Source organism: Emydura macquarii, unplaced genomic scaffold (assembly GCF_026122565.2).
Source record: "Emydura macquarii macquarii isolate MOO-44397 ecotype Brisbane River unplaced genomic scaffold, CSIRO-AGI_Emac_v2 contig_2207, whole genome shotgun sequence".
Taxonomy (NCBI): Eukaryota; Metazoa; Chordata; order Testudines; family Chelidae; genus Emydura; species Emydura macquarii.
In genome coordinates this window covers 1,196,517-2,349,949 of record NW_027132344.1, presented here as the reverse complement: position 1 = coordinate 2,349,949, position 1,153,433 = coordinate 1,196,517, and the positions used below count along the sequence as shown (strand labels likewise).

The following is a 1,153,433-nucleotide window of genomic DNA, read 5'->3' as shown; positions in this document are numbered from 1 at the left end:
AGTCTCTTATACCCCCCACTCATAGTAAACGCTTATTAGCAGCAACATAATCGGTGCCCTTTTGCTATGTTGCTTCTGAGCAGCTGTTGCTGTTATGGGAAGTGTCAACAAGTCACAGCAGGGAAAATGTAGGTTGTTCTTACAAGGTGTTGCTGCGAATAAGCATCTACTGTATTTGGTCCTGCTGGCAGAGCACTAAATGTCTCCTAACATGCTTTAATGCACTGAAGTTTGAAACAGTATTACGTTAAAGAGCACTATGAAACATTACAAAGAGATTATAGGTCTATGACCTATAGACTACTGTAATAGGTAATGTATATAATATTACAGTTTAATATAATATAAATTACACTTTATACCAAGAGAAAGCCTTGAAAAACCCCAATTTTTGGACATTGACATAAAACTCAATAATTGTTAAAAAAATAAAGTCCAAAAATGGAAATTAATAAACCCCTGAAAAACCGAAGCCCTATCTATAAATCCATTCCTCTCTCCACATATGTGGAGGCACTAACAGTAACACCAAACCTGTCACTGAAGAAGAAATGTCAACATCTGTCCTCCCATATACAGTCCAGAAACTGCACTGTCATATTTCTAACATCCTGATGTGACTTGCACCATAAAATAGGTGGATAGAAGTGGGGATACAGGGTCAAGAGTCAAGTTGTTTAATTTGTTATGTCCAAGTCCTTAACCATAAAACAATCCATTTCTCAACCATGGTGGCTCTTCTTTTCCCATATTATATATACCATTCAGCTGTACTTCAGTGTCCAAGTCATATCAAATACATACAGATGCACAACAATCTTGTGACATTTTCATTTTGTGTGAATAAAATATCAGCTTTGTGAATCATATAAAATACATTAAACCAATGTTAGCGGCATTGCTTTATGCGTTGCTGGAAGGCATTAAGATATTATGGTGTTAAGGACAGTATAAGAATAGAATACATCAGTTGTGGTAACAGACAACATAGTATTGTTCTTCTGGGAGATTGTTTGGTCTTTCTTCCTATAGCACTAAGCACATCACCATTGCTTCTGCTTCTGTCTTTATATGGAAATATACATTGTATCCCTTTCACGTTACAGACTATGGAGGATAGATGCTTATATTTTATTCCTGTTCCAGCCCAATTCCTATTCTATAACTGTTCATTTTTCTCTCATCCTTCAAGCAGTCAAGTCAGTGTACAGCATTAGCCACAGAGGTTTTTTTTTTTTTTTTAATTTATTTATGCAAAGCCATTCACAAGTTTCAAAGTTCTTTACAGAATGCTGCACATATGGAGGGAGCACTTCATTTACAACTAAACTACGTGGGTTGGAACATGACAGCCATGTAATGATGCCAGCAATGGTACTCGACAGCTTTAGAAGAGGGATTGAAGAAGAATGCCTTATCGATTTGAAGCAACAGAGAGTTTTATTATATAAAAGCCAGGTATTATTATTATTATTATTATTATTATTATTTCTTTTCTTACTGGCAGTTAGAGCTACATAGAGGTTGGACATGCCGTTTCAAAAAGGATTTGGGGATTTTGAAATACGTCTTCATTCTGAACAGGAATGAAAACTGAAAATTTCAAAACTTTCAAAATTCTCTATGAAGGAAAATTAAGAGGAAAAAATAGTTGGGGTCTATTGAAACATTTCATTTTGACATCATTTACACATTTTGTTTCACTTCTGACTTTTTAAATTTTGTGTTATAATATATTACAAAATTTAAAGAAAAATAAAAAAGAAAAGCCATTTCAAAACAAATTGAAAAGTTTAGCTCCAAAAATGTCACATTTCCCCCTGCTTTCTTCTGAAATGAAATTCTGGTGAAAATGACCTGATTTGTGAATTATTTCTATTTCACTGGAACTGCACATTCTGACAGAATATGGTTCCACTGAAGTTTCTCCAACCAGCTCTGCTGCTACTGGTACATGAGCCAGGAAAAAAAACCCTCAATCCAAAACACACAACTAGACTTTCAGAAATCCAGGCTGAGTTTGCACAGTTGGCAGGCAGTAAAGATCCTGTCGTTTTCATTTGTGAACTGAGCAAATTTGACTTGGAAGTCACTGAGACACAACAAACATGAAATCCCTTACAGAACTGATCTTACAGAACCACAATTTAACTCTATCAAAGAGAAATACTACACAATAATGATGGAATATTACCACTAGGAGTTTACTCTGTGTGTGCCTGGGTAGAGTGTACACTCACTGGCTACAGTGATTATTGTGATGCCTACTGCAAAATTACAGTCTTCTGTGAAATTCAACAACATGACACATGCCTTGTATAGGCCGTGTAGCTGACATCTTGAAATCTACTTTGCACCTCATCATGTCTCAGAAAGAATAGTGGAATGAGTATATTTCACTACCCATTTGGACTACCATATGTAATTAAAATACTCTTGGAAGGAGTGTCACGATTTGGTGTTATGATCCATGAGTACCACGCCAAGTTACTACATGGAATAACTGAAGGATCTGTGGTAGCTAACTCACAATGCCCTTGCTCTTTGGAGCGTGTCTCTTCACTTCTCCGTTAGTCATTGCATACTTTTTTCAATTAGATTGATCTGGTATTAAGAATTTATGATGAATATGTCTGTGCAAATGTATAGCACAAGGAAGAGTAAACTGAATCACGGCACATGATGTCTCTAAAACCTGAATTGTAGATATAATGGATAGGGACAAAAACTTACTGCAAATAACAGGGGTGGCCAAACTTACTGATCCACTGAAACCTCTCTCTCTGCATGGCAGAATCCTCTAAGTGCAGGGCAGAAGCTTGGAGCTTCCCACCCCAGTCTGGTAGACAGAGAATGGGGTGGAGGGGGGGCATAGGGGGCTCTGCTAGCCATACTTTAATTTTAAAAGGTCCTCATGTGGCTCACAAGCCACAGTTTGGCCACCCCTGGCATATAAGGTTAATGCTAAGAGGTTAATTTATATTATTCTGGATAGGTTTTGTTATACTTAAAATAGCATATAGTGCCAGAAATAGTTCACTCTGTGTTAAGACAAACCCCTAACTTACTGCAGAAAGGAAAAGGAAAAAGGGAAAAAAATTAACATGCCCACAAATACTGTGTGCACTCAGGGATGGGAGTGGATATCAACTACTTCTCTAAATTTTTAACAACGGATACAAAAATTGTATGTATCTAAGCCAATTCTGGACAGCTCAGTGTAACATCAGCTGCAGAAGTAAGGCCAGGAGAACACCAGATTCATTAGTGTTTCTAAAATTCAACATCTGTGGTAGACTTCCCCAGCTCTATATGAATCATTTACTTGAACTTTCCAGTGATAAAAAAATTAAAGTGGATAGGGCAATCCCATTTTTAAAGCTATTTACAGCACAACCCTCTCTAGTCTCCAGGGTATTATTTAGCGTTATCAAGTGCTGTAAGGCATAGGCATACTGGATCAGATTACACAGCCAGGAGGCAACATTCCAGCACCTTTTCTCTAAATGAGCTGGTGCCTCAAGCTAAGGACTCATCCTGCTAAGTGAATTAGTATAATACTGCCAGTCAGAGTCCCCAAGCTTCGGGTTTCTTTCAAAACATAAAATTGTTGTGCTTGGAAATTTTTGCAGGCAGGATATTCAGATGAACAAAAATAAGAATTTAAAGCAGCAATCACAATACAATCATACTTATGTGCCAACCACAGCATTCAAACTGGTTGGAACAGAATTCTTCCATTGACCTAGTGCTGCCTACATGGGAACTGAGGGCAAGTCTACACTTAAAACACTGCATGGGCGCAGCTGCATTGATGCAGTGGTGCTGCTGTAGTGTTTTAATGAAGACGCTCTAAGCCGACGGGAGAGAGCTCGTTGGTTGGCATAGTTAATCCACCTCCCTGAGGGGGCAACATAGCACTGTCCACATGGGAGATTAGGTTGGTATAAAAGCCACTCAGGGGTGTGGATTTTTCACACCTCTGACTGAGGTAGTTAAACCAACCTAATTTTCTAGTGGAGATCAGGCCTAAGTACCTTTCCCAGACCTGAAAAAGAGCTCTGTGAAACTCAAAAGCTTGTCTCTTTCACCAACAGAAGTTGGTCCAACAAAGATATTACTTCACCCGCCTTATCTCTCAAATATCCTGCGGCCCACACTGCTACACCAATACTGCATTCACTTGAACAATCATTTCCAGATTACTTTCTTTGAGATCCCCTCAGGTTCTTCTTGTCCCATGCAGTACAGTCTTCTCCTTTCCTCCCATCCATTTCTTTTTTCTCCAGTCTTCTGTTTTTACACACCGTTTTTTGTTTTCTATTTTTATTCCATTTTTTTTCTTTTTCTTTCTCCTCCCCACCACAACTGATTCCCTCACTTACCAGAAGACTATCAGAGGCAATTTCAGAAGAGCTCATGTGATTTAGGGGCACAAGTCCCTTTGAGAAACAGTGGCACTTGTGCTCCTAAGTCACTTAGGCCCTTCTGAACATTCCACCCTATATGATCTGGGTAAGTGTCGGAGGTGGGGATTCCACTGTTTGTTCTGCAGAGCAGTGCTACATGCACTCCAGCCCCTGTGCTAAATACCACATAAGCAGAACAGTGAAGCCTAGAATGTGGATTGTTATCTGCAGCCCTCTACACATGTGCTCTTCCTATGGCTTGCTACTTTAGACTGCCAGTGGAACAAAGAGGGAGAAAATCAGGAGACTGTTTAAGGAACCACCTGCAACTGTATGGGGTATGCCTGCAGTGGTGGGTGGGAGTAGAACTGGAGTCATAAGGCCAGATTTTTAAAGGTATTTAGATGCCTAAAGATGCAGTTAGGCACTTAATGGGATTTTTAATAGGAATCAGTGGGAATTAGACACCCATCTGCATCTTTAGGTGTCTAAATACCTTTAAAAATCTGGTCTATACATCTTTTATTTAACCCAGAGCTGTGCCCTTGTCCACCCTGTCCTTAACAGCAACTGCCTAATGAGAGCCCACTCACCAGTTAGTGGAATCTCCCCGCTAGCCAGATTTATTGCTCATATCTATTAACACGTGTTACTGCAACCAAGCCTTCAGCAAGGAATCTTCTAGTCGGCAGAGATGCATTACGCCCCTGGCTGAGCTACTGGAAGTTGTGCTAACACTATTGTCAAGAAAAGATGATGCTGGCAAACTTTACATTCCCCTCTCTCCTTTCAAGGAGATGTAAGAGGAAATTATGTTGTCACATTGAATGATTAACCACCAATTGAGCTGTCCACTGAACAATTAAGAATTGGAGCCAAGAATTCTGAAGGCACTTTCCTTTACCTCATACTGCCAGGAATACAGCCACAGGTTGCTGTAACTCTGCACTGCCAACTAATTATCCTCCATCTTAAAAACAAAATGAGCAGGAGTGGCTTGTATTTTGGGGGGTGGTAGGTGTGGTTAGTTTAACAATTAAACAGCACCATCTCTTGGCTAAATAACTCACATAAGAGTCTCCCCTCTCCATCAACTGAGTTATGAAACAAAGACATCCTGCAACAAATGCCATGGTCACTGCGGTACCTTGGTCCTGTAGAAACCTGAAGAGAGGATTTGCATGACAGTTAAATGGAAAGACATATTCATGTTTGGTACCTCTGACTCGGACAGGAGGAGAGAGTGATGAACATGCTGTTAGGGAAATTAAGTGACATTGGGCCATGTTAGAAATGAATATTATAGAGCCCAGTTCTCTGAAAACATGCATCAAAAATGGCCACCAAGAATGTAGTTTAGTGCTGGCAGCTCTTTAAAATATTCCCTGCTTCAGGTATTTTAGGATGTCAGACTTTATTTATTTATTTATTATTATTACTAACCACTTTCCAGCTTTAACATACATGCCAACTGGGGAGCCGAAGGGTCCACTCTCCACTGTAAGCGAGTATAAAATAATTTATATGGGTTCAAATCCTTAAGTCTTTGTCCCATTCTTCAGATAAAAATATCAAAAAAGTCAGAGTCAATTTTTGCTTGAAACAGACCACAAATATACAATTCATTTCACAGATTTAAGCTTCCTATATTAAAAGACAAATCCTTTTCCTGAACTACCATTATTTACCAATGAACATCAGAATTTGGCTTTATTTCAGGTTAGTCCAGCGGGAATTGTCATCCGTAGTCATGCCTTCCTATCAGGTAGGACTGTGAGACTTTCCTCTCCTCAAATAGTGTAGATAGGCATAGTCCTAAGAGCAGGAATTAAGCTTCTTCTTTAGTCTGTGAGGATGGTCTCTCTCTGGGACCCACTTCCTTCCTTGCCAGAAAAAACTTTTCACTTTCACTTCTGGTGTGCTCCACAGATAGATCATTCCTGAGGTCTTAACAATTAAGACTTTCTTCTCTGAATCACAAACTTATTACTTTAAAACTCTTCTGCTGCTAGCACATTAAAATGTCTGCTAAAAAACCCTTGACTACTCTTAAATCACAAGCACTGTGTTGTGAACATTTTCTGCTAAGACTTCTTATTTACTAATAATAGCTCTGCTGTCTTATACAGATCCTGCTAAAAGAATCCTGACTGATACGCATAGAGTTTTTTTAATGCTGATGGTCTGCTTGATGGTCTGATTGAATTCCCTGGCCTGCCACAGACTTCCTGTATGACTCCGGGCTAATCACTTAGCCTCTCTGTGTCTCAGCACCCCATCTGTAAAAGCACTGCCCTACTTCTCTAGGGTATTGTGATAACACCTTAAATGATTGTGAGGTGCTCGTATACTATGGTAATGGGGACTATATATATGCTTAAAAAAAATAGATAAGACAGGCTGTTGCTGCTGAATAACACTTTCATCACAATTCATGGAAATGATCTAGTTTGAAGACTGTGGCTCTCCTTGTTAAACCTTTGCTCAGTTTCTTCATATACATCCTGTCATGACTTGTTCATTATTAGTGGTGGTAACACAGTCATACCTATAGGGCACTATGCTCTGGCCATACATAGAGTAACAGATTGTCTGGACCCTTCATGGATAGGACTAAATCTAACCTAAAGAGATGAGGTGGACAAAAGGGGAAGAAATGAAGTATCATTATCTCCATTTTACAAATGGGAATGGAGGGATGGAAAGATTAAATGACTGCCCCAAACTCAGACAGGAAGCCTGAAACAGACTTGGGAATTGAATCAGGCTCATTCTTGTATATAGTAAAAATTTCCCAGCATAAACCCTGCTTTTTGTTTCCAATATCTTTCCTAAACAAAATCAAAATGAAGGCTTCCCATCATATGCTGAGTAATGGGCTGCATTTGAATGGTGACAGTCCAGATCCAGCATTGGCCAACATGTCATGAGAGGACTGTGACAAATGGTAGGCGTCTAACTAATGATCAGATTAAATATATCACTGAAGAACGCACACACCCCAGGAGCTGTTACTCCTTCTTATCTGAGAATAACTAGTTGATAGAATACAAATGCTTGAAAACTATCTCTATTTGTATATATATGCCCAGAAAATTTGTCCCATTCCTAAAAAATCACTTGCACTCCTACCAGGAGTATTTCCATTGAAAATACAGGAAAGCTGTGACAGTAACCTTTGTATCCATATACTTTGTACCTCTGTCACTCATTTTAAGCTACCAATTGTTTCCTATCGACAGTAATTCTAGCAAAGACTTTATGGTTATGCAAACATTCCCAACAGCTATAGTGGGGAAAGCTCCCTTGTATCTTAACAGACAGCATCTAGCCACCAGCCTGACTCATAATGGGATACGTTCCTCCCTGCCTTGGCGCTAGCAATAGGGCAGGGGCAGAGGAGAGGTGGCTTGTGCCTCTCTATTTCCATTACTACTGAGAGTCTGAGTGAATGCTAGGGCAGCCTTTATGATTGCCCTAGCTTGTGCATCTTGTTGCTATAGGCTCTGTGGAGTTTGCCACAGTGGGGAATTGCAAAGGCACAGCTCTGTCCCAGCCATGCTTCCTCACACAAGAAACAAATCCACTTGCTTTCTCTGTCCCGCCGCATGAATGCTCCCAGGAGCTGCTATGTAGGTGGTGCAGACTTGGCAGAGACAGCTCTGCACCTGAGGCAGGTGACACTGGCGTCTTAGGGTTTTATACTGTAACTGTGGGATCTGGATGCCTACTCCTCCAGAACTATTCACCCGGTGTGACACCCTGTATTCCATGTACACCCTTATAGTGTGATTTGTGTACCATCCATATTCACCCTTACAATGTAACTGTGTATTGTCTCATGCAAAGTATGTCATGCCAGGTATTTTTGGAATGCTCATGACATCCTGAACATTATTGTTATGGTAACATGTTTCCTGCAATGTCATATATCCCAACGTGTGTCTCACATGGCTTGAATAAATGCAGACAAACACAAAGCTGAAGATACATGCCCTGCAGAGGCATGCATACAGGAACAATGGACTGGCCTGAGCACCTGTGAGCACTTTGGCTCAAGTGGAAATAATCACGCCCATTGCCGGACATGGCTGATCACCTGACCCCAAGGGGTCGAGGAAACTTGTTAAAAGAGAGAGGCATCTTTGTCCCAGGATGCTCCCTTGGAATCCATCTTCTAAGCAACTTCAAGGACTGACAACTGCCCACAGGGGGAGGGCCTGGTTGCAAGAGGCATTGCAGCCAGCTGTGGGAAAGCTAACATTACAGACTGAAGAGCTACTGAAATATTAATTTTAGTTAGGATGAGAGTTACCTTTTAGTTGATTATGACCAACTCCTTGACTCATTATTAATCTATTGATTTATATTAATCTGACTTATATTCACTTAAAATCTTGCTGCAGTCAATAAACTTACTTGTTTGTTTTATCTAAAAGAGTGCATGTAGATTGAGTGTGTGTAAAGACTTCTCTTGGAGTAACAGAGCTGGTGCATATACATTTCTTTGATAAATTAACAGACAAATGTAGATGAGCTTGTAGGGTGCAGTGTACAGCACTGAACCCTGTAAAACGGCAGTTCCTGGGGTTGCATCTGGGGTTGGGGGTGTTTGCTGAGAGTCTATCCCATGAGTGGCTGTCCAGAAGCTCTCTTTCACTAAGTCAGGGACCGATTACTTGCAGGAGGCTGGGCGCGGGCTGACCCAGGAGTGGGTGGTTCACACAGCAAAGTGGAGTAAGTCAGGGCCCAAGAGTGAGGAATTGGGGTGACACAGCTACCCACCTATCCAGATTGCAGGGGGCGGGGGCGAAGAGGTCACACCCCGTACAACCCCTTTGTCTGACTATAGCTTCCCAAAGTGGCCATACAATAAGGCCGAATTCCCCCCACTATCCTGGCACTTATCCAGTTGATCTGGGAACTTCCAGCACATATCTAGGGGCCTTGTAATTAAGTGGACAGGTTATTATATGGGGTGTCAAGAGATGGGGGTTCTATCCTTGCTTCTACCACACATCCTCTACTCTCAGATAAATCACTTCTATATTCCCATCTATATACTGGAGATAATTTGTAAAGCACTTGGTGATCTATGGATAAAGTGTGCATGCTTGGTAAATGTGCTGAATATTATTTGAATTCTAGAGTTGAGTCTTTCAGACTGTAATAGACTCTCCTTTCCTTTCTAACTCTATTATAACCATTCACTCCTGGAACAATACTTGCTATAAAAAGGTCTCACTCTGAGCACAATTGTATTTGGTGAATTTGATTAACATTTCTAATGCGAGTTAGCAGAGTAAGGTTTTTTAAAATTCAAACAGCATTATGTAGTCTTCCTTTGCAGTCAGAGTTCTTCGCAATGTGTCTTAAATAGCTTAAAGGGAAAAGGGTGGAAGGGACGTTTCTTCCTGGATAAAGGGTATTTTATCTTTTGCGACCCCTTTAAATGTTGCTGCAGATGATTACTGCCCATTTTGAAGTATGAAACACCATCACAGTGTCTGTGTTAGAAATGGAAATAGCACCAAGTTACAGCAGCGTGAAATCAAGATTGGAGGATTTTCTAATATGCTGTTGCAGAAAGGATGTAAAGAAAGCAAACTTTGCTTTATTTCACTTCTTATAATCATCTTGCATGCCAGGGCTGAAGCAGAGATTCTCTAAAATGGATACACATTTATTCTGAGTAGTCAGAAGTCAGAACTAAGAAATTCATGCACCTACTAACTGCATAGTACCTCCAATAATGCTCAGTAGCAATTTCTTTTCCTTTTTGTAGTTTATGGACTGTGATGGTGCTTATAGACCTTGCCAAATATAATGTTACAGGAATGTAGAACTACATGTTCTATGACCTGAATGACCAAGAAGGCTGAAAATATTAGCATTTATGTCATTTAACACCTGAATTAGGACAAGTCACTGCATTCATGGGACTGGAACAGGAAGTGGGAGGGATACCAACCTCTAAGCCAAGTACAAGTTTTGGAAAAAACAAAAAGGACAAACCATTTCCGTGCTCCTCCTGGTTTGCTGTCTTTCAATATTTTCTTATGCACTAAATGCCATCTGGAGCTGTGAAAAGCCAGCAGGAGTAAAGCAGCAACAGAGTGAATTGTATTTCAAAAGGAAGTTGGCATGAGTGGGAGTTAGGTACTGAGAAAGTCAGGCATCTGAACTAGATTGAGGGGGAATAAAAGAAATCATCCCTGCTCTTCACTATGGTTATCTGGTATATTTGGATGTTGTTAGAACATCGCTTTGTCTCTTTTCTTACGGAGGAGAGAGACCAACAGAGCTGAATTGCTATGGGGATTCAGCTCAAGGAGAATGTAAGATAGAAAAAGATGTTAGTCATGTGTTGCTTAATGCATTACCGGAAGGCACTCAGATACTATGGTGATGAGGGTGGTGTCAGACCCCATGTAGAACAAAATGAACACAGCTACAGGTAAGTAAACAGATGTTAGCAGAAGCAGCTAAGGAGACAGGGCAAACCACAGCAGCAAATATTAAGAGAATTACAAAGAATATATTAGTAACGTGAAAGATTAATAATTAGAGAGGAAAAATAATCACTAAAGTAGCACCTGACGAATTCAGAGATATAAAAAGGAGGGTAGTCAACAAGTAAAGCTAAGGAACCCAATCTTAACATACCAGGACAGTGTACAATACAGAGAATGCATCATGTTCATATTGCAGCCTGAAGACAAAAAATATGTTCAGCACAGAATATCCAAGCCAGGAGCCCTGTTAAAGGGGAAAGCATACGGAGTTGAGTGCCTGCTGAAAACTCTTATACAAAGCTGGCATTCAGAAATAGTCATCTGTGGTGCAATTTTCAAAAGGGCTGCAAGAAGATCCTGTGTTCATGTGCAGCTTTGTGTATGCAGTTCACTTGCACTCACAGTTTTGGTACACAGGCAGCTTCACCTGCGTACACACATAAAAGAATTTACAATTGCAAGTGTGTTTATGCTCTGTGTACACAAATGGGTTTTACACGAATACTGTTATGTGTATGTGCAGACAACAGTGCACAAAAATGCACATGAACATGCGCACACACACAATTGTGCATGCAAAACTGTGCAAACACAAAAGCCCAGACTTTAAAGATGTGCTTGAAATAGCACTACAGCATGTGAAACAAGCACACACGACAGTGATATGATATTGTTGGAGATGGCAGCTGAAAATGACTAAAGGCGGCAATGCAAGGTGTGGGATTTTGGATTACTCCAAGGAAGAGAGACCTTGTTGACAGTCTTAGCAAAGAGGCCAAAGACTGAATGGGGATTCTGTATGAACTACCCTCTCACTCCTAGAGGTATCCTCCCAGGTCACGGTTGTGGCACACAGTTAGGATGAAGTTGGGAGCTTGGGAATTGCTGCTCTCTGTTCTGTCCATAAAAGATTTCAGCTGAGGTGCTGAAGATCTGCATGTTACAAGCAATAATTCTCTTCAACAAACATCGAAAGGGGAAGTCTGCTGTATATGAAGCAGAATTAAAAATGTCTTATGGAAAGGGCAGTGGAGAAACCAAATCACATACATTCATACCAGACAAAAACATCCAAGCCACAGCTTCTCTTTCCACAAATTCCTCCAAGTCCCATCTGTGCTGTTGGATCTATTGCCAGTGGTGGGCCGGATTACAAGACATGCCCTTATCCAGTTAATGTGATAAGGTCTTGGAGTGTAGACACAGTCTAAACATGTTTTCACTCATTTTCTGAACTGCGATATAGTCCTGATAAAGTCCAAGGCAGCAAAATGATTTGAGAACATAATTAGAACAGAGTTAGATCCCATTTACATAACACATCTGAGCTGTGTTTTCACTGTGATGGGGGCCTCTCACATTTAACCGTTTCCCTCAACACAGTAGTTATAGTGCAGACAGATCTTTTCATGAAGGTGAAGCTAAAGTGTGTGCACAACCACATCAGGACAGAGAATGAATATTCCATTTCAGGAGGATTTCAAGATTTTGAAATTTGGTTTCAATTCAATTTGGAACAAAACCCAAAAAGTTCAAAATTCTCTACAAAACAGAATCATCGTTCTCCAATCACATCGCCTGGGAGCCACATCTCTGAGATAGCCCACCTGGCAGGCTGCCCTTAAGCTGGGAACCCTGAGCTGCTGGGGAACTCTGAGCCTGGGAGCTTGGGAACTGGGACTTCTAGAGCTTCCAAGCTCCTGGTTCCCTTTCAGCCAGGCTGGCAAGCAGTGCTTGATTTACAAGGGACTTTGGGGCAGCCAGGCTCCCTTATAACTTTTAGGGGCTACCTCCTTTGTGTCTTATGACCCCTTTATTTCTCACTTCTATTTAAATGAAAGAAAGCCACTTAACATTCAGGGTCCCTACCCCACCCCGGCCCATAATATGAGCACTGCTGCTGAGAAGCTGGGATCATGGAAACCTGGGCTGCTGAGGAGCTGGGAGCCAGGAGTCCCGGGCTCTCTGTTCCCTCTCATCCCACCGTGTGGACAAACTGGCAGGAAACCCTGTAGGTTCCTGACCAAAAGCTACCTGGCAGGCAAGGTTCCATTAGAATTATGCCTAGTTTCCGGCAGAATCATAGTGCTGCAGAATGTTTCTATATTGAAAAATTGGCAGATTCCAATGAAATTCCAACCAAGTTCATTGAAATTTTCCCCACCAGCTCTAATTAAACTAAATGGTGACAAGACCGGAGGCCATGGCAGAGGACTCACCACTTCATTAAAAAAAAAAAATCAGATTCCTTCCTTTCTTTGGAATGGTAACTGTGCCATGGGGAGAGATGAAAATGGTGCCAACACTTATATATACATATACATATATATATATAATATAATCTGAGTGAAAGAGGACTTGCGACTCTTGCTTGTTTCTGTCAAATTATATGGTTCAAATATCATCCAGTATATTTTAGATAAGTGAATACTTTTGTCCATTTTTACAAGAATAATCCATTTGAGGAGGAATTTATTACAGATATGTTAATGCCATCATGTGAAATAATGATCTGGGAATGTATCAAGTAGAAAAATATTAGGGAGCAGTTCAGAGATTTCTGGAGAGAGCAACCTAAAAAGAAATCAGTCAATAGAAGATTGAATAGTCCTTGGTGGCCTTAAAATCTATTAACAGAAATATAAAGGCTGCTGTAGCAATAGTGTTGGAGTTAGTGAGTTGAGGAAGAAATAAAAAAGACAAAGCTAATATATTAATATATAACGCTTCAGAGAATCAACAGAGTTGGGATGGAGGACGTGTGTTCAGGAAAAGATGTGTGTGTTATTCCCAGTTTAAATCTTTGGGGCTTCAAAAATATTTACTTGCTTTTTCTGAATAGAAATGGACTTAAATATGTGCTTAAAGTCAAACAAATGCCTTAACTATTTTGCTGAACTGAAGTCTTAAATCCCTCCCCCCAAAACATTTCTTTTGCAAGGGCCAAAAACACGAAAAGCCATTGTGGTGTAGCCAGCAGTCCTTTCTTTGACTGTTTAGTTATCGCCAAAATGGAAGGAGACCCTAGGTGGTAATATATGGCTCCTCAGGCAGTGTTTAAGTCCTATGAGCCAGGGAGAAGGACAGAATTTGTCTTTGTCCTGTGGTCTCAAGAATCTCTTTATATTCATTACAACAGAGACTGGTCACATTCCTGCCACAAGGGACACTACATCCATGACCCCAGTTTTATACTTTAAAGCAGGATTGTAAGTTATCACTGTGCTCTAGGGCTGTAGGTCTCCCACTGAGTTTCATCTGTTCTTTGTCTTGTAGACTGTAAACTCCTGAGAACGGGGGCCTTGTCTGTCTTCTGTAAAGTGCCAAGCACACAGTTGGTACTTTATTTTTTTGTTTAACTCACTAATGTACAACTTCATTAGTGCTGACTGCTTCCCTTATAATGTTAAAACAGATATACTTCCTGGAGGGGCTGATCCTGCTCCCTTTGTAATCAAAGGCAAGGATCAAGCCCATAGACACTTGCTTGATTGGTTTTATGAATGCAAGACCCTCATTGCTCTGTCAGTGATGAGTAGCGTTATTTTGTCAAGAATGTCATTTCTAACACCATGGGCCACTTTGTAGCAAATATCTGTTTGGAAATCTCTAACAGAGGAGCAGACTGAGTCTATCTTTATCAGTGTTGGAATTCAAACTGCCAGAATTGATGGATGGGGAATATATCTATTTAGTCTGACCTCATGTTATGGGACATTTCCAGTGCGGTTACTGTAATTACTGAACCAGAATTATTCAGGATTTCACAATTACTCATTAAATACCTTGTGTCCTCACTGTATTGTCCTATAAATTTGGGTTTCAACCTTGGGTGAAGATTAGGCTGTTGAGGTTTCCTCTTTTGGATCGTATTTGCAGCCCCCCAAAATGTAATGAACAAAAATGTAAGATTCATACACAACATGGTATTGCAAATCCTAATTTGTACTAGGACCTTGTTAATTAAAACTTCCCATTCCCACCCTCACACAGTCTGCCAGGTCTTTTTTAATTTAATTCCATTTAATGGAACTGGTTCTAAATGCACTTCATCCCTGCTTCTCAGGCATGCATGGACAGCCTGATCCAAAACCCAACTAAATCAATGGAAAGATTCCTATTGACATCAGTGAGCTTTGAATTAGTCCCTGAAAGAAATAAGAGTTAGACAAGATTGATAATGATGGAAACCATCGCAAGTTATGCTGTAGTCTTCACCTTTTATTAGTTACTATTGAGATATGTCAAGTACAGTATTTTATGCTACAGCACTGAAATATCACATGATGAAATGTAGCAATGTTCATAAGCAAGACAAGAGCAGCAGAAGGCCCAGGACTAACTTGAAATATGAACTTAACTGGTGGTGGATGGGTTATCAAAATAGAGAAGAATCAGGTTTGTCTCTCAGTAGAAATCATGCTTTTAGTAAGTATTTGGCTCTGAAGGGTGTTTTCCTGAGGCTGCACTGAAAGAACTCATATCCTATTTATTTTCTATTATTTCATGACCATGATCATACTGTGTCAAGATTACTGTAGTGGACAAAATAGGTAGCTATAACAACTCAAAATTATGTACCAGACTAACAGAAATATTTAATTTGTTATCTCACACTGCATTATGTTTTATATTTCACATTCATCACCAGTTCACACATTTTCTTATCTTGGAGATTATATCTTAGTGCAGGCCTTTGTCTATGTTGAGTGGGACAGTAATTTTCATTATTGAATATGTCAGTGGACAAAAATCAGCAGATTTCTTTGCTTTCTGCAGGAATCCTGAGAGAGGAGAGATTTCTGATAGCAGCACACTATTTTCAGCCTGTAAGTTTACTTAAGGCCTTTTTAAGCCTCTGACAAACATAAATACTAAAATAACTTTGACAGATACTCATTTTCCCAGAATTTTTTTTCCCAGAAGGATTGATCTGACACGTCATCCCTTCTAAACAAAATGTGGCCTCTCTCTTCCTGTAAAAGGCTTCTGGGATTTCTCATCAAGGTAAAGAAAGTTATGTAATGGTAGCATATAAACCCTGCTATAGCAGGTAATTGGACCAGGTATTAAAGGAGTAGAATAAAAGCCAAGGCAAATTAAACCAGAAGTTAAAAAATAAAATCCTGGGGAAGGCTTTACACAGATACAAAGTGACTTGATCTCAAAAGTGTAAACCTGAGCACATCATATAGGCCAGGTCTACATTACACACTTACATCAGTATAACGACGTCTCAGGCGTGTGAAAAATCCACACCTGAGCAACGCTGTTATCCCAAACTAACCCCTGGTGCAGACAGGTTTATGTCGACAGGAGGGTCCCCCTTCAGCATAGTAGCATCTTCACTGAAGCATGACAGCGGTACAGCTGCATTAGTGCAGCTGCGCCAATGCAACGTTTTAAGTGTAGCTCTGCCCATAGGAATAATAATCTATTAAAAGAGATGCAGCTGAAATGTAGGTAGAGCAGCAATTGTGCCAGTGCCTTGGCCTGAGGATAAAGTCAATGCAGATGTGAAATCTGATGTGGGTGGGTGGGTGGATGGGATGGAGGGGAGAATGTAGGGGCCAAATTCTGCTCTCAGTTGTACCTGTGTAAAGCACACCAGAATAACTCCATTTAAAATCAACTAATTATTCTTTTGACTTCACTTAAAAGCAGCTATGGCAGATTTACACCAGTATGACTAAGAGTCACATTTGACTCAGCATGAACAGAAGTAGAAAGCACAGAGGCACGAGTTCATGCTTTTTTGACATGGGGTGAGCACAGGTGAAGCAGCACTGGCCTTTGATTTTCAATATGATTTGAGGCTGAGACCATCTGTTTACGTACATTTATAATGCTGCTTCTTGCTGTTTGGAGCCCAGGCGGCATGTTTAAATACTAGACAGTAATAGCCAAATGGATACTAATATAAAATGTCATGAACTCACCAGTCTCAGAATGCTGTGGGGCTGAGAGGCTGGCTTGGGATGGAACCAGAGCTGTGCTACATGGATGACATGGCATCAATCCCTGACTGGTAAATGGGAGTTTTGCCAAACTCAGGATTAACCTAACTGAACACATGAGATTTACTTCTGACCCAAGATGCCTGCAGCCTCAGACAACCCAACATAAAAGTCTGGGTGTAAATGCTCAAGTCTGTTCCCTGAAATTAACTTTATCTATGCTGCATGAGCAAACTGTGAATCACTGGTATAGCATTTTTATTGTGTTTATCCCATGGACAAAGTGGAGGCTAGATGGAGAACACTCAGGATGAAGGGCACTGGGTTGGAATTGGATGGTGACAGCTGGGTTGGAGAGACAACTATGGAGGGAGAGAAATTTTACTGTAATTTACAAGTTCCATAATTTTATCAAGTTGTTTTTCTATAACAATCTTGATTTTCAAAATGCAATCTTGTTGGGGTAGGTACTTTTGTCTATGCCTCACACAGTAGAACCTCAAACCTGCCTTTGAGTACGACTGGAATATGAATAATATTATCATTACCCTAGGATCAGAAAAGTTATTGGTGGCATTATATGACTAAAGTTGGGCAAAATTTTTTTGGACCAATAGTTTATTCACTGAAAAATGCAATTTGGAGTCGACTGAAATTTCTGAATTCAACATGAATTCACTGAATAACAAGTTCCTACTCTGCCTGATTTGGATCAGAGAATTAATCTTGAGTTGAAGCTTTTTGTACAGTTTGAAAGAACTTTTTCTTCAATTTTTCAGTTTGGATAAAAAAAATCAATTCCCATAGATCTAGATATAAATGCTCAACCCAGAATGAAAATGCTTTCCCAATCTCAGATAACATTTTACACAGTTATTGAACAAACAAGTCATTATTTTGCTCATAAACACACATTTTTATGTATTTATTTATAAAGTGAGAATAAATCCGTCTCAGAGGTCTTAGCGTATGCTGCAACTGCCATTTTTTGAAAGATTAGAAAATGTGCAGTAGTCTATTGCCTCTTTTTATGAACTGTTCTCATTTTCCATTTTAATTTTCTTCTACCTAATTCTATTTCTGCTGATCAGAACTAAAATACATAAATAAATAGAAATATTTAAATACAGCAGCAGCTCGCTAATTTGCGCTAATGAGTGGAGGCTCCTTTAAAATTATTGAATTTTGTAAATTAAATGACTGAACAAAATAAAAAGAAGCAGAGTGAATCACAATATGTACTTTGTGCATTTATGTGGTTAATTGTAGATTGTTATTTATGGCAATACTTTATAGTACACTAGTCAATGTACTGTGATACAGTTTGTAGAAATGAAGCTATTAATAGAAGACTGCAGAATCTTTCATTAAATCTTTAGTGAAAGGTGGTGAGAGACTGCCGATTTTTACTGCTGACTGTAAAGTATATTGTTTTGGAAAATGCATATTAATTAAGTCCTACCATAGATATATTGCTATCTCCACCAAACCCATTAAAATGTTGAATATTTTTCCATTCCTGCTGACATGCCGGAGAGATAAACAGGAGTCATTTTGTAAAGGGGCTCGCCACAGCAGCAGCAATGACTGTTATTTGCACTGGTTACACTGCAATCAATAGTAACAGTTTTCATAAAGCACTCCTGCTTGCATGCTTCCATTTTTGAGCCACACAAATTCTCTGAACGTGTTGGCTAACATTATAAATGAAGGCAGAGCATGACTAAAATTAGCTGGCTTGCAGAACTAAATTTCCTTTTGATCCAGTTAAACCCTACAGCAAAGGCCAGATCTTCAGCTGCAGATGAGTGAGGTGGGCATAAAAGTACCTTTTACTCTACCCTGTTTTGGGGGTGGTGAGGGTCATCTGAGTGCCAATCCAGTCCCAGGCATAAGTTAGAACACAGCCTTAGGGCTGCTCTACCTTATAGTAGCTGCCAATGGCCCCGAGACACTATTCCACAAGCTGAGGTTCTCCCAGGCACAGGGACAACCATTCCATCCATGCCTCCTTGTCTCTTGTCCACACTCTCTATGTTGACAGTTGGATGGCACTAACCTAATCAAAGATTCCTCTAGGCTTCAGAGACACAAAGCAGACCTAATACATTGGAAAATTGTGCCCTAAAACCCTCCCCCAAAAGACAGACATCTGCTGTAAATTATTTATTGCTAGCTTTTGTCTCAGATACCCCTGGGCCTATAACAGCTGGATGCTATACAAACACATCAAAATATACAAGTGGCTAAGCCAAAGAGTTTATAATCTTACAGCAGGATAAAAGAGGTCACTGTAAACAGAGGGTCAAATCATCTGTGTCCATAGTTTCTAATCAAGTTCTTTTTTCGGTGATTAAAATATTCACTTTGTATCTCACTATACATAAAGCATCTAGTGAGTTGGATTATGGGTTCATCCATTATCAGTGACCAAATGATTTGTTGTTTTTAATTAAATCCTCTAACAGTTATTACAACTTTGTTTTAATCTGATGGATTGTAGTGCTTCAGAAATGATTAATCTGACTTCATAAAACAACATGCAAAATTATTTTTTTTAAATATTAAAATTAAATTAGATGGAGAATTCAAATAAATTGCTAGTGGAAAGAAAAATGTAGAAGGATGTCAACCTAATGAATCTATTCCTGGGCACATGATGGAGATAGATACATTAATAGCTGGGCCATATACAACTTTTATGGTGGTGCCTTTTCAAACAATGAAATGCAACTTTGTAAAACACTGGAGTGGGAAATGGAACTGAATATATTTTTCCATTATTCAAATCTCTCTACTATGAATGGCTAATAAACCAATCAGCGTGCAGGGATCTGCATATGGCACAGCTATTGAGGAACAACCATAAAATATCTATGCAAATCAGACTCCTCTAGTCAGTCAGCATGTAGGGAACTGCCTAAATGAGAAAAGTATACAGTTCTGGTGAACAGGCAGGCTTGGTGGGTGGGCAGAGGGAACACTGTACCCATTCTCTCCCTGCTAGTGCGGGAGGCAGGCAAATGTAGCTGCTACTTTTGCACTCTGCTACTCCCATGCAGGTTCCAGTGATGCAGGTAGCCCACACACGGCTCTCTGTGCGTGCGGCAGGGATTCTGACTGCACCTCAGTCAGCGGTTCTTTTTTCCTAGTTGTTTTGGCCAAGCAAAGAGGGACCCCACATTCAGCTTGACGGCATTGTCTGTTTGTAATGTAGTCATTTAGGATGACACAACTGAACAATTCCATAATTTCTGGGAATGTTCTACCCACTAATGGGCAGAGCCCTTCTGATTTGGGGGGAAAACTGGAAAGGAGAAATGGGGGACATGCAGAGCCCCTTGCATCTGCTTACCACACACACATCAGCTTTAACCAGCTCTGATAATTGCCTGTAGATCAAATAGCAGGTTGACAGCAGCCTTTAACACCTTCTAGCATAACAACATCAGCTCCCATCTCAGCTCTGCTTTGTCTCAGACCTTGTCTACACTAGAACTTTCTTTGCTATAACTTAAGTTGCTCAGGAGTGTGAATAATCCACACCAAGGAGCGATGTAAGTTATACTGATTTAAGTGCCGGAGTACAGTGCGATGTCGGCAGGAGAGCTTCTCCTCCTTACATCGCTACCGCCTCTCAGGGAGGTGGGGGTAATTAAACTAATGGGAGCACTCTCCCCTGTAGGCTTAGACCATCTTCACCAGAAGTGCTACAGTGGCATGGCTGCACTACCGTAGCGCTTCTAGTGTAGATGTAGCCTCAGTAGAATTTAACATGCTGACACCCTGAATGACTCATCTCCTTCCTTTGTGTCTGGGCGAGAATAGCAGGGAAAGCCAGAAGGAGAGCAGGGAGAGGGAAGAGTCCGTTTAACATGTTGCATGGGGAAGATGGGGTAGCCAGGAGGCTAACAGATATAAGAGGCCTTAGACGAAGGGTTTTTAGAGGGGGTAAGAGTGAAGGTGGTATGAGTAGCAGGAACTGACAGATGGGGCAGTGGTGAAGGAAGAAGGGACCCAAAGTGCAGTGGGAGAGAAATAGCAGCGGATGGGGAGCATGGACTGTTTATAATGAACCCTGGAAGAAGAAAGGTGTGCACGCGCATGTGTGTGTGTGTAAGAGCGATTCCCGACCAAGGGCTGGGTGGCAGGGGTTAGAGTATTGTGGGGGAGCGGTGTGAACTTCTGCAGCCCAGTGGGAAGGGGATAAGGCAGGTTAGTGAGTAACTGAAGGGCAAAGGACACAGTTCTGAGTGTAGGGTTGGGGCTGTAACTCCCCATGATCCCCACCTCTGCTCTGTCATGGGCCACGTTACACCTCCACCACTCCCTACCTATCCTTTCCTCCTATCAAATGGCTGCAAGTAGAGGAATCTCTCTATGGCAGCCCCTGCGGCTTCCTACACATCACAGGCAGTGGCTTCATACGCTGCTCTCTCTCATGGGTATACAGCTCAGCCTGCAGGAGCAACACAGTGTGTGACCTTCTACTTTACTGCATTCAACATCTGAGTTGTCCTCTGTGGCTATATTTGTTCATCATGCTTATTTTTCACTATGATCCTGCAAAGTTGGAAAGCTAACAAAAATGCTATTACCCCCCCACAGTGTAGGAAGTTTGGTCCATCCATGTGATAAAATGCACTAGTGGCTCTTTTAAGGAGGAGAGGAATCTTCTATGCCTCTTGCTGTTTCTATTGGTATTGCAGTGTTGCTTAGTGCTGTTAATCAGCTGCTCCATTCCAGCTACACAGGGGTGATAAAAAACTGTCCATGTGCCTCACTTATTTAACAGAGGAGCTGCAAGGCTTAGTGTGATTAACAAACATGAACTGAGATCCTTTGACGAAAGGTGAAATGTGCAGGCACTCTGGTTCAGTGGTGACTAATATGAAACTCCTAATAAACTTTTCTTCTCTTTTGTCCCAAGGGCACAATTTCAACCCAGGTCTACAAAGATGAAAAGCAAATTTCCCAGTTTCAAACTGGCTTTATCTCACAAAACTGCTAATTGCAACAACATTTTTAACAACTGGTGATAACAATGAGTTGCTGGCCATGATCTCTTGCTGAAGTCAGTACAGTACCTAAACGTCAGTCCCCATGCAAAAGCTTGTTAGAGATACTCAGAGCTCTGCAATTTTAAAAGGTTAGTATTTTGCTGTTCACATATCCCTAATCTTCACATTCTGAAAAGGTTAATGGGATCTCTGCAAGATCAAGTGTTTATATGACAGTGGATTAACCTTTACAGTTAAATCAGTTTCTTGCAAATGTAAGCACGGATCTCTTATAATGATGCCATACCAATATGGTCAGCAGTTCAAGTCTTCATTAACTAAGTGCTAAATTACAGTAATAATCATGTAATTTTGTACCAAGCAGGAGCTCTCTTTTATTGCTCACCACAGCAGCAAACATTTTCAATGGAATATTAAAGCTTTAAAAAGCAACCTGGAAACAAACAATATATAAACCCACTATACAAAGTTCCATCTCAATATCATCTGACCCTGCTTTTGTGATAACTATAAGACCCTATCTAGGCAGAACTTGTCAGTTTCTTAAAAGACTTTGGATGTGGAGTCTCTTGATCCAAATTTGTACTAGCTGGTGCTTTAAAGTAATATTATGATATCAGCTGCCACCAGGTTGTCCCTGAAGTGCTTTTCCCACAGTACTCCTGGAAATATGAGGCCTGATTCTTGTGTGCAGTACACTTGCTTTGTGCTCAGCACTGCTGCCAACCACAAAAGCATCGCCCAAAGAACCTTCAATGGCGAAGAGACTGCAGATCTGCTCTTCCCTGCCCCTCTGCTGTTGGCACATCAGACAGCCAGAACAGATAGTATGGCCAAGCCTTCCCTACAGCTCACTGAACTCCAGTTGGTAGATTGTCCCCTGGTAAGTGTTGGCATCTAGTCACCTACAGAGCCTATTGTGTTCTGAACAAGGCTGAAGGTTGCTCTTAATTGTGCCAGGATCATGGGATGTGCAAAGACCACCCTCTCTGGGAACTGTTCTTTGTGCCCTTTGTTACCTAGCAGCCCTGTGTTCTTGGGGAACCAGTGCGCAAAACCCCAACTCTCTCTCTCTGGCTCACCTGAATTACCACCCCGCCCCAGACCATGCTTGAACCAGAAAGGAAAGGCTGCTTGAACCAGAAACCAAAGGCATTTCAATATGAAATGCCAGGAGACAAAACTGAAACCCTCCCATCAAGGGTGAGACAACTCCCCATGCCTCATAAGCATCTCAGTTAGCACATGAATGGAGAACAGAAACCTCATCTACATCGAAGATGGAACACGCACTGAACTCTGGGATTGGTAAAGATGGAGAACGCACTGAACTCTGGGATTGGTAAAGACGGAGAAGCACTCCATGTTGGGAAATCCCTGCTCTTGATGTAAATGAACTAACACCTGCACACATTATCAGACCATTCTAGTTACTGATATGCAAAACACTGAAACCTGGTTGCATTGTGAGCTCTCTCTCAAGAAAAGACGCCCTTCCAGGAAGGATCAGCTCCTTTTGTCCAGACAATGTTTATCCATAAACAAACCTGGCATCTACAAATCCCCTATCAAAGCTCAAACCTCTGTTCTGATGCTTGAATCCAAACTCTGCATCAGTTCCACTGTAACCTGTCTTCTCTTCTTAACTGATCGTGTTGGGGGCTCTGCCAGACTCAAAGCCCTCCAGACCCTGAACTGACAAGCCTGTTCCTGGGAACCTCTGAACTGCATGAAGTGGTGAGATCAACCCCCCCCCGCCTTCTTCCCCCAACACAACTTGTCTCTCTCTCTCTCTCTCTCTCTCAGTCCAGGTATAACTTTCTACTTTTGTAATCAAACCTGGGATAGCTTTCTCCAATACCCCCAACTGTAATTGTGTAGTACTACAAGTGTTTGATTGTTTTTCTCTCCTTGTATGGTATTACTATTAGTATCATAAGTTTTATATACCTAGCAATAAAATAACTCTTATAATCAAGCTGGTTGCCACTTTCTCTCTCTATCTCTCCAAACTGTATTTTATTCCTTTGTGCCCTTGGTCCCTACCTTGCTCTGTAGTAACACTTCTCTTACCTAAGCCAAAGATCTCTGGAGTGCCTAAAAATCCTATGGGGTTTGCTCATCAAGGGGGTTACTGCTAGAACAATTGTGGTGTAAAGGGGCATATGAAGGGGACAGCCAGGAAGTGCTACTCTGCCTAGCCTATGGGGTCCAGGGGCAAATGAGGGTGCAGCTCAAGTGCTGTTTGACCCAGCCTGATTGAGTCCAAGGGGCAATTAAGGGGAGTAGCCAAAAAGGTGCTGTTTGGACCCAGCTTGCTCTATTCTGGTGCATTGCAAAGGGGCATATAAGGGTAGCCACTGAGAGTGTGGTGTCACCCAGCCTGCTGAGTTCAGGGACATATAAGGGGTCAGCTGACAGTGCTGATAGCCCAGTCTGCTCAAACGCACTCAGTTAATCTAAAATGTGTGTGTGTATCTGTGGAGGGTTTATTTGAATCAGGTGCTGGAGGAACCCAGCCCTGAAAACCTTAGGTCCTGCAGGATAGCTCCATTGGGAGGGGGCTTGTAGCCCTATGAACACATAGGTAACACAAGCAGTACATTAGTAGAATCACACCCCTAGGATCCCACCCCTAGAATCACACCCCTCTTCCAGGAAGGTAACCCTAATAAATGAGCATACCCCAAGGTGAAGGGCAAATCTGGTAACAACTTCAGCTGTAGAAATGTGTCTAGCCCTCCATGCTTAACTACAGCCTTTAACACCAATTCATAGACTCATACTCCATCCATTCTTCCTAAGCATCAAAAGTCCCTGCATCATTTTTCACTAAGGGTGGAGTTGCTTTGGACTGAGTTAATGCAATTACTTCTCCATCATAAAAGTGACATTTCTCTATGTGCCAGTGGGGAAGAAGAATAGTGGGCAGTTCAGATAAGTATGAAGAAAGGGATGGGCTGTAGAAGGTCTTCATTGTACTTGGCATCTTTTCAATTTTTACCGCTGACAGTTGTACTGAGAAAGCTATCTCAAATGTTAGCTCTGAAAGAGACAATTATATTATCTCTGGAGAACAGATATTCCAGAAGATGTGGATGGAGCAAGAAACAATGTGTTTGGTTTTCTGGCTTTATTTTGAAAAGGAATTTTTGAATATGCAAAATTAAAACTCACTAATAATTAAACTGATTCCATACAACTTCATAGTTAATGGCCAAATAATGTCCTGGTGAGTAAAATCAACCCCCCCTCCCACCCTCAAACAAAACAGACATAAACTAGCCAATTTCTGCTGAAAGATATGCTTAAAAATTAGCAGCATTAGCTAGGCCATTTCAAATCATTATATGCACAGGAGAATCATTCTGTCTTAACCATCAATATATTTGGTTAAAGAGAGAGGAAGTGGGGAGAGAAGAATTACTCACATTAGAAAAATTGGTGTTGTTAGGGAAAGAACCAAAATGACTGATAATGCCACTCAAGAAAATGTTCATCCAGGTAAGACATACCATGTGTATAGACTCATTTAATTAAAATCAAGCAGAGGCACGTTAAATGTATATGGGAGAAGAGGGGGGGGAAACTACAACTTTTTCAGACCTCAAAAAATGTCTAGCTCATTTCAATGGATGGATGACATTTTGTGTAATTTCTGATGTTGTCCGAACTGTTTTACCTAAACTAAATTTGCTCATTCCTAAATGTTAGGCCATATCCTCAGCTGATGCAAATTGGCACAGCTACTTGGACTTCAATGGAGTGTCAGAGAATTTCACTCCCAGTTGATCTAGTATTTTGTGATAGTGGGACTAAATACCCCACTGAAGAACACTAAAAGTTTTTTAGGTTAGGCCTTTTGGACACCCAGTAGGCAACTCAGAACAAGGAAAACATTAGTTAAAGGTCTGATTGCCTATACAGATTTGGGGCAGTGGAGTGTGTATCTGCTTTTCTCTTTTTGCTTTAAGTAACATATCAGTGTGACACAGATCCATGACTCTGTGTCAGCAGCTCTTGTCAGGCCTGACATACTCACTACACCTAACACACTGTTACCATAATCTGTATCTAAAAAGGTGTCATGTAAAGTATCACATACAAACTGGTAACACACTGGTCCCGAATATCACTGCATGGTGGATATACAGGGTGTGTACAAGGAGTTATAAATAGGTGCTATAATTATGTTCTTAAAACATGTTTGGCAAGCAGTGCCTAAGCCCAGTCTGCCCTAGACAAAAGAATATGTATTTGCTTGTCTGACAAGCCTGGCCATCAAGGAGAGACAATGAAAATAAATTTGCATACAAGATAAACAAAGCTAGAAAAGAAGACACCATGGCATCTACACCCCAGCAAGAGAAAGAAACTTACTTTTCTGGGCTTACTTTTCAAAGAATACATTTCAAAGGTTTAATGGATTATAAACAGAAGGGGAGGGAACCCCATATTTATCCTTCACTTAAGAAGTCAATGAAGACCATTGCTTTTAGCTCTGCATAGTGGGTCCTGGTTAAAGGTCTATCCAGCCATGCTGGAAGAAATACTTTGGTGAGAAAGCTTCTTTGAACAAAAGACTCGGGTTTGTTGCGTTTTAGATTTGGAAGGATATTTTTACTTTTGTTTGTTTGTTTGTAACCATTTCTATACTTATTATACGTGGTGACACTTAAAACCTATGTGATTTGTTAATAAACTTGTTTTACTTTTATCATAAAACCAACTCAGTGATTTGATTGAAGTGAAGGATTTGTCAACCCCAGCTAAGTTAATAAGCTGCTTTGTGCTGTCTCTCTAAAGGAGCAGCAATATTGATGAGGTTTTGCGGATGCTACTGTAATAGGGACTGAGCACCGCAGAGATAGATGAGTCTGAGGAACTCAGGAAATGGGTTCCCTGATTGTTAACCTGCTAGGCATACTTTGGACAAGCAGAGCCCTGAAGTATTTGCTGGCAAGGGAGACAAGCTGGTGTGCCAGGGAGTTGACAGACAGCTTAGCAGCAGCAAACCTCTCACTTGCTGAGGCTGAGAAGGGTAACAGAGTGGCTCAAGGTTCTAAAAACCCCAGTAGAATGTCACAGTCAACTATCTCAGATTGGCTTATTTCTTACAGCTCTCAGAGTCTCTGGGGATATGAAGATTTCATATATGTGAAGGGAGTTTGTCTTAATAATTAACAACTTTCCATTTCTTTTCATCTTCCCTGGATCTGATAGAGCAGCTCTCCCCTTCTCAAAACATCAGCATAGAGACTACCAAGAATACACTGTAGCAGGAGGGCAAAAAGGAAGAAGCAACATATGTACTTTAAAGTATTTAAGATGCAGAACCAAAGAGGACTAATTAACTACAGTACTTGAAGATTTACCTTGACATACTAAGTGACCACATAAATCTGGGACTCCTCGTGGAGGAAGATACTGCTCGGTATGGGTGAGGGTTGGAGAATCAGGTCCTAAGTAAACTAGAATCAATCTTACCCTTGTATTTCATTAGATTTAGCCACGATTCCCTGTATACAAAGAGTACTGTGGATTAAAATCTCTATAGGCTGCAAGCATTAGCTACCAGTAATAATATCGCACACTTCGGTAGGCATGACATTCCACTGCAGAAGGCAGGGTTGTCCTGTAAGCAGTTCATTTCACGGTCAGAGTTCATATCCCACACTCCTTCCTGGAAACATAGGGCCTGACCATGCCTTCTAATTATAACCCAAGGAGGGCATTACTCACTACCTCCAGGAGACGTGGGTTAAAACACTATGAATCCCTTAAGTTCCGCTTGGATTTCAGAGAATCTGTCAGAAGCGCAGACTCTCTATATTGGCTCCTGTAGCCCTGTCCCATCACTCAGTCATGGAATTTTCAACCAGCCACTGAACCAGGTCCACCTCCAGTCTTTTAATTGGGGTGGTCCTCAGCACACAAGAGGCTTCACAAGAAAGCTTCTTGAGCATCTTTCATGGAGTTGGTGAGAGGATGATACATATCCCCCCATGGCTCTGACCCCTACCCTGCATCTCCCACCCTCCTTCCTGTACATTACCTGTCCTTCCTGCTCACACTTGTGGATTCCAGAGCAAGACTGGGGGAGATTGCCAGAGAGTATCTGATTTTCTCACCTGTCCAGAAGGGGTGTGAGATGATTGCCTCCCTCCTATTTTGTAGTCCTTTTAGTTCTTCCCTGTGACAGAAAAGGTGCCACTATTCTGCGAGAGGTAAGGGAGGATTCATACCCAACAGACTATCCTTCAGGTTGTGTTCTACTTTTTTCTTTGCAGAGATCATAATGTGAGTTTTTGCAAGGATTTAACTAAAATGTTCTTTCTCTAATATTGATTTTGAAAGGGCTCCCCTTTTAGGATTATATTAGATTTCTTTAAAATATTTTTGTGCTCCTATTGTATAAAGTTTTATATCTTAAACTTATTGTTCTTTTTCAAAGATTTGCTGTGAAAAATCGCCTTTAATTATTTTTTTCCTGAAAATTTAGGATTTCTACAGTGTTGACTCTAAACAGTCAGATTGTCGATGGTGTCTTATTCACTTGGGAAAAAGCCCTTTTTACTTTTAGGACTTATGCTAGGTTTTGGAATTAGGTTTAATGTCTGCTTTGAGATCATTTTCTGAAACTGTTGAATACTTTATTGCTTTTTCTTAAATGATATTTTCTTCTTTTTAATAGAGTCAGGGATATTATTAAGATTTCACTTCCCTCTTGGACTGGTATTTGCCTTTATTGCCACTTTAAAGAAGGTTGCTTGGGAGAAAGAAAAATGAAAAGTTAAAATCTATTTTCCAGCAAAAGAGTGTAAAATCTTAAAGGAAATATCAGTCCATGTCTTGGTCCTCATTACTTCCCTCCCCTACTCCCTCTGGAGAAATATCTCCTAAGAGATGTGCTAAAAAACAAAAAGAGAAGATGAAGACCTCTTATTTATGTTCTATCCTGTGGAATTACAAGACAAGATTCTTTCATATTCCTTGTTGCTGTTGCTACTACCACAATGGCTAGTTTTTAAACTGCTGAAAGGTGATCACCTTCATACCCAACATTCTTAAAAACATGAAAAACTGTTTCCATTGCCAGACGGGGCCTGCAGTCACAAGGTTTGATTCTGTTGCACATAAATTAGATTATTAATTTATTTGTAACACTCATTATTGGAAAAAATAAAGCCTGTCAATGATTGCACAAAGAAAAAAAGAAAGGGTAACATTTCTGAATTACAATGACAGAAGGATAATGCAAATATCAACAGAGCTGGTAGAAAGATATTTAACAAATAAAATTTCACTGAAATATGAAGTTTACATCAGGGGGTGGATGGAAAGAGAGCTTTTTTCTGATTTTATATTCTGGTGTTTAGGGATCTAGGCTGGGATATGGAAAACATATATTCAAATCCCTGATTCAGAGTGAACTGGAATGAAAAACTCTGATCTGAATTAAAAAAATGAGCGAGATCTTAAATCTGGGTCTCCCACATCCCAGCCCTCTCTATCACCTCCCTCCCCCTACCCACCACTATGCCTGAAAAGTTCTGGCTTTGATCTGTAAATGAACATTTCAATGCAATTATGTTTTCATAAAGAGGTATGAAAGGGTTCGTTTTGTTCTAATTTTCAATGAAAACAAGTTTTGAAAATTTCCTACGAAACAGAATTGTTGTCCTCTGCTCAGCATCATACTTTAACCCCTGTGCTCATTAACAACAAAGACAAATTCAAAGTCATGTATAAGTTAGACCCAGTGGGCCAAATTCTGAGGTTCAGTTAACTGTTCTCAGACTCCCTTAGAGCTATATACTCAAAGGACTGAGACCAAGGGAGCGTAAAGCTGGGATTTTAAAAAGGCAGAGGGAATTAGGCACCCAATCTCCATTGGTGGGATTTGAGTACCTAACACCTTGAGGCTGCTTTGAAAATTTCAGCATAAATTTGTATAGTTTGCATGTTGAGATGTTAGAAGGGAGCTTATGCTAAAATAGTGTAGGAGCTACGAAAAGAAAATGAACAAGATTTCTGGTTTATATACATAGATTTTCTTCACTGGATATTAATGCTTCAGTACTTTTTCTTACTGAATAATGTATAACTACTGAAATAAAATACACATACCTTTTTGGAATAGACTGATGCAATAATTTTTTAACTGAACAGTTTAAAAAAATAGAAAAGACATGACTGATGAAGACATAGCTGATTGCTTTCTAGATGGGAACAGCTCTCTCTCTCTCTCTCGTTGGGTGCATTTGTACTTGTTCACATAGTTGATTTGTGCTTCAATAGCAACATTTCTGACATTATCAACACATCATTTAAGTGTTTATTATTATGAAAGAATCCAAGACCTGGATGGATGCTAGCCTGCTGAGGTGGGGAGGGATCTTCTGTAGGTGGAATAAACACTACATGGTACTTGGCTAGGGGAAGACAGAGGAACAGTATCATTTGGCTGTAGCTAAGGGTGATAAGGGATGACCTCGGATAGGTCAGTTTCTAAACAACTGGGATGTCCTTGTCATGATGGACAATATGTCAACTTATTACATATATTACTAAGGAGAACAACTGCCTCCCTCGTTATATACAAGGAGCTAGTCTGCCTTTTGATTTGGGGTATGACTATACTGCAATCACAGGGTGGGACTGAAGCTTGAGTAGACATACCTGAGCTAGCTTTAATCTAGCTAACTTGGTTCCTGGAACAGTGAAACCGTGGCAGCATGTGCTTCAGTGGCAGCTGTACAAGCCTGTCCAGAACTCTGGGTAATTATTCATGGGGCTAGCGCGCACTGTCTTGGCTTCACCTCTCCAGTATCCAAGTTAGCTGTGTCTACTAGAGATGCTCCATCACACTCTGAGATGGCAGTGTAGACATATTTTGAACAGATATTTGAACATATATTTGTCAGCCTTACATGCATGCCACATAAAAGGGTAACTCGGTACCAAGGACTTCAGTGGGATTACTTGCCAGTTACTCATGTACACAGATGTTTACAGGATCAAGTCTAGAGTCTGTATCTGGGCTTAGAGGACTTGTGATTAACCAATGAATACTTAAAGGAAAGAAATTAGAATGAATTTGTCAAGGTAATATCTATGTATTCATATATTACTCATAAAATATGAATAAAATTAGTTAAACTGTGTCATTGCAAAACATCTCTCTTTTCTCATTATAGTTTCTTTTGCAAGCTCTCAGGATACATGTTTTACTCCCATTATATGTAAGAGATGCTAGTGATGAACAGCCCTCATTATTACTGGTGTATGTTGGTATCATAGTGCTTTGAAGATGAAAGATCTTTGCTTTTTATCAAAATAATTAATTGTAATCTGTCTACTTCAAAGTCCTTTATAAAAAGACCATTTTTAGTAATAAAGGAATTAAATGGTCTGCGAACAATACTGGATCATCTTTATCTTCATTGCTTCACCCCGCAATGCATAAGTTCTCAAATTTTTGCTTTTCATTCTGGTTTTCTGAATTTCTACCAAGTTCTCTACATATTTCACTTTTGTTAGTAGCTAATTAACCTCAATTACTGCATCTTTACAAGTGCCCAGCCAGTGTTCCAAGTGCTTAATATGCTGGGTCATCTTTTGTAAAACCCTTTTTGACTTTGATGATTTCTAGATTTATTACAGCAGAATCTGCTGACTGAGGGGGAGAACAGAGTAGGTAGAGAGGAATTTACGCAGGAAATCTTTTTTGCATTAGTAAAGAAGGATATGGCACCTGTTTTTTTGCCAGACAACTGCCTTTATCTGGAGCTCCCAAATTAACCAAAAAACTCTCAATTATCTGAATGTCAAATGTTCTCAAAAGTAGCTGACATATAAAAACACCTCCTCAGTTAACAAAATCTATGATTATCTGAAGGTTGCTGATGTTCTGAGGATTGTTTCAAGCTTATTCTTAAAATCCGGAGACTGACCTGATACTTCACTACTGCTTCTCTGAATCCAGAAGTGGTGAACACTTAAATGTGTCACCTTCTTCCCAGAAGCCCTCTGTCTAAATAGACATTTATAAGATTGCCATTCACTTGGTATCAGAGCATATTCCATCATAAAACTAAACTCAGCAAACAAAGGTCTTGAGCAAACTCTTCTGATTCAAGGTCTGCCCCCCAAACGTATGTGTCCCATCAACATTTTCACCAAGCCCCTTTAATTGACAAGAAAGCAGCCCCAACAATGCAGCCTTAAGCACTATAGCACAGCATATGAAGGCTAAAAAGCTCACTACAAGTACATGTACCTGATAAGCAGCACCATCTTTAACTTTCTTAGTTAGGCACTAAAGATCCTGTTAATTTCACTGCTCTTATTTTAGGCATTTCTATTATCTTTAGCTGCTGGAAACTAATTTACCTCCATGAGACAGAGGTCAGTTTTACATTTGCACCCCTTCTCCACAAAGAGCAGTTATAACTATACAGTAACTGCGGTTCTTCAAGATGTTGTAGTGAGTGTGGATCCCACCATAGGTGCTCATATGCTCAAGATCAATTTGTTTTAATAGTAATATCCATCAGGGCTGTGTATATGCCCCGAGACTCTTCATGCACCCATATAAGGGCATAAAGGGTAAAGCCACTGTGACCCTTCCCCAGTTTCCTTGCAAGTGAAAGCCCATGGTAAATGAGGAATCTGGAAGCAGGGATGGGGGGGGAAGGAGAGAAAGTGACCCTGGAGATCCCTTTCAGTCCTATGTTCCATGTTCCTACAACTGCACAGACTAATAGGGCAAGCCCAAATTGCCACAAGGGGCACCTGAGAAGAGCTGAAAGAAAGACTGGTTTGCTTAAAATGTAGAAAATAGCCAAAGATCTTTGGAACTGAGGCCTGGGCAGATCATGGTGGGCTGCCTATACAAAGAATCTTCTGTTCAGAAGAATATAATTTCTTGTTCTGAAACAGGATTTTCTAGACCTGTAAACAGCAATTCCTGCCTGTGGTATTCAGCCAGCCAACTGCCATGTACAGCGACTGTGTGTGAATGGAGTATCTAGACAGTGTTGTGAGATCGGGTCTGCCACGCTGGCTGGATTCGGGGGGACGGGGGTGCATTTATCATATTTGACATCAGTATGTCAAAATCATAATAATAATTCATATGAGACATGCCATGCCAGGTACTGTTAGAAAGGCTATAATGTGCTAAGTAAGATGATAATGTTTGTGTTCATGTGTTATGGAAGTTATGGATATATTTGATATATCTGTATTTCAAATTGTGCTGTGTCTGGGCGACACCCCAGACAGGATGGCTGCAGCACTAGCCTGCTTAATGGCCCATTAAGGAAATCCACAGGTACAATGGGCCCAGGGGGAGAATCCAGGGATGTACCTGATGAGTCACCAGGACTTACTCATGTGACTCTGGACTCCATCTTATTCCTGTAAAATTCCACAAGCAGCATGGTAAAGACCAAAGGACATAAAAGGCAGCTGCCTGAGATCCATTTTGTCTTTAGTCTGTCTTCATCGTCAGTCTTCACCTACCTCTGGATCAATTCATCTACAACTGAACTGAAGCTGTGAAACAAAGGACTGAGACCCATCCAGGTACTGGATGTATACCAGAGGGACTATTCAAGCCTGCAAACTCCACAATTCTTCTAGAAACCTGATATATATGGACTTTGAAATCAATTGTATGTATCTGATTCTCTCTTTTTTTAATAAACCTTTAGTTTTAATTACTAAAGGATTGGCTGGCAGCATTGTATTTTGGGTAAGATCCAAACTTATATTGATCTGGTACTGTGGCTGACCCTTTGGGGTCAGGAGAAACCTTTTTGGTAAAGAGCACAGAGTTTTAAATAACTGATCTCTTTACTGGATCTAGTGGCTGATTGGGAGCCAGAGACTGAAATGCAATAAAGGGGGCTATGTATATTTTTGTTTTGGCTTCTTGATAACCAATGTGGGGAATCAGAAGCACTGTTTGTGGTTGGATGGGAGAATCCAGTGTTGGGAGAATCTGCTGTTCTTTTACAGCCTGCCCTTACCTTGACATTTTCAGGTGGCTGCCCTAGGCACGGACGGGTCACAGGGTCCAGGCAGTCTGGTAGCTGGATCAGAGGTGAATGCAATCTGCCCATCAACCAAAACTGCATTGGCCAGAAGGAAGCCATGCAAATAATCTTAGCATTGTCCCTTTTTATGTTGGAAATCACCCTGGCAATCAGGAAAATCTGGGAAAAGGCATACAAGAAGCATTGGGACCACTGCAGAAGAAAGACATATGGCAATGATCCTGGACCCATGGTCCCTCTGAAACAAAAGTCCTAGCACTTGTCATTGACATTGGTTGTGAATAAGTCTATCACCCGGGTCCTCCAGCGATGAAATGGACCTCCACAGCAACCACTCCTAAGTAATGACTGACTGTTCAGCAGGTCCAACAGGTTGTTGCTGAGAGCCATCAGGATTGTCCTGTGCTGGTGGTACAAGGTCCAGAGTTTTAATTCTTCCATACAGAGGAGCAATGAAAAGGTGCCTGCTTGCTTGTTAATGCAGTGCATTGGGGAGGTGGGGTCTGCCAGGATCTGCACTGTGGAGTTTTGAAGAACAGGTAGGAAGGCCATGCAGGCTAGCCTGAGGATTCAGAGTTCCAAGACTTTGATATGGAGCCCCATGTCTTCTAGGCACCAGGTTCCCTGCATTTGTAGAGGGTCCCGGTGGCCTGTCCCTGAGGTAACCATCATTAAAGTCATGGTCAGGGAAGGAGCAGAGAACAGTATCCCTCCACACTCAGTTCTGGAATCCTTCCACCATCTCAGTTCTATGACAACATGAGGAGGGATCGCAACCTTCATCTGGTGTTTTGCTGCGGGACAGACAGACCAGAACCACAGCTGAAGAGGCTGCAAGTGAACTGTAGCAAGAGGTGTCATGCACATGTATGCCAGCGCATGGCCTTGCAGCTGTAGACACATCCGTACTATTGTAGTCAGGTTTGTTTCTAGCCTATGCACTAGAGATAGCATTGTTTTTGAGGAGGGATGCTGACCTGGAGTCAGTCAGGACTCCTATGAACTCCATCTGTGATGGGATCAGAGGCAGTTTTTCATAGCTCACTAGTCGTGCGTCTACAAAGCCCACAGCAGCGATCCTCCCAGCCTGGGTTAACAGACTTGTGCTAGTGGGTCTCACGCTTGTGCTCTAAAAATAGCCGAGTAGACAGTATTTTGATGTTGTAGCTCCAACTCTGAAGCCTAGGGAGGGGGATGGACTTCAGAGCCTGCTTTTCCCAACCCCTGCCCCTCTTCTAGGAGATCTTCTTCATCCACCATGCCCCCTGTTCCACTAACCTTTTGTCTCAGACAGGCTTGCAGCCCTTCCACTGTTCCCCTAGCTCCAGCTTTCCAGCATGGAGATGCCAGCAGGTACCTCCATCTGCTGCTGTCTAGCCTTCAGCCCACTGGTCCTTGCTCTCGGGTTTGAGAAGATTAGAATGACCGGACAGCAAGTGTGAAAAATCAGCACCTATACAAGACAAAGCCCCAAATATTAGGATTATCCCTATAAAATCGGGACATCTGGTCACTCTAGAGTAGCTCAGCCAGCAAATCCCTTTGCTGGTCTTCTTCCTTCCCCCAGGACCCACCTACAGCTTTCTGCAGGGACCTCCCCTTCTCTGGCAGCTCTCCCCTGCCAATCTCTCCTTTCTAGGACCCAGCTTTCTTTTGATCCCAGTTGGGATCAGCTGACTAATCACAGGTGCACTGGCCTCTTCCCTCTTACAAGGTACAGTGTCACCCTGTGCCAGAGTCATTCTCCAATGGCAGGGGGAAGGGTCTCTGCTTGACACCAGCAAGAAGGAATATGTTGATGATGGCAAGGAGGAGAATATCTGCTTTTCAAAGGCAACATTTAGGGGTGAAACCATGTGATGCCCAGGACTGACAGTCGCTCCCCTGCCTCCCGTTAGAGGGAGAATTGCCTGTGCTTAACTGGGTTTCAGATCCCTGACACCTCCAATCTGTTGGGGCTAGTCTACTCTAGAAAATTAGATCGACCCAGCTACATTGCTCAGGGGTGTGAAAAATCCACACCCAGGAGTGAGGTTGTTAAATTGACTTAAGTCACTATGTAGACAGCACAAGGTCAACAGAAAAATTCTAGCTACCACCTGGGAGGGGAGGAAGGGGGTTACCTACTGCCTCTCAGGGAGGTGGATTACTTATGCTGACAGGAGAACCTCTCCCATCTCTGTAGTGAGTGTCTGCACTGTAGTGCTGCATCAGTGTTGCTGTAGCATTTCAAGTGTTGGCATAGCCTTAGCTACCCAAACAAACAATCTCTGCAGTGCTGTGCCAGCCCTTACTTTGCCTTTTAGGTTAACAATAGGTGCACCCCACTCCTGGGCTCCTTTGAATAGTTCCCCTGTAGTGTCCAGCCCCTTAGCCACTGAACATTGACAGTTATGCCAGTTTTGCTGTCCCCAAAGGAACAATGCACATACCAGCTTGAATGATTCAAGATGGGTTCAGTTCTGTATAACGGAAGTTACGTTTATAGTGAAAACAATCATAAATTTGTTTGTCAGGGATTAAGATTCGAAATACTGAGTAAGGAAAATGGGAACAGAATGGTTACATAGACAACAAAATCATAACACACTTTCTAAAGATTAAACTTAAGTCAACAGCGAACCTTCTGTCTAAGGAAGTCTCTCTCACCCAAATGTTTTGTACAGTGCTTCCAGCCAGGGCAGGCTTGCATGACTAATCACACGGTCCAATCACTTTCTCCGGTGCAGGTCAAATGAATGTCTTTGCATTTTCCCCAAAGTTCGTTGCCTGTCCACAGAGACAGGGCCACACCCTGTGGTTCATTCTCTAGTATGCTCTTTTCCTGTTGACCTAGTATGTAAATGAGGCTCTCATTTGTGCTCGCTTACAATGCTTAATTTACATTCTGACAGACCTTACTTCCTGCCTAAAAGAAATCGATTTTTCCTCTTTGGTTGGTAACAGACTTTAAAACACATTTTCAGTGTGTATACACAACTCCTTAAATATCATCCCTACATAGATCTTACAATAATAATGAGGATCCATATGACATAAGCTTTTGTTATAGAACTCACAATATAATTTATGGATAAATACCATGAAAGCATAGTGATTTTGTCAGGTCTGTTAGGAGTTGTTGTTACACAACAGTGAATCTTTTGACGATGGGTAGTGAGGTGTTCTTAAGGTCACACATGGGGCCACTGCTGATCGCTTCTTCAGTACTGGGAACGTGTCTAGGGGTGATGATGTCGGGGACATATCTTGGAACCTTGCTTGGCTCTGTCATGGGTAATGGTACAGGGATAAGTGCTGGATCTTACCTCTTTCAATTGCTTAGGGGCTTTGTCCTTGGAGGCATGATATCTAGCGCCCTCCCTCTGGGACTTCCCTTCAATCCTAGAGCTCTGTTTAAGCTTTGTCTAGCTACACAAGTCAGTGTCCCCCTTTGAGTGGGCATAGGTGCTGGCTTTACTGCGTGAGGTGCCAGCTTCCAGGCAACTGTAACAGGCTAGTACCTGGGCTGATGGTGCCAAGGGCTTCACCACTATTAAGGCTGTCAACAGTGCTAATTCTGCCAGTGTCCCCTTCATCTTCTTTCCATTGCCTGATCCCAGGTGTGTTCGAGGGAGTGCTGGCTGGCCAATGCTGGTTTACTGGCCTCACCTCTTTTCATAACCTTTGAGCCTGAAGTAGCCTGCATAGACTACATTAACAGATGGTGCTTGAGCCAGGGGTCCCTGGACTTGTATGTTCCAGTACTTCTCCTCTGGGACATGGAGCCACTGTCTGGGATGTGGCTTTCCCGTAGGCAGATGAGACATCAGCTGTGTCCATCCTTGATTGCGATCAGCCCATTGCAGGATGACAGAGTTTAAACCCTGAGGGTTTGGATTCTACCATGAGGTGTAGTGGATGGCACAGAGTGCCTTGGTTTATGTTTAGTGGAGTTGCTGATTTGTTTTTCTTGTTCTTATTTTAAGGTATATCCTTAGATGAGAGTGTGAAGATAAGATTTGTTCAAGAAAAGAACCTGTTTAGGGTCTATCATATCAGACTCACGCTGAGTTCTGTCTCACTGCCATGGGAAGTATGAAGTAACTGAAGGAGGGCTGTTGCTGCTCCACCCTTTATGCCCTCACATGGGAGCACGAGGAGGCCCAGATAGACATGGGTATTTGGAAAAAATTCAGTCTCATGCATGCAAGGCCATGTGCACCTACAGTGGGATCTACGCTGACGCAATCAAAGAACCACCACAATATATATACATAATGGAAGGCATTGGGCAAGTGATCAGTGACTTCCTCAGGCCTTATTCACAGCTATAGTTCAGAGACAACTGTATATGCTAAAAATATATCAGCCAGTCCATAAGTCTAAAATGAATATTGCCTGTGGCAGACAGAGGGCCTGACCTTTTATAACTGGGCCTTTCATGATAGGTTGCCATGGTGACCGCTGAATAAGACAACACAAACTGTCTCCCACTATAAACTTGTGAAAATAAAAAATGATTAGAAGAAGATTAAAATACTGTATATATAATCAAGGCCCTTCAATTCTAAGGGGTTAGTAGGGAGAAAATAAAATCTATGTGGACTTTCACATGGGCATTTCTTCTATTTAAGAATTTTGTGCTCAGAGTGAAAAGCACAGACATTAAAATTTCATCATGCGCTTCCAAGAAAAGTGTTCTCTGCTTAGTAAAATAATTAAAAGACTGCATGGTCACTGCAGTAAGTGGCTGTGGAGCAATTAATGAGAGTGCGGCAGGAGAAAACGTGCTTGCTTTAATCAGCATTACATCAACCAAGAGGGATCCTTGCAAAAGAATCGCTAAAATCTACCATTCTGTAGAACTGCACAGCTTCCAGATCCATGGGGAAGGCTCAGCCCTGCTTTGCATTTCATATACACTGACTGGGTCAGATCAAAGCAAATCTAAAACATATCCCTCCCCAGCGTGCCCAGATCATTCTAAATAAATAAAAACATCCTGCAATATAGTGTAATATATCAAAAAACCCTCTGTTATGGTATTTCTGCCAACTACCATGCTATTTTAAGCTCCATCTGAGACTCAACTTAGTTCTGAATCCCAGTGATATGAATGCAGCATATCCCCAGTTCATTTTCAAATTCAAGAAAAAAAGGGAGCATATGGGAATTTGCCCTAGAATCCTTATGAGAATGAGGCCCTTCATGCACGGACCTCTCTCTTCCCTACATATAAAGGGCAGACGAAGGGGTTGGCCATCCTACTGGCCACGCTACTCTGAAAACGAACAAGACACACACACACATCCACCCACCCCGATGCAGTCATACAGAAGATCTGCAAACTCTTAAAAAAGTGGTTGTGATGAAAGGAATTGTAGGAGGAGTCAAATTTAAAGCACTATAGATAATTCCCTGGAAACAGAATTGTTTAAGAAACTGATCCAAATTGCCACTGTTAAGAGAAGCATTAACTTGCTATGAGCAAACATCTGCGCCTTTTTGTGCAAAATGTAAGTGTTTAATCAGTTGTCTATGCATACATAGGCTACCTGTAAATGAGATTGTGCCCTGCAAGGTCGGTCTTGAGCACTCTGGCCCTGATTCAGCAATGTACTTAAGTATGTGCTTAATGGAAACATATGAGCAGTCCCATAAAATGATTGGCAGTACTCATGTGCACAAAGTTAAACACATTTTGAAGTCCCTTCTTGGATTGGGGTCAAAATGCCCAGCACTTGCAGGATATAGCGTGTGGTTGGAAGGTGCATGATTCGTAACAGACTACATGAGGCCTGGAAAAGCTTTTGCTGTATATTTCCATATATGATGGCATCTTACTGCTGATTCTCTCGTGTGCTGAGTGGTGCTAAGTGCGGTATCTTCCTCAGCACAGTTTACAGTTAACTTTCGCAAGGATCTGTACTGGAAACAAGTTCTGTTTAACATACTCATAATGATCTGGAAAACAGGGTAAACAGTGAGGTGGCAATGTTTGCAGAGAATACAAAATTACTGATGATAGTTATATCCAAAGCAGACTGTGAAGAATTACAAAGGGATCTCACAAAACTGGGTGACTGGGCAACAAAATGGCAGATGAAATTCAATGTTGATAAATGGAAAGTAGTGAACATTGGAAAATATAATCTCAACTATACATGTAAACTGATGAGGTCTAAATTACCTGTTACCGCTCAAGAAAGATCTTGGAGTCACTGTGGATAGTTCTTTGAAAACATCTGCTCATTGTACAGCAGCAGTCAAAGAAACTAATAGAATGTTAGGAACCATTAGGAAAGGGATAGATTAATGTTTGTCAACTTATTTACCATTGTGGGCCGTATATGCAGATCTCTATGTGTTATGTGGGCTACATTCACACAATACATACACTGGCCCTGAGGATGTCATATGGGCCGCAGCTGTGTGCTGATTGGGCTACAAGTGGCCCGTCGGTTGAGAACCACTGGGTTAGATAAGACAGAAAATATCATAATGCTACCATATAAATCCATGGTAAGCCCATACCTTGAATACTGCATGTAGTTCTGGTCACCCCATCACAGAAAAGATATTAGCATTGAAAAAGATACAGAGAAGGACAACAAAAATGAATAGGGGTATGAAATAGCATCCATATCAGGAGACAGACTGAAAGACTGGGACTGTCCAGCTTGGAGAAGAAACGACTAAAGGGACCATATAAAATCTTGAATGGTGTGGAGAAAGTAAATAAGGAAGTATTATTTATGCCTTCACAATACACAAACCGGGGTCACCTAATGAAATTAATAGGCGGCAGGTTTAAAACAAACAAAAGAAAGTATTTCTTCACATAACGCACAGTCAACCTGTGGAACTCATTGCCAGGGGATGTTTGAAGGCCAAAACTATAACGGGGTTCAAAAAAGAACTAGACAAGTTCATAGGTCCATCAATGGATATTAGCAAAGATGATCAGGGATGCAACCTTATGTTTTGGGTATCCCTAGCCTCTGGCTGCCAGAAGCTGGGAGTGGATGAAGGGGGAATTGATCACTTGATGATCGCCTGTTTTGTTAATTTCCTCTGAAGCATCTGGTATTGGCCACTGTTGGAAGACAGAATACTGGGCGAGATGGACCACTGGCCTGACTCAGTAGGACTGTTCTTAAACAGTTAGATGAGTCTTTTCATATGAAATGTATAACTAAAGGAAATTTGTTCAAAAATGTTTTTCTTGTTGATGGGTAAGTTATTTATTACTTGCTTTAGGGAACCTTAAATAATGCAGCTTGTAACAGGGCCTCACTCACCACGCTGACAACTCCTGCTGGTCGTCTTGGGGATTAGTTCCGCAGGTCGGTACACCCTCTCCCGATGGTGTCTTGCCTGCTGTCACTTCTGCCCCTGCACCCACATCACTCCAAGGACCGCGGCATCCTCTCCATGTCACAGCCCTCTGGAAGAATCATGATCTGTGCTCCCTTCTTCCCAGGGCCCAATGTTGCAGTACAACTATCTCACTACTTCCCATTGGTGACGGGGGGCGAGTGGGAGGAAGACAAGGCCCATCCACTACTCTGAGTCCCAGCCCAGGGACCCTGTAGATGGCAGCCACATGCTGCATCCCCTCCAACTCCTCTATACCTTTCCCTGGTACCCTTCCCCACAGCCACAACACTTTCTTTGCCCTTGCCTGAGGGCCTCAGCCTACAAATCCCAGCAGTCCCTGCTAGCAGCACTGCTCTGTCCAGGATGCTAGCTGCTTCCTCCTACCTGCGAGGCAACCAGTCCTCCCTCTGAGCTCCAGGAGTAACTAACCCTGCTCCACCCTGCAGCCCTTTTTATATGGGCCTGCTGGGCCCTGATTGGCTGCCCCTCACAGCCACTCTTCTATTGGCTGTCTCTTAACCCCATGGAGGCCAGCGTGGGGCTAATGCCCAAACACACAGCTATTTTTCATGTTGTAGCAGGCTCTGCTTCCATTATCAGTAGAAGATATAACTGTAGTGCAATGCCACCTCTGTTATGCTTCAGGTACATAAAGCAAAGAAGAGTGTATACAGAAAAGAATTTCAATGTATTCTTGTTGGTAATCTTTTCCTGTACTTTTTCTATATAGTGCAACTTTTCATGGCTCCTTCAATTCTTTAAACAAATGAACCATTAGGGCTTATTTTTAATCTCAGAAACAGATTTTTTTCTAAAACTTAAAAATGTTAGATCAGAGACTCATGTTATGGCACAGGGCTAGCTGCACCTCTTTCTGGTCTCTGTGTGCATTCATCAGGCATCGTGTCTTTACATCTCCCACAATGGAATGCCACAGTTCTCCCACTTCTAGACCAGGCCCTGGGCTACAGTACCTGTGTATCAACCATTCTCACCAAGCAGGTCTGACTGAGTTTTGTCTCCTGTGGTCCTTCCCTGTGGAGTTCAGTAAGCAGTGATGAGACAGCCTTAGAGCAAAAATATTATTTAACATTAGGAAGAAAACATTAAGAGAGCCTGTTTTTAAAATTATTTTTTATCTGCATGTCTATTTTTCCCAAAGGCTTACTATTCCAGGATGACCACCTTGGCAGGCCTAACTTCTTCAGACCCCAGCAAACAGGTGTCTGTGTCTCAGTCAGGTTTCCCTGACTAACTCCCCTCTCTTGAGACCCTTTTTAAATAGTGATATTGCTCTTTTCCCCCTCCCCTAGTTTCTTTCTGTGTTCCTGAGCTTTGGCTTTCTAGACAAAACCAGATTTGCAGGTTGGCTGTGGAGGAGGTAAAATCTTCCATGTTAACAGGCTGGGCGTTGTCCCTTATCAATCCTCAAATGTTTGCTGAGGGGCAGTTTATCTTGTACCATTCTTTTTCCTGCTGCTTGTTTCTCCTGACAGCCCTCTTTTAAGCTAAACCAATGTAACCATACAGTAAACATCTCAATACCACGTCAACCCACAATATTAATAAATTATATAGAGCAGTTCCAATCCCATCACACCACATCTTTACTGTGCTTGGTCCATGATGCAGGCTACAGCTCTCAGAGAAATAGAAGGCTGTATCCTTCGTGTCAGGACTCTGGGTTATACTTAAACCAGCAATGTATAACTAGAAGATGTTACTCTGCATCTACATTAGGAAAAAGGTCAAGTTTAGATCAGGCTTTCCTAGCACATATCATCTAAACCCAACATAAACTCATCCACTATTCCTAGTCAAGACAAAGCCTGAAAGGACCTAACCAGTTGGAACTGGTCAAATAAAGCAAAAATCAATATTCATAAATATTTGTTTGAATTCCCAAGAGTTGTTGGATACCACTATATGTAATATTTGTTATTTGCCCAAATATGTGGGGAATGTTTTTTCTTAGTATGAATACCTCCTGTCAACCAGAGCATTCGTGCATGAACCAATATGTTCAATATTCATTATTAGTGATTTGGCTGACACTATTGATCATTTATAATTATTCTCTCTCTTTTATAAGAAGTTTCAGCTGTCCAACTGGGGAGGAAAATGTTTCAATATCTTTTAAGTCAGTTTTCACTATTTGCAGTGCATGATAAGTGAATAGTTGGACTGAACAGTTTGCAAATACCGGACAAGCCGATTTTATTTGAATAAATCATTGAATTAATATTTGTGAATTATAAATTAATTAGCTGAAATCAGCATTGATTTATCATAGATTCCTGGATGCAAAAAAGGGCTAAGTTTATTAAACAATTTATTCACAAGCAATTTACCACCAAAATTCCCTCTCTCTCATTCTAACTTATAACAGCTTTACATTTTGTAGGAAAAACTGCTGAAATATATTAATGAAATGGACAAGATTTAAATCCATCACATGTATAATACTTAGATTTATAACCCTCTCCACTCCATTCCCCCAATAAAATTACTTATCACTTACGTAGTGCTTTTTATCTGCAAAATGCTTTATAATCAAGAATGAATCTTAAAAACTAGAGCTGGCCAGAGAATGACAATTCAATTTCATGAGACTTACAAGGCTTTGAAGCTTGCCGTCATTCATTGGAATGAAAAAACAAAACTTTTTGGAAGTTTTTGCAAAATGGAATTGTGTCAAAACATCCATTTTCAGATTGAAAAATCCACACTGGACCTCAGAAATTGTCCTGTTGAAAACTTCAAAAATTGATACATTTCGGCAAAATGTTTCAGTTTCAATGAAACAGCGTAGATCATCCCGCCCAAAAAAACCCATTTAACTGAAAATGATCTGACCAGCTCTACTAAACAAATCTGTCTGAGAAAGGACAATATCCTCACTTTACAAATGGGGAAAGCGAGGCAGAGCAGTTGACTTATCCAAGGCTAGAAGGGGAATCCATGTTAAGGGCAGTATTAAAATGGATGAGTTCCTGGCTCCAGCTGTAGATTTAACGTAGTAAACACAAACAGCATTTTGGTTAATACAATGAATTTCTTCAAAGAAAATGTTACAGGCAGCTGTGAACATATCTATCTTGCCTTTAACTTTATATCAATCATCTCATTGTCTATTGTTACTATGCTTAATAATGTACAAAAAAATCTATAATAGCCACTAGCACTTAAACAAGGAGAACAGTTTGTGGGGAGGAACTACTTGGGCTACTGAAACTTAGACTATAAAGAAGCTTCTGTATGATTTTTATTCGTAGATAACTACTGACTAAAACAGATATCTAAAATTCTGCCCCTCCTCCACTCAGAATAGAGATCATGCTAAATTAAGCCATACTTAAAAAAATATGCCAAAATAAGACTGGTGCATGATGAGAGAAGCATCAGGTCACTGGACTTGACATTAAAACACCCTCCAAATCTATATGCAATAAACTCCATACTGTTTAGTTTGTGTAATTTTTAAACAAATCTATGGATTTTCAAATATTGGATAAAACATAGTTTCAATTGATTTGCACTAATGGCACTATTATATTAGTACGTCATTAATCAAGTGATAGGGAATTGTCAATCTGGATAACTATCGCCTGTCATTATTCATTCTTAGAACATGTCATTTCAGTGTTGTAATTAATGAAAATCTTGGTTCCAGGAAAGAAGAGCATAATTCTTATAAGTACACATTTTTAACTTTTATCTGTCACTTTCATTTTCAATTTTATTTTACTTCAGATAATCTTTATCTAATTTTATCACGAGGGCAATGAAGTAGGTGATTATATGGCTACACTATAACTGATAGAGCAAAAGAGAAACATCATTAAAAAAGAAACGCTTTCTCTTTGATCAGCAGCCCATAGAAACCTGCTGACTTCTCTCAGACATTATAGCACTATTTAATTAACTTACTACTGGCTTTGCTATTATACAGAATTAAACTACTAGAAGTATGTTAAAGTGATATTAAGCATCTCATTTAAATCCACTAAAGACAGAAAAAAATCACTTGAGGCAGGATCTTTACCCTTAGCTCACCCTATTGTGCCAAAAGGTATTGTAGCCCAATGAAGAGTAAACGTTCTTGCCTTGCTCGTGCAAGTAGCCCGAATGGGATGTGTCTACTCGTGTGAGGAAGGTGAGCAGCCATATTAGGACTCTGATATCTAGAATTACCTATTTGTCTAACACACTGTAATAGCTAAGCAATTTATACAGGTTAGCAACATGGTTTATAATAAATTTTGTATTCCCTTTCTTTAGTAAATTCAAGGCACAATTTTAGAATGTAGTTAACAGTTTTTGTAGCTTATTTGCCCAAACTTTCATCCCGGTCTGAATGCCCCATAATTTTTAACCTGTGGATCTTTTTAAACAAACCAACAACCACCCAATCACCCACCCACCCACCCATGAGACTGAACTGATTACCCTATGATTAAGGAAGTGGTAATAACCTGTTTTGGGGGAGACAATTATATGACCAATTCTAGTGTCTACACTTTTTAAAAGGAAGTTGAAAACTTGGAAAGAGTTCAGAAGGGAGCTACAAGAATGGTTTGAGGTATGGAAATTATGGTTTACAGTGAGAGACATAAGAAACAATCTATTTAATTTATGCAAGAGAAGAATAAGAGGAGACTTGATTGTAGTCTGTAAGTACCTACATGTGGAAAAGATTTCTGACAGTTGAGGGTGATTTAATTGAGAGGACAAAGGCATAATAGGCTGGAAGTTGAAACTAGACAAATTCAGACTGCAAATAAAGTACAATGTGTTAAGAATGATGGTAATTAACCATTAGGAGAGCTTATTTATGGATGGCTGTCCCTTGGTGTCTGTGCTTTGTCATGGTGGGACAACTTGCATGCGCTAACAATCCCCAGAGTCTGTCAGCATAGGCTTTTTTGCTCCTGGTAGGTTTAACCATACCCAATTGGTCTGTGGGGGAGGGAACAGACAAAAACAGACACCCTGATCCTCCAGGTTGGGGGTTAGGCACAGGGCTAACAAGCCTGTCCTGTAAAAAAACAAAATATGTTACGGAAATAGCGTGAAGGAAATCAACCATTACAGTGTGTGATGACCTTCAGAAGTCAATGACCCATATGAGTGCCGGTGGTGAAAGTCAAAAGGAAGCCATTGACATGAAGACTGAAGTGCTCAAAACCAAGACAAAACACAAACTTGGTTTTTGGAATGTACGGACAATGTATGAAACAGGGAAGCTAGATCAGGTTACAGCAGAGATGAGTCGCTACTGATTAACATGTTGGGTGTCAGTGAGAGCAAATGGATGGGATCAGGAAGATTAACAACCACCTGGGGAGAAACCTTGCTGTATTCTCAACGGTCTGATGAACATCATGAGGGCGTTGCCATCCTTTTGAAGAAGGGAGTGGTGCCGTCCCTGCTTGAGTGGAAGTCTATCAGCAGCAGATTTATGAGAGTCAGGCTATGTTTACATTGACGGCGGCAAAATTGCCGCCACCAGATCGATCTTTCAGGATCAATTGAGCGGTCAGTGAGACCCGCTCAATCGATCAGGAAGTTGACTGAGTAAGTCCACCCCCTCAATTAGCGTAGTGCTGTGTCGATGGGAACAGTGCAGTGTGAACAGTATGCAGAAGGGAAGCTGAGCAGTCGACGTCAGTTACGGAAACTACTCTGTGTAGTTTGCGTAACTCCCGTCGACTGCCGCCAAATCGCGGGGTCAGTGTGAACCAGCCCTCAGATGGAAAGGAAAACACAATAATAATTCTGATTCAGTGCTCTGCTCCAACAAATGACAGTGATAAAGAAGCAAAGTACAAATTCTACCTTCTATTACAGGCGGAGTTGGAAAGAATGCCATGCCATGACTTAACTATTGTGATAGGAGTCCTGAATGCTAAGATCACTAAGGATAACACAAAAATAACAGAGTAATGGGAAGAAATGGATGTGGCATTATGAATGAAAACAGAGAGGCTTGTTAATTTCTGCGATATGAATGACCTAGTCATTGGCACAATTCTATTTCAACATCCTGAAATTCACTAGCTGACATGGTGTTCTCTAAAGGGCAGAGATAAGAATCAGATCAATTATATAATAGTTAAAGCTGTTAACAAGCGGAGTGCCCCAGGGGTCAGTCCTGGGGCCAGTTTTGTTCAACATCTTAATTAATGATATGGAGGATGGAGTGGATTGCCCACTCCAAATTTGCAGATGACACTAAGCTAGGGGGAATGGTAGATATGCTGGAGAGTAGGGAGAAGATACAGAGTGACCTAGACAAATTGGAGGATTGGGCCAAAGTAAATCTGATGTGGTTCAACAAGAACAAATGCAGAGTTCTGCACTTAGGATGGAAGAATCCCAAGCACTGCTACAGACTGGGGACCGACGGGCAAGGCAACAGTTCTGTAGAAAAGGACCTGGGAGTTACAGTGGACAAGAAGTTGGATATGAGTCAACAGTGTTCCCTTGTTGCCAGGAAGGCTAATGGCATATTGGGTTGCATTAGTAGGAACATTGCTAGCAGATCGAGGGAAGTGATTATTCCCCTCTATTTGGCACTGGTAAGGCCTCGTTTGGAGTATTTTGTCCAGTTTTGGGCCCCCCACTACAGGAAAGATTTGAAGAAATTGGAGAGAGTCTAGTGGAGGACAATGAAAATGATTAGGGGGCTGGAGCACATGACTTATGAGGAGAGGCTGAGGGAACTAGGCTTATTTAGTCTGCAGAAGAGAAGCGTGAGTGGATTTGATAGTGGCCTTCAACTACCTGAAGGGGGGTTCCAGGGAGGATGGAGCTAGGCCTTCCTCAGTGGTGGCAGATGACAGAACAAGGAGCAATGGTGTCATGTTGCAGTGGGGGAGGTCTAGGTTGGATATTAGGAAAAACTTGTTCACTATGAGGGTGGTGAAGCACTGGAAGGGATTACCTAGAGAGGTGGTGGAATCTCCATCCTTAGAGGTTTTAAGGCCTGGATTGACAAAGCCCTGGCTGGGATGATTTAGTTAGGGTGGACCCTGCTTTGAGCAGGGGGTTGGACTAGATGACCTTCTGAGGTCCCTACCAACCCTAATATTCTATGATTCTAGTAAATGTGTCCATCAAACAAAAGATATAGACTTTATGACGTTGATAAGCAAAAGCCACCTGAAATACAGAAAAACTTTGTTCTGCAGTTAAAGAACAGGTTTCAGGCACTTGCAGATCGTGATGAAGAGGAGGGGTACTCAGATGAGGAGATCAACAAGAAGTGGGACAAAGTAACAACAATTTATAAACAGAGTATTGAAGTCTGTGTAGGCTATGGGAAGAAGAAAAGACAGGAGTGGATTACACCCAACACATGGAAAAATCAAAGAAACCAGATTAGCCCTGAAGAGAAATGTTTTAGACACCACATCTCAGAAGTTAGAGGACAAATACCACGAGCAGTATAGTAAGGCACACCGTGAAGTTAAACGCATTGTGAGAGTGGATAAATGACAATATATTGATAATCTGGCAATACAAGCAGGGGATGCATCCATCCGTGGTGGAGAAAGAACCATCTACAAAACGATTCAGCTTATTAGTGGTAAATGACAGACACCAACAAACACTTTCATCAGGGACAAACAAGGCCACCTATTGACAACAGAAAAAGAACAGGAAATGCATTTGGATAGAGCATTTCAAAGAATTGCTGAACAGGGAGCCACCTAAAGAGGAAGCAAACATTTGGGAGACGGAAGAAGATCTTGATATCAGTACAGATACCCCAAAAAAGGAAGAGATCATTCAAGCCATCAAATCCTTAAAAAATGGGAACTCTTCCGGGAAGGATAACTTGAATGCAGATTTATTCAAGGTTAATCGTAAGTTAGCAGCATATATCCTGGCCCCTCTATTTACATCAGTTGGGGGAAAAGAGAGAGTGCTAGATGTGTGGACTAATGGAGTTATAGTGAAGATACCAAAGAAAGAAACTCTCAGTGATTGTAATAACTGGCATAGTATTACACATTTGTCTGTGCCAAGTATTGTGTAAAATCATAATCCAGCATATCTCAGAGGCAGTTGATAACCTTCTGAGAAAAGAGCAAGCTGGTTTTCTGAAAGGGTGTGGATGTGCAGATCAGATCTTTACTCTACAAAATATAATAGAACAATGCCATGACAATAGAATGGCAATGACAACTTTACATAAATTTCATAGACTTTGAGAAGGCTTTTGAAAACATTCACAGGATCAGCCTATGGTGTATTCTGCAGTCTTATGGAAACACTCTCCATATAGTTAACATCATTAAAAGCTTCTATTCCAACTTTACATAGTGTTGATCACAGTGAGTTCAGTTTTGAAATCAAAACAAGAGTATGACATTGGTGTGTTATATCTGCAATCCTCTTTAACATTGCCATTGATTGGGTGATGTAGTGTACAACAGAAGACAATACAAAGGGGTATTAGATGAACACCCTTCTCATCATTTGAAGATGATCTTGCTGTCTTATTACATATCCATCACCATATACAGGATAAAACAACCCAACTCAACATATTCAGCCAGGAAATTGGACTGAAAATCAGTCGTAATACGATAGATATCATGACTTTTAAAATTGCCTCACCATCACCAGTATGGATAGAGGATTATGTTCTCACTAATGTAGAAACATTCACATAGCTGGGCAATACCATCAGCCAGGATGATGGAACAAGTCAGGATATTTGGAACAGAATCAGTAAAGCCAGGAACACCTTTAGGAGCTTAAATACAGTCTGGAAATCATCAAAATATAGCATCAAAACTAAACTCAAGATTTATCACAGTTGTGTACATTCAACACTAATTTATAGTGCATAATGCCAGGGAATGGCCAAGTATGACATGACCAAGCTGTTTTCATTTCATACAACGTGCCTCAGAAAAATACTATGTATATTTTGGCCCAGAACAATTTCAAATCAAGATCTATTCTGACAGTGTAGCCAAGAAGCTATGAGCACCATCATTACCAGAAGGCATTGGAAATGGATTGGCCATGTGTTTTGGATGGAAGTTGATTCCATCACCAGAATAGCAATAAGATGGACACCAGAAAGCAAGCAAACAGGCCGCTCAAAAACAATATGTCGAAGAGCTGTGGGAGCTGAACTGAAAAACCTGGGGCACAGCTGGGGAACCATTGAAAGATTTGCCAGAAACAGACAGTAGTGGAGGAGCTTTGTCACTGCCCTAAATGCCAGAGGTATATTGACCGACTGACCAACCAAGAGATGTGGTGGACTTGAAGTCTTTAAATCTAGACTGGATGTATTTCTAAGAGAGATGCTCTAAGTCAACCAGAATTAAGGCGTTTAATGCAGAAACTACTGGGTAAAACTAATTGGCCTTTGTTATGCAGGAGAACAAACTGGGGTAAAAAAAAAAATAAAATAAAGAGAAAAGCTCTGAAATCCCCTAACAAGTAGGCACACGGGCATTTAGATTAGGCACATGAAGTTCTGACTACACATTCTCAAGTAGGACAGTTCAATTACCTTTTTAACTGTAATATGACAAAATTAAATTTAAACTGTGCACTAGCCAGCAAGTGCTAGAGTGGTCTGAACTTTTCGAAAAAATGCTTTGAACAATACTTGTGTGGCTCAAACAGAAAAAAATCCTTCAAATGTTTTAAAGTTCCTTGTTTATCTGCTCATTTTCCTTTATGACTCAATGAAAAATTCAAAACCCCAGTGATTTCTGCAAGCCCTCCACCTGATTATGTTACGCTAATCCAATCACGTAACAGAAACAACATCATGTGATTTGTGACCAATCTCAGCTAACCAAGATAGCAAGAATACTCACAGTGAGTTGCTTATTATCAATCCAAAGAACTTTAAAAAGATTTGCAACAGAATGTGTCATTTAAATTCCAACAATGAATAAATTAGAGATAATTGTAAATTGCTCATGGACTTTCTGTGAGCAGGAAAAAGAAATTAATCCAGTACGTTATTCACTACAAATTATTTTTTCAGCTCTATCACAAACCATTCTGTAAAGAAGAACTGTCTACATTTCAACCTTTCCTTTTAGTTCTGAATGTAAATGATTTTTAAGGAATGGAAACTGATGTTCTTTATTCTTTCCTAGACCTATGGGTGGCCCAGTAATGGAAGATGTAGGCTTTGCCACACTGTCCTACCAATCTTAATTGATGAACCTAAAGACATCACATTAAGTGGCATTAATGTAATTCTTCCTCTATGAAACCTTACTGTAGTTCCTGACCACTGACTGCTTACTGAGGCAGCTATTGATCTGAGATATCCCAAACTCCAAGGTAAGATCCATGCCAGAGTCTTCTAGAACACGTATTTCACATCTGTTCTATTGACATTTGCTGTTGCTTCAGAAAAAGTACAATGATGATTATTATAGGTTCTTGTCTGCACAATATGTTTTCTTGTTCAAAATTTAACAGGAAAATTGCTGTTTTCAAAGTAAGACGGAGGGCACCATGATTATTTCACTCCAATGGCTTCATTCCATTGAAACAATGATGAAACTGTCAAAACATTGCCTTGGAGTCTCTCTTGCTCACATACATTCTCTGATATATGATATTCTCCCTTTGGCAGTACAACAGAGCTCAGTGCATAAAAGAACAAGGCAATGTGATGAATTGAACTTCTTTGCATGTCAATAACCATTTGCAATCATGGAACAATGAGATTCAATTTTATTACCTGCTTTGCAGGAGTTTGATATCACGTTGAAAGTCTCTCAGTGGCTTGAGCTCTAGATAGGGGGTTACACTTGGCATAGGCTTTAGGTCAGGGTGGAATTTGTACGTATAGTCTTATGACTTTGGACCAACAGGCCAGCTTTCAAATCGAAATAACTAACGGTACATTTGTACATACCGGTCTTCATACTCTATCACTGCAGACCTGTCGTTATGTCCTTCAGAGCAGTGGAATACCTAAGAAGCCATACCACTTGAACCTTCACAAAAGCTGGGCAGCTTTGAGTTTGACCAGAAACTACGTGGCTTCAGCAGTCATTTTGCCACTTTCTGAAACATTCTGGTGGTTATAAGGAGAAATACAGACTGAAAATGTCTGCTTCAAAAAAGCAACTAACAAGTGGTAGTTTTTAGTCAATCATGTCAAAAAATAGTTCAACATGACCAACATCTACACTACAGGTTAAGTCAGCATAATTTATATTGCTCAGTGGTGTGAATAAGCCACTGCCATGAGTGACGCAAGATACAGTGACCTAAGTGCTGGTGTGCAGTGTCAGTGGGAGACCTTCTCCTGCCTACATAGCTACCACCTCTCACAGAAGTGTTTTATAGAGTGTCTTCACCAGATGCGCTACATCAGCACAGCTTCATTGGTGCATCTGTGCTGCTGTAGCGCTTCCAATGTAGACTAGCCCTAAGTCAATTTCTGACAATAAATGAACACCGAACACCACTGAGTTCTCTATTTTCTTTTTTATGGAAATAAAAAGCAGATGGAAAAAAAAAAAAAAGCAAAAATGGAAGAGTGAATAATTATTAAGAATTCAGGAATCCAATAAAGGTGTGAAGCCCCAGCACAACTGAGATCATTCTCATGCACATCACTGTGATAGCTAAGTTCCAGAGGGGTAGCTGTGTTAGCAAAACAGGGAGAGTCCTGTGGCACCTTAAAGACTAAAATTTATTTAGGCATAAGATTTCCTGGGCAGAAACCCACTTCATCGGATGCATGTGATAGCTAAACTCATCTCTTCTCTTTAGCTGTGATGCTGAAAACATGCTGGAAGATAAGAGATTGAAGATAAAGATGGAGATTGAAAAGGGAAGGAGAGGGCTCCCAAGGTGTATCACTCTAGAATGTGCAGAGCCAATCAGAGAGAGAGGAAGACCGCAATTAGAACAAGAAAATATATTGCTTCACTGGGGTAAATTAATTCACAGATAGTGTAAATTGTCACCAAGGCATCTGATGCAATTTGGCTTCAGAGGAGCCATGATGATTTACACCACCTCACACTCTGCCCCTCTTGGGTGAAAGAAGAAGACAGTTGCGAAGTCAGGCAGAAGTTGAACAAGAGGGTGCTCAAGTTTTTTCCAGTTTTGAAATTTCAATAAAAATTTGCATTGTAATTTCATATTTTGTGGGGAAAAATTGCAATGTCTCTTCCCCCATTTCCACTAGCTCTATTAAACAAACTGGTAGATTTGAACCTTCTGTGCAGTTCTTATACAGTATTGAGATAGTGAAATTATAAGGCGTGGTAAAGATTAAAGTGATGAAGCTGTTGGGATGATAAGGAATGTTGAAGATCTCAATGACAAAAATAATGCACCACATACATTATTGTGTGTCAGATAAAAAAGGGCTTACTTTCACACCTATTGTCTAAGGTCCAAATCTTTGGATGTTCTAAATATGCTCAAAGGCCAGAAGCATCTTAAAAACTGCATGTTCAGATGGGCAACATCAGTGAATACCCCACACAGGGGGTGTTTGTTCCACCTCGTTGTTGCAGAGATTATAGCTTAGACTACACTAAAATTCATATTGGCATAGCTATGTCAGCCAGGGGTGGTGGTGGTGGTGGTGGTGGTGAGAAATCACACTCCTAGCAACAGAGCTAATCTAAGAACAGCCCCAGTGTAGACAAAGTTATGGTTCTGGCAGCATAGTTAACGTCATTCAGGGAGGTGGTGTTCCTAACCCAGCAGAAAAACTCCTTGTGTTGGTATATGCTGCATCTATGCTGGCATAGCCACACCTATAGCTATGCCAGCATAGGCAGAGTCAACACTGCAGAGCCTCTCTCTCTCCAACATGTGTCTGCAGCTCCTTAAGGTGGGGAGAAGGGGTGTCAGAGAGGTGCAGGGGAGGGGAGGAAGAGGTTGCATCCGAGGCCAGCCATACCACCCAGTGGCAATGCTCCACACTATGTTGCCCAGTGTCAAGTGTCTGTGGCCACCTTGCCTAGCAGCTAGAGTCAGTGGCTGGGGATAGGGGAACCCAGGCCCAGTCTGCTCCACCGGGCTCCAACCCAGGGAACTTCAAAATAATCGTCCAGCTGCATGGCCTAGGGGTGAACACCTTTACACCTCTTTCCTGGGTCACTTGTTACCTCAGCTTCTGTGCCTCTGTCTGAACCACAGGTCTGCCTTGAGGTTCCTCTTGGCATCCCCTCAGCTCACTCTCTGGTGTGTCTTCCCCTATCTGCAATAATTCTTCATCCTCAGCCCCCATGGTTGAAAGGCCTGCAGTGGCTTGATTGTGAGGCCTTGTCCTGACCGCTTGAAACTCCGGCAACTTCTCTGTACGATGCTGCCGCAGCCAACTGCTCTCCTGCTTGGTCAGCTCAATCCAAGCTGAGCCTCTTCTTTCTGAACTCTCCCAGGAGCATGCTCAGAAGGGGAGAGAGGGCATGGCTTCCTGTGTCCAGAGCAAATCCTTAACCTTTGTCTGACCCGTGTGAGGTTTGTACATCCCATCACAAGGGCCCAGATCCTTAAAGTTATTTAAGCAGCTAACTCCCATTGAAATGCACTTTGAGGGTCTGGGCCAAGGGTGCTCAGAGAGCCCAGTGTGTTGACAGCGGTTCCATTCATTGTGTGGGCTGAAGCCAGTGTGGAGAGGATGGAAGAGCAGTAGGCTGCATCTAGCCCATCTTCCATATTAGCAGCAATGACACAGCCACACAGGCAGGTGGGATAGCAGGATGTGTAGATTCAGCCCCCTAGTGTCATGCTATTTTCCTGCAAAGCAAAGCTTGATCTGGTCCACCAGATTCAGCCCAAAGTGCACAGATGCACACAAGTTCTACTTGCATTTCTGCTTGTTTTAATATGTTTATTGTGGGATATCAATCCATGCTGCTCTTGTAAGTTATGGAAATGCGGTTTCCACGCGTCATGTTCATGATGAGTTGCCACCCACTCTCCTTACTACAATTCCAGAGAAGGGTTTAACAGAGGGGGCGTACGCTTCAGAGAACTGTTCCTGTTTAGGGATTCTGAGGGCTATGAAAAAATACATATTGTGATAGCCAAGTGAAAAAAGGAGACAGGGAAGCCCTAATTGACTTAATGCAGCCTCAAACAAAGAATAGTTCTCTCTTCAATGCACCTTGTTATTTTAAGCTCCCTGTCCAACTGCTTCTGGGTGACTACAAAGTACATAATAAAATTAACAGCTCATTGCCACCAGCTGCTCATAAGCAACAGCTGCAGCTGTAGATCCACTTAGTCCTCTTTTTCTTCCAGGCCAGTTATACTCCATCCTGAGCAAGAGGCATTTGAAAAATGAAACATGGATTAGACTACAAAATGGGATGATGAAAAATCAAACCATTCTCTTTAACCTGCTTGCTGCCATAAGCAGTAGTTATAGCAGAGCACTGATTATTTAGGACCAACATGTTCATTAGGAAAATCCAACCTTGGTGCCATTCAACTAGGGGCATTTCCTCTCCATGACATCCACCCTTAGTAATTTGGCTAGATGCACAAGGAAGAGTCTTCATCCGCTCCAGCTTATGGAAAAAGACAGGGCTGCTCCATAACAGGGCTTAGATTCCAGAGCCCAGGAGCCCCAGGTCTGAAAGGGAGTAGCCCAGGAGGACTCACAGTCTTGGATCTGCTGGCCCCAATTGTGCCTTCCTGCCAGTCACCTCAGCACACAGGTAACCACACTACAGCTAGGCTTTGCCCCAGTAGGAGATGCTCCCCTGTTATGCACCCTTCCCAAATCCTCCCTCCTTCTCCTTGCAGAAATTTAATAGTTCCATCATATCTGGGATTCCTCCACACAGGAATCCCTCTTAAATTGTCTCTCTAAACATTGTTTTTATTCTCTGGAACTACATGTTTTACTTTATTTGAAATACTGTAGAGTCTAGTGGTTAGTGCTTGCTTAAGCAAAAAAACCACCCACATTACCTGCATTTTCTTTTTCATTTTAGTAGGAATAACCTCCATCACCAGGGAATTGTGCCAAGTAGAACAGAAGAGGTGGGAACCTCACAAACTATCTACATGTATCATCATTGTTCACTCTCCTCTTTGTACCTCTAGTGCACTGCCTGAGCAACACCCATTGTTTCCCCTATGTTCCAAATCCTGCTTGCCTTACTTACATCCTGCCCACTGAAGTCAGTGGGTCTATGCCTGTAAGTATACGCCTGTAAGAAAGCAAGCGGGAGTTGAACCTATAGATATTTTGACTAACCACGTGGCTGAACAATCTCCCTTCTTCTACACACAGTTTACTGACTTCTCCAGAAAGAAAGATTTGGAATATGCAGGTAAGATACTTTTGTCCACTTGTGAACCCTGTGGGGTTATGCACTCTTACTCCTACTTATAGTGTATGGCTTTTGGTGGGTGAATGGTGTTTTTCACTTAATAAGTTACTTCCAATCAGTTTTCTAACTGCCAAATTTTGCCCTCCATTTCACAAATCAATGGGAATTGCATGAACATAACCAAGGGATAACTGGAGCCCATAGAGATAAGTGAATGGGTCACAGAATTCCAAGTCAGTTTTGCTTCTGTCTCAGCCACTGACTTGCTGTATTATCCTGGGTAAATCATTTTGCTCCGCTTTCTTGTCCATTTTAGACTCAACTCTTCAGGACAGGGACTGCCACTTTGTACAGTGCTAGTACACTAGGGCCCCAATCTCATTTGGAACCTGTAGGCACCACTTTAGTATAAATGATGAGAAAGAGCTAAAAACTAGAGCTGGTCACAAGTTTTCTGACAACGTTTTTCCATCAGAAAATGCTGATTTGTCCAAACCAAATCATTCCACAGAAATGTGTCAGTTTGGAGAAAACCTCAATGAAAGCCACACAGGTTTCCTGCCCACCCAACCATGTGCCTGCCTGGCACCATGCCCTGTTGGCTGTGTGGGATTGAGGGCTTCCGGGGCTCTCAGAACTTGAGACCTGGGGTTCCTTGGCACCCAGGCTCCTCAGCAGCTCACTGGGGAGCATATTTCATTTTGGATACATAGCCATTCCCTCTGCAGAAACATTTTGGGGTTTTCTAAACATCATAAAATGGACCTCCAACTGTAGGAAATATTTCAAGTTTTTGGACTTTTGTTTCCCTGTACAGCATGTGAAATAATACAATATTACAGCAAGAAGTAATTTGGTAGACCTAATGGATCAGGAGTCTGAGTGAAGTCTTTTGCCTTAAATGACTACTTAAGGCTTCTTTCAAATGAAGGAAGTCAGTCAAACGGTTATTGGAAAAAGAAGATAGTGCTAGTTCCATATGGTATAGTTAATATTTATCCTTAGCCCTGAAAAATACAGCTACTCCGTGAAAGAACAACCATGCAAATTTCATGAGCTGGAAGACAACAGACCTGCATTTCACAGTGATACCAGCTTTACTGTTTACTTTCAGGTGAAAAATACCTGGGACAGACAGATAGAAAACCCAGATGCTGCATAAGGAAGAAATGGAAGATCTATCTATAAGGGAACCTGTCTTATTCAGATTGTTCTGAAGCAGAAATAAAGTCTTATCAGGGCAGAACATGGGCAGGCAATAGCATCTTCTTCAATTATACAAAACCGTTACCATATGGAGTATACTTACTCCCTTGAGAACTCCTAATTGTAATGCTGTATCCCCCCTGCATACTTTCTGAAGGCAATCCAATGCGGTAGCATGTCTGACTATCCAATTGTTCTTGTGACTATAGCAAGAAAATAGAAATGCAGGTGCATCGGTAAATGGGCAGTATAGGTTCACTGTTGACCTTATTAGACTTAGCCAAAGTTGTGGTGACCATAAGACAATCCATAGAAAAAGTAGATCTAGAAAAGAGAAAAGACAGTATATCTATGAGTTTATGCTGGCCTTGTATGGCAGCTTGTAGACACCTTCTAAAAAGATTGTACATAGACAATTATTTTCATAAAGATATAAATTAATACTAAATTATTATGACAAATTATAGGATAATATCTTAGTATTTTTATCTAGGTGCTTAAAAGGCCCCTATTACTGTAGGCAAAAATACTCTTATGAAGTATTCTAAATTCTATTGTACAGATGTTGAACACAGAGAGAGATTAGACAATTTGCCCATGGTCACACATCAGCTCTGTGGCAGCAAGAGAAATTAAACCCAGTTTACATGAGTCCTAATCCAGGCCACACAAGACTATCTTCCCTATATCCATGCTGCATTGATATCACAGATCTAAATCCAATCAAGGGCAGTATCCATTGAAAATATATTGTCAGTAGCTACATTACTGCACATCCCAGTAGCTAACAAAGGAAGTGAGAGACCTAGACAAAATCCCTTTTTCTTTCAGCATTTGTTGTTTATTAGAGGAGATTTTTTTTTTTTTTTAAAGTTTGCATGTTCCCGTTTGAACTAGTTTCTTCTGCTCTTTCTGCACCAGGTTACTCGCATGTCTCTGGTCCTTCATATGTGTTTCCATTCACTGATTTTTACTCTATTTTGCTTAAATACCCATCCATCCTTTGTCTTTGCGTGAGAAATCTCGAGAGTATTGAATCTCCAGGACTCAAATGGGTTACTAAGAAATAAATAGGGATCCATGTTTCACCTCAACTTTTAATAGTGTTTATGGTCAATCATGATATTTTGAGAAATACTGACATTTGAGAGCTTAGGCTGTAAATCTAACGTAAAATCAGAATGGAAATGGATAAGATTTTTTAAAATTCTTTGTCCTTCCATGCAGATCACAAAATCTGCTGCCAACAGGGGCTTCAGTCTAAGACTTGACTTTGTCCTTTTCTTTTTTTATTTCCTGATCGGTTAATATCATCTTAAACATTTTCTCCTGCATTTTTAATTTACAGGTTAGAATGGCTAGCGAGGCTATTCTTGAGATCGATGGGCGGTGTATAGGTGAAGCTAGGTGCAGAATATACATTTGTAAATTATGTCCATACTTTTCCATTATGCAGGCTCAGTCATCCCATAACTCCAATTAGGTGGGAAGATTATGTGCATCTCAAAAGGGATGAAAATAGTGGTGTTAAAGTTCCACCCTATCAAGTTGTCCACAGTGAGCGGTGACTACAGAAGTGGATCATATCCATTAAAGGAAGTCAAATTGTTAGGATGGCTCTATGAACATGAGCACAGATGGCTTGTCCTACTTTTGCCGTAATGTGTGATGTGCTCTACAATGTAGGATCCAAACTAGGAATCAGCAGAGGTAACTCCATCTGGCAATCTGTTGCTGTGAAGAAACATAGAAGAAGCCTTTTAGTGGCTCAGGACTGAGCTCAGCTGCCCCTATATTAGCACCAGCATGGTGCCCACAGTAACGTGGCTAGAAGGACACATATTCACCCATCACACTGGGTGTGGGGTCCTTTGGAGTTTGCACGGTGAAGTTATCCCAATCCAGTGGATCCTGGAGATCTGAATGGAAAAGCAAGCCTAGACCCCTAATGGCAGAAGCTGTCCGTATACATAGGTGCCCTCCATGCTGCTTTACTGCTCACCTGCCTCCCTCCTGACAGGATTTGTGCTACCTTTTCATTTGATAGTTCTCCCTGCAGCTGCTCAGTTACATCTATAGCAGGGACTGCTCCATAGTCCATACTGCTTTAGGCAGCATGGACTCCTGTTAGGACAATGGCCAGTCCTCTTTCCCTTCTCCTTCTGACATGGCACTAAAGCCCTCAGGACATCTGTTTGGTGTCCCAGTGGATGCTCCAACACAGGGCTTATAGGAGAAAATCCATAGAGATGTCCCATCTACACAAAGAGGAAAAATCTGCCTGTGGAAAGTTCCTTCAATACACATAAAACGAGTGGTTGCTTTAATGTTTTCAAGAAAAAAAAATACAGTGACAGACTCCTGAGATTTCATGTTCAATTTTTCAGTTAATTTTGATAGATCTAAATTGCTAAGTTTTCATTTTTTGAAGTAATTAATTTCTAGTCACAACATTAAATGTCAAGCAAGCATCAGAATTCAATCCAAACCATGTCAAAACTAGTTGATCCAGCAATGACGGACAGCTATCACACACACACATATGGAAAGAGTTACTTAACATGACCCTCAGGTGAGGGAAATATGACAGAATAAAATTCTCATTTTTCCAGGATGCATTGTGCATTAAAATAAATAAAATTCAAAGAAACAAAATTTTGATCAGATTTGTATATCTTCAGTACACCACTTCAAATAATTGCACATGCACACATAGGTATGCACAGAAACACACACATAAACCTTTCCCATTCTGCCTTGAAGTAAATAATTGCAAATTATTTATCTTTTTTGCAACAATATATTTACAAATAACCACAGATCTATTATGTTTGTTAGCTAGACATTTTACCCAAGATTCTTTTAACAGGATTTTTCTTTTATCCATATCCTTTGTCCAACCTGAAGATTGCTCATTCTTTTAAATTCTTCTCTCCCCCCTGCCCCCCAGTATCCATTTGAAGAAGATTATAAAGTATCTCTGCTGATGTTTTGCTTTTTTGCATGTCAAGTGTATTTTGTAATTTAAAATTATGTGTTTCTTTTGAAGAGATTTCTTTAAGTGGACTTCACTGTAATTAGGTTGAGAGAATGGGTGAATTTATTAGAAAGCAACCTGTGCTGTTTTTCAAACTGCAAAAATTAGCAAGATTTTTAGCTATTATAAAATGGTTTAAGTCTCAAACAAACCTTCCAGCAGGGGGATGTAGAATTCCAGTTTCATATGTGTTGCAGAATAGGTGGGACAATTATCTTTGTGTCATGAATGCTAAAATTGATCCATTTAAAAAAGGTGGGGGCGGGAGAGAATAATCTGAATTGTTACTTAAAAACGTAAGAATGGCTATACTGGGTCAGACCAATGGCCCATCTAGCCCAGTATCTGTCCTGACAGTGGCCAATGCCAGGTGCTTTAGAGGGAATGAAGAGAACAGGTAATCATCAAGTGATCCATCCTGTCGGCCATTCCTAGCCTCTGGCAAACAGCAATCCTGCCTTTCCTGGCTAATAGCCATTGATGGACCTATCCTCCTTGAACTTATCTAGTTCTTTTTTCAACCCCGTTATAGTCTTGGCCTTCACAACATCTTCTGCAGGTTGATTCAGCATTGTGTGAAGAAATACTTCCTTTTGTTGGTTTTAAACGTGCTGCTTATTAGTTTCATTTAGTGACCCCTATTTTTGTGTTATGAGCATGAGTAAACACTTACTTTTTCCACACCAGTCATGATTTTATAGACCTCTAGCATTTCCCTCCTTAGTCATCTCTTTTCCAACCTGAAAAGTCCCAGTTTTATTAATCTCTCCTCATATGGAAGCTTTTCCATGCTGTAAACTATGAAATTCAAGCCAGGCTGGACCTACTTATAAAATTAAGCTACCAATAAGATGCATGTTGCATGGTGGTGGCTGGAAATCCTTTTTGAAAAGAAGCGATTGCTTATTATTGTATCACACGTGTCCTGTTTTTCTTCTTTAAGCATTTCATCTGGGTAACTCCCTTTCCTATGATTAATGGCCCCTCTTGACTTGGTTATGCCTTGAGCCCTATGAATTGGGGTAAGGGTTGGGTGCCCTACTATGCGGGTAACAGTATTGGTGAAGATGTCAGGCAACCTAAAGCCATTTGGACCAAACCGATGGAGTCTAATACAGTAAATTATAGCAGAATATCTGTGCCTTCTGTCAGAAAGGATCACTACCTACCTGAAGAATGACCACCCCAGAGCAACAAAAATAAAGAGAATGAAAAAAGAAGGGACCAGGAGGGATGGGGGCTAGTTGAGGAACCCCCCTTCCTTGCTAATGGGTAGTGGAACAAAAGTGCTGTGTCCATGGGAAGGACCAGTTCTGTGAGGAAAGCAGCAGGACCAGGCCAAGACAAGCAGTAACCATGTAGTAAAGAGATTGAGAAAACATCCTGGGATCCCAGAGGAGCATGGTGGCAGGAGCAAGGGGAGGAGTAAACAAAGACATGGGGAATTCAGATCCCTAAGCAATACCTGGAGTAGTGATATCTGGGCTGATGGAGGTGTCATTATGGAAGCTAAGCAAGTGATTTAAGAAAAGAGTGAGAAGTTAACACTACAGGGGCTGAGGGAATTAAACAGTTGAAAGTTGTGAAAAGTGTTACAAGAAGAGAACTCTTGCGGGGAAGTGAGGGGGTTTGCAGCCATTCTGAAGGGAAAAAATGGGCCCTTTTCCCAAATGAATGGTCTGTAAATCAATTGTAAATAACTGCTGAAGGAAGAGAGACAATCTGATTTAAATTATTTGAATATAGACAATTTAGTTAAAAAAATCACTAAAAGAACTTAGGGGACAACAGTTTCCATTGGAACTTAACTGCCTCCAAATGTGTAAAAGGAAATGTAATTTGTGTTAGGCTATGTCAAAATTAAAGCTGTGCAAGGGATATTAAGAGAAAGAATGTGTGTGTGTGTCAGACAGACTATATTGTGAAAATATGTAAGGTTTTAAGAAGCTAAACCCAGCAGTCCTGGTTTGTAAAATTTTGTAGGTTTAAGATGAATTGGTTTGGGTTGTTTTTTTTTTTTTTTAAACTAATGCCACTAAAAATCCATTTTAATCTTTCATTCAAAATTGCAAAACTGATAAACACTGTGCCACACACAGGTAAGTTTAGTGTTGTTGTTTGGCTTTGTTATTCAGCATTTAACCCCTGAGGTACCTCAATGCTCTATAAATTTAATATATTTTAAATAAGGACCAAAGAATGTGGCCATGGCTGTGGCAGGGGAAACCAGAACCCATAGAAAGAGAAAATGTTCTGGATTATTTATTTTTTTTTTTTGTAAAAAAATAGGAAACCAGAGCTTCAGTAAAAGAATAAGAAATTATAAAGAAAGTGTCACCCTGGAGCAACAGCAGGGGGTAAGATGCACAAAGAAGCAGTGGTAAAAGCACTAAGCCTCAAAGTAGCTCTGGGTAATCAGACTGTCAATTTGATAAGAGTACATGAAAACTCTGTAAGCACAAAATAGTTACACTTTGTTAAAATTGATAAGTTATAGAAGTTAAACTATGAAAGAAATGTGTATTTTTCCTTGACATATGCAGTGTCTATTATAGAAGGGGTAAAAGAAATGTAAACCAAACTTGCTACTTAATTAAAATCCTGCAAGGGCGCCAAGAAGGAGCCACTATAGGTTGTGTTTTCTTTTTCAGGTCACTGTGTGCTTTAACAACCTCCAAACAGAGAAAGAGAAAACAAGGCAAAGACCGTACTTCACATTTTTAAATGATCCCAGTGAACATTGAGGGAAAAGGCCACCCAGAACCCCAAGGATATAATTAAAGCCCATGCAAAGATTCCAAAAAGGATGTTGAACACACTGAGCTCAGAGACAAATTGTCTAAATAAAAGGCCTGGTATAACAATATACTTTAAAATGCCCACTTGTAACAGATTTGTTGCTAATGTTATTGTTAATATTAAACCTTCAAACAAATGTAATGTTAATGAGTACCCCTTCCTAGCAATGTATAATGTGAATAATTTTTGGAAAAAACTTAAGTATGCTAGAAATGGTAATTAAAAACATACCTCATGTTGAAAAAGCCTTATGGTAATAATGCTTCTTAGCTATTACCTGTAGATAAACTTAAAACTTGGCAAAGCAGAGGAAACATTACAAACCTGGATTGCTGTATAAAAAAGGAAACTGAGGTACACCACCTCATGAATTAACAGTGGAATATTTACCCGAACACCTTAAAAGGTAGAAGCCATTAGAACCTGACCTACCTATAAAACAAAAACACAGGAAAGTATGGGAGGGTAATTCCTCTGTTTTGCCTGCACTCGTCAAGGAGTTTTGTAAAAGAAAGGCAGTATGTAACACATTTCAACTCACTGCCTTGGCACCTCTTTCTGGCAATCTGGGGAATCTGCTCTCAGCTGGGCAGATGCCCCTCTCTGTGGTGGCTCATCCTTGACTTTTCCTTTTGTGACTGAGCCCTCCAGCTCCCTTTTATACTGGCCTCCTGGGCCCTGATTGGTTGTCACGCAGCCTCTTCCTATTGGCTTCCTTTTGCGCAGCCTCCCCAAGGGCCCTCTTAACCCTTTCCTGGCCAGTGAGGGGCAGTGACCCGCCACAGGGTATTTTAAATAATAATCTGCCACCCCCTAAAGGGAGGATAACAATTTGTCTTTCAGAACTTCAGGAAAAACTGGCACCAGTTAAAGAGCAACTCAAAATACCATGAATTTACTGTCACAACGAAGATTGTGTTTTGTGTTTTATGTCATGTGTTTTGTTGCTAGCATTGCTGTGTATTATATTAAAAAGGGGGATACTGCATTGGGCAGAAAAGAATTAATAAGCACTTCAACTGTATTTACAGAAACAAATGTTGCAGAAGGACGAAGACCAAGGAATGCCAGTCTGTTAACAGGAAAACATCCACAGGTGGAAAAGAAACATTTAAAGGCAAAATATGCATGGGACGCAAGGTTTATCTGTTGGTGGAAATAAAAAAATAAACATAAACTTCTAACATGTAAACCTAGCCAGAAATATGTAACCAGCCCTTGGGCAGGTTAATCACCTTGTCACTTAATACCACCACACGAATATTAAGCCATGCCATTCTTGAATATCAGCCACAGAAAGTCTGGATAGCCATTACTATTAATCAAACTGTCCTCATGCCTATCATATTGTCCTAATGGGCAGTTAAAATACAAGGTCATTGAAAATAAATTAATTTTCAAGTCTGTGAAAAAAAATTAATAAACATGCATATGTGTGTCCTGGTTATGTTTTGTGTTACAAAGATGCATGCTTAAATAACGATCAAGGAGAATGTCAGTATTCTATGTATAAGGAGTATTCTAACCAAAGTGTTATCATTGATGTTGGGAAAGAGGGGTGTATGTCTTTGAACTGTATGTAATGTATTAATAAACTACTCACAAAATATTGTTTTAAATGAAAATTCTAATTGCTTCTGTAATGTTGTAGAAATTTTAGGATGTGATCTTAGGAGACCAAATGTCTTTCAACAATCTTTCACTTCAATCTTTCATATTTTTAATAAGACTGATTTAAATGATGTCCAGTTAGGAATGTCCTCAGATGAGCTGCAAAAATTAATTCACCACCCAAATTTATATAAAAAGGTTCAAGAAGTTCAAACTTCAGCACAACGTGTGAGCAAATCCATTATCTATTTATTAGATGAAGCAAAAGATACCACGCAGCACCATATGTGGGAAACTCTTTTCGGATGGTCTCCAACAGCTACTAGCATTCTAAATGTGGCTTTACACCCATTGTGGTAGTTTTAAGCATTGGCATAGTATTAATGATAATTTAATGTATTCTGAGAAGTAGGACCCGGCAGCTGTTCTTAAGAATCTAGTCCCATGCCCATGAAGAGCTGCGTGCTCTCTTAACTCGAATATAAATGCAGGCACACCAGCAAGTCCAATGAGAAGATGTGGCCTCAGAGGTAGTGGCCCTACCTGTCTTGATGGTAATGCTGGAATGTCTAGATGATGCCACATAAATGTTTTATGGGCACCAAGTGGGGGACTGTAGACTATGAAATTCAAGCTAGGCCGGGACTACTTATAAAATTAAGCTACCAAATATTACTAATAAGGTGCATATTGCAGAAGCATAGTGGTGGCTGGAAATCCTTTTTGAAAAAAAGTGATTGCTTATTATTGCATCACACTGTGCTGTTTTCTTCTTTAAGCATGTCTGGTATTTTATCAGGGTAACTGCCATTCCTATAATTAATGGCCCCCCTTGACTGACCAGTCTCCCTAATGACATTATCTTCTGTAATTTATTCATCAATACCTTAGTGGCTCCATATTTTTCAAGGATACCTTATGATCCTATCTTCTGATAGATGCTACCTCAGGTATTATTCAATTTTCATCTCAGCAAACCTCAATGCCTTTTTGTTAGGAAAGGGTGGAACTTTGTGACAAACAAGTGCTGGATTGTTGACTAAACAAAATCCAGGCGGCTAACACCTTTTGAACTGAGCAACTACATGTAGGTCTTTCCCCTGTTGTTTTTGTTTGGATTTCTTTTATTCTCCCATGTAATTACCAAAAATGCTTTGAAAACACTACATTTAAGAGTATAAAGATGGAAGCAATCTTACTAGCAAATGTGCTTCAAGATTGAGAAATCATTCCAGCCACAGAACTGCCATCTCACTCAGCTTTCTTCTGAGACTACGGTCTCAAGCTCTCGGAGACGCTGTCAAAAATTGAAACCACTGCCTATTGCCTGCATTGGTGAGGAAAATTGCTTTTGCAGCTAATATACACTGAACTTTTGGTTTGGGGGGCTCATTTTTAAGTGTAGTAATTAAAGCCTTTCTGGCATTATCAAACAAGTGTCCTGTCAATTCCTGAATGCACAAATATCAGATCCCAGTTGATCAGGTAACAATACCCTAGTCATTTTAGTTGTCCTTTTCTGTACCTTTTCCAACTCCAATATATCTTTTTTTGAGATGGGATGACCAGATCTGCGCACAGTATTCAAGATGTGGGCATACCGTGAATTTATAAAGAGGCAATGTGATACTTTCTGTCTTATTATCTGTCCCTTTCCTAATGATTCCCAAGATTCTGTTAGCTTTTTTGTTTGCCGCTGCACATTCAGTGGATATTTTTAGAGAACTATCCACAATGACTCCAAGATTTTTCTTGAGTGGTAACAGCTGCTTAGATCCCCTCATTTTATATGTATAGTTGGGCTTATGTTTTCCAATGTGCATTACTTTGCATTTATCAACATTGAATTTCATCTGCCATTTTGTTGCCCAGTTAACCATTTTTGTGAGACACTTTGCAGTCTGCTTTGGACTTAACTATCTTGAGTAGATTTGTATCATCTGCAAATTTTGCCACCTCACTGTTTACCTCTTTCTCCAGATCATTTATGAATATGTTGAACAATACTGGTCCCAGTACAGATCCCTAGAGGACACCACTATTTACCTCTCTCCATTCTGAAAACTGACCATTTATTCCTGCCCTTTGTTTCCTATGTTTTAACCAGTTACTGATCCTGGAGAAGACCTTCCTTCTTATCCCATGGCTGCTTACTTTGCTTAAGAGCCTTTGGTGAGAGACCGTGTCAAAGGCTTTCTGAAAATCTCAGTACACTATAGCCACTGGATCACCTTTGTCCATATGCTTGTTGACCCCCTCAAAGAATTTTAGTAGATTAATGAGGCATGATTTCCTTTTATAAAACCCATGTTGACTCTTCCCCAACAAATCATATTCATCTATGTCTCTGATAATTCTGTTTTTTACTATCGTTTCATCCAATTTGCCTGGTACTGAAGTTAGGCTTACCAGCCTGTAATTGCCAGATTGCCTCTAAAGCCTCTTTTAAATTTGGCATCATATTAGCTATCCTCCAGTCATCTGGTACAGAAGCTGATTTAAAAGATTTAAAAAAGATAGTTTACATACCACAGTTAGCAGTCCTGCAATTTCACATTTGAGTTCCTTCAGAATACCAGGATACCATCTGCTCCTCGTGACTTATTACTATTTAATTTATCAATGTGTTCCAAGAACTCCTCAATTGATGCCTCAATCAGGGACAGTTCCTCAGATTTGTCAACCAAAAAACAATGGATCATGTTTAGGAATCTCCCTCACATCCTCAGCTGTGAAGACCGATGCAAAGAATTAATTTAGTTTCTCTTCAATAACTTTATCTTCCTTGAGTGCTCCTTTAACATCTCAATCAGTCAGTATCCCGAATGGTTGTTTAGAAGGCTTTCAACTTCTGATGTACTTAAAAAATTTTTTGCTGTTACCTTTTGAGTCTTTGGCTAGCTGTTCTTTAAATTCTTTTTTGCCTTCCTAATTATATTTTTAAACTTCACTTGCCAGAGTTTATGCTCCTTTCTATTTTCCTCAGTAGGATTTAACTTCCACTTTTTAAAGGATGCCTTTTTACCTCTAACTGCTTCTTTTACATTGTTGTTAAGCTACGGTGGCACTTTTTTGGTCCTCTTACTATGTTTTTTAAAATTTTGGTTATACATTTAGATTGAGTCTGTATTATGGTGTCTTTAAAAAGTTTCCATGCAGCTTGCAGAGATTTCACTTTTGGCACTGTACCTTTTAATTTCTGTTTAACTAACTTCCTCATTTTTGTGTAGTTCCCCATTCTGAAATTAAATGCTACCCTTATGGGCTGCTTTGGTGTCCCCTACCCCACAGGGATATTAAATTTTATTACATTATGGTCACTATTCCCAAGCGATTCAGCTATAATCACCTCTTGGACCAGATCCTGTGCTCCATTTAGGACTAAATCATAAATTGCCTCTCCTCTTGTGAGTTCCAGGACTAGCTGCTCCAAGAAGCAGTCATTTAAGGCGTCAAGAAACTTTATCTCTGCATCTCATCCTGAGATGATATGTTACAGAGTTTGGCTAACTACTAACTTGTTTCCCTGTTTGTAATCTGAATAAATTATAACAGCAAACTGTTGAATTACATGCCTGATGACTGTCCAGCAAATGCTAAGCACAAGTACTGTCTGAATAAGTTCAGGCTGAACAATGAAGTGTGGAAATGGAACAACATATATATACACACAATTTGGAAACTATAGGGCAATGATGTGCGGCTTGAAACACTGCAAACTGGAACTGTAGAGTTTCACATTGCTCTGGCATGTAGTTTTCACTACTGTGTAGTACAACTCTAATAATATTTTAAGACAAGGTAAATGAACATAATACATAGGAAAAAAAATACTGACCTGATCTCAAGTAAAGTTACAGATCTGAGCCCAGGTCCTCCACGAAAGGACTTAGGTGTCGTGATGCTGAACATCATGGCGCCTAAATTTTCAGCATCTAGAAAAATCATTGGAACAACACTGTGATCCACAAATCCTGAGTTAGGTGCCCAGGCTCCCTATACAATGAATGGGGAGAGGTTGGCATTGTACAACATAATCCACAGAGCCAGCAAATGAGGCAGGGAGCTGCCTAAGCTAGCCAATGGAGGATGGTGATCAGAGGCGTGTCCGCTAACCTTGTCCCTCTCACAGAGAGTTCAGCATCTAAATCCAGGCTGCAGGGAGGTGCCCATTTCTGCTAGTGATTCATGAACTGAGTATTCATGAAGATGGGTATTCATCTGCCTAAGCTGTGTGTGTGGCCCAAAACAAAATGGCATGGGGAAAAGGAGGAGAATGCCCTCCCTTATAGTCTTTAACCTAGTGGATGGGGTAGTCATCCAAGATGTGAGAGACGCCTGGTCCCCCCTCCACCTGAAGAACGATCCACCAACTCTCAGGTGAATGGCCTAGCCATAGGTCTATAGAGCCATTCTAACTCTTTCACTGGCCCAATTCATATTTAATTACAGTGTACTCCCATTTATCTGAATCCCCCATTATCCAAACCTCCACATTATCAGAATCCCTTCCTTTGTCCCCCATGTATCCCATGCTGGGGGTTCAACCAGCAGTGCAGAAGGAGGAGGGCCACTGGGGAGGCTGCTGTTGAATTGCTCCTGCCCTCTTGATTATCCGAACTCCCAATTATCTGACTAAAATCCATGCTCTCCCCTATGATAATCAGGAACAGACTGCATTCAGTTATATAGAACAACTTCAGCAGAAGAGATTGAAAGACACCCACATCGGAATATTGCATAGCCCAGTGGCTTCCCCACCCCCCGCCTTCCCAGCTGAGAGGCCTGATCCAGTTGGTGGTCTCTGAGCATGCCTACCGGCTCAAGCCTGCATGTGATGTAGGCAAAGGAATGGCTTGTGAGTTGCTCTGGGAGACAGGCGCATGGACACCTAGAGGAGGAAGCGGCGCTCATGCTCAGAGCCTGGAGCCTGGGCACTTAGGGAAGGGTTACTGCAGAAACTTAAGCACTGGCTGAGTTTAGGCACCAACAGGGTTAGGTGGCAGCTGAGCTGGAGTTTTGTGCTTAAAAACAGGACTTAGGTGACTAAAAAGGGACTTAGGTGCCTAAGTACCTTTGTGAATCACACACTTGGTGCGATAGACCCTCTTGACCTACTGGTACAGCTTGCCTATTAAACGGGAAGCATTTCAGCCCTGCTCACTGGGGGGAACTTGAGATAACAATTCAAAGAAAAATTGAAAATCAGAGCCTGCTGTTAGCTTTAATTAGGCTGTTTGGGGCACTGTTCCAGCTCAGCCAGTTTGGCACCTCTCTCGTTGAGAGAGCCATTACCTTTCTCCCAGCTCAGGATATTGCAGCACTATTTTAAGGAAACTCCCCCTATAGGCTTATCTGCACTGAAGTGAGCCCTACTGATATATTTCAGCGGCACTATATCAACAGGTCTGGCTGTTGTTTGTTTTTTGGCAAAGCTTTGTATAGACTGACTTGATAGTGAACAGATTAATTGAATACAGTAAAATGGAAGTGGCAGTCACTGTTGCCATGAGTGATGAGAGAGTGTCTCCTAAGCCTCCGAAGCACTAGGATGCTTCTCTGAAGCACTTTCTGTTGATGGCATTGTGCCACAGACCTAGGATCCAGATCCAAACTTTCCCTCACTTAGGAGCTGTTAATTCTGTGGGTCAAAAATAGGCCCAGTGGATTCCCCAGACCTGGAGAGGAAGAGGAATAGCCTTGGGGTTAAGTCACTGGTTTTGGACTGAGGGGTCTAATTCTGATCACACACAGGTGTAAATCCGGAGTAACTCCACTGGAGTTAATAGTGGTGCAATGATGTAACATCAGTGTAAGTGAGATCAGAACCAGACTCTTGGGTTCTATTCCCCAACTTTGCCTCAGACTTCCTTTGTGAACTTTGGCAAGACATGTCTTAGCTTCAGTGCCTCAGTTTCCCCATGTGCCTCACAGTTGTGTTGTAAAGCTAAATTAATTAATTTGTGAGGTGTTTACCATTGAAAAGCATACTAGGGAAAAGACTATAAATGAACGAATCTGTGTGTGAAAGCCTGACTGTTTAGACAATTAACATTTCGAAAGAACTGCTGAACCCAGGGTATCACAGGTGCGGATCTGTACCTTGTGCCCCCCTCCCAAGTTCTGAGTGCTACAATAAATTCATATTGCCTGGGAATATGTAAATAAGAAAAATATTTACAGCCCAGACCCTCAGCTGGTGTAAATTGGCATAATTCCATTGAAGTCAATGGAATTGCCCCAGTTTATCCCTGCAGAGGATCTGCCACATATATGTAAGGACAATGAGGGATTTTGGGCAAGGGGCTTGAATCTCTTTTATCTACTTACCCTGCCTCAAAGGCCACAATCCCTGGAACAGACGTGCCCTGGGTTCAGTTTTTTTCAGCCACCGTTCCCCTCGCTGAGTTTCCTTCCACCCACAAAAGTTTCCTCAAACCAGTCGCTCACTCACCTTCCCAGATTCACCTTGAGATTTCTTATCCCAAAAAATCAATGCCCTCTAGAGCACATAAGTTGGAATTTGGACTGGAGCATCTGAGTGGTTCAAAAGCTGCATTACTATCCTTAGCATATGTCATCTGAGGAAGGAAATGTTTCTAACTTAATTTATAAAAATTGCATTCAGGGAAATATAACAGAATAATCACTGAAACAAAATGCCAGGAAAGCCAATTAAGAGATTCTAAATTAAAGAAGAAACCAAGCTGTTGTTAATGTACCAATGCCAGCGCTCACCAGGGCTTACTGTTATCCAATAACTAGGTTAATTCATGGGGCTTACTCCTACCCCATTTGATCGGTGGCAAAACTCCCAACGATTGCAGTGGGAGCACAATCCAGTTAACAATCTGCAAGCTTCCAGGTCAATGGGATTCATTATAATTGTGCATTTGGCCATGTAAAAATGTTCAGTTAAAAGTCATATTTTGTAAAAACAAATCTAGAGCAGAAATTCCATTGTAATAGACAATTATTGATGACTCACATTTTATACATACAGAAGACTATAAGTCATTTGATATTATCAAAGCTGAATGACAGAATGTAATACAAATTGATATAGATGGCCATGAAGAACAGGTTAGTGTAAAACTGTACCTACATTTATGTCCTAAGATGAAATCTTATGGGTTTTATTTCAAGATGAGATTTATATATATGAGGGAGATCCCAATGATTTCAGGAGGGTTGTATGGAGTGTAAATCAGTGTACAATTAACCCATTTGAAATGTGAGTCCCTTGGTACCAAGGCTAGATTCATTCTCATTGACTCAGGGAGGTGCATGAAAAACCTCAGTGAAAAGGGGTGCTCATTGTTCCTTAGGACAGATTCACAGAGTTTTAGAACTGAAGGAACATTTGGTCTGATCTCCTGTATAGCACAGGCCATTAAATTTCACCAAATTACCCGTTGGTGGGTTCAGTAACTTGTAACAGCTTTGACTAAAGCATAACTTTCCAGAAAAGCAACCAGTTTTGATTGAGAAATGCAGAATTCACCACTTCCTTTAGTAGTGTTCTCCAACGGTTAACTTACCCTCCATGTTAACTAGTTATGCATAATTTCTAATTTGAATTTGTCTGACTTCAACTTCCCTCCCATTTGTTCTTGTTTTGCCTCTTCTCTAGATCGAAGAGCTCTTCCACTATTTTCTCTCCATGCAGGTACTTATACACCATAATCAAGTCAGCTCAATTTTTTTTAAACTAAACAGACTGAACTCTGTAAATCTCATGCTGTAAAGTATTTCTCCAGCCCTCAAATAACTTTTGTGTCTCTTTTCTGCACCTTCTCCAATGTATTTTTCCAACACATTTCCGTGAGAAGGCAGGTGGTATTTCCACTGTCCTCTCTCAAGAATTCTAGTTTAGGCTTTGTTTTTACCATGGTCTTCTCAGGAGACCCTCCAGTGAATGCTGTGGTGATAATGAGCTGAATGAGCATACCTCCACTCACTGCCAGTCATATTCCCTCCCCAGACATCAGTCTTCTGGTAAAATTAACCAGTTGAGACACCCAGGCAGAAGTGAAGTTGCAGTGGGGCATTGTGCCACCATATAGCCCTATCCTCCTCTCCCCCTGCCAAAAGCGGAATTTCTGCTGCCAAGGGCTTTTTGCCTGAGTTTTTGGCAGCATGCCATCTGCCTTGTGTCTAGGCTTTTCCTTAAATATATTTAATTGTGTATTTTTTAGGGTTGTCACAGAATAGCTGGCCGCCTCAGAGGATCAGGCACCAACTTTCCTGTGACAGGCTCCACAAAAGAGAACAAACCAAGATGGATACACGTGGGACTGGTAGGTGACTGGTTAGCAGCTAATCAGCTAAGGAACACCTGGGCCTAACAAAGGATTATGAAGGCCCAGTCAGGGAGACCCAAATCACATAAATGAAGCCCTGAGGAAAGGTATTTCTCCAGGGAGCTGGTGGGGAGGGAATCTAGTGTGACCTTAAGAGCCCCATTGCTCCCTGGCCTGTAGCAGTGAGTCTCATCGGAGTGCATCCCATACACTCTTGTCATGATATTTACTTAAAAAGTGTCTTGTAATAAGTCATTAAAAAACTAGTAACTTACTGATCATTAATATTATTGAATGTTAACCACACATATCTCACACAAAGAACAATGTAGATGTGCTGGAAATATAGGACTCAAATGTGTTTAAACCAGGCCCGTCAAGAAACAGGTTTTTATTAGACAAAGGGCTGTGAATTCCCCCTCCTCCCCTCTACACTGTGACCCATGGACAATAGGGATACATCAGCAGTTAATGAAAACCCATCAGCTTTCAGGCAGGGGAAGACTTCATTTGCATTGTAAAATGGCAGGAGGAAACATTACAAGGGAACTCACCAGAAGAGGACACAGATCAAGATGTCATCACCCCCTCCCCCCATAGGAGACAAACTGAATCCCCCAGGAGACCTTCTTGGCTTTTGGCACTAGGACAATGAACTTTGGGAGAATACCTGGAACTGGAAAAGGACTTTAGGTTATCCTCCATCCGAGGCAATAAAGAAACCAAGCACTTTGGGCTCTGTGTTGTATCTTGGCTAAAAACTAGTCAGCCATGTTGGAAGAACTACTGTGGTGAGAAATCTACTTTGAACAGAAGACTCTAGTTTGTTAAGTCAGATTTTAGTTTTAGACCCTACTGGTACTTTTGTTTGTTGGTAACTATTTCTATCCCAAATCCTTCAACTTGGTACCACTTATATCTAAATTCTATTGCTAATAAACTGGTTTTACTTTTACAGAGCCATCTCAGTGCTATATATTTAGCTGAGGATTTTACCCTGGAGTTTATGTAGCAGGCCAGTGTGTGCTTTGTCTCTTTGGAGGCAGTGAACTTGATAACTTCTCCTGCAGTGTCCAGTCTCTCCACCTGGACCCTCAGACAGATGGTTTTGGGGAGACTAGGGACTGCCAGGGCAATTGGGGTCACCCCTGCAAGGAGTAAACAGGCTGGTGGCAGCCAGGGTGAGGCCACTATTCTGTGGATGTATGCTTGCATCAGGGCTCTGAGCCAGGCTGCACAGCAGAGCAGCACCCAGAGTTACAGGGCAGGAGGTGACACAATCCCTTACTGGTGTGGGTGAACCCTCAAAGAGTCACACTAGGAAAGGTGTTTCTATAAGGAAGAGTTCTGGAAAGGGAAAACGACAAGCCCCTGGGGAGACCTGGTCCCAACCAAAGGATCTTACCAGACAGTTAGGCAATCCAGATCACAGAGGAAGTACACACTACTCTGGTGAAGAGTAGGAGTGGTTTAATCTCTAAGAGGGCCCTGAGTCCGGAGACTGAACACTCCTTAGGTGATGACAAGAGACCCAACTCCAGAGGGGGAACTCAGATCAAGAAGGCCTTACTGTTAAAGAGCCTGGATGGATGAAATTGATAGACTAAGATTAACTTTGCCCCCTTCCTCCCCCCCCAGGTAGGACACTAGGCCAAGGCTTGCTTGCGTTGCAGGTTTTGGTCTTTGACTTTCTAAATTAGACCCCTGAAAGGACACTATTCACTACCTAAATACCTCCTGGAACTCTTTGAAGGCCCATTAGGGGAAACTGAGGCAGAGAAACAACCGTGGTTCTGCCCCAGGCTTCCAGGGGGAGCTCCAGGGTGAGTACCCACCCGAATACATGTTACGAGAAGTAGCGTCTGAGACCTACTCCCATCGTGGAGGGATGACAGTGTGGAGCAATGCACACACAGTTCTCAAGTGTGAGCTGACTGTTTTCCCAGATTTGCAATTGGAACCATGACAACCCCAGGTGCATCTATCCCAGGTTTGGTGTGGGGGTCCAGCAACCATGGCAGGGACCAAATAGGCTTTGCCATTGTAAACATTAAAAAAAAAGGAGTCAGATTCTCTTGCCAATTGGGGGCAGGTACTATGGATAAGAGGGATATGTAAGTTGGATCTGCCCCTAGAGGAGCAGAGATCATTGGGATTACTGGTTGGGGCAGGTGCTGAGGCAACTGGTGAGGTCCAGTTTACAAAGGACACCATCTCAGATGTCAGAGCTCCTGATGGCTGCTAAAGCTGAACTATAGACTGATGAAACACAGACCAGGGCCAAGAAGATTGACATCCCAGGGATAATGTACTTCAAGGGTGGGGAGCCTGGGCACATGAAAAGATGTTACCCTGCAGGAAGTTCAAGCCTGAAACAGATGGGATATCACTAGGGGAGTGAAAGAGGCTGTATAAGTGGGCAAACTTAGGGTAGGGTGTTCAGGGAAAGAGCACTTTTCCCCCCAATTAACAGGGATGCTTTGACACCTCTCCCCCACCCCCTTTAATCTCAGGGCATGAGAGCTTGGGAATTTTGAAGGGTGTACTACAAGCAACCAAAACCAATAATCCTTGAGAGCCGCTTTATATAATTTAATTATTTCCCAGATGTAGAATTCTGTAGAATGACTAAAATGTAGACCCCACAGAAAAGGTTCCCATGTTTTATTAAATTCTATGCGCCTGCTTTTTTACTTGGTTACATCAATTTAATGCAGGTGCAACTCCAGTGTAAAATTGGCATAACAGAGTAAAGATTCAGACCTGATACTTTTAGAGTAGTACCCTATTGGTTTAATCCTGACTAAGTTGCACAGAACTTTCCCAAAAGGATTTCTCTCTTTGCTATGTGTATTTAATCTCACCTCTTATTTGGCTGGCATTCTGAAAAATGCCACAGTTCTTTTGCATTTACAGATCAAGCCAAACAAAGAAGATTTTTGGTTTTGATTTGGACTCTGGTTTTTTCGAACACACTGGCTTGTGTACTGACATTGCTCTGTGTATGTATTTCCACTGATTTCAATGGAGGTACTACATAAGGGTTAAGCACATTATATGGTCAGCTCTAACTTTGTACATGAAAATAAGCTTTATGTGCCTTCCTGGAGCCTCATTGAAGTTAATGGGGCACAGATTCTGATTGCAAGATTGAATCCTATGCCCTAGCCAAAGATTTTGAATTTGTACTCAGTTGCATGTGTCTGTTTATTCTGATGGATATGAATTATATTATATCATTTAGATGTAGCCTTATAATGAATTGATGGTAGGAATAAATTCTGATTTGCTCCTTCCGGAGTATTTTTAAATAGGACCAGTTAATATACAAATTTACAGCTTTAAGTTAATGTCATATAAGATGTAACATTCCTTTGTGTTTAACCTGCCATTAAGTCTGATTATTCTACTATGTTATGAGCTCACTCAGAGCAGAAGAGAAAAACATCTTGTCTTCCTGAGGTGGGGCGTGTGAGGAGGAAGAGAGAGATTATATAAAACAGATAGCAGGCCTAGTTACTCTGGATTTGCATCAGTGTCATTCCATGCACTTGAGCGAGATAGTCTGAATTTACATCTGAATAACCAAGGCAGAATTTGGCCCACTTTGTATAAAAGCTGCATCCTGTTGTTATGGTAACCAAAGTTCTAAGAATTATAGAGGGAAAATAACACCAGGTTGTTGTGATAAATGATATCTCAAAAATGACTGGTTTCTCATAGTGCCTTCCTTTTAATTGATATGGTTTTGTTTGGAATTGCACTGTATTGATGAATGCAGTTAATCGGGACCCTACTATACCTAGGACTACTTTAAAATTCCTGTGGCTGGATCTCCAGGGAGAGAACAGATATGACCTGGTTCTATTATGTAACCAGATAAATGAGCTTAAAAATGACAAATTTGTGCTCTGTGCACCTCATTGATTTTTTAAAAACCTGTCTGCTGGCAGCAGCAATCAACATAATGCTAAAGCCATAACAGTGACAATAAAAAAGCTGTATTTTTAACTTCTCAAATTTCCTAGAATTTGGAATGGGTTCCTTAAAAAGAAAATGTTTCACTACCCTTTCAGACTGATTTAGTTTGCTTATATTTACAATGGCAATATCATACAGTTATAGCATATATACATGTCTATGATCCAGACAGAACCAACCCTTAGCTGCCTACAAATCTGCACCTCTAAGCCTCCCACGAAGCATAAAAGACAACATCAGAGTGAGTTTGTTCAATAAAGTCCCTATCTCCTGGCCTGAAAAATGTACAGCGTCTAAGGCTCTGATCCTGCAATTGCATCCTAATGGCAGACCCTGCACTCATGAGAAGACCCAGCAGGCACAGGAACCACTGAACAGCTGCAGTTGCCATATAAGAGCCTATTAAAATATGACATACTGGGAAACTGAGGAGAGGCAGTTAGCTTGGAATGTCTTTAAGTTTTAATGATACCACATATAAATTATAGATGTAAACATTATTAGTATTTGAGAACCAGGAGCTCAGTGCTGAAGAAAACACAGAGGAAGATATGGTCTTGAATTTACTGTCTCAAGACATGACCCTATTCGCATTGAAGCCAGTCACAAAACTTCTGACTGAAGTCTTTGCCTGCTGCCTGCTCTCTGCCAGAGCCCCTCACTGACACATGTAGGAACAAACCACACTATGGACACAGTGTGCTTTTCACTGTGTGTTACATGTACACTACATGGCACTACCAGTTGCTAAAATGCTGCCCTTCTCTCAGAGATAGGTGCCTAAATCTGGACTGCGGGTAGCAATCTACAAACAGGAACCAGCTGCCTTCAGTCAGGTAGCTTCGGCACCTAACGTGTTTCTTTCAGGAATAAGTTAGGCACCAGCCTCGTACCACAGAAAATGGCCAGAGGAAGATTTTATGGTGATGAATAAATAATGTAAAAGAGATTGGGGCAGGGGGACTACACCTGGGTCTCCTTTTCTCACCCCAGTATCTAGTCTTTGGGCCAGAGAGAAAGAGAGAATGACTCTGTATCCCAGTCGTTAGGGCACCCACCTAGAAGGTCCTAGTCCCTCTGTTCCAAAATCACTTGCATTACTTATCCACAGTGGAACAGCTTCACCAGGAGAGACTGAGGGGCCCACATCAAAATGTCCCTTAGCTCAGTGGTTAAAGCATCCTCCTGAGAGGGGGGAATTGAATGTGGGTCTCCTGCATCCCAGATGAGTGTTCTAATTACTGGGTTGAAAGCTCTAAGGAGGGCACCACTATGACCACCTTCTCTGGCTGGATATTGAAGGGGCTCTGATATGGTGAGTGTGCTCAGAGGCCACCTACTGGCTCAGCCCCATGTAAGATTTAGGCAGCTAAATGGCTGTCTTCTCCAGTTCATGAATCACTCTGTGTCTTAGGCAGGCAATAAGCACCACGCCATCTACAGTGGGGCAGCATTCACATGCCCCAGGGTCTAAAATGCAGACGCCCAGGAATTTTTACAGCACAACATTAGGCACCAAGTGAGTTTAGGCACTACAGGTTTAGGGGCAGCCAAGCAGGAGTTTTGTGGCTTGAAGTGGTGCTGTGCAGGGGGATTTAGGCATCTAAGTCTGGAAATCAGGAACCTAAATTGCTTTGTGGATCACACTTTAAGCACCAAATTCAGCAAGATACTTAAGCATGTGCTTAATTTTAAGCATGTGAATAAACCCTCAATGCGATTATTCATGTGTTTACAGTTAGGCAATTACTTAAGTATCTTGCTGAATCTGGGCCAAGAATCCTATAAATTGTAATTTGTAACAGCATATAGTGCCTATCCTCACTTTTCTTTTGTGCTGTTTTTCTCACTCACTTTGTAGTAAAACTTGGCTAAGGTAACAGAATTAACTACAATATGGTTTTTTTAGCATCTGTCTGAAGATGTTATCAAGTGCCAATGCTCTTTGGAAGAAAGCGTATTCCACAGTTATCTTTCCTCATAAAGCCTGATAATCAGGTTTTACACATCACACTAAGACCAGAAAGGATTTGGCAGAAAGGATATCATTTTATTAAAGTGTGATTCTTCACATCTAAAAGCACTAACTTCGAGACTTCATCAGCCACTTAAGGGCTGAAATAAAGAACATGGATGTCTAGCAGGTTAATTTTATTGCAGAATGGTTTCTCTTTGAAAAACAAGTGCATTCATATTGCTGAAATGGTTGGCAGCTCTGCATTCGCTCATGATTGCTGAAGACTTAACTTATTCATGAGAAATTATCTCCTTTCACAATTGTTCTGTTATATAGAATGTGTGTGCAAAACCTTGTTCACAATGAAGAGCTAATCAGTATGTCAGAAGACGGCAAAAACAAATACATGCATCACAAAGCGAGAAAATAGCAGTGGGTGGGTGCTGCTCTTTGGCTGCTGATTTTCCTCTCTTTAAGTGAAGGTGCTGTCTACATCATAGAATGGATTAGGGCTAAATGTAGGCTCCTCCCAGAAAGCTGCTGCTGTGGGGAACAAAATCCATGAACAGGGATGTTGCTCCAGGAGAAAAGTCATGAGTTTTAAAGATTTTTTTTTGAGTGTTGGGAGCCCTGGTCAGAGTATAGAAGGTGGATCAGAGGATATGTTAAATCATACTTTAATCTGCTACTGGCCAGTATTACACTTCCTTATAGCTGTTTTTGGGTTCTGAGGTTGTGTAGCAGGAAAAGTCTTGTTACCGCTTAGCTTGCTATTGTGGCAAGGAGCACCAGATTGTGATGAACAGGAAAAAACCCCAACAGAACAAATACCCACTTCTTTTCTCTCACTCGCCTCAAAAACATAAATGTTGTCATAGGACTTAAGTGGCTTGTCAAATTCAGACTTGAACGGTGCCAGAGGATTTGGTATGTGTCAATAATTCATATTTAAAGGTAGAATAATTAAGGGAAATCTATCCACTGGGACAGAGTGGAGAGGGAATGCCCCTGGAGTTGTCTGACCCAGAGGGTCAGAGAGGAAAAATGGATTTCTAGAACTAATGGTAGTCTAGCTAATTTGAACTTTACACAGTTTCAAGTTAGCTATGACATTAATTGGTTCTTTCGTTACATTATGGATTTCCTCTCTCTATTCTTAATAAATCTAGTTTTAATTAAGCCAATTATGGCCTAGGACTGTTTGGGGAATTTTCACACAGACTATATCAGACCCTTAAGGCAAGATGTCCAAAACCTAATTCTGACTCAGCGGTCTCAGTCAGAAGGTCACAGACCAAGGGTTTCTGTCCCTAAGGAGCGTTGTGTACAGGGCCATAGTCAGATGAACACTTGAGAAATCCCAGGAACCACAGAGAAGATCCAAGTTTAAGAGGGTCTAGATGATGAGAACTTCAGCTACATTCCCTCTGCAAGTTCTGTTAGACATGGTATACTTCTTCAATTCCTGTCCTGAGTTTCAATGGTGGATGCAGCGATTCTATATTTCTCTTAGCCACTTTACAAGGATGATTTGAGATTTAATGAATGTTTGGAAAATACTTCAAGATCATTGTATGGACTGCACTAGTGCAAGTTGTAATTATTTATTAATGAGATTATGATTGTGACAGGCTACAAAGACAGCTAAGGAAACTTTGAAGTAGAAAATATGGACAGTGGAACAAATCGTCATTTCTCAGTTTTGGTGTATGGAGGACAAAAGGTGCACAAAGTGGAAAGTAGGCACATAAGGGCCGGGAACAAAAACAGCATTGTGCTTGTGGGGGACTCTCATGGGCTCTTGGGAGACCCATACAAATTCTGGCACTTCTAAATGGGAGGTAGGTAGGATTCTGGTTGTCCCTTGCTCTCCTCTCGTCCATCTCTCTCTCTCTCTCTATATATATATATAGACACTAAACCCCAGCCAGAGAGGACTTACTCCTGAGGATCTGTCACAGAGCCTTCTACTCACTGCTTGGCGGCATTTCCTTGTGGCTCTTCTAAGTGATTAGCTAGAGACTATCCACTCCCTGTCCGGCAGTTGTTCAGCCCATTGCCCCAGGCACTTGCTGTGCAGCCGCTCTCCCGCTAGTCCAGAGCTGCAGCACCTCTCCTTCAAGGCTTAGCCCTCCAGCCAAGTCACCATCATCCTCCCTTTCTGGGGTATTATCAGCATCTCCTTCTTCAATGTCTCAGGTAGTCTCCCTCTCCTCTGTGCTGACTGCACCACTCCTGCAGTGGTGGGTAGGGGGACGTGGGTCTGCCTTGTGCATCAGGTTCCAATCCAGGGACATGCAAGCCAACAGTTCAGGTATATCCCTCTGACTTTACTGCTCCTTCCCTGGACTACTTCCTATCCTGCCTTTCTCAGGCTCCAACTTGCACCCTTCAATCAAGGCATGTAACTAGAGGCTCATCTCACTGAAGCCCCATTCTAGCCTCAGCTCCTAGGCTTTATAGAAGCCGCCTCCCCCCACTTGTTTCTGCCCAGGTGAGCTTCATTCTCAATCAGTGTCATTGCCCTTTAGCTCACCTAGCAGGTGCAGCTTAAGGCTGATTGGCCTCTCTTGCAATCTTAACTTCATCCATGCTCATGTGAGGTGAATGTCTCTGGAGTGGCTCATGATTTTGAATGCCTACGTCTGGGCAGACTGTCAAAATCAGGGCAGACAAACCAAATTGGTGGTGTGTTGTGTAATTAGACTGCACCAACCCAGTAACAAATGTGAACTCGTAGACCAATATAACAGCCTTACCATGGGGTCACAAACCATCCCCTTAGGCTCTCCAGTCTATCTTGCCACGCAAATAAACTGGACTTAGTGATAAATGGTCACTTATACCAAAAATCACAAAATATTCAAGTTGCTTCTAGTACCAAGAGACCAGTCACTTATCCCAGATAAATTGGCACCCTAGATATTACACCAAAGATAATGACAGTAGTCAATCCTGTAATAAACTATCTAAAGGTTTATTAACTATGAAAAAGAAATGAGAGTTATTTGCCGGTTAAAGCAAGCAAATATATACACACAAATGAGTTACCATCTATGATTCTTAAAGATGACAGAGAAATAGTAATCTGTCCATTCCATATGTCTTTCAGGGTAGATCCAGGTTGACCCTGGGAATCTCTGCTTTAGTTTAGTGCCTCTGGCCCTCTGAGAGTTCAAACAGCCGAGAGATTAAAAATTTTCTTGTGACCCTGTTTTAAGTTTTACATTTGGCTTCCAGTCCATGAGATGAGCTCCCTTGCACATAGCATTTCCAAGGTGTGATAGGGCCCGTCACCATTCCTTTGTATTGTAATGTTCCTTAGATGCTTGTTTATTCTTGAGAAGCCTCCTGAATGGCTAATGGGGAGAATTCTCAAGTCTGGGTTCACAAGTTCAGAGAAACAGATTCAAGTTATAAAGCAAAACTTACATATTTCCTTATAACATGGGATGCAGACATTGCAAGTGAGATTAGTGCATGCAACAATTTACAAGCATTTCACAGAGTCTAAACACTAAATATATTCTTATAGGACTTATGCCTATTTTGAACAAATGTAACATACAGGTGAGCCTCTTTGGTTTCCAGCTACGAGTTTGTCAGTTCTTAGCTAAGCCCCATGGCCTTTGTACTTGGACAGAGCTGGTACTTGGTTCACCAGCATCACAGCCCCATCACAGACTCAAAAATATTTCTCAAGAGTTAGCTTTGTGTCTTTGGAATGGGCTACATTTAAAAAAAATTTACTTGATATTTGGTGTAAAGTCTCCTTTGCGAGGATGATCCCCATGTCCCCTCTATAAAGGATCCACCCCATCCCACAGTATTCAAGCTGTTACTTGCTGTGCCATATTGTGCTTTATGCAAGGAGGAGGAAGGGAAAAGCATAATATATCCTGCTACTTATATAGTTACTGACTAGAAATATGATTTGCACCCATCTGATGTCTTAGTGGATAACAATTCAATACATGGGGCGCTGAATGTGCATTTCAAGAGAGGATGCAAAGAAAAATGAACCTGTCTGGATGACCCACAAAAGAAGCATTGATTATATCAGCTAAAAAAGCACTCCTTCTGCACCCCATCAGAAGCAGTTCTGCTGAAGTTTTATTTTTTTAAAGATCTTTGCTCAAAGATAATTATGAACCAAAGTAGTTTGCAGAAGTAGGATGTTTTTTTTCATGGAATTGGAAGTGGGAGCATGACCCTAACAGCATCCTAATGCCAGAGGGCAACAGGCTTTGTGGTATCTAGCAATGAGTCTTATCTGAGTGCACCCCAACTCACTGTTGTCATAATCTGTATCTAAAAAGGTGTCACAGAATCATAGAATTGTAGGACTGGAAGGGATCTCCAAAAGTCATCCAGTCCAGTCTTCTGCAGTTTGGCAGAACTAATTATCTAGACCATCTCTGACAGGTGTTTGTCTAACCTGTTCTTAAAATCCTCCAGTGATGGAGATTCCACAATCTCTGTAGCACTGTTCTGGTGCTTAACTACCCCACCCTGACAGTTAGGAAAAATTTCACAATGCCTAACCCAAATCTCCCTTCCTGCAATTTAAGCCAATTACTTCTTGTCCTGCCCATAGCAGATCAGAAGAACAATGTATCACCCTTCTCTTGATAAGAACCTTTTACTTGAAGACTGTTATGTCACGCCCTCAGCCTTCCCTTCTCTTGTCATGTAAGGTATCATATGCAAACTGGTAACCCGCTGGTCATTAATATTATTGCATGGTCTATGCATGGATGATATCTGAAAAATTATAAATATGTACTGGAAATATATTCTTACAATGTGTTTGGCAGATAGAGATTAAGTCACTCTGCTCTAGACAAATGAATGTGGTTCCGCATGCTTGAATTTGTCTCCAATATAAATTGAACAGGGAGAGACAATGGAAGTACATTTACATGAAAGGTAAAGAAAGCCATCAAAGTAGCGAGTGGGGATATAGTCATTTAACTATCATGAAGTAAGGAGGAGACTGCAAAAATAAACATGGCACCAGCTACTTGGTAGACACAGCAAGCTAAGCCCCTAGGAGTGTTTCCTGACTTTGAAAACAAAAACAAACATTGAGGATGTACGCAGAGAGAGAAAGCCATTTTGTCGCCTCCAGACATGCCAATTCTCATGAATTGGTCACGAGAGTTGCAATTTCTGAGTAAAATGAAGCCTCACTCATGATATTGCAATAGAACTCTGCTGAAACCGGAAAAAAAAAATCCTGACATTTGAGAGTTCTAAAATTGAGGCTTAATTTTACTTAGAAATCCTGTCAGCGGCCCCGGAGTGGCAGGGGCTCCTGCTGTCAAGCCCTGAGTGCTGAGCAGGGGGGTCAGGCTCTGGCTGTCAAGCCCCAGGAGCAGGAAGCAGGGCCAGGATCCCACTGTCAAGCCCTGGGTGTGGGGTGGCAGGGCCAGGCTCCCACTGACAAGCCTCAGGTGTGGTGAAGCCAGGCTCTCACTGTCAAGCCAGGGCGCAAGTCGTCAGGACCAGCCTCCAGCTGTCAGTCTTTGGGCGTTTGGGGCTCCCACTGTCAGTCCCGGGCAGCTGCTCCTCTGTCAGACTGGGAAGTGGGAGAGGGGACCCCCATTGCAGCCCCCCAGGCCTAAGGAGCAGAGGTGAGGCTGGAAGGGGTGAACTATAGCCTGGGGGTTGTAGGGGGGCTGAAGTGAAGAGGGTGGGGGGGTGATGGGGTGAGGGGCTGTATTGATGGTGGGTTCTGGACAAATGGGGTGAGTGCTGGGAGGGTGAACTGAGGGCAGTGGAGGTCGATGCGGTAGGGGACCGAACTGAGGGGGAAATGAATTGAGGGTTATTGGGTGGGGAGAGAACTGATGGGGCACTGGGAGACAGGATTAATTGCTGGGCAGGAAATGGGCAGATGTGAGGGTCAGAACTTCTGCACCAGGGGCCAAAATTACCTTATCCAGTACATGGGGAGAGTGGGCAAGACTAATCATCACATGCACACACCCTGGGGATGGACAGAGGAATTCAAAAAATCAAGAGACGGATCTAAAAACACAATATAATCTTTCTTTAAAAAATCTCATGATTTTGGCTGGGAGGGCGGTCTGACTCAGGATTTTTGATCTCTTGAAGTTGGCAGTACCCTGTCCTTCACCTGAGGAGACAAAGAAACCAAATGCTTTGAACTCTGCGCTGGATCCTGGCCAAGAACAGGCCAGTCATGCTGGAAGAATGGCTGTGTTGAGAAAACCAGTTGAACAAAAGACTCTAGTTTGTTAAGGTAGGTTTTAATCTTGGAAATGTATATTTACTTTTGTTTGTTTGTAACCATTTCTATCCAATTCCTTCTAGTTGGTATCACTTAAATATCTGTTTTGGTTTTTTTTGGTTAATAAACTTAGTCTTGTTTTATTACACTACCACCTCAGTGCAGTGTTTCAAATTGAAGACTAAAATCCTCAGCCAAACTAGCAGGTTGGTGCTGTGTACTGTCTCTTTAAAGGAGCAGCAGACTTGTTAAGTTTTGAGAGTGCTACAGTGAGAGGGGCTGAGCACTGCAGAGGAGAACTTTTAGCAGAGACTCAGCACTGGCAGTGCTGTTAGTGCTGCCCTGCAAGGAGTAAACAAGCTGGCGGCAGCCAGGGTGAGTTATTGTGCTACAAACAGGCGACTGGTGGCAGGGCTCTGAGCCAAAGTGCACAGCACAGAAGCACCCAGGGCTACAGGGCAGGTAGTGACACAACCGATGAGTGGCCTGGATGAACCTGCAAAGGAAAGTTTTCATGGGGGGGAAAATGAATAGAGTCAAGAACATACCCTCAATGTTTCTTCTGTCCTCTGTATAATGGAAGATGTAAATCAAGGTAACAGTGAGAAATATTCCCTTGGCCCAGCATTTCCTTTGAGATGGTGAAGATACCTTGGTGAGCACAGGGACAACTTCATTTGTCAAACTGGGTAGAAAAAAATATTATTTACTTTTATGTTTGCAGAGCTGTTAAAATATTAACAGCCCAGTGTTCCAAGAAATGTATCAGACACGAACAAATGCAAAGATGGATTTTATGTTTCATATGCATATTTGGAGGAGGATTAGAGAATAGTAGTAACTCATGAATTAAAACAGGAGGATGTGAATGTGATTGGCATAGATTTGAGGGGAAGGATATGTGGAGATTAAGTACAGGTTATTTCTGAGATTTATGCTCAGAGAATCTTTGAAAGGGCTCAGTCAGGATTTGATGGATGTTGTCCATAAATAGCAAAATTTGTTTGCCCTGATTTTTTTTCTGTTAGATTTGGTAGAGCTGGAGATTCGGTTTTTTTTAAAAGCCTCATTCCCCTTCCTCACCTATTACCCATTAACTTGAATCCAAGTGCTTGGAAGAAAAATAATTAAATATGGGATGTTCAAAAGTGCCTAAAGGTGATAGGCATTGACTTCCCTTTTGAAAAACAACATCCTGAAGTTCTTAAAAATATTGAAAACATTAGAAGAGTCCTAGAATCATAGATGATCAGGGTTGGAAGGGACCTCAGGAGGTCATCTAGTCCAAGCCCCTGCTCAAAGCAGGATCAACACGAACTAAGTCATTAAGGATACTTCAGTTTCTGATGTGAGATTTACCTTCCTCTTCTTCGCCTCACATACTGTATTGTAATGAATTCCCTTTCATAAATTAGTTTAGTACGATTTCTCATAGGAGCTTTATCTCATGATATTCAGAAGCATTAACCAAGAGAGCTGGTCACAATATCCAAAACTAGGTTCGGAAAAAAATTAAAGTTTCAAACTTGCTTTTGCTTTGGAACCATTTTTTGGGTGATTTAAATGTTTATCAAAAATGTTTTCGAAATGGATGAACAGTCCTTCATTTACTCAAAATCGGGCATATTGTCTGCTCAGCTGTCTCAGCATGGACCTTGCCCACCCACCAGCTGGGAGCTGATTTCTCTGTGGCCTGCCCTCTGTCTGCCCTCTCTCTGTCTGTCCCTGGGGAGGCGGGGAGAGGTTGCTATCCTTCAAACTTGCCTCCGAAAACAAAAAGGAATTTCTTTTTCAGTTCAGAGATTTTAGGAGAAAAACTTCAAAGCCACAAAGAAACCGAGACACATTTACATGATCTTAAAATCCTGTGAAAACTCACTTGAAAACGGAATCCTGGAGTCTGCTGTGTGTGCTGCCTGGAGGCAGAGAATTGTGGGGAGTTCTTCCTGAGGGATGGTCCTTGTGGAATATTGAAAACTTGTAATTTTAACACAATTATCACTTTAAATTTGTATCCTAGTTCTGCTTGCAGGCTCTGTAGGGCAATGTGCGATTTGGCCCTTGAGCAAGCAGTCTGCAGAAAGCCAGCCTAGAGTTAGATGGACTGACTTCTACTTCTCTGCTGTAGTGAACAGCCAGCTTTGTGATTTTCTTTCTTTTGTATTAGCATTCTGAATTGTAAGAAATAAGGACTGTTACGTTGCAACCTTCGAGAAAGAGTATTTCATATTTTGTATCCACCTTCTCTGTGTGTATGCCATGAAGACAACAATCATGAGGCCAGGCTCAGAGCACAGATCTGGTCTGGAGGCAGTATCTGAGTTCCCACTATGATGATTATGACATGGAGGGACTGAGAAAGAGCTGATTGAGGAAGCTTCTCTTTTACAAACGAAGCACGTCTGCCTTTAGAAAAGGAATGATCCAATTTTTATTTCACGTATTTTTTAAATTTCAGACGAAGATATACTGATGGCTGTATGTTTCCCTTTTTGGAGAGCCATCTTGCTAAGTAATCAATCCTAAGACTGCTGGTGGGAAGATGATTTATGGCACATGCGTGGTATCAGAGTTACAATGCTCTGAAGGTGTTTACATGTGATACATCATGGAGGCAACATCCCATGATGATGCATTGATTCAAAACTTGGCTGCATCCAGTAGCAATATATGGAAGAGCCTTGCCGACTTGTAATTTGAGATCTGCTGGATGTAAACATTCCAGGTGTGTTGGCAGTAGGGTACTTGCCATTCTTCAAGCTACCAGCCTATTGTAAACTATCCTACAAAGCGAGAGTGAGCACAGGAGTTCAAGTATGTTTGTTATTCTCTACTTGAAGCGAGACGTGGTGCTTATTTCAAAGTGTTTTTGTTTTTATGACATTTAAATTGTAACGCAGTTGCTGGCACGCACAGCCTAGCACTGGAGGAAAATGAGGAGTAACACAAAACCAAGGGGAGCACCACCCCCTTATAGGGTGTAGCACACTCACTTCCCTGTAGGCTATGTCTGTAGGTTTTTCTATGGTGCTCATCCCAATAGGATCTGAATACACCACATCTATTAATAGATTCATCTTCACAGCAACCCTGTGAAGTAAGGAGGTATTACCATCCGAATTTCACAGAAGGGGAAACTGAGGTACAGGGATTGTGATTTGCTCAGGAAAGGAAGTTTGTAGCAGAGCCAATACTTGAACTTTGATCTCACAATTCAGTGCCTTAATCAAAAGGCTACTCTCGCTCCCCCAATACCACTCTGCAGGCTAGTGGACATAGGGCAGGAGCAATTCCCCTGCCTTCTCCATGCCTCCCTTCCTCTAGAGCACTGGATGCACAGAAAGTCCATGAAGGAAACAGTGCATTTGTTCCCTGGAGCTCAGAGACGGCAAATCTGAGGCCTTTGAGGTGGGATGCACAAGTGAAGGAAAGTCCTCATGTGTTCTTCACTCCCAGGTACTCACATGAAGGTCTGTGAGAATCCAGCCCTCACTGATTGTGGATCTTCCAGTGTCTTCAGCATCCCTTGACCAATTCTTCCCATGACCAGATGAAGGGTAAAGCTTCCAGGAGAAGCATTAACTGTCTGAACGAATTCTAACAGCAACAGTGTTCTGGCTCTGGCCATTACCATAATAAACACAAATGTACATGAAGCTGGGAGTCTTGGGAGTCAGGTAGGTTCAGCAGAGTTTTGGCTTATTGTGCTTGAGACAAGAATTGATAGTATTTGACAAGCTGCCTGGGAACTAACTTACAAAAAACAAAAGAAGAGTTTTTTCCTCCCCTATAAACTAAAGGTGAACCTAGCAAATCAATGCAACAGCCCAGGGCAGTAAAAAGCCACAGCAGGAGAATGGATTGTTAGGGAACTGTGGAAAGCAGAGCAAGGCAGTTGAGTGAAATATTAGGAAGTGTCTGACTGAAGAGAATTTCAGAGGTTATTAAGCATTGAGCACCATAATTACAAGACAGGAAGCCAATGAAGCTGCAAATCAGTTTGAAAATTGTCAGTGTAGTTCAGAAATTGAGAGCCAGGATTCATTGTTGATTTGTATTCCTGACTCTACCGCTGTCTGACAAACTCACAGCTCAGTTTTCCCATCTGTAAAATGGAGATAACAATACAGTGTTTACTTCCACCAGAGGGCTGTGATTTTTGCTTAGTTATTGCTTATAAAGCATTTTCATTGTAGGAGCTTTAAGTACTATTATTAAATGTTAGTATTGTCCTTTTTCATGCTTTCCAGTGTCCTTTCAAGTGGTTGATCCGGAACTCCACTTTGGGGTGGGATCCCACGATCCACCCACTCTCCAACTGGATTACAACTCTGAAAGAAACTGTGTGTTTGGCACCTGCAAGAGTCTTCCTTCAGAAGCTTGTGAACGGTAACAGTGTACAGAGACAGAGAAGCCGTGCCTCCAAAACAAAATCTGATTTATTTTGCCCAAAAGGTACACAGAGCGTAGACAGCAGCTTTAAAATATCAAACAGACCTACAAGCATCTTGTCTTACATATGCCAAGCCCCAGGTAGACATGACTTAGGCCTGGTCTACACTAGAGAGTGAGTCGACCTTACGTCGACCTAACTCTGTCAGTGTCTACATTAAAATGTAGCTCCCACTGCTATAACTCGCCCACTACACCGATTTAATAACTACCTCTGCTGAGAAGCATAGCACTTAAGTCGATGTAGTCAGGTGGGCAAAGTGTCATTGTAGACACTGTGTTGCTTACATGGACTGTTGCGGCCTTTCAGAAGCCAGCCCACAGTGCCCCACACTGGCAGTTAAATCAGGGCAAGCGCCCCGGGTGAGAATGCATGCCACCGACATAAGGAGCGTAATGTGGAAGTGTAAAACCAAACCAATTATTGTTGTGGCTGTACATCAATGTAACTTAGGTTGACTTAATTTTGTGGTGTAGACTTGCCGTTTAGGTCAGTTTTGTAGTGTAGACTTGCCGTTAGTCTTGGTGTCCCATATTTTCTCTGGGTATCAAGTTATAGTTTGCTTGCCACAGACTCTGGCTCTCCATCAGTCTCTGTGTGTCATCCTTGCTGTATGCTGAGCACTTCCCCCTGCCTTTCTATATGGTAGCTTTTAAGAGCTCAGTGTCTTTTGATCTCACTCTTTTCAGCCTTGGCCAAACAGCTTTCTCACCAGGGCTGAGGATAAGAAATCCCTTTTCATTGCTGTAAATCTGGTTATTGTGTTTGAAGAGATGTTCCTTCTCTAGGCCATTGTTTTACCTTTCCTGCCTGGTTTCTTTTAACAATTCCTTTTGAGCTAACTCTGTGACAGGCAGGGTAATATCAAACAGGCATATATTGGTATTGATGAAAAAAATAATACCAATATTTCTGGTTCTCCACAAGCATCATCTTATCAAATTAAAGCTTTAAAACAAGAAACTACTGTGTGATTTGAATTTGATTCTATCATCTCTGTGGACTGACAGAACCTGACATGATATTACACTTCCTTTGCAATGTGTATATCTGAAAGGTTTACTTTGATTGGTCAGCTGGGCTGCTGGCCCATATTCTGTGCAAAGCCATGAGACAGAACATATATCTTGCAACAAAGTCTTAAAAACCAACAGCAGAGACATGGACGTTCTGGTGGGCTGGAAGAACTTGAGTGGCTGTAGTTTTTCTCCAGTTTCTGAAAGAAGGAAGAAGGAAAGAGAGGAAGCAAATAGCAGGAAGATAGCTCCAAGTTAATCTTCCAATAAGTTTGGTGTTTGGAGATTTCCAAATTGATTTTAGGGAGGATCAGTACTTGTACGTTTCCATTCTAGTGAATAATCAGTAACAGTGGACCTGGGGCAGGGTATTTTACTGGCAATTTGTACTGAAAATAATTTTCTAATAAAGTCATTGGATGGTTTTCTTTTTGTACAAGGAAATGTCAGAGTTATTACTTCCCTAGCAAAGCGAAGGCTTGTCCAAGTCTTTGTTAGAGAGAGATTTGTTTGTACACTTTATTTACTCTTTAGAGAGTTGTAGCTCTTTGGAGCCTAAGTGAGGCACTATGTTTTCCTCTGTTAATCCTACTAATCAGTGGTTTAAGGACCCAAATCTTCAGTCACAACTAAGTTAAAGTGTCTACAGTCAAAACTTGCCTTAGCAACCACCTCTGAAGAGAAACTACCTGTCAGGAGCGACTACTTTCAGAGGCCATGGAGCTTTTTCCCCTATAATTTAACTGTGAAGAAACTGTAAAGAGTGACCACCTGTCCTCTGCGAACAGCGACCGCATTTTCTTACTCTGTTTGCAGCTGGGAGCCTGGCCAGCAGCCACCGCTTTCTGCTCTGCCTTCAGATTTGGACATCCGGATAGCAGCAGCTGCTGGCCAGGCGCCCAGCACTGAAGGCAGCACCGCCCACAGCAGGAGCAAAGAAGTAAGGGTGGAAGTACCATACCAGACCCTTTGAAGAGAGACCACCTCTTACAAGTCACCACTTTTGCTAAGTCCCAGGAGCAGTCACTTTTGGCAGGTTTTACTGTATTATGTTTACTGGGAGCTTTTCCTTGTACAAAGACTTAAGGATTGGGTTCTACAAATTCAGGCTATGTAGCTAGAACATTGATAGGATCGATGTGTCCCTGAAATGAATCCATGAGCATCTTTAAAGAGAAATAAGTTGTATGCAGAAGGACATTAGCATCAAACTGCTGTGCTTTTCTGCACTAGTGAAAACCTGTAAATATAGTTGGGTTGCACGGCCAGGAATAATGCAGCTGCCTCTTTAACTCTGTCATCCCTTGTTGAAAAGCCGTTTGTGCCTGGGGTGGTTTACCACTTCTCACAACTCAGCTCTGCGGCAGGTTGCTTATAGTCCCAGTCCTTTCCGGGGTAGTGAAGAATCCCCAAAACAAAGTCGAATTACCTTATCCCACATCTTCCACGCCACCCTGAGCTCAATAGTCCTTGCCCCATTGGATCAGAAGTACTTTTATGTCCTCTTTTCCTTGTGTCATTAAGGGGAACCCAGCCCCACTCCCCACTCTGGGTTACAGTCCAATGGCCTTGCATTAAGCCTCTAGAGTCTGCTTATCAGACGCACTGCTGTTTCCCTCGACCACTTCCTAACTTCATTTGCCCCCACGCCCCTTTCACAAAGAAACTCCTTCCAGTGCTTTCTCAGTGGAGGTTCGAGCACCTTGAGCCACATCCTGCCAGTTTGTGGCTGAAGCGGAGTCCCTCAGAGCCTCTGGCAGACTCCTTTCTGCTTAGTCTGCAGGCATTTATCTCAGCATTAGATGGTCTGCCAGTTAGCCACATCTAGGACAGATCTCTGCTGTCTCTTAATCCCTTAGTGGCTGTGGAAGAATAGGGTGTATTCACCCCATCATCGGAAGCCTTAACGGCTGCTGCAACATTAGTCCCAGGGAGGTTGTGGCTGCAGGGAATTGCCAGGCCACTGGCCTAACTTAGTCAGACTTTCTTCCACTTCCAAGCATCCCCTGCATAATGGGCTTCAATGAGGGAGGCACAGTTCACTAGGGAGGCCATACATCTGTACTATGGTAGCTTGTACTAGCATAGCCAGAAAAGAGGGGCCACGGGACAGCTCTGAATCTAAGACATAATAGCTGCCAGCTCTTGAGCAGTTTGCCCATGTCACTGTCAGAACTGAAAAAATTACAATAGATGTAGCTACTGTTATGTATGTAACTGACAGACGACGCTGTCATTCTGTTTTGTGTGTACTGCTCATTGAGTGGTCTGTCCTGGGGCATCAAGGGGCTTCTCTCTTCTTCAGCAGGGACTACCCTGTACAAGCTGCTGCCTCCTTCGTCCTTCTGGAGGTGGAGGATGTGGCAGGGTATGCCACATAAAGTAGAGCAAGAATGGGGAATGCCTTCCACTCCCATTCAGCTTTCTTGAACTGGGATTAAGAAATACCCCTTTTCACAGACTGAGAATATCCTGAACACACCTTATGGAATTAAATGAACATTTATTGAATTAGAGTTAATACCTTTGGGGTCCAGTATATTAAAAATGTAATTGTGTCTGTGTCATGGCATTGTATGTACCTTCTCTAGTAGGGCGGGGATGCTAAGGTAGTTCCTCCATTATCAGCCTTTAAAGCCACTTCCTAGCGAGGTCTTCATATGCTAGTTCAAATTGAATTTTCCAGGGACCAACAGACAAAAAAAGGGTTTTTAGATAAATAGTCTGGCTTTAAATAGGCTCAGGGTCTTCTTCCTGATCCAGCAAATGGACCGAACCCCCTAGTCCATGGAAGGTAGGGTTGGCAGGACTGGGGCTACTGAGGTCCCATAAGACTAGATGCTTGTTCTGAGCTGAAGTGATGATGAACTTGTAGCCACAATGAATCCTCTATGGGTGGGCTATTGAAGAATTGCTCCTCTCAGAGCACATTAGGGTTGGGGTTACCGCTTGTAAGCATGCAGGTAGGCTCTTTTATTGTTTTAATATATTTTCTCTGTAATGTTCTTTATCTTAAGAATAAAATAGGCTTGTATAGGAAGGGCTGTGTGGTACCTTATAACTGTAGCAATTACACCTGTTAACTGTCTCTGAAGAGAAAGCAAGATGGTGTCCTTGGGCAACCTGTTTGTGCTGGGAAATACACAGTGAAGGCAGGGAACTGTGCAACCTGGAAATACCCTGGTCTGAAGGAAGGGACTACCAAGGCAACAGCTGGGGAGCTGGAAGCCTGAGACTGGCTCTTGCTGGACCACTAAGTGGAAATACAGGTGCAATTGTCCTGGACTGTGACACCCACTAACCTTGGGTGTAATAGCTTGAGAATCTCTGGGATTTCTCTGGTAACTGCTAGGAGAGACTCTCCATATTATCTAGCAGAGATATTAGCCCACAGTAATCAATGAATGACAATAAGTTTGACCAAAGTCATCTCTACATAACCTGTGGCTTTAGGAAAGCTTTGACATTTGTGTGACTGTCCTGCAAGTTATCTCACTGCTACTCTCTTTCCCTCTAAGCTACTACACTGGGCTTTTTATTCCTACTATTTTGATTTTCTGCTTTCTTCACCCCATTTAAATTGCTGTCATAAGAGGAATCAATTACTTCCTCCTTCTCAAGTCTAAGAGTCTCTTCTCCCTCTCATTTTCCTTGTTCCCTCTACTGATATTCAGACCATTGAACATCAACTTCTCTTCCATACCCCTTCTTACTTGGCTCTTTGTTGTTTCTGTTGGCCTTCCTTGTTGATTACTCCTCAAGATATCCTCTTTTGTTCCCTCCCTCTCTCTTTTAGTATTTCCCAGATGTCTGTCCTTCATCTTCTCCCTCCCCCGCCCCCATAAACTAAATTTATATGTGAATTCATTTGCTTCTCTGGTCTTATTACTTTCTCACTAGTGATGTTGAAATCCACTTCTCCCCTTCTGATCTAATACTTTACTCAGGCTTGCATTTCTTATGTTAGGAGATCTTCTCACATGTGTCCCATTACTTCCTTATACTAAGGAGATCTTCTTACATGTGTCCCATTACTTCCTTATACTAAATATGTGTAAGCCCCTTCCCCATCCATCTTTCTCCATTGCCATTGACAACCATTTCTTCCTGGTCACTTAAGCTCACAGCCTTGGAGTAATCTTTGATTCTTCCCTTTACTGCTCTTACCACATCTTCTTGTCCAGCCATGACATCCCTCTCTCTCTTGGACTACTGCAATTTCTTTTCATAAAGGACCCAAGTGATCCTTTGGAAGACACTCAGGGTATGTCTGCACAGCAAAGAAAAAACCCGTGGCTGGCCTTGCCATCTGACTTGGGCTTATGGGGCTGCTTCTTTGCTGTGTAGACATCTGGGCTCAGGCTGGAGCCCAATCTCTGGGATCCTCCCACCTCTCCGGGTCCTAGAACCTGGGCTCCAGCCTGAGCCCAGACATCTACACAGCAATGAAACAGCCCTGCAAACTGAGTCCTGAGAGCCAGAGTTAGTTGGCAGAGACCAGCCATGGGTGTCTAGTTGCTATGTAAACATGCCCTAAGAGGCAACTTGATCACATTCTAGAGGTACCTGTACAGAAAGATGATAGCTGATGTTACAGGGCTCTTTAGCCTAACAGACAAATGTATAACAAGATCCAGTGGCTTGAAGTTGAAGCTAATAAAATTCAAAACAGGAAATATACTATTTAAAAAAACCTGAGAGGGTAATTAACCATTTGAACAGAGTTTACCAAAGGATGCCGTGGATTCTCCATCTCTTGGAATAATCATATCATGACTGAATGTCTTTCTAAAAGCTTTGCATCTAGTTCAAGCAGATGTTACTGGGCTCAATGTAGGAATCATGGGGTGAAATTCTATGGCTTGTTCTGTGAAGGGAGTCATAGCAGATAACCATACTGGCCCTTTCCATGAGTCCCACTGTTGGAGTACCTGGCTGTCCTCCTTGTCAGTCTGTGAAGGAAGCCTCAAAGCAGGGAATTAGCTATCTCTGGTGCCCAGGCCCGCGGGCAGGGCAGGGCAACTAAGCAGACTAGGGCTCACAGGTAGGGGTAAGCACCAAACACAGTCTAGGGCTCACAAGCAGGGGGTGAGTACCATCCTGGCTTATGACGAGGTACCTGCCCCCCAAGACTGGGGTCAGCAGCATGGGAGGGAGTAGGGAGACCAGGCCCCATCCTACTCTACCAGGTCCCAGCCCAGGGCCTTCACAGTGGTGGATTGTTCCGCTACTGGGTCAGTGGGACTCCAGCCAAAATGCATCAATATGGTATCAGGTCACTGCACAATCGGACTATTATCTGGTTCCCCTGGGCTACTTCCTACCTCCCCTCCCTGGTATACCTGGGCCTTGGGGTCATTGTCCATCTCCCAGGGTAAACAGCAAGCGGTAACCCCAACAGCTCGTCAGTGTCCCAGGCGGCCAGCAGTTCTGACAGCTTCTCTGTGTCCTATCTGGCAGGCAGCTCTGATGGCTTCTCCGGGTCCCCAACACTGCAGTGGTTGGGTGTGGGCAGCAATGGTGGGGGACATATGTCTTTCTCCTCTGGCAGCTTCCCCACAACTGAGCTAGAGGGCTCACCCTTTATACTTCCCGTTCCTGTCCTGCCCTTCTGCTTCCAGTGTGGTGGGAATGGCCTTTCCCTCTCTGCCCACCAGGGGATGGATGGCAGTCCCTCCTTGTCAGTCTCGGAGGGAGGCCATGCTCCCTCACTACGCACATCTTAATCCATTATCCCTGACTCTCCTCTACTGGTCTTCATCATCCCTGACTCTCCTCAACTGGTCCACTTTTTAAAAGCAAAAATAACTAAATCCAGAATTCTGAAGTAGGAGGCCACATGGGTAATATACATCCTAACTTCACTGGAGAGGAGAGATCTCAGTGAATGGTCCCCTATACACTGACAGTCACAGGGGTCAATAGAGAACAAGGTGCAAAAACCTTCTTGCTTGACAGAAACAATTTTCCCTAATTATCAGTTTGAGCGAGGAGCTGATTATGAAGAACTGCACGAGATGCATATGTTTTCTTCACATTTCTTATATTCCTAGTCATGAATCTGGTCTGTCAGTGTGTATGTACGACATGATATTATGGCACCAAACAATAAAGCTAGTTAACAACTGCAAGCTCTATATGTAGTTTCCTATTGATTCCAGTGTAATCAAAATGTTTTCCAAGATTATTTCAATATAATTTCCTTTGGTGGCATTAAATGGCATTGCCAGTGCGGTGTGTACTAGACCAAACCATACCAATGAGACCATTCTAGAAATCTCCATACAAGTCATTTAGTCCTTACAGCACATCTCTAAAGTTTAGCCCCCTTCCCAAATCCCTCACACTGTGTTAGTAGGTTGCTGTGTTTAATTAGGAACATTAATAAATTTCTCAGTGTGAAGTGTGCTTGTAACTTGTACCTAAGACACTAATAAATTGAGTTCAATAGTGAAAACAACCTTGACATCATTAAGGTTAATAACCCAGTAGTTTACCAGAGAAGCCCCACATCTTAATTTGAATTGATCATCTGAATAGGATTAAAGGATGTAAGTGCATCAAACCCATTGTTTCACAATGACCTAGAGCAATGACATTGCTGTTCCATTAGGAAAGGTAAAATGTCCATATGCTTTGAAACTTGTTTGTGACCCCTGTCACTTTGGTAATGTAATATGTAGTGGGAAAATGGTTACAGTTATGTTTAATATGATGTTGAAGTAGAGATAAATTAAAACTATACTAACTGTTTAACATTAGGATGGTGGACCAGAATATTAGCAATGCTAACTGTAAGAAAGAACCTCAGGGCACAGGTGAAGATCAGAGAAAAGGAGAGCTTGCAGGACAGTTGATTGATTTAAATGCACTCAATTTAAGTATAAACACTCCCTATTCTTACTTATGGAGTTCCTGCAATATTCTTGAACTCCTGAAATCAACTGTAGAATACATTTTGCATTTGCATGTAAAACTCGGTACATCTGCAAACCTTTTAGATCAGAAAATAAAATGAAGAGTTAAAATAATTGATTTTTAAAATGTCCTTATAGCTTCTTCCACAGTAAAACATGTGAAGATGTCTCAGTGTTTGGTGAAGAGTCTGCTCTGGGAGGAGAGTAAAATCTGTCAGTGAAGACTGCCCATATAATGCTCTCTTTGATACTTTAAAGTCATAGAAAAGCTGCAGTGAAGGGGATACCATGAGATATCTGGACAGAGTGGTCACCCAAAGGGGTTCCTCTACATCCACTGTGTACTGTGGAGGGAGTTAAGTGCTACCAGCGTTTGGATCCATCAGTATTCACATTGAGCAGCACTGGTAACTTTGAACATTAACGTATTTAAAAGCCGAAGGGAGTAAGAAAGTAGGGGGTAGGAAGTGGGAATATGAGAGGGTTATGTCAAAAAGCAGAGTCATGAGGATGGCTTGGGGGGAGATCAGGGTTGTGCATGGGAGCTGGAGTTATAAAGGCAGAGGAAAAGGGGGTGTTGTGGGAAAGATCAGGGCTCTGCAGAGGATACCTATCAGCGCTGATCACTACTCAGGGGAATAAACTATCAACACTGAGACATACATATTAAAAAAGCTTGGAAAACTCCTACACAAGAAGACAAATGTGGGCTGTGAAGAGAGGGAGTTGAAGCTGGGAAGGGGAACATGTGAGTGGAATGTAAAATGGATTATTAATTGACTAAACTAGGGATTCTAGCTGAAGTTTAGTGCAAGCATATTTTAATGGTAAACATATTTTTTGTTCCAGAAAGAAAAAACACTATAAAATCATATTTCAACCTTTCTTCTTCTGCTTCTTGTGACAATGGAAGTGATGAATGGTAACTTGAAATTCTATTTTCTTGTCACAGTGGGTTGTGCCTGCCTCAAAAACCCATCATCAAGTGGCTTTTAAAGATTGGCTTGAGCATCCGCATCTCTAAAAATACAAAGCTACTTGTGTTAAATTCTGGAGTTGATGAAGGAAAACAATTATTAGGAAAGCACTAGCCTCTTTGTTCACAGTCACTAAAATAAATACCTTGTCCTTATTGCTAAAACTGTAGCCAACTGATTTTGACTACACTTGTGGCTCGATATTAAAAATGTTCAAGGGACCAAATAACCAAATTTAGCTAGTTTATTGTCTAAAGACAAAGTAGTACAATGTAAAAAAACGAGGTTACTTGTCACTTCCTCTGGGAAGCTTTCTTGCAGCATGCAGTTCACCTTACAGTGGTGTGCTCTGAAATATGCATCAAACCCACCTCAGTTTATATTAGACTTGTTTACAAGTTAGAAGGTTTTCTGCATGTCACTGAGTTCTAACCTGCCAGTTCAGGCCAGTCCTGTATCTTTCCTTATCTTTGTTTTTTTTCCAGGTACCAAGCCGGAACATTCATGTCTTTGACAGGTTTTGTATTTTCCAGTGCCAAAGATGACTTCAGCTTTGCAGTATTGTGGGATATATATTGACATAAGTGAATAGAATTATGGGAAAAGCACAGTACCATTCAGTTAGCATAACTTCCCAACACCTATGTATATAATATGAATACCATGCACATAATACCTATTAATGTGGTGTGTACTACTCTTAAAATATATGTATTGGCTAACAGGGTATTGTAAAAAACATGTGTACTGTGTACTCCACTCATTAGATTTTAACATGGACTCCTCCCATGGAAGTTCTTTGGGACTCCTGAGCTTCATTCTATTTATGATAATTACACTGAAGATGGTGCATATGAAAATAACAGGCATAGGATGGGGAAACACTGACATCCAAAAACTCAGCCCATATTTTTTTTTTTTTGCTTTATGTCAGACCACACAGTGCTCTGATAAATGTCAATCTCCTTTCTAGTTACATCGGGAATATGACAGGCTGATGAGAGACATACTTTTTCTGCAAATTTTGCTTTGCTTTTAATTATAGCAATTATAGTGCCCAGACCACTGGCAAAGTCCTCAGGATGTTGATTCTTTTCTTTGTGTTATTGTTCTATAGATTACCATTTCTTTGCCAGCATGATGCCCCCTAATTACCCAGCTGTTGACTGTGTCACAGACATGTAGGAGGGCTTTGTTTGTGGGATCTTTGAAAATTACTTAGGAGCCTGCCACTCAGCAATGATCACACAAAGTCAAGGGATAAGATTACATGTTGTGCTGAATGGGATCTTCTCTTCTGCCCCTTTTGGAATGGCATTCCTGCAGTGTTTTGTAACCTAGTTTGTCCGATCCAATATAATTACACACATGACCTTTAGAAAAGGATACAGATAACATGCTTTTATGGTTTTCTTTGTTTGCTTTAATATAATTTAGTTATTTTTTAGAAGAACACCAGGAAATTAAAATAGTTTGTTCACTGTAACATTTATTTATGCCAATGATTAATTGGCAAAACTGTGCAGCCTAAGTGAAGGGAATCTTCTATCACCTTTATTCACTGTGAGTAGTACCTTATGCTACAGGCGGTTCCATTGAAATAAGTGGGAATACTCAAGAAGTAAGCTACTAGTCATCATGAATAACAGGAACAAACTCTGTCCTTACATTTTTAAATATTCAAATTAATGTGACCTCCTTCATAGCCTAGTTCTTCTCCCAAGCAAATATCTTAAGAGAATGTAATGGCATCTGAATCCCATTTTAAAATTTGTTGTGAATCATCACTATGGCTCACTTCTGCAGCAGTGAAGTCAGTGGGAGTTCAGCTACTAACTTCATCTGGAGTTGAATCAGGTCTTGTGTCTATTAGAGCTTGTTTTGTCAGAAGAGAAATACTATCTATCAGAGATCTTGGCTCATTTTAGTAGTATGTCTCTTCTAGTAATGAGATGGCTGAATTACACAGGAGTGAAGCCACAAGTGAATTACAAGGGTCATCCTAAATCAGTACCAATTAAAATCCTTACACTGCACCACAACATCATGTATTCTACATATGCCATATTTTACAGGAAAACTGTGTTAGAGTGTTAAAGTATTTTGACTGGTATTATTTTGTGTCCCTTTACCACAAATCCAACTGTAGAGATCTCAGAAGTAAACCTAACCAGTTTTTTTTGTTGGTTTTTTTTTCAATTGATGAGATTTTTAAAAAAGTCATTATTTCTCAGCCAGCTCTACTAATAACTTCACGTCTCTAAAAATTAAGTAAAATGCTTCTCTATATGGATATCACAACTTTGAAGTCTGATCACCTAGGACCTTTCAGAGCAAGAGGTTTCATATTGGAAAGCTGGCAATCTATTTTACAGTGGTATGAATATTCAATTGTTTAGCTTTGCAAAGTCACAAAATGCATTACCTTAAACCTGCCACTGGTTCAGGACTGACTATTGCCCATCCTGAACCTCATTCTGGTGTCATTTCTCTCAAAAAAGAACACATTTGGGGAAAGGAGAAACAGGCCATGATTTTCCTTTGATCTCCCTTTTTCCTCATTGATTTCCTTTTTCCACAGATGAGTAAACTGATGAACAAAGCTTGTCATGAATCCTATGTTACAAGAGACAGTCATTCTTAATTTTACTTAAACTGAAGACTTTTAGTTTATTATCTGACAATGTGTTAGTAATGATAGAAGGAATGTGCTATATTTCTCCACACAGAGACTGTAGACAATGGAGGGTGGCAAAAGGAGAAACCAACATAAAATATTCAAAAGAGAGAAAGTACAAAGTGGCTTTCAGCCACTCCATTTTGAAACTCCTCATCGCCCTGCCCCTTTATCAGATAGACCTATTATGTTTTTAAAGGTACAGTACACAGAAATTAACTGATATGTACACATCATAAAATAATGTCTTAAATATGTTTAGTTTTACTAAAACTACCTTGCATTTTCTTATAAACTAATTAAGTCTGAAGTGTTAAACTAAATCCATGGCATCATAAGTATGGTCATACTGGGTCCGACCAATGGTTCATCTAGCCCAGTATTCTGTCTTCTGACAGTGGTCTGTGCCAGGTGCTTCAGAGGGAATGAAAAAAGCTGGGCAATTATTGAGTGATCCATTCCCTGACATCCAGGCTCCAACTTCAGGCAGTCAGAATATGGGGATGCTTCCCTGACCATCTAGTTTAAGAGCCATTGATGGACCTATCCTCCATGAATGTATCTAGTTCTTTTTAGAACCCAGTTATACTTTGATCTTCACAACATCCCCTGGCAAGGAGTTCCACTGATTGACTGTGCATTGGATGAAGAAGTAATGTTTTAAATCTGCTGCCTATTACTTTCATTGGGTGACCCCTGGTTCTTGTGTTATATGAAGGGGTAAATAACACTTCCCTATTCACTTTATCCATACCATTCATGATTTTATAGACCTCTATCATATCCCCGCTTAGTTATCTCTTTTCTAAGCTGAACAGTCCCATTCTTTTTAATCTCTCCTCATATGGAAGCTGTTCCATACCTCTAATCATTTTCGTGGCTGTTCTCTGTACCTTTTCCAGTTTTAACATATCTTTTTTGAGATGGGTTGACCAGAACTGCCTGTAGTATTCAAGGTATGGGTACCAGGGATTTACATCATGATTCAACATGACAGCAACCTGAAGCCCAGATGAAGTGGTCAGCAGGGTGAACTAGATTGGGATGGGAGTCAAGCAAAATACATAACCAGAAGAAACTGTTCCTGTCTGGTAATGCTTGGGTTAAGTCAATGGCCTGAAAATCTTAGGCTTTGGAAAAGTTACCAAAAGACTGGTAGCTAAAGACAGATTAGAAAAAAATAATTCCTGAATTACTGGAGCACAGATACTGCACCACAGATGTGGTAACTTGATTGGTCTATGGGAATCCAAATCCAGAATATGCTAGTAGCTCTCCTATTGCAAAGAAGACCTTCTTCTTGCCAACTCAATGGATATTTGTTACTAAATACTAACACACTTGATTGCAAAAGACTATAATCCTTGAGACTTTTCTACTCCATTACATTACTGAGTAATAAAGTATTAATTAAGGATATATTATTTTCCCAACAACTAATAGACAGAAAGATGTAGATGATGTCATGCTGTCTGGAGTGGCTCACGACCATTCAAGCTAACCTCAGGGCAGACTGTCGAAAACAGGGCAGAAACTCCAAATTGGTTGTATGTTCTATAAATAGATTTCACTAACCCAAAAACAAATGTGAACTCCTGGATCACTGTAACAGTCTTACTGTGGAGTCACAGACAGTCCTCGTGGGTGATTTAGTCTATCTAGCCACCCAGGTAAGCTGGACTGAATGATAAATGCTCACTTACACCAAAATCACAAAATATTCAGGTTGCCCCCAGTCCCAAGAGCCCAGTAGTCATTTATCCCCAATCAATTTGTACCTTAGATATCACACCAAAGACAATGCTGGTAGCCAATCCTATAGTAAACTAACTAAGGATTTATTAAGTAGGAAAAAGAAATGAAAAAGTTATTACAAGTTAAAGCAAGCAAGCATATATACACAAATGGGTTTGTCTGTGATTCAAAAAGTGACACAATTGTAGTCATTTGTCAGTTCAAAACATCTTTCAGGGATAATCCATGACAAATAGCACAGGGGTCTCTTTCTTTATGTTTAGGAATCTTTGCCCATCAGAGTCTAGACAGCATGAAAGAGATTCAGTTTCTCCTTGCCAGGGATTTTTATCCCTTCCATTCCAGAGTCCAAAACTGATGGGATGGGTTCATCCATAGGTCCTCCCTTCCTGGAGGGAATTAGGAATGCAATCAACAGGACCTCTGTCCTTTGGTGCTACACAATACCTTATTTACCTGCCGTGGGCCGTCTTGCGCACTTTACCTTAATTAATGCTGATTTTCCTGTTTGAGTTACATAACTACAGAGGTTTACAGTGCACACACTCAATATAACTTTATACCATTGGCTATAGAGGTTATAAGTGAGATCAATGCATGCAATACCCTACAGGCATTTTATAAAGTTTAAACACTAAACACATTCTTATCAATTTAACATCTAATATCTATTTTGATAATGCTAACACACAGGTAAGCATAACCGGCTTCAGCTATGCATTTGTAAGTGTCCAGTGAGGCCCAGGGCCATGGCATGAGCTAGCACCTGGTCTACCAGTGTCACAGATTTATGGCTTGGTGGGGAATTTTAGACAGCTTGCTTCAGTAGCATTACATTTCTATACAACACAGAGTCTGTGAGTCTGAGAACATAGGCCCCACGTTGGTGGTTTCCAGTCATGCTGTTGCCCCTGCACCACTTATAAATCTTATGCATCATGAGGACCCCCTGCATGTGCGAAACCTTCTTCATATTCGTTCCCCTCCCCACTCACAAGATTAGACCCCCCAGAGCTTGACCCCACCCCAGAACACCCTCTATGTTGCTAAAGAGTGTAGGCTGCACAGCTGGTTACTCACAGCTGGTTGCTCAACATCTGCTAACAGGACTTCTCAGCAGCTGCCTTAAGGAAACTTTAAGTCCTCTTTGCATCACTGCACTGATGCAAAGGGGCTTATGAGGGCCTAAGGAGCTGGTCACTGTCATCAGAGTAGAATAAAAAGGAAAATGGGGAAAATGTTGATCAGTCTGAAGTGTTATCTTATTAAGTCATGTTCATGGTGTCTTCCCCTCCCCTGTCTTCCTTCCATATCTGAGACTTCTGTTTCAACTCATAAGCAGAACAACAAAACAAGTCCCTCAGCGTGTGAGCAGTGGTGTCATATAATTCAAAATCTATGAAAGTGACAGGAGCTTCCTGACAGTTATAGCTCTGCTCCACAGTCTGCAACGTTCTTATTGTGTTCAGTCTGTGGGGAAAAGAGAATTGTTTATATTTTTTTAAGCTGAAAAGACATTTTTGGTTGATTTTACCCTTTCTAAAAAGAATGCAAAAAGGTATATTCCTTGAGGCCCTCGGAATGGCTGACCAGCCATGCAGACTAAAAGAGGGCTTTGGGGATTTAGCGGAAGTTTTCTGCAGAATATCTTTTGAAATACCACACAATGCACTAGTTAGCTCCCTAGGGAAGTTCAGGCACAATGTCATGCCACTATTTCATGACAAGTGGTAATAATTTACATTTACATTACAATCCTTCCAAAAGGATTGGAAAGTGCTTGTATATTTAGGTCCCATGCCTGGAGAGCTACAAGTATACATGTGCTAATTTTAAACATATAAGTGTACCATGGATGTAAGGAGTCATTTTCCATAGTGGTCTCATACTTAAAACTTATAAGTTTAATACCTTGTCTACACACAAATTTGCACTGCTTTAGTTAAGCTGGTTCAAACCCCTGAATGGATACTTATTTCATATTAAAAGTGACTTGTTTTCTTTTCCCTTAAATTTGTTCTTAACCTATTTAAGATTAAGTGAAATAAGTCACTCTCAAACCGTGGAACCTCCTTATTTCAGTTAAACTAAATCAATTTAAATTCACATCTTTAGTTAAACTACTGCAATTCTTTGTCTAGACAAACCCTAAGTGTCTGGAGGCTCAGGGACTTCATGTCTGGATGTCACTTCATCCACCTCTGAAGTGCAGTAGCTTTTGGACAGGAACTCAGTAGCCAGTAATATATAATAATGATTCTTTTAAAAGAGATGAAATTGCAGAAAGTCTTATCTAATAAAAGCCAAAAGAAGAGTTCTCACAAGCTGTGATTTAGACCATTTTGGAGCAGGTTGTGCTACCTTCACCAATATCTGGGTTAAACCATGGCAGATATGATCCCAGGCAAGATAAAGGAGAAGCTGATATCAGACTCGATTGATAAAGAATTAAAGGATGGTAATGTAATTAATGAAAATCAACATGGATTTATGGAAAATAGATCCTTGATATGTTTTTTGATGAGATTACAAGTTTGGTTGATAAAGATAAGAGTGTGATGTAATATACTTAGACTCTGTAAGGCATTTGATTTGGTAGGGCTTAACATTTTGAGTTAAAAATAGAACAATATTAACATGGCATGTCTTTAATGGATTAAAAATTGGCTAACTGATAGGCCTCAAAATGTAACTGTAAATTGGGAATTGTCATCAATTCGGTATGTTTCTAGTGGATCCTACAGGGGTTTGATCTTGATCTATGTTTAACATTTTATTCCATGACTTGGAAAAATGCCCCCATAAAATCATCACTGATAAAGTTTGCAGATGACACACAAATTGAGGGAGTGGTAAATAATGAAGAGGACAGGTCACTGATTCAGATGGTTAAATGTAAATGTATACTCACTGGAGAGTCTTTAATTTTTCATTTGTGTAGCAAGTATCCGCATGTGCCATGGTTTGTGCGGCTGTGGTTTAGAGGTGCCCATGAGCTTTGTGGGAGATCAAAGCCAGGGACCTTCTGCATTGAGTCTTTAATGAGATGTTTATTTGTAACTCCTTGTAAACTCATTTGGCTTTCCAAGCTTCATCAGGGTTAAAGTTGCTTAGCTGAAGGTTAAACACATGGGTCCAAAAGGGCTTATGAGACTTCAGGCAGTGGTGAGGGATGTTGTTAAGGTCCTGGTGGATGGGAAGACATTTGTTTTCCATGATTTTTCTGGAATTCCCGAAGGGTTCCAGCATTACAGCGAATAGGTGAAGAAGCAATGTGAACAGCAGTGGCAGACAGGGCATTGGGGTCAACTTGAGGGTTCCAGTGATGCACCACATTGCAGTGTTCAGTTGGACATCAACAAGTCGAATATGTTACTTCTGGTCCATACCGGTGCACAGTACTCAGCTACAGAGTACACAAGGGCCATCACTGATGTCCGTAACACTGATGCTGCTCCCAAGCTTGTGCTTGCCAGTTTCTGGACCAGGTTGACCCTTGTCTTCATCTTGGCAGCTACCTTCTTCAGATAGTCATGGAAGATTAGTGTGCAATCCAGCTTCACTCTGAGGTAGGTCGGACTGGGGTCATGTTGCACAGTGTTGCTACAGAAACTCACTTTCAGGATGCACTTTGCATTTCTCTTATCAAGATGGACTGCAGTTGTTTTGTGAGGATTTGGCTTGAGCCTCCATTTCTGGAAATATTCCTCCATTGTTTTTAGGTCTCCGTTCAAGGTGGACTCAATGTTGCTGAAGGTGGTTGCTTGCATTGCCAGGGAAAGATCATCTGCATATGCAAATTTGCGCAACCTTGTTGGAGGCATGTCGCTTGTGTAAACATTGAAAAGAGTCAGCACAAGTACTGGGCCTTGTGGTAGTCCATTGTTGAGGAACCAGGGTGAACTGATTTTGTTGCTCAAATGGACATGGCAGTCACCTATTACTCAGCATTGTCCATAGCAGACATAGTGTTTTGCAGCAGGGGATGACCCTTGCAAGTTTCAGCAACAAGCCTTTAATCTAGACTGTGTCATAGACCAATGACTCAGGTCTACAAAAAAAGTACCAGTCTTAGATTTTCTCTGGAATCTGGCCTCAATGTGCATTACAAGGGCCAGAACTTGGTCACAGCAACTGTGTTTAGGCCAGAATTCTGCTCGTTCTGGGACGCAATGACTGAAAAAAAAATGGGGGTCATGGTGGATAACCACTGAATGTAAACTCCCCGTGTTAGGCTGTGGCCAAAAGAGCTAATGCAATCCTTGGATGAACAGACAGGGGAACCTCCAATAGGAGCAGAGAGGTTATTTTACCTCTCTATTTGTTACCGGTGTGACCGCTGCCAGAATACAGAATACAGTTTGGTGTCCACAATTTAGGAAGGATAACTAATTGGAGAGAGTTCAGAGAATAGTCATGAGAATTAGAGGATTAAAAAACATACCTCAAAGTAATAGACTCAAGGATCTCAACCTATTTAGCTTAACAAATATAAGGATAAGGGGTGACTTATTACAGTCTATAAAGTACCTACATGGGGAACAAATTCAATAATGCACAAACTTGAAGAGAAGGGTATAACATGATCCAATGGCTGGAAGCTGAAGCGAGACAAATTCAGACTGGAAATAAGGCATACATTTTTGACAGTGAGAATAATTAATCATTGGAACAACTTATCAAGAGTCATGGTGGATTCTTCATCACTGACAAGTTTTAAATTGAGATTGGATGTTTTTCTAACGATACGCTCTAGGAATCATTTTGGGGAAGTTTTATGGCCTGTGTCCTATAGGATGTCAGACTAGATGGCCATAACAGTCCCTTCTGGCCTTGGAATCTATGAATACCTCTTCCATTGATTCTTTAAAGACCCTTAGTATTCTCTGATGGTACCTTATTTTTGTCATTGTTTTGTTTCTTGCTTGTCATCCCCCTGCAAACAGCCTCCATTGATTTATGCATGAGATAAATCTATGCAGACAGGCATGCTAATACCAAGCAGGTAAACTGAGGAAGATATGATATTAATAAAAATACAAATGTCTCCCTCATTCTATGCAAGAGTTCTGGAAGAAAAACCCAGAATGATCAGATTTAGAATGTAGTCCAGAATACTAGAGTTTACAACTCTCCCATATTCTTCCAATTTTTTGATTGACACCAGTGCAAAACTGGAGGGAGACACTGAAAGTCAGAATTTAGGCCAGGAGGTGGAATTGTTCCTGTGTGAGCAGGAATAGAATCCAGGCCATGCACCCATAACAGCATTGATTCTACAACACTACTAGGGTTACAGGTTACTTTTTTCACTGAAGGCTTTAGCTGACTCAATACACATCACAGGTCAGATTCACTGGTGTGCTCTTGTTGCTTTTGTGCTGTGTGAAGCAAAATGGCTACAAACTGAACTTAATTAGCCAATTAAACCAGGTTTAAGTCTGCACCAGAGTGGTACAAAGCAGCCAGAGCATACTGGTGAATCTGGCTCAAGGCCTGAGTCTCTACTACCTTGCACCTTGTGTGGTGATTTACACCTCTGCACAGTGGGGGTAAAGTGCTACTATCTTGATCTGGCAGCATTTTACACCCACTTTGGCCTGGTGTAAGTGACTACCCAAGGTGCAAGGCAACAGAGAATCAGGCCCATTGCTGCTGCTTCTGTAGCATCCTTTCCAGGAGTAGTACAGGAAGGCTATTTTATTCCATATAACATCCAAAATACTTATGTGCCCCCATCACCATAGTATCTGAGTACCTCACAATCTTTAGTGTATGTATTGGAGCTGAGCAGAGAAAGGTATTCCATTTCCTGGAGGATTTTGATATTTCAAAATTTGATTTTGTTCCAATGTGGAATGAAACCAAAAAAAATTAGAAATTCTCCATGAAATGGGATGGATCCCCAGCTCCAGCACAGCCCCCTGGCAGGATGCCCTTCAGCCATGAAGCTGAAAGGCCAGGCTGTTGATAAGCTGGGCTGCTGAGCCAGCAGGTTTCCGACGGACACCTGGCTGGCAGGCAAGGTTTCATTGGAACTTTGTTGAAATCGAACGCTCTCCACAAAATGTTTTGATTTTGACAAATTGATGAATTCAGATGAAATCAGGAAGAGGTCCAAGAGTAGGAAGGTACAGAGCTGCCTCAATACTCTCTGTACTGACTTCTTTGAGACAGCATCTAGTGGCAAGATATTGCTCTTTGGAACACAAGTTTTAGAAGCCCACTTTTCTTAAAATCTGTTTTGGCGGATGATTTGAAGCAAAACAGTTATAAATAGCACGAAACTATAAATGATGGTATAAGTTGCTATACAAAATTATTATAAATTTGGGAGAATCACTGGTCGTAAGTAGTGACCTTAGTGCATTTTAGATATGTAGCAATCAAACTTTTACAGCACCCCACAACAGTACATAGTTTATCTGTTCTTCAGTTTGTTTTTTTTAAGTATTAAAACCAAGAGCAGGTTTTGTCATTCTTTCAGCTGCTTTCTTCTTGGTAATACATTAGTTGCTGTGGAAGCAATGGTGCAAATCCTCTACTAGCCAATTTTATGGATATCCACAAGTGTCGTATATTATAATTTTCAGTAATGGTGGGGGAAATCAACATGATTTGGGAAATAAGGTGTTTGAGAAGCATTACTTGAGAATATATACTTTTATGTAAATAGAACTTTCCTGAAAACATTAGCCTCTTTCCCTTCATGCAAGGTCAGAGTTTGAAATAACTGATGTACTGTTCACATTTGTATTTGTGACCTTCTTCCTTCAGTGCAAAGTTAACAGTAATTTTTTTTTGACATAGGTCAATATTTGAAATTCCAGGAACATCCCAGTGACATATCACGGTAGAAGGAGGAAGAACATAGCTAGTTAGAGGTCACTTTAACAACTTAATCCAATGTGGGCTTGTAAGAGGACACTTCTCTCTGGCACACTGATAAATAACTTGATTAGATTCAGAGGACAGGCTCCTGCAGCCCACAATACAGGACTCAATTTGCTGAAATCACTGACAGTTTATAAATGAGGAAGTGACACACCCAGTATTAAGCTGTGTAGAGGTCAGTGCTGTGGGTCTGGTTGGTGATATTGTTGTTTATTTATAGCGTTTACTATCTTGACTGTTATAGGGACCAATGGCACATGCATTAGCAGCAAAGAGAATTGATTGTCATGTTATAAAAATTGGGTTTTACACTACCTTACCTGCAATGGATTGCTCAGTAGCACAGGAGGAATGCTCTTTAAATTCTCCATGTATGTCCCTGACTATGAGACATAACATACTGACTGAGATGGACCAGGGGTCTGATGTGATATGATAATTCCTATGTTTTCCCTACCTATTTAATACCTACCCTTCTAATAGAAGCTAACTGGAGTACCACCAGGTTCTAGCTCTATTTTTGTTAATGAAATTGTAATGCACATCCAAAAAAAAAAAAAAAAAAAAAAAAAAAGTCCATTGCTAATGTAACACCACATAGCCTTTTTGGAGCAGTTCCTTGCAAATTCCTTAGTGGCACACTAAAAGCTCCCATTAGAATACTGAGCAAGTCTCATCACAGTACATTAATAGTTCACATATCAGCACTAAATCTGTCCTGTTAGTTTAATAAGGATCTTTCCAGTCCCTGAAGAGTGTGCATCTGATCTGTGTCATGGAATCCACAGTACTAACTTGTTTACTTTAAGTAACACAAACTTAATTGATATCTTCTTTCCTGGATACAAGGTACTTGGGTAAAACATGCTAAAGCTGAGTAGCTCAATTTCAATATACTAGACCCTCTGAGAAGACCTTTTTCAACACTATTTAGAATGGAATAATTCACTGTGACACGACGACAGACCCCAGACTAGAAAGGGTCACATTTTATTGTAGATATTTCATTGGCAACATCATTTGGCAGGTTACAGCTTGACACATGAATCCTGCAGGGGTGGTTTTGTTAGTGATATATTGCTGTGGATATTTTGTCATTATTATTATATTTTGCAGGGGTTTTATTTGGCTTTTGGTATTATTATATTTGCAGGGGTTTTATTTGACTTTTCACTTACACTGGTGTAATGTCGTTCAAGTCAGTAGGGTTACTTATGTTTTACACTTACGTGAAAAAAAAAAAAGGTCCATGTTTCCTAATGCCAGATTTTTCATGTAATAATGGGTATATGTCTAGAAGAGGTGCATGGCAAAATTTCCTTGACACGACATCACTCACAAAACCTCACAATCCAAATACACCAAATGAGCTTTACTGAACAGATGATGTTACCAGTATTTTGTTAACACATTTGAAAGTAAGCCTCCTGGAAATCCCAGGATTGCTTTTGCAGCAGTTGTGTAATATGTTATTAGAAAGGAGTCAGTTTCCATTTCTTCAGCAATCCCTTTATAGTGCAGGGCTTAATTACAGCAGGCTAGAGGTAGTGCTTCTATCACACTAGAGAGTAATAATTATTTTAATTAGTAGAAACCTATTGTAGCTGCAGAGAATAAAATCTGAAAGCTTAATTTCACTGATAAACTATGTCATTATTTCTGAAGCCATCACTTTTGGTTTATGTTTGATGAGCTATTTGGTTTTTCATATTTGATTGCCATAGCCCATTCTAAATTTTAAATCACATCAATTTTATAGGGAAAATGTAAACAGTGGATTTGTTCGCAGAATGGCAAAGGTCAATTGGAGGATTTCATGCTCTCTAATTGGTCATATAATTGTAGGAATCTAGAGACACTGTGTCGCTTTCAAAGAGAATTGAAATGGGGCAAATTTAAATAAACATACCCTGACAGGAGACTTACAGCCTTTCTTGAGATAATTGATGCATTGAACATTTTACCTGAGACATTAAATAGGCTTTGGGAAAAGTAGAGTTCTGTTGATAAAGTGGAGGCAATGTATGCCTTTCATAGTCCATAATTAGTTATTTACTTAAGGATACTTTGAATTTAAATCAAAGACTGGTTAAAAAAAAAGTGTTCATTCTTACATATCTTAGGCCTGGGCTACACTGACCGGCAAATTCAGTGGCAGTCTACGGGAGTTATGCAAGCTACATAGGGTAGCTTGCGTAACTTACGTCGACTTCCTAACTTCTGTTCTATACACCATCTCCACCACATTGCACTGACAGGAAATACGTACCCATCAATGCAGCGCTATGCTTTTTCTGGAGATGGTTTTAATTCACTGCTGCTCAATCGAACCGGATAAATTGATCTGACGGCGAATTTTCTGCTGTCACTGTAGACATAGCCTCAAACTTTACAAAGAAGAGCTACTATATAGTTATGGCACAAGATGCCTCTAGCTAGATTAACATGTAGTCTGAATAACCCTTGAATCTAGAAAAAGTTTTCTCCAGGCCATAAGGACAGTGCAGGAAGGTTTATCCACCACCATCAATCTTAATGAGGCTTCATTCTCTGTTCTCAGTTTGCTCTTGCATTTCATGACTATAGAGTTCTCAAGAGAGGCTGCATCTGAAAAATCTATGGAACTGCAGATAAGCATTTAGACAATGCAAACAAGGAGGGAATGAAATTGTTTAGAGTGGTACATGGAGAAATTGAATGACATTAAGCAAATGAAAATGAAAAAATGTTCTAGCAGTGAAAACTGTGAAATCTGAAAGACTACAGAATTGTCTGCCAAGGAAATTGGAGAATGATGCATTATTTGTAATATTCACAGCTGGTATGGGCCATGCACAAGGAAACCATACCTTCCCAACATTAGCTGACTAAGTAATATATGTATTTCTGTTCTGCTATTTCAGAACTATTACAGATTCAAAAGAGTGGTGATGAAATTGGTCAAGGGCACAGAAAACTCATATGAAGAGATTGAAAAGGTTTGGATTTTTTTTACCTTAGAGAGGAGATAAACAAGATGAGAGAAATGATAAAAGTATACAACAAATGGGCTAGAAAAGGTAAATCAGGATCTTCTGTTCTCCCTCTCTCATTACAAAAAAATAAGGACAATAAATTAAATCAAAAGATGGCAAGTTCAAACTTGGTAAAAGGAGATATTTTTTCACATAATGCATAATTAGACTGTAGAACTCACTGCCCAACGATGTCACTGAAGCAAAAATTTAGCAAGATTTGGATATATATGTGTAACAAGAATATCCACAGTTATAATAGTCAATATAAACAAAAAGTATTGGAAGGGAGATAAAACTTTACGTTTCAGGGTTTAAGCCAATTTCTATCCATTCGGAATTAACATGAGACCTTCCCGGGGGTAAATTGTACTACACCTACCTGCTGTGGGGTTTCTTGCATCTTCAAGTTCTGAAGCAGCTGGCACTAGATGGACCATAGAAATTGCCATACTGGATCAGACGTATGTTCCTAAGTATTTCTTATGAAAATCAGGGCTTCGCCATGAATATATGCATGTAGCAGATAGTGTTTAGCATCAATTGCTTATTATCCAGGTCCTATTTCCCCCCGACACACACACACACACACAGAATGTAGTTACAGTGTAGATTATTATTAATGATTTGTATTATTGTAGTATCTAAAAGGACAAGTCATATGCACATGCTTTATTTTACATTCCACTTGATTCAGAGTTGCATATAAAATTACATTGCTCTTGTATTTTTAGAAGTGAACTAAAAATTATAAAAAAGATTAGGGTGATTTTCACTTGGGTAGATAGCACCTGCACAAAGCATTCCTCGAGCTGCTGGACCACCGTACTGCCCCTTCCTTGTGTGGAAAGGCCTGGATGGAGCACGGGATTGGAGTTTCTCTGTGCACCTTGTGTTCCATAGAAGGAGGGCTATACACCAGCCACACCCTAAACTGTTACAGAAACCGGAATTGTGGTGCACTCAAACATCCTGCTTCCAGACTTAGAGATCCAGTTGTCCGAAGTCTCCACTTAAGGGATCACAGCTACTATACCAATTTATAGACTGAAAACCTGATTGAAAACCCACTGAATGAATTATAGTCCCATTATCTGCTTGCAGAGAGGTGGGATGAAGTCCATTCCACCCCAATCCCTGCAGAGTTCCCTGTATATAGGTCAATTTCTTTGGGTTTGAGGTTTGATCCTACTTCCCAATCAGGGCAGTGGAAATACTGTTCTGAATAGCATAGGATCAAGCCCTTCCTGGTGGAAGGAGAAGAAGATGAAATACAGATTGACATACCCACAAATTTAGAATTAGAAGTAAATACATCTTGAAACAATAGTAAAAATAGTTTCTTCTTCTTCAAATTACGTTCATGTAAAGGGGTAGTTATCTACTTACTAGTCAGGTGCTATGTGCTAAATATAACTGTCCAGAACTGAACTACTGACACTTGTTTGCTTTGTTATAATGATTTGGGACTACTACAAGAAAGAAAGAAGAAAATTGAAACCCACAGTCAAATAACCTGACATAAAAATGCAGTACACAGTTGACATAAAGTAGTGTCATTAATAACTGGTCTGCAAGACAATGCATGTTTAACTGAAAAGTGCCTGAGAATTTTTTCAAAAAGGCCATTAGATACTATCATATTTGCATTTTTACTGCCCTGTGTTAAATGAATATCTGTGGTTTCCTGCTTTTGCCATGGATCATTTTTTAAAATGAAACGGTAAGCAGCAGAGAATGGCCAAAGTGCCATGAAAACAAGGACATTTACTATTATCAGGAATAGTATGGTAAACTACTTTCAACATTTGTTATGGGGTGAAATGTCTAAAATGTTATATATGAAATACCTAAATTAAAAATGATTATCACCCAATAATTTGGTCTTCATTTGATGCTTTTTTTAAAAAAGCAAAATGATAGAATCCAGAATGTCTAGAAACTCATAGTAATATTCCACTCAGTGGCACAAATTCAAATTTCATTTAAGATATATATAAAAATGCAGTATCCAACATACAGATGAAAACAGAAAGTTTCACATAAAACAAAAGCAAAGTGAACCTGTTATTCCCTTCCCCCTCCTCCCAACTAATAATTTTATGTTCAATTTTATTGTCTCCTTGGAACCACTACTCTGATTAACACCTAATAATTTGTTTTACCAAACTAACAAATCTTTTCATAACAGTTACCACCTGATCAAGCATGTTTCCAAAAGCATACTGTTTTGTAAATCTATATTTTGAGAAAAAGCTATGGCACTACTTAAAGAGGTAAGAATTTGGTTTAATATTTATTTTCCCTCCAGTGTTCATAGTTTTGCTGAAGAACAGCAACTATGACCCTATATTAACAATGTTTGTTTTGTTGTATGACAATACATGGATTAATTTTATATTAATATTCTTACTTGGTTTTTCTGTGTAATTTTCCCACTATTAATTTCTCTCTCCAACCAGTCCTGTAAACTAACATATATTCCTGTTTTCTCCCATCCTCCTTTAACTTTTACCAGTATGATTTTATCATTCACTTTTCATTCTCATTGGCTTACAAGACTTCTGATCAGCTGCAAGGTACTGAAAGACCTCAGTTTCCACTGAAGATGCTTTTACTTTTTAAGTAGCTGTCCTTGTAGAGAGCATTCCCTCGAGAGAGATCTTTCAGACTTTAAGTTAGGACATGTAAATGTTTAAATTATGGCTTACAGATCAATGACAAGAAATAGGACATCTATTTCTGGTTACATTGCAGATTTATTGTTATGAGTCAAGGCTAATGCAAGGTGAACTCCTCCCTTTATGATCATCACCACAAACACATTAGCTCATCCATGAATTTAAAAATCGACCTCCAGACAGTTAGTTGGCAATTTGGCACCTTGCTTTGATTGTATACAATTTAACAAAAGAACATTTAGCACTAATTCAACAGTAATATCATTTCTGTCTTTCAGGAATGATTTATTCCTTTAGATATGGTGTCCAAATCACATTTTCTTGGGGGGTGTAGATTTGTAGTTTGCAGTTTATTATATTGTTTTTCAAGGGCGTAAAGAAAGTGAAGACACATAGTTACATAACCTATCATATTGTACATATAAGCTCTAGACCCGATTGTTTTTCTGCACAGAACATCCCATGTAGGGGGACAGGAAGTTATACTGGGCTCCTCTTATAGACTTTACACTACATTTTTTTAGGGGATCGGCCCCTCTGCCATCCCCCTTACAGAGGGGGTGTGGTGCTTACTTCCCAGAACCCATAAGTCCCACATGATCTGCTTAGTCTCTGAGCCTCACCAAACCTGCAGCTCTCACCAAAGGCATAACAGCACTTCTCCAGTGAAGCCAAACTGATAGAGCTTGCATAGCCAGTGCCTGAACTTCTCCTCGTTAATATAATCGGATGCTTTATTGACTTTCTAGAATATTTCCAGTTGGCTGCTTTGGGAAGGGGAAGAGGGGGACAGTGCACGTTATGCACCCATCATCACTCCTTCTCACTGACAGTAAGTTCCCTTCCATTCAGCATACAGACCTACAGTTCACAGTGGGCTTTTGTGGCCCAAGGAGGGGATAGCGTGTTATGGAGAGATCTATGCATGGAGCATCCTATCGATGCTCTGTTCCTAACGGAACAGTCTGGCCTCTCTCTACAACCAATTGCAGGTACAGACGTTGCAGATGACCTGTAATAAAGTGTAGAGTTTTTCACTGTCTAGTCATAACAAATAATTTAGGCAATGGGTCATTACATTTATCCAGTCTCTAAACTGAAATGCGACTTATTTTTTGGTTTAACAGTAAAACCGATCCCACATAATATGCCAGTTTAAAATGTCAACAGACATTTCACATTATTACCCTTTTGAAAGAATCCTTAGTTCTTAGGCTTGTCTTCATCATACAGTTTCTCGCTCGGGTTTTCAAAGGGGCTTTCCACTTAGATTCCCAACAGTTTAGATGTCTTGGAAAATTCCCGCCTCTATGGATACAGCATTACTCAGCATTTACCCAGATCCAGGCACCTGGGTCTGGGAACACTATGACAATGTTGTGAACACTGTTAAGCCACACTCAATTCAGACCCATTTGGCTGTACCTACATTAGTGCTGCACTAATCCGTGTGAGTTGCTTGGACTAATGGGGGCATATCCCAAGGCTCCTAGTGCTTCACTCAGTTGTGCCAGTCTATGAATTGTTTTGCAGTGTATGGTGGAAAAATTTCTCTGTCCTTCCTGATATTGCACTTGGGGTTTAATCCAGACTAGTGAGGGGTTGTGTCACCACCTGCCCTGTAATCTGGGGTGCCTCACAATGCTTTGCTGCTGTAGCAAACAACCTAGGCTGCTCACAAACACATCATGCAGATCACACCCGCAGTGTATGTGCTTAGCTTCAACCCTGGTCCAGCAACTCTGACCCCAGCAGCTGCTCAGCAACACACCAGCCAAGCTCTGGCTTCCAGCAACCTTGGTTATATCTTGCAGGGTGACCCCAACACATTCTCAGTTCTTAATTTTCCGAAAAATGTGTGTTCTGCATGGTCCAACCCTCTTCTGGGCAGTTGAGATATTATAGGCCCATTGCCCCTATAAGGGGTCAATATCCAACTCTCTGTTACTTTAACTGAAGTAACCCAAACAGTTCAGTTTAAACACTACACTGGATTAGTTTTGATTAAAGAATAAAACAAGTTTATTTAATTATAAAGAGATAGATTTTGAGTGAGTAGAAGTATAAGGTATTAAAATGAGAAATGGTTACAAGAGGAATAAAGAGAAAACGCATCCTAAGAGACAAGCCTTAGATTCAATTCAAGGTAAAATCCTTACCACATTTTCCCAGTAACATAGCTGATCAAATTCTCAAGTCAAGATATGCCCCCAAAGTCCAAAGGACTGGTTCCTTTGTCTTCTCAGGTGAAAGAATGAGTGAGAGAGATAGACAGACTTGTGTTTTTGCCTCTCACTTTTATTCCCCCTTTGAAGTGGATTCTTCTGAAGATTACCCCCTGAGAGCAAAGTGTATTCAAACAGTAAAGAAGGCAACGTGTAATCTGAAGGTGAAGGTGGCCCCATGCTCTTTCTTACCCCATATGTATGCTGAAATGCCAATTTGCCTTGTCTCCTTGCTATCTCAAGGCCACTGTTTACTACTTATGTGTAAATTAAAGTAAACCCATGTTCCCTTGTTTAGGCTAGACCTGTTTAACCACTCTTGTCTAGTCAGATCTGTATGGGTTTGAACATATGCTACCAACATTGGACAGGGGGAATTCATAACTTTACCTATACTGTTGCTACAGACATTTCACTATGATATTAGTGACCAGTGAGTTATGAATTTTCAAATGATACCTCACAAGGCATATTTTGTACAAAGATTATTACAATAATGGGTAGGGTGTGAAAACAGGATGCATTCGGTAACAACTGGACCCTGTGCAGAAGCATCCTTAGCCCACCAATTCAGAAAACTGAAGCACTTCCAGCTCAGCATGCTCCATGCCACTGCCTGTGGCCTCTGTTCCAACCGGTAGCAGGGTCTGGTTCCAGCTTAGGGTGACAACTTCTTCCAGCTGTTGGCATTAATGCAACTCATGTAGCCAACAGCATAAGAACACAGGGAATGAGACACAGTGGAAGGCATTTCATCAGCAGCTAAGTCAAAGGTGGCACTATATCTTACTACGGAGTTCGTGGAGGCATGGACCTCTGTAGACAGCCAATACAGCTTTCAATAACTGTGGAGTCCCCCTTTCCTGACTGCCCGTTCTCGTGCAAGACCACAAGAACAGAGTGGTTGAACTACATAGTTACGTCCACCTGGCATGACCAGTAGTGGACCCAGAAATTCCACATGATGAAGGCTACCTGTACAGAGCTATGTGAGTCCCAGCCCTTCAGCACCAGGCCACACAGATGAGAGAGGCCCTACCAGTCCAGAAGTAGGATTGCTATTACCACCCTGACTGTTCCAGGTCTGTGACTACTGCGTTTGGTGTTGTCAAGTCAACTGTCAGTGCTGTGGTGATGGAGAGTTGCAAGGCAATTATTGATGTGGTTTACCTAAGGGTGATTACATTTGTGGACCCAAAATTACAGCTACCTTTGAACAAATTGGATTTTTTTTAACTATGCTGGGGCCACAGATGGCACACATGTATTCCTAATGTCGCCCTCCCATGCCCTCCTACCCAGGTGCACACAAATGCTTTAACCACAAATCATACTACTTGCTCATTATGTAGGCCTTGAAGGACCATAGAGAAAGATTCAAGGACACCAATGTGGGATGCACATAGCCTATAGGTATTTGCTAAGTATGGCATAGGTATAATTTAAGGCAGTAATGCAATGACCCTACAAGCCTCAAGGTCCGTAAGACAATGTCTTAGTTAAACTATTCATGGCATTAGGCCCAAAAAGCCTTAGCATAAACAGCTGGATCCCTATATCATAAAATATTGCCAGGTAACCACAAGAAGCCATTTTATACCAGCTTGAGATATTTTAAGTTATGAACATCAGCAGATGTCCATCCACAAGAATGCCATAGGAACTAATTGACATATATTCCAATAAATGTGAGATAAAAGGCCTAGTGACTTATGGCACGTAGGGTGAGGAAATACAAATAAGGAAAAGGGGATGAAACCAAATGTGCATTATGCAGAGAGGCATCAGATTAACACATTATAAGAGCTGTATCTAGGCCTGTGTGCTTTGGGAGATGCCAGAATGACAACCACTGGTGATGGTGACAAGGAAGATGATGGCTAACACTTCAGGTTGTTCTGTTGTGTGAATACATGGATGTTCATTCTGTCCCTGCCTACCTTGCTGGATTGGAGTGTTTGTAGCTTTGCTAACTGTTGTTAAAACTATTACAAATACAGAAGGTTTTTCCTAAGCCTGAGTGTTGCAACTGTGCACCTCAGGGTTCCTAACTCAACAGTAATTCTAATGATACTGGGCCTGATCTTGGGATGAGAACCTCCCAACCTTAGAATGTTAACTGGGAATCTCACGTGATTGATATAATTAATACACTCTCAACAGAGCATGCAGCATGTACCAGCAGGGTGCATGTTGTCAGGGGTATTCAAATTTAGATAAGAAAAGACTTTATTCTCTCCCAGTAATGTGGATCCTTGGGATGTCTGTACCCATTGTTATTTTGGGAGACCCAGTCTATCTTCTACTGCCCTGGCTTATGAAACTCCCCCCTGATGTGAGTGTATCTGGCAAAAGAAGGTTGAATTACAGACTGAGTAGTGGTAGGATAGCGGTGGAATGTGTGGTTGGTTAAATGAAGCCAGATGGCATCCAAATAGTTTTGTAGACAGTGCCAAGTGTACCCAATTTCATTAATGTTTTGGAGCATCTTGTGCATTGCACAACAACATGTGAGGACATGTGTTTATCAGCAGTGAGTCAGAGACAGTGCTGATTTATAGGCAACCAGAAAGCATGCCTCTTGCAATTGGGGGTCGGGCCAGCAAAGCAAGGGAAGTAAAAGATGCTAACCTTGTGTGCTCACGCCATTGCTTTGCACAGGGCAGTGAGATAATGTGGAGTTAGGGAATTCACCTGCAGTAATATTTATAGATACTCTCCATCCACTTGTCTATTAATCTGCAACTCTTTTAAAAAGCTTTGGTTTGAACTTCTTATGTCTATTATTTCCCCAAACACTCCTCCACTTCCCCAATGGATTTTACAGCCAGATAGTTTATTAAAATCACAGGCAGCACAGCTGCTACTATGTGAAGAATGAACATTTCAAGAAAAGTGCAAAAAAGACCATCAATAAAGCCGGTCAGTGCCAAGTCACACGTAATGGAATTGCACATTCTCGATGTACCTTTTCTCCTTCCCACATGACTGCCTGGGGACAGAGTGAACAGGGAGACTTCTGCCCATGAATACTTCTATAGCAGAAGTACATTGATTGACTCATCCCTCATCTAGAACCGTGCAGGAGATGCTGCAGGATATGGTAGCGTGAAGGGAAGTCCACTGAAGTGTGCTGAACTGGGGCAGGTGCTGCAGTCTGGCTTGGTATGTTCCTGCTGCCTATCATGACAGTCAGCCTCTTGAACAGTACGCTGCTGCTGTTGGTCCTGCTCATTCATCTCACAATGTGCCCAGTGTAATCAGCTGCCATCTCCTCCATCATCCATCCTCAGTTTCAGACTTGTTCTGTATCTCTTTCTTGAGCATTTCCCTCTATATTTATAGGAGCTGGTCCAACCTGCTAGCAGAGTCCTGCTGCAGATCCTGCAGCATTTCATCCCTGACTCTTCTCTCCTGGTGATTCAGGGGCTTCACTGTCAGAGGCCTGAATGGGCGTCTCACACCAGCCCTGCAAAAATAGTGTAATAGCTTTCTCCTGTTCAGGAAAAAAAAATTCTCCCCTTTAACTTTCCTGCATTACACCAAGGTTCCACAAGTTCCAGCATTATCTCCTTGGTATTCCTTCTTCTCCAGCTCCCTGCACTTCTTCTCTCAAAGGCAGCTGTACCCCAGGTTGTCACCACAGCAAGATAATGGTAAATATTTTAATGACAGAGCTTCTGTCCTCAGTTCAAGTAGAACCCACCCTACAGCACATAACACCCATCATTTCAGTAAATGAGATTGGTCATAACCTGGCAAAACCTGCCCCCTTATGTTGCAATAACTTCCATAATAACAGAGATGGCAGCTGCATCTTACTCCCTTACTCCAATGCTGCTTTGTCCCTGGTCCATTCTCTGTCTTCTTCTTAAACATGCCTTGGGACTCTGAGCTGGGGCCATACTGGCCATCTCCTGAACCAAGTGGTGTCCCTTCCTACTCCTCCAATCTCTCTGCCCCCCAGTCAAACAACATCTGGTCTGAAAAAGCGTTTTCTAGCATGAGTGTGAGCTCTATACTCTGAGGACTGCTGAGCACTTGGTCAGATGCCTTGGGGTTTGCCAAGGGGGAGGCTGTTGATTCCAATGGCGAGTCTGGCAACTTGCCATTGGAATCATTTCCCTGGTAGCATGTGGTCTTCAGGTTTCTGATTCTTTCCCTGCACTGTAGTCCTGTCAATGAAAGATCTCCTCCTTTGCCAGCTTCTTGGAGAGGTTCTTGTTCCTCCTCAACTCATGGTACTTATTGGCCTCACACCAGAGGTCAATCAGATCTTGGTTTGAGCCTCTGGCCAGCTGGCAGGAGAGTTTTCCAAATGGCATTCTTGAATCAAGTGCAGTGTGGAAACATAGTGGACTGTGTGACATGTGGGGTTTAAATGCTGATCAAATGTATAAAAACTGGTACGTGACTTCCAATACAGAACAAGGGACTAGGTAGAAGGGCAGCCCCAAGGGAATTGTGGGAAGACACTGGAGGACTCTCAGCACACAAGTTAAGTTGCCTGCACGTATACTTTGAAGCAGGTGAGTCGGAGCTTGAGTTAAAGCAGAACCTGCGCTCTAACCTATACCACCAGCTGGGACAGCTAGCCCAGTTATAAAGCACCTCCGGACCTGGCTTAGAAGGGTGTGTGGGTAGAGGGGTGTGTAGGCAGGTGGTAAAGGTAAAACCCCGGTAAGAGGCCACGTTAACTCTGCAGTGAGGACATAGTCTATGTGCTGTATTTAAACTTGCTAATGAGTCTAGATTTCCTAAAGACGATTTAGTTAAGAACTTATCATGAGCCTCAAGCCATTTCCTCCCCACAAGACGTAGTCCATTTAGAACTTCATGACATGTATACTAGCTCTCCAGTTTCCACGCTATAGCATTTATTTGGTGGTCATCAGTCTACTTTAATCTGAAAGCACTAGACAGGGAATTTAAGGTTTCTGAGAAAATGTGTACTGTTTCTCTAAAACTGAAGCAGGAAGCCAGGCAGGTGGGAGCCTGGGAAGCTTTTGGGCAGAAAGCTAGATCATTATCTTGTGTAAATTGTGCTGTTCCATTAACTTCTGTGGAAGTACTCGGATTTACACCACAATCTCTACAGTAAAAGCAGAGAGAGAACAGGGTAGCCATATAGCTAGTTCTGTTTTTCTTATTCTAGTAGTTCCTTTGACTGGTAGAGGAAAGTAATTTTCTATGATTTTTTACCATAATCTCATGAGTTTCAGAAGGGGACTCATTTTAAGTAGCATAAAGTTATGGAAAAGAAAGTGCCAATGTTCAAAGCTCCTAGATTATTCAGTGTGATCAATTGAGGGAATGTCTTTAGTGGAGGGAATGCTTCATCAAATTTCAAAACAAAAAACTAAAGGAGAGCACCTTAGTACAAGTCTGCCCATGCATGTATGCAAAAAAGTGAAGGTGAAAATATTTCTCTATTTGTCATCCCTGAGGAAAGAATAACTGACTTTGTTCTCAAGAACTGAAGATTTGATTGCAAAAAGTGGTGTAATACAGTTAAGACATTTTAATATTCCGTTTAAGGGTTCTTTATATAGAGACTACATTGTGAGGCTGAAATAAGCACAACTGCGAGCCACTGACTTGGAAGAATAATGCTGAGAGAGAAGGGAATAATGGCACCAGAATCAAACAAGAAATGGTTGTTGTACAACTTAGGGGGAAGAGACATAGGTTTTGTTAAAGCTAGGAATCAGGAGGCAGGTTTTGATAATCTTTTAGTATTGATTAGTCAGTTACCATGTTCATTTGAAATAAAATCCAGGGCTTGTTTAGGAAATGGCATCACTACAACTCAGCAGTGTCCAAAATGGGATATCACTGTCAAGGTTAATTTAACACCGGTAAGATCAATAGGATTGCCAGGGCTAGTAATAGATGTGAGACGTGGCTCATTACATGGTGCTTTAGTTCTCTGTAGTAAAAGGGAGGGGGAGAAATGCAGTAGAGTGAAAGAAGAGAGAGAGGGACCTGGAGGTCAGGCACATATTTTCTACTTGGTTGAGTGAATCACCATCCCTTTTTCTGAGGAATCTGGTGCAATTTTTATTCTTGGAAATCTATCCAGGCAAAGTTGCCATGAGACTGTCCGCATCCCTCCAGGTTTTATTTTTACATGCCACTAGATTTGAGTTACCTTTCAGGCTATTCAGTTAATTTGCCCCCACCCAACCCCTCCAAAGTTAGAAAAATGTTTACTTTTTTAAAATACACAGAATGGCCAAATGTTCCCTAAAAGGGTAGGTGGTCACATGAGATTCCATATTTTATCCAGTGGTTCCAACTTAAGCAGCATTTTATGTCCGGCTGCTTCTGGTCACTGTCCATTAACCCTTCCCTCCTGGTACAGAATCCTAGTATGGAAGACTGGGGCTCCCTGACCTGAGCCCTACATAGACAGTATTCTAAATCTAAATCTAAATTCTAAGTCTTCCCTTCTGTGTTACTGGTGTCTATTCAGCCCATCGCTGCAGTAATGAAGAGATAATATTGGGTGGCTGCACAATGGCTTATGAGGAATTTGTTTATTTATACATTCCTATTTAATACATGTACCATAGACAGATCTAGTTAATGAAGCGGTGCAAGACTGTATCTAATTACTGATTTTATGAGCCAGCCAGTCACTTCCTCCTTTTAAAGAGAATGTACTTTTGGACAGATTTGAAGGCAGGAGCATAGTAGCATCTCGGGTCCTGTACAGCATCATCCCTTTTGTGCTGTGAAACATGGTAACATAATAGTTTAGTCCATTCTTAATTTTACATGAGGAATTTCAGCAATGTTTTGCCTGAAGATGCTAAATGTATAATGCACTGGGACTGTGAGTTGTTCTCACTGTCAAATTCTCCCATACAGAGTAGTACCTTACTCTGCAAGTTGCTGCATTAATTCCAGGGTTTGCAAGTGTGGAGGAAGAACTGAACCTTACAAAACAAGTTGTTTGTTAGGGCCCCCCAAAGTATTTTTATTTTCCTAAATGGAAGTGCCTCTGTGTTATAACCAAAACAGACTCATCTCTCTGAAGAGATTGCTCTTACAGAGGAGACCCTTTAGCTACCGCTCGATAATGGCCACTTGTGAGCTTTTCAGATACAAACAAGTTGTCTAAATTGTAATTATTGTATAAGAATAAGCATGTTGAGTTATAAGGTATAATTAGAGTCTAAAGATAAAGATTTCAGAGCTGCATGCACTGTTTAATGATTTTACTACCTATTGAATATCAATAGCAGTAAATCTGCCAAGCCTGCCCTGTGAAACTAATGAGGGTCTCATTTTCCAAAGTCAGAGATCAAGCCAGTTGTTCTTGCATTTGGTTCATTGGTAGTACTTCTTGAAATAAAGATGCAACTTTAGGCTTCAAAGAGAAGCACACACAGTTATAGAAGAACTCGGCAGGTGTTAATACTACAATACAATCTTATTAAGAGAGTTAGTTCCTTCTTGGTAGCCCTTCCTATGTGAATTATAGACAACTATGCCTTCACTCAACCTACTTATAATAGGGTTTTATAAACACACCGGTCACTCTAGTATCTATCACGTAAACTGACTAGCATGAAGAGGTCTCTAGTGGATTTCAGAGAGTCTTCTCTCTACTCTTTTTATAACAGACACTGTTTAGGATCCTTAGAACATTTGTTACTATTCCAAATTACGATGGCAAAGCTTTACTAGAGAGATGGTTCCCACAGCATGTCTGAGAGATGGACTAACTCTGGATTGCACTTGAACACTATAAGGAAACAGGTCCAACTCTGGCTTTCATATACCTCATCCCAGAATTTGCAAACTTCTTCTCATAGGCATGTTGGCAGCTGACTGCATTAATGTTGAGGTAGTTCTCAGACTGCTCCTCCTCTGCCCCTCTCCTGAGTTGAGCTGTGTAGGCCCTGCAGAGAAACTGGTCATAGACAGTATCTACGATTTGAAAAAGAAGTAAAACCCTGCTGTTGCACAGTTACTGTAATTGGATAAGGTATAAGTATTTAAACAATTAGGTCTACCTGACAAATAGATTCTGAAGAAGGCAATACCCTATTTTATGAATTCCTTAAATATTTGACAGCATTAGCTCACAAGGTGGAAGAAAGAAAGATTAGCAAAAAGGGAAATGAAAAACTTCTAGACCAGCATTAATTCTTTCATACTGGAGGATGCCATCAACATGACATTAGGAGTAGGCTACAGTCACATTTGCCTTTAAGCCTTCCTTTTCGAGAAAGATACCCAGGAATTGAAAGTTCTCCTTACTTTATCAGCAATTTGCAGTTGCCTACAACAATTTTATTCAGCATGCTGGAAGACCATTATTACATGGTTAAACTCTGCTATTTACGTGCCAGAGGTCATCCCTAAAACTGCATTTTTATGCTGCTGTTTCCTCCTGAAGCTTGAGTTTAATTATCCAAGATAGCTGAGGATTTAAGTCTTGATAAGACTTGCATACATCTTTAACTTTGCAATTAAGCACAGGTGAACTTGGAGAACTGGGGCCCTAGAAATGTCCCAGGCAGAAATGTCCCTTCTCAATGCTGAAAACATCCTGTAGCTATCCTGAAAAGGAAAAATGTCCTGCAAAAATGGAAGTCAAACTGAATTCAGAGATGTGGTCAGTAAAATAAGTCCATTATAAACTTACTACTATCTATGGGAACCAAATCTCAGCAATGTAATGGAGTCAAGGTTCAAATCCAGAGAAAGTGAGCTCAAATTACAAACCAGAGCTCAGTTAAAACTAAAAATCAGTAGAGTAGCAAACTGAAAGGCCTGATCAACTCAGTAACATGAAACTGAACTCAAGTGTATCTGAGCAGAGAGGAAGCTGGCTCATCATTTGTTAATAAATATTTAAGTTTCTATAGCAAGGCAATGGAAGTTTTCACTTAAATGCATCATGTGCATTAGTTATTATTAGTAGGCTCCCATTTCAACATTATTCTGAGCAAGACAATGCTAGCCATCCATTATATTCCAGCCACATAAAGAAATACAGGTTGCATATGTAATGGCAAAGTGTATGCAACAGAAGAACAGATGTAAGAACAAAAAAGCATGAGAGAACTTAGTTCAGTGATAATGTGGTTGAGGGATTACCAGACCTCAGCTTGGTAGAGGTTGGCAAAAAATAGCACAGCAATAACATATCCACTCACTAAAGCAGCTAGCTCAAGTTACTCTTGAATCCCTAATTGTCATTAGCCTCAGAAATAGTATAACAGACTGTGTACTCCTTGAGATAGGGACCATCTTTTTATTCTGGGTTGTCCAGTGCTGTCAGAGGGTGGCTGCCCCCTTTAAGGGGAGTTGTGCCTAACCACCTGTATCTAATCAGCTGCCTCTCAGCTGATGCTGTGAGGCCAGGGGTCAGGTGATAGCTTGAAGATCACCTGGGCCCAGATCCACAAAGGGACTTAGGAATTGCAACTCCTTATTTGGAGGCACCTTGGGGAAAAAAAGTCACTGGGGTCCACAAATCCTGAGATAGGCACCTAGGATTCCTACACAATAGATTTGGAGAGATAGGTAACTGAGAATGGGATTCACAAAAGACAGCCAGCATGCTAGGCTGGAAGCTGCCTAAGCCACCCTGTAGAAGATGCTGATGAGAAGGCTGTGTCCTAAGCATTGTCCCTCTCAAGGAGTTAGATACCGAGGTCTGGGCAGGAGGGAGGTGCCTATCTCTGCTTGGGATCCACAGCCAAGAACCCCTGTACTACAGTCAGGCTCCTGAGCCGTTCTTACAAGAACAATTTATGCACTTGCCTAATTCCACAAAATAGCCAGGTGGAAAGGCGCTTTCCTTTATAATCTTTAGGCCCATGGTTACAGCACTCAACTAGGGTGTGGGAGAACTCAGTTCAATTCCCCCCTCTGCCTGATGTGGAAAAGGGACTTAAACAGGTGTTCACCGTATCTCAGATGAGTTTTCTAACCACGGGACTATGGACTATTCTGATGTGGGTCCCTCTTGTTGAAGCTGTTCCACTTTGTATAAATAAATATGAATTAGGTTAGAGAAAGACTAAGAATGACTCTAGAGAAGTGGTATTTAACTACATTTTCTGGGGGGCCATATAAGGCAAAGGGCTCTTCAGGTGTCTGCTCTCTAGTGAAAATTCATCAACTCCTCGCTTAACTGGCAGAGATTGGCAACCTATGGCAAATGTGCCAAAGATGGCATGTTGGATGGTTTTTGAACGGCACACAGATAGCTAGTGTAGTCAGGGGCATGCTTTGGGATGCACTGAAGTTCCTTTTCCCTCTCATTGCCATAATGCCATGTACTGGTAATGTCCTTTTATCCAAATTTCAATTAAGTGAGAATCCTGATGATCTGAATGAGCAGGGTGTCCCTCATGCTCATTTGGGTACTCAGGATTTTTGGCCCCCGGGATGGAGAAAGGGAGGGAGAGTAGTTGCAGGAGACTGGAGCCTCTTTAATATTGCTTGAATGGAGGAGCTGGGAGAGGCCCAGAGGGGTAAGGGGTGACTCACCCCAGAGCCTATCCCATCCTTGCTTCCGCCCAGCTTCTTTCAGCTGGGGATTCTGCTTTTAGGATGGCCCTACTACCTAGCTCCACCTCTGACTCAGGACTGCCCTCCTACTCAGCTCTGGCTCCAACCCAGACTCCAAGCAGCTCCGGCCCCTGCATTCCCCTGTGTGGTCCCAGCTGCGGCAACCCCATGCTCTGACCCACCTTTATGTGTGTATCCCCCACTCCAGCTTGCCCTGGGCTCCCAGGGCTCTGGACCCTGTGGAAGTGGTTCGGCAGGTGGGTCAACATGGGGATGCTGCAGCTGGGAAGTGCAGAGTGACCTGGAGATGGGTAATGGGACGGTCTGCACAGCAGAGCCACCAGTGGGAAGCAAGACGAACAGCTGATGCCCCAGGAGGCCAAAAGGAAGACCCTCACAGGTCAGATGGAGCCTGCAGGCAGCTAATGGAAGAACACTGCTCTATGGTCTAGCACTCTCACCTGAGAGGTGGGAAACCCTGTTCAAGTCCCTTTCCCCTCATCAGGCAGAGAAGGGAATTGAACAGGGTTTCCTGCTTCTGAGGGGAATACCTGTACCACTGGGTTAAAGGGAGCCCTCCACTCCCCACTGTTGTATGTAGAGTTAGATGAGCTTAAAGCATGACTTCCAAATCAGGCCCCCCAGGTGAAATAGGTGGGGGCAATGCCTTATATCCACCTAGTTTGTGACTGCGCTGGGGCTTAGGCAGGAGGTAAGCATCCATACACCTGGACACACCCAGCAGTGCTCATATCCAGAGGCAGAAACATAGGTGCCTAGAGAACTTGACCAGCAAAAATGTAGGCTCTGAGTAACTTCAGGTGCCTGCATGTTAGGTAGCAGCCAAGTGGGGGCTTTACGGATCACAGCAGCATTTAAATCTGTGTTTAGAGGCTTCAGTCCCTTTGAGGATGTGGGCAGTGGTCCTCATAAAAAATCAGCAAGTAGCGCAGTTGTGGAGAATAGTTGTAGGGAATGATGAGGCACTGGTGTGGGGAAGGGCTGGCTAAAGATAACTGCTGTGTAGAAAGCAGCAGAAGTCTCCTTAGACAGAGGCCATAGGAGAGACCAGGAGTAGGACCTGTTTTACTTGTTTTTATTGAGGATGAGCTGAGTTTGTGTTTGAACATTAAGTGCATCCATCAGAAAAGGGAAGACTGGCTCTGGGAGCTTCATTGGTTGGTGAGTTAACCTACTGGCTTACAGGAGGGTGAGAAAACTGTTCTCCATTTTATGTGCTGAACTCTTACTGAAGTCAACACCAGTGGGGCATTCTAAGCCACTTGTATCCGCAGCCATTTAAAACTGGAGAGAAAAGGGGGTCCAGTCATCACAGCAGTCAGACAGGGGAAAGTGAAGTTTATGGTCTCATCTCAGTCCTAACTGGAGCTGAGTGAAATTTTTGGTTGAATAGTAAATTTGTATAAAAAGGCTGTTTCAGGGCAACCAAAACAATTTATGGATTCTGGTCTAATTTGGTGAAAAGTTTCAGCCAAATAAAAATGAGGACATTTTTTTTAAAGGTGAAACAGCTTGTTTTGACATTTTCTAAATGAATTGTATCAACATTTTATTTTGAAAATCTTGATTTGAAATGATGCTGGAAACATCTTGTTTCGTGCAAAAGAAATTTTTTCAATTTTTTTGTTTCAGCAACAAAAACCAAAAATTCAATTTTGGTTCAAAACAGATTTGTTTGGTCACTGAACTGAAAAAAAAACCCCAATTATTCTTTCAGCTCTAATCCTGATTTCATTCAGGTTTGCATTTCAGAAACAGAGGGGCCTGTCTTTCATTTCATGTCTTTTCCGCTAATGAAAAGTACTGGTTTTCCTTCTTGAACTTCCAGGATTGTGGGCCCCAGAATAATTCTCACACTGACACAAAGCAGCTAATATCCTGAATCATTAGTATATCTTTCAATCATTATTTACCTTGCTTTAAAATGTTTTAACTATGGAGACAAAATATTTAACAGAAGAGATGCTTAATGTGAGTGTGATCCAAAGCCCTTTGAAGTCAGTGGGAGTTGATTGACTTGAATTAATTTTGTACGAAATCTGTTACAGTACAAATAACCATGTAATCTGCCAACAAATATATGTAATTACCATGCAGCTATATGCCCTGTAAATCAATTAGTGCATGTAACACTCAGTAATTGTGCAGGTTAAATGAAATCATTTGTATTTACCAGTCTACTAATATTTTAGTACATGGTGTTTAAAGAACTTACTATGCCATTATTGTAAAGGTTAGCAAAATAAAATACTATGTTGTAGAGAGATCTGAATCAAGTATTGTACCCACCAAACAGAGGTTTTCCTTGTTTAGTTAACAATCAACAGTGAAATTAACTAAGGAATAATGTATGCTGTACATATGAATAAGTAGAGAACAAAGAAAAGCAAGAAAGATTTCAGCTGAATTCTCAAGCAAACCTACAAGACTGTTTATAATTCTGGGTTGGTTTTTTTCTTTTTTTTTAAAACTGATAAAATCTTAAGTTTCCTTTTTGTTTTTCCCCTTTGCCAGGAAGGTAACATTGGAGCATTGTACGAGGGGAAGGGTTATGCAAACTGCTTCTATGCAAATGCCCTGTATTGCAATTTTATTTATTATCTTAAAGCTTAAGCCAAAAGCCACTGAAGTCAATAAAAGTATTTCCTATGATTCTGAAAGAGCCTGTTTCTTTTTTTGGTTTGGGTCAACTCCTTCCTCTTTTGGTGTTCTTGGTATTCTGTTTTAGTCACCCCATCTGAAAACTGAAAAATTCACTTTATAGTAAAACTAGGTTTTAATGCCAAATCGTTATCACTGAGTGGGTCTTCCTTGTCCCTTTTGGAAGAGCAACCCAAGATTTATAGGGGTCATAGCATTTTCATTACACCCTAGCACCTTAGCATATATACAGCACTGCTTCGCTCTTGTATTCAGTTTTTCAAGAAATCTTTCTCTGCTTGTCATATAAATTAAATACAAGTCAAAGTTAATGAAGCAGAAACCTGATAACCTGGGCTCCTTAAAATTGCTGTTTTATTAACAGCTGTATTCCTATGCCTTTCCTATGAAATTCAGTGTATTGAAGGCTGGTTCACACAAAACTTATTTATTTAACAGGTCTTTTCTTATCAAGTCAGTTTTATATTACCTTTTACCTTCTGGCATACTTGTGAAGCATTTATTGCTCCATTGGGTATTCATTTGAGAAGACTTCATTATATTTCTGTGTATATTCTGATTTCAGGCATTACATGTTTAAATCATTTTCCCTGTGTTGGTTGATTCTACAATATTTATTTTAATTGTCTGGACCATATCTTAGAGAGACTGTTCCCCCATCCAGCCCAGCTCTTCTGTGTGATCCCGGTTACCATGACACAATCCCTATAGTAACTGTAGCAACTGGAAAAGTAATACTGAGAAGGACTTATGTACTGTTATAGCCTTTAATGTGGTAAGTGAGGTGTTCTACTTCTCTCAGCTGCTTGCTCCTGGTTCCCCACTCCCCTCCCTCCGCTCTCTTGAACATTCATCTTCTACTGGTAGTGCTTGCCAGATTGTAACCCTGTCCTTTCATTGATGAGCTGTTCCTCACATGAGCAGTTCCACTGGCTTCAGTGAAAGTATTTGCTGCTCATCGTGAATAAGGGCATCATAGTCTGGCATTCTAGGTGAAATCAAGACTTCACTCTGTATTTACAACACACCCAGTGGCATGAGAAGAGTGCCTGACAAATTTTATTTGGAGGATATTGTAAATAGAATAAATAAAACCTCTCCTGGGCCTAATCTCTCTCTGGTGGCTCGTGATGGTCTCTGGCTGCTTTCCTGGCTCAGGTCCCCGAGGAAGAGTTTCTCCTCTTCAGTAGCCACTAAGCTGGCTGCTTGTTTCTAGCTAGGGCTGGACAAAACCCAAGAATTCCATTTTGTTAAAGATTTTGAGATTTCATGACCAAAGGCATATTGTCTATTGCTTTTCATCCATTATTAATTGTACTAATCCTCAGCTGTGTTTGTTTAATAGGGACGTGTTAAGTGTTGTTGAATAAAAAGAATGTATACCAAATTGGAACCTCATGATAGAATCAATTCACAATACATAGCTTTCAGATGACTAAAAATGACCCATTCCACTTAACAAGTTGAAGGATCAAAAGGGGGATAATGTAGGCCCAAAGCTTGATTTGGTTATATTGATTCTATGTGAAATACCCTTATTCTTTTGCTACGTGACAAACCACCACAGCAGTTTCTGTGAGGCTTTGCATTTGGGTATGTAGGGTAATCTGTTCACCATTAATAAGTTGTCCAAAACTAATATCTGGTCATTGATTATTCTGTTTGTAAGTTACCAAAGATCATCCTGTGAAATTGTTGCTATTGTTGAAGTGAGCATGTTTTAAGATCACTGTTTAAAGTAACATCAGCAAAAGGTCTGAAACAGAAAGATTCAGTGTTAAAGAATGGTGTTTTGTAATGATAGTGAATGTTTGAAATAAAAAGAAATGTTATTGTTTCTGAATGACACTTGTGTCTTCCAGTTACAAGTTTTAAGTAAATGTTAAGAAATTAGTGTTCAAATAGATAACTGGGTGATGTGTGTATGTGAGACCAGAGAGTGATGGAGAAAAGCTCCAGCCTCAGATGTTCAAGGGAGTGAAGATAACAATTTTTACGACCCAGATGACCGAAGAATGCCCACCCTGATGACCTTGGTATCCACCTCAAAGGACACAAACAAGATAAACTGTAGTAAATAACAATGGTCATGCTTGCAAAATATGGGTGGTTGATAATCATACCAAAATGCAAATGCCGCATGATGAAGCAGAACCCATAGGATGGCATAAGAGCATACCCTTATAAAAGGGAACAAAAATATGAGTACTTTGGGTTTGGTTCTACAATCATCCTCCAGGAACATTGGTGCACACTGAGAGACCCTGCTCCCTCCCTTGTGCTTAGCCATCTGGCCAGTGGACTAACATGAGCAACTGAGGTTGGTAATTATACTTCATCTTTGTAGAACTTTGTGTGTGTGTGTAGGCAATTGCTTTTTGAAATTTTTGTATTCACAATAAACGTGGCATATTGCCTTGTCCCTCTGAATAAGATCCTGTTCTTTATTTTACAACACAATGACTGAGTTATTGAAGTCCCCAAATCATGATTTAAAGACTTCAAGGTACAGAGAATCCACCAGCAAGTGACCCAGGCCCTATGCTGCAGAGGAAGGGGAACCGCTCCCGGGGCCTCTCCCAATGTGCCCTGGGGGAAAATTCCTTCCTGACCCCAAATATGGTGATCAGCTAAACCCTGAGCATGTGGGCAAGACTCACCAGCCAGACACTGGGAAAAAATTCTCTGTAGTAACTCAGAACCCACCCCACCTAACATCCCTTCACAGGCAATTGGGCATATTTACCGCTAGTAGTCAAAGATCAGTTAATTGCCAAATTAGGCTGTCCCATCAAACCATCCCCTCCATAAATTTATCAAGCTCAGTCTTGAAGCCAGCTAAGTTTTTTGCCTCCACTGCTCCCCTTGGAAGGCTGTTCCAGAACTTCACTCCTCTGATGGTTAGAAACCTTCATCTAATTTCAAATCTAAAGTTCCTGATGGTCAGTTTATATCCATTAGTTCTTGTGTCCACATTGACACTGAACTTATTGTTTCATTAAAAAGCATGACACCCACCCCTACAATAAGCAGTATATTGATAATTAGAGTACTTACCTGGGATGGGAGAGCTAGGTTCAAGTCCCTGCTCTTTCTGATTCAGGGTAGGGACTTAAACATGGGTATTTACATCTCAGGCAATTGTGAGAGCCGCCAGGACACAGAGTCACACTCTCTTGTCTATTGGACCAGTTCCACTTTATGTTAATATTCATCAGGCCAGAGAGAGAGTGGAGACACAGGTCCATCCTGGTCCTAAGAAACTTTCCTGATGAACGTTTCATTGAAACAGATACATTATGTGAAGAATTTAGATTTCAACAGGCTGGCATTTTCTGACAGAAAAACATTAGTCGAAAAATTCCCAACCAGCTTTTACACAAGGTACTTCTGACACCTGCAGAAGCAGCTGGAAATGAGCAAGAGCCAAGAAGAACTTTCTGGTTTGTCATCTCTCCACTGACAACTATGTAATTGATCTAGCTATTTCTGCCGTGCTCATCTATATAGCATCCAAGCACTTTACCACTGGTGTGTGCTCCATGGACCACACAGCCCAAAAGGCACATGGTTTGCAAAATACCGTTTTAGATAAATAGGGACAATTTGCAGCCTCTAACACCCTGTCAGAACCTATATCTATAATTGCTTTATTAAAATCAGCAATTGTATTGGCTTGGTAGACTAAAAACATCTGTAACAGGTGCCAGAAATATCAATATTTTATAATAATTTTATTGGCTTCGTGCCAAGATTTAATATAGTAAAATGAGATTTTTGATAGAGAAAAAAGTGTCTTGCTAAACTGCCAAAGTCCATCAGCTACTTGTGTCATCAGGAGGGGTCAACGTAAAACTGACTGAGTCAGCATAAGACGGATTGTGAAAAGGCTGATTTCAGGAAACACTCAGTCCACTAGACCAGAAAAACTTCCAGCGTCCCTTCGGCTTTTGAGGCATCCCTTCTGATCTCTGCAGGTTTGTCTAGAGAAGATGAGGCAGATTAAACATCTCTCTGGATAGGGACCTTTTTTTCTGACATGAAATCCTGGCCTCTTTGAAGTTATAGGTGAGAGATTTCCCCCAATAGCCTGGAGGTTAGGACTATTATCGAGATGTAGAGGACTCAAGATCCCTGCTGTGCTTGATTTGGAGCAGGGACTCCAACGGTGAATGCCCTCATCACAGGGGTTTTGCCTATTGTGTATGCCTGTGGGGGTGTCTCTCCCTTCCCATCAAAACACATTTCTGCAAAAAGTGTAGGTTTTCATGAGTCAGCATTTCCCAACAATAAAACATTTAATTGAAAAATTCCTGATAATCTAAACTAGTGGTTTTCAAGTTTTTTTCATTTGCAGACCCCCTAAAAAATTTTGAATTGAGGTGTGGACCTCTTTGGAAATTTTAGACATAGTCTGTGGACCTCCAGCGGTCTGTGGACAATAGGTTGAAAACCACTGTTCTGTGGTAATAAAAACCTTTCACAGACCCCTTAGACATAGTCGGTGGACTCTCAGGCATCCGTGGACCACAGTTAAAACTCACAAAACTACAGGCATGGAAAAAAAGTGTTTTGAATGAAAAATTGACTATGTACAAAAATAGCCTCAAAGGATCAAGGAAAACATCCACAGTGGAATAAAGAAAATGCTGAGGATGCAGATGCCCTGGTTCAGCAGTACAGCAAGTCACTTAAACATGTGTGTAATTTTATGCAAAGGGACTTAAAAATATGCTTACGTGCTTGCTGAATTGGGCCTGAGTGAGCTTCAAGCTGAAATGTGAAATGAATTTGAAAAAAATGTTTTAAAATCTTGCACGTAGCTGCCGATCCTGCACTGGGTCTCTGTGGGCACAAGGTTCCATCCACATGGATTCAATTACAGAAATAGTCTAAATCCCTGTGCTTCAGTTTCCTCTTTTGTAAAAATGTGATAAATGCTTCTTATTGACTGAAATTTTAGGGCCAAGTCTTATTTACACCGTTTCTTTACACTGCCAGAGGGGTGTAGAGAGGCTTAGTGTAAATGAGATTCAAGCTCCAAGACTTTTGTCCTGAGCAAAATGGGTGGAATTTTTCTTTAAACTTTCCATTTCTTTGCTCTTTATCAAAACAAACAGGGAAAGCATTATGTAGATTCAAATATCAAGACATAAGCTCCTTGGAGCAGGGACTGTTATTTTTTGTTTTGTGTTTGTACAGCACCTAACACAATGAGGTCCTGGTTCATGACTAGGGCTATTAGTTGCTGCAATAATAGATAAATAAGATGGAAAGTAGTCTAAAACAGGGCTAAGTTTAAAAACTTGTATTTTCCCATAATGCACAAGCAAATATTTTTATACAGTTCACTTCCATAGGCATAACAGTATCTGGCACTCTTGTCAGCAAGAGAAAAGAGATTTGCATGAAGCACTTTGATGTATTTGTTAACTGACCCCATTTCCCCTTTCTTTAATTAGAAATTCAGTTCTGGTAAAGTGTATCATTTGTTTCTGTTTGTTACTTACAAAAAGAGGAAAATATGATTCTTTAAGCAGGCTGTCACACACAATTTATACACAGATAAATGCTGAACATTAATTTCATAGCTACCTTGGCGCTCTAATTTAAAGACACCATGATAAATTGCTGCAGCACCTTAGACTTTCAAAATAGCTTAAACCTGTTTCAAGGGTAGATTAGAGATTGGGGAGGAAATGTGGGTCCCGTTTGTTTCTCGTTAAGTTTTCCTTCACACATTGTTACACTAAAGACTTCTTGTCATCTTCATGCCATTAAGAAAATAATCAGTGAGTCAGGATGCAGCTGTATTTCTTCATCATCAAGATACAGTTACAGTATATAAAAGGAGTGAATAATGACAAGAATGGAATGGACTTCACAGCATTGTTGTCAATGTTACTGTTGTTGAAATTGGGGATAGAATGCTGTGCTGTGCTAGGATGTGCTCTCCATCTGTGCCATGGCATAATGTTAATTTGGAACTACATTGTTCCAGTCGCATAAAGCTTGCTGTGTGGCTAGAGTGCAGCTGCCTCTCTCTTGAGGGAACACCAGGAGGATGTGGCTGAGGTCTACTCTCTCCAAGATTTGCTCAGTGCACTAAATCACTCACTGTTCTGGACCACTTACTGATGTCTATACTCATGAATAGACTGGGCAAAAATCTTTTCAATGACTTGTAATTTCATTGAAAAATGCATTTGGGGAGCATTTAGATCTGGCTGAATTTTTTTTTTTTTTTTAAAAGGGTCAAAATATTTCATTTCAACTTTGATTCAAAATAGCCTTTGAATTTCAAATTTGTCCTCTCACACACGCACACACACCACTTGAAATGGCCAAATCTAAATAAAAAGTAGGGGGAAATGATTTTTTCAAGTTGACCAAAAGAATCAGTCAAATTTGAAACAAAATTTGATGACAAAAATTTAAAAAATGCTTTGGTTCCAATCAAACTGGATTTTCTTTTTGAATTTTGCTGTTTGGCCCCCCAAGACCAAAAGAATCATAACAGAAATTTGCTCAGCTCTACTCATGAGCTATTTCCAAATGCGATTAACAACGTACTTGGTTATTCTTCCTAAATGAGTTCTGCTTCTCTCTCCCATTGTTCCCCATCATTGGGTTGCCAGCGGTGACAGCTGAAGCCAAGACCTCATGGAAGAGAGATACCTCAGGATGCTTCATTATGGTCCATATAAAGCCCTAATCTCAATCCTCTCTGTCATGCTTAGACATCCAGCAGAGTGGGACTACTGGGAACCCAGGGCCAATGGGACAGCTGCTAATACTAGACTCAGGGGTGGGTGGATAAGTTTCAGGAACAGCATTGTTAAAGCAGCCAAGCACTCAGGGGAAAAGCAGAGACACATGCTGTAGGGAGCTACAGCCAGAAAGTGGCAGTGAGACTAGAAACAGAAAGGATTTACCATCTGCTGCCCGGAATAGGGTTTGCTACTCAGGACTTTGCAGAAGCTATGAAGGAAGCAAGAAACCTTTTTGAGCTTCCTGCACAGCCATCGTGAGGTTGTTTTTGTTTTTTTTTTAAACTCTTTATCGTTCAGTTGTCACCGTCCACCAAGACATTTACCCTGTGACAGGGTAAAATAGCCATTAAAGGGCTACCTACATATCACGTGAACTAGTAGGAAGAAAACTATCCTTCCAGGAGTGTAAGAGGTCAGGGGAGAAGCCTTTGTAGACTGAAGCCCTTGTTGTTCAGGGGAATTGCTGTGTTTTCAACAAAAAGTTATGCCCTGAGGCAAGGGCCAGACGTGGACATGGGCCTGGTGGTGGTTCTGTCCTGGGCTGGTGAGTAGCCCATCAGCTTACTCCTCTCCTTCATCTGTCGTGGGCCAGCTGTATAACATACAGGATAAAGGTGAGGAACAGGGTGCTTGGGAGTGTGTTTATTGACAGTAGCAGACAGAAGATCATTGCAATACCCCAGCTGGCCAAAAATAGGGACTTCTATTGCCTGTGGTTTTCTTTAGACGACTCCCCTGGTCCTACCTGATTAGTATACTTAGCTTTCTGGCACCAACTCTCTCCTATCAGCACTTAGGTGCTGGAGGGAATTCTTGGAGATGACTTGGTTGAAATTGAGCTACCCAACTGAAGAGAAGTGATTTTCTTGCCTCTCCCTCAATATGCTTAAATCACCCCTGCCAGAAACCTAAGGCTCATAAAAATGCTTCCAAAGCGAGATATATTTATCTTTTGGAATAAAACTAAGCTGCATCAAGTGTCAATTATTTCCATAATGTTTTCTAGGAAAGATAGTTCGGATCCCTACAGGGCTTTTCCCCATCCACTTAACTTCAAAGAAGAGAGGCTGAACATTGTATAACAACATACCATCATTTCCTGCAAATATTTCCTTATAAGTTTGTCTAATGTTGCTTTCCTCTTTGATTTGGAAGAAGCATCTATGTAAACAAAACAAAACTCCAGTACTTTACCATTCTTTGAGCACAAGGGCCCCTGGGATCTGGGTTTTATTACAGGTTGATTGGAGGGATGGCTGGGGAAAATTATGTGAGGCTCTTGTTAAAATTTCAGCAGCCCAGCATTGTGTTTTTGGAATTGAAATGTTAGAGTGAATGGATGGAGTCCACCCTTGAAGAATTAGAATTCTTCAAAAAAGAGGGACAAAGTGGGTGTGATAATATCTTTTATTGGACCAATTATTCAAATGTGAGTTGGCTATTACTCAAATTTGGCACTGCTGCATTGAGTTGGGCAACATTTTTGGGACACAATATTTTTCATCAAAAGCTATAGATTTAGGTTGTTGTATTGTTTGCAAATTCATGCTGATTTTGGCTAATTGTTGTGGCCGAAGTGAAAGAAAATGTTTTGGAAATGTCAAAACGAACCATTTTTATTTTTCAGGCACCATTCACAGTGGAGGAACCCCCTAAAAATACCCTTTAAACCAGTAGTTAGGGCACTCACCTCTGGGGAAGACCTGGGTTCAAGTTCCTGCTTTCACTACTTGCCCTCACTAGCAGACTACAGAGCCATTCTCACTCTCTCTGACCCAGTAACTATTTAAGTATTTTATACAAAGTGCATAGCTTCAGTGGAGAGACTGATATACCCCACCTCATAATACCCTACAGGCCAGTTTTTAGGGCATTACTTCAGAGGAGAGAGTGAGCTCAGTTCAAGTCCCTGTCCCATGGAAGGATTTGAACCTTTATCTCCCACTTACCTAGTGCGTGGCCTTGCCACAGCGCTCAGGGTTATAACAAGACACTTCTACTTCCTTCTCCTCCATTTTTTGAAGATAACCCTTCATTCCCTTTGCTCTGAATAGAAGATACCAGAATGTTTCATTTGACTGTCCCACCCCCCCAATTTCTTTTTATTTTTCAGATCTGCCAGAGAAAAGTCATGTATTTGCACAGCTCTACTACCTCCCTACCACTTTCATTCCTTCCTCCCCCCCCCCCCCACTTAAATGCATACGTCCTAAGTGAAATGCCCAATTTTCATAAAGCATGATTCTACAAAATCTGGATAGGTTTCCTGATCCTAGGATTCACCAAACCCCTAATTCAAAGATTAAAAATTTTCTTGTTTTGGCTGCTCATTTTCTGAACACCTACAGTTATAAAACATTCAGAGTGAGAATCCACTATTTTAATAATAAGTGATTGATTTGGAAATTTTGCTAAATTGAATCCAAACAAATGTAGATAGCTGCAATCTAAAAATAATTTTTTCTGGATCTATAGTTCTGCAAGCACATATTGAACATTTGCAATGACAGATATCTATATTACAGCAATGTTATGGGCATACATTCTCAAAGATATCCTTTCATTGTTTTTTTTTGTTTGTTTCCATTAGAAAACAGTTGTACGGACTGTTTTCTCTTCTCACAAAAGTTTTCTGTAAGATTTTTTTTTTTTAATTTCAGTTTTACAAAACTTCTTGCTGCATATTCATGACCACTTGTGTCATGATGCCAACTGCTGAATCAATTATTCAGTGAATATTTAGCATGACACTTCAAGGCATGTGATGAAAGTGCTGGAGATATTTTAAGATCTTTCACTAATGATTGCTAGAAGTACATCAAGGAACATTGCACCTCCAGAGAAAGTATGGTACAGCCAAATAAGCTTCAGTAGGAAAAAAACCTATTTCAAAGGGTGCTAACAACAACTGTGAATGAAGATGCAGAAATTAAATCACATCTGCAGTCTCTTTCACTATTCTTTTAGAAATGCTAGTGTGTCAAGAACAGTGACCTTCTTTCCTTGACTGGAGGTGAGTTTTGAAGACTGAAAATTTACACTGATCAAAAAACCAAAACAGTCTACATATCAGTTGATGGCCTACTGATATTTTAGCAAACAATTCCCATAATTCTTGCTCCATCCACACCCTTAGCCTCTTGCTGCTCCAAAATAGGAAACAGTCAGAGGCTTTTTGCTAAGTTTCACATTCCATCATGTTTTACTGTGTATTTACATTCAGGATTAAAAATGCTATCAGTAAATATGCCTGGTAGCCCAAGAATTGTGTTCTCCACTGTTATATGTAAAATGTTAAATGCTTGGGGTAAAATCCTGACCTCACTGACATCAGTGGCAACAAAACTCCAGTGAAGCCAAGATTTCACACTGATCTTTACCTTTTGCACCCATGTTTGTGTGAGTTGGAAGTGCTATAGAGGAAGATCATGTATTCCCAGGGAGAAGGATTTCAAAGGCCATTACAGACAGGCAAATAGTAGTGTTGGTGGATCCTGAAAAGAGTTTGGTACAAACCTCTTCATGGTTCTGATCCAAAGCTGACTGTAGTCAGTAGAAAGCCTCCCATTGACTCTAATGGGCATTAGATCAGGCCTGTATGCAAAGCATCAAGGTAGGGAAATGTGAGAGCTATGCTAATTAGAGTACATGTATGTGGAGGGAATTCAAGAGAGTCGAAGTAAACAATACAACTATGGGTTGTAGTGAGGAGGTGTGGCCTCCCTCCAAAACTGACGGGGAGCAACAGGCTGGGCCTGTGGGGGCGGAGCCAGACACTGCCTGTCTGCCAGCCCGGAAGCAAGGGGGCGGGACAGGAAGTACAAAGGAGAGGCCCAGGAGCTCAGGTGGCAGCCAGCTCCCGGAAGGGAAGGATGTCCCTTCTGCTCTGCTTGCGGCCTGGCACCCAGGCGACGCGACTGGGTACCCGGGGAAGCAGACCAGGACCGGCATCTGGGTGCCAGCGAAGGAGCAGCGTGAGACCTGGGGCCCAGCGGTACCCCCGGATCCACCCACCCTGTTGGACCCGGTGATCCTGAGAGGTGAGGACCTGGAGGAGTTGCCCAATGCAGATGCGGAGGATGTGGCCCTACTGAGGCCAGACCTGGAAGAACTGCTCCTGGAATTGCAAGAGAACGATGGTGAGGTGTGGGCCCTGACCAGGCCAGACCTGAAGGAACTGTCCTCTGCTGATGGCCCTGAAGAGCTGCCTGACCTGCCACCCCCTGACGAGATCGAGGGGTTCTAAAACCTGCCCCTTGACACCTACCCTGACAAGGGCAACTGGACAGCAGAACACCAGATACCCGAGGGACAGGGGGAAGGAAGTAGCTCAGGGGAGTGGCCACACGCTCTGGGGACCGGGGAGCCGGACGGTGACTCAGCATGTTGTGGTTGGGACCCTGCTGACTCCGTGGCATACCCCATGGCATACCCCTTGGTCACAGCTAGGGACCTGGGCTGGGACGCAGTGGAGGTGGGTGGGCCTGCATCCCCCTCCCCCTTCCCTGATCACCCTGGGGGCCTTTGAACCAGTTTGCTAGCCCGGCCCGGGGCCTTTGAACTATTTATAGCTCGGAGACTATTCCCCCAGCCCAGAGCTGGGACTACCCCTGCCAAAGCAGGGTAGTGAGGAGGTGGGGTTTCCCTCCAAGACTGACTGGGAGGGACGGCCAACCATTCTACATGGGTAAAGAGCAAACTTGTCATCAGCACTACGTGTAGTTCAGTAGTATTCCCTTTATCTTCCTACAGTTCATAGATTATACCCCATCATGGAATACTGACTACTCATTTCTAATACACCTTTACTTCTAAATGCTCTTACTGCTGGGCCTTTTTGATTTCCATGACTTGTCAAGATGGATATATTAAATAGCAGGTTAACTACTTCAATGATATTATCCATAAAAGAAAGGGAATTGGATAAAAAAATAATTTCCCAGAAAGCTTGACAAGGATGGTGTTATTAGCGCCACATAATTATACATGATCATTACTTAATGTTTTGTGACTGCAGTACTTGATATTTAATGAAGCAGGGACAAATATTAGCAACTATAGTGATTGGACTGTGCTACTTTTCTTGCTTGCAGTAAGGAGCAACAGGCCACTGATTGGCTATGTAATAGAATTACATACCAGCGGAGAAAAAGTGGCACTAGCTGTTAACAGGTTAGCACAGATAGAGATGAGATAATTACTACCAAGTGAGTACCAGAATAATAAATATTCACCAGGGAGACAACTCTGAGACCATGACAGGCTGCAATGCAGAACTAACGAGCAAATCCAAGCTAAAATTCAGCAATATTTAGCTGCAAAATGGAGATTAATTTGCTTTCTTGTAGGGCAGCAGCTATTAAAAACCTCACAAAAGATATATAGTGATGCAGAGAGTGTAGAAAGGGAACTGTTTATCACACTGTATATCATTACAGTAATGGCTAAGACCTTTATGCAGCAATTGAAAGAGGTTATTAATGATTAAAAATCATTTATAAAGCATTTACATTTACACTGTGCTTTACAAAAAGCAGATTAAGATGTGCTGTCTCTCCCCTGAAGCACTGACAGTCAATGGAACGAAAACGGCTCATTTTACTCTCAGGAGCCGCATCAGAGAGTTTTTGGTTACTTGTCTGAAGCAAATCAAAGTGAAACTGACAACCATTTGAGGTCCACCCTATCACAAGACCAGTTTTCATATCTGCTGTTACCAGGACTCTAAAAGCCTTCTCAAAATCTTGAACTTTCCTTGTGGCTGATGGTTCAAACACCCAGGATCCCCAAAATTAAAAATAATTAAATCTTAAAATCACAAATTTCTCCATTCCCCAGTTTTTACTTTGTGTGTAGTTCCATCTTTTCTAGCTGGCCTCAATAGCAGCCCACGAAAGTTAGTTACAAGATGTATCAGGACAGGCTTCAGGTAAGTTGCACTTTAAGACAGCCTTACTGGCTGCTTCAGAAATGTAGTAAGTGCTCTCCCTGGCTAGACTTTGGCCTAAGGTAGAAAGATGGGCCTAAGGTAGAAATGTCACCTCACTATCCATTATAAATTCTGACATTCCCTAGTGCAATCTGGACTGCTGTACTGCTGTGTCACCCCAATCCCTCACTCTTGGAGCCTTACTCTGCTCTATTGTGAGAGCCACTCCTAGGTTGTTCATGCACAGCCCCAAGCAAGCAAGCTGCTCTCAACTCAGTGAGCGAGTGCTTCTAGCCAGCCTCTCTTTGGATTATGCAACAGAAGGACCCCAGTCACTACTCTCAGTCCCAGATTCAACCCTAGGAACTGCCATCTTACAATAGTCAGTGCTGCCCACTGAACACTACAAGATCATATAGTTTGTCAATTTAACAAAGAAATTGATATGCACCAGCCTTGTTACTTCGAATGGAGTCTCCAATGCACCTTAAACTAAATGCACTGCTTCAGGTAAAATAAACACACATTTATTAACTACAGAAGAATTAAGTGATTATATGTCAGAGGAAAATAAGTCAGATTTGGTCAAAATAAGCAAGAGCAAAATGCATTCTAAACTAAACTTAACACTTTTTGCAACCTTACAAGCTCTGGTGAGTCTCACCACAGGCTGACTGGTTTCCTTTCAGCCAGGGTCTCCCCTTTGGTCAGCACTCAGTTGCTTGGTAGTGTCTGTAGATGGAGGTGGAAGAGAGAGAGCATGGCAAAATGTCTGACCTTTTAAAAATGTTCCTTCTCCCCGCTGGGGTTTTGCTATCCCCATTCAGGGTCAGGTGACAATCAATGCCCTTGTATGGTTTCATTGATGTCCTGAATCAATGAGCATCACCTTATTGTGGTTCCTTTGCTGATGTCTAGGCCAGTCCTTTGTCCCTGGAATGCTGAGCTGTGTTTGTTCTAAACATGCCTTAATGAGGTACGAACTGCCCCTCTTCTCCTAGAGAGTTTTGCCTGGATATGTTTCCAACTGTGAGGACACATCTTTGGGAGTATTACATAGTGACATCTCATAACCAAACACATGACATTGCAACAAACCTATTACTGTAACAATAATGCTCACTGCATCATAAGCATTCCAAAAACATCTCATAATATGTACTTTGTATTAAACACTACACAATTACACTATCAGGGTGAACATGGAGGTGCAGATTGTCACATAAGTAAAGAATACAGAAACACTGCTCCCTGTCAAAGGATGGTGCAGCAGTTGGGCTTCCTCTGTATCTGATCACCTATCAGCCCCTACTCTTCACTCTGTCCATTCTTCTTGCTTTGTTGGCTCCCTTTGTCTCCTTCTCTCCTCTCCAACTTTATACTCCTTCCTGAGCTTGGGCTAATATACCACTTTCTGCGCATCATACATCACACATTTCTTTTCCCAGCTTTCTATTGATTACTTCTGGTTATCTGCTTCCTATTCCTGTCTGACTTCAGTCTGTATTTAGAAATATCAGCATCTATAAGAATTGCTCACTATTTAATGTGACTTATTTTATTATTCTGGGAAAATACTAGTGGATGGTGACTGCATAGCTTTGCAGCTACCTTCCCCATCTCGTAAAATCCACAGCCATCAGCAACTGAATCAATTTTCCCATCCAATTTTCATCAGATACTCTTCTACAATGTTTTTCTTTCAATTTAGTACCATTATGGATGCTGCTCCATCTCCAGACTTTCTACGCAGCGGAAGCTGTCGGACAGCCCTCTTGCAGCCAAGATGGCTGCTTAGGAAGAGGCTGCCCCTTTGACACTTAGTGAAATTATGGACTGGCTAAAAAAAAAAAAATCTCAAGTGAACAGATTATTTTGGGAAAAAATATCTGACATTATAATTGAGATTGAAAATACCCCTAGGACACATCAAGCTAATTTTCAAGGCTTGGCACCAAGACTAGAGGAAGCTGAGACCAGAAACTCCTAACTAGAGGACACAGGTGAGTTCAATGAATATAACTGCAGAGCAACAGGAAAGGACTATTAAAGCACTGTAGGTTAATGATATTGAGGGAAGATCAAGGAAAAGCAATCTGTATTTGTGGGTCTCCCACAAGAGCTGGAAAAAGGGAGGTCAGTGGAATTTCTATCCACCCATGTTGTTTTTATCTCTGCCTTCTGGTCAGAACTTAGATATTGGGAGAGCCCATCACTCCCTTCCACCAAAACCCCCTCAAAAAGCAAAGCCCCAGACCATAATTATAAGATTTTAAAAATACAATATTAAGAAACTCATTCTTAAAAAAGCCTGTGAACTTAAAACCCTCACATGGAAAGGACACAGGTTGGTGATTTTCACAGATTTCACTAAGGATGTGACAGAAAAGAAGGCTACATTCAGTAGAGCAAAAGCCCTAGCCAAAAATCTTTATTTCCTTCTCTACTACCTTAAAAGATGCTTAGTTTTAGGTAGCATAAGGGGCTGAAATGTGTCTCACTACAGCAACTAACCCCCCACAGAAGATAAAGGTGGGATGCATTAAAACAACTTTACCACCAGATCAGTCACTGCAGTGTGGGAATTTGGAACCATACAGGGAAAATCCACCATTTTGTCTTCTCCTTTCCATAGTCTTACATCTTTTCACTTCCCTGCCTGCACCAGCAGAGCAGCCAGCTGGAGACTAAGTGAATGGGGAGAAAGATCTCCTCTGAGTGAATTTTGATCTTCCTGACCCTCCATCCAGACTCAGGAAGCAGCTGTGGATGCTGCTATTAGCAGGTTGGAGTGTTACAATATGGACACACCTGCTTTGACTGAATCTATCCTCCCTTCCTGTCATACCAGTGCACTGAAAGCAGGGCGGAAGCATAATTTTTTGTGGGCTGTAAGCGTTTTGGCTCCGGGGGAGGCCACAGCGGCTTCCTACAAACGGGGAAAATAGCTCACGCTGGGCGAGTGAGCAGTTTTAGCAATTCGTCCTTAAGTAGGGTGAGCACCCAGTCTATTGCTCAGGCCCTCAGGCAGGGTGAGTGAGCAAGGAGTCAGTCACTCCAACCCTCAGGCAGGGTGAGCAGCAGTTAAACACCGGCTTCCGGAGCGGTCAGGAGAGCAATTCTCCTGGGGTGGCTAGGGAAAAGGGGAAGGGAAGGGGGACGCAGGCCCACCCGTCTCCACTGCATCCCAGCCCAGGGCCCTAGTAGTGGCAGAAGTGGCTGCCACTGTGTCGGCGGGGCTCCCGCCGCAACACACCAACTATATGGCGGCTTCAGCCACAGGCAGTGGCTGTCCCTGGGCTACTTCCTCCCCACTGACCCCAGTACCTGCCTCCTCCATGCTGGGAAGATAGTTTGCCTGGGGTAGCACCGTCAGTCCCTCTTCGTCGACCAGGGGTAAGGCGGGGAGCTCCTCTTCAGGGGGTAGCTCCTCAAGGACGTTGTAGGTCGGGAGAGGCTCAGCCTCTGGCAGTTCCTCCAGGTCCGGCCCAGCCTCCGGTGGTGCCCGCCACTCGGGCTGCTCCGGGATCTCAGCCCAGTCCGGGGGTTCTGGAGCACGGGCCCGGGGTCGGGGTCGCTCGGCCCAGTCGTCCTGGCCGAGTTACCTGGTCCAACTCCGTGAAGGCCCTATCCAGTCCCCAGGCCCAGGTGGGGCCGGGGTTCGTCGGCGGCTCGGTTCTGGCTTAGACCTCTGCGGGCAGGGCCGCACGTCTGTCTCTGGCAGCAGTCTGGGGCCTACAGAGCTCAGGGGCCTGGCCTTTATACTTCCCCTTCCTGTCGGGGCTCTGCCCCGCTGCCACTGATTGGACTGGCTGAGTGGTTCTATCACAGCTCGGGTCCCTTGTTGCCGGGCAGACTCCGTGGCAGGACGTGAGGTGGTCCAATCAGGGCGCTCGCGCCCTTCCTCGGGCTCTTGCTCCGGGGGAGGCCACAGTGGCTTCCTACATGGGCCCAGTACAAACTTGTAACATGGGCCCCCTTCCACACACATACCACAATCCCTCATCCCATACATACATGAGACATGTATGAGACATGAGAAAAGTTTGAATTCTGAAGTTACTGTTCCATATTCTACATTTCTGAAAAATGCCCCCCTTTGCTATTTTTGTTTAACATAACGCCCAGTCTGAGAGTCCTACAAGTTTGCTGACTATTGTGTAACTTTTTGGTCATTATAAAAGGTACTATATCCTGCCAATTGATTTTTTTATTCTAATGGACCAATGTGACTGCAAACATTTTATAATTAGGCCAATTTGAAAAGACAAGAATCAGATAGTGTAGCACTACTCTCTCTCCTGCTTCTTGTAAACCTTCTGAATGTAGTGGTGCTAATGGTGATACTACCTGACTATGTTCAAGCATTTGATCGGCATCACATGATGTATGTTCTGGCAGCTTTTCTTTGTCATCAATTGCCAGTGCGACAGATACAGGCTCTATATTGAAATCATTTTCATCTTGATTTTATTCATCTGCTTTTCTAGTTAGTATATTGCCTGACTGCAGAAAGGCCTTGTCTGATTTGAAAAACTGGAGGATAGGTGGTGTCCTTTACCTTCTTTTAGTTCCCTTTCTTTTATCTCCTTACGTTTCTGGCTGCCTGATTTATATTTATAGCCACCACCAGACATGGCAGTATGAGTGTGTGTGTGACTGAGTGAATTAGACACATATATTTAAATATATATATATATATATTGGGCCTGCATATCCTACCAGAAGAAGCAGCAGCGCTAGCTCCCACTGTCTTATGGTGCTTTGCTTTGCCCCTCCCACCAGCTGTCCCTCCCTCCTGCCTATGCACAAGGAACTCTGGGACTGGTAGTTCTTGATCTTGATATGATAGACCATGTTACAGAGAGGAGCACAAATCTCTGTCTCTCAGTCTCAAACTACAAGTCCTAGTTTAACTGCAGAAGCACACACTCTCTATTCTAGAAAAGGGCCTGGGCTGGGCCAGCAGGCCCAGCAACTCACTGTTCAGAATGTTGCTTGAGACTGCTCGAACACTGCTTCTGATTGACTCCAGAAAAACTCACAAGATCTGGATAATAGATACATAGATACCGGGAAATATGTTTCTATAAATATCCTCAGGCATCATCACAGTTTAGCCTCAATTTTTTCCTCATGGTAATGGGGATTGCAGCCTGGGCCAGGGCCTCCAGGCCCTGGTAAAATGTACCCTTTTCCCCCCCCATGTGGGGGCCCTGACCGAAAGCATATCCACCTTCAAGATCCTGACTCCAAGCAAATTGCCTCACCTTACCTGGGGACCTTTTACTTCCATGGATTGGCAAGGCTCAACAGAGAAGTGTGATTTTGTTTTCTATCTGAGGCACTGTTCCTCCTGCCCCTCTCCCTTTTAAAAAATCTTCCTGGTCCCCACCCACGATGATTTTACTTTGTTTTGTCCCCATCTAATTTCTTAGATTCAATGTTTACAGAAAATCTGGAAATATTAAATCCATTTGCCATAAAATGTACACATATGAGATACCAGATCTAAACTATGTAATGAAGATTTCAATTTAATTAATCTTTTCAGTTCCCCAACTGTAAAGAAAACTGATCTCCTGAAATCCTATCCATGAATAATCATTATTGCTGGTTATGATTCACCAAACTATTGAGAATGTGTTAATATGAGACCGTCAGTTGTTTTTTCAATAATATTAGTTCAGGTCCTTTTCTTTAGTTTTAATTTTTGTTAAATGAGTTGAAAAATGTTATGTTGATTTACATTGCTGATGTAACTATTGGGCTACGATATTTGCACTATAATCAAGCATGGACAAGGCTCTAGGGGACAAAGTTTTGGCAGAATTGTTCTGCCAATGAACCCTTATCTGCAAATGATCCAGTTATGTTAGAATAAGGTTATTTAAACAATTTGTATAACCTTTTTATATATAATACACTATAGACTTGTTAATTTTATAGAATCATAAACCATCTAGTTTAATCTTCTGCCAAGATGCAGGATTTTTTGTGTCTAAACCATCCAAGACAGATGGCTATCCAGCATCCTTTTGAAAACTTCCAATGAAGGCGCTTCCATAGGCAGTCTATTCCATTGTCCTACTGCTCTTACAATAAAGAAGTTTTTTCCTGAGATTTAATCTAAATCTGCTATGCTGTAGTTTGAACCCATTACCTCTTGTCCTGTTCTCTGTGGCAAGGGAGAAAAATTTTCTCTATCTTTTTCATGGCAGCCTTTCAAGTTTTGGAAGACCTGTCATGTCCTCCCCTTAATCTCCTCTTTTCCAAACTAAACATACCCAGTTCCTTCAGCTTTTGCTCATATGGCTTATATTCCATCCCTTTGATCATCTGTGTCACTTGCCTCGGGATCCTTTCCAGTTTCTCTTCATCCTTTCTACACTGTGGTGACCAAAACTGGACACAATACTCCAGCTGAGACCTAACCAGCCCCATGTAGATCAGTACTATCACCTCCCATGACTTGCATGCTATGCCTCTGTTAATGCAACCTAAAGTTGTATTTGCTTTTTTTGCAAGAGCACTGTTTAGATGCTAGACTTCTTCCCTTTTTATTGTTGCTATTGTGAATAGTGCATAAACCCTCCCTTAATATTAGTCTATTTGTTCTTTACAAAGTTAGAGGGAATTCAGTAATACCCCAAATGTGTTGCTTGGAGGGTGAGGGTAGTAAGTGACAAGGACACCCCTGGTTACACTCCTGCACTGAGGTCTTATTTCCATATGGATAAGAGTTATGTATTTAAGTCATCCTTGGTCACTTTTGACCACTTCATTTCTTTTTCTCAGTTTTTGTCTTTCCCACATTATCCCTATCTTTTACCTATTGTTGTCTGCCTTAACCTCTCCTACTCAACCGCCCTGGTGCTGAGGCAGAACCCAGAGAGATAGTTCTAGACCTAAGAATGAACAATGGTCCAAGCAATGATGCTATTCGGACACCTGATAAATAGACATTTGACTTATGGCTAATATTATAAATTGTATTTCCTGGAACATTAAAGGGGTGAATCACCCGATAAAAAGAAAAAGTATTAGCACCCATCTAAAAACAATGAAAGCAGATATTATCTTCCTACAGGAAACCCACCTTAACAAATTTGAGGCACAGAAATTTAGGAGGGGGTGGATGGGGGGAAGGGATGTTTAACAATTTCTCCTTTGCAGCCACAGATGTCTCATTATTGTTTCACAAAAGGCTCAATTTACAAATTCTAGATGTAACTAAAATGAAGGTATATTTTTGCTGGTGAAAGCTAGGATCTCTGACTCTATATATTCTTATATATAGACCCATAAAGATGATCCAAGATTTTTTTAAACAATTTTTTTCTAAATTCATTAATATCCCACAAGAATCAATCATCATAGCATGAGATTTTAATGTGATATAGGACCCTTTGTTAGACAAGTCAGGCTGGCCCCAGCATACACAATCACATGCTAGAATATTATAAAAGATTATATGAAAGAATTAGGGTTAAAAATGACAGTTGCAGAACCCTAAAATGAAGAATTTTTTTCCTCCCCGTATTCCACATATTCACAAATACTTTTTTTCTGATTTCTACGAATCTGATGAACTAAATGCTTAATGATGAAATCAAGTCTACCATGATTTCTGATTATGTATCAGTGATACTACTATTTTCCTCTCCTGAGACAAAGATGGAGAGTGAACTGCTCTCTTTTGACAGATAAACATTTTCAGAACTATGTCATAGAAGAAATTTGGTTTTTCTTTGAAAACAAATGACACACCAAAGAGATCTCAGTCCAGCCTATGGGATACTCTAAAAGCTTTTATTAAGGGCAGGATCATTTCCTATTCAGTGGACAGAAAGAGGAGTGTCCAGACTCGGCTCCTAGAATTAATCAAAAAAATTAAATCTATGGATTTAGAAAGAGCAAACTACCTTTTCCAAGAAAATCCTAAAAAAAAATAGAGTGACTTCATCACAAGTCAAGTTTGTTCTTTTTAGACTCAGACAAACATATTGGGAATCGGAGGAGACAGCAAGGAAAACTTGTGCATACAGATTAAAAGTGAGAGGTCAGAGGTATCAAATAACATCACTCCAAACAGAACAAGGGCAGATTATTACTAATAAAATGTTCAATTTTATTAGTGTTCAATGATCAATTTTTGAAATTCTACCAAGCTCTTTACAGTAACAATTCACCAACTGACCCAGAAGAACTGAATAATTTTGTTAAAATTCTTAACCTCCCACAAGTCTCAGAAGAGCAGCAGGCCAAGATGGCCTCTTTGCAATCAGAGGAAATAATCTAGGCCATGGAGGAAATGAGTTCAGGCAAGACCCACTGCAGTGATAGAATTCTATTGGCAGGCTATCAGAGTCCCAAAGAAATTCTGGCTCCTAAGCTATTATACAGTTACAAAGATGCCTTAAAGAAAGGTAGATTACCTCCTACTATGAGGGAAGCACTAATTACTGTACTACTTAAGCCAGGTAAGGATATGCAAAAGTATAAGAGATATAGACCCATCTCTTTAATCAATACTTATATAAAAATACTTTCAAAAATATTGGCTGACTTGAAAAAGTAATGAGTGATATGGCTCACCCCAATCAAGTGGGATTTATTTAAAAAAGGCATTGTTCAGATAACACAAGTCAGTTGATTAATGTTATGGCATTCCACCAACATTCTTGAAATTCCCATGCAATCATTCCACTAGGTGCAGAGAGAGCCTTTGACAAAGTGACCTGGCAATATTTGTTTCTTACTCTGAATAAATTTGGAATAGGGAAATCCTTTATTTCATGGATAAAGCTGTTATGTTCCAATCCCAATGCTTGCATCCTAACAAAGAGCAGCAATATCCCCTCCCACAATGATCTGTTTTGGGGAACTAGACAGGGATGCCCCCTCTCCATGCTCCTGTTCAATTTAGCATTAGAATTACTTGCAATACTACTTAGGGGCCACTAAGGGGGTATTCAAGGGATCAAATCAGGGTCTTAGGAGACTAAAATCCTTCCTATATGCAGATGACATCCTCCTATTTATTAAAAATCCAGATCAATCTCTTCCAAATATCTCACAAAATAGATAACTTTGGAAAATTCTCTGGCTACAAGATAAATTGGAATAAGTCAGAAGCAAGGAGAATCTCATTAGATGTAGTTGGAAATGGCTCTCCTACAGGGACATTTAGATAGCAACAGACAAACCTCAGATACCTTGGCATCCTGTTCCCTAAGGAAATTAAAAACATAAACAAGGGTAACCTAGAACTATAATCATGCAGTTAGTAAATGATTGAAAAAGATAGCAGGCCCTCTTTCTCCTTCTGGGGAAAAACAAACAAAATGAATGACCTGCCCAGGATTCTTTTTATTGTGAATTCCCTCCCTATCCATATTATTTCCTTTTATTTTTACCAAAATTGACAGCCTGTTCAGGTCCTTCTTGCAGGGTGCTGGTAACAAACCCAGAACCTCCTTACAAAGATTACATCTCCCTGTCAAAACAGGTGTTTTCAAGTGTCCCAACGTTAAACTTAACCATCAGGCAGTAATTCTTAGCCAAACAGCACAGTAGCTCATTCCCTTCTGCTATAGAGGCTGGCATGGCTCCAGCTGGAAGCACATTTGGTTGCTCCTTTATCTCTTTCCAATGCATTACACTCAGATTACTACTGATTTTCTAAAGGACAAATTATCAGCTATTGGGGCAGCTGGGAACACTTGATGGACAATGTCTACTACATTTAAAAATCATTCCCTTCTACATAACAAAGCCTTTAACTGGGGTTACTCAAAACTCTGTATAGCTGGCAACCCCATCATTTGGCCAAATTGGACTAGCATAGGGATTTTGATCAGCAGGCAATTTGTTGAAAATTAGACCTTTCTCCCTTTTGCAATGGTAAAAGAAAGTTTCAGTCTAGAGGCTAAGAAAGAGTGGCAATATATCCCATTTAAAAATGCCACCACCCGCCCCACCATCTATTTTCCTGATGCCTGCACCACCCCAACCCACCTTAATTGCTTTAATTTCTCCAAATATTGCCAGATTGCCAAGACCTCTGGCAACACTATATATGCACACTTGGCCAGCAAATTTGAAATAAACATAGATTCTAAAAAAAGAAATGGGACAATTATTCTCTGATAAACAATGAAAACACAGTTTGGTCAGTGCCCTGAGCTTTTCCTGGGACCTCCATTTAAGATTGATCCAGCAGAAAATCAGAGGGTGGATGCACTGGACTCCACCCCCCGCTGTTCAAAATAGGTGCTGCTAAGTCATACAGATGTTGGTGCTGTGATTCCACAGGTGCTAACTTAACCCATATGCTCTGGGAATGTGTCTATAACCATTTGTGTACGGTACTTAATTGACCTCTTCAATTTATGTAATTAATTGACATATATAAATTCATGTCAATTAACACATTGTATTCATGAGGAGAGTACCCTGCTTTGCACCTGTGAAACTTAATTTTTCAAGAATTCCACTTTTGAAGATCCAGAAAAAGGAGCGTGTGTGTTTCAATTTATAGCCAACAGCATGACATTTCAAGCTGATGAGGCTCTTTTGTATTTTCACATATTTATGTAACCAATCTGCAAATAAATTAAGTTATGCAGAAGTTACATGAAATGGCAACATTTATCAATTTTTTTAAAACCAGTTTCACACTGCTACAGTGCTGGTGAACACTACCTCTACAACAACTTACAGCAATGTCTTGCTAATGCCTGAATGTAGCAGTGTTAGCTTAATAAGAGTTGTCCACTGTTTTGGGGCTTATCCATTTTGTCTGAGAAGGTTTTTTTAATTCACCATTATTTACAAACACACTGGAATTTTGTGGAAAATAGCTTCAGTGTCATTCAGGAAACTGGTTAATTTGTTGGGGGCTTTTTTTTACAGGTACATATATTCCATCAACGGATTGCTGTGCTTTTTTTTTTTTTTTTTTTTTTGTTCAGTCAGTTCTCTGAAGCTTCTAAAATATGTGCTTTTAACATATGAATAGAGCTGGTTTGGAAATTTTCAAAAATGCAAGTTCATCAAAGCTGAAATTTCTTGTGAAAGTGAGTTGAGTTTGATGAAGTTACACTGAATTATAAGCTGGGTTCTGTTGAAACCCTGCCTGCCAGAACCCTGCCTGGTTCCCTCAGCCTGGTGAGATGCTGGGAGCTCTACCATGTAGACTGCTCCAGGAAAAGAGACCCTGGGCTTCCAGGATATGTGGCTCTGGGACAGCCCATCCCAACCATCCCAGGGTGTTCAGACTCTGAGTTACAGAGCCTAGAAGAGTCCCAGAAGCCACAGGAGACTCAGCTCTAGCTAGGGGAACTGTGAATCTCTGGGTGCTCTCAGAGCCTTCAGGCTCACTGCCATGGAGTTGGTAGCCTGGAGGTCCTGGGATGAATTTCCAAGGTCCGGCAATCCCTGGCACCCTTGCTGTGTGGATTGCCCTGGAGTAGGGGACCCAGGGCTTCCATACTCCCAGGCCAGCTGGTTTCCCCAGGCTGTTCAACTCCCAAGCTGGTAGCCTACCATGAACTAGAGATCCTGAGTTTTGGTCAGCTGTGCACAGGAATATATTTAGAGGAAATGTCTCTTTAGTTTCACTGGTTCAACTTCACTGAAGTCCATGGTCTCACATCTGTGTATTTGAAAGGAAAATTTAGTTCATACTGTGTATATGGTTTAAAATGTAACAGCAAGATTGATTATTTTCCACCTCCATCAGCTGACAGTCTTCAAACCATCATAGACCTTGATACCAAAAACACTTAGCTATGGCTGCAAATTTTTTTTTTAGTACAAAATCATTTTAAAGGGCTAAGTGAAATTCTGTTTATAACATATGCCTAATAATTAAGCATTCATGAATGTACAAAATACAGTGCAAGTACTTCAAAAATATATGAGTAACAGCTACTCTAACAGATGAAAGCAGCTTTTGCTGTATTCACATTTCTGATCAAGCATAAAGTACCTATATTATGTAAGACACATTTTCATTCTTTTTTCTGTGAATAGAGACAGGAGCATTTCATTACACAGCTGAGTGAAGCCAGACGAGGCTATTCACTTCTGTTAAACAAGCCACAGTTTGATAATTTTTTTCTTGTTTGCAAATATATATTTATACACATTATCAGGGATGGCTCTTGCAAACAGAAATGCTCATCCTGCTACACATCACAAAGATTAGAGCTGGATTAGCAATTTATAGTGAACCATCTACTCAACAATTTTGGAAGTCTCCCCAGTTAGTGAATTGCTCATGAATAGTGTTTGGATTTGTACAAATGTGCTCAACAATTGTTACATGTGAATGTGTTTTTAGAGGTCAGATTAGATGAGCTAATGAACCCTTCTGGCCTTAAACTCTATGAATGCAGTTTAGCTTCTGCATTGCTCATGAGCTCGTGCTATTCTTTATTAATTCCGTTGTGTGACTGGCCGCCTTTAATGAAATGGGGCCTAATCCTCTGGGGTGCTGAATACTCTCAATGCAAGTGAGAAGTCACTAGGGATGCATGGCACTCAATGCGGGAGATAAGTCCTGAGCAACTTAGAACATTATAGGTCTATGGGCATGAGATAAAATTTAATATGATCTATACAATCAATGGATCTGTATGAATTCAGTTTCCTTTCTGACAGTACCAGGCTCCTTAGGTAAGAAATTTTGCTCAGCTCATAGAATTTGGTTAGGGGTCCATTCCTTTGTATTAATATAACTGGTTTTTAAATTGGTCCCCCAGTTTTTTTTAAAGCAAGACTTATTTCATTTATTTCCAGACACCAGACCCCCTAAGCACTTCCTAAGGTAAAAAAAAAATGTAAATGTGGCTTTCAATCAAAACCTTCTGTCTGCTGGGAGCCAGCAATCATAAAGGTATCTCTTTCGCTCTCTCTCATATGTAACTGGTCACAAACTAGTGTACATTAGTGACAAATAGAATGACCACTAAATGGGATTACCTAACTCTTTCCCTACTCCATCCTTCTCAGACACCCCACTCCAGCTTGACAGAAAAAAAAGATGTATAGAGGTTTTAATCTTGCAATAATACTGCTGTGAGACTTGGTCCAGTAGCACATTTACACTCTGGGGTGCAATCCAGAAAGATGAAGAGTTGTCTCACCTCTTATCCTGTAACCCTTAAGGGCCTTAAAGTTTTGCTACTGTAGCTCTCTGCCTGGGATGCCCACAGTCAGCATTAATATGTACTCTATGCCCTGGTCTACCCTTACCCAGCGATTCGGTGGCAGTCAACGAGAGTTACGCAAGCTATGCAGCGTAGCTTGTGTAACTCCCATCGACTGCTGTGCTTCCCTTCTGCACAGTGTCTTCACTGCACTGCGCCGACGGGAACCGCGTTCCCGTTGATGCAACGCTACGCTACTTGAAGGGGTGGATTTACTCAGTCGACTTCCTGATCAATTGAGCGGGTCTACACTGACCACTCAATCAATTCAGAAAGATCAATGTGGCGGTGGCGACTTTGCCACCGTCAGTATAGATATACCCTATGTCTATGTATTGGGCAGCCCTGGTCCAATGCTTTGGATCCAGGAGCCTTCCTGCAATAGCACATACTTCGGTTTAGTTAACAACTGGTGAGGTGCCTCCACATTCTCCCCAGTCCTGAATTTCCCCAAAAATGTGTTCTGAAATGTCCAGTCCAGTCCTGGAAGAATCAGATGAATGTTAAGGTTTGTTGCTTCTTTAAAAAGTCACTATTCAACTGTTTGTTACTTTAACTAGAGTTACCAAACCGTTCAGTTCAAACACAGCACTGGATTTGTATAGATTAAACATAAAACTTAACAAGCTAAACTTGATTCAAGTAAAATCCTCACCACATATTCTCATCAAGATGGCTGAGCAAACTCCTGGGTCAGGATCTATCCCCCAAAGTGAAAGGGCTGGTACCTTTGTATTCTTAGGAGAAAGATAGCTAACTTGAGATTCTGTACCCCTCTTTTTTGTTATCCATTGAATCTATGAAATGGATTATTCTGAGGGATACCTCCAGATAACAGTCTGTTTCCAGCTGTGAGGTAGGGAACTGGAATATGTCTTGAAGAAAGTGTCCTGCTGCTTCTTCTCCCACTGGGTTGTCTGCTAAAATGCAACTTATTTCTTTCATGCGCCCTCTGCTGCAATTGAAGGAACATTAAACATATCCTTATCAGTCTCCTCCCCTGGGGCGTTAGTGTGAGGTTTGCCTCCACCCCTTGTTAGCTTGATGGATCTGTTTACATGATGTATAAACACATTCTTATAGTCTTTCAAAGTAATTTGGAAGTGACTCCCAGGGCCACATTCCTGTCTCTAGAATGGGTTAGTTCCTTCTTGGTTGGCAAACACATTTTAAGAATTGTAATTTAAGTTTATGCCCATAACTTTGCATCAGTTGCTTGCATTACATTACACAATGAGACTAATAACCAATGAGTTAGGCACTTTTTGTTGACACCTTGCATGACACTTACCAGATACATTTCAGACATTAAAGAATGGGGTACATGTGAACTGGTTACACTAGCTGAAATTCAGCCCCTGGCCCTCTGCTCCTGTCACGCATACCCATTGGTGAACTTGCTAGTGGAACCTTATGTTAATTTTGATATGGCAGAAGAGTTCTGGCCACTCCCTGTCTCCAATGGTAGCATCCAGAAGGTAGGGTGGGGTAGGAGCCGCTACAATAACCCTCTGCCACCTGAAGATCTAGCTGCACAAGGGAGATATTCTGGGGGCTGAATCTATTGGGTCTAGGGTTGCTTTGTGTCAGTAGAATGGCACAAAGCAACCAGGATCAGAACCAGTGTCCTAGTTTAATACTGCTGTCTAAAAATGATGTGATTTAGAGCCAGATTGTGAACCCCTTATTAATCTAGTGAGGAGCAGTTACTCCCAGGAATAGTCCTGTGACAGATCAGAAATGGCAATAAGTAGTACATCATCTGGCCCTTTCAGAGAAATATAGTCCTGCAGTTTAATTTTAGCCACTGCTTTCCAGTGCTATGTTATACAGCAATTACTGCTGTTTACAACATTGCTTTTTTTAAATATAAAATTTAGCATTTTTGTATATTTTCCCTAAAATAAACTGACATTCCAATCAAAGGAATAATAATCCTCCAACTTAACTCCACTTATTCATGCTCACAAGTCAAAACCAACATTTCTACCTCACAACTAAACTGGAAGCTAGTTAAAGAGGAGCCTTAATTTCACATTTTGTCATTAAATAGAGAGCTCCTTTGGTTGAGTAGACCTGGGTATGAACTCAAATCCCTGTGTTAAACTTGATCATACATGTGGCATCTAAAGTCTTATGTGAATTCTACATCAAGGAAAGATTTGACCTCTTATCTGTTAAGTCATAACACTTTTTAGGATCCGGTGCTTTTATGTAATGGAGTGTGTTAAACAACTGCAGTCAATGTAGACTATTCTGCATTTTGTGGTGTTGTTTACAAAAGCTCTTTGGGAAGTTGTCTCATGCTCTAATAGAAGGAGCAGCTTTACACCGTAAACAACTAGCTAGCACAGTGCTAAGCCTTTAAATATGTATTCATTATGAATTATGTTTCAGTACAGTGTCTTATATTGCTTCCACAGTGCACAAAATAATTTATTAGCTCCAGACGTTCTGCTCAAATCTGATCTGCAGTATTTTCAATTAATTTACAGCTAATTCACAACCAGTTAATGGGTTTTTTCCCCTACTGGACAAGCACCATTTATCTAGGAAAGGGATGGTGTCGCGGGTTAAGCCCTCCCCGTCACCGCCCGTGGGGAAGTTCAAGGGGGTAATGAGGGGAATGCGGTGTCCCCTGCGAGTGCAATTGACAAGACTGTGTCTCTTCAGCCCTGCATCCTGCAAATCCAAGGCCTATTGGCTGACTTCTGCAATGGGTAACACAGCCTAGTGGTCAGAGTTAATAACCGCTTTTGGCTCAGGGCAGTACTGCTTAGCGGCCAGGGTCAATAGCTGCCCTCAAGTCAAGCTGGTACAGCCTATTGGCCAGAGTCAATAGTTAACCTCAGATCAGGGCGGTACGGCCTAGCAGCCAGAGTCAATAGTCACCCTAAGATCAGGGCGGTACAGCCTAATGGCCAGTCCATTGGGGGGTAATGGGGTGCACCCTTGGGGGGAGGGGCTGGCACCCAGGTAGAGGGGCTGAGGCCCTCCCTGCTCTTCTGAGCCCCAGCCCAGGGCCCTATTGGTGTAAGGGTAGTCCACCAGCAGGTCAGTGGGGATTCTCCCAAAACATGCTGACCAGTGCCTCTCTACACTCTCGGTTACACCATGCCAGCCCCCTGGGCTATTTCCTACCTGGTCATCGATGGGGTCGTCCCTCGGGCCTCCAGGTTCCCCTTCCTCTTCAACTGATGCCCGCATCTCCCCTGGGTTTTGGAGCCTCCTGGTGAAGGCGTCTCCTTGGGTATCTGGCTCCGGGCAGCCAACGAAGGGTAGCCGGTATTTGGCAAGATCTCCTGGGTTCTTGGCTCCCGCCAGCAGGGTTGAAGTGACTCCTGGCTCAGCACCTCCTGCACACCTCCTCCCTCCTCAGTGGTCAGCCTAGAATGAGCTGGGCTGCTCCTTTTCATGCTAGGGCAGCAGTTGGAGCATGCCCAGCAGGGTCTGTGGGGACGGGACTTCCACCGCCCATACAGTCAGGTTAACTCATTCAGGGCAGGGTAAGTCTACCCCGTGACAGGTGGGTACACTCCAAATGCACTGGGAAGGTTCCTCCTCTTATACAGAAGAACATTGGGGAATTGAAGAATGGCACAGGGACACTTGCTCTGGCCAATAATGATACCATATTTTTGTTCTCACCCCTTGTCCTTAAATTGCCTGTAATAAATGAGCAGTATGATTTTATACACTTGTACTCAGTAATCCTATGTTATGGATTGTGTTGTGCTCATAATTGAAAGACCAGAACTTCATGAGATTTACTACATAGTTTACCAGTTCATGGGTCACAAGTCAAGCTGTGTGAATGCCTCAAAAATTATCCACAATTACTTGCTGAAATAACCCAAATAATACCCCAAAGCCTGATTGTGTTTTATCTGTTTGTGCCCTTTTTGAAATATTTTATTGAATGAGTTACATGACAAAAGTATTTGTAGAAAATAGAATTTTAGGCCAATAGAGTATGTATGGAAAATGAGTTTTGAACTTGTAAATTTGAGTACTCCTTAATGAAAACTGATCCTATGAGTTACACATCTCCAATGAGGGAATAAAAAACACCAACTATTGTCCAGATTCTTTGGTCTGTTAGGGTAGCCTGTCTCTCTCTTGTTACCCATTGCTCTGGCTACATCAGCCCTCCCCACGTTGAATCCCTCTGTCAGGATCTTCTTTTTCTACTGAATCACATTCCAGGTTTGTCCTCACCTTCAAAGCGCTTCACAGCCCTGCCTGCTCTTGATGATTAGTGTGTCAGAAGGGGGTACAGTGAATGATGAAGGATTATTCACCAGTGGGGAACTTGCTGGTTCCTTTAACTGTTCATTTCCAAACATTTAGGTTTCTTAAAAGGAGAATTTTTGTAAATGAAGTGCAATATTGGTTTGGGGTATCAGCTGCACTCCCCTGAATTACACTTTGAACCTCAATTCTAACAAAGGTTTAGTTTGTGAAATTTATGGTCCCAATGTTGAATTCTAAAGTTTTAAGAATGTTTATAAGGAAGCAAAACACCATTTTGCTTAGAGTGTCAGCACCTCTATCTTGGTTCCCATTCTTTTTGGGCATTTTTCCCACCTTTTCAGAGTGGGAGCGGAAAAACTGAATTGATACATAAAAATCTGCCTAGAGACAGAACTGGATATAGGGCAGAAGAAAGCCAGAAAACTGCAAAGTCTTCATGGATCATCGAGAGGAAAGGAGCTGAAGAAGAAGAGAGAGAGAGAGCTGAGGAGCACTCAAGCTAAGCTGAAATCACTTGCTGAAATCACTTTTGAGCTGATAAATCACTTGGACATTCCTGCCCTGTTCGGGCTACGCCACCTCCGGTCATTTGAAGAAGACTCACCCACTTGAGACCCATTGTCTGTTAGCTGCCACCTACCTTCTGTCATTCACCAGTCCTGGCTGATCCACCTATCTTCCATCGCTGTCATCCTCCAGGTTCCGAGATCCTTACCTGATCCTGATCCACGCTCCCTGGTCTGGTTGTAGCCAACACCCCATGTAGGGGAGAAGGTGCAATGGTGATGTAAAACTCTCATCCCTAATCCTTGGCTTATGCTTTGGTATGGGATCTAGGTTTAATACCTTCCAGTGTTGTTAACCCTGAGCAATCCTTTTCCTTAATGATAGTTTCCCCTCAATAAATGTTCTAATGTTTTAATAACCAGCCTATCTCTGATGATTAGATGTGGGGAAGGGGTCCGAATCCCAGAATTAGAGTTAGTTTTGAGTTTCTTTAGTAACACCAATTCTGCAAAGATGTAAGCAAGTGTGTAACTTGCACCCAGGAGTAGTCCCAATGATGGGACTAAACACTTGTTTAAGTCATTGCAGGATCTCAGACGGGCTGGATTTATCACTTTATAGTGATATACTCAGTGAGCTCAATTTATTTAATTTAAGAAAGAGAAGGCTAATACGTGACTTGATCACAATTTATAAGTATCTACACAGGGAACATATATTTGATAATGGGCTGTTCAACATAGCAGACAGAAGTAGAACAAGATCCAATGGCTGGACGATTGGAAGGTTGGAAATAAGGTGTATATTTTTAACCGTGAGGGTAATTAACCATTTACCAAAGGTCTTGGTGGATTCTCCATCACTGACCATTTTTAAGTCAAAATTTAACTAAAACATATCTTTTCAAAAAAGATCAAAACAGGAATTATTTTGGGGAACTTCTATGGCCTGTGTTATGCAAAAGGTCAGACTAAATGATCACAGTGGTCCCTTCTGGCCTTAAAATTAGGCTATGAATCTAGATTTGCACATGCATTTAATCTTTTTTTTCTGTAGTAAAATAAAAGATTCAGTCCTGATATTCTTTGTAAATCAGTATTCCCTCAATTGAGTTACACCAATTTAAGACAGGTGTAAGAAAGACCAGAATCAGGCTCAGTGCATATCAATTCAATGTTCTTCCATCTCTGAGGTATTTTTCCACTTCATTAAGGATTTCATAGTCTTCAGAACTGAAGGGACCTCCTACTTTCAGTTTCTCAAAGATCTTTCTATTATGAATGGTTAGTCAAAGTCCCAAGAAAGTTTCTGATTAGATTTTACAAGAGCTCATGAATCATTGGGGCATCTGATGTTTATTTGCTTTTTGCTGTGCTGTATCTTCATGCGACTTTAAAGTATTTCCTTTCAAACTGGAAATGCGCTTGTAAGTGAAAAATCCGGTAATGGAAGAGTCACTTTTACAAGATTGTCAAAGCAGCTGCATTTTTTAAAAGTAATGTATCCATGAAGTGTACCAAAAGGAATGGTTTCTTGGCAGGCAAGAGGTACGGTCTTATTCAGATAGGGCATCTTGACAATAAAGCATATTAGTCAGTTGGCCAGAGCTCTGTCTCACTGAATTCCACTAGCAGAACTGCAACGGAATCTCATTTAACAGGACACAATATCAACCAGAAACCTTTAGATCATCCAACTGAGTTTGATGTCCTCTCTCACATTGCTCCCTTCTCATAAACACAGGTTTCCCAGGGCAACGACATTAAGATGTCAAACAGTGGCAAAAAGTCATCTCCTCTCCCAGACATAGTAAAAACTGGGATTCTGAATTTGTAATTTATGGGATTAATTCAGTTGAAAGAAACCCAGAAAATACCATAACCATTTGTACATTTCTGATTTTAAAGCATATTTTAAAAAAAAGTAACCACATTTTGCTATCAATACTCCCTGTTAGTTAGTGGTGGGGCCACTATAGGTTTCTTATAACATACTGTAATAGGGCTTGATTCTCATTTACATAAAGCCACTTTATGATGCTCTGGCAGTGAAAAGTAACCTTAAAGTGTGGGTGTATATTATATTGTAAGAACCTGTTCACACTGCCAGAAGAGTCTTACTGTAAATAAGAATCTGGCTCTTAGAGTCAAGGAATGTTACTCTGTTTTTGGAGTAGATAAATAATAAAGGAGACGCCAGCTATTGTACTTTATTTTTAATTTTTGGTAAATTAACTGGAAGGGATATATAAAAGGAAAGTTGTGTAGCTTATGTGTATACAGATGACAAATGTTTACCTTCCATTTCTCTCCTGGTGCCATCTGGATGATCCCCTTACGAATGTTATGACTAATGACATCGTTTGAGGGATTGCAAAGCAAAATAGACAAATACTGAAAAATTGAAAGCATCTGCAAATAATTTTGTGACTCTCTGGCAGAGGCATGCACTGTAAAATTACCTCTTCCCCTCCTCCAACATCTGTAAAGAATAAAAATGAATATACAGCGTAAAGTTTAAAGGAGACTAGTCTGTTCATCTTGTAATAACATTGCTATAAGAGGAAAGGAATACCGGAAAAATTGCCCTCAAGACTGAATGCCATGAAGTATGAAAAGCTGACAATTTTATCAGAAAGTATATTTCATATTTCCAGGGCCTGATCCTACAGATCTTACTCTTTGGACTCCCTGGGACAAAGGCAGTGAGGTTTGTCAATAGCTTAGATTTCAAAGGAAAAGAGAAATTGATAAGAGGGAATTAGAAATCAGCAATTCCATGCTACTTTTGTGGTCATCTGAGACGAAGTGAATACATTCAGCCTGTGGACGTGATCTAACATCTTACACTAAAAAAACGAGTCATCTTGATTGTTGTATTTAAGGAAGGAAGTGGAGATCAACATAGTCTTTGGCATGCTAGATTTAGGATTTGTCTATACTTGGAAATATCCAGAAATATAAGCTCTCAGAGACAGGAAGGTGGGGGAATCTGTTAGAGATAATATGGGAACAGCAGTCCTTTATGAGGGGCAAAGACTGGCATTTCCTCCGTGTACTACTCCTGATTAAACATTCCTTTGTGGAATTAGTGATAGCCATTTCCTGATATGATAGTGAACTCTAGCAGCTGGGACTATGTAAGCAGGTCAGGTAAGGGATAGGGAGAGACTTATCTGGACACAGTCAGGGCTGAGTGGGGAAGTGACCAGAGTACTGATTCCAAGAAATGTAAAATCATATTTTTTCTGCAACTAAGCTATGGAAACCTACCTCCTTGAACATTCCAGAGTATTCAAATGAGGTATGTCATGCAAGCCATTTCTCTGGTTTTAAGACCTTTTCCCTCTCTTTTTAATTTTTTTTAATGTAGAAGGGTCATCACTGAGACCCCACTGGTGTACTCCTTCATGCTGAGCTTGGCATAGCAGACTCTATCCTCTCTAGTGCCCCCTGCCAATGGTCACCCTGGTCTGGAAGTGGGGTGCCTTTTCTTTTGACTTGGTCCTGCAGTCAGGTCACTCCTAAACCCCCATCCTTTGAGAAGAAACAAATAGTCCAATAAATTAAACATATCTCTTCACTACTCAGGCTTACTCCTCTACAGACTCTTCATTCCTTCCTAGGCTCCGCATGGTTGTTCTCCCACTCTTGTGTGGAGCAACACCTCCTAGGTCTTTTTCCCTGGAGGCCCAGTTCCAAACTCAATAGTCCTTTTCCCCCTTTTGTCAGGGTATTTATGTCTCACCTTTTTCAGTGACCAGTAAGGAAACCCAGAGACCCTGTGATGACCAGCTAAGGTCTGCTCTCCCATCTCCTTGGACTTCTTCCTGTCTTGGCTTTCCTTCAGATCCTCTCTGACTTGCTGTATCTCTCTCTCTCTCTCTCTAGGCCCTTCACTCTCTAGCAACCACCGAGTGACAGCAGAGTTCTCCTCCTCTCTCCCTGCAGCCCGCTTCTTGTCTTGGTTTGTTTTTTGGCACAGCAGCCTCACCATCTGAGGCTATGAACTCCACTTTCTTCATTCATTTTTAGCCAAGTTTTTTAAAATTGTTTTATTTCCTTTCTCTCAGCCTAGAATCCTCAAGGAAACACGGGAAAGCTTTTTTTTTTTCCTCGCATTATTCTATTTCCCTGATTTTCTCACTAATCCTGTTTGGAAAAATCTTTGATACCAAGCTGACACAATTTCTCATAAAGAATCTTTCTTTCGGTAGAATATTGCCCACAGTTCCATAGAACATGATCAACAGTTTCTTTGGCTTTGCACACATTACACAGCCCATCTTTGTGTCTTTTTAATAAGTTTTAACTTATCATTTAAGACCCAATGACCCATTAACACTCTAAAAATGACTACTTCATTTTTCCTGTCATGACCATGGAATATAGTATTATCTTTGATTTTTGAGCATACATCATAGATCCTTCATCCTTTTGTTTCCTTAGACCATAGTTCTTGCCATTCCTCTACAAGCTCCATTGTGCCCACACTTTTAAATTGTTGTCTACTTAAGGGTATCTTAATAGCCATCTCCTCATTTTTTAGAACAAGTTTTGTTGCTTTGTCAGCCATCTCATAGCCCCCATCTCCTCTAGGCTTCCTTCCTTTATGTTCACCACAGCTGATCCCCCCACTGGGCTTCATCTTCAATCAGGTACACTAATTGAGATCTCCAGCTCCAGTTAACCCTTTTAGTGCCAGTGTGGGTTATGTACTCAGTCACAGAAGACTACTGTTGTATGGGTAACTTCAAGTAGACAGTCCCAAAGAGACAAGAAATCCACAGTCTTTAGAGAGGTACTGAAGGATGAGATGTTTCTGGAGCCTAACCTCATACATTCATGAACTCTGTCAGATGGGCATGGATAGATATGATATCTTCCAGTGAAAAGTATTGTAAAGAGCTGCAGAAGGTAAATGCAGAGAAGCCTTAAGACAAAAGAGAAGTAATAAATTGGAGGCGGTACAGGTGACGGGACTCCCACTGACTTATTGTACAATTCTATATTTGCATTGGCTTCCTAAAATTAAAGAAACATTAAATGGAAATAATAGCATGGCACAAATGCTTTATAATTATAAAGCAATACTACTTTTGTAATCAATACTTGAATATTCTACAGGAATGGTCCTAAACACTAATACTTATAGGCTTGCTGCAGTGTTTTAGGTTACTAGCATAGAATACTATAGCAATTTTATGAGGAGAGTCAAAGAAAATATATTTTTTAAAAATGAATCAATTTCAGTAGTAAGGCATAGCAAAAGCATAAAAATAGGATTCACTGACTTCTGTTTTGATGCAATATTAATTATACTAGGGTATGTCCCTGTTGTAAAAGATTGTCACATGCAAAGGATGTATATTATTTCATATAGATTCCAAAGGGTCTGATTCTGTCCTCCATTTTGACTTCCTGTAGGCTGGTGGCACGGTCCAGCAGGGCGTTGTGACCTTTTCTCGGGCCCAGGCTGGGGAATAAACTGGGTCGATTATGAGCCTTTAGCCCTGGCCCCTGGTGGGGTGGGCTTCCCTTGTAGTCAGTAGCCCCCTGGCCCTCATGTAGGGCAGGGCTGATAAGGATTCCACCTTCCAACCGGTGGGGCGGACAAGCAGTTTATTGCCCCCAGCCCCTCAGGCGGGGTGGGGCAGGCAAAGGAGTCTGTAGACCCCAGCCTTCCAATAGGTGGGGCTAGCAAGCAGTCTGGTGTCCCTGGCCCTCAGGCAGGGTGGGGCAGTCAAAGCAATCGTTAGCCCCTGGCTCTCAAACAGGGCAGGGATGGTAAGCAGTCTGTTGCACTCGACCCTCAAGCGGGCAGGCAAGGTACACAGTTTACAGGCCCCAGCCCTCAAGCTGGGTGGGGCAGATATGCAGTCTGTTGCCCCCGGCCCCCAAGCAGGAGGGGCTGACGAAGTAGTCTAGAGTCCACGGCCTTCCAAAAGGGGCTAGTACAGCTCGGTACCCTCGTGTAATGCTCAGAGGACACTAAGCACTCCCAGGGTGGTTAGGGAAGGGGGAGAGGGGGACGCAGGCCCACCCGACTCCACTGCATCCCAGCCCAGGGCCCTATCAGTGGCAAACCACTGAGTCAGCAGAGATCCAGCCGCAACATGCTAACTGGTCCATTCCCAAACTCAGCCACTCTAGCATCATCTGTCCCTGGGCTACTTCCTCCCACCCTGTCCCCAGGTACCTGTGGCCAGTCGCCTCCCTCTGGGTCACTGGGGTAGACGGCAAGCGGGAGTCCCACGAGTCCCTTGCTGTCAACCAGTGGCAGGGCCAGAAACTCCTCAGTGTCATCAGTGAAGGGCAACTCCTCCGGGTCCCAGGGGTTCTTCCGGTACCCCCGGCTCAGTCCGCTTTTGTGTGTCCCCGACATCGGGCAGCTCCTCCAGATCAGGTCCGGCCTCAGGGGGATTTTCCCAATCAGTGATCTCTGGTGGCTCATTCTAGATACTAGGGCCCGGCAGCCCTACCCATTCACTAGGGCTTGGTGGCCCTTTGCAGTCACTCAGGCCCAGCAGCCTGGGCAGGCTTTGGAGGCTCTGGTTGGTGGGTCGGTTACTTCGCACCACCGCAGGGCCTGGGTCAGGCCTAGACCGCAGCCTCTGGGAAGACACATCTGCCTCCAGCAGCAGCTTCCCCCTGACTGAGCTGCTGGGCTGGCCTTTTATACTTCCCTTCCCTGTCTTGGCTCCGCCGCCCTGCTTCTGGGCTGTTTGACCTGCAGGGCCTGGGTCTGTCCAGCAGGGGCGTTGCAAACCTTCCTCAGGCCCAGGCGCCAAGGAAGGCCACAGCACCTTGCTACACTTCCACTCAATAGTACTGAACCCTACAGATACTGACAATTGAAATCAATGTGCTAGCAGCGGAGCATTCTGTGAAGGACCCACAGTTGTGCAACAGTTTCCCACATTTAGTCTAGAACATGTGAACTTCCCGGCAAATTGCAAAACTTATCTTCTGGCCTTTGGAAGAGAGGGTGGGACATGAGGGGGGCTACTCTTTATGGTAGGCAGGAGGTTTAGGAGAGCCTCTTGTTCGGTTTTGTTGGAGCTGGAGTTTTTAAATGGGGAGGAGTTGCTTTATTTTTAAGAGGTACTGTTTCATTAGGATGCCCATAGTAATATATAAGTTGGGGTTGGAAGCTTTGGGTGGGGTTAAGGTGATTTAAAAAAGCTAATAAATAAGAGATACAATGATGCCTTAAGAAGAGAGAGAGGAAAATAGAAATCTAATTTTGATTTGGAGTCAATATGTTGTGGGAAGAACCCTTGTCCAGATAGCTGGATTTGCAACTGCACTATGGTACATTGCACAAAGAGTATTCTAAGTTTCATTCAAAACTTGGATCTTCTTTTAACTAATATAAATCATATATATAATGGCTGACAACCAAATAAGGTCCTTAGATCTCAGTCCTCCATTGAATTGCAAGAAGCTTTCATTTATGGGGATATGGGGTAGGGCCGGGGGGAACAAAGATTGAGCATCTGGTAAAAGGCAATGGCATGATCCATCAGTTTCAGCCCATTCTGCTTGTTGGGCACAACCTGCTGCTCTATTTCTGTTCTTCCTACAATAGAAATCCATTTAATGATTAACAGCTCCATTGTGAACCTTTATATTCAGTCCAGATACACCCTACCCCATCCTCCAAATGAAAATAAGATTAGAGCCGACACTTTATTCTTAAAGTGTTAGAATGTGCAAACAGACTAAGGTCAGTGAGAGACAAAGAAAACTACTGCAAGAAAGAGAGCATTAAAAGGAGGAAGTGAAGTGAATGTGTCCATACTACAAAAAGGTCATGATATGTGGAGAAGCAGGAAAAAAGAGTCAGAAGGCACTAAAAAGCCAATTAATTGATCCAGCTTCTGAATGTTAGTTTCACTCAGATAGGGACAAGATTATAAGAGGGAAGAGACATCCTGCAGTTCGAAATAGAAAGGGGTTCTATTTAAAAAATAAATGAGAGTAAGGAAGGAATAGAACTGTAGTAGCATTGAGTCATAGAAGAGGGAAAAATGAAAGGAGACTTGAAAAAGTAGTCTGAGTCTGTCTTTTCCATAACTAGGAGAAGATCCCACAGAGGGAATGTGAGTGAACTATACTTCAAAAAACCTTTGATCACTAAGGAAAAAATCTGAAAAACTATTTTAGACCAAACTCTGTCTTTTCTACTTTAGAATTTGATTTAGAGACAGCTCTGTCTGTATTTTGTATATTTCCAGAGGCTATTTTTATTAGAAGGGCATTCATATAGATCTTTGCTTTATCAGAGTTCATCCCTTCCAGCTGCTTTCTCTACACCTGAAAGGGTAGTCACACAATCTGAAAGCCTAAATAGATAGAAAAAAAGCCCATTTCCAAACATTACCCCCACTATATTCCTCATGTACTTCTCATTTATGGTGGCAGGTTTACAGGAGTGAGACCCAGGAGCCTGCCATCCTTTAAGTACTGGTATCTTTCCTCTCAGGGCTGACCACCACGTGACTCCCTTCTTCGTTCATATGTTGGAAATCTAAGGTCAGACTACTGTTTTGGTCTTTCAAGATGATTACCCTTTATTAAGTTGCCTGTTCAAACTAGCAGTCCTGTCTCCTATGGCTAGTATGCAAGCCTCATGCTATGACCCATGATTGTTAAAGGCACTTTGAACAGCACAATACTGCAGGAAAATTAATTTCCCCTCCCCACCCTGACTCCGACACTATAAAATATAACTATCAAATATAAGGAACAGTATAACCATATAGAGATACAGATTAAATGAGAGCGAGAATGGGAGAGAGAGAGAACTGGAGATGGGAATGCTGAAAAATCCAAAGGTGACTGGACTGAAGCTTATATCCAAGACTGCAATGTAATATAGATGGGGTAAAAGGCCAATGTAATGTTTTGAGATAGATAAACAGTGCTGTCATGAAGAAGGAAGATACAACCCTTTATTTTGCTCTGCTGCAATGACATCTTGTACATTGTTTTGTATCTAATTGTCAGAAAGATATTGACACCTGGAGGGATCTCAGAGCACAGCAAGAACGTTTAGCAAGGTTAAAAAAGTTAACTATATCTTGGTGAAGGAATTTCAGGGAAGACAAGGTAACAGTCTAAGGGAAAAGAGTGTGGTAAGCTGTAGGATTAAGCCAACTGGCTCAGTATCAGGAGTCCCATGAAGCATGTTTTTCTTCAGGGCCTTATTACTGAACTGTAGTGTGCACAGGTTATAAGGGAAAGAAACAAAGGTTTTTATATAAATGGAAAAACAAAAAAACCATTGCTGGGGCTATAACCTAGCCCTCTAGGATTCGACCTCCTCAGAAGCCTTCTTTCTGTTAATTAAAAGCTGTCTTCATGATTGTCCTTTTTCCCTCCAGTGGACTGATTTGGGTCTTCTCTCCAGACCCTTGCTTTTTTTAATCCAACCTCTGAGATGTGGCATAAGCAGATAATAAACTCCTGGCTTGCTAGTTCTCATCAGGTGGGGCCTCTCCATCTTTTTATACCCTTCTCCCCTAAGAGCTACATATGGCTGGAGCCATTCTCAGCCTGAACTGTCTCTTAGTCGAGTTACGATAGACATAGTTACTAAATTCATCTCCATGTGAGGCACAAAAATATCTAGACATTTGAGACTCATTATTATTTAAAGCCATTACAGTCACCATATCAGAACTAATTTGGATCTGCCCTCTCTGATGAAACGGTAGTTAAAACAGTACCTGATGTCCTATTACATGTTAACCTCCAGGGAGGATTCTGTAGAAGATGCCACTTTTTTTTAAGAAGAGTCTGTTAGCTAAGAAGTGACAGATTATAATTACTTAGTCAGGACTTAAAGTACTGAAAGCTAATATTTTCTTGCTACTTCTAGGGATAATTAAGGTTAAAAACAAGTCTCCCCCCACATATCTAAACAAATAAGAGAAAATATCTGTTGACATGAGTAAGAATTTTGATTCAATATTCCTTTCATTAAAAGTTATTAGAGAGGAAGAATATTAGTTGTGATTCCACTATCCGCTATTCTTACACCCGGGGCACTCCCTACTCCACTGATGCAAAACATAACTGGGGAGAGGGAGGAATTGAGACAAAGAATGGTCCAGTGGCCAGAGCACTAGGCCGTGTCCAGATCCTTGTTGTACCACAGACTTTGTGTGACTTGAGTAAGTCACTTAGACCTGGATGCACAAATGAAGTTAGGTGCTATGACATTGAGCACCACAACATCTAATTCTTAGTCTTCTAGAAAATCATCAATGTGATTCACAAAGACTAAATTAGGCACCTAAGATCCTATACAATGTATGGGGAGAGATTAGGCGCCTTAGGGCTTGTCTTCACTTACCTTGGAGATTCGGCACAGTCAACCGGAGTTACGCAAGCTATGCAAAAAACTTGTGTAACTCCCGTCGACTTCTCTGCTTGTGTTCTGCGTGCCGTCTTCACGGCACTGCGCCAACGGGAACTGTGTTCCCATCAACGCAGAGCTACGCCATTTGAGAAGGTGGTCTTAATACGTCGATTTCTGGATCGACTGAGCGGGTCTTCACTGACCGCTCAGTCGATCCAGAGAAGTCAATCTGACGGTGGTGAATTTGCCAACGTCAGTGAAGACATAGCCTCTGACTACAATTCACACAAGCCACCACAATAGGCAGGGAGCTGCCTAAACTAAGTCAATGGGAAATACCAGTTAGAGGGGTGTGTGCTGATTCCCCTCCCCACCCTTCCCTCTCACAGAGGTAGGCACCTAAATCCAGGCTGTGGGGAAGCACCAAACTATCTCAGCTAGTGATTCACAGCCAGGAACCATCTTTGGAGTTAGGTACCTATATCATTTTTGCAAGCAGCTGCAAGGAAGGAGAAGGAGGTGGCCTTTCTTCATAATTTTTAGCCCAGTGATTAGGGTCCTCACCTCGGAGATGGGAGATTCCTGGTTCAAGTCCTCCTTCCTCCGAGAGGAAGAAATGATTTGCCACCTCTCAGGTGAGTGAATGCCCTAAACACTGGGCTATGGGATATTCTGATGTGGAGCTCCCTCAGTCTTCCCTGTTGAAGCTGTTTCAGTCTGGATACTTAAAGAGTTATTAGAGGAGGCGGACTGGATCTTGGGTCGCCCACATCCATCTAACCACCAGACTATAGATTCATTCAGATGCACATGCTTGTGCTCTATTGCTCTCTCTCTCCCAAGCCCAAATGTCTCTTCAACTATTTATCCTCTTTGAAATGGAAATATATTAAAGCATACTGGGGAATATTTAGTGCACAACAACAAGGTCAACACAGATACTTAGTTCACAGCAGGCTAGTGAGGGATAGAGTCACACTTCAGCTTACCGCTAGACAAGCCCTGAGCTGGAATATTTCGTTTTGGTCTGCTGCAGTCTTATGATTCCCATGATGCACTTTGTCACTTGACCCGGGAGTGAGACTGGTGCATCGTTGGAGATGGAGCCTGGCTCATAGAGGAGAATGGGGACATGAGACATCCAAACTACAACAGCTAGGAGGCACTGCAGCAGCTCAAACAGACAGGTTCATGTCAAACTGGCCCAAAACATTTCAATTTGATTTAAAAAACCACTAGAAATGTTTGGATTGACCTGATCCCAGACAAAATTTTGTTTCAATTTTCTTGATGGCAAAATTGAAAAAAACAACAGCAAATCATAATTTTCCACACATAAAATTTTGAGGAAATTGCATTTTCCATCAAAACATATTGACTCAATATTCTTGACCAACTCAAATTTATGGCAGATGAAGTCACTTCCTTGAAAAAAAGCTGACTAATCCTATCAGGAACCGTAAGTACACCATCTGGATTTAGATGCCCATTGAAACAGTTTGAATAACTCACCTACAAACTAGTGAGCAAGAATTATACCCAGAAAATTTTTTACAGATACTTTCAAATAATGAAGACATTCAAGAAAGCTGCTACCTGTTTATGGATAGTATGCCAATAGAAAGCAAGTTGAAATTTCTTGAATTGTTATGAATTACGTCCTCAGCTCTGATTATAAGCCTAAAAATCCAGGCATACTATGAAATATCAATACATAAATCCATTTTCTTTAAGTTTGCAGTAAGGTGCATTTTTTTTTTTTTTTAAAGAGGAACATGCCCTTCATAGGAGACCAAAATATACAAACTTTACTATACTAATTTGCAAGGCCATCACTGGTTTTGATTTTTCTAGACAGCTACCATTCAGAAACCCATGCACTTGAACTGCAGATTGTGTCAACATGAAACTCATAATCAATGACTGCTTTAGCTGGGGTCCATGGTACAACAGAAACCAGGTCCGGGTTAACCAACCTGCACTGGATGCATTTGTACAGGGCTCCCATCTCCATTTTGGCTTGGCCACCCCTCCATCATGATGGAGGGGTGGCTGGACCAAATTTCAGTGAGCGATGGTGTGACCATGGGCAGCCAGGCCAAATTTGACATGGCATATGGGGTCGCAGAAACACTTAGGGTATGTCTATACTGATGGCGGCAAAGTTGCTGCTGCCAGATCGATCTTTCTGGATCGATTGAGCAGTCAGTGTAGACCCATTCAATTGATCAGGAAGTCGACTGAGTAAAACCACCCCTTCAAGTAGCATAACGCTGCATCGGCGCAGCACAGTGAAAACACCGTGCAGAAGAGAAGCAGAGCAGTCGATGTGAGTTACGCAAGTTACTCTGCGTAGTTTGCGTAACTCCTGTCGACTACCGCTGAATCTCCAGGTAAGTGTAGACCAGGGCTTAGATTTTGTGCCCAATGTCGATAGGGTGGGGAGTGACTTGCTTACCCCAGCTGGGCCCAGATCTCACTGTCACCACTGCAAGCATCATTGCACTGGGCCTGAGACAACCCACCAGGCCAAGAGCCTGGAGGTCGGAGCAGAGTTGGGGATACAGCTCCCAGCTGGCCAGAGCTCAGGGAGAAGATCCAGGAGTGCTCCCCTCCTCATGCTGGTCAGAGCTCCCCCATCTCCACGCGGAGGGTAATGACCCCCACAGGCCTAGGCCCTTTCTGATCCCTGCAGGCCCTCCCTGTCCCCCATCCCTGAAAATTCATTGAATCAGGAGGCTACATCAGCCCCTGCTCATAATTCATACCACAACAGCACGTGACAGCTCATTTGGAAAATGATGGACCCGAGGCAGAGATTCATTTTGGCAACACTCCATCCTTTATAATTTGTATAGCAACAGCTTTAGTTTGATAAAGCTGCAGACCCACCTATGTACATTCATTTATTACAGTACATGGGGTTTTTTTGCCCTTTCATCGCAAGCCATCCATTTAATTTTTGTCAGGTATCCTTATGCTTGATGTACAACTTCTGCCGTTTGAGTCACTTTGACTGTGGGATTAATGAGAAGTCTAAGCATCAGCAACCTTAGATCTTGAAAAGATAATTTGGGCTTCATTTGGATGAGTAATGAGGGCATCGGATACACAATTGTATGTGACCAAACCCCATACCATATCATCAAAGACTGTAACCAGCATGAAGTGACTGAAAATTTGCATAAATCTTCCAAGACTGGGGCTTGCATAACCCAGACAATCATTTCTTTTCTGCCTAGCTTATGTGAGACTCTTCAAAAATTTCTAACAGGCGGCTTCAGTCACTCTTCCTCAGAGCTTTTGATTCACCAACTCCATCTTTAAAGGTTGTTACCACATCTAATAAATGCTTTCCATTGTGTTTTAAAGAGTATTTAAGAAAATAACCCAGATAAATATGAAACTAGTAAATAATATAATATCATGAACATATCCCTAATGGTTTGCTGAAGCACCATTATGGTACCAGTATGAAGAGAATCTATTTGCAAGTGGTTAGCTTGGAATGTGCCATTATTATTCGTTATTTCTATTAACAAAGTGTCCAGAGGCTCCAGACAGGGCCAGGACCTCACGGTTCTGGGCACTTTACAGACTTAACATGCAAGGTACTACATGCCCTAATGGTTTTGCAATCTAAATTTTGGGAGGAATTTTGACTGTTATTAAGCCAAATGTGGATATGTGTAGTGTACAGATTATGAACTGTAGCAAAAGGTAGCATTTAAGTTTCAGCAGATTCACACTAGCGTGCTAAAGAACTTTTGGGATGGTTTTAGAGTAAGAAGCTGGTCATGCTCGCTGGGAAGCAAAGCAAGTCATGACTGGTGAGTAGAGTGTGTCACAGCTCCTTTCTGCTGCTGAATTGCCTATCATTCCACTACCTTCCATCCTGACTTGACATGTCTTCCTGGTTTCCACTTTGACTCAAGTGTGGGGCAGGGAACCAACATGGGAAATACAGATCATTAAAGAAGTTCTGGATAAGAGCAAAGAAAAGAAGTGGCATACAGCACAAGGCAGGCCAGCAACGGAGGAAGCTGGCCTGCTTAGCAGAGGTCAGGTTGAAGTTTATCCTTGATTGGCTCAAGAGACTTCTAGTCTAATTTCTACATCTAATTCTGTATCAGTGAGTAACAGATAATGTACAATTGCACAGGTACACTCTACCTCAGAAGGGCTTTTTCCTCCCTTGTGGTCAAGAAGAAGCTATAATAGTGGCAGCAAATGGCTTTGTTTGATGGAAAGAATGCACTGATTGTTTTTTTTTTTTGTAAGAAAAAGAACACCTATACATTTAAAAGCATTTAGTTTTCACATCCAGGTATTTCCATTACACATAAAAACATTTTAAGCAAGATGTAAGTTGTACCAGCCTCTATGGAACTTGGAGGGACATGGGTTGGTTGCGGAAGAAGAATTTGGAGGAGACAGCAGGAAGTTAGGCCTCATGCACAAGGCTTGAATGCTGGGAACAATTGCAGCACCTCTGTAAATAGCTCTCCTAATAAAGAGCCAGTTCATTTTGACAAGCCTGGAGTCCTTTCATTTTATTACCCAGCATGAAGTTTATGAAATAGACAGAATGTTATTCTACTGCTTTAAAGGGACATTGGTAAGTCATGTTTGCAATATTAAAAGGTATTTTTAGAATCTCTCTCTCACTCACACACACACACAATTTCTTCAAGTAAGTGGCCCCAGCCTGCTGTTTGTAACTGACCTAAAATACCAGCATGGGAGAATTGCAGACAGGAACACTGCGCAGAGGCTTCAGGCCTGTGCAGGAAAGAGAGGCTCTGTTGCTGTTACCCCTACCACCACCTGCTGATCTTCCCTGGGAGAATCAGAGGACCTCCTGCTGGGAAAGCCACAGAGAATGAAGCAGAGTCTGGCCTGGAGTACCTATCATAGAGGAGTGCAGAGGAGATATGACATACCAAACCACATACCATCCCCACACATTATTATGAGTGGTGGATGTGTAACAGGAAGAGCACTTGGTGTATGGCATCAAGTCAAGGGTGTCACCAGCAGCATGTGCCATTTGTGTGTGGCCAAAAATCATGTGTGTCTTGTGAGCACATGTACATCATTGTGGAAGATCACTGGAGTATTGGGGTGCTGGACATTTTTTGCAAGTGATTTGGTTTCAGGAGAGTGATTAGTCAGGCTGGAGCAGGAGATCTGACTGGTGTCTTGTTTATAAAAGGAGGTAGTAAGGGTTTGCTGGTGGTGTGAAGTTGGGTTTGACTGTAATGTAGTGCAAATTGTAAGAAAGGTCTATTGGTTAGGAGAATAGCTTTGGACTCAAGACAACTAGGTCAAGTATCTGCCCTTCCTCAGACTCCCTTTGTGTAACTTTGTATCTCTAGGTTTGTCTACACTGCTACTGGGAGCGAACTTCCCACCCCAGGTAGACAGACTCGCACTAGCAGGGCTTCAGCTAGTGTGCTAAAAATATCAGCATAGATGTTGCAGATTGGGCAGTAGCCTGGGCTCTCAAGTCCACCTGACTCTCTAGTTCTCTAGCCCGAGTCTCTGCCAGAGCTGCAACATCCACACTACTATTTTTAGAGTGCTCACAGAAGCATGCTGGTTGAATCTCTTTCTCAGATATTTTTAAGCATCTATCATCCAGGCATTTCAGCACCAGTGGAAGGCTAATGAGTCAGGCCGGTATCAGAAATTCTGATTTACCTCATACCCCCTTTCAAAATCCAGAGGGTTTTTTTGTTTTCTTTTCTTTTTTATGAGGTTTTTGCCCTGTTAGTTGTGTTTTTCTTCAGTAACATGCCACTTATCTTCAGTATAGACTGGCCCAACTTGTACTAGTGTCACTACAGCAGTGCAAATTGTCCTTACAGATACATTGCACTAGTCTAATGTGGTGCTTACATTCCCCCCGCTTTCCCCGCTTCCTTACTACTAAACAGAAAGTTTGTTTGCTTTGCTACCCTGAAGTAGTAATATGGGAATCTAATTTCACTCATATAAATGTAACAAAGTTTGGAATGAAAGTTGTGTGTGTGACATCAAAACCTATAACACAATCTCAAGTGTTGTTTAGGTTTTTATCTTCAAACAGGCATTTTTGAAAGGAAGTTTTCACAAGGGTTTCCAGCTTTGCTAACTTGTTAACCACTAGCTCTTATGATTAGTTTCATAATTGCACTGGCTGGTGTACTCTGATTTTAAAATGATTAAGCCTGTGTTTCCTAACAAGCACATCTTTCAAGTTTGAAATTACTATTTGAGAAACTTCTAGAGTTTAATCCTTAATGGGTATTCCACACATGGGGTAGCTAGAGAAACAGGTCCCTAATCACAGGTCAAATCATCAAGTTCCCAGTAAAGGTCAATCTTGCTCTTTTTTAGAGAAAGTTTTGCCATTACTTTCAATGGAATCAAGATCAGGGCCCACTCCTATTCAGTCAAATTCCCACTGAGAAAAGGTTCCCCACAATATCTGATGACCAGTTTGTCAGTCAAAAAAAATAGACCTCTATAGAAAGACTTAAATTTTCATTTTCAAAACATGATACAAATCTGAACCAATTAACTTTGATGTTTTCACTTGCTCCATTGACAAATCATGACAACTTCAGTATATAGCTCAAGTTATAACTCTTGGTAACCCAGTCTCTATGCCTTAGAGTTAGGCCTATACATAATTTTTAGTAGAATCAAAGTGCTAGAGACCTGGTCAATAAATGTATGAATCATTTATACAAAGAAATAATGAATGAATTATGCTTGGGACTGATATATGTACTATTCTGTCAAACTATCAACTGGATATTGGAACATGCTGTTCCACACATCTGAGTCTACGTTTGTCAAGAAGGATTTATTGACCAAAATATGCCAATGGTTCTGCCTTTCTTGTTGGAAGGTTGGAGAATTTCAGGCTTGCCCTCCACGGTCTCCAAGATGCTGCCTGCAGTATGAGGTTGAATGTAACATGGCAGAAGACCAAGGTCCAGAACCTATGAGCTGGGCCATCAGAATCCCAGTGCAGGTGGAGTCAAGTACCATGGAGAGTGTTGAAGAGTTCATCTACCTAAACTGGAAGCAGAGTTCAAACAGTTGCATCCAACCAGACATTCTTTGATGAATAGTTCTCTCTGGCTCCTGAATGAAGTCCATGTCTTGCTTATGGATGCAGAAATGTCTTTGGAGTGAGACAAAGCTTTAGGATCTATCAAACCTGTGTACTACTTGTATTGCTAGATGAGTCAGAAATCTGGACTCTCTTACAGGCAGTCCTGTAGACTGCCTCTAGCAGTCTACATGTGCTGTCAGAGCCAAAGAATGAGCATCAAATGGTTTGTCCTTTTGCAAATGTCACAAACTTACAAAGATCTGGCCTTTCTTCAATCATTCATTTTATTCAAAAGCAGCATTGCCTGATCTTCGGCCATGTTCCCAGGATGGATAAAAACACCCCAGTACACCATAACCTCAAACCCTCCATCAAAGGTGCTCTCCCTGGTGCCTCCCTCAGGGCTGCCTCAGAGATTTGTGGATTGGCAGGACTGAAACAGATCTGGGAAGTTCTCTACACAATGTCTGGGCAATGCCATTAACCATGGTCACTGTGGCTGGCTATGCATGTTTGACTGACTAATATTTGCAAAAATGCTTTTGTTTCTTTGTGCTAGAAAATCAGAAAGTGATTAAGAAAAGGTAAAGGAAATAGTTTATTTCCTAAGAAACAGTCATATTTTATTTTTTTTTTAGACTGGTTGCCAGAAATTTTGTCTGAATTTTTGCAAAGATAAAAATGGAAAGAACCTATTCTTTTCCACAAATTATAGTTATAACTCTTTGATTTTTAAACCAAGCTTGCCTCCTAAAAGAAATATGCAACCTCACCCTCTGCTTTTTAAGGCTGGATCTTAACAGCGGATTTAAATATATCAATACAAGATGTGGAATGAAGGCTCTTGTGGCCACTGCCCCCCACCACCCTTCAGTTGCATTCCTAAAACTTTTGGAAATGAGATATTAGCAAGAAGCGCTTCCATTAAATTAATAAATAAAGTTTAAAGTGCTAGCAAAACCACAGGTAACTTGGAAACAAGATTTTCAAAAGCAAGTGCCTAAAGTTTTAGGCTCCTAAATCCACATTTAAGCATCTATTGCAGAGGCCTCATTTTCAGAAGTGCTAAGGATCCAGCATATCTCTGTTTTGAAAATCTTGGTCCTTACTTTTACAGAAGAGTTCATTGTGAAGAGCTGAATTGGTCATACGAGATGGGAGGGGATTTTGGAGTTTGCACACTTTAAATGCAGCAAGTGACATGTTTATTTCAAGCTCCCCAGAAGACTTTCACATCACGAGGGAAACAAAAAGGAAAGCATAATATAGATGAAGGGCCTGATCCTGCAGGCATTATTCATGCAAGACTTCTTTGAAACAAAGGGGAGTGTGACTAAAGTCTCTGGGTTCAGCCCTGAAATGAGAAGCCAAAACTAAGAAAACTTTTGTATTAACAAGATGTTTGCTTAAGGTACACAAAGTTTCTGATGTTATTAAACAGACAGAACATTTTGGAAGATATCCCTAGCAGCTGTGATGCAAACCGGAGCTGGAACACACTGAGAACACTTGGCTTCTGTTCATTGGGCAGAATTCCTAGGTTTCTGAATACCACATTCAAAAAAGCACATGAATTGTATACGTAGTGAAATCAGAGAGCTGTTCATAGTTGGAAGAGTCATTACTGGCTATGGACAAAATGATGTCAACAGCTGAAGGGCAATGAACTGAAGACAAAATGAAGACAACGTCACAAATAATGAGCTGCTTCACATTTGTTCCCCTGCAGTAAGCAGAATGCAGTATTGATAGTACTTACATCGGAGTGAGACTTTAAAAAGAATATACCTCTGAAATGCTTCCTCGGCATGATGCTTTTCCTGAAAAATGTATTGGTTTCTGTTATCTGCCGCAAACCAAGTTTGATTTTGGACGGAGGCCTTTTCCTGCCTCATGTGACAAATTCAGCTCTTCCCTAGTGTTGGCAGTTCTTCTCTATTTTTATCAAAACACAGTCCTTCAGTGCACACAGAGATGTTTGTAAATGCTGAAAGTGGGTTGGAATGTTTCCTCACCTCTAGAACTAGTTTTGGCTCTTTACAAAATGGACATTTTGTTCTGCTAATTTCACGGCATACGCTCATTTTTGCATTTAAATGGAAATTAATACAAGTTCCCAAGTTGCAGCATTTCAATTTTAGCACACCCCTCCGCCCAATCTCAACCCAAATCAGTTGCAAGGTGAGTAATGGACCTGACAAAGTCTTACAAGTAATGATATAATGCAAATAACAAGAAGTGCAAGTATTGTTATATGACAGGTTCTGAATGGCACCTGGTAATGTTAGCTGACAAGCACAGAGGGCTGTTTTTCCCAAAAAAAGAATGATAATTTTGTACTGAAGAGCAGAACAATCTGGAAAACTTAGGCTTCTTTAACTTTTCATTTCAATAATATTTTAAAAAGTCACACAAAACCCAGAGCCTTTTTTGTTCCTTAAATTATAGCTTGTTCAGTCATTACTATGAATATATTAATCTTTCTAAATAACCATTGTCTTCTTAATATTCACTTGCATAATACCCCATGAAGATTCAAATGCAAGAGCAAATTTTTATCTGTGAGCTGCTTTCCTGACGGGATCCATGATCTGTCACAGTTGCTGGGTAGGCTATCACTTCTTAGACCCTTTCTATTCCCTTGAGCGCATCACTTGCAAGTGGCAGGCCCATGCCTCCCCTTCTTTTTAGGGTGGGATCCTGTGATCCAACTGTTCTCTGACCAAGTTTCTGGATTATACTCCTTCTTGTTGCCAACCGCGTTACTTAGCAGGTCCATCTGGGCTTTGGACCCTGCCAGAGTTGTCCTTCTGGGACCTATGGAGAGGAAGAGTATTCAGTGACAGAGAAGCAGGTTCTCCAAAATAAAGTATGATTTGTTTTGCTCAAATAATACATAGAACTTAGAGAAGTAGGTTTAAAATAATCAGGAGACCTATACGCATACTGTCTGACCTATGCTTGGCATTCCTCTCAAGACCATAGGTAGACATGTTATTGCCTTAGTAGCCCTACCCCCATTCTCTCTGGGCACCAGTTACAGCTTTTCCCCCTGCCCTCTGTGCCAGTGGCACCTTTTAACAGCTCAGTGTCTTTTGATCTCTCTCTTCTCAGCCTTGGTCAAATGGCCTTGTTGCCAGAGTTGAGGCTGAGGGAATCCTCTTCATATCTATAAACCCAGCTATTATGTTTCAGGAGATGTTCTTTATCTGTACCTTGTTTTATCCTTCCTGTTTCCCTTTTACAGCCTCATACTTAGCATTAATAATAAATAATACAGACATTTTCCCAATTTGTTACACACTCCACAAACACAATGTTTCTTGCCTCCTTTTCTTTACAGTTGTGTGGATACCTTGTGCCAGTTTTCACTTTGCAAATAGTGAGTTTTTCCACTTGCAATAATTGCCTTGCTCTTTTTTTTTCCCTACAGAAGTTTCCAGGTGAAACTGAAAAAAGGTTTATTTGTCAACCTACCAAATCTGAAAGTTCATGGCTTTATTTTACCTCTATGGGTGATTCACAGCATTTAAGGCCAGAAGGCACCATTAGATTAGATCATCTAGTCTGACCTTCTGCATATCACAGCAGATATATTTCATCCAGTTACCTCTTTATTGAGTCCAAAAACTTGTGTGTGGCCGAAGGATAACTTCCAGTAAGGCATTGAATCTCAGTTTGAAGACATCAAGATTCATAGAGTCTAAGACCAAGAATCTTTTAATCTTGATGTCTTCAAACTAAGATGGAGATAAAAACTCCACCACTTCCCTTGCTAGTTTGTTCCAGTAGTTAATCACCATCACTATTTAAAAATGTGTGCCTTATTTCTAATTTGAATTTGTCTGGCTTCAGCTTCCAGCCATTGGTATTTGTTATGCCTTTCTCTGCTAGATTACAGAACTGTTTAATGCCTGCTATTTTCTCCCCATGAATAAACTTATATTTTGTAATCAAGTCACCTCTCAATCTTCTTTTTGATAAAATAAACAGATTGAGCTCTTTAAGGATTTTCCCCAGCCCATCAAGTATGTCCCCTGTATCTTTCTTCTTCATTCTCCCAGAGACAGGTTCTTTGGTAGTTGACTCACTGATCATCTGATAACATTTTGATACATTCTAGTTGAATGACTCCTGGGTCTCTTGGTCACAATTTGGTCACAGTTTGACACTCCACTAATTTGGTTTCTATTCTCTCCAGTTCCCTACAACTCATCCTACCACTTGTGGAGCCTATGGCAACAATTTTGGAACCTGGTTATCCAAGAAGTCTTAGTTTTCTTGGATGCTGCATACAACTGAAACTTATATGGCCTGGAAGAACATTTCCTCCTCCAGTATGGTCACCAGCTTGCACTAGAAATCTTTTCTGTCTTCCGGCAGAAAGGAAAATAGTGCATCCAAGGAAGGTCATAGCAGTTGTTCCCTTACTTTCCATATTCACTACATGGTGAAGAGCCATACCTAACAGAAGGAACTTAAACCAAACACATCCTTAGTCATTGTGATGTGTTCATGAGTGGTTCAAAAGAAATTTACATTTAACATTGTAGTAATTTAAAAAATATGGGGAAAAGAATCAAACACATTAGCCCTATAATAGATATTATACACACAGAGTGAGACTGGAGGCACAAGTATAAGCAAGAGGGAGTCACGGAGAGAATGTTAAAGTGGCTTTAAGCCGCCTTTGTATCCTTGTGCTTCTCCGGTATTTGGAGGCCAGTGCGGCCACCAGTGCAACTTAGTGCAGCCCAGAATCTCTATGGCAGCATGTGCTATGATGACTCCCCTCCCACTCATGGCCTCAGCCCTGCCTCTTTCCACCCATGTCTCTGTCTCCAGCAAATCCTATACATCAAAACCTGTGAAGGGGTCTGCATTTTGCCACTTATGGCAGCACTATCCAATACCTGTGCTGGGAAAATTCTTCCCAGGCCATTCACGGAGCATTTCCGGTCCCTTGATGCTGCTGCAGCTTTATACAGGGGCTGGGGCAAGGTTAGGGAGAAATCCTCCCATGCTTAGTAGATCAGTTTGAACAGTTAGTTGCTGATTCAAGGCATTATTCCTTACTTTCTATATTTTTCTTCATTTTTGTCCTGCGCTTGTAATTTATTTTGATGTGAACGTAAAAGTGAAAGGGGCCAATCTGGCCTCCCTGGAGACTGAATTAATCTAACTATGCACACAAGTAGCTCAGCGTGAAGATTATCAACTCACATATCTCAATGCCTCATAAAAGTCCTCAGCTTTTGTGAGTAAGAGATATCCATTGATACACTATCATATCAATAATTAAACTGACTCATCAGTGGAATTACTTGCTACTGTGTAGGAATTATGGAAAATCCTTATATGCTTTTTAGTATTTTGTTTTCAATGCTGGGCTTAAGTACTGTATGCTAAAAAGAGTTTATCTTTGGGAATAGTGGGCAAAATGCTTTATTTCCATTTCCTTTTTTAGAAACATACTATCCACAATGAACTTCTTGCCTGAATGCAGTTTTGAATTTTATAACACTTTTATAAAAGAGGTAAACTGACATAGAGACTGTATGTAAATAATTTTTCACTAGAAGAGTGGTGAAGCACTGGAATGGGTTACCTAGGGAGGTGGTGGAATCTCCATCCTTAGAGGATTTTAAAGTGCAGCTTGACAAAGCCCTGGCTGGGATGATTTAGTTGGGGTTGGTCCTGCTTTGAGCAGGGGGTTGGACTCGATGACTTCCTGAGGTCCCTTCCAACTCTAATCTTCTATGATTCTATGAATAAATGTTATACAACTAACAGTTGATTGGTAACCAAGTCCTGCACCCAGACAGCCAGTGGCCTATTTTTTTATCATTGCGTTAAGCTCTATCATATCTGCCTCCTCCTTATAGGCACTTCCATGGAGAATGTGTAGCCTGCTCTAATGCACCAGCAGTGCTTCTCTAGTTTTTCCTATAAAACCTTTTGTGGGAACAAGGCCATTTGTATCACATTCCATATACCAAGCACATCACCTTCACAATAGCCTCATTCCTGGGAATTCACAAGGCTGTTCTGAAACCATTTGTACAATCGATTAGTGTTGTTGCCTCAACACAATGTAGAGGTATGACAACTATATTGATCAATTACTCTGGAAAATATTAATAAGCTTGATTATAATTATTCTTCTCATTGAAAGAGTAAGTGTACAACATATTTTCTGTTCAAGGTGGAGAACATATGAAGAGAGCATACTTAATGAAATACCAAGGAATAGAAGCTGCATAAATACAATGGGCTGCTTCCTGAACTGATATCAATCATCATAATGCCACCAAAGTCAATGGTGTTGGTGTAAATTGACTTCAGTGGAGCTGCAGTGTTTTACACCAGTCCAGGAAATGGCCCAATAATATTTTGCTCTAGTGCATATTCTGAATGATGAAAGATTTATCCCCTGTTTTATGAAGAACTTAAGGATGGAGAAATTCTGATTCTCAACTCACATGGTGTAAACAGAGAACAACTCCAGTGAAGTGAATGGAATTACAGCTTTTACATAAGTGAGAGTGTGGAATCAGGGCCAGAAAGTATCATAGACATGAAGCATTAGCGTAAACTGCACTCCAGATGCAGCTGATTAACATACAGCCCACTGTTCCTGTTTGCGAGATAAAATTTAGTATGCAGACTAAAGATGCTAAACTCATCAGCAGAGATTAAGATGTCAAAACCTGAGGATGTAGACAATTAAAACCTTACAGTAGCAGAGTTTGTCTAGTAGAAAAAAATTAAGTGATTTAATGGCTGCTCTAGGGAACTGAATTTCAATAATCTCCAGTTGTATTGTTGCCAGTTTCTGGTTGACAAATTTATGTAGAAAAATCAGGACTTTTAATAAAGTATTTATGACCAATATTTTTGGATAATGCTAGTGGTACTAAACTCGCTTGCTCTCCCCTAAATTCAGTCCATTAACAACTTGCATACCCACAAAGTAAAATAGCAGGGTTTAGAGCGTGTGAAAAGTGATGCCTAACATGCACCAGAATAACTGGCACTGCTTAGAAATGTGGCTCTTACGGAAGTTCTCTAACAAAACCATAACAGAGGTGTTCTATTTTAGCCACGTATCTGTTACAATCCCCAGACAGACCTGAGTGCCTGATACATTGAGCTTTGTGATGGTGTGGTTGGTGCTGATGCTCTTTCATCCTATCAGGTATCCAGCAGACTCATGGCCTATTTGAGGTTCCAGTGCTTATTTAAATGCAGAAGGCATACTGCCGAAGTACCTCCACACATCAGACCTTGCTGCTCTGCAACACTCCAGGAACACAGCACAACCAAGCCTAGGTTGTAACAATAATGGAACCAGATGGGCCATATAGTTCCTTGCAGCACTAAGGCTCCACCCCTTGCTATATTAACTTTCCATGTCCAAAGGAAATGGATGGGGGGAGAGGGGGTTGTGTTTCTGCATTTTAATTTTAACCCAGCTATCCCATCCATCCCATTATGAAAACTTCAAAGAAAAATGCCAGTGGACCCAGAGAGTATGTATGTTTCTGTGCCAAGTTTTGCCCCAAAGAGACTATTAAATTTAGAGATACCTCTGTGCAGATGATAGCCAGGTCACTAATGTTTTGCAGAAAAAATAAGTTGTGTGGGTGTAAGTAGGCTCAGATAAAAGAGTGCATAAAATTCTGATTTTGGGGGGCCACTTTGGCACATCACTAGTCTAGAACAATGTCTGACATTTCCCTCTTCTGACAAAGGTGGTGTAATCAAGGCTAAGGGGTTCATTACCGTAAATCATTTGATTTGCAGCAGTGCCTAAAGGGCTTGAACAGGTTGGGGTCCCACTGCACTAGGCACTGCACAAATATATAGCAAGAGAAGAGTCCCTACCACAAAGAACGTACAAGATGAAAGACAATCCATAAAAGGTAGGTGAGACAAACCGGTGAGATTGGAGAGGGAACATGAGGTCACAGTAACAGGATATCTTCATGCAGACCAACTGTGTACACAGCAGATAGCTTTAGTAAGGAAAAGGGCAGCAGGAAATAGCAATTCAATTGAGAATTCTGCAACTGAATGTGAATGATTTTTATGACTGCAACTATTTTAAAAATATTAAAAATTCAAGTTTAAGTCAGCATCCCGTCTGTACACATATACTTTGAATTAAATGTGTGCTATCAAGAATTAAATCCTGAAATTCAAAGGAAAATAGTTTACATCACTTTAGTGCACTGCTTCCTCTCCCAAAATATTAGCACATTGTACCAAGTAGAAATAAGAATTTCTTTGCTTTACAAGTCACAACCCTGTAATAGGTCTAGGTATACTAGTGTCCTTCAATGTCAAAACTGTGTATGTAACATATTTTGATTTTCACAATCTGTACTGAGCTCCAGATGCAAAGTAAGAACCCTCAATGCATCAGCTAGCAAAAAAGCAGGGAAACAGAGGGCAGGATGTAACTGGAAATGCTGGTGGATCAGTTGCCAGCACCAACAAACAAGTCAGAGCCCTTAAATAGTCCCCAGGGCTCTTGAGCAGCAGTGGAGAGGGAGAAATATGGATTGCAGAAAAGATCTGTTATTAAAAAGTTTTGTCAGTGGAATGACAGGGTGAAGAGCTGACTTCATAAAATCAGCAGTTACCCATTGGTACAAAATCAGAATAATGTAGAGGAGACATTGTACTGCCTCATTTCTAAAGAAATAAGTATTACTCCAGAAGTAAGACTAAGGGTATGTACACACTGCTGGCAGCAAATTCACTGCTGTCAGATCATTCTATCCAGATCGATTGAGTGGCACTGAAGACCCGCTCAATCGATCTGGAAGTCGATTCAATTAAACCACCTCCCTAAAAGGTGTAGTGCTGCGTCAACGGGAATGCATTTCCCATCGGCACAACACAGTGGAGATGGCACGCTAAAGGGAAGTTAGGAAGTCGACGGGAGTTACGCAGGCTACTCTGCGTAACTCCCGTCGACTGCTGCCAAATTTCCCGGTAAGTTGTATTAAGCCAGAGAGAAGATAGAGAATGGTGTTTTCAAGAGCTGGTCAAACAGATCTGATTTGTAAGTATTTTCAGGGCTACAAGTGCAAAGTTTGGGTCAATAATATGTGGTCATTCATTATTTGTGAGTTCAGATAACTGCAAGGTATTTGTAAAAATATTCACATGTAAGTGTTTCTTTATTGCATAAGTTCATACAAGAGTGTTCTTCGCTATTTCATTTCCTCCCGTATGAATGTTTCAGACCGGGAATCAGGGAGCAGAAGTAATATCATGTGCTTGGTTGATCAACCACAGAACATTTTGAATAGTTAGTAGTTGGAGCAGAAAAGTCTGTGAATAACCAGTAAGTTAAAAAATAGTCCGCTTATTTAAATTAATTAGAAGACAATCAGTATTGGTTCAGAATCAATTTGATAATCAAGTGGCTACATCTGAAATAAGTATTATTGATAATGAACAGATAGCTCAGTTCTACTACTACAAGGTTGTGTGATTGTTCTCACCTCGTTAACCAGCATCATCTATCTTATCCGAGACGACTCATAGACCCTCGTTCAGAAGGGACTAATATAATAATCTAGTCTGACCTGCATAATGCAGGCCACAGAACCTCACACACCCACTCCTGTAATAAATCTCTAACCTATGACTGAGTTATTAAAGTCCTCAAATCATGGTTTAAAGACTTTAAGGTACAGAGAATATACAAGCAAGTGAGCATGCCCCAGACTACAGAGGAAGGCGAAAACCCCCCAGAGCCTTTGCCAAGGTGTCATGGGGGAAAATTCCTTCCTGACCCCAGATATGGCAACCAGTTAAACACTGATCATGTGGGCAAGACTCACCAGCCAGACACCCAAGAAAGAATTCTCTGTTATAACTCAGAACCCACCCCATCTAACAACCCCTTCACAGGCCATTCGCATATCTACCACCAGTAGTCAAAGATCAGTCAATTGCTAAACTAGGCAGTCCCATCATACCATCCCCTCCATAAATTTATCAATTTCAGTTATGAAGCCAGATAGGTTTTTGGCCCCCACTGCTCCTCTTAGAAGGCTGTTCTAGAACTTCACTCCTCTGATAGTTAGAAACCTGCATCTAATTTCAAGTCTAAACTTCCTGATGACCAGTTTATATCCATTAGTTCTTGTGTCCACATTGGCGCTGAACTTAAATAATTCCTCTCCCTCCCTGGTATTTATCTCTCTGATGTATTTATAGAGAGCAATCACATCTCCCTTCAGCCTTCTTTGGTTAGGTTAAACAAACTGAGCTCTTTGAGTCTCATCTCATAAGGCAGGTTTTCCATTCCGCAGATCATCCTAGTAGCCCTTCTCTGCACCTGTCCCAGTTTGAATTCATCTCTCAAACTGGGGGACCAGAACTGCATATAATATTCCAGATGAGGTCTCACCAGTGTCTTGTATAACAGTGCTAATATCTCATCTCTACTGGAAATACTTTGTCTGATGCATCCAAGGACCGCATTAGCTTTTTTCATGGCCACATCATACTGGCGGCTCATAGTCATCCTGTGATCAACCAATATGCCCAGGTCTTCTCCTCCTCTGTCACTTCCAACTAATTCATCCCCAGCTTATAGCACAAATTCTTGTTATTAGTCCCTAAATGAATAACCTTGCCTTTCCACTGTTAAATTTCATCCTATTTCTATTACTCCAGTTTACAAGGTCATCCAGATCTTCCTGTATAATATCCCGATCCTTCTCTGTATTCGCAATACCTCCCAACTTTCTGTCATCTGCAAACTTTATTAGCACATTCCCACTTTTTGTGCCAAGGTCAGTAATAAAAAGGTAAAATAAGATTGGTCCCAAGATCGATCCATGAGGAACTCCACTAGTAACCTCTCTCCAGCCTGATAGTTCACCTTACAGTATGACCCATTGTAGTCTCCCCTTTAACCAGTTCTTTATCCACCTTTCAAATTTCATATTAATCCCAATCTTTTCCAATTTGACTAATAATTCCCCATGTGGAACTGTATCAAATGCCTTACTGAAATCTTGGTAAATTAGATCCACTGCATTCTCTTTGTCTAAAAGATCTGTTATCTTCTCAAAAAAGGAGGTCAGGTTAGTCTGGCACGATCTACCTTTTGTAAAGCCGAGTTATATTTTATCCCAATTACTGTTAACTTCAAAGTCCTTAACTTCTTTCGTTTTCAAAAATTTTTCCAAGACCTTGCATACTACTGAGGTCAAACTAACAGACCTGTGAATTCTTGGATCACCTTTTTTCCCCTTTCTTAAAAATAAGAACTATGTTAGCAATTCTCCAGTCAGACAGTACAACCCCTGAGTTTACAGATTCTTTAAAAATCCTTGCCAATGTGCTTGCAATTTCATGTGCTAGTTCCTTTAATATTCTTGGATGGAGATTATCTGCTCCCCCCCGACTTAATCCCATCAAGCTCTTCAAGTCTGGCTTCTACCTCAGATATAGTAATTTCTACCTCCATATCCTCATTCCCATTAGCCACCCTACCACCATCCCCAAGATCATCATTAGCCTCATGGAAAAGGGAGGCAAAGTATTTGTTGAGATATTGGGTCATGCCTATATTATCCTTAACCTCCACCCCATCCTCAGTGCTTAGTGGTCTCCCTTCTTCTTTCTTGGTTTTCTTCCTATTTATATGGCTATAAAACCTTTTACTATTGGTTTTAATTCCCTTTGCAAGGTCCAACTGTACTTGGCTTTTGGCCTTTCTCACTTTATCTGTATATGTTCTGACCTCCAAGATCCTTGCTGATCCCTCCTGTCTTGCACTCCTTGTAGGCTTTCTGCTTTCTCTTAATCACCTATCTGAGATGCTTACTGATCCAGCTTGGTCCTCAACTTTTGCCAATGAATTTTTTCCCCTTCCTTGGGATGCAGGTTTCAGATAGTTCCTGCAACTTTGACTTGAAGTTATTCCAAGACTCCTCCACCTTTAGATGAATAATCCATTATTCCAGTCCATTTCCCCAACTAATTCCCTTAATTTTTTAAAGTTAGCCCTTTTGAAGTCAAAGACCCTAGTCACAGATCTATTTTTGTTTATCCTTCCATTTAGTTTGAACTGAATATATCATGGTCGCTCAAAACAAGGTTGTCCCCTATAACCAATTCTTCTCTGAGGTCCTCACTACTCACCACTATCCAATCTAAAATGGCATCCCCCCTTGTTGGTTCAGTAACTATTTGGTGAAGGAATCTGTCAGCTATCACATCCAGGAAAATCTGGGCCCTATTATTACTACTAGCACTTGTCCTCCAGTCTATATCTGGGAAGTTAAAGTCTCCCATAATTTCACAGTTCCCAGTAGTATTTACTTTATTCAAAACCTTAAAGAGGTTTCTCTCCATGTCCAAATCATATCCTGGTGATCTATAGCACACCCCAAGCATTATTCCAGGGGAAACTCTAGTAGTTTTCTTCCCCAATGTGATTTTTACCCAGACAGACTTATCAAGTCTTATCAATTCCATCACTTCTAATTTCTACCTCATCATTGATATACAATGCTACTCCACCACTTTTGCCTTTATATCTGTCTTTCCTAAACAGCACATACCCTTCAAAACTTGTATATCAGTCATGACTACTATTCCACCATGTTTCTGTTATTCCTATAATATCTGGTTTCACTTCCTCTATCAGTAGCTCTATTTTGTTACCCAGGCTCCTCGCATTGGTATACAAACATCTTAATTTTTGCTGTTTGGCTTTGCTCATGTTCCTTACCTGATTTGGCACAGTCATTCTACTGCCAATATCGCCTGTTAGATTGGTATCTATACTACCCTTCCTCTTGATGTCCATTCTGCTCCCCACTGCTGTGTCCTTTGTTACTTCATTTTCCTCCCTCTCAATGCTAAAATCAGGCGTGGAGATTACCTGGGCATCTCCCAACCATCTCCCCCAACTCTCTACTTTAAAGGTCTCTTAAACAATTGTGCCAGCCTCCATCCTAGAAGTGCATTTCCCTCCCTACTCAGGTGAAGTCCATCCCAAGAGAACAGTCCTCTGTCCATGAATGCCTCCCATTGACCACACATCCCAAAGCCCTCCTTATAGTACCATTGCCTGAGCCATCTGTTGATCATCAGAATCTTGTCACACCTTTGTTGTTCTCCTCTAGGGACAGGCAGAATCCCACTGAAGATCACCTGAGCCTCCATTTCCTTAAGAGTCTTCCGCAGCCTGGCATAGTCTCCGTTGATATGTTCCAGCGAGAATCTAGCTATATCATTTGTACCCACATGAAGGACAATTAGTGAATTCTTTCCCGCTCCTGTTAGGATCCTCTTCAGCGTCAGGTCCATATCCTGTATCTTAGCACCTGGCAGACAGCACACCCTTCTGTTCTCTGGATCAGCTCTGGTTACAGGCCTGTCTGTTCTTCTCGGCAGGGAGTCCCCAGTCATGTAGACTTGCCTTTTCCTGGTGATGGTGTGATTCTCCAGCCTATCCCCTGTTCTTTCTGGCTGTAAGTCATCTCATCTTCCGTTCTCCTTTGCAATCCTCTGCAACCTTTCCTGTATCCTCCTGGGGCTCTTATTTTGTGGTATCTCCATTGGCTCATCCACTTTTTGTATAGGACTAGCTGCTCTTCTCTTCTTCCTTGCCCACCTGCCTTCAGTAACCACCTGCTGTGCCCTTCTTCATTTTCCAACTCCGCAAACCTGTTTCTGAGCCCTATTTCTCCTTCACTAGCCCGTATTTTCCTCTGCTGGGTTTTCACAGTCATATGCTTCCACTGGCCACTTTCCTCACCCAGCATTCTCCCCTCAGAGTTCATTGGTCCTACTTCCATCTGTTTTTCCCTTCAGCCTACTCATTCCTTTGCTCCATCATCTGCTCGGACCCCCTTCTAAACTCAACCAGAGTTTCCACCTGCATCTCCAACCCTTGAATCTTCTCTTCCATCAGCTCTATGAGGCGGAACTTCATACAAATGAAGCTTTTTTGAGGTACCCCCTCCAAGATCATGTACATCCCACAGCTTCCAGATCCAGTCATCTTCATTGTCTCTTCCACTGCTTGAGTGACTACCACTACTGACTCTGTATCTGTCATAGCCTTTCCCCCTACTTCCTGTCAATGAGACACAAAAACAAAGAAAACCCCACCAAAACAACCCCCAATGAGCACCCCAACAATACGAGAATGCCACACTCTTCCTCCCCAAACTCCCATTCAGACTCCCCAGTTTTCAGCTCTGTTGGCTGGCTCCTGTGCCACTGCAGCTGTGCCGCTGCCTGATTGAGTGGCTGCCTTTATAGGCCCCATAATTAGGAAAGCCATGCCCCCTAATTAGGGTCAGCTGGTCTCAGCATACCACCCAGTACCAGCTCCTGCAAAATGAAAGGGAAAAAAACTGAAACAAAACAAAACAAAGACACACAACTCCACAAAACTCACCCCTTGCCTGTAAGACCCATTCAAACTCCCTTGTTTTCAGCTCTGTTTGCTGGCTTCTGTGCCACTGGTATCAGTATCCAATATCAAATGGACTGGAAGCCCTTCAATCTTGCTTGCTTCTGGACAAAAACAAAACTCACCACCAAGGACATCCATGACCTTCAGTTTGCGGACGACTGCTGCGTGATGGCTCACTCTGCACAGGACTTGCAAGGAATGCTAGATCTCTTCAACACTTCATTTAAGAGTCTTGGCCTGTCCTTGAACATCACCATGATGAAGGTCCTCCACCAACCTCCCCCAGGCCAGCTAAACATCCCTTGCGCCATGTACGTAAACGGGAATGCTTTGAAGTACATGGAGCACTTCCCGTATCTTGGCAGCCATCTCTCCCAATGGGCTACCATTGATGAAGAAGTCCAGCACCGGCTCAGCTGTGCCAGTGCCACCTTCTTCAAGCTGCGACATATCTTCGAAAACAGAGACCTTCGGAAGTCAAAGCAAAGCAGCTACCTGGGCATCTGCACATCCCTTTGCTGAGCTCTAGGCCATCCTGGGGGGACTCTGCAGCAGATGCCAGATTCAGTGCCATGGTGCTATCATCCATAACAGACTCGACTCCAAAGCCCCAGCCTCCAGTGTGGGGGGTACTGCTCAGGAGTCACCTACAGTGGAGCACCATTGGGAAACTACTCAAAGAAGAAGTTGTTACTCACCTTGTGCAGTAATGATGGTTCTTTGATATGTGTGTCTCTGTGGGTGCTCCACAACCCACCCTCCTCCCTTCTACTTTGGAGTTCTTATCAATGACTCTGCAGTAGAGAAGGAACTGAGGAGGGTTCACCCACGCATGCTAGCTCGGGGCATGAGGGGCATTGCATGCATGGGCTGAATGGACACTGCTACAAAAGTTCTCCGATCAGTAGTGCAGGGACTCACACACCTACAGTGGAGAGGTACACCAATAGGGACACACATCTCGAAGAACCATCATTACTGCACAAGATGAGTAACTTCTTTTTCTCTTTAACCTCTGAGGATGGGACAAGAAGCAAGGGGTTTAAATTGCACCAGGGCAGTTTAGGTTGGATATTAGGAAAAACTTCCTCTCAGAATAGTTAAGCACTGGAATAAATTGCCTAGAGAGGTTTTGGAATCTCTGTCACTGGGGATTTTTAAGAGTAGGTTAGACAAACACCTGGCAGGGATGGTCTAGATAATACTTAGTCCTGCCTGGAATGCAGGGGACTGCACTAGAAGACCTCTCAAGGTCCCTTCTAGTCCTATGATTCTATGATTTTTCTTAAAATTTCTGTCCACTCCACTCCCATTAATGCAGCATCACCTGAGGTCATAGCATGCCTTTTGATGGGAGTTGGATGCCTAACTGACCTCATTGCCTTTAAAATTCTCTACCTAAATTTTCTATTAAGGAAAGAATGGCATTGCAACATCTGCTGACAGTGATTTTTGAGGCAATGTGGGTTATGTTATTTTTGGTAAGGAAGGTCTGTAAATCAGACAGATGATGATGATTGCTTCTAGCTGTTCAGGTTGGAATTGTGTGTTTGTGATATGCCAGGCCTTTGAAGCACCTATTATGAGGCCTTTTTATGGCAAAGAACCAGCACATATTAATCTATCAGCAAGAAAGCAAAGCCTTGTTCAAAAATTCTCACAGAAATGAGCTCCTAAAGCAAACCTAACCTGGCACCTTTCCCTTCGCTAAGGACTATATAGCTAGTCCTAGCTCTGTTCTCATTTTAAAATTTCAATCAGTGTTTTGCGTCAATGAACAGGGATTAATTTTACTGAAAAAAAGTATTAATAGTATTTAGATGTCCCAAGGGAGCAGTTATGTACCATTCTTGGCAGGATTCCTTCATCATCCAGTTAATAGCTTTAGTTTCATAAACTCTTCACCCAGAGATATCTTTGAGGGGAGGTAGATGATGAAATTATTTTTCCTTCTAAATTTTGATTAAACAGGACAATACTTTACTTGGATTGCTACTTGAGTTATAATATCTGTTTCACGGTGACAGGGAAATGGAAGGAACAGAATATCTTTCAGGTCACACAATTATTTTTATATATTTTTGGTGCTGTGAACATCTCACTGTAGGATGTTGATGCGAGATATCTGAAGCTCTTGTTCGAAATCAAACATTAACTTTAGCACTCAATTGTACCTATATCTTTTGTTTATGATGAAGTGAATTCAGTTAATACTGTTAAGCAAATTTTAGTAGTGTCCCAGAGATTAACACAATCTAGTTAAAGAAATGTCATGAAATTCTTTAAGATAATCATTATGGTCTTCTACATATGCTGTATGGTCAGTAGACAGGTTTTTATTGCCAGGTTTTGAATTTGAAATTGGAGGATAGAGAGTGAGGGACATTTGGCTCTGAAAGAAGTATGAGCAAAAATAATTCTAACTGAGATGATCTAAATGATATTAGTCTAGTCCTAGAGAAGATCTAGGAAGAGAATTTTCTTCTTGGGAGTTTTGGCCAATGATTCTTCTTTTTTTTTATGAAAGATTTAACTTCTTAAGAAGCCTTCCCCCATCAGTCTCTTTGAAATGTGGAAGAGAATTGAAAAGCTCAATAAAATATAATCCCTTTATGATTTATTATATTTGGGAACTGGGAAGTCTAGCTTAGTTTGAAAATTCTCATACTAAACTTCTGAGAACCTGACCCTGCAAATATGGATTACTGATCAGAATGCTTGTTAGCACATGTACTCCCGTCCAAAAAAATGTAAGCATGAGCATTAGGGATCTTTTAGGACTTTAGTGGATATTTATGAAACTTGACATTCTCTCTGCTTAGCCTAAAAGGCACAGGAGCCATTGCTCTCAGGCTAATGCTATGACAATCTGCATGAGAAACTACCGTAAATGTGCCGTTGAAAAACACACAGCTGTGTTTCATTAGCAAAGAGTGAAGCTGAATGTGGGTTAAATTGAACAAGTAGAAATGTAATAAACTCTGTGCACTGCTCTGTCTATGGGGCTGTGCTGCTGTCAGTCCAACTCCTCAGATTTCCCGTTTTCCTGCTGTATTTTCAGTAAAAATCCCTCCAGGGAATGTGAGCTCTCTGACTTCAATTCCACTGATTATGGTACATCTTTCCTATTTTACAAATGGTTGAATATACACATTTAAAATATTGATGCCCTGATCCCCACCCCATGTCCCTTTGGCCACTGGTTGCTAGTGCATAGAAGAGTTGGAATCCTGTCTTTACCATAGACTCAGCTATCTACATGCTCTTTGAGAAAGTTGGGTCTCCTCAACAAGTGACTATACTAGGAGCAACCTCTCTCTGTCTCCCTCTCACCTCTGTCAAATTCTAGCAAACTTTCTCTCCATGGATTCTGGTTTTCTGTGATATCTTGGTAGGCTCTTTCTGGGTGTTGTCTACTGGCTCTTCAGTGTCTCCTGTTCCATCAGATCACTTGTCCCTCTTGAGTAGTCACTTTGTATGACCTGGGTGTCACTGCACTCCTCATGACTAAAGTGGCTACTCACACTTTCCTGCAGTACTGGACATTCCAGTACTTCTGGGAATGGTGTGGACCTGTCCCACCAGCATGACCCCACCTCCACCAGTGTGACTTTGCACACATGGTGCATGTGAGGTCATGCTGCAAGGGGGAGTCCCACCCCCACTGGGATGACTTCATACGCATGCTGCATGTGAGGTCACGCTGCATGCCATTTTTAAGATTTGTGCTGCCCTGCCCTCCCCAGCATGACCTTGCACACATCGGGCATGCGAAGTCATGCCAGAAGGGGTGGAACGGTATGTTCTTAAAATGCCATCCTCCGTCTGATGCTGGACAAACACGTCTGGTTTTGTCTCAGTACTGGATGGAGGCCAAACCTCTCAAAAAGAGGACTCTCCGGTTTAATACCAGATGCGTATCCTCCCTACTCACAATTCCATTAGTCCACTCCTTCTGGTGTCTCTCTAGTAGCTGGATGCTCACAGGAGTGCCTGTCTCCAGGGCTCATAGGTCCTTTCCAGACCTATTGTACTCTATTGCCTGCTTTCTCTGGTTGTTGCTTATCTTCTTTTGGTAGTATTTCCATCCTTCCGGCTTCAACGGGTCTCCCCTCACTGGTAGCAGGATTTTGGTCCATCAGTGCCTGTGCCAGACCGTTTTGGCACCCCTGTGATAGGGTATTCTTGTGTGTCAAAATGTTACCAAGGGACCACAAAAGACAGTCTTGTGTAACAGCCTCAGACCTGTTTTCACAGCTTACCATTACTCTAAGGGCATATGGGGAAGTGGTGTAGTCATCAAACTCCTATTTGGATGCAAATTCCCTGAATTCTTCCAAGGCAAAACTGGGATCTGTTGGTGGTGAATACAGTGTCCAGAGTGCCGAATCTGATAAAGTGGGCCTTCAGTTTGCCAATCACTGACTTTCTTCTTGTATCAGGCAGGGCATTGACTTTCCAGAACTGAATAGTAATCCACTGTAATAAAGTACTGCTTTGTATTACAGCTAAATAAGTCTGCTCCCCCCTTTTCCCATGGTTAGGCAGACAGCCCATGAAATAACAGTCTTTTTCTGCTGGCTGTTATCACACACACATAGAGGAGTCACACCCTTCTATCATGAAGTGGAGTTGTATATTCATTCCTGGCCAGTAAACATTCTCTCAAACCTGCCTAAGACAACAGTCAATGCCCAGGTGTGAGGCATGTAATTTTTGCATGAAATCCTTACATAACGAGTGAGGGACAACAGCTCTCTGTACTCAAAATATGATTCCATCCTGCACAATTCAGCTCATCTAAACCTGAAAATACAGTTCTGTCCCTATCGATACTTGGCTTTTGTCTTGTGGCCACCCTGTTTGGAGTGCTCTCTTTACTGTCTGTAGTTAGATGTCCTTTTTTGCAGCCTCTGATTTCCATCGCTTCACTGTTGAAACTGGATGACTGAATCCATTAACATGCTGCACTATGTCCTGATCTCCTTCCCCCAACTTGCAGATGCTAGGTACCTATGCCCTGCTCAGGGTGTCAGCTAACACCAGTAGTTGTCCTACCTGATTTCAAATGCTGGTATCACATCACCATGAGCTGCAATCTCTTTGGAGCAGTAAGAAGGGGCTTTGCCAGGATTGTCTCTAGGGGTTTGTGATCTGCAGAACCAGGGGCTTCAGGCCAAGTTCCATAGCTCATGCTGCCAGATGCTGCATTTCAGAGAACTCAGGGCTCTGACATTGCCACCATGATTCATTCACAACGAATGAAGCTGAATGCACCTTGAAACGAACAAGTGGAATTTTATTAAGCCCCATGAACTGCTCTGTCCACATGGCTGTGTTGTTGCCAGCCCAACTCCCAACATTACCTGTTTTCCTGGTGTCTCCTCAATAACAGTCCCTCCGGGGAACACTGGCCCTCTGATTCCAGTTCCACTGATCACAATACAAGCTGAATCCTTCCAAAATGCCCTTACTTGGTAACAGGGACAGGGAAAAAACTATATTTCTTTTTCTGTTGCTGGTCCCCTCATCTGTTGCTTTTTCAGGTATGCTGCTGCTCTAATGCATCCTAGAAGAAGCAGCAAGAATGTGAATGCTTCCCTCTCCCACCTTATTCACCTGGCTATGGGGTGACCCTTTCCCCAAAGATCAAAGGCAGGGCATCAGGAAGAGGTCACTGGACCACTAAAGGCCAGCAAAACCCAACTTTTAGTTTACAGTGAAGGACTCTCTCAATACAGAGCTTTAATATGACTCAACAACAGTTTCATGGATGTCTATTTTCTTAATGACTCCTCTCTGCACAAGGAGAAGGTGGCAAGTGGATAATCTGTTTGGCTTTTTTAAAGCAATGTACTCTTACCCTTACTTTGTATTAGAGCTCTGAGGGAACTAGAATTTCTATTTAGAAGTAAATTCTTCATTTTCAAAATGCATTTTCATTCTGAATCAGAACAAAAAAAATTGAAATTTCCCATAAAGAGATGTCTGAAAAAAAATGTCATTTCAGGTCACTCACATTGTTTCATTTTGATTTTGATTTTTTTATTTGGATAATATGCGATAAATTTCAAACTGAAAACGATTAAAGTGCATTGTTCTAAAAATACAAAAAAAAAGTTTTGACCTTATCAAAATGAATGGTCAGTGCTTTTATTTGTGAAAATATTCAAGCATTAATTTTTCTAGCATGCAACCAGCTCTAACAGAAAGCAGGCAATAACCTTTCCAGGTCTGCAGAAGGAACACATGCAATGATAGATACATCATACAGGCCCACAAACAGAGCCCACCAACTCAATACATAGCAGCCTATGTGATTCCAACTGCTACATTTCATTTATTTTCCATGGAGTTAATTTTATTCTCCATTGCTGTTGATAGGACACCAGCCATGAACATGAAATACACTTAAAAATTAGTACTTGTTGTATCTTCCAACTGCACAGAGAATATCTTTTATTGTTGTGAAAGTGTTAAGGGAATATGTGTGTACTTCAAAATCAATGCATTTCACTGCACTTTCAGATTTCTACATTTTTCACTTGCTTTCCTTCATTCATGCAAAGTAATTATAACTTTTCTGATGTCACCTGAAGAATGTTGCCAATGTGAAAGCAAACAACGATAATTTTCTTATCTGATAATTACTGGCTCTCACATATCCTGCTGTGTGTTCTTCTTAAATTGAGCACCATTGACATCAGCACTTACCATTACACGTCTCTCATTTGCACACAACACTAAACAGAGCTTGTAAGAAAATGTTCCCAATAACTAAGAGGCTATTCATTGTCAACTAACCACATACTTTCTGTCACTTAATGGGTGTCTTAGCAACATCATTTACTTTAAATGTACTTCCTTCAGATTCCTTAGGGATACATATCCTTAGGGACACATTGTCTGTAGTCAGACAAGCTGCAAATGCACACAGTTATTGATCACTGCTGTGCTGATTGTTTAACTGCAAAATATAAGAAAAACTACATTAAATGATGTCTGGAGTCTGACTTAAACTGTCTAAAACAAGATGTTTCAACTAAGGAAGATTTTGTCCTTCACTTACCTCAATAGGACTCAGTATTACAGAGCCCAAACTGTATATGACTCTACAGAGATTTCAATCATTAAATGCCACAAGTGAGTTAAGGATGGAGCTAGATTCTTCACTCTTGTGAAAATCTGGTGTAGCTCTAATGACCAGTGGAGTGCAGAATCGTGACCCATGTGCACACCCAATTCAGCAGGGCACATGTCTAACTTTAAACACATCCCTGTAAAGCAAAGAACTTAAACATATTTACGTGTTGCTGCTGTTTTGAATCAGGGCCTTAACTCTGACATTTCCTCTTTTGATTGGTTACATCAAAGTCATTAGTATATTTTCAAAAACATTAATTTTGTTTCTTATTAGTTGTAATAATAAAGCAGGAAAGCACACATTTTCTATTTTAAGAACGCATTGGCTGTTTTTGTTTGTTTGTTTGTTTGCATATAGATTAACAAAGGATCTAAATTTAAGGGCAAATTCTGTCCTCTGAATGAGTACATGCCATGGCTACTGATGGCAATGGTATTGGTGCATACATATGAAAACAGAATTTGACACAAACTTAAAATTTCAGGAACAGTCACTGTATGAGAGATGCAAAAGCTGGGTCTCTTAATTCTGAAGTAATAATTAACATATGGGTTTCACACACAGGCCTGGGTAATGCAAGCAACTCCATGTGGGCAAGCCCTATTTCCATGCTGAGCCCATTGATTTCAAATAGGATTCTGCCTGTGAGACAACTTGCAGCATCAGAGCCCAACGTGGTAGCCCAAACTGTTACGAACTTCCAGGAACAGACCAAGATAGAACACACAGCATCTGGGGGACCAATTTTTTAGTACAGTTATTTAGTACCAATACCTCTCAGCATTAAACAGTCTCTCAAGGTGAATAACGTAGTCTGTTCTGTTAGTTTTATTAGATGTATTTGTGACAATTCTCAAAACCATGTTATTCACTTAAGGGACTCTGCTGACCCTAGCTGCCTGCTAGATCTGCAAGGAGTTCCAGATTTAATTAGTGCTGAAATTGCTGATCCTCATTAAGCTTTTCAAATATTGCCATAGTCAACATTAGTTGCTTTGATGCTATTTTGTTAAATTTTAATTATTTTCCCATTAACGCCAAAGAGAACCACTAGACCATAACAGTACGGCAATTGCAAGATATATGGCTCAGATAACTGTCAATACTACGGAGATTAAAATACAGTAATCATGTACAGGCATCTTGAGTGCCAAGATGTGGCCATTTTTGAAAAATAAAAAACTATTTGTTGACAAATCTCTTCTATAACTACATTTATCACGTAGGGGTCTGATCCTGCTTTCCCTGCAGTCAAGTAAGAGTTTTACTCTGGACTTCTGCACTAGTTTAAGCTAAAATTAGAAAATAAGTATGAAAACAGCCTCCGGTCAGTGCCCTCCTCGCCTTCCTCATCCCCCAGGTTCTCTGTAAATGGACTAGGTCACTGGGAAGCAACATTGGTATCACCTGGTATGTAGTTGACTTTAGGCTTGGGAATTGTTCAGTTTGTTTGATTTTCTTCTCCTAATAGTGGAAGGCTGCTGACAGATTTAATACCATTGACCAGGAAGGTTTGTTGTCTAGATAACTGCTATTGAGCTATTTCACACTCCTCTTTCCAAAAGATGCTAGAGCAGTATTAGCCATTGTCTACCTCTTCTTAGAGGCTCTATGTTGTGGGAGTTGGGGGTTGAAGTGGTTTGAATCTGGTGCTTTTATCATAGATAACTGCCCTTCAAATCCGAGGTGGTGCTGGAACCGGTACCTTCCTTTTACATCTGTATCAAGCTAGATACCATTAGGCATCTAGGATCTGTTCCTCCATATTGGAACCTCCCTAAAGTAATCCATGCCTTTGTGACTTCTAGCTTTAGTTATTTTACAGCACCCTACTTGGGGCTACCCTTGAAGGACATTCAGAATCTGCAGCTGGCACAGTGTACAGCTGCTGAAGAGATTCTCAAGAATACAAAGTTCTCCAGGGGATTTTCTGTTGACAGCAGGGCTTCCCCCTGACCTTACTTCTGATTCTGTCTACTTGATGGGCCTTCTGGCTAACTGTTTCAGTCAGCTCCTATTTTGGCTCCTCAGCTCAGATTCCTGGGACCACTCTCACAGTTTCTCAATTTCTTTGAGTGTAGAGTAGAATCTCAGGGTTGCAAACACATCCAGAACAGAGGTTGTTCGTAACTCTGAAATGTTCATAACTCTGACCAAAACGTTATGGTTGTTCTTTCAAAAGTTTACAATTTAACTTTGACTTAATGCAGCTTTGAAACTTTACTATGCAGAAGAAAAATGTTGCTTTTACTTTTTCTTTAATACTGTACTATACTGTACTTTCTTTTTCCTTTATTGACTCTGTTGCTGCCTGATTGTCTACTTCTGGTTCCAAATGAGGTATGTGGTTGACCGGTTGGGTCATAATTCTGGCGTTCCTAACTCTGAGGTTCTACTTTACTGGTCCCTCTTTCCCCCAAGCCCGGCTTGCTCTGATGATTTGTTTCCTTGGATGGGCCTCAATTTCTCAGTGCCTTTGGTCTGCTGCTCCAACTAGTTTCCCAGTTTGACCTCTTGAATTGGTCTGCATGTGCACGTGCACTGTCTCTTCCCTTTCTCTACCTTGTCCGGGTAAATTCAGTTGGCTCAGGTAACTCCCCCCAACATGAACTGGTTCTTCTTGTATCCTTCTTTGCAGCTACATTCCATCAACCTTCTTTTTATGTAAGTTAGTTCCCTGCATGCTAAAAAAGAAATGGGGAAGTGGTAGAATTTTGAAGTGACAGCTTGAAAGGTTTTCTTGTATAACACGAACAAGGAGAATTATTTGGGGGGGAAGTAAGAGGAGGATATTTCCTGAGTCAAACTCATTTCTCCCATCTCCTGTTACGCTCGCTTGATATATTAATAAGGCTGTAGTTTATGCAAACTTTTAGCATAAAATGGTATTAAATGTCTTCAGGGGGAAAAAATCAATTACAAAACCAGTTGAAGGCTACAGTGGGTTAAATTGTGATTTATTGAGCCAATGCACAATTATTTTATTTTCTTTGACAATTCCTGTATTTTAGTCATGGCACCTTGATGAAGGGCTATGATAGCATCTCAAAAACTGCTGTTCAGTAATGGACCAATTTTTATGGTAAGTGACAGCAGGAGAATCAACAGGATGTTTTGTGCAGTGTTTGATAATCTTTCAAGTTTATTAATGTAAATGTTGGCCCATTTAGTCTTTATTTCAGTCATTTTTCTTCAGGTTGTTGGGAGCACATGAAATGAAGAAGTTCAGCTTTATCCAGGTAAAAGCACTTGGCAGGAGACCTTTCAAAATATGTTCTCAGGGGATAAAAATAACAAAACATTATGAAGTTTTATGTGGTTATTTTTCTTTGTTCACAATTTGAGAATTCATGTTTGTAAGGCCCTGAGATGAAAAATGCTATGGAAGTGCTAAGTATTATTTTTATTTTTCCAATCTTTAGGGTTCTTTTCAAGATTTGGGCAGCCGTTTTGGAGAAAGAAAAAGATTTTTAATGTAATCTGGTACTGCAAATCATTAATCTGTCATTTTTGTCTAGATGTGATCAACCATTTTAATTGTTTTTTTTTTAACAGAATAAAGTGTTTAGAAAGTTTAAGAGTAGTAAGATAAAGAGGGCAGTCATTATCAGATCATTCCTGACATGTTCACTCAGGTTCCTCATGGCCTGCAATACAAATAGATCTGGGTAACTGAAGATTTTACTTAATGAACTTGGTTCTTTTTCTGTACAGAGGCTTTACATTTACTTTTGTTACTAGAAATTGTTCAGCAAACACTGGATGCAAATACATTTCGGTCTATATGCTATTTACCAGCCATTCAGTTAATCTCCATCCTCCTTCAAGGCCCTTCATAATCACATCCTCATTATTCGCTTCACTTCACCAGTATCAACCTGAACACCCCCACTTGTATGCCTTCTATAGTAGAGAAGCTGGTGACTCTGGTTATGGTTTTATATTTCTGGCTATTTGACTCTTATCACTTTGATGCACCTAACCCCATAACTTATGCTAAGACCCGGTGTATCAGCTGCTGTCTGACATTCTTTTGTGTCCTCTCTCATAGTATTATAGCAATTATTGTGTGTGAAATGTTCCACAGAACGTAGAAAAGAAACAGCGCTTGTTTATTTTCTTTTCTTAACCTTCTCAGTATTTTCCCCTAGTCTACTATATTTTTGCTCTTCATCCCAAATTTTGTTCCACTTCGCCTCCTCCTGCAGTGACAACTCCATGTCCCATTCTTCTATATTCTCTCATTTCTCCCCCGCCTCAGCTCTAGTTATTCCTCCTCTCCCCAGCTTATTCTTCTCTTCTCGGCTCCAGTTCTCCCTCCCTCCAACTTCCTTCTCCGTCCTCAGTTCTCCCCTCTCTGCTAGGTCATATCTCTCCCTCTCCCTGCTTCTTCTGTTTCCCCACAAACTATCATGTGACATCATGCTTCACCCTCCAGGCTGATCCTTACCATAGAGACTGCATGCAGTAAAAGGAGGCGAAATGTCAGGTACCACTCCCTGGGAAGTTGAGCACATATGCAACCACACCACTGGCCACATGGTTGTTATGATATTTCTGAGGTTTGCCTGCACCCTCCAGATAAGCCTGGTATGCTCCTGCCTCTGTTGTGGTCTACAGGTTGGGAATCCCTGAAATGAGATTTATATTATGTTTTGTTAAACATTGTTTAGATTATGTTAAACCCATCTTACTTTTCCATGTTCTGTTCCTTCCATCATAGGCATTAATGCTATTAATGAAAATGCCACCTGTGAAACAGGGAGCAGCCAAGAAGCAGAACCAGAAAACATTTTAGTTGGAAAAGGGTAATACATTAAAAAAAAATCTGTAGTAAACAAAATGGCTACTTCACTAAGTATGAACTAGTTATCTGAAATCTGAGTAAGGAGGAGTGATAGAAGAATGCTCTGTCTTTATATATATTAATAGGTAGTGCTCAAGAATATGCAGAATTGTTCCTACAAGATTTGCAACCAATACAATGTCTTGCTGCTGATTACTTCAAATGGCTTCTTTCAAGGCTCTTAACAAGGAAGGGAAGAGCAGTATGAACAGCCTACACATTATGGAGAGATGGAAGCTGCTGCATATTTAAAATTTGTAACTAGATGCCATTATATAGAGCTATTTTAGCCCACCCTATAAGTGTGTCTTAAAAATATCAGGAGTTACACAGAAGGGAAAGGTGAATGTTTCCAGCGTTTGAAGCAAATTAGTTGAATCTTTTTGAGTTACAAGTCATTTAAAATGTACTCATTTTTGAAATTTTGACTTTCAGCCTTTGTCTTGTACTATCTCAACAGTGAGTCTATACACTCCATTCATTCAATAATCTGGAAATCCCTCTATCATAGGGATAAGATATTTTAGAAACCTTGAGATAGATCCCTAACTGGTACAAGTTTGGCTGGTTCCAGTGAAGTCAAACTTATGAAGATTTATACCAGCTGAGAATCTATCCCTTTATCTTCATTTACCTACACAAGAGAAAGAGCAAATAATTTTTAAAAAACTAAACAATAAATTAAAAAGTAGGTTAATTAGAAATATCCTTTCCTGTCACATTATAAGTGCTTGAGGGTTTGTGAAAGTAAGGAAATAACTACTGGAGGACATCAGAAATCTTACATGACCTACAGTACCCCAACTCCACCAAATAAATAAGTATGGGTTGGATGAATGGACTATAAAACAGATAGAGAGTTGGCTAGATCATCGGGCTCAATGGGTACCGATCAATGGTTCGATGTCTAGCTGGCAGCCGGTAACAAGCAGAGTGCCCCAGGGGTTGGTCTTGGGGCTGGTTTTGTTCAACATCTTCATTAATGATCTGGAATATGGGATAGATTGCACCCTCAGCAAGTTGACACAAAGCTAGGGGGAGTGGTAGATACCCTGGAAGGTGTAGGATACAGAATGACCTAGACAAATTGGAGGATTGGGCCAAAAGAAATCTGATGAGGTTCAAAAAGGACAAGTGCAGAGTCCTCCACTTAGGATAGAAGAATCCCATGCACAGCTACCGACTGGGGACCAACAGGCTAGGCAGCAGTTCTGCAGAAAAAGACCTGGGGGTTACAATGGATAAGAAGCTGGATATGAGTCAGCAGTGTGCCCTGGCTGCCAAGAAGGCTAATAGCATATTGGGCTGCATTAGTAAGAGCATTGCCAGCAGATCGACAGAAGTGATTATTCCCCTCTATTCGGCATTGGTGAGGCCGCATTTGGAGTATTGTGTCCAGTTTCAGCCTCCCACTACAAAAAGGATGTGCACAAGTTGGAGAGAGTCCAGCGGAGGGCAACAAAAATGATTAGGGGGCTAGAGCACAAGACTTATGAGGATAGGCTGAGGGAACTAGGCTTGTTTAGTCTGCAAAAGTGAAGAATGAGGGTGGATTTGACAGCAGCCTTTCACTACCTGAAAGGGGGTTCCAGGGAGGATGGAGCTAGGCTGTTCTCAGTGGCAGTAGATGACAGAACAAGGAAGAACGGTCTCAAGTTGCAGTGGGGGAGGTCTAGGTTGGATATTATGAAAAACTTTTTCACTAGGAGGGAGGGTGGTGAAGCACTGGAATGGATTACTTAGTGAGGTGGTGGAATCTCCATCTTTAGAGGTTTTTAAACTGCAGCTTGACAAAGCTCTGGCTGGGATGATTTAGCTGAGGTTAGTCCTGCTTTGAGCAGGGGGTTGGACTAGATGACCTCCTGAAGTCCCTTCCAACTCTAATTTTCTATGATTCTATGATTCTATTAAATAAAAAGTTGTCTAGTTATTTTGGGTCTTAATTTTTGGGTGCCCAGTTGAAACCTCTTAAAGAGTCCCAATGTAAATAATAAAATCATCTTCATGGCTGAAGACCCACCCTCAAAGTCATGCCCCTGAAAGGTATTTCAAGGGGACCCAAGAAATTCTAGAATCAATAGTTGCAGTTGAAAATCTTGATAATTCTACTTTGTTTTCTGGTGTGTGTTTCTCCTCTCCTTCTTTTTTGTCAGTTCCAGCCTTTTTGTACCTTTGAGGCTAAGAATTACATTTTCATTGGGGCAACTTCTATCTATTTACACTTGCCCATTACACTCAGTTTTATGACTGTACCCTATCCCTTTTGAAATATCTTTGGCTCTTTTGTCTAGATATTTCTCAAGAAGAGAATGCCATACTAGCTAAGAGAGGAAGCCAAGTTGCATGGCTTTCTTGCTGTGCACTGAAGTGGCTTTGTGCAATTTGCATGTGAGTGAACAAAAGAGCCTAAAGAGGAACATGAATTATGCCCCCCAAAAGCACTTTTAAATAATTTTACTGCCTAAAAAATGGACTTGAAGATGAAGAAGGAAGGAGAAAAGTGGTAAAGTGAAGGATTAGAGTATTTCATGGTTTTAACAAGCAGCCAAGGGACAGTATGAATAGGCCACAAAACAATACTTTCACTTTGAAGTGCTTTTTCCTTTTCAAGAATTTCTCCACAAGACAGAAGGAAAAAATGTTGGGGACATTGTATGTGGATTTTAACAGCCTATGCCAGTCAAAAACAATCAGAGAGAGTTAGAAACAGAGCAAGAGGGTGTGTGGACCAACCAATACAGAATTCAAATTGATTTTTTTATATTCTGACATATTAGAGTTTGAGCCCAAGAACCACACAGCAGTTCTTATTTTGCCTCCCACTTCTTGTCACTGACTTTGAAGTTATCTTTGTCTCCACAACCTCCTCCCTACAAACAAACCAGAAACCAAGCCTATTGAGTTAGAAAGTCTTTTCTAAAGAAGTGACTTCTCAATATGGTCTCCCCCGCATCCGTATGGCACGGAATTTAAATTGAAATAGATGTCTACAAACTCTTACGTTTTTGTAGACTGTAATGGGGCTGGTTTTAATGTATTTCACATTGCTGTACAATGTGTTTATTTTAAACTAGTTTCAGTTGTTATATACAGTAAGATATTTCAGGACCCGATATCCCCCTCAGCTTACATCTACATTGGCAACTGGAAATGGGTATAGGGCCGTGTGTATGCTCAACAATGTATTCCGTACCTGTGCCAGGTGTCCACATACACTGTACTGGACAGTGGTATACCAGTGTCTATACTGCCTTTTTTTGGTACACAGGAGATTAGTGCTAGCATTTCAAGGGCAATATCCCACAGTTATGTGTATCATAGGAGACATTCTAGGGATCTGCGATGCTGTGTGTTGTAAATACTGTAGGGGCCTTCACACATTTGGTGATGGCAGCTCTCACACATGTCTCTCTCCTATCCAACTTGGTGGAAGACCACGGATTATGTGACTGACAATGTGATTCGGCTCCTGTGCCTTCTTGTGAGATAAATGTGTGTGCATTGTAGTGTGAGAGACCAGTGAGCATTTCAGGTAAATGGGCTCAGACCTTTCTCACAAGCCAGAGACGGGTGACCAGGACAGTGACTGACTCATGACACAGAAGCAGGATCCTGCCAATGTTGTGACACTATGTCCATTGGTTCTGGACCAGGAGAACAAGTCCACCATGGTGGGATCACATCGTCTTGGAAACCTGGGATGAGACCAGTGGCTGCAGCATTTCAGAATGAGGAAGCAGACTTTCATGGAACTCTGATGAGCTGGTCCCCAGCCCTACAGAAGCAGAACACACTTTTCTGGAGACCCATACACGTGCAGATGCGGGTGGCTATTGCCCTCTGGAAACTGGCAGTGCTGGCAGCTACCAGTCAGTTGTAAACCACTTTGGAATAGGGAAGTCCAACGTTGGAGTTTTGGCAGTCCAGGTTTGCAAAGCTATCAACACTCATCTACCCACAGGTGGTCACCAGCACCAACATTCTGGAAATTGCAGCTTGATTCCTGGGACTGGCATTTCTGAACTGTGCTGAGGCCATCAATGGCCCCCTCAGCCCCATACTTTGCCCACCAACAGGTGCAAATAAGTACGTCATTCAAAAAGTTACCACTCTTGTTCTTCAAGGCTCAGTGAACCACAAAGGCAGGTTTATGGACAATAACATCAGAAGCACAGGAAAGGTTTGTGAGGCCAGGGTACTGAGGAGATCAAAGTAGGAGAAAAACTGTACTCTTTTACCACACTCCCTCAAAGTCAAACTGCTCCTTGCTCTTCCATCAACCCCAATGAGCGGGTCCTCCAAAGTCTTTCTCCATTTCCCCCTACTGTCCCTGGGCTGCTGTTCACTGAGTGGAATGGGTTTACTCTCCTCAGTCAAAGGTCCTATCAATTCAATTATAAGAGCAGCATTATATTTGTTTTCTTTACCTTGGAAAGCAGGTAAGAAATCCCCCCACCAAACATAACTGTGTGGAAGGCCACTATATTGATATTTTTCAGGCTTCATTGTTTCAATATCCTTTGCTCTCAAACAACTACTGCAGCCCCTGAGAAGGGAGCACCTTCTGGAAATAGTAGCAAGCATAGATTTGAATTTGAATATCTTGACTTGTGTGACAAGGCTGGTGGGAGCATTTATTTCTGAGGCAATGTTAACAGTTCTCAGTTTCTTCTTTTAAGGCTGGCCATAATTTAGCGATCACAGCAGTTCTGAAAGAATCACACTGGAAGAGGGAGGTGGCTTTCCAGTCCTGTGGTGAGGATCTGGCAGTCTATGGCAGAGAGAGATGTTTGTGCTACTTGTCATCCCTCCCCATAATTGCCAAATGGAGGAGTTTGGTGAGCTATGAGGATGGACCAAGCAAATTTGTGCTGCAGTTGAACCTTAAGAACCAGCTGGCCTTTCTGCTGCACCAGAAATTTGCTGACACATGCTTACAGGAGGCAATCTGAATGGAAATAAAATATAGGCTAAGATAACAGATGAATGAAGGGGGAGAAAGGAACCACTGCAAATGCGCACTTGTACCACATCACCTGGTTTGCAGTAATTCAATAAATGTTGAATTTACAGTTGTGCCTTTGTCAGGGGCCATGGGAGGAGAGAAATGAGGGGGACAGCCTTCCTGTTCTGCATGCAGCCCTGGAGAGAAGGGGAGGGGATGTTGGTGGGTTTTAAGCTTACCAGCCTTGCATTCAGTCCTGCTGAGTCTCTGGGGACTCCTCTGGCTTCACAGGAGGGGCTTGCTGAACCCGTTCCTGTGGGTAGAGGTAAAGCATATTGTGCTCTTCTTCTTCCAGGGCCTCCTCCTCTGCAATCCCCGTTGACTCCACACCATGGACTTCCTTGGCATCCTGTCAGACAGTGAGGCCAGCAGGGTTGAGGAAGGGGTTGTTCATCACCTCAGGCTCGGAACTGGGAGCTCTGGAGAGCATCCAGTCCAGCTCCTTGAAGAATGGACATATTGAAGGATTCCTCGTGGAGCAACAACTGGAGTCTTTTGCCTTCCAGTACCAGCGCCTCAGGTCTTTGTCCTTCCCAGCACTGGGCCAGGTGCAGTGAATGCCTACCTGTGTCAGCCTCTTGCAAACCCAGTACGGGTGGAAGTTCCTGGTGCTGCAGGAGAAATTGTGAAGGACAATGAACTCTGACCACACACTGGCTTGGTTGCCAGGTAGCTGTTCTCGGAGCATGTTCCACATTCACATGTACTGGTGAAAACTGTTGTGAAGCAGTCAGTGCAGCTCCTTACCTCCAGTCAGAATGGGATAGACAGGGACCTTTATATATCTGGGTAACAGTCAGGCAGGAAAGGATTACACACATTGTGGGAACAGAGTTGGAGGACCACTGAATTCAGGACACACCCTTTACTCCCTATCCCCCTTACAAACTGGCATGGGTACAGGGCCGGGCCACAGTTCAAGGCAGGTTCATACCCATGCCCCTCAGGAGCATTAGTGTTCTGTCCCATACACTCCTTGAAACCCCATGTTTTGGGGGGTTAGATGTGGAGACCAGAGAGGTTCTGGCACAACTCGGACCAATGTCCAGTCACCAGTGTCGATGTAGCTGCAGTTGTGTTCCATGCAGTAGATGAAAATGGCATCAGCTGCACCCTGGGTTGTGTATCATGCACCAAGACAGGGCTGTTATAATGCGGGCCCTGAGAACACCGGGGTGTACATGTTCTTCAATGGCAGCAGCAGGAGGAAAGTAGGGATGGCCACACGCAAAAAGAGATTGAACCGAATGCGCAAAGACAGACTTGTGTTTCCTCCTGTTTCTCCCCCCAACCCTCTGCCCCAAACACATGCTAATAAGAAATACAAGGTAGCACACAAAAGCTGAGGAGACCATTTCAAATGAGAGCACTCAGCACAGGGCAACAGCAGACGGTGCAATGGAAAAGCTGAGATCCACCATGCTGCAGCCCTACACAACAGGTTTAATGGATCGGGTGTGGTAAACATGCACCCATCAAACACTGCATGGAGAGGACATTAGAGAGGACATCTACGAAAAAACCTCAGTGAGCAGAGGCAGCTGGTGTGTTGTGCCCACTGTGTTCTGACAGAGAGGAGAAGCAGGAGGAAACTGACTTTCTGTCGGATGCGCCTGCAGCCTTTCATCTTATACTTCAGTGTTAAGCTATCAGGGTAGGGACCATCTATCCACTGTGCATAGTGCAATAGGCCTTGGCACTCTAGGCACTTCCACAATACAAGTCATTAGGCTGGAGCTGAGTGTGACAACATAGCTGATGGTTGTAGGAGACTTCACTTGGGGATCAGCAGGCGCAATGGACAGGCTGCAGTTCCGTCTCCCAGAGTCTTGCAATGGCTTTGCTGGGCAATCTGAGGACCTGATGGGCAAGTTAATCTGCTGCCCCTTCTCCTCCGCAGCCCACAGTCTGCTGCCCCCTCTCCCCGCAGCGCACCCTGGATTCTCTCAGTCAGCTGGGGTTGGGACAGGGGGATGTGTAGGGAGACTTGGGCCCTCTCTCTCCACTGTGTCCAGCTCAAGGTCCAAGGCGGAAGAGGAGAGTCTCAGTCTAACTGGTACAACACACCAGCCTCTCTGGCGCTACTTCCTCCTCCTCTGTTCTCTCTTCAGTCCGAAAACACTCAGCTTCCCTCTTGTCAAAGGCCTCCTCCCACAGTCGCAATTATTCAGACAGTCAGTTGGGGCTTCCCAGATCCCTTTTCAGTGAGCAATTGAAGTTCCTTCACTCGCCCCCTGCTGGACTGTCAGAGTCCCCGATTAAGCAAGTCCTCTATTTGGATCATGCTCTGCTGAGGGGCAGGGCCTTGCTGGCCCAATACTGCCCCAAAACTCCCTTAGCCTTAGTGTGGGGTCTGTAACCCCATCACAGTGGTGGTACATGAGGAAGTGTCTGCTGTACCTGTTCTGTGGACAGGTAGAATTGTTTAGTGTCCAAGGCTGTCATTCTCTCCTGAATACAGCACCACATTCACTTAACTCTCCCTCTTACATAACCGATGACACATGCCAACTGAGTAGCTAATGTGCAGTGAATATCTAATATGAAATGAATCACTTTGCCTTGGGTTAAAATCTAATTCGCAACATAAACCTCAGGGCTAGTTTAGTAAGAAGATGTGTGCCCTATTGTATTACAAATATAGAAATATTCTTTTCTTTGATTTCAGCAGTAGAGAGAGTTGTTGTGCATTTGTAAAAGCTCAGTAGTGTCTATTCACTATTACTGGTAGGACTGTGGTGTCAACCTCCCTATAGCTCTCTTCCAGATATTGATACATGCATGCTGGCTTTTGCTTCCAGGTGGTCCTTTGAGCTCTACCAGCTCTTACACTTCATTTGAATGGAGGAGTACCCAGCCACCCTCAAATTTAAGTTGCTGACTAAAGGTGTATGATGCTTCAGGGGGATGCCGAGGTCACTTGAATTTTAGTGTTACTGCAAATACTTAGTCATACAGTGAACCAAAGTGTAAGTTTGAAGTCCTGCTCTAGTACAAGAGGCTCACTATGCTACATTCACTGTGTGACCTGAAGTTATTGATGATTGTACTAGTTTCCTTTTACTAGTTGCAAAGTTTGAGTTGTGGGATGTTCCAGCAGCTTGCTGCAGGGTGAAATTGTGTCCCACCATACTACAAGGACCAGCATCCCTACCACACCACAGCACAGTGAACTTGTAGCAAAGTATCTGTTTCCTCCTGGCCCCCGCATAGGAAATTCGACTTCATTGGGCTCAGCTAGTATAAACAGGCTTATGAAGGCTGAGGATCTGGCTTTAAATGATGAACAAGAGTAGAAAAAGAGATGATTAAGTCATGGGTTCTTCATCAAAGGTTATTAGCACTCTTAGACAATTAGTGTCACATCCACCTTGTTTTATAGAAAAATGTTGCTGTGTTTTACAGCTAGAATTTTTTAAATTTTTTTGAAAGGCGACTCATCTTGGCAAGTGTTTTTCGCGCTCTAAAATCGTCAAACACATTAAACAAGGCACTAGCTAACCTGTATCTACTGGCCTCAATAAGAATTGCAATATTCTAAACTAGAAGGTGGTAATAGTGCCTGCTCTACACTGACAATGTACGTCGAAGTAATGCGGCTTACGATGACCACATAAAATATGCATCTCCACGGGCATGTCAGTTCCACTGACCTAAATCTTAGTAAAATTCAACTTAATAAAACCATCTCCGCAAGTGGAGTAGTGCTGAAGTTGAATTCTGTAGGTCGAATGAGCATCAATGTAGGCAGAGTGCACTGTAAATAGATGTCATTGGCCTCTAGGATGTATCTCATAATGCTCTGTTCTGACTTCTCTGCACATTCACAGTCTGTTGCACTGCAGCCATGTAAACAGGAAATAGCTCCTGCCTATGAGCCCCGGGAAATTTTGAATTCCCATTTCCTGTTTGGTCAGCGTGGAGAGAGCTTGCCAGCACAACTGATCATGGTGACTTCATGCCCCAAATGCACTCTAGCCTAGGGTGACCCTGAGGTCTTGGATCTCATCGGTCTGAGGGGCGAAGAGTCTGTTTTGGCTCAGCTTCGAGCAAGCAAAAGAAATTTGGATATCTATGAGAAGGTATCTCGCGGCATATTGGAGAAGTGGCACAACAGGGATGTGCAGCAGTGCTACATTAAGATCAAAGAGATGAGGCAGGCTTATCAGAAAACTAGGGAAGCTAATAGTTGTTCTGGCTCCTCACCCAAAACATGTGGCTTTTACAAGGAGCTGCATGCGATTCTCGGCGGAGACCCCACCACTATGCCACCATGTAAGGTTGTTACCTCTGGGGAATCCGAGGCCAGGATGAATGAGGAGTAGTTTGTCAATGAGGAGGAGGATGATGATGAGGAGAATAGGGGCAGGTGAGTGGGGTATCCCTTCTCCCTGAAAGCCAGGAGCTGTTTGCAACACAGGAGCAGTCCAACCAGATGCAGGAAACCGTGACTGACCGGGATGCCGGGGAAGGCACTTCTGGTGAGTATGTACTGCAAATTACATGTCTTTGGTTATATGCCCAGTCCAAAATCTTGTACCATTGGTAAAAGTGATGTGTGTGTGGCAGTGGGGCTGTGCTTCTTCGTAATTGGTGTGCTAAAGTGTTGTGTTCACCCTGGAAAAGATTATTTATGTGCACAGGGATGCACCAAGAATCCTCCATGCATATCTTCAGGAAGCTTTCATGTAGCTACTCTGCAATCTTTTGGAGAAAGTTTCTTGGGAGGGCAACCTTATTTGTTCCACCGTGATAGGACACATTCCCCGTCACTCTGTTATTAATTGTGCAGTCATCATTGTGGAACACAGCATAGCAGCATAAGGTCCAGGCCTGTAGCCAGATACTTGCAGCAAAACCTCCCTTTCCACCTCTTAGACCCTCAACAGGCTGATATCACTGATGGTTACCTAGGGAAGATGGTGCACATTTACAGTACCCGCTAAAGAGAGTTTTTTAAAATGTGTGTTATTGCACAGCTTGATTCAGCACACCACAAATCCCTAAACAGGATGTTGTTGCTATTGGCCTTTGGCATCCACAAACGGGTTTCCATTTTTTTTCCTCCAGAGATGGTTAACCTGTATTCACCCCTCCCCCTTTCTACCACCTGTTAAAAGTCTGATCAACTGGGAGCCCAACATCCATGCTGCTCTAGGGAGCATGGACTTGTGAAGCATGAGTACCAGGGATTTCCCTAACATAGATGCACTAGCCCCTTACTTACCATGGCTGGAACGGTGCTCCAACTGCTGAAATAATTAGGCTATGTTATGTAGTTCTAGCCTTTCCTTGGGAAGGCTAAGGGGAGTTATTTATAAATTATAACATTGCTTTTTGTACATGGGATGAGTTAACAATGGGTACCTTGTGCTTTGCTTCCCTTACAGTGGACAACATGATCTTCAACACACTGTCTCATACTCCTGCAGAGTGCTTGTCACAGATAAGAAAGAAAAAAAAAAGCGGGATAATAGGTTTAATGAGTTGATGAACACCACCATGGCCACTGACACAGAGTTAAGAGCGTGGAGGATTTCATTATCTGACAGGAAGCTCAGCAACAAGACAGACTCCCTCTGCAGCTCTTGCAAAACTCTGAGCTAACTCATTCTTTCCTAGCCCCCACCCCAAAGCGGTCTAGGAGGAGGTTGAGCAGGGTGCAGTACGTGCTGCACTCCTTGCCGGTTTAGGGGAGCAGAAAGAGGTGACAACCCCTTTAAGGAGTGAGAATGTGTGATTCTTTCATGTGTGCACAGCCAAAATGGGCTCTGTATCACCTCTCAGGCCCCACACAATGCATACGGAACATTCAATTATCTTCCATTTCCCCCTTCTGCGAAGAATCACCAATTAAAAAAAAGGACTGCTTTAGAATTCATTGCTGTTTATTTATTGATAACAAGGGAATAAAGGGAGGAGGAAGGTGGGTGGGGGGGAGAACTGGAACAGTGGGTGAGGGGGAAGAGGGGGGAACTGCATCGGTAGGGGATGGATAGGGGATTTGACATGAAAGCACAGCACAGAGAAGTGACGCACATTACTGTTGTGTCTCGTTGCAAAAGCGTTTTTTCAATGCTTCCCTGAGGTGCAGCGCTCCGCAATTGGCTCTCAATTTGCGGCCAGCCTATCTGCCTCCACAACCCAACCCAATGGGAACTTCTCTCCCTTTGTCTCACAGACATTATGGATCACACAGCAGGCAGAGAGAACTATTGGGGTGTTTTTTCCACTGAGGTCTCACCTAATGAGTAGACTGCGCCAGCGCGCCTTTAAACGGCCAAATGTGCAGTCCACCACCAACCTGCACATGCTGAGCCTATTATTAAAATGCTCCTTGTTGCTGTCCAGGTGCCTGGTGTAGGGCTTCGTAAACTAGGGGAGCAAGGGGTCAGCAGGATTTCCCAGGATCACTATTGGCATTTCAACATCACCAATATTTATTTTTTGGACAGGGAAGAAAGTGCCCGCCTGCATCTTTTTGAACAGACCTGAGTTCCTAAAGATGCACGTGTCATGCACCTTTCCAAACCACCCCACACTGATGTTGGTGAAGTGTCCCCTGTGATTCATAAGGGCCTGCAACACCACTGAGAAATATCCCTTTCGATTTATGTACTCTATGGCAAGGTGGTCCAGGGCTAAGATAGATGGCACGCATATCCCTATGACTCCCTCACAGTTTGGGAACCCCATTGTGTAAAAGGCTTCCACTATATCCTCCACAATTCCCAAAGTCACTACTCTTCTTAGCAGAAGTCTATTAATGGCCCAGCACACTGGTATCACAGCTGCTCCCACGGTGGATTTGCTGACTCCGAATTGATTCCCAACTGACCGGTAGCAGTCTGGCATTTCTAGCTTCCACAGAGCAATGGCCACTCTCTTCTCCACTGTCAGAGCTGGTTTCAAGTAAGTATTCATGAACTTCAGGGCTGGGGAGAGCTCTCCGCAAAGTTCAAAGAAAGTGGCCTTTCGCATTCAAAAGTTCTGCAGCCACTGCTCATCATTCCACACCTTCATAATATGTGATCCCACCAGTCACTGCTTATTTCCTGGGACCAGAAGCAGCACTCCATCAACTGCAGATGGTGCATGACAGCCTGCAGCAAATGGGAATTGTTTCGTTCTATGGCTTGTAGCAAGGCGGCCTCTGTAACATCACAATTTTTAGTGTTGCTGTTCCTGTCTCGCCCCTGAAAATACTGCAAAATAAGTCAAGAGGTATTTGTGATGCTCACAATAATAGTGCAGAGCTGAGCAGGGTCCATTCCTCTCAGGCAATGGCATGTGCATGGCAGAGAGTGAAGGGTTGTAAAAAATACATTGACTTCACTCTGCAATGTAGCCATACCCTAGTTTTTGAGTGTATGACTTGTGTTATAGTCCCAAATTACACCCATCATATCATACAGGTGGTTCTTATGTAACCAACTAATATTCATGTATGCTACAGATCCCCTCTCTATGCCAATCTGCAGAGGATGAGTTGTTCCAGCCCCTCGCTACGCTCAAGCAATAGCTGATCATCCTTCTGTCTCTGGGGGTCTCAGGTTGTATCCCCAGTGTGTCAGACAAAGGTACATGATACTAGATATTTCACTTGACCTTAAAAACCCTACATATTGAATTATATACCCATCAAGAAGAGGCTATCATCCCAAAGGAGAAGACTACATAGAGATTTACTGATTCTGAGACATCAAATTTTGCTACATTGGAAAAATAAATTCCCACCCCAAGTCATGAAGGCTGGTATAGTGGATTGGCAGACCAGGATGCAAAGGAAAGGATCACATACAATACACGGCTAACCTTGAAAATTTGAATCCATTTGGGACAGTCCCCTAGAACTCATCCAGTAAAGATCCTTGCAGGTGGCTTGAAGGAAAAATAAGAGATTAAGCTCTCCCTCCAAGTCCCTTCTTCTACCCCTTCTGCTCCTTTCCTTCTCTCTCTTCTGACTTTCATTGCTTTCATTTTGTTTTGATATTGTGCCACAAAAATCCATGTATTTGAAATATTACAGTTAATGCAGAGGAATCCCAGCATTTTGTAAATTTCCTTGTCTTTCCTTTTCCAATGTATAGTACTTTGTACTTGTTTTATATGTTTACACCTAGCATTTGTGTGATTTGTTATAAGTTTAATAATAAAATAATGAAAAGGTCATCACATCTGACTATAGATTTTCACGTATTTGACAACATTTTAAGGATGAAACACTGAGAAGAAATCTTCCCAGTATTCTTCAGGCTATAGCTTTGATTTTAAGTAAACTGAAATAAAGAATGAAGCCACCAATTAGAAATGGCAAAGTCCCATGCAACAAAGACACTAAGTGTTTGCAACAGGAATGCCGCACAGACTACTGAAGATACAAATTGACGGAGACCTGCATATACCTATTTAGATCCAAAGCCTCAGCCCAGCACCTAGTGGAGCAGCAGATGAACAGGGTGCTTTTCTGATCCCTATGGGAGCAAACATTCAAGATCGTCAAGCAGAGGAGCATTTGGCCCCATTCTAGCCCTCCTCCAACCCATCCATCCAACCCCATTTATCCTGTGCACAGGAAGCTGTTGTGGAAATGCACTTTACATTGTATAGGGTTGTTCAACCCTCCAAAACCCTGCCCTCCTTGGTTCTGCTGCCAGGGCATCCTCCACTACTGTGAAATAAGGGGCAATCCTGGCCTCTGCTGAGTAAAGTCCTCTGCAACAAACTCCCCCCCTGTAACTAGAACGTGAAGGAGGTCTATAATCCTATTGATATTCATGAAACTCCCACTAATTAACATGGGCCAAATCCCCAGGTCTGGCTGATCTGCATTCAGTGCAGGACCTGGAGTTTGAAGAGGAAGGGTGGGGAGGTGGCTGTCTACACCTTTTTGCTCCCTTGATCTTCAACCTGACAAAAAGTTAAGCTCACTCCCAGTGATAGTTAAAAGGCTTTAAATTATACTTGATAGCATGATCCGCCAAGTGCCACCTTAGGAGCAACAAAAAGCAGGATCTGATCCCATATGTATTTTACACAGGTATATATAGTAGGATATCTCTGTAGATGTATAATTTACACTCTGTCATTATTGAAATATGGATTAAAATATGTGATCCTTCAACTGCATGAAAGGCTGAAACAATTTTGATTCGAAGACACTGCTAGTGACATCTTAGAAATTATTTTATACATTTCTATCTTGAGTCTTAAAAAGTTAACACTAAGTGATAATGTTTACATTTGTTCATTGCTGTAATTGTGTTAATGATGGGTTTGTGTGTCTAAGTTCAGACTTCCTATGACTGATATTGTAAACAATTTTGTTTTGTGGGTGCTAAATTACAGGTTTTACTTTGCCAAGACTATCAAGAAAATAAAACAGAGATAAGTTGTTTCCCTGAGCTTCAGTCCACACCCCGAGTAAGTTACAGTTCAAATGAGTGAATTTTGTTTTTCTTTCAGTGTGCAGTAAATACTGTGAGCCATTTTCATCTTGCTCCCCTTCTCCAGCCCTTTTATTTAAATACCTTGGAGATACAACTTCAGCTCAGTGTCTGTCACTGGGAAAAGCAACATTTCCAGAGCAATTGTACATCCATTTCCTCCTTCTAACATGGAATGTGGAGGATCTTTTTATAACCTAGTGCAGCATACAGGAAAGCCTGTCCCTGCAAGGGAGTAATTAAATGGCAGGAGAATATCTATGTTTACTTCATATGTAAATATGCAATAACGTATATCCTAACAAACAAACAAACTTTTCAATCATTTCTTCAAGGGCAACATTTTTGCATTCTGACCTGCCAATTTAACTTGCCGTAGTGAAATGTGGCCCCGAAGCTCACACTCCCATCACCAGGTCTAACAAGCTATTTGAGTCCCAAGGCTGAAGAAAATCTAAAAACTCTACATCCTGAGGAATTGGCACTAGCCTTCCTGGGTAGTCTCATGTACTTTTGAAGCATCCCTCCATACCACACCCACAAAGTGCTCAACAAAAGCAAGGAGACCCCTGTACGGCTGGCACCTCCCTTCCAGAAGCAAACAATATCTGGTGGGCTCTCCTCCCATACCACATCTTGCTTGGAGGAAGCAGATCAGGACTTCCCAGCAAGTTTTGGAAGCAGCAGAGGCAGAGCATGGAGAAGCCAAGTAAAAATCCTCTGCTAATCTCCCAGATCCAGAATAATGAGGGATACTGTTTCTGGGATCACCCTTATTCAAGGGACTCTGGGCCTCAGCAGCCCTCCTCCTCATCCAAGAAGGTCCTGATAAGATGAAGCAAACCCATAGTTCTAGCAGTGATTTTTCTAGCAACAGTTGGAAAACAGCAGTGTGACAAGAGACGGCCCAGTCATTGCCTCCTTCCCCACTCCTGTTTTCTCACCCATTTTCTATTCCAGTGGGGTCAGTTTCCTGTTCTCCACGGACTTCCTGTATGACTTTGAGCAAGTCACTTAGGTATGGCTACTGCTGTGTGACCTTGCTGTCTCCTCGATGGGCTAACACAAGCAGGCAGAGTCCCTGCAATGAGATGGGTAAAAGCTCAGTAAACAATATTCATTCATTCATTCCTGTAAGAGGATACAGAGGAAGGTCTCCGGCTGCTGCTGCTGATCCAAGGCCCTTATTTTTCCCTCACACAGCCCCAGCATCCTCAGCTTCCTGAGAAGAGGGTCTTTTCCCTCTGGAAGAAGTGGGGCATCTGTGGATGTGCCACACAGAGACTCAGTCAGCACAGTAACTGTTACGTTATACTAGTGTCACAAACCGTCTGACACCTCCTCATGGATTTCTAGCTGTCACCTCGGGGTCAACATGACTAAAACAAAGCTCTAAATGTCCATCTCGTCTCCCCCCGCTTCAATCCAGACCATTACCTCCTCTCTTGATCATAGAATCCTAGAACTGGAAGGGACCTTGAGAAGTTTTCTAGTCCAATTCCCTGCACTCAAGGCAGGACCAAGCATGGTGCAGGTATATTGCAAGTTGCTCCTGACCCGCAGTTTTCCATATCCTCAGACTACTTATTATTCTGTAAGTGTTTTTTGGATTTTATCAGATTAAGCATTCTGGACAGATAGCACTCATTAAGCACATTAATGTTGAGATACTTTCTTAAAATGTGCTCTGCCCCTTATAAGAAGTGGTCAGAAGCCATCAATTGGATTTTTTATGACTCACAAAGTTGATGCAATAGGCTTCTGCTTGATCCTTTTTTAAATAATATTTATAAGGCTGAGAAATACTGCACTAGGAACAGAGTGCCTTTAGGATACACGAATATTGAGCTCTTCATGTGTTAAAGATACTCAATAGCTGCATCAGCCCAAGAATATCCTAAAATGATAGGCTGACACTGCTACAGTCACATTACTACCACGCACTTCAACTCCTCCCTTTGGTCCCTACCCCCACAAAGCTGCAGCATGTATCAGTTTGTTCTCCACTATCCACACATGGAATTCCCAGAAACCCTGGTACAATTTTGTAAAGTCCCTGAATTGCCATTGAATTAAATGAGGCTGCATGCTTCTGGGTGAGGGTAGAATTTGATCCTGCATTTCCAGTTACCACTGGTTAGTTCTACTCTGGTCTGACAATGGGTGACCAGAGACAAGAGGTAATGGAAAATAGGGATTAACTCTTGTGTGTAGTTGTGCAAAGGAGAATAAAGTTTAATGAAATTAGTGCTGGGACAGGATCTGCATAGATCCTATTAGCTCTGTCAACCTCTCCTTTGGCGGATATGGAAGAACTGCTGTATATGGACAATGGTTCAGCTACAATTCTGAGCAGGTTGCACACTCGTTAAGGCCAGCCGTCAGATAGTGGACTTTGCTAACTGGTTAAATTCACTTCAGTGTGAAGGATATACAACACCAATTTCATTTAAGATACATATGATGGACACACTTCAATTGCTTGGGACTTTGTCAAACGTCCAAAGCTCCGCTGACTATGTAGTAGGCCATTGGGACGCTATAACTTTTCTGCAACCAAGATACTAAAGAAGTAAACAATAAACTGAGTATTTGGAAAAGACTAGAGATTTTGTTATTGCAGATGGTAAGCACAGAAATTAAATACATGCAAAAATGAAAACACCCACCCTAAAGGGATTATTTTTGGCAGGCAGATGGATGAACCTGCCTGCAGGCACAGAGCTTTTGACAGAAGAGATCAAGAGATGGCATGGCAACATTTGTTTCAATTATCTGTTATGCAGTTAATTTGGGGGCTTTTAATCAGTTCAGGAAGCACTTCTTGAAATTTGAAGGAGTGCTTTATGCATTGATTTTTTAAAGAGATAGCATTAAAAACCGGAGGAATTGGCCTTGCTGATTATCTAGCCCAAAGTAGCTGCTGTTCTTGTAAACTAATTTTTCTGTATGTTTAACTTAGGGCTGGTCTCCAGACAGTTTAACTCTTTCCATACTGGGCAGAACTCAATTTTTATTTGTATTTATAATGTTGATGGATAATATCAGTTTCATAAAAATTGAAAAATAAGTTTAAAATCATGTAAATGTTCACAGTTGTGGGAGATTATGTGAGATAGACAGTTACTTAATGACAGCAGATACTGATATTCAAAAAGTTAAAGCTTTATAACCATTGAAACAGAAACTGTTATCACATCAAAATATACAAAATAAATAACCTTAAGTCAAACTCTAATAAGTTCTCAAGTAGCATTTTTCTTACTTTGCCTATCTATAAATTTTGATAATTATCTAGGGAAATAATTTTTCATCACTTTGTATGTGTACTATGAACTCAATGTTTATCAACATTTACCAATAAAAATCTAATCCTTCCCAGTCAAACCATTTCAGTAGGGGGGAAAAAAAATCACTCCTAGCTGAAAAAGTCAAGTTGGTACCAAAAAACCCATGATATTTAGGACAGAACTTGTTTACTTACTTTGTCAGGGTTCAATCCTAACCCCAGGAAATCAAAGGCAAAATTCTTGTTAACTTAATTGGGAGCAGCATTAGGCTTCCAAGTGATTCAGGATTAGAAATGAAAGCTACCAAGCTAAGTGTTTATGTTTCTTTGCAAAGGTGAAGAAAAATGTTCTTTAACTGGCAAAAGTGTAAGTTACTGTGACAAATGCAGTGTAGTCAATCTTACCAGGGAAATACCAATTTTGCTATTATTGTACTTCAGTGAATAAGTAGAGCAGTAGCCTAATATATTTTATTGGTTACCTGACCAGAACACCTAATGTATCATCAGAGTAGCATCTAGATAAAAACATCCATCCTCACTAGTGTGTGAAATAAAGACTGTGCATCTTAGGAAACAGCAGATGAGAATTTAAGTTTACAAGATTTAACGAATTATATGGAGCTAATATGGATTCTTTAACGTTCTGGAAGCATTAGCTGTCATATTTTATCTCAGTACTTTCCAACTGAGCTCTCACAGATAAAACACATGGATTTTTTTTCTAAAAGATGTATTGTCTTAGATTTCCATAATTATTCATTCCCTAAATTTACAACCCAGCAGTAGTTAGCCCCCTAATTTAGTGTACTCTCTCCACTCACAATAAGGGTTTAATTCATTCACATGCACACCTATTTGAGCCATGTTATGATCGTCAAGAGAACTCATTTTTTGCACCATAACTGACTGAATTAGCCACTCTCCCAAATATATATTTCCTAATAAATACGCCATAATATTTGCCAAGTCAGTTCTTTTAGGACAGCCTGTACTAAACATAAGGTTTGTTATTAAAGGACATTGTTTAACTCCATCCAGTACATGTTCAAAACGAATTCATTCTTTCATAAGACAAGCTTTTGACTGTATCTGCTTTACGTTTCTCTCCATTTAAAATAGCAAATACAAGGTATTGTATGAGACCCTTAAGCATAAGCAGTCCAGTTTGATTTTGAACAATCAACTTGGACTACTCCCATGCTTATGGTTAAGCAAATGCTGAAGGCCTTGCTTGATATGGGCCAAAAAGATTCTAAAAAAGCATGCATGTGTACATGCAATAAAAAAAATCTTAACAAAGGACTTAAAATGTCCTTTCTGTACATAGAGATCAGATTCCTCTAGATCTTCCAGGGCCAGAATGAAGCTGTTGGAAAGTGGGAGTCTCCACTCACCAGTGGTACAAAGCTCTCCTTGTAGTCCTGCAGTCATGCCTGTTTCCTCAGCCCAGGAAGGATGAAATGTCATATCCAGCTCTTTCTCAGGTCCTTTCCTCAGAGCACAATTTATTAATTCAAACAAAAAAAATTGCAAAATAACACAAAACAAAGCAGCTTCCCTACCCAATACAGGCTGCAGGGACCAAGAGACATTTGACCCTTTATCTTGCTCTGTTCCAGAACAGGCACAGGAACTAGCTTCCTTTTTACATCTCTCTTTCCAGCTGAGCTCTCAACCTTTTATAGGCACCGTCTGACTCCCTTCCCAGTTCTTTCTGATAATCAAACATGGTTAGCTAGCCGTTGGCTATTAAAGGGGTAGACCAGCTTGTTACAGGTCCTTAAACCAATCACAGGACTGAATATTGACCACCCTAGGATTTTGACTATTGTGAATTTTCTGGAGGAAATTCTACATTAAAGAGAGAGGAAATATTTCACAATAGGCTGATTTATAAAATTAATAGTGTTCGTTTGGATGTGTTCAGAGATACTGAATCCTTGAAATAGTCATGGTAGAAATGGCTTACTGCCAAGTGCAAGACAATTCAATTTTCATGATGAGTGTAATTTACCACATGGTTCTGTTTACTCATCACACGAATACTACCTCCACACATCTGGTGAATGCATATACACCATGTTGGGATATACTGTATCATACAAATTGCTGCACTTCTGCAGCCTGTGTGTAGGCCTGGGACTTAACTCACCCTCATAATGTACAGGCCTGGTATTTAACTCACCCCCCTATTAAACCAGCCTTGGGCAAAACTCAGGCACTAAATCAAGAAAAAATGCTCCACTACTGGTAAAGCACCCCTCACCTCAGAAATGCCCCTAACAAGAGATAACCTGAATGGTTGTAAAGTAGAGATACCCAGGCATTGGGAAGTTTAGGCAGGATACAGAAAGACCAAACAAAAGGTAAAAGAGATAAGATAAGCTCTGACCAGTGAATTTATGCTGACCATCTGCACAAAGAAAGAAGATCATAAATAAATTACAATTTGGGCATAAAGGATAAAATGGGGGGGGGGGGGGAAACTTAAGCAGGGAGTAGAAAACATAGGTGCCAGGCCATGATTGGTTAAAGTTTGTTTCCTAGGGGTATTGGATAATGGGATAGATTTAGTAAAGTAAAGGAGGTAGCTAGTTTTACCTATATAGAGTAAATGGAAACCAATGCTCTTTGGGAACCATTTCTGGACTGCAGTTCATCATCAAGCTTCTAGAACTCTTATCCCTCTGCACGACCGTGATGTGCAGAGGCATCTCCAGCAACCCCAGAGGAATGGATCCTGACTGGCCATCAGGTTAAATTTATATGTATATTGAGAGTGGTGAACATAACAGTTTGTTTGGCATGTGTATTCTGTGTGTGTGGCTAATAAATAGATGTTTAGAGCACAGCTGTGTAAGGCTCTTTCACTGGGAAAAGATACTGCAGAACCATAAAGTCCTGAACCCCATAGGTGGGGTGAGTACTTAAATTAACCAGGTTTTTCCCTGAGCCCCGTGGGTAAGTGTAAGAGCCTTACATCCCAAGCTCTCAGTAGGGAAAGGGTGGGGATACCTAAGTTAATCGGGTCATGCCTTGAACCCTCAGCAGGGTATAGACAGGGTTCCCTAGATTTTTTATGGGTAACGTGGTTAAGACTAAATGGGACCTAGATCCAATATAAGCAAAGGACTTCCCCCAGCAAATTACAAGAGGCCCCACATATGTCAAAACCCCCACCCAAAAACTGTATATGATTTTAGTTCATAAACGTTAAGTTAGAAGAAAACAGCCTCATGGTTGCAGAAGTAGATGAAACAGGCTACCCCTCTAACGTCACAAATCCATGTTTACTAGTCTGTACAATCTGATGTCAGTGAAGCTACACTGAAATGAAATTGGAGTACTATTGTGATGAATTAGGCCCAGTCTCTCCTCACTTCTCAGCAAAATTTGCTAACAGACTGTGCAGTACCACAGTCTAATTACTAAGAATTTATTCATACAAAATGCTGTACAGTTCATTTAGCAATAAATTTCTAAATTCCATCAAGTAATAAGCACTTAAGATTGACAACTGACAAAATGAATAACAGTATGTTCATTTGGTGATACACTATCCTGAGTGGGGTTTTTAGTTTGTTTCTAAATTGAAATTCTAAATTCACTTTAATTCTTCAGAATAACTTCAGAAATATGCACTAGGGCTACTTTTACACTGATGGCGGCAAAATTGCTGCCGCCAGATCAATCTTTCAGGATCGATTGAGCGGTCAGTGAGACCCGCTCAATCAATCAGGAAGTCGACTGAGTAAGTCCACCCCCTCAAGTAGCGTAGCACTGAGTTGACGGGAATGCTGTTACCGTTGGCTCAGCGCAGTGTGAACAGCGCACAGAAGGGAAGCTGAGCAGTCGACGTCAGTTACACAAACTACTCTGTGTAGTTTGCATAACTCCCGTCGACTGCCGCCGAATCGCATGGTCAGTGTGAACCAGCCCTAGGTTTCCCATCTGTTAGTCTGGCCTTTCTTTTCATCATGCCAGAATTTAGTATTAAATAAGTAAGCAAGGTCTGAGTGTCTGAACGGCCCTCTGAATGGACACAATTTATTTGCATGGGCTCTGTATCCCCATAAGCACACCTAGGTGTTGAGAAGCATGATGGGAAATGGTCAGTTTTGGCTGGTATTGGAGATACTGGAGTGTTAACTGCAGGGGTAATGAAATGTTGTCTCCCTATTGTACAAACAAATGGCACCAGAACTGTGCTTAGTCTGTTCTGATGAAAGAGTCAATCTCATCTGAACAGAACTCAATAAAGGAGGTGTTTGGATGCCAGAGACTGTAAAAGCTAGTGGGGGGATACAGCACCAGTTTTGGTCTTCTGCTGAGGTTGTACTAGTCCTGGCAAAGGGCTACCCTCTGGCATGGAATGACTATCTCCTCTCACTGTTAAAAGGTAGAATTAATTATTCTTTTTGGAGTCTTTTGTTTTGTTAAAAACACGGACATTGCTCTTGTGTCAATAGAAGGTTTTCCCATGAGCTGAAATCACTAAAGGAACTGGGAAACCTTGACTGACAATCAGCAGAGAGGACCTGACAGGGCCTGGAGGCGGCAGAAGCCAGCAGTGGTCGGTGCCTGCAGATGATGGGTGCCAGTAGCGGGGACTCGGTGAGGCCTGGAGGTGGCAAGAGCCAGCAGCAATCAGTGCCTGCAGATGGCAGGAGCCAACGGCGGGGACTCAGCGAGGTCCAGAGGTGGCAGGAGACAGCAGTGGAGGGTGCCCCAGGTGGTGGTAGCCAGCAGTGTAGGGGACTGGTCAAGTCCCCCATCCAAGAGGTGGACACTGCAACTACGACGGTCAGTAGGGCAGGGGAAAGCAAGAAGGGAAAGGCAAAGGACATGCCCCAAGTACTCTGAGGTGGGGTGAGTTTGGCTCATTGTGTTCATAAATTCTGTTTGGACTGTTTTCCCAAATCAGTGCTGTGTTACTTCCTTTCTTTTATTAAAAGGTTTACTTTCTACACTGAGACTCTGTGCTTGCAAGAGGGGAAGTATTGCCTTTTGGGGGTGGCCAGAAGTGTGTGATTTCCCAGGTGACTGGGTGGGGCTTGAACCAGATTGGTGCTGTATCATTGACAGGAACCCCTAGATGTAGACCCCGACCCTTTGCTGCTGCCAGCTTTGTCTGGCAGAAGGGTTACACATACTTAAAACAGCCATCTTCCAAAAACAGCCTCGGGAGAGCAAAACACACCAAATGACTCCAAATCATCCCTGTAACTTTAAAGCTATGATTGAAAAGTGTTTGATCTATTGCTTTCCACTACAGGAAAGCACATCCAGGCCCAGAGGAGGGAAAACAGTCGTTAATATTCAAATGAAGAAACTATTTACCATACAATTTAATTTGGATCAAAATATGGGCACGATAAATGGAGCACTTGAACTGCTAGGTTTCAGGAGAGAAAGTCAGAGCAACAAATACAGATATAGAAGAGGGATCAGTTATATACAATACTTCTGTTCTTCTCTCAGTCCAGTAGGTATTGTTTAGTTTGATGTTCCAAGAGATGACACCTGAACCAACATAATTATTCCAATGTGAATATACCCGTAAGAGCTCCCTAACTATTATGGTATAATATATATAAATATTAACAGCCTTAGTTCAGAGGGTCTCAAGGATATTTCATGAAGGATACCAGAGAGATAAGAAGGCTCTGTCATTAAGCAGGCTTGATATGAAGGGGTGCAGAGTTGAACGGGTGCAAGCTGATCAGACGTATAGGTGTTGAGAAACTGACAGTAGCCTAAAAAGGTGAGCATTTCTCTTTTCCATAACTGCAAGAATGCCTTCTTTGAACTGCAAGCTCTTCAATGCAGGGTCCATCCCTTACTTTATGTATGTGCAGTGTCTAGCACAATGAGACCCTGCTCTTGGATGGGATCTCTATGTACCACCATAATACAAGTTATAAGCAGCTAGTCACTGTATAATTATATGTCGTTTTATACCATTTTCCTTTGTTTTAGTGTAATTTCTCTCACCATCTGATAAACTTTGTTTTCTTTAAGATACTTTAGTCTTAGTCTGTTCTGGAGGAACTTCATTACAGATAATTCTTTGGGACAAGAAACATCAAGCTTCTAAACTCTGTTGGGAAACTGAAGGGAAAAAGACTCTCTATCTTTAACAGATATTGCTAAAATGCTCACATGGTCAATAAGGTGCAGAGGTGAAGATTAATGACCAGTCAAGTGACAGAATAGAGGATCAAAGGTAACAAAAATCAATAGGCTTACTTTGCTAATACAACCATTATACAGTATGTTTCAGCTATTAGACCACTGGAAAAGGCTTCCAGTCACCCTCACAAAATAATGTGACATGTTAAGCAACTTGCTGGCATGGGCATGTTTGACTCACAAATAAACCTTCTGGTGGGCAAACAATTGAGACGCAAAACAAGCACCTATGGAAATAATAAAAGTGACTGCTTTCCTGCTTTATGAAGCCATAAATATGTTGCTGAATTTACTGCCAGTTCTCTTTCTATCTCTGAATTGTTAGGACTCATTTATTTTCATTAAAGTTTGAAATTTAAACTTACTGTAAAGTAAATGAAACAAAATGAAACTTGTGGAGCTTCACACAAGTTGTACAGCACTGTATACAAAACTGCAAGTTACTAGTCGAAATTAAATTGATATGTAATTGTCCTCTGGTTCTGAATCGATGGTCCTGTTATAAAAGGTCAGTCAAGACTGATTATCATGTATGAAGGCAAACCCAAGACTTTCCTTAGAAGGATACAGAAAACGCCCCTGCCTACCTCAGTGCTTTCCCACACATTCAGTTATCATAGAAACAGTTTTCTCTAAGTATTCCAGGTTCTAAATATGACCAAAACATGAAATTCAAAAGTTGCCCTCTTATGTGAAGCTGAATATTTTCAACCTTTCTGTGCTGTAGCAATTTTAACATTAGTCAAAAGCTGTGCTTAAAGTAGTCATGGATAGTTTTTCAGGCAGGTCCAAATATGAAGCTTCTCTTCTTTTTTGTGAATAGGGCTAGTATAAGCACTCTGGAAGTATCTGAAAAAATGTTTGGGAGACTTTATGCACTCTCATCTCACTTTCCTACATCATTGACTTGTTAATGTAATTTTAACTAATTAGTGCTAGTCCTTTTGCTGACTCCTTATTGAAAGGACTAGGCACACAATATATCTAGGCATTCATAACACAATCATTTATAGATTTTAAGGCCAGAACAGTGACACTAGTGGTGGTACACCATGGTGAGGTCGGACTCACAATGGTCATGTCTGTTAACTAAATGTTAACCATCCAAAACTTGTGTGTTGCTGTCTTTTCTTCCTCTGCTGTCCTTCCATTGAGCTTATCTCCTCCTAAGTAACACCATCCAAAATAAATGAATAAATCATGGAACTAACATGCCGTTTTCTACCATCACATTGTTCACGCTGCTTGTGTGTGCTACCACTTCTTATCCATTGTGTCTCTCCTGTCTATTTAGATTGTAAGCTCTTCAGGGCAGGGACTATCTCTTATTGTGGTATTTCTATGTGGCTCTTATTTGTTTAGTGCTTAGCACCATGGGGACCCATTCTTAGTTGGCCCTTAGGAACTACCGTAATAAGTGTAATTACTGCTACTACTAATAATAATAAAACATGATTTTGGTTAATTATGTTCCTCTGTCTGTCATACAGTGCCAGCACACTTTCCTCCCTGTAAATGTCTCTTCCAACAGCTTCATATAGAAGTTGATGTAGTGGAAGAAGATTGAGCCATTCTGAACCTCCTTTCTTGGTATCTATTTTCCACAAGAATGCTTTGTCCCCCATCTAATTCTTTCACTTTCCTCCTTCCTGGCTATTCAGTGTCCCTTTAGAGAGAAACCTGGATCCACTGAATTCAACAGAGTCAGGATTTCACCCTTCATCTAGACGCCTACTATCACTGTCTGAATAGTGTCAGTGTTTCTTTCTGGGTTCTCAACGCCCCTCAGCAGTTATGAGTTTAAACAACTAAATGTTTCAAATATTTAAAAAACCATTATGGATGACAGATGGATGACAGGTCATCAACCACAATTTAGAGGCAGCAACAATGCCCTCCCTTGCAGCTCATTTTGATAGGTAGTAAACTCTTCGTATGCATATGATTGATCTGGGAAAGGTGCAGATATCGATACACATTTGGGATAGCAAATGTTTAAGAAGGTATTTCTGCTTCATAATTACCCACTAAAATGGTGTGCATGACAAATGGGTGACTTTTAAAATGGTCTCATAATTTTAAGTGGAGTTTATTGGCACATGTCCAACTGTTGTCTCACTACAACATATTCACCTCAGCATATGTCAGTCATTCTGCCTCAGATCCCTTAATATGGACTATAATAGCTATCACCAGGAACATTACATCCTGTAGGTTCGTAAGTGGGTTTGATATTGTGTCTATTGTGTTGGGGTTTTTTGTTTTTGTTTTTGGGGGGGTTTGGTGGTGGTAGAACCTGAAATTACCTATGAAAACTAGGTATTTTTCCCATTAGAGATGGGGAAAACTTCCATTGTACTTCCATAACTTGTACTAGACATCATGCAGAATTCACATGGTTATGGGTTCCCATGTGAATGAGTGGGTTTTGTGTCACAATTTTCTGAGTTGTGAAGCATTTGACTAAAATAGAAGGTGATTGTGATCAATAGTGAGGAGGAGCAGGAGACTATATCGGACATTGAGTTAAAGTTTGAATCTCTGGCCATTGTTAGCAGTGGGCTCTTTGTTCGTAGTTCTGCTGCTGCTGAACTGGGGGAGAGAATGACTAGATCTTGGCAGCCGTACTAAAAGCTCCAGAAAAGAGGAGACAGATGGCTCACTGCTCTAGGCAATGTCAGGAGAGGAGTGAACTAAGAGGTCATCATGCCTGGTGTTTTCCAGACAGACCAACATGTGTTATAGGCTGGCTCACGGCTGGAGGTAAAAACCCTTAGGAAGCTGCTGGAGAAAAGTGAAGAGCGGCAGTGTCCAACCAACCCTAAAACTCAAAGGACACTTTGGCTGGATCTGGAGCACCAAGACATTTTGGACAAGGGAATGGAGGGTGGGGGAGAGGGAGAGAACACAAACCTATGCAGATTAAAGCCAAAAGGGAAATAATATATTTGAATGAACCTCTGCACGGCAAAACTGCTGCCAAGCTCTACAAGTCAATGTTCACATACGCTCAGAAGAGGGGCACCTCCACAGGTTCTCTTTCACAGAACGAGCTTCTTGCTGAGTTTTCTATTAACATTCTAAATTCCACGGTGGTGTCTTGTTGAGCTTGTACTAGACAATTTCTTTGAAGACAGCCAAACAAGCAGCCGGGGCTCTCTTGGTGCACCAGAAGCCACACTGCTTTCTGAAAGATTTTGAACTGCTGTGACATGCTTCAAGGAAACCAGAAGCTTGTATGGATCTATAAACACACTCAGAGGAAGCAATTACTTCTAGAGTGTGACTGATGGAATCGATACATATGCATGGTGAGGATCATTTGCCTGGCATGCCTAGTAGGTTGGGAGAGATTATTTTTAGCGTTGCTTCTTGTCTGTCAAGGGGGATTTTTCTGATGACCCTATAGCTGTAAAAGTTGGGGACACCTAATGGGGAGTCATGCCTGAGGAGCAAACTTGCTTCTAAAAGAAAAGTGTGCATCCAGCTAGCACGCCTAGGGATAGGTTAATGAAAATATTTCATCTTGTCATTCTGATGTTCAAGAAAGCAGAACAAAGTACTTAGAAGTGCCCTTAAGGAGTCAGTCCATCTCTCCTATCTGCCTCTCCCAGTCATTCTGATGCTGATGCCTCTGCTCACACAAAGACCAAAATTATAATCATAGTCTAAATGAGATCATGTTTTAACGGCCTTGTTCTCAACATCACCATGAGCTTTCAGTTCAGCCTTAACTCTGGTGCTTTGGATAGTTAACTTGTTTATAGGGGGTTAATGGAAACTTATACTTCATGGCAACCCTGAGTATCAAGCAGTAAGCTTTCAAACAAGACATCACTGCAAGTGATGTTTTCATCTTATCAAACCTTAGTTAGAATTTCTATTAACATGAAAAGTGTTGGGCTGAAGTTAGAAGGGCCGTGAGGAAATGGAACTCCGTTAAACAAATTCTTCCAAATTTGTAAGCTCCCTGTCATTCATCCACTGAGGTTGGGCTTGTCAAAGGTACCCGGTTTCTTTAAGCTGCTAACATCCATGGAATTCGAAGGGATTTGGGCACCTAATTACTTTATTCTCCTGTGAAGTCTCAATTTGAATGCTCAGTTAAGAGCTAGTCATTAAAACACCAAAGTTTGCAAACTCATGCAGTTTCTGATCTCAGTAGTCCGACGGCCCAAAAAACATCATCCCTACAAATCAGATCTCAAAACAGCTGGAAAATTAGACTGTTTTAGCTTTGGAAGCCAATGAAACTATTGACTATATCAGGTGGCGGTTAGAGTAATATCAGTATATTATGGACTTGTTGTAAGTAAATGTTACTGACTCTTGAGTCTTTGGTGCATGCTCTGGAACCGGAACCTTGTAGTCAATGAAATGAGAAAAGAGCAGATAGGACTGTTAACCAAGGAACCAAATGAATAAATTTATTTTATATTATTCCTGAACCGCAAAGCAGAGAAGGGGGATGGTTAAAATATATGAAAAAGGAATTGAGCAAAAAGATAACAGAGATTGCTCAAAACAGGTATATAAGAGCTGAAAACTCAGAATTAAATGATAGGATCAGGAGAGTCTAGAATATAACCATTATCACTGCACTGTAAAAAAAAAAAGTCATTGTTTCATCCTCCTCAAGGATTAGCTCTGCAGCAGACCCCTAGGAAGTGGCAAAGTGCAATCTGTAATGTTTCCCAGGGCCAGGGTTGAACATTTGGGGAAGTTTGATTTTTCTGAAAGCAGTTTGGTAAATACAGGGAAAAGAGCTGGCCTACAACTGATAGAGTAAAAGAGAGAGAATCATACAGAAACTGAAAAAAGAGTTTCAGAATCTTAGTTCTGACCCCAAGAGCACCCTAGTGGTGGAGGGCAAGGGGCTCCTTGGTGAGCTGCAGCGAGTCTCAGTTCACCTGACCAGCTCAGTGCACCCCACACACTGTTGTCATGATATTTATTTTAAAAGTGTCTTGTAATATAGCATTGGAAAACTAGTAACTCACTGATCATTAATATTCCTGTGTGATGGATATATGGTTAACATACAAAGAATTATAGATGTGTGCTGGAAATATGTTCCTAAACTGTCTTTGTCAGACAGTGCCTAAGCCTCACCCTTCCTAGACAAAGGATCGTTGTTTCGCAGGCTTGACTGTGTCTCCACCGTAGATTAAGCAAGGTATGACCAAAGACAATTAAAAGCACATTTATATGCAAGGTAAACAAAGCCATTAGGCAAGCAAGTTGATCACATAACAGTCTTGATGGGGGATGGAACTCTTGTAACTCTTCTTTACCTACCCTACATTGATGACATTTTCATCATCTGGACCCACGGGAAAGAGTCCCTTGAAGAATTCCACCTGGATTTCAGTAATTTCCACCCCACCATCAACCTCAGTCTGAACCAGTACACACAAGAAATCCACTTCTTGGACATTACAATACAAATAAAGGATGGTCACATTAATACCACCTATACCGAAAACCAACTGACCGCAATACATATCTTCATGCCTTCAGCTTCCATCCTGGACACATTACACGATCCATTGTCTACAGCCAAGCCCTAAGATATAACCGGATTTTCTCCGATCCCTCAAACACAGGTTCTCCCTAAAACATTCTTAAAACTACAATACCCACCTGGAGAGGTGAAGAAACAAATTGACAGAGCCAGACGGATACCCAGAAGTCACCTACTACAGGACAGACCCAACAAAAAAACAACAGAACATCACTGGCCATCACTTACAGCCCCAAGCTAAAATCTCTCCAACACATCATTAAGGATCTACAACCTGACCTAGCAGATGATCCCTCACTCGCTCAAGCTGTGGGAGGCAGATCGATCCTTTCTTACAGACAGCCCCCCAACCTGAAGCAAATACTCACCAGCAACCGTACACCATACAACAAGAACACTAACCCAGGAACCTATCCCTGCAACGAACCCCGTTGCCAACTCAGCCTGCACATCGACTCTATTGACACCATCACAGATCCTAACCACATCAGCCACACCATCAGGATCTCATTCACCTGCACATCTACTAATGTAATATGTGCCATCTTATGCCAGCAATGTCCCTCTGCCATGTACATTGGCCAAACCAGACTGTCACTATGCAAAAGAATAAAAGGACAGAAATCAGACATAAAAAATGGTAACATTCATAAACCAATAGGAGAGCACTTCAATCTCCCAGGACACTCTGTAGCTGACTTGAACGTTGCCATACTTCTACAAAAAAACTTCAAAAACAGACTTCAGCGAGAATCTGCAGAGCTGGAACTCATATGCAAACTTGACACAATCAAACTGGGTCTGAATAGGGACTTGGAAGGTTATCTCATTACAAGAAGTAATTGTCACTCTTCACACATTCTCACCTTCTAATCAATGGTTGTGAATAGGCCTCATCTACTCTAACTGAATGGACATTTTTACACCTACCCTCCCCATTGTTGTTTCTTGCCCTTGGATGTGTATATATATATATATATACACACACACCTCTTATCTGATTTCTATTTCATGAATCTGATGAAGTGGGTTGCAGCACACAAAGGCTTATGCCTGCAGAAATTTGTTAAAGTGCCACAGGACTCTCGTTTTTGTTGTAACGGGAGCACGCAGGACAAGATGGCAGGCAGTGACACAACCCCTTACAAGCCTGGGTGAAATCCCAAAACATCCCCTTTCTTCCAAGGCCACAGAGCAGCATCGCATTCTCCATTTTTGTCAGCCTCGCAGAACCAGCTAAGTGAGCTGGATTCTTTTCTGGCTCTTACATTGTTAACTATGTTCCAACTTGATAGTATTGTTTTATTATTGCTCAATATTATTTTATTCTCTGATCCATCATCAATGTAAATCCCATCCAACTAATTCTGCTCCATGATTTAGCCCATAATAGGTCACTGCCTTCTCCTCCAAATCTCTACTCTTGTGACTCCTTCTAGAAGTCAGCCAGCCACTCATCAATGATTTAATTATGCATTAGACAAGGATACTGCAGCTGATTTAGTTTATTAAGAAGACCTAGAGAGAGAGAGAGAGAGTTGGGAACTTCAAACACATTCAGTTGTTCTATAGCTATTTGTATAACCACACAAACTTATTTACCATTCCCCTCATCCTCCCTCTGTCATATACCCACTTGCTGTGTGCTACAAATTAAATTGTAAACATGTACAATTCTAGCCCTGTGCTCTAGCATCCAATTCAGAAAGTAATGGGAAAAATTGTCACAAAAGGAAGAGTTATGACACTATCCCTTTACGTTCCTGCTAGTTTCTAGGGAAAACTTCCCTCAGCTTTGGGTCGTTGAGCAGAATCTACTGCCAAGCCATGGCAGGTTCCTTTCTGTACTTATAAAATCAGAAATCTAAGAGTCTTATCAGAAATCTTCTTCAGGTAGAATGCAGTCCTCCAATAGCAACGAAGCAGCCTGTGTCCCAGGTTCTCAAGGCCTCTCTCAAGCAAGCTGGCCATACTCCATTCTTCCTTGTAATTAGTTGAGTAACAGATCCCTTTCCTCTAAGAGCCAACAAATCACTTCCTCTTCCAATAACACCAGGATTGCTGGTCAGTAATTCTCCTGCAGGCCCACTAGGGGGTGGAGGAGCTCCTTTGAGGAGCAGTGGGGGCTGTCCAAGGGACTCCGCTAGGTGTCCCCATCCACAGCCCTGATTTCTAACCTTTGACTCACACTTCCATTCCTGTTTTTGCATTTGTTGTGCCCTGAATTCAGTTGTGACCTGGGCTTTGTGGTTCCCCCTTAACCAATGTGGGGGCAGGCCTTTAGTTTAGAGCTAACCTAGGTACCTACAGTAGATAGGGGTTGGAGCAGACCCCCACCTGGCCTTCCTTCCAGGAAGTTAACTCCTGCTATACCTTCTGTAGAATGAATTATGTACACACACCCTCATGAAACACGTCAGAGCAGGGACGGTTTCTTACTATGTGTTTGCAGGATAGCCTCCACAGTGGAGCCTGATCCTGACTAAGATGGTAGTGATACATGAGGCAGGAGGAATAAACCTTAACTTTCAGGCACCAGATTTGACTTTATAGGCCTCTCTCACAATATTGTCAATAGGTCTCACAATATTCGGTGCTTTTTTCTGAGAAAAAGATGAGACAAGTTTCTAGTGCTCATGGTTACAGACAAAACCTTGAAAACATGAAGCCAAGAGGTTCAAAAATGATTTTTGAAAACTTGGGGTTGGCAGTTGGGGCTGGGTGTTTCAGAAAAAAATAATCTTTTTACTTGTAAACTGAACAAATTATAGACGGAGTTGGCAGTGCCACTTATAGCTAAGGATACCCAACACTTCCCATTGAAAGGCCCTGGTTTGGGTTTCTTATGACTTAGCCGCACTTTAATTATTTGGACTGAAATTCCCAGACTGGGTGTCTACCTTGAGCTAATTTTCTTGGGAAAGCTTTCTCAAAATTGGCTGAGCCATTTCCAAGAATGAGATTAGGGAAAAATGTATTGATTGGCGCATATTAAAATATTATTACAACTTTTCCTTTGGAAGCCTCGAGAGCCCCCATGCTTTGGAGCAGGAACTTGAAATGCGGCAAGGGGATAGCCCTTGTGTCAGATGTGTTCCCTTTTTGCTGATGCATGAAAAGCTGTCCAAATTTGGCCAATTTATAAGCCTTTGGACAATTCTCAATTGGCATCTGCTCAGGAGAGTCGTCACTGTTTGGCAGCTTGATTTTCCAAAGATTCTGTCTTTATTGGGCATGCTCCAGCCAAGCACTGCAGAGACCAGGCAGGTCACCCCCCGGCGATTGCTGTTCCCAGCTGCTGGGCAGCACAGTGGCCAGAACAGAGCAGGGGACTGAGTCTCCTGTGCTCTTTGCAGGAGAGGAGGAGGAAACAACCTGATTAAAATGCCTAGGGAACAATAGCTAGACAGTAACAGGGGTGGGTGGGGTGGTATATATAGGGAGTATATTAGGACAAGTTGTCCAGGGGAAAGGGTGAACTGGGATCCAGAGTGGAAAAGACTGAGATTGGGAGCCAGAGTTGGGTGTTAGGCAAGGGTGGACTGGGATCTGGGTGCTGGGGAAGATTGAGATCTGATGAGGCGCCTGGGTGGGTAAGAGACTGCAATTGGATAGGTAAGGAGACTGCAGTTGTGATGAGGAACCATGATGGGAGGGAGGGCCTAGAAACTGAGATGAAGCACTGGGTAGGAAGAGAGATTACTGGCACTGGACACTCAGAGATATGGACTGAAGAGCTCAGGTTTGGGAAAAATTAGTAGAAGGCTCTGTAACCATTAGAGAACCTTTCTCTGGAAATGACAACCTGGAATCAGACCCAATATTTCTGAGTCTCAAGATTCCTCTGCTGTTCACAAGTACCTGTGAAACCCTCTGGCAAAGTGTGTCTCTCCCCTTTCTAGTGGCTGGACCCTACAGAGGATGACAACCTACTATTGCTATTTGTTACTTTATTAGCTCAAGTAGCAGAAATTTGAGCAGTGGACCTAAGGCCCAGATCCTCAGAGGTTTTTAGGGTCCTGACACCCCTTCATTTCAATTGTTATTATTATTCAATTATTATTGATTCCCATTGATCCGTTCAGTGTCTGAGCTTAAAGGTTCCAATCTTGATGATGACCATGTTAGATACGATTCCACAAAAGGGAATTGATATTTGTTTGTTTTTTCAGTTTGCCTTCTAAAAACCTAGGAAATTACACACAAAAACTACATTAAAAGAATTTTAAGCTTGCAGTGTCAAACACTCCAAAATCAGGAAATGCTAGAATAAAGGTTACTTGTGCAATCTTAATTTATCCCCCCTTGTGAATATGTCATTATGATAGTCTTTAATTACATGACCACATACTATGCATTGAATGAGGCAATGATCCTGTGGACAAAACTGTATCATAATGTAGATGCAGAAGGGTGCAAATTAAGGTTACACAGGCAACCTTAAATTTGTCATTTCCTAACTTCTGAGTGCTTGAGTTTGTAAGCTTAACATTCTTTTAATGTAGTTTTTGTGTGCAATTTTAATGTAGAAGTTAGTGATAAATTATACACATTTAATCCCACAATAATATTTATATCTCAGGTGTTCAGAATGGTGCTTTTTAAACAGTTCACAGATTTTGTTTAAATCCATGCCGTTTGTTATTCAGACTTGCATGTGTCTGAGCCTCATTTAATTTGGTTTCTCCCATTCCTATTCAATTCTAACCTGTTCATGGCCAGTACAAATAGTATATGTAGTCATCCCCTGAGCTTCTCTTCTAAATGCCATCAGGGATGTTTTACTGTTCACAAGAAATACAGGCAGACTGCCCTGTCATCTGGATTAAAGTATAGTGCCTAAATCCATGAACACACTTTAAACTTTCTTCTTAATAAGGGACCTTTCTCCTTACGTTTGCTAAAACATAAATTAAAAATGCCACGGCCAGAAGACACCACTGTGATCATCTAGTCTGATTTCCTGTATAACATAGACAAATAAACTTCCACAAAATAATTCCTAGATCACATCTTTTAGAAAAAGAGCAGATCTTGATTTCAAATTGCAGGTTATGGAGAATCTACCACAAACCCTGGAAATTATTCCTATGGTTAATTACCCTCACTGTTAAAAATGTACACCTTATTTCCAATCTGAGTTGTCTAGCTGTAACTTCCAGCCATTGGATCGTGTTCTAACTTTCTCTGATAGATTGAAGAGACCATTATCAAATATTTGTTCCCACATAGATACTTTTAGACTTTAATCAAGTCACGCCTTAATCTTCCTTTTGTTAAGCTAAATAGATTGAGCTCTTTGACTCTGTCACTATGACACATTTTCAAATCCTTTAATCATTCTCCTGGCTCTTCTCTGAACCCTGTCCAATTTATTAACATCTTCCTTGAATTTGTGGACACCACCACTAGACACGGTATTCCAGCAGCAGTCACATCAGTGCAAAATACAGAGGTAAAATAACCTTCCTATTCCTGCTCAAGATTCCCCTGTTTATGCATGAAAGGATGACATTAGCCCTTTTGGCAGAGCATCACACTGGGAGCTCATGTTCAGCTGATTATCCACCACCACCTCCAGATCTTTTTCAGGGTCACTGTTGCCTATCATAGAGTTCCTCCATCTTGTAAGTATGCATGTGTTTAGGAACAAAGAATGTATGTCATACTTACATTTTGTTATAATAAAATGCATATTGTTTGCTTGTGCCCATTTTACCAAGCAATCCAGATTGCTCTATATTAGTGACCTGTCCTTCATTATTTACTGTTCCCCCAATATTTGTGTCAGATGCAACTTTATCAGGGATGATTTTATGTTTTCTTCAGGACACTGATAAAAAAGTTAAATAGTGCAAGGTCAAGAACCAATACAGGGTTCTTGACCTTGATCCCAATAGAAACACACTCACTCAATGATGATTCAATGTTTACAATTACATTTTGAGACCTATCACGTAGTTAACTTTTAATCCATTTAATGTATGCCATACTAATTTCATATTGTTCTAGATTTTTTTAGTCAAAATGACGTGCGATACCAAGTCAAATGACTTTCTGAAGTCAAATTAGATCACATCAACATAATTAGCTTTACCAGCCAAACTTGTTATCTCATCAAAAAAAAGATATCAAGTTAGTTTTACAGGATCTATTTTCTATAACCCATGTCAATTGACATTAATTATATTGCCTTCCTTTAATTCTTTATTAATTCAGTCCCATTTCAGCCACTCCATTATCTGGCTCAGGATCAATGTCAGACTGACAGGCCTATAATTACCCAGGTCATTCTATTTGCCTTTTTAAAATATTGCCACAGTGTTTGATTTCTTCCAGTCTTCCAGAACTTCCCTGTCTTCCAAGACTTAATGAAAATCAACATTAACAGTCTAGGGAGCTCCTCAGCCACCTCTTTTAAAGCTCTTGGATGCAAGTTATTGGGACCTGCTTATTTTAAAATGTCTAAACTTCAGCATCTGTTGTTTAACATCCACCTGGGACACTAGTGGAATGGAAAGTGTTATCATCATCATATACTATGATTACCTATCTATTTTTCCCAAATACGTAATAGACATTTTTCTTGAACACTTCTGCCTTTTCTGCATTATTATTGATAATTCTACCATTTCCATCTAGCAGTGGACCAGTACCATTGTTAGGATTCTTTTTGTTGCAACTATAATTTGAAAACTTCTTCTTTATATCCTTAACTCTGCTGGCCATAGATTTCTCCTTTGCTTTCCTTATCAATTTTCTACAATTCCCATATTTACATGAGTTCATGACCATTCTATAAAAGTTTGAAAAAAACAAATTTTATCAACTCTCTTAAAAGTGAACTACAAACCAAATGCTATTTGTTAGTTTGCCTCTTTTATTTTATAGATATAGATATATACAACATCAAAGACTTTTGCCAAAAACAAATTTCATTTTTCTATTTCACCTGTTTTACATTAGGAATTTATGAAAATACTAGTGGGACTTATAAGCGGATAACTAGCCTACTTCCACAGCTATTCTGACCCTCAGGAACCACAACTGGTATGTCATTAGATTCATTACTGGTGTTTCAGAGCAGCAGAGTAGATTGAAACAAACTATTGAACTTTTAGTGTGCAGTAGCAGGATCTCCATGGACACTTAGTGCATGGCAGACTGGGGCAGGGTAGATTTATATCTTCAATTTGCTGCAACTGTGTTAATGTAGACAAGATCTAGTAATCATTCTGGGATCTCTTGTAGGAGACAACAGTCTGTGCACTTAAGGAGAGGCAGACATAGGCTGGACCTTACCTAGTTTCTTATATTGTGCCCATTACCATAGAACCTTGAAACCTGATGGCCTTGTCCATCACCATCAAGATACATTCCTCTAGTGCCCCACTGGCCTATGTCTGTTTTCACACAGCACTTTTTAGAAGGTATTTGGGCAAAGCATGCCAACAGTCAGTAGTGGTGAAAGAAGGCTAATGTGAACAACAATCAAAAAAAGATAATTCTTTCTTTATATTTTCTGTGAGATGTGATTATAGCATCCAGATGGCAGTTCTCCAGAATACTGAATGAGGTTTACAACAAAGTAAAAATAAAAAAAAGATAGGGAGTGAGACTAGAGGGTGTAGCTAAATGGCATTTGCCATGCAGCACTCCACTCATCACCGGACTGGTATCTCCTCCTGGTACTGTAGAATTAGCTCGAGGCCAATGTCCCACAGCTGCAGTTTGCACACTGTTACTTTGTCTCTGCTGTTCACTTGTAGCCCCTCTTACAACCTCAGGAACTGCAACGTCCTCTTCATGGCTCAGCCCTTCAGCCATGTCGTTGTCTGTGTTCCCCCTCTCGATGTGAGGTTTAGTACCTCAGTAGTCCTAAGCAGTCCTCTAGCTCATTACATTGGTGCCACTCGCCCATCGCCCAATGGCTGGTAGGGGAACCTGGGCCCACCGCATTCTCTTGGTTCCAGCGCAGAGACCATCATCTCAACATTCCGGGCCTTCTCTCTCTAGCCTTACTGCTCTATCCCTGGGCTTCTTTCTACTACTGGTTCCCATTCTCTTCCTGGGACTACCAGTTCCCAAAGCCTCCTTTCTCTTACCAGTGAGTGCCTGCAGCCTTTACCTAATTCCCTTCTTCTGGGAGTGTTGGCCTTTTCCCAGCAGCCTCTTCTCTTTTCGGCTCCTGGGTTTTATAGGCCCCACCTTTTCCTGCCAAGCTGAGCCTCTTTAATTAGCTGCCTAATGGATTAATTGTTTCATCTGTCCTGCATTAAATGTGAGGTGGCCACCCCATTACAGCATCCAAGAGTGGTTAAGGAGAGACTTTACCAAATCACCATGGCAAATCTCTGCACCTAAAAAAGGAGCCAGGGATCCTCAATATTCACAGAGAACAGAAGAGTCTTCAATTTTAAAGCCTCCTTTGAAAGATCTCTCCCATGATATTCAGCATGGAACTCCAAATTAACAATTTCAGAAAGACAAATGGCTGGAGTTGAGCCTGCTAGAGTTGGAATCTGTGGATACTGAGAGTAAAAATGTTACAGTGCTGATGCTTACAACACTAATGGCCTGCTTTTCAAAGGTGCCTACTCCCTCAAACTCCTATAGAAGCCAGTGGGTTCTGAGCACCTTTAAGAATCAGGTCAGCAGCCATTGCCTCAGGTCATTAAAATTCTGATCCTGCAAAAGTAATTGTTCTAAAATCAGGTAACTAATATGTAAAAATGAATGCTTTCCTCTGCAACTATAAACCACTGATAACAGCCGCACAGGAAAGTATACACTGTTGGAGCACCTGGGGAAGAGCAGATTGTGTTCACATTGCCACTGTTACAGTGGATTGAGTTCATCCTGTCATTTTCAAAATGAACATGGAAGGTCAAACCATCTCTAGTTGCAAATTAACCTTGACAATAATTGTTTGTCTTACATCTTTAATAAGAATTCCATTCTCCTTTCTGATTTATATTCTTCTAGTTTTGCAGTTATCTTCATGTGCCACGGGGCCTGAATGTCCTGTCACTTATACCTGTGTCAACCAGGACTATCTCTGCTAAAGTCAACATAGTCATACTGGTATCGGATTCATGTGATCAGGAGGAGAATCAGTCCCTGTGCTTTGCTTTATTAGGGATCTCTTAAAGTGTTCTTTAGCTGTACAATAGCTGTGGAAGGTAGTGGTTCTTGAAGTCAGTATTTTTAATTTTTGCTTACAAAACCTGGTCACATGGCTCTCATTGGTTTCTCTCTTGGGCTACCAGACCTGAGAAACAAAGCAAACAAAGCAAACATCAGCACTGGAGCAGCTTTGCATTGTTCCCAAGGTCCTGTTTGGGATTTTACAATCCAGTCCATGGGAACTTGTGTGTGTGAGAGAGAGACAGTAGTATATCCTGAAAAATAAAGACAGAAATGACAGAGAATATGATTATACCAGAAATTACTTGGACAATCATCTCCTCTGATTCTGGTGTATTCTGGGTCAGATTCTTATGTCTGCCTTCTTCTTTGCCCCCATTCCTCCCACTGCCACAAATTTTTTCAGCTATTTGCATTCACATCAAACCTTTCCTCCACTCTCTACACTGGTTTCCCATAGAAGTTCAAAGTTTTGGTCCTTATCTTCAAAGCTCTCCGTGGCCTGGATCCAAGATATCTTGGCCTATCTAAAGCTCCATGATGAAGAACATGATCAACAGCTATGCTCCTCGGGCACAGAAGAACTCTCAAAAATTAGGGTAAATCTGTGTCAGAGACAAAACTTTCTTGGAGATGGGGAGCAGTCCAATATTCTGGAATGAACTCTCCCCAAGAACTAAGAACCACCATAAACCTCTCCCCTTTCCGCTCCCAGTGCCAGGCACCTTTCTTTGACCTTGCCTTTTCTAACATAAACACACAGCAACTGGAATATTTATTTTTAAAACAAGCAAACAAACAAAATACTGACCAAAACAAACTACTCCCCTGCATATGCTCCTTCCTCTAGAGAGAGAATGAGAGAACAAACAACATGTGACAGATGCGTAGTCATGTAGCTTAATGCACTACTGGAAGGTGCTAAGATAACACGTTGCTATATAGTATCAAAACCTATACAGAATAGAATAGGAGTCCAAAAATTAATCTGAGTACCATATCGTGTCCACCATTTTAAATAAGCTGCAGTTGTCTCCTAATGGCTCACCCTGATGCAGGTAACCACTCACTTGATTCATCTTGTTGTTACTCACTGTCACTCTGCTACAAGTTCTGATTCACTAATATGACTTGTGCTTGGTGTGATGCTGTGTTGCTATCATTGTTATACAATTGCAACAAATTTCATCCAAAGTCACATAAGGTGTCAATGGAAAAGTTACAATTTATCAAATGATTATCTTGTTGATATGCATGTATCATCTTTTTATCTAAAATTATGACTATTGGCTATGTATTTGATCCCAAATGTGTTTGTTCTTGGGGTAACACCCACAAGATAGTTTACATCCAGTCTAGCCAGCACATCATGAATGGAATTTTTAAGCTTGATTGCCCATTAAGGATACTTAACTCTCACAATGGTCCATCGAAGAAATTAATTCTGCCTAACCAGCCATTCCTGTGGACACCTTAACATGGATAAGGCCAATGGCTGACCCTGTGAATCAACAAGCCATGTAAGGACATGCTCATGTGACCCTGGACTCCATCTTGTGCCTGTAACTTTCCACAGACTGAGGCTGTGAGCGTTGTTTGAAACAGAAAATTTCCAGGCACATAGCAAAAGGTATAAAAGACCCTTGAAAAATCTCCATTTTTCCTCTTTCCTGCTCTGATTCTCTGGACTGTGTATTTACAACTAAAAAGGAGTTTTCGAACTACAAGAGACATTACAAGCTAGAAATTTATAACATCACTGCTACAAACCTGATATAAGAACATTGTTACTATTTTCAGAGGGGTAGCCGTGTTAGTCTGTACACAGCAAAAACAACGGGAGTCCTGTAGCACTTTCATAGAATCATAGAATATTAGAGTTGGAAGGGACCTCAGGAGGTCATCTAGTCCAACATCCTGCTCAAAGCAGGACTAACCTCAACTATATCATCCCAGCCAGGGCTTTGTCAAGCCTCAGCTTAAAAACCTCTAAAGATGGAGATTCCACCACCTCCTTACGTAACCCATTCCAGTGCTTCACCACCCTCCTAGTGAAAAACCTTTTCCTAATGTTCAACCTAGACCTCCCCACTGCAACTTGAGACCGTTGCTCCTTATTCTGTCATCTGCCACCACCGAGAACAGCCTAGCCCCATCCTCCCTGGAACCCCCTTTCAGGTAGTTAAAGGCTGCTATCAAATCCCCCCTCATTCTTCTCTTTTGCAGACTAAACAAGCCCACATCCCACGAAAGCTTATGCCTGCAGAAATTAAATTTGTTAATCTTTAAAGTGCTACAGGACTCTCGTTGTTTTTATTGCTATTATTGTATGTAAATGAGCTATTAACCATTTTAACTCTTTTCTTCTTTTTTCTTTAGATTTTAGTTACTAACGGAGTGGCAGCAGCGTGATTATTGGATAAGATCTGAGTTATATATGGACCTGGCTGCGTGGCTGATCTCCTGAGATCAGAAGAATCATTTGTTTGATTAAACAGGTTTTCAGTAAAACAGTTTTCATGAAGTCTAGTGTCCGGGTAGTTAAATAAGGGCTGGAATACCTCAGAAGACTGCATGTTTGACTTTTTGTTAACCAGTGTGGTGAGACAGAAGTTTACTTTTGTTACTGGCTTAGTATAATCCAGGGGTGGCCAGTCTACAGCTCCCAAGACACAGGCAGCTCTTCCACAGCTCAAGTGTGGCTCGCGGAGTCCCCCATGCTTCCACCCCCACCCCCTGCATTCTTTATCTGCCAACCTGGGGAGGAGTGGAGATTCTGCCCTGCAGTAGGGAGGCAGATATTTGGGCTTCTGCCCTGTGGGAGGCGCCTGCTGTGATTTGAGAGTTCCAAGCCCCAGCAGGCGCACCTCGTGGGGCAGAAGCCCCAAGCCCCAACAAGTGTCTCCCATGGGGCGGAAGCCCCAAGACCCCTCTTCCCCATCCCAGGAAAGAAGATGTATGACCTGGATGGAGACCCACAAGGCCTCTAGCTCTAGCTGCAATTAGCTGTGAAGCAGTAAGTAGGATGCTAATATTTTTAAAAATGCATGTGTAAAAGTTGTGTGTGTCCTGCGGCTCTTAAACTTCTCAAGATTATAGTATGTGGCTCTGAGGGTCAGTAAGTTTGGCCACCCCTGGTATAATCTAATGATAGAATAACCATCAGATGGGGGTGTGACTGCCCTATTTCTCAGCAGCTGTCCTGAATCTGGTTTTCTCAGCTGTGATCCATTGAGGCACAGTGACAGTTGGGTCAGAAACTCACACTGAAACCATGCTGTTTTTCAGGAGGCTAATACTTCAGAGATAATGTCTATGGCAGGAGTAGAGCTGATATCTTCTGCTGCACATCTGGTCAGTTATAATGAACTTCTTGAATAGGCAGAGTCCATTAGTCCTGTGGGTTCTGTTCTCACAGTGTCTAACTCTCTCATTTGTAATTTATTCCCCTTTCTTTCTTATATTTGATTCTTTTGTAGATTGGAATTGTAAGAAGTTGGGATTTCTCCTTGAAGAATTTCGCCTGTGTGCCCTGGTGATAATGTTCACAAAAGTCATTATATTGGAAAATCTCCATATTCACCTGTCCCTGAAATGGTAGCACAAAACCTCCTATCTGAACTCTGCAATAGAAGTTTCTCAAAGGTAATCTCCAGACCCCAGGCTGGCCGTATCTGAATTGTATGTGGAAATGAGGAACTTCCATCAGGCTGGATGTGCATTTAAGAAACCCAGGAATTACCACTTATCCTGCTTGACATGCAGGTAGAAATAACTCACCTAACTTCCAAAAAGTGCCACCTTGGTCCAAACCAACACATTCTCAGAACTTGCCAAATTCCAACACTGATTCAACAAAAGGAAAGTTCCACCCAAACAAAAGGTAAATTAATGCAAAAATTAGTTTATTCGTTTAAATTAAAGAACAGCATATTCAGATCCCAGGGAGATCTTCCCCAGAAAACTAGTAGTGAACAGTGAAAAATAACATGCTTAAATATCTTTGGCATAATATGCAATTTGCACTTTTAAAATGTGTCTGAAATTTTACAGTCATTGGCATTTCATGTCAGCAATTAGATTTAAAAAACCCATAACTGAAGGTGTGATAAGTACTACTGCCCTGTAAAAAAGTGATGTGCATATGTTCATACTATATAGCATAGCTTGAAACTTCTGCCATTTTAAGGTTTGATTTGCCCTTGATACTGTAAAATTCTGAAAGAATTGGAATCCAAACATTGTAAACATGTAGTAATAAAAAAGTGCTCTCTGCATTGCAGCTGACCTTGTGTACAGCATCTTTTCACGGTCCATTATAAGCAGCTATATATCAGCTGTAGATTCTGAAAAGCCAGCAGTAACAAGTAAACTTAATGATTAGTTCACCTGAATTGACTGCAGAACTGGCTTCTAACTAAGCAAGGTGTAGTCATAATGCAAACCTCCTGACTCAGCTCTGCCAAAAACTTCATACTGACCAGCTGTGCCAGTGCCAGATTTCACTGGAGCAAATGGTACCAATTGCATAGGATGGTTTGGAGGCTTGTTGCTGTGAGATTCTGAGCACCTTCATATCTCACTAAAATGAATGGGAGTTGAATGCATCCAGCATCTCTTAGGGCTTGGCCTTTTGTGAAGTGGCCAACGTGGATAAGATTGACACTCATAAAGCTCATTTCACTTCTGACAAGGCTGGTGTTCAGTGCTAAAATATTTCTGTTATGCAACTACCCAACATAGCGTGGCCATTCAGAAATGGAGTCCACCAAGCCCCTAAAACATCAGTAGCGTGTCACATGAAATGCAACTTTGAGGAAAGCACTGTAGGTGCTACAGGACCTAGGACTTGTGTGCACTAGCCCGGGAGGGTGCCATGCAGGCACAGAGCTAAGGAGGAAAGGATATTTTATTCAGTCTGGCAGGGAAAGGGAAATGTTGCAGATACCCAAGGTACAGAGGATTCATCAATTACTGTTCAAAGTGAGCCACAGCAGTTCTGTTTGGGCTCCTGGGGCTGTTCAAATGGCTCTTCGGGCCTAGTGTCTGGGGTGCCTTCTCCACTTCCATCTCTATTCAAAGCAAATAGGCATTTGCATGTTTCCAATCCAGGCTCAGTTAGTGTCTCTTAGTGGGACCCCTCTGAATTGGTTTCCTGCCCAGCTGCTGTTGCTCCCCTGTAAGTCCTACGCAGACCTGCATTCAGTTGTAACATTCAGCAGTCATAGCCTATTCCACAAACTGCTCTGCACATGGTTCCTGGGGAATTTTTTCTGCATCCCACTACTCTGCAGCTCCTGGCTAGCCATGTGGCTACTGTTTCCAGACAAAGCTTGGGCACTTCCTAGTTCTAGACCTTTCCCTTCACCCTGCCAGGAGGAAGGAGATGTGTGGTGGGGAGGCAGTTGATGGGAGTTGTAATCCTCTGCTTAGCAGATGTGTCACCCAGGGTTTTTGAAACCCAAAGCAGTGGTAACTTAACTGTTTCTCTCCAGGCGGTGTCAGGAATAAATCAATGGGGATACAGTTTCTCCGTCTGACGAATAATTGGCACAAACCAGAGTGCTTTTACCTAAAACTACTTTTTATTAGGTCTCAAGCATGCACACACACACACATCCTGTAGCAGTAGGTTCAAAGCATCCTAAGCCTTTATATTTACCAAAGTTAAGGTGGTTTCGAGGAATCAGCACCCAGGCTTCTGGGGACCCTCCTTCCATCTACTTAGATGCCAGATAAGGTCCTCCTTAGAGTGCTTCTGCCCATCATAAGGTACCTGAACTAAGAGGCTTTGATGCTTTGTGCTCTTATACTAAGAACACTGGAGAGAGACTCATAACCATAAGATTTGCTCCTATCAGTGTCCATAAACATACAAAAGAAGATGTTTGTGCCAAGTCTATCCCACAGGGCATCTGGAAGAAGCAACATTTTGTTATAAATGAAGCATATTGCTTTACTCTTTCTTTTCCCCCTTGGTGATTGTTAAGCAGAATGTTTATGAGCAATTTTTCTGTTTAGCTGAGCGGGTGAAAGAAGGTGCTTCAGGCTGTCATGGACCAGATTACTGTAAACTGTCTTGTGCTTACTGAACATAGTTTACACAAACATCTTGCTTCAAACATCTATGATGGATTAAAATTCAGACACCAAGATAATTCACAGAGTATTTAACTAGCCGTGGAGGACAGCATTATAAAAGAGCCTGCCATAACTGATCCATGGTAAGTAATGAAAGAGTCATAGCACATTAAAAAAACAAAAGCCATCATGAGGGCTATGCCCTGGAATGCCATCCACCAGGGTCTTTAGCACTTCAAAACTTGATCTCAACTTTAGTGCCCCATTGGCCTGTTTGCTGTTGTGCTATGCTGAAGTCCCTAGTAGACTCAGCCTCTGCTGTCAATCAGTAAGAGGAAGTGCAATTTTAAAAGTAAGTACAATAATTCCTCCACCACAGTAGCAAGACACTGCAGTTGTATGATCTGATCTAGTTACATTAGAAGAAGACAGGCAGATAGCATGGAGACAGTAAAGAAAGAGGCCTGAGAGAAAAATTAAAATGAATGAGGGGTAAGAAAAGAGAACTATTGGGGCAGGGATGGAGGAAATACTTACAATGGGGATGAGGCGATTAAGTCAGAGGCAATGCTCAGGAGGAGGAAAAAAAGAGGACGAGATGAGAACCAATGGTGCCAATTAGCCCAAGTGATGGTGGTGACTTCTGTGCTGTTGACAGCCATCCACCAGGAACTGGATCATTTAGTGATTGGTTTTTTTATTGCATCTAAGGATATAAAAATGCTTTTCAAGATAACAGTAGATGCATTTGATGTCAGCTAGAGTTGCACACTAAGTAGGTTACTTAATTTTAAACAGAAAATCTGATAAAAATTGTAAACTTTTTACATGAACACAATATGCCTGCTAATTTGCTGTACCATGATGTGCCATGTACCTGGCAACATTGGAAGGCCTTCATCCTTTCCACCTAAGTGATTTCCTACCCCTGATTTACACTCACTTTAAGTTCCCTTTCCACTTCTAGAGCAATGTAATTGGGCCAGAGTGTAAATGAGAATAGAGCCCCATATGTCTCCTCTTTGAGCACAGTAAAGCAATGCACATTTTTAGCCAAAAAAACTTGCTCACTTTCCTCACAAGATTCCACTCTTTGTCACAGGATAAAGTATAAACACAGCATAAGACAATCCAATCAGCCAATGGAAGAAGGCCCCTATTCAACAAATCACTTAAGCATATTCTTAATTCCCAAATGAGTTATTAATAATAATTTTAATAATGACTATGTCTCATAGCATATGCTGAATTACCATGACTTTTGTTGAATTGGACCCTGAAATATTAATTCACCTAAATGACATCTAGTCTGGAGATTGTCTCTGATCAGCCCACCTACCACCAAAAAGCATGGATGTAAATCCCACCTCTGCGTCCTTTTCTGTGCACCCTGGCAATGAAATTTAGAAGGACATGCCTAATTTGTGCAGCTCCTGTGTGGCACAGAGGCAAGCTCAATAGGCACTCCGAGGGACCTAGTACAGTTGCGGGGGGCTGGCTCAGAAGGTCTGCTGGTTTTGTTGATCCTCTTGCCATCACCCCAACTGTCAGCAGAGGGAATATATGAGGGGCCTGATATTCAGAGATACACAGCACCATTGACTGTAGTTGAATATGTAGGCGCTCAGCACCTCTGAAAATCTGGCCATAGGATTGCAGCCATTCTGTGGCCTGGGCAGGGAGGACTCCTTTTCCACTACTGTACTCCTCTGGTGCTGGGTGGAGGATTTGGTCCCTGTTGAATGCTGAACAATGAAGTGTGTGAGGTTGTTTGTTCTAATTGATAATCAGCCTTTAACTAGGTGGGCACAGCAGCAGGCCCCATCAAAACTTAACAGGTCATCAGTCTCCTACCGAGAGTCGTATGTGGATGAAAGTGTATCAACAATTCCAGGTTCTAATCATTATGAGCTTGTGCCTACAAATGCCTTTGGCAGAGCATAGCCAGACACATATCAGAACCATATGTTTCCGTTTGAAAGAGCTTGACTCTGAATGTGCTGTCAGACAGCCGCTGAGGGTATGTCTTCATTGCAGAGTTAGCCTGAGATATAGCTGGACATTGCCCCTTCTCCCTTGAATCCCCACAGAAAAACCTCTAATGCAGGCTTGCAGGCATGATGGAGGGTATAGATTCAAACACAGATTTTGCTTCAGTCTGAGCTGGCAACCCACCTACTCTGCAGTGATAATGCAGGCTAATCAAACCAAGTGCTGTTAGTCTTCCAGTGGTATTCCATGTGGACTGTATTTTCTTCTCTATCCCCTCCCTTCTTCTTCACTATAAGTCACCTACACAGTTAGTTCTCATGCTGCCTGGACAGCGTACAGGCCACTGAATGCATTATGTGCCTCCATGATGTTCTGTCCTGAACTAAGTGTTATGAGGTAGAATACCTGTAAGGGACAGGTGTCTGTTGACACTGTCCAACCCTAGTGCTGTAGGTCTTGTGGGGGAAAGGTCTTTGGTATCCTGCTTTTTCTGAGTTGAAGTCAAAGCCATTTCTCGCAGGAAAGTTGGTAGGCATTTGGAGCAAATGTCCATTCAGCCTTAGGGAATGTTGGTTGGCTGTCTTGTAGATAACGTGGGCAGCATCAAGCAAGAACATGAAGCCCACACTCCAAAAGCATCATCAGTAACACAGTGCTTCGTCAAGAACATCTTCCACAAGCAAAGCAAAAGTTCAGTGGTCAGGATCCTAATCTATGGGACTGAAACGTGATCCCTCACTGTCAAGACGGTGAATGCTATTCAGGTGAAGGACTTCCAAGTATCATCAACTGGTTCGAATTCAAGTTGAATGGAGAAATTTGTCTTCTAACTAAACAGGTCCTGCTGTCTCAAACAGTTACCCACCTACACTGGCTCAACATTTAACTCCACATCTGCCTGCTCCATTTCTGCTGTGTTTCCACAGCATCTGAATACAGATGCCATTCAAGAAAGTGTGCTATGCTTCATTTTGTGGCCTGGAGAGTGAATTCCTTAATGACATTCTCATTAGAAGTCATGCTGCCAAATGATGTTTGCTTTCACTTTCAAAACTGTCTGCATTAATAAATAACTCCACCTGGAAGTTATTTACACAGAGTACTGTTCTCAAGTCACTGCCACAGGCATGTTAGGGGAGAGAGGGAACCTGCGAATGAATTCATAGAGCACCACTAAGAACCAGAGATTATCTCACATGAAATCCATCCCAGAACATGGGCTAGTACAGTATCATTGTATGCAGTTCCATGAGTCTGGCACGAGTAGGGCCTTGAAGTGGGGACACACCATCCATTCGGGGCTAGCTCAGGCTAATGCTGCTGTCCTGTGAGCTCTCCTCCAGGTGTATGTCACCTTTCAATGAGCAAGATAAAGGGGGTCACTCTGATATCAAAAGAATTAGCATAGAGCTGCTTGAATGTTCTTGCTCTGCAGGAACAAGAGAGGAAATGGATGTTATGTGGGCCAGTGTGCATGTTGCCTAGCCAGTTGTTCCACATTCAGTGTTTGCATGTTTAATTAATCCCAAATCACCTGCATTTCTTCCCCTCATGCCTATTAGAATTTCTGATTTTAAACCTCTGCTCTATATTGATCTTATGCTGTGCACACCTGTGCTAAATATGTGACTCATACAAATATTTTAGTAGCTGTTTAAGTCACTAACCTTACACAAAAGATGGAAGGGCACATTGTTAATGAAGGCGATTGATATCAAGCCTAGGTGACATTAACTCTAAGCCTTATCCATAGCCCATTGAAATCAATGGGAGTCTTTCTATCAACTTTCATGAGCTTTGGATCCTATCTTGTATAGAAATAATTTAGATGAATCCTCTGGCTGGTTAAATTAATGATTAGTAGACATTTTTTTCACACTCTATTCAATAATTAATATTTTTTACAAGCCAGCATCTGTGAGGAGTATGTACAAAACAATATGATTTGATGACATCTGATTTTCTTTGAAACATGGATTTGTAAATTGCACAAATAAAAACAAAGGATATTGACAAATTATTTTCGGTGAGAGGTGAAGTTCATGATGTTTTATGTGAATCTCCCAATAATAAAATGTTATCTATCATGGAAAAAAGATAGCAGTTCTTTGTATAGCTTGAGTGATTCTTAGCTATATTCTGTTATCTGAGGAAAACTGCATATATTAGGTACCTCAGTTCTAAGTCCTAAATCCATGGGATTTGATTCTCATTTACATTAAGGCCCTTAATACAGTGCAAGAATGAAACAAAGGTGCCTTAGCTGTGTAAAGGAAAATAAGGCCCTTGATATTCCAAATTTTTAATTATTTTAAAAATCATTTCCCCATTCAACAAATGTCTCTAATATTGAAAGAGATGAAGTATCAGGATTTGTTCTACTCGACCTTTCATGATATTTAGGCATCTGGCTTTTTCAGATCGAGTAATCAACATGGTAATTAAAACTACATCTTTGTGAATGTTAAAACTGTCATCTGCATTTAGAACCTTAAAAATGAGGTTATTAGGAAATTGTTCCAACAGTTGTTCAATGAGAATATGTATTGTAGAAGCAACTGACATACATGGGAGCATATAGAAAATCCAACCAATACTATTACAAACCAAGAACACTCTGCAGAGGTAACCAGTTACATAGTATTTTTGAAATTTATGCCCCATATAAAAAAAGTTTGCAGTTATTGGTGTGGTTGGGTCACCTAACTATGCAATATACACTTTGATATTTGAGCTGCACTATTGACTGCATAAAGGCTGTTGTGTTTTATTGCTAGAAAATAAGTATATATTTCTGTTTGAAGAGGAAAGCCTCATATCAGGTAGTGACAGGAAAAAGTAATCGGAAAATTAGGAAATGTTGCAGTAACTTAAATGTTATAAAAATACTGCGTGATAATTAATATAAGGTAAAGTCAAAAGTGACATGAGAAAATGTTTCTCAGAATTGCTTCTTTTTTATAAACTGTTCCCAGCAGTTGCTCCTTATTTTTATGGAGTGCATACTGTACAGGAGTAATGGGCTTTCAGAAATGCTCTCTTTTTCTTTAGGATTTTAGAATTAATCTTGTACTGTGAAAACAGCATGGACATCAACGAGTGACAAGGCTTCCCAATCTCAATACATAATGGAAGGTTATTTCATAGCAGCGAACATGAAAAAGAATACCAAGGCAGCACTGTACGCATGTATTTTACTGTCATTAAGGTATAATCACCTTATCCTGCTTTGTCATACCCAAGGCGCACATCGTATTGTATCTTCTACCTGCTGTGCTTTATTATTGGCAGTGGATCTGCTGACTCTAAACAAAATGCTGCAGATCAAACCAGCATCAGTCTGGCTATCGCAAGGCAGCCTGAGTCACTCCTATGGTTGTGGGTTAAATCCATCACCTGTAGTGGGCCTGGAGTACTGTTGCTACAGCAGAACCAAATCTGGGAACCCCCAGGTGGGGTGATCTGGCTGCTTTCCAGTCCATTGGGAGGAGATCTTTGCTTATTTATTTGTCACACTCCCAGTTACTATAAACATTACCAGCGGCAGTTTTGGAAATGGTGTGTCTTGAAGAAGCACTAAATACTTTTAAACTTCTTTCTATTATACCACACTTCTTTGGAAGCTATTTTTGCAGCAAATTAAAGCCAAAGTTATTTGTTTGGGGGGGTCCAAAATTTGATATTCTATCTGAACTTTTCTCACTTGCGCCCTGATTCAGTCAATCATGTAAGTATGTGGTTAACTTTAAGTGTTTGAGTAATCCCATTGCCCTGAGTTGGACTACTCACATGTTTAAAGTTAAGCACATGCATAAGTGCTCGGCAGGATCAGGGCTTTTGAAAGGGTATCTGATTTAGAAACCTGGGAAACTAGTATAAAAAAAAAACCACTTTTAGGAGTCCTTATAAAATTTAACTCTATTTTACATAGAGAGATAAAGCCATTGTCAAAAGAAACCATTTAGAAAAGAATTGTCAATTCAAATCAATATTTCATTTAAAACTATTGTTTCAAATCAACAGTTGGAAATGATGTTCAAAATTTTTCATTGACCAATACAATTTTTTTCTCAGTTGTTTCAGTGAGAAAAAGAAATCAGTTTCATATTGACACAAACTGATTTTTTCCCCAGATTTTTCAATCCAGCTACTGAACTAAAAAATCCATTATTTTCTCAGCCCTAGAAATCTCTTGACTCAGTAGCAAGTGTTTGTAGGCTTGAGCCCACAGATATATTAGGCATCCATTTACAAGCTGCAATGTGGATGTAAAATACAGAAAATGTCCACAGGTAACCTAGTGAATTTGGCAGTAAACACCACTTGATGCGAGACGCTTGTCTACATGCTGTAGTAATGTGCTCTACGGGCTGTGATTTCAAAAGCACACTAATGGGTTGCGCATTAATTGGTCCATATAGACCCTGCTGGTGTGTTTTAATATAATGCTGCTTGAAGCAGTACTACCTTAAAATGCACTAGGGAATCTTCACTGAGCATCAGCAGGGTCTACATGAACCAATTAATGTGCAAGGTATTAGTGTGCTTTAGAAATCACACCCCATTACCCCACCATGTAGACAAGCCCTAGGATTCCCCCAACATTAATATGTACAAATAAATGCAGTGGAAACAATGAAAGGAGTGGCAGTCCTATTATCACTAAATGGTTATGTTATAAAACAAAATATACTAACCCTGCAAGTAAGATGAATAACCTGAAGATTGTTGTGATGTAGTGTACAGACAAGTACAGCCACTGTTTGCCTGTATCACAGTGACTGCTTTGCCCCTCAAGCGTTAATATGACTTGGATAGGTACTATCTGAAATGAGACTGTTTTGAGTTAAATCTGAGCAACCAAGCTTTATGTTTGTCATGATGCCAAGGGAGATGATGTACGCAAGTAAGTTATGCTGCAGTGTCAGGACAGAGACGTGCTATAAAAACACATTACAAATGTTAGATTATTTTTCAAATAAATTCCCCTTTAAGATTTTTTTTTGCAGTGGAGTATTTGATGGAATTTAACATTTGTAGGTTAACCATGAATTGCTCAAACTTGCAGTTCATTTTAGTTATTTGTTTCAGAACAGATTCTCTATATATCAAAGGAGCCTGATTTTCAGAGGGTTGGTGCTTAGCACTTTCTAAAAACCAGGCCCCTTTATGGTACCTCAGAGAAAGCACTTTAACACTGAGGCATCACTAGTCACTTTTGACAATTTATGCCCTGTATTTTTAGAAAGAGTTTGAAGGCAATTGTAAGCATTGCTGCCTTGTTCCAGAAAATAAATAGAAGTGTGGAGGCACCGTTTATGCTTAGGCTTATTTTTCAGCTGCATGCTTTATTTCTTCTGTTAATTTATTTTCTATAGAAATAGCTGGACACAACATTTGTTTTTCATTTGTGGCAGTCAACCTAATGACTCTGAAATATGGTGCACCTAACCGCCATATTAATTTTAGGCAAAATACCCATTCACTGGCAATGGGAGTTCAACTTCCTAACGATTATTAGATGTGGCTATAAAGGTTTAATAGATACTCTACCATATCCGCCTAACCATACAGTATGCTCAAAATAAACACACTTAAAGACACATTTAACCAGACATTTTCATACTCAAAATGCTAAAATATGTATTTCACTAATTCTTTAGAAGATTCTAAATATGTGTTAAATCTGCATGATCTATACTTGTAAGGATTGTCTACACAAAATAAACCTGGAAGAAGATAGGGTTGAATTTAAAACAGACTAACAGTTCCTAATTAACTCCATGTGTGGGCTCATTTATTCTGGAATAAGAGTTCCTTATTCTGAATTAGCTAATGCAATGAATTAAACTAATTCAGAATAAGGCTTGCTCATTCCGGAATTAAAGCATCCATACATAGAGTTAATCAGCAATAGCTATTCTGGAATTACTCCCTGTGCAGCAAATTGATTCACAACCTGTTGAAATCAATGGGAATCTTTCCACTGAATTAACTGAATTTTGGATAAGGCCCACAGAACTTAATACTTTTAACTATTATTTAGGTTGTGACACAAACTATTAGTTGATTCAAGACTCAAATAGCAGGAGGATGGTCTGTTCTTGACACACACTATTCTCTTTTCCCAGAGATTCTGGACTTGAGGACCTTGAGCCAGTCTTCGTTCTGAATATCTAACTATTGTGTAGATTACTTCTATTTAAATCTACCGGAATACTTCAGTACTCTGTGTCCTCTGAAGCAACCTTTACGTTAATATTAAAAATGTATTGATTACAATTAGTACTTGTTTAAATGTTTGATTTTAAAAAATATCTGTGACTTGAATAATGGAGACAGTGCACAGAATACTGCAGTCAAGAACAAGAGTTGTCTCATTCAGATCTGACATTTTCTTTTGCTTCCTGGGCTGGTAGAAGTTACACGTGAAGTAGAGGAAGATCATTCAGTCTTCAGCAGGAAGTGAAGATGGCTCGCACCAGCCTATGCCTTTCTTTCACAAGCTATTTGCCACAAAGCATCTCTCCAGTTTAAAGAGGATGTAACTTTACACTCTTCTGATTATGCGGTAGAAAACACTTGAGGGTATGGTAGATTCACAGTGAAGAAGCATTTATTTTTACTTTCATGTCAACTGGGAAATCATTTTCTGCTCAACTTTTATTTTAAAAATATCTGACTGTAAATCAGGGATATGTAAAATCAGAATAACCATAAATTCACCAAATGTACTTTATTCCCCACCAAGTAAAAGAGAAGCAATTAATCTTTGTCCCTTTTTAATGACTGAGTATTCATTCATCAACATTTTCATATAGCATCTCATCATCACTCAGTTTTCGCTGGTCTATTTTTTCCACTGCTGAAAAATACCAAAAACACATCAATGTGCCCTAAGCACAAAGGACTGAGTTTTAGTTTATCTTTACAATGGGATGAAATCAACTTAGAGTTAACCACCCTAATATTTCTACTTTTTATTGAATCTTTGAGTGATGGCACAGGATAATCCCGGTTTCCTCTAATGCCTTTATTGAATGAATGATGAGGAAATGACAGGTGTTACACTGTGAATTAGAAAAGGGTTAACTGGCTATGAAATAAATTACTCTGGTATAAATTGGCTAGACTAATTATTGTTAATTTAAAATCACCTATAGTTAAATAACATTCTTGAAGATACTGACACAAGCCAGAAAACATAAAGTTAAGGCAAACACTGTTCTTAACATGGGGTATGTGTGTGTGTGAGTGCATGCGTGCATGGGCACGCATGTGTGGGGTGAGGCTGAAGGTGAGGGAAGGTGGACGAAAGGCACAATGGCATAAGGATGGAGTGTTAGACTTAATTTAGAATTTCCTGGCTTTTATCAGATCAACCTAAGGTTTCAGGATTTGAAATGTGTGTCCCCCCATGGACTTCAGCTAGACTCAGGCAGACAAAATCCCGTGGGACACTTAAAATATTCACTTAATCTATTTTAAATAGATGGAGGAGTAAACTGCTCCATACAAAGGGGTGTAATAACTTACTCTCCCCACAACTGAGTAAGGAGGAAGCAGGGGAGGATGTGAATTGTGATTCTCTGAGACCCAAATTGTTCTCTAGACTGTTCCTGGGTTAGCACAGATATGATTGCCTCTGACTCAGGGCAGATTGTAAGATTACAGTCTAGCTCCAAGGGTTTGATCCGCACTGATCCAAGGGCTTGTGCCACATCTTCACTGATGTCAATTAAAAGGCCACCACCAACTTCCATGGATTTGGATTGGGTCCTAAATGAGTGGGAGGGTTATTATTGACCAATGGAAGGCCCTGCTTGCTTGCCTGGAAGCAAGAGGATGATCGAATAAGGGTCTGAGCAACCTCAACTACCATTAACTTCAATGGGAGATGAGGAAGTTTACACTTCAGAGATGCCAATCGCACACGTTCAAAAACTGTGAGTCAAGCCCCACAAAATGATGAGATTGGTCCTACAAATCATGAGCTTTTAAACAATTATGCATTTGGGGTTCTTTTAATTTGCCTTCTCTATTTTGTGCCTTTCGGGGTCACATTTTAAAATATTTTTCCACCAGGGCTACAGACTTAGTATTGTTTTTTAAATGAAATCTGAGTCTCATATGATCACATGATTCCAGGACCTGGGGTTTTAAGAAAAAATACAGAGACTCATGATTAAATCCTGATATTTGGTAACACTGTTAATTCAACACCTTGCATATCCGAGTCTAGAGAAGAAGGAATTTAACCCAATTATTCAGCACAGCTGTGTAGAACACTACTTGTAAGGCTTGCTCAAAGATAGGTTTACAGATATAATGTTTCTTTAAAAAAAAAAAAAAAAAAAGGAAATTGATAAATAGGTGTTTTGTTTTTAAATCAGAATGTGTTTTAGGGTAAAAAAAATCTTTTAAAAATATGTACTTTTAGTTTTTGCATTGTCTAAAGGATTGTAATGTCAGTGTTGTAAATATGCTCATTAATTAATTGTCAGTATGCAAATATGTGAGTTGTTAGAAAGCTCAAAGTATCTTATGCTCTAGGACACAAATTTGTGTTGGGAAATTTTAAAAAACTGGATCTTTTAGCCCACCTGTAAAGGTTCCTTTGAAGCTCTTTGACTTATGTGGTTGACAACGCTTATCTATGTTTGAATACCACACTGACAGGCACCCTGTATAAATCCACTGTCACCAAATATGCATGAGCACTAAGGCTCTGATTCCAGGATCTCTTGTGCATGTGTCTAACTTTATTAAGTAGCAGCAACTGAGGGTTAAATTGCAGCTTTGCCACAAACTACTTGTATGGGACAGCACATTATTGCAAACAGAGCAGCCCAGGATTCAGACTGTGACTAAAATCTTGCAGCCGAAGTTTGTTTGCTGAGTTTCAGTTGAGAACAAAGTTTTACAGAAGAATTATGTACCTGGGAACAGATTAAAATGGAAATTAAGAATTTACATTGTAGCAGCACAAATACAACTTACTTGTACTTTACAAACAAGTCAGATATTATTGAAAACATAGGATACTTTGGATCAAAGGCAGCCTTTCCGGTATCTCATTTTGCTTATTTGGCAGTTGCATATCCACATGTTTTCCCTCCACTAATGCTGCTAAATAGTGCTCCAGACTGGAAACTCAACACCTGCCAAATTCCCATAGACATTAATAGGAATTCTGTAGCTAGAGAGCTGGCAGGATCCAGCCCTAAACTTCTTTTTTGATTTACATCTACCACTGTACTTGGTTCTATTTATGGATTATGTGATAGAAACAGTGTTTACAAAAAATATATCTTTTTTTAGAAAGATCTAGTTTTGTTAAATAGTAAATTAGGTTTACAGCTCCAAAACTGGTGCATCTTTACTACTAGAACCTACTAGATTGAAAAAGTCTAAATACTGATGAGGGAATGAACTGGAATGAAAACAAAAGTGGCCATATATGCATAAAGAAAATGCCTGAACATGTTTAATGCTGAAACAAGACATGTTGTTTGCTATCATTTATGATCTGTGACTGGAACATACTAGCTGTATGAGTTTACGTGCATATGCTATATGTACAAAATAAAATATGAAAATGCTGTTATCGAAATATTAGAAGTGCTCTATTTGTTTAAGCCTAGATAATAAAAAGTTGTAACATCACAAACAAAAATATGACGTAGCATGCGGTCACAACAGCAAGCACAAAAAGAAAAATCTTGATAAAATATACATATATATGCATATTATGCAAATATATCTTACATTAACATACAATGTTATAAGAATGTTTGATCATGTGAATGCATGTTTAAAAAAGAATATAGCTTGATGGTTTCATGTTGAATTAGCAAATAACCTGAGATGTCTTTATGCTTTCACTAGAATAATGAGCTTTAAAACCTATAACAGATGCAGAACAAATTGGCAGTGGTTGAAGTCTTAACTAAATTACACTAAAAATGTGCTTGTTTTTCAGAATGACATGTTAGCTGGAACCAGCCCAAGTGAAAAAAATACACTATACATTATAGTACTTACAAAAATTCCTTTCATTGCTTATGGATATTTAAGATGGATGTTTGGAAACATTATCAACATGAATTTCTCCAAAACACTAGAGCAACTCTTTCTATGATTAGGCTTACTTACTGCAGATGAGAAAGCAAGCCATCACTGAAAACTGACAGGAAAAAAATCTATTACAAAATATAAAAACAGAAATATTAGCAAGGAAAATTAATTTGGCTTGAGGAAAGCAACTGATGATATGTAATACAAATGACATTTTAAACTTACCCATGAAACTGTGTCAGTTTATGTTCAACATGTAGGGCAGCTTTTACAAACATCATTTTTATGAATACTGATTTGAACTGTTTGACAATGTCTATGACAGTCAAAGTTTTGCAGTGAAATTATACAATACACAATTTTCTCAACGCTTACTGTTCTGAGGACACCTGTCTTTCAATTTAAAAAAGTTCTTTTGATGTGCATTCTATGTTGAATTGTCCATAACCTCAGAATGTATATATACATGGTGTGTGTGTGTGTGTGTATAGTGTACACTTTTGTGCACGTGTCTATATATATACACACACTTCCACAATATATGTATACACACATACATGTGTATTTGATATATAATAAAAGTTCATTTTATATATATATATGTATATATATAAACGACAGGCAGAGCAATATTTCACTTATTGTTATTGAAGTCTTTTAGAAAAGTACAGTCATTCAATTAACATAGTATAGCCAGTAAATTAAGTTGAAAAGAGAAAATGTGAATGGAAACACCACCCGTGACCATCTGTCTATGGCATTCACATCCGTTAGATCAGGAATTTTTATTTTTAGCTGTGAAGACCTCCTCCGTAAATGGCTCTTCTTGCTGTGGGGCACTGTTCTGTCCATTGCACGCCTTCCAAAGCTTTCCCTATGTGAACTTTGTTTTCTGTACTGGATTCCTGAGTTGTCAAAGGATATTGTTGAATTCCTAGCATCAGTAACGCTGGTTGTAACCTCATTGCTTGCCACTTCATTGTGAATTTCAAGAGACGTCAGCAAAATGTTTCCATGGGCATCCACCTTGTTTGCCAAAGGAAATTCATATCATTAGTATTCCTAACTTGTTTTCATATATCAGCAGACTTGGAGTTCATATAAGCCTCAGTCCAACAAAGCATGTGTCTGACTTTAAGCATGTGAGTAACCACACTGAAATCAAATTAAATTATACTCTCCAAATATTTAAAATTAGGCATATGCTTACGTGATTTGCTGGATGAGGGTCGTAACCATAATAATAGCATATGATATACAACTGTCTATTTACCACAGTCCAACACTTTTTTTTCCCCATTAGAAAAACTCAATTTTAGCGGTTTAAGTGTAGTTTAGTAATTTATCTGCACTGCTGAGAGGGGGAGGGGAATCATGCTGACAGTTCTTGCACTGTAGGAAAGTAAATAAAACTAGAATAGCTTTTCCACACTAGATTTACTATTACCACTACGAGACAAACAAAGTGCACCCATAGAGTTTGATGAAATGCATAAGGTTAAGCAACAGTTCTGCCTTGATTATTGAAGTGTTTCTTAGGGAATCTTGAACGCTTTTCACTTTGGAACCACAGTGGGCTACTTTACAACTTTTCCGTTAAACTCTCCATTCCTAAGTCACTTATGCATTTTTGTAATCATGGCAATGCACAAGTGCAGGGTCTTTCCCTTTGGATGAGCAACAGCAAAGTGATGCAGGAAGGGGAACTAGTGAATGGAGTCAATAGGTGGCACTCTTTCCTTTGAACCTGTACCGAGCCAGTGATGAGCATGGTGTTGGAGGACAGGTTGTTTGGAGGAGCTGTCTTTTTGAATGACCATGAAATAAGGTTCTCATCCTTTATGGTCATTAAAGATCCTGGGTCAGATGCTCAGTTCCACGTCAGTGCAGTGGAACGGGGGAAATATCAAAGAGCCAACTGTAATTCCTTGTTCCTATGCCTCCCAGCTCCAGTGGCAATTACAGTTTTTGAGAAACAGCTTTAAATAATGCCACTGGCTTTAGGTTCCTCAGTGAGCTTACATCAGTGGAAAATTGAGTATAATGGAATTCCACTCTGCCATATACCTCCTCATGCCCAGTCTGTCCCTTCCCTCCCTGTATGCCGGAGGTGGGGACAAGGCTGGTGCAGGAGTTGGCTCCAACCCTCCACCAAATTTTTGCCAGTGGAAAGCTCCTCTGTACATAAAAAATGTTCTGCTGGCCATTTTGGGCCACTTAAGTTCACTTTGCATGGCCCTCCATGCCAGTTTGCATAAGAATATTTCAATAACGCTGCGTCCAGGCTAATTTCCAGTTCTAGTTATTAAATGTATCCACCTAACATTTATCCTGCAATTTCAACTGTACTTATTTTTTACTCCCAATCCTAAACTGTTGTGTGATCCTTTTCTGTGCAGTTAAACATTTCTACTATGGAAGTGGCTGCACTTCAGCGATGGATGAAGTGATCCTATCACCATGTGGGGTGTTCTAAAGCTTGCATGGCCATATGATAAGTACTTTGGAAGTCTTGGATTATGTATTACAAGTGTCTTAGTATAGGGATCTTTAGCTTATTTCATTCTTGTTAAAAAAGTCTTGTATGATGGATTCTTCTTTCATGAGTTACAGATGCTAGAACCTATTTTTTCCCCACTGAAAACAATTATGACATGGTTGCACTAGTGCTTTGTGACGTTGTATGCAGACCGGATAAGAATACATAATGTTGAGAATGAAAATCAGGAAAATAAAAGAACAAAGTGCTGTAGACACCAATGTATTATAGAGATGGATGTCTATAAATAATAATAAACAAATTAAACTGAAGCACTAGGGTTAAAAAGTTTCAGTGGGGGTGAAGAAGTTCCATTTATTTCTCCACAGTAACAATCTGGATCTGTTGTTTGTATAAGTATATGGAGCTGAGTTCTGCAAAAATGAATGCAAGGTAGCTAAGGCTAAACATGGTCCATAGAGTGAAGCAATCACCAGGGGATGTGAAAGACACTCAGAAGAGCTGTAAAGTACAACTAACTCTTTTGCATACAATTACCACTTATAGTTGTCTCACAAAATGATTGATTCAAATTGATTTTTGTCTGAATAGTAAATGTGATTTGAAATACCATTTTTGGCAAAACATCTCTAAGATGTTTCCTTACCAGCCACAAAGTCAAATCTCTAATCTAGGTCTTCGACATCTTGCATCGTGACTGGTGCAACCTCCTCCTCTCCAGCCTTGACAAATGCAATCTTGCCCACTTATATCTATTTAAAACACTGCAGCAAAGATTATTTTCCTGGCTCCCAGCTTTGATGATGTCAACTCTTTTTTTACGTCTCTCCACTGGCTCCCACTTCTCCACCACATCAAACAAAAAATACTCATCTCCATTTTTAAGGCCTTTATAGCCTAGCCCCACACCAACTATGATCTCGTATATATTACTGAGATGCAGCTCCTGCCTCTGCTCTGCCGTCATCATCCATTTATTAACATTTCAAACAAGGACCTTTGTGCTTTCTCCCATGCTTCTCCATAAGCATTGGAGGAGTTCCCTGTAGACATCCAGAGATTACATTGTTGTCCTCCTTCAAATTCCTCTATAAAACTTTCCTTTGTCATGTTCTACAAAAAACCTTGACAATGGTTAGGCAGCTGGTGTGCTCCCCTCTCTGTTTGACGTATCCACTTGTTGTCTCTTGCTTGATACTTAGGTATCATACTCCTCTGGAGAGGGAGTGTCTTTTTATTATGTATTTGTACAGTGTCTAGAACAATATAGTCCAGACCTAAGATTATGGTCCCTAGACTTTACCATAATACAAATTAATAATATCACTAGGGTACCATATATTGAATGATTCATTAATGCATGGAATTGTACTATTTGGGCAAGATTCTCTACCGGTACTCTCACTCATGAACCACTCCAGACAGTGTGACATATGTAAAAGGTTGTTATAAAGAGAAGCGTGATAAATTTTTCTCCTTAACCACTGAGGATAGGACAAGAAGTAAGGAGTTTAAATTGCAACAAGGGAGATTTAGGAAAAGCTTCCCATCAAGATAACTATGGTTTGGAACAAATTACCTATGGAGGTTATGGAATCTCCATCACTGGAGGTTTTTAAAAAAAATTTAGACAAACACATGTCAGGGATGGTCTAGATAATACTAAGTCCTGCCCTCAGGGCACAGGATTGAACTAGATAACCTATCAAGGCCTCTTCCAGTTCTACATTTCTATGATATTTATTGCTTTTGTTTTGTTTTGTTTTTTGTGGTAAAATTTAAAGATGAGGCTCAAAGTAAGGCATATAATGGCATTCTGGTTTCACCCTTGTTATGTGGAGGAATACTTTCTAGTTTATCAGTAACTCTACTCAGTGTAATATGCAATGTTTAAAGAATAAGTGCACTTTGCAGATCTAAAACACTGATGTAAGATGTAAACATCTGCTAAAAACCAAGATCTCTTGTTTAATCCTAGACAACAAATATATGGCAAGCATATCACTGTGGGGCTCTAAGTTTTTATATTGTAATTTTGGTGAAGAACTGGAAGGAAAAAGCTGTCTTTAAATACCCTGCAGTAATCAAGATTCTCAGACAGTGCTTTTTTTTTTCTTCTTTCTTTCTTTTTTTTTTTTTAAATCAGCTCAGTTCAGCCTTAAAGCCAGTTTGAAACACTTCATTATGGTAGGGAACTGCTATGAGGCTTAATTTACTGGTAGGTAATTTGTGGTATCTGAATTATTTCAGGTCCATTTAGTTCTGTTTCATATGCCATAAATTTGGTTCTTTAAAATCAAACCTTATCCTAACAAGTCAATCACTGTGCTCCACAAGAGGAAAAGGAGGAATGGGCTGAAGTATATAGGAAGAAATTCAATAAGGACAAATGCAAAGTACTCCACTTAGGAAGGAACAATCAATTGCACACATACAAAATAGGAAATGACTCCTTAGAAAAGAGTACTGTGGAAAGGGATCTGGGGATCATAGTAGATCGCAAGCTAAATATGAGTCAGCAGTGTAACATTGTTCCAAAAAAAGCAAACATCATTCTGGGATGTATTAGCAGGAGTGTTGTAAGCAAGACACGAGAAGTAATTCTTCCGCTCTACTCCATGCTGATTAGGCCTCAAGTGAAGGATTGTGTCCATTTCAGGAAAGATATGGACAAATTGGAGAAAGTCCAGAGAAGAGCAACAAAAATGATTAAAGGTCTAGAAAACATGACCTATGAAGGAAGATTGAAAAAAATGGGTTTGTTTTGTTTGGAGAAGAGAATACTGAGGGGGGACATGATAACAGTTTTCAAGTACAGAAAAGGTTGTTACAAGAAGGAGGGAGAAAAATTGTTCTCCTTAACCTCTGAAGATAGGACAAGAAGCAATGAGCTTAAATTGCATCAAGGGCAGTTTAGGTTGGACTTTAAGAAAAACTTCCTAACTGTCAGTGTAGTTAAGCACTGGAATAAATTGCCTAGAGAGGTTGTGGAATCTCCATCACTGGAGATTTTTAAGAGTAGGTTAGACAAACACCTCTCAGGGATGATCTAGATAATACTTAGTCCTGCATAAGTGCAGGAAACTGGGCTAGATGATCTCCCAAGGTCTCTTCCAGTCCTATAATTCTATAGTTCTGTGATTCTATTTTGCCTGCTCATTCACTCCACAGTTATGTTTAGTAGTTCATAAATCCCTATTTTTAAAATGCAATATAGGCACTTTTTTCATCCTGAATAATATGTGTGTAAACAGCAGCATTAAGAACAGCATGAAAAGATGCCTCTGATGTTGTCATCTTGCTCTATTTTACATTAAAGTGACTCTACTCATGTAGGTTATCCCCAAAATTTGAAATACACTAAAATTATTATAAGATGGTGGAAACTGGATTCTGGATTCCAGTTCCCTGAGTCTCCCCAGCCTTACCCTTAGTGTAGTCATTTACACCTGTGCAAAGCATAAATCAGGTATCATTTTACAGCCACTTTGCTCAGGTGTAAATGGCAATCAAACCACAGACACCTAGTTTGCTTTAAGAAAAAGATCATTCACTATTCTGTCTTTGGGAACTTTAAAAATATTTTATAATTGTAGTACAACAGAAGTGACATTTTCAAGAAGTCTCACCACTGAATCTGCAAGTTAACTTTTTTCTCAGTGCTGCTTTGACCCAACTGTTCATACTGATGAACACACAAGGGAATACATTTCCTGAAATGTTCCTGAAATTTTCTGAAATGTTAATTTCAGCCTGATTATTGGGAAAGAAAAAGCTCAGTGTTTGCAAACATATTGCGAAACATGTCAAGGATTTAAAAATATTACAAACTATAGAGAGTGAAAAAGCCTATGAAACGATAATACACTGCAGTCACTGTCCACCAAATAAAAATGAAGTTTGTCAAAATAATGTTGAAAAGAAAATGAAGAGCAGAGTCACCCATTGCCCTGCACTTTTGTGTAGTCATTTTTGCCAGTGCAAAATGGGTGTTAAATGCTACCAGATCAGAATGGCAGTGTTTAACACATACTTTGTACTCGGTTTGCACTGATGTAAATGACTACACAAGGTGCAGGGCAATGGAGAATCAGGCCTTAAGAGTTAACTTGTGTAGAGTACTGTAATGTTGCAAGAGTCTTCAAACTTGTTGACCATCCATGTCACATGAGCTACAATACTGGCATTTTCTCCAACAGTAATTGCTGTGTCCATCTTGATACATGTTTTTAAAACTTGGTACTATTTCCTCACACGTTCACAATTAAAAAAAAATACAAAAAGGGAATCTAGGAAAAATGAATAATATAGCTAAATACAAACCTTAATAGACTGCTTTCACATTTGTGTACAGTAGCAAGATAATTTCATTTTCAGAGCAAAATTCAGCATAGGGGAATGAATGGTGCAACTGATATACGCGTAAGTAGTACTGGAGGTGCTATGCCAAATAAGACTCCAGAGTTGAATGTATGAGTGGCTACAGCTTGAGTTAAAACTCTGTAGCTAGGGGCTGTAACAACACATCTCCTCTGAGAATCAGCATAGATGAAGACCTGTATCACAATGGGTTACACCAGCATCCTGTTCCAAAAATGTGGGAACTGCAGCATTAGCAGAGAAATGGTTCTAGAGCACTCAAATTTCAGACTGATAGTGCAGAAAAGCATTATTCAAAAGAAACATACTGCATAGCATAATTGAAATTGAATTGAGGGGTACAAGTTAAAGCAGAACATAGGCATCTCTACATTGTGCTCAGGAGACCCCTCCCTCCTGTCAAGCCACCCCAACCACATGACCTTTAGAATAAATACAGAACCGTATAATTGTGTAATCATGGCAATCAAGTTCTAAGGGAATATATTTTTACAAAAAACAAATGTAGGTTACTTATCCTTTTGTGGATGTTCTTCCATAAATACAAGAATGCCACAAATACTGAGGCAAATATTTTATTGAAAGATACGAATTTTGGTGTTGTGTGATTACTTTATTACTTTGGGGAGCTGTCCCCCAATATGAGCCAGCCTACCAAGGTTTTGAGATAGGTTTCTTTTAATTCCTAAATTGGTAGTACTGCAGAAACTAGATCACATGGGGAAGGAGCAACCCACGTTGTTGTCCAGTAACTGCAACTGGGGTGGGATGGTACTTACAGGTTTGAGAGAGGTGAGCTTATAATTAAGCTTGGCAGAATTCAATTTTTATTTTCCCCCCGAATTTTGACGATTAATATAGATGGTTATTTAACACATTTATTCAATTTTTAACAGTTTTCATTTTTATTGTTACTGGAAATTAAGGGTGGGGACAGAGACACCCAGCCGTGGGGGCGTTCAACCTGCTGCTGAATGATTCCGTCTCTGGGCAAGAGCCATTCAGCAGTGGGGTTGCCTCCCCTGTGGATGAGAACTTGTCTTCCTCCTCACGGCCATTGCTGGGGGTGGGGTCTCTGCTCTGCCCTGCCAGGAGCACCGCCTTCCCCGCACCGTGTGCCTGCAGGGCATCATTAGCACTGTGGCAGTGCAGGGAACCCCGTGGAGCCCAGCTGTCACGGGAGTGAGGGGCCATGACAGTGGGGCTGCAGAGGGTTCCCTGCACTGCCCCAGGGCCAGTAATACCTGATCACTCCAGGTGTGAGGCGGGGGGGACTGCACTCGTGCCAACCATTATCAGTCAATATTTTTGGGTCTATTTCAAGGTGTCAGCTGAAATCAACGTTTACCGACATATATTGAGTTAAACAAAATCCTGCTAAGCCTACATAAAACCTGCAAGAGGTCTCAAGAGGTAGGAAACTTTCAAGGTAGCAATAAAGCAAAATGGATGACATAATTTACAAATAAGATGCAGAAGTGGTCAGTTAACTCAAGTGACCAGATGCAATGGCTTCTTTTCTATCATCTTTTAATCCATAAATAATGTACTGTTAAGTATCTCTCTGATATCACCTCTTAAGCTGCTCTGTGTTTCTTGTCCACATGTTCTCACATAGCAGCTCTTTGCTGGAATTAAAATTGATCATACATAGTTGGAACACGGCACACAATGTAGGATTATTTTTCTGTTAATGGCTAAGCTTATATTTTTAAATAGTGAATGTAATTTGATATAAATGTGATGCAGTAAGAATTTCCTTCTATTTTGGCTAGGAAATTAATAAACTTGCTTAATTTTATTAAAGGAAGGAGTGAAGAAGGTGTGAATAACATCAGTATGATAGTTTTCCTTAGTGACCCTCTTATAAATATTTACTCTCTTAGAGTTTCTGAGTGGCACCGATCATTGTATTATCAACAAAGCCTATGATTTGGAAGTCCTAATGGATGTCATCTCCATAATTGAAACTTCTAGATGGAAGAATAATAATTACAAGCATCACAACTTGTGTGTTCACAAGATCATTTTTTACATTCTTTTAATAGACAAACAGACTGCAGATTTTAAGGCTCTCAGACTTGGGAACCACCTTTTACAACTTTTACAGCTGTTTGGGAATTTTCCAATGAAAATTTTTCAACAAAAAATGTTTCTACAAAACTGAAATTTTCTACAGGAAATTTTAATTTTGCCATTTGTTTTATTGTTTCCAATCAGGAAAACTGAAAAGAAATATTTCGTTTTCAGCAACTGGATTTAAATTTTTTGTTTCAGGTCAGTTTGACATTAATCTTTGTCTTCCTGAGCTGCTGTGGTGCCTTGTAGGAGCTGTAGTTCAGGTACCTCCATTCTCCTTTATGGGCCTGGCTCCCTGGCTGGACTATATCTCCTTCAGTTCAAACCACTGTGCGGCATTATGGGAATCCAATGATCTCAGATCATCATAAGAGATCTAGTTCAGCTGAGGAACACATTGAATAAATAAAGAGTGAGGTCATAAGGCACTTGAACTACAACTCCCATGAGGCACCATGGCAGCTTATGTGAACACACTTCAATGTTGAACTGATCTGAAGGCAAAATATTTTGGCATTTCTGGATAAAAATTTTTTGGGACTTTCCATTCCATAAAAAGTTTGATATTTAGACTTTTTGTCCCAATTCTAGATGAAAACAAATGTTGAAATATTAGAATTTCTTGCAAGACGAAAAGGCCAATTTTCAACCAGTTCTAATTATGTTTTAGGTTGCTTAGAGCCTTGTATAGGCATTTTTTTCATTATTAATTATTATTATTATTATTTAAATATAGATAAGAAATGTTAACAGCAGTTTGACACACTTCCAACAGGGAAAAACACAAATGCCAATTTCCATTTGACTGTGTCTGTGCATCAGTCATTCCTGTCGCCATGCAGCTTTTGATGTTGATATGTAGAGTATAGTATGGAATATTCCATCCACCCCCATTGTTTCTCCTTTTTGCCCTTTGTTCTCCCTAAAATGTGGCAGCACTGTTCATGCGGTCCCATGGTCCCAAGAACATTCCTTTATTTTTTGATTGGAGCTATTGCTCTTTCTCTCTCTCTCTGCCCATAAAAGATTGGCAGAGTGGGAAGGGAAGCAACAACTGCTGGGAATGGAACAGACAGACAGTATTGCCACAGCATGTATAGCACTCCCAAACACAGCATGACTTGGTGACAGCATATCAGGAACAAATCAGAGAAACTGCCTAAAAGCATGACATTTGAGATGCACGTCTGTGGCAGTGTGACCAGTGTGGAAATAACTATGTCACACAGTTTCAGCTTTTCAAATGCAAGACCTTCTGACATAGTACAATGTCAACAAAGCCATTATGAAATTTAGTTACTGAGCCTGAACAACAGCCACTTTTCAAATTTAATCATCAAGTAAAAAACTCCCAAACCAGTGGAGTTCAGTACATAGGACTCTTTCTATTATTGAAAATATTCTGGTTGTGGGGTCACATGCAAAGCCCTTTTGCAACACATTCTAAATGGAATATTTGCAACCAAGGCCAGTTGCTTGTATGTCAGATTTTAGTCCTATGAAATTTAAAAGCTGAGCCACAGTATAAGCATCCTACATGGTGATAGTACTGTTTTCAATGGCTGGAAGGTTTGCTAGTGAAAGTAATGTGACATTTCCCTTCCTCCTCCTGCTCCCTTTGCCCAAGAGATAAATACACTGCCTCAATAGCATGTCCATCTCTTTTACTTTAAGATCAAGGGATCAAACTCAGATCCTGACCAGGAAGTTGCTCTGCCTCTAGACTGCAAGTTACATCTTTCTATTTTATAATAAATAAGATACACAGACAGTTTTCAGAGACTGATATTATTATTATTATTATTATTATAGCATTTTCTTTTTCCAGTTGCTTGAAATTTTGTAGCCCTGATCTTGGGCCCTAGCTGAGCTGTGTTCAGTGCAGCTTGGAGCTGTAGGCACCCAAGTAGCATTATACTACCTCTATTGCCCTGATCCTGGGGCAGGCAACTGTCAGTTTAAGGTTGTTCTGGTGGCTGGGGAGGAGTAGGAATGCAGTGCTCATTCCCTGTTCCTCTCACACACACACCCTGTGGCAGGAGCCAAGGCATGTGGGGCAGCATCAGTACATCCTCTGAAGATTCTCCCAGACTGGGGAATCCTCATGGAACCACATCTGATGACTCTGCACAGCCACAAACAAGCCCCATGTCTTTATTTTCTGTACCAATAAAGTGAAACAGCATTGAACATGTGCATTGCAGGAGTTGTAACTTTCTTTCCTCCACTCAAGGTGTCTTCGAAGTTTTCCTTCAATAATTCTCTCTCTTCTTCCTCCACCCAGAAAAGGCCTGATAGAAGCAAAAGCCGATCAGTGGCAGTTTCTTGGGTTAGCTGGAGGAATTACTAGTGAAAGTTCAGGTTCTCCTTTCCAGGCAGGTGTACATCTCCCACAATATTTGCAGGCCCTCTTGCCTGAGAGCATGGAATGAAGCTGAGGTCTTGAATTCTGATTTTCATATAACTGTTATGTTGTTCTGTCACTAGACTTTCTTCCTTTCTATTTTGACAAAAATGGAAAACAGAGGATTTCTTGGAAGAGAGGAAGGTGATCAGTAACAGTCAACATGGACTCTCCAAGGGCAAGCCATGCCTGACTAACCTGATTGCCTTCTATGATAAGATGACTGGCACTGTGGATTTGGGGAAAGTGGTGGACATGATATACCTTGACTTTAGCAAAGCTTTTGATATGGTCTCTCACTGTATTCTTGTCAGCAAGTTAAAGAAGTATGGGTTGGATGAATGGACTATAAGGTGGATAAAAGGTTGGCTAGATCATTGGGCTTACCAGGTAGTGATCAACAGCTCTATATCTAGTTGGCAGCCAGTAACAAGCGGAGTGCCCAGAGGTCAGTCCTGGGGCCAATTTGCGTCAACATTTTCATTAATGATCTGGAGGATGGAGTGAATTGCACTCTCAGGAAGTTTGCAAGGGCACTAAGATGGGGTGAGTGGTAGATACACTAGAGGGTAGGGATAGGATACAGAGTGAGCTAGATAAATTGGAGGATTGGACCAAAGAAATCTGATGCAGTTCAAAAAGGACAAGTGCAGAGTCCTGCACTTGGGACGGAAGAATTCCATGCACTGCTACAGACTGGAGACCGACTGGGTAGGCAGCAGTTCTGCAGAAAAGGACCTGGAGGTTACTGTAGACAAAAAGCTGAATGAGTCAACAGTATGCCCTTGTTGCCAAGAAGGCTAATGGCATATTGGGCTGCATTACTAGGAGCACTGCCAGCAGATCAAGGGAAGTGATTATTCCCCTCTATTTGGTACTGGTGAGGCCTCATTTGGAGTATTGTTTCCAGTTTTGGGCCCCCCGCTACAGGAAGGATGTGAACAAACTGGAGAGAGTCCAGTGGAGGGCAACAGAAATGATTAGGGGGCTGGAGCACATGATTTATGAGAAGAGGCTGAGGGAACTAGGCTTATTTACTCTACAGAAGAGAAGAGTGTGTGGGGGCGAGGGGGATTTGATAGTGGCCTTCAACTACCTGAAGGGGCATTCCAGGGAGAATGGAGCTAGTCTGTTCTCAATGGTGGCAGATGACAGATAAGCAATGGTCTCAAGTTGCAGTGGGGGAGGACTCATTGATATCAGTGCAGAAGAAGAGTGAGCCATGGGGAGATAGATATTGGTCTCATTTAAAATACTTAGACTGAATGACTTAAATCATTTAAATGGATTATATTTGACAGACAGATTGGATTGGAAGAATTGTACACAACTGAATTATCAGATTCCATCTAAACCTCAACTACTGCCTTCATTGTGACACTCTAACTTTCCATCTCTGTCTTTTGGTGAGAGAAAATTCATACTCCATGCTAGCTTAATCCTAAACAATGCTTGCCAACTGTGATAAAGTCTTGGCTGCATAATATGGTCAGACTACAATGAGTTCATTAGTTTAAAAAGTGTTTTAGTAGGAATGAGCTCCAGATAATAAAGCACAGTTCTCTGACACATTTAGAATGATGTATAGCCCCAGAGTCATAAAGCATACATTGCAATTATTTTACATTATACTGCTACTGAGAAAGAGATAATTTGTAAGTGTGGTCATTTGTAATGATACGGGTGGTAGAAAATACAGTAGAGTTGGTCAGAAAAACTTAAACAGAACCATTTTTCAGGGAAAATGTAATTCCATCGAATCACAATGCTTCACAAAATCGTATCAACCTCATTGAAAGTTTGTTCTGGAGAACAACAGAAAAGAAGTGCTGACAATGTTGAAAGTGGAAATGATCACATTTTGGGAAATAACTATTTCTATTTTTAATATAATATATAAAATTAAATTGCCAAAATCAAAGTGAAACGTTTTTTAAGTGAAACACTTTCAGTAACTGGAAATGATTTTTTCCCCAAAAATGTTCTTCTGTGGGGAATTTCAAAATGTACAGGTTTTGTCCTGATTTGAAATGGAATTTCCAGCCTCCACGCTGCCCTAGAACTCAGCTGAGTCTGGGCCATACCAGTGCACTGTATTCACCAATGAGACACTGCTGTAGACTCCTGGTACCTCTTGCCATCATGACACTCGAGTGTTTAACATTGGGATGTTGTTTGTAACAACAGTAACATACACAAGCTTGCATTTACTCTTTTCAGGTTAGATTGTGATCTTAGGCACAGCCCTCAGCAATGGGTGATGTGTAAATTGCACTGCTCAAGGAGGAAATGTACCTAAGAGACACCTCTCAGGCAAAGTTCCTCTGGTGCTCCCTCTTGCACTTAAGGAACAGGAGTAATCTGCTTTACAGAGTGCAGCACACTCCTCCCCTCCCCGTTGTCCCCTGGCAGGCACATGAGGTGTTGGGGCCATATCACCACCCACTTGCTTATGGAGTGGATCATGGTGCATGCAGTTCTTGATCTCCTCCTGCAACCATGATATGGGCCAAAACAGCGTGGCCACGCAGTGGACATTACTCCCCTGCACAAGTGCATTAGATTTTGCCACTGTCTAGCTCTCAGCATCCGGTTTTGAAGTCAATGAGATAACTCACAGAGTAAGATATGATACAGTGTGAGTAAGAAAGGTACAATTGGGATTTCATGTTTTGTCACTCATTCACAGACAAACCTTCCTCCAAAGCCTTCTTTCCTTAGAAGATAACTATGGGGACGATCTACTTAGGAACACTATTACAGAATTAGACTGTGCCTATATGCACCACCCACCAACAGCCACAGGATGCACTGGGCTTCAGTCAGCCATTTGAGATACAGTTCCCTTGCAACTTGCCCACAGCCTCCAGGGGTGAGGAGTAATAATTCGCTGCTGGCCAACGGCAGCAGTAAATAATGACACCACACACACTGGCTCAGCTGTGCTGGCCAAAGAATTCACGGGTGATAGCAACGCATCACCTATATCCTGCCCCTGCCTACCCACCTGCTTCAGGAGAAGGCAGTAAGTGGGCATGTCCAGACCAATGGTATTTGAAGGGATTCTTATTTCTCCTTATTTCCTTGTGCAGGCACAAGGTACAATACAAATCACAATCATACTCTTTGAATGTATGGCCTTGGTTTTCAGACCAGCACTAAACTTACCTCCCTTTTTGCACCCATGTTCATTTGTGGGCACAATTTATGTTATTTAGATGTCTAAAAACCTCTTTATAGATGCAAACATGCACGCAGATGGATAAATGAAAAATTGTGCCCACAAACTCCTTGCATGAAAAGGGAGACAGGATTTTGGTTTGTGTTTCTTTATTGTTTGTTTGATTTTTGTAATAGAACAAGTCACTGTATTACATTTAGTAGATTAAAGAATCCTACCCTGTTGCCTTCAAATTTTGAGCGTTCAGTGTTTGCCTTCGCTGTCTTTTCTGCGAGTTTCTTCTGCCTTTGAGGGCCTTTTCCAAAGAAGATGTAATTGACAAAGGCGTATTCAAGTAAGGCCAAGAAGACAAATACAAAGCAGCCCATAAGATACATGTCAATGGCTTTAACATACGGAATTTTAGGCAAAGTCTCCCGAAGATGAGTGTTGATTGTTGTCATAGTCAGCACAGTTGTAATTCCTAAACAAAGAAATAGAACAGTAGGCATCTTACAAGTTTTAGCAGATCAAGTTTTAGTTTTCTATTCTGTTTTGGGAAATTTCCTTCATCAGCTTGCAATAGCTTAAAAATACTTGGGGGGAAGTCAATGGCACCACACAAGGGCAAATAAGAGCAGAATTTGGCTCAATGCATTAATATTGGAAGTTCAAACCAGGCTGAGATCAAACTGATCCCTGTGTCAGGCACTGGCATTTATAAATTTCTTCAGCGTATCCTGGAACATCTTATTAAACTGTTTACCAATCGTCCCTCAGGGTATGTCTACACTGCAATTAATCACCTACGGCTGGCCCACAGCTGCTGACTTGGACTTGCAGGGCTCGATTTACAGGGATGAAACATTGTGATGTAGACGTTCATGCTTGGGCCGGAACTTGAGCTCAGGGATCTTGTGATGGGGGAGGGTCCCAGAGCCCAAGCTCCAGCCTGCGCCCAAACATCTATACCACAATTTTACAGGCCCAGAGTCCATGAGCCGGGATCCTGAGTCAGCTGACACAGGCTCTCCATGTGTGTTTAATTCAGTGTAGACATATCCTCAGAGGCTTAACCAGAAGATCTTAATCTTTAGGAGAACACAGGCCTCTTGCAGAAGTCAAAAAGCAAAGCTTTTTCTTAGTCAACAAGGATTTTTCAGTGAATCCCTTCCCTAGCAAACACTTAAGCTATAGGGACTGATACTCCATAATACCGTCTCTTCTGTAGTTATTTACACCAGTGCAGAATGAGTGTAAAACACTATCACTCGTATTTCAGATCATTTTGCTCTAGTGTAAATGACTACACAATGTACAGGGTAATAGAGCATCAGGCTCATAGTCTTGAATGTTATGGAGCACAAAAGGATAGCCTACTGGGTGGCATACTGAATAATAACACATGTGATTAGATAGTTGGCTGCTTTCTCAGGAGTACTTACCAGACTGATCTCTGGCCTCTGAAGGGGAATCTGAGTCAGTGGGAGAGAGACCAAAGGGACTCTTGTGACCTTTGGGTGTAGCTGACTGATTGTTATTTATAATTTGTATTACTGTAGCACTTAGGAGCCCCAGACATGGACTAGGACCCCACTGCACTAGGAGCTGTACAAACACAAGGAAAAAAACTAGTCCCTGCCTCTAAATTGGGGTAGAACTCATAAAAGCGGGGCAATCTTTTCAAAAACAAAACCAATGAAACAAACCAATACAATAGGCCAGCAGCCCTGCACAGTGCTCTCTCTTTCCAGATGCCCCACGAAGATAACTGCATGGGCTAGTAGCAAGAGTGCAGTATGGCTTGGTCACTTCTGTCTAGTTATTTCTGTTTATTCAGTACCACAGCTCTCACTGGGGCTTAAAACTGAGATATTGGTAGGCTCGCTGGGAATGCGTCTCCTCTCCACTGACCTTTAAAAGGAGGCTATAATAATAGGGAGGGGATACCTCAGTAATAATTGAAATATAATGTATGGGATCTTTTGAAACCACTGTCACTAACCTAAAGGAAACTTTAATCTGAAAATGTTAGGGCCAGATTGTCAACCCATGTTACATCCTCATTGTCTCACTCTGGTACGACAAAGTAGGGGCAAAGGGGACTTAAAACTGCTCTGAAAGTGCATCCGGAGATGGCGTAAAGTTGGTGCCACCTGCATACTGGACATTGGGAGAGTGGGAAGGCCCAGCAGGCGTGGTAGCTGGAGTATCCTACATGCTGAGCAGCAGAATGGTTCTTGAGGACAATTTCTGCCATGTAAGTTACAATAGCCCTTGCACTTCAGCTGAGGGGTAGCTTGGTCCCTGCCCAGCCTCAAGATCTGGGGTCTGTGTGGAAAGGTAGCTTGGAGCCACTTTCCTTCCCTCCCACTCAGCTGTGCTAAGCATGAACCGAGCTGAGACTCAGGCTGTTGGTGCATGATCCTGGAATCTGCCACTGCTGAAATCACTGGTAACATGCCACTGAATCTGACGAGAGCAAGACTGGGCTCTATACGAGGAACTCATGTTAGAGATTTAATTATAGTTACATTCCTGCATTGAGAAGAGAACAAACCACTATTGACTCAATACAGAATGACATGATTTTGGCATAAGTGAGCTTGGAATATGAAAATAATGACATGTTGCAGTCTTTAACAACTTCTGAAAGCTACATTTAGTTTGACATTTTAATGTCCGACTCATCCTTATCACATACCAAGGGCAACTCTCGCTGCTGATGCATCATAATTGATCCAGAATGACACCCATGATAAAATGGTAATCAGTATTGAGGGCATGTAGGTCTGAAGAATAAAGTATCCAATATTTCTCTTCAACTTAAAGCTCAGGGAGAGTCTTGGATAGGCACCTAAGAAAAAGGGAGGAAAATAACACTTATTTATACTGAAGAAAAGACACTGGTAGACCAAATACTTTTCTTTAGTTTCCATAGAAACTAAATCATGCACCTATGATGGAATATTATGACATTTATAGAACAGTAGGGAAAATGCCTTCACTGTATTATTAGTTAGCTAAATGCATGATATTCAAAAGGAATCTTGCATTTCTTGGAGAGAATATACTGGTATCCAAGCAGTTTCAATTTTATGGAGAAAACAGATAGTAAGGTTAATTTTTTATTATTAAACAATTGGCTGAGCACTGGATAATTTTTTTAAAAGAGACGCTTCAATCTCTGTGTAAAATGTTTATCTAAATGAATGATTTTCATGTGTCACTTTATTGAGAGGATTAGTATAAACAGTCAACATTTAATATAGTGAATTTAATTAAATTTAATATAATTAAAATAAATTTTGCATCATCATTTATTATTTGCATGGAGTAGCTGTTCCTCAATTGACACTTCTTAAATAGACCTGAACTATGTGAAATGTGCTACCTCAAGTATCAGAAATAAATTCCCTTGAATAATAGAAAGAAAAAGAGTTAGAGACTGATCCAAAGCCCATTTAAGTCAGTTCAGGCTCCTAGACTTCAGTATTTACATTATTTGACATGGGTGCTATACTTCTGTCAGGCAATCAAAAAGCTCCAACTGTGTCCAGCGTTGTAAACAAAAAAACCCATTTCCTAACACTGTAAGGGCCTGGTTCTATGAGAGGTTGAGCGCCATCAATCCCCATTGAATTCAGTGGCAGTTAATGCATCTCAGCACTTTTAGGATTGGGCCCAATAAAAGGAAAGATTTACAAACTTCATTTAGAAATAATAGTGTATATTTTTACGTGTGCATGAAAAACTGCACATGCACATACGTGCAACCACTCCTTAAAAAGGTTTGTTTGAACAAATACAGTTGGCAAAATCTTCCCTTTAAAAATAATATACAGTAGGTTTCTTTGACTCTTTCGAAGATTTCAATCAGCAGTGATATTTAAAGGGTGATAGGCCCTCTCATTTCATGAATAGATGAACACTGGTGGAGGCAGAGTAACTTATCCCATCAAGGGAACCAGATGGAACTTTTCTACTGTGCTGAGCAGTCTATATATTTTGGCGAACAATCCCTGAAGGCTTTAGTTTGCTTTATTACATTCATTTCCTATGAAACAATGTCTCACTTTCCAGGATAAACTCTTTCTCTCCTTGAACTCAGGACTGCTTTTCTGCTAATGAAGTTTAATGCTTTCCTCTAATTTTCTAATAAAATGGCCTGGAGAGCCTTATGTGTGACCTGTGTAATTAACACCAAAGCATAAACCATCTTGTAAAAACAAAATAGGTTTTAAAAATCAATCAGGGACTGAACTACCCACTATGGTGGGAAAACCAGGCAGCAGGATGGCTACAGTGGAGGAAATCTCTGCAAAGAGTCCTGTCAGATTATTGTGCCCATGGAAGGGGTGGGGTTTGCACCTCAAAGATCAATTCAATCCACAGGCCACAGCTGGCTTTGTATCCCTAAAAACTGCCTTTACTGCTCCCAGATGGAAATGGTACCATGCTATCAGGGCTTCCCTAGCTGATGCCTGCCCCTGAGACTACCAGTGTCTGTATTATCCTAAGCTGTATTATATTTACACCTTTGCAGAGCTGGCAGAGAGATGCTGCATGACTCATTGGCTCAGCCTCCATCCTGCCAACTCCTACTCCCTCTCATTTACTCCCACGCTGCCCCAGCATGCAGACCACAGAACTCTGCAAGGGATGAAAAGCTGCTATGAAAACAGCTGACTCTTCCCTTTCTGTGTGGAAGCTCTGATGTACAGGGGCCTCATCCACACGTGATCAAGGGATTATGATCAAATCCTTATATATTCAAGCAGAAATCAAATACTTTGCGCAGTCCTGATTTCCTGATTTGTTCAGCTACTGTATTGTAACTGGCCTGATTTTGTTGGGATAATGCCTTGTTAATTAAGGCTCAATGCATTTATCGATCAATTACCTGGAGGTTCTAGCTCTTATATATTACAACAAAATATATTTTACTTTTGAGAAGTGTTAAAGTGTAGGGGCCAGATTCTGATACCCTTCCTCACATTCAGTATTAGGAGTACCACTGATTTCAGAGGGATAATTTGAAGAGTATGGTACTGGCTCATTGCAGTTAAGAGTGGCAGAATCTGGCCTTCAGTATTTCTGACCAACAATACGACTAAGAATGCAGAAAGGAAAATAAATGGTTAATCAATAAACTGAGTACAAATAACCCCAACCACTCATTTATTCAGATGCTTGGTAAAAAGCAATTACTTGTGTCTATTTCGATTTCATTAAAAGCCAGTGAGCTGAGCTGAAATACCTAGCTCCAAGGCTGAATTAGTCTCTTGCTGTTTTATCCAAGTAAAAACCCAGATATCAGAAATGGCCAGTTACAGAATTCATATTTAAATCTGTTCTTCCAGGAGATTTCTTTAGCTAATTAGAAATGTCCTTTAAAGATTGATCTTTCAGAACATGCCAAATAATTAATTTTCAAAGCCCATTAAAAGTACCTTCCTCTTTCAAACAAGGAGCTAATTTGGCTAGAGACTATGATGGGTTGTGAAGTTTCCAGACAAAGTGGGTTATGTCTTCCCTTTTCAGGTCCGTCTCTTACTGTACTTTAACTGGACATTGATCATTTTTTCTTCTTCTTCCTAATGCCTGTCAGATCAGCCCCGGCAGGATCCACTCTGGATGCATGGTTGCCCTCCTTAGTCTCCTGCAGTAGAATGGAACCTTTCCAGAAAATTATTGCTATTCTCAGTTGAAGACTGACTACTTTAATACTAGAAATAATCTTAATAGTTAACTTTCTTTTCTATACTTTTTAAATTGGATGTTTTAAAATTATAGTCGAGTAAATGATCTTAATCTAAACTGTGGGCAGCCACCATACAAAGTAAGCAACGGTTTATGCATAGTTTGAAGTAGGAATACTATGAAAGTTGAAGAGTTTGGAAGCTGGGAAGTTGCTCAAATCAAGGGCTCACATTTTCAAAGATGCCTAGATTATATGAATGCCTAATTCTCATTCATTTTAATGTGCATCCAAATCTCCTAGGCAGCTTTGACAATCTCAGCCTTTTTCATTGCCCCTTAGTAGTGTCAGTAGTATGTACAGTGTTTCCATTTTCATAATATTTTGAGCAAAAATATACAGGGGTGCTATTTCATGGAGCATAAGGGGAATAACTCATTTATCTGAAACACTGCTTATGTCAAGGCTCTTTAATACACCTGATGCATTCTTATATTTTTGCATAATCAGTAGAATTATTACTACACTGAACACTTATTTATAGCTCAATAAACTATCTAATATCTGCATTTGAGTACCTGATAGCCTCAGAGACAAAAGATCAGCCTTCTTTTCCATAGACACACAGAAACTCATTACCTGGAGCCAAGTCAGTGGTTATCTCCCCCTGAGTCTATTGTGAGAGGTAAAGAGTCTTGAGGAGTCCACCAACACCTGCAGATAGCATCCCCGTTTTGTTATTATTTATTATTACTACTACTAATAATAATTATTTATGTTATGATAGTAGTCATAGTGTGCTGGGTGTTGTCCAGACATATAAGAAGATGGATAAAACATAGAATCAAAATTTTTTTATGATAATAATTAATATAAACTGCATCGTCTAACAAGCACTAATTAGCTGGCTAATATATTGTGGTGGTATGGCAGAGGTGAGTTTTGAGGAACGATTTCCAAGGAAGGTCGTGGCCTCAGTGGATCCATTCATTGAAGTTGTTCCATGAATGGGGGCCATTGTGGTAGAAATGTGAAAATGGTTTAGTGAAAAATATATATGGCAATTGACTCCCTTACATAAGAGCAGAGTGTTTTTATCAGATCTGCAGTCCCTTTAGCCCAGTATCCTGTCCCATCAGTGGCAATCATCAGATGCCTCAGAGAAAAGTACATATATAGGATAATCTACCTCCCACAAAAATCTCATCTTAATCTCTAACAGTTAGGCTGTTTTAAACTCTGAAGCATGCAGTTTTATATCCCTTGCAAAATTTTTATTAGCAATAACTATTATAACACTGAATATTCTTTTTATCCATATAAATATCCAATCCTGTTTATTATTGCCTCTTCAATCTCTTCTATATTACAGTTCTTTAGATTTCTCTTTCATCTGTACTTAACAGGACTCTCCATCTGTAAATTATTCCATATTTAATCATAAAAACAGTTCACACTTACTTGAACTAAAATTTGGCTTATACTATACTAAAATCTCTTCTCCACTTCCCGTAACCAGTGCAAAAATGAGGTTCCCCATCAGTGCCATGCAACCAATATTTTAAAAAATCAGTTCTCACAAAAACTCTCATCTTCAGTGTGTGATTATCCCTGTATGCCAAGAGGCATCAGATTGCAGAGAGGAGTGATAAGGGATTAAATAATCTGTTTCTTTTTCCAATTAAACAAAACCCCCTTTTCCTAACCATCAATAAAGAAAGATGACATTATTAGGCAAATATACTCATATCAGTTGCTCTTCTGCCAATGCTTATATTTTGTTATGAAATACTATAGGGCTGCTGTGCAATTTGAACCAAATGCTATGCTCAAGGAATGGGTGAAGCAATTCCCATAAACATACTATATACTTAGTTTGTTAAATGCTTTGAAATGAAAGATGCAATAGGTAGCAAGATTTCATGGTCTGAATAGAAGGCTGAGAGTTTGGAATTCCTAAGTGGTAGTCTCTGCCAAGGTCTCACTGTGTGGCCATGGGCAAGTCATCCGTGCCAACATTTTCCAAGATAATTAGCACTGAAATCCATGCTGTCTTCAGTCACCTCAATAAGTGGTCTAGTTTTCAGAGATGCTGTGAGATTCTATCAATTTAAACCACATTTCCAGGACAGCACCTCCGGCCCTGGTTTTAGCACCCCAAAACTGAGTACAGGAGGCCTTGGATGTGTAGACACTAGATATTTTCAGTTGTCTACTACATGCAGATACCTACCTTTGTGCAACATGGGATATAAAATACACTGCATCCACTGTACTGAAACACAATCCAAACACACACTCAAGATCAATGTAGATCAATTGTAGATCAATGATCATAAAGCTGTTATTTTTAACCTGGCATTTCCATAGCACTCTTCTGTACGGTCACTATGGGCCAGAGTCAACATATAGCCGAAAGTGAAAGGCTTCATACCCAATTGCAAAGATGTTTAGCCTTTCTCTTAAGTACAACAAAACAAAGGCTCTCATGGACTACTCATCTGTAAAAAGAAATGTAGAAGTATTCCTGATTCATGGATTACTGCATAATGGCTTTCCCAGCTAATAGTTTACCACAAATATTGTATCCAGCACTATGATTACGTGACATAATAATTGACATACGAAAGGCCTGCAAACATGCTGAACACGCAAACAAAAGAAACACTTGCCTGTGGCAAAGACAACATTCCTTGACACCAGTCTGTATTCCACAATGGAGAACTGAGGAAGCTCAATCCTCTCTACTCCAGTGACTGCATTATCTCCACCTCTCCAGTAAAACTCTATGTCATCTGTTGTATAACCATCTTCAAAAAAAGCAGAAATGTAAGCTGGAAAAAATTGTACTATATTCTACCACAGAAAATCTAGCGTACAAAATAATTTCAGAATATTACAGAGCGGATTAGGGTTTACAGCTGGAATTGTTATATACTACTTTATTCTCTATGGGTGGTTTTCAAATACATTATCATTCAAAGGTGCTATCTCCAAGGGCTGTCTCCATTAAATAAAAGAGTTCACAAGTATTTGAGGCAAGTTTTTTGTTTTGGTTTTTAGTTCTGATGAAATTCAGGGGAAGAATGAAGGTAACCAGATGCCTACAGACAAGACATAGATATGACCAGGAAGTGGCTTCTAATACTGATTATAGGAGTTGGTTTACAGACTGGTGCAATTTTAGATATCAAATGCATTTAGTATCTTTTATTAAAAAAAGACAGAATGTCCTACCAATGCAAACAAACCTATCACAGAGAGTGGACCTTCTTCTACTCTCACTGAAATCAATGGTAAAACTACCATTAATGTAAATGGGAGTGGGATTAAGTCAAGTGTAATTTACACAAAGAGTTTATTAGTGTGTACTTTATGTGTGATATTTTATGTATGTGGACATTTCCCTCACTCCCCATCATGCAGTAAAAATAGAGCAGTGGCTTTTGAAGCACAGCTGTAAAATATCTGAATATCCCAATTATAGAAAACAACTAGGTTCAAGAGTGAATCTGCTCGTGCGTAGAGCTGAATTTCAAATCATAAGTGGGCCTGATGGCCAAGGAGGTCCAGAGCAAGACCATTCATGAACAATAAAGCACATTGAAAGAAAATTGTATCTCAGTGTTTTCTCTCTTCAAAGTCAATCTGACTAAAATATAAATCTTCGTTCTTGTGTTGTAGATAAGCATCCAGTCACTACCTCTACTTAATCAGTCTTGGAATGATTAATTGTTTCATTCTTTCTATCTCCTAGCCCTACTTTTTATCAGCACAACATACAAGTCAGAAATTAACAATTCCCTTATATTTTAAAAGATGCATAAAATCAAATAAAGATTCCAAAAAGATGATTGTGTTAAGGAATTCTCATGTTTGTTAGGCAGCAGGATGACTGTTCTATGGCTGTATTGGGGAAAACTGCCCACACAATTGAACTGGTCTTGATTTGCATCTGTATATATACATACAGCTCTCTATTTCCAGAGTACAGTTCTGTTCATCTAATGGGTATCTTCTCAGGTCCATCATACAAGCTGCAGTAGTTGTGATTCTGAAATATAGACAAATGGAATTACAGTAGGGCCAATAATTATTTTTTTCTTTAAAAATGAGGAATGTTTAAAGAAAGGCATTGACTTTGGACCAGATTCTACAGCTTTTACACTGAGCAGTACTTTCTCAAATGAGTAGTTCTATTGACTTCAGTAGGATTGCTCACTCTGAGTAGCACCTGAGTAATCCCATTGGGGATTGGTGTAAATGCTATTCAAACCTTTGTCACTATTAAAGAACCTGGCTTTATATCAGAAAGTGTTTAACCGTAAAACTTTGCTACATATGTCGTGATGATGCTTTTTACTATGCTATATTTGTGTCCAGTTCTTCTTCGTCTTTTTTAACTACCATGCAGCATGGTTTTACTGTGGCTATGTTTTATCACAACCTTTATATAAAAAAATAAAATCCACAGCAGCCAATGGAAGGATAGATTCAAAATAGTTACGCTAATTTCAATGCAATAATACTTCTACATTCTCTCCAAATGTAGCATCTTTTTACGATCAATGTATAGCAAATATCCAAATGATCAATATATTCAAATGATTTTTATAAGTCTCAATTTAAAGTAATAAGATATATGTATGCATTCAAAACAATTATAGTAAGCTACATGTAGACTCAGAATTAGAACTTAATTTTAAAAATAAATACTGACATTTAGATTCTGATTCAGCAATAATGAACTTGAACATGTGTTTAAGATTAAGCATATGATTAAATGTTTTGCTGAACTGGGGCCTTCACCTTTAGCATGTGCTATAGGAGCATCATCTGTCTAATACTGCTTTCATGTGAAGTTCATATCTAAACTATCTTCTATGTTTGACTAGGTGCACATTTTAAAACCAAAATTAACCCTTTTCTGATGTTAATAGACACAGGCAGGAAAAATGGTTAATTCCTAAACAAAAATCTGAATCTGAATGCTTCCTTCGCTGTCAAAGGTCATTGAGTGCATGAACGATGGCCATAGCTGTTTACCTTGGACCACTCTTTTCACATACTTGATGTTAACTCCCATAAGTTTCCCTCCCTATGTACTGCTCAATGGAGGGATTCTTTCAGATGGTCCCTTTTACGTGTTCCTCCAGCTGCCCAATAGCATGCCTGCAATGGCAGATGCTTTGGCTTAACACATGTCCCAATGGGCTGGAATAGCTTACAAAGAGCATCTTCCCCAGCTGCTCTGTTGTTTAGGGGAAGGATATCTCTCAGTCGAACATCTGCCCAGTGCCCCGCTGGCTGCTCAGGCAAGGTGCTAGACTCAGGATTATTAATTATGGAAACCAATGTCTCTGCAGTATGACTGTTAGCAACTCTGACTTAGCACATAAAACTAGCACCAACTAATGCACTCATGGGGAAAAAAAACACTCAAAATTTAATCTGTGATAACTGCAGGAACATTCTAAATTTCACAATCATAACAACTATGAACTTTACTAAGTCACTCTTATTATGAAATCAAATTATTCTGCATATAATTCAACATTGGTAGTTGTGATTCAAAACAAGAAGGAAAATAAATAATATGTCATTCTGATTATTGTGCTGCTACCCCATTCTATTTTAAATGGAAAATATTATTACATTGAATAATGGGTCACTTAGTTCCAGATCCTGCCATGGGATCTGCATGGGTTAAATTTGCAGAGGCAGTTGCAGTATCAGGCTCCCTAAAATGTTAGTGTTTTTAACTACTGGCAAATGCCAAGTAGACAGAAAATGGACATTTATAAAAGATAAATTTGGTATATTTGTTAAAAATGATACAGCTTGCAAAATTGTATTTGCCTTCAACATATTAGGTTGCCTTATGTCTTTTTAGGTAATGTACTCAGTCCTAAGGCCCACCAACATCTATGCAATGCAAGGTTGCAATGTCAGGAAGAATGTGCTCCATCCAAGCTATGTAGGATATTTATGTACTAAATCAAGACACAAACTTGTAAGTCCAAAACATCAAACTAAAGATGTATATTTAAAAAAAAACAAAAAAAACCAGAGAGGTAAATACCACATTTACTCAAATGTACAAAATCATTTGCTGCAGTAATTCTCAGTTCCATTTGTGTACAATTTCTGTGAACTTTCAAGCAACCTCATTTTCCTTGCACATGTGCTCACTGAAGGCAAATTTTGTTCAGTCAGGAAGAAGAGGTTTTGTTTTTGTTTTTTTGTGGAATTCGACGATACCTGGCACAGCAGGATGACAGGATTTCCAGAAACCCTCAGCAGAGCACTGGTAGAGAGGCAATTATATGAGCCAGACAAAGATCAGATTTCAGACAAAAACACACACACTTTGTATGAATGCAACACAGAAAGGAAAGGCTGATAATCTTCTAAAATTCCCTAATCTAGTTTATCTCTCGGTACCTCTTCCTGGACTGCTACATTATCATAATAATTATTTGTATTTATATTGCCGCCTTGTCTAAAGTCCCTGATTCTGTTGTGCTAAGCACTGTACAGAAACATAAAAAGATTGTAAGCTTTTTGGGAAGGGACTAAGTATTTCTCTCTGAGAGATTCAGAGTCCCAGTGGCTATTTCAGCCGTCCTTCCCTCCTGCTTATAAGAGTCACATTCATCCAACCAAAGAACAGAAGCAAGTTCCCATTCCTTATCTGACCAATCATAACTAACCAATACAGCTTGAATTTTCAAATACTGAGTATTGAATACTAAAAAGAATCAATCCACAGAATAAAAAACTTGCCGAACAATTCTCTCTCTCACTTTAGGTATTTAGAACATGCACATCACCATAGTGTCTGAGGGCAAAAAGATTTGCTTCTGGTAAGCATACAAGCAGACAAGGGCTCTGTTTTCTATCGTCTCTTCGTAAATGCCATTACATTGTATTATTCTTCACAGACAGTGGTTGTTGTGGCAGATCACCATTTCTGAGGCAGAGAAGAAGCCCAAGATAACTAACGTTCAATCTCTTGAAGACCTTGAAGATCAGGGCTCTGAATTTTCCAGTAGCTAACATGGAGCCAGTGTGGCATGCAGGTTACTTTAGTCATGCATTTTCAGAGATCTGTGTTGCTCAGAAGATGGACCACCACCTGGAGGTTTCTGATGATATTTTCTATCATCCAGTGCATTGTAGTAACTGAGCTTTGGGGGTGTCAAACATGAAAACCATGAGGGCCAGGTCCTCAGGAAAGAGGAAGAGACATAGCCTCATGATCAGTTGAAGATGTAAGAAGATATTTTTGGCTACTGATGTCACATTTGAGTGTTCAGAAGCAGCAGAGCCTAGATGGAGCAGAAGACTGCAAAGTACCTTTGCAACTAAATGATAGATTCCTTTGATCAAGGGTGTTAAGGTTTTGGCCAATCTTTCAGAAAGTTTTTCCCTGTCTATTTTGCCAGTATTTAATTTCAGGAGCTTCTCTCTCACAGGCACTGCAAAAGCTAGGTAAGAGTGAAGGAAGTTGTAAGTTGGGTGTCATCTATGTGCCGCTGGCACTGAAGTCCATGTCTGTCACAGTCTCTTCTCATTGAGTAAATTCCAACAACAAATACATTCAAGGAAAGTGCAATCTGCTCACGGGGCATTCATTGTCTGCAGAAGAGCAGACTAAATTAATCAAATAAATGATTTTCTACCAATTAATATTCAGCTTTAATGTATTAACTAATATAAAGCAAAATGATTTTGGAATGTGCTGTGAACACTATGTGATCAAGTCAGACCTGACAGTTCTGGGAGGATGGCTGAAGGCAGGTGTATCAGTCTTAGAATGGTAAGCCCTTTTTCCTATGAAATGAAAGAAGTTACCTCAGGTTGATTGAGGATATCTGAGTCTAATTAAGGGCAGCTGGTGACCTTTGAAAACCTCTTCCAGTGAGCAAGAAAAGGGAGGAGAAGCAAACTGCAGAAGGGTTGAATGCAGTACGGGGAAAAGGCTTCTCCTAGGTAAAGAGTTGGTTTTCCCTATTAGGACAAATTGTGTGTTTATTTCTGTTTGTGGATGGGGCCAGGGTTCCCACTGTAGCTGGGCCCAGAATAGGTTAGAGAGGGTGGCTGGCAATTCGTGGCCATCATAAGAACTGTACTGCAGTGGGAGTTAGGAAATGTAATTTTGTTTTTGTTTTTGTTTAAAGGCATCCTCAGACCAACCTTAAGGCCTCCCTGTGAATACTTCATGTTGGTTTATTTACAGTATTTAACCTCTAAAGTGGGATGGATTTATCCCAAGCCCCCTCAACACTAGAGGGAGATATGCTGAGCCCTGATGTGATGAAAGAGGTGAACTGCCATAACTTTTATACACAAAGTTACAATGGAGTATTTGTAATTCAAAGCAATAACTGTAGTTTGCTAATATCCATATATTTGTATGTTGTTCTTTGAGAGACTGATTCTTGAAGTAGTATAAAAGATTCGGCACTATGTTGTTGTTTGTTTGTTTAAATTCACAATGGGAAGAATTCAAAAGTAAGATTTCAGATTGCTGCCGCTGCAAAACATCTGAGCATTTGTGACTTGGGTACATAGCATGCAAAAGCCTCCTTTCACTAAACTTAGTTTATGGTACAGCAATCACTTGCTGAACATGTATGCACCCAACTTTGCTGAACTTTCATAAAGGTATGCGGCTGTTTTTATTTTATCTAAACAGACTCATCCCTCCGTAGCTCATACAGAATGGGAGTTTGGGAAATGATGAGTCAATGCCAAAGTCAAATAAAACTTCAACACCTTGATAAAAACAGAAGCTCTGGTAAATATTAAAATGGTTGTGGTGGAAATATACCACATCCTTATTCCTTCCCAATTTGTAGAGAGTTCCACCCTCTCTATAATTTCAATCAAATTTTCCAGTCCTCACTCTCAGTTTCACTAAGACCATTTTTTTAATGCTCTGGCAATGTACAGGGACCTTAAAATGGATATAAAGCAGCATCCTTTAAAGCCCCTTTACACTTCCAGAATAAATGTAAATCTAGAAGGTACACAAATTCATATTTTAATGTTGTTGACTTCATTTTTCCAGGTTTATTTTTTCTACCATCAAGTAGTGGTACATCAAGAGAGAAGCTCAGCACCCAATTTAAACCTCACTGCCCATATTTTTAATGAAATGTTTAGGTTTGCAGTAAATGGTTGCCTTTCAACTTTCTGTAAACTACAGAAATTTCCATTTATGGTGACTCTATATGAACAGATAAAAGCTGACTGAAGACACTGGTGGCAAAATTAAGAAACATTGAGTGTCATTTATTTTCTACAGGCATCTTTCAATTTTACTGTGAGGGTTACATAATATGCTACATAAAGTTCATAATAACCTTGTACCAGGAAACAAATATCAATGATATAAAACAATGGCTATGAAATCTTCATCATAATGTACAGACCTGAGGCCATAGAGCACTGTTCCATCTGGATGAAGGCGAATCATTCGATTTTTCACTGTAACTCCATGCACAAATGACTTCTTGTCATTTAAAAAGTAAGTGTCGGGCACCCAGAGTTGATCTGCCACTCGATTATCAAGCGTAAGGTTGAGAGGTATCCCAGCATAAGCTAGTCTCTTATCTCTCCAGTATTGTTGAAAATACATCGTTAAGGTATAATCCTGGTGGGGAAAAGGAGAAAAAAAAAACCCTACAGTAAGTGCTTGATTAGAGGATCAATAATTCATTACTGAGGAAACAAATTTTTATATATTTGGTGACACCTTGTATAAAAAATAGACTACTAACACTAGTTTATCATCCTCACTGTTCCCTCTTCTCAGTTTTAGCTACATTTTGGGTTACATTTACATTGCAGTAAAACAATTTAAACCTTAAACATTATTTAAAGCTTTCATGAATTCAGAAATGGTTTTAAGTAAGTTTAATATATATTTCAAAACCTCGAGCAAATTCAACTTCTTTTGGCACCTTTTCTTTCTCTCTCTCTCGCTTTTTTCTCCCACAAACTACCTCTATAAATTGTGTGATTTTGTCCTAATACAAGAGAGACGAAGGGTATTTCAGTGGTGAATAACTAAATAATAGGTAAATATTGTTGTTATCCCCATTTTACAGTTTGCAAAACAGATACAGATATGACCAAATTCCCAGTTTCTGGTATCACAGACAAAATATTTTAAATAGCACTCAAAATTAAGCCAAAAAGCAAAACTGGAAAGATGCAGTGCATATAGAATGAGAATACATGATGGTATGGTGTAAAGATTTTACCATCATGACTTAGTTGGCTGCAATATACAGGAGATGCAGGTAAACCCTAGCAAAAGTTATACTAGCATGATTATCTACTAGCTACTATAGTTGATTTTCATGGTTTTGTGTGTAAAGAGTCAATGGAAGGTGCTGCGTGCTCAGTATTTTTGAAAATCAGATCACTTATTTGAGAACCTAAACATGGAAAAGGAGCCTAATTTTAGTCAACCATTAAAAATTTTTTTTGGTATTTTAAGATGTTGCTAATTTTACTGGAAAATGTCAATAATAAAATCACACTTAACATGTGAAGAGATGCCCAACCTTTGTGACAAACCTTAATCTGTGTGATTCATATGCTGAATTTAGGACAGTGGTTTTCAACCTATTGTCCATGGACTTCTGTGGGTCCGCAAATGATGTCTAAGATTGAAATTTTTTAGGGGTCCACAAATGAAAAAAGCATAAAAATGAATGTGGCTATTCTGTAATGAAACACTAGCAAAATAAATTATAGTCAAAATGAATCTGTTATTAAGATTTCCTGTTTAAACAAAAGGAAAACATATCTTCAGAATGTCTTCTTCTCCATCAATTTTAAAATTTGACAGGGCTTTTCCTTTTTAGGATCCTTTATCCACAAAATTCTTTGGCTTTCATACAAATAGATTATTTAAGACAAAACAGAAAATTTGTGTTCAGACCTTATAACATTGTTGCTATATTTTACAGAAAAAACACAAACATTGCCTATTAAAATACTGATTTTTAATATTATACAAATGCTTTAAATAGCAAAAATATTCACGTAGCACTGAGAAGTTAATATCATCTCCAAACAAATATTTAAACAGGGAACTAAAGTTGTGCAAGCCACAAAATATCTCTATTTGCATCTGGTTCAGCAAACTAATGATACAAAAACCCTCAGGCTTGTTTCTCTCAGGTTGGTCAGGAATTATCTTCAATACTTCTAAGTAAAACTGTTAGGGCTGGTGGCAGCCTGTATGTCCATTTTTGGGAAAGTGTTTCCCAAAAAATCCTAGTTTCAGGCATCAATCCAACCCCGTACTTCAATCAGACCCAAACATTCCTCCTCAGAATCAAACAAAACTAATAATCCCCTTCCACATTCAGAGTCTTTGGGATTTTTATGGAGTGAATCATTCTCTTTAATGAGATGAGAAACTGGTTTTGATTGCTTGGAAAATACAGTAGTATAGCCATTGGGTAAGTTGTTCCCTTTCTAGAAGCTAAGAGCTGTTAAAACAAAGGAAGCAAATGGTAGGAGGAAAGAGGTCCTTGTGGAACTGACTGAGTGTAATCTGACATGACTGTTCAGGATAACCTGGTCCAATCTTTTGGTTGAAAAGCTTTTCTTAGTGGGACTAATCATAATCACTTATCAAGGGAAACGGTATATATTGCTGTCAGTGCACATGCATAGCTCATATTCATCAACATCAGAATACCAGGAGGTATATTGTAGGTATAAGAACAAATACATTCTCTACCAGTTCTGGCTTAATTAAAGCTTGTTACTATTTATAATAAAGCTATCAGAGTACTTTATTTTACTTCAAATGTCCAATGTCAGGAGACTGAATTAGTGAAATAGTGGATACATACAGAGTATTGTAAAATGCACACTACATAATAAAATGTCTGTATTTTGCATAACCTAGCAGGAGCAGAAAAAAGGCACAGAACAAATAGTGTGGTCTAACTGCACTGAAATTGAAACCAGCTCTCACTCAAATGGAGTTGAAATGGTGCATCTGAACAATAGGAAAGTGAAATTACTTGCCTGCGTCTTCAAGATATGTGGTCCCTATGTGAGCCAGCCTAATACTTGTATAAGCAAATCAGATTCCCGGCTCACTAAGAATTGTATAGGCAAATCAGATTCCTTGTCTAACTGCCAGAGTAAAATAGAAATAGATGTAGATATATTTTTCCTTTATATTTTTAAGATTAAACAATAACCATCATTATATCAAAGTATAATATTGTTTAATGATGAATTTTTTTATTGATTGACGTAAGTGAACTCCATTTTGTTAGCTTCCTCCATTCTGCTGGTTTTCTGAACCTTGTACTCTTGAACCTAAAAATATTTTGATTATATGCTTTTTGGGTGTGAGTGAGGAGTATGTGTGTAGGGTGTGAATAGATAAGGAGAGACACCAGCCCAAACCGTGCTAGCCTAAACTGTGCTAATGTAGGTGTCCATCCAAAAACCAAGCCATGAGTCGAAGTGTTTACAGTTTGGGGTGTCTGAGTCTGCCATTGTGTTGGGTCAGTAGCTCTGGGAATGTCTGAAGCATGAGTGGAGAGTGCTTTGACATGAGGAGGAGAAGCAGCAGCCAGAATTGACGAGACCACAAGTGGGGGATCAGGATTGTTGTTGCTTTCTGTCGTCTGTTCTTGTGAATTATTCATGGTAGGAGGAGTAAGGGGGGAAGGCATAGTTCATCTGGTCTGACCAACCAATGACTAGGACATAGCCCTGTGACTGAGCTCCAATTGCTCTCCTTGAACAATATTGGGTGCATTTGGTGTTGGTGTGGGATGCAAAAAGCTCAAAAAAACCTCTCACTGAGGTTCTCCACCAACCAAAGATGTCTGCAATCACAGACTAGTGCAACTCCCATTCATGGTCAGTTGCAAAGTTTCTGCTGAGCACATTGGCAATCACATTCTGGGTGCCCGGTAGATAGGCTTCTATCAAAAGGATGTGATGTGTGATGCATCATTCCCATAGGCATATGGCTTTGGCCCCCAGGGCTCGGGACCTTGTTCCCCCTTGTTTTTTATATAGAGGGCTGTGGTAGTGTCGTCTAACATGATGAGAACGTGTTGGCCCTGAATGGTTGGCAGAAATGCCTGGCAAGCCTTGTGTACTGCTCCGAATTCCAATATGTTTATATGCATTTTGGTCTCCCGTGATGAACAGGTGCCTTGTTTCATGTGGTTGCCCATGTGAATGTCCCAGTCTGTGAGGGATGCCTCCATTATGATCCTCTCTGTGGGTGAGGATGGGAGGAAGGTCATCCCCAAGCAGACTCGTAGTGGGTCCATCCACCACTGTAGCGAGGAGAGGACTTCTGGTGCCGTGCTGAATAGAGCGTGCATAGACTGATGCATGGGGAATAGACTTTTTGCAGCCACAGTTGAAGGGGGCACAAGTGTAGATGAGTAAAAGGTGTGATGTATGTGCAGGCTGCCATGTGTCCCAAGAGAGAAAGGCAGATTTTGGCCAAAACTGAAGGATTGGAAGTCACCAAAGTGATTAGTTATCACTTTATCTGAAATTCATCCCATGGTAGATAGGCTTGGGCAGAAGTTGTGTCTATGCGAGCTCCTATGTACTCCAGCAATTGTGTAAAGCTTAAAAATGATTTTTCGACATTGACCCCTCAGGGAAAAGAGGAGTAGAAGCAGTTGGAACATTGATTCCTGGGCTTCTTCTTTGGACCATGCTGCTGTTAGCCAGTAGTCCAGAAAGGGAAAAATGAGGATCCTCTGATGTCTGAGATGAGATGCCACAATTGAGAAAACTTTTGTGAATACTTGTGGGGCAGTGGTAAGTCCAAATGGTAGGATCCTGCATTGAAAGGGTCAAGGTCCCACCATGAACTTCGGGAATGTTCTGTGTGTCAGGTGTATATCGATATGGAAGTAGGCATCCTTCATATCAAGAGCCTTAAATCACATGCCTTTTTCAAAGGAGGGAATGATTGTTGCAAGCATGACCATGTGGAATCTTGATTATGGAACAGTTGAGGCATCGAAGATCCAATATAAGTGTTTATTCTCCATTCTTTTTGAGGACTAGGAAGTAGATTGAGTAGAATCCTGTTCCTTGAAAGGGGTCTGGGATCAGTTCCACATCTCCTCTCTGCAATAGGTAGTCCGCATCTAGGAGGTTGTCACATGGATGTTCCATGCATGTGGACCATGAAGAAGGGCAAGATGGGGGCGTCGTTGTAAACTCTATGAGGCAGCCACCCTGGATAAAATCTGGGACCCACTTGTCTGTTGTTATTGCTTTCCATTCTGGCCCCCGAAAGTGGTAGGGAGGAAGGGTATTGGTGTACAGAGTGGTTGACGGCTCTCTAAGGACACTCAGAAATATGCTATGGCTGGGTGTGCTGTGTAGATGACTGGGCAGTTGATGTAGGCAGATGGAGGTCTATGAATCTTAGGCCACTTTTGAGGAGGCTCGTAGGTACGCTGGTGTATAGCTGCGAGGCCCTGTAACAAAGAGATTGGAGTGGGTGGCAGAACTTCCTCTTGGGTGCCAGTGTGTAGATATTCAGAGATCTTAGAGTGACTCTAGAGTCCTTTATAGAGTGTACCGACTCACCCTCCATCTTCTGATTAAAAAGATGCAATTCATCAAATGGGAGTTCTTCTGTAGTGTTCTGCACCTCTCTGGGGAAGCCAGAGGAGTGTAACCAGGATTCCCTCCTTGCCAAGGAGTCCCTCCTTGCCAAGAGACCCATTGCCAAGACATAGGAAGCCCTGTCTGCAGAGTCCAGTGCGACCTGTAGCATGGACCTGGAGAGTAACTGGCCCTCTTTCAGAGCTGCCTGGAATTGGCTGCAATTTTGAGATAGCAGCTTGTCTGTAAACTCAGCCAATCACCCGTAGCTAATAAAATCATACTGGGTCACCAGGGCTAAGTAATTTGAAATACAAAATTGGAGTCCTGCAGAGCAGACCTTTCTGCCCATGAGGTCTAGCTTCTTACCCTCTCTATCTGATAGGACAGAGCAGGGGTGTCGTTGCTTGGAACACTGTGAAGACACCAATAAGTTTGGGGGAAGATGACAGAACAAGAACTCTGGCCCTTTGGTCAGGACATAGTACCTCTTTTCGGCTCCTTTTGGGGGTATGTGCTCCCCTGAATTCAGGGACTCCAATTCTACCTGGCCCAGATGCCTACTATGCATGATGGTGGAGAAAGAGATCTATTCCCTACATCAATCAGTGTGCTCCCACATAAGGACTGGGCAGAATCTCGCCCTATATGATTAAATATTCATTTTAAAGTTTCATATTTTTATTTAAAGGAGCTTTAACACTATAAAGTACTAGAATTTGATTTAAAAAATAGCACTTTTCTGCAATGAGCATGAAATGTACTTCATATTTCTTTATTTATGGATCTAGACAAAATGCTCTTTAGTGTTCATTTTATCAGCTAGTCCATAAATGTTCCCAGGACATCTTTCGTTCCTGAAGTGTTAGGGCTCAAGTAACTGCAACATTTTAAGTAGAATACACACTTTTATTGTTTGGGTTAAAGAGAAGAGAAAGAAGGGCAAATGTAGAGCTGTGTGGAGAATGGTAATTCCATTTCATGGAGGATTTTGATATTTTGAAATTTGATTTCACTCTGATTTGAAATGAAAACCAACATTTTTGAATTTTTCCATGAAAGAGAATGAAGTCCAAGAGTGTGGGAATTCATTCCACAGGAATTAGACCACAACAAACCTCACCACCTTTTGTTTCCAGTGTAAGGTGCACTTCTTTGGCCTGGCTTTTGCAAATATAAAAACATAGCATAGATATACATAATACATTTTTTTTAAATCACTCTTTTTTGTTGAGGAGAAAAGAGAACAAAAAAAACCAAAAGTTACAGGTAATACTCCCATTAGTATCTGAGCACCATCTAGAAGTAAGTGCTGAGAACCATGTAAGAACTTGAATAGAATAGAATGTGTCTATGCTCTTTGTATGTATTGTCCATTATCTGCAACATATGAGCACACTACAGGCTTACAAATTATATCCTTATATATGCTGCAGGTGTAGAAGGTAATTAAATAAATATTCCCCAAATGGTACCTCTCTTTACAGACTGAACATATCTGTAGAACGTACACTGTATCATTATTACATAGCTTTTCAGCCAATCAAAATTGACTATAGTTACTAATCTACTAATGTACCATAATATATCAAGTATAAACAGAAAAGAACTGATTTCCTATTACAGAATAGTTATTTTTGGTTCATTGCTCAGTAAAATGAAAACAAATAAATGTATAATTATTCACCTGTCAAAAATAACATTAACAACATGTATCGCAGCAATAATACCATAAAATTGACTATTACAGTTTACAGTCCATTTTAGTGTACTACACATGGAGGCTGTTAACAAACTGACCATTAATTGTAGAAAATGGTGTATTTCTCCAAATTATTGTTAATAGAGTATTATAGTTAATAATCACAATAGCTTATAATATTATTACAACTGTTAATAATTTTAAATTATTAATTAAAATATTTATTATGGTGTTCCTGAGGATTGATTTATACCTTCTTGAAATGCAAAAACTTGTCTTAGATTTATTCTTAAATGTAAATACACATCACTGCTTTCTTGACCCACAGAGCGTCCCCGGCAGTTTTGGACAATTTATTTTTGATGGAAGCATAAAGCTTGTTCACTCAAAAGATAAAATAAACCAGGAAAATCCATCTAGTAGTCGCCCCATAAAGTAGATATGGCTACTGTAGAGTAAGGGGCATATTTTTAAAGCATAGATCAGGGCATCAGCTACATGATTCCCATTAAGGTTAATGGGAGCTAAATTCCTGCATTCTGTATTTGGAAAACATGCTTCTAGCTTTTCACACCCCAATAGGCACACCACCATACACAGGAGGGATTCAAGAAGTTTATTACAACAAATGCTGAAATACACTTATAAAGTTTCCGTTAAATAAATCCATAATAAAAACACGCACACTGGTCAGCACTGAAAAGTCAGCAGTGACCCACAGTTACCTTCCACAGTGTTATGTGAGATTGCCACAGTTTTTCCCCAATACTCAGGAAATATCTGTAATGACAGCCAGTGTATTTATTTTTGTTATTTAACAGTGAAAAGAGAGAAAAAGGAAAACATGGTCCCACCATAGAAGAACTGATAGCCTAAGTAGGCAAAGACACTACAATATTCCGGGACACTCATAGCATTCTGCTAATTTTTTTAATATGTTTTTGTTTTGCTCTCATTACAGTGTAAGCTCCTTGAAAAGGTACCTGGTCTACTCCATTCTCTCTACAATATTGAACACATTGTCAGTTCTCAGCTATTATGTGTAATGATTTATTAATATAAAATTGTGAGAATGAAACTTAGAATTGCACACCTATTCATACTACAAGCATGAACTAGCCCTTGGAGGTTATGCCATGGTATGGCCCTCTCCTAAAGGCAGAATGTCTTCCAGGGAACAAGTAGCATGAGCACTTTTTGAGCTGGGCTGTTCTTTCATGCCCTCTGCTATGTATATTGTCCAAATGTACCCTGGGGTTTGGCTTTAGGGTTAGTTTAAACAATCATAATACAACAAACTTAGGTTTTTCCCCAAGCTTGTCTGTCCATGGTGGTTCCCAGCTTCTTTCGTACAGATCCTGGTTTCCTCTGCCTCTTAAAGAGTCTCTATCCATCCCATTCCATAATATTCAAGTGGAGTTAAAAAGCCACCTCTACCACAATGAATCAACTGAAGTGTAGGGCTCCCCCGCCCCATCCCCTCTCAGTTCCTAGACACAGTTCGCTGGAAAGCAACAGTCCAGACTTCAATTTGCAGGCACTCCGTGAAGGGTTTATTGAGGGTTACACTGACAAGCTTAAAAGCATAACCATATCCAAGCCCTTCACACCATTTCTCTATACGCTGAGAGAGTTTCCTTTCCCTTCTCCCACAATCCTAGTTCTATATGCCCATAGAACTCCTTCTTTCCCTGACCATGGTTCCATACACTGATGAAACACTCTTTCCCTTTCCTTCTTCTTGATAGCCTTAATTATATTTGTAGCCCCCCTGCCCCCGAACCACCCCTTTCAATATATGGTCATGTTCCATTTTGGGAGGTCTAGGGACTTTAGTACAACCCGTTTTGTACCCCATGGGAGGGGCAGAGAGCAGTCACATTTTGACCCTGGTCCATTTATGACCTATGTTTATGTGTCTTTTTAACACCTCCCTCACTTTCCCAGCCACTTGCTTGGCCTTGCTCTGGCGTCTGTCTTGAAGAGGAGCCAGAGCTTTCCATCATCTGTGCATTCATATATTGCACCTTCACTGCCCCTTGAAACATTTTAACTGCATCCCTTATCTTTTACACAGTAATAAAAAAAACATCATCTAATTGGGGGCAGGCAAAAGGAACACACCATGTCTTTGTTCTTTGCTAACCTGTGTAGCTCAGAAACTGACTTTCAGGCAGGACCGGAGGCCCATCTCAGGCAGATACATAGGCTTAAATACTTACATAAACTTACATTACATACTTATATTCTAACAAGAAGTTATTCAGCAGTGTAAGGATTGTTCAGTGATGTCCTTACAAGGAGAGTACAAACTTAATGTGCACTGAAATTACAGGATTATTAACAGAGAAATAACTAGGTGATGGAAGTGTGTCACACATTGTGCTTAGCAAGAGTATTGTCCCGGTTAAAACATTGCTCTGTTACCAAGAGAAATACAATGCTAAACCATCTTGATTAATATCGAAGGGTAAAATTTTCAAAGCACCCAAGTCACATTGAAAGCTAATGACACTTGGGTTCTTAAGCCACTTAGGCATTTTTGAAATTTTAGTCTTAAATTGTTGTCATGGTAAGACGTGGAAAGGATTCTCTACACAGACTTGCCCTCCAATGCATTTCTGCTATCATGATACTTTGGTGCAGAGCAAGCTTCTAGGCATTGCACGTTGATCTCTGGCACTGCTAAAGGCACTGGCCCTAAACACTGGTAATGGAAACTGCCAAGCATATCTGAGATAAACTGTAAACATCAAGTTCTGACTTGAAACACTGAAGCACTGAGACACCCTCTTCCCTGACTGCTAGGCAGTGTCTACTGTTTGGCACTCCTTGTAGCATTGGGGACTGGATGCTGCTTACCTACCAGCCACCCAAAACTCACAGTACCAGGCAGGAGTACCAAGGGCCTCCGAATGAAGCAGGATCGGGTCCCTACAGAGTTCTTGGGCACCTGTGTGATGAAGCTTAGAGCATCAGTAGAACATATGCATGGATTGTATGGATCCCCATGAGGTTTGACTGCACTAAGGCTTTTGGGACACAAGAACACTGAATACCTTGACAAAAATGCTGATTCTATGGCCCTCAAGGAAGCAGCATATTTTGACACTTTGTTAGAAGATTTACATGATTTTCTTTTAATCTTCTTTTGATTAGAGCTGTGTGAATAGCTGATATTTTGGTTCACTGGCCACACCAAAACACTGAAGAAAAATCATTTCAAATAAACCTGAAATATATATAGTTTTTGACTTTTTCAGTGAACCAAAGAATCGGGGGGGGGGGGGGGGGGGGGGGGGGGTGAATTGTTCCAGCTCAAACAAAGCATTTAATTTAATTTTTTCAGGGTTTTACTTTTTTATTTTTTAAAATAATAAAAGTGAAGTACATTTCAAAGTGAAAAGTTTCTTCACACCAAAAAAATCAAAATTTTTCATTTTGAAAATATTTAAACAAAATGTTTTGATGTTTTCAGGGAGATTTTACTCCCCCCCTTCCAGCCAAACCAATTTGGTGAATTTGACATGAATGCATGGAATATTTCAGTTGACCTGAATCTGCATTTTTCGCTGAAAAAAGTTTCAGTCAAAAAAATTTCAGCCAGATCTACTTCTGATGAACATGGAGGATGGGGTATAAATATGCAGCCTCTGAGGAGTAACATGATGCTACAGACAAAGATTCCAGAGCATCTCTTGTTTAGAAATCTTTTTTAACATGTGCAGCTGCCTGTGTAGGAGGAGAGGCTTGCCATGGCAATCATATTTTTAAGGCACCCACTTGAAACGTGGGTTTTCATCTTCTGGACCATGGTTTCTTATGTTCATCAGTGTTCTGTGGTAACAGTCAGAGCTCGCCCTTATCCTTGATGTGCTTATACACTCAGCTGTGGGAGTGGAAGGCAGCAGTTTTACCTTACTCGGTCACCTCAGGATTTGCTCACAGCTCATGCTAAATGTCTTCACTTCTCCTCAGTGTATGGCTGTGTGGACGTTCTCTGCCCCAGGCTACTGCCCTGTGGTATGCCAAAATCTGAGCCACCAAAAGTGCCTTCTTCAAAGTGTTTGTCACATACTCAGCATGTATAAATGTTCTGAGGAGGGTTGCCATATCAACTGCTCTTAGGCATTCTGCATGCAAAGGGAAGATGGTTGACATGGCAACCAGGCAAAGATGCCTATCCTTCTGCATGTGAAAGAAAGAGGGTGACTATAGCAACACCAGAGAAACCTTCTCTCAACAGCAAGAGAGGAAGTGCTCAGGCACCCAATACGTATCCTTCAGCTTGGAACGTTGGTGTCTGGAGAGAAGGTGGGTACACAAGGGTGTTGACTCTCCTGAGGCTGAATGTTGTCTTTTCTACTCAGCTTTGTGCCTTCCTCTGCAGCATGGGGTACGGGTAACTTTCTGGTGGATTTTCTGTACCTTTAAGTCTTTAAACCATTATTTGAGGACTTCAATAACTCAGTCATAGGTTAGGGGTCTATTACAAGAGTGGGTGGGTGAGGTTCTGTGGCCTGCGTGTGCAGGAGGCCAGACTAGATGATCATAATGATCCCTTCTGATCTTAAAGTCTATGAGTTTTCCTCAGTTCACAGTAATGTCATGGCTGTGTCTTCCCAAGCTTAGTGATTCCGACCCAAAATAGTGTCTGGCAAGAGTGCTGGTGTTTGGAATGTATTCTGGCATACAGTCACAGAGAAAGCGCCTCTTCAAATGTTTCAGCACCAGAGTGTCTGTCACTCCCGCAACAAAGTCATGTCAGCCCGAGGATATTAGAAAGAATAGGTGGGTGAGATCATATCTTTTATTGGACCAACTTTTGTTGGTGAGAGAGGCAAGCTTTCTAGCTCCACAGAGCTCTTCTTCATGTCTGGGAAAGGTAGTAAGAGTGTCACAGCTAAATACAAGATCAAAAAGATAGTTTAGCATAAATAGTTAGCACATACTGTAAGGGACCATTCAAAGTCAAGTGGCACGTCAACACCCCTGTAGTCATAGGACAAAAAGGGGGGTTAGTGAGTTATAGATTTTAGTAATAAGCCATAAATCCAGTGTCTTTACTAAGGCCATGTCTACACCAGCCGGTTTCGTTGACAAAAGGCAGCTTTTGTTGACAAAACTATGGAGGTGTACACACCGCAATACTTCTTCCGCCAATTTAACTCTCCTTCTACTCCAACATAATAAAACCACCTTGATGAGAGGCATAGAGCTTCTTGCCACGAAGTTAGAGCTACACAGTGTCAGTGTAGACACTGCATTGCTTATGTTGCCCTAACTGGCCTCCAGGAGGTGTCCCACAATGCCCATTGTGACCACTTTGGCCACCAGTTTGAACTCTGCTGCCTTGCAGTCAGGTACACAGGCATGCACCCCTCCCCTTTAAGCCCCTGGAAATTTTTCCTCTGTGCTCAGCATGGACAGCTCACATAGCATCTTCCCAGCTTACCATGCTGGCTCCCTGCAGCAAATGCATGGAGTACACCAGAGTTGTTGGATCTGCTGGGTCTCTGGGAAGAGGACACTGTGCAGTTGCATCTCCATTCCAGCTGCAGGAACTTTGATACCTATGGGCACGTGATACTCCACCATTCGGGCAGCTCTCATTTTGATGTCCTTGCACTGGAGGGCAGGGGCAAGCTCCACACAGAGATCCATGAAGATGGCTTTGCATTTGAAAGTTCTGCAGTTGCTGCTTGTCATCCCATAGCTGCATAACGATGTGGTCCCACCACTCAGTGCTTGTTTCCTGAGCCCAATGCCAATGGTCCCTGTGTGTAGCTGCTCTGTGAATGCCAACAGCAACCTTGACTTGTTTCTTTCCACAGCATACAGCAGGGCAGACACCACAGTGTCATTATCAGAGTCACAGCTCATGAAGTACTGCAGGATCAGCCATGTTGTGTTCATAACACTCATTATAAGACTGGAGAGCAATGCAGGATCCATGCTTTCAGATAGTGATGGAGAGCACAAAGTTTAAAGGGGCCGTTGAAAAGTGGTGCAAAATTTAGTCGGAAGCCCAAAGAATGATGGGAGAGAGAAAACTGCATCATGGGGCAGGTTCACTGTTGCTAGTTGCGCAGTGGAATATCTACCAACGATTCACTGCTATCTCTGTCGATGCAAGAGCACCAACTCTGGATGTGCTCCGCCATCACAGGGAGTATTGTGTGTACGTGCAAAAGCATCCGACGAGGTGGGTTTCTGCCCATGAAAGCTTATGCCCAAATAAATTTGTTAGTCTTTAAGGTGCCACAGGACTCTCGCTGTCTTACCAGAAGAACTCTGAGTAGCTCAAAAGCTTGTTTCTCTCACCAACAGATGCTAGCCCAATAAAAGATATTACCTCACTCACCTTGTCTCACTCTGGGTTATTTAATCACATACAGTTGGAGGAAAATGATTTTTTTTTTAATTTCCTCCCCAATCATGAGAACCATCTGTCCACAAGGCCTGCTGAGACCTCAGCAATCTGGAGTTTCTAGTCACCATGGATAGGGAGGAGAAGATATTCCATATACCTTATCCTTTCATTGATCTATTGGCAGAGAGCTAGCTCAGAGTCAGAAGTATGCTCGTTTGATGTACCCCTGGGAGCCCACCTAAAAACTTTGTGGTAAGATGCAAAGGAAATCCACTTGATGTATGGACAGCTAAGATATAAAATTTCAAATGACAGAATCCTCCTAAAAACAAAAACAGAGAAGAAAAGAAATAGAAACGTCAGCTGCCTAGATACAATAACATAGTGCATGACAGAAAACCCCTAAGAGAGAGATAGTTAGGAACACAAATACCCTAGAAAACTACAGATCAGAAAGAAAAATAACCTTAAGCTGAGCAAGATACTGAAGTTGCTTTGTGCAGCACAAATAAACTTTACATTTTTAAAAAGCTGACAGAAACTCAAGGAAATAATTAGATTTAATTTCCTTAATTTAAATATTGATAAGAACCTAAGGAAAAATGCAAAGTTTTATCAGCTTTCATCTGTTTAAGTGACTGAAGCAGCAACAGTCAATGGGGGCTTCTTAACTGACCTCCGGGAAAAAAAGAATGGTGGTTACATGTGCTACACTTCCTACACACAAGAAGAATGGACCACCTGCAAACTGGGGAAGTCAGCTACTACCCTTCTAGAGGTATGGGAGTTCTTGACACTTATCTGTTGTGAGCAGGAGCCAAGGAATTAGAACATGTATTTTTGGAGAAAAAAGGATTTTTCATGCTTCTAATTCTCAGAATACCTCTTTGTTATTATCTGAAATACCCCTATATTGTAGAATGGAGGGGGGAAAAAACAACTACATGAGTTGATGCAATTTGGCTTGTTTATTCAATACCTTTCTACCTCCAAAGAGTGCTGTATGGATACATTTGTTAATGTTTGCAAAGCACTCAGGTACTACAGTGACGGAGACCATATAAGAGTCTTCATAGACAGCTCCACAAACTCAATTATATTTTAAATATCATAATCATATAAGCATAGTATTGCACCTATCATTCGGTAACATAAAACATCAAAATCAGCCAGCACAATTTTCAGTAAAACCAGTACTGCATGTTTATAAGAGCTGTGCACCCAGTCCGGCCCACTCTGCCACTGTGTAATTCAAAAGTCATGTTTTTAGAGGGCACTTCAGAACTCAGGCGATTTTCTCTTACTCAAGATTTTAAAAATAAAACAGAAGTATATTTAGATACATCGAACTAAGACAAACACACCCTTAAGGCCAAACTGAAATACGTGTCTCTTCATCTTCACACTTTCTGTGATAAAAGGAACATTTATGCGCCTTTGGAAAGCAAAATTTGAAATTTAGGGATGAGCACCTCTTGCAAGCATTGAGGGCTAGAGCCACAAAGGGATGTAAGCACCAAATCTGCACTTTATTTATTTATACAAAGTGGAGCAGCTTCAGCAAGAAATAGACAATACCCCACCCTGTTATTGACTGCTGTCTAGGGCACTCTTCTGCCAGAGAGGTGGGAGACCAGCCTTCAGGTCCCGACTCGAAATCAGGCAGAACAGCTATTTGAAAACATCCCACCTCCCAGGTGAATGCCCTAACCACTGGACTGTAGGGTATAGCAGGGTCTCCCTTCCTCTCTGGCTGTTCATGAGAAAGGGCTGACCTGGCACTGGTGCCTAACTCCAGAAGAGGGTTCATGGCTGCAAATCCCAAGCAGAGGGAGGCACCTACCTCCTGCCCCAAGCTAGACACTTAAGTCCCATTGTGGGATGGGGCCAGCGATTCCCTACTCAGCTTGCTGGCTTCGGAGCATCCCATTTTAGGTGCCTTTCTCTCCCCATGCATTGCATAGGGAGCCTGGGTGCTTCGCTTATGCTGTATAATTCAGCTGGTGGCAGGGCACCTAAAGGTTAGTTGTTTCAGCACTCAGTGCTGAGCATTGCAACTGTCAGGAAGCAGGGCCTGCAGCAGAGCCAGTCTGGAAGCATGGCCCTTGCAGCTGGCCTGTATTAGGCTGCCTGATTAGCTACACTGCCTGCCTGACTGGAAGAATCAGCAGACTGGCTCCTAAGCCCAGCAGCAGCAGCCAATCAATGGGTGCTCAAAGTATTTGCGCATGGTTGTGATAGCTTCTGTATCTGCTTGTTCCAGCCTTAGGCCCCCAGCCTAACCTGGCTCCAGGCAACCTGGTCCTGACTTTTGGCTCCAATTCCTGACTCTGACCTTTGGCTGTGGCACCTGGCTTCTGACTCCAGCTCTGACCCCTTGGGGCAGATTTCTAACTTTGGCTCTGGCACCTGGCCACTGACCCTTGACTCTGATTCCTGACACCTGACTCTGGCTCTAACCACCAGGCCTGATTCTTGCTCCAACAGCTAGGTGTGACTGCCCATGTCCCAGTCACTGGTGGCAACACCTAAATCCTTTTGTGGATCTAGCCCTGAGTGCCTTCAAATCCCAATAGCTTCAGGACATCACAAGATCAGGCCCAAAGCTTCTACTATTTGTCTATGACTATTTAAACAATCAAATATTAAAGTAAACTCTAGTCAAGAAAGACAATAAGAAAACTTCAGGTGTAAGATATTATTTTTAAAATTCACAACTTTAAAGAAGATATATTTGAGTATATTTCACTGTTCTAGCAAAGAGGGTACACTGTTCCAGCAAACATAAATAATGGATACATATCTATACTGGATGAAATCCTGGCTCCATTGAATTTAAGGCGAACTTTGCCATTGCTTTCAGTGGGGCTAGGATTTCAATCATTGATTTTTTTTTTTCAAGACTACTTAGCTTATTTCCTTTTCTCTTTCCCCTTCTAATCTTAAAAACAAAAAATCAGTTTCAACACAAGAGCTACTTTCATTTCCAGGCCTTATGACCCTACATCATTCTTCATTCTGTATTTATCTGAAATATGAAAACAAGTTTTATAGCCTGCTGTATCAAATGCAGCACTCATGCTAACCTGAATGTGAATCTGAATAGATGTTTTAACAACTTCTTATTGCTGCAGGTTAGCTATGTTGGTCACAGGATGACAGCTGTACTTGAAAAGTTTGGCATCAAATCAAAATAATAAATAAATGAAGCCAAGCCTGTATTCAAGGGAAAATATTATAAATACACACCTACATTCACATTTTATTTGCGTATGTGCGTGCGAAAGTTTCTCCAAAGCAGAAGGTTGCAAAAAGCTGCAAAGAACACCCTCCACACACACATACCCGTCTTTGCTATATTGGGCCTGAAGCATGTTTAGAGGTAAAATGACTTGCTAAGGGAATGCCTTTTGTAATGTATATAAAATTGAAAATGCTATAAAAATCTGCTTGTGGTTTTTGTATTTGGGGTACTGATAACTACATAAATAGAGTAGCTTCAACTTGGAAAAATTAACCAAGATTTGAAATGGTAATTGCTATGATGTAAATGTTTATTGTACATATGGATGTAACTGGGGAAAGTTATAGTTTCCAGAGCACTCCTTTTAAAATGGAGTTCTTTGGTGAAGGGCTTTAGCCATATATGCCTTTATCTATTCTGAATATATACAAAAGAATTTGCGATGGAATATAAATAGTTTACTTTATTCCTTTTTAAATCTGCCTATAATAAAAGTATACAAACGGTCTTTATAAGTAATTTTACATCACTATGTGTATGCAATATGGAAATGAAAAAAATGTTTAATAGAGAAAGCTCTTGTAAATATATTTTACATAAATGTTTATCTTACATATTTGAAGGTGAAAGGACTACCTTTGTATGATAGGAGATTCCTCCAAAATTAGAACTAATTGAAAAGACAAAGTAAAAATATTTTTATTTCCTCACTATTAATACGAACACATTGAAAGCATGAAACTAAAGTTATTTTCCTTATCCACATTGTTTTTCCTTCATTGTATGCACAGTCTGTTATTGTAGAATGGGTGAAAAGGGCTGTCTGTACAGTAAAGTTCTGATAGTGTTTACTGGATATATTGGTTTCATTGTGACTGACTATTCAAATGAATAAATAATTAAGCATGTACATATGTATGTACAGGATTGAAGCCTTAGTTAGCACAAATATAGTTTATAGTTCTTGCTAAACCAGCTATATAATTTAACTATCAAACAGCTCAAACTCTGCAAATGACACATTTTTGGTGTACCTTTTGTTTCCCATATTCTACATGGGAAGGAAAAAATCTTTCTATTCCCTCTCAGGACATCAAATGAACAATAAATGGTTGAATAAATGTATGTTCTAAAATTTACAGACTCTAATATTGTTTTCAACTCTCTCACACACAGCACTGGAAAGAGCATGTAATGATGATCTGACAGCTTCTTCATATACAAAATTCTCATCATTGATCATCCAATTCAGCACAGTTAGCAGTGTTTTTTGGTACTAATTATGGAGCTTCAGAGTGTGATTAAGTTGTTTAGAATACTGCTGTATTGTTCAAGAACTGATTTGGTTGTCCTGTGGCATTAATGAGCATTGCTATCAACTGGACAATGCAAGCTACTAATTTCAGCCATCACGACGGACAAACAAGTTATGTATGGTTCCAGTGGAAAGAAACTAGAAATTGATGTCCTGACACATTTATGCAATCGAGTTTTGATTCAGTTGGTTATGAACATAATTTTGTACATGATTTTTTTGCAAATAGCATAAAGATATCAGTGTAGAATATTTAACTGCCTGCCAGTGTTCAAAAATCCTTATCGGTTTCATTTCTTAATGATACTGAGTGATAGTTGTGTTCATTTTAATTCATCCAACATCTGCTCCTGGTAAATGTAAACAGATGTCCCTAATTATTACCTTTCAATGTTTGTATATGCATAACATGAAAACATGAAAAAAACTAGGTTTGCATGAAGTGAAGGTAATATGCGTCAGATAGAAACAAATACTGGAATGAATTAGACTATTAAATATCTATATTATACTTTGGAAGTTAGTAAATAACTACTTGGTTAAAAAAATGGAAATATTGTTTTAATAAGGCAGTTTATTTGTTTAGCTGGGAATTTATATTCATTTTCTTTTAAACTTAAACACTGTAATATCTATCTACACACATATTTTTGTCAATCCATTTCATTTATAGATGTAATGTCCTTTGACATCATGTTCCCATTGCAACACAGTAGTCAGCAGAGTCTTGCTTCAACAAGACATTAGAGGACATATATCTTACAACTAAGGTGAAAATAATTTTTGGTTTTGTGTTATTTACATTTTAATAGAATGTACATGGACAATAACAAAGTGCTTTCTATGTGACAGTTTAAAATTGGATTAACCTCAATTAATAACTGAATATAATTTGTAGGCTAAAAAGGATAAATCTGAAATGATCCATGAAAGGGGATGCTGGTATCCTCTTAGAGCATCACTGATTTCAGTGGTGCTCCGCTCACGCAAATCCAGCAGCAGGATCAGGGCTCTTCAGTCTAAATTCCAAAATCTGTTCACCAGCAAGAGCTGATGACAGGCAATAAAAACAAAGCAGGGAGCTGCATTTATTCACCTCAAATTAAGTGTAGGTGAAGTTATCAATTATTACAGGTGAAACACAAGCCTTGGCAACTAAAGAAGAAAATTTCAAATATTTAATTTTTTTAAATAAATATATATTTAAGTCTATACCTATACTTTGCTAGGGATTTTAGATCTTAAGAACATTTTGTATTTTAAACACTTGTTTTACCTTTAAATAATCTGCAGGTTATTGTTAGCATGGAGACTAAAGTAAATTGTTCATAATGAAGTTTACTATTCAAATTTGTGATACCCATAAAGTAATTGAGACTGGATTCAAATACTGCTAGTGGACGAAGATGCACCAGAAACCAGATCAAATTCCAATATAAATCAGTGGGTAACCAATAAATATTGGTTCAACCTGTCAAATTATGCTGAACTTTGACTCTGTTTCTGTTTATGCAACCAGACAGAGTTTAATGTAACCCATGATGCCAATCAATTAGCTTCCATGCTGATTAGAAATAAGAGTTTGCATTTTTTGCTAGTTGGAATTACAATGATCAGCTTCCAACAGAAATAGAATTACCATTTCATTTGATTCATGCAAAATTAAAAAGAGAGCCATATTTCAAATTGTGGAATTAAATGTGTGTGAAGTTTCTGGTGCTTGATGTGAACTTAGTTATGCATCAGATCTCTTTCATTTATCCAGTTTTATCTGACAAGCACTTCATTTTCATATGGCCAGACTTTCAAATTTGCCCAGAATACAGCAGCTCCCATTCAGAACAGTAGAAGCTGCTGAGTATTAAGCACTTTAAAAAGCTGGCTGCTTTATTTACGTGCTGTACTGGGAACAGAACTGTTTTGAAAATCTGGTTCCTTTTATGGGTGTAGCATGCATTTGAAAATCTGGCCAATTCTGGCCTTCGTTTATAACCACATGTGATGTATGCATTGTAAACCTTGGTAATATGGTAATATACCAGACTGACTCCCCTTGGAATCAGCCCCTCTGAGTATTTACTTGCTATAATCCTAAATCTTGTTATAATTGCTATAACCATCTGCCCCAAGGGAGTAATTTATTCTTTGTTTAGGAAAAGTCTTTACTAGAGTTATGGATTTATTTGTTACAAACAACTGTAAAATAGCCTTGCATGGAAATGTATTCAAAATTCGTTGACAATAATGTGCCATGTTTTCAGATGCGCACCCAAATATATATTTACAAGACTTATTGCATGTGTGCACTCACACTCATACACATACACACAATCTATACTACTTATGTGCACGTATAAATGTAATATGCTGATAATTTGTAAGCCACCTGCAATATTTCAGTTTTGAAACTTCATTCTTTGTAACCATTACAAAATATTCATACAGTGCCAAAAACGTAGAGTGAGCATAAGTCACAAGCCTGAACACACATACTGAATGCTTCCTCATTGTTAGCTAGAGCTCATGTAACAATTTCTTTACACCAATTACCACAATATTGCATTTTCTGGATTATTAACATTTTATTTCACACTTGAAATCTGCTTTGAGTTTTCAGAATTGGTTGATTTCAACTAGCAGGACATTTCTTCATGTGGCTATGAAATTTAATGCCATGCATTCAGGCTGGCTTCCAATCACAATAAATTCAGGGTGAAATCTTTTCCCCTTTAAAGTCAATAGAAGTTTAGCCACTGACATCAGTGGAGCCAGCATTTCACCCACAGTCACATATTCAGGCCGTGTCCAAGTTACTATTATTTTTCTAAAGCATCTTTTCAATGCACTCAAATTTAATGAAGAAATACCTTGGGATTGTCTTCAGAACCACCTCTAGCAATCAATTCAATTGTATCATTCTTCCATTTAATGTTAAATTTAATTGGTCAGTACCAATGTGAATTCTCATATATATCAAAGCAGGTAAGAATAGAGCTGAGTAAATAATTGATTTTTTCAGTCTAGCGGTCAAACAGAAATATCTGAAAAAAAATTGGCTTGTTTCAAACTGAAACTGATTTTTTTCTCACCAAAATGAAAAACCAAGAAAAATTCTGTTCAGGTTGAATGATCAATTTTGAATATTGATTCAAATGGACATTTTGAAATAAAATGTCCATTTGAATTCATATTTTCAAAACAAAATGTCATTTTTAAATAGCGTTTTCAAAATGAAATGTCAAAATGGTAAGTTTAAAAAATGTTGATATGCTTCATTTCAATATATCTGGAAAAAATAATCAAGGGCATTTTTGGGTAGGATACAGAAATTATTTGATAACTGATCCAAATTCATCCCCCCCAAATGCATTTTTTTGATGAATCTACTGAAAAAAATTCACGCTGCTCTATGCAAGAGGTGATTTTTTTACAGGTTCCTAAGTACTTGTAGGGATGGAGGTGACTCAGTCACTTAGGCACTTTTAATTACAAGTAGGCAAAAGAAAAGAATTAGAATTTAGAAATTAAATTGTGTATTAAAATTAGGGGTATGCAGACTAATAGGTTAATTACATTTCATCCAGTTAATCGGTTACTATCACTGAGTGTAACTATACAAATGCTCAAGGTGTTCACTTCTGATGGCTGAATTTTAAGTAAAAAGATAGTGGGACCAATCCTGCAAAGTGAGTTGAAGACACTTGGCACCTCCCAGAAGCTGATTGGTGCCTAATGGTATCAGGCCCTTCAGGCCCCAAGGGTTATATTTCATAAACACTCAGGAAGAAGGCTGGTGAGAAGTCAGAGAACATTTTATTATCTGCTCATGATTCACATTTGTGTAACATCACAAAATCTGGCACCAACAATTTGAATATGTATGAAGTGATTTTTTTTGGAAGTTAGCATTTTTATACATCTGAAATATTTTGGATTAAGTATTTTTTGGCTTTACAAAAATTATATGAATAATTAATTGTACTGGTGATCCCCAAAGTTGGCTTTGTGAACTTTTTCTGCTGCTGTAAATTGGTGCTCAGTGATTTTTATGCATTAGTTTTGCATACTTTCAGATATTACCTATTCCCATGTTACTCATGTGAAAATGTCAGATATCTAATAAATGCAATTCCTCCGTCTTTGAAAAATAAGATCGGTCACTCTCTGGTTAATAGGAGTGAATTTGGTGTATACATGGTTCTAAATGCATGACCTTGCACTTTCCACTATTAAAATGTATCCTATTTCTATTACTCCAGTTTACAAGGTCACCCAGATCTTGTATGATATTCTGGTCCTTTTTCTATCTCCATATCCTCATTCCCTTTAACCACCCTGCCACTATCTGTAAGCTCCCTTCTTCTTTCTTGGTTTTTTTCCTATTTAGATGGCCATAGAATCTTTTACTATTGGTTTTAATTCCCTTTGCAAGGTTCAACTCTACTGGGCTTTTGGCATTTCTCACTTTATCCTTACATGTTTTGACCTCCAAGAGGTAGCTTTCCTTGCTGATCCCTCCCATCTTCCACTCCTTGTAGGCTTTCTGCTTTCTCTTAGTCACCGGTCTGAGATGCTTGTTCATTCAATTTGGTCTGCTGCCCTTCCCCTATGAGTTTTTTCCCCTTGCTTGAGATGCAAGCTTCAGATAGTTTTTGCAACTTTGACAAAGTAATTCCAAGCCTCCTCCACACATTCAGCTTCCCTACAGATCATGTGTCTCACTTTTTTTCCTCACTATTCTCTGTCTGCTTATCTAGAACTGGCTTCTCCTTTGTCTTTCATGCAGTCTCCCCACTGTCAGTGCAAGAGCCTTCTGCCATCTGGAATTTTCTAATAATTTGGAATCTTCCTCACAGACTCCATCTCACTTAAAATTTTAGTTGAAACCGTTGATAATGTATCTTTTCTCCCTTGCCTGATCTCCTGGACAGCTGGGGAAGAGGCACATTATTTTTTCTATATTTGTATTATTTAATTCTGTAAAGAATTTTGGCATGCAGTTTCTATGAAAGATTCCATAGACAATAAAATTGCATTATTGCAATTATTGAAATTTTGGCCCTAAACGTTGTTATGCTGGAAGGTGTTAATGGCAACCATCACAAGTTCACAGGTGTGCTAAGCATCTTTCATCCAGGCTAAATATCACATGAATGTAAATGGTAGGAAAGCATACTAAAAGGCTGTTCAGATATGTATTTGTATTATTTACAAAATGCTTTTTGAGTAAAAGTCTTTCTTTTTCACTTCAACAATTCATTAAATCTCAGAAGCTTAAATAAAAGAAATTGGCAAGTTAGTTAAACTCTGTAGATCTTTGAAAGAAAGGGACAGTGTTATTTTAGAAACTCATAATATAAAAGGGAGTAAACAAAAGAATTCATAATTGCTTGTGTATTGAATCACCTCATTTCTGGAGCCAAAGTATCACTTCAGTTGTTTTCTATTCAGGGAAGCATCAGCACACAACCTGCTAAATGTACAAGATCTCCTCATTTCTTGGATGTGAAATGTACACATTAACAACATGAGTATTGTACTGAGACATTTAAAGGAATTTTTAATTTATAAATGAAATGCACAAAAAAGGGAGGCTGATTGTACAGAAATTGCAAACCGCTCCAGCATTTGTTGTGGGAAGCAGGTGAAAATACCTCTTTCTTTTAGAATCAGTGGCTGCCATCTCAGATTGCAGTAAACAAAAAGCAGTAAAATGTCAGATGACACAATGAATTTCTCTGTAGAAGCAATGATACAACTTGGCTAAAGCTGGGGAGATGTATGTGATAGCTAAGGGCAGTAGACTTGTCAGCCTGCTATGCAGATTTTATTATATTTCTCCCAGAAAACAGTAACTGTTTATATTATACACTGCAGAGGCAAGACTTTTGTATTTGTTATTTATCCCCCGCTTTCCTATCAGCACTTTCACTTTGTGACAGCCAAAGGCATAAATTGATAATATTTCTGCTGCTGCTGCTAATGTTTGTACAACAGTATGCAATGCTGGTGTTAATTAGCTGTCTGTTCTTTCATTTTTCTCCATCATTACAACTAAAATCCTAAACTAAAACTGGAGGAAAAAGAATAATCACATTAATCAAATTGCAGAGTCTTCACAATCTACTGCAGTATCAGTGTTAGCTGAGAAATACCCCACATACCACAAGGATAGATATGACATAGCTTGTATGTTTATTTAATATATTTATTATTAATTACTATTATTGACTGTATGACCGTAGTGCTTAGGAGCCATAGTCATGGACCAGAACCCCATTGTCCTAGGTGCTGTACAAATAGGCAACATATCATAAGTAAGGCCATAAACATAGAATAAACACAATTTCTACTTCAGCTGAATACATCTCCCCTGCACTCTGTCTGCCAATCTAACCATACTGGCACTACTTCTAAGATCCCTATCCTGTCAAGCAAGTTTCCCGTAGTTGCTATTTTTTAAAACACAAAGCACCTATCACCATAATGCTTTATTTCCCCCTGTTATATCTATCTCTGGCAGTTTTAGATCATTTTAAGTTGTAGAAAAATGATTTCAGAATGTTTTTAGAGTCTTAGAAAATGTATGAGTATCCACACTTTCCCCTACAGCAGGTTTGCTTTACTGCTATAATCAATAGTATCAAAATCAAAGCAGTTTTCCTAGAGGAGGATGTGAAGAACAGTACCAAACTGTTAAACAGCTTTTTCTAACTTTTGTGGCATTAATAAGATATGTGGTGGTGCCGTACAACATTTTATTGGCATGAGAGTGGGTTGACCTCACAATACTTGTGGCTTCACTACTCAGAGGTGAGTTATGTAGGTCACCTGAAACTAATGCCAATAAAAATTCTTCCTTCTCTGTTTCTGCCTAAAACAAATAACAAAACGGTAGTACAAAAAGGGTAGAAAATCAGTGGCAATGATTACTTTTGTTTTATCATTTCTGGCTCTTCATATAAGAAAAAGGATAACATAACCAACTGAATCACTGAAAATAAAAATAAAAAGTTAGGTGTTATCATTATCACTGCCGTCCTTTAGTCATATTTTGTGTATATAGAGTGTGATCCAAAGCCTTTTGCAATCAATGGGAATTTTTCAATAAGACTTTGATCGGGACTAATCTGTATTTTGATGTTTTGAGGGTGTGTGTATGTAAACATGTAAACGTATGTGCATATATGTTATTTTAAAGAATACATTAATGTGAACAAAACATTTTAAAAAGGCAATTCATTTCAAAGCTGATATATGAAAAATAATCAATAAAAGTCTATTTGTTCAGAAATATTAACACTTAATTGGCCATTTCAAAGTAATTAATAAACCATCTATTTCAATTCAGTAATCTGAATATTGTGAGTTAAAGCAATTAAAATACAGAGTTGATAAATATAATTTCCTTTGCATGAATGAAATTAGAATTTATTACAGATTTTTTTACTGCTACTGTTTATAAATTATGTTTGTGTCTTCTTAGTGTTCAAACTTCTGTCTTTTGAGAACTCTCAAACTGACCCTCAGTGACTAGCTCATGACTTTGCTATGTAGTACCTCACGTCTATCAAGAGAGAGAACATTTTGACTCTATTGGACTTGGACCCAATATGACTAATGAACTAAATATCTTCACAACTCTAAGTAACAAAGTGAGGGCACCTCTTCTACATTTTCTATCAATCAATCAAGATTATTAACTGAATTCACTTCTCTGCCCCCTCCTCTTTCCACTTTGCTTAACATGACAAAGTAAAGAACTGTATCTCATTCACTGCCCACTGAAGTCAACCAAAAGACACTCATGAGTTTCAATGGACATTGAATAAGGCCTTTATAACACTGACTTTTGTGAGCCATTGTGTGCTATGAAAGTTCACCCATAGAGTCTTCCAATGAACTTCAGTCCTGATCTATAGCACCCTTAATAAAGTATTCTAATCCTAGGCCTCTCCTGAGTATAATTATGCAGTCATTTTGTAATATGGCAGAAAGATCTATTTGCATATTGCAGATACAGTACATTGTTTCTATATTGTAAATGTCCATGTAATTTATTAAAATCTCCTTCAAAGCCATTGGTTCTGACTATCTTTGAACATTAGAGAACCAAATGTAAAAAAACCTAAAAACTCCAAAACTTTCACTGAAGGCAATACCATTCACTATACAAATATAATATGTTGTTTATAAACTCATAGACTTAAAGGACAGAAGGGACCATCATGATCATCTAGTCTGATCTCCTGCCTATTGCAGGCCATAGAACCACACCCACCCACTACTATAATAGGCCCATAACCTCTGGCTGAGTTACTGAAGTCCTCATATGTTGATTTAAAGACTTCAAGTTACAGAAAATCCACCATATACTCTAGTTCAAACCAGCAAGTGACCCATGCCCCATGCTACAGAGAAAAGTGAAAAAACACAGGTCTTTGACAATCTTCCCCAGGAAAAATTCCTTCCAACCCCCAAATATGGTGATCAGTTAGACCATGAGCATATGGGAAGATCCACAAGTCAGATACCCGGGAAAGAATTACCTATAGTCACTCAGAGCCTTCTCCCTCTAGTGGCTAATTTCTGGCAATGGGAGATATTTGCTAATAGCAGTCATTATATAAACTTCATACATAACTCAGTCTTAAAAACAGATAGGTTTTTTACCCCCTCTATTCCTTTTGGAAGACTGTACCAGAACTTCAGTCCTCTAATGGTTAGAAACCTTCATTTAATTTCAAACCTAAACTTGTTGATGGCCAGTTTATATTTGTTCTTGTACCAACATTGATATTTATATTAAAGAATGCCTCTCCCTCCCTGGTGTTTATCCCTCTGATGCATTTATAGAGAGCAATCATATCACCCTCATCCTTCATTTTATTAGGGAAACAAGCCAAGATCCTTATGTCTCCTCTGATAAGGTAGGTTCTCCATTCCTCTGTTATTTTTAGTAGCCCTTTCCTGAACCTCTTTCAGTTTGAATTCATCTTTTGTAAGCATGGGAGACTAGAAGTTCACACAGTATTCCAGATAAAATCTCACCAGTGCCTTGTATAATGGTAATAACACTTCCCTATCTCTATTGGAAATATCCCCCCGATGCATCCTAGGATTCCATTAGCCTTTTTCATGTCTGCATCACATTGGCATCTCTGGGTTCATGGCTCAGTCATCCATCCAGATCTTCCTCCTCCTCTGTCATTTCTAAATGATACATCACCAGCTTATTGTAAAAATTCTTGTTATTACTCCCTAAGTGTATGACCTTACACTATTAAATTTCATCCCATTTCTATTACTCCAGTTTACAAGGTCACCCAGATCTTGTATGATATTTCGGTCCTCCTCTGTATTGGCAATACCTCCCAACTTTGTGTCATCCACAAATTTTATTAGCACATTCCCACTTTTTGTGTCAACATCAGTAATAAAAAGGTTAAATAAGATTGCTCCCAAGACCAATCCCTGGGGAACTCCACTAGTAACCTCCCTCCAGCCTGACTGTTCACATTTCAGAATGACCTATTATAGTCTCCCCTTTAACCAGTTCCTTATCCACTTTTCAATTATCATATTAATCCCCATTTTATCCAGTTTACTAATAAGTTCCCATGTGGTATGGTTTCAAATGCTTCACTGAAATACAGATATATTAGATCTACTGCATCTCCTTTGTCTAGAAAATCAGCTATCTTCTCAAAGAAAGAGATCAGGTTGGTCTGGTATGATCTATATTTGGAAAACTATGTGGTATTTTATCCCAGTTACCATTTACCTTTATTATCTTCATTACTCTGTCTTTCAAAATTTGCATACAACTGAGGTGAAACTAACAGGCCTGTAGTTTCCTGGATCACTGTTTTTCCTTTCTTAAATATAAGTATTATATTTGCAGTTCTCCAGTCATAGGGTATGACCCCCAATTTTATGGATCCATTAAAAATCCTTGCTATTGGGCTTGCAATTGCATGTGTTAGTTTCCTTAATAGTATTGTATAGCAATTATCTGGGCCCTCCGATTTCATCCCATTAACTTATTTGAGTTTGACTTCCTCCTCAGATGCGGTAATTTCTATGTTCATATCCTTGTCCCATTAGCTACCCTGCCACTGTCCTCATTACCTTTATTAAAAACTGAGGCAAAGTATTTGCTTAGATTGTGGACCATGCATAGATTATCATTAATCTCCACCCCATCCTCACTGGTTAGTGGTTCCACTTTCTTTGTTTTCTTTTTATTTATATGGCTAAAGTATATGTTAGTATTTGTTTAAATTTCCTTTAGAAGGTCCAACTCTGCTTGGCTTTTGATAGTTCTCACTTTTCCCTACCCTTGCTGAGCTCCAAGAGTTAGCTTTCCTTGCTGATCCATCCCTTCTTCCATTCCTTGTAGGCTTTCTGCTTTCTCTTAATAACCTATTTGAGATGCTTGTTCATTCAATCTGTTGCCCTTCCCCTATAAATTTTTTCCCCTTGCATGGGATGCAGGCTTCAGATAGTTTCTGCAACTTTGACAAAGTAATTCCAAGCCTCCTCCACACATTCAGATTCTTGATTTCTTCAGTCTTGTCCACTTCCCTAACTAATTCCCTTCATTTTTTAAAGTTTGCCCTTTTAAAATCAAGGACCTTAGTTGCAGATGTATTTTTTGTTAGTTTAAATTGAATTAACTCATGATCACTTGAACCAAAGCAGTCCTTTACAACCAGTTCTTCTATGAGGTCCTCGCTATTAAAATGGCATCCTCGCTAGATCTAAAATGGCATCATCTCTGGTTGGTTCAGTGACTATTTGGTGAAGAAATCTGTTGGCTATCACATCCAAGATATTATCTGCTCCTACCATTATTAGAAATACTTGTCTTCCTGTCTATATCCAGGAGATTTAAGTCTCCCATAAGCATACAATTCCTAGTAGTATTCATTTTATTACAACTATGAAAGAGGTTGCTAAACCTATCCAAATTGGATCCTGGGGGTCTATAGCAGACCCTAAAGACTATTCCAGTGGAGCCTCTGTTACCTTTCTTCCCCAATGTGATTTTGACCTAAACAGATTCAGTTTTATCCATTCCATCACTTCTCATTTCTTTACAGTCTACCTCATCATTAATATACAATGCTACTCCACCATCTTTACATTTATTTCTGTCTTTCCTGAACAGCACATACTCTTTCATACCTGTATTCCAGTCATGAATATTATTCTACCATGTGTCTGTAATCCCTATAATATCTGGTTTCACTTCCTGCACCACTATCCCTAGTTCCTCCATTTTGTTACCCAGGCTCCGTGCATTGGTGTATAGACATCTTTGTTGTTTCCACTAGCCTTTGCCCAGATTCCTTACCTGACTAAGTACAGTCATTCTACTGCCCGTATGGCCTACCTGACTGTTAGTGTAATTGGTGTTGGCACTATCTTTCCTCTTGTTGTTCGTTCTCCTACCCTCTGTTCCTTTCTCCATTGTTGTATCCTCTTTTACATGATTTTCCTCCCACTCAGTATTAGAATCAGGCATGGAGATTACAACCATCTCCCACAAATTCCTAGTTTAAAGCTCATTTAATCATTTGTACCAACCTCTATCCCAAAAGTCTATTTCCTTTTCTATTCAGGCAGAGTCCATCCCATGAAAACAGTCTTTGTCTGTGAATGCCTCCCAGTAGTTGAACATCCCAAAGCACTCCTTATAGCACCATTGCCTGAGCCATCTGTTGATCATCATAATCCTGTCTTGCCTTTTCTCTTCTCTTCTCTTCTATGAACAGGTAAAATCCCACTGAAGATCACCTGAGCCTCCATTTCTTTAAGCATCTTCTTCAGCCTGGCATAGTCTTCTTTGATGTGTTCCCTCAAGAAACTAGCAGTATCATTTGTTCCCACATGAAGGACAATCAGTGGATTCTTTCCTGTGCCCCTTAGGATCCTCTTCAGCATCAGGTCCATCTCCCAGCAGACAGCACACCTTTTTGTTCTCTTGATCAGCTTTGGTGACAGGCCTCTCTGTTCTTCTTAGTAGGCCATCCCCAACCACATATATATGCCTCTTCCTGGTTTTGATGTGATTCTTCAGCCTTCCCCCTTCTGTTCTTTCTGGCTGCAAATATTCTTGTCTTCTGTTCTTACATGCAATCTTCTGCGAGTCATCTTCTGTCTTCCTGGGATTCCAAATTCTGGTTATTTTCCCTTCTTGTTGTAGAACTAGTCACTCTTCTCTTCTTCCTTGCTGTCCCATCTTCTGTTACTGCCTGCTTCTCCCCTTCTTTTTCCAATTCAGCAAACCTGTTCTTCAGCTCTATTTCTCCTTCACTAGCAGATCTTTTCATTTATCTTGTCCTCGAATTCACATGATTCCACTGGCCACTTTCTTCATCTAACAGCCTACCCTCACAGTTCTCTGGTCCAACATGCATCTGCAAATCTTGAGATTTCTCTCAATCCTCCTTTTTCGTTCCTTCCATCATCTGCTTAAATACCCTTAGAAACTCAACCACAGTCTCTAGCTGCATCTCCACATTTTGGATTTTCTCTTTCACCAGATCTATCAGATGTCCCTTTATACAAAGAAAGCACCTTTCGCATACCCTGTCCAGAATAATGTACATCCCACAGATTCCACAAATAGTCATCTTCACTGTCTCTTCCATTCCTCACATTACTACCACTGCTGCCTCTGTACCTGTCATGGCCTTCCCACCTAAACTCCTTTAAAAAAGGAGGGATGTGGAGGGGAGAAAAGAAAATCAAACAAGCCAATAAGATCAGCGTACATATCCTCCCCCAAACTCCCTGTACAAACTCCAACAAACTCTCCTGTTTTTGGCTCTATTTTGCTGGCTCCTGTGCTGCTGCTGCTGAGGTCTTTTGTTTTGTCACGGACCCAATGATTATGAATATCAGAGGATATCTAACTATCAGAGGAGTGAAATTCTGGAACAGCCTTCCAAGAGGAGCAGTGGGGGCAAAAAACCTAGCTGGTTCAAAACTGAGCTTGATAAATGTTTAGAGCAGATGGTATGATGGGACAGCCTAGTTTTATAATTAACTGATCTTTGACTACTAGCAGAAAATATTCCCAATGGCCTGTGATGGGATATTAGATGGGGTGAGTTCTGAGCTACTACAGAGAATTCTTTTCTGCGTGTCTGGCTGGTGAGTCTTGCCCACATGCTCAGGGTTCAGCTGATTGCCATATTTGGGGTCAGGAAGGAATTTTCCCCCAGGGCAGATTGACATAGGCCCTGGGGGGTTTTCACCTTCCTCTGCAGCATAGGCCACGGGTCACTTGCTGGTGGATTCTCTGTACCTTGAAGTCTTTAAACCATGATCTGAGGACTTCAGTAACTCAGTCACAGGTTAGGGGTCTATTGCAGGAGTGGATGGGTCAGGTTCTGTGGCCTGCATTGTGCAGGAAGTCAGATTAGATTATCATAATGGTTCCTTCTGACCTTAAAGTCTAAGTTTATGAGTCTATAACATATTCTTTAACTGCTAGTACATATTTTCAGTTTCAGAGAATCCTTCCATTTTTGTCTCGCAAGTCTAGATTCTTAATTATTGGTGTTTTAGATTCTGGAGACAAAGTACCAAACCTGGACCAACTTACTTCAAGAGGGTGAAAATGTAGCCATCTCTGAGGTAAACACCTTAGATCTTGAAGAAAAAATTTCTTCTGCTACACCAGTTTTATCTTTGGCATTTTAGCCTGCACCACAGAATTCCATAAGTAAAAATGTATCCAATCTCATCTCTGATTGCATCATTTCTGTGCCACCTTCTTTCCACCAGTTATGCCAGCATCATTATCCAGTTTGAGCACTTTTCCAACACTCTTTTCACATTCTACCCTGCAGATTCCATACATGGAACAATATTTCTTCGTGAAAGCCACCACCCTATCCTCATGCAAGTCATTTACTATATCCCACTACTGCCACAAAACGTACATGAAATTAGCCAACTAAGTCTTCAATTAATTCTCAGTTTAAAGCAGAACTCATCATGCCACATGCTCATCTGTGCTAAATAACCATATGATCTTACTGGTGTTACCCTTATCATCTTTCCCTTTTTCTACATTACCGTCTTGTAGGCCCTCATTATGTTATGCCTTATATTAGATTGGAGGTTTCTTGGGACATGGTTCATGTTCTATTTCATTTCAGGAGGCCTTAACACATCTGTGGGCACCAAAATAATAAAATAATAATAATAATAATAATAGAGAGCAATTAGATAACTGAGAAAAACTTAAAGCAAAATATAACAGACCATCATCAACTATTTGCAAAATGATTTTGTCTCAATTTGCACACACAGTAACTGCAATTGTAGCATTTGGTAAGTTTAGAGTGCCAATTTCACCAATTACTAATAGCAGGCTCTTTGCTCAGGTGACTATGTAAGAGATTGATGGGCGCACACAGAAACATGAAGACTTTATTTAATATGCAGATACAACAAACAAATATAATTGCAATCATACAAAAATATACTAGAGCAAGATAAATATAACAAAACTACCCCATACATTGTAAGTATTCATAACCTTACAGAGACCCTCAGACGTGAAGATGGGAATTAAAGCAAGTAGAAAGCACTGTAAGTGGGTTTAACAGTACAAAGGCTTCCACTATTCTGACATCCCTGAACAACTAAAGGTTGGATTTATGCCTTATCTCATACCTCCTTTCCCTGAACACCTACACATGTCCAGTGATCATATGACTGGCTGGGAAACCATAACTGGAATTTCAATTGTTGATACAAGGCATATGCATCAATACCTTTCCCAATATTTTGGTGTATCAATGTGGTTAACCTCATGATTACATATATTTAAAATTTCCCCAAAATTTGTACATCAGTGATTCACTTGTTTATCATAAACTGAATATTGCAAAAGCTCCTATAAATCTTATAACACTAGATCAAATACTTATGCTATCTGCCAGGCTTTGCTAGGCCTCATGCTAATTATTATACCTTATTAAGACTTAATTAGGCTTATTGCAAAGCCTATTTTATTTACTTATTCTATTTGTATTCCACTGTTTGCATTATAGTGTATCTTAAGTAGCTTATCTTATTCTAACATATAAACTGCTGTTTATTCTCAGGTATGGACCTCCCAAGATCAGGTCAGAGTCCAAAGGTCAATACATTAAAAATTCAAACTCTACACAAACTTTACCACAAGGTAGTATCTGAAATAACAGTTATTTCTCTATATTTAGACAGAAAAAATGCCTGTTTGTTTTTCTGTTACACTCATTGGATTTGAGCACCCCATATATTAGTGACTTTAGCTTCACAGGTAGGAAAGTGTTTTTTACAGATGGGAAGATGAGGCAGAGAGATTACCTCTGTGGCACAGTTGGAAATAGAATCCAAGTCTCTTTTGTCCCAGTCTAGTTCTTTAAGCACGAAAGCATCCTTCTGTCTCAAATACTACTCCATGAGAACATAGGTAAATAATAAACTGGTGATGGATAGCCCTATACCTGCTGCCTGTGTGTATTTCTTTGCACAAAATCTCCATTCACCAACCTTTCCACTTACTTGAGTCTGAGTTACACTGTAGTTTCAACATATTTAAATAAAAGTGGAATAAATAGAAGGTATATACACACAGAACTCTTCACTCCTGTCAGTCTATTTTATTATTAATGTTCATAAGAATTGAGGAAAGAATATTTGCTTGTCCTGGGTTTAGAAAGGACCATATAATTTACTGTTCTGCTGTCATTAACTGTTCCTCTGATAGGAAAGTGATCTTCAGAGAATAAAGTATCTATCCATCAGTCAAGATAGTTGAGTAGATAGACAACTAATCTGTTCTGGTATCTCTGTTCCTCTGAAAAATTCTTATTGAATACATTTCAGTGTAGAAATTAAAAAAGTTAAAAAAAGAAAAAAAAAAAAAAAAGATGGATGTATCTGAACTAAGCAACGGAAATAACATATATTTGTGGCAGTTACATTTTCTACAAATAACACATATTTGTGGCTGTTATGCTTTCTAGAAACACTCAAAAGATCTTGGGTACTGCTGTGTGCTGCTACGCTCTATTCATTCACAAAATTCTATGGTACGTTGTCAGTCACCAATTAGACTGTCTCTCAAATATCATAGATTTTGCACAGTCATTTGGATTTCATGTAGAGAAACTATTCAAACATGCTACTCATGAAACACAGTGTGGAGATGTGGTAGAGACCGTTCAGGTTGCATATAAATTTCTGTGTAAAGCTGAATTTTGCCCTCTTTCTAAAATCTATATAGAAAAGCCAGATCAGCCTGAAAACTGATAGGTGAGGTGAGGGGCTGAGGTACAATTCCATATGACTATGAAGACAGACAGACTACCATAAGTCCTGGTTGTATCCATGCCAGGAGCATATTTTTGTAGCTTAAATGGAAGGCTTCAGACAAGCTGAAGACTAAATCAGGTGTCAGTGATCTTAGTCCATTCATAAATACTCCCAAAATAAAAAACAAACACAAACACAAAGCTGGAGGCAGAAGCTCTTATTTTTTATGCACAAACCAAGCAAAATGTTATTATTAATGCCTTTGTGGTCATTTACCCACTAGGAACACAAAATATAATTAATACAACTAAACAGCAACTATAACAATCTTAGTAAGACTATAAAATGCATCTGATCAGAATTATTTTGTTTTTTAAAATAACCAGTTGACTTGTGTCCAGATGTGATTAGGAAACCAGCCATGTTAGTAAAAGTTGTGTTCATTTAAATAATCTAGTTAACAAGGGCTAAATTAAAGCTTGCCCGTACCTCTCTCTCTCTTTCTGTTTTTACACTTCCAAGGGTTCATCAATCCACATAGAAGCTCTGAATTCAGAAAGAGGGACTGCAAATAATGACTCATTTGTTCTGATCCTTTAAAAATACTAATCCTTTTTCTAACAATGATGTTAAGATCTACAGCAGTAGAACGAATGAATGTTAACACCTTTGAGATATCAAAAGGATAGTTTAGGTCTTTGTGCAATGCTCTGAATAGGGGGCAGCATGTAGCTGACTCAGAGTCACAGCAACTTCCTTGCCCCCATCTTGTTCCAAATGGGGAAAGAAAGAATTTTTACCAGCCTTTACCTTGGTGCAGATTGCTTACCTTCCTACATCATTCTAATGCCATGCCAGCTGTGCAGCCTGGTGCACTGAGAGGTTGGAGTCAATGTTCACCCTCTGCCCCTTACCTATCCTCTTGCTTCTGAGGGGAGTAGGAGCCACAGATTGCCTGCTTCCCCTCCTCCCCTTGCCTCAACACTTGGAGCCAAAATGAAGGGGCAATGCACAGGGTGTTGGAAGGGGCAGGTTACCCCCTTTAATCCCCTCTATGGGTACACAGTGGGATACACCACAATCTGACCATTAACCAGGATGCTAACTGACACGCATGGAAGTTTACACATTCAGGTATTGTTCTGGACATTGGTTGGGACTCACATTCTTTCACAAATGTAAGAGAATGAACAGAACATTAAAAATGGAATGCAACTAGTACAAAGTTCAAATAATAGGTTCCTAGTTCCTAGAAAAGAATATGCTCCTCAGTGGCCTTTCTCCAAACCAATGGAAGAGCCTCCATCCCAAGCCCATGGAAATGGGGTTATGTAGTTAAGGAGGGGAAATGACTGAAGAAATAGTTACTCTTTAGCATCCTCCCCTTTAAACATGGTTAGATATCTATATCTCCACAAGTGGCTAAGTCCTACTGTAAAATGCATTAGTACCTGCTCTACACCTGCCTCCCTATGTAGGTCAGACGGGGAAGTCAAAGGCAGCCCAACAGCTGTGCTCCCAGGGGAAAGAGGTGGCAACCCACAGAGGGCCTGGCTCACTGCAAGACTCTTGCATCATTTCCCTGAAATATGCACAAGGTGTGAAGCCCATTCTTCTGCCTACCTCTATGGTACCCAAACCCCCTCTGTCCCAACAGAAACATTGAAAGGGGTTAAATTGGAACCTGAAATAAACTCTCATACAAAGCAAACACGCCGACTGCATGTCAGCAACCAAAATATTACCTGATTGTGTTCTTTTCCAACATTGCACACAGGCTTAAGATGTCTGCTGCCATCCTATCCGTTGTGAGGTAGATTTCCAAAATGGAATATTCACACTTTACAAAGTTACAGTGAATACCAAAGATGAATTTTGCAAAAATTCCTGAGCTTTCTCTCCCCTATTAGTGAACTTTTCCATAGCCGGGGGGAGCACAACCCTGAAAATTTCGGAGTATTGCACAATGTCCAGGGATACACTCTTACCCTACATGCACAATGCCACAATTTAGTTTCATAGTACAAGTGAGTATAGTTTGTTGATTGTATTTGTTTAAAATAATCTGTCAGACTATCCTTCATGGAGACAATGAGACATCTGTACTGTTGTGCTGAGCACTCTCTTTGGTTGAACTCTCTGGGTGGAAGGTCATTTGAACCCTCTATGCATTTTACGTAAAAGTGTTGTAGAAAGAAAGCACAGAATGGAGTCAAAGAAATGGGGGTGAGCTGAGTTTCCCGTGGACTAAGTTAGTTATTATGCTAGTCTGTTGAGGTTACAAAATAGTTATAGCGACAGACCAGAATATTCTTGAGATTACAGAAGGTGTCCATCTAACATATAGACCATTGGGAATTTGTTTTCATTAAACATTAATGGGAAACAGTTGCTCCCATTTGAATATTTCTGTTCTGTGGATAGCTTGGTAATATATTCAGCTCTGGACATCCATTGGGCCCCACATCAGTGATTCTTCCTGAATCAGAAAAATATCCTAACCAGACCAGATAAGGAACAGGAAGCAGATGACATCACCATCTCCATTGGCTGTGCCTGAGCAACTGAAATGTGAGCCTACAATTTCTGCTATCCCAACCCCTTGTCTTAGTTCATATCTATTTGGTAACTCTCTTTTTGAATTGAAGTGATTTATTGTCCAGCTTAACCAGCCACATGAAATATAAACCTGCCAAAATGTTCTTGTGACCAGTTTAGCAAGGAAAAGTCGAATCCCAGACAGCCACAGTTGGCAAAAAAACAAAACAAAACAAAAAAACAAGCATACAACAAACCCAACTTTGTCTCATACAATCCAGTTGAACATTAGTCAGACTCCGAGAGGTAAGACCAAGTCCAGGAGAGGCCAGTTAAACTGTTTCTTGTGCAGTGTGCTGTGCCTAGGACTTTCAGCAATTGAACTGGAAGCACTAACATCAAAAGCTCCATTGCCCGAATCTTCTGCTATTCTTTTCTTACCCCCTCTTAGTTCACATTGTTCTTGTTTCAGCTTTACAAGGCACAGAATCAAGATTTAACCACCAAACCTAAAACCTACTATGTAAGCCAATTTTCTCTCTTTTTCCCAAGGACATTTAGCTCACTGAAGGAGTTTTCAAGCAAGTTTTTCTTTTTAAAAACACTTTGTACAGAGAGAGAGAGAGAAAGGAAAGGGAGAGGGAGAGAATAGTTTGTTAAAATACTTCCTTGGCTTTTACGTTTTAATTGACCTGGGTTTGTATTCTTTATTTGTTTATTTCCTGATTAATGGTGTACAATAAACAAACAAACAAAAAACAAATACCAGCAACAAAACCTTGAACCCAAATTGCTCTTCATGATGTGACAAAAGAAAAAAGTAACAAAAGGTTACTTTAAAAATATTAGAGAGACATGGTGGGTGAGGTAATATCTTTTAGTGGATCAACTTTTGTTCATGCAGAAGACAAGCTTTTGAGCTTACACAAAACTCTGTGCCTCTTTCACTAACAGAAGGTAGTCCAATAAAAGATATTACCTAACCCACCTTGTCTCTTTCATATCCTGGGACCAACATGACTACAACACTGCATGTAATTTTAAAAATATGTCCATCCTAAAACCCTATCCAGTTCTTATTGCACTACTGGCATGGGGACAATTACACTTTATCTTAATTTGAAACCTCACTACAGGGGCCTAATATTAGGATGAATTGTTATCAAAATTTGTTTTATAAAGAAGAACCAAAGCAGTTTGGATAAATGTTAATGTTTCAGTGCGTGGCATGCAGCATATGGCAATCCATGGTTTATATTGTTAGGACTATATACATAGATACAGAAAGGGTAACATCAGCTTGTGACAGCTACATTATTCAGATACTGCAAATCTAAGTTTCTAAAGCCTTAAGGGCTCTACAGTATGTCAAACATGGTTACATTCTCATGCTTATTGGCCCTTAAATGTGTATTGTAATTATGTAAATACCTACATTTTATGTAAAACTATGACATTAACTCTTCAATGATCACTGCAATGAAATAGGATGCACCTCTTATGTATACACACATAGAGCATAAAATGGGATCCAGAATCCCAGATCCAAATGCTGGCTATGGAGCTCAGGAGGGGGTGGAAAGTTTGGTATGCCTTGAGTAGAGAGATGAAATTCCAATAATGCTTCTCGTGTCTCTTTCCACCCACTTACCTAGTTCAAATGGGGCATGAGCTTAACTTACATTGCCACAGAAGCTAGGCTTTATTTTTGAAAATCCATCCAGTTCAGACCAGAAATAAATTACAGCTAGTACATTCTGCATACAACTATATGTGAATATACTCAGGATGAATAGCCATTTGGGTACTATTCATAGCTGTGAAACCTGCTCTCAACATTCACGGTTGATAAATGTACAGTACATGGGTTTTTGACTGCCTGCATTTGTTTAGAAGGTGTTGTGTCCAGCAGTTTTAATCAGTCTGTGTCCGGAAACTCTCAACGCAGGTCAATGGCTATGTTCTTGAGAAACATAGGCAGTGGAATATGCATAATATAATTAGCATGGATTACAACTGTGACTTCTTGCTCCACTCTAACATGGAGCTTCTGATAGAGACCTTAGTCCAATATCTTTTTGGAGAAGTCTGTTTCGTGAATTCAGATTGTAGCAGCACAGCCCTCTGAGGCTTGATTACGTGAACCATGAAATTTGGGCTGCCTAAACAAACTGACTATGCATAAATGTTACTGGAAATTGTTGGAAGGATTTCATTTGTGATCTGCATTTCAGTAACATTTCACTGTAATATTGTTACTGCTGTCTCTTATTGATCAATATAAAATAATCTTATTGATAAGACGAGAACTATGAATGAAAACTGCTATATAAGTGCTAAGTATTATTGTTGTTATTATTCGCACTCTTTTCCAAAGCCCTTTAAGAACGTTACCTAACATTATGCCACAGAATACCCATTAGGTAGGCAAATATTCTCATTTTCCAGATGGGGAAATTGAGGCAGAACAGTTGGATAACTTCTTTTGGGCCACTGAGGGAGACTGTTTCCCCCAGTCTTGTGATCCGACCACATTTTTTTCATTACATCTTGCATTTTTAAAGTAGCCTTCATATGGTCATAAGGTAAAATTAGCACTGAAGCACGGCAAATTCTTTAAAGCATCACTTCACAATGCTAAACAGAGCAAATAACTTTTCCTGTGAATCTGGATGTTAAAGTCCCAACAGCCTGAATGTTTCAAGCTTTAAATGGCAATATGAAAAAGCCAGGGAAGCAAAGTAGCATAAAGCAATAACACAGCTGACTTCAAATAAAATTTGGGGTTATAAATTCATAAATATCTGTTTTTATTATTTCACACTTATATTGCAGTAGTGCTCAAAGATCCCAATTATGATCAGGGCCCCATTGTGCTAGACATTGTATAAAAGAGACATGAAGACAGTCTCCGCCCCTAAGAAGGAAAGTTACATACAAAAGGTGGTAGGAGAAGAATATATATAATTTAACTACATTTTCATTTTCTGTTATTAGAAATAACAAAGAGCAAGTCAACATCCCCATCTCCCTCTGAACCTAGTCATCATTAATTTGCCAGTTTCTTATAGGCATCACAGCAGAGGTGGGTCATGAGAACAAATCTGAATGAGGAGAATGAAAATACCTTATGGAACAGTTCAGTCATAAGGGACAGCACAGAAGAAGGTGTTTGAGTGAGAAGGTGACAGACAGACACATGAAGGTAGTATCATCCTTTGTGGAGTGAAGGAGAGTGATATGATATGAAGCAAGAGCGGGCAAGCAGCAAAAGATACAAATAGGTCATTGTTACTAGAGATGAGGTCAAGAATTTTGAACTTGATGTGGTGAAATGGGGGCTCAGCGGAGGGACTGAAAGAGGGGGTGAGGTCTTCAGAGTTACTGGCAAAGGGAACAGCTGCAATTTGGAAAGACTGATATGAACATCAGGAAGTCCAGAAAGGAAGGGGTTACAACAGTCAAGATTTGAGCTAAGGGCCTGGAAGAGAGTTTTGGCTGTGTGGACAAAAAGAGGATGACAGATCTTAAAAGTGTATCTTGGAGATGCATTCTGAGTTTAAAGATGAAAAGAAGAATAAATAATGGAAGAAAGCATAACCATAACCCATGAATATATGAGAACTACAACGTAATAAAGGGCGAGGCCAAACATTGACCTAAATCAAGAGAGCACATTTTGAGCAAATATATTGCTCAACAATGGAGATGAACCTGGGTCAAACTTCTGGATCCAAATAATTTCAAATCCTAAAGCAGGAGGAGTGGATGAAATCTAATTCTGTTCAGAACCAGATAGGATGGCTGAAATAAGAACAGCTTGGCCACCTCACTCACAATGGTGAAGGGAATTGTTTGGTTCTAAGTGTGGAGATAAAGCAATTCAAACATATTAGATTCTCCAATCATGTTTCAATACTGAATACCTATATACAGAAGGATATTAAGTTCCATCATTTAGGTTATGTAAATCGACCAATCTAAAATGATTTGCAGAATTCCATGAACCAAATGTCATAGGAAACAAGGCATGAACACTGGTGCATCTCCATCCCTGCTTTTCTCCGCCTATGGCACATAATAGTTTAGCCTCCTGTGGGCTGTAATACTTTGGTCTAATTTCAGTCATTGGGTTTAGGGTGTTCGGTGGTGCTGGTGGCCTGTGATAAATAGGACACCAGACTAGATGATCTGGTGATCCCTTCTGATCTTAAACTCTTTGACTCTATTTGCACAACATATACACACAAATATAGCTGGATTTGAATATTTGTGTATGCTTGTATTGACTTGTAAATTTAAAAAAAAATCAAAACATAAACTTTACTGTGTTTGCACAGAAGGGAGATTTCAAGAGAATCAAGAAAGTGTTCCCAAATACCTTAAACTATAATAAAGACCAAAAGGTTAAGGTTATGTGATTAACAATTATAATACAAATTAATTTAAACTCTACCACTTGGCTTAACCTGCAGTGGAAATATATCAGTATATACATTTTCCAAACAAAAGGAATTCTGTATAAAAAGTGCCAGAGTATGCTTATATGTATGTAATTTGTGTCACTGTATAATAGCTGTAGAAGAAAAAGTTGTAGGCATCCTCTGGAGGAAAAAAAAAAAAACCATTGAACAACCAGAGCATTCCTAACAACATAACATCTTCAACACGTGAGCATCCCTCTTTTGGAGATGCTAAAATGTTTTTGAAATAGTCCTGAATGGCTCAGAGCCCTGCCCTCATTGGTCACTTCTACATCAGTGGCAGAAAATGGCTACAATTTCAAATGTGTTCAATGGTCTGTGCACAACATTTTGGCGGTATCAGGCAAGTTCCCCAGTACACAAGAGGATGCAGCACATGCTGCGTTGAGATCCCAACTCAGCTAAGTGCTTAAGCACATACTTAATATTATGCACCTGCTTAAATCAATTCATACACAGTAGAGCACTTTAGAACATGCTTTACATTAAGCCTGTGCAAAGGTCCTATTGAAGTCAAGTGAATCACTCACATGTTTAAAATTAAGCCCATGCTTAAATGCTTTGTTGAATCTAGGCCTAAATGACATCCTTGAGGAAACTGAGCAGGGAGGACAAAAATAGAGAGAACAAATTACCACTTTACCCATAGAGATAGCCTCTTCCACTTATGGAGTTACATTAGCAGAGGTGTATGGAGAAATTTGCATTCTGATAGTGCCTGTCCTAGTTCTTTGGATATTCAAGAAAGACAGATACTATGGCAACCCCTTCCTGTAGCTCCACTGGCAGTCCAGGAATCCTGGGTCTCTGCAAACAACAAGGTGCATCAGCCTGAACTTTTGCCTTGTAAGTGAGTACACTATTCCCTAGCAGGTCAACTCCACCCATAGAAATATCTATAAAAATAAAATTAAAAATCTATGGACACCATGCTGAACATGTATTTTATAGTGTTTGGAGAGTAGTTTGCAGAAATTGGAGAAGTGTGGGGAGAGAAACCTCTCTTGGGATGGTGAAAGAGTATCATCTCTGGGTAAAACTTTTAGAAAACACATGCCATTCAACAACATATCTTTGAGGCAAGGGCTGGGGAAGAGAGGACCACCATTGCATTGCAGGAGCACAGCTATCACTATATGCTACCTTGCACTGCTAGGGATAGTGAGCTTGATTTTCAGAGGGAGCATTTTGCTGGTTTGGGAGTCTGGTACCCTAGGCAGTTGCCTGTCCTGCTTACTCTTAATACTGCCACTGACTGCTGATACCCATTATGTACCTGTTGGGTAGAGTAACAGCAGGGCTATCAATCTGGTAATGTACCTTTCACAAACACTTAAAAAAATTAAAAGATATATTTGTTTTTTAAGAAGTAGACTTTTTATACTACTACAAATTTGCAGGAGTAGGTAGCTAATAGGTTAGCTAAGTGATATTTACATTGATTCCAGAAAACATCATCTTTTGCTGTCTAAGATGACAATATTGATATCTCTATTATCTCTGAGCACCAGCTGTGGGTACAAAGCTACCCTGAGGCGTTTTGAATTATTTTCTGCACATTGTACTACTGGGGCTATACTGCATCAAAAGACAAAAGTCATTCTTTTCCTGGCATACCACAGCATGTAAGAAAAGATCAGGCATACTCTGTGAACAAGTAATTTTTTAAAAATAAGTACAGTTGTTTGACAATGTCACAGACAAGACAACTTCCCACAATAGCTTTGGGAGACCATCTTGTATTAAGTGAATGAATAGCTTATGTATCATTGTGGGCCAGGGATTGAATGCACTTAATGGGGGAAGGGTTACCCCAGTTCCTCCAGGACGTGAAAACAATAGGGGATAATTAAGGCAAATTGTTCATGTTATAACACTTCCCGAGAGGTACCACCACATCCAGGGGAGACTTGCATATTCTGGTTAAATCAGATTCTTCGGAGACCAACAGACAAAGAAAGGACTTCAGCATAAATAGCCTGAGCTTAAATGGACTTGGGGCCTTCATTCTGATTTCTCATATAATGACTGATATGAACTTGTAACCACAGGGAAAATCCAGCTGTGAGGTTTGAAGGACTGACACCCACCAGAGCCCTATGCTGGAGTTAGAGGTTATCTCTGGTAAGCTTTTTAGAATGTATGTAGGTTCTTTTATTATTTTTGTGATGCTTTTATCTTAAGAATAAATGTGCTTGCTTAGAAGGTGCTTGTAACTACTGGCAATACACTAGTCACAGCCCTTGGAGAGAAATCAAAGCACAAGTGCTGGCTTTTTTTAGGTAGACTGGCTTGCTGGGGATATTGCAGTGTAGATCAGAGAGTTGTGCAGCCTTAAAACCACCCATGAGAAGGGAGTGAGATGCAGGTCTCTGCCCAAGAGAGGTGACAGCTGGGAGTTGGAAACCTTTAAGTGGGTGCTCTTGGTGGACCACAGAGGGAGAATATAGGTGCGATTACCCTGAAACTATGACATATATGTTGTCAGCATGTGTGGACAGTGTGAACTGACATAAGTGCCAACATTACTGAAAGCAAGTACTATAGAAGGCAAAAACTCAGAGAAAAGTTTCAGTCATTTTGGGAAAAGAATAGCGAAAAGAGAAGACAGGGGAAATGTGTTATGAACAGCTGAAAAAAGATCATCTGCTTGAGTTATGCAAAGAAAGGCAGCTCAACACTGAGAAACAGATGAAAGCAGAGTCACTCAACTTGAAGAGAGTGGGAAGGGGTGAGTTAACAAAGTATCTCATCCCACCAGCTATATGCATTGGAATGGAAATAGGGCACTACTTTTTTATTTGTCTCTGCTCCTTGTGGGAGCTGGGTTGTCCTTTATTCAGTAGAGAGAGATGCACACAAAATGGTAAATCAGTAGTTATCTAATTTTACCTGTCTATGTATTTAACTTAAATGAGGTCCACACCACACGTTTCTGAGCATGGGGAAATGTCAGCTGTCAATAGCAGTTAGTTAAAAATAAAGGGTAAAAAGAAGGTGGGGAAGAAGGCGCAGAGAGAAAAAATGCAACATTGTTCTGACTAGTCAGAACCTTCCAAATCTGAATGCTTATGTTCCTCTGAATGCTGAACAGTAAACAACCTGATAAGTTTCTACAGATGTTGGATCTGCATCAGAAAGGAATGGTTCTATTTTTAGCCATGAACATTTTCCAGTTAAAGAAAGGGAAAGTAAAGCCATTGCAATTAAATGTAATAGTTGTGCACAACTATACTGTCGTGTTGCCTCCCATTAGGTGAATGGAAAATATAGTGGTACTAAGAATCCTATTGCTGAAGGCAATTACACAACTGAGCTGCTTTACCTGTTCGGTATTTTTAATCTGCCTTTAAGAGGAAACATGCTATCCATTTGGGTTACTCTTCCTTGTAACATTAGAGACACAACATTTCAGTGTAATATTTTTGACATAATACGGTAGCTGAGATTTGTTATTATGAACTTGTGTCATCAGCCTTGCAGAAACCATGAATACAATGAATTTAAATGATCTTTTCAACATACTGCTACAGAACAAAGGGAATAGTAGAAAGAGAGTAACCTCTTCACAATTACCTTTGATGCTTCCATTCCATTATAAAACTAATTTTCCCACCCACTCGACCCTTCTACCTGCCTAATATTGCATACATTCTTTGTCAGTGGACAAATCTTTTGCCTAAATGTAAGGTTTTTCAGAAAAGCTAGCTTTGAGATACAAGACTCAGAAATAAATAGGTGTTCATTATGTTTTGAAGATCCTTCGAACATTTTCTTCCATGTTGTATCTCAAAAAATTGCTCATCCTAGAAACTTCAAATGAGGTTTATTTGAAAGATATTAGTGAGTTCTAGTTCAGATGACCATTAGGAGATAGAGAAAAGCATTTTCGGAACTTTATTCACTGGAAATTAGGACAGTCAGAAGAGTCTGATGGGCTCTGGAAGATTTTTAAAGAATGTGAAATGACTCATTTATGACTGATTCCTGACTTGGTTACACTGATTAAGAGGCAAATGTAACTCTATAGAAGACAATGGAGTTACACCAATGTTACAGTGGAGTATCACTCTGTTTTCATTTTGGAGATTGGCTTACATTTTGAAGACTATTGTCAAGGAGGTTTGTCACTGTGCTCAAGAAATGTCACATCCCCATCTACACACACTGCCTACTAGCCATCAGCAACCAGGTTTATTAACTAAATAACCTACTCCTGGCATCACATCCTCCATGCCGTACCCTACTAAATGTCCTAGACAGGACAAACACAAGTCTTCTTCAGTCCCTGGGAACTCCCCTTCTAGCTCCATAGCTATGTCAGTAGAGCCATGAGAAGAAATTTTCAAGGCCATCCAAGTACCTGAGCTAATTCATCTCCTTTCCACTTCTCACTGGGAGAGTAGAATCCCATTGAGGGGATGTTTCCTGAAGAGATTTAGTGTACTAAGGCTCACAACATATCATGTTGTCATGGTTACACAACTTGCTGCACCTCTGTTCCCTTCATGGTATCTCTGAATGTTCCCCTTTGGGTCTTCGACCTCTTGCTTTTTCCTGTCTCAAGATGGACCCTTATGATTCTTCCACTCTTATTAGAACCAGCCCAGGGCACAGTGCCCTGTGTGTACTACTGCTTAACATCCTGCAGGTCCAACTAGATTTTGGGCATCTGTATTTCTTCCCTTCAGAAACCTGTGACTACTGAATCAGTGACCAACAGCCTCTGTAAACAAAAATATTTTTATTTTGGAACAAAGCTCTAAATAAAGTATTTTTAAATAACAAACATCCTACATGCATATTTAGTCTCACCTAATATTATGCTAACGTACAAGGTAGGTTTCCTCTAAAGTTCCAAGTACAGAACAGCACCAGCTTACATACTCGTAACAAGCCCAGACCCTCCTGTGAGTCTGTATAATTCTCCCAGGTTCTCCCATTCTGAACCACCCTATTCAAACTGGTTTGGGTACTCCCTGTGAAGACCAAAGCTACTCACGGTATTTGTTCTGTGATTATCTCTTAACGACCCTTAAGTGGAAGATGGTAGGCATCTGCTGGGGCTTTTCTATATGAAAACTTCGTTCATGGCAAGGTGGGGTGTAAATCTACCCTGCACTAGCCTGCCACACACTGTGTGGACTCTGCTGCCATGCACCAAAAGTTCTGTAGTGCACTATGATCTATGCTGCTTTGAAACAGGAGTAAGACAATGTGCACTAGTAAACTTTTAGTGTGTGGTAGCGGGGTCTACATGAATACTCAGTGGGTGGCAAGTTAGTGTGATGTAGAGTTATACCCATCTTGCTACAGACTAAGTGGTTGTATAGACAAGCTCTTAGAAAGGGCTTCCTTTCTCTTTCCCTAGGTGCATAGCCTCTGCTACACAGTCAGACCTCTAGGGTGAAATATATACCCTTATTTATGGGACAGATACCACAATAGTGACAGATTCATCCCCATATTAACAATCACCAAAAAGCACCCCCACATGTCACACCTGTATAGTTTTAAAGATCCTCAAGGAAGGAGAGCAGAAATCTGAGGGAGCATGAGGAAGCTGAGGGAGCATAAGGAAGCTGCAGAACTGGATAAAGTTGACTCTCAGGAAGTGGGTAGGGAGGCATGAGAGCATGAGAAATTCCCAGGGGAGAAGGGGAATGTTATTAAGCCGGAATTAAAATTGGGAACACAAATCAGTAACTTAAAGTTAACGATCCTTACAAGGACTGCAGTTATCAAAGAAAAACAGTCATTAGATAGAAAGGAATTTCAGAGTGAATGTTAAACTTAAGAGAAACTCAAACATTTGAAAGTCCTGAAATGCATGGTTATCCAACTTTAGCTCCGCCCTACAACTATGCCCTTAGAAAAATAAAAAATTCTGAGGCAGCCTTATTTATCCACAACAAAACAGTCTCATATCATTAGTAAGAACAAAAATTAGAATGGCTTAACTTTCAATCATACAGGGACAGTGCCAAATCCACGCTTGTCAGGGCCATACACAGGCCACACAAAAAGATGTACTTTATAAATGTCTGATTAAGCACAACATATGTAAGCCAATCTTTCAACTCTTCACTTAGAGCTTGTCTACACAGCACAGGCAAAGCACACTAGAAGGGTATGATTTGTAAAATGCTCAAATCTTTTGTTCTATGACAGCCCCATGGAAATCCTGCTGGCACACTCTAGAAGTTACATAGAGTTAATGGAAACTAGGTACCTGATAAGCATGCCAGCAGGGTCTACATGGGACAGTTAGGGCACAGAACTTTAGTCCGCTTTACCAATCACACTCCTCTGACTCATTATGGAGTACTGTGTAGACAAACTCTAAGAATCCATTTGCCTCCCTTCCATAATGCTGCAGAGCACAGTATATATTGCAGAGACACTCAGGTTAGCTGATAACAGACCAGCATGTGTCTTCACAGTAATCAGAGGAGAAACAATCTGACCTTAAACTGTTAATTTAACAAAAATACACTTGTACTCTTCAGCCTGAAGCCAGCGTCTGAGAAAAAGTACAATTACATAAGTACGATAGAGAAAAATGTTTTCTTTGAAACACAGCTAGATAATCTATCTGAATAAGAAGCTATTTTTAGTTTTCAAGAAAAAATGAACTGTTCAGATGAAAGCACCACTCTTCCACTATACTCAAATATTGTCAGACAATCTTTAACTACAACAGGGGTGGCCTATTTAGAATATGTTCATAGATTTAATATTGATATTTTATCTGATATCTCTTTGAAATGCTGAGTATTATTAAAATATATGCTCCTTCACGTATGCTATACTATTTTATTCCAGTGTTTATCTAAATTAATAAATACTCTTTTTTAAAAACAAATATACTGCTATACTGGGTGAACACAAAATAGTGACATTTTCTATAACATCAAAACTAATTTTTTAAAATGTCAATTGCTGTAAATTCATTTTAAACCTAATCTCTCACAAAGGCTAAAATCACCACAAAATATTATAATAAATTCAAGTAAATTGTTCTCATCCTCTTCCGGTTTTAGCCCCTCTTCTCCCCCACAATATAATATCATTGCAATATGCTGAGAATTGCATGACATTGGCCCATCACCATAGGATTCTAACACATTATTAATTATCTTTCTATTTATTTGTATTAAGGTAGCATCATGGGACTGATGGAGAAATAGGGCCCTATTGTGCCAGGCACTGTACACGGAATAGAAGACAGTTCCTGCTCTGAAGAGCTTACAATTTAAGCAAAGAAAGGGTAGGGATAAGGGGTAGATGGCATGCATGATGGCATAAATTTCATGGTAGTACCATAATTTATTTGTGTGTATTGGGGGGAGGAGTTGTGTTGCCAATTCTTGTGATTTTATCACATCTCCCGATATTCAGTGTATTCCTTAAATCCCAGCTCCTGGAATCACAAGAAAGCATGAAAATCTCAGCTTTAATTCAATATGAAGCATGTTTCTAGCCCTCCTGGTTGCAGAGAAAAGCTTGTATATGTGACCTGAGTGCATGCCAAAGACTCCAGAAACCAAGATGCAAATAAAAAGAAACCAATATTTATTTATTAGGGAAAAAACCTTGATTTCTAACCCAGTCTCATGATTTCTGAATGTTTGAGATTGGCAATACTGCTAAATAGGATGACAAAGGAAAGGAAACGGGACCACTGAAGGAAGGGAGATACAGGGAGGAAGGGAATGAAGTAGGTAAAAATAGTTGGTAGGTGGAGTGAAGTTTAGATGAATAGACTGTGAAAAAGGGGGCAGGGAAGGAGGTTGGGGCAAACAGACAATCAAACACAGGGGGAAAACATCAAACATGAAACTGCAGAAAGAAGTCTGAACATGTCATCTGTGTCAGAACCTGCTGAGGGTGCTTCTGGGTCTGCTCCAATTAGCTTCAGTTTCTTTTGGCCCGTAGGCCTGACTCCTCCCTGGAATTTCTTTCTTCCCTGAAGCCCACATGGGTCAGGGCTGTAAGTGGCAATGCATGAGTCCTAATGCCAGGAGAGGGGGCACCCACAGTTCTGGAACACATGTGCTGCATATCCTCATAGCCTATTTCATTAAACAACGTACGTAAAGCTAGAATGAGACACACCATATAGCATGGAATGTGTTGTTATTCTTCACCACTTCAACACTTGGTGCTGTAGAATTCTTTTTTTGTCCGAATCAAGGGATGCTTCATATTAAACACTGATGTTCAACCGAAAGGATACACTATTGTGATTATGAGAGAAGTGATCTTTGTAAATCACTGTTCTCAGAAGGTTGTCCATAACAGGAGCTCTTATGCCCAGATTCAGGAAAGTATCCTGACTCAGGAAAGCAGTCTTTTCCAGGGTCTTTCTCAGATTTCAGCTCATTGTTTGGAACAGGGAGGTTTGCTTTCTGATTTCTCTACTCCCAGTCAGTTTTTCAAATATCAGTGAATTAATCCATAACACTCCTCACTACTACTGTCTAATGGCTTGTCTACACTAATACGTTTCCCAGCATAGCTATACTGGAATAAATACTCTGCTATAGCAATACTAGCATAAGCCTCTATTCTATTCTAGAATAAAAATAACTTTATTCTGGTTTAATTACTCTGCTTCCAATTTTGCCCCATAAAAAATTTCAGAAAGTTATCAACTCAAATAAGGAGATAATCAAATCAAACTGGAATTAAACCTTGTCCACAGTGGGTATGTGATATGCCAGTGACAAATATGGCACATGTACATATACTAAAAAGTTTCTATCCTATACATGTGCACATTATAAAATAAAGAGAGGTTAGTTATTATTACCCCAGCCACCAAGTGTAATTAAAAAAATATAGCTCTCATATTCCAGGACATGACATAGCTCCAACTATCACTGGGGATAAGTCATTTTGCAGCAGCTATAGATAACTAAATCTGAGGCAGAAGCCACTCACCTGGGGAACAGGGCCAGAGTCACATGAAGTACATGAAGATTTATTGGAGTGCACCTAATGCTGCCTTCCAAATGGGAACTAACGTCATATTCTTCTCTTTGTTAAATCTAACTAATCATGCAACCAGTTTGAATAGGACAGACAAAAATAAATAATAGATTTCATACATGAGATGTATTCCTCCTTCAAAATCCCCAGTTTTTTTAAATAGGCATTGCTCTGTGTTCGACATTGCACGGTATTATTTTTTTTTAATGGAGCCTCGTGCACCACTATTAAAAGCAAATGAAGCAAACAAAAATAAGTTACAACTGGGGTTTAAACTAGGAAAACACAAGATGATACTTTTGTATGTTAAATCTACAGCAGATATTTCTAGCTTTTTATATTCCTCCTGTGGTTAAAGTTGCTTCTTCCTGATCTCTCCTATTATCTGGGATGATCTTTCTAGAGCCCCTAGGCCACATTCTGCTCTCTGTTAGAAGAGTGTAAACCCAGAGTCTCTCCGCTGGAATCAATACTCAGTAGATCAGGATCTAGTTCTCCTTAGGCTCAATTCACCACTCCGTTACTGGAGTTTTAACTACATTAATGGTAACCTAGTTACACCAGCATAACACTGGAGTAACACAGTGATCAATCAGTGATCAATCCCCAGTGAGGATCTCTTCAGTAGAGCTGGTCAGAAATTTTTGATGAAACTTGGAATCTTGTCATCATGCTGGCTCTGGGACAGTGACCTGATTGCAAGGGGGATCATTTTGTTACATAGCGCTATCTTAGAAGCTCCTTTGACTCTCTTTCTCCCTGCTGTAGTCCAGGACTTCCCTATATTTGGTTAATCCCTAATTGGGGTTTTGGCCTCAACAGTCTGCTCTGATTTACATCTGCAGACCAGTAGTATGTTTCAAAGATCATCACATTAGATTTCTTCATCCCTAATAATTTCAGAAACAATAAGTGAAAGAGCAGACAAGGCAAGTGGAAAGGCGATAAAAATAAATTTGTCAATATGTCTAAAAATATAGGCTATGAATTTATACAAACATAGGGGATTAGCAGTTGGGAATATATTGATTAGCTCACAGAAAGGCTAAAATGGACATCTTTCTACACATTCTCAGTGACCTGGGCATAAAACTTAAAAGTACATTTTAAGTGCTGTAGTATAATTTAAAATAATTCACCACCAGTGAGCCATGCAAATTAAAATCTTAGATGCTTCTCCCACTCCCACCAAATACTTAACTGTCTTGCCCATTTTCAAATGCCTGGAAAACAGATGAGATTTGTAGAATGCCCTGATCCAGGAGAGTGAAGGGTACAAATTCCATAAGATATTGTGCCCTCACAGAGAATGATCTCCCAGTGTCATCCTCTTGTTTATACCAATGTGATCATTTAGACAGGTTAGACAGATAGCAAGACAATAAAAGAAAGAACACATTGGGGCAGCCACACTATTGCTGCTTCTGCAGAACAACCATAATGCTGGTTTAAGCAGATGATGGAGGATTCTCTTGCTATGGAGGAGATCCCAAAATGATAAAGAACTGCTATATCCTAACTGAGAGTCAAGCCAGGATGGTAGAGACTCCATATGCTGTCTTTCAGAGACAAAATGGTGTTGCAACCTTGTCATCTGAAGTGCCTGCCTAGGTGGTTTTATCATTACATTAAATTATTTCTTTGCCATATTGTCCCTCCCTGGACTTTACCGGTTGAGGCTAGGCTTCACAGAAAAGGTCAAAAGAGTCCTGATATAGCTAATCCTGAGAATTCCTGGTGCAGACAGTGTTAACTTGACAGAAGAATTCTTTTGTCAACCTAGCTACCACCTCTCTGGGAGGTAGATTACTTACACCAACAGGAAAACCCCTCCCATCAGCATAGGTAGTGTTCATATTGAAGTACCACAGCAGCACAACTGCAACACTGCAACTGTGCTGCTGCCGTGTTTCAACTGTACATACCTGTAGTATTTGAAGAAGATCAATTCCTTATGGAAGAGCTCACTTTTTTGTTTTATTGTGTTTTATTGACAAATGCAGGGGAAAGTCCAGGAGAAAGATGGTTTCCATCCAAAGACAGTTGAAGTGCATAGAACTCTGATTTTGAGTCTAGTTTGGTCAGAAAGAGGTCCCCAAAACAGATGTTATAACCTACACAGCTAGAGGAGAAAACCAGCTACTCTCTGTAATCAGTTTTATCTCTCTCAGTCTCATTTAATATGACATCAGTAATTTGGTGAATTCCAGAGATTTGAGAGGCTGGAATTTGATACACATGTTTACTCAATACTGTCCTCTTGATGAGACCAGATCAGATGTTGACTTTGGTAGCACAGACCTTCATCTTTGTTCAACTGAGCACTCCTCAGCCTTCCTCTAGGGTGGTCTACTGCTTGCTAATCTACTAGATGAGGGTCTGCAGAGACAATTTCAAGATGAAGAAGAGAAAACTATTTACTTAGAATCATAGTTATCTGAGAATATTACCACTGCAGGTCCACATATACCTTCCATTCCTCCCTGTTTCTTTAGAGCTATTATTTAGATAGCAGAAGCAAAGAGGAAGTGAAGATGGGGCCAGAGAGCAGTTCATTTTATTACTTAAGTTTGAAATGCCAGCTATTCAGTCTGTTTGCACCAACTCCCTTCCCACAATGGGAGAGTATGCTCATATAGCATGGTTTCAGAATCTGCAAGCCAAGGCACGTCTGCTACAGTAAAGATGGTCGAAACTCAGAATTTCCATCTCATGGGAAATTCTGTCATTTCAAAATTTCCCTTCATCCCAAATCAAAATGAAAAGTCAAAAAAAAAAAAAAAATTGTGAAACAAAAATTCTGAAAAAAATGTATTATTGAAACAATTTCAATATTTTTCTTCAAAGTTTTTGACAAAATCAGTATGTTCCTGTGAAATGTTTTGATTTTGCCAAATTAGCATTTTTTGACAGAAAACTATTCTGTCAGAAAATTTTTGACTAGTTCTATTTTACAGTGTGGCTATGAAATATATTCAGAGATCTTCCTATCTCAGATATAGGTGATAGGATCAAGGTGACTTCTCCGAATTCCTTTAAAGTTTTCTGTTCTGAGGAAATAAAAGTGACTGAGTTGTAAAGCAATCTCATCATACCTTATTACCAGTAAGGAAGATTCTTGAGATGTTTGAGAACATATTAGTAATATTCATAAGGCTAGATTCCAAACTCCTTACTCAAATGGGTGAATATTGACTTCAGTGGGACTACTCACGTGAGTAAGCACTCAGCAGTGTAAGTACAGGGTTCAGAGTCTGGCCCTTAATGAGGAATACTATTATAACTAGTAATATTTTATCTACCACTTAAAAGGTCAGAGAGAACCTTTTAATGGTGCCCAGTTATAGCTAATCCATCTAAAACAAATGATTTAACTTTCCTATCAAAGCTAATTATATTAAGATAATATAAAATGAATTCTAATAGAAATTATGTAATTAAAAGAAATATATTAGATCCAAGAAAGAAAGCAATAATGTATTCTGTGGAACTGATAAAAGATGTAAGTAAAAGAGTATTCAGAATCAGATGAAGATATATTTTTCAGAATTAATTATATACAGACCACTACATGTAAACTACAAAGCTACAAATACAGTACACCAAAGTGTTCTATCATAATAAATTACAAAACTAAAATTCAGTTGCTTTGCAAGTGAAAACCCAAATGGAAAATAATTTTAATATAGTGGATGCTTTGAGTTGAGATGATGCTAATAAATAATATTAGCACTTTCCATCCAAGGATCTCAAAGCACATTAAAGACAAGAGGATCAACTCTGGCTAGGATTAAACAATTGCCTGAAGAAAAATAGAAATGAAGCTTATTTACAACAGATCCACAGCTATATATGTCAGGGAAGTTCTCTCTTATACATATATAATTTCCTATTCAGGATCACATAAAGCCAAAGTTGGAAAATAAGTTATGTTTTTGTACAAACACCTGACAACAGTCTGAGGCAGCATCTAAAGGTCCCAATCCAGCAAAGACAACAAGAGTTGAGGATACATAGAAAATGATTGGATTGGGCCCAAAGATAAGATGGCATTTTCCCCTTGCAGAGGGTCAACAGAAGACCAATGTTTCACCTAAGCAGTATTGACAACCTGAAGCAGTAAAAATGATGATTCAGGACCCAAAAACCATGAGATTGGCTTAAAAACCTTTTCAAAACAACAACTGTAGGGTTATTTTCATTGGCTTTCTGGTTTCAAAGCCTTTAGCGTACTCTCAGCTCACACTTTCAAGCTTTTCTCCACATACAGGAAGCCTAGAAAATTACTTAACAAAACAAAACTGAGATTTCTCATTTAACCTTATGGGGTTTTAAGAAAAGCACCATACACAAGTAACTAAATTCTGACAGTTGGCAACACGTAAGTAATGTGCACAGAGGTGAATTTCATTTATAGTTATCTTCTACTTCAGCGATATATCATAACAAAATATTCGGCACTAGCATGCCCTAATCTAACTCTAGTGCTGGTTTAAGCTACAAACTGAACAGAAATTCTGAAATACATTTGTTAGACTCTGATGCATGTGAATGATTGGTTGTACATTCAGATACTGAGAAAGGAAAAGCTCAGCAAAAGACTCAGGAGCATTTAGAACGTAGAGGGAAATATACTACTTTTAACTGAGGAAGAAAGGAACTCAATTATTTAAGAAACAAAAACACACAGACCCTAATACTACATAGCCCTCTGCCAGGCTTTCCGGCTAAATTTAGTCTATCAAAACTAGAACAGGCCTCTGCCTCAGCCAGTTTTCCAGGCTTCAATGGGACTTAAGCATGTGTTTAAAAGCTTTGCCCTTATTTCTACAGGACCCAATTTTATTTCCACTGAAGTCAATAGTAACTTCCACTGACTTCAAAGGGACTAGGTTTGCCTACATTGCATTGAGGAGTGAGCCTCCCAGCCAAGTCCACAGACTCATGATGGCAGGACTTGTGATAGCACTCAAAAAAATTGCTATGAGGATGTTGTAGCTTGGGCTCTCAAGCCTTGGGGGAAAAGCAGGAGGGACCTGAGAGCTCAAGCTACGTCATCAAAACCACATTTACACAGTGATTCTTAGAGCACTAGTTCAAGCCCCACTAGCATAAATCTGTGGACTTGGGCTGGGAGGCTTCCTCCCAGATGCAATATTGTGTCTCCAAAGATGCCACTCCAGTGCTTAACTGAAATAGGGTATAGATATTTTGTCCTTAATTCTTGAGTATGTATGTGTGTGTTTTGTGTCAAATTTGTCTTACTTTACTAACATAGTCCTACTGACTTCACAGGGGTTGCTTGTGTAAAGTAAGATTTGGCTTTTACTGTAGCATTACTAAAGTAGGTTAAAAGCCCCACTGACCTTCATATCTTCTTAGCATATTGGGAGACATAGTTTGTGGCGTTGAGTCTCATTTGGTGTGTGAGTATGCATGTGCATTTTATTTTCCATTTCAAGTTTCTGTTATGAAAGAGTTCTACTCTAACAAAGACTACTAATGCATCAAAGCATTGCAAAACTTATTATAGTAATATGTTCAAGTATCATAGAAACATATGAACTTCTTTTTAAAAAACTGGAAGAAAAACACTTAGTACCAAAAGTGGAGAAAAGAAAACCTTCTGCATGAAACACTATAGAAGAATAAAACCTTCTTTTAAAACAAAAAGTAACATTCAGAGGAATATGAAGAAAACAGACTAAATATGTAGAAAATGTGCATTAGCTCATCTGAAAAGTACTGCCTCTAGGACTTCATTTTCAGTGATGAGGCCAGCACTGTAAATCTTTGATGGAAGGCATTGTAAAGATCCCCTCCTCAAAATATTTTTATTTTTTTATGCCAACTCCCAATTAGCTCATCAAATTTTTTTTTTAAAAACGCTTCAAAGAACACACACAAAATTTAACTAAGTAAATATAAATTTGGATGGATGCTTCATGACTTTATGTATAAGATCTTTACATTGCTGAAGATATAGAAATATTTTTATTTTTAATTCTGCGACAGCTAACCAAAACATACTCTTAGGCAATACAGTATTTGGTTGCATCACATACTTGCATGAGAGCTTGCAGTAACACTGGTTCAGCAGTCACAGACATGGTATTGGACCTAATGGGCTAAGACTGAGACAACTTAGTCCTCTAATTTAATTAAATATTCTGTATTCCTCCTTCCTTTCTATGAAGTATAAATTAAACAACGTATATAACCTTAGATAGATTTGTGCAGTGGTAAAGTGGCAAAGGCATTTAAAATCTTATCACAGATAGTTTTATAAAGTAAGTCTTATGTGTGCTATCATTAACAAAACAATTAATTTGGGGACAGTATGAGGACAGTTTTATGTTTAATAGTTTATGGAAATGTACTGTACAGTTAAAGAATTTTAAAGTTTTTAAATATAACATGTCAGTGCTGTTACTTTATATTCTACCCTCTTCGTTGGCATATTCCCTAGAAAATTGCTGAAGTAGCACAAAAGCTGAAATCATTATATCACTAACACATTTATGGTACTGTACTACGCAAGCTGTTTTCCATTAATAGAATTTTGCCTTTTGGTGTAAAATAGTTACTTGCAAAGTAGTTTAGTTCTGTAGAAACTCTGGGCTAAATTCATCCTGAGTGTAAGTCTAGTGACACTATCAGGAAAGATTTTGGCCCAAGGTATTTAATTAAACAATATATGCTATAATATGTTTGTTCACTAAAGTGAAAATTTCTTTCATTAATAGAAGCTTTATTTAAGAGAAGTGTTGAGGCAGTACCAAATAAGCAAAAAATTCTTGCATAATAAAAAGGTCAATTACATGTGCTGCTTGTTGAAACTACACATCAATTTTCTTTAGTTGTACTATGGAGATTAACACAGAACCCTAGAGGTTTCTGATACTTTTTGCTCTGATTAAGACGTGAGTGTGAATGTGAATGTGTTTCAAAGAATCATATGTTCTACACCATTAGCATTCTGACTTGCCTCTACTCTGCTACTGAACTTGTAAAATTCCCCACTTAGGTCTCAGACTAGCTTATTCTTAGTGTTCTGCCTTTCGGCTAGACTGTGCCTTTACGCTCAGCACTGAGAAAGGGATGATGCATGCAATCCATCACTCCAGGAGAAGCCCCAGCAGACACCGTGCCTCTAAGAGATTCCTCTGAGTCACAGTTCTCTCCCTGCTTCCCCTTTGCTCTTTGGGATGGTAGCAATTTGCTGCTGGTTTAAACCAACTGCAAAGTACAACACCCTTTGTGCTGGCTCAGTTGCACTTACTCAGCTCCAGGTTTGCCAAACCTATGCACACTCCCTGCCTCTCCACTTCAGGAGCTCAGGATGAAATAAGCAGGTAGCACACCCAGTCGTGTAAGGGGATTCTTACTCTCCCTTATATCTCCTGTGCAGGCATGTAGCTCAAGTCGCAATGTAGTCCTTTTTGTTTAAAACTTATGTACTTTTACTTCACTATTAAAAGTTCATTCTCCAATTTTCATAATCAGTGGAAATTATAAATGCCATTGAACCTTTCTTTATAGGTCCAATATTTAATGTGCTGTACATTAAATAACCATAAAGAAATCCAAACAGACAAATTAGGAAAAATAATTATATATATTAAACTGCATTAAAACATACCATGTAAATCCTGATTCTGAAAGGAAACAAACCTCAAATAACAGTATACATTAATCTCCCATTATTTCCCATGCCCAGAAAAATTCTTAATAAAGAAACGGAACTTTGATACTATCACAACATATTTAGGATGAGGGAAATTTTTACTAAAGTGACTAGAAAAGTAATTAGACTTACTATTGTGTGTTAAAAGTTCTCTATTTTTCATTCCTTTGATTAACTGATGGCAGAAATTATTTTACGTGTCCTGCATTTTTAATAGCAATCTGTGTCTACTGCCCTGTGGGAAGTCTGGGTCGATTTAATTACATCCACTGACTAAGAATTTTAATAAATATTTCAATGATGAATGGGATTTTTTGGTGCATTTAGAGACTGAATACAAAAGGAAAACAATACTGTAGTATTTAGTTCCAAATAATTACCTAGAATGAAAACAGAAAAGAAGCAGCTCTTTTTCAGCAGGATGTATATCAAGCAGCTATGTATATCAAGAAAATTGCCCCTTTGTTTATAGAACCTACTTTCCCATTCAGAATTAGGAAAATGTTAATAAAGAAAGGGAGTCATGAAAAATTCTTGATATATCATTTGTAGCCAAAGTGCAAGGCAGTCAAAAGCAGGAAAGAAACGGTCTTTTCATGCACGTAATCTATCATGAAAAAGATAATCATGAAGAAGTGCTGAACAAGCATTAAGGTCATACAGCAAAATCATATTAAGGGCTAGATTCTGATATTCTCACTCTGTTTTAGTAGGACTTTACTTCAGAAGTAGTCCAATTAATTTCAATGGGACCACACTGAGCAGCATGAGTAAAGGTATCAGAATCCAGCTCTAAGAATCTCACTTTCAAAAATTCTAACATAATGCTAGTTTAGGCTACAAAATAGATCTGACTGCAAGAAATTCTGAAGAATATTTAAGGGAAACGTAGAAAAATTGCTTTTGAAACACTTACACTCACACCTGCTACTTGTCATTATTTAAGTGTAAATTAATAGCATTTTGCTTTCCTTTTGGGCACACTCCGGTTTTATTGTTCCATGTTCAATTGCAGTCCGCAGAAGATTTGATATAGTAACACACAAAAACATCTACTTTACGCTATACTTTTTTTAAAAACAAGAGATTGTTATATTAATACAATTGTATAGGTAGGTTACCAGAGATGAAAACACTACACAGAGTATTGATTTGATTTTTCCTGACCCCTTCCAATGCAGTGTGTGGTTGAAGAAAGAACATGTTAGATAGTGATGATAGAATTTATTAACCACAATAAGCACAATACGAGAAGTGGAAATAAGAAAAGAAGGGAAGGATGAGAGAGAAATTTTCTAATCAAGACAACAAGGAGTTGGAAAGGGCAAAAACTGATCACAAACTTGGCTACTTGAAAACAAATTGATTCATGCAGAGGAATTGTCATTTCCACAATGTAATAAAACTTGAGGACAGACAAAAGAATGCTACAGTAGTTTTGCTACTTTATGTATAAATTATGAGGTCACTGTTGAACCTGAACTACAATACATATTAAAAATCACAAACAAGCCATATGCTGAAGTAACAAATTAAAAGCAAAAATAAGTGCGTTGGAATGATGCTTCAGTGTCATGATAACATGCAATGTATCTGTCACAAGTTACAGAGTTAGGCTGGAATGAATTCATGTCAATATTCTTGCATTTAAAGTTCATATAAAAACCTTGTCTTATTTTGTGCAACTGCTGTGCTCATACTACACTTGATCACTGCTTCTAGAACTTAGTGAATAAATCACAGAAAATAATTTACTTGACAAATTTAATCTCTTCTTCTGTTTCCAGAATGTTTGTGAGCACATCACAACTTCTTTACAGGTACTTGTTATTCAAAATTTACACAACATGGTTTGCAACTTTTTATTGTGTGGATTGACTGGAGACAGTTTATTATGAGTATTCCTTACCTAGCATTTGAAATCTGAGCAGTGTTGCCTATTTGCAACTGGACACATAACGTAAGGAATATACATAAGGAATCGATACACATAAGGAATTGATTCTGTTCCCTGAGTGGATAAGCATAATTCTTATAGTCAGAAGAATGGTTCGAATAAACTATTAGGGTTTTGTATCTTGTTGGGAAAATATCAGTTTTAAGGAGATGTAGCACATAAGAAGCATTAGGGCATTTTCAAAAATTTTAGATGTGAAAATGTGAATATGTACAATTGCAGCAGTGAAGGATGAGGTCAGATTGTTGTCACGCTCACCATGGGCCAGATTCTCCCACCTTCTCTCAATGTGTATAGCACTTTACTCTACAAATGAGTCATAGAGTGAAATCCTGACCTCATTTAAATCCATGGGAGTTTTACCATCAGCTTCAATGGGGCCAAGATTTTACCCATATGGATTAACAAGTGATTAAGGGTAGCAGAATTTAAGGCCTGCCAGCAAGAGAGTTTTTGGGAACTCTGTAAGCAGTGCCCCATTGCTATATAAAAGGCACCACATGCAGAGTATGTATTTCGGTTTGCAAGCTGAAACTTCACTTTCTCATAGTATTCCAATGAGCAAAACTCAAATTGTTGTAATATTTGTGGAAAGTATGTATAACAGAGGCACTAGCTCAACCAAGGCAAACTCATATGACTATTCACAGAAAATCTGTTGCAGTATTCTTTCATCTCTAATAAGTTCTCTCCAGTTTTGATATGCTCAACACGGAAATGGCAGTCAGGAATGTGTTGGATTCCAATTAAAATGGATCTGGTATGTCTAGACAATTTGGTCAAACACCAGTTTCAGTTTAAGGAGTCAAATGCTTACATATAGCTCAAACTATATATAGTTTGTTTGGATAAATATTTTTATCATCCAGATCAGCTACAAAAGTGATCTCAGTCACTTCACTTCTATGCCCAAAAGACTTGCTTTCATTCTCCAGTCGCATCACGATGCACCATCCATTTAAAGCTGACAGAACACAACTGACAAATCAAGTTTTGCTCAATTAGACCATTTTGGTGGTTTATATGTAATGTCTTTATTGCTTTCTCAGGTAATCAGAGCCTCAGTCAACCGTAAACTGATGCCACTGTAAAAGGATAAGTAATTTGTTTAAACATGGCAGATTTTCTGTGGGCTTGTCTACGCAGTGCACTAGTCCATACTAGAGGGGTGTAAATTCTACTGCATACAAGTCACATACTAAGTGTCCCATGTGGATCCTGCTGACACACAAAAAAGTTCCCTACTACATGTTAATGTAGTCCCATTTCAAACAGTACTACTTTAATGCGCACTAGGGAACTTTCAGTGTGTGCCTGCAGGGCCTGCATGGGACAGTTATTGTGCAACACGCTGGTGCGCACTAGAATTTACACCCTTCTAGTACAGATTAGTGCACTGTGTAGACAAGCTCTAAGAGTTAGGTTAGAAATGAAGGCATTAAATTAGTGGAGCGAGAATACCTGACTGATGAAAATAGAAAGTAAAGAAATACCAACAGACAGATCCAATAGGTCCTAAAGTGATGTGGGATCTGTGATGGGGTGTAGCAGGCCCTTTAAGGCCTCCTGCTGGAAGTTTCACAGTCCTACCACACCCTGCCCCAAGAAAGGAACAGTGAAGGCAGGACAAGAGGCAACGGTTCAAACTACAGTATAGCAGGTTTAGAGTAAATCTCAGCAAAAACTTCCTAACTGTAAGAACAGTAAGACAATGGACCAGACTGCCATGGAAGGTTGTGGAAGCTCCTTCACTGGAGGTTTTCAAAAGGAGGCTGGATGGCCATCTGTCTTGGGTGGTTTAGACACAACAAATCATGCATCTTGGCAGGTGGTTAGACTAGATGACCTTTGCGGTCCCTTTCTTCAAAACAAAATTACATCACTGTTACCAGTGAAAAGTTATTTTGACATCCAGTACATTAGCAAAGTTATTGTGAATATGTTTTATATACACAGGACAAACTTTTAAAAAATAGGAGCCTAAAGTTAGACTACTTAAACCATATTTAGGTGGGATTTTCAAAAGCACAAAGAGTGACTTAGGGAAACAAGTCCCATTGATTTCAAACTACAAGCTCTAATGAAGGAGTATAATATGGTCAAAGCATTTCATCTTTCTTGACTTGTGGAAGTTCAATATATCAGAAGGTAATGTTGGTTGTAACTGCAGCACAGGCTACTTGCTTATCAATTTTGTGTTTGAGTTTGTGTTGTTCTCATAGTAAGAATGTTAATAGGGCCCTGTGCTTGTCTTTTTCAGATTGATGAGTATTTTAAGCATGAAAATCCTTTGTAGAAAAAAGTCCACAGTTTAATAATTGGTATAAAATAGAATTGAATAGATAGATATTGTCACATTTCAGTGGTGGGTGAATATTTTATAGAAATATTGAATATAAATATTATATAACTATATGTAATATTTAAAGTGCTGTGATAAAAGTGCTATAGGCAGCATTATATAGTGGGTTAACATAGACCTGAAAGCCAAGAAACCTGAGGTTTAGCCCCAGCTCTGCCCATGATTCACTGTGTAACCTTGGGCAAGTTATTTAAGCCACAATTTTCCAAACTTTGGTATATAAAGTTAGATACATAAATATATATTTAGGCATTTAACTATGTGGTCTGATTTTCAGATGTGCTTATCACTAGAGCTGGCGGGGAGGGAGAACCAGATTTTCCATTTTATAGGAAACTGAACAAATTCAAACTTTTTTTTTCTGTTCCACAACAGAATTAAAACAAAACATTTCAAAATTTTTTGCAAAATAAAATTCCAGAATAAATAATAAAATTTATATAAATTTTATATAATAAAAATTATGTTTTGGGTCAATCAAAATATTTTGTTTCAGTTCTGACCTTTTGAAAACTTACATTAAAACCCAATTAATTTCATTCCAAATCAAAAAGCTCCATTTTGTTTTTTCAAGATGAAATTATCAAAATAGATATGTTTTTCTAAACATTTTGATTTTGATAAAAATGGCATTTTTTATTGAAAAACTGTTCTGATGAAAATTGTGAACAACCCTACTTATCACCTACAACATATTGATGTCAACAAAAGCTTTAGGTGTGAACTAAATACTAATGAACCAAAATTAAAATGAAGTCCTAATACAACAGTACAAATCTTCAGTGCAGGAAAGGATAGCACAAAATATTCAGAAGTGACACATAACAAGAGTATTCTGTACAGCAGTTTCATCTGTGAATTCCAAACACGGGTTGCTCAGGCTGAACATTTAAAAAGTGATCATTCAAAACTTAATTATATTTTATGAGGATACAAGTGATGAGACCCTATGATAGCATTAACAGGAAGACTACAAGAATGTTACCTACTGAATCATCCTTCCATTCAGAAACATTCAGTTCCTGTTTTACACAGCTCTCATGTGAAGACAAAGAGCCAATAGAAGGTATTTTCATCTTTACAAATCGGGATGTAATCCAATTGAGCCAAATTTAGTCCAGGCATAAGCAGGTGCATCCCTTACACCAGGGCTGACTTTGGCCTTCTTCTTTAGTTTCAATAACAAAGGCTCATTATGATCCTAAAAAGGGGTGAGTAAAAGAGAGGACGATGCCCTGCCTGAGCAGTTGTGAATGGAGGTATTGGGTGAAATCTTGACCTCTATGAAGTCAATTCCATTATATCTCCAGAAGCTAGGAATTAGGAAGTAGGAATGAGGGACACTTGCAGGGAGTAAGCACACCAGCAGTAGTTACTACACCTGTAAACACCTGTACCTGCAGCCACTTGCCAGTATGTCATCTGCGGCCTGCATCATTCAGAACCATGCCTCCTAGGGGCACTACAAGTACCTCTGCACTCTCAGCGTAGGTAGATACCACTGAACTTGATTCTTATCACACCAGTTACTGGAGTAACTTCACTGAAGTTCAGTGGAGTTATATTTGTGTCAAACTGACGTAGTGGAAAGGATCAGGCAACTCATTAATGGTTGCACTCTGTATGTACATCCTTCCTATCTCTCCCAGCATACCTGTTCTTGAGCAGTTCCAATATGGCCATAAATTGGAAGGAGCTATATTTTTTCCAAATATTTTTATTGGAAAAGGAGGGGAGTAAACAAAAGAAAATACCATCATACCCCCAGCAACATTTAAATGTTTTAAAGTTGCTCAGTTGCACAATATAGACTTTTTGTTGCTCCATTAACGTTATTTGGTTGTTGTTTCCCAATGCTTTCCCCACACAAATAACCAGCTAAAACATAGGTCCAGGTTCTGGTCTCAGTATGGCTGCTTTACACTGCTCAAGTGACATATTAGGGCTGTAAAGGGATTGGAGCAACCCTATGCTGTCCCTACCCTATGGCCCCCCATAATCCCTGGATCAGGGGCATACCGGGGGAGGGCAGGGGAGCGGAGTTCCTGGACTGCTCTACACTCTGGCAATTCTGGGTGGTACAACAGTCTATTGGAAGTTGTAGAAAATCTGCTGTAAATTAGAGCATCCATGGAGGTGAAAGGAAAAAACCACAAGTCAGTAACAGGGTCAACGTCATATCTGTTATAAAACCACACACAGTTCACACACAGTTGGTAAAGTTCAAGAATAGGATATCCAGAAATGTTTCCAAACTTTTCAGGCATAATTGAAGTCTCCCCATCTCAGTTTTACTTAAAATCCCATGTATGTGACAGATGCCATGATCAAGGAGACTTGAGTCCAAAACAAAGAGGGTAATTGTTCTTGGGCAGTGTAGCATCAGCATGCTTTCTTGTTCTCTTTTAAACCTTTAAAACACTTACTGTGGCCCATGTAAAGAAAAACTGTCTGTTTACAGTATATTTGAATTCCAATATATCCTTTTTACAGATTATACTCGACAGTGTTCCCCATATGTTCTTTTTATAGTATTTCCCCTTCAAGATGCTGGTGTAGTAGATCTTTTAGTGTTTAGTAATTTTGCACACCAGTAATTGATTTTGATATTACTTTAAATGGATTTTACCCATTTCAGCATGTGAAAATCTGAAATGGGATTTCTGACCCACTGCATGTGAGTGTAGGGTGGCACTAACAGGAGCAGTAAATGTGGAGAGGGTCTTTTCAAATAAGTATCAGTAACAGATGTATCAGCATTAGAAGATTGTGGTCAGGCATTCTTGCCCCTAAATTACCAAAACAATCTTGGCTCTGTGTTCTATCCACTGAGATAACACAGCCTTTGTAGATTTGTTCAGTCTATTGTACAGTGCTTGGTTTGGTTAAAAATTAACCCCTAATGTTTCTGGTAATCTACATCTCTAAGAAGTTATCCCACACCCAATTAAATAACCTTCATCTTAATATAGATCCCAGACTCTCTCAGCTGTGAGTTTGAAATCTGAATGGTTAACACTCCATAGAATCTCAGACACTTACAAACACATAGCTCAAAGTTTTCCAGTTAGAGATTCTGGATGCCTCAATTTTTGGGTGCCCGATTTGAAGTGCCTTGAAAGGGCCTGATTTTAGGTAAGTACTGATAGCACCCTTCCTCTGAAAATCAGGCCTCCTCAAGGTTCCTTAAATTGGGCACTCAGAAACAGAGGCACTCAAAATCACTTCTCAAGTTTCAGGCCTGCATACTTAAAATAAGACACTTAAATCCACAATTAGACCCTAAATACAAATCCTGAAGTTCTGAGATGCTGCACATCTCCAGCACCCTGTGAGGAGTTGGGGAGTTTCAGTAGCCCCAACAAACCAAGCCAGTTAGTTACCTAACTTTTGGCACTCAGTTTTGAGCATTTTGGGCATCACACCAACATCACCAATATCACACCTCAAAAGTTCTGCAATTCTACAGCTTACAAGGATGATAATAATATTTTATCAAAATTAAATATTTAAGGCAAAAATAAAATTATATTTTTAAAATTTTTAAAGAAATACATTTCACCCCATCCCCCAAAAATCTTACTGGTGTTAGAACAATGGTGTTAGAACCTGTGTGATATTGGTTGAATTTTAAAGTTCAGGCTTTTATTCTCACTAAAGGCTTGATCCAAAGTCCATTGACTTCAAGGTCACAGAACAGAGTTTGGAACACTGTATAGACACTTAAGTCAATATAGTATAGTGTTGGTGCTGGGGGTTGGGTGTGTGACTGGTGGGGATATATCCTTTGCAGGCAAACATGGACAAAATTAATAAGTAAAGTATTTCCCTCAGAGATGCCATTGACCCAAGGTCTCTGGTTGTGACATTTGAAGACTGCTCAGGATTGATCAGCTTATAGATCCAGATCTCTCCAGATGTGGCTTTACTTTCCAAATACCTATCACTTTTCACTTAATTGAATTCTGTGTTTTAGTGCACAAGTGAAATTTATTATTATTTCAGCCTCCAGAGAAAAGTCTGCTAATAACTGTGGATTCTGTCAGTCTTATTTGCATGTTTACAAGTTGTATGTGTTTCCCAATCTAACTATGGCCCTGATTCAGAAAAGCACAGGCTTAACTTTGTCCATCCCTATTCAGAAAATCACTTAAACACGTGCTTAATTTTAGGAATTTGCTTAAATCTCTTTGACGTCAATAGGACTTACATATGTGGTTAAAGGCATTGCTGAATCTGAGCCTGGAAGTCTGACTGCCTGTTTTGCATATTTTATAACAAATAGTCAGTTCTGTTCAGCCAAGAATATGGGGAATCTAAAGTTGGTATAAAGGCTGTATCACATTTCCACACTCCACAGCAGTGGGGAATCCTTTTTTAAGGAGGGGCCCAGGGGAATGCTGTCAGGAAGAAGGGCAAGATGCTAAAGACTCAAAGACAGTGTAGGGTCCCGGGGCCTCCATGCAGCTGGTCCTTTACTCCTCCCAAGGATCCACAGGATCTGTGAGTTTGGCAGCCAGCCCCACAGCCTAATAAGCATGTGTGTGTACACGCCAACCCACCACCTGATGAAACAATTACAGAGAAAGCTCCGTGAAGGGAATCCTATGAAGACTTCCTCCCACTTGAACCCAGTGTCCTGCAGGAGAAGGCAATCAGGTCCACTGCATTTATCAAAGTGCAAAGTGGAGAGATCTGAACTAACCTTGCCTAAATTAAAATGGGTGGCTTTAGGGAGAGTAACTATTTCAAACATGTTAGCACACCAAGCCATCCAGTCTTGGGCTCCATCAATTAGTGGAGCTCTCCAATAAAAATGACTGTGGGAGACATTCTCCCACCCTGAGATCTTTCCTTTCATTTTCTCACATATCTTGAGAATTTCTCTCTCCCTAAGCTCTGTGGAAGGCAATAGACCTAGCATAGAAGAAGGGAATTTGTTTTCTCCCCAGTGCAGAATTCTCTGCTTTTCCAAGCTGCGGGGAACAGAAGACAATCAGTAGCAACATGAATAGCTTAATCTTTTAAAAGAACTCCTGTTCCCAAATTAGCTACCCTGTGTTTGTTCAAACTATCACAAAATGAACAAAATCAACTCGAGGCAGAAACTAAATCTGGAGAATTTTAGCCTGAAATTTCCAAAAGTTCTAAGTGATTGAAAATAGATGATGAAGATGGAAACACTTACACAAACGTTAGCGTAGTCACCACCAGTTTCTCTACACTGAAGAAATTATTTTAAATTAACAGAGCAGAAAACCTACATGAAATATCTGTGGAGTGTCGTAGGAGTACAGCAGAGAAATCATAAGAGAAATCATCAGGTTCCCCCACCTTTCCCTCCGAATGACAGCTCTGCTGTATTATGATTTGCATTGCATAAAACTTTAACATGCAGGAAATGTTAGCATAGTTTTTATTAGTATTATTATTATACATATCTGATCATTTTACCAAAGTAAAAATATATCTGTTTCAAAATGCTCTGCAGTTGGCTTACCTTTATCTTATTTATTAGGAAAAATGAATTTTCAGCAACTGGGGGGGTAGAGGGGAAGAAGGAAAACTATATCAAACTAAGACAATTTTTCACCCTAGAATCAGATGGAAAAGAAGACTAATGGAAAAATCTTCACAACAGGAGAGTAATCTATACTAGAATCACTAACACTAAAGGTTTAAAAAAAGGAATCTCACTTAAAACCATTAAATTTTAAATCTATGTGAACAAAAATAAGTGTGGAACAATAATGTAACATTTTAGTTTTGCTACCTTTGTCTTATTCATTCCATGTTAGAAAAACAGAATTTATCCACCGTTTTACCTTTCCAAAATGTTAACTGTATCTGCAGAAGATTGAGTGCAACACAGGACTGTACCCCAGAGGCAAAAGTCTACCATACGAGTCAAAGCAGTTCAGACATTACAAAAACGCCTATGAACTCTTCAAACAGAAACATAGTTTGAACAAAAGGCAAGATGTCATCTTGAGGAATTCACTGACGATGGTGTTTACACAAGAGGCCAGGAAATATTTACTTGAAACTTTCAAAGTATTTGTTTAAAACCAACAGTGTCCAAAAATACAAATCAATCAATCAATCAGACAACTAACAAAACCTTTCAGATGTATTGTGCTGTTTTACCCAATCAATAAGTTATAAATAATTGAGCCTAGTATCGTGAGCTGCTGAGCACCATTATGTGCATAATTATTTAATAATTCATTTTAGACTAACATGTATACAATATTGGTATTGTACTATAACCTGTTTAAGACTCATCGTTCTAACAAATAATTTTCATTCCCTTCTTTATCTCTATGTTTTCATCAGTCATTACAGAAAAATTCCTATGGCTGAGATCTTTGCCAGTGTAACTCAGTGGAACTTTTTATTGTATCCGTATGTGAACTAATCACATGATTAATTTGTTTATATAGAACTGATCCTGAAAGGTGTTATGCATCTTTAATTCTAAGCAATTTAAATAGACTTTGGTCTACAAGTATGCTGCCAGTACTGCCTGAAAATTGCAGTGATTTCATGAACAAAGGAAGAAAATACAGCACCTGTCAAACAAAGCAGCCAGAATGGAAATCTTGCCTCTTTGTAGGTGAATGGCTGATGCTCTAACTCACTATACAACCAAATGCCCTATTTTTAATTAAGTACTGTGGTCCAAATTCTGCTCTGTTACACTAGTGTGAATCTGGAATAACAGATTTCCACCAATGTAGCAGAGCAGAATGTAGTCCAGTATTTTCAAAACTCTCATGTAAAGAAACAATTTACTACTTCCTCAATGTGAAGTTCTCCAAGGTTTCTTATCACTTAGAACAGTAACTAGTTTCTAAGTATATAGCATATGAGGGCCAGATTCTCAGCTGATATAAAGCAGAAGAGTATCATTGACTTCAAAGCAGAAATGCTAATGTATACCAGCTGAGGATCTGGCTCTGCACCTTCTCCAGAAGATGTGAGATGCACATTCAGAGGTCATGGGAGGATTTCATGCACCTGTGAAGTTAGTTTAAAGAGCTCCAATTGCATGAAAAAGAGAGATGCCAACTTGGAAGGATATCACATGATAGTATTTTCCAGCAAGAGGGAACTTGGGAACTGGAATATAAAGAGGCTTGAGGTGCTCCTGTAGGAAGGTTAGATGTCTCACTATTAGGCTATTGCTTCATTTGTTAGGAGTGGCAGGAGACAATCAGCAGTTGGAGGTCAGGGTGCTTGTCTCGGTTAGGGGCTTGCAGTTGCAATTAGAATATGTAGACATGTATTTTCATTCTCACTACAAAAAGTGCTTAAAGAACTTATGACAAAAGTAAATTCACAGAATATAATTTAAACAGATGCTTCACGCTATATTTTAGAACAACTATTGAATCCTGCATACTGCTATAGTAACAGCCTTTCTAATAAAATATTAGGCTTTTTTCAAAATTTTCATGCATGGGTATAGCCAACTCTCCTGTGCACATACTGTAACCATGACAGCAGGATAGTTGAAGACTAAGGAATTCTCACATGAAGAATGGGGATGGGGATAAAGGAAGTCTGTCCTGAGGGTCCATTGGTTTTGTGACTTTCTGGTACCCAAGGGCCTTAAATTTACCCAAGGAATTAAAAGATGTGATGTTAAAAATATTTTTGAAAAATCTAACGTAGACAAAGCACACGGTAGACTTTCTCAGGCTTTAACTTGACCAGATTAGCATGTGTTAAAGTACACATTGACTTATCTACAATAGAATATTACCAAGTGTTAGTCAATCTGTGCTAATGCCACACCTTTTTTCCTAGACTACACAAGGCACGAGTGACTTTCAGTCTCTTCCCGCAAAGAAGCGGCACAACCCTTCCCCACTCTGCAGCTGGCCTCCACTCTAGGTAGTAAAAGATATCACCATCCCTACTGCTGCTGCCCTTGTTCAGGGGGTTACAGGACTTGTCTAAACATAGGTTTTCTACTAATTTAACTAAATTAGTTGACAAAATGATTTAGTTAAATTTGTACAACCCCTGAGTGTGGCTATAGTTATACCAATATATATGTGTCTGTATTGGTTTACCTCCGGGGTTCTCAAACTGGGGGTCGTGACCCCTTAGGGGGTTGAGATGTTATCATGGGGTGCGAGCTGTCAGCCCCCGTACATGATGGAAAGGGTGGCATAGCCTGGGGGCGGGGTCATCACTTTGGGAAGGGAGTCATCACAGCCTGAAATATTTTCAAAGGGGGTCCCAGCAAAAAGAAGTTTGAAAACCCCTGGCTTAGTTTGTTTAACCCCAACTTTGGGGGGTAAGCTGAGATGTAAGCCCTTGCCGCTACATATCTTAAGAAAACAAGCACTATGGATACGTAATGTTTAGGTCTCTATATTTTGCTGGTGCGATAGTCTCACTGACAGATGAAAATATTCCAGGGAGGGTAAACATGAGTAACAGAAATATACATGTAATCTGCCAGAGCATGATTCACAAAGCATGCCTACAAGGACAAGGTATTATGGGCCAGATCGTGGCTAGCCTTACGTGAGCATGCAAGGGGTAAAAGAGGCCACAAGACAACTCCCCCGCCCTGTACAACCTTGCTGGGGAATAGAGCCATTGCTACCTGCTAGTAGTTTGGTGATGCGAGCCTCTCCAAAAGTGGCATGTAGGATGAAGACAAGGCTATGGCCTTAGCACCAATTAGCAGAACTGGCTGGACCTAGCAACACCCCTTCAGAGTCATGGTCCTGCCACTGACACATGCTCTCTGAGGCATGAGTCATTTATAAATTCCTCTTGTGGAACCCACTTCAACACAGCCATCCCGCTGTGTTTTAAAGGTACCAGGTCTGCCCCACATGTAAATTGAGAACAACAACAACAAAAAAACATTATGAGATCCAAACTGTCTGAACCCATAAGAAGGGATTCACCCAAAAATAGAATCTGGATGGAGAAATTGGTCTGTTTCTAATGCAGAATATAAACCTCACCTGTATTTGTGAGAGTAAAGCAGAACGTAACCAGTAATCCCAAGTACAAGCAGAGAGAACCACAGGGAGGCCCTGTAAAGCTCCTGAATGGGAATAGATGTGAGGCCTGCGTTAACTGTAGACTAGCTTCTGACTGAATATGTTTTAAAATAACCTTGGAGTTTTAGGGTCTGCCCAGGCATATTCATGAGCTATACAATCAGACAGCCATTTAGAAATGATCTCTGACCTGGATTTACTTATCAATCTAAAGAAATTATAGGACACCAATCATGAATATCTAGGTTCCAAAAAAAATTGTAATATTAATTATTATATCTGACATATAGATATTATTTCTATTTTTATCTGGACATATATGTTACAAATCATATATTCAGTTTTTAAAAAAACAAGTTTTTAAGATAGTTAACGTTTCACAGCTAAGCATTCCAGTATCAGGAAATGACCAGACTCAGCAAGGCTGTTAAGCACATGAGTAATTCCATCTTGATTCAGCAGAGCACTTAAGTATGTAGTTAAAATGAAGCACATGCTTAAATGCTTACCTGAATCAAGGCTAAAAGAATAATCCATTACTTTACAGAAACTGTGATTCTTTGAGAAACATTCTCTATATGGATTCTGCTCTTGGTGTGAGTGTAACCCATGCTCAATTGATCAGATTCTTTTGGCCAGCTGTGTCCTTTGAGGCTGCATCTGCACCCTAAATGTCCTAGTCCTTCCTCTCCCCTCTCCCCCCTCCCCCCCCGAGGGTATGAAGGGAAGAGTGGGTTTAGCCATCCCTCAGGCCACACAACCTGGCTGGGGAAAATAGATTCTCAGAAGGAGGAGTACTTGGTAGTACTGGGGAAGGATGGCCGGTCACAAATCCATGTGGACAACAAATACTGAAAAATCACAATAAGTAGGATAAGTAACTGTTCTTTCTGCTTTGAATAACTGTCCATGTGGCTTCCACTCTTGGTGACTGATGAGCAGTTATCTGTTTGCTTAATTAGTATGGGGACCACATATCCTGAGTTTGAAGGTGATCTAGATGGGCTTCCCACCCTGAATGAAGGTATCGGTCACCAGCGTATTGATAAGTAGAAGTGCAAAGAAGGTTTAGTGTTGCACACCTGAACAGAGTCTTTCCACCAATTTAACAAGCAGACAACTTCTTGCAGGAAGTCTGATTTTGCTGTTACTGATGTCTGGGTGAGCTTGAAGTTGGTTAATGAGGTTCACTACAGTTTGAAATCTTTCTCATGGTAAGTAAGCTCTCACTGACCTGGAATCTAACATGGGCTCTTCTAACTCTGTTTTGATTCAGAGTAAGTGTAGATTTTCTGCTGACTTGGAGGCCCAATGTAGCAAAAAGCTTTAAGATCACTTGAACTGGGTTGATCACTTGTTGTGATCTTCTGATGAGCCAGTCATTGAGATATGGGTAGACCTGGATCCCTTATCTCCTTAGATGCACTGCCAACCACTTAGTGAACATCCTTGGTGCTGTGGAAAGGCCAAAGGGCAGGAACCTCTATTGGTAGTGAGATATTCCTAGTAGGAATATGGGGTATTGCCCGTGGTATAGATGAATGGAAGTGTGTAAACAGACATTTCAAAGATTGAGAGCCGAGAACCAGTCCTGAGTCTCTAATTCTAAGGATCCACGTGTCTGCAGAGCCTGGAACAGCTGACATTCCCATATCATCACCGGGAGGGCATGCAGAGCCCCATCCAAGGAGCACTGTGGTGATTAGATGCTGCTGCAAGTATTGCCCAAAGGGTCAAGAGGGAAAGCACCTTGCAGCCTTCTGATTGGCCAAGCAATTATTTGACCTTGGAAGGCAACCACATAGACTTCTGGCCTGCTATGACTCCAGACCGCACCTTGCTTCTGATCTCCAGTCTTCGACCCTAGCCTGACTCTGCCTCTTGCTCACTGATCCTGGCTCTAGCAATTACTCTGATCTCTTCTCATTGTCTACTGCCTCGTGGCCATGCTTGACTTCTGGATACCAGCCCAGCTGTGACGGCTAGGCCAGACTGCCTATCCCCTGGCTCCTTATACTAATGAGGGAATTATGGTGGTCAGAGTAACCATCCTAAACTTGAAATGATAGATGAATTTGAGACATCAGAGATCCAGAATGAGACACCAACCTCATTTCTTCTTTGAGATGACAGAGCAGTGGGAATAACCCTTTCTCCTCCCCACCCCCACTCTAAGCGCATCTCCTGCACTTCTCCCAGTTGAGGAAGAGAGACCTTTTCTTGCTTGACCAGTATCTTGTGGGAAGGATCCCTAAAATGGGAGGTAACGGAAAAAAAAGCATGGGGTAGGAAGGGACTGAAACTGGATAGGATAACTGCCAGGACATACTTGTGCATGGTGATCTTAGCCCAGACTTTCCAAAAGTAAAAAGAGGTGGTTGCCAAAGTGGAGGAAGCAGTCCTTGGGAGATTCTGTGGGGCTCTTGACATTGACATCAGACTTGTTGTCTGGTGGAGGACACAGACTGTGCGACAGCAAAGGAAGAGGCAGAGGGTCATGGTCTGCTTCTTTCTTGGTGACTCTGAGGTCAGCATCTGAGGCTGATAGTAGGATTCAGCAGAGGGATGCTGCCTGAAGGAATTCTAGAGTCTTGCTTGCTTCCTCTTGTGGCTGGGAAGTACAGGCCCAGGAAATGCTGGTATCCCTGATGCTCTTTAATGAGTTGAGGGCCTCATCAGTTTTTGAATTAAGAAGTTCATTGCCCTTGAAGGGCAGGTCCTTGATTGTTACTTGGATTCCCCTGGGTATCCCTGATACTTGGAGCCAGGAGGACCTCTTCATTGCCATAGAATTGTACATGTTGTGCGCCACAGAATCCACTGCATCTAGTGCTGTCTGTGGGAAATGCTCTTCATTCTTTATAGATTTTAACTTTTCCCTATGGCCAGGAGGATTTCTGCCATAAATTCAGACAGCTTGTTCCTGTGTCAATAACTCTATTTTGCAAGACGTATTTCTTAATTTGTCGAGCTGACAGAATTTTCAAAGGGAACATTTTTTTTCCATTAGAAAATGCTGTTTTGTCAAAATCAATTTTCTGCAGAAATGTATTGATTTCAATGAAATTTCATGTAGAAAAAAATCAACATAGTGTTTCAGTAACATTGAAGTGTTTCATTTTGACATTTTTTAAATGAAATGTTTTGGGGTTTTTTTTGTTTTGATTTTTTCAGGACTGGAGCCTAAAAGTCCAGACTCAAGCTATTTTCTAAAAAGGAAAAAGTACTCCAAGAGAAGCTGTTTGCAGAGTTGTTGTAGCCATGTTGATCCCAGGATATTAGAAAGACAAGGTGGGGGAGAGAATATATTTTATTGGACCAACTTCATGATAGATAATAAAAGAGATCACCTCACCCACTTTATCCTGGCACCAATGCAAGTACAACAATACTGCAAACAACAATGGAACATAGCAAATTTTGCAGTCTGAAATGGAAACTCCACAACATGAAGAAGAAGCAAAAATTATCCATGACAGCTTCTTCCTGAGAAACTGCAAGAAAGGACTCACCATCTATAACCCTCTGACCACTACTTACAAATCCAAATTTACTGAATAGCTCTGCAGAAGGACTTCAGAAAAATGAAGCTTTGTCTTATGTACTTATCATACTTCAGAAGGGGCCACCTCAAACAAGAAATTATCACATACTTCCACACACTGGAAGGACAAAAAAATCAGGAAACCTACCTGGAGATCATGCGAGAAACCCAAAACAACTATCAAAGAAGTTGGTCCAATAAAAGGTATTACCTCATCCATCTTGTCTCTCCCAGAGAAACTGACATTTAAATTCTGAGGCCCACAACAGTTTGGATAGAAAGCCTTTGGGGCATTTGAATGACATCTAACCTGACAACTAATTCGGCTGAGTTAGCAGGGACATTTAGTACTAATGAATATAAGGTAATGAACAAGTTTGATGTAAAAAAGGCTAATATTTGACAATACTCCAAACATTTGATGTGTCCATGCCAGAAAGACCAGATTTTCAAATGACCATTTCCACTTCTGTGTGCGTGTGTGTGTGTGTGTGCGTGCCCGTACACATGTTGTATCAGTTGAGAATGCAGGTGATACTGCACAGAAACACACACAAGTGGAAGTCTCATTAAAAACAAGTTCCTATGGATGTTATCCCTCAGCCACCCACACACCTCCTGGCAGTAACGTCTTTGAACTGCAAAGTGTTTAATAATTTCTTTGGGATATACACTAACTTTGAATGAATAATAAATACATTGTTTTTTTTTTTTCCTTTTGTCAGTGACTCATGGCCTAGTTTATTTATTGCTGTGATAGGAAGCCAAGGAAAAATTGTGTTGGCCCTGCTGGTACAACAGAAATTGACTTAACCGATATATTTGTTCAGAGTCTATGTTTTGTTTGTTTTAATAATATAAAATTTTATTCACTAGATCAATCCTCAGCTGCACAGAGTTTACACTCAGCAGAGCTGAGGGGAACAGTGGGGAGAATGGTCCTAGCCACCCATCAGTTCCTCTGATTCTGGGCTGGCTGGGGTTTGAAATGGCTCTAGGAATAACTTGGAACTGCCTATAGGCTGCCTGCAAGTGGGGCTGCTGTTGTGAGCCACTCCCATGAGCTGTGCAAACTAATCAGATGTAGATTCCTTGTTTTATTGTATAAGTGAGATCGAGGTAGATATGTTTCCTTTACTGTTATGATAATGGTATAGTACTGTTTATTGTGGCATAAGTGGACTGCATCTTGTTAGTTTCTTGAAGTAAGCTCTTTCCTGAAACTTGTACTATTGAATCTAAAAATATCTTAATGAATTCTCTTTGTGTGTGAGTGATGAATGTATGTGCAGGGCATAAAAAGACAGCAACCTAAACTGCTCTAACATCAGAAAGGGGAGTAAAGATACCAACTGCCAACCTAATCCTGAAGGCCGAAAAATACCTATCAATAACCCTAAAGTGCAAATAAATTACCCTAAAGTATAGAAGGATCCACCTGGGAACAAACAAAGTACAGAAATAAGAGAATGTCGTGTTTGCAATTAGCTGGTGATTAACAACTATACTGAACCTAGAGGCAGCATGACACAACAAGGCCCATAGACTTACATGAGAGCCAGCAAGTATAAAAGATGGGGTAAAAACATGGACACCGGATCTTGTTCTGCAATTGTCAACTGGAGCATCGGATTTGTGACTGACAGAGGTCCGGCTCCCTCCTGGTGCCCAGTCTAGTTGGCCACTAGGCTGGCTTGAGCAATGCATAAAAGGACTGGTAATTATATCATACCAACTTGCAGAACTTCTTGGGTATGAATGCATATGTGAATGTGACTGCTTTTTAATATTCTTATATTTACAATAAACGCGGCATACTGCCTTGTCCCCCTGAATAAGATCCTGCTAGTCTTTACTTTTACTGTAACTATACTATACTATATTGTACTTTTACTATAACACTGTGCCAGCTGAGGATCAAGTGGAGCACCATACACTTCTGCCCCTGTCCCTAGCATAGACCTCACATGCTCCCCCCTACACAGGGCATGTCCACACTACAGCTCGGAGTGAGCCTTCCAGCCCAAGTAGACAGACTCATGCTAGAGGGGCTCATGATAGCCCACTAAAGATAGCCGTGTGAATGTTGTGATGATGGCTGAAGCTTAGGTTGTCAAGTATGCCTGATCACCTACAGTTTAGAGCCCAAGCTCCAGTCCAAGCCATCATGTCCACGTGGCTATTTTTATTGCTAGCTCAAGCCCATTTTAGAATTTTGCTGATGTTAGAAACCATAAGAATGGAGCCAACCAGTAGACCTCAAATAGGTCCTATCAGCTCAGGTATCATCTGAAAAAACAAGACAAGACATTTTAAAAACAAATGAGCCTCTAAAAACATGTTTTCAAAATTTAACCTTGTCATTTTTAAAAAATTATTTTTGGGCAGCATTCCCAGTGCTATAATGGCAGTACTTTAGGGGCCAGAAATATGGTGGAATGCCATTGCTGCCCCTTAAACCTCAGGCACATGATTCAAGTCATGGTGTGATGGCTTGTGCATGGGTGGCTTATGTGCCATCATACTTAGCCACAAGCAACAGTCTGACAAGCAGGCTTTAACTTGAATTGTTTTGCTTTGTCAGTTTGTGTGAAGTAGTAATAATATTAGATTGTGGGCCAAATTCTGTTCTCATGACACCAGCGACTTCAACGTAAGTGATAGCAGGAAAATGGCATACAGAGTTAATTTCTCTTCAGATTATTTTCTCCTCCAAAAAGGAAGGAAAAATATGCCACAGAACTAGTTTCCTCCAGAGTTGTTTCAGTAAATCATGCAAATAGGTATTTATGGAGGGATTTCCACTGAATACTCTTGATCCAATCGGGGCACTGGGCCTTTCTGAATAATTGCCTTCCTTACAACATGTTGGTATCAGCCACAAACTTTATAAGTGTACTCTCTATGCCATTATCTAAATCATTGATGGAGATACTGAACAGAACCAGACCCAGAACCGATGCCAATATTGCAGGGAGGATAACAAGTCTTGTAGACAGGGGGGAAGTGGTAGATGTGGTATATCTTGACTTTTAGTAAGCTTTTGATACAGTCTTGCATGACCTTCTCATAAACAAACTAGGGAAATACAACCTAAGTTGGAGTTACTATAAGGTTTATGCGTAACTAGTTGGAAATCCGTTCCCAGAATCACTTTTTGCTTTATGAAAAATTAGCATGTTTGTACTGACAGCCATGACACATTGATATGAAAAGAAGACACAGACAATGAGTAGAAGCCAAAGGCTGAGCAATGAGCCATGGAAGCCAACCATGGGGAAGGACATCTTGAAGACTATGGGAAAAAAAGACAGAATGGGAATATGTTGGTCACGCTGCAAGAAGTGATGAAAAACAAAGTTCTCGTCTGATGAAAAGGAGACTGGTGAACAAAAGGCAGAAAGATGCAGAAAGGAACACCAGAGAAAATCTTAACAGAACCTAAGACAAAATATAACGATAGATGCAATTCAATGTCAGACTGAAAGTAACCGACATTTCTCCTTTGATTGCCTTCATTAGCATCACATCTCGTCCACTTTTAACACCTATTATTTCATTATGTATAAAGATTTCACTCATCTTTGAAAGCTAAACAATTTCATTTTGTGTTCTCTGTAAGCAATTAGCTATATCCATCTTCTAAATTTTCAACACTGTTACTGTGTTATTGCTATGCTTTAATTAATTCCCCAGATGTGATTGGCCATTAACTATATATTTTACCATATCATTCTATTTCAGGTCCTCTTTGGTTTTACTATTGCAAAGGAAGCCACAGTAACCCAACAGTGCTTATTGAGACACATGGAAATTCAATGACAATGACAGATAATACTGTACAGTCGATGCTCAAGACAGCTTTGTAACTTCTCTCTGTGATCAATTAGTAGTTTCTATCAACACAGTACTGCAAAAATAATTAGGACTTTTCTATTAACACACTATGCATGAAACAGTTGCAGATCTCAGAATAGATAGCTAACGGGGTGTCCATAAAGAGCAACCTACGTTTCTGCTTAGTTTAAGTCAGCAATATTTTTTTCTGTCTTCTCCACAACTATCATCAGAAGAGAACATTTATTTATTTTAGATGGCCCTGTCACAGGGCATACTCACTCACCCTGGATTTCTTTTTGCAAGCAGCCCTTACCCACTCTTACATAGGTTCACCGCAGTGTATTTTATTTATAATGTTGTTTTGTGGTTTCATGTCCCATCACCATAAAACTTTTCCCAAACTTCATCTTGCACCTTAGACACAGGAAGAGAAGAGAGGTCTCACCTCTATGAGTTCCTGAGCTTTTTTTTTCCCTTCCTTCCAACCCACCTCTCTTTTTCTTTTCTGTTTTGTATTTTGAGTGGTGAAGCAGACTTGAGTGAATAGTCTATAGACACCACCAACTATAATGCCTAAATACTTAGCAATTTATATTGTCTCACTCTGCCCAGTGTCTTTTATGTTATCAAACAGCATCTTTTTAATAATGCCTGATTTCCCTGATATTTTTTACTAAATAACAACAAAACTCTTGTTGCCTTAAGACATTTGAATTCCTCAGAAAGCTTTTTCATGTTCTTTATCGAAGTCCTTAAATACCAATAAAAGGTAATCATTTTTTTCTTCCACCTTAGAGTACATAGTCCATTTTTGTTCTTATTTGCTCTAAAAAGACATCTTTTTAAGCCACAATGGCCAGTTATTTGTCTAAATAAAATCAGTTCATTTTTCCTATTCAGGCCCTGAAGTATGTTGCTATCCCCAACAGTAGGGCACAATTTTTAAAAAAAAATCTTTTTCCTCTTTTTTCATTAATCCAAAGTTTTTGCTGTTCTTCTCTTAGATTTCTGTACTAGGCTTTTAAATTCCGCTGTACTCAAGGGTCAATCCTTTCATTTCTTACAGCATTTTTAGCTGCCTTTTTTTTCCCTTCCCATTTTGTTCTTTTTATCTTGATATGCCCTGGGATCCAAGCCAATGCTATATGTATCATCATTATTAGAAATATAAATTCATTGATTAAGTCACTTCTGTATACTGAGATACCCTTTTTCATAGTCAAAAAGTGTGAGACTGAGCCTGAGAAGAATGATCACTGCTGTTGGGCATACAACCCAGATCTCATTTAATGCTAGCATTATTGCTGCCAGTTTGGCTATCATGACAGCTACAATCATATTATGTTAGATGTACTAATTCTAAGTTCTGGTATACAATATGCTGCCCTACTCTTCCTGATTTTTTTTTCCACCCATCTGTATATATTTGAAAAAACGGACTCCACTTTTCATCTATATACTGGTACACTTCATTTTTAATACCTACTGTTTCTTTTTACCCTTCAGTTTATAAAATCAATCTAAATCCACATTTGAACAGGAGACTTTCCATCCATAACTAATTTTCCCATGACAAAGTTTTGGCTTTCTTTAGCTTTTCTTAGTCTTTCAACATCAACATCCACACTTTAACTCAAATGGCCTTTGGAGTCCTAACATCATGTTTAAGGATAGGATTCTGTCATGGAGGACACAGATTCCATGACTTTCCAGAGCCTCCAGAACTTCTTCTGGGGCAGGGCTGGAGCAGCCCCAGGGCCGCCCAACAGCTGACTGGCAGCAAGCCTGGAGCCACAGAGTAACAGCCCCTGAATACCTGATCTAGTCCCTGAACAGCTGATCAGCCCTCCAAACAGCTGACCAGCGGCCAGCCCAGGGGCCACCAGAGCAGCAGCTGGGTTGGGTCAGCCTCCCTGCAGCTGGAGCAGCAGGAGTCAGCCCCTGCCACAGGAGCAGTGGTGGGGCTGGAGAAGCTGCAAGCCCTGGCATCTCTGTTTGTCCTCCCTCCCCTAGGATATATTTAATAAAAGTCAGGGACAGGTCATTGGTTTCCGTGAAGTTTTGTTTATTGCTTGCGACTTGTTCCTGATTTTTACTGAAATTACCCGTAGCAGAATCTTAGGCAATCTATAGCACAAGATTAAGGTTATCAAATTCCCAACAGTCTTCATATATTTGTCTGGTACTTTCATCATTCCAGCTCCCATTAGCTGTGGCCCAGAAAATTAGATCCAATAGTTTCATTCATAATGTAACTGGCATTTCACTAGAAGGTATCTGTAGTGAATATAGCGGTTGTAATAAATGTATCACACACACTACATAGTTCCAGGGCTTGTATTAAATCTAATTTTTTATGTTTTGAATCTGATGCTGCCCCAAAAGCTTGCCAGCCATAGTCAATAACTGGTCTGATTAAGACTTTGCACACCACCAGCAGTGCTTTCTTATATGCCTTGCCGTCCCCCGTAGTCCCAGCAAGATTTTTATGCAGATTAATCCTCCCCATACCTTTATCTTTAACATAGTCTATATGACCTTTCTGAAGTAATTTAGTATCAGATATTACTGCTAGGTAATTAACTATATCTATTTGTTCTCCATACAGATACAGTTTACATTAATTAGTAACTTTTCTTCCTGTAAAGACTAATCCTTTGGTTTTAGCAACGGAGAACTTGAAACCCCATGCATCTCCCCAGCCAGAGGTCTCTCATAATGTTTTGTTGAGTCTTTTTTCTTCCACATCAGTATTTCTGCTCCTAACCCACAATCATCTGCAAATAGAGTGACATCTAACCCAACACTTATTCATTTTGGGAGATCATTTATCCTAATTTTAAATAAGGTGAGGCTGATAATACTTCTTTGTGGTGTATCATTTTTAACATTCTATATTCAGCATAACTTTCCCAACTCTGACCTGCATGGTCCTTTTACTTAAAAATTGTCTAATGCACCCATGTACATGTTTCCACCGTACATGGTGTCACTCCTTTAACCCATATACTGATAAATGTAATTCCAAGAGAACCCTCAAATTACATTCAGAGAGATATTTAAACATTATGTTTCATGGATTATCTTTACCTGGGGATGTATTCTTGCTGATATCAATAGACTTCTCCAGTTCCTGTATACAGAACCATTTGTTTGGTATAGTATCTTCATGTTTATCCCAGCTATATAAAAGTTCATGGCCCTATTCAATTAAATGTCTTTTATTCTGGTGGAAAATGGCATTTTGAGTTTCAACCTTAACTCACCAATCAGAAAGCTTCTGCTTTCTCATTATCAGAACTTCTAACTATTTTTTGTCACTTCCTATAAGACCTGAGTTGTGACTATTCTGGGTCTGAATTCCATTCGTTCTTCTAATTTGCCTGTATATTTCTGAAGTCTTGATAACTTTGTTTATCCAGCCCCAGTTCTTCCTCCAACTCTCTTTCTTTGATTTTTTTAAAAAAAAATTCTTTGCGCTATTACCTTATTTCTTTTGTACTTCATTAGATCTTCATTATTTATTGTATTTTTTTCTTAGGTAGAGGCTTTGTTCCTTTCTTTAACTGCTATTTTGCACTTCTTATTCCCTCATGGAAGAGAGTTTTGAGGTACTTCAGTATCTTAGGTATGGCTATAATAAATGCCTCTATTAATCCCTTTATTACATTGTCATTGAAATTATCGATGTCATCACTCACACAAGGATTATTCACAAATTCAGTAAATTTATTTGTAAATAGCTCCCAGGTGCATAGAATTCCAGGTGGGTAATTTTCAACCTTACTTTTCAGTGCAAGGTAATAAGTATAGGGAAATGATCACTTCTCATTCCTTCTTCTTTATATATTTCCCAGCTGCATCTACATACAATGTCTGCTCTTATAATTCCCAGCTCTAAGCTAGAGAAACTACCATCTGCTGCATTAAATCTAGTTGGGATTCCATCATTTAAAACTACTACTTTGTTTTCAATGAACTTTTCTAAGCATGCACCATTTTTATCCGTTTTCTTACTTCCCCACACTTTATTATGACTAGTGAAGTCATCACATATATATATATATATTTTTAGCATTCTTCACCATTTCTTGTAACTCTCAGCTTTCTAATTTCCCACACGGGTTAGAGATATTATAAATCCTTAAAGGAATATTTCTCTTCTGCACTGGGATCTCAGAAGTGTTATATTCCTGACTTACTTCTTCATTCTCTACTGTTATGTAGTTTAATCTTTCACTTATGAAGGGCAAAATGTCTCCTCCTCTTGCTAGTTTTTGGTTTTGCCTAGGGGCAATATCCTGGGAATTTTAAAATCAAGCTTTTAAACTAACCATGTTTCCTGGATACATATGATATATGATTTAGTTTTAATTTCTAGGATATCTTCTTTTAGTTCGTGGTCATCTGCTATCAAACTGTGCACATTCCAACAAAATATTGTAATCCCCATACTAGTCATGTTTCACTATTAGCCTCATTCAAAAATCACATGAATATAGTCCATTGACAGATTGCTAACAGGCAAGTATTTTTCTGCTGCCCTTGCTATAACTTTCATTTTTTCTGATTTTGTTTCCCTGTTTGTTATCTGCAATATATCACTTCTAATCATAAATGCCATAAAGCCTTTATTCACTGCCTATTAATCTGCTGTTTATCATATTCTTTAAAGAATGACGCTATCGCAGTAGTCCCCCTTTTCTGTGCTGATTTTCTCTTTCTTATCTGCCTGATATTTTGAGAGTCTTCTTACAGCTTCTGCATAAGATATATTATTAACAATTTTTGCCTTTTGTATCTTTTTAGTTTGTTTTGTGATTACCACCTCAGTTATTACACTTAACCACCACCCCTTCTAAACAATTTTCAGAGGTATGCTCTCCCTACATTTACTACATCTCATTTTCCCTTCACCAGCATTTGCTACATGCCTATATCATTGGCATTTGTAACAGTTTGGGGAGAGAAAGCCCTGCTTTCCCTCCCTGTCTCCTATTTAACAGCACTCAGCTGAGGAGCTGAATCTCTTGTTAACTGGTTAATCATGCAGTCCTAATCAATTATCTCCCAATTTGGCCCATGTGGGGACACTTACAAGGTGCACAGAGTGGTGACCCAGGCCTAGACTACTCCCATGCTGCCACTGGTCCACCTGAGGAAAATGACTAGAGGATAAATACAATGAGAAATTCAGTCTCCTACTTCAAAGCCCAGTAAAAGTGGATAGGAGAAAGGGAATGGAAGGTAAAATTGCAGCTGTCTAATTTGTTGAACACAAGAGATTCAAACACTTCCTTGGCTATTTAAAAAAAAAAATATATCCATTCAGGATTTTTTGGAAAGAAGCAATTATATATGGTTAAGCATTTAGACAACTACTTCTGTCTTAAAGAGATCTGCTCAGTTAGCATCAATAGTCAAATTAAAAGGAACAGTTGCCTGAGTGGAGCAACAATTATTCAGTGAAAACATTTTGAAGAATCAGGAGACTGTATGCAAGCATGTTGCTAAAATGGCATAAAAAAAATCTTAGGTTGAAATTAGAAGAAAACAAGGCAGGATTATAAATGAGCTTTTTTGATGTGACTAATGGAAGGAAAGGGACATCATCATCAGGGTTTTGGCTGGATTATTTATATAGGAAGGCTAAATGCAAGAGATCTTCTCATTAGAGGTTGAAAGTGATTTTTTTTTTAAATGTAAAGATAAGGTAAACATCTTGCTAATGGATAAGGAGATTACTTGATGCAATCTCTTGATTTCCAATTCCAGCATGCAAATCAAAAGGCAAATCCTAATACCACACAAATGGGTATGCCAGGAAAAATGTTAAAGTGGTTGTTTTATAGCCAGCTCCACTGTCTGTTTGATGCAAACCTTTATTGTCAGGTTAATAATAAATGAGTATGCCACTGAAGTGGTTCCACTGTAGAGGTCAGTTGATCAACACTCAACTGCATTTTCTAATTTACTGACTATCCCTTTATTATGATGATATTTTCTTGTCTTTCATTTTAAATGAGCTCATAAAAATCTTGCAGATAGATAGTCAGCATTTTTAAATAGCTATCCTGTATCAGGGTTGGTCCGACCAATTTTTTTACAAACTACAAGAAACACCATTTCTTTGGTAAAGAGGATACAGCCAGTAACGGAAGTATTTCCCTACAATTCATTTCCTCACTCCAACACATTTCCTTTATTCATCCTAATGCCCCCACAAATACCCTCCACCCCACTTCTCTGCCATGTCCAGGGATAATCTCTGAAATCCCATGCACACATACAGCTCCTAGTGCCGAAGGACAGACATCTGCTTCCATTCAGACTCAGCTACTGCTCCTCTCCTCTGGAACTCGCTGTTCTCCTATGATTTCCCTGGCTCCTGTTATTTGATTAATCTTTACTTGTACTGAATTCCAAGCTACTGGTACTCTGAAAGGCAGTACAATACAAAAGCCAGATGGCAAGGTGGGGCAAAGGGGTACCAGCATGGATATCCTTTGAATCCAAAGATGCCTGAGGACTAGCATGGAAAAAAGGCGATCCACAGATTTTGATGTCTGAACACTCAGGTTCTTCTGACAGCAGGATGAAACCCAATATCTATTTTATAAGTCCTGCATACACTTTACCCACACAAGTAGCTTATAATCAATGGGACTACTCATACCAGCAAAGTCACTAATGTTCAGAAATTTGTACAAGATAATGACTACATGAATGAAGCCCTAAAATAAACTTCATAGTTATATTATTTGTGTATGGTATATTTGTGGGGCATAAAGGACTATATATGTGGCTTTTTAGGGAATGGTGAATCCATTGCATAAAGGTAGGCTAAATATATATATAAGACTTCTCAGCTAAGAGTTATTACATTAATGTGGAGGAGATAGGGAGAGAAAGGCAGGGGAGTTGAAAATGTACGCCCAATTCCTATGTGACACAGATCCCTAGCTTGGATCTAATTCTCTAATCTCATTGAGGCTTTTCCCAGGTTTCCCACAGTTCCAGGCCTGAAGTACAAACTAAGGTGAATGATGAAGAACATCTAATCTACACTTGGAGAGAAGGTGATGGGAGCTAGATGGGATTTTTGCTTCCCAAAGTACATCTACAGTGGTTATCCAGCACTTTTCCCATTGTTGTTCTGGACTAGACAACACAGGCATAAAAATTGCCTATGCCTGACCCACAGGAGTTTTTCCACAACTGGAGATTAACTGGTGCTATAGCAACAGCAGAAAAATGCTAGAATAGAAAAGGCCAGAGAAGTGAACCTGAGTTAGCTATAGCCCAAATTTGTTAAGTGTCACTTATTTGTTTAAATTCATAATGATATATGCAAAAAGTCATATATCCTAGGCCTTATGTTCTTTTGTATCTTCAGTGTATTTTTTCACAATGTAAATGAATTAAGTAATAATGCAATAAAAAGACAATTTAGTATTCCACTACAGACTTTGCATATATACTAATGAAAATTCAACATTCAGATCAATATCAAGAAAAAGAAAGTCATTACCTGCTAAGGAACTGCCAATTACCCAGCGTAAATGCAGAGCCCCCAGCACAGCTGTTTCAGCTGCCTTCACACAATAATAAATTTGTATTGCAGGTTACAATAACAAAGCAACCTGCAACTGGATCCTAACTGCTGAGAGAACAAATTATTTTGCTAAAATTATTGGTTCAATCACATTTATAATAATGAGTTATACGTGCTTACATAGATGTTTTTCCCTGCATTCTACATAGGTATACAGAAGTGGTAAATTCAATTACAAATATTTAATTAACTCCCCTTTTTAATTGATTCCTCTCCTAGCTGTTTATACATTTTTGGATGAGCTGTCGTATTTAGATTAAAAAAGGTTTGTTCTGGATAGACTAAAAAACACCTCCAGTTTACCAAATATTACTAAATCCCCCTCCACCCACCCAAAAAAAACCCTCCTATTATATTAAACTCTCAGGGATTACACTTGACACATCTGAAATTTAATTTATTTGGAAAATCAAATCCTGATTAAAAATAAAATGTGTTGGGAAAAGGAGTATTCACTGCTTTGGTGCCCTAATCAAACTATTGTTGGGAAAAGGAGTATTCTTACTGACTAATGACCATGCTTTGGTGCTGCTGTTTTCCAAAATTCCTTGGGCTTAACTGCACTTCCCTAATCAAACTATTGAGTATTTGTAAGACTAGAGACATTTACTTCACTGGAATGACTTATTTGAGTAAATTCTCATCATCATGAGTAAGGATCTATTTAAGGATCTATCCCTATTCCTATCATCTAAGGATTAGGAAAAACTGCAGGGTGTAAAGAGTGTGCAACTATTTATGAATCTTCACCATTTAGAGCATTTTACAGACAATTTACTCTGTCAGAGTGCTATCATTTTCAAAGATTATCCGCTGAAGAAGAGAGAAGTTTATGGTCCAGCACACAGACATTCTGCCTTCCCATATCCTAAGAGGCCAAAGTCCAACACCCACTGAAGTCAGTGCAGAAATTCCCATTAGCTTCAATGGGAGCTGAATCAGGTCTAAGGAATAACGAGAGTCCTGTAGCACTCTAAAGACTAACAAATTTAATTTCTGCAGGCATAAGCTTTTGTGGGCTGCAACCCACTTCGTCAGATGCAAGAAATAGAAATCAGATAGGGGGTATATATATACATCCAAGGGTAAGGAACAACAATGGGGAGGGTAGGTGTTAGCAAAGTCCATTCCGTTAGAGTAGATGAGGCCTATTCACAGCCATTAAGGAATGTTTCTGAACATAACTGGGCTCATGTTGGCAAGTACTTACTTACACAAGTACTTCCATTGAAACCAATCAGATTATTCCTGTGAGTTCTCAACAACATGGGCAGGGGTTCCATAACTGGGTCCCTACAGTTCAGACAGATGACATAATAATGGGAAACTATATTTGAACTGCTTTTGTCCTTATAGCCTGCAACATACATAACGTTTATCGCTCACCTGTTAGCAATGGCTCTGAGTCTACCTTTGAAACAATAGAAAAATCACTTGAAAAACATAACCAGTTAAGACTGGCAACCTGGCTCCAAACTGTGATGGTGGTTTGCTTATGTGGTCTCCTATTTACTGAGAACAAGACAGATTAGGAATTTATCTCACATAGTTCAACAGTCATCAGAATGCAACAACTTTCATTCACCACAGCTTGTTATACCACAACCATATTTGTACAGAGCCTACCACAAAGGTGTCCTAGTCCATAAATGGGGCTTCTAGGTAAAACAAGCAAATAAATTATTATTATTATTAATTAATTAATTAATAATGTAGTCTGTATTTAGTGTAACTATAGAAATGATATGGGTTGTTATGATGTATTGTCTACATCCTATTGATAAATAAGTATTTGGTATATAAATTATAATTCAAGAATAAGTTTTTAATTTAATACTTTGTGTGCACATGTACAGTAACTGCAATTTGTGCAACTGATCTGCATTGAGCCACATTTTAAAACTAACCTAAAGTCAGAATACACTGTCTTAATCCTCCAAATATTTTGTCTTTTTAAATTGTGTTTTGCTAATAGAAAAAAACCTGGCTATTGTTTGGAAAAGAATATATTCAATATGTTAAAAATAAATAGAGTAGATATTTGTGTGCTTGAAAATTATATGTCTGGATCTAAGTTATTTTATTTAAAGGCCATACACAGTGCAATTATCATGATATAAGATTTCACAGGCTCTTGATACTGTCAGGCCAGGATGGAGTCTAACACTCTGGTAAAAAATGTAAATAGTTGGTTAATTTTCCATATTAGCCAGATGCAAGCAAAAAAATCACACATAGAACAAAAAAAGTGCAGGGGGGAAAAAAAAGAATGCAGCAAAGCAAAATAATGTAAAAAGACAGATAAAAAGCTAAGCTATTCAAATCAGAGCAAAAGTATCTTTAAATCTTTTGTTCCTAAAAGGGAGAAGTCTATGTATTATCTCTAATACGGTTGGAAAAAGTTTCAGTGGGCAGAGGCTCATGAGTGTATTTTTACCCATTTTTATTTGAACATGTATTTACTGTAATTGCAAATACAACTACCACAAGCATGCACACAAATGGCTAGATATCTAAATATCTAAATAAATGGGAAGTTGTGAACATAGGAATGGAAAAGCATACACAAATGCAGGTGGGCACAGACAGGCAAATATTCAGGGAGTTCTACACAGACTCAGCCTTCTTTGAAAATCTTGCCTGATCTATGCAGATTAGTTGCACAAATTGCAGTTACTGTATATGCACACACAAAATATTAAATTAAAAACTTATTGTATTATAATTTATATACCATATACTTATTTATCAATAGGATGTAGACAGTACACCATTACTGCCCATAGCATTTCTATAAGTATACTAAATGCAGAATATAGAATACATTATTATTATTATTATTATTATTGTTGTATTTATTTATTTATTTGTTTGTTTACCTAGAAGCCCCAGTCATAGACAAAGACCCTTTTGTGCTAGGCACTGTACAAACACGGTCCCTGCCCCAAACATCTTATAATCCAAGTACAAGACAAGAAACAACTGATGGATATAGACAGATAGGGGAGAAAACAATGAGATAAATACTGGTCAGTATGATAGGCCGTGGTCTCTGTACAGTAGCAACCTAACAACATTCAAGTTTTTTGTAGGCATCATGGCAAAAAGCAGACTCTGAAGAGGGATTAGAAAGTGCTTAATGAGGTAGGTTTCTGGATTTACAGAGGTTTACAAAGAGCCCTCCAAAGCATTCAGGGCAACACGGGGGAAAGAATGAAGGTGTTCGTTTGAAAATTTAACAAGTGGGTAGTGGAGACTGATCTCTTGGGGAGATCAAAAGTGGGCACTGATGGCTTGGTTGTGATGACAGATGACAGGTAGGGTGGGGACTGTCTATGAAGAGCCTTGAAGTGAATACAAGTATCTTATATTTAATGCACTAGAGAAGGGGAAGCTGGTAAAGGAATTCAAAGAAAGGATGTGAAATCATCAAAGCAACAGGCTAGGAAAATGATCTTTGTAGCAGCATTCCGAATGTATTTGAGTGGGGCAAGATTGCATTTTTCAAGGTCAAAGAGAAGGATGTTTCAGAAACTGAGACGCAAAATAATGAGAGCACTAAATGAACATTTTAGCTTTGTGGATGGATCAGAAAGGCTATATTTTAGATATGTTATAGAGAAAGTACCAGCAATATTTAGACATAGACCGCTCTCTCTAAGTCCTCATATCCAGGCTAAGTTGAAGATGATGTTCTGGGGTTACATGCTTGAGTGACAGGCAGGATGGTGGCGTTGTCCACAATGACAGAAAAAGGAGCTAGTGTGAAGCTTTGGAGGGCAAGATTAGGAGTTCTGTTTTAGCCACATTTAGCTTGAGCTAGCAGCTTGATATCTACAAGGCGATGTCAGAGAAATAGGCTGAAATTTTAGTTTGGGCAGAAGAAGAGAGGTCTGAAGTAGTGAGGTAGATCTGTGAGTCATCAGCATAGAGATGGTAGTTTAATTTGTGTTTATGATGAGATTACCCAGAGATAAGGTATAGCAGAAGAAGAGGGCCAAAGACAAAGCCCTGTGGATCCCTGCCAAAGATGGAGAGGGGATGAGGAGGATCCTCCAAAGCACTGGTTCTCAACCTGTGGTCTGTGAACCCCTGGAGGTCCACAGACTATGTCTAATGGGTCTTCAAGAGAATTAGACTGAAAACTGACTGACAAGAATTCAACTATATATACAGACAGGGGTCTGCACTTCCATTTGAAATTTCCAAAGGGGCCTACAGACAGGGGTCCGCAAACGAGAAAAGGTTAGGAACCAATGCTTCAAAGGCCATGCTGAAGGAGCAGTGAATGAATTCAGAGGAGAACAAGGAGACAGTCATGGAAGTCAAGGGAAGACAATATTTTAAGAAGAAAAGCACAGTTAACTGTGTAAAAGGTAGCTGTCAGTCAAGGAGGATGAGGATGGAGAATTAGTTCTAAGATTTGGTAAGAAAGATGTCACTAGAGACTTTGGTTAGAGCAGTTTCAGTAAAGTACAAGGAGGAGAGGAACTCCAGACAATGATTGCATGTTCAACGAGCTTAGAGATGAAAGAAAAACACAACACAAGAGCAGGAATGTAGGAAGTGGATATTGGGGTAAGCCAGGGCTGGGGATAGGCAGAGCAGATCTTGCAATGAAAGAGGAGACAGAAAATTCAAGGGTGAAGGAGAGTGAGGACTGGAGTGAATGAACAACCATATCAATGGAAAAAAGGTAAGAGAGAATAGGGAAGAGAGGGCTGAGAACAGGTAAGAAGTCATTTACACTTACGGCCTGGAAATCATGGAAAGGTCAAGTGACAGGGATAAGAGAGGGGGTAGATGATCAATGTTGAAGGAGACTATGTGATGGACAGAGAGGGAGCTCAGCAATAGAGAGATTGGAGATCAAGTCAAGTGAATGGCCTTTTGGTGAGTGGGAGAATTGAAGTAGGGCTCCAGGTCACAAAGAAGAGATGAGGATGGGGAAGCATTCAGCTAAGGGGTCTGATGCATCATCTACATGGAAGCTGAAGTCACAGAAGATAAGTATGAGAGATTGTGAGAAGAGGATGTGAAAGAACCAGAAGTTAAAATCAGAGAGGAAGGCTGATGGGGTGGTCTTGAGTGGATGATAGATGCCTGCTACATGGAGCGGGGGGAAGGGGGTGAGGGGGGAAGAGAGAGGAGAGAAGAATCAGATGCAGAGCTGTTCAAAAGAGCATAAAGAGTGGGAAAGGGAGGGAGGGAGAGAGAGATTGGAAGTGGCCAGAATGAGAGAGGAGAAGCCAACACCCCCACCATGGGCTGAACCAGGGTGGAAAGTGTGAGAGAAGGGTAGCCTTTGCATGGGAGAGTAGCTGCAGAGGCAGTATCAGACAAAGAGATCCACGTCTTTGTGAAAGCCAGGAGCTGGAGGGAATGAGATAAGTGGAGGTCATGGACTACTGAGACCTTAGATGCAGTGTGTGTTCCAGACACAGCAAGAGAAGGGGAAGTGAGGAGGACTGGGATGGGTAGAAGGTTACAAATGGTGACATCAGAGTGGAAAGGTGATGGTGGGGATGGAGGGAGGTGGAGAGGATGGGAGTGGACGGAGACCAGGATTAGGGCAAATCTCACATTAAGAGATAATTAAATATAAACTGCTGTTTATTTAAAACTTTCTCCAGGAAAAATGTTTTGATTCTATGCAATCCTAAAGTCATTTTAAATGTCAGTCCCCCACATCTGACTTTGTATATCAGCATCAAAAATAGAGTGAATGTTTATCTTTTCCATCAGTTATGGAAGATGCAGACCAATTTTCAATAGTTCCATAAGTAGCTACAGTTTAAAGGTCATATCATGCCAACCTTAGTCAAGATTAATGTTATCTTGTTCTTCAGATAGTCCCGTCAGTTTCAACCCTTTATTCCACTAGTAGTCACATAGAATTCAGTCTCTTGCAGAGAGCACTGTCCACTTATCTTTAATTCAGGAAGAAGAGACAGAAGTAATGGGGGGCAAATGCCATTTCCTCCTATTTTCCGTGTTAAAAACTGAAATACCAACCCAGGTAGTTAAATCAAAGTTTTTAATAGTTGTCAACAGAATTACCCTTTCAAACCTCAATATGTTACAAAGTTAATTAAAACTTAGAATCTGTCATTTACAGTAACTAGAGATTTATGTGGGATGATTTTTAGTTTGCTAGAGATTCAGGAAAGAATACAATACAAATTATCATTTTAGTTTCAAAGAGTCGCCATCATATCACTGAAAGCCCCATTAGGTGTTGCCTACAAGGCAATATAATAACATCACTGTAGTAATTTTTTATTTATATGCAGAAAATCAAAGAATTTTAATCCTCTGGTTATTTTATCTTTAATGTAGAGATGAATTTTAACAGGCTACCTATATAAAAAGTGATAACAAAGGTTTAAATTAAAGAAATTAGTGTCTGTGTTATCACATTTTATAGAGAGTAATGCCTGCAAGATTTTTAATAGTTAATGAGGTTAAAGGTTAAAACTAGTATTATCTATTTGGAATTAAATGAAACAGTACTTGTCAAAGATTAAAATTTGATAGCCAGCATGAAGGGTCAACAGATTGGTTCAATTCTTCAAACTAAATGTGTCCCATATTTTTGCAAATTAGTATCTCAAAAATTATAGTTTAGTGATCTAAAGAATCTCTCCTTTCTGTCTCTACCCTCTCAATATAGGTCTAAGGGTTTATTCCAGTCAAGTCCAGAGTCACCTCAAACAGTGAAGGAAAAAATCCCTACCCCCACTGTTTGAACCTTGCTACACTGTAAATGAAGACTCTGAATGTCTTTTTTTCCCTTAAAAATTCAGGTTGCAATAAGTTATCTGGCAATCAGATCCAGAAGGGTTTTCTGCCCATTTTTTTCCCAAAAGAACTTAATACTGTGCTTGTAGCAAAATGTTATTTATAGCAGTTCTTTTTAGAATCACTATTTATTGCTGTTATGAGAATCTTAGCTTGTTAATATTTTATTATGAAGTCCTGAATAAAAAACACTTGTTAACCATGGATGAGAATCAAATAAGTGCTAGGTTGCGACTTTGCCACATGTCCTATGAACAGAGCAGTGAAGGAATCAATCCTTTACTTTTTCCTCTGACCTCTGGGGACTGGGGGAGAGTGGGTAGTAACTTGTTGACCAGCAGAAAATTACAATACGTATCACCCCAGCTCTCGTCTGCAGGCTGGTGTGTCAGAAGGGTCGAGCACCTGTCTTGAGGGCTAAAGGTAGAAGCAGGTATCTGTATCTGGACCCAAGTTTTGATTTGCCTGTTCAGTGGCATAAGGTGATGGGGTGGTTGGTTATTACTGTCCTTTACCACGCTGCACAGGTGGATAGACCAAGTCAAAATTTAGCCCCCAAAGTCTCTTGTGCCTAAGGAAATACACATTGCATTCTCTCTCTATCTCTATGTGATACTTATCACTTATTTAGCACTTTACATATACAAAATGCTGTAGAAATATTAATTTAATCCATAATGCAATTTCCAAACCATGGAGTTCAGCCAACAGACTAGCCAGAGAGGTGCAGACAGATCTTTCAATTAGTCTCACAGGGTTATCTTCCATTTTATTAAAAAAAACCAAGTCTCTAGTTGTTGAAGTCGTAGAGAAAATCTTGAAAATGTGGCAGATAACTGACACAGAGCCATCTGCGAGAGTTTGTAGAAACCCAAAAATAACAGCTCTGAGGTATGAACTGCCCCACTCATCTCAATGGGTGCAAACTCGGATGCCAATTATACACTTTATATATGAACATTCTTAACTATAACATTGTTCATGTAAAAAGCATTCAAGAAAGGAAAGGAAGTATATTAAAGAAGATCCACACTGGCATTTCTCAAGTGCAGAGGGATGCGGAGAGGCATGAAAGATTAGCCAGGAGGGTGTGAAAAATGTATAAATCAAGAAGTGTGAGTTTTTACACCACATGGCTGGGTTTCGGGGGTGGAGGGGGGGAAGGGAGTGATTGATTTCAGTTTCCTGAAAGGGAGAAGGGGAAGAGGTTCCGCTGTCAAATGTTTGGGAAACCAAAAATGCCATAAATGTAATTAAAAGACCTGTGGAATAGGTTAATATTTTTCTCCTGATTTTGTAGATGGGAGAAACTGAGATATTGGGAGGATGATTGATTTGCTCATGACTGTACAGTAAGTGTCAGATGTGGGAATAGGAATCAAAGATTCCTGCACTCTAGTCCCATGTTTAATAAACTCGCCCATGTTGCCTCTTTAGGGGAATGATGAGATACTTTGTATATTCTTTTGCTTAATGAATCAGGTAGACTCCCAAAATCAGTTTGAGATGCTGAAACATAGTACTTATAATATACTGCTGTTTTAGATACTTAAGAATAACTTATATTCCTGGCACATTTTAGCTCTTCATACACCAAGCACAGAGCTGATTATTCTAGAAAGAACAAAAATTGGAGAGAATTTTTTAAAGTTTTTCAAAAAAAACCCAAACTCTAAAATACTCATTACGTTCTCTAATTATGGTTTACCACGTAAGGTCAGGTTAAAGAATATTAATTTTTCTCCTGTTCAACAAAACAAAGCTTTAAAAAGATAAAGCATATAAAAATCTCCATTAATTATTTCTTCCAACTGTAAAATAGTTTTTATGCATTACTTGATCAACTGTTCTTTTGATTTCTCTATTTTTTACTACTTTTCTTACCTGAATTTCAGGTGGATTGCTCCTAAATTGCAATTTGGAGCAACCCTAAACGTGTGTGTTTTATAGTGGCAGAGAATATTTTTAGGGAAAAAGTTAATTTTATGTTAACTACTAAAAATTACTATTGGTATTTAACATTTATTAGACAGATTTAAATTTAAATAATGTTTAATATCTTCCAAATGCTTTGGACATACATAATCACTTCATCTGAAATATCTTTAAAGTTGTTCTTTCTAGCATTTTTGGCATATAATCAAAATATTTCAACACTATCTTTATTATAGCTAATGTGGATAACCCTGATATAAATGACTTTTACATTTATATTTTCATCTGCAATTCAGTGTCTAATCTGCATTTTCCTTTGCTTCCAGTGGCCTCTAAATATAGCTTTCACATTAAATAAACAAATTAAAATCAAATGCATCTTTTAAAGCAAGAGACTGACTTAGGCTCCATTAACAAAAAGTTTATTATGATTTTAACAGACATTTAGATTTAAATGAAATTATGTAAAGTAAAATGCAGTTGATTGATCAGCTATGGACTGACATTTTCAGCAAACAAATGCTATTTTTGTTCCATACTGTTTTCAGTCCATTTGAGCAATTCGGTAAACACTGTGCAGTAGTGACAGGCAACATGAGGTGTATAGTTTAACCTGGTGATGATTTGGACAGCTTAAATCCTGCTTCACATACCATTTTGGTGACATCCTTAAGCATAGTCAGCGACAGAAGAATGTGGGGAACAGAGCGTCTCTTACAGCACGTGGGACAGCTCCTTAGCATGGAGCTGTAATCATTTCAAGGCGGTTCAGCACGCAACAATCCCCGCTACCATGAACCAAAAGCAGCCCCTACATTGCCCTTTGGCACATTTGAGGCATGACAGACTCTGCTGGCCAACGTGTTACAGCTTCCCAAATCAACAAAAGGCACGTTCCAGGGGCAAACGTAAAACGAAACACCTCTCCAGGGGCATCACATTCGCAGCTCCAAACAGTTGTACCTAACTTTCACCTGTGACTTATCCCCGCCTGCAAACATGCCTCTGGCAGCATCCAAGCTCTTCCATGAGTCCGGTAGGCGCTCGCAAACGCTTCCACCAGGTGGATTGGTGTAAGGGCAGCTTCTGGCTACAAGTGCTCGGCTACTCACTCAACCTTCCTCCATTGGACTGGAACCTCCAACAACCAGAGCTGGGAGCTCCTACTACAGCACCAACTGGCACACCGCAGTGCCTAGTCTTTGGGGACCAACCACATCCCCAGCCGCTGAAAAACCAAGGTAAACAAACACAACAACACAACCCCCACCCAAGCCATTTACATTCAGAAGACACCAGCTGGGTACTCACCATGTTGACTTCGGAAACCATGTCGATACTGGCAATGTCTATGTTCATCCCGACGCACACAGGAGGCCCTGGGGTGGAGGAGGAGAAGCCATCAGCCCCTACCCATCACTTATCACCCACATAGTCGCTGGCAACACGTTTTCCCCTAACACTTTCCCATCCACACAGACAGCTGAAAACTCAGACTCACACACGCAGGCACAGGAGAGAGCCAGACACCGCAGCTCCGTCTGAACTGGGCAACTCACCTCCAAAATCCGGCCGGAGGCGAATGTCGTAGCCTTTCAACAATTTATCCACAGTTTCTTTCACGAAGGACATGTTGCCCGGATCGTTCACGCTGTGGGATAGATGGGAGTGGGGGCGGGAGGAGAACGATGGGGGTAAAGAAGAGAAAGAGAAAAAGAAAGGGGAGAGGACAGGGGAGAGAGAGTGGGAAACAGTACAGGGGAGATGGGGAGAGCAGTGGAGGGATGGGGGTAGGAGAGAAGCAGAGAGGAGGGGGAGCAGAGGAGGGACGGGGGTAGGAGAGAAGCAGAGAGCAGGGGGGAGAAGAGGAGGGATGGGGGTAGGAGAGAAGCGGAGAGGAGGGGGAGCAGAGGAGGGACGGGGGTAGGAGCGGAGAGTGGGGGAGCAGAGGAGGGACGGGGGTAGGAGTGGGGGGTGCGAAGAAAGCCGAGCAGAGGGTAAGCAGAGGGGAGAGGGGCAGAGAAGAGAGGATCAGCTTGTTTTCCTGCCGAAACGCAGCCCTTTAACCCAGCCGCGGCCGCCGGGCGCGTTGGCTCGGAGCAGCCCCTACCTCTGGGCGCAGCAGACCACGGCCACCAGGACGGGAGCGGAGAAGATCCCGAAGATCCTGCCTCCCCCAAAGCCCCACATCCCTCCGCTCCGGGCTCCCTCCCCGCAGCAGCCGCCGCCGCCGCTGCGACCCGAGAGCCGCTGAGGAAGAGGCGGAGGCGAAGGCGACAGTCCCCCCCCTCCCCTCCCCTCCACCCCGGCCCCGGGAGCCGCCCGCACGCCGGGCTGCAGAGACCCCGGCGCCGGGCTGTGCCGAGCCCCGGAGGATCCCCCCCGCCCCCCTCCGCCGGAGCCCGGCTGCCTGGCTCCCCCTCCCCGCCTCCCGCCCCCTCTGCCTCCGCCCGCGGCGGGGAGGGCTCCTCGGTCTGGGCGGGCGGGGGGAGCGGGCTGTGCCGGGGCCGGGGGTCTCAAGCACTGGGCGAGGGAAGGGAAGCTCTGCGCGGCCGGCCGGCTGCCATGTCACGGGGGGAGCCCGAAAGCCACCCCCCGCCCCCCGCCTGGGATCCCTCGCTGCAGCCGGCCCGGCCCCGCAGCCGGGCAGGCGGCCACAGGTGCCGTGGAGCTGCTCCCGGTCCCGCCCCTGCCCCTGCCCCTGCCCGGGGGAGACCCAGGGCCCCGCCGGCCAGCGCTCACTAGGGCCCCAAGGGCGGCGGGCTGAGCGGTGGGGACAACAGCCCCCCCCCTCCCCGCAGTGCGCCCGTGTCTGGCTGAGCCTGAGGCAGCCCGCGCAGAAGGGAGCAGCGCCCAGCGCGGGGGGCAACGAGCCCCTTCCCCGCAGCCAGCGAGGCACCTACGAGCAGGGCTGAGACTGAGAGATGAGTGCAGCTTCCACCCCTGCAGGGCCAGGCGAAGCCAGCGCCTCAAGTCATGGCTGCAATGCCCGGGCTTGACAAAGCCCTGGCTGGGATGATTTAGTTGGGGTTGGGCCTGCTTTGAGCAGGGGGTCGGACTAGATGACCCCCTGGGGTCCCTTCCCACCCTCATCTTCTATGATTCACTGCTGTCCTTGGGCCTGGCTCAGTGAGTGCCTCAACTCATGGCCACCACACCCACCACTAGCCCATCCCTGACCAGGGCCAAGCAGGGGCTGCACTTCCCTGGGTGTAAACACACATGCATCCACCAACAGGGCTGAGAAGCAAGGGCAGCCCATGTAACCAGTTTCTTCCACGCACTGGAACCCATGAACAGGCCTGAGCTGGGAGTGCAGCAACCTCCGGCCCAAAGTCCCACTGCACTAAGGCATCTGTGGGCTGATGAGCGCCAGGATTGGCAGAGGGGTGAGGAGGCAGTTAACCCTGCCAAGGGGGCTAGGTGAGATTTAGGAGTTCAGTACAAGTGCCTGAGAATGGCAGTTCCTGAATGGGCAGGGCACATTTGCAGAAGTGGCTACAATCCCAATTTTCAAGAAGGTCCAGTCATTTTGGATGCCCAACCTGAGGCACCTTGGGCCTGTTTTTCAGAAGTTCTGAGCAACTGTAGTTCCCACTGATTTCAATTAAAGATCTGAGTGGTCAGCATCTCTGAAAAAAAATCAGGCCTCTAGCTTGAGCATACACTCAGGCCTCAAAAAAACCCAAAACACAAATAAAAAGAGCCTCATGATTTTAAGGTCTAACATGATTTTTGAATGTGTGGGGTTGGCAATACTGATATCTGCATAGGGAATCTGCAAGTTTGGGGACAGGTACCAAGAAACCTAAAAGAAGAAAGAAAAGATTAAGGAATGCTGAAAGAATATATCATGTGAACAACTGAATATTGCACAACACATTTAAAACATTAAGAACTTTTCTTAAATAGATTGTCTATTTTATAATTGAAATTAAATCATTGGAAATAAATCTGAGGTGTGAATGAATCAACACTCCTTTAGAGTCTGTCATGTTTTATTACTTAAAATACTTTTCCTCTTGTCTGACGTCTCAAAGTAACCATGTCCGTTTATTTGTTGATATCTTAAAAGATAGTTCAAGTCTGAGTGTTTGCGTCAGGGAATTGGCAATGGAACATGGAGCATTTGCCATCCTGGACCTTGTTTTCAATCTAAGTAGTAACTGAAAGTCATTATGACATGACAGATGTTCAATAGAAAGAAGTAGTGGTCTCCTGTTCCTAGAGCACTGTTGTCCACAATACGAAGAGGCGCTATGACAAGTCACTAATTGGCAGACTCAGCAGAAGGGCCAGAATGGGACATGAGTAGAGAATGAACTACATTCTCATCTCTACAGGTAGTTCTTCACACTAAGGATCAAATCATATTAGTAGAACTGTTTAGAATGTGATGCAGCTGCTTGCTCTGATGACAAACAGAAAACTTTACCTTCCTGGACTCTTGATTCACTTGGGCCTTGCCGCTGATCTGCCTCTGATTAAAAAAATTGTCTAAGACCAGATAGATTTGTATTCCTCTCTTCCAGAGGTCTGCCACAATGATCCTTGGGGAAATGGATAGGCCAAATGCGAGCAGCTGGATCTCTTATATGGAAGATCTGGTACCAAAAGTTAAGGTGGTATCTGTGCAGCTGATGATTAGGTATATAGAAGCATGTGCTATAGATGTGGAGTAGTCCTCTGGAAGTCACGATACTATGGTGGAAAATATTGTCTGAGTGGAGGGTGGGGCTTCCGATACTAAAAATCTTTTTTTGGGGGGGAGAAGGGGAGGTGCTGAAACTTGTTGAAAGAAGTGGGAGTGGGATGAAGAGGCATCCAGTATCTTGGGGAAAATTCCAGCTTTCCTCCCTGTACCCAAGAATATCCACCTTAACACTTCTGGAGAGATAGAAGAGGAAACACTGACAGGAAGATCACTATACTAAAAGCCAATCAATGCATTAGGGAGGTCTGCTAGCTTGCAACTCATGCATTTTCTGTAAGGTATTAATCACCAAGGCTGCAGCAGAAAAGCTAGCTTGAAAATCAGGGAGGAGGGACTCAACTATTCCTTATAAGAGAGCACTGGCAGTTGCTAGATTCTTGTGTAGACAAGTTGGGTCTGGCTGACAGAATGGATAGGGCTCAGTCTCTGTGTTGGTCTCAGAACTACCTGACAGAACATCTTCTGTTAATTTTCCCTTTCTTTGATTTCTTGTGGCTGACTTTGGTGAAGATGCAATCTGCCTAAGGGTGAGACTGTAAATGCAAAGGGTTCAGAAATTAAAGGCAGACATGATCCAAAAGGGAAAAGGGAGAATCACTGCTACAACTGAAGCAGTATCTTTTGAGAAATTATGGATATTAATTGTTCTAAATTGGGAATTATGCTACTGTCTGCCTACTCTGCCTTGCAGCATTTTTAATATCCTGCAGGTTTCACCTGCTGAGAAGATGTAATTAATATAACTCATTCGAAAAACTAATTTTTTTTCCTCATGGAAAAAATTGACATTGTCCAAAAAGTGAAAAAAATTGGCCAAAAAGATTTTGATTAAAAACTTTAAATTGTCTGCAGAAAGAAGACACTGCTCACTTTTCCCTCCTCCTAAAATTCCCCAGTGTAAGCAGAGCTTTAGAGTGAAAACAACATTCTGGAGAACATGCAGCTGGGGTAAGGACTTAAGGAATGCTCTGAACTTTGTTTGACAACTCCACACACTGCCTTCATATCTGTCCAAATGATGAGTCATGATTGCTGGACATATTACTTTAGGAGAATAATCTCATGTATGCGTGCATGCATATTTAGGAGCACATTTTGCCACCCTTGTACATGCTGAGTAATACCTCTTCTGCATATAGTTCCACAGATTTCAAAATAACAGGTAGCGAATGGTGTTGCATGAATCCATTTGTTTTAATTGCATAACTTGCTGTTTTTCATTTAATTTTACTAAAATAGTGATGTTGAAGGTTTTGACATACTAGGGATTTGATAATTTCAGTGGGGCTATGTGCCAGTGAGGTTTTAGTCTATGTGAGTAACGGGGACAGACTCTGGCCCTTAATGTGACATTTGACCCAAAATGTTCTGAATTATTGTTTATTGTTCAATTACAAAAACTAAGATCATTATTTTCTCCACTTCAAGAAAACTTGATTGAAATGTGCTGTACTTGAATAGACTTAAAATAGTATGCTTGCAGCATGACCACAATTTCTTATATGACAAAAGTTCTGAATTATGCAGAATATGAGTCAGATGCATCAAAAATAAAATCTATTGACAATTTGGCATAGGTGGAAATGGTCAGGGCTCTTTATAACCCAGATTTTTTCATAATAAAGATTAATATTTATGCACTCAAATAGCATATATACATTAGAGAAGCCTGAAGTGCCTTAGTACTATTTATAATGACTGTCTAGGGGAAAGTACAATTTAGCTCTGGAACAAACAAAGCGGAGTTTCTGAGTTGGCAATGTCCACCAGTCTCATTGCAGCTGATGGAAGATCTATTTAACATGGAGACTGTTAACAGTTCCTATTTTTATTCTAAATTCCTTCACCGAGAACCCTAATATTTTAACAAAAGAGAATCAAAAATAAATTTAAATGGTAGTAGTTACATTCTGTTCCAGAATATATTTCAGAACAAAATATAAGGCTACATCAGATGTATCTATATTTTCATATTTATCCAATAGGATTATGAATACTATTTGTTCATATGATTTGTAAGTTAGTTATTCTTTATGTTGTTATTTATACTGTAACGATCGGAAGTCCTGGGCAAGACTGGAGCCCCATTGTGCTAGACATTGTACAAACACAGAAAATATTTGTTATTTGATTTGTTGATATTTAATGTTACATAGATATGAAGAAAAGGTCAAGTCGATTACTGGTAACTCTAACTTTAATACAGTATTAGCCTCTGGACTAGCTGAAACAAACAAAGAGACATAAGTTTGTGCTGATTTTTTTGGCCAAATGTCCTTTTGAGTTTTGTCCTGATCAACAACAAAGTGATAAGACTCAAAACAAAAAATAACAACAAAAAAACCAAAAACCTTCAATGACTTGGCATCAGTCCTGACTTGCTAAGACTAAGAAGGGTTCTGAAAGTGGTAATACAGAGTAACAGAAAAATAAAATGGCAGAATGGCTGTAAGGCTTTTTGCTATTCTGTACACAGTTTCTTACTTATGCAGAAGTATTGCTTTGACAGACAGTGGAAGACAAGAAACAAGCAATATCTTCATTGTCTGAAGAATGTGGAAAGATGTCTATGAGGAGGCTGTGTCTGCACTCTCACCATCCCCAGACAGACTCCCTGTTGGTGCTTATGGAAGTGCTATTCAGCCTTTCTCTTGAGTTTCAGAAATAAAGACACACCCTCACCTCCACTATCACCTGGCCCAGATATCCCCTTGGCAGTGACAGACAGCTCCTCTCTTTCATCTTAAGAATGCCAACAGTGTTTTTGGTGCTTTCTGTACACACATGTGACAGGGGAAAGAGCCCAGCTGCCAAAAATCAATTCAATATGTTAGGATAGTGTGCCAAATTTTTCCTTGGGGTAACTATTGAAATTAGCATATATACGGCTAGGATATATACATCCACTATATAATAAAGAAATATATCTAGGATGAGTTTGGCCACATAACTATGTAATTACATTTTAAAAACAAAATTATTGTTAGGGTGTGTGTGTGTATATATATGGAATTATATACATGAAGATCTGGAATATTTGTCACTATTACCTTAATTTAAAGATTATGTTGTGGTTCAGAATAAGTGGCTTTCTAAGTATGTGTTCATAAAGATTATTAACATTTTAAAAGGCTCAATGTTCCATTTAAAGAGCGTAATGGCAATTAGAAGTTATTGTTCATTACTTACCTTGTGTCATAAATTGCATACAATTTTTTGTTCTCTTCAACTGCATTCCTAGAGAAAGAGAAAGTGAATGTGATTTATTTATATATTCCAAATTCATAATCTAAATAAAACAGAGTTCTAGGCCTAGAGGATCTTCAAACCTTTATTATAGAATCTAGATACGAAAAAATATGTTAGATGTCTTCTCCAACCTCTGCCATGACAAGATTATTTTCAGCAGATTGTAACAGTCTAAACGTTTTAAATTATGTATCTATAACTCTGTTGCCAAGAAATTAAAAACAAAATAGTCACTGCTCTTGAGACAGACTCCAAACAAAACTATCTGCTCTAAGGTTCTTTCTGCTGGCATGGTAACACAAATCCAGAAGTCAGTGCCAAACTTCCACTGATTTCAATAGGTGGCAGAGCAGCCAGCAGCGTTGCCAGAGCATTGTTGACATTGCTGATATTACTAGTATAAAAACAGAAGTTTAAGCGAGGTAGTTTTTAAGAATGGTGTGATAAATGTGGGAGGTGCTCTGCAATAGTTATTGATTTGTATCCCAAAATATGATTCATGAAGCCAGACAGAAGGAATCACACAGCTTTCACATGTCACCCACTGGTAATCAAGGGTGATTACAAGTCACTAAGGCTGAATTGGGTCTAACTACCCAAACAATGCAGGAACCATCACAGAGACATTCTCCTAGGTGGCTTGGCTGGATGCTCTGGCCAACTGGAAAAAACCATCCAAAGGCAGAAGGAAGAAGTCACATCTGGGCTCTGTATCAAAACCACCTTTGAACAACACGGTAATTGGGCCCAGACAGGCACAGGGAAGGTGGAGTCTTAAAAACAAACAAACACACACACAGTTCTCAGGGAGATAGGAGACAGGCTCTCAAGCTACAAAATTACATCTATACTGGAGTTGAGATGTACTTTCCAGCTCAGGTAGAATACCCATGCTATCTCTGATGGAGCTAGCATGCTAAAAATAATAGTGTAGTTGCAGCAGCTCAAATGGTGACTTGGATATACTAATGACAGTTTCCTGTAATATCTCAACAATTAAAATTCATAAGAGAATGCAAAATAATAAGCCACATGACCACATTTCCTTTTAGCATACATCAGCATAAGGAACTGACTCAGGCTTTTTCTTGAGCAGAAAGGTAATAACATCCAAGATGTATCAGAAGAACAGTTTAGGCAAATGATGTCACTATGATTGCAACAGGAAAATGGAAGGAATCAAATGTAGTCTTTTAAATGTTAAGTTTCAGAATGGGGCTTTTATTCAGACTGATAATACACCTTTTCTTTCTCTTCTACTAAAATACAGACACGCCTTGATGTTGAAACTCTCCTATTCCGCACAGGAGTAAACTTACAAAACCCTATTAGTCTCTGCAAAGAAAGATGCCACAGAGTGAATGATGAGTAAATTGAGTTAATCTCTTACAGAAGTCTCTTATTGATGCTTTCTGCTTTGCCAATGGAAGCTATACTTCTGAAAGGATCACAAGCGATTCTCCTCTTACAAAAGCACCACAGTAATGAACTACTTACATTAAAAGCACTCTGTGGTATAGGAATATCATTATGTATAAGGCATCCTTATCACAAGATTTAATAAAAGAACAGAAATGCTTTGAATACTATGCATGCACTTGCCTACAGCCACTATTAAGCAAAGAAACACTGCGTGCAGTCAGGCAGTCATTGATGGTAAATCAAATGGAGGGCATATGGTATTGCTGCTGGTGGTGGTGGTTTTGTTGCTAGGAAAGGCTAATGTTTTGCAATTGTGCTTATTAAAGTACTAAAAATATTAACTCAACTGTTTTCCCTCAGAAATCACACTTGATAGGACACAGAAAAACACACTGTGAACAACCTGTACTGCACTGCTAGGACTTGCCCTCTTAACTGATAAATGTAAACCTCATGGTCCTTTCTCCAAGATGGCTTGGTAAGGACCAAAGTCAGGTCTGCTAGTAGTTGACCTTTCTACTGTAAGTTTGGCTCTACTCTCTAGATAAAGGACAAGGCCTTGCTGTATCCATAAAGGCCTTTTGATTATTTGTAGGAGGTGATTGTGTCTGAGTGAGGGGAAGAAATACACAGTATTTTTAAATGACTGACAGTCCTGTACAGTGAGGTCCTTACATCACAGAAGTAGTACAGAATAATTCTAAATATATGTTCCAGAGGGGTAGCTGTGTTAGTCTGTATACAGCAATATATGCAGAGAGCATTTAGGATTCCAGAAAGCATCGGCATCATTGGCATTTGCTTCACAGGATTGTGTTCCCTGAATGTTGTCTCTGTTAAAGGGATAGGGGTGCAAAGGAACATGAATGTTGTCACTCTTTATGTTAGCTCTGCACTCGCAGAATGCACCTAGTGTGTGTTTGTGTTTTATGACCTAACATGACTGTGACGCTGTGCAGATTAGGGGTGACCATTTATAATATTATTGATATCAGTATTACAAAAGTATAATGAATCTTACAAGATATACCACGTGAGGTATCAGTGGAAAAATTATGATTTGCTAAATATAAGCTTACTTATATGTATGTATCATCTTTATATTGTAAGTTATGAATAGGAGTGATATATCTGTGTCTAAAACTTGGGCTGTGCTACTAGGTAACACTCCCAACAAATTAGCATCAGCACTGTCCAGACTGCTTGAGGGCCCATCAAGGGCAATGAGTTATACAATGGCCCAGGCACAGAAACCAGGGGCTATGTCTATGAGTCAGCAAGACATGTGCTATGAGTTTGTGTTTGGAACAAGCCACATGGCAATAGATATAAAAGGCAGATAGCTTCACCATCTCCATTTTGTCTTCATTCCTGCTTCTTACCCCTGGATCAACTTCTCTATAACTGACGCTTTGAAACAAAGGACTGATAGACCCATCCAGGTACTGGATATACTCCAGAAGAACTGTACAAGCCTGCAAACTCCCCAATACTGCTAAGAATCTGATATATATGGACTTTGGAGTTATTTGTATGTATCTGATTGCTTTGATCATTTAACATCTCTCTTCTTATTTGTTCCTTTTCTTTTATAATAAACCTTAGTTTCCTTTATAATAAACCTGTTCCTTTTCTTTTATAATAAACCTTAGTTTTAGTTCCTTTTCTTTTATACTAAACCTTTGTTTTAGATACTAAAGGATTGACTGGCAGCATGATATTTTGGGTACAATCCAAACTGATATTGATCTGGTAATGTCTCTGACCCTCTGGGAATCAGAAGAATATTTTGGTAAAGTGAATAGAGTTTTTAAATAACTTCTCTCTTTACTGGACCTAGCTGCTGATTGGGAGCCAGAGACTGAAATGCAATAAAAGGGGCTGTGTATTTCTTTTTTGGGGCTTCTTGATAGCCAGTGTGGGGAATCAGAAGCGCTGTTTGTGACTGGTTGGGGAATCTAACTGCAGAGTTAGCCACCAGTTTTGGGAGAATTTGCTCTCCTTTTTGCAGCTTGTTCTGACTTTGGCATTTTCAGGTGGGCTACCCTAGGCACATCGGGTCACAATGACATAACTTCAACAGCTTAAATTTACATCACTCACATAGCTTGTCTGAAGTACACTGGAATATAGTCAGGACACAAAACATTACAAATGCGCCATGGGAACACTACTAATACTATACATTTATTGGAGTTACTCAGCAGAAAAAATACAGTTGCAAGGGATAATGTTTATAATTCAAGAGATAATGCCTATAACAAGAAAACAAAGTAAGTTAACAGAAAACTCTCCAGCTTGGAGTTCAAAATAGTCATGTGACCATGGACATGGAGCCATAGTAATGATTTGCTCTTTGCCTCTAGAGAAAGAAAATTTGTTGTCTTCACCCAAGCAACTATGCAGAAGGTGAAAACTGAGATGAGGTTAATCACTTTTTCTGTGGGGACCAGGCAGTTCTCTTGCATCCTCTCACATTATATTTAACCCCTTTAAAGACTAGTGTGCGCGGATGCTTTTCCTACTTCCACAGCACACGTTCTGTGTAGAGACTAGAATTTGGCTTACTTATCACTAACATTAACAATGAGATAGAAAAATTCAGCTCAAAACTTCTCCCCGGGCTTAGGCCATGCCTACACTTTCAAGCTTACAGCAGCACAGCCAATACAGCTATACTGATGCAGCTTTTTTACTGTAAGAGTGCTCGTATAGCCGCATTTTTTCTCACACCTGAGCGATAAACGTTTTGTCGACTTAAGTGCTAGAGTAGACATGGCCCTAGCTGTTGCTAGGGTTTCTACTTCAAGGCTACTCAGTCCACACCCTATATACTCCCACCTCTCTTACATCCAGTAGGGGGAATGAGACACCTGGACCTGTGAAACCACGGAACATTTTCCCAGAAGGTTCAACACCCAGTAACAGTGTTGGGTGTTTCAGGCAAACACTGCTTGTCTTGTGTGTCCAATTCTGGTGTCCACAATTCAAGATGGATGTTGATAAATAGGAGAGGCTTTAGAGAAGAGTCACTAGAATGATTAAAGAATTGAAGAGCACAAGGTGCACAATCTATTCAACATAACAGATAGAAGGTTATGGAGTGACTTGATCACAGTCTATAAATATCTACATAGAGAACAAAAACCAAATAATGGATTCTACAGTCTAGGAGACAACGGTATAACAAGATCCAGTGTCTGGAAGTTGGTGATAGAAAAATTCAGACTGGAAATAAGGCGCAAATGTTTTACAGTGAGAGTAATTAACCGCTGTGACAACTTACCAAGGGATGTAGTGGTTTCTCAATCTCTGGCAATTTTGAAATCACAAATGGATGTTTTTTCTAAAAGATATGCTCTAGTTCAATTCAGAGTTAACTCAGGAAGTCATATGGGCTGTGTTATGCAGAAGATCAGACTAGATGATCACAGTGGTTCTTCTAGCCTTATCATATATAAATTGGTGGTTGGTAATGATAGATGCTGATAAATTATTTTAAATGCCTAGAAACCTATCAAGAAAAATAAGAAAGCACAGTCTAAATATCAAATGCAAAAACTGCAAATTGTGGTTAGGAATTCCTTGATATTAAAGATACAATTAATGAATTATCACTATAGACTGCTGAAATCACAGTAGGCAACAGACTTGAAGATTGTGCTATAAATATAAAAATCACTTATCTATCTTTTATTTTTTAATGCATAAATAAAGCATGTGTGTGCCAAGTTTTCATAAATAAATGCCAAAAAATGTTTATGTATGAGGAGCTTAAAGCATGCGGTTCTAGCTGAAATAAATGTTTCAGTAAGCGTGATGATTTTAAACATGATTTATTCAAATGTTATGTTAAGTAAGTATTCAATATGCTTTTATGTAATTCTGATGCCTAAGTTACACGTGACTCTGATAGTTTTATAACTTCCTTGATTTTTCATTGCATCCGTGGATATTCCTTTTTTCTATCATCAAGTTCCATAAACAGTGCAGAAAGCACAGTGTCATACAGTATAAAAATTGTCACTACAACACATTTGAGGTCCAATTCTATGAGGTGCCAAACACCCTCAACTTCCTTTGTAGTCAACAGGACTGGAGGATGCTTAGCATCACTCAGGATCAGCATGTCATGCATCAGAAGTTTACATATTCCTTTAAATTTCAGGATCAGGAACAAAGAATATTAATGACAAAGTATAAAAGTGAGAATGTATCAAGATATTGATTCTTACTTACTCTCAGTTTAATCTACTAGTGCTCCCAATATGTATAGGATCAAATAATATTTGGTGTAACTTCAAAGGACTATGAATTTGGCCTACAGAATTTATTTAATGCACTTTCTTTTATAGGAGTTATTATAATTCAAAAACATACTCCTGAATTTGCTGTGAACATGCCACTAAAGCAGTTACCAACCCTTCAGAGATCCTATAGATTTCATCAGCATGTTCTGTGTGTGTATGTGTGTATATATATTGTTTTAAGTATAAACATACCCACAGACTTCGGAAAAGAGAATCAGAATATATATATGTATGTATATAAATGTCTACGCTTAAAACAATAGAACAGCAAAGCTGGTAACACTTCAGTGTAGACACTACCTATGCCAATGGTAAGAGTTCGCTCATCGGTGTAGGTACTCCACTATTACAAGAGGTGGTAGTTAGGTTGACAGAAGAATTATTTTTCTATCCACCTAACAATGTCTACACTGGGGGTTAGGTCAGCACAGCTACATCTTTCAGTGGTTTGGATTTTCACATTGCTGAGAGACGTAGTTATGCAGATGTAAGTTCCCACTGTAGATCAGCCATTTGGTACTTCACCCAAGAAGGAACCTCCTTAATTTATGTACTTTTAAAATTTGTATTCCCATTCCATGAGACACTATCTGCTCTGCTAGACTGATCAAACTTTTGATAATGTGTCCTTAACCTTTGTGAGTTACAAAATCCTTTTGCAAAGTGTTGTAAGCAAGACTCATGAAGTAATTCTTCTGCTGTACTCCACGCTGCTTAGCCTCAACTGGAGTATTGTGTCCAGATATGGGCGCCACATTTCAGGAAAGACAAATTGGAGAGTGTTCAGAGAAGAGCATTAAAGATCTAGAAAACACAGCCAGTGACGGGAGATTAAAAAAATGGGGTTTGTTTAGTTTGGAGAAGAGAATACTGAAGGGAGACATGATAATGGTTTTCAAAAACCTAAAGGGTTGTTACAAGGAGGAGGGAGAAAAAAATATTCTCTTTAACCTCTGAGGATAGGACAAGAAGCAATAGACAGTTTAGGTTGGACATTAGGGAAAACTTCCTAACTGTCAGGATAGTTAAGCACTAGAATAAATTGCCTAGGGATCTTGTGGAATGTCTGTCATTGGAGATTTTTAAGAACAGGTTAGACAAACACCTGTCAGGGATGGTCTAGATAATACTTAGTCCTTCCATAAATGCAGGAGGATTGGACTAGAAGACCTCTCAAGGTTCCTTCCAGTCCTATGATTCTATGAAATAGAGAGATCTAGGACATTTAAAATCTTTCCTTGTCCTTTTAGCACAAGAAAGCATTGTAATTGCCTCTGTATGTGCATTTCAGATTTTAAAATATCTGAGTTCTTTCCTGTCTGAGGATAAGAAACATGTAAGCTAGATGTATTGGCTATCTAGAAGATTTCATATTTGGTTACAGTAACTCCTCGCAGATTTCCACCAAGTTACTGAAAATTCTTTCTTAGGTCAATGCAACCCAGCAGTGTGGCTCCCAATATCCATGACATCCAAGGGTTCTGCATTCTACATACCAAATTGCTTTTCAGGATAAGAGCCTTAAATTTTAAACTCTTTAGGACAGGGATTTCTCTTTCTGTGTTTGTATAATACCTAGCACAAGGGGCCCACAGTAATGGCTGAGGCCTTTGTGTGATATTACAGTATAAATTATATTACAATATATAGCAGGACCAGGCAGTCATTTTTATCATGAATATTAGAGCCAGTAGAGCTTTTTTTCCAATTAAAATATTTTAGCTGAAAAATGGGCTTTAATCAAAAACAAAAAATTGTCATGACTCTTTTTAAAGTGAAAATATTCAGGTTTTTTAATCAACAAAACTGAAAAATGATGTTTTAGTTTTTAGCAACTAAAAACCGAAAAAATGTTTTAAATGTTTAGATTTTCAGTTTAAAACAAAAAAAAAAAAATAGTTTTTGGTTGCCAAAAACTGAAGACTTTTTGGCTTTTCAGGGAAACTCCAAATGTTTTCACAGAAATTTTTCAACAAAATATTTTAAAATGTTCATTTTCATCAACACTTTCATGGGAAAAAATCATTTCCTGACCAACTTTAAATTAACATGCTCATTTATACATGCATACATTAATTCATGCACAAATATCTTTATTTGCATGAATGTTCGCTCCTCCTCCCAAACATCTGCACAAACAAAAACCTGTCCCCAAAATGTACATGGAAAAGTTAATAAAAAAGGTGCAAATATATATGACCAGACTGAATCATGAGTTGAATTAAGCAATTAAGTTAAATAAAGCATTTTCCCATTAGTTGCTAGCTTTAGACCCAACCAATATTATCAGCCTGATAAAGAGCCTATGCTATCCCATTTTGTAAGCATAAATCAAAGCAACCGTTCTAAATAATCTTTAACCTTATAATTTTTTATTAGAGATGGAGTCTTCATAAAATCAAATGAAATTGGCCCAGAATGTGTCTGGGAACTTGAATGTAAAATCACAACTCTCATCCTTATGTTATTCTCCAGAATTGGGTTGAATAGTTAAGACTCTGTTTCCTTTGGGACCTCTAAAACCACCATATCATTGCCTCAAGAGGTGTTTTCTTATATCAACAACCTTGCCTTAAACATCAGAAAATTCTGATTTGAAAAAGGATCATTAGGACATCAAAATTGTGTCACTAATGAAGTGTATGCATCTCCTCATTCACTCTACTTAACATCAAGTGGTAGGGTGAGAGAACTACAGAGTGAAGCTAAGTGGTTCTGGCACTCTATGGAAGAGCAGGAAGACAGTCTTTGTCTGAAAAGTAACTCAGAAGAACTAACACCATTTACATTTTACAGGTTTTTATAAAACATGAATATGTTTAAATTATTTAGTAAAAAGCATTTAAATTGTTCTGAATATAATGGAACATCCGGCCCTACCCCCTTTCATTGCATTAACTCTATTTTCTAATTTATAGTGGTTTTAATACTTGGTCAAGATCTCACTGTGTTTATTCATTCACTAGAGTCAAGAAGCTTCATGGCTTTGTTTATAATCAACTTTAGAAAGTTGTGTTATCTATTAGAAGCATCAAAAAGGTATCTTACACAGTAAGGATGTTTGCTGATTGGCCAAGAGGCTGTAATAATACTAATAGTAAAATGCTTAACACTAACTACACATAGAACCTTTCATCCCAAGGCCTTAAGGGCTATACAAACATTCATTAATGAAGCCTCCTAACACTCTGTAAGGTAAGTATTAATACCCTATTTAAAAGATGGGGAAAATGAACACAGAAGGATTAAACGATTTACCAAGTTCTAAAGTGAACCAGTAGCAGAGATGGGAATAGAATCCAGCTTTTTTGACAACCTGCTTGCTTAATTTTAAATCTTGAATCATCTTAAATCTAGTTTCATTATAGTAATGCAGCCCTCACGTGTTTTCTAAAACATCTCCAAAGATATTAGGGAAAAGAAAATTACATCAAACATCTGTTTTGTAGCACTCCTAAGATTCTAATTCCCTTGCAGTTGCATGTATATCTCTTATTATAGACTGCTTAGTATGCATATGGGGTGTCATTTTAAGAGACGCATATTATTAGTAGTAGATATCTTAAATATTAATGCAACATTTCAGTAGAAATATCCATGATGGGAATAAAATTTACTTAGCTAAACCTGATCCAGTTTATTTCTTGCCTGAGATTGAAGCTTTTAATAGAGAATTTCCAAGGCAAAGTTCTGTCTTATCATTCGGTTTCTGAGACACCATCACTTTTTGAAGGTTTAAATGCACAGTCTTTTAACCAGCAACAAGCTGAAAAAACAACCCCAAACTTATTGTTTTCATCAACATTTAACTGTACTTCTCTTTTTGATAGGAGCCCTTCATTACTAAATGACATTGCTTCGAGTCCACTGTAATTAATCCTGTATAGAAGGAACCAGAGTTGGCAGTTTGCATATTCCATCGTGACATATGCCGGTGTCTTTCCCAGTTCCCTTTCTGAAAAGACTGAGCCGTTGGCTCCCATAAAAAAATCTTTTTTAAACTTACTTTTTTATATATGCCTTTATCAATATCTTTCAGTGACCTCAGTGCATATAATTCAGTTAGAACAGTTTGTTTTAAATGATAATCTTTGAAAACATTACTAGGGTGGCAAGTTATATTTTGCAGTTAGATAACAAGTTGATATTACTGGCCAGATTGTGCCCGGAAGACACAAGCCTACCTCGGACACTATGCAAAGCTGCACTGTCCATTGGGAACGCCAGGAAGCATTTTGCCTCCTCAAACTTCATGGTGCAACGGGCATGCACCAGATGCTGAACCTTTTCAAGGCAGCTTGTGCTACCCTCTGTGGCTGGCCACCTCTGAAGGCCAGCATAGAAAGATGGCAAGGTCATGACTTACAGCCTCTGAGGTGGTTTGTGGATCAGAGTGTTATTGGGGAGCATACCCAGCACTCAGCAGAGCGTAGACACTACACCTGTGGCTAGACTCTGCACTGGAGGATCGTGTGTGTGTGTGGGGGGGCCATTTCTTGCACAAACTGATCTCATATTGGTATACACCAGACCAATATATTATCCTAAAGAGATACTGTTAGAGTGAGGAGGAAGAAGAGTCCTTGAGATTCCCTTTAATTTTGTAATCTGCTAATACAGTAACAGTGATTAGTCCTGACATCCACATTAGTATGGAGCTGTTTGTAATGTTGATGGTGATTTAATATGTTGAAAGCCAAGAGGCGCCCCAGTTAAAACTGAAAAAGCATTCTTAAGATAGTCCAATTTCCTATCCAAAAAGCCCTGAAGAACATGTAAATTTGAGTGATTTCATGAAGTGTGCTATTTAAACTGAGGGCACACTGAGCCAGATGGTCGTCTTATCTTATTTTCCATATGTCCCTTTTAATGAGTGCTAAATACCAAGGGCCAGAATCTCTTCAGTATCCAACTTCTAAGTTTTCAGGGAGCTGTGGTCCTAGAGCAGCTCGAAGGTTGCCTAATCCAGAGCAGCTGGGAGACTGCTCTAAAGTGCACGAGTTAGAGCTCTTGGCACTCTGGCTATTTCTTGGCTGCCTTCGAGGAGCAGTGGGTGCTGTCCGGGGTTCTCTGCTCAGTGTCCCCATCAGGTTCCCTCCATTAAACCCTCTGACCTTCACACCAGTCCCTGTTTTTTCATTTGTTGTCCCCTGTAATTAATTCAGTCCAGATTCAGTGGTTCCTCCCCTCAGGCTGGGGGAGGGGCTTTCAATTGGTGTACGCTGGTACTCAAATAGTACTCCTGCAGTAGGGTGCTGTGGGAAGAAAAGTTTAGGAGCTCATGGTATCCCCAGCAAGGAATTTAGGGAAAGTTTTGGCCTTCTTTGTGTCACTTGATCAGTTCAAATTGACTAGAACAAACCAGAGATTCTGTCCCTCAGGGATTCATGAAAGACAGGGATAGGGAAGGAGGTGGTACTGGTTGGGTGTCTGGTACAAAAGCCATTTTGCCAGCACATGCATTCCTCAGGGTGGGCATCTGAAATGCCCTGATAAGTATATACTACTTCTCCTTTGAAAAGTATCACCATGCACATGCCTGTGGATACTGCTTATTGCTAACTATAGTAAGAGTGCTAAGTCAGCTGGGGTTGTGGGCAACCTGGCAGAATATTCCTTTTGGGACTGTGATGCACCACCTGGTGTGGTAGTAGGGCCTGAGGCTCTCTTTAGTCCTAGATAACGGGTCATCCCAGCTGCTTGTGCTATGCTCTTCCTCACACCAGCATACTCACTTAGCAGAGGTCAAGATGGCTATTGGTTAAGGTACTGGGAAGCTGGGCTCTACTCCAGACTCTACCAAACTTCCTGTGTAACTGTGACCATCTTTCCATGCTTCAGTTTCACCATCTGAAAAATGGGGAAGTAATTATCTGCACCTCACAGGACCTTGTGAGGATAAACCCCATGCACATCTGTGGTGTGCTGACATATTACAGTGGTGTGGGGTGGCGTATATTAAACTCTATACTTGTAGCTCTTGTACAAGGTATATTACACTCCCACTCCCAATGAGTACCATTGTACTAATTTCTTTAGCACTCACATTTTGAACAAAGCTTTACAAATTGCCTTAAAGACACATTATAGCTTAAATTTTTTTTTGAGAAATGGCTTAAATGAAAACGGGATACTTTCCATCGGTAATGGGAAACAAAGAGTAGCCAGCCTCCTCTTCTTTGTCCTCTTTATAAGGTTAAATTCTGATCAACCAATGAGGAAATTGGTTCAGGGGGAAGATATCTTTATGTATGCATGGTCATGGCAGGGGACTTGGCCTGTTAGATAGCCAACACCAATGCCATCCAGAGATTTGGAAATAAATACAAGGACCTGAACTGGATTCCTTGTTCAATGGGGACAGAGTGCAGAGTGGTGTGTGCCTGGCAAGCTGTTTTGTTGAGCAGTTGGAATGTTGCATTCAGAACAAGCTGAAGATTCCTTCAATAAAACCTCACTTATGATCCTTTTCATGATTTCATTCCTGTGGACTGGACATGTGCAAACTACTTCAAAATGGTTCTTTCAGTGTAAGGGAGCAAATGTTGAATTCACAAATTAGTACAAGGTCACAGACCCATCCATGACAACAGTTGTGTGCTACTGTTTGTACCCTGAACTTGTACACAGCCAAATAACACCAATGATTTAGATTCACAGGTGATAAACAGGGACTTGAAGACTAAGGAGATAATCTTACAAACATTTAGTAACTTTGTCATGGGAATAATTTTACACAGATGATGTTAGGTAACCAGGATGAAGGTGGTCTAGCCCAGTGATCAGAGAAGGTGTTAGGAACCAAATGTCCAAACCAGGGCCAGAGCCAGAGTATGTTGTCAGAAACTGGAGCAAAGGATCAAGCCACATGGCAGGAATTGGATACCAGAGCCAGGTGTCAAGCTGGAGCCAGCAGTCAGAAGCCATAGCCACAGGTCAGGCTGGAGGTCAGAAATTGGAGCAGGTAAGGAGGGGTTCAAGGGAGGGGCAGTCACAGGTGATGAGCATGAGCAGCCAACCAGCTGCTGCTGCTGCTGACTTAAGAGCCAGCCTGCTGGCCCCTCCAGCCAATCAGGTGAAGTAGCCAATCCAGCAGCCTAACTCTGCTGCAAGCCATGATTCCGGACACATGAGCAGTTGCATTGAACTCACATGTGTGTAGTTACTCAGGGCATAATTGGTTGCAAAATCAGGTCACAATAAAGTAACATTTGCAGAAGTGATCCATTGTGATGGATATCAGTTTGATGTTTCTAAATAAATGTAGAGAGCACAAATGCTTTGAAATATCTTGCATTAAACTCCACTTTCCATATTTCTCTTGGCAACCATATTCTGCCTTGATTTACCCTACTGCAACCCTATTGTTTTCAATAGGAATCAATTATTACAGAGAGGATTGTGATAAGTATGCCTAGAAAGTTGTAGACACAGATAAGGTAGTTTATGAGGCAACTATCCCCATTCCCCCATTGTGTGTGCCTATCCACATGCGCTGTGCAGTGAATGATTCCTTTTCATATCAAGAGTCCTCAAAATATTATCCTGATTTGGTATATACTGATTTCAGATCCACTATGCACCTGACTGTGGGAGAAACCAACAACAAATTTGCACAACTTGAATCTTGGAAAGGACACTCAGATCTTCTTATACAAAGAAAAAGAACTGTGGCTTTGATTATCTTCATTCATGTTCCATTACAGGACCACTGCATTGACACATCCTAAATACAAATACAAAATGAGAATGACAATAAAGATCTCCGAATGGTATAATTACCAAGGGATGCTTTGTTTGGGTATTGCACACATTTTTCACAGATGTGACAGAAATGGTCTAATGAAGACTAGAATCAGAGATTAAATATGTTCAGACCACGCTAATAAAGTCTGACTGGAGTGTTAGCATATCACTTTGTAGAGTGGTCTTCACTGTTTTCCTTGTTATTTTCAGTAATTCAGGCCACTTAAGTCACTTTGACAGTTGTACTGATCTATTAATTTAGCTGTGAAATGAAGCACATTTTTGTGGCTAACATTAAAGTTAATTTGTGCAGAAGGAAGCCTTTTTGGGCGGTTAATTTGTACTTACTGACAAAGCTGCTATGTGAAGAAAGCAAGTAGGTTAGCTGCCCTGGGAGTAATCTGAGAGCCCAGAAGAGTGTATCATGAGGACAGGGAAATGATGGTGTCATCAGAACAAAGAGGGAACACCACTTTTTTCCACACCTCCTTTTAAGATAGAAATTACAGATGAAGTATAGGACACATACTCAAAATGTTAATCTTTTGGGAGCCAAGGATTTATGGCGAGATCCAATTTATAGACCTAATTACATACAAACAAAGAAAAAAGAAAAATTATTTAGCTCTCAAAGTCAAAGACTCAAAAGTTAGGAAACCCCAGAATTCAGATGGCCTGTGTAACCTTAATTTGGCCCCCTTATATATATGCAATGTAATAGCTTAATTATGTGATCACCTACACTTTTTTTCTGCAGGACCTCTGTGTCAGGACCTAACAAGGACAGTCAGGACCAAAGGTCAAAGCGGGGTCAAATCTGAGGCTGGGAGGAGTTCATAGTCAGGTTCCAGGCCAGGGTCGATACCAAGGGTCAGAGTCTGAGTCAGGTTTCAGAGTCTGGGTCAGGAGATGAAGTCCAGATCAAATCAAGGTCAAAGTCAGGTGTTCAGGAGCAGGAATGGTCATGGGAGCTACAGAAGTTCCACACTGATGGTTGGATGCTTCCTGGCTGGGGTTTATGTAGGGTGGGAAGCCAATCAGGTGACATGAGGCTTTTTCCCCTTTGAGATCAGACTTCCCACAGTCTGTGTTAACAGCAATAGTTGTTAATAGTGGAGCACAAGCTAGTTACAGCAGCTGCTGGAGGCACCATGGAACAGCCTGCTGCCTGGAAGCTCTACTGAGGCCTGAATGGGACTTACGTTCTGCCTCAATCAGTGCACAAGGTGGCTGCTGCTCACTAATGAGCAGCTATTCTCTAACTGTATCCTAATCATTCAGTTAGTGCCCCTGCCTTATTTACTGCACATCATCCAAAGCTTGCAATGAATAAAAATTACTATTTTCTTCATTGTATTTTTTAAGCCACTTGTCACTGTAAGTATGTTAGGAGTAAGGCTCTCTATGGCACCTGCTCAGCACTACTGACATTCTAATGAGCCAGCCAGGCTGCCTGATGGATCGCCTTACCTGATTGGCTGAGGAAACCAGCAGGCCAGTTCTTAAACCTAGCAGCAGCAGTAGCTCCCTGGCTGCTCAATGCGCTTGCCCACAGACCCTGCCTTCCTGTAGTTGTCTCTCCAAGCTTTGCTCCTGCTCATCTCCGCCACAGATCCAGTGCAGACCTTGTCCTGGCACCCAGCTTTGTTTCCATCCTGTTCCAGCCTCATTCTGCCTCAGAACCAGTCCTGCTCCTGCCTTCCCTGGGTCCTGGTGATCTGGCTCTGACCCTCAGCTTTGCCTCAATTCTTGACTGTGGTATTTGGACTCTGACCACTAGGCCTGACTACATACAACTTGGTCTGCTGATGGTATCCGAATAATTCGTGAACATTAATGAATTTATCTCCACTGCAAGATCAGAGAACATTATTATCCTTATTACAGATGAGGAAACAGACATAGGCCTGCCTAAGGCCACACAGTGAATCAGTGGCAGGGCCTGCATTATAATTCCTGACTTCAAACTCTGTTCACTCTCACAGACCATACTTCCTTACTGTCCATGGTGCAGAGCATCCACAGTTCCCATTGATTTCAGTTGCTGTTCTCAGTACTTCTGCAGATCAAACACCGGATGCCTCAGGTTGGATATTCAGGAAATAGGAAACACAAATTCAGGAGTCACCAGCCAGAATTTTGGCTTCAGGGACACGCTCAGAAGCACAAGGAGACACCATGGCAGAGACACAATTGAATTTGCCTATGTGACTGTCTTAAGTGTGAAATCATCATTTCTCTTTCCTGCACTCTTCTGGCTTGTTCTGTTCACACCTTCTAATGTCTAGAGTTGTCTTTCTATCCTACAGACAACAGTCTCATTCACCACACAACCCTGATAGATTCATAAAGAATCCATGCTCTTCCAGACCTACTGCACATTCCAGTTGATTCTCCAGGACCATCAAGAAGATGTTAACATATTAATTCACAGTAGTTTATAGCAAACTTCACCAGACAAGGTCATATTTCAACTGAAAATTAAGCTGTAGATGTACTCTGAATATGTAATAATTATATCTAATTAAAATCAAGACAAATAATACTGTTGACTATGAATGTTTCCGTTGAGGTTGCTACTGTCATTTGGGGATGTGATGAGGAAGAGTGCTTGTGTTGGCATAAGCTGCATCTACACCATGGGGTTACACAGGCACTGCTATGGAGACCTAGCTATGTTAGCATAGTCTCCGTAGTGCAGACATACCCTGAGAAAGAGCTGGTTCTTCTAGCCATGCATGTCCTCCTTGATTTGCTGACATTTGAACTGTTAAAAATATCTTATCCAGTTGTGCATCTGAACTGAATCCTGCATGCACTGAGTCCCATTTATATCAATAGTCATGGGCCCAACGTCCCACACTAACAGGTTCCAATGTGGGCACAGAGCCAAAAATGTTTTGTTTTGTTTTGTTTTGTTGCTGAACGTCTGTCAGTTTACAACAGCTTTAAGAAAATGTATCTATTAAAGAGTCCTCTCTGGAATGCATAAAGTCTAGATTAGCCATGAGATATATTCCTGTCTGCACAGAGGACTACACTTACCCAACATTAAGGTGTGCTTCTTTAAATCTTCACCAAGATTTCAAGGAGCGCTACATTCTAAGTTTGGGATTTCTTTCTTCTCTCATCACATTTGCCCCTAATTTATTCTTTCCTGCTCTTCAAAACAAATCAGGTTTCCATTCCAATGACTATCAATATCTAAAGAATCTGGTTATTTGTTATTTAACAGTTTATAATCAACCCACATTCAGTAAGTCACCCTTCCTTCTTTTCAGTAAATTTGGAAATCACCACTGGTTTCAACTAGAATAAAACAATCATCCTAGGCTGTTATTTAAAAGTAACTTTAAGTATTTGAGGCCAACTTTTCCAAGTATGGCCTTCATTTGTGCATGTGCAACTTTTTTTCACTCTTGCACCCATTCCTTGGAGCACTACCACATGCACATGTGAACAACAAAATCAGGGCCATAACTAAGGCGGGGCATGCAGGGCAGCCGCTGAGAGCACAAGCTGTGGGGGTGAAAAAATGGGGTGAAGAAATGACCATAAGAATTGCTAAGGGGCGCAAATATATGCTTGCTCACCACGGGTGCTAAAATGCCTATTTATTGGACTGAACAAAATTCACACATGAAAAATCTGTCATCTCTATTCACAAGTGATAGTGTTAAAAGTTGCATGCAAGTATTTGTGCACACAAAGTCGCCTGCTTACAAGTAGGAATTGGCCTGATATCCCTATGAATATACAGCCCATTAACTGAAACTTTTCTGTTTTCCACTAGGTGTTCCCACACTTGGAATGCAAAGCAAGGTGACAAATTCTGCTTGCCGAACTCATGCAAATAGTCCTGTCAAGCCAACAAAGTCACTCTGTATTTTACACCAGAATTTGACATCATGAGACTACTTTGTTTGAGTAATAAAGGAAAGATATGGTCTGTGTGCCTGGTGATGATATAGAATAAAGATCTGCTCAGGGCAAGAAGTAGGCACCAGCAGCTTAGAAGAATGTCATTAAATTGTACACTTTATAAAAGGCAATAATGAATATGTAGCTTAGTTGGATTAGAAGAAAAATATAAATTTGTGACTGAGTAGTGATGGGAAGAGCATTTCAACTTTTTCTGATGTTTTGTACTGATAGTATATTTAGGTCAGATCATGACTCAAGCGACATTCTCACTGACTTCTGGGGGAGTTTTATCTGAAACTGCTGCAGCAAGCTCACTGAGCCATAGCTTCAGCTAATGTAAATCAGCATAGGTCCATTGGCTTCTATTTATACCTGTTTACAACAGCTGAGGTTCAGGACCAGGGACTGTAGAATGTACACATACATGTTCACTTGGTACTGACAAAATTATTATGACATTTGCCTGTGGGATCTCATTTCCCTCATTTGTATAAATGTTTGATATTATTCAATTCCTATTTTTATGTTGTGGTTATATATATATATTGTGACAGGGTCAGACTAGATGGCTACCAGAGAGTGCTACTATTTGAGCCCAGGGTGGGTGCATTAAAGGCCCCTCCCCCATCCTAAGGGGAGGAGCCACCAGATCCAGGACTCAACTGAATACGGGGGACAACAAATGAGAAAACCGAAAGGAGTGTGATGGTCAAAGGGTCAAATGGAGGGATCCAGAAGGGGATACCGAGCAGAGAGCCCCGGACAGCGTCCACTTCTCCCGGAAGGTGTCAAGGGAGCCAGCGGACGCTGCCCAGAGTAACTCTGCCCGGATGCGGGGGTGCACAAGGGACGGAAGTAGGCCCCACAGTCGCAGAGCGCCCCCCCTGCCAACCTCCTCTCCCTGGTGTTTACCAGAGAGTGCTCCTATTTACAACCTAGGGAGGCGGGCGGGCGCCAGCCTGCCCACCATTCAAGGCCCCTCCCCCAGCCTAAGGGGAGGAGCCACTGGACCTAGGAGGTAACTAATTGCTTGGGACAACAAATGCAAAAACAGGAAGAGGGCGTGAGGGTCAAAGGTATAAAAGAAGGGATCCAGAAGGGGATACCGAGCAGAGAGCCCCGGACAGCGTCCACTTCTCCCGGAAGGTGTCAAGGGAGCCAGCGGACGCTGCCCAGAGGAACTCTGCCCGGATGCGGGGGTGCACAAGGGACGGAAGTAGGCCCCACAGTCGCAGAGCGCCCCCCCTGCCAACCTCCTCTCCCAGGTGTTTACCAGAGAGTGCTAGAAGGCCAATATATCAGCCCCAGGCTCAGCAAGTCCTTTTCCCCCTGGTAGCTGAGCAGGGATTACTCCCGGTTAATTAACACACCTGGAGTCATCAAGGCCCCATCCGGGACTTGTTAAAAAGCCTCCTCGCCAGACAAAGCTAGAGTTGTGAGAGTGAGGTGAGCTACCAGAGAGTGTGTGAGCAGGCAAGATGCTGTCAGAAACCAGGAGGGTTCTGAACGCTAGCAGAAGAGCACCCTGCAGGTACAAAGACTAGGGGAGGGAGAAACCCTGCCTGAAGAGGGCAAAGGACCTTTTCCAGTCCTGGAGGCCTGAGGGAAAAGACCCTGCCAGAAGGGAAAATAGAACTGGACATTTGGTTTGGCACTACCATGCCCAGTAGGGCTGTCAGCTGTTAAGAGCCTCCCCTGGCAAGGAGGCCAGGAAGGGCCCCTGTCAGAGCAGGGCCCAAACATTAAGTCAAGGGGCACAGGGAAGTAACCCAGGGAAGCTAGCAGTTTTCCTGAAGGCACAGCACAAGGCTGCTACTTGTAGGGTTCCTGGGTTGGGGCCTAGAGTTGAGGGTGGGACATCCTCTACCAGCCATTCACTGGAGAGGCAAGAGCCCCAGCGAAGAGGCAAGGGTTTCTGAGAACCAGAAACAGGACTGGGACCCAGCAGGGAGAGGCCATCTTAGAGAGACTGTGTTACCCTCCCCCACCACTAAAGGGTGGAAGAACACTAAGGAGTGAAGCAGTTCCCTGACCTACTGCTAGAAGGAAGTGCTGGACCCACCAAGGTAGAGGAAAAGCTTTGTAACAATATATGTATCACCATCTGTCATGATTTAAGTCCACATCCATTTCAAAATAACTATTCTAAAGTGTCCTACTTGGTGCTTTGGTGAACTTTCAATTTTAAACTCCTGCCCCCCCAACACTTTCTAATTTCAACACACATAATTCTAGGCTAATCAGTTTAAAAACTCCTTTTCCTTAAAATTGCATTAATTATAGCACTTGAATCTGTAGAGCAGGCATCAGTTTCAATGGGATTTGGAACTGCATAGTACATTTATTTCCACATAACACTTGTGATATTAAGCACCCCTGTATTCACACTCTACACAATGTTGTAATAATCGTTGCACAAATATGCTTTGTAAAGTATCATTTGAAAACTAATAACTCATCGATATTAATATTTTTGTGTGATATGTGTGTGCTGCATATTAAGAGTTATGACATACGCTGGAATGATTACTAAAGTATGTTTAAACCAGGCATTCCAGGGAGTTGGTAAACAAGTCTGCCCCAGACAAAGGGATGTGTTTTTCCTACCTGGTAGTTACCTCCAAAGTACTTTGAAAGAGGATGAGAATGTATTTACATATTACCCATCAAGCTAACAAGGGGTGGTGCAGGTAAACCTCACACTAACAAGTTGGGGAGGAGACAGCATGGCATATACATCCAGAAAGAGAGAGAAGCTTGGTCTGGGTTTTACTTTCCAGAGGAATCCATTTCAAAGGTTTATTGGTCTATAAAGTCAGGGGGCTAAACCTCAAGTGATGAGTAACTGAATCAACTGATTGTATGCAATATTACTGTAGTATAAAAGTGTATAGAGTGAGGTCTTTTCTGAAAGCTAATGACACACTGGTGATTTCATCATTGTGAAATGTATGTATTAACAATATATAAAGAATTAGGGGTACTCATTGATATTAGGCAGTTTGCCCAGACAGGAGGGAATGTCACAGATAACTACTTGTCTCCTATGTAAATTAAGCATAGTGGAATATGAAACAATGGAAGTTCCATTTACATTGAAATCATACAGGGGCTGGGAAGTCCACATGAAGGGAAGAAATGCATGAGGTTACCTTGCTTCTTAAAAAAAAGTCATTGAACTTTGGAAGATATAAGCAAAGACAGAAACAACCTTTGTCATCCATCACCAGACAGACATGAGGGAACACAGCTCTTGCAAACTCTCAACCAAGGGGGGAGTTTGAAGTCTCTGGAAACTGAATATAAGTCACAAACCATCTTGAAGAAAGCCTGTATCTCGCTAAATCAAGGTTTAGGCTATGTCCACACAACAGGCTATGTTGGCAAAACTTATGTCACTCAGGGGTGTGAATATTCCACCCCGTGAGCAACATAAGTCACACCGACATAAGCGTTTGTGTGCACAGAGCTATATCAGCGGGAGAAGCTCTCCCACTGACATAGCTTATACTGATCACAGAGGTGTTATTTTTAATGCTGACAAGAGAACTCTCCTGCCGCTGTAGCGCTGTATGTATAAACATACCTTAAGACACTTAGATGCATGTTTTCACTTTTATTGACTTGTAACCCTTTCTAACTTTATTCCTTTTAGTTGGCATCACTTCACCTATCTGCTTCTGTTAATAAACTTGTTTTACTACTAATATAAGCCAACTCTGCTGTGTTTAAATGGAAGGATGTATTTTCCCCAGTTAAGTTAATAAGCTGTGGTGTATTTTTGTGTCTTTAGAGGAACAAATTAACTCTATTCTTTCTCTGGGCTGTCCAGGAGAAGGCTGGACATTACAGAGCACACAGTTTTGGGGAAATATGGGACTCAGAGTGTGTTGGGGTCACCTTGCTGGTTGTAACCAAGGCTGATGGAATCCACAGTGCGGCGGTGGGACTGTAGACAGAGTGCTGGGGTCGGAGCTGTTGAATCAGGGCTGCCTAGCACAGGGACACTCAGGGTTTGACCTGAATGCTAAAAGACTGGTTGTGAGCAGCCCATGTTGGGAGCTACAGCAGCAAGGCATTGTAAGGCACCCAGGGTTGCAGGGCAAGTGGTGACACACCCCTTTACTGGTCTGGATTGCACCCCAAACCCTGTCACAACATGCCAATTAAATCAGACTGAAAAGCACTATATCGGAGACCCTAAAATAAATGTATGTTGTGTCTGCAGTTTTCCAAATGGTATTTGTTAATGTATGTTTGCAGTTGTAGTTGTTACAGTCAATCATTACAGGGTAAGCTTGAACATTTTTGTAGAATTTTATAACGGAAACTAATATTTATTGACATTTTTAATATTTATCTGTGTTGATCAGAAGCAGAAATAACTTATTATTTGAAAGTATCCATCACACATATAAAAACACAACAAATATAGTAGAAACTACAACAGCAAGAAAAAAACATCAGAGCCCCTTTATTGTAAAAATACTAATCTGTGTATTAACATCTGAGGTGCCTAAATCCAATTAATATTTTTATAAATCCTGTATTGATTTACAGTTCCTGACTTCCAGTGCTCTCTTGTTTAATATCACTACTATATATTAAGTAAAGAAATTCTTCCTGTTTTGCTTATGAGTGCCTTCAACTTTAATCCACAATGGACATTTGAACATATGTCTATCAAACAATTTATTAGCATCAATCCTTTTAATCTGCTTCTGTAAATGTATATAATATTCCTTTTAGGGTTTGTCCCCCACTGCAATCTGGTGCACAGGGAATTACATGTGTAAGTAGAGTTGTGTAGATAAATCCCTGCATGTTGAGAAGAGCTTCTATTTTTTAGCTTAAATCTGGCTAATCTTTCTTTAGGAATCATACCCATAAAACTCTGAATCATTTTGGTTGCTCTCCATGGAGCCCTTTCCATCTCAGTATCCTTTGTAGAGTAAGGTGACTGGGACTGCATATACGATTTTAAACATAAGCTTCAAAGTGCCTGAAAAACCTGTGCCTGAAAGTACCAGAAAAACATCTACAGTGCTCGCTCTGTCATATATACGTATACGTAATAAAAGTGAGAGTGCCATGAAATATACTTCAGTAGATATTTTTCATATACACATATGAACACACATACAAACACATAGACACTGTGTGAGAGTGTGCATAAGTTTGAAATACATATACACACCCCAAGTTTTTGTTTGCCTTTTTTCACAACTGCCAAACATTATGAGCTAGACTCTGTCATTCTTACACTAAATCGTACCTTATTTCTGAAACTGGTGGGACTACTTAGAAGTAATAATGTAAGGGTGGCAGAATCTGAACATGAGCAAATACTCTTGGTTTTTAGCATATTTGAGCCATTATCTTCCACCTAGCTTTTGCAGATCTATAATCACATTATGATCTCTGGTGTAATCTTTGTCTATCGTTGTTTAGATTCTTCTGTGCTTCATTATCCATGATGTGCACATGCCCCCTGTACATGACTTCCTTTTCAAAAATAGTTTTATACAGTTTTGCTAGCCTAAGGGCAGTCTTTATTTAGGACTTTGGTGTCTTGGCTATGCAAGAACAGTTTAGAACTTGGTTCCAGTTCCATTACTCTTGTACAGAGGGTAGGCAAGGGGAGTGACTAAGAGGGATTTCACAAAGGTTATGTCAGCATTAAACTGAAGAAACAAGCATTGCACACAGAGGTGCCGTGTTGGTGAGACCCTACGCGAGAACCTGATGACCACGTCAAGGACAATTTCAACCAGTCAGCAGCATTTGGTTCCCAACTGCTGTACAGAAATAGCACAAATATGGTACAGAAAAGTGTTCTCCGGCTACAGACTACATCCAATGCACTAAAACTGGGCAAATAGAGCAAAAAGCATCTTCAAATAAAACCTCTCAATTCACTTTGCAGGTATTTATAGCTCTTTTTATTTGACTTACATCCTCAAACTGAGTTAAGTAATTGCATATTTGCCTTCTAAAACATTTCAGAATGTGGAATTGGTGTAATTTTTACTCCAGTGCATAACTAGAGATGTGCACAGTGGAGATCTCTATCCTTCTGGCAAGCATGCCATGTTAGATATTGTGAAGAGGTGTCTACACCACACTGGCCACTAAGGGGTTAACAGAGTCCTGAGGAGGCTGTGAGGAAAAGCAGCCAATAGGAAGGGAGTGGTGAGGAGCAGCCAATTGGGACCAGGCAGACCATATAAGAAGAGCTGCAGGGGCAAGCAGGAGCAGTCACTCCCTGAAGTTTGAGGAGGAAAGTCTGGCTACATTGCAGGCTGAGGGCAGCTGGCCCCCTGGACAGAGCAATGCTGCTAGCAGGGAGGCCTGGAGCTAAAGATAGCTCTAGGCCAGCTGTGGAGACTTACAGGCTGATTCCCTGAGACAAGGGTGAAGTGGGTGCTGGGGCTGCAGGGAAGTGGCTCAGGGAAAGGTACTGAGGAATTGGAGGGAATGCAGGAAATAGCTACCACCTATAGGGTCACTGGGCTGGAACCAGGAATAGTGGGTGGACCTGGGTCCCCCTTTGCCACAGGTGAAGTGGATGGTCAATTGGCTTCCATAGCCACTCAGGCAAGTGGTACACAGCAGCTGCAGATCCCCCAGAAGTGGGGGGAACAGAATGTGGCATGGCTGGAGGGCTGTGTCACTGAAGAGAATGCTGTGGAGTGACATGGGTCCCAGAGAAGAAGTGATGGCAGCAAGGCACCCCCAGCAGGGACTGCACTGGTGAGCAAAGCTAATCCTCATGACAGCCAGCAGGAGTCACTAGAGTGGTGTGTTCACCCGATCACAGATCCACATAATAAAAATGAACTGTTTGTTGAAAATCAGTGGATCACCAAATAGTAGGCTTTAGTCCTTAGAAAAAAAAACAGAAATCATATACTGTGCTACTATAATGAATCATTATTATTTCAAGTATAGATATGACTACATCCCTAGCCACTTAAAATCCTGATTAGCAAATTTAGCAGTTTTTGAAATACATTGGCTTTTTATATGATAGATCAGACAATTTAATTTCAGAAAGACTTCTAGGCTGGAGCCTGACACTGTGCTATTTTTTTTAATTCTGAGTTTATAGATAACATTTTTAACAATAAGTACATAGTATCATGATTTAAAACACTTTAATTTACCTGAATACATTAGTGACTAGGATTAGAGGTGCAATCCTATCCATACTCTAGAACTGTAATCTGATAACAGAATGGCTTCCATTGTTGTCTCAAAGCTAATTTCTAAGGATTTAGGAGATCCACAGGTAGATTTCCAATAATCTAGGAATTATGCATACAGACAGGGTAATGTTGCATAAGAAATCAGATTGAGAGATGAGCAGATACATTGCATTTGTTAACTGTGCAACTTTCAATTCCACTTTCTGGATGCATCTAGTTCACACTGGGCTTATTCAGAGGCTTAGACACATCCCTTTGCATAGTCACTCCTATGCTATTAAACATGACACCTATACTTACAGATATGGCAATGGATATTCATGTCAGAGATGGGCACAAAATGCAAAGTTCAGATCTGTCTGTAACCAAATTTTCCAAAACACCAGTGACGTATGAATCTACTACTTTGGGTTCATAGACTCCGAGACTATAAGGTCAGAAGGGACCATTATGATCATCTAGTCTGACCTTCTGCACAACACAGGCCACAGAACTGCACCCACCCACTCCTGTAATAGACCCCTATTTTTTGACAGAGTTATCAAAGTCCTTAATTCATGGTTTAAAGAGAGTCACAGAGAATCCACCAGCAAGTGACCCATGCTGCTGAGGAAGGTGAAACCCCTTCAGGGCTTCTGCCAATCTGCCCTGGTAGAAAATTCCTTCTCGACCCCAAATAGGGTGATCAGCTAAACCCTGAGCATGTGGGTAAAACCTACCAGCCAGAAACCCTGAAATTCTCTGTAGTAACTCAGAACCCAACCCATCTAACATCCTATCACAGGTCACTGGGCATATTTACAGCTAGTAGTCAAAAATCAGTTAATTGCCAAATTAGGCTGTCCCCTCATACCATCCGTTCCATAATGTCATCAAGTTCATTTTTGAAGCTGGTTAGGTTTCTTGAAAGGCTATTCCAAAACTTCACTCCTCTGATGGTTAGAAACCTGTGTCTAATTTCAAATCTGAACTTCCTAATGGCCAGTTTATATCCATTAGTTCTTGTGTGCACACTGGCACTGAACTTAAATAATTCCTCTCTGTCCCTGGTATGTATCCCTCTGATGTATTTATAGAGAGCAATCATATCTCCCCTCAGCCTTCTTTTGTTTAGGCTAAACAAGCCAAGCTCTTTGAGTCTTCTCTTATAAGACAGGTTTTCCATTCCTTGGATCATCTTAGTAGCCCTCCTCTGCACCTGTTCCAGTTTGAATTCATCTTTTTTAAACATGGGAGACCAGAACTGCACACAGTATTCCAGATGAGGTCTCACCAGTACCTTGTATAACGTTACAAACACCTCCCTATCTTTACTGGAAATACCTTGCCTGATACATCCTAAAATCGCATTAGGTTTTTTCATGGCCACATCACATTGGTGGCTCATAGTCATCCTGTAATCAACCAATATTCCTCTGTCACTTCCAACTGATGCATCCTCAGATTATAGCAAAAGGTCTTGTTATTAGTCTGTAGGTGCATGACCTTCCAGTTTCCACTATTAAATTTTGACCTATTTCTATTACTCCAGTTTACAAGGTCATCCAGATCTTCCTGTATGATATCCCGATCCTTCTCTGTATTGGCAATACCTCCAAATTTTGTGTCATCTGCAAACTTTATTAGTACACTCCCACTTTTTTTGCACCAAGGTCAGTAATAAAAAGGTTAAATAGGATTGGTCCGAAGACCAGTCCCTGCGGAACTCCACTAGTAACCTCTCTTCAGCCTGACAGTTCACTTTTCAGTATGACCTGTTCTAGCCTCTGCTTTTAATAGTTCCTTATCCACCTTCCAATTTTTGTATTAATCCCCATCTTTTCCAATTTAACTAATAATTCCTCATGTGGAACCATATCAAATACCGTACTGACATCTAGGTAAATTAGATCCACTGCATTCTCTTTGTCTAAAAAATCTGTTATCCTCTCAAAGAAGGAGATCAGGTTGGTATGGCATGATCTAGTTTTTGTAAAGCCATGTTGTATTTTGTCCCAATTACTGTTAGCCTTGATGTTCTTAACTTTATCTTTCAACATTTTTTCCAAGACGTTGCATACTACTGAGGTCAACCTAAGAGGCTTGTAATTAACCAGATCACTTTTTTCCCTTTCTTAAAAATAGGGACTATGTTAGCAATTCTCCAGTCAAACGGTACAACCCCGGAGTTTACAGATTCATTAAAAATCCTTGCTAATGGGCTTGCAATTACACGTGCCATTTCCTTTAATATTCTTGGATGGAGATTATCCAGGCCCCCTGATCTAGTCCCATTAAGCAGTTCGAGTTTGGCTTCTACTTTGGATGTGGTAATTTGTACCTCCATATCCTCAATCCCATTATCCCCCTTTCCACTATCGCTAAACTTTTCATTAGCCTCATTAAAAACAGAGGCAAAGTATTTGTTTAGATATTGGGCCATGCCTAGATTATGCTTAGCCTCCACCCCATCCTCAGTGCTTCGCGGTCCCACTTCTTTATTGGTTTTTCTTCCTATTTATATGGCTATAGAACCTTTTACTATTGGTTTTAATTCCCTTTGTAAGGTCCAACTCTACTGGGCTTTTGGCATTTCTCATTTTATCTCTACATGTTCTGACCTCCAGGATGTAGCTTTCCTTACTGATCCCTCCCACCTTCCACTCCTTGTAGGCTTTCTGCTTTCTCTTAATCACCTGTCTGCGATGCTTGCTCATCCAGCTTGGTCTACAACTCTTGCCTATGAATTTTTTTCCCTTCCTTGGGATGCTGGCTTCAGATACTTCAAGTCAAAGTTGCAGGAACTAATTCCTAGCCTCCTCTGCTTTTAGATCCAGGAGTTCTTCAGTCCAGTCCACTTCCCTAATTACTTCCCTTACTTTTTTAAGTTAGCCCTTTTGAAATCAAAGAGCCTAGTCACAGGTCTATTTTTGTTTCCTTCCATTTAGTCTGAAGTGAATGAGCTCATGGTTGCTCGAACCAAGGTTGTCCCCTACAACCAGTTCTTCTATGAAGTCCTCGCTACTCACCAATACAAAATCTAAAACGGCATGCCCTCTTCTTGATATAGCAACTATTTGGTGAAGGAATCTGTCAGCTATCACATCCAGGAAAATGTGGGCCCTATTATTATTAGAATCATTAGTCTTCCTGTCTATATCTGGTAAATTTAAAGTCTCCCATAATCACAAAGTTCCCAGTAGTATTTACTTCATTAAAAACATTAAGAAGGTTTCCATCCATATCCAAGTCAGATCCCAGTTGTCTGTATCACACTCCAAGCACTATCCCAAGGAAAGCTCTAGTAGCTTTCTTCCCCAATGTGAATGTCACCCAGAGAGACTGTCTTATCCATTGCATCACTTCTAATTTCTTTAGTCTACTTCATCATTGATAAACAATACTACTCCACCACCTTTGCCTTTATATCTTTTCTAAACAGCACATAGCCTTCAATACCTGTATTCCAGTCATGACTATTATTCCACGATGTTTTTGTTATCCCTATAATACCTAGTTTCACTTCCTGCACCAGTAACTCTAGTTCCTCCATTTGTTACCCAGGCTCCTCGCATTGGTGTACAAACATCTTAATTTTTGCTGTTTGGCTTTGCTCACTTTCCTTACACGATTCAGCACTGTCATTCTACCACCAGTATCATCTATTAGACTGGTATCTATACCACCCTTCCTCTTAATGTCCATTCTCCTACCCACTGCTGTATCCTTTCTAATTTCATTTTCCTCCCTCTCAATCTTAAAATCAGGTGTGGAGATTACCCAGGCATCTCCTAATCATCTCCCCCAAACTCCTAGTTTAAAGCTCTCTTAATCAGTTGTCAACCTCCATCCTAGAAGTCTATTTCCCTCCCTACTCAGGCGAAGTCCATCCCTAGAGAACAGTCCTCTGTCCATGAATGCCTCCCAATGGCCATACATCCCAAAGCCCTCCTTATAGCATCACTGCCTGAGCATCTGTTAGCTCATTAGAGTCAGACTAGAGTTGTATTTTAGATTTGGATGCAGATCCAGACTTCTTCAAATTTCAGAGATGCTCAGTTCTTAAGTTTTGACTGGGTTCCATCATTATTTCAAATCCTCCTCTACTTGTCATGCCAGTCTCACTGGTCTGCAATCTCCTCTTATATATGTTGTGTCAGCAAAGAATGATTCATAGAGCAGGTCCCAGGTTAGTTAACAGCAGGAACATGTTTATTGAGACACACAGAGGAGGTGACTTTCTGCATAGTTCATGGATGCCCTGAAAGAACTGCCTGTATTCTCACAAAGTGAAAATGAGGAAAACAAGACAGTCGTGGTTTATGCCACTATTGGGAACTGAGGTATTGAGTGAAATTCTATGGCCTATGCTATACAGGAGGTCAGAACAGATGGCTCTTTCTGGCCTCAATCTATTAGCTATGTTTTCATGATGCTGTGTAACTCCCTTTGACTTTGGTGGTATGTATCTAAGGGCAGAATTTGGTCTTCTCTGTGGAAATAGGGTTTTCCAGATCTTCACTGTTCAAACACATGGTTATTGTTCAGTCAATAACTAGTCTAATATCTGGAGATGGATTTAATTATGTGCTGCTGACATAGTACAAGAAGCCTATTCTATCAAACAGAAAATGTATGCCTTCATTCTTTTCTAACCTGAATAAACACAGATTATCACCCTAGATGGGATGAAGTTTATCAGATGCTTATGGATTTTGGTACCAGATTACTTGGGTCACCACAGATAATGAGCAAAATCATTTCCTTTGTTTTCTAAAAGTCACATCAAAACCCGACCAAATATTACATAACTCCATTAAGTAATCTTTACAGGCACCAAGATAGGTCACACACCAAAAAGAGTAGTTCAGTTCATAGCATGCATGTCAGATAAGTGAAAAGCATGTTAAACATTTGTTTTTTGACTGTACAAGGCATTGTGGAGGAGGCATACACAAGCTAGAAGATGGTATGTAATTACCCTTTCACTCACTGAAAAGCATGCTGGTGACCTAGGAACTTCTTGATGCCAACTGGCAGAGCGAATAGGGAGCATATACAGTTTTACAGGCATCCCCTGGGCCAACCATATGCATAATAATTTACCAAAAGGGGATGAGAGGTCTTATTGGTCGTCATAACCATTGTAAAATGTAAGTAAGGATAATATTTAAGGAGTTATGTTCCTCAACTGGAAAATATATTCTAAGGGTCAGTGAGTTAAAGCAAATCACCAGGAGGAGACAAATATGTTCCTTGAAGACAGGCAGGAGATGCTTATCTATGCATTGGGGATAGCCTGCCATCAGCCTTGCGACAGCGCAGGGACCTCTCTGCAGCATTGCTGTCATGGATGAAAGCGAGCGGGGCTGTGGCAGCGGAGTTTCAGAGGACTCCTTGCCCAGCCATGGGGCTGGTGACACTGGATCCCTGCAGCCTCAAGGTGCAGGGAAGGTTGTGGTCCTGGTGGGCAGAGCAGAGACCCCTGGCCAGGGCTGTGAGAAGGAGGAGACAAGTCCATGGATGCAAGGAAAGCCACCCTGCTACTGAATGGTGCCTGCCTGGGAATGGAGACGTTCAGCAGACAGGTGCCCTCCTTGGCAGTCTGGAGGCTCATTCTCCTCTTCTTCCTTATTTCAGTCCTGACTGGGGTGTCTTTGCTCTGCCCTGCCAGGACTGCAGCCTTTCCTGCACCTTGCAACTTTAGCTCCACTCTAACAGCCCTACTCACTCACTCACCAGCCAGGAATGCAGGTGCTGTTCTTGGGCAAGAACTGTTTTTAGCAGTGGGGTGAACTCCCCCATAGCCAAGAACTTGTCCTCCCTGTTCCAGGCCTGGCCAGGAGCCTCTGCTCTGCCAGACTTAGACCAAGTCTCTTCTGCACCTTGAGCCTGGATGTCTTGGGCCTCTGGGCAGCATAGGGAGTCCCCTGCAGCCCCATTGTCAGTGCTGGACACTCCCTGCAGTTCCACCATCAGCACTGCCTTAACCGTAACCTCAGCCCAACTGCCCCCCCTTAATTTCCTGCAACTGTAAAAATTTAAATTTCTAAAAATTTAGAAAGATTAAAATGTATATAAATTGTCAAAATAAAAATTGAATTATGCCAGCTGTTGTATACTTCACAATGGATACCTATTTGCACTAAACCACACACTAATCAAGATTAAGAAACTAATAAGAGATTGCACAGTCTACAGAAAGGAATGCACATCCAGGAGGGTGTCTGGTTTATAAATAAAAATCAAAGGACTGCTTTGATACACCTGGGAGTGCAAAGGGACATCCTGGTATCTTTCATGTGGGAAATAAGCTTGACAGTGGGTGGGCTTGCTTCATGAACAGAGGATCACAGCCAAGCCTGGCTGTAATACACTGGATGGATTTCGGGTGAACTGTTGCTATTATGACCCACTAATATCCTATTTAAGTTTAGGTTCTAGAATGTGTTATGATTTTATATTATATGTAGCCCTTTGTTTCCAGTATTTCTGCTTGCCATCACTTGAACTTCTATTCTTTATTTAGTAAACTTTGTTTCTTTATAAAGAAATCTAGCTGGTGTGTGTTAAGCAGAGCTGTGTTCTAAGGTGTAACTGGTAAACTGTGCAGTAATGTTCCTTTAGGAACCGCAAGTCTGGTAATTCTCTGAGTATGCAGCGATCACGGGCTCAATGGTTGGAGTGGGCCTATCGCTAACCCGCACAGAGATAGTGGGCTGCAGAGGCCTAGAAGATGGTAGTCTTGTGTTACCAGTGGCTGACGGTGTTGAGGAACTGATCTATAATAAGCACAGACAAGGCTTCCTCATGTGAGGTGTCTCTCAACCTTGGGTACCCTCAAAGTGTTACATTGCCAAGTGCTTCAACATCCTTTAAACATCTGCTACATTTTGCATCAGTAATTTAATTCCTATTGTGTTCACTCTTGCACATGGTAGCAAAATAATTTGGTAAAAGTAATATAGTCATCAATATAATATGTCTGTCAAGAGGATGACACTCCCAATGTCATCCATTTGTTGATTTCTGTCAAAATGCCTGAGAAAGGAGGGAATAAGCACAGATTCTTTTGGTTCAAATCCAGCCCAGGTGTCAATAGTGACCACAAGTCATTACCATCGGATAACTGTTCAGTGACATAGATGTACTGGTTGGTTGAATCAGTCCACTTTCTGTCGAACAAGTGTTCACATCACCAGAACCATGAACACAACTGGCAACTATTGGGCAGTCTGAGTGATGAGGCTAAACACTGAGAAGATATGGAGAATGAACTACTCTCCCACCCCAGAGTTCAGAGCTGAAATATGTTGGCTAGGCAAATGAAGTGTTTACAGTCTACACTCTTCCTGTTCTGTGAATCTCCCTCCCCTGCATCCTCAGTCCAATGGGATTTGTGCACGTCTCCTCAGGGGAAAAGGGGTGGCTTGCTAAATTAGAAACTCCAAGCCACTGTAGAGAGATGCCCTCGTCTACCCAAATCTTAAAACAGCCACTACCCTAGGAACTGTACTTCATGCCTATTTCCCAGTGAAAGGATACGTATGTAAAAACCCCTTGGCCCACACCAGAATAGGAGTTTCCTGCCTCCACTGTCATTTTTGTGTGTGGTGGACAATCTAACCCGATATATTTATCTTGGTAAATATCCATGTTACATCTCAGAATGCACCCAAAAAAATAAAATAAAATAAAAAAATGGAGGTGGACAGTGTATGACCATATCTCAAACTAATAAAAAACCACAACCACATCATGAAGTGGGTATTGTCATGCTGGGTTGGACGCTGGCATGGAACATGGACTGCTAACAAAAGGACTACCTTCTTGATCATTGTAAAGATCAGTTAATTTTTTCACTTACTGAAGAGTGTCCTTTCAAATTGAACAGGGAGGCTGAGTATACAGATAGGGTGAGCATAAACCACCAAGCAACTATTGAAAAAATCATACTGAAACTCACATACAACATATTGTTCTTTCAAGACAAAGCAAATCCCATTACCAATAAGAATTCTAAAGTTACAGTTTTCATTGGGTGAAATTCTCCCCTGTTCAGAGGTCCAACATAAAGGCCTATTCACCACTTAATGTCTGACTTAATCTCTCAAAATAGGACTTCTACCCAGGGCGAATGTCACTCATTATGAATAATATATTTTGAACATACTGTCTCATGAAGGATAAATTAAATGGGCAATGACTCAATTCTATTTTAAAGTAGCATTGTATATAAAATGGTATAGGGAAAATTAGCAGTGCTGCTTAGAACCAAGGGACCAAATCCATCTCTGATGTAATTCCACAAGTCTCCCATTTGACCCATTATATTTTGTTTTCTACCTACCCAATTTATTTTTCCTTTGCAATATCCATGGTATTGCACAGTAATTGGTTGATATCCAATGAAATATACTTTGTACTCTCTTTGATTATCTTTTGTGTTTTACTTGCCATTTCAACACTTATATAGGCATATACATCCATACACTGGTCCTGGACTCTGCAGAATAGACAGGGTCTGAAATAACTTATAGTGTAAGTGCTCCACCATCAGACCAAGTTTTCTAACTTCACATATATACCTCATTGTCTGAGCATGGCTCTTTTCAACAGATATCAGTTTTTTTTAACACTAGGGTTATATGGAACAATGATACCCTCTAATGGTCCAATAACAAACTGCAGATAGTTACCGAGAATACTCAAATAAATAACAGAAAAAATGCTGACAGACCAGATGGGATTTAGCAATGTTTGCTTGTAAACTGACACTTTTCATGGCAAGCACAATATCCTAAAATTAAATGGATATTTATAAACTGTTCTGTTTTAAAAATAGTTTCATTTCCATTTATCTTCAAGAAGTTACATGTGGTCTATTATTTTATCACCATCCAATTTACAGAGGTTTTTTTAATGATTTCTCTCTTTGATTTAGTTAAATAAATATTCATCCGAAGCATATGGCTCTGAGGAAAAGATCTAACAAGTTAAAAAAAATTAACATGAAAAGTGGAACAAGGAATGTGTAACTCTTACTAGATAAAATGAAGAATCTAGGCCACCACCTTTAATTGTTTTTTATTTAATGGTAAGAATTTTTACTTTGTTACCTTTACATATAATTAATCCAGATTGATTTTTTTTTATTAATGTCAAAGCAAAATTAAGGGTTACAAAAGCAAGGAAATTGTCATTAAAGACTCTTTTCTTAACCCATTTTATTTTGCCTAGGTATTTTAAAACACATAGAAGACTATTCTGTAGTTAATACTCATTCATAACTCCCGTTATTATTCATTAATAACTTTGTTATTAAAGAATAACAAGGAAAATATAAGGCATTGGGTCTGCATTTAAGACCACAATGGGTGCAATGCTTAACAACATGTAAAATACACAGGCACCACAGATGAGTAAAAAATAAAGTTATACCCATAAAGTCCAAATCTTCAAGACAAGTTTTGCTTAAGTGAAGACTAAGGATCTGGCAGTGACCTCTAAATTTGCTTGCTTTTGGGGTTCAGTCAGACACTTAACTATATTAATATATGGGCCAGCATGATCCTGATCTAAAAAACCAATGAGAATTTTGCCATTAGTTCCAATGAAGAAAGGAGAAGTCCTATTTTTCCTCATTTAATTTCCCTGATCTTTCTTATTTTAAAAAGGGGAAAAAAAACAAACAAACAAACAAACAAACAAAAAAACACATTCCATTGCTCCATGATGTCTGAAAGCCATATATCTTATCACTAGATCTATAACAACTTGCTATTAGAATTTGGTGTATTTTGTAAGGTGCACTCACACTATTATATCATCACAGTTCTTTTGAACTATTTATTGTATGGTTTCAATGCATTGTGAAAAGAATACACCATGACAGAGGTTTATTCACTTTTGTATGTTATCCTGAATATCCATTCACAATAAAATATTGAAGTTATCAGAGTATCTTCTGAAATGCATAATACATAATGTATTATGGCTCCATGATATTGAATGTGTAATGAAGAACCTTATCATAATAATTAACTGTGCTAGTACAAACTACCACTTAAATATTTTAAAGTTTACAGCAGTACAGACCGTGGATCAATCACCTACGACATTTCATTTTTAAACTGGAGTGCCTATAATGGAAATATTAACAGGTCTTTAAATATAGTAGTGTTACATGATACAATTACATCTGCACAAACTTTATCTTTATTACATTTCTGAATGAGGAAAAATGGCAACTGGATGAAATATCTGTAAGAAATGGAGGCCAAAATATAAAGCCCGCTTACTCTTAATGAAGTGATTTGTACGTCCTACACTTAGCACAGTTCATCATCATTTGATTGCCATTGGAGAGAATGGAGAGCTTGTTTCATGCAGGGCTGACCTTTTTATGCTTTGCTGTCTTATGGGATGTTGTTAGGGAGATGTGGCAGTAGCATGTGTGTGAGAGGGAGAGGAGCTGGAAAAAGATGCCTCCCTTCTTTATTTCACTTTGCTGCGAAGTCTCTAGATATACCACATACCTATTTTACCTATTAAATGAATACATGTCATTAAAATATACTAGAGTTTGGTGCAGGAAGGGCCTGCAGGATCAGGTCTGTATATTTTATTAGGTGCTTTATAAAGTTTCAAGCCTATTGTCAATGCTCAGCAAACAATAAACCACAATAGGGAAATGTATGCAGTGAAGTGTAGTGGTGGAGGTCCTAGAATAAGGCATACATGGTAATAAATGCCTTGTCCTTTTCATATAATCATAGACCCACAGAGTTAGAAGGGACCACAAGGGTCTTCTAGTCTAACCCCCTGCCAAGATGCAGGATTTGTTGTGTCTAAACCATCCAAGTATTGACCCTGAATTTAGGCATTAAAATAATTCTTGAACAGAGCACGGAAGCCCAAAGCCTGGGAAAGGCTCAGACATTTTCAAACAGCAAGCCTCCCTGGGCCCAGGCTCACACTCCGGAGACTGTGCTGGGGAGCTGGCTGGGGGCCGCACATCCCAGCCTCTCCCCACTGATTGCCTCAGGAAAGGATGCGGTGGTGACCACTGGCCTATCCGCCTATTTCTGCCATGTGCATGGCGGCCCCTGCTGGTGCCCAGCTGCCTTGCAAGTGGCCCACGCAAGGGTTGCCAAGTCCATATTTTCCCTGAAGAATTGGGCTATTTTAAAATGCCAGTTGCATTTTTTGCGTAGCATGGGTTGCAGTATTTTGGGATAGTTTGCTGATGGTCCACTACATTTTGGAATGGGGGGAGAGGCAGTGCCTGGGCTGTGTGGGGGGAGGGAAGGGAGAGACCAATGCTTGTGCTTGAGGGGAGGAAGGGAGAGGTCTTGTGCTGTGTGTCCCTGGGGGGAGGAGAAGGGGCAGTGCCTGTGCTGGGGAGGGAACAGTGTCTGTGCTGGGTGTATCTTTGAGGGGGAAGGGGCAGTGCCTGTGCTGTATATGTCTCTGGTGGGGGGAAGGGGGCAGTGCCTGCGCTGTGGGTCCCAGCGGTGAGGGGAAGGGGGCAGTGCCTGTGTGGATGAGTGGGTGGGTGGGTGGGGGGGCTAAGAGGGGCAGTGCCCGTGGCGCGCTGTGCTGGGTGTGTCCCGGCTTGGTGGCTGAGGCCGGTTGGACGTGACAGAGGCCGTTCGCTTGCGCTGCCCTGCCCCGCTGCCGTCTGTGGCTGCCCCTGCCCCTTTCCCGCCATGGAGCTGCCCCTGGCCGCGCTGCTCGGGAGCCTCCTGCTTTGCTGCGCAGGTGAGCGGAGTCTGGCTCTCCCCTCCCCTCCCCTCGGGTGCCCGGGCGGGCAGAGCTCGCCCCAGAGCAGCGGAGACGCAGTGTCCAGGGGCGGGCCGGGGCGGGGGGAGGTCGGGATGGGGACAAGGCTCCGGGGCTGCTCGGGGGGAGGGCGCTGCCCCATGTCCCCGGCACCTCCCCGCCGCCAGGGTCTCACCTCTCCCCGCCACCCCCGCCCCGGGCTGCAGTTTGCAGCACGAGGAAGATGCTGCGGCCCCTCCCCGCTCCTGGCTCCGAGTCCGGCGGCAAACCGGGACGCTGGAGCCACCCCCCCGCCGCCGGGCAGTGCCGTGCCACGAGCCGGAGCTAAGGTAAGCGGGCCAGGGCTGGCCCCTCCTCCCCGTCCCGAGCCGGGCTCTGCCTCCGCCCGCCTCCCGGCTCACACGGCTGCAGCCTGTCCGGCGATAGCGCCTGCTGCAGAGCCCGGGCTGAAGTGCTGGAGCCCGGCAGCCCCCGGCAGGCTCCGGGGCTGGGCGAGGAGGAGATCTCCGGCCTCGGAGGTAGCGGCAGCCGGGCTGGACGGGTAGGGGGAGCTGCCACTCTGGGGCGGCACTTGGAAGGGCTGGGCGGGCGTATGGGTGGCAGGGTGTCTCGTGGAGGGCAGAGGGCTCTGGGGGGCAGGATGTTTGGGGTGACACGGTGATGGCTGGGGGTTCTGGGGGGCAGGATGTTTGGGGTGACACGGTGATGACTGGGGGGCTGGGGGCTCGGCAGCAGCAGGTTTTTTTTGCGGGGGGCAGGGGCTGGGAAAGTCTGGGTGACGGAGCTTCTATTGAGGCTCTGGGTTTCCCTAGGATGTAGGGGACTCTGGATGGATGTATTTTGAGGGGGTGGTCACTGGCAATCAGAGTTTTTGTAGCAGTCTCATCTGGGCTGGGTGTGTCAAGATCGGCTGTCAAGCGGACTTTAATGTAGTTAAGGTAGGGAGCGGTTGGTGGAGTGACATTCCCGTCAAAATTCCCCTTGGGGTTTTGGATTTTGGATTTGATTGTCATCTCATGCTTTGTTGCTAATGTAGATGAACTCCTGCTGGGGCGTGTACCTTTTTTATTTTAAATCAAATTTATACTAGGTACCTAAGGAAAGCTTTCCTTTGTTATTTAGGTATAGGCCAATGTGTTAATAAAAAAAAACTTTGTTTCAGTAAATAGATTGGGCTACTCAGTTTGGGGCTAGTTTTTAAGTGACTTTGGCCTATTAATGCAGTAGAAAGCTGGCAATGTGGGGCAGAAGCAGGTGAGAGAGAAGGAGACAGAGCTGGGAAGGGGAGGAAACTCAGTGGGAGGTAGCTGCCTGGGTCTCCTGCCCAGCCCCTGCACCATCCTGGGTGCTGCTGGACAACTTTCAGCACCCTGGGTGCATCACTCCAGGTCCTGGGATCCCATAGGAACTGTGGAAAGAAGAGGGTCTCCATGGGGCACTTTTGCAATCAGTGCACCTGGTGCTTCGCGAGCGGCTGCGCCCCACATGTGCTCATGCAAACTTTGCCTGGCATGCCGGGTGCATGCAGTGGGGCCAGGCCTGGCCATGCATACTGCAGACCCACTGCCCCTGCTAGTAGTGCTGCGAGGCTCCCTTGTCCCTGGGCCAAGGAGCTGGGCATGCCGTGTTTGGCCTTTTGTGAGAAGTAGGCAGAATTTGGCAGCTCGACCGCCTTGGGCGGTAGCAGGCAGAGGCAGAGACTGTGGGATTGCACTCCACTGCAAGTTGGTACCTTGCTTCTGAGGAGGCTGCACAGAGCATCAAGTGATGAGTGAGCAAGTAAGTGCGGGGGTGGGGAGGCTACAGCAATTGCAGGGTAGGTGAGAGGGCTGAGGCTGCATTTGCAAGGCAGCATGTGCAAGGCTGGAGGGAATAATGGTGCTGTGGGTCTCTGCAATACCCTGGGCTGTGGGGAAGTAAAAATGGAAGTGAGAGGGAAGCCCACTGACCAATTCCTGCTCCAGTCCAGGGCTGGGTCGCTGGGAAAAGCTGGAGGGAAGCTATTATCTGTCACTCAGACCCTAGGAGAAATGGCTCATTTTCATAGATGTGTTTAACCCACATTTCCTACTGATTAAAGGAGAGCTCTCCAGCCTCGCTAAATGGTGTGTTCTGTTGTCAATTGAATATTTCCAGGAATTGGGAGTGGTTCATAGATTGTAATGGTTAAACCATTTTGGTTTTTTTGGACTGTCAAAGAGTAAGTGATTAGGTGCTGTTTTTTTTGCACGAGCAGATTCAAAATCAAGAAAGAGTGAGAAGTGCTGTCTTGAAAGGGGTGTGTGTGTGTGTGTGTAACACTTTAATTAGGGCACATAGATGAGCAGGGAGACAGCTCTCTCAAATACTGTAATTATTAGGTTACTTAATCATTGAGGCAGACATTCAAAATGTGACACTCAATCCCACAGGCAGTTATTATTTTATTGTAAATTTTTTCCCTAACATGAAGTTTATGTGCATTTAAAATAAAGATCATGGTTTTTGTCTTCTTTTAATGCACCATGTATTGTCAGCCTGAATTCCAAGAAGTAGTAGAGGGTTTCTAACAAGATTTCGGGAAAAAAAATGTAATTGAATTGGGAAGAATGTAAGTAAGAAAAGCATATACAAATAGGATTTGATTATGCAGCCTTTTGTGGTTATTAAAAGTAGGTGAGGGTTAAAATTATAGAGATTCTACATTACCTGCTTCATGAGTAAATGAATAAAAATAATTTCTTTTGTTTGTAATTTTCTATTAGCTCAAGATAAAAAGAGGGCTTTGAATAAATACATTTTTACAATGTATAATACAGTATGAAATGTTTATAGGTAAACAGTTAAAAACAGACCATATTTTTTGTTGTCTGAATGCTGTTATCCTATCATTTGTGTGAGTGTCTGGTTTTTATTTATAAATTTATTTTTTGTCTCTTACAGCTTAAGAACATAGGTGGGAAAAGAATACATTTCCCAAATCAACTGATTATAATATTAAACTCATTTGGAATGGACAATGGAATGTTCCCTAGTTATATCATGATCAAAAACTTCTTCCTTCTCTGCATTTCCATGAACTTAGCCAGTCACTTTGGGTAAGTTGCACGTGTTTGACTTTTTTTTAACTGACAGCAGTACATTTATAGATAGGATTTAAAGAATATCTAAAGCTCTGTTTCCTCCCAGTGTGTGGCAGGAAGAAAAATAGACTTGCTTTTGATCCAGTACTAATGTCAAGGAGAAAGGGAGCAATTATTTTTCCAATGAAGTGTTCTGTTCCTCACCAGTTTATGGCCAGTACTATTTTCTTTGCTCTTCCATTGACTACAGGAATTTTGTGTGTACAAGAAATTCAGGATCATAGCCGTAGAGGTCAAGCCTGTCAGGTGCAGAATGTGCTGTCCCCAGTAGCAAGGCACTACATTATATATTAAACTTTAAGTAGATGAGTGGTCACATGACTTCAATGAGAAAAAAGTGCTTAATTTTAAGTGCTTAAAGTTAAGCATATCCTTTAGTGCTTTGCTGGAATGGGGTCAGAGTGCTCAAAACGTTGCAGGATTGAGCCCCTAGTGAGTACTGAGATAAGAAGTGCTGACACCTTTCTTCTTCTGAAGCATTGTGCACAGAGTGTAATTGGTGAAGCAAGCCAGTGCAGGTTGTATTAGGGCAGAGAGAATTCAGTATGTGTCCCTAATTATTAAAATTAATTATTTAAAAGTGAGCTTGCTCCTACTCAAAATGAAAATACCGGTTTGCAAGTTGAGAAAGTAATCAGAAATTTGATTTCTACAGAACACATTACAATTCTGTTTAATTAACCTTTTATAGGGCCTACCTGAATCATTGTATTTTAAATGTTAAATATAGCAAATATAACTGCTATATTTCAGCTTTCAAAAAAACAAAACAAACAAAAATGTGGTGAAAACAGTTAATATACCAGTAACAGCCTGTGAAAGTGATTTTAAAAAAAGCATTTAGCAAGGCTCCTAGAAATCTAAAGTGACTATGTTTTCGGAAAAGATATTTCTATGAGTTTGCTGAAAAATACATTTTCCTAATTGAATCAAATCCTGGGACATGTATTAACAACTCCTTACTTTGGGAAAATACGTAATAAAGATAGAGTCAATTCAACTCCCTATCTCAACCAGATTAAATTTTTGAAGAGTTTGGAACTAGGACAAGATCTAAGTCACAAACTTTGTGACTGGTGACTGTTATTATAATGCACAAAACAAACACCCTGGGTCTGAATTTCCCCAATAAATTTGATGGCTCAGACCCATCTCCAACATAAGCCTATTAAGACACTCAAACTCTCTTACCAGTCAGTTAAGAAAAAGCAGACAGTTCTTAAAGTCCATACTACAAAGAAGCCAAACAGCTGAAAAAATAATATACTAATCTATTGCACACTTGCTTCTGCTATCATTGCAGCCTATGGCAAAACTTCCATTGGACCTTAATAGGAGCAGAATCAAGTCTTAGGTCTAGATTCACAAAAAAACCTAGGCGTGGTGATGGTTAGAGCCACCATGCCTAACTCTTGGCACTTAGAAAATCACTGGGATCCACAAAGCCTGAGTTTGATGTGTAGACTCCCTGTATAATGAATGGGGAAAGAGAGTGCCTTAGAATGGGGGATTCACAAAAGCCAGCACCCTATATGGCCCCTTGTCTAAGCTAGCCAATGGAAGATGCCAAATTGATGGGTGTGTCCTAACCACTGTCCTTCTCTCAGAGATAGATGCCTAAATCCAGACTGCCGTGAGGCAGGTAGCTCTCCTTGGGATTCTCAGCTGCTATTCCTCGACTGGCTGTTTTAGCAGAGGAGGATGACAACCTTGTATTTTAGCAATGGGGGGAAGGAGGACAACTTCTCTCATAACTTTTAGTACAGTGTTATGGTACTCACACAGGCTTTCACCCCCCACCAAGTTCAAGTTGCCCCTCCACTTGATGGGGAGAAGAGATTTGACCAGGAGTCTCCCACTCTAAGATGAGTGCTTTAACTACCAGGACAGAGAGTCATTCTCATGCTTGTATTCTTTTTGGCCCAATGATTCTTTCATTAGTTAATCTGCAGTGGAATAGCTTTGACTTTGGGCCTGAGTGTGTGGGAGAGCCTGATGCTTAGAGCACTCATCTAAGCGGTGCAAGACTCAGGATCCACTCTCTCTGCTCCAGTTGAGGGAACTTCACATCAGAATGTACCATAGCTTAGGCATGAGGGCAGTGGCAGATTAACGCATGGGCCCATGGGGCCTGTGCCCAGGGGCTCTGGTCAATTTGGGGGCACCCACAGGAGTGTCAGAACTTGTGGAGAAGTGGGGAGGGGTGTCACCAGTGCCAGAACTTTGGCCCCACCCGCGGTTCCTCCTCTTCCCCCCAGGACCTCACCGCTTGGCCATGCCAGACACCAGAGCTGAGCTGAGGTAAGAGCTGCCCAGGGAGCCCGGGAGCCTCCATCTGCCGTGGGAAGTGGGCCAGGGTGCTTAAGAACTTCCCCTGGTCTGTGTCCCCATCCCACAGGGTGCGTCGCCCTGGGCAGGTGGAGGGTTCGGTGCTCCCCACAGTGGTCTGGGCTCCCTGGGCAGCTCTTACCACAGCCTAGCTCCGATTTCTGGCCCGGCCAGGGGGCAGAGCCTCAGGGGGAAGACAAGGAGCAGGGGGCAGGTTCCTGTGGCAAGGAGGGGGGTCAGGCCCACCTCAGTCCCCCACCAGGAAAGGCTGGTGCTGCTAGCAGAGGCTGTGCCTTTTGCTTGCCACAGGCTACTACATCCACGTTAAAAATTGGGAGGGGTCCATGGCCACTTGACCCCCGCCCCCCACTTATGGCATCCCAGGGTGTGGGGGGCCCAAATGTTCTTTGTGCCCAGAACCCCAGTAAATCTTAATCCACCTCTGGGTGAGGGCAGTCACCTAAGAGATGACAGAGTCCCTGTTCAAATCCCTGCTCCCCCTCAGACAGAGGGGGACTTGAACTGTGGGTCTCCCATATCCCAAGTGAGTATCCTACCCATTGGGCTAAAAGTGAGGAAGGAGATCCCTCTGCTGGGGAGGTTGTGTAAACTTCTTCTCCCCCTCCACTCCAGCATTTTGTGTAATCTTCTCTATAGGGCCTGATCTAGTAGGCAAGGTTTGAGCATGCTTATTGGATCAGGCCTTGCAGGTGAGGAATCTTAGCTTCTCCTGGCTTCTGCACTAATCTGAGCATTACGTTTCTAGATATCTGGCATACGGGGGACAGGACTGGAGGGGGAGGGGGAGAGAGAGGGAGCGTGCGGGGCAGTGCATGTGCTCAGCAGCAGAAACATTGGTGCCAAGGGAATTTTTACTGCATAAATTTGGGCACTGAGTGGGTTTAGACACCTATGGGGTTCAGGGGTAGCTGAGCAGGATGTTTGTGACTCTCAGAGGGGCCTGATTCTGGGACTTAGGAGCCTAAAGTGATAGTTAGGTCCCTATGTCCTTTTGTGAACCTATAACGTAGTTTATTATATAAATGAATAGGAATTAGACAGTGACATAGACATCTTTATAAAGATGGTGGTAACTTGTTAAAATTTTACCATTTCTAGGATTGTAACCTTCAGGTCTCTGCCCTTTCACTTCATTGCTATAGTAAGTTGGAGAGCTTGCAATAAGTTAGCATTAGCTGTGTTTTCATGGATAATATTCAGTCATTTAACTTCTTTGTTAAAGTGAATACCATATAGAAGTGTGGATTTGTTGGTCTTTGAAGAGAGGGTCTAAGTGCAGTGGCTAAAACCAGGAAAAAAATAATGGATAGAAGTAAGCCCCAGGCAGGACTCATCATAAAGGTTTGCCAGTGCACTTCAGTTGTGACCTGTAGTTCACCTGAGTTTTGAGTCCCGTACCATGAAAACAGAGAGAGACAGTTCTGCCAAATTGGGCCATTTGATTCCATGAGTTAGTCAAATAGCTATTAAGTACTAAAATGAGACTCTAAAATACCATTTTTTCCATTTGTGATCCAATAATTTACCCTATGCCTGCAGAGGTAAACAGTTCTAATCACTGCACTATTAGTCCTACAGAATTCATATGCTGCTGAAAGGTCAAATTGTGACCCTGCTCATGCAGCAGTTTAGGGGCAGAAAGTAGGGCAATATGTCTAAGTAGTTCTGCCTCAGAAGCAGCTGCAGTGTCAGTGTATAATGTAAGTGCTTTGGGACTCTTCAGGATAAAAACTTACTATATTAAGATAAAATATTAGGGTGATATAAACAGTAGTGGCCTTTTGATTGCAATTAACGCTTATTAATGACACTAGACTGTACTGTAATCATTTAGGATCATTTAGGTTTGGTAAGCAGTGCTACATTTTAGTGTGTTTTATAATACGTTAAGGAAAAGTGGCTGTCATTTTGTTCCAATGGACAAAGATTAAAAACCAAAACATAAAAAGAAGTTGTAGATGAAGACTGTGATTTTCTAATCTGCCTAAGACACATAATACCCATTGAAATAAATGGAAATTATATCTCTAAATCCCCCAGATAGTTTTTAAAATCTCAGCAAAAGACTGTAATTCTGGGCTAACATAAATATGGAGTGACTGCTGAGAATTATACACATCATTAAGCCATTGGGGGGGGGGGGGAAAGAGAGGTGAAAACATAGTTACACGATGTTATTAAAAAAAGTCATAAAATTAAAACTCAAAGATATAGATCATAGAAAAACAGAATACAAAACCAAAAAACCCCCAGCATTATTCATAGAACAATTTATGAGCCTTGTTCTGCATAGATAGTCCAATGTGAGTCAAGTAGACATCAAGCTTGTTAGAATCAGACCATAAGTTTTATACCTTACTGTATTGAGGTATCATAAGGTGCTTTACAATTATGCTGAAATTAAAAATTAATCTGTACTGTGATGTTAATTAATAGTAAAAAAATCAATTATAAGCCAGTAAAAGCAAATGTCTATAGATTAGACTAAGGATCCAATTTTGCATTACTTGTACACCCAAAACTTCCACTGAGCTCAATGAGTGTTTTGAGTGTGCAGGAAACACAGTATCAGGTGGTCACAGAACAAACAAAAGGTGGGCATGTTCCTGTTGTCATTGAGGGTGGAGGAAAGCAGAAAGACTCTCCAGTGTGGCACACCTTAAGAGTGAAGTATCAGATGAACTGTATCAGTGGACTATAGTTGGCATCACACAGAATAAGGAGCTACTTATTCAGCATCTTATCCTGTGAGGTATCTGATGCCTCAGGTGCAGCTGAGCATCTTGCAGCATCACACCCTCAAAAGATTAATTTAACTGTACTTTGGAAAAGCCTTCAGTTCATGAATGACCAGAAATATCTTTTAGCTACTGTGAAATCTGACTGGGAACTAGTGCTACTGGTGCAAGATGAGATATGAGGTGATCACAGAAGCTAATAGCAATCAGCCTAGCTTGCTGTTGACTCTTTCTGCGGTTAGAAAACTATTAATTGGAGCTGGTTAAAGTCAACATTTTTTCTGCATTTTTCAAACAGTTCTACTGTTAATCAAGCAACTTGGAATGCCAATAATCAAGTCCCTACTTTTCCACTAAATTCAAGCAGTAGAATGTGGTGGATGCATTGCAGCTCACTGATCCTCAGCCATGGTAAAAGTTAGAGCCAGCAGGGGGTCTACTCTATCCTTGTGTTGGTAGAGGGTAAGTCATTGTACTGTGCCCGCTCCTGATCACAAGCCTCCTGACACGCCCCTTCTCTTCCCTTGCTCTGGGTGTAGAGTGGATGATCAGCAGAGGAGGTAGCAGAGTTGTTTTTGTCAGCATTCCATCAGTGAAGAGAGTTCCCTACACAGCAGGGCGGGGGATAATTCTGCACTAGCTAGCTCTCACCCTAAAGCTTGACAGTGATTTATCCCAGAGGCAAGAAGGCACAGTCTCTATCTCAGAAGACAAAAGGAAAGAATTCTGCAAATTTCTCAAGTAGTAGAAGGCTAACTTCATCACCACAGACACTTGCCCTTCAAACAGAATGCTTCTCCATTTGAGTAACGGGGCTATCTTTGGTTGTCTGAAATACTGCTAAGAAGAAATCTTATGGGGATGCATGTTTAAGTTGATGCTTTTAACCATCAAGTAACAGTTTTAATCACAGAATGGACGTGAGAAACATAAGAGCCCTACTAGCTCTGGTCCTCTGACAGTGCAAGATTTTTTTCCCTACAATCTATTTTCTAGAAGTTTGGACCAGTCTGCTTTTACATGTCTTAATCAAAGAGGCTTCTGTTGTTCCCCAAGAGATACTACTTCACAATCTACTAGCTCTCATCATTCAGATGATTTTCTTGAAATTCAGTCTAATATTACCTCCACTTCACATTATTCCTAGTTATTCTCTACAACCCTAAACAAAATTCCTTCCTCGGGGTCATCACCCTTTTAGTACTTACAGATAATTGTCAGTTCTCCCTCACATCCTATTCCTTTCTTTCTTTCCCTCCCCCCCACCATTAAAAAAAAAATCTGGGAAAAAAGAAAGTGGAATGCTTAAGTATCTGTACCGGGGGGGTAGTCATGTTAGTCTGTATACAGCAAAAACAACGAGAGTCCTGTAGCACTTTAAAGACTAACAAATTTAATTTCTGCAACCCACTTCATCAGATGCAAGAAATAGAAATCAGATGGCAGGTATATATATACATCCAAGTTTAAGGAACAACAATGGGGAAGTAGTTGAGGCCTATTCACAACCATTCACAACCATTGATTAGGAGGTGAGAATGCGTGAACTACCAGTTAAAAATGTTATGCTATGTGCTGCTTCATGTTTTTTGGATCACTTCATCCAAGGAGGCATGCAATACTGAATTACAGGGAGACTGTAGTAATAACCGTTTGATATTGGTCAACATTTGTCATTGATGTATACTGTCAAAGTTTCAGGGTTAACTGCTCCTATATTTCTCCTTCGTAGTCCCTTGAGGGCACCCACTTAAGGTTTCAGGCTCTCAGCCGTCACCATGTTTTTTTCCCTCCTGACCACAGGCTTTAAGGCTACACATCCCCCTGTCATACACTGTCGTATCTGCAACAAGCCAGTGCCTGTGTTTAGCATGTGATCTTTGAGGATCACAGAGAAGAGCATCACAGAGAAAATATATTAAAAATGTTCCTTCTTAGTAACATACCAGAAAACTGCCCGTCTTCCTCATGGGGAGCATGATAGGCCAGCCTCCCTTCTATCTCTTCCGCAAGGGCTGAGGTCCCCTTAGGACCAAAGGTCCTGTCCATTTGCTGGATCAAAAGGAAGACCCTGAGTCTGTTTAAACTCAGCCTTTGTGTACCCCAAGTTCTTTCTTTGTCTCTTGGTCTCTGGAAAATGCAGTTGGAACCAGCAGTGCAAGCCATCTTAGGGTTGTGGTACCTTGCTAGAACTGTTTACAGTCTCAGTGACTTGCCTTAACCACACCCATCCTAACTGTTTTTAGTTCCTTGTGGAGCTGTGGTGATCCTTCCTTTCCACCTCCATGGAGTAGGGCACATAAAGCATTCCTAAATTTAATACAATGCTCCCCAAAGATACTATATGGGTTGCAATATCTCTCACATATATATGTAGAGAGACAAGGTGGGTGAGGTAATATCTTTTATTGGAGCATCTTCTGTTGGTGAGAGAGACCAATAAAAGATATTACCTTACCCCTCCCTTCTCTGTAATATCCTTGCACAGATACAACAACATAGATATGCAAGCATTTAATCTTTCTTTTATAGAAAGGTCTTGTGTGCAGTTTATATTTTGAGATTGCTAATGAAAAAATCATTTACTTTGGGTCAGAGTTAGGGTTGTAATTTTACAATGAAATATACATTTCTTTATATTTAATAAGAATATGGTTTTTTTATGGGTACTGTAAAAACTGTTATGTCCTTGAGTACTGTCTTCAATCTTCATTTCCATACCTTTAAATGATTGGGTTTTGTAAATGATGTAATAGGTAAGCACATTATTGTCACTAAGCAACTTTAATTGTTTTTTGGTTTTGGAATGACAGAGAACCCAGGAAAGAACCCAAAGAGACAATAAAAGAATTAAAAGCGAAAGCGACAAACTGCTTAAGATGAAATAAACATGAGTAAAACGGAGCAAGTGTGCCTCTTGTCAAACCAATTTAAGATTGCAATTAGTTCAGCATGATTGAGGCCATCAAAATCAGCAGAAATGTCCAGCAATGCACAACCTTATAATTCCCTAAAGACACTCAAGCATTCACATTGAAAGATAAATCATTCACAATCTTAAGCATCACTGTCTCTATTGCAGTTTGGTCCAAAGCCTGACAGTTAACACTCACAGATTGTGATAAGGCGATGATATACTGGTAGTTACTTGACAACAGTCCTTTCAAGCACTTTCACAAGAAAGGGTACATTACACACGAAAATATTTCAGACTCCAAAACTGCTTTTCTTTCTTGCTTTCTTTTTTAAGAATATGATTTCCAATAGGATTGGAATTACACCGGAATGCAGAGACAAATTAATAGTTTGTGTAATAAATAGGGGGGAGTTCATTGGCATTCTCCTGGAGAAATTCATTTGGCCAGGTACCAAAAGAAGGCTTACTTCTCTGAACTAGCTGCTTGACTTCTCCTTTTTGAGACAGCTTTAAAATCTAACAATCCTGATGGTACATTAAACTGTTTAATGAGGAATTTAATTCCTTAGGGAAGACCAGGGTAAGGGCTGGGGACAGGACTGAGTTGGAATATAATGAACCTTTAATGGTTTTAGCATCTTCTTTTTTTTAAAAAAAGGGAGGGGGGGAAATTTCATCTTTCTGTCTATCAAGAGAAATAATTTAATAAGTCCTTTTACTGCTTTTGGGAAAAAGAAACTGATAAAACGCTTTAAACAGGCTTCTGGGATTCTCCTTATGTGTCAGCAATGCTAGCTGAATGGTTAGTACTTCTGTCACATCTGTTACCTGCTTCCATTTGCTAGGATGTTGTTTTCAACTAAATTGATATGCTGCAAGTCCATTTGAGGTTCACTGACATTAAAGCTTACAACCTATTGTCCTGAAATCCATCAACTGCCCAGTAAGCCAACTAGCAGAGTGGTTGATTAGTCTGAATCTAGTGGACAAAACTGCTATATTATTTTAGTTAATCATTTGCACTGCACCATCCATCTCAGTTAGATACTACATGGCCAATGGAGCACACGTGGTCATAGGAGACAGAACTGGGAGTTAAATTAACCTTGAGAGCATAGAGTGGTTGGATGGTCATGTAGTTTGGGCAAGGGGTGAGATTCAGTGCTGTATCTCTAAGAACTCAGGAGAAGGGGGGGAGGGATTTAAGGCTTTGCACCCTCCTGATCCTGGGCTGCTCAAGGGGCGGCAGAGGCCCCTAGCTTAACTTAGTCCTCAGGGCCTAAATTACTGCAGCTTCCCAGGGCTGCCCTGTGGGCTCTAGTATTTCTGGGACTCTCCATAGTACTGCCTGCTATGGTCCCCACACTGAAATGTCCACGCTACTCCCAGCTGCCTCCCCTCCCCCAGAATGCTCCCTTATATCATGGCTTGTGAGAAGGTTCTCTAAGGGCAGTGTTTTGCCTGTCTTCCACAAGTGCCTGCACTGGAGAATCCTCCTCTAACAGATACTGGCTTTACAGAGTCCTTTTTACACCACTCAGGCCCTTCTACCTGTTATAGAGGGATTGGGGCAGGGGTAAGGATATCACTCTTAGTCATTGGTTCTGACAAAGATGTACTGTGTGACCATCAGCAATTCTCTCAGGGCTAGGTTCTGATGTTACTTTAACCAGGAGTAGTTTCTGTGAAGTCAGTGGAGTTACACTGATCTAAAACTTGTGTAAGTTAGATCAGAATAAGGTCCTTAACCAATCTTTGTATCAGTTTCCTCTTCTGTGAAATGCAAATAATACCTAGCACAGGAGTGCTGCAAGGCTAAATTAATGTTTGTAAAGCACTGTAAGATCCTCATTGAGGAGGGCATACACATTGCATCTTTCTCTGGTGATGAGCAATGGGTAAATAAAGAAGAGTCAGAATTAGCAGAGCTCCATCTGGAGACATTTGTAAGTAGGGGGAACACATCTTAGAGGTCATCAATCCCAGAATTTACAGGGCTGGAGCCTGGTTAAGTCCCAGAGCCTAAAGCTCTGTGGGTTTCCCAGTCCTCACTTCCTCCAACAAGCAAATACTTAAACCAGAGAACACTGAAGGGAACCTTGGTGAGTTTCATACACTTTCTCCCCTCTCAAGCTTTTCCATAGGAGGGGAATGTATAGATAGGCCGTTTGTCTGGTGTAAACCCAGACACATCTAGGTTTGTGCAATACTGTCCCTGTCTGTAGAGACTTAGCACCGAATTTGATTTTGTCCAGTGAGAATAAAAGGAGAGAGCAGGAGGAGACTGGAGACGCAGAAGTATGCTGGGTGGCTGTGCCTCTGTGTGGGCTGATGTAGGTGGGGATAGATAGATGTCTTATATTGTGGGGATGCATAAGTGGCCCACTAGGAATGTGTGACTAGCAGAGGCAGTTGAAAAATGCCAGTTATTTTTTGTAGGAATTTTTTTTCCCCACAATTTCCCATCAACATTTTTCAGTTCCTATAAAAAGAAAATGTCTTTTCAGTTTTCAAAAACAGCCTTGGGGAAAAATTTGACCAGGAATGAAATTTTTTATGCACAAATGTTTGGTAAACAGTGTTTTTTTCACCAAAACAGAAAGATGTTTCAATGAAAATATTTCAACCAGTTCTCCTTGTGACCCAGTATTTTCATTGTCTTTAGTAACATATTCTTCATTTTAATAATAATGGAAAGAAGTTAATAGCCTCCTTCCTTAAACCCTGGATACAAAAGTTCGATTTGCTTTGTCAGTAAATTCTCATAGAGCACCCTGAGCCTGATCCTACAGTACTTGAGCAGACAGTTAAAGAAAAAAAAAAAAAAAAAAAGGGGCGGGGGGTGTTTTGCTTGCTTAAAGGGCCACCATACCTGAAGTATTTAAATACATCTACTGAAGTCTATGAGACTTTATAGTGAGCAAGGAATGCGTGATTTGACCTAATGGCTGTGGAATCAGGCCCACAATGTATAATTGTTATTTGCTCAATGCAAAGGAGGATCAACTAATGAAAACAAGGGGGAAGGTAGAAGAATTATTTATTCTGTGCTGTGCTTTTTAGAAACAAAAAAAATTTGGGGTGAAATTCTGGCCCCATTAAAGTCAGTGGGAGTTTTGCCATCGATTTAATTGGGGCCACTTTTTCATCACTGATGTTCTGAGATTTCTCATACAGAAAGATGTCATTACCTCTCCCAGCAGCAAAACAAACAAACAAAAAGCGGATGCAGAGTAGGGGCATGAGGAAGAGAGGAAAACCATGAAGTTCACATGGCAAAATTTCATCTGAATCCTTCAGTCTAGAGGAGAGAGTGGGAAATCAGAAGGAAGAAGGATTTGATCTCCAATCCCCATGGACCGCTCTGAGAAACTGGCACAGCTTTTAATCTGTTTCCTTTATTTTTTTTAAACAGCCTCTCACAAATGCCAACAGCTTCAGGGAAGGATGACACCAATGATAATATTACCATATTCACCAGGATCTTGGATGGCCTGCTGGATGGCTATGATAATAGACTGCGCCCAGGACTGGGAGGTACAGTTTCTATTGCTATTGCATCATGTAGTGTGACTTTTGTGTAATTACTACAGTGAAGCCTATATAAAATGAATACCTGTCAATGGAACAAACCTGTTAAATGTATTTGCTGTGTCTGCCTGATGAAATGGAAATAGAATGAAGCTAGTTGTGGGCAATTAATTAATCCCCGCTTAACTGACTATAAGAGGGATGTGCAGTCAGCCAAAGACGGATGGATGGATGGGTCAGTCAATTCCTAGAAGGCTACATTTGGGAGGAGAACCAGGGGGTGTCTTTTCCTCTGAAACATTGTAGAAGTAAGCTATTGGGACTTCAGAACTTTACGTTGGCTTTAGCTGAAGCAAGCTATACAGGCTGTCCCTTTAAGTTGGGCTTTGAATGAGGGCAGCCTTGTTGTGTTATTTGCATTTGGCTCTTAAAGTGGTATAATATACTTTACGTGTGTTATACATTACAATAAAGCAAACCGCAGAGGTGTTTCAGCTCAGGATAGGTGAGCAGAATCCTTTGCTTCTTGGAATGATCTGTCATACTGATAACCATTTTACTGCTCTGGAAATATTATTTGTCTCTGGTAGAGCTCAGTGAAAATAAATATGTCAAGTGAATATATATTATGTGTACTGTACAAAATTATATCTGTCATACAGCACAGGCTTCCTATACAATAGATTATTTTTTAGTACTTATTTAAAAATAAACCCGTTGAAAAAATTATTTTTGCAGCAATAAGGCAATCCATTGAAGATTGCATTGTTATTTAGAAATTTCCAGTCAGGGCCCAAACCTGACATAATGGGCCTGATTCTCGCTCAGGCAAATCTCCCTTTCAAGTTAATGAGAGTCTGACCTGAGAAAGGGCTGCATGGGCAGTTCCATTGTGAGACCATCACATTACTTCTAGTAGAATGGGAAAGCCTCTGCACCAGAAACACTGTGGATCTTATCTGATGTCCTACTCCTTAAAAAAACAAATTGTATTTAGTTGGCTGCGTGTGGCCTAAGAAAATCCAATCTCCCTGAACTGATGGTCCTTTCCAAAGCCCTTTGAAGTCTTTCCAGTCATTCTCATTGGATTCAAATTGGTTTTGGATCAGGCTGGTCCATGATTCTTCATATTCTTCTAATTATCACTAAGGGTTTCTGTAGCTGAATAGGTTTTTGTTTTTCCTTTTGATAATACTCCTTTGCAAGGTGATGCTTGACTTCACCTTTCCAAATGTTATAAATTCCACAATTGGGAAATAACATGTACAAATCCTGCAGAATAAATCAAACATATTTTATGGGATGTGAGTGACAAAAATCTCTATAAAAGGTAAAAATATAAAAAAATCCTCTTCTATGATCAGCTAGATGTGACGAAATTGTATTTATACACCTGCTGTGTGTCACCTATATCTGCTATTTTAAAATGCCAATATTTAAAATTACATCCATCATCCCTGCTACTCTGACCTTGTCCAACCCTTTACACATTTCTGCACTGCCTTCTCCTCACCTTCTGCACAGGTTTAACCTCCCTGTTCTGCTTTCCAAGGCCTTTTACAATCTGGCTTCCACTTACTTCTCTGCTCTTCTATCCTTTTTTGCTCCCCTTCACTCTGATCAAGGTGTTCTACTAGCTGCTTTTCTCTTGTTCTCTCAAACATTCATCCACACAGCTCACATTTCTGGAACCCCCTCTCCTTGACTTAGTCCACCATCTGTCCAAGTCCCTCCTGAAAAAGCAATAGTTCCAAAAGGTCTTTGAACCATAATCCTTTCTGCAAAGAAATATTAATAATCTCATGACTGAAAATCATAACCACAAAACAAGTTAAAAAGGATAAATCCAAATGAAACTTATGGAGCGAACGGACTGTAGCCTCTGTTTCACCATTCTTACACACTGCTTACTGTTTCAACTCTCTCTTCCCTTGTTTGTGCAGTGAGTTGTCTATGTAGATTTTAAACTCTTTAGGATAAGCACTTGGGGCCTGATTCACAATTGCCCTATACTTGGTGTAGTCCATTGCATCCGTGTGATGTATGATGTATACATACAATGCTACCATTCTGATTTTGTATTGGTATCATTGACTTCCAAAGGAATATAGCAATGCCTTTCAAGAATTGGGCCTTTCATACTTGTTTGTAGGGCACCTGCCACCTTGTGGAGTAAGTCAATTAATATTTATTGATGTTCATGTATTTTGTATTTTAGAAGGCTTTCTCTGCCTACTCTCACCACTATGACACTAGGATTTGTGCTCCTAGCTCACTTAAAATCTTCTGAAAGTCCCATGCTTAAAAATCCATTGAAGCTGTCAAAGGAGCTAAAGAGTTTAGCAACCAAAACCCATTGAATTTCAAACCTTTTGACTTCTTAGAAAATTCTGGCCTAAGTTAATAAACATAGTTTATTTATAAAAAAGATACATCCGGGATGTATATTTGCTTGTTTTGGCAGTTACTGATTCAAGGTGTGTGTCTCTTTGTTATAGAAAGAATAACTCAGGTGAAAACAGACATCTATGTTACCAGTTTTGGTCCAGTGTCAGACACAGAAATGGTAGGTTATAGCATATGGATCCTAAATCAGTATTATCTGTGGTGTTAAAATAGCTGTAAAAATTATTAAGTCTTTTGAGACACATTATTAACATGACTGGTTCTTTATGCCAGGAATACACCATTGATGTTTTTTTCCGACAAAGCTGGAAAGATGAAAGACTTCGATTCAAAGGACCGATGCAAATCCTCCCTCTTAACAATCTGCTTGCCAGCAAGATCTGGACCCCCGACACTTTCTTCCATAATGGTAAAAAATCTATAGCTCACAACATGACAACACCGAATAAACTTCTACGCCTTGAAGATGATGGCACCCTACTTTATACCATGAGGTAAAGACTTTTCTGATTTCTTTTGATTCTTACTTCCTAGTAGCTTTACAATTACTTGTTTGGAATGTCAGATTTTTCTCACAATAGAGTCAATGAAGTAGTCTTTTTGCACATTTTATATGAGAATATCAAAAGAAAATGGAAAGCATAATCACTGCCTATAACTACTAATTAATGTGCAGTTTCTGAACAATGCTAATGCTGAAATATTTCCTTCGGTGAAATGGAATGCATATTCTCTGTAGAGAAGAGATTCAGTCCTATTTTTTATGTTGATCTATACTCTCCTGTTATGTGTATTTTCAACTGCTCTGCTGATATGATGTGAGAGAGCTGTCTTAACGACCAGAAAGTTAAATCTGTCTCTGGTATAGTACATCTTGAACTCTTAAAGCTTCTATTGGTTTCTAGTTCTAATTTAGCTATAAAGGACAAGCCTTCACTGGAATAAAGCCTTGCATGCTGCAGATAGGCCATTACAAAGCTATTTAACATCTGCACTTTTAAGACAAAGCTGGTACATTTTTTAGTCTTTGAGACTTGGATCTGTGTCTGAACTTTTCAAGGCCTTGCTTCTCATCTGATCTGATGATATTATTAAGCCTCATCATTTCTGAACCTAGATATTATATCAGTGACGTTAAAGCATAACCTGCTTTATCTGAAATTCTTCTAGAACAACTCCTACATTACAGGAGTCTGATTTATTCATGATAAGCAATTCATATGCAGTAATTAAGACTGCCTTGTATTCGTAAGAGTGCTTTCATTGAAAGTGTAGTCATATGGACAGCACTTAAAAAGAGATTTAAAAAAATAGAGAAGAAAGTGTTTATCCTAAGCTTATCATGTATGAATATCTGCCAAATCTAAGCAATGCCTAAATCCTTGCCTCATGATGCTCCCACCTCACAAGGTCCCAGAGCCCGGCTTCCAGACTGAGCCCAACTGTCTACACAGCAATGAAACAGCTCCGCAGCCTGAGCCCCATGATTCTGAGTAGCCATAGGTTTTTCTTTGCTGTGGACCCATAGTTACAGTCAGTTAAAACAAACAGGACAAATTGCATCCTAGTATAACTCCACTGCCATTACATCAGGCCTAGATTCAGCCCATAAGGTTCAGAAGCAAAGTGCAACTTGAGAAGCCTCTTACAGGCATAACCACTGAAAGACCCGGAGGCCATTCTAACGTGATCAGCAAAAACAAATCTGAAGCCAGATGTGCCCGTCTGCTTCCACAGTGGAGGGAGCATGAATCTGTGGATCCAACCTAAGGAGTGAATTCTTGCTTTGTGACTTCTTTTCAGGGTCCTGGGTCTGGGAATCCAGAAAGAAGGGAAGATGAGATGTAGCCATCTCTCTCAGGGCCGTAGAGATGGCTATATTTCTACCTCCCCCAAACCTCAGATGGGAAAGTAAAAGAGAGTTGGGGCTGGGGTGGAGAAGGGGAAGGACACAGCTCCTATCTCTGTGCTAAAATCAGAGGGAAGGTCCCCCCTCCCCGCCCTCACTTAGCTAAGCATCACTCCTCTGCCTCCAGATGGTATGGTGAGGACTCCCCTACCTGTTTCATAGTCTGTTGTAACCACTGCAGAACCTTTTGTGAATCCCAGCATGAAATAAAGGGTGATTCAGCACTAACTAGCACAGGTTTCCTCCTAGACACTGTGTAACTCACTTTCCCCACAACTCTCAGGGTCTAGGGGCGTCACAGTGGCCAGTGAGGGGCCTATCAGCAGTGTGGAGGCACAGGGCCTCAGCATGAGCATAAGCCTTGCTTCTTGTAGCTTCCACCAGATCTTCTTGGTTCTCGGTGATCTTTGAATTTTCAGGCTGACCCCTTGCCAATGTGGGGGGCTTTTCCTACTGATCTCTGAGGAAGAATTTAGAGGAAATGTATGGAGTCTTCCAGCCTGCATGCAGCAATAATCTGTTTATGGGGAGTATCAGGCCCTGTGTCATGGCTGGAGATATCTGAACCACTTCCATAGCCTGTCTGAAAGATTACCCAAGAGGAGGAGAAAGAGAGTAGTGTGAGTGGTGCCCCGCAATCTCTTTTGAATTCCAAATGTATTTATCAGGTTAGCAAGAGACTATGGAAAAGTCTTATTGGCTAGGATTTTCACAGAATAGTTTTGAAGCATGGAACATGGAACAATGCAACTGTTAAAGATCTACTTGTTGAGAACCCCCCCTGCCCCCCCCCACACATGTTAGGGACTAGCTTGTAGAAAATCCTTATCAGAAAACAGCAAGGAATATCATAAACAGAGAGTGAAACAGGTAAACACTAAAAGTGTGAGAACTTTGAAATGTGTATCAAAATACGAGAGCAAAAACTCTACTGGATTGTAACCTGAAGTTGTGCCATTGTATAAACAGGGATGATGGTTTATTTTAATAGCCTATGCACAGTAATAGGATCACATGCAAAATAGTAGCTCACCCAGTCATTTCCATTTAAATGGAAAGGAGTTTTATGATAATTTTGGTTTCAAACTTTCTGCTTTATAATTTTTGAAGAAGTGTATTTCATTATGATGAAAATACATTGTTGGAATTTTGCTTCTTCTGTTGATAGGACAGAAATAAGAGGAAATATTTTAAGTCTTTTTTTGCCAATGAAGTATTAAAAATATGCTTCTTTGCATGCATGTTATCCAAGTCCTTCCACATCATGATCAGACCAAAATATTACCACATAGACTGATTTCACAGAACAATTACTTTACAGCAGTGTTCTAGGCAATAAAAACCAGCAAGTTGATTTTTCATTTGGTTAGTCTTATTTGCTTTCTTTTTCTAATAAAGTTTATACTGTACAACCTGGGGTCATGCAATTAATGTTGCAAAATCTATTTCTACCCCAAAGGGGGAGTATTGTCTTTATGTGCATTTCTGAAGTGTCTGTTTTGAATATGAGCAATGGGCTTACATATGCTAACAAAGGCACCTCCTGTTCTGTTGCTCTACATAGTGATTTCATAATTTTGTGAAGGCAAGAAAAAAATTCAGTTTTTTACTATTAATTAAAATAAATCCTGTACATCTCATTATACAAGAAATAAAAGTACAAGGCAGTAATGTGAAAACACATTTGTGAAGCTCACTTATTATTACATAAAACTTTGAAAAATGAGGACAGCAGTTAAGAAGTCTTTATGCTGCTAAAGAGTATCAAAACATCTGAGTGAGCTGTATTTTTTTCTTTTTGCAATGGATGGGGACTATAAAGGAAGAGGAGCTTTGATAAACTTTCCGTGTTAAACCGCCGTAGTGAAATTGCGGGAGTGTGAGTCTACATTTTAAGCCAAAATGTATGCAAAAGTAATACGTATACCAGATCTGTATTTTTAACCACATTGTATTTCTGACCAGCTATTCTTGGAGAAATTACAATAATTTCAAAAACTGACTATATTCCCTTGCACAAATTTGAAAATACAAATATTGGTATTGTTCACTGAGGCCACATAAAATTCAGTATTGTGGAATATGTATAACTTAAATATCCACTTGATGGCAGCATAACCACATTTGTTACCATTTATAGAATGGATACAATTATCGGTGCTCAAAACATTTTATATAACATTAAGATCAAATATACTGGTTGCATTTGTATAATGCTCAGGTGCATTTTAGTTTATAATCTACTCCTTCATAAAATATTTTCATGCAAAGTAAGCATTTGTATACTGTGTATATATTACAATTAATTCAAGGGGAGTTATGGGCTTCTTTTAAGACTTCCACAGTAAAGGTCAGCTTTCTCTTTTAAAAACAAAAGAGCTCTTTCAGTCAAAAATCTTGGTGGTTTTTCTTTACGTAATCATCACAGCAGGACCTATGCCAGATATTGTCAGTTCACAGCTGTGGATTTCATTATATGGACCTGACTGTGGGAGTAGTTAGCAGACCTGTACTTTTGAAAGACAGGGCCAATGTTCAGTCAATAGCTGGCTAGATTGAATCACTTTTGTTCAATCAGTGTATTTTGTTCTCATTTCAGTACAGAGATTATATTTACATATGTGTTTATATTATAAGAATGTCTGGCCAATGCTTTGGGAGCTGTACAGATATTACAAACAAACAAACTAAACCAAACCAAACCAAACCAAACCAAAAAACCAAATTTCAATAAGTTTAAAATAATTTAATCACATGGATTTCCTCTCTCTCTCTCCCTCCCTGCTGCCCCTCACTTCCCCACCTCCTCCACCCCCAAAAATGCTTCCCTTTCATTCGCTCTCAAGGTTCAATCAACTGCTTCCTCACTGCAGGAGAAAACTGATTTTTCCCAGGGGCCCAATTCTACTGAGTACTGAAGTGCTAAGCGCTCTCAGCTTCCACTGATCAAATTCAGGATCTGAAATTCAGGGGAACCAGAATCAAGAACCTTTGTCACCTGGGTGCTATCCATTCAAGCACCTCAAAATCTCTTCTCATGTGATACCATCACAGCCAGGATCCCTTAGAAAAAAAAAACAGCTTGACTTACACGCAGAAGGAAAATCAGAGAAAAGTGTGATATAAAGTTTTTACTACAGGAAATATCACCTAACTAACAGGTACTAGCTGCAATTTCCAAGTGGTTTTTAGACATAGCTCCAAATAGAGTACAATGTATCCTGGAGGTAATGAAAGCATGGATGACTGTGTGGAAATCTGCATCATAAAGAAAAGGCTTATTGCAGAAACCTTTTTGCCAGGGAAAGTGATAAAAAAGCATTTCCTGGACTTTCAGGAGAGCCAACACTAGCCTCAGGTTGCCAGGCTATGTAGCAAATAGCAAGCATACACCTCTGTTAAGGGGGGTTAATATAATCTATCATTCCATCTGGTTGCATCCCCTATTCTGTAAATCATATCTGAATTAAGTCTCTGCCAGCTAGCTCTCATCCATGTACACAATCCATTAGACAGTGGGCAAGCCATACTGGACAGGTCAGGTGAGATGGACACAAAAAGGAGGGATGTCATATGACCAATAAAGACACCACAACCTAATTTCCCATATACACATTGAAGAGATGGGATGACAGAAAAGTGCCAAAGGAAACAGCCCTCAGGTAGAGAGCAGTTGCCCAGTACTACCTTCTGTACTCTGAAATTAAAAAAATAGAACCATTGTAGGGGATTCCATCATCCTGCCAGGGTCCACAGGCAAGTAAACAACTCCTCATGCTCAAGAGTATTATCAGAGGCAGCTGCCATATCTAAAAGAATCAGCATGGCTATCTGGTTTTCTCCATTGCTTAGCAGAGACCAGTTACTACAAAGGGCTCCCTAGTCATTTCATTACTTGAAATTATAATCTTCATTTTCCTAACTGGCAGTAACATTATCTGAAGCACATTTATGTTTGTGCTGAAAGATCAGTGAATAATCTAAAAGATTGTTCTATGAGGGATTATCCAAGACAGTATATGCCATAAATCTCACATTTATCTAGGCCAACAACATATAATGGGAAATCTGCCGTAAATTCTGAGAAATTAGAGGCAGCATCTTGTTTTGTAGATGTATGCTGCGAAGACTTGCACAGATTTCCCCCCTAAAGCACTGCAATGTCCTTTCAATTCTTCTAACAACCGATTATCAGAATGCTTTAAAACAGAATATGTTACAACATTAAGGCATAAGGTGTACAGCATTCTGGAGTATATTACACACATCTGAAATGAGGCACGTCACACACCTTTTTTCTTGCTATAGCATGTCACTTAACCTGTACCCTTTTTTAGCAAGCCTGGGTTTGCTTTGCCAAAGGGAGAGGAAAAGGAAAAGATTAGGGAAAACAGAATGTCACCTGAGAGGGATTGCTATTTTCTCCTTTGCCTAGAGCTAGCCCTATAGCTGTTGGCTATAGATTGAACTGGCATATTACCAATGAAAGGCAGGTATGCGGCATGCCTTGTGCTTCACTGACATGCCACAAAATGTTGCAATCCCATGTCACATTGTGCAACCAATTTCATTCTGTTTACACATGATACTCTACAAAACTTAACTGAAAATTGTATCCATTTTGCTTATCTTGGAAATCTGAAATTTCAAAGATAATGCTAAACTCTCACTTAGTTCATACCCAAGTGAATACCTTTTGAAATTTCAGAGTGCTGAGGTAAAGATTTGCTTTCTAGGAGAATGGGGGAAACCTAGAGTCTGGGACTGAAGGAAAACTACAATGTTCTCTATATGTTTGGGGGTATAGGTGAGGAGTTCCAGATCTCAAATTGGTGGGGAAGGAAGTTTTTTGTACTAAGTTTGAAGTCTTCAAAAAGAATGCCACTCTCCATGGGGGAAGCTTTGTTGATTCATAAGGGAGTCCTGATGGATTTAAGGCTGTTCTTTTTTGGGGGGGAGTAGTTGCCCAGTGCCTTTCCATCCCCCACAATTTTTCTGACTTTGACCATGTATGATGAGTGCTGGCTTCCATCAGCTTTCTGCATGGCTACCTAAAATTTGTCTTTCAGGGGGGGGATCAATCACTAGAATGGGCTCCCTAGTCATTTTATTATCTGAAATTATAATAATCTTCCTAACTGGCAATAACTTTATCCAAAGAACATTTATGTGTGTACTGAAAGACCAGACTCCCAAGTGAATTATCAAAGAGGTTGCCACAGCTGAGTCTCTTACTAACACCTAATGTAATAAAAGAAATTAGAGATGGAAAAGGAGTTGATGGATGAGGTTCTGTGGACTGCGTTGTGCAGGAGGTCAGACTAGATGATAATATTGGTTCCTTCTGACTAACTTAGAGTCTATGAGTTCACATGAATTATCTAATTCATAGCCTTTTCCTGTTACCAGTTGTTTCCTTCAGTCTGTTTTCTAGTGAATTGTTTACTCTGCTCTAGCAAAGTTTCAAGTGATGGGTCTCAAAATATTTTCCTTGGAGATCTCACTTTTAGGAAGTTTTTTTTCTTGATATTCAGCCCAACTTTCTTTTTCTTAATTTCATCCCATTACTTCAAAATTATACTCCCAGCAACCAAGCAAAATAATTCATGTCCCTCTGATATTTACACTCTTCAAAAACATCTAAGCTGTTACTATAGCATCCCTGCTTATTCTGTGCTTCCTAAATCATAGTACTGAGATTTGTTAGACAGACACAACTGTGAGTTATATTGCATTGTGCTCATTAAACTCTCACATATTCATTAGGTTTAGTATAACACCTAGGAAGAATTTCCTGGGGGTGGTCTTTTCCTTGGTTATTCAGGTCAGGAATCTGGAGTGGATGCCCCTTGGAACATAACAACATATGAATGGCCATAATGAGTCAGACCAGTGGCCCACCTAATCCAGTATTCTTCCTTCCATCAGTGGAAGTGGAATCCCAGCTTCTGGGAGTCAGAGGTTAAGGGACACCCAGAGCATGGGGTTTGCATCCTTGACCATCTTGGCTAATAGCCATTGATGAACCTATCCTCCGTGAAATTATCTAATTCTTTTTTTGAAGCCAGTTACACTTTTGGCCTTCACAACTTCCCGTGGCAATGAGTTCCACAGACTGACTGTGCATTGTGTGAAGTACTTCCTTTTGTTTGTTTTAAACCTGTCGCCTATTAATTTTATTGGGTGAACCCTAGTTCTTGTGCTATCTGAAGGTGTAAATGGCACTCCTTATTCACTTTCTTCTTGACATTCATGATTTTATAGACCTCTATCATATTCCCACTTAGTCATCTCTTTTCTAAAATGAACAGTCTTGGTCTTTTTAACCTGTCTTTGTATGGAAGCTGCTCCATAACCCTAATCATTTTTTTCCTCATCAGATTTCCACATGCTAGATTTTGGGTCTATGATTTAGCTAGAAGATGTGGAGAATTATGTATGACCCTCCCCTTCCCCTCTCCGTCCCAAAATTTCCATTAACGATACATCTCAAAAATCATCATTTGTTCCAGCTGAAGTCAGCGTTAATTTAAACTCAAAATACTGTCTTTACATCCATCTATTTCAGATATAACAAATACATTTATTTCTCATTAATTCTACTTCAAACACCACCTCTCAGGGTACTCTGTCATTGGAAGCATAGAAGACAACTGGATCTGGAATTTCACTCTTAAAAAAGCAGGAACATGTCAATAGATCTTTCATTAAGTGTGAAGGCTGCCATTAACCTGTTTAAATAAAGCCAAATTCTAGAGATCTATAGAGCTAATGGGAAAGTAGAGTCTGGATTTGAATAATTAACTTAATATACAAGTTTAAATGAATTCATTATTTGACCCTGACATCATTCTTAAATCATGTTAATGGTATATGTATTAAAAATGTATTATAAACTGATTGTCTGAATTTCAGCACTGAAGTCATCAGAAGTCAATAGGAGTTCTGCCAGGGATACATTTAGTCATTCATGCTTCTGCCACCTTGGAAGCTCTGACTGTACTAGAAATAGGAGGCAAAATGATGCAGCAAATAGCTTATTGACTGTTCATTGTCTGACTAATTATTAGACCTGAGAGCTATTTCACTGAAGCAGCAGCAGCAGCAAACCCCATGCACCGTGGCACTCCAGCTATAATTCCCAGAGTTGTGTTGGTCAGAAGCTTCCTATGGTTTCAAAAACTAAAAAGCAAGTAACCACAAAATAATGCCCTACTTCAAGAACTTGACCACAAGTCTTTAAAATATCAATAGGTAAATAATACTCTTTCCAAATGAGAGTACATTTCAATCCCCCCTCCTCCCACCTGAAATAGTTACTCAGTTCAATTCCTGGCATCTGGAAATCTTCAGGGACGTCAAAGACATTCAGAAGAGTCTTGAATTTGATAACTCATAGCCAAGGAGGTGGGAATACAAGAGTGAGGTAGATCAGAAAAGTCAGGTATGAACAGTTGTTGGTGTAAGGAAGCTAAAACATAATAGTTTATGTTCTAGATTAGTTAGTAGAAAGAAATTCAAGGCTAGATCTACCAGAAACCAGCTAGCTTCGTTCTATCAATAGTTGTTACATACTTTTCAGGAGAGGCATAGACAAGTCCGCAGGTCAAACTTATGCAAGAATGTAAGGATATTATAATTTCCATACTTGTGATTATTGCATACCACCAATACAGCACATTGTGTTCAGTGCTGTACAAATCTTTGAAGGCATTGACTGCCATGGAGATCACAGTCTAAGATGACTGGTGACCCCAGAAGGTTTGGGGATGTTGGGTTGATGCAGTCAGATATTTTTGTATATATTTGCATATTTATTTAGTCACACCTCTTATCTCAGCTGCTCCTCAACCCAGCCATAATTAATTGGCTATTTTCTTAAAGAAGCCCTGGCAGAGAAGGGAGCTGAAGGATGGGAGAGTTTAACAGCCTTCGGGGTGAGAAAGGGAGTGTTATTTCATGCATACAGAGACAGAGATCAGGTGTTATTCTGTTAGACATTTACAGATTGTATTAGACACTTTCCAAGTAAAGACTAAATGGACATAAATTAAACAGTCTTCAATTGCTAATATGTATAGAGAAAAGTCATTTAATGAAGGTTGCAGAATGAAGGGAATCAGCTGCAAATAGTGCTCTCAGCCTTGACTAGGAACCTAAAATAGCGCTCCAGCAGGATAAAGAATCCTGCCCTACTCCCCAGTAGCTGAGCAAAGGGAGAGAGACACCCCCAAAAGCTCAATGTAGTTTTCTTGTTTTTTAGGAACATTTAAGGGACCTATTGCTTGATCCTTCCCCCCTCCTGGTTTCTCATAAATTTTACTCCTGTCCTAGAGCCTCAGTACCTCTCTCCAGACCATCAGGAGGAGAGTGATGTTCAGGATATAGAAAGGCATTCCATGGTTGAAGAGATCACTTGCCGGAGGTCCCCACCACTGGGTAGCTATTGCCAAAGCATAGTCATGGATTCCTTTCCCCATTCTTTCCACATCAGGGCAAGTCAAGATAAGTCAGTGTTGTGCGTAGTTGGTTTAAGAAGCCTGAAGGGGCATATGCATCCATAACTTCAGCATAAATTGGGTTAAGGATTTGGCTCAGTCATGATAAAAGTTCTCCTTTAATCTACCCTACAGGTCTGAATTGCCTGCTGTGCAGAATGAAATTCAGAATAACATCAGACATCACTTGTATAGGTCTTTTCATCTGAGGTTTTCAAAGTATTCTACATGGCCATACAAATATTAATGAATTAGAACCTCAACACTGCAGTAAGGTAGGACAGTAGTAATAGTCTGCACAGAATGGTTAAGTACCAGAAACTAAACAGAAGTTAGGGGCAGAGGCATCAATTTGTCCAGAACTCCTGGCTCCCAGCCCTGAATTTTAACCATTAGATTATGCTCATTCCCAGTGGGAGTCCAATACACAAAATAAGTGCAGATAAAAAAGCATCATAAGTGAAGCAGCATCGACATTATCAGTAATATTTACATTTCCTCTCTCCGGCCATGACCCATGTTGCAGACAACTCATTCAGCCAGTCAAAGGCAAGTTTCAGGATTTCATCACCTTAGCATGACTCTTTCAGCCATCAGTATAGTGGCTAAGTATTTATCCATGTCTTAAGACGTCTTTACAGTGTTAAATCACCCACCATCACCCCTGTGCACAGATTATGTTAAGATTGTAAGTAAAGGCCTGGGACTAAGGGGAGATCTTTAAACATGATCCAAGAGCTATGCTTGTTTCAAGAACAGAGACTGACATCAGTTAAGTTTTGATGTCCAATATGTGATGTGGCTTGTTAAACCGAATAATTACTCTTAATTGAATCTAAGCCATATTTTATTGTGAAAGTCTCAGAAAGAAACTTTGTTTCTTCATCATTTTGTTATAAAAGTTTTCCAAGACATAACAGATACTTACCTTATTCATCAGATATCATTTTAGATCAAGGTTAAGTGGGTACTGCAGTGAATTTAGCAATTTATACATACTTACCACAAAATGTTTTCTGTTATGTTTATCCATATAATCAGAGCATTAATGATAGCATACTGCAGATTACTAAATCATATGAATCACTACACTTATTTGGTGAAAGAAAAATGGCAGCAGAATCAGGTATTCATCATTAATATAATGAAACAATGCTATTCTATTTTCCTTTATTACATCTCTAATCTTTAGTATTCCTTTTATATCCAGATGGGTGTTTCCCCCAGCCTGTGGTTGTGAGGAAACAATTTTCCCAGTTATCCCTTAAAGCAGCCCCCACCTACACTTGCTTTCAGAAATTTTTTTAGAATTTTATTTTTAATAACTCTTGTGCCTCAGCACAACCAGGCAGAAGTTTGAATTTGACAGATATGTGTTTTGATGGGCCCATTAAAACCCAATTTGAATTGACTGTATTCTAAAGATTTAACAAAACTCAATTCCATGCATGCACACAAAAAGCCTGTTTTTCCTCTCCCTTACGTCACTGTAAACCAGGAGTAACTCCTGTGTCAGCTGTGCAAAACTGGTGTGTGTAAAAGAGTAATCAAGCCCTAACTTTTTACTAAAGATAAGAGTTCTTTAATAATGATGTCCTTGTGTTCTACTGGCACCATGCATGCATGCATGCATATGTGAGCTAAGTGGAATTTTTTGCTTGCTGAAAGTGTGTGTCTGGAAGGACATCAGACGAGTCCTGCTTCTTTCCAGGTGATGTTTGAAGGTGAATACCAAGTATAGATTTGTCTGCCACTTCTGGTTGTGTATTCTGGTGTATTCGGCACATTCCTGTCTTCTTCTATCCCTGCCCTATCTGCAACGCATTTCTAGAGGCACATGTGTGTGGCTGTCCATGTCTTTATCCCTTCTCTACAGGATTGGCAAAGATGACTACCATAGTGCTTTCTGTAGAAATGGCAGAAACAAGTTGTTTTGAGTTACAAGTGCATTTTGTGAGCCAATCTTTTTTGGACCCTCATTCTTTAGTGAAAAGCTACTATTTGGGTTCACCAGAATAATGCAAAACAGTGTGATGAAAACGTGTGATATTTCAAAGCCATTGTTCACCAATATTGCCCAGCATTATTATACCCCAATAATATGTTGTAAAGAAGGGTATAAAATACCTGATTAAGGATGAGGATTTTGTAACCGGTTCTTATGACATCATCCATTAAGCGTTTTAAATTCAAAATGTACTAGATCTGCCATGCTATGAATAATGCATCTGAGGATGTATTATTGGGATATTTCAGTGTGTTGTTTAGGGACAGACTAGCACTGAACTTTGTACAAATTCACAGGGGAAAGTGCACAGCACCTCACCCTACATGTGATGGTCAGGGATGGCTACAGTCTCTGTGTACAGGTGTTTCCTCCTTCCTTGAATCCTTAGAAGTCCACATAGTCTCATCTCCTCCCATTGAGGCTATGGCCCAAATGAGACTATGGGCTTGATGGTGCCTTCCCCCATTCAAACATTAGGGATAGCAGACTGCACCATGCACTGCCCTAAGAGACAGTGCAGCTTGCACACTCCCTGCTAGGATAAGCAAGCTCAGGGAGGGATTATGCCTTGCCCCTGGGCAGCGCAACTCCACGTAGCCCCCAATCTAAATCTGTGCTCTAAAGGCACAATTAACCTTGTTGATGTTAAATTACATATAAACATCACCTTTTCACTTAAAGAGACTTGGAGGATTTCCATTCCAATCAACTTCATTGAGTTACTGGTGTTTTCCTCTGACACTGAAGTAAACACACATCCAACAGCACGCTTGCTTTGACACAGAAACCATTAGTAGCAGGTACTGGAGAAGTTCCATGCATTGGGCAGTCCCTGGGCTCTCTGCCCTGCAAGCTGCTGAGCACTTTGACCCTAATAGCACTTTGCAGGTCGAGGGAGAGAAAGCTAAGCACCTTTTAGGATCCAGGCCTTCAGTAGTTATTTTAAAGCCAGCACAAGAAATCAGTTTCTAATATGAAATTATCTTGCAGTTTCACTGAGTGGTGCTCAGGTTCTAATACTGTACTTGGATCAGATTCCAATACGTCTTTCCTTAAAAATAAAGACATGTATAGGTCTTGTCATCTCTTTTTTGATTTTGTGTAAATGTTATTTTAGAGGAGATGTAGCATGTGCCACTAGATAGGGCATTGTGTTAGAAGTGCTGGGAGCTGAGGTCTATTCCCAGTTCTGTCTTTTCCCTGCCTTTTGATAATGAGTGAGTCATTTGAATCCCATGCCTCAGTTTCCCTATCTTTAGAGTTGGCAGAATTTGATTTTTTTAAAAATATTGTTGACAGAGATCAGTTTCTTTTTAAGCATTTATTTTCCAAGTTTTAATTGATTTAAATTTTCACAGTTGTGGGAAATTGTGGGTGGGTGGGGATCACAAAACCTGTGGGTGGATTGGAGAAAATAATGACTACAAATGTTGCGATTCAAACAGTTAAAGTTTGAGAAATGTTAAAAAGATAAATTTTCAACATTACGCCAAAATGCACTAAGTAAATATCCTTAAATCAAACTCTAATAAGTTCTTAAGCAGCATTTTTCTTACTTTGCCTTTCTGTAAATTTCAATGATTATTGATGGAAATATTTGTCAGTTTGTGTGTGTACAGTGAAATCAACATCTACTGATAAAAATCTGATCCTTCCAAGCCTGTCTAGCTGTAAAACAGGAATAATGATAGCTACCATCCTTTGAGGAAGGATGAAAAAGGAAGAGAGAGACAGAAATACTGGACTGGAATCTGGATACAATTACTGCCAAGACTGATGTCATAGCATCCAACCTCTGCGTACACTTAATTTCTCGTCTTGAACAGATATTCGGCTAGATCCATTCCTGCTGGTGCAGCAGTTTGAAGTAGTAACCAAGGGGGATTTGCCTTTGGAGAAAGGCAGGCAGTATTTTCATCTCTCTCCTCCTCTGAGGTAGCCACTGGGCTCAGGACAGATCTAATTCTAGGCTGGGTGGAAGGCGAGGTGAGTCGAAGATGAGGTGAGTCAGCAAGTCTCCCAGTGCTGTGGTCAGCCACATCCCCTACCCAGATGGCCCATTTTCTCAACTGTGCCAGACAGCTCTGGGCCCCCTGGTAGATGGCGGTGTTGCAGGCAATTTTTGCACTCCTTTACAGTCCCCTGCAGATGTTAGGTCACTGGGACCAACACATTTGGGTTAAATGTGTGGAATCTGCCAAAATGCCAGGCTGAATACAACTCACTCTATGGAGATGTTATAGTTATATTTACAGACCCAGACAGAGAGGTTTATGAGAAACAGAGTGAATATATGTGTATGACCATTTGTCAGGAGAACACATTTGATTGCCTATGGAGATGTCTATATTCTGTGGCTGTGGGTGCATGATTCTCTTTAGAGATAATAGTGGTTCTGTATGTGGTGGTTATGGAATAAAAATTGCAGAACAGGTAGGGAGGAAATGCTTTTGTTAAAACCCACTGAATACAACATCTAGCTTGACCCAAGGCCTGCAGAACTTTTAGGGCTTCTGGAGTCTGGCGTAGAAGCCATCTGGGATCTAATTGTGAAGAGTTGAAAGAGAGAGAGGAAGGAGAGATACTAAGAAGAAAGTAAATTTGCTGGAAGTTTGAGTCCCACAGCTGTGCATATGGGAAAACTGGAGTCCTTCCTTATACAGGCCTCACTCCCACAAAGCACATACATAACATTCAGCACATCAGTAGTCCCATTGACTATCAGAGGAGTACTGACATGCTTAATGTTCAAAATATGTTTAAATATTTTGCTGGATTGGGTCAATGGCTGTTGAAAGTACATGTATCCTGAAAGCCACATTACTCTACCCTCTATTTTCTTTTCAGGATTTTGTGGGGTTTTTTAAACATCCTTGCTCCAGGGCAGGTAATTTGGACCTCACCTATTGCTCCTACTATATCTTAGAAGCAGCATTTCCTGTCTGTGATTGAGAAATAGTGTATCATTTCTATCAAGTTGGATTTTCATTTTGCATTACAGCTGTTGTTACGTTTCCAGCTGCATTGTGTCCCGTCTGTTTTCCATCTTCTTTTCTTCCCCTTGCACACCCATTCCTCTTCTCCACCAGATCCTACACTAAGTCTGTCCTCTCACAGTACCAATGCAGTATCCCCAGCTCCCTTGTTCTTGCCACCTGCAAAAATCTGTTGCAGGCACTATAGCTCTAGAACCTTCGGGCAGTGGTACATCAGCTCGTAGTGTAACAATTTCCCCAAAAACTATTGTCAGACTGTCAGAAGATATGGCCCACCCTAGTAGTGCATCAGTGTTTTGTACTGAAGAGAGCTCACTGAACAAAATGCCATGTGCAGACTGACGGGATGTTGTGAAGGCTAAAACTAAAACAGAGTTAAAAAAGGAACTAGATAAGTTCATGGAGGATAGGTCCATCAATAACTGTTAGCCAAGACAGTCAGGGATGCAACCAGATGTGCCGAATGTCACTTGCCTCTGTTTGCCAGAGGCTGGGCGTGGACGACAGGATAGATCACTTCATGATCGGCTGTTCTGTTCATTCCCTCTGAAGCATCTGGCACCAGTCACTGTTGGAAGACTGGATACTGAGCTAGATGGACTATTGGTCTGACCCAATATGGCAATTCATATGATTGCAGTACTTTATCCTCCCCATGGAGGGAAGGCTTTGTATCTAGAATATGCATTTCAGCATGGTGCTATAAAGCAGTAAGTGTATAGTCAGGCAGTCTTGCTGCATGAACATGTTCTCGTGACAGGAAAGTGTACCTTTATATTCCAAGGATTGGATGTTCTGGAGCTATTTGTCCAGCATAGGTTTTTTGCTAAGGAAAGAGGTTTCTCATTGCTCCACCATGGCTAGAACATACTAGTTCTCTCACACGCAAATCATACCAGTGATTTCATTGGGCTTACTTACATGAATAAACACTACTCACCAGAGTAAAAGTTGCAAGATCAAGCCCATAGCACATAGCAGTTGTCCACATTGCATATCACATCCCCTTTAACAAGAGAATTGCTCTGATTTCACAGAAGTCCCCATGTAAAGTATATTTGTGTCAGCACTCAGATACAACAGTAAAGAGCCTACATAATGCTGATTAAAATGAAAATTTTGTTTCTTTTTTCTTCTCACAGATTGACCATTTCTGCTGAATGTCCCATGCAGCTTGAGGACTTCCCTATGGATGCACATGCTTGCCCACTAAAATTTGGAAGCTGTAAGTTTTTTTTGTCACAATTAAGAACTGTGGGTATAGTTTTGATTTGACCTGTCATTTTCAGCCAGGGCAGTTTGTGTACATCTTTCACTAAGCATGAATGGTCTGATACCACTCAACCTGCCCCCTAGCTCTTAATCTCCTATCGGCTGTATCCTGTGTAGCACTGCTACTTTCCGGATCATGCATGCGTCTTGGTAAGCTGTGTGTCAGAAGGATGACAGCGAATGGGGATATTTTAACAATGCCTATTCAGTACCAGATGCAAACTAATAACTTTTTTAAAAATAATTGAGTTTTTTACATTTATGGAAAAGTGGAACTTTTCCAAGTGTCCATTGTGCTCTTACAGTGTTTACATATGTACTATTGTGTGGTGTTCTACCTATATATAACATTGACTACAAATATGGAGTACAGATATTTAGAGGTTATCAAAGTAGGAAAATCTGCCCATCTTGTCTTTGATAAATCCAGTCCTGTATATTGTTACATGAACCTGTGTGCATACACATACAAACATTATATACACACACTACCATTTGCATGTATGCACACACATTATCCTCTAAATTGTATGCTGAAGTGATGATTTTTCTTGATTCTCTAAATCTGTAATCCACCATAATGCTGCCCTGCCAGCAGCTTACTTTAAAAATAACTTTAGGGGATTGTATGGCTATATTTAAATACAAAGCCCTTAATTAAAGAAGAGACTAGGCTACTAGAGTGGGCATCTTTTATTTCAGTAATCAAAACAGAGATTCCAGGTGCAATGAAAATCTCCGAAGGCTTTTGAAGTTGCCGGTCAGGGTTTTTAATGAGTCCCTGAAACAAGTTAACTGCAGAGTTCCCCCCACCCCCAAACACTCCCCCCGCCCCTCCATATCCATTTTTTAAAAACATTATTTCAGTGTAGATTCTCTAATCCTACCAAGATTAATCTTTGCTTTTATCTGTTGTGTGTGCTGGTTTAATATTTGTTATGCATTGTATTTTTGTGATCATATTGGTAACAAGTAAAAACAACTGTATTCAGTAATGATTACCAAAGTCACTTCATTTCCCTTTCCTTGAAGTGCAAAAAAGACCCAGTTTCATCTGTCTAGACCCAAATGTTTCTTACAGAGTCACAGGTTCAAGTGCATGGGTTGAGTGCAATGATGTTAACCAGTGGCATTATAATTTGAATTTCTGTCACTCACTTGTATTACAAAATCATAACTTAAAGATTCAAGAGCAAACTATAAATTTTACTCCAAACTCATAAAATTTGGTATATGCATTCAAATGAAAGTGTGATTTGTGTGTGAGAAGCTAATTACATGCTGCAATAAAAATTTTGAAAAAATTGCAGCCTGTAAGGTATCCCCAGCACCATTGTATCTGAGTACCTCACAATCTTCTGTGTATCAATCCTCACAACATCCCAGTGAGGTTGGGAAATGCTATTATCCCCAATGAACAGATGGGGAGCTAAGGCACAGAGAGACAGACTGACTTACTCAAGGTCACACAGTAAGTTTGTATTAGAGCGGTGAGTTGAACCCACATTTCCCCAACTATTAAGCTAGTACCTTAGCCACTTGACCATTCTTCCTCTCTCACTAAGCTGTTTCAGATGTTTGCTAATGTTCTTTGATATAATGACAGCTATAGCTTTTATAGTGAAACTGGTTAGATATTAGTTCATAATGTAGAAGTATGTGATTGGGTAGATTTAAGGGTCTTACCATACTTACAGTAAAGAATCCCTATGTGCATGCTGCAGAGTGTGAGAAGTACCTTTATTTACCATAATATGTATTTAGCTTAGCAGAGGCTCCAAAAATAAGCAAGTGCTTAAGTGCTTTGCCAAAGCAGGGCCAATATGATTAAATTTATCCCTGCCTGCCCAAACAGGGAGTTAAAAAATGTAAAGAACCCCATAAAATGGCAGAAGAAAAAGTTGTGCCCTGGTTTGAGTAAAGCCCACAAATTATTTAGAAATAAATTTTAAAAAATACACTTGAAGGTTGCTCTTATCTAAATGTGAAGTTATATGTTGGGTGTACCATGCAGTGGTACAAGGGGGCAAGAGCGGAGGCACATGAATAGTTTTAAGTTTGCAAAGAAAAATAAAGTTGACATTATTACTTTTGTGCCAAAAGCCCATCTGAATCTTACCACCTGACCCATTCAGTACATAACCCTATAGTTTGTTCTCTGTATGTCATTTTTAACATGTCCCACTGTGTCTAGGTATTGAACCATTGGGTGTATGATACTGCTCACTGTTTGGACACCTCTGCCATTCCTAGATATAGAGGGGCAAGCTATGGGCAGTCTGAATGTCTTTATTATAGATGAAACACCACCAAGGAGCTTGTTGGAATTGTATTGTGATTTCATATGCAAGTGCTTGGAGATGTGGCAGCCACCAGATCAGGTTCTCCTCAGTTAGTCTAGCTGTGTTTTTAGGAAACAAAATATTTGTTACCAATAACAGCAAGATTGGCTTGTGTTAAGTCATCCTCTTCAAGACTGTTTTGCAGTTTTGCAGGGTCCACAAGGATTTTAAGCTGAACATGCTATAAGCAATATACACCCCTTCAGCTTTCCTCTCCACCTTTCCCCTAAAGACATTTTTAAATGGTCTTTCAGGAGAACAGCAGGAAATTTTTATGGAAGTAAATTTTAAACACCTTAACAGCAGAGTAGATTGAAGAGTCAGGGGAAAGAAGAATGCTAACTAGTCAGTGGGCAGACAGAGTGTCAGGAGGGCAGAACAGAGGCATGAGCACATGGACAGATGAGCAGGAGAATTGATTCTGGGAAGCAATCCGTAGGTAATCAGAGACCACAGGAGGTTATTGCTTTTCTGACTGCATGTATGTACATTATATTGTTGAAATTCTACAGGTGTGAAATGTGGCATGACATTTCCTTCAATATTAACAAACCCTCTGATGCTGACAAAGATAAATCTTGCTGTTTTATTTTCCACGTGTGTGGTTTATAGTTAGGTTAAAATCATAGAATGATAGAACTATAGGGTTAGAAGGGACTGCAGGGGTCAACTAGTCTAACTCTGTGCCAAGATGCAGGATTTGTTGTGTCAAAACCATCTAAGACAGATGGCTAAAGTTAGAGTTCTAGGAGACCCTAGGATCAGAAGTTAAAGGGGAAGGATAGCTTAGTGGTTAGTCTAGCACCTTGGGTCAAGTCCCTGCTCTGCCACAGACTTCCTGTGTGACTGTGGGCAAATCATATAGGCTTTCTATGCCTGAGTCCCCATTTGCAGAACAGAGATGAATTTACTTCCCTACCTGACAGGTGTATTGTGAGGACAACTATAGATTGTTAGGCTCTCAGACGCTACAGTTATGGGGGATATATAAGTATCCTAAGTAGATGAATGTTTATTCTTTAGCAACAAAATATTTTTCAAGAGTAATTCAAAGTAAGGGATAGCTATAAAATATGGAGGGAAAGGCACATAATGTTACATAATGAACACCTCAAGTGTTACACACCTAAGTACCTTCGTGGATAAGTCCCATTTTTAGGTACTGCTGCAATCCACAAAATTCCCGCTCAGCTGCCACCAAACCCTGTAGGCACCTAAACTCACTTGGTGCCTTAGGTTTTGCCTCTAGGTATGTACACTGCAGCCTCACTCATAGATGCCTATGATGTCCTGCTAAGCCCCAGGGCAATTGAAACCAGGAAAGATACTTTCCTCCACCTAAGTCATTGCGGGGCTGAACCAGTAAGCATTTCACAGTCCAGTTACTGGATCAGGCCCCTCGGATGAGTTCACAGAAAATGGCCTGGGAAGGTGACACTCCTTGTAACCTTTAGCCCAACGGTCAGAGAACTCACATGAGCTGTGGAAAGCCCCCACTTCAATTTCCCACCCTGCCTCAGGGAGGAGAAGGGATTTCAACAGGGATCCAGCCATCTCTCGGGTGAGTGCCCTAACCAGTGGGCTGTAGAGTTACTCTCACTGCCCCACTTTATGTTTACCACTGAAATTGTTCCACTTTAATTATTTGGGTTAAAACTAAATGATAGGGTAAACAAAAATATATCCGTGACTAGGGTCTTTGACTTCAAAAGGGCTAACTTTAAAAAATTAAGGGAATTTGTTGTGGAAGTGGACTGGACTGAAGAACTCATGGATCTAAAGGTGGAGGAGGCTTGGAATTACTTCTAGTCAAAATTGCAGGAACTATCTGAAGCCTGCACCCCAAGGAAGGGGAAAAAATCATAGGCAAGAATTGTAGACCAAGCTGGATGAGTAAGCATTTCAGAGAGGTGATTAAGAGAAAGCAGAAAGCCTATGAGGAGTGAAAGATGGGAGGGATCAGCCAGGAAAGCTACCTCTTGGAGGTCAGAACATGTACAGATAAAGTGAGAAATGCCAAAAGCCCAGTAGAGTTGAACTTTGCAAAGGGAATTAAAACCAATAGTAAAAAGTTCTATGGCCATATAAATAGGAAGAAAACAAATAAAGAAGAAGTGGGACCGCTAAGCACTGAGGATGGGGTGGAGGTTAAGGATAATCTAGGCATGGCCCAATATCTAAACAAATACATTGCCTCTATTTTTAATTAGGCTAATAATGAGCTTGGGGATAGCAGTAGGGTGGCTAATGGGAATGAGGATATGGAGGTAGAAATTACCACATCTGAGGTAGAAGCCAAACTCGAACAGCTTCATGGGACTAAGTCGGGGGGGGGGCAGATAATCTCCATCCAAGAATATTAAAGGAACTAGCACATGAAATTGCAAACCCATTGGCAAGGCTTTTTAAAGAACCTGTAAACTCAGGGGTTGTACTGTCTGACTGGAGAATTGCTAACACAGTGCCTATTTTTGAAAAAAGGGAAAAAAGGCGATCCAGGTAACTACAGGAGTGATACTTTCACCTCAGTAGCATGCAAGGTCTTGGAAAAAGTTTTGAAAGAGAAAGTAGATAAGAACATCTAGGCTAATGGTAACTGGGACAAAATACAATATGTTTTTACAAAAGGTAGATCATGCCAGACCAACCTGATCTCTTTTTTTTGAGAAAATAACAGATTTTTTAGACAAAGGGAATGCAGTAGACCTAATTTACCTAGATTTAGGTATGGCATTTGATACGGTTCCACATGGGGAGTTATTGGTTAAATTGGAAAAGATGGGGTGTAATATGAAAATTGAAAGGTGGATAAGGAACTGGTTAAAGGGCAGACTACAATGGGTCATACTGAAAGGTGAACTGTCATTCTGGAGGGAAGTTACTGGTGGAGTTCTTCAGGGACTGATCTTGGGACCAATCTTATTTAACCTTTTTATTACTGACTTTGGCACAAAAAGTGGGAATATGCTCATAATGTTTGCAGATGACGCAAAGTTGGGAGGTATTGCCAATATGGAGGAGAATTGGGATATCATACAAGAAGATCTAGATGACCTTGTAAACTGGAGTAATAGAAATAGGATGAAATATAATAATGGAAAGTGCAAGGTCATGCATTTAGGGGGTAATAACAAGAATTTTTGCTGTAAGATGGGGACGCATCTGTTGGAAGTGGCAGAGGAGGAGAAGGACCTGCGTGTTTTGATTCATCACGGGATGACTATGAGCCGCCAATGTGATGTGGCCATGAAAAAAGCTAATGCGGTCCTAGGATGCATCAGATGAGGTATTTCCAGTAGAGATAGGGAGGTGTTAGTACCATTATACAAGGTGCTAGTACCATTATACAAGGTGCTGGTGAGACGTCATCCGTAATATTGTGTGCAGTTCTGGTTCCCCTATGTTTAAGATTAATTCAAACTGGAACAGGTGCAGAGAAGGGCTACTGGGATGATCTGCGGAATGGAAAACCTGCCTTATGAGAGGAGACTCAAAGAACTTGGCTTGTTTAGTCTAAACAAAAGAAGGTTGATGGGAAATATGATTGCTCTCTATAAATACATCAGAGGGATAAATACCAGGGAGGGAGAGGAATTATTTAAGTTTAGTGCCGTTGTGGACACAAGAACAAATGGATATAAACTGGCCATCAGGAAGTTTAGACTTGAAATTAGACGTAGGTTTCTAACCATCAGAGGAGTGAAGTTCTGGAATAGCAGTGGGGTCAAAAAACCTAGCTGGCTTCAAAACTGAGCTTGATAAATTTATGGAGGGGATGGTATGATGGGACAGCCTAATATGGCAATTAACTGATCTTTGACTACTGGTGGTAAATATGCCAATGGCCTGTGATGGGACATTTGATGGGGTGTGATCTGAGTTACTATTGAGAATTCTTTCTTGGTTGTCTGGCTGGTGAGTCTTGCCCACATGCTCAGGGTTTAGCTGATCACCATATTTGGAGTTGGGAAAGTATTTTCCCCAGGGAAGATTTGCAGAGGCCTTGGGGGAGTTTTGCCTTCCTCTGTAGCATGTGGCACAGGTCACTTGCTGGAAGATTCTCTGTACCTTGAAGTCTTTAAACCAATGTTCTGAGGACTTCAATAACTCCGTCATAGGGTAGGGGTCTATTACAGGAGTGGGTGGGTGAAGTTCTGTGGCCTGCATTGTGTAGGAGGTCAGACTAGATGATCATATTGGTCCCTTCTGACCTTAAAGTCTATGAGTCTTGTGGCAGTGAAAGAGTTAGAAGGATTCTATGACCTCATGGTTAGAGTACTCACTTAAGAGGGGGCGGATCCCTGTTTAGAACCCTTCTGAGGCAGAAAAGGGACTTGAACTGGGAGTTTCCGACCTCCTGACGAAGTACCTTATCTACTGGGTTATAAGAGAAGTCCTGCTCCTCTTCCCCCACTGGTATTATTTCAGCCCCACAACCAGCTTAGATCACCAAAGTCCTATCTTCCCCCATTTTGCAGATTGCAAGCAGAGATAGAGATAGATAGAGGTTCTTGCAAGCTGCAAGAATGTGCTCTTCTCTGTGAAAGGGGCAGGGCTTAGCATATACCCGTCTCGTTGGCCTCTCCCACTACTTGCTTAGGTGGCTATCTTTGTGGATTGCCTTCTAAGGCACCTATCTATCCCTATTCATTGTATCGGGAGCCATGGTGCCTAACTCAGGCTCTGTGGATCAGAGTGTTGTTCCTGTGATTTTCTAGGTACTTATAAATTATGTGCTACAATGCTCAGCATCATAGTGATTAAGACCCTTCGTGGATGAGGGCTCACTGACTTAGTTAGCTACAAGACAGTCACAAATACCAAATAGAGTGCAAGTAATACCTTTCAGTGCCGTGCCTTTGCCAAATGAAAGGCCACATTGGCAACAGGCCAAGAGGTCAAGGGCGGCATCTAATGAATTAAATAAAGTAGATTGTAGTTGCCCTCATCTTTAATACAGAGGTTCACTGCTCAGAGGCTACAGGCTCCTGCCTACAGTGCAGTTCCAGAAGGAGCATTGTATATAAATACTTGTAGCCTACTTGGGCCACATCTCTGTACTAAAGGTCAGGATGCTTATGAGCCACAGTGTAGCAATCTCATTTTGGGAAAGAAAAAAAAAAAAAAAAGGAGATTGAGGATGAACCTTGGAATGCAGACTCTACAGGCCAAATTCTGTGCTGGTGTAAACAGACTCAGCTTCATTTAAGTCAGTGGAGCCATGCCAGTTTATACTAACAAGGAATTTGGCCCTAGCTGTGCACTTTTATCTAGTAAAACTGTTATATTATGGGGAAGACCTAAGCTCTTCCATGGGTGAGTTCAAAGTAAGCCTTCCATTATAGGCCTAGTACTGACCCCTCACTCCCTAGATTTGCCAAAGCAAAGCTGATCCACACTGCAGTTTCACAGGTCTGATCTTAACTCAGAGTAAAATTTTTTTTTTTTAAATTTTTTTTAAATTTAGGTAAATCAGGCAAGGCCCCAAAGCTGGGAACTGTAGTTGCATCTTGTTCACTGATTGGCCTTGGTAGTACTTACAGAGTTGTAGTACTCACTAGAGTTCAGTTGGGCTCCCAATGCCCAAATGGAGGCAGGAAAATATCATTACCTCTAGGATAGCTGAGGCAGACAGAATTTAATTGACTTTCCTCGAAGTCACACATGAGTGTCAGAATGAGGATTAGAATCTACTGCTTTGGTCAGATAGACAGATGTCTAATCCACAGACCACAGAACCCATTTGCCCAGACAACTGACTTAACTCCTAAAATCTCATTTTACTCATGGTGTTAATTATATCCTTTTAACTTTAGTCACAGCATTGTCCCGAAGGTGAATTATTTAGTTAATGTTTGTGAGTTAATGTTTGCCAGGGCTTTGACAGTATGAAATGCTGCATTATGGAGAGATGGGTGTCTAGTTAATATTGTGTGATTATCTGGTTAAACCACAGTTTTCTATTTGTACCATCACCGTAGTTGTGTGTGCATTTGCACTCTCATGCCAATTAACTTCCCCACCAAGCTACACCAGCCAACCTGAAGTTTTGCTGGGTATTGTATAATGTAATGGCTAACTTTGTGAATCTAGTCACTTGCTCACTGAACAGTCCTAATACTGCTAAAGCTAATGGTGTGTGCTTTGGGAACTGATTGGTCTAGATTCTATCCCTACTGACATTCATTTGGCCGTAGAGATGCAGGTGAGGGGTCATTGTAGAGGTGCTCTTGCAAAAGGGGGTTGTATCCTTTTACTTTTTCCTGTATTTTTTTAGTTTATTGGTGCCTGCCCATGATTTATTGTAGAGGGAATGAAATATCGCTAAGACCCTTGTTTCTGTTCTATGCTCCATGGTCCTAGGCTCTTTACCTAACCATCATATTCCAAAGCCCTATGCCAAAGATTTCTAGCCAGCTCTTGCGGTCTCCCCTATAGTGACACTGCTGCTCCATCTGCAAGAGTTATGTAATGTAGGCAGTATGGCATTGACTAATTTACTTCATGGACTGTTACAAATATCAGGTATTCAATTCAACAACAAGCTAGTACTTTATTTTTTAATTCTCCTAAGAGTCCTTCAATCTGCTATTATGCATGTTTCATTGAGGTGCAGAAAACCCTAGATCATTTTTTAAGATTGCTTTTTGTAATATGATGCACATTACACCCAGGTCACTGACACAGCTAAGGGTTAATCATTACAAGTATGGCCGACTGCCATTTGCAAATGCAGTTGAGCCCAATCAGCACTGAAGGAAAAGGAGGCCTCTTCCCTCAGTATTTAATGAACTACATAATATACTGTCAGTTTCATTGCCACAGTAATCAGTCTTTGCTGTAGGGAAGGAATGTTAATAGAGCTAGTCAGGAATTTTTTGATGGAAAAATGCAGATTAATTGAAACCAGAACTTTTTGCAAGAAAGAAAAAGTATCAAAACGGATCCCACATATCTAAATTGAAAATAGATTTGAAGTTATCAAAAATGTTGCATTTTGACATCGTATAATAAATAAAACAAACAAATTAATGAAAATCTAGTTTTCCAGTTCTGAACAATTTTGTTTAGAAATTTAAGCTAATTATAGTAAAAATTGAAAAAGTTAATGGAAACTGTTTCAAAGTTATCTAAACAATGTTTCCATTGACCTGAACTTTTTATTTTATTTTTACTATTTTACTTTTTTGGTTTTTGGGGCTGTGAAAATTTGAGATTTTGACTTTTCAACTTATTTTGGGAAATAGTATCAAAAAAATCTTCAAGCTTTTTGTGGGACAGGAAAACACTTTCCCAACCAGCTCTAGTTATTAACCTTTCATCCGTGCACAAAAGAGTACCACAAATTCTGTGGCCCATATAAACTCTCAAAGTGGGGCTGACGTGAGATGGCCTTGTGATGGTCCACTGCCAATGGGTGAATTTCATCCTCATTGCTTTCTAGCTGTGGTTAAATACATTGAAATCCTACTCCCTTCTTCAAAGTACATGCCTGTCCTGAAATCTGTATATTAAGAACTTCTTTGTAAGTCAGTTATATGTAGCCTCTTCAGCCACCCAGGTTAGAAAATCATTTGGAAATACCTCTCTGATTTCCAAAGTCTGAAGAAGATACTTCTGTCTATTTTGGAGTATTGAAACTTTCTGCTCCAAAATGATCAGAGAACTCTGAGCAATGAGCATCTACTTGTACCAATGATAATTAAGTGTTTAAATTATATATCTAAAAATGAATGTGTAGATACATATGTACAAAGACCTGAAAGATCCATAAGAAAAACACTAAAGACTTAATTAATATAGGTAGGCAGCTCCCCCAAATGGGACAAAACACACACCGAACAACCCAACCCCTCTCCCCACCACTACCAACCTATGAGTGACTGAAAATACAACATACACAGTGTAAAACAATATCACAACAAGCTAGAAAGGGGAGAAAAATGTTTGGAGTCTTGCTCTGAAGGATACCGCAGTTGTACTCTGCTGATTAAATAACTGTGTCATCTGCAAGTTTTGCTATCTCATTGCTCACCTCACTTTCTACATCATTAAACAACACGGGTCCTAGCACAAAACCTTGATGAAAACTGACCATTTAATCCTCTTTGCTTCCTGTCTCCTAGTCAATATTTGATCCGTGACAATACTCTGCTTCTCCCAATATGACTTCTTGCCTTCTTCAGTAGCTTTTTGTTAAAGGCCCTTAGGAAGCCTAAATTAATTATGCCAACTAGTTCTCTTTTATCCACTATTTTATTTACATGTTCCGAGAATTCTAAGAGATTCAATGAGACAATTTTCCTTTGAAGAAACTGCTGATCTGATCCTTTCAGATCATGATCTTCCAGGTGTTTTGTTATTTTGTTTTTAATTATGTTTTCAACCAGTTTGCCAGGCAGCCCAAATGGACCCTGTAATTCCCTGGATCACACCTAGCGTCATTTATAAATAAGTTCATATGCTACCCTCCAGTCCTGAGAACAGTGGCTGTTTTTAATGAGATTGCATATTTGTTAGTTCAGCCAATTCATCACTTTTGATTTTGTTTAGAAGCCAATAAACTTAGTTCAGCTAGATTTATAGCAGAGATAAGGAGAGGGAGTCAAAAGAAACGATTGCTAGGACAGGTTGTGTACCACATGAGCCTTGAATGGCACTCTCTTTCATCACTTAAATTTGAATTTCTGTGTACGGTTCAGAATCATAATTAACTCCAAGTTACAGATAGGTTTGAGGCAAATTCTGGGTCAGATTATCAGCTGTTATCAACTGGTATAACACCACTGAAGTACACTAGCTGAGCATCTGGCTTCCCATCAATAGATAAGGCAGCCACCAAACAGGCAAGATCATGTATAATGAAAATGTTTTGATGTTTTTTTTAAAAAGTGCCTTCCAGGGACACAGTCAGCATCTTCTGAAAGAGCTGCAAAGACACTTACCCGCTGTTGCAAACATGTTTGTAAAGGTAGCAAGCCTCATACTGTCTGCATAGTATGCAGTCTCTTCAGTGGGAGATGAACTGGGTCTATTAGGCTAGTCAGGAAGAACAAGTTTAAAAAAAAAAAAGTGGGAAAACATTTTTTAAGACAAAGGGAACAAAAGTGAAATCAGCGATTGGTTTGAGAAGGATTGAGTGGAGACTTCTTTTGAAACCCCTCTCAATTTTCCACATGACAGGTCAGGACAATAAGGTCTGAGAGACATAGGACCTTGGAAGGTTTAATTGACTGATGCAAAATTGACACAAATTGTATGAATGTCAGTGGCGTACCATGAGTCTCTGGTGCCTGGGGGCCAAGCATGCATTTGCAACTCCCAACCCCACCCAGGCGCCCCTCCCTTTGTGCAGGGCAGTAGGGGTCCCCAGATCCCACCAGATGGCACTGCCCCCCAGCTACCCCGAGGAGGGAGGAAGGTCTGTACTTATGGGGAGAGAGGGGGAGAGACACGCCGCTTAACTCCTCCTACTTGGGGGACTTTCTGCATCTCATTGCGGTGGCGGAACCTGGCACTTCTTCTGCACACATATCCACTGTGTGGTGCCCGCCTCTCTCGCTGCAGCCTGGAGCCAGCTCGGGTGGGGTGGCCTTACTCCCAGCCTGGGCCAGACCAGCACCCCCCCACAGGCCGTATACTCAGGGGCTGTACTGTCTGACTGGAGAATTGCTAACATAGTTCCTATTTTTAAGAAAGGGGGGGAAATGATCTGGGTAACTACAGGCGTGTTAGTTTGACCTCAGTAGCATGCAAGGTCTTGGAAAAAATGTTGAAAGAGAAAGTAGTTAAGGACATCGAGGTTAATGGTGACTGGGACAAAATAAAACATGGCTTTACAAAAGGTAGATTGTGGCAGACCAACCTGATCTTCTTTTTTGAGAAAATAACAGATTTTTTAGACAAAGAGAATGCAGTGGATCTAATTTACCTAGATTCAGTGAGGCATTTGATACGGTTCCACATGGGGAATTTTTGGTTAAATTATAAAATATGGGCATTAAAAAGAAAATTGAAAGGTGGATAAGGAACTGGTTAAAGGGGAGACTACAACGGGTCATAGTGTCAGGTTGGATGGAGGCTAGTAGTGGAGTTTCTCAAGGATTGGTCTTGGGACCAATCTTACTTAACCTTTTTATTATTAACCTTTATTATTAACCTTGGCACAAAAAGTGGGAATGTGCTAATAAAGTTTGCAGACGACACTAAGTTGGGAGGTATTGTTACTACAGAGAAGGATCGGGATATCATACAAGTTTTGGAATACCTTGTAAACTGGAGTAATAGAAATAGGATGAAATTTAATAATGGAAAGTGCAAGATCATGCATTTAGAGACTAATAACAAGAACTTTTGCTATAAGCTGGGGACGCATCAGTTGGAAGTAACAGAAGAGGAGAAGAACCTGAGCGTATTGGTTGATCACAGGATGACTATGTGATGTGGCCATGAAAAAGCTAATGGGTTTCTAGGATGCATCAGACAAGGTATTTTCAGTAGAGGAAAGGAGATGTTAGTACAGTTTTGCAAGGTGCTGGTGAGACATCTTCTGGAATACTGTGTGCAGTTCTGATCCCCCATGTTTAAGAAAGACGAATTCAGACTGGAACAGGTCCAGAAAAGGGCTACCAGGATGATCTGCGGAATGGAAAATCTGCCTTCTGAGAGGAGACTCAAAGATCTTGGCTTGTTTAGCCTAACCAAAAGAGGGTTGAGGGGAGATATGATTAATCTCTATAAATACATCAGAGAAATAAATACCAGGGAGGGAGAGGAATTATTTAAGTTCAGCACCAATGTGGACACAAGAACAAATGGATATAAACTGGCCACCAGGAAGTTTAGACTTGAAATTAGACGCAGGTTTAACCATCAGAGGAATGAATTTCTGGAATAGCCTTCCAAGGGGAGCAGTGCGGTCAAAAGGCTAGCTGGCTTCAAAACTGGGCTTGATAAATTTATGGAGGGGATGGTATGATGGGACAGCTTAGTTTGGCAATTGACTGACCTTTGACTACTGGTGGTAGATGTGCCCATGGCCTGTGATGGGACATTGATGGGGTGGGTTCTGAGTTACTAAAGATAATTCTTTCTTTGGTGTCTGGCAGGTGAGTCTTGCCCACATGCTCAGGATTTAACTAATCGCCATATTTGTGGTTGGGAAGGGATTTTCCCTCAGGGCGATTAGCAAAGGCTCTGGGGGTTTTTCACCTTCCTCAGTAGTAATTGGCACTGCTCACTTGCTGGTGGATTCTCTGTACCTTAAAGTCTTTAAACCATGAGTTGTAGACTTTAATAACTCAGTTATAGGTTAGAGGTTTATTACAGGAGTGGGTGGGTGAGGTTTTCTTGCCTGCATTGTGCTAGAGGTCAGACGAGATGATCATATCGGTCCCTTCTGACCTTAGAGTCTATGAGTAGTTTTGTATCATCTGCAAATTTTGCCATCTTACTGTTTTCCCCTTTTTCCAGATCATTTATGAATATGTTGAACAGTGCTGGCCCCAATACAGACCCCTGGGGGACACCACTGTTTACCTCTCTCTATTCTGAAAACTGACCATTTATTCCTACCCTTTATTTCCTATATTTTAACCAGTTACTGATCAATGAGAGGACCTTCCTTCTTATCCCATGATGCTTATTTTGCTTAAGAGCCTTTGGTGTGGGACCTTGTCAAAAGCTTTCAGAAAATCTAAGTTCACCATATGCACTGGATCACCCTTGTACACATGCTTGTTGACCCCCTCAAAGAATTCTAGTAGATTAAGACATGATTTCCCTTTACAAAAACCATGTTGACAAATTGTTTTCATCTATGTGTGTGATAATTCAGTTCTTTACTATAGTTTCAACCGATTTGCCTGGTACTGAAGTTAGGCTTACCAGCCTTTAATTGCAACAATCACCTCTGGACCCTTTTTAAAAAAATTGCCATCACATGAGCTATCCTCCAGTCATCTGGAACAGAAGCTGATTTAAATGATAGGCTACATACCCCACTTAGTAGTTCTGCAATTTCATATTTGAGTTCTCTTGGGTTCTCAGAACTCTTGGGTGGATACCATCTGGTCCTGGTGACTTATTACTGTTTAATTTACCATTTTGTCCCAAAATCTCCTCTAATGATACCTCAATCTAGCACAGTTCCTCAGATTTATCACCTAAAAAGAATGGCTTAGGTTTGGGAATCTCCCTCATGTCCTCATCTGTGAAGACTGATGCAAAGAATTTATTTAGTTTCTCTGCAATAGCCCTATCTCCCTTGAATGTTCCTTTAGCATCTCGATCATCCAGTGGCCCCACTGGTTGTTTAGCAGGCTTCCTGCTTCCAATTTTTTTTGCTGTTACTATTTGAGTCTTTGGCTAGTTCTTCAAATTCTTTTTTGGCCTTCCTAATTATATTTTTACACTTTACTTGCCGTAGTTTATGCTCCTTTCTCCTCAATAGAATTTAACTTCTACTTTTTAAAAGATGCCTTTTTGCCTCTATTTCTTTGACTTTGTTGTTTAACCACAGGTGTCACTTTTTTGGTCCTCTTACTATGTTTTTTAATTTGGGGTTTACATTTAAATTGAGCCTCTATTTATGGTGTCTTTAAAAAAGTTTCCATGCAGCTTGCAGGGATTTCACTTTTGGCACTGTACCTTTTAATTTCTGTTTAACTAACTTCCTCATTTTTGGGTAGTTTCTGAAATTAAATGCTATCATTGTGGGCTGCTTTGATGTTGTCCTCCCCACTCCCCACAGGGATGTTAAATTTTATTATATTATGGTCACTATTACCAAGTGATTCAGCTTATATTCACCTCTTGGACCAGATCCTGTGCTCCATTTAGGATTAAATCAAGAATTGCCTTTCCTTTTGTGGGTTCCAGGAGTAGCTGCTCCAAGGAGCAGTCATTTAAGGTGTAGAGAAACTTTATCTCTGCATCCTGTCATGAGGTGACATGTATTCAGTCAATATAAGGATAGTTGAAATCCCGCATTATTATTGTTTTTAATTTTTATAGCCTCTCTAATCTACCTGCGCATTTCACAGTCACTATCACCATCCTGGTCAGGTGGTCAGTAGTATATCCCTACTGCTCTATTCTTATTATTCAAGCATGGAATTCCTATCTATAGAGATTCTGTGGCACAGTTTGGTTCATTTAAGATTTTTATTTCATTTGACTCTATGCTTTCTTTCACATATAGTGTCACTCTGCCATCAATACGACCTATTGTGTCCTTCTGATATATTTTGTACCTTGATATTACTGTGTCCCATCGATTATCCTCATTCCACCAAGTTTCTCTGATGCCTATTATATTAATATCCTCATATAATATAAGAGTATTGTAAACTAAAGTTCACCCATCTTAGTATTTAGACTTCTAGCATTTTTATATAAATACTTAAAAAATTGTCACTTCTTAGCTGTCTGCCATTATGTCATGTAATTGAGTCAGACTCTTTCATTTGACTGTTTCTTATCAGATCCTATCAATATTTTATCCTTTTCCATCCTCTTCTCCTTACTAGCATATAGAGAACCTCAATTAATAGATCCTCCCCTAAGGGATGTCTCTGTCTGAACCACGTGCTCTTCCACGCCTGTCGGCTTTCCCCTGTCCATAATATCTAGACACCTCACAGACATTAATTAATTTATTCTCACTCACCCCATGATGTAGGGGAGTATTATCTCCATGGTGCAGATGGGGAATGGAGGCCTAGAGAGATTGTAATCTCTGCTGGATCAGAATTGTGGGGTTTTTAAGTGTTGTATATAGCACCTATTGCAACAGGATCCCAATTTTAACTAGGGTCTTTGTAGATTACTGGAATACAGTAATAATCAAGTGATTTGTCAAAGTTCACATGGGAAGGTCTACAGCAGAATTGGGAACAGATCCTGTTCTTAGCTCCAGTAAGTCAGTCATGACACCTCTTCCTCTTGTCAGCATAGGAATCCTCCAACTAAATCCCTGGATACCTAATTTGCTGTAACTCCTATAAAACTGCACTGTTGTACTCAGGGACTGTTTCTTTTGAAAAAGCCTGAACCCTGTATTTTGGCATGTAGTCCTTCGGATATTGGAGGTGCTTCCTGCCCTCCTACGCCCCCCCCCCCCCCACCAGTCTGGAAGAACGGGGTTGGATACATGAGGGGCCTTTTAGTGGGTGTTATCCCTCTCTGTGCCAGTCCCCACATCAGGTCCACTTAAAGGTTCCTCATACGTTCAACCCATTCTACCAGCTAGAGACCATTGAGAACATCTTATCAGCACTGCTTATAAACCTACAGGACGGGATCATTGCAAGGGATTGAGTATACTGCCTCTATATTGTCTCTGTTGACAAGGGTCCAAGCCCCACCCCAATTTCCAATCCCCTCTCCAGCATCACACTGCATTAGAACTCTGAGCCAGTCCCGGAAGAAGATTAAATGGATCGTAACATTTGGAATAAGATCGGCAAAGTAAGAACTCATTGTGAGCCAAACTCATTGTTACAACTGAGGGGAAGGAGCATCAGAAAGTGGAAGACAGTAGGGAAGACTGTGTCAGAAAACCCCAAGTGCATGGTGTGACTCCAATGGACCTGCAGCAATTTACACCAGGAGTGAATCTGGCTTTATTTTTAAGAGAATGTAATGCTGCTGAAAGCTGCCTGACTGAACGGTGTGGAAAGAGCAGTGGTCTGTTGTTCCACAGAAAAGAGTGATCATAGGCAGAGGCAGTTTAGTACTTCTAGGCCAATACAGCTGTAACCTGAAGGGACTTGCTTCCTGAGGTAGGACGTTAGTTTAGCTTCTATGACCAGTGCCATAGGAAATTGCAGTTTTTCTGGTAAGAAACTGGACTGGAGCCACCAACTTATTTCACATGTGCCTCAACACAGAAATCGCTTTTTGCCATTGCTGACCCAGGCAAAATGTGAACAGGTGGCCTTTGAAATAGAAGGCTGTTGTATCCCATTGGCAAAACAGCTCCTTTATGTTTTTACGAGAGGAAAAGTGGAAAAGAGTGTCAGTGAAACAGGAGCATGCAGAGAGTGAGGAAGAGGGAGGAACAAGATTGTTAGCAATCCCCCCCCCCCCCCCCATTTCAGACCAGGATCACAATTTCCCTGAATAACTCCAGCCAGTTCAGAGGGCCCAACCGAGATTGGGCTACACACTTATGTCCAGAAACATGAGACAGTCCCTGCCCCCAGTAAATGTACAGGCTACCAAGACAGTGGGTGGGAGAGGAAAACAGAGACACCAAAACTTCTTTAGGGTTACACAGCATGTTAGTAGCGGAGACAAGATTAGAAACCAGATCTCCTGCCTCCCAGGCCACACTTTCTCTGCAATTTGATTTGCCACATCTACCAGTAGGATACGCACAGGGTAGAACACTGGTTTATCAAATGTTTGTTATTCTGTTTCAGTGGCCTGGATGTTTTCCAATCATGATTCAGTACATGGCAACACCTTGGCACATCCTTCATGATGTTATCCTATGTAATAGCACCATGACTCAGTGACAGTGACTCCACATTTGGGAAGATTCTCCCAGTTAAACTAAAATATAGAGCAAGCAGAGTTTCAAGATTAAAGCATTGGGTTGGAGTTAGGAGATCTGAGTTACTTTCCTAGTTCTGCCACTCATTGACCGTACACAAGTCACGTAGGCCTTACTATTCAGAAATGTCCACTAATTTTGATTGCCTTCCTCCTTTGAGTGCTGTTGGTGTTTCAAGTTATGTACCCATAATTAGTGGAACCAATTCTTATTTCACACAAATGAATAGCCACATTAATAAATAATTATGATAATATTCTACTTGATGCATTTTAATACATTTATAATAATAATACCTGCCACAATTTAATACATTATTAATGTTTTGTAATTCCAAGGATCGCCAAGTGTTTTGCAAACGTGGAGGAGCAGGTTCCACAAACACATTCTACTAAGCATAGTGCTGTGAGTAGTCCCATTAAATGGTTGCATTAAATGGGCCCTCATGTTTGTAAAACATTGAGACTGAAGGAAGACTATACAGAAATGCCAAAACTCCTGTTAGCCCGACAATGGTGTCAGAATTTCACCCAATTGTACTGCATGAGGCTGACCAACAACATGTTTGCAGAAGAACCCGCACACAACCAGGATAAACTTAATATTTGCTATCATTTCCTAAGCAACATATTAATACTCACTTAACACCAGATTCTGCCAGCCTTGCTGACGTTAAGTGATAACTTACTACGTGATTAGATCCATTGAAATCAGTAAGGCTACTCATAAAGTAAGATACCATTCACTGTGAATAAAGGCAGCAGAATCGGGACCGAAAGACATAAGTGGTCAATGTTTGCATTTTAGAAGATTTTTTACCTATTTTGTAGAAAAGAAATGAAACTGGACTTTTTTTCATGTATGTACTGTATTCGGCTAGCACTAACAATGCAGTTAACATAGCAGACCATTACAATGATTTCAAATTCACAGTTCATTAAGTTTGACAACAACACTCACACCAGCCTTTGAGTCAGCAGCTCAGTGAAATTACTGTCCATCTTGCTTACAAAGATGCTAATCTACCTGGGAATTCCCAAGATATTTTACATTTTTAAAATGTCGTCTCAAAATAGCCCTATGTCCAGTCTTTTTACCAACAACATTTATATTGGCATTCACATGGCACATATAGCAGAACCACAGAAGCAACAGATTCTGGTGCCTTCCACATGAGAGTCAATTGTGTGGTCACCATCAAGCATGGTGTAAAATCAATTCTCAAATTCATTCCATATCAAATCAGCCAACACTACACCCAAAAATAAAAGTTGTGCTATAAATAACAACCGCAGAGAGCGAAAAAGAGGAGACAAAGAAAAGAAGAGGTGAAGGGAGGAAGGTTTTGGGATGTCACTGCTCAGCACAGCATGCATTCCACAACATCAGCATGTTCGAAAACTTGGGAGGGATTCTCCCTTTATATACCACAGTAGTGGCATATAGCAGCCATGAATACCCTGCAGTTCTCTGGGGTAGAATTCCCCCAGCATAGGCGTTACGTTGGGCTGACTAAGAAGCGCTGTGCTGCCCCCTGCTGGAAGAAGTGCAGGTGCAAGTATGCCAGGTGAGGGGGTAGCACCAAGGGCTAATGAAATTATGTTCAGGAGTCCAATAGTAGCCTTTGGAGGGACCACACTGGCTCCAGGACAGCCCAGAATCAGAAGGGCACAAGGGTGGCTTAACGCCACCTTTGCACTCCTTCCCTTGGTTGCATCTTCTGTGCTGCACCTCCTGGAGGCGCCACAAAGATTCTCAGACTTCATGTAGTCCAGGAAAGAATTCCAGGTGCCATGATATTGATCCATGTCATCTTGTGTCCTGATGACAACTCACATCTACATGGCTGCTTCTGAAAAAGCTGCTTTCCCTTCGTACAGGTGGGAGTGATATTCCCTAGGCCAGAGAATAATGTTATTGGCTAGCAAGGAATTTCCTATTTTATTTCTCCCTTTAAGCGTAGCGTGATGAGATAGATCCAGCAGTACACAACTCATCAATATGGCTCAGTATGCCACTTTTTTTTCTTAACACATTGTTCCCGACTATATAGGTCTCACTGCAGGTCCAGAGCATGACCTAGATTTAGGTTAGCCCTTATAAGGGGGTGGGAGGTGCTGAGGGTGAGGAGTAAGGAGCCCCCTCTCCTTGCATGATTTCATAAGGACCAGACTCTAGGATTCTGTGTGGTGGGAGGGTCCCAGAACTCAGGCTCCAGCCTGAGACCAGACATCTGCACAGCAATGAAAGAATCCTGCAGCTTGAGCCCCATGAGCCTGAGTCAGCTGGCCTGGACCAGCCATGGGTTTTTCTTTGCTATGTGGAGATACCCTTGTATTTCCACCCTACCCACCTGACTAACAGAGTCTGAAAAACAGGAGTCCAACAAACAACATCAAGACCTTGCCTCAGGTCTCTAGCCCCTGACTCTGGGCCCAGTGGTCCTAACCCCCTTGCCTCAGGGTGCCACAGCCTCTCAGGATTCACCCTTCTTTCAGGGCAGAGGCTCTCGGGGTTCCCCCAGAGTCCTCCAACAAACCCCAAATGAAAAATATAAGATTAAACCACTTCTGCCATCCTCAGGCTCAAACTTCCATCCCTCTCTTCTGGTCCTCACTGGAATGACTCCCTGGAGGTCTGGGTCCTGCCCTTTTGTCAGGGCTCAATGCCAGAGCTTGCAGCATGGCAGTGGCTTCCCAATCTTTCTCCTGGTCTTTTTGCCAGAGCTATTTATTCAGGAGACAATCCCAGGGCCAATCTGACCTTTAGCTTCCTCTTCAACCCTGCCCATCTCATTATTACCAGGAGAAGGGCTGCAGATTTCTCTTCCTACATCCTCTTCTACTTTGGGCTTCCTCTCTTTATAGAAACCACCCAGCTCCTCCTCCATTTTTAATTGTGTGTCTGCATACTTTCCATATGTAACCACGGGCCCTGATTGAGCTCTCTAGCTAATTGTTTCCAAGCCACTGTAGGGTATGCACTCCATCACACTTACATAATGGGTCCTTCAAGAGTAATGCTGCTTGGCATTGCACAGCCTTCATTCACTGCAGAGCTGTACCTAAATGGCCTAGTCCCTTTGTGTGACAGCAGATGTTCCTGAATGAATTACGAGTACATGTGTACGTTAGTATCTGTATATTATCAGTACAAATTGGCACTTTTGTATTTTAGTTTACGTACAAGCTCTGGTGTCCAGTATAGTCAACTGATTGTTTTTAAGTAGTCAACAGTATCGTCAACCAAGCACTCAAATAGCATGTTAGGCCTCAGAAATCATGAGATTTTAATAATAAAAAGCACTCATTATATATTATTTGCCTCAGTGTGCACTCAGGTCACATTTTCAATCTTTTTTCCACAACTATGAGGATTAGATTCTTTTTTTTTTTTTTTTTTTTTTTTTTTTTTTTTTTTAAATGAAAATGGAGGTTCTCTCCTAACCACTACCCTCTGGATGCTGAAGGAGCTTTAAGAAAAACACCAAGTATAGAAGACTCACCAAAAAATCATGAGTGTTGGCAACACAGACAATGTCAAGCTTGCATATCTAACTACTTTATAATCTGAGGGCAGTCAGTAGCTCCATTTCTCTTCAGAGTAAGAAAAGTTACTTCATATTCCCATTCCAACCCTTGACTGTGATGGCTTGCACACCACAATCTGATACACAGCCATTTCTAGCTGTCTATTTTAGGTGATTTTTTTAATAGTCCCAATCACTGTAGTATTTTAGCGTTGCTTAGTAATGAAGCCTCGTGAGGTCTGTCTGGCACATTTTAAAATGTCCCGTTCTGTCTCCTGTGGAGAGGGAAGGCTGGGATGTAAGAAAATTCTTTTGAGATGGAAAATATTGCCTTTAGTATAGAGCCATATTTTTCTTGTAATTTTGGGAAGGACAAAAATTGTGATCCTTTCAGTAGACCTGAAATTAGAAAATGCCCATTTTGTAACCATGTGCTGCCCCCCATGCTTGTTTCTCATGCACTTTCATATAGGAGTTGTTCCAAACACATGGCTAAGAATTTGCACACAAGCTAGGCTTCAGTATTCTATACAGGTTACATCACACCATCCAGAAATTTCTCACGATGGGCTTTTCCCACTTTTTAGTCCCTAGCCTCTCCCCTGCATGTCACTTAGCTATTCAAATCTCCATGCTCAGTTTAAATGATTTGTCCAATGAAAGCCAAATGATCAATCTGAATTTAAATAATTTTAAACTCCTAAAATCTCATTGTGAATCCATAATTCCCACTAGAGTCAGTGTGAAGATCCTGTTTTGTAGACTATTTTAAAATCTTCATCTTAGGCTCTTTATCATTCCATAGATACATGGATACATTTTTTTTTCACCGTAGTTAAAATACAGTTCCACTTTGAAAACTGACTATGAAAAAATGCAGCTTCTCCCCCAACAGACCTGCTGTGTACACATTCAGTACCACATCGGCTTAGTTTTTATACAAAGCTATGTTTTTACTACTATTTTCTCTCCTTTTAGCACTTAGTGAAGTATGGACTGAATTGTATTCTGGCTCTCATATGAGTTAACCAAAAGTTCCAATTGCAGAGCTAAATTTTGCCCTGAGTAGCACAGGCACAGCCAAGGACAGATTCCTTATAACTAGTGTTGATGCACAAACCAGAAAGAGCACAGTTTGATTCCTGGACCCTGGGGTGAGATTTCATCAGTTAGTAACAGCATCTTTTTACAAATAAACAAATACATTTGTTACAGAAATCTTCGAAAAACAATAAACCTGGAACTCGGCAATTCTATTTTAAAAATCTCTTGTAAGTAACACACAAAATAGATCAATTGACTGGAGTGTCATTACTCTTTTTAAAGCACAAATTGACCAAGAATGCTAAGGTTCAGATGCTCTGTTAAGTCCATCTCTTGGTTTTCTGAGTAATAGAACCTAGATTGCCCTTAACAAAATTCCGTAACTCCATGTTTAACTTTATGTCTAAGTGAAACATATTTTTGGTTTGTACAGTTCAAATTTCATATAAAAACAAATGAAGTACAATTCCATAAGGCAAATATTTCAACCTTTAAAATTATATCCTGAAATCTTACCAAATACAGACATCAAAATTCAAATATTTTGGATTGCATGACAGATAAAAATCCTTTATAATTAAAAGAGTCCCATCTGTGTAATCTGATAATGTATGGTCATCTTTACCAATTAATGGGTCTGGGATCGCTACACTAGACTACTTCTGATAGGGATTAGCAGCAGCTCCAAGATTAGGCACTCTGATAATACCATGGTATGATCTATATACCATAGTGATCAGCACAGTTTGAGAATGAAGCTAGACAGACAAAACAAACAAAATGGAAGAGGGAAGGTAGCTTTCTTTGGAACCTCTTTCTTTATTTCTTCAACCAGTTATTAGTGGTTTGAGAGTAATTTTTTTTTACAAAATTTAAGAACAAAGCAATCCAGATTTATGGGATATTTTACACCACACTTTAGGATTTGGTAGCGTCTAGTAATGCTGCAGCTACTGGGTCCAACAGATCTTTAACTTTCCATAAAATGTGCAAAATTCTTCTTAAATTGTTTTGTATCTTATCACCTGGGTATAAAACATAACTGTCTTGGGTGAGCCATACAAGTAATTATTATTTTTTAATTGGATGATGATTTAAGGTCAGATCCTGGAAATGACCTGCACACATAACTCCCACTGACTTGCAGGTTTGGTCTAAATCATCCTCATCTGGCTATTTTCTGTGTAGGGGGGCTAGGAAACCTCAAAAGTTTAGACCTGAGTATTTTCCAAGAGAGTATGCTCTGTGGGGAATACCTATCCACAGCCAACACACATGGGTGGTTCAGCCCACTGATCTTGGGAGAGCCACTATAGGCCAGGGATACCCTGTGCCTCTACACTGCTGCCTGTTTTCCCTTTCCCACCTTCTATAACCGCATGCACCAGCAGGATCCATGCTCCCAGGGACTTCTTTTCCAGTCATTTCCTGTCAATAGGACGAGGTTGAGAGTAAGTGGTAGGGAGAAGTAGGTAGATAAGGCTGACTGGGTTAGAATATTACTCACTGATTAACAGTTGTTGACAGTTGAGTAGGAGGGACAATGCTGTGGCAAGCAGACATCCCCACCAGCAGATCCCAATCCTCAGAGCACATAAAGAGTGGTTCCCCGGAACATGCTGGGGAGCTGGCACTGTAAATGGTGGGCTGATTTACCAGCCATAGAGGGGGAAGCAAATACCATGCCTGTGTCCTTTGAACACGAAAGACATAAAAAAAATAAAGCATCTCCACTAAGTAACACTGACTACTGTGCCAAAGGCTTTTCCCCTGCCTGCACCAGCCAGGAAAAACGGGACACACACTAGCTTCAGGGCCGAGCTTCCACTTCCTCATATATAATCCTTACATATCCAGCAATGTGACAGGCAGGAATCGTTTCAGCCTTTTCAGGATAGTGCTTTGCTTTGTTACAGGCACTTTTTCATACTTCTTTACAGCAGTGTTCACAAACCCCAGCGGTTCAAAAATCATGACTCAGACCCCTCAAAATCATGAGATTCACCCCCAAAAATCATGAGACTTTTTTTTTTTAATTATTATATTGGGTTTTTTGGTCTGTTTGATTTTTTAACTGCCCCTGCCTATCCTCATTGTTTGTGGCCATTACTGTTGCCATCACTCCCAAATGCATTGGGGAAGGTGATTTTGGTCCACACTGAAGGTGCTTTCACCGCCACTCTGTCCAGCCCTTGCCCAGCAAATAATTCTGTTCCCCTCCCTCCAAATCAATCTCGTACCCCCAGCCCCTGCATCAGTTCTGACCATCCTCCTGCCCCCACATCTGCCCAGCCTCCATCAGTTCTGCCCCCCACATCAGTTCTGCCCGTGCCTGATCTCTGCTCCTCATGGGCTCTTCACCCTCTCTCCACTGGAGGGGGGAATGGAAGGAGGCAGTGGAGCCACCCTGCGCAGCTGGGCTTTTTAGCTCCTTCCTTCCTGTGAAAATGAGGTGTGATTTCTGAGGGGAGGGGGAGAGAGTGCCACTTGCTTCCTGCAGCAGCCCTGATTGGCTGCTCTATCCCAGGAAGCGGGCAAGTGGGGCAGTCTGTCAAAGGTGGGGTCTGAAATTCCCTAGGTGGCTGGAGCTTCTTGTGTTATTGCCAGACAGCCTCCAGCCCCACTTAAAATCCTATCATGTACAGAAAAAAGCCATAAGAGTTAAAAACACAGTCCTTCCTTCACAAGGCTGTAGATGCTCCCCTCTGCTCATGGAACAAGTGAGTGTATTTGGCATTTTCTAAGACTCTTGCCATCCATAGTAAGCAAAAAAAAAAAGAGGAGACCGCCATCGTTTTTGAATTTCTTGGAATGTGTGTTAGGTTTGAAAAAACTATGGCATGGCTCATTGGCCCAGATTCCAGCAGAAATTATTTCACTTCATTGTTCTGGTAGATGATAAACCAGAATATCCTCAAGCCTTTTATAAAATGATCATTGGAAACAGCCGTCAGTTAGCACACACTCATTTTTTAAGCTTTCAATAGTTTCAGCCACTTTTATATTTTTATATTAATGTCCAAAACTCCTACCCTCCTTCTTTTTTGTTAGTCGTGTGTGTTTAGAGGAGAGAGGAGGATTCAAACAGGGTTTCCTCCTTTAGGAAATTAGAAATATTCTTCTAAACAATAGCAAATTAATCATTTGAGTTCTGAGAAAAAGAACATTTCCTACATTGAGATAAATGTTGTGTATTCCCACTCATTTTTAAATAGCCAGACGTTTATTGGCCTTGAATCTGAATCTGTTTTGAATGAAATGAGAGACTTTTTTGACCATCAACGTGCCATATTTTGTCTGCAGATACGCATGCACATCCCCACATTCCCAGTCAAAATCAGCCTCTTTCACTTCATTTCACTTCACCACCAGTGATATCCTACCAGTGTTTTAACAACAAATTTCCCCCTTACTCTAAAGGAGGCCCAAAATTCCTGGAGGTGAAGGGGGAAGCAATGAAGAGGTGGGACCAAGGTCAATCATTTGTTTTATCTGTTCACTAGAAAGGCTTTCTCATAACCACACACAAAGTGGGATTAAGTAGCACTCTGGCAGGGCAGACTGGAATCCTTGTGGAACCTTGTTTTACATAGAAAAACAGATTGTTATAGGATTCATTATGATAATCAGTATATTATCACCTGTCTTATCTTGATATTACATTGATTTTATTCTAGCCTACTCCAGCACCACCAATTTTCAATCTGGCACTGCATAATTGCATTACATAAATTGTCAAAGAGGAGGCCAGAGGTTTTGGTAGTTGGGTGGGGGGTAATTGGAGCTTTTGGCACCTAAGAAAGAGTGGGAGGCAGTTTGTAATTTTGGGACAAGCACATATTAACTGGATGTTTCTGCTAAAATTACCAGAAGTGATATAATCAAAAAGTTGACTTCCACAGGGATGCATGGGGTATTTCACATCTCTCAGAGTTATTCTTTCAGATTGAAAACTGATATGGAGTGTGTGGATAAGCATAGCACACTGTGTAACCTGAAGTGGAGGAAGGGAATAAAAATCCTGTACAGAGGAGGTAGTGAGATAAACTCCCTTAGGCCTTTTTATTTAAAAAATAAATAAAATAAAACCTGACACTGAGTAGTATGGGCCATTAAAAAGCAAAAAAAAAAAAAAAAAAATTGATCTTCAGATTTTTTTTATGAGCTCCAGGGATAAAAGGGATGAGATAGCAGTATTTCTAGAGCAAATGATTTCTCTGGAGGCTGGGAAATCACCCAAACCTTTATTCAGTTTGGTGGCAATATCTTAACAAAGCTGTTAAGAGCCTGGAAAGCCTCCAGCACACTGCAGCTTCCTCTTTGCTTCTTTGCACTGAATAGCAGTCGTGTATTTAAGAACAAAAGACTTTTGCATACGATTTCTGCTGATCTGCTGTCACAGCTCCCTGGCTAACAGCACGGCTGATTGGGCTCATCAAGTGAACCCCTGCCCCACTCATGTCCCAGGCCTGGAGACATCACCTCTGTCGGGATGGAATTGTGATTCCCCACTCTCAGAACTGGCCCAAGCTGCAGTCTGATGTACACCAACTGTGATTACCTCAGCAGACCTGACTTATGTCCAGACCCTGCAGGAGCAGTGACAATGGTAACCAGTGACCAGGCAGCCGTCTGAAAGCAAAGTATTATTTATTGAAACAAAAAGCATTTCAGAGAAAACAGATTTTACAAATACTAAATTTGTCTATAGCGTGCCTGCTTTTCCCTCAGAGCTGACAGCTTCTTCAGACTCCCTCCACAGAGACTCTCTCTGTGTCAGTTGAGAAGCTTTTGACAACTGAGCCCCTTTCTTCTCCTGAGAATGGCTTTTTAACTCTTCCGCGTCCTTTTTGATCTCATAATTTCACAGAGTTTAAGGCCACCATTCGATCACCTAGTCTGACTTCTTGTATATCACAAGCCATTAAATTTCACTCAGATACCCTATATTGAATTCAGCATTTAGTTAGGCTTGGTCTGCACTACAGAGTTAGGTCAACATAAGGCAGTTTATGCCCACCTAATTATGTCAGCATACATGCTCCAGCCTTGCTGCTGCCGATGGAAGCGCCCTACTACACCTCCACGAGAGGTGTAGTGCTTATGTCGGTGTAGTTAGGGCGAGGCAGCGTCCCTGTAGACACTGCCTGTTACTTACAGCAGTTGGCTGTCATTGTCAATTTCACAGCTTCATGCTGGAGCCGGTGAAATTGACAAGAAATCCAGGGCACAGGGTTTGTCCCAGCTTCTGGCTCCCCACTGGGAACCTGGCTGCATGGAGCAGGGAGCCTGGCCAGTACCCATGCTCCCGGCCAGGAGCTGGAAGCCTCCATGCAGCCAGGCTCCCAGTGGAGAGCCAAGATTCCTGGTGGCTGTCCTGCTCCTGATCGGGAGTGGTGAGATGAGAGCCAGAGTGGAGCGGGGAGGCAGCAGACCTGCTTCTGGCAGAGAGAGGGGAACTCGGGGGAGCCGGGATCCTGGGGAGGGAGCTGTGTGTGGAGCTGAGAGCCCAGGCTTTCAGCCCCCCACACTGCCCCTCTTAAGTCACTGGTGAAGACGCACACCACTGACAAAAGGAGGAGAGTGTGGACATGAATCACCACGGGAATTCCTGAGATTGCTGTAAGTCAGCTGAACACTTAAGACTTAAGTTTGTAGTGTAGACATGCGCTCAGACTAAATGGTTGTGTGCCAGAGACAGACAACGGGAGTCACTGAGATGCCACCAATGGCCAAGGCCCCTGCAGTGACAGGAAATTGATTTGGTGAGATATGTCTAGATTGTCCCAGCAGATGAACCATGTCCCATGCTGCAGAGGAAGGTACAATGCCTCCAAGGTCCCTGCCAATATGACCTGGGGGGGAGGGGGATATTCCTTCCTGACCAAAATCTGGTGATCAGTTTGACCCTGAGCATGTGAGCAAGTCATGTCAACCAGGCACCTAAGAAAGAGGATTCTCTCTACCACCTCAGAGCACTCATCCATCCCAGCTTGTTTTTGTCTCCAGCTGTAGCCAATCTCTGGTGCTTCAGAGGAAGGCGGGAAAAAATAAACAAACCCAGGACACAGCTGGCCAATTGTGCGTGGGGGGGGATTCCTTCCTGACCCTTGAAGCCCTGAAACATGAGATTTGGATATAGTGATTGCCTTAGTGCAGAGCTGCAAGTGTTGTGAGTATATCGAGGGCAATGGAGGCATTCCTATTCTTTCCATGGTCCATGGAGGAAGGGGGAATTTGTAGAACAACAGCTTCCAAAGCCGGAAGGGACCGCCATGATCCCCCAGCCTGATCTTCCCCCTGCCTCCCGCTGACAGAGGCTGCAGAACTTCTCCCCAAAGCAGGGTGAACATATGTATTAAAAAGTATGTCATGTCTTACAGGCTCCAAGTGATGGTGAGTCCATCACCTTCTATGGAAAGCTGTTGCAATGTTTAATTACCCTGACTGCTAGGAAGTTGTGTGTTATTTCAAGGTTGAATTCGTCTAACTTTAACTTGTAGGCATTGGATCTTGTTATGCCCTTCTCAGCAAAGTTGAAAATCTCCCACTATCACATCGTTTTCCATGTGTAAGTACCTGTGCACAGTGATCAAGACACTTTTCAACCTTCTCTTCTATAAGTTCAGCTCCTTAAGCCTCATATCATAAGTCTTGTTTTTCAGGCCCTGGACTATTCTTCAACCCTCCTTTGAACTCCCTTTTATATTTCCACAACCTTAATAATAATAAATAAAACACCTAGCTCTTTTCTAGAGTTTTTTCATCAGTAGCTCTCAAAGCACTACACAAAGGAGGTCACGCTCTTTGTCCCCATTTTGCAGATGGGAAACTGAGGCACAGGTGGTGAAGTGACTTGTGTAAGGTCACCCTGCAGGCCAGTGTCTGATTTGTAAATAGAACCCAGGTCTTCTCAGTCCCAGTCCAGCACTCTGTCTACTAGGCTACACTGCCCCTGCCTAAAGGGAAGTAGGGTGCACCATTCCCAGAGGCATGTGGAGTGGATGGAGCAAGCTCCTAGCCAATCTTCTTGAAGTGTGGACCCCCAGAACGGAACACAGTATTCCAGTAGCTGTCTTACCAGTGCTTTGTACGAGGCAAGATCACTTCCCTACTTCTGTCTGATATTCCCCTTTTATACATCCAAGGATTACATTAGCCCTTCTGCCACAGTATTGCACCGAGAGCTCAAGTATAGGTGATTGTGAACATGATTCCTAAGTCCTTCTCTGTGTCCCTGCTTTCCAAGACAGGCTACCAGCTTTAGAAAAATAAGACTTGCCACTTGTTGAAGACAGGATACAGGATCCTTGACGCTAACAGTTTCCCCCATTAATTTTCAAGTGTGTGCCTGGATGTTCTTAAATTTGAGAAGCTGTTGTGTTGCATCCCTGCACAGACCCCATGGAATTTGAGAACATCATAAACCAGGGGTGGCCAAACTGTGGCTCGTGAGCTGCATGTGGCTCTTTTACAGTTAAAGTGCAGCTCACAGGGCCCTTATACCCCCAGCATTCTCCGCTTACCAGACTGAGGTGGGGACTTCAGAGCTTCTGCCCTGCGGCAAGATGGTGGGGCTAGAAGATTCTGCCCAGCGGGAAGGCATCTCTCGGGGCGGTCAGTAAGTTTGGCCACACCTGTAATAAACATTCCACTACCCCAATATAAGTCTATCTTAATAATAGGGTCACATATTAATATTCCTAGATTATTACAAAGCATTTCTACATGTATCACACCAACATTTTGCGTCTCTTTGCAAGGAAGTTGGTGCCCCAGTCATCAGATTTCCCGAGGATTTGGTAAAATGGTCTCTGACTCATTGCAAGCCCATTGTAGTAATGTTGCCCTCAAGCATTCAAAAATAATAAGCCAACCACCCCCAAAATAATGAGATTTCCTTAAAAATCACAGCTTGTTTTTTTTTTAATTTTATTTGCCTCCTGGTTTTTAAGACTTTTAGGGATATTGTTTTCAAGCTTTCCTTTGCAACCACAAGGGCTTGAAACTTTTTGAGATGTGAAAGCTGAGGTTCTCATATCCTCTCACATGACTCCAGATGGTCGACTTGAAGCAAAATACTAAATATTGTGAGACTCACAAAAAAATCATTTGAGTTAGCAACACTGCATTCCTGGGACCTCCAGAAAAAAATATTAGGCAGAGAGAAATCATATCAAATATACACGTGTACACCCACATGCCAGCCCCCTCCACACACGCAGACACATCAGCTTCCCTCACCATGGGCACGCACACTCACCAACCCCAGCCATGCATATACAGCAACCAGCACATAGCCACACCAGCCCACGCACATTTTACTCTGCCAGTCAAAATCTCTCCCAAATCAAACAGCCCTAAAGGATTATATTTGTAACACCATTGTTCCCGCCTTTGACAAACCATCCCACGCATCTGTTATATCAGAAGGCTTCAACCTAATACTTTGTGAGCCGGACATATGGGAATGTTGTTATCTCATCTTTATTTGTTTCTCTTATCCCGCTGTCACTCCTCTCCCCTTCCCCCCACCTCCCAAAACTATATAATTTAAGAGGCCACTAGGAAATTAATCTCTGTTTTAACTTGTCTACTTTATTTCCATTAACAGATGCTTACCCCAATTCTGAAGTGGTCTACATCTGGACTAATAGCACTACTACGTCTGTGGTGGTTGCAGAAGATGGTTCACGACTTAACCAGTACCATCTGATGGGACAGACTGTCGGAACTGAAAACATCAGTACCAGTACAGGTGTGGTAGTGTGGATCTTTCCACCGCACAGTTGCAAACAGGAAAAAATGGGTGCAGTGGGGAGATGTAGTCAGCCTCCTGGCTTTTTGGCTGGGGCACTGGGGAGAGACTACCGGCTCTTGGCAACTGTATAAAAATTGCTGAAGTGGCACTATTGCTGGCTTATTCCCTGCTGGAGGAACAGCCCCAGGAGGCAAACACAGCCCACACATTAGGTCTGTACCAATTATAGCTTTATAATGATTTGCTTGATGAAACCATTTGGGGGAGGGGAAAGAGGGAAGGTGGCAGCTGTAGCCAGGCTTTGCATCATGCCCAGGGCACCACGTGGCCGGAGAGGAGGTGCTAACCCCCAAGGATTCCCATTTCCTCCGTAACTGGAAGTGGAAGCGCCAGATGTGGCAGCATTAGGGAAAGAAGCTTTAATCCCAACCCAGCCACCCACGTGAGCCCACCCCCCCTCCCCTGCCACCTGCTTAAGGCTTCCACGTCAGGGCAGCCCTGTGCTCAGATGGGGGTGGGGGAGACACCCGGGAGGGGGATAGACCTGACAGTTACATGGGTTCTGCAGCACAGAGGCTTTAACGGGTTATATAATACACTTGTCTGGAGAGAATTAATGGAGTAGAAGTCTAAGGTCTCCTATGCTTGGAAACAAAAACATCCTGCCTTTAAACAAAGCCATTCCCCCCCATGGTTTCATTCACAGGGGGCTTTTGGAATGCAGATTTGAACAATACTCTGAGTAGAAATTAACACTTGGAAAGCACTGAGAGAGATTTATTGTGAGGACCTGACTCCTGTCACTGGTTAAAAATGACAGGCGCTGAGATCTAATTTGAGACCCTAAGGAGAAGTTGTAAACCAGATTGGTAACCTGTCGCTATCCTTGGAAAGGATATTTAGGATTCTTTAGCATGCATGGACACACGCACACAAAGGTTGTTAGGATTAAGGAGTGAAGGTGCTTAAAGCCCTCTATTCAAAATTAAACAAACAAGGGAACAGCCAGCCGTCTGGAAGGTGGGTCCCACTCTGAGCCCACCTGGGCTTGCTGTTTACTCTCCAAACAATCCCAAAGCCAGGGCATTCTTGCTCTGCATAGCACAAGACAACCACAAAACAAAGTTACCCTCCACTTCCCTGCAAGTTCTAACCATTCCCAACCCCTTCAATGTCCATAAAACAGTTTCTAAATAAGCCAAAAGAATCAGCAGCCAGGATGTGCATGTAGAAATAATCACAGTCATTACCCTAAGAGAAAAGAGCTCTGTGGGGAAAGCAAGCTGCCTCCCATTAAAAAACAAAGACATGTTTCCTTACCAGTTCACCATCATAGCTGCATTGTTTTCTGCAATGAATGGCAGCTCCCCTCTTGCCTTCGAAACTGCCAAGAGAAAGATCCAGAGGATATACAGGGGCATCTCCTAGAAACTCGCCCTGATCCTGGGAGAAAGAAAACAATCCAAAGCAGGCAGTGGGCACTCCAGGATGTCAGCTCTGGGCCACTTTCACGTCTCAGCTTTGCCGATGAAGGCACCTTGCACTCCTCAACCTAAGGAGACAGCAGACTCCTCGGAGGGAATCAAAAAGTTTGTTCCCAGAAATAACTTCACCTCCTGTTTCCTAAGATTTAGGCTAATAAATTACAGTTTTCCAACGTCAAGGTTTTTTTTTTTTTAATGTCCCAGGTTACATCTGGACAGGCTGGATTCTGATTGCAGGGCGCATCACAAAGAGCAGGACACAGATTGTAACCAGGGATTAGCAAAATACAAAAATCCGATTTTACATAGGGAAAGCATCAGTCAGGGATGGATTTTCTGTACTTCATCAAGCTTGCGGTAGGCTGGTAATCAGGGTTACTTGTGATCGGACGTTTAAGACATTTCTCCCATGTCCAGAATTGTTGAATGTGGGGCAGTGCAGGAGGGGGGGATAATACTGGGCAATTCCAACAGTTTGGATCCTTTGGATGTATTTTGAGTTGCACAACCCCTCCAAATTGCACAGGGGAAATGTTTAGGTATACTAAAGATTTACACATCCTTTATGCTATTGCTTCAAGCAGATGCTTTTTAGAAATAAGTAAAAGCTGGATCGTCCACCAAGCCTGCTGGATCCTGCTGACTTTTGCACCCAGCTCCCCAAGTTCTGCCTGAAGAAAAATGATACTCTGCTACTTAGAATGCACCTAAAAATCTTGGAATCTGGCAAGTGTTAGCGCTGCCACCCTGCAAAATCCCGATCCAATACGTGGATCCTGCCAAGTCCTGTCCATGTTTGCACCAAGATGCCCAACTTGCGCTGCTTACACAGAGAAGATATTCAGAACAAATCCAACCATTTCTACTGCACCAAAGATCTTGGACTTCTGCATATCGCAGCACCACAGCACTACAAAAACCCAGACCCAAAACATGGATCGGGCTGGATCTTGCCAGTTTTTGCACTCAAGCCCCAAATTCCAATATCTAAATACAGAACACAGCCAACTGCTTCAACTATACCCAAACATTCCAGATCTTGGTGTATCCTGAGGCAAGAGTATTGCAACACTCAGATCTAGAGCAGGGATTGTGCCAGATCCTGCTAATCTACCCTCAAGCCCCCAAATTCTACTGGCTACATAGAGAACATGTCCCAATACTCTGACTGTGACAAAAAATACCCCATGTTACAGTGTTGCAAAATCCCACATCAAAGCCTGCAAAATTCCACTTCCTACATAAAGCACACATCCAGCCATTTTATGTATCAAAATCTTCCTGACCCCAGCATGGTCTGATGCAGCAGTGACACAAAAGCACAGATCTGATGCTTGGATTCTGCCAGAACCTGCCCTTTTTTTTTTTTTACACCCCAGGCCTCCGTCTACAACTGTAGCCACTGTTCCACCACTGGTAAAATGGACACTAATATATCTAGCCTAATAGCATATGAAAACCACATATCTAGTGTCTGCATCCTGCTGGAGCCTGCCAATTTTTAACCATACTCTCTCTCCAAAATTATATCATCTAAATATACTTTTTTACATGTAGTAACTCCTAATCCATCAAACAATCTAGGCCAATGTTTCCCAAAGGATGGGATGCATCATGGGAAGGATGTAAATGGGTCATGGGCTCGGTGTGGAGGGGAGGCCCAGGAGTGGAGGGGACGGGTGGAGGAGTTGGAGAGCTAACCTGCCCAGCACTTATTCTGCAATAGTGGCTGGGGCTGGACTGGGCCCAGGATCTCACTCTGAGTGTTGTGAGCTGATACATGGGGTCACAGTGCCACTGAAGTTCGGGCTGGCTGCCCCTCTGTCATGACAGGAGTGGCCAGACCATTCCTGAGCGGTGCTGCAAGGAGTGGCGTAGGCCAAACCCGAGTGGCACTGTGACCCAATGGCCAGGTGGCAATGCCACTCACTTAAATTTGTCCTAGCTGTCATGCCATCAGGACAGAGGGATGGCCTGGCCAACTCTGAGTTGCTTTGCAACCCCTGTGCATCAGATCACAATGCCACTCACTCAAATTTGGCCCAGCTGCCCCTCCCTTGTGACAAAGAGGTGGCCAGGCCAAACCTGAGTGTGCTGTGATATCATGTGCCAGGTTGCAACACCTAGAGAGGGGAACTAGGCCCAGCCCTGCGAGAAAGGTGTCATCACTGTGGAGTGAATGCAGGGAAAACTCACTTTTCCAAACACCAGCCCCGCCCACCTTGGGGCATCCCCTCTGTGCCACACCGGGATTAGGGTTGTGATGCCAGGGGAGAGGATGCTGTTGTGGGTGTTCAGTGCCCACTCAGCAGGGCAAGGAGGTGGCAGAGGAGGAGGACACTGGTTCGTGATTTTGTGTCCTTTAAGGGACAGTCTGGAGCCTGCACTGCGCCCTTTCATGATGGTAAAGTGAACCTACTGCTGCCTCAATCTGGGGAAATTAAGGTGGGGCATACTTGCAGTGCCACATTGGACCACAAGGGGCAGCATGGTAGAGAGTGCAGAGGTACTTATTGGAAAACTCAACAATGGACAAAACTGGCATCCTTGGAGTGGACTCCTGGGGGACCAATGTCTCAATGCTATGTAAGAAATGACAGGCTGGGTGTGAATCAGCCTTAAAAGTGAAAACAAGTACTTTGGGTTATGTAATTTGTAATTAAAAATAAAAAGAGCAGACCCCCATGCATCCCTGCTGAATAGCACTGAAAAAACAATTATCCAGCCTGCTGCTTCCTACCAGTTTTTGACCCTCCGCCTTTCCCCCCTTCTCAAGTTCTACGTCAAAATAAATAGCGGTATCTGACCACTCCAAATTGACCAGGAAAATCCAGGCTCCAACACATCCCAGTGTAGTAGCAGCTCAAAAAACATGTAGTTGATATGCAGACCCCTTCTGGATCCAGCCCATCTGTGGCCCAGTCCATAAACTAATCCTGCGAAATAGAGAGCAAGTGCAGCCATGTCTAGAGCACCAACAAAGCCCCGATACCTGGTGTGGTATTATCACAAATCTATGTATTGGAAATTATCCAGTTATAGGGGTATGTCACCTGATTTCACACCAGACCTTCTCACAGCCCCTCTCCCAGGATCCTTTCCACAAGAAAGTGAGAAGCCAGAAGAGAGCCCTTTCCTGGGCACAAGGATTGAGGCTGTCCTTCAGGTAGGTAGGTCCTGAGCTTTTTAAGGGTTAATAGGTCAAAGTCAAGACCTTAAAGTTATCTGGAAACCCATAAACAGCCATTGCAGACAGGCAGCACTTGATTGTATGTGCTCAAAGAGCTATTCTGCTTACCAGGCATGTCACCGCATTCTGCACTAGTTTCACTTACTGGGTGGCTTTAAACTGTTGCCACATGTGGAGTACATCACAGTAGTCTCAGAGAGAGTTTATAGGAACAGAAAACATCAGTAGATGGGCAAGTGCACAAAAAGAAATCAGGCAGGCAGCATCTTAAAATGCACTACACTTCTCCTGCCCCCGCAAGATGGAGAGTCTTTCTATACTGGGGGCAGCAGTGTGGCAGTTTCCCCACTGCTCTTCTCCTCCAGTCTCTGCTGGCCTCTCCCACTTACTATAGCCACTTCCTCATGGGGCCCATTAGAGACAGAGGCAGCTTTTACAGCTCAGAGTCTTGCTTTGATTTTTCGTCAGCTGTGCTGCAGAGTGAGTGGTGTCAGCAGTCACAGATAGCTGCAACTATTGTCCTCCCACAGCCTCACACCCCACAGAGAGCTCACACAAACTGGGGTTAGGTCTCAGATCCCTGTTACGCCATAGCAGGTCCACATCTCAGGTTTGGTGTACACTACACTGTTTTGCCAGCATAGTTCTGTTGGTCAAGTGTGTGAAGAGGTGTGAGCCCTGACTGACATCGCTGTGCTGGCAGAAGTCCCTTGAGGAGATGCAGTTATACTAGAAAAACTGCCCTTTTGCTGGTACAGCTTATTTTGCACGGAGGGGCTAGAACAAATTATACTGGTGCAAAGGACAGTTTTTGCCGGTATAAGCTATATCCACATTAAGGCCAGGTCTACACTAGCACTTATATTGGCAAAAAAGAACTGGATAAGTTCATGGAGGATAGGTCCATCATTGGCTACTAGCCAGGATAGGCAGGGATTGCTGTTTGCCAGAGGTTGGGAATGGCTGACAGGATGGATCACTTGATGATTACCTATTCAAGCACCTGGCATTGTCCACTGTCAGAAGACAGGATACTGGGCTAAATGGACCATTGGTCTGACCCAGTATGGCCGTTCTTATGTAAAACTTTTGTTGCTCGGGGGTGTGAAAAAACACACCCCATAGCAACATAAATTTTGCCAGCATAGGCGTTTGTGTGCACAGTGCTATGTCGGCGGGAGAGCTACCACTGTTCAATCAAGCTAGTTTTATTATGTCAACGGGAGCTCTCTCCCATCGGCATAATGCAGCTACACAAGCGCTTTTACAGAGGCACAGCTGTATCGGTACAGCTGTGCCACTGTAAGCTTGTAAGTGTAGACATGGCCTAAGAGCTTTTTGGCAGTATAGCATACCAGTATAGCTGTACTGGCAAAGTCCTAGCCAATTAACCACACTGCCTCTCACAAATAATCTGCCAAATCTAAATACTCAGCTGTGCTGTCTGTAAAACATGGCCATTTGTGCACATGTAACCTAGCTTCACCATTTTATGCATCCTTCTTTAGAGGATGGTCTACAGAGGATAACAGTCTTTGCCTGGTTCCAAATATTGTAATTAGTCCTTTAGCTCAGGTGGTAAAGGTCTATGCTGCATTTGTCTCTGAAGAAAATACATTTTGGGTACCTGGCCAAAAATGCCAGGATCTGACAGAATTCAGTTCTTTTGCCACATGGTTACACCAGTATATATCAGAATAAGAGTGGATCTATTTAGCTATATATTTAGAAGGTAAAATATGTAAATTTGGGACAAATATTAGCTGGAACCAGTTGTAGGATGTGTGTTGTGCAAATTGCGCAGCAGGGCATATCAGAAACTGGACTTTTCTAGTGGAGTTGGAGGAGTTCTAGTGGAGTCTACAATACAGTTCCAGTGGAGTTCCAGTGCAGTCGACAATGTTGTATTTTGGACAGAGGGATTTGTGCTTTGGAGGACCGAAAAGCGCCTGGATCCAGTGGGATCGAGGTGCCATAGAGAGGTTTTTGCAGCAGTGTTGTGCCAGGACTAGTCAGATTCAAGATTTGTTTGGCATATCAGGAGAGGAGATATGGGCTGTCTGTTTTGGCAGTGCATTTTGGGGGCTTGAGTCCAAAAATCAGCAGGATCTGACAGGTCCCAGGCCTGGGTTATTGTGACACTGTGGCATAAGGATGCAGAGGTCTGGAATGTATTGGGGCATTCAGAGCAGCTGGATGTGTTCTCTATGTAGATGGCAGAATTTGGAGGCTTGTGTGCCAAAATTAGAAGGATCCAGCATGATATATGTCACGTTTGTCACAGTGAGGTAAAATAGACACTAGTAACAACAACTTTTACCGTTTAAAGAAAAAAGAAGAAGAAGAAAACTTTTTAGCACTTGGAAAAGACTTGCAGCTAGAGTCTTAACACAGCGCCACCTAGAGACCAAAAGTTATAATACAGTTTAAACTTTCCATCATATCTCCCTCTTTATTTTTTTTCTGCATTTTAACAATTAAAACTTTTTTTTCAAACTTACTTTTCTCAACACACATCTATCTATTATTTATCTCCAGATCATACTGATTTTGAACTATAAGGCCAGAATGGGTAACACTTGGTGTCTGGACTGACATATTGGCAAGGGCTGTCTCTGGCAGGTTTGGAATAGACGAATCTTCTTCTCCTGGTTCCGCATCTGTACTTTGTAGAGTTTGCTCAGTGGATTGTCCAGTCTCTGGAACAAATAAGATGTTGACCATTTCTGCTAAACTCCCCATGGTCTGTCTCAATAGTATATATGTCTGGGCAAGGTATTCTTTTTCTTTACAACAGCTGGAGTGACACAAACTGGTTCCACAACAGGCACCAGGTTCCTGTTCTCTAACTGAGTGACATCTGTTATATAAGTGTTGATAAGCTCTTTTTGCCTGTTGATCTGATTTGTCTACTTTTCTCAGGTCCGGCCACTGCGGGGGTAGATTGTTTCCCAAGGTTGGAACTGTAGTTCTGAGTTGCCTTCCCATCAGGAGCTGGGCTGTGCTATAGCCATTATCTACTAACAGTGTTATCTGTCGCTCAGAAGAGCAAGGAATTTTCTTGGCTGTCTGTACAGCCCTCTCAGCCTCTCCATTTGCTTGTGGGGTAATGTGGGCTGATAGTTGTCTGTTGAAAATTTTATTTGGTTTGGAATGACTAACATTCAGTTGTGGTGAATTGCGGCCTGTTGTATGTCACTAGTTGTTCTGGAATATCAAAATCGGCAAATGTGCTCTTTAATTTCTTGATAACACTACATGTTGTATCTTTCAAATATATTATTTCAATATATATAGACAAATAATCCACTACAACTAGGTAATGATTCTCTTAATTCACATAAATCTGGTGCTAGCCTTTTCCAGGGTCTGTTTGGTAGAGGTGTTGTTATTAGAGGCACTTGGCACACATGTATCTGTAAAAGTTCTCACAGGCCCATTCACTTGCCAGGCACTCGTTTTCAATCTGTGCATATCATTTTTCTGCTTCTGTATGGGTATGAGGGCAGGATGCAATTGGCTTCAATTCAGATCCATGTAGATGCAACAGTGCACCATCAAGGCCATAGCTACTGGCATCAGCACCGACCATTGTAGAACTTAACTACTCCAGTTTTAAAGATAATTATTTTGCCCTTTTGAAGGCAGTCTCCTGATTTGGGCCCCATCTCCAGGAAGTATTAGACCTTAATAGTTCATTCAGTGGTTTTTTTCCTGTAGAAAAGTCTTGCAGGTATCAACCAAGATAGTTTGCCAGTATGTGTCTCAGTTCTGGTACATTTGTTGGTGCATTCAATTCTCTAAATACTTTTACTCTCTCAGGGATAGGACTAATTCCATCTTTGTATATTAACTGTCTGAAAAATTCAGTTTGGTATCGGTAGAAAAAACACTTAACTTTATTTACCTTTGGGTCCAAACTCACTGGTTTAGCTCAGGACTTCATTTAGGGTTTTGTTATTTTCTTCCACTGATAACTCATCCACTGAAATGTTGTCCATAAAAAGGACTACTGCATTTATGTTCTCTAGCAGCTCTGCCATCTTTCTTGGGAAGTTTTCAGGAACACTGGTAATCCTGAAATGTAATCTTTGAAAGCAAAATGTCTCAAATGGTCTAATGAATGTATTCAATTTAGCACTCTCTCTGGCTAAATGAAATTGCCAGAAACCACTTGAGGCATCTAGTTTGGAGAATACAACAGATCATCCCACTTTAGAGAAGGGGTCTTCTAGTGCTAGAAATATAAATTTGTCTCTCACTAGTGCTTCATTAAATCTTTTAAAATCCACACAGATTTGTACATTTCCATTTTTCTTTGTAAGAGGTACCATCGCTGCATGTGACAGGGTGCAAGGCAAAGAAAGATGCGCCAGCCCTCTGTCACGTGAGCCCAATTAAGAAAGGAGATTTGGAGCTGACTGAGTAAGCCTGCACTGAGTGGGCCAATAGGGAGCAGCTGCCAGGCTCATTAGCCAGGGCCTGTAAAAAGCTCACAGGAAGGATGGGCAGGGGGGAAAAAAGCCAGAAAGGAGAAGCCATACAGCAGGGTGAGCTCCCCTCGGTTGGTGGCTGAGACTATTAAGATGGACTATTTGTAAATAGAAGGTGGTGGGCAAGCAACTTGTAAATAAATCCCACTGGCAGGAGCACGAAGCTGATGTTTCTGAGTGGTTTGTGGGCACAGAGGACGCAAGCAGCTGGAGAGCCCTGGCTGAACCTGCTACACTGCATATCATTTAGTGGCATCAGGAATTTTCTCAGTTATGCCATTCTTTTCAACACCATTTCTACTCTATGATATAACAGGATAGGAATTCATTGGAGTGTATGTACACAGTGGCTCTCAACCTTTCCTGACTACTGTATCCCTCTCAGGAGTCTGATTTGTCTCGCATACCCCCAAGTTTCACCTCACTTAAAAACTTGTCATGAACTCTGACCCCCAGATCCCTTTCTGCAGTACTCCTTCCTAGGCATTTTGTATGTGTGCAACTGATTGTTCATATTCACACACTCATTAAAATGAAAGCTTTTGTCTTTGTATGTTGTTCCTGTGGAAAATTATCCAACACAATTAAAAATACTTCCCAGACTACGGAAGACAGTATCTGCTGTTTTCAGCTCCAGTTGGATAGAAGATGATAAGTCCCTTCTGATATCATTGTTAATTTTAAAATACATGTGAGTGTAGAAATAAGTCTTTCCACAAATCTTCAGTCTCACCTTCCAGGCTGGCTCTCTGTCACCACACGTGATTGATCTGAGAAAAAATAGCTTTTGACTCTCAGTGGAATCATTGAAGATTAGAGCTGGAAAGGACCTCAGGAGGTCATCTAGTCCAACCCCCTGCTCAAAGCAGGACTAACGTCAGTAAATAAACCCAGCCAGGGCTTTGTCAAGTCGCAGTTTAAAAACCTCTAAAGATGGAGATTCCACCATGTCCCTAGGTAACCCATTCCAGTGGTTCACCACCCTTCTAGTGAAAAACTTTTTCCCAATGTCCAACCTAGACCTCTCCCACTGCAACTTGAGACCATTGCTCCTTGTTCTGTCATCTGCTATCATTGAGAACAACCTAGCTCCATCCTCCCTGGAACCTCCTTTCAGGTAGTTAAAAGCTGCTATCATATCCCCCCTCATTCTTCTCTTTTGCAGACTAAACAAGCCTAGTTCCCTCAGCTTCTCCTCATAAATCTTGTGCTCCAGCCCCCTAATCATTTTTGTTGCCCTCCGCTGGACTCTCTCCAACTTGTCCACATCCTTTTTGTAGTGGGTATCCCAAAACTGGACACAATACTGCACATGCGGCCTCACCAATGCCGAATAGAGGGAAATAATCACTTTTCTCGATCTGCTGGCAATATTATATGCCATAGTTTAGATATGTTCAGTGCAGTAGGGGCGTGTCTGCACATGTTCTCTTTGTAGAAATCTATAGGTTTGGCTACAAAAATTGTCAGGATCAGATTGGATCCTAGTACCAGATCTGGGTTTTTGCAGCACTGCGATTCCGGGATGTGCTGGGTTCTGGAATTATTTGATGCACTGGGACCGGTTGGATTTTCTCTTTATTTTTGTAGTGGAATTTGGGATCCAGGGCTCAAAATTGGCCAGATCAAACAGAATTCATGTCACCTATCCAAATTTCTTCAGCCTTGTGACATTGAAACATGCCAGGTTCTGGAACTTTTTAGTGCAGTAGGATCAGTTCATTGTGTTCTAAAATTATGCAGTGGCATTCAGGAGGCATGGGTACAAACATCAGCATTGTTCCAGCATTGCAGAGCTAGACCAGAGAACCAGACATTTTTGATGAAGTGGAAATGGCTGAATGTGTTCTTTCAGTGAATGGTTGAATTTGAGGACTTGGGCACAGAAATCAGCAGGATCCCCCAGTTTCAGGCCTGATCTGACTTTTTCCCACCCCTGCATTTTTCTCTTCCTAGGTGAATACACTATTATGACAGCACATTTTCACCTGAAAAGAAAGATTGGTTATTTCGTCATCCAGACATACCTTCCATGCGTTATGACCGTGATCTTATCACAAGTGTCCTTTTGGCTAAACAGAGAGTCTGTCCCTGCTAGAACAGTCTTTGGTGAGTATTTCACATATTTTGTGGTGGTTGTGAAAGGATTGTCTTACTCAAAGCTGTGACTTTGAGTAAGGAAATAAAAGTTTACTATGACTTATTTGTATTCCAAGTGAGTTCTATTTCCCTTAGTTCCAAATCAATTTAAATCCAAGGTTCTCTTCCTACCAGGTTTTCAAGTCCTTTGGTTCAATTCTGATGAAAATTACACAAGAATTATGTGAGGGTTGGTGAGGGAAGAGGGAAGAAGAAATCTAATCTGTATGTTTTTATTTTTTTCAATCAGGTAAAATAGCAGGTGATTTAGAACAAAAGACCTCGTATATATTATCATACTATTTTCATATACTCTAGGCACAGCAATGAAAACACTGATTTCACTTCAAAAGTTTTATTGTGTCTGTGTTTCAAGGTGTTGATCTAGATGAACCATAAAAAGAGGGCAATTAATTTGTATTGATGATAATAGGGTATTATTATCATCAATACAAATGAATATAATTATTCATTTACAAACTGTACATACTATAGAATGTATAATAGGTAAAATCCTTTTGGGATCTCTAAATAACTTGAATTATCACTAGAAGATTTCTTGTAAATAGGAAGTAGTATCCAAGAATGATGCAATACAAAAACACAGTGGCTAGGAAAGGGAGGAATGCAAAAATCAGTTTTGTACAAAAAGACAGTTTTCCCTCTAATATCAGAGAACCAACTCTTGCTATTGATTTTTATACAGAACTCTCCACTAATATCAATAAGGCATTTTGCTTTAAAATCAGTGGTATGATGTATCCAGGACAATATAGGATCCATGATGCCAAAGGACTGTGGACCTAATTCCACTTTGTTACAACTTTTAAAATCCAGTAATATCTGTGGAATTTCTGAATTTACCAAGATGTAACTAACAATAGAATTTACTCCTTTGAGTACAAACTGGAAGGTGGTTCCTTGTCTGTGTGGAATCAGTAACAATTTTGTTATTAATTTCAGTGGCAGCAGGACCAGATACCTGCAATAGTTGGAAATTAATTATTGAAAATAATTTCTGTTGGTTATTTTACATCTACATGTGGTAAAATAAACATTGAAATTCTGCCTTATTACTACTGCTGATTAGTTTGGGTTATAAGTTGCCTCTATAGTAAAGTGACTTACAAAGTTTCTCTTTACTACCTGTGATAGTCTGCATTGCTAGGTTGTTCCACAAAATGCATGCTCAGTATTGGCTGAAATCCAGAAGAAAAAATATTATAGGATTTACATGGATATTTACACAAACATATCCCTGCAAATATTAGGAAGTCTGATGATGACATTAAGTCTTAAATACATGGATAGCAGATTTTGTAATGTATTTCTTTATAAACAGGGCTGCTATAAACGTACCATACATCAAAGTGAATGAATAAAATAAGTAAGATTTTGGTTTCCCACTAACCTTCATACATACAATTTTTAAAATGTTCTTTAAATATGTAGAAATTAAAGATGAGCTGGGTGCCCCAGAAGTCAGAAATAAGCTCCTCCGGGCAGGGACCTTGTTTTTCTATTGGTCACTTCTAAAGCGCTATACAAACAGTTGTTTCCTTGGGGCTGCTTAGGCATGTGCTTAAGTATGTTGTTGAATCAAGACCTAAGTGATAAAATATTCCAAGTCTCATGCAAAATCCTAAACTTAACTTTTTCTTTCTTTTTAAAGGAGTAACTACTGTCCTTACCATGACCACCCTAAGCATCAGCGCCCGCAACTCCTTGCCAAAAGTGGCCTATGCGACTGCAATGGACTGGTTTATAGCTGTGTGTTACGCCTTTGTGTTTTCTGCGCTGATAGAATTTGCAACAGTCAACTATTTTACAAAGAGAAGCTGGGCATGGGATGGCAAAAAAGCTTTGGAAGCAGCAAAAATCAAGGTTCTTAATTTACACTTTTTGAATCACTAGAGTAAGAATCAATTACCTTGCACAGCACAAATAATGTACCGTTTTCAACTCCTCTATAAAACTGTATTTAATTTGCTCATGTCACACTGTGACCGACCTTCAGATGATAACTTACAGGCCAGGCTGATTTTTTTTTTTAATATATACGCTGTCAGATAGAATCGGGAACATTAGTTTCTACCATGCATATGAACTGAGCTGTGTTTGGAAGTATGACTATGAGCGAGTTCAATGTATGTTACAGCTAGAGCTGGGTAAAACTTTTGGGACAAATATTTTACTCACTGAAAATGCATTTTGGGTTGACATAAACTATTCACAGATTCATTCTGAATTCGGCAGTTTCAGCTGGAAAAAAAATCAGAACACTTTGTTTCAGTGTCTTCAAAATACGCATCTTAATTTTTCATTTTGAAACCATTTAATTTAAAATTTACTTAATTTTTTTGTTAAAAAAAGGTTAAAAAGAACCCAAAACTTCTTTTTATTTCTCTGATAGATTTTATTATTTTGCATCAACCTGAAACAATTGTTTTTGTTCCATTTGGATACGAAAACAAAAAATCAATTCTAGCTCTAATAGCTCTACTTACTCTGGATTTTGTTCACTTAAATTAAGGAGGTAAACAAACATGTAGCATAAAATTATTGCTGTTATTGAAGTCAATGAGAAAGCTCACATTGAGTTCAGTGAGTCAGTATCCCAGTGCAATCACTATAAATGCAACACAAACAAAAATACACTATGAAACCATGAACATTTCAACTGCAATATATCCAGTGTTGGGCCCAGTGTGCAAATACTTAAGACTATTTAATGTTTATATGCATAACTTGCACAGATATAGTCCTGTCAACTTCATTGAAACTACTCTCATGTGGAAAGTTACATGTGTAAGTATTTTCAGGATCAGGACCTTACTGGGCACTTTGGTGATTATTGTTAGCAGTAAGAGCTATTCTAATGAGTTTTATCAAATGATCCCTAAAGAAAATTCATTTTTTCAGGCAATAAACCTTATGTGAATGCCCTGTGAAATAACTAAATACCAAGATGAAAGCTACAAGAGACCCCAGGCCTTTTAATATGTGGTTTCTCAGTGATGTGATGTTAGTGACTTGGCAGCTGTCCTGGAACACTGGAATATCACCAGTAGCTAAACTTTTATTTTTCAGGGTTTTTAAATGCACCTGTGCACACCCAGTGTGAGGATCACATCAATAAAGGATTCTGCTAACATACATGCTAATCTAGGACCCACCACTGCAGTCCTTGTTCAGCATTCACTGATGTCATTGGAAGTTTTGTTTGGGTAAAGGCTGTAAAAAGATGAGGACATAAATAGTTTGTTGGGATTTGAAATAAGAACAACTAGTGAACAGTTTGCGTGATTGATTTAAAATGACATTTTTGCTTAATCCCTGAGAACATGTTTTCACCTGCCTTCTACACTAAATGGTGTTTCCTTATTTATGTTACAGAAAAAAGAGCGTGAATTACTAGGAAACAAATCAATTAATGCTTACAGTGCTGGAAGGACAATCCCCACACAAAGCATACCGAAGGACTCAGCCCCATCAGTCATCTCAAGCACTGCTGCTGTTGCAGTGAAATCTGCAGAAGAAAAGCCTGCTGAAAGCAAAAAGACTTATAACAGCATCAGTAAGATTGACAAAATGTCCCGAATAGTTTTTCCAGTATTGTTTGGAACTTTTAACTTAGTCTATTGGGCCACGTATTTGAATAGGGAACCCGTTATTAAAGACACTACTTCTCCAAAATAAACCGAAGGACTCCAAAACCACACGTGAGCCATACTAATAAAGCAAACGCTGCCATGGAGAATATGAAGTCCAGAAGACTTTCTATACTTGGGCAATATTCTTCAGGAAGTTTTTGCATGTTTAATAATATGTACAAATAATATTGCCTTGATTGTTTTTACATATAACCTCAGATGTTTCAGAGACAGTGACATTAATAATTACAGCCACAGATCTTTTCAGAAAAACAGAAGAGAAGATATTGAACATGGCTTCTATGGCACACGGTATCTTGCATTGATAGTTTACAAATAAAATAAGTTATATTTTTAACTGTTCAAGTGTATTACATATCTGTGGTTTTTATACGTCCAATGTACATACATAGTCGTAACCCATATTTTACAGAAATGCTCCATTATTGTCATCTGATAGGATATCGTGAATAATGCAGGTTGTAAATGTAATAATTTTCATGTAGGGTCACATTCCACCATACTTACTCATTCCAAGTAGCACCTTATTCCACAAATAATCCCATCGGGCCAGATTCTCAGCCGGTGGAAATTGATATAGTATGTAGTACTGAATGGAGCTGCTTTAACACTACCTGAGAATCTGGGTTACAGATTTTTGTGGGACTGCTTGAGGAGCAGGTGCTACTCAATGTAAATAAAGGTGGTAGAATCTTGCCCTTAGGGGGGAAAAATCAGTTTTTTCACACTCCAGCTACATTGTTCTCTGGTAATTCTCATTGTTTATTGCAAAAATTAGGCATGCATTGCATAAAAATTATTTTTTAAAAATAGACTAAGAACATACTGTGCAGATAAAAAATTAATATCCTTAATATACACTTTCATTAGGGTAACATAACCAAAGTTTGGACAACATCTTCTCTTGAAGATAATATTGTATGAACAGAGATGCATCTGAAATAATCGCTATTTCTTATTCCCAATAACAAGAAAACAATCAACCAATACAAAAAAGGATGACAGAGAAAGAAAGCTACACTTCATGACAGAGAGGTCTTTCAGAGACAATACAGGGATTTTGGTCTTTGCCTGAAACTTTTCTATAACATCCTTGCTGCTGCCAGTGTATTTTGCTTCAACGATGAATCAGAAAGTGTAAATTGAGTTTTCAATTTTTTTCTTAGAAGTCTGTCATGACTGCTCCATTGCTCCAGTAGCTTTTGTAATGTCATCTTAATGTTTAAATAAAAAAAATGCATTCAGTACTTGGTTGCAAAATGTCATCCATTTCTAGATTATTGTTTTGGGAAAACTTTTCATACTGAGTTTTTAGAATTGAGCCAGCTAAGGACTTAATCCAGCAAACACACTCAGGTAATGTTGTGCATAGGAGTACTTTCATTGATGCCAAGAGAGCTACTGAATATGTAAATGTTACTCCTGATGTATCAATGTTTGCAGAATGAGGCCCTGAATCCACTCTGAATCTGTGCATGTTGGGGAGCCTGTGCTGCAGGCTTCTCCCTTCCCCCTTAATTTTTGGGTAGTCCTTTTTTAAGGATTCTATAGGATTCTGCTCCATAGAGAGATGAGACAGGCCAGGGGTTGGAGAAGTGTCTGGGGTTCTCTGGCTTCTTCCTTCCCTCTCCTCCATTTCACCATCCTGAAACTCCTGAAGGAAAACAACAGATTATAAACTAAAGGTGTAGTAGTTTTTGGTGTTCTCCCATCCACATTGTAGGACCGCATCTATAGGGAGGTTCCAGGGGGGGCTACAGGAACTGTGCTCCCCCTGAGCCAGGAAGATCCAATAGGGCCAAAGAGCAGAGTGGAAGCTATCAGAAAAACAGGAGAGAGGAAGATGTGTCGAGTGGGTAGGTGGTAGCCTGGGTCTCAGGAGACCAGGATTCAATGTCCTGCTCTGCTGTGGCCTCTGCAGTATCTTAACTGGAAAGCTAAGATAGTTTTAGTAGCTGGCCCTTGTCTCCTGCAAACTTCCATGCATTTAAGGGATCCCTGACATAAGGAGTACTCTCTTTCTTTCAGCACATATTCTTTCAGTCGTGGGGGAGGAAGGTGGAATGAAAGGGACATGTGCCCCCAATTCTTACTCTTCTGTGTTTCTTTCAATATGGGCTCATGCATTCTCTCTCCTGGTGCCCAACATTTTTAATGAAGTTGCTCCACTATATCTGGGATCAGAAGGAATGGAAGAATGAGTAGGATATTCAGTGAGTGGAAACTCCAGTGTTTCCTCTCCCTTCTGTGGGTTAGTCTTATACAGGAGCAAGTGGGGTTCAAACAGGTCTTTTAGTTTTGGTTTGTTAATTCTTATTTTATAAAAAGAGATACCGTTTGATATTTTTTTAAATGATTCTTTCCTGGGCTCCCCACAATTATTCTAGAGCGGTCACTTACACTTTTTGGCTCTCATACCTAAACTCAGTGCAAAACCTACCTATCTGTGTAAATTTACTCAGATGAATAGTCTCCTCGACTTTGATGGAACTAATCACATGCATATAGTTGCTCATGTGAACAAGTGTTTGCAGGACTGGGCCCTTTGTCTAACTTCTTTTTTAGTATAAAATTTCTAGGAGTTTGGTTGATGTGTAAAAGATAGGGGTGGGTTGGTGTGAATTGCGTTCCCCTGCTCACTCTATGTTTTATGGAGGATTTACCCCTAGAAAAAAGGTAAGAGGTGTTACCTATTATAGGGTAAGAGGGAGTTGGGGAGGAAATAACTTTGGGTCAGAGGACAAAATTATGTATATTATAAAAAGAATATTTAACAAGGACAAAAAAAATTAATAGCCAGACCATAGGGGAAAGATAAATTAACAGGGACTGCCCACAGTGATGTTTAATCTATTAGTGGCTGAAAAAGAAATGGAAAGCATGTTGGTAAAATTTATGGATGAGGCTAAGTCATTTGTTTCAGTCAGCTGAAAGTCTGAAGAATTACAAGAACCACCAGATGGATTTGAGCATATTGGACAGAACATTGACAGATGAAATTTACACTTGGGAAACTTTAAAATAATACATGGGAAAAAATAGTTCAAACTTTTCATATATGCTGATGGGCCGTGTTGAAAGGATGGTCCAGTGATTAGAGCACTAGTTGGAGCTGAGCTGGGTTCTGTTCCTTCATCTTTCCCAGACTTCCTCTGGACAAGTCTCTTTGTTCTTCAGGTTCCCCCCTGTGAAATGGGGCTAACAACACTTCTCTCCCTTGCAGGTATGCTCTGAGACTAAATACATTAAAAGATTGTGAGGTGCTGAGGTGCTTGCTGCATTAGCTGAGAGAAAATATTTGGTGTCTTTATTGATAGCTAAGTAAAAGATGTGTGAAACAGCAGTTAAAGATAAAATAGATATAATTTATTATATTGAAAGGATAAATACTGTGTCATTAAACAAAACAATAGTATGTTCTTTTGTTGGAGTCATGTTTTTAATAATGGTCACTTCACCTTAAGATAGCAAAGATGGAATAGGTCCAGAGAAGGCAAACGGTGTAGTTAAATGCACGAGGAAGAGGATATCAACATGAAAGAACAAAAGTAAGCATTAACTAGACTGAGATAGTTAAATTATAAATGGTGGAGTAAAAATGCTCAGTTTCTTCTTTTGGGCCTGATCCAAAATCAACTGAAGGAAACGAGACTCGCTTAGATTTTAGTTGGTGTTGGATCAGGTCTATTTTTTCTCTGTTACAGCAATAAGGGGACCCTGGCTTATTATAAATTTAGAATGGAGGTCGGCAATACAGCATTGTGAAATTATAGTAGTATTCTGGAATTCATTGCCACAGGAGACCAGTCAGTTATACAGCATCAGAGGGGTTTTCAAAAGGCTGACTGATTTGATGATAAATTATAACACTTAAAACACTATAGGCTCACGTACAAAGGGCAATCATCTCTCTTGCTTCAGGTTGCAAGGTAATCATTTGTGAATACCAAGAAGAGATTTTCTTCAACACAGACTCCACTGTACAGTTGGACAGGTGTGTTAGAGGGGTTTCTGCTTTCTTTGAAAGCACCCCTTGAGGCTCCTGCAATGGAACAATAAATGGGCCACATTTAAATGTATTTCAATGCAACATAAGAAATGTGTTAGAATTTGCAGCACTGTTATTATTTGTATTACAGTAATAATGCCCAGAGGCTGCAATCAGGACCTGGGCCCCATTGTGCTGTTTGGTGAAGGCCTTGTCTGCACTAGGATGTTTTTGCCAGTATATACAAGTAAAACCCTCCAAATGTAGAAATATACTGGCATAAAAGTGCTTTTGCCTGTAGAGCTTATTCCAGTTCAGGGAACAAAGCAAGTTATACAGGCAAAAGTGCTTTTATGCTTCTGAACTAGGGCTTTTGCTGGCTAAGCTATGTTGATAAAAATCACACCCAGGACTGCCATAGCTATGCCCACAAAACTTTTAAGAGTACTTACAGCTGAACACAGGGTCTCTGCATCAAAGAGTTTAGCATCTCATTTGGGACAACATGAGAAGTGAATGGAAGAGACAATAGGATGGCAAAGGAGAGGGTGAACAAAAATAGCTGGTTTGTACAGTGTATAAGGGAGAGGGTGAAGCAGAGTCTGATTGTCACTACTCAACTCCAGTTTTAGACAGCTGATCCTACATGAATTGATTTTGATGGTGTTATGGGAATGCAGTGAGGCAGTGATTAATCAGTCAGTTACAGGAACAAGCTGCACCCAGAAACAGGTATGGGACCCTTTTCTAGAGGAGTTATATTACACCAGAGGAGCTTCTGTATAAGAGGGAAGTTGCTGCCTCTGATATACTGAAAAAACAAAACAAAAAACAGAGGAGCCAGTTTCATCATTGTTTGGTGGTGATGCCCAGATATCTAAACCCCTTGGGATATTAGAGAGACAAGGTGGGTGAGGTAATATCTTTTATTGGACCAACACCTATTGGTGAAAGAGACAAGCTTGAGCTACACAGAGCTCTTCTTCAGGTCTGAGAAAGGTAATCAGCTTGTCACAGTGAAGTATAAGGTGGAGCAGAATTTTTAGTGTAAGTAGTTGGTGTATATTCAAGGGACCATTCAAGATTAAGTGGGCCATTGATACACTTCCCTACTACGGACTAAGAAACCACGTTTTGTTTGATTATAGGTTTTTCTACTGGGGACCCGCTGAGGACTGGATGATCAGCACCTCAGTTTTAATAGCCAAGCCTCGTTGTCTTCTTCCAGTCTGTGGGGACTTGCAGGACAAGTGATGGGATTCCTTTCCAACACTCCAGAGCTACCTCTCATTTTAAAAACTGTCTAGTTCCCTGGGAAGCACTTGCCTTCTGCTATTCAAGCGCAGCTCTGTAGACAGCTGCCGGCAGAATCCCGGTTGCCCTGGGATCGCTTGCAAATCGCCAATAACCAGTGCTTCACCTAGCTTGCGCCTAGCAGAATCTACTGGGGAGCTGAGCTGGAAAAGGAAAGGAAAGCCCCTTCGAAGTGTTTGCGAAGGAGTATTTCCCAGATCAGCCGCAAGAGGCTCCTGCAGCCAAGGAAGAATCGGGCAAGTAACAGCTAGTCCTTGCCATCAGAAGGAGAAGCAGCGGGATGCTGCACTCTTTCCTGTGAAGAGGAGAGAGTCATTCAGCTCCAGGACACAGGTCCCCCGCGCCTGTGGCAGAGTGAAATCGACCCGTGTTTCGGTCTCAGCGGCTCCAAACCACGAACTCCTCAGCTCCTGTTGGAAGGGGGACGCGGGAGCGCTTGCAAAGATCGGTCGCCTCCTGTTTTCCGGGGATTTGCGTAGCTGTGCGGTTTAACCGTCTGGCCTGCGCCTTGTGCCCACTCGGGGCCAGGAGCAAACCTAGAGGAAGAAAGCCAGACTCGCGACCCGAGGGCGGCTCCCCGGAGCTGTGCACCCCTCGGATGCTCTGTCTGCGGTAGGCGCTGGGACGCGCCCACAGGGAGCAGAGGCTGCTCACGAGCATCCGAAAACATTTGCAACCCCCCTGCGGGCCCCCTCCCCCATACATGACACAAATGACAATCCCCGCACAGCCAGCCACATCACGTCAGCCTTTCCTTTTCCAGCTGGGACACCAGTCTAGCAAGGCAGCACGACAACTGCCCCCCCGAGTTTACTGCGGTGAATAGCTGCAGGAGGGTTGTAGCCAGCCACGCTGCACGTTTTCCTGTGCAGCCCGACTCCTTCGCCAGGCTGCTAGAGACACTTCACTTCCCTTGTGTCCACAAAGGTGGTACGAGGGTGGCTGGCAGTGGGAAAAGCCTGATTTAGATCTCGCTGGCCTCTCCTCCCAAATCGCCAGTAACTTTAAGGTGGGAGTCCAAGATGAACTTTAAAGGTAGGGTAATGTACTTTCCAGTAGGGACGACGAATCCGTGCATAATATAGACCATAGGCTGCTGTGCTGAAGGAAGATGCGCTGTCACTGAGACCCAAGATATCAATTGTTTCGCTTAGGAACAAAGGTGCTGAATAAATCCCTTCAATAACACGCCTTTATAAATCTACCTTAATCTGTTTTAGACACCTGATCTACGGTCATTTATCGGGGAAAAAAGGGTTGATAATTGCTGAAAACCTTTGAGATGAGCGTACCAAACCAGCGCAGAAGAGAGGTCCTCGTTTAAACAAACATTTCAAAGCACGGCTTGCTGACATAGGCCATCCAGTGAGTTTGTGAGCACTGAGAATGAAAATAAAGCTTTCCTTTGAACTTCAGATGCCTCTTATTTCAAAGAACAGGAGGCTCCATCGTTAGACTGGATTCCCCTGGTGGCGATATGGGAGAGAGACACGTTTTATAATAGGTGATTAATAATAATTCACATTCAGTGCCATTCGGTACAGTCAGCACGTAAGAACTAATGTATAATCGGTCAGATAAACTATAGGGTTCCGGAAATGTGCATTATTGGAAGTTAAGTGCCCGGGTCATGGTGGATTTCCTCTAAACTGTATCATCCCAGTAATAAATAACTTCGGTCGGGAACATAAATCCTTCTAATTATCTCTGTAAATAACTATTTTTGGACTTCACATACGAGTTATTTTGAGCACAAGATTACAATTTCATGTACAACTTTTGTTGTTGTTGAATTTAATGTCATTTATGATCACTTAAAAGCCCCCGAGGAGGGAAAAGACGCGATTATGCTGTAAGATCTACTTTCCCAACACAATGAACATCTATTGTATTTGTGTCTGGATTGTTGCTTTCTAAGTTGACGTAATGTTTGTACACCAAATCTTGTGACTGTTTTGTTTTTCTGTTTCCGAAGTAACGAGGGCATCATTCGTCTGATACCTGAGAAAAAAGGTCCACAGACCCGAAGTGATCAATCCGAAAACCATGTCCACGGTGTTTTTTAATCGCAGTGCAATGACACAGGGGCTTCGGGTCCAAGCTGTTCTGTCCGTGGGCTCGAAAACACTTCGGCTCAAACTCGCTTCTCGACTCGTATTTCCTGCGGTGGGAGGATCGATTATTTCGACGCACCCGCTGGAAACACCCCAAGGGCTTGGCACGTCTGCCGGCCACCTGTTGCGATATCCACCTCCCACCTGGAAATCAATAATCAGCCCATTGCCTAGTTCGCCGGAGTAAAGCAGCCAGACCTATTTTGGGCCACGGTTGCCAGGGGAGGGTTGGATGGGGCGGGAGGGAGGCACAAGTGTCTGCATTGCTCGGCGAAGGGTTCCTATTTCGGCGAGTCCAACCAAGAGGAGCGCGGATTGAGGCTCTCCTGCTCCCCCAGAGCCAAGTTGTGCCTGGGGGCTCTGAACTGGCCGCTCGCTGCTAGCCTCCTCCTTACTGCGACGGGGAGACCCTCCCCCGCCCCCCAACACACACCCACCCACCCACCGGGCGTGCGAGGAAATCCACGGCCATGGTGCGCCGGGCTGGGCTCGGATCGCGCCTCCGGAGTGGGCACCGCGCCTCTCCTCTCCCGGAGCACGCCGAGTAGGATGGGCGCCTCTCGGTGGGGACGTGCCCAGGCCAGCCGCCGCCAAGGCAGGGCTCTGGAGGAGAAATCGACCCCGCTGCCGGTCCTTTGAGGGCGCTGGGGAGTTCCCTCGCGGGCCCGGGGGTTCGGCCAGAGGGAGCCCGGGGGCTGGGCGCAGGCTTCTCCTAGAGACTCCGCTCCGGTCGGCCGGGGGCAGGGACCCAGGGCGCTTCTCAGGGCGGATCGATCCTTCGCAGCTCCAGCGCCCGGCCCTGGGCAGGCTCCGGGGTGCGAGAGCTTCCACTGCGGGGACTGGGGCGCTTCTCTCCGCCCCCCGCCAACCCCGCCACCCGCCTGCTGTGCTGGCAGTGCCTGGATCTCGCTCGCCGTCCCCGTCCCCCCCCGCACTCCCCCCCGCAGGTGCATGGCTGACCCAACTCTGAGAAGCCGGAGGGGCCGCTGCCTCCTTCCAGACCCTTGATTGTCCTCGAGGCGAAGGGCTGGGGCTGCCCAACACCTGCCGGCCCGCGGAGCCCGGGTTACCCTTGGATCTGGAAGCCTCGCCCGGGGCGTCTGGGTTTGGTTTTTGGAGCAGCTCAAAGGGGGATCTTCTCCCCCCCCCCCCCCCGGGGCTAGCGCTGGCAACACGAAAGAAGAGAGACAGAGCGAGGATTCACGCTTCAGCCCATTCCCCATGCGAACACCCGGCACCGTTTGTTCCGTCCTGCCGCACCTGGTGCCTGCTCAGACCATGTCAGCTAAGCTACTAGCGGTGCTCTTCCTTCTGGCCGTGCTTCAAGCCTGGTAAGTCTGCACCGTGCAGCCCCTTCCACTGATTCCTCCCCGCCGCTTCCCTGTAATGTCCGTGGCTCAGGCTGGAATATCACACACGGAGTTTGACAAAGACTTGAGTCTGGGAAACACCGAAAGATATCCCCCCCCCCCCGCTTTCTTTTGACCCCATTATCACCCGCAATGTTTGTGTTCTGCCTGAGCTGCAACTAAACTAGCTTCTTGGTATCAGGCCCCCCCAGCCCTAAACTCTGTCATTAGCCGTTACACTCGGACGGGTTTTTTGGGTTTTTTTTTTGGTATTACTCCTCAGCCGAGCCTTGTAATGTAAGGCTGGAGAAACTGAGAGCGTCAGGCTTCCGCCCTGGAGTTGGCGAAAATGTCTCCGCTTCACCCGGCTTTGCAAAAAGTTTTCCCGTTACTTCACTTGTTATGGCATTAACCGAGCCCTGCAAGCGGTTTCTGACATTATGCTTGTCAAAAGCAGGCACTGCTTCCCCAGGATTGCCAAATAGATTCTGTCTGCAGCTGTACCCACTTACTAGACATGGTGCGGTTCTTTTATGTAGCGTGCAGTGTGGGGCTAGGACAGGAGTATCATTAAATCGGGGATTTTGTCTTCAGTTCAGTCTTCAAAGTACCTGCCTCAGGGATTTAAGAAAGCAAAGTAAAGCACGGGAGGGAATAAAAGGACGCTCTGACAGGAGGCAGGTAAAGTCTGCTTAGGAAAGGGAAAAATCAGACAAGCCCAACTACCAAGTCACCAGGAGGATAGATAGTAAGCTTCACTAGTTCTGTCATTGCAACTGATGCAAACAGGTCCTCTGAATTTTTTGCTATGTTGATTTCTTCGGCAAGATCAAAGCGATTGTTATTGCTTGAATTTCTTGTATGAGATTATCCACTGGGAGGTTTTCCTTTGATAATATTAATTAAAGGCTTATGATAATGCCTTAATAATCATGCTAATACCTTAACAATCACACAACAATCCGTTCTGGAAACATCATTATGGAAATGCCATCCTGGCAAACCTGAGATTCTGCAGTTTGTAAATATGCCCCTGCCTAGTCTGTTGGGAAAGGATCTCCAACAAGACCTTCCTCGTAGGAATAACCCTTGTTCACCTGAGTTCAATTAGAATGAATTGGAAAACTATGGCAGTAAGAGTTACTCGGGTGAGTAAGTTTTGCAGAATCAGGCTCTTCAAGAAAAGTTCAGGGCACTCAGGGACTCCTAGGATCAAGACCTTAGTGATGAAAACTCCCTCTTGTTTGATTTTTTTAAAAAAATGAATCTATAATATTTCGTGCAACACTTGAAAATGCAGTTGATTGCCCAGTTCTTACAACAGAGTCCGTAGATTGAGACCTAAGAGGAGAAAAACAGACATGAAGAACTCTTCCGAAAACTCTCATGAGGAGAGCTGGGGTAAATACCCTTGGCATTTACAGGACAGGACTGCAGTGCAATCTGAATAGCAAATACTTTTACACTGAAACTCAAAAGTCAAACCCAACATTTCTGACTGGCTAACTTTCTGGAAGACCATTAAGTCTCCTATGTAACAACAGCTGGGAATACTGCCAGCGCCTTCTCCCCTTAACAGAGCACTGAAGTGGAAAGATGCAGACACGTTTAGAGTTAACTTGCTTTCTTTCTCTCCCACGCACACACCATTTAATTCATAGTCATTTTAAAACTGAAATACTGAATTTCTGTTTACCAAGACAATCAGACTTTTTCTTTCAAACCAAACACTGGGTGACAGTGCTTCTTAAACCTTTTCTCTGCTCACCTTACTATATGGTACTCATTCACCGGAGACACAAATTCTCCTCTATCCCCCCTCAAGCCCGGTTACCTCATTGTTTATTAATGTCAGCTCTTAAGAGCAGATAGCAAGATCTAGAAACTGAGGCTGCAGAAAACTTGACACTTTAAAGAAAACAATTTCCAAACGGCATTTCAAGCTTTTCTCTGGCTTTTTTATTTTTATTTTTATTTTTTTTGGTGTGGTGTACCACACTTTTGTTTTCCTCACAGTAAAAAAAGGCAGTCTTACATAATAAGAAATTGGAGGAGTGACAGCTCTGCTTTCCATTTCACAACATGCCTAGAAATCAGCCCCACTTTTTTTTGTGAATGTTGAAAAGACACAAAGTCTTGGAATATGGTTGTCACTTATAAGCAGTGCTCAATTTGTGCCAGGGCTTGCTAGGGCTGAGGACTGGCACCTGTAGGCTTGGCAGTTCATAGCTCCTGCACCTCTGGGCTTGCCATGTCAGTTATGAAAGTAAAAAAAAAAAATTGATTCTCGAGCCTCAGCACCTAATTGCTTGAGCCCTTGCACCTTTTCCCTTACAAAATAAGCACTAGTTCATCGGAGTGGGGGCTAAGGCAGATTCTCTATGACAATGCATCCTAAATGCTTGGTTGGAGCCTAATCGTTCAAAAGCATATAAATAAAGGTGCTTGTGAATGCACATCACTGTTGCAATGAAGCACCTAGATGGGAACACAAGCCTCCAGGGTGTAGCTTTCTGGGAAACAATTTACTGGAGCAAGAAGATTGAAAAGATCTAGCAAGTGTTAGGTTATTGTTGATTATTAGTTTTAAAGAAGCTAATATCTAAAATGTGAACTACTACCCAAAACTGATGTGATAAAATGAGGACCAAGTTCATTCATAACTCATGCAACCTTGTGGAGGTGAAAGGGAAAAGCTCATTACAGAATTTGCCCAAATGCCTGGTTTTTGTTAATAATTCATCCACCAATGCAGATAATTAATTGTTGGACACACAATGTATGTCTAAAAATAGTACCCATTTTGAGAATGAGTCTGGAACTGTTGCTTTACAAATATTTTGCTTATCAGGAGTCTCAAAGAGAAAAAAAAATCTTAGGCTAAGTGACATCGATGAGCAAGAGGACTTGAAAGTGATAGCTCATGCCGCAGAAAATAAAGTTTCATCATTTAAAATGCTCCCCCCCCCCTCCATTTACTTCTATACTTTTCAGGTGTCATCCTATAAGTCTTCCACACATAGAACACCCCGTGGCTTCATTTAGAAATAATTCTATATAAGCTTCATGGGTACGGGGGGGAAAAACACAAACAAAAACTTTGCATTTGGGATATTCTTTGGAGGGTTCAGAGAACGGTACCCTTAATCAAATCTTTATTCACTATGATAAATATGAGGTTTTTTTCTTTTTATACATGGTGCCCATCACAGGCAATCTAGACATTCAAGAAATTTAAACCATATACGGTTATAAGCATAATGTCATTATACACACACACACACACCTCTCCCTAAATTACTCCAGAACTCACCAAAGAAGAAATACAAATGAATTCTAGGCCTAACTGAAGTTATCCTTTCATAAAAAGCCTGGGTAAAGAGTTAAGACTTGCAATGTGCCCCAGAAGATCAACAAATTGATATTGAAGGGAGGGGAGAAAGCAAGTTTAAGAGTCTACGGCCCTGACTTCATCGGGCTTGCACTGATGCAGTTGTACAGATAGGTCTATCTGGGCAAATCTTTAGAGTAGATAATGCCTATGCCTCTGATTCTCCTCTGCTTTGAGCCCTGTGTGGTCCTTCACACTTTGCAAAATGGATGTAAAATTACACCAAATCAGAATGGCAGTACACAATGTCGAAGGCAATGGAGAATCAGGCCCAAGGTTCCAGCACTGAGATCATCCTTCTTCCATCTGCACATATGCAAATCTCATGACAATCTGAGTGTCTCAGATGCTCTCAAATGCGATAGATGAAGTAGATGTGGTCTGTAAGATATTGAAAACCAAACCATAAAAGGCATTAGAGATTAAAGTTAACATTTTGCATATACATGCAGAAAGCAACTAGTAGTACAGATGAAAATGGATTCCCATGTGTGAAAACCGTACTGGGCAGCCATGTTTTGCACTAGCTGAAGTTTCTGGATAAGTGTTAGTTGTCAATTTATTTTAATGCCTTACTCACAAAACAAAGATAATCTACCTCTTGTAGAAAGAAAAATCTTAGCTCCTGAAATCCCCAAAGTACAGAACTATAAAAAAACAGAATGGCTAAGACTCTGGGATTCAGACAGATTTACGCAACATATTTATGTACTTGTGATAATCCATATTATATTCAAGAATCATATTCTTAATTCTAACCCTTGTACTGCATTAAGTTCTGAAATTCAAAAACATTGAGAGTGCAATAATTTATTAATAGGATGAAATGATCAGGAAGTATTAAAAGAGCTGAATTTTTAATATTCTTATTAGCCTGCTATGCAAGAGATGAATCAGTTGTGTTGAAGGAGTCATATTAAAATACTGCAGGATGTTCACCCACCATAAAATTCTGTTACCAGTTAGCCACCAGTAGGTTCATTTAAAAAAATTTTTTTTTTTTAAATTATCATACCTGCATTAATCCACAGCTTGAAGTTTCAGTGAGGAGCAATGGTATGAGATGGATTATATAATTATGTTCAGTTAGTGCCCCCTACACAGACTCTCTTACTTCTGGCAAAAAGTTCATCCTTTAACAAAATCTTTCTAAAACTAGGTACCTGAAACAGAATAAAGAACTCTGAAACTTCTTGAAGTGCCTGTTGAGATTTAGTCAGATTTTATTTATATAACATAACATTTGATTTTTAATTGCAGTTCCAGAAAGATTGAAGAGGATGAATATGAAGATGTAACAGGCAACCAAAAATGGGTATTAGCTCCAAAAACACAAGACACAGATGCGACTCTCATTCTAAACAAGTTGCTGAGGGAATATGACAAAAAACTACGGCCAGACATTGGAAGTGAGTCCTCCTTTTCTTTCTGTGAAAGATACATGAGTATAACTAGCTAGAAATATTTTGTGCTTCTATTAATGATGGACTTGATTTGGAAAGTTAAGATCTGGACCCAAACTTTGACAAAGTTCAGGAATGTTCAGGTCCCAGGTTTTGATTCAGGCGCAGTTCTAATGTAGACATTACATCCTAGCATTTTAGAGCAATTTATAAATACTAATTCTCACAGCATGTTTTATAGATGGGCAGTTTGGTGGACAGGAACGTAAAATGGCTTGTCCAGCATTACATGGCTGGTCACTGGCAGAGTCAAGAGTATATTTATTTTCATTGAGCACACAAGACAAAAAAGCTCTCTGTGCATCCTAACAAACTATTAAAATAACAGTGCACAAAACTAACAAAAACAGCAACAGAAGCCCAGGGGACTCATATCCGGCCCCCTTCTAGCAGTACTGTATAACTACCTAAGTTCCCTGGCCAAGGAGCCTACTGCAGCTGAGAAGGAGGTGGCTGGATTTGCTTCTGAGAGGATGAAAAGCAACTTGTGGGGGTTTCCTAATCTACCAAGCAGAAATCAGGAGAAATGTCTCCAAGATGATCAGATGGCATGTGGGAGTCTAGTGGTGGTATGGATATATTATAGGAAAAGGGTTAGGTAAGACCCAACAGATATCTTTCTATAACCAATTTTTGACTCATTTGCCCGTATACAGCAAGATTTTTTTCTTCCATAAAAAGCATATATAAGTATCTCCCATTTTATCACCCTTTGTGATTATGCACACTTTGGTCATAACCTTTAAGAGGGAGAAATAAAGAGTCAATTTATCTTTTACATTTCCTTCACCTCGTATATAGGTAGAAGAACTAAAAATGGTGAGGGAATTAACATAAAATGCCCAAGGTGCATGCTCTGCTCCTGGCAGATTTTTACAGGGAGATCAGGGAGATAATCCCTAGCCCTGAGTACAAACAGAACAGAAATTTGGTGATAGCAAGTATTTAATGTACCCTCTAGAAGTTCTCTGTTCTGGTCAGTTTGGAGAGGAGTAGGAGTTGGCTGTGCTCAGTCCTTATTGTTATAACAAGCACCAACCAGCTGGGCACTAGTACAATTCTAATAAATCTCTCCTATACTAATAGAACATCTGTACATAGGGCTCTTTAATTAGTAATTACAGTGATATTTCCATCGTGCTGGAAGAGGCCATAACTGATAGATGTTTGTGCTTCTACTGTACAGCAACAGTTAATCTTTCCATTTCCCTAATTTGCTAGATTGGTTTCAGCAAACCTTTATAACCTGATAGAGTAATGGTCTTCCAAACTGCAGCAAGTAACAAGGTTCCCAGGCAGCAGTAACATCTGCAAGAAATGTTGAGACTGATATTTCAGTTTGCTCTGTACAACTTGTCCTCAGATCACTAACTTTGGAGATAAATCATCCCTCCAACACAGATCTGAATGAAGAGGATAAACTATGTTATGCTTCTGCGGGGCAAGACGATAATTCAGAATCAGAGAGTGAGTTTCCATAAGATTAGTTGTGGTCACACATTTGCTACAACTGAAATTTGCTGAAAAAGTCATTTGTTGCCAAAATCGTTCCCATTATCGCTCCCCAAACCGTCACAAATCTTGTTTTAGATAAAGTAGTAAAATTACACTGCACCGGACAGCGCATTTACAGTTCTAGATTCCATCTATTGAGTTTATTTATAGGGTTTCCTTAATTTCAGTTCTGCAACTAAGCATTCCCCAGCCATTAATTAATTTACTCTCACAACAGCCCGGCAATGGAGAGAAGTAATATTGCCATTTTACAGATGAGGAATTGAGGCACTTGTCCAAGGTCAAACAAGAAGCCTGAGGGAGGATCAGATATTGAACCCAAGTCTTCTGCATCCCAGGCCAGTACTGTAATATCACAGCCTTTATCTTAGAATGCAGTGTTGTAATGGGTGGCTTTATTGAGCTAGACAGTACAAAAGCTCCTAATTTCAAAATGTATGAACTAAGGAAAAGAGCTAGACTAAATTTTCTCTCAAGAGCTTCCAGAGATATAAACTTATAGCTTGAGATAGATAAATGTAGTATATTAATCCTCCTGCCTTAACTGAGATATCTGTATCATAAAGGCGTCAGGTGGGAAAATGCATTAGACATCATGGGGCATAAAAGAGAAGTACACAGTTTGGAATATTAAGGAAAACATTTGAGTTACATAAGACACTGAATATAGCTCTGGGTGGAATACAATATCAAGGCAGAAGTTACATTGATGACAGTCACTGAGAGTTAAATCCTGTACCGGGGTACAATGGACTACTTACCAGGGGCTTTCCATTTGTTCACCATTTCCTATGTTTATTGGAGCAGTGGCTACTCACCATTCTGTGCAACTTTGCTCTGCACTTGGTTATGCCAGTTTCTTACACTGAGGCCAAGACTTTTGATAACGGATGCCTAAAATTAGACTCCTAAGTAGGGTCCTGATTTTCAGCAGTGCTAAAAGCCCCCAGCAGCTCCCAGTGTAGCTGATGGGAACTGCTGATTGTTTGGTACTTTTGAAATTCAGACCATGTCATTAGGGCCTATTTAGACGGACTTTGGAACCTAAACGTAGGCACCCATATTTGAAATTCTCAGTCCCAGGGCAGAGGGAGAAGAGGGTTGTGAGTGAAGGTGCGTATATGTGTGTTTGTCATAAAGCTCATGGAGTGAAATGATCCATGCTCTTGTACTCTGCCCATAGCATCTGAGTGCCCACGTGCCATATTTCAGCTGTTGAATACACAAACCGTCACATTGCATCCTAGTCAGGAACACCCTTATTAAGTGACCTGGGTCAGATGTGAAAGCATCTGAGGCTCACCCTGCTAGAAAGAGCTGATTGTGACGCAATAACAAGTTTGCAGGCAGTGGGGTACTCAAAGGCAGAGTCTGAGATAGGGGCAGTGTCCAACCAAAGCAGTAGGCAGAGGTACTACAGGGCATCACCTCTCTGATGCCTTTGCAGACGGTATCTAAGTCAAATGTACCTCTTGGGACTTTATAATCAAAGCAATACTCTACTAGTGGTCAGTTTCCTTAGTTTCCTATGGTTGCAAACCTGGGAGAGGTTCTCAGCTTCCAAAGGTTTGGGTTTTAACTGTTGTATTGGGCAGTTTTCCATTACGTCATAGAGCAATAATTATTTTCTGAATAGAAAAAGAAGAAAGCATCCTAAATTAACAGCTCATACCAGAGGATTGATACGAATGTCTAGCACCTGTGCCACATACTTACTACTAGCCATAGGACTAATGATACTGGTTCTGCAGCAAGTTATTGGTGCAAATGGTCCCAAACTCAAGGAGCAGGTGCACTGGCTCTGACCTGTAAAGCTCCTCCACAGTGCTCTGTAGCCTCTCCCACAGCCAGATACTCAAGAACCTGATCCAAATCCCACTGAAGTCAAAGGAAAGCTTTCCATTGACTTCAGTGGGCTTTGCATCAAGTCCTAATGGGTAGTTTCACAAGGGGATTTAGGCATTGCCATGCTTAAGTCCTAGGTGCACTGCTACCTAGTGGATTTCACAATCCCAAGTTGGGCCACCAGGTTCCCCATGCATTCTGTGGGGAGAGTGGGGCATCTAAAAAAGAAATGTACGGAAGCTGATTTGGATCAGGGTCCGGAACCCAGATCTCTGACCTCCCAGCTTCTTGGGCTTTCTAGGGTGGAGCTCTCTCTTTCTCCTCTTGGAGTTGTTCAATTTGCTATGAATATTCACTGGGTCAGAGAGCAAGATTAAGACTGAATCTCTAATCTGGTAGTTAGGGCACTGAGCTAGGATGTGGAAGAGTGGGGTTTGAGTCCCTGCTCCCATAAATATTTAATTATTTAGACAACATGGAAGTGCTCCAGTGGAAGAGACTTGCTTTCCCTGGAGAATACCCTGTAACTTGGCAGTTAGAGCATTCATTTGGGCTGTGGAAGATTGGAATTCAAGCGTCTGTTCCAAATCAAGGATTCACCTCAGTGGCCCAGCTGAATGTCCTCAGCATTACTGTCGGATACACCCTAGCCCCAAAAATTCCCAGCTGGCCTCTGCCCAGGTTAGATGTGCTGTCCTCCTTCCCTGCCCAGTCCTGCCTAATCCTGGTGGCACTTACATTTCTGCCGTGAGGCATGCACCAAATCCTGAGGCTGCTGAGTTGCTTGGCACCCCAGTTCATGCCTCAGCCCTGGAAAGATTTGCAAACTAGGCATTTCCTCATCTATCTTGCTTGCGGGGCTTGAGCCAGTAGGCAGACTCTGGGCATCATTAATCCACACAAAAGATAACTGGGGATGAGACGTTTTGCGGCTGGCTGGCATGTTTCCTCCCCCCTCCCATTATACCCAAGAGTCAGGGCACATACCTGTGATGTGGGAAATCAAGTTAAAATCCCTAAACTGCCTCCGGTGGAACACGGACTTAACCCTTCACCTCCCACATTCTAGGCAGATGCCCTAACTACCAGGCTATGGTATAGTCAGGGGTGGGAGTAGGGGCTCGCAGCCTCTCCTGTTGAAGCTGTTTCATTCTCTCCATTAATACAGGGATATGACTCTGACTCGCCCACATCCCTGGTGAGTTCCCGAACCACAGAGCTATTGGCTATAATGGGACGCCACGCTTTCTCTTGAGAAGAAAGGGCTGATTTGGCTTAGGTGCCTAACTCCAGGAGAGGGTTCATATCTGTGAATCCTGATCAGAGACAGGCACCTCCTTCCGGCCTGTTGGTTAGTTCCCTAAATCCCTTGGTGGATCTGAGCCCTGTGACCCACACCTCCCTTAGTTTTTCATTCCTGGCAAGCTTAGTGGATCCCTGCTCAGCTTTTTGACACTTATGAATCCCTTTCCTAGGCATCTAACTCTCCCCACACAATGCATGGGGAGCCTAGATGTCTAACTCAGAGCTGTGAATTCCACTGGGCATCAGGGCACCTAGGAGTTAGGCATTGCAACACCTTTTGTGACTCTAGTCTAAATGCATATCTGGCTATGGAGTTAAGGTCAGACTTTACCAGAGGAACAAGATTTTCCCAACACATAAGATTAAGCTCTGACATTTAGTCAGAGCACAAATACTGGCCCTAAGAGCTAACTCCATATTTATTTATCTAATAACAAGTGAAATAACTGATAAAGCAATAGGCCACTGAGTGAGATTTACAATAATGCAGCCTGAAATCCCAGAAGCTAAAACCTCACTTCTCCCCCATTAACTGGTCACATTTTGTCATTCCCATGGAGGTTTTTAATTCAACAATACAGACTTGCCTACTAATGTATCGAACATTTTTTAAACACCAAAGAAACTCAGTAGCACCTTTTAAAATTAGTTTATTTTAATGTCGCTTTACTTTCCAAGCAGCTTATATCCAGTGTAGTCCATGATTGTTTTTCAATTTAGAAGCATCTGGAAAAGTAAAGCTAGTTTTATTACATTGTTGAGATATCATTTTTATATGTAACATAATTGATCTTGGACACACGTGCAGAGATCAGAGAAGGCTTCATTGCTTAAGAAGTACAATTTGCAACATCTTACAAGGAGAGACGTTGTTATGTTCTCTAAAGCAATTTTTTATCTAGAAGATAATGTGCTATCTGTTTCTTTTATCGTTTGTGAAAGTCATATGGAAGAAGATTCACATGTAAAGTAGGCCTTAATCAGTATGCAGTGGAGCAAACAGGTCTCCCACCTCCACAGAAAGGAAAGCTGTGAATAAGGGGAAGTTTATATGGGCAGGAAGAGAAGAGAGAGGGGCAAAGGAAGGATGAAAATAAGGGATAAGAGGAGGCCTCAGGGAGAGGAAAGGGACATGACAGGGAAAAAGGCAGAAGGTAAGGACAAAAAAAAAAAAAAAAAGAGAGAGAGAGAAACTGTGGTGTATCAAGAAATAGAAGGGATGGAGAATGGTATGAGGGGAATAGGGGCAGCAGGAAGTGAATATAATAGAGAGAGCACCCAGAAGGTGCTGAAAGGAGAATCCAGCATCCAGAAGTGAGAAGGGAGGGTAGGAGTATGAGTATCACCTCTTCAAAATTACAACAATAAGTAGGATAAGGAGGTGTTCATTTGACAATAACATGCTTTCAAACTATGTATGTTTTTAACATTGGCCCATGGGAAGGTCCCTGGCACACCCAGACTTGTGACTTACAAAAGCAAATTGAGCCTTTTGCCATGAGATCTCTTTCCTGCCTCCAGGATTCATTGCCTCCATTGATTTCTAAAACTGCAGTAATGGCTAGCTAGTGCTACCTGCCGGGGCTATGCAGCTGGACCCTCATGAGGGCCTATTCACCTTTCATTCTTTCCCCTCATGTGAGACCACTGTACATTTTTTATAAGAGTTGTGTGCAATACTTATGCCTTTCCACATCTACTATTCCACCACTGCTGATGAAACCGCAGGCTTCTCAAGTTTTCTCTCATTATTGCTTTGATGTCACCTTGAGTCTATAGTCTGAAAAATAATGTTACCTCTCTTGACCTGAGCAAATAACCAATATTTGTGGTCCTGCAGATTGTTTCTGTTAGAAGGAGAAGTGGATGGTGAAGTCAGGTATTTCTTTGATGCAACCTTGTTTATTTACAAAGAATGTACAGAGTCCTGTTTCCTTGAGCACAGCAAGAATCAAACATCAGGAGACAGTTTCTTTGCTCATAATCCCAAGCCTCTTTCAGACCAGCACTCCACACCAAAAGGTCTCCCTCTCTAGGCTTTTTTCTCAGGCCCACACTCCCAATGGTTGTCCTGCTGTCTCCTTGGCTTTTTGCTGCTTCTCTGTTAGCTTCTCTGGTGCTTCTTCTCTCTCTCTCTCTCTCACACACCCACACACAGCTCCACCAAAAACAATACCCAGACCCCCGCCTTTGCATTCAGCCCACAGTGAAACCCCTCTCGCCATATAGTTCTGATGTGGCCTGTATTTTGGGTGGTAGCTCTTATTGTTTTAGTTATCTCATTCCATAAATAAGCATAATAGTTTCTTACGTTTAGCATGGAGGAAGGCTGGCTGTGACATCCACCAGCTTTAAGGAGATTTCACTAAATTCCCAGGATAGCAATAACATTCGTAGGAGTGTTAAGTGTGCTGCTACTGTGTGCAGCAACATATCTGAATTCAGTAACAGAAACCACAGAGGACAGATAATATCACATCCACAAATTCTGAAAATGTCCATTTTTTTGTGGTCTGTTTGAATCTGCTCTGGGGGAGAGGGGAATCCTGCCTGGGAAACAGCTTGAAGAGAGCTGGGGAAATGGTCAGTAAAAATGGAGGAAGAAGAGGTCTATGTTAAAAAACATGTACACCTTTGAAGAGCAAGTCCATAACACCATTCTGGGTTTCTATGACACCACACAGGCTACCTGAACTCTTGTTTCACCATTTGTATCAGGTCAGAAAGAAACTCTTGAATGGCATTATTAGCTCAGTAATGCTCATACATTCAATTTATTTTGCACATGGGTCAATCATTTCCACCAACAAACTTCTCACAAATTTGGGCCCCACCCCATAGTTGATAGCATACAGGTGCAGTGCTGTGCCTTCATAAAACCCAAAGGACTTCAATGGGCATCTATGCAGGCACAGCTCTCTGTGCATATGCCGACAATTGCAGGATTGGAGTCTTATGTCCCAAGCCAGCAAACACTTGTGCTTGTGCTTAACTTTCCTCATGTGACTAATCCCAAAAGAATCAGTTGAATTGCTCATGTGGGTAAAGGTAACCACATGCAAAATAAATAAATAAATAAATAATATATCTAGCTCTTATTCAAGTGTTTGCAGGCCTGGTGCCTCATTTATGGCTATTGTCCAAGAATAAACCCTTCTTAGGAGCACTAAAGGGCTCAAATCCCTCCACTCTGAAGAAGAAACGAAAACATATCCATTCATCACAGTAGCGAGAGAGATTGCCCATTCCAAACTCAGTCTAGGTTGGAAACTGGTCATGTAATTTTTCTGTTATGTTGAAGTATGAATGAAGACACTGAACAGATTTTTCCCCATCTATTGTTCCTTCCTTAAAAAAATGTAATGCAAGGAAAATGAATTACATATATTACAAACTATCAAATGACAATTGCTGCTATAAAATATAACAGTAGTCAAATCTGCCCAAATGGGGGATATAAAAGACTTAACAGACAGAGATTGTCTATAAGAGCCTCTCTGATTGATTGGTGACAATGGGCAGATACTTTTCTCTATGAACCTCATACTTTCACCAGAGGAAAAACAGATCTGAGCAGAAAAGAAAAGCTTGCAAGATTGGAATTGTTCCCAGTTATGTATTAAACTGTTGTTTTTAAATTATAATATTGTTTATACATTATTCTGAGGGATGTTTTTAATTGGACCTTCCATCTTCTGTAGGGAAGACACTAGCGAATAGGAAAGCCCTGATCCTGCAGTAGGGTATAAGACCTGTGCAGTGGCACGCCCTGCGGGCACAAGTATCTGCATGTGTGGATTCAAGCACAGGACTTGGTAGACATTTATGCAGAGGATTAACTTCTAATCACCTACTTAAAGTTAAGCATGTGCCTAAATGTTTGCAAGATCATTCACTGAGTAGCCAGGCAGATGTATATAAACATTCTTTGTTTAAAAATTAAAAACTGACAGGAAACAAATAAAGAAAGGATTATCAATATCCCGAGGAATTACCAAATGGATAATCAGGATAACTAGCAGCCTGATGCTTACTACTAGATTCTGGCTTGGTCTACACTTACCTCCGCGATTCGGCAGCAGTCGGCGGGAGTTACGCAAAGTACGCAAAGAACTTGCATAACTCCGTTGACTGCTGTGCTTCTCTTCTGCACGCTGGCTTCACTGCACTGATGGGAATCGCGTTCCTGTCGACGCAGCGCTACACCACTTGCAGGGGTGGATTAATAACGTCGACTTCTGGATCGACTGTGTGGGTCTTCACTGGCCGCTCAGTCGATCCAGATAAGTCGATCTGATGGTGGCGACTTTGCCGCCGTCAGTGTAGACATAGCCTCAGACTTCTCACCACTCATGTAGCTCCAGCACTGCCTAAGCTAGAAGAGACATCCTTGTTTTTCAAATCAGCCTTCTTTATAGACAACCCGTTGTCCGCCACCCACCCAAGAGTAGTAAAGTCTTCCTCTTCATTCATTAGAAGCAAGCAAGCAAACACGTAGGTTACATGTGACGCAAGTACTAGAGCTGTTGACATTTTTCATGCAAAACTATTTTTGGCAAAATGGAAGAATGGCTTTTTCATCAAAATAGACACTTCCCTGGGAAACATCTGTAGTTGATTACATTTTGGTTTTTTTACAAAAATCGGAATTTTTTTAAAGACAATTTCAACAAAAATGAAATCTTATTGTCATCAATTTTTTGGGGGAGGGTGGGTGGCCCAATCCTAACAACTATGCAGGTAACTCCCCGCCATATTTTAATACACATTTCTTAAAACTACATTCATCAGTTTTCTCAGTCACATACTTGTCATATTTTGCCTGCAACAAAATGTCTGACCCCACCCCACCCCATCTATCAAACTACATTTTGCAGGGCTCCATGGTCTAGAGGCACAAAGGAACCCTCAGCATCACTATTCCTAAGTTTTAGGCGCTTAGAAAATCAGTGGAATTCACAAAGCCCAAGATAGGTGCATACGCTCCCTATGCAATGAAAGGGGAGAGAGAGGGGCCTAAGAATGGACTTCACAAAAGCCAGCACACATGCTGGCTCGTCACCTTAAGTATCCCATAGGTGATGCAAAGGTGCAAGCAGGGTGCCCTAAGCTCAGCACCTAAGTCCAGACTGGAAGAAGGCACATCCCTCTCCTTGGGATTCTTAGGCTGCAAACACTCTCCTGGCTTGTGCCTGTTGTTGTTGGCCCTTCCCACATAACTTAGCTTTGTGGATAGGGTACTGTGATATAGCAAGGGGAGAAAGCTGTAGGAAAGTGATTTACGGCAGATACGTAAAACTCAGAATGCTCAGAGCTTTGTTCCCTGCAGATTAGCTGAGTCTCGTTAAGGGGCAATTAGGAGCAGCTGAGCCAATTAGGGACCAGCCAGGTGCTCCATAAAAGCCCTCCATGCCCCCCCCCCTCCCCCCCCCCAACAGAGAGTGCATGAGCTGGGAGGAGTAGGAGTAGGAGTGCCCTGCCCTGCGTAGGAGTGCTGAGTTGCAAGGAGGAACAGACCAAAGTGCAGAGATTCTGTGGAGGAACAGGCTGGAGAAAGGTACCAGGCTCAAGAAGCCAGAAGGAGGGGGAAAATTAGCCCAGGGGAAGAGAAGTGCAGTTGGGAACATGGTGCCAGCAGCACCTAGCTGCTTCCCATAGGGCCCCTGGGCTGGGACCTGGAGGAGCGGGTGGGCCCGGGTCCCTACCCCATCCTCGGGAATGATGGGGTGACTAGAGACGCCCTGACCCACTACAAGCAACCAAAGCGTGAGACCCGCTAAGGGGAAGTCGGCTGCCTGCCACAGGTACTCACTTGGAACGTGAGAGATCCCCAGTTCAATGCCCCCCTCTACCTGAAGGGGAGAAGTGATTTGAACAGGAATCTAATACCTCTCACCTGAGTGTCCTAATCATTGGGATATAGGATGAGGCGAGGGGCTCCCTCCTATTGAAACCATTCCACTGTGGCTAAATAATGAGAGTTCTGAAGCTAGCCAATGGGGTAACTGACCAGAGGGGTAACAATAACGTGTCAATTAAAAAAACCTGTTAAGCAAACAACTTCAAAGTTTAAACCAGAGATTTCCCCAAACCATTAGTTAGACAGATATGTTTTTGCACAGTCTGCATGTCTTGAGGGCCCTGACAAATGCATCCTAAAGGACAGATATAGATAAGCTTCCTGATTTTCCATAACCCATATGGCAACAATTTGAACAGAGATCTTATCAGGAAGGACAGAGAGTCAGGCTCCCCCCTCCCATCCTGGCTTCTTGCTTAGCTTTGCTAAGGGCATTGCAGAGGCTGTTAAGACCTACTGGTTTAGCTGCTTTTGGCAATAAGCATGATAATTGATATTCCAATTATTGGTAATGGTCCAAGATCTCCCTGCACAGCACTAGCAATGTGGCTGCCTCCTCCATTCCCTTTATTTTTGAGCCTTCACAGCTTTTGGTAACCATCCCTTGTGTACCCATGAGTCCAAATAAACATACTCCGTTTAAAAGTAGAAGTGTTGGTTTCATCTGTCAGTCCCACAAACTCACAACCTGGATGAATAGGCAAGCTGGGTTTTTTCCTTCTGCCTTGCCTTTTCATAACTAGTAATAAGGTCCTGCAGGCCAAATGAGCCCTTTAGACAGCTGTGCAACACCCATTGCTGTTCGTGGCTTTGCACAAGTGTAGCTAATGGAAATGGGTAAGGTATTCTGCTGATGATGTGCAGGAAGGAATCAGATCCATCTGTCACTCTTTGCTGTGTTGGCTTCACCAGGCTTTACAGGAGAAAAAAGCATTTTCAAACTTCTGTTTGTAACTATTGTGAACAGATTCTGAGGACACACGGAGAGTATCTCTGTTAACTGAGAAGATGGCACTTTTGCGCAGTCACTCTTTAGACTATAACTGCATTTTAAGAACTACCCAAATTATAATCTTTACTGCTGAAGCTACATTGGAATCTTTCCTCAGTCTGATCAGCCTTCCTGGAGTGCCAAACAAAAATGCCCCCTGAAGTGCATTACAGACTACTGCTTCTGTATATGGTTTACCTCTATTTCTGTTAGCGGCTGATTGCCACTCTTTAAATTAGCTCCAGCTATGCTGTCCCAGACATAATGATAGGGAGCTGCTGACTGCATCACAGATCAAAATATTTTCTAGATCACACTGGAGAGACAGCTTTGCCATATCTGTCAGAGCAGATAAAATTATTAGTTACTAGTCTTACTCTTCTCTTGGGGCATCCTGTGACAAAACAGACAGTATTGAGGCTTCTCCTGCTAGGAAACAAGGAGATGTGAGTTGTCAATCAAGGAACACACATAAATCCCAGTCCTCCCACTTCCTCCCAGTTACACTTCTCGAGCAAGCAAGTATGTAAGTATTAGAGATGCTATTATCATGGAGCGACTCAAGTGTGAGTGCCAACCCCAGGACAGACTGTTAAGAAGCAGGGCAATGACCTTAAACTGGTTGTATGTTCTATAATTAGATTTCACCAACCCAGTCACAGGTGTGAATTCCTAGAGCACTACAACAGTCTTACCATGGAGTTACAGATAGTCCCCTTGAGCATTCCACACAGGCAAGTTGGACTGTGTTTCAGATGGTCACTTACACCAGAAATCACAACAATATTCAGGTTACTCCCCATTGCAAAGAACCAGTTGCGTACTCAGGTCAATTGTGTATCGGATTTCAAACCATAGACAACGCCTGTAGCTAATCCTGTAATAAACTCAAGATTTTATTACCTGAGAAAAGAAATGTTATTTACAAGGTTAAAGCAGGTAACATACACATGTAAATAAGTATCATTCCTGACTTTCAACAGATGATAGAAACTTCTATGAGAAGCAGACTCTATGTCCTTTGGGGCTAACCTAACCAAATCAGCTGGAGGGAGGGGGGCGGGGGAGTCTTTTGCTTATGCTTAGTGATTCTTGACCTGTTAGAATCCAAGCAGCAAAAAGAACCAAGTTTCTTCTTGTCAGGGATTTTTAGTCCCTTCATCCTAGAGATCAAGCTGATGAGATGAGTTCATTTTCAGGTCTCTCCTTCCTAGAGAGAGTAAGGAATGCAGTGAACAAGGTCTCTGTCCTTCAATACTTCACAATGGCTCATTTGCTTTCAATGGGCCTTCTTTTGTGCAGGAGGAGCACTTTGTTTTAATTAATGCGTCTTTTCCTGTTTGGTGAGTTACGCAATTACAGAGATTTACAATGCAAATGTTTGCTATCGCTCTGTAGCATGGTGTGCAGATAAGTGAGACTAATGAATGAAGCATCCTACAAGCCATTCATAAAATCTAAACATTAACATCTAAACATTTTATCAATTTAAAATCTATTTTAACACAGGTGAACCAGACTGGTTTCCAGCTATGCATTTGTCAGTGTTCAGTGAGGTCTGGGGTCTCGGCATGAGCTGGCATCGGGTCTGTCAGCTCACGGATATCAAGAGGAATCTTCAAGTGGGAAGAAGAGAGGGAGTTAAGATGGGTTTTTAAATATAAATATTACAGTAGCACTTAGAGCCTCTAGTCATGGACCAGGCCCCCAGAGTGCTAGGCACTGCACAAACACAGAGCAAAGAGATGGTTCCCTTCCCCAAAAGCTCACCATCTAAGCAAAGTAGCGGCAAAAGAGAGGACTGTTCCTAAGATAGACATAATTATCTCTTGGAAACCATTTGAACCCTTTAAAGGAAGAAAGATGTTTTCTCTCCTGCAAAAGGTTGGAAAGATAATATGTTGCAGCCATTTAGGGATCAGAAGAAAGTGAACAGGAAGAATACTTAAGTGCCCTTTTTTGCACCATGGATAATGCACATGCACAGGCATTCCAGGAAAGGTTGCTAGAGTGTGGGATCTAATCAAATTTAAATAGAAACAACCCGAAAATCTTGGAGGGAGGAAAAATGGATTTCCCAGCCATCACCTGCAGAAGCACTGCTGCCTGGGATCCCTAGCCAATAATGGTTAAAACCACACACAAAACAACAGCAGCTATATTTTGCTATAGAAGTTCTTTCTCTGAAAGGACTAAACAGAAAAATGAACAATTACATAGGTAAAGCACTTGTGTGTCCTTCATGTTTGAAGTAGCACTCACATTATATTGGTAAAATCACTATAATCGATTCTTGCTTTGTCTCAGCTATAATGGATTCATGAACATGCTGCTTCAAAACCAATCTGATGTTAGAAATTCCAGTTTTGTAAATCTAAAGTTAATAAATTTACCCCAGGTTTGGGTTTTAAAGCATTGCATAAATAACTGCAGATGGACATACATATAGACATGAGACCAACATTGGAAATGTGTTTTGTTTACAGAAGTTACTGATAACGGGAAAAGGTGTTGTACTGCTGTTCCTATTAGTTAGAAAAAATGTGCTGATATAATCATTTTATATAAATGTGTATGACTCAGCAGAACTAGCTACAGAAAGAGCTAAAGTAACAAAAAAAACATGTCGTGTAAAATCCTAAGAGAGTGTAAATCAGTGTAGCTCCATTAGAGTCTGCAAAACAAACAAAAAAAGCTTTTGTCCTTTAGTAGAAATCCAGGGGATGTGAAAGGTAAAACTCATGCAGCTGGTGGAGCTACGCCGATTTACACCAGCTGAGGTCCTGGTTCTCAGTGGTACAGTGTATTACAGTATGTGCCAGCCCTTTTAGGGTTGTGCCTGAGGCAGAATGTGTTACCAGTTAGGACAACATGCTAGAATGGAGCTTTTTGGTAAATGTAAGATGTGTTTAACAGGCCAGAGGCGCTTGCTGTATAATAGAATGAATAAGAATGTTGGGTTCATATGCAATTCATCTGGCTGATGGGGTTTTATTAGTTTGTGTTAGCTACAGAGGAGCTCAGTGACCTGTGCTCCTAATCAGAGGTAATTTCTACTACTGGAGCTTCTTAAAACAAACACAAGAAAAATCAAAGAAGGTCTTGCCATGTGAACACGAATGTAAATAATAATCCTACATCAGATTGGGTGACTCAAAGCTTTCTGTTTCTAGGTGATGACCTGTGGTGAAAAGTACTGTATAAGGTCAAAGCATAAATATTCATTCTCCTTATTTTCTTTAGTACCATTATAGCTATGAAAATATGGCAGGCGCTTAATGTCCACCGAACTCATAAATGCAGTAGTTGTAGTTAAGTTATGGTTAAGGCTGAAAGTAATAGCTTCCTATTATATATCTGATTTTTTACTCCCCTTCCATAGCTTCCTGAAAACCAATCCCCCTAACAGTTTACATGCTGCGTCTTAATCTCAGTGTAGATGTTGCCTGGGACGTTTGGTTAAAATCAGATAATGTGTGGTATAACGGTGGCATGGAATGCACTGGAGTAAGGTTTTTCCCCAAAAGCATTTTCCTTTGTAACTATCTGGTCTCTGCTAATTGTTCCTAGTGCAAAGATGTACTCTCATAGGATATTATTCCCCCTCAGGCAGGCCTTGCTTGGCAAAGACTAACAGCTGCAGCCCTACATTAGCCACTGTGCAATTGGGGCAGAGAAAGCAGGAGCACTTTATCTATATTAATTTTAAGCACTGAGTATTTCCTAGAAAAAATGTTTTAAGTGCTTGAAAATGTTTCTGTTGGTTGACTTCCTTCCCCCCTTTCATTCCTTCCCAGTGTGTGCTGTCCCCATATCCCACCCAAGTATAACTTCACCCGCACCTCCTGTGGACCTGCTAAAGTCTGTAAAAGGTATCCCCATCTTGTTAGACCTCAGAAAGGCTTGGAGAAGGGTGTCCTTCCTGTGGATATCTATTCCTCAACCTGTGTAAACTTCTGAGGCTGAGTCAAAAACTAGTGAATCTCACCCACCCATCTGCAAATAATTCATTAAAAATACTATTAAGGCAGAAAGCGGATTTCAATGGATTCCTGATAACCCTGAAAAAAATTACACTTTCTTTACAAACATTCTCCAAGTTTAAAAACCTCAAAGTTAGGAAGTGTAGAAGAAACTTGACCCACCTAATTCTTTATTCCCATTTAATCCTTCACTGTCAGCCCACTTGATTTACATTACACAGTCCATTTTGCACCCTACAATTAAAAAACAATGCAAGTAATGGTCAAAGTAACAAATTACTTCTTTGGGCCATGCATCATTTGGCAATGTTAAAAAAACACACATAGTGTACTCTCTGTCAGAACATTCCTGCATCACTTAATGTTCCGATAACTCCCATTTATTAAACTGTTTACTAGGCCGGGACAATAATGACCACATAAAAAAGTACGTAATTCCACTACACAGGGATGCCTCAGTATCCTTGAAATTGAGGTCTTCAATCCATGAAGACAGAGGTTCCACTTAGTATCCTTGGGCTGTAGGCAAATGAAAGGCTTTTTACCCTACTGTTGTCTAAAAACACCAACTCTTCCTACAAAGGAAAAACAAGTCAAGAATTCTGAGTTGAAAATCAGAGTTTTTCTCACTAACATTTCCCCACTAATCTTATCAAGTTGTCTAGAATGGCTCAAGACTGAGTTTGCCAACTTCAGGGCAGGCTGTTACAAATTAGGGCACAAACCCCAAGCTGGTTGTGAGTTTTATACTTCGATTTCTCCAGCCACGTACAAGTGTGAGCTCCTTAGGCACTACCTACAACAGCTTAAAATGGAGTCACGGACAGGCCCTTTGAGTATTCCAATCTATCTTGCCACCAAGGCAAGCTTGCCTTTGTGACAGATGGTCCCCAAAAATCACAACAATATTCAGGTTACTCCAAAGGACGAGTCAGTTGCACCCTAGATCTCTCAACAAAGATAATGTTAGCAGTTAATCCTATAATAAACTAGCTAAAGATTTATTAACTCACAAAAGAAATAAGAGTTATTTACAAGGCTAAAGCAGGTAAGAATACACACACAAATGAGTCAGTCTTAGGTTTCAAAGATGATAGACACTGCTGTAATATGCAAGCTAATATATCCTTTAGGGCTAACCTAAGCTAAACAGCTGTGGATCTCTTGCTTATGATTAGAAGTTTAGCCCTCTCACAGAACTCCAAGAAGCATAGGGATAATTTCTTCTTTACAAGGATTTTTATTCCCTTCCCTAGAGTTCAAGCTTTGTTGCAATGAATGTTTGTGCATGTCTTCTTCATGGATACAGGGGGAGCAATCAGCCAAGTCTTTTGTACACTGATGTTCCACAGTGGTTTGTCTGGTGTCTATAGGCCTTCTTTTGCTGGAGAAGAGATGACACCTCTTGTGGTAAACTAGTATTTCACACTTGATGTAATTCTTTTTCCCTGACTGGGGGGGTTTAGAGTTTTAGAGCAAACACTTTAATGTTACTTTATAACATGGGATACAGATGTTATAAGTAAGATTAATATGTGCAGCAGCTCATAAGCATTTCATAAAGTCTAAATACTAAAAACACTTTGATAAGTCTGATATCTACTTTAACAACACTAACACACAGGAGAGCCAGATTGACAAATGCATTGCTGGAAACCAATGTTCAGAGAGGCCTAGGGATCTGGGCATGAGATGGCACCAATCTGCCAGCATCACAGATATGTGATTGCTGTAATGGGATAATTTGGTGCAAAAATATGGGGGGTGAAGTCTTGAGCTGTATGAGTGGGTAGGTATCCCACATTGCCCAACACCATTTAAAAATCATTTACATTTACCGGACATATTTTTATAAAGAGATTTTTGTAGCAGTAGCAACTTATTTTAGAGGGACAAACATGTAATTAGATGAGAATATGGTAATACAGTACTGGACAACATTTTTCAGACAAATAATTTATTTGCTAAAGAATGCAGTTTTGGATTGGCTGAAACAATTCACTGATTTGACTCAAATCTGCTGAATAATTGTGGAAAAGATATTTTCAGGCTAGATTCACTAAGGGACAACACGATTCACAAAACAGGAGGAGGAGATGGTGTTGGTGATTTGCCAAAAATTAAAAAAAAAATTGTATTCAGGTTGAATTGTTTTTTGATTTTTCAGAATTGCCAGTGAACCAAAAACCAGCCAATCTTCCAGCTCCAATCACTACTCAGTCATAGGGTAATTATATAAACTACAACCTTTCACAGTCTAAAAGTGGGAATGTATGTGGTAATTAGTTAGTCTTTGAATGATCAGATAATTTAGAATATTACCACAGAACAATTTCCAAGAACATCAAATTACCCTGCTATCCCTGCTAGTATCTTGCATGCAGAACTCCTGTGGAAGTTACCGAGAACTTGGAATATAGTTTGATTTCTGGAATTGGGATCATATGATTATGCATTGGTTACATGGCTATATGCACACTTTCAGAATAAAAACATAATTAGAACTTTATTTTAAACAAAAGTGATTTAATTACTGATTCATAATATTTCCATCAATGATTTGAAGAAAGGGTAGGATAATTTAAGATTTGGACTTGTTTGACTAATAGCAAAAAAAGTGGAAATGTAATAACATTAAAAATATTGTTTTTCATTGGAATTGTAAAGTTTTGAAATATTTCAGCTAGCTCCATTGATGTTAAATAAGCTTCCAGAGAAGGAGATTTCTAAATACAAAACATTCATGAGCCCTGTGCAACAGCATACATTTTATCTCCATAGACTACAAAATCTCCATATTTGAAATCTATCTGCAGCTTTCTGTAGAAAATACCCTATTGTGGTCTCTTGTTTATGGAAGTGATGACATGGGCACAAAGGCTGTGTGGCAGCTACAAAAAAAGTCTTGAGATCTTTAAATAGCAACATCCTTTAAAATACTAAATAGAAAAATAAGTGATCAGAATCTTATGCCCCTCAGTTTTCCTGTGACAAAGTGTGAAGATTCTTACCGAAAAGAATAGGTTGTTAAATAAAGTTTTAAATTTGCCATCTGATTACCTATCAAGACATAAGGGGTATGTCAACAGTATAGTGTAAGCCCAAGGTTAATCAAACTTGAGTTAGCAGACTCTGGGTTTAACCTAGATCTTGAGCATCTACACTCATTTGTAAACCAAGATTAGGAATTGGTAAACTCTGGGTCCCAGCCTGGCGCTCCTTTGTCCACACTGCATTATGCAGGCCCAAATCCAAACACTCATATCCCAGACTTCCTAGGGTCCTCCCAAAATGTGGCTGCTCTAGCCCTTTGTTCATGGTGCAGTGTTGGAAAACTTGACTGTCCACCAATCCTTACCATCCAGAGGACAAATAGTTGGCCCGTAGGATTGTGGGATACTTATATGCAGACTTCCAGAGCACAAGTCCAGTGGGGCTGCATCTACACTGCACAGGACTATAGCTTCCCATGACGCAGGCACGGGCCTTCCACCACTATGGAGTCCTTGGACTCTAGGTCCAAACCCTTGGTTAGTGTGATTTGTGTGTAGAAAGAAAGGGGGATAGGCTTGAGCCTTAGTTCTTACACTGATATGGATGAGAGCAGAATTCCTCTCTGCAGAGATAGTTGAATGGAATGGGAATTGCAATGGGAATATAGATATTTTTTTTTTTGTTCATCCCTGACATAACCTTAATTTTGCAGATATTTTGATCAGCTTTATAAACTCTTTTTAAATAACATCAAGATGTTTGAAAATTAAAAATACACATGGCAAGCAATTAAATAACCCTAAATATCACAGTATGGCACGACTCTGTCGGCATTACACTGCTGTAATTTGGATACATTTGTATTGTCTTTTAGCAGAAGAAACTACCATGTCAAAAAACTTCATCTGAGAAGGCTGATATATCTCCTGACAACCTTTAATCACACTTCTGCATATGATATACACATGGTTCTGCCAATAATTTCCCAAGGTTTTTGACAGCTCTTTAGAACTATTTCTGTCTGATTCCTCTGACAAAATTGTTCTGGGAAGTAGGGGATCCATTTGTAATCTTACTGTCAGTGTTTAGTGTGGTATAGAAATTCCAGTTGCTTGCTCAAACAACATGACTGTGAGATCTGGTCATTTTTTTTAGTATAAGAAAGAAGGCTTTATCGTAGCTCCAGACAAGGCTAAATCAATCCCTTAAGATGTGCATTTGTAAATGCTCAATTATGCAGCCAGAATGGAATAGGTTTATTGAAATAATTGCTAATGCAACTATTTTCTTCTTTCCATCAAACTTAGTTTAGTTTTGAAAATTAGTGTAAGGAGAGTTTTTACATGCATTGTGTGTAGAAACAGTTGAGACCTGCTGCCTTTTTCATAGAATCATAGAAGAATAGGGTCGGAAGGGACCTCAGGATGTCATATAGTCCAAACCCCAGCTCAAAGCAGGACCAACTCTAACTAAATCACCCCAGCCAGGACTTTGTCAAGCCAGGCCTTTAAAATCTCTAAGGATGGAGATTTTACCACCTCCCTCGGTGACCCATTCCAGTGCTTCAACACCCTCCTAGTGAAAAAGTTTTTCCTAATATCCAACCTAGACTTCCCCCACTGCAACTTGAGAACATTGCTCCTTGTTCTGTCATCTGCCACCACTGAGAACGGCCTAACTCCATCTTCTCTGGAACCCCCTTTCAGGTAGTTAAAGGCTACTATCAAATCCCCCCCGACACTCTTCTCTTTTGCAGATTAAAAAAGCCTAATTCTCTCAGTCTCTGCTCATAAGTCATGTGCTCCAGCCCCCTAATCATTTTTGTTGCACTCCACTGGACTCTCTCCAATTTGTCCACATCTTTCTGTAGTGGGGGTCCCAAAACTGGACACAATACTCCAAATGTGGCCAGTGCCAAATCAAGGGGAATAATCACTTCCCTCGATCTGCTGGCAATGCTCCTACTAATGTGCCTACTAATGTCTTTTGGAACACAAGACTTTTTTTAAAGTGCAATAGTCCTAGAACCTTCAATTTCAGAAGTCATTGGGTATCCCTGAGTTAAACTCCTACTATGAAACAAATCTAAAAATCCACACCTGTGGGTATCTTCTGTGATCATTTCAAACCATGATGCATTTAGCTTCTACAGGAGCTATGCTTTTTAACAGAAGGGCCAATTACATTTCTGTTAATATTTTTAGAAACAATATGTGTCACTTATATCTTCTGCCACTACCAAGGAAAATAATCTAATTCCAGGGAGCTTCCTATCTTCTCCTATCCTAGGAGATGTAATAGTTTAGCACAGCTCTCTTTTTATTTGGAATTACAGGATTTTTATGGGGAAATCTGAGGTTGGACCCTGATTTTCACTGACATGACATCCGCAGGCTTCTTCTCAATTCTCTTCTATCTATAAACCATCTTAGCATTTCTGAGACATAGAAGGCCAAATTCTCCACTGGTTTAAATGGGTCATTCATGCCAGCAGATTATTTGGCTCTGCTTATTCAGTAAATTAATTACTTATAGCATATTTATATAAAATACAGTTTAACTATAAAGTGGATTCAAAACATGCATGATCATTTAGTTCCCAACCCTTCAAAGACGTACATGCCTAGCTTGATGCACTTTGGCTAGTTCCATTAGCTTCAATGGATCTACTCAGTGTGTAATGTTGAGTTTGTACATATGTCTTTGCAGTATCAGGGTATTGTTGCCCAGCTGTCATTGCTAAATAAAACTGCCTATGCTTCCTTGCCATTGCCAATCCTTACCTACATTATGACACTTGTAGATTTCTACAGTTCTACCTATTATTGCATTTTGAAGCCAGTCACCTTGCTAGGAGCAGGTAGACTCCTATTTTGTTATCAGTTGGGTATAATTAGAGTTACATTAATCAGCTGTGTTTGTTCAACTGAGTTCAGATTTCCTTTTGATTTCTGTAGGTAGGATTTGAATCTTATCACCATAAGCCAATTCTTTAGGCAGAATTTGAATTTATGACCTTAAATAACCCAGACTGTCATATAGCACACGTCTTTAAAAATACAGAATCACTTTATGAATTATAGACCGAGATTAACATCTTTGGGTTTCCATTTCTGCTTATTGTATCTTCCTAGAAACTTCTGTTTTCACAAGTTTATTTTAATAGTGATTGACTGAACAGGAATTGGTTGTTTCATAATCAATGAGATAAGCACACGTTTTTAAAAAATAGCCAAATGCTTTTAAAGTCTCATTTGTTTGCATTCCTGCACTGGGCTAAATTTAGAAATGTGGAGTAAGGTGGGATCTGTTAGAGACAGTGATTATCAGGCTACTAGTGTCTGATTGGTGTAAATTGCATGCTGAGGAGACAGAAGAAGATGTAAATTAAAGTAGGGTGGGAACAACCCACCTGAAGTAGCCCTATCGTACTTAAAGCTTGGTGTCCAGCCATGTAAATTATACCAGAACCGATGCTCTTCTTCATCAGTAGAGATAGGTAAGTGGTAGCTTTAAGTGGCCTGTTAAAGAACCAGATCACATCTCAATTTAGCACTATCAGCCTGAGGGAGCCTTATTTACATGACAGTTGTTGTCATGTTAGTGTTTAACTAAATGTGATTTTAAACCAAGTTAGTTAAACTTGTGCAAAAGGCTGTGTGGACCATCTTATTTGGGTTTATATCAGACTTATTTAGGGTTACTTTAAGTTGATTATGAATCAGTTTAATCTAAACCAAACAAAGGGGGATTGCTCTGGCTGAAAAAAATCAGTTAAAAAACCCTTTCAGTTAAACTAGTGAAACTTTCTTGTGTAGAAAGATTTTTGGGGTAGCAAGCCCATGTGGGGAAGGTGGTGTAGTTTACCTGAGGAGGGGACTGGAATAAATTGTCAGTTGAGTCAATGTGGATTCCCTCTAGCTTCATAGCCTAGCTTTTGAATCTGGGCCACTGTGTAACCACAAAAAGTCTGTTTACCATGCTGCTACTGAGATAAACAGAGATTGTAAAGAGAAGGGGATCCAGGCTGTAATTTACAGCAGGGAGTACATATGCAGCAAGCATAACTGAAAGGCTATGGAAAGGAACATTGCCAGTTCTTCAAAATGTGTGAGCTGTTTTGTTTATCACTTGTTTTTTGGTTTTAACCAAAGACTAGTATCTGTGATTATGAAAAAGTTTAACATGATGAGCTGTGTCCTTCACAGGGTAGTATTAAATGCTGCCTTTTGTTTTTCTTCCACAGTAAAACCAACAGTTATTGATGTTGACATTTATGTCAACAGCATTGGCCCAGTGTCATCAATAAATATGGTAAGTGTCTTGCTAACAATTATTTTATCTGGACTGCTTGTCTTGGCATCAATACTTGCATTTAAAAGGGGGAAAAATATAAATGCCATTAGGATGAGATGTTTTGATTGAAAACAGTGAGAACTAAGTCAGCAGATATCATTCTACTTTTCAGACAATTCTTTTGTGCCTTTCCTAGGAGAAATAAACCAATGCAGCAGTATCACGCTGGGTGCTGTCTGTCTTAAAATACTGGTCTATCTTGAATGATAAAGCTATGATGTTCAGAAGGACACGTATGAAATAAGTGTGGTTTTAGGACAATGTTGCAAGTGATGTTTAAATGATATCGTTTAGGAATACAGGAAATAAAAATGAAATAGAAATGTTTCTATGTAAAATTAATCAATGTTCATCTTAAAAATAAGCCAGGTCTTCACAATATTATACATCTCTGTATAGAAATATATAGACATATATACATAAGATTTGGCTTTATAAGTGTTGAGTTAACTCTGGATCAAAATCGGTGTTAATTGTATCAGTGCATTTATTTACATGAGTTTATCAGATCTCCAGCATTGTACTATAAATCAGTGAGAGGATAATGTCCTTCAGTTTTCCCCTCGAGCTTTGGAGAAAAAAGGTCATCCTTAGTTGTACTGTATGCATGCAGGCAAGTGAGGCAGAACTGTGGGAAGGCATGTGAGACACTGTTTGTGTGTCTGATACTACTGGTGTGTCTGATACTAAGGCTATCCTGGTTCTAATCATAAAAATTAAACTCTCTTCTAGCTCACTGTTTTGTTGATTATTTAACATACAGGAAAGGCCTCAATGTTTTTGCAGTGACACATACATACTATAAATTGTGCTTCTTTATCTTGATGTTGACATAGTTACGTAGACTTGGATCATTTCTGTGTGCACAACTTTGGACTTCAATTCATTGATTCCAAACACTCTCCTTTGTGATTCCGAAATGGGGGCAGGAATTGGAGGAAAGGAAATTTTCTAATATTTTGATCTGCTCATGTCTAAAATCTCCTACTTAAATTCTCCAGGGCAGACACTTAAAATTCCATTGTGTGTGTTCCAAACCTAGCCAACGAGCCAAATCTGATTGCGCTCTGTGGGGTGCAACGGTAACATAAATTTTAAATAAGTGGAATTGTTCTTCCAGCTTACTTGGGAGGGGTGTGGGGGGAAGAAGGGACTGAGTTTGAAACTTTTGGTTCTGCGTTTGAATACCAATGCTTTTCTTTAATGGCTTGTTAATGTACACGTAAAAAATCCCAACACTGGACTCGGTGCAAATGGGAGATTTGACAAGTGAAGATGGAACAAATAATCTGTACTGGGAACATCAGTGTCACATTCTGCGACAGAGTGAAACATTTGGTTATAATTTTTCAGTTGAAGCACAGAATGTGAAACAATAAAGGCATCTGTTTTATTCTTAAATTGATAAATATATCATTCTTACCCTCCAACTACGAATCAAAGGAATGTGTCTACAGGAAGATCTCTTCTGCATGCATTCCTCTGGTTCATATTATTACAGTACGTATCTATAGAGCTCTGCGCGGATACAAATACATGGATCCGCATCCGTGAGAATAAATTTCTATCTGACCCACAATCCACCCTTGCTCTTTTAGATGTATCTGCATCTGCACCGCCAATCAACTGTTTGCAGTCAGCCACCCCCCATGAGCAGTTCAGCCCCGCCTGCCGCCTAACAGCTGATCAGCTGTTCCTGCCGTACCTGGGGCTGGCAGCTGCTCCAGCCCTGCATCAGAAGTTATGGAGGTTCCAGAAAGTAAATCCATGACCTCCGCGATCCACAAAAAATGGTCCCTGGATATCTGCCTCCGCATCCAGGGATGCAAATATCTGTGGATATAAAGCAGATATCTGTGGATTTGCAGGGCTCTGTGTATCTAGTGTGTGTCCTGCTCAAGGGGAATGAGAGAACTGAACTGCTGTCATATTAGTTTGGGAAGATTTATTTTCTCCACTCTTGTTCCTCTTCCTTGTTCCTTGAACTGGCTTGTAAATCCTGCTCTGTGCTGCTTGAGATACAGATGTATCTTCTTTCACAAAATACTATGGATTAACTGAAAATTTTATAGGAACTGCGCAAACTAAGTGGAGGGGAAAAAAAAATCTCTTCAAGTGAGCCAGCAGCGCTTAGAAGTCAATTTATTCTACAGTATAACAATGCCTGGCTTACTTATGCTTTAAGTCTGATGAGGAAATACATTAGAAACAGTTATTTGAAAAACATTCCCAAATGTGGCTGTGTAATATTTGGAGTGTGGTTGGCATGTTGATGTTTATAAAGTGGGTTAAACTTTCATGGCTGTCTACAGGGTTACGGACAACATAGTCTTGCTACTGGTGGTAAGTACTCCATCTCCATAAAATACAGTAGCACAATAGGTAAAAACACTGAAAATTATGTTCAGTAGAGCAACAGTAGGGTAAGAAGGTGCCTGAGCTTGTATTGTGAGGTAAATAGATAAAGTTTGAGGAGAGATTTCAGTGAGAAGAGAGGATGCAAAGAAATGTATAAGATTGAAAACTTTTCAATGAAATGTTAAAATTATGCATCTAAAAAACTAGGGATGAGCCTTGGAATAAACATTATTCTTTTGATACTTATCACATGAGGCTACTTTTTAATTAGTGCCAAGCTTCCCTGCTGGAAGTTGAGGAAGGAAAAAATATCAACTAAATAATAAGCAAAGTAACAGAAGATGTAGAGAAAAGTGGTAAAGGTTTTTCACCACAAAGCAAAGATATTAAAATATTCAGAAGGGATATTGTTCAGTTTTCAATAGAAGATTTTACTGTAGTCAGTGAGTGAGAAAGATGAAAGCCAAAATTATAAAACCTAGGTGCCTAAAGATAGCCTTCTAAAGCCATAGTTAGGCACTTAGAATATAAGAACATAAGAATGGTCATACTGGGTCAGACCAATGGTCCATCTAGTCCAGTATCCTGTCTTCCGACAGTGGCCAATGCCAGATTCTTCAGAGCGAATGAACAGAGCAGGGCCATTTTGAGTGATCAACCGCCTGTTATTCAGTCCCAGCTTCTGGTAGTCAGATGTTTAGTCTCCGAGCATAGGATTGCATCCCAGATCATCTTCACTGATAGCCATTGATGGACTTATCCTCTATGAATTTATCTAATTCTTTTTTGAACCCACTTATATTCTTGGCCTTCACAACATTCCATGGCAATGAGTTTCACAGGTTGACTATGTGTTCTGTGAAGAAGAATTTCTTTATGTATGTTTTAAACCTGCTTCCTATTCATTTCATTTGATGACCCCTGGTTCTTGTGTTATGTGAAGAGGTAAATAACACTTCTCTGTTTGTTTTTTCCACACAATCCATTATTTTATAGACTTCATATTCCCCTTTAGTCATCTCTTTTCTAAGAGGAATAGTCCTAGTATCTTTAACCTGTCCTCATGGAAGATGTATCATACCTCTAATCGTTTTTGTTACCCTTCTCTGTACCTTTTCCAGTTCTAAGATACCTTTTTTTGAGAAGGGGTGACCAGAATTGCACACATTATTCAAGGTCTGGCTTTACCATAGACTTATGTAGTGGCATCATCTATCCCTTTCCTAATGGTTCCTAACATTGTTTACTTTTTCGACTGCTGATGCACATTGAGTGGATGTTTTCAGAGAACTGTCCATAACAACTCCAAGATCTTTCTTGAGTGGTAATAGCAAATTTGGACCCTGTCATTTTCAATGTATAGTTGGGATTGTTTTTTCCCATGTGCATTACTTTTCACTTATCAACATTGAATTTCATCTGCCATTTTGTTGCCCAGTTACCCAGTTTAGTGAGATCCCTCTGTAACACTTTGCAATCAACTTTGGACTTAACTATCTTGAGTAGTTTTGTATCAGCTGCAAATTTTTCCACTTCATTGTTCACCTCCATATCCAGATAATTTATGAATATGTTGAACAGCACTGGTCCCAGTATAGATCCTTGCTATTTACCTCTCCCCACTGTGAAAACAGACCATTTATTCTATCCTCTTCAGTATTTCAAGTATTAGTTCACCAACAGGTGTGTGGAAAGGAGTTAATCTTCTTTTCTCTTCCAAGCATAACGCTTACTTGTTGCACCACTCGGGGTCAAATTGTATATTTCTCTCCTAGAGCTCAAACTCTGCTCATGTATATCTTTAAGTTTTATCAGTGATGTAATCTTGTGGATAAAAAGTAGGGTGTAAAATCCTTTTCCTTAAATTACAAAGTAGCTTGAGCAAATGTTGTAGATCAAGCTTCGTTAAAAGTACATGCCTCTGTTCTACTTATGATCAAACTTTAATATAAATGCTAATACTTCATTATTTCTCCATGTGAGTGAAAAAAGGAAACAGCTGATGAAACATGACTACTTCAGAGACAGTATGAAATTAATTGAAAGGAAACACCTGAGTCCATGGTTTCTGACTACAGTCCTGCATTTTTGGCACTATTTTATCTCAGTATAGATGTGAAAAACCAAAAGCAAGATCCATTTTTATATTTTACCAATCTGATGGGAATTTTAAGCCATCTCGGTAGAACTGGAATGGGCAGGAGTTAACTATGTAATTAGTGGTTTGACAGGTGCCCCCCAGAACTCCTGGGTAATAGTTTATCTCTAATGGAACTTGAATAGCCTATTGCAATCCTTTCTTGTCTTGAAAATTTTCAGGGCGTTTCTTACTATGGGAAGTGAAAACTAATATGGCATTGAACTGGGCCAGTTGCTAACTTTCCATTCTGGGATGCAGTTGAGGTTTCAGCCTTCTGTATTTATTGCATCTGCGAACAAGCAGCTCCCACAACATTCGCTAAAATAAATAAAATAAAATAATCTGCAAGGTTGATGTAGTTAGGAGCCAGAGAGTGTGAACCTGTGTGAGCATGCAATGGTGGGAAGGTAACCTTCCCTTTCTTTGTGCCCAGGCATGGAAGGAAAGCACTATTGCATTCTCCTGCAGTCCTTGTGCTCTCCTGACTGTAAAGTTGCTTCAGGCAGTAGCCTCTCTAATAGAAGGTTTTTGGGGACCTGCTACAGGCCAACTCCTTCTGTTTGCCTACTAATCCCCAACTGTTTCCCATAACTCTGTCAACATGGCTTCTATTTTATAGATACAGATATGTAATATATAAAATATGGTCCAGATAACAAGAATGCCTTCGTTGGCTCCTGACCTTGGACCTCTTTCTCCTGCTCTTAAAACTACAAAAGGAAGAGGTTCCACTTCAGGGTTACTACAACTTCAAGATGCAATGAGTGACGTCCCCACAGAGTTGTGAAGGGACAATAACTACCTTTCCACTTGCAGATCATTGGTCCTACAGAGGGTCCTATGAGCTCTGGTCAGTGCCATAGAGGTGACTTCCCCCATTCTGTGAAGGCAGTGGGATCTATGTGTAGAGGACCCCCTCTGCAAGAGGAATACTTGAGGTGCAATCTCGGCAGAGGTAATATTAGATAGCAGAGGAATCACTGGGCACAGTCAAAAAAGAAAGGAGAAGTTGTGAGGATAGATGGTAAACCAGTCCAGTTGCATAATGCAAAAGTTTGTCCCAGATAGCATTAACTTCAGAAAGAAAAGGGTTTTCCAGTGGTACAACGGTTATGTGACGTGACAGAGGTGACCAGTACTATACAAAAGCACTTTGAAAAGTAGAATCTCCACACCCATCCAAAATCTGCAGGACAGTATTTTTTAAAAAAAAGTCAATTTTATAAACATTCTGACATAAATTATACTGGTGAAAAATGGACTATGAACTGTGACGGTTAAAAGACACATTAGCTGGCTGGTTAGGGAACTGCCACTAGGCATTTCAAATGAAACTACATTAGAATTTTCCATTTGTACATTATGTCCCTTTAACTTTTGTCTCATCATATCTTTTTATACAGATAAGTTACAGAAACCCATCACTAGCCACTTCATAATGAAATATCATAAGGGATTATGACTTGTAAGATGTGGTATTGATGTCTCACAGGAACTTAGTCAGCTTTTACTGTTATTTTAGAGCATTGATATGTCCTTAATAATAAAAAAAATGAGTTTAGAAAGACCTCTTTTCTAGCAAAGCAAGCTAACTTTCATTAACATTCAGGTCCATTCTTGTTTTTTAAAATTTTCCTTTCATGTTTGATATTTCTACGTACATTTTTTTTTTTTTTTTTTTCAAATGCCACATACCATATCTTAATACCTTAAAAATATTTGGCCAATTTTAGTGCTACAGTTTCAAAATGATGCTCAGGAAATCAATGCATATGCATCAAGTCCCATTCTTTGCAGTAAGAGCATAGGGTCATAAGCTGCTTCATACACGGTAAAGCTTAATGTGGCACCACACGGTGCATTTTCTTCAGATGTGTCCTAGGATTGTGCATGAATGAATTAGAAAGGAAGAAAGTTGAAGTTGAGATATAATTCAGGAAACCTACATGAATGTATTTGTTTTCCAACATCTTCCTCTTCAAGAAACTCACTAAGGCAGAGAGAAACGTAGTACTAGGCAATTCAGTCCCTATAAAACCAAATTAGCTGTGTATACACCCAGTGGACACTCTTAACTCAACTTAGCATCTGAGATTGGATGAGGTTACAACCCGAGATGAGTAAAGGCTGAAGTTGTACTTTTTTTATGGCTGTAGTACCTGAAATCTTATTTCACTGCAGCTGCACACAGAAGGGTGTTTAAGAGCAAGTATGAGGAACATTAACTTATCTGTCCATAAAGTTGTTATTGCTTATCCACTGGGTAAATGCTCAATCATTTATTCTCATACAATTTGGAAATATAATTTATGTAGTGTTTCTTTTGTGCTTTTTATCATCACTTTCTTTTGTGTCCACTGTCTAGTTTGCTTCCTCATATCTTTATGTATGCTCTATTTCCTCTTTGTTCACAGTTCAGTGTTATAGAATAAAGCCAATCCTTTACACTTGTATGCCCTTTAATATATTGATAGACTTCTTTGAACTGCAATTTCAAAGTCCCCACATGCTCACTTTTCTTCTTTTCACTGACACCCTAGGTACTTTTCTAAAGATGTCTGAAAATAGACATTTGCCTCTTTATTACAAGCCAAGGATGGTATTTAAGTCTGAACTTCCAGTTGCATGTTTAGTCTCTACACCTGTTTACTCAAACTAAATATACCATTGAAGCATTTGCAACTATGGAAACATCATCTGACCAACTTAATGTACTAAGGCAAACCTGTTTTCAAACAAAATTGCAATTACTGCTGTATTCCACCCCACACCTCTACTTATTTTTTTAAGAGGTATAAAACAATTTCTTTATAGGCTTCTGTCACAGTTCAGAGTAACTGCACCTGTATTTTCCCCTCAGTGGTCCAGCCAGGGCATCCTCTCTCAGGCTTCCAGTTCCCTAGCTGCTGCCTTTCTGGATGAAGACCTGTTTCCACCTCCCCTTTCCCTACTTCAGACTGGGGTATTTCCAGTTGCACAGTTCCCTGCCTTCCCTGTTATTCCTAGCACAGACAGGTTGCCTAAGGACACCTGCTTGCTTTCTCCTAAAAATGGTTAACCACTGTAAATGCTACAGTTATACGGTACTACACAGAACTTTCTGTGCAACCCTATTTTATTCTTAAGGTAAAAAGCATTACAGAGAAAACATTTTAAAAGAACTTAAACATGTTAATAAGCTGATCAGAATTCTCCCCGATCCTAACATGGATTCTGACGGGCCGAATCCTTCCAAACCTACTCTAAGAAACAGGACACTTTATGGGCCAGGGGTCCTGTCCATTTGCTGGATCAGGAGGGACACCCTGGTCCAGTTTAAAAACAGGCTATTTATCCAAAAATCCCTTCTTTGTCTGTTGGTCCTTGGAGAATCCACTTTGAACTATATATGCAAAACTCACCGGGGGATGGCATCAAATTACATTAGCATTCCCCTCCTACTAGAGAGGGTACATACAATGACACAATAACACAAACACAATTGTATTTTTAATGCAAGATACCCCAAAGGTATTAACCCTCATTCAATAAGGTTTAACTTAATTTAATAAAATGTATCTTAATTCCATAAAGTTGGTTCAGGACATTACAAGAAATTGTCTGTCACAGCTTCTTTTATCATTCTCAACACGTAGCATGAGATACAACTTCTACAACAGAACTATACTGTGCCAGTCATTACTCTGCAGTTTGGAGTGTCATTTCCTTTGCAGATGTCTCCCTCCATTTTCTACCCACACAGTAACTACTTGGGAAAAGGGGGGTGGTTGGCTTATTTTACTTAGTGAGTTCAGATCATGAAAAATGCTGGAGGGTTTGTTCTCAAATAAACCTGACATTTATATCTTCAGATTTCCAGACTCCTATTCTGGTTCCCAGTCCGGCAAAACATGTAAATCTGTGCTTAACTTTAAATGAGTAGTCCCACTGTGATTAAGATGTTTAGCATGTCCCTAAGCATTTTGCTGGATCATACTACAGTCCACAAGCTATGCAGCCAGGGCCTTATCCAGAGCTCATTGACTTCCATGGACTGAACTCATCACCTCTCTGATACTGCAGAAGGTCAAAGATGTATTTTCGATTCATTTTAGTTTTGTTGCAAGTATTGTATAACATAGTATAAATGATTCCTAACAACACAATTAAAAGAGCCCCAGACTGCACAATCTCCACAGTAATGGGCATTACAGAAATTGCTGAGGCAGAATCAGGATGAAATGTTAGCTTCTTCAGATCTGAGCAATGCCTCTAAGAATTTTTAACAAGAAAGGGTTTCTGTGTCCTTCTCATCCAATGAATGCCAACTAAAAGCACACTCTCCTCTTGCACACAACTTGTGGATCATTTCCTTAATTCAGAAAACTATGGTAAAATGGATGTTAGGGATCTTACACCCCTATGCTTTTTTCCACTGGGTAAATTCTGGGTCTTCTTGCCAAGATTAGTCTGTTTCTTGGCTGTCCACAAACTCCTCAAGTTTGTTTTACATCTTGCACCAACCTTTCCCAATGTGTTTTTTTTTTTTTTTTTTTTTTTTTTTAAAAGAACCTTGCTCAATGGGTGTAGTGTACATTCTAGGTACTCATACCCAAAGTTTTTGGGTATACGACCCTTCGGTAATGGACTTGTATTACATTACAATGGAGGCTAGTATTTTGATAACAGCCCTCCTTAATGATATTTGGCAATTGGTTTTTAACTATTAACAACACTGTCTACACCAATGTAGATCTAGAGTAACTCCAGTTGAGTCAATAGGGTCCTTCTGGGTTTACAACAGTGTTTGATGGAGCACTTGAGTAGAATATGGTCAAATTGTCAAATGAATCACAGAATACTCTCCTTGTTTTCTATAGTATATTCTGTTGCTAAGGAGTCAGTTCCATTCACCAGCTACTCAGAACAATACCCTTCATTGTTCTTATTGACCTCAGATTCAATAAAACCCAGAGGACCTGGATGCCCTTTATATTTTCTTCATGACAGAATGCCACCCACCCAATCAGGCAACTTTTCATTTAGTCTCTCATGGCTTGGTATCAAAACTGGAAGAACTGTATCTCATTCACATTTCAAACTTTTAGTTAACACGGTGTCCCTTGAGTCACAAGTGCTCTCAGTCTGGTACAAATCAACTAGTTCTCCGGGGTGGTTCTATTGAATTAAGGAATATAATGACTGTTTAGTCCTTGAAATCTTAAAAATCTACAGAATATTAGTGATTCCCATTTCTGCAAAGGCCTTGATATATACAGACTCCACCATGCTTTCATTAAAAGTCAGATGTGTTTCTTGTTACAAATGAGCATTACAGTGATTTATAACTTTCTCAGGTTTGGAGAAAAGCCTCCCATGCTGCGAAAGTTGCTGATAATTTCCAGGTTCTTTGTATGTTTTCAAAGGGTCATTTTCCTCTTGCTGCTGCCAGTTCTATGGCTGCTAGATCTGTCTGCCCCCATCTCTTTCCGAGTGTTCCTTTCTTAGGATTAGACTTTGAAGGCAGAAGTAGTTCTGTTTCATACAATGCTAGTGGATCCTGGATTCACTGGTCTCCCCACAAAATCTAAGTCTCTGCTGGATCCCTCTGGATCCTTTTCTTATTGCAACTTTTCAAACCTTTCTACTTCTCTTGAGACTAGAGGGTAGACCTTTGTGGAGTTTCCATTAGATTTCCATAGTATTTCTGTGGGAGTGGGCAATTTGGCCCAGGGGTTTTGGAGTGAATCTAAAAGATTTTGAATAAATCACCCTCACGTTACAATGGAGCAGAATTTAGAGGCTTCCTCCACCAAAAATAAATAAATTAAATAAATAAAATAAAAAATCAAATGCGCTTGTAGACTACAAGCATCTCTGGTGAAATGTTTCCATCTCAAAAAAGCCAAATCTAGCAGAACTGAAAAGAGGGCTCCTGATATGAACTGTTTGATGGACAACATGCTGGAAATCGTAGTGACCTGTCCTTCTACTGATGGGGAGGAGATTACTCTCAAGGCAACTTGAAAAAGCAGCCTTGAGTTTTTCTGTGATCTTTACACAGCATTCTTCTAAAAGCACAGTAATTCTACTTGATACCTATGTTCAGGTGCATCCCAACATTGAAACTGCTGTTCACCTTTGACTCTGGATCTGAAAAGGGGGAGGACTTGACTCAATTGTTGCTAAGTACTGGGCCTATTTATAACTTTTCTCCCTCCTATGCAACCGCTACATGCCTTTGAGCTACAACTCCTCATCCTTTCCCTTACCATCATTAAATGTTCTTAAAATTCCACTAGTGTGGCTGTTAGTTTTCAGAGCTTTACTCTCCTGCTCTTCTCTAAAGAGAGAGTGATCTTTGCAATCTTCTAGCCCTATTTTTATAAGTTAAATAGTTACATATATATTGCAATGATGCAAAGTCATATTGCTGCTAATCATTCTCATATTTCTATTTGGACATTCACATAGCTGACATACTGGACTGAGCAAGGTCCCTATACAATATTCAAAATCTGCTATATCTGCCTTCAGTCTGTGTCAGTAACTATCTACTGAATCTTAGATGGGATCACCGCTTACAGTCCACTCAGGCTATTTCACAGACACTCAGGGTTTACCTTTCCCATTGTGAAACATTTGCTACTGGATGTTGTTCTCCAGATAGTGGCCATACCCTAGCTCATGTAGTCAACTAGTGGCTGGATTCACATTATGCCTGTATGACCATTTTCATTGTCATGTCCTAGAATAAAAGCTCAGACTAAGTACCTCATTGTCTGAAAGAACAGCTTTAGTCAGGGAAGTCTCCCTCACGCTCATGCAGGTAGTTTGTGTCTTCTGAGTCACTTTGCATATTTTGCAAAGAGTGTGGGATTTTTACAAGTGTTTAAGGAGTTAACCAGCCAGCTCCCTAGAGTAGCTCTTTTTACCCAGAAAACCTTATGTCTCCAACAGTAGTTTCTGGTTTAGCTCTTTTAGAGAGGGATTGAGGCACAAGAAGAACAAGTGGCTTTTTTTCCCTTGGTTACATAGTGACTAACTGGTTCAGCTGGAACTACAAAAAACAAAAAAAAAAAAAAAAAAAAAAAAAAACGTCTAGGGTTCCAGACTCCTACTGTAACCATGAGAGCCTGTGAATTTCACCCTTAAACTAATTCATCATTCTTGTAACAGTAGCTAGTAGAGTCAATGGATACTGACCTCTGTCATGTTATAAAGTATTAATCTTTTGCCATCCTGATCTATGGCAGGTTACTGGGGCCAATAAATAAATATAATTCTCTTACAAACTCACAGGGTAAATAAAACAGCTCTCTGTGTAACAATGTCTGTCATTTAATTTTATTGCTTTTGATGACTGAGGAACTGCAAACACTGAGCTATCAGCAGGTCTTCTCCATAGCAAATGAAAATGAAAGTTTTCCTCCTGCATTAATCAGCTTCAGTCCTGCTCTTCATTTCTCTGGGTGAAATTGTCATTTGATCACATGCTTGCTAAACATCTGGCCATCTTTAAGGCAAAGTAGTTTCAATTTCCCTAAATTGGGCTTCATGCATTATGCAAACATTTGTTCATTAGAAACTGAGATGAGCCATCAAGCTATATTGTTTGGTCAGAATTCTCTAAGCTTATGTCTTTCCTTTCAGTGCTAGTTTGAAATCAGGCCCAACGATGTAGGGATAAATTCAGTCCACTCAATCGTTTTTGTCTGTGACTCAATTAGGACTTTACACAGAGGCCCAGGTATGGTGCAGTAGCTGACTTTGCCTTTATTCAGGACTTAGGCATATACCTATTTGTAACGTTTAAAATAGAGTATTAACCATAAAAAGCCAAATGAATCGCCAAGGAAGTTAATAGAATTATGCCAGGGATACATTGGAGACATTATCCCAAAATATTCCATATTGAAAGATTAGCAATTAAAAGCAAACAAACAAAATCATAACATTTGTCTCAGCACCGAGTTTACTGAGTATTATTCCCCATTGTCTTCATCTTGTGTATTCATTTATAACACTGCCAGGAGAGGGAAGGCGGCATAAAATGCTACTAAACTGGAAAGGAACGATTAGTACTCACTTTGGTGTAAATGATGACACAAGGTGCAAGGCAACAATTAATCAGACTTGAGTCTGAGACACTGTAGTATCTACTGTATTGATACTATTCATTCCACAACTGTTCTATTGTTCATTCCACTGTGAAGGCAAACGTTTGGCCCGGATTTTTAGCTGGTTTAAACTGACATAGCTCCACTGGCTTCTATGGCACTCTGCTGATCTACACCAGCTGAGAATCTGGCTTTTTCTTAAAGATTCATCCTAAATGTTCCTTTCTAATTGTTTCTAAACTAAAGTGTCATTGGCTGCCTTCCTCTTTCGTATAATGTTAATGACTTTTGCGGCCGACCTCCCTACAATGTAAAGGAATGGATAAGAACTTTCTGGTTGAGACAACCTGAACATTGCTAATTTTCTCTGCAATATGTTTCCTAATCCTCTGGTGTATGACACTATATTTATGTAAATATGGCTGATTATTTCTTTGCCATCTGGACAGTTCTTTTAGATTGACAAGAAGAGAGGGAAAGCAAAAACAAATCTAGAAACCCTTTGAGGTTTCACTAAAGACACTAGACATATCTTGGGAGCAGCCTAATCAAAACAGAAAAGTAAAACAATAAGTATGTAATAGCTGTAGCAATGCTAAACAGGTAAACTGGTGAGTCAATGAAACATTTCAGGAAAAAAATCTTCAGAAATTTCACTGTGTTCACATGATCTGTCTTTTTTCCTTAGACTTTTTTAGAAATCTATCTATTTTGTGATAAACAAGACTATGATGCATGGATAAATATTCACATTAAGGACACTGTTTTTCAGTTTAAGTCAGGTCTGCATGAGAAGCTTTTGCCAGTATAATAGATCAGTTAGGCAGTGTTTTTTTTTTTTTTTTTTTTGCAAAAGCCCTCATGCAGAGGCAGAATACTGGCAAAATTCTACTTTTTGCAGGTATGACTTATTTCGCTCAGAGGCTCTGGAATAACCTATACCACTACAAGGCTCAGCTTTGCTAGTATAACCTGTGTCCACGGTAGGAGCACTGTACCAGTATAGCTATAACATCAAAACTTTCCAAGTGTAGACCTGGCCTAGGGGAACTAGGAATTGGTATTAGCGATACTGCAAAATCACATTTTTGCTGTTAGAAGTATTTTATATATATATACACAAAGTATACAAGTATATGTTAGAAGTTCACACCAGAAGTATTTGTAAGCAAAGCCATATCTGCAAACCTAGTATAGGCCTGGAATTATTTTTATTGAAAAATACTCACATCTTGCTCTTTAGATAAATAAATAACAGCATTTGCATAGATAACACAACTTTGGGACAGGCACCAACTTTTTGTTCTGTGTTTGTACAGTCCCTAACACAATAGGATCCATGATTGGGGCTCTGATGCACTATGATAATACAAATAAAAATTATTTTAACATTTAACTCTACACATGTACACTGAAGAATATTTAGCACCTCTGACTGAGACTCCATAGTGCTAGAACTTTAACAATCCACTTGGAATCCTACATAACACACCTTTTTTTAAAAAACATTCTTAAGGTCAAGAATTCAACATAATGAGGACCATTTCAAAATCTGGTAACACCTATGTAAAAGTGGCCTGATATTGGATGTTCAAAATCAAAATGCTGCCATTGGTTTCAATGTGCTCTGACAGTGCTCATCTCCTCTGAAAACCAGGCTACTTTTATTTGGATATTTAAAATAAGAATTCAGGACCCTAAGAATTTTAGGCTTTGCCAATTTTGTTCACTGTTTTTTTCCAAGAACCTGCAGTCTTTATACAAGCTAAACTTCAAGTCGTATGAATAGGAAATTTTTCAGTAGGTGGACTGCAGGATTTAATATATATAGAAAGCTCAGGATACAAAGCATAGGTAACAGTGATCTGACCTAATAAAAATTTGATTCAATGGAAATGTTCCAGGATTATAAATTCCTAGAGAAGGACATAACACATTATTATGTATACAATAGCTTTTCTTTTGCCAGATCAGCATCCTGTGTCTTTTTTAAACCATTAATCTTGATACATTTTGGCTATGAATAAAACCTCATTTTTTGCAATGTTGTTCTTCATCTCTATATACCTATATATTATGTAAAGTTTAAAAGAGCAAAGCACTGAAGGAAACATCGAGGTTTCTGGATAAGAACCAAGCTAGGGAGTTAATGTAGAAAATCCACATCTGACTATTGCGCGGCCTTGAGAAAGCCACTTACCTTCTCTGTGCGTCAAGTCCCTCATCTATAAAATGAGAATAATACTCAGTGAGCTACATTGAGATGGATTGAAATCTACAGATAAAAATGTACTATATAATATAATACTGAGTGGTGAGAGTAACACTTAATATTAGAAATAACAGTAAAGAGTTACACACTGGGTTCTAGCCTATTCCTGTCCAAAAGTCATTTTCTCTAGTACTGTAATATAGGGGTTCTGGAAGAAGACGGTAAAGATATGCTCATTTACATCAGCTGAGCAACTGGCCCAGGGCTCCCAATAACATGATATTTGTACTACTAATGGGCCTGATGCTGAAACCCATGCTCCCCCAAGAAGTCTCAATGAAGTCTAATGGAGAGATCTTTTGTGAACTGACAGATCTGGGATTTGGTGAAGGGAAGATAGCTTTTCTACATCAATTCAAATCATACAAAAGTGTTGTGTTTGCTTTAGTATGTGTTCCTACCATCTGCATTTTAATGATACTCTCACTGCTCAAATATAACTCAACTTCTTTTCAGCACTTCTCATTCATGAGATCACATATAATGTACACAGGATCTACCCATTGCATAACATGTTTACTTACTGTATTGGAAAACAATTTAATAATACTGGGCTCAAAATACATAGATCCCTTTATACCTGAACAAGCCAGATAAGAATTAAAACCAAATATTAAAAAAACAACAACCCTCATTTGTCTTACTGTTGATATTCAAACAATTCATTGGGGATTTCTCTCCAATCAGTTTTGCCTATTGCAATGCACCATAATAGAACACTACACTTCGTGTGTCCCCTTTTGAGAAACACTATAAATCTCCCCTCTTTTTATACCCATGACCCTAAGATTCCCTCAGTGCCAACTGGCAAAGGGTTCACTGTTCTATAACAGCAACTCTCGGGACTGACAAATCACTACATCTAGCACACTGTTTTCATAGTATCTATCTATAAAGAATGTCATGAGAAATCTTAAGTGAAAGCCAGGATCACACTGGTCATTGCATTGTGAAATATATGTACTGATACTTGTAAGGAGTTATATTTATATATGCTGGGAAATATGTTTTAATGTCTGAATCAAAGCAGGGTTGACAGACAGGTTTCTTCCAGACCAAAAAATGTATATTCACCTTTATGCCTCAGTTCACATGTAAATTAGGCATTGTAAGCCAGCACAAATGAAGCTCCATTTGTGAAGGCAACATGAAGTCAGCACATCCTGACTCTTGGAACAAATTAGATTTGGTTGGGGAGGGGAGGTGATGGGTTGTACTTGACTTTGTCACTCCCTACAAGCAGTGATGTACCTTGAATCTCCAGCACCTGGGAGTCAATACTGGTATTTGCACACAAGCAACCCTGGTCAGTGGCAGCAGCAGCGCACCTGGGGGGATGGTCTGTGGGTCCATTTCCTGCTCTCCCCACTCCCCTCTGCTGTGGGGGTGGTGGGTGCAGCGGCAGTGGCGTACCGAGGAGGCCATGCCCTCATGCTCCGGCCTGGGACAGGGCACTGTTCAGGCCCTCCTACTCAAAGCCATCCCCTGCTGACATCCCCAGTGGCCATTCCGACCCGGCCCCTCTGGTGGGGAGCAGGAGTGATGGGGCTGGGCAGATGCCCCTGGGCTATCTGGCAGCGGCAGCAGTGCGGGGGAGGGTACCTGGTCCTTGCGCAGCCAGGATACCTGCAGCTCCCTCCGTGTGCCCAGCATGGGGGCGGAGAGGCCAGGAGGTAGAGGGGCTGGGTCAGCATGGCCACTGGGGATATTAGTAGAGAGCGGCTCCTCCAAGGAGGGCCTGGACAGCACCTCCCCCAGACCGGTGACCAGGGGCATGGCCCCCTATTTGGTATGCCACTGCCTACAGGAGGCGCTGCCCTCCTACTACATCCTTCCCCCAGGAAGCAGCAAAGTGATAGGGGAGAAGCAGCGAAGGTGGGAGAAACCGATCAGCACCCAGCAGACTCAGATAAAAGGAGCAGTTGAGCCTTAGCAGGTCAGTTCCTGTCTGGGACCAGAGGGATGAGGCAGGGAACTCCTCTCTGTCCACAGGTGGTTGAGGGGCAGCCAGAGTTTAGTTCTGGCTGCATTGACTTATGCTGAGTTTGCCGGGAGAAAGGGAACCTAAGAACCTTAATCTTCAGGTGAGGATGAAGCTAAAAGGGGCCTGTTATGAAGGGGTACAGGGAAGCAGCAGCAATGAACTGAAATTAAGCAGCGTGCAGCTGCTGTTTATAGGGTCCCTGGGATGGACCATAGTAGCGGGCATGCTTGGTTCTCCCTCCAGCGACCATGGCATAAACCCCAAGAAGGGCTAAATTTAAAGGGCCAAGAGGTGGTGCTGAAGACTCTAGCAAGAGCAATGGGACTGTTTCTTCTTGTACTCTTTACTACCCGGGAAAGAGTTCATTTAGACTTTGTGACTTGGCCAGAGGGCCAAGTCATGGAAGACCCACTAAGGTCAGCTGGCAGCCTGCAAAGGGTGCCAGGGGGCAAGAAAAGGACTACAGTAACACATAACGCTCATAGGAGTTGCTCAGGAGATTACCGGAGGGATAGAAGGAGATGGCTAAAGAACATGTCTTCATCATTCACCAAGGAGTCAAAAAGGACAGCGTTTTTTGCATTCCTGAAAGAGGGATCCCAGCCAGGTTGGCTGGAGATGCTGGGAGACTGTTTGAGGTAAGAAACTACTTTAGACACAGGTTTAGCCAGTTAAAGTTGTTTAGATTCTAGGAAGCACGTTTTACCTTTTGTTTTATATGTAACTATTTCTGTTTCCATCATTATCCTTACTCACTATCTCTAAACACTTAGCTTTTGATAACAAACGTATGATTGTTTTCACTATAACTGTACCGTAGTGATGTGGGGGTATCAAGGACCTGATCTTGAGTTGTATCATTCAAATTGTGTGTATCCTGTTCCCTTGGACAACAAACCTGGTAGTTTCTGTGTCCAGTGGTTAAAGGCAGGGCATTGCAGGGAGCATTCCAAAGCCTTGGGGGTTGGTGTGTACCTAATCGGCACAGAGAAAGCGAGGTCTGTGACACTTGGAGGGCTTGTGCTGCCAGGGGCTCTTGGTTTCAGGAAGCTGGGCTACAGCAGGCACAGACAAGACTGCTTCACACTAACGGCTGGTAGCGGTGAGGTGCCTGGGCAAGCAGCACAGTAGTCTCCTCCCGAAAAACTACTGTGGACACCTTGTCAGCTCTTTCTACTGCTTAGAATCCTCAGATGGATATTTTTCTTGACAACTACAAAAAAGTTTGGACTTTATTTTTGTGCACAAAATCTTAGTTACTTTAAAGGTACCAGCATTTATGGTGGGAAGGGAGTTCCCCTGTCCAGGGAAAAATGTTTTTCCAAAGGAAAACTTTGAAATAATAGCTTTCAAATAATTTGCTAGCCCCTGTAAAAATGTAATTTAGCATGATAAAATTTTCATGAAACTGCCTGTCACAGGCAAACAATTTCCTAGATGTCTACTTGACAAACTCCTTTGGCATGCTTTAAAAAATAATTGGTTGGAAAAGCCCTTTAGTTGTTTATTTTCATGACATCTTGGGCTTTCCCTCACTTTCCTTTTTTACTGTATCTTTATGTGCACATTTTCTTACAAGTAAATTGGCATTAGCTAGCAACTCTCATTGTGCTCTCCAGGGGATAGAAAATAGAGGCTTCCAGTTGGCACAGCATACGCTTGCATACTCATAAAATTGAAGACTGTACTGTCTGCCCTCATTTCCACATCTTCCACCTCCCACAGCTGAAAAGACTAAGCTCATCCTCCATGAAGCTCAATTTAGATAAGAGTTAGAATCCTGTCTTTGCTGAGATGAAATGCTTTGCTTTCAATAATGCAATTATTCATCTCCCGGCTGGCCAATGAAGTGTTGCTTTACATGAGTGTCTTTCAAAAAAATAAAAGATGACCTTTAGTGCACGTTGTTGCTGTGATGGTGGGAGTCACCAGGTGGCACTGTTATACATAGCCTTACAGGGTCTCTTTCTTCATGTGTAAGCAGCGTACGGTCTTTGAAGAAATGCTTGTATTGGTCTTAGTTTTGTGATATCGTTTCTTCTTGGGGGAATCTGATTGGTGGCTCTCACTAGTAGTGTTGCCTAGTGTTTAAGGTAGTAGGTCTTTACTCACTCAGCCCCCAACGTCTCTCACTGACTGCTGTCACGTCCCTGGGCCGTCTGCCTTTACGTGAGTGTCAACTTGATCCTCTGGTCATGTTACCAATTAGCTCTATCCCTCTCTTGGGTAAGAGTCCAGAGGAGTGTGGGGAGGAAGACCTTCAGTGTGTTTAGCGACCCCTGTGCGTGTTCTATCTCAGCCACGGAACTTGCAAATCTTTACCCTCTCTGGTTTCCTCCAGGGGAGACTGGGAGAGGTTTTTCATGCCCTCTGTAAGAGGATGGTTGATAAGGTAGGCCAGGCCCTCCCACTGCATCAGACTCCAGCCCAGGGCCCTGTGAAAAGCAACAGTGTCCGGCACCTGGGTGCGGTTTAAGGCTGCCACCCTGGGCCACTTCGTATCACTTGCTATCCCACCAAAGTCTGAGCCTGACACCAGCAAAGAAAAGGAGAATAACTGAACCTTCAGCCCCTCCGGGCTCCTCGGGGAGACTTTCTCTAGCATCCTTCTTCAGGAGCTGTCAGGGTAGATTGCTCTCTCTGCCCTATCAGGTCCCTTCTGAGCTGTCTGGCTCCCTTTTAAGCTCCACCTCTAGGTGCAACCAGCCCAGTTGGTGGGGCTGGGTGGGGTATCTGGGCCCAGAGATTTTCCTTAACTCCTTCAGTTCCAGTGTGGAGTTTATACATCCCATCTCAGGGAGGTGTTGCAAGCTCCCAGAGGGTTTGCTCTCTGCCTTAGTTTCTCTAACTATAGTAAATTCTTGGGGAAAGAGTTGCTGCTTTTTTGGGAACCAGGCATGGGTATTTTGTCTTAGACTCCCTCAGAGGTCATGCTGTTTGACTAGCTCTGTTCCAAGTCTGATGTAAAATATACAAGTTGCATTAAACATATACCCAGAATCTGCAGCACTGACTTCTCCAATGGGAAGCCAGCCTGCAAGGGCCTGAAATATCCTACTGCTTGGCAGAGGAGCAACATGATGAAGGACTCTTGTTGACAAAACAATAATTTAATTACGTGGGTTTATTGCATTAAAGGGATTCCAAACAAAACTACCCAATGAATGAAGGGGAAAAGTGTGTTGTGTATGTTGGCAGCTGTCAATATGAGCTGGATTCAGAAAGCATTTTGAACTTATACTCAGTTTTATGGCTTGTGGTTGTTGCTATTGTTTAAAAATAATCTTAAATGATTTACTTCTTTTACAATGAATATTACAGCTTCTCAGATATAACTGAAGGCAACCTATATTCAAGAAAAAGACATGCTATCAATAATGCATGCTAATCGGTAAGCAGAGTGAGAGAAGCACCCTGGCCCATTCTTACCTAAATCCCACCAAGTCTCAGAGTCTGACTAGAAATTGCTGTATAGACATTCAGACTCAGACTCAACCTTGGCTCTGAGACCCTCCCACCTCACCGGCTCTGAGAATCCAGCTCTAGCCCAAGCCCAAACATCTACATAGCAATTTTTAACCCAGCAGACAAAGCCCAGGAGCCCAAGTCAGCTGGACCAGCCACGACCATGTCATAGGTCTTTTACTGCAATGTAGATGCACCATTTCATACACCTCCAAATAAAATCTCAGTATCCATCTTCACCAGCAGGAAATCTGGGACCCTAATTATGTCACACTTCGCTAGTGCAGAGTTAGCTGGGGATCTCTAACCAGTCTTCATGCTGCTTTTTTCTGGTGTGTTGGCAGATAATGGAGAACAGAACACTATCTTGATTAGGTGGATGTGAGTGTATATGTAGGGCTTAATTCATTTTATTCTAAAAGTGGGAAATAGTCTTCAGATCTGGCAAACTTTGTGTTCATTTCACAGAAAAGAATCACTAGAGCCCAGTTCTTACTGCTTCTCTGCCAAGGTTTTAGTGTCAACAAGTGTATCACCTGCTTACCCTTGCCAGCTCAAATCTGCTCATTATATTGTTAACCTACAATTTTTCACGTCACTTCTGCGAATAATCAAAATCTGTCAATCTCAAGAATGTTTAATTTGTCAGCTGATTCCAATGGCTGCATTCTGCAGTGACTGACTTATAAATCTGCTGTTTTCTTGCTAAAAATGTGAAAGCCTGCAGGTAACAAACCAAAACCCTCCGTCTGCCAAGGCTGCTTTAGCTGAAGGCTTTGCTTGGGGTAACCAAAAATGACAGTCCTTCTTCAGCTCGGAGATAGGGGCTGAAGAACATATGAAAAGTGCTTCTTGTTTGTAGTTGTGTAACAAAGGGCTGATGGTTCAGGCTGAGTTCTAGCAGAAGACCTATCCTTATTTTCCCCCACTTAATAGTTTTTTCTCTCCAAAAGAAGTTATGCTTTTGGATCATCTTTGATTTATTTCAAAGGTTGTGCTGGTTTTTCTGAGCACAGTTCTTTAGTGGTATGCAGTCTTTGGTTAATTGGTGTTTTGTTTTCATAGTGAGTTTATAAGAATGGTCATATTGGGTCACACCAATGGTCCATCTAGCCCAGTATCCTGTCTTCTGACAGTGGCCTGTGCCAGATGTTTTAGAGGGAATGAAGAGAACAGGCCAATTATCGAGTGATCCATCCCCTGTTGTCCACTCTGAGCAACTGTCAGTCAGAGGCTTAGGACATCCAGAGCATGGGGCATCCCTGATCATCCTGGCTAATAGCCTTTGATGTACCTATCATTCATGAAATTATCTAATTCTTTTTTGAACCCAATTATACTTTTGGCCTTTCCAGTATCCCCTGGAAACCAGTTCCACAGGTTGACTGTGTGTTGTTCAAAGAAATATTTCCTTTTGTTTTAAACCTGCTGCATGTTAATTTCACTGGTTCTTGTGTTATGTGAAGTTGTAAATAACACTTCCTTATTCACTTTCCTTACACCATTCAAGATTTTATTGACCACTCTCATATCCCCCTTAGTTGTCTCTTTTCCAAGCTGAACAGTCCCAGTTTTTTTAATCTTGCCTCATATGGAAGCTGTTCCATACCCCTAATCATTTTTGTGGCTCTTCTCTGTATCCTTTCTACCTGTATCCCAATTCTAATACATCTTTTTTGAGATGGGGCGATCAGAACTGCATGCAGTATTTAATGTGTGGGCATACCATGGATTTATTTAGTGGCATTATGATATTTACTGTCTTATTATCTATCTCTTTCCTAATGGTTCCTAACATTCTGTTAGCTTTTTTAACTGCCGCTGAACATAGTGGTAACAGCTAATTTAGATTCCATCATTTTGTATGTATAGTTGGGATTATGTCTTCCAATGTGCATTACTTTGCATTTCTTCTCAGTCATGTTTTACTACATGGAAGTGATTTTCTGAGTGCATAGCATCAGTGAACATTTCCCTCTTCATCACTGGGTTACACATCTGAGTGTATGAAGTTAGTTACAATGAGTGTAGACAAGTGTTTGCACTCTGACAGCTTTTATTATACAATGAGTACAATTATAAGGCATTCAAGTTAGAAATGGTTACAAGACAAATAAAGATAAAATGCTTTCTAGTAGCTAAAACTTAATAAACTAGACTTGGTTCAAGGACTTATCACATGTTCCCAGCAATAGTGCTGGCCAATTTCTCAGGTCAGAATCCCAAAGGCTGGTTCCTTTATCTTCTTAGGTGAGAGAGAGAAGGAGAGAAGAAAAAGATTCCGGGGTTTTTTTGCCCCTCCTTTTTATAGTCCAGTCACTCTTTGGAATGCATTTTCCTGAGAGTTACTCCTAGATAAATGGGTTACCCTGAGTTAGCTCTAGATAACTTCCTGCTGTGAGGACAAAGACATGGAGTCTCATGGTGAAAGAGTTTTCATGTTGTTGCTTGCTAAAATGCAGATCAGTCTGTTTCTGCCCTCCTTTGGCACCAAAGAATGGCCACTTAATAAGTGATTGCCAATCAACTTTGACACCTGGCTAGAAGCATTAGCTTGTCCTTTGTCTTTGAGGAACATGTTTATCCCCTCCCAAGACTTGTCTGGTAAATACATTTCAGTCACAATTTCAGCTTATGTTACATATAACATTGCTACACACATTTCGCTGATTTATTATTGACCAGTGAGTTTTTAGTTTCAAATGTTACCTCAGGGCATAAAGATTATTACAGTAGTGTGTAAGGTGTGAATACAGTGGTGCCTTTGATCACAGAGATTGATAATGAATACTTGTTATGGCTGATGTTTTCTGTAGTGGACTAGGTGGTCAATAAAGGATCATTGTTAGTACAGCTGAGTTCAGTGACTGATTAGAATTCCCTTTAGCTTATTGATCATGTAACTTAAAGCTACTGAAAAAGAAACTCCATACATAATTAGGGAAAATGTCAAAAGAGGACACAAAGTGAAATTAATCGTGGGAAAGTATAATTCCCTCCAAAACGGAGATTCTTTGTCTCATACTCTATTTAAAAAAAAAAAAAAAAAAAAAAAGACTGAGGTTTGGGGAATTGGGTGGGGAGTGCAAACTACTGGCAATCCCACCCATTACAGAGGAGAGAGTCAGAGGTCAGCTCTACACCTTACCTCAAGGGTAGTAATGTGTCTATTCTCTCTGTATTTTGTATAGCGCTATACTAATCTGACTAATAATCTTTGATTAAATAATTCCATTTGAGTCTGTCATCTGACAATTTTGAATCGTTATTAAATTCAAACATGCAAGTGGCTCCACAAGATTTTTGTCAGCCCTCCAGTACAGCATGGAAATGAGACCACAGGGGGGAGAATATAGTGAGACAGTTTGAGCTGCACTGCTTGTCAGGCATGATAGTCACATTTTTTTTACATGTCCTTGCTTTTTTTGATGCTTGGTTGACTTGGATGATGAACTGTCTGAAGCCCAATCCAGATAAAGTAGTGGTAATTCTTGCTGGATGAGGGAATAAGTGTTTGCCCCCATTATATTGGCGTGTTTAATGTGATTTATCATTCACGAGTGCTTCTGGTCACTACAGCCACCTGAAAGTTCAAGAGCATTAAAGGGTCCAGAAATCTTTTTTTTTTTTTTTTTTTTTTTAATCTGTGCTTGGAGTGAGGATTACAAGCTTTTTTCTCACATTTACATTTTGCTATATTTTCCCATAACTTTGTGATCTCCAGATTTCATTATTGTCATGCACCACAGAAAACGAATACCTTTTTTCATGGCCCCATTGACTTTACAATGGTGTGACAGGGTAAAAAAGCCCTATGTCTTCAATAGCAAGAAGGACATTGACTTCCTGTTTAGATCTGATATGCCTCCTTCCTGAAAGGAACATGTCCAAGGTAAGACACCTATCTTGTTGTCTGGCCATTTCTGTATTGTCTGACTCACACTGTAGGCCTATTTGCATAGTGAGCCAGGTGCAAAATGAGAGATGAGGAAATCTACAGGCTGAAATAAACAGCAGAGTGGTGTCCTGTTTATAGATAAAGACAAAGGATTGTTCTGGTATATTGTGGAGTGCAAAGAGACACACTGAACAGAGGCAAACTGAAAGCATGCTTTTCTCATGAAAGAAGAATCGCAGCCAGCTTGGCAGTAATGTGATGCAAGATTTGGTGTGGGCAATACTTTATTATACAGAAAAATATCTTGTTAATTAATGCATGCTATGATTTTATGTTACATGTACCCTTTTCCAGTACTTCTGCTTGAATCTGTGCTTTGTTAAATCAGCTTATGCTTGATTTCACTATAAACAATTTTAAGTTCTGTGAGTGATGGGGAGCAGTGATCTGAGGTGTAACTGTTAAGCTGGGATGTGCTGTTTCTCTGGAAGCAGCAAATCAGTAGACGCTGCAAGTGTCCAGTGGACCGCTCCAGGGAGACACTCAAGGCCTGGGGCGTACCTATTGCTAACCTGCAGTGACAGCAGAGCCTGCGAGATCTTGAGGGCAGTCCTTGTGTTGCCTGGGGGTAGTGGAGTTCAGGAGCTGCCCCATAGGAGGCACAGACTTCCTCACACTAAGGCGGTGATAATGAGGTGCCTTACAACCCTAGATATCCCTGGGAAGTGTCACAGGAAGGTATTTGATTCCAGGTAACAGTCAACAGCTTGAGTTACGTATTTAAAGCCTTATGTTGATTAGGTCCTAGCTAACAAAGTTGACCTCTTTGCTCATGCATAGTTCTAACAGGTCAGATGAATTGAATGCTCTTGTTTGCAGTCCCTAGATCTGATCCCTTTGGGTCTAGAGGTGGGATTTTCTTGGTGAAGGGGGCTTCAAATGAGAACTCACTTCTCCTGTACGTCCAACAAAGCCTAATTTTAATTTGCAGGCTAGGGTTTAAAACCTAACTGATCAGATGCTTGTCTGAAACAAATTAGCTAAACTGTTTTGTTTTTTAGGATTGCTCAGATAATGGGTTGGGGATATTACCCGAGTGTTTGTTTATATTAGGATATGAGGAATAGTTGAAAATTCAGAATTGTTCTTGTTGCAGCCAGCTGTTAGCAGCAAGGTGTTTAAATTTTATTTAGCTTATTTATATGTAATGTACTGAGGCTTGGCAGAAGGGGACCGTATTTATAAATCCTAGTTCTAACTAAAACAAACACACTTAAGTGTGACTCTCTCATTTGAAATAAAAACCATCGCCAGGAGCTGCAATATTTTTGGCATGCAATCTCTTGCTCTCTGTAATGGATAGTGGAATGAGCAGATGAGGCAGGAAATTGGCAGATTTTAATAACACAATATCTATTCAGCAACCAGGGCACTTGCTGTCATCATCAAAACAGTTAGGTCTTCTTTTACAGTCAAAAGCTCCATCATAATTTTTCAAGGTAACAAATGCAATAGTAATTTAAATTCATCCCTCAGTTACAAAGAGGCTTATGTTCACGGTAATATAATTCATTAATGTATTCAGAAAAACTGTACATGAGATATAAAAGCAACCAAATTAGTACATACTCAACAGGAAAACTCCTAAGGTGCCTTAAGATAATATACATTTAATAAGTATCAAATTTGCGTGTTCTCTGTCTCTAACTCAAGTGATTGACATGGATACATTTTGATGTGTCATCTAATATCAGCATTGTGCTCCAGTAAATCCCTTGTTCTTCAATGGAAAAATTCTCCTGACAGAAAGTCTGAGCTGAGTTAAATTAAACTATTTCATGTAGTAATACTTAATGCTTAATGGAGTTGTTTCGTGATATCAATTTATTTGGTATCCAGCCTCATTGTTCAATGCCAAATTTAATAGCTTAGTGCCCTGATTCATCAAGGCAGTTTAGCATGTGCTTAAGTCCATCCTTATTCAGCAAAACAGTTAAGCATATGCTTGTATTTTGCTGATCTGGATCCTATGTTCACAAAAGCACGGAACTGCTAGAGAAGAAAGATGGTCAACTGATTATGGCACAAGATTAGTGCTCAAATACTACAGTGATGGGGAGCATATAATTATGAAATGGTATGAAATGAATGTTATAAGTTGCTGTTAGTCTATTAAAAAAGAAGGCATCTAAGTATTTCGCTCAATATGTAACCTGTGTTTGAAAGCAAAAGTAAAAGCAAGTGATACTGTTATAAATGTCAGCTCAGACAGTTCTAACATTTAAGGTGGCAAACGTCAGTATATACTACACAACAGCTTTTATCTGTGTACAGCAAATTCATTTATAAATAGTGATGGATAAATCTTAGTTTTCCAAAGTTCAGTTAGGTGAAGCATCCAACAATGTAGATACTTACGCAAACCTTTCCTAAACTAACAAATGTTTTCTCTGCACAAGTGGACTGGAAATCTTGTATGGGCATGCTAAAACAAAACACACACAGGCATTCAAAACTAATTAAAAAACCCAAAAGCACAACAAAAACCCAGCTTTTTGGCCCTCAGAGAATCGGCTTGGGTATGTGGTTGAAGGTTCTGCTCAGGTTTGCTTTATCTGAACTAGTTTCTCCATCCCTAATAGTCACAAAATTGCATTAGCAAAAAAGACTCCTAAGTCTTATTTATGAAGCAGCCTTTTTCTTCCTGTCAGAGACGTGTGAATGGGAAGAAAGAAGATGATTTGGGCTAATCAGTGAGCCAATCCAAAATACAGCTGTGAAAGCCTGTCTGACCTCACTTTGTAAGTTACTCAGTTTCCTTGGTACAATAGATGCCTTTAGACTGTGATTACAACAGCAGTCCTTTCATCCGGTAATATTTTTCATTATTTAATCTAGGGGATATTTTAAAGGGAAATCGCAATATAAAGACCATATTTAAAATCAATGTCCTTAGATTTGTTACTAATAATACCTTAGATTTTAATACTGACATAATTCTAACAATTTAAGACCTTCTTACTGCAATCGGATCCATGTGGGTAGAGCCTGGCACTGTGTGGCACCACATTTGAGTCCATAGAGCTCCTCAACACCGGGTTTTGCTCATGTTGGTCCAGTTACAGGATCAAGGCCTTATTTATTATTGCTTATTATTTTTTGTTCGTTTTCACTCAGCTTAGACCATGCAGACTAACTGATCAGTTTTGTTAGCCCGTTTACACTCAAGCACGAGAATCGCACAGTTGTGTTAAGCTTTCACTTCTAGCATTCCTGGGAATCCTACTAAAAGCAGGATAAACTTGAAAAAGCTCAACAAAATGATTATTTTGTTTGTTTAAGCCCCAAAACCTTACATGCTAAAACAGTTGTTTGATGGGAAGAAAGTAATTCTACAATATGTTCAAATGAGACGCTATATGTTGACACTTTTGGGGCGACCCAAACTTTAAAACAAAAATGGATTAAATACACATTGCACATGTGAGAGAATTTCCATAATGGCCTGATCCTGACTACAGTGGAAATTGTGGATGCTTTCCGGATCAGGCCCACCTGTAATAGATTCCACAACACAGCATTAGTTTAGCAGCTTGTCAGTGTAACCCTCTGTGCAGTTTTTGGAATCAGTGGCTGCTTGCAAATGTATAGAGGGCAAGAAAGGGTGCATCACCATCTCAATTTATATCCAACTGGCTGCTGTTGTGGCACTGCACCGCCCCTGTCATTGATCATTCAACAATATATTTTTGTAAAGGGTTCATGGTAGATTAATCCTTCTCCTTTTATTATGTGGCTTTAGAAAAGTGAAATTAAAGGGGACACAGCTTTGTGATTAGAACTGAGCAGCTGATGTGACATCACTTACGTGTTGGAGAAATACTGTAGCTTCCCACAGATGCAAGCTTCCCTCATTCAGATTGATTGATTCAATTTGCCAGCAACCCACAGCAACGAAGGAGCTCCTACCCAGCCCTCATATTTTGATTTACCTTCATTTAGCTAATTTGGAGAATGCTGTCTCTAATCCTGCATGCCGCGCTTGCTCTATTTTTAAATGTCTGGGTCACTTTGTGTCCTAGGCAACCATCTGAAGCTAAGGAAATCCTAAGAGCTTCAGAACGCATCCCACGCTTGTGGGAGCCCAAGTGCAGCATATTATCTCTGGGGGGGAGAGGGGGGTCTGCCATCTTATCACCAGAAATGTATAGCAATATGGATATCATCAATTTGTCCCTGTAGGACTAAAGCTGGCAACAGCTGCTGGATGTTTAATAGCACTGCATAGCATTTAAACATAAAGGGAGAACTGTTCTTTCACGTCCTTTTCACATTTCCTTTAAAACAGCTTTTTTCCCCTCCAAATGGTTGGGTTTTTATTTTTATTTTTTGCCTATATGATTATATGTATTGATCATAAAGTTGTTCAAGCTTTCACAAGTCAACATCTTTGTTGTCATTATAGCTGAGCAAACTAATAATGTGCGTGCATGTGTTTCCCTAATGAGCCAATTCAATTTTTCATTGCTGATGCTAACCGCAGTTTGACAAACATCAAGATGAGCTGTCAACCCAGCGTCCCAAAGGCTGATTTGATATCAATAAACTAAGGCACTACGCACTATGTGAATTTCAGGGCAAACTCATTAAAAGCATATTGTCTGTCTGCTTTAATAGTGATGTGAGATTTTATACCTCCTAAGTGATGAGCCAAGTAGACTCAGCAAAAACATAGGCTGATCTGCATACTGTCTCACAAGATAAAAGCTGTGCAAAGTTGGGAAAGAGTGGTGACACGGTAATATACTTTGCACTTATCAAAGGATCTCAAAGGTATTTACAAATTAAGAGTCACAATACCCCTGCCAGGTACCAATTACTTTCATTTAACAGATGTGTAAACAGAAGCATAGAGAAATTAAAAAAATATAGTTCATGACAGTTCAGGTTATATCAGGACCATCCCCACTTAGAACAAATGGAAATCATAAGTTGAGGGAAAAGCCTCCAGCATTCTTTTCCATTTTCACATTGCCTATAAGGCAGCTGATAACACTCCAAAAGGCTTTCACATCTATTTTCTACATATACCAGACAGCAATATTTATCCTAATGCTACCCACACACTAAGGCACCCCACCTTTTCCAACTCCATAAGGCTCCAGGCATAATCTAATTAATTTAGGCATCCCCAACCTTTCCCAGTCTGTAGGACTCCAGGGGAAAGACACTTACCCTTACCCAATTTGCACTGTAGGGCTCTGGGTCATCCATACCCAATTTGTACAGCTTGGGATGAAACTAATCTGGTTAATATAACTACCCCCACCCTTTCCCAAACTCATAGGGCTTTGGGTGTATACTACTGTGGATTTGCAAGATCTTTTAACAGTGAGAGAGTCTTACACAGTAATAACCTTAACGTCTATTTATTAATAATTACCAAACATAATATACATGTTAAGCATATAGTGCTATGCTCACCAATCCTGATCAGACAGGCGGACTTTCCCTGTTGGCCAGGCAAGGTCATTCTCATCTGGATTCAGGTTGCTGCATGTCATGATTGTGCAGAGGATTCTAGCAGCTCTCATCTTGGGTGGTATATTGGAGGTGGATCTTTCTTCTTCCTTCAGGTCTTTCCTTCTTATTTTTCTTGTTCCCCTTTTCTTCTTCTAGATGGTCTCCCTCTTGGACCCCAGTTTTTATAGTGAACCTTAAGTCCTGCTTAGATATACCTTAACCAATCATATTACAAAATAATTCTTTGCTAATCCTAACATATTGCAAAATAATTTTTTTACCAGTCATACCCAACCACCTTAATTGATCACACTTAGTTATCTTAGTTATGCAACAGACAGAAACAATCAAAGAACGAGACAGAAATCATTCAGATAAACAATAGAGAAGTAGGTACCATAAAGACAAAACAATAAGAAGTGTAGATTTTACAGCCACAACTGCTAAGTGATTCCTTTCCAGTTAGAATGCTATCAAACAAAGTTTTCTTTAAGCATCTTCAGATCTGTTTATTTATCTGGTGGTGGTGGGTACTATGGTGGTAGGTATCACGTTCTTAACAGCCTGATATTCCGTTGTCTTGAAGTAATTTCAGGATGGAGGATGTGACTACATGCTACTAGCTTATGGCTACTGGCTCTCCTAAAATGGCTGCTAATCCTTAGCCCAAGAGCAACTCCTAAAATTAGTAAAAAAAACCAAGGCCTTAGACCTTACGCTAACTTCATCTAACTTGCTCTACTGAGTAAAACTGTGAGGTCATGCTCTGGTAGAAACAGATTGATGCATCTGACTGTCACGTGGTCCATTCATTTGGAAAATTATTCTTCTTTAACATTGCTGAGGTCACTCTGTTAGAATGGGTTTCACACACTCCCCTGAGCCAGGGACGTTCCTCCCAAGCAGAAGAATTCCAGTCCCCCTATGGGCGGCTACTTGTAACAATGTCCCTTGTTGGGCTCCATGGAAGCCAGGGCACCTGGACCTAAAAACATAAACCTCTCCTGCTTGAGCTAAATGGCCAGTTTACTAGCTGAAACAGCAGTCGCGGACTCTAAAATACATGTTTCAAATGGGGTAGTCATTATGATATAACAGACATGCTATTTTAGCATGGGTCACAGGCTTCCCTTAGCTGGGGATGCTTACCTCAATTTTCATACATCCATAGGAGTTCTAGTCCCCTACACATTTGTGGGGAGTGAATTTGGGACCTCTGGATCTAAAAGCACGAGCCGCTAGTACCAGCTCAAAAGCAGGAGCAGACTCAACCCCTTATCTGGGGCCCAGCCCCTAAAACATGAGATCAGAGCCCCATAGTTCTACAGTGAGTTACAACTGCACCTTCTGTAACAGTAATCAATATGTCTGATACATTGATAAAAGGATTAAGGGGCCACACTGAATACAAGATATAATGATAGCATTGAGTGACATATATTCATAAATAGGGCCCTTCCAAATTCACCGCCCATTTTTGTCAATTTCACAGTCATAGGATTTTTAAAATGGTCAGTTTCATGGTTTCAGATGTTTACATTTGAAATTTCACAGTGTTACAACTGGGGGGAGGATCCCAATCCAAGGGTATCTTGGAGTGGGAGGGGGTCTCAAGGCTATTGTAGGGAGGTTGTGTTATTGCCACCCTTACTTCTGCACTGCTGCTGGCAGAGGTGTTGCCTTCAGAGCTGGGCAGCCAGAAAGCAGTGGCTGTTGGCCGGAAACCAAGCTCTGAAGCCAGCACCACTGCCAGCAGCAGCACGGAAGTCAGGGTCGCAGGGTATGGGAGGGTAGGTTACCATACATCTGGGTTTTCCCAGCAGCCTCCTGCCCAGATCAGGGGCTGTCCCAGCCAGCAGCCGCGGAGCTTCCTGCAGCCAGAGAAAGTTCCCAGAGATGGGTCTGACCTGGCTCTGGGTGTGGCCCCTTCAGGAGAAGAGGAAGTCCCGTCTGTCCCCAGCCCGGGCCAGGACTAGCAGCTGGAGCCCAGCCCATGAGAGAAGCCTCCATCTGGGGTGCCTCCAGCTCTGCCCCTCCCCTACACTAGCCAGATTTCACAGGGGAGACCAGATTTCACGGTCCATGATGTGTTTTTCATGGCCGTGAATTTGGTAGGGCCCTATTTGTAAATTTAAAAACCAGAAGGACCCATTGGATCATCTAGTCTGATCTCCCATATATCACGGACCACTACATTTCACCCAGTTATCCCTTACTGACCCAATAACTTGTGTTTCGCTAAAGCATGTCTCCCTGAGAGGCATCCAGTCTCAATCTGAAGCTATCAAGACATGGAGAATCTACAGCCGCCCTTGGTAGTTTGTTTCAAAGGTTGATCTCTCTTACTGTTAAATTTGTGCCTGATTTCTAATTTGAATTTGTCTGGCTTCCAACCATTGGTTCTTGTTATGCCGTTCTCTGTTGGATACAGGAGATCTTTAGTGCTTGGTATTTTCTCCCCAGGAAGAAATTTATATGCTGTAATCAACTTGCCTCTCAATCTTTTTGATAAGCTAAACAATTGAGCTCCTAAGTCTCATTGTCAGGCTTTTTTTCAGCCTTCAAATCATGTTTATGGCTGTTCTCTGCACATTCCCCAATTTTTCAACAAGCTTTTTGAAAAGTGGGCAAGTAACTGCATGCAGTATTCCTGTATCAGTCTTATTAATCCCACAGAGAGAAGAAAAATCACCTCCTCCTCCTATTCACAGCTTCCCTATTTATGCACCTAAGGATCACATTAGCACTTTTTCACAGCATCACACTGGGAGCTCACATGGAGTTGCTTGTCTGGTAACACTGTCAACATAATTATAATTAAAAGTCTCACCCAGGATTACACAGCAACACAGTAGCTCTTCTACTTGTATTCTTCTAGGATTTGTGTTTACTATTTCTCAGTCAGTTGATTTTTACCATTTAAAAACACAGTCCCCATGATATTCTGGCACCCTAGGAAATTTATAGCACTCCATCGTTCCCAAATTTCTATTTACTTGCGGTTTTTCTTTGTTTGTGTTTACAAGTAGCTTTTCTTTTCTTGTCACATTATTTTACTCCAGTGTCCAAACTCTCAGCCACAGGTGATAACAACATTAAGAACACCAGCCTGGAAGGCTGAAAAATAGTCTTCAAGCTATAACAGATCCATAGTAAATAGCTCATTTCTTGGTACTTACTCAATGTTCTTATTCATAAAGTTTTACTTGTATGGACTAATGCTGTTGAATATATATTGTAATTAATGTATCATGAAAGATTACCTCTCAGTAGGATTTCTTTTTCCTATTTAGTGGAGCAGTATAAAGTAATTTAGTTGTTAGGACATTATGCTACTTTTAAAGATTGAATATGGCTTTAAAAAAGCTGTTTCCTCTTAAGATCTCTGGACTGCATCCTTAAGTAGTATAAGTGGTCATAACTTCACTGAACTCAATGGAGATGTACCTATTTACATCAGCTAAGAATCTGACCCATCTTGTGGAAACATCCAAGATCCACCTGCAGAGAGAGATTTACCTTAGTAAATGATGAGAATCACTATGATGTAGGAAAAAATGCTGCATTCTTAGTATTTTTGAATTCTTGATATACTCCTAAGAACATATTGAATTTGATGCTCCTCTGCCTTGCATCTTGTATGGTCACTTAAACCTGTATAAAACTCATGTGAAACACAAGTACTCGGTTTGGCGTTCTGGCTACACTCATTTGGGGTATTCCGTTTGTACAATTATACCTAGGCTACAAGATAACAAAAACTAAGATCTTTCAAAAATGTATGCCAACACCTAGGCTCCCAAATAAATGGCCAGAATTTCAAAATTGCTGAGTAGTCAGCTGTCTTGCAAATCTAGTCCCATAGATTTAGGAGCTTAGTTTAGGCATCTGTGATAGGGTGCTTGAAGGGTTGGATGGTCTAGAAGTTAGCACATCTGACTTCCAGCTCCTTACTTCCCTGGCTGAGGTACCTGGTTCCTTACCTTAGGCCGGAACCTTCTGGCTTCCATTTGCAACTGGGCCTCAACCCTTAAGGGGGTGTGTTAAGGGAGCCAGGACACTCCTTCTTCACAAGGATCCAACACAGGGCTCTGTGAGAAGCAATGCCAGCAGAGTCCTTCTAGTAGAAAGTCTAAGTCCACTGCCCTGGGGGTACTTCCTTCATAGGTCCCTTCAGTTTGGGTCTTGGCCCCTTATAGTCCAAACAGTCCATAGTGTCTCCCCTGGAGTAGCACCCCCTGATGGACCTTTTGAAGTATCCTGCCATAGCCTCAAGCCCCTTTGGGCATGGTGGATGTAAGACTGGAAAGGTGTAGTGCATCCTGTTTTTATAGTCAAGTAGTACTGTTCACTCACTGCTGGGTGCTTCCAAGTCTTCTCAGCAGGCTGTTTCAGTCAGGGATGCAGCGCTTCTCCCTGGCAGCTGTCCTAACTGTCAGGCTTGTAATCATTCTCCCCTCATGTAGAGAGGTAGAGCTACCTCCTGCATCTTCAGCCATCAGCCCTGAACTGAGGCAGGTGCTCTCCTTTTCTTTCCCCTCCAGGCCTGGCATTGGATGCAGGTATAGTAGGGGGAAGAGGGTATCTGGGTTCATACTCTGTCTTTAACCCTTTTCATGCTGGCATGAGGTTTTTCTGCTTCATCACAGCATCCTTAACAAATTAAAATGAAAACCTTGGCCTGACCTCTTAAGGATCTTAAATTATAAGAGATGAATGGTAATGTGTATAACTACCATGAATTACCTTATTGCCTGTAGTCTTGACCAGTTTACATCTTCCCTGTCTGTGTGAGCTGCATGATTTTCTGTTGCTTTTGCAAAGAACTCACAATAATCTTGACAAAACAAGGAGTGGCCAGAGGAGATGTTTCAAGCATGTTCATGTTTCTCAGTCAAATTGTTTATGGGAACTCAGCTGCTGAATTTCAGGCAGTATTGTCTTTCCCACATGTTGGAGAGGAAGCACCTCATTTTATTTGTGAGTACTTGATGACAGACTTCAGAGGATGTATCCAACCATCCATGACTGAAAGGGTAAGTTGGCCTGATAGGGACCCTATGGAGAGGGATAAAGAGTGTATCTTGGCAAATTATACCTCGTCCACCCCTCCCCCCTGAAAATATTTTAGCTATTACCACTTTGGAAAGCTCTGTAGCATTTAAGCACCAACAATGTGATTGGCATGATATAAAAGCACTATCCCTGTTCGGAAGAGATTGCAGGCTATAGGATGGTGTTTCTTGCCTTATCTGTGTCCGGCAGATCCCGAGGAGTTGTTGACTTAGAAAGTGGAACATTAGAACTAATTGCTGCATGCCAATGTAATAGTACCTAATCACATTTGATGCCATATGAACCATATAATCTGACAGCTAGAAGGATTGTTAATTGGCTACAAAGTTTTTCTTCTCTAGGTTGCTGGTTCTGTCAGTATTTACAGTATCTAATTGTCCAGTTGCCTATAAATTGGAATACCAGTTTAGTCCCTAGTAGACTGACAGGAATCCACATCAAAATTGGCATTACTTAGCACTCCCGTTGGTAGTCTCACAGCACAAAGAAGCCAAATGGGTCCAGACTAAAGTCCTATACCCTTTCACCACTAGAGATGGTCTCTCCAGAATATAATCTGAGGCATATTGGCAGAGGACAGTTTGGGGACATTTTCCCGACACTACTTTCATTCTCAGAAACCCAGATACCACCCTGCTTCTCTCCCACTTCTCACAGCTTTATCCCATGATTATGGATAAGATTTTGTCATGATAAAATTAAGCAAAATTCATGGAACAGTCATGGTAAAAATGTACAAAATCAGGGAGTGGTCACGGAGGGAGGTAAAAATGTACAAAATAAGAGTATGGTATGAACTGAAGCCAAAGCCTGAGAGGTTTGGGGATGACAACTGGAGCTGAAGAAGTCACAGAGGTTTGTTAAAGTCATGGAATCCATGACTTCCATCACCAAATCGTGTCCTTAACCATGAGCTCTCTCTTCAGAACCTGTCCACATCACTCCTGCATTGGCCAGAAGGTTTTGCTGCAGAGTGGAATAAAACTCTCCCTGCTCTCAAACACAAAGCCATGCTGTCTTTGAAATGCATTCAACTCCTATCAGTCAGAGGAATGGGGGAGCTAAGTAGAGTCCTTCACGATAGCTCATTAAACAGCCCATTAGACTACTGAACTGGCCTCCAGGGGAGCGTTTAGAAAAATGGCTCTCACCTATGATTCCAAAATACAGACTGGCACAGACTGACTATTTTTGTCTCAGAAATGTAAATAACGTTTTTCTGGAATGCTTGCAGTGATTGATTCAAACTCTGTTCTGTGCTCCAAACCTTTCCTATGCAGTTCAATAAACTTTTGGATTTATAGTACAATACGCCTGTTGCATAGGATGCAGAAAAGATCTTTTGACTTCCACTTCAGTTAGTTGCTGGATCAGATATGTGGCATTCATGCATAGACCCTGAGCCTGTTTTAATTAGTTTACTGAAGTGGACCTGCATTCATCAGCTCATGGAAATGATTTCAGTATAATCGGTTTTCAGGAAAACCTAATCCTTACTAGATACTTGACAGATCATTATAATAGTGAACACAGACTTTTAATAAAAGACTTTAACACCTGACACTCCTTTATACCCAGTGCTACTCATTTAATACTTAATTCTGGGTCAGGACCATATCAAGATTTCAATTTTATGTTGCAGGGATTTTAAAATGAATATATTGCAATTTAGTGTCAGAATAAAATGCTATTGTTTCTGTGCAAGCATATGTAAATTCAGGCTTTATTTTCAAATTCCTGTGACAGATTTTACAGTGCTTAGCAGCAAGTAGCTCCTTTTGACCTCAAATGACAGTTGCTGTGTGGCCAGAATTTTAAATTTCCTTTTTGGTTTTAAATATAAGATTGTATTACTAATGAGAACTGTTACATACATACAGGTATACTAAGCAGGCAAATCCACTACTTTTAGGGGCTTGTTGCTGTGAGGCAGAATCTGCTCTGTGTGTGTAAAGGAGGGACAGGCTGTGGAAAGGTAGTACAGGGGGATTCTATACCTGCTGTTTGTCATGGAGCGTTGTTTAGTAGCAGCACAGAGGGTACAGTTTAGGTCTGAGTACATGGATCTTGTATGGAGCTAAGCAAACTACATGGCCAAAATACAGCACAGGAGGGGGTACATAGAAGTTCACCCATGCTACTCTCATCAACTAAAAGATGGCTACTAACATCTACTACTACAACCTTTAATAGTTACTGTTTAACACCCTCCTGGAAAAGTGTTGCCTTTTTACTACAGGAGATGAATACATCAACCTACACCTTTCCAAATATTTATTGAATACTTCCTCCTTTTCTGTAACACAATTGACAATTTTACCTTTGTGCTCTAATATCATTATTAGGATTTCATTTGTTCATTTTACATGTTGGGTGATGAAAACTTGGTCCTTTCTTACTGCAAAAGATATCAGCTATAACACAAAGAACATGAGCAACTTTGCTACAAAGATCTGTGTGGCTGTGTATCTTTTTAAGTAACTTTTAGAATGTGAATTATTTAGTACTTAATGAGGCAAAAGTAATGAATGGCCTCAAAGACTTGCACTTCTTTATCTGTTCGCTTTTGAGTGATGAAATAACTTCCTGAGGAAACCTCAGAATGTTAAAAATATGCAAGCCACGTTGAGCTAAGACTATAGTCACTGCAGTGTTCCCTTTACAATATGTCAGACTTTGAGTATCATAGCCTTACCCTGCATCGATTAAAATAGGAGTCTCTCCAAAAGTAGTATTGCATCCGACTATACGTTTGACCCACACAGTGTCACCCCATCATTCTCAGGGGTGATTAGAGCTAGAAACTTAAGCTGAGATCAGCCCTGATATTCCTGATTCCCTCTCCCAGCCCCTCCAATTAAAGGCCTCTTGCCAAGAGCCAGTTCTGGGAGACACAACTTAGAAAAGCCCATATTACATTCTGCAGGTGACCAGTCTGAGTCACCACTCCAACGCCAAAGAGAGGAAATTACTTTTCATTTCAATCTCTTTAGAAAGGAAAGAGAAGAACGAATTACCATGCATCACCCAGTGTTTAAGATTTACAATTATGTTTTTAAATTTGATGCCACTCAGTTCTACTTGTAGCATTATATGGTCTTAGCAGAATTCTTAGGAATTACTCTGATTATGCAACTGTCCGCAGGTGGCATTATGGATTTCATACCGTCCTTTTAGAGCCCAAATTAGAGCCCCTGGTTAGCCAGCAGATCTAGCTCAAAACCAGCTGTAAAGAAACATGTAAGAGAAGTGCACTCCCAGTGGAAGTTCTTCAGATTTAAATGAGTAGGATTCCTTATGATCTTTGCTAATACAAGTAAGATTGAAAAAGAATGCTGTTTTGCTCGGGATGTGTTCTTTTCTCTTTGCTATATTATAATTCAATAGAATATTGAGAGTGTATTATAAAACTGCTGTGTTATAATTCAGATCCTATCCTGTCATACTATTATGTATTATTCTGTTTAATGTTACAGTAAGCCTATAGAACTAGTAGTAATAGTATGCTTAAACATGGAAAATCCCCATTGTGTACCAAAACACCACTGACAGAGCAGAACATTAATTTTTTTTTAAATCAATGAAAAGTAGTAACCTCCCTGCTCAATAGCTTTTTTCAGACATAAACATCTGAGCTATTTCAAATCTTCCCTCCCAAATACCCAAAGAGACAGCTCATTTAAAAAACTAACCACCTGCAGTATGTGGGCCTGCAAAATATCATTTACATTCTTTTCCTGATGACAGAAGCATCAAAAGCTACTTAAAAGAATGAATTTTGTTATATAAATAGAAGTAGTCTTAGCAAGTAATCCTTTTTTTAAAGAATGCATCTGAATGGCAGCCTACAATATATGCTAATATGCCATTTAGCCTGACTGTTGAAAATAACATCAAGATATTGAATTAGACAAATAGGGTTTGGAATAGAAATATGCTTATTTCAATGACAGGAGAATTTTTTTTCACACAGCTCTAGGTCTCAGGTTATATTCAGGGAGGATCTTGGGATAGGAACCGGAGTCCAGTTTTCACAGTACTGGATGAGATATGCTTCTTCAATGTACCTTTAAGCAAGTTATTTCACATGGGAGGCAGTGTGGATTATTTATAGGGCAGTAGATTCTGACTCTGGTGACATGGTTCCATTTTTGACTTTTTCTCATGGGACATGACCCCTCTATGTGCCTCAGTTTGCCCATCTGTGAAATGGAATAGTGCTACTGACCTCCTTTGGAAAGCTCTTTGAAATCTACTGATTGAAAAGTGCTAAATAAGAGCTATGTATTATTATTATTATTTTATTATTATTAAACCTAGCAGTGTTTCTTATTTTACCACCTCCCAGCCAAACTTTTCATCATAGAGTATTTTAAGCCCTTCCCAAATTACATGTTCTGTCTCAAGCTATCTTCTATTTTTGTTCTTAAACTCACTCATCTCCCTAACAATGCAGGTATGAATAAAGCATGTGTCACCGGGACATGGACCTGTAGGATGGGTGCAATTTGTGGGAGACATGGTGATTGAGGTCAGATCAAGGTGAATAGGAAGGGTGAGGTGGGGGTATTCGCTATGGATAATGGGAGGACAGAGGCAACTGGGAAGTAGGTTGGATTCGGTAGACTTACAAGAAGCATCTTTCTATCTGGGTTTTCATCATCACAGTATAAAAGTGCCTCCCACAGGTGAAAAAAGTTACAACCAAGGTATTTCTTTCTTCCATGCCAGCATGAAGCTTAGATTTTTTTTTTTAATCTCTATGAAATGTGATAGTGTTGCAGTGTCTGCTTCAGGATACTACTGTGGAAAGGCTGGAGCAACTGGGAAACGGGTTGATTTATATGGCATGGAAGGGCATAGTGGGAGCTATATCCCTGTTCCGGCTAGATGTGGGCACGCTGAATCAGACAGTTTTTAGGACTCAAGGGACAGCAGGGGTTTCAATCTGAGAACATAGCCAGTGTGACATATTGGCTTGAAGAAGGTAATGACCTGAATCATTTCCTTATTTTTATATGAGTACAGGTGCAGGATAGGAGTCCTCCTACTCAATGAAAGGTAAAGGTGATAAGCTTAGTTCTGCCACTGGAGTTGAATTCTAGGTTACAATCTATTTATTGTGATTCTGTAGGAGTTTAACAGATGCCATTGAAGAAAATCCAACCTTGATTTTATTTAGTTGTTTTTTTCATTGAAGACATATATCATGCTGTACTGTGGTCACAGAAAAGGAAACCTCCATTTCCATCCAAAAGGGTGCAGAGAAAAAACAAAACCTAATGAAATGTAATGGCTTGGGGAAATCTGAGCAATAAGATGACTCTCAGTATCAAAGCTTCCTCAGAATCACCTCTAGTGATTTACTGTCTCAGCACATTGGCTCCAGTAAATTTCTTTCTTTCTGATGATTTATTTTGTTGTATCTTTGCTATGGAATTCTGCACTGAATCAAATGTATTCTCAAAATAGTTTCTATATTCAGTTAAACTTGTACTCAGAATTGGATTCTGTACTGAATCAAATTTGTAATCAAAACTGGAACAGGGCTACTCTGAGGAGGGGCTCTTCTGAGTCAGGAACAGTGGGTGAACTCTAAAAAGAAGGGTTTGAGTTATTGCAGCAGCATATTTGGCTTAAGTAACAGAGTACGACTCTTCTGTTCTAAATAATATGGCCAAGATTTCAAAAGTGATTAGTGATTTTTTGGGGGTGCCTCAGTTCTGGGGTGTGCAACTTGAAACACCTTTTAAAAGGACTCCATTTTTCAGATGGTAGGTGCAGAACTTTGAAAAACAAGCCCATTTCAGGTGTCTCACATTTGGTACCTAAAATAACTAATCGCTTTGGGAAATCAGGGCCTACATTCCCAAGTCTTCTATTTGTTTAACTGATTGTTCAACCGCCAAAGATTTGGTTATAAGAAAAGCTATTGGAAAAATTTTTTTTATCTCAACAGATTGATGTTAGAGACCTGAATAGCTGAGAATAAAACATCTTCAGATTAAAAGGTTTCTCTTTTGGTGATGAACATCTTCTTGGTCTCTCTTTACTTTTACTTTATTCCTCTATGGAAAAAAAGTGTTTCTCTCCTAACATTCCATTTTGTACATATTGACAATGGGATCCAAGGTGTACATCAATTGGAGAATAATTTCTCCTTACTGTTCACAACTGGGTTGTTGCCTGTGCCTCTGAGATGATCTCAAGTAAATTACCCTTTTAGTCATGAATTTGAATTTGCTGCCTGTCCTTGATAACCTCTTCTTCTGAAAGAGATTTATCTGAACCTAACTCCTCTAAATTCTCTTCTGTCTGAACACCTGGCTTATCCAAAGGTCACTGTCCGCAGATGCTAGCTGATTTTTTGAACACTCCAGGAAAGAGTCATTTTTCAAGTCATGGAATCCAGATTGTTGGTCCAATTTGCTGAAACACATATGTTTGGAAATTATTTTCTGTTATGGTAATAAGAATGCTGCTAGTTATGCTAACGGGTGCAAAATTCAGATACATGCCTGCCACCTCAGTCATTATGATTCCGCATATAAACCAACTGCCAGCTCTTGGGGTTAGGAAGAAAACCTGCTATGGACAAGAAATTTCATAATTGTCCAGTTTGGAGTAACTTTTACCTTTCTCTGAAGCATCTGGTACTGGTCACTGTCAGAAATATACTGGCCACATTGTACCACATTATTGATGCCAGCCAAACCCCATAGAATTGCTATGTCATCAGAAAAATATTGATTAACTGAGTAAAAAATCCCACTAAGCTAAATGAGTGTCTTGCCTTAATAATAACTGAGTGGAGATATCAAGATTTGGATAATAAGAGGAGATGGCCACCAAATACTCTGAGGTAGTCTCCAAATACAGAGTCACAAATGACAAAGAAATGTTAAAATAAAACAATTCAAGCTTTTTGACTAAAATCAATCTTTAGTCACCAGGAAACAATGCCATGGGGGTGGAAAATAAAGATGCTGTATGCATCTATCTGATGCACATGGACAAACTTAATACATACATTTAATATATATATATATATATATATTTTATATATATATTAAATGTATGTATATATAAGACATTTGGAATGCAGCTCTCTCTTTCATAAGGACACCTATAGATTGTGTTGACATGATCACTTTAAATATCTTCTATGTTTCCAAAGGTTAGTAATTTTGTGAGATTCAATTAAAGTCAACGTTGGGTCAGAACAAACTGTACTTGGTGTGTTTATCATTGTAGTAGGTGCATCAGACACACATGTAGGGAGGCACCGTTGCCCAATGGATAGTCCACAGTGGTCCATTCCCAGCATTGGAACTGATCTGCTTTATGATCCTGGGTGAGTCATATAACATCTGTATGCTCCTGTCTCCCTATTTATTAACCAGGGACAGTGATACTCATTCTCCTTTGCAAAGTGCTTGGAGATCCAGGATGGAGGTAGTCATGATTTATTGGCATCTGAAATGCTCAGCACCAGTTAAGTAGTCAGTAACATCTTTAAATCTGGCACTAGGGCTAACAACTCAGATCATTTTATGTGATGAATGAATGGAAGCATGAGATGGCAAAGGAAAGGAGTAAGTCTGTACTGGTTCCACGTCAGCTGTAATCACATGTGGGTTCAATGCTAACCACATTTATTTTAAAAGTGATTGGTACCATGCCTCTGATTTGCTGGTGATGTTAAGCAGTACCAAACAGCCAACCATCAATCTTAAGTATTATTTGCTGCTGCTTCTTTGCCCCTCCCCCATTTATTTTCTTGACTTTATCCTGGCCTTGTTTCTTTCTAAAGAAGCTATCACCCATCGCACTGGTCCCTTAGATACTGGGCCATCTCTATACTGTAGTTTATCCTAGCGAATTTCACTTGGGTTGCAGAAGAATTCTTTATCTGGCGGGGTATGTAATTACTATCTGAAGGAGCAGTAGATCACTCTAAAGCCCTTCCTCTCTTACTGCTGGCAGATTCCTATCTACTGTATCTGTGTGGTTCTTCCCTTAGCTGTAATTTGACAGCACTTTTTGTTTAGTGGCAATGCTGTTCCAACAGACAATTTTAAAATTCCACATAGTCAGAAAACCCCTTACAATTTCAGGACATTTCCTCCTGTTATCACAGTAGTAGCATCAAAGGTTACTGCTCTGGATACATACATTCAACAGTAGAAAGCCTGTGAGGTAGCCTATACTGCAGATCAAATATGCTACCAAGAATAATTTTAAGACACCTGGGGTTAAAATAACAACTGAGACTTGTACCCACCAACTTGAAGGAGTAATGCATCAGTGTAACACATCAAAAGTAATGCTTTGATGGTTGGCCCTGATACTACTCCTGGTTGTGTATTTGGGTGTCTCTGTCATGTAGGAATTAAACAGCTAGCACTTAGCAAGCTTCTTAGACCAACAGCTGTATCAGACAGTTGATCTATGAGATAATAAGGCTAGTAAGGTTTAGAAGGTAAGATTTGCAGTGCACACAGGGCCAGCTAATTCCCAGATAAAGGGAAAGGGCTTAGGCATCCATTGGACATGTGCCATTATTAATTAACGTCTATTCTGCCACATGAGAGAGGAGACAGCAATGTTGTCCAAAGACAGAGTTTGTGCTTCAGTGTTTTGGACATCAAGGACTCAATTGCAGAGAGGCTAAAAGTTGTCACTTCTGCAGCTATATATATTCTTTATTATTTTCAGTGCCATAGGCTACAAGGTACTTTACATGCAAACAAAAGAGACAGGTCCCTTCCTGCCCCAATTAACTAGAATGTTAACGTGGGATGACAATGAGAAGAAGTGGGACAGGTTGAAAATCTGGAAGACAAACTTCTCATTTATAAAGGCCTCCTTTTACTTCCTCTTTAAGCAGTTTTAAAACAACAGAATCTTATTGTATTCAAATTTGGAGACAGTGTTGGGAAGCCAGGAGCAATTATTTCAAAACTGCTTCCTGATCTTTGACTGTCGCCTAGGATGGCTGTGGCTAAGCTTTAAAACACTTTTTGTAGCATAGTGGTATTTGAATTCTAACTTTCAGTATTGTTCAGTGGAAATGTAATTAATTCTAAGATGCCTGTTAATACGTCTGTGTCCATGAATCAGTTTCCTTGAAATATTCATGCACCGTGAGTTTTAGTGCTGAAAATAGCCCTGCACTGTGTATGCCTCTTTCTGCAATCCTGAGGGTCATTGGGGCTACGCAAGTGAGTACCGATTGCTCACGTAGATGAGGATTGTAGCTTCAATCTGCCACTTAATATCCTACATGTGTAAAGCACCTCTTTCATCCTGAAGAGATTTTCCCAAGTGCTTTAAAGTGTAAAACATTAACTGCTTTTGAATCTCTTTGGATTGAAAGATGCTTTATACTCGATTGATATTAAATGAATTTCCACCTCTAAAAACCCTTGGCTGCTGAGTATTCTAAAGAAGCTTTAACTTGTGTAGCTATGTTGGCATGAGTTAGAAGTAATTGTGCTAGAATTTGAATTGAGCACTAATATGGTGAAGTTAGAATTAAAGTGTAATTATGGGACAATACAATTGTTTAGTTTGACCACAACAATTCTGAGGTACAGTGAAAGGAAGGAGTATCAAGAAATAATTCATATAGAAGACAGAAAATAGCTATCTGAGAGGAATCTAAACTATCTGCCAACAGAGGCATAGTACAGGAAAACTACAAATGTTACAGGGGGTTAACCATAGAAAGAAATGTTCCTAAAATTGAAGGATAACTATATCAGAGTTCAAAAGACAAATGTCAGCTACACATATGGTACCTTTCTCTTTTAGACAACATCATGGAATTCCAGACTTTGCAAAGCCCACTATCTCACATCATGGAAAGCCAGAGCAATATTACTTCTTTTCATAAAATAAATATCCTAGTAATAGAAACTTAATTTGATGCTTTCATGTTATGAAATGCTTGAGCTTGGCATCCAGGTGTATAATTTTTTCTGACCTTTAGAAATACTACCATGAGTTTGAGAGGCATACATTTTAATCCTGTGCTGTAGCAGAGTTTCTTTTCACTGTGATGCTCCCGATATATTTTCTGCACTTGTTACCTGGGAACCAGACAACAGAATATTATGAATAATAAATAAAGCTTTTCAGACTGAAGCATCTACATTGTTTTCTTTCCAATAAGCATATGTAACCCTTCTGCCAGACCCAGTCGGCCGCAGCAAGGGCCGGGTTCTATATCTAGGGGTCCCTGTAAATGATGCAACACCAACTGGCTCGAGCCCCCACCCAGTCACCTGGGAAATTACACACTATCCCCTGGGCGCCCTCCAAAGGGCAATACTTCCCCTCTCGCAAGCACAGAGTCTGAGTGTGGAAAGAAACCTTTTAATAGCAAAACAGAGAGAACACCGCACTGGTCTGGGAAACAGTGTGAACAGAGTTCATGAACTCAATGAGCCCAAACCCATCCCAGAGTACAGGGCGTGTCCTTCGCCTCTCCCTTCCTTCCTTGCCCCTGTACTGACCGTTGTAGTTGCAATATCCACCTCTCAGGTGTGACTCTGCCCCGTTGCGGTCCACCACAGGCCTGTCCAGGCCCCCACCTCTCAGGTGTGACTCTGCCCCGTTGCGGTCCACCACAGGCCTGTCCAGGCCCCCACTGCCGCTGTCTCCTATCGCCTGTGGGCCTCACTGAGTCCCCCACCGCTGGCAACAACCACGCCGATCTCCCACCGACCGCCTTGGGCTGGCACCGACTGTGCCCGGCCCCTCCGCCAACCGCCTTGGGCTGGCACCGACTGTGCCCGGCCCCTCCGCCGACCACCTTGGGCTGGCACCGACTGTGCTAGCCTCCCACCAGAGTTGCCTGTTGCCCACTCAGCTCTGATAGTGGTCAGGCAAGGTTCAGCTCTTAGTGATTTCAGCTCCTAATGATTTCAGCTCTTAGTGATTTCAGCTCATAGGTAAACCTTCTACTGTCATACAGGAAATGTCCCCGCTTTCAAGAGATAAAAGACTCCAAGATGAGTCATTAAGTCTACCTTTTAACAATGGGAGGTGAGAGTCACTCCCTGCGTGGGTCAGCCCTCTCACTTGGCCCTTGCAATCTCAATAGGAGACTCCTCCACCTCCCTCTTTTTCAGGCTGAAACATCGGCCTGCCACCCTTGGGGAGCTCTGTTTAGTTTAGGGTGAAGTGTTCTATCATAACAGACTAAACCCAGTTTTGCTGACATCTGTTCATACAATTGCAGGACAACATTTCATTACCCCAGCAGTTAACACAAAGTGGTTTGTAACCCAAACCCAGCCATGCTAACCATTTCCCATTATGCTCCACACCTAGGTAAATTATGCTAAGTACTTAATTGTACTCATGCAGATACCAAGCCCATGCAAATGATGTGCCCCCCTTTATTCAGACACTCAGACCTTGCTTACACATATAAGAATGTATTCTAATACAGCAGACTTCTATTAAAACACATTTAAGGAATTCATTTTGTAAAATTACCTAATATTGTTCTATTGAGATGAATGTAATAGATTTGTGTATAAACACACAGCTGTCTGGGTCTCTCTGGGTGTGTCTACACTGTGATGAAAAACTCATGGTGCTGTGGGTTTTTAGTCATAGTGTAAACATACCCAATGATAAAGTTACCTTAAAACATTGCTATGTAACTGTTTGGTGGTTATTAAGACCCCCAGTTTAAGTTTCCAGTTTTTACTCTCCAGAAGTAAAAACTAAGGGTCCCATTTCCATTTACTCTGACCTCCCACCATAACGTACTTGAATTTATGGGACTCAGCTGTGATAGGCTCTGACATAATTCCAGTGCTGTCCATCATTTTAAGGGAATGTTATTATATATATAATACTGTTCTTTGTCAAATGTCAACTAAAATGTCATGTACTTTTTCCACATTGTCTTTCCCATTATTTTTTTGTTACCAGGTCACTTGTGTATATCTAATTTCTCCCTTTCAAGGGCCTCCTCTTACTTATTTTCCTCAGGGCTATTGCAAGCCACAGTTTTGGCATCACATTATTTCACTATCTTAGAAGTGAGGTTTCTTGATGTCACCACACCCAAACTTTTGGTCCATGTTACTGTGTTACTATCCCCTCCGTGCCCCAGGCTCCAGCTGAACCTCAGAGTTCTACGTTAGGACTTCTTCCTCACTGTTCAAAACTCTAGATAGGTGGTGTGTCCCATCACAGGGTGTTTTGCTTAATAAACTGAGTAAAGGTTTTGGTTATCAGCAATTATATGAAATAGGTGATGTAGGCATAGATCTTGCTGGGAATCAGTAAACTTGCACATAGCTTGATTTGAGCGCAAAGTTAAATTGTGAACAAGGGTGTGACAGGCCATGTGCTACTATTTGGGGTTCCAGGACATGGGCGAGTTTGTGCCCACCCATGGCTAAATCAAATGGAATACTGCCCTTATCTTACAGATGCTTTAAGTTGGTGTCTTTTTAGTCTGGAATAATTAAAAGTGAGGCTCTTCAAATAAAAGAAAAAGTAACATAGTGAATTAGTTGCCTGATTAAGTGTAACAATATATGATGCAAAAAGGAACACTGCATGGAGTGGAAGCGAGACATATGCTCACCATGAAAACCTAACACCACGTTCCAGATAAGTTACATTAACAACTTAGCTCTATGGATAAGCTCAGAGAGTTGTTCCCAATGGGATTACTCCCTGGAATGATTGAGTAAGGAAAACTAGGAAGACAAAACCTATAGATCAACCCATAATGTTATTAACTAGCTAGTGAGTACATGTACTTGTGACAGTTTATATGTCCATTCCTAGCACTCACACTCCGAATACCATTATCCTCCATAACATTTGTTATAACTACACATAAGTTAGTGTTTACGTTATCCTGAAAGTAAAAAAAATACCATTAGGGTCTCCAGCAAGATGGTGGGGAGTCCTAAAAAAACCAACTTCTGACATGCCCCAATAGTTGTGTATTCAAGCTAACACCCCTAGACATCCACACAGGCAGAGTCTATGATCAAAGAACACATATGTTTATTGCATTGTGTTTCGAGTCACTCTTAATACAGAGCTAAAGCTGATAGCAGGTCTTCTGTGCCCTCAATGCGTGGTGAATTTTAGAATATGTTCTGAAGCATGTGTGGGAATGCACATTTGCATGCCCCTGATTGAGACGTGCAATGTGCAATGTCAGAAATATAAGTGTGCACATTCACACTATGTATACACTTTCCCAACTGTGGGCCTCTGTTTAATATCCTCATACCATCAATAATAATAGTTATTAATAATAATCTCTAACAGAACAGATATAGGGGATAATCCAAAGCCCTTTGGAAGTCATTCCACTGATTTCACCAGACCTGGAATCAGGTTCTATACTAAATGCTGAACGAGTAACACCAGTGCAGTTTATTTACATAGTATAACAAGTCTGTGTTACATGCCTCCTCTCTAGGCACTGTAATAAGAAAAGTCAATTACAGTGAAAGTCAATTAAGCCTAGTTTAGATCTGATAGCAAAAATATGTTCCTTTCTTTTGTTCTTTTATTACCAGTGCTACCACACTTTCACACTGCTAACATTAAATTGCATCCTTATTTTTCCCTTAAAACAGGATAAACCTTGTTAAATTCAGGGCCATTAGGCTTGGAGTCCCTATTCATTTGACACTTTTCTTTCATTGATAGCACTTTGTCCAAAAAATCATCTAAAATTACAGGCTATAGGTTTTTATATTGATTTCCAGGGTAAATTGGATTGTTTTACTCTTGTTTTGTCAAAAGTAATTTTTGTTTTTCATTCTATTTTCTATGTAATCTTCATTCTTCCCACTTTTTGTTTTTTCCAGCTTTAATTCATTCACTTTTAAAATCTTCTCACTAGAAGGCAGGTCATGCAGCAATACAGCACTTTCTGAGGTTTGACTTCTATCTATTGATCACTCTTTTTTTTTTAATTATATAATTTAGTGTCCTTAGAAAACACCCAGAAACATATATAGGTGTCAATCATTCTTATCATTGCAAGTAACCATTCCACCTCCTCCTAAATCTGCTGGGATGATAAGGCCTTGGGGAAAATGGCAACAGAAAAGTGGTTGGCACAAGTGTTCGTGGAAGACTGATAAATTCCTCGTGCTGCATTGTAAACACTTGTCAATTGTCTGCAGGATTTAAATTAATTTTTTTCACAGGAGGCCTAATCCTGAGAGCTGTGGACACCCTCACTTTTGACAGACATTGGTGGAAATGGAGGATACTCCATACCTTGGAAGACCAGGGAAATAATTACTATTCGACCTACACATTTTCCCATCAAGGAAAATATTCTGTGCCCAAATTAAAAACAGAAGTTACATAGGGTGTTAGTTTTTTGGTCAACAGTGAAGTCATTAATTGCTTTCACTTGAGTTTGGGGATTGGACAGTATTTATGATTTTGCTTTAACTTCAGAAGGGTTCTCTTGCTGAAAAATACCAGAGACTCAGTATAGCGGTGGTGCCTTTAATATATAAGCCTAATATCAAAGAATTTAAACTCCCCTGGTAGAGTCAGAGGAGCTTACAAGCTCTCTCAGATCAACAGCTCTTGGTTTCTTTCAATGCCGTCTCCCTACAGTGATTTATTGCATATAAATGAATATTCATGAATTGTTTATGTTAAACTACCAAGCACTCTATAATCAGGATATTCCAAAATATTTCAGCTGGAATATTGAATTGGATTATTTCACATGTATCATGCTTTCTTCTAGTTTTCCTTGTTAAACGTAAAATCTAGAGCTGACTAGAGAATTTTCAAAATTTTAGCTGTTTTCCATGAAAAAATTGATTTTTCAATGAGCTTATACTGGTTAAAATGTATTGCAATACTTACATTTGATGACTTTTTGACAATGACTTTTTTCTGCACTTTTGGACCAGCTTTAGTAGGGTCATTTAAAAAAGGTTATAGCATCAAATGGAGAAGATTTGTAATGTGACTAAGTTAATGTTATGGGAACAAACTTCATTTTGGGAATTCCATAAGCTGTTGGTGCTTGACATTTGAACATAAACTCTGCATTAACTCCAGCCTTCCACACTGAATTATCACAGGCTAACTTTTGATTTAGATTAGGAATCCACACAAGGAAGTAAGATGGTGAGAACCCAACCTTATGTCCCTACATGGTCTACCCAGCTCTTGGGCCTTGGCTTCTTCAAGTAGCTGGCCAGAGCAGCTAATGCTCATATATTGATGTAAGCCGATACTAAATTATTGCCTAGCTCAGGGCAAAGAGGTGGTTGCTAAGAAATTCTGTCTCTAAGTAACGTTGTCTGTGCTCCTGGTTGGTGCACCTTATGCATCAACCTTTGACTAGACTCAGAATCTAAATTCTGCAAGATTGGTAATGTCAGAATCTAGCCCTAAATACTGGAACAAACTGCAAGAAGACTTGTATGGAAGAGATGACGCACCATGGTCATAAACTTTGGAAACTGAATGCTCACAATTTTCATGAAAACCCTTGCACTGCTATTTTAATGTAATAAAGAAAGAGTCATGCATTTTCATTTGACAATGCAAAAATACCAGCAACCAAGAAGATTATTCTAATATGATAGTCGGAGAGTCTGGATGAACATTTTACATGAAAAATATTGAAAGAAGCTGACTAGGTTTACTGACTAGATTGGTTTTGTTTTTTTTCCTCTTCCACTGAGAGGGTAAATTTTCACACTGTGGAGGGTTCTTATTCTCATTTCAGGGTAACTTTCAGAGATGTAGACTATTAGGATCTGGGTATGGAACTTCTATTGAACAAATCCTGTTTGAACAACAGGTTTCAGGGTAAACTTTCTCTAGAACTTAGTCTGCACCAGAGGGTTTACATTCTAGTACTCACTAGCATGTTGCACACTAACTGGCTTGTGTGGACCCTGGTGGCATGCACTAAAAGTTCCCTAGCATGTATTAGTGTTGTCCTGTTTCAAACAGTATTATATAAATACTGTCCAGCAGAAAAAGAACACATTTAAAAATGAACCAAATGTTGGCAAATGTCTACATTAATTAGAAATAACTACATAAAATATGCGGTGTCCATCAATGAATGAACAGTTTCTCATTGGTAGGAGGATATAGTTAAAGGCTTGCTAGCTATAGAAACATTACTTTAGAGGGGTTTAACTTTGTCTTAAAAATTGATTATCCTCATTCTTTCTGTGGACCCAATACTGCCCTCATGTACTTGCTGGTAAATAGCAGATACATAAATAACATGGGAGAACAAACTTTCTGTTACCAGGTAATATTCTTTGTAGAATCAGTGGAATCCAGTTACAAAGGAAAGATTAACCTCTTTGCACAAAAGTAACTAGGGTTGGGGCAGGGCATGAAATAGATTTGAGGAAGGCAGATTTTATTCCCAACCCGCAGGCTGGTCATAGGGCATCTGGGCAGCCACACCGTAGCTGCTGCACCAGCCCCTACCATGGATAAATCCCAAGATGTGCTTCACACCCATGAGGGGGTGTGAAGGTCACTGGATCCAACGACCCTAGCCTGAGGTTTTGGACGACACTCTCTTCATTTTGCCACCTTGTCCTTCCAAGGCCTTGTATGGATTGTGGCCATCTGATGCATCCTGTCTGACACCTAGATTGTAAGATCCCTGTGGCAGGGACTGCTTCCTCTTTTGTCTGTACAATGCCTAGCACAATAGGCTCCTGATCCTTGCCTGACATTTGTAAGCAGTGCCATAATAGAAATAATAATAAAAAACATCCACTGGCCTATTTGAGTCTGGTCTGAATTTGCCCTTCCAGGAGGCACAGGCAGTGCATAAACTTCCCTCTCCTCTCAAACCCCACACATTTGGCTGGTCTGTCTGCCATGGCCAGCTCACTCCTGTTGCGTTGACTTTGTTAGTAAATATTAACCTTTGTAGGCCTCTTCTTCTTGTATGTTAAATTAATTAGCATATTAACTGTTTTCCCAGAATCTTTATGCTATGACCAAAGAGTGTGTTTGAATTCTAAAGACCGGAGTGTTGGTTCTTGACCTGTATTCAAGAACTTCATGTGATCAAATATTGGGCTTTACCTCCTTATTGCTGATGCCTCCAAGTTTGTGGCAATATAGATGTTTAGGAAAAGACCCCTCCAACTAGTAAAAAGTGTCTACAGAAGTATGGTATAAACAAGACTGGGTGATTGATAAGAGGTACCTATGATCTACTTATGTTCTATGATTGATATGAGGTATTTGTTATTGCAGATGTTATCTGCATTGGATGAAATAAGGGCCCATTGAAAAATGACTTTTAGCTGATTAAGAACTGCTGGTTTCACATCTGTCAGTGATAATGAGTGATTTAGAATTCCCTTTAGCTTATTGATCATGTAAGCAAAAGATAACATAAAAGAAATTTAATATGTTATTAGATAAAATGAAAATGTCAAAAACAGAACACACAGTGAAATTAATCATGTGAAAATTTCCATCCAAAAAAGGAGTTTCTTTATCTCACACCCCACAAAAGACAGAGTGCTTGAAAGTTAGGTTGGGGAGTGCAGCCTGACACCATCCCACTAGTTACAGAAGAGAGAGACACAGAGGCCAGCTCTATAGCTTACTTCAGGGGTAGTAATGTGTCTGTTCTTTCTGTATTCTGTATAGTGCTGTCTTAAACTCTGATTGATCATCTTTGATTAAATAATTCCACTTGAGGCTTGAATTGTTATTAAATTCAGACATGTAACCACTTACCCATCTTGCCTGTCTTCACTGTGTGTGTAGAAGGGAATTTCTATATGTGTGTGTGGGAGGGAATATCTGGGTTAGCAGATGGTGTGGGGGACGCTGCCCATTCTCAGGCAAAGCCTGACTTTCATGTCCCAAGAAGGTTCTTGGGTACCAGAACAGAGATGGTGGCAGTCATCTTTGATTACTGATAGGCATTGGTTCGCCAAGTCCCTTTAGTTCACACAGACTTTGAGAATTCTACATATGAGCGTTTAGGATTGTGTAAAAGCCTTGGAAAACATTGCCTCAATAATTAGATAGGTTGACATGCATCAAATACAGGAAAGGTTGGCTCCCAGTTGCTTATGCCACTTTACTTATTTATTTCACAGTGGAATGTGTTGGTCTAACCAAATACATCCCATCATTTTAATGGGAGTTGCATGATGAAAACACCAATGCACTGCTTCAGAAATGCCCCAGTTTATATGGGCCTTACTCTTTTTCACCTTTGTGCTTGGACTCGTTTTGGTTAAACTTCTAGACATATTTGAAAGCCTATCCTCAACCTCTCATAATGTCTACAGTTCAAAGTAACATTTTTGCACATCAGTATTGGCCCTGTGCAACAAACAGTACTTCAACAGTGTCCCAGCAGGCTTAGTGTATGTGCAATCTGCTAAAATTTCTCCTTGTACAATCTAGTAGGCTGTTCACAGGAAATATTTGTTTTGAACACCAGTTTGAGAATGAATTACCATTTCATGCCTGATAATTTGTACAGCTGCATGATGGTAATCAAACCTTAGCCTAAGACTTTAGAATCCAGAGCCTGAGCTTGTAAAGAGGTTGCTATAAAATTTCCCCTCTGATGCTCTGAGTGAGAGATAAAAGGAGAAAGGAAATGCTAGAGAATAAATGCATGTTACCATAGTAATAACTGAATCCAGGAGCCTCCTTGATGAAAATGCTTTTAGTTCTCTAGAATCTCTTTTATCATTTCATCCTGCAATAATTATGGGTCATTGAGATGAATTAACTCTATAGTAAGTTAGGAGGAACAGAATAGTATTCCACTTAGGAAACCATCCGGCAGTGTTAAAGATGACCTGCAAAGTAAAAAATAAATACTGAGCTAGTGTCCTTTTTATTTTTTTCTTCTTTATGATTTATAAAAGAGGCGTGAAAGGTAGTGTGGGGTTGTTTTGTTCTTCATATTAGAAATTCAGGTTTTATCTGCCCTGGAAGACTCTATGGTAACTGAAAAACTAACACAAAAATTACCTCAAAAGAACCAGGAGTTTGCAAGTTAAGTAACTCAGTGATTTCTAGTCAACTGTTCAAAATTCTCTGGATCAGATCCTCAGCTGGTGTTAATTGGCATATGTCCATTGAAGACAGAGAATGATGCTGTGTTGATTTATACCAGCTGAGGATCTGGGCCATTCTTTTTGTTTTGTTCACACTTTATAGGCTTTGTCAACACTGGCACTTATGCCAGCAAAACATTTGTTGCTCAGTGGTGTAAAAAAAACCCGCACTGCTGGGTGACAAAAGTTTTGCTGGCATAAGCGTCAGTGTGTAGAGCACTACGTCAGCAGGAGACATTCTCATTCTCCCACCTACATAGTTACTGCCACTCATTTAGTGGTTTTATTATGTTGGCGGGAGAGCTCTCTCCCATTGACATAACGCGGCTACACGAGCGCTCTTACAGCAGCACAGCTGTACTGATACAGCTATGAGTTTTAAGTGTAGACTAGCTCTTATTTAACTTTAATGGCTGGCTGACATTAGAGGTGAAAGACATTTTTGCTAAAGATTCAAGCAGCCCTGCTCCTTCAGTTAAGGTTTCGGAACTCTCAGTAAACACGTTTGGAAGCCATCTCATTTTTTTCCACCAAACATAGGGAAACAAAGCTTGACATTACTGATAAAGGTAACATAATAAGCAAGTAGAATTTAATTAAAAAGAAAGCAACAAAACTTTATTATACATCACAGAAAAACAAAAACAGACACGTGCCCATTTTAAAAATATCCCTTGCTGGGCTAATTAACATACACATATAAATTGGCCTCTGCAGTTGGAAAGAAGAGATAAACTGAAGAAAAGTCAGGCTTTGTCCACAATCCTGCAAGCAGTCATGCCGGTGCTTTAAGCATGTGAGTAGTCCCAGTGGCTTCAAGGGTTTAAACCTTCACATGACTGTGGCCTTCTTGATACAGTACAACACAGATACACTATTAGTTTGGCTTAAGGCCCATGAAACTGATTTTCTATTCCTTGTCTCTGTCATTGGGGTATAGCTCAATATTACCAATAATTTCCATGGGGGGAAGAGTTTGAGTATATTGCTGAATTGCTCAAGCACCACAAAAAAAAAAAAAAAAAAAAATCCAAAACAAGGCTGCCGTTAGTTAAAGCTGAAAAAGTTTCTGTTTACATTGCAAAATGTAATCAGTGTGTTTTTTCAATGGATATCATGTCCAAGTGGATTGGAAAACAAGATTTATCCCAGTAAGACTAAACTGAAGACTAAGATGTGTGCAGTAATACTACCGAGTATTCTAGTTGAACTATACAGACCTGGGAAACCTCTTGATCCTTTGGATATTAAAGTTACTTCTGGTTTGAAAATATTCATGAACCTGTCTCCATGTTGACAGTTTTAAATTAACGATAATAAAACATTCTGCCCTTCTTTAGTATTTTCCATCTGAGAAACTCAGTACTTTACAAACGTTAATAAAGTTAGCTCTGCTTCACCAAGAGCCATAGTAAGTAATGTTATCCATGTTATTATACAGATAGGGAAACAGCCTCTGCTAAATGACTGGAGATGATCAAAAATATCTTCCAGCATACTTTTTCAATAGGAAAATTGCTATTTGCTTAAATTAATTTTTTTGTGGAAAAAAATTTGGGTTTTTTGGTCAGCTGAACAACTGAACCCGAAAACTTTGTTTCTTGCCAACATTTTGCTCAACCTATAGGAGATTTAAACCACAAACACTTAGATTTCACTTGCCAAACCCTGAATAAACTTCTAAAGAAAACTTTGAAAATTACACACACAAATTTCCGTCCCGGTCCATAAATAACTTTACTTAGGATCACACAGAAAATCTATGACATAGCAAGGAATAGTTTCCTGGTACTGTATCCTACCACCAAGTCACCATGCTCCTGCATTTACAAATACTATTGTCCAATTTTGTACCTAAGCAATAGAATCTCACCCTGATTTTTAACAGATAAAATACTATGTAGGATCATTTCCTTTGCAGCTGAGGAATCTGCCTTGGGTTTCTGCTAAATGTCTCTATCTAAAATAAAAGTTGAGTTCTTTGCCTTCATTTATCTCTGGAACATGTTTTCATTGTGGACTCCAGAAAAAAGTGATTTAAAAGAAACTGAGTGCATTTCCTTTTGTCACTCACTGTAAATGGCGGCACCCAGACTCCTTCCTTTTGCCCCTCTTCTCCGAAATATATCTCATATCAATCTTTAAAAGGTTAGTCTTCCAGGGTTGCTTCAAAGCTGCCTGCACTGCCTTGACAGTAGTTTCAAGTCCTGTTGTTTCTTCAGAAGATTAAGCACTGCCAGATGTGAACTTATAAGGAGTGAGAAGAAATGAGATTTGAGAAATAGAGCTGGGTCTGAGGCTCAAAATTCAGCTCTAGAATTCAAACACATCAAAGTAGGAAGGGTTTCAGATTCACAGGATTTGCTCAGCTTATGGTGGAGATAAGCCAGCTGCAGTAGGCAGTCCTGGATTCCGGTTCAGTTTTGGAACAATCCTCTCCCCTATGTTTTGTTATGTTTGTATCAGGATTTTGGTTAAGGCTCCTTTCTAATTCCATATTTAGAAAAGGTTGCTGATTTCCCCCACAGACTGTGCATGTCTGGTAGTGGGGGGGAATAGGGATGTTCACAATAGGTAGGAAACTCTGCTCGAGTCCTGCCTTGTGATCCTTGCATGGTGAGCGCAGCAGCTGCATGGATCACAGTGGGGGACCAGAACCTAATCCATTTCTCATTTAGGAAATAAAGGGGACTGTGGGAGATTTTACAGGATGAAGTTGAAGCTAGCAATCAGTGGGGGAAAGGAAAAAAAAACCTTTTGGAGGGAGATTATATCTGAAATAGGTCAGCCTAAAAGGAATATTTCATAAAGATATGAACTTCTGAAAACACGGTGTTTCAAAATTAATTATTGTATTTGCTATTGACAAATATGAATTATATATCAGTAAACTGATCAGCTGAACCCTGATTACCTGAAATTTCCTCTGAAATGAGAATTCCATTTCTTTTTCTTCTGGATATGTCCTCTGGGTCATTAGGATAACTGGGGTTTACTGTGAATGTGTATGTATGCACATGTATGTCTCTAAGAATAAATATTCCTCCTCCATTTTGTGGGTAGGGTTCACATTTTCCATTCATCCGTTACCCAGATGTTTCTCCTTCTTCATCCCATCTGGGAGCTCATCCTTCATCTCCCTACCCGCCTTCTCATATTGCTGGCTAAGCAGTTTCGACTTTTCTTTCCCCCCTTACCAGGAGATATTAGACTCCAGGAACAGGAGGTTGCAGATGTGGGTGTGTCACCAAGTGGATGTAGCTGAGGGGTGCTCAAATGCGTATCTGAGGAATGGAAGTGGGGGAGAGGAGGAGAGGAGTGGGTGAGTGGGTCTCACTCAGTTGTTTTGGTTTTGACATAGGAATGGCTAAACTTTATGACAGTTTACCAAAACCAAGGCATGGCTGGCTCAGTGTGTGTGTATATCATCTGAACATATATAAGACACAATTCTAAAGGACAAAGCATTGGCAAAAATATGTGCTACCTATTAAAAGTGTCTGCATCCTTCAGTGCCATCATGAGAACATAACTTGCAAGTAATTCAGCATTGCCAACCCCGCGGTCTTATAATTCAAGAGACAAACTCTTAAAAATCAAGAGATTTGGTATATAAATGATAAGTTGCTATTTTTTTTAACATAAACCAATGTAGGTATATTGACTATTGGTTTACAAACCTCAGTAGTGGCTTATTTAATTTATAACAGGTCAGAGCTCTTTACAAAAACTAGGTTACTACATCTGAAAATGCTTTACAATTTATTTTTTTTTAAATCTCGCCTGTTATCACCACGTTGCTATGCATCTTAGTTTAAGGTAATTATGACAGATTCTCATTTAATAACAATGGTGCTACATTTCAATTTGTCACAGCCCAAGCCCTGAGGACAAGGGGCACCTCAACTAAAGCCAATATAGTGAAATTTTGTGTAAGCAAACCTGAGTTACCTGAAGGTGTGTGTGTGTAGAGGAGGTGAATCCCTGTGGTGTAGGTGTGGAGGGCAGGCCAGGCCTTGGTGTGTGGGAGGGGCTTAGGCCCCACAGAGTGGGGATGTAGGAAGCAATCCTGGTCCATGATGGGGGGAACGCCCTGGAGTGGGGGAGCTGGGGCCAAGCCTGGTCCAGGGTGTGGTCAGAGGCAGGTCCAGCCCACAGAGAGGGTTGGGGGATGCAGCCCGGCCAACTAGGCATAGCGGGCTTCCCATCTGGCAGGGAACAGTGGCAGGGCCTAAAGTATCCTCCCTGGACCAGGCTGGGGGATGCAGCGTGGACCCACCCAGAGTGAGTCAAGTGGTGGCAGTGGGCAGGATGCTGGTGCTGTTCACCAAGCTGCTGGGCTGGCTTGGTTCTGCTGGGAGTTGTTCTGGAAGGAGGAGATGAAGCTCACCCTACTGGGGCTGCAGTACTTGGGCAAAATGAGAAACTTCACCTGAATCATGCCAGCAGAAAAAAAATCCCAATATTTGAGTGTTCCATTGTGAGATCATGAGTGAGGCTTGATTTTACTTAGAAACCGTGTCTCTCGCAATAAATTCGCGAGGGTTGGCATTGTCTGCATAATTAGACCTGTACACAGCACACCTGCAGGAGTACAATTGTACCATGGGACAAACACGGTAGATTTGAGTCTCAGTATGTTCTTTTTACAGATTCACTGTTATGTATTAGGATCTATAAAAAGTCTAGAAAATCTGAATTGTTTTCCCTCTGCCTTCCTGGATTTTTTTTTAAATTTATTTTAATTTAGCAGCAGTAACCATTACAGGGAAGTGGTAGCTGGCTAGCAAACTAGCATTGCTGATAAGACTAATACAATATTTTTTGAGCGGCTGCATGCCTTACGTCAAGTTCTGTGGTCTGCAAGTTACCAGAGAGGAGGAATGAAAGATGGCTATGCTGTTCATACTGTGAATCATGCCTTAGGCAGTGCTGCTGCTTAAGATGATACTGGGCAATTGCCCTACATGACCCAAGAGCAAATCTTTCAGTGTATAATGTGGAGAAAGGCCTCATGATGCACAATATGGCACATGAGAAACTGCTGTGATTTGCCGAGGCAGCTAAAAAATGAAAAATATAACTGGACGCCTCTCCTTTTTGTCACATGAGACCCACAAATGTTCAGAGTGCCCCTGGCAGACGAATACCTACTGATGTCAGTTGCAGTGGCTGTCAACAAGACACTCAGGACACATTCCAAGGAGCAGCGGAAGATTTGTAAGAGAACTGGAATTTTTCAATTTGATCTGCTTTCTCAAATTGCCTAACATTTTAGTATTATGAGTTGTACTATATTATTCTTGATTTGCCAATAAGAGGAGTCAAATAAATTCTTGTGCCTCTTTAAAACCTAAAAGTCTCATCATCTTCATGTTCATTATTTTTATTGCAGTCTTCAGCAATACAAATGGTACAGGACAGAGTGACAGTAACACAGTAGGAAAGTAATAAAATCTGTCATTAAAGAAATAAAGAAAATTCATGAAATTGTTGCAGATAAAGTACAAATGTGGAATGTACATGAGAGATGCAAATAAAAATACATCCTAGAAAACTGCATCTTTAAAAACAATAGATATGGGAAAATATTATTATAAGGGGTTTGGTGTTCTTTCTGTTTTTAAAAACTATTCTGATAACACTTTTATTTTATTCATAAGCCTTTCATCTTTCCCATGCAAATTCTTCAGAGATCCATAATGCAAGTTCTGCTTTTGTTTAGTAACTGGTAGATGTGTGTATACACATCTTTAGATATGAATTCTTACCATTCTAATCATCCAGGCAAAATCAAGAGTGTATTACAACAGAGTGATTGCAATATTGTTAAAATCAGGGACTTTTAATTTCAATCATTAAGGTTTGTCTACAGTCATTTGAAAGAGAGGTTGACAGCACGGTCAATTAAATTCAGACTTCTGTAAATTATTTTTATGATTCATCATTCATGCAATAACATCTTAATGTACGCAGGCAATATCCTGCTTGGCTCTGCTGATGTGTTGCATCACTGCAACTAGCTGAGAAATTGAATAACTTTATGACAAGTCCATTCACTTTAATGGGAATTGTGGGATAATAAAATAACAGGAGTACAGTAGTTTTAAATTAGTTTATTTATTTATTTATTTAATTTGCAAACACTCATAACTAGGCTACATCCCCTTATATTACTTCAAACCTTTTGCAATGTCTGTAGTTGTCTTTCTCTGTGTTAGTGCAGTACCATTCCTTGGACATTTTGGATTTTACCACAGTATAAATAGTAGTGATTAGATCAGGCAACTTGCAAACAGGTCAGCTGGATTTTATTTTCAACTTCTTCACTAATCAGCTGTTTGACTTTGGACAAGTCACTCAGCCACCACTATTATAATATAGGGAAGCAGTGAGACCTAATTTTTTATGAAGTGTTTTGAGATCATCCTAAAAATGTACTATATAAATGCAACATATTAATATAATGAGTAAAACATTTTTATTTATATGCAGTGTTGTAGCCGTATTGGTCCCATGATATTAAAGAGACAAAGTGGGTGAGGTAATATCTTTTCTTGGACCAACTTCTGCTGGTGACAGACAAGTTTTTGTGCTTACAGAGAGCTCTTCCTTCAGATCTGGGAAGTATACTCATAGTGTCACAGTTAAATACAAGATGGAGCAAATTGTTTAGCATAAGTAGTTTACAATATTTCAAGGATTTTTTCTAGGTGAAGTGGCCTGTTAACATCTCTCCAGTCATAGTAGGGAATAGGTGGTGGTGGGGATGTCTGAGGGTGTGGGTAGTGGTTTATAGTTTTTTGTAATAAACCATAAATCCAGTGTCTCTATTCAGTCCATTATTTTTAGAATCTAGCAAAGTTATGAATTTAAGCTCCCATGCTCACCTTTTGTAGGTGTTGTACAGATTTCCTTTGTGGACAAGGACTGAGAGGTCAGTTATGAAAAGTCTTCACGCACAGGTAATATGGTGTTTTTATCATTTATCATTTTTCTGTGTGAGTTCATTTGAGAGAGTAGTGATTGTCTTGTTTCATCGCCTAATTGTTATTAGAGCATTTAGTGCATTGGATGAGGTATACCACATGCTATGATAGGCATGTGTAGGGTCCCTGGATCTTGAAAGGTGTGTTGATCACTGTAGTAGTAGAGATATGTATACAGGTTTGGTATCTGGTGTTCTGACAGGGTCTGTTGCCACTTTGAGTCGATGTGTCCTGGTCTGTGGGCAGCTTTCTTTTGATAATGAGTTTGGAAAGATTAGTGGGTTATTTGAAGACCAGAGAGGGGATTCAGGAAAGATTTCTTTCAGAATGTGGTCCCTATTGAGTATAGGTTGTAATTGTTTGGTGACACCCCATATGGGTTCCAATGTGGGGTAGTAGGTGACAATAGTAGCGTACAGTCGAAAGGGGGTTTCATTTCTTTATCAAAGCAGGTCTCTTGGGGGTATTTGGGTGGCCCATTCCTTGATGTGATCTACTTCTCTGGAGACGGTGAAGGTGTTTGGTGAAGTGGGTTTTAAGTGTGTTAAGGTTCATATCCAGTCTTTCTCCTCAAAGCATACTCTGGGGTATCTGAGTACCAGGCTGTAGATAACAGATTTTTTGGTGTGTTTGGAGTGGTTACTGCATCTGTGAAAGTAGGTGATCATGGTGTCCAAAAAGTTGATGCTAGTTTGAGAATATTTTAGAGAGAGTTTAATGGATGGTATTGAAGTTGTGGTAGAAATTTATGAGGGAATTTAGGTCATCTGTACAAAGATGAAAATACCATTGATGTAGCTCAGGTATATCATTGGTTTTATTTACTATACACTTATTTGTTTTAACTCTCTATAAAGTTTTAGTAAACAAAACAAATGCCTTAAAATTTTCAAAAGCACCTAAGTGATTAAGGAGCCTAAGTCACAGTTACTTAGGTGATTTTGAAATTTATATACACTTTATTGCCCTGAAGTCATTTTTCACAAGCACTCGAAGTATGATTTCATTAAAAATGTATACACACAAATGCACATTTAGATTGTGCATTCATTTTCTGCAACTGCATGCACAAATCAGGTACTGCATGTACAAATGACAGGTTATGCCTCTCATTGGCTATTTGTATGCATAAATACCTGATACACATACGCAATGGCGTCCACAATAGAGACACTCAGGGTATGTCTATACTGATTCCGCTGCGTTGGGCTCCACGAATCCATGCAGCGGGATTGACTAAGCGGCGAGTGGAGACCCACTCAATCGATCCTAGAAGTGCTCTCTGTTTGACTCAGTAACTCTACCCCTCGGAAAAAGAGTAATGCTGCATCGACCTGAGGGCATTTCCTGTCGGCACAGCACAGTGAAGACACCGCAGTAAGGGAGCATAAGTAAGTCGATGGGAGATATGCATTCTACAGTACGTAGCTTGCATATCTCCTGTCGATCCAGCGCAGCAGTGTAGACCAAACATCAGACTGAGGGCAAAGCAAAGCTTTAACCACTTTTATTAGCACAATTAGTAAAGACAGAAAAACTCTACTCCGCATAAAAAGATAGCAAAAATAGAGTTAGGGTGATATCTTGTTTTGTTCCTCACACACATACTCATATACTCACGTCCTTTCTAGGGGATCTGGTGGTAAGAGACAAAGGTCTAGCCCCTTCCCTTGGTATGACAAATGAGTCTGATGGTCCAGATCTAGATTGACCTATGACAACCCACACATGGTGGTCTGGCCTATTATAGGGCCTATGGCTTGTCATGAATATTCATTCGAATGCACAGACTTGCTTGTCCTTATCTAACTTCCTCATTCCAATCATCCTGGGGGTGAATTTTATCTTGTAGGTTGGTATATTAATACCAACTTATTAACATATACTCCAGTTTGTTGCCAAGACAAGTTCATGGTTAAGCATGTGCCAATGGTTTATCCTAAATATCCAAGCTTAGGATCAGTTCAGTATTCCTGCAGTTGCTTGGTATCATTATGTAAAAACTCCCTTCTTAAGCAAGTGTTTCCAGTTCCCCAAAACTAAAGGTAACTTTTGGGCCATTTATCTGTGCTAAAGGTCATAGACTTCAAAGCCTTATGCCAATCTACTTACTCCATATACTAACTACTTAAGCAAATATTTTACAGGATAAAGGCTTGTAGGTTCCTTGTATTACTGCTAAGTGAAATAAAATTCTAAGCTAACTATGGGCTACATCTCAGGATAGAGTTCCTTGGCTTGGTTAAGTAAACTGTTATTTCTTCTATGTAGCTTTGAGCAAATCACTTTAATCAATTTATGTCTCTGTTTACTGATCTATAAATAATACTTATCCATCTCATAAGGGTAGCAATTTGAGGTCACTGCCAAGATGCCATTGACTTCAATAGAAGAAGGCCCTAACAGTTGTAAAACATGTTGGGATCCTCAGATGAAATGTGCTGTAAGTGCAAATGACTAATAGTGATAAGCTTTTACAACAGGGGGACAGAAAGAGAAATTCTGTTCTATATTATTTAGGTGTACAGTAGTAGTGATTCTGTTCCCACTGAAGACAACAGAAAACCCTGAGTCACTTCTATAGGATTAAAATGGGGGGGGGGGGGGGGGGAATTAATAGCTCCAGCATTATTATTGTTAGAATTTTAGCAAATAACAAAGAAATATTTACTAACATTATTATGCATGGTTAATTGTTCCTTGGGTTGACCTGTCCCTTCCCCTTTTTTATTTGTTTTGTGCAAATGAGTGATTGTTTGCATGAATTCTGGGAAATGACTCTGCTTCATATGAATTACCATACTAACATGCAAACATAGGTATTCACTGTTCATGGTCATGTTGATAATTAAGTCTCTCATTCAGTCATGAAACAGAAACAATACCATGTCACTTAAGTGATATGCTTCCGCCCCTATGAATATTGAAAGGCAGTTAAGGCAATCCAAGAAACCACAGGCTGAAATATATTTGCATAAAGTGCTCATTGAACATTAACAATTAGCAAATGTATTTACAAAAATCTGTACATGGATAATTCAGAACAGGAAAAGGTATACAGATCATTAGATAAACTGTTTGTTGTGCATAGGTTTCCAGCTCTAATTATGTCTCAACATTTTTGAAGGGAGGAGATGACGAGGGAAGATGCTATTGATAGAAGACTCTGTGTCATAAATTATTATGAAATTTAATAACAATATCAGTTGAAGCCATCCAAAGCAGCAGATGTGGTAAAGTGCTTTGCATAAACTCAGAAACATAGTTTTTAATTTGTTTGTACATTCAACTGAGACAATGATCACCCCATTCCATAATATATATTAGAAAAGAACTGCAATCAATCTTGGAGCAAACCTGCCTGCCATATGTCTAGAAGTCCAAAAGGCTCTATTAGTTTTCTAATTAATTGGGAATTGTTAACAGGGGACAAGAAATACAACTGTAGACAGCAATGGGTTTCCTTTAAATGTTTTCACTGATGGTAGAAACAAGTTAGAGAACTTGTAGCATGAGAAGTTGGAAAATCAATTCTTAGATATTATCTTTCTCTCTCTCTGTCACACACACAGTCTCACTTTTTTATTTCTAATTATATTTGCATTCAAACACTAGCTATCACATAGATCATCTGCTTTATTTTAATTTTGTTTGTTATTCTTTATCCCCAGTTTCTTAATCCTTCATTTGTTCCATCACAGTTAATGAATTATTGTGATGTCACAAAATAGGATTATTTCAGGTGAGGAATAAGCAACAGGCAGATGAGCTGCTGACCCTAACACGTCATCTACTTTTATGAAATCCTCTTAATTCTAAAAAAGAGAGACACTTGAAAAATACAGGGCATGCAACATGTGTAGAATTGTTTTGAAATAATGTATACTTTCCCCCTTGTTCTTGACAGATATTTAACTAACTGTTCTTTAAAACATTGACACAATATTTATTCCTGACATTTGTTCCTACTTCTGCCCCTTTACACAGAGTTATGACCACTTAAGCACTTAAAGCTTAGTGTTGAGAAGCAAGAATGGATAGCTTTTACCATTTTTAAAAATTATTTTAAAAGCCATCAAACATGGATATGTATGAATGCACATGGAAATGGAGAAATAATATATTAGTTGCAATAAAGAGCTGCAGCTTAGAGGGTGTTGTCCAGTGATTTAGGCTTTGATTTGGAATTGGCTCTTGACTTCTATTCCTGGCTCTGGCACTGACTCCCTGTCCTTGAGTAAGTTACTTCCTCAGTTTTCCAATCTGTACAATGGACTTAATACTTATTATGACATTTTGCGGCGCAATCTAGACCAGTAAGGTGTTGTTTCACTGCCTCTCCTGTAATCCTGGGTGCTTTAAATGCTCTGCTGCTGTGGCTCCCAGCCTGGACACTAAAAGCCAGCAGACAAGCATTCAGTATCCTGAGTGTGTGTGTGCTGTGCAGCCCTGATTCAGTGCCTCTGATCCCAGCAGCCTGCCAAAACAACATCCTCACACTGGTTTCCGCTGCCTTTGGTTACACCTGGCAAGAGGACCCCAACACACTTTCAGTCCTGAATTTCCCCAAAACTGTCTGTCCTGAAGTGTCCAGCCGTCTCTTGGACCATTCAGAGCAATAATAAGATTTGTTTGCTGTTTTAAAGAGACAATATCCAGCAGCTTGCCACATTAACTGGAGTTAACAATTATGCCAATTCAAACACAGCATTGGGTTGATTTAGATTAAAATTGTCACACTATCTATAGTGGCTCACGAACATGAGTGCCTGCCACAGGGCAGACCCTGAAAAAGAGGGCAAATATCCCCAAACTGGTGGTATGTTCTATAATTAGATTTTACCAAATCAGTAATAAATGTGAACTCCTGGATCACCATAACAGCCTTACCATGGAGTCACAGACAGTCCCCTTAGACTCTCCAGTCTATCTTGCCACCCAGGCAAACTGAATTTACTGATAAATGGTCACTTACGCCAAAAATCACACCACATTCAGGTTGCTTCCAGTCCCAAGAGAACAGTCACTTACCCCAGATCAATTGGTACCCTAGATCCCATGCCAAAGACAACAACTGTAGCCAATCCTGTAATATACTATCTAAAGAGTTATTAACAATGAAAAATAAATAGAGTTATTTGCAGATTAAGGCAAGAAAATATATACTCACAAAAGAGTAACCATCTAAATCTTAAGAGTGATAGAGTTGTAATGATCTTTCAATTCAAAGTGTCTTTCAGGGCAGACCCATAAGGCACCCCTAGAGATTTCCAGCTTCAGTTTAAAGTCTCTGGCCCTTCTGAGTTCAAACATCCAAAAAGATGGACATTTTTCCAGTGATTGTTTTATTTCCTTCATTCAGCTTCCAAGTCCACAGGAGGAGCTTCCTTGCACATAGCAGTTCCCAGGTGTGAAGGTCCATTAACTCATCCTTTGTGTTGCAATGTTCCTTGGTGGTCCATCTGATTTTGATTGTCCTCCTGAATGGGCAGGGTGTATGTGTGTGGGAGGAGGAAAGACGATTCCAATGCCTGGGTTCACAAGTTAAGAGCAAACATTTTCAAAGCTATAAAGCAAAGTTTACATATTTTCTTATAGCATGGAACAGAGACATTACAAGTGAGATTAATGCATGCAGCAACTTACAAGCATTTCATGGAGTTGAAACACTAAATACATTCTTAAAAGACTAATATCTATTTTGAGCAAAACTAACATACAAGTGAATGGTCTGATCTCTAGCTATGAGGTTATCACTTCTTAGCTAATGCCTGCAGCTTGGGCAAGAGCTGGCATCTGGTTTACCAGCATCATAAAAATAACAGCAGAACATACTTTAAGTGATGCCAAATAAAAGAAACAGAAGTAGAGATGGTCACAAGCAAAAGCGGAAATACACAGTAAAAGACCAAAACTTAATCTAACAAAGTATAGTCTGTTTAAGATGGTTTTGCTCCAAAGCTGCCCCTCGTGCAAAGCAGAGAGATCTACTTCTGAGGCAGCCTGTGTCTCCATATCTTTCACTTCATCAGCATGGATGCAAGAAATCTGATGGAAAAGGAAAATATCCTTTGTAACCCAAAGGGCATATATAGGATGGGGAGGATACTGATCTGGAAACATTCAGAGGGTCTGGTCTTCATGGATATATAGGTGCGTGTGGGACAATATGGGGCTGTAGGGATCAGGGGAGGAAGGGTGTGTGAAGCAGAGAAAGATCTCCGCTAAGGACCATGGATCTCCTCATAAATATTCCCACATCCGTATGTGAGAATGTGAGAATCCGTATGTGAGAATCCGTATGTGAGAAGCCAACATCCTCAACACATGCCTATGCATCATGGAGGCTTATTTTAAAGAAGGCCTCCAAAGAGAAACCAGCAGACTGATATACAGAGATGACTCTGTCCATTTCAGCCACCTGCTCATTCTTTATCTTTCCACACTGTGGGAAAAGTTGAGGGTAAGATAGGAGACTGTCCTTGATGACACCTTCCCTTTCTTGATTTTAAGAAAACCAATCAGACAAAAAAATAAATCCATTTTATTTGAAAACCAAGCACACAGGAAACTTATACCAAAAACAAGCAAGCAAACGAACAAAAAATCCACTTCATTAGAACCCACCTCACATAAAACTATAAAAACCAAGAAATGCTGAGTTAAAGGAAATTTAAGAGACTCCACAGGGAACGTTTACTAATAATAAAGGCACAACACATCAATGACACTCCTCACCTTGTGCATTTCTAATCTATTCATGTTACATGACTCCAATCACCATATTATCTGAGAACCGTGCAGCAATGCATTAAGTAGCATGAAGAGGGTCTACCGTATGTAGTTCTCTCTTTCTCTTTCCAGGGGGATGGTTGTATGTGAATTATTAAAAAAATCTATTTAGGTATGATGTGCTAGGTGGAAGCACTGTGCCATGAACCAGCTCTTTAACCATCCTACCCTCTAAGTCTTCCCAGAGTAAGTCTAAATAACAGAGCAAAAAAATGGCAGCTTAACCTTTATGTTAGTAACTCCTGTAGAGCATAAGCAGGGTTTGAACCTACAGAGCTAATAGCACAGGTTGCTAGTGCTTGACCCAATGGACTTGCTTTGTTAGTTAGAAGCAGTAACTTCTTATGTGGCCCAGCCACTCATCATGGCAAATCCTAAAGGGATGTGGCCTCCTTGAGATTGAGTGCCATCTGGATTGATCCCTGGCTAACTCCTTAATGTGATATGGCTTGACATTCAGTTTATGTCCATCACTGGCAATCTTATCATGTCACTGAAGCTTTTGATGCCCATGTGATCGTTGGCCATGTGGTGGCATTCCTTGGAAAACAGGGTTTTCCATTCTAATAATATGTTCACACCAAGAAAGCAGAAAAAACTGAACCACTGATGATAGAGGTGATTCATAGAATCATAGAAGATTAGGGTTGGAAGGGACCTCAGGGGGTCATCTAGTCCAACCTCCTGATCAAAGCAGGACCAACCCCAACTAAATCATCATTGATTGCTGAGTTTGACTTCAAATTTCCTCTTTTCTGATCTTCTTCTGTCATTTAATAATGAGCAGCTGGCAAAGATGACGAGAATAAAAAATGTCAATCCAATGCTCTTCCTTAGCACCCACATTTCACTTCCATACAATACAATTGGTATAACCATGGTACTATAGATCCGCAGTTTGTGGCAAGCTTGATGTCATAATACCCCCACAAAGGCTACTGAATGGCCTGAAATATAGCAGCAGCTGCTGCTTGGACCAATCACTAGAGATAAACAAACACCTACACTAATGCCAGCTGTGCTAGAGGTAGTAAAATAGTGCAAAATTTCCAAACAGTTGCCAACATAGACAAGGCCCCAGTCTGCCTATATCTTTCCATTCTCAGTGACAACCAATGATTGAGGTGCAACAGCACTTGCTTCAGAAGAGTAGTCCTTAACTTCCAAGACTGAAATTTCTTTTAGCTGTACTACATCTGTCTTCTGCAGTTATGCAAGCTGTTCAGTTGATCTGTGAACATATTTCTTTTGTTGCATTTTTAAAGACCTATTTATGCAAAACTTTCACTGTGGGCTGCTCTGTATTGATGCAGGGAAGTCATGCATGCGATTTGTGTCCCATTAAGAGTTCACAAGAACAATCTGCATTTTAATAGCACTGTCTAATAAGCCAATTAAAGCAAACAGAGATATAACAAATATTTCTGTCTGCTGCTTTTGTAAGCAGTTTTTACCCAGGCTCAGTTTTGTGCCCTGCCATTTGCTGCGAGATGCAGTAAACTGTAAACTAGCAATGACAAGTTTGAAATCCTCAGTAGACACAAATACTTTAAAAAGGTGTAGGTGTAATCCAGCGAGGAAAACACACAGGCTATGCCTATACTAACTGTTTTGTTGATATAACTTATGCCACTCAGGGGTGTGAAAAAGCACACCCCCGAGCAACATAAATTACACCAACGGAAGCACCCATGTGGACAATGCTATGTCCAAATAGCTACCACTGCTCACTTGGGGTGGTTAATTATGTTGATTGGAGAGCTCTCTTCAGTCAGCATAGAGTGGCTACACAGGAAATCTTATAGCACTTCAGCTGCATTCGTACAGTGTAGACAGGGCCGTCCCTAGGAGAGTGTGGTGCCCGGTGCATAGCTGGGAGGCGGGCTACAGCCACCCACCTCTTGGACAGTCCCGACACAAAGCTGGGACCCTGGCGGTAGCCACCCGCCACGTCTGGTCCCAGTGTGAAGTGTGGGGTCCCCCAGAGCACAGGGCCCGGGGCATTCACCCCGATTCGCGGTACCATAGGGATGGCTCTGAGTGTAGACACGGCCAAGGCTGGGAGTTCTTGTAAAGTGACGAGTCATCCCTGAACAAGCGCCTGTTAAGCCACATACAGTGATGATGAGTCACTCCTGTGCTAGGTTCGAGGCAATCCACAAACCAGGAGCTGATCTGGTGACTCTCAGGGCAGGTATATAAATCTCACAGGGGCTACAGCAGCTCAGTCTGCCCCATGTCATTTAATGGCTTGCAACTCTCCCCCGGCTGACAGTAGTGACAGGCTCTAGCTCCAGCCCAGCTCATCTGCCAGTCCTATGCTTGCCTTGAGGCAGCCCCACTCTTGACTTCTGATTCCAGCTCTGATTTCTGGCTCCAGTTCCCAGACTGACTGCTACTGCTCCAGCCACTAGGCGTGCCCACCCACATGTTGGTTTCTGACACTTTGAACCTTTGTTCTGCCACAGATTTCCCACATATCATAGGTCAAGTTATTTAACCCCCTCGTGTCTCACTTTTCCCTTTTATATAATGGAGTAATATGTTCCCTGCAGTAGGTGTGAAGTGTGATTCGCCAAGGTTCATGAACTACTCTGGGATCTTTGGCTGGAAGGTTCTGTAAAAGTGTCAAGCCCCCTAAAGGAGGCAGCAGACTAGGTAGTCGGAATTGTTGTTGTTTTGGCCATAGTCCTGAAGTGGAGCTACAAATATGCAGGATTTGTTGGTTATTAATAAATCATTATTTTGTAATTAAGCCTATTGCTGGAATATCCTGGAACATGATCTGTGCTGCTGGAATTGCAAGGCTAAGTGAATACGGCTGTCCTGTGCCAACATGACAATCTGGAATGATAGCCCGTGATTAACAAATTGTCTCTTCCATTACAGTGATTCAGTTAGCAACTGAAATATGTTCCAGTCCCACAAGAGAAACAAAATGCAGACAATCACCTCCACCTACCCCAGGGGCTGCAGAGGCCATTTAGAATTTCCCAAATGCTACATGCTATTTTGTTTTATGCTCTCATGGTGTACCTTTCTACAAAAAACCAATAAGTATATCTCTAGTTGTGTGCAAAATCTGAAGTTTAATGTTTTCCTTCCTGCTTTTGTCTTTATAAATATATTTATAAGCATGCAACTGCTTTTGACCCTGTAATTATAAGAAAACAAAATGCAACTATTTTGTTTCTCAAGCTTTTAAATTGCCCAATTTATTATGAGTCAGTAGAAAACACTTAGAATCATAGAAGATTAGGGTTGGAAGGGACCTCAGGAGGTCATCTAGTCCAACTCCCTGCTCCAAAGCAGGACCAACCCCAATTAAATCATCCCAGCCAGGGCTTTGTCAAGCCACAGCTAAAAAACCTCTAAAGATGGAGATTCCACCACCTCCCTAGGTAACCCATTCCAGTGCTTCACCACCCTCCTAGTGAAAATGTTTTTCCTAATATCCAACCTAGATCTCCCCCACTGCAACTTCAGACCATCTTTGTTGTGTCATCTGCTACCACTGAGAAGAGCTTAGCTCCATCTTCACTGGAACCCCCCTTCAGGTAGGTGAAGGCTGCTGTCAAATCACTCCCTCACTCTTCTTTTCTGTAGACTAAACAAGCCTCGTTCCCTCAGCCTCTCCTCATAAGTCATAAAAGTCATAAGTCTTAAAAGTTCTCCAGTTTGCAGCCCCATTTATTAATATAGTAGAGCAAGAGAGAGAGCTAACGGTCTTTTTAGCTCCCTGACACTGTAAACTAGTAGAAGACCTATGGAATGGTCGAATTCCTCACGGTTTTGCTGAATGGCTGCAATGTAAACTGTCCCTGAGGGCTTGTCTACCTGAGAAAACACATAGGTAGAACGTGAATTGGCTTTAAAGCAGGTTTTGTTACCCTGGGGCAACTGGCTGTGTGGACACTTGTGTCAGTGGAAGAATGGATTATTTTAGTTTATCTCCAAATGCCTCTGAAAGAATTTAAGCCATTCCTAAACCCAAATAAGTGCCCACACAGATTTTTTCACCAGTTACTCTAATTTACAGCACACTTTTCCCTGGGCTGCTCTTCAGCCCAGAATCTTGCTAGTGCTCAGCATTGTGGAGACTCTCCCTCCTGCCTCCTGGCAAGCACTGTGAGAGGGGGCAGCATAGGGATGTGTATGGTGGTGTTCTGCTGTTTCTGTGTCAAGGGAATTCTCCACTGGCCAGTTCCAGTGCCTCTACAGACCCAAGAGACAACTGGATCGGTGTATAGGGGTTGGGGTCAGAATCAGCCCATTTATTTGGGCAGGGGGAGAGTAATACCTGTAGCTGGGTGAAGGGTAGCTGGGGAATAACTTGCATTATATTTATAAAATAAAACCTTTACAATGAGTTGGAACAGTCAAGCCGTGCATATACCTTGTCCTTCCTTCCTACTGTTTGTTATATTCCCTTGTTGCATCTCGTCTTAAAATAGATTGTGAGCTTGCCTGTGGCAGGGACCAAGTCTCCCCCCTGTTTGAACAATGATGCTGACTCAGCCCTTTAGACAGGTCTACAGTACAAGTAAGCAATAATCCAGGTACACTGCTCTCCAGCAACCTGATGTAGTGCCATGATATTGAAAGGGGACCCTTTCTCTAAAACTCAGTCTGGATTTGGAACATTGTGCAACAAGAGGAAGGCATCACTGACATTTTCTAACAAGGGAAAGGGATCAGAGCTTGAACAAAGCTATTGCATTTCAAGGCAAAAGATGTCGAAATACTTTCAACTCTAACTGCAGCTGATTATTCTTGCGCTCGACTGTTATGGTTCCATCTTAAAGTGCGGCCTCTGCTGTGTGAACGCGTGCTGTTAGGTAATAAAGACTGTATGCACACTAACAGAAGTTAAATGTGAATGCTGGAAGAAATAGGTCACAAATTAGTAGCAACAAGTAGGGTCTCCATAGCCATAATAAAAGCAATTAAAATATTTGAAGCTCTGAAATGGCTGTTGAAGCTGTTCCAGCTTCTGGGGCTCAGGGTAGGAGACTCGAGTATCCTGTTTTTCTGACAGAGTTGTTCAGAGGAATGGATTGTAAATGGCTTCTGTAGGCAGAACAATTTGAATTAACTGGCCAAATAAATCCATCTAATGACAGAGACAGAATGAGCTGCCTAATTTTATTACTGAAGGGCCAGGCAAGAGATGTATAGTGGTTTACCACCTGAGAGGAAACTAAGCTATGACAAATTGCAAGCTGAGTTAAAGTAACGATTTAAGCTTGGAAGAACATGTATATTGGATACGAGCTGCAGTGCTGGAATAGAAATGTAAACCTGCGGGAAGTCCAATGGACTCACAAAGACCTTGGGACAGAGACCAGACTGAGACAAAAACAACTGAGAAACCAAGAGACAGATTGCCTCCCACAGCATGAACCTGCGGGGAATGTCAGGAAGAATGATATGAACGTTTGCTGGAACTCTGCACCTCAGAAATCTTTTTTTAAAATTCCTTATTTAGCAAATGGAAGTGCTACTAGAGAAAAGCTTCAAGAATCCATCTCTGCAGAAGATGGATTCTCGATTATGTTGCCTGACAATTACTGTCAAATCCACTGGGAATGAGATTCACCTGTTCTGTAAAAGTCAAATATTTTTGAGACAAATGTTACAAGACTTGCTTTATGGAGGGCACTATGGTTTACTCTTTTAGCCAGGGCTCTTGTATTCTAATCCTGGCTTTAACATAGTATGCAGGGCAAGTGGTTTAACTGCTGCAAGTCTGTTTTCCATTCTAGAACATGGGTGATATGTATGTACCACAAAGAGATGTTCTCATATAACTAAAGAATAGTTGGACAGTACTATATACATTCATAGTACAGGAAGTGGTAGAAAAAAGAGATAATAGTTTCTGACTCCCAGACTAGTCTTCAGTCCACTAGCCCATTTTGCTTCTAGAGAATGGACACACGTTTACTCTCTCTGTTTTGGCAAATGTACAAACATTGAAGTTCTTTGTAAAATTGAAGAGAGTTACATTTTGTCAACAGTTCTTTATAATAAATATTCCATTCAGATTGATTTTAATCCCATATTAAGAGACTGCAAAAGGTGGTAAACACAGTGCCTCAATATATGGCTTGTGGTGTCTCCATTAGCCCTCGGACTACAGCCGTGCAATGGTGCTTGCAAATGGAATCAGGCAGCTTGGTTCATAAGGAGCTGTTGCAAACTGACTCCTTCATGTTCACTTGGACCTTCAAGTTGCACAACTCAACCTCAATGAATTATTCTTTCAGCTATTAAGTTCTTTTAGAAAAGTTCTTTTAAAAAAAATTGTAATCCTTGTGTGGCCATTGTCTTTTAACAAGCCTAGAATCCATGTGCTACCAGAAATGGCTGCTGCTGTGCATTGTTTAAATGCTGACAATGTTAAGTTAAATCATAAACCTAGTGGAAATAAATTATATTTCCATTTTATCACAGACTTTTAAAAAAAATCTTTCATTTTTGTTCATGATTTTAAAACATATTCCTTTTGCATTTTAATGACTCTTCTGTACCTGTAAAGATTAGTAATCAGTCAATCAGAACACAGCCATGTAAACAAGAGCAAGAGAGACATTGTCTGATTTGTCGTTAGTGAAATGGAAGCTGGGAGAGAATATTAGAGCAGTTGGTAGTGCAATAGCTCATTGCAGCATAAGCAACTGGCACCACTACTATGACACAGGATAAGCTGCCGCGAAGTATTACAATTATTCTTAAAGTGACATTTTCTCAGCATAAAAAATGCCTTATTCTCCTACATCTGTGATAGACTTTTAGAAACTCATTTTTCTTTCCTTTCCTTTCCTATGGAAATATTCATATATGCTTGTGATAGGGTGCATAAACTCCGTGCTAGAGAACAAGGGGTTAAGCAGCAGCTGTGGGCCCAGGCAGGCCCACCCAGCCTCACCTGCAAAGCCTGCTCAAGATGGAGGTAGGATTTAAAAGGGGGAAGCAGAGCAGCTCAGAAGTGGGAAGGCAGGGGAAAGGAGTAGACCTTTACTCTGGGGGAAGTATTGCCCAGAACCCATTGTGGTCTGAGATATGGAAACACATCCCTAAGAGGCTCTACAAAGGGAAGGTCAGAGACTTTATTTGTGATTCTGTATTTTACTCCAAAGGGAGAAGGGAAACTTGTGTAGGGAGTGGTTTGGGGGGACAACTGTGTAGCACCCCAAGATGCAGAACATAGCTGTACACCATTAAGACCTGGATTGGAGCCTGGGGGAGGGGGTGGCTCTGGGCTTCCCTACCTCCTCCCAATGGATGGGATATCAACAGAAACCTTTATGTTGGTAGAGAATCCAGCTGGGGAAGATCCTGACTGTTCAAGAGTGTAGACCTGCCAAGTCCTCATACTAAGGTGAAAGCCCTGAAACCCTTGGGAAAACTGAAGGATGGGATTATACACGAAAAGGGGTGATCATGTGCTGTGCTCCTGCCTGACCTGTAGGTAGCATTGGTGGTGGGTGTTCCTCTTTTACAGTGCCCCTTTGTAAAGTAGGTTTTCTACTGTGTAGTAGCTGAATAGACAGCCATTGGCTTCCATATGCATCTGTTTTCATGAGAACAAATAGGGGAGCAAGTCAGCCCAGTACAACACAGAAACAATTAAGTGTTTGCTTCAAGTGAGGATGTAGTTTCAGATTTCCACCCAGGTGGAAGAGCAGAATCAATAGGCAATGTGTCAAGAATAAAGAGCAACATCCCTCGGAGAGGGATACCTCATTACCTGAGGGCAGTCTACACTAGCATTCTTGCTGGAATAATGTCAGTTAGGATGTGATTTTTTTTTTTATTATTATTATTATTATTCTGGCAAAAAAGCCCTTGTGTAGATACTGTTATACTGGCCAAAAAAAAAAAAAAGAGTGCTTCAACCTGTATAGTTCCTTTTTTCTGGGGAACTGGTATAAGCTATAGCAGCAAAAGCACTCTTGTGCTGGTATAAGCTGTGTCTCCATTGTGGGGGTTTTGCTGGTATAGCTATGCTGGCAAACCCTTTCTAACATCATATATAGGCTTTAATTTGTAATCACTGTGTGGCCCATGTGATAAAACACTTTGGGATCTAAAAGGATCCTAATTTTTAATTAATGATGAGTAATCATGGTTGGCCAAAATAAGAAATGACCCAAATATTTGCCCCCAAATTCAAATCAAAATGAAACCATTTTTAGATCCTAAAGAATTTTGCCATAGCTTAGGAGGGGGAGATAGGAGCCCTCCTATGCTTTTTGGCTTCATCTCAATACAGAAATACTGAAACAAATACCATGAAACCTGAAATAGTGGAGATTTCATTAAAAAAAAAGTGAGATTTCTCTGCAACTTCCAAACCAAGATTTTTCATAAACTTTGGTTAAACAATAAGCTCCACATATCTTAAGTCAAATGAGGCTCAAATTTGTTGAGTCTCTCCATTCACAGGTTCTAACCAAGGTTGTGACTCATGGTTCAGTGCTTGATGGCACAATAAATCACTGGACTTCCATGTGCCTTGGTCAGCTAGAAAATTAGGATAAAAATTAGTTGAACTTTCCTGGGTAATTAGTTTTTTCTGCATGTTGCTATACTGTGGTGTTAAATACATTCTTTTGGAGATATCAACAAATACCAAAGGTCAAGGTAAAAATCAAACTTATTTTCCCTGTATCTGACTCTAAAATGCAGCTTGTGTGCTGTCAAAACCCACATATGGTTTCAAGGAGGTGTGAGTTGCAGCCTAAAGAAGACTTAAGTATCTAGGAGGATCTATAGTTTCTTTGACACTGTGTCAGGATTTGCCAATGAAGATTTTTAATAGTTTCTATGCCAGAGTGGAAAGATAACCCTGCCCAGTGGGATTAGGGGTAAACTTTTCCTTTTAAACTAAGATACTCCGTCTACTTAAAGCTTATACTATTGATGATCAGTATGCATGTTCACAAAAATCTTTCTCAGTAAGATGTATATACATTTTTTCCAAAACTTTCAATAGGCTCTGAAGTGGATGGAAAGACTTCAATAAGTTCTCAATCAGCCTATTAAAGAGATTAAAACTGGCAAAATGTGACTGAACATTCTTCACCAACTCTTTGACTTCCTTCAGTGGCTCCACTTGTATATTTTAAGTTAGGATTAAGGACCTTGTTTGAATTGAGCCCTAAAGAAATAAGTAAAGTAAACATGCCCCTCTCAAATAATGAAATAATCATACACCTTTTTTAAAAAATGCCTTCAGTCAGCTCTATATGAGTAACTGCCCCATTATCTTGGAAAGGAAAAGCCACAAACAGCATTTTTAAATAGCTGATGTAAATTACAGCAGGTATTTATAATGTACGCATCACTGTAGAATCTGTGCTGATTAGAAATGCATAGCACTTCTCGCTACTAAGTTAATCTATAAATGTTGCTAAGCTAAATTCAGCCTGAACGAAGCAGGTACTGCCTGGTTAGTGTTGGCATTGTCACTCCCCCATAGTACAGATACGGCAAAGATGGGGAGTTCAGACCCTGGTAAGAAACTGCTCCACCTTGGAGAGTGGTGAGATCCAGGAAAGGGAGGGGAGGCTGGTGTGGGGACATATATGGACTGAACATCTATTGTAGCCAATGGTACTGAATATGCAGAAGCACGGTTGAAGATTGTCTAGTGTACTAGTCATACACACCAGAGAAGACTGAATAAGGCTCACAAGCCAGGCTTGCAGCTGTGTATGGGAAGTGGCTGTTTCCAGAGTTCATTTAAGTATGAAAATTTGATGCTGTTAATAATTTTGGCCTGTTGTGTTGGAAAAAGGGATCATTATATCCTGCTGGGTTTCATCGTCCGATTCCTAAATTACTTCATAGTTTGGAAAATATTCAAGTCAACCAATTGTAAATCAAGCAACTTGCCATAAAAGTGCTAAATCTGGCTCAGATGCCTAGGTGAATTGTTAACCCATGACAAGAAAACCACCAATCATGCAGTAATAAAATATTGGAGCTGCATATGCTACCAGTTAGCAAATGAAGGTAAGCACTTGAAAGCACAAACTGCATCTATGTTTGCAATATGTTGAATTGCACTCAACATGATTCATTTAGGCAAATATTATAAAGAGGTTCCTGTATTTGTATTGCAACCCAAATGGAAGTATTTTACATTAAAGCACAAATTATCTGATGTGTGATATCCACACACTATTCTGAAACCAGGTAAGTTTCAGACTGGATGATCATGGTAGCCCCTTCTGGCCTTAGGTCTGTGAATCTAGTATTAATGAGTTAGGGTATACTCTACTTCAGCATGAGTTTGGAGAAGTGGATGAAATGGGGAATATGACCCACACTCCCAAACCTCTTCTTCCATTGCTGCTTTTCTCCTTTACAAGTTTGCTGTTTACTTTCCAGTTATTGTAGGTGTTTCCTTCTCTATGTTTGCCAAAAAAAAAAAAAAAATCCTGATGCCGGGATTGGTAAGGGTTATGCAGATAAGATTCATTCACAACACTGTATTGCATTTAAGCAATTGCAATGCAAAGACACCAAAATCGAAATTCATAATATTAAGGGGCTGCATAAACCAATGAGGAGGCAGGTTTCTCACATGTTGGGAATTTAGCTGTACTACAATACACATACAATATTACAGCCTTTACTAAGGATTCACTGAAGATGACCAATTTAATTAAATATGAATATTGTGGACCTGAAGCTTTTTATTATGAAATGGGGAAGTTGACGATACACTAAAGGTTTAAAAACCACTAGCTGAGATAGCTAGAAATCCTATATAAATAGCTAATGCCAGGTTATGTCTGTGGACACATTGATATTATGGCTATTGAGCAAGATGGGAAAATTGGGCATTCAGTCCACTGCAACATGGCAAATAACTCTGAGTAAAGTCCATTTGCCCATCAATCAGGCTCTGATCTCCACTAATACCTATGGGTAAAGTGTAAGCATCCACTGTATTGCAATGGTGAACTGAAGATTAATGGTGATCGGGCAGATTATTATGTGTGCTTAATGAGTTAATGGTCAAGGCTTTTGTGGCATTATATGGACACTATTAAAATTCACTAATTCTAGAGAACAAATGAACGTCAAGGTTCCACAGTCAATGGGATATACAAATCTCAGGCATATTTATTTACAGAGCTACTGTCAGCAGCTCATGATGTCATTCTATTTGAACAACATATTACTGTAGTTGTTGTCTAAATCCCTTCCCCAGACATTCCGGTTTGAATCATGTTTTGCATATGGGTTTCCTTCTTTGGATGGAAGAATATGAGTGATCTAAGATGTTGGCAGGGATCACATTTTTTTTACCTGTTAAAATGGATGTTCTTGGTGCAGTTCAAGCCCTGAAACACAGGACTGTATTTTATAATGATGACGTGGTTTACATGGACTATGACATGGAGACAACCATGTTGTTGTTGTTACAGCTCAGGGCAACTGCACCTGTATTTCCCCTCAGTGGTCCAGCAAGAGCACCTGCTCTCAGACTCTCCTGCCTGTTGTCTCTCTTGGGTGAAGATCCACATCTCTCTCCCTTCTGACCAAGATACTTCCAGGCTGACCAGTTCCCTGCTTTCACTATGTTGTTTCCAGCAGAGACCAGCTGCCCAAGCAGGCCTACTTGCTTTCTTTTCAGATGGGTTTCCTGGTGGTTTCAAGTTCATCACAGCGTCTGCTCAGAACAAGCACCCTATCTAATGGGGCCCAAGTAGGCAAGTCCTTCTAACTGTTCCCTGAGAATTGGGCCCTCAGAGGACAAGAGGGCCTGTCTATTTGCAGGATCAGGAAGAAGGCCCTGAGCCTATTTAAAACCAGGCTATTTTTCCAAAAATCTCTTTTGACTGTCTGGTTCCTGGAGAATCCAGTTTGAACTAGTTGTGATGCTGACAGGCCATGTACCAGCACATGTCAGATTCTCAGGGTAATTCACCTGTATGTCCATATCAAACGAGATGTTGATTGCACTGTGTTCATCTGTCTATACCCAGTAGTTTTCTATTACATTACTTTGACATTATGTATACCCTGTAATTAAGTCTAGATCAAAGGTGTGTTAATGAAAAGTATTCAGGTTTTAGAACTTCACTAATGTTACATGTACTGTTCTCACTTACCTATTTCTATGTAATGACCATCACTTACCCGTATTTTCCCATGTATAAGATGCTCCCATGTATAAGACGCACCTTAATTTTGGGGCCCGAAATTTGAAAAAAAATGTATTACGGTAAAAAAATCTACAACCACTGTATAAGACGCACCCAGTTTTTAGACCCCAAATTTTTCTAAAAAAGGTGCGTCTTATACATGGGGAAATACGGTACATTATGCATATCTCTGTAGCTAAATTCTTCATAAAAGAAGAGTGCTAACTTCAGAGCAAGGGCCACTGAGTCTGTGAATTCCCACTGTGAACTCAATCTGCATTACTCATGCACAGCCAACAAAGGAAGACCCACGTGGGTACAGAAGTGGTCAGCTAATTTTCTGTGTGAAGAAGGTAGTAAAGATGGATTCAAGGAAAGATCCTTCATCTGAGCTGTTCGGACATTCACAGGGAAGTGTTCCAGATACAAGACAAATCCCCAAAATAACTTTGGGGAACTCAGACTTATGGAAAATGAGCAGATAACTACATCTCTATTATTTTGGATTTAAAAACTTACTCACCTGTTAATGCATTTTACTTGCTTTAATCCTTAAGAATTCTCCCTTTTTTTGTCTTAGCTAATAAACCTTTAGTTAGTTTACTAGAGAAATTGGCTGACAGGGTTGTCTTTGGTGTGAGATTGAGAGTATCCATTGACCTGGGATAAGTGACTGACCCTGTGGGTTTGAGTAACCTGACATGGTGTGATTCCCCTTCCCTTCCCCCTCTTCCTCCCCCCCCCCCCCAGCGCCCTGCTTAATAACCTTTTACTAAGTTCAGTTTTTCTGTGTGGCAAGATAGGCTGGAGGGGCCCAAGGGGACTTCCCCTGACTCCCTGGACATATTATGATAGTGGTCAGGAGTGCACATTGGTTACTGCCTTGGTAAAATCTAATTATAGAATATAACACCCGTTTGGGGGTGTTTTGCCCTATTTTCTGACAGCCTGACCTGAGATTGGCACTCACAGTTATGAGCCTCTCCAGAGAGCATGACACCACTATATGTGAACCTCTCCAGGGTGTGGCTTCAAAGGGGCTACTAACTGTAATTACATTAGCATCCCCCCCAGCTGAATTATGTACAATTCCCCAATAACACACACAACTGGATTACTATTACAATAGACCCCAAATGTATTAAACCTATTCAATAAGGTGTCACTTAATCCATTAACCTTTATCATAATTTCAGAAGGTTTGTCCCAGAGTTGCGGGATATTGTCAGTCTGTCACAGCTGTGTGTTCACCTTGGCACACAGCTCCATACAGCATGGAGGTGAAGCCATGATGTAGATTATTGTAGGGGTCATCGCCTGCAATAGGTTTGATATAGCTGACATTATTTACTTAGTACCCAGCAATGTTTCAAGTCTACACTATTTTTGAGCTGAACTTAGTGCAGGTGAGATCAACCCATCCTGGGAGACTTGAGACATCTTGATTATACATAAAGGCACATCCCTCTTAACAAGAAGTTAGCATCCAACATCTCACAAAGCTAACCGCAGGCTTCAGATATGAATTTTAACAATCAGTATGTCCAGTACAGGCTTATAGGAAACAGTATTGGCAGCACACATGAACATTCACACAATCTTCTGAATGAAACTGCAGTAATAGTACATTTCCTCCAGCCATTATCAGGTATTATAAATCTGGCTTTGTTCTCAGGTGCACAAATATAAACGGCTGCTGGACCCCTGTGTTCCCACTTGTGAATAGACGCAAAGGGAGAACTTTTATGTTTGTAAATTGTTTGCCATTTTTCAATATTCTTTTGCCATTTAGACTTGAGACACATGCTGACTTTGATTATTGCCTCTGGCACGCATTTCAGATGTCTGGGGGTGCTGCTTCTGCCCTTCTCCCCCCCTTCCCCCCCCTTCAACTTTCAGTAGGCAGAGGGTGGTCTCTTACTATATGAAATATTCAGACTGTCTAATAAAACAGAATAGATGATTGCCCTTAGTAGCAAAAACCAGACTGATATGAGATATGTGAGACCTCGCTTCTTGGTCTATCAGGAAAATAAATGCTTAGTTAAAATTTTCCTGATTGGTGAGCAGGGTTGTTGACATATTTTGCCTAGTGAGCAGTTAGGTGTAACAAGTACCACAGGTAGAACCAACTATGCAAATCACACATCCTCTAGGATACCTCTGAAAATGTGTGTGTCCCTCCCCCCCAACAATTAACACAAGGAATTGTTTATTAACAAGAATTTTTGTGAGGGTCTGGCTCTGCCCTAGGACTCGGCTTATAGCGTTTCTAGTTTGCAGTTAAAAAAACAAAAAACCTTTAGAATCTGTCTTCTACCATGTCAAGTACTTTGACATAAAAATAATCTATTTTTTACCTTTTTGTGTACCCTAAGGATACTGAACTTTTTTTTTTCCCTCAGCAGCTCTGCTAGTGGTGTGAACTTCTTTGCACAGGTCCATGCACTGAAACTCCCATTAGCCACTAGTGCTCCTGTCACTGCAAATGTTTACTGAGAGAACGTCAGGAAGTTCTGGTTTTCAGGATACATCGCTAGTGGCTGAGAATTGGAGTTGGTTTTGCATTACACTGATCAATTTCCTGCTGTGCCAGAGACTTCTTGTATGACCTTGGGCAAGTCATTTGATTCCCCTGGATCTCAGTTCCCCATTTGTGAAATGGGGATGATAGTATTCTGTGTCTGCCACTCTTTCTCGTGTCCATTTAGATGATATGCTCTTTGGGGCAGGTCTCTGTCCTACTATATGTATACACAGTGCCTAGGACAATGGGGCTCTGATCTTGGTTGGGGCCAGTAGATGCTTCTGTAAGGCAAATAACAATAGATGGCATGAACGATATCTGGTTGCAGATACTGCTCCACCAACAATCTCCTCCGAAACATGCATGGTATTACATATGACTGAGTTGTATGGAGAAGCAAAACAAAACTGATGAAATAGAAACTGAGCCACTGAAGTCAGTCACTATCTGTTTGCATGGCTTTTTTCATTTTTTACTGATACAAAAACACACAAGACATCTCAAAGAAGCTTCTGTTATAAAAGTTTGGAATCTAACCCAATTTATACCACAGATACAACTTTCTGAAGTGCCGTAGCGTGGTTAGTTATCTATTTTGAGCCTTTAAATTTCAATTTGGTTTCCTTTTTCTTACCACCCCCCCCCCCCTCCGTTGGCTTTTTCAGGTGGGGGACTATAGAAAGCATCAAAGTCACAATGGCTAAGTCAAAAATTCAGGGTTTCTAAATGAATATTTTCAAAGCAGAAGGTGTAATGTAGAAGCAAAAGACTCAGAATTGTTTGTCTTGCCTCTTCTATCATTTAACTTTTCTCCTGGTCTAAAATACATTAGGTGTGTCTACAGGCTGGAATGTCTATTACATTATAGAACTTCAGAAATTATATGCATGGTACTTACAACTATGTTAGGATTTTTACTCATAATAGCCTGGACCCAATATTCAGAAGCATATTTCTGCAACTATAAAGTTCTAATAATAGACTAATAATTCTTGAAAATACAATACCATTAAGCTCTGCAAATGGATTTTGTGTAAACTAAGTTTTTTAATTCTGTGTTTTCAAATGTAATAACAGAAGTGATAATTAAAATTAAGGACAGTTTTACTGAGAATTAATCTCCCTTTGTTTTTGTGGATTTAGGGAACTGCTGTTACCATGGAACTTTGCCAGCACAACAAGGGTTTAATAACTCCTTTTCTTAGAGGCAATCAATAAGCTGAGAAGAGCACAGAATGGAGTTGCAGCCTCTGTCCCCGTATCATCATTTTTGCTGTATAGAGGATATTTGTAGCCTTCTCCATTAAATTTTTGAAAATTGTGCTTTTAAACTTTGATATGGCCTTGTGATATGAAGATAAATTCTCCCTTCAGTTATACTAGTCCCTTGGCTTGAAATGCAGCTGCAAAAGAGAATTTGGCCTGAGGAATAAAATGATTCGTTTAAAAGCCAATACTGTATTTAGGATGTAGTAGTCTAGGTTAACAAATAAGCTTCAACGTAAGCCTTTCCAAGTTACTGTGGTATAGTGTACAGGGCTGGGGAAATATTTGCAAATACTGCAAAGAAGAACTTGGGAACATTCCTTTGAACAAAACCCCTGAATTTGCTCTGAGGCTAGTCACAATCCTTTTAATTAGTCTTATATGAACATTTGTAGGAATGATTTTGTTTGTAAGAATGTTTATGGAAAGTGAAATTCTCTTAAATGTTAATCTAGTCATGTAAAGGTTAACGCTGGAAGTGTTGGTACACCCACCTTCATAAACCTCTCTGATTTTCCTCCTCATTTTTATAAAAGTTCATCTGTCCAATTAGGTAGCAAAAATAATACTGTGACTTTGGCTATATGCAGGGCATAATCAGCTAGGGGTCTGATCCTGCTCCCATTAAAACTCCGTGGTAAAACTCCCATTGACCTATATGGGGGCAGAGCACTGCCTAAAGTGAATATTTTATGAACCCCATATGCTGAAAGGTATTTGTTTAAAGTTGCACTTTGTGCAATGAACAAATCTGTATAAATCAAAATCTGTTCTCAGAAAATCCACAAACAAAGAAAAGGGCTGAATGAATTGATTACATTACAATTTGTATGTAGCTAGTACAGTAGGGGAAAGGTAGTCTCTAATCAGATATGAATTTTGTAATTACTAATGAAGCCTGTCTGGAAAGGATACAGAAATAGTCAGAGTTTAAGGCCATCTAGTCTGACCTTGGATATCACACATCACCAACATTACTCGCACTGAACAACCACTAATAGACCAAAGTATTCCAGCCCACAGGACAGTAGACTATTATGTGCCACATGCAGAGAATAGGAGATAGAGGTGCATCAGTGCATGAGGCCCCCTCAATGGCAGGGAAGTGAGATCTAGCCAGATACTCCTGGCAAGTGACCACAAGCTGCAGAGGAAGGCGAATCTAGGAGTCGTCTCTCATTCTAGTGTAAAGACATTTGCAATCTAGGAATACAATTACATTTTATAGGGAAAAATGGCCTTGCAGTCAAAGAACTGGACTGTATAAGAAGACACTTTGGATAAGATGATAAATAAGTTAAAATATTTCTTTTTCATATCAAAAGTAAATTATTAAAATCTCCCCAAAGGAGAGTCAAGTATTTTTTAGTTTTTAACATTACTTTTCTTCTCTGTAGGTACACAGACAATCCACTCCAGTTTTACCAGGACACTCTGTTTTTCATAGGACATCCTGTCATCCCGAGAATGTCATATGGGGACAAAAGGTCCCAGTCTTTCATTTCAGCAGCCGAAAAACTGAGGATTTTGTTTGTTTGTTCAAGCTGCATTGTTACACTGACTCATGTGTTAAGTAAACTTGTATTTGATGTGAATCACTACTGAGCTTGTGCTTCACACTAACCATTGTTCAAGGCCGAACCTTGTCATGCAGTACAGGTCCAGTGAGTTGGTGGGGATATCTGTACTGCAGTCCCAGGGTTTGATTGCAGCCTGTGTCGGCACCTATGAGCTAGCTGGATTAAAACTAGCTCAATCTCAGGCAGTGGGTACCAGATCAATGAAGCCTTAGCAGCATAGACTTCAGCACAGTCTACATGAGCTGCAGTCTCACCCTGCAGTTGCCGTATACACGCACCCAGGGCAGAGGCGTAGCCAGAACTGATATTTTGGCAGGGCCTGTGGTTGACACGGGGGGCACAAGCCTTATGTCACAAGTGAAACAGAGGCTTATAAAAACATGGAATGAATTGCTTAAAATCTGATTGGGAGGGCCTGCCCGTAGCTATGCCACTGACCCAGTGACAGTCTAGACTCTAGTGAGTACAAAGCCGCAATCTGGCCCTTTAGAGGTCGGGGGGGGGGGGGGGGGAACTGGGGTAGACACCTAGTGGCCCTACTGTCCTTTGCTTCTCTCCTCTCCCAAGGTTGCCAGAAGGACAGAGTCAGTGGGAAGCAAGGAAAAGAGGCCGAGCGCAGACTTTCCTCCATCTGCTTTAGACAGAACTTTTCCAGTGCAGGTGGAGCAGCTCAATGAAAGAAACCAGGATTTAAAACATATGAATATTTCATTACCCTGAAAAATGTTGCCACAAGCATTCTGGATCTTTATTTTGAAAATATGGTCATTTTACTAGGACATTTCTTGATTCTCTAGCTGGATGGATGGTTTTTGTTTTTGGTGGGGGAGAGGGGGGAGAAGGGATATCTGGAAGACATTGAGGGTTTTTTTTAATTTCAGGATTTTTTAATTTAATTTCAGAACACAAACTCTTAATGTCAGTTATTACCATTCTGTTAGCATCAGTATAACTGATGGTGTCAGCATGAACATGCACAGCTCTGGGAAATTAGAATAGTGTTTATCTGGTGCTGCAGAAACTAGAAAGGGCACGAAGAAGTAGAACAAGGTTGTATTGTTCAGTTCTTACAAAATACATTTTCCTTTCTGTATCTTGAGGGCAAGAATGTGGATTAATTTAAAGTTCCCTTGGATTCCCTGGACATTTTTATCAGATACTATTCCACTGATGTCACAAGAGATGAAGCAGATCGTTTGTGGTTGAACTTATTTTAGTCTACAAGTACTTTTTTAATTTTTGTTGTTTTAATGACAGAACTGCTGCACTTTAATATTTGTACAGTGCTTTTGGGATGTAGCACTGTAGAAGTGCTACATATCATTACTCAGATGTTTCAGCATTTAGATCTCATCAGGGCTGATCAGAAGAAACTAGAATGGATAGGAGGGAAAGCATGGGCAACAATCTTATCAGCAATTTATACAGTAATGGCGTAAGTGTGACCTTTCTCAACTGCTAAAAACGCATGTTATTTGGGTAAAACAGGCCCCAGTCCTCCAACCCTGAAGTACATCCTCTCATGCAACATAGAATAGGCCAGTCACAAGTTCAGCTGCTTAACAGTACACCTATAGAATCATAAAATATTAGGGCTGGAAGGGACTTCAGGAGGTCATCTAGTCCAACCCCCTGTTCAAAGTAGGATCAACCCTAACCCAGTGTATGCTATGGCAGGATTTCATAAACAATGGAGCTAGTGGGATTTATTTTACTTAAAAAGAAAATTGAAAAATGGCATTGATGAACTCTCAATGTTCCCTAAAAGTATTTGTTTTGTTCAAAATACTCTTTTCGATTTTTGTCAAACTTCAAAATGTTTAAAACATTTGTTTCAATTTTTTTTGTCAAAACAAAGGGTGTAGTCCTGGCTTTATTGAAATCAACGGTAAAACTCCTACTGTCAGTGCGGCCAGGATTTCACCAAGAGTCATTGTGAACATTTTCTAATAAAACAGCTTTAATTTCTTTCAGTTCAAAATACTTACCTTTCTCAGTGAACGCTAAAGAATAAAAATCCAGAATTTGACAACTCTGGATAACACTGGAATTGCTGATTTCAAAGGAGATGACTGATCTCCAAGACTGAAGATATGAAAAACATTGGTGCATGCTGACTTGGTGATGTGTTGAGTTGATAAAATAACTGACTTATCCTCAACCACAGGACTGTTTCTTGAATTGGAGGTACCAATTCTAGTTGGACTAACTGTAGGAGACAGAAATAATACCCATGAATTCAGATGAAGCTTCAAAAATGGGCGAGGGAGAGAATAAGGAAAATATTCAAGAATTTGTGCCACTTAAGTATACTGGTATCTCAGAATTTTTAGGAAGGATGGGACTTGTGTTCAAATGAACATAATTCAAGTGTCTCACTTTGCATAAATGCCTATTTTTCATACAAATCCCATGTTTGTGTAAACATGTACATTTTTTATGTGTAAATATGCTAATTTGCTCCATTTGAACATACAAATGTAGATTTCTGGAACACCCATTCAGACTTATGGGAATTCTTTAGAAGACCATTTTTAAAAGCTCTCAACTGCAGGTTCCTTAAGTTTGCTTATATACTACAGTACTGTGTCTAAAAATCAATTTACCAGAAAGTCTGAGATGGTATTTCAATTCTTAAGGAATGTTGATATTGCAGGTCAATTCAAACAAAAGCCTTTGAAATATTCTGCTATAGAAAAGAAATCCTTTGAAAGTTGATTTGAAGTCAAACACGCTTTTGTCTGTGTTTTCTAAAGTGCTAGAATTGTGTGCTCAGTATGAGAATCTAAACCTGTTGCAGACAATATAAAATGCATTGATGTGGAAAGCTGGAAAGGCAAAAAATGGAATGTTGTAAGTGGTAACAGAGTGAAGTTCAAACAGTCACTTTGGATAATAGACTTAAGACATGGAAAGTATACATGCTGTAGTTGGAGGATTTTCTTATTTTCTTATTTTCAAAAGATCATTTATGCTTTAATGCTTTCAATGCAGGAAATTCATAGGTGGCTAGTTCAGGCTATATTTGCAGTTTCATAATTTTGACACACGTAATGTGGAATGCTCTGATGCTTTTGTCTCCACTCTTTTCTTCTTTTGGCTATGAATTAGAGATGAGCAAATACCAACAAATGTACATTCGTGTCTGGATATTAAACATCCTTAAATGTTGGAACATTCAGATGGGGAGGGGTTAGTTCAGGATTATCTTAATTATTTTATTTGCTTAATCACACATCAGGCTCATCCAAAGCCAATGGACAGACTCCCATTGACTTTAATGGATTTAGGATCAGTCACTAACCATGTACATAACATGTAATCCTTGCAGTAACAAGAGGATTCAAAATAAACCTATGATATTTTATACTGCAGGATATATCACATAAGGCCAGAAGGGACCATGGAACCATGTAGTCTGACTTCTTGTATATCACTAGTGCTGCTCAGTGCAACTGATATTCTGGTCAGTTTTGCTGCTGCTAATAGCAATTCAGAGGTGCTAACAGATTTTTTTCCTCCTCCCCAGAATTTATGGTTCAAAAAAAACCTTTGAAATAATAAACCAGAAAGTCTATATTTTGGCCACCTCCATAGAATATCAGCCAGTTATGCCTGTTGAGCCCAATAATTTGTTTGACTAAAGAACTTCAGGAATGGTATCTAGTCTTGGCTTTAAGCCATCTTGAAATGTAGAACGCACCACTTCCCTAGGAAGTTTGTTCCCATGATTAACTACTGACTGTTAAAAATGTATACCTTCTTCCTAACATGAATTTGTCTGGCTTTGGCTTTCCAGCCATTTGTTCTTGGTATATGTTTCTCTGCTAGATTCAAGAGGAGTTTAATACACTATTTTCTCCCACTACTGGATTTATAAAGTGTAATCAAGTCATCTCTTTATCTTGTGATAAACTAAACAGATTGATCTCTGTAAGTCACTCATTCTTCAGCCCTCAAATCACTATAGTGATTTTCTATGCCCTCCAGTTTTTCCACATCCTTCTTAAAATGTGGACACCAGAACTGTATGCAGTCCTCCAATATCAGTCTCATTAATACTGTATGCAGAGGTAAAATCACCTCTACTTCTACTCCCTACTTCCATGTTTATATATCTAAGGATTGCACTAGCCACAGCATCATGCTGACAGCTTTAGTGAGCTGCTTGTCCACTGTGACCCTAAATTGTTTTCAGTCACTGCTTTCTAGGAAACAGTCCACTGTTCTGTAGGTGTAGCTTGAGTTCTTTCTTCCTAGATTGCATCTGGCTGTATTAGCTCACATTTACCATGTGAGTTACCTTTCTTCCCTACATTTCATTCTTGCAGTCAAAACTCATCTGTTTAACCTTGATCCCCAAATGAAGAGAGATTTGGTGGTCATTCACAAGGGTTGATGGGAGAATATACCTGGATGTCCTGGTAACTTAATAAGCCATACATTTGGCCTGGTGCGTTTTTTTTTTATAGCACTTGTTGACTTTTTACATCACAGTAACCAACTCAGAAGGGCAATAGTGTTCTGCTGTAATTTGAAACCATTTTCAGCCACAATGAAGTTCATACTCAGTGTTCTCCATTTACAGCCATCTGGGGAAACAACAATAAAATATGTCATGTACAGCTTCCCAAAAGAAGTATTTGAGTTATCTAGTGCTAAAAGTCATTGCAAATAAACAAATAACCTAGCAATCAATGGTTTTTCAATTTCATCCTATATGTTTAAAGTGACAGCTATTAAATTAGCTGTTTGCTCCTTTAGGTCATACACTTTCCTTTATTTTAAACTTAATTTGCCTCTTTAGTACAATGAAATCAATTTTTCCAAGACAGATCTCAATGCCAAGATTAATTTGATTCCTAGTCTAATTGTGCCCGGGAGAAGCACACTACTTTACTTTGTTCATCATTACTGTTTCAGAGACAGAATGATAGATCATCTCCAGGACCTTTTTGCACCAGGTTAGTCCTATTTCACCAACATATTCCTCAGTTTCCAAATAATAACAGAATGAAAGCATTTAAGCTACATCTATGGCCATCTGAAATGTATATACAAGTGGAGACTTGCAATTGTTGATTTTTACCTTACTCAGGGTTATTAGCAGACACAAGGAATCTGTTTTAAAATTAATATACAGAATAAACACCAAGATTTTCCTGTCATGCATGTTTCAAGTTACCTTGTCCACTCGCATCAAACACTCAGATCCATTTTATACCTGCATGTGTGTGTCCCCTGCATGTCTGCCTACTTAAATTGGGATAGAGCCTCTCTGCACTGCCAAATTATAAACCAAATTTAATAGGGGGAATTTTTTCCCCTTTTTATATTATGCCCACTATTTCTATTGCAGGACAAAAGATTTAAAGCATTCATGTTTAAAGCATTTCATGATCACAACTTTAGGCAGGAGGAGGAGAAGTGAGAAATAAAAGTTGCTTGATGGATTTCAATAAGGAAAGAGGTCCTGAAAGAGAGAACAATCTGTAACTTCACACCTCAATTTAATCTAAATAGTGTCTCTTCTTCCTGGTTTATGAATCTCTATGGTTCATGTTGGATAAAAGGTTTTGGGCCACTGGAAGTCACAGGGATCCATGAAGCTACCATAGCTACTGCTGTCTTTCCATTTTCATTTAGTGCTGCAGTCACCTCTTCAATTTAGACTACTGCAAATTAAATGAGACTATTGAAGTGAGCAGCAACTCATTTCACATAAGCTACCGCTTGGCCATCAGATGGTAATGAGTTTGTCCCTAATGACTTATGGATAATGACTTCCATTTATAATACCTTTCATCCAGAGGAATCCCAAAGTGCTTCACAAACTGATTTACAGATTATATAGGAACTGCTTCATCCTCAACTGAAGTGCAGCCAGCTCGATGGAATATATCAACTCTTGAATAACTCTCAGCACTTTAGAATGGGAAATGAAGGATATTTTTGTAGGGCGCAAGGAGCACTGATAAACAAGAAGTTGGCTACAGATCAGCTGGTACCTTGCTCTACACACGTGTTTAGGGAAAGATCTAGGAGTTTGGCTTCTTGGGCTATGGAGGGAGGAGACTGCCTTTGGGAAGGTGGGTCTCACTGGGCCGGGATGGACCACAAGCAGGGGAGACTCATGTTTGCTTTGTGATAGCTAACTATTTTTCTTTCTTGCTATACTGTTCTAAACACTAAACCTTGGTGAAAAGACTTCTGACTTCATCAGGTTTCTCTGAATCCTGACATATCTAATTAAAACTATGGACCAATTTCAACTGTCCCCACTAGAATTTGACCAGGACACCACAGCACTGGAGGTGGGCTTGTAAAAAGTGCTTTGAGGTTTTTTAAAGATGGTTCCTTTTGGGGATCTCAGGTTTAAGTCTCTCATAAAATAGCATACCTCCAACAGCACAGTTTTCCCTAAAATTATGTCTGACTCAGAGGGAAGAGCTGTGTATAATGGTTTTAACCCTTTTATGGTTGCCTTAAAACAGTTTGTTTCCTGCCTACCCCTCAGCTCTCTTCTCTTTCCACTGCCCTTGCTACATTCACTCCACCTCATCTTCTTGCCTAATTGCTTTTTCTGTCATACCCCTAAATGTGCTCAGATTCTCCTCCTTGAACTGCTTTCTAAAGCCTTCGGACCCTTTTAGAATGCAATGCTCCAGACTGGCTGCTCAATGCAAACTTACCCTAGCCTATCAGAAAGGTGACTTAAATTATTGAAAAAAGTGGGTGTTTTTAAAAGTCATAGGATAGTGTATATAGGAATCGGGTGCTAACCCTTTAAATAACTTGGCTCCCCCTAGTGGCAGTGTGTTCTATGTCTGGAAATCTTCCAGTGCAGTAATAGGTACACATAACTGGGCCTTGCATGTTGTGTAGGGTTAGTAAATACCTCGTTATTTGGGGCCCTCTTATATCTGTGTGATTCTTTCATATTGAGGTTGTTGTGTAAAAAGCAAAAGACACAACATAGTGAAAAAAGAATGGTTGACCTCCGTATTCAAATAAGCTGAGTTCTCCTTTTTGCTCCTCTTCTTCTGTCTTTTTGTTTTCTGTGTTGCTGTGACAGAGTGCTGGGCAGCAAAAGCTGTAGCAGGACTCTGACCACTGGATGACCAATTAAATCACTCTGGAGTAAACCCAAAAGGCAAAGTTGTACTTAAGTGACAGACTAGAATGGCCTGGGGAGAGTTGAAGTGCTCATTAGCTCAGGGAGTAGAAAATGATACAGGAAGAAAGTGGAAAGGGAGGAGAGACAGACTGACAGGGAGGAAGAGGCAAGCTTTGAGAGCTAGATATAGGCAAGATCCCTTCCCTTGCTTAATTTTGGTCTAAGGGGCTGAGGAATTACATATTGCTGTAGCTAAGGTGCTGCCCAGTGCTATAAAGGTGATGGGAGAACACTGTCAATAGACCACATGGTTTTTTACAAGTGGATACTCTCCAAGGAGTCTGTGTGTGCTGAGGAAAATAGGAGTGGAGGGCATGCCCTGTTACACATGGGAATTTCTCCAGGACCTTGTCTTGATCTGTGCAGATGGAGAATCTCCCAGAGAGGGGCAGCTGTGAAGGCTTGGCAGCCTGGAAGATGGAGGAGAGCCTGAAGCGGCTGGTGAAACAACAAAAGGAAATGTAGAGGACTCTCTTCCAAGCTTCCAGCCGTCACACCAGCTGGAGAGGCAGACGTTCCTTGTCTGGCAGGCAGAGAAGCAAAAGAGTCTGCAGGACTTTAGAATGAAGAACAAATGAATGTTCAATATCAGTTACTATGAAGGGGGGTGAGTCCTATGGCAGAGATATGGCAACTGGGCACAGGACCTGGCCTCTGTAATACAGGCCCCAGAGATGACCCTGAATGCACACCTGGACACATTTGAGAGGGTGGCTATAAGTTCAGGCTGGGACAGGGGAATCGGGGCTTTGCAGCTGGTCCCCTATTTGGCTGGGGAAACCCACATAGGTGACACGATCCTAGAAGACAAGCAGGTCCAAGGCTATGAGGTGGCTAAGGTGGCAATCCTGGATTGGATGGGCCTGTCCATTGAAAAGTATCAACAAGTTCCAAGATGCAAGATGGACTGAGGGTCTTCACCTGGGCATTCACGCAACAGTTAATGGATTGGGCCACCCATTGGCTGAGATTGGCCATCCAAATTGTGCGGGAGATCATGGATGCTCTGATTTTTGGAATAGTTCCGCCAGAGCCTCCCAGAGAACATTCCAGTATGGGGCAGGCAGCATGAGCCAGGTACCTTAGAGGCAACAGTTAAACTGATGCAGGAGTTGTGTGAAGGCAGACTTCCCCAGGAAAGAGGGACAACCATAGGGGGGATGAAGTCAGGGAAGAAATCTGGGGAACCCACCACCAGGAAGGGCATGGAGAAGAAGTGGGAAGAGCCCACAGGAGCTCCCAGAGCGACTCATAGCCTTATCATACCACTGCAAACTTCAGGGACACATGAAAAGAGATGGCAAAACTAGACTCCATCTATAGGCAAAGTTCTGTGGTTGGGCTGGGGCACATGGAAAGGTGAAGGAAAAGAAACACTGCCATTTCTGTGGTGGTAAGGGGGATGTGATGAAGGGGCTTGTTAGGCAGAATCTACTTGCTCTTTGGTCCAGCAGTTGTTGGTAAAAGCCCACTAGATGATTCCTAAAGAAGTTTGAAATTAATGTTTTCTATGGGGATAAAAAGTACTCTGCTATGGCAGATGTACTCCTAGAGGTCAAGGGGGAGGTTAGAAACAGGTAGGAGTAGTGGATAGGTTACCTGTTCTGTTTTGTTGGGCACCAATTGGAGGCCCTCCTCACTGGGAAGACAAATTGGTGTTAAGGGGGCCAAGTGAGGGGAAAAAAATAAACTCCCATTGGAAGGAAATGATACCCGAAGGGAAAGGAAGGGACAAATCAGAGCTAGATGCCTCTAGACCAGAGGAGGCAAGCCAAGATGAAAGGCAAGAAAGGAGAGTTCCCCAAGAGACAGGGGCAGAGGAAGGTTATTAAAGAAAACCTGTTTGTTAATGAGATGGGGGGTGGGGGGGCTGGGTAACCCTCAGAACCCTTCCCCCTCATCAGTCTGCCAAGGGGAAAAAACTCAGGTGCATTTCAGTGGGTTAAGAGAACCAGGAACCCTGAGTAAACAGGAGTTTGGGGGGAGACCACCAGCTCCACCCCAAGACAGAAGAAGTGAGAATAGATGAAGTGCCCTCCCTCCACTGAATGTGATTTTTGGCAGATGGAGAATGGGTGGACCCTATAAGGAGGGCCTGGATGATCAGACTGAAGACATAGGGAGAAATGCACTAGGAAGCATGGGGAGGGAGAGCACAGTGGAAGAAAAATCATTTGTTAGGTAAGTGGGAGAGGTGTGTGACACAGTGCTGAGCAACAGCTGTGATAGGAAGCCCATCACCAATTAAAACAGCTCCAGGTTAAACCTGAGGGGGAAAGCTGTGCCTAATTGATAAATAAAAGTGGGCTGGGGACTGTTAAGTGCTAATAAGACTATTAGCTCAGGGTTAGAAAATGATACAGGAAGGAAGTGGAGGGAGGTAGGCATAAGTGCAGGTAGGGTTGAGGGAGATTTTGAAAGCCAGAGCCAAGACAAATCTCAGAGGAAGAGATCTCCCTCTCCTGTCCTTACTCTAGAGCAGTGTTTCTTAACCTGGGGGTTTAGAGGGGTCGCAAGTGCAGAGCTGGTATTGGAGGTGGCAAGAAAGGCAATTGCCTGGAGCCACAGGGCACCATGAAACTAAGTTACATGCCTCAGCCCCGTGGGGGTGGGACTCAGGCTTCAGGGGTACAGTAGTTTGGAAAGGTTAAGAACCACTGCTCTAGAGGGTAAGGAATTATATTTTGTAACTATGGTGCTGCACAATGCTGTAAAGGTGATGGGGAGCACACTGTAAGTAAACAACACATAGTGTTTACAAGCAGAGCAGTCTGTATGCACAGATGAAGACAAGAGCAGTGGGCTGTTAAAGGGGGTGCTCTGTTGATCTGATTATAAATCTTTTGGGGTAGGGCTCTTGTCCGTCATACTCCTTTAGTACACTGTGCCCTAAACACTGTTGGTGTATATGTTTTAATACAACTCAATGCAAGGTCCTACATCTAGGATCAAAAGAATGTACATCAGACCTACAAGATGGAGACAGACCCATGGGATGCAGGGACATTGAAAAGGATTTAGAGGTAATGACAGATCACCAGCTGAACATGAGCGCCCCATTTGATGCTGTAGCTAAATAGTGCAATGTGATTTTTGGATGCATAATCATCAATCTAGAGAGATGGTTCTACCTCCGTATATGTCATTAGTGAGACCATTACTGGAATATTGTGCCTCGTTCTGGTGTCTTTCAAAAAGATGTTGACAGAGTACAGAGAGTTCAGAAAAGAGCTAGAATAATTCAAGGCCTGGAAAACATAATGTGTAGTGAAAGAGACAAGAACTTAAATCTATTTAGTTTATCTAAGAAATGGTTAAGGGATGATGTTGATCATGATCTACAGATACCTAGGTAGGTAGAACACTTCTGATAGTAGATGGCTCTTTAATCTAGTACACCAGGGCATAATGAACTCCATTAGAATACTTCTCCAGGTTTGTGGTAGATTCTTCACCCCTTGAAGTCTTTAAATCAGGACTGGTTATTTTTCAAAAAGCTACTGTCACTGAAACAGATGTCGTGGGCTTGATGCAGAAGTTGCTGGGTGAGATTTGTATGGCCTGTATTATGCAGGCGGTCTGACTAGATGATCATAGTGGTCCCTCTGGCCTTAAAATCTATGAATAGATATACATCATGCTGTCAGTGGGCTGTAAAGTTCAACTGCTTGGGCTCATGACATATTCTTGATTAAAAAGCCTTTATTACAGACTGCACCATCTTGTGTCCTTCTGTGAATAATTTTAGACCTGCCCATAATCTCAAAAGACTTTAACTTAGCACAACTTCATATAGCAGCCACAAACTATGACTTGATATAAATATAGCTAGCTGAAATAAGACTTCAGGTGACTCTGAAAATGACCTCTCCCTCGAAAGCCAATAATAGTCCCCTTTCACAAAGGGGGAAGTTCATACACCACTAGTAAATGTTGTAGTAACCTGCCTGGAACTTGGAGGGTGGGGCACAGGTTGCAAGAGGGAAGAGTGAGGAGAAGGCATCAGGCAGACAGGCAGTCTGTAAATGAGGTGAATACTAGCTGCAGTTGCAGCATCTCTGCAAATACTTCTCATTTTAAAGGGCCAGTTTAGTGAGCCCTCATGTTATTACCTAGCACGTGGTACATGAAACAACTATAAAAACAAGCATTCTTCATTAATAGAATAGCTAAGACTGGGACTTTCAAAAGTACCTGTAGAGATAAGAAATTCAGAACACTGTGCTCAGGGTGAATGCAAGACTGTCTTTATTACTTATTTACACAGCCCTGTACTTCTTTGGTGTAAGTCCCTCTAGTGGCCGCCTTGAATGGCTCTAAATGTTCACAGCTAATACCATAATCTCCTTTCTGAAAAGTAAAGGGTGATAAAAATCTTTATCCAAACTTTGTTAAAAACATGTCACAGGAATGAAATATCAACACAAAATAAGAATATAAGCAGTCCTGTGAAGGACAGGGTAAACTGCCCAAACTTCCTTAGCTTTGTGCCAGGGATTTATTCCACCTTTTTAAGATATTTGGCTACTAGCCCTCTGACTTTCTTGAATTTTCAAGATCTTTTGTAATCCTCCAGGAATTCAGGAGGCCATCTTCTCTAGCTGGATATCTCCTCTCAGGAAGACTATCAGGATGATATACTGGTAGTTCTGTGTGGACAGGTGGGGTGTTCACTGGTTCAGTCTCGGGTTAGTGATTAGGGTGTGCTGGAGGTCCCCCCCCTCCCCTCCCGGTGATGCATCAAGATGTCCCCAGTTATGACAGAAGTTTCCCTCAGGCACTCTAAAAGTAGGATTGAGGGGGTTCTGGCACATCTCTGCTCCCTTTTCTTGAGAATCTTTCCTCCAAATAAAATCTCCTGGATTCAATACCCTTGAATGATTTGACTTTATGGTGCCCGTCAAAGCTCCTCTTCTGATGGGTTTCATATTGGTATTCCTTCGGTCTCAGTCATGTCAACAGGGGTCTAGTTGGGAAGGGGTGGCTTGGACAGTGAACCTCAACTTTCCCATCAACAGTTCTGCAGGGCTGAATCCATTTGCTAGAGGTGTGTTGACAAGTTTGGCAACAGGGCAAGACGAAGCTCTAAGGCTTTCAAAAGAAGTTATTTCATTGTCTTTACTGCATGTTCTGCTTTACTACTATTTGGGGGGCCCAGAGGTCTGAATGTGACACGAGTGAAACAATAGGTATCTACAAATCTCCTAAAGGTATCGGAGGAAGGTCTTGAGAGCCATTTTCAGAGATGACTTGCTTTGAAATCCCAAAGTGGGCAAAGATGGGTTTTATCCTCTCTACATCTGCACTTGATGTGGTGTTTGAACGAACTGGCATCTTCAATGAATCTTGAGAAATAGTCACTCAAAAGTCAGGTTGCCTAGAAAATATCAGTTTGTCTTTCTGCCATGGCCTGTCTGGTAGAGCAGATGGCAGTAATGGTTCCAGTGGGTTGGTTCTTATGTGAGTATAAATATCACATTTCTCCTTGTAGTTGCTTGCTCAGCTCAGGCCACCAACAAGACTGTTTAGCTATCTCGTGCATTTTGTTATGCCTTGATCTCTCATGCAATCTGTCAAGGATTTCCTGTTGCATTGATGTAGGGATAGCCAGTCAATAGCAGATCTTGGTTTACAGGAAGATACTGAGAAACTGCCCAATATAGTGTCATAGAAGCTTCAGACTATCTCTTTCGTCCAGCCCTCCTTCTAGCCAGTCATGACATGTCTCAATTCACCTGCTTGCTGCTAGTTCTGTTTTAGGTAGTTCTGGCTGGGCTCAAAGGCTTGCTTGTGTGCTTTCCTTCTCCATTTTTACATGGATGCTCTGTTATTTGTTGAGTGTTTGTTTGATTCTGTTCTGATACCATGGAGAGATCAAAGACTCTGGACACTGACATTGTCATCTGGGTGAATGCAAGACTGTCCTTTTCTGTGTATACAGACCCCTTTTTGCTATATACACTCTAGTGGCCACCCTAAATAAAACATTCACAGCTAACACCACAATACATATGGGAGTTTAGTACCCAACTCCCATGGACTTATACTTAGGATCCTTTGAAAATCCTGTCCTAAATGTCAAAGGTGAGGATCTTACTGTGGTATAATCAACCATAAAAACAGAAGAGAGCCCCAGAAAGAAATGCTGCTGCATCCAAACAAACAAAATGTTCACAATAGAATAGCTGTCCTGCAGCCTGATGGTCTAACTTAATATTACAAGGGTTACATCTGGAGGCAGACCAGCAAATAAAGTGACATAGTGATGAATTTGTTAGGTGACAGCCATAAATCAGAACGGTGCAAGTGTCCTTGATCTGAGCCACAGTAGCATATACTACAGATGAGTAAGCACTGAGACACATTTTCCCCAGGCATGATCTTTAAAATGTTTTAAATGAATCCACTTCAGTTGCGATGGTTCTCCTTTTTGGTGTGTTTTTTTTTTTTTTTTATGTGCACTTTCTGAATTAGACCCCCATCCAAAGCCCGTCGGTCAATAGAAATCTTTCCCCTGTCCTCAGAGGCCTTTGAATCACACGCTGTAGTCAATTAATTTTACCGTCAGGAATGTTCACTGAAAATGAAAAGGGCAGTATATTTGAAAACCATTTAAAAAATTGTAATCATGAGTACTTACAGTCAAGTTTCTGGTGCAACTGTTACACTTATCTAAGCATGAAATAGGCCACTTTGTTGAATCAAAAGAGCTTGGATTTTAAATGTTGAATATTTGTAATGAACTGCTTATGAACAAGCTGCAGCCCGAGGAGTCAAAGCATTTCTTTTGGTGGGATAGTTTCTGATCATGAATAGATTAGAGAAGCTTCTGATCTGTTTGTCTACAATCCCATCCCAAACAGTGGCAAAATTCATCAAATAATTTTTTCAGACTATCGGTCCCCTTCTGTAATGTCCACTGACAATAATTTGCCTAGTTCTTCCATCTGCTGATTGAAAGATAAGTTGGAAAAAATCAAACCCTCTTGCTTTTAGCCCTCTTGTGTAATACAGAAATGTCCTTTGTGAAGCACAGTAATATAGGCAATCCTACACCGTTAGGAATAAGTCACTGAAATGTCTTGATGTGTTGCTCATAAAGATGCAACAAAATAATGAGGACTCTAATACAGGTAATGGGCTTTGAGCTTAAATGCAAGAAATAGTTGTTAAGATGACCTGTCAGTAAAGTTGCATTGCGCTGCACAAATATGGAGAAAGGGGTCCCATGACCTGGGAAAACCACATGTTCCTTGAATCACATGCTTAGGGGCTTGTCTAGATGCAGAGTTAGTGCATAGAAAGCTGAGATGCAGAGCTACAGCATGCTAGTCAGATGCACTCTGATTGGCCGTGTGCACCCTGCTATGATGCACTAATGTGCTTTGCCCTACTGCTGCATGAAACAGGAGTGGGGTCAAAGCACTCTAGGGAACTTTTAGTGTGCAGTGACAGGGTCCACACTGCCGATTAGTGCAGACAATGCTAATGCGCCGTAGGTTTACATCCCAGCTTGTCACACACTCTGTCTAGACAAGCCCTAGGATGCTGTTGACAGGCTGATCCAGAGAAGAGAGAGCACCAACAACTCATAATATCCAGGAGCATGTGGCCTCTTCTGCGCTTTCAAAGCTGCTGTAGGTGTTCTCTGTGTCATCTAAAACAAGACGGCATAGGAACATGGTGACTTGCCTCTCTCTTAGGGACAGATTCTGAAAAGTATTAAGCACCACTATAGGTAATGTATAGTAGGAATCACAAATTCAGTGGTGCAAAGGTAATGCAATTGTTTTGTGGGGGGGGGGGGAGGGAAGGAAATACAAACCAAATATATTGGACAGAATATTCTGTACATTCATTGATTCACTTTTAAAGTAAACTAATGAAATGTGTTTTATGCATATAAAAGGAACAACCTATCTTACAATACTACGTTATGTGCATAAGAGACACAAGGGAAACAAATGCCTTATGCTGGTTCTCTGCACTGACTGATTTCCTACCTTGTAAAAGTAGCTCCTGTAAGGTGAGTTTAAAAGTAAGGTGTACATACAAAAATATTGATGAAAGGTACTTTATTAAAGCATTTTTGAGTCATGGGTCTACAGCTTATTTTACAAACTCTATCGTCAATACAGGCTTCAGATGGGAGTGGTTTCTGTATGTTACATTATCTCAATTTAGGATATTTTAACTTTCTTTTCTTTTTATTGGTGTTTTGTTTTTGTTTTTTTGTTTGTTTTTTGGTCTGAGCAGCTCTTGTACCACTGGTGATTCCAAGTTGTTCTAAAGCAGTTTATTTAAATTTCTTTATAATAGAGAAGTGGAGTCTTTTTGTTAAATAAAAGATTATATATTCCCCCTCTCCACATGGCTCCCCGGTTCTCATGGATTTTTCATGTTGTCAGGACAATGGGAAGTACCTTGGTATTTGATCACACCCAATCTCAATGACATGATGGAGAACTGATTCTCTACTAATAAAACCTTTACAAAGTGATTTTTGAAAGGTGGCAGCTATTACTTCTTCCATTATGGGGAAAAGTCAATTCTCTTAAAATAATTTTTACTCCAAACCTTAATGATGTCCTTGTGAATTGAACCAGAAGTTAAATGGTACATTCCAAACTGTTCTGTGGGGCAGGTTGAAAGGTAGAATGTCAATAAAAAAAATCCAACAAAAATGAATCCCCATAATTTACAGCTTTATGGAATATAATTGTAGGTGTTCCTGTGATATGCTGAGTGGTCAAGATGGAATGATGAAAGAGGTGTGTTTAGCTGGGTCCAGGAAGGGAGAGAATTCTCAGACATCATTCCAGCTCTCTCTTCAGTTTGGTTATGGCAAAAATTTAAGAAGGGTTTCCAAGAACTCTGGAGAATCCCATCCTTTGGAAAGTACTGGGATCTTCCAGGTGCTCAACACTTTTTTGTAATTATTAACCTCAAATTCATTTTTAGAATGAGTTAAACTTCAGACACCCATTATTAGACAAAGACCAACATGAATTCTCTATTTCAGCTTGTATTTCAGTATAAGAATAATATTTCCATAACTGGTTCCTTCCTCAGGGCCAAATGTGTATGCCAGTGAAGTCAATGGCAAAACTTGAGTTGACTTCAGTGGAACCCAGATTTAGCCCCTTGACTAACCAAATGTATATGTGGACATAATACATACAACATAAAAACACATATCACTTGGGGCGCAAGGAGTGACCGAGAGAGAAAAGAAATAGCCCATAATAGATCTGTCAAGGAATAGGAACGTAGGCAATGCTAGATACCCTGGGTGCACTGAGAACTTAGCTGAAGTATTCTGACAACTTTTGTTGTCCTGTGTTAGGTCAAATTTCAAACTTTATTTCTAATAGGTAGGCCTATTTAGACAGCTATAGAAAATATGACTTGATTTTTTTTCTCAGAGGCTTTGATCATCCACAGCTATTATACCCTAAATACTTTTTCCTCTTCAGAATCATCAGTCCTGTAAACCATTTCTAGATCTTGTTATGCTAAACATTTACACAGAGCCACAAACTGATGTTTTTAGTTTTTATATGGTCTTTCAAGCATGGAGTAGAAGATGGATTTCCTTTTTTCCTATTGAGTTCAGATAGTGGCAATTTGTGAGATTATTTTCTGAAGAATTATTTTTCACTGCAGCTGAATCCCTTTAAAACTGTTTTAAAGAAAGGTTGGCATTTTGAAAATACTTTGTATTTAAACAAAAAAGCCAATTTTAAAGGCTTTAATATATTGCTCTGATAGAAAAGCACATTTCTGAAATGTTGGCTAATCTGTAAAGATCGTCTGAACCATGAACCATAATAACTTGAAAGGTTGCCACAGAGTCAATGCAGCTCAGGCTAAACAAGATAATATGTTATGTTGATTTTAGAATCATAGAACCATACGGTTAGTAGGGACCGCAAGGGTCATTTAGTCTAACCCCAGGCCAAGATGCAGGATTTGTTGTGTCTAAGTCATCCAAGACAGATGGCCATCCAGCCTCTGTGAAAACCTCCAATGAAGCAGATTCCATGACTTCTGTTTTTACATTCAAAGTGAATTGAAAGCAAAGTAAATAGAAAACAAAATTGCATAGTTTTACAAATAGGCTGGAAAATATTTGTATTTATGTTTAGAGATGGACATCTTACTACCTTGTTTGTGTTTACTCAACACACCCCAGTCTAGACTGTTGTATAATGTAAAAACCCCATTGCTTAGAAAACCAATTGAATTGCACTTTTGTGTGTGTGACATTTTATGGTGATACTTAAAAATGAGCTCTTTGTTCTTGATTACATCAATTGGGAAGTCAAATTGCATATTCTAGTACCTTTAGTTTAATAGCTCTGCAAAGTTTTTAAATTATATATTCAGTTCAGTCTTTCTTAAAAGCAGTATCTGTTTTTTCCCTATGCTCCAAGAAAGCTGTTAATCTGATGGATACCTAATCAGGAGTTACTGGAAGAAATATTGTGCACCCAACAGGAGGAAAATAAGTTTTCTAAATAACTGAGAAGGATCCTTCATGATCTCAGATGAGTTTTGCCTTCCAAAAATTTCATATCACTGTCTGCTAAAGTATATTTCTTAAGGTTGAAAAACAGCATAAGCCAAGCCATTCTACTGTATATCAGTGAAATCTGGGGTCCAGTTTAATAATCCAGTCAAATTAATAGGATAACCCCCCAAAATAGCCCTGTGTCTGCAGTTCCAAAACAACTCCTTCTCCCCCCACAAAAAAACACTCCATGTGCACAGAATCACCAACCATCTAGTAGCCGCAGAATAGAACTGGGCCAATTCCCATGGGGCAGTGGATTTTTTTTCCAAAATACAGAGTGCCAGTTTTTGGTTTTGGTTTTTCTTTTTTTTTTTTTTAAATTTAAAACCAAAAACAAGGCCAAATTTGAAAATTGGGAGATTCAGTAATTGAGAAGATAAAACTATTAGTTACTCATATGAGAGTTACTGATAACTGTTGTTTGAGACTCCCAGGGATGTGGTCTCCCATTACGTCCCCATGAGTTCTTTCCCCATGGGCATGCCAACCAAACAAAGCTATTCAATGAAGAAATATTTTAACCAAGGGGGGAAAAATAAGTAAAATCAAGAGAAGCAAAGGCTATGCAAACTAGTTACAAAATATACAAGGTAACTCTATTTTGTATAGGTTCTTATACAATACTAATTACTGTAGCTTTTGAGCATCTTCCAGTAGTGCATCAAGCAGCATGACTTACATCTGTCATGTTTCTCTTTCTTTCCCCAGGGAGAGAATTGTGTGCAGTAGATTGTTTTGGAGTTTATAAAAAATGTGTGTATTTATATATACTTGTTGCAGTATGCTTTTGTAGAGAAGACAAGGTCAAGGAAATGTGCCTTTCATTTGGAGTGGCAGTTGGTGAGGTTTGTAATGATCCATAGCTCTTGGGAGAGTTCTTTTCACAGAATTGTGCCAGCCCACAAGAAAGCTCTGTCTCCAGAGCAACCTAGCTTAAGCCTTATGGTGGAAAGTTTCTCTGATTGTAATAACCATGTGTCAGGAAAAAAGATTATAACCTTCATTTGAAACAACTGATAGTCAAGTGTCACTAACTATATTCAATAACCAGAATTAAAAATCAATACCACATAATTCAATTAAGGCGCACTTAAATCCAAATCCTAATGTAACCTACATGATATACATTACCTTTAAAATCAAGCAGAAAGTAATAATGAACAAAAGAGACTTAATACCACAAAGGCAGTATTAAAACCTTTTTATAGTTTAGTAATAACTAACAAATCTGACAATGCTATTCAAAAGAAAGTGTCTTAAAGCTAAACACAGTATTCAAAAGAAACAACTCTAAATCCTGTGACTATCATAGTTCAATGCTAATATTCAGTATACACATGCCTAATTAAAAACAATTAAACACAATACTAGCACATTTGTTACAATACAAAACATAATGGATACTAATAACAGACTACATTGTATTAATATAATGCATTTAAGGGGTAAACATGTTAATATTCAGCTATATGAGTATATTAAAATCTGATATATGGCCTAAAAGCTTAACCGAAATATCTAGGTGAAATTATACAGTGCAAGTGAATTCACATCAAACAGAAAAGTGTTTCCATGAATAAACTATTAGTAAAGGTGCATGTAAAACACAGTGTAAACACTAAAAGCGGATTTGCAAAAGGCAATAGTACCTCAACGCTTTCTCTGAAGGTCACATTCAATAATTGTTAGGTTAATCAGAAACATCTTAACACATACGAGGAAGAATGAAAAACTTGTGTAAGGTGTTCACACATGCCCAGGTAAGAAAAATGGTCGGTGTTGGTAACCTATATATACACCATCAAGATTGTAGGAAAGCTTGAAACTAAAAGGAGTTTTTTCTTGCCCAAATAGCTCACTGCACATGAGACTGTGGGTGGGAGGAGTCATGGGCAGAGAAGAGAACAGCTGAAAGCATTTCTTTCTCTCATACAGGCATGCAGTTGAACTTCTGGTCAGAGGTTGAGATGGAGAAGTGAATAGGCTGGATGACAGACAGAGCAGTAGTAGTCTGTGATAACACTCACTGCAGTTTCAAATGGAACTAATTTAAGAAGATACTAAAAGCCACTATAACTGAATAACAAAATGGTTCTTACCAAAATATAACAACTGTGTTTTAAGTAACAACTTAAAAGTATGTTGCTTTTGTATAGTGACAGTGTCCCACCTATTATATAGGACAGAATATTTTGGCAGTATCTATGGAAGTTGTTTAGGTTATTACATCTGTTTTCTCTAGGATTTAGATCTTACCAATGCAAGGGTCTAATTTTAGGGAACAAAGATTCTAACTCCAGTTGTCCTGATCATTTAGAAAAGTAGTACTTTCCATTTTCTCAAGTCAAAATCCTGCCCTTAGAGTACATAAGATTTACCCCTGGAATATGTGTGACAAATATTGCTTCCCCCAACCTCTCTACACTTAAACAAGATAAGACAACCTCACCCTCAGCTTTGCAGTTTTCTGGCGTTTCTTGCATAGAGGTTTGTGATTTTCTTATAAGGCCTGGTCTACACTGGTGGCTTAATTCGAATTAAAGTCCCTTAATTCAAATTAATTACTCCCAAATCTACACTTACGCATCGTTAATTTGAATTAAGGAGCCTTTAAAATTGAATTAATAAAACCACCTCTGCAAGTGGATTAGCGCCTGAAGAGCATCAGTTAATTCGCATTAGTGTGAGTGTGGATGCAATGGGACTTAATTCGAATTAATTGACCTCCAGACTGTATCCCATGATGCCCCATTTCAGTACCCTCCCTCAAAGCAGCCCCAGGAAGATTTAAATCTTCATTTTCTGTGGTGAATGGGTTTAAAATCCAAAATGTGATCACCTCCACACACACAACAAACCCTTTGCAGTATGTCCCTTAAGGGTTTGAAAATTTCACCCTCTCCCCTCCCCACGTGGTGAATGTGTTTTAACTGCCCAGCAAGCCCTTTGCAGTTTGTCCCTTTAAGATTTGTCCCTTTGAAAGATTTAACTCCCCCACCCCTGCGTGGTGAATGCGTTTTAAATGCCAGCAGTGAGAGGAAATTCTTTGCTACATTGTTTCAATGACCAATCATGGAAATTGATACTTTCTTAAGAGTTTATTCACAGTGCTACATGTGGATACATTATATCATGCTTTCCATCAGTGAAATGGAAACATTTGTATCACTGTATTAATATACTAACTGACTCAGTTGTTATTTATCTTACATTCTACAGACACCTGTAGAATCAAAATCAAAGGCAAGCAATATACAAGGGGTGGTGCGGGGAGCATAAAAGGCAAACAGCATACAGTTCTAAAGTAATCCAGGATAAGCTGTGATGTATTTGTCACTGTCAAAATGAGAGCACAGTTCAGCTGGCTCCATGTACCTGCAGCAATGGCAATCAGGGGAGTAAAACAGCATGAAAATCCTTTTCCTGTTTGTTTGGGGAAGCAGTGCTGCATTCTGGGATGATGACACTCATCACAACAGCCTCTATGGTTTCTAATGCTTTCTAATTTTAATTAAGGCTGGCCAGTGTGGATGCAAGAAACCAGCACAAACACTGTAATGTGGACAGTCTGCAGTGCTTTCTGTAATTTGAATTAAGCTAAGTCGAATTAGTGCTGCAGTGTAGACATAGCCTTAGTGTCCTCAATCTTCAGGAAAGTTTTTCTCATTCCCACAGCAACTTTGGTTAGGATTTGAGCCTAGTGCTCAAATCTTCCAAAGGTTTTGTCCATGAAGAACTCAGGTAAATAAATTCTTCTCTCTTGGGGAAATGAAGATTCCTTTTCAGGATTACTTTTACAGAAAGAGGGAAGATACTTTGTGTTAGGATCAAGATGATTCTTCACTCAGGATCTCCATTTTCAGGTGAGACTGCTACTTTCCTATCCTGTGGCAGTGAGAGTCACTTTCTTATGCCCATATTTTCCATTTTGTTGCATTGTTGGATTTGGACCATCCCCTTGAGTATCTGTTTCAGATGTTGTCATTTTTTACAGTTGGACAACTCGTATTTTGGAATTCTTTTTCCAAGTTACAGGTGTGAAATCTAGCACTTGGGCCAGCCAGGTGTCATGGAATTCATTCCAGCCATGCAGTAGATGGCATCCAAACCTCACAAAGGCTTGTCTTTAGTGCGTTCATTCTTAGTTCTTTCTAGAATCTTAACTCTATGTTAATTGAAAATATAATGCCAAGATCTTTATGCTAAGATCTTTCAATTTTGTTTTCTGTTAATACTTCCTGTAACTTTCAATAACCATAACAGTCTCTTTGCATTCTGTAGTGTATGTACAGTACTCTTAGAAGTTCATTTAGTCTTAAGCTTCAAGTTCATTATTCATTTATGTACAACTAATTTTAATACAGGGTGAGTTTATTTATTTCAACCTCAAGTATAGGAATCTTTATCCCCAATTTTGTTCTACATTAAGCATCTTCCAAGATTCATTATCAAATTAACATTACAATTCCAAATACTTCTTTACCATTTCAACTTTAAATACTTTATTTTAGTTAATGCAAAATAAACACATTTGTGGTGCTATTTTCTAATACTAAAACATTAATTCAATTTAATTGTTAAAGTACATTTTTAATTTATCATGTACATACACCTCAACATCTCACTTTTACAAAACAAACATTACTATTTTTAAACCAAAAATAAATGGTCATAACTAAACTTTAACTATTTGAACCACAGGCTTGGATATTTAGTGAAATTTAACTCACAGATGTATACTCAGAATGTTAGCTATCATACAAAGGAATGTCTGGCAGTATGATTTCTGTCTGAACCACCATGGTCTTTGGTCCTCTTTGGTCTATCGTTTTTTGTTTTACAAAAATGAGAAAAGGTGCACATAGGTAGGTGGTACCTAACTCAAAACCTTGAGAACTTCACCAAAAACCCATTATAATGATTGACTTCCTATAACATGTCCTTTTTTTTTAAAACGCGGGCTTACAGTACTGGTGGTGATGAGAGATTCATTGTGACTGGAGACAAGCAAATGTTGTTTCAAAATCCCAAAGGCTTGTTTTCATTTCAGCACTAACAGCTACCTAGTTTCTCCAATATTCTTGACTAAATTTTTATTACAACTTCCTTATATGTGACTCTAGCAGTCCTACTAGAAATAATTTGTCTGCCTGGTAGACATGCCGAGAGTATGGAATTCTTTTAACCTCTCTATAAAGTATACCTGTTTTAGACCTCTAATATTTGCTTAGTGGTTCATACATATTGTAGCAATTTAATTTACCAATACAATATTATGATCTTGTGAAGGTATCAATCCCTTTAGAGTCTAAATTGATAAAATCTACAGAACAGAGAAGGGGGAAAGTAAGTCTCTTCATTCACATACCTGGAGGCTGAGAAGTCTTCAAGGATGAGAGAAGGCTGGTTTTCTGCCCTCCTTTCATGCAACTTTATTTAAAATATAGATAAGGGTTCCAGATAGTGTGAACCTGTAAATTAATCACCAGAAAGGGAGTAGCATACTCATTTTGTGCCTCTAAAAGTTCACCCCGAAGTTTACTTGGCCTTGTGAAATGTAGCCCTTTCATTCAATTTTAGTGTTAAATTCTCTATCAGCTATTTAAATCAACTATTGAAATGGTAAATGTATTATCATTTCTAACTAAAGGTAAGTAAAATGATTTAATTTTTTAATCCTAATTAAGTCCTTACATGCTTCTACCCTACAAGCAACATACAGAAAAGAATATTCAACTCCTGGTGCAACCTCAGCCAAAGCAACAAACACTCCATCCACCACAAAGTGGAAAAGGATAAAAAATTAAATCCAAATGAAAATCCAATCCACTACAATAGATCAGCATTCCCCAGGCTGAACAACTATACCTGACCATTGGAGCAAACAATAGAAATCCAAAAGTGCTTAAGATGCTGGACCAAAACATGGGACAATATATGTGTGTAATATGCTGGTAGGGAAAGCAGCATTTTGTATTTTTCTGGAAGGACCTGACATTCACTCACTCAGTCAGACATAACTGGAAAGGAGAGAGACTGGTAAGAAATCTACCTTGAACAAACTCTATTTTACTAGATTAAGTTTCAGACTTAGATGCACGTTTTCACTTTTATTTGCTAATAACCATCTCTACTTTTCTCTCTTACTTGGACTCACGTAAAATATTTGTCTTTTTGATTAAATAAACTTGGTTTGCTTTTAATCTAAACCAACCTAGTGCTGTGTTTGAATTGAAGTGATTGACTCCAGTTAAAATAATAAGCAGAGCTTTTGTCTGCTTAAAGGAGCAAGGGACCTGGTTACTGCTCAGTGGTGTAGGAGAGGATTGGACACTTCAGGGCAGATAGCATTGGGGAAATTAAGGACTGAATTTATGTGGGGCTGTTGTGTTGTGGCAGGATGCTGAGGTCATATTGCTGAACCAGAGCATTTAAAGCACCCAAGATTGCAGGGCAGGTAGTGACGCAACCCCTCATTGCTCCGGTTTGAGCCCCCAAAATGTTACAAGGTACTGCTGGGGAAGAGCGCAAAAAAAAAGCAACACAGAAGACTCAATCTTTGCACAGAGCAAGCACACTGAAACCATCTCACAAAGATGAGGCAGACTCTCCCCAAATACAGAATTGGTGAGCATGAACTAGAGGTGATGATTGGGAGGCACAAAGCATGGTTGAAACCCAGAGAGGAATGACTGTGCCACCAAAGTGAAAGAGGACAGATAGAAAGACGGACACTTTCTACTCAAATGTTAAAAATCTGAGGAAGTGCTAGATCAATTTCCTCAAACTATCAGGGTTCATAAAATGCTTTTCATTCAAAAGTGATGAGGAACAGCTGCACCTAACCCCGAGTGAAAGGAGAGCGATGGCATCACACTATACAGCGACCTACTACAGGCTTAGGAAGTGAGACTAATGACAGATGGATACAGCGGATAAAATCCCAAATGTAGGGGGAACCTGATCTCGGAAGGGTCATCTCCACCTTTTTGTCACACTTTGTTGGCATGATGAGCTGTAAAAGTGTTGCCGAAGTCTCACTGAAATGAAATAGAAAGGCAGCTCTCGGTACTCTGCTCCAAGGACAAGTTCTGTAACTCCAGTAGTGGGAGAGTGGCATAGAGACTGCTAAAATCCCACAGTTTGTTTGATGAGTAACCTGCCAGGTGATCTGCAACATTGGCTGCATCAGTGATCAGCACTCACATACCTCAGTGAACGTAGTGATCCTTTGTGATTGCTGGGTTCAGTTCTCTGAGAACTGATGTGAAGAGAATTTTAACCTCATACTTAACCATGACTTCTGGTCTCATGAAAAGCTCAGTCTCATTTGATGGTCTCCGGGAACTATGCAGTATAAAATACTTCATCTTTAAATAAAATTATTAACAAAAGACAGGGAGAGAGGGGTTAGGTGAAGTTCAGACAGTTTTCAGCAGTACCTGGGTTTGATATTCACACTGGTTGCCTTCACTGCTGCAATGCTGGTGGTGGGGATGGCACAAAAGAGTAGTGAATGCTTTTGAACTGAAACTGTGTGAAGTACAGGCCTAATCCAAAGTCCACTGTGGTCAATAAGAGCTTTTCCATTTACTTCAATAATGTATGAGCAAACAGTGCTTGACTATATTATATCAATTAGAAATACACTTTTCTGAGACAATAAAATATAACATAGATAAGATTGAGACTGTATTATCCTTAAACATCTGTGATACTAGCCTGTTCTAGTTCTCAAGTGCTTAAATTTGAAGCTCTCAGTTTAGGTTTCAATACCAACCTTACCCTTTTCCTCATACCTTCATCCAGCCTCAACTAGGTTGACCAGATATCCTGATTTTATAGGGATAGTCCCAATATTCGGGGCTTTTTCTTATATAGGTGCCTGTTACCCCCCATTCCCTGTCCCAATTTCACACTTGCTATCTGGTCACCCCACCCTCAGCCTACAGGCTGGGTGACACAAAAATAGAGATACAGGGTTGGAAGTGACGTTAAGAGTCATATTCTAGTCCATCTCCCTGCCCAAAGGCAGGATTATCTACATAAACCTGATAGCTGTTTGTCTTAACTGTTCTCTAAAACTTACAATGATGGGGAGACTACAGCCTTCCTTGGAAGCCTATCCCAATATACAACTATCCTTACATTTAGACAGTTTTTCCTAATATCTATCCTAAATCGCCCATGCTGCAGATTAAGCTGATTACTTCTTGTGCTACTTTTGGTGGACATGGAGAACAATTGATCTCCATCCTCTTTATAACAACCTTTGACATTTTTGAAGACTTATGTCCATCCCCACAGCCTTCTCTTTCAATTAATTGTCTAATTCTTTCAATCTTTCCTTACGGGTCATGTTTTCTAATCTCTAATTTTTTTTGTTCTACTTTACATTTTCTCCAGTTTGTTAAAGTCTAGCACCCAAAATAAACATTTGAGTAGTGTGCCAGGTTGTCCACCCCCTTGTACTGTGTGCAATGGTCTACACCTGCACAAAGTGCATGTAATTTTTTACCAGATCAGAGAGAGCATTTTACACCTCTTTGCACAAGTGTACATGAATACCCAAGGTGCAAAATAGTGGTGATTTAGGCCAACTGTAGTTACCTGCCTAGATAAGGATGCAGTCAACTGAGATCATAACTTGCGAAGTTCCAAACCTTGCTATGGTCAAATTCCTCTCTGAGTTGAAATATGAAAATTATTAGGCTTGTTTAATGGAAATGAAGTTCAATGGATTTTCATGAATTCTTAGGTCAGCCCAGACATTGTCCTAAAGTTACAAAATACTAGTCAAGTAAGATGGCAAACCCTACAACTTTGTGCTAAATTCAACTTCATAATCTCAGTGCAATGATATTTGCTTCAGTGGGATTAAACAGGGACTAGAGGGAAGAATTTGGCTTCATTTTATCATCTTCCAAGATCATGCAGAGTCCACACCAGTAATTCGAAGACTATATATTTCCTGGGAAATGTCAGGTCCCAGCAAAGTGTCTTGTTTTAAATCTCCGTTTGGTAACTAGAAATCTCCTTTTATAGTCCTTAAGGTCAGGATACATCTACACTACAGTAAAAGACCCACAGCATGGTCACAGCTGGCCCAGGTCAGCTGATTTGAGTTTATGGGGGCTGGGCTGCAGGACTAAAAATTGTAGAGTAGACACTTGGGTTGGAACCTGGACTGTGAAACCCCACTAGATGGATGGGTCTTAGAGTCCAGCCTGAGCCAAAATGTCTACATGGCTATTTTTAACCCCAAAGCCCAAGTAATTTGACCGAGGCTCTGAGATTTGGTGCCATGGCTTTTTTATTGTAATGTTGACCTACCTTAAGTGTCCAGGTGTACAAAGAGCAAATAAGGACAGGACATTACCTCGTCCTTCATTGCAGACATCAATGCACAACTCAGCTGCCATGGTATTTCAAAGTTTCAACCTGTCTAGTTACATTAATTATTTCTTTCTCCAAATAAACAACCTGTTTAATTTTCTCCTTTTCCTTTACCAGATACATATATCTACTTTAAAGATGATTTCCCCCTTTTCAAAGGACACTTTTAAACATGTATAAAGGGTGAGCTTTTTAATTTGAATACGTATACCTTGCACATAAAAAACGATTGACAGTCCATAATATTTACCTGTTACTACACTGGCAGCTTTCAGAGGTTCTCCACCCATCCACCCACCATGTTTGTGATTTGAATAAACATGATTTGTGGAAGCAGTGTCTTAGTATGTTGTTAACCTCTTCCATAAGGGTTTTCTATGATTCTTAGCTGATTTTCACATAGTATAATGTTATATATAGAAAACAATACGAAACTCCCAAAAATCAATGTAAAAATACATTGACTGTTACAGGAAAAAAAACCACCCTAACCTTGAAAACATAACATACAATTCAGCCTTTCTTTAGGAATAAAAGACCTAATGACTTAACTGAAAATGTAGATTAGATGACACTTGTAAAGGTTATTATAATTGCCCCAGGAGACCTCTCAATGCTCCCATCACTTAGGAATTTTACAACGAACAACAATACTGATAACTGCATGTGGTTTTCAACAAAACCTGTCTAAGTGAGACTAAGGTGACATGTATAGATCATTGGTTTTGAATTAGCAATGGATAAAATGGAAAGGGTAGTCCTTGAATTGTGAAAACAAAAAAAGCCCCTTCTTCCCCCCGCCCCAGGTCCTACAATCAAATAATAGCTTGACTGATTTACTTCAACCTTTCTTAAAAAAACAAAAACAAACCAAAAATAAACTAAGCAAATGAAACAAACTGATCTGTCACCAGACTAACTACTAGACATGCTGGACTAAATAGAAATTGTTTGTATGTGGTAACAAAAAAGAAGCCAAAATCAGGCGTATAGTAGACATATTGTATTTTTAGCTTAATTGTGACTCAGTACTACAGCTCCATAATCAGACCAAATAAGCCAGTTTAAATACAAGTTGAAGGCTTAGATATTTGATGCATGAGTTCTCTCTCACCCTTTTTTAAAAATCACATAGCATAAAAGGACAGTTGCAAAATCACGCACAACAATAAAATCAGATCAAGGAGCAGGAGAACATTCATCTAGGTCTCTTTCTAAAATTCTCTTTATCCATATTTTACATTCCTAGGATTTGTTTCTTTCATGCATCCACCTTGGGCACTCTGGGGAGTGATGCATAAATTTGTGCTGCAGGGTATGAGGCGATGGGTATGTCTACACAGAAATCTGAACGTAGGCTTGAGTCTGGTCTCAGTCTACCCTCCTTGGCGTTCACACACCAATTGTGTTAACCTAGGGCTCATACCAGAGGCACCATTTCAGATTTTGGTGGGTGGGGGCAACTTTAACCATGATTCCAGGGGCTATTTAGACACCTGAAAACTCTAGGGTTTTGGGTTTGTTTTTTTTGTTGTTGTTTGTTTGTTTTCAAATCATAAGTTAGAAATTTAGCTAACAGGAGCACTGTACCTAATTCCTAAATAAAGAAAAAATAAACACCAATTAAAGCCATAGGCAGATAATAATGACAACACTGATTTAGGCCACTACAAATGAAAGAATTTAAAAAATGTAATGTAGTTGATAACTACTTCTGTGCTTTACTTTCTGCATTTCTCTAAGTGTAGACAATGAAAACAAATTTAGTTCTTCTACATTTAATTCATTTCATTTTCAGTGTCCTAGTAAGTGTTCCAATGTTTGGATTGCAAACACTGCACTGGAATCTTGGTCTAAGAACTATTTTCAGTCAGATACATAGAGTTTTAAAAAGGTTTTGGAGTCTTTTTTGGTAGTCTATATGGTTTTATAACTTTTATTTAATAATAATAATAAAAAAGGCATCGGTGCTGGAACTAAAGGTACTGGGCGTACAGCACCCCCTGGCTTGAAGTGGTTTCCATTATACACAGGACCAGCACAATGGCTGCATGATCTCTAGATTATTCTTGGATTAGAAAACTTTCCAAAAATATCATGTCCATCATGAAAGAAATTTTCAGATTGTGTTGTAACTTGATTTTTCACCACTAACATAAATGAACTGATGTTAAACTACAGGGATGAACATTTAAAAGTTTGTCAAGGGGGAAAGTACTATCAGAGAAAGTATGTGCATTAATTAACAAATGGAAGAGAATAAATGAATATGGCTCAAAAGTAACTGATGCACCAAATTTTTAAATTAAAAAAAAAAAAAATCACTAACTAGTGTGTAATTAAATGATGGATGTTAGCATGGATCTACAATGTACAAATTTTGACAGCCAAATCTTGCAAACTGTTCAGACAGGTTTGGGTTTTATGTGCAGTGAAGGTTTTATACAAATAATTATGATAAATAAAAAGGATTAAGTTGGAAGGTGGTTTCTAGTGTGTAAGGATCTGAGAAAGTAAACATCCCTTCAATGAAATTCACTGAGGTACTCAAGTTTGAGACTCTGCCCCTGCCTCAGAAATATTAGAGTAAGTACAAGAGGAGCTAAGATTACTTACCAGTTGGAAAAGGACATACAGCACAGCGGACACAGCTACAAAATGGCTGTTTGAGGGCAGCAGTAGCTTGTATCTGCACATATAATGGATCAGCCACTCTTCAGAAGGCATTCTTGGAAAAAGGTCCTAGAAAAGTGCAACCCTTGGGAGATTTGGTAAGATCAAGGGATTCACAGCATTTATCTGTAACAGCCTATGTGGACCTACCTGGTAACCTGACCCAACCCAAAGCCTGTTGTAGGCAAAGAAAAGATTCTCAGAAGTGGGATTAAATGGCAGAATAAGTGGCCACACCGGGGTACTGCTATTCAGTAAAAAAAATTAGAGCATTGGAAAAAAATGGGAGTTTTAAGTGTAAATTAAACTATATTCTTGTGGTGTGACAACACTTGCTTATTTCTTCACAGCAGGGAAAGATTCCAAGTGGTCATTCATTGGTCAGGGCTGCTCTTGCAGCCTGAAACTTCCGAAGCTGGGCTGTCTGTGGGGATAATTATCCCCTGAATGTGCTTGGGGCAGCAGACCCCTCCCCTGCCTGAGCAGCCCTGTGTCTACTGGTGTCACAAGGAGCTTGCTCCTGCCTTTTTAGCATGTCAGCATGTCAAGGGGAGGGGCAGATCACGGTGAAATCTGCAGCACCTTCAGACTAAGCACAGAGCCTGCTGAGAGCTTGCCTTGCTTCCACCCGCTGAGCCTGTTTGTTTCAAGATTGAAAAAGTGCTGTGGAGGTTCCTAGCCCTGCTATTGGCTCTGCCAGACCTCTGTGTTCTTATTGGCTGAGCAAAGACCAGGCCAGTGAGGGGAGGGGGAGAACAGGACAAGCAACGTCATTACTCCCAATCCTGGCCGGTGAGGGAAGGGGAGTGGGAAAGAGGAGCTGAGCAAGCAACATTGCTTCTAGCTGTTGTTACGAAAATCAGGGTGAGGCAAAGGCCCTACCCTTCCCTGCCCCGGCTCAAACCTCAGGTCCCAGGTCCCTGGAGGGTCTGAGTCCATGTTAAGCTGGAGCTAGGGTCTGAGCTCTATTGCTTTCCTGTGCACACATGGCCCCAGTTTGACTTGGATCCTGGAAGTCCTCTGGATGTAGCCCAGAGATCCTTGGGCAACCTATTCAGTCCTCTCTATGCTGACAATCAGCGGAGCTGTCTGTTGCACTCTTTTGCAAGTAGCAGCAGCTCAGACCAGCGTTAACCCAGTGTCTGCTGAACACCAGTCGGCAAAGCATGCTCTGAGTCTGCAGGGTTTTCAGCAGAGACCGATCAGAAGAAGCTTTTTGCAAAGAATGCTGCTGCCTGGTCACAAGTCCACAATCAGATTTTGGTGCATGCTGCCTGGGTGCCCCTGCATGCACTGTCCTGGGGGGCCCTGGGAGCAAGGGCCAGAGAGCAGTGCAGGGAATAAGCAGCTGCCCTGCAGGGAGGGGAGGTGACAGAGCTCCCAGCCCAGTGCAGCGAGGGGAGGATGACCCCCAACACCCCAGCTGCTCCCTCTTCCTGGAGGGCAGCCTCTGGGTCCCCGTTCTGCTCTCTGGTCCCCCTGCCCTCCCTGGGGCTGCATGTGTAAAGATGACCAGGTAGTGTGCACTGTGAGAGCAGAGAGTGGGAGCCAGCCCCAAAACTTCCACACACCCTCCCAGGGATTCTGTATGCCTGGGGTGGGGGCAGCGGTAAGAGATAGTGGGTGTGCTGGAGTCCACTACACCCCAATCCCTGGGGATGTACTTCATTGCTCTGCAGCTGGCAGCAGTCGTGTGCGTGTGTGTCTGTGTGTTCCTCTGAAACCTTCATTTTATGTCATACTTCAAAACAAATAGACAAAAAGAAATAAAAACCAACCAAAAACCCCTTCATTGAACATTCCAGTTTAAAAATTATTTTACAAAGTTTGATGTTAATAGTTTGATAGCCCTGCAGACTGATGTCCTAATTATCCTCAGAACAGGTGCACGTGGGCATTTTCCTGCCAATGTGACTCAGGCTAGAGGTGGAGAGCCCAATTCTCAGATTAGCTGGTCATTCAGTATAAAGCCTTCTCAAACTGCCATCATCCTACGGAAACAGTCACTACAGGAGCTAATTATACAGTTTATGTACTCATGCTCTGTATGGGCACTTGAGTCCCAAACACAGCACCATTATAGTTAGGAAATGGTGTGGGGGGCAGTGGAGTTTTCCCACAGGACAACACATTCATAGGGCTAGAGTGTCGACCCAGGGGTGGGGCACTAAGCATTCTGGGATAGGGTTACTTTGACTTGGGTCTATGCACTGCAGTGTGAACACCCGAGCCCTAGGTTCAAGCATGGATTAGAAAATCTTTAACCTAGGGTTAAAATGCAGCGTAGACACTCAAGCATAGAGTTTTTTGACCTGGGTCACTGACTCAGTTCCCACTAACCCTAAGGTTACATTGCTGAGTAGACTTGCTGTTTGTGAGTCCAAGCCTTCCCATAACCTGTATGTCTTGGAAGTATCCAAACATTCACTTGGAGGAAGCAGACCAACATGCTGGCTGCTTTCTTAAGGGGTGTCCATGCGGGACCAGGTCAGTGATGTCATATGTAGACTTTTGCCCTCTAACTCTTATTATTGACTGTTTAGGAGGGCAATAGCTCATCTCAAGTTTTGGCCAATCATTAAATAGGTAGAGCTAGGTTGCTGATTCCATTCTGTATATTAGAGCTGGTCAGAAATCTTCCATCAGAAAATACCAATTTGCCAAAATCCAAAGACTCTGCAGGAACATGTCAATGTCAATGAAACTTTGATGGGAAATTTCCTCTCTGGCCTCTCAGCAACCCAGGCTTCTCAGCTCCTTCCCAGGCAAATGGAGGACCGGTTTGATGTGTTCACAGTAGTTGGTGATGCTGAAGAGTTGTGCTGCAGCGATCTATACCAGATGGGTTCTCTAGGTGCTGCAGGCTTCATGCTCAGATATATTGCATAACTGTAGTCCAGAGGGGAGGCGACAAAGGTGTGTGTTACCAAGGCTAGGTCACTGTCTGCCCAGCTGGGACAGAGCTTTGTAGCCAACTGGAGATGGTAGGAAGCATTATCCACAGATGCTGCTCTGTGAGAGTTTAGAATTAGAGAGGAATCCAGGAGCATTCCTAGATTACAGAACTGAACTGATCCTGTCCTAATTGTGATATAGTTACTTGCTATACACTATGGCTATGTCTATACTCAGAGACATACTAGTGCTAGTTCTCATCAAGCTACCATGCTAAAAACAGTGGTGTAGCTGGGGTAGCATAGGCAGTGGTGAGCACCAGAGAGCTGGAAACCATAACCCTAGCTCCAAGTATAGAGAGAGCCTCGCTGTAGTCCCACTGAAGTCAATAGAGCTACTTGTAGAATAAAGTACTAATTGCTGTAAGGGCATCACAATCTCTCCTATAATACCTCCATCTCAATTACCCCACTCCTTTCACACGCACTCAGAAAATTCCAAATAGCCATATTAACTGTATTCAATTAGCCAGGAAATGCAAAAGTTAAGATTCCTACAATAATATTATTGCAACTTTACTGAGTTATCTGTTAATTATTCAGCAACACAAACAATATACAAAGCTCTCTCTCTCTCTCTATATATATATATATATACACACATAACTTTGTATGTTGTTTCATGTGTGTATGTGTGTGTATTCAACAATGACAAGACAAATAGAGAACACTATGTGCATATAACACCATGGCAGAATTCACATTGATTTAAACAACCAATAAACTCTTACTTTATCATGTCTTATTATGGGCTGCCTGGGTGTGAATAGAAATTCATTCAGCTCACTTTTTATTTCCTGCACCTCAGAGTTACACTGGCAGGCAAGGTGTTCGTGGTGGGGAGGGCAGGGTATATTTTATAAAATCACAGAAATCCATTCCTTAAAAAAAATTGTCAGAAAAAGAAATATAAAGAAAGAGGGAAGAAGTGAATGTAAAGAGTTATCCTTGAACATGGTACTCCCCTGAAATGAAAATGTAATGATAGATGAACACCATTTGCACATAAAGGTCTTTATAAATAGATCAGTTCTAGAGGAGGGAAAGAAGGGGAATTATGCTGGCACAGGTGAATAAGTAATGTGTGTGTGTTGCCATTTAGCTCAGCAAGTTAGGGAGTCATAAATAAGTCGGCCAAGCGCCTGCTTTCCACCCTTTAACAGGCATTTTAACCCAGGAGCGATATATTGAATTCCTTTTGAAAGGTGCAGCATCATAGAGGCTGCAGAGTCAATGGAAATTAGGGAAGATAAATGCTATGAACAAGCTTTTGAGAAGAATAGCCTAGCTGTAAACTTTACTGTAAACTCCTGCCACCAATGTTTTTAACCTATTTCTTCTCAGTTTAAGGTTCTCTTTTAGGGCACATATGCTTAGTAATAAAAGGTATGTATGCCATGAATGCCATGCCTTATACTTGAAATGAAATAACTGGGGAAAAAAGCGTGTAGTAAAAGCAATCAGTTTAAAGTTCCAGAAGGTAGCTGTGTTCCTGTAGCACCTTAAAGACTAACAAATTTCTGCAGGCATAAGCTTTCGTGGGCTGCAACCCACTTCGTCAGATGCATGAAATGGAAATCATAGATAGGGGTAGATTTCCATTTCACACAGCTAAATTCAGTGCCTTCCATGGTCCACTTCTTGGACACTAGAATACAAATAAGGGATGGCCACATTAATACCACCCTCTACCGAAAACCGACTGACCTCAATACATACCTTCATGCCTCCAACTTCCACCCTGGACACATTACATGATCCATTGTCTATAGCCAAGCCCTAAGATACAACCAGATTTGCTCCGAACTCTCAGACACAGACAAACACATACAGGATTTCCATAAAACATTCTTAAAACTACAATACCCACCTGGGGAGGTGAAGAAACAAATTGACAGAGCCAGACGAGTACCCAGAAGTCACCTACTACAGGACATACCCAACAAAGAAAACAACAGAACACCACTGGCCATCACCTACAGCCCCCAGCTAAAATCTCTCCAACACATCATTAAGGATCTACAATCTGTCCTAGCAGATGATCCCTCACTCGTCAAGCCGTGGGAGGCAGGCCTATCCTTGCTTACAGATGGCCCCGCAACCTGAAGCAAATACTCACCAGCAACCGTACACCATACAACATGAACATTAAGCCAGGAACCTATCCCTGCAATAAACCCTGTTGCCAACTCTGCCCGCACATTGACTCTAGTGACACCATCACAGGTCTTAACCACATCAGCCACACCATAAGGAGCTCATTCACCTGCCCATCTACTAATGTAATATATGCCATCATGTGCCAGCAATGCCCCTCCGCCATGTACATTGGCCAAACCAGACTGTCACTATTGTGATATGGTGCAGGCAGGAGGCAGTAGAAGAGTGGTGGATGGGAGGTATGTGAGTCCCAGAATGCTCCGGGCCTTATTCCCTGCTGACTAACTCAGAGCCACTGGGGGCAATAAGGAGCAGCTGAGGCTGATTAAGGTTCAGCCAGGTGCTCCATAAAAGGGCTCCGCCCCAAACACAAGGAGCACAAGCTGGAGGAAGTAGGAGTGCTGTGCTGTGCTGTGCTGTGCTGTGCTGTGCTGTGCTGTGCTGTGCTGTGCTGTGCTGTGCTGTGCTGTGCTGTGCTGTGCTGTGCTGTGCTGTGCTGTGCTGTGCTGTGCTGTGCTGAGAGCAGAGCAGAGCAGAGCAGAGCAGAGCTCAGCTCAGCTCTGCAGTCGAACAGTGAGGAGGAAGGTACTGGCTCAAGAGGCCAGAAAGACTGAAGGAGGGGGAGAATTAGCCCAGGGGAAGAGTGTGCCATCTGGAAAGCAGTACCAGCATCACATAGCTGCTTCTCATAGGGCCCCTGGGCTGGGACCCGGAGGAGCGGGTGGGCCCGGGTCCCTACCCCCTCCCCTGGGAAGATGGGGTGACGGGCAACTTCCTGGCCCACTACAAGCAGGAAGGTGCGAGACCCACTGGAGGGAAGCCGGCCATCAGCCACACTACGCAAAAGAATAAATGGACACAAATCAGACATAAAAATGGTAACATCCATAAGCCAGTAGGAGAGCACTTCAATCTCCCAGGACACTCTGCAGCTGACTTGAAAGTTGCCATACTTCTACAAAAGAACTTCAAAAACAGACTTCAAAGAGAAACTGCAGAGCTGGAACTCATATGCAAACTTGACACAATCAGACTGGGTCTGAATAGGGACTTGGAATGGTTATCTCATTACAAGAAGTAATTGTCACTGTTCACACATTCTCACCCTCTAATCTACAGTTGTGAATAGGCCTCATCTACTCTAACTGAATTGACTTTATCACTTGCCTTCCCCATTGTTGTTTCTTACCCTTGGATGTATATCTATACCCTTCCTATCTGTGACTTCCATTTCATGCCTCTGACGAAGTGGGTTGCAGCCCACGAAAGCTTATGCCCGCAGAAATTTGTTAGTCTTTAAGGTTCTACAGGACTCTTGTTGTTTTAGTTTAAAGTTAGCCTTGACTATGCAATGAAGTCTGTATAGGCTGACAACAATACCTGCCCAGACCCCCAATGATGTCAACAGGCATTTATGTAGGTAGAAGGATCTGCCCACTCAGAGGTCATTGCAGGATCAGAGTCAAAGTTATGTCTCTTAACTAAAATGCAATAGTTAATAACTATCAATGCAAATCAAAATGGGAGGAAATTAACAGTATGGTGTAAAATAATAAAATATCATACCCTTATTTTTGAAGAGGGGAAAATATTTATGTAATTGGGACAAAGAAAACCACCCATTATAAAACTATTATATGCTGCCATATATTTGTTTGTTTATTTTATATAGGGCCAGATTCTGGGCAGCAGACATAGAGGGCTGAACCACAAACTACTTTATACTGAATGGGTAGCAATTTAGTTGAGCCAAATGTTCCCAGCCATAGAAATTGCTGTCACTCCACCTCAATTAAGAAACTATCTTTACAAAGATTTTTGGAAAGGAAGGTGCTTTCATAGTAAGTATAGTGTGAAATAAATAAATCAGTCTCGAGAGAGATTTTCAGTTTTATCATACTTAAGCTAGCAACCCATGAGTCAGAATGATGCTAAATTGTCTGAAATTGTTTTTAGAAGCAGGCTGTAATTTAAAGAGAACAAAGCTGCCAAATTTGCTGATATTTTTACTACTAAATATTTACTCCAGATGTCCAGTTATGTTCAAAGGTATCCTTAAGATCTTCTGAAAAAGTAGAGGGGGAAGTGGAACTACACTGAAATGCTTTATTGATTTAATATAAACCCCTGAAAAACCAGCAGATAGGGATGACTTGAGACCTGATCTTACCTGGACTGACTATGCACGTGCTTAACTTTAACCACATGAGTTGTTCTTTTACTTCAGTTTAAAGGTGAGCATATGCTGAGGTGCTCTGCTGAATCAGGCCTTATAACTTTTTTCCCCAACTTCTAAAATTAGTGCTATAATGTATAAGGCCATTATGGGAGATTGTTCTTCTCTATCATAGAATCGTAAGATTGGAAGGGAACTGAAGAGGTCTTCTAATCCAGTCTCCTGCACTCAAGGCAGGACTAAGCGTTATCTAGACCATCCCTGACAGGTGTTTGTCTAACGTGCTCTTAAAAATCTCCAGTGACGGAGATTCCACTACCTCCCTAGTTGATTTGTTCCAGTGCTTAACTATTCTGATAGTTACGAAGATTTTCCTAAGGTCCAACCCAAAGTGCCCTTGCTGCAATTTAAGCTCATTGCTGCTTGTCCTATGCTCAGAGGCTAAAGAGAAGAATTTTTCTCCCTCTTCTTGTAAAAACCTTTTATGTACTTGAAAACTGTTACCATGTACCCCCCTCTATCCCCTTCAGTCTTCCCTTCTCCAGACTAAACAAACCCAATTTTTTCAATATTCCCTCATAGGTCATGTTTTCTAGATTTTCCATCATTTTTGTTGCTCTTCTCTAGACTTTCTGCAATTTGTCCTCATCTTTCCTGAAATGGACACAATACTCCAGTTGAAGCCTTATCATTATGGAGTAGAATGGAAGAATTACTTCTTGTGTCTTGCTTACAAGACTCCTGCGAATACATTCCAGGATCATATTTGCTTTTTTTGCAATGGTATTACACTGTTGACTCATACTTAGCTTGTGATCCACTATGACCCCCAGATCCCTTTCTGCAGTACTCTTTCCTCCGCATTTCGTATGTGTACAATTCATTGTTCCTTCCTAAGGGGAGGACTTTACGTTAGTCCTTACTAAATATCATCCTATTTACTTCAGACCATTTCTCCAGTTTGTCCAGATCATTTTGAATTTTAATCTGATCCTCCAAAGCACTTGCAACCTCTCCTACCTTGGTACCATCCACAAACTTTAAGTGTGCTCTCTATGCCATTATCTAAATCGTTGATGAAGATATTGAACAGAACCACACCCAGAACTGATCCCTGAAGGACCCCACTCCATACGTCCTTCCAGCTTGACTGTGAACCATTAATACCTACTTTCTGGGAATGGTTTTCTAACCTGTTATCCACCCACTTTATAGTAACCCCATCTAGATTATATTTCCCTAGTTTGTTTATATGAAGGTCATCTAAGATAGTATCAAAAGCCTTAAAGTCAAGCTCTACCACTTCCCCCAAATCCACAAGGTTTGTTACCCTGTCAAAGAAAGCTATTAAATTAGTTTGACATGATCTGTTTTTGACAAATTTATGCTGACTGTTGCTTATCACTTTATTATTTTCTAGGTGTCTGCAAATTGATTGATTAGTTATTTGCTCCATTATCTTTCTGGATACTGAATATAAGCTGACTATTCTGTAATTCCCCAGGTTATCCTTCTTTCTCTTTTTCATAGATTGGCAATATATTTGCCCTTTTCCTGCTCTCTGGAATTTTACCTGTCATTCCTGACTTTTCAAAGATAATTGCTAATGTCTTAGATATCTCCTCAGTCATCTGCTTGAGTGTTCTAGGATGTATTTCATCAGGTCCTGGTGACTTGAAGTCTTATCTAAGTAAAATTTTTAACTTGTTCTTTCCCTATTTTATCCTGATCATGTCTGCTGAAAAAACTTGATCCAATAGGGTCAATGAGGTATTGCTGTGAGATGACTAACCTTTTGTCTTTCTAAGAAAGTTCTTAAATGCAGTTTTTAAATAGTTTTGTGTATGTATGAAGGGGGAGTATTTGTTTCATTTGTCAAGACTTTTCTTTTAGAAAAGTGTCCATTCAACTGGTGACTGCTCATTTTCAGTGAGACCCCGGATGCATTTGGAAAACTGTAAGAAGAAACATATGGTACAATGACACTAACAAACACTCTTTGAACAAAATAGTGAGTATTAGTAAAGTCAAATACTTTTTAAGGTATCGTAGCACATACAATACATTTGACAGTTAAAGAAAAAAGAAATAATAAAAAGTACTTGCTTAAAAACATGTGTAGATAGATTCCTGAGTGCTTGTCAAAAGAAGCTGTGGTAGGAATGTTGAATTGTCATCTCTGAAAAGAAACTGGCTCAGTAACGAGTGCCTGACTATTTTGATTGTGCGGAGCAATGATTAAAAACCAATTTTGATTCTAAAAAAACCCAAACCCAGCTCTTCATTTGCTAGAAGTTCTAATTAAATTAAACTATGAAAGAATATTTGCTGCCTATAATTACCCCATCCTTCGTTAAATATGACTGGATTGTCTGTCTTTATGGTGGGACTCTGAAAAAGTTGTTGAGTAAGGAGAGTTGACTGAAATATCATCTGCACTTATCTTTTGTTGTTCTCTAGCTAACATGCTCACACTCTGGTTTTAGTTAACAAATGGGAGGGTAATGTTAATTTACCCCTGTTTTTCCTAGCAATAGCTTTTATGAATCCAAAATCATGGACAGGCCTCTTACAACATTTAATGTGCTTTGCATAATCTGTGGTATTTAAAAGTCTTTTGGCAGTCCTCTAAAGACCAGCCAGGTTTCCTCTCCTCCTTTTTTCCTTTAAGTAGCAGAGGAAAATAAATAACCAATTTTTGTTCTGAAGTACACCCTCCAGAAAACTTGGCTTTTATCCTTTATGGATCTTATTTAATTTTTTCTCTCCTTTTTTTCAAAGCTTCAGTTTTCCAAAAAGCATCCCTAAAAATAAACCCTACAAATTATAGGCCTTGGTTTACCACAATGTCTCAATGTGTCATTAACAACAGTCTTCAAAAGCCATTCTCTCTTCAAGCCAGGAGGCAGCTGAACTGCTAATGAGCTAAGGGTGGAGGTATTTTAGAGAGACTTTTGGGTCACATTCACTGCTGGCATAAACAGGTGCAACTCCATAGATACTTATGCCAAGGGTGAACTTGGCCCTCTGTCTTTTTCCATCATTTCCCAGTAGTGACAGTACAAAGATCTGTGACCTGGTGAATGAATATATTGAGGATGAATGAGGAGTTTTATGAAGCATGGATAAACTTCATGGGCCAGATCCATAGCTGGAGTAAATTGTCATAGCCCCATTGACTTCACTGGAGCTACGACAACTTATACTGAGGATCTGGTCCCAGAGCTTTATGTATTGAGATGTCGGGGGGTTACTTGGGAGTTGTGAATCTCTTGCTCTGTGAGAGCCCTCTTTCCCAGAACTGTGAAAGTCAGAAGGGGGCAGGCCTTAGGCAGGCAGGGGGCAGAGAAAGGAACAATACCTTGGTGTGGTTTCTCCTGTCCCAATGGGTAATGGATGTAAAAACTGCATATAGGTTTACTTGTCGTGACTTTTGTATAAGGCTGCTCAGTTCATCTGATATCTGCCAATGTACAATAAGCTCTGGGTGTATTTGGAAAACTGTTACAAGAAATATAGACTATCAGCCATTGGACTACAAAAGCCTCTGCAATGCAGCTCTGCAGCCTGGGAGAAGGCATCACGGCATTTGCCCAGCGCACAGCCTGACAAATTGGGCCGGAGGATTGAGACTGGATTTTGGCCTTAATGAGTATGGGTTGAATGGCAAGATTTGGTCCTGCATCAAAAATATCAATTATGGGACCATTGTTCTCTAACTATAAGAAATCTTTTAGCTTTAGTACCTAACGTCTTAGTACATAATTTATGTATACCATTATCTTTTAAATAGGGGCTTATTGTCCTTTCATTTAATATTTATTTTGGTACAACTCTGTTGATTTCCATGGAGCTTTATCTGATTTACACTGGTCCAAGTCAGAGGAGCATTGAACCCTTAAGCACAAAATAACATCCAGTAAAGTTTCCATATAATCTAAACCTTTAATTTTCCAAAGGCTACATTAGATTAAATGCAAATACTGATAAAATATAGATGTGGAAAAATAAAATGCAGATTTACCTAGTTAATGTTTAGAAACACATTTTTGTTGAAATGCAACATTATTATGTAACAAACACCCGTTCAGCCTCACATTTAAAAAAACAAACACACTCTGATGTAGCCAAAATGCTAAATAAGCATATTTTTCTCTACTGCCAGACTAAGGCTTTATTTTTGTGAGATCTGGTGGAAAGAGTACAAATGGCCGTTTATAACGCAATGTATTTGTCACACGAGGTGCCCTAAAATAACATTTTCTGGAGCCAATACATAATACTAAAAACTGGGGAGAACCAATGAACCAAAGAAAATTCCACTTGGATTGTCTAGAGATTTTGGTCCAATACCTAAAAAGACTTATGTGCTTAACTTGACATATGTAGGCACTCCCATTGCACTCAGTGGAATGTCTAACAGGGCAAAAAGTTAAGCATGGCCTAAGTCTTTGCAGTCTCAGGGCCTAACTGTAAAACTCACGCTAGTCTGAATAAAATAGAACATCAGCATTTAGATGTTTGTTTTTGTTTTTTTAAGAAGCCATGTGAGAGTGCTGAAATAAGTCCCAAATAATAATCAAAACAACAATTTTAATAGCATATATCCTCCCAATTGATGATGATGATGATGACCTATGAGGCAAGACTGAAAGAACTGGGTTTGCTTAGTCTGGAGAAGAGAAGACTGAGAGGGGACATTATAATAGCTTTCAAGTACATAAAAGGTTGTTACAAGGAAGAGGGAGAAAAATTGTTCTTCTTAACCTCTAAGGACAGGACAAGAAGCAATTGGCTTAAATTGCAGCAAGGGCGGTTTAGGATGGATGTTAGGAAAAACTTCCTAACTGTCAGGATGGTTAATCACTGGAATAAATTGCCTAAGGAGGTTGTGGAATCTCCATCATTGGAGATTTTTAAGAGCAGGTTAGACAAACACCTGTCAGGGATGGTCTAGATATTGCTTAGTCCTGCCATGGGTGCAGGGGACTGGACTATATGACCTCTCGAGGTCCCTTCCAGCTCTATGATTCTATAATGTGATTCAATTAGGTAATTTTCTAATGGTGTTATCAAAAAGAGGTTGATCATTTAAAGCAAACTCTTTCTCGTTTTATCCACTTGCACCCCAATATATTTAAGATAAATTACGAACTCTGGTGAAGGATGAGGCTCAAGTTGTATTCAAATTTCCTAAATGATACAACATTTTTACTTCAATTAACCAATACACCTGAATGCTCAGTTAATTACTTCAGAACATCCATAATTTTTTTTGTAAAATAAAGAAAAACTGGACCTATAAAGGAACAACTTTTCTGCATAAGGTGTAAAATGATTGTGGAAAAAGTCAAAAGCTACATGGTAATGGGAAGGCTGAAGGTGCCGGTAAAAGGTATTATTGATTAGATAAAATAGATATCTGAATGTTGATAATTTAATTTTATAGTGACTGTGATAATGAACACAGTAATTTGACCAATCTAATATATTAAGGGCCACTTATTCTTCAAAATTAAAACTTAAAATAAACAAGTTCCAGAGGGGTAGCTATGTTAGTCGGTTTTTAGTAAAACAGAGAGAGTCTTGTGGCACCTTAAAGACTAACAAATTTATTTGAGCATAAGCTTTCATGGGCAGAAACCCACTTGCATCCGACAAAGTGAATTTCTGCCCATGAAAGCTTCTGCCCAAATAAATGTGTTAGTCTTTAAGGTGCCACAGGACTCTCGCTGTTTTGTTAAAATAAACAGGGTCACTAAAGAGAATCAATAAGCATGAAAAGGTAATCACCAGAATCAATTAATCATGATACAATTTTGAGAATTTAAAAAGTATTAAAACAGATGCCTTAATAGCTATTTAGTGCATGGCCTGGAAAAAAACAGTATTCTGCTTTTAATTCTATGTAAAACGAGAGTTTCAATGGCCCTTTTGTGCACACCTTATGTTTCCATTGAAGTCAATGGGCATTTGGCTGAGTCACAATTTCAGAATCAGATACTAAAGGGGAAATTAAGGCCCTGATCCTGCAAACACTTATATATGTGCTTAAAATAACTGCATGATCAGTCTCAGTGACTTCCAGGTTATTAATCACATGCAGAAAGATAAGTACATGATCAGTCCCTAAAATTGGAATGGAAAGACACTTGCATCAGAATATTGGGAATTGTTTTTGGTATGACAAGCCCATAATTTGTGGTCTTAATACCACAAAAAGAGCTTTGCAACATATTTGATTTGAAAATTAAATTTATCAAATTTGACCCTAACTGAATTTGCAGGGCATTCATGAAATTGAAATGTTGCCTTCAAAACTTTCCTGCCAGGGAACAGTTATTTGGAATTGGGCACATGATTTTCCCCACTATCAGCATATGTGTGAGTTTTCAATGTAATTGGTGCTCCAATTCTTCAACTGGATTGATGGACCCTTGTATTCATGTGGAATCCTATTTATCCTGACCGCTACAGGAAGAAAAACAAGACGACAAAATATGGTTTAACTAAGCCACAACTTTATTAAGTAACACATCTGGGAACTATCCAGTTGTAACTTGTCCAGTGCAGGTCATCATTCCTTTGTAATCAATACCACCTGCTAGAGGGTTGCAATCAGGCCCCCACCCCTCCCTTCTATCTAGTCCCCACACCACTGGCCTCCCCTCATAGAAAGGTGAAGGGGAGGGGGACAAAGAGGTTGTTTCATCACTATACCAGACATTAGGACCCTCGATTGGATTTTTCACCTTCTTTATGATTCCTTCTCCTAATTCCACTTCCAGTTCTCATTTATCAAGGAACTGGACCCCTATTCATAAATTCCAAGACAACAGGTTTTGGAACAAACTGATCAATTAAACAATAATATATCACCAGGACCAGGTGCTATTCACCTGAGTTCTGAAGGAACTCAAATATGATACTGCAGAGCTACTAACTGTGGTATGTAGCCTCTCTCTTGAATAAGTTTCTGTAACAGATGACTGGAGGATAGCTAATGGAACACCAATTTTTAAAAAAAGGTTCAAGAGGCAACCCTGACAATTACAGGCCAGTAAGACTAACTACAGTACCAGGCAAATAGGATGAAACTATAGTAAAGAACAGAGTTATCAGACACATAGATGAACATGATATGGGGGGAGGGGGGAGGGAATCAACATGGCTTTCGTAAAGGGAAATCATGCCTCATCAATCTATTAGAATTCTTTGAGGGGATAAATAGCAGGGTTCCCCAAAGAGCTGTATTGGGACCAGTGCCGTTCAACATAGTCACAAATGATCTAGAAAAAGGGGTAAACAGAGATGTGGCAAAGTTTGCAAACAATACAAAATTGCTCAAGATAGTTAAGTCTAAAGCTCACTGCAAAGAGTTGCAAAGAGATTTCACAAAACTGGGTGACTGGTCAACAAAATGGCAGATGAAATTCAATGTTGATAAGTGCAAAGTAATGCACATTGGAAAACATAATCCCAACTATACATGCAAAATGTCGGAGCCTAAATTAGCTGTTACCACTCAAGAATGAGATCTTGGAGTCACTGTGGATAGTTCTCTGAAAACAGCCCCTCAATGTGCAGTGGCAGTCAAAAGTATGATTGGGTTAAAAAAAGAATGAGATAAATTCATGGAGCATAGGTCCATCAATAGCTAATAAGCAAGATGGTCAGGGATGCAACCCCATGCTCTGACTCCCAATAAACCTCTGACTGCCAGAAGCGGGGACTGGATGAGAGGGGATGGATCACTTGATAAATTGCTCTGTTCTGTTCATTCCTTCTGAAGCATCTGGCAGTGGTCACTATTGGAACACAAGATACTGGGCTACATGGACCATTGCTCTGACCCAGTATGGCCCGTCGTACATTCATGACCAGAAGACCATTGTGATCATCTTGTCTGACCTCCTGAATAACAAAGGTCATAGAACTTCCCAAAAATAATTCCTACAGCACATCTTTTAACAAAACATCCAGTCTTGATTTCCAAATTGCCAGAGATTAAATTTGAATCCTCCACAAACCATGGTAAATTGTTCCTTTGGTTAATTACCTTCCCTGTTAAAAATGTATGCCTTATTATCAATCTGTTTTTTTTTCTAGCTCCAACTTCCAGCTATTGGTTTGTGTTCTAATTTTCTCTGCTAGATTGAAGAGCCCGTTCTCTAATATTTGTTCCTTGTGAAGATACTTACAGACTGTAATCAAGTCACTCCTGTAATGTTCTCTTTGTTATGCTAAATAGATTGAGCTCTCTGAGTCTATTACTGTAAGGCAGGTTTTCTAATCCTTTAATCATTCTTGTGGCTCTTCGCAGGTATTTCAGCAGTGGTTGCACCAGTGTCAAAAGCATATGTAAAATTACCTCTCTACTCCTACTCAAGATTCCTCCTGTTTATGCATCCAAGGATCACATTACTCCTTTTGTCCACAGCATCACACTGGGAGCTAATGTTCAGCTGATTATCCAACACAGCCCCAAAAATCTTTTTCAGAGTTACTTCTTCCCTGGATAGAGTCTCCCATCCTGTAAGTGTGGCCTACATTCTTTGTTCTTAGATGTAAACATTTACATTTGTCTGTTTGAAAGTGCATATTGTTTGCTTGTGCCAATCTTACCAAGCAATCCAGATCACTCTGTATCAGTGTCCTGTCCTCTTCATTATTTACCATTCTGCCAATTTTTGTGTCACCTGCAAATTTTATCTGTGATGATTTTATATTTTCTTCTAGGTCACTGATAAAAATTTTAAACAGCATAGGGCCAAGAACCATTCCTTGTGGGATCCCACTTGAAATTCACCCGCTCAGTGATGATTCCCCATTTAGAATGACATTTTGAGAGCTATTATACCAAGCCAGCAACAAACAGCTTCTGATCACCTAATTGGTCATTCAGAAGACAAAACCCAATTTACTTAAAACTATCCAGCTCTCTGGCTAGCACCCAGACAGCCAAGTCAAATATGATGAGGATTACCTAAAATCTTTATCCATCTTATGTAAAAAAAGTTCTACCAATCCGAAAGGATCAGACTCATTACCAAATAAGTCAATGAATAGATTAGATCTTACCCAAAGAGACGCTTAAAGCCAATGCTTATTAACTAAACTAATATTTATTTTAAAAAAGGAAAGCGAGTAATGATTAAAAGCTCAGTATACATACACAGATGAAAGTAAAGTTATAAGTCAGTTTTAAAATAGAGATGATAACTGATTTGCAAAGTCCTTAAACTGCAAAGTCTCTGAAATTACCCAAACAGCTTGAGGGTCATCGGTCCTTATTTAGAGCTTTTTTGTTAGAAATCCAGTCCAGAGAAATGAAAACTAAGTAATCCATGCACGGAGTTTGTCCAAACTCTCCCATGAGAATTAGCAGGGTGCCAGGCTGGTGCTGGGATCTCAATCTCGCGATCCAAACTTTACCTGACGAGCCTGGACAGATTTGAGATAAAAAGGATCAGTTCACTAGAGTCTTTTATAGATCCGAGCAGGCTGACTGATATCTTCTTGACAGCAGGTACCTCCTTAAACAATTAATAGGTGATTACTTGTGACTCTGAAGTATCATCTCCTATGTCCTGTGCACATGGGTAACTAGTTACATTAGCACAAGGTAATTGGCCGTTTACAACTATTTACAGGTATTTACTACTTAAACTTCAAAGAGAAATACAAACAATAGTATTGTTACATTCAAGTTCCATCTAAATGTTCGTATGTTCCTTTTGAATTTCTAATCAATAGAACAGTAGTAGACAGGAAAGCCATTTATCTACATTGCTAACCTCTAACAAGATATACGTAAACATCATCAAATAACTACCAACAGTACACTTGCATTTCAAAACTCTAGTCTACTTGTAAGAAATGACTTCACTACCATTGTATTTGCCTATAATATGTCTCTAGAGGTCAGATTTGGGCCATGCAACTGGCAAAGTTGCTTAGCCCTTTCTGACCCAGTGTCACATTCATCAAAAAAGATATCAAGTTACTTTGACAGGATCTATTTTCCATAAACCCATACTGAATGAGTTCCTGCATTCTTGCCAAGCTGCGACAGAAATTAATTTTACAACCTAACCCACTCACCAACACTCTGGTGCCCAATAGAGGGAGAAGCCCGGGCCCATCTGGTAGCAAAGGAAAAATCCTTCCCAGCCCCCAAAAAGGTGACTAGCATGATGCCCGCCACAAGGCTTGTAAATCTGTTTTTTTTCTAATCCCAGACAGTTTGGGGGAAATTTATAAGCCCTCCCTCTGGAAGCATGGGAGCCAATACATTTATGTTGCACCTTTCTGTCCAACCAGTCATCCACAGTGCCCCACCTCCTCAAATCCAGGGGTGTAATCCTTAAAGTGGCCAAGACTTTTCTTTCCAATGCAGGCCCAGACAAACGCTTCCCATCGCAGGCTGCAGCACAGGTGTTGACTTCAGTGGGGCTCTGCTCAGTTGCAGGAATCCAATTGCAGGGGCAGGTCTTTGGTTGGTTTGTCATGTGGTTGAAGTTACATAGTAGAGGGTTTGTTTCTTTGCTTAGCAAAGCCATCTGCTTGTGCTCTGCTTTGCTGGGTCCATGGAAATCATTTTGAGTGTTCCTGTGGGAAATGGGGTGATGTGTGAGCTAGTCCAGAATAAACACAGTGTCTTTGCTAGTTTCCAGTTTTTATATTTCGAATAATAATTCTACAGCCTGAGAGCTCCTGTGCCTCTATTTGGAAATTGATTTATTTTCTCCGTTTTTTAGATTCTTCAAGCTTCGAATTGGACTTATCATGGTATATATGCATTACAAATGCACAGGTAGATTCATGTTTAGGGGAACACAGTTCTTTGAGAGAGATGTTTGAAAAGCCTGTAGTCCTGCTGACTACTGCTTTGCTTTTTGTTCCTCGCCCATTCAGCCAGGGAACAGTGGCATTTCGCTTTATTTAACATAGTATACTGGTAATGTGAGGAGACAGTTTCTCCAGGACAGCTGCCTTCTAAGAATCTTTTCTGTTGTGCCTAATGTCCCTGTTCTGTTGTTCTTAGTGTCTTTATTGCTTAATTCTGCGCTCTCATATCTTATTACCATTGATTTATGCAGCTCAGGTACTGATAGCATTTTCATGTACTGTGTTTGAGCTTCTAACTTAGCCTTACATTTAATACCCCATTTTATAAAAGAAATCTAGAGACACTGACTGTGAAACTAGAGTTCTGGTCACTTGTGTACTCTGATGCCTTCCTCACAAAAGGAAATGATCAATGAGAAACCTCAGCAGCTTTTCCATGCAGAAAAGAGGCACATCTTCAACAGAGGCACTGTCCTTGAGGGACCACAGCAAATGGCAAGCGCTGGGGCTGGTGGTCATTTCAAAGCTTTCTCAGTCTTGTCTAGAGACTCACTGCTAAAACATGTATGTCTAATTTAATTAACTTAACCATGAGGTCAAGTAAGTGAGGGCAGGGAAGCACAGCCAAAAGCTAGTGTGTAGGGAGTCCCCATATGGAATTCTGTTCCTGTTGCTCAGGGCAGATTTGAAGGGGAAGATTCTTCTGCTCTGTCAATTCATCTGGGCTAGATGAACATGTAAACAAGGTAGTCCACGTGTTGCAATGCTGAGAAGGAGGATCAGGACGGTACTGAGGTACAGGAGAAGCCACCAAAAGTAAGCAGCCAGGAGGACACAAGTAGCGGTCAGCATCAGCAACATTGATTACATGTGGCTAACTTCATGGAAACCCAAGGACTCTAAGATGGATGTGGTGCTCTTTTCAGATGATGCCAATGATGCACTATATGGATGTAACTGAAGTGCTCTCGTGCCCAAGATGGAGTCTACTCTGAGAGGCAGTTCCAGCCAAGAAAAGGTGCATGAAGGAATGCAGCAGGGAGCCTCCTTTCCTCTGCAGGGGCACCTGTTCCAAATCCCCTGGAGTAAACACATATTCACATCAAAATAGCACAATGAATATAGGAAAGGGAAATATTTTTGTACAGAGAGATGAAAAAAACAAGGGGAGAAAATAAGGGGAGTGGTAAAACAGGGTTACATCCAACACGAGGCCCCATAGGCCCAGTGGTAACACAATATAAAAGGATAAACTCAAAGTTCAGGAACCCTGGGCAGAGTTCCAATCTGGCAGTGAGTCTTTAGTGCTCCTGATTATCTTTGGTGCCATAAACTTTCCCCAGCAAACCCCCACCAGTGCCCTCTTCTGCTGCTCTCCACAGACCCCCTTGCTTAACTAACTACAAGCTCCTTTCTTATTTCCAATGCAAAGTCACAGGCCCAGTACTTATGGCCTGGGCGACTGTGATACTAGGTCCAGCTCTGATTTGTCCTTCTCAGGTGATTCCTTCCTGGCAGGTACTCCTCCTAGTTCCCATCCTGGAATGTCCCCGGTTGGTTGCTCTCTTTCTCTCCTGGGCTTTGGACTGCTTTTCAGCTGCATCGCTATGGGAGGGCTTCCTTGTTGTAGGTCCTCTTGTCTGGAGCTACAGACACACACACACCTGATGCTGTCCCTCTGGAAAAACCAGCCCTCTCTCTTCCTAGAACCACAAGCAGCTCCTCTGTCTCAAGATGAGGTTTTCTCTAAACCCCAAGAGGTTACATGGGATTTACCCAATATGTCAAATGCATGAAAAAGAAAATGTGTGTGTAGATAGCTCACCTTTAGAAACATCATGACATGGATGAGCAGCAGGCTTCAGTTTATTGGGAAATCATTGTGCATTGTCAGGAAAAACACCCAGCCTGCTCAGAAAGTACAGCAACTGCTGTGGCAGTGTCACCATCATGAAATCATTTGTTCCTACTTGGAGGCCCAGGAGCAGTCTCCCATCCAAGCCTAACCTTGAAGACACTGTAGAAATGAGTAGCAAGTATTAAACAAAAGTGTGTTAAAACCCTGAGGTCTGCACTGTGTGTTTGTGTGGGAAGAGAGGAGTGTGTCTGCAATATTGTTGTAGCTGTGTTAGTTCCAGGATTATATCCTTAGGAACTCTATATGACATTTATATCATTTTTCTAGGATACCTCAAAGATATCTGAGGTACCGAGGTGTGAATGATTTAGTTGCAAAATTCAGAAAATTTTTGCAGCACAGGCAGTTAGAGCTTGCAATTAACCACAGCATGATGGGACAAAAACCTGGAAACATCCCAAAAGGGGAGAAAACAAGAAAATAATCTTAAGTACAAAATCCCTAGTTTTTCTTATGAAAATTGATCTGTGATTAATTCACCAAGTCAATAATCCTCTCTTCTTGATATTGTCATATAAATCCCCTCTTGTTGCAAAAAGAACTGAATGATTTTCTAAATGACTTGTGTTTACAATTGTTTTTTAGTGTGTATTTTCAATAGTCAGTCTTAAGCTTATAAATGAGACACATTGGAGACAAGATATACTCTTATCCTTTTGTTTTCCATTCTGAAGGGAAGCTAGCTGCAAGAAAAGTAGGCTAGAAAGATGATCTGATCTTTTAACTAATCCTAATTGTTCTTTGCTATAGATTTTGGTTCTCTCCCTAGAAAAATAAATGGCTGTCAGATCAGTAAACATGGTAGGCAATTTGAAAATATCACCAGGGTATCTAGAAATACCTGTTTAAAAATAATGTATATCAACACAACAATATTAGAACAGTCCCTCTTTTAAGCCAAAGCAGTGAAATGCATACAAACAGCATTGCATTATAAATATCATTCACCTTGAACATCAGGAAATTATAAAGGTTAAACATGCAGTAATTGAAAAAAGAAAGAATTATTACTATGTATTGTTCTCCGTGAGGGGACTAACCATCATTGATAAATCTATTTTAGCAACAGTAGAAACCAGCCTTTTCTTAAGCTTAAGTGATAACCTTTTTAAAAAAACATCAATATTAGATAGTAAAATTAATGACTTCTGCCATTTTTCTGGAGTTTTATGTTGTGTGTGATAGTGCTGTGTGAAAAAAAAAGAATAACTTTTTTATTTTCGTCCCAGGGAAATTTCAGTTTTCCCAAGATATAATATATTTCTATGCCGATACTTTCACCAACAAAACATCAAATCACTCTGCATATTGTTTATTCTTACTGGGGGCGTAGGTACAGGTGGACCTGGGTGGGCCATGGCCCACCCACCCAAGCTCCGGTTAAGCTACCTTGGCAACTGGAGCTTTCTCGTCAGGTGGCTTCCCAAACTTCCTGCTCCCGGTCAACTGACCAGAAGCAGACAGTTCGGAAAGCGCTTGTTTTTCGGCCAACCCACCCATGTCAGCCACAGGCCCTGCCAAAAAATCACTTCTGGCTATGCCTTTCATTCCTACTTAAAGAATAAGTGGTTAAATGACCCTCTAGAAATGTAGAATGTGATATGGTGGTGATAGGTGTGAGAGAGAAATATGGGCTATATTATCAGAAACACATCACTGCACATTGTTTGAACGCAGAATCACCTGATTAAATAGGCATTTTTATGTACACATCAAGAATTGTAAATTATATTATGTATATAGAGATATAAATTTGTATGTGCAAATGGCCAAATAGGCATTTATGTCTGAACCAAAGCCCTTTGAAGTCAATGGAAATATTGCCATTGATTTTAAAGAGCTTTCAGACCCTGAACTGGCTATCTTCATACACGAATATCTGGCTTGTACTTGTGCAGCTTTGAAAAGCTAACACTGTGCTTAAACAGAAAGGTGTTTTGATGGAAGAGGAAAGGAGCTGAAGAGGAAAGGAGTAGCAAGAAGAAGTAGGCTAAAAGGAGGAGGATAGAGTTGCTGGTGAAAAAGAAAGAGAGGCAGAGCACACTCTTCAGGGCTTGGATGCATTTTGAAATGGCACATAGTAGGCAACCAGCCTAAGAAAAGGCACTTAGAAAGCAGTGAGCCACTAATGTATACTCAGTGGTTTGCCTGCTGTCCCAAGTGTCCCTAATAAAGTGGGCCACCCCCACTTTCACAGGTTAGAGATACAAGCTATGCGGCTGTTGGTACTGCTTTGAGAAATGTGAGGACAACCATAATTTTAAAAGAAAAAAAAACCTTAATGAAAGCTGCCATAAAACTGCAACTGCCTTTGAAACCTGGAAATCCCATGCATGAGAAATGCAAAAAAAAAAAAATTTGCCGGTCTGTGCTACCATGTCATTGACAGTAAATATGTTTTTGTGTCTACCAGATTACAGGATCAGGAAACACTACACAGAACACACTCAACAGGTGTTTTAATGCTGTCATTTACAATGCATTGCTGTAAAGTCAAGAATTATGGCTATAATGTCGTGTGGTAGGAAGACAACTTTTGCCTTTTGTTTCATGGAGTTTTAATTCACATATATACTTAAACTCACTTAACGTTAATTCTGGGTTTATTGAGATTACAGCATTTGGAGATATTCCCTCTACTTAAAATGGGGCAAACAGAGGATTTTCATGGCAGGAAGGAACTTGTTTTGAGACAACCACCGTACATGCAACACACATGGCAGACTATCTCATTGCTGAGATACTTTTTTTGACTGATAAAGTGGCATGAGTGCAATTCAAAACTGTGTACAAAGGTCAGTTTCTAGATATTATGGTGATGGACACCCTAAGAATAGAGGACAAAAGAGGGGGCTAGAAAGGCGAATGTAGTGCTTGTGGTCAACACAGATAGTGGTGGATTTATTGTGGGAGGAAAAATTGTGAGGACTGTTAGCAAAAGCACCAATGTGTGGAGAAAAGAAATCAGAGGACTGACAGATGACACAGAAGTGATAAACTTATGGGGACGGAGAGAATAAACATTCCCAGGCAGGGTTGATCTTCTGCTTGCACGTCGCTACCTACATTTCTTTGAGTAATGTACGGAGCGATTAGAGTGATATCAGCAAACTTTCTGACTCCGGAATTATGGACTACAAAAGAAGGTGTAATTTATGTGTTGTAGATCATAACAACCATCAGCCTATTCATTTATGTTTTATTTGAAAGACAAATGTCAAAGAGCCTGCATGAACAGCTCAGCTCTTTGTACCAGCAACTCATTATCCACCCCAATCAGCTTGACTGTGTCATGAGTTGTTTCTCCCAGGAGCTTGTTTTGATTGAAAGCTGTAAAGGTTATAGCAGATGATTCCCTCGCCTTTCCAGTGTATATTGTATCAAGTGTACATGTCAGCGTTCTGTTCTGTAGAAAGTAACTTTCTAAGAGCTATAAAAACCAATCAGTCATTGGCTACTGTACATATGTTCCTTCTGTTACACTTGCCTTGGATCAGCCGGTCAGACTCCCCACCCTGAGAGCTTACTGCCTGCAGTCTCAAATTCCCCAATTCTAAGGGCTCATTGAATTAGACCCATCAGATTCCCCAACCCTGAGAACTGTATGAATAAGGCTCAGGCGTTTTTAATTCAGTTTCCCCAACCCTGGAGGTTCCCTAAGGAAAACAAACAAACTAAAACACCTATTAGTTCCTCTAGTCCTTGGGAGCTCACTGACTTAGGTTTAAATGATTCAAAAGGAGTTAATGGGTTCCATGAAAGCACAGCACATCTGTCTGATACAGAGACCGCACTTTATTAACCTATTGCACTACAATTGCTAAGCACAGATTAGATAAATGATAATATAGCAGCAAAGTTATAGCCCACCAACCGGTGTTACAATCTCCACTCAAGGCCAGTCAAGTCCCGCTCTGGAGGGGCCTCTACTCTGTATCTTCCTTTAGTGCAGGATAAAGTTGGTCTTTGGCCTTCAGGAGGCTCGCTCTCTCTCTCTCCCTCCACAGTCAGACTGGCCAATATTTATATTCCTTCCTTTTTTATTAACACTTGCAGTAGCAGTGGCAGTCAATTTCCTTATTGCAAGTGGATTGTTGGAAAAAGGATGGAGGGAAGGAGACAGCTCAGCCTAACCACATCCTATTCTCCTGCTGCCTTGACATTTGATTGCTCTCAAAAGTCACCCCATCTTGTCTAAGGTTGTTCCTGTGACACCTGTCATATCTACATTTTGTGGTTTAACTTATTGTTCAGGTGTCTGGAACAACTTGTGGTTAAGGTTCTTCAGGTATTTTTACTATTTTTTGGGCATCCCAAAAGGTCATTTTCCAGATACGCAAAAAGGTCATGCCATGTGTCATGTCTGTTTACCATTTTTCTTGTGCTCTCTGCTTGGTTGCTGACAAAAGCTGCTAATGCCCCTCTATGCTTCAACTGAAGGAGCATCTTCAATGGCACTGTTTGGATGGTAATGTCCAGCTGAGAAGATAACACTTTATATGGGTACATGGGTGTTGTATTGTGATTTTTGCATCATTGGGTCCATAGCTTTCTGAGTCAACAGTATTATCTTTCAGTTGCCAAATTTACTTAGCAGTACTATCCTATGTTGATAGCATTTGGGTATTTCTGTTACCACACAGTAAATGTCTTATGGTCCCAGTTACTTGGGCAGATTATTTTAAAAAAAAATTAAAAAGTTAACTCTGACCAGTTTAGGATGGTTTCTCTTCCTTCAGGGACCTTTCTTACTGTGTCATTTAGTGGTTATGTAATTTTTACTTTACTAGTGAAATAACAATATCTGGGGTTAACCTAACTCCCAACCTTTCCTTTCAGAATTTCATCAAGCACATAGCTGAAATGCTACATTACCATCTCAACCTAATTATCCATAATGAAAGCATCCCGAGTTTCTCAGCATTATGCTGATCTCTACACTATAATAATGGATTGGTTTCTGATTCTCAGGTTTTAATGGTATGTCACTCAGATGGAAATCAAACAATGAAATGAAATGTACACCAAGTGCTGTCAAATGTACTAAGTAAACTCACTGAAAAGAATACATTTCCCCCTACTAACTTGTTTTAGTAAACATACAAGTAGTTTGTAACAACAGTAATTTCATAGTTTTCAGACAGAAGTGTGATTTTTCCCCCCAATTTCATAGTACCTCTTTAAATATTGTGTTTAGTACTTTATTGTAAGTGAAAATGACAGTATATTGGAAAATCATAGCTTATCCAGAAGGACAAGACTGGAGATGAGAAAAGGTTATGCTAGCTTTCTAGAGAAAATGATATATCTAGTATAAAAAAAAGAGCCATTCTTTTAACTATATGTGAAAGAAAAACAGTTAACTTGATTGACATGATAAAGCAAAATGTTTCAAAAGTTTTATGAAGAAATTTGTCCATCAGTTCGAGGGCATGTGGGACCAATACCACTTTGAGCTGCTGAAAAGCAAAGGGTTCTTCAGAGGAAACAAAAAAGTGATTCTCTGATAAAATTTCAGTAGAGTTAAGAAATATGTCACCATATTGTCTACTGAGAAAACTTTATGAAAAGGCTTTATGCAACACATCAGAGTATGGGTTAAGAAATACAAAAGCAGCTATTTGCACAAACAGACATTACCATTAAAAAAAATTGGATAACTTTACAGTACGGATTTGGACATACAGTAACTGCCATGGAATTACAAATAAGCAGACAATTAGTTATAAGTTGTACTGCCCAGAAGCACTCGAAGTTCCTGGGATGAATCAAAGTCAATGGTAGTTGTGTCACTGACATCAATAGATTGGAGATTTCACCCCTCCATTTTAATGACAGGCACCTTGCAACCTGCGATAACTTTCTAGTTTGACATCTGTTTCTTAAAGTGAAGAATTATAGCTGATAAGTTTTACAGGAAGAGAGGAAACATACAAACTGTGTAATTCCATAAATGTGGAATGGTTCTCTGTTTCAGTTTCAGCCATAGTTTCTGGAGGTTTAGGTTTTACTATGCTTGTGATGCAAATAGACACTTCACTGCTCTGCTTTGTTCAAAATCACCATGCTGAGCAGAACGGACTTTTTGGACACTTTTTCTCTTTTCTTCCAACTGATATGCCTTTATTTTCTATACAATTGTTAATTTAACTTGGTGAGGGTGGGGGGGTTAGGGCAGGTTCTTTGTATGTCCAGATAATGTGTCCTGTCTCCTGACATCTGTAGAATTTTGCACCTGTCAGCTACTTGAATTGACTGGCTTTCTTTGTCACAAATAAAATGGCCCAGGGGTGGAATCTGTACCACTGAAGTCAATTGCAAAACTCCTATTGATTTCTATGTGACACAAATTCATTCTATGGATAGCAGTAACAAGTGGAGTACCCCAGGTGTCGGTCCTGCGGCCGGTTTTGTTCAACATCCTTCGTTAATGATCTGCAGGTTGGGGTGGATTGCACCCTCAGCAAGTTTGCAGATGACACTTAAGCTGGGAGGTAGATAGCCTGGAGGGTGGGGATAGGATACAGAGCCAAAAGAGCCAAAAGAAATCTGATGAGATTCAACAAGGAGAAGTGCAGAGTTCTGCACTTAGGACAGAAGATCCCAGGCACCACTAGGGGGCCAATTGGCTAGGCAGCAGTTCTGCAGAAAAGGACCTGGGGGTTACAGTGGACAAGAAGCTGGATATGAGTCAGCAGTGTGCCCTGGTTGCCAAGAAGGCTAACAGCATATTGGGCTGCATTAGTAGGAACATTGCCAGCAGATCAAGGGAAGTGATTATTCCCCTCTATTTGGCACTGATGGGCCAGATCTGGATTATTATGTACAGTTTTGGGGTCCCCACTACAGAAAAGACGTGGACAAATTGGAGAGAGTTGAGCAGAGGACAACAAAATGATTAGGGGGATGGAATAGATGACTTATGAGGAGAGGCTGAGGGAACTAGGCTTGTTTAGTTTGCAGAAGAGAGGTGTGAGTGGAGATTTGATAGCAGCTTTGAACTACTGAAGGGGGGTTCCAAAGAGGATGGAGCTAGGCTGTTCTCAGTGGTGGCAGATGACAGAACAAGGAACAACGGTCTCAAGTGGCAGTTGGGGAGGTCTAGGTTGGATATTATGAAAAAGTTTTTCACTAGGAAGGTGGTGAAGCACTGGAATGGGTTACCTAGGGAGGTGGTGGAATCTCCATCCTTAGAGGTTTTTAAGGCCTGGCTTGACAAAGCCCTGGCTGGGATGATTTAGTTGGGGTTGGTCCTGCTTTGAGCAGGGGGTTGGATAGGTGACTTCCTGAGGTCCCTTCCAGCCCTAATCTTCCATGATACTATGAATTGTTAACAATGGTTATATCAGTGCTATAAATGATCATCTTTAATCATACAGCATCACAGTAGCATCATGTTGTACAGAATTTTTATGAAAACCATCCAAGTATGGTTTGTGAAAAAGCCTTAGCTAGACAACATGCTTGGTGGCTAGATATGAAGAATATTGTAGAATCAGTAGAAAACTGTAGAATTTGCCATTTTGTACAGCCTAGTTTTTTCTTTTATCATGAAACCTTTGGATATGACTATTATCCCTATGGAGGCAAGGTGAGAGAGATTTTGCAGGCCCTATGTGATTGAATTTTCTAAAAAAAATTTTTTCAAAAGTGAACAGCTTTTCTTCATTTAATACTAAAAATACCATTAAGGTATCATTCTTACAATTTTTGGCATACTCACAGAAGATCTATAACAGATGTTCTTGAGATGTAAGAACTCTTTGCAGTTTAATAAAATAGGAGTCATTTATCTGGCCCTCTAATGTTCAGATTTTAAGGAGGAAGACTACTATTGTGGTGGTAGTTTTTAAACCACGACCAAAAACTGTTAAGGAAGAAAGTGTTTTTTTTAAATTAGAAATTGTTCTTTTCCACAGTTATAATCACTATGAACTATAGTGTGATAGGTTTTTCAAGGCTATTGCAGAAAATTTCACTTTTTGAATTAAGCTTAAGTATCTTTGGATCCATTGTGTTAAATGCGCAGTTTATGTATAATTGTGGGTTTGGATGATCTAAGAACAAGACAGAAAAAACGGGTCAGACAAGAGTGGCCTTTTGGGATTATAAGTGTGAAATATCTAGGAGAGGGTGAATGCAAAAACCCAGCCTTTTGAAGCTTTGCCCTGGGACTGGTCTGCTGATCCCCTGTAACGTGAAACAAGATCAAAGGCCCACACTGTATAAAGCAAAGACTGAACTATTCAAGGTTGTTCTGGTTCAAGGCTGCTTATGAACTTTTAAACATAGAAAAGTCCTTTCGTGAGGTTTTGAAGGACTGACTCCTACCAGAGTCCTTGTTGGGGCTAGGGGGTGTTCCCTGGTAAGTTTATTAGCATGTGTGTAGGTTCTTCATTGTTTTTAATATGTTTTCTCAATAATGCTTTTACATATTACCTTAAGAATAAATGTGCATTATAAACAGCTGTGTGATAACGTATAACTGCTGGAAATTACATTGTTCATAAGCTTTCAGAGAGTGAGCAAAGTGCAGACGCTGGCCCGTTTAGTCAGTTTGGCTTGCTGGAAATATTATAGTGTAGGCAGGAAACTGCACAGCCTGGAAAAACCTCAGTCAGGAGGGAGAGAAATGTGGGTTTCTACCCAAAAGAGTTGATGATTGGGGTGCTGGGAGCTGAGAAGTGGTGCCCTTGAGGGACTGTGGGTGAGGAATACAGGTGCAGTTGTGTGAACTGTGACATATAGGCCCACTCTTTGATTTAGATCTTTAATCAGATATCCAAAAATCACATTTGGATGCTCAATTTGGCATTTACAGTGTAGGTGGCTAAACCAATTAAGGCACCCACATGTGAAAATTGGTCTCTTTGTTTGGAATGACTAAAACCTTCTGCTTCTGAACAAACAATATGTATATATTTGTGATTCACTACAAACTCCTGATTTTCCTCTTCAGACAGGTCTAATAGCAATATGAGCTTTTTACATGACTAACTGTCCATGTGGACCCTGTTGACATGCACTAACTTTTTGTTAAGGTGCCTTGCTTAGTCCTCTTTAAAACGTGACTAATCCAGGCACTCTAACAAACTGTTAATGTATGTCAGCAGGATCCACCTGGACAGTTATTCCACTGGAGGCTGGTGTGGGTCAGATTTATATCTCAGCTTGCCCTGAACAAATTGTCCCTGTAGACAAACCTTGTGTGTGTGAGTGTGTACTGTATATACATATACGCACACACTGCTAGCAGCCTGTGTGACATTTTTTCTGAGATCTGAATCAAAATCAGCTTGACATGTACTTTATACACTATTCTATAGACTTTAATGAACACCTTCACACAAATAATGAATTTGACGGATAATGGAATAGGGGGCTGCAACAAGGCAGGGCTTCTCCCCACTGCAAAGGATTTACTGTCACACCCACAGACACCTATAGGCAGTATTATTTTCTAAACTTAAAACAAACATAAACAGCTTCTCAGCTTACCCTGGGTTACAGCCTTCAGGCTTCATTTTTCAAGGTCTCTCTGCCTTTCCTCCCACCGGACTTTGGCAATCCTGCTGCTCCTACTTCCTAACTGACTTACCAGGTCTCTCTCACTGGGTTTCTCTTTTCTTTTTTTGACTCTCCGTCCCTGGCCCATGTGCCAACTTTTTTTTTTAAAAAAAAAGTCTAATCTGTATCAGCTGATGCAGCACTGGTACATTAACCCAGATCCCTTTTAAAAGCAAGTGTCACCTTATATCAGCAGCCTTTCTTCCTAAGTCTTCCGTCCTATTCTGTTGTAGTTCAAAAGTGATCAGGACTTGCAACCACCTGATGCATGATCAGTGGCCTACTGAAGAAAGCTTGATGGTCTTAGATCAGTGGGAGTTCACATCACAAAAAGAACCCACACAGTTGTCAGACTCAGCAGACAATGCAAGTTTGAATATGCCAGTTTCATTACCCTTTCACCAAGAGCACTGCTCCCTCCAGAAATAGGTTGGGGAACTGTGGGGAAGTTTTTGTCACTTCTGCTTTTTTGAACCAGCATTTATTTTTGGCATACAGAGCAAAAGGGCCATGGGGTTTGGTGGCCATGGGGTTTGGTGGCCATGGGGTTTGAATGTCTTTAGTAGAGCTGAATGGGAAATAAGTTTCCTGTCCAGGGAAACATTTTGAGATTTCAAATATTTCTCCTGTTCCAAATTAGACCAAAAAGGCAAAAATGTTGACTTTTTCATGGAACCAAAATTCCACAATATTTGTTTCAGAAACTCCAAAATGTGGTGTTTTCTAAATGAAATATGTTCTCCCAGATCCTTGGCAGCCCTGATTGGGCTACAAGGGAGCTGGGGACCATGGAAACCCTGGAAACTGCTGACTGAAATTGAAAATTGACCAGACTCTTGTTGTCAAATTAACTGCTGGGGGTTCATCAGAAATTCATCTACATTGAAAAGTTCCACTAAAATGGTTTGATTTTTGACAAATCAGCAAATTCTATTGAAAAATTGTTTTGTCAGAATTTTTCAAACCAGCTCTAGTTTTAAATGTTTGTGGATGATAGAGTAACAAAATGTATTCTGAAAGACTTGTATAAATTTTACATAAAATATAGAATATGAAAATACATTAGGATTGTGCATTTTGATATTCCTATAAATAACAACTTGCATCAAGAAAAAATAAAAAATGGGTTACTTTGCTATTTTTTAAAACACTTAAAATTTGGTCTAGCCTTCTGAACACAAAGCTCTGAAACTTCATTTTTATATTTTAAATAGACCCATAACTTCAAAGATCATTTGGAAGCTAGATAACATTGAATATGTCGGACATGCCTTTATTTGTATTTATAATTAAAATATTCAGGTCTCAAATATTTCATATTCACCATAAAATTCATTGTATGGAATACAATGTGATGAAAATCTTTACAGGTAAAGCTTGAATTTATTGCTGTTGAAATGTATTGTCTTATCCCGAGTAAAGAAAATTGTTGTGTTCTTATGACTTGGTTATATATTTATTTCACACTCAGAGCTCCCTTTAACTTTAGTGAGAGATTTGGGTGTACAAGAAATGTTGGATTAGGCTCTTCACACATTTCTCTTGTCCATATTATCTTGCAAACAAAGAGTTAGGTAGTCAGCAGATGTTACTTGTGAATTGTTCTTACAAAAGAATTTACAATGCTTAAAAAAACCTCAGCAGGAATTCAGGCTTTCTTAGCATCTGAAAGTGGGACTAATTTATATGCATGACTTTTCAGCTAATTGTGTTGTGATAAATTACCATGTCTTTAATGTAATAATAGTGATTTGGTTGTACAGTAAATGTTAAATGCAAATCACCCAGTGCTAATGTTTTGAAACTGTTACATCACAGTTTAAATAAATTAGAGCCATCAATCAATTCATAATGTTTAATGGAGTTATGGGTTAGGGGGGCATGCTCAAAGACATAACCTCGCCTTACCTATTGTGTGACCTTATGTGAGTTACTTCACCTTTCTGTACCTCGGGTTCTCCATCTGTAAAAGGTAGGTAATGATACTGATTTTCACTTGTAAGGTGCTTTGAGATTGATGGGTTAAAAGTGCTACATAATGACTAAGTAGCACATTTTTAAAAAGGTATTTTATCTAACTCTGGTCTTTAATGCGTGTTTTCATTATATGCTTTTGTTCTGCTTTTAGTCCTTGCTTATTTTCATTTTTCAATACTAATACTTTATACTCTTGCCTATTTAAATCAATTTCTAGTTTATTTTAATGCTAACCCATTCTCTCTCTCTCTCTCTCTCTCTCTCTCTTGCTCTCTCTCATATCATCCTTTTGCCACTGTTTCTGGTCTAGATAATCATTTTAAGTCTTATTTTTGTGCCATCGTTGGATGGTTTCATTCTAATAGTTTAATGTTGCCCTCCCAGATTTTAAGGCCAGAAGGGACTGTTAGATCATCTAGTCTGATTGCTTGTGTAACACAAGTCACTTCACACCCATCTATTTCAATTCCCTAATTCAGAAGATTAGAGACAGGTTTGTGTAAAGGCTGTTAGTTTCAGTTTTTATGAAACTGCGTACATAAGGGACTCAAAACACAGATTCTCCTTCCATTACTAGAATTTCAAGCCAACCCATCTTGTTGGTATGGAACAGCACAGCTGAACCCCCAAGGAGTGAGATGGACTTGGTAAGAAGAGTAGAAGTTCATGAATTTTTAAACCAGAACATGAAAAAATTCATAAAATATTAGTGCCTGGGGTTCTGTAACTGTGCATCACCTTACTGCTTCTCAATCTGTATATAGTGTACATTCATTTTCAGAACAGCTAATCATAAGAAATCATTCTGAGGCATTTGCAGTACTAAAAGCACATGGAGAACATGCGAGGCTGCTTTCTCAAAATGCACAGTATTCACTTATAAATATTAATGAATTGACACTACAAGTTGCCAAAAATTCTCAGCCACCCATAATTGTTCGCTGAACAACATGGGTTCTGTTTCCTTTCCATTTGAGCATTACACACAGAAATGGAGGATGATGATAAATTTTACATAAATATTTTATATTTACTTAAATTTGTACTAGCGTGTTGACGTTTGGATTAACCTTTGCCAAATTTAATTTCGACTTTTATAAAGAGCAGGGCAATGCCTTGATTATTTTTAATAACATTGTATTTAACTTTTTCCCTTCAAAACCCCACATAAATATTATAGAATCTTCCATATCGTATATGAGGTAGGCAAGTATTAACCCTATTTTATCTGTGGGGAAATTCTAGCAAAAAAATCAAGTGGTTTCATTGAGGTTAAGCCACTGTAAAGATCCACTGTCCTTACACCCTCTACCAATGGCAAAGGGGGCAAGCAAATCTCTCAGTTGCTACTGCAATCTATTGGCTGCACTACACAGAGCAGCTGTGTAGCTGTTCTACACCAAGCCAGTGAGCAAAAGAGATCAGACTATTCACAACAAACAAATTATTGAATGAATTTAGCTCTATATTTTGTTTGTGAATTGTCTGTTTTTTTCTCTGACTTGGTTATTTGAAATTATTCAATAAAGAGGTTTATGTAAACATATTTCAGCCTCCAGATTACTCGCAAACTATTTGCTGTGACAATTTGTAATTCATTATTCATGCTGTGTGATTGATTGTTCAGCTAAGTCAGATGGTAATATTTGGTGTCTCCTAACTGGATGACTCCGAAATCCACCAAGTGCTTGTGAGTTGGTAGCACATATACTTCTGAATTTTGCACAAATATTCACAGCACTTACTCCTTCCATGACATTCTTTGCTCATCTGAATGTTCACAGACAAAAACTAAAAGTGGTTGCAAATCACACTGATGTGAAGTGGAAGTTTTTATGTAAAGGAATGCGTAAGGATACTATTTTATTATTATTTCCCCACTTCTAGGGAGAATTCCTTCTCCCTTATCACACCTGAAATACCTTAAACCAGCAGTTGGCAACCTTTGGGAAGGGACATAGTCTTCTCCCCACCCCTCTCCCACATGCCGTGGGCCCAGTGCCCTGACCAGTGGCTTTTGGGTGTCCTGTGCCCGGGAGCCACTATTTGTATTAGCATCCACTCCCACCGTTGGCAATGGTTGGGGGGAGGTCTGCAGCCCATTTCCTGCTCTCCCACTTTCCCTCCCCCACAGCGGGGGTGGCAGGTGCGGCTTCTCTTCCAAGGGTCCGGCCGGTGCCCCCTGCACAGGCTGGTGCTCGGGGACATGGCCCCCCCTCAGTATGCCACTGGACCTGGCCAGGAGCCGCTCCCCGCCCCAAGCAGTGCTGTGTGGCAGCCACTCCCTTCCCCCCACCTCTCTCCTATCTGACCTGGGCCCAGTGCTCTGGCCAGGAGCCACTCCTGGCCCCAAGGAGGACCACGCAGTGGCCGCCCCCGCCTCCCAGGCCCACCCCTTCCCCCCCTCCGCCCCTCTCCCTGTCGCATGCCATTCAAAATCATCTCGCGTGCCATAGGTTGCCGATCCCTGCCTTGAAAGTAGGCTGGTAACTCAGGTATTGGGAGCTGGGGAGGGGAGAGTTATAATATTCTATCCATAATAATTACATCATTATTTTTCCATAATTCTAATTGTTTTCCCATATGGTTTCAGTCGATTAAAGTAAACTTCTTGTCATCTTCTTTTACAGTAGTTATATCTGTCATATTAGCTTTTTCTATAGTACCCATCACCATAATATGCAAATTCTATTTATACTGCATTGTAATTTACAGGCAGTGTTACTAAAATAGACCAAGAGAAATATATTGTGTAAAATCAATTTTTAACTAAGGTAAACTATCTATATCAACCAATATACTTTTCAAGTATTGTCTTTTTGAAGACCATAAAAGCCCATGTGTTAATAAGACTCACTATCTCATCTGCATATTAACTTTGTCTCTCCTTCAGATATGAAATTATCCTCTCACTATCTGAACCAATTTAAATCACTTTGCAAATATAGCCAGTTACAGCTAGTAGACTGAAATATTAATTCTTTATAGTTAGCAGAATTGCCTGTTCATAAAGGTAGAAACCTTTAAAACAAATCTACGCTTGCATTAAAAATCAGCTGAGGTAAGCAGACTATATGAGAAATCCCTTGTCTATTTATCTCTTTTGAATTATTTACATTTGCTTTAAGTAAAATTGAATTTTGGCAACTGCTATAATTGAAAGATCATTCTGGCTCACAAAACTATAAAGCAAAAAGAAACGGTTACTTACTGTAACTATGGTTCTTCAAGACGCCAGTACCTAAAACATCCTCAGAATTTCTAAATATTATAGATGACAATTTCTTAACATCAAAAGTGTTTCATCAAACACAGGGGAATTCTATATTAGCCCTCATCTTGAAAAATAAAGAGGAATAGATCATGGAACTAAAAATTTGTGATATCTTAGGTACAAGTTATCATGACTTGATCACATTTATTATGTGCAATCAGAATAAAGTATAAACCAATAAATATATATATATATACTTAGTGCTTCAAAAAGGGCCAATTTCACAAAACTGAAAACAATTATAAGCCAAATCTGCTGAGAGAAAAAATTTAAAGAGCCAAGTATGAATGATCATTGGGAATCGTTTTGGTACATTTTACTAGATGCCCAAAAAAGCCACAATTGGAAAAGAAAGCTGCTCTGGTTAAAAAAAAAAACCCTGGCTTAGACAGGAAGTGAAAGCAGCTATAAATATCTAGATCTAGTTCTATATATAAAAACATATGGCCAAAGGGGAAGCTGACAGCAATGAATATAAATCAGAAGCTCGGAATTGTAGAAAATTGATAAGGGAAGCAAAAGGACTATAGGTCTATGGCCAGCAAAGTTAAAGACAATAAGGTGTTTAGGTACAGTAGAAAAAAAAGAATCTTAACAAGGTTATTGGTCTATTACTCAATGACAATGGTAGAATTGTCCATGATAATGCAGAAAAGGCAGAATTGTTCAATAAATATTTCTGTTCTGTATCTGGGAAAAGGCCAGATGATGTAGTCATATTATGATGATGATTGATGATGATGAAACTCTTTTCTATTCCAACAGTAACTAAGGAGAACATTAAATAGCAGCAACTAAAGTTAAATAGTTTTAAATCAGCAGGTCCAGATAACTTGCATCTGGGAGTTTTAAAAGAGCTGGCTGATGAGCTCTTAGACACTTAATGTTGCTTTTCAATAACTCTGGCAACACTCGGGTAGTTCTAGAAGATTGGAAGAAAGCTAATGTATCAATATTTAAAAACATTAAGGGTTGATATAGAACTTGATTAATAAAGAATTAAAGTAAGGTAATATAATTAATGTGAATCAAGAGGGCTTGCTTAAAAATAGATCATGTCAAACTAATTTGATATCTTTTAAATAAATTGCAGGTTTTTCTGATAAATGTAATAGTATTGATACAATATACTTTGACTTCTGAAAGGTATTTGACTTGGTACCACAGGACATTTTGGAACAAGAACAGTAAAAAATCAACATGGTACACATTAAATGGATTAAAACTGGCTAAATGACAGATCTCAGTGTAATTATAAATTGGGAATCATCATCAAACAAGCACATTTCTAGTGCAAGCCAGAAGGATTAGTTCTTGGTACTGTGCTACTTAACATTTGTGTCAATGCTGTGGAAAAAACCAGGCAAACCAACATTGACAAAGTTTGTGGATGATGCAATAATTGAAGGCATCATAAATAATGTTGAGGACAGGACAGGCATGTGGAGCAATCAGGATCGCTTCCTTAGGTGAGCCCTTTTAAACTATGTATTTTAATATGGCCAAATGTAAAGTATACATCTGGGAACAAATATTGTAGACTATATTTGTAGATGGGGGATTCTATCCTGAAAAACAGTTACTCTGAAAAGTACTTGGGCGTCTGGTATATAATCAGCTCATCATGTGTGATGCTGTTGCCAAAAAGGCTAATGTGGTCCTTGGACATATAAACAGGGGAATATTGATTAGGAGTGGGAAGGCTATATTATTTCTGAATTTGGCACTTGTGAAGCCTCTGCTAAAATGTTGTGTCCAGTTCTAGTGTCCATAGTTCAAGAAGAACGTTGAGAATTTGGAGAAGGTTCAGAGAAAAGCCATAAGAGTGATTAAAGTATTGGAAAACATGCCATATAGTGAAAGACGCCAGGGGCTCAGTCTGTTTAGTTTAACAAAGAGAAGGTTAAGGAGTGACTTGATTACAGTCTATAAGTACCTACATTTGTAAATGGGTTCTTCAGTCTAGTGGACAAAGATAGAATATGATCCAATGGCTGGAAGTTGAAGCTAGACCAAATTCAGTTTAGAAACAAGACACAACTGTTTAAAAAGTGAGAGTAATTAGCTATTGCAACAACTTACCAAGGCGTATTGGATTCTCCACCACTGGCAATTTTTAAATCCAGATGGGATGTTTTGCTAAAAGATGCGCTCTAGTTCAAGTAGGAACTAATTCAGGGGAGCCTGATGGCTTGTGTTATCCAGGGGTATATCTACACTGCAGCTGGGAGGTGTGATTCCCAGTCCAAGTCACACTAAAAGTAGCAGTATGGATGTTGCAGCATGGATGGGGGTTTCGCTTACCCACCCATGCTCAGACCCAGGGCTCAGGTGGGCTTGGATTTGGGTGACTAGTCTGTGCAGCTGCCCATGCCCCACTATCCACAACGCTATTTTTAGCGTGCTAGCTCCAGTGGAGCCGGCATGAGTCTGTCCAGCTGTGCTGGGAATCAGTGTAGCCAGACCCTACGCTAGGAGGTCAGACTAGATATTCACAATGGTCCTTTGTGGCCTCAGAAAACGTGAATGTATTCATCAAAAGATGACAAATGTGTTCTTCCAGCAAATTGACCACGCAATCTCAGCCTGTGTTACCTTTGCTTTGTGCAGAAAAAGTCTGATTCATTTCTTCTCCATGCAGCTTATAGTGTACACTATCTCTGACTTCTTTTGTCACGGCATGTCTCTGTGTACACTACAGCAAACAGTACAATCTGGTTTTGCCCCCCAACTTCTCATGTGGTACATTTATATTTGTCTTTCATTGCTTTTTTTTTTTTTTTTTTCTTATTTCTCCTTGACTACTTTTGAGTGGCGATAAAAGCAGTGCTCTCTGCATTGTACTGCTGTTCATTTTCATCCATATATAAAAGCATATAAAGGCACTACCAAAAGATAAAGTTAGGCAAATGTAATGGTGTGTATAGCAGTAAAACAAAGAGTCTTTGAAAAACTTAAAACTTTGACAGCTTTGAAATGACAAGTAACGATAACCAGAAGAAAAAAAAAACAAAAAACAAACAGTTTCTTAAGTCGAGAGGAGCTATGTGATTCAGTGGTTCAAGCACAAGAGTAGGAGTCTGGACTTCTGGTTTTTAATTTTGTCTCTGCAACAAACTTTCTGGGACTTGGACAAGTTACTTATCCTCTTTATGCCTCAGTTTATTTATCTAGTAACAGGGAAAGTAATGTTTGAATTAACAAATATTTTAAAAGTTTTGAGTTCCTTGGATTGTTGTTGTAGTAGTAATAATGATCATAGTGTATAACAGATCTTCAGTAAATACAGTCATTTACCCAACAGTCTGTCCAGGGTTCTCTGCTCGGTGCTCCCTCCATTTAGCCCTTTGACCGTCACATCTGTTCCTCTTTTTTCATTTGTTGTTCCCCATAATCAATTGAGACACAGGCTCAGTAGGTCCTCTCCTTAGGCTGGGGGAGGGGCATCCTGGAACCCAAATAGTACTATTGCTGTACACAAGGGGTCTACTGGAGCAACCAGATAAGATGTTGGAGACTGAAAATCAACCATAGCAAGTCATCTCCCCTTAATACTTTTATTTTAGCTTTTTTATTTTAATGATTCCTCCCCTCTGCCTTGGACCATTTGGGTCTTCTGGACCTTGGAAAGAAGTGGGAGTCAGTTTGGGATTGTGTGATAAGCACACTGGCTGGGTTTTCTTGCTTCAATGATCGTTGGTAAAATAGTTAACAATTTTCATCATTCAGTTTCAAAGTTAACATGCAGTGCATTGAATTGGGCAGTTCACAACACTGAGTTTGTTTCAGGTTGTCTGCCAGCTCAGGCAGACAGCACTTTATCAGCTGAGTAGATTCAGTTCACACTTGGAAGATTTTTCTTCATAACCATAAAGATCAGACACTTAATTTTTTTAAATAATGAAAGTAGAGATTCAGGAGCACATTCCTGCTACAAGGGATGAAGCAATGTCCCCGGCTGCAGAATCAAAGTACTTGGTGATTTCAAATGTCCTTGTCCACATTGAGGGCAAAATGTTGTTTAATATTCTGTTAGTTAAATTGTGTTAGTTATCATAATGCATTTGCACAGTGTAGATAAGCCGGGAGCCTGTATCCTTTCTCTCCTGTTGGTGTGTTGTTTATTAAAGTTATTTAATTTTACAGGGCATTGGATTGCACTACCTAGAATACATCACTAGAAATAGGGAGTCACTGTTTTGAAAAAAGAAAAAACCAAAGCATGTTGAGTTGTAGCAGCAACTCTCTAGGTCTCTGTCTTTTCTTAAATAATAAATAAAAATACTAATAATAAACCCGAAGGAGTACCATCTAACACAGTTGGCTGGGTTTTGTTTGTTTGTTTGTATCCTGTTTTCAGTGAAACAGCAATGTTTCTACCAAGTCTCTGGTGCAAAGCTAATTGGAAAGGGACTGCTGCTTCTGGAGCAAGATGTACCTGTTTATCAGTGGCAAATGACAAGCCTCAGAGCTGTCACCTTCTTGTGTTCTGAATGAAAGCGTTGGACTCCATTCTGCTCGTCAGATCTGAGTCATTATTTGGGACTGAGAAAGTCAGCACAGGGTCAAGCTTTAAAAACAAAGCTATGTGCAGAATACTTTATCCCTAAATTGAACTCTAATATTCCAGTTTACCTCTGACTAATTTGAGTTGCTTTATTCTATTAGCTACCTGCATAAATAACTACCCAAGTTACAGGCATGTAAGGTGGGGGTTTTCCTTTAAAAAAAAAAAAAAATCTTCTGGAAGGTGCCGGTCTGACAGCCCTGGAAAGCAAAGTCCTCTACTACAGAGCAGATACAACTGTCTTACTAAAGGGTGTCAATTCAGTTATGGAGGGATCTCCTCTAGCCATTAGAGAGTGTTACAGTTTGTATGTCCATTCTGTTAGATATGTGTACAGTGCACATAAATGCATTAACAGAAGAACTGATTAACTCACACATGCTAAATTGTGTTCCCGGGGACCAGATAAAAGATGATGTATTGTTGAAACTAAAAAGTCTGCCCCTCTGTAATTAATTAATCTCAAGACAAAGTTACGTAGAACAGCAACTTGAGAGCTGCTGCTAAGCAGATAAGAGAAATGTCTTGAAGTTGGTTAGACTGCTTTATCTCCTTCTTTGGAGGACCTTTTCTTTCCCATGCTTAATGAAAACTAAAGTCTCTTGCTAAGAAAATGGCAAGTGTGCTTTTTTCAGTTCACAAGATATTCAATTCTTAATATGTCTGTTGGGACTGGCAACAAAGATATTGATTGGTGGTAAATACAGTGGTGGAAGTGAGGTAGGTTGTTTGTGTTTTGGTAATAAAAACTTCTGTCCTCTAGCAATGGGAGTGAAATCATCAACTCGATGCACAAGGACCACAGAAAACTCTTCAAATGTAGATAACTTGGTTACTTACCCTTCATTTGATTCAGAGGCATAGGGTCCAATTTTCAAATGCTCAGCCCTCACAGTGGGTGATAGATTTTCTGAAGTGTTCAGCATCCAGAAGTTGTCATTGTGATACTTATGGCCAGATTTTCATGTGTTCCACACCCAATGTGCTGAGTGCTTTTGAAAATTTGGTTCAGAGGTACCAGGGCTTCCTCTGTCCAGTGCCCTATTGTATATGTTTCTCATGTATATTTTCATTATAAAGAGTGTATAGAGGTCTGTCTTCCTCTGTGTATGGGAATATATTAATCTATCTTCTCTGGGACTCATTCCAAACTCCTCAACTGCTTCAAACAGCCACCATTTTGTTTCAGAGGTTTCCTCCTCTCTCCCTCAATTTGGAATTTCCTATCCTTCCACCCACCCACAAATTACCGCTCACCTAGGCCTAGGATGGGCAAGGTTCAGTCCTGCATCATTAACAGCTTTATCACATATAAAAATGTCCTGATTTTAAAGTCTTTCTCATGGCCCTACAGGGCTAGAAATGGAAACTTTACCTCAACGGAATGAATGTCCTAGTTTCCAGAAGGGATGCACTGCCCTCACTCCTAGTCCCAGTAGACCCTAAAAATAGACTTTATAATCGTTACAGATTTAGAAAAGCTATTTTAGAACATTTTAGATGCTTTTATGGCTCCACCTGAGCTCTGAGAAGTTGGACTCCTAGTAACTAAGGATACCTGGATTTACAGGCAAAGGAATTATAAACAAACAAACAAAAACCCCACCTTCAATATTTTGTTTTAAATAGAGCATGTCTTAAATAGTTTGACTTGCAACAACTTTGTTCTCCCCTTTGGTCAGTCCAGCTCAACCATCCCTAATTTTAAATCCTTCACTACTGTTGGAACATGTCTGACTTACCTCCACAATTACTAGACATGGTTAAGTTGATGTACCAATTTTGTGTGGATGGACCACTTTAATAAATAAATATCCTAGATTCACCTGTTAGACTGTTATCAATGAGGCGGTTAAACTCTTATCTTTTTAACCTCACATTCCATTAGTCAGTTCTGTTTTATCTTGTTGTTCGCAGGCTTCCATAAATGGTCTTTAGTGTTCTGTGATCTGTAATAATTCCTAAAGGGGTGGTATAGAAATAGAAATGAAAATGGACAAAGGCCCAAACTACAGCTCAATGCTTCTCTTACTGGCTGTGAGTTTTTATTCTGTCAGATGTCTTTCAAATTCCTCATGGCTGGTAAGATAGAAAGCTGCAGATCAGAAGTTGCAGGGGACTGATTATTTGTTTGCCCAGGCAGTTTTGTAAGAGAGTCGCACAGAAAAGAGCGCATTTTCCATTCTGATAAAAGAGAGAGAGCAAGGAAAAGAACTATCCACCAGAAGCTAAGGAGCTGATTATTTTTATATCTGAAAAGCTTTGCAGGAGAGCACAACACAGGGTGATTAAATTTGCCACCCTTGTTCAAATATGAAAGCAACAGTAAAAGAGCTACTGATAAGAAAGTTATCTCCCATGGTTCATAGGAAGCTGTCTAGAACACTTAAGAAGAAGGCAAATTGAACATTTGAAGGAGTAAGATCTTTAAAAAAAACCCAAACAAACAGGTCAGTCAGAATTTCTGAAGCCACTTTGAAATAATCAAAGTATTTAGGAATTTTTGTTATGAGTTCAGTATATATTTTAATAAAATGGAGCAAAATAAATGAGTCACTTTGCAAAAGGAGTGGCTGTTAATGGTGATATCGGGTAACTGGACTTCAGGAAAAAGGAAAAATTAGTAAAGAGGCGAGATTAATTGAAAATACTGTACATAGCCAATTTCAGATTTAGTAGGATTGACTGCTGAGGATGAGATTGGTGAAAGAGTTTTGGGAAGAAGACAATGTACTGATGAAGAGGTAGCATTCTGTAAGAGATAGTGAGCCTCAAAGGCAGTGACTGGGAGACGGTAAGGAGATGTAAAAAAAGAAAGGTTTATGAACAGGATTGATTAATTACACATGAATATTACTGTAAGTAACTGACACCAGAACAGCTATCATTCAGGTCAACCAGGAGATGTGAACATTTAGTAAGATTACTGTCTCTTTCGTTAACATTCCCTGCACATTTTCTTCTCCAATAGTCCTGCATCCTTCCCAACTCACTGAAACTCTCTGAATGCTCCAGATTGCCAGTGCAAGAGGAATAAGAGTGGAAAGAGTTTGCCCTATAACTGTTGCTAAGGAGGGTGAAGATTCCAGCATTCTGGAGTTAGAGATTAATTCAGAGAATGGAGATATACAGTGTTGTGATAACTGGGCCTACAAATTTACCCTAATTATGAGCTCATCTGTGAAAAGTGAGTGCAAGTTAAACAAATGTCACATAAACCGATTACAGTAAATGTTGATGGTGGGAGGGAAAGTGCAAAAGAGAGTCAAAGCCTGTACTCTTCCAGACAAGGGCCCTACTGATATAATTCAAGGACTGTATAAAGATCATGTCTGGTAAACAAAAGATGCGTGAAACTGAAAATTAGTGAACCAAAGTTAGTGTGTTAGAAATTAGACCTAATTGATGGACAAAATAATAAGGGGATATCCCACCCATCACTCCCTTTTGGGGGCCTCAAAAAGAGACTTTAGAGGTAAAAACTTGCTACCATGACACCTGCTGATTGAGAGACCAGAGCAGGAGAAGGCGCAAACTCCACCGTTATGACTGCTACCTTACTGTCTCCTGGCAGACCGGACTTTTTTTTATCTTAATCCCGAGAGGCATCCTGACTAAATCAACCAGAGAGAGGGAGTCCGATGACGTCACCTCCACCTGCACCAGCTAAATCCTAACCCCCACTTGGGATGTAAGTCTGTTATAGGGTAACCAGACGTCCTAATATTATCAGGACCAACCTGATATTAGGGGCTTTCTCATATATAAGCAACTATAACCTAACCCGCCCCCCATCCGACAAAAAAGTGTCCCGATTTTTCAAACTTGATATCTGGTCTAGTGTGTCATCACCTCCCCAATCCTCAGTGTGTCCTTTTCCTTCCCCCACTTTATTCCTTTGCTTTCCTATCCCTCTCCTTTTTGCCTTTGATCTAAGAAGAGCTTAGCCAGACAAAACTGTATATTTTGCAACACTTCTGTAAGCCTGTGACCAAAAAGGCAGCTCAATACAATGCCCTAAGCAGCTGATGCTGGTTTGCAAGATTTTAGACTGGCTGATAAGACCATGTGCTGTTCCTATGTTTCTCCATCGGTGAGACTGGACGTGAGAGTCAATCCCAGAGACAGAGGCTGCATATTCTATATTTGCTGGGTTCCCCATGCCCCTTTTGTGTGTGTTTTGTCTTGTTTTGTCTTCTAGGAAACATGACTGGACTTTAACAGCAGCAGCACCAGCCCACCTCAACTAACTTCCCTTTTTCTCCAAAAGGCCAGTTAATATAATCTTTAATACCATCTAATACCATCTAAAAGATTTGTCTAAAAGACTTTCAGACAAGTGGGGGGTTCCTTCTAAAAACTCTAGCTAAAGGGAAAGGGAACAAGAGTTATTTTTAAAATGAAAGCCTTATTTACATTTCAAATGCTTAAATTGTTTTTAACTTTTTATTAAAGGTACAGAAAAGAAGGAAAAAAGATTTTAATGATATGTTTGCCATGATACTGACCAGACTGCAGTCTCTGTATACCAAAGCCCAAAACTTGGAGTTTTTGGGCCCATTTGTTCCATCTAAATTAATACAAAATCACTTCAGGAAAATGGAACAATTTTAGAGAAATATTATAAAAGGTTCAATGAAGTGCCTTATTGGCAACTGTTTCTGTAAAAGTACCCTGGTAGTAATTAGTAAAACTTTTTTTTCATGAATTAAACCAGTAGCTGTTAAATGGAATTCTTTCAGAAACACAACCCTGAAGACCAGAATGGGTTAGTAAATAATTAGGAATAACTAGGAAATTGATTAGGAAATTGGGCGGCACAGAATGGGAAGGAGGTGAACATCCCACAGTGCTGAAGGAACAGGTCCTAGACTATTTAGAAAGATTGGACATACACAAGTCTGGCTCTGTGGATGTAGGGAAGGTGGTGGATGTGATATACCTTGACTTTAGCAAAGCTTTTGATACTGTCTCACACAGTATTCTTATCAGCAAGTTAAAGAAATATGGGTTGGATGAATGGACTATAAAATGGATAGAGAACTGGCTAGAGCATAGGGCTCAACGAGTAGTGATCAATGGCTCCATGTCTAGCTGGCAACCTGTCACAAGCGGAGTTCCCCAGGGGTCGGTCCTGCGGCCGGTTTTGTTCAACATCTTTATTAATGATCTGGAGGATGGGGAAGATTGCACCCTCAGCAAGTTTGCGGACGACACTAAGCTGGGGGGAGTGGTAGATACCCTGCAAGGTAGGGATAGGATACAGAGTGACCTAAACAAACTGGAGGATTGGGCCAAAAGAAATCTAATGAGATTCAACAAAGAAAAGTGCAGAGTCCTCCACTTAGGAAGGAAGAATCCCATGCACAGCTATAGACTGGGGACCGACGAGCTAGGCAGCAGCTCTGCAGAAAAGGACCTGGGGGTAACAGTGGATAAAAAGCTGGATATGAGTCAACAGTGTGCCCTGGTTGTCAAGAAGGCTAATGGCATATTGGGCTGCATTAGGAGGGGCATTGCCAGCAGGTCACGGGAAGTGATTATTCCCCTCTATTCGGCATTGGTGAGGCTGCATTTAGAATATTGTGTCCAGTTTTGGGACCCCCACTACAAAAAGGATGTGGACAAGTTGGAGAGAGTCCAGCGGAGGGCAACAAAAATGATTAGGGGGCTGGAGCACAGGACTTATGAGGAGAGGCTGAGGGAACTGGGCTTGTTTAATCTGCAAAAGAGAAGAATGAGGGGGGATTTGATAGCAGCCTTTAACTACCTGAAAGGGGGTTCCAGGGAGGATGGGGCTAGGCTGTTCTCGGTGTTGGCAGATGACAGAACAAGGAGCAACGGTCTCAAGTTGCAGGGCGGGAGGTCTAGGTTGGACATTAGGAAAAAAATTTTCACTAGGAGGGTGGTGAAGCACTGGAATGGGTTACCTAGGGAGGTGGTGGAATCTCCATCCTTAGAGGTTTTTAAGCTGAGGCTTGACAAAGCCTGGCTGGGATGATATAGCTGAGGTTAGTCCTGCTTTGAGCAGGCGGTTGGACTAGATGACCTCCTGAGGTCCCTTCCAACTCTAATATTCTATGATCCTATGATTCTAAGTCCATGGGGCCAGATGCAATGCACCCGAGGGTGCTGAGGGAGTTGACTGATGTGATTTCAGAGCCATTGGCTATTATCTTTGAAAGCTCGTGGCAATTGGGGGAGGTCCCTGATGACTGGAAAAAAGCAAATATAGTGCCCATCTTTAAGAAAGAAAGGAAAGAGGATCCAGGGAACTACAGACTGGTCAGCCTCACCTCAATCCATGGAAAAATCATGGAGCAGATCCTCAAGGAATCCATTTTGAGGCACTTGGAAGAGAGGAAGGTGATCTGGAACAGTCAACATGGATTCACCAAGGGAAAGTCATGACTGACCAACCTGATTGCTTTCTATGAAGAGGTGACTGGCTCTGTGGATGTGGGGAAAGCGGTGGACGTGATATACCTTGACTTTAGTAAAGCTTTTGCTATGTTCTCTCACAGTATTCTTATCAGCAAGTTAAAGAAGTATGGGTTGGATGAATGGATTATAAAATGGATAGAGAACTGGCTAAAGCTTAGGGTTCAACGAGTAGTGATCAATGGCTCCATGTCTAGCTGGCAGCCGGTCACAAGCGGAGTGCCCCAGGGGTCAGTGCTGAGGCCGGTTTTGTTCAACATTTTCATTAATGATCAAGAAGATGGGTAGATTGCACCCTCAGCAAGTTTGCAGATGACACTAAGCTAGGGGGAGTGGTAGATACCCTGGAAGGTAGGGATAGGATGCAGAAGGACCTAAACAAACTGGAGGATTGGGCCAAAAGAAATCTGATGAGGTTCAACAAGGACAAGCGCAGAGTCCTCCACTTTGGATGGAAAAATCCCATACACAGCTACAGACTGGGGACCGATGAGCTAGGCAGCAGTTCTGCAGAAAAGGACCTGGGGGTTACAGTGGATAGGAAGCTGGATATGAGTCAGCAGTGTGCCCTGGTTGCCAAGAACGCTAACAGCATATTGGGCTGCATTAGTAGGAGCATTGCCAGCAGATTGCGGGAAGTGATTATTCCCCTCTATTCGGCATTGGTGAGACTGCATTTGGAGTATTGTGTCCAGTTTTGGGACCCCCACTACAAAAAGGATGTGGACAAGTAGGAGAGAGTCCAGCGGAGGGCAACAAAAATGATTAGGGTGCTGGAGCACAATACTTATGAGGAGAGGCTGAGGGAACTAGGCTTGTTTAATCTGCAGAAGAGAAGAATGAGCGGGGATTTGTTAGCAGCCTTTAACTACCTGAAAGGGGGTTCCAGGGAGGATGGAGCTAGGCTGTTCTCAGTGGCGGCAGACGACAGAACAAGGAGCAACGGTCTCAAATTGCAGTGGGGGAGATCTAGGTTGGACATTAGGAAAAAGTTTTTCACTAGGAGGGTGGTGAAGCACTGGAATGGGTTACCTAGAGAGGTGGTGGAATCTCCATCTTTAGAGGTTTTTAAGCTGCAACTTGACAAATCCCTGGCTGGGATTATTTAGCTGAGGTTAGTCCTGCTTTGAGCAGGCGGTTGGACTAGATGACCTCCTGAGGTCCCTTCCAACTCTATGAGTCTATGATTCTTGTTTTTAGAAACTTGGGATATTTTGGCAAGGAGGAGAAAGCAGGATGATATAAGAGAAATTGACTGAATCTCACTTGCATTGGAGCAAATGGATTGCCTGACAGTTAATTAGGGAAATTTTCTGTTAAGTTACTAAATTAAATTACTAATGCTCAGGGAAGAAAAGACATTAATGGAGAATATATGGATCCCAGAGTACTGTAATGCTACTGAATAGCTGTGTGTGACCAACTGTTTTTGTGTGTTATTGCCAATAATAGGACTTTTTACTGGAAAAACCCTCTATAAGTACAAAAGAATTGTAAGTGTAGAACACTAAGGAATTGAAGCAGAGAGAGAGAGATACTTTCAAGCAAATACTAAAAGTACAAGACAGATGAAACAGAGCTATATTTCTTAAGAAGTAGGATGTTTTCTGAATCACAGAGCCATGACTGAAATTATAGAAATAGCTAGGGATTTATTTTACTAGTCTATATTGTTTACTGAAGATATCAGCCAAGTAAAGCAATGCCCATATTGGAGAAAGGTGAAACTAAGCATCTTGAAAGGAATATGTTTTGATTTCAGAGCAGAGAGAGGTGGTAAAAATTGTTATTTGGTGATTTTTGGATATTGCTATTGCTTGCTCGGTCGGTATAGTTAGATCCAGTATTTTGATCAAGTCTTGTTTTTCCAAATAAGAGGTTTGAAGGAGAGGCTGCACTTCGATGAGAAAGGAGGGAGTTAATTAGATGCTAATGTTGCCCACTTTACTGAGTGGCAGCAGATATATCCAGGCCTTTGCACATTGGCTTTTTGGTGGAGGTGAAGTCAGTGATGCAGCGTCTGGATATATTCAAAGTGTAATTTGTTTTATTTGCACAGATACACTAGTCTCGAAATGAGATGGTCAAACAGTATGCAGGGCAATTCCTTTTTCCTCGCTCTTCGTAAATAGTCCTTTTGTTGCCAATTGTATTTTTAGAGGAGAGATTAGTTTTTGCCTTCCTCTGCAGCATGGGGCATGGGTCACTTGCTCGTGGATTCTCTGTATCTTGAAGTCTTTAAACCGTGATTCGAGGACTTCAATAATTCAGTCATAGGTTAGAGGTCTATTACAGGAGGAGGTGGGTGAGGCTCTGTGGCCTGAGTTGTGCAGGAGGTCAGAATAGATGATCATAATGGTGCCATCTGATCTTAAAGCCTATAAGTCTATGAGATATGATTCATGAACATATATATTTTCAGTTTTAGAAATGAGAATACAAACTCTATACCACTACACACAAGCCACCATTCATCTGTGAAGCCTTGCTTCTGCACAAGCTTCCTTCTTTCTCACTGGGTTTTTCCTATTTTTATGTTGTTGTTTCTCCGCTTTTTTTAATGCAGTGCCACCACCGAACACATCAGTTGCTATCCATTTGTAATGATGTCAACAATGTATCTCAAACAAGGCATTCAGCCAGTTATCTGAGGTGATTAGTTATCCTCACATAACAGAAACTATCCTCCTTTTGCGGGCAGTTCAGCTACCCAAAGAGAGTAATTGCCTTGGATATTACATTGCACATGAGGTGATCTTGTATGTGCTATCCTGCATATTGTAGGTCACTGTGTCTTTTTACATTGCTTCGCTATAGCCTAGGGATATAAAATGATTTGGTGAACTAGGTGGTGATGACCCTGAAAAGAGGTCAGGTTTGTAAGCCAGTTCCTGTCTGCTCCCCTCCCTTGTTCCCAATCCCTAAAAAAGACCAGGTCACCCAGTGGTCCTGGACCCCTCATGGGGTCGGCGGGGCTGAGGGAGCCACTGGAAGGGAGAGGCAGGAGGCTGGAGACTGGGCCAAGGCAAGAAGGGATTCAGAGGCTGAAGGGAGTTGCTTGCTAGATATAGGTATAATTTTTTTACCAGGTTAGCACATATTTAATTTTATTGAGACACACAATCCACTTGTCCTCCAGTTATAGGCAACTTGATTCTTGTTACAGTCCTTTTCAAGCTTCTAACTCACTATGTTCTTTTGTAGGTATATCACGTATTTGCTTGGTAATCAGTCAAAATCTTCCTGTTCTTTAGTGTATTCTCCTTAATATTAATTTATACCCCTGTTTCATCTTAAGTCATTCCTTTACGTTACACATACCTGGGCTACCCTAACTGAGAATAACCAGGAGGGCTTCATTCCCAGGGGACTCTCTCTCATCCAGGGCAGCAGGCATTATGGGAATTTCTACACTGCAATGAAACACCTGCAGGATCACAAAGCCCAGGCTCCACCTCAAGTCGAAACATTTACACTGCAATTTTATAGCTTCACAACTTGAGCCTCACAAGCCTGAGTCAGCTAACACGGGCCAGTTGTGGGTGTTTTATTGCAGTATAGACAGGAGCTGGGGGAGGAAGAGCAATCTACCAAGGGTAGAACCAGCTCTAGAAGCAGAGACTCTCTTTACGGCAGGAGCTAGGTGGTGGGAGAAGCATTCTATTGGAATCCCCTGCAAGTGTGATCATTTGCCACACATTTGCCTGATTTCTTTGCTTGTACATCGCATCTCATTCCCCCACCCTTTGTCTGTCTTGTCTATAAACTCTTTGGAGCCAGAGACCTATTTTCTTATGTGTTTGTAAAGTCCTAGCACACAGGCCCTTGCTTTTGATTGTGACTTGTGGGCACTGCTGAAATATAAATGTTAAATCTACCATCACAATTTGGAGACTGTTATTGTTTAACCAAGCTGTTGCTTAGTCAAAAACCACAAAATTAACTTCTAATTTTTCCACATAAGCTACCTGATGACTTTACTGGTGTTCTCTAAACTCCCCTCAATCACTGTTTGTTTCTGATAATTTGGTGATCAGAACTGAATGCAAAATTCCAGGTGTTGTTACACTTGGGATGCAGTAATCTGGATGATGTCATTGAAAAATCAGTGTGGGAGTCTGGGACAGCTCATACTGCATCTCTAGCTGTTTTATGGATAAAAGGCAGCAATTTTTGTTGCTTTTATAGCTTTCCCTATTGGAAACAGACATAGCCACTCAACAGGGGAAAAAATCAATTATAATTTAAAAAAATACTTTGGAAAGGATATAAGGTTTAATTTCTTTAGAGACCAGGTTAAAGAAAACTGAAATTTTTAGTGTTTAGATTTTGGTAACTTTCTTTGCTTCATTCATAATAAAGAATTACAAGTAGCTTTGGAAGCTTCCTTGCTATGACAGAACCTGGTGACTTCTTTTGTTTTTAAATCAATTGTTTTAAAGGACATAGCTCTACATTCCTGTTATGGAAATGCTTCATAAATACCTTATATTTGGTCGTGATCTAAATCATTATTAATATCCATTGTTTGCATTCAAGCTTTTGTCAGTGTGCCCGAGTACTTTTTAGTGGTGGCAATTATCCTGATTCAAGCCATCTTAGTCCTTACCTCATTTAGTGGTTGGTAAAGTCTTTGTCTTCTTAGAAAACTAGTCAGTAGAAAACACCACACTTCTACTATCCTGTCCAGAGCTTATTTTTGAACAAAGAGAAGAGAACAGTGGTCTCAGCTCAGTAGTCTGGGTAAGGTCTTTAAAACACTGTTTGGGTGAGTTCTTCAGTCACACAATGTTCTTTAGATTATACCTCAGAAATGTGGTTTGTCCATCAGGCTGGCAAGTTCTTTAGATGCTTGAGAACATATCCTCCTTGAAAGAGCTATTTTCATGTGAACATTATTGCCTCTGGACCTGAGGTACTGCTAGTAAAAGAGATCTAAAGGGATCTAAATAGAGTGATCTCAGATCAGACTTCCCTACCAGACTGTATTAATCTGCCGTTAAAATGGTGGCAGAGCCCTACACTCATTCATCAAGATTTACCACTGTTGGATCCACAGAAAATAATTGATAGAAATGTCAGCCAGGCTCACTGGGGTGTCAACATACATGTTTTGACTTAGACCCAGCAGAGCAGAAAATGAGTTCACTGAAGTCTGGAGGGTAGTTTTCAATTTCAAAAGTCAGAGCTCCACTTCCCTTGTCCTCATCCGGATGGATGATGTGGCAGTAGCCACTTATATCAAAAAACAACTACTCAAAGCAGAAATCTTGCTAGGGAGGCATATGAGATCATGCTACAAGTAGACACACATTCCTAAAGACAGCTCAGCCTGTCTGGAAAGTTAAATGTTCAAGTGGACAAGTTCAGTCAGCAATACCTTGTAACTTGGAAAGGAACCTTCAGCATATGAGTGTTTCATCATATCTGGGTGGCATCTGAGGCTCCTTAATTTAAATATTTCCAAAAGCCAGTCCATACACAATTGAAATCAGCAGAATCTCTTCAGCAGATTTAAGACTGACATTTCGGTGGCCAAGATCGAAGTTAGAACTCTATTTTCCATACTTGGAAAGAGGGTGGCAAAATTCAAGATTTTATCTCAAAGAGATCATGGAGATTAATTGCATTAATCACACAGTAAGAATTTCTGTTACATTAGAAACACACTGTGTATTTGTATAACATCAATGGTTATGGACACAAGCTGTACCTCTATCTCCTTTCTGGTCTCTAAGTGCACTCCCACCAGTGCACTTCCTGTATGAAATCTCATGATTTTTCCACAGGCCCCAGGTACACTACCCCATGTATGCTAATCACGTAGCATCCTGCAAGTCTTGCTGGGTTTCAGTTACCTGCAATTCCTTCCTTTGGGGAAAAAATGGCCAGTGATTTAATATTCCCAGACAACCATATTATTGAAAGCAAATATGTATATTTATTTAAATGCAGGCCCAAAACATTAGAGAAAAAGGATAGAAACAACATGTATGTGAGTCTGCCTCACTGAAGTGCCACCATTCTATCATCTGGTCATAGCAATAATTCCATCTGGAAGCTCACTAGCCATGTGCAGCTTTTGGAGCACTCATGTTAAGTGCTCCATATCTAAAGCTCTACTTAATAAGCAGACTGCGCCTGGTCTTCCAAACGCTTGGAAATTGATGCCCCTGTAGAATGCATTGTAGTAGGCTAGACTTCAGATGACAAAGGCATGGACAAACAGATGTGGCAGAACTGGGGGAGGGAGGCTAAGGCCCCTGCAATGGAAATATTATGGGTCTCGGACCCTTCATAAACTCACTTATGCTGGGGGTGGGGAGGGCAGAGGTGAGGGCGGAACCCAAAGGGGCTGGAGCGACCACTGTGGTGCTTGGGATTGGGCTGGGGAGCAGGGAGTGGGACCCAGAGGGGCTGGAATAGGCTGGAACAAAAGCAGGTAGGAACCCCATGGCCATTTCTTTCCAGCCTGGAGCTGGTTGCCTTCTCCCTGCTGAGTCTTAGTAGCTCCCCTCACTCCCCCTCTTATTCCTCCACCTGTCCATCTGCAGACAGCTTCCTTTCCTCCCCCCCATTCCCCTCCCAGACATGTTAAACACACAGGATGACTCACTGGGTTGTATTGGTTACAAAACATCTTTCCTGTTAACCTTGGGATTTTCTAGAATGTTCTGACTTTCTTCAGTTGAGTGGAGAATATCTTTATTTCAAATCTCTATTTCTCCTTTAGGCAGGTAGATGGCCCTGTGACACATCTGCAAATATTTTTGTGTGTGGAGAAACTGACATGAATGCTTTTACTGTGTTTCTTTTGTCCTTTTTTGAATAAGTTTGGAGAGACTTAAGTACAAGGCAAGCATCTGTCTTTCAATAAAAGGGACATTTAGTTCCATATTGATAGAACATATATTTTCTCCTAAGTTTCTACAAGAGACAAAAAAAGTCATTAATTCAAAAACTCCTGATGACTCACTTATATACTTTCTCCTTTTTTCCTCCCACCACTCTACTACCCTGAATGATCTTGTATACTGTGGAAAAATGCCTTGGCACCAATCTGAGCCTAGAGAAAACTACTCTGCAAAAATACTAATATTCTAGCTGCCTGGATACTGTGACTTATTTGTACAATGCATAAAAAGAAAGAGTGATTGAATTTTAAACAAATCATTTACAAGTGTAGACCTTTTGCAAACTACTCTAGTTTAATAACAAAGCAGAGGAATTTGTAGTGAAGAGGGAAGGACATTTTCCTACCTTTCTATAGGATCTTTAGCATAGATTATTTAAAAATGACTAGTGAATTTGGGTGTCTCAAATGTTGGGTGCTCAAACCGGACACATCTTAAAAGGGCCTGAGTTTCAAAGGATGGGTGTTTTATGCACTTTTAAAAATCAGGCCTCATTAAAGGATCCCAAACTGGAAACTCAGAAATGGAGGTACCCAAAATCACTAGTCACTTTGGAAAACAGTCGCCTTTCAGTAAAAGTGTTTGGACTCCCTATTGAATACATAATAATCTCAACATTTAAGTATGTGGGAATATAAGTAAGTGAAAAGTGCAAACTTCATGCCAAGCAGGAAAATTCTTTGGAGAAACACTGACAGAACCATGTTTTGTCAGAATGTGTGATTCCATTGAAATTAAAATGCTTTCTGAAATCTCCAATTTTTCAAAAATTAGGTTTTGGAAGAAAACTTGAACAAAGTTGTTTTGTTTTGAGGTTTCTTATTTTGTATTTGTTATATAATATTATACGAAATTTTAAAAGGCCAAAAGTGAAACAAAGCATTTGATTGACTCAAAACATAGTTTTTGGAAAGACTGCCGTTGATTTCAATGGGCTGTTTTCTTTTCTACACATCTCTTAAAAAGATTTCTTTATGCAGTTAACGTATAGAATATGAACATGAGATACCCATCTATGTTTTGGTAAGGAAGGTAATGAGTTGATATCATTCAATCATATGTGTTTTGCGGGAGGGGAAAAAAAGTATAAGTTAAAATATCTTATTGTTAATTATAGTAATTTTTTAAGAATCCTGAATATCTGTACTGTAAATGTACCTAATAATCTTCAATCTTTAGAATATAAGAAAGTTTGCTAACAGGAAACAATCCCACATTGAAAGTTATTTTAAGGTTGTTTACATTTTGTCAAAATGATGAGTGAACTCAAATGTTAGAATTTTAAATATTAGTTTTTATCATCTCAGGCATGACCAGGTAGATTTGTGCAACTGCAGCTCTTGTTGAAGTTTACAAGTCAAATCCTTAGACCATAAAGGATGTTGCAGGTGCTCACGACCTTTTAGGATTGGTCCCTACTTATTAGAAATAACACTGCTTTTCAGCTCTTAATTTAATGCCTATTCTCAGCTCTGTATAATCTTTGGGCAGTAAACTGCACATCATTTTTCTTTCCAGGTGATTTATGATCACAGTAATTCTGCCCTCATCCTGCTGCACGACAGTTTTTGTTGGCTGTTACAATCCTAGATTATGATGGACGTAGTTTTCTAGCTACATCCCTACCATTCTTCTTACAGCTGAATTCAATGTCCTTTTTTGATGAGGTGGAGAGCCCTCTTCCTGACAATACTATTGTCTTCCTTCAGGGAGCTCAATCTGTTGATGAACTGATTGCCAAAGTCATGAGTGGAGATTTACCTGTGAAAAGCACACTCATGGTGAACTCCTTGGTATTTTTCCAATTCTATTTAGAGTTTGTATTATAGTTTTAAATCACTTCTTTGGTCTCCCTTGAAACAGTTTCCAAAAGGAAAACATGAGGAAGCTACAAAGAGGTCACTGGAAATCGCACTGATTAAAGAATGGCAAAAATATTAGCAAATATTTTTTCTCTTGAATTCCTTGGCTTTTATTTAAAAGATCAACATTAATTATTTTAGCAATTATTTTGCATGCAGAAAACTGTTAATCATTATAAGGTATTTTTGATGTATTTATGATGATAGTTAACATATCCATTCATGCAGTAACAAATGACCTTCAGGGGCTTTTTGATTCATGCAGTCAAGAGCTCCCCGATGGCTATAAGTTTACTTTTAAAAGCGTAGCTTTCATCAAAGTATTAATGCTCATTATTATCATGTTGCACGAACACTTTTTCATCATTCACGTTTTCTGGTGATAGTAAATATAGCTTTCAGGGAAGGAAATCTAAAACACTGAATGTTCAGCATTCTAAAAATTAAAGTAGGTTTTATTCTTAATCACTGCAACAATGGTTTGGATCCTAGCCAGCTGAAAACAAAGACTAGGGGTATAGTTTGCCATTGCCCTACATCTTGCAGAGTTGTTTACATCAGTGCAAATCAGAATGCTAGCATTGTATGCCCATTCTAAACTCATTTTGCACAAGTGTAAATTACTACACAATGTTCAGGACATCTGTGAATTGAGTTCAATGGGACTTTTGCCTTATCTTCAGTGGGAGCAGCATTAGCCAGAAGATGATTAGATTTTATTCATATTCAGAAATAATTTCAACAACACTGTATCTTAAGATCTCTTTAACAGATGCCTTACGACAATGAATAATAAATGCAACAGCAGTACTTTATTTAACTACCCAGTAATACACAAAAATCTTCATTGTGAAGCATTTAAATTTGCTACACATAGAACATACCTGACAGAGATATGTAGAAGCCAAGTCATCTAAGACTTGTCCTCTACCCACTGACACACACCGTCCCAAAACCACATCTACAGTACGCATAGACAACATGGCTTAACCTTAACTCTGTTTACTTCACCTGTCCCTTCCCCATACTCCTCTTTTTACCAGATTATTTTCCCCCTATACTAGTAGCTGTTGATGTTTGGTATAATAGTTGGTCATGTTGGTAAAGGGTCATTTAGTAGCGGCAAGTTTGCAGAAGGGCAATTAAATGAGGGTGATGGAACGCTGGTGTTGCTAGGGAAAAAGTTTTGAGGTTGTAGTTCATAGTCTGAGTCTCCATGATAAACGTAACTATGGAGTTGGTATCAGGTACCTCCATAAAAGTAAAGCTTTTAGTTACTATATAACCTGTTCAAATGGTATATGTATGGATTGTTGCTTATTATAATTTTGCTATGCTGATTTTCATAAAGAATCATGTAAAGTAATGATCATACATGGTACAGAATTGTCTTTTCTCCAGATACTGCGATAGGAAAACTTGAAGTAATTCTATGTTTTAATCCTTCAAATGGGTAAAATAAGGACAAAATTATATATATTAAATGGACATACCATCAGACCTCAGACAAATTTGAAATGGTTTGGTCTCATTTTTTAGAAAACTTTGATTAATTCCTAGTGGACAGAAACCAGATGTCTCTCTCCTTTCCCTTCTCTGCTCCTCCTCCTCCTTTTTATTCCTTTCATAGATTCACAGATTTCAAGGTCAGAAAGGACCTTACGAACATGTAGTCTGACCTCCTGCATAATACAGGCATAGAAATTCCCCAAAATAATTTCTAGAGCATATTTTTTAGAAAAACTTCCTTTCTTGATTTAAAAATTGTCAGTGATGGAGAATCCATCATGACCCTTGGTAAAATGTTTGAACGGTTAACTACTTTCACTGTTAAACATTTATACTTTATTTCCATATATACTGAATTTGTCTAGTTTCAGCTTCCAGCCACTGGATCATGTTATACCTTTCTCTGCTAGATTGAAGACCACATTATTAAATATTTGTTCCTCTTGTAGGTACTTATAGACTGTAATCAACCCTCTCTTTGTTAAACTAATAGATTGAGCTGCTTGAATCTATCACTGTAAGGAATGTTTTCTAATCCTTTTATCATTCTCATGGCTCTTCTCTGAACCCTCTCCAATTTATCAATATCCTTCTTGAAAGGTTGACACCAGAATTGGACTCAGTATTCCAGCAGTGGTCACAGCTGTGCCAAATATAGAGGTAAATTAACCCCTACTCCCACTCAAGATTTCCTAGTTTATGCATCCCAGGATGACATTAGCTCTTTTGGCCACAGCATCACCTTGGAACTCCTGTTCAGCTGATTACCCACCATGACCCCCAAATCTTTTTCAGGGTCACTGCTTTCAAGGATAGAGTCCCCCATCCTGTAAGTATGGCCTACATTCTTTGTTCATAAATGTATACATTTAGTTATATTAAAATGCATACTGTTTGCTAACGCCAAGCTTACCAAAGGATCCAGACAACTCTGTATCAGTGACCTGTCACCTTCATTATTTACCACTCCCCAATTTTTGAGTCATCTGCAAACTTCATCAGTGATGATTTCAGGTTTTCTTCCACGTCATTGATAAAAATGGTAAATAACGTAGCGTGAAGAACTGATCTCAGTGGGACCCCACTAAAAACACACCTGATCAATGATGATTCCCCATTTACAAATACATTTTGAGACCTATTAATTAACCAGTTTTTAATCCATTTAACATGTGCCATGTTAGTTTTATACTGTTCTAGTTTTTTAATCAAAATGTCATGTGGTACTAAATTCTAAGCCTATTACATCAACACTATTAACTTTATCAACGAAACGTATAATCTCGTCAAAAAAGGTACCAAGTCAGTTTGATAGGATCTATTTTCCATAAACTTATGTTGACCGTCATTAATTATATTGCCCTTCTTTAGTTTCTTTTCCTTTCCCTCCTTTTCCGTTCATTTAATGTTTTGTTCTTTTTATCTTTTTTTCCCCCTCCCCTTATATTTTGGAGGGGAAAATCAAAATATAATTTAAAAAAGCAAAGCTTCTAAAAAACCCCTTTCATTAAAAATGGACAAGTCTTAAGTTCTAGGTTTTTGAAGGGTAGCCTGCCCCACTGCAGTTTTTACCTTTATATTTGGGACCTAATTTAGTACTTAGCAAAATTCCCACTGAAAAAGAGAGGGAAAGAAAAACACTACACCCCTTATTCCATCTCCTGTGGAACCTCGTTCTCCTGCAATTCTTCTTGCAGATAGTACCACTTTTCATCCCTCACCCTCTCCACACAAACCTTTTCTTTTGTGGGAGGAGGCTATGTTATTAGTGGATCCACTGATTTTATCCTGTTTATTCCTGACTTAGAAGAATATTTATAGGTCCGGGAAGCAGTTATTATCATAACTTAGCTGTTGCTAACATCACTCTGTCTGTAATTCTCATGCAAGCTTTCTCAGAGTTCAAAACATGTTTTTTTTCAATGCAGTACTATGGCAATGGAGAGATCATGAAGCAGAAGAGCAGGCATGAGTTTCAGTAAGTCATTTAATAACTGGTACAGCACAGACACCCCAAGAAGGCAAACTAGATTCTGGGGAATGCAGTATATGGCATTGTCTTCTGTAGCCAATTAGCTGGTCCAGTAGGAAAATAAAAATTGTAGTATAAGGTGATGGAAGTGTTAAAATAGCATAAAAATCACAAAATGCAGTGGCTTTAGGTATTTTAAATACTGGAGATGGGAGACAAGCTTTCCAGAAAATTACTTTTTTAACAGATAGTACTTGAATGATTAACTGTCCCATAGAGCTGACATTGACCTATAACAAACTATTAGAAGAGTCTTTATAATGCTACAACATAGGGAACTTTGGAGGAAGTGATGGACTGATATTGGTTTAATTTTATTGACCTAAGTATTTTAGAAATGAAAGTCAATCTGATTAAATCAGTTTGTGGCACTAAATGAGATGACTCTGAACTATCTTGTTAATGCCACAGCAACTGCCTGATGAAAGGAGGCGAGCACTTTTGCTGTTGCTCATCAATCCTATCTTATTGGCTTAGACATCAGCTGATGCTCAAGTCCCTATATTTGCTGAATTTCTTACTCTTGCAGCATTTAACCGTAGTAAGTAAGGAGTGTATGTTGATTATGAAAAGTCAATGTAGCTTGAATTATTGAAATTGAACTCACTTTCAATCAACTTCCATTCACTCACAGAAGTCTCCTGAAGATTAATGTACCACTTCAGTCAGTGTCCGGGTCTCTTCCTTAGAATAAAATGCAGCATGATTCATATTTTGCCCCAATATTAGTCAACCCAGTCATATTAGAACTGTAAATTCTCTTACACAGGCCCCTCTGGGCCAGGTCTGAGGACAAACCAGCAACAACATTATTTGTCCTTGTTGAGCATCTTATCAAGAATGCCTGGCAAACCTACAAGAATGAGGCTTTGTCTTATGGTCAAATTCACACAGTTCTGAACACTCCGAGATTACTACTCAGATTTAAACTGCAAAGCTTGCTACTAAAAGTTAGCTGTCTGCTGCATTTGCCCTTGAATTACCATAGTGACCCAACACACTGTTTAGCTGATTTTAAATTGTATACAGTCAAAGAAATATCTTGAAAATAAACTTTAATGTGGACATCAATCTGTTAGCATAATGGTACTTAAAGTATAGCCTGTGGGTTTTCGCCCCCTGCCCCCGATTAGTAGGTCTGTTTAAAACTATTTTGCTCTCTCTGCACCTGATCAAAGGCTCATTTAAGTGAATGGTAGTCTCACCATTGGCTTCAAAGGTATTTCAGTCAGACCATATATGAATTTATTTGTGACTGTCCAGTGCATAAATGCACAAGCTGTGTGTACACAAAGAAAGCAGTGTGGTGTATTGCATAAGATTTGGATCGTGTTTCTAGTTCTATTCCAGGCTCTGCCACTAAATCACTCTATTACGTTAGGCAAGTTACTTTACCTCTCTCTCTCTGCCTCAGTTCCCCTATCACCTATTTATTTAAATAATAAGTTCTTAAGGGAAAAGATTGTCTCGTAATATTTGTATGTAGAAAGTCTGCCACAACAGGGCCTGGAGTTTGGTTGGACGCTCTGGCTATTATAATACAAATAATAAATAGCAATACCACCTAAAGCATGATTTTGTATTCATCCTCACATGTGAATGCATTAACTATTATGTATGAAAGAGAATGAGATTACTAAACTTTGAAAAAAGATGTTAACCAAGAATTTTCTACATGTTAGTTTTTTGTATTATTTGTTTTAACACAATTTTTTGTGGGCATATTTTCTTTTTTGAGTGAAAAGAAGAATTATTATTTCAATGAACAAACCAACTAATTATAAATTATGCTGATGAACTCTTTCTATCAAGGAAATATTGTCAAATATGAATTTTTAAGAGGTCTTGGGAAAGAGAGAGAAGGAAAAAATATTTAAATACAAAATACATCATCGTCTACCAGCTAACAAAGAGATCATGGTCTTCTTAACTTTCTCTAGTGAGATAAAAAAGCAGGGGAATTTCCTCTATCACCAGTTTCTATAGAGACAGTATCCTCAAATTCATCTTTACTTGCAGCCATAAATAATTTGACAGCATAGCGTACAAATGGAGCTCAACCATAGATTCCATCTTACGTAAAATGTATAGTACTATTGGGAAATGAGGATCTAAATTAAATGCAACATTAAATATTCTTGTTAATATAGTAAGTGAGAACATGTGAATTCTGTGCTAAAGAAGTGAAAGATTCATAATATAGTTTTCCCCAGTGATACCTGAATTGTCAAAGAATGCTGGCTGCTAGAAAGAACGTGTGCCTTGCTATGGTTGCTACTAACTGTTAATCTGTTTTTCTTGTTATAGCATTATGGTGGCATACTTATGTATCTTCTTTGACTGATTACACCCAATGCTGCATTTTATTGTCAACAGAATAGTTCTGTAAGCTTCCCACAAAGTTTAAATGAATATACTGTATATGTATCTACATTGCTTTCTTTTAATACATTATTGCATGTCAGATATCATTATTCTTAATAGTCTCCCATATTTGCTTTGTAAATGTGTAAGTCAGACAATAATCATGAATAATGTAAGTCATCCACTAACGGTAGGGGTGAGAAATTATCACAAGTCAGTTTTATAATATTTGGAGAAGCAAATAAGTGATTGAATGCTAGAAGCACACACACACACACAACTCACACACCTTTCTGCATTCATGCTTCCCTTCCAATTGCCTGGTGTTGTGCATGGGTTGTGTTGGCTGTACTGTGCTTGAGACAGCCTCACCTTGAAAGCCCTTTCCCAGTATTTTGAACGATAGGTTTAAAAGGAAGTCTCTGGCAGAGGCAGCTTTTTGTTTTATTTAACAAAAACAATGCTGCTTTCTTAATTTTATTTCACTTGTTCCACAGAGCTAGCCAAGCATTGGTATTCTGAGACTTGTCCTACCTACCTACTGAAATCCAAGATAGCTTCAGGTCGGCCATCCACTGTTCTACCCCACACAAACAATAACCCTATCCCCCTCATTGTCAGCTGACTCATGATGCCTGCGGAGTTGTATGGCCTCATTGTCATGTGGAATGCAACTTAAAAAATTCTTATGAGAGGGTCAGATGCTTTAATCTCCAAATTGTCATGAAGTTTGACTATTTAGATTCAAACTCCACATATTACAAATTCTGTGATGTCCATTTACTCCTCTGCATACATTTGTTATCTATTAACTCAAGATTTTGCCAGAAAGGGTGGCTGAGGCAGTCTGAGTTTCTCTTGTGGCTCAGAGAGTTTCCTTCGACATTTAGTCAACGGAATTATGTTTGAAACAGGTTGAACTTGAAAACATATACCTGTGCCTAGATGGGGCAATAGTAGTGTGTTATAAACTGAAAGGTAAGAAAATTGGAATAAAATAAGCCAAACTTTTCCCCTTGCCTTGCTCTATTATCCTGTATTTGATAGTATGGGATCCTGCACTTTATTACAGCTGTGAATTACCCAGGGAGATCATTTGATTTGTCATAGGGCAGGGTTCCCCACCTTAGATTCCTCTCTGCAGACAGTCCTCATGCACACCAGTGGCAAGTTCAACACTAAGTGCTTTATTTATACAAGTCCTTGGGCCCCCACAGCATAAGGCTTTTATCTTCTCTCTCCTTGAGATCCTGGGCTTCTCTGGCCCTTCCTTGTTGTCTTCCCCTCTCTCCTCTGTCCTTTTGTCTTTCGTTTTAACTTTTTTCAGCTGACAAGCTGAATCATGTTATTAATTGGTTAACTCTCCAGTCCTTAACCAATTATCTCCTCAACTTGTCCCTGTGGAGATATTTGCCCAGTTCAGAGTGGTGAGTCAGTCTTAGGATATGTCTACACTACTACTTATGTCAGCAAAATTTATGTCACACTCAGGGGTGTGAATATTCCATCCCCCTGAGTGAAATAAATTACATAATTACATAAGCGCTAGTGTGCATGGCTTATACCACTTATGGGGGTAGTCTTTTTATGCTGACGGGAGAGTTCTCTCCCATTGGTATAGAGCATCTTCACCACACACGCTGTTTGTAGTCATGGCCTTAGGCTACTCACACTCTGTCATGTGGCCCCACAGCTTCCTTTTTAAAATAATAGGTTTTTACCTTCTGATTCCTCTGTTTGATTGGTGGTAGGGCTGTGTTGACTGTAGCATTAAAAGTCTTATAATCTTGCCTAAATGAAAATATATATATTATGTATTAGACTAAAAGATAAATCTATGATTACTTGCTGTTTAAATGAATCGAGAAGAATTGGATTTTTATGTTCCACTGCAATCTAACATATTTGCTCGAATTGCAAATTATCCGAATTTGGTAATAGGCTGCAGACAACTCAAAGTTTATAAAGTCATAGCTTAGATAAGCGGAGTTTTAATATAATTATATTAACTTTTCTATAGTGTTAGTAACTAGAGCATCTAGGTCCAGCCATGTGTTCCTGCTTTTTATACCTGGTATATCAGTATTGTGTCTACAGAACACGGATGTGTATTTTGATTTTGTCATTTTGAATAAGTGAACAGCCAGCAAAAGCTTATGTATGGGAATTTTCTTATTAAAATTAAAAAGAAGTGTATAATGAAGTGCATTTTTGTAACTAAGATTTAGTCTGTAATTACAGTATATCAAGTAGTTCCTGACCCTGAGGAGCTTTTGAAAAGGGGGTAACAGTGCATGATCATGGGGTAGGTGGGCAGAGTCTAGATACCTATGCATAAACTCTATCAAAAGAGAGAGGGCCTGATTCCCATTCATATATATTAAGGCCATTTCAAATGGCACTAGTAGTGTACGGAACTTTGAACTGGTTTTGAATGTAATTTGCAGTTAGTTTAAGTCCCGGTTACACTGCTAGAGAAGCATACAGGGGCCTTAGTGTAAATGTAAGTCTGGTCCTGAGGGTTTTAACCTTCACTGCTTTGCTACATAGCTGCAATGTGAGTGTAAAACACTATCATTCTGATCTGTAAATGAGTACACAAGATGCACAGCAATGGAAAATCAGACCCCTTATCTTGGTACGAACATAATGCATAGGGGTCATTCTGTGTGGATGGTATCTGCTAAAAAATAGACATGGCAGCTAATGCTGGTTTTATAATGTCTGTGTATGATGTCATGCAGCAATTTAACATACCATGTTTTAGAGCACTAGGAGTTAAATCCTGGGTATTGTAGAAAAAGGCTTTCCCTTAACTCCTGTGATAGCTGTGCTCCTCTGGGACAATACAGATCACAAAGCCAAGAATGAAGCACGTGGGAGCTGAGGGAAAAGTATTCTGTTTTGCTGACATCTGGCTATGGAATAGTCTTTCAGAGGAGATCAGATGAATCCAAAGTCTGACTATCTTTAGGAAATGTAGCAAAACCTTCCTCCTTGAGAAAGTCTTTCCACCACAAGAGAAGCTCACAATTCAGGCACCCTCTTCTATTTCCAAATCTCTATCAACTCCTATAGTTCTTGCAAACCACCCCAAAAAAGTAACAAAAATTCTACCGCAGCAGAATTTTGACCCCAAAAAGAAAAAAGAGACTCCATGAAGTCCACTTTGGACTTGACAATTGCTATTGATTTTACATGGGAGGTACTTAGATACTATGTGATGGGAGTCTGTATAAAATCTGAAAATAGATAGATATTTGTATATTATGTTACTATAACTATGGTATGTTAAATTGCTGCATTGTGTCACACACACACACACTATGCAAAAAAAGCATTAATGTACACCAACCTTCTGGTAGATTCCAGCCTGACCCATTGACCCTTTATGCACAATATTCATGTCAGCAGAAGTAATAAAGAGCCTGATTCCCCATTAGCTTGCACCTCTACAGCAGTGCAAAGTGTGTGAAAAATGCTACCAAAATTGTATATGTAGTGCCCATTCAAGGGGAGAAAGAAATTCACTTTTCCTACAGTGCCTGGAATCCAATTCCTAGTAGTGCTTCATCTTTGTTATGTTAAATTACTGAAATTGTGTTTTGCTATATCAAAAATGTGTGGCTATTTTTATATATCAGTTCCTCATCAAAATGACTTTCTAACTGAAATGACATGTCAGATCATTGGCAAGCACAGCACCCACACAAACTAGACTCCTACAAAACCAAACGTCCCCTTTCCAGTTGGTACTTTTTAATATATATTGTGTCACTTTTCATATGAAACTCATGCAGGAAACATACTGTATAGTGTCCATAGTAATACATACATACATTGTAGCCACCATGATCAGCAAATAAGTTTAAAGTAATAGAAATGGTAGTTAGTTGCTCTATATTTATCTGTACTATTCAAGGCATTATGATGTACCTATTGTTTGTAAAACCTGTTTTAAAGGATGTTTTCTCAATGTGAGAATTAATTTAACCAGATTTTTTTAAAAGAAAACTGGAAAAAACAGAAATTCTATCCTGTCCAGCCATAAGGACCTTCATATGGGTTGTCATAAGCAGGTTATGATCCCTGGCTCTTCAACACCAGAGCACAGTCCTCTACCATGTGAGCAAAAGAAGTCACTTATCCTCATGTGGATCCAAGGGGGGTGAGAAACAGTTAGTGCATTAGAAAAAGACGACTAAGGGTTCATATGATAGAGGTCTATCAAATCATGACTGATTTGGAGAAAATAAATATTTACCCCTTCATATCAAACAAGAACCAGAGGTCACCTGAAGAAAATAATAAGCAGCAGGTTTAAAACAAACAGAAGGAAGCACTTCTTCACAAAAAGCACAGTCAACCTGTGGAACTGGTTGCCCGGGGATGTTGTGAAGGCCAAAAAGTATAACTGGGTTCAATAAAGAATAAGATAAATTCATGGAGGATAAGTCTATCAATGGCTATCAGGCAGGATGGCCCGGGATGCATCTCTGTGCTCCAGGTGGGGGTGGGAGTGGAAAGGAGTCCCTAAACCTCTGGCTGTCAGAAGCTGGGATTGGATGATAGGAGACGACCTGTTCTATTTATTCCATCTGAAGCATCTGGTACTGGCCACTGTCAGAAGACAGGATGCTGAGCTAGATGGACCATTGGTCTGACCCAGCATGGCTGTTCTTATGTTCTTATTCAAGAACTATTTATTAGACAACACTAAAATGTTGTGCATCAAAATTGCTGGGATATCTCCCAGTGTCGGGGTGAGGAGAGTCGTCTAGTGGTTAGTGTTTGCAAACAGGATAGACAAACCCATGGATTTGGCACATTGAGTGTGAAAGGCAGTGTGCATGAGACTTAGCTCTGCTATATGAAAGACCTCTGAGTTTAGTCAATTCCCAGCTCTGCCTTTGATGATCTTATGTAACTTCTATTTTCTGTTTCCTTATCTGCAAAATGTTCAATGATTCTTGCCTGCCTCCTTAGGTGAAGAATGGAGCTGGCTGAAATTTTTCCAGTGGAACACTTTTCTGTCAGAAAATGCTGATTAGACAAGATCAAAATATTTTGTGGGACTCTATCAATTTTGCCAAAATGTTTGAAAGGAAATGATCAAAACATTTCAATTAGGTTGAAATGCATTGTTTTGACATTATTATTTTTACATCTTTTACTAATTATATTATATTACATTAGTCTGAAAAATAAAGTTGAAATGAAAATGTTTATTTTGATAAGGCTGAATCAAAATATTTCAGAATATTTTGGTTTGCAAAACCCCCCAGAGATTTTGTCTTTACAATCCAATTTCAGAATGAAATTAAACGTTGAAATTCTTGAGGATGGAAATCCAGTTGTTTGGCAAGCTCTAGTCAGAAGTTTGTGATCTTAATTGATAATAAGGGCATTGAAGAGCAGATAAATACCAAGAGTAGTGAGTGGAAGAGCTGAGTTTTAGATTGCTGTGCTCTTGATTCCCAGCTCAATACACTTTCCCCTGGCTAATGAGTATTTTGGTGGAGATCTCTTCCATTCTCTCTGCCATGGGCTCTGTCTTAGGTACGGGAGCAAGTTGTGCCCTGCTAATGAGCAACATGCAATGACTGGTGGTACACCAAGAACACATACTATTTTCCACCAAAACTAGGCAGTATGTTCCTGTCACTTAGGTCTAGGGGTGAGGGCCATAGGGCAGCCCTCTAACAAAAAGGTCCTTTGGTGGACTAAAAGTGGACACAAGTTGCATCCTTTACTGAGGTGGGAGAAGTGTAATACAGCAGCAAAGACTGGAGCAGGAGCTCCTGTAGTCAGGGAACAGAAGAGAGAAGTTTCTGAAAGATTTTCACAGTATGGCATGCAAATTGACCACGTTATAGTTCCTCCACATGTTTAATCTGTGCAAATATCAATGCTAAATATTTGCTAAAGTTGTTGAGGTGTAACTAAAATTTGTTGTTATATGATGTGGGTGATTTAACTGTTGTTGTATGCTGTATGTTTCCGGAAGGAAGGTCTTTGTGAAGATATTATCATAGAATTGTAGGACTGAAAGGGACCTCAAGAGGTCATCTAGCACTTATGACAGGACTAAGTATTACCTAGACCATCACTGACAGGTGTTTGTCTAACCTGCTCTTAAAAATCTCCAGTGATGAAGATTCCACAACCTCCTAGGCAATTTGTTCCAGTGCTTAACTACCCTGACAGTTAGGAAGTTTTTCCTAATGTCCACCATAAACCATCCTTGCTGCAATTTAAACCCATTGCTTCTTGTCCTATCCTCACAGATTGAGAACAATTTTTCTCCTTCCTTCTTGTAATAACCTTTTATGTACTTGAAAACTGTTATCATATCCCCTCTCAGTCTTCTCTTCTTCAGACTAATCAAAACCAATTTTTTCAATCTTCCCTCATAGGTCATGTTTTCTAGACCTTTAATCATTTTTGTTGCTCTTCTCTGGGCTTTCTACAATTTGTCCTGAAATGTGGCACCCAGAATTGGACACACTACTCCAACTGAGGCCTAATCAGCGCAAAGTAAAAAAGATTTCTCATTTCTTGCTTACAACATACCTGCTAATACAGCCCAGAATAATGTTTGCTTTTTTTGCAACAGTGTTACACTATTGACTCATATTTACCTTGTGATTCACCATAACTCCCAGATCCCTTTCTGCAGTATTGTTTCCTAGGGAGTCATTTCCCATTTTGTATGTATACATATTATTGTTCCTTCCTAAGTGGAGTACTTTGCATTTATCCTGCTTGAATTTCCTCCCATTTACTTCAGACCATTTCTCCAGTTTGTTTCAGATCATTTTGAATTTTAATCATATCCTCCAGACCACTTGCAACCCATCTCAGCTTGGTATTGTTTGCAAACTTTATAAGTCTACTCTCTATGCCATTATCTAAATCTTTGATGATGAAATTGAACAGAACTGGACCCAGAACTGATCTTTGAGGGACCTCAGTCAATATGCCCTTCCAGCTTGACTGTGAACCACTGATAATTACTCTCTGGAAATGGTTTTCCAACCAGTTATGCACCCACCTTACAGTAGCTCCTTCTGGGTTGTATTTCCTAGTTTGTTCATGAGATGGTCATGCGAGACAGTATCCAAAGCCTTACTAAAGACAAGACATACCACATCTACCACTTCCCCCATCCACAAGGCTTGTTACCCTGTCAAAGAAAACTATCAGGTTGGTTAGACATGATTTGTTCTTGACAAATCTATGCTGACTATTACTTATCACTTTATTATCTTCTAGTTATTTGCAAATTGATTGCTGAAATATTTGCTCCGTTATCTTTCTGGGTACTGAAGTTAAGCTGACTGGTCTGTATTCCCCAGGTTGTTCTTATTTCTCTTTTTATAGATTGACATTATATTTGCCCTTTTCCAGTCCTCTGGAACATAGTTTCTCAACCTGTGGTACGCATACCCCTGGGGGTACACGAGACAAAGGCAGGAGGTATCCGGGGAAAAACAGAGTGAAGGGGAGGGGAGTGACCGCTGCCAACTTCTGGGGAAGCTGGGCGGCACCTGCCTGCTTCCCATCCGGTCCCAGCTCCCAACTGGGAAGAGAGTGGCAGCCACCGGCTCTTGGGGGAGGCAGTGGCAGCTGCCCACTCCCTGCCAGGTCTCAGCTCCGAGCTAGGAGGCAGGTGGCAGCTGCTAGCTTCTGGGGAAGGCAGGGAGCAGTCCCCCGCTTCCCGCTGGGTCCCAGATCCCAGGTGGGAGCCCGGTGGCAGCCTCCTGCACTTCGTGAGCTGGGCGCGCAGCTGGGTAGCAGCCACCCATGCCCTGGCTCCAAACCGAGGGACAGCCTCCAGTGCCTCGGCTTGAAGATGGGCAGCAGCCGCCTGCCCACATCCTTAGGTCCCAGCCAACGCGGAAGCTTCCTCTGCCCCAGCTCGGATTGGGTGGAAGTCACTCACCTCCCGGATTAGCAGCCAGATGGCAGCTGCCTGAAATTTGCCCACGTGGCAGCCGCCCTCCCTTGCTCAAAGCTGAGTGCCCAGAAAACTTGTCAATTTCACTGCTCTATGACAGCCCCAGATTTTACCAGTTATCCTCTTTTCCTGTGTGTGTGTGTCTCTCTCTCTCTTGCCCTCCTTCCCTGTGTCTCTTTCACCCCTTCCTCCTCTCAAATCTATGGCAAAAAATTTGGCATGGTGCTTTATATTCCCCAGCATTGGCATGGCGCTCAAAGTCTCCTAGCTTTGGCCAACATCACCTCCAACCCAGGTACCGAGTTCAGTTGTGCACCTCTGGTGTAAAGGTGGTAACCCTACTCACACTAGATTGGACATCTGTCATATCACGGCCTTATATACTCAGCCCTTCTTCCAACATATGGCTCACAATAATCTGTTAACATAAAATCCCGTGGAAAATTGAATGTTGGGGTACTTATTAAAATTTTCAGAAGTTAGGGGGTACTTGCTTCTTAAAAGGTTGAGAAACACTGCTCTGGAATCTCTCGCGGCTTCCAAGATTTTTCAAAGATAATCACTAATGGCTCAGAAATCTCCTCAGTCAGCTCATTGAGTATTTTAGGTTGTATTTCATCAGGCTCTGGTGAATTGAAAACATCAAACTTGCCTAAGTAATTTTTAACTTGTTCATTCCCTATTTTAGCCTCATATCCTACCTCATTTTCACTGGCATTAACTATGTTAGGTGTCCAATAGCTATTAACCTTTTCAGTGAAAACTGAAACAACATTTAGCACTTCTGCCACTTTCAAGTTTTCTGTTATGGTTTTCCCGCCGTCACTGTGTAACAGGCCTACCCGGTTCTTGATCTTTCTCTTGCTTCTAAGTAAGAGTTGATGTGGAAGTATGTTGCCCAGGCATTAATGTAAGGTTAATAGTCGTCCCATAATTTGACATTTTTTTTCTTTTAAGGCCTCATATTGGTGCGTGGTCACACTTTGCTAAATTAATCCTTTTAAATCAATTGCAGTGACACCCAAGGAATAAAAAAAAAAAAAATCACTTTATTTTCCTTTGATTTAAATCCACCATTGCCTTCAGTTTCCGTTCCCTCCCCTCTCCCCCCAATGGGGTGTACAACTATACAGCCAACCTAGGTGCAAAAAGCATGATTTTTTTTCAGTATTTTTCTCTATGCTATTCTCTTGTGACTGAAGAGTGCACTAACCTCCTACATCAATGAAATCTCCTACTGAGAGTCTAAATGTTACTGACCACGAGGGTAAGATTCACAAACATTTATCACAGCAAGCAGAATTTCTCCTTTTTAACTGCAGCTGCACTGGAGTGACCCTCTCCCCTTTCCTGTGTTGATTTGTACTCTTGGTCTGATGGCAAACTTCAGCAGTTTAGCATCTAAAACTTTTCATGCAATGTTATATTGTCTATACTAATAGGATATATACAGTACGTTTTTATACCATAGACTGACTGGGGTCTGTAATACAAATAATGAAGAAATAATTTTTTTTGCTTGTTTGTCTACTTTTCATACTTTTTGTTGTTTTTTTCTTAGTGTCACATATTCTTCATGTCCATAATCCAAAGGTAGTAATCAATTTGAAGGAAAATAATAAAAGAAATAATCCTTATATACAGTGAAATAAAAGGAATGTGAGGCATTCAGTATCTTATGACACAAGGGACAAAATGTACAAACTTGGGTGCATAAAGTTGGGCCCATGAAACTATATTTAGATATCTAAATAAGTTACCTGATTTTCAGAAATGAGCACCTCTGAATCTCACTGAATCTAAATGTGAGTTGTGAATGCCCTGTGCCTACTTATTTTAGTATCTAACTATGGAGTAATTTTTCCATTCCTGCATTCTTATCAAACCATAATGTAGCTGTATACCTTTGTATAGGATAATGTCTCTTTTTTTTCTAAGAAATGTTAATAGGTTTATTAGCAGATATGTACTATACAATCCTTTTTCCATTCAACTCAGACTTCTTTAGGTGGAATATGGGGGATGACACAATAAAATATGACTCTAATTTAGCTGCATGCAAAGTGTCTTTCACAGAATTTAGTGAAGGATACAGGTTATACAATGTTACAGTAAATTAGCTGCAAAAATAAGTGGCCAATATATGCCTGTAAATTTTCATTACTACTGTGTTGCTGCTATTGATCTGTAGTATATTTTGAGTAAGTATGGCTTCATGGATTCTGACTGACATACACAGAGCAGGATTATAAAATGCTGCACAATATATCTAAGATCATAAAACAAAACAGAACAATACCTCCAAATGTCTTGAGAAGTCTTGACTGTATCTACACTGCAATCCAAATGCAATCCAAGGCATGACTGCAGTTTGTACAGGCATAACTGCAGCATTACCCTTAACTAGATAGCATTGCTAAAACAGCAGTGAAGATGCAGCAGCACAGGCTTGAGCACAGACTAGCAATGTGAGTATGTGTTGAGGACCCCTGGGAGGGCTTGAACTGTCCATGCCACTACATCCTCACTGGTATTTTTAACCACAATAACTAGATTCCATTAGCTATCTGAGCTGTAATAATACTTTCGATTGCAGCGTAAACATGCTTAGTATGTGATAATGTAATTAGACTATATTGAAATGGATGTGCATAAAGGAGAAGAGTTAAGATTTTGTTTGCAATATTAATATTTTCATAAAATGTGGACTTTTAGTTATGTTTTTTTTCTTTTAAAAACAATGAAATTCCATGATCAGGTATCCTAAGGTACACAGTGATTGGAGCTCTGTTCTCAGCCTGTGTACTTTATGAAGGGGGACAACTAAAATATTCAGGTACTTCTGTCCATTGCAGCTTTTCCCAGCTACAAATTTTATAAGCCTAGCACTACTTTTTAAAATTTCCTCTTTGTGTGCAGGGTAATTTTCAAAGGCTCATAATTAGGGAAAAGAGAACTAATTTTCACCAGATCTCTCAAATACATCAGAGTTGCCTGAATTCCTGCTTGATAGAATGCTATTGTACTGTACTAACTAGTCATCTAGTAAAGTCTGTTTAAAAAAAGGCCTGGTCTCCCTTTACTGCAAACCATTGTAGCATCAATAGCTTTCCCTTTTCAAGGGCATACTAAAGAGTATAGAAATGGGTAAGAAGGCCTTTTGTATAATTAGTTGATGAATCTGATACCTATCATATCATCACCCAATTCTTTTAGAAAGTCACGTTTAGCAATGAGATCTTGTGGTCGCTTTGTAAAGTGATAGAATCAGACAATTTTGTCAGCACTGACACTTTTGCAGCTGAACTGATTATAATGCTTATATTTAGATTAATGTTTTGAGTAAACCTATCAAATATCAGGTAGCAATAATCAAGAAAAAACATACCTGAAACACAAAATAGTCATTCAGAGGTAACAATCAGTGCCATTGCAATTCCAGAGGTAGGCACCATTACAAGTATAGTGGAATTGTTTATTGAATGAATGAATCTGTTGATCAAAAGAGCTCAGGGTCAAAGAAGAAGAAGTTGCCTTCAGTTTGGAGCTCCTGTGTGTTTTAAGGAGCTGCTGAACGGCTACTGATGTCATCCATAGTGACCAAATGACTTAAATACATTAATATGTAGTTAAGATTTAATTTTACAGACACTTCTACTTCACCAAGACACACTGTTTTAAAATTCTTAAAGGACTAACTAGTTGTTTAAAAACATGTTCATATTGTCAAATTAAAAAACAAACAACCGTTACTACTCTGGGCCCAATACTGATGTCTCAGTGAGGTTTTGTTCAAGTAAACACTTCATGATTGAGGCCTCTAGTTTTGAATCTGTTTCTATTGGCTATATACAGAATATATCATACATGCAATGATATAAAGATTTGCACCGGAGTGGAATGGTCACGTTAATCAACAGTAGCAAAGCAAATACAGATGAGGTTAATGCTTACTATTGAGCTGCAAACCCAGACTAAGGGCATGTCTACACCACAAAGTTAAGTCGACTTAATTTAAGTCAACACCCAGCTGACGCAGTAATTAAGTCAGTTGGGCATGTCCACACCAGGCTCATTGTATGGGTAGATTGCGTCTTCACTAGCAGCAGATAGCTATCCTACAGTGCAACTAACCATAAGGAATTTTGGGAAAGGATTGTAATGCCTCATGAGACCAAAACATTGTTGCAGGGTGGAATGGGAACATGGCTTTGATCTCCCATGATGCAGTTTCCTTCCTCCCTACTCTGATATCAATGGTAAAGAACCCATATTTTTTCATGCCATTTTTTTGAAAACATGGCTTAGTGGCATGTACTCCATAGCCCGAGAAGCAGGGAGCCCGCTCAGCTCTGCACTTTTGTTGTGAGCATCACAAATACCTCGTGACTTATCCTGCAGTATTTCCAGAACAGACAGGAACTGTCGTGCAGAACATTGCAATGTTCTTCCAGCAGCCCTGCTGCAAGCCATAGAACAAAATAATTCCCAGGTGCTGCTGGCAGTCTCACAGCAGCTGAACATGGTGGGAGCACCATTTCCGGTCCTGGGCAAAAAACACTGACTGGTGGGATGGTGTTATTATGCAGTTATGGGATAATGAGCAGTGGCTGCAGAACTTTCAAATGCGGAAGGCCACTTTCCAGGAACTTTGTTCAGAGCTTTCCTCAGCCCCGAAGCTCAGCCACACTAAAATGAGTCCTGCTCTGACAAAGTGATTGCTCTGTGGAAGTTTGCAACGCCAGACTGCTACCAGTCAGTGGGGAATCAATTTGGACTTGGTAAATCCACTGTGGGAGCTGTTGTGATCCAAGTGTACAGGGCCATTAATTGACTTCTGCTAAGAAGGAGAGAAACTCTGGGCAATGTGCAGCACGTAGTGGGTGGTTTTGCTATGATGGGGTTCTCTAACTGCGGTGGGGTGCTAAACGGCACGCATATCCGTACCTTAGCACCAGACCACCTTGCTAAAGAGTACATAAACCAAAAGTGATACTTTTCAATGGTGTTGCAAGTGCTGGTGGATCACAAGGAGTGTTTCACCAATATAAGCATCGGATGGTCCGGAAAGGTGCATGGCCATCTTTAGGAACACAGGTCTGTTCAGAAAGCTGCAATCAGGGACTTTCTTTCCAGATCACAAAATAACTATTGATGATGTTGAAATGCCAATAGTGATCCTGAGAGACACAGCCTTGCCTTGGTCTCATGGCTCACGAAGCCATACACTGGCCACCTGGACAACAATAAGGAGCGGTTCAACAACAGGCTGAGCAAGTGCAGAATAGTGATGGAATGTGCTTTTGGACATTTAAAGGGTCACTGGCACAGTTTGCTTACTAAGACCTCAGTGAAAGCAATACCCACATTGCTATCGCTGCCTGCTGTGTGCTCTATATTACCTGTGAGGCAAACGGAGAGAAGTTTCTGCAGGGGTGGTGCATTGAGGCAGATAAGCTGGCAGCTAATTTTGAGCAGCCAGATATCAGGGCAATAAGAAGAGCTCAGAGAGGAGGCTTTGAAAACCTGTTTCAGTAATGAGCCACAGTAATGCCCGCCACTTATCTGCATTGTGCCTTCCCATACTGTTGCATCCATCTCCCTGCACCTCCTTTAACCTCCCAAACCCCCATGCTTGGAATAAATCAAAAGTGGTTCTTTCTCAAAACATTGACTTTTATTACACAAACAAAGAAAATGAAAGAACAGGAAAATAACTGAACCTTGGGCAAACAGTCTGATAAAATTGGGAGGGGAGAAACCAAGTCAGCTTGTGTGAAAGCACAGAAGTCTTGTTCATCAAAGGTCTTCAAATTATCGCCTCTTGTTCTTAAAACACTCCCCCATTGTTGACACTGCACCTTCCCTCTGCTTCCCCTCCTACTAGAACATTAGTGGGAGGGGAATTAGGAATAGGGCAATGTTTACAGGCCATTCTGCAGGGGCTGCAAGAGGGAGTCTAGCATCAAGCTGCTTTTCTTGAAGCTCAGCCAGAGACCTCAATAGGTCTGATTAGTCTTTCAGAATCTGCAGCATCTCATCCTGCGTGGCATCTCTCCAAGTCCATGTCCAGAGTTTCAGCCAATGAAATCGTCCAGACTCTTAGCTCTGTGTCAGCTGTCGTAGAGGCATTCTTTCTCTCTCTGAACATGTCATCAGGCACTCTCTCTTTCTTTCCTCTAACCTGAGAAAGCCTCTCTACCGATGTGGAGGATGTACTGAAGGCCAAGCTTTCCCCTGTAAGGTAAGCAAAGCTCAAGGCAACCATTGTCAGCTCATACCCTGAGTCTAGTAGTTGCTATTTAAAAATCACTCCCCTTATTACACTGAAGTGCAAGCAAGAATATAACAAGTATCCCTAGCTATTCAATTTGTTGTTTGTTTGTTGTTCCAGCTATGGTGAGTATGGCCCAGCGGCATGGGCAATGGTACTTGTGATGCAACTTGTGGGCAATATGTGTCATGAGTCCAGGGAGCAGGTGGACACTGCCCCCTCCCCTTAGCAACATGGACAATGATTGGAGACCAGGGACCAGCTTTAAGCCTCCCAAAGTGTGGTCTTTGTCCAAGGTGGCTCTGCGGGCAGGGGGGTTGCGTCCACAAGAGAACACAGAAACCCACCCCCTTCCCTTAATGCTGCTGGTAGTAGTCGCTCGGGACTTGCAGATTCTGAGGTCAGCGCCGATCCCTGCCACCAAAACCTATGTCATGTTAGGGAAAACATAGTTGAGGGACCTGGAAATCGCCATGGATGGGGATCACACGCTCTATAGTTGGCAGTACAAGCACTTGTACTGGAAACTTCCACCATCTCCCTTAGGTGACCCTATGTGATATCAGTCTCCTGAGGGTAACAGAGGCAGCAAGGAAGCACATGCTCCAAGTGTCTGGATACAGATCTGGTCCTTATGCCGCTATGCTGTGTATAGCAATGATGCCAGAAGAATTAATACTAGAGTGGTGTGGGAAAGTATCCTACCATGGTGGAAGAAATAAGGTAGCCCTCCCCAGAAACCTGCAAAGGATTGCAGAGTGCCTCCAGGAAAGTTTCCTGAATATCTTCATGGAGGATTCCCAGGCCATCCCTATGCACATATAGTCTTTTTCGGGGGACACCCTCTGTGTAGCTGCAGTGGCTACTGAAAAGCAGATATCCACTGCACCTCCACTTTTTTTTTCATATTAAACATAAAACATAAGAGCATGTAACCCCTACAGTTTGACTGGAATTGTATACTCATCAGAGGTGCCTTCCCCGGCATCACACTTGGCCATAATGCTGTCCTGTGACTGGCTGCACTGCTGTGGGTTAAAAACCATTCCAGGTTCTCTGGGAGAATGGACCCCTCTGTTCACCTGTATTCCATTCTCCTCCTCCTCTTCTTCCTCATCCAAAATGTCCTCCTTATTGTTGCCTGAGGTGGCCCAGGACTCAGACTCTTGAGAGGTATCCACGCTGCATTTGGGGGCAGTGGTGAGGTTGCTGCTGAAAATCGCATGCAGCTCATTGTAGAAACGGCATGTCTGTGGTGCAGAACCAGAACGATGTTCACCTCCCTTGTCTGCCAGAGTTCTTTAATTTTTTCCTGTGACACTGCTGTGTCCCCCTCATGTAGCCTTTCTCCACCATGCTCCATGCAATCTTTTTATAAACGTCTGTGTTTCTTCCTGCTGGATTGGAGCTCTGCCTACTGTAATATAGCGAAGGCAGAAGGCTGTAGAAAAGTGATTGAAGGGAGATGTGTAAGCCTCAGAATGCTCCGGGCTCTGTTCCCTGCAGTTTAGCTGAGAGTCATGAGGGGGCAATTAGGAGCAGCTGGGGCTAATTAGGGACCAGCCAGGTGCTCCATAAAAACCCTCTGACCCAAACAGACAGGGCACGAGCTGGGAGGAGCAGGAGTGCCGTGCCGTGCCGTGCCGTGCCGTGCCGTGCCGTGCGGTGCGTAGGAGTACTGATTGCGAGGAGGAACAGACCAGAGTTGGGCCCGGGTCCCTACCCCCTCCTCGGGGAAACTGGAGTGACTGGAGACGCCCTGACCCACTACAAGCAATGGAAGCGTGAGGCCCACTAGGGTAGACTCGGCTGTCTGCCACACTACACAGACTCTTCTCCCCACATACCAGTAAGATCTACCACCTCTTGTGTACTCCAGGCTGGAGCACATTTGGGCCATTGAGAAGACACGATCAGATGGTCTGGCAAATTCTCCATGCTGATCAAACAGGAGATGGGAATTCAAAAGTTCCTGGGGCTTTAACAGTGGAGGGGTTGTTTCCTGTGTAACTGGCTGCTGGGCAGTGGAGTTGAAAAGATCTCCAGATCAGCCACAGCAGAGCATTGAGGGACATCTCCCAGAGGCCAATTCAGTTGACTTACACAATGCTGTGTCTACACTGCTTCTCTGTTGACTTATCAACATCAAATTAAGCACTACATCTCCCATGGAGGTGGAGTAATTAAGTCAATATAACAGGTAAATTAGAAAGGGTAGAAGGGACCTGGTAGTGTAGATGCATATGTTGTTAGGTTGACAAAAAGCAGCTTCTGTCGACCTAAGTTATTAGTGTAGAACAGGTCTAAGTCCGAAGTGTTTAGGATTTCCTGAAGAACTCCACTAAAAATCAATTAAGTGTCTGTTGAAATACATTTTATGTAATCTTTTAACTCTCCAATCTATTATCCTGATCTTCTGAATATAAATCAGTAGTTACTCATTGAATTCTTGGTTGCTGATTTAAAGAAATTAAACCATTTTCAGAGACTGAAAAATTCCTACTATATATCAGTATGGAGACAGAGAATCAGAGTTAACCAGATGCAGAGACAATATTGCTCAAGACATTGTTAATCGACTGGAGAAATTGAAATGTAATTGTCCTTTTAGTCCTCACATACAGTGTGTGGGAGAAATACCGGTCGTGATGCACTCTCTGATTGTGAGGGGTCTAAGACACTATTAAATGAAAGACGTGAGTGACAAGGAAATCCATGTTGTAGTTACAAACATTCATGTTAACTGATTAACCATGGAAGTCAACAGTGATGGAAAATGCATGACCAAAAAGCCAAATGAAGGGATAAATATAGAAACATAACCATGAATTGGGAAGCGGTGAACAAAGGGTACCAACTACTCTGTCTTCTTATGTGCTCTGAGTGTTTTTCAGCTTTAAGCAAACACCAAAAAACTTATAATCAAGCCCAATACAGATATAACTTTTTAGGTCCAATTCTGTGTGACACTGTAAATTGATGATCCACATGTCATATTTGCTACGTAGAATTTTTAATATTTTTTTCATATTAGTAACTGAACATAGAGCTCATGAAAGTGAGGTGTTGACTCTAGTGTGGGACAGGAATAGTACAGGCAGATATTATGTAACTTCCTATTATAGCTCTGTCAATGCACTTCAGTCTCCTTCTGCATTATAAAGAACATGGGACTGGAAGGGACCTCCTGGATCATCAAGTCCAAACCCCTGCGATTACAGGCAACCCTGTCATATAAATTCCATTAATAAATGTATCAAGCTCCCTCTTAAAACTAGTTAGGTTGTCTCTCCCACCACTGATATTGGAAGGCTGATCTAGAACATCACTCCTCTGGGAGTAGAAACCTTCTAATTTCCAGCCCAAATTTGTTCATGGCCAATTTACACCCACTTTTTCTTGTGCCAACATTGTCCTTTAGCTTCAATAGCTCTTCTCCCTCCCTGGGGTTTACATCTGGATGTATTTATAGAGAGCAATCATATCCCCTCTCAGCCTTTGTTTTGCTAGACTAAACAAATGAAGCTCCTTTAGTCTCCTCTCATAAAATAGGCCTTCCATTCTCCTGATCATCCTAGTAGTCCTTGTCTGCACATGTTCCAGTTTGAATTCACCTTTCAAGAACTACACACAGTAGTCCAGATAAGACCTTGCCAGTGCCTTCTACAATGGCATCAATGCTTCCCTATCTCTACTGGAAATATCTCATCTGATACACCCAACGACTGCATTTGCTTTTTTCATGGCTGTATCATATTGGTGGCTCATAGTCCTCCTGTGATCAACTAATACACCCAGGTCTTCCCCTTCTCTGTCTCCAGCTGCTGATTCCTACTTTATAACAGAAATTCTTATTAGTTTTAGTGCATGATCTTGCACTTTGTACTATTACATTTAATACCGATTTTGTTACACCAGTCCTAAAGTTCATCCAGTTCTTCCAGTATAATCTTTCAACTCAACTCTGCTGACAATGCCTCCCAACTTTGTGTCATCAGTACACTCCTACCTTTTGTGCCAAGGTCATTAAAGAAAAATATTAAATAAGATCAGTCCCAAAACCAGTCCTTGAAGAACTCCACTAGTGACCTCCCTTCAGGCCAATAGTTCTCTTATGCACAACTTGTTGTAGACTCCCCTTTAGCCAACTCGTTACCCATTTTACAATTCTTGTACTAATCCTTATATTCTTCAGTTAAACAAATAAGTTCCGGTATAAGATGATGTTAAATGCCTTACTGAACTCCAGATAGATAAGATATACCATATTTCCCCTTTCTAAAACGTTGGATATTTTAGCAAAGAAAGATATCAGGTTAGTCTGGTACAAGATAGATTTATCCAAGATATGTTGAGTTTTATCCCATTTAACTTTTGCCTCCACATATTTGTTATTTCTTCCTTCAAAATGTTCAGGTATCACAGGCAATACTTTCCACCTTCTTCCTCTTCAAATTATTGTACTCAAAATATTATTTGCAGTGTTGTGGTAGTGGTGTTGGTCACAGGAAATGAGAGAGGCCAAGTAGGTGAGGTAATATCTTTTATTGGACCAACTTCTGTTGGTGGAAAATACAAGCTTTCGAGCTATGCAGAGCTCTTCTTCAAGTCTGGAAAGAAAGCAGAGTTCCTGTTCACTCAAAAGACAAAGACGCACATTATCAGCAGCAACACCAACAACAAATATCCTCTCAACCACAGGAGAGGAAGAAATCCTACAAGGGAATAAAGAACATCAGCGGCTCAGCCACATCTTCTCTGCTAATGTCAGGCCGCAAGTTTGACATAAAGACTGAGAGTTTCAAACCAATGGCCAAAAAAACTACCCACATTTTTGGAGACCATCTGTCCCATTTCTATGATGCATGGACAACTCTCCCCTCTGACAGATGGGTTTTAAACACAGTAAAAGAAGGTTATACTCTCCAGAAGCATGCACGAAAGGGGCAAGACGTGGCATGGGCCCCCCAATAAGCAGTGGGGAAACAGAACTTCTCCAGCCCCGGAGCCGTGGTGGGAGCTGACAGATCTGGGGCTGAGGTGGAGAGAGCAATCTCCTCCCGCATAGGAGCACAGTGGGGGCACAGAACGTGCTCCTCCAAAAGTGATGGAATTTAAATTCCTGCACATGCCACTGATGCTACCCAGTTCAAATTCCTTCCCTCCTTCTTCACGGATCCTTCCCACATGAAGATATTAAGGACAGAAGAACAAGCTCTATTGCAAACAGGAGCTATAGAAGAAGTACCGTTAACTTCAAGAGACAAAGGCTTCTACTCCCGATACTTTCTAATCCTGAAAAAGAATGGTAGTCTCAGGCCTATTCTAGATCTCAGTGCGTTAAAGAGATATATCAGGAAGTTTCAGTTCAGAATCTATCACTGGCTTTGATTATTCCCTCCAACTTTACTCTGAATTGGTTCGCTGCTATCAGTCTCAAAGATGCGTACTTCCATATTTCTATTAGACCCTCACATCACAAATATTTATGTTTTACAATTGGCTCAGATAATTTCCAATACAGAGTTCTACCCTTTGGGCTCTCCATCATGCCCAGAGCTTTTATCAAATGCCTAGCTGCAGAAGCATATCTAAGGAGGCAAAGGATTTTTGTCTTAACTTACGTAGGTGACTGGCTCCTAAAGGTGTTGTCCAAAGAAGAATTAGGGAAAGCCATTCAGGTCACTTGTTCTCCGTTCAGAACCAAAGTCTTCTTATAAAACAAAGGGAAGTCCCTTCTATCTCCATCACAAAGGATTCCCTTCTTTGGGGCAACCATCTACTCCATAGAGGAATGGGATTTCCTTCTGGAAGAGAGGTTTTTAAACTAAGCACGACCATACAGAGATTGCTTCAACAATGCTCTCCGAGAATATTTTTTTACTTTATTAGGCCTTATAGTATCTACAACATATGTGATTCCATATGCCAGGCTAAAAATAAGACTATTTCAAAGTTGGCTATTGAAGAACTTCAAACCCAGTACGGTCAGTATGCTAAAAATATTCACTGTTCTGAAAAAAATTGTCTTTGTCTAATGTGGTGGCTGAAACCACAACATGTCCTCAAAGGAGTTTCATTCAACCCAGCTCCTCATATACTAATAGTAATCACAGATTACTAGTACACAGATTATTAGTAATCACAATTGCATCCAAGATAGGATGGGGAGCACATGTCCACAACCTTTTCATTTGAGGTTTTTGCAACTACAGAGAATCCCTACTATACATAAATATGTTAGCACTGAGGGTGATCTGTCTGGATCTCAAAGCCTTACTTCCCCTGGGGCACAATGCAATAATTCAAGTGGCCATGGACAACATATCTGCAATGTATCATTTGAACAAATAAGGAGGAGCTCAATCATTTCAACTATGCAGGTGATAAAACCTTAGGACTGATGTGTCCCATGCATGCAACATTTACCCAATTGCCTTATATGTAGTGGGAGAACACAACATGATTGCAGATCATCTGAGCAGAGATGCAGATCATTTTCAATCTTTGGAAGTTTCTGAACAGATCTTTTTGGCACCAGCTGCAATATCAATTGTCTGTTTTTGCTCAAGAGTGGGCTCAGACAGTCAATCGTTAACAAGAGCATTCCTCCTCGACTGAGGAAGGGGTCTATGTAAGCATTTCCCCCATTATCTTTGATGCTCAAAGTCCTAAAGAAAACAAGACTGGATTCAGTCACGGTGATTCTAGTTGCTCCAGCATGGCCCAGGCAACAATGTTACATAGAGTTACTCCATTTATTCAACTACAAATACAAGCTGCTCTTGTTGTCAGCAGACTTACTGTCCCAGCAGGAGGGGAAGGTCTTCCACCTTGATCTCCAGTCATTACATCTGGCAGCTTTGGCAAAGGCCTTTGACAGATTTAGAAAAATCATGCTCTGTTCAGATGCAGCAAATTCTAATTAATGTTAGGAAACTGCTAGGAAAAGTGACAACTTTAAATGGAAAAGATTTGTTATATCGTGACCAATAAGAATGTTGACCCAGTTCCAGCTCCTATGGAACTTCTTTAGAATATTTGTTATGATTAAAAGCAATGGGTTTGTCTCACTCCTCCATTGAGGTCCATTTAGCAGCAATAGCAGAATTTCATACTCGCATAAATGGAAAATTAATTTTTTCACATATGTTGGCGAGAAAATTTGTAAACACTTATTGAATTGCATCCTCCAGTGTTGAACCCTGTCTCCATGGAATGTGAATTTAGTTTTAACGCAATTTGTCTCCCCATTTGAATCTCTAGTGAGCTGTACTTTGTTTCATCTTTCTTTGAAGACAGCTTTTATAGCAGCAATCATTTCTGAAGAGTGACTGAGGTACATGGCTTGATGGGGGATCCCTCTTATATTATTTTTTTTTATAAAGTTAAGGTGGTTCTTAGACCACACTCTAAATTCCTTCCTAAAATGATTTTGGAGTTTCATGTAAATCAAACTATTAATTTAGCAGCATTCTTTCAAAACCCTCATTCATGTACAGGGCAATCTAGAGTACGTTCCTTAGTAGTGAAGAGAGCACTCTCAAATTACCTGGACAGAAGTAAAAACTTCAGGTCCTCTCCTAAGTTATTAATTTTCTGTGCTGGTAACTCTAAAGGTCAGGTCATTTCAGCAGAGTCCCTGTTTAGATGAGTTAAATAGTGTGCTGAAGAGGTTATAGAGGAGCTTCACTCTCTCCTCCTGTTCCTCTTTAGAGCCCATTCTACTAGAGCTGTTGCTACACATGTAGCATGTGCTAAACATGTTCACCTTACTGAAATATACAAAGCTGTTATGTGGAGTTTGATTCATACTTTTACAAAACATTGGACCTGGCAACCGGGTCTGATGCACATTCTGGCAGAGCGGTGCTCTCGTCATTGTTTAATTAGTACTCCTCCACCTTCCTTCCATTTTACAGTACTGCTTGCCAAAACCACTAATGGTATTAAGTACGGCTACATAATTGGCCAAATCCTGTTCAATCTTTTCTATGCAGCAATGCTTGATGATGCTTATGAAGGATCTGAATGCCTGTATCAGGATATGTTTCCAGTCCTCTGGAAATTTATTCAATCTGATCTTCCATAAAGGTCTTTGGGGCAATTATTCATGAACTATTTACTGTATGCCGATGACTATGCTCTACAAGCACATGCTCAAAAGAGATACAATTGATTTTGCACAGATTCACAGAGTCTGCAAAAAGATACAAGCTCCCACTCTATCTGAAAAAGACAGATGTCATGTCAACCTGAGTCAGGGAAACCATACACAAAGCCAAAAGTTACCATCAGCAACACACAGCTGAATGCTTTTACAGACTTCTTCTATCCTTGCAGCATATTGTTGAACGATGCTGCTATAGACAAGCAGATGACAAGTTGCATCAACAAAGCCAGTTCATCATTTGGCAGACTACCAGGCAGAGTCCAGCAATAGCATGGTATTTAGCATAAAACCAAGCTAAAAGTTTATAAAGCAGTTGTGTGGTCCTTTTTATTGTAGGGGTGTGTGACATGGCCCTGCTACAGGCATCACATCAAGCTTCCAGAAAAGTACCATTTATGACATCTGTGTGCCATCCTCCACATCAAATGACAGGATAAAATTGCCAATAATGAGGTTCTGGAACACAGCCGCTCCACAGTCTTATGTTGAGGGTGGATGAAGCTAGAATGCCCAAGTAGTTGGTGTATGGTGAATTGAAAATGGGTAGCCATGCATGTAGCATCCAGAAGAAAAGTTTGAGGACACACTGAAGCAGTGCAATATTTACATTGACACCTGGGAGTTGTCAGCAACAGACAGATAATGCTGGCAAGCAGCAGTCAATGATGGGGTTACTCAGTTCGAGATGAATCACCATACAGATCTTGAGGCACAGAGGCTGAGTCACAAAAAGTGGCAGATTCAGAGGGCTCAACACCAAGCTACACATGCACTCAATGCGGCAAGCACCACTCACGCATTGGCCTTTTTAGCCATTACTGTACTCACATGATGTAATACCATTGTCAGCATCATCTTCAGTCATGAATGGCGGCAACAACAGCAACACTGCCTAGCACAACAGCACTTTATCACCTAAGAGTATAAATAGTTTAGCAGTGTTTTTCTATGGCCTATAGATTTCTAACATCAGATTCATATCAGCAGTTGAAAAGAGATAAAGAAATCTTTTTGCCTATCAATCCTTATCACAGAATTAATCTCCATTTTATGAGGACCTTAGAGAAGGTATAATCAGTGGACAGACAGTGGTTGCCTGAAACACACCAACCTCTGAGCGGGTGTGGAGCCCATTGGACAATATAATATGCCTTATGCTGACTCACTGATGCAGGCGGCACATTACTAGAGTCCATTGTTTTATGCAAATATAAAATAAAACAAAAAAACAACCTATACAATTAAATAAAACAAAAAACTTGCCTGCAGTGGTAGCTCTGTCACCCAGGATTCCTTGATTCAGTAACTTTTAGTCTCTGCGAGTCGATATCAGGAAATAAACAAAAGGAAATGCAGTACCTCTGCCTACTAAATGGCTGACCCAGACAAGTCAAAACCAAGTGCCTTTAACTTAAAGTTTTACTTTGTGGTCTCCGGCAAGTCCCATCAGAATCACTTTTACCGGAAGTCTCCACTTATTAGTCTTAAGCATAAACAAATACAATAGGTTGTTAAAGTACCCCAAAACTTGATAATTACCCCATGAGTCTGAGGCAGTCTTTGGGTGAATCAGTCAGATTTCTGGATGACTGGTTCTTCTGACTGCGCCTGGAGATCTTTCCAAATGTGTCCATGAAATGACCCGCCTGACTCAGATCGCTACCTCCCTCTTATACCCCGAAAGTTACAGAGACATGTCAATCAAAAAAATGTTACATAGCTGACCAAACAAATCAATCACTGAGCAAAAGCAGGAATGAGAGACATGTCACTAAAACAAAATGGTTAAGCAAGCAGTTTTAAGCTGTTAGTCTGATAGCTAAATTTCCCCATACCGACAATTCTAAAATATATCCAGATTTTCTGTTTTTCACAGACATCTGTCCCAGAATAGTTAGAGAGAGAGAATGCATCGAGCCAGACTCACTTCATGTGTTCACTGTCCAATCCCCCTTTCCCTCTGCTTACTTTTATGCCTAAAGAGGCCTAAAAATGGCTAACAGCAGCAAGCTGAATAATTGGTAGTCCATCTCAATAATTGGCAGTGGCTTGGACACCTGGCTGGATGCTAAAATGCTCTTGCAGCTTCTGTCCCACAGGGTTCGGCCCAGCTCCCATCTCCAGACATTGTGACCCGATGCACAGGGACACAGGACCGCTCAGGTTTGATACATCCATCTGTGACAGGAGCAGGCAGTTGAACCCAGTCTCACAGAACAGGAATTGTTACTTTGGAGTGTGTGCAGTGTGGGCTTGCTCTGTAAATCAACCAGGTACAGGAACCCACTCCCCCCCGTGCCCCATACCCTCCAACACCCCAGGTTTCCCACAATCAACAAAATAAAATGAAATTCCCAAAAAACAAATATAACAAATAAAAATAATTTCACAGGGCTCCACACATTATTACACCCAGGTATAAAGGAAGTGGGAGTGTTTCTCTGTAGAAAAGAGGATCTAGGATGTGGGCTGTGAAGCTTAGAGGGAGGAACCCTAAGAACAACAAGCCTGAGACGAAGTTTGAGGTAAATTTTGTAATTTTATTATTGTTATCTGTATTTAAAACTAAAGTGCTGGGAAGCTGGTGAGTTTGGACTCTACATAATGTGTTTACTGTGTTTCCCAGCAGGTTGAGAGAACCGTGCTCATTATACAGAAGCCAATAGGAATATAAATAAAGGGTTTTGGAGATTCATGCTCTGAGGGCTTAAGAAAATCACTAGGATTATATGAGGAAACGAAAATGAAAATGTAAATGGCAGATGTGTGTATATATATCTGAGATCAAGAAATAGGTGAATGCAATGAATCTGTTGAATGGAGAAACAGACTGAAAAAACAAGCACACAGAAAAGAATAAAAATGTAAAAGAGACAGTGATAGGATGTACCAACCTCACAGTGGCTAGAAAGGGTAAGTGAGAGCCTCTCGGTTCAATCAGTCCTGTTACACCTGCAATAGGTACCGAGCCTGACAGGTTTGATAAAAAGGGCTGAACCCAGCCCAGGTGGGGGGTTCAGGAAGGAGAGCAATTGTTGGCTCTCATTCAGTGAGAGAAAATTGGCTGGACTTGGACTTCTAAGAGACAGAGCTTCCCTGAAGGAAGATAGGCCTGCAACAAGGAATCCAGGGCAGCAGTGAAGGTAAGCTGAGGGAAAGGAGTCCACCTAGGGTTCTCCACACTGGCAGAGAGGCTTGCACGGAGCAGTGTGGTCCGGAGGATGGAATACAACAGGCAAGACTTATGCGAAGAAAACCTTTATTGGGAAAAGGGAAATAACAACCGCGTCTAGAGACGACTCACCCAATCACCGCGCTAGCATACAGCATTAGCTAGGTCTAACAAGCTCCAGTGGGCTATCAGGGACAGTCGATGTCTGGGTCATCTGAAGCCCCGTTCACTCCTGCCGCGGGAGTTTTATTAGATCCCAAGGGACATGCCTTGACCGCCCCCTTCTGGTCCCACTAGTACTGATATGATTTGAGAGAATTATACCCTATAGGACATAATGGTCACAGCATATTATCCTGGTCTATTTCTTGATACGTGACTACCCGCTATCAACCTAATGGTGGATAGTAGGTTGTTTGATACATGACCGACCATTTTCCCGCCATTGGGAATCAACATGGCTCCCTCCCCTCCCCCCCGTCCTAACAGTATGCCGTGGCTCAAGCAGGAAGATTTATGCAGAGTCAGAGGGGAGTGGACAAAACACTTCTGCAGCAAAAGCAGCTGGATGTCTGAAAGTGCTAAGAAGCTCTGAAGTAAAGCTGGAGAAGAGATCTAGAGAGAGCGATGCCAATACACAGTGAGCCTGTGAGAAAAGCCGAGAACAGGTAGCAGCTGGAAGGAGCCCAGGGAGGCAGCAAAGGATTTAGATAGACAAGCCTTGACTGTTTATCAAAAATGTCCCTGTACTGAAACCCAGAGGAAAGGGAGGGCCAGGGTTCTCCTACCAGCTCACCATGGAAGGTGGTGTGGAAATCGCTGGACACAATGGGTAAGGACTAGTGAACCTGGAGTCATTTTTGAGATCCTCTAACGATGAATCTTTAAATGTCACACCTTCTACTTTGTTCTCAATCAACTTTGTCATCAGATAGAACATTGAATAATGTAGGTGAGACAATGCATCCCTGCAGTACTCCTGATTCTACTGGAAACCGATCTGTAATACAACCATTGACTCTCACACAGCTAAATGTTCTGCAGTTCAGTTCCTCCACTAAGCACACTAAGTCTTCAGGCACCCTATGGTGGCCTAGCAGTATCCACAGTGCTGATCAATACACTGAGTTAAAAGAATCTGCAAAGTCTATAAACACAGTGTTAACTTCCTTTTGTCACCCTAGTCTTTTTTTCATTAACATTCTGCAGAGCACATCTAGCATGGATTGTAGATCGACCTGTGTGGAAACCACACTGGTTGTCTCTTGTTTTGGGGCTGAGACAGGATTTCAGTTGGCTCGGTAGTATGATTGTAAACACGTTCCCTGGGACTGAGGGCATTGTTATTCCCCTATAATTTGAGCAAGATGATTGCTCTCCATTTCTGAAAAAAGGGATCATGCAACTCCTTTTCAATCTTCTGGAACTTTTGAGACAGCTCTGTGAAGCCAGTGAACTAATCTGGGCCTCCACCTTTTAGCAGTTCTGGTGAAATATTGTCAAAAGCAGATGTTTTATCATTTCATAAATGTTTTACCGACAAGCATCACTTCCTCTAATGTCACTGTTTGGTTTTCTGCTGGGTTCATTTCTGGATTAACTTGTAATTTACTTCTTGGTGGGGATTTGTTCACTAATTCATAAAAATGCTCATGCCAGTGCTTACTTTGTGCATCAGTATCCTGTCAGTATTCTCCGTTTTTGTCCTTATCTGGCAGAAGCTGAAAGAATGGATCTCCAGTCAGGATCTTCGAAGTGTCAAATACACATTGGCCAGCGAGTTACACTTCTACAGTATCTGAGGTGTTTCTTTACGTACAGAATGAAGATTGTGTGATATGGTGAACAAAGGAAGCAACAGAGGCTGAGACATTGAGTGCATTTAAAAAGTTAAATAGACATCTTAAGGAATGGAAATTATGCTTGTGAACACCAGCTATGGAAGTGATAAATAATTTTCTCCATCCAAGCAGAAAGGAACAATGGATTGTATCTGGAGATTGGCCAGGCTGGGAAAAGGTCTGCAATGACTAACTACTTGAGAACAGTGAAAAATACTGTATCTGGGGCTTTTAGATATTTAGTCTACAAGGAAAGGAGAAAGCAATTGATCCACATTAGCTAAAAAGGTTTGGGATCCACTGAAAAGCATTTCTGCCAAAGTTTGCACTTAACATGAAAACAGGTCAGAAGATGTGAAGTCAATAGAGCTTTTGAGAGGATGTATCTACCTGCAAAAAACAAGGAAAACAGGCACACTCTGCAGACATGTTAAATAAAAAGGCTGTACTAACTTGATTCCGCTGTTATGAATGGACTACTCAGCTAGCTCATCCTTCAGCAAGTGTGAGGTCTTCCAAAGGTACTTGCAGAGAAAAGGCAATGTTGAAGTAACCCTGAGCTACTGTTGCCGTGTTGGACAACTTGAACAATCTAATTTCACCGATTCTTCAGGAAATGCTAGCTTTTAAAAAGCACAAAACTAAAATTACTTCTTTTCTCAGAAACCACCTCCTGTTTTATTATCTTTTCCCCCATAATTTTTCCTGCAACTGTAGAACTGTAATCCATGCCAAACACACACATTTACCAAGTATATATTAATCACAGAATCATAGTGTTAGAAGGAACCGCAAAGGTAATCTAGTCTAACCCCCTGCCAAGATGCAGGATTTGTTGTCTAAACCATGCAAGACAGGTGGCTATCCAGCCTCCTTTTAAAAATTTATTACTATACAAGTTACTGAGCTATGTCTACACTACAGACCTTACAGCGGCACACCTGTACTGCTGCAGCTGCTCCGCCGTAAGGTCTCCCGTGTTGCCGCATAATTAAACCACCCCCAACGATCGGGTGAGCATCTCCTGCCAACATTGTCCTGTGTACCCTGGCGCTTTTGTCAGTGAAACTTATGTCTTTCAGGGGGCTGTATTTCTTTTCACAAAAGTTTTACCAACAAAAGTGCTAGTGTAGACATAGCTTAAATTAGGTATATTTAAAAACAATACCACACTTTACAAAGTTATTTCCATTATAAGTCAACAATTAACCAGTGACCATATAGTAGTATTTAAAGTATCACAGCTATTTCTCTATACACAGAACAGGAAATTGCTGTTGAATCTCATGTCCCACTGTGGGTAAATCATGACTTTTAATGTCAATCTATGCAAATATACTATGGGAACTTTTTTTTGTCCCCATTAAAAATGATAGTACCTTAGCCACTCTGTCAGTCTTGCACTTTAAAGGAAGTTTCTTTATTCTAGTTCCCTCTGTCATTCTCTGTTTTATGCAGGTGAGGATGTTAACCTGGAATCTCACTTCAGTCATCTGAGAGTGGCCAGATTTATTGCCCTAGAATGCCTTACCAGCCTACTTTACTCCTAATTCTTGGCTCTCTTTTTTCTCTAACACTGATGTCTCTAGCAGAGTAATTTTTGCCTTTGGATTGCTCTGTACACTACTTTTCTTTTAACTGGATTTTACCAATAAAAAGCAAAATCCCAGCCTCAGTTGCAAACATGCAACCTGACTCTGTCGAATGGGGTTGTACAAGGGTAAGTGAAGCTACAATATGGGCTTAATACGAATTAGAGATTTGGGAGTGCTGCCCAAACCTGGGCCATCCCTGTGCAAGTAGTTTGGGTAGCAGTGACAATTGGGGTGGGAATATAACACATTGCAGATGAAATATGGAAGTTATATATAAGAACACCTGTATCAAATAAGAGTTAACAAAAGCGATGTGAAAAAATTACTTTAAGCATTAAATAAATCATTCTAAAGGAATTCATTGTAACTAGAGCTGGGTGGATAATGGATTTTTCAGTTTATGGGCAATTCCAAAGTATCAAAATACGTTTCATTTCAAGTCTGACCAAAAAGCAGAATTTGCAGCAAATTCGAAAGTCTAAAAAATTTTAAGCTGGGTCAAAATGAAACATTACATTTTGTCCTAACTTGAATTTTTTCAATTCCGTTACAGGATTTTGACAAAAGCAAAGGGAGGACTAGATTCGCAAAACACTGGGGAAGGCCTGGCCCAATAATTAGGCGTTGTTATGAATCATTGGGTTAAGGACAGTGAATGAGAATGATTCTGTAGCCTGGTACTCACCTAGGATATGGGAGACCTCATTGCAGATCCCTGCTCCAATGAATAATTGTTTATACAGAATGGAAATCTTCAAGAGGAGAGACTGAGAAATACCCATCACGAAATGTCTCATAGCTCAGTAGTTAGAGCATTTTTCTGCTCTGAGTTCAAATCCCTTCTTTGTATCAAGGGTGGGGGATTGAACTTGGGTCTCCCAAGTCACTCATCACTGGGCTGAAGGCAGTCCTTCTGTTCACTCTCACATACTTTGTTAATCTAGTCAAATTTTCTGAGTGCTCACCATTGCAACGTTAATAATGTTTTTTTTCATGTAGATTTGTTGTGTGTAATTTCCTAGGAATTTAAAAAAGCACTGATAAAACAGAAATTTCATCATGTGGCCAAACCTAGACAGATTTTCACAAGGTCAGTGCCAGGCACATGCCTGACAAAAAGGCCATCATATGCCAAATTGCAAGTCCCGGCTCCAAAGCAGGGAGGTAGAAGACCTTCTTACAAAACTCACCACAGTAATTTAATATGGGCAAAACAAATTACTTTTCCTTAGCCTCATTCTCAGAAATGGTTAAACCATTATGCTTGAAATTTTCCAGAATACTTCAGCCTGAAGCAGATACCTGACATGGAAAATTTCAGTGCAAGTGGTTAAAGTTTGGCAAATATACAACCAACTGAAAAGAAGGTTTTATAATAGGAAGAGTTGGTAGGCATTAATAGGTGCTACCTATTAGGAATGTCCTATAGCATATAGCTAGAATAGCCTAGCCTAAAATAAAAGGTGAGGTCACTGAGGCAGTGCTGTTTAATCCTGTCAAATATGACTATATTTTTAATAGATTTATCTAAAATGAATTTGGATCTTGTTTATCTAGCATTTGTAGGCTTTGTTAATTTCACAATTCTATGAATACAGTTTAGTCACACATTACCCTCTGTTGAATTTCTATGAGATTCTGATTGTTCTCTTTAAGCCCTCCTCCTCAGCTGGTGTGCAGATTACAAACACCTGTACATATTTGTTAAAAGGCTACTGGCAGGAAGGGTAGCTTGTTTGTGATTAGTTGCTTTAGTATTCATGTCCCTGGCGGGAATGGGTTGCTGTTCCAAGATACTAATATATTTCCAGCATATATGTCATTTGTGACAGCAGGTGTTACACTTTGATCATTGTCTTCCATTTGTGTGTTATTCATCTGGATCATTTCAGTTTGTTTGTCATTTGTTTAAGAGATCTTTTGATCACTAGTTTTTAATTTTTTTTTAAATCTTATTTTGTTCTGATATTTTTGGTTTAATTACTTTTGTGTATCGGGAATATTTCCTGATTGAACTGGATCAAATTTCAGGTTTTACTTATTTGTTCTGAATGTCTTTTCTGTTCTTGTCTTTGATTTAAGATTTTTTGTAATTCATCTTTTAATGCTAGGCTAGGGAAAAAATGTACTAAGGTGATTAGGTGATCCACCAACCATTGTGCAACTTGCCCTCTTGTTAATAAACTTTCTGACTTATTTGAAATTCTTTTTTTTTTTTTTTTTTTTTGAATCATTGAGACAAAAGTCCTCACACAGAAAACCCATCCTTACCTACTTCTGCTGCCGTGCCCTGCAGTTATATGTTTGGTCTCTGTTTGCTAAAACATGACCACCCAGCAAACCATTTTGTTCAGTTTTATATGTGTTCAGCAGTATTCCACTTACTCTTGTCCAAATTCTGTCTCCTAGAAGCCTTTTGAAGGACATTAAATCTCTTTCAATGGGAAAAATAATTAGAGTTGGCTTACAATCAAAGAATACAAAATCACAATAAAAAACAGCTAAAAAAGTTCCATCTTTGCCAAGGTCTTCTCCCAAATGATTCCTCAGTCCAGTACTCTGAAGCCTGCACGTTGTTAAAAGAACAAGGGAAAAGGAAGCTCAAAGGAAGGAACAAAAGTTTAAGTGTAAGACAATCTCTTGCGTTAGTCTCCTTTCATTGGTTTTTCCACACTTTGGTAATGTAACTTCCCATTTTGAAAGTCACTGAACTCAAAGAAAAGTTGCAGCAGTTAGCCATTTTACACCTCTGAAGACTATGCTCCTTTCTATGAAGGCACAGAGAAGAACTTTATTAAAGCAACTACTCAACCAGCTGGACCTTCTTCATTCTAATGGACACTGCCTTAGTTGTATTTATCAGGCAGGGAAGAGGTATCTCATCAAGGTATAATTAAACCCTCATTGTTCAGTGGCCTATGTCAGACACTACTGAATTCCTAACTTCATTCTTCAGAGCAACTCACAAGCCCAGTTTTTACCATCATTTTCTTGGTTTTCTGGAATCACTTGGGAGTGATTAATGCAAAATCCTAAGGCTGGCTATGTAGATTTCCAGTCTTGGAAGCTTGACTTCCTAGGGAATAGGAGGTGGGACAAAGCAGGACTGTGTGTATAAAAGGTTGAGTTTAAAGAAACGAAGGGCATTTATTTCAATTGAGCAAACAGATAGGACATTTGGTCCTAAGGCATCCCCAAACCTTGTGGGTAGGATGGAAAGTCTTTGGGCTATCAGACTCCCCATATGGAAGATGGGTGAATCCTGGTATGTTTAATGAGCATTTAAATCACTTTATTGCTTTTGATATGTTTTTTTCCGGGATGTTTTTGCTTTAAGAATGTACTTTGCTATGGATGAGAGTGGTCACTGGTAAAAACACTGGTTTTGTCCTCAGAGAGAATGTAATATATGGTTGCTGGCCACTAGGCAGACTGGCTTGCTGGGGAGATCACAAAGACGTGTAGAGGGACCGCAAGCCTAAGCCCCCAGTCTGGAAGGAGAGATGTGGGTCTCCACCTGAGAGATGTGATAGCTAGCAAGCCTGAAATCTTAAGTGGGTTCCCTTGAGAGAACACAATGGCGGGGACACAGGCGCAATCACCCTGAAACTGTGCCAGTGGTGATGGGGTGGAAAGGTACATGTCCTTCACAATAAGCTGATATATGATAATGAAACTGTTCTGGTATTTTTTCTGCTCTTGTTGACAATTGAGTTGTATGGTATGAAATGGTTCATGCCCCACTTTTGAAACAAACATTCACCATGGTGTGTTATTAAATATATTTTAGAGATAGTGGTGAGATAAAACATTATTATAGAATGAAGATCTCCTGTTGTTATATTGAAATAGATTCTAGCAACAAAAAATAGGGGCAAATTCTATTCCTATCGAACTGGTGTAAATTCCGGATTGTCCCTATCAGGAAAATGGAGTGAACGTTCAAAGTTTGGCCCTTAGATTTCAATTTCTCTTCACTCATGCTTACAGAGGTCAGCAGTTAGTCAGATTAACCATTTTCTCTCCAGTTCAAGCATTTTAAATCAATTGAAGGTGGCTCTATCAAGGCTAGCCATGTTGAAAACAGCCCTTTTCAGAGAGAAGGGTTTGTGATCCTATGGCATTTATATACTTTGCAGTGGAGAAAGCCTAAGACTGGGAAGCATTTCACATTCAACCCTGGGTGGAAAGGCTAGCATGGGCCTATGCATCACTGATGTCATGAAATGGGGCTAAAGTTGTGCATATGAGTTATTTTAGCTCTCTGCCCATTGGTGAATTGCACCGGTCGTATATCCCCATATAAATATATCATAATTAAAAAAAAAACCAGTATCTCTGTATCCTGCCCTGTATTACATATAATGTGCACTCTTGGCCTTCCTCCCTGAACTGTTTTCAGCATCACGGAGATACATGTTGCTGAGAACACCCAAAGAACCTGGGTAGTAGGTTCTAGTTAGACAACTCTGGTGAATTCCAGCATAATGATGGCAATTAGCAGCTGTGAGGACCGAAGCTGCAATGCGGAGAGGAGTAGCAGCTGTGGTGTGAAGAGGAACCTGTTGCAAGCTGTTACTATGGCAACTGGGAGGGGAACTATTGCTTCAATATTGTGGAATAGAGATGGGAGTGTTTCCATGGCAACAAACAGAGAGCTTTCCAGATCTGGGTAAGTTGGAAGAAACTGCTGCAATTACTTCTAATGTCAGGCAGGTAATTAGTAGGGTAGATAGGCATATCAGGAGTATCTGTGTAATCATCTACATTTATTACCTGTTATATTTCTAGTAATAAAGGAAAACTGCATTAAAGTTGCAGGGTTCCCTCCCACACCCTCTCCCCCACCCCACACACAGAAGCTGAACTTGTTTTAATCCCTTCATATGATTTTGTATTTGATATCAGTATAACCAGTTCACAGGAGTAATTGCGGAACTTTTTATTCTTTAGCATATACCCTCAAAAATTTAGATTACAGCATTGTAGCTGTTGAATCATGTAACACTAGAGAAGATATTCCTGAAGCTGAAACAGTGTGACTATTTTATCTAAGCATCACTATCTATGAATTACAGTTCAGATCAAACTTTCCACATCCATGACTGTAAAACGCATGTTTGATTATTACCTATGTATTGTACTGGAATTAAATTTCTTTTGGTTTTAAATAACATGATAATTTTGGACTGTAACTTAAGAATTAAGTGTGTGTGTGTGAGTGTGAGTGTGAGTGTGAGTGTGAGAGAGAGAGAGAGAGAGAGAGAGAAAGAAACGTCTAAACTAAACAAATGTCTTATTGAAACCCTGACAGTTTGAGCTGGATGTTCAAAATGTGGCCTTTGTTTTTGGGTGTGCATGGGAAGTTAGTTTCACACCATCCATTTGTTCACTCAAGTGATAGAAATTCTATACACCTATCCAGTTGAATGTATGCATTGTGCATAAAAGTGGTTTGTATGTATTGATTCTAACAGATGCATGCACAAGATTGAACAAACTTTGCTTAGGCAAAACTGTGTATGTGCAGTTGAAGGCTAGGTTAAGACCTTTTTTGAAAACTGGCCCTTTGTCTATCTCACTCAAAACAGCAGGGCTCCTTAAAAACTTGTCTGAGATAGCTAATATTAGTCTTTCCTAGGTAGTCTTTCCTCAGTCTTTCCTAAGTATACTCTACTGTAAATATAGTGAATACTGCAAATAAGTGTTTGTCTAAAGTAAAATTCACAAGTCTGAAAGGGAAGCAATTTTCTGTTACCATGAATGAAACCGTCTATTTAGAATGCATCAAAATTTAAGATTTTTTCTGTTAGAAATACAGCTTTGTAGTAATTTATATGGTTAATAGTGCATTTCCAGTTATGATATTTTGGCTTCTTGAACATTTTTAGTGTTTTGCCTAAAACTATTACACTTGTTTTCTATATGTTTGGCAAGATAGAGTCCATATTATCTTTCTAAATTCTTTCATGCAATTTATGGGTGAAACCAAGCATTGCAAATGGAAGATTGGTGACATTGGAATTGCCCAGTTGGGAGCAAGGGCATTCAATAATGTATAGCATTTTTAAGAGTTCCTCTCCATGTCTACTTTGAGAATGAAAAAACTGAGACAGATGTTTGGTCTGATTTTTTTAAACAAGTTAAACATGTGCCATTTCCTCAAACAGAAACCCAAGCCTAGAAAGTGCACTTACAGTTGACCAATTTTAGGAATTTGCACAGAAAATAATCTGAATCATGCATGTTGTCTTATAGTCATATGAATAACTTGGTTTAAAAATTTTTTTTTGTATTATTTTAATCTATGAATTTGCTTTTCCTAATCCCCCCACAATGTTTATTTATGAGTCTGACTTGGGTCATATTACATTTAAAGTGAAAGCCCTTTGAGCAGAGATTGTATCTTTGCTGCTTTTGGTGGATATCAAGTACGTTTTTGGACATTCCGTAATTATTTTTTACTTGAAAGTGGCCATTGAAGGACTGCAGAGTCAGGATTGGCCAGTAGTTAAAGGCATTATGCTAGGAATTAGCAGACCTGGATTACATTCCCTGCTCCTCTGTAGATTTCCTGTGTGATCTTGGGCACATCACTTAACCTCTCTGTGCCTCAGTTCCAGTTTGTAAAATGAGGATGCAAGCATACGATTCACAAGCAAGTCCATCCCCTGTTGTCCTGTCCTGTGATAGTCAGCTGCCTCTTGCTACTTGGCTGTCTGGCCAGGTCACATAGACTCCCAACACCTCTGGGGTACCAACAGTCCAACAAAGAAGAGTCCATCAACTTAACATAGGACCATCGGTTTGGGTCTGGACTCACTAGCCTTTACCCCAGATCAGGGGTTCAGTAGACCTTACCATTCATTGGGTGAGGGGCATTCCACTCCCCCTTTCTCAGTGGGATGGTAGGGCATCCTAGGGCCTCCCTCTCCAGTGGGTTCCAGTTGAACCGGCAATCAAGGCCTAACTACACAGACTTCTGGCTGCCTCCAGGGACCACTTCTTACCTCGCCTTTCTTGGGCTTTTGCCTCAGGCTCTTCCTGCACTCTTAGTGTATCATCCTCATTCTCTCTCAGCCTTTTCCACTGACTCATTGCATAGCTGCAGTTTCTGCTAGTCAGCTGGTTCCTCTGGAGAAGAGTTTTCTCCACTACCACCCCGCCTTGCAGGGCAGTCCCTGACTCAGTAGAAGACTTCCTGCTCCCCGCAGGCCCCTCCACACAAAGCCTTGGTCAAACTCACTTCTTGCTGCTCCTTCCCAACTATCTTGGGCTTCCTGCTATAGACCTACTTTCTTTCAGGGAAATTCTACTTGCCAGTAGCCCACTCAGCTCCCTGACTCCCACCAGGCTTCTCTCACTGAGTGAGTGCCAGAGATATGCTCTTCTTTCTAGTTAGGCCTGAACTGCCAGGTTAAGCCCTTTTATCTCCTCTCACCAAGTTTGATGCCTATTGCAGGTATAGTGGGAGCAAGGCTGATTGTGCCCACGGGCTCTCATTAACCCCATCAGGCCCAGCCACATAGCATTCCCAACCTCACAGGATGTTGCTAGCATAAATACACTAAAGATTGTGAGGCGCTCAGATACTACAATGATGGCGGCCATATAAGTACCCCCAGAAAAACAGACAGCTGCCATCCCAAATGCTCAAAAATGATCCTCAGTCAGGACTAGTCATAATAACTGTTACCACACAATTTCCAGTCTGCCTACCCACATAATATTTCACAATAATGCTCTGCCTCACACATTACAGCATCTACTACAGTATGGTGTTTAACCCTCACTTTTCCCCAAAAGACATATATCTACTCTTTCTACAACCACCTAATCTCCCCTTCCTTTTTTGTCATGCTCCTATAGTGGTTAGATGGAAAGGCACATTAGTCAACCCATTACAATGATAACTTATGGCCCAGATTCTCAAATGTATTTAGGCTCCTAACTTCTGTTGATTTCAATAGAAGTTAGAAGCGCAAATACCATTGAGGATCTGGGCCTGCTTCTCTACCCTAACTGTGCCAGAGAGAAGAATTCAAGACCCTCCTCCCATTCTCTAGCCCCAAGGGCCTCTCTTACCCAAAGGTACAAACTACTTCCATAATTTATAAATAAGTAATCAGGAGCAGGCCTACTTTAAATAATTTCTACATTTGTTTATTTCTGTGAACAGGCAAGAAGACTTTTTTTCTTTATTTGCATAAGGTAACATCTCAAAAATGTACTTAGAAAATTGATGTGTCTCTAATCGTAATTGATGAGATTGGTTTCTCTGCTTTCTAATTTCTTCATTCTTCAAGTATTCTTAGGAGATCTTGATACCACATTTTATTACTTGTACTACAACCATTAACTTATGTTTAAATGTATAAAACTGCATTCCCTTTTTTCTTGTATTTAGTGAACAATAATCTTTTTGTCCTGTCCTTGTTGTTGTGCATATTTGTATTTGTTCCAGCAAAAGGGAAAGATAGTAGTTTTTTGTATTTTACATCTGGGAAATTATCTGCATTTTTAATCTATTTTTCATATATTATTACTCACACAAAATACTAGTGAGGCCCTTTAGGTAGAATTTAGAAAGTAATTACTTCCCAATGCTTTCCTGGTCATTGGCTAGAAGGCAAACACCTGCACAGCCTTGATGTTAGCAAAGAAACCTGTTCCCATTAAGATTTTCTTAGTGGTTATAGGAAGAAGATTGTGGTGTGATCTAAAAATAAGTCATCCTCCATTTTATTTCATTTGTAAGAAATGTGATGTATCTTCTATGGATCAGACATCAGCTCAGATGAGAACCTCGGATCCTCCCGCTTCCAAGCTTCTCCGGTTTTGCATTTTAGGCTCATTTCTTTTGAGGACCTGGTTTCACATCTTTACAAGTGGAAAGGGCACTTGTTCTGTTGGCGATGGTTTTAATGGCTCAGTTGTTACTGCACACAGGATAATATCTACAGATTGCAGCTAAAGTAACTTAAATCTGACCTGCCCAACAAGAAAAAGGTATCATAAGGATTGCCAGAACATTTCTGATGCCACAATGATATTGGAGATACAAAATATTGTGAGAGTTGCAGGATTGCTCTGTTTTACATAGAACTTAAGATAAAGATTATTTCTTGCCTAAATACCATAAATACTAGTATTACCTTCTATAAAAAAAATTGATCCATGCATTCCTCTAAAAGGTAAAACCAGTGAATTGAAAATGATCCTTGTCTTTTCATACATTATGGCCCAAATACTTACCCCTATGTGGGGCTAGCATGGAGACCCTTCCTGTGGCATGGAATGGATAGGCAGGTACCACATGTGGGTGCACACTCAGCAGACTCCTTGCACAGTCCCTATTTGTGTTTTAAATGGTGCATAGGCCATTGCGCCATGCCTGCACACTGCAATGGATCTTCTCCAATGACTGCTGGGAGACACACACTCCGCATCGATGAAAATCAAGTGCCCTCTGTGTAGGTGCCTATAAATTCAGATTTAGGGCCCAGATTGTCAAAGGCACTGAGGTGCCTGACTCCCATTGAAATCAGTGAGAGTTAGGCAAGTAAATACCTTTTGAGGATCTGGGCTACGGAGCCTAATTTTATATTCCTAGCTTTCAAAATTGACCTCTCCATCTCTTGCTCAAAAACTGAATACCTAAATAGCAAAGCCCAATCACCATTTGGTTGAAGGCTGAGGCAATTACAATGATTAATGTAAAGGCTGTACTGATCTAGCATCCTTTTTTAAAGGGATTAATGGATTATAAAAAAGAGGAAGATTACAGTTCAGATAGCAAATGTAAATGTCTGTTTGTCCCTTATTATCGAATATAGTACATTGCATCTGTAATGAATTACTTTTAAACGGAGAAAAATTGTTAGAGGAAAATGCTGTTTATTGAGTTGTCTCATACTGTTTAAATAATTCATATCAAGCTGAGTGTAGGACAGAGAGACACATTTAAAACAACAGACCGTGTTTTATTATTAGAAGGTGCAATGCAGTTATATATGCACACAGGCTTAAATACAGCCCTGATGTAAGCAACCCATTCAAATAAATGGAGTTGTATTTGCCTACCCCAGTCCTGCACTTTACCAGTTGTATTTTGAATATCCTCGAGGGGCAGTTCTAAATGTAGTACTTAACAGGAAACACCACCTGGACTACCTTACCTAGAATACTTAAAAAGAAGGACGTGTGTTGTGGAGAGTATGTGAAGAAAAGTATTGTGAATGTTAATTAAACTGTTCAGGGCTGTCTTTCATTTTCAGTAAGCAAAATCCTAAGTGTGTACAATATCCCAAAAGAGAATTACAGCTGCTCCTAAATTTAGAAATAATTTGGCAGTCAAAATAAGCATTCTTTTCATATAAAATAACTTCAGATATGAACATCTTGCATCAATCCATTGTTGTGTATAAAGACACCACGTTCATTAGCCAGCTGTATATATATGTGGCATCATAGCCTTTGGCTCCATAAATACTGGTCTCTGCTTGCAAGCTAAAGGAACAGTTCCACTAGCTCAGCAATTAAAGAAAACTGTTATACATGCGGCCATGTCTCGCATATTCCATTCTGTATCAGGTGAATACACACAAGCCTCTTTTCTCCAGGGTGTTGCACTGAGGAGCTTGCAGAGATGGGGTAAATATTAGAACACAATGTGAATAATCCACTCTGCAATAATGGCAAAGCAAGGCAACAATAATTTTTAAATGTTTATAAATATACAGCTAGGTATTTTTATGACCATTTCCCTCATCCCTGTAGCATCTCAGCACTTCTCAAATATTTAAAAGTAGAAATAACAATGAGTATGAGCTAGATACTTTGATATACTTCCTTGCCTCAATGGGCCGAAATGTGCAATTTCCTGCACGCCAAGATGAAAATAAGTCCCCTTCAACTTCAGATCTCTAGTTCTACTCCTGTAAATGCAAAGGTGAGAGTCCCAAAGTGTGTTTCTGGATTAAGTATCAATGAATAAGGTTTTCTAGTGTTATAACATCAATTCTGGAAGGATGGCCTGCAAAAGATGGTAATTACAGGAATAATGCAGGATAACCAGATGGTTCTCAGAATATAGTTAGAATACTAGGATAAATTCAGGGCACAAACCCTGCTAATAATGAATGATGGGTAAATTGTTACAGTTGTGCATAATAGAATTTGTTTGTACCTTTTTCCTTTAAAAAGATCACCTAGGAACTTAAGAGCAAAAAGCTACATTACATGAAAATTAGTTAGTCTGATCAAATACTCCAGGAAGGAAATGTCAGATTGATCAAGAAACCTTCATTCTGCCCCTTTTATGCTTATGCAATATGATAAAGTCTTCAATTATATGATCATGGTTTTTTCCCCACAGAACCCATCCATCAGTTCATAGGCTGGGTGCACAAAGGGTCAGAATGTAGAACTGGTATTTTAAGAACTGGAATTTGGAAATTAAAATATCTATCTTTTATCATAGTTTATTGTGTGTAATAATATATACACACACTCTTGTGTGTGTGTGTGTGTGTGTGTGTGTGTGTGTGTGTAACTTCTATTTTATCACCCCTATTATGACTACTTAGTAACAAAAACGTGGCAACAGAAATGGAACTAAAGAAAAGATAAGATTGTAGCATCTGGACTATAATATTAGCATATTAATGGAAGCTTTAGAGAGTTCTGGTTCTTGGCATTTGAAATACATGAGGTGTCTGTAAAGAAAAATAAATGAGTATCTATAATCCTGGTACCTTTCTGCTGTAGGCTATACAAGCAATACTTCAAAAACAGAACAATTTGTGTGTGTGTGTGTGTGTGTGTGTGTGTGTGTGTGTGAAGGCTGTTATTTTCTACATAATTAGCCATTCTTTAGCTGACTTATTTCATCACTAACCCAATTTGTCTAATGCTACCTGAATCTCAAACACCTGTTTCATCATACAGCAGCTCCTTAAAGTCTTTGTTCTCACACTGAGGCAAGGAAGCCACTGCAGATATATTGTCCAGTTGTGATTTCCCCAAGGCAATAACTTCACAATGAGAAGATGGTCAAGACTGCGAGGTGGGGCAGAGCTTGCTAAGCCAAAAGGCCAATTCAGGCGATCCTGTTGTTCTATTTTTTTCCTAAAGTAAACTAATTCTGAGAATGAAAGAAAACAAACAAAAAAACTTTAAAAGACCAGATCCTTAGCTGGTGTAAATCAACACAGAGCCGTTGATTTTAATCCATTGATTTTCTATGTCGAGTCACACTGATGATGCAGCTCTTTAACTATGGTATATCCTGTCAAAGACCGAGTATAAATGGAAAATGTGGAACCAACTTCAGTTTGTTTGTTGTGCTTTTATTACAGGAATACCAAATTGATATATTTTTTGCTCAGACATGGACAGACAGCCGCCTTCGTTTCAACAGCACCATGAAAATTCTGACTCTAAACAGCAATATGGTTGGACTGATATGGATACCAGACACTATCTTCCGAAATTCTAAAACAGCAGAGGCTCATTGGATCACTACACCCAATCAGCTTCTGAGAATATGGAATGATGGGAAAATCTTGTATACTTTAAGGTAGGAAATGTGTGGCTGAAAGTATTTGGGTTTTTTTGCTGCCAAATATTTTTTGATCTTTTGTTTGTTTTTTAAACTGTTCCTAAGTTTACTTTAGGATATGTTTAAAGACAGGCAAATTGGTGCAGTTTAAAATAAATTATATGAATATTTGTCTAAAATTCAAACTAAGCACCAAGCTAAACAATTTTTTTAGGTTAAAAAAAGTTTGCTTAGGTTTTTTTTTTAAACTTTATTTTGTATCTTTCTTCACTCGCACATTCAGGAACTGAAAGCAGGCAGGCCAAAACTCTACAAGAAATCCTGTACTTCCAGAAATCTTGCAAGAGAAGTAGTTCCTATAAAACTTCCTGACTTGGCTTAGGAGAGAGCTGGGAGAAGAAAATCAAAATATTTTTGATGGAAAAACAGAAGATTGCATGAAAAATGTCATTTGTTGTCAATATTTTTTTTGTTTTGTTTTTTGTTTGTTTTCATAAAAAAATCACACACACAGATCTTGGATTTTTGTTCCAAGTAAACCAAACATTTTCAGTTTTATATTTTTAGAACACCTGCCCACACACCCCCTCCCCCCAAAAACAAACAAACAAAAAAACAAAAAAACTTCTGCAAACAACAACAAAATCAATTTTTTAAAAATTTTTCACAGGGAGGGGAAAAAGCATTTCCCAACAAGCTCTACTTTGGAGGGCAAACTAGTTCAGACTAGATCCAGATATATGCCTGGGTGTGTATTTGAACCAAATAGAGCCTCTGGAGACAGACTGATCCATTGCTTAGAGCACTGAATTGGACATCGGAAGACCTGGATTTTATACCTGTTTGTGCCATTTTCTTACTATGTGACCTTGGGCAAGTCAGTTAACTACTCTGTGCCTCATTCTACCCATCTATGAAAATGCTTTGAGTTCTTCAGAGGACAAAAGATGCAAAATATATATTTAGAGATACTTCCCCTGCGAGTATGTTCATGTTTAGGTGCATGCTATTACCAATGCCAATTTCTATGTACAAGTCACATTGAAAGATAGCATATCATATGTTTTGTCAAAAAGGGGAATTACTGGAAGAAATATTTTAGAGCTTATCTAAGCAAGAGGATACCATAAACTATACATTTGCATGAAAAAGGGTGAATTTAAGTTAAAAAAATGGCTTTTTATTCAATAGAGGCGCTGAACTGTTTAAAAATGGGATTCCACCCTAAGCGAGTTTCCCTACCTAGCAAGCAATCTGTCTGAAACGGGTATCTTCCTTGCCACACCTTTGCACTTGCTGCACTGATTGTATGCAGCCTGCTCAGTGCACTGTCACACTGACGATACATGCATATAGAAGCCGAACTTCAGTGACAAGTGTCCCTATTTACAGACTGTCAAAGAAGAAAGCAATAAAACAGCTGGGAAATGCCCTCAGAGTATGTCTACTCTAGAATAAAACACCTGTGGTACCACCGTGCCTGGCCCAGGTCAGCTGACTCGGACTTGGACAGTGGAGTTGCTGTAGAGATGTTCAGGCTTGGGCTGGAGCCCAAGCTCTGAGACCCTCCCTCCTCAGCGCGTCTCATGGCTCAGCCTGAGCCCAAATGTCTACACAGCAATGTTACCGTCCTACAGCCTGAGCCTCATAAGCCTGAGCCAAGTAACCCAGGCCAGCTTCGGGTGTTTAATTGCTATATAGATGTACCCTACACATTTTTTCTGTGTTCTCCGCTTTTGAGGCTTGATCCAAAGCCCACTAAAGTGCATGGAAAGACTCCCAGTCACTTCAATGAGCTTTCAAACAGGACCTTGCTGAATGAGAGAAGATGCCCATTTAGTTAGTTTTTGTATGTGTACACCTTTTTTATCTGCCAACTGTTTGTGCCATGTTTTGTTCCAAATTGTGCACTGTTATTTACACCTGTGAAACCTCACGGATGTTAATGGGGTTTTATCGGTGTAACTGAGAACACCATCTGTCCCAGGGTGTTATCTTACCATCAGCAAGTAATCGGAAAGCGTTTGGTCCTCATCACAGGGTGGACTGGGCTTTTTAAGTGGGAACTGGTCCAGTCCACCTGAGCCTCATTAACTCCCTTTCAGTAGGGCCTGATAGAGGGCATCTGGTATCTATCAAGAGACCGAGGATAGCAGAGGATAGGAAAAGGAATCTATGGCAGAGAAGAGCTGCAGTAAGCCGAAGGCTCCTGTAGGAGAACCTGACTGAGAGAAGACTCTGGAGCCAGAAGGCTAAAGTCCAGCTAGGGGGAGATGACAGAGTTACAGGAACAGGAACTTCAGGGATTGCCAGAGACAGGAGGCCTGGCAGCAGTTTGAGATAGGGTGTAGTCTATATATAGTAACAATTTCCTGGTTTTTCCACAGGCTCACCATTAATGCAGAATGCCAGCTGCAGCTACACAATTTCCCAATGGATGAACATTCTTGCCCGTTGATATTCTCTAGCTGTAAGTACTGCTTCAGCGCATCTCTATTGTACACAAACCGTGTGGAGAGACACCAGTTTGCCTCTAATTTCTGTCAGGTTGTTCAGAGTTTCCTGTACAGGTACTGGTAACTGAGGTTGCTTTGAAATGATCATATGTGTTTTCTCTTCAGCGTTCATGGCAGAAGCTTTGGTCATGAAATGCCCTAATGTAGAGTTATACTGTGATAGCTGCAAACACCAGCATCTTGCAGTCGTAATTACAATTTTAACAAGGAGCAGATATTCACATCAGTCTGTGCTATTATGAGATATTTATAAAAATAGTGTAACATATATTTGAGAAGAGAAATTGCTGTATTATTTGGAGATGTGTAGCTCAGACAAAGATCCAATCATCTCTGAATATCTGAGTTTGAGAGATATAGCATGGTAGCAACTTTGCCTGATTATTCAGAAATAGGCAGTGTCATTAGACTAAGGCTATTTTTTCTTGTATTATTCAGCTGTATGGTAGTTCCAACTGGATTGTATTGTGTGTAATTTTGTTGATAAATGCGGTCATCATTGTGGGAGGTTGGCAGGAATCCTGTTGTTAACATGAACACCCCAGAGATGGGAGATGGCGCATCTCAATTAACATTATACTGATGCAGAAATGTAATTACAAACATGATCCAAATGTGGTAAGTGATGTTTAAAGGGACAAGCGTGGCATTTGCTTTACTGGCTCTGACTCTCATCCCAGGCTTCTCCTTAATATGGCAAAAGCTAAGTTTTAATGAAAGATTTGGAAAAGAAACTCAGCAATGTGAAAGCTAACCCATAATATCATTATGCTAGGTTGTGTGTGCGTGTGTAAAAATACTGCAAATAGCGCGGGTCCCCACAAACATGGCTTTTCTAAAGTAATGGTTTTTAAAAATGTGCTAAAGGTACATTCCTGATTGCCTCTGTACCCAAAAATAAAAGCTGAATGGTTTAACAAATAACTGGTTGTTTATCCCCTGAGGTGGGATTTGCCTTCTAAAAGAAGGAAATGTTCAGCACATTAAGCATTCTGACTGAGTGAATCATAGGTGCTTAGTAATGAATCCAATTCCAGTTCTACTCTACCTGATGTTCCCTTCCAAAAGGACAATGTTCTTTCTGCCAGGCTCACACAGTTACTTAATTTCTGTCTTTTTTTTTTTTTTTTTTAAATGTAATCAGTAGTCGGGAGTTTGTTTGTTTTTTCTCTCCTATTCATCTCCCCCACTCATATGAAACAATCTTGGGGAAAAGACTCCTTTTATTATGATCAAGTGGAAAAGGCATTCAAAATATATTTTTTTCACCGAGTACTTGCCCTACCCGAACGTGATCACTCATCAGCAGTGATGTGATGGCAATATTTTTTAAGAGTGTTCTAATGAAAAGTATACATTTTGATAGATCCTGTGTCTCAGGGAATGTGCTCTGTAAACAGTAGTGAAGGAATGGGAAAACTTTTGTTTTCTTTTTCTTTTTCTTTTTTTTAAAAAGTCATTTCCCCATCATAGCTATAAAATAAGTAGACAGGTAACACTGTTTGGCAAACACATTTAAGTTATATATACTACTTTTTTTTCTGGGAAGTATATTGGTAGTGTAGAAGACTGTTCATCTTGTCCAGCTTGAAACAGGATTTGGAACCCAGTAAGGTGGGCATGGAAGTATTTCCTCCCCACCCCCAGTGCTAATGTATTTGGGGAAAACAGGCTGGGCAAAAACACTTTAGAGCATACAGCTTGTGAACCAGATCTAGCCCTTCTGATGTATTCAGATTGAACAGAATCTACATTTTCATTAAAAATAATGAAATAAAAAGTAACCTTCCAAGTGTAACTAGTGCTGAAATATCTTTGAGTCTGTAGACAGGCTGAAACAATTACTCAGATTTCTTTACTCTCCTTTCTATATTAATCTCACTGAAGTGTCAACTCAAAAGCCCAATGATAACACTTCATTGTCAACATGAACTACTTTATTGATGATCATTTTAGTGAATAGATTGGGAGAGGAGGTGGAAGTCAAACCCATAGGGAAATGGAAATAGGATGGGAAAAGAAGAGAAATAGTGGACAAAATTGTAGTTGTCCTACAAGAGAGCAGATTTTCCCAGGGAAATTGAATGTGACAATAAATTACTCAACAACAAACAAATAATAGGTTATTTAGTACATAAAGTCCGTATTCTGCCCTGGATCTTTGTGGAATGTATGTCGTTTTAAATTTATATCCCACCCCATGAACCAGAATAAAAAATGGAGTTTGGTTCTCTATGCCAAATGAGTTTGACACTCCAACTTTTGCAATAGCCAAAGAAGAGAGCAAACTCTTCAGAGGCAGAGAAATCACCCCAGTCCTTCCTTCAATTTGGTGGCATAATAACTATTGGGGCAGCTCCAGAAAGCAATTAAAACTGTTCTGTGCCACCATCTTCTTATACAAGGAACAATTCTTCACTTTGTACTGAGGATTTGAACCTCAGAAGGTTCAGTTCCGTAGCTAAATTTCAAACTTGATCTTGGCCTGACTTGTTTTATCATACCTTAAATCTTTTTAGGCAAAAAATTCTTTGTCTCCTTGGGTGCATGCAACACCATCTGAGGAAATGGGAGTTACATGGGCACAGCCACGGGTTGAATTTTTCTCAGCTTTACAGTTTTCTTCATGTATGAAACTAATATGTGAAAAATTATAAGAAAATGATTCTGTGACCTTCTCACCTGCTTTGCTAATGCTGTTCACTAGAGCTTATTTTTAAGTTATCAAGTGACATTCTTTTCCTTGAAGACTATTTTAGTGCTACCTTTAGCACTACCTTAGCACTCCTTTTGTAAATTTTCATGTAGAACATCTCAGTGATTTGTTTGTGTTCTAGCTTCCTTATATTTTCAGTGTTATGTACACACATTGCTATTTAAGGATACATGGTGTTCCATGGGATTTATGAGCTGAGGGCTGAATGATTTATTACTGTCAGCGCTGCCAAATTTACAAGAGGAGGAGCTTATTACAAATGTAGATTCCACAACATGTTGTCTGTGAATAAAACAAAAACCAAAATGGTTGTAGAATTTACGGCAGCATGCCCATACACCCACAGTTGAAAGTTAAATTGAAGGCACCAGCAAAAAACCCACTCAGACTTTATGTACTATTCTCTACCCCACTGCACAGACACTTGAATATTAACTGTGTTAATGTCCAAAACTTGGCTCCCTGAGCTACTGTCCTTCCAGCTCATTGGGCTATAGCCTGTTTTCCTGCAGTGCTTTAGGTTCTACTGCACCCCTAACCACAAATGAGTTCAGAAACCATTTCATGGGTGAGAGAAAAGGCAATTCCATGAGGTGAACTACACAGCATTTTCAGCTAATGTTTCCTCCTCCCCGGAGTTTTCCAAGAAGAAGGGATGATTAGGAATTAGTAATCAAAATAAATTAAATTGGCACAGTAAAATGGTCCCATCCAGCCCACTCTATTTTTCCAATTCATCCTGGCAACAAGACTGTTTGACTCCAACTCACGAAAAGCAAAGAGAAAGGATAGCAGTCAGGAGGTCTTGCAAGCACCTAGCTCAGTCTAAAATGTATTTGGTAAAAGTTAAAGGAAATTTCTAGGAAAGGTGCTAATACCCTGGGTACAAGCCTGTGCAGTTTCCAAGGCAACTCCTGTTCCTTGGGAACCATGCTGCCTTCTTTTAATGTATAGGAATTGGGCAGTATTCCTTTAAATAGTAGGGGATGGAGATAGGGTTAATTGTATGCAAGGGGAGTTAAAACTGCTTGGAAAAGCATTAACTTCTATGTGGATTTCCTATTGGAAATCTACCTGACTAGAAGGGGAGAAACCCTTTACCTATCAACATCTTCCTATTCTACCTGCATAAGATCCCTGGAAAGTTTCCACAGGGTCTGGAGAGATTATAAACATACACTGGAGCCAGTGTCTCTCCTCTTCCATGCTCCATTTTCCAAAGTCTGTGAGCTTTTGCTCTTCTCAGTCAGTGTAAGCAAAAGGAACATTCAGCCTCCTGCACTGTTTGAAACAGTAAAAACACAATAGTAGTCAAAAGAAAAATTTTCATGGGTTGTTATAGGGAACATCTTCTCTGGCTACTTCCTTATCCTCTGGACCTAACTGAAGCCAAGTATCAAGAGCATAAGAATGGCCATACTGGGTCAGACCAATGGTCCATCTAGCCCAGTATCCTGTCTTCTGACAGGGGCCAATGACAGGTGCTTCAGAGGGAATGAACAGAACAGGTAATCATCAAGTGATCCATCTCCTGTCGCCCATTCCCAGCTTCTGGCAAACAGAGGTTAGGGACACTACAGAGCACGGTTTTGCATCCTTGCCCATCCTGGCTAATAGCCATTGATAGACCTATCCTCCAGGAACTTAGCTAGCTCTTTTTTTAACCCTGTAATAGTCTTGGCCTTCACAACATCACCTGGCAAAGAGTTCCACAGGATGACTGTGCGTTGTGTGCAGAAATGCTTCCTTTTGTTCTCTTTAAACCTGGAAGCTTCTTGAGGAAGCTTCTTGAGCCTCCCACCCATTCATGTGCTCCACCAGAGCTTGGGCTAGTGCTCCAACCTGTCAGGCAGAAACACATGACTGCCAGCAGCCATACCCTATGGCAGCTGATTGATCAAGAGCCAACTGTGGTATATAGAGTGTCAGGATCATCAGGACAGTGCACTCACTGCATTGTTAGTGTCTGGAACAATCTGTATGGCAGAATTTGAAGATTTAGCATTTTCAGAGTGCTGGAGACTGAGCCAAGATTAATGTGAGATGATACAAATAAAGGACTGTCTCACTGGGCAGATTGGATTAATTTTTCATTAATTTGTTTTTTCCTATTGTTTTTGATCTCGTTAATGCCAAGGAATATTGGATTTTGTGGAACAAAAACACCAACCAAATTGCCTGTTGCCAGTTATCTACCTTTTTGCAGGTGAGCAGGTCTGGGGTTGTCTCTAGCTGCTGCGCCTCTGCTTAAAGTGACATTCCCATCTTCCAGGATGAGGAGGACTGTCAGCAGGAAGTAAGGGATGTACTTTCCTGCTGTGGATGTCTCACCTACTCAAAGGCTTTGGATGTGAGTTGGCCAACTCCTTCCTCTTCCCCAAGACCCTTATCAAATTACTGCACAGAGAAGAATTTAATATGGTGTTTGCCATCCTGCTGACATGTCCACTGTGGTCTCCACAGAACAACTAGATTTTTTTTTAAAAGAATTAACTTTTTACTGTTGACTTACAAAGGTTTAACTCTAAAAATAGTCACTCACTGGATATATTTGTAGTTACAGAAATTAATTCATTTGCTACAATTTTGCTATTTTTTCGCAATGCTAGCTTGAGAAGGCAGCACCTAATCTCCAAACTCAGTTTACACATAATTAATTTATTAATTAGGTTGATATATTTAGCAGCTTTAGTTATTTTAAAATAGAAATACACAGCCAAAATATTAGATGAATTGCATGTGCTTTATCAAACTCCAAATCAATTTAGAGAATCTGAACACTGCAAGTGTACTTTTAACAAGACAAAGTTAAAAAAGCCAAACTATTGTGGTTTTTGATGCAGCCAATCTTTAGATGAGATGGGAATGGAACTCAGATGTTGTGCTCAGTCCAATTGGAAGAGATATATAGCCTATAGGACGCACACATATATGCATGAGCAAACTAGATTGCTTCCGCGTCAGGTTAAACATAGGCGAACATGAAGTTTCAACCAAAAGTGGCTTAGTTTTTTTCAACTTTAGGCATGCTCCAATGTGAAAAACTGCCAGTCTCCTGAAATTTCAAGAACAGTTCTTTAAAAATGTATATGCAAAATCATGAAAAACAGAATGGTTAAAAAACTGCAAGAAATGTTATGAAAGAGTTTTCACCAATTTCGTCCAAATCTATTATTGTCCTAGTGTGTAGAAAAAAAACATCCTCTCTTTCTATATAAAAATTCCATTTAATCAAATGTATCCCTTAGATTAGAGAAACTCCTTCTATTGATATACCATTTAGATATTTGGTATTTAGATTCATCAATTTAGTTTTCTGACAAAAATAATGATTTCAATTATTTTATTTTATTTTATTTTTCCTCCCATGAAAAAACAAATTCTGGTCTGGCAGATAGAGTTGTACTCTGTTCTGTCTCATGCATCATCAACAGAATTATTAATGAAGTTCTGATTGCAGAATCTTATTACTGGTGAGGCACAAGCCAGAAAGAACCACCTTGATTTTATATTCCAGCCTGTTTAATATTGACATCTTGGTAGGTGAGAGCAGATTTCTTGTCTGTGTTGGTCAGTTTATGTGCAAACAGGAAGAATCTGGATCTTACTCTGAAATTCTCAGCTGAGGAGTTCTCTGCAATGAGTTGAACCATATGGCTGAATCTAGATACCACATCACTGAAATTCTTCATTCAGTCTTTCTGACTGGGAGCCTAGCTGTTGCATCTCTTTCTTCTTACAGGAAGCTAGGAATTGCCATAGTGAGGCACATGGATGACTTGTTAAGACTGGTTTCTTACATCTAAGAGCAGCCAGTACTGAATGCTTCAGACAGAGAAGAAAGTCATTAATGGAAAAATGCAGAATCCATTTCCATTGGAGAAGTTTCTTGCTATCTCCCGGTAGTTAGCAAATGGCTCATGCATTGAACCCTGAGGGTTTACATGTTTATATATTGTCTGATGTAACTGAAGATGATCTTAGTCATATAAATGTCTAATATTTTTTTATTATTATTATTTTACTAAGCTCTTGGCCTCAATATCTTATGGCAATGAGTTCCATGGGTTAATTTTGCATTTTGTGTAAAGTTTATTTTTCCTTTTAGCAGCTTTACATTTTTTTAAAAGTATAATTGTGTTTTGTTTTGTTCTCGTCACTAAAAAAGCATAAATAGGGGAGCCCACCTTTTTCCCATTATGGCATCCATATTCTAAACCCCTGCTGTGTTTTTATTTTCTCTCTAAAATAAATGATTCTCCTCTAATCTTTTGCATATGAAAATTTCTGTACCTCATTATTTCTATTGCCCTTCTCTGGACTTTTCTATTTCTGCCATACACTTTTTCAGACAAGTTGACCAACACTCAACACAGTATTCAAAGTGACAGTTTAATCACTAATTTGTGGTATTATATTTTCATTATTATCCTTTTCTTAATGCAGCTAATCTTCCTTGCTTTTTGGATATGCACTGAGCAGATGTTCCCCTGAGGTGTCCCCAGTAAGACTTATATAATTTTGTGAATAAATATAGTAAATTTAGAAAATATTAACGTGAATAGTTTTAATTGTTCCTTTCAATAGACATTACCTTGCACTTATCAACAGTGCATTTCATCTACCACCATGTTGCCAGCCTTAGTCAGATATATCTGTAGTTCCCCACAGTTCCTTCTATTCTTGACTAAACTTAATCATTTATTTCCCAGAAAGCCTGTTTAGCCAAACGTTTATTCTGTTTCCTTTCTAGTTTATCCCTCTTCTTTAATATGACTCAATACATGAGTGTGTTAAGTATCTCTTAGATTTTTATGGTCCCTCATTTTTATAACCAAGGCTCACAAAATACTGCAGACACATTCAGAATCTTTACATTCAAAATTTCTTCTAATTTTGTCTAGACACTCCAATAGTATATACTATAGTGATAAATTGGTTAAATTTATCCCTGGTATATATGGAATCACGCTAGTCAAATAACAGTGTGAATGAATTTGTACCTTTATTTTTAATCTAACAGTAATGGTAATAGAGAATTATTGTAATGTATGTGAAATTCAGGCCAGAGTTGTGTATGCAATTGTAAATATCATAGTGACACTGACATCCCCCTATTCCTCTGTGGGAAGCTATTGTATGTGAAAATAGAGACAACCTCTCTCAACATTTATTATTGTATAACTCCATACGCTGATTCTGGGGTTCTTATACAATATAACGTGATCAAATACAGCAAAAGAGGGATAGACATAAAAAGTCTAAGCCAGATCCTTACGTACACACAGAATTTCTATTTACTGAGGTAGGGCAATGTAACGATCCTGCTGCTTGGGCCCAATTTGAATGTTCTGCAGGGCATGAGAGCTGATTAGTGCAGGCTGGTTCAGTAACCCCCTGCCTCCTCCTCCCTTGTTCTTCCCAGGATTTCTGTTCCACCAGGAGATTTTTAAGGTTTTTGTTATATGGAGGCCAAATATCTCTATTCCTTCCGTGTGGCCCTCCAAGGGTTTTCTGAATAACATGGAAAGTGCCTCAGCAGCTGCAGCTACTTCCAATTAAAGCTGGCCAAACCTTCCCCAGAATTTAGTGTGGTCTTATTATTTGTTGTTAAAAATTGAATCTTGATGAAAACATTAATCTAGGACTTGAAATCTGCAAAATTTCAAACAGCTTTACTTCCAGCAAAGCAGGAAAAACCTGGGATAGACCATGTGCATGGTGCAAGGAGGAGAAGCTGGGAGTAAAAATTCTGAATCCAGATAGGCTACCATGTATGTGACTGGCAGATGACTGTAATGGTGTTTTACCATTTGGTATTTTACTTATATCTCCGGTTGCTTCAGACATGTGATTGCAAGAATTTCAGCTTTTTTTTTAAGTATGTTTCTAAGCCACACAGCTACAGAGAAAAGTTTGCAAATGTGACCCAAGTGCAGCCTAAAGCAGTGTTTCTCAACCATTTAAGAAGCAAGTACCCCCTAACTTCTGAAAATTTTAATAAGTACCCCAACACTCAATTTTCCTTGGGATTTTATATTTACAGACTAATATGAGCCATATGTTGGAAGAAGGGCTGAGTATATAAGGCCATGATATGACAGATGTCCCATCTAGCGTGAGTAGGATTAACACCTTTACACCAGAGGTGTACAACTCAAGTATGTACCTGGGCTAGAGGTGATGTTGGCCAAAGCTAGGAGGATTTGAGTGCCATGCCAATGCTGGGGAATATAAAGTGCCATGCCAAATTTTTTGCCGTAGATTTGGGAGGTGGAAAGGGCAAAAGAGACAGGGAAGGCGCGTGAGAGAGAGAGAGAGAGAGAGAGAGACAGGAAAAGAGGATAACTGGTAAAATCTGGGGCTGTCATAGAGCAGTGAAATTGACAAGTTTTCTGGGTACTGAGCTTTGAGTCGGAGGCGGGGAGAGGGGGCGGCTGCCACCTGGGCAAGTTACAGGCGGCTGCTGCCTGGCTGCCAGCCCGGGAGGTGGGTGACTGCCTTCCAATCCGAGCTGGGGCAGAGGAGGCTTCCACTCTGGCTGGGTCGCAGGGATGTGGGCAGGCGGCTGCTGCCCATCTTCAAGCCGGGGCACTGGAAGCTGTCCCTTGGCTCGGAGCTGGGGTGCGGATGGCTGCCACCCAGCTGCGAGGCCAGCTCGCAAGACGCAGGAGGCTGCCACCAGGCTCCCACCCTGGGAGCTGGGACCCGGCGGGGAGCGGGGGACTGCCGCCCGCCTCCCCCAAGAGCTGGCGGCTGTTGCTCGCTTCCCAGCTGGGAGCTGCGACTGGACGGGAAGCGGGCGGCTGCCGCACGCCTTCCCCAAAAGCCGGCTGCTGCCTGCCTCCCAGCTGGGACCGAGTGGGAACTGGGCGGCGGCAGCTCGTCTTCACGGGACTGTGGCAGCTACCGCCCGCCTCCCAGCTGGGCACTGTGACTGGGCGGGAAGTGGGCTGCTGCCGTCCCCAGAAGTCGGCAGCTGCTGCCCACCTCCCCTTCACTCTGTTTTTTCCCGGGTACCCCCTGCCTGTGTCTCGCGTACCGTAGTACAGGTTCAGAAACTATGCCCTAAAGGCACAAAGTCAGAAGGCAAATACCCCCTCTACCCTGTGCAATTTTACTTATTTTAAATCTCATTTTTAGGCCATTGTGGTGATTTGGGAGAGCCTTATTTCTGACTTGTGAATGCTTTGGGTTGTCTTCATAACTTCTGACTTGTGTCATTGGGGGTAAATAAGAGTGTCTTCCTAGCGCTGTGGTGTATCATGTTTATTTTATAGGATGGAGTCATCCATTCATGCATACTGATAAGAGTTACTTCATAGAAAAACATTGGCAAAATTTCTGCAACGTGTTTTTCTATTATGTCACATATAAACCCTTTTGATCCTGAACTTTCATAATTCTCAGTAAAACAGTTCTTTTCAAATTCTATTTTACAAAGAAAAGAGTTACTCCAAGCAAAATGTGCAGGGCAGAGGAACTGAAAATACTTTTTAGAATATAAATCTATATTCAGCCTTAGTTATGGAGTCAAGGCAAACAATTCTATAATATATAAAGAATCAATTGTGATTAAGATGAAAACGTTCCTTTATTGACAGCAGTTCATTCCTTTTTATTAGAAAATGAAACAACATTGAGAGGACTGTACTTTCAGAAGATGACTCACTATGCCACAGGTGTCCATGTCATTACCACATCTGCCAAAATTTTCATCTAATATTTACTATAATTTACTCCTGTTTGAGTCATGAGCTGATTTTTGTTCTTTTGTGAGTAAGCTGCCAGATGAACTAACTCTTTTTGTTCTTGAAATTACCACCAGAAACTCCTCCCGTACTATCTAATGTGGAAAAAGGTATTTCCCCAGCTTACTTATATTTTACATCTGATATTTCTTTAGATTTTTCCATATGCTTAAAAAAATGCATCTGTTCATACCCTCTATGCACCCTTGACATAACTTTAAAGAACATCACAAACAATACCCTAAAAGTACAGTAGTACAATTCAGTATAATGCACCACCAAAAAGCCAAGCCATTTAAAAGCTCAAATCACCTTCCCCTTCAAGAATTCCCTTCCCTTCACCTCATTTTCAAATGCCTGTGGAAAATTGATGAGCTTTGTAGCATACCATGAAGGTTCAGGCTATTTTGGACCAGGCAGGGAGCAAATATATGGCATGTATTATATAGAAAATGAAAAATGTTTTCATAGCAACAAAGAACATTATTCTCTAGGGTCTTTAACAGCATTAATGGTGGATTTTAAAAAATGAATACTCCTTTTATTAGTATATTTCAGTATAATACCTAGTATTCAAATGATGCAGCACCTCTTAATGGAAATCATGCAGTTTAATTCTCAAGCATTTTGTGGAAATTGTAATGCTTGCTTAACTGTTAAGCTGGAGAAATAAGCCCTTTGTGCATTTTATTCAGTGTTAGAATCTACATAGAGTGTCAGAAGCAGAACAAATAAAGGGAAAGAATTATGGGTTGTGGGGAAGGGAGGAATGGGGAGAGGTAAATGTTGACCAAGTCAGTCAGATAATGTAGAATTTCCCCACAGAAGTGTAAAAGATGCTAAGGACTAACATGGGAAAATGGGAAAAATGCAGTAAGCAGCACTTCTGCCAGCCAGACCATTAACAAAACTAAAACAATATCAGAGAAGTTTCATCTGTATCCTTTGCTAGTAGAACAGTGTCATCGAGGTCTGGGCTTCTTGAGCATATGAAAGGCAGTTTTGCCTCCTTACAAGATAATTAATTTGGAAGAAATGGCATACTATGTGACAGTTAATAAATCCTATCTCCTTCTCCGTTTTATTTCAGGCACCATATGTCTGCCAAATCAGAATATACTGTACTTTTATCTTTTATTAAATAACCTGCCCAATGTGAGAATCAAATTCAGTTTTAGCTTTTATATAAAAAAGACATATTTCTATATTCCTCCATGTGATATGGAATTGCATAACAGCTGCTTGTGAGAAACAAGAGAGTAGTCTTTAAATATTTGCTTGAAGAGATTATTTCCGTGTATGGAGCAAAATGCATGTTTAGGTTTGATGCTTGTCTCAGCATAGTACATTACAAATTAATGTATTTTCTTCCTAAATTTCTAATTCATGTCCCACTACAAATCCACTGAGACATACAATCCTTCTGTCCTTTAACTTTGCTCAGGTCTTTTGTTTGTTTTGGCTTTTTGTTTTAAATTCCCCATATAAAAAATTATTCGGTTGTGGTCTGAAACTTCGATGTTGCTATAGTAGTGGATCATCCCTTTATCCACAGTAAAGTATTTGATTTTTCTGGATGCAGATCCCCTAGTGCTGCATTTAAAAAATGTACAATTAGTAGTGGGTTGACTTGGTGCAATGGTAGAATGTCCTTGGATCATGCTACTTTGGGTCAGTGGAGACTGAATATTTCAAAGTTAGTTCTCATTGAGGGAATGTTTACACTGCAGTCAGATTGTGAGATTGCAGCATGTGTAGACTTACCTGAGCCGCCTTTAATGCTGATAGCAGTGAAGCTGCAGAAGGATGGACTGCATTTTCTGCTGTAAAGGGCTGCCCAGAATTCTACTTTGATAGCCTCCCCCTTCTGAGGTTAGTGTGCTAAACAAAGTACTAAGTACAAAGTACTTCCAACAAACTTGTCCACAAAACTGCGTTTACTGTAACTTTTTTGGAGAGGGCTGAAAAAATGCTATCTTATCTGAAGGATAAAAACGGTAACCACTTAGAACAAGTAATCAGTGAAGCTAGTTAGTAGCCCATATTCTAATGCTGGAAGAGTTGTTGCCCTTTTTCAGTAAAAAAGGCAGAGAAACGTACAACTTGTGTGTGTTCTTTTGTTCACTATCCTCAAATGAGCTAGGCTGATGTGCTGAGTCTGGACAAGTTTACTCGTACGAGTAATGATTTTCAGCCAAAGGGAACTTTGTGATCTTAAAGGCGTATTTGTTCACTATGGTTCTTTAAAAAGCAGCATTTTGGTGAGACAATATAGCTTGCCTCTAATAGACAGAAAGCAGCCACATTGTAGTACTTCAGTAAATACCTCTGGAGACTTAAGGGAAACTTAGCTGTTCAAGCCTTAAATAATATATGCTTTGTGCAAGGTAGTCCAATTTTTTTCCCTCCAAGTCAAGGCTTTACCTCAAATTCTCTACAGCTTTTCTTGTCTGACCTAAGAGATGCTTGAGTAGAAGATATAAGGTTCTTCCCAACAGCTTCTGAAGTTCAGATTTAGTTTGGGGATTGGTACTTCAGATATTATTGATTTATATAGAAAATACAGCAGTATTTTCTGTCAGGAATTAACTGAATGTGCTGCCAGATGACCCTGCTCATTGCTGCTATCAGATATAATAAGCCAAACAACATAAGGTTTAATTGGTATTTGTATGGGAGACTTCCAAGAGAAAGCATAGTGCTGCCGTGACCACAGAGTGGTGGTGGTGGCATATATATATATATGTGTAAAATACATATGAAAAGTGTCTATGCTTATTTTGTTATATGAGAAGAACAATAAAACATGTTAATAGTCTTTAACATCTCAAAACTTAGTCTATCTCAGGGCTTGTTCACACTTACCCGGAAATTTGGCGGCAGTCGACGGGAGATACGCAAACCACGCAGAATAGTTTGCATAACTCCCGTCGACTGCTTCTGCACGCTGTTCACATTGTGCTGAGCTGATGGGAACGCTAGTTGAGGGGGTGGACTTATTCAGTCGATTCCCTCATCGATTGAGCGGGTCTCACTGACCACTCAATCGATCATGAAAGATCGATCTGACGGCAGCGAATTTGCCGCCACCAGTGTAAACATAGCCTCAGTGGCTCCCAACCTTTTTGGCTCGAGGGCCACAAATATCATTTATACAACCCTGAATGCTTTTCTCTTCGCTGGAGCTGGGGGGGGGGAGAGCACTGATCTCCCCTCCCCCTGGCTCCAGCAGGGACCACAGCGCCTAGGAATCCAGGCGGAGCACTTTGCTGTGCTCCCTACTATAGCCAGGGGGAGAGAAGCGCTGATCTCCCATGCTCTTGGCTGCAGCAAGGAGCCTGCACTGCTTCTTTAGTCCCGCGGAAACGCGCTCCGCCTGGGTCCTTAGGCAGCGGCTCCCTTCTGCAGCCAGCGGGAGGGAAGCTGCAGGCCCCTTAGAAAGCCCCTGCGGGCCACTTTTGATCCCCAGGCCACAGGCTGGGAACCACTGGTCTATCTGGTAGACAAAATGGTTCATATATAGAGCTTGTTGAAAAATGTTGATCAAATTATTTCTGTTCAAATGTCTGTTTTTCAAAACCGAGTATCTTTTTCAAATGAAAACTGAAAGTTTTTTTTTTTTCTTTTTTTAATTGGTGGAAAAAGTTCAATATCAGTTTTCAAAATCTTTGAAACAAAAACTATTAAAAATCTATCTATATATTTTTTGCAATTTCTTTTTTTTTTTTTTTGGTCTTTTTTGACTATCTCTATACATATCCTGTGTAAAATAGTGGTCATATCACTTCAGTAACATTCAGTTATGATGGTGGTTTTTACATATTTACTGCTTCATCTGATGGATCCTTACCCCACTGCAAACCAGGCAAACCCTTATTTGACTGAAAACTGGAGTTCTCCTGAAGACATTAATATGAACACTGAACATATAAGAATCAAACAGTAGCCAGAACTTCTCACCTCCAGCTCTAAGAGCTTTCTGCACTTGAAACTTCTCACTCTTTAGAGAGCTGGTGGGAAACAGTTTTCTTGTCCCATTAAATTTTTTGTGATTTCAAAGATATTCCCATTGTGTAACAGGGCAAACCAAATACCTTTTGAATTTTTTGGCAAAAGGAGAGAGGTGGCAATCCCAGAATATCCAAGAGTCTGGTGGTCAGGGACTTGGACCTCCGTCTCTCTCTCTCTCTCTCTCTCTCTCTCTCTCTCTCGATCTTTCTCTCTCATTCTGATCAGAAATTACATCCTGGACCTGCGAAATCTTTCCAGCAAAAGTTTTGTCAAAATTGATGTTTTCATGAAAAATTTCGGGTTTGACAAATCAGCCTTTTCCAACAAAATCATTTTGTCAAAAAAATCCTGATCAGTTCTATCCCCAAAATTAACTCTGCTTACAGAGGTATTGGCATGAGAGCTCCTCTTCCTATTCCCTGATCCCCAGCACCATCTCCAACTTGCCTGCTGACTCCAGCAGTCCTTTCACTCCCCTCACATTGGCTGTGAACTTCTCTTCCTGCCACAGGCCAGTTGCCTGACAGCTGTTCTTCTCCCTTCCTCTTCTCTACCTCTTTAATCCCCACAGAGCCTTCACTCTTTGCTCCTTTCTTCTCACCTCTCCTGTAGTTTTCTCCTTCTCTCTCTCACAGAATTCCCCCTCCCTCGCCCTACAACCTTTCACATCCTATTGTTCCTCTCCTCCTCAATGTCTACCCAATACCCTCCTCCCACTCCAGTGGGATTTAAGTACCTAAACCACAGATTTAGGCATCACTGCACTCACAAAACTTGTGCTCAGCTATAGCCTAGCCCGGGAGGCACCTAAGCTTACTCAGTGCCTTTATTTTCACTGCAAAAGTTCCTTTGGAGCCTCAGTTTCCGCCTCTGAGTATGTGCACTGCTTCTGCTTCAGGCAAGCCCTCAGATGCCAAAGCCCCAGTACAATCCACAAACCAGAGGAAGAGAGACGGTGATAACCTCTGTTATATCCTTTAGTTTAGTGGATGAGGTACTTCCCTGGGATGTTTGAGACCTTGGTTCAATTCCATCCTTTGGCTAATGTGGAAAAAGGATTTGAACAAGGATCTCCCACCTTCCAGGTGAGTGCCCTAGCCATTGGGCTTATAGAGTGATTTTTTTACTCAGTTTCTGGCCCAATTAAATATTAAAGTTTAATGTTGTCAGCAAGACAGATTGAGAGAGAACCCCCCCCCCCCGTCAAAATATTCCAGTCCAGTGCCTAGGGTACTTAACCTAGGAAGTAGGAAACCCCTCGTCAACTCCCTTCCTCACTGAGCAGAGAGAAGAATTGAACCAGAGTTTCCCACGGGCTGGGAGCATACCTTACCCATGGGACTAAATCTCAGAGGGGAGGCGGCCTCCTTGCCATTCACTCCTCACCCAAACATTTTGTGTGTGTTTAGCTAGGTGTTTATCTCCTTCTCACAAAAACTGGCTGCCTGACTCTAGGAGACTCTAGTTCATCATAAGCAGAGAGAGGTGCCTTCCCGCAGCCCAGACTTAGGCATTGAGCTCTATGAGATGGTGGGGCTTAGGACACATCTCTCTGATCATCATCTCCCATTGGCTAGCTCAGGTGGGGTGCTGCCTAGTGTTCTGGCTTTTGTGGATCCCATTCTTAAGCAACTCTCCCTGACCATTCCTTGTACAGGAGGCCTGGGTGCTTAACTCAGTGTTGTATGGATCCCATTGTTGTTCCAGTGATTTTTCTAGGCACCTAAAAGTTAGGCATTGAAATGCCTATGTCCTTTTGTAGATCTGGGCCAGGTCCCCCAGAAGTCACCACTGCTCCTTCCTTCACTCCACTGCCCCCCTCCCACCACTGTCTCCCCCAGCCTCCGGTGTCTTTTTCTCCCACTGCTGAGCAGGTTGGAGCTGAGGCCAGAGTCTTCTTCATCCTGCCTTGAAGGAGATGTTTTGCATCACAGCTCCTCCTCTCGAGTGAGAGAGACAGAAAAGATGTGTAGCTGAGACCCTTGTGCGGCTAAGAGGTAGCAGCAGCTTTCTCCTCAGTAGACACCATAGCCCAGGAGGTCAGGGCAGACTGAAGAACAGCCACCCGGTTCAGGTGACACTTAGGTGGCAGCAACATAGAAATAGGGGAATAGAAAGACTGAAGAAAGGGACTGAGGGATGATTGGAAAATGAATTGTGAGGACTAGAAAATCATCTTTTGCTGCGTATTTGGACTGAGTGGAGAATGGATTTTTCTGTACATATGTGGTGGTGGGTGACAGGAACAGAAAATGGATTATATGAGGCAAAAAATGGGGAAGAAAACAGAATGGCTTCTGAGTGGAGTTAATAAAAGTAGTGATGAATTTGAGGGGAATGTGGAAGGAGACATGGAGGGGCTGGAGGTGAGGAAAGGAGGAAGAAATTTAGAATCAGGGAGATGAGAAAAAGAAAGAGAGATGACACAAAAAACACCTTTATTCAGTAAAACACCTTTAGTCAAATAAAGTTACATTAATAATTATTTTAAAATGTTATAAAATTACAATACATAAAAAAAGATATTAATAAAATCAAGCAAAACATCTCTAAGTGGACAATAAACATGAATCAGTAAAGCATCATCATCACCAAGTTCACTCAAAATATTGTTAATACACCAACTCAACCCAGAAGTGTCCAGGTGACAAATCAGTTTATAAAAGGTGTAATCAATCTGCTTGCAGGTCACAGGCAGTGTGCAGAACAACTCTAGCATGTCAGACCGCTCTATCCCAGACATTCTGTTCTGATTAGATTTCAAAACAGCTAGTTTTGCCTGACCCAGCAAAAGTTAGCCAGGCAGGAAACTGATTGAATGTGAGTGCTGTATCTCATTCTGAGAACAAACAGAAGCTTGGAGGAAATCAGTCCCAAACAACCAAAAATCTTCTACCAAAAAAAAAAAAAAAGTAAGGGTTTGTGTTGTGTATTTTGTGTCTTGCCTTATTGTCTAGGTTGCCGTAGCAACAGAGCTTAGCTTGTTGCCAGAGCAATAGAGTCAGACTATTAGGGGATAGCTCAGCCAATCCTGGCTGGTTTTAGTGTGAGAAATTCAAAGAGTTGTGTCCTTTTATGACCATCCCAGCATCCATTAATATTAAGATAGCCAAAATTGCAGCACTATGGAGACTAGAAGGAGACAGCCAAAGAGCAGAGAGAGACAATGGAAAGTGAAAGTATTTTGAACAAAAGGAGCCATGGGGGGTGGGAGCTATATATCTTGAACAATCCCCACACACTTCCTCACCTTTCTCAACAACTTGTGAGATGCAAGGTTTTCCTACGATCACCTGAGGTCCCTCTGAAGACAAGGGCAGCTGAATGAACAAAGTGCTGCATATAAGGGAAATAGGCCTTGACCTTAACCCCCCATTTCCCTTTAGTGTTATCCCAAAAGTCACTACTCTCCTTCACTCTGTACCCACCCTTCCTGTCTAGCTGATAGGCTGGAACATCCTGAACTAGTGAGGCTTCAGAAATCCTCCTCCTTCTCTTCATCTCCCTCAGACTTAACATGCTCAGAAGAACATTGAGCCGGTACTATAACATTCTCATCATTCACAAACGAGAGAGATTCAGGGGGAGGGGTTGTCAATGCAGACCCAGGCTGGAACCCAGTGTCATAACTGCAGCATGCAGGATTGGGGGCTTGATGACTCACCATGCCAGGAGAAGACAGTACCCCACTGAAAGCTCCAAGCATGGCACTACCAGTCAACATAATGCTATCATTCTTCTCAAAGTGTTGATATTGGACACTTAGTGATCACTGTAGATACCAGTGAGACACGGTACACCTGATTTGCAAATCAATAAGGTTTAATGTGCAAAGTTTTCTATAAATATACTAGTTGAATACAAAGCCTAAAATTAACTACAATATATCATACGCACTAAACCTAGAGAGCTAAGCAGTTACTCAGAAGGCTGTGTACAGGAATGACTTTCTTCAGGGGCCCTGCCAGGGAATCAGTGGATCCTCTGGTTCGACTGGCAGCACTTCCCGCAGAGTCAAGTGTTGATGGAGTGCGCCCCTTTGTCCAAATAGTGACTTCTTATACCCTTCCATAAACAGCTTTCACCTAATTACTTCTCTATTCATTATCATATATGCTAGTTACCTACGTTGGGTTTTCACCCTTAACTACATTCCATTCTCACCATAATAATTGGGGTCGTCAAAAGAACATCTAGTGATAGGAGGGACGGTGTAAAAATATTCCCCTTGGCAATGAAACAGTGTCCCCCAGAGGTTCAAGGATAACTTGTTCCCATGATCGTTATCTATGTGCAGCTGCAAGCATACATGTTGTGTATTTTATCTTGTTAGGTGCCATGGTATGCAGAAACAGACATCTGCAAGGTTACTCAGTAATCCTATTCAGTCTCTGCCAACTGGAAGATGTCATGCTACAGGGGTCAGAATAGCCAAGCAAGTAACTGAAGCTATGCTAGGCCTATAGGACAGTGGTCAAGCAACTCAAATTGTACTGGGCCTCCAACACAGAGCACAAAGCTCTATCCTCAGCCATTGCCAGCAGCTCAGGGGCCTCCAAAGTCCTTAGCCCTTTTAGAAACAGTCCCACATAAATCTGTCTCATTGGTCTTTTCTTCACACCATCTCTAGAACCTCTTTCTGCTTCTTCAACCTTGAGGAGTCATTTCTGTGCAGGCACAAGTGATGGGGTCACAACAGAGAGCCTCTGGGGGGCAGGGGACTGTTTCCTGGAAAATGGCAGATCACATACTGTGAGATGGGGGAGACAGAATCTGGCAGTGTGAATGCAGGCTCTGTTTCCTTCTAATCCCTTCTCATCCCAGCTCCCACCCCACTATCCTTACCAAGGACCCCTGAGCCAACAGTGTGTGGGCAGGAACCCCTCAAATGACTCAGGTCACCACACAGGAAACGTGATATTTTCACAGGTAACTAACACAGTATAATCCATCCCACATAAGTGGCACTTTAAAACCAGGTTCAAGGACTCATAGGCTTTAAGATCATCTAGTCTGACCTCCTGCACATTGCAGGCCACAGAACCTCACCCACCCACTCCTGTAATAAACCCCTAACTCCTGGCTGAGTTACTGAAGTCCTCAAATATTGATTTAAAGACTTCAAGTTTCAGAGAATCCACCATTTACACTAGTTTAAAACTGCTAATGACCCATGCCCCGTGGTGCAGAGGAGGGCATAAAATCTCCTGGCTCTCTGCCAATCTGATCCAGGGGAAAATTCCTTCACGACCCCAAATATGGTGATCAGCTAGACCCTAAGCATGCATTCAGGGTTACTGAGAACCACATAAACTAGCACTATAACAACATAGCATGCCTCACAATTGGGTTCCTTCAGTCTAACGGAATCATCCTAACAGCAGAAACTAACTTCCCAGAGTGCGAGAGATCAGACACTAGCTTGTGAAGGAAGAGCGGATATTGGAAAAAACTACTTTTAGTAAAAACTTGAACAAAAGACTCCTTGACTCCTTGACCCAGACTCCCTCCTGTACCCAACAATTCACAAACTGCTCCTGTGCCAGGAGAATCACTATAGATTTACTCATTTGAGCGGCAGATTTTATATTAGCACAGCCAATAACCTTACCTACACTCAGCAATACATCCTCCAGAGTGCAGGAGATGGCAGGCACACACCAAACCCCATACGTGTAGGTCAAACAGCTAAATCCATCTGAAGTAGACTCCACGGAGAACCCCCCCACCTATCCCTCCAAAAAAAAAGGGGGGGAAACCAACAACACTTGCTGTTTCTTTGTTTTAGGAGTAACAAAACAAAAACAAACACAGACTAACAGAAACCAATGTAATGCACACGGCTGGTAACAAACATGGCCTCACTCTCAGAAGTTCCCATAATTCTGAGAGAAAGAATCAAGAATAAGGAATAATAATGTTCCCTTTTTCAAGAATAAGAAGAGAGCCAAGACAATGCAACATTCAGGTCTACTGTTATGCATCTTATACTAACATTCAGAATGTGCCCTTGCACATTCTGGTTCATAACTAGGGATGAGGAACTAGTTCAAATAAACAATTGACCGGAAATGTTGTCCTTAATTCAAACTATATCGAAAGTGACCAGTTTTTGGAATTAACAAGTTTGTTCCCAATTGCTTTATTCTTCATACATATCTGAATTTTCCAATTCTGCTTAAGACTGGGAGCAGAGGTGCTGAAATTCTACAAGAAAACCTATTATTGTGGAATTTCTAGCATAAACAAAGGCAGAATGTACCAGAAATTTCACACCTTTTTTTTCCACAAAGTTTCCTGACCACTTCTGTTAATTCAAGATGAGGTTCAGATACTATTTGGATAGACATTAAAGCTTTTGGGTGCTTTTTGGAATTGAATCTTTTGATGTTCACCCATCTATGTTTATAATTTGGATTTGCAATTCCAGATTCGCAAATCTGCTTCAACATTTTATCTTAATTTCAATTGTGATATGGTGAAGGCAGTAGAAGAATGCTCCTATTTGTAAACTAGGACGGGTGGGTGGGCGGGAGCCCCAGAATGCTCCGGGCTTTGTTCCCTGTTGACTAACTCAGAGCCACTGGGGGCAATTAGGAGCAGCTGAGGCTGATTAGTGATCAGCCAGGTGCTCCATAAAAGGGCTCCGCCCCAAACACACAGTGCACAAGTTGGAGGAAGCAGAGGTGTTGTGCTGGGAGCAGCAGCAGTGGCGAAGAAGTGGGGGGAAAGCAGAAGAACCCCAAAGGAGGTACTGAGCCCAGGGAGGGGCTGCAAGGACATAGGGCCTGAGAGGCTGGAAAGACTGAGGGGGGAAAAGTAGCCCAGGGGAAGAGGCTGCAGCTCAAACAATACAGAGCCAGCAGTATACCACTATGGTTCATAGGGCCCCTGGGCTGGGACCCGGAGGAGTGGGTGGGCCCAGGTCCCTACCCCTCTCCCCCAGGGAAGATGGCGTGACAGGCAACTTCCTGGCCCACTACAAGCAGGAAGGTGCGAGACCCACTGAGGGAAGCTGGCCATCAGCCACACAATCTATAAATGAATGTCTATGCCAGGTTCTAGGCACCCTTGAAACAGGAGATACAAACAGTAGTAGCAAAACAGTAGTTTCTATCTGCCATAACAGTTTCAGAAAAACTCTTTTCAAAATGTTTTAGAGTTTTACAAATGTTACTGGTACCACATTTTATATCCTTCTGTTGTATAAAGCTTAGGAGAATTTAGAAGAAACCCTAAAGATTACCTAAAATAGCTATCTTTTTGAAAATTAAAGTGTCGTTACTTGAAAAGCCTTTATATCAGGTCCTTCTATCCATGGTATAAGCCTTCCATTTACAGCCCTGATGGGTTGTATGATATTGGACTTTAAAGTCATGTCAGTTGAACTCTTTAAGCTACTCCACCATGTGTTTTTATATATATAAATACAATAGTTACACCAGAGCTGCAGCATGGGAATTGTATATTGTAAACTTGCTTAACTCAGTGAAGGGAAGAAGGACAGAAATAAATCAAGACTAACTTGTACGTTAAAAATAATGTAAAACCCCAGTAGGTTGGTATAAGATAAAACAGTCTTTGTGGAAGCTGGCAGGAAGGATAGAAGAAAAAGTAAGTGGAATTCACTATAAGAGGGGTTGTTCATACTCAGGCTTCTGCCATTCAGTCATCCCTGGTGTCCCACCCAGGAGATGGTCTGACCATCTTTTTATACCCATTTTCCTTATATCCCCCACACATTTGGGACCATATTTGATTTAGGTCTCAGCTCTCTGTCCATGTTTGTCATTCTGGGGACCATAATAAAGAGTTCTGACTGTTATACTTCACAATAGTTTTGATACGTAAATGTGGTTTCACTTCCTGGTTACTTATTCTGAAAATCCCCTAGAGCCTGTTATTTCAAGCTTAAAGTTTATTTTTGTGGTTTATTTTTTTATTACATCATTACAGCTTTAATTGCTTTGATTATTACTTTCTAAAGCATTAGCACATAAACTATAGTTTAATCTTGCATAAAAAACTTTCCCTAAGATCAGTTCAGGGGTCACAGGTCAACAATGTAGATGTTGGAGACTAGTGTCTACACTACTTCCCTTTCATTTTGGCTCTGTTCTTTTGTTTTCATATCACTGCAGTGCTTTTTGAGGGTATAAATTAACAACACTCCTAGGTCCACTCAAATGAAAAAGGGACCAGATCCAAAAAATGACAAACACATGTTTAAGCACGTATTTAAGCTCCTCCCTGCTATGACTTGGGATGTGGGTGATCAGGTCTCGTGGTTGGAATGAGAGCCAAGCCTAGTTGTCAGAGTAGGAGTCAAGAACCAAAGCGAAGTATCAGAGCCAGAGTCTGGAAGCCAGCAGGGAAGCGAGGCTGAGAACAAGGCAGGCAAAAAAGTGATTGCAGCTGTGGACATAAGCATTGAACAGCCAGAGATCAGTTGTTGTTGAGCTTCAAAGTGATTTGCTGACTGCCTTGGCTAATCAGGCGGCCCTGTTGTGGCTCAGCTGTGCTCATAGGTTGCCTGGTGACGGAGCAGGTGCAGGTTCATTCCTGACATGCCCATTTTAATGAATTAAGATTGTTTCTGTGATTTTACCTATGTATTTCTATATTTTTCTAAAGATTGGGGTTTTTTTGAGAAAATGGCAACAGTCTCCAGAGATTTTTCCCATGGAAATAATGGTACAGTGATCAGTTTAGATATATTCAGCTGTAGTTCTAGTTTAAGCAACTTTGTTTTTTGCAAGGTTTTTTTACCAGAAATTTCTTTACGGTTTTGAAAGCAATTTCTAAGAATGTTTGTGACACCTTGGCTATGTCTCTAAATTGATGTGTGTTGGTTTGGACAGGTAGGTAGTATTGATGTGAAACTTTCTTAGAGTCAAGAAATCAAACAGATTGTAGCTTCAGTTGGAGGAAATGTATTGAGAGAGACTTTGTTTGGACATGCTGCAGATATCCAAGGGAACATGTGGCAGGGCTGACTAGACGCCAGCCCTAATAAGCCTGGAGCTTTGGACGTCTTAGTAAAGCATATGGCATGGAAATGCCAGTATGGGCCTTTTACTGCCATGCTGGCTGGTCCAGAGCTTGGCAGTTCACTTGGAGGCTATCTGGATATTACAATGACCACCTGATTCCATGCTTCTTGTTTTTGTGTGTAATGGCTGACTAAATTTGTTGCAAAATTGCCAATACCAAACGTTAAAAAATCATAAATCAGCCCCATGACCCCAAATCATCAGATTGTCTTAAAAATCATGAGGATTTTTGTTACCTATTTTGCATTCCATCTATTTGCCTTCTGCTTTTTTTCAACCTTGAGGATACTATTAGAAAGATAGCAAAAATAGCAGAGAGTCTGGTGTACAAACGTACTTTCATTAGCAAATAAAACATGCTCCATGCATCCACATTGTGTTCAACTGAGGATTTGAAAATTGGAAAAAGCTTTTTATTTTCTTCCCTGCAAGCTTGAATAACATAGCTTAATCTTACTTTTTTTTTTTATGGATTGTATTGAGATTGGATTCCTCATAGCTGTTTTTCAGATTAATTCAGCTGTTTTATCTCCATCAGTAATTCCTCCACCTCATTAATCAAGCAAGAAAGTCAAGGAGAGAATCAGGAAAGAAAATATTTAAAATTAATCTTTAAAAACAACAAAATCCCCCAAACCTTCAATTCCCACAATTTCAGTAATGATGCTATTGAAGATGGCATTGAAACAAATACTTAATAGAGGGCAAATCAAATAGAGAACATCAAGATTTTCAAAAGTCATTTCTTCAGGTTTGAAGTGATTTAATAAAATACATTCTCATCTCTGGGATAGGGTTGGTGGAGAGAGTATTCCATAATGATCTACATCCCAGATAACTGTTGAGAAAGAAAGATGAGATGACAGAGGTTTCCGGCATGAGAAACCAACTTAAATTTTGTTGTGTAAAGTTATTGCTTGCAGAAATTCATGATTATACAGAAAGGAAAAATGAAGTTACTTTATTGCAGTTGAAATTCCTATTCATTAGACATTGTTTTGCTACCTTTTTCTAAACATCAGGTTTTTGAAAGAATTTACAGTGTTGACTTTCTCATTTGATGCCACAGAGATGGATGGGCACAGGGTAAGATCCTGAATTTAGTAAAATAGAATTTGAACTAGAAACATAGGAATTACCACACTGGATCAGACCAGTGGTCCTTTCAGAGCAGTAACCTATCTCCAACAGGGACTTAGGAAGAAGATGAAAGAAGTCTATAATTATCAGTTATGGAATAACCTCTTCACATGGGAGATTTCCTCAGTTTGTGGTTTAGTTTATGCTCTGAATCATGAAGGACTGTAGCCTTATTTTTATTCTTCCCATTCAACTGTGGTATATTCTCAAATTTCTATCTGATAATCTACCCAAAACATGTAGGACAAGGAGGAGAGGCCACTCAGTAGAAACTGCAGCCTTGTTTTCCATATGTCATTTGTCCATGGCACTCTTCCAATATATCAGAATATCCTGAGTGGATTTGCTTTTCAGTGGGATCTTTCTTTGCAGTTTATCAATTGGTTGTCCCTGCAGCCATGATTTTTGCTACAAAAAAGTAGAAGTAGCATATTATAATAAGGGTGGCATATATGTACATAGGGATTATATGGAAACACAAATGAACACAAGTTACCTGATATAAAGATGCCTGTGGACGCGCCCCTGTGAGGGGGCAGTGTCTGGGGCTCTCCCTCCACATCTTTCTCAGAGGGGGACCACCCCTCCCTGCTATCCCCTGCTGGGAAGCCGTCTCAAGCCTTTTGACCGGGCTTGCAAGCAGTCTTTCGCCCCGGCCCTCAGGCAGGGCCGGCAAGTAAGCAGGTCCGCTCTCTGGAGCGGTGAGGATCAGGAGGCTCTCTCAGGGTGGCTAGGGAAGGGGACTCAGGCCCACCCATCTCCTCTGCGTCCCAGCCCAGGGCCCTGTCAGCGACGGGATGACCCATCACTGGGTCGGTGGGGCTCCTGCCGAAATATGCCGACTCACTGGGAGCCACCACTCAGCCGCACCACCGACAGCTTCCCTGGGCTTCTTCCTCCCACCCCCTGTTTAAAATACCTTTGCTCCATTACCTGCCTCTGGGGTCCTGGGTTCGAGGGGGTGTGGAAGTCCCATGAAACCCTCTTCATCAACCGGCAGCAGCTCCGGCAACTCCATGGGCTCTTCCACAGAGGACAGTTCCTCCAGCCCTCAGGCTGTGGGTAGGGCCAGTAGGTTCTCTGGGTCCCAGGCCCTGTACTGCTCGGATAGGTCTTCCTCTGGCTCTCCGGTAGCAGGCAACTCGGGTAGGTCTCCCTCTGGCTCCCAGGCAGCAGGCGACTCGGGTAGGCCCTCCTCCGGTCCCCCGGCCGTGGGTAAGACTGGCCACTCCCCCTCAGCCTGGGCCTCTGGTCCAGTTCTAGCTGGGCACCCCAGGGGAGAGGCATCCCTGTCCCTTGATCATCCCCGCCTGAATGAGCTCACAGGCCTGGGTTTTAAAGGCCTGGCTTCGCCCCCTGCTTCCAATAAGGTGATGTCCCTGGGGCTTCTAAAGGCCTGAGCCCGCCCACCTGCTTTTGGACAGGGGCTGTCCTTCTGGACTTGGCCAGCCAGGGTGGGTTTGGTTCTCCCTCTGCGTCCTTCTCAGAGGGGGACCACCCCTCCCGGCTACAATGCCACATTCTAAATTGCACAGAAGCATATGCTTCCGTGCCGTTTGGGAGCTCTGCAGGGCAGCTAGCTCGTCCTGGTGTGATGCTCATCAGCTGTATCTAGTGTGCATCTCCTCTTCTACTGGGCTTTGGAGCGCTGCATGACAGTCAGTTTTTGCTTCAAAACAACATTTCCAGGAGGGGACCCCTGCTTCAGCACCATTCAGGAACTGCCCAGGAAGGGAAAAGGCTGCTGCTGTGCAGAGCTTCCTAAACTGAGCAGTGGCATACTGTGCCCCCTCTAGCACCATGCAGGTTCTCCCCCCCTGCCTCTATTTGGAGCACAGCAGTGCAACCACTCTATCCTTGTCATTCTAAGATTGCCCCATTACATGATTGCCTCAACTACCTCTACCTGCTTTCTACTGCTCATTTGTCCTTCCTCTCATCCCTCTTCCCTTTGTTTTTTCGTATGCCCTTGTGGCCAGGCTGAAATCATTCAGTCCCTTAAGATTGCTGCTGGGTGTATCTGGCTGTGCTGCCTCTGCTCTGTTTTCCCTTTGGACTCTATGCCTGTCATGCGTGAAACACTCTGCCAAGGAATTCAAAGGCAGTACAACAAGAGAGATTGGGAGGACTGGACCATTACCCCCAGTAGTAATTACCACCTATTATCACGGAGGGAAGCACTTTCTGCCTTCTCTTCTGTGTATGGGTCTGGTGCTTCTGTGCAAGCTAGAGTGCAATCCAGAAAGCTTTGGTTATATACGTGTGTGTACAGCCTTATGGAGCATTGCAGCTGTTACTTGTTGGATATGCAATGAATACCTGAGTGCCTTATATTTTGGGACAGCTACTCCCTCGTTTTTAACATCCCATGTACCTGGAACCATTGTTACTATAAGAGTGCCATGAGGTACAGTTCATGCTGACTATCCTTGTTAATGGGCTTATTTACAAGATCTGGAGGGGATCAAGGGATCAAGCAGAGACTTCCTGGATCTTTCATCTTTCACTGATGTAAAATTTTAAGCAGAGAATTCGCAGAATCCTAACTTGGCGTTTGAGATCTCATCAGTGTTACTCTTAGCACCAAGACAATCAGAGACAGTAAAGTAAAGAATGAAGTCTAACATCAAGAAGGAGCTAGACAGGCAGTACATGGCACCACATTGCCAGCTGTACACATGCAGTATCACACTTATCCTGGGATTTCTCATGTTGAGCAGTACAAAATATGATTTTTGTATTTATTTGTGGCTCCGTTTTTACTTGGAGATAGAGGCAGGACTGATGGCAAGCAGTGAGCCTGATGTGCTGTATCTATCTCAAGCCTTTGCAATGCAATATGGTATTTACTATTGGGAATTATTTACAGTATGTCTCTAACATTCATTGTAATAGCAGCTGACTTCTGAACCCTAATAGGGCCAAAATTCTTTCTCTAACACCCAGAAGAAACAGGGAGTGGTTTGTGGAGGTGTCCAAAGGTTTAGTGGGTGGGGATCCTTCCTGGTCCCCAGCCCACAGTTTGGCAGAAGGATCAATTAGCAGGTGTTACCTCAGCCAGAATCCCTACCCTCTTTCATATGGGGGAGAAGTTTGGCCATAGAAGCCACAGTCACAGATCCACCAACCACATTCCTCCTTCAAATCACTCTTGCCCTGCTTTGCCATTGCTCTGTGCTAGGCTGCTGTGAGCCCCAAAGGAACTGTATGCCACATTGCATAGGGGAATGAAATACCTGCTTGGACTCTGGGTATCATAGACACAGTACACTTATTCCACTATGTTCATAGCCTATCATCTGTCTGTCTTACCTGGACTCCAGGATTTGGCCCATAAGAACTACTGAAACTGCCACATTTCAGTTCCATATTCCCCTTCCCCCATGGGCTTTGCTTTTGTTTGCTTGTTTGTTTGGTTTTTTTTTTTTTTTTTTTGCACCTATGCCATTATTTAGCCTCTTTCCCACATTACTCGGAATATTGTAAAGAATCACTGTCATTATAGTCTCTCTTTTCTTCCTCAGCCTGACCGAGCCCGTAGTGGGCCAGTGGCATAACTGAGGGCTGCTCTAAAGTGAGCTGATTAGTTTCCGAGGGACCAAGCCATTGGCTATAGAACTATGCACTCTTCATTATAACACTGACCCAATCTGACCTCAGATATGTTTTAGAAAACAGAGTTCCTCTAATTATTTTTCTATTGTCACATGAACTTCTAAATTTTCTTCAGTGTGTTTAATCTGTAAATTTCCAATAATTATAAATCAGGAGTCTCTATTATATAATCTCCTTTTCTCTATAGGGTAATGAAACTTTCCTAGTGGTTTTAATCCTGTGGTCTGTGGACCTCTGGGGGCCCGCAAACTATGTCTAAAATTTCCAGAGTGGTCCGTATCTCCATTCATAATCTTTTAGGAATCTGGAAATGAAAAAAGATTGACAACCACTATTCTGTCCAATATAAATGGCATAGAAAGTAGTGCTGACTTGTATCATTCTTAACAGTCTTATTAAAAGTCCTTAAAGTGATTAAAGCTGGTAAAAACATAAAATAAAATTTAATGTACTCTTCACCATTAATGATGATTGTCTATTTTTTGCATTTCTATTTCTTTGGACAATGAAAATAGCCAAATCAGTTTTCACTTTTGCTTGTAGTCAGTTTCTTTTTTCATCTGTCATGCATTGTCAAAATGCTGCTACCTTTGACAAACACTGCAGGGGATGTCTAGAGCCGAACAATAAATTGAATGTGTGTGTGCATGTGTTTTTCCACTGGGATTTTTAAAAGATCCCTGGATTGCTGATATTGATCTTAAATTCTAGTAAAATCAGGGTTTTTTTATATAACCCACACTTTGGACATAAATTGGCCTGACAGTTTCCTTTTCAACCTGGGACATGGCTGGCTTTTTACTAAATATTGTGGGATACAGTATTGCAATGCACAAATAATTCTTTATGCATATTGATCATTGGGTGTCTACCATATGGCATGGATTAGTTTAGCCTTTAGGAATACTATATTCTGATTCGATGTGAAGAAGAGAACAGATGTGTTGCTATCAGAAGTGGCTTTACTTTCCCCTAGAGGGAGGCATAAAGGAGGAAGCTGTAATTCTTTGGAGAGGTATGAGTAGGAGTAGAAAACAATGATTAGTAGCAGTTGTAGGCTGCCTCTAGGTGTGTGCTGTCCTCAGCAGTGACAGGTATTTATGACGACCCTGGACTACCTATGAGTTAAAAAAAAGTTTGTAGTGGATTTGGAAACTAAAGTAGACTAAACTAGAGCAGTCTTTGATCAGGCCTTGTGGATGACAGGAAATCTGAATGTCAGTTTGTATAGCAATTTTAAGTTAAAATTACTGTTCCCTATATATCTCTTTTCCTTCCATTTAGGATTCATTAGAAGTATTCTACCAGCAGGGTGAATGTTAATTAAATTACATTATAACTATTTAGGCATGTTTGTTTTTTATCCCATTCATACTTTTGAAAACCTTGACAATGACTTTACTGTCACTATTAATAATTAGATAATCATAGCCTTAAATTTAATAATTGCAGCTGGATTTGTAGAGTGATTACCTCATGTCTGAAGTGTAAGCTTATCATATTAATTCAAACAAATTCTACTCAGGAAGGATATTCTTCTTCTATGTTCTGGTATTAAGAGAAATTTCCAAAAGCCAAATTGTTCTCTTAATTGAGATCTGTTGGAACTTCAAGATAAAAAATGAGCAGCAAATCTGTCTTTAGCCTGTTATATTTTTTTTAATGAAATTAGTCTGGATTTCAGACAACAAGAATTACTTTAATGATCAATACCATGTTTATTAAAACTTGTGTCACTGCTCTGGAATGACACATAATTTAAGGCATTTTAGGGTTAAAAATGGATCTCCTAGTTTAAAAAGTAATTTTTATGAATTTAAACTACACCAAAATTATTTAATCTATTAATTATAACATCTGGTATGAAAAATTATTCACAGTTGAAATATAAGAGGAACTAATCTAATGGCCAACATTTTATCCTGTTTACTTTCCACATTGTTGAATTCTTAACACTTTAAAAAATGTATTTATTAAATGATAGGTTAAAAATAACCCTAAAACACTTTCTTTGGTCTCTGGCTGCAAATCCTACCTTCCCATCAGCGAGGCAGCAGATTTTTATAACCCTTATTCAATGAGAGCATGGAAGAAATGAAGACCTAATTGAGCAAGAGGCAGGAAGTCCAGAAGAGAGATTCCTCTATAAAGAGTCTGTTAAACTACTGTTTGTTTGACAGCTGAATTTTATAAGGATTTCTTTTCCCTCTTTTCATCAGTTCCTGCAGGTGGGTGTTCCAAAACAATGAAAAAGGGTTTGAAGCTATGTTCTGTATGTGCCATCTGGGATTTTGTGTCAGGTTAGTGATACTACTGTGAATAAGATCAAAACACTTCAGACCCTTGGAGTCCATTTTTTTCTTTAAAAACCTATATCAATACATCTTTATGCTTATTTAGGTTTTTAGTAACCTACTATGTACCAGGGAAAAGTTCTCAGTCACTTTTTTTTACCTGTGTTTGCCTGCTTGTAACTTTCAATAGGACTTTATCTGTGGATGATTCACTGTTAACTTGCTTTTTCTTAAACAAAGCAGTTAAACTGGATGATATCTGTCATGATTTAGGATTTTAGAGCAAAAAGCTCAAGAGGGATCCAGTAGCAAATGAAACTGTTGAAAGCCACACGAGTCAACACTATGATTTGAAACCTGCAATTCTTTTCTCTGACTGGTGTTTTAATTTTTCATACTGTCATGATTAGATTGTTTTTAACATCACTAGTTGAAAAAAATAATTGTGGATATTTTATCATGCAATTTTAGAATTTCTAATAAAACAAAATATGAAAGCAGGCATGGGGGAAAGCATTAATGAGTGGTATAAGGATCAGCAATTTCTGTCTTTAAGTTACTTTTTTTTTCTCGTAGTATACATCTCACCAAATCATTTAATAGCTCTTCTCCTATGGCTGACCATCTTTTTACTTCACTTTATTAAGAAATTAATCAAAATGGTTTTATGTTTCTGCTTTAAATGTTATGACTTAAGGTATAAACTTTACAATGACCCTGCATCATTAACTCATTCCATTTTGCTTAGTTATAAAGGCTGACAATATAGGAGCCTGGAACTCTAGGATACATACAAATAAATAGGGATTCTGCAGGTAAGTTATGCAGTAAATAAAGAAGACAATATCTCTGCTAGCACTACCCTGAGCAGTGACTGCACATTGTGTTGAACTCTGCCAAATTATCTCAATTTCAACTATCCTTAGCTACTTTAATCTACATTTTTCTGAAATAGTTAAATTACTATTGTGGCCATCATGATAATATCTACATGTGAAATTCTGAGTGGCGATTTTGTACATCTACATTCCAATGTACTGTGAAAAGAATTAAAGTGCATCAAACCCAAGTCATACATTGGACCTCAGACATAATTTATACTCTGGAATAAAAAGACAAATGATTCACTAAAATTGGGAGCCCCCAGTTTCATTTTATTTCAAAGCTACTTATTATTGAGAGAAAAATAATAAAGATAGCTTTTCAAAGTTGAAGGTCCTGGATCCATCATAGAATGAAAAAAGATCTGGTGTTAATTCAGTTCCCAGTAAACAGATGGCTCCATCACAAAACTTCCACTGGTCTGACAATCATGTTGGCAGCCTCATCAGAGAGGTCAAGGATTGCATAGGCCTGTGGAAGAGGCCTTGCTAGAGGTAGATGGTGGGAGGTATGTACAGCCATTGCCCATGATTTATCTGTTTTCTAGACAGAGGACTGTAGCTCTGTTAGCACTGGCAAATTTCAAGGTGTGACAGAAGGGGTTAAGTCTTAACAAGCTGGAATGATACAAACTCAGCCTTTAGGAACAGATACAATGGGTAATTAGGGCCATTCCTTGTAAATAGCTAACAGCCATGCCCTACAGGCTAGAGCTTTGAAATGCAAGTGGATATTGCTTGGTCTCTATTTGTCTGTGCTTACATAAATCTTGATAGAGAAACTGTTTTTCCTGTCTATTACTATTGTTCTATCAATTCAGAGATCAAAATGGAATATTAACATTTAGATGAACCTTGGGTGTAATATCATTGTCTGTATTTCTCTTTGAAGATTAAATAAATTGGATAATGGATCATTAATAATGGATAATTAATAATATTTAATGGATAATTTCCAGTGTGTGCTTAGGAAGTAGAGATTACTTCAAAGATGCAAGTAATTGCCTATTATGCACCCAAGGATTACCTGCTTGATATCTGCCATCAAGTGGCTATCTTAAATCTGCTAAAAGACTATACAAGAAGCCTTGGTCCCAATCTTGTTTATTTTAAGACTAGTTGGATTTCATCAGGGGGAATTCAGGTTGGAAGGCTAAGATTTCCATCAATGCTCTGGATCACCCTATTAATTCTCCTTGGAGAATTTGAACAAACTCTATACATGGACTATTTGGAATATAATCTGTGAAACTAATCCTGAAAAAACTTCTGACACACAGTTTCCCTAATTTGACACTGACCTATGGACATTACTCTCAGCTGTATGTATATGAACTTTTAACCAAAATTCTCTCTCTCCTTTTTTAAAATAACTATTAGTTTAGTTCATAAAGTTAAGAGTGGCTTTAAGTGTGTATTTGGGTAAGGTCTGAAATTTTCCTTGACCTGTTTGGTAAGGTGTCTGGTCTTTGGGATGGTAAACTTTTTTTGCATATCATAAACAAAGATTTTCAGTAATCTCCATCATATTTGACTTGACTGTCTGGGTAGAAGCCAGAGGGCTTGATAACTTTAAGGGAACTGTGTTTTGGCTTTTGGATAACCAGTACGGTGACTGGAGGCAATTTATTGCTGGCTTGGTGAAGCTAATTTTTAGAAATAGGAAGCAGTATCTAGAGGTTTGCCCTGCCCCGTTCTTTACAGTTTACCCTAAATGGAGCAATATCAACCCGGCTCCCCTAGAGGCAATGTTACATTGGTGTAGTTGACTAGGATATACATTACCACAGGTTAATTGGGCTTTGACTCAAGCCACATGCTTGTCAAAAAAAAAATTTTGACATTTAAGAATTTAAGGGTTAAAAATCAGCTAAAATGTGTGAGACAAGATCATATGCAGATCTTGATAGAAAAGCCCTTGAAGACTTATGCTCACAAAGGATGTTATCTTTTAAGGAGAAAGCCACAGATCAGGAACTCAAAAACCTGCTAATAGCCAGTGATCAGAAGATAAAGGATACAGCTGCTGAGAATAATGAGAATGCTAACAGTAAAAAAATAAGCAGCAGTTTGAATATGAAGAAAAAAATAGAAGTAAAAGATTGCTAAGTTGGAAGAAGAAGCTGCTGAAGTAGAAAAAGCTGCCCATCAACGGCATATGGAATGACTGATTGCAGTGAGAGGTGCATGAAAAGCAGGTAGAAACTGCCAACCTGTAACTCCTAATCTGGGAGGAACAGAAGGATCTGCCACAGCCTGGAAATCCACTTCCTATTGATAACAAAACTGGAAAAGAAATTGTTCTATTTACAGAGATAATAAAGATACAGAAGTTTCTGTCTACTTTTGAGCACCTGTGCAGTCTGCACAAGACCCCAGATGAACAGTGTATGCCTGTCCTGCTAACCAGACTGACTGGAAAAGCAAGGGAGGTGTTCAGTGATGTGGGTATGGATGATGCCTTGATGTATGTGAAGTATAAGGATACTGTGCTAAAAGGATTCAAAATTACTCTAGAATCTTATAGGTTGAAATTTAGAAATCTCAAGATGTCTGAGAATATGATGCATGTAGAATATGGGCACAAAATGCAAGGTTATTTGAAAAAGTGGGTCACTGGGGGCTTTTGGGGATTTCCAATGGTTTTTTTCATTTAATAGCACAGGAACAATTGCTGAGGGTTGTGCGTGATGAGGTAAAAGTTGCCATTTGTGACAAAAAATCTCCATCGTGTTTAGAAGCCACAAAAATTACAGATGAACCTTTGGAAACAAGATCCTGGAGAGGCGCAAGCTGCAAGGGAAAAATTTACAATATGCACCCCAATTTAAAAAAGACGAAGGGTTTAAGGGTAAACTTCACCGCAACTTTGTTTAAAAAAAAAAAAAAAAAAAAAAAAAAAAAAAACGGAGCCCAGAGTCTAAAACCTCTTATCATAAAAGGAAACTGGTTATCTGTCACCAGTGTGGGGTGCTCAGGCACAGAAAGCTAAATTGTCCAAAGCTTCAAACCATCCCACAACCTGTACCCACTGTCAGTACCAATGCCATACCAGGTGTGCAAATGCCAATCCTATATACACTAATGTTATCACTTAATCCCAGAAAAAGATTTTGGAAAAGGACAGATTTGTCAGTTATGTCAGAGTTGAGTCTTAGAGGGGTAGTGATGAATTTATTAAGAATGGCAATGGTTTGGATTGTCGTGGTTGGCACGACACAGCATGAAACATTACTTTGGTTAAAGAATGTTATGTCAGGGACAAGGACAAACTGGCAGGCAAGAACAGAACTGTTCTGGCCCTAGTAGAGTTTTGTGCAATTGTCCCTTTGGTGAAGATCCACCTGGAATGGGGGGATTTTAGTGGTGAAGTGACAGAAGGAATTAGGGATAGACTTCCAGCAGATGTTTTAATAGGTAATGACATTATGATTAGGTTTAATCTGGTTATTGTCATAACTAGGTCCAAAGGGAACTATGGTGCTGATATTTCTATCTTGCCTGTTGTCAGTGAAGAAGGCTGTGGGGGGGGGAGTACTTCCAGCCCTTTAGCTATGGAGTCCAGCAGCTTGATTGATGGGATTGTGTGAAAATCCTCCTGAAATACCAGAGGTGGTTCTGGATCTAAATAAAATTCAGAAAGAATTTATTTTGGCTCAACCGAGCAATATTTCATTACAGCAGGCCAGGGCTGATACTCAGACTGATGCCTCAGCTGAAGAAGAAAGGGCAAGATTTTTTGTGAGAGATGGAATATTGTTTAGGGAAGCCCCTGCAGGGAAGAGGTTACCTGGAGAAGTGTGTCAGCAAACAGTTGTGCCTGGAAAGCATAGGGGAGAGCTGATTTACTAGCTCATAAAGAGCCATTTGGAGGTCATTTTGGAATAGAAAGGGTGTGTGACAGGCTGAAGCAAAATTTCTTTTGGCCACGTAAGTATGACTTAGGCCATGTCCACACTAGCACTTATGCCGGCAAAACTTTTGTCTAGGGGTGTGAAAAAAAATCCCTCTGAGCAACAAAAGTTTTGCTGGCTCAAGTGCTTGTGTCACAGAGCTATGTCGGCAGGAGAAGTTCTCCTGCCGACATACCTACCGCCACTTCTTTAGGTGGTTTTATTATGTCAGTGGGGAAAGCTCTTTCCCGACGACATAACGCGGCTACATAAGCGCTCTGACAGCAGCACAACTGTACTAATACAGCTGTGCTGTTGTAAGTTTTAAGTGTAGGCTAGCCCTGAGTGAAAGACTACTGCAGGAGCTGTGACTTATGTCAGAAGCACAAAGGATTTAAGAGGCCTAGCATGATACCCCTGCAGCCTTTACCCATTATAGGGGAGGCATTTGCCAGAGTGTCTATAGATATCGTGGAACCTCTATCTAAATCTTCCAGGACTGAAAAAAGATATATTCTTGTGGTGGTGGATTTTGCTAGTGGGTACCCTGAAGTTGTAGCATTGTTTAATATTGAAGCTGAGATTGCTTTGTTCACTATCTTTAGCAGTGTCGGTGTTCCCAAAGAGATGCTGACAGACCATGGTACTAATTTTATATCTTTGGTTTATGAAAAGTTATGGGCATTGTGTGGGGTGAGGTACTTAAAAGTTTGCCACCCTGAGACTAATGGACTGGTAGAAAGGTTCATTGGAACTCTGAAAGCTATGCTTAGAATGTATGTTTCCAGGAGAGAGAGCGACTAGGATATGTTGCTTCCATACTCACTATTTGCATATAGAAGCATGCCCTGAGAATCCACAAGGTTTATTCCCTTTGATCTCTTGTACAGAAGACAGGTCAGGGGACCCTTGGAGTTAATCCATGACTCCTGGGTGGGCAATACTGAGGAAACAGGGCAGCCAGTGGGGGATTATGTGTCACAGTTTAAGGAAAAGTTACAAGCTATGATGAATTTGATGCAGCAAAACCTTAAGAAAAGTCAGGAAGATAAAAAATCTTGGTATGATAGGCATGCTGAGGAGAGAGCTTTTGAAATTGGGGCTATGGTGCTCATGTTAGTTCCAGTAAGGGAAAAATAAAATGCAGGACATTTGGTATGGACCCGATGAGGTAGTAGAAAGGGCTAATGAGGTTACCTATAACGTTAGGAAGCCCCATGGCAGAGAAGCTATGCAAACTATTCCAGAGGGGTAGCTGTGTTAGTCTATATACAGCAAAAACAATGAGAGTTCTGTAGCATTTTAAAGACTGACGAATTTAATTTCTGCAGTCATAAGCTTTCGTGGACTGTAACCCACTTCGTCAGATGTAAGGAATAGAAATCACATAGGAGGCATACATATACATAAGGGATGTAACAACAATGGGGGAGGTGGATAAAAACAAAGTCTATTCAGTTAGAGTAGTTGAGGCCTATTCACAGCCATTGATTAGGAGGTGAGAATGTGTGAACAGTGGCAATTACTTCTTGTAATGAGAACCATTCCAAGTCCTGATTCAGACCCAGTTTGATTGTGTCAAGTTTACAGATGATTTCAAGCTCAGCAGCTTCTATGTATGGGAATAGACTGAAGGTTTACTGTCAGAGGGAGGCAGCTGTCAATATGATTTGCTGTGCTGATGAGGGAACATTGTCTGTCCCTTTTATCAATTTAATTGCAGAAAGCAAGGGAGAGACTCCACTGGAGAGCATTTAGTTTGGGAAAGATTTGGATACTTTCCAGAAGCAGGAGATGTAAGCCCTGTTAAAATACCACAGGCAAGCAGTCTCCAACCAGCCAGGTTTAACTGACTGGATCGTGCATGCCATTCAAACGACAGGGCCCCATCCAGTGCCTAGCAGAGCATATCGGTCCAAGGGGAATATGCAAAAACAGAACCAGGAGGAGGTTGAAAGCATGTTGGAAATGGGGATAATTGCTAAATCAAACAGTCCCTGGGCTTCTCCCATTGTAATGGTGCCCAAGAATGATAAAACCATTGGGATTTATGTGGATTACAGGAACCTAAATGTAATCTCACAGCCCTGATCCATACCCCATGCTCCAAACAGAGGATTTATTGGACTGGTTGGGGAGTGCAAAGCACATTGAATAGGATGACCATACTTCCCTTTGCTAAATATGGGACACCTGGTAAAATCGCTGCTTGAATAAGAGCAATCAATGAGAATTATGCAGTACAGACATTCAAATTAATGACAAGTTGATTGAGCCCCCAGTGAAAAGAAATACCTTACCCAGTACCGGGCACCAGAATGGACCAGAAACATGAGTGTAGCTTCCAGTCTGTGCTGCCCCAGCCGAGAGAGGGTTAAGAGCCCGCTATGATGGCCCATATGCTGGGGTGGGGGCTGTGCTCAGAGATGGACAGGGGCTGTGTGTGTGTGTGGGGGGGGGGAAGGCACAGAACTGGCCAGTGGGGACACACGTGAGGGGTGACACACACACCCCCATCTCCCACACACATGGGGGGTGACACACACACACACACCTCTTGCCCTCTCTCACACATGGAAGGTTACCAACGCTCTCCACCCTCCATACCTGGCTGGGCCCCGCCTCTCCTGGTACCGCCTCTTCCTGGCCTCCCCAACCAGCCTGAGGCCGCTGCCTACCCACAGTCATTTGGCTGCCGCACCTCATAGCACGCAGCCACCGCCGGCTGGAGACAGGCTGCTGTTCAAGTGGGGCTCAGTCCCAGAGCCAGCACACAGTAGTTGGATGTGGGCTGTACTGATGAACTAGCAGGGGCAGTGGCTGGGCCATGCATGCTGTGGCCTCACCTGGCCACAAGCCTTGCACACCCCCCTCTATTGGCCATTGACCCCCACATTTACCATTGGTAGGTAGGCAGCTGGCAAGCAGGGATCCAGCCAGCAGGACCCATCACAGCGCTGCAGACATCCCTGTATGGGCCCCACACTTTGGCACCATTGTAAATCCAGTACTAAACAGGAAGCAGAAAATATGGGACAATTTGCCAATTTTTAAGAAAAAGATGGGATACCTGCGTGATGGTTCTATTGATTCAGAGATCAAAATGGAATATTAACATTTAGATGAACCTTGAGTGTAATATCATTGTCTGTATGTCTTTTTGAAGTTTAAGTAAACTGAATAATGGATAATTAATAATATTATTTAATGGATAATTACCAATGTGTGCCTGGAAAGTAGAGGTTACTTTAAAGCTACAAATAATTGCCTATTATGCACCCAAGGATTACCTGTTGTGATGTCTGCTGTCAGATGGCTATCATACGCCTGCTAAAAGACTATAAAAGCAGCCTCAGACACAATCCTGTTTATTTTAGAACTGATTGGATTTCATCAGGGGGAATTCATGTTGGAAGGCTAAGATCTCCACCAATGCTCTGGATCGCCCTATTAATTCTCATAGAAGAATTTGAACAAACTCTATATATGGACTATTTGGACTATAACCAGTGAAACTAATCCTGAAAGAGCTTCTGCCACACAGTTTTTCATTTCCACTTTGAAACTGACCTATGGACATTACTCTCATCTGTATGTATATGAACTTTTAACCTATATTCCCTCCTTTTTAAAAAAGAAATATTAGTTTAGTTCATAAGCATTGGCTTTAAGCATGTATTTGGGTAGGATCTGAAATATTCCTTGACCTGTTTGGTAATGTTACGGGTTTTTTGCAATTGGTAGAACTTTTTTTTTTTTTTTTTTTTTTTACATATAATAGACAAAAATTGTCAATAATCTCCATCATATTTGATTTGGCTGTCTGGGTAGAAGCCAGAGGGCTGGATGGCTTTAAGAGAATTGTGTTTTGGGTTCTGGATAACCCAAAAGTTATTAGATGATTAAAGGCTGTTTGTTGCTGGCTTGGTGAAGCCGATTTTTGGATATAGTCACCTGTATTTGTGGGTTTGCCTTGCCCCATTTTTTACGTTTTTCCTAAATTGAGCTATCTCACTGTGGTTCCCCTAGAGGCCAATGTCACACAAGGAATCAAGTTAACTTTATTTATTTAAAAAACAAATCACAAAGTGGAAAAGCTGTAAAGTGCCACCATATTTTGCTACAAGTATTGGCTATTATCAAGCCAATCTACTGAAGCTGTTTTCACATTGCTGATAGCACTAGGCCACAATTCAATATTAGGAAATGGTCAGGTCACCTGAGAGTGAACTTGTATTAAATGACATACGTCTTTGCAGGATTTAATAGTGTTCATTTATTATACAGTCAGAAGTTGGTGCTGAGTGGATTTTACGAAGTGAGGGCTGACAAAAGATAATCAAAATATTTTTCTTTGCATTGTTTTCATGTAAGGATCCTGGACTGGCACAATCCAGGCACAATATTCAATTAAACTTAATTCCTTATAGGGAAAGTTCTCCAAATGCACTTCCATGAGGGATTTCTGCATTAGAAAATAATATAAAGATTATATACAGCTGGATTTGAACTATTCCAGGTTGATTGGTGAAGTAAGCATGTCACAAAGATTGTAATAATCTTAGTGTGAAATTTCAAAGGATAACCTAAATCTACCAATATTTTGCTAATCTGCTGCTAAATTTTCCAAAACTGGAACCAAAGTCTGTGAGCTGAAATATATGGGCATTTTCATATGTTATTATGCGAATTGGTCTTTCACATGCACAAATGGGTACTTTAAAATGGGTACATTTTTTCAAGTGTGCCTCAATCTTTTCTCTTAGGTGATCTTAGCCTCAGGTGATCATGTTTATTAAAGATGATTCACTTTTTTGGTTTTTTCTGGGAATGGGCTTTATTTGATTACAAATATTTATATAACTTCCGTGACCAACCAGGGTTGTGCTGATTTTTCTATTTTTCCTAAAAACAAACTGCCAACATTTGTCAGTTTAATATTAGCTTCACCCTCTAATATCTAGGAAAGCTCTGTCAAAAAATTTAAGTAGTTATCAGTGTAACATTTTTAAACCTAATTGTGCAGGGAGGGAGACAGAAGACTCTCATCCTAAAGTTGTATGTATTAAGTTTGGGTTCACAGGCTCACGTTCATACACATACAATGTGTGAGTATATATTCAATTATGTTGGGTCTATGCTTGTGACCAGACAAGATATTCAAATGTCTTAGAATCCTGCTGGCAGAGGATAAAATTCCACCATTGGCAGAGGGCTCACTCAAGGCCATCTATGTTGCAGGAGTCCTGTGGGTGCACTGCATAAGTAGTTCTCTGTGTCCTTAAAGATGAATTTCTGAACAGCATAAACAACCGTGGCTTGGAGACAAATTTGAGAATGGGTTGGGAGAAGGGCCACTGGATCTATACTTCTGAAGAGAGAAGCTAGAGTAGTGGCTTTACTGCACTTTCGTGGTCTGCCCCTAATTTGGGCTGTGTATTCATTTCCCTAATTCCTGCTTGCTTCTCAGCACAAAACCTGGCCAATGTCAAACAGAGAGAGCATTCAGTACCTAGTGCCCTAAATTTGTTGGTGAGAAACTATGATTTTAATCTGTTACAAGAACCAATAACTGCTATTTTTCCTCAGGACCCAGGGAAAAAAAATAACTGTGCTATTTTTAGAGTAATTTTAATTTTGGGCCTGTCAACTAACAGTGTTCTTTTAACACTTAGACCCTGTCTACACTTACCTCAGAGATTCAGCGGCAGTCGACGGGAGTTACGCAAGCTACGGAAAAAACTTGCGTAACTCCCATTGACTTCTCTGTTCCTCTTCTGCGCGCCGTTGGGAACCGCATTTCTGTCGACGCAGCACTATGCCACTTGTGAAGGTGGTCTTAATACGTCGATTTCTGGATCGATTGAGCGGGTCTTCACTGACCGCTCAGTTGATCCAGAGAAATCAATCTGATGGCGGCGACTTTGCCTGCATGATGATCACGCTTACAATTAAACTTATATTATCATAGCCAGTTTTAAAATAAGTATAAAGGTATCTTATCTTATGAAATCTTCTTTTTTTAGGTAAGCAAACAGCAGACAAACTTACAGGTTTGAGACTATTTTCTGACTATAAATAGTCTCTCTTTAATGATCCCATAACCAAATTATATTTATCCTTCCTGTGCTTTGGTGCTACGTTGAATATTTTAATATGATCTCTACTCGGAGGGTGTTATTTGGTCATTTCTATGTCTTTTAATTCAATAGCTAATTATAATTTGTCTGTGCATAACTAACATGACATACTGCTGTTTTCAGAGTAATGCAAGGAGTGCTAAATCAGAGTTGCAGCAAGCTTTGCTGTCCTTTTTTTTTTTTTTTTTTTTTTTTAATGGTGCAAGATTAAATAAATCAGTAGAAAACTTGGCTTTTAGTTTTCTAGTAAAAGATAAATCAATGCAGAATACAATTGGTTGCTATTTATGTTCATTATACAATTTTTGGGAAACATATGGATCGATTCCATTTGTTGAAGAGGGAAGAAAATCCCAGTTGGCTACACATTAGAGTTCCTTTGGTATCTCCAAAATGGAGTGCCATATGTACCTGTGGAAATGTGTTCAATAGTACCCTGAGCATCATCTTGTTAGCATTTACATCAACAGTATTAAATCGCCAACAAAAAATGTACTGTGACCACCCCAGCAACCATCCCCCTCTGAACCTCTAATAAGTATGCATCTCTGCCTAAGCAAATTCTACATGAACTTATTTTTGCAACCCATCTTCTCCTATTTGTCACCGATACCCCATTGTTACCAGTTATTTTATGTCTACATTCAGGGATTAATCATGTGTGCTTTAAGCCTGGGCAGCAGGTGTACAGCCTAAGTGGTAACAGGAAGGATAATACCTCCTGAGAGGTATGCTGTGTGGAGCATGCTGGAAAATGCACCTTGCTGTAATCTGTGCTGCCCCACCACAGCAGCTCTGCCCTCTTTTGCCCAGACATGGTACCTCTGGGACCACTGGTGCTGCCAGCATTAGTGTGACCCCTCCTTTGTGCCTTTGAGTAATTGTTCCCATAATGACTTCCCTTCCAGCAGTGCACTAAGAGTAGGCATCCCTGCACCCTCTTTCTATCCCCATAGTGCACCATGCAGCAGGAGGTGTGTATTAGTCCTTGGACTGTAAAGTTGCCTGTAAAGCACCTAGCACAGTTATGTAGCTATATAAACAATAAAAATAGCATTTACTAAATGCTGGAATTTGAACAAAGAGATAAACACCAGGGATGCTCTTTAGTAGCCTCTTCACCCAATTCATCTGGTGTCTAACAATTCTCATGCAGTACACAAATGAATCAAAACCCCTTTCCTATCTAGCACACATGCTCATCTTGTATTTACTAGCTGTGTGAGAGCTGGTGGCAAAGAGATATTCAAACATCTCTTGGCAGAAAATGAGAGCAAAAATAAAATAATTGTGAACACATTTAGTCAACTTATTTGCTTCCCTGGACACCCTCTAAGTTAGAACAGCAGATATATAATAGGGTCAGTTTTCTAGATCCCATTTTAGAGATGAGGCATTTCACATTGACTGAATAAGCCTTCAGGTATGCTATCAGTAGCAATAAAGATGTGCTTTGAATGCATGCTCTGAAAGAAAGGCAAGGCTCATAGAAAACAAAAAAGTAGATTAGCATGGGTGTCTATACTGTAAACACCTGGGGGGGACACCTTGGCTCCATAGAACTTGTTGGCAGAACTCCCACTGACTTTAATGGGGCCAGGATTTCACCCTGGAGTCCGTGTTATGGAAATATATGCAACTGATTTGGATGTAGAGCAATCATTTTTTCATTAGTTTTGTCCTAATCTGAAGTGGCTTTAAAAATTAGGGTATCCGTGTGCATGTAGCATTCAGAAAAGGTTCTAAAATAATTTTGGAAAGATAAAATAGTTACAATATTTTTTTATATTGCATTTATGAGATGTTTTTACTGTCTGTGCAATCTTCTCCTGAATACAAATTCATTCTCACAGGTATTTAGTACATACAGAGATTGTGAGAGATAAAGGAAAACTAAACTTCAACAATATCATTTTTTTAAAATCTACACACATTGGTCCGATCATGTTGCACTCCAGCCTTTGAGTAACTGAATAATTTGAGTAACTGGTAATCTGATGTTACCCCAACTTTCCTCTATCACCTCCTCACTTTGGTGTTACCACCATCTTTGTAATGTCTGAAATTACACTGTAAGCTCTCAAAGGTAATGACCAGAGAGCCTTGTGTTGAGGTGCAAATAAGCACACTTTGGGATGTTGTAAAATTACTAAAAAAATGCTCAAGTTTGAAAGCTCGCTATCCAAGCTCATCCTTTTTGTGCCTGATCCTAGCCAAAAACAGATCCAAGGTGTATGTACATTTTCTTCAGCAATCTTCCAAGACAGTTTTATACAGAGTATGTTAGGAAATCACTGATCCTAACTGTGGATAAATGAGTATCCTGTACTCTGAAGTTCACTAAAGTAGGCCTATCTCTATGTAAGTAAAAAAACCCACAAACGATATTATTCTGCAGAATAGGAAATGTCTACTGATTAGTTACACACCAAGAACTAACAACTGCAACCACCTTACATACAACGCAGAACTCTGAACACTTATTCCTTACTGGCTATTTGTACAATCAGGCCTGCCAACAGGAATTCCAGGTTCCACGGCAGAACAGTCCTGCCACGCCCCTTCTGCCCACCACCCTGCCCCTTCCGCCCACAGGCCTCCCCAGCCCCTGCCCCCGCTCTGTCCCAGCCCTGCCCTCTCCTCTGCTTAGCCCGCTCGCAGCCACATCCCTCCCACCCCCATCATTCGGTCCCCCTCCTCTCTTCCCCATTCCCCAGGCAGCGAGCAACAGCTGGAGGGACTGAGTGGGAAATGGGGGAGGAGAGGGGGATGAATGGGGAGGGATGATGTCTGCGGGGAAAAGGGTGTGTGGAAGAGAGAAGGGGGGCCAAGCAGGGAGGTGGGCTGGTGGGGAGGAACATGGCAGCGAGCCAGGCAGGGCCTCAGGTGGAGAGGGAGTAGACTGTGGGCAGGGACCATGGGCAGAAGAGGTGGGATGGGGAGCTAGCCTCCCAAGGGGAAGCTTTCACCCCGCAGCCCATGGCCTGGGCCTCTTTTTTTTTTTTTTTTTTTTTTTTTTTTAAATCTCAGGGCCCGTGGGCAATTGCCCCTTTTGTCCCCCACAGGTGGGTCTGTTCACAATCTTTGTATAGTGGTGGTGTTGGTTCATGTTTTTTGAATTGCTGGTGTTTCATTTGAACACCTGCATTCAAAGGGTTTCCATCAAGTATGTGAAGATACCAGAGTGTACATTTTACATCACTGACTTGTGCGCTAGCTGTAAAATAAAGCAATTACATGTTTCCAAAGTGTTTGAGATGCCACTTGTCAGCCACAATTGGAGGTTCTTTCATTTAATTCAGCAATCTAAATGTTAGGCTCTCATTTCTACATTTTTAAAGAACAAAGCTTTTTGAAATATTAAAAATTGAAAAAGGGGGAAAATATGTGCATTGAAATGAGATGAGGGAGCTACCTGCTAATCAGGAAGCCTTATTCAGGCTTTCTTAGGTGGGAGCCCTTGACAGTTCCTGATGAGAGTGGAAGGAACAGCAGAAGTGATCCTTGCTAAAGAAATATTGATGACATAGACAATTTAGTTTTCAGATTTTTAGTATAAAACCCTTTTCCCTGATGACAGGAACTGTTTGTAGACACCTCTCCCTAGTACCACTCTTTTGAACCAAATCCCACGCTCCTGTCTCTCAGGGTATGTCTATACTGACGGTGGCAAAGTCGCCACCGCCAGATTGATCTTTCTGGATCGATTGAGCGGTCAGTGTAGACCTGCTCAATCGATCAGGAAGTGGACTGAGTAAAACCACCCCCTCAAGTAGCGTAGCACTGCATCGACAGGAACACAGTTCCTTCGCGCAGAAGCGAAGCACAGCTGTCAACGGGAGTTACACAAGCTACTCTGTGTAGTTTGCACAATTCCTGTCGACTGCCGCCGAATCTCCAGGTAAGTATAGATCAGGGCTGAGTCAAAGGAACTACTTGCATGAACAAAGCAAGCATGCTTTGGCCTATTATCTGTCGTCGTCTTAAGCGTTATCCCAGACTCCATTTCTCCCCTTTCCCTCCAAGTATGGAACAATTTTTAAAAAGCTTTCTTCTAACTTCTATTGATTTGTTTAAGATAGTGGCATCACATTTCAGGGCAACTGTGCCTCTATTTCTCCTGTATGGTCCACTAAGGTTACCCACTCTAGGCTCCTTGCTCCTCAGCTGTCACCTCTCTTGGGGAGAGACCCACATCTTTCTCCCTCCTGGCTAGAGGTTTTCTAGGTTGCACTGTTCCCTGCCTATGCTGTGATAGTCCCAGCAAACCAGATTGCCGAAACAGGCCAGCATTCACACTTTGCTTTCTCTTCAAAGTCTATAAAGAGCAGTTATGAGTTAACATGCAGCTTTTGATAAGCTCTCTTGACAAAATCTATAATTGCAAGCAGTTATGAGTTACCATGCAGCTGTTGATAAGCAAGCACACTTAATCTTAAAGTGAAAGTATTACAGAAAAAAAAATTCAAAACAATAAAAGAACCTATGCACATTCTAAAAAGCTTACCAGAGGTCATCCCAATTGTAGTCTCACGCTCTGGTAGGTGTCAGTCCTCTGGACCCATAACTGGGTTTTCCCCATTGTTACAAGTTCATAACTCTTTCAGATTAAGACCCAGAACAACCAATGAATAGTTCAGTCTTTTCCTTTATACTGCTTGGGCCTTTGATCTTGGCTTCATGTAAAAGGTGATCAGCAAACAAAGGCTTACTCCTCAGGACATAGCTGCAAAAGGTTAGGGTTTTTTTGCATAAGCAGAGCTTAATTTGTGCAGGGGCTTGCTGGGGCTTATCCCCAGCACCCATTTTCATGCCAGGGCTCAGCCCCAGTACCTCTTCTGTCAGTGGTTTGCAAGGTGTGACTTCTCACATATCGTGTATGCAATGTCATGCTGTGTGGAAAAGGCCATTGTTATTACTTGAGCTCCGACACTTCTTTGTTGCTAATTTGAGAACAGTGCATAACTGGGGGTAGCAAATTTGCATTCACCTCCCCCTAGATATTTCCCAGGAAATCCACTTCACCCATATTGTCCCAGAAGTCCATTCTTATGTGGCATATTATTCAATACAGTCCTTTGATCACCCAATCCTTCCATCACATCTCCCCCACATAGTCCCAGCCCACAGTCACACATGAACTTTGCATCTAGTACAATGGATCCCAAGCATATTACAGGAAATTGCCATATCTGTTACAAGTGGATGGTGCAGACCCTTCTCCTAGACACCCTGATTCTGTATCCACTCAATGCTGGCTCATAAGATATAATGTGAAACTATCAGGGGTTCCAGACCCTACCTTATACGCAGTCTCTTGGCTTGTTTTGGCTCAGCTTTAAACCAGTGGTTCCACTCTGTGTCAAAGCATTATTCTGCTGGAGGTCAGGCAGATATAATGAAGCTCTCTGGTCTGATAACACAGACAGGAAGCACGTAAATCTAGAAGTGGTAAGATGATTTGACCAGAACTAAGTAGCAGTTGTATTTAATGGCTGTTAAAATAAAATAAAATAAAATGAAAATAGACTATTTCAACTATTGTCATATGTTATGTCAGTAGGAATAGTGACATTGTGAAATAATGTAAAAACAATACAAAATATAAAAAATAAAATAAAATAATATTCTCAATGAAAATTTGAAATTCCAAAATGAAATTCTGAAGATTTCCAGAACATGTTTTTTTATTTTGGAATATCTTGTACATCTTTTTCACAGGAATTTTTATTGAAATTAACACATATTTTGAAACATTTCAATTTTTGTCAAAGAAACCTTTGAAGATAAATTTCTGATAAGCTCTAGTTATAGATATGTAATATTCATAATTTAATATAGGCTTGGCAGAACTCAGTTTTTATTTTTTTATAATTTTGAGTATTAAACATACTGTTTGATTTTTATAAATTAAATGTTTAAAGTTGTAGGAAATTCTGGGAGGATCAGACAATAATGGTGACAGACAATAATTATTTAATCACAGTAGACATTGAAGTTCAAATATTTAACTATATTACTTTTAAAATACAAACACTCAACATGACATCAAAATACTCCAAGAAACATTCTTAAATCAAAATCTAAGCTCTCAGGCAGCCTTTTTCTTTCTCTACCTATCTGTAAAATTTGCTTATTATTGATGGAAATATTTTTCCATTGCTTTGAGAGAGAGCGAGAACAGGGCAAAAAGGCCTCTTGGAAACTGAGAAATAATATTGTTCTACTAGTGCTCCCCTATTGCCATAACAGTGGAATGTATGCAGCCTCAGGATGAAAGCCTGGCTGACTGAAGTAACAGAAAAATTATCAACTTCAGTGCGGCCAGGACTCAACTTTCAAGTAGGAACATATGTGATACCAATGCAACCTGGGTCAAATCTTTATTTACTAAGGGCCCAATCCTGCAAAGACTTACAGTACATACTTAACTGTCCACTGTGTCTTTGTTGGATCAGTTCTTCAAGCTGCACTTAATCATACAAAAATCATACTGGCTTGGACAGCAGTTTGATCTGAATGAAGACTAAAATTGAGTGAAGAATTCCTTGTGATTATGATGGTAGTTACATTGTATATGACTATGCATCCAGGTAGTACTGTTGTTCAGAGTGTTCAATAAATATTCAGATAGATCTATTCAGATACATGTTTGTTAAATAGCTTTATAAAGAAAAATTATGAAAACTGAATCCTATGGTGTATCATCAACAATAGCATAGTTCCAGCTGTAAAATAATGCCAGGGAGCATATAATGTAACTATTGTGTGTTCCATGGGGCAGTATCATATTCATATAGGCATGGGGTTAGTTGCTGGGAGACTGGGGGGACATATGGCACAACAAATATAATATAATTATAGAGACTCATATACTATCCAGATGGCCATGCATATTTGGCTTGTTTGAACAAAAACCTGACATCAAAGATTAGATTCTCGGCATTTTTGTTTTTATTTCAGTCTAGTTTGGAAAATCTGAAGCCACTATTTCCCTGACTATTTGGATATTCACTACATGATTTGACAATCTATTTCTGCAGGCCTGTTCCATATCATAATGTGAGACACTCCATTACATTGTTACAGGCTTTAGTGTAACTGTATGAGAATTTCAGACATGCTACAATTCTTCCATTGAGAAATCTCAATGGAGTATATTGTGTGAGATCTCAAGAATGACACACTTCATTATGTGATATTATGAGTTTCTTTCAAGCTATACATATATAGAATTCTTTTCATGTATAGGGTTTTCAGTGGAACTTTACTCTTGATATGCTACAACATTTTGAAAAATATTTATTGCAAATTTGTGGTAACCACTTTTCAACACTTAAATGTTGTCATATTATTTTCAAAATAACAAAATGTAGCCATCCGCTTGACAAGTACTGCTCATGCAAAATTTGCAATTTCAAAAGTCAGCGATGCTATCCTGCACATTGAGGGAAAGTATAAATCATACAATGCATTTTTAAATCTTGAAATGAAAAGAAAATCAAATGCAGAAGAAAGATTGCTCTATAACTGAGAAACCTGCACGTCATATTTTAGCCAGAAAGTATTTTTCTTTGAGATACCATATCTTTGAAACTAAGAGTTTATAACGAACCTGACAGCTCTTTAGCTATAGTATTACAAATGCAATGATATAAAATACTGTAAATAGTAAGGAATGTTTCTGTCTCAGAATCCTTGTCACTGTGAAAGCCTAAAATAGTCATTTGTCAAAACATAAGATGGGAAAATATTAATAAGTCCTTTTCGTGCCTTCCGTAGGCTGACACGCAAATTATGGTTCCAGTCCTGAAGATACTTAGGACTAGATTGTTCAATGCTTACTCATGTTGGTCTGCACTTACTCACATGAGAAATGCTAATGACTTCAGTGAGACTATTTGTGTGAGTAAATAAACACAATAAATTAATGATGAAAGTTACACAGTCTATGCCTCAGTGCTTCCCAAAAGGTGCTGAGAACCTGAACTCTCATTGATTTGAATAAAAGCTGGGGTACTCAGCATCTCTGAAGTGATGCTCTGCATGTCACAACTTCTGATTTTATATGTATAACCTTACTAGTGTCTACTAGTGATTATGGTGTCCAATTATCATAATTATGATTATCAGTCAAATTCTGAGGTGCTTGGGAGACAATCCATTTGTATATGGACGTGAGATCTAATGGGTCATGCAGTATCTTGTTTTCTTGCACCACCACATTGCCATCTTTGCATGAAGACGTGCACTATGAATTCTACTGTAGCACAAAAGCAAAGTACATTTCAGAGGAGTTACACCAGTGTAAAAGTGGAGTAGCATAGCGGAGAATCAAGCTTTTACAGAAAAAAAACCCCACTCTAATTTACTGCAAGGCTCCCTTTTTTATCAGAGAACTCTTTAGGTCATATTCCCAGACCCTTTACAGCTGCTTTGCACTGCTTCAGTGGTACAGAGTATTCATAAAACTGATAGATGAGGTGTTCTGTGTTTATTCACACTCTCATTGGGAATAACCAGGTCTTGTGGTGCTAGCATAGTGCCTCTACCCTGCACTTTAAGCTCCTGGTTCAAGGGCTGCTCCTGCAGCAAAGGAGCATGGTCAAGGTGTCCCTAAACGCCAGCAATCTCCAGCTACCAGAATGAACCCTTGGAGCTGTGGCCAGCGTGGCTTCAGTTAGAACAACCTATTATAATAAAACGGACTAGATTTACTCTCTATAAACACTATGTATTACTTTTTACAGCACTCAGAAGTGTGCTGCGTGACTCTCACTATGGATAAGAAGGCACAGTTGCTGCCTCAAGGACTTTACAAATCCATTTCCAGTATGATGCAATGAGGGGGTTAATAGAAGGTAGGATTGGCTAGGAGACAGACAGAGGCAAGATCAATAACATATGATAACTGAATGAAGGCTACTGCACAGCATTATCTAGTTCAAAAGGGGCATGGATGTGTGTGTATATTATAAATAAAAATAAAAATGTCCTCTTTAATATTCAAGAAAAGAAAAAGTAATTCCAACAACTCTTTAAAATGTATGCTACTTGGTAGTTTAAATATTTCTTTTACTGTCTAATAATGTTATGAAAAATTGATATTTTCAATAAAATAGTTATATTCTTTTCCTGTAAGACAAGCCCTTTTTGATTTATGTTTTTCTAAAGACGGAAAAGAATTATTATAAAATGCAATTAATCCAGTTTTATTTACACTCTATTGTCAACAGGAAGTTGATGTAATTGACCGGATAATATAGTTAATACTAGTGGCTGAAATCCCATGCTCTCACACCGGTATAATTCATAAAGTCGTACGTATAAAATAGCCCCAAAATGGCTGAGAACTTTGAAAACTGGATGGTAACAGACCATAAATACTTGAGTCTGGTGGTAAGCTAAACAAAAAGAGCTCTCAACCATGCTTGTAGCAGTTTCCATCACTTCATATTCACTCAAGACATTCTAGCCTTTAGAGTGATGTTTGGGGTTATTATGTGTGCTGGTTGTGTTGATTGGTTTGTGGATTGTGTTATGCTGGGACTGCATGTTGGGTTTATTTTATGTGCTGTTGCCCATGTTTGACAGTTGGGCCATACAACCAATGAACTAACTGTAGAGTAAGGGTGTGATTGTGATATCAGAGGTAATTCAACCAATGTTCTAGAACACTTGGCATGGCATACATACATGCGTTACTGTAGTTCTGTACCACACAAATGCAATTTGTAAAGTCAAAATGGCTGAGAATGCAAAAATTGGATGGTAACAGACAACAAAACCCAGAGATGATTCAATCTGGTGGCATTATCAACAAAACAAGCTATCAATCATGCTTGTAGTTGCTTCCATCGCTTCGCACTGACCAGGACATTTTAGGCTTTGAATGATATTCCTGGAATTTTATAATATAGATATGCATTAGCAAACAAGTCAGTAATCTAAACCAGTAAGGAAATATTATATCTGATTCAATTCATTTAATTTTACCATTTCCTCTAAGAAGTTTCTTTCAGCACAGTCAAAAATAGTACAACTATATATAAAGAATGAGATAATTCTAGTACTAAGTACATTGCTTTGCTAGTATTTCTGATGTGTTCCCTATTAATTGCTTTTTTTTCTTTGTTTTCTAAGTAATTTAACATATTTTCCTCAGAAGCTGATTTTTTTTCTGCAATAGTGCTGTACTTTCTGATGAATTCTGATTGATATTATATAGAGATCTCATATTTTAGTTTGATTTATAGCTGTGCCATTTAGTGCTTACCTCTTGGCATTATAAAAACAAGGTGTTTTATCTCTTTAAAACAAAAAAAAAAAAAAGTGAAAACCAGGGGGTAAATATTCTTTGTGTTCCCTTAAATAATATTGGTGCCAGTGAAGTCAATGGTGCTTATTTGGAATACATATATATATATTTTTTTTTCCTGTCTTGTCATTATATTCCTAGATTTGATTTTATTTTATTTTATCCTTCTGGAGTAGGAAGAGATTTAAGTGTTGCTTGTACGCCTTTACAGATGCACTTTTCCCTTAATCACCTTCTCTGGTAATTTATTCCATGGTCCAAATCCTGATCCGGGGTTTTGTAATCCAGTCCATCTGAGTGGAAAATGGGCAGCTGCAGCTATTGAGGAGTTGAGTAGGTGAGGACACTAATTTTTGGAATTAGCACAAATGCAGCCATTCCACTTGTATTTTACCACACGTGGGACGTGTGATGCAAACGACCTGGCACTGGCCTAATTTCTACTGTTAATACTCAGTGTACTTTAGTTTCCTGATTTTTAGATTACATTCCCTAGTGTCCAGCCACCTACTATTTTGTAAAACTTATCAGTTTTTTTCTCCCTTTTTAATAATTTTAGATGTTTCAGTAGTTACCTAAATTATTTTTTTCATAATTAGGAATCATTTCATTTTCTTTGATTAAGAATTTTTCTTAATGAAATTTGGAAATTACGGTGTTATCACACACAAACATAAAAAATGTAACGTTAAGTATGGAATCGGGAAGAGGTTCTCTTGTAAAAAAGTGTATGATTCTAGTCACATAATTACTCTTAATTTGACATTTGAGTTAGAATTTTCTATATGCACTTTGGTATTAAGAACGAGTATGAAATCTTTAGAAAAGAATGCTGAGAAAGAAAATTAGCCAATAATCTTTATACAGTAAATCATAAAGTTAATTGTAAAAGTCTACTTACAAAATATATTTCAGGGGATTGAAAATTCTATTGGTCTGTATCTAATAAAATTCAGAGATGTACAACTCAAATGGCATTGCAAGCTCATAAGATTTTATCAGTCTTGCAAGAACAGATAATAAGAAAAAGGAAGACAATTCCCATTATAATCTTCAGTTCTGTCCTCAGTGGCTGTGGCATGACTATCATATGAAGTAATTTTTGCTATGTGTGACAAACATTTCTTTCAATTTCTGTGTCTCAGCACATTTTCAACATCTTGGAATCAGACATTTTGCCTGCTCATATACATTGATGAAAATTCTCGGTTGGTTGCATGCATGAAATACAGTATTTGTTAGTAATGTTTTATAATCTATGATGAAGATCTTGGACCGTTCCAAAACAATTACATAAAATCTGGCTATTTGTGAGAAAATAAAAATATCCTCCTGGGAATAGATTCAAATAGTTAAAATAGAAGTTTCCCTATGATTGTTCTAGATTTTCAGTGAAAGCTATGATAACTCCTAAAAGAACAATAGCTGAAGAAATATGAACTATCTGCAGGATACCGAACAATGAAGAATAAAACTAATTAGTTTACAAGTTCCACTAGTTTATGGAAGACTACAATTTACATAACTTGGAGCTGTCTATATCTGTGTGTGTGTGTGTGTGTGTGTTAGAGGTAATCTATTGCCTTTGTTACTTATCTTTGGACGTTCTTGAAAAAGAAATTGGCAAAAACAGAACATGACCCTAAACATGGTCCTAATCCAGCTTTAAAATACAATTGAGAGACTTGGATAAAAGTTAAAAATGATTTCAAGCAAACTCAGAAAAATCATCTAATTCAGCTTTATGAAACAAATTTAAAGTTACAATGGAATGTCACTGCATTAATAATCATCTTTGCAAGTAGTGGTTTCAATGGAAGGGCATTGCATTATTTGGTCTCTTTGCAAGCAGTGGTTTTAAAAGTATAGGTTTTAGTCAAATTATTTTTAGGTAATTCTCAAGAGTATTTATCTTTTGTAAACACAAAACACCTGTTGTTGGTCTGGAATAATAGCACCAGTATTGCTTTCAGTAGGCAAGTGACAGGCTGAAATTGTAATACTGATGAGTGGTACTGGTATGTGCATATGTATTCTTGGAAAGCAGAAAAAGTGAATTGTGACATACATATCTTTAGGTATGGAGTAGAATACTGTATGTAGCCATGCATACCATGCTTTAGAGTTCTGTCCTCCCTAATATCACTTCAGTCTACTTCACCTTTCATTGTTAATGAGATTAGAAGAAGAGGAATGAGTGTAATTGGGTACGGTCTAAAAATTAAAGCCTCTTCCTATGAAGGTATTTCCTTGCATAGTTTCAGCTATGCTCAGAAAGATGCCTGATGATAACCTATTTATAATTGAAATAAGGAAGTCTTTCAGTTCTATATGATTTGAAAATTTATCTCCCAGACTTATCTTTGTTACTAATTTATGTAGTTAAAGGTGTATTGGAGAAGCATGTCTAGTAATGACACCATTTGATTTTCCTTGTGAATATAAAGCTTATGCAATCCAAGAAGTCATCAGTATTTTATTGTGAAAGTCAGAGATGTGTCTCCTTGTAGATGTATCATGTTAACCACTGTCTGAGTTTTTTTGTGGGGAGGGATTTTAATAGTTTTACACTGATAGATAATATTTAAAGTTCCATCATAGACACCGAGCATGTAGATTGACAGAGAAAAATGTACCATAGCACTTATAGTAGCCAAAAATCCAAAAATATTTGCCAGAGTAGTCATTAAGCTTAACATAACAAGTATGTAGAAAGACAGAACAACTACTTTCAATTCCTATGCAAAAGATAAACTGATACAACTGAAATTTGATAGCTATTATTTGGCAAAGACCAACATTTGCATAATCCAGAGCTTCCAGCAACTAAAACTCATTGAAAGAGTCTGGTTGAACTCATACCAGCATCCTAATCTGTGCACGGTAAGTGGCCAATAGTGAGCCTGTACTGTGCTATATAAAGATGGCAGGGATATGTAACAAGTTTTTTTCTCCTCTGCCGCCTGTATATATTGTGTATGATCTATCATCTATCATAAAACATTAATATTTTCCATGTTACAGATAGGGAAGAAATTTATTGTTGCAAATAATTATTTCAACATGTACCTTTTATGCATTGGTGTATCTTGACACAGGGTAATTCCTGGAATCCTTAATAACGTAGTCCTGTTGTGTCTAAAACCTATAGTAGCACTGTTTGGTACTTTACCACGGTGCCTTAAAACATTTGCCATTATATTTACTGTATGTTTTTAAATGTTCAGGTAAAATCCAACTAAACAGTGATGTTTGAGCAACTATAACTCAGAATTCTTGTTTTTTGGTTTGTTGCATAAGCTAATGAGTTGTTTAATATACTTTTGATACTGTTTACATGAACATACACAATATATACAGGGGCAAAATATTGTACATGCCAAACTGAAAAAAACTAAGAAGAAGCTCTAGGGGTTGGGAAAAAAGAGCTGACAAAATAATATTGTGTGTGCACGCGCACGTGCATGTGTGTGTTAGAAAAACATAGCAATCAGAGAAGCAAATATTTCTGAGTGACTCCATTGCATATGACAGTTTTTTGATTAACTGTAACTCAACCACAATTGATAACAATTCATGGGAGAACACAGGACCTGAGGATAGGATTGCATATAATGAATTTTGGAGCTTACATTAAATGAAAAGTTTCTGGATTCAACTGTCAAAATGCCTTCCTACTAGTTAAGGAAGAGTGAAAGGTGGCATTGACCATAAGTAAAATGCATACAAATGACTTTCACCTTAACCCTCTAGCCGCTACACGTGGTTTTAGTTTTTTTTCCTGTTTCTTTCATTTAGATGGCAAGGCAGGGAAGATGTTCAGCTGGCAATGCTCTTTTGATTACATCCACCCCCACAATAATCTGTAGACAGAAACATTCTTATAATGCTTAATAAAGGGAGAGGAAATTATCTGGTAAAAACAGAAAACATTCTCAGAGGAAAAGTTCCAAAAGGTTGAATTAAACCTCAAAACAAACTGTCAGTTACTGAAAAATACAGGACTGCATTCATAAACGATATAGCCCAAAATTACAGTACTGTTACATACAAGGACCTGAATATTTTGGTCCTGTGCTTTTCAACATTGTGCTGTGTTAGAGTGGTTGCACTAAGCTATTTAGTATTTTTCTGGTTTGTTTAAGATTTTTTTATTCCATTTCTGAGCTCTTTTTTTCCCAGGAACGTAAACTCTTATGGGACAAATTCTCCCCTCAGATGCTTGTATGGCTGAGCCATGTGTTCATCTGATGGCAGAATTTAGCCTTAAGAATTCAAGGGACAAGTCATCCCCTCTGCCCCACAAGCAGAGTGAGAACAAATCCTATGAAGCAGCAGCCTGAAGGCTTAGAAGTGGAAGTGGAACCACCTCTGCAGCGTTAACTTTTCCTCCTCCCCATCCAGATCTGTGCCAGGGCTGGGGCTCATCATTATGATCATTTTTATTGTGGTAAGGACTAAGAACTCTATAGGATCAGCACCCTTATTGTTCTAGGCACTATGTGGACATGTAAAAAAAAAAAAAAAAAAGACACTCCTTGCACTAGAGCGCTCACAATCTATGTGACAGACAGGAGGCATCAAATAGACAAAACACACCAATAGGGTAGTGGATTATGGAAAAGAGGACCACCATAAAACACAGTTTATCAGGAAGAGATGATCCACCAACACAGGGAAATCACAGCTAAGTTAATCAGTATTAACTTTTGTGGAGACATCTTCCCATCAAAATCTAAGAGGATTCTGGGAAAAACACTAATGAGAGAACTTGATAGAGTTCAGCAGAGCATCACTGCCAGAAGGAGGGGACTCTAAAGCTCATTGTGAGTCATAAGCTTTTCTCAGTGTATATATCCCTTACATCAAACTACTGAAATCTGTAGATGTTGTGTAGTTAAAGCCACTGTTTCTTCTGGGGTTATGTTGCAGTAAACTCTCAGAGGGAAACCTCAGCAATCTAGTCCACTCTGTACCTGGTCCTCTGCCCCCCCCTGCCTCCACATTTCCCTCATCAAAGGCAATCAGGATCCAAATTAGCAGATATAGAACAGGTCTGAATTCGATAGTTTGGAATTTTAGGAATTGTAAAAGATCATTTGAATTGCTTTTAAATGTGGTTTTACTACTGTGTCTGCTTTTACACCATATCTATCAAGTGAGCTTCCAAATTCTAAATCAAGTTTTCACTGACATGGCAAATATTTGGAAGGATTCACAATTTTTCAGCAGTTTGAAGTAGGTCTGCTGCTAAAAATAAAGAATAGTGTCTTTTAGAACAATTTCTCTTTGTGAGCTGCTTCTGATTTGCTCAAATATACTCATTGTTCAAAACGTTTTGCCAAAGAACTTCAACAAACAATTATTAATATGCTGTGTGTGTGAGCAGTTTGCAAATATTCAGTATGTTGTTTAGGTTTGTGGCGGTATGTGGCATTGCTTCTGCTCCCTAGTTGATTTAGTGCTATCAGAATCAAGTTACCAATGCAAATGCTTGAGTTCACAATTTGCTTTCAGTACATATTCTCTAATATGTGCTTAAAATTTGTTCTTCCTGGAAACATTCCTGCCAGAACACATAGTCTCTAAAATATTCATGTAATGCAAACACAAAAGGGTGAATGTATATGAAACGAATTTATTTGTTTTTTATTTTGGTGAGCATTTGAATTTTGAGTTATTTGTTTGGTTCTGTTTACAAGGCACAGAACCATCAAACCTATGATTTATGAACTTTTAAGGGGGAATATATGACTACGGGGAACTTGATTACACAATGAGAAGAGAACTAATTTCAGGTTCTCCCACAGGAAGAAAAAGCAGATAACTACTGTAATTCTGCTGCATAGGTCTGAGGTGACATGATAAAGGAGGTGTAAGATCCGCCATGCAGAGATATTTCATTCCCTAAACTTTCATTCTTTCAAACTTTGTGTCAATTTTCTAACTCAAATGAAAAAGTGAAAAATATTTTTTGGTGTTTAGAAGTGATGATATTCAATAATTAATGGAAAACATATGTTGGAGTTAAATTACTGTACACCTCAAGTCTAGCTACATTTTAATGGAAAAGTCAAACCACTAAGACTAATTACATTTATAATAGAGAAAAGGCAAGGCAAAACAAAACAAAACAAAAAAACGGATAGAGCAAAAAGCTGTAAAATAAGTGAATTAGTCAGCAATCAAAACAAACGACCAAAAAGCAATGAGTCAAGCACAGTTTTCTAATGGAAAAAAATGTTACTGACATAACAAGCACACTCAGTTATCTGTGCAGTGTGCACAAAGATCTATTAGTAACTGTACAAGAAAATAAAATGGAGAAAGGTCAATGTTAGTAGCAGAAATTACAGGGCATATTACTCATGTTAACATGCTATTTAATGTCTGAGTATTTTAAAAATTAAATGTATTATTCAGTGTTGTGATGACAATGTTAACCTTCTTGGGGGCTTCGTTGTCTTCAATACAGCTATGGCAATTTATACCAGGTAAAAACATATTCTCCTGAATTCTTAATGCTTCAGATAGTTTACTATAGGGATGTTATTGTCTATCAAGGATATAGTGAAAAAATTCATTCCTGCCAACCTTGTATTTGCTGAAAAGAGAGTATTACACTTAGTTTAGAAACTTGTAAGAGTCCCTCTCAGATCATGTACATTGTTCAAGAAAGGATACGAATACAATCGAGATCAATTAATGCTGGAAACAAGACCACCAACACAAATTTTAAGTTTCCTTATCTCAGTCATGTACAAGTTTGAAAAATAGGAAATCCTGCATCTAATTTATCAGTGACATTAGGGAGACAATCAACTGGCAAACACTGTAAAGATTCATGTCTGCTGATTTTCTCAGAGATTTTGATTTCAGGGAGATTTTGATCTCCATACAAATTTGCAACTGAAGCAGATGTGTGTGTGTAACCTATTAGGAAAATATGTTGCCTGTAAAAATGTATTTGAGCTAAGAAAATAAGGCAAATCACAGAGTAAGGTAAGAAAATGATTGACATGTATATCAAGGAAAAGAAAAGGAAAAAGACGTACCAATCTACTGGTGCCTCAAAGAATTTATTTATTATAGACTTTGCTTATGTTGAGTAGGCTTATATATTTCATACCTATCTAAATATATTAGAACATAACAATGGTCATATGGGGTCAGATCAATGATCCATCTAACCCAGTATCCTGTGGCTAGTGCCAGATGTATCCAATCCCAGCTTCTAGCAATTCCAGCATCCAGAGCATCAGATTGCATCCCTGATCATGTTGACTAATAACCATTGATGGACTTATCCTCCATTAATTTATCTAATTATTCTTTGAACCCTATTATAGTTTTGGCCTTCACAACATCCCCTGGTAATGGGTTCCATAGATTGACTGTGTGTTGTGTGAAAAAGTACTTCCTTATGTTTGTTTTAAATCTGCTGCCTATTAATTTCATTGGGTGACCCCTGATTCATATGCTATGTAAAGGGTAAATATGCTTATTCATTTTCTCCACACTACTCATGATTTTATAGACCTGTATCATATCCCCCCTTACTCATCTCTTTTCCAAGATGAACAGTCCTAATCTAATCTTTCCTCATATGGAAGCTGTTTCATACCCCTAATCATTTTTGTTGCACTTCTCTATACTTTTTCCAGTTCTAATATATCTTTTTTGAGATTGGGAGACCAGAATTGCATCCAGTTCTCAAGGTATGGGTATACCATGGATTTATATAGTTGCATTATGATATTTTCCATTGTATTAGCTATCCCTTTCCTCGAATGACTCCTAACATTCTGCTATCTTTTTTCACTGCCGATGACACTGAACATATGTTTACAGAGAACTATTCACAATGACTCCAAGATCTCATTCTTGAGTGGTAACAGCTAATTTAGACCCCATCATTTTGTATATATAGTTGGGATTATGTTTTCCAATATGCATTATTTTGCATTTATTAACATTGAAAGTATGGGATTTGCTGTTTACTGTGGCTTATATATTCCCTTTCTGCACAAAAGCATGTGGTGAGGAATCCTTGTTATCTCTGGCAGCAAAATTGAGCCCATAACCATGCTTCCACTTACTGCCAGATCCTGGTTATGCTCTGTGATCCTTCTGAGTGAGGGAATTATAGGGTCTGGAATGGAAGGTAAAGCTGTTTCAAAACAGCATTAACTTTCTGCGTGTTTTGTTTGAGTGTTGAACAGCTCCGGGGTGTGCCAAAGTGCTTTTTTGGTGTGTCTCCTCCACAGTTGCTGCCTATTGACCCAAACATGTCCCACTTTTTAGTCGATCCATGATACAGCTGTTTGGGGGAGAGAGAGAGAAGATAACTGCATTTGAAGGGGAATAGCTTTTCCTCTGCTGAGTAACCCCACTATGGTTCTTTGTGGTTTTGATTTCCTCTGTACTACACGGCAAAGGGAATTAGAAACCCTAACTTCCTTCTGCTACTCTAATGATATAAACCCCACAAATACAATTTTGAGGAGCAGGAGACTCTTAGTTTTGATGGTACAGCGTACCAGAATGCTTTCACATTGCTGTCATTACATTAATAACTCTACGCCAGTGATACTCTGACTTCACTGGTTCAGGAGACAAATTAGTGATCCAGCATTACACAAAAGAGCCATATATCTATTATTCTCATAGTGAAAGTTGATAACTTAATTGATTAATAACATAATAAAAGCATCCTGATTGGTTAATGATTAAATCACATAGTGTTTTAATATCATGTGCTGCAAAGAGTCGCAGGAGACACATTAAAGAACCACTGGCACCTCTTGAGCCTCAGTCTGTCTGTCACTGCTCTATACCATTCACAAACATGGAGTACTGGACAAGAACTGCTACCATGATGCTTATAATGTGCTTGCTGTACTTTTAGTAAGTAATACTATGAAGTGAATGAAAAGTCAGGGTAATGCCATGTTTTGGTGCAGAAGGGAAGCACATAGGACCTGATCCAAAGCTGATTGAATGAAAACTTTTCCATGGACCTTAGTGTGCATTGAATCAGGTCACTTAGAAAGGAACATCATGGACCAGATCTTCAATCACTATTCTGGCCAGAAAACCGTACTAAAGGGGCAATGGCAAATTCCCGGGTATCACTGAATGCCTGGGTTGCGTAAAGCTAGTGTAGCTAGTACTATGCCACTCTCTCCTTCTCTTCCTCTCCTGATGAGGGCAGGGGAAGATAATGGAAGGGGAGGGTGCTTTTCCTCAGCAGAGCTGAGGATTCATCCCCATACTTTTACAGAGAGAGTAAATTATGAAGAACAGTCAGTATCAATGAATAGAAATGCCATTAGACAATAACATGATTTTATCATTCATAAAGATGGTTATAAATTAACACCATGAATTTTTAAAGGAAAAAGGTATCGGTGGTGGGAAAGGCTATTCCAGTTATATATATATAGTTATATTCCAGTTATATATATTTGAAGAGAGACCACTGGAAGATCATGTTGTTCCAGGGGTTTGTGCTGTAGAGCATTGAATTCACTTTCTCAAAGTCTTGTAAATAATAGTCAATATTGGGATAATTCAATTTACTGGAACCAGCTGTAATAAGGATGAGACATGATGCAATAGAGACTAAAATTCAAAGCCATCACTTGAGCTGTAATGCTATTAAATTCCAATAGTTGCTTGCCTGCCTCTGCTTTATGTCTTGGAGAAGAGCAGCTGGCTGTGAGGCAGACGTGTGCTTCACCTGATATATTGTGACAGAGGACAGTGTAAAGCTCCAAGAAATATACCCAAATAACAATGATACAGGAGGAGACAAAATAAAGATGTGGACCAGGTGGAAAAACCTGTAAATCCCAGTGTAACTCATTCTTATCCAACATATGCTTGATCAAAAGCAGTTTGTATCTACAAAAACACCAAATTAGAAGAACAACAATTCAACTGTACAATGATTTGATATATTCAGAATAGGGATTATTATCCAATCCGCCCTTCAATTAAAGTGGAAGGAATGTGCATCAGCTTTTGTTACTGAGCAGTTTGTCTAAACACTTCACTCAATGGTTAAGATAAACATTAAACAAGTTCATTAAGTACAGAAAAATAGATTTTAAGTAATAAGTAGCAAGTGTAAAGAGATTAAAAGTAGTTACTAAATGAAATAAACATAAGATCACAATCTAAATTCTACACACTATCAAGTGCTTGTATTAGAAATGTCTCATCCTTGTTAGCTGGTACAAGCTCTTAAATGCAGGCTGGGCAAATTTCCCTACGTGGGCCTCCCATCCCCACTTTCAAAGTCCCTTTGTCTTCCAGATGATCGTTCAGGTGTTGGGCTGGGGAGAGAGAGAAGCCAAGTGATAATGTCACATTCTCCCTTTCATAGTCTGTTTCAACTTGCTAGAACAGTCCATGCATGTGACGTGGTGGCTGCTTCCCATTGCTCAAGTAACCCCATTGTGAACATACTTCCTATAGCAAAGTCTTCACTGTAAAGAATTCCTCTTAGTGGAATCTATTCCTGAGTGGGTGAGAGAGAGCCATTAACACTATCTGACCAATCCATTGTTATGCCTGAAAGGCTATTTGTGGGAGTTTCCCTCCTTGCAACATGTTCTAGTGCCGCTTACAACAATATTTTATACTTCACATACTATGGTGGAACATACAATCCAGCAGGATATTAACATTCAGCAGATCAAGACTTAAAATAATACCAAACAAGGCATACTTTGTACAGAGCATGTCATAATTACATGACATTGGTGAATATGGGGTTTTTGGGGTGTTGTTTTCAGACACAAGATGTCACACATCCCCTGGCCAATTTTTTGCAGGTCATCATTGTTTCAATACTAAAAAATGAAACTCCTTTTAAACTTTTTTCTTCCAACTTTTCCTTTAAATAAAATCCACACTAAAAATTGTAGTTAGAGAATGTTAAGTTAATGGTTGAATTCAGTTCCCTTCCAAATTCTGCACTTTTGGGTATGTACATTTCAATGTAGTTTCAGTTACATTATCCGAGACTATGCCTTAAGTGATATAGTTACACATTTTTTACAACTATGTAGAACACATGAAGCATCTTGTAATGCTTGTAGAGTAGTACATCTAAGTCACTTATATGAAAAGTACACTGTAAATTCATCTCATATAATATAACATACTACACACTGATCTTACTGCATAAAGCAACAGTGAATATTTGCTGACATATACAGGCCATTAAAGTTAGCACCTCAAAGCCAGATTTTGGCTGGCCTTTATGTACAGTGAAGACATATAGCGTAAGGAGCTTTTAATTCTCTATCTCTTGCGTAGCCAACTGAAGAGCCAGGCAGAATTGGAGTCCATGCACTCAGGAGAGTGCAGGGATTGTTCCATCCCTATTCCTCTGAAGGCATATGGTGCAGGGCCTCGATACAGGCTCTGCATCTCATACAGCAGTTGTTGTAAGCAGCAGCCCACCAATGGTTGTAGCAGCAGATGTGAAGCATTGACATACATGGGACGTCCAGGAGGCTTTTTGTCCTTAGAGTGCAAATGGCACAGTTGAGCTCAGTCAGCTACCTAGAAGCTGATCCAAAGTCCATTGCAGTCAGTGGGAGTATTTTCATTGGCTTCAGCATAGATCTAATTGGGGGAAAACTTTGACAAAACCACTTTCTGTCTGAAAATACAATTCCATCAACACTGAAGCCTTCACAAAATCTTGTTGATTTCACAGAAATTTTAAAAAAATGAGTTGCCATACTCCTTGCCAAAGAGGATGAGAGATTATAGAGAACCTTTCCAGTTTTGTCAGTGTCCCTTCTTCATTGGTTTGTGGAATTACTGCTGAATAATATGAGACTTGAATTGCTTCCAGCCCTGGTTGGCCTGGAGAGCATTAGACAAGCAGTGAGAAATCAGCCTAATGTGGAGAAGAGCCTCTGAGATGTTCAAGCTGGGGTCTTCTTGGTTTATAGAAGACTGGGGTGGCTGGGAGGTTATTGCCCATGATTTTGGAATTCACTCCCCTGCCTTTGTATGAAGTAGCCCAAATCTGTTCACCTCAAGAGGCTTTACAACATCCTATCTCTTTGCACGGTACCTGAGTAGGATTGGCAAATGGTGTGTTGGGGGGGAGGGGCTGAGCTGTTGAGGGTGTTTTGGTTTATGTTCTTTTGCTGACTTGCTACTGCTTTAGCTGTTTGGGACTTGTCACTGTTTTGCTATTGCTTTCTTGTTCAGGATTGTGTCCCTAATAATGAACAAGGTGTCTGGAACCTGGGATAGGCGCTTTTTTTGTGTCTAAACTGAAATGAACAAGCTCATTTTTTGAATATGGATTTTATGACTTTTTGAAGATGAAGAGGAGAGAGGTCTGCATGTGTAGATCGGAGAAATATGGTGGGAGGGATGACTTAGAGCTGGAGATTCAATTGAGCCTATAAAGGGAGAATAATGCTTTCCGCCTTTTGTTCCTCTCCTCCTTATGGATTATATGTTTTAATGGATTATGGCTCTACCACTTTGCCTGGAAAGATTCTTTACTCAGCTGTGAGAACTGCATTGCTACATTCAGCCCTTCCCTGCTGGATTTCAAAGGAGTGGTGTAACTCTGCTATGCACTGGGAATCTGAAGGGTTAGGTGGGTGAGAGAGACGTATTGCATTCACAGTTGTAGTGTGCAGACTTTGGTGCCTTCAGTGATAACACCTTTTTCATTATTGTCTGGTTAGACTGTTGTAGTCTTTATTATTTGTGTTATAGGAGTGTCTTGGGGGGCCAGTCAGGGATCAGGGTCCCATTGTGCTAGGCCCTGTACAAACATAGAACAAAAAGTCCTTGGTCTGGAGATCTTACAATCAAAACTGTTCCTTTGGGGTATGGATCCTGAGGCATGTTGCCCAGATCCTCAAAGGAATTTCAGCTCCTAAATGGAAGTTAGGAGCCTAAATACCTTTGAGAATCTTGGCCTGTGCCTCTACATGAACATACTCTTGCAACTGCCTCCCTGCTTCGCCGTTGTAGGTACCAGGAATATGTTAAGCAGACACTGCATTGGCTCCCTTATTGCTTCTGGCTGTTCCTACCATTAATGTTAATATTGATGGTTGAAGCCCTACATGGTTTTGGTCCTTTTTACGTACCTGAGAGATGATCTCTTGGATTATGACTTCATGACAGTTCAGAGCAGCACTCTTACTGGCAATCCTGAACCTTGAAGATCTGGACACTCTCCATGGAGGGACTGTAATTTTTAAGCTTGCTTTTCTTGTTTGAAATAACCTTTGGTTTATCACATGCTTTACAACCCATCTTTTTACTCTAGCTTTTGCTTATAGGGACTGTGTTGTTTAGATTATTTCAAGGGATCTTTGTCTTCTTACACTGAATGTTGTTCTGATTTATAGAAATACTAAAGAATACCTATCCATACACGCTAGGCGTCCTTGGCATAACTTGAAAATACATCCATAGAATCACAATTTTAGATAACCCAGTAAGCACTTAAAACCTCAAATCTCCTTCCCACTCACATAGTTCATCACTTTTACAATTACATCGATTCTCTCCCACTTTCAGAAGATTGAGGTGGAGGAAAGGGGAGGAGAACTACTCTTGTAATATATCCTGAAAGTCATCAAAATGATGACAAGGAATATGGTGATATATTTTTTAAAGGCTGCATATACACCTATGGAGAATTGTGAATAAACACATTTTTACAAGTTTTTAAAAGGAAGAAATCTGGGAAACTGCATGCTTTGACTGTACTGGATGTAAACAATGCTAAAAAGACTCTGGCTCATTTGTTCTGTGCTCCTAAAATTGGCCTGTTACTTATTTGTTGTTATAATTACACACACTTTTCACTTGCAAGTCTGCCAAGTCTACAGTCATAGTTTCACTTTATAGCATCATTATCATTTACAGTATTTATTTCTGAGAATAAAAGTGTCTGTTTAAAAGTACTTTCCATACTGTATGCTCAAGGAAATAACATGAACAATTTTGGTGGTGTTATAATATCTCTCACCTTCTATGGGCTGCTCTGCTTCCCAAATGAAAGCAAAGACACCTCCCTGAAAGCAGTTTACATGGATGCAAACGGATGTGAAAACCACATGAGTAGTGACATGAGCCAAATTAGAACAAGATTATTATTGTATGCACCCTAACTTGATGGAGTGTTTGGAGTATTGCCCTGACAATAACCCACATTTGACATTTATTTTTGTGTTTTTAACAGTCATTCTAACATAACATTCAAAAAGCATTTAAATGGATACCCTATTGGTAAAGAAGTGTATAGTCAAAACACAAGATCAGTGTTCACCTGCTCACATTTTTACTGAAGAAAAAAAACACATCACCCATGAATCTAGTAAACGTAAAAAGTTGCACAAACACCAATTTTGGTGTGACTCAGCCTTGAAATTCAATTATTTTTTAAAGTCAGCCACTACCGAAACGTATCCCCTCACATATCAGGGATACAATCATGGTTATTTACTGTTCTGATTAGAGAGGTGGTAGTTTTAATGGTTTCAGTGTCACAATCATCAGCTGATGGGGGAGGAAATGGCATGCCCATCCCTGATTGCTTCCTGAATCCAGCTCCATGGATGCAAGCAACCCTAAACCAATGTCAGTAAAGAATTTTTAATTTGGTATAAAAAATGTTCTGTTTTGGGCTAGAACCACTCACTTGCCTCCTGGTAGCTTCTGCCCTTTCATGAACTAACTTCAAATTTTCAGGAAGGAGCTCTGGTTACCTCCTTCTACCTGAGTAGCACAAATGCTAAACAGTCAACTCCAAGAGAAAGGAATAACAAAATATTTTTAAGGCTAAAGCGGTGCACAGGTTGTGTGGTGGCCGTTTGCACTGGATGAATTTTTTTCTGTGTTTTTACCTTTCACTGTCCTTAGGACTCAGAGATGCACTGGCTTTTCACAGTTAACTATTTTTTAAATAAAAAAAAGTCAGGCTCAGACTGAATGAAGAAACCAGGATAACTACTTTTTTTTTTTTTTTTTTAAAAAGGGCCTTCAGACCTGAAAGTTTCATAGCAAAGGTTAAAGCCCAGTCATCCCAACATTGAAATCAAGGACAGTTTTGCTGCTGGAAGTCAACGAACTCCCTGTAAGCCAGTGAGCTAACTCACTAACCTGCACTCCAGAGAACATGCTTCTGCCACAGAATTTCACTCTCTTTTCTTCAGGGGCTCAGTTTTATTTTGAAGAAATAGGACTGTTACTCCCTACCCAGTTACGCTCCAGAGCCCATCAGCCAGGCAGTCAAGGCAAGCCTCCTTGCTCCCTGCTGGATTCCACTCTGCAGACCCCCTGAGAGGCCCCAACTTCCCTTAAAAGGCCAGCCACCCTATGATACTCCCTTAGGCCCATTTGAAAATCCCACCTGACAGCACCAATGGGAGTAGGATGTGTATCTTCACGTGGGAGAAGATTTGTTACTGGCCAACACTCAGTTATTTGAATGATAGAAAAATAAATATGATTGCTACTGCAATTTGATTTCTTTTACTCACCTTTAGATCAGCCTGAGTTCTTAAATTGCTTGTTTCATAGTTTTTTCCCCAGTCTGTTCTCAGTCACTTTTACTCAACTAAGAATTATAGTTTAATTTGTTTTAACAAGAAATGTTCTGGTTTCATTTGTTTTATCTTACCTCCTGAAAGACTATTCTCTTTGGATATTTAGTTTTCAGCGGGAGATGACTTTAACTGTTCTGGCATCATTTATTAACTAAAGATGGTTCTTTCTGACTTGATAAGGAGTTTACCATGGAAAACTAATACACCATTCTTCCCAAGACACAAAGGATTTGGAGTTGCTTTTCACGGAGTTGGTTTCCTTTCTTTCCTCCTCCATCTGCCCATTTAAAATTGAGATCAAGGATCACTGATAGTCTCCTGTAAAAGAAAGCAACATATCTTACCTAGGGTAGGAAGACTACTGGAATATGTTTTCAGTTCTGATTCTAAAACTGAAGGGATAAAGTCTAATCTTAACTTTCTTTGTCGCTGATACCTGAAATTATCTCAGTGGATCTCCCAGCAAACATTTTTGCCGTTAATATTCCATTATTTTGAGTCAAAGTGTGGCATTTATTTTACACTGGCAGTCTAACAAATAAGTAATTATTTCTTCTAGTTGTAATTTAAAATGTCAGGCTAGTAAACAGATTACTTATTATGGGTTAATAAATTATTGTATTATGTAGCCCAAGGAATATAATACTTGAAGCACTTTTAGCCAATTCTAGTTACAATGAAATAATTACTGACATTTTTACCTATCTCACAAGGTGGTTTTTTTCTAGACCTGAAGTGTTTTTTATTGTCTCATCGCAAAGTAATTTGTGTAGCTGCATCAGAGGGCTGAAGTAACTGAACCTCTGACCTCTTTGTGGTCTCTGTGAGAGCACATCACACAAGTCTCAGACCTCTATCCACTCTTTTCTCAGTGTGAGAACTCTTGTTCGTTTCCCTCCAGACTGGGGGCTTATTTGAGTTTAGTTCAGCACCTGCCAACCTCTTGTCTTTCAGGGGTAATGACAGGGTTAACTAATGACCAGCCAGCCTTTATAAAGGATTTATGCAGAGCAAAAGCAACACAGAAAAAAAGATATCTTGAAAACAGCAAACAGCTTAATTGTATGCCTAACTTATCGATTATCACCCATCTTCCACATGGAGACCCTGATAGATTTCATAGTCCTTCAGACTCTTTCTGCAGGGTGGGTCTCATTTGGTCACAGTGCCATATCAGTTCTTGGACTGAGAGAGAGTGACCCCTGCTCTATAGCACGCTACTTTATACAATTCTCAGTTCTCTGTTTGCTGGTCCTTTTGAATCCAATCAAAACCAGTACATGCATTTCCCCCCAGGAGGTGGTACTTCTGCAGATTTGTTTACTTCCTAGAGATTTGCATTTGTTTTTAGTTCCTGCTTTTGATGACTTCCCCTACACCACTGTATTGCTTGTCCTGTTCCAAGAAACAGATTCATGCCTGGAGAGTAACAACACAAGGTGAGGAGGAAACTGACATATACAAGATCACATTCACTACTCCCTCATTCCAGCAGACACTGCTTTTCAAGGCAGTTCCACACCTTGATGCCCGGTGTGTCATATCCTACCAATGTGAATATGCAGAGACATTTCTCAAAGAACAACAATTACTGCAAAGTAACCTCTCTATTTTTCCTAAATACTATTCAAAGATGAATCTTTTCATTTTTGTACATCTGTCTGTTCAAACCCACTTCAAGCAGTACACTAGTTGATAAGTACATTACCTTTAATATGTTATGTACACTAGCTAGTTACAAATCAATTCAGTCACTCTAGCTAGCTAGTTTTCCCATAAGCATAATATTATAAGGTTCCATTATTAAACATTACAATGAATGTTCAAACGCTTTACTTCTACCATTCACCTTTCACTGGCTGTATAATTCCTTTAAAAGAAAACATGGTTATTCTCTAGCATGTTTGCCTGTTCAAGGACTCAAGATACTTACTGAGCTCCTTAAACCCTCTTCATTTTTCCTCTTAGTAACATACCTTTGAATTAATACACTGAATCTTAAAAACAAACACGTTTCAGGTATATTATTTATACAGCACCCCAGTGTGTATGCTACTTTTTTAAAAGCTTAGAACAATCCTGTCCCATAGAATTTGCAGCCTAAATTGAAACAATACCAAACAAAGACTTAAAGGATGAGGTGTGAGACTGGAAGCCACTAGTCATAGTTGATTAGCAATGGAGCAGTAAGTGAAAGGAGGTGTGTGGGGATTTTTTGTTCTTGTTATTTCAAGAAGACATTTGGAGATAGATAGTTAGTGTTTGTTGCAAAGGAAGAGAGAGGGCAGGATGGAAAAAAAAAGACATGGAAACAAGAGCAGGCAAAGGGGACTATGAAGGAAAGAGGACTATGTACAGTGTTTTGTAGGACCAAAGAGGGGGTGTAAACTAGAGAGGTGAGAGGAAGGCAGGAGATATATTTCAAGGAAGGATGACATGGTGAGACTGGTAAGATAGGAAGATGATTTTCATAGATGTGTTGTATCGTCATGTGCTATTCACAAATCTTGAAGCAGGGGTATGTTCAACTCTTTTTACATATTGTGGAATCTCTTGCATCCACTACTTTCCCCATTTGTGATCGGGTAGACTACTTCCCCTCCCATTTGTGATCACGTGTAGCAACTACAGCTTTTGCTTACATGGAGAAGTAATAGAAAAATAATCATGAATTTTCTGCTGTCTTAAACATGGGTCAGCAACTCGAAAAAGAGATGTTACTAGCCCACACTCGACCAGCAAGCAATCTGAGGATTGGTGCATGGACCATAGTTTAGGTATTTCTAACCTACATTTTTCTTTTTCAATTGTAACAATTATATTGTCACCTCTTTTTTTTCTAGGTTTAGGATTTCCTCGTAGTGCATATACATCTCTTGTTAATAAAAGTAAATGTCTATCAAAAAAGTTGAAGTTACTATATCAAAGAACAGCTAATCCTTTCCTATAAATCACCAAAAATTCCCTCTCCCCACAATAGCTCCACACACAAACTAATGGACATTTTTATACTTAACTTGTTTGGTTAGAGAACAACAAAGAGGCAAGATTTTGTTTAATAGTTTTACTTATATTTGTCCTAACTGTACGTCTTGCTTTTAGTAATAGCACCCACTCAGACTCACATACTGCACCTTTCAAACTCTATGTGACGGGGGGAAATGAAGAATCTAAAGCTCTTAAACTTGGATGCAGCAGCAGAATTGTTACTCTTAAATCTGGGTTTAATAAAAAATAGAAGCCTCCCCTCCAGCAAAGTAAATTGTTCTAGCCACTTATACCTTCAACATTTCAGGGAGGAAAATTGAATCCTTATTTGTTATGACTGCAATTATGGTCATTTTTCTGTACATTTTACTGGGGGTGGGGGAACAAGAATAATCTCATTTAACCTGATTATGATTTGTTAAGGTAGTTACTAATGGTTTTACATAGATAGACATGAAAAGTATTGCCACTAAAAAGATGTTATAGATAATGCAAGTGCCTTTTCTAGTAGTTTGCATTTGTCCTATACAAGTGTAGTACAATCAAATGTACTAGAAAAATAACAAACATCTATATAAATTAGAGAATAAAAATTACAGTGAATGTTTTTGCTACTAACTATGTGCAGCATCCACTTATTCCCTCCTCTCACATGATTAATAAAGTCACCACAAACAAGTAATATGATCCCCAGCACATTGTTAATGAGCAAACAAATCCAATAGTAAACTTTATACTTAATAGGATCTTTTCCTCTGCCAGAATTCTGCTCCACACAGGAGAGGGGTAGGAGCAGGATATATGTCAGGGAGCTGGTTACAACTCCAACTCTTAAGGTTGATCCCAGATCCTTATGCAGTTTAGACCAGCTGCCTTGCTGCTCTAAATTGAACCACTGGCATAGCGGAACTCTACTCTGCATTACCGCCTTTCATTCCTGGCATGTTCCCTACGCCATCCCTGACAACCACCTTATGCTGCATTGGCAACTGTAGGCATTGGAACCAGATGCAGCACACTTATGTTGGCAGGGAGTTGCCTTCCAAGAGGGGAATTCATTGCTGACAGGGCTTTTGTGGCCAGATGACAGCAGAGCAAAGGGGCTGTAATGGTGTAAAATCACACCACCTCATACATCTGTGATGTTGTCTCTTATATCCCCTGCATTGATGTAAGGTTTGTTGCTCCCTTTTGTTTCCTAATCCCACTTTTTATATAGGTGCTTTCTTTCATTCCATCCTCTACTCCCAACCCTAGTCTGCCAAGTTCCTTTACTCAGCTCATTCAAGTTGCTGCTAAAAACTCACTACTTCTTCAAGGCCCACAAGTAGCAGTGAGAGCCATGGGAGGGCAAAGGAGAAAAATTACAAGTATTTATTTGATATAGTAGATCCATCAAGATGCATGCATCAATAACAAACCTAAAACCCTGATATTACTATTGTGCCCTTCCCCCTGCCCTCAGTGTCAGCCAATCACCTGCAGCACCATGTCAGTAATTAGACTGGAAGCATCCAGCGCTGGCTGGATGTAAAGTGCTTAGCATGGTTTAGGCATGGAATAATTAATAGATAATGATGGAATGGGCATGGATTCCAGATGACAAGCTCAGCCATAGAAGGTGGCCACTGCAGGTCTGAGCTGAGATACAATGACAGAAAGCTGCGGGCAAGACTGCCCAATTGCTTTTCATGCTGTATCTTTTGTGGTGATCAACAGACAACTTTATGCTCTCTCTCTCTAGGTTATTGGTACTATGGTATCTATGTGCTCAGCTGTGCTATCAATTTGGCATATCACACTAAGAGTCGCTCAGATCACACACACAAACACTTTAAAAAGTGTTTCAAACACTGGGTTTATTTTATATATCTACATAGGATGCATGTCCCATTGGGTATTCCATATATAATAAAGCTCTGTTTAATAAAGTCAGTAAATGGTAGTTATCAACACTGCCTCTAGCTAGTTATCAACATGACATTTTGTAAGACAAGAGCATGTTGCCTGGAAAACTAACCCACAAACAAAAGTCCAAACCATTGGCTGCTTGTATGAATTGAAGTATCGTATGAACTTGAAACTTGAAAATTACTAATGGAAAACTTCAGTTCTTTCATGCTAAGAATCATATATGATGTAACTAGGCAAATGCTACCAGCAGGAGGGAATTTAAAATTGTTTTCTTGATCAAGGGAAAATGATAGGACTCCATTTGGAATATTCCAAGAGACTATATTTATATTCAAGGAACTATTTACAAGGATTCAGAACGACGACTCATTTAAATTACATAACATAAATTTGTGCCTTCAGCATATGAGGTGAAAAATAATCCTCTGACCCGTGATTGCCTATTAAACCATCTGTTAAAATGGTATCTAGGGCCAAAACCTTGGGAAGGTCACTAGCTTGGAAAAGTGTGTTGGGTGTGGTTGGGGGGAGGAGGCATGGCCTACTAGAGCACTACTGTACTCTAGCATTCCTTAGTGGTACATAGGGGGACTTTACCAGCTGTGCAAGCTAGAGCAGCCCTGAGAAAGCTCTAATTTCTATCAGGTGCTGAACCAGCCTCCATCTAACTTCAGCACTTGGTTGATACAAGCACATCAGAAATTGCAATATCTAAGAATGATGAAAATCCTTTCCCTATTCAATAATTAATTAGTATTTACTGATATCTCTTTAGAGAGACCTAGGGACTGATACACTGACTTATCTGAGCTGAGAAACTCCATTGACTTCAATCAAAATTCAGTTGATTTCAGTGGAGTTACCCTGATTTACATTGGCTGAGCATCTAGGCCTTAGACAGATATTACATAGTTGTTGAACCTCAGTAAATGCATTCTTAACACTGAAATTGATCTAATTTAATATGCAATATGCATATTTGTATTATATGCAATAATTGTATTATAAGGCTTAAATGAGATCCTTTATTTGAAGCATCTGATTTATAATATGACACTCAAAGTTATACTTTTAAGTGTATTCCAGAGTCTAAGCTCTTAAAGACATCTCCCCACATATTTCCCCAACAGCATCGCTGGTTATTGACTAAACTAGCTGAAAAGTCATGTGTTCTTTTGTTCCGTCATCCTGTAGTTCACCTTCTTGACTGAAAAGGGTTAAAGGTAGGGTGTGCTCTCGGGAAAGGAGGGGCATATGAAGGGCTTAAAGATTTTTCATTCAAAGACTTCAACTTACCTACAACAAATGAAGTAAAGTTATACGTGATCTATTAGATGAACTAGCACAGGATTTACTTTTCACTATAAAGCTAAGGATAATTAAGTTCAATTTCTGAAAAATGTCCAAGCCCAATCCTGGGAGATAGATGAGACAGGACAATGCTGAGAATCTTATTGCCTCTCATGATTGAGCCATTTAAGTACAAGGAAAAAGAAGTCTCTTATGTTTTAACACAGAAGAAATCCAGGAATATATAATGATCTGATAACCTCATACCCATTCCTTAACTTATCTGTAAGGATAGTCCTAGACAGCGGGGGGGAGGGAGGGAGAGGGTATTGGGAACCCTGATATATTCTAATGTAAATGGATAAGAACAAAGGTGCTTTTGAAATTTTTGCCCAAACTCCCATTTTCAAAAGTGACTTAGGCATGGTTCCATAAATGGAGTGAGGCACTTAACTCCCAGTTTTAGGCTCTACTATGATGCATAAAACCCCTGATGAACCATGTAGGTACCTAAAGTCTCTCGGCACATCAGTTTTGGCAGTAACAGCTTCCTAAATGCCTGTGTTTCTGCCTCTGAACATGTGCATGGCTACTTCACTCAGCCAGGGTGATTTATAAACCAGGGGAAGATAGAACTTTGGAGACCCAAGAGTTGCCTGTGGGGCCCAGTACAATAGGCAGCCTCTAAACTTGAGATGTGTGTGGGGAGGGACACTTTTTGAGAGTGACAGAGCAAGTGCACAAGCCTGAAAGATGACTCTAGCCTGCTGGTTAGAGCACTCACCCAGGATGTGGGAGTCCCACAGTCAGGTATCCAGAGTGAAACAGTTTCAATAGGAAAGATTGAAGGAGCCCCATACCAGAATATCCCATACTACAGTGGGATAGTTCAGCACTCACCTGAGAGGTGGCAGATTGCTGTTCAAATCTCTTCTTCTCCTCAGGTGGAGGGTGGACTTGAACTGGGGGTCTCCCACATCCCATGTGAGTACCTAATCACTATCTAGAAGTCAGAAGGGAGGAGAAGGAAGATGACAACCTCCCTGGCTTCTTGCAGAAAAACATTTTAGATGCCTAACTCCGAAGACGGACCACAATTGTGGATGGCTAGCAGAGATAGTCACTTCTGTGCAGCCTGGATTTAGGCACCTATCTCCGTGAGAGGGATGAGGCTTAACACGCACCCGTCTCCTCAGCATCTCCCATTAACTGGCTTAGGCTGCTCCCTGCATAACATGCTGGCTTTTATGAATCACAGTCTAAGGTGCCTCTGTCTCCCCAATCATTGTATAGGAGCTTAGGCACCTAACTGAGGTTTTGTGAATTGCAGTGATTTTCTAGGCACCTAAAAATCAGGTGCAGTGATGCTCAGCATCACAATTCCAAATCCCTTTTGCACCTCCAGACCTTAGTCTAAGTTTCATTTGTAGAAAATTGAGCTACAATCTTTCACACAGTCACAAGAGCAATGTCAGTTAGACTGACAAGAATTTAGAATTTTCTTGCAGTTAAGATATTATTTACAAAATCCAAGAATTAGAGATAGTTTAAACTATCTCTATCCTCAGTAGAGAGCTTACAAGCTAATCAGATCTGATTTAAAAAAAAAAAAAAAGCAAAACAAAACATTTGTGTTGTTTGCACTTTATTATAGAACTACAGGGCAATATTGACAATGCGAGTTGAGATGTTTAGCATTTTTCAGGAGGCTTGCAGCTGCATTGGGAAAAGGAAATGAACCAACAAATCTCCCCAGGGGACTAGAAAGATAAAATGTGCTGCTCATAATGGCCAGCATGTTCCTTCCCCCTTACTGATATAATACTAGAAGAAAATGATGAATAGATATTCTCATTAGTCTTGCAAAACAAAATAAACACAACGTACATGGTAAAATATTGGAGGGGATGCCATAAGGAATCTTCATATCTTTTGGATTTGTCCAAATTTGAAAGACTTCTAGTCTAATGTTAGAAAATTGATTCAAGAGTTATTTCAGAGGTGTGTCCTCCCAGTTTGTATTACTGTGCTATTAGGAAAGCACCCAGATTGGCTGAATTTAAACCAAGATGTATAGCTGTTCAGAGTCTTCGTGAGTGTAGCCAAGGTGCATTCAGCATGATGGGTCAGATCCAAAGCCCTTGGAAATCAGTGAGTAAATATCCATTTATTTTAAAAGGCTTTGGAGCAGACCCCATTCATGCAAAAACAATGACTAGCTACAAAAATGTGGCTGACAAAAATAAAAGATTGAATGACTTACTTCCAGTATTACATTAACTACTGAGGAAGGATGGGTAAACATGATGGGATTGAATAAAAAATAAATAATTGATACCACTTTTATGATAATAAGTATACTGACAGAAACTCTGTTTTATTACCTTATTTTTTATATTTGTCACTGTCTCCCCTAATACTTATGTAGGAAAATAACCTGTATTGTCAACAGCTCTACTTGCCTTTGACAAAGTGTGAGTACATAAAAATGCAATATCCCAGATAAACTATATATTTTCCAGCAATAATAAGAGGTATTTTCTAACATATACCACCAAGCAGTATTTTGGGGATAGCTGTAGAAGCCTGTTTGAGTCCAATTTAGGCAAAGCTAACAATTTTTTAGTAAATTGGCTTTACATTGCATATTTTTGATAGTTCTGAATTGAATAGATCTTCAGTATCTTCTCAGCACTCAGACTATTATTGATTAATAATCTTCTTTAATAATAATAGTTAAATTCTTCCACATTTAACACTACATGCAAGTCATTATGTACATTTCTATTTTTCACCTTGTCTTTGGACTGACCTTTTCAGTCTGATGAATCACTATCAGAAAAATAATTGATCAGGAATCACATTAATTAAACTTTAAATATAGGCTTCATAATAAAGATATTTTCATCTGAACAGCACCATGGTACTCTAAACTTGGATTGTACGAGACAAAGAACCACAACTGTAAAAGAGGGGCTGAGGCGAAGCAGGAGAAACGGAACCATCTGAATGCCACAAACACCTATCAGATACCTAGCTTGCTTCCAGACAGCAGCAAGTTTAGTTGAAATAGCACTAAGATCCAAGCCCCAACCACAACACATCTGTAATAGAATGGTAGATTCTATTACATCACCTAAGAAGGGAAAGCGAAAGATTTTCTGTTAACCCTCCCTAGTGGCGGGCATTAGAATCCTGACTAAAGTTGCTGAGAATTTCTGTTGGCTGTTTGTGACAGGTTTGGTTTGTTAGGACATATAGCAGAGGTGTGTGAACTTTCTTATGAAACTAAAGGCAGAGACAGGTAGCTATTTCAGGACTCCCTAATAATAGAAAGGCCTGAGGAGAAAGCTTAGGCTGAAGATTCTGTTCTGATATTGTTTGAGTTCCCAGTAAAGCCAGATCCCGAAAGAAGGTGAGTTTGGTCATATAACAGCATATGTACACTGCATTTGGAGTAATGGGGATCTGATCAAAGCCTTCTCAGAACCTAAAGCTCCATGACAACAAATCAAAGTGCTCTTGTCACTCTTGGCTCCCGTGCTCTGCCAGTCTTTCCTCCTCCAGTGGTAGATCCCAACCTTTTCTGGCAGTTTCTTTTTTCCCCCATTGATTCTTGGATCCAAATTCTGAGCATCTGCAGACTCTGTCCAGCACATCTCAGACCCATGGATACTGCCTTAGGGACTGAGTAACCTTTGCATTTACTCCAGTTTTTAGGCTGGTATAACTCCATTAAAACCAGTGGAGCTAACCTACTATAAAACTGGAGTAACACAATGATTAAACAGTACTCTAATCTGCCTACTGCAGGAGCAGGAGATGGGAGTCTTGAGGCTACATATACATTTCAAATAAAGACCCCTGGCAGCGAGTCTCCAAGCCCAGATCAACTGACTTGGGCTAACACTACTGGAGTAACAATAACAGTGTAAACGTTCAGGCTCGGGCTGGAGTCTGGACTCTGTGACCCGCCCCCTTCCCCTCCCCAACCAGGATTCAGAACCTGGGCTCCAGGCCAAGCCCGAACATCTGCTCTGCTAATTTTAGCCCCTAGTGTGAGCCCTCTGAACTCAAGTCAGTTGACCTGGGCGCTGAGACTCGCTGCCAGGGGTCTTTTTTGTTTTGTTTGTGGTGTAGACATATGGGCATCTCATATAAACTTCCCGTGAAAGTGATGCACCAGTTACATCAGTCTAACAGTGATTTTGACGGTGACATTGTTTACTTAGCCAGAGAGCTCAGAACAATGAAGCCTGAAAATTAGCAACAAGTTCATAGGATATGAAGCACTTGGAAAATGGGATCACAAAATGCCCCTGGAAACAGAAAATAAGAAAGGTAAATCATTACCTAATTATTTTAATAGTTTTTCTTTGTGTCTAAAAATCTCAACACCTCCTTTTTCTGTTGCCATAGCAACACTTCAGATCCAGCTGCGAGAGCAGTATAATGCATTGTTACTCAGTCCAACCTGATGCTGGTCCACACACAGATTGGCATGCAATGGATACTCAGTGAATAGCGCCGTCCGAGCATCCGTCTAGAGATCACAATTAATGTTTTTATTATCAGGAAAGGTCACTGTGAATTTTACTTTATTTCCTCCTTTACATTTCAGAAACCTTGGAAACCCTGCACAGCACATGAGATGCAGCATGCTAGCGAAAAGACCATTGGACACAGCATCAGTGTGGAACAAACATTGTTTCTCTACTGAATACCCTCAGTCAGGCGGTTTGGTTTAAACTGCAGGGTGTACATATTGTAAAGTTTGCACCACCACTGCATAGCAAATAATTCATTGCTACCCAGTGACACTGAGCCTCCAGTGCCTTCTGAAGGGGTTTGACCTCCAAGCACAGCTGTTCCTGGCAAAAGGGAAATTTGGAAATTGCCACTGAAGGTGAAATCCTGGCCCCATCCAGCTCCTGAATGAAGGAGCTTTGCTATGTGGACAAACCCTGGAATTGGGAGGATGAAATTGTCCCATCTTTCCCCCAGTTCAAAGAGCATGTAAAGGTCACAGTCACAGCTGATCCAAAAACAGCTGAACATAGGGAGGCCATGCTTTTTGTGGACTCATTGGCCACAGCCTCACTTTCATCCTTGCCCTTCCACTAAGCCACTCCCACCATATGCTCTACTGCAAGGCATGGCTTCACGGTGCACAGATGGCTGTGACGCCTCTGTGGCCTGGCTTGTTTTATGCAGCGGGTACACTGGCAGTTCCACTGCATTTGGTGCCCTCTGCATCCAGAAAGGTTTCACCTGAAGACTCCTCTCAAAGCAAGCTACAAATTGCCAGAGCATGTGGATTATTTTACAGATTCAGAAATAACGAAATAGTGGTTTTTGGCCAGTGATGAAAAATCCTCTTTTCTGAATTTACTGTCATAAGAAGATTATATAAGAAATCCCTAAATTGCATTTAGTCAAGGCATCCTGTTGTCACAGAAGGAGTTCAGAGAGCTGCTAAATCCCAGACTGTGTGCAAAGCTCAAAATTACTCTATTTGGCTGTTGCTGAATCCTTTGGGTTGATATTGTTGACCCTTCATAGCTTTGGTATTGTGTATCACTGATCTAATGATTTTGTGCATGTGGTAGTGTCTTTTTTTTAATTTTGCATAAGTACATATGAAGACTAAAGAAATGCAGTCACTTCACAGAGTGTATTCATATACACTTACTATGCTGAAGAAATTAGTAGGTGGGCATGGATTCAAAACGGAATCTATTTTGACGCACTTGGAAGAGAGGAAGGTAATCAGGTATAGTCAGCACGGATTCACCAAGGGCAAGTCATGCCTGACCAACCTGATTGCCTTCTATGATGAGATGACTAGCTCTGTAGATGGGGGGAAAGCTGTGAACATGATCAGTGAACATGATCTTGCCAGCAAGTTACAGGGGTATGGGTTATATGAATGGACTATAAGGTGGATAGAAAGCTGGCTAGATCATTGGGATCAACAGATAGTGATCAATGGTTCAATGTCTGGTTAGCAGCCAGTAACAAGTGGAGTGCCTCAGGGCTTGGTCTGGGGCCAGTTTTGTTCACATCTTCATTAATGATCTGGAGGATGGAGTGGATTGCACCCTCAGCAAGTTTGCAGATGACACTATGCTGGGGAGAGTGATAGATACGCTAGAGGGTAGGGATAGGATACAGAGGGACCTAGGTAAATTGGAGGATTGGTCAAAAGAAATTTGATGAGGTTCAACAAGGTCAAGTGCAGAGTCCTGCACTTAGGACGGAAGAATCCCATGCACAGCTATAGACTGTGGACCGACGGGCTAGGCAGCAGTTCTGCAGAAAAGGACTTGCTGGTTACAGTAGACAAGAAGCTGGATATAAGTCAACAATGTACTCTTATTGCCAACAAGGCTAATAAAATATTGGGTTGCATTACTAGGAGCATTGCCAGCAGATTGAAGGAAGTGATTATTCTCCTCTATTTGGCACTAGTGAGGCCACATTTGGAGTATTGTGTCTGGTTTTGGGCTCCCCCACTACAGGAAGGATGTGGAAAAATTGAAGAAAGTCCAGTGGAGGGCAGAAAAATGATTGGGGGATGGAGCTCATGACTTATGAGGAGAGGCTGAGGGAACTAGGCTTGTTTAGTCTACAGAAAAGAGGAGTGAGGGGGGATTTGATAGCAGCCTTCACTACCTGAAGGGGGGTTCCAGGGAGGATGGAGCTAGACTGTTCTCAATAGTGGCAGATAACAAAGCAAGGAGCAATGGTCTCAAGTTGCAGTGGAAGAAGTCTAGATTGGATATTAGGAAAATCTTTTTCACTAGGAAGGTGATGAAGCACTGGAATGGGTTATCTAGGGAGGTAATGGAATCTCCATCCTTAGAGGTTTTTAAGGCCTGGCTTGAAAAAGCCCTGGCTGGGTGGGTTTAGTTGGGGTTTGTCCTGCTTTGAGGAGGGGGTTGGACTAGATGACCTCCTGAGGTCCTTTCCAACCTTAATATTCTATGATTTTATGTAGCAAGGCCTCAGGTAGAGCTGGTTGGGAAATTCTGGAGGAATCGGAATGCTGCTTCATCAAAAACAAAAGTTTTTGCAGGAATATACCAGTTTGACATGACTTTCATCAGGAGAGGCTTATCGGGTCCTGGATGGAATTTCTGATCAAAACCATACACATGCCTCTCTTCCCATCCCGTCTCCACCCAAATACTCTGGGTACTCACCTAGGATGTGAGAAATCAAGGTTACAGTTGCTGCCATGCTTCAGCCCAGGGACTAAAAATCAGGGTTTCCCCAGGTGAGTGCCCTAAGATACAGGGCATGGATATTCTTTCTGTACCGCTTGTTGGCATTGTGTAAAAATAGATAGTTCAGTGGTTACGGCACTAACCTGCATTGGGAGAGACTCAGATTCTGGTCCCTATTCCAAAGAATATTAATACAAAGCAGAACAACTCTAACAGAAGACAGTGAGGGAGACTCACCCCAGAACAGTCAACAGCCTGGTGGGTAGGGCCCTGATGTGGGAGACCCAGGTTTAAGTCCGCACTCTGAATCAGGCATCAAGAATCTTGTAACAGGTGTATTAGTAGGTGATGTATCAGGTATTGGATATTCAATAAAGGGTATATTAATACTACAGGAAACTTTCTGAAAGACATGAGGTGGGATAAAAAGAAAAGAAGCAACAAAAAGTGAGCCTGAAGCAGTGCTACCTGTGTAGAATTGAAAGATAGGGTCATGGGGAACATTATTTACTCACTGATGTGCAACTGGAGCATAAAAGCTTTGTTAGAGCCATAAAATAAGATTGGTTTGAAGTGAAAACTTAAGTAAAACTATGGGAAATTTAACTTGTCTCCTCAATAAGAGTAATTCTAACCACAATTGCCATATCAAATTGTAAACATTAAGATGGTTCATGCTTGCAAAGGTTATTCACTAAAACCTTGCTATCCCCTGAAGGGAATTGATTCATTGGTCCCAGCTGGAGGCTGGCTTTGTTTTATAATTTTGTTATAATGAACAATCTTTATCACCATTGCTCTTAAAAATCATTTCCACTCAAAGCTTGAACAGGTATATAGTGTAATCCGAGATACACAATGATTACAATGGCAAAATTCATTCACTCAAAGACCTTGCTCAAGAATAGGGTTGCTACAAGTCACTCCCTCGGCATGTGTTCTGGGTTGAACAAGTTAAATAGTTGAGTTTAAGCAGAAAATCCTATGGAGCTGTGAGAATTGTCAGTACAACCTCTGAAAAGTCTTGAATTTCTTGTATCTTTTGGCCATAAGTTGTTTACAGTTAGGAATATTTTTCCAAATCGAGATCTAGAAATGTGGGATTCCTATTCACATATTATTTTCAGTGCTGCATTATAGTTAGCAATTCATATTTGTAGGATCTATATATGAACTATTAGCTAACTGAACTAGCAGTCATCTCTTGGTCTGTTCTTGGAGAGTGTTTTGAATTCCTTATATTGTGCTGATATGTGTTTGAATTGAAGATAACTGCTGGTCAGGCCAGTTGAGACTAACTGTTAGGTACTGGGTAGTCCCTAGTCCTTTGGCCTTGAGGTGTTCTCAGGATCAGAGTGTCAGATAATTCTTTGAATATAGGTGACAAAAACAAAACACTATTCATTGCTCCCAAGTGCAAATTAGATAGTTTAGGCAGTTTTGTACACATATGAACACTACCAAAGTATTGAGTAGACTGGGACAGCCTTGTTAGTTTGACAGAATACTGTGCTTTCAAAGTCATTAGTCATAAAGGATATGAAGTGTGGTTCTACTCTGAAAAATGTCTGTGCAAAACCGGTGTCATGGAGTTCCATGTCTATTGTAGATCAGTGATCCCATATAAAATATGCTTAATTTCAAAAGAAAAACATTTTTATTTGAATGTAAAACCCTGATAATTCAATTTAGGACACAGTTCAGCTTCCGGATCCATTCTGGCTTTCACATTATCACCAGTAATAATAATAATAATAATAATAATGGTAATAGAGGTTCTATCCTCAGATGTAACTGATGGGGAGAATTCAGCTCTGAAGTTGAAAATTGGTAAATAATTCTGCTGATATTGCAGAAGATAGAGAATCCAGTTCCTTCTGTCAAATTTGTGCTGGCTCTATAGAGCAATCAGAAATATAAATTAGTAAAAACATATTTGTTGGTAAAGTCAATATATAAGACTGAATGCACATGAGGAGCAGATCTAATAACAATAAAGAGCTGTCTTTATCCAATTTGTTTCAGAGTAGCACCACACTTTAATAATAAAGTGCTATACACTCTTCTATAAAGTACGATTGCATTGTCTGGCGGAGAAGACTATGCACTTCATGCAAGTAATGGCTCTGATCCACCCACTGCTGAAGATCATTGATGAATATGGTTCTTTGGAAACCCTTACACATCAACCTTGGATACTTCAGAAGAGTCTTAATTTTAGAAATCTGTGTACTGAACCACTTCCAGATCTCCTCAGTCATTGGAATGGGTGCTTCCATTTTCTCTTTGAATTCACCTTCTACCTGAAGTACAAAACAGCAAACATTCCTTTGAACTCACATGTTAAACTGTCAAAGAACAGCTCTGGAGGCACAACCTCATTCCACTCCCAAAACAACATGCATTTCAGTGCATATTTGAGTGAAGGGTGGTCTTAGAAGTTGGCATAATTTGCCTGAAACTCCCTGTTCTGTTAGCAGATGTTGATCCTGCTAGGGAATATTAAGTGGATTCTGGTGAGTCATCAGTGTTGGTGGCTTGTTACCCAACTAATGGAGAGTGACTGTCTAGAGAAGAAGCATTTAGGCAGTATGTGTGGGGTATTCAGGCAAGAAGGAGGAGCCCTAGGATTAGCATCGTCTACGGAGATTTGCACTGTATTTAACCCATAATTCAAAGACTCCTGTTCACAAGACAAATATTAGTTGTTGTTGTTTTATTTATTTCTATTTGCTTTAACATTAGAGAATGGAATTATAGATAATGAAAATGCTAGATGTAGGAAGTAGCACTAATAGATTCAGTTTGCTTAATATTCAATAAATTGGTTGCTTTAATTTAAAAAAAATCTTTTAACCAGTGCATTTTTTAAAAAGCCATATACATTTTTTAAAAATCACTGTGATTCTGCTTGCACTCGTGTGTGTGTGTGTGTGTGTGTGTGTAAGAGAAATTGTGAGAGAGAGAGAGAGAGGGGTTTTATACACACTATGTACTCAAACAATAAACAGAACAAATTTAAGCACAAATTCAATTTGAGCTTCAACTTCAATTCTGCTTTTCTTGACTTGCTTAATTTGTCATTGTTAACATGGTATTAACACTTTTTTTGGCCATGAATTTCCTTAGGTTCTGTCTGGGTGTGTTTTTTATTATGTTCTTGGGGCTTTTTTTAAAGAAAAAGTGCCTTTGAAGTTTGAATATTTCATATTCTGGGAGTACTTTACTTGATGCTTCCTCAACCCTGACATCATTTGCTCAGACACTATGAGTAGACATGAAAAAATAACCCTTAGTCTTTCTTTGGCAACTTGTGTATCAAAAGACCAGAACTTAGAATTTCACACCTGACTACTTGGCACTACCAAAAACATTTCCAGTAAGCAAAATTTATGCTAATATTACTACCAGCAATCGTTACTGTTGAGTATAAGGCTCTTGGAAGAGGTCCATTCAGTAGGTCCCTATACAATATCTTTTTATAACATTTTTCATTCTGAGTGTATTTTATACTGAAATTATCTACACATAGCATTACTAAGCTAGTTGCAACTAGCCCACAGAGATCTAGTCAAAAGTTCAGAGAGGGAAAACTGAGGCAAAGCCTAACTCTTACAAATTGATCCACAAAGAGCAGACGGAGCTTACATTTTTATAGTATTGTTGGAAATCATCTGCAGTTAACAGCAAGGAATGAGGATAAAGTGGGGATAAAGGGCTAGAGGAGCCAACCCAACCTATACTTGATCCTATGATTCCGGGAAGCTAAATACTTCAAAGTGATGTTCAGCCATCAAGCCATGCCTTCCAGTCTGGTTACCATGTGTACCTTTTACTTATCTTTTAAAATCTGCTTCTCTTTCAGCAGAAAAAGCTTCTGCCAAACATTCTTCTTTCTTCACCCTTTCCTGTTCTGTCTCCTTTTGTGTAGCTTGAGAATCTCACATCCGTCTTTGTGAAAGTAATTGAAGCTAAGGTACATAGAGGAAGGGGATTGGGGGGGGGGAAGGGGGGATAGTTGCTGTCCGTTTTGCAGTGCTGCATTCTGTTCCCCCTGGATGTAGTGGTCAACGTACTTATATTTTAAAACCACTGTGCAAACATTGGCTAATTAGCTATGGGAGAAGTTGCTATAGAAATTACCTATTGGTACATACAATAAAAGTCTGGTTTTGAATATACGCAGAACTCACTACTGAAAATTAAAGGGAAAAAAACCCTCTGATGCAGGTCCAACCCCAAAAGGAATTCATTGCTTTCGCTTCTAATGAAAGTGGCAGTTCAGCATTAACTATTGTACTATAACACTATTGTTCCCATAGTAGTCGTATATATCCACAAAGACAAATGGCTTTGAGCAGCCTAGAGACAGCAGTCTGGCTTTATCCTGCTTGATTTTCTTTGAGAGCTAACTTGTATGGACCAGAAAAGTACGAACACTATATAGGGCTCAACCCAATATAAGATAGTTCTGAGCATAGGAGGACTAGCAATGTCCATGAAATATCCTGTTTTGGATCTTCTACCGAAACCAGCCACAGCACTAATGAAGAAAGCAGCCAGAAGCAGGTATTTGTGAAATTTGTTAAATAAATAGAAAGGGAATAGAGACATGCAGAGAACAGAGAGGCAAGGGAAAAGATACAGCAGAAGGTGTGGCAGAATGCACATCCGCTGTCCATTCTGTTATCTCTAATGAGGAGGGGGAAATCAGGAGCAAAACAAGAAGGATATGAAAAGTTACAAAGCCTCTATTATTTGAAGTTCTTTGAGATCAGATATTTTGTTTCCCTGTAACAAAAACATATACATCGGTGGCATCTGATGGGATTTTAGGCCCCCTGGAATCCATTGTTACCAACTCTTGTTATTTTATCATGTGCCTCATAATGTTCGGTGTTTTTCTTAAAGCCCCAGCTCCCAGAGTCTTGTGATTCTATGAGACTCAGCTTTCATTTAAAAAAGTTTTTAGCTTTCATAATTATTGAGAAAAGCTGGAACATGTGAACTCCAGAGGCTAAAAAACCAGAAAGCAAGTTAGAACCATCCTAACACTTATTATTTTTAAAATATCATGATTTTTAAGCCAGTCTGATTTTTGGACCTTGGCTCATGATTTTTGAATGCTTAGGATTGACCATACTGGACTATATGATCAAAACTAAAGGCCTGGGTCTAATTCTAAGGCTTTTAGGAAATTTACAGGACCTTCATATGAATGATATTTGGAAGATTTTATCCCCACTGCTAGAGAGCAGCAGTGGGATTAGAAATTGATGATTTAGAGCACTATTACATTGGGAGATTCTAGATGTCATCCTTTTTTAGACTGATTCTTTTACTCATCAGGGCAGAGGAGTTTGGTTAAACATGTATTGGTTCCTTTTACCAGAGCTTATTCTGAAAGCAGAGACATGGACCAATATAAGTCTTGCTGTGTCATATTTGTAACATATACATGGGTAGTGAATGTGAAATGAAGGAAGTCTAAGTGATCTGTGTTTGATTTGCATTATGTTTTGTGCACCTTTAATACCTACCTAGGTCAATCGGCCATGTTACCATAAAGCTGAGTTTATAGGGAAGGGTCATCAACTGCAAAATGTATGTGCCTAATGGTTTTTATAGCATTATATGTACTATAGGTAGGGAAGCAATTTTCCAGAAATTATTTTTTTTCTAAAGCTTGAGTGAACCAGTACAATAGTTTTGGTGTTTCTCCCAGTTCAATTTTTTGGTTTCAATTTTAGAGTTAAATTTAGGAGTCTTATTAAAAAATTGAACACTTTACATAATTTCTCCAAAAAATTTAAAAAAGAAAAGAAATTCTTGTTCTAACAAATTAATATGATGGATACCATCTTGGCTAATATACTGTGAATTCAACTTGGGACTTCCTAAGATAAAAGAATGAGCTGTTTCAGTTTGAGCTAAAGAACCAAATCTCTCTTACAGGGATTGTAACAGACTCATATTCTCAGTGGATTGGGCCCAAAGGGTGGCCTGTAAAACACACACTTACAGTGGGTTACATTAACATGCATCGTTGATTGTATAATCAGTGCATTTGCCATCATATGGCTTATTTCAGGATCTATATTAAATATTATTTGCATGCAACAAGGGGAGATCAACTTTTGAGGCCTGTGAAATTTAGTCATTTCCCACCATACTAACAGAGGTCCTCCAGGTAGTCAAGGCCAATCTGAGCCTTTTTTAAGAAAAGAGAAGATTTCCTTATAAAGATAGCCTTGAATTTGTGAGTGAAATTTTCACTGATTTTTTTTCCTAAAGAACATGAACCTTCTCCCACCCCAGATCCACCTTGTAGGTCCACATGTTTTGGGGAACCCTAGACCAGTCTGCACTTCAGTGTCATTTGGGCATTTGCTGATGACATTTAGTCCACTGCAAGCTTCCTTCTTCTCAGCCAGCTGCCTGCCACTCAGTCAGCTCCTCTGCTCAATAGGTTAGCTCAATAGCATGAGTCTCAGCCTTTTCTATTGGTTTAAGCAAAAAACTCCTGCATTCTCATCCTGACTGACACTGAATTCCCTCTGTGGCCTTAGTCAAGTCACTTTGGGTACGTCTACACTGTGATTAAAAAACCCATGACACTGAGCCTTAGAGTCTGGGTCTGCTGTCTCAGGCTTGCAGGGCTCAGACTGTGGGGTATAAAATTGCAGTGTAGCCTGAGCCCAAATGTCTACACCAATTTTACAGCCTTGCAGCCAGAGTCCCAGCTGTGCCAGGCAGCTGACCTGGATTCTGAGATGTGATGCCGTGGGTTTTTTATCTCAGTGTAAACATACCCTTTACCTTCTGCCTTAGTTTCCCCATCACTGAAATGGGGATAGAATATTCCTGAAAGGTTGGTAACTATTTGTGGTGATGATTACATGCTTAATGTTGGTGAAATGCTCTGCACGCGCTGAATTTTGCGCACACATGTAAAAAAATAATTGTGGCTTGAAAGACATTTTTGAAACAAGTGCGGCAGTGCACAGACAGAAGCACATATGGCTGGTCTCAATTTCTACTGCAGGAAGCTGGGGCACACACAGATTCTCCCCAGTTTTAAAGCTAAGCCTGTTGGTTTAGTTGCTTGGGAAGACCTTGAAGAATCATCTCATTGTCCTCCCTCGGAATCCTCCTGCCTTGTGCATAGTGATGTGATTGCGGTAGAAAGGATAAGGTAAAGGTTCAGAAAAAAATCACAGGCTCGCCCAACAGAACTAAGGCTGGCTGTGGTGGTGGCAGGGAGAGCTCACACAATTCCTTTGTTACCAAATTTTGGCGAACCGCTGCCACCTGTCTGAGCAGAGCCTACAGATAGTGTTTGCTATCTCTAGAGTCCTGTTCGTGTGCATGACAATTACAGATCTGCAACAGAGCCTAGCTAAGAGTGCTAAACTTGGTTATTTTGTATAGTCAACAGGGCCTAATCAAGATACAACCATGATCTAAAAGAGTGGTTAAACATAGAACTATCCATAGCTGGGATATCAGGGCAAATCAGGATTCACATTCCTCTTCCTGCCCTTTGTCTTAACTCTTTGCTGAAGCCCAGGCTAGAATGTTTTCTTCAGTCTTTTCAGAAAGCATTACAACTAAGGATACCTCTACACTTTGAACTGGAAGGTAGTAATTTCCAGCTTGATGAGACATACCCATGCTAGCTCTGACTGAGCTAGCACACTAAAAATAGTGTGTAGCTGTAGTGACACCAGGGCTAGCTGCCCTGAATGCATACCTATCACCTTGGATGGGATAGTCAGGGTGGCTAGCTCCTCATGCCACCACAGCTACCTACTTATTTTAGCTCAATAGCTTGATCAGAGCTAATGCAGATGTGTCTCCTCGAGGTGGAATTGACACCTCCAGCTCAGAGTGTAGGCATACCCTAAGACAGCAGTTCGCAACCTTTCCGGACTACTGTACTCTTTTCAGGAATCTGCATCCCGAGCCCCACCACTCGGGGCTGAAGCCTGAGCCCTGCTGCCTGGGGCAGAAGCCTGCACCTTAGCTTCATGGGACCCCCTGTGGTGTGGGGCCTTGGGCAGCTGCCACCACTTAATGCTGGCCCTGCACTTGTGACCCCCCCCCATACCTGAGGGTCATGACCCCCCGGGTTGAGATACACTGATCTAAATGAGTTCAGTACCCCCTGAAGACCTCTGTGTACCCCCAGGGGTATGTGTACCCCTGGCTGAGAACCACTGCCCTAAGACTATTAGTGTATCCATACTATAAAGAATTTCACAGACTCTTCCTGCTGCCTGTACATACTCTTTTTATCCTCTGATGATCTTACATATTTCTTAGTTTGTGTCCTAAAATGTAGCATGTCACCTGATATCTTCAGATGTCTAAGCCAAACTACAACAACAACTACAATGTTTACCTGTCTTATTCACAATGAAAATTTTCTTTTGTGAATCCTTCTAGCTGGCAATACTCAATTCTCTTGGGTGGGGGGGGGGATAATGTGTTCTCCTTGGTTTTTCTGGTCAGACAGGAAATCTTGCAGCAGCCAAGTAATTATAACAAATTTCCTTCCTCCCCACTGCTGCTGTCCATTTTTCTGGACTTAAAAGACAATACTGTAGTAGAAGAAGAGGATTAGAATGTGGCTAGCAAGCTGTGCCCCCACTGTGAAGTCCAAAGGCGCCTCGGTTTTTCCATCTGTCTCTGGGTTAAAAAGACAATATGCTTTAAGGGTCAAATGCTGAGATTTTTGTTCAGTTTTCACTCAGGTCAACTCCAACTGGAATCTGTTGAAGGTGTACCTGATTAAGGACATGGTAGACACTGAAGACTACGCTCTGCTCTGCCTTTATGCGGGTGAAGACAGCCCCCAGTTGAGCAATACCTGGCTATTATATAGGCTTCATGTCTTTGCTCTTCAGTGGGAAATGGGTCTGCCCCATTCTTATTTTCCTAGGATTTGTAGAACTCACAGGAGCAGGGAGTAGGTAGGACCATGCGCACTCCCAAATGGTCAGCAAAACTAGCTGGCCACAGAGTAAGTAGTAAGCTGTATGCCATATACTGGTTGGTGTGGGGCACCAAGCTCATCATTTCTATACCACTGATAGCTTTGGAAGTCCTTACATAGACACTACAACTGCTGTGCTTAAAGCACATTTGAGCGCAAAGTGAAAACTTGAGTTAAGGCTCTCAGGATTTGACTTTGCAGTTTTAAATCCTTTAAACATCTCCATATGAAGCATGTTCTCCATTTTGTGACAAAGAGAACATTTGCTCTGACTTCGTAACTGTTCCTCCAAACTGCTAGTAAAGCCTTTTTATCCAAATAATAATTATCAAGATCGTGGCATCTAGGATTGTGTGTCTCCCAAGGTCACTGTACATTTAGGGTGACCAGATGTCTTGATTTTATAGGGACGGTCCCGATATCCGGGGCCTATTACCCCCCATTCCTTGTCCCAGTGTTTCACACTTGCTATCCAGCCTATGTAAACTGGAGGATCAGTAAATGAAGTTAAGTAAATGAATAGTTCTCTGATTGGCTATTGTCATTATAAAAATGTCTCTGCAGTTTGACAGAATGTGAGTCCACGCTGTTCGAGACCTAAGAGATGAGGATCATGCTAAGTGTACCTGGAAACCTCAGATAACAGATTATTAAATCAGATGAGTTTAATATTGTGCTGACTTTGCAGCTTTGACGTCAATAATGACCAAAACCTGTGAATGAACATACTTAGGAAAGACGAAAAAAACCCAGTTTTAGCTCTTCAAGACATGAAATCTCTGCACCTTTCAGCAAGAGGATTCTGCCCAGTGGGGAGGAAGATCTGGGGGTCAGTAAGTGCGGCCACCCCTGCCATATAGATTACAAAGTTTCAAAACCCTGAAAAAGAAAAGTTGTATGCTATGTTGATAGAAAAGAAGGGAACTTGACCTTCAGTAGAACCACTGTTATCCAAGCTAGAAACAGACTCTGGGACAATTCCAAACAGTTGGGCATTCTGTAAAGTACATTACAAAAAATCAAGTGTCCATGGGGATGGCATGAATATTGAACAACTGCCACCACCCCTGGTTTCAAAGTGCTGCACAAAGGAAATGATGGTACATGTAGGAATTTGAGGTGTTTCATTTTGTACACCTGAATGAGAATGTGGAATGAAACTACTTCTATTTTCTTGTGGAGTTCTATTTTCATTAAGCTCTTTGGAATGTTCTTGTTTATCAGAGATATTAACAGAACACAAGCCCACAACTGTTTGGTACTGTAAAAATATTTTCAGAGCCTTTAAAATATTTATGCTACAAAATAATTAAGACCTGTGGCACAATGGCTGATGCACTAGATTTTTCCTTTTTGATAAGATCTAGGTTCAAAACCTGATTGAGGGCAGAAGTGAAAATAGACTTTCGGTGGGTTCCAAACTTGTTCCTGTGGATCATCCGTGTATTAAAACCACTGAACAGTTGGCAGTCACAAAAATAATCTTACACCTCAATCCCAATTCACAGTATTCCTGTATTTCCAGAACAGTGTACTATAAATTTACATAAATCCTGCCAGCACTAAATCTGACTATATTAATTGTTCTCAGTACTACTCTTTCATGTTCACTTTTTGCCTATTAATACATTTGAAGGGAGTGGGAAAACAATGTCCATAACAAGCGTTCTATTTGTCATTTGTTTAGCAGTCAGTCTCCAACGTCTGAGTCTACTAACTATGGCCAGTTCATATCAAGCATGTGAACAAAAATATTGTCTACACAAGATCCCCTCTAGTCAAGATAGCAGAGAGGATTTCAAACATAAATTAGAACATAATCTCTATAGTACAAAATGAAGTAGAGTGGTTGGCAGGACTGTAAATAGACCTTCAAATCCACTTCCTTGCTCATTGTTGTGCAAGTCATGTAAACCTTGAAGGATAAATTATTGAATCTGATATAGCAGCATCCCAATTTCTAGTTATACCAGCCAAACATTGCCCCCCATTTTCCTGGGAAATCATCTAATGGTGTCCCACTTCTTTCAGTGTAAAACGAGCACTGAGAAATGTTTTAATGATGTACAAGCCATCTTGTTGGGTTTTATTCCTGTATGACAATCCTCTGTATCTGTTTCCTTGGGCTGCCTAAAACTAACCCAATATGGACTCCAGAATGGAAATTGAAAAGAAAAGATTTCTATTTTTTTCCCCTAATAATTCATGATTGCCCAAATTTTTTCCTGTAACAGGTATCATCTTTAAAAAGTCTCTGCATCAGTACGAGAGAGTGGAATATTCTGGGAGTTGTAGTCTTTCAAACAGAGCTCTGCAAGTATATACCTGTATTGGAACACTACAGCTCCCTGAACTTCCTAGTGTCACTGCCTTTGAAACGTCTTGCAACATGACTAGTGTAGGGGGGAATTCAAGGACTTCCAGAACTGCAAATCATGTAACTTATTTCATCGGTGTATTGAGGTAATTGAAAACTGGAATGCAAACCTGTGACCCAAGTGTGTGTGGAACTGGGGAGAGAGTGAGGGGGAAAGCCTGGTATAAGAGGAAATATTGTCACCTGGAGTCTGTCTTCATCTCTTGGAATCTTTAAATCTATGAAAGCTTATACCCAAATAAATTTGTTAGTCTTTAAGGTGCCACAAAACTCTCGTTAAATCTAGAAAGAAATTCAATCTAAAGGTTATGCTGCAGTTCTGTCGCAAGTCATTGGACTCATTAGTGTTTGCCTATATAATAGTTGAGAATAATTCTTTCCATTGCAAGAATGAATAACGGTGAAATGGCTGGTGTTATTCTGAAGGCCCAGCTAAATTATTATCATTGTCCATTCTGGCTTTTAAAAATATATGAAATTTCTGACAATAGTGATAGACCAACTCAATTTGGACACTTTTAGAAGCTCATCTTCTGTATTATCTTGACTGGCAAAACAATGCTAGAAATTTCATGGGCACAGTCTTGTGTGTGAGCATAATTACTTCCTGCTGATGGTCAGTCAAAAATGGCGCTAGAACGGCCTTTTTCAATGTATTTTAGTACTTCTGCTTCTGGTCCCAGTTGGAATCCAAAAGTGTTGAGAGGAGCAAAAATGAAAAATTACAAGAATGTTAATGAAAGTTTCTAGATCCTCAAAGATTTAAGTTCAGTGTAACTTCTGGGCGAAGATTTAGGGAGGTTCCGATTTATATCTGAACCAGTTTGTTTATCCTATCAGCAGTGGCACTGTGTATCTGTGCTGACATGCAAACCTTTTGTGGCTCAGCTCTAGAAAGAAGTTGGACATTTGAGCTGTCAGCTAATTGTAGTGTATGGTGAATTATAGTTATAGTGCTAATACACTGTACATCTATAATTTAAATTTAATGGAATAACTCACATGCATGCATTTATTGATGCACATAAGTGTTTCACAGAACTGGGGCCTTAATTTACAATATAAGGACATCAGTCTGGGGAATATTGAAGCGGGAGGGGGAAGGAAAGGAGGGAAACAGACAGCTGAGCTCTCAACTCCCACTGAAATAATTCATCTCACAGAAGGGAGCTCTAATTGATTGTGCCTTTCTGGAACATCTCCTGATATTTTCAATCTATTTGAGGTAATGACTTGCTTTGTGTTTTACAATCTGTGTCCTACATATACAAATAAGTTCCATAAACATCCAGTACATAGATCTGTGAGAAGCTGTATGTATAATTAATGTTCTCGTGGACTGGGAGATGCCTATTTATAGGTTTATCTAATAAATAGCACAGTTATGACAGCAACAGAGAATGACAAGAATTTCATGGAAACTATAAATTGAACTGTGTCCTCAGCACACTTAGGTTGTTTATGGCAGCTCCAAATATGAATTGATATTGGAGATACCTCCCCTACCTTAGTAAATAGGCTTCCTGCTTTGGAAGCTATGTTGCTGCCTGCTCAACCAGTCCCTAGGTTGGGAAAAAAATATGTTCTTCTGAGATACAGAACAACAAGTAAAATAGAGGAACAGGGAAAGGATAGTGGTTAGTAGATGTGTTTTTATGAGATGACAAGTCCCTGCAAGAAATGCTGCAGTTCTACTATTTTGATTTTTAAATAATTTTCTGATATTTCTCCATAAAACCATAAAACCACAGTCTCTTATAACAAGAAAGCAGGAGATTTATTTTAGCTTTAGTAAGACCTTTTTTTTTCTTTTTAAAAGGTTATGCAATCAACAAGCATATGTATTCTAATATGAGTCCTGGTGCTTTTGAAGGTGAATATGCATATTAGATACTATAGTGATTTCATTAATTTTATTAAGTGCTCAGGACATTGTTTTCAGCAAGTCACTGATCAATAGGACAAATAATTATTGGCATACAGTAATAGTTTTAAAAAAAAAACACACACCAGAAATTCAACTTCTACTTGTCCTTATAGGGGTAATAGTTTTTGGAAGGTAGAGGAGGATAAATATTGCCATTGTACCTTGTTTGCTATATAATAAGCAACTTTGCAATGGTGATGACTCCTCCATTGTAAGGAAAGAGTGAAATATTTGTTTTCTTTTTCCACAAATGGTCTGTCAAACAAATTTCACTTGTAAACTACGGGGAAAATTATAGGTCACACTCACTCATTGGTTGAAACCAATAGGAGTACTTACAAGGTGAAGTATTACTCAACATGAATTGGGTAGGAGAATCTGGCTCTGTGTTTTGAAGTATTAGAGTTCTCTCAAGTTTAAGGCCAAAGTTTGCCTTCCCCTCATGGAACTCTATTGTTTCAGGAATGGAAATGGAGTTGCATATGATGTAGTTCAGGATAGAATTTAGACATCTAAGTATATTGAATGAATGTAAAAAGACAATGGATTGTTAATCAGCCTTTCTACAATCATGAGAGATGGGCCGTATTCAGATCCCAGTTATGCCAGTGTAAATTATATAACTCTGTTTATGTCAATTTACTCTTATGGCAGTATAACAGATCTCGCTACAGTAGAGCAACTGTTGATACTCATGTATATTATGGGAAGCTTACATTAAGAAAGCTACCCATCTGGAAGCACTGTCAAATGATAATGTTCCCTAATTAAGTTAATTTCAAGTATTTGTCAGAAAATCTAAAGTAAAGAATATGGGGCTAAATCCATATTTTTGGCCTCTTGAGCTCTGCAACATGATATTTTGTGTTTTATCTTATTTTGCTGTCATATAACATGAAGAGAGTTGGTCAAATATATGACTCGTATAATTTACTCAGTACATTTAGCCCTTTTCTCCATTCACAAATGATTCATGAATATATGTTGATTTTCATAAATGTGTTGTATGAAATAGTTTGAATTTTTAGCCTATTAATTATTCAGGAGCTACTGACTTTTGCATGTTTTCAACTAACCGCCATCACCTAAGTTATTTGGCATTGCTTCTGCCTTCCCAGTTGGATAATTGAAACTTTTTATAAAAAGGAGGGAAACTGGAAGTTTCAAGTTGGCTGAGCAAACCCTTCCTGCAGTAGACATTTGTTTCCAATGAACATTCTTTTAACTGGAAATCACTCATATGAATATTTATAGGACACAGATAGGGACTTGGTTTGGAATACCACTGAAGCAAATTCATTGAGGCAAATATTTTTGGCAGTATTCAATGCAGCTCTAAACATTAATGTGTTCTGTTACTTATAAACTATTTTAAAAATATGCATTAAATGTAGATACTGCACTTTATTTTGGTTGACTTATTGATTTATATGAAGAATGGTCCATTTAATCATAATAAATAAGAAACTTTAGCAGGTATCTTAAGTAGATCTGTAAGTTGACTTATCATCATTAATTAATGTATAAGTCTTTCTGCAACTGATTATATGAAGAAAATTGTGCTAGGGTGATCATACGTTTCAATAACCACACTATAGTACACAACCATCCCATTACATTCTGTGTGTGGTGGAAAGGAAGAACTAAGTCTCTTCCAAACCTATCTTTACATTTCCAAGGTAGCATCCATTTGCAAGCCTGCCAATATTTTTGAAGAAAGTATTCTGCTTCACTTGCAGAATGCGATGAGCTCTCTTCACTTTGGATTTTCCATTGTGACTGAGGCCAATATATCCCAAAATATTTGACATTAGTTTAGACAGGGAGTATTTCATGACCCCAAACCTATAAAAGTTATGCATATGCTTAACTTTTCCTTTCAATGGGACTATTCACATTTAAGCATGTATATAAGTATGTACAGGACTGGGTTTTTTTTCAAAAATACAATCTCGAATATAGTTACAATTAGAGCTAGTCAAAATTTTTAAATTGAAAAATAGCTTTGATTAGAACATGGCTTTTTATCTAAAGTAATTTTTTGTTAATTTTCAATGAAATTTTCAAGTTTTTCAAAGGAAAACTAAATCTTTTTTACAGATTTATTTTTCTTTTCAATATTTGTTTTTCATTGAAAACACTAAATGTTTTCATAGGAAATGTTGATGTAAACAATTAAAAAAAAAATCCATGCAAGAAGGCAGCTCCATTTAGAATCCATTCACCATTGTTTGAGATCTTTTTCCTGAACTGATTCAGACATCTGGTCACCCTAATTAATATGATGTTACTTACCGCTACTATTATGAATTATTGCAATGCATTTTTCCATACCAAAGCCGGCTTGATATTGAGAAGTAGGAAACACCTGCAACTTCCCCAAACCCTCAATGTTTGCATTGAGCAGAGTGGAAGTTTTATACTTGTGATCAGCAGAAAACTGAGCACGGTATAATCTTGCTGCCTTCTGGGTTATTGGTGGAGATCTGATTCTGATACTGTCTGAACTTTCATGATAAATTTGAGAAAGGGAGCAGCACAAGGAGATTGAAGGTGTTGGTATGGGGATAAGGGAGGCCGCCTGTGAGGCACTGATTTAATGAGTATTATTGGCCACTGGGAATTAGGTCATATTGGTCTAATTTCAATTTCATTTCATTTTGCACACCATTACAATGCCACAGAAAAATAGGGCCCAGTTATCTCAGAAGTATCATAGAGGGAATATGCAAGATGGGGAAGATGTCCCACACCAAGGTGTTTCATGTCTTTTATGCATGCAAATCCAGTCAGAGACACCCACAGGTGGCAGGCACTGTAAAACAGCAGATTCCGTATGTTTGACATCCCTGATCTAGACTGACCTCCAGTGTGTCACACGCCATTAAATTGCATCCAGTTACCGCTGTATTGAGCATGCTGGCATGGAGGACTGGGTGAAAAGAGGAAGCTTAACAGCCTTTTCCACTTTGTTTCTTTCTTTCTGCCTTTCCCATCACTAGCCAATCTCAATCTGTCACATGTAAAATATACATATGTTGACTATTCAAAGGCTTTAATTGTATTGTTGCCTTCCTCTCAATGATAATTCATCCTGCCCAGGCCTCCTAACTTCTATATCTGTTTTGGCTTTGGTGTTATTCTGTCCCATTATGTAAAAAGATTTCCAAGAAAACAAACCGAGATTCCTGGAAGAAACAGATACGGAATAATTGATTTGTTGTATCTTTTAAATATCATATTCCCTTTGGAAGTTTCTGTCTCTATATACAAACAACATAGGTCTTTTATGAGGCCATCAATGAAGCGGGCTTTTTTCCTGCCTCAGAAATGTGATGTGTATAATTGCTTCTCTTCTGGAGTTATTAGCCTGCATTCCTGTTCAACCGGTGCATTCACACAGCTCTGCTGAACATATCACCCCCATCTGTCAATCACTAAGAGGAAGAACTGTAGGAACCTGAAGCAGTGATTCTGTTCTGAGCAAAGCTTATTCAGCATGCACATTAGCAGGATGGGCAGATGGATTAATAGCCTCAGAAGAAGAGCTGTCAGCAGGCTTAATTCAATTTCTGGCAAATGTAGGTATTCAGTGTCTCCTTATCCTCCTTCATCACACACTCTGTATATATCAGAAGCACGAGTGCCTTTTAATTTTCAGTGCTCTATACAAAGAATAGACTTATTTTCCCCTCCCCCACACTAAAAGTTGCCGTATGCCACATCTTGTCAGTGTTGAACATTTCTCAGTGCAAAGTATCCCACTATATACTGGAGAGACTTACAGTTACTCAAAAGAGAGCAGCTATGGGTTTTTTTGGGAACATAAAACATTGCTTGGTTTTGGGGGAGGTTGTTTTTGTTTTTTAAGTTAAATGTTACTTCTCTTGAAATCTGCAGGCTGGACAACCCTGAAAAATGAGTCCTCTGTTACCCATATAAAAATGGTAGCAGGGGCATCACCAGTGCAAGCTTCCCTATGCTGCCTCAGCGATATACCTCAACCCTGTTCCGGTGTGTAACCATTAATAGTCACAAGGTAGTCCATTTTCATCCCCATTCAGTTCTTGGCCTCTCTCTTAAGACTGCCAGTATCAGCACTTAAGTGACTGGTCAAAGAAGGGTACTGGTTAGTGCCCAATGTAATGAAAGCCTTATGATGTGGACACCTGACTAGGTACTAATGTGTGATTTCATTCATTTCAGAGAGCACTAAATAGCCATCAAATGGTAACAACATTCAGTCACAATCTGACCTTGAAATAATGCCCTACATGAGAGAGGCTCTATATACCATAACCAATTCCTGGAGTGTCAACCACCTCCCATTGAACCCCCCTCCCCCTCCTATCTTTCCCCTCCCCCCCAAAAAACGTGCACCGTCTGCTCAATATGACCTTTCTGAATCCTGTTCAACAATCTAGCCTCAAAAGAGAGAGAGAGAGAGTGAGAGGGCGAGAGATGCTTACAGGCTTGTCTTTATATTGATCAATTAGAGCCTGCAAGTACACACTTATCACTAGGGCCTGCCACTAGAGTGCTAAAGGAGGAAGGAAATCAAATATTACTTCCTAGCTTCTGGTTTTCTGGTTTATGAAATATTTCATTGAAAAATAATTCAATACCTGTGTAATGTCGATGTTTCTCAAACAAGTAAACCGTTTCTCTACAGAGTCCCCACCGCGTTCTTTAAATTCTGAATGTATTACTTACGGAACACTGTCCATACCCTCCTACGTTTTTAGAGTATCCATTTGCCTAGAAGTTATAATAGGGAGCAGTGTCTGATGGAAGTGGCATTGGCATCATTTTTATTGTTGGCCTACATTTTCAAAAGGCAAAGGGGTTGTACTGTTACAACCTCATGCCTTCTGTGGCAACACTTCTTAATAAATAGGAGGAGTTCAATTTTGTAAAGCAGATGCAGAGTTTTCAGTATAGTGAGGAAACTGCAGGATGTCTGTACTCAGAGTGGAAACTATAAGGTGTATTCCATAAAGAAAGTAATGATTAAAGTCCCTATCACCATAGCAAATCAAAGCACACTATAAACAACATCTGCAAACATGCTACATACTCATACCAGGCGCTATCATATGCAATCCGTAAGAACTTCATGTTTTATACTGGGCTCTGTCCTGAAGTCTTTAGTCATTCTGGGCTTGACTGTGGCATTTGGTCACAAGCCTGACAGAGGGAGCAGTGCATAACTTCACCATGCCGGAAGGAGCACTGCGGGAGGTTATGGCTGCCTATGTCCCTGGCACTGCTCCCAGCACATGAGGCACGTGTATTTTGCACCAGTCATTATGGAGAAATCTCTCCTTCATGCAACAGCACCACTCTTTGGTCTAGTATGGGGAGAGGGATCACTTTCCCACCCTTTATTGGCTGCCCTGTTCCCAGAGGGCTGGGGGATTAGGAACAGGAGGGAGTAGTCCTTGTACTCCACAGAGGGTATTGTGTGCTGTCCTTAAGCAGCTGCCAAGGATCAGGAGGAGGTTTCTTGTGTGTCCCTCTGCTACTGTGCCACTTGAGCTCACCAACTGACCATCTATGCTCAGGCAAAAGTTACACTGACCTCTCTGGGAGTTTTTCCTGCACCCAAGCTTTCAAGCACTCTGACCCTGATCCATCAAAGCACTTAAGCACAATCTTATCTTTAAGTATATTAGTAAGTCAATGGGGCTACTCACATGCAAAATGCTCTATTGGATCAATGCCAGATTGCTCAGCACTCAGCAGGATTGAGCCCACAATGAGCAAAATCTTCAGGACTATGGTCTTGGTGAAATATTTATAAAATGTGATGAAAAATTGCTCTTTTTGTTTTAATAATGTTGTACCTTAAGGCAGAAAAGATAAGTGATCAGGAAATGAAGAGTTATGGAAGATGTTAACCTATGCATTCAGCTCAAACAGAAATATTAGATTTGCTATGTTTTGTGAGAAAAGATGGATAATAACATCACTTAAATCATTATTACTTTGTTCAGAGTATGTGATGCTCTTTACTTTTCATTTTTTAAGAGTGAAATTTAATTAACCATGTTACTACCACAGGAATAGTTTAAGATTAATACTCACTATGGATGACAAATACTCTAGGTGAATTTCCCTGATTGAAACTCTCATTAAACCTGGAAACACCCCAGGCACACAATGTGATGTTCTATCAATGAAAGACGAGAAAAGCCATCAAATAGATACTTTCATAGACTCCAAGGCCAAAATTTATGAATCCCACAGTAACAATTGCAACCTGTGTATTATAAACTCTTAGGTAGTAAACAAAGGGTCAGATCTATGCAAGCAGAGTTTTAGAACATGGGAATTCCAGTAGATGCCATAAACTTTCCTTGTGCCTCTCCATCACCACATATTTCTAAGCCACTACTCAATCATGCTCCCTCTACATTTCCAGAAACCACTTTGTTTGTAACAAGATTTACTGTGTTTGAAATGCCACTTTAGCCCACCTTTGGTATTTTTTTATATTTTTTTTCTCTCATAAGAACTTCCTTCTTAGCTGTCTTCATTCTTACAGGTTTTGATTTTGTATTATTTAGGCATTGTCATAACCATATTGTGGCTTCCATTCCTAAGTACTGTTGGATTCCAGAGTTTCTACGGGCAAGATTTTCAAAGGCATAAGTTCGATTCAGCAGCCCAGCTTCCATTGACTTTTATGAGATGAGCATTTAACAGCCCTTTGTAAATCTCCCTTCTACATCTGTTATATGATAAGCAGAGGTCAATGGGAGATTAAGGTGATAATTTAAGCTTGTGTCCAGTGAGTTGTCTCGCAGGGCATGGGCAAAGAGAATTGTCAGGTACCACAACAATACCCTGGGGCCCAAAGCCAATGTTTTGAAGTCTGTGAGTTTGAATGGCCACTCAATATGGGGCTGTCATAGGCTCCTATGTCATGTTTACCCAAGAAAAGTATGTTCATAAGACATTTTAACATGTCAAGCACCACTTAGTATCTAGTGTAGGCAGGCAAGTTATGTTTAAAAATGAATTTACTGCTTAGAGAGTCAGGGTAGTCCATAGAGCTGGGCGAAGAACCTATTTTCAGTTTGGTGGCCGAACCCAAAAATGAAACACATTTTTCAAATTTCTTGGCAAAATGAAAAAGTCACATTTTTTTGGTTTTGGGTCAAATGAAACATTTTGTTCAAAGTGGAATGTTTTGTTTTATTTTGGTTATTTTAAAAACTATTTTTAACAAAACATTAAGGGAAATTCCAAAATGAAACATCTTTCCTAAACATCAAGTCAAAATTTTTTGCTTCAGAAATGCTGAAATAAACGGTTTGGACGTTTCCAAATGTGTGGTGGTGAGGGAATTGGATTGCCTGTCTGTTTTTGTGTGTGTTTTTTAACTGAAACATTAGCCAAAGTTGACCCAAATTCACTAAGGTTTTCAGTCGTCCAAATCTTCATTTTTCAGTGAAAACTATTCTCACACAAAAATTCTCCCAGTTCTAATAATGTAGTTGTTCAAACTCTGGACTAGGACTTCAGAGTCCTGGGTTCTATTCTTTGCTCTATCACTGAGCTGCTGTATGGCCATGGGCATGTCTCTGTGCTTGTTTTGCCTCCCATCCTTTGTCTGTTTTATCTATTTAGGTTTGTAAGTGTTTCCGAGCAGGAACTGTGCCTTATTAGTGTATATGCAGTGCCTATCAGTGTTTGAGTGCACTAAAATTTACATCGAGTAGCCTATCGATGCTACTGTCATATTAATCACTTTAATATAATTAGCAGTATTCTTAGGACTCCTCCGTAGAGTTAACCATGACTAGATAAAATATTTTTAAACATGATTGTCTGTGTCCACACTAAGGGCAAAATTATGTTTAGCGTCATACATTTAAAAGCATACCTGTTAATATGTTTTCTTACATGATACATATTCCCAGTGTTGACATGGATTATGAGTAACTCTAAAATCCAGGATAGATGCCAGAGTGGTTTCCCATCCAAAAATGTGAGGAGCTGCAATTGCATCTACTGCATTCTGTAGCTAAATACTGTACAGTACATTATGATAACAAAAATTACAAAAAGAATTGAAGACAATTCTTTGGACAGGATCTGATCACTGAGACTGTGCAAACCTTTGAAATCCTCTTGATTTAACTGTATGAAGTTCATTCATCCTCAACAGTTAAAGCTGAAGAACTAAGAACTAGGCTCCAACTACAGAACTAGTAAGAAAATGTTCAGTAAGAAGATAGTGGTTTAAATGACCTGAGAAGAATCAAAATCACAACTCAAGATGAGCCATAAACTATTGAATGTTTCTGGATTTTAATTAAGGTATTCATTCTAAATAAACTTTTTTTGTTTAATATTAATATAATTAGTGACATTGTTGGGCAGTTGTTCTCAACCATTTCCTGTTATTGACCATACTACATAGTAGGAAGTGCCTATTACTCTACTTAGGTAGACTTTTCTCCGCTGCAAACAATGGGATGGTACCCACAACATAAAATTAGTGCTCAAGGACTTTGTTGTTGTCAGCCACGTGTTGCGTAAAAGCTTTTAACAACCATAATTTTCAATAGCAATTGACCTTGCAAATTTAAGGAGATGGGATTCTGGACTAGATGAATCATCATCTGGTCTGGTCTGACCCGATCTGATATGGCTATTACTATGCGGTAGATAAATTATTTACAATGTTGCAGTCTGGGTAGCATCAAGGAGGGGGAGCTCAGCAGAAGTGTAGCAGGATGACATTCCTGATGGCAAAAGAAGATATGTTTGTTTCTCCAGACAAAAACAAGAAATGCATTATCAGCAAAAGTTGAAGAACACTGAAGAAATGAATCTGTCTCCAAGCTAGTTTGGAAAGGACATAGAGCTGAATGCTTAAAAGGAGCTAGGCTCTTCAGTTCTATTTCAGATGCTAACTTCCATTGGTTTCAATGGAAATTAGGAGCCTAACTCCTTTGAAGCACTCAGCCCTCTAACTCTATTTATTAAATTAAGGAAGGCAATTAGCCTGGCTCATTCCTTATGATATGACCAAATATAGGGTTCAAATAAAACAAATTCTATGCAAGAAAAGAACATAAAATAGCTAGACCAGACCAGCTCAGATGATGATTCATCTACTTCAGTATCCCATCTCCAGCAGCAGGCATTACCAGATGCTTCAGAGGAACACACAATACTCTGCAACAGACAATTATGGAGTAAGTGACCCACAGGGAAATACCATCAGTGACAGGTCAATTTATACATTGAAGCATGATGGTTTCTCCTTGTTCTATAACTTTTGCTTTTTGTTTGTTTAATTCATATTATGTACCTCTGGATGTTCCTGTGATCCATGTGCATCTCCAATCCTCTTTTGAATCCCACTATGCTTTGTCTTTCATAATTATGGCAATGAATTCCACAGACCGACTATGTGTTGCACAAAAAATATTTTTTTTAAATCATTTTAAAATTTGCTGCTTTTGATTGTCATCAGATGTCCCCTGATTCTTGTATTATGAGAGAGGGTGACTGAAAGTACCCACTACCTTCTTTATAGTATTCATTATTTTGTATTCCTTTATCATGTCCATTTTATTCATCTCCTCTCTAAAGTAAACACTTCCAAACCTTTCAATTTCCCTTCGTATAGAGGGTTTCTGTGCATCCAATCATCCTTGTCACTCATCTCTGAACTCCTATTCCTAATTTTTTGGTAGTGTGATCAGATATGAACACAGTATGCCAGCTAAAGGTTTACCATTGATTTATATAATAGTATTATAACATTTTCTGTAAAATTCCTATTCTTTAACATTTTGTTCGATTTTTTTTTTTAACAGAGAGACCTGAGCTGTCCATAGTTCTCACCAGATCTTTTTCTGGTGCTGTTACTGGTAAGATGTCTGAGTAGTTCAAATTGTTCCATCCAATATTCATTACATTGTATTGGTCAGCATTGAAAATGGGAATGGACTCTCTCAGCAAAATGTTACAAGTATGTCAGAGGATCACAGATGTCAGATAAGCTGATGGCACATAAGACATTTAATATCACCTTTCACTAGGAGGTTTGATGTGAAATGGAAATAGAATCAGGATGCTTGGCGACAAATTTCGGATGCCTTCCCTTTCTATTGCACCTCTACTAGAGTCAAAAAGGTAAACCAATCGCATAATTCCCTACAGCAGAACAGCTAAACTGAGAGCAGGGAAACATTCTTTAGGGCATATATTTTAAGCATACATGCTGGAGTTGAATAAAACTGAATCAGAGTACTGGTTAAGAGGACAGACATTTTAACTTGAGAAAGTCTTTGCTGCAGTTTTAGCGCAGTGCCAAGTCCTGTCTTAAATCAACATGCATTATGTTTTGGACTGCCAGGCTCTTCCCATGCTATCCTCAGCCTAACAGGACTTTAAACTTTAGTAAAATCAGTCCCATTAACCATATAGCACATGTAGAATCAAATAATATCTCTTTTTCAAATATCTCTTGTCCAAATGGCATACCTTCCCATTGTATTGATTTAGCTGCTAGAATACAAGACATGTATCTAGAATTAGACCTACCCACAGTGCCAACGTATACCACTTTATTAAAAAGAAAATCTGACATCTCAATATGGTAAACTATTGTCACTCAAGCAATGCTAATTAATTCGTCTTTGCTAAATTTCTGAATATAGAACTTCTATGTCCTCCCATTTGGTCTTTCATTCCATTATGCAAAAATATATGCGGAAATTAACTTTTTGAGTCAAAATGTTGCTTTCATTACCGTCATACTCACATTAGTTTGAGTAAAATGCTGTGCGACTTTTACACATTTACAAAAACTCTCTTCATTTTAAAGCATACTGGGCCAAATTTATCCCTAGCATAATTCCTTGACTTGAATTATTGACATAGAGAGAGATTTTCAAAATCACCAAGGAGCACAAGTCCCACAGAAAATCAACTGGTGCATTTCAAAATCCCACTCATAGTGTCTAGCACACTGTTGACTTGTGTATCTTCAGACTAGTTGCATATTTACTGTTTTGATAAATACCTTTTCTTGATAATATTTTCTTTATAATTATATAAAGCAAATTGTCAGACAGTTATGTACATGTTATATACATTTATAGTTGATGGCAGCCACTGCATTTAACTTTACTTAAGCTTTCCTGTATCTAAGTGATCAGAGGGTACAAAACACCTATAAACTAAACAAAACATTAAGTTTCAGGTCAAACAAAACAGTTCCTTTGATCCAAAATGAAGTTTTCGTGTCTATGATAAAACCAAATCATTCGGGGTCAACCCAAAATGGAAATGTTATTTTTTTCTGATTTTTTTAGTTTAACCACTACATTGAAACACTAATGATTCATTCTGCTCTAGCCACAACAGAACCCTTACAAATCTGATGTGGAGGTGGCTGCTTCATCACTGCAAGATTCTTAGCTCTGCCATTTAAAAAAATCATAAAATACTCTGATCCAATCATATATCCAACTTACCTTTGCAGCTGTATTCCCCTAAAGGTGCTCCGATTATATTAATAAGTTTGAGAAAAAATGACAGCCATATTTTTGGAGATATTAAAAGAAATCTCTTCAGTCAGGTCAATCAGAATTTTTATTGTCTCCAGCATTTTTACAGACAGTACATTGAGAATCTGGTGGTATTTACCTACCTGACTTGAGAAAGTTTCTCCCTCCAGCCCTCACCTCCATATTTGATATGCAGGCTTAGTTACTGGCGCTGTACAATCAAGGCTCATACTCAGATAACCTTAATAATGCTGAATAGTACTTACTTTAGATATAGTCAATGGAATAATGTGTGGGGTAAGGTGCTACCCAACATATGTAAGACCATTAATAATTTGCAGAAATCACAACTCATGTCTAAAGTTTAGCCAAATATTCAAGTGCATTCCTTGGCTTCATTATGTTCTGAAGCAGCAGCAAATTCTGTCTTATTATCAGATATTGAGTCACAGAAGCAATCAATGACTTCTGACTCCTAAAATTCTCTAGATCCTGAATTATATAGTGATGAAGTATATCTCATGAAATGGTCTCTTTGAAGCACCCATATCAGTCTGTACCTTTTAAAAATATCTCTAGTCCATTTATTAGTCTTGTGGTCAAATAAGGAAAGAGAAGTGTATATCCAAAATCATTCCCAGAAGATTATTTTAATGACTATTTTTAAAGGAAGAGCAACAAAGACAAGGTCTAGTCTCATGGGACAACAAAAAAGTTCTGGACCACCATGAAAAGTATAACTAACTTGTCCCTTTTAACTTTTACACAATGTTGTTTTACAGAGGAATTTTAATGTGTTGTCATCTGTTAAATGCTTCCTGAGGTAAAACTGACTGGCATGCTAATGCGACATGTGCACCACTAGAAATCTAGTAATGCTAAAGGTGGCATTCACAAGTAGCTAGAAGCTTTACAATGGGTGACATCCCTTTTAAGTGCACCAAGATATCAATATATATCTATTGGAATGTCAACACAGTGAGGTAATGAGAAACAAAAGGAACTGAAGTTTTGTATACTGACAAAAATTAAGACAAAAATAAAAAAATAAACTAAAGCTGGTGTCCTTTGGACACTCAGATAAAGTCATAAACATCTACTGTAAATATGAATATCTGCACGGCAATAGTTGAGGACCTTATGGTTAAGAGGTTTTTCTGGACATACCTTTATATTTCTCTCAGGGACTTTGACTGAGGCAAATTATTTCACTGTATTAATTATTGTTAGAGCATCAAAATGGTACTTGGTACTTTAATGATATGTGAAAGGAGCCCCTTACCCTGAAGATCTTACACTCAAACTCAGGGGTTTCCAACCTGGGAGAAGCTGTGACCATGTTCAAGTCAGTTAAGATCACACTCGCATTGTTTGTGGCTAGATGGGAGGAGAGTCTTTTATGTTTTTGTTATAAAATGGGGTCACAGTGTGGAAAAAATTGAGGACCACTGATCTAAGAAGACAATAATATTGGTGGATGAGTGGGAGAGATGCGCTATAAAACCAAAGCACTTGTTGAATTCCAGGAGGTGGGCATGCACAAAATCGCACACATCTGAAGGCCCTCCCCCAGCCTGAGGAGAGGAGCTACTGAACCAAGGACTCAAGTAATTACAGGGGCAACAAATGAAAAACAGGGACAGAAGTAAGGCCAAAGGGCCAAAAGCAAGGAGCCAGAGGGGGACAGCACCCACTGCTCCTCAGAGGTGTCTAGGGAGCCGGCTAGGACACTGCTCAGAGGAATCCTGCCCAGACACGTGAGCTAAGGGAGGAATGGAAGTTGGCCCCACAGTCAAAGAGCACCTCCTCTTCCAGCATTCTCCTCCTGGTAGAATAAATAGCCACCTTGGCTAGCACCAGGAGGAGTTGACAAGGGGTCTCGTGACTTTGTGGCTCCACAAATGAGGTGTGCATAAATCAGGAGGTGCAGGGAAAAGTGCAGCCAGAACCTGAGGAGAAGGTTCTGGAGGAGACGGAAAAAGATCTGCAACCTGGCACACCCAAGGCAGATGTGTGCCATGGTCTCGCTCATTATTTCTACCTGTGCCTGAAACAAGGAATTAAATATAGTTGTCCAAGGAGAAAGGGTGCTGCCAAGTCTACAATCTTAAAATAGTTTAAAGTTGAAAGCACTGTTCAATTAGTTCTCCATTTTCTCATAGCATCCCATTTGCTGCTAAGTTTCACTTTCAATATATAATTATTTAAAAGAAAATGATGTCAGAACTTTTCTTCCAGATTAATGAGTGCATGCTGTACATACAAAAGACAGACATGGTGATATGCCCTAAAAGATTTATTGGCACTTTTTTGGGATGACATACTACACATAGAGGGCAAAGCTAACATGTAGTATGAGATACAATACATTCTTCACTTGGCTCAATATATGGCCCTGTGATGAAGTGTCCACCCCACATAAGCCCTGAGCAGGTTAATGTGGGCCAGAAAGGGCCAATTAACCTTTTATGCTGCAAATGGAGGAAAGCTAGGGACTGATAGGCCGTAATTGCAGATGAAGCCCAGCTGGAGGAGGAGCTGAAATAAGATGATAAACTAGAAAGTTAGAGCAGTCACTCTCTAGAGGGAAAGAGAATTGGGCAGGGACAAGGAGGAAGTCCAGGGAGAGGTAAGCACTGGGATCCTGTCCTGGACTAGGGAGTCCAGCAAGAGGCCAAGAAGGGTGAAGTAGCTACAGAGCAAAGGAATTTCTGGTGGTCAGTCCAGAGACAGGCAAAGAAATAGAGAGGTGAGGTAGGAAGGACCCCAGGGAAACAGCAATAGGGTTTGAGACTGAGCAGACCTACACTGCTGGTCATAGGGTCCCTGGGTTAGAACCCAGAGTTGGTGGCCGGCCCGGTTCTCCTGTCAGCCATTGAGCAAGTGGCACTGGACCTAGACATTGAATGGAGGACTGTGTCTGGACAACTTGTCTGTCAGGATTTCTTACCCTGGAAGGAGGGAACTATGTAGTGACTCGGCTGGAGGGCTGAGTCATGAATAGGGAGCTCCCTGAGAAAGAGAGGGCGGGGGGGGGGGAACAGGAAGGGGACACCCGATGGAGTGAATGCTAATTCCCAGATCCAGCCATGAGGTAGTGCACCTGCATGAGTGGGCCATTTTGCAGGCCTTTATTGACATCACTGGGAGTCTTTCAATTAATTTAGATGGGATTTGGGTCAGGCCCTGAAAGAATTACTATTAAAGGCAGTTTCAGACACAAGCCATACTCTCCATGCTAATTTTTCTTCTGCTTCAGTTTTGTGAGCAAGTGTCCTGTTTTAGAAGGCTTAAAGCACTATTTTGTGTCTCAGATTTAAGTCTCTGTTCTTCCAATATTTTGGAAGGGGTTTTAAAAAAAAAAAAAAAGGAAAAGTCCTGTTTTGATCTCAGTTCACAATCTTGTGTGTTTTCCTCTTAATACGAAACTAGCTAATCAAAATAGCCATCACCATAGGTACTGAGTTCTAACGCAACTTTGCTGGAGTTACTCCTGACTTACAGTGGTGTAACTGAGGTCAAATTTGGCTCTCAGTCTCTCTGATCTAGGATCCAATTGGTACAGAATTCCAGAGGTGTAAGAGCCCTAACATTCAGATTCAAGGGTTGTCTGTTCAGATATAGTCACACTCAGATATGCCTGATCTGCAAAAATACATGAAAATAAGGAGAAAAGCACAATTGTGCATCAAAAATCATTTAATTAAATGTGATGATAATCCTGAGATTTGGGACATGTCATTTTCCATTGCTTTCTGAAGTTGAACCAGATGTTTGACCCTTAGATGTGTGAATTATAGTAAAATTTATATGTAAACACACACTAAAATATAACAATGAGAAAAAAGAGCAGACAAGGGTAATAAAATTGGAAACAGTAGTGAATATCAGACTAGGAAAAATCCCATTAGTTGGTAGCCTATGACAAGCAAAAATCCTCATCTGGACAAGTGAAATGTATTTATTTGCTGTATGCTGGATTAGGTACTGACCTGCATTTACAAAACAAACAAACCTGATCGCTGTGATGTCCAATATGTTTTCCCTGAAGGAAAAAATTATAGTGAATATTCTACCTCATTTACCATTGAGCAACAGAAAATATCCACCTTGCCTTCTATGTTAAATTACTTCTCTGGCTCCTTTCAGCCAGTTGTGTGCCTTACTGAACTTCAGAGAGAGTCAATATAATAAGTTATATAAGTTATATATTGCAACAAAAAAATTGTGACAAATGAATCTGACATGCAGGTTGCCTGAGAAGCCACTAAATGTTTGCCTGACTTACCCAGGAAAAAGAGTATTGCTGTTTGAGATGGAGGACACTAAGAGTTCTTGGCTTTATATGATGGCCAAAATTGCCCACGTATATTGCTGCTGGCAAGCTTAGATTTGGACTTGATTTTCACTCCTTACCCAATACACACATGTCCAAGAAATTACTTTTAGCTTTTTTCATCATTATTTTGGGTGACAGGCTATTCAATCTGATAACAAAGTTGATTGTTTCAGGGCTTATGCTACTGACTAGAATGTTATATTTACTATTATTCATTTACTTTAGGGGTTTCTTTATATGAGACAGTCAAGCCAGTATACTTATTCCCTGCATGTACTTATTCAACTATGACCAAAAAACCCGCTATTGCAATGGGTTTTTATAAGGGTATTTGAGAAGCCCCTACAGTGAAGTGCTGGTAAAGTTGCTTGCACCCCTTCCCTCCAGAAGAAAAAAACACATTGCTTTCTGGAGATGAGCCTGAATCACAAACTCTAATCCAAACTACCCATAATTAAAGATGGGGAAAATGTTGTGTGAGAGTTACTTCACAACATTTTAGCCATTTTGATCTTAAACCTCATATAAGAGCTGCTCACAGGATTCAAATCTGACCCCTACCCTGTTCCTTCCTCTCAACTTCATTCAATTCTAGATCCAAATGTCCAACCCTACTTATAACTCTGCTTGCTACTGGATTATGTGATATATGGCATGCTAACAAACCTTGCCCATGAGTGCATTCCACTCTTTACCCTCCCCTCTATAACTTGTGCTCCTTTTCTGCCCAGCCATCTGTGTCTCCCTACCCTAAAAGCCTACTCTTGACATGCAGGAAGATATTCTTACTGTACCTCATACTGTAAAAGTAGCTATTTGTATTCATATAATGAGAATAAACAAACACGTTCTTCTTCAGTGCTTTCTGGACACACCTTTCTTTTCCATGATCTTCAACAAATTAAAAATACTTTTGGACCATAACTTCACATCTGGCTGCCCATTATCAAACACTTTTCACCTTCTAGGAATTGTATCTTAATCATGTCTTTCCATGTTTATTTTTAATTGGCATTCTCAAAGAAAATGGAATGTCTAGTTGTGTGACCAGTTATCCCACTTTAATAGTATTGTACAAGATTTGAAGGACAGACACTGGTAGTGTCTTGACAAGTGGCAGTAAAATCTCAGGGAACCTTTTTACCCTGTCCTTCTCTCTCGTCCCCTTTTCCTATATAACACTGCTGTCCATTTGCTTCCAGTGGCCATCTCTTGGTTTTGAACCATCATACACGTTGCATGACAGCTGCCTCTTGCATTTTCAGCAAGAAATGTTCACTCCCCGTTGAACAACTAAGCTGAGAGAGGTACAGTCGTATAGTAGTGCTTGCTTTCTCAGAAAGAGTTGGAGGGGAAAGAGGAAAAGGAGACTATTAGAAAAAGTGCTTTCTTTCAAAATATCTTCAGGGCAGGCCAACATAGGTTGGAAGGATAAAAAGGGTTAAGAAGCCAAAGAAAAATTAAGAATCAAGACAGAAACCTCAGAAGGAGTAGGGCAATGTATCCAGGTAGGACTTGGAGCCAACAGGTATAGATATGAAGAACAAACAATGATCAAGGCATAAAGGGAGTGGGGAAAAATAAATATTTCTAATCAATGTGAAGCATATTATAGGAGCAAATGGGAGAAAACCTCAGTGACTTTAAGGCTGTGTGGAAATAAAGTTACCCTAGTGAGAGACAAATTCTGAAACAGCTTACAGTATTCATGCTAATTGTTAGCCATTCTGTATTACTGCACATCATCATTCTTAAGATGTCTTTAACACACACACTGTACAGACACAAAATCCCATTCACTGCAAAGATAGGCCTGAACCACAGAGTTCAGATCTAGGTCAGAGCTAGCTCAATCAGATCTCCTCAAGCTGAAATGTACATCTTCCATCTCTAGTGTAGACATACCTCAAGGCACTTTAAAATACAAACCTGGCCAACTGAGTTGGTGTGAGGCTAGGCTGTGCAAGTGAAAGGTGTGCTTGAAGGATGCTTGGGGAAGTAGCACCACCAGAAAAGGGTGTACTAAAGGCAGCATCAAGAAAAATCCATACTAAGTGCTAGCATGGGTTGTGGAGCAAACTTTGGGCTTGTTGATTTTTGAACATTCAGAAGAAATGGGACTGAAAACTGGGTGAGCCTGCTGAGGTGATAAATCCTACATATTTTTAAGACTTGCACCATTTGTCTTCTTTTTTTCCCACCATATCTGCGGTAGACAATTAATCCCAGCCCACCAGTGAGTACCTGGTAATACAATTTACCAGGTTCTCAACAATGTTCATAATCTAAGCAACACATTCAGAGAAGTCCCTGGTTATTATGGGAAGTGTGTGAGGGGGAAGCCTTTCTAAGACCTGTGTATCATACGTAGCACAAATCTGTTTCAAACAAATACAAGAAGACAATGAATCTTCCAACTTTTCTTTAATAATGACAGTGATTTATATGGAGTCTGGCATAGGGCCAGAGCCTTGCACATTTTTTATAAAGCAGGAGAGACAGCTAGTCAGTCAGTGTTCAGAAAATTTGCTCCAGGATAGGAAGGTTAACAAGAATGTAGAATAAAAGGAAACTTATGACAAAGTTCTGACTATGTATTTTACCTCTGCATATTTAGCACTGTCCTTTTCAGGAGCTTTTCATTTTCTAAATGTAAAGTTATACAAAGAAAATAATATTGTTTTACCTTTACCTTCTGTTTCTTAGTCGTCTGTGCTATGTTGATGAGGGACATCCAAGTCCTAGATAGATGTAATTGAAAGCTAACGAAATATTACACAAAAATAGAATTCTTGTGGCTATCCTGTTGTGCCTAATTTTAAAGATTTGTTTATCATTTTGCCAATCCAGTATTAGAAAGCTAATATAAATCTGCTTATAGAACAGCAATAACCAATGCCAATGAGCATTTTGGACCAAATCCTTCTAGAGTTGTGCCTACCAAACTCCCATTTACTTTACTGTAAGTTGTGCGCATATTGGAAAGAGAATCTGGGCCTTATTTGTTATCACTAACTCTCATGCCCTTCATTGGATTCTCCAATAATTTGCATTCTACTCTTTGAGTCACCCTGTGTTGTGAAACTGAAAGGCAAGTCTGACAATAGAAACTAATTGTTGACCCACTTTTAACTTTTTTTCTCAGCAACAAAATTTTCAGGGGGGGAGCCCTATTTACTCTCAGGACAAAGAGAATTTTGGAGATAGTTTAGTATTTATTTTACAAGTTGGTGTTTGATGGGATTTGGGAAAAAAGGTGCAGTTGTAATCAGATTTGGACCAACTTTATCATTAGTTATCCACCTGTACTGTACATCAAAAATGGTTTGCCCTCATACTGATCTTATGTATTAATCTTCAATTTGTAACTTCAGCTGAACTTATGAAAGTTATGTCCTCAATTAATACTGTGTCAGCCGAGTATGGTCCATTTTAGAAAGAATTCTGTGAGCTCTACAGGCTATGCTGAAGGAGTTTCTGTGGAGCTTGAAATGTGTTTCACAGTGATTTGAAAATATGTTATTGATTCCTAACTTCTGTTGGGCCTGAAAAGTAGGGGTCATGCTGGTTATGAGCTCTGTGGTTTATGTCAGCTGAACGTGTAACTTCATTTGAAATCAGGACATCACTTTAGATACAATGTCCACTACAGTTAAAAAGCTTCACTGCGAATTTCCTGATTTATATTTAATTGTGCCTTAATCAAGTTTTGTATGACAATATGGAATCCACTTGTTTGTATTTAGACTCATCATTGATATTTTTGGATACACTTCATAACACAGATACAATAGTTACAGCATATTTATTATAATTGCAGTATGGTCCTATTTTTTTTTTGATATCTGTAATTACCACTACTTCATATAACCAAAAACTTAACTTAATACTTAAGGTTTTATTCCCCATTTAGTCTTACTTATTTAATACGTATAATTTTTTTTTTAGAATTATCACAGTGTAATTATACTGTAATTAATTAGAGGTATAGCATAAACTTCAGTTTCTGTTATCTTTATATGCTGGACACAAAATGGGTATTTAAAAATCCCTAAAGCTAAAATCTGGGGAGTATGAACTACCTTCTTTGCAGATGTACTATCCATTTTCAATCCTGGAATAAAGGGACTTGCCAGGTAGATTTGCCTCAATTCACAAACTATTTGCTGTTTAGTTTCTTATGCTGCTGGAGCTTTGAGTTTTCACCACAATCTTTTCTCATTGATTATGTGATTTCAGGCAAGCAAGAACACATTTCCTCTGTCTTATGTATAACTGAGTAATGGATCGATTGAGCTGTGTTGTGAGTGCCTGTCTGTTTGTTTGTCTCTTTGGTATTTCGTCTGAGGGACATTAGATTGACGATACAGTTAAGTTCTTGCCATTAAAGTGGCTAAAAATAGAATTATATTGTTTCTTAGCAAAAAAAAAAAAAAAAGTTTTTCCATTGCATTTGAACTCAGTGAGAGGTATTTTTAATACATGTTAAGTGTTAGGGATCTTTTTATTAACATGTAGAGAGTATGACTGGGCTGAAGTTTGAAATTTGCTCCTATAATAGGTTCAGGATTTTTTGTCCTGCTTTGACATTTTTATTGCTTTGTTTTCTAGTTTACCTAAAGCAACTTTGTCTAGACACCAGTTGTTTTGAAACTCTGATGATGAGAGTGCTGATATGCTCTAATTCATCCAAGATTTTGTTTGGTTTGTTCTATTTCTTTTTTTAATGTTTGCAGTGTTGCTGTACCAGTGTTGGTCCCAGAACATGAGACAGACACGGTAAGTGAGGTAATATATTTTATGGGGCCAACTTCTGTTGGTGGAAGGTCCAAGCTTTTGACCTACTCAGAGTTCTTCTTCAGGAAGGAAATCAGAGTGTCTGAGCTAAATACTAGTTGGGACAGATTATTAAGCATAAGGCGTAATGCATGTTATAGGAAGCTACTTGAAATGGAATGGACAGTAAGAATTAGATGTTAGATTGTTATGCTTAAGGTGTTTGAAGAGGGTCACTAAGGGTTAGCAGGCAGGTGTGTGTTACAAATTGTTGTAATGAGCCGTGAATAAGCTCTTGAATGAACTGACCCAGAAAATTGATAAAAGACAAAAACACCATAGCACCCAGGAGCAAATGCTTTTTACAAAATGATCATTCCATATTTGATCTTTCAGTACTCCTCCTCAAGGGAACCTGCACAACATCTTTAAAAGGTTAGCCTGGGAACTTAAATTCATAATGCTGCTAGATAAGAAAAATCACAGACTCAACTGGGACACTAGTTTCATGTCTTACTACAACAATTTGTAACACATACCTTCCTGCTAATCCTTAATTGCCCATTTCAAACTCCTTTTGCATAACAATCTAACCTTTCTTGCCCATTACATCTCAAGTGTTCATACAACATGAATTATCCCTTATGCTTAACAATCTGTCCCAACTTATATTTAGCTTAGGATATGTCTACATTAATTTCCTATGTTGGATCTCATTAATATAGACATACCCTAACTACAGCATCAGACATACCATGATTAGACACATGCCTACAGGGGAAGGGGTTCTTCTATCACTGTAATAAATCCACCTCTCTGAGAGGCAGTAGCTAAGACGATGGAAGAATTCTTCTGCTGACCTAGTGCTGTCTTCATTGGGGTTTATGTTGGCCCTTTCTTGTGGTGGTGAATTTTTCACAACCCTGAGTGCTGTAGCTAGGGTGACCTAAGCTTTAGGTGTAGACCAGCCCTGAGACATTCTGATTTCCTTCCTCAGGCCTGAAGAGCTCGAAAGCTTCAACTTTCCTCCAGCAAAAGTCAGTCCAATAAAAATATTACCTTTACTTACCTTGTCTCTCTGGTTTTATGATGTTAGCTTCCAGTCTCTGTTAGAATTGATTTCAGATCCATCATTTGCTTAGAAAACTGTTCAAAGATTGGCATCAGTTACATCTGCCTGGGTTGCTCAGTTATGCAGATGCTCAGAGTCTGTAGAGCTCAGGTAAAATCTTGTGACATGCCTAAAGATCCGCCCTGGGTCCCTGTGGGAAGCAAAGCTGATACAAGAATTCATCTCTTTAAAAAAAGCCTAGAAGAATCCAGAATTCAGACCAATATGCTTGTGATCATCTGTACTCCTATGTTCACCCCTTTCAGAGGATTACGATTGTAGCAAGGTGCTGTGGCCTTCCTCGGAGCCTGGGCCCAAGGAAGGGTCGAGACGCCCCTGCTGGGCAGATCAGGGCCCTACAGGCCAAACTGCCTGGCAACAGAGGGGCGGAGCCAAGGCAGGAAAGGGAACTATAAAAGGCTGGCCTAGCAGTTCAGTAGAGGGGAAGATGCTGCTGGAGGCAGATGTGTCTTCCCTGAGGCTGCGGCCTAGGCCTGATCCAGACCCAGCGGCTGTTTGGAGCAGCCACCCCACCGAGTGGAGCATCCAAAACCTGCCCGGATTGCTGGACCCTAGCGACTGGAGAGCCATAGTGACTGGAGAGGGCTGCCAGGCCCTAGCGACTGGAGAGGGCCGCTGGGCCATAGTAGCTGGAATGAGCCACCCGAGACTCCTGGATGGGAAATACTCCCTGAGGCCGGCCCTGACTTGGAGGAGCTGCCCAACGTCAGGGACCTACAAGAGCGGACTGAGCCTGGGGTGCCGGAGGACCCCCTGGGACCTGGAGGAACTGACCTCCATTGACGATGCAGAGAAGTTCCCGGATCTGCTGCTAGGCAACGGGGAGGGACTTGTGGGTCTGCCGCTCGCCGTGTACCCCAGCGACTCAAATGGAGACTAATGCCTACAGGTACCCAGGGACAGGGTGGGAGGAAGTGGCCCAGGGTCAGCCAACTAGTAAGTGACTGAGTCAGGGGCTAAACCCCATCAGCATGTTGCGGCTGGAGTCCCGCTGACTCAGTGACAAACTGCCTTGCAACTGATAGGGCCCTTGCAGTGGAGTCAGGTGAGCCTGCATCCCCCTCCCCTCTTCCCTAACCACCCCGGGAGTGCTTGACACCCTCTGAGTTTGGAAGACGGAGGATCCCGAGCTCTATCTGCCCCATCTGCCTGCAAGACCGGGGGCTCCAGACTATTTTACTAGCCCCACCTGTGGGAAGGCCAGGGGCTATTGACTGCCCAATGAGCCCTGCCCGGCTTGTGGGCCAGAGACTGCAAACTGCTTGCCTGCCCTGCCCTGCCTGAGGGCCGAGGGCAACAGACTGCTGCACTAACCCCGCCTGTGGGAAGGCCAGGGGCTAAAGACTGCTTGCCTGCCCCGCCTTGCCTGAGGGCCGGGGGCACCAGATCACTTGCTAGCCCTCCTGTGGGAAGGCCGGGACTACAGACCCTGGATCATCCCTGCCCCAGGGGAGGGCCGGAGGGCTACAGACTAGGAAGGAATCCCGCCTCGCTGGGGGCCGGGGCTAAAGACTTGAAAATGGGCACTCTTTATTCCCCCCAAAGGAAGGCGCTGTGGCCTTCCTCGGATCCTGGGCCCGAGGAAGGGTTGCGATGCCTGAGCCGGACCGTGCCACCAGCTTACAGTGATAAAACTTGTACAAAGTATGCCTTGTAAGATATCATGTGAAAACTCATGATTTGATGATCATTATTGTCTTGGTAAAATACATGTGGTAACACTGTATGTAAAGTTATAAGATTCCACTGTGATATTACTGAGACATGTTCCAACATGTTTTGGAGGGCAGTCACAATCCAGTTTCCTAGACACAAATGGCTAGCTAATGCCCCAGACAGGTGTCAATGAAATCAAATGGATCACAATCTGAGTAAGTGGCCACTCTTTGGCAGGAGAGAGTGTGGGTAAAAAATCTACATTTTTGACAAAGCAGCAGCTTGAGGTTCCTCTCCACAAAGATTTTCTGTCTCTGAACCTCAGCTGGAGATAATTCTTGCACAAGAAAAATGGCCATAAGGGCAGAGAGTAGACCCCCCAAACTATCTCTCCCTTTCTCTCTATACATGACATCAACACTTGATGAACAAAGGAAGTAGCTGGGGAGACATCCTAACTGAAAGATTCACCCAGTAAGACTGTTGGAACTTGTGATGAGAGAACACTTTGTTTTGAATTCACTTAGTTGCATTTTACCTTTTATTTCTTTGTAACCAATTCTGGCTTTTATGCCTCATTACTTGTAATCACTTAAAATCTATCTTTCTGTAATTAGTACATTTGTTTTATTGTTTTATCTAAACCAGTGTGTTTGGATTGAAGTGTTTGGGAAACTTCATTTGGGATAACAGGATTTGTGCATATTTTCTATTAATGAAATGACTGACTTTATATGAACTTGTATTGTCGAACTCCCACCCTTGCACTGAAGTCCTCTAGCAGGAAAATATATTCATGTTTTGAAAACCTGCTGATGGTGGTATTCAACTGATTGTAAAACAGGTCTTTGGTGTCCAAAGATGAGGAAAGTGTTGAGGCATACACACTCACAACGTTGATTGGGCCCTCAGATGTGAACAAGTGTAATGCCAAAATTCTCTTTGATCCATTTGTAGGTGGCTCAGTCATCACCAGAAGTGAGTTCTTGATGGCAAATCCCACTCCGTTCTCTCACATTTCTTCAACGCTTTTCCACTGCCAGAAAAATGTGTAGTTTTTTTCTCTGAGATCCATCTTTCTTGGAGGGATGCAATGTCCACATTGTGTTGTTTCAACTCATCATTGATCATGGCAGTTTTACATGCATCATTGATTTGTTGAAGATCCTCAGATAATCCAGTTGTCATGGTGCGAACATTCCAGCACCCTATCTTTAAGGATGTTTTCTGTCTCTTATTTAATTTGCCTGATGCATTGATTTCAGTCCACTTGTCAACTTATAAAACTCTAAGCTCCAAACACCCATTGAAGAGTCAGACTGTGGCAGGACAGCACCCTATTGTCTGGGGGCTGCCCAGTTTTATGATGGGCAGTAATTGTCCAGTGAGATACAAGAATTTCTTCCACTGTCGGATACAGCCCCTGCTGCTCACCTCTATGCCAATTGAATGAGGGCTTAAAACTGGTGACCACTGCCTCCTGTGTTGTGTCAACACTCAAGGCGAAGCTGGAGTACATCTCCAGGGCACAAGTCTAGGCAGATAATATGGAGGTCTTGAGTGGCCCATGCATCAGGGCTCCCCTCTCTGCATCATCAGTAAAGTCCAGAGGAGTGGAAGAACCAATATGTCTGGTACCCAATCTGGCAAGAGTTTCTGGAAAGATACTAAAACGTTAGTACCTGACTGCTTTAGGGATTTCATTCCAGATTCCATCTGAATTTACTCTCAGAGCCTTACATTCTCCCAAATTCACTCACAAGGCAGTGGGGCTTTTCTGTCAGGGGTTGCTCCCTTAGCCTTTCACCTTCCCGGGCTGCTCACAAAGCAGTAGGTTTGATGAGCCACAGACAGTATCATCTATTCTCATTATGGTAGCAGGCTAGACTGATCTGACTTGAGCATTATTCAGTCCTTCCATGAAAACATGTATGGCACAGTCCAATATGATGACTCAGTCTCTCAGGCTTTCCAGATTTGTAGTGGGTTAAAGCAAGGCTGTGTACTTGCCCCAAATCTGTTCAGGAGCTGCTGCTTCTTCCTACTGAAACAAGCTTTTGGTTCCTCAACTGAGGGAATCTACTTGCACACAAGATCTGATGGAAAGCTGCTCAATCTTGCAAGACTTAGATCTGAAACCAAGACTTGGGAGGCCCTTACCCAGCAACTCCTCTTCAATGATGATGCAGCAGAAGCCTATCTGCCAAATCTCATGGACAATTTTTCCAAAGCCTGCCAAGACTTTGGGTTTACTTATAAGCTTAAGAAAAGACTAATGTGCAAATGAGCTGAAGAAACACCCTCCATCAACATCAATAATTATGAACTTGAAGAGGTGAACGAGTTCACATACCTAGGGCCCACTATCACAGTCAACGTTTCACTTGAAACGGAACTCAGCATCCTCATCGGAAAAGCTGCCAAAACAATATCTAGTCTGAACAAGAAGCTATGGCAAAACAATAAACTGGTGGAACACACAAAGATCGATGTTATCCATGTGTACCATACACTTTTGTATGGGTGCACTACATGGACCTTATACTCTCATCAGGGAAAAAGTCTCAATAGTTTTCATATGCATTGTCTTTGTTGAATTTTTGGAGTCTCCTGGAGGGACAGAGTCACCAACACCAAGTTGCTCAAGCGGGCCAGCATACCCAGCAAGCATGCAAACAATCCTTAAATAGAGACGCCTCTGCTGGCTTGGACATGTGAGCTGAATGAACAATGGGTGCATCCCAAAAGACATACTCTACATCAAATTGGCATCTGGAAAAAGATCTAAAGGGTGACCAAAATTGTGTTTCCGTGATGTGTGCACGTGACACTGCAAAGAAACGGACACGGATATGGATAATTGGGAAGCTCACACTCAGGACCACAGCCTTTGGAAACAAGAGCTCAATAAAGGTCTCCAAAGCTACGAGAAGAAGCAGTCCAGCTTAGCAGAGGAGAAAAGAGCTTGCAGAAGGCAGAGCCCAAAGGGTCAAAACACCACCTTTAAATGTGACAGAGATTGTCTCCCTTGTGTGGGTCTCTTCAACTACAGCCACAGCTGCCATCAAACCAACTGAGCAATTTTTTTACCTCTCAGGGGCACATATTCGTGGTCTCTTGAAATGGAAGAATGTCTACAATTATTGTCCGGGAGGGTGCAGGGCAGTACGAGACATACATTTCTGGGGAAAAGTCTGGGACTGCAAGTTTTGCTGGTGTTGCCCTGCAGTGTAATTTATGAGTGGTTGCCTATCACACTCATACAGCACAACTGAGAGGAATTTACATGCTGGAGTCTGTGTGAGAGAAGACCAGGAGTAGTTGCTCTCACAGCAAAGCAGTGTAAAAGGCACCCCTGTTTAGAGAATTGAAGGAACACAGCTGTCCATCAGTCCAGATTGTACCTTTGATAATGTCACAATGCTCTGATTTCCAACAGCAAATTGAAGTTAGTTTATTTTCTCTTTGAATTTTAGTTAATGCAACTGATCAAACACATTTTAATTTGCTAAAAAGGCACAATTTGTACCCTTACTTTTCTATTTAAAGAAGCGTTGCATGTATATTTTTAACAATCAAATGCTTACACTGTTTTCTGGCAGGTAGTGTGGATAGTGCTTGAGTTTTCAGCATAATCCACTTTAGATATACCGGATCTGAATCTGTTCCAGAATAAATTGTTATCCAACTGCAGGAAATAAGGAGGAGAATATTAGCTGTGGAGCTGGACAAATAGCTGATTTTTTCCAGTTCATTGGTAGTTCTGGTGGGAAAAAATTGGTTTGAATCAAACCAAAATTGATTTTAAAAAATTGTACTTAATTAGATAAGTCAGAAACATTTCATTTTGTGTCCAATGATGTTTCATTTTTTCAGTCACTTTTACTAAAAGCAAAGGAAATGAAGGGCTACATTCACAAAATGGAAGGAAGAACAGGTGACTCCTCTTATATTCAATAGCCCAATGGTTGGGGCACTCATGGGAGAGATCCAAGTTTGAATCCAAACTCTAGAGTAGGGAGTTGATCCCAGGTCTCCTCCCTCGCAGATGAGTAACCTCACCTTTAGGCTATTGGGCGCTGTTTGGCACAATAACTATTCAGGTATTTTATACAAAGTGGAACAGTTTCAACAGGAGAGAATAAAAGCAACTCCATCCCCCAGAATAGCCAATAGCCTGATGGCTCAGACAGTCTCCTGGGACAAAAGAGACCAGGGATCAAGTCCCTGTTCTAGCAGGGGATTCAGACCTGGGTCTTCCACATTTCAGATGAGTGCCCTAAGATTTGGGATATTGGGTAGCAGTGGGGCACCTCCTCCAGTGGTTTGGTGAAAGGTGTCTGATTCTAGCCTGAAAAATGAAAGTGTTCTGGATATGTCAAAATGAACTGTTTTGACATTTCCGAATATTTGGGTTTTTTTTTATTTTGTTTTGTTTTTGTTTTTGTCTGACTGAAACAAGGCATCAAAATCTACACACATTTGTGAAATGTTTTGATTGACCTGAATTTGCATTTTCTGCGGGGGGAAAAAAATCACCTAGCTTTAGCCAGCTGAGTCTTCCCATTGCAGTTTGGAGTATGGAGCAACAGACCCTCTAGGGACACAGGGCTAGAACCTCACTGATCACGTGGTCTTTAAGATCTCCACTCCCCACTGGGCAGGAGGACAGAGCAGCAATGACAGTGTGTGCCAGTGAGCCCCAAAAAGACCTGCTCCATACCGTGTGGCTTCCTTTCCCAACACCTCCTCCACAGCCTCATAGCCAATGAGACCCTCCCCACACACACACACCTTGGCCTGCATGATTGAAATATAGGAAAATAATTCTATGGACGTATCTATCTTGCATCTGGCAGCGAGCAACCCAGTTCAGGTCCATAGCCTTGTGCTAGCAGGGCTCATCCTTGCACTCTAAAATAGCTGTGTGGCTGTTGCAGTTCTGGGTGGAGTTTGGGCTCTGCAGCCAGGGGGTTTGATAGCCAAAGCTCCAACCTGAATCACAACATCTACACAGCTATTGTTAGAGTGCTAGAGTGAGTCTGTTGACCCAGGCTGGAGGTTCACTCCCAGATGCAGTGTTGACATGCCCTATAAAATGCCACTTTGTATGCCATACCTCCCCGAATATACAGAACTAAGGTGGAGCAGTAGCTATCCTATTCCCACATGGCCTCAAATGCAGGTGATGCTTTAATGTAGTTTTTTGGGTTAGATACTGAGCTCTGCGATGAGAAAGGGGTTTAATTGTTATGTTTGTTTGTACCAGGCACCAAGATGGGGAGCACAAGATATCTGTGAAATAATTATATTTAATATAAAAAGTAACCATGACTTGGGCCAGGAAATAAAATTCAGCCTCTTACCACCATCAGTGTGTGCAAGGAAAAAAAGTAAATATCTGGTAAAATGGTGAAGGAAAATGCCTGACTGCACCAGTCTTGAAATAAATCTGAACTAGAATAAGCAATTGCAACACTTCCACATTATTTCTGAAGTGATATTGCACAGAAACTGGACAGGCTAAAATCTTCACACTGCTTCATATATGTGACAGAACCAGAGACTTTAATCCACAATACATTCCAGTGAGAGCATGAAGGGGGCTAACAACTGCTAGACAAGTCATTCAAATATGTCATAAGTAGTCACCCAAAATTGCCCTTTGGGAAAAGCACATTTGATTTACTAAAAGCCAGCTGCAAGGTGATACATATATCATTATATTAAAGATTAAGAAATAAATCTAAGTTATGGGAATTTGAACAGTTAACAGACAGACTAATAAGAGAGAAAATTATTTGTGATATTTCTGGTAATCTGCTTGGTCATGGGCAGAAACAGTTGGTATATGCAGGGCTACTAAAAATTGCATCCCAAATAAAATTAACAAGCAGTAAAACAAAACAAAAAAACCTTTATTAAAAGTGTATACCAAAACAAAGACAAAATATCAAATAAATAAATGAGACTAGATTTGTTTTTAATAAATGTGGAGAAGACATTTACAAACCAATACAAAAGTGTTCAACATAATAGATACAATTCTAACTATGTTATAAAATCAACTTTGGCAAAAATGTGTCACTCATGCCACTAACTGCAAAGTAATACAAATGCAAAATACTTTTGTGAACATAAAACTAGAGGACAAAGCATTGATGACGAAGCAGGAACAGTTTTCTGTTGTATCTCTTATGAAATCTACAGTACATGGTTCAGCAATAAGACTGGTTTACAACACTGGAAATAATGACTTTTTAAAGGCGATATGCGGCTATTTGTAACAATCAGTGCAAGCATATACAATAAGAATAGTGACTACCTAATGTTAAATTGAAAACTAAGCTTATTTCATCAAGTGGGCACAAATGAGCCAAAATCCAGAACATCCCTAGTGGAAAACTTAGGGTATGTCTACACTGCTGGTGGCATTGTCGGCAGTGCAGGCTCGATTCTGTGGGATCAATTGAGAGGCAGTGGAGACCCACTCAATCAATCCTGGAAGTCAATGCCATTATTCCACCCCTGCAAGAAGAGTAACGCTCGCGACCGGAGGGCATTTTCTGTCAGCGCAGCGCAGTGGGGACACCACAGTAAGTAGAAGTCAGCAAGTTGAGAGATACGCAAGCTACTCTACGTAGCTTGTGTATCTCCCATCAACTGCCACCAAAATCCATTGGCAGTGTAGACCACGCCTTACTTAAACACATGGGCTAAATAATGGGCAATCTGGCCACCACCTTCAGCACAATTGTTTAAATGCAACCTTCGTCTCTTTATCTTTGCTAATCTCCATGGTTCTCCATTCTCATCAGGCAAAGCAGCAAGGAGGGACAGCAAAGTGATGCTATTAGAGAACAGAGTTGGATGCAAATAAACTCCAGAAGAGAGATTTCCTTATCCTGTGGCATAGCTAGGATAGAGGCTAAAATAATCTAAGAATCTTCCCCTCTTCTTCCTAAGCTATCACAGCAGATAAATCATGCCAAGACAGCAGAAACAGGAGGAGGAAAACAAGATGCATATAAGAAGGGAAAGAGAGCGTGAGTGCAGAAAAGGAGTAATAGGAATGGAGGGAGGAGAAAGAGAGGAAATAATTAAAAACAACTAAACAGACCCAAATTCCTTGAGTGGAAAATTGGTACTCTCCATTTGTTTGGTTGTGGGGAGGGAGCACTTTACTATGGTGAAAGATCCCATTAGAAGAATTTAATTAAACAGATGGCTAGATAGGAAAGACAGAGCATCAGTGCGGAGCATAATTTCAAAGCCTCAGGCCTAGATTCTCAAAGGTGTTGATTTCAATGGGAGTTAGGTCCCTAAATACCTTTGAGGATCTGTGTCTCAATGATTGCTGAATGCCCTCTATCCTCCGCAGAATCACCTTCAGTGAGCTGTTAATGGGATTGAGAGTTCTGTGGAGGATTGCAGTGAGCAGTGTCTGGGAAGAAAACTGAAAATATGGGGGTGTGGATGGCAAATTGTAGAGAGAGGTGATAAGAACTTATACTGGGGAATGACAGGAAAGGGAATGAATGGCTAGGTCTTGCATGTGTACACTGCAAATACAGGTCTGAGGTGAACAAAATCTAGGCAAAGCGGCTAAAGAGAACATGGAAAAAGAGGAAGAATGGAAGACTGTGTTCTTTTCCTTCCCCTGTTCCTTATCTGTTTAGATTGTCAACTCTTTGGAGAAAGGCACTGTGCTTAAAATATATCTGTGATATGACTAGCACATTTTTGGCATTTTTATAATAATTTTATAATAATACTATCAACTTCTGTGGGAGGTGTTCCTACTTATATCAGGGCTGTTCTTGATCCTCTCTCTGGTACATTGAGTTTGTTATTTTGTTTCGTTTTCCCATGCTTTTTCAGTGTTGCTAATGTGCTGTTTAATTAGCTATCAATTGCCAGTGCAAACTAGAGGGAGCAATTGGCATAATTGCTGTAGTTATTGTTTAAGTACAGTTGTCTCCAACTGCTGACAGAAATCATTTCAGGTTTTTAAAACTATCATTACATTTTCCATATCTGTGTCTTTAATTGTAGCTGCCTTATAAAATGCCTCCCATTTAAACATTTTTAAAATAATGAATGAGTGAATAAGGACTAATCATCATCTTTATTTGTAGATGTGAATACCTCCAATCTAATTTTATTTGTGATTTAATTCAGTTTTGTACCCAGGTTTCTAGTAAGTCACTAAAACACAGTGATACTTTTTTTCTTCCCTCAGAACTGGCCTATTCTGATGGTATCTTTTAGTGAATGATTTGTATTCAGATCTTTCTGAATATGCATCTGGCTATAGATTTGCAACATCCCCTAAGATTTCTATTTCAAACAATTGAAAGGGGATATAAACTATCTGTCATCTAACTGATGTTTCTCAAAGAGCTTATGATCATGGTATCGAAGATACCATAATTTTAAACATGCTAACTAGAAGCTGCCATTCCCATATCTTACATAGCTAAGACATGCAGCTTTTCTAGGAACAGAACATGGAAAGATTTGGAAATGGATGCCCCTCCCTGCAAGATGTTTAGCAATTCAGATAAAGAAATGTTCACTTTGCAGCTGCTGCTGCCAGCAAGGAAAGAAGAATTTATAAACCACCCATCCTCTCCTCCTAACAAGAAAAAAAAGACATTGACAGCAACCTGCTTGATTGCCAGCAGCATGGCCATATCAGAGTGGTCTATTTCTGGATTTCATCCACCTTTCTATCTAATGCCTGTGACAAGGGTGACAGAGATAGCCGAGGGGGAGGGGGTTTCTGTCACTGAGTGACATCAAAGCCAAGTTGAATGTCAGAAGAAAGTGTGTTGTTACTGCCACAACCAGTCAGTCATGAGTGAGGGTTGTCCATTACCCCCCTGAAAAGTAAGCCTCTGCTTGCATAACAGGGGTATCCTCCCTCAGCAAAACACATACACCAGCAGCAATCATTTCTGGAACACCCCAGGAGAAATCTAGATAATTTCCCATGTCAAGTTTGGTTATGGCACTGGCACGTTGCTTATCTTTCGGAATGCTCCTTCTGCTGATGTTTAACTTGGCTCTCATCCCGCTCAATGACAGAGCTCTCTCTGACCCCACCCTGGCTTCTACACAGTTACCATTGTCACAGGCATTAGTTCTTCCACTCATATTTAGGAAGGTCTTTGGGGCAGACCTAACCACCAAACATTCCCGGGCTGACTCTTCTTCCCTTTCCTCTCTAAGGAGGCAGCAGGCAGGTGCATGGACAGTTTCTGCTATACTGTGGCTGTTACTAAGTAACACCTTTTTTTCATGGGCTGGAGAAGGATATGCATGTGAGCTCTCCCGAGCACAGGGCTGAAAGAAGAACGGTGTGTAAGCTTCCCTGTTGCAGTACATGTGCGTGATGTTATCCTGTCTTATACAAGAGTATAAAGCATAAGTGACCATCCATAATAAAGAAATAAAAGAAACTGATTACACACACAATTCTGTCAAAATCACAAAGTTAAAAAAATCTGGAAGAAAAAAAAAGAGATTCTCTTCCATTCTTTCAGTTATAGTATTTTATGGTGTTACTTGCAACAATTTTTCAGGCAAAATATGCAGCTGGAAATAAGATTTTTCAAGTTGGTTGTGTCCTTTGACATAACCCTTGTCACAACATTTATTATCTTCCTTTCATCGCCAATCACTTCACACAACATGCCCATTTGCACAGGAGAGAGGGATAGGAAAATGAAGTGAGCATTGACTCGAGGGGCTGAGATAAATAGTGATGGCTTGGGGAAATCCAGGTCGGAGAAGGTATGAAATTTGATGCAAAGTTGGAGCCCAATTCTCCCCATAGTTATATGGTGATCATGTCAGCAGAAGGAGCAGCAGTGTGTACATTCTAAATATTTCCAGAGTGTTCCAGAAATGATTTCTCCTGGTGTATCAGTCCTGATGAAGTTAACAGAGTCGTGCTCATGTAAGTGATGAGGAAATTGTGCTCTAATAAATCTGACCACCCGTGAGGGAGTATGTAAACCTGCACCATGAAATTTGTGCATCTAATCTGAATTTAATCATCTCTGTGTGATTTCCATTCTCGATACTTTTCAGTATCACAGTGCTTATAGCCCTTCACTATAAAAAGCAAAACATACTGGATTTATACTAAATATATATTACTTTTTTCCCCCCTGATGATTGGTACAGAAGGCTAAAACTACTGCATAATGGGGCATTCATAATGTTCAAAATTCATAATTCATAATGTTGCAAAACATTATGCCCAACAAATTAAAGTCCATATTCCATCCTCACACTTTCACACAACTCCTATTGATTTCAGATCAATGGCAGTATTTGGCTTTAAATGGAGAATACACCACATTTTCCACAGGAAGCTAGGACTGTTAATCAGTATTCATCTTCCACAGGGAATCCAGAGAGGAAAAGGGAAAGATTGATCTCTGTTTGGAGACATTTGTAATAACCACTGAACTTTTCACCTATTGTTTTGATGATTTTTTTTCCTGTTTTCTGCAAAGCAAAGTCAAGGAAGGCGAAGCAAGCGGACTACTGTTTCACATAGTTATTTTCAAAGCTAGACTTCTGCTTCTGCACAAATGATCTGGTTTGCATGGAAAGCGTTGCAGTGCAAGTGCAAAGAATAACTGTAAAACATATGTTAAATACATTGGTTAAAGGCACAGCGGAAGCAATTTAGGAAGATAGGGTCAGGATATGACCTCAATTTTTACTATAAAAAAGGGAAGTAAAGAAAATAAATAATAATAAACTTGTATTTTCTCTTGCAAAACTCTCCTCCTAATATGGCAAAAGTGTATTCAATATTTTGTAATGTTTCCATTACTGTTAGAATTAAAGAGAACTAAACACATTCTAAAAATATTTTTTGAATCACATGCCTAAAATAAAGGCATTTGTATGAAGTAGATTGGCAGACACTTGTGTGTTTGGAAAAAAGTAATCCTAAAGGTTTCAGGGACAAACTTGTCATTGGGATCTTAAATATGTAGTTTTCCCAGAACTTGCCATTAGAACGTGACCCGACTTAAGAAAACCTTACAAACTACAGATAATTCAGAACTTATACAAAGCCTGGTAATCAAGATTCCATAAGGCTTTAAGGCATTTAAATCACTTTCTTTCTGGTGCAAGGTTGTATAACAGCACAGTAAACCATCCCAAATAGAAAAGAGAAATTCTAAATACATATGGTGCTGATGGCTCAGCCTGAATGGCTGAATACCACAAGGGCAAGAAGATATGCTAATTTATTGCCATCCGTGGCACTAGAAAAGTGGGAGGTCACAAGAAAATGAGACGGATCTTTCTTCTCTCCTTTGCCCAGATAATTCTAGGAAGTCTTGGTTGGTGGTGGGACAATGCCTTACTGCAGCCAAAGAACAACTGGAATTTCAATTCCAGTGCTCCGTAAAGTGAAAGGGTAGATGGAGGGCTGTTGAAATTACAGAGATCAGTTAGTGGTGTGTACTTTTGATTCCAATGCTTAATAAAATTGGTAGATTCTGTCTATTTCGTGACCTGAATCACAAAAGTTTAGTCTAGAGAAATAAATTTGTCCTACCCCACACTGGATGACCTCTTCACTAGATCCATAGGTGCCCTTTTAGATGCCACAGGTGTTTTGGGGGAAATTCCACTTCTGCTAAAAAGTGTCACGTTAACTACAATTTTCATTCCATTTATACAATAGTCTCTCCACAGACCTCCTTTTGGCATTACTAGTGCATCTGAGATCTTTCACAGGACATTGACATTGATACTGAAGCACCTGGAAAAACTACACATTTATACCAATAAATTAATACTTTGTGTACATGGCTGTACTGAAGAGGAACAGGATTAAAAAAAAATACCAACCGTGTAGTGTCTTTTGGAAACATAAAGTCTGATGCTGTATAAAGTGAAGAGCTTGTTGGGCCGGAAACAACTAGATATTTTTGAGATCTCATATAATGAACAATGTAAAGTCCTATTAAGTATATGCAGCCTCCTTAATCCATTCCGAAATTGAAACAAATCCTAAGTATGGTTCACTATCTAGGTAGATGTGCAGTCAACCTGTCAGAAAATGACACCGTCTGAATGAAGTACTGGTGCAAAATATAAGAAAAGTCATTCAGCAGAGTGAAACAACTTCTGTCTGAATCATCAATGTTTATCTTCTTTGAAGTAAGTAAGCCAACTATTACAAGAGCAGATGCCTGCAACTCTGGATTAAGGTAAGTATTATTGCAAGGGCATGATGGTCAGCTGAAGCCTGGTACATACAGTTCCAGGACAGTGGTTGATGCTGAGACTTGTTTACGTTCAGATTGACTTTCTTTCACTGAGTAAAAGCATCTGGAAAATTCACAAAATACTGGAGCATTAGATCCTCTTAAACTTCTGATGGCCACAAACTGTTCAGACCACTGACGTGATTATGACTGACATGATTAACGATGGCGTGGATCATGTTCCAGTCAGATAGCAAAGGTTACTGTGCATGAATAGATGCTTTGCAAGCCAATATTTTAGCTGGACATTATTTGAATGTGGCTGAAGGAACATTGAAGAATTCTCCTGTATTTCTTTGAATGTGGCTGAAGGAATATTGAAGAATATCTCCTGTATTGAAGAATTTCTCCTCAGAAATCATACACAACCTATTTTCATGTTACAAAATCTGAGTATTTTATGTGAAGTTTATTTTGGTGTAGCACTTTGCCCTCAGTATTTATGTAGAAAGGAGTCTGTGGGACTATGGATGTAGCAAGGAGTCTGAGAAGGGTGAGTGATATTCTCATTTCCCCCACATCTCCACTACTAAAGGGCAAGATAAGGACCAAAAAGGGGGGCCAGATTTCAGTAAGGTACTGCTATTGCTTTCAAGTGAAGAAATGATTCTATCATCGCAAATCAATGAGAGATCACATCAGCCCTTAGAGTATTTAGGATGCTATTTGGTATTTCCTTTATGAATTGTGAGGACATGAGGAAGAGTCCCCCAAATAATGTCAGTCTGAGAAGCTATTTAAGGTAAAAGAGGGACAACTTTATTTCAATTAGAAGTATGCACAGAGCAAATTCCAGCTGTGCTCTCAGGGGTATTTAAAGCAGGGGTATTTAAAGCTTCATAGGATCTCTGCTCCTTAATTATGTGGTATGGATCCCTTGCCATAATCTGTCTGGCAACAGATTATCTTCTAAATCCCACACAGATCATTGCAGTATGAATTATGATCTTTGTGGCATGAAAATTCCTCTGCTAAAATCTAATAGGGAGCTCTGTTTTGCAGACATTGGTAGAGAATATATGAACAGTGCATTTTAAAGTAACGTAGTCATTTTGTAAAGATCAGAAGTGAAGGACTTTGGGGTATCTTTCTTGCTGTGTTGGGATGTGGGATAAATAAGAGAGTCTTTATAAAAATGCCACAGTGGAATAAAACTTTAATCAAGATCAAGAGAGAGGATTATGCAGGCTATGTTCTTTTCAATACAAATATCAGGATGTAACAATGTTCAACATACAAAAGCAAAAAATATATTGAAAACAAGTGGATTGTATTTAAATAGCTGGTTTTACTTTTCATTTTTTCCCAGCATAAAAGTTTATCTTTTGATGTACATCTACTTTAATAACCAGATGACTAATGATTTATTAGGATCTACATTAGAAAGCACTATGTCCAGGAGTCATATATTTCAAGGCCAGAACAGACCAGTGTGATAATCAGAAGAGGAGTTAGGCACTAGAAAATCACTGGGATCCACAAAGCCTGGGTTAGGTGCCTAGATGCCCGTACAATGAATGGGGAGAGATAGGGAGAGATAGGCCCCTTAGACTGAGATTCACAAAAACTAGTAGGCTAGGCAGGGAGCTGCTAAACTAGCCAATGGGAGATGCCAACCATAGGAGTGTGTGCTTAATCCTCTCTGAGTTTGGTGCCTATGCTGTTTTATCAGGAAGATGACAGCCTCCATTATAATTTTAGTTCATTACTCACCTAGACTATGGGGGATAGCCAGTCCAACTTCTCCCTCCGCCTGAAGGGTAGAAAGGATTTGAACTTGGATCTACCACCTTTCAGGGGAGTGCCCTGACCACCGGGCTCTGAGGTATTCTGATATGAAGACTCCTTCATTCTCTCCTGTTGAAGCTGTTGCACTCAGGATAAATAATAAAAGAGTAGCTGGAGCAGGTGGACTGGACCCTGGGTCTCACAAATCCCAGGTGGGTTCCATATCTACCAATCCATACAGTCATTTTCATGCTTGAGCTCTTCTCTCTCTCTCTCTCACTCACTTTCTGCCCCAAATGATGTTTCAAGTAGTTATCCAGAGTGCAATAGCTTCAGCCAGAAAGATTACAAAGGACCCCACATCAGAATATCTCAGAGCTCTATGGCGAGGACGCTCACCTGAGAAGTGGAAGATCCCAATTCAAATCCCATCTTTCCCTTCAAGTGGAGGTGGGACTTGAACTGGGGGTCTTCCCACATCCCTTATAAGTACTCTACTGGTGGGCTGAAAGTCATGAGGAAGGACCCCCTTCCCCTCTCCCACTCCAAGCTGTTTTGTTGTACTTTACTTTTTTAGTTTTATTGCAGAAACTTAGATGCCAAGGGAGTGTAGCTGCCTACAGGGTCCAGTGAGAGTTTTGTGCATTGCAGTGGTCCCAGAACTGGAACTTAGGTGCCTAAAAGAGGGATTTTGTACCCCTTTGTGCACCCAGGCCTACAACCTGAACTAGCAAGGACTTATTGCTCTTTTCTAGACATTCTTGTTGTTATGGTTTATATGAATGAATTTCTGGAAGGTCTCAGCTCATTCAGATATAGAATTAAATATTCTGTAATAAAAAATTAAATTAAATATTTGGCATCAGAATTAATCATTATTAATTTTTCTTAAAGGCTTAAGCCCTGACAGTTGTATAGATCACATGATGCATTATTAAATTTTCTGGCCTTTAGAATTAATGATTGAAATCACATTCTGACAAAAGCTTTACTTGGTTGCTCTGTGCTTAATTCACTTCAGAAATATCATGGTATACACTGTTAATTCAAAAAAATAATCTGACTCGTTCAATTATTTATCTTCCTAATTGTTGTGAAACTTCTAACATTCTGATTTTTTTTTTGGTCAAATAAACTGCTATGGAAATTGTCCATATTAATGTAATGTCATAGGACCAGGCCTCAATTTAGTATAAAAATTTGCATCACTGAAAGATCTGTTAGTCCTAGAGTTAGTCAGATTTTCTTCCCCTGTGGAAAATTTCAATTTTTTGTTTTAATCCCCAAACATTGTTTGGCCAAAAGCCTGCTGAAACGTGAAAGATGTTTGGTCAAATACTATCATTGCTTAGTTTTCAGACAAAAATTTTCAGTATTGGAGTTTTTCAATTAAAAATTTAAAAAAAAAAAAAAAATTCTAGGAAAGCAGATACCACAAAAAATATTTATTGGAAAACCCAATTTTCATTTAAAAAATTTCAACAGAAATTGGCTAGCCCTAATTTGGCTAGCCCTAACTTATCCTTTCCCCACTCCTTCCTCTGAACTTTTATCTCTATAGAAATATATAACTGGATATGTGAATGAATTCATAAAGTAATCTTTTTCAGTAAACATACTGTTGCCAGGGCTATTGGCTCTACTTGTCTATGACATAAAACTCTCTTCTGCTGAATCCTATCAATAAAGTAATTGGAACAGATTTCCCCTCCAAGAGTTTAAACAGTCTCAAATTGTCATAAATCATAAATATATTTTTCCAACAGCTTTGTAAAAAAGGTAACACATTTTAAAAATTTTTCAGATGGCTATCCTAAAGAAGAAATGGTTTACAGATGGAGGAAAAACTCAGTAGAGGCTGCAGACCAGAAATCTTGGAGACTATATCAGTTTGACTTCATGGGTCTCAGAAATACTTCAGAAATTGTGAAAACCTCTGCAGGTAGGAATGGAATGAATGCTCAGTTCTCAAGGTTAAGAAATTCAATACACAGTTTTCTACATTCTGTGTACAAAATGATCTTATCTGTGCCTTGAATCTGACAGGCTTCAGCAGTTAATCTACTACATTATAAACTATTTTATATGTTTGACTTTAATTGTGTTTATGTTTTAACCAGTCAGGTTATTCTCATGGCAAACTAAGGGTTAATGTGTTCCATAACTATTAATTTCAGTGAGAACTTCAGCTGTTCAGGATGTTCCTATTTAGGTGTCTAACTTTAGAGATCCCAATTTGAAAATTTTGCTCTTAAATTGCTAGAAAATATTGACTTTTAAAATGGTCCCTTTTTTCAATCACAGTTGATATTTATGACCTCAGAATACAATGATAAAGAATATACTATATGCAGTGAGAAATGAGAATTGGCCATTTGTTGCAAGTTTGTTTTCATTCAAATATACTTTGAATTCAGGAATTAGTGTTTGCAAGTGTTCATCTGGAAAGTGCCAAAATCTAGACTTCAGTCTAATTGACCGTGTATTTGTTGGATTTCTAACAAAACCCTTCCCTCTTTTTCTCCTCTCTTCATAGTATTACCAACCTAGGAATAAAATTAACTTGCAGCTGCTGTTTACACTACATTTTAAGTTGCCACAATATGCTCATTCTGCAATTAGGTGTTATTAAATTATCCCTGCATTGAGACATATGTTTTGATCACTGATTTTTTTAAAGTAGCAAACATCAAGAACATTGACTGTTTATTACCTTAGCCCAGAGCATAGTGGTAAAACTAATGAAATTAAACATTTTCATGACCAGTTAATCTTTCAACCACTGTTTGAGTATTTTTCTTAATTTTCAAAGGCCTGGTACACCTCCAGCTGATGAATGCCTTTTCCCACTGACCTTATCAATTAATTAGAATTAAAACTTAATGGCCATTTTATTTCCACAGGAACCTTTTTCTGTCTAATAATAATTAATAATAAATGAACTATACATTAAATGGCATAGATTGCCAAAACTGGAAAGTTAAACGTAATGCAGTATAAACAATCGATGCAGCACTTGGTAGATTAAAAAAACTTATAAAAATCAACCACCATCTAAAGGTTATAAATGATACGAAAATGAGCTACACGTCAATACAATGTGGTGAGTGGTGTTAATACCAGTCTGCTGCGTTAATATTAACTAATTATGAATTTTTAAAAAGCAGAATTTAAGTGCATCTGTATTATTCATTGGGAAACACTATGGATAAAGAGTAAAACACAGTGATCTGTGGGCTTATTGTGGATAATTTATGGCCCATCCTCATGCATCAATAATGCATCTTCATGGCTGACAGACAATTTTCTCAATTAACATATTAGTAAATCTTTTGGGTATATGGTCTGGCTGAGGAGAGTGTTAACAAATGGAGCAAATATAAAAGTTTGTTCTGCTATTTGGATAATGAATATGGATGTGTAAGTTATTCAGGCAAGTTAACTGTGATCTGGGTGTTGGTAGACCAAGATCAAGCACAGGATACATTATGGTTCAAATATTCATGACAGGAGGAATGAAACTAATTAGGAGAGATGGTGAGAAAGCTAGAGACTGTGTGAGTGACCTGCCGCTTCTATTCTGTGCTCACCTGGAGTCATGCCATTTTGACAGTTTTCATCAAGAAATCTAGTACATGCACAGAACAGCCCCATCTGAAATATGAAGTTGCTGGCAATGTCCTAATAAACAAATGTACTGACTCCATTTACACAAGTCAGAAACCAGCTTCACATAGTCATTTAAGATTATAAAAAATAAATGAGGTACAGGGCAAATTCCTTTTTTAAACTCTTAGCATACTCCCAATTATAATTTAAGAAGAGGGTGAGTGGGCATTACTTTATTTACCTCCATTACCCTTGCTACTTCCCTGTCATGCTTCTGAGCAAAACACCCAATAACAACCACATAGCATGTTCTCTGGAGTCAATTTCTTTTCTGCCATTAGATATGTACTGTAGGCCAGATTTTCATGTACCAGAACTCTTATAGATACACTGATCTAACATTTGGATGTTCAGATAAGCACTGAAGCACCTAAATACTGCCTTGAGCTTCCAATTGAGGGATTTACATACCATATTGATGTATCAGCATCAGAAAATTGTGCTGATCAAACCTGTCTGTCCAAATGCTTATATGCCCTTCGTCATCATGATAGCTGAAAACCTGGCGTTGATATGTAATTTTAAAAATGCAAATTTGAAGTGGAGGCAGTTTCTTATAAGACATTGAGGGGAGCTGGGAAGAGAGGTTTTCTCTATTCAGATATTCATTGAGTGGTTCAGCATTTCTGGCTTTTCAGTTGAACATAAGAATGGCCATATTGGGAGACCGTTTGTCCACCTAGCCTAGTATCCTGTCTTCCAACAGCAGCCAATGCCAGATGCTTCAAAGGGACTGAACAGACCAGGTCAATGATCAAGTGATTCACGTCCAATACCAACATCTGGCAGTCAGGGGCTAAGGACACCCAGAGGATGGGGTTGCATCCCTGACCATCTTGGTAATTAGCCATTGATGGACCTATCCTCCATGCACTTCCCTAATTCTTTTCTGAATCCAGTTATGGTTCAGACCTTCACAGAATCCCCTAGCAATGAGTTATTTGAGTTATTGGGTGATTTATATCACTAGGTGATGCAAACTTTCAGTATGATGTATTCCACAAATTAGTCAACATTTTCTACAGATTCCCAAAGGCCCTAACATTCTGCAAGATATTGTTGTCACCAAAATTAAACAGATCTATAGATGGGCCCCAAGGAAATAAACATAATAATGAACAACTAAATAATAAAATATAAAGTGAATTATTAAATTTCAGATTGAATTAAGATACAGAAAAGTTACAACCCCAATATACCAGAGATTTGGGGCTATCATATCATGGAAGAGGGAGATGATAGTTCCTCAACTATAAGCTCTTTGGGGTAGGGACCATTTTTTTCAGTGTTTGTTCAACACCTAGCACAGTGGGGTCCAGATCCATGACTTGGGCTTCTAGTTGCTATAATAAATATAAATAAATAATAATAATAATAGGTGACTTTGGGGCATCATGTTAGCAGAAACTATTGCCAAGCTGGAGCTGGGAGGTTGTTTGGGTTTTTTTGTTTTTGTTTTTTGTTGTTTTTTAGTAAAGCACCAAAAATTGTTAGGGGGCTCCAGAAATTAATTTACATGTAACAAAATAAAATATATATAGGCCAGATATTCACCAGGTGTCATTAGGCAGAGAGACCAGCTGAAGATCTCACTCATATATTTATGAAATATATATATGAAAGATGTGAAAACCAAATCTCTAAACTTGCATATGGAAGACCACTGAAGCCTGTTGGACACTGTAAGGATCCCACCAGCTCCAATCTTTTTGCAGGATCAGGACCCATGGAAAGAACAGAATTATTTAGGGTGCTACACAGAATAAAAGTAAGAGCAATGAGATGAAATTAAGAAAAGAAAAGCAGTCTATCAAGAAAAAATGATATTCTGTTCCTCCCAAGGAAAATTGTGAAAACCTCCAACATGTGACATTTAAAACTAGACAAAATTATAAGAAAATGTACTGTAGGAAACAGTCTTGCATTGCCAAAAGATGGATTCAATTGCCTAATGTCTTACTCACCTCTAATGTATATGTTTCTGGCATTTTATGACAGTTACTTCCTTCCAGAACTCACGTGTGTCTGTGTGTGTGTAATATGAAACCCTTCTCAGTGTCATTGGTATACGTGTCTGTGTCCCCTTCAGATATGTGCTCTTTATATTCTTGTCAGCAACTTTGCAGTATGAGTGATGATAGTATGTAGAGATACATACTGCCATTGTGGCAAGTATGTCTATAACCCATTCCCTGTAATATAATTTATCCCATCAAGGGACCAGCTCATGAGCTTAGCAGAGTCCTGAGAAATTCTTTCAACATTTCCATTAAACCTTTCTCTTTTAGAGATTTACATAAATTTAATATAATTGAAGACAAGTTCAGGATTTTACAAGTAGCAAGATGGCTCCCATGAAGACATCACAATTCCTGGAGATAAAAAAAATCAATGCCCAAAAGCCATCAGAGGCTTAAAGCATGGTCAAGTTGGTGTGCACTCAGGTCTCAGGAGGGAAAGTAATCTGGGTTGCATTGACTTTTGCCAGCCAAAGAAGATTTGTAAAAATATAAAAAGGAGCAATCCTAGGTTTTTTGCCTCCCAAGTGAAAAATGTTTTCAGCGCCTCCCTTCCATGCCACCGTTGCACCAACTGAGCCAAAAACAAACATATAAACCCTGCACAATCAGTGGAGCAAAACAAGGCCAACCAATTTGGAGGGCAAAAATGGCCAGTCAACAAGAGGGGAGCAGCCCCTCCCTCCAAGAAGTATGGCGGTCCCTGGAAGTTTGCATGTAGGGCAACAGCCCCACTCACCACCCTGGCCCTTGAGTATAAGGCCATCAGGAGAGATATTGGGCTGGTTAAAAACAGCCCTCTAGGATTGGGCTGTGGGAAAGGGAGACTGCACATGAGAAAAAAAAACGTCTGTATTTTCATATCAGGGTAGACTTGTAGCAATGAGGTGTGTGTAATCCTTCAATATTCAGTGTGCTGTCTGTGAATTGTTCACTTAAGTGTTAGCTTTTAGAGTATCCACATTTAAAAGTACAGTACGGCAAAGGAAAGCTGAGGTATGAAGGAGCAGAAGAAGCTGAGGGAACGGTGTTGCTTAGGGATCATGGGTGAAGCTGTAGAGTTGCTCTTCCTGGCTCCCTAGTCTCCTCTCCCATACGTCAAGCCTCTCCATCCTTTTTTCCCACTCAAGTTTTTATAACATTAATTTAACCCAAATATGTAGATATATTGGCTCCTTTACACCACATAATCTTATTTACACTCATTTCAGGCCTTTTAGTCTGCCAAACTTATGCAGTGTGTGGGACCTTAGTGTAAATGGGAATTGGACTCATTAAATAAAAATACAAAGACTATAATAATTCTCCAAACAAAAACGTTGTTAACTAATCAGTAAAATTAAAACTGAGACATGTGGCTCAAAACAACATGTACTTTTGGACAAAAGTCCCCAAACATTACAAAACATGGCAATCACCTACTAAGGTTATAAGTATACAAATTCATGTCCTTTAAAATAATGCGTGGTATTGGTATGTGTTTGGGGTAGCCCCTTTTAACCTTAGCTATTAACTAATGGTTTTTATTTGGGAACATGGATACATACACACACAAAGATAGTTGTCATAGTTCTATGCTAATCGCTGGCATCAAAACGTTATTCCGTTTTATGGAGAATATAAAAATATAAATATAAAAAGGCACATTTTCTGAAAAAGTCCTGAAATACATTTGTGCTTATTTATGACTATTGTATTCAAATATATGCATGGCTGAGAAAGTGGCTGGCAATAGAAATATTAAAATAGCTCAGATTATACAAGCATGGAAATTAAATAAGTACAAATATTCTGTTAAATTCCTACATTCTCTTAGCTGCCTTATTCAAGCTGCACTACAGGGTGTGTTATCTCTTTAGAATGCCAGTGAAGTGAAATTTGTGTGTTAAAAGATTAATGTCTACGTGGGATTCAGAAACAGCATAGCCCTACATGATATTGTCTGCAAACACTTTGCCAGCCCATGTCTGAGGGAGTGGACCACTGGGATGGTGTAGAATTTGTAGAGCGCTTGATCCACGGAACCGAAGGCATAATAGAACCAGGTAAATCACACGTGTTAAGCATGACTGTGTTCAGGTTTGTGTGCAGTGTTGTAGCCATGTTGGTCTCAGAATTTACAGATATATGCATGGCAACCTGTACACTAGGCACTTCTCATCCACATGTACAAAGTTTTGCATTGAAGAAAAGAGCTTGTATTATTAGCGGAAGAAAAACATGGTCCAAGATCCTACAGTTTGTGACTATAGTCATTTTTTAATTGTCTCTCTTGCCACACCCACTCCAAAGCTAGGTGCCAACTCTAAAGACATTTGTTTAATGACTATTCATGAAGTTCAATTGTTTATTAAATGTCACTGACATTTTCAAAGCACTGGCTCCCACTGCGTCTTGATGGCACATCAGAGAGTGCCTGTCACATGAGTGCTCTTTAGAGGACAAGCGCTGTAAGGTATGTTTTCTGTTTTAAATGCCTGACTTGAAAAGATCCAGCATGGGGGTACATCAGCAAGACCTTCCATGGAGTTAACTTCTAAAAATGTGACCACCTGAGGCAGAAAAATGGGGTCTCAAAAATGTACTGTATTATCCAAGATCAGCATCTGTTTCTAACAGCGTTATACCCTGCAGGAGCTCAGTCTGTTTCAGCCAGGCTGTACTGAAACCCCAAAGCCTTTAGCATTAAAATGAAATTACTAGGGAAACTTTGGTTTCAGGACTTCAGAGTCTGATTCTGGTCCTGGGGATTCCATACACAGAGGGGTCTTCCCCCGATAGATCTCATGTTCCTACATGGAAGGTATTCTGTGACCTCATACTCTTCAATACCTGAACTCTGCAGATGGCCCTCTGTTTGCTCAGGGGTCTGTAAGAGGAGAAGGGAAGTTGGTGGGAGTTGGAGGTTACAACAACATTATATTGGCTTCCTTATATCCAAGTATTGCATCCAATGAGCTGTATCTACCCCAGTGAGTCTAGAATAATTAACCTTCAGCTTCCTTTGGGGTCCAACACCTGCTAACGCAAGGTGCGGGGTTGCACCAGGACAATCTACTATTACTCCCACTAAGAATAATTTTTGATTATAGAGAAACTTGACTTATTTTGCTATAAGCTCGTTGCTCGTTGCAATGAAGACCCGCTCAGTCGATCCAGAAGTCGACGTTATTAATCCACCCCTGCAAGTGGCATAGCACTGCGTCAACAGGAACGCGGTTCCCGTCGGTGCTGTGCAGTGAAGATGGCACGCAGAAGAGAAGCACAGCAGTCGACGGTAGTTACGCAAGCTACTCAGCATACTTTGCGTAACTCCCATCGACTGCCGCCGAATCGCAGAGGTAAATGTAGACCAAGCCTGAGTTTATATGTAATTTTAAATGGGAAAATATGTTCTTTAACAAAGTCTCCATAAATGTAAGGGAGATACTTATTTGTTATTATTATGTATTTTCTCTCCTCATATAGGACTAAACTCTGCCCGACCCCTAAGTTGGGGCCACCATAGGGTCGAAAAGGGCAAAGAGCTTCCCCTTCCTCTTTCATGATCTATGTAAGGTCCTATGTAAGGTTCCCTCCCGATATCCCTGGGAGCCATGGCTGCACCTCCTCACACACTGGCCTGAACATGGGAGGACTAAGACTCACACATCCCACAAAGGGATATAATAGTGGAAGCTCTTGGGAGAAAGCTGCCACCTGCACCCCCCTGTGGCAGTGCAGCTCCCTCACCTTTAGGACCCTCCTTTAGATTTAACAAATTCTCAGAGCTGTGAGGCTGAGGATAACATCTGGAAGCAGAAATCTGTCCTCCTGTTTGCTTTGGGCTATTGAAATTAGGAATTGAGTTTTAGGGTTGGCAAACCTTTAAACTATTTTTTAGGTTTGCCGCATTCATGAGTTCAGTTTAAATTTACACACTTCTGTTCCTGTCATCTAAACCCATAGCTTTGTTTTGTGTTTCCCCCAAGAGTAATTCAATTTTAGACCAGAATTGGCCCTCTAGTGAGACAGAAGCTTTTTATTAATAAAAGATGTCTTTACCCCCATGCACAAATTTACAGAAGCTAGACTGGCATAAATGAATACCCTGTATGGTATTCATATACTTTATTTTTTCAATAAATTTTTCTCTCCACTCTGCTACTTCTATCACAATCTTTCTATTTATGAAATTCATCCTTGCACACAGGTCCAGCGTAAGGTTTGCATCAGTTAAAGTATCATTTAACACTTCAAAATAGGCCTTAAATAGTATCTAAGTAGGACATAGGCCTTGTGTTGGTCCATTACTCAGGGGTAAAAGTTGCCCTCTCTTTGGTTTTCACTAGGCCCACTTCTCTGTTTCATTTTCATAATCTTAAGTGAAGTGTGAGACCAATAACATTTGAGTCACTTTTAAACTCAGAATGTTTGAATAGCATCAAAATTAGTTTTTGTGAAGGCCCATATATAGGGCTCAGTCCTGCCCCCATGAATGAGTTCCTACTGTGGGACTTTCCCCACTGACTGCAGTGTGAACAGGATAAGATCCATACTCAATTGACTGCAAATACTTTCCTTTGTAATCAACAAATATAACTCTTCTAATAATCATCCATGGAGTAAGGGAATATTCTGAGATTTCTTTCTTGGGAGTAAAAAAGAATTTATCCTAATAGTGGAGAAATAGTCTGATGATTATAAGAAGATATAACAAATAATATTTTTTGCTTTCAGAATATTACTGTAGGGTACAATATTTGCAATAAATCAAGACCCTGTTTAACAGTTCTAACCAACAAATCAGTGTCTGTATCTCCTTTTAAAAGAAATCCATGCATCAAATGATAATCAGTCTGGTGTAATACCAGCAATAAGTCATGGCTCTCATGGGGGAAACATTGATTTCTCTTTTAACAACCTCCCAGTTTTGTGATGCTCTTGTAACCTTCTCATGCAAGACTTTGAGATTTTTGCCCCTTATTCATTTAACTTGTGAATTTACATTTTGATTAAACAGGAAATTATGGATAATATCTTCTCACTATTTTAGAGAAAGATTTTCCTATCCTGAATGTGTGTTTTAAATAATAAGGATCTGTTTAATAAAAATGTAAACATGGAGATGTATTAATATATCAGGAAAATCTCTGGCAATCTTGACAGGAGTTAAGCTGCTGAAGTTCTGTTGCACTTAGGTGGCTTTGTATTAGGCTTTGCTAAAATATCACAGATGTTGCTCTTGTGTTCTATTCCATTCCTCTGTTTGCTAAGGATAAAGTAGGCAATAGGAGGAAAGAGCATAGTGCTCATCCTCTAAAGCAGCGGTTCTCAACCTTTTTTTACAGAGTACCACTCGGGTCAGGTACAGTCAGGTCAAGTACCGCTTCACCTGAGTGTACCTGGCCCAAGTAGGACACGGTAAAATGATGGGGTTGCGTGGAGGGATCGATGCCCTCCGCCGAAGCCCTGCCGCCGTTTCACAGTTTTCAGCGGCAGAGAGTATGGGACTTTCGGCGGCAAGGGGGGAGTGGTCGGCGGCAGCGCGGTTTCTCGGCGGCGTCAAATGGCAGGGAATCGGCGGCAAGTGGGTTTCGCGGCGGGGGGGGGGAGATTCGGCGGCAGAGAGCTTTTTCGGCAGCGGGGGGGGGAGATTCGGCAGCGGGAAGGTTTCTCGGCAGCTGAAGGGGGGGATTCGGCGGTGGCAGGGTTTATTGGCGGCGGCAAGGGGGAGGGATTCGGCGGCGGAATCGGCAGCGAGGTTTGCCTCGCGTACCACCGAGCCGTCTTCCGCATACCACCGGTTGAGAACCCCTGCTCTAAAGCAATGAACTCTTGTGGAGGAGCTATGAATCTTCTGAAAGCACACATACTGTAGTGCAATATGTTTCAAAGCTATAGATGCAGATGATGTCTTGTTAATGATACTTATTAAAATTCTCTCCTCTCCTGTTTCTCACTATGACCTGGAGAGCTCTATTAAAAATTGGATGTCAAGACTTGGGTACCCAGTTCTCATTTGCACACCCAAATAAGGAAACTAGATACCTAAAACAGCTGGAGTACCCAAGTAGTAAAGTGAATAACCAGGTAAGGACAGGATACTAGTTTAAGTGGTCAAGTTGGAAAATTTGTGCTAAAATGATTTGCTGAACTACAGTCAGTGAAAATGGCCTGTTGCTGAGAATGAAACATAGAAGAATGCCATTGATGAATAGTGGCCGCTTTGTACTTTCTGATGAAACCAAGGCAAAGTTAAATCTCTTGGATCTGCTGGGCAGAGTAAGGGTATGTCTATGCTGCAATCCTAGGCTCAAGACTAACCCCCCTTCTGTCTACACACAAGTCACGCTAACCCAGACTTCGGACCCACGATCCCAGGACCCCATGGGAGTGGGAGGGTCCAATCTTGAGTCAAGAAGGGACCAGGGTTCAAGCCCTATTGCTCTGCAGTGTAGATATAGCCCCACTGGACCCGTGCTCAGGGACTCTGACAAAAGTATCCCACAATCCCATGGGCTGATGTTCTTTGTCCTCTGGATAGTCAAGTTTGGTGGATAGTCAAGTTTTCCCATACTGCACCAAAAACCAAGACTAGAGTGGCCACATTTTGGGAGGGCACTAGGAAATCTGGGATATGCATGGTTGGACTCAGGCCTACATAAAGCAATGTAGATGCTGAAGCATCAGGTTGGGACCCAGGATACAACAATTCATAACACGGGATTACAAATGAGTGTAGACGCTCAACCCCTAGTTTAACAACAAACCCAGGATCTGCTAACTCGAGTTCTACTAATGCTGGGCATACTGCAAGTGGCCAAGCATGAAGGTGGGAGGTAAGTTGCATGGTTTCAAAGGCCGAAGTAACTTATTTTCCCCTTCCGTCCCATTTTGAGCAAATCAGGAGCCAGAAAGTAATTGTATCTCAGAGCAGTACCACTGAGGCATAATCCCTCTCTGGGCATCTCCTGGGATCATGGAGCTTACACACCACCCCTTGCTCAGCACGAAGCCCAAAGGCACTTTCTAGTTCTTGGAGCTCAGTTCTGCCACCCTTGCTATGCAAACTGTCATGCAGAAATGAGCATGGCAGAGTAAAGATGGAAAATTGGGCCATTTAATAGTGCACTTTGCAAAGATTTACAAGAAAAGAAGTCCAAAGTTAGACTCCTAATTCCATATTTAGGCTCCTAAACTAGTGGCATGACTTGGAGAAGTCTACCCAGCTACTGTCACTGTTTTCAGTGGGAGTTGCTGGTTGTTCAACATTCTTGAAAATCTGTCCACATGTTTAGGAGATTTAAGAGCTTAACTTTAACTTTAGGCTCCTATTTTTCTTTTCAAATATTGGAGTATAGTTATAAAGGCCAGAATGTGGCCCGGCCTTTATGCCGGGGCCCAGTGGTAGGATGAGACTTTTTCCCATATAAAGAGAGCCATAACTGCAGTCAGAATGATAACGCTTTACATCCATGTTGCACTCGTGTTGCACAGCTGTAAATGACTGCACAAGGTGCAGGCAGAAAGGGGCCCAGTAGTTGCATTCATCTCTGACAGGGGACGCAAGAGACATTAACTCTTTAGTCAGTCATGAGCTAGAGTTTTTCTAGTGTATGTTAAAATCTGCATCTCCAATACTATTCACAATCCTGCTATTAATGACCGCTGCAACCAGGAGCTGAGTTTGTAGGCCAGTATACAAGCTTGTGGAATGGCTTTAATTTAATCAGTTGGGAGCTATTTTCTATTCAGTTGCTGCCCAATCTCTCTATGGCTTTTGTACTAAATCCTGTGTCATCCTGCCATTGTACTGATAATTTATGGTCAGTTCTATCAAAGCCTTTGTTATATTCATAAATAAAGCTCTGTAGGCTTGGCCTTGACCCAAGGTTGTTATAATGTCATTGACAGTCCTTTCAGTAGCAGTAATTATGCTAAATTTAGAGCTGAAACTGTTTCAAAGCATGCTTTATATTTTCATTCAGTAGTGAATCTACAATCTTAACGAGACTTTACAGACACAGTACTGGGTGATTATTCATATGTGGTGGAATGGTCTTGAATACTTTGCTGTTAATTTGCACTAATATTAAAAAGAGAAATGCAGGTTAAAGGAAAGTTATGGGTTGGCAGGGGTACTTTAAATTTAAGGCTAGATCCACAAAGGGGACTCAGGCTCAGTGTTGCAATACCTCGTGTTCAGGCATATTGCTGCCTTGTGGAATCCAGAGCCCCTAATTAGGTGCCCAGGGTCAATACACATAGGGAGAGCTATGCATCTAAGAAGAGGCTACACAAAAGCCAGCATGCAGAGCAGGGAGCAACTTAAGCTAACCAAGGTAATTCTAAGGAGAGGGGAGTTAGGCACCTAACTACACTTGAGATTCACAGCTGGGAATCCACCCCTAGAGTTAGGCACCTAAGCCAGGTCAGCCCTTTTTTGCAAAGAAAAAAAAAGACAGAAGGAGACAGTCCCAGGCCTCTTGTACCCAATAGCCCAGTGGCTTGAGCTTTCACAAAGGATATGGGAGATGCAGGTTCAAATACCAACTTTGCCTGAGAGAAGCAGGGACTTGAAACTAGAACTCCCATCTCAGTGTCCTAGCCACTGGGCTAAAGGTATTCTGTTGTGGGTCCACTTTACATAAATAATCAAATATTCATTGGAACAGACACTTGAAGCTCACATCCCAGGTGAGTGCCTTAACCAACGGACTATAGAGTCATTCTCCGTCTCTTTGGCTCAGTGACTATTCAAGTATTTTATACAAAGTAGAACAGCTTCAGGAGGAGAAACTGAGAAAAACCCACCGAAGAATACCCTTTAGCCCAGTGATTAGGGCATTCACCTATGATGTAGATAGGTTCAAGTTTCTGCTCATCTTGAGCAGAATGACGATTTGAACCTAGAGCTTCTTTACCCTGTACGAGCGTTCTCATTCCTGGAATACAGGATAAAGGGAGATATCTCCTTCTCCCGTGTTTTGTGCAGAGTCTGATCTAGTAGGTGTGCTTTAAGGTGGTCTCTAAATATGTCAAACAGATCAGAGCCCACAGGAGAGATTGGTGAGAGAGACTAGTTTGTGCATTCTGTTGGAACTTAATCGTGAGCTAGATGCCAGGCATCAGGATTTAGGTGGCGATGTGCATCCATGCTGGCAAAATTGTAGGCACCTAGGGGACATTATTGTCAGAGACGTAAGCACCTATGGAATTTAGGTGCCTACTGGATGAGACAGTAGCTAAGCAGGGATTTTGAGGATCTACATTTTTGAATTTAAGTGCCTAAATGCCTCTTTAACCACCAAAATCCCTTTGTGGATCTAGCCCATAGTGTTCCCGCTGTCCCTAAATTCAGCCCTTGATCTGGTGAAAGCTTGAAGTGCTGTAGAGACAGTGTTGCTGTGCAAATGGTGGGCCCATTTCTGAAGCCTTTATTGAAAACATGTAGCTCTTGTTCATAAATAATCCCACTGCAATCAATCCTCTTGTTTTCTGGTTATACTGGTTATCTGAACCCTGCAGAAAAAGAAAATTTCTAACATCAGAAGCACTAAGAACAAGTTATTTCATAAACACTTGAGTGACCTAACAGCACAAGTCCTATTGACATGCAGTGGGACTTGTGTTCCTAAGTAACTTAGGTGCTTTTGAAAATCCCACCCTCATGTAAGCAGATGAATGAGCAAGTCAAACTATAGTACAGGTAAGCTATAAATAATTATATATAATACATTCCCAGGTCTACTGTTATGTGCATGACATACACTCAGAGAAGTAAATGAAAACAAATATTTTCTCTGGAAAGCTAACACTAATTAGTTGTGTGTGTTTTTTTTTTTTTTTTTAAATAGAATCCAGAACCCTAACACACAACAGTCAAAAAAGTAGACAGACACAAAGCAGGCTGCTGCCTAAGGCAGATCAGTACAACTCAACCTGCCTTGCTCCAGGCTGGATCTTTGCAGACTACCCAAGAGACCACATACAACACAGCTTCCCTCAGCGTCCTCTAGCCTGCAAGCAGAACCAGGAAACCCTTTTATAAGGCTGATTGCTTGCAATTTTAACACAGTTTCCAATACACCATTGTAATAGGGCGACACTGAGGCTGCCCTGCTTCCACTTCTTCTGAGCTCACACACTCAGAGAATCTGGATTTCAGTAACCACTTTATTTACAAGTTGTGCTCCCACCACCTTTTCCCATACACAGCTTGCTCTCTTAGGAGCTACACCCAGGAAGGCAGAGCCACTGCTCTGCTTCCACTCCCTGCCTCCCTTCTCTATAGCCTGAACAGGAAAAAGGTTTATAGATATTTCCCAGAGTTCTTTCTACAAGGAATAGTATGAGGAGCATAAAGGTTTTTTTAAAAAAATCTTTTGAAACCTCTATAAGTCTTCTTGCTATAGGCATGCACCTTTGTCAAAATAGTGTAAAACCATAGATGAACCTGAACCCAAACTTGTGGATAAGGGCTTAAGTTTAATTATAGGGCAGCTACATTTTGAAGTTTCATTTATTTTTTTCCACTTAGCAAACATTTTTCCTTAGCTCTAGCCACCTCCCAGGAAATAAACACATCATTTAATTTTTTTTAAAATATATTAATACAATAGGTTGATTCAAATTTCCAAATACATATATGTAGACTCCTACAAAAAAAACCCCAAAGACTCTCCATCCAACAGTTAGATTATTCTTTATTCTCCAGACCCTCCCAGATAAACTTGAAAGGATTAGATTTTTATTGGTAAACATCAATAAAAGTCAATTGGACCACACACACACAAACTGATGGAAAATATTTCAAGCAATAATAATTCACATTTACAGATAGGCAAAGAAATAAAAATGCTTCTTGAAACCTTATTACAGTTAAGTTTTAAAATATTGACTTTGGCTATTTTGACATGTGATGTTGACAACTTGTATTTTAACAGTTATCAAACTTTAACTTTTTTAACCTAAACATCTACAGTCATTAAATAATTATTGTCTGACTCCCGTTGTTGCCTGACCCCCCACCATAATTTAATGCAACTGTGAAAATTTCACTCCAGAAAAGCTGAAAAAAATGCTTAAACATAAACATCAATATTTTCTGTCCAAGTTACAAAAAATAAATAAATAAAAATCAAATTCTGCCAAGCCTCTACATACACCCCCAATTCTCCTAAATGCTTCATAGAAATGATGGCTATTTGTAGCATGCCTGCGAGGTTAACATCTGGCAACCCACGGAGGGAAATGCAGTCCAAAGTTGAGAAAACCTTGCTCGTAGATCCTGCTCATGTATATGAAGATAACTCCTTTAAGGATAGTTTGTTCTTTTTAGGTACTGTTCTGACCAACGGGTGATGTGTAAACCGCACCATTCTAGAAAAATTCTGACGAGTCATTGTGCTTTGCGCTTCATTGTGTGCCCTGAGGCGCAACTCTCTCCCGCCTTCCCTTTGTTCACTGGTGGAGAGTAACTTGCTTGACTTCCGCACCACCAGCAAATGTTTACATCCTCCATGCCAGCTGGGCAGGCACCCCTCCTATGCCAAGTACTCCCTGCATGGGTTTGTAGTCCAGCTCAGAAGCTAGCCCTAAACACGTGTACCTTCACATTCTGAAGTCGCCAATGGTTTCTGAGCAGCCCAATTGTACTGCCCCATGCAGAGTGCATTGCAAGAGTGTAGTCATAAGGTGACAAAGTCATGGATCATGACAATAGAAACGTCTGCATCAGAAAGGCCAGGCTCATCTAGTCAAATGTAGATATTTTCAAAATGCCTTTTTGGCCTACTGCTGCTAAGTGATGTTCTAAAACCGCCCCTTTTCTGGGCGCATAAACTTTCAACTCTTTTGATTCTACTGCCGCTAAAACTGATGCAGGGTTTGCCTCTCCCATACTCCATCCCCAATTTATTGAATTCCAGATTGACAAAGCTGTTGGCATTCAATTCACTGGCATCCCGCCTGCCTTGAGGTGTGTAGGAGACGCTTGCAGGTCACTCACAATAAATATGTGGGTCAAGTATTTGTATTGCAGTAGAACCTAGCAGCACCAGTCAAAGAACCCATTGTCCTAGGCAGTGCACAGACACTTAACATACATTCCTAACTCCTAAGAGCTCAAAATCTAGGACAAGACACAAAAGGTGGGTAAGACAAACAAATAGGAGGAGGAGGTAAAGTGAGCCGTTTTATACAGTAAGCAGGCGCTGTCAACTCGCCACCTACTTAGTGAAGGCCGGGTGAGATAGATGGGATTAGATCACTTTGCAGGGTGGATAGTTGAGGAGTATTACAGCAGCCATCAGCAGGATGTCACACGGCAGTTTAAAAAAAAACAGGTAACTGCATGTGATTTTGTGTACAAGCTGCGGGAATCAGTTAAACCGAGCTATCTTTTTAATGTTTGAATCCCTCAGTGCAAAAAATAGCCAATGTCATGGAAAAGCAGACTTTTGGGGTATTAGGGGCATGCAATCCCCCGCAAAAAATCACCAAAACATCAAAGATTTCACAGCCATTTTTCACTCTTTTTGCTCATCTTTAATAATGGGTCACATATACAACCCCTCTCCACCCATTCCTTAACGATTCTAAAAGGGGAGCATTGTTAATCACTGCACCCAGGCCTCAGTCCTTCAAAATCGTATCTGGTCATTTTAGCCTAACAGCTAGAAAGGTACAGAATATCCAAACACTTCCAGGCATGCTAATGCCCTTTCAAATGATGTCTTGTGAGTACAGATGTGGCCGAAGAAAAAACTGACAGCTGAGCATTGATATCCATGCTATAGAGTACCTGACTGCTGATCCCCATGTTCATGGCTAAATGTGTCTGAATCCCTATTGCTTACTCAAGTATCTGACTGACTAATAAAAAATGTGTTGGGTTCAGATACTGTCGCTTAAGGAAAATGAACTTTTCAATGAATGCTGAGTATTTATTGCATGTTTGAGGACAGTCTACAAGCCAAAATGTTCCCAGTGCTGTTGGAATTATTATTATTTATGCAAGGTTTTACCATAACAGCAATTTAACCATAAATCCCTTCATTAAATCCAAAGGCTGAGAGGTATTTATGCAATTGCGCTAAACATGCCTCAAAAACCTAAATAATTAAGCACTACTACATTCAAACAGTAACAAAAACATTTATAAGCATTTGATCCAGATACTTACAAATGGGCTAAACCTAGGGGTGCTTAGACCCATAATGGTTGGTTCCATTGTGGTCAGGCAGGTATTCGCAATGAACCCTTTAAGCATTTAATTTTTTATACCCTTTAACAAACAAGTGATGTTATTGCCAATTATCAGACCTTAGCTAAGGCCAAATGAAGTGGTTTGTATAGTCAATTATTTACTGCAACTGGTACCCAGTTAACTGTGTTTTATTTCTATTATTTCAGCCCAAACCTTAAATAAGATAACTCTGATATTTTGAAGGGTCTATACAAGTTTAACACAACAACTCTTCTTTCTCATGATCTTATTCTTTTTTGGTCCCATGCTTTTGGGCCTATTCATCATTCGAATAGCCCCGCTCAATTTAAAAGTGTAGTTCACGCAAATCTAGTATTGGCTTATATTTCTACAAATGCTGAAACAGCAATGTTTGTAATACCATATTCTATCTTTATTCCATAAGGAGAGCTCCAAAAGGAGTTCAATAGGAGGTTTGCATAACATGTTCTCTAGTAGGGATGATAGCTCAAAAATAAGGTGAGCCAGATTGATTTGGTTTTTCTGCTATTTATTTACATATTTGTGGCTTCTTTCTAGGCTATGTCTACACTAATGGTGGCAAAGTCGCCGCCATCAGATTGACTTATCTGGATCGACTAAGCGGTCAGTGAAGACCCACTCGGTCAATCAGAGGTTGACATACTAAAACCACCTCCTCAAGTGGTGGAATTGAATAGAGAGTGGAATCTGGCCTAGTTTGGAGTTTCTCAACTATTATTTATATTATGATATAACAATGAGGCTCTGATCTTGGTTGGTGACTCTAAGGCACTAAGTACTGTACACATAAAAGACACTGTCTGTCCCAAAGAATTTATAATCTAAATAGACAAGACAGATTAAAGGCAAGAAAAAGTAGATATTGATAACTCAATTTTAACCATGATGAAACTAAGGCCCAAAGATGAAGTGACTTGCCCAAATTCACACAGACATCTGTAACAGAGCCAGGGGCAGAACCCAGATCTAAGTCCCAGCCATGTGCTTCAGACACTTACTATTATTATTAGTCATTTGTATCATGGTAGCACCAAGTAATCCCAATCAGGTATCAGGGACACATTATGCTAGGCCAGGGGTCGGCAACCTTTGGGAAGTGGCATGCCACATCTTCCACCCTCCTCTCTCCCACATGCCGTGAGCCCAGTGCCCTGGCCAGGAGCGGCTCCCGGTCCCAGCAGCGCCATGTGTCAGCCACTCACCCCTCCCAGCCCCGCCCCACTCCCACGTGACGTGGGCCAAGTGCTGGCCCCAAGCAGCGCCCTCCCGGCCCCACCCCTTTGCCCCCTCCCATGTGACTTGGGCCCAGCACCACGATGCGTGCTGCTCAAAATCATCTCGCGTGCCACAGGTTGCTGACCCCTGTGCTAGGCAGTGTGCGCACACACAATGAAAAAGTAGTTTCTGGCCCTATCTAGTAATCACAAGACTACTTCTGATTGTTTTTGAGGTCCCCCTTCCTCACTTTCCCTTTCTGCTATGTGTACAGTTTTAATTATGGCATTCCCAAAATTATTTCTCTCTTAAATCAGACTTGATTCAAGTAATGCACCGATTTAAGAACAAAATATATTGGCCTGATTGGCCTTTCTTAGGGTATCCTGCAGGCAGGTTCTTCATTTTATTTAACACTTCCAGATTTAAGTGTTTGATTATTTAAATCACTTTTCATCCCAGAGTGCAGTGGAAAGCAGTTTTTTTGAGGAGTTAGCATTAATTTCTCTAAAGAGTCCCATTCTTTTTCTGTTAGCACCATTTTTTGTTCTGACAGTATGGTACTCGGTGTGACTGTATATGAAAAAAGTGCATTGGAGATGGATTGTCTTCTATGTTTGTCTCTTTATCTTCCTAGTTCCAGTAGCCTGCTCACAAGGGACTTAAGAGAACTTCGCCATTGCTAAGTATTACAGGCAGGCCACTCAATTAGGGAGATAAAGATAAACATAGAAGACAATGTGTCTGATTCTCCAGTGTCTTACATCTTGTGTAGTCATTTACACCAGTGCAAAATGGGTGTAAAATGCTGTCAGATGTTTAGCATTTTAAACCCACGTTTAAATGACTATGCAAAGATGTAAGGCAGTCGAAGTTCAGTTTCAATATTTTGGCTGGTTCTGTCTGATTCTATATATCCATCTAATCATCTGCAGTTATAAATGTATTTATATTGTGCTCATCACCACTGGAACCGAGTGTGTTGTGGTTTACAGAAGGGAAAGCAAGAGTAGGAAACTTAGAAGGAAGAAAAAAGAAGAAGATGGTTTAGTGTTCAGGTTACAATTTATAAACCTTTAAATCAGAATTTGACTCCAGGGAAATAAACCCTGAAACCTGGAATACATTTTTATAACTGTGCCTGGGGAGTTAAATGTGTACCAATACCGTTAATGAAAGGGCGCACAATACATTCCCTGTGCACCTCAGTCTGAATGCAGCCTCAAGCATTAGTGTTGCTCTGGTTCATTGTTGATTTCCAGCTTTGATTTGCAAGCTTAAAGTTTTTAGTAGGTTCACATCCTTAGTACTAATAATGAATAACAGGAGTCTTAGAAATCAAACACTTTCAGTCATCCAAATGTCAGTAAAAGCTGATATAATTTTATTAAAGCAAAACTGTTTGGAAACGCCATTGCTTGGGTAAGCTGCTGGAAAAAGCAATAATTTGCGATTTATTGATGTGAGATTGACAAAAAAGAGATCCTGCCCCTCAGAAACACAGCAACTAATTCGATAAAACAAAATGTGATACCCACCTGCATTTTTAAGGGCATACCCCACACTTATGTCTGTCCATTTGGGTAGCTAAACTGCTATTTTTCCAAAGCAGGTAGTACATGAAAAATATATTGCAGAAAAAGATTTCACTCCATAAAGCAAACTGGAAGAGGCTGAATTAACAGCATAAAATATGTACAAATGTAAATCAATAATTTAAGAAAAAGTAGTGGCTAAATTTCAATTCCAGTGTTTTATCCATTCACAGAACAGTCTTAGGTACCACTAAAGTTCCTCATAGTCTTCTTCAATCTTGAAGAACCTAAAAAATGTTGTCTCCTCTGAAGTTTTGGCCAATACTTTTCACTCCTTTTCCAGATCATTGATAAATGTGTTAAACAACACCAGCCCTATTATGCTACCTTGAGGAACCTCTCTGCTAACCTTTTGCCATGCTGAAAATATGTGGTTCTTGTGTGTATTTAGCAACATCAACCTATACATGCCTGTGTTATAGTGAAAGCTAAACCAAAATTAATGTACGCCATCATGGGACTAGCAGGAGAGAGAGGTGGAATTGGGACTGGAACTTGGAGTGGGAATATCCTGGAACTGCCTGGGCAGGAAACTGGGACTGGGAGCCAGCTTGGCAGTGGAGAAGGCAGCTGGGAATCAGTGGGGCCGGTGGAAGAATGTGGGAGGGAAGGGGAGACAGATCTGACAATGATCCAGAGTTCTGGGGAATATGGGCAGGGGGGCAAGGAGACTGAGACTGGAAGGAGAAGCTAGAAGACTGGAGACATGAAAAGGCTTGGTGATGAGGATGGGACTGGGACAATGAACCACAGGTAGGGAAGAGAGAGGACTCAGACAGGAACAGATTGTAGGGGACATGGGAAAATGGGTCATGCTTGGGGAAAATGGGCAGATAGGTCTGTGACTACTCGAGAACATTTCCCTCCAGAGCCTTGAATGGAACCCACTATTTTTGAGTCTCATCATTCTGTTGCTGTCACCAAATATCTATGAAACCCACTAGAAAAATGTATCTCATCCGCTTCCGCTGCTGGTCCACATAAAGGATAATAATTGACTGCTGTTATTGGTTACTCCATTAGCACAAGCAGCAAAGATCTGAGTAGTGGAGCTAAAGGTTTCAACCCTGCTAACGACCCACCATCTCGGTGTCAATATGATGCCATGTGAGGGAATTTTTGTGGGGGGGAAGGGGTGGTTCCAATTTGATTTTATAAAAGCCTGGGAAATTACACACACCCACACACACACCCATCCAAGTTTAAAAGAACATTATTAAGGTTACAAAATCAAGCACTCAGAATTAGCACATGCCAACATTAAGGTTACTTTTAACTCAGTCCCCTTGTGCATATGAATTATGACACAGTCTTTAATTACAAGATCACATACTGTTTTCTCCACATGACCCTTACTTAGCCTTATTTAGTGCACAGGCTGGACGTGTATTGGGGATGCAGCAGAGTTCCATGGTAAAGAACACTCTTGTCTGTGGAACTCCTGCCTTATTTGTTGCAGAAGTTGGAAGGCATGTAGCCAGTGAGTCAGTGGACTGAGGGAAGAGAAGGAGGGGGCCCATGGCTAAGGCAATTTAATGTTGCCCTGAAAAACTGGATTCTATCCCTGCCTCTCCTACAGAGTTCTTATGTGATGCTGGGGAAGTCACACAAACCAGACGTTTCATAGGTGGTCACTGCTTGTTTGTTCCTCATTTCCTGGGTGTCTGATTTGACATGCTGGCAACAGAGTTAGTCAAAATTTTTCAAACAGAACAGTTTTTGGTCAGAAAATGCCGATTTGCTGCAATCAAAACATTCCATGGGAAGATGTTGCTTCTGTTGAAGGTTTCAACAGAAACCAGACAGGCAAGCTGCTCTGTCAGAAATTTTTCAGACACCTTTACTTTTGTCAGTCACGACTATCTGGGGAGCAATTGCAAAAAGGTGGTACTCCCTGCAGGGAGGGCTTCAAACCTTTGTGAGATTTGTGAGACTCCAGTAGGGAAATGTAAATTGTCTTGAATTCACTATACATTGTTCCAGGCAGAAAAAGACCTCACAAAATGCACAGAATATTATAGAACAAAAGGAAGTGTCTGAACAATCTGCACAGTATTCCAGTGGGTTTGAAAGACAAAGAATTTAAAAAAAAAAAAGAAACCCATACAATCCCTTGTGGAGCAAATTGAGGAACTTTGTTTAGCTGGTCAGTCTACAGTAAGAGAAAGGCTAATTTATTGAAGATCTCAGGAGGGAAAATGTTTATAGAAGTAGTCAGATGTAACAGTATATGTGGGGCAGAGGTAGAGAGTGTTTTCTAAGCATGTACAAAATGATAAAGACTGGAGGGAGTTAGTCTGAATCCTGTCATTGCATATTTCTAGGCAACTATTTTTATTACAGAATTAGAAACAGTATTGCTAAGGTCCTTATTTTGCTGCTTGTGGTGGGGTCAGCTGTCTCCTATGCACGGATCCATGGCCAGGGGTGGTTCTCTGGTACCCTGTGAACAAGTTTTCCCTCAAAGGGCTTCTTAAACTGCACAGAGGCTTTTCTTTGTTCATTTGCCACACCTGCTCTGGGGTCCAAGTTTTTTCACACCCCCAAAATCCCAAAACAAAGTTCATTGGTTTTACTTTCTTGGCAGTTCACTCCCAGGGTTTTCCTGTCTGCAGACTCAGTAGGGAAGCTGCATACCCCAGGTGTCTCTGCTGGGGCCTGCTCACTCCTGGAAATCTCCAATTCACCCTAGTCCCAGGCCTTCCTGCCTGGAGCTTTTCCTGCTTTGGCAGGCCATCCCAGGTATGTCTACACTGCAGTTAGACACCTGAGGCTGGCCCATGCCAGCTGACTCGGGCTCATGGGACTCAGGATAAGAGGGCTGTTTAACTGAAATGTAGTCTTCTGGGCTCAGGCTGGAGCCTGGATCCTAGGACCTTGCGAGGTGGTAGGGTCTCAGAGTTCGGGCTGCAGACCAAGCCCAGAAGTCTACACTGCAGTGACATAGTCCCACAACCCGAGCACCAGGAGCCAAAGTCTGTTGGCATGGGCCAGACACAGATTTCTATTTGCAATGTAGACATACCCTCCTAGGCCCTAGCTAGGAGGAGCCTCAGGATTCTGGTTCTGAATTCCAAACCCTTTGGAGTTTCCCTGGAGAAGCTTTTCTAGTGTCCTACAGTTTCCTGAGCTTCCCCCTCTCACTGTAGCTATGCTGCTTTTTGTAGGAAATTCCTTGATCCATCCCAGGGGTGCCTCTTTAGTAGTCGTGGTTGGCTACCTCTAGCCCTTGGAGGGCAAGCCACCCTGTTACACTGCCCTTGTGGAGGAATACATCCAACTGAAATGGCTCTCACTTCATATCTTTGAAACATCTTATTATTTATTAATATTCATTATGGTGATTGATAATTTGTATTATGCTAGCACCTAGGGACCTCAATCAATTATCCAGCTCCCATTGTCCTAGGCATCGTATATACACATAAGAAAGAAACTAGTTACTGCCTTGGAGAGCTCACAATCTCCGTGACAGACTGCACTTAGCAGATGGACAAAACAAACTGAATGGGTGTGGTTTGAGAGGATGAGAGAACCATAAAACAGAGTTTAGCAGAATTCACTGTGACTTGAGCTACTAAACTCAAATATCACTCTAGTCCTCAGGGTAACCTCTTATGTTCAGGTTTTCTTACACAGCTATCCATATGAAATCCATTGGGAATGTTTTGGTATAATGACAGTGTTTTCTATGTAGATTCATCCAGACTTTTATTAACTCATCTACTCTCTTGTGCACTGTTATGGTGCCAACCCTGAAAAATAATAGGGACAAATGTCTGCGTGTTCATAAGAACTACTGACTGAATTTCCATTCATTATCAATGGGAGACTCACATGTTTGCTTGAATGAGTGCAGATTTTCCTGTAGGTTGTTTGAATTTATTATTTATTACATTATTCATAGATTCAGTTGCATTCATCAAAGGGCAAATGAGATTTTTTTATAATTATTATTTTAATCAATTAAAATCCAAAATACATAACAAATGGTTCAAGTGGTGATTCCCAATGCCGGGTGGCATGCAATGCAACTTGTGGAGTATCCAGGTCTGGAATACAAATAACTAGTGTAGAAGCTCTTGTGTTCAGCTCAGATGTAGCTAACTCTCTTTAAATGTATTTCCATAGGGATGGGGCAGAAGTCATGAGGAGGGAGTAGAGCGTTAAAAGAAGGAGTTACATGGGCCTGGATAGCTTCAGCTGAGGTCAGCCAGGTGGGGAATGCAGCTGGAATTTTGGGGAAGTTTGTGGGAAGGGAACCAGAGAGTGGTAGGGAAAATTTCTTAGTCAAACTGATCCCAAACTCTAGTTAGCCTCAAGAAAAGCAACTACGGCAGACACAGACATTTTCTGAGAATAAATAGCTTGGCCACTTAGATATGTTACAGTAGATTCTGCTTAATGGCAATCTTGACATTAGCAACTTCTGGATAATGGCAACATTTTACTGGGAACCAATCCTATCCCATTAACATCAGTGTAAGTGGGATTTTGATACTGGCAACGGCAAGGCACTTATTAAGAACTTTTTTTTTTAAAGGGCCCCAGCTGCAGCCAGGGAAGAAGGTTCTGGGACTTAGAAACACAGAATCATAGAAGATTAGAGTTGGAAGGGACCTCAGGAGATCATCCAGTCCAACCCCCTGCTCAAAGCAGGACTAACCTCAGCTATATCATCCCAGCCAGTGCTTTGTCAAGCCGCAGTTTAAAAACCTCTAAAGATGGAGATTCCACCACCTCCCTAGGTAACCCATTCCAGTGCTTCACCGCCCTCCTAGAGAACGTCTTTTTCCTAATATCCAACCTAGACCGCCCTCACTACAACTTGAGACCATTGTCCCTTGTTTTGTCATCTACTACCTTTGAGAACAGCCTAACTCCACCCTTCCTCGAGCCTCCTTTCAGGTAGTTAAAGACTGCTATCAAATCCCCACTCATTCTTCTCTTTTGCAGACTGAACAATCCTAATTCCTCAGCCTCTCCTCATAAGTCTTGTGTTTCAGTCCCCTAATCATTTTTATTGCCCTCTGCTGGACTCTATCCAACTTGTCTACATCCTTGATACATCCTTTTTGTATTGGGGGGCCCAAAACTGGATACAATACTCCAAATGCAGCCTCACCAATGCCAAATAGAGGGGAATAATCACTTCCCTCGATCTGCTGGCAATGCTCCTACTAATGCAGCCCAATATGCTATTAGCCTTCTTGACAACCAGGGCACACTGCTGACTCATATCCAACTTCTTGTCCACTGTAACCCCCAGATCCTTTTCTGCAGAACTGCTGCCTAGCCCGTCGGTCCCCAGTCTGTAGCCATGCATGGGATTCTTTTGTCCGAAGTGCAGGACTCTGCACTTGTCCTTGTTGAACCTCATCAGATTTCTTTTGGCCAAATCCTCCAATTTGTCTAGGTCACTCTGTATCCTATCCCTACTTTCCAGGGTATCTACCATTCCCTCTAGCTTAGTGTCATCTGCAAACTTGCTGAGGGTGCAATCTACCCCATCTTCCAGATCATTAATGAAGATGTTGAACAAAACCAGCCCCAGGACCAATCCCCTGGGGCACTCCGCTTGTTACCGGCTGCCAGCTAGTCATCGAGTCATTGATCACTACCCGTTGAGCCTGATGATCTAGCCAGCTCTCCATCCATTTTATAGACTTCCTGGCTGCAGCCCATCAAACCTGCCTGCAAACAGGGACCATGCAGGAGGTAAGGGTCTGTGGGCTGGGACAGGAGTCTGTGGACAGAGTAGTAGTGGGGATGGGGTGAATGCTGGAGCTGCATGGTACCTCTCCCTGCATTCTCTGGGCTGTGCCCCGTCAGGGCACTGAACACAGGGAAAAATTGTTGGTACATGCTGAACCCTGACCTCTGGAGACCGTAGGGGAGAGGTAGGGTGCAGCCCCCTGGGATCTCAGTGCCTCTGTTCTGAGTAGAAAGCTCTGGCATCCAAACTGCAGCCCCATTCTGGTGTGGCATGCCCACAGGCAGGTTTGCAGGAAAGGCATATCTCAGGGATTCCTTCCTTCCTGCTGCCTCACAAACCATACCTTCCACCTATTTGCAACTGCTGGATAATGGCTAGGTTTTGCTGGCAACTGAAAGCATAAGAAAGGCCATACTGTGTCAGACCAATGGTCCATCTAGCCCAGCATCCTGTCTTCCAACAGTGGCTAACGCCAGGTGCTTCGGGGGAATGAACAGAACAGGTAATAATCAAGTGATCCATCGCCTGCCATCCACTCCCAGCTTCTGGCAAATAGAGGCTAAGGACACTCAGAGCATGGGGTTGGATCCCTCCCATCTTGGTTACTAGCCACTGATGGACCTATCTTTCAGGAACTTATCTGGGTTTTTTTTTTAACCCTGTTATAGTTTTGGCCTTCACAACATCCCCATCAAAGAGTTCCACAGGTTGACTGCGTGTTGTGTGAAGAAGTACTTCCTTTTGTTTGTTTAAACCTGCTGCCTATTAATTTCATTGTGTGCCCCCTAGTTCTTGTGTTATGGGCAGGAATAAATAACATTTCCTTACTCACTTTTTTCACACCAGTCAAGATTTTATAGACCTCTGTCTTAGCCCTCTACCTCTTAGTCATCTCTTTTCCAAGCTGAACAATCCAAGTCTTCTTAAACTCTCCTCATATGAAAGCTGTTCCATACCCCTAATCATCTGTGTTGCCCTTCTCTATACCTTTTCCAATTCCAATATATCTTTTTTGAGATGGGGTGTCCCAATCTGCATGCAGTATTCAAGATGTGGACATACCATGGATTTATATCGAGGCATTCTGATATTGTCTGTCTTATTATCTGTCCCTTTCCTAGTGGTTCCTAACATTCTGTTAGCTTCTTTGTCTGGTGTTGCACATTGAGCGGATGTTTTCAAAGGGGTTGGTAATAAGCGGAATCTATTTACATTTCCAAAATACCCAAAGCAATTAGATCATGTCACTGATTAATTATTGTACTTGTTCAGTGTAATATTTTAAGTCAAAGCCCTTTTTAAAATGCTCTAAAAATAGCCTCTGACACCGGTTAAACTACTTCCTTCACACTTGTAAATTAGAAATGTCTAGGACATTTTCTTCTGAAAGTTCATAGGAAAAATCTCCCAGACTGATGCCTTGTTTGGCAAATTTCAGTTCAGAATTAATGTACACAGCTGACTTGTACACACTTGAAAAATACGGAAATGCTGACATAACCTGAACTTTAAAGACACTATAAAATATATATAAATAATATACATGGTTACAAATAAAAAAAAATGAGGCTGTGCTTATATGAAAGCTGTCACTTTGTATTTGGAATGCATCAATGTTGTTGTCCCTGTCTTAAAATATTCTTAAATATTGATGGAAAAGAAACCTATTTGCATTAAAAATGATTCTTCATTCTCCGAGTCTGGTTCCCCCAAGCATTTCAAGAGCTCCTGCAGCTCCTGTTCATTTCCTGTTAGCTTGAAGGTTAGGTTCTCACATTAGACTTCATGAATGCCTAAGGCAAAGCCAAGTGTGAGAAACCAAGTTCCAGGCCTAAGTGCTGCAGTTTATTAGCTCAATAGCTTTTCATCTTGAGTCCATATGTTTCATTAGGTGACAGGTGTGTTTGTTTGGGGGTTGGACTAGATGATCTCCTGAGGTCCCTTCCAACTCTAATCTTCTATGATTGTTCCCATTTAGCCACATCACAACACAACTGCACCATATGGTACCAATGTGAGTCCAGGTGTGCTAGGCAGGAATAAGGTGCATTGTCAGAGCTGGGAACATGTGCAGGAAAAAACAGCTGAATCCCCAGATGCTCAACTTGTTCTTTAACAAAGTGTTAAGCATTATATGGTTGCTTCTGAGATTGCCAAGCACATGAATAAATATATGAGAGTAAGATATCAAAAATAACTTTGTTCCACATTGCACTAGCTTTAATGAGAAAGAACTTTAGCTTCAAAGAATATACTTTCATTATTAAGAATAATCACAAAAGAAAAAGAAGAAGTTTCAGGGGAAATGGTGCTTTGGTCCCTTCTGTGCCTTTTTCAAGGATCATTTTTACTAGAACAGACATGCTCTAGAAACCTTGATTCGTGTTGATAGAAGCACCTGCCTGTATTATGCCTGGCTCAGTCCATGGCTATTAAAACTGTACCCTCAGAAAGACTAAATTTACTCATAAATTAAGAAAAATTAAAAAGTAACTGAGTCTCATCTTTGGTAGATATCACCAAACCGGCCACCACACTTGACTATTTCTTTTTACTAACCTCAACAGAGAAGCCAAGGATTGAACATAGGGACTGAACGGAATGTCACAAGGCAACGTAGGGAAATTGCATTGCTGAGTCCTGTGACTTATCTGTTCATTTGCTAAATAAGGTATTTCATTCTCTAGTCTGGCAGATTTTACTGGGGAGGATATTGTGAAAAAATTTACTTCTGTTCCTTTCCCAGAATTGATGGTTATTCAGGGAGCTCTTGAATGGACAAATTAGCTGCCAAATGTGATGGCTGTACTTTGTATTTAGGTTGTAAATGTCCAGATTGCTTTTAAACTGAACCTTAATTACCTACATTTCTAACTTTTTCATTTGTCTAGGAACAAACCACATTTTCTGATCAGTCCTATATAAAATGGTACCATACTGATGGTCTAGCTTTTTACAACCTTCTGGTGCAAGTGAGATTCAGGGCATAGGAGAATCAGGCCCCTTGCATCTATAAAAATAATTAGAGGGTCAAAATAGGATTTACAATGAAATTCTTATTTCAGCTTTGGCACCCATGGGGTATGTTTTATCTCCAAACTCTTTGCAAATGGGTGTAAACATTACTATCCTCACTTTACAGATGGGATAACTGAAGTATAAAGTAAGCATACATAACAAAAATATTTGTGAATGTCAGACCAGGTATCCAGAAACCCATACCTGTGCACATTCCACTGGACTAAGATTGTGTTTTACAGTACATAAAATCAAGATATTTGGGATAAAAATTTCAAAAGTGCCTAAATGATTTAGCGCTCTATGACCCATTGTCTTTTAATGGGATTTAGGTGTTTTTGAAAATTTTTCTCTTTATATTTAAGGATGACATCCTGATTCATTTGAAGTCATTGGTAAAACTTCCATTTATTTCAACAGGGCCAGAATTTCACCCCCAGTTCTTCACTGTGAATAGGACACAGTAATAGCAACTGATATCTGGCCTGTAATGGTCAATTTGGATAGTTGTTCATTCTGTAAACTAAGCTGCTGCTGCACTGGAATAGTCACTGTAATCCTTTCCTTAGCTATTTTGTTCCATCAATTGCAGCACTTTGATTCTTAACTGAGCCCTTCCACATGAATGAAACAGGCATGGCAGTTGCCACTGCAATAAAAGAAAGATACATTCTCAGTTAATGTTCCACAAACCTTCAGTTAGAAATAACTTTAAATCTGTTTAAATCACACTACATTCTATACTTGTTTTTTTGTTCCTCTGGAGATTCCGTTACCATGGCAACATAACAGCAAAACGGTCATTTAAATAAAAATCATACTACACAAATACACAATTGCCAGTCAGCCTGTTTCAGTGGCATATGCTGATTCCTCAGCCCTGAATGCTAAGCCCCAAGTTTACTGAATTAATAAAAATACTGTGGTTTTTCCATTGAGTATTCAAACCCCTTTTCTAACCCTCATCCTGCCTCAAAGTTTCACAGAGTCCACCTTAGGAAGTCCCACTAGAATAGATCAGAAGTGTGGAATACAGCAATAAAGAATGTAAGGCCAAGATTTACAGATGTGTTCCAAATAGAATCTATTTTTGATAATTACATAGATATTTATGCTTTACCACTTAAAGGAGGAAAATTGAAATGTTAAAAGGAATTACCAAAAATAGTATTGTCATATGCTCTTTAGAAGGACCAAAATGTGTTGCGTTTTCAGACCTGGTTTAAAGAATTTTGGGGTTCTGTGCACTACAGAAATTGGGGCTCTTCCCCCTCCTCCTCCCTTGTAAATGTGACAGACAGGCAGCTGGGACAAATCTGAACAAGTTGCTCAAATTTGAGCAAGTGGCTTTGCAACCTGGTGCAAAGGGTCACAGCACCATTCCATTTTTTCAGAGCGGGGGCTTCTGAGATGGTGACCCTGTGCAAGTTTACAGTGTGCACTTTAGTTAATGCAGGTTGGCATATTTTGATCCAGATTGATTGCTAGCAACTTGCATTTTTGTTTGTGAAAGGTCAAATTCCTCTGGTGTAAGTGGGTGCAAGTCTTTTGACTTCACTAGTGTTACACCTTTTCACAGTCTGCTGTGAATGTGGTTTTTCACCTTCCTCTGTAGTATGGGGCATACTCTTGTTGATGGATTCTCTGTACTTTGAAATTGTTAAACCATGATTTGGGGACTTCAGTAACTCAGTCATAGGTTAGAAGTTTATTACAGGAGTGGTGAGGTTCTATGGCCTGCACTGTGCAGGAGGTCAGATTAGATGATCATATTGGTCTTTTCTGACCTTACAGTCTATGAGTCTATGAGGTTGTCCCCACCAACCCTGATAGGGGTCCCACCTCCTTCTCCTCTGTATAATCTCTTATGGTCCCTCTTCCAACTCCAGGTGATTTGGGGAGGAGGTGAATGACTGAGAGAGACCACACAGAAGAAGAGGCCAGTGGACATTTGTATGTGGCTGAGAGACCCTTATATAAGATGCCTGTACTTTTTACTCTCACACTAATGCTGGCTCTCATGGATATTTTGGGGGGACAAAACAATTTACCTGAGAAACTTAATGGAAACACAATGCATGTTTCATTTTTGTATTTTAAATAGTTTATATTGTTACATGTCAGAAGACTTAGAGAATCCATCAGTAAACAGAGGAAAGCCTGGGAGACAATGAGGAAGCAGATATTGACAAACTCAACCTAAATTAGTGACATTGTTTCTTTAACAGTTTTAGGCCAACTTTAGTCTTCTGCAGACACAGTCAATGGAGTCTACAGTCTAAACTTCACAGATGATACAAATCCTCTGAATATAATGAATGGCCAGCAACTGGATAGTCAATTCTCTGAGTAGGAGAAGAGTCTGTTAATTTTTGCATAATTGGTGTATTGTTGTTGAAAGACATCTCAGAATTGTATCTTGAGGAAGGATTTGAGGCTGATCCATTGGGCAGGTAAAAGAAATTATTTTAAGGATAGGGAGGAGTTATGCATGTGAATCCAGGGCACGTATGCAGATATTGTGCATGACTAAATCAATCACAGGTCAAAGAAGAGTGAATTCTTACTGTGAACCTGTGAAAGAATTATTTAGAGCTGTGATTAAAAACATATATATAAAGAATATATGTGGTCTGAGAATTCAGAAGTGCAAATACAATTCATTAAGGCAGGCGCTAAAGATAAGTTTGAGGCTCAATAGAAGGGGAATCAATCTTCTAGGGGACAGATTGTTTAGACTGGTGAGGAGGGCTTTGAACTAACAACAAAAGGGAGGGTGAAAATGGGAAGGACAAATGAGTACTCATTTAACACAAAATTATGCTGTTGAGAGCAAAATTAATCAAGGTACCAAGGCACATGAAGAAAAGAATTTCTTGTATTGCCTGTATTCCAATGCTAGGGAGCTTGGTTAATAAACCAAAGGAATTTGAATTGCTCTTTTATGAGCATAAATTCCACCTATTTGGCATTTCTAAAACCTGGTGGAAGATTTGCATGATTAGAATGTTAAAATCACTGATTATAACTTACTTTGGAAGGATCATGTGGGTAAGGGGAGGGGGAGTAGCACTCTCTGTCAAAAATGGCATTACCTGTTTCTAAGTTACTGACAACCCAAAAGAAAATGATCTTGAATACTTATGGATCAACAGATAAAGCAGGACAGTATACTAGATGATATCTGCTACAGGCCACCAAATTATACTAAAAAACAAGATGACCCTTAAGCACCTAACTATAATGTGTGTAGAAAAAACCTGTGCTGTCATGGGAGACTTACAATCTGAGTGACATATGATGAAGGTCTCATGCTGCCAGTACTAAAACAAGAAGCATCATTTGCTATGCTCCATTATGTCTTCCACTTCTTTCACACCCTCTGTCATCCCTCCCCCCAAAAAAACTTTGCAGGATATAATATAATCACATATAATGTTCTATATAGTGACACAACTTTTTTGCAGAATTTTTCAGAAATTCCTGAGAGAATCATCCTCGGAAGTCTTGCATCCAAAACAGGGGAATTATATCTTAGACCTCATATTAAAATATAAAGAGGAATTGACCACTAAAAGTCAACTTAGTCACAACTGATTGTAACTTGATTACATTTTCTTATGTGCAAACAGAATAAACTCCCACCCAGTAATATATATATTTTAGTGCTTTAAAAGGGACAATTTTCACAAAACTGAAAATAATTATGAGCCAAATCAACTGGGAGAAATAATTTTAATAGAAAAATATGAATGACAGTTGGTAAATGTTTAACATTTTACTAGATGCCCCAAAAGCCACATCCAACAATCTAAAAGAAGGCTGCACTGGTTAATTTAAAAAAAAAAAAAAAAAAAAAAAGCCAACAATTTGATTTAGCGGACAAGTAAAAGCAGCAATAAATATTAAACACACACACAAAAGGAAAAAAAAGAGGAAGCTGATAGTAATGAATATAAATTAGAATGTAGAAATTGTAGAAAATATATAAGGGAAGGACAGGGACAAGAGGAGAAATCGGTAGCAAACATAGCTAAGAACAATAAGGCATTTTTCAAGTATATGAGGAACAAAAGGAACCTTAACAATTGTATTGGTTCATTACTAGATGTAAATGATAGAATGGTTAATAATAATGCAAAAAAGGAAGAAAAGTTTAATAAATATTTCTATTTTGTATTTGGAAAAAGCCATATGATTTATTCATATCATATGGTTAGAATGGTTATGATAATGAAATACTTTCCATTCCAACAGTAATTAAGGGGAATGTTAAAGAGCAACGACTAAAGTTACACATTTTTAATCAGCAGGTCTGGATAACTTGCACATAAAAGTCTTAAGTGCTGCCCAAGGAGCACGCTGGACAGTTAATGTTGAATTTTAATAAGTCTTGCAACAATGGGCAACTTTCAGAGGAATGGAAGAAAGCTAATGTTGGGCCAATATCTGAAAGGGTAAACAGGATGACCTTAGTAATTATAGACCTGTTGGCCTGACTTCAGTCCCCGGCAAAATAATGAAATGGCTGATATGGGACTCAATTAATAAAGGATTGAAAGAGAGTAATATAATTAATGCCAATTAATATGAATTTCTAAAAAATACATTTTGTCAAATCAACTTCATAATTTTTATTTATTCATTTATTTATTTTTCCATTTATTTATTTATTTGTGGATGAGATTACAAGTTTGGTTGATAAAGGTAATACTGTTGATGTAATATACTTGGACTTCTGTGAGGAACTTGACTTGGCAATGCATAACAGATTGATTAAGAACAAGAATAATACAAAATCAACAGGGCACTCAATAGTGGATTAAAAACTGGCTAACTGATAGGTCTCTGCATATAATTGAAAACAGGGAATTGTCATCAAGTAGGTGTGTTTCCAGTGAGGTCCCACACGGATCAATTCATGGCCCTACACTATTTATCATTTGTATCAATGACCTGGAAGTAAACCTAAAATCATTATTGATAAAGTTTTCAGATGACACAAAGCTTGGTAAAATGGCAAATAATGACGAGAACAGGTTACCGATACAGAGTGATCTGAATCAATTAGTAAGCAAACAATATGAATTTTAATATTGCTAAATATATCTAGGAACAAAGAATGTAGGCCAAACTTACTGTATGAGGTATTCTATCCTGGGAAACAATGGCTCCGAAAAAGAGTTTGGCATCATGGTATATAATCATTTGAACATGAGCTCTGCTATGGCAGTTGGGTCTACAAATGTATCTGCATTGTGAGATCAACTGTAACAGGTATGTAAATATTCATAAGATGTTACAAAAACATACTAACAAAAGTTTATGGGAAAAGGTACAAAAGAGACACAGACTAACTGAATTAGTACAAACAAAATGGCCAAGTTGATATGATTCAAGAATTGTGTTGAAATTATACTTGTTAAAAACAGGATATGTAGAGCTGGAAGTTCATGACCCAAAACTAGTATGTTGGATATTAGGCCTAACTGGTGTACAAAATAAAGAGGGGTTGGGCTATTCCATCCATCACTCCCTTAGGGAGTCCTTAAAAAGAGATTTTTTAGGGAAAGTACACAAAAGAACAAAAAGGAGAACAGATGGAAAGAACAGGCAGAGTGAACTTCACCATCATGGCTGCCATCCCCACCATTTCTTGGAACCCCAGGCCTTCATCATCGTGATCCTGAGAGGGGTCCTGATCAGAACAGGCCAGAAAGAGAAGGATCCAGATGACATCATTGCCCCTCCCAGCTCTAGGTGAATCCCAAATACGACCTGCAATGACAGTTATTACCATCTTTGATACAATCAAAACTATCAAACAAGGGGGCTTTTCCTTTTAGGATAGGACTTTAACAACAACAGCATCCATGACATCTCCAGCCCATATCAACTAACTTCTTCTCTTTTCCCAAAAGGACAGCTATTAACATCTTAGAAACCATCTAAGAGACTTTTGAACAACAGGGAGTTTTTCCTCCTAAAAACTGACTACAGCTAAAGGGAATGAGTGAACAAAGGATGTTGTTAAAATGAAAGCCTTGTTTACTTCACATATTAAACACTTGAACTGTTTTTCCCCCTTTTTTAAGTATCTTTAATAAGAGGCTAAAGGGATATTTAATGGTGTGTTTGACATGGTGCTAAGCAGGCTGTGGTCACTGTATACCAAGCCCCAGACCTTGTTTAACATGGCTTAATGTTGAATACTGACTGAGTTATGTTAACACTTTTGGCCTACATATTCTATCTAAAGTAATACAACAGTTCCCAGTACAACACTGTGGCTAAAAGGGCTAATGTGATCCTTGGATGCATTAACGGGAATATCAAGTAGGATTAGGGAAGTTACTTAACCTCTGTAGTTGGCAATGGTGCAACTGCTGCTTGAATGCTGTGTACAGTTCTGGTGTCCACAAGACTGTAATTATGTTGATAAATTGGAGAGCGTTCAGAGAAAAGCTGGGAGAATGTTTAAAGGACTAGAAAACATGCCTTACAGTGGCAGATTCAAGGAGCTTGATCTGTTTATCTTAACAAAGAGGAGGTTAAGAGGTGTCTTGATCACCATCTACCGGAACCTACACGGGGAAGAGAAATTTGACAATAGAGGTATAATGGCAGTCTGCCATTTTAAGGGTTGGGGAGGAGAACAGGGAGAAGCCAGCCTTGTTTCAGAGAGAATCCTGGAAGATAGGTACTGGGAATCATCTGATCCAACTGAAGAGTATCAAAAGACTAGATCAGATGATTCCCATCTAGGGGATGTAAGTAAAGACCCCAGGTTCATGAGGTTGCCTGGGACCAGGAGAAGGCTGGGAGTACACTCTCCTGGGACTGCAGTAATTGACTCTGAGAAGGCAAATATTACTTGTAGTAGATCCCTTTAGACTGGAGAAGATCTAGACCAACAGGTCCTAAGCAGGAGTCCAGGGGCCCCTGGGTGCTGCAAGGACGTTTCAGGGGGTCTGCCAAAATAAACCATAGAGATGGGCCAGCTTTAGTCTCACTGAGGTCCAGGGCAGAAAGCTGAAGCCTGACTCCTGCCTCCCATGGCTGAGGCCCAAGCCCTGCTGCCTGGGGCTGAGGCCAAAGCCCAAGCAAGTTAGTTATGCAGGGCCCCCTTTGTCATGGGTCCCCGGGCTTGCCTTCCTTGCTACCCCCCTAACACCGGCCCTGGCTTTTAATCTACTAGATGCAGAAAAACAGTTGTGGCACAGGTCGGCAGTGACATTTTTATAGCATGTTGGAGGCTCAGAAAGTAAAAGATTGAGAACCCCTGGTGTAGGATATTATGCTGCAGGAGTCCAAAAAGCCCTACAATATAGGTTGGGAACAGGACTATTATCTAGTGTTGTAGTTCCACATTTCATGTGCGTGTGTGTTGTGGTGAATAAACAAGGCTCTGAGGTAAAGGCTATAAACTGAACTGAACATGGTCAATTGTTTTTCCCAAACTGGTGATCAGGTTCACCAACCTACAAGGGGACTCTTGGATCTAAATAAAGGTATAACAAAATCCAATTGCTGGAAGTTGAAGCTAGACAAACTCAGACTTGAAATAAGGTGCAATTTTTTTCCCACTGAAGGTTATTAACCATTGGAACAATTTACTAAGGATTGTGGTGGATTCTCCAACACCGAAATTCTTTAAATCAAGATTTGATGTTTTTCTAAAAGATGTGCTCTTGTTCAACTACAGCTATTGTACCTGAAGAAGTGATTAATTCAGGAACATCCTATGGCCTGTGTTATGCTGGTCAGACTTGATTATCACAATGTTCCCTTCTGGTTTTAATATCTATGAAACTGAGGTTGGGATTCAGATTTGACAGCAATATGTAATATGTTCTCGTGAGATTTCTGCCACAGATGGTGGAAATATTATGAGGTTAACTGATTTTTGTAAAATGCATAGTGATCTCAGAAGACCAGCTATTCTCATGAAGTTTCTGCCATTTGGAGGAAGAAGTTTTGCACAAACAGAGATTTCTGCTACATCTGAACCTGGAAATAGTAGAACCAGTTGGGAAACTGTTCTCCTGTCCCATGAAAGTTTTCAAGATTTCAGAAAGTTTTACTGTCGAGACCAGGACAAAAAGTCCAAATCTCAAAAAAACATTGCCAACTGAAAATTGGGACAGGGAGAAGAGGGAAGAAGGGGAAATGCTTCCATTCAATTAAAACATTTCATTTAGATTTTGACTTCTTTTTTTACTTTTTTATTATTTAACTTAAATTTTTAAATGAAAAGTCATTTTGAACTGTGAAAACATACCCTTTCATTTAGAAAATGTTAAAATGGGATGTTTTGACAATTTTGAAACTTTTTCATTTTTTTCTAAACGGGAAATGTGTTGACAGTAACCCTTTCCCAGGCACAATTTCAGTTTCAATGACTTGATATTTTGTCAAAAAATTCCCGCTTCCCAAACTGTTCTAGGAAATAGGTCTCCTAAATTTTGAGTCAGACCCAACACTATCAAGCCAAGTTTAGGTCCAATTTTTGAAATCTGAACTGCTATGAAATTCAAAGTAATTCAGATTTCATTTCCAGTCTTAAATATATCAGTCTAAATTAAATTCTGAATAATAAAAGTGTTGACATTTAAGTCTGTGAGACTTCATGTCAAACATCATTAAAAAAAAAGAGGCCAGGTCCCTTATCCCAAACAATATTTTCAATGGATCGTGTCATTAAAAGTCCTAGTACTATACATAAGTGGGAGGTGATCAGCACTGTCTGACAAGTGACATTAAACTGTGGTTCTCCAGGAATGTTTGGACAATTATTAACAGTAAAATGAGTTTTAGAAGCATTAACTTAGCATCTGCCCATTAATCCTGCTGCATTCTGTACTTCATGGAGTTTGGAGAATGTTTTATTTTAAAAGTATTGCTGTGCTCCCAGCCAATAACGCTTGCAATGCTATAACTCTATAAAAGTAATTCATATTTTAGGGTCATACAGTCCAATCTACCTTCACAGACACAGCAGTGGTACATGGTAATTTATTATTATTCGGGCTACATCAGATATTATTAATCTTTTCTTAAGAACAAAAGAGGACCCTAATTATGATCCATAGTGATATTTTCTCTATGAATAAAGAATAATAGATAATTCATAATCTACCATATCTGGACATCAATTTGCTCTCCAGTTGATGCACTAATGCATTCTAGGCGTTAGAGGTTATACATGTAACTTTTCCATTGTTCAGTCAGAAATTGAACTCGACTTGTAATCATGGACTGAATTTCTGCTTGTGGTATTATATATTTTTATTCGTATTGCTTGGCTTGATGGACCTGCATTTTTTGGGGAGGATTGCTCAATATTACTTGTACCTTGCAATAGTAAAATGAAAAATCAATTATTTTCATTAGTTCCCTATTTGAAAGAGCATACCAAATCCTATTTTCCACTCTGAAATGAAAATGTCATTATGGCTAGACATGGTCTAAAAGCAATTCTGATGCTGGCAGCAGTGCTTGGCTGAGTAGGATGCTATCTCTTCACTTGGCCTATTTTGAAGGGTAGTATTATGCTCTATAGTAGTGCTACACACAAAGAACACTTAGGTTTTCAGTACAAAAGCTCTCAGTCTAAGGATCAAACTCTTTTTAATTACCTAAACAAAGCATTATTATTATTATACTTTAATAACTCTTGCTTTCTTGTTTTGGAGCTTATATATTTGGGGTTGCCTTCTTGCCTGTAACAGTATACATGGATGTTGGTGGATCTTCCGTGTACTCTCAAAGAGCTAAAGCGGACATTGCAGAAGTTGTGTCATGTAGCTAAAGACAGTAGAAATTTGCAACCAAAATTTGAATCAACTACTTAAAAATGTAGGAGTACAGTGTATAATGAGTTCATTAGCACACAATAAATACTGTCTTTTAGGTTTCACACACTTATTTAAACTATTGAAAAAGATTCATTTTTAAACATTTTAATTCATACACATATGTCAATAATTCTAAAAAATTGCCAGTATGAATCGTTTAGACCTCTAAACACATTTCATAAATATTTCCAAACTTAATGCTACCATTCAAAATTATAGCATGAAATAAATTTAAATACATACTAGTCATCAGATTTTCAAAACAGGCACAGTGTCATTCAACAACACTTTGACATTTTACTGGGCTCTGGCAAATGCTAGTTCCGTCAAAGAAAATGAAAGGGTACTGCCTCAGGAAGAACAAATAACATCAAATGTAAATTACCTGATGCTGACTCAGTAAATAAACACCAGACAGCTGTTCAAGTGAAAATACGTTCTCAAATGTTATACTTTCTAATGTTGTTACACAAGAAAAAAATCTTTAAAACGGCAAACATTTAAATAAGAGACAATTCAGTTATGAGTTATAATTTAGAGCCAAATAGTGGTCCTCCCTGAGTCAATGGCAAATCTTCCATTGGCATCAATGAAACCAGAAGTTGGTCTGTAATACCCACTCATTCCATTAATCCCCATTACTTAATCATGTCTTTTTTATTATAATTTTAAAAAATCCTGAAAGTTCCTATTACGATAACTAGAAACTGATGCTTTTGAATTTGCTTGGTTCCCTCCTCCCCTCCATATTATTATACGTGGCTCTGTGTGTTAAAAAAGGACTTATGATTTATGTAATAACACAATTACTACTACTGCTAGCCATTTGCAATTAATGGTATCACTATATTTCATAAGAAAAAATGCACACTCAATGTTATTTAAGACAGCAGTCTCTGGACTGTGCACAGTATATGCACACACACATATATTGTTCATACCTAGAGCAATTATTAATCTAGATTGCAATCTAGTTCTTAGGGACCGCCACCATCTTTTTGTTGTGTTTATATAACGCTTACCACAATGAAGTCCTGGTCCAAGATTGAGGCTGTTAAGCTACAATATTGCAATAATACAAATAATAATAAAAACCACCCTTAGAGATCCAGATTCATTTTCTACATCTATTTAACATATATTGCACACATGTACTATAACACTTCAGAATTAGTAAATTTACACGTTGGAATGTGTGCATAATGTGCCTCTCTGCCCTTGTGTGTGTGCACCTGTGTGAACATGAGTATCATTATTCACACTGGAGAAACCTTGTCACCAGAGCAATGTGTAGCAATCTTTAAAAAAGCACATAAGTAGCAGGCTGAACTCAGTCATTTTAGTTTTCCTCTAGGCCTTGGAAGAATTCATCCTAGAGTGCTTGAGATCAAAAATTGTTCCATGGTGATAAGAACTAGTGATGCACACAGAATAATATGTTTTGGAGGGGCCAGAATAAATGACCGCAATAATCCTAGAGCACATTTTCTTTGCTTATAGAGATTTTAAGGGAGATAGGGACATTTTTTCCCCTGCCTTTCATCTTCTCTGCATCTCCAAGAAACATTTATAATTTTTACCATTTTTTTAAATGAGAGTCACTGTTGCCTATAGTGGCCCCAGATTGTCTCATCCACGATTGCACTCAATTGTTGGATCTTCCAAAGGCAGAGGAACTTCCTCTTCCTGATGGAGAAGAGGGCACCATCTGGCAAAATCATTGCAGCACAGCATAGCAATAGGATAGGCAGGTCAACTGCTGAAGTGGCATCGGTAACAGGCACCAATAAACAATACTTTAAGAAATCCTAACTTGTTTAATGCCCTGTGAACTATATAATCTTGGGGTTCATCAGCACGGGCAGTCCCCTGTTGAGCGGGCTGTTTTCAGATCACACATGTTGCAGAGCTTCCCTGTGATCAGAGATGTGCATTGCAATCTGAGATGCTTCTGACTCCGTGGTGTTCCAGGCTATGCAAGGTAGAGAGTAGCCAGCTCAGTAAGAAGTGTTCAACTTACTAGGACAGCACAGCGAGACATGGGTGACATATCAAAGCCATCTTAAGTATCTGGAGTGGTACCAACAGCTCTGCCTTGGGAAGAGCCTCCATATCAAAAGGGAAGACTGTTGCACCAATGCCAGCATTCTCTCTGCAGCTAACATCACCAGTGTTGAAGCAAAGATTATGAAAAATCAACTTCCCTGGGTTGGTCATTGTGTGTAGATAGTTGTACTCGCCTTCTGAAGCAAGTTCTCTTTTCTCAGCTTAGTCATGGTAAGAGGATCCACGGGGGACAGAGGAAATGCTACAAGAACACCCTGAAAGTATATCTTAAGAAGGGAGGTATTGACCCCCTGAATTGGGAAGAGCTGGCTGGCAATAGACTGCAATGGCACCACACCATATATCAAGCCTCAGCCCATTTTGAAGAGAATCACCTTGCTCAAGAGGCTCAGAAATGGCAGAGGAGGAAGGAAAGTTCACAGCATCCCAGCCAGCAGTTGTGCTGTCTCCAAGCAACCACCTGTCACATATGTGGAAAAATCTGTGAGCACGAATTGGACTCCTCAGGCTTCTTAAGTCTCACCAAGGACTTTCCCCCGGCAGAGATCATCCTTGTATTGGGGGATAGCCGACAAGGACAGCACAGCAGATTTGATGGAATATTCATAAAGGAATGACATGGGAGGGCTTTGGGAGCAAAAGATGTTAGACTAGGTTGGGAGGAAGGGAAAAGAGAGGAGTGGGTTAGGGGAGGATGATGTTGGGTTCAGACATGGAAAAGAGATTGAATTTTGGAAGAGGGGGAAATTTACCCACCAAGTATTAAGTAGATTTCATGAAATATTATTATAAAATCAAACATATTAAATGAGTACCCCAATGTGCTCTCTTTGAGTCCCACAGGTCAATAGTTATATACTCTTGGTATGCTCTCGGTTATCTTTCTGGTGAGTGGATTTTATTCCTAGTCACACTCACTAATGCCGCAGGTGAACTCTGATACTCTTTCTTATTTTCCATTTCAGGTGGAGAAGAATAAGAGTCTTGTCTTCTTCCACATACTGAAAATACAGTCAGCTAGAAAATTGTTAAGTGGGCCTATGGTAGTTTCATATTACACATTACTAAAATTAGTCTTAATTTCACTTTTAGTAAGATAAATGGGATCACCATCCATTTTAACCCTAAAGTATTACACTAGAATGAGTGAAGATATGGTGTAAGATGTTGAAACAACTGCAGTAGATAGAACACACGGTTTGATTTAAAAATGCGAATTACTAAGCTGTGTTCCTTAATGTGGTTATCTGTAATAAGATCTATTTAAAAATATAACATCCAGTTATGTGCTCCTCAAAGATTTCAGATTTAAGAGAGCTGAGTTTTAATGTGATATACAAAATCTTTTGGCAGTTCACTCAAGCCTTCTTCCATCTTTAATGGAAAAAGACAATATGCTGCTGCTTATCACTATTCATTAAAACCCCAGGTGATGAATCCATAGAAAATCATTATTTTTCCACATGTGGTCCTATTTTCAAACAATAAACTAAAACTAATAAGGCTATTGTGGGTCACAGGCAACAGTCATCCTGGTTTCATGAGAAATGTTGCCTCACTATTTTGATTGCTTTAGAAGATATGTTGCCTTAAGATACAATTTTTTTTTCTTGTTATATAAAACCTGTAGTGGATTATTTTGCCTCCAGGCAATTTTCATTATTTCAATGAACTTGGCAGATTGATTAGTTAAAATTTTAAGTAGGTTTCCTGAGAAATGATAAATCGCTGATAACAAAAACTATTTTCTTAATTTCAAATTGGAGTTCTAGAAATAGATTTCTTTGGTTTAAACGTGCCCTCCATTTATGCAATTAGTTTACTTATATATTTTTAAGACCTTTATATCAGGTTTAATTATTTTTACTTTAAAGCAGGGTTTTCCTTTGTAATGTGCTTTGTAGAACCATGTTGCATGTTCTGCATTTGTTCCTCATCTGGAAATTGCACTGATGTCAGTGGGATTTCTATAGAATGGATGTAACATATACAGCTACATCCCACAATGCAGAATGAAGGGAAGATTTTTTTTTAAATTGGGTTGTTAATGCCTGCAAGACTCATACCTTGTTTCTTTGAATTTCTGTAATCCTTTAGAATAGAGGTCAGGTGATATTGATTACTGGTGGTTCACATATTTAAATAAGTAGCTTTAAAACTGTCCTGTGTGCAATTTGCCATGTACATTCTACTGCTGTACACAAACTAACCAAAACCATCAAAAAGAGACTGATGCAGCTATCCAGTTGGCTGAGTGATAAATTGAGATCACTTAAAAGGAGTTGGTCTGATCGAGGTTAGAAGAATAACTAAAATGCAATTTAGATGCATACTGCAATCTACAGTAGTTTTTAAAAGTCTAGGGCCAGCACACAATGTGCAGAGCTACACTTAGCTTTTTACTTACCACAATAGTGTCAACATAAGGAACATAAGTGCTTCAGTTTTTTTAATAGTGAGATGATTTCCTCCCCACACCAAGAACATCAGCAGCTTTAATAGTCTCTAAACAGTGCACTGCCTAGTCTTTCTTTAGAATCTCAGGGGCTAGGTCTCTTGTCATAGCAGTTTTACACTTGTGTAACTCCACTGACTTCAGTGAAGCTACTGTACTCCTGATTCTCATGTGTGTGAGAGGCGATTTAAACCTTTGGCTAGTACTGTTTATTAATAAAATGTTTCTGTAAATCAACATATGGGGGGAGAATGTGTCCTGGACAAAAATCCACATACAGTGAAGGCTCCAGAGCCTCCCCTCGGCAACTGCCTGCACGGCTTGATCTCCACTCCTCACTGTAAGAACTGCTGTGTGGCATGAGGAAGATACTAAAGCTGATCGGCTGCTAATGTTATGGTAATAAATCTGATACCTAGATTTGGGTTTTCTTTTACTAGTTCTGCAGCACCATATTGTGATATTCCACAGGGTACAATGATGCACAGTGGTGCCTCCTGAACTTTCTAGCCTGCGGTATCTTTTACATTGCTTTGCTGCCAAAACAGCCACACCTGACCTGCCCACACACAGGCACTAGCATGTAAAATCACTCCCAGCTATGTTACATGAATGCTCTCCCAGTCATTAATTCATTTAATACCGGGTGACACCCACATATTCTTCAGTCCCAGCCTTGTTCCCCAGAAATGTGCATTTTGCACTGCTCATTACCCTCTTGGACCATGTAAACTCATAATAATCCGTCATTCCAACAATGGGTAATGATTATGCACCAGCCTTGCCTTCTCAAGTAGAGGTTCTTCACACACTTTAATCCAAGCACACACTGGTTAAGATAAAACAATAAGATAAATTGATTAACTACATAAAGATAGATTTTAGTTGATTACAAGTATAGATGCATATGTCAGAATTGGTTACAAAAGAAATAAAAAGATAAAACTGCAAGTGAATTCCTGAACTTTACCAAGGCTAATAGGTTTAAAAGCAAAGATCAGTCTCACCATAAACTGTAGTAAAATTTCACAGGTTGCATCTCCTTCCAGCCTAGGACCACTCTCCCCCTCACTTTTATTCAGTTCTTGGAGAGTTGTTGTCATGAGCAAAGAGATGGAAAGAGGAGAGGGGTCATATGGAGGTCACTGTCTCTTATTTTTATATCCTCCTTCTCTCTTTGAGGATTACCCCCTTCTGGAGTGTAGACAAACAGCCCTCAGTGTAGGTGAGAGTCAAACCACCTCTAGGAGGAAACATAAATTTCTTGTTTATACCTTTTCTGTTTTCATTTTGTTAGCTCTTGAAGGGGTCTCAGGGATTGGGGTGCACCTATTGTTAACCTGGCAGGCACAGAAAGAACTGGCAAAGCACAGAGGAGATTGCTTGGGTGGCTAAATGACTGATGGTGTCAGGGAAAGGACACACATGAACATGTCTCAATAATCTCAGGAGTCTGTTTACCTCATATTCTGTCCCCACACCTCACAGATCCCCAGTTCAATGTCTTCAATAAATAAGATCACACAACTGTTACTGGTTTCACACAGACTATCTTAGGGCCTGGTAACCATAGAAGAATTAAATCTGCTATATGTGAGGGGATTTTTTAGGGGTTTTTTTTTCACTTCATGCTTACAGAGCTGTATTTGTAATATGATTTGGATACCACTGTGCTGATGAGTACAAGATAAAAAGCTAGATAGACAGAAAACAAAATTTACAAATGGTGGTATTATGTATTTTACTAACCCAAGGGAAACTTTTATGCCAACTACTCAATAATAAATCTGATATTGAGGAATAGTGAAATGATACCACTCAGAAAGAAAACAGAAAATATTGTGAAGGGGCCTTGGAAGAGGATGCTATTTTTTGTCACATGCCTGTATGACAGAAACCCTGGTTTGAGGCTAATTAAGGCTTTCCCCACATTGACCTTTCAATGTCGGTGAACAAGACATCTGTGAACCTCACATAAGGACCCTTAGCAGCTGGTGTAGAGCAGCATTATGGTCTGAGAGGGAAACGGTGAAGTCAATCAAATCGGAAGTCAAGTGCTCTGCAGGGGTATCCATAAGAGGGAAGACGAAATGGCCACTGCGAGTTTGTGGGAGGACGGCAGCCTAGTGATTCCTGCCGTGGAACCATCCTGAAGTTCCAGCCTCTGGAAACAGAGATGCCTTGGGTAAACCCACTAGTCAATATCAGGTGAGAGAAAGAATCTTGTCTCCCCTCCCTGCCTCACACCAGCTGTCCAGAAAACATTGAAATTTCTATCAAAAGGATAAAACAAAGAAAATTCTGAGTGAGAAAGCTTTCATTCAGCTGCATTGTGCCTGAGCTTTTTTGCACAGATGGTCTCAGAACACAAGGAAGTATTTCATACAATTTGCATTTTTGAAACAATACTTGCTCTAAAGATTACCAGTGAGGCGAACGAGTAACTGAACTTCATCACAATATCCATTTTGGTTTCTTTCCTGTTGTTGCAGGTGATTACATAGTCATGACTATATACTTCGACTTAAGCAGAAGAATGGGATACTTCACTATTCAAACATACATACCCTGTATCTTAACAGTTGTGTTATCCTGGGTGTCATTCTGGATTAAAAAAGATGCCACACCAGCCAGAACAGCACTCGGTAAGATCTTAATTCTTTACAGTCTATCTCCATGTTGAATATAAACAAATAACTTGCTGTGCCATTTGAAAATTTCAGCTCCTTTCCAATTAGAAAACCAATGTCTATGGGCACTAGAATTATACTGCATATCATCACAGCCAGCTCCTACAGGCCCAAAAGCCAGTTGTGACAAAGGAGTTTGGTATTTGAGTTTTAAAAGGACAATTAAAAATAAATGATTCTGCCACCTGTTTTGTTTGCATAATAGCTCAGAATAAATGATTGCTTCCCTGATCCTTCTGTGGTTTCTCTGGTAGCATTTTTGAATGATAGACACAGTAGACTGCTTCCTTCTTCCTTCCATCCTTCTGCTGCTGTTCCTTACATTATATTTATAAACAGACAAACAGTGATAGAATAAGAACAAATTTGTCCAAAATGATCAAGCTTGGGTGCCTAAAGTTAGGTACATGAATAAGCATCTTGTTTTTCAGAAGTGCTGGCAGCTCCCTAGCACCTCTGAAAATCAGGTCACTTATATAAGTAATAAAGTGTGGATTTAGATGCTTAATTTTATGCTATGTTAAACATACTTGGTCAGAATTTTCAAAGTCTAACACAAAAACTGCAGCTGTCTAAGTACCAGGAACACAGGGGTCAGGTGGATAACAACAGGAGAGTAACACTGTATGCATTAAAACAGAAGGAAAAACTCTTGGGATTACATTGTGGCTGGTGTGCCAGAGTCCTGCTCAATGAACCCACCCGGAATAGCATAGGGGAAATTTTTCCTCAAAAAAGGCAAATCTTTCCAAGACTTGCTCTGCACCCAATGGGTACTCGCTTTGCACAACTGTAATGCTGACACAAATAGCCCTCTCCCTTTAGGGAAAAAACCAGGAGTTGGGGATGGCAGATGGAGGGGGGTCAGGGCTGTAATCTCACTATCCCCTTGGCTGAGTTGTTCCCGAGGAATGAACAGGGACTGCTGCTGTGGGGGTTCACTCATATCATGGGGGGGAGGCCTTTTTCACAAAGCTTTCTGACCTCCCTCGCAGCTGTGCAAGGCTCATCACCATCTGCCTTACGTAGGAAAAATACCTTTAAAATCACTTATTAAACCCAGAACAATCACTAGTCCTTATCTGAACCTGTCTCTGTACGCTATCTTACTAAGTTCACACTTCGAGGAATTCCTAATATCTACCAGTTTGTTCTCTCATAAAGTCTCAAGAGAAAGCCATTTACTTCAAGACTGCATCATTTATTTGGCTGTTCAGAATGCCTCAGTCTGACATTATCATTTCGTCCAACACACGAGTAAATCAGGGCAGCCACCCACCTCCTGCTTCCAGCTCAAAACACAGAGCTCTGGAGGCAATAAAGACGAATATTTCAAAAGTGCTGAAGGGATTTAGGAGCCTAAATCGCACTGAAAGTTATTGGACTCCTTAGGCATTTTGAAAATGTTACCTGAGTCCATAACTCAGCATGGGACGTAGATGCCAATGTTGCTGTGCAGCCATCTATTAATGCTTGTCAGCACCTGGCTGGAACCATTCTGCATCACATAAAAAACCAAAGCTAGCATCTTAAAATAATGGTCCAGCTCGTCGTGCTGAATGACAGCAGAAATATGTTACTAAAAATATGTTTTAAGTATAGGCTTCCCACTAGCTACCACTTTGTTTCGGCAATGAATCTGAACGTCAGCTGTTTCTGCTGTAAGTACACAGCCCATCTTGCCACTGGGTTAAATGAGCCTTTATTCTTAGCAAATGACAAGGGGCATCTCTTCAAGTCAATGACGGTTCTTTATGATGGAGATGTGCAACAGGAGCACTAATGGGAAGAGACTTGGAGAACCTGCAATAAGACAGCTGAGAGCATACATTAGTTAATGAAAAACAATAATGCAACCCCAAAAATCACTTCACAAGAGGTCAAGGCAAATTCATAAATGTCCCAGCTCCACTCCAGAAATTTACAAACCTTAGCAAATCTTTTGACAAGCGTGCCCTGATTTTCTTCTTGCATGTAACACCTGAATCCTGCCGAGCGTTGCACTGGTAAGCTTTGAATTGAACAGCTATATACAATAAATGTCCTTCAGAATCCCAGATATACATAATTTGAACCCCATTTTCCAAGAGACTGGAGGCCTAATTCTTATTTACAGTATTGTGCCTTTATATTGCCACTTTAAAATTTAAGGCCATTTTCAACTGCCAATGGGGTATAAGGAGGCTTTAGTGTACATGTGAATCAGGTTTTAAGGTACTAATTCACTTCTGCTTCCTAACCTGCTTTCTTCTTTAATTTAGGTGAATCAATAGAGACAAGGAAAGATTAACCACAGTTTATCAGTAAAAGTGTGAGATGATATTGTGTACTAAAGAATCAAAAATCACCTATTTGGAATATATGTCACAATGCCTGAATTTCATTAAAAAAACAAACCAGGAGAGAAAAAGTGTCAAGGGCTTTCTCTTACTAGAAACAGCTTGCTTGTTCGCTCTCTCTCCCAGGAAGCTTCCAGCACTTATATTGCAGAGGTCCATTTCCAAACTAATTAAATAAGAGGGAAGGTTAGAATGTTAGTCACACCAATGTATCGTCTTTGAATGTTCCTGAAGACCTCTATCCAACAGGAACAAGACAGTCTGATTGCAAACTGGAGGGTGTCAAATTAAAACCTACGGCTAAAAATTTTCCAAGCAGTCTAGGTGAATCAGGTGCCCAACACCTTTTGGTTAGATAGACTCCAGCCAAGTCCATGTGGATACATGCTTAGAAATAATTAACCCTTTAGTTACTAGGTAAAAATATAAACTACATCAAACAACTGGAAAGTAATCCATAGATGGGACATATATCTTTGTGCACCATCAGAACCCACATTTCCCCTCTCCCACACCTCCCCCCCAGTCATTTTACTGTAAATCTTCAGAATAACCACATGAATGTTCTTTATTTCCTTTAGTGCACCGACATAATTTGAACAAGAAATCTGTCTGAACTGAAAAGTAGCATAAATTGTACCCGCTTCTAAAAATAGTGCAGTGTACATTTGTGTGTACAGCTAAAGGCTACACAATGAAAGCATCCTTGGTTTTCTAGATCATTAATGCTAATCAGTCAAAATGATTTATAGACTCAGGGGGGCAAACTTACTCCTGATGTAACTTCATTGACTTAAATGGCATTACATCAGGAAAAAATTTCACCCCCTGAAATTAATGAGTAATGTGCTGAGCTATTGGCAACTACTCTGGGTTGTATGAAATGAAGACTTTACCCCCTTTTGCACAGCTCTCAGTAATGTGCTACTTATACAGTGAAATAATGAAATAAGGGTTATTTGATTTTGAGGGGAGAATAGAACAGTAATAATAATCCCTATTACAGCATAGATAGATAGATATCAAAGCTTTTTTTTTTTTTTTTTAAAGAAAGGTGGGTATCATTATCCCTGCTTTACAAACTGAGGAACAGAGAGATGAAGTTACACCCCTCATGTCTCACTAAGTCCATGGTAGAGCTAGACAGATAACGCAAAAGTCCTGATTCCCAGTTATGTATTCCAACCACTAGACTATGCTGCCTCCCTGTGTAAATGCCTGCATTTACATAGCTGGAACTGTTCTCTAGTATTTCTGCTGCTCATTATCTAGGAAAATTATCTTCTTCCAAAGCTACCACTCATGATATGTTGGCAGGTGTTTGAAGAGAAGAAAAATTATAGTGGGTAAAGAGGGTTTTTCTTGAAATTCAGAGGGTTTAATTTAACGTACGTTTTCAGCAAATGTCCTTATTTTGATAAATATAGGTGGGGTGTTAGCACATACCATTGTCTGATAACATTATGGTTATGTTACCATATAGCATCTGAAATTGCAAGTGTCAAAAATACAGCAGGCATCCAGCCCGATGATGGCACTTAATAAAAACTCACATCACTTTCCTTTCCATTCCATCTTTTAGTCACTTACATTTTGAAAATGAATTTAGTGCTCATGAAAGGTGCCAAGATTGGAAGACAGAGGAAATGAAATTCTTATCTACAAACTAAGTACAGCTCAGGCAATTGACGTACAATCGTCCCCACACTGCCCCTCTCAGTGTACCATTACTCCTGCCTGGAGGAGGGTATCTATAAATGTAAGAGGGTAATTGAGTTTTCTAACCATGTAATCCATGAGTCCTCTGAAACGGCCAGATTAAGACCACTAATTTTCTTTGCATAGTGAAGTCCTCTAAGGAGCTATCAGATGGTAAAAAATGAATGTAATTATTGATCATGGTTAAATTCAAGCCAGTGACCTATAGGTAAAACATATTTCACCCATTATGAATCCTGCGAGCCATCTTAGTTTGCTGGAAAGTTTTACTTGATTTATAAAATAATGAATCTAGTATCGACGTCATTCACAGAAAATTAATATGCAAACTATCATTTAAACACATACACACACACTTCTCTGACCGAGGACTGTATAGCCAGGTATCATATGAAGCTTTGGAAATGAGATCAGGAAGATCCTGATAGTAAATTTAGATTTTTGGTAGACTTTAAAAGTCTTGTGAAATATGATAGACAGTTCTGGAGTCGTGCAAATTTTAGAACAGGATGTAAGACTTTCCCCACAATAAAAGACCTATCATAGAGCACCCTGGACATCATCCACCAAAACGATCTCATGCAGAATAGAAGTGAAGCCAGGGTAAAGAATGAAGATATTATTTTTCAGGAAAAAAAAGTGTTGATTCTTACTAATGTATATGGCACCTAGATATACTCTGTTGATGTATAGTCTTTTACCCCTTTTTTTCCATTCCTGCTAAATATGTGATACTATAAAATGGATTTTAATGTTTCAAAACACTGTTTCTATTGCTTATACCCAATGAAAGACTGGACTGAATTTTTATTACTTCAAAAATAACTTTCAGTGTTTGTTTATTGTATTTGTTCTCAGGGTGGCTAGCCCCTCCCACCATTCACACCACCATGGCTACACGCTATTTTTAGTGTGCTGCCACAATCAGAGCTCACTCAGGTATGTCTCCTAAAGCTGGAATTCACACCTTCCAGCTGCTGTGCAGACGTTCCCTGAGCAATGACATCTTATTTGCATAAAGCCTGAGTATTTGAGCTCTGGGAAGGTGGTTAGGAAGGTGAAATCCACCCCTAGGCCAAGATGAAGACATGCTTACATACTTTCCCCTCTGGCTGCTATTCCAAGTGCCACTGAATCTGCAACTGTAACCCAGCTCCTGCCCATTCCTACTGTGGTCTTCTCTCTAACTGGGTTCTTATACTAGCACCCATCGCTGTAGCGTCTGAGTGTGACAGACATCACAACCCCACACAGTATCTGCGAGTTCCCTGGTTTTAAATGAATGGTTTACGTATGATGGTGTTCTACTCCATGGGGGAGGGCTAGCAAGACTTCTTCAGGAACAGTGAGTGGTGATGGTCAAATAGCCAGGTTGTAAACTCCCCTCCCAGAGAAGTCTCATCCCCTGGGGAGACTCACATATGCTGGTTCAAACTGGATTCTCCAGAGACCAACAGACAAAGAAAGGACTTTTAGATAAATAGCTTGAGTTTAAACTGACTCGGGGCCTTCTTTCTGATCCAGCAAATGGACAGAATCTCCTGTCCAAGCCCCCCTCCCCCCCAAATCCTTTCAGAGGGGGTGAAAAACTTGGCCTACTAGGGTCCCATAAGACTGATGGGTGACCTCTGGTAAGCTTTTATCATGCATATAGGAACATTTATTGTCTTCATATATTGCGTCTATAATGATTTTACCTTAAAAATAAATGTGCTTGCTTAGGATGAGCTGTGTGTATCTGCCAGCAATAGCTCTTGGAGAGAAAGCAAAGTGCAAGTGCTGGCCTCTTTAGGCAGACTGGCTTGCTGGAAATATCACAGTGTAGTTCAGGGAGCAGTGCAGCCTTAAAACAACTGTTCAGGAGGGAGTGAGACGCAGGTCTCCGTCCAGGAGAGGTGATGTCTGGGAGCCAGAAACCTTAAAGTGGGTGTCCTTGAAGGACCATAGAGGGTGAATACAGGCACAGTTACCCTGAAACTATGACAAAGTACCCTCCAAGACTAAGAACAAAATCTCTGCCACCTCTTTTAGCTGGCAGAAAGTGGACTTTAGGGTTTGGGGTGTTTTAATAAAATAAAAGATCAAGTGAGCAGTGGAAGTGTAAGAGTGTTGTTGCTAGACATCTCAGTCAAAGAGATGGGCTTTGTATTTAGATTGTGAATGTGGCAAGGTTCTTAGTTATTTTCATTTCATTCAGCGGAGGAGTTCCGTAGTCTGGGTGCAGCTCCCACGGTTCCAGCTTGCCCCTTTTTGTCTGTAATTTATTGTGCTTCTGGAACATACCCATCATTGGAGGCCATGGTCAGAGAATGAGGAAGTCTCCCTGTTAGTGAAGAACTATTCCATGAATCAAGATAGAGATTATGAACTGGCTGTGGGTTCATTTGGAAGTCAGTGCAAAGCACTGCTATGAAGTGTTGCTGAGCAGGGGCTTGGTTGTGTTCTGAACTATCAGGAGCTTTTTCAGGATCTTGGGCTTCAGATCTTGATACAGAAAATCACAGTAGTTGAGCCTGGAGTTACTGATGCATGGATTACTGTGGCAACGTCTGTCTGATAGCATTATACATGCTCTCCTGGAAGTGGAAGATTTTTGCCTCCAGGATCATTTGGATATCTAAGTACAATACAGATTCAGAGGCCTCCACAGCCTAAGAGCCAGTGCCTTCAATGGTTGTTAAGGAAGAGAAAAATTCTTCAGAGCACTCCCCTCTTTCCATCAGCATCAGCTCAGGCTTGTCTGAGTTCAGCTTCAGCAAGGTGCTCTTTATCCTGGTGCTGATGTCAGAGGCATATATTAGACAGCTGACAGATAGCATTATTTAGCCTTTGACATAAAGAAGATGTAGAGCTGGTTGGTGTAAATATTCTGATAGCACTTCAGCTTACTAGCTCTTCCAGTGGTTTTATAGATACCAAATGTGATGTGGGGAGAGGATTTGTTCCTTGCAAATCACTTTAGACCATATCAAACACTACAAATCAAATGCCGGCAGTCTTTTATGAAGAGAAAAGTAAAGTTAGATAAAAGTAATTCATACATGGACAGTACTTTTACGGTGAAGCATAGGTTTTGTCAGCACACTTCAAACGGATGCCGCTGCAAAACATCACTCTTCTTTTATAGTTGAAATTGTTTATATATGTGCTGTTTTAAAGTAGGTGCTGTCTTTTGTGACATATACCAAAGGGTGCTTTAAAATTCTTCCAAGCCATACAGGAGTTTTTTATTTATTTATTTATTTATTGTAAAAGCCTTATGAGTCCCAAAGAAACTATTGCCAGTACTAGTATAAAAAGGAAAACATTGCCTTTATTTCTCAGGCAGAGTGACTTCCAGATTTGAACAACACACACAAACAGTTTTCACTTCCACTACAAACCAGACTGTGTTGTTTCAGCATATTTTACATCAAGATAATTTAGGTGAAATATTAGTCTGTCCATCCAAGATACTGTATGCCAAATAATGGGTTTTGAACTAAACTGGCCACTTCCTGGACGTTCATATCAATCTCAATTTTCATCCAGGCTGCATACATGAAAACGGAGAGAAAGTTTTAATGCTGAAGGCTTCAATCCTGTAATTGATAACATGTGGGTATACTGCTGCTGCAGTTGACTGATATTGACTTCAGCCATTGAGCCTGTGCATGGGAACAACAGTCTACCAAACTACCAATTGCAGGACTGGGGCCTAGATCCTTATTGATAATTACAGCTGGTCAAAAACAATATATCATCAAAACGTCCTTTTTGACTTTTTGTGAGAAATTTTGTTTTTGTCAAAAGTTTTCAGTTTTTAATTGAAAAACCCAAACCCCATATCTTCCGGGTTTAGATATTTCACCCCCTTTTCTGTCTCCCCTCCCCCAGCTCCACCACTGAAACAGGAGAAAGAAAAGGGGAATCGGGAGGGAAAGGTGGGGGGAAGAAAACTGAAAAATGTAAGAATTTCAGGAGGGAGGGTATTGACAATTACTGAAGAAAATGTTTTGTTGGTTTTGAAATGTTTTGTGCAAAATATTTATCATTTGTCTACCAGCTGTACTGATGATTTAATTTTTCACTGAATGTTTTACATTAACAACTATATCATACAGGGATGATCAGTTTCCTGTAATTGCTTACGTGGATGTTAGTCCCCTGTCTTGTCTGTGTTTCCAAAGTTTACCCTTTGCTATTAAAAATGATACTGTATCCAATGAAATGCAATTTCTGTGCGCAGGTATTACCACTGTGTTGACCATGACAACATTGAGTACCATTGCAAGAAAGTCTTTACCTCGCGTCTCCTACGTCACTGCCATGGATCTGTTTGTGACTGTATGCTTTTTATTTGTCTTTGCTGCTCTGATGGAGTATGCAACCCTCAACTACTACTCAAGCTGCAAGAAGCCAAACTGTACCAAGAAGAAAAAGTCGGTAAGATGTGCTCACATAAGATTACTAATGAAGGGCATGAAGCATAATAGAGAGAGTGGATCTTCTACACAGCCAGTTATGGGCATGTTCCATCCATATGCTTTTGCATTGTAACCACCCACCCCACCCAGACCCTTAATCAGTTTCAGCAAGCCAGTGGGAAAGTATTTGCTGTCGGCAGCAAGTGTGTTGCTGCCAAATGTAATACCTTTTGCAGCTCCCAAGTGACCTTGCAGCAGCAGCCTTCCTTCTATTCCTTTCCCAGCTTTTCAGCTGTGTGGATGAATGGAGAGGAAGTTGGTGCCTCACTGAAAAATCTAGAGGGGCTTAAGTAGCACAGATCCCTTGCCCAGCCCCCGCTTCAAGGATTTTCAAATGAGACCTTAAGGAGTGAAAGGAAGAGAAGAGGGAGACAGGCCCCTGCGCTGAGGGATTCAGGGGCTACAGGAGTGCAGTAGAAGTGTCTGGAATAGAAGATGAGGGGTGAATTGGAGTTTGGGGCCCATCACAGGGAGAGCAGAGAATGACACATTGCCGTAGGGATGAATGGTGGGTGAGCACACGTGTGTGGGAGTGCAGAAAGTGAAGAGTGGGCCTTCAGATAATGAATAGGATGTGTGTGTGAATGTACAGAGGATAGAGAGAGTTAAAAGGGGGATTTGTGCTTGGTTGGGGGGGATATGTGACAGAAAGTAAGTGGTGGATGTGATGAGTGTGAGCCTCAGTGTTGCATGGTGATGGCGCTGAAGTGTGTGGAGGCAGAAGTGATATCTGTGTATGAATTGCAGAATCTAGTAATGAACAAATGTATCATGCACTTTTTCACTGCATCACCTGCCCCCTAGAAAAAAATAATCTCCTCAGCATTTATTTAACCCCAACCAGCCACCATTTACTTTTAAACCAACCTGCCAGAGAAATTATTCCTTCTTCCTCTTCTCTCCCGCCCCTCCGTATGGAATTCACACCTGTGCATGGCCCAGGCCAGACAAGTTTCAGTCCTGCACCTTTAACAACTATTCCATATACATAAAACACCGGCTATGAAGTCTGTTATCTTATGGCTCTTCATGTCTAGAAACATGAGCTTTATACTACTCAGAAAAGTTGATTCCCAGTTCCCTGCCACTCCAATGAGAACTCACACTTGTTGCTAGCCTTATAAGGAAATGAGATATTAAACTTCAAGATGGTCATTTTCAGGTTCAGTAAGCAGCTTTAGGTCAAGTTTAGAGTGTTTATGTTTCCCTCTGAGCCCAGTACAATTGGACTCATGGCGACAGAGACACCTGCTAAAGGGACATAAAAACAGTCCCCCCAAAACCCTAAAGTAAACTATCAGATGTTTTTAAATATTTTTTCAGGAGAATTTTGTTGTCTTTATGAGACATTACTATGGAGTGCAGGGCAAAATTCAGAAGGCAAGAGATCAAAAAGGAACTAGTGAAGAGGAAACTAAGGGAGTAGAAGTAGATCACTAACTCAAAATGTTTAGTGGAAAATGGGAGTCAGCAAAGTTGAGGAAAGTTTTATTTTGTTTTTGCAGGATGCAGGAAGGAAACAAGTGAATTTGAAATCAAAGGGGTGAAGCATAAGAGGAGAGAGGCTGAGAAGAAAGAGAGCTCAAGGGAAAAAAGGAAGACGGAAGGAGAAGACAGGATTTAGGAAATAGGTCATGAAGTGGAAAGAGAATAAAAGAAAGGAATAATGGGGCGAAGGGTGAATAGAAGATAGATAATAGATAGCCAAGAGCCAATTCAATGAAAATTGCATTAAATGTCTTAAATGGTTCTTATAAATGTGTATTACATACATATGAAAGGCAAAATGAGAAGAATGCTACTGAAAGGAATTCTAGTACATGCTAGAAGTGACCTGGCTTTGAGCAAATGGAAAAGATAATGGTGTGGAAAGACAGAATGCAGAAAATATGTCAGTTATGAGAACTGCATGTTTAAGGAGTATATGTCAAGATGGGGAAATAATGCCAAAACTAGAGAGCGAGATGTATTGACTGAAAATGTGGCAGTTTGCTAAATGAAATAAGAACGGAGGCTGACTTTGCTATTATTTACTAAATAAAGGAAGTTAATGGATGAAGAGGAATTCTGGGTGGATGAAAGGTATATGGATATTAAATGTTCTGTGTGGGTTTCATGGCTTTGTTAAGGTGTATTTTAAGAAATGTTATTAAAAACTAGATGAATATAAAGCAGCAAAGGTATTTTTGTCTTCTGAATGATCTCTTATCTTTATTTGAGCTACCTGATGTCAGTTTTGGACACATGATGGTGAGTGCACCATTTTATTCATTAGCAGCAAATGGATGCATGCACATAGTGTTGACATCAGTTTGAAATTATTAATGGAAGATGCTGTGATGTAATGTCATGCTTGAGTCTGACTGTGAATGTTATTTTTCTTTTTTGTTAAAAGGTCAGGTTGTTTTTTGGCTTTGGGAGAGGAACATAGCTGCCTCTGGCTGTAAGCTCTTTCTAAATTATGTAGGATGGCCAAGTGTGGCATCTTCTGCTGTCTTATTCTTACCCGTGCAAGTCTGCATGTCTGCTTTGTAAAATAATATATGAAAACTTGTGAATACAAATTATGTCATGAACTTAAACTCACAAAAATGAGGAAATGTGGAATTTACAGTTCTCATAGAAACAAACTCTCATTGCCCATATATTAATAACAAGCAAACTGTTAAATAGAGTTTGCTTTCAAACTTTCCCCTTCTCTTTTTTCTTTTTTTGGAAAGTTACTCTTCCTCCTACAGAACTTTGTACATCCATGCCTGAAATTATTTTGTTCAGCTATTTTTGAATTATTGAATCTGAATAATTAAAGAGTGATTGGAGCAGGAGACTGGATCCTTGGCCTCTCACTGTAATTCTCTAGCCATTCTCACTATTGTGCATGCTCTCACTCTCTCACTCTGGCTCAATGATATTAAGTATATATCCACAGTGGAACAGCTTCAACAGGAGAGTTTGTGAGAGCCCCAAACCAGAATATCTCAGAGCTCAGTGATTGGGCACAGTCCTGAGAGGTAGAAGACCCTCTTCAAATCCTTTCCCTCTCTGGCAGAATGGGGAATTGAACGTGGGTCTCCCACATCCCAGGTGAGTGGTTTAATCACTGGGCTAAAAGTTATAAGGTAGGGCGTCACGTCTTATCCTCCCTCTCCTCCTGTTTTGTGTGGAGTGAGGTAAGCGCCTACCTCATGCTCAGAAGAAATGACTTAGGTACCTATCTCTGCTAGTGATCCATGAATGGGAACCCCTCTCCTGGAATCAGGCAGTTTAGATGCTTAAGTCCAGGCTGTAGGGAGGTACCCATCTCCATGAGAGGGGTGGGGCTTAGGACACTCCACTTTCATCCACGTCTCTCATTGTCTAGCTTAGAGAGCTCCCCACCTAGCATGCATGCATTTCTGGATCACATTGTTAGGTGTCTATCTCTCTCTTTTCATTTTATAGGGTGCCTGGGCACCTAACTCACTCTTGTGGATCACAGTTTGTTCTTGTGATTTTTCTAAGCAACTAAAAGCTAAGTGCTGTCATACTGGGTGTTGTAATGGCTAAATCCCTTTGTGGATCTAGGCCAAAGTGATAGTTTGGAAGCTGATGAAGCTGCAGGCAAATGTTATGATAATGTTTTAATAGCACAGTATTTAATGAACAGCTAAAATGGATTTCCTGTGGTACCACATTATTCTTGTTATAGACTTCTTCATATTGACGGTAGTTTGATGACAACAATGTCCTGTTCCAAGGCACTTGCATTCTTAATGAGATGGGTTAATATTAAAGATTAATAAATCCAAAGAGGTTGTGGGGAGGGAAAAAGGGGAGATGAAAGAAAAAAAAGATTTCTCTGAGTAAGCATTATAATAAGATGAAACTGCACAATTTACTTATTTCACGTATACCTTTGGAAATGTGTCATATATTTTGGGGGCCTGATCCAAAGATCATAAAATGTGAGTCTTTCCACTGATTTCAGTAGAAGAGGTGAGATTTGCAGAGCAGGGTTACTTGATGCCTAGGAAAGAGGAGGTTGTTACAGGAGAATGCATGAAAATAAATGGTGTGACAGCAGAGGAGTCAAAGTGTTAAGGAGGCAGTGGGTAGAAGAGGGATGGAAGAAAGCAGAGCCCTACAGTGTAGGTAGAAGTAGAAATGAAGATTTTTGAGTACTATTATTATAATGAGAGCTAAAATATTTTTGTGTCCTGTGATGTTAATTTGAAAGTTTGTGCTGATAAGATGTTTCTTCTCTAGTCATCACAGCTGATTTATTTTTTTCCATTTTTGGTGATTATTCTTACTCATGATAAGCTTAGGTGGCATTAATGCAGCTTTATTTGCTGATAGGGATGAGATTGCCCCATAAAATAACTGATGTGCTCATATGCCTGTTCTAATTATAGTTTTGACACCATTCTTAATTGTAACTTTAGAAAGAGGTAATTTTGATGATCATGTTCTGATATCCTGGTAGTGTAAACAAACACTTAATTTAAATGTGAAAACCAGGTACCTAATGGATAATATGCCTTGAGATATCTGTGTAGAATACACTCCCAGAAACTAGTCATGGCATATCAACATTATTGTATGAAAATACATGTACAAAGGCAATGACATCGATTCTAAATCCAAAAGTGTCAGTTGCCCATGCTCGGCCCACCTCTAACATATGTGGGCTAGTTCCTCAGCTGGTTACAGATTGCTATTTGCACAATCCAAGGTAGCTTTTCAAACGTTTTCTCTTTTTTTCCCCCTCTCCCCAGAACTATTCTGTACTTGATATGAGACCTCCTCCTACAGTCATCACATTGAACAATGCCATGTACTGGCAAGAATTTGAAGACACTTGTGTCTATGAGTGTCTGGATGGGAAAGACTGCCAGAGCTTTTTCTGCTGTTATGAAGAATGTAAATCTGGCTCATGGCGGAGAGGACGAATTCACATAGATATCTTAGAACTGGACTCCTATTCCAGGGTCTTTTTTCCAACATCGTTCCTGCTGTTTAACCTGGTCTACTGGGTTGGATACCTCTATCTTTAAATGTTGCCGGTAGTGGTGAAGACTACTGTGTTTTCACACTTCTTGAGGATGGTGAACATGAAAAAGTGAAGGAGGACATGGTCAGTTTCATCTCAAATTATAGAGGCCACGTTACCTTTTATCATCACAGAAATCAATGAAGGATTGTAATATGTAATTGCCTGAAAAAGAAAAACCTTGAAGAATTCTCCTTACTGCTATTCATTTTAAATACAAGATTCTTACTAAATTCAGCTGAATTTGTAGTGTAAGCAATGTTTATTAATAATTCTTATATAATGGAACCTTTATTGTTCTCCCTTGACATAGAAAACTAGACAGTATTCAGGCAAGAAACAAAGGTCAAACATTTGATGTGGTTTCTTCATTTTTATGTCCTTATCAAAGTTTCCTCCACACCCTGGGGCTCAAAGCAACACCTACTGGTGCTGGCTAGCCAAGATACAACTAAGCTGAGACCAATCCAAGCCACCTTCTTTTACTGAGGCCTATTCCACAGTTGCTGGGAGATCTTGTCTCGGTTGTCTCCTTCCATGGGAGAAATCATTATAAAATAAAGACAGTTTCTCTGGTCCTATCAAACCATGTAAATTCTCTTCTGCTGCAAAGCTATGGGATTCATAGACTTAGCCCCCTTCCCGAATATGTTGGTTTTAATCTGGGGTAAAAAAAACTGATTTACAAGAATATAGAATCAGAGTTTGATAAAGTAAAAAATGTTGCCTATCTCTGAAGTAGCTACAAGTATTACTTGTAGAGTGTTTCAGAGCTTTTTTTTTTTTTTAAATAACTAATCAAATATAGCAGGATGGTACGTGATTTCTGGAATAGTTTACTTGAAACTGGACAGGACTTCTGCTTGTTTGTGATATTGTAGCAGACTATAGTTGATAGACATATGTAAGATTCACTACTTAATAGCACTAGGGGATATGTGATTTTCTGCAGATTGCAGTTTAATGCAAAGTTCACCCAGGCATTTTTCTTCCCTCGTTTCCTCTTTTAAGTTATTTTTCTGAGTGAAGAAATAAAAAGGTGTTTTGTTCCTATAGAGCTAAATCTTGGAAGTCCTTAATTACAGAACACTCACATTGAAATCAGTTGGAGTTTTGTCTGAGTTAAGGACTGAAAAAAATTGACCTATATAGTTCAGTATAGGAGCTTGTGTGTGTCAACACTGGATTTAAATCAAAACAGTTATTGGATACAGAAAAGACATGGGGATTTTTTTTAACAACCAAATAGATTTTAACTTGGAAAAGCATTTTATATTTTTGGAACATGTTTCACAAATTAAGTTATTGAAAATTGTCCATTTTGCAACATTTTAAATATTTCTACAGTGTTAAGAAACGCTTACTTTTTCAGTAAAGTCTCAGTAATTATTACTAAACCAACATAATGAACATTCTCTACCAAAACCAAATAGCAATGAATTTTCAGTGCTCTTTGGTTGAAAAATAGGCACATAAAGCAAAAAGAAATGTTAGATTAAAATCTCAATAAAAATGTGTGTTTTGCCCATGTGCATTTGAAAATAATGTACAGTAGATATGATTGAAGAGCAATTCCTTCTGTCCTCAGATAGAAACAAAGGTAAAGTCCCACAAACATACAAAGACTAATACTATGGTAACTACAAGGAAGAGTAATGTAGTCATGTTCTTTGAAACACTAATGGATTTCAGTGCTGCTTCTCTGTGTTTGCAGAGTGTTTTTAATTAAACAAATAGCTCATAAGACACCTAAAAGTAGCTTTAAAAAAATTCTGATATCACAAAAGTATGAGCAAGTCAAATGAAAACAGAAAAAAGAAGCTGGATCTAGAAAAACCCTTACACGTTTGGCTCCTGTGAAGCAAAAGTACTGAAAAAGAATTCTTCTCCTTTGAAGAGAAAACAAAATGCTTTTTTGGCCAGATTTTATTTTAATCTTATTTTAATGCAGTCTATCCTACACATCTCATGCAATAAACTAAAACAAACCCTCATCTGCCCCCACATATCAACCAATATTTGTAATGATATCACATTTCCTTTGTAGCTCACTATTACTCTGTAAACTTTCTGTGTGTTTATGTGTAATTGTGGGTTTCCTGTATTGGACTGGAATTGTCTTCTAAGCAATATGGGTGGGAGACTTATGAAGCGAGGTAAAGCTAAATGTTCAGGGCTAAAATCAAGTGAGTTGATGCTCTGATAAGAGCCACCCATTATAAGACTAAATAAAAGAACAGATCATTTATCTTCTTGGGCCCTGATCCTGGAAACCCTCTGCACGCAGAACACCAATTGACTTCAGTGGGAGTGTTCTAGACAAAGAGGTCTGCTTGCATCATTAGCCCTTTGATTAATAAAGTGTTGTTTATTAAGCAACTATATATTTAAGTGAGCTCCCATAGAGAACCTGTGGAAATGGAATTTTCCATTTTTAGACTATGTGCATGTACTGTGGTACTTACGCTTCCACTCATTGCTCCCCAACTCATCTAAAAGCACACAGTACCCTCAGGTCCTTCCTTGGAAGATTCATTCTAGAAGTCTGATTATATTGCCTCTGTTTAATGAGTACTGACACAAAGAGATGTTGAGAATATTAAAAACCTTGCTCTTTCCCATCTCGTACAAGCAAAGCGCCAGACCAAAATTCAACCTCTCGATAACTAGAGGTGCACTTCTGTTGCTATTCTTGGACCAGTGCAAAACCCCACTCACACACACCCATCTCTCTCCCAGTTCAGTGTGACTGTGGCAAAATGCTCCCGGCCACAAATGTATGTCTATCTCTGTTGACCTTATAGGAACTGCAGTTTCACATCAACTGCTCCTGTACTGATATACTACTGCTCTTATCTATTGAGGGCTGTGTGACATGTGTTCATCTTTAGCTGGTCTCTGCTGCTGTCTTGAATTTTTATCATTTGAGCTTCAGTACAGTAGACTGTATATAAGGTAGGCAGCTGTGAGGCACTAGGTTCTGGAGTGTGTTTTTATAGTCTGCCTGTGGAACTATTGCTAGCTTCCACGGCTTACTCTGTCTGCTTCTGTGCTCAGTATTCTGGTGGCAGTTAAGGCACTGTTGAACTGAGACAAGATTGGGCTACTGGGCTCAGCATAATTCAAAATGCAATTATTTGCATCATCTCTTTGTCCTACCTATACAGCCAGAGAAAATGGGCCTGCATATGAAATCTGTGCGCTAAACCCTTTTGTGGTACTAAGGAATATCCATAGCCCTGTTGATGGGATATGAAAAATCCTATATCACCCATGTTTCGTTTGGCTCCTTTATGAGCAAAGAGGTAGCTCACCACTTTTCTGGGGTGTTACAACACAAATTTAACAGTCTTCTTTTTAATCCTTGGGAACATTCTATCCTTAATGAGCTTTGCTTTAAGCATTAAGACAAAAAGACTGTTGTCCATGTCTTGGTTGTGCAAAAATCTGAAAGGCAAGAGAGTTAATGGTCTTGATTCACACTTACCCAGTTTCAGTTCTTAGTGATAACATTTATGTTGCCATATGAATGACCAGTAAAACCAATTAATCTAGACTTCTATGTAAAAATCAAGAGACAACTTTTGTTGTTTTAACTTGAGATACCATGCTGAAGTACCAGCAAAGGTTCCTTATTCTTTTTGCTTCATCACCCTGAGAGAGAACCCTTTTTACACACCAAGAAGAAAATATGCAATAAAAAATCCTTTCATTTACTGTAGCTTTACTTCAATCAGGAGTTGAGGAGCAGTGTTTTATTACATTAAGGAGAGCACTTTCAGTGCACTTGGAACTTTATAAAAACACTCCGCTTAATACAGAAGCTATCACTTCTTAGTTAGTCCAACCTTGAATCCTAATGTACAGCAAGCTCCTTGTTTTTGGTTTCCTATTAAAAAAAGAGATAAGTTCTATAAATTATTCTAGACAAATTTATTTTATCCCCTGAACAAGCTTCTTGTACCACATTTAGCATTAATGTGGAGCGGATGCCTTTGATTACAAAGCTACACAAAAAATATGTCAATCAAAAAGTATGGCAATAGATTAATATGGACTGAAATGCCTAAAGCACATTGGTAATCCAACCCTTCCTTCCCATCCTCCACAGAAGGTAGGTTGGATCATTACAAATTACCTGAAATTGCACCAGGAAGCATCCAGCAACACAAAGATGATAAGAAAAAGAGGGAAAAGAGCAGTAGAAGTATGCATTCTTGACTGCTGTACATTTCTTGACTCCGTCTCATGGTATATCATACCCTCTTCCCTCCACCTCAAAACAAAACAAAAAACCCCACCTCACAACAAGTCAGATAACTGGCCTGTTTTGTGTTCTTGAAAGGTAGCAACAGGAGGGAACACATGGAACTAGTTAGCATAAAGTTGTATTTTTGGGAGAGTAGGTATCCATGCACTATAATACTAAATTACACATCTATCGTAATTACTTATGTGCTCCCTTCCCCCATTACCGTAATAGCTGAGCACCTCACAGTCTTTAATGTGTGAGGTAGGGAAATACTATTATCCCCATTTTACAGATGAGGAACTGAAAGACTAAGAGACTTGCCCAAGGTCCCATAACACAACACCCATAAGAAGTGCATGGTAGAGCACGGAATTGAACCCCGGTCTCCTGAGTCCTAGGCATCATGCCTAAACCCTTGACTATATCCTCTTGAAAGATTATGTCTTTAAATACTTTTCATCAAATTAATTGCCCCCCCATCCTCTGTGTTGTGAGGAGAGGTACTCTGTCTGTTACACTAATATCAAAGTCTTCTGAGTTACTTCGCACCTAAGAGTGAGTTATGGTAGAGAGCACTAAAGAATAGCAAATCTCAGCTAGCTTCTTCACTCTACATACATTAAAGGGTTTCCTCAACAACTAGCATTACAGAAATACGATTCTTCTGCCAACAAAGCAGCATTCTGGGGTTTGCCTGGACAATCCTGTCAGACTTTAAAAAGGCTGCAGCTATTCATAGTGTTATATTACTTTCAGAAATTGTGCAGACACAAAACCAGTTATTTTTCATTTCATTTATTGCCTCTGGCAAGTCTATGTGCCTTTTGTATTTCTTGCTATTTCAGGATATATGTATATCCTGGCAGCTGGGAAGAAGGACAAAAACATGGCCTCCAGCACTTCATTCGTGTGAAATCTTCCCTGAACATTCTAATATATGTTGTGTATTTTAACATGCTTTGACATGTGACTCAAACAGTTTTGCTAATTCATCATCCTTCTTTTTCAAGCATTCCACGGAGTCCTGAATCTGTAAACAGTGTGGAAACTTCAATAGCAGTTCAATCAATCTAACAGCCTTCTTTCTTCTTAATCTCAGATTCATTGACCATTCTTTCACCTCCAGGAGGTGCAGCTATGAGTTAAGCATTGTAGCATCTCAGAACTCATGTTTCCCTCATCACTGCTGCCTTCCCAAATGGCTAGTTCAAATGGGCAGAGGATGAACAATAAATTAGAAATATATTTCTAAAGGGGGAAGGACGAGGATCTCTTCCTTTTATGACTTTGTTTTCTCCAACTCAGACATGTCTCTCTGTTATTCCACAAGACTGTCCCTTGGGTGTTCTGATAGAGAGGGGCAACTGCAAATTGCAGTCTGGGCTGCAAAGGCACCTTTACCAATTGAGACTGCACAGAGGTTATTTTGAATTAGGTATCATGGAAAAGTAAGGTTGGAAAGGACCTTGACGGGTCATCTAATCCAGCTCCCTGTGCTGAGGCAGGACAAAGTATACCTAGATCATCCCTGACAGGTGTTTGTCTAACTTGTTCTTAAAAACTCGTAATGATAGAGATTCCACAATCTCTCCTGAAGCTCGTTTCAGTGCTTCATTACCTTTATAGTTAGAAAGCTGTCCTAATATCTAACCTAAACCTCCCTTGCTGCAGATTACTTCTTGTCCTACTTTTGGTGGACATGGAGAACAAATGATCCCCTATTTTCTTTATAACACTCCTTAACATAGTTGAAGACTTGTAAGATCCCACCCCTCAGTATTCTTTTCTGAAGATTGAATATGTCTATTTTTTTTAATGTTTCCTCAGAAGTCAGTTTTCTAACCTTTTATTGTTTTTGTTACTCTCCTCTGAACTCTCTCCAATTTGGGCATATCTTTCTTAACGTGTGGTACCCAGAACTGGACACAATATTCCAGCTGAGGCATGACCACTGCCAAGTACAGTGGGATAGTTATCTCCTGTGCCTTACATATGACACTCCTGTTAATACACCTCAGAATGATATTATCCTTTTTCACAGCTGCATCACATTGTTCTCATATTCAATCTGTGAGCCACTATAACCTCCACATCTTTTTCAGCAGTATTACAGTCACTTATTCCCCATTTCGTAGTTGTACATTTGATAGTTCCTTCCTGAGTGTAGTACTTTGCACTTGTCTTTATTGAATTTCCTCTTGTTGATTTCAGACCTATTCTCCAATTTGTCATGGTCATTTTGAATGCTAATTCTGTCCTCTAAAGTGCTAACAAAACTCCCCAGCCTGGTGTCATCCACGCATTTTTTAAGCACACTCTCCACTCTATTATTCAAGTCGTTAATGAAAATATTGAATAGTTCCAGACCCAGGACAGACCTCCTGTGTGAACCTATTAGATATGTCCCATCAGTTTGACAGTGAACCATTGGTAACTATTTTCTGACTACAGTCTTTCAACCAGTTTTGCTCCCACCTTAAAGTAATTTCACCTAGACCACATTTCCCTAATTTGCTTATGAAAATGTCATCTGGGACTGTGAGAAAAGCCTTACTAATATCAAGATACATCATATCTACTGCTTTCCCCATATCCAAGTTAGGTTGGGTTGGCATGATTTGTTCATGACAAATCCATGTTAGCCGTTACTTATAAACCTATCATCCTCTAGGCGTTTACAGATTGATTGCCTATGCTGGACACTTTTGGGGTGGCATAACCTACCGGTGGAGTTGGAGCTGGAGGTTGTGCCTGGTGCTACCCCAAGACTCCACTGCACAGATTTTTTAATTGCCTGGATCCCTATATACTGAGTTATATCAGCAGAAGCAAGTGTAACCAATGGCTAAAACTAATCCAGTCAAGATGTGGCATTCCAGCAATTTGGAATCATGTAGTTGAAGTATTTAGTTTATATTTAGTAGGTTAGTCTGGCCTTCATAAGAAGCAAAATGTCCATACATGTTGTATTCCACCCTTAACATACCATTTTCAATAACATTAACATTTCAATATCACAATTGACATGAAGTTATTTATCTAATTATTATGTGTCAGTTAAATATGTGTCCTCAACTCTGCACTACATTGTATTGGCAGCATTGTCTACTGGAACTTGAGGGTAAAATATGGCCAAAAACTGATGGTTCATGCCAACTTTTAATCTTCCTTTCTTCTTTTATTTTATTCAGCCAGTAACAGCGAGAAGTGTGCATGTGGCTCTGTAGCCCCAGTACAGCTCCTGAAGCATACTCTTGGGTTGGTTCTGCTTCTAAGCCAACAACTATGATACTTTTGCAATAACTTTACTACTCAATAATGTATGATGGAAAAGGAGAGGTTTTGGGAAGACTTGGCAGATTGGAACATTCATCCATGTACAGTGAGCAGCCTGTAATTCACCCTTTGCTAATGACCCACATAGATGTAGCAACCTTCCACAGCATGCTTCAACTCACACATGCCTATTCTTCCAGTTTTTATTCTTAAGAAATATAAGAACATGAGAGAAAGAACATGGTAACTGGGGGACAGCAGCTGTCATTATTTTATAAATGGATTGCTGGAAACCATGTCAAATAGTAACATCAGTGCAAGAACAATATGTGACAGCTGCTATAGTCTTATTTCTAGCCTATTCAGGTGGACATTTGGACTTGCACTTGCCTATTACAGACTACATAGTATCACTAACCTTGGCCTACATCCACTTGCATACAGGCTGCTACAGATTCAAAACATTTTTCTCTTTTAAGAGTACCAGTACTTTTGTTAAAAAAAATGGAGATCATCCTCCAGGACTCAATAAGCATAGCACTTGTGCCTGTTCCCCCTATAGTTCTCCCATGGAACTGACCTTTTTAACTATTGCTCTCATTTCTAAGACAATTGAGCTCCTTGGGTTTGTTTTTTAAATCTTGGTGTCTGAAGTATTTCCTCTCTCACAAAGGTGTTTTAACACAGAGATTGCCTACCCTTTCTTGAACCACACTAATGTGACAAACAAAACAATTATCTCCCATACACAGTATATTTGGTGGATTGATGGGAGTAGACTAGTATGGTTTTTTTCCCATCTTTGGAGTTGTGCTCCCGGCTTGGCTTGAGATTTAATTATTTCTGGCTGTTTTTTTTTAAATTACTTTAGAACATGACTACTCCTTAATATTATTTGCCTTTCAGCATCTGGCTACTACCCCCTAACATGACTCAGCACAGATATCCCAGATGTGCAATTATGTCTTCCCTTCTGCTACTATATTTATTTTCTCTTTTCTTTCACTGTGAGCCTCAATTGGTAGTGTTTTTGTACACAAGAGATAGCTGTAATTAGACATGGACATTCATCATAATGTTTCGTGCCTCAATATTTGACACCCAGGAATTCTTTAGTGTGTACCTAAACAGTGCGTCTTGGTCTTCTAATCATTTGCTTCGCTACAGAGGACAAAAGAAAATGGAGAGCCGATGACGTGTGTTATTCATTAGTTTGACTTGTGGGCTCTCTCAGGTTTAGAGCCAGACACTGATATAGTCAATTATTTGTGAGGTATTCTTTTGTCTGGATAATAACCAGAGACACTTGACAGAGGAGCAACAGCAACAGCAACACATGAGGTGAATAGCTGGATTTTTTTGGTTTGCTGATGTTTCCAAAAAATTGGAGGAAAAAATAATTTAGGGTCCACCCAAATCAAAAAATAATTGGCAAATAAAAAAAAATTGAAAACATTAATTTTGGATTGAACTATTGAATGTTTTGTTCTACCAGAAACAAAATGTTTCATTAAGATTATTTTTGTTTAAATAAAATTGAAAGAAATTTCAAAACAAAAAAATCATTTTAAATAGAAACATCAAAATGCTTAAACTGGAAAAATGTCAAAACAGAATGTTTTGATTTTTTTTTTTTTTTTGAATTTGTAAAAGGTTTTTCTCTTTCTTTCACAAAACAATTTGGCAAAATCAATACAAAGTCATGAAATTTTTTGGTCATGCCAAATCTGTATTTTTCACCCAGCTCTACAGGTACCAAGTCACAATAACTCAGGTTTAGTTGAAGGACCAAACTAACCTGCAGAGCCTATGACAGTGGAACCTATAGGATCAACAGAGGCCATCTTTCTTTTATGATTATGCCATTTTTCCATTACCTTTAACATTTGTGTCAGTGGACCTTCATACAAACTACTAGCCTATGGCATTGATATGGAGAGATGAGACTTCGCTGACATATGCCTGACAGAACACCAAGAAGCAACCATTAACATTAAAAGCACACTTTTCTGCTGACAACTTCTTTCTGAGCCAGTGCTATGTTTAAAAGTTTTAAGGAGAAGGCCTTTAGGCTCTGTGATTGATTTTAAAACATTGGAATCTTGACCAAAGAAAAAGCCTTTTTCTTTCAATATAATTTTCTACAAATATATGTAAAACATCAAACACAGTTTCAAAAGAATAAGGTAAATACCATGCTACCAGAGAGAGAAAAGTCTGCTGCCCGCTTTTCCTCTGCATTGGATGCAGTGTTTGAAAGCTTTAACACGCCAATGTTTTGAATTTGTCCTATAAAAAACACAAAAATAGCCCTGATGTGTATCTTAATAACAACTATTAAAGGAAAAGAACAGTTGAAGAGGCCCTACATATAGTACATTTGGGAACTGCTAATGACAAAGCATTTCAAACTAAACAGGCTGTAGAATCCATGGGGCCCTGTTGCTGGATTTAAATAGTAACCAAAGCTCCATGAATTCAGCAGCATTTACTATGATGTAAATGAAGAATGTATATAAATGTCCAGTGAGAACTTTCCACAGAAAAAAAAATCAAATTTCACCATAGGCTCAAGCACGCAACACTCCTATTGATGTTAGCGGCAGAGACCTTACAGGATCAATCCCTCAGTTTCTGATTTATTTGTGTTAGGGAGATATGTCCATTCGTTGTCATTCAGTGGAACATGTGATATTAGCCATAGGTCACTAGCCAACATGTAATGGTCATAGGTAACTTTTTTCAAAAAAACAAAGTAGTCCAACATAAACAAATACGTATCTTTTTTCTTTGTTTGGTTAGTCAGTGAGTTTTGGGAGTCAAGTGAAATCCACACATAAGGTGCCAAAACAGACTTTTCTTACACAAAAAAGAAACATCGATTTCTTACTATCCTTACTTTCTAGGTTTTTCTTATGGATGTGTGATTTCTTTGCTAGCAGTGCAGCTTGTGATGTTATAGTGAAATGAAAGTAAACTTCTGTGCCCAATGTGCCTTGGATAATACAGGTAGCACTAGTACCAGTATGTCATTATAGTTGAGATAGCCATCTTAGGGAATCCCATAGGCTGACCCATCCAGAAAAGCCAAACACCTCTGTGCTTCATACCCTCAAGTTCTCAAACACTTTCCCCTAAAGGCACACTCATTCCACTGTACTTTGTGTTAAGGTGTAGGGCTGTGCGTCTAGACCAATATTTATATTTGTATTTTGATTGCAACATTTGTATTTCTGAATACAAATAAATACACATATTGCCAGAAAATGACAAGGATTGAGTGGATATATTAATGACTGTACTTTCTTCTCTAAGTAAACAACTTTTAAAAAAACCCTGAAATACTGTCTAAAGCAAAGATGATGTCAGAGGTACCCTGACAGTGTCATGATTGTGATAGGATGAGGAATTTACGGAGATTCCAAACCTTTATTTCTTAAAAAATGGGTTCCAACATTTAGATTTAGCAACCACTGATTTGTAGGCTGAAAAGAAAAAGATGGGTTTGTCCATGGATCCAACATAGATCCTGCTGCTGTTACATCATTTACAAACAGCAGCAGGATAATATGGAACTAGATATGAAGCACTCTCTTTTATGTACAAGCAGAATTGCATATATTGGTACAATAATTTTTATATAAAATTGCTATAAAGTGCTTTGTTTTATAGAGACTTCCAAATCTCAAACTCCAAAGAATTTGTTCTCTTTATTAATCTCACTCTTAGGGCTTACTCTTGGGGAAGTGTACCAGCGTACACTTGGGGAAGTGTACCAGCGTATATATATCAGTAGTTACATATTGTTACACCGCTATAGTTATACTAGTATACCTGCCCATGCGGATACTCTTATTCCAGAAAAAGAGTGTCCACTAGGGGAGTTGCACCAATACGACTATACTGGTATAATTATACCATTATAATCATGCTGGTAAATTTCCCTAAAGCCCTAAATAGGATTACTGAATTTCCTGAGAAAATGTAGATCCTATTCTGGTATCTAAAACTTAACTCCAGACTCCCCATCTATACATTGACAACCACAAAATCCACAGATATCAACCAATTGCTACTCTAAAACCCCTGCTTCCTTTCAAGCCTTCATTTCAACAGTATTGCTTTGGGCTTTCAACTGATCAATAGCAAGTGGAGAAAGCCTCAGCCTTAGTCTGAAAAAGATATACTCTTTATGGTTTGTCAAATTATTTCTTACTTTTTCCTTGATTTTCTTGCCTTTAATCCCATTATCTCAGTAGAGATTTTCTTCTGGTTTTTTTTTTTTTAACTTCCAACTCTGGTTTAGTCTTTCACCACTAGCCCATGCGACACAGTCTGTCTCCCCTCCAAAAACTGCTCTGCTTTCAAATTTTCAATTTGAAATGCAATTCATTTTTGACTTCAGGTAGGACATCTGTTGACCTGTCTACTCAGAATAAACCATTGTGCTCAACTTCCAGGTTTAGAGTGACTCTGGCTGGCCCAACGTATAACACAATTGGACCCAATATAATAGCCAGGAAATATTGTTATATCCCAGTTCAGCCAGAACTATGCTTAAGCATATTTAAACATAGTCCTTGTCCTGTATAAATGGGCGCTTAATCTGTCCATCATAGTATAAATGACACATTGGCTGTTCTCTCTAGCAGAACGTAAACTGGAATGCTGCCTCTGCACCTGCAGGCATTATGGAGTATTGAAAACCTGCTGCCCAATCAACACTCCCCTTACCACCATTTAAAAGTGCTTTTAAGGATGTGATTCTTTTGGTAGCATTCTTTGCCCACTTCATGTAAGTGTAAAAGACTGCACAAGATGGTGGAGAATCAAGCTCATGCGAGCTTCCTTTCTCTTTTATCCTCTCTCCTCACCCCAATTCTTGTTAATAACTGAACTCCCACTAAACAGTTACAAACAAATATGCAATTATAATAAAAACACTCTGTGAAATAGGAAGTGGGTAAAGCTGCAAGAAAGGAGAATATTTTTAAAGTATTTAAAAACACATGAAGACAGACAAAATAAAGGGTTAATAACCATACTTAGGTAAATTAACACTTCATAGTTAAAAAGCTATATTAAAAATTGCCATACAACTCTAGCGCTGCCACTTTCTCCTCCTACACTGGCTGAGATTTCCTGTGTGTTTTTAGTTTAACTTTTTATTCCCTTTTAAAAGTCTCTGACAGGCATCTTTGACAGAACTTTAAAAGGCAGTCACATAAGAAATACAGCCAGCAGCTTCCTCTCCCTCTGAAACCAAAACAGAATCAGACAGAAATAAATTCAAATATTGATAGTATTCTGCCTCACCTCATAATCCCAACTCCCTCCTCAAAGCCTTGGTGAATGCATAGACCTTGCAGCATGGCCTGAAGGTCAACAGATTCAGGGTACTTTTGACCAAGATGCAGAGTAAATCCCAAATTGTAATGTTCCACAGGGAGAAACCCATCCCAGCAGCTCTTTCTCTGGTTAATTAAGAGGCCTCAGCTGATGTGACTCCAGAATTGTGACACTGTGGCCCAGTGAGAGAAATATCTCTCAAGTAAGCAGGACCCAGGCCACTTAGAGTTTGATTGGTCAAAACCAACACTCTAAACTCCACCGCGAAACCATTAAGTAGACAGTGCAGATCACACAGCACCAATGTCACGTATTTATGGAGAGATACACCACTTAATAAATGGGAAAGCAAATTCTGTGCCAGCTGCAGTTTCCAGAGGTTTTTGCAGGTGTATCTTCATGGAGAGTACAATGCACTAATCTAATCTTGAGACGACAAAGGCAGGGATTATGGTAGCAATGTCTGCGTCTGAAACAAACTATTGAATTTGTTTGCCAAAGATGAAAATGATTTCCTGGACACTGTTGCTATATGATCATCTAGCAGCAGCTAAGGATCCAACAATAGCTCCAAGAAGAACTCTAGTTAGCAAAGACACACAAATATGTTCAAGATACAATCCACACCATATTTTGTGGTTGCTCACCCCAGTTTAACAGCAGCACCTCAGTCTTATCCAGATTGAGCTTCAACCCGCTAGCTCTCATCCATGCTTCAATCTCATTCCGATGCTGGCATTCAACAGTGCTGGCTGGATCAGATAAAACAGAGGTATACATCTGGTATCTTCAGTATTCACTGTACTATCATTTATAAATCACTGTGGGTAATAAAAAAATGTCTCCAAGATATATAGGTAACCCTTAAAATTGTACATTTTCCAAGTAGTGTGGAATGAGCAGATGCATACTACAGGGAATAAAACTATAGGGCTCTTTTTCAATGTAAGTCTCTCTCTCTCCCGGAGCCATGTATAATGCCAACACTTCACAGCTGGACACTACCATGAGTAGGTGAAGAGTCAGGACATGATTGTAAGGGGTTTGGTGACAGTGTTTCTAGCTAACACAGTTTCCCAAGATTCACAGCTATTTGTGTTGATATTTAGTTATTTTACTAGGCGTTTTAGAGGTACATTAGTAAATGAGCACCTGCAACCATATAAGGAACAAACACAGAAAGAAGCCGATGGCGACACAGGGGAACCTTTCAAATTTAGGGGCTCAATTCAATACTTCCGCGGAGAGGAAGGAGTAGCACTGCTGTCTGCAGTGACGTTTAAATTGTACTACAAATTTACTACCAAGAGGCTTATTTCTGCAGCTTGTAGCTCATCTTGCAGGAGAAGAAGTTTGGGCTATCAGGGTGAAGTGGCCACGCTGATGCGCATGGCCAATTCCCCTAGCACATGACACTAAGATGACCAATCATGAGTGATACTGTAAAGGATAGCATCTAGCCAACGAAGCCTGAGCCAACCCTATCCCTAGAAAAGCTGAATACATACTGTGTGCTAAGATGTGTTATCAGCACAGGCAGCTATATGAAACATTGAGGCAAATAGTGTGAGACTAACTAAGAGCCAGAGAGCAGATCTTATGCATTGTAAACGTGCAACTACCTCCCACAAATGGTCCAAGTATATTGAAAGGTGAACAGCTGAGTGCAAGCGCCAAGAAGAGCTTGAATTGCCTCCCCACAGCAGTACAAGCAGTAGCCTCAGAGGCACTGCATGAGCTGTTATCAGTCTATATAGGTTCACTGGAAAAATTCATCACGTAGTTTGTCAGTGTTATAGCGCCACATAAACAGCAAGGAGCACTGAGTGGCATACCAACCATGTGGCAGGCAAGGGAGGCTAGTGAATCAAAGGCAGGCTGGGTGGCAGCACCTGCAGACCCTGCAATGGATACTGTGTCATGTGAGCAATCCCAATTGACAACCTGTTGATCATTGCTGTGCTGTCACCAGCTGCAGGCACTGCGACCGATTACACACATAGCCCTTGCCCCCGTAAGGAGCTGTACTGACAGAAGGATAGCCACTGAATCTGGGTAGAGCCCCTGATACCCCTCCCATGGTGTGAAGCAGGAGGAGGATGTGGGGCAAAATTACCCTCCTGATCTCCCCACCACTGGATCCAGTGCAAAAAGGTATGGTTATAGGACAAGAAAAACCTAGAGCATGTCTTGCAACCTTCACTCAAGGGCCTGGCCAGCTGAACTCACCAGCGTATGTATTAATGTTTGCAGGGAAAGCTACTGTACACATCAGTATCATCCACAGAGCAAAAGCAGAGGCTGACTTTGCTACATTGAGGAGTCCAGCACAAAACAGCACTGTAGGAAAGGCCTGCAGGCCTACGAATAAGCAGCTGTACTAACATGGAGGAAAGAGAGAGAGAGAGAGAGAGAGAGAGAGAGAGAGAGAGAGAGAAAGGGATTTCACTATTTGCTGCAGAATGGAGGGAAAGTGCCGGAAAAGCATGTTAATGTGATACAGAAACATATAGAAACAGCACCCAGCTCAGATGTGCATGTCTGGCTCTCTGCCATGTAGTAATCAGGTGTCATGACCAGCCCTACAGCTAAGTCCTGGATAGTTCTTGTGGGCATTGCCACCAAGAGAGAAGATCAGGTGATGCTAAATGGCTTGGAGAGTCACAGGATGTTGCACTTAGTCCAGTTGTGCTCTGGTGAGACAAGCTGCTATTACTACTAGTGCTGGTGACTGTATTGGGTTTGGAAAGACCTCATCTACTCTAACAAGGGCTCACCCCGTCAGAAGCGCTAAATATCATTCAGCAGATTCACATAAATATGAATACCAGCTGGGTTGTGTCCTCTTGGATTCCCATAGTTTGCTCACACATAATCCAAAGGCCTTTGGTCAGAGATTGGGCTCCATCTGCATCTCGCCTATGATGAGGCACTGTTCCATGCTAACTTCAGCATAATGGGAATGGTGCCTGCAGTTATCTACTGAAAGTGCTCTGTGTGCCTTCTATCCAAGTGCTGCTCCATTACACACCACAGACAACGGCCCTTGCTCCTAGAGGTGTTGGTTTAGTCTGGTTTATTGCTGCCTGACTGCTCTTTTATCCCATCCCCTCCAAAGTGACCATGTTGTGCCTGGTATTCCAACTTGTGGTTTTGCTGGCCCTGTAGCATATGCCCAAACCCTGATCCTCAGTCTTTGTTATGCCTACTTTGCACTTCAGGATCCCTCCCTTTTCATCATGTGCTGACACTAAAGCACTTAGCACACTGGATTTGGGTCAGTGGATTCATAGTCCTCTTGTGGAATAGCAGTTACATTTGTTGGAAAACAGTACCCAGTATGTGTGTGTATTTAAACTCCTGCAGGCCTTACGCAGACACTTTGTCTTTAGACTGAATGGAAGCCATGGTTCCCCATTTCAGGTTCAGTCACCTATATGAAATCAGACTGGCCAGGGACTGGGGACTTCCTCCAGCTAGATGACAGGTAGTAGATAGGTTTCCGTCACTCACAAAACAAAACAACTGTCACTACAGGCAGCCTTATTAGCAATTTCAGTAGAGACACCGAAGACTTAATAGTCAAGGAGACTGAACCTCTTCCATTTAGAAGTGGTCTCCCCAAGTCAAGACTGAGGCACTTGGATAGGACAATGTGGGGAAATTCCATTGGTAGTGCATAGTTTGTACCTGTTCTGTGGGTAAGTAGAAGACCTCAGATTTCCTGTCACTCTAGCTCCTTTCGTGCTCTCTACATGCAATTTAAAAAAGTCCCCACAAAAATGTAGCTGGGTACTCACATAGAGAGGAATCCTCAACACAACTGCTGTAAAAGTTTCAAGTTTCACAAGGCTTGAAGGCTTCTTAAAGATGGAAAGTCCCTTTGTGTCACAGACACACATTCTCATTACAGTGGGGGTTTTTCTGAATGCAAACTGAACTGCTCTGTCAGCGATCACCTCTCCAATATGGCTGATGGTTTCCCACTGTTCCAGTCTCTAGTTTTACTGCACAATGTGAAATGTTTTAACCAATTTGTCTGTAAAGTGCTGTGTCGCAACATGTTTCTCACTCTAAATGTAGCACCTTGTTCTTAATAATAAGGGTTTTTTAATCAGTGTATTAAGACTAGAGAGGTTGCTCCCAACTCTGCCTTTAACGATTCAAGTTTTTAGAATGATTGAAGTATTTTGTACATGGGTAGCTTTTAAAGTTGTTTCTTTGTGCAATGTACATAATCATAGTTTTATTCATGCATTTTATAATTGTTCTAATTTAATGTATTTACAGTAAACAAACACTATTTTATGAGTAACTCAGAGTCCTATTATATTGTGCCTCACTGCTAATTTTATATCAGTTAATACTGGGCATACAATTCACCACTATGGACCAAACAGGCTTTGTACATGTTAGACATTTTTGACAATTCTGCTGGATTTATAAACATGCATACATGACAAGATTTAAAATCCTCCTCACAGGAAGCCTTTGCAGAATGGAATATGAGAGTGGGATTTTCAGAAATGTTCATCACTGGCCTAGCCTCCATTGAAGTCATTGCTAAAATTCCCACTGACTTCAGTTGAAACTGGTCATTGTTGAGCTCTTTTAAAAATCCCGTCCTTAAGGCACTGTTGATGCTCCCAACCTCACCCATGCTTTCTGAAGATGTAGAATGGACAGACAAATGGAATCTCATTCTCAACAGGAGTTATGCTTCCTCAGAAAAAATAATTGAATTTTAGCATTTCGATACATTCCAATTTTTTATTCAAAACTCAAACTCACCTATAGTACAAAATATAACTTGGTCTACTGTATATCTAGGTTGCATTATCTAGAGTACACCTAGCTTAAACTCAAGGTATAATCCAATGTCCTTTGAGGCCCACATGATATGGGAAAGATATAAGAAAATTATTTGTATATTTTAAGGTAATTTATTCTTCCACAATAAATGAGAGGTTACTGTATTATGAGGTTTTACCAAGAAATATTTCTCTGTAGCCATGCTTTTTTTCCTGCAAGGTGTCATATTAGCACCAAGTTAATAACATTCTGTCAGCACATTATATTGACTATTATAAGAAAGTGAGAGAGCACATTGAGGTAGGTACAAAGGTCTTGAAAACTCTCACAAAGGATCAGAATGCAATTTCCTTAGTGTCATCTTTATCTTGTTATATTGTTGTTGAAATACAGACATCATGGAATTGATGAAGGCTCAAGTCATGTTGCTATGTTCATACTGTGTCTCTTTTTCCTTATTCTCAGATTTATTGGATGATCTAAGAAAGATAGGAAATACTGTGCTATCCTTTAGCTATTGGGCTGTGGACCTTGGCCGTTCCAAAACCATGTACTCACTTGTCTGTAGAGACTGTGGTTCAAATAGGCAATTTTCTCTATGTGCTGGAACCAATTAAAAATAATCACGCAGAAGACATAGGGCAGTACTCTTTATTGACTTGATATAAAAATTTCTCTTTCCTATATTTATTTTAATGGTGAACTAAAATAAAGCAAAACACTCTTTCCACTCAGAACTGCAGAACCATGTTCCTTCTTTACACATTTAAAGGCCCCTTACCAATAAAATGAACGGTACAGAACAAGGGTCACCAGCCCAGATTTATCAGTCACTTCTCCTTGTGGGTTCTCTTTTTCCCTTTCTTCTCCTTTCTGAGATGAGAACAGCAATTTACATATCCTGATGCATCAGTTCATAGGCTAATGAAGTCCTCCTCCTGTTCTGATTTAATAAACCAGAAGCCCAGCTGCTATCCATGAGCCACACTGAGGAGACTGGAATGCTTATAAAGTAGTTAGGCAGAAATTCCTCTCAGAAACCCAGAAGATACAGCTAGATCTGCACTGGCAGTTACACCCAGTCCATATGGATCCCTGGAAACAATAATAGGTTTCCTTGACTTCCCTGGTACCTTGAAAACACCACTGCAATGATTACAGGGCCAATTACTCACAAAAGAAGCCTTGTGAGGAGAAGGGTGATCTGATGAATAGAACACTCACTTGGGGTGTGGTTCAATTCCTTTTTCTGCCATAGACTTCCTGGATAAGCTTGGGGAAGTCACTTAGTCTCTCTGCTTCTGGTCCACCTCTGTCGCACTTCTGTAGGGCGCAGAAGATATGTGAATACAGCATAGTGGCAGGGCTAGGCCCGATGGCCTTGGCATGACCCCGAGATAAAGCAGGTGTGTGCTAACCACAAAACTGGTTTGAAGCAGCTAAAGACGTAAACAAGTACCCACAGCTTATAGCAGATTGGGCACTGAAAAAACACTAATAGTAAAAAGAATAAACAGGTACCAGCAACCAATCCCTTAACAAATTAAAAAGTAACCAATAGGCCAATTGTCAGGAAAGGGTTGTATCAGGGTAAGGGATGACACACTGCTGTGAAGTTCTCCGTGGACCCTCGGTTTGCGAGGGTGCCACGTGGCAGGTCTGCTCCTGGTGCAGCCCACTTTAGGGGGAGAATGGGGCTTCCCTCCCTCATCCTGGTAAGTGTCGGAATTGTATTGCTAGCAGCTTAAATAAACAACTCTTGTGGGCACTGGCTCGCCCGACTGCTCTTTTCTTGCTACCAAGATCTCAAACCACAAACCCTCTGTCTTGGTGGAGTACAACTTCCCTACCTCACAGGGGTGTGGTGAAGATAAATACATTAAGGACTGTGAGGCACTCATATACCATGGTAATGGGGATCATACGAGTACCATAGATGGTATTTGGTTTTATCCCCCACCCCCTCGAGTCCTCATGGGTCTGTACACTATGACAGTGCATTTGTCTCATCATATTAAACACTGATTGCGAAAAAGATACAGGGCACCTTAAATATGAAAGTACATGGCATGGTTTCCAAGAAATGTCTCTTCTCAGCTTTATCTTTACATTTAATATGGTTTATTTAGAAAAGCTCTCTGCACTGAGAAATGATAGAACATTCTTTGAAGACAAATGATGCTCAGATTGAAACTATGCAGGTCTGTTCCATCATTAATTTAAACAAAAATATTCTATGCTGAATAGTGTGGAAATAAATAAATGCACTGTAAGTTGCCTGGGCCACACTTAAATGATCCTACAATACACATGCTTTTGCCTCTGAAATGCTTGAATACCATGGAGATTAATGCCATAGAAATGCCTATTAAAAAATCGGTCCAGTTTCTTAAACACAATGAACTCTGAACCCTTATTATGATGCTCATTTGGGAAAAATAGTGAGTGGTTAAGCAGAAAAATGTCCGCCCCCAGTCTAAAAGCTGTGAATTAATGAACCTGTAATATTGTGTGTGTGTGTGTCTCTTCTCTTTTATATGGTTTTTAAAATTGTAGTTAATTCTGGTGCAAGGTCCTCAACTGCCAGCGGTAGAGACTGAAGTCATCTAATCATTTACAGTAGAGGTATAGCACAAGTAAAGTTAGTGCAACTCACACAGATCCTCAGGCCCAGCCTTATCCCAGACCTGGGGGCTTAGTTGTGGTTGGATATAAATCACATGTTAATGCTCTCTGATTGAATGAGCATAACTCAGCTATCACAAGGAGGCAGAGCAGTTTAGGGAAAGGTGGGGAATTTTAAACTGCCTTTCCTAAGAGCAGTTATTCCTAGATGAAATATCAGCTACTGTCAGATACTGTGGCTGGATACAGTGTTAATTTAATTTTCTCCCAATCTACTCTCATAATGGCCTGTAGCATGTTCACAAGCAGTTTCTTTTCATTATTAGATATTATGAATATGAAATTTGTTGGGATGCATATGTAGCGTTTTATGTTTTGGTTCCCTGGTTGGCTGAATTTACCAAGTAGAGTCACATATCTGGTATAAATAACTGAAATTATGATTTGAAATTTGCCTTCTGTGAATATTCACTGTTTTCAACTAGCTTTCATAGTGGTAAACTTATTTTTCTAGAATATTTGCAGAAAACAAACCCCAGAAGGATGTAAATTTACCAAAAGCCTATGCATTTAAATATCCAAACCAATTGTAGCAGAATTTTTTCTGTAGTAGTCACCTGCTTCTCCTACTGACTCAGAAGAAAGAGCACCACATACTGAATCACTTCTGCTTACTTTTTTCCTGTGCACTCTGCCATAAAAATATGCTTCCAATCCAATTCACTTTCATTGTGAGCTAGTGACCAAGTCAGAGCTTGATGTGACCTGTGAGCAAGGCATATAAACACCATATTTCCATAGTCATCTTCAAAGAGGAATTATAAAACAAATGAGAGAAAATAAGAGCTCAACTAGTGCATAAACAGGAACATTATCTTTGCAGTCAGCTCAGTATTAGTGTTATATCTGCATTAGATTATTAGAAAACCAAAAATCCTTATTGAAAACTCAGAACCCAATTTAGACCTGCTCCTGACTGAACTCAACCTGGTCACACTCATTATTGAAAAATCAGATTGTTTAGTGTGTGTGTGTGTGTAAATATATATATTTTATTCAGTTTAACACACCCTTATTCCTGTTATTGTTGGAAGTCAACCCCTATTTAGAACACCCTTGGGAAACACTGAAGTGTGAAACAGTTGATCCTGCAGAAGGGAAAGGTCGATTAACTTGTAATGTATACTTCTCTTCAGTAGAGCTGGTTGAAAATGATTGTCAGAAAAGACCAGTTTGTTGAACTCAAAGTGTCTAACAAAAACAGTTTGAGTTTGATGCATTTTCATCAGAGCAGAGGGAGGGTTCCATCAGAAACCTGTACTTCCTTGCCAGCTGCTAAGGAGCCTGGGATTCCAAGGTCTGCAGCTTCATGGCAATGTGAACTGTCCTGGGACTGGGGAACCTAGATTTCTGGTGTCCACAGATTTTTGGCAGCCCAAAATGAGGATTGCCCTGGGGCCTTGGATGCTAGGGCATCCAGGGTCTGTGGCTCCAGGGCATTCCCTACCATTCAGATTCCTGAGCCTGCAGCCCTGAGCGGTAGCTGGCCAAGGGGTTTGGAAGCCCTGGGGTCCCTGCCCAGGAGAAGTCTACACTGTAGGGCTGCCCTGGAGTCATAAACCTTAGGAGCCCGACCTGAGCAGTTGCTGCATGAAATTGTCATTATTGTCACTTTTCATTGCTGCTATTAGCAGCTATGAAAGTAACAAGAATGTCAGTTTCAATCAGCCTCTGCTAGTCCTGGGGATCATATTTCATTCTGGAAACACCATGCCTCAGTGTTTTTGAAACAAAATAGTTTGGGGATTTCCAGTTCACAAAAATATTTTAAATATAAAAATTTCTCATGAGTCAGAAATCCCAAATTTCAGCCAACTCTACCCTTGGAACATTTTCTAAAAGCTTCCTGTCCTCAGCTCAGCACCTCCCCACCACAATGAAAGCCAAATAAAGAGTGGAATATTCATTTTTCACCTCAGATACCCAGTTTGTTCAGTGGTCTGTGTGAAATACAGCAAAGATTCTAGGCTAGCATTTTCTAAAGCATTTTAGTGAGTTAGTTAGGCACCTAGGAACATTTGAAAATCCTACTAGGTGCCTATCTACATATTTAGGCACCTAAATACCTTTAAAAATCTAGCCCGTAGGCAATTTTTGAAAATCTCCCCACAGTTGAAACTTAAATGATGAAAAACACTTGTGCTGGCATTCTGCACAAAGGTGCATTGACTGCTTATGTAGCTTATCCGCAACACTGAACAGTGCACTGTGTTTTCTTTAAACAGACATTCAGTACAAATATTTTTTTTTTCAGATACACAGAAAAAGTGTCCTTTTGAAATTTCAAAAAAACTTGCAAAGTATTAAAATAATAAATTGTCAACTGTGTCTTTTCTAACACTACAGCCATTTAGAACTGGAGCAAAAAACAAAAGAGATCTAGTGAGCTGGAAAACCTGTATTTGGGTTAACTGGTTTTTAATTACAGGAACAATGGTAGAACATAAACTGCTTGATTTCTAAGGGATCTTATTATATTGACATTTGTTAAGGGTATTCCTCATAAGCACAAATTCTCTGAGGAAGTGATCTTTAATCAGAGAAGAGTGGTCTTGTGATCATAGCACCCAACTGGGATGTGGGACAGTTTGACTCAATTCCAGGCCCTGCCGCAGACTTCCTGTGTGGTGTTGGGGAAGACATCGTGCTCCTTGCACCTCAGTTATCACGCAGTAAAATGAAGATAAAGATACTTCCTTTCTCCCACCTTTTCTCTGTCTTGTCTATTTAGATAGCAAACCCTTCAGAGCAAGGACTCTCTCTGTATATACAGTGCCTAGTACAATGGAAGCCTGATCTCATTTGGGGTTCTATACGTTTCTTAATAATAGTTAAATTAAAAAAAATACATTCAAACAACGTTAAAGTTGCAAAGTCAAGCACTCAAAAGTTAAGAAATGCCAGAAATAAGATTGCCATGGTGGCATTCAACTACCTAAACTATCAGACCATCCTTCCTCTTCCTGAAATCCCCTGATTCTTTCACTAGACATCTTTCAGTTCCTACAATAAATAAGGCAGGGTTTCTATAGCCAACTGCTTCATTCACCATGCAGCGTGGTTCATCCTGTGTACTGTATGAGGAAGGGGTTCTGTGGCATGTGATCATGTAGTTAAAACTGTATCCTAAGGCACACAATGTATCCCAATGCACAGACAATCTTAATTCTGGTCTTTCCTAACTTTTGAGTGCTTGATTCTGAGTTCTTCTAATGTAATTTTTTGTGTGTAATTTTCTAGCTTTTTTCAAACTGGAAAAAAAACAAAAAACAAACAGAAATTCCATCCAGGATTCATCAGTAGGGTTAGAATCTTAAGATCCAGAGCACAGACCTCAGCCTGAGCTAGTGACAGCAGTAGTAGGTTGTTATATACTATGTGGCCTGGCCACTAGAGGAAGATGAGGAACACATTTTGCTAATGGGTTTTGCAGCTTTTTGTTGATAGCAGAAGAATGTGGAGACTGAGGACTACTCGGTTCTATTGCATGCTCTGAGAGGTGTGTTTCTAGTGGTTACACACCATTCTGTCCCTTTTCCCCAACCCCAACTTCCTCTGTCCCTGGCCTCTCAGACCTATCCTCAGACCTATCCACCAGCCTCCTTGTATCAGTCTCTACCATAATCTTCCCTCAGCTTCATATCACTGTGCCACCTGCCTGGCTCCCTGTCCCTACCACCCATCCCACACCCCAAGCTCCGCATCCCAGTCCCCCATCCTCAGGTCCTATGCCCAGAGTCATAGCAGATATTGGATGCTGGGAGGAGGAACTGCAGGGACAGTCTTGTTCAGCCTCTAGAGATGTTGGCTGGAGTGTGCTCAGTGCAGATGGAATTATCAGCGACTTTAATCTATCAAACTAACAAGTCTATTGATCATGGGCAAGCTGTGATTTTTCAGAAGATCATAACTTGACCAAACTTGGGCAGATTTTCACAGGGATAGCTGACACTGGGGTGACCCGGTTCCTTAATTTAAAGCCCTTGCTCCCAAACACAATCAGAGCTTCTCAACAAAAAGTTTGTAAGAATATTTTTAATATGAGCAAACCTTGACCTCATTCTGAGAACTGGCCAAACCATTATTGCTGAAAATGTCCAATAACGATACTTAGCCTGGAAAATTTCCCACCCAAATGATTAAAATGTGGCAATGTTTTCAGCAACTGAACAGATGGTTTTATAATTGAAAGAATCAGGTAACCTTACCTGTGGGCAGTGCCGGCCCAAGCTACGGTCTGACCGGGCAACAGCCCGGGGTGCCTGATTGTATGGGGGCACCAAAATGACTGATTAATATATCTATAAACAATACGTTTTTACCTTCCTCTATGGTGAGTCGCAGCTGGAAAAGGAGAAGGATCCAGACGGGCGCCATGACGCTCCAAAGGCCGGGTCAGTCCGTGGGGCCCCACCCCGGAGGTTCTATCTCCACGGCTCAAGGCAGAAGAGACCAAAATACACCCGGCCATAGCTGTCTCCAGAGTGACTCGGGGCTCGGTGGCTGGCTTATCAGGGACACGCAGCAGCAGCGGAGCCAGGGGAAGGGGGTGAGAGAGACAGAGAAACAGGAGCGGGATGATCCACCCCAGAGGTGGCCGCATTTCAGCGCCAGGCGAGGGATCCCCATATAACCAGCCACCCTGGCCCAGAGGCAGCCACACAGCAGGGCGGCAAAACAGTTCCCACAATCCTGCTCCGAAATGGGCACGACACAATTATAATGTCTGCCCGGGGCGCAAGAATGGCTCAGGCCAGCCCTGCCTGTGGGCATCACTACCTGCACTGCCTATAAGAAGAAGAATATTGATGCTCATATGGCTTGGGCAATCATCTGTAGCAAAACAATGAGCCTGTCATTTTTACCTCTACTTTTTATATGGCATGCGATGACTTATAAACCATGTAATCTTTTTCCTTCCTGAGTTTATTAATTTTACTCAAGGAATCCCCTTGAGTTGACTTAAAAAGCCCCAAAGAGCCAGGTTGAAATTACACCCTAGTTACATATAAATGTCAGTTATTAATAAAGCCTATTATGCCATAATGCCTTCTGACACTTTTGCTAGAGAACCCATCATCCAAGACTTGGGACTTGCTGCTCTGTTTGAATCTTCCGGTATCTGGACAAATTACTTTGAATCCACTAAGCAGCGTGCTTTTCCTGGGACCCAACCATCATTCCATTTATAGTAAGATCTGTGATAATATCACATTGAAGGTGTTTCCCTGTATCTGGGGCATAGTAGGGTATTAAAGCTAAACCAGAAAAATATGTGAAGAAGGGTTGCAGTGTACTATAAATGCCTCTTTGAGCACTGAGCTCAAGGAATACTGTCTGAGTTCAGTGATGACAGACACCATTTTATTTTACTCAGGAATAATAGGTTTGATTAAAATGTCAGTGTTTAGTTGTGGGCGGTGGATAGGGGAGTAAGGCAATTCTTTTCAGTTCAGGATTAACACAAATCAAATCACTTGCCTATTAAACTTTTCAATCTTTAACTATATGCTAAGAAAACATTAGGGGAGTCACGTACATGAAATCTGACCAGGTGGGAAAGGAGTTGCTGGTGAAATTTTAATGGAAAGACATTTGTTTTCTTTTTTCCTCAGAATGGTAGAGGATTGATCAATTTTCTTTAGGCCAAAGAAACCTATATGGAAGAATGATGGAGAACTGTCCCACCAGCGGAAATCCTTTCAATTCTTTTGGCCACTGGCAGCACAAGCACTCAGCTCTGGGCTTCAACGGCCCTATTTTTTATCTATCTGAAGGCTAGAAATTTACACACTCACTTTGTTACACTTGAGTGCCCACTTTCGTGTCTTCTGGACACCCACAATGGACACTGATCTGCTGCCTCTCTGGAAGCAGTGCACCCCAGTTTACTAGCTTCACCTCAGTTCTACAATCTCCTCAGAGCAAAGCACTTAGACGTGTCTATAGTAACACCATATTAAAGTTTAACAAAGCTTGAGGTAGAGATTCAACTAAAAACAAGTAAAGGGATTTGAAAACATAATGCTACAGGTAAAAAAATTCAAACTATAGCCTACACTTGTTAATAAGTTACCTTATTAAACAGGAATGTATTTCTCCCCTTCCAGTCCTTACAGCATTTATACAGTTCAGCGAGCAGGGAATCACTTTTCCTGAGACACTCATGCTGGCATGTCAGCTCTGTAATGGATAGCATTTGTGTTCTCTTTCCTTCTCATATACAGTGTGAGACCCTTGTCTTTGTCAGTGCTCAAGTCTGCATGTTCCCCCCAGTGTAAATAGAGGGGTGGGTCAGACTGACAGATATTGATGTTCTTAGTGTTGATTGGGTCCGCTTTGTGACCCACCCCACCAAAAGTGACAAGATTTGCCTCCATCAGTTTTGAAAATCAATATTCTACATGTTACATCACTCTAAAAATGTCTCCTGAACAAACACCCCAAAATAACTAGCTAGCTTTTGGTAGAAACTACACATAACCCTCCTTGGTGAACTATTGAGATGATAGTCAGACATAGATGTCATATCTACCAGTGCATGCTCCTGTCACAACAGGCACTTATGAAATTAAACTAAGTGACTATTTCAAATAGGTTGAGAAGTCAAAATATCTAAAATGATTGTTTTTTATGGATTTAATGATGGGTTTTTGCTTTTGACCTTTCACAGCTCAGGTCAGGTTCCCCTGACACACTCTCCCCCCCCAAAAAAGGAAGGGGAAAAAAAAAAAGAAGAAGAATCAGGGCAGAGAAATATGAACATTTGGCAGCAATACACAAAAACGGTAGCTTAGTTAGTAGGAAAATGATGGTAATGACGAGGATGGTCTTGCGTGAGTGCTAAACATTACAAAAAACATCTAGGCCACTATTTTCAAATTGATGACTAATGATTGTGGCGGTCTCACGTTTTGGGTGTCCAACTTGAGACACATTTACAGGGACTGCTTTTCAGAGGGAGCGTGCTTAGCTCTTTCTAGATAATCCCCTTTATGATGGGTACCCAAAAACTGAGATAACCACAATCACTAGTCACTTTGATAAATCTTGGCCACACATCTGGCTGACTTCACTGGTGGCGGTGTCAGGTGAGGTGATGTAATAAGAGACAGAGGATGAGATTCCTGCCTCTTTAAAAACATCTTTATGCCATTCCAGTGACTTACAGTGGCCACAAGAGAGCAAAGGAGGTGACTGGGGAATTCCTCCAGTGCAGGAGCATGCAGCAGAACAGGTGTGCTCAGCACTTCTGGGCTGCAGGGCACAGAGAAAGTAGGTCAGACTGCCAGAAGTTAGAGCAGCCCCAGAGTACCAAGCTCTATCTCTTCGCCTCAGGCACTAATTTATCCCAAAAGCTGCAGCCGCCACAGCCGCTCAGAGTCTGAGAGGCACAAAGGTTGACTAAAGCCATTCTCCCAACCTACACACTAGCCCCACTTCAGGTATTGTGCTTTCTGTGTTGCCCCTCGGTACAGAACCTTGCCCTATATTAGCTGAAGAGGAAGGTATGGAGTGATGCAGGATATCCATTTGCAGCTTTCCGCTGATCCAGGCCTGAGCTCTTCTTAAGCAGAGACTGAATATTATCTGGTGAGTTCATAAGAACTACGTGCGGGAAGGAGGATGAGGTCAAAGTGTATTTTCATTTTTGAACAAGGGTTTGAAGCAGTTCAATAAAAATCATATTAACTTACTCTGCTGTCCACGATCCTGGATGAACTCTGCTGGGAGGCAATAGTGGGACAGAGATATGGCAGAACATAAAGCAAGGGAAATTCAGTTAAATACCGGTACTATGACCAGCAGAGGACAGGCTGAGTAGTGTATCTGAGATGTGCTTCCCAATCAGACTGTTGGGTTATCTCCAACAGCAGCATTAGCTGTTACCAGCACATGAGATAGCTGTCTCCAGATATTCTGGAACTATAGGAAAAACATGAGTATTTGAGAAAAATTAAGTAGGAGAGAAGCTAAGAGCAAGAATTTAAAAAGAAAACAGTGCAACATTTACATAATGTATGTTAGCCACTTTTTCTTTATTAAAAAAATGCTTTCCAGATAAATAATGGGCACGCAAGGCAGCCATTATTTTCCTCTGTAATCATCCTATCATGTAATCTATACAAGTATTCTTACAGGAATAATTACAAAGTATTCTGATGACTACTATTAACAATCAGCTGAATGGATTTTCAGAATAGCTCCCTCTCAGATTGTGACCATTTAAAAAGTACTGTCAACACATGCCCAGAGGTCTAGAAAGAGAATAAACCAAGTCTGCGAGGGAGGCAGAGAAAAGGAAAACTGAGTCAGATAATTAAAGACAGATGCAGAAGCTACATGTATGAAAGGAGAAGGCATATAATTACAGCATTCAGGTCCATGAGAATGAAATTCATTTTCTATACATCACAACTAAGTAGTCCATATGACACCTTCTTGGGTTAAAAGTAAGTAGTGTTTTCTTTGTGCTACTTAAAATGGCTGAAGTTCAGTGGAAACCTATGCCTGAACAAGGTCCTGCTGCCAAGAAAATTATCCTGATTCCCATTTACTTATCAGACACTTTATAGCTTACTCTGAGAATTAGCTATCTGTCCAAACCGTATAGGTATCAGAAAAGTAAAAGTATAGAGGGATGAAAAGTTCCTGGTTAGGAAGTTTTTTTGCAAATGGTGGGTTTCATTACAGTTGTCATAGAATTTAAGGCTACTATGATCCTCTAGTCTGATCTTCCACATAACATAGGACATAGCATAAGTTTATCAACAAAGGCAGAGTGTATTTGGTGAATAGCTCTTCATACAGGGATTATTGTTATGACCAGACAAATGAACAGGAAACCCCACAAAATTCCTCTTGAAGAATTTCCTACATGTTCATTCATCGGTGATTTCGTCCTCAAAATTAGTAGACCCTACAATATCTATGAAGATCCAATATTGTCAAGGCCAAGGGTTAAAAAATCATGTTAACCTTCCTCTCCCCAGATCATGAGGTTTTTTAAGTAAATATTAGGTTCTTTTTATATGCTGTCTGGGTTCTGAGTCCTTGGGATGGGAGCAGGGAGGTCACATTTTCCAGCTTTTCTCCACAAACATGAGAGCTAAAAACTTTAAAAAAAAAAAAAAAAAAAAAAAAAAAAATCAGAGCAGAGAGTCTCACGTAATCACACGACTCTGGGAGCTGGGACTTTAAGATGAGTACCAAATATCATGAGACTTGCAATGAAATCCTGATAGCTGGCAACATTGCAGATCTCAGGACTCTCGTAATCTGTGAGGAAGCCCTGTGCCTCTGCCACCGCTCTAAGCCATGCTTTGCCCCTTTGTCGGGATCCATGGTAAACAGGGCTCCCTCACTGGCCATGGGACTGAAATGCTTTTAACTGGATTGTCCAGGAGCATGGAGAGGAAGAAGGATAAATTAGTGTGGCTACAGCCAGCGTTAGCTTACCTACCAAATACAACAGAGCTGAGGACTGGATGGACAATAGTCACAATGCCCCATCTGGCTTGAAAACTAGCAGCATCTCTGTAACTCATTTTCTAAATAAAGAGATAGCTGAAGTTTCACAAGCATATCATCCTCTCGTGTTATCACCCAGAACATGATACTTTCTCTCATTCTACATCCTTGGCGTTTCCTACTCAAGTCAAACGTAGAATTTTCTGTAGGGATCAGCAATCTCTAGCAGTAGAGTGCATATATTCCTTTTGGGCTAGTCAGTGGATTGCAATTACAAAACAAAGCCAGATCTGGCTACCCCTGTCCATACCCCTGCACAGGTGGTGGCACAAAGCTATTCCACCACAGGTATAGAATTATGGAGATTGTGCCTTAGGCAGACACAGTTACTCTTGGGTGTCAGCCCAGCTCTGCACACTAGAAGAGAGGGAGGGAAGGCCACAACTCCTGTTCTACCGTGTCCTTTTTCAGCATCTTGCTCTTCCGTGGCAATGGTGGGGCAGGGAACACTTTGCAGGAGGCCCTCACACAGTCCCAACAGAGAAAAGGAAGGATTTTGTGAACCCTCCTGCTCAATGCAACTGAGCAAGGGTGACACAGTCTGGCCTTGGACCAGGTCTGAGATTCTAACCAGAACAGCATAGGAGTACATACACTCAATCCCTCCTTTGGGAGGCAATATACAAACATACCCACAAGCCGACAGCGCATTATACTGAGAGTCAGCAGTCAGCGTGTTTGTTTACCAAGTAGCACTGTTTTCAGTTGTTTGCAGAGGCAGTCACTTATGACAGAGAAGATGGTTTTACCCCAGGGATCTTGTGAACAAGCAAACAGAACTCAGAGGCATTGGGCAAAGACTGTTTTGTTAATTTTAATTTCATTACAATTACTTTTTATTTCTCTCTATTGCTCACTCTCCACCTGCCACGTAGGTGACACTGGCTTTTAGACTATGGTACAAAGATCCAGACCAAGGCACACAGCTCAACACAGAGGTGTAAACCTGAAGTTATTCATTTCTTTAACATTTATAACTTTTTCCTGTAACTTCAGTTTAATGAATTGACATTTCAGAGGCATATGATTTAATGTACTGAATAGTGAGAGCAGCAGTGAGAAGGAGACAAATTTGAACCTAAAATAATTAATACAACTTGCATTTAGTTACAGGTGTGTAACCCTTCTGTCAGGTGGAGTTGGCAACAACAAAGGGTGAGTTCCATATCTAGGGGTTCCACTTAAGAAACAGAAGCAATCTGAGCCCCAACCCAATAATCTGGGAATACGGACCATCCTGGGTGCCTCTATGAGACAATACTTCCACCCTCAGGAGTACAGAGTCTGTGTATAACAATAGAAAAAGAAACATTTTAAAAAGGGAAATTGACTCCAACATTCATTTGGGAAAACTCCACAATCACAATTTAAACTCACACAACACCATAAGCAAACATCAACCCCATAATACATGGGGCAGTTTCCTTTGCCTCAGTTTCTCTGAGATGTGAAAGTCCAACAAGCAAATGCCCCTTTAATACACCACTCTTCTTTCCCTCTGTTGCATTCCACTCACAGGTAATTGGCTCAGTGAGGACCCAGAGTTCGGATGTGCAATCATGTGGGGTCACCTCCCACCTCTGCGACTGGCTCACTGTTACTAATATTATCTCTGCCTACTTCTTCAGACATATTGCTCTTTCCTTGGTTCACTTACTACCTCCAAGCTCCCTGGTGCTGCTTCCCTACAGCTTGTGCTTAACACAACTGCCTGTTGAGTCACAAGCCTCTAGCTTCTCCTCAGAGCCTCCTACCTTCTTCTTTCTCTGGTGAACTAACCCTTCTTCTGCTCCTCTTGCACACAGCTACACTCTGTAGATTTCCTTCTGCTGCCTCTAATTTCCCTTCAACTTCCTTATAAGGCTCAGGTGTCTAATGCTACTTATCTAACTTGGCCCCCTCTAGGCCAGGAGGTATTCAATCAAGCAAGCATAGATGCACTAATTAGCTCCTAACCCCCTATTAACGGGTGATGCAGTAAGCCCTATCACATACTGACTGTGGCATTTGCATATGATTATAAGGAGGGTTTGTAAATCAGATAGCTTTTGAACCGGGTTGAGCAGGTGAAGAAAGGATACAGGCAACTGGAGCAAGGAGTTTGTCTGAAGATGAGGGATGTGAGCTGCTAGGAAATGCCGAAGAGGATAGATCAACATTGTACAGCAGTCTAGCAAGCTGAGAGAGATGAGCAAAAATAAATGAGATTTAAAATAGGTATATGTAAACAATGTATCTAGGGAGAAAAAATAATTGGCAGAGATTCAAAACTGGAGATTGCTATTAGAAAGCAATAATGCAGAAAATAAAATCTGAAATTACAGTGGATCATACACTGGAGAAGAATTCACAGTGAAACAATGTAGCAAAATAGATAAATACCATCCTAGGTAAAGCTGGGGAAAACATTTTAATTGGAACTTTTTCAGTGAAAATGCAGATGTAGCAACACTGATAATGTCTGACAAATTCAAGTCTGTTTTGCCAAATTGTTTATTTTTAAAAAATTCCAAAAAATTGAAACTTTTCACTTCAACATTTTTAAATGAAACATTTCGATTTTTTAAAATAACTTTTTATTTGGCAATTTCCTTTAATTTTATTTTTAAAATTTCAAAATCATTTAAAAATTGTCATGCTTAAAAATACTCAGAATTTAAATGAAACATTTTGTGAACCCCAAAATGTAATTTTTTCAACTTTTTTAGTTGCCAAAAATATTTTAAAAAATTGTTTTCGATCTGATCTGATCTTTGAAATTGCCAAAAAACTGAAAAATCTGTTTTCCCAGCTGTAATCCTGTGGTGTGTATTAAGAAAAGGATCTCTTGAAAGACCAAAAGGGGAATAATAATTCTGCTTTTTACAGAATTGGTAAAACACCCATTCTCATCCCACTTAAAATACAAACTCATTAAGATTTCATCATTGTATAACTGACACTGTAAAGTTATATAAAATAAAACAATTAAAATGATAGTCTGGACATAAAAAAATTAAGGAAGATGAAGGGGCTTATGAAAGTGTAACAATATGTTCTTCATCACCGATAGGTAGAAGTTACTGCTGTATTCGGCAAAGGCTACATTTGGTGGATAGTGGTCTTTTTGGTATCTCAAAGCCATTTGTCAACCAGTATTCTAAAATATTTGATTAATTTCCAAACAAATAATTAATAGCCTTAGCAGCATTCATAGAAATACCTTGTTGATATTTGATATCAACAATATCAATCAATATTGTTGATATTTGAGCTTTGAAACTAATCACTGAGGGTATGTCTACACTGCCGAATGAAGTCGACTTACTTAAAGTCGACTTTCACCCACCGATTTTTAGAAGTCGCAGCAGTGTGTACACACCACGCTGTTTGTGCAGGTCTTGTTCATCCACACTCACCAGGCTTATTTCGACTTTCAAAGCAGTGCACTGTAGGTTGCTATCCTGCACTGCAACTAGCCGCGATGGCTGTTGGGACAAGTGTCATTCTCCCATGATTCAATGCTGCTTCCCCCTCCCTTCTTCCCCCAAACAAACAGGAAAACTATTTTTCTACTGTTTTTTTACGCCACGCATGTGCCATTGCTGCAGAGACATGGAGTCAGCTGAACTCTGCACTATTATTGTGAGTGTCACAAATACATTGCGGCTTATCATCGAGTATTTTCGAAGTAGAGCAAGAAGCTGAAGCACAGTCAACAGCGATGTCACTGAGGCTGCCCTGCTACAAGTCATCGAGCAGAACAATTCCCGATTGCTGCAGGCATCATCTGCAGTCCGTGGAGCGTCAGTTCTGGTCCAGGGAAACAAGCACAGACTGGTGGGATCGCATCGTTATGCAGCTGTGGGATGATGACCAGTGGCTGCAAAACTTTCGTATGTGAAAGGCAACTTTCCTCGAACTGAGCTCGGAGCTGGCCCTGTCCCTGAAGCGCATGAATACTTACTTAAGACAAGCTATGACAGTGGAGAAGAGAGTTGTCATCGCTCTGTGGAAGCTGGCAACCCCCACTGTTACCGCTCGGTTGGGAATCAATTTGGAGTCGGTAAATCTACAGTGGGCACTGCCGTGATTCAAGTACACAAGGCCATCAATAGACTTCTGCTATGAAGGATAGTGACTTTGGGAAATGTGCAGGACACAGTGGATGGGTTTGCCACGATGGGGTTCCCAAACTGCGGGGGGGCCATTGATGGGACGCACATCCCTATCTTAGCACCTGCCCACCTAGTGACCAAGTACATAAACTGCAAGGGGTACTTTTCCATGGTCCTGCAGGTCCTTGTAGATCACTGGGGTCGTTTCACCGACATCTATGTGGGGTGATCTGGGAAGGTGTATGACACGCGTGTATTTCGTAATTCAGGGCTGTTCGCTAATATGCAGGCAGGCACTTTTTTTCCTGACCAAAAAATTCACATCGGGGGTGTGGAAATGCCCATAGTGATCATGGGGGATCCTGCTTACCCCTTGCTCCCTTGGCTAATGAAGCCGTACACCAGGCACCTTGAGAGGTTAAGCACTTGCATGTTAATAACAGGTTAAGCACAGGTTAAGCACTTGCAGAATGGTTATAGAATGTGCCTTTGGGTGTTTAAAGGGCAGATGGAGGAGTCTCCTCACTAGGCTGGACATGAGTGAAAAGAACCTCCCTTCGGTGATATCTGCATGCTGTGTTCTTCATAATGTGTGTGAAGCGAAGGGTGAGAGGTTCCCCCAGGGTTGGGCTATGGAGGCAGAGAGACTGGCTGCCAATTATGAGCAGCCAGATGCCAGCAATATGCTGAGAGCTAACCGCGGAGCGCTTTGCATTAGAGAAGCTTTGAAAACTAGGTTCTGCAATGAGATGCAGGACTGATTTCTGTTCCTGTATGTTATTTGCCTTTCCTCAACATCCCCCCCACCATCGATATCAGTACCCTCCAAATCCCTCCCAAACAAGATATGATTCAATAAAGAAACGTGTTGAAATGATGCAAACTTTTATTTATCAACATTCAAGTCATGGTGGGAGGAGGAGAGTGTTCATTCACAGTCTCAAGGGGTAGTGTGGTTGCTTACAGGCCAGCTGTCCTCGGGGCTGCCGCAGCTTTCTGCTCGCCTCCACTGGGGTGGAGTGCATCATGTACTGCAGCCTGGCCATTCTCCTCCGAGACCTCTTGGGGGTGGGGGAGAGACAGGGTATCAAAGCCATAGGCGGAGGAGCATTATGGAGGGGCTGCAGCAGGACTATGTCCGGCCTCCGCTCCTCCTGAAGCTCCACAAGCTGCTGGAGCATGTCTGCCTGGTCGCGCGTGATTTGCAGCATCTCCTGCATGGTACTGCGATCATGCTCCTGCATTTCTCTGCAACTCTCCCTGTCTGTGTCCATGTTCTGGGACAAGATCAGCCACCACGCTCTGAGCTCTGTCTCTGTGGCCGCGGAGGCGTTCATGACCTTGCCAAACATGTCATCTCTTGTTTTTTTTTCCTCTTTCTTATCTGCAATAGTCTTTCTGCAGCATTTCTAGAGGTTTGGGCCAAGGCCGAGGTGTCTAAAGAACGAAAAGAAATTCACAAGGTTGCCAATGTTCGCAGACCGAAGAAAATGATACAACTGCAACAATGTATAAAATACTCCCCTTGCAGTGTACAAGGCAAACCAAGATCCTCATTCCATTCCTAACATCCCAGAAGGGTTGACTCGCTGTGCCGTTACAGAGATGGTAAGCCAGGGGCACCTCACTGTGCTATAGAGAGGATTAATGATCTTTGAAAAAATGATTTAAAATGCCCTGTATTAGCAGGCTGTCTGGGCAACATGGTTTAATTTGGATGACTGTTTTGTCATGAGGTGTCCACAGGGGATCTGTAGACAGCGTGGGGGAAGGAGGGTTATAGTCTCTTCTGAAACCAAATAATTAAAATAATTAAAGTGACTTGGTAGGACACTACAATGGGGAATACAGAGGTACAGGGTATCTGCTATATAGCTCGGGTATTTTAAACATGTGCCGTCTTCCTAGGTGACCATGAGCGATATCAGTCTCCTGAGGGTAATGCACGAGGAATGGGAAGATTTGCTGCACGCAGCGGGGTACCGGCCTGGCCCATATGCTGCTATGCTTTGTTCTGCCATGATGCCGGCTCCCTTGATTGCAGCGTGGCGCAGAAAAGTATCCTACCGGGGAGGAAGGAACAAGGCTGCCCTCTCCCGAAACGTTGTGCAAAGGATAACAGATTACCTATATGAAAGTTTCCGTGAGATATCAACTGATGATTCTTGAAGCATATCTCATCACATAAATAATCTGTTCCGGGGGTAACCCACCAGTAAAGTCCGCTAAACGCCTGAAATCCCTTTCCTGGTGTCCCCTCCCCCCATTTAAAAGGACAGAATTGCTAAAAAGAAAAAAAAACTCACCAGATGTGCCTTCCCCAGGATCATTATTGCTGTCCTGTGTGCTGCTGCACTGCTCTGGGGTCAGGAATAGATCCTGACTGTCTGGGAGAATGCATACCCTGCTCTCCTGCACCCTGGTCTCCTCAGCCTCCTCCTCCTTCTCCTCGTCCACGGAGTCCTCATCATTGTCCATGGACTGTGATCTAGCAGAGGTATCGATGCTGAGGGGCGGCGCCATGGTGGGGTCGCCACCAAGAATTGCATGCAGCTCCTCGTAGAAGCAGCATGTTTTTGGCAAGGAGCCAGAATGGCTGTTAGCTTCCATGGCTTTCAGATATGACTGACGCAGCTACTCGATCTTCATGTGGCACTACTGCACGTCCCTCTTGTGTCCCTTCTCCAGCATGCCCTGGGATATCTTCCTGTAAATGTCCAAATTCCTTTTGCTGGCTCTGAGCTCAGCCATAATGGACTCCTCACCCCACAGACTGATGAGATCTAAGACTTCCGGTCGACTCCATGCTGGAGCGTGTTTGGGCCTTGCAGTAGCCATGAGGAGTACGGTGACAAAGCTCTCTCCATGCTGGCTGCACAGGAAATGAAAATTCAAATGTTCCCGGGGCATGAGGGAGGGGCCATTTCCGGGTAGCATGACCATGTAACAGCAGAGCATGAATTTCCAGAGCGATCACAACGGGGCATTGTGGGATACCTCCCAGAGGCCATTAACGTCAATTTACATTGCGCTCTGTCTACACTTACGCAAAATCGACCCAATAAATTTGAATTAGGCACTACGCCACTTGTGGAGGTGGTTTTATTACATCGACTTTTGCCGCGGTTTAAGTCGACGGAACTGGCATGCCAGTGTAAACACAGGCCTTCAGAGATTGACGTAAGTGAAGTTACATCAACCTCCATCAGCAGTATAGATTAGGCCTGAGTGTCTATAAGAACAGCCTTCCTGGATCAGACCATTGGTCTGTCTAGATCAGTATCCTGTCTTCAACAGTGGCCAATGCCAGGTGCTTCAGAGAGAATAAACAGAACATCCATCTTTCACATGAGGATCCTGGTAGGTCCAAGCTTCCTGTAGACCCTACTGAGACCTGTGGGTCTGAATGGCATAACTTGTTCCCTTACTCATAAAACTGTTCACTTCTCTCTGCATCAGGGAAAACTACCTTTAAAGGCAACCCAGTCCTTTTGATCACTTTCCTTCACAGGAATCAAATCACTATTTAACTGTTTATAGCCTTTGATGTGTTAGCTCCCAGCATTGGCAAACAAGTCTTGTGACTTCTTTGAGATCAGAATAAAGGGTCCTTGAGGCTAGGAAATTCTCCATTGTCCCTCAAATATGGAACAGTCCCCTTTGAATTAAAGCAGTATAATAAACATCCCACTAACTCTAATATGGTTATGCACTCTTTTTCAGTAAATAGGTCGCATACAGTATTCATCAAAATATTGCATAGTAGCGCCCCATATGCCATGCTTGGTGTCTCCTAATTCTCCATTAATCACTTATCTCCATGGATGATTTGGAGTTTTGTACAGAATGTAGCAATTTTTCTCCTATTGGTTATGGAATCTACAGTTTTATACCAGGTGATTTGTTTCAATGTATAAATTGACCTTCATGCATAACGTTTTTCTTATGGCTCTGAGATTGCAGTGACAACTTTATCAGATCACTCATACGAATATTTTAAATTTAGTTATTTTATTATTGCCATCCCTTTTGGATTTTCCATTTCATAATGTCTCTTTTTTCTGTTCATCTACTGCCATCTTTTCTCTGTTTTCTATTCTCCACTTCCACCTACAATAGTGAGATTTTTCACCCCATTTTTAAATCCACTCGTTCTAGGATAGTGAAATTCAAGCAAATGGTCCCTTTGCCCATAATTGTGAAGGGACTTGTATTGTTTCTTCATACTCCCCTTAGGTTTGTTATTGATGGGGAAGCTATCTATAAGAACTGAAAACCATTACATCCTGGTTTGCTCATTGGTTTACCCTCAGTACCTAGGGATTTGAAAGTCAGAGGTCAAATTCTGAAACATGTGTCCAAGGCACTGGGGCACTGTGACTGGCATTATATTTTAAAACCTCATTTTGAGTTATACAAAGAAAGCTTTATCTGTGGCAACAGCTCCTTGTTCTCAGTTAATTTCTCATGAGAGCAAGAGGCTAGCTTTTTTGTTCAGGGTTATGGATAAGATCTTGAATTCTTGTAGAAAGCAATATTTTTGGAAATATTCCCGAAACTACTGCATTTAATTTCAACCACGTTTTCAGTAAAAAATAGAGAAATGTTATATATAAGATGATTACTTTGCGGTAGGGACCAAATTTCGGTTCTGTATTTGTACAGTACCTAGCACAGTTGGGTCCTGGTCATTGATAGGGGCTCCTCAGGGCTATGATAATACAAAGAATAATAATACTCCCTGCTACTTAACCTCAGAAATCTGGTTCAGACCTGTCTGGTTTGGAAACATCCCTTAAAAGATGAGGGGAAATCTGTTATTTGCCTTGTATCTCTTTGTGACTTCTGTATTGTTTTTGACACCATGTAATATTGTTGTTTGATGTGTGTGTGGCTATAATCTGTAAACTGCAGCCCAGTTCCCAAAAATGTATACAGCCAGAGATCCAGGCAGGATAGAAGCTAGACTTGTGAATGCCACGGATTGTAAAAGACTGCAGCACAATCAAGTTTTCTCCAAGGTCCAACTGCTTATACATTCAGTTCAACATAACTTGAAAATGGTTTAAAATAGTGCCATCTGGTGACTATCAATAATATTCCTGAAGCATAATGTCTTAAGATTTCCTCATGGATTTCATATTCTACTTGGGACAGTATGCACCAGGTTCACTTCTTTTTAGAGTATATAAGGTTTATCTTTTTTAAAAGAGCCTGAATTTTAAAAGATACTCAACCTGTTGCCCTTTTCCTGCATACACACTTTTCAAGCAGTAACACCTATGCACAAAGTGATAGATTTTGCACATATAAAGTCTATTAGGCCAAAAGCATTTTTATTTTGTGTTTGCAGATTCTCAGACCCGCACACATATGCCATTTTGGGTTATGTAAATTCTATCACCTACTTCCACCGGCATTAGAATCTTTCAGCTGCACATGTTATAACTAGAACATAACTATCACTTAAGTAACAGTGATAAGTAATAGTCAGCATGGATTTGTAAAGAACAAATCATGTCAAACAAACGTGATAGCTTTCTTTGACAGGGTAACAAGCCTTGTTGATGAGGGGAAGCAGTAGATGTGGTACATCTTGATGTTAGTAAGGCTTTTGATACTGTCTTGCATGACCTTCTCATAAACAAATTAGGGAAACACAAGCTAGAGGGAGTCACTATAAGGTGGATGTATTATAGGTTGGAAACCCATTCTCAGAGAGTAGTTATCAGTGAAGGACATATCAAGTGGGGTCCCACAGGTATCTGTTCTGGATCCGGTTCTGTTTAATAGCTAAATCAATTATTTAGATAATGGCATTGAGAGTACACTTATTAAGTTTGTGGATGACACCAAGCTGGGAGGGGTTGCAAGTGCTTTCGAGGATAGGATTAAAATTCAAAATGATCTGGACAAACTGGAGAAATGGTCTGAAGTAAATAGGATGAAATTCAATTAGGACAAATGTAAAGTACTCCACTTTGCATACGTAGAAAATGCTAAATGATTGACGAGGAAGGAGTACTGCAGAAAGGGATCTGGGACTCATAGTGGACCACAAGCTAAATATGAGTCAACAAATAAAGCAAAGCAAAAAAAGCAAACATCATTTTAGGATGTATTAGCAGAAGTGTTGTAAGCAAGACATGAGAAAGTCTACTCTGCGCTGATTAGGCCTCAACAGGAATATTTTGTCCTGTACTGGGTGCCATATTTCAGGAAAGATGTGGACAAATTGAAGAAAATCCAGAGAAGAGCAACAAAAATGATTAAAGGTCTAGAAAACATCAATCTATGAGGGAAGGTTGAAAAAACTGGGTTTGTTTAGTCTGGAGAAGAGAAGACAGAGAGGACACAATAACAGTTTTCAAGTACATAAAAAATGTCTTACAAGGAGCAGAGAGAAAAATTGTTCTCCTTATAACGTCTGAGGATAGGATAGGAAGTAATGGTCTTAAATTGTAGCAAGGGTAGTTTAGGTTGGATGTTAGGAAAAACTTCCTAACTGTCAGGGTAGTTAAGCACTGGAATAAATTGCCTAGGGAGGTTGTGGAATCTCCATCCTTGGAGATTTTTAAGAGCAGGAACACCTGTCAGGAATGGTCTAGATAATATTTAGTCCTGCCATAAGTTCAGGGGACTAGACTTGTGAGGTCCCTTCCAGTCCTACAATTCTATGATTCTATGTAATCAATAGTGCTCAAAAATGTACGTGCATGTATTTCAGAAGGTGGCTTCATTTTGTGCTCATGCAAAATTACATTGTCTGATAATCAGGCTTGATATATATTTGGAGCAACTACACAGACATTCTAGTTCTGTTAGAGTTTTCATCCTTTCTGGAATGTAATTTCCTTCCTCCAAATTCTTATCTACTACTTTTGCTATCTAACTGTTCTAAGATGAATCCAAGGGCTGCTTCAGAAGTAGCACTTATAATAATACATGGATTATTTTTATCGGGCAATTTAAAGTTGGATAGTTTATAAACTCTTGATTGTCAAAAATAATAATACTCTGTTCATTCCACTGAAATGTCTGTTAATGAGCCAGAACAATGGAACTAATACTTATGCACAATATTTTTTTAAAAAATCTCCTATAATATCCACATACATTTTGTAATCAACTAGTTTTATATATAACTACATTTCTGGGCAATTCAAAATTTCATTCACTTCCCTTGGTTGGAGATCTGGGCTCTCTGCACTAACACTGTGTAGTCAGACTCTCTGCTGGAAAGTGCTACTTATTAACAGATAATTATAGATTCTTTCTGGATATAGTAAGAAAGACTCCTTTCCAAACATCTCCAAGTATACTGGCCAGACTTTCTGGAAGCAAATAGTTTCCTAAAGTGGATGGCAGGTTTTCTGAAGGGAAAGTTGAAAGTATATAGTCAGTGAGGTAAAGGGTATTAGAATAGTATAGAGTTTGGGCATTTGGTGAGTGAGGGCTTTTTTTTGTTGTGACAACTAGGTCTCCCAGACAGAGAGCACAGAGTCTGAACCCCAAAGAATAACTAATTGAATCAACAGATTGTATGCAACATTATTGTGTATATATATATACATATATGTATATATATGTATATATATATAAAGAAAGGTCTTTCATGAAAGATTGTAATAATCTGAACCTGATGGTCATTAAGAGATATGTGTACATATGGTTATGGTTATGAATGTTTGCATGAATATATGTGTGGGAAATTGTAACTGTGGTGAAACTACAGCATCATCTCACAACAGGGGGTGAAGTAAACAGGCAGGGAGGAGCACCTCCCAGGCTAGTTGTTCTCATGACATTAACTGCAATCACCTAGCATTGTGCCAGCTAGAAAGTCACAATGATGGACCATTAAAGTTCGTGAAAAGACATTGCAACTGAAAAGAAAACAAAATCCCAGTTCAGGAAAACAAAGAGAAGGGAATTTCCCCCACTATAAATCACCATTCTCTGAGAGCAGGTATACACTACAAACTTGCATCGGCGCAGCTGCACCACTGTAGTGCTTCTAGTGAAGATGCTCTAAAATGGGAGAGGTCTCCCGACAGCTTAATAACTCCACCTCTGCGAGAGGCGGTAGCCATGTTGATCAGAAAAGCTCTCCACCTGTCTACACCACTGCTTAGGTCATCATAACTATGTCGCTCAGGGCTGTGGATTATTCACACCCTGGAGTGACATAATTATACTGAAGTAATCTGTAGTGTAGACCAGGGCTAAGAGAAAGAAAAAAAAGAAAAACTGCAAACCCTTAAACGAGAGGGGGTTTGAAGTGAAGAACATCCAGAAACTGAGATCCATCATCTAAGTAGGGTGCTGTCCATGGAATACTGCATCTTCTCTAGGCCAAAGACCATGCAGGGAAACTGTTCAGAGTCAATAGGTAAATTGTATTAGAAAAGGGAAGTTAGCTATTATAAAAGCATAAAGCCTGAGATTGTCTTTACGTTTATTTTCTATGTGACTTGTATGCATTTGTTTTTCTTCACTATTTCACCTTCGAATCTATGATTTTTCTATTAAATAAACTTTTTGTTTATTTTTACCCCAAGTAGGTCTCTGTTGTGCAAACTGTATGACGTATGCATGCCGAAGTAAACTGATAACTGTGAGGGTGAGGTAGGTTTCACTCTTTCGTGGGTGATGAGCCAGAAGGAAAAGGTCCTGGTGTCTGGGAGTTAAGAAATCAGGGAGATGGATTTGGGGAGACTCAGGACCAGAAGAGCTAGTGGGGTCACCATGCAAGGTGTTAAGTATGCTGATGAAAGCCATGGTTGAAACCCTAATACTTGTAGGATGGCTACGGGTGACAGGGTTCTGAGCCACAATAGCATAGCATTAAGGCACCCAACATTACCAGGCATGTGGTGACAGAACCACTTACTTGTCTGGATGATCCCCAACATGTCTCACCCATGCAGCAGTTGAATAATTGAAATAGTATATAATTGATTATCTTAAGTTTCATAGCTGTATGTTTCAAATGATGAGGTGTCTAAAGTTGGTAAAATAAATAAACCTGATTTCTAAATCTAACTAAATAAATAATAAAAGCCAGGTAATCAAATATATCTCCAACGCCTTGCACTTAAAATGCAGATCTCTTCAAAAGACACTGTACAAGTCATTATATATAAATATCCTGTATGTTCCCCCTGTAGCACCCATCCCAGGCCCACTTGTTTGTCTCATTCCATTTTTAGCTCAGGCTTTTTACATTGTGAACTCTTTGGGGACAGAGATTGTCCTTTACTGTATATGTGTATAGAGCCTCGCACAATGGGTTCTGACCTGCTTGGTAGAAGTGGGTGAAAATTTTCAGACAAATAATATATTTGCCAAAAAATGCAGTTTCAGTCAACCTGAAACTATTTGTGAATTTAACCCAGTTATGTTCAGCTGGGAAAAAGTTTTTCAAGGCCAGCTTCAGAAAACTGTGTCCCCCCCCTTATAACCTTTAGCCCAGTGGTTAGGGCTCTTGTATGGGAGAAGGGAGCCCGACTCTGAAGGTTGAATCCCCATTCTGAAGCAGGAACTCAGATTTTTCCTTGTTCAGAGGTGAGCATCCTAACTGCCAGGCTATTGGCTATTCTGGGGTGGGTTGCTCTCAATCTCTCCTGCTGCAGTTGTTCCACTTTGTACAATTACATAGGTATGTTTTGGCACAAAGTAAGAGAGAGAGAACAAATTCCGTAGCCTGGTGATTAAGGCACTCACCTGGGAGGTAGCAGATGTGGATTCAAACCCCTCCTCTGAATCAGGCAGAGAGAAGACAGATCCACATCTCCAGTCCAAAGGTGAGTGCCTTAATCAGCAGGCTTTAGAGCCACTTTCAGCCTCTCTGTCTTTGGCCCAATGAATATTTATTTATGTATATAAGGTGGAGCAGCTTTGGTAGGCTAGTTTGAGAGCCACCCACCCCAGAATAGCCTACAGCCTGATGGTTAGGCTGATCACTCAGGAGGGCAGTTCTTGCTCCTTTCCCCCAGGAAAGTGCCCTAGCCCCTGGGCTAAAAGTTATCACAGGAGATCCAACACACATTTTCTGAAGCTGACTGGAACGCAATGGACTTCTTTGATTTGCTGACAAATTTTGAATATTTTCAGAACCAAATCAAATATTTTCTGATTTCTTTTTGTTTTTGCAGGCCAAACAAATAAAAATGACATTTTCCCATTTCTTCTAGTTGGCCTCTAGTCATCACCACAACATATATGTTAAATCATCATCATCATAGGATCAATCACAATTCTGTAATTTTTTGCCTGGTGCAGCCTCAGGCTCTAGCCCCGCAATGAACTCCGTAAAGGCAGACTCTTGTTATCAAATGGAGTCCTACTGACTTCAGTGAAGTTCTGTACAGTCAGTGAAGCTTCACTTGGAGCTCATTGCCAGACCAGGGCCTTGAGTTGGAGATACTCTAAAAGCAAATCAAACCCAGTAAGCATTTTTGATCTGCTACTGCCATCTTTTAGATTCCCTACTATGATACAAGATGTGGTCCAAGATGATATAGATTCCTTGACATGTCCATCTTTTCAATACTTTGGTTCTCTGCTATACAGTTTTTGCATAGGTAGTGGGAACTCATTAAATCACTTGCCTTAAACAACAGGCTCAAACTTCAGTCTACTGTGAGCTGAACTTTAGAATTGTTTCCAATATCTTTTACTTAGAAAATTTTTTTTTTTCTCTAAACTTGACCAAAATTCTTGCATCTAGCCCTGAAATTTTTATTTCAGATAAATTAATTCCTAAGTCAGGAAAATATTTCTGATGTGCTTCTGTGTAGGATCAACACTGTTGACACTAATGTTTAATTTCCTGTAATATTTGTGGTCCATTTGCCGCTTCAGAGAGGTCTGGAAAGCTAGAACATTTTATGTCACCTCCTAAAGAGTTTCCAATCTGCAACCTCTTGGCAGGCAGATTATCTGTAAATGAACCGCAACTGAAGCTGTCCAGATCTGCCTGAGTTTTCTCAGTCTCTTGTAATGGAAGGTCCGGATCCTGAGCAGAGCGTGCTGAGTGTTAGTTATCAGCCCCTTACTTCTCATTTCATCAGGTGGGTATATTTCTACTGAGGTATGCCAAAGACAGGTTTAGAAACACTATTTAACATTTTTATCAATGCCCTGGAAGAAAACTCGCAGAACTGATAAATATGCAGATGACACAAAGATTGGGAAAGTGATAAATAATGAAGACAACAGGTCACTGATACAGAGCTGAGCACAAACAAACAAGATGTGTTTCGGTGTTAAAAACTGCCAAGTGGAAAGTCTAGGGACAAAAAATATAGACTGCAATTTCAGGAAAGGGGATTCTAGTCTGGGAAGCAATGACCCTGAAAAGGAGTGAGGGATCATGGAGGATAATCACCTGAACATAAGCTCCAAGTGCAATGCTGTGGCCAAAATGGATAATACAATCCTTTGATATATGAACAGGGAAATATCAATTAGGAGTAGGAGGGATTATATTGCCTCTGTATTTGGCACAGGTGTGACCATTACTGGAATGCTGTATCCAGTTCAGGTGCCCACAATTCAAGATGGATGTTGATAAATTGGGGAGGGTTCAGAGAAGAGTCACAAAACAATTGGAAAATGGAGCCTTATAATGATAGACTCAAGGAACTCAATTTGTTTGGCTTACTGTAGTATAAGTATACCATTAAAGTTAGCTTATCGGTTAAGGAAATATATACGTTTTATAAAGAAAGGTCCCGACTAGCAATTAGAGGGAAGGTCTTGAAAATAATGAGTCATAAGGCCAAAAGGAACGAAGTTGGGAGGATGTCTAGTGCAAAGAATAACTAATGAAATAAGAGGGAAGTTTCTAAAAAGAAGGCCTCTGACTGATAGGGGTGACATCAGATGGTTTTCAATAAGACAAAAAAAAAAATCTCTCTTAAAAGGAGCCAGCATGTACCTTCCCACCCCACATACCAGTGTTATCTCCTATGTGAATCCAGGTGCAAAAAAAAAAAAAAAAAAGGCTGTTGGCTAGCAGGAAGGAAAGGAAGAAATAAGGAGGAAAAGCCTCAGGAAGAAAGGAGGTTGTAAATCTTATCTGGATTAAGACTGGAAAAAAAGAGAAATTGTCTCAAATTGTTTTTTAACTGAAGTCGATAACTGGCAATGACAACATTTGTTTGTTAAAGAGTAGAAAAAGTCTCCTCTTAACAGGTTCATTGCTAATACCTGCCTGACCATATAGGAGCACCTCTGGGTTTAGCCCATTTGTAAGTATCTACCACAGGTTGTGGTAGTTTCTCTATCCAATAAAGTTTTTAAGTGAAGATTGGATATGCACCTACATGAAATTCTCTAGTTTAGCAGACTTCCTGTTTCTGATGTTGTTGTTTTTTTTTGGGGGGGGAGGGGATTAGTTTTTTAATCTTTGGCTAGTTTCTAATATTTGTTAATAATGTTTCTAATATTCTTACTATCATTTGAATCTTAAATCTCTGATAAATGTATTATTGTTTTCACTTTTAATGTATCTAAGTGCTGTGCTACAAAGCAAAGTGCTCATCCTGAATCATACAAGCTGGTGTGAACACTTGCTTCCTTGAGGACAGAAGTCATGGTATTTCTGTGAGAGTTTAGAGGATAAGCGCTGAGCACAACAGGGTGACACTACAAAGGTACTCAAGGGGTGAGGTTCCACTACTGTTAACCTGCAAGGCAAAGCAGGGCTAGCATAGCACAGAGATGAGCGCTTGGGTGGCTAATAGACTGGTGATCTCAGGGAGCTGACCCCCAGTGAAGAACAAACAAGACTCTCTCATGCTGGAGCAGGGGGGGAGTGGAGCAACAAGGTTACTCACAGTCCTGGGCATGCTGAAAACTGTCTCAGAGTCCTCTTAAAGGGGGACTGTAGTGCTGAAAATTCTAACACACACCTCTATCAAAAAACTGGTAAATTTATGATCTTGAAAATACTCTCAGGCATTACTGCCTCCAACTGTAATCCAAAGCCAGGAGTATGTTGCAAGGTTATTTTATGAACATGGAGAAACCTTTGCAACACGTTAACTCATGTATAGCATTGTACAGTACAAATACAGAAAATGAACCTCTTAATTTATGCACTCAGATTAAAGGGACAGTTGCATTATTTTAATTCCTTTATTTAGAAAAAACCCACCTCTGTTCCCCATTACATTGCTAGCTACCGACCTCTCTCTAATTTACCATTTTTGTCAAACGTACTGAAGAGGAATGACTGCACTTCAATTCTAGCCTCTGCTTAGAATGAATGTGTGTTGATAAAAATTTAACCGGGTTTAGACCCCACTATGGAAGCTGCTTTGATCAGAGCCTGGAGAGGTCTTTTTAGTGCCAATGACTGCCATATTTCATACTGACTTTTCTTAGAGACCATTCACTGCTATAAGAGGAAGCCTTTACATTGACTTCATTGGGAGTTGAATCCAGCCCTTAGACTTCCAACATTGTTGAATGGAGAATTACGGTATGTGGGAATCACATTGCAAAGAGAAGCCAAACTGTTCTTTGCATTATTTAAATCTTGCTATTCTGGCCTTATTCCATTTATATCTTTATATTTTAGAGACAAGACTTCTGACAGAATGGCGAACATCCCAGATGTTCCTCCCAGCTCCGGGGCAAATTGAATGCACGTTTGCTTATGTTGATTTTTTTTCCTCCTAAGGTTTATCATATCACTATGATGTAGCCGACAGTGAAATCTTACATTTTCTTTTCTCTATAGTACACCTGCAGTGACAGAGAATGTGATGCAGTGTCTTTTGACTGTGATTATGAAGAACACTTCAAAGTTGAATGGAATAACTCTCCTGGAGCCCATACTATTATCACATTTTGTAAATTCTTACCCTGTCTTTTGATGACTGTGGTAATATGTTAATCCCCATGGCTAGGAGTTTGAAGAAGTTATTAAACTATGGGTTGAGTATGCAGGAATTCATTAAGGATCTCTCTAAATGTTCCATTTACTATCTCAGGGATGTTGCTAAAGTGCACCCTCTTCTATGTAAGAGTCATTTGGTGCTTCTGATTCACATGTTCACAACCTTTACGTTTCGTTATTATGACTCCCACTTTATTGGATTTCCTATTAACTCACTCTGTAGATTACAGTTTATTTATAAATAAGCGGCTAGACTTCTTGATAGTCCACACTAAATGAAAAAATTATTCCTCTGGGGGACAGAGCATTTGCTTGAGAAAATCACCACCAAGTGTTATAAGTAACTATGACTCTTACAGTTTTTAAAACCAAATGGAAGATTTTTACAAGAGAGGGAAAAAAGTATTTTACTACAGATTATAGCAAGATCCTTGCAAAGACATATTTGATAAATGCAGAAACAGATTGTACAAGGAATAGATCAAATGAACTTTATTATGGAACTTACAGAAATGAGATTAGTAAATCCACAAAAGCATTGATACCATCCCTTTGCAAATGCATGACAGTGTCTTGGTGCAGGATATTGGATATGAAATGGGGAATACACCTAATTTTTTACAACTGGCAGGTACATCAGTTACATGCCATGATTAAGTCAGTGGAGTTGCTTCAGACTCATATTGGTGTAACCAATAGTAGAATTTGACCATTCTGTATTATTCTGTCAAATTTGTATGACAGAGAACATTCCATTGGTGTTGTGAGGGCTTAGTCACTCACAGGACACAGGTCTGTGTTCATCCATGAATGTACACACAACACAGTGAACTGCATGCATAACATACAGTTATACTTCTAACCAACCATTCGCATGCATGGTGTAATTACCTACACATTTCTTCAGGCATGTAATTTTTTAAAAATGATACCTTATGTTAACCCGATTATTCCAAAACCTATTTAAACCTGCAGTAGTCATTATTTCCTAGCACACTCATCATTGGAGAAGCCCCTCGGGCCAGGACACAGTGATTCTTCCACTCCCATGGATCCTTGTCCATCCTCCTGGTTCCAAAACAGTCTGCTGGTTCCATGGCCTAGCCCTCTGGCCAGGTCACCTCTCAGTCCAGTCCCCTTCCTGGGTTAACAGAAAAGTTCAAAATAGGAAAACTCAAAAGTCGAGTGGCCTCTATGCCAGGCCCTCAGCCCTTAAATGGGGCTCGTCACTCTTGGCCTCTGAGGCCTATGATCGGTCTCTTGCTTGGGGAGAGATGGGGAACCCAAGCCTACTGACTCCTCTGGGTTCCAGCCTAGAAACCCTAAGTGAGGCAGCTAAGGACTGTTCCTGCAATTCCTCGCCACTTCCCCGTGCTACCCATAGCTTTCCCTGCTGCAGGGCCTTAGCCTGTTTGTCCTTCACGGGGGGTCCCTTTCCCCCAGTTAGTCCTCACATTCTGTGGATTCAACAGGCAGACCCTTTAGTGTTGGTGTCTCCCTTTTCATGAGGAAGGAGAGAGCATATATGTTGGTCTGCTTCCTAAACCTCATCTCACTTGGCTGAGCGAGGGGACTCTGGCCCCACACACTCTGCCAGGCTCTTGGGGTGTGATCCACAGAGGTACAGTTAGGCACCCCTGAGATCCACAATACTCCCACTCTCTTGCTGCCTACCACTGTAGGCACCTAAAGTCCCTAGGCACCTACATTTTGCAGCGAAAGTTCCCTCAGAACCTATGTTTTTGCTTCTGAGCGTTCACACTGCTGCCTCACTCTGGGTGGCTTATCTCCCATCTAATTCACAAACCACAGAAGACAGATGTCTGGCTGCCTAAGTCGCACGTGGGGCCCAATCTCCCAGGCATGATCAGATGCTGCCTTCCAGATCAGGCCCCTCAGGTGAGTTCACACAAACCAGCTGGGGGGAAGAGAAGGCCCACCTTTAACCTAGTGGTTAGGGTATTCACCTTCTAGTCGCCACTCTGCCTGATGGGAAGTGGTTTGAAGTGGGATCTGCTCCCTCTCTCGTGTGTGCCCTAACCACTAGGCTATGAAATAGTCTGATGTGGGCCTTCCTCGATCTCTCCTATTCAAGCTGGTACACTTTAATTGAATAATTAAATATTAATTGGGCCAGTGAAAGCACTAGAATGACTATATCCCTGTGTTTAGAGCCCTCACCTGTGAAGTGACGGATCCCTGTTCAAATCCCTTCTCATCAGGCAGGGAGGGGGACTTAAACTAGGGATCTCACACAGCCTGGGTGAAGACCCAAACCACTGGTCTAAAGGACCTCCTCCACCCCAGCTGTTTTATGTTAACTCACCTGAGGGGTCCAATCCAGTAGATGGCTTCTGAGCACCTGTAGAAAATCATGCCCCGCATGTGACTTAAGCTGCCCAACACCTAACTGCACCTGGTTCATGAATCCCAAAAGTGGTAGGTGCCAAACTCTGAGAGATGGGTGGGACTTAGAAATATATCCCTCTGGTGGGTATCTCTGTGACTCTTCCTAGGCTACCCAGGGTTGTGAGGCAGCTCATTAACACCTGCCCTTAACGTGAGGAAGCCTTGTCTGTACCTATCAAGAGTCAGCTCCCCGAATCTCCCAGCCACAGGCAACACAAAACACTCCCCTCAGCTCATGCGGGCTCTGCTGTGCCTCATGCAGGCGAGCGATAGGCACACTCCAACGCCCAAGTCCTCCAGGCAACCCCCTGCGGCATCCAGCCCCATATCCACTGGACACTCCTGGAAGTACCAGGCCCAACGGAACTGTACGCCACCGCTTGCTAATTACACCTTAGACCCCAGCTCCACTTAACACACAGCACCTAGATTTGTTTATAGAGAAAGCAAACATAAGTTTATTTAACAAAGAACAGAGATTCAAATGATGGCAAGCAGAAACAAAGGTTTACATATAAAATAAAATCATAGCATGCCTTCTGGAGCCTCAACTCAACTCACAAGATTCCCACTTGTCTAATAAGGTACTGCTTACCCCGAAGTCCTTCTCACAGTGGTTTTCCAACCAGGATGGCTGAGACCCTCCTTTCAGATCCAGCCCACTGGCAACTTGGTCCTCAGATGAAGGATTCCCAGAAATCTTTCTGCACGCCTACATATGTAACCCCTGCTTGCTCACAATGGCACTCTGTCCCCCTCTAGTGGTGGCTAGGCCCCCTAAAGAATGATGGGCCTGCTACAGCTTTGGATAACAGATTGTCTTTTAAATCTTGCAGTAGAGCTCATGTATTAAGCTCAAGAGGTCCCAGATTTGATCCCCACTAGCGACGCCCGTGTGGGTCAGTGTTACACATATATTAGACCAGCCCTTTGTTCTTCACCTGTAAACCAGGGACCTCTTCCTCTTCCTGTTAAATTTTCCTTCTGAAGTCCCCATACTCTCTTCATTAGTATTTGACTCAGTGTGCTCATAGACCTCCCACAGTGGACAATGGACAGGTAGGGAGAAAAGCGTCTCCCACCTCTGACTGGTGGAATCTGTCGCAAGGCATGCTACTTCTGGGTCAACTGCCTTTAACTACAAGGCCTTAAGAACATAATTTCCTATATACATATATACACACATACACACATATATATATATATATATATATATATCTTTACATATTTTATTTGCACATACATTTTGCAATGATTATAATGAACAGTGAGACACAGGCTATTAGTAGAAACGTTAGGACATGCTTTGGTGAACTAGAGTGTAACTATCAGGCCCAGGGGATCCCGGTATGCACCCTGATACTTCCACCAAGTGGCATCAAGAGGTCCTTGGGTCGCAATCAGCCAGTGACTTGCTGAGGCAGCTTCATGTCAAGAATGTTGGCTTTGTGGTTTGCATTCTAAGGTGCCTATCTCTCCCCAGGCACTGTACAGGGAGCCTGGGGGCTTAACTAAGGCTTTGTGGATTATGGTGTTGTTCCTGTGAGCTTCTAGGCACCTCATAGTCACTGTGCCTAAGTCCCTTTTGTGAATCTGGGCCCTGGTTCCAAGTGCTTAAAGAACCAGTAATGGGATTTTCTCCCAAACACTACTTATTCCTGGGACCACTTCCTCTCTGCCAGTATTTCCTAGGTCATTGTTTAGATATTAAATTGCCCAAAAAGGGCACACAGCGTGTGATGGGGTGGACCAACCTTTAGGCACCACTATCCATAAAGGGACAGCCTACTCTCTCACACTCCCTAATTTATTAGAAGCTTTTGGATCCTTCAAAGGAATAGATGTTAACTGGGTGAGCAGTAATATGAATTCTCTCCATCTAATAGTTAACTTACATGACTGCTGAAGTATACAAACCATCCATTTTGCACACCAGTCAAAACAGGCTCCTTGATGACATACTGTGAGACTGGAATATCTTTAGGTGCCCTTAAAAATGTGGCTGTCCCCAAAGACAAAATAAATATTGACTGAGCTCTTAGCCACTTGTATCAACATGGAAGAAAGAAGAATTTATATTCCTGTTGATGAATGCTGGGACAGTATATGGCACATGACATGAGATTACTGTGCTGTTTCACCCTGCCAACTACCTATCTGAGATTGCTCACTGGAAAACAGCTCTGGCCTTTTGTTTGTTTGGGTTTTTTTGTGGTTGTTTGTGGGGGGAGAGGGGGTTTATGTTAAATCCAGATGGCTTCAGAAAAAGCAAATCTTTTGTGGGGTTTTTTTTTTTTTTATGCTTTCATGTCAGCTTTTGGTTTTATGTATTAAAAGGTATGTATTTACTGGACAAATAAGGTTTTTGGACAAAATAGAAGTTAAGGGGGTTTGCCATGGAATCAGATTTTCTAAGATTAAAAAAACCCCACAAACCTCTTTTTCCCTTTCCTGGACTTGGGCAAACTTGCACTGCAAAACTTTGCTGGTGACATTTTAGGATGCACCAGTTAGCAAAATGGCAATGGCATAGTATCACAATTGCTCAAATTTGCGATGACTTGGGACAATCTCACTGAGCCGAGTCATGTTCCATTGCCCCTAAGCATTAAAACAAACAAAGTATGGGCTGTGGGGGCACCAACTGCCAGGCTGCTTCACAGATGCTTAGCCCCATTCCCAGAGGCAAGATTGATAACTCTGCCCCTTTAACTAGCATGCACTGGGAGAGGAGAGATGTCATCAGCAAAGGAAACAGTGGATGAAAGTTGGAGAGATAGCAAGAGTGCTAAGCAGTTCCTACTTCCAGCTCCTGTCCCAGAACCTTCCGACCACTTTGAATTTTCAATCACTACAGGATATTCAAAATATAAAGTAAAGGAGCCTTCCTGACTCCTACCCACAAAGCCTGGTTTGGAGGTCCACATGAACTTCCAAATACTTGACCGGTCTCTACTCCATCCTGTCCTCCTTCATGCAGGTGGATCCAGAAGGGCAGGGTGTAGCCCAGGGCACTAATTGCTTCATGGCCCCGCCACAGTGGGAAGAGGGAGGGGTCAGAATCCAGGGGCCCAGTGAAATGGATAGGGAACTGTTTGCACAAGCATGCACAGTTTCAGATTAGAAATAATGCATATATTTTTGACAGTGAAGGTGATTAAGCATTAGAAGAAACAAAATAAGTGGTGGGTTCTCCATCTTTGATGTCTTCAAATCAAGAATGGATGCTTTTCTAGGAGATATGCTTTAGTTAGGCAAAAGTTATCAGGCTCAATACAGGGGTAGCTAAGTGAAATTTAAGGTCCTGTGTTATACAGCAGGTCAGACTAGATGATTTTACGGACCCTTCTGGCTATAAAAAAAAAAAAAAAAAATCTATGAATCTGAGTTCTAGACAGTTTAGGACCATAAATCCTCTCAGTGACCCAAGGGTCTTTTAACGTATAAAAAAATATAATTCTTCTCCACCTCTTATTTTTCCTCTTCTACATACAGAAGAAAATGTTCTGACACAGATTTCTGGGCAGTTTCTGAAAGACAATGTTGCTTAGAGCAAAGGGACTGACCAAATGTCAAAAACAACAACAACACAAAGTAATGCAGTCGTTTGTTTGTGGAGAGCAACAGATTCAACTTATAATGGAATCCTTAATATTCAACACAGTCCTAACCCACTTCAGTATGAGAACAGAAAACTCCAAATTAGAGGGAAAGACAGTCATAAAGAAGGAAATGAGAAATATTTGTGGTCACATTTCCCCAGGATTTTTGGTTTTACATACAGTTATGGCCCACGGGCCAATCTCTGCTCTGTTACACTACAGGCAACAACGATTAAATCCAGTTACTTCTGATTTACACCAATGCACATGAAAGCAAAAACAGGATTTATGTTCAATATACATAACATACATCCTAAAAAAAAAAAAATCAATGTGGCCCAAAGTGAGTTCCTATCATTTCTCCTAATACCCCTCTTGTGCTCCATAATTCTAATCTTCAATTGTTTAGGTGAGATATAAACCATCCTGTAATGGCATTTGATCAAATACATCACAACAATTCAGCAACAGAAATGATCCTTTGCCAAAAGCAGTATGATTAACAGCCTGCTGTTTTAGCATCCACAGAAATTAACAAGTGTTTTGTTCAGCAATGAATATAAATTATGATATGAAGTTTTTTTGCGGTGGCGGCTTTGAAAGAAACTGTAGATTTGGGTAATTCCAACTTGGAACAGACAAGATGTTCCTTGTCTTGTACCCAGTCTCTGTCATAACAAATGAGCAGTGGTGTAGCAAATGTGTCATTTAAGATGTTGCATATCAGTACATCCCACATTCTGTAGCTGCTAATTCCTAAAATGGAAGTGTTGAAAGAGGTCACAATGCCTTGAAAATTCAGCTTCCATATTCAGTGGTGGAGAGAAAGACAGATTCTAATTGTAAACAGTTTCCAGAATTCAATAAAAAAAAAAAGAGAGAGACTCTTTTTCAGGTTTGCTTTATAATATATGCTCCCCTTAGCTAGATCATACATCAGAACTATGCTACTTGCTAGCATTTTCTACTCAGGTATGTAACCCCGAGATGGTGCGAAAGATTAATGAATGCCATATGCTCAGCTTCTGAAATTTTCCAAGACGTAATCAGAAGAGCAATTCAGCACGTTTGCAACACAGTCATCTTAGTTATAACATTCTAGTCTTTGCCAAAACTCTGACAGAGCACAATCAAACTTTCACAGCAGCCTTTGTTTGGCAGCTGATAATTTAACACTGAATATAGCCAAACCTGCATTATGCACAGCAGTGCTTGAATTCTACGGATAATACATTTGTTATTTTATTCCAGAAAGGGAATGAAGCCATGTCCCCCCCAAAAGAGGTAATAAAAAGGCCACAGGAGCCAAAGATAACAAAATAAGCATGCACTGTAGTGTTATACAATGTTCCCCTGTGAGTATGTACTACCACAAGAGTTCAACATACAGTTAAGAGCTTGCTAATGTCAGGCACAGCAATAGCTGGGTTTCCACCTGATGAGTCGAGATGCCAATCCAGTGAGGCTCTTGAAAAAATATTAGTGTTTTAGTGCAGTGTTTCTCAATGACCGGCCCATGGATCGGCACCAATCCCTGAGATCTCCCTGACACAGTACAGGAAGCCGATCTCCGGTATCAAAAAGGTTGTGAAACATTGTTCTAGTGCACTGATGACAGGAATTCAAGTTGCAAAGCATCTTGGGGAAAGCCTGTAAGCTGAAATGCTGGTTACAATGTTTTATTCTTCTGTGGTTAAAATAGACACTAAGGAATAGATACAGCCCTTCTCTCAATTATTTAATATAATTATGTAGTGTGAGGGCCTGTGAAGGGATATGTTTTTCTTTGACTTTTCATATTCTTGGAGATGGTAAACTCCATGTGAACTTGCTCTCACAGAAGGTTTTGCAAGATGAATGGTGGGCAGTGAAAAAGCCTTGGGTTATTTCAGAGCTGGATTTTGTATAAGAGGGGTGTATAATTTATTTTTTTATAGCTGCAAATACCTTGGCACCAGAGAACTAAGGGATTCACTGAGGTTCAAGCGGTGGAGAGTTTTCCTCCCTTCCATTTATGTCCATTTTATACCCTATTACAACAATATCTGAGTACCCTCAGGGATTCAAGATGAAGCAAAGGAGAAGAGGGCTCGGATCCAGTTTCTTTAATACACTGTGCTTAATGGGCAATAATAATACAAAAATAAAATCACACAAGTCACTTTATTCTAATACAGAACAATGAAAATTATTAGAATAAAGAAAACCATCGTCCTTAAAGCTGCTCCTTATACTCAGTCTGTTTCACTTTACAGCCTCTGCCTAGAACCTTCCCATTTCCTCCTTGTGTGGAAGTTTTAAAACAAAAGTACACCTTTCCTCCTTTTCCCCCCGAACGAACAATCTTTAACAAACACTAACATTTAACAACAAATTATAGATTCAGTCAAGTCACCAGCATCAACATTCGTCAGGAGAGTTTTTCCCCTCATTCACTTGGGTTATTAAAACCCCAAATGTGTAAAGTCACATTCAATAGATGTAGGACTCTTCTCAACAGGATTATCTTTCTTCACAAAGGTTATGATGTGAGTAGCATTGCTACCAGAGTCATGTTACTATAGCCCCTACATTATTAAACACTTGTGGACACTAAGCGAAGACTAATTCCAGGCTCTCCCTGGAATTAGACGGAACTATGTGAGGAAAATCACAGGCAGAGAAGTTAAAAATAGTGTAGCCATGATTGAAATTATTTTCAGGAAGCCTCTACAGGCAAATAACTCTTGGATTAGAGGAATATGATTTTGCTGTTTTGACAGTGTATTGCTTGAAGCTAGTAAAACCATTTGAGTGGATGTCACTTTTGTATCAATTTCTCCCTCTCCCCACCCTGCCTTTTTTTTTTTTTTTTTGTTCAACAGCAAAAGTCACAGGGTATTTTGCACTTGCTTTTAGCAAGGGAAGAAAGAAATATTTTTAAGGCTGCTCAATATTATCCAACCTGGCTTACTTAAGATGCAGAAAGGAATATTTTATGAAGTGTCACTGACAGCTTTGTGCATCTTAGAAAGGACAAGATTATCCTAAATAGCATAGACAGTGATAGCTTTATACATTTTAAACACTTTTTTCAATCTGCCCTCCCTATGGTCTCTTGGCAAAATGACTAAGTGCCACTTCTCAACCCCACAGGCTCCATTGTCATTGTACAGTTAATGCTCTTCTCAGTTCAGTTACTTTAGCTTTAGGGTTTGCTTGTATCATTAACACTTTCCCTGCCACACCAGACCAGATATAACCGGGCAGACTATGCACAAATGCAGTTTCTTCTGTCTGGGACATAGCAAAATAAATACAAATTCCGCTTCCATGAAGATGTACTGCCATCTACATTTTCAAAAGTAACTAGTGATTTTGGGATGCCCAACCTGGGATACCTTAAAGGGGCCTGATTCTCAGCACTTTCTAAAAATCATACCCTTAAGGGTCTCAGAGTTCAGCACCTAAAATCACTACTCAGTTCTTAAAATTTAGGCCTGCTTGTAAAGTGCTTTGAAAATATAAGATAGCCAATAGAACTATGCTGAGTTAAACTGAAAATCCATCCCTCAATATTCACAGCTTCACATACCTACAATTACCAATGGTATTTTTTTATATTTACAATATTACTGCTACAATTATTATGAAGCGGCAAAGACTGAGTCTTTAAATGGTGCCCACTTTATTTTACTGACTTTAGTGCTGCAAGTCTGACCTCCCAAAACATTCCAAGATGTATAAGGTTTTCAGCTATTTGAGCTAAATATCATTAGAAGCACAGAAAGGGTTAGAGTCCAGGACAGCTGGCAATGAATCTGAAAGACATTCTAATAGATAACAGTAAAAGCATGCATCACCATATCGGTATAATTTTGTCTCAGATTGACAGCAATAATATTTTAGTTTCATATATACACAAGAATAGGGTTTTTCATTTAATATTACTGCCTCTATAAACCTCCAAGAAACATTTTTTCATTGGCTGCTTCAAGCATACTAAAGGAAAGAATCAAGGCAAAAATCAAAATAAGTGTTAACTTGAAAGTCGCCAGCAGTCTGCATGATTGTGTATCCCTGTTGGCATATCAGTCACACTTCAAGCGTATTGTATTGGCATAAAATGATTTATGTGAACAGAGTAAGGAAAAAAGGCATTCAAATTAGTTTTTGCAAAATTCAGGCCGGAGCACTGTGGAACTGATGGCTGAGCAGATTGGTGCTTTGTCTTGTGCTGTCACCATGATGCAGGAAACCAATTTACTTGCAAACTGTCCATATTTCATTAGCATTTTAAGTGCAACAGGAAAATAATTAGCTTCTAATATAGTGAATAACTAAACTGCTCGAGCACAAGAGATCAATAAAATGGTCATTAGCAAACCATTCATTCCAATTTTATTAATGCTGCTTGAATAAGCGGGGCTAAATTCAAGCACTTTCTGTCCTGTGGTTTACCTTGCTCTCTGTGGGATGTATCTTATGTCATCCTGCAAGTTTCATTGGAGCGACACAAGTTTAAATGTCCATTAAGGTTGATTGGCAAAAGCCACCTTCTAAATCATTAGGAATTAGGGAGTTTGTATGCACTTACAGATCTAAAATCTAGTCATTGTAATTTAATGGAATCTCTGGAACAGTAACGGACCTGTCCAAATACAAGACAGAAGAGGGGAAAAAACCAAAACCAGGTACCTGAGGCCTTATCAGTAACAACAAAATAAATGGCATATTTCGAAATGAATATGAGGTATGAAGGCTAAGCAGTCAGCTGCCTTGCTGCATCTGGAATTACAACCTTCACATTTCATATCCACTGGCATCACAGAGGTCAGATGAGATGGCTACCCTTTTTTTCTACATGATTAATGGTCCCTGTGTTCACAATTTTGAGCAAGAGAATCACATTTGCTGGAGTTACATCTGATAGCTTGAATATGAAAGTTTCCACACAGCCATAGATTGCATAAAAGGCTCAGATTCCTCTATTAAGTTTGCATTTGGGGAGACCCCATCCATGTTATTCTTCTCACACTGCAGCTTAAATGCCTTTGGAGTCTGACTAAAGAGATTAAACATCAGTCATTCAATGTCCTCAGTCCTTGCAACAGACCTTTTTATAGCTTTTAAAATACTAAGCGGCTGATTAGCAGGTCAACAGAGTTCTACTGAATTTAATTTCTTATTCTTACACTTTCTTTTTGAACTGTCATTCTGTTTTAGGATTAGTTATACATTTGTTGATTCCCAGAAAATGCACAGATTTAGGAAGAAAGATTTTTAAAAAACTAAATACTGCTTGGCCAAAAAGATAATAAATGTACAATGGGGAGGGTGTGTATAATAAACATGCACAACTATTTGCAGATCATTAAAAGAGGTAGCGGAATGGAGGACACAAGAATGTACCATCTCCTCAGCAAGAAGAAATGGAAAGTTGGGAGAACATCTCAGGAGCTTAGTAGCTGGAAGGGAGGAAGCTACCCCAAGCAGAACACAGGTTCAAAATGGCCACTGAGGTTGCAGTTGCTTTACTTTGACAAATTTAAAGGGCCAGGCCCAGAAAAGTATGCTGTGGAAAAAATACTTTTGCAGAGACCAGTGTTAGCAAGGACCAGACAGTCACAAAAAGAATGTGCTGTGGCTTTTACACCTCTGTTCTATCAGGACATGTCAACAGGAGTAATGGAATGAATCAAAGGAACATTCACTCTAAATGATCATAAAAGATTGATAATTAGATCTGTTACTATGTGGGCTGGCCTTCCAAGAAAGGAGGTAAATTTTCATCCCTTGAGCCATTTAGAACTAGACAAGATAAAACAGTAAAAAATGTACTATAGGAAACAAGGGGAGAACGTGATAATCTGTAGACCTTTGCTGTACACTTCCTTCCCACATAAAACTATGTAAAACAGGATTTACCTGTCAGGGATATTTTCCGATAGTCGGGCATTTTTAGAAACATGAGTGAGCCAAAATGGATATTCAAGAGTGTTATGTTCTATCGATGATTGGAATTAAACAGGAAAGGTAAACAAAGAAAATAATCCTGCTTTAAAAAAATTAATGTCTCTTACCTACTTAGGCTTCACCAGGTCTTTACCAAGGTACCCAAAGATACCATCTTTCTCCAGTGGGAAAGCAGTTTCTCCTCTAGTCAATACAGGCTGTTTCTATTCACCCCACCTGAGATGTTCTCATTTGATATGAGCCTTTATTAGTAAAGCAACAAACTATTAGTTATAGAACTATCAGGTAATCTAACCAAGTATGTTGAAATTGCTATTGATTCAAATTAAGGATTCAGCAAAATGCAAATACATCAAGATTTGATGAAATAATATAACATTTTGCAACTCTGACTTTGTGTGGATATATTAACCTGCACTGTGGTCGTCCGTCTGGGTTTTGTACTCCTCATTCATGTCTTCTAAGGTCTGTCAAATTAACCATTTTGGGGATACTGTTAAAACATAGAAAGACAGTGACAATAGTTTTGGAAATATTACAAACCTCATTTAACTGTCAAGGGAATTGCCTTGTTGTTATGGGGTCTCACAAAATGGTAAATTTTACAATTTTTTCTGTAAACACAAAACCACAGAAATACCTGCAAACCTCTCATATCTTGCCAGGTTAGTCTGTCCGTAGAAAGTTGGATTTGTAGCACTGAGGCTAGTGAAATAAAGCAGGCACCATAAAAAAAAACTCCATCTTTGCCTCTCCATAGTGCTCATGATACCTACAATTCTAAGTACAGAAAGGTACCATTGATTACTGCAGCTACATGAAACAGTGAATATTTAGGCACAGATCCTCAGCTAATGGAAATCAGTGTAGCTTTGTTGTCTGCTTCCAGCTGCTACTTCCTATTCTTGTCTTCAACAGAGCTAAACTGACATATATCAATTCAGGATCTGACCCTAGGTTTTAAGTACTATCCGCTGTAGTACAAAGGTAGCTGCCAAAGCAATTGTCATTTGCTAGTGCTTCAGCACCAATTCAGAAATTTTCAGCACAGGTTTGGCCTATTACTACTAGAAAGTTGCAGGAAGACCAATTAAGGTCCATATTATGATTTTAGTTACACCAGTGTAACTGAGAGCTGCAGTCAGTCTTAAAAAGGTCACTGGTTGAAAAAGACTGGGAAATATTAAATTAATTTCCCTCCACTGAGCCAATCTGTAGGAAACTAACTACGCGGCATCAGAATTTTGAATCAAGTCTTATTATTACCTTGCAATGCCTGTCAATGAATTTGAATGATAACATCTTGTCTTATGGCAGTAACACATTTGCAACCATCTCAACTGCAGCACCAGTTCCTGCTGCTTAATAATTACGGTTCCTCTCCCTTACAACTAATCAGGCCCCTTTCAGTAATAATGTTGCTCCTGTATTTAGTTTATTTATACTTCTAAATATTATGATTCAGTAGGGCACAACACATGACTCTTAGCAATTATACTGTTTATAGGCATCAGTAATAATAACCAGGCAATTAGTATATACTGCTGCTAATTGAGTTCCTTAATTAATAGCATTTTAGATCCTATGCCAAATCTGTTCATTGAGCATTTCTATAAAATTATTCAGAATTTCTCCTCTATGGTCAAAATATTCCTGGAGTTATTGCCCCTATTAATAGGCAGTACGATTCACCAAATGACATCTGACAAACATAAGATGCTTTAGCACACAGGATACTACGGCAACTTTATGCTTGTGTTAAACACCAACAGAGTTCAGACATTGAATCTAAAAGCATACAACAACATGTTCTTGTTCCTCTGGTAGCTGAATCACTAATTAACATCTCTATTCCACAAGTGAGAAGAGCAGAAGGTTGTATCTCTGGCTCCTTTGCATCACTCCAGTCATCAAAAGCTACCATAAATTGGATTTACCAGAGTTTCATATTACCTGAACAGCAAAGCAGCTAGAATACACTTCTGGTTGCGGCCCAGGCTACAGAAGAACTAAGAATATTGAACAGAACCTGGCTATAAGCTTTATTCATTGGGGTCTAGTAAGTGGATAGTGGGAATTCTGTGGGCTAGTACTTTGCTTTATTGACAGAACACAAAATTCTGAACAAGTTGAAAGAGACCAGTAATACCCACTCCATTAGTCTAGATAGAATCTGAATGAGTGGTGGTAGCAGCAGCTACAACTTGGGTTTGTGCTAGAAACAAACATAGCAGCATTTCTGCAAACAAACTAAGGGCCAGATTTTGCTCTCAAAACTGTATAGTGCTTCAAGTAACTGTCTGTCATTGTTTAAAGGTTGCTAGTGATATGATGGTGGTTGTAGTGAGGATGAAGATTATAAAAATAAAGTCTGAAATGAAAGTCCAACTTAATTCACAGATTTTAAGGCCAGATAGGGTCGTTACGACAAGCTACTTGACCTCCTGCATAACAGGGGCCATACAACTTCTTTTATTAATTTCTGCATTAAACCAATAACTTCTGTTTGAACTGAAGCCTATATTTTAGAAAAAAAATCCAGTCTTGATTTTAAGACTTTAAGTGATAGGAATGATAGATTCTCTATGTAAGTTGTTACCATGGTTAATTACCCACATTATTAAAAGCTTGCATTGGATTTCCCATATGAATTTATCTACCTTCATCTTCCAACCATTGGTTCTGATTACCTAGTAAAGTCGTCTACTATCAGAAATCTCTTCCTCACATAGCTACTTGTACACTATGAGCAAGTCACCTCAACTATTTGAATAAGTGATACACGTGATTTCCTTTGTGCTGTAATTTCTGGTATTTTTTTCAAGATTCAAACACGTGGCATTTGAATGTGATATGTTGCATTTAAATATGCATTTAAATTAATATCTGGACAATGCAATTTAAACTCCATACAGCAATCTTGTTTGACATGACAGGAGTCAGTTGTTCTTGTTTATCCATATAAGTGTGAAAGAGTGGAGCCAGGTGACACATCACCGTCACATTATTTTGAATTGAGAACATTATCCAGTCTTGACAATATCATAAAATGAACAATCTAATCCTAATCATTCACTCTTGATTTAGGTATTTTCTACTGTGTAATGTAGGTTCTAACAATTTCAGATGGAATCTGTATAGGGAGAAAAATGAAATCCTTTTAATTCTGGTTTGGTTTTGTAATTACTTTTAGCCTGCAATCTAAGCTCACAGAAGGAAACAAATCAAAAGTAATTATCTATCTTGCCTTTTAGACTCAATAGTATGGTTGCTTTGATGAGCCTTCACTGAAACTCTGTCACCCCACCATGGCTATATTGAGATTGCAGTGTATTTTCAGGAAAAATATCATAGAAAAGCCCAGAGAAGATGAGGAACTGTTCTTTGGAAAGTAGCAGAAGCACTCAGAATCAGGGGCCCATTCTGCTAAGTGCTGAACAAGCACACACACACAAAATCATTGACAGAAAAACAGACAAAGGATAAGAGGAGAGGGATACAGCATATACCAAAATATGTGAGAAAAACTAGCCTATATGAATGCAGTCTTCATATAAAACTTTCATATAAAAATTCACAAAGACAGAAGGGAATTTTGTTTTATGTACAGAACCTTTAAGTTATATTTTCCCACCCTGAAGTGTTAGCTTCTTTCACACTATTTTAGCATTTCCCTCCTGGGATCCTGATTTATGTTTGTCTGGATTGCCAGACAGGATGTCACTCCTTTATTAATCATAACTTCATTCCTATTACATTTCCCTATAGTTCTATTGTATAACAAATATGATTCATCTGGGATTTATCACACAAAACTATCCACCTTTTACTTCAGAATGGTGCAAACCTTTGGAAACCCCTAAGTTAGAAATTCCATATAAAAGAAAAAACAGGAAAGAAGTCACAAAGGGTTTGAATCTCTAAACAATAATAAAAAATGTATAATATATTTATCTAATGTTAGCACAAGACACAGAAAAAAGATGTATCAGGAGAGGATACATTTTCTCTGACTCAGAAGTTATTGAAAGTATAGAACCAGGGAAAGTATAGAACCAGTGGAAAAGATCCATTGGCTTCCCCCCTCAAATCCCCACTGATACAAGGTGATGCAGATACGATATCATCAGTAACAATACAAAGATAGTGTCGATTAAGGTCCCAGTCCTCAGTTGGATGCACATACGAGGGCCTTTGTGCCCATATAGAGCCCCAGTGGCTTCAGTAAGACTCAAGAATCTGTTAGGATCCACCCTCAGTGATCTGTTTCCAGGACAGGACTATGTTCCTCCAATGTTGCTAACCCAACTTTATATTGTTAATAGTTTCATCAGCAAATTGGGGTGGAAATGTTGGTGGGTGAAACTAAGTTCTGCATGGGAAGGTTCCTCACTAAATTCCGTGATGCCAATATGCATCCTGCAGTAAAGCCAAAAGGTTCTCTTTGAAAATGGATCATCTATGATAGCTGTAGTTACACCCATACCATTACTAGTGCTATTAACCACTGTGTGACTGTGACAACTTAACATTAAAAACGTGCAGAATAATTGAGGCCATTCTAAAGATCTGATTCAGGTTTATTTTCATTGGTTCTGCTCGTGTCTAGCTGAGACCAGATGAAAGAAGAAAGGAATGATGGCTTACCCAAATGATACAGTTTTTCCTGACAGCTTTACAAAATGATGTGCACTGCAGGTTACTGTTTCTAAAAGTCCTGCTTTTAAAGTCACATCAGCCATATTAATGTAAAAGGTTAGCCTTACTTAACTAGGTACAGCATTGCTTCTCTAATATGCTTTGTTTGTATGTACTGAACTGTAACACTTTATTATGTATTAGTCATATTGTGGTAGGGTGTGAGGCCCTGATACCTGAATGGGGCCCTATTATCTTAGGCACTGTATAAGCACATAACATAGAGATGGTCCCTCCGCCGAAAAACTTAGATTTGAAGAGTAAGACAGGAGGAGCATGGGGAGGGATACAACAAACAGATGGGGGGATGCATAAGGAAACAATGAGAGAATACACTTGTCACCATAGCGACTGAAATCTGCTAATATGACATTTTGATGGGCAGCATCAAACAAAAGGGATTGTAAGCCGGTGGCACGGTTCGGCCAGGGTGTCGCAACCCTTCCTCGGGCCCAGGCTCTGAGGAAGGCCACAGCGCCTTCCTTTAGGAGAATAACCAGTGCCCGTTTACATGTCTTTAGCCCCAGCCCCCAGGGGACAGGCTAGCAAATGGTCTGGTGCCCCCAGTCCTCAGGCAGGGAAGGGCAGGCAAGCAGTCTACAGTCCCTGGCCCACAAGCCAGGGAGGGCAGTCAGCAGCCCCCGGCCTTCACACAGGCGGGGCTAGTAAAATAGTCTGGGGCCCCCAGCCTTGCAGGCAGGCAGGGCCAGTAGAGCTCGGATCCTCGGTATCCCAAACACAGAGGGTAGCACACCCTCCCAGGGTGGCTAGGGAAGCGGGGAGGGGGACTCAGGCCCACCCGACTCTACTGCGTCCCAGCCCAGGGCCCTATCAGTGGCAAAGTGTTTGGCCACTGAGTCAGCAGGGATCCAGCCGCAACATGCTGGCAGGGGTTAGCCCCTGACTCAGCCACTTGCTAGTTGGCTGTCCCTGGGCCACGTCCACCCTGTCCCCGGGTACCTGCAGGAAGCAGTCTCCTTCTGGGTTACTGGGGTAGAAGGCGAGCGGCAGTCCCACAAGTCCCTCACCATCGACCGGCAGCAGGTCCAGGAACTCCTCTGCGTCGTCAGTGGAAGGCAGCTCCTCCAGGTCACAGGGTCCCTGGGGTTCCTCCGCTCCACAGGGAGTCCCCGGTGTCAAGCAGTTCCTCCAGGTCAGTGCCGGCCTCAGGGGGTATTTCCCACCCAGGAGTCTTGGGGGGGCTTGTTCCAGCTACTAGAGCTCGGTGGCCTTGCCCAATCACTTGTGCCCGGCAATCTGGGCAGGTTTTGGATGCTCTGCTCGGTGGGGCGGTTGCTCCAAACAGTTGCTGGGTCTGGGTCTGACCTAGGCCACAGCCTCCATCAGCAGCTTCCTTCCTACTGAGATGGTAGGCCGGCCTTTTATAGTTCCTCTTCATGCCTTGGCTCCTCCCCTCTGTTGCCAGGCAGTTTGGCCTGTAGGGACATGTTCTGCCCAGCTGGGGCGTCGCGACCCTTCCTCGGGCCCAGGCTCCAAGGAATGCCACAGCACCTTGCTATAGGGATAAATGCCCTTTTACATTCTGACATAACATGATTTCATGGATTCAACTGCAGGGTTTAAGCTTAAGTCTCCTTCCTCACACAAACTAATAACAATTATATTGCTCCTTTTCATGATATTCCAACTAAACTTTTGTGGTCTCCTGGGCCCATGTAACAACCTCCCTTAAACAAGCAGGCAAACAGATGGACTGTGAGCTCCCATTACGATGCCTCTTCTTGTATCTTTGTTTTCACATTCATTATTGCCACATAATAGTTGCCAAGTTAAACAATTGTTGCTTCCATTTGAGCATAAAAACACAATTCTGTAGCTTCATACAGCTATTTAATTATTTTGTACAAACACAATCAGACTGAAAATAACTGCAAAAAAGTGGAGTACAGCATATAATTTTCAAACTCTTCATTGTATAATTAATATTGGATCGAAGCAGCTTCAGGCACATCTTGATCTCAGAGGCATCCTTCCCACCAGTCTGGTTTTAGGCATAGGATTGGCACACAGACATGTTTGGTTTTGGGGTTTTTTTAATCTGCAGTTATCTGGTGATGGACACAAATATATCCACAGCTTTTTACAGAGTGGAATAACAAGTTTGTAGATGAGCTCCAAGCAACAACTTGAAATGGGTCCTCCAACTACACAATTTCTCCTTTCTAATAAATGTTTTGACAACACTGCCACCACAATATCCATTTTCCCTTTGCCCCACCCCAGTAACGCTCATACCAACACTGCTGAGAAGGCACCTGCTCAGAAGCTTCTCAGTGCATTCTGGCACACAGCCACCTGCTCACACACAGAGTCCACATTGTTGTCCGATAGTCATCATTCTCATACTTGCATTCATAAATGACAGTCTCACACCAGCCAGAGTTCAGTGAGCTTCTGGACATGATGTAAGACTAATTGCTCAGGACAGCCTTTAAGTGACCTTTTTAATACCAAGAAATAGGTAAAGTTCCCCTCTCCCCCCGCTGTGTGTCCACTGATGTCGTGAATGATCCTCCAAGGCTCTGTGATTCCCATCAGCTCTCAGTGGTGCATAGGACCCTGTGCTGGCCCTCTGTACTGCAATACATTTCATCTACAATTCTCTTTACTGTTTTGGGTAGTGACGGTTACTAAGCCACAAAGCATGTAACTTACAGAACTCCAGAAAGTCTCTGTGTTCAAACATCACGTTAGCTAATTCTCTTCCCAAAATGTGTCCCATAGACCACATGACTGTCTCAGCAGCTCAAGCATATGAAAATCCTTCATGTGCCTGGGCTGACCTAGACTTCAATTCAAATCAAAATGACAAGAGGGGGAAATACAGATGCTTCGTTTCAGGAAAGGAAATCTATTTGACTTCAGAAATCCTTCTCTTAGATTAGAAAGACTGTAACACAGGATAGATCCATTTGTTAAATGGCTTGCATGTAGTTTCTTTCTTTATGGACTGATGGCTCTGTAGGAGAACTTGTTTAGCATGCTGTTTGTCTGTTAGCACTTACTTAAACCTAAAGAAAAGGAGTTCTTTTCAAAAGGGCAATTTTCTTTTTCTGGTGTCTGAAAAAGAACCCATGGGGATTTTGGCCTGATTGTGAAAGTGTATCCCTGTAATCATTTTTTGATTCAGGGGAAGAAAATGATGATAAGGAGATATAAAATAAAATGCTTATTCTAAACTAACTTGTTTTTTTTTTTCTTTTCGTTCTCTTAGTTCATGTAAACTTTTCTTTTTCTTTCAGAAATACAAGTGTAAGTCTATAATTTTCAAAAGTGATTTTGGTTGCCCACCTTGAGACACCGTAAAGTGTCTGATTTTTAGAAAGTGCTTTATTCTCACCTTCTGTAAAACTGGGTCCCTTTAAGATAGCTCAAGGTGGACACCCAAAATACATTTATTTCCATGAAGAAAAGAGTAAATTCTGGAGTCCAAGGAAAGGCATGAATGAGGTCCTCATCCTGCAAACACTTATGCACATGTTTAGTTTAAAGCATAACTTTTCCCCCTACAATACAGTAGTAATGTTACCATGGAATACACACTAGCGTAGAGAGTAGTGACTCATCTGGCACTTTCAACAGTCATGCCTTTGCACTTGACTTACACAGAGCCATACAATTCAAACCAGCAATTTAAAATAAAGTTCAAGTGTAATTTTCCTGAGTACTTTATTTGAAAATGTCTGTCAATTAGAGAATGACTCATTCCAAAGAAAATATTACAGTAGAAATATTGATAATTAACTATGACGTGTTTTACTTAGGGGTATAGGCTGCCAAGTCATACAAGGGAATAATAAGGAAAGGCAGCAAGCCATTAGCTAAAAGAAGCATATTAATTCCAAGGGTTACATTTTTGAAGCCGTTTAGGTGGGATCCACCCTGCAATGACGGGCGCCATGAAAGAACAAGAGATAGCATGGATAGGTTTACTGGCGTGGGATTCTGCAGGGTCAGGGTCCAATGTACATTCTTATTTTTTTTCCTATTAATTAAAAAAAAGAGTTCTTCTTAAACGTGACAGTTTTACAAGATACATTTTTTGTACGGCGTCCTCTACAAAGAGTCTCAGGAGTATCTGCAATACAAGCCCTGTTTAAAAGCATTTATCAAGCATGCACATTTTCTAATCTTTATTATATGTATAATAAAAGCCCTAATCCTGCACATGCTTAATCTTCACACTAGGACTAACCCCACTGAATTCTGAATTGCAGAAATTTAGAACTTCAAATTAAACTAACTAGACACAGCCGGATTTATTTTATAGTAGAGACTGTAATTAATTAACAACAATGGGACCAGGTGAAGAGGTTCAGTCACTGCACGAGCACCTCCACATTGCCAGGCGTATCATAACAGCTGCCTCCCTGAATAGTGCCCCCTGTGGCTGGATGGTCCATTGCTGCATTGGTCTCTCATCTTGTAACTCAGCCCTTGGGCCAGGTCACAATTTAGTCCACCATTTCCAGGGTTCTCTCTTCCTCTGACAGTCCAAAATCTCCCTTTTTTCCAGGATGTACCACACTGCCTGCTCCAAGCCACTGGCTGCTTTATGCCTCCCCAATTGCTTGCCAGCATCCTCTAGTTAGGTTAGGATCCCAGGATTTATTCTCCCCTTGGACTTCCTCTTCACCACCTCTCTGTTCCCAAAGAATCACTGCAGACTCCCTCTCCTGGCTTTCCCTTTGGTTCTCAACTTCCTGGCTTTGTAATCATCGCCCAGCACCTCCCCAGCTGGGCTTCATCATCAGTAAAGCCTGTCTCTGTCTCTCTCTCTCTCAGGTGCTGCCAGGTATATTAATTGGCCTCATACGCCCACATTAACTCATTCAGGGCCCATTCATGGACTACCGACAATAAATACAGTTAAGCATTTGCATACATTTTTGCTGAATCAGAGCCTGAACAAGATGGAGCATTCATAAATATTAAGTTCTGCTATTGAATCTGAAGAAAACTGCTAGTGCACAGGTCTGTGAGAAGCACAAATTTTAACAAAGTCAACTTCTGTTATAGTGAAAGAAATTGATTATATGCCATCCTGTTCCATGGAAGACAAGGATTTAAACTACAAATACACAAGTTGCCTTCTGTATAGTTAGCTTTTTATTAATCTTGGGAAGTTGTATTTTTTCATTGCAACTATTGGCAGGAAACTTTATTGCAGTTTCACTACTTGAGTTTCCACTGTATTTGTGATCCATGCTATTAACCATTTATAAATGTGTGACACTGAGCATTTTACAAAGATCATTTGTCTTTGTCGCAAAATAATTAATGTAAAAAAGACAGCAAGTGATAATTAATGCCATTATAAGTGCAAAGAAGAAGCTATCAAAGTAAATCAGTTTTAGAGAGGTCCACAGGATTAAACTGCAACCTTTTGCTGCGTGTGCAGGAACACATAAAGCTTTCCTATCCTAGAGAGCAGCAATACAAAAATTAATGAAAAGATGGAGAAGTAAGGGGGCTTCCAAAGTAATCTGGAAACAAAGTTTGTCAAATAAATAGCATCAAAATAGCAGCTGATTAGACGGTGAAAAAAGAGGTAAAAAGCAAAGACAAACAGAATTCTCTATTATGATCTTGTTCCGAAGTAGAGCTCTTATAGAAGTCTCTTGGAGAGTGAAATACCCACTGCCAACATTAAAACTGTGTTTTGAAACTAGTGAATAGGAGCAGATTCTTTGGCTTGCTCTATCTTCTTTGCATTGGCCTAGTGGAGTCCAAGGTCCAGGTTAGACCTCCCCAGCTGGGGATTCCCTGAGCATTGAGAAATCCCCTCTGAGTATAGAGCCTACATTGCCTTCTCTGAAGCTTCTGGTGAAGGGGGTATTTTAAGAGCATTGCAACAGCTTGAGCGTGCTCCATTCTGACTGTTGCTGGCTAGAGGATGGTCTCTTGTCACTATAGGCAGTTGATATAAATTAGAATAGCCTCCTGGGTTGCTTGAGTCTACCCTAAGGGAAATGAATGGTTTTCCAGCTCTAGATTTTAAGAGTCTATGTTCAGAAAATTAATCACAACTGACTTACTGTTCATTTAAAAAAATATCACGTCTGCTTTGACTATAGCTTGGTGAGATCTATGATTCTTCTAGAGACAATTCTAATATGCAGTTTTGCAAAGACTGCAAGCACAACAATCACGAGTTTTTTTAACTAATAATTATAAATTGTGTTATATTTAGTTTGGTCTCCTGCTTTTACTTTCTTTGAATCTGTACAGGGAAGTCCCTACACTAGCATTGCCAACATTCGTGCACTGTCCCATGACACCTATTCATGATTTCAGGTTGATTTTGAAAGTTATTTGTGCAGATGAGAGCTAAAAGTTTTGAGGTGGACAGCACCACCATTACTTCCACCTCCTCCTCCAGCCAGATTTTGAATGGGCCCCTGAGCACACTTAATGGATTAGCCCCCACCTACAAGTTAGGAACCTCTATCTCCCCCCAGTTCATGGATCATTCTGGGTCTTAGGCAGGAGATGGGGTCTGTATGCCTAAGTAGAGGCAGCAGTATGTATGCCCACAGACAGAAACTTAGATGCCTATGGACTTTTTAGCTTGAAAATTTAGACGGTGAGTGAATTTGGGCACCGGCAGCATTTGGTGGAAGTTCTGTGGACTGCAGTGGAGCCTAAAACTGGGATTTAGGAGCTTAACATCCAGATTTAGGCATCTAAGTTTAGAGTTTAAGCACGTAAGGACCTTTGTGTATCTCAGCCAAAGTGAATAAGACACTGCCTAGTACAGCTTGATTTGATAGACATGTATTGTACTTTCCTAAACTATATGGTTTAAAAACTGTTTAAAAATCCAGGTCATTTTCCCATATTCCACAACATTGGGCATATGTAGAGCCCAATTTATAAAGACTAATGAAGCCCTGCTCAGAAGCTGGCTTTCATGATGCCAAATATCATAAAATTGTGTGAAAAAAAATCCTAAAAGTAAAAGTTTTTATCATAGGAGACAAGTTTGTGACAAACACACAGACAAGGGGCCTGATTCTGCGAAGATTTATGCCCATGAGTAACTTTCCTCATGTGAGTAACCCCATTTGTCCAAATTCTGCTCTATGGGACGGACACAACAATCATTACAAGATTATATACTACTTTTCAAATAATCCAACATGTTATTATGATTGTCATGGTTACAGAGCTAGCTGTACTTCTTTCCCCTTCCTGGTATCTATGATTACACTCCCTGAGGTAGCAAGTGTTGTACCTTTACCTCTCCTGGGTTGGAATCGCAGAGGTCTCCTATTCTGAGACAGGTCCTTGGGTTACAGTGCCCTATGTATCAACTTTGAGCCTGCAGCCAGTACTAAATACAGTGACCAGACAGCCTTTTTAAACCAAAATATTGTTTAATCTTAACAGTAGAACCAAAGCATAGCAGAAAAGTTTTAGGATATGGGTTTACAGAAATAAACAGTCTATCTTAGATGTGGGTCTCTCTTACCTAATATCTTGACAGTACCTTAAGAAGGCCTCTGCTTACTGTATTTTCCAAGAAAGTACCCCCTCTGAAAAGAAAGCCATTGCTCAGAGTCACTAGAACAATGTATAGATTTTTTAACCTGTTGATTCCTGGCATTGACAAAACAAACAGTGTAACTTGGCTGGAGTCCGGAAGGCAAGCTCTTCTTAGTTACTATCCACAGGCATGGTCTCTTAGGCACCCTGGGAGGTACCTAATAGGAACGTAAGTGTTTAAACATTTAAACAGTAAGCAGTTATCTTACCATTTACTAATTAATTTAAACATTGCTCTGGGGGAGAGGGGAACTGGGAGGCACTGAACCCAGCATGGCTCCCCATGAGCGAGAGCTGCCCAGCTATGGCTCTGCACATCTGAGGGGTGGGGAAGGCCCCTCTGGGATCGGCATCTCCTTGCCAAACGAGAGCTGCCAGCACGGCTTTCCCCCCCACCACGCATTTAAATGTTATATTTTTACATTCCTAGTACCTAATCATGAGTTACTGTTCTGCCTTCCTCATTTGTTTCCCAACAGCCTTGCTGATTTCATCCAGTCTAATCATCTGGTAAACCTCCAGTATTTAACTTAATATAGTCATACAGTAACTATCCCAATAACTATGTCACATATCGTATTCATAAATTTTTACAGAGCATCCCACATCCTTCACAAACATGCATGTTTTTTTCCAAATGATCCCTGGACTCAATCATTCGCTCATTTTGTATTTGCACAATGAATTAAGCAAGGCTACAAAAGTGTCTCAGTGTGTTACCATACTTTATTTGTACACAAATTGTGGGATTGAAAGGACAAGAGTCCTAGCTTGTTTTTCACCATTTTGAAACCTAAAGGACCTAGGGTTTGTTTTTCTGGTTTCTGTTACCATTCCACTCTATTTTTTAACCATCTTAGTTTTAGTTGTTAAGACATAAAATAGAAAGATTGAGTTAGCTTGCAGGAAATGCATTATATAAAAAAATAACGGGAACCGAACTGAAATATTGATCGAGCTGCCTTTGCACTTAGGCTACATCTACACTTCGAACTAGGGGGTGAGCCCCAATTTGTGTAGACATACTCAAGATAGTTCTCATCCAGCTAGTGCACTAAAGATATCAGTGTAGCTGGAATAGCCCAGGAAGCAATAAGTGGCAGCACGGGTTCACCTCCCTGAGAACAAACCTTCCTGGACCTTGGGGATATGTACTCAGGTGGTTAGCCCATGCTGCTGCTCATCAATGTCCATGATACTATGGCTACACAACTATTTTTAGGGTGCCACATGGATGAGAGCTAGTGTGAATATGCCCATGCAAACTGAATTACACCCTAGCTCAAGCACAGATTTAGCCCTAGTTTCTGAGGTAAAAAACAAGGTTTTCTGTTTACATGAGGGAAGCTATGAAATAACATTATCTCTTCATGATTACAAACCCTAACACACCCACACTCACAATTAAAATCTTGAAAAAAATCAAGGAGTCCCAAATCTCCATTATTTTACTTATTTTGTTTCAATGTATAATGTGTCTAATCAAAAAAAATACTCCAGGCTCATAAAGAATACTTCTAAAATTCCTAAATTTTTTGCATATTTATTCAATTTATTTTGTAACTTAAAAAAAAAAAAGAAAAGAAAGAAAGAAAGAAAGAAACCAAGTCAAGAAGTCTAGAGTCCTGCCCCTTCAAATACCATTTTCTGCTTTGATCCTGCTCAGTTCATCCATGAGACTTGCATAGCCTGGTTAAGAGACAGGTGTTGCAACTTATCCCAAAGGTCAGTAAATTTGGGCTGTTGAACTGAAGGAGGAAGTAAATTGCAGAGATTAGGGTTATCCACCTAAAATAAATACCTTGCTGTCAACTCCCAGACACACACAAATCATGGACTGTCATCTCATGTGCTTCAGTTGATCTCAGTTGCAGTAAGAGAGCCATATTCTAGATTCACAGGACACTAAAGAGATTTATAGTTTAAAACTATCAACTTGGATTGCATATAAGAAGAAAATGGAGGTTAATGCATTTTATGGAACATTCAAATCTGGAAATATTCTACAGCCCTCCTAAAGTAGGTTACCTCCTCACACAAAAAAATAGGGTTTATTATGGCCCCTTCTTATACAACCATAATCTGATCTAATCCACTTCCTATATCAGGCATAAACATACTTTAGTCTTCTTTCAAAGAGGCTTCTCTTGATCTCACTCCATTAAGCAGTGCACCCCAACATACTTTCCTCCAATCTTTTTTCCATTTCTCTGCATCCATTAATCAAGGTATAAAGGCTTCCCTGTTGTAAATTACTTTGTGGTTGCTCCCTTGTGCTTCAAATGACTCATAATAGGGCTAACAGCCTGGGTTTTTCTTTATGGTGGCATTTTGTCTTTTCTTATGGTTTCTGTCTATCAAAGATATTGTATGGACCTCAATACCATAGTATCTGAGCATCTCACAATTTTATAATATTTGTAATGTTAACACCCCTGTGAGGTAGAAAGTGCTATTATACCCACATTACAAATGAGAAAAGGAGGCACAAAGAAACGGAGAGTTTTGCCTAGGGTCACACAAGAAATCCATGACAAAGTAGGGAGTTGAACCCTTGTCTTTTAAATCCCAAGCTATTCCCCTAAACAGGACTAGCCTTCCTCTTCTTCACAGAGTTTAGGTGATTCTTTTTTCCCCCTTCACTCTCATGTGACTTTTAAGGGTGAGATGGATTGTACTATATATTCTCTTCCCAATTTCCTGTCAATGTCTTTTTAGCACTTTTGTTCCACTTTCTGTGTAACACTAGAAATTTATTTTAGAGTTAGACATATGGAGAGTTTCATTTTGTAGTTGTTCTCTGGATTAAAATAATTCATGAAAGGACGTGGTTCATAGTATTTTGGCTAGAAAAGAGCGCTCTTTGTCTGACACTCAGAGTCCCACTTCCACCCTCCCCCAGACTAGGTCCGAGGTTGTTGTTTGGGGGAGGAATAGGGTTCCCATTGTCATCTCCGTTTTGGAGAGATTTAGAATGTAGAAGGTGGTTTTGTTCCACCTATGCTCAAAATCCATGGAAAATTGGCTAGTTGTCATTGGTGCTAGATGGCTGTGGAGAGAACCAAGATAAAGAATAATGACGTCTTAAATGTATATCCTTGCCTTTCTTCCCGAAGGGTAATAGTAATACCTAATACTTTTAATGTTCAAAGCATGTTGCAAATATTAGCCAATGAATCCACACAAGAGATTTTTGAAGTCATTAGGTACCATTGTTCCCATTGAGGCACAAGAGGATAAGTGCTTTTCCCAGAGGAATAAGAAGTCTATATTGGAGCCAGGAATTTCAAGTCAGGCCTTCTTGATTCCAAATACTGTGCATCAACCACTGGGTCACATCTGTCTCTCAAAGGTGTGTGTGTGGGGGGGGGAAAGGCAGAACATTTTGTGACATACTGGGATGCAATCTAGACCACTGAGGGGGTGGGTGCTTGTCATCTCTACCATGCAACCTGAGATGCCTTAGAATGCCTTGTGGAAGTAGCTCTCCTTCCAGAATGCAAGCCACAACTGAATGTTTGTGTAACTGCAGCCTGCCCGCTACACTTGGGTTACAATTTGGATTTTACTAGCCTTGGTTACTTCTGCAGTATGACCCCAACACACTCCCAGGAGTTTTCATTATATTGGATACCATTAAAAGAGTCATCATTTTTCAGCAAATATTTATGAAGCTATCACAGCCATTTCCATACAGCAGGGGAAACTATGGTACATCAGATACCACTGCCTTTTTAATGGTGACCACTGCAGAAGGTTCTGGTATACAGTTCCAATTTAATAGCAACATCAAGGAGAACATACAAGACAAAACACAGAACACTGTTGCAGACTGTCACTACAGAACCTTGTAAAGACTCAGCCTTCATAAAGTATCCTGGCATGCTGCAATATCCTAACACAATGATATCAGTGCCACGTGTCATGATGTTCTTAGTCCACATGCAATTGGTGTGAATGCAGAAAGAAGATCAAAGGCATCTCAGCCCGATGTCTTCTTGCTCCCTTGCTAAGGAATTTCACCTCAGCTTTGCTTTGCAGAAATGCAAAGGCAGCTTCAGTAGTTAATTTTAGTATAGCAATTTTATTTTTTTAAGAAGAATGTCAACCCTGCTTTTTTCAAAGCTGCTTGTGAGATTAGTGATAAAAGACCAGGAAAAACATGAGTGCACTCTGCGACTAGCTTTCTGAAGAAGCTCTTGAGTTCTGAGTACCATGGTTACCAGGGAGATTGTGTCCTAGGAGACTTTGTTTCAGGTAGAACAATGGGTCATTTTAGCACACAACAGTAATTAAGGCCCTTTACCTTCCAGCTTCCATAAAATGGGGATTTATCTAAAGGCAATTTTGATTCCTCTTATCCGTCAGCACAGGGAGCAGTCAGCATTTGCAGCAGTGTTTGAAAGTGTTCACGGCTTCCAGTTATGCTGCACAGTCTCTCCTTATAGAGGGGCTGATGCTGCCAGAACACCCATCATTGGCTCAGGTGGAACAGACTTTGCAAATTAGATAGAAAACATGTCAGTCTTGGGTGGATTGGCTCAACCTGCCTCTTCTGCCTAAGCCCCACAGGTGGATAGTGTCTCTCACACCTTCCATACCACTGATCTTTTCTCTATTACTAAGGTTACGGCTACACTGATGGCGGCAAAGTCGCCGCCATCAGATCGATTTTTCTGGATCGACTGAGCGGTCAGTGAAGACCCACTGAGTTGATCCAGAAATCGACGTAGTAAGACCACCTTCACAAGTGGTATAGCGCTGCGTCGACGGGAACTCGGTTCCCATCGGCACAATGCAGTGAAGACGGCGCACAGAAGAGGAGCAGATAAGTCAATGGGAGTTACGCAAGTTTTTTGCGTAGCTTGCGTAACTCCCATCGACTGCCGCCGAATCTCGGTGGTAAGTGTAGACAGGGTCTTAGAAAAGTCCTGAGCATTAGGGATAAGCTGGTCGACAGACAATGGAGAGATTTTTTTTAAAAATTACAAACTAATGGGTTACCTAGTCTTATAAATTTCGTTTCCTCTTAAAGTGATAGTTTTTATAATTACCAAATTTCACTGTGCATGTGGTACAGCATAGTCATGATAACACCACATGTTCATCTTTATTAAATACATATTTTCTGTCAAAACAATAATGTAATTATCACAAGAAAAATGAATATGAATAACATTTATTAATTACAATATACCCCACACTTCACCAGTAGATATATATCTACCCTTTTCTCTACTCCACTAGTGAGTCTGCCCCAGATATTGCTGCAGGTTTTTGGCAGAATGAAGGATGTTGGAATTACTGCCACGAGGAATAACCATGGAGAAACGTTACCTGCTTTAGTGCTCTTTAAACTAAAAACATGTTTATACCTGTAAGGCACAGCTTGAATTGGGATACTGCAGAGACATATCTTCTGTAGCTCCAGGGAGCACAGGAGGAGTATAGTCATTGCACCAATCCATAACAGGTTGCAGCCTGGAATTCCCTTCTCCAGTACCCAGCCAATTCCACTCCTTGGTTCAGAATTGGGGAGGGAAGCAATCTTTCTATTCCATTGTGGCTGCTAGAGTCAGAGTCCTTGCCTTCACTTAGCGCAAGAACTTTAACTGTGCTTCACCTCTCCATGGGATGCCAGGAGTGGGGGAATTTGCTTACATCCTTTACTCCCCCTCATCCTTCCATATTCATGAAGTGCTCGACACAGTGTGTCCTCAACCTTACATGGCTGAATCATTCCTCTGAGATCAATCAGGGCAGGTATGCAAGATTAGGCTATAGCCATCTTACCCAAAGATAGACCGATGTCCATTCCTCCCCAAAACAGAGAAAAAGCATTGGGAACCACTTCAAAAGGAGAGTGAAAGCTAGGAGCTCAAAGCCTTCACTGAAAAACTAATTTAAAATGCTCACAAATTTAAACATGTGAACAGGACAGCCTGCTAATTGTTCCTTCCTACTGGGTCTTTACAAAACTGGGCTCAGCATACATACAGCCATTTCTTCAGTATTTGCAAGTGGACTTGCCCCATCCCTCAGTCTTCCCCCACCAGCACCAGGTGATTCATAAGGGTATCAATAGCCCTTCTCTGTCACCATTTTTCTTTGAATAACTGCCCAAAAAAGCCTCATTAACAACAATGCTTTTCTTTTCCCTTTTGAGTTGCACCTTCCAATCTTTTTCTCTGAAATTAGGGTTATGATCGTGCCTACTGTAACATCAACACAACATTTATCGGTACTATGAATTCCAGAGATTTATTTTCCATCAAGAATAATAATCCCTTAGTCCAATTTCTCAAGAATTCACCTGATTTGCATTTGTGTTGACCAAAAACTTCTTAATAAAGTTATCTCATTTTTATTTCAGTTTCTCATAAAAGAGTCTTTAACATCAATTCATGAGAAAGGTCTCATTCTTCTTTCAGACCATAAAATAGTCACAAAGATTATATCAAAATACTATCAAATCTGCTTTACTTCCAAAACATATAAGTACTGTCATTCCAGCACATATATTTTATAGTGATATAAAATAAGTGAAACAATCTTGTCAAAAATCTTGTCATAAAATCCTAAGTTCTATATCTACCCCAATATGTCCACATTTGAATAATACTGAAAACACACCAGGAGAAAGAATTTCTGTAACCTTTTGTATCAGATAGAAGTTTTTAACATTTTGGAACTATTTGTTTAGAGCACAGATGTAATCAATATAGTTCATAGTTAAATATCTCACTTTCCAGCCTTCACACTTTGAATTAAGGAAGTCTTAGTAACCTGAGACATAAAATCATGTGTCTTCAGGGCCCGTGAGAATTTTTCAATGTGGGAAAATTCTATGGAACAAGAGGAAATCCACAGAGCCATCCATATAAGTGGTCCTACTTTGGACTTGATTTTACTGTTAGCATAGCACAAAAATAATTTAAAAAATCCATATGCAATTTTTCCTTCCGGGAAAAGGAAAGGAGAAAGAACCACATATGGCAGATGTGAATCATGCCACTTAATAAGTGTGGTTTATAAGAACCCAATTAGAATAATGTAGAAATTGTTCTATTCTGTGCTGATGCATTTCCATTAGTATCAAATAGTCAGACCACACCCTCTGAAACTGGACAACTTCACCCTTCTCCCTTCAAACTTTTTAACCACCTCATTCATGTCTGTGTTTTTCAGTACTTGAATTTAATTTCTGAGGCAGCTGTACAGTATATTTTCAGTTTAAACTGAAGCACTGTGTGTATCTCTCAGATAAATCAATGTAATAACAATAATTATTTTGATATTTTGTAATTCTCTTCACTGATTGAAGAGAAAACTATGGAAGCACAACACACTGACAATATTTTACATTTCTTGCTTTCAGACAGTTACTAAAAGAAATTATAGTTCTATTGTTTGTATCACTCTTTTTCTCCACGTTCCACAAATACATGGAAGTCTCTCTCTCTCATAGGAACTATCAAGTCTAGTTAGGTTCAGGTGCCAGAATCTGGATTTCATGGGCCAGAATTTCAAAGAGGCCCACACATCTTTGGTGAAGAAATCACTTGCAGCCATACAATTTTGCACGCTTGTTTGCACACAAAACTAATGGAATTCACAACTATCAAATCCTGTGTGCTTTTACACACAGCTGATTGCACTTGGAAAGTTGTATGTGGCACACTTAGAGTCCTTGGGTGAAATCCTGGCTTCATTGCAATCAATGAAACCAGGACATCATCCTTCAGTTTTATTATGTACACACACAATTGTTTTGGTCAAAGGTGAAAAGAGAAAATTTAATTTAAACTCTACACCTAGCCAATAAATCCATAGTAGCTTATTTGTTGTAGACATGGTGCCTTAGATGAGGCCCAGAAAGGAAAAAAAGCTTTCAATTCCTCAAATTCTTAAACTGCTGCATCTTCCTGACAGATTGTATCTTTACCCCAGTGGCTTCTTAAAATATTCCTTCTCCCATCTGCCAATCAGAGTAGCTACCATGTTCTCACTCAATCAGGAAGAAATAATATCATATGGCTAGGCACTGACCACTGTAGCTCAGATTCCAAACATTAAGTTTTGAATACTTGCAGGGAGCTGCTCACAATCACAGAGTGAACAAAATAATTAGAAAAACTATTGTAAAGCAATTTCAAACAAGTAAATTCAAGAAAGTTACAATCTACATGCTGATATTTCATGAGCACAAAGGGCAAAAATGGTGAGTTTGCCATTGGCTTGCCAAGAGCAGGATTGGGACCAGAAGGAATACATAAATTATTGGCTCTGGTTTAATAGGTTGGCTATAGACATAAAGAACTTATATATGGAATATAGAAATGGAAACTTTCCAGAAAAGTAAAAAATGTGAGTTTTTGTTTCCTGAACTACTGTAACTTAGGCCGTAAATTAACAAATGCCTATCATTGTAAAGCTGAGGCTTCTGCTACAATATGACTCTATATAACTGATGTCAGCTACCTAAAGTTGATCAAATTTATATGCTGGTGGTTTGAGATATGAAAGGTCTCTGCACACTAATCACTTGAGCTGTCAGTTGGAGATAGCATGATTAATTTTCCATGTACCAGTTCTCCTGCATCCCTGTGTTCATCTCCATGTAAAAGAGATTTAAAAGCTCATTCTGACAGCAGGCTTCCAGTTTGTTTGTTTGTTTGTTTTTTGCCTCCACTTAGTAACTATAGTCAGTTTCACTGAAACGTAATTCCTTTATAAATCTAAAGAAGTTGGAGAAACTGTTTTTAAAAAGAATAAATAAAGGTGTGAAGCTGGTGCAGCTAACAGCTGCTGATCCTCCTGTGAGCAGAAACAGTGATTTGGGATTACCATGCGATTGGTAGGATTAAGGTGCACAATTTCAATACCAGTTTCCTGATGCTTCTTTTATTCAGCAACACCAGACCTTGAAAAATGAGATGTCACCTACTGGATATAAAATGGGGGGAAGGGAGATGAATCTCTCTGTCTGGTTCATGCAGTTATACAAAAAAAAAAATTATGTGATTTGTGATAGCTAGATCAAAATGTGCCCGAAACCCCCTCAGCCAAGGTGATATAGAAATGAGCAAGGCCAGTCTGAGCCACAGGCAGTCACTTAGTCCACCTCTGGATTTCCTCTAAAGCACTTTACACACACAGCACCTGAAAAGGGAAACTAACTTAACTACTAGTAAATTTCTCTTTGGGGCCCAGATGTCTATGTAGAGAGACTGATGAAGAAGGAAACTGAGTAATCCTAGTCACTTTCCTTCTGCTGCAAGGGAAGAATCCATAATACATTGCAGGTGCAGAAGAGGTACACTAAGCAGAGCTCAAGTCACTTTCCCTTTGTAGGGATATGGAATAACTGCAGCCTGGAAAAGTGTAGGAAAATACAAGGTACAAACAAGGAAGGACACATGGAAACAGAGAAGCAGACTGCCCCTTCCCATTGTGGGAGGGAGTGTTTGATTGAATTGATAAGGAATGGCCACCTCTTGGGGTCCTGTTTGGATGGAGGGGTGTGAGGGAGTTCTCTAGCACCAGGACCCTTTTCCTTTTGCTCTCCCCAAAGAAATTGTGTGTGGGGGGGGAGGGGGGGAGATCAGGGAAAGTGGAGCAGATCTCTTGCTACCCATTGGTCAATTTGGGAGGAGAAGGGAGACAGCAGACTGGCTCCAGCATATCCTCCCTCTCCAGGTGGTTAAGTGTTCTTGCTGCTGTAAGCTGCCCTGTCCACTCTGCTCTACATGTGGGGCACTCGTCGGAAATGTATTTCCTAGGTTTCAGGGAGGGCTAATCCTTTTGGCATGAGCAAAGAGTTTTTCTGTCTGGGCAAGACTGGCAAGGCGTTCAGTGGTGTGCACCTTCTTCACAACATCCTGGAGATCTGGCAGGTGAGATAATTACGATAAAAGAGACAGTAACTTTTTTTAAAAAGTGAGGGGAAGTAATAACTATTGATAAATATCCTCACAACTTTCAGCCAGTGTCCAGTGCAGGTCAGAGGCTCAAGGGGTCAGCTCCCAGGGGAAATCCAACACCAGAGCCAACTGGGAGTAGTGAGTGCTATTAACCTGGGGAGAAAAAGAAGTCTTTAGCTTTCACAGATTGAACTCTCCTTCACTGATACCTTCATCAGGAAAGCATGGTGGGACTGAGCATTCAACTGAATCAATAACTGAGTAGCAAGGTGGTGGGTAACAGAGCCATCCCTCACACTTGGATGAATTGTGTGAGTCATTCCACCCCACAATGGACCTAATTTATTCTTGGTAGTTTTCTGGGGGTGGGGGAGGTTAGCACCCTCTCTCCCTCCGCCACTTCCCTCCACCTCACTCCCTTTAATATTAAAATTCATGAAGTTGTGCCCCAATACTTTAAATCCATTCATCGGCCTATGGCGTCATTCCCTTGTGTGTCCTGATCGAACAAGGACTGTGGGAGATTCCTGGAATCCTTTCCTCTGACTTTCCTCCTTTTGAAGTACCAGTGAAATTAGAGTTCTTATTAACCAAGGTGGGGGAGCCAAATTCCATCTGCGCCTAGGGCATCAATACAATCAAGGCCTGATCCAAAGCCTAGTGAAGTCAGTGGAAAGATTTCTCTTGAATTCAGTGGGCTTTGGGTTAGGTGCCCTCCAGATGGCCTTTGATAGATAATGGGGATCACTGGCAGAATCTATTACCAAACAGTGCAACTGCCATGTGAAGCAGATAAGAATGGGGGAAGGAACCATGGATGTGAGAAAGGGGAAAACTAGAAAGTGAAACAGCAGAATGAAAAACTTAACTGAAGCTGTTTGATGAAACAAGAAGAAAAAATTAATATTTTCTTATCTTCTACTAATTCCAAAGGCCATCACCATCTGAGATGCTCATAAGTCTAAAAAACTCCATCCCAGCCACCCCAAGACAATCAGACAACTTCACACAGCCTAGAAAAACACTGACAGAAACAGAAAAAAACAGACACACAAAATGAAGAAATGATAATTAGAGGTCTAAATCCAAGCCCATTGAAGTCAATAGGAGTTTTTCCATTTGCTTCAGTAGGACCTGGGTCAGGCCACAGGGACACTTATTTGGAAGAAAAACAGAAAAATACATTATTCTTATTCTTATTATACACTATTCTTAAAGCTAGTTGAATTTTTTGAAAATTTTCCATCAAAAACAAAAGATTAAAAGATCATTTTGAAGAAGATTTTGTTTTTTTCTAATTTTCTGGGTTTCTTTTCCTGCTGAAAATTGAAAAATTTGGTGGGAAGGTTGCTTTCAGTTGCTTTTCTCCTTTCATCCCTTTTTTCCCCTTCCATCTTCCTTTATTCTTTTTTTCAGTCACAAAATGGAAAAAAGACTTGTGTAAAAAAATTCACAAACATTTTCAAAATCTGTTTTTAAAACCTCCAAATGAAAATATTTTCAATTTTTAAAAAATGTTCATAATTTATTTTTCATTTTTTTCGACCAGCTCTAGTTCTTATCTATTAATTGGATCTTGTGATCCTACCATTGATTCCCCTCTCTCCCTCTCACCTATATTTATTTTCAAAAGAGTATTTATTCAATATAGTTTTGGAAGTGAGTCTATATATTTTATGGGAGGATTGTAACACTATGATCTTATCAAAAACAAAAAATATGCTGTCTTGTTCTAAATAAAAACCAAAAACCAAAATGACCAACCTTTTTCATCATTGGCTCTCATATAGACCAAACTTTCAACTAGTATACATTGTTCTTAAATGGAGAAATAGTTTCAATTTTAAATTCCTCCTAATGCATCTCATTCTAAATGTGAAAATGTCCTATGGCCTGGTAAATCTTTACTTTAACCATCATATAGTATAACCAAGCTTCTAGTTATTATTCCCTGATGATGTCACACCCTAGATTATGTATTCTCTAAGAGGCTGAGCACCTAGGCCATCTGTCTCTCTTCTTCTTCTCCCCAGACAGACAAACACAGACAAACAATTAGGGTAGGTTGATGTTTTGCATAGAAGCCTTTAACTCAACAGAAATCAAAATCACTGAGGGTTCTGGTATGCTCCATGATCATCAACACAGATTCAGGCACTTTCATGGACCTGAGCTGAAGCTGTTCACATAGCTCCAAGACTTCTCCACTGCTCTCCCCATAGATGAGCACACACCAGTCCCAACTTTCCCTTTTCTTTGGGGATGGCTTAGGTGTATTGGATACTATAGTCACCCCTTTCAGGTCAGCCAATCATTAACTTGTCCATTGCAATACCTATGCCAAAGCTATATTGACCCTAAATCAGTCTATTTCTCTATAGTCTCAGACATTAACCAAATCCCTTTTCATTTTCTGGTTTCTGGACCTCTCCATCCTTCCAGACTGTCGAACAGCTCACTATTCATACACAGGTTGTTTCCTGTACCTAGAAGATAATCTGAGGCGAAGAAACTGGAGGACAGGTTGCAGAGAAGATGGCTTGGGAGTTTCTTGGAGTTATTGTATACAAAAATATTGTGTGGGCAAACAGAAGACGTGTTAATGAGGCTATTGGTTGCTGCTTGTCCTCAGGATAGACACCACTGTTGGAGGCCCGATGCAATTTAAGTTGCCTAACCATTGTCCTACAGGCCTAACATAGCTTTAGTTGCTTGCTTGCCAATTCTAAACCCTGTAACATGACATCTTCCAGTTGGGAGAGATAAACAGGACTACTGAGTAACCTTGCAAATGTCTCAGTTTCTGCATACCATGGCACATAACAAAACAAAATACACAACATGTATACTTGCAGCTGCACATAGATAATGATAATGGGAACAACAAGTTATCCTTAAACATCTGGGGGTACACTTTTTCATTGCCAAGGGGCATATTTTTACAACACCTCTCCTATCAACAAATGTTGTTTTGACGATCCCAATTACCATGGTAAAAATAAAATGTAGTTAAGGGTAAAAACCCAATGTAGGCAATTGGTATATATAATAATAAGTAAAAAGGTAATTAGGTAAAAACTGTTTATAAAAGGGTATAAAAAGTTACCACTTAAACAAAGGAGTGTGCTCCATCAACACCTAACTCCGCAAAAGGTGCTGCCAGCTGGACCAAAAAATCCACTAACTCCCTGGCGGGGATCCTAAAAAAAAGCTGTTCCTATATAAATCCTTCTAAGTAACTGCTTAGCTCTCCAGGCTTAATAAGTATAATATATTGTAATTAATTTAAGGTTCTGTATTCAACTAATATATTTATAAAAACTCTTGCACATTAAACCTTATTAAGCTGCAAATCGGCTTTAACCTTTTCTCACTAATATTCACACTAATCACTAAGCTTCCAGTACCAACAACCAAAAGGTACAATGCAGCTGAACATCCTTGCGAATGCAGAGTCTGATTAACTCAGACTGATTCACTCTACTGGTAGTCCCTTCAGTTGCAGACTGACTAGTAGGGATGAGTGAATTCAGACTATTGAAGACATCTGGCAAACTCATGATTTATTAATCCTTCCCTCCCTCCCAAATAAATGAAGCCCACATTTTCAAGTGAGTTCATTTAGGAAAACCTTAAGAAGGAGTCACAGGAGGACTGTTCCATTGTACAATTATCTAATTTGCTGGAAGGTTTTTTATTATTATTATTATTCCCTGTAATATTTTTCCCACTTTTAATTTCTCAATTAACTTCAGTTAAGCTCTCTTTAGGCCTAAGAGCTTAGAGAGCCCTTTGAAAAAAAAACGCACAGCTTGTCAAGTGGATTTTCCCAAGCTATCATAAAGCTTACTGCATTATTTCATAATCCTTATGTTACAGTGCTTTAGAAGAAAAAAAAAGGTGACTTTTTACTGCATATGGTTGTCTTAAGTCAAACTTGCTGTGGGCACAATTTATTAGAAATTGGAAACAGCTGCTAAGAAGCATTATTGTTGCACTTTTTTCCATGTCGTGTCCAATATATTTTCATACAGGGTTCTTTCTAATGTAACAGGGTGCCTCTAGTTTATGGCATATTTTCTGTCATTTAACACACTTTTTCTGTGAACAGAACATTTAACTTTGTAATAATGCTGAAAGTTTCCTACAATCATCTAGAAAAAGGAATGAGTATCATATATTAGATTTATTACAGATTTGATTTACAAGGTCAAAAATAGACATTTTTACAGAGGCAGTTCAGAGATAATGTTCCATTTCCACCACACTATAATACGAAAAGAGAAGGGAAAAAATGGGGAGGAAATGCCAACTACTGGCATAATCTGTTACCAGTTATACATGAAGGATTGTACAGAATATTTGGATTTGTTCTCTATTGGTAACATATATATTGAACAGTTTGTAGCACTAAAGCCATTAACAATTCTGAAGGTCATAAAACTTCTCATCTGCCTTCTGTTGATGCTCAATTGTTCTCCCTTTCTCTGTGAAAGAATAGCAGTTGTTTGCACTTGGAAGTCTAGCAATGTCCAAGTTCCTCCCCTGCTGGAATTTAGAAGGTGATAATAATCTAAAGAGTATGAGCAGCTGTTATCTTTACGGTAATTACCATAACATTTCTTGATTGACTACACTGAATTTTTTTAGTAGAAAATGCAATCAAAGCAAATCTATTTATTCATTTTCTTGGATTTTTTCCAATTTATAGACTGAAAAAGTGCATCAAATAAATGCAGAAATCAGAAAACAGACATCATAACTCACGGGTTGCATTCTCGTTCCTAACTTTTTGTTTATTACTTTTAATACTTATAAAACATGAACATTACAATATATAATCCTAATGAAGGATTTTGCACATATTGTCACTAATAGGTGTATTCATAATAATTTCTATTATAAGAGTTTTTGTACACACAATAAAGAAATTTAAATAAATACAGCTGAAATTCTTTTGCTTGTTTTCAGTTAATTATTCTTTGGCACATCTACACCAATGTCTCATAGCTCCATACACTAATATTATAGCATTAGTAAAAAGGACAAATAATTGAAATACATAAAAAGTAAAGAAAAGTATGTGGAAATAACCTTTATCTTGATTTATCATGTGATGCTAGCTAATACATATGAACTATATTGGCTCAAAGAAGATTTTAGTGTTTTCATTTTTAGACTGAAAAACTTAAAATAATAAAGTGTTAACAAGTCTGATTTGTCTTTAATTGTCACAGTTCTTTAAATGTTGTTACTCTGAAGTGACGAAACAGCCATTTTTTTTTAATTAAGTTATGCTACTACATTAAGGAACTACCTCTGTTTTAATTACTGATTAAAGTTCAGAGAATCAGACTAGACTATTTCCTTTTAACAGGTCAAAACTGGGTTGCTTATTTTAGCATCTTATGAGTGTAAATTAAAATAAAGTTTTAACACAAGAAAAGGATGAATTCTTCAATCCTTCCTCATGCTGAGGAGTACTTACTTCAGAGAGAGTGATCATATTTGGAATAAATGGGACTATCTGAATGAATAAGAGAGAGAAAATTGGGCCCCAAGAAAGTGCCAGATTTTATTCTGATTTACATAACTCCCAAATTCAAAGTGGCAATCCACTGACAAATTGCAATCAATGGATGCTGAGATTATATTACACTGCTACTTTTGCCCTCCACCTAACCCTTCCCCTTTCAAAATTAAAATTAAAATTCAGGACACTGATAGAAAAAAAAAAAAGGGAGACAGAAAACAGCATCCTTCCGTGATACCCTTCTGTTCTTTTCCTAGAGCCCATGTCTCCCATTGCCACCGAGCCCTTACTGTACCATCCCACCAATAATTCACCCACAACTTCATTCACCAATTAACTGCATTCCCCTGTGCATTAAATCCCCTTGGGCACATTAAGTATTCTTGGGCACTTGACAAAATCCTTGAGGAGACAGGATTGCCTCACTAAAACACATCTACAAATAACTGAGCAGTTTACAAACCAGTGGTCTGATCCAAAGCCCATTTAAGTTAATGGAAAGATTCCCATTGACTTAACTGGATTTTGGAAGCAAACAGAATGCTTCCAGGCAGGAAGTGTGGCCTACTAAATAGGCACCCTGGCCTGATACTCAGAAGAGGTGGGTTCTCATCCTAGCTTGGCCAGTGATCTTAGGCCTACCACTTCTCTGTGGCTCACTGTCCATAAAATGGGGATAATGATATTTGTAAAGTTTGTTGAGAAGAAAATGAGTGGATTTCAGTAGTCTGAAATATTCTCAACAGTACCTAATTCAATGCAGCTATGAAGGAAAACATATGATCTGCAGGAAGTGACTTTATTAATATCCCATAGGGCTATTTTTATTAAATTTGTCCTGTATATATGCACAGTTAATTAAAACTTTAGAACATATGCATGTTTAACATTAGTCCTGAACTGTACAGTCATTGTACAAATTCCCAGTGCAGGGTTTCTCATTCACACAACCCTAAAACAACTATACAGAATGTCTTCATTCTCAAAGTGCAGGTAAGTGCAGGTTCAGGGGCTTAATTATTATCCATTTCAGGTGGGCATAAAAATCTAGGCTGCTCCTTTCACAAGTGAAAATCATATGTTACAAAAGGGAAGGACTCTCTTCATCAGTTAATTCACTTGCTAGTCCTAGATTTCTGGATTTCTGTGCGTACCTGAAATAGAGACTGAATCAAGCAGATATAGTGATCCCAGCTCTGGCAAGCAGTTCTCCTTTGTCAACAAAGGAAAATACTGGCACAATTTTTCCGGTATCACAGTGTATAAAGAATTTTTTTCTGGGTCAGGGATGTGTCTGTATATCTCTTTCACTTCAGCAATTATTAGTCTGATTCTTTAAATAAGACAAACTATATGAGAGAGAAGCTGGGTAACAAACTAGAAACAGACAAATCTTTTCTGATAAATTGTACCAAAGCTAATCAGTTTGATGGTGGTATTTGTGGTAATCAGGACTGTGCCTTTAAGAGCTGACCTTCCCAGGCAAAGAGTCTGGACAAGATGCTGTGAAGCTCTTGTTATGCACAGCCAGATGGAACTAGAACACAGAATAAAAAGATCTTTTGCAATCACCGTAAACACGGAGTGATCACTGAACCACACCGATGTGTTTCATTTAATCCAAATTAGCTCACAAAATTGTATTTGCATTTGCCTTATTAAAGTAAAAGACTAAGTCATCCAAGAATGAGATATTTATTCAATAAGCCAAATCACCAGCAGCAAGGAGCCAGAAGAGCAAGACATTTCCACGAGTTTCCCCTTGCATTGTTTCCTGCCAAGTATCATTCTAGTGGGACTGGGCCACTGTACAATTACAGAGGTCAAGAACTCTCACCACTGTGAATCATAGATAGGCTTGGAAGGTTTATATCTATGTTGGTAAATGTTGGTAAACATCAATTTCACTGTATACCTATAAATTGAAAAAAAAATTCCATGGATGATAATCAAACTTTGCAGATATGCAAAGTAACACAAATGCTGCTTGAGAGGTAATTAGAGTTTGATTTAAGGCTATTTTCTTTGTATATTTTGTCATGTGATGTTGACAATTGATGTTGTAATGGTTTTAAAGCTTTAACTATTTGAATCTCAATATCTACTGTCATTAAATAGTTCTAGTCTGAGCACATCTGACCCATCATCTGACCCATCATCTGCCCCTCCTATAATTTCTCAGAACTGTGTAAATTTAAATCAATAAAAATGAAAATGCTTTAAAATGCTCTTGTTCAGAGCCATGCAATCAGACCGGAAAAACCTGTCCCACCCCTGCTGTATTTCAGTGCTTGCTGAGCTCTGTTGGATGAGAGAGACTCTTTCATCAGAACACGCTAAGCACAGTTTTGCTACCATTTGTCCATGCAATAAGGGGGCAACATTTCATTACCCCTGCAATTAGCACTAAAGTGATTTGTAACCCAATACCAGCCAAAATTACCATTTCCCACCATGCTGAGCACCTAGACCTGCTTATGCAAATACAGTGCCCATGCAAATATAGTGCCCCCTCTTTCAGCCAGCTAAGCAGGGGAGGGCCACTCAGACCCTGCCTACATAAATATCAAGAGACTTCATCAAAATGATGCAAAAATAAAAACTGAAATCTGCCCAGGCTAATCATAGAGAAGGGATCCCCAGATCCATGGAAAGAGAGACATCCATGCTGATCTACTCTGCTAGCCCCTCTCCTTAGACTGTAGGATTCTGTAGTAGGGAACCTGAACCTAGGGAAACCGTGCAGTTCAATGCTGGCCATGAAGCTGACCCTGTGGCATTATATGCTACTTTAAACAGCATGAATGCCTTTTACTAGCTAGGATATTTGTGGGGTTAGCAGGGAATGGTGCAACGGAGAACAGCCAGTCTTCTCTCACCCCAACCCTACCAATTCCACACTGAGTGGTACCCAGAGGGATTTAGGCAGGGGGAGAATGCTATGAAAACGGCACTCCTTTTTTTATGAAGGCAGGAGAGAGCAACATGTGGGAAGTCCCCCTCATGTGAGGAAGCCAACGTGATCCAGGTTCGTATTTCCGTTTTTTATTAGATTCTCATTATTAAAAAGCATCATCACAATTTATTCATCTCCTTTCATATTTAAATGTTTCTAATTATCATAATTATCAGATTTCCATACTCTTAAAAAAAGCATTACTGTGTAATTTACTAGTACAGATTGCACTATAGTACAATGGCTCTCAACCTTTCCATACTACTGTACCCCTTTCAGGAGTCTGATTTGTCTTGTGTACCCCAAGTTTCACCTCACTTAAAAACTACTAGCTTACAAAATCAGACATCAAAATACAAAAGTGTCACAGCACACTATTAGTGAAAAATTGTTTATTTTCTCATTTTTAACATATAATTACAAAAAAATCAATTGGAATATAAATATTATACTTACATTGTAGTGTGTAATATCATCATCAGTGATCACTTGCAAACGAGTAAGATTGTCTTCCAGGGATCTCAGTAGGGGATCCGCAGGGGCTCCATAGCCCAATTCTAGATCCACATGTCTTGTCACAATAAGGACTGGGGTTTCCAGGAGGGCTAGGCGCAGTGTTGCTGATTGAATGTTCTGATGTTCTTTCCACCTGTTCCTCTTTTTCTCTTCTACCTGTTGACGAGCTGTTTCAAAGTGTTGAGATCCTTCTGACAGAGCTTTACTCAATTTTGGATGGTCCTGAGCAGGGGTCTCCCAAGTATTGATGTCAGTGTTGCAGCTCTTCACGTTTGCCTTCAAGCTGTCTTTCAAGCACTTTATTCGTCCTTCTCGACTTCGCTGTATATAGTATATAGAGCAGTATAAACAAGTCATTGTCTGTATGAAATTAACTAGTGCCTTTTATGTTGCCTTTTGTAAAACTAGACAAATATCTAGATGAATTGATGAACCCCCTGGAAGACCTCTGCGTATCCCCAGTGGTACATGAACCTCTGGTTGAGAACCACTGCTATAGCATATCTGGTTATTTTCTGAATATGAAAATGTGATCAAACTACAAATCAGTACATGCATGGCTTTACACAGGTGAGTAGTTCTACTGAAGAAAAAGGGACTGCAGTGGTACTTAACATGCGCATAAAGTGGCTCCTATGACTATAGCAAATGGTTAAATACTAAAGTAGATAAACAGAGAAATTCCATTTATTCATTCCAATTTGAAAAATGGACAAAGGTGATCTAACAAGTGATACACATTCACTCCCTATCACAATGCTGAAATGCTTCTTTATATGTGCCTTTATTTAAAATAAATATACTTTCAAGACCCATGCCAAACATTGAAACAAATGCAAAAGGCCTGATGCTGCCCTCATTCATATTGGTTTTTTTCCACTGGTACAATCCTATTGACTTCATTAGAGACAGTCCTGAATTACAGCAGCGTAAGAGAAAGAAAAAACACTCACATGAGCTTGTACCTGTAACCGTGTCTCTACCAATTCCTTTCTATCATGTCTTCACTTCTTATGGCAATGATATCATTTTGATTGTATGCAGTTTGCAACCCTTCTCTTTTTCATCTCTATGAAGCACTTAATACACTTTGGCCATAATGACTGGGAGTTTTATAGGATCCTATGGGAGTTAGATGCCCAATTCTTACTGAATTTCAGTGGGAACTGGGCACCTTTGAAAGTCCCAAGCTATATACATATTATTAATAATGTATTAACTGTGGGTCTTATCTTGCTCTTACAGACCACGTCTAGAAGTTCCCTATGTAACACGCGCTCCTTGTGTAGAAAAGGGGGAGTCGGTATTGCCCCCCTCCTCCAAAACACACTTTCCCCAGAATGTATGTGTGTGTTGTGAAGGAGGTAATCTGGCCTCATTTTATTACAGTAACTATCATAAGTGAGTTGATAGTGAAATACAGGAATAAAATGCATAAGGAAAATTCAGTGAGTTAGAGTATTTTCTGCTCTACTTATTTCAATGAATCAACATTCAGAGATATATTATTACATCTTATCTGCTGAATAAAAGAATACAATGGCATGATCTCTGCTCTTTCCCAGAAAGATTTCATGTTCTGTGACCCTAATTCTAAATATCAGACTTTAGAGAGTAATTTACAGTTTTAAATTTATTTTGTCTTCCGCTTATCTTATTCCCCTTTAAAACCTTGCCTGTTTAGGCTCTGATAGAGCAAACCAATTAAACACATGAACTTTAAGCATATGAATAGATCCATTTACTCCAATTCCTATTCAGCCTTACACATTTAAGCACATGCTTAATTTTAAATATATTAGTCTCAATTGGAGTGTTTATCTGCTTATAGTTGAGCATGTGCCTATATGCTCTGATGAATTGGAGGCATACTATCTACTTTTCACCAGCCTGCTTAGTATTCCCATGCCACCTCTCTCTTTTAATTCCCAAAACTAAGCTTTTCACTTATCCTGCCCCAGGTCCCTGTCCCTCCTGCCTTCAGTTCTTGATGTCTGATCATGACTCACTTTAAAAAACACAATAAATCTGACCCTATTCTTAGTTCTCACATTTGGCCTGTCACACTTTGCACCAATTTCACTGGACATGTTCAGCTCTGAGGAACTAGAACAATTGCTACCTTGGTGATATTTCTGAGCTGCACATCACTGAGGCTGACAGCAGAACTCAGCACTTGGGAATAGTCAGGCTCAAAAGGAACATGCGGAAAAGGTGAGATGCATTCCATTTCACAGACTCACTCCTCTTATAACACCTGATTCAGCTCCCATTTAAGTCAATGGGATTCTTTCCATTGACTTTATTAGGAATTGGATGAGTCTCAAAGAAGAGAGAATAGCTGGAGAACCTTCCATTTCCTCAACAATAATCCTTCTTCCATTGTAGGCATAAACGTCTCATCTTTTAGTCCCATTAGGATGACCAGATAGCAAATGTGAAAATTCAGATGGGGAGGGCAGGCAATAGGATCCTGTATAAGACAAAGCCCCTAATATTGGGACGGTTCTGATCATATCAGGACATCTGCTAACCTTAAGTCTCATAGCAGATCTTTACAGGAACTGGAATATTGTCTTACAGAAAAAGCACCTGGTCTTCCTTAAATGTTGCACAAAGGCGAAGAGCCATTTTATTTTTATTAGCACAGTAATATCAATAATATAATTATCTTTTGAAAAGAATTCAATAGGTACTTGCATACAATCTAAGGAGGGAAAATAGTACTGATGCAGTACAGTTGGAAACTGATGGTAGCCTCAGTAAAATGTATTGAATTAAAGAATGATGCCCTTACCTCTTTCGAAGTAGTTTAAAAAATGAGTACATTGAAGTCCTATATTCTCAGGCTCTATTTTAGTATAGGCATGTGTCTCACCTAATCAGATCATATATACTAATTACAATATTAAATCTAGTCCTAGAATTAAATTTACAATGATGTGAGCTACTATGCTTTATGACTTTTCTTTAAAATCATATATTTAGTTCAGTACTAACATACGTGTTTCTATTGTAACTTTAGGATATATTTGCATGACAGGAAGTGCATAATCAAAACAGGTTTATTAATAACACGATTAGTATCTAAAGCTCCTCTCTCTGAGCTGACTATACAGCGCTTCAAAATTGAGAAGTAAGGAAAAGCAAGAATAAAATGTTTTGGAGCAAAACCACCATACTCTTTGACTGACCCTAATGAAATGATGCACAAATCCACATTAAAAGGGAGCGTTAGCTATTCTTCAGAGAGTAAGTCATCTGGCAGAAAAATGTCACAAAATTAGACTAATGTCTCTAGCAACAAAAATCATTCTCTTCCCTTTCATTATTATTCATTTTAAGATCTCAGTTGAACACAAGACTCACATTATAGGAAAGACATGAGATAATTGGTTCTTTTAGGTTCATCATTTCTCTTTGACCTCATACCTAATATGCTTCTTTCCCTATCGCCATCTATGAATCAAAAATTGACTAAATGATTGGTTTCAACAATCATAACCACCAGATAGGTCGAGTACATTGGCATCTATTCAACCTCTATGATCTTCCAGACATGAGGAAAAAGGCCTATAACAAATTGGAAAAGCACCATGTCTATGATCTTCTTCATTAACAAAGACAATTGGCAACAGAATATCAGAAACTTCTATTAAGCTGAGGTGATGTTTTAACACGAATATAATGATAGCATGGTTTTTTTAAAAAAAACAAATATAGATTAATGAAAAAAAACTTGTGAAAAGGAATACAAAGAGGGCAGTGAAAAAATACCAGTAACAACTGATTTTGAATGATAGAACCATTAGAGTAATTGAGGCATAAATTTAAGCTCAAGTTGACACAAAATTCTACACTCATTTTAGCAAATGATTGTCATTAAATGTCCTTTCTATTTTAAAGAAGTCTTGTGTGTGTGCTCTTATTCTGACTAGAGCATTTTCCATGGTACCACTGTGTAAATCCAATCAAACTACAGGAAGATGACATAACGATATCACCCACGGATGATTAATGGATTTTAAATCCAAAAACATCTGATTTAGAAAAGCACTTAAGCATCTGTTTAACTTTATGCACGTAAGTGGTCTGATTCCAGATTTCCATTGCTTGTCCAAATGAACGATTTTCAAGCAAATCTTTGTTTTGCCACTGACTCCTCAGCTGCTAAAAGCTCTTCGGCCCAGATCCAAAAAGGAACCGAAGCAACTAACCCCCAGGCTTAGGTAAGTCCCAATATTAAGCACCACTGAGATCCACAAAATTCCTGCTCAGTGGCTGCCTAACCCTGTAATCCCCTAAACTTTCACAGTGCATAAGTTTTTGCTGTAAAAGTGCTTTATCACCCATCTTTGTACTACTGAGCTATGGGATATTCTGATGTAGGGCTGCTTCTACTTCTTCAGTTCAAGTTGCTCCAGTTCAATTAACTAACTGAATAATCAAACATAAGTTGGGGCACAGAGAGACTAACATGTCCCTATATCCCAGGGATTAAGGGTCTCACCTGAGAATTGGCTGATCCCTATTCAAATCCCTTTTTCTCATCAGGCACAAAGGAGTCTTGAACCAATGGTTTTCCACAGCCAGGTAAGCGCAGAAACCACTGGGCTAACGGTTATGACGGAACAACCTTGCCTCTTCTGCATAGAGCTAGGTGGCCTCTCAGCACGCCCATCAGATCAGTCGCCATGTGCTAATTAGGACATAGCTACACTACAAAATTATGTCCACTCAAATTACATTGGCATACAGCTGCTGCAGTTAGTACATCGCTTGTGTGTGTGCATCCTTGGCTCCTTGTTTCAGCAGTGCATGTACTGCCCAGAAGTGCTTGTATTGATGCATAGTGCACTACACCATGGGTAGGTTTCCCATGGGCAACTCGCCACTGTCCAACACACTGTCTTTTGGAAAGTTTTAGCCATGCATGATGGAGTCAAAACGAGTAGCACAACAGTGACTGTGAGCATGGGGTCAACTTCCCAGTCTGCAACTGTCTCCATCCCATAATGTTACCTGTATCCCATAATTTCCCACCCTTTTTTTCAAAATCCCACAAACTCATGCGGCTCTCCTTGCTGTCAGTCATCTCTGACAGAAGCATGGAGCCTGAACAGTTCTGCACTACTGTCATAAGCCAGGATCCTAGAAATTTGTTTGCCACAGAAAAACATGGGCAAATGCAGAATTTGCACTTTTACAGAGAATCTTTAGTTTTTACATTTTGTGAAAAAATAAAAACATATATTAACTGTTAACTAAATTTTAATGAAACTACCAGAGTCACTTATTCAATGCACACAACCTCCCCCTCTTCTGATTGATTTTTGAATGCCCTTTAAATTTACATGGCTAAACATACTCCAATAAACTGCTTCCAGTTTGGTATATAGGGGTCTGTGTTTTAATGCATCTCAAATTTCATGTCAGCCTCCAGACATGAGTAATTAAAGTTATGAAAATATGCTGAAAACAAAATCATCCCTAAAGATCTGGTCACTGAGTTTGGCAAGGACAAATTTCATGTTGATGATAATGTGTTCTGTACCATATGCAGCAAGGCTCTAGATTACATATAAAGGAAGAAAGATACAAATGGCAAGTCTATTAATTTTATTTTATTATAATGATTGAAAGCACTGAGGTTATCTGGGGTTTTCAGAGTCCAAAGCACTAGTAACTTAACTGTTTCACTCCAGGCAGTGTCAGGAATAAATCAATGGGAGCACAGCACTTCTGACTGATGAAAGACTGCTCTTATCTAAAACTACTATTTATTAGATTTAAGCACACACAGATACAGATTTAAGCACAGAAAGCATGCTCTTATCTAAAACTACTATGTATTAGATTTAAGCACACAGATACATAAGCAATAGGTTTAGAACCTCCCAAATAATTACCTAAAATCTGAGTTGGTATCGAGTAATTAAAAGCAGGTCAGCAATGGCCTGCTGCTTCCATGCCAGGGAGTAGGATGTCAGAAGAAAAAAAAGTATCTCAGGATAGCTTCAGAGAACTGCTCCAAAGAACACACTATTATTGAATCTTTCTATAACTAACTTTTACAAAACACATAGCTCATAGTGACACCTACTGGGTCATCCCTTCTCCTAACTTCAATAAACTACTTATCAATAAAACATTACATAAGAATGCCCATACTGGGTCAGACCAATGGTCCATCCAGACCAGTGTCCTGTCTTCTGATGATGGCCAATGCCAGGTGCTTCAGAGGGAATGAACAGAACAGATATCATCAAATGATCCATCCCCAGTCACCCATTCCCAGCCTCTGTCAAACAGAGGCTAGGGACACTTTAGAGAATGGTTTTGCATCCCTGCCCATCCCAGGTAATAGCCACTGATGGACCTCTCCTAACAATCTTACCCTCTAAATAAGCTTCTATATCAAAGGCATCCAAATTCAAGGTCTCCATCCACTTATTTTCTTTCTGTCTCATAATTTGTTGACTCTTTTCTCCCCTCCTCCCATTCTGAATAGCTGAAACTGCAACCCTGAAGCTAGTATTTGATCTTGCTTCCAAAAGCTCTGCTTGTCCAAATTAACCCTTAACTATATGGTGTTCTATTTGATTAATTAATGGTGTCTGAATGCACATTATGGCTGCAATTAGCTTGGTCAAGCTCTGGGGTAACACTTCCCTCAATTCCAGGGTTTCAGTGGTAGGCTTTGAACTTGCTTAAAACTGTAAATATATCAATAAAACATTGTGTGCTCAACTGATACCTGTATACACTGTGGCTAGGGAATCTAAAGTTCAGCATTTCATTTTAATTGTGGAAAAACACAGGTTTTTTTTAAATCAGAGAATTTTGTGGGTTTTATCATGGAAAACTAGGATCCCTGGTCATGAGCATTGCAAGCACATGGCGCAGAATCCTGGAGTATTTGCAGACCGTGGCTGATTGGGAAGGTGGTATTACTATGTCAGTGTAAAGGGGTACTTACAGCGGTGAGAGATCAATTTAAGTGTAGACTCATGCACAACTAGGTCAACATTAGGCCTAGATTGATCTAATTGCATAGTGTAGACCAGGCCTTAGGTGGAGGAGTGCCTATCTTTCCCCAGTTTGTAGATTGCTAGCAGAGATAGGCACCTAAATCCAAGCTGCAAGGAGGTGCCTCTCTCCTTGAGAACAGTAGGGCTTAGAACATACACCTTTTGTTGGCATCTCCCACTGGTTAGCTTATGTGTCTCACTGACTAGCATGCTGTCTGTGAATCTCATTCTAAGTCCCCTCTCTCTCCTCATTCATGTTATAGGGAGCCTAAGCACCTAACTCAGGGTTTGTGGGTTTGTGTTGTTCCTGTGATTTTCTATGTGCCTGAAAGTTAGATATTGCAATGCTCAGCATCACACCACCCAATTCCCTCTGTGGATCCAGGCCTACATTTGTATATATGAGGAAATTGAAGCAAAAGAAGAAAGCAGAGTTTTCTGTCACTCTTGGCATTGTTAACTGTCATGATTTTACCATGCACTTGGAAGTATTTGGTGTTTTTCTTGAACCCTCTCAACTTTCATTTATTTTAAAAGTTCATCTGCCTCTAGCTCTCATGGTGGCAGGGAAAAGGTTGAAAACATGACGTAAGTGCATCCTAAAGGGTTAAAAACCGGACAGGAAATAAAAAGCGCCCAATATATATCATTTAACACTGTGTGATCTTTAATGATTTGGGTGGGGGGAGAGGGAGATGACTTGTGATTTTGGAATACTCAGGGCTGGCAATACTGCACACTTATAGATACATAAACTTCAAGGTCAAAAGGGACCATCATGATCATCTAATCTGACCTCCAGCACATTGCAGGCCACAGAACCTCACCTCTCCCCCCACCCCACTCCCCCCACTCCTGTAATAGACCCCTAACCTTCACATCCATTGATTGAGCTTTGCTTTGAGCTTCCAGTTCAGAGAAACTCAAAATCTCAAAGCAAATCCTGTAGACTGACCCAGGTGGACCTGAAAGGTTTGGGAACCTCTTGGCAAACCTTCTCTTTATACCGAAGCCCCAAAACAAGAGGGTTGTGCATAGTGTGAGGGAGGAGGGTCGTCACTGAGAAGCTCTGGCATTCAAGTGGCGATTCACAGATGCCTGGCTCCCATCACTTATCAGATAGCAATTCATCCAGTTCAGAGGGCCAGCACAAAGTACAGGAATAATTTTACATGCCACTTAAGCCCTATTTTAAAGAGGTACAAAGACTTGGTGTGAATTAGGGAAGAATTTATCTCAGAACATATTGATACACTAAAATTTTTGCATAATTCTGTATATCTGAAAAATTGGACTTATGCCTGTAGCCAAAATCAGATATATGTATCACTTATATTTGCCTGTAGCCAAAATCAGATATATGTATCACTTATATATATTTTCAGGATAGTAATAATCCAAATATATTGCTGCTTGGCAAATACTGATTACAGTTAAATTTTTGCTACAAGTAGCTTATATCCACTCAATGGAAGGGGGAGTTACTGGCTGAAGGAACAAAGTATAGCAAACAATGCCTACAATGGAGTCTTATTTATCTTCATTTAACTTAACCCTCAGCAGAGATAGAATATATTGAAGCGGTAACATAGAGGCTATAGATAGGCAAAGTCATGACGTTCATTTTATTTAGTAGCTGATTAGAAGTTAAAAGATTAATTCTCAGTAGCACTGACGTAAAGAAAATGAGTTAGATTCTTTTTGGACTGTATAAAAATCAAGTAATAGAAACAGAGATAAGGAGACCAGACAAATACCATTGCCCTGATCTTTTCGTTCTTTATTTGTACAGTGCCTAGCACTATAAGGTCCTGGTCCATGACTAGAGCTCCTTGCTCCTACAGTAATATCGATAGCTAATTAAGAACAACAACAATGGTTCTATTTTGATCTTTTTGAGATAAATGTCACTCATCAGGGGTCTCTTTTTCATGGACTTAGGGCAACAAGGTTATACTGTGTGACACCTTTTTTGGCAGGTCTCTGAGTGGATACTGAGTGAGTCTGTATCTGGCTGGGGGGGCTAGGTTTCCATTAGAGCTGACTGAACTATTCATGTTGGGAGAAAAAAATCAAACCTAGTTCTTTAGTTCAAATATATTGTTCATGATTTTGGAGCAATTCTACAGAATAAAATCAGAAAACCTTTCCTGTATAGAGTTGCTTTGTTAAAAAGGATGACTTGTGAATTTCAAAAAGGAGAAAACAGCAGTAGCCTTGAAAATTCCCATGGCCTGAAGTGAATTGATAAAAGCGCCAGAAATCAGAAATTTCTGGATGTGTTCTCACTTCTGATTGGCCTTCATAACACTCTGCACTTTACACACATTATTTAGTTAGGCCCCATGACATGGACAAATTTTATTTCATCATTTTTCAGATGGGTAAACTGGGGCTCTGATAACTTAAGTGATGTACCCATTTTAAATTCAGTAGCATTGGGAACCAAGATTTTAAATGCAGGTCCTTGTTTTCTAGACTTATGCTCAATACACTAGTTCTGAAATGTCTCTCAGGTAAGGCACTTACCCCTTCTGGGCCTCAGTCGCTTAGGGTGAAATCCTGGCCCCACTGAAGTCAATGGCAAACTCCCATTGACTTTCTTGGGGCCAGCATTTCACTATTAATTTGCAAAATGGGGATAATAGTATCTAATTAGCTATATGTTTATATGGCCCTCATCACCATATTATCTGACAGCATCACCATCATTAGCTTTATCCTTACAACAACCTTGTGAGGTAGTGAAGTGTTACCCTCCTTTTATAGGAAAGGAACTGAGGAACAGTGAAGACTAGTTGACTTTCCCAAGGTCTCACAACAAGTTTGTCACTCGGAATTTAACCCAAGTCACTGGAGTACTAGGCCACAGCCCTCTGCATTAGACCACCCTTCCACATATGCCTGTGAATATCTTAAATGCTGCATCTTTTTCTTATTGCTGTGCATTTTCTATTGATTTCGGTATAACTGGTAATTTGACAACACAGCATGCCTTTGATGTAATCTATAGCAACCCTATTAACTATGTTGCAAATCGTTCATTTATATTCATCATTTTGCTTTCTTTTTTGAATGAAGAAGTGGGGTGTTGGACTAACTTCAGCAGTATGTAATTATCTTTTTCTTTCTAAAAATGTTATATAAAAGAAAGATGTGCTATGAAATACAGTCTTTCCCTCTAGCTAGATCCAAGCGAATCTCCAAAGTTTTGGAGCAGAAAAAGCAGACCCACTATTACTACTACAAGTAAAAATGTATGCACCAGCATGAAAATAATAAAAGAAATGCAATTTATGGCACAATTTTAGGGGTTGTAAAAGTTTTTGGCTGGGCAGTAAATTTTTTATTTCTATGATAATTTCATAACAATATTGCAACTTAAACAAAAACAGAGTATGTATTTTATGTATATGAAACACATAAGCTTTCAACTTGCTTCATCAGCATTTCACCATTTTATCATGTTTATTACATTAAGAGTACTAGTGCTTGGTCTATCATATGAGGCTGCACATGATCCTTGCTAGCATTTGCATTTCTCGTAAATTCACAGCATGATTGTACACACTATCTGGGAACATGTGATTACCATTTCCATTCAGTCATGTCTGTTTAGTACATGTCCAGTTTTCATTCTTACATTTTGCCCTCGTTTAGACCTGACGGAGTATTTACTTTTTAAAACTCTACATTCAAAAAAATGTTTAGAAAATACTGCACCTGATCATGCAAGGTGTTGAGGCCATGATACAGCAAAATACTTAAGCTCATGCTTAACTTTCACTGAAGTCAATGAGACTTCAGAATGTACTTAACTTTAAGAAAGTGGTTTAGTCCGTTCCTGAATTGGGGCTTAGGTGTTTTACTGAATTAAAGGTCTTGCATCTCATTGAAGTTAGTTTGTTTTCTCCACTCACTATTTGGGGAAAGGTGGCTGAAGCATTAAGGGGCATACAAATGTTTAGCCTATCTGGCACATAAATACCCGGTAACGTTGGCTACAACAGTGCCATGTGAATGCCTGTTCTCATTTACAGGTGACATTGTAAACAAGAAGCGGGCAGCATTGTCTCCTGTAAATGTAAACAAATTTGTTTGTATTAGCAATTGGCTGAACAAGAAGTAGGACTGAGTGGACTTGTAGGCTCTAATGATTTACATTGTTTTGTTTTGAGTGCAGTTATGTAACAAAAAAACCCTATATTTGTAAGTTTCACTTTCACAATAAAGAGATTGCACTAGAGTACTTGTATGAGGTGAATTAAAATACTATTGCTTTTGTTTATTTTTTTACCATGCAAATATTTGTAATAAAAATAATATAAAGTGAGCACTGTACACTTTGTATTCTGTGTATTAACTGAAATTAATATATTTGAAAATGTAAGAAAAATCCAAAAATATTTATAATAAATTTAAATTGGTATTCTAATACTGTTTAACAGTGTGATTAAAACTGCGATTAATTGTGATTAATTTTTATCGAGTTAAGAGATTATTTGTTTTGCATTGAGTTAACTGTGATTAATTGACTACCCTCATCTCAGCACTGCCACTGACTTGTTTTATGGACTTAGGCAATTCATATGACCTGTCAATAACTGTTTCTTCTACTGTAAAATTGGGATAATAATTCTTAGTTACCTACGTCACAGAGGTGTTGGAAAAACTAATTAATGAGTAAAGCAATAAAGAAATGCTATGAGTTGTTACTAGTCTCTGGTGCAGAGTTTGCACATTGCCTCCCAATTGTGTATGAAATGGTTAAAAACTAAATTCATCTGTAGCAGAAATGCTTTTCTTTCTATTTGTTCATAAAGATAGCTTTAATTAGTACTCCCATAGAAACAATGTTCTTGTATATGAAGTAAAAATTGTAATCAGTGTGAAGAGAGGCTGATGAATAATTCCAAAAATAGAGCTCAAACATCAAAGTCCCTTTCACAGAGAAAAAAAATCATTCTTAATTTTTCTATGTGGCAACCACAGAAGTGTTGCCATGTCAAAAGAAAATGAGCTACTTCCGATTGACAAGGCAACATACGAAGTGGTCACTAAATATTCAGGAGGTACTTTCAAGATGATCACAGTGCATGCAGGGATTAGGTACATTTCATATGGTAAAAATAATTTTAATTGTAAATTTCTGAAATATTGCATTTTACTCCAAGCAAAAATCTTTGACCAGTCACAATTGTTCAAGTGCTTATACAACATTGCCAACACTCACAATTTCATGGCAAATTGCACCATATTTGGATTTTTTTTCTTAAAGCTCCAGATCCTAGAACTGTGTGATTACATGAGATCTCATCTTTTTTTTTTAAAGTAAGTTTCTAGCCCTCATTGTTAGGGAAAAAAATTCAAAACCAGAAGGCGAATAAAAAGGAAACATAATTTATTATTGTTATTAATTATTATTATTATTATTATTATTATTATTAAATCTCCTAAATCAATTTAATAATTTTTTTAAAAAACATCTCATAGTAAGGCAAAATTACAATAAATATTAACATACTATATTGTATGTTACATTCTCCTCTTGTCAGCTCTGGTCAGCTACATTTGGAGTATTGTGTCCAGTTTTGGGCTTCCCACTACAGGAAGGATGTGGACAAATTAGAGAGGGAGTCCAGCGAAGGGCAACGAAAATTATTAGGGGGATGGAGCACATGACTTATGAGGAGAGGCTGAGGGAACTAGGCTTGTTTAGCCTGCAGAAGAGAAAAATGAGGGGGTATTTGATAGCAGACTTTAACTACCTGAAAGAGGGTTCCAGGGAGGATGGAGCTAGGCATTATTTCACTCACCTCCAGCAGTGGGGGGGGAGAAAGAAGAGAGATGAATGGGAATATGGGAGTGAACTGAGATGCAGGGAAGCAGATGAGCAAGAATAGGAAGGCTGGAGGACTGAGTGGCTAAATAGAGAAGCTGGGGGAGGAGGGGATGAATGGGGATGTGGTGTGAACCCAGAGGAAACTAAAAAATACTGAATTGGCTATGCATTGTGGGGGTGTCCTAGGCTGAAGGATCCCTGTCTGTCAAAGCATTAGGGCCATGGGAAGCATTTGGTGCACCTACAATCTGCTTCTAGGGCAGCTGGTTAATTTGCCAGAGAGCCAATGCGAAAACAGGTCAACTCTAGTCAAAATGAAGATGTGAGAGACGCAGAGTGGGTTAAGCCCATTTACCTAACTTCATAAAATAATATGTTCAACATAAAAAGAGAGTCAGGATAGGTGCTTACAAAAAAATGTTAAGATAGATGTTTCTTAATACAGCTGCACCAGGAGTTCTGAGCAAAAACGAATAGTAGGTACTGCAAGAAAGCGGTAACTGTCTCTCTGCAATGAGACTCTGGATTATTTTTAAGGTTTTAGTTCTGACCTGCAAAGATAGCAATGAATTAGAATTAAGCTACTTCAGAAACTGCCTTTCTAAAAGTTACAATGGCTGACAGAGCCAAAGGTCATCCTCTCAGGATATGAAGATGTCTTTTTTCAACAGAAGGCGATCAGGTGTTCCTACCATGAGAGAGAAGGTTGTTGTGTCCATGTCTCTCAATGCTTGTTGCACCTCTTTGAAAAGTCCAACCCAGTAGGCACACAAACCAATCACCCCCCCCTCTCCCCAAAATCAATAGCTTAGGCATTCCATGAAATCCTCTTCCACTCATGGAAGGAGTGGAGTTATTGGTCTGTGTGTGCAGAAGTCAGAAGTAATTCTTTGTAATTATTGCATCAGGTGCCTACATACTGCAGTGATTAGCCACGCTCTCGCCAATTAGCTAGATCACATTAGAAAAAAACCAGCGTATGAAAACAAGTTCAAGAGTGGTAATTGGAACTGATTTTAAATGGAAGCCTAGTGCTGCTGCTAAAAAATGTTACAGGGGAGTCACCAGGTGGCACTTTTATGCAGTATTAGAAATTCTTTGTGTTAGTATGCAATCACAGGTCAGTCTTTGGAAAAAAAATAATCTGCGTTGTTTGTTAGTTTTGTGATGTTCCTTTTAAGGGCAGTGTGACGTTTCCCGGGGGTATATCAGCATTGTGAGGCACCTGCTACCACCTGCCCTTAGTGTGAGGAAGCCTTGTCTGTGCCTGCCATGGGTTGGCTCCTGAACTCCACCCAGCCACGGGCAATACAAGCACTGCCCTCTGGACCTCACAGCCCCACTATTATTCTACAGGTTACTGACAGGCATGCCCCAGCCCTGAAGCCCTCTGAGCATCTCCCTGGAGTGTCAGACTCTGTTCCACTGGGCATTTTTAGTATTCACAGGTTCACTGCTTCCTAAGCAATAGTACACCTCAGCTTACCAGTTCCACGGTCTGCTTCACACACAGCACTTAGATATATTTAAACTGGAATCAAATATAAGTTTATTTAACACACCACAGAGATTTAAATAGTGGCAGTTAGAAATATTAGAAAAAAATGGTTAGATATCAAACAAAATCATAAACACACGTTCTAGAGCCTAGACTTAACTAACAAGATACTCTCATGTCTTGTAGAATATTGCTCAGCCAAAATCCTTGCAGCGTTTTACAGCCAAGTTGGCTGTGATCCTCCTCTCATGAGAAAAGTACAGTCAGATGCCTCCCAGATGAAGAATTCAGTGTGTTTCTTTGCCCCCCAAGATATACCAATCCCATCTTTTGTCTTTATCCAGAAAAAGAACATCTCCTGATGTTTGTTTCATCCTGTAGATTTCCTTTCTTGTAGATTTTGAAATCTTTCTTTTTGCAACTTGCTTAGTATGCAAATAGGCCTACAATACACTGTAACCAAAAGACTAGACAAGGAGATAGGGGTCACTTAGCTGACTGTCTGACAGGAACATATCGAAGGTATGTCACCTCCTGGTGACCTGCCTTAATTCCAAGACCTTAAGAACATAATTTTCAGTACAGATACATAACTCCTTAAATATTAACCATGCATACATTCCACAATGATTATGATGATCAGTGGCTCTTGGTAGAGATCTCACATGCCACCCTTTGGTGAAATATTATTCATACATCTGCCCCAGGGAGCCTTGTAAACCAGTATGTACTTCTGTACACCATGCATTCCCTGAGTAACAAGGAGCTGTGGCAAGAAGCAAAGTAGTTTGTTCTCTGACTTAATTTATCTCACTAGAGTCATGGGGGAGAGGGAATTGCTCTCTGGGAACTAGGCATTGATATGTTGGCTAAGATTGCTGAACAAGAGGATTGCCTGCATGCTGTTTTTCATCTCTGTTCCACAACTGGAGTATATAGTGTCAAATAAACAAGTTGCACTAAGAAAACATCTAGACTCCATGACACTGTTTTCTCCACAAATGGAAAACACAGCTGCAAGGTCCTGAAATCTGCGATCACTTGGCAAAGGGATGACAATACAATCTAATGTAATTTATCACTATCTATTAACCAAAATTTGTCGTGTGCTGGCAAAAATCCAATCAATTGGCTGGATTTTTCTTTGTGTGTCAAGCATACTGGACATCTTCTAGTTGATCCAAATGCGGAGCACTACCTTTAAGTGGGAACAGTGTAGGATATACACTATTCACAAGGAATACACCAGTTACGATCGTAACTGCCCACTGCTGGCACACCCACACACATGCAAAAGAGGGATCATTTATTTGACAACAAAACACTTAACAAAAATAAGTTGAGCAGTGCATTAAGAGCCAAATTCAGCTATGATTTCAACAGCAATGTAAATTACATATGGGAAGTAGAATCATAGAATCATAGAATATTAAAGTTGGAAGGGACCTCAGGAGGTCATCTAGTCCAACCCCCTGCTCAAAGCAGGACTAACCTCAGCTACATCATCCCAACCAGGGCTTTGTCAAGCCTCACCTTAAAAACCTCTAAGGATGGAGATTCCACCACCTCCCTAGGTAACCCATTCCAGTGCTTCACCACCCTCTTAGTAAAAAATTTTTTCCTAATGTCCAACCTAGACCTCCCGCCCTGCAACTTGAGACCGTTGCTCCTTGTTCTGTCATCTGCCACCACCGAGAACAGCCTAGCCCCATCCTCCCTGGAACCCCCTTTCAGGTAGTTAAAGGCTGCTATCAAATCCCCCTCATTCTTCTCTTTTGCAGACTAAACAAGCCCAGTTCCCTCAGCCTCTCCTCATAAGTCCTGTGCTCCAGCCCCCTAATCATTTTGGTTGCCCTCCGCTGGACTCTCTCCAACTTGTCCACATCCTTTTTGAGTGGGGGGCCCAAAACTGGACACAATATTCTAAATGCGGCCTCACCAATGCCAAATAGAGGGGAATAATCACTTCCCGTGACCTGCTGGCAATGCCCCTCCTAATGCAGCCCAATATGCCATTAGCCTTCTTGACAACCAGAGCACACTGCTGACTCATATCCGGCTTTTTATCCACCGTTACCCCCAGGTCCTTTTCTGCAGAGCTGCTGCCCAGCTCGTCGGTCCCCAGTCTATAGCTGTGCACGGGATTCTTCCTTCCTAAGTGGAGGACTCTGCACTTGTCCTTGTTGAACCTCATTAGATTTCTTTTGGCCCAATCCTCCAGTTTGTTTAGGTCACTCTGTATCCTATCCCTACCCTCCAGGGTATCTACCACTCCCCCAGCTTAGTGTCGTCCACAAACTTGCTGAGGGTGCAATCTACCCCATCCTCCAGATCATTAATAAAGATGTTGAACAAAACCGGCCCCAGGACCGACCCCTGGGGAACTCCGCTTGTGACTGGTTGCCAGCTAGACTGGGTCAGACAACAGGCATGAGTGGTAACCTAATGTAACTTACAATGCTATGGCATTTAACTGTGTAAACACTTGTAACTTACATATCCAAGAGACAGGAAAGCAACTGACAGGGAGTTATAAGCTTGGGACCACAGACTATCTGTAGAGTTGCACCTGCTTACACCAGGTAAGATTTTGGTCCAATATCTTTCCATATTTGCCATAGAATCAACCCATGGTGAAAAAATACAAGTGAGATCAGCTACTCAGGTGAAGGGAACATTGGAAAGATCAAAATTACTTAGATTTTGCTTGGGGATTTTTAAAATTTTTTTTGGCTGCTGCAATTCTAAAGAAAGTCTTTTTGGGGGAGGGTGTTGACAGACTATACCCCTGTGTTCACACCCTAAAACCTATTGCAATAATGTTTGTATAAGGTATACCTTGTAAGGTATCATCTGAAAACTCATAATTTGCTATTCAGTATTATCCTGATAAAATAGGTGTGACAACATTGTATGTGATGCTATAAGAGTCCCCAGTACAGTGTTATTAAAACATGTTCCAAACCCAACAGATCTGTCAAACAAAAGCTGCCAAACAAGTTTGTCCTAAACAAAAGGAAGGGTGCTCTGCTTAATTTGCACTTAAGCAGTAAACAAAGTCATCAGGTGGGAAGGGAAGACAAAACAAATTCAAACAGGTGACAAAAACAGCAGAGAATATCCTTCCACTTAGAACACTTTGGCTCCTGGGTCTCAGCTGGAGGACTGAAACTATAAAAAGGAGGACCAAACATCCCCAAGGAACCGCTGTCTGTCTCCCTTCTCCATTACATTCACTGCACCTGAGAGACAAAGGAAGCAGCCGTTGAATTCTGGGAAAGGGGTCCTGACCTAAGAGTTTGGTCAGTAATCTCCTGAAGCATGTGGTGAGAAAGTTTGCTTTGCAACTCAGAAAATTTCTTAGGCAGATACCAGTAAGCATTTTATCTTTATTTTTCTTGTAACCCTTTCTGACTTTTATGCCTCATTACTTGTTCCCACTTAGAATTTTTCTCCTTGTAGTTAATAAACTTGTTTTATTGTTTTATCTAATCCAGTGTGTTTGAGTTGACGTGTCTGGGTAACTCCATTTGGGGTAACAAGTTGCATGCATATTATTTCCTTAAAGGAATAACAGACTTAATAGAGTCATTCTTTCCAGGAGAGGACTGGGCAGTACAGGACATATGTTTTTTGGGGGAAAAACTGAGGACGGGGAGGTTGTTGGGGTCCCCTTGTGGTAATTTTTAAGGCTGGGAAGAGCCAATGTGTGGCTGGTTGCCTGCAGCACACGCAGAGACATAGCTGACTTACATGCTGGAGGCTGTTTGTGAGCTGCAAGGCATTGTAAAAGGCACCCCAGGTTAGAAGGCAGGTGACACAGATACTCATTAGTCTGGATTATACCCTGGGAACGTCACAACGAGGAAACCTCCATTTTCAATAGAAATTGTGAGACAGATCCTCAGCTGCAGAAGATTGGTGTAACTCTGTTAACTGACTTAGGGTATGTCTTCACTGACGGTCTTCACTGACAGCGGCACATTTCCCATTGGTGCAGCGAAGTGAAGACACCGTGGTAAGTAGAAGTTAGGAAGTCGATGGGAAATACACAAGCTACTCTACGTAGCTTGCATATCTCCCATCGACAACTAGCTGAACATATGATCCTGTGAATACAGAGCTATCACAAAATACCTGATACTGCGACTTTGAATAGGAGTCAGGCACCTAATTTCCATTAGCATTTTGAAAATTTTAAACCTAAATTCTTACTTCTCTTGATTTAAGCTGCCCTTTTTTTTAAAACAAGGATTTGAAGTGGATCAGACACAGAACTTTGAATCCTACAGTGCCAGGGTTCTCAACCTTTTTAGAATTGTGACCCATGTTAGCATTGATTTAGAGAGCTCCTCCCCACCACACAAACACAATAGCAAGAAGTCACTATAAAAACCTCCCTTACCTGTTTAGATTATATTGTTTGCTCAGATCAGGGATGCCGGAAGGACTGCAGAAGTGGGAGGCATCCAAGCACCAGGCTACAATGCCACTCAGTCAAATTTGGCCCAGCTTCCTCTGTGTCATGACCCCATGCACCAGGTATGCCACATAACCCTAGAAAGTCTGACACGCACACACATACCTTGGGGACTGTGCAATTGAGAACCTCTGGAATAGTGTAAATGAATTGACTCTATTTTTTCATTCTATCCCATTATGGAAAATCAAGGTTCACTTGAAATTAATGACTGCTAAATCTAAAACACAAAGATACACTATTTCACCCAATGCATTGTTAACCTGAGGAATTCACTGCAACAGGAGACCCTTGAGTCATCCAGTGGCTGGACTTTTAAGAAGGGCTAGACAGTCTGACAATTAATATCTATAGATATTCAAGCTATACTATGTATTACAACATGCATCAGGGTAGAAAGTGATAAGGAGTGTGGACCAAGAAAAGAGTACCACAGGATAAAGCATTGAACAATTGGAATTTAAGGGAATATTCATCTTCCTTTGAAGCGTCAGGCAGTGGGCATTGCCAAACACTGCACACCAGACCTGATGGGCCAGTTATTTGATCTGATATGGCAAAATCTTATGGGTCAAAGTCTCTGCTGGCATAACTGCAATTACTTCAATAGAGTTGCTCTTGCAGAAAATTTGACCACATCCTTTTCTCTAAAAGCAGTCACTGGGGGGCCATTACAAAGTAGCAGAAACTTATGGGAAATTGTGCGAATTTCATGGTTCCCATAAATGTCCCACTGCTAAAGTAACAAGTCCCTTTAAACTATTCCATAAATTCTCTCTAATTTCAATTGGCACTCCCCTTGCAGCTGATTTTTATTGGCGATGTATAACAATTTTAAAATGGAGTTTACATTTCAATAAAATGATTTAACATTCAATTATTGAAATGAGCTGGAAGCAGAACACCAAATGCAAATAGATCCAACTTTGGGGAACATTTGGGCCAGAATGCAAGCTTTGGATTCACAGCGTGGGTTCATCTCCACTGAGCACAGTGCTGTTTTCCAGCAGGTGACTATAAAATCTCTAGTTTCACATAAACATAACATTATTTTCAATTCTTTGCGAATAAATGAAGCATGAACAATGATCAGCAAAAAACACTTATAATTACAGTTCATTTGGTGAAAAAAAAAATCAATGTGTAGCACAAGACTGTAATTTGCTAAGCCCAGTGAATACTAAGTAGGCTTCATCAAAATCAAAGTGTATCCTTTATCAACTACACGTAATGTACTCAGTGCTGCAAGATTTCTAGGAATTAAGTTTTTTTCCCCATCAACTTTCAGCACCCATTTGGTACTAATCATTTGTACTACCATGTTCCAAGTGAGTGTTACATTATTAGAAAATAGTGGTTGATAGACACGGGTTCTTGACGATACAGAGCTAAATTCAGCTCTTGCATCAGCAACCACAACTCCTTTGAAGTCAATGGTGTGTGACCTGTTATGCCATGAGTGAATTTGGCCCATACAGAGGTGAATGTGAAGCTATTAGGCATTGCACAGCATACACAAAGCAGGCAGTACATGCACACACACAAAAAAACCCACTGAAAACAATATCTACCTCCTCTTCTTGCCTGGCTTCTCTTCCTTCTTCATTTTATACTTGGCATACTCTGAAGTGGGTACCCAGGTTAAATTACATTCAATTACACATAAAAACTATGTTGAAAGAACATTTGCATTGCAAAGTCAGGCATTCAAAAGTTAGAAAACACCAGAATTAACATTGTCTGCAAAAACTCAGAGCTGAAATTTCAGGAGAGTCCTGCTCAGCTGAGAGCATGTAGTTGCTAAAATTCTCTGCTGAGCAAGTGTGAACTGTGATTTTTTCAAAGGGTTATAACTTGGCCAAATATAGGTGGATTTTCCTGGGGATGACACGAGATACATCTCTGACACAAAGAGCACCCCCCAGCCAAATTTCGAGTCTCTGCTCCGATGTATTTCAAAGAAAAAGGTAACCAGAATTTTGTAACATGAAATAAATGCATTTTTTTCTAGCCTATTTCTCAGGAACAGCTTTGGCTGAAATTTTCCAAAAAAATTCAGACTGAACCAAATGCCTAGCATGAACAATTTCAGTCCCAGTTTGCTTGCAAAGTTATAAACAACTGAAAATAGGGTCTTATAATGGGAAGTGTCAGGCAACCTTAATAAAAGGTATGCTACCATCCCTGCCTATAGCAAACTTAGGCAGCAGTTACCAATACAAGGGCAGAATTTGACATTCTTATGCATGATAATAGCATCTTACTCCACAAATAGTCCCATTGAAGTCAATGGAATGACTCCTGGAATACGGTGCTAACCAAACATGAGTAATGGAATCATAATCAGCTCCCACAAACACTTTCTTTCACTATTTCAGAGTTTGCTTAATCTGATAGTATAAAATGATTTCCAGTATCACTTGGTGACTAAGCTTCAAGTGACAATGTATGATGGGGGTTATCAGTATCACCTGGACAAAAACTAAGAAAGCTAAACACAAAACACACAGATAGAAAGAACAAATCCTTTGGTCAAGGGTTTTTTGCAATAAGCTCTAAAATTTTATACTGACTCAAAATGTTTTCTAATCCTGTTTGAAATGTTCTGCTTCCCAGCCCTTGACTCTTATGAAAGAAGGAACTCAAGGGCAGAGCTTTTGTAATCAGCGTACGTCAGGGACAGGGATTTTGACAAACACCTCAGAATAGAACAACCACCAGTCACTCATGAGCTCCCATTACCGGACTCCAGCATTCACAAGTTATCTCAGCCTTATCCATGTTTATCCCTCTCTCACTAAGCCATCCAAAGTGTCTCTCTCTTATTTTACTTTAATTCCTTCTCCAGTTCCTAATTCTGGTACAGGTTTCTTCAATTTCTGCCTCCACATTTCTCATCACTCTCTCTGGTAGTCTCTTTAAATCATTCTCTATTCTCTTTCACCCCTTGGGCAGAAGAGGGTATGATCTGTTAGTTGGGACCTGCAAACTCCTAAATTCTAATCCGAGCTCTGCTGTTGTTGCTCTTTGTGAGCTTTGATGAATCGCTTCTGCCTCAATTTCTCTGTATGGGGCCTAATTAGATGTTTGTAAAGCAGCATGAAGTTCAACAATACTGGGCATTATTATTATTGGAGTTTTGGCTATGATTCCCTCTTCCCTTAATTTCTTTTCTTTATTTCCAAAATTTCTTGTCTCATCTCTTTTCTTCTTCCTTTCATCTTCCTTTTTCCAAATGCCAAGTTCCTGCATTTTCCCTCCTAACTTCTGCTCACCAGCTCTTTCACTCACATTGACTCCTGCATCTTTAGTAGCTGGTATCTTCCTCAACACAAGCTCTGTATCCCCTCCCAAGCTTATTCCAGCAGTTCATGTAGATTGTGATGCTGTGATTTATTCATAGATGGGAAGCCTGGGAAATTCCTTCCTCCTCCTAAAATATCTGTTCCCTGACTTTAAATAATAACTTCCCCTCTGTATCTGTGACTTGAAATATCGTTTTCGAAATATATTACCACTCACTGTTTACCTTGGTCAACAGCGTCAGCACCTTTGTTTGGCTTCCCATGCCTTAGTATTTCACGAATAAATCATCTTTACAGCACCATAGATGAGAACTCTCTGCTCTCAGCATGCAGAGCCTTGACTAACAACCTGCAAAATCTGCTATCCTGCTTCCCTCGGCAGCTCTAACTAGAGAGCTATCATCTTGCCAAGGAGTCTAAATTTGCTGCAGGATTACACATATAACACCAAATGAGAAGAAAAAAAAGTGAGGGTTGTTCTAAATAAAAACAACAGCTAACAATGAAAAAAAACCAACAACCCTGAGTGTCAGATGAAGAGCCAGGAAAGCCGTCAGAACAGCCTATAGAACTTGGAAGCCGCAATAGAAGACAAAGGAATTTTATAATGTGTTCTGTTGTGAGATTAATCACCATGAATTATGGAGAAGAATGGGGAATATCTAGGTACTCACCGTGAAGACAATGTGTTTATTGACAATCAATAATGTACTGTACCTGTGTTCATAAGTTACAACTTCATTCACTAGAAAGAGCCAGTTGTTTTTCATTCTTCAAATGCTTCATTAAGCATATGACAATACAAAGGGTCTCCAGAATCTGTTATTAAACTGACATTTTCAAATGTCAAGCATTTGTAGTGCATATGAATACCTGAATGCTGAGTTCATCCATGAAAACAAGTCCAGAGAGAGACTGTAGTTAAATAAAACACCATGGGGTCTATCCTTCCTAAGATGTTTGAAAGGAAAGCATTCATTAAGATGGAAGGTCCTGTTGTAATCCATAGCACTTACACTCATTAATGAAGTTATGCATTCCATAGACCAGATTCAAAGTGAGTCTAAAAAGCTTTAAAGGGAGTCTATGTGGGTATATCTTATGCTTTCTTCCATCCCCCTTTCCTGTAATGTGTATGTTACATCAATTTAGACTTTGTCTGTGTGCTTAAATTTAATAAAAGCTTGTCTACACAGCGAGTTACTGCACAACAAGTCAGGGGGTGAATTTTCAGCACACCGCTCACTGACCTCTGTCCTCATCTCAGAGGGTATACGGCTTTGGGTAAAATATAATCTATTTACTAAGTATGCTTTATAAATAATAATGGATGTAATTGAAGCTGTAACAGAAAGTAGAAGATCCAAAATATAGGTATTAAAAATAGAGTTGGCTATAAGTTTTAAGCATTAAGTATTAAGGGCATAGTGTGAGGCCTGGTAGAAGTTGGCAGCTGACATAAGCTAGGATGAGTATTAATGTGCTTGACCAAAGGTTATGAAATGATACATGCCTGATCTAAGGTTATAAAAATTAGCAGTATGTACCTTGTGAGAGTTTACCAATGATAAACAGGTAAACCACAAACAAACATATCACAGCATCTTAGGGTATTTTTGCAACAAGGTATTTATGGAACCAATTGCATTTATGTATCAAAATTATTAGGACATTAAATTAATACAAGTGAGACATTAATGGTCAGAAGTTTAACTATGGTTAGCTGGAATACCACACATGGTTAGCTGGACTACCACACATGGGAAAAGACCATATCCTTATCAGATATGGTCCTGGACATGTGTGGGTGGAAAGGGAAATGGTGTAAAAAAAGTTATGGTTAACCAGCCTGTTGTTGGCATACCAGGATGAAAAGATGGGACAACCAGAGAGAAAGCATGGCCTAGCACCTTCCTCTTGGGATAATCTCTACTCAGTATTCCTTCCATTTTTGTTTCTAATGGTTTCATAAGGTTGTGAGTATGCACAATGTAAATTTATAATTATGAACAATACAGGAAACCACTTTACTGTACTTATTCTTATATATACATATATTGACTTTTCCTATATTTCAGTTATATTAGTCTGCATTAACTAAAGCTCATAAATTTTCTCTGTGTGCTTCACCAATTTCATCTTCTTAATTAACTCGAAGTAGCCACATGAAAAAGGAGCTGTTTTTTATTACAAGTGTACTTTGCACCCTAGGTTAATCTCAACCTACTGGTATCATCACAGACAGGTTTGGTGTGGCACATAACAGAGACCCTATGGTTTCAAAAGTCTCAGGGTGAGTATTTTAGGCTTTCCAAACATAGAAGCTATTTTCCTGTTTTCCTGACTGTGTTCTCTATAGGGTCAAGAAAAGATTAACTGCAACAGGCAGCCTCTTTTCACTGTAGTTATTTTTCTTATCTTGCCTCGTGGTTAGACTGCCACTTCCTTTTTATTTTTATTTATTTATTAGCCTCACTAAGGTGAGAAGGTGAGAGGTAACAGTCAGTTCAGATACTCACACTCGAAAGGTAACAATCATTTTGGACATTCTCCCCGTTCTGACTGATGGCCCACAACTAAGAAGGGAAGATGAGAAAAAATGATGTCTTAGCCACTCTCACAAAGATGGTAATAGTTATTTTGGACCCTCCCATGTATTTCTTATATAGTTCCCCTCATGAATGATCAAATACCTGGGTATAAAGTGAATGATATATTAACTTATTGTGTGAATTGAGTATTTACACCTCCTACTAGCTTTACTAACTATTATGAGTAACAAAGTTCAAACCACTCAAAGGCTCTGCACACAATTCAAAGGCTTACGCACTTTGAGTTGGGATGGTAATAAGTTGAGTTGGACAGTAATCATTCATATTTATTTTAGTTATATATCTCATGATTAATTATTAATAATTATTAATTATATAAAATATTAATCATTAACAACAATACTAATTATTATTTATATAAAAAAAGGAAGCTCTGTTTATCAAAAGATCATGAAAACTTACATATTCACAAGTCTTAGAGGCTTTGTAGCTATACATTTTGTAGTCCATGGGAGAGGACTACCAGCTGTAATGGAGGAAAAAAGTTGTGTGTAAAACATATACATTAAATGGCGCCTAAAATTTTCCACTATAAATCTGTTTATCTTTAATAATTAAAAATTAAATAATTGAAAAAGTATTATTTAAGTAATTTATCAAGAGATTTTAAAATTAAAGATATTAATTGTTGGTGGCCTTTAATTTGTAATTCCTGTGTAATCTTCAAACAAAAGATAACAGGAAACAGTGAATTGTTTCTTAAAACTCTTTGGCCAGCAGCCAACATGTGTCTGTATATGAAAGGAAGGTGCCTTTCCATGAAAAAAGGGAAGTGACTTCCCTGGCAGTTCTGTATGTGTCTGTAGAAAAAGGGAAACAGAGAAAGCAAAGTGTTTTTAAGCTAAACTTGACTTAATAAAATTCAGATTTGTTGCCCATAAACCCTAATTTATAAAAGTCAGCATCTCTTTAAATAAAGCTATGCCTGATGTAAATGCAAAGGTAAATCAGTAAGTAAAGGTAGGGTAAAAGCAAGCCCCTCTCACTATTCTGCTGACCTGCAAAATATGGCAGAAGAAGGAAGTAGGAAAAGAAACAAAAGTAAAAACCTTGGGCAGAATTGAAGTATTATGTATATATATTGTTCTGTTATTCACACATCAATATTAGCCAAATTGCCAGCCACCCAACTTGTTGGGTTCAAATTTCTGACTATTCATGGCGGTATTCTTAATTTGACTAATCAACTGTTGTCTTATTATTGCACCAGCTTGCCACACAGTAATTTGCCAAGTGAACACTGCTGCAGCATGGTGAAAGTCCCAATGTGTAGCTTTGTGTAATACTGCCTGGAGGTGGTGAGTTGGTGTGCTATAGACACACCCACACTTGTTGCTCAGTAACTTGCTGTGTAGACAAGTCCTAAGACTCCCATTCTTAAAGATTCACTTCAACTTTCTAGGATCCAAATTCAGAAGACATCACAAAGGTGATGCTACTGATTTTAAATTCTGACATTGAGACTCACCCTATTTTACATATTTATTTGGTGAAAATAGGATTCTTAATGCAAAAACCCAATAATGGTTCTTCCTTGAAAATGGATTTTTGCATTGGAAATCAGACAAGAATAATGGTTAGAGATCTTCTCTGGTTACCCAGAAATCCTCTAAAGTGTTTTTTTTTTTAATTATTATTATTTGGTAGAAATGATCATCAAAATATTATTATTTACATTATGTATTACAGTAGTCCTCAACATTTTCCATACCAAGACTCCCCTCCACTAACTTTTGCATGTTAGGCCCCTCCTTCCATGTAGCTGGGTTCTATCTGGAACTCCCTCTCACTTAGCAATATGGGGTGATGGGGTAACTGTGATCCTGTGACACCTGTTCACAATCCCTGGGTTTCACAAGAACCCCTGATCTAACATATCTTTAAATGTTTGAAATGACTATGACAAGGTTGAAAGGCACACCTTCTGGATTCTCTTCCCTTTGATTAGGGAAAGGGTTAAAAGAATGGCTGTTGGCCTGGCAAATGGGTAGACTATCTATAAAAAGGCCAGGGCTGGGTTGCCACTGGCTGGGGAATCTTTTTGTCATTGTTTTATCTATAGTAACTTGTTTTGATTTCTGCTCATAAAGATTTGCTGTTACTGAAGAATCCCACTGAATATTGCCAGATGTTATTCTGCTAAGTGACTTCCCCAGTTCACAATGCTATATAATACTTATTTTGAGGTAGAAATTAAGTGAAGTAAAGTGTAATACCCCAACTCAGGCAATGTGAAGATGGAGCATGGGAGTATCTTACTCAGTTATCAGGGAATCGGATGTCTGTTAAGTAAACACATGACACTTTCTGTAATTTACACCTCATTAGTAAGGTGCTGTAAATAAATACAGCACATTTAGACGCTAGTACTGGGAATGAATTTTAGATTAATGGGCCCAGTAATAATTTTCACCTTTATCAATTGTGCAAGCAATGCTGTGGGTCAAGGATCAAAGGATGATATGTACAGTCAGCATAAGAAATTACACTCTCGTTGGTTATAAGGAGTTATTAGTTCCCTTTGTTTCAGTTAATTAGTTTCAGCGTGGGGTACAGGTCACAGTACAAGGTGACTTTTCTGTGGACATAAAAATGGTAGGTGATCCTTCGAATTTTATCTTTTCAGTATTCGTTATTCTGTTTATTAAAGTAAATGGATCAAGTGTTTTGCTTTTCTTTTTTTAATAATTGCATAGTTATCTGAGTCATACCTTACATGAGTGTGAATGAGGGCTGAATTTTTCCTATCATCATTATGTTCTGTATTCATTTTAAACAAACTGCATATATACTAATAAGGTACTTGTTAAAAATAAACTATACATTCTAGATTTATTTTTCTTATGCACAGTGGGCTAGATTGTCAAAGACACTTAGGCATTGCAAGGCCTAACATTTAGATGCCCTGCCACCCAGTGGAACTCACAACCTCGAAATAGGCTCCCTATTCAATGTAGGGGGAGGATTAACAGAAGGCAAGCAGAGAGCCTCAGAAACTAGCCTCTGGGAAATACTGAGGGAAGGGCCAGGGCTTGGGCCTGTCCCTTATATGTAGTTAACCACCTAACTTTGAGCCAGGTCAGTCCTTTCTCATGAAAAAAGGAGAGAGACACTCCCAACCCTTTAGAGCCAATACCACAGTGGTCAGGGCACTCACCTGGAGGTGGGAAACCTGTTTTCAAATTCCCATTCTGCCTGATTTGGAGCAGAGAGTGGAAGCCAGGTCTCCCACCTCCATGATGAGTACCCTAACCATTGCACTGCAGAGCCATTCACCCTGACCCAGTGACTATTTGTACAAAAGTGGAACAGCTCCAACAAGAAGGACTGAATGAGCCCTCACCTGACAATACCCAAGAATCTGGTGCTTAGGGCACACATGGGAGACTTGGGTTCAAGTCCCTACTCTAAATCAGGCAGAGTGAATGATTCAAATCTGAGTCTCCCATGTCCTGGGTGAGTGTTCCAACTACTTGAATAGTAAGTATAATGGGACATACATAACACTTCCTGAGCTACTTGCCCTTGGCTGTCTTTTGTGCAGGTTAGATGTGCTCTGAGCTTGCCTTACCATGTCATGCCCTGCATGTGAGAGAAGCAGGGAATACTGAGATTACCTAGTTCGAGAATTCTGCCAGGGCTTCCGTGTAAGCTAAGGCACCGAACAGCTTGGTAGCATCAAGACTTAGGGGGTTTTGTGCACACCCACTCACAGAAACTTAGGCACCTACAGGGTTAATGAGCAGCTGAGAAAGGTTCTTGAGGAGCTCAGTGGTGCCTAAATGTTGGATTTAGGCTACTAAAGTGGCAGTTAGGTACTTAAGTCCCTCTGTGATCCTGTCCAGTGTTTACTCGAGAGGTGGAATTCAAATGCAACTTTCAGTTTCTGGTGGGATCTTTGCTTTTTACAGTTTTAGAATAGGATTTTCTGAGACACTTAGTGTTACAACCCTCCATGAGCTCCTCCTAGTGGGCACTCACCAGGCTGTTATACTTGGATCCAACCACGGGATCCCACATGCTCTTAGGCTGGCTGAGGCTTGACAGAGTCTGGGCTTGTCTCTGACTCTGGTCCTCTAGGCACACCGTCAGGTCCCAGCACCCCTTCCTAAGGGATGAGAACTCTGCCGTCCAACTGCCTACACCGCAAAACTAGAGCCATATTTCCCAAGCTACCCCAGTAGTTCTCAGAGTTCCACCAAAGCTGTGGAACCTCTGAGTTACTGTTTCCTCTTTCAGGACTATGTGACAGGAAAAGCAAGGGACACACAGACTTTGTAAAGGAATTTCTAAATCAAGCACATTTTACTTACCGACAAAGCACAAGAGATATATAGATCTATGAAGAGAGAAATGGTGCCTCCGGTCTGCAGCCAGTTCACTCTCCTACAGTGTTCCATTTGGCCAGGAGACCCTTCAGGTTAACAACTCTTGATTGCTTTGCATTGCTAGCTCTCTGGTAGCACCTCTCGGGGAAAATCTACATTGCTGCTGGGAGCATACTTCCCAGCCTGAGTAGACAGACACGTGCTAGCTCTCCTCGAGCTAGCAAACTATAAACAGCAGTGGAGCCCAGGTAGCATGGCCAGCAGCAGGCTAGTTGTCTGAGTACCAACTCATCCAGACTCTGGCTACCTGCTTGGGCAGCTAGTCCAAGCCATCACCTTGCTACCCCCAGCTACACTGTTATTTTTAGCATGCTAGCTTAAGCAGAGCTAGTACTGGTCTGTCTACTTATACTGGGAAGCATGCTTCCAGCTGTAGTGCAGATGTACCCTTAGAATCCCAGGGCAAGATGGAGGTAAAAAAGCAACAGTGAAGGCACAGAGCAGTTTACCATCAAAATGCCATTCACAAAACAAAGTGGACTTTGTAGTTTGATATAACCATATCCAGGCAGAGTAAACCATTACTCACATCAGTATATTAGATGCTCAGACACCACAATGATGGACAAGAAGCTGCAAGCTACAGAACAGGAATATCAGTGACGTGTTCAATCACATAGAGAATGATTAACTCATCAGATTCTCTTGCTCCCCAGCCCTTTATTGCACTTCCTAGGCTATACTTTCTCCACAACTTTTTAACTGTGCTGTGTTCCTTGGTGACTGCTAATTTTCATTTTCATTTTAAGTATGTAAGGTGGTGTTGCTTGGCAACACCAGTTATGAGCTGGTAGCTGTCTGGCCTGGAGCACGCCTCTTCAGAGACATTTTATAGAGAAATATTCTTTCATTACTGAGGATTGCTATTCAAAATTTTCTCCCTAGCCATTTAATTTTGTAAGTGTTCTTTTAAAGGAAACACAATTAGAAGAGACCTGATTAATTTTAGTCAGTGTGGCTCCCTTACATAACACAGGAAAAAGGTCCTAATAACTCCCCAAAGCATTCCTATTAGCAGAAAGATCACAGCATATGATACACCCTCAGTTGAGAATCACTTGTGCCTGACTTTTACTATTGCTATAATTTATCTTCCAACTCCACCACTACTGCGTAATTTCCTTAAAGAATAGACGATTCTCTAATGGCTATGCACATATTTAGTGTGTGGCAAGACAGAGTGTACATCTACCATGCACTTGCATGCCGCACCCTAAGTGTCTGTGTGGACTCTGCTTCTGCTCAAGGAAGGTTTCCCAATCAGCTTTGATTTGCTCTGCTTTGAAACCAGAGTAGATTAAAGTTCCTTAGGGAACTTCTACTGCATGGCAGCAGAGTCCATATAGACACTTACTGAGCAGCCAGTATAGTTTTAATACCACAGCTTGCCACAAACTAAGTGTTCTTATGGACAAGCCCTGAGTCTTCTATCAATAAGACCCATTCATTGATTTTTTCTCAACTTGTTGGAAATATCTTTCTGGTATACACTTTAATTTTCCCCCTCCATTTTAATGTAATGCCATATGTGCATATGAATTATAGACAGGTATTTTGTGAGGTGGAATTTTTTTAATTAGTAGCCTTGCAAAATGGCTCATGTTGAAAGTGACACTAAAGGAAGGTTGGTCTTGAGGTTAAAGGATCAGCCTTAAAGCCCTGGATTCCATCCTCAGTTCTGCCACCTATGTCCTGTGTGACTTTGGACAGGTCACTTGGAAAGCAATTTTCAAATGTTATAGGATCCATGCTTTGGGAAAGACAGGGAAAGTACAGAGTATAGAGAAGGATGAAGATGGAGCTGGGACACATGTACCTTTGAATTAATTCTTAAGCTGAGACTTTTTGCTGCCAGCAGGAGATGTCATGTCTATGTGATTCTATCAGAGCCACAGTGACAGAAAGCAGAGAGTGCATCAGAGGACCAGCAGTCAGCACAGATCCTGCACAAAAATCCCTCTGCATGGATCTCAGAAGATGTGAAGGCTTTATTGGCCCAAACCCCTGCTTCTTCCTTGTTGGGGGGAAAAGGAACATACCTACCCCCTACAGACTAATGCAGTGGAGGTTCTATAAGGGACCTTCTTCCCAAGTCCACTCCCATGGCTTTTCCTGTAGGAAAGGACGACCTATGTCTAGGATAACTTTAAATTATGTGGTCTCTGCTTCCTTCTCAGTAAAGCTTTGCTAATACTATTCACTTAGATGAAACAAAAAGGAGAGAGAAAGGAAAATTGATATTTCCCAATTGAAAGTTTTATACATCAGATTCAGTTTTCAAGAGACATGATTTTCATTGGACCTTGGTTTTTGTTTACTGAATATTTAGAGTATTTTTAAATTAATTAACATATCCCCTTTTTACTGCATATGTCTAAAATCTATTTTTTTCATTCCCTGAACAATGACTACTTCACAATAACATTGGAAGGACATTGATTTGAATGACATACTTGCACAACCATCTTTTAAATTCTCTTAGTGGCAGCTGTATCACCACTAATCAAAGAGACAAAGACTATTAGCAATATTACTTTCCTCGATCAAAGGCTCTGGAATATGACCATTCAATTGGCCAAAATATTGGCACAAAAAACCTCTATAAAGCAAGATTTCCTACTAGTTATCACAGAGACAAATAGCTATGCAATAAAGCCTACTAAAATTAGAAATCAAAGGGACTGTTGGTCTTTTTAGCATTGTAAGACACAATACATTGTGATTAATACATGGAACATACACACGGTCAATTAGCCAGTACAAGTAATCAAAATTAGCAAATGACCATTAATACTATTTTCACTATGTTCTCTTTTCCTCCTTTCCCCCTCCTCCTGCCAATTATTCTTCAACTTTCTTCAAAGTGTGACTTTTTGGAAGCTGTTAGAATTTTTTTTCTATTATAGATGGATACTTTTCCATGGATGCCAAGATAATTTCCAAACCATATGTCTCCTTCATTGTCTATCCCCTCCTGTCTGATTAGTCAATAAAAAATAAATAGAAACTTTTAGGGCACTTTCACTTCCTCATCTTTTATGAAACTTCCTCTAGTATTGATAGCACTGTTCATACTCTGATGCTGATTCTGAAGCCCCATTCCCTGATAAGGTACCAAACTATCTGGGGGTGACATCACTGTGCAGAGGGATTTATTTAAGTCTCATTTAAGACCAATTTGGTTGACTGAAGTGATTCATAGACCTGATACTGAGTTACTGTAGGAAGGGGTAAATTGAGACAGCTGGTCTTCAGTGACCAAATAAGAAAACAGGACTTCAAACTCAGCATGCCATCAGTTTATAATTTTCTGCAAGACTACAAAGAAAAGATGATTAACAATCTTTTCACTGACATCACTGGGAATGGGAAAATAGTACTGCTGATAAACCAACATCTCTAGAAATGCTACTGCCATTTAGTCCACCTCACCTGAAAAGTAATTTCAGGCATTAAGAATGTAAAGTTATCTTCATTATAACTTTCAAAGGTTTTTTTAAAATGGTAAATATAAGAAGATGAAACGTACCAAAAATGAATGCCATAATAGCTAATACTGTAGTGTAGATTGTTGTCACTGTTTCTGTTTTCAGGGTCTTGGTGCCATCAAAACCATTCAAAATTCTGGACAAACTCCTCATATGGATGACCTTGTCTTAGCTGTGGTTCTCTCTCTCTAATCCTGTACACCAGTGTTTCTCAACAACCGGTCCATGGACCGGCACCGGTTCCTGAGATCTCCCTGACACAGTACAGGAAGCCTGAGATCTCCCTGACACCGTATAGGAAGCCAGTTCCTGGTTGAGAAACACTGTATATACTATATATTTTGTTTAAATCAGCTCTGGAGTACATCTCTTATTTGAATACAGATACTTTCGGTATGAACTACTTTTAAATCCTTGTGGTGTCTAAACAAATCTGAACCATTCATCCGTAGTTCGCTACATTATATTTGATATGGCTGGATGAGTTTAATTTCTCTCTTCTTAATGACAGACACATGAATTCCCTTAGCCAGTGCAAATAGGAAAGGTTCTGATTTATCTAAAGAAAACTCTTACTGAACACCCAAAAGGAATGCATTTTTTCCTGAGAGATGCCAGGAAGAAATAAGGTCATTTCTGAGGAGAATACCACGTGGAAAGAAATTAAAACCTCAAATAAGTATGATATTTTGCATTGAATGACAAAATTAAAAAGTGCGCTCAGTCTTAGCCACCGTTATTATTGTTACCACTGGACTTCAGAATTCCACCAGGTCATGTGTTACCTCATAAGAAAGTTACAGTGAAGAATGTAGTTATTTCAATAAGCTTCATTAATAATTAACGGTCTTCTGCTGTACATGATTCATCCTCCTCTACCTCCCCACAGAGTGATTTGGGAAGTGTAGGAGTTGAAATATTTCATCCGAGATTTTTATAGCGTGATTCTAGTCTGAAAAGTGACTGTAAAAATGGCATCACGAGGTTCTATGTTTCACACTGTCGCACAGAGACTTCATGTTGAAGTTGCTTACTTTGCATATTAAAAAGGTAATTCCCTGACCTACGGGATCAGCTGTGTTATTTGTCAGGATTGTGAAGCAGCCTTGTCTCATTCTAGTCCCATAAAGAAAAATTAATTTAGGTGAAGTCAAGATGCAGTTGCATATCGGTGGCTTGAATGTATATTACCTTTCAAGAACAACAGATGAAAAACAAAACAAGTTAGAAATCCAAGGCATGCAGTTAAGGTTACACTTCTCAAACAAGGCCCTGGAGTACCTTAACTCTGTCCCCTAGATAAGCCAGTTTACCATCTTCCTTTATGCTGCTTTGGCAACACAGAACAGATGTAAATTCAGTTTAACCAATCAATTAAGCCAGGTTTATTCCTGCTTTACATCATCAGAGGCACACAAAGAAGCCAGATCAAACTAGTGAATTTAGTCCATAAAGTTGGTAGGTGGAGACCTACAGTTTCCACTTGGATAATTTTCTACCACACGGAATGATTTTACTCAACCCTGTAAGATACTCAGCACTTCATATGAGGAGATCAGTTTCCTCAGCACCTGGAGAGACTAGACCATCAATAATGAGTAGGAAGATGACTACCTTAAATATGCTATTTCTTTAATCAGGAATTTATGGTATATCACATATTATAATAGCATACTGAAGGCCATAAAGCAGTACAGCCACTGTGTGATTAAGATTAAAATACCTCGGATTTGTGATTACTAATAAAAAAAAACCTACGTTAAATGATGGAGAAGTTTCTGATTTTCTTCAGGCATCTACATGGGACAGAGTTAAGGTAGCTTGGAAGGGGGAGAAATTTTATTTGAGAAGTGAGTCATTAGATCTGGATTTCCTGAGTTTCTCACTGCTTTTTTAGCTCTAAATTCCTTGAAAAATAGTGTGGACGCAAACGGCCATCACTGTCACCAGCTGAATAGCTATTTTTGAGCTTCTTTATGAACTTCATGGACTGTTTCAATGGGTAATTTTCACTTTATGACATCCAAAACAGTGCATCATCAAAAATAGCATCCAAAGAACTCCCCCAAGCAAGCAATGGTAGTACATTTAAGCCCACTGGGGATTAGAACATCCTAAAGACTTCATGATACTAATGTAATACTCCAAGGATTGACCAGCACATTAGTTCCAAGATCGATAGCAACAGTACCCTCCCCCAAAATGCAGCATGTTCATACTGCGATTCATCTGATTACCACAAGCCCAATTTTCTCCATTAGCTCCCAAAGCAAATCTCACTCAATAAATAGCAAGGGGAAGAGATGGTTCTTGCCAGAACTACTGCATGACTCACCAGAAACAGACTCCTGCTGAAAGTTTTACATACTTGTATTGAGTCTACGTGTCCAGGCACCAGAAATCTGCAAATACAATCCACATAAAAGATCACTTGAAAGTGCAGAAAGTAGAGCTGGCTGAAATGTTTTGGTGGCTCAGAACCTGGCAGTCAGAGGGCCAGCTAGTGGGGGATCTGGGCAGCCTGGGGAGCTGCTGGGTATCCCAGAGAACTAAGGCCCAAAGGGCCGGACAGCCCAAGGAGGTGAGCTGGGAAGCCATGGAACCCAGGGAGCACAATCACCCACTAGGTGTCCAGCTTCCTGTGTTTGAAGATTCAATTTCTGTTCTCTCATAAATATTTTTTGAAAGTGTCCATTCTCTGGGAAACTTTGCAGTTCTGACTTTTGGTTCTGATTCAGAACGAAACCATTTCAGAAACATGACATTTTCTATTTTGTTTCGCATACAGTTTGTAAAATACTAAATATGAATTATAAATATTATATGTTTAATAATATGGCTATAATAGAAAATATAACATTTTCCTTTAAACTAAAAGCCTGATGGAAACATTCAAACATTATCAACATGAAAATCTTTGATGGTTCCAAATAAAGAACTTGTTGTTTTCTGATTATTGGCTAATTTTAAATGTGTGGAATTATTTTTATCTATTTAGTGTGTACGTTCATTTTTTTTTGAAGTGTCAGAATTTCCTGGGGAAGAGAAATTCTGGTTTCCAGCCAGGTCTCATTTAAAGCTCTTGCAGTTCATTCGCTACCCTACCAAACCAGGGGCACTATTATTGCTGACCTTTCATCAAACTGAGAGCAGTAAAATCCAAAATGGAGTTTGGGCTGCTGGGTAAGTTTCAAAGCCATTAAACTGAGCACAGCTGGGAGGGAGATGGGTAGCACTTCTTCTGCTAAACTGGTATATTTAGAATTATAGAATCAAAGAAGATTAAGGTTGGAAGGGAGGTCATCTAGTCCAACTCCCTGCTCAAAGCAGGATCAACCCCAACTAAATCATCCCAGCCAGGGCTTTGTCACAAGCCACAGCTTAAAAATTTCTAAAGACGGAGATTCCACCACCTCCCTAGGTAACCCATTCCAGTGGTTCACCACCCTCCTATTCAGCTACTTGCTGAATAGCTTAAAATAAAACCTTCTTTACCTCATAGAGAAGTAAAAAAGAATGCAATTTCTTTCTTCTCCCCCTTCCTCCCTTTTGCAAGTCATCTTTAAGTAACTAGAGCTCACCAAGAAAGATGCCTGAAATCCTTACCAGTGGTTCCAAGTCTTCTTTTTCTTTTTGTTTTTTTACCTTAGAAATATATATATTCATAGATTCCAAGGCCAAGAGGGATCATTGTGATCACTTAATCTGACCTCCTGTATAACACAAGCCATAGAATTCCCCCCAAGTTTCGGAATTTGAGCATACTTTAAAAAAAAAATCCAATTTTAAAATTTGCAGTGATGGAGAATCTGCAACAAACCTTGGTAACCTGTTCTAATAGTGAATACCATCACTGTTAAAAATATACACCTTATTGCCAGTCTGAATTTGTCTGTCTACAGCTTCCACTCTTAGGAGCATCACTTCTGGTCTTTGCTGGGAGACTTATTGAAGGCCTCAGCAATGTGGACTGTGAATTTCTTAGACCTTACTTGAAGGGCCAGGAACACTGAATCTTAAAGACATCTTTTCTCCCAAATGTTTCTTGGCCATATAAGTTACTGCATTAACTAGTCTACATAAAAAACACTTTGCCTCTCATTTATTCTGGTTTCACTGCCTCTATACTTGTGATATCATAATCTGACTATTTCTCAAGCCATTGGTGAGTCTTCCAATGTAGACAAAACCTGAATTTCTAATGCAAAAATCAAGTGAAACAAAACAAAAACACCACAGCCTCCTCCACCAACAATAAAAATGAAAAAGCACAAAATAAAACTTTTAAAATACTTTTAAAAACCCCCCACAAACTTTCTGTTTTTCAAAAAGGGGTTGACCAGAATCTCATTGAAGAGCTTAGAACCTGCTCCCAGCTAGTGTTCCCACAGACTAACTAACTGATCAAATTAGTAGTGGAGTGAGAAGGGGTCCATACTAGCCCTCCATATCCCAACTAGCAGAGTTGCCTGACTGATCCAGAGCAGGGATTTGAATTAACCTAGGTCTGCTGAAACCCAGGTGAGTATTCTAATGAGTGGGCTATAGAGTCTCTCTTGATCATGCTCTCCATCTCCAGTTGGAGATGTTTCCCTTCATATAAATAATTACATATTCTTTGGGCCCAAGAGAGAGAAGAACATATAAGAGTGCCCAATGGCAAAATTGTGCTATAAACTAAACATCATATCATAATTAGTAATGGTTTCTGTGACACTCTTTTGCATAAAATAAGCTAGGGAAAACAGGCAATCTCCCTTTAAATTGTTTAATAGAGCATTCGTTCGAGCATGATTCCATGACTAGAGCCTGTCTCCACAGATGTTTAGAAAATCCTGATGCATCACAGAACTTCCTCCCCACACACGCACACACACTTTCTGTCATTCCTGTGGAGTAATAACACAATGAAAATGTGTCAAGATGATGCATTGTGGCTTCCAGAAATTCATGAGACAAATAGATTTATCAACCCAATAATGCCCCTTATATCCCCATGTCATCTTCTGAAATGATCTAGTATCAAGTAAAAATAGGCTTGTTGTATGGATAAAACATGACTTTTCTCAATAGTAGTTTACTGCTCCCCATGAATTCTTCAGAGAGAGTTGTCTTCTCTAAACAATGGGATTGAATGTTTTGTTCATCTCTAATGCCCAAAATATCACAGGTCCTGATTCTCCACTGCCTGGCACCTTGTGTAGTCATTTACATGTGTACATAATGAATGCAAATCACTACATTCTAATTGGGTAGCACTTTTCACTCACTTTGCACAGATTTAAACCACTACAAAAAGCAGTGGAGAACCAGGATTTGTGTATGCCATATGTAGCAAGGCCCTACATTTCCTTTCTTCCTTCTCCAGACAGGAAGTGCCGAGAAGGCTAACAGCATATTGGGCTGCATTAATAGGAACATTGTCAGCAGGTTGAGGGAAGAGATTTTTCCCCGGTATTTGGCACTGGTTTGGAGGCCACATTTGGAGTATTGTGTCCCGTTTTGGGCTCCCCACTACACGAAGGATATGGACAAATTGGAGTGAATCCCATGGAAGGCAATGAAAATGATTAGGGGGCTGGAGCACATGACATGAGGAGAGACCGAGGGAAGTAGGCTTGTTTAGTCTGCAGAAGAGAAAAGTGAGGGGGGATTTGATAGTAGCCTTTAACTACCTGAACAGGGGTTCCAAAGAGGATGGAGCTAGGCTGTTTTCAGTGGTGGCAGATGACAGAACAAGTTGCAGTGGGGTAGGTCTAGGTTGGATATTAGGAAAAGCTTTTTCACTAGGAGGGCGGTGAAGTACTGGAATAGGTTATCTAGGGAGGTGGTGGAATCTCTGTCCTTAGAGGTTTTTTAAGTCCTGGCTTGACAAAGCCATGACTTGGATGATTTAGTTGGGGTTGGTCCTGCTTTGAGCAGGGGGTTGGACTAGATGACCTCCTGAGGTCCCTTCCAACTCTAATCTTCTATGATTCTAAGTATTCCTAGCCTCTGTTTGGCAGAAGCTGGAAATGGATGACTGGGGATGGATGATTACCTGTTCTGTTCATTCCTTCTGAAGCACCTGGCACTGGCCACTGTGAGAAGACAGAAACTGGGCTAGATGGACCATTGGTCTGATCCAGTATGTCCGTTCTTATATTCTTAAAGATGTTAGCATCATATGCATCTTCTCTGCCCAGCCCACACTGATGTCAGTGAAACAACCCTTTGTGTCAATGGACACAGTAGCAAAGTGGTCTGATGCCAAAATAGGGATGTGCATGCCATCTATCTCTCCACTGCAGTTTGGGAACCCCATTGCTTCAAATCCATCAACTATATCCTGCACATTGCAAAAAGTCAAGGTCCTGCAGAGCAGGAGGCGATGCATGATCCTGCACACTTGAATCACAATAGCCCTCATGGTGGAGTTCCCAAATTCAAATTGATTCCTGACTGACCAGTAGCAATCTGGCATTGCAAGTTTCCACAGTGTGATTGCCTCTTGCTTCTGTACTGTCAGAGCAGGTCTCATTTGGTGTCCTTGCGCTGGAGGACTGGGGCAAGTTCAGAGCACAGATCCAGGCATGTGGCTCCTGCAGCCAGTGATCATCATCCCGAAGCTGCATTACTATGCCATTCACTGGTCAGAGCTTGTTTCTCAGGCCAAGAAGAAGTGCTCCACCATCTGCAGCTGCTCAATGAGTGCCACCACCAACCTTGAATTGGAGCAACATATCTTTCCAGGAATCATCATTTTCCCTACTGATTCAGTTCTTCTTGAGGCTCTGCACATACTGCAGGACTGTGCACCCTGTGCTTGCAATGCTTATGACAATAGTGCAGAGCTGTACAGGCTCCATGCTTATGTCAGAGATGGTGGACAGCGATGAGAGCCACAAACATGGGCAGCGCTTATAAGTGGCTTGGGGAGGCTAAGCCTCCCCAAAATAAAAAAGGCTGGCCATGCAGGGGGCAAATGCCGGATGCGGCACGGGTCACCTCCCTTTGGAGGTGCACTGGTCCGCTGCCTTTGTGCCAGCCAGGAGTACCACAAGTTCCTAGAAGCGCGGGGTGGGGGCAACTGATGCCTGGACTGTAGCCCTGCTCCCACCCTGCCTCTTCTCCTTGTCTGCCCCTGGCATGGTGCTTTGGCTTTGCCCACCTGTAGGTGAGTCTCTGAGCCATCTTCAGTGCAAGGCTTGTCTACGCAGGAAGCCTGGAGCAGGACATCGGCTGGGCAGGGTCAGCATGGCTGCTGGCACAGCCCAAGAGCCCATGCCCAGCTCCCCTCAGCACTGACGTGGGGAGGTGTCTGTCTCAGTTGGAGCTCAGCGCCACTTGGCAGTGGGAACTGAATGAGCTGCACCGCTCTCCATGCTGCAAGCGGAAGTGGTAGCAGCTATGGAGCTCCTGCCTCCTGAGGGCCAGCTCTGGCTTAACCTGATCTCCCCGGGTAGTTGACTCCCTGAGCTACCTGCCTCCCCTTGCTGCTGCATGGGACTCTTCCCTTCCCCTCCCAGAGCCTCATGGGGTTGTGAGTGTGGGGAAAGGATGGGATTGAGCCCTGGGGGACTGTGGTGGGGAAGAAATGAGCCCTGGGGGTGGGTAGGGCAGTAAGGGTAGGCGAGAAGGGGCAGTAAGGAGCCTGAGGGGGAGTCTGGGGCTGTAAGGAGCCTGGGGAGGCAGTAAGGAGCCTATGGGGGTGGGAAGGAACAGAAAGGAGATGGGGGGAGCAGTGAGGAGTTGGGGGGGGGCAGTGAGGAGCCTTGCAGCAGAGCTTAATGCCAGGCCCAGGCTGCAGAGTGGGGGTGGAGCCTCCTGGGGGCGGGGCCACTGTCCAGGCAACAGTGGCATCCTACTTCTACAGAGGTTCCAGTGCTCCGTAGCCACCACAAAGGAAAGGCTCATGCACCACCTCTGGCCACATGGGTTTGTGAGAGTTTGAGGAAAAGGTGTGAAATTATGGGATACAGATAACATTATGGGACGGAGGCAGTTGCAGGCTGGGAAGTTGACCCCCAGGATCCTGTGCAACTTGTTTTGGCCCCATCATGCACTGCAAAAATTTCCTGAAAGACAGTGCACTGGACAGCGGTAAGTTGCACATGGGAAACCTGCTCATGGTGTACCACACTCTGCATTGATACAAGTACTCCTGGTCAGCATGTGCACCGCTAAAACAAGAAGCCAAGTATGCACATGCACAAACGATGTACTAACTCTGACGGCTGTGTGCTGACATAATTTAAGTTGACATAAGTTTGTAGGGTAGACGTGGCCTATGGTTTTTTGCAAGTAGACTCCATGAGCTGAAAACCAGCTTTGCACACTCTCGTCCAGAACCAAGGCCCTATTGGTTTTGTTCCTACTTCTAATACTTGGGAACTGCTCATATACTACGATGATGGGAGCCATATAAATAGATAGATGGTCTAAGTGCTATGCTACTAGGCTAAAACATACATGGCAATAATTAATTGTTCAATATTTCATATGAACTGGTTTCAGAATTTTTCTGTACTTAGCTGCAATAGTTCTCTTTCTCTTCTGTCTTCTTTCCCCAACAGGGAAAAAACTGAAAAACACCGCACAGCAGTGACAGCAAAACTGAAGCAACAAGACGTGCTCGCTAAAGCATGCAAAGCTAGGGCTCAGAAACAGCCAGTACGCACCTATCCACCGTACTGGCACTTCTCTGAGCCTACAGTCTTGATCTGTAGCTTTCATTTTTTAATGAAAGTAAATTGCTAGCTATTATGTTTGTGAAGAAAAACTCAGAAATATGAGCCAAGCACAACCGATGCTGAGATGTGTGTGTGTGTGTGTCTGCAGAGAGCCTGGAACAATAGTAATGAGTGACCATCTCAGCAAGGGGTTAACTCAGATGTCCAGTGATGACTATTTGAAAGTCAGTATAGATGATTATTTCATTCCTCATATAAGAAAGGAGACGGAGGGTCATGGAGCGTTGTTTACTGAGAGTGACATCTCATTTTTGGCATCACCAATGGGTGGTATGGGGGAGATGCCACCACTTATTTTCCTCCTCTGAGGAAGGACCCAAGCCGAAGAAGCCTAGCAGAGCCCATAGGCATGTTCAAGCCCCCACGAAAACTCAAGAAGCCCCGCAAGCTGCATGATAGTACTTTGGACATCTGCACAATCTACTGTGAGCAGCATCTGCTTTTGGCCACTCAGATGGGTGGAGTTTATTTTGCGGGGAGAAGTTGGAAGAGCAGTCTGACCCCCTGTGCAAAACTGTTTTGCTGTTATAAACCTGAAAGGACGTATAGTATGCATAATACTCAATGTCCTCTTGTATTTGTCTTGATAAAGCTCAAATATGTTAGTTCCCTAAAACACCACCTTCATCCTCATAAAAAGTATTTGACAGCCTGAGAAAATAAGCTTGTTTTTGTTCACACAAAAGGGGGAAAAGAAGAACAAGAAAGGGTAATACAAAAGTTTCACAGCCAGCCAATCAACGTTTATTCTAGTATTTATTTTAAAGAATTCATAATTGTATAAGGCACTTCACAGGAAACACACAGAGAATGAGTGCAGTCTAAATGATAGGCTTGGCAGACAGATAAAGATAAAACACAGATCAGGAAGGAGATGAGTGATGAACGACACTGGTTATGGCAATCAGATTCCATGGTTACTAGCCTTAGTCATACCTCTAATTTCAGAGGCTCAAATGTTTCTGTTGCCATTGCTGTTTTTAAGTGTAAATGCACTTGTTTATTTGAAGGCAATGATGTTGAAGTGATGTTTGAGGAGTGAATTGGATGAACCAAGAGTTGAAGGGATTTTGAAAAGGCTTTCCAAACATAAGGGACAGCATGGAAGAAGGCACAGTGACATTAGTTAGAGAAGAATGTGAAGAGGATGTTGTAAGTATCGTCAACAGTACAGTGAAGGAGATAAGGGGAGGACAGAAAACCAGGTCAGATATGTAGGCAGAAGCTGAGTGATGTTGAAACTTGATGTGGTGCAGTCTGGAGTTAGAGAAGTAACTCAAAGAAGCGGTTGCTGTTATAAAAATGTGGTAATGAGTGAGAAAGATGAATCTGGCAGCAGCATTTTGGATGGACTAGAGGTGAGAGGTAATAGTAATAAAAAGACAGGAAAGGAGGAAATTACAGTAGTCAATGAAGTATGAGATTAGATCATAAGAGATTGAACTGGTCATCAGGACAAAACAGAAGATAAGGACTTTTGACATAAAGTGATAAAAGAGCTGAAGAATTTGACCATAGCATGTATATGGAAGGTGGAAGAAGCAGGGGCTGAAGATGAGCTGCAGGTTGTGACTAATAATTCTTTTAACAGAGACTGTACCATTAAGACCTGATTTTCAGACAATGGGTGGTCAGCACTTTCTGGAAAATCAACCCCTTTTAAAATGGGCACCCAACATCAGCAGTTACTTGAAAATCTTGACCTCAGTCCATTAAATTAAAGGACCAGTACATCAACATATATGGTATATCAATATTAGTCAGAATTCTACCAGGGGGAAAAGGGACATCTTTTCAAGGAAGGGATATATGTTAGCTCAGATGTCCCAATGTGCTATCATTGGTCAAATCACTCTCATGAATGATATGTACTGTTAACCTTTAAACTGTCAAGCTGTCAGCTAAAAGGAATGTAGCTGAATGATGTCACTAGTTACCTACAGAAACCTGAGGATTAAAACAGTCACTTGCAATAAGCTGAAAAATGTGATTTATTGGCAAACCACAAATATGGCCAAAAGGAAAAGCAATCGGAATGAAAAGAATAAAGAGAATAAAAGGTAATCAGTTGGTCTGTGGTTACACAGATCACTAATAGGAGCTCACAACATCTCCAGAGAAGACAACTCAATCCCTCATCAGCATTTGACATGTTAAAGACCAGCTCACTTACTTATTCAAAAAATTTTAGAACCAAGTTCTTTGAAACATGAAGTAAATAATAACATTTCTGCTCTCCAATGCTAGATGACAACAATATACAGACACTATCATATAATTATAGCGATTACCTAGGTCCTATTTTATTTTGGATCATAATAGAAAAAAGTGACAAGCTTTGTTAATTTCAGTAGAGCGACTCTCACCACAACTTTACATGTTTGTCTAGAATGACCTTTATGTCTGCATATTTCTATTATAGAGCCTCATTTTTTAAGGGGATTTATACTTGCACTTAAACATTTGACTTCTGATTGACTTCTTTGGACTTTGGATCAGGCCCTTAGATTGCACTTACATGGTCTCCACCTGTAAGCAAAGTTTTGTTTATTTTTGTTCTAATATATATCTCAGGCAAGTTTTAACTGGGGGGGAATAGGTATTTATTACACACATCTTTACACCATTAAACAATAGCTCTATTTGTTTTAAAATGGAAGTTTCCAGAAAGATTAGCTCAGAGGATGGTGCTTTAAGAACAAACAAACAAAAACAAACTAGCCAAGATATTTATATTTAAAATGTAGCTACGGATGGTGACAGGACTCTTGCCTCTGTCTCACGTGCTAGTATGTTACCAGAGGCATTTCACATGCAAGGTAAAGGCATAATTAGTTGAGAGCCCTGACCACTTGTGGTTATTAGAGACCCCCTGTAATTTTCTGTAAGAGTGGAAGTGCTAACCTCATTGTCTTCAGCACATAATTGCATTCTGCCTATTTAAATTCCCCTGTGCGGTTTTAACTGCATACAGTATTGTTTACCTCCTGACCTGAACTTGTGTGCACAACAGAGAACAAAATTATACAATTAGTATTCACATTACATAAAATACAGACACATTACGTAGAAAGTCAGATTCTTCCTGGCTCTTACATGAATGGCCAGCGTGGGAGTATGCTTGGTTCACATTAAGGTCAGGGGCGCGCTGTACTCCAAAGATGGCAGGGAGAAGGCAGAGTGAGATCAGCAGACTGTATGGGGCGGGGGGAGTAAACTGCACCTCATAAACAGATTGACTAGCGTGTGTGCACCCTTCTCCCCCACACACCCACCAAGTTGCCCTCAGAGACATTCTTTCCTGAGGCAGAATGCCTCCTTCACGCTCCCTCTGGACATTCCTTCTTGCCATGGGCTGAACATTAAAGGCATGGGGAAACATTTTCAAAAGCTCCCAAAGGCTAACCCCCAGTGTAGACAGCACTAGGCTGATGGAAGAATTCTTTCATCGGCCCAGCCACTGCTTCTCAGAGAGGTGGATTAACTGCACCTCCTGTCAATGCAGTGAGCATCTACACTGAAGCTGTGGTGCAGTTGCAACACTGCCAGTGTGCCACAGTAGCATTTCAAGTGTAGACAAGCCGCAAGTTCTATTAACTTCCAATGAGACTTAGGCTGCTAAGTGCCTACGTCACTTTTGAAAATGGATTAATTAGTAAATCACTTAAACACTTTTGAAAAGTTTACCTCTAATCTAGCTCTTAGTGTTTGCACAGCGTTTTCAGACCTCTCTCTTGTCTTTTGTTACCACAATCATTCTCCAGACTGCAGTGGTGGTGACCATCCTTCCTCTGTCTCAGCAACTCCATAGTTTATCCCCTCATTCTCCACTAACTACCTCCAGATGGGAAGACAGGTCTTCCATCCTGGTACAAGCAGTATTTCCCCCAATGGAACAGTCAGATTCAATCCAGATGCAATGGAACCAAAGAGGAATATGTACATTTTGGTTAAAGCAGCATTTGGTAAATTTCATGAAAACAGTCTAGGTTTTAATAATTGCTGAGGTAAGTAAAACTGCAACATATTAGTCATCCTAAAGCTCAAAAGGTGATGAAAACAAATTGTCTCAGCTGGAAATGTCAGAAACATCTCCCCATGTTTTGTATTACTATGTGGGCATAGAAAATGGAAATAATCCCCTAAGGACATATCCTAGAAAGCCAGGCTTACGTGACCCCCCAGTGAAACACAGGAGGAGACAGTCAGTGTGCTGCAGGGGATTTAGCTGGGCATTCCCATTAATGCTAACAGAGGCACATGGATGAATCCCCACCCATTGAACAGAACAATTACCCCTCATGTCAAATGTTCTGCTAAAAACAAGCAGCTTGGTTCTGTATGTGCTGGAGGCAGGAATGAGAACTGTTCATTGCAGAATTAGTTTCTAGTTGACCTGAGGACACCAAATAAGCATAGAGGTAAAAAATCTCCCTTTAAGAATACAGAGTGTGTGGGAGATATGGGCCTACTTTACTGCACAAAACTGTACCCCTCCTCCTTCTTCTTCAAATGAGTCACCTTAAGGGCACAAACATATGTTATAAACATTTCTGTCAGATCATAAATACTCCTGCCTGTAGTGCTTTTAAACAAATTACCAGGCAATTTGAATATAAAGCATAAACTAAGCCATTGTACTGTAAAGCCCTTGTGGTTTTCTGCTACTCTTGAAGCTTTTTTTGTGTTCTGACATGTTAAACAAAATGTAAAGTAACAAATGCACCAATGTCCCCATCCCACATTCATTCAGCTGGAGTTTGCCTTTATCTATCCTGAGAATGGGGTGTAGGAATACTAGGCTAAATCCTGGCCCCATTGAAGTCAAAAGGCCAGCATTTCACCCACTGTCTTCTGGTGCTCATTTCCCAAAGTGAGTACAGAGAAGTAAGGGGGAAAGAAAAAGTCTATTCAAAGAGCTGCTATTTGAAATGATCCTCAATTATTCAGACCTAAACAATGGGCCAGACCCCAAGATGGTGTCAACTGGCATAGCTCAACTGAAACCAATGGACCTATGCTGATTTACACCATTTGGGAACCTGGCCCAATACCTGATCTAGGGATAATATTAATACACTGTTTAAAATAATTGTTGGATGCTACGGGCCTGATTCTTCCACCCTTTCTCATGCAGAGTAGTGCCTTATTCCATGAGTAATCCCTCAGATATCACTCCAGTAAGGATGGCAGAAATGAGCCCTAAATAAGTAGCTATGAGTAGTAAGTTAGTAAGTAAGTAGCTATGAGTAAGTAGTAAGTAAGTAGCTATGAGCTATGACCTACGGCCCCCTCTCTCTCTCCGTGAGTCAAGGTGCTCACTCTTCATGACTCAGCCCCAGGTCATTATGTAGTCCTTCCCTTCCTGGGTAACAAAGTCCCACCAGGCAAGCTGTCCATATGCCATCTCAGTGAGTCTTCTGTTCCAAGTTTAGGTCCAGTGCCACTTTCCCAATTGTTGGTAGGAGAACACAGGCCCGCCTCTACTCTGGGCTCCAGCCCAGGGACCCTATGTCTAGCAATCCAGGTCTGCTCACTCTTAGACTCTTTTGCTGTTTCCTACCCCAGCGCTCTATTTCCTTGCCTATCTCTGGTTTTCCACTGGAAATTCCTCTGCTTTTCATGGCTACTTCACCCTTTTTGGCTTCTTGCCAAAACACCTAATCCCAGACAGGATCCCAGGGCTTATTCTTCCTGAATTTCCTCCTAGTCCCTGCCCAACTCTCTTTTCCTCTAGAGAGTGACTGCAGGCACCTTCCCTGTAGCCCCTTCCTGCTCTCACTTCCTGACTTTTATATTCTTATCCCAGCTCCTCCACAGCTGGGCTTTCTTGTCCTGTCATTTTATGGCCAGCAACCTCAGCATATGAGGCTATGATCACCATCTACTGCAGTTTCCACATAGGCAAAAATCTATATCCTCTCACCCAGTTCTGTATCCTTAAGAAACCTAAGTAATGCTTTTTTAATGCTACCCCACTTTCCCAGTACTCCCTCTCATCCTTTCAGACTATATTTTTTCACCTTGATGTGTCTCAGGTCTTCATAAAGAATCTTTCTTTCTGTGTAATTCTCCCTGCTTTGCCATAGCAGATGCTCAACTGTTTCTTGGACTTTGTATGTGTCACATAACCCATCTTTGTGATTGTTTAGTAAATATAAATTCATTCACATCAGAGTGAGCTGTTGGCACTCTAAATATATTTACTGCACTTCTTCTATCATAGCTATTAAGTATATGACTACCTCAAGTTTAGAATATATTTCATAGAACCTTCATCCTTTTTTCTCGTTGGCCCATAATTCTTGACATTCCTTGTTAAGTGCTCTCCTAACCAAACTTTTGAAGTCCTGTTTACTCAGAGGGATCTTTACATCAACATTGTCATTTTAAGGCATTTTTCACTGCTTTATCTGCCATTTCATTGCTCAGTATCCTGATATGCACCAGAATCCACATTATTACTATATCTATACCTAATTGTATTATCTCTGTAGTTAAGAACAATATTTCATTGATTCAGTGAAGACCCGCTCAGTCAATCCAGAAATCAACGTATTAAGACCCATCTTCTCAAGTGGCGTAACACTGCGTCAACCGGAATGCGGTTCCTGTCGGTGCAGTGCAGTGAAGACGGCATGCAGAACAGAAGCAGAGAAGTCGACAGGAGTTATGCAAGTTTTTTGCGTAGCTTGCGTAATTCCAATCAACTGCCACTGAATCTCGAGATAAGTGTAGACAAGCCCTAAGTCATTCCTGCTTTCCAAAGTTTCCTTTCTAATTGTCATTATACTCAATAAGGCACAATTAGATTATGCACGCCTATCAAAACAATTGCTGTACGCCCAACTCACCAAAGGAGAAAGGAAACAGGGAGGCCAAAAGAAACGCTTTAAAGACACCCTCAAGACAAACATCAAAAGACATAAGACACTGGGAGACATTAGCTCAAGATAAGACTAACTGGCGAAGACCTGTCAGAGAAGGAACGACCACTTTTCAGGAAAATCACCTTGCCCTGGTAACAGAAAAACACCAGAAAAGAAAGGACAGACAATTGTGATGCAGAAATCATGGCCTAACCCTGCCTTCCAACACCACCTGCAACATCTGCCAATGAGTCTACAGCTCAAGAATGGGACTTCTGTGTCACCAAAAGACCCATATAAAATAAAACCTGTGAAAGAGATTATCCTCAACCACTGAGGGATCGCCAAAAACAATATACCCGCTAAAGAGTCAGATAGGATAGCAGTCAAAGTCAGGAGTATATCCCTTTTTCAGGTCAGTGCCAACAGTATGCCCATCAATTTGGCTGTCACAATGGCCACAAAATTGGAAAGTCTCATAGATCTCTTAATTCCAAATTCAGGGATATAAAAGGCCATTCCCACTTTATCTGTGTTGTCATCTCTACAGCCATCAGTATAGATTTGGCAATGCTGACCCCATGTGCCAGGTATAAATTCCTAAATCTTAGTCAACATATTGACAGTCCTGTTCTTCCCTTTGTTTTATCATATAATTCCATATCCACAATGGGAGAGACAATCGCCCAGTTGTGTTTCGATTTCACATGACTAAAGATTTTAATTTATTCCAGATCTTCCTTTTCATGCAGGTCTTTTACCCACTTTTTGACCTTGTTAGCATTTGGTTGTTTGTGGCACCCACTTACTTCTTGTCTACTTAAGTCCCAACAAACTCTGTGTATTCATTTAATACTCTTATCTTCACTATTTCCATTAGCCTTAGCCCAAAAGGTTAAATCTAACAATTTCAATCCTTAAATTATAGGCATGTCTCTGGTTGCTACCTGCAATACACACAGCAAAGTTGTACTACTTGCATTATATGCAATTCTCAGAGCTTGGGTTTGAACTGGCTTTAATTTTTTTTAGTGTTGATTTGGAAGCTGAATTAAAGGCTTGGCATCCATAATTGATAACTGGACTTATTAATGACCTATATATACAGCATCAACAACATGTTCTTATCTGCACCCCAATTGTTCCAAGCAACAATTTTAAGGAGATTCATCCTATCTTGACCTTTAGTCTTGATATTATCTATATGAACCTTCCAAGTTAGTTTGCTATTGAACATAACTCTTCAGAATGTAATATTTTTAATTACCTGTATTTTTTCTATATAGAGAAATATAGGTTCCATTTTCCCCAATCTCCCTTTTTGTGAGGATTCCATTTGTTTTAGCAAGTGAGAACTAAAATCCCCAAGTATCTCCCCATTCTGAAACCCCTCTGAGCGCCTCATTAATTCTCTCCACAGTTACCTTAAGTCTTCTATGTTTGGCCCATATAGCACAGTCATCTGCAAATAGAGAAATACTTATCCCTGCCCAAATGCTCTCCAGGTGATCATTAATCATAATATTAAACAGGATTGGGCTGATACTGCTCCCCTATGGAGTGCCGTTCGGAAGTTTATAATATTAAACAAAGCCACCCCCACCCTGACTTGTATGGTTCTATCACTTAAGAAATCTCTTATCCATTAGAACATTCTTTCTCTTATTCCAGTTGTGACTATTTTATACAGCAAGACGTCCCTCCATAGCATGTCATGTACTTTTTCAATGTCCAAAAACACAGATATCATAAACTCCCTGTTTCTCATGGTTTTGTGTATTTCTGTTTCTCATCTTACAATATGACCAACTGTGCATCTTCCTTTCCTGAAGCCACTTTGGGCACAGTTTATAATTTTCAAGTTTGCTACTAATCTCTCATTTATCATCCTTTCCATAATTTTGCCCACACACAATGGGAGGGAAATAGGTCCACACACAACAGGTCTTTTGTGCAATTTGCCATGTTTTCCTATCACTATAATCACCGCTTGCTTTCATTCTGCTGGTAGTATCCCTTTTCCCCAAATATTATTATATAATGTCAACAGAACTCCTAAACTCCATTCTGATAGGTGCTTAAGCATTGAATTACATATGCTATCTTTACCTGGGGCTGTCTTTGTACTTTTGTCTATAGTTTTATTGAGTTCCTGCAGGCTGAAATTTTTATTCAGTACGGCATCTTTGTATTCTACCAGCCATGTAAGAGCTCACAATTTTTTTGTTCACAAAACTCTTTACTTGATTTGTATCACTACTAACTTTTTGGAACTCTTTTACTAAAATGTCTGCTTTCCCTAAGTTAGTATTTCTACTTTGTCATTTACTTTAAGACCAAGTATAAGTTTGTTTTACCCCATAGACCATTCATGCTGTTAACTTCTTTATATATCTCTGAAACCTTGAAATCTTTGTTCATTTTCCCACAATACTTTCCTCAGGTCTCTTTTTCTGCCTGTTTAATAATTCTTTATACCACTGCTTTACATCTTTTATAGCTCATTAAGTCCTTACTACTGATTGCACTTTTTGCTTTTTTGTATGCCTTATTTCTTTCTTTACTTGCTGCTTTACAATCTTCATTCATCCAGAGAATTGGATTTCTGCATTTGTGGCAATTTGATATCTTACATATAGCTAGACTGGCTACTGGTACAAGTCCCTATATTATATTATCATGAAATTCTTCTAGATTATCACTTATACAATTGGTACTTAGAAACTCTGAAACTTATTCTTAAACAATCCTCAGTTTTCTTTTCCAAGGCTCCTTTAGTGTTTTCAACATTAGCTTGGCCCTGATATGTAATTAGCATAAGGAAGTGATAACTTCCTTTTCCATCTTCTTTATACATTTCCCAGCTGCATTTACTTGATATATTGCTTGTTGCAATTCCCAGATCTAAACATAGAATGGTCCTAGCCACCAAATTAAATCTACTAGGTACTCCAGTACTGAGCAATGCCAGGTTGTGCATGTCAGTGAACTGTTCCAGGCATTTGCCATTATAATCAGATTTCCTGCTTCCCTCTAATTAATTATAGCTATTAAGATCTCCACAAATAATATACAGGCCTCTGACACCCTTAACTAACTCTTCCAATTGTAGATTGTCTAGTTTTTTACATGGGTTGTACATATTATTGATTGGTATAAACATGTTATTATTCTGCAGAGGAATCTCAACAGTATTGTACTCAAAACTTAAGTTCTGTACATTTATGTAAATTAGAACTTCCTTTATAAATATATAGAACACTCCTCCTCTGGTTATTTCTCAGTCATGTCTGATTACATCATATCCTGGAAGTCTAAACATAAAAGTTTTCTCACTGAGCACATTTCTTGTACACTTATCACATCAGTTTCTTTTCAATTTCAAAACTAGTTTTCTTTAATTCCTGACCATGTGTTATTAAACTATTTGCATTCCAGCAAAAAAACTCTTAGAGTCATGTTGTTTAAACTATTTTATTACCTTCATTTAAAATTGCATGAATGCAGTCTATCAAGAGACTGCCTATATGCAAATATTTTTCTGCCACCTTCATTATAATTTTTAAGTCTTCTTTCCTGTCACTAAAGTGAAAACAATCACTTCTATCATAAATGCTATACATTTCTCTTTGCCTACAAACCATATGTCTTCATCTATTCCCCTTATATTATCTTCCCTGCCCTGAATTGTGTGTTGTTTTACCAGTTGCTCTTATTCCTGGAGTTTTCCTCCTTCTCCACAATCTGCTGTGAATATCTTAGGTAGCTTTAATTCTCTCTAGCTCATTCTGCTACCACACACCTTTTGTATGCTGCACTGTGCTTAACCCTACAATTGCTGCTTTTTAGTTCAGTTTCTTCCATAAAGGTCTCATATGAGTGTTCTTCTTCGTATTTACCACACCTCATTTTCCCTTTACCGACAGCGGGCCACATGCCCAAAACTTTGACATTTATAACATCTCAAAGGGGCCGGGATATATGGGTTAATCCAGAAGAGTTGATATCCTATTAACCCTATCTGGTAATGTTGCACTTTTAAAAGTTACTCAGATGGTTATGGATGGTTTGTGCTCTCCCCATCTCCTGCTAATCAGACGCTTAACAAACAGGACCTGGTCCTCACTTATATCCCTTTTAATTTCATCTTCAGTCATGCCTAGTGACATTACCTCTCTTGCTTCTGTCACAAATTTAGATAGTGGCAAATTATTTTTATTTTCCCTAAAATTGTAGTTTTAAGAACTTTCTCAGACTGTTCCTTATGTGTACATTCTACTAATAAATCTCCATCCTACAGTCTTTTAGTTCTTAATATATCTCTTATACTTCACCTAATCCATTCAGCTGTTTTCAAGGGATTTACAATTCCTATTTTTACATGGTTTGATCATCATAAGATGTCCATCCTTTTCCTTACTCTTTTTTCCATCCCTGCCTGCTTCCTTTTCTTCAGATACAGATATTTCTCTTTATTTTTTCTTCTTCCTAATCTGAAGCCATTTCCCATTCTTTTCTTCTTCTCTCTCATTTTCCAACATGAATTCCAATCTTTCCCTCTCAGCTTATATATCCAGCTCTGGACAGACAGCCACCAGCCCAAGCTGTCCCTGAGTTTCAAACCCCAGCTCTCAGCTTCCTCCAGTCTACACAGCCAGCCAGCCTGACCAACAGCTGGAGCTAAACCCCCTGCTGGGCTTCATCTGTAATTAGTGCTTATCAACCCTGGCTTCCCACCAGGTGCATCATATAAGGTTAATTGGTCCCTTCTGGCCCACATTATCCCATTCAGAGGTTGTCTAGGTTGACACCCATCACTCTCCTCTCCCCCCATTCTTACTTACTCCTAACTTTTTTCTAAAGGGAATATGCAGGTGGGAGGAACCCCAAATGTTTCACTTTTAAAAGTAGCACTTCCCTTTGAATTGAAATAATATTTTCAGATGGAAGATATTTGCATCGGGATTTTTTTGACCGGCTCTTATTAGTACAAAACCATGCAGGCTATGGGAAAAGCTCCGTGGAGTGTTCACATTACCACTGAGGGTTTGTGATATTATTAAAGAGACCACATGGCTACTATCCCTGGGAATTTGCCAGTTGATAGAAATCCCCAGAAAGCATACGATACTGGGGCTCATAAGGCAGAGCAACCAAACTACTTTTTGTTTTAACTGTGAACAGTGGGCTACAAAACCAAGAGGAAGAGGGGTGGTTTTATGCTGGATGCATCTGACTGCTCTGCACAAATAGATGATTTCTGTCTCTAAACTTCATCACTTTTAGGCTTGTTTTCCCAGATTCCGTGTACAGTATCAGGGATCACAGCATTTGAAAATACTCTTAGGACGGGAAGGGGTCCCAAGGTCTTGCCTGTCACATTAGTTACACAAAAATGAAATCGTACCCAGAAGAGATTGACTGATTATTAGTTGCCATCATAATCCATGTTGCTATGAGGGCAACATCAGCCTCCAGAGAATCCACTCTCCTTAGCCTCCTCTGTACTCCACATTCCTCCATAATTCCCTGAAAGGTGCTTGCTGTGTCTTAATGGACCCACACTGCAAACACAATGTTCCTTGTTAACCCTTTACATTGCATGTAAGTAAGCTTTCAGATGCTTCTGCACCGTTGATGTAAAATGACTCGACATAGCGTTCTCTTGAGAAATCTCCACTTTGTAAAACTCAGTCAGGTAATAAGGTTAGTCTGACTCACAGAGAAACTCTCACAGCAGTGCTTCCCTCCCCTAGTCCAGAGATTCAAAATGGAGGCCTAATAGGAAATAGACTGAAGTTGGTTACTTTTTAATGCTGACTCTTTGGGCACACAACTTGCAGAGGCAGATTGCTTTGCTTGTCAATAGATGGTAGATTCAGGAATCACTGTATTATCATAGTGTTTCTGCATACGACCACAGAGCCAGATTTCCACACGTATCAACCCCAGCTTTGGTATGTATCATAGCCTTAGTATTTTCTCACCTGTGTCCATATAAAGCATTCGAACGTAGAATCTATCACACATAGGAAATCTGAGTTCAAACCTAATCTTTTGGGGGTGAAATCTTGGCTCTATTTAATGAAATCCTGGCTCTCTTGAAGTCATTTGCAGTTCTGCCGTTGGCTTCAATGGACCCAGAATTTCACTGTTGATCTGGTAGAGGCTGGCAGCAGTGAGGAGACAAAGAACTAGCTTCAGGGAGTCTGTAAAACCCTCTTAAATTACTGAACGTTCAGTTTATTTCCCTACTGATCTTGTCTTTTTCTGTTTGGGAAACAATGACTCCTCTCCCTCACTCCTAAAGTTTCCAGTGGCTCACAAGCCAATTTGGCTCTGTTTCTTGTTTTCGTTTGTTCATATAGCAGCCTCCTCAAGGGTACCAGCACAAATTTGGGAAAAGAGGTTTGTAGTTAACTTCTACTAACTGGCAGAAGAACACACACACACAAATGTTTAGGTCCTATCTAAACTGTGACTATTATAATTCAGAACCAGAGAATTACATTTATACAAAAGCAATCTCTTTGGAATCCTGAGAACACTTCCTCAACAGATAATTTATGGTGGATGAAATGTGGGATCAAAGCTGGTTGCCTGTGGTCCTTTAAGTAATGTTCAAAAGCCATGTAGCAGAGTAAACACCACTGTAACCCAAAATCAAAGCACCATGGTCACAGCGACTCTAACCAACTGCACTGAATTGAAGCCTGCTGCTGGCCAAACCTGTAAGCACCATACCCAGTATTTCAGATCTGGAAATCACTTTCATTCACACACCTCTGAAGGAAAAGCTTTAATATTTCAGCTTTCAGAACTCTTTATAAAAATAAAAAAGGAACAAGTGCCAGCACAACAGAGAGAGAGAAAGACCTGGAGGCAGAAAGGGAAACCAGAATAACAGCAAATCACTTTGTTTCATTATAAAATGCTAGCTTCATTAGCTAGACCTGGCTAACGGTATTTTAAGTGACTTGAAGCTGTTGTTGATGTGCCGGAGAACAAAACCCCCAAAATTAAAAAAGTAAAAGTTAAAAATATAAATTGACCTTTTTTTTTTTTTTTCACCCCAAATATGCCAGTCTTTGTGATGCCAAATAATTTATTTTTGAAAAAGAAAACCAGCCTGTCACTTGTCATTGCAAAGATCAGCCAGGTCTAAAATGATAAATCACTACTCTTTTAAAATCTCTCTAATCAGCGTATTTAAAACAAAAGCCTTTAGAGGCTTGGCTTTATTTCCTATTGTCTTGCACCATGTGTAATTATGCACACCTGTGCAAAATGGTCCAGATTCTCTGGGCTGGTGTAGCCACTTTTCATCATACTGCTGACATAATCAGGTCCTAAAGCCCTCTTAGCTAGCCTAGGGAGTATCATCCTCTGTAAGGATAATCTTCTGATGGTATAGAGCCAACATAACGGCTTTTATGTGACTTGCTCTTGTGCTGCTAGCATAATCGAGAAAGGAGGCCTGGCTGGAGGATAGGGGTATGGCTGGAACACCCCTGCATCTTTCCAGTCTGATTTAATGTTTTCAACCCATTGTGGCTGTTTGTAACTTAGTGTAAGTTACAGCAGTCCTCTGCAGTAAGAAGGTTTTATAAGCGTTGCTGTGGTATCTGCTGGAACTTGGGGTCCTGCTGCTGCTGAATGGGGAAGGGGAGCCTGTCAGGAAGCTTGACTCCCTGAAAATATTTTCTAGCTAGAAGGAAAAAGACTCCTCTCTCCATTAAAGATGGAAGATCAGGGGACTTGGCCAATTTGCTGCCTCCGGAAGGTCTATCTCAAAGCCAGTGGAGGAGAGGGGATTATAGGCCACTGCCCTTTTTTACACACTCTTCCTACCCAAGAAGATGATACCAGGCCTTTTGGAGGAAGAGAGGATCCCAAAGGCTGAAAGGGGTGACCCTGAATCTGAAACTTGGAGTTAAGCTTACTAAAAGGTTTGCAAACCTCAGTGAACTTTCTTTTTAGAGAAGGATGATCTTGTGATTAAGGATAGACCCTTAAAGATCTGGGTTCATTTCCTAACTCTGTCACAGCTTTGCTTAATTTCTCTGTCACTCAGGTCCCCATCTGTAAAATGGAGATAATAATATTATGTTCCCCCATATACCTTCTATATATGTCCCTTGTAAATTCTTTGGGGCAGGAACTATCTCCTGTTATATAAATGGACGGTGCTCAGCATAAGGAGTCCCATATCTTCTACAAATACTCTAATACAAATAAAAAACAGCAACAACTTTCTGAAAACCTGGGGGGGAGGGAATATTTAGGTTGGTAAGGAAATCCAAGTTTAACCTGTTTCTGCTATAATTATGAAAGGTTACCACTCCATAATCAGACATGCCAATTCTTTCTACCACCTAGGAAGCACATAACCCAAAATCATCCTCCAAGAAGTTCAGCTAGGTGAAGGATTTCAGTAGGATTTAAAATCCTCTAAATGTCTCTATTAAATGTAGCTTTAACTGTTATATATGTTTCTGGCCACTGAGAATATGCATCTGCCACGAGAAAAAAATGTGTGTCTTCCTACTGCATGTGAATTCTCTGCCAGGACTTCTTATTATATTACCTATTGATTTATTGAGCAACTCAGCTGCTTTACAGAATTAGATTCTCCAAATATAACTGACACACAGATGTTCAAAGGCCCTTAACTCAGCTTCCACTGAAGTTCATGCAAAGTTGTGTGTACCTATGCACTTTATGAGCACTCACATCAATTCTGTGCACACCATTATTAATGTCAATCAGCTAGTCCTGGTCTTCATTGCCGGCAAAATTCAGTGGCAGTTGACTCCCGTCGATGTCGTAACTTCTGTTTAGTGCACCGTCCCCACTATGCTGCGCTGACAGGAAATGCGTACCCGTCAATGCAGCACTATGCTTTTTGGAGAGGTGGTTTTATTAAATCAACTTCTGGGTCTATTGAGCAGGTCTTCACTGCTGCTCAATCGAACTGGATAAATTGATCGAATTTGCTGCCATCAGTGTAGACATATCCCTAGTTGCAAAGATGTTCAGATCTATCAGCTGTGGTCACATAAAGGTGACAGTGCTTGCTATTTGGCTTACAGCATTCATGTGCACAAATGGATGCCATTTTAATGCCATCACCCCTGGTGTGAAACAGTAGATCCCTGCTTGATGAGGCACTAAAGGAGGAAGGTTGGACTATTTCCACTGAGGGTACGTCTACACAGCAACTGGACACCTGCAAGTCACCTGGCCCCAGCTGACTCAGGCTCATGGGGCTCAGGCCATGGGGCTGTTTCATTGCTCTGTAGACTTCCAGGCTTGGGTTGGAGTCCAGGCTGTAGGACCCTGCAAAGTGGGAGGGTCCCAGAGTCAAGGTCCCAGGCTTCAGCCAGAGCCCAGAAGTCCACATCACAATGAAACAGCCCTGCAGCCTAAGCCCCATGAGCCCGAGTCTGCCAGCACTGGCCGGCCCCGGGTTTTCCATTGTTGTGTGGACACCCCTGAAGGTTACTTCTGCACTCCGAGCTGTAGGGTGTGATTCTCAGGTCCCGTACACATACTCATGCTAGCCTGATGAGAGTTAGCACAAGTATAAATAGCAGAGTAGCCACAGGCACACGGGCAGCAACGGAACAGCTTAGTCATGCCAAGTACAAACCCGCCTAAACACGATGGGCACATGCTCGGCCCAGAAAAGCTGTGCTGCCGCCACCGCGGCCCGTGTTACCATGGCTACACCACTATTTATACTCGCGCTAGCTGTCGGCAAGCATGCGCATGTGAGCTGGGAATCGCACCCTGAGCTCGTAGTGCAGACATAGCCTAAGGTCCCTTGGCGATACTCCAGAATCGTAAATAGCCTTCACTGTGGGTGTGAACTGTGGTGTAAATGGGCCCTGGTGTAAATGAAACTCCAGCCCACTGTGTGTCCATTTAGCAGCTAAAGTTTAAAGTTGTTGACAATCCCCACGAACTTTGTCTAATTGAAGTTGAAAAGTGGCTCCCTAGCTCACATTCTCATGTTAGCCAGACCAAGATATTCTAACACATGCTGCAGCTCAGACAACAAGCTGAGTTGGAAAACCTGAGGGTTTATTATATGAAACCCATACACCACATAATCCATCTTGGCAGACAAAATCCGGCCACCTTTTGAAATATGGCTTTATGTCAACATGAGATGCCTGTTTAGAAAAGCTCCATGCGGTATACAGTGAAAAACCTTTGATAGAACTGGATCACTTTTAGTTGCCAAGGCAATGTCTTTTCCAGTTAAAGGAGGAACTTGCCATCTGATGCAGCCTGCTAATGTTTTCCAGCAGCTTATAGTTTCATAAGGCCTGAGCACCTGTGCCATTTGAAATAGCTTTCTACCATCCTATCTATGTGTTTCCCCAGCAAAACACCTATGAATGAAATGTTTGTACCTTGAAAGCCTTTTGTTCTTTACCTCAGCGAACATTGGCAATCTAGACAATGCTTCTACCTTTGCATATCTCCTGTAATTTAGTCTCCTGGATCACATGAGCAAGTACATAGTTTCAGCCACTTTGCATTACCGTGTCTCCTATAAAGAAAAGACAGCTGATCATGAAGAAGCCTTTAACACAGTAAGCGTGTGTATCCACCAGTTAGAGAGCACCTTCCTGGTGGAGAAGTGCCCAGCTCCCCGAGCAAAACTTGGTGAGATAGCTTCTGTGAAATGTTTTAAGAAGGAAATCACTTTTCTGGTGCCTAAATATTTACCCACTTTTTAGCACTCTGCAACAGAAGGGGAATCAACAAAACCTTCTGTTCTTGTCAATGTCCTTTTCTGAATGAGAATTTTTAATTTTTTGGCACCGATGGTCTTAGTGTATCCATTGCCAGTAAGGGATGTCACCCTGAGATAATATACCATTGCATGCAATAGGATTAGCAGGGGCTGTAATCATGCTTTAACAAGCACAAACTTCAGAGTTTAGGCAAACAGTCCAGCGTCAGACTCCTTAAACCTGAGTTCCGTTCCTTTCTCGACCACAGACTTTCTGTAAAGCCCAGGGCAAGTCTTTGTGCCTCACTCGTCAAATGGAGATACTAGCATTTACCTACCTCAAAGGGTTATTATGAAGATAAATACAGTAAAGGTTGTGATATTACGGTATGCGTGGGGGACATATAAGCACCTAAGACAGATATGTGGGGAACAGTCCTGTAGAATAAAACATTTCTGGCCCAATAGTCTACAATGATTATTTGTATTTTGTTGAACCAAAGACAGTGACTAACACATTTTTCATATATACTACAGTATTATACTCAGCTTGAGAGTCTCAACCAATGTTCTACAGTTCTGTATGCTGTTGAGCCCTATCCACAGCTTGCACAAAGTGTGGAGCAGTATGGAAGTTGCGCTAAACTGTGCTATGGGCCAAAATATCCTCTGGCCACCACCAGAATCATTCTCCTCGACTTCTGCTGCACCATGCAGGGGCTGAGTAGCAAAGGACTGAGCCCATACTATTTAGAACACAAACATCCCCCTGAAGCCCTGTCTACACTGACATTCCCACCTGGGCGACTAATGCCCAAAATGAAACAGCAGCAGTAAATCTCAGTGGGCTTGAAAGGCCTGTAGCAGGGCGCCGTCCACTCCTGACTTCTTGCACTACAGAAACCTGCTCAGACTCCACTGGTTAGCTATCCACACTGTGCTATTTATTTAGTTCTCTGCACCACCAGCTTTACAGTTTTATGCAGCAACACTATTTACAACATCCCTTGTAGCCTCAACCCTTTACCCGGGGCCCAAAAGAAGACAAGGTCTTACATCCTGGAGAGCTCTCTCACTCTGGGCTCAGCTAGTCCTGCTCCTCTCTTCCTCACTTCCTTCCTACACTCTTATTATCAATCTTGAGCTAATTAATTCTTTAGCTCACCTAACCTACTAGCTCGATTAGCTAATTCCATTTCATGCCCCAATCAGACCTCTCTGGAGAAACTAATTACTGCTGGAGTGATCAGAGTGCAGGCTGACATGTTAATTCCCTGAACTCTGTCACAATACCACATGTGGCGGTTGTTCCCAATTCTTTTTTTCCTCCTCTCTGATCCCTCCTCTCTCAGCTTTGCAGAAGAGGACTGCGTTGCAGTAGACATGGGGAGGTCTGTAGGGATGCAGAGAAATATACAGCATCACTGACTTTCCCTTCTGCATCCCACCTACCCCCTGCCTCTGACCATCCTTCATGAGATTTGGGACTTTAAGCTCCCTTCTACACTGTGTAAGCACACAGGGAACCATAACAAATATTTTTTATGCCTTTCAGGACTGACTACATTATTCCCCAAAACACAGCAGGTGCAGATCACAGCCTAAGAAACTGGCTCCAGCTATGCAACCTCATAAGTTTTAACGGACAAATGTATCTTTGAGCTATCATCTAGCATACCCTGCTTAGTTTGGGATATCGCAAGTTTAGTAAATTTGACACCATCTGCCAACTTTCTAAACAGACAGTCTATAGAAAGCAGACACCTATCCACAGGCATACAAGTGTTTCAAACACATTCATTTCACATTTATTTGCCATTTTCAATTTTTACTCTTATGTTATGAACTCTGCTTTACTTCTGCACAGTGTTATTTTCTACAGCAAATTCACTATAGCTGTAGCCAAGGAAGAGCAAAAGAGCCCTTCATGCACAGATAACAGTTTAGTTTGGCCACTCTGATAACTTCGGCTCAGGAAGACTTAAAGAGAAGGGGGCCCTGCCTCTGCTTTGTCTTTCCTGTGTTAAACTATGGTTCAAAGTATGGGTATTTGTTTACTTCTGCTAAGAATGGACCTCTGAATCCAGTAACCATCCCTCCCACCATAACTGACCACATGCAGGGCCCTGACATGGGGGGGGGGAAGGGTACACTTTACCAGGGCCTGAAGGCCCTAGGGGGAACAGCCCAGGCTGTAACCCCCATTACAATGAGGAAAAAAAAATTCATGGCTCATGAGATTGTATGTATGGGACGAGGGATTGTGGTATGTGTGTGGGAGGGGGGTCCCTGTTACAAGTTTGTACTGGGCCCAAAAAAATTATGCTTGGGCCCTGACCACATGTACTATAATCCTAGTTAGAAATTGATCAATTTAGGTATAGGAAAAGCCTCAAAGAAGGAAGATAACAGATGAATAGCTACACAAGTAAAAAAGTCTTCAGAAATGGTTTTCACCCAATGATTTAATTGTCATCAGGAATTCAAGAGGTTGAGAAACGTGTCCTCTAAGTATGGATACGATTTTGTCATGGTAAAATTAGGCAAAATTCACAGAACAGTCATGGTAAAAATGAACAAAATCATGGTATGGTCATGACAACAAAAATATGTGATAATTTAACATAAATTACAGTATGACATTTACATGAAACAAACACCGTTAATGCAATAGTTTTCACTTCCTTGACAAAGTAAACTATTTTGAAATTATATCTGCATATTGTGCAATCATTTTTCAAACAAACAAAAATAACTCATTCTTTTTAGTAAAGGCACTTTTGCAAACTGTTGCAATTTTGGTATAACAAGTTATATGTAGACAGATCATTATTTTTTATGCATCATATGTTGTCCCCAAGCACATTTGTATAAGTTGAGAAGGGGCATTCAGTATCCACATTGTTGACTGGTACTGCTAAACATCGCAGGGCAACTACTGACATTGCTGGGAATCTGTCCCTCATGCTCCTTCAAAACTGGAAAAAGTTCTCATTCTCAATTTCTTGAACTGCTCCACAGTCAGTCTGATATTCTCTCTGTGCTGGAATGTTGTCTTCAAATAATGGTATATTTTCCAATACCATGATCTCACAAATGTCAAGGTTGTTTTGCTTGATTTGGCTCTTCAGCATACCCTGACGAAAGCAGCAGCAGGTTGGCGAAAGCAGGAGGTTGCGTCAGTGTCCATGTATGACTTTATTTTATTTTTTTTTAGCTTTACAAAAGTGATGGTTTTGCTGTTGGCAAGTTTCAGAGCTGTTCTCTGCCCACAACACAAGATCATCCATGTCATTTGTGACTTGATGACAACAAACTGTGGTCTCTTGATAAGCTGAAAGCGTGTTCATGATTCAGGGTGCAAACTCTTTTAAAGCCTGGGGGCTGCGGCGTCCCAGCTGCCCACAGAGGCTGGGAACTGCAGGACCTCCACGGCCTCGATGGCTGAGAGCTCGGGCTCCAGCAGCCCTCAGCAGCTGACAGCTTTGGCCCCCCCACCCCGGGACCTGGGGTTGAAGCTGAAGAGGATAATTTCACTGACATCTCTGAAAGTCACAGGATCCGTGACTTCCATGATCTCTGTGACAAAATAGTATCCTTGCCTATAAACAAAAAGTGCACTGTGCTGCTTCTCATACAAACTAAAGAAGAGAAATATTGTAAGGCGCCTGTTTTTATTTGCAGAAAGGCATTGTATCTAATCTTATTATTATAGTGATAAAGCAAATAATGGTGAGCACCTGCAGAAAGTGCTTTGAAAGATGTTTATCCTGCTTGCAGATAATTTCCATTAAAATGGGACATTTACAGTAATCTTTGGTATGGGGACTAATTTTAAAGCATACATAAATTAATCAAACAAACAAAAGCATGGGGCTAAGCAGCAGAAATTATTAGTTGTTTCTAATCAATCTCTGTGCTCTATCGTACCAGTTATGACGTGTTAGCTGCAATCTGCCACTGACAGATGTCTTCATGTTTGGAAGTTGTTACTTAACCTACAGGCAATGACAGTGTTTAGAAATTCTGATGTCATCCTGAGAGGATTAGGAGACAAACAAAAATTTTAACTCTCTTCTCCAATGTATATTTGAAGTTGATGTACTTGTGTTGGGGACAGGCTGTCACAAAACTCATTTGGCCTGTGTTTTTATTTGAACATATGTGGTTTCTCAAAGGAAGTGGCTTGTCGGCAGAGATAAAAGCAATTCAGTGCCTCTGTGATCTCTTGAATGTCATTTCAAAAGGAGATCACCTTAACTCCAATCTGCTGGGGGTTTTTTGCAGCACCTCGAGCACCGATCTCAAGCACAAACACATAGATACTTGTTCTATTTTTGTAGCCTTACGAAGATAAGGGTTGGTATTCATTCATTTCTATTTCTACAGCATATAATGCATGCCATAGAAACAACCTTGTGTCTTGTTATTTTCAGGCTAATGTAATTTCCTGAATGCTGAAATAAGCAATGTTCTTTGAATGAGAGACATGATGTAATGACAATACAATACAACTAAGAAAGCTATTCTGTTTCCTTCCCTGTTCCTCAAGAATGAGAAATTATAGAAAAAGCTTTAGAACTGGATGAGAACTGACTTCATTGCCTCCCTTAAAAAGCAACAATGCTAGGAAATATAGAACACTGACATTAGATAGTAACGGCAGCACCACTCTTCAGAGGCCAAATTCAAAAACCAGATTATGTCTCCATACGTATCCTATTAATTTAATCTATATACTGGGGGGTGACGGGAAATAGCATTAATGAAATCAAACACTCAAAAATCATGACATTCTAAAATCCTGATGCTGTTCCCATTAAAATCAATGGTAATAGTGCCATTTGATTTTGGCCATGTTCAACATCATTCCTATTTTGTGGTGTATGTTAACAAGTAACAATAAAACATTAAGATTTACAGTTTACAAAGTAAACTGAAATAGAAAATAGTATATATGTGCAATGTGAATGATTTATTATTACCTTAATTTTTGAGTGCTTGATTTCTTAAACGTAACATTGTATTAACAGAACAGCAAGAGTTCTGTGGCACCTTCAAGACTAACCAATTTATTTGGGCATAAGCTTCCATGGGCAGAAACCCACTTCGTCAGATGTAAGGTGTCACAGAACTCTCATTGTTTTGCTGAAAACAGACTAATATGGCTACTCCTCTGGACCTGTATAAACAGAGAGCTTTTTGCAGCTAATCTCCCTGACTCTTTAAAGGAAAACAATAAGTATTTTAAGGTGGGAGAAAATAAAAATATGTGGTATTAAGCTGCACCTGGAGAGCTTTAAAGTTTCTCATATCTTTAGCTATTTGGCTTGCAAAAATAACATGGACTGCTTATCATTTTTTCTTTTAATATATTTTCACTGGCTCTTTTCTCTGTTATAGCTTGGGACAACTTAATTTGGCAATTGACTGATCTTAGATTACTACAGGTAAATATGCCCAATGGCCTGTGATGGGATGTTAGATAGGGTGGGTTCTGAGTAACTACAGAGAATTCTTTCTACATGTCTGACTGGTGAGTCTTGCCCACATGCTCAGGGTTTAACTGATCACCATATTTGGGGTCGGGAAGGACTTTTCCCCAAGGCAGATTGGCAGAGACCCTGGAGGTTTTTCACCTTCCTCTGTAGCATGGGGCACGGGTCACTTGCTGGTGGATTCTCTGTGCCTTGAAGTCTTTAAATCATTATTTGAGGACTTCAGTAACTCAGTCTTTGGTTAGGGGTCTATTACAGGAGTGGGTGAGTGAAGTTCTGTGGCCTGCGTTGTGCAGGAGGTCAGACTAGATTATCATAATGGTCTCTTCTGACCTCATAGTCTGTGAGTCTATGAACTGTCCACTCAACTATCTTTCCAGTCTCCCAGGCTCACAACTTCAGTGTAAAACATACCTGTAACCCCAGCCCAGTCCTCTCAATTGGCAAGATCCACAGATGGTGCAAATCATCATACCACCATTGACTTCCTATGTTTTTCTTTTTCTTTTTTCTGTTGTTTTACCAAGATTTTCCTACCTTCATTGCTGTAGATTTATTTTTTCTGGCTCTTTGGACACCTTATCTGTATTAGCCAATTTTATTAAACTTTCATACTACTTACTGAGGTATAAGTACCCTCTATCTAGACATTTTCTCTTGTTTGTTTTTTATTAAAGCAGGCAGGGCTGACAAAGTGACAAATGTAGCCCTGGCATAGTAGCGAGGATTCCAATGAATGAGAGCTGTGTCTGCTTGCACAGGTGCTGTATTTGGTCCAATTAATTTTTGTGAATTTTGTTTTGTAGGATAGTCTATGTGCAACCTAATGGTCCTTTTTAGCCTTAATATCTATGAACCAAAGGAATCCACATTTAATCTATACGGAGCATGTAAATAATGTAGATAATATCTACCAGTCCATTTTATGATAAGTTTATGAGTCAGGGTACTAGAAGAAATCATGTCATCACACTCTGTGAACTCAGGAGAGGAACTTCCACCAAATAAATGTTCAAATAATAGATTTCACTAGAATTCTTTCAGAATAGAACTAGGTCCATAATTCTTTGCATGCCTTTGGGATGTCAGAATACAGTACTCAACATCCATTTCTATTACCCTTGTTTTCTCTCTTCAGGGTACCTATGCTATAGCTCAACTTGTCACTACACTGAATGTTTTCAGTCAAGTACAAAGCTAATATTAAATTGCCAAAACAGCAACATTTATGTTGCTAGGAGACAGACTTTTAGGCATAGTACATTAGCCATCTACAATACAGCTCTACATCTCTTCACCTCAATGCTTCTTACAATATTGTTAGAGAATAAAAAGTTTAGCTTTGGCATTAGAACTGAGTGGGAAATAGTTTTCTTCTCCTATGAGAATTTTTGAGATTCTGAAAAATGTTCTATTTTAAATTGGGATGTAAAACTGAAACCCCAAATTTTTTCCCAAACTAAAAATCTGGGGAAAAAATGGATCAAGTAAATCACATGTTTTATTTGGATAATTTCAGAACATTTTGTTTCAGTTTCAACCTTTTTTATTTTTACAATTTTTTATATAAATTAAATTACATTTCTAAACAGTAATTTTGACCCAAAAAGCAGAACTTTTATATTTAAAAAATGTAAAAACCTGCAATTTTGACAATTTAAATACTTTTTTTCAAAAAAAAAAAAAAAAAAAAAAGTTGAAATAGGAAATTTGTCAAAACCAACCCTTTCCTACAAAGTGTTTTGAGATTGATGAACTGGCATTTTCTGAAAAAAAAAGGGCATTGGAAAATTCCCGACCAGTTCTGCTAGAGATACTGTATTTATCCTATCATGTATACTTACTTAATGTTGTGCTCACAGACCATGTATTGTATTAAATGTTATGTACGGCTTTGTTTATTTTTCAGAATAAAAGCAAAAAGAAAAGATCAGGAGCAAACAATCTAGGCATCAAAGACACGTGCTATAAAACACAGATTTATTAGGCTTCAAACACAGTTCCGTTGCAGACAGAAAGCATCTAAAATATATACTTTACTGAGATGGTAGGTCCTGATAACTCACCAGTTACAATGAAAAGGCTAAATGAAGTTCCCGAAGGTTCACTGTGGCACAGAGAGCAACAAGATGAATAAAATAAAATACCCTAAGTCAAGTCCAGGGCAACTGCATCTGCATTCCCTTCTGCACCTATATTCCTCCGTGGTCCAGCAAGGGCCCTCATTCTCAGGCTTCTGGCTCCTCAGTCACCATTTCTCTTGGGCAGAGAGCTGCATCTCTCTCCCTCCTGACTGGGGAGTTTTCCAGGCTGCACAGATCCCTACTTACACTGAGAATTCCCCTGCAAATCAGACAGCCTAAGCAGGCTTGCTTTGCCTTCACCTGAGAGACTATAAACAGTGTAATTCTCGATAGGTATAAGTTACCACACAGCTTTTCCTAAGCAAGCACGCTTATTCTTATGATAAAAGCATTACAGAGAAAGGATAAAAACAACAAAAGAAGCTAAACACATGCTAATACATTTACCAGAGATCACTACAGCTCCAACAAGGACTCTGAACAATGCTTCAAATCCGAGACAGAGGTTTTTGTGTGGTTGCAAGTTCACAACACCTTTTGCTTAGAAAAAGAACCCCCATTAATCTGTGAGCCACTCCTTTATAAAATCTGGGTCTTTGATTTGCAGACTGTGAATAGGTAATCAACCAGACAATGGGTTTCTCCTTATCTTCAAAAGGTTGGTTCTGGAGGTGGGGGAAAAACGGTTACCCACCTAATGTGTAACTGTCATTCTTTGAGATGTGTTGCACATGTCCACTGCACTGTAGGTGTGTGCATGCCCGTTGTTGTCCAAGATATTTTTCGGCAGAGGTGCCCATTGGTATGGCTCGAGAGCCCTCTGTCGCCATGAACTCCTGCATGCTGGTAAAACCTCCCTCAGTTTCTTCACGCCAGATTGATTCTGAGAGAAGGGGGTAGGCAGAGGGTCGTGGAATGGACATGTGCAACACATCTTGAAGACCAATAGGTACAGAAAGCTAGGTAATCTTTTTTTCTTCTTTGAGTGATTGCACATGTCCATTCCACCGTACGTGACTCACAAACAGACATGGAGCTGGACCCAGAGTCTACCTGAACAGTGATTGTAAAACATCCCATCTGAAACTGGCATTGTCTCTAGACTGATGGAAAATGGCATAATGAGAAGCAAAAGTGTGGATTGACAACCAAGTCGTCACTTTACAAATGTCTATGATAGGCACTTGTGCAAGGAAAGCCACCAAAGTTGCCTGAACTCTAGTAGAATGCACCAATACTCTGATTGGTGGGGTTATATTAGCCAGCTAGTAACAAGAAGAGATCCGGGATGAGATTCTCAGGGTGGAAACTGGTAGGCCTTAGCTCTGTCTGCAATCAAAACAAACATCTGCATGGGGGATCTAGAGGACTTAGTATGCTCCAGGTAGAAAGCGAAAGCCCTTATCACATCCAACAAATGGAGTTTTTCCTTATACCTGTGTGCATGGGGTTTTGGGAAGAATGTCAGCAAATAGATTGCCTGATTAATATGAAAATTAGAGACTACTTTTTGAGAAACTTAGGGTGAGGGCAGAAATAAACGTTATCCTTTATGGAAAACTGTATAGGGAGGCTCTGACACTAGAGCTCTAAATTGCCCACCTTTCTGGCTGAGGTAGCTGTATTGCCACTAGAAATGCTATCTTCATAGAGAGATGAAGGAGAGAGCAAGTTGCAAGGGTTCAAAGGGTAGTCCCATCAATTTTTACCATGACTAAGTTCAGATCCAAAGGAGGGATGAGATCTTGTACGTGTGGGTACAATCTTACTGAGGCCTTTAGGAATCGGTTAACAATAGGTTTGGCGGAAAGGGATCTGCTATACACCAAGTTGTGATAGGGCCAAATAGTTGCCAGATGCACTCTTATAATGCTAATAGCCATAGTCTGGTTTACATCCAGAAATAGTCCAATACAAGTCCAGTGGTGCCCACTGTGGAGGTATACCTTTCCAGCGAGACCAAATGGAGAAGCACTTCCAATTAACCAGGTAAGTGTTCCTAGTTGATGGTTTTCTTCTGTTCAGAAGCACTTCCTGAATGTCCTTCGAGCAGGACCTTTCCAAGGGGGTCAGCCATGAAGCATCCACACTGTCAGACGGAGAGCTCAGAGTCTGAGATACAGCAGGTGCCCAGGGTCCTGGGAAATTATATCTGTATCCAATGGGAAAGACAGCAGAGACTCAACTGACAAGGTTAGAAGGGTTGAATACCAGTGTTGACAAGGCCACATCGGTGCTATAAGAATGAGAAGAGCATGGTCTTGTTTGATTTTGAACATGACCTTGTAAAGAATCAGAGGGAAGGCGTACAAGAGGGAATTCTCCCAAGATAGCAGCAAAGCATCTGTTAGTGAGCCTGGGCTAAGCCCTCTCCAGGAACAGAACTGATAGCATTTCTTGTTTGTTCTTGTTGCAAACAGGTCCACCTGAGGAGATCCCAAGAGCTGAAAGATGGACCTGACCATGTCTGGATGTAGTGAACACTTGTGGTGATTGGAGAAGGATCTGGTCAGCTGATCTGCTAACATGTTCTGTTTTCATGGAAGGTAAGCAGCCCTGAGATAAATTGAGTTGGTTATACAAAAATCCCAGAGGCAAATTGTCTCCTTGCACAACTGAGTTGATTGTGCCCCTCCCTGCCTGTTTATGTTGCTATATTGTCTGTTAGAATTAATAAATTCATTCCTACTATGTAAGGGAGGAATGCCGAGCAGGCTAGACGTACTGCTCTTAACTCCCTGACATTTAAATGACACTTTAGATTTTAAGACGACCAGAGACCCTGAATCTGCAAGGATCCCATGTGAGCTCCCCAAGCCAAGAATGATGCATCTGTGATTAGAGTAAGGGTTGGCAGTGGGGGGACAAAGATAACCCCCACGTAATCTTTTAGAGGGTCCCTCCACCAATCCAGAGATGGCAAAACTAATGTTGGCACTTGAACTACTTTGTCCAAATGGTGTTGACTCAGGGCATACACTGATGCTAACCATGCCTGCAGCTTTCTGAGATGCAGCTTGGCATGTTGAACTACAACAGTACATGGTGCCCAGTGACCCTGGAGACTGAGGCAGCTGCACACTGGTGTGAGAGGGTATGCTTTCAATCACAGTATTAAGTCCTGTAAAGTTTTAAACCTGGCTTGCAGTAGAAATGTCTTGACCTTCATGAAGTCTAAGACTGACCCAATGAACTCTATTATCTGTACCAGTTTCAGAATTGATTTGTCGCAATTTACTAGGAGCCCCAGCTCGTTGAATGTGGACAGGATGGTGGATACACTGGATAGGACTTGGGCTTCACACCAATCTCTGATCAACTAGTCATCCAGGTATGGGAATGTACAAACACCTATTTTTTGTAGATGCGCTGCTACCACCACCATGCACTTCATGAACACCCAAGGAGCAGATGACAATCCAAACGGAAGCACCGTGAAGTGATAATGACAATATTCACTATGAAATCTGAGAAACTTCCAATGGTCATAGCCTTAAGTGTCCTTTAAGTCGAGGGCAGCATACCAGTTGAAGGAATAATCAAGGCTAAGGTAAACCATGCGGAATTCTATTTTGTTCAGAAATTTGTTCAACTCTCTTAGGCCTGATATCCCCCATTTGCTTTGGGGATAAGAAAATAGCGGAAATAGAAGCCTTTCCCCCGGAGGTACCCCAGAACATCCTTTATGGCCCCTGCCTGAAGAAGACACTGGACCTTCTGTTGAACAGTAATCTCATGAGTGGTTCCTGAAGAGGGACAGAGAAGAGGATAAAAAGGGGTAGCAGTGAACTGGATTTCATATTTCAGTTCCACTGTGCTTAAGGCCCACAGGTCAGAAATTACATGGGCCCAAGCACTTAGGAAGTGGGACAATATTGGTAAACAGAAGGTGAGAAATAGATGTAACTATGGTAACTGGTACACTGCTCTCAACCAACCCAAGAAAATGCCAGTTTGGATGAGGTGGCTAGATGGGATAAGCTCGCTGATGCTGAAGTGGAGGGTGGTATAAGGCTCCTCCTACAATCCCTGTCCTATTTTCTTGACTGCTCTTGGACCTTATATGGTAACTGCAGTAAACTGTTTGCTTTTTGTTGCTGGTATAGATTTCAAGGGAGTTGAGTATTGTCATGGAATCTATAAGGCTATGAAACCTGTCACCTGTCTTCTCCGAAAACAGCAAGATGGCTTCAAAAAGAAGGTCCTGCATAGTCTGTTGGACCTCTAGGGATAGCCCAGATGACTGCAGCCATGAAAACCTACCCATAGCAATAGTTGACACCATGGTTCAAGCAGCTGAATTTGTGCTATCCAAACTGTTCTGAAGAGCAGTCCTGGTGACCAGTTGACCCGCTTCAGCCATTACTGAAAACTTCTGTGTACAATCATCTGATAACTTGTCTTTATAATGTATAATGTCTCCCAGAGGGTGGAGTCCTAATAACTCAGGAGTGCCTGTTGGATTGCAGTCCTGAGTTTCAGACTTTCTGAGGAATTAAGTTTATGATCAAACAGATCCAGTCTCCTTGCGACTTTGCCTTTTTGTGTGGAAGCTTGTTGTTCTTGTCTTTCCCCCTCATTGGCAGCTGCCACCACAAGAGAACCTGGTGGGGATGAGAGTAAAAATGTTCAGACCTCTTAGAGGGATGAAGTTTTGCTATGGGGGGCAGGGCAGAGGGCGTGTGCCAAAGAGCTTTGACCGTCTCCCTGATGGTTTCATTAATTGGCAGAGCCTTCCTGGCCAGGTCACTGATACCAGAAAGTCCACCAACTTGTAAAAGCTTTCACACACCTCTTCTGTCTAAATGTTAAGTACTGAGACTTCTCTTTTTTACAGATCTTGATGAGCTCTGTTGTCCTCTGGCGCTGATGGGGACAAGAATGCAATAGGCATCTGAGGTGATAGTTGGTCTATGACTTGTAGTGTAGGAGCTACCCAAGTGGCTTTTGGCTGCTCACTACCAATCTCAGAACTGCGTACCTGGGAATAATTTTCTCAATGCCAATATCTCAGTACTGTCTCCATGATGGTGTGCGGAGATGGTGAGGACATGTCCTAGTCGAAGAGAGGACAACCCATGGTGTCCAAAGCAGCCACTGTATTGACCTGGAGCCCTTTCTTGCCTGGGCCATTGACCCTTAGAAGGAGGCTGATGCTGAGCTTATCACATGGCCCATGGTCCCGAAGTCTCTGGTGAGCGATATGTTCCCTGTCCTGGACGGGATACAGACAAGTCCTGGACCTCCAAGTCCAAAGAAGAAGAGACAGAAGAAGAAAAGGCTTAGGCCTTCCTCAGGTTCAGTACCTCACTTGACTATATCGGTACTGAAGCCAGACAGAGGCAGAGATTCTAGGAAGTGTTTGGGGGATTCTCTCTCCCTGGAACACTTGTTGCCTACCAAAAGAGGATTGCCACATCCGGACCCTGTGCCAGGTCCATTGAGGCCACCCCTGAAAGACCTTTGTGGAGCAATCAGGCGGTGCCACTCCCAAACAGCCAGGGGCAGATGCCTGAAACACACAGAGGGACAGATCCAGATGGGACGGATGAGAGGTAGCCCAAACTCAGGGTTGGCAGTACCATGGAAATCATTATAGGCTTTCCTCTCAGCAGCATAGGCTTTTGCAGAGGCTTGCAAAATCTGCAGAATCTCAATGAGGTGAGATATGAACTGCAGGCACTGATACCAGATGCAGCCCTTCTACCACCAGCAGTGCCACTACTGAGAGGCTCACCAGGTCCCTTGCAGTTGCATCTGCCTCGGGCTGTTTGGGAGTGGCACCGCCTGATTGCTCCACAAAGGTCTTTCAGGGTTGGCCTCAATGGACCTGGCACAGGGTCTGGATGTGGCATTCCTCTTTTGGTAGGCAACAAGTGTTCCAGGGAGAGAGAATCCCCCAAACACTTCCTAGAATCTCTGCCTCTGTCTGGCTTCAGTACCGATATAGTCGAGTGAGGTACTGACCCTGAGGAAGGCCTAAGCCTTTTCTTCAATAGCAGTGAAGGGGAGCAAGAAGTCATCTCTGTGGAGCGCTCTGTACAAAAGCTGAAGCGCTTGGGGCACTCTACCCACGTGACGACCCTGATGAGGGGGGGGGGGGGGGGGGGGGGGGGAAAGCACTGCCTCCATAAGCAAGCACTTGAGACTTGCTGCTCTGAGCTAGGCTTGACTCCTATGCAGATGTGACATCTCTCACTAATGTGGGATTCTCCCAAAGATTTCAGACAGGTCGGGTGTGGGTCACTGAGTATCATGGGTTGAGCACAAGTCCAGCAGGATTTAAACCTGATGCATGAGGTATCATTCCAGTACTGATCTCAGTATCCCTAAAAAGTGGTTCAAAAAGACCCAAAACAGAAACCTGATACTGAAAAATGACCTAAAACTAACTAACTACTAATTTACAACAAAGAGGAGCCATACAGAAAGGAATGAGGGAAGCACGTGACTTAAGAAGTCTGGAATCACTCCAACTACCATCACCGGCAGTAACAAAGAACTGGGGGGGGTGGGGGGGGCGCGCTCAGGGATGGCCCTATCTTCTTATACCGGCACACAGCAGTGTGTGACGACAGATGGCGCTCAAGCCACCCCCCAACAGGTGGGAAAAAATCTCCAACAACTGTGCATGGGGCGCACACACACACACACACACCTATAGTGAAATGGAAATGTGTAATCAGCCTAAGAAGAATTTTTGCATTCTCCTCCTCCCAAGTATTTCCTAGGCAATCCACTCAACTAAAAGTTTAATCTTCTCTAGCCCATTGTTTCAAAGAGTTCTTTGAAGCACATAACATTTCCCAGAGTTTACCATGTCTCCTCCCTACAGAAGTTACATACAATCCCACAATAATACATAAAAGTTTGTCTTTTTAATACAATAAACCCATAAAATACTTAAACTTAATTCAATAAGGTATTAACTTAGTTCAATAAGGTTTGTCCAGGAAATTGTTTTATGCCATCCCTCACACCTAGGAATCGAGTGAGGATTTATGCATTAAAGCTTTGGGAATGCCCTGCTTTTACTATTTCTTCTTCTGCTTTCAAATGCAACATTTATATGTTATATGTAAATAATAATAGACCAAGTATTACAGAAAACTATAACTAAACTTCATAAAACGCCTCTGGAAGGGTGGAGTTTTGTTTGTTTGTTTGTTTTTTAATTATGGTTTCATGCTTGTTGGGTTTATTTGTGTTTTAATGAACTATGAAAACAGCCATCTTTTCCTTTTTCTTTTCTTTCTTATCTTGTTCCCAACGAAAACCTGAACTGTTTCTAGCATCTTCACTATTAGGCTCTTATTTAAAATAGCCTTTGAAATGCTAGTGCTTGGATCCCATTACAAGCTCTTTGCAACTAATCAAAATAAATCAATTTATAATCTCTTGTTATATCATCACTTTATAACAAAATATAATTCAGTGTTGCCAACCCTAAGTATTCTAAAGTCATAAATTATATAAAAAAGACCCCAAAACCCACCATGAGATTGGCTTAAAAATCACAAGATTATAAAAATAACACAATTTGGGTTCTTTTTAATTGCCTCCTGGCTTTTTCACTTTTAGGGTTCAAATTTTCATGCTTCTCTGTGCAACCATAAGGACTAGAAAATTACAGCTGAAATTCTGGTGCATTCACATGTCTCCAGAGTCTAGGGCTTTGAGGAAAACACCAATTATCTTAAAGGTCAGCACCACTGCTTATTATGGGCCCAGTCCTGCAGAGTAATGCTCATGGGTGGATTAATTTCGATGCAGAGTCCCACTAATTTCAAAAGGATTTCTTTATGCCTGCACGGACTCCCAGGCATAAAGGTCTGAGCATTGTGCGGGATCGGAGCTTATGTTTGAAACATGAAGCTGTACACAGCTGCAGGAAGACACCTCCTTCTGATGCATTCAAATTATATAGCAAACCAGAACCCACCTATTAGAGACCATTACCTTAATACAGGTGTTTATAAGGATTACATCAAAACCTTTTGCGTATTCTGTTGTAAATTTTGGCTCTCAATTTTTGCTGGGTATATAGCAGAGAAAAATTATAAGTACAGAGGAGAAAAATGTACCTATTTATAAGAAGAATAGATTTATGTAGCACTGTAAACATGCACAATAATCACACACACACACAAATACTCATACACAAATAATTAAGCCAATCCAAAAATGAGGCACTAAATTTTCAAGTGTGTTTTAAAGTTATGCAAAGATCCTATTAAATGTGCAGTGTGGGGTAAAGAGTTCACCAAGCGAAAGCTACTCTTATGAAAAAGTTATATAAAATTGAATAGCGATTACACCAATAGGCTTCTATAGGTATATAATAGGGTCTACAGAAATTATTCCCAGCATCTATGTATTCCATATATTGTGTGCTGGGCATTATCTGTAAACCATATTTGTAAAACAGGTGTCCCCTATAAGAACAGCAGGAAGCTGTAGGAGAGAGGGGAAAAGTCATGAAGCTGTGGCAAAAACAATGGAGTGAAGAAAAGCTCCTGCACGGAAGACATTGGGAGTTGCCCAAGCTAGACGGACTGGGAGTAGCTTGCTAAGGCAGGAGGAAGACCCTGTCACCAGGGTAGTTTGGAAGTCAGAGCCAGAAGGCTGAGTTCCAGCCAAATAAAGAATAGGGACCCATCTCCAGGAAGGAGGGATGAGGACTCCCTACTTAAGAAATATAGATACATTGAACTGTGGTTGAGGGCCAGTATCTACTCAGAGGACTGAATAATTTGGCCCCTCAGAAGCAGGGGGTTTAAAATTACCTTTGGACTGGGTCATGGAGTTTGTTTAAGAAGCCCCCGAAGGAAGGAAAACAGAGGCAGGGTTCCACAGAGTGACCTCTGGCCATGGGGCACTCGGGTGGCAGCCGAATCTGTTGCAGGGAACATTGGATCTTGTTTTTAGGGTTCTGTTAGTGGGTCTTTAGATTGAAAGGCTTACGTTTTGAAGTGTGTTGATCATTTTTTATGACAATATGGTACCCAATGCCTGATGCTGGGAACGAATATATATTTGTAAATATATAAGCTAAGACTGATGGCAGCTCTGCATTTGTCCTTGTACAGTGCATATCTCTAACGTGCTGGCTTAAATCAACACAAGGTAAAACTTTGACTTTAAAGTTCAATGTGGCCACTACTGCAATGGGAAACTGTATTATATAACATTCAAAAAATACATTGCTGCAAACTCAAGACTGAGATATTAATTGCACAACCTTAACCCAAACCTAGTGTGCGTATAGACTACTCTAGGATCTGTCATGGCATGCTCTCACAACATATATGCATTAAAACAAATGCTACATTTGTGCTTACAACTTTAGAGAAGATACTTTGCTGTTTCAGTATGTGCACTTAAAAAGTTCCACTGAGGACCTACTTCCCTTAGACATTTTAAAACAGGTGGAACTGTTAAGGATTTCCTCTAAACAGCAACTTCCATCTCAGGCTCTCAAAGAGCTTTACAGACATTAATACATTTAGCCTCAACATCCCTCAGAGGTAGATATTATTTCTCCATTTTACACCATATCTAGGTTACCTTGTGTTTAAACTAGAGACTCATGCACAGTGAAGCCAAGGCGATAGTGTTTTTGAGTGACAGAGTCCAAGAGACAACCAAGCATATGTTCATACAAGGGGCTTGTCACTTCAGTGTTCTGTCAGTGAATTTCAGACACACAGGTTTTGCACAGAAAGTGGAGACAGGTTTGTGTACTGGAGAAGTCTAGCTAGAACTTGCAGACAGAGATTTTTCTGCTGCTATTGCTTTTGTGTAAGTTTTGCTGCTGCTTTTCCTGTTTCATCCGTCCTTAATCAAAGAACTATATTTATGTACATAAATTAGGAAAGATTAGCCTGAGTTTATCTCCACTCATTTTTCTCCCAAAGAAGGAATAACCCACTTCGCAATGCAACATCCTTGTCAATCAATCAGAAGGCAGGGCAGCATTTAAAAAATTTATTGCAGCAGAGGCGTGACTTCAGGTCTGGCTACTTGGGGAAATTTACAAGCATAGCTGTGACCAACTTGGAAGAGGTATGAAAGGGATGCCTAAGGGTTGCAGGAGCTTATGTTTGGTATTCTAGCTCACCAAATAGCGTCACCATGAGGGCATTGATCAAAGCCTGTGTCACTCTGGTCATCAAAATGTATGTAAAGACACTATGTAAAGAATTTTGAATATATACTGAAAATATGTCCTTGAAGTATGTACCTAGGGATTGGTCACCAGCAAAGGTAAAAAGCAGGGTCTCTGGCAGAAAAAAACTGTTTAGCTATGTGATTGTTTACATATAAATTATAAAGGTCACGCTAGATCACCACTCACCAGTCTGAACCAAGCACAGATGAAGTATTGTGAAATTTTCAAAGACAGACACTAACGGGAAGCGAAAAAACAGCAAGGAGGTGGAGGGGGATAGTGCACATCAAAGGTTCTTTTGAATATGGGGGGGGGGGCAGAGAAGGACGAGACACCCAGGCATCCCTCACTGAGGAAGCAAATGGACAGTGAATTTACTTCATGAAAGTGGGATCTCAACCAGACTTGGCTGAAAATGCAGGGGAAAATTTGAGATGAGATAATTTTCTTTAGACAGGATGTTGATTTTGCTTTATATGTAACCATGTGTTTCCAGTATTCTTACTCACTGTCCCTTGAATCTCTATTCTTGGATGATAAATTTATTCTTGTTTTCACTATAAACATATGTAAGTGCTGTGGTGTTGAGCAAAGTGGTGATCCCGAGGTGAATCTTACAAGCTGGTGTGTACTGTTCCTTTGGGAACAGCGGGCCTGGTAATTATGTGTGCATTCAGTGAATCGGGGATGGATAATGCAGGGAACACGCCAAGGACTCGGGGATTAATTTGTGCCTATTGCTACCTGCACAGAGGCAGTGATGTCTGGAGGGGCCTGGTAGGCAGTGCTTGTGCTGCCAGAATCTGGGGGTTTCGGGGAGCTGATCTACAGGAGGCATAGACAAAACTTCCTCACACTAAAAGCAGATGCTAGTGAGGTGCCACGCAACCCTGGATACTGTTGCAATAACTATATCACCCACTCTAGTTATACCAGTATAACTCCCTGTGTTGATGCTCTTATTCTGGAAGAAGAGCCTCTTTTTTGGTTCAGCTTTATGTCATTGTGAAAGTAATACAAGCTAAACCAAGAAACGTCTGCCTGAGCTGCAATCACAAACCTGAGTATCCTTAGCCACCAAAATGAAGTGGGCAGCTTTCCAAATGTGCTTTGCACCCAGCAGCTGCCATTGGGAATAATGGGAACTGGTAGGTGACCAGTCACCTATTTAGGTACCTACATGAACATATCGCCATAAATGAATTGTATGCGCTATACACTCATTTGTTTGAATGGCGCTTTGCAGAGAAGCTAGTTCCAGTGGATTATTACAGCTCAGGTTACAGCTGAACCCATCTGAGGAGTTCCATTTGGTTCATAGCACCTTTGACAAAACCTAGGTTAACAGCCAGGCCCAGCTGGACTAGCCCACGTTCAGTATAGAGAATGTTAGTTGGTACCTTTTATTAAATAATAACCCTTTTAGTCCTTTCCTTTCTATACATTTCATTTATATATTAACTTTTCTTTAGAATCTTTAGGCTATTAACAAAGAATATGTTGAATTCTAAGATTCAGAACACTGATCCTTGACCGATAAGTAACCCTATTCAGGAATTCTATGTATTCGACTGTATTTAACCATCTTGGGCACCTCTATGTCCATAGAACTCCAGATAACCTGGAAACCATTCCCTTAACATATATATATATATATTGCTTACATAAGCATATTTAAACCTGGGAAACTGATAAGGGATAATTGTCACAGCAGACAGGAAAGAATAATTATGGGGGAAGAAATCCCCACTGAAATATATTATCTTGTCAGTCCTCTCTGCTGTAAATAATCATGTCTTCAGATATAAATCAGGTAAACTGAGAATGTATAGAAATGACATCAAAAGATGTTTCTTTGTTTGGAAACCCTATATAATGACACTGATTTAGTTGGGAGATGAAATCTGCCACGTCCCTCCAGCTACAATGAAGAAGAGAGGCAGATCCAGCTCTTGGTCTGTCAGCAAAGGTTGGTAATGTATCAATTTTTTCTGTATTCTGTACAGTGCTGTACTAATCTCAGATTGATAATTTTGGACTATATAATTCCGACTGAGCCTGTAATTCAACAATTTAGAGTTGTAATTAACTCAGACACACAACAAGAAAGATTAACAGCAGTGTGATTGTGGGCTGAGTGGTGTTTCCATGTGAGAGTACAGGGAAGGCAGGCATGACGCAGGCAGCATGCTAAGGGCAGAACAGAGACCAAAGGTCATAGAGGGAGTTTCTTTCTAGCTACAGAGTGGCTGGCTCAGTTGGGTACCTGGAACTGGGATAGCCTGTGCAGAGTTTTGCTGCTTTTGCCATCACTGTTCAAGGTAAAGAGGCCTCTGCTCGAGGGCTTGCGTGCATTTCGTGGATAAATATAAAGAACTCTCAGCCTGTGAGACCAATTTTTTTCCTACTACAAACTGCTACCATTCAAAGGGACAAAACAGTGGAAAGAGATAAAAATGAATGCAAAATCTTCACATAATATTAATCATATTTAATTGCACAAACACTGGGACTTGTTTACTATGCAAAATATAATTTTTAATTATTTAATTCAGAGTGAATATAGACTAGTTGGTTACATTTTTTGTTTCAGTATTTTAAATCTTCAACAGTAGTTTGTGTCTTTTGATACTTCTGAATGGAAATTAACACAATAATAAAGGGGTTTTCACAAAACTGCCTTTGAAGAATACTTTTAATTAACATGGGATCATTTTGTTAAGCGATATCATACAACATGCTGGTAATATACACTAGGCTATATGCCAAGGTATGAAAAAGACAGCAGGGAAAGAATAACAGTCCCAATTTAATGCATAATTAAATTAACCTTCTAAATATAATCATTTCACTTCTGAGGATTTGAAATTCAAGATCTTTTAATAATGATAATCAAATGGCATTTCTGTTTGATGCTGGCAAATGAGATGTTTCCCTGTGCAACTTAGGGAAGATCTTGAGTTCCAAGAAGAATGCAGAATACTTTTCTCTCACCAAGCACTGTTCACAATATGCACAGTCAGTAAATGTCGTATTTAAATTCAGACAGAGTTCTCTCAGATTATGGTTGTTGTTTTCTGTGTTACTCAGTCAATGGTGCAGTGGGTGTAAATCAAACCAAACTCATTTCTCCTGTAGAACATCCATCCTTGAAATGAAAGATATTCAGAGCACTGGTTATCTATTGAACTGAGCAGGCAGATCTGAAAAAGAAATTCTATTTTAAAATGACAGCATCAACTTAAAATAATTCACTGCTCAGAGACGTAGTGGTTTTCAGCACCCTGAGTCAGGTGCTCAAGCTTCCTATATAATGCATGGGGAGAATTCTGCATGTAGGAATGGGATTCATAAAAGCCAGCATGCTAAGGAGGAAACCACATAAGATAGCCAATAGGAAATGCCAAACAGAGGGGTGAAACAAAGGAATTAGGTACCTATGTCCTAGCTGGAAGGAGGTGCCTAACTTTACCTGGAATTCACAGCTGTGAACCCTCTCCCAGAGTTAGGTACTTTAGTGCCTTTTTGGAGGAGAAACAGGTGGTGCTCCATTTATAACCTTAGCCCAGTGGTTAAAACAGTCACCCCATCTATGGAAGACCCAGGTTTGGATCCCCAGGCTTACCTATAAGTTTGCCAGTAATGACTGCCATGGATTTAGCCCCCCATCTGCACCAGGAGCTCAAGGAACACTTGCAAGAAGCCTATAAACACCATGTGAACCAAGACCATTGGGATGTCCCCAGCTTGGCCACAGGGGACAAGGCATGGCTCTCTGCCAAAAACTTAATTTGAGCCACCCACATGCCAGCTGAGGCTACCAATACCTGGGCTACTTCAAGACAACAGAATGGGTAAATCCAGTGACTTTCTGGTTACAGCTGCCCAAGTCCATGAAGATCCACCCCATCTTCACATCTCACTTTGAAAGCCCCACACCAAGAATCTATACCCAAACTGCTCCAACCAGACACTCATAGCAATCTGTAGGCAGGAATACTTGGTCCACCAAATCCTCAGATCTCAGCAGGTATGGGGAAGGCCCCAGTACATGGAGGACTGTCAAGGCTATGATCCAGCAGAACAGTCTTGGGAACTAGTAGTGAACATCCACACCTCAGACTTATTGTGACAATTCTATTGGAAGGGCCCTGAGAAACCAGGCCTTGAGGCCCCTATGAGGAGCCCTTGATGGGAAGGGAAGGGTACTGTCAGGAATCAGGGCCTGCAGCGCAGCCAATCTGGAAGCAGATCCTGCAGCACAGCCAATTTCCAGGCAACTAATGAGGGCAGGTGGCCTGTAGTAGACTGCCTGCTTGGTCATGCCACCTGATTAGTTGGAAGAGACAGCAGACCAACTCTTAAGACCAGCAGCAGCAGTTCAGTGTCTGCTCAAAGCTTTTGCCACAGCAGTGTTAGCTCCTGTGCCTGTTTGTTCCCAGCCTTGCTCCTGCCTTGCCTCACTCCAGGTAACCTGGTCTAACCCTCAGTTCCGATTCCTGACTTCGGATTTCAACTCTGACTCTTGGCTCTGAATCCAGCTCTGACCCTGGGCTCCAATTCCTGATTCTGGCTCCTGCTCTATCCTCTAGGCACGACTGCCTATGTCCCAGTCACTGACAGGGACTCAAGTGAATTAAGTGTCTTTTTCATAAGAAATTAGCCTTCTGTTGCTGAAATGTCTTACCCTTTGAGCAGACTGTCTACCATGTTCAGGAGTTTTCAACCTCGTTCAGTACCAAAGAACAAGTTGAACTTTTCCAACTCAGCTGCTACGCCACCAGTTCAAGGTCTCATTTCAGGATCTTTCGTGGTATCCTTCACAACCTTCCAAGCTGCACACATTGCAAGGTAATTTTCAGAAATTAAAACCAATGCTTCTGCACAGGTAGTCCATCTTGTTGGACAGAGCACATAGATGCCTGGTGATATACTTAATGTTTCATATTTATGTCTAGAAATACAGCATCAGATTTGGGAGATTTTTTAATTAATCTTATGATTTTGTAAACAGTTTCAAAAGTATCTCTTTGAATAGTATTATTTTTAATAGTGTCCTGGAGTGCCAAAGTCTCATAAAACTACTTGCCATTTTTTGGAGAACTCTGATGTTTCCTCTACCATAATTATATACCAGTTTCCAGAAATTTTTGCTCATGATTTTAAGATCCATGATTCCCATTATTTCATTTTGAATAATTGGACTTGTGGATTTGTCTTGATTCTTTTTCAACCACTTTAACAAATCACAATCATATTCTGCTTGCAGACAAAGCAGATGAATAAAGCTGCAGACAACTTCCACTTTAGGGTATATTTTCAGTTTGTTCAGTATTATGGCTTAGCAATGCAAGTTTTTGTGTGGCAAGATACATATCCTACTTAGTATTTTCACTAGGATCTTCCAGTTTTCTTCTGGAGAGTACTGAAACGATAGCATGTCACCAGCATTCTTTGTGGTCTTTTGAAAAGTATTAACTGCTTTACGGTAACACAAAGAAGCTTCGTGTATCTTAACCTTTTTCCAATTAGAGTGTGTGAGAGCTTCATCGGAGAACTTAGACAAAAGTAGTTTGCACCTAAAAGCTGTACAGCTGTAAAAATAAAATATGCTGTTGTTAGCTTCAGAATAATGGAGCCAATGAAAATCAGCAAACCAAGATGAACAGAAATAATGGCTTTGTTTGCCAAAGTTATGTGCAGGGAAAGACTTACAATCATGGCCCATGTGGTGTCTCAGAAATGCTAGCAGTAACAGGCAAGGGCCATTCGATTCCTGTTCCAGGTAATGGTGGACATAGCTCACTATTACAATCTGCAGCCTTGATCCACTTGTTGCTGGAAGTGTAGTTTCCTCCCTTTTTAAAATCAGCCCTGTTAAAATTATTTCACTTTAGCATTTTGAAAATATACACTTTGTTTTTGTATTGCACTCAACTACTGCTCACTTACTAGGAATGGCACAGGGTTTCAGAATTAAAAAACATACGCAATACTTTTTGACAAACAAAGATTTAGCCCGTCTCTTTTTTTGTGGTCACTGCAGTCTAGAGTGTGGCACAATGAAGAAAGGGAGGAGCCTACTCTGATTTGTTGATTACATTGGAAAATGACTGTTTTGATTTTTTGCTCATGCAGCCCCCTAGCTTTCTCTCTTACCCAAAGACTACATCTAGGAAAAGACTACAAATAAGATGACTACTGGAGGCCCTTTGACCCCAGGCATGATTGGACAGGGTACAGAGGCTGCAAAAGTCCATAAAGGAGATGTAAACGTGTAAGCAATTTTTTTTTTACAGTTCACCTTTAAAGTAGTTTAACTACCATTGCTTTTGACCTCCACATGTTCCTTTGAGACTTAATGTAATAGTTAAGTGTAATTCAGCTGTCCTTATCAGTCAATCATGATTTTCCTCTTAAAATGTAGGCCTCTGTCATGCAAAGGGAGTCTCTATAGCTTTATCTGCCATATGACAGGCCTGCAATTATCATTCTTGCAAACTATTATTTAAAAAGCTCTGGCTTGCTCCCAAAGCCTCCAAAGAGTGTGAATTATAGGACCCGCAGCAAGAACATGCAGGAGACAATTTCTGACAGTGTGCAGACAACTATGAATCATATCTCCTTTCCAAGGAAATGTTTATATATTCCACTTCATTCCAATGATTTGTTTGCTTTTTTATTTTTTTGCTCGCATTATTTAGGAAAAAAATAGACGTTGCTTTTCCAGCAGACTTTTCTTTTTCATTATGTATATGTACTATGGGAACTTTTGGCTGTAGAATATGGAGAAATGTATTTTACTTCCTTTTCAGATGAAGAAAAGTTTTGTAACTGCTGGGAAAGAGAGAGACAAAGGAAAATAGATCCAACTGATGGGAACTTTGTTCAAGGAAGTTGTGATAGAAGGAGGGATATTCTTTGGAAGAAAGAAGTAAGACTAATTTTCATATATAGAATGCCTCTAGAAAATATATGGCACAGGGATAGCCTAGCTGACCTGCTAATATCCACATTTCTCCTATGATGGTTCTTGTGCTGCAAAAACAAGCAGAAAAAGAAAAGGTATTTGGCATGAGGTAGAAAACAGAACAGGAATGAGAGCATTTTAAAATGGCAATGTGAAGGGTGGGGCTAGTGACAGCAATCAAAAAAGAGAAAACCCTGAACAAAGATAGTGAAGATTTGACGTCAGGCCAACTCATCAGATTGTAAACAGTACACAAAGATATCCGTTACTTCCTTTACTATCTTTCTATTGCTTTTCTTCCCCTTCCCCAGATTTAACAACCACGTAACTGCCCCTCATCATAATCCATAAATGAAAGCAATCGCCCATATCATCATATCTAGCTTCCCTATTGCAAAACTGCAGTCACTATATCTATCACAGAGTTTCATGAGAGGCCCAATCACTCAGAAGAGTCCTCCAGGGTTACTCCACTGCCCTCAAGAATGCACCTAGGATTACCACATACAAGTAGCGACAGAGTTTTACAGGCTAGTTCCCAGGGTGTATAAGCCCTTACAATGGCTCACTTTTCCACTATTGCAATAAACTGATTTTGTAACAGAAAGCCTTAAGGAAGGTTGGAACAATGTGACTGAAGTAAACAGAGATGCCCAATAACATGAAGCATATGCACAAATAAAGAGCACACATGTGGCTGTAAACTAGAAGTCATGATGATCTATTGATCCCACTTGACATGCCTCAAAAGACAAGTTCGGTTGAGCAGAGAAGTATCATTCAAAAAAGCTGACAAAAGGTCCAGACAGTGTCCAGATGGTACCGCTACTCTCAGTTTAAAAAGTGATTTCAGGATAATAATTAACACCCCTGAGCAAGCAGAGAAGATACACAGCTTCAAACACTGGTCTTGTGTTATTTTTTTCAAGCAACAGAATCTGTTCTTTTATTCAAAGCACTGCATTGTGCTCTTGTTCACAAGAGTTGTTGTAAGTTCTACAGCTCTTCTTATTACACTCCACTCCAAATGATCAAACTGTGCACAGCTTGAACTGATAAAACTTGACTTCAACATTTTTTTGTCTTGATATAAATAGCTGTGGACTTTAAAGTATTCCAGATCTCTCAGCGGTAGGTATTAACCATTTTGAAAATTGCTTCAATACAAAGGCTGTTTTGGAAGTCAGGATATTTCTATGTGCGTATGAGAGTAAATGTGACTGCAAAACACACATGGCAGGTCTTTCTTGTGAAGAGTGCAAGTGCATAAATAACCTACTGTGTAGTCCAGTCTTCCCCCTATCTCCCCTTCCAACAGACACACAAATTTATCACAATAGTGACATACTATACACAAAGTAGCTAACCAATAAGAATGAAATGTACCATAAAAGCCGTGATAGAATTCTAAGCTAATATCAGCTGAAATATAGGAATAACTAGTTGGAAAATGGGCCAGGGTGGGAGAGAGAAGGGTTTCCTGACAAAGATGACAAAACAAAACAAATTTGTTTTTGTTAACATTTTCCACACTTAATTTCAACTTTTCACACACAAAAATCAGTAACCAAAATATTTTGTTCAAAAATCCAGGCACCTGAATGAGAACTTCCATGAGACACTGCAGCTGCAAGACCAAACTGAAATATGTCAGTTTTGAAACAATATATTTTGTTTTGTCAAAAAACAATAGCAAAAGTCCCATTGACTTCAGTGGGGCCAGATTTCACTGTCCTTAAAAAGCACAAAGTTTGAAGTACTTCCCATTGACTGCCTAGCCCAGCATATTAGAGAGATATCTGCAGTCATGGGGCTGCACTAAACCTATATGCTCCCTCTCCAGTTTCATCTTAATTAGAACGTATGTATGTTTCAAGAATCTGCAACTGCTGCTACTGAATTTGCCTCTGAGAGTCCATCCAACCTTCCACTAAATTGGGATTTGCAACTACATTCTATAAAGACAAAATCTGACAATATCCAAACCAACTAGCTGGCCTATCCCTGCCCAAAGAAAAAAAAAGAACCACACAAAATTTCAAGAAGCCAATAATAAAAGCAATACTAGTCAAAGTTACAATAGTACATCAAATTTTCTCCCTTAAGAACATTCCCCAGTATGTTTCAGCTTCTCTCTACCACTCCTGTGACACAAACCTACCATAAACTGGATTTAAGTGACTGGTTAAACTAGTTTCATTGCTATTTTGCATGACAGAAGCAACACAAAGCAGTCAGAACATACTGGTGAATATGGCTCCCTGTGCACAAAACGGCACAAAAATATTTTTTAAAGCGAGAAAACAAAAGAAAATGATGACGTTTCTTACGGTAATGACATCAGCCATTTATAGCAAAGTTCCAACAGTAGATGCAGCCAAAAGTTCTTCTAGAGGGAATAGAGGACTGGTTATAGTGTCATAGCAGCAGTATGCATTGTGAGCTTTCCCGTATAGTCAAAACAGTGGTTGAAGAATCTGATCTCAACTGAGTAGCCACATGGCTATTAGAGCTGATCAGGAATTTATTGACAAATGATTTTTCATCAGAAAATGCCAATTCACCTAAACCAACATTTTTCACAAGGACGTACCAGTTTTGATGAAACTTTTGTCAAGAAAGGTCTCTAAGGTCCACTTGGAAAATTTAGTCACAATTGAAGAGAGAGACTCTGATCTCAGAATGGCCAATGGTTTGTTGGTTAGGGTACTCACCTAAGATGTATGTCAGCTAGGTTCAAGTCTCTGGTCTGCCACTTCTCCACATCCAAAGTGAGTGCCCTACCCACCAGCTTATTGGCTGTCCTGAAGGTGTCAGTTTCATCCTGATGTGGAACAGGAGAAAAGTTTTTCAGAACAGGAAAAGTGTCTCTCCCAGTTCTAGTGGCTATGAAAGTATGCTGTAAAACAATGAATCATCCCAGTAGGAGAGACTTTTAAGGCTGCAAAAATCTGAAAGCAAAATGTGTATTAATAATTATCTGAATCCAATGAGGCAAGAAAGAAAGACAAATGCCAATGCTCTCAAGAAAGAATGAGATGCAAATTTAAATCCCCAGATGCAATAAGTGAGACACATGAGTGACAAATATCACCATGAAGCACAGATCATCAGATGGATAGCACTGACATACTGCTCCAATAGAAATACAATTCTCTCAGAAACAGTTAAGCAGAGAGACTATTCATGAATTACTAGTTAATCTAACCTTACTTTTCAATGTGTTCTAGCTTTCCACTTTGAAAACAATGAAGGAAGATGAATATGTAAAATAGATTAATCCTGGAATTAATTTTATTTAATCATAATTGCTGAATATCTGTATACAAATACTGTACTGCTGAAATGCACTTTAGACTTTTAATCTGACTAATTTCATGAGTCCTGTTTTGGACAGAATTATCTAATGAATCCCATGATTAATAGGGTGAAACGTCAAGAAAAACGAAACCTTACACAGTATGTTTTATTTCTCAACAAAGAAGAGGCTTTTTACTTAGAAGAGATGCATGACCCTTTTAAATAGGGCCAGACCTAATCATTTCCAAAGAAAGTGCAAGGATTGGCAAAGGGGTGGAGTTACCAATTCCCCACATATACAATGTCATCAAGTGTAATTAACCCTCTTCCTCAACCATGAGCCTTCTTGATCTCAAATCTGTCACCCATTGCTTTAAACCTCCCCAGAACACCTTCCCATCACTCCACCTTCCATTTTTGCCCCTCCCAATCTAACCTGAGTGCTTAAAAATCATGCTGCCCATTCATTTGGGAGATCCCCACAAACACGTCGTTCAGAGTAGGTAACAGAAAAGATTTCTTTATAAAGGCTGCCAGGAATAAGACGCGAACAGCCTAAAGCACAATTGCTCTAAAGTTATAAATAAAGATGATAAACTCAACACAGAAATCCCACAACCCCTAAAGGTAATGCAGTCCAGGGATATGAAGGTGGGACTCCTCAGATCTAGTGCCAGGCCACGTCTAGCCCAGAGGCAATCAGGCACTATCCTGCAGTCCCCCAGGCACAGTCCAGACTGTTTGTCCAGCACCTGGAGTCTCACTCAAGCTCCCTTGTTTTCTGGGTACTCCTCACCTGCTGGTAAGAGAAGTCCAGTAAGTAAAACTGGGTGAATTTTTTTGGCTGAAACTTTTTTTGGTGACAAATGCATTTTCAGCTAAAACTGAAACAAAAACAAAAAAACCCCTAAAAAAATAATCAAAAGATTTTGTTTTGAAAATGTCAAAATGAAACATTCCAATTCTTTGTTGCAAAACAGCTTTATGTTTTGCAATTACTTTCCACTGTATTTTAAAAATAAAAAGCTGCTCAAAATCAAAAAGAAAAAATTAATTACAGATCAAATGAAATGTTTCATTTGACCTGAAACAAAAAACTTTTTTTTTTTTAAATTTTTGGTTTGCCAAAAGTAAAAAAAAAAAAAAAAAAAAAAAAGGTGTTTCATATCAACTCAGATTTTTTCCCCCCAGAACTGTCAGCAAACCAAAAAAATCAGTTAGTTGCACAGCACTCGTAGTGCAACTCAAGGAGGAGTCTGAAGCAAAACAGGTACAGGAAAGAATAAGGGCTTGTCTACACACAAAAGTTGTACTTCTTCATCGATACTGGGATAGCTCCAGGTGGATAGTACTACCACTTAACGTGAATACAGTCATATTTGGAATAATGTGCTTATTCCAGTTGAGCTTATCCCTGTGTGGGAAGGGGTACAAGCTATAAGGTAACTTTATAACTGCATCCACACTAAGGCTTGGAGTGATTTAATACAGTGTATTGTACAACACTGCAAGGAAACTGTATCCAGGACAGCTGAGACTAACACTGTCTCTGCCGAAAAGTACCAGGTGTTTCTATTTATATAGTACTTGTGATAGTGGTGTCTCTTCTGAAGGACCCACTTTGAGACTGAGCAAAGGGAGTCATAAGAGGAGTACCTCCCAGCTAGAAAAGAGAAAGATGCAGCAAGCAACAATCACTTTCAAAATGGCCACTTAAAAGCTTCAGCTGCTTGGATCTGCCAAATTTAAAGGGTCAGTGTCAGAGGCCCTGCTGGGCAAAAGTTCCTGTCAAAGGGCAACCCTTTCTCTCAGAAGAGAAAATGAGTAGGTCCAGGAAGCAGAAGCTATTGAGCTATAGATATGCCCTCTCTGTCACACCTGCACAAGCAGAACTCTATTTAAGCTTGCATTCATCAATGTCCATCACACAGGCTGAGATTAGAAATAGGGGATTCAAGGAATCTAAATGTTTTCAAACTTGAGGCATGGATCACTGAGCCATCTCTATAAAGCCAGCAAACACACTAAGGGCAAAATCTTCCTGGCCACAAATTTCCCTAGGGTTTTGTTTCCAAAACAAAGATGGTCCTTCTCTAGATGAAAATAAAGCCAGTGGCAAACAAACAAATCCAAAGCTGCCATTCAGCCATTATGCATCACCTAACTAGAACCTGAAAGGGGGAAACAAGAAAGACAACATAACTCTAAGTATCCTGTTAAACAGTGTTGAACCTGCAAATTGAAAACTTGTTCCTGTCTCCTGCATCATCACCTTTTTTTTAATCATTCTTCTCCCTGGTTGTGTAATTATTGAGGTTGAACAGTTCACCAAACACCTGCACATCTGGTGTGCTGCGACTCAGAGGCAACCACTGCAGATGCTACAGCAGCAAGCTGTATACCCTGCTGCGCGCTAGCCCCGGTGGGTCCCAATAACCATTCAGACACCTGGCTAAGGGAAAGAGCATTTTACCAGGGCTGGCAGGAAAGGGAAAGATTCTGTGTACAGAGGCTTAAACATTTACAGTTCCAAGTAAACAGTAGCAGTTCTTAGGGTTGCTAGCTCTCCAGGATTGTCCTGGAGTCTCCAGGAATTAAAGATTAATCTTTAAGAAAGATTATGTCACATGATGAAACCTCCAGGAAAACATCCAACCAAAATTGGCAACGTAGACATTCTTGTTTGGGTGCGTGGGGCAGTCCAGCTGAGAGTCAGGGCTCATCAGGCCTAGTGCCTGGACTCTCCTCTCCAGTCCAGTCTCTATTCAAGAAAAGAGGATCTTACAGGTTTCCAAGCCAGGCTCAAGTGGTGTCTCTTCTTGGGGCCCCTCTGCACTGCCTTCCTGCCCAGCTGCTGCTGCTCTCCCAGATGTCTCACCCAGCCCTGCACCCAGCTGTGATGTCCGGCATTCACAGCCTGTGACACATGCTGCTCGACATACAGTTTCCGGGGCTTCTCTTCAGCTCCCTGTTTGGCACGTGGCGCCTGCTCCAACTTCCCTGCAGCTCCTCTTTGCCACGTGGCTGCAGATCCCAAATAAAACCCAGCCACTTCCTGGATCAGGACATTTCCCCTTTAGTCAGGAGGAAGGGAAATGGGCTGATGGGAATTGTTATCCCCCACATTTCAGACGCATCACCCTGCCCTCCCTTCTGAAAAAGGGTGTGTCCTATAGACTGTCCAAGAACAGGCTATGTTCATGGCTGCTCACCTACTGCAACCAGAAGTTGTTTTCTCCTTAAACATGCTGAAGAGTGAAACACGTGTTTAAGTTACACAAGACTTTTGCTCAGTGTTAGCAGGAAGAGATGTGTGAGTTCCTTTATGTTTTACCACTGAGATGTCTGTATCATTCCACAATCAAATGTAATGCAAGTTGGCATCAATTTTACTAGGAATAATAAGCCAAAACTATAATGTGAATACATAAAAAAGGATGTTGACAGCTTGTTTACAAAATCCAACACTTTAGTGCAGATTTTGTTTTAGCAGAAAACCTATTAACATAATAAGAACAGTGTGTGTTTGAAAAAAGCCTGTTATCCTCAGCTGCACTCTCTTGCTTTGAGACAGTCAGACTTTCTTAACAACACACTACCCATCTACCCTATTCTTAGGGATTTCCTGAGACTTAAAGGGTTTGTTTACATGGTGACATTCAGAAACCTGAATCATACTGAACTCAAAATGTGAATTTAAAGTGGCTTAGTTAAACTGCAGTAAATCCCTGTGTGGACACTCTCATTCAGAATTAAAGTGGCCTCAATTTGATTTAGCTTAATTCATTTACATACACATAGTATACATACACACACTTATTACATGCAAAAATATTAAAAAAGCATTAAGGTTGCAAATAAAACACTTAGAAGTGAGGAAATGCCAAAATTAAGGTTGCTCCTGTCCCCTCTGTAGTCCACTCAGGTTGTTCCTCTTCCACACTTCCTGGGCAGTAGCAAGGGGAGTACTGGAACCACAAGAGAGAGAGTTTGCCTGATCTCAGTTCTTGAGTCTAGTGCCACAGCAGCCAGGACCAGACACTGCTGGAAAGTTCTGCTCATCCCATGCATGTGCAGGGCAAACTGAATCTTCAGCGAATTTAGCTGTCAAATTTTAAGAAGCCTCTACTGAGAATGTGTGAACTGAGGTTTTTCAAAGTGTTTTAACATGGCCTAATTTGTGCAGTTTTTCACAGGCCAGCAAAAAATCACATCCCTGACACCATGGTGACTTCCAGCCAGTTTTCAAGTCCCTGCTTCAAAGCATGGGGACATTAGGGCTTCTCAATAAAAAGATGGCATGATTTTTTTTTAAATATGGGATTAAAATGTATTATCCCCTACTCTTGTTCTTGGAAAAAGTGGAACCATTTTGCTGAAACGTTTCCCAAAAAAATAAACATGAGGGAAACACTCAGCAGTGAAATTTTTATCCCAAACTGTTAAAGTTTGGCAAGTTGTAAGCAACTGAAAATATATAATATTTGAAATATATGTGAAATATATATGGAAAATTATAATAGGAAGTATCAGGAAACTAAGCATTAGGTGGTGCTGCCATTTCTGCCTGTAATGTAACATTCATTACTTTTAAATAACAATTGTCAAGATTTTAATGGCAACCACTATATATAATGCATGCGCACACAGTACAGGATGTATTGTGGATTATCAGAGGTGTTTTCTCACCTGGAACTAGCTACTTTTCCATTCCTCTCTTAACTCAAGTTATAGGGTTAGAAACCTCAGGGTGTTGTAGTCTTAGAGAAGTATTTTTTCCCCCACTTTCCCGATATCATCATTTAGGTCTGTCATTTTACCACTGATGCTTAGCCATGTACTGACCAGACCCAATGAAAGTTCATGTACCTTTAAGGCAAATATGAAATACATTACCTCCTTCCCAGCACCCATCTACCAATAAATTTCATGTTCCAGAGAAAATAACTAGCAGCCCAAAGCTTAAAATACTTCCATTCTCACAGGGAGAAATCAAATAACTTGTTCTTTTTATATAAAACAAAGAAAGAAAAATTGCAGTTTGCGGATTTCCCACTCTCAGGCTTGTTGGGAGTTTAAAAATTCAATTTTGGTGGCTATAACTGTTAGCTCTCTGAGCTCAATAGTAATGCAAGAAGGATGGAGAGGAGGAAAACAAAACAAAAATAGCACCCTGAGCCTTACACACTCCTGAGTCAATTCCAGAAAAAACGTTTGTTTTCAATTTACCCTCACAAACCAAAGCATTCTCCAACTTGCTGAAGCTTTAAACCTTCAAATCAATGGCTGTAGCTTTTTGCTCCCCAATACAATATTAAATATGTTAGATGGCAGATCAACTATTAACTGAACACATACCTCTGGCATTAGCAAATTTAGGAATAAAATCATTGCCTTTATTTCCATTTATTCAGTAGAGTTTTGAATGGTTACTGGATTAACAGTCCCAAAGACTGAAATTCTATTTTTAGTCACAAAAGAGGTACACCCTAAGCAGTAGCATTTCAACCATCTCCACACTTCTTCAGTAATGTGTCTCTACCTTGACAGGGAAGAATAATGCACAGGGCCTGATCCAATTCCCAGGGAAGTTAATGGGAACAACTCCATTGTCTTCAAGGGGAGATGGATTGAGCCCTAGAAGAGTGAATGGGGTGAAGACACCCAGATATCCCCACTAACATTTTCCTTGCTTCCCTACAGTACTTCACAGTCCACTGCCCTCTTTTTTTTTTTTGCACCTAGCTTGGGCCAGGTGTGCACTCTCCTAATGAACAAACATATATTTATTTTCTTGAGGAATTAGTATCAGGTCTATTGCTCCAGCCATGGTGCCTAGTCAACTGTTTGGTCATGTTTTTCTCAGCTATCAGTTAGCGCTATTTATTATATAGCATTTGTCTCTGGAAGCTGGGCAAGATCACCAAACTCATTTCACATAAGATATAGAACAGACATCAAATAGAAATGATTTACAGTAAATACTTATCTTAGCTGGGTTTGAGCGGTGCCCTAGAGGTGAAAGTCTCAGTGACCTATTATTAATCCCCTGAGCCATCAGTCCCCCTGCTCCCATATTCTCTTTTCTTATTTCAGACCTCAGCTCTAATGACAGATGACATGCCGCAAGGGCACCAAGTTTATATAAATAAGGTTATGGACCTGCATGAGTTGCACAGTATGTGTCGTTGTGATTTATGTTTTAATAGCTTGTCACATGTCTCTAATGGAGAAACTATAGGGAGAAAACTGGATTTGAAGGAGGTTGGGTGGAATGTAGGATCAGGGAATTTGGGGGCAGTGTGGCCCTTGTCCAATTCGCACCCCATCTCATCATCTGAGAGGAGGCAGAGGATTAATTTTGCTAGAAGGTGACGGTTCAAGGTTGGGAAACTAAAGGGTGAATTTTGCTAATGAGGCTGTGGTGAGGTGGAGGATTAATTTGCTGGAGGGAAAATAGAGAACTGATTTGTGTCCAGAAGGGAGTTTCAGGCAACTGCAGTCACAGGATGGACTGATAGAACTGAGGAGGGAATGGGCGAATCAACAAGGGAGCTTAAGGAGACAAATGATGTATTGAGGGAAGGCTGAGGTAAAGAGGATTTGATTGTTGGCAGCAAATTGATTGTTGCAGGGTAAGAGTGGGCAGAGGCTGTATAGATCTAAGGGGTGAGGTGTAGAGGTTGAATTCGTAGCAGAGAATTGACTAATGGCATTAAGGGACTGTGGGCAAAAATAGGAAGAGATGGCAAGAAAGGAAATTGCTTGATAAATGTTTGCACAACAATTACAATTAGTATTCCAAAATTTGTGGGCTGTAGATACCTAGACATTCCCACTAAAATCTTCCTTTCCTCCCTACAGTACTTCACAGTGCACTTCCTTCTTTTTGGCCCAGGTTTGTACACCTCTAATGGACAAACATATCCATTTTCTTGAGGAATTATTAGCAGGTCTATTACCCCAGCCATGACAATGATATGGCTGGCCAGGAGCAAATCTGCAGAAGGCGTTCTTGTCATTCTGATTGGTTAGGTCAACTGCTGATTGAAACTATTACTAGAAGTAAATTGCTGCTGCCTATCAACTTTAAGCTTATAGTGTATATCCCCTCTTGCTTTTTATTGACACATCTAGCACTAAGTGACTGCCAACCCCATGATATTCTCCTCTGAGGAAGTCCATGAGGAGGATATTTTTTCCCTCATCTTCTCCCTCTAGAGCAGTAGCGAAGAAATATTTTAAAGCTTCTCTTGATAAATCTCAAACATCTATTGGTTTTGAATTGCCTTTAATAAATCCCTTGGATTCATTTATACTGACTACATCAAGGGCAGTTTGCACAGATACGGAATGTGAGAGTTTTCTATTGTAAATTCATTTCAGAAGCAATACATTAATGCTTCAGTTATTTCATTATCTTCTCTGGCTTATTTGCCATTTGTTTGCTTAACATTGAATTGAAAAAACATTCCAACACATATTTAGCTTATTTAGTTTGTGTCCATTAGAATTGTCACTGATTTTCTGACATTTTGAACCTCTGAGTGGTCCCTATTAGGGGTTACTACTGAGACTAAATTTCCACTAGTTACCTATTCTGATATGTTCCTACATTTTTTCACATCTGGGTCTTTAAAATAAAAAATGCTGTTTGCAGCTAATTCTAATTCTATGTTATTTATAAAAATAGTATTTAAAGTATCTACACAGGATGTGTAGATTTCTAAGTGCTTTACAAAAAGTAGGTGTCATTACCTCAATATATGGATGGGGAAACTAAAACACAGAGAAGTTAACGGAGTTGCCCAAAGTTACACAGAAAGTCAGCAAGAGTCAGAAAGAGCAGTTTTTGTCTCCTATCCCTGGTGCCTTTGGTTCCTATCCCTATGAATTATATAGTGGACCATGCTGAGACTTGGGGGAAAGATATGTGTATGTTGTCACTATTTTCAGATAACTGATTAAGAACTTCCAATATCTGTATAGTACAATAAATCTAGTTTTCTAATTGTACGATAGCAAAATTGGCTCGTTATCAATTCACTCTTTATTTTGATTGTAGCTAGGAATATAAGAATTATCATACTAGACCATATCACCATGGTGCCCTCTGGTCCAGTTTCCTGGCTTACAGAATGGTTAATACAAGACACGTCAATGTAAGGTTTAAAATACCCTGTTGTAGACAGTAGTGGAATAACTCGGGTTGGTCAGAAAACAAGAATTCCATTAGTCAAAACCACAACTTTCATGGGAATGTATCAATTTCAATGAGATTTTTGTAGGGAAGGTTTCTCAGGTCTATGATGGAACTTCAGGTCAGAGAGAGCAAGAGAGACATAGTGCTCAGAATAGCCAATAGCCCAGTGGCTAGGGCACTCACCTATTATGTATGTAAGGGTCAAGTCCCGTCTGTTTCTGACCTAGAGCAAAGACATGAACCTGGTGAGTTCCCAAACCACTAGGCTATACAGTCAGTCTCTCAAGCTCTTCTGTTGGAGCTGCTTTGCTTTGCATAAATAATTAATTATTCATTAGGCTAGCAAGCTAAAGACTGACTTTATAGCCTAGTGGTTAGGGCACTTACCAGGGATGTGAGATACCCGAGTTCAAGGCCCTATTCCTAATCAGGCACAGCAAAGACCTACAGGTGGGTTTTTCCCTTCCCCCATGAGTGCTCGAACCACCATAGTATTGGCTATTCTGGGGTGTGTTCTTGTCTCCATGAAAAAAATTTGAAAGATCTCAATTTTGTTTCAAGACAGAATGAAAAATTCCAAAACCTCAAAAATTTTCACAAAAATCAGCAGTTTTCCAAAGAAACCCCAATTTTTCTTGAAGAGTTCCCAACCAGCTCTAGAAATAACCTACCCAACAAGGAAAATTTCTTCCTACTCCTATGAGTTAGATTTGGACTTATGCCCTGAAGCATAAGGTATTATCTCTCTTTCAAAACCCTGGGAGGTTTACTAATTCTTACTACTGTAACTCTCTATGTTCGCATATAAATGAGAATTATTTTAGTTTAATTTTGTCTTAGTCCTGGTCTACACTTACCTGTAGATTTGGTGGCAGTCACAGAAGTTATGCAAACTACGCAGAGTAGCTTGTGTAACTCCGTTAACTGTATGCTTCCTTTTGTGCGCCGTCTTCACTGCACTGCACCACTGGAGGGTATGGTTTTACTCAGTTGGCTTCTTGATCGATTGAGCAGGTCTACACTGACCACTCAATTGATCCAGAAAGCTCAATCTGGTGGCGACGACTTTGCCACCATCAGTATAGACATACCCATAGTGATATTCTATTGCAATGAATTCCAAAGATAAATTGTGCATAACATGAAAAATATTTCCTTTTATCAGTTTTAAATTCACTGCCTTATATTCATAGAATCATAGAATATTAGAGTTGGAAGGGACCTCAGGAGGTCATCTAGTCCAACCACCTGCTCAAAGCAGGACTAACCTCAGCTATATCATCCCAACCAGGGCTTTGTCAAGCCGCAGCTTAAAAACCTCTAAGGATGGAGATTCCACCACCTCCCTAGGTAACCCATTCCAGTGCTTCACCACCCTCCTAGTAAAAAAATTTTTCCTAATGTCCAACCTAGACCTCCCGCCCTGCAACTTGAGACCGTTGCTCCTTGTTCTGTCATCTGCCACCACCGAGAACAGCCTAGCCCCAACCTCCCTGGAACCCCCTTTCACGTAGCTAAAGGCCGCTATCAAATCCCCCCTCACTCTTCTCTTTTGCAGACTAAACAAGCCCAGTTCCCTCAGCCTCTCCTCATAAGTCCTGTGCTCCAGCCCCCTAATCATTTTGGTTGCCCTCCGCTGCACTCTCTCTAACTTGTCCACATCCTTTTTGTAGTGGGGGGCCCAAAACTGGACACAATATTCTAAATGCGGCCTCACCAATGCCGAATAGAGGGGAATAATCACTTCCCGTGCCCTGCTGGCAATGCCCCTCCTAATGCAACCCAATATGCCATTAGCCTTCTTGACAACCAGGGCACACTGCTGACTCATATCCAGCTTTTTATCCACTGTTACCCCCAGGTCCTTTTCTGCAGAGCTGCTGCCCAGCTCGTCGGTCCCCAGTCTATAGCTGTGCATGGGATTCTTCCTTCCTAAGTGGAGGACTCTGCACTTGTCCTTGTTGAACCTCATTAGATTTCTTTTGGCCCAATCCTCCAGTTTGTTTAGGTCACTCTGTATCCTATCCCTATCCTCCAGGGTATCTACCACTCCCCCCAGCTTAGTGTCGTCCGCAAACTTGCTGAGGGTACAATCTACCCCATCCTCCAGATCATTAATAAAGATGTTGAACAAAACCGGCCCCAGGACCGACCCCTGGGGAACTCCGCTTGTGACCGGTTGCCAGCTAGACATGGAGCCATTGATCACTACTCGTTGAGCCCTATGCTCTAGCCAGTTCTCTATCCATTTTATAGTCAATTCATCCAACCCATACTTCTTTAACTTGCTGATAAGAATACTGTGAGAGACAGTATCAAAAGCTTTGCTAAAGTCAAGGTATATCACATCCACCGCCTTCCCTACATTCACAGAGCCAGTCACCTCATCATAGAAAGCAATCAGGTTGGTCAGGCATGACTTTCCCTTAGTGAATCCGTGTTGACTGTTCCTGATCACCTTCCTCTCCTCCAAGTGCCTTAAAATGGATTCCTTAAGGACCTGCTCCATGATTTTTCCAGGGATTGAGGTGAGGCTGACCGGTCTGTAGTTCCCTGGATCCTCTTTCCTCCCTTTTTTGAAGATGGGCACTATATTTGCTTTTTTCCAGTCCTCAGGGACCTCCCCCTGTTCCCACGAGCTTTCAAAGATAATAGCCAATGGCTTTGAAATCACCTCAGCCAACTCCCTCAGCACCCTCGGGTGCATTGCATCCGGCCCCATGGACTTGTGAATGTCCAATCCTTCTAAATAGTCTTGGACCCGTTCCTTCAGCACTGCGGGATGTTCGCCTCCTTCCCATTCTGTGCCACCCAGTGCAGCAGTCTGAGAGCTGATCTTGTCTGTGAAGACAGAGGCAAAAAAGGCATTGAGTACCTCAGCTTTCTCCACATCCTCCGTCACTAGGTCGCCTCCCTCATTCTCTAAGGGGCCCACACTTTCTCTAATCTTCCTCTTGTTGGCAACATGCCTGTAGAAACCCTTCTTGTTCCCCTTCACGTCCCTTGCTAGCTGCAATTCCAATTGTGCTTTGGCCTTCCTGATTTCATTCCTGCACGTTCGAGCAGTGTTTATATAATCCTCCCTAGTCGTCTGACCAAGCTTCCACTTCTTGTAAGCTTCTTTTTTGTGTTTAAGTTCACCAAGGACATCTTTGTTAAGCCAAGCTGGACGCCTACCATATTTGCTATTCTTTCTGCACATCGGGATGGTTTGCTCTTGTGCCCTCAATAAGGTCTCCTTAAAATACAGCCAGCTCTCTTGGGTTCCTTTTCCCCTCATATTAGCCTCCCAGGGAATCCTGCCCATCAGTTGCCTGAGGGAGTCAAAGTCCGCTTTTCTGAAGTCCATGGTCCGTATCCTGCTGCTCTCCTTTCTTCCTTTTGTCAGGATCCTGAACTCGACCATCTCATGGTCACTGCTGCCTAGGTTGCCACCCACTTGTACTTCCCCTACCAAATCTTCCCTGTTTGTGAGCAGCAGGTCAAGAAAAGCACGGCCCCTAGTTGGTTGCTCCAGCATTTGCACCAGGAAATTGTCTGCAACACTCTCCAAAAACTTCCTGGATTGTTTGTGCTCTGCTGTATTGCTCTTCCAGCAGATGTCAGGGTGATTGAAGTCTCCCATGAGAATCAGGCCCTGTGAACTGGAATTGTCATTGACTGTACCATTGTATTGTATTTTGAGAAAAGGTGAATAAACATGCTCACTCTACCTATTCTATACCATTCATTATTTTGTAACGTTCCCTTTCTTTAATTGTTCCCCTTATCCAGTGGCAAACCAGTGCAGCCATGGTCTTTTTGTTGGTTTCCTAGTTTCAATATACTTGATTTATTTCTTATTATTTATTTTTATATCTTTGACTATTTGCTCTTCAAATTCCATCTTAGCCTTCCTTCTTACACAATACCTACTGTAGTTTATATTCCTTTCTATTGGCTTCACTTGTGTTGGATTTCCATTTGTTTGAGTTAATATCACAAAAATCATACTGCAGTACATTTCATTCTTATAGTGGTTGTGAATCAAGGTGAAATCCTTACCCTATTGAAATCAGTAGCAAAATTCCCTATTGGAGCTAGAATTTCACACCAAATACTTACAATCAATACTTAAATACATTTCTGCTTTAAATGTTAAAATTGCCCACAATGAGCAGAAAGGGGAAAATGTCTTGATTTACTATTACATTTCAGTTATGTACAAAGCTATTGAAATGGATGAAAAATGAATAACATTCACAAAAGTTAATCTTTCTTTAAATTTGCATAAGATTATCCTTGATGTTTACAATTCTAGAGGAATTCACAGGTCAAGAGAAGTGATTCTTCTGTTGAAACCTTCCATGCTTTAATTTTTCCTGTTTGGCATAAAAAGTCAAAGTAAATTATACAGTACTTGTCCTTACAGGAAGAACATTGGACTCTTCTCTGACACAATTATGATATATTTTAAACATTAATTTGGTTGAATTGAATTGCATTCAGAGACACTTGGTTACCATGGTGATAAATGTTATTAAAATAGTATGATTAATAATAATGAATCAGATCAATAGGCAGGTCTTCTGGACCAACAATCAGACATCTCTTTTGAGGCTAGCTATTTCTGAATTCTCTTCCAATGTACGTTCTAAAGGTTTTCTGTATTCCACATTGGTTTCAACAGAGTAATGTAGTGGTGAATCTATCTATGGTACTAATATAATTCCCATTGCTATAGTATCTGAGCCTTTCACAATCTGTAACGTAGGGAAGTGCTATCATCTCCATTTAAAGATAGGGAACTGAGACACAGAGAGGCTAAGTGACTCCCAAAGTAACAAAGGAAGTCTGTGGTGGAGCCGGGAATGTAATCCAGGTCTCTTAAATCTTAAACTAGTGCATACTTCCTGTCAGGCCAAAAGGGTGGATATTGTACATACAAGATCTGGTTTTTCATTACACCACTCTGGTAAAAGGCCTCAACTAGGCATAAATGTACATTCACTCTGTGACCCATTTTATTGCCACAGTGATGTAAAGGGGCCTTTGTGAAAATGAGAATCAGGCCCACAGATATCAGTCCTGAGCATACAATAGATGATCTAATTATATAATGTATTACAAAACTGATTTGTTTTTCAAATTTTTCAATTCATTTTCATTGTAAATAGTATTCCAACCAATCCCGTGCACTAGTTATGTTGAGCATGTAGCCATACTGATGTGCAGATAACTATGATAATTGTGAAGGAAGTCAGTGAAAATTACTGCATTATCTTGAAATGCTTTGAAGTACATTTGTAATCCTCATTTAAGCACATTGCCTGCTGAAGTGAGAAACAAGTCATACGGCAGAAAAACATGTTGATGTGTCACTGCTCTTCCTTTGGTTGCTGATCACTAGATTACAACCACATAAAATCCTCTGTAAACAAACAACGTTTTGTGTTCTGTGCTCTCAGTAGGCCTGTTCTCACAATACAAAAGAAACAGCTCCAGGAAATAAATCAGTTTATTTCAAGGAAATAATCAGAAAAATATTATATCATAGCAAATTTCTAGAAATTGACTGAATTTATTCCAAAACTTTTAGTTCCCTCAGAATATGACATAATTGTTTAAGCATAATATTTTACTCCCTGCATACTGTACGCCCACTATTGACAGATCAAGTTAGTTAGGACAAAGAAAATCTCCAAGTAGTCCTGCTGACAGAGCTTACTATATAAAACCCAGTAATACCTCCTACCCACACCAGTATTTTGGATGACTAGATGTGATGGGTAGTTGGTAATGTGACCCAATGCCCCACCATACCTTTCAAGGAATTTGCAAATGGGACCATGTATTTTCATCTGTGCTCATGCAACCATATTATTGGCTTTACTATGTTTGGTGTCTCAGGACCTCAAATTAGGGTTTATTTTTCTTAGAGTATTGTTTGGTTTTTTTTTAAAGTTATGCAGAAGGCTTGGTCCCCAAAAGGTAAGATTCATTTTACAGATAAGAAAAAGAAACATATTATATACATTGGTGAGTTAAAAGCAATATTTAAGAACAAATGTATTTAAGGGGTCTTGAATCAGAATTCTCACTTGTTTTATTCAGCATGTAAAGGGTAACCCCCAGACCTCACAATCATAAGCATGACATGAGAAATGTTGAGGGTAATTAAAACTACCATGATTTTTAAAACCATGGATCAACACAAACGTTTCTCTAACTGTAACAGAATTTAATTAAAGAGTAAAGCACGCCTACAAAGAAAAACTTTGCAGCTTTCCTATGGGTTTGAATGGGCATTAGCAACATATTGAAAAGGGGGTCTGGAGTTTGCACTC

The 1,153,433-nt window shown here is 40.4% G+C and overlaps 3 protein-coding genes and 4 long non-coding RNA genes across 11 annotated transcripts; 5 read left to right on the top strand and 2 right to left on the bottom strand.

Annotated features, from left to right (window-relative positions):
* The first annotated feature begins 56,414 nt into the window (after positions 1-56,414).
* On the top strand, positions 56,415-57,885 carry LOC137160949 (uncharacterized). Its single transcript, XR_010922009.1, has 3 exons — positions 56,415-56,508; positions 56,604-56,643; positions 57,758-57,885. It is a non-coding gene; the product is annotated as an uncharacterized lncRNA (long non-coding RNA).
* A 1,043-nt stretch (positions 57,886-58,928) lies between these two features.
* Positions 58,929-64,309, bottom strand: LOC137160950 (uncharacterized). The gene is made up of 2 exons (XR_010922010.1): positions 64,238-64,309; positions 58,929-59,583 (listed from the first exon to the last, which is right to left on the bottom strand). It is a non-coding gene; the product is annotated as an uncharacterized lncRNA (long non-coding RNA).
* Positions 64,310-262,371: 198,062 nt separating this feature from the next.
* Positions 262,372-389,836, bottom strand: GABRB3 (gamma-aminobutyric acid type A receptor subunit beta3). Of its 3 annotated transcripts, XM_067559982.1 has the most exons (9): positions 389,716-389,836; positions 389,165-389,256; positions 388,917-388,984; positions 292,654-292,874; positions 287,185-287,267; positions 285,886-286,023; positions 280,217-280,369; positions 277,752-277,996; positions 262,372-264,015 (listed from the first exon to the last, which is right to left on the bottom strand). In XM_067559982.1, exons 1-9 carry the CDS (start codon positions 389,793-389,795, stop codon positions 263,665-263,667), a joined length of 1,431 nt encoding a protein of 476 aa, XP_067416083.1. In that variant the 5' UTR covers positions 389,796-389,836; the 3' UTR covers positions 262,372-263,664. The 3 variants fall into 3 exon arrangements, with proteins under 3 accessions (XP_067416083.1, XP_067416085.1, XP_067416084.1); XM_067559984.1 differs by lacking the exons at positions 388,917-388,984; positions 389,165-389,256; positions 389,716-389,836 and adding an exon at positions 374,741-374,813; XM_067559983.1 differs by lacking the exons at positions 388,917-388,984; positions 389,165-389,256; positions 389,716-389,836 and adding an exon at positions 374,345-374,460.
* Positions 389,837-432,211: 42,375 nt separating this feature from the next.
* GABRA5 (gamma-aminobutyric acid type A receptor subunit alpha5) lies at positions 432,212-513,135 on the top strand. The gene is made up of 10 exons (XM_067559985.1): positions 432,212-432,270; positions 434,864-435,018; positions 446,483-446,604; positions 449,097-449,164; positions 449,278-449,498; positions 465,558-465,640; positions 496,776-496,919; positions 508,046-508,198; positions 509,901-510,112; positions 511,625-513,135. The coding sequence occupies exons 2-10, from the start codon at positions 434,933-434,935 to the stop codon at positions 511,925-511,927; spliced, it is 1,392 nt and encodes a 463-aa protein (XP_067416086.1). The 5' UTR covers positions 432,212-432,270; positions 434,864-434,932; the 3' UTR covers positions 511,928-513,135.
* Positions 513,136-519,574: 6,439 nt separating this feature from the next.
* Positions 519,575-961,869, top strand: GABRG3 (gamma-aminobutyric acid type A receptor subunit gamma3). Of its 2 annotated transcripts, XM_067559979.1 has the most exons (10): positions 519,575-520,649; positions 525,319-525,467; positions 548,261-548,328; positions 765,384-765,604; positions 767,974-768,056; positions 901,529-901,666; positions 947,061-947,213; positions 955,545-955,741; positions 958,003-958,032; positions 960,540-961,869. In XM_067559979.1, exons 1-10 carry the CDS (start codon positions 520,540-520,542, stop codon positions 960,816-960,818), a joined length of 1,428 nt encoding a protein of 475 aa, XP_067416080.1. In that variant the 5' UTR covers positions 519,575-520,539; the 3' UTR covers positions 960,819-961,869. The 2 variants fall into 2 exon arrangements, with proteins under 2 accessions (XP_067416080.1, XP_067416081.1); XM_067559980.1 differs by lacking the exon at positions 958,003-958,032.
* Positions 623,082-633,625, top strand: LOC137160978 (uncharacterized). 2 transcript variants are annotated; one of them, XR_010922018.1, is made up of 3 exons: positions 623,082-623,183; positions 623,402-623,465; positions 633,439-633,625. It is a non-coding gene; the product is annotated as an uncharacterized lncRNA (long non-coding RNA). The 2 variants fall into 2 exon arrangements; XR_010922019.1 differs by lacking the exon at positions 633,439-633,625 and adding an exon at positions 631,919-632,092.
* On the top strand, positions 789,280-801,906 carry LOC137160979 (uncharacterized). The gene is made up of 2 exons (XR_010922020.1): positions 789,280-789,331; positions 801,520-801,906. It is a non-coding gene; the product is annotated as an uncharacterized lncRNA (long non-coding RNA).
* Positions 961,870-1,153,433: the final 191,564 nt, after the last annotated feature.

Excerpts from the sequence above, each read along its gene's own strand:
- GABRB3 (XM_067559982.1), bottom strand. The coding sequence starts at position 389,795 with ATGTGGGGCTTTGGGGGAGGCAGGATCTTCGGGATCTTCTCCGCTCCC. Across the intron at positions 277,997-280,216 it reads AGCAGCGAGAGTTGCCCTTG|GAATTACAACTGTGCTGACT; the intron begins GTATGTGATAAG and ends TTCTTTGTTTAG. Across the intron at positions 264,016-277,751 it reads CAAAATTTGAAGGCAACAGG|GTGGATGCCCATGGAAACAT; the intron begins GTAGGATTCTTT and ends TTGGCAAACAAG.
- GABRA5 (XM_067559985.1), top strand. The coding sequence starts at position 434,933 with ATGGACAATGGAATGTTCCCTAGTTATATCATGATCAAAAACTTCTTC. Across the intron at positions 449,499-465,557 it reads ACCCTACTTTATACCATGAG|ATTGACCATTTCTGCTGAAT; the intron begins GTAAAGACTTTT and ends TTCTTCTCACAG. Across the intron at positions 510,113-511,624 it reads TGGAAGCAGCAAAAATCAAG|AAAAAAGAGCGTGAATTACT; the intron begins GTTCTTAATTTA and ends TTTATGTTACAG.
- GABRG3 (XM_067559979.1), top strand. The coding sequence starts at position 520,540 with ATGCGAACACCCGGCACCGTTTGTTCCGTCCTGCCGCACCTGGTGCCT. Across the intron at positions 901,667-947,060 it reads AATTGTGAAAACCTCTGCAG|GTGATTACATAGTCATGACT; the intron begins GTAGGAATGGAA and ends CTGTTGTTGCAG. Across the intron at positions 955,742-958,002 it reads GTACCAAGAAGAAAAAGTCG|CTACCTGATGTCAGTTTTGG; the intron begins GTAAGATGTGCT and ends TCTTTATTTGAG.